This window comes from Salmo salar, chromosome 23 (genome assembly GCF_965601325.2).
Source record: "Salmo salar chromosome 23, fSalSal1, whole genome shotgun sequence".
NCBI classification, from domain to species: domain Eukaryota; kingdom Metazoa; phylum Chordata; class Actinopteri; order Salmoniformes; family Salmonidae; genus Salmo; species Salmo salar.
This window is the reverse complement of record NC_138313.1, coordinates 15,775,752-16,929,184: the sequence shown is the minus strand read 5'-3', so window position 1 is coordinate 16,929,184 and position 1,153,433 is coordinate 15,775,752. Positions and strand designations below refer to the sequence as shown.

Below are 1,153,433 nucleotides of genomic sequence, written 5' to 3'. Positions count from 1 at the left end.
TTATCCAGAGCAACTTACAGTAGTGAATACATACATTTCATGCATTTCTTTTTTGTACTGGCCCCCCATGGGAATCGAACCCACAACCCTGGCGTTGCACACACCATGCTGGCGTTGCAAACACCATGCTCTACCAACTGAGCCACAGGGAAGATATATACTATTTACTAACTTATCACTATATTCCGATGTGTACAGTAGACACTGTTTTTTTATTTTGAAACGACTGGTAACTTTGGTAATGAGGCCCATATTACGAGATGTCTACAAGTGAGGAGTTAATTTCCAAAAAGTGTGTTTTATCATCAGAAATGAATGCTTACCTTTGTGTTTGTAAAATATTAATGTTCTCAGATTTCCAATTATATATTTTAGATGTGTAATAAATGGGTTTTGTTGCAAAACGCTATATATAGTGCCTTCAGAAAGTAGCTATACCCCCCTTATTTACATTTTGCTGTTTTACAGCCTGAATTCAAAATAGATAAAACAAATCCTTCCCCATCTACACACAATACCCCATAAAGACAAAGTTAAAACAGGTTTTTATACATTTTGGCAAATTGATTGAAAATTAAATAACTTATGTACATACTGTAAATCAATACATGTTAGAATCACCTTTGGCAGCGATTACAGCTGTGAGTTTTTATGAGCAAATCTCTAAGAGCTTTGCACACCTGAATTGTACAATATTTGCACATTATTCTTTAAAAAAATCTTCAAGCTCTGTCAAGTTGGTTGTTGATCTTTGCTAGACAGCCATTTTCAAGTCTTGCTATAGATTTTCATGCCGATTTAAGTCAAAACTGTATCCAGGCCACAGGAACATTCAATGTTGTCTTGGTAAGCAACTCCTGTGCACTTTTGGCCTTATGTTTAAGGTTATTGTCCTACTAAAAGGTTAATTTGTCTCCCAGTGTCTGTTAGAAAGCAGACTGAATCAGGTTTTCCTCTAGGATTTAGCCTGTGCTTTACTCTATTCAATTTATTTTTATCCTAAAAAACTCCCCAGTCCTTACCGATGACAAGCATTCTTATAACATAATGCCGCCACCACCACGCTTGAAAATATGAAGAGTGGTACTCAGTGATGTATTGGATTTGCCCCAAACATAATGCCTTGTACGCGGGACATAAAGTTCATTTCTTTGGCACATGTTTAGCAATTGTACTTTAGTGTCTAATTCAAATCAAATCAAATTTTATTGGTCACATACACATATTTAGCAGATGTTTTTGCATCTGTAGCGAAACGCTTGTGTTCCTAGCTCCAACAGTGCTCCAACTGTTGCGCCTTCTTCACCACACTGTCTGTGTGGGTGGACCATTTCAGATCATCACTGATGTGTGCGCCGAGGAAGTTGAAGCTTTCCTCCTTCTCCACTGCTGTCCCGTCATTGTGGATAGGGGTGTGCTCCCTCTGCTTTTTTCCTGAAGTCCACGATCAGCTCCTTCGTTTTGTTGACATTGAGTGAGAGGTTATTTTTCTGGCACCACTCCTCCAGGGCCTTCATCTCCTCCCTGTAGGCTGTCTCGTCATTGTTGGTAATCAGGCCTAGTATGGTTGTGTCGTCTGCAAACTTGATGATTGAGTTGGAGGCGTGTGTGGCCACGCAGTCATGGGTGAACAGGGAGTACCCGAGGGGGCTGACTACACAGCCTTGTGGGGCCCCAGTGTTGAGGATCATTGAAGTGTAGGTGTTGTTTTCTACCTTCACCACCTGGAAGTCCAGGACCCAGTTCCACAGGGCGGGGTTCAGACCCAGGGCCCCGAGGTTGATGATGAGCTTGGAGGGTACTATGGTGTTGAATGCTGAGCTATAGTCAATGAACAGCATTCTTACATAGGTATTCCTCTTGTCCAGATGGGGTGGAGCAGTATGTAGTGCAATGGCGATTGCATCGTCTGTGGATCTATTGGGGTGGTAAGCAAATTGAAGTGGGTCTAGCCTCTCAAAGCACTTCATGATGACAGAAGTGAATGCTATGGGGTGATAGTCATTTAGTTCAGTTACCTTTGCTTTCTTGGGCACAGGAACAATAGTGGACATCTTGAAGCAAGTCGGGACAGTAGACTGGGATAGGGAGAGATTGAATATTTCCGTAAACACTCCAGCCAGCTGGTCTGTGCATGCTCTGAGGACGCAGCTAGGGATGGCGTCTGGGCTGGCAGCCTTGTGAGGGTTAACCCGCTTAAATGTCTTACTCATGGCCACGGAGAACGAGAGCCCACAGTCCTTGGGAGTGGGCCACGTTGATGGCACCGTGTTATCCTCAAAGCCGGCGAAGAAGGTGTTTTGCTTGTCTGGGAGCAAGACGTCGGTGTCTGCAACGTGGCTGGTTTTCCCTTTGTAATCTGTGATTGTCTGTAGACCCTGCGACATACCTCTCGTGTCTGAGCCATTGAATTGTGACTCCACTTTGTCTCTGTACTGACGTTTTGCCTGTTTGATTGCCTTACGGATGGAATAACTACACTGTTTGTATTCAACCATATTCGCAGGTCACCTTATGGTTAAATGCAGTGGTTCGCACTTTCAGTTTCGCGAGAATGCTGCCATCTATCCACGGTTCCCGGTTTGGGTAGTTTTAATAGTCACCGTGTGAATAGCATCACCTATACACTTCCTGATGAACTCAGTCACCATGTCCGTGTATATATCAATGTTATTTTCCGAGGCTACCTGGAACATATCCCAGTCCGTGTGATCAAAATAATCATGAAGCAAGGATTCCAATTGGTCAGATCATCGTTAAATAGACCTTAAAATGTGTCTATTCAACACATGATCTGATTCGCCGAAGGCAGGGCAGGGGGAGGGCCTTGTAGAAATCCCGGAAGAGAGAATAGCAAAGGTTTAGTGTTTTCCTGGGACGAGTACTACAGTCAGTGTGTTGATAGAAATTCAATAGTGTTTTCCTCAAATTTGCTTTGTTAGAATTTTAAACAGGATGCATGTCTTGAAATATTTTTATTCTGTACAGGCTTCCTTCTTTTCACTCTGTCATTTAGGTTAGTATTGTGAAGTAACTGCAATGTTGTTAAATTTGATCCATCCTCAGTTTTCTCCTATCACAGCCATTAAACTCTGTTTCATAGTCACCAATGGCCTAATGGTGATATCCCTGAGTGGTTTCCTTGTTCTACAGGCAACTGACTTAGGAATGACACCTGTATCTTTGTAGTGACTGGGTGTATTCTTACACTATCCAAAGTGTAAATAATAACTTCACCATGCTCAAACGGATATTCAATGTCTGCTTTTTTAAAACCATTTACCAATAGGTGCCCTTCTTTGTGAGGCATTGGAAAGCCTCACTGGTCTTTGTGGTTGAATCTGTGTTTGAAATTCAAAGCTCGACTAAGGGACATTACATATAATTGTGTGTAGGGTACAGAGAAGATGTTGTCATTAAAAAATCATGCTAAACACTATTATTGCACACAGAATGAATACGTGCAACTTATTATGTGACTTGGTAAGCACATTTTTACTCCTTAACTGATTTAGGCTTGCTATAACAAATAGGTGGAATACTTATTGACTCAAGACATATATCTGCTTTACATTTTTTATTAAATTGTAAAAAAAATCTGACATTATGTAGTATTGTGTATAGGGCAGTGGCCATTTTCTCTATTTAATACATTTCAAATTCGGGCTGTAAGACAACAAAATGTAGAAAAAGTTAAGTGTGAATACTTTTCAAAGGCACTTTCCACCGTTCATTTTTTCCCATCGGGGATTTTAGAAACACTTAAAATAAGGGCTGTGTTTCATGTAGGCTTACCATGGCGTGATGTTTTGATAACCGTGTAACTCTCTCTCGGACAAGGTGACTTTTCTCAATATATTTGCCTGTATTTACCACCAACAAATGAAATGTTAATTTGTTGCTAATGTGGTTATCATAAAGAACTACAAATGCTATGGTGAGCTGGATGAGACTAACGAATCGAAGCAAAAGTCACCTTGTCCGAGAGAGATTTACATGGTTATCAAAACCTCAAGCCAGGGTAAGCCTACACGAATCAAAGCACTTATTTTAAGTGTTTCTAAAATCCCTTATGGAAAAAAATGAATGGTGGAAAAACGATTGGAACCATTTCTCTGTTTAACCGTTAGGTTTTATGGGGATTATGACACCTCTGCTGTGGGGCTCTATGGCACCCTGTTTCCTATATAGTGCACTACTTTTGTCCAGAGCCCAGATCTCATACTACTGTATTGATTACTTTTTAAATATATGTGTTTTAAAATGTTGATGTCACAAATGTATCATTTGTACAGTTCTTTATAAAAAATGTAATTATTTGTCACATTTGACTGTCTAAAAGCTTCCAGTGCTACTTTTTTCTGAGAATGAGATGGATAACTCATTTTGCAACTAAATGTGATTGTTTTATTTTAGAGAGACAATCTAGTGATAGGATTCAAACAAATACATGTCTGTCATTTAACAACCCCATGCCATGATTAGATGTGGCAAAGCACACCAATCTATTTAATATGTTTTTCAACAAGAAAAGCAAATTGACCAACGTTTCTGAAAATTGATATACAGTATTATGTTTTGGAAAGAAATTTGTCAAGTGCTCCTCTTATATTGACTTGAGACTGAAAAAAGGTGACTGTATTATTTCTGTCCTGAGTACATGTTAAGCAGAAACGGATTGTCCAAAAATTATATTGTACTGTAGCATCAAAAAGCACATTTTAGGGGGGGGTGATCTGACACAGTGCCAGCTAAAGAGATAGCTGGAGTTCTTATCAGAGCTCGTTCCCCATATGTCGATGGCCTCTAACTCGGCCATAAACCAGTCCTGTGGTATTCCCCTGCAATCGTTACCAATTGGATTAAACTAATCTGTCATGCCTCTATCTGATGGCAGATCCTAGGATAGCATCCGACTTTGAATGCCTCTCGTCTGCTGCTTTATATTCCGCTTATGAACACTCTCTATCTCTCTAACGGTTTACATGGTGAGAGAAGAATAAGATTACAAAGCTACAGTGCCTTCAAAGTCTTCACACCCCTTGACTTTTTACACATTTTGTTGTTTTACAAAGTGGGATTAAATTGATTTATTGTCATTTTTTGCCAACTACACAAAATACTCTAATGTCAAAGTGGAAGAAAAAGTAAACCCTTTGTAAAAAATAAATAAAAATAAAGCACTAATAATATCTTGATTAGTTAAGTATTCAACCCCATGAGTCAATACATGTTAGAATCACCTTGGGCAGCGATAACACCTGCAAGTTTTTCTGCATTAGCCTCTAAGATCTTTCCACAACTGGATTGTGCAACATTTGCCCAACATTTTGTCAAATTGGTTGTTGATCATTGCTATACAACCATTTTCAGGTCTTACCACAGATATTCAAGCAGATTTAATTAAGTCAAAACTGTAACTCGGCCACTCAGGAACATTCACTGTCTTCTTGGTAAGCAACTCCAGTATACAGTTGAAGTCAGAAGTTTACATTCACCTTAGCCAAATACATTTAAACTCAGTTTTTCACAATTCCTGACATTTAATCCTAGTAAAAATTCCCTGTCTTAGGTCAGTTATCACCACTTTATTTTAAGAATGAGAAATGTGAGAATAATAGTAGAGAGAATGATTTATTTCAGCTTTTATTTCTTTCATCACATTCCCAGTGGGTCAGAAGTTTACATACAGTCAATTAGTATTTGGTAACATTGCCTTTAAATTGTTTAACTTGGGTCAAATGTTTCGGGTAGCCTTCCACAAGCTTCCCACAATAAGTGGGGTGAATTCTGGCCCATTCCTCCAGACAGAGCTGGTGTAACTGAGTCAGGTGTGTTGTAGGCCTCCTTGCTCGCACGTTTTTTTAGTGCTGCCCACAAATTTTCTATAGGATTGAGGTCAGGGCTTTGTGATGGCCACTCCAATACCTTGACTTTGTGGTCCTTAAGCCATTTTGTCACAACTTTGGAAGTATGCTTGGGGTCATTGTCCATTTGGAAGACCCATTTGCGACCAAGCATTAACTTCCTGACTGATGTCTTGAGATATTGCTTTAATATATCCACATCATTTTCCAGCCTCATGATGCCATCTATTTTGTGAAATGCACCAGTCCCTCCTGCAGCAAAGCACCCACACAACATGATGCTGCCACCCCTGTGCTTCACAGTTGGGATGGTGTTCTTCGGCTTGCAAGCCTCTCCATTTTTCCTCCAAACATAACGATGGTCGTTATGGCCAAACAGTTCTATTTTTGTTTCATCAGACCAGAGGACATTTCTCCAAAAAGTACGATCTTTGTCCCCATATGCAGTTGCAAACCGTAGTATGGCTTTTTTTAGGGTGGTTTTGGAGCAGTGGCTTCTTCCTTGCTGAGCGGTTATGTCGATATAGGACTCGTTTTACTGTGGATGTAGATACTTTGTACCTGTTTCCTCCAGCATCTTCACAAGGTCCTTTGATGTTGTTCTGGGATTGATTTGCACTTTTCGCACCAAAGTACGTTCATCTCTAGGAGACAGAACGAGTCTCCTTCCTGAACGGTATGACAGCTACGTGGTCCCACGGTGTTTATACTTGCGTACAATTTCTTGTACAGATGAACGTGGTACCTTCAGGCATTTGGAAATTGCTCCCAATGAACCAGACTTGTGGAGGTCTACAATTTTTTTTCTGAGGTCTTGGCTGATTTCTTTAGATTTTCCCATGATGTCAAGCAAAGAGGCACTGAGTTTGAAGGTAGGCCTTGAAATACATCCACAGGTACACCCCCAATTGACTAAAACAATGTCAATTAGCCTATCAGAAGCTTCTAAAGCCATGACATAATTTTCTGGAAATTCCCAAGCTGCACACACTATGGACACACTATATCCCAGTAGATATCCTAAACAACTTGCCAAAACTATAGTTTAACAATAAATGTGTTTAGTGGTTGAAAAACAAGTTTTAATGGCTCCAACCTAAGTGTATGGAAACTTCCAACTTCAACTGTAAATGTGGCCTTGTGTTTTAGGTTTTTGCCTTGCTGAAAATGTATATACAGTAAAATGTTTTGGAAAGAAATTCATCAAGTGCTCCTCTTAAATCGATTTGAAACTGAAAAAAATGTGACAGTGTAATTCAGATGATGTATGACTGTATTATTTCTGTCCTGAGTTTATGTTAAGCAGAAACTGATTGTCAAAAATGATATTGTACTGTAGCATCAACAAGCACATTTTAGGGGGGGGGGGGGGGAAAGTGATCTGACACAGTGCCAGCTAAAGAGATAGCTGGAGTTCTTATCAGAGCTCGTTACACATATGTCGATGGCCCTCTTAGTCGGCCCATAAACCAGTCCTGCGGTATTCCCCTGCAATCGTTGCCAATTGGATTAATAAACTAATCTGTCATGCCACTATCTGATGGCAGATCCTATAATAGCATCTGACTTTGAATGCCTCGTCTGCTGCCTTATATTCCGCTTATGAACACTATCTTTCCAACATTCCACATCTTAGTTCTTCTCAGAATAAACGGTTTACATGGCGAAAGAAGACTAAGATTGCAAAGCTACAGTGCCTTCAAAGTATTCACACACTTTGGAATAAGAATTATCATTTGTAAAAAAAAATCATAATAAAAGAAAATACTAGTAAACCTTGTTTAGATACAATGCATTCAGAAAGTATTCTGACCCATTGACATTTTGTTATTGATGAAGATTTTAATTTATTTAATCTACCCACAATATCCCATAATGACAAAGCAAAAACTGTTTTTTAGAAATTTTTGCAAATATATAATAATAAAAAAACAGAAATACCTTATTTACAGAAGTATTCATACCATTTGCTATGAGACTCGAAATTGAGCTCAGGTGCATCCTGTTTCCATTGATCATCCTTTAGATGTTTCTTTTTTTACCACAGATGGAGTCCACCTATTTAGCAGCCAAGAAGAGGAGTAACAAAAGTCAGAAATAGCGATAAAATATATCACTTACCTTTGATGATCTTCATATGGTTGCACTCCGAATACTCCATGTTACACAATAAATGTTTGTTTTGTTCGATAAGATCCCTCTTTATGTCCAAAAATCTCCGTTTTGTTGGTGCGTTTTGTTCAGCAATCCATTGGAACAAAGCACGGTCACAACAGACAGACGAAAAATCTAAAAAGTACAATAAAAGTTCGTAGAAACATGTCAAACGATGTTTAAAATCAATCCTCAGGTTGTTTTGTCATAAATAATCAATACTATTTCAACCGGGCAAAAGCTTCGTCAATAGAAAAGGAGAAACAAGAAAGGCGCGCTCCCGATCGCGCACTGGACTAATGTCTGGAAATTTCCACTGTCCACTCATTGAAAGTGCTGTATCTCCCTCATTTTTCAGAGTAAAAGCCTGAAACAATGCCAAAAGACTGGCCATGTAGAATAAGCCATTGAGATCGTGAACTGGGTCCTAAGTCTTTGTATGATGGATTGGCGTTCAATGGAAAACAGCCTTTCAAAATAATAGTACTTCCTGGATGGATTTTACTCAGGTTTTTCGCCTGCCATATCAGTTCTGTTATACTCACAGACATTATTTTAACAGTTTTGGAAACTTTAGAGTGTTTTCTATCCAAATCTATGTATATCCTAGCTTCTGGGCCTGAGTAGCAGGCAGTTTACTTTGGGCACGCTTTTCATCCAAAATTCAGAATGCTGCCCCCACCCTAGTGAAGTTAAGGGGAAACATTTCAATGTCTTGGAACGGCCTAGTCAAAGCCCAGACCTCAATCCAATTGAGATTCTGTGGTATGACTTAAAGATTGCTGTACACCAGCGGAACCCATCCATCTTGAAGGAGCTGGAGCAGTTTTGCCTTGAAGAATGGGAAAAGAATCCTAGAGGCTAGATGTGCCAAGCTTATAGAGACATACCCCAAGTGACTTGCAGCTGTAATTGCTGCTAAAGGTGGCTCTACAAAGTATTGACTTTGGGGGGTGAATAGTTATGCACCCTCAAGTTATTTCTTGTTTGTTTCACAACAAAAAATATTTTGCATCTTCAAAGTGGTAGGCATGTTGTGTAAATCAAATGATACAAACCCCCAAAACATCTATTTTTATTCCAGGTTGTAAGGCAACAAAATATAAATAATGCCAAGGGTGGTGAATACTTTCACAAGCCACTGTATAAGTTTAAAATATATGGATGAGCAGTGACAGAGCGGCTAAGATGCAATAGATAGTGAAGAATGGATAGTGAAGGATACAGTATACATTATATACATATGAGATGAGTAACGCGAGATATGTAAACATTCTTAAAGTGCCATTATTAAAGTGATTAGTGTTCCATTTATGAAAGTGGCCAATGATATCAAGTCTGGAGGTAGGCAGCCACCTCTCTGTGCTAGTGGTGGCTGTTTAACAATCTGATGGCCTTTAGATAGAAGCTGTTTTTCAAACTCTCAGTCCTAGCTTTGATTCACCTGTACTGACCTCGCCTTCTGGAACGAAGCGGGGTGAACAGGCAGTGGCTCGGGGGGTTATTGTCCTTGATGATATTTTTTGCCTTTTTGTGTCATCGGGGGTTGTAGGTGTCCCGGAGGGCAGGTAGTTTGCCCCAGGTGATGCGTTGTGCAGACCGCACCACCCTCTGGAGAGCCTTGCGGTTGTGGGCCATGCAGTTGTCATACCAAGCGGTGATATAGGATGCCCTCAATTGTGCACCTGTAAAAGTTAGTGAGGGTTTTCGGTGACAAGCCACATTATTTCAGCCTCCTGAGGTTGAAGAGGCGCTGTTGCGCCTTTTTCACCACACTGTCTGCGTGCGTGGACCATTTCAGTTTGTCGGTGATATGTACACCGAGGAACTTAAAATGTTCTACCTTCTCCACTGCTGTCCCACCTTCTCCACTGTTGTCCCATCGATGTGGATAGGAGGGTGCTCCCTCTGCTGTTTCCTGAAGTCCACGATCATCTATTTTGTTTTGCTGACATTGAGTGAGAGGTTATTTTCCTGACACCACACTCCGATAGCCCTCACTTCCTCCCTGTAGACTGTCTCATCATTTTTGGTAATCAAGACTACCACTGTTGTGTCGTCGGCAAACTTGATGATTGAGTTGGAGGTGTGCATGGCCACGCATTCGTGGGTGAACAGGGAGTACAGCAGGGGGCTGAGAATGCACCCTTGTGGGACCCCAGTTTTGAGGATCAGCAGAGTGGAGATGTTGTTTCCTACCTTCACCACCTGGGGGTGTCCAGGACTCAGTTGCACAGGGCGGGGTTGGGACCCAGGGTCTCGAGCTTAATGATGAGTTTGGAGGGTACTATGGTGTTGAATGTTGTAGTCAATGAACAGCATTCTTACATAGGTATTCCTCTCATCCAGATGGGATAGGGCAGTGATGGCGATTGCATCGTCTGTGGACCTATTGGGGCGGTAAGCAAATTGAAGTGGGTCTAGGGTGACAGGTAGGGTGGAGGTGATATGATCCTTGACTAGTCTCTCAAAGCACTTCATGATGATAGAAGTGAGTGCTGGTAAACACACCAGCCAGCTGGTCTGCGCATGCTCTGAGGACGCGGCTAGTGATGTCCTCTGGGCCGGCAGCCTTGCGAGGGTTAACGCGTTTAAATGTTTTACTCACATCAGCCATAGAGAAGGAGAGCCCAAAGTCTTTGGTAGCGGGCCATGTCGTTGGCACTGTATTGTCCTCAGAGCGTGCAAAGAAGTTGTTTAATTTGTTTGGAAGCAAGACGTCGATGTCCGTAACGGTGCTGGTTTTCTTTTTGTAATGCGTGATTGTCTGTAGACCCTGCCACATATGTCTCTTGTTTGAGCCGTTGAATTGGTACTCCACTTTGTCTCTCTACTGACACTTTGCTTGTTTGATTGCCTTACGGAGGGAATAACTACACTGTTTGTATTCGGCCATATTTCCAGTCGCCTTGCCATCATTAAATGCGGTGGTACGTGCTTTCAGTTTTGTGCGAATGCTGCCATCAAGCCACTGTTTCTGGTTACGGAAGGTTTTAATAGTCACAACATCACAACATCTCCTATACACTTCCTCATACACTAGCTCACCGAGTCAGCGTATACGTCAATGTTATTATCTGAGGCTACCCAGAACATATCCCAGTCCACGTGATCGAAGCAATCTTGAAGTGTGGAATCCGATTGGTCAGACCAGCGTTGGATAGACCTAAGCATGGGCGCTTCCTGTTTTAGTTTCTGCCTATCGGAGGGGAGCAACAAGATGGAATCATGGTCAGATTTGCCAAAAGGATGGCGGGGGAGGGCCTTGTATGCATCGCGGAAGTTAGAGCGTGTTACTCGCTCGTGTACAGCAATCGATATGCTGATAGAATTTAGTTAGCCTTGTTCTCAAGTTAGCTTTGTTAAAATCCCCAGCACCAGCAGCCTTAGGATATATGGTTTCCAGTTTGCATTAAGTCCGGTGAAGTTTCTTGATGGCCGTCTTGGTATTCACTTGCAAGGGGATATACACGGCTGTGACGATATCCGAGGAGAGTTGTCTTCGGAGATAATACGGTTGGCATTTGATTGTGAGGAATTCTAGATCAGGTGAAGAAAACGACTTGAGTTCCTGTATGTTGTTACAATTACACCATGAGTCATTAGTCATGAAACATACACTCCCGCCCTTCTTCTTACCAGAGAGATGTTTATTCCTGTCAGCGTGATGCAATGAAAGTTCTGTTGGCTGTATGGACTCCGACAGCATGTCTCCAGCTATCCATGTTTCCGTGAAACAGCTAATGTTACAATCCTGGATATCTCTTTGGAAAGCAACTCTTGCCCTGGTTTCATCAACTTTGTTGATTAGGGACTGGACATTAGCAAGTAATATTATCGGAAGCAATGGGTGGTGTGCGCACATCCGTAGCCTCACTAGAAGACTTCTCTGGCAGCCTCTCCTCCGGCAGTGTTGTTTTGGGTCGGCCTCTGTAATCAGTTTGTCTGCCCTGGGAGGTGCAGACAAAGGATCCACATTGGGAAAGTCGTATTCCTGGTCATAGTGCTGGTAGTTTCCTAAGGACTAGAAGCAAAGCTGCCATTTCTATCGGCGCTATCTTGCTTCCTCCCACTCCTACCTCATACCCAAGCACATTGACTCGGTACCGGTGCTCCTTGTGATAGCCTCGTTAATGTTATTTTATTGTTTTACTTTATTTTTGCAAATTGTCATACTTTTTAACTATTCATTGGTGGGAAAGGGCTCGTAAGTAAGCATTTCATGGTAAAGTCTAAACCTGGTGTATTCACCATGTGACAAATAAAATTCGAGTTTACAGTGTAATCCAGCACCATCAACAAAACACTAAATGATGGAATTTCTCATGGAATAATGGTGTCGCATCTCTCCAATAGAGTTCCATATACTTGTAGAATGTATGCCAAAGTACTTTGAAGCTGTTCTGGCTTGTTGTAGGCCAACGCCCTATTAAGACACTTAATGTTAGTGTTTCCTTTATTTTTGCAGTTACCTGTATGTTCTTTCATAAGCATTGGAATTATCACAATGTGCACTTTCCATTTAGCATACATCCATACAGTAAAAGTCTAACCTTTTGTATCTGAGCTGGCGAAAACGTCATACTGCAAAAGCTACTGTACTGTTTCAAATCACATACTATATCTCTCGCTCTCTATTATCAGTGCAGTATTCTCACCTTTCCCAGTGCACTCTAGCCATTTTCCTGCTAATAGTACATCATTAAGATCCATGTGTCAGTTAGAGTGAGGGGCGGGTAACCTTTCAAGCAGTACATATGATCAAAAGCCTGGCTAGAACACTGGAGGCGGGTGAAGTGATATTATCGTGGGTCAGTCACAGATGCTGAAGAATGAAGATTCAAATCTGGCCAGATCAATATAGTCATGGGTTGTGTCCCAAATGGTTAATTTTGTGAATGTTTTCAGCAAGACTCAAATTAAAGTGATAATCCTGCATAATTATACATGATCATATGTGATGCTTGAAAGGTTACCCGCAACTCCCACTTCAGTAAAAATAGAAAGTCATCATCTGTACTGACATAAAATTATGAGCACAATCCACCACCTCTGTTTGTTTTAGTTTATGTCATCAACACAGCATGACTACATAACAACAGTCACACACAGACACAGTTCGAATCTCAGGCTCCTCTATGACTGCGTCCCAATGGCACCGTATTCCCTAAATAGTGCACCGTATTTTCCAAATAGTGCACCGTATTTTCCAAATAGTGCACACTATTTTCCAAATTGAGCACCCTATTCAATACATATTGCAATACTTTTGACCTGCACTTGGACAAAGTAGTGCGCTATATCAACCTGGACTCCAGGGTAGACATAACATAATAGACTGAAATCCGGGACACTTAAATTAGTATGACATGTTACGTTTGGTATAGTAAACTCATCAAAAAAAGAAACGTCCTCTCACTGTCAACTGCGTCTATTTTCAGCAAACTTAACATGTGTAAATATTTGTATGAACATAACAAGATTCAACAACTGAGACATAAACTGAACAAGTTCCACAGACATGTGACTAAAATAAATGGAATAATGTGTCCCTGAACAAAGGGGGGGGTCAAAAACAAAAGCAACAGTCAGTATCTGGTGTGGCCACCAGCTGCATTGAGTACTGCAGTGCATCTCCTCCTCATGGACTGCACCAGATTTGCCAGTTCTTGCTATGAGATGTTACCCCACTCTTCCACCAAGGCACCAGAAAGTTCCCAGACATTTCTGGGGGGAATGGCCCTAGCGCTCACCGTCCGATCCAACCAGTCCCAGTCGTGCTCAATGGGATTGAGATCCCGGGCTCTTTGCTGGCCATGGCAGAACACTGACATTCCTGTCTTGCAGGAAATCACGCACAGAACGAGCAGTATGGCTGGTGGCATTGTCATGCTGGAGGGTCATGTCAGGATGAGCCTGCAGGAAGGGTACCACATGAGGGAGGAGGATGTCTTCCCTGTAACGCACAGCGTTGAGATTGCCTGCAATGACAACAAGCTCAGTCCGATGATGCTGATGATGCTGCCCCAGACGATGACGGACCCTCCACCTACAAATCGATCCCTCTCCAGTGTACATGCCTCGGTGTAACGCTCATTCCTTCAACGATAAACGCAAATCCGACCATCACCCTTGGTAAGACAAGACCGCGATTCGTCAGTGAAGAGCACTTTTTTCCAGTCCTGTCTGGTCCAGCGATGGTGGGTTTGTGTCCATTGGCGATGTTTTTGCCGGTGATGTCTGGTGAGGACCTGCCTTACAACAGGCCTACAAGCCCTCAGTCCAGCCTCTCACGGACACTGATGGAAGGATTGTGCGTTCCTGGTGTAACTCGGGCAGTTGTTGTTGCCATCCTGTACCTGTCCCGCATGTGTGATGTTCGGATGTACCGATTCTGTGCAGGTGTTGTTACACGTGGTCTGCCACTGCGAGAATGATCATCTGTCCGTCCTGTCTCCCTGTAGCGCTGTCTTAGGCGTCTCACAGTATGGACATTGCAATTTATTGCCCTGGCCACATCTGCAGTCCTCATGTCTCCTTGCAGCACGCCTAAGGCACGTTCACGCAGATGAGCAGGAACCCACGGCATCCTTCTCTCTGTGTTTTTCAGAGTCAGTGGAAAGGCCTCTTTAGTGTCCTAAGTTTCCATAACTGTGACCTTAATTACCTACCGTCTGTAAGCTGTTAGTGTCTTAACGACCGTTCCACAGGTGCATGTTCATTAATTGTTTATGGTTAACCCTTTACAATGAAGATCTGTGAAGTTATTTCGATTTTTACGAATTATCTTTGAAAAACAGGGTCCTGAAAAAGGGACGTTTCTTTTTTTGCTAAGTTTGTTTGGTTATCTATTTAACTAACTATTTAGCAGTGTTATGGCTTGGAGGTAGAAGCTGTTCAGTTCCATCTGTACTGCTTGCCGTGCGGTAGCAGAGAGAACAGTCTGACTTGGGTGCTGGAGTCTTTGACAATTTTTAGGGCCTTCCTTTGACACTGCTTGGTATAGAGGTCCTGGATGCGGCCGTGCACATTACCCTCTACAGCGCCTTGCGGTCGGATGCCAAGCAGTTGCCATACCAATCAGTGATGCAACCAGTCAAGATGCTGTCAAAGGTGCAGTTGTATAACTTTTTGAAGATCTGAGGGCACATGCCAAATCTTTTCAGCCTCCTGAGGGGGAATAGGCAGTGCCGTGCACTCTTCACGGCTGTGTTGGTGTGTTTGGAACATGATAGATCCTTCGAGATGTGGACACCAAGGAACTTGAAGATCTCGCACTACTCCACCTCAGCCCCGTCGATGTGAGTGGGGGAGTGCTCGGCCCTCTGTTTCCTGTAGTCCAAGATCATCTCCTTTGTCTTGCTGACATTGAGGAAGAGGTTGTTGTTCTGGCACCACACTGCCAGGTCTCTGGCTTCCTCCCTATAGGCTGTCTCATCGTCGTCGGTGAGCAGGCCTACGAACGTTGTGTCGTCAGAAAATGTAATTATGGTGTTGGAGTCGTGCACAGTTGTGGGTGTATAGGGAGTACAGGAGGGGACTAAGCACTCACCCCTGAAGGGGCCTCGTGTTGAGGATCAGCATGGTGGATGTGTTGTTACCTACCCTTACCACCTGTGGGCAACCCGTCAGGAAGTCCAAGATCTAGTTGCAGAGGGAGGTGTTTAGTCCCAGGGTCCTTAGCTTAGTGATGAGCTTGGAGGGCACTATGGTGTTGAACGCTGAGCTGTAGTCAATAAACAGCTTACTCTCTAGGTCTTTTGTCCAAGTGGGAAAGAGCAGTGTTGAGTACAATAGAGATTACATCTTATGTGTATCTTTTGGGGCGGTATGCGAAATGGATTGGGTCCAGGGTGACTGGGATGTTGATGTGAGCCATGGCTAGTCTTTCAAATCAGTTCATGGCTACAGATGTGAGTGCTGCGGAGCGATAGTAATTTAGACAAGTTACCTTGGTGTTCTTGGGCACAAGGACAATGGTGGTCTGCTTGAAACGTGTAGGTATTACAGATTGGGTCGGGGAGAGGTTGGTCAGTGAAGACACTTTTCAGCTGGTCAGCGCATGCTCTGAGTACGTCTCCTAGTAGTTCGTCTGGCCCTGCGGTCTTGTGAATTTTAGCTTTTGTGTGTGGGTAAAATCACTGGGGAAGCCAGAAAAAAAGCCATATTACAGTGAGGGAAAAAAGTATTTGATCCCCTGGTGATTTTGTACGTTTGCCCACTGACAAAGAAATGAACAGTCTATAGTTTTAATGGTAGGTTTATTTGAACAGTGAGAGACAGAATAACAACAACAAAAAATCCTGAAAAACGCATGTCAAAAATGTTATAAATTGATTTGCATTTTAATGTGGGAAATAAGTATTTGACCCCTCTGCAAAACATGACTTAGTACTTGGTGGCAAAACCCTTGTTAGCGATCACAGAGGTCAGACATTTCTTGTAGTTGGCCACCAGGTTTGCACACATCTCAGGAGGGATTTTGTCCCAGTCCTCTTTGCAGATCTTCTCCAAGTCATTAAGGTTTCAAGGCTGATGTTTGGCAACTCGAACCTTCAGTTCCCTCCAAAGATTTTCTATGGGATTAAGGTCTGGAGACTGGCTAGGCCACTCAAGGACCTTAATGTGCTTCTTCTTGAGCCATTCCTTTTTTGCCTTGGCAGTGTGTTTTGGGTCATTGTCATGCTAGAATAGCCATCCATGACCCATTTTCAATGCCCTGGCTGAGGAAAGGAGGTTCTCACCCAAGATTTGACGGTACATGGCCCCGTCCATCGTCCCTTTGATGTGGTGAAGTTGTCCTGTCCCCTTAGCAGAAAAACACCCCTGAAGCATAATGTTTCCACCTCCATGTTTGACGGTGGGGATGGTGTTCTTGGGGTCATAGGCAGCATTCCTCCTCCTCCAAACACGCCGAGTTGAGTTGATGCCAAAGAGCTCCATTTTGGTCTCATCTGACCACAACACTTTCACCCAGTTGTCCTCTGAATCATTCAGATGTTCATTGGCAAACTTCAGACGGGCATGTATATGTGCTTTCTTGAGCAGGGCGACCTTGCGGGCGCCGCAGGTTTTCAGTCATTCACGGCGTAGTTTGTTACCAATTGTTTTCTTGGTGAATATGGTCCCAGCTGCCTTGAGATCATTGACAAGATCCTCCCGTGTAGTTCTGGGCTGTTTCCTCACCGTTCTCATGATCATTGCAACTCCGCGAGGTGAGATCTTGCATGGAGCCCCAGGCCGAGGGAGATTGACAGTTCTTTTGTGTTTTTTCCATTTGCGAATAATCGCACCAACTGTTGTCACCTTCTCACCAAGCTGCTTGGCGATGGTCTTGTAGCCCATTCCAGCCTTGTGTAGGTCTACAATCTTGTCCCTGACATCCTTGGAGAGCTCTTTGGTCTTGGCCATGGTGGAGAGTTTGGAATCTGATTGATTGCTTCTGTGGACAGATCTCTTTTATACAGCTAACAAACTGAGATTAGGAGCACTCCCTTTAAGAGTGTGCTCCTAATCTCAGCTCATTACCTGTATAAAAGACACCTGGGAGCCAGACATCTATCTGATTGAGAGAGGGTCAAATACTTTTTTCCCTCATTAAAATGCAAATCAATTTATAACATTTTTGACATGCGTTTTTCTGGATTTTTTGTTGTTATTCTGTCTCTCACTGTTCAAATAAACCTACCATTACAATTATAGACTGATCATTTCTTTGTCAGTGGGCAAACGTACAAAATCAGCAGGGGATCAAATACTTTTTTCCCTCACTGTATACCCTTGTGTTGTGATAATTACATTGCTTGCTCTATTATCTGTTAATTCATATGCCTTGCGACTGTGATATATACAGTTGAAGTCGGAAGTTTACATACACCTTAGCCAAATACATTTTAATTCAGTTTTTCACAATTCCTGATATTTAATCCTAGTAAGAATTCCCTGTTAAAGGTCTGTTAGGATCACCACTTTATTTTAAGAATGTAAAATGTCAGAATAAGAGTAGAGAGAATGATTTATTTCAGCTTGTATTTCTTTCATCACATTCCCAGTGGGTCAGAAGTTTACATACACTCAATTAGTATTTGGTAGCATTGCCTTTAAATTGTTTAACTTGGGTCAAATGTTTCGGGTAGCCTTCCAGAAGCTTCCCACAATATGTTGGATGAATTTTGGCCCATTCCTCCAGACAGAGCTAGTGTAACTGAGTCAGGTGTGTTGTAAGCCTCCTTGCTCGCACACGCTTTTTCAGTTTTGTCCACAATTTTCTATAGGATTGAGGTCAGGGCTTTGTGATGGCCACTCCAATACCTTGACTTTGTTGTCCTTAAGCCATTTTGCCACAACTTTGGAAGTATGCTTGGGGTCATTGTCCATTTGGAAGACCCATTTGCGACTAAGCTTTAACTTCCTGTTGCTTCAATATATTCAATATATCCACGTAATTCTGCAGCCTCATGATGCCATCTATTTTATGAAGTGCACCAGTCCATCCTGCAGCAAAGCACAACATGATGCTGCCACCACCATACTTCACGGTTGGGATGGTGTTCTTTGGCTTGCGAGCCTCCCCATTTTTCCTACAAACATAATGATGGTCATTATGGCCAAACAGTTCTATTTTTGTTTCATCAGAACAGAGGACATTTCTCCAAAAGGTACGATCTTTGTCCCCATGTACAGTTGCAAACCGTAGTGTCGTGTCTTTGGCTATGCCGGATTAAGTGATATGACATGCTAACCTATAAAATCCTTTCTCTGTAATTAATATTACCTGATTAAGCTAATCATGTAAATGTAATTAACTAGAAAGTCGGGGCACCACGGAAGAACGTTTATAGAGCCGTTATCTTCCGAATAAACTCTTAAAATACTTAGTAATATTTTACATCGATAGCAGTCAATATTAACCCTTATCTTATTTTCAGTCTCATAATGAAAGTTGTAAATTCTTGGCTATCTTCACGAACCCTGGCTAACAAGTTGAATCAGCAATACAAAATTGGGTTTAACTATTTATTCACTAAATACCTAAACTAATCACACAGAATTACAAATACACCGAATACAAATGATGTCATACATGATGGCTGGTTACACAAAGGAAAGGGGGTTGGGCTTGAATGAAAGAGCGGGAAGACTTAGGAATAAAGAAACAGCAGCTATGCTATCGTAAATACATTATCTTATGCATTCTAAATTACCGCCCATTTGGAAAAGGTTTTGGAAAAGGTTAGCTTAGTTCTGTACTTGACGTGTGTCCTTCTAACGTAGAGGCTGCAGACCTCACGTACTGGAACATGGTTATCTTTTCGTCAAAGGCTTATATAGTGGAGAGGGGGAAGGATGTGTTTCATCGTTTATAACCCCTGTCTCTTCACAGGGGTGGGCCACTGATCAAGCAGGGCACTTTCCTTATGAAAACCCAATTCTCTCATTTGGAAGCTAAAATTACATTTAATCTCCTAACAAACAATTTCAATATCAAACATTTCAATTGCATAACAATTCCATGTTACTCTGATAACTAGAGGGTGTATACTTTCTCAGGTACAGTTTATGTTGTCCTGTCATCAGTCATAATGTCTCAGATGACAACCGAACTGACATCCATACTCATTACGTTCCCAAGCATATTTCCAACTGGTTTTATTAACAAAATATGGTTCCTTTTCCCCATTTGTTTGATGTTCCCAGACTCTCTATATTTAACACAGGCTATTCAAGTCCTTCAGTAGGGTCAGAAAGAGAGGGGAAGGGAGAAAGGTATTTATGGGGTGATCATAAACCTTACCCACAGGCCAACGTCATGACAGTAGTCTGGCTTTTTTATGGAGGTTTTAGAGGGCGGCTTCTTCCATGCAGAGCGGCCTTTCAGGTTATGTCAATATCGGACTTGTTTTACTGTGGATATAGATACTTGTTTACCTGTTTCCTGCAGCATCTTCACAAGGTCCTTTGCTGTTGTTCTGGGATTAATTTGCACCATTCGCACCAAAGTACATTCATCTCTAAGAGACAGAAAGTGTCTCCTTCCTGAGCAGTATGACAGCTGCGTGGTCCCATGGTGTTTATACTTGCGTACTATTGTTTGTACAGATGAACGTGGTACCTTTAGGCGTTTGGAAATTGCTCCCAAGGATGAACCAGACTTGTGGAGGTCTACAATTATTTTTTGAGGTCTTGGCTGATTTCTTTTGATTTTCCCATGATGTCAAGCAAAGAGGCACTGAGTTTGAAGGTAGGCCTTGAAATACATCCACAGGTACACCTCCAATTGACTCAAATTATGTCAATTAGCCTATCAGAAGCTTCTACAGCCATGACATCATTTTCTGGAGTTCTCCAAGCTGTTTAAAGGCACAGTCAAGTTAGTGTATGTATACTTCTGATCCACTGGAATTGTGATACAGTGAATTATAAGTGAAATAATCTGTCTGTAAACAATTGTTGGAAACATTACTTGTGTCATGCACAAAGTAGATGTCCTAACTGACTTGCCAAAACTATAGTTTGTTAACAAGAAATGTGTGGAGTGGTTGAAAAACGAGTTTTAATGACACCAACCTAAGTGTATGTAAACTTCTGACTTCAACTGTAGGCCTAAGGCTGAGACAATAAGAAGACACAGTAGCAGAATAAGTTCAAATTCTTTGTTTTATCACAAAACCGGATAACAGCCTCTGTCCGGATTAGAACACAAAGCATATTGCATGTAACAGACAGTTACATACCTACAACATGTTCAACTAAGTTTCTGCCATTTTCGGACCACTAAACAACTATTGATTTATAACCACAGAGAGTCACCACAAGTCGCAAAGAAAACAGTAGCTGCCTCCACTATTCCAGCACATTTTCAACTTTAACATTTCAACATCATCTCTCTTTAGTCTAATACAGTGACAACCAAAAGATAACAAAAACTATTTACTCCAATCAATGTAAGCAAAATATGATGTGGCTGTCCATGGTTCTGATTTATGTGTGCGGTGTGTGTGTGTGTGTGTGTGTGTGTGTGTGTGTGTGTGTGTGTGTGTGTGTGTGTGTGTGTGTGTGTGTGTGTGTGTGTGTGTGTGTGTGTGTGTGTGTGTGTGTGTGTGTGTGTGCGCATTCGTGCAAGTAGAAAAATATGTTGACTCGCTCTACATGTAGAGAAATGCCATCCTCCTCTCTTTCATGTTGACGAAACGGTCTTTCACGCTGTCATACAGTACACACTTTTATTTTTTGTTGTCCTAGGCTACCTGGCTAAAACGCTTGCTCGCTAGCCTAACTTCCATTCATGGGAAACTTTAACTAATTAACATTAGCCTTCTACATCTAGCTACATATTGAACTTCCATCCTCTCAGGCTAGGGGTACAACATCGTATGAATGAATGGTTGGATCAGAAATCCTGTTATAATCATTGGCCAGTATGGAGAATTAAGTAAAACCACAAGTCCAAATCCCTATCTCCATACATGGCTAACTTAGGAAAGGGACCATTTTAGCTAGCTAGCTAGCCACCGGAGGACAACAACATAATGAGATGCAACAATTAAAGTTTTTTCTGTCAATGACATATGCTCTCAATGACATTTGATAGGAGTGATGCCAAAATCCAAACTGGCTTCCCTTTGTTTTGGTGGTGCGGCAGGACCATTCACAGTTGAGCTCGCTCAGTTTAGCTCAACGCTGATTGGGAATGCTGGCCTTCTTGGCAGAGCTGCAAAGAAAAAGCCATATCTCAGACTGGCCAATAAAAATAAAAGATTAAGATGGGCAAAAGAACACAGACAGTGGACAGAGGAACTCTGCCTAGAAGACCAGCAACCCGGAGTCGCCTCTTCACTGTTAATGAAGCTGCCAGTGGAGGACTTGTGAGGCGTCTGTTTCTCAAACTAGACACTCTACTTGTCCTCTTGCTCAGTTGTGCACCCGGGCCTCCCACTCCTCTTTCTATTCTGGTTAGAGCCAGTTTGTGCTGTTCTGTTCTGTGAGTAGTACACAGCATTGAACGAGATCTTCAGTTTATTGTCAATTTCTCGCATGGAATAGCCTTCATTTCTCAGAACAAGAATAGACTGACGAGTTTCGGAAGAAAGTCTTTGTTTCTGGCCATTTTGAGCCTGTAATCGAACACCCATATGCTGATACTCCAGATACTCAACTAGTCTATAAAAGGGCAGTTTAATTGCTTCTTTAATCAGAACAACAGTTTTCAGCTGTGCTAACATAATTGCAAAAGGGTTTTCTGATGAACAACTAGCCTTTTAAAATTATAAACTTGGATTAGCTAACACGATGTCCCATTGGAACACAGGAGTGATGGTTGCTGATAATGGGCCTCTGTACGCCTATGTAGATATTTCATTTAAAAAATCTGTCGTTTACAGCTACAATAGTCATTTACAACATTAACAATGTCTACACTGTATTTCTGATCAATTTGATGTTATTTTAACGGACACATTTTTTTGCTTTTCTTTGAAAAACAAGGACATTTCTAAGTGACCCCAAACTTTTGAACGGTACTTACGCTTTTTCTTATACATACTATATACATTTCATGGACAGAGTATATTTTACATTAGTTATCTTTTATTGATTGTTTGTTTTTAGTCCCACCCTTCAGCAACCCTCAACTCCTCCCATCTACAGTATCTCTGAACACCATCCAGTTTTTATATTTATCAACTGTGCTGTGATGTTTCACTAATGTGGCTCACCCCGTGCTTCAACAAAGTACTGAGTAAAGGGTCTGAATAGTTAAGTAAATGTGATATTTCAGTTTTATTTCAGAATTTGCAAAACAATCTAAAAACCTGTTATGGATTTGTCATTATGGGGTATTGTGTGTCAATTGATGAGGGGAAATATGTAACATAACAAAATGTGGAAAAAGCCAAAGGGTCTGAATAGTTTCCCAATGCACTGTATATATGAAGAAACACAGGATCCTTCCTGGCTACATCTTAATAATTTTTCTACTAAATGATGAAACTGTTATACTTTTTTATTTATCACAATTTTCTTTAACCAATTTTGGTCTTTAATATAGGGCCGACAAATAAGTTGCTTCCATTCTCCCCATTCTCTTGCCTCCTCCATTTTTGCAGTAATGCTGCATTCAGTTGGTTGTAATTTTGTATAGAGAAGACATGTCCATATATTTTTGTTAACTGCATATGTGACATAACTCCACCAGTCCTATTTATGATATAATTTACAAAGATTATATTTATATTTCTTTTTTTACAATAATATTTGTTCTGTCTTTTCTGGTGGATTAAACTGAATCTGCAACAAGCTTTCTATGGTTTGTTTTACAAATAGCTATATTTTGGAGATTGTCATTTTCAAATAACCGGAAGTGAGAGGTTGTAATCTGAATAAAGGGAAAATGGCCATTCATGAACACGGGGTGAGCCATTCTTACTATTCTGCAAGATAAACAGTTGGGATTTAGGTATAGCTTTTGTATGACTGAAGCCTTTAGTGAAAGGTCCAATGCTTTAATAATTTCTGTCCTCCGAATTCATATTTATTATATAAGTAGGCCCATTTAATTTTGTTGATCCATTTTTCAATTAAGCCGGTTACTGATGTAAACTATTCAATGTCATCGGATGAGTCCTGAAACATATTCAAGTCTCTGCTAGCGAAACAGTCCTATAGCTTAGCGTCTGCTTCATCGTACCACTTCCGTAATGAGTGTGTCACTGGTACTTCCTGTTTGAGTTTTTGCTTGTAAGAAGGAATCAGGAGGATATGGTAATATTTGCCAAATGGAGAGCGAGGGAGATTTATTAAAACACTCTTGGTAAATACACTGCTCAAAAAAATAAAGAGAACACTTAAACAACACAATGTAACTCCAAGTCAATCACACTTCTGTTAAATCAAACTGTCCACTTAGGAAGCAACACTGATTGACAATACATTTCACATGCTGTTGTGCAAATGGAATAGACAACAGGTGGAAATTATAGGCAATAAGCAAGACACCCCCAATAAAGGAGTGGTTCTGCAGGTGGAGACCACAGACCACTTCTCAGTTCCTATGCTTCCTGGCTGATGTTTTGGTCACTTTTGAATGCTGGCGGTGCTTTCACTCTAGTGGTAGCATGAGACGGAGTCTACAACTCATCCAGGATGGCACATCAATGCGAGCTGTGGCAAGAAGGTTTGCTGTGTCTGTCAGCGTAGTGTCCAGAGCACGGAGGCGCTACCAGGAGACAGGCCAGTACATCAGAAGACGTGGAGGAGGCCGTAGTAGGGCAACAACCCAGCAGCAGGACCGCTACCTCCGCCTTTGTGCAAGGAGGAGCAGGAGGAGCACTGCCAGAGCCCTGCAAAATGACCTCCAGCAGGCCACAAATGTGCATGTGTCTGCTCAAACGGTCAGAAACAGACTCCATGAGGGTGGTATGAGGGCCCGACGTCCACAGGTGGGGGTTGTGCTTACAGCCCAACACCGTGCAGGACGTTTGGCATTTGCCAGAGAACACCAAGATTGGCAAATTCGCCACTGGCGCCCTGTGCTCTTCACAGATGAAAGCAGGTTCAGTCTGGATTCTGGAGACGCCGTGAAGAACGTTCTGCTGTCTGCAACATCCTCCGGTTTGGCGGTGGGTCAGTCATGGTGTGGGGTGGCATTTCTTTGGGGGGCCGCACAGCCCTCCATGTGCTCGCCAGAGGTAACCTGACTGCCATTAGGTACCGAGATGAGATCCTCAGACCCCTTGTGAGACCATATGCTGGTGCGGTTGGCCCTGGGTTCCTCCTAATGCAAGACAATGCTAGACCTCATGTGGCTGGAGTCTGTCAGCAGTTCCTGCAAGAAGAAGGCATTGATGCTATGGACTGGCCCGCCCGTTCCCCAGACCTGAATCCAATTGAGCACATCTGGGACATCATGTTTCGCTCCATCCACCAACGCCACGTTGCACCACAGACTGTCCAGGAGTTGGCGGATGCTTTAGTCCAGGTCTGGGAGGAGATCCCTCAGAAGACCATCCGCCACCTCATCAGGAGCATGCCCAGGCGTTGTAGGGAGGTCATACAGGCACGTGGAGGCCACACACACTACTGAGCCTCATTTTTGACTTGTTTTAAGGACATTACACCAAAGTTGGATCAGCCTGTAACTCCAAATCCAGACCTCCATGAGTTGATAAATTGGATTTCCATTGATTATTTTTGTGTGATTTTGTTGTCAGCCCATTCAACTATGTAAAGAAAAAAGTATTTAATAAGATTATTTCTTTCATTCAGATCTAGGATGTGTTGTTTAAGTGTTCCCTTTATTTTTTTGAGCAGTGTAGTATGGTTTACAGCTTATCATGAGGTATTCTAAGACTGGCGAGCAGAACCTTAAACCTAATTGCGCCAGTCGTAAGTCGCTCTGTATAGTGTCTACTCAATAATTAAAATGTAGCCAGGAAGTATCCAGTGTTTCTCCCCATATACAGGGCATTCGGAAAGTATTCAGACACCTTGACATTTTTCACGTTTTGTTATATTACAGACTTATTCCAAAATGGATTATACTATTTTATCCGCCCTCATCAATCTACACACAATATCCCATAATGACAAATCCAAAGCAGGTTTTTTTTTTTTTTTTGCAAATGTATAAAATAAAAAAAAGGAAATATCACATTTACCTAACTATTCAGACCCTTTACTCAGTACTTTGTTGAAGGACCTTTGGCAGCAATTACAGCCTATAGTCTTCTTGGTTATGACGCTACAAGGTTGGCACACCTGTATTTGGGGAGTTTATCCCATTATTCTCTGCAGATCCTCTCAAGGTCTTTCAGGTTGGATGGGTAGCGTCACTGCACAACTATTTTCAGGTCTCTCCAGAGATATTCGATCGGGTTCAAGTCCAGGTTCTGGCTGGGCAACTCAAGGACATTCAGAGACTTATCCCAAAACTACTCCTGCGTTGTCTTGGCTGTGTGTTTAGGGTCGTTGTCCTGTTGGAAGGTGAACCTTCGCCCCCAGTCTAAGGTCCTGAGCACTCTGGAGCAAGTTTTCATCAAAGATCTCTCTGTACTTTGGTCTGTTCATCTTTCCCTTGATCCTGAGTAGTCTCCCAGTCCCTGCCACAGAAAAACACCCCCACAGCATGATGCTGCCACCACCATGATTCACTGAAAGGATGGTGCCAGGTTTCCTCCAGACGTGACGCTTGGCATTCAGGCCAAAGAGTTCAATGTTGGTTTCATCAGACCAGATATTCTTGTTTTTCATGTTCTGAGAGTCCTTTAGTTTCCTTTTGGCCACCTCCAAGCGAGCTATCATGTGCTTTTTACTGAGTAGTGGCTTCTGTCTGGCCACTCTACCATAAAAGCCTCATTGGTGGAGTGCTGCAGAGATGGTTGTCCTTCTGGAATGTTCTCCTATCTCCACAGAGGAACTCTGGAGTTCTGTCAGAGTGACCATCTGGTTCTTGGTCATCTCCCTCGATTGCTCAGTTTGGCTGGGCGGCCAGCTCTAGGAAGAGTCTTGGTGGTTCCAAACTTTTTCCATTAATTAACGTCCTTTTTTCTCAATTTCCGCTTGACTGACGTGCCCAAAGTTGTTACTCGGGCCCTGAAGCCAGGATATGCATATAATTGGTACCATTGGATAGAAAACATTTTTAGGTTTGTAAAAATTTTAAAATAATGTATGAGACTGTAACACAATAGATATGGTAGGAGAAAATCCAAAGAAAAACAAACCAGATTTTTTTTTTTGAGAGCCCATGCTTTTACAATGGAAAGTCCAGCTCCCACATTGCAATTCCTATGGCTTCCACTAGATGTCAACAGTCTTTGTTCAAAGTTTCAGGCTTGCTTGTTCCAAAACGAGGAAGAAAAATGTGTTTTTGTACTGGGATACAGACTTGGAAATTCGTGTATGAGCACGTGACGAAGAGGATGCACACCTGCTAATATCACTTTCCTCTTGAACATACTTCTTTCCGTATGAAATATTATAGTTTAATTACATTTTAGGGTATCTGAGGATTACATTTTTTGATTTGTTTTAACAAAGTTTAGCGGTAGCTTTTTGGATTCCTTTCTCTGCATGTTGAACGAGTGGATTACTCAAATCGATGGCGCTAACTAAACAGACTTTTGGGATATAAAGAAGGATTTTATCTAACAAAACGACACTACATGTTGTAGCTGGGACCCTTTGGATGACAAATCAGAGGAAGATTTTCAAAAGTAAGAGAATATTTAATCGCTATTGGTGAATATATGAAACCTGTGCTGGTGGAAAAATATTTTGATGTGGGGCACCATCCTCAAACAATCGCAGGGCATGCTTTCGCTGTAAAGCCTATTGTAAATGGGACAGTGCAGTTATATTAACAACAATTTAAGCTTTTAACTGATACATGACACTTGTATGTTCCTAAATGTTTAATATCCATCATTTTTATGATTATTTATTTGAATTGCGTGCCCTCCAGTTTCAATGGAAGTTGTTCCGCTAGCGGGACGCCTAGCCTTTATTAAGCAATGATATGTTTCTGTGATTTTTCTTGATTTTTGAGTTTGGTACAACGTGTTGGAAGATCTTTTTTCCCCACTGAAGGCCGAAGGCCAAAAGCCACGGTTCGCCACAGTTATTGTTTTATTTTGTCAAGGAATGTCCAAATAACCTAAGTCTAAAATGGCACCCCATTCCCTAGTCTGAGTCTAGTTTAGCCAAGGAGAAAGCACTGAACTACATGCATTTGGAAAGTATTTAGACCCTTTCACTTTGTCCACCTTTTGTAACGTTACAGAAATACCTTATTTACATAAGTATTCAGGCCCTTTGCTCTGAGACTCTAAATTGAGCTCAGGTGCACCCTGTTTCCATTGATCATCCTTGAGATGTTTCTACAACTGAATTGGACTCCACCTGTGGTAAATTCAATTGATTGGACATGATTTGGAAAGGCACACACCTGTCTATATAAGATTCCACAGTTGACAGTGCATGTCAGAGCAAAAACCAAGCCATGAGGTTGAAGGAATTGTCCGTAGAGTTCCAAGACAGGATTGTGTCGAGGCACAGATCTGGGGAAGGGTACCAAAAAATGTCTATATTATTGAAGGGCCCCAAGAACACAGTGGCCTCCATCATTCTTTAAACCTCACTAGGGTAGGGGGCACTATTTTCACCTCCGGATGAAAAGCGTGCCCAAAGTAAACTGCCTGCTACTCAGGCCCAGAAGCTAGGATATCCATATAATTTGCATAGAAAACACTCCAAAATTTCTAAAACTGTTAAAATAATGTCTGTGAGTATAACAGAACTGAAATGGCAGGTGAAAACCTGAGGAAAATCCATCCAAGTGCCATTATTTTGAAATGGCTGTTTTTCCAATGAAAGCCTATCCACCATTTAAAGGGATAGGACCCATATTACATTCCCTATGGCTTCCACTAGTTGTGAACAGTCCTTAGACATTGTTTCAGGCATTTATTCTGAAAAATTAGGAAGAATGACAACTTTGAGTGAGTGGATAGTGGGATGTCCCCAGAGCTGTTTCCTGCGGGCGACCGAGAGCGCACCTCTCTTGTTTTTCTTTTATATTGACGACACTATTGTCAGGTTGAAATATTATTGATTATTTAGGCTAAAAACAACCTGAGGATTGATTATAAACATCGTTTGACATGTTTCTATGAACTTTACCAGTACTATTTGGAATTTTTGTCTGCCTGTTGTGACCGCATTTGAGCCATTGGAATACTGAACAAAATGCGCCAACAAAATGTTGGTTTTTGGATATAAAGAGGGACTTTATCGAACAAAACAAACATTGATTGTGTAACTGGGAGTCTTGTGAGTGCAACCATACGAAGATCATCAAAGGTAAGTGATTCATTTTATTGCTATTTCTGACTTTCGTGACTAATCTACTTGGCTGATAACTGTAAGTAATGTTTTGTGTGCTGAGCGCTGTCCTTAGATAATCGCGTTGTTTGCTTTCACCATTAAGCCTTTTTGAAATATGACACTGCTGCTGGATTAACAACAGGTTAACCTGTTAGGGCTAGGGGGCAGTATTGACACGGCCGGATAAAAAACGTACCCGATTTAATCTGGTTACTACTCCTGCCCAGTAACTAGAATATGCATATATTTATTGGCTTTGGATAGAAAACACCCTAAAGTTTCTAAAACTGTTTGAATGGTGTCTGTGAGTATAACAGAACTCAAATGGCAGGCCAAAACCTGAGAAGATTCCATGCAGGAAGTGGCCTGTCTGACAAGTGGTTTTTCATCTTGGCTCTTTTTATTGAAGACTGAGGATCTTTGCTCTAACGTGACACTTCCTACGGCTCCCATAGGCTCTCAGAGCCCGGGAAAAAGCTGAACGATATCGAGGCAGGCTCTGGCTGAAACACATTATCGCTTTTGGCAAGTGGCCGATCAGAGTACTATGGGCTTAGGCGCGTGCCCGAGTCAACCGAATGCTTTATTTTCTTTTGTCTGTTTACCTAAACGCAGATTCCCGGTCGGAATATTATCGCTTTTTTATGACAAAAATGGCATAAAAATTGATTTTAAACAGTGGTTGTCATGCTTCGATGTACGGTAATGGAATATTTAGAATTTTTTTGTCACGAATTGCGCCATGCTCGTCACCCTTATTTACCCTTTCGGATAGTGTCTTGAACGCACGAACAAAACGCCGCTGTTTGGATATAACTATGGATTATTTTGAACCAAACCAACATTTGTTATTGAAGTAGAAGTTCTGGGAGTGCATTCTGACGAAGACAGCAAAGGTAATAACATTTTTCTTATAGTAAATGTGACTTTTCTGAGTGCTAAACTTGCTGGGTGTCTAAATAGCTAGCCCTGTGATGCCGGGCTATCTACTGAGAATATTGCAAAATGTGCTTTCACCGAAAAGCTATTTTAAAATCGGACATATCGAGTGCATAGAGGAGTTCTGTATCTATAATTCTTAAAATAATTGTTATGCTTTTTGTGAACGTTTATCGTGAGTAATTTAGTAAATTCCCCGGAAGTTTGCGGGGGGTATGCTAGTTCTGAACGTCACATGCTAATGTAAAAAGCTGTTTTTTGATATAAATATGAACTTGTTTGAACAAAACATGCATGTATTGTATAACATAATGTCCTAGGGTTGTCATCTGATGAAGATCATCAAAGGTTAGTGCTGCATTTAGCTGTCTTCTGGGTTTTTGTGACATTATATGCTAGCTTGAAAAATGGGTGTCTGATTATTTCTGGCTGGGTACTCTGCTGACATAATCTAATGTTTTGCTTTCATTGTAAAGCCTTTTTGAAATTGGACAGTGTGGTTAGATTAACGAGAGTCTTGTCTTTAAAATGGTGTAAAATAGTCATATGTTTGAAAAATTGAAGTTTTTGCATTTTTTAGGTTTTTGAATAATGCGCCACGGGATTACACTGGCTGTTACGTAGGTGGGATGATTTGGTGCCACCTATCCTAGAGAGGTTAAGCTTTATTTTGATGTATTACACTTGTGATTTCATGAAAGTTAAATATTTATAGTATTTGAATTTGGCGCTCTGCAATTTCACCGGATGTTGGCCAGGTAGGACGGTAGCGTCCCACACACCCTTGAGAGGTTAATGCACCCCACTGAATCACACTGCTTACACAGCCTATGGTAGCCTCACGCCATCACTATCACACTTTCGCAATAAGCGACAACAGTAACACATCAAAGGATGTGAGTGTGCTCATAATTCTGATAGGACAGTGATCCTAACACCAGCGCAATCCATGGATGAGAGCATACTTCTTGTAAAAAAAAAACATACTGTAGGGCCGATAAACAGACAGCAGACACAGACAGCATGATGTTAAAGTATAAACATTCCATTCACTCGGACATAATTAACTAGTAGGTCCCAATCATAACAATAAAAAAGCATTTTGAAATGTACAACTATTACTTCCCATTGCAAACATATTTTTCACGTTCAGCACACAAAGTAACTGGTCATCTAAAGTTTGAATGCAACAATGTTTCATGCACATTAGTTATTTTCAAAGATACACTACCGTTCAAAAGTTTGGGGTCACTTAGAAATGTCCTTGTTTTTGAAAGAATAGTAAAACAAATGTATCCATTAAAATAACATCAAATTGATCAGAAATACAGTGTAGACATTGTTAATGTTTTAAATGACTATTGTAGCTGGAAACTGATGATTTTTTAAATGGAATATCTACATAGGCGTACAGAGGCCCATTATCAGCAACCGTCACTCCTATGTTCCAATGGCACGTCGTGTTAGCTAATCCAAGTTTATCATTTTAAAAGGCTAATTGATCATTAGAAAACCCTTTAGCAAATATGTTAGCACAGCTGAAAACTGTTGTTCTGATTAAAGAAGCAATAAAACTGGCTTTCGTTAGACTAGTTGAGTATCTGGAGTATCAGCATATGTGGGTTCGATTACAGGCTCAAAATGGCCAGAAACAAAGAACTTTCTTCTGAAACTTGTCAGACTATTCTTGTTCTGAGAAATGAAGGATATTCCATGTGAGAAATTGCCAATAAACTGAAGATCTCGTACAACGCTGTGTACTACTCCCTTCACAGAACAGCGCAAACTGGCTCTAACCAGAATAGAAAGAGGAGTCGGAGGCCCCGGTGCACAACTGAGGAAGAGGACAAGTACATTAGAGTGTCTAATTTGAGAAACAGACGCCTCACAAGTCCTCAATTGGCAGCTTCATTAAATAGTACCCGCAAAATACCAGTCTCTACGTCAACAGTGAAGCGCCGACTCCGGGATTCTGGCCTTCTAAGCAGAGTTGCAACGAAAAAGCCATATCTCAGACTGGCCAGTAAAAATAAAAGATTAAGATGGGCAAAGAAACACTGGACAGAGGTACTCTGCCTAGAAGGCCAGCATCCTGGAGTCGCCTCTTCACTGTTGATGTTGAGACTGATGTTTTGTGGGTACTATTGTGGGTACTACTGAAGTCGTGCACAATTATCAGTTTCTATTTAGGTTTATGTCGCCCATTCATTGTCAGTTAGAGACACAGTAGGGCCCAAAAGCATAATCAGAGCTCTAACTCGCCCTTGCGCTGGTCTGGAGCAATGAAGTGGTGTAGTGTAAGTAGTGTAAGTTTGCAACTTTTAAAGGAGGAACCACTGTACGTGCTCTATTTCTATGCTTCTCATTCTTACATTTTGGTTTTGCGTCTTTTACTTTTGGTTTTGTATACCAGCTTCAAACAGCTGAAAATACAATATTTGGGGTTATGGAAAATATATTTCACAGTGGTTTAGATTGTACAATGATTCTCCACATAATGGCAGCTTGTTTTGTCACACAAACTGAAATTAGGCAAACTATTACAATTTTAGGAACCAGGAAATGGCAGAGTGATTTCTGCGTATGTCACATCCTGACCAGCAGAGGGAGCAATTGGATTAGTTTTGGTCAGGATGTGGCAGGGTTTTTGTGTGTGTGAATGGTTGTGTTGGTGATTAGGACTCCCAATTGAAGGCAGGTGTGTTGAGTTGCCTTTGATTGGGAGTCCTATATAGGACTGTGTGTTTTTCTTTGGGGTTGTGGGTAATTGTTTCTTGTTTAGTGTGGTTGCACCTGACAGGACTGTTGGCTGTCAGTTTTCTCAGTTTGTTTTTTGTTATAGTGTTCTTTCTATTAAATTCAAGATGACGAACACTAACTCTGCTGCATTTTGGTCCTTTCCCGAAGACAGCTGTGACAGAATTACCCACCAAACCAGGACCAAGCAGCAGAGGAACGAGGAGGAAGGATGGACGTGGGCAGAGCTAAGGAGGAGCGTGTCCAGGGCTATGGAAGAGTTTAGGAAACTCGAGAGGCAGCCCCAATAAATGTTTTGGGGGGGGCACAAGGGCAGTTTTGTGGGGCCAGAATGGAGCCCCAGGCCAGCTCCCCGCACTAGCATGGAGGTGCGTGTCTCCAGCAGCCTCACGCATCAGGCGTCTAGTGTGTCAGCCCAGCCTTGCCAGTCAGGAGTCGCCAGAGCTGCCTGCCAGTCCGGAGTCGCCAGAGCTTCCTGCCAGTCCGGAGTCGCCAGAGCTGCCTGCCAGTCAGGAGTCGCCAGAGCTGCCTGCCAGTCAGGAGTCGCCAGAGCTGCCTGCCAGTCAGGAGTCGCCAGAGCTGCCTGCCAGTCAGGAGTCGCCAGAGCTGCCTGCCAGTCCGGAGTCGCCAGAGCTGCCTGCCAGTCCGGAGTCGCCAGAGCTGCCTGCCAGTCCGGAGTCGCCAGAGCTGCCTGCCAGTCCGGAGTCGCCAGAGCGGCCCGACTGCCCTCCGGGTCTGCCAGAGCGGCCCGACTGCCCTCCGGGTCTGCCAGAGCGGCCCGACTGCCCTCCGGGTCTGCCAGAGCGGCCCGACTGCCCTCCGGGTCTGCCAGAGCGGCCCGACTGCCCTCCGGGTCTGCCAGAGCGGCCCGACTGCCCTCCGGGTCTGCCAGAGCGGCCCGCCTGCCCTCCGGGTCTGCCAGAGCGGCCCGCCTGCCCTCCGGGTCTGCCAGAGCGGCCCGCCTGCCCTCCGGGTCTACCAGAGCGGCCCGCCTGCCCTTCGGGTCTACCAGAGCGGCCCGCCTGCCCTTCGGGTCTACCAGAGCGGCCCGCCTGCCCTCCGGGTCTACCAGAGCGGCCCGCCTGCCCTCCGGGTCTACCAGAGCGGCCCGCCTGCCCTCCGGGTCTACCAGAGCGGCCCGCCTGTCCTCCGGGTCTACCAGAGCGGCCCGCCTGTCCTCCGGGTCTACCAGAGCGGCCCGCCTGTCCTCCGGCCCAGCCCGAGTGGCCCGCCTGTCCTCCGGCCCAGCCCGAGTGGCCCGCCTATCCTCCGGCCCAGCCCGAGTGGTCCGTCTGCCAGGGTCAGCCCGAGTGGCCCGTCTGCTCGGCGCAGCTATCGGCACCACCGAAGTGGGCGACGCCGAAGGTGGAGAGAGGTCCACGTCCCGCACCTGAGCCACCTCCAGGATAGGTGGGTTGGGGAGGGAGGGAGGGTGTAGCACAGTGCCGTCGTTGACGGCAGCCACCCTCCCTTCCCTCCCTTATTGTTTTGGGGTTATTGTTTATTGGTTTTGTTGGGGTGTTGGGGATTTTTTGTTGTGTTTTGTTTTTGTAAGGTGCATTACGGGGTCTGCACCTTGAGGGGGGGGGGGTACTGTCACATCCTGACCAGCAGAGGGAGCAATTGGATTAGTTTTGGTTTGGATGTGGCAGGGTTTTTGTGTGTGTGAATGGTTGTGTTGGTGATTAGGACTCCCAATTGAAGGCAGGTGTGTTGAGTTGCCTTTGATTGGGAGTCCTATATAGGAGTGTGTGTTTTTCTTTGGGGTTGTGGGTAATTGTTTCTTGTTTAGTGTGGTTGCACCTGACAGGACTGTTGGCTGTCAGTTTTCTCAGTTTGTTTTTTGTTATAGTGTTCTTTCTATTAAATTCAAGATGACGAACACTAACTCTGCTGCATTTTGGTTCTTTCCTGAAGACAGCTGTGACAGCGTATTGCACCTTTAAATGTACAGTTTTTTTCTAATTGACTAAAACAAACAGACAAAAAAAGCATTTATTTTTAAAGAGGTTATTGTCACGTGTGCTCCTTCTCCGTCCTCTAGGTCACCAGGCTGCTCATTATGGTGCACACCTGTCACCAGCGTTACGCGCATAATGACACTCACCTGGACTCCATCACCTTCTTGATTACCTGCTCTATATATGTCACTACCTTTGGTTTCTTCCCCAGTCGTCATTGTTCCTGTATCTGTTTCATGTCGGTGCACTGTTCGTGTTTTGTTCATTTATTTATTAAATGCATTCACTCCCTGAACTTGCTTCCCGACTCTCAACGTACATCGTTACAGTTATGTTTTTGTTATGAGTCAATTGGGTAACCTACTGTAGGTCACCACAGGTTGTTTCCACACAGGCAGGTGGGGCTGCATCGTTCTATCTAATATCGACTGGGACTATAGTTGAATGCCAGATGCCTTCTTTAGCTTCTGAGGGCCTAACCAATGGCTGAGTTAGCTAGCAAGGTTTACCTCCCCAGATTGGATCTTAAATTAAATAAGAATATAATTGAATATAATTAGAATACCATTGAAATATTAATGAAAAGATTAAATGTATATTTGAAAACTATACCAATTATTTTATAAATCCTTAGGCCTTCTCTGAAGGTGTAGAAAGCCCTCAGTTTCCCACTGAACAAAAAAACTGTGAAAGTTTACAATAAAAGATTGAGTTTTGAAGGAAACTTTCATTGTCCTACCAAGAGTTGCTGAATATCTCCATATCTACAGACTGCTAATTTGTGACTACATGAATAAAATGACAGTGACCAGGGAAACATGGTGTGCATCCCAAATGCACCCTGTTCCCTTTATAGTGCACTATTTTTGACCAGGGCCCATAGTGCACTATATAGGCAATAGGGTGCCATTTGGGACTCAAACATGGTTTGTCTAAAGTTGTTTTCTATTGGCGCTGGAGTATAATCTGATTTTACAGTTCTGTAGTGTCTTGCTGCAGGGCAGACTCTATCTATATATCTTGTAATTTCCTACTACTGTAGCACTAACTGCTGATAAATACTTTGAGGGGAAATGACTTGATATGATTGTGTTTTGTTGTATCAGCTAGCTATCTTAAGATGAATGCACTAATTGTAAGTCACTCTGGGTAAGAGCGTCTGCTAAATGAGTAAAATGTAGAATGTAACCTCTCAGAGTTGGCCAGACAGCATCTGTTGTGTTTTTGTTGTTAGTTCAACCCTAAGGCCACATGCCTTATGTCCAACTTTATTTATTTAATGTACATTATACAAACGCATCATAATCAGGGACAGGACAGAGTCCATTTAGTCATTTTCAGCCTCTTCTCCCAGACGTTAAAAAGAACAGTTATGGTATGGAAGGTAACTTTTAATACAGGATAGATCTTCTGTCAGATATGAGTATACATACAAGTACCGTACAGTACAGTTAAGTTGTATTATAAAATGACCAGAACTCAACACATTTCCTGACACCTGATCTTTTACCTATGTTTGAGATAATTTGTTTGACGCCAAGGGATTTACTTCCTTAAACAACATAATTATATATTAGTTTATCACAATTCAGGTTACCCGATATACTGCAGTTTCAGTAACGTCTGTAGTAATAGTTCTCATGAAGTGTTTTAGTGTATTAGTTTAGTCTATCAAATCAAATCGAATTGTATTTGTCAGATGCGCCGAATACAACAGGTGTAGAACTTACCGTGAAATGCTTACTTACAAGCCCTTTTAACCAACAATGCAGTCTATCCCTCATGATCTTCCCTTAAAGGAAACATTCACCTGTTTTGAATGTTATATCGTATTTGTGCATCTCTAACAATGTTCTATTGATTCCCGGGGTCATTTAATGTTAGAATGTGTATTTGAGCTATATTTGCCATATAAGAAGGCAGAAATACAGCCAGTCTGACTCAAGATACACATGAAATGACCCCGGGAATCGATAGAATATCGCTCAGAGATTCACAAATATGATAAAACATAAAAAATTGAGAATATTTATTTTTGAATAGTTGCAGTTGTTGTGCTGCAGCAGCATTGTTTGTTGTGTTTAGTCAATTAACTGCAAATGTGAGTTAGTGGGAGGCTTTTCGATCCAGGCTGGTCTTCTGCCATCTGTTTTGTGTGATTTTAATTGGTCTTGGGACCAGTTCGCCAACCAAGAGGTACATACTGTACGCCTCCATCATTTTCTATTATGGAGTTTGTTATCTGTGAAGGAATGAGACTCATCTAGAAGTTTCTCAATCTTCCTCTGACTGATCTGCCATGGAGTGACTTATTACGTTTTCCCTTTCGTAACTTTCTGATAACCTTCCCTCAACAAAAAGCTGTTTTGCTGTTTCATAAAGTATATACTTGTTAGCATGGAATTATAAAGCAAGCATAGGAACGTGGGTGTGTGGACTGATATGCCTTTTCAGTAAACATGATAAGGTTACTATGCTGATGTTATGATTACTGACACAGGAGGAATGAACGCAGGCTAACTGTATAATAAAACTCAACACATGCAAAATTCTATAACACCCTATTGGATAACATTGGGGCGCTTGTTTTAGTTTATGTACATTTTGCCTCAGAATGTCATGCATGGGCCAACAGTTAAATAAAATAAATTGTGACTCAAGTCAGGGGAATATTAGTTGGGAATAAGCTAATTTCCTTGAGGCAGTACACAAGGTACAGTAAGCCTACGACAGACAGGGGAAAGAGAGTCTATTGCATTGTTGAAGAAAACAGAATCAAGAAACAGGGAAATAAGAAACAACACTGCTTGTCCCTGCAATACTGTATCGAGCTAAACCACTTAGCCTGCCTAAGGGTGGATGTGCCTGTATGTCTTTCTGTACGATAGGCTCAGTGTTGCTCTGGTCTATGACTAATTTATCCAGCATCATGTACTATATGGATCTAATTTAAGCGCTGCTGGCTACGCTGTTATCCATTTATTAGTCATCATCCAAATAATTTGGTACAGCATTCACATCCCATCACAACTGGAACATTATCATATTTTAACAATGCAAATATATGTACTGTGAACATGTATTTTGTCAGAGGGCACAGATAAACACTGCTCTCAGGCTTTACAGATGTTCTTCCTACAGTATGTTAGGGGGTAAGTGGTCCTAATCTGACCTGATTATCCTTTCAGAATGACCCCTAACACAAAAACACATGGCAGAGGGAGTGGACAGCTGGGTTATGGATGTACTGTACTGTACGTTCTTGGAATGACCTCCGTGGCTGGGCAAGCGCATCCATTGTCATTTAGAGGAATTTCTTTATTTATTATTACATATGGCAAATAAAGTTGAACTCAACCTTGAACTGGTATAGTCGTGGTAATGTAATGTCAATTTTTTTTCTCTCGCTCTCTCTCTCTTTCCATATAAGGGCTTACCAACCATGGTCATTAAATGGTTAAGGGATGTAGGCTTAAGGTATCAGCATGCTTCAGTTCGGCTGGCGGCTAGCCAAAAAGAAGCAATAGTACTGTCAGTCATTTTGAAACGCCTTAGTCAGTATGCACTTCCTCAAAATAGTCCAAATGTATCTAAGATAACTCAAGTAATCTGTAATTGATTATGACGTTTTTGATGAGATCTTAGTCGTGCAATTTTACATCTAACTAAGATGTTTGGTGCAATATTTCTAAATGAAAAAAAGACGCATGAAAATGAGTCGTCTTTCGTTGAATGACATGAAAGACTTTACTGAAGAATCCCTACTGTTGGCCAATCACCGATGAAGGGGCGTAGACTCTGGCTAGCAACTTCGGCTTGCCTCAATAATTATTTTTTTTCACAAAAAGACATCATAATATATGCACAAACTCTTCTGAACTGTTTCAGCTGTGAAGCATGCGGATGCCTCAAGCATTATCCCCTTATTGAAGCAGACATATCATGACAATCTGAGATTGCTCCAATTAAAATGATAGCATTCAAGTTACCTTTTTATGTTATATTTGTACTACCATACATTTACTTTCAGAAGATTGTATTAGATCTTTGTTGGCATTTGACATTTTTACACTACTCTCCTTAAAAAAAAATCCTAATTAGTTTCATTTGTTATGTAAGGAGCCTGAATGTCATCCTGGTCCTTCCCAGACTTGTAGAATATTTAACTGAATGTCAGCGTGATGATCAGGGTCATAACATAGGTAATAAACATGAAAAGGACACAAATAACACCACATTGTCTGCACTAATACATGCAGAGGATCCATAGACATATGTTTGCCTGCAATATGCACGTTAGTCCCAATATGATTTATAAAAACATATGCAACTAATGATATTTCTACAGAGAGATGCATGAACAATGTGGGTTATAACAAATTTAATCTGACATTTATTATAATAGCTAACTGTTCCATAGACCTTTCAAATACAGACTGCCTCAGAAAATTGCCCTTGATAACCACACTGTAAGACATTTCTGTAATTTCAACAGTAAAACACTCTAAAATGCCCAGTAAAATACCGTAAATGTGTTTTACCGCACACTGAAAGACATTTAAAGGTGACATTTAAACAAATAAAGGTGAAATATATATATTTTTTTATTCTGTAATTCAACAGTAAAACACTGTAGAATGCACAGTAAAATGCATTAAATGTGTTTTACAGAATTAATTGTTGCCACATCCTGACCATAGTAAGATGTTATTTTCTATGGTAGAGTAGGTCAGGGCGTGACAGGGGGTGTTTTGTGTTTTTCTATGTTTTGTATATCTATGTTTAGATTCTAGTTTTTCTATTTCTATGTTTTTTGGGGTATGATCTCCAATTAGAGGCAGCTGGTCCTCGTTGTCTCTAATTGGAGATCATACTTAAGTAGGGTTTTTTTCCACCTGTGTTTGTGGGTAGTTGTCTTCTGTTTAGTTTATGTACCTGACAGAACTGTGCGCTTTTGTTTTTCTCTTTGTTATTTTTCCTTTAGTGTTTTGAGTTATAATAAATATTCATCATGAGCAATCAACACGCTGCGCTTTGGTCCCCTCTCTACGACAGCCGTTACAATTGTGGTGCATTGTGGGAAAATGTTGTGGGCGGGGAAAGACTCTCTGGCTCGTTAACATATTTTAAGGCGTGCCTTTTAAGAGGCTATATTTGTTGAACCCGTGAGTAAGAATGCTGTACCCCACAGAATACACTAATATACCGTAGTTTAGGAAATATAAAAAATGTTGTCCTGTTAATCTAGTTCCTTCCAGTACCATACTGCATTTATGGAGTGCCAAAAACCATTTCAACACTATGATGTAAAACATTTCCTGTACAGTAATTGGCCAGTAAATTACAGGAATTTAATTTACAGTACAGCAACTGTAATCCATTTTGCTTACCAACAATGTTACTGTAATCTATTTACAGTACCAAGTCAGTTGCTGTAATGTAATTTACTGTACCAATTACAGCATATTACTGTTATTACCCAGTGACATATTACCCAATGTTTGCAAGTTTCGATTTTTATATTTGTATTTTTGTCATTTAGCGGGCGCTCTTGTCCTTACCAACTTACAGTCGGCGCAATCAACCAAGGTTGATAAAAAAAAAAAGATATCACAGTCATAGCAAGTAAAAAAATATTTCACCGTTATGGAAATGCTGTTACAGTAAAGGATTCACTGGTCTTCAAAATAATTACACTACGTGTGAATGACTTGAATATGGAGTCAGGGGAACCTATAGAGGTCGGTAAGAAGGTGGAACACATTAAGAGTAAATATGGAGCGCTTCAGAAGGAAATTGAACATGACAAGGAGGATAAATTAACTGCAGTGGCAGGTGTAGTGAAGACCGCCGAGCTTGAGAATTATTCAGATGGTAATAGAGAACATTTTTGCCCAGTGGGAGTGAGATTTTTGGATAGAATGGATCCTTGCCTTTTTAGATGATCCATATGTGGTGTCAGGTTGGGTGGAGAAGAGGTTGGGGAATGTTGGGTCAGTGAAAGTCACTCGAAGTGGAATCGTGTTGATTTTTTTTGTGTTTCTGCCATCCAGAGGGAGCGTGCGCTCCACACCACGTGACTAGGGACAAGAACTGTGACTTGCTTTCTTCTCCGGAGCAGGAAAAGGAGTATTGAAAGGAGTGATAACCCGAGTGGCATAAAGTGTTGAGGGTCAACTGAAGTTGAAGAGTCATGGTGTCTGTGACGACCGTCGTTTGATGCGACGCAGACCCAGTGGAGAGCGTGGTGAAACAGAGAAGACACTGTCTGTAATATACTGAGTTTTAATGCAGATACTTTACCAGATAAAGTCAAGTTAGGGTGTGTCCGTTATCCCGTGAGAGCTTTTTTCCTCAACCCATTATGGTGTTTTAGGTGTCAAGCTTATGGTCATGTGGCTGCAGTGTGTAAAGTAGGAGGGAAATTCCTCAATGTGAGAAGTGTGCAGGAGGACATGAGAAAGGATCCTGTAGTATCGGTAGAAAAAGTGGGTGTAAACTGTAGGAGTACTGGTGCTGGAGATCAGAGGTGTCCAGTGAGAGAAAGGCAGGTTGAGGTTGCCATCAGAGTAGTGCAGAAGGTGTCAAATGCTGAGGCAGTGAAGAGAGAAGTAGAGGAAGATGAGTCCAGGGTGAGGCCGAGGCAAATAGAGATTAAAAGGAATAACGTGCTTCAGTAAGGTTGTTTTTTAGGCGTTCGTGGCCATGATTGTCAACTGTACCGTAGGAATGGAAAGTAAATCACAGAGGATAGATGTGGTGGTGGCAGCTGTAGAGAAGTACTTTGGTGTATGATATTTTACTGCAGAAGAGTTACAAGGTGTTTTGAACGATTGTGTCCGGTCCTCCCAGGCTTCTGGCCTGGTGTAGGATCAGATAGGGCAAAGTAGTGGAACAGTGATGAGATTTTAATGGGTGTAGGGTCAGTTGGTAGGGCAAAGTGTCATGAATTCATACTACATGATATTAGGCTGACACAAAGCCAATACAGTAGGTGGCGGGATGCACCTACTATATAACATTTGTTTGCAGACCGCCATAATACCAAAGAAGAAGAAGGAATTCCAGATCATTATTCCTCTTCCACCAAACTTTACAGTTGGCACTGTGCACTGGTGTAGGAAGCGTTCTCCTGGCTTCCCCCAAACCCAGATTCGTCTTCAGACTGCCAGATTCATCACTCCAGAGAACGAGCTTTACACTTGGAATTACACGTGGTGATCTTAGGCTTGCATACAGCTACTCGGCCATGGAAACCCATTTCATAAAGCTCCTGACTAACAGTTCTTATGCTGATGTTGCTTCCAGAGGCAGTTTGAAACTCGATAGTGAGTGATGCAACCGAGGACAGACGATTTTTACGCACTAGCCGCTTCAGCACTCGGCGTTCCCATTCTGTGAGCTTGTGTGCCCCACCACTTTGCAGCTGAGCCGTTGTTGCTCCTAGCTCTTTCCATTTCACAATAATAGCACTTACAGTTGGCCGGTGCAGCTCTAGTAGGGCAGGCATTTGATGGACTGACTTGTTAGAAAAGGTGGCATCCTATGCAGTGTCGAGTTTAGCATGTAAATCTCTATTTTTTTTTAGAAACATGCCAGAAAAGCAACTACACAACACAACACTAGAAAATACATTAATTGCACTTTAACGGTGACAAACGGTGCCCACAAACTGTTAGGGCCTATATATAGCTGTCCCAAAAGCAGAGCTTTCTTTTCAGCACAATGAAGTGAATCTTTACCACTGCTACGCCTGGCTGTAAATGGAGCCTTGTCTGGCAGTGAAATAGTTAATTCAGCCTCATTTACTGCCTTTTAAAAAACATAGCTGATATGGCTGACTTGCTAAAATAAATGTGGTTTCTACTGACAATTGAGATGTACAAACTATGGCATAAGGGAACGATGAGTGGATAAGAGGCCATCTGTAATTAAATCATTCATTCATTATGATGCTGTACTCTTCAAAAGTGCTGAACATAGTTATACTGACTACGTCCGTCTTAGCTAGCTCATTAATGTCTGAATTTAAATTACGTATTACCTCTTATCCACTCATCGTTAGCCACTGATTCCTTCCAAACCACTCATTGTTGTGTTTGCAATTTCCACCTTGTTGTGTAATGTTTATGTCCAATGGCCGATGAGCACCGATACGTTTCATCTATATTTTCTCTTCATATGACAAGGTTTGAAAAGGATTTGCCAGTAGATTGTTGACATGATTCATCATGATGACTGCTTGTCTAGCTTGCTAGCTAAGATTTTGAAAGTTTGATGTTGACATGATCAGTCCAATCAAAGCTACGGTAGATATAACGTGATTTGACCTTGAGACTTCTTGGATGGGCACTTCTAATGTAAATCTATAGCAGCAACCAAGGGGGGTGGAACTTTAAGGCTCTCCCTGTAGATGTTGATGTGACGCAGTGTCCCCATGAGTGCTAGAACAGTGAGCCAATCACGGCGCAACTAGAGAAGATTACCAACCCCTACGCTCTGTATTTTCCGCTGGCTGCCCCACCACCACAAAAAGCACTAAGCTAAAATAACATGCAAAACAGGCAACAACAAAAAATGTAAATAAATTACAATATATATACAATACCAATCAAAAGTTTGGACACATACTCATTCAAGGGTTTTTCTTTATTAGTACTATTTGCTACATTGTAAAATAATAGTGAAGACATCAATACTATGAAATAACACATATGGTATCATGTAGTAACCCAAAAAGTGTTTTACAAATCCAAATCTATTTTAGATTTTAGATTATTCAAAGTATCCACCCTTTGCCTTGACAGCTTTACACACTCTTGGTATTCTCTCAACCAGCTTCACCTGTAATGCTTTTCCAACAGTCTTGAAGGAGTTCCCACATATGCTGAGGACTTGTTGGCTACTTTTTCCTCACTCTGTGGTCCAACTCATCCCAAATCTCCATTGGGTTGAGGTCGGGTGATTGTGGAGGCCAGGTCATCCAATACAGCAATCCATCACTCTCCTTCTTGGTCAAATTGCAGCTGGAGGTGGGTTTTAGGTCATTGTCCTATTGAAAAACAAATGATAGTCCCACTAAGCGCAACCAGATGGGATGGCATATCGCTGCTGCAGAATGCTGTGGTAGCCATGCTGGTTAAGTGTGTCTTGAATTCTAACTAAATCTCTGACAGTGTCACCGGCAAAGCACCCCAAAACCATTACACCTCCATCTCCATGCTTCACGGTGGGAAACACACATGCAGAGATCATCCGTTCACCTACTCTGCATTTCACAAAGACACGGTGGTTGGAACCAAAAATCTCATGTTTAGACTCATCAGACCAAAGACATCTCTGAAGAGACCTGAAAATAGCTGTGCAGCAAAGCTCCCCATCCAACCTGACAGAGCTTGAGAGGTGTCACGTCCTGACCCTAGTAAGATGTCATTTTCTATAGTAGAGTAGGTCAGGGTGTGACAGGGAGTGTTTTGTGTTTTTCTATGTTTTCTATTTCTATGTTTGTGTTCTAGGTTTTCTATTTCTATGTTGTTTTATTGGGGGGTTGATCTCCAATTGGAGGCAGCTGGTCTTCGTTGCCTCTGATTGGAGATCATATTTAAGTAGGGGTTTTTCTTCCTGGGTTTTTGTGGGTAGTTGTTTTCCGTTTTGTCTATGTACCTGACGGAACTGTTGGCTGTCGTTTTTGTTATTTTGTTTAAGTGTTATCATTAAAAGGAAATATGAGCACTTTACAGCTTGTGCCTTGGTCCCCTTTATACGACCCGCGTTACAAGAGGATATGCTGAAAAGAATGGGAGAAACTCCCCAAATACAGGTGTACCAAGCTTGTTGCGTCATATCCAAGAAAACACTAGGCTGTAATCGCTGCCGAAGGTGTTTCAACAAAGTATTGAGTAAAGGGTCTGAATACTTATGTAAATGTTATTTCATATTTTTTTTAAATATAAATTAGCATCTATTTCTAAAAACCTGTTTTTGTTTTGTCATTATGGAGTATTGTGTGTAGAATGATGAGAAAAAAATAATAAAGCCATAACCTAAGAACATTTGGAAAAGTCAAAGGCTCTGATTACTTTCCGAAGGCACTGTATCCGAAGGCACTGTCTGCACTGTTCGCCTGGGGTGGCAGGTAGTCTAGTGGTTAAATCATTGGGCCAGTAACTGGAAGGTTGCTGGATTGAATCCCCGAGCTGACAAAGTATACATCTGTTGTTCTGCCCCTGAACAAGGCAGTTAACCCACTGTTTAAATGAAGGTTAAATAAAAAATAAATGCCCACCTGCTGGGGAGCCAGCCAATCAGAATACATTTTCCCCCACAAAAGGGCTTTATTACAGACAGGAATACTCCTCAGTTTCATCACTTGTCCGGGTCTCGGACGATCCACCAGGTGAAGAAGCAGGATGTGGAGGTCCGGGGCTGGAGTGGTTATACATGGTCTGCAGTTGTGAGGCCGGTTGGACGTACTGCAAAATTCTCTAAAACGATGTTGGAGGCAGCTTATGGTAAACAAATTAACACTCAATTCCCTGGCAACAGCTCTGGTGGACATTCCTGCAGTCAGCATGCCAATTGCACACTCCTTCAAAACTTGAGACATCTGTGGCATTGTGTGACAAAACTGCAAATTTTAGAGTAGCCTTTTATTGTCTCCAGCGCAAGAGGCACCTGTGTAATGATCAAGCTGTTTAATTAGCTTCTTGATATGCCACACTTGTCAGGTGGATAGACTATCTTGGCAAAGGAGAAATGCTCACTAACAGGGATATAAAATAATTTGTGTACACAATTTGAGAGAAATAAGGTTTTTGTGTGTATGGAAAATTTCAGGGATATTTTATATCAGCTCATACAATATGTTGCGCTTATATTTTTGTTAAGTATAAATATAAAACTATCATCCTGCTGTTCAGCCCAGCCCCCCAGAGTGGGACTCCTCCATCCTCAAAGCTATTAGCTAAATGATGTCAGTCTTCTGAAATGACCTTGTGTCACATCTGTGGCCGGGCCTCTATTAAGACGTGTCTTCTACAATCTGCTTCCCCAGTATATGAGCTTTAAATAAATAAACAAATCGCCCTCTCTTCCTTTATGTCCTCTGTCTTCTTTGCCCATTTAATGTTTATACAATACCTTTACAGTAGACCACATTTGAAATACTGTTCAAATGAAGCAGCAATGAGCTCTGTTGTTTTCTGGTCAGCAGTTTCGTATATTCGTTGTATTAATACAATGTCTGTGTCATAGTCCGTGTATGTAGGTGGCAGGGAAGTCAGGCGCAGGAGAAAACAGAGTGGTTTAAAAATGGAATATTTATTTCCAAAACCAACGTAGAAAACGAATCCGGGTAAAACAATAACCCGTCGCACACCGATACAGAAACAACACGTATATAACAAACCAACAATCACCGACAGAGAAATGAGGGGAAGCAGAGGGTTAAATACACAACATATAATTACTGGGATATTGTCACGGCTGTTGTCGGTGAATGAGGACCAAAACGCAGCAGGTACGTGAATGCTCATCTTGATTTTTAATTACTCTCAAAAATTGAACATACAAAATAACGAAAAAACGAACACTCGACAAATAAACAGTCTGGTAAGGCACAAGGCTATACACAGAATAATCACCCACCAATAACACATACAAACACACCCTAATATATGGGACTCTCAATCAAAGGCAGATAGACAACACCTGCCTTCAACTGAGAGTCCCAACCCCAATCAACCAAACATAGAAACACACACACTAGACTAACCCTAGAATTAACTAAACATAAACCAAAACCCGGAAATACTAAATCAAACACCCTTTACACAAACACAACACCCCGAACCACATAAAACAAATACCCCCTGCCACGCCCTGACCAAACTACAAAACAATTAACCTTATATACTGGCCACGACGTGACAGTACCCCCCCCCCTTAAAGGTGCTACCCCAGAAGCACCTTAACAAAAAATAACCCCAAGCAACACCAACAAAAAGTCCCCTTTTCTAAAGGGAGGGAAGGGAGGGTGGCTGCCGTCAACGACGGCACTGTGCTACACCCCCCCTCCCCAACCCACCTATTTCTGGAGGTGGCTCTGGTTCCGGCCGTTCCAGGCTGTCGGACCACTCTGGCATCGCCGAGGGGCAGTCGGGCCAGTCTGGCATCGCCGGGGGGCAGTCTGGCAATTCGGGACAGTCTGGGCAGTCTGGCAATTCGGGACAGTCTGGGCAGTCTGGCAATTCGGGACAGTCTGGGCAGTCTGGCAATTCGGGACAGTCTGGGCAGTCTGGCAATTCGGGACAGTCTGGGCAGTCTGGCAATTCGGGACAGTCTGGGCAGTCTGGCCACTCGGGCCACTCCGGCAGTTCAGGGCAGTCTGGCCACTCCGGCAGTTCAGGGCAGTCTGGCCACTCCGGCAGTTCAGGGCAGTCTGGCCACTCCGGCAGTTCAGGGCAGTCTGGCCACTCCGGCAGTTCAGGGCAGTCTGGCCACTCCGGCAGTTCAGGGCAGTCTGGCCACTCCGGCAGTTCAGCGCAGTCTGGCCACTCCGGCAGTTCAGCGCAGTCTGGCCACTCCGGCAGTTCAGCGCAGTCTGGCCACTCCGGCAGTTCAGCGCAGTCTGGCCACTCCGGCAGTTCAGCGCAGTCTGACCACTCCGGCAGTTCAGCGCAGTCTGACCACTCCGGCAGTTCAGCGCAGTCTGACCACTCCGGCAGTTCAGCGCAGTCTGACCTCTCTGGCGACTGTTGACTGGCGGGCAGCTCTGACGACTGTTGACTGGCGGGCAGCTCTGACGATGACTGTTGACTGGCGGGCAGCTCTGACGATGACTGTTGACTGGCGGGCAGCTCTGACGATGACTGTTGACTGGCGGGCAGCTCTGACGATGACTGTTGACTGGCGGGCAGCTCTGACGATGACTGTTGACTGGCGGGCAGCTCTGACGATGACTGTTGACTGGCGGGCAGATCTGACGATGACTGTTGACTGGCGGGCAGCTCTGATGATGACTGTTGACTGGCGGGCAGCTCTGATGATGACTGTTGACTGGCGGGCAGCTCTGATGAAGACTGTTGACTGGCGGGCAGCTCTGATGAAGACTGTTGACTGGCGAGGCTGGGTTGACGCACTTGTAGCCTGGTGCGTGGTGCTGGTACTGGGCTTACCAGATTATGTACACGCACCTCCAGGCTAGTGCGGGGAGCGGGAACAGGACGAGTCGGACTGGGTTGACGCACTTCCGGGTCCGCACGAGAGACAGGAGCTGGAAACCCAGGGCTATGGAGGCGCACAGCCGGTCTAGATCTTACCTCCTGCACAACCCGCCTTGGCTGGATGGAACTAGTAGCCCTGTACGAGCGGGGTGCTCGTACAGGGCAGACTGGGCTGTGCAGGGGCCTGATGGTAGCCGTGCGTAGAGCGGGAGTTGGGTAGCCTGGTCCTCGGAGGCGTACCGGCGACCAGATGCGCTGCGCAGGCATCCTCCTACCAGGCTGGATGCCCGCTCTAGCACGGCACCTGCGAGGGGCTGGAATAACGCGCACCGGACTGTGCGTGCGTATGGGTGAGATAGTGCGCTCCTCGGCGAAACATAGCGCTCTCCACCCCATACGCTCCTCCATATAACCACGAGTAGCTGGCTTCCGGCTCTTCTTACGCCTAGCCAAACTACCCGTGTGCCCCCCCCCAAAATTTTCTTGGGGGTGCCTCTCGTGCTTCTCCTTCAGCGCGTACTTGGCCTCGTACCACCGCCTCTCTGCCTTGGCTGCCTCAATTTCCCACTGCGGGCGTCGATAATCCCCAGCCTGGTGCCAAGGTCCGGCCCCGTCCAGAACTTCCTCCCAAGTCCACTTCTCCCGCCAGTCCAACTCGAACTCCGTCTGCTCCTTCCTCTGCTGCTTGGTCCTTTGGTGGTGGGTGATTCTGTCACGGCTGTTGTCGGTGAATGAGGACCAAAACGCAGCAGGTACGTGAATGCTCATCTTGATTTTTAATTACTCTCAAAAATTGAACATACAAAATAACGAAAAAACGAACACTCGACAAATAAACAGTCTGGTAAGGCACAAGGCTATACACAGAATAATCACCCACCAATAACACATACAAACACACCCTAATATATGGGACTCTCAATCAAAGGCAGATAGACAACACCTGCCTTCAACTGAGAGTCCCAACCCCAATCAACCAAACATAGAAACACACACACTAGACTAACCCTAGAATTAACTAAACATAAACCAAAACCCGGAAATACTAAATCAAACACCCTTTACACAAACACAACACCCCGAACCACATAAAACAAATACCCCCTGCCACGCCCTGACCAAACTACAAAACAATTAACCTTATATACTGGCCAGGACGTGACAGATATGAAACAGGTGTGTAAAGAGACCAGACAAAACCAATGGAAAATGAAAACTGATCAATGGTGGCTAGAAGGCCGGTGACGTCGACCGCCGAACACTACCTGAACAAGGAGGGGCATCAACTTCAGTAGAAGTCGTGACAGTCTGGTCTTGGATTGCATGACAGTGACATTATCAATCATTGTCATCGTGTTTTGACAATATTCAATGTAACCATTTAAAATCCAGTGTGGCATTGCATTTCTTTATCCCCATGGAAGATGTTGTCTAGGAGAACAACCACAGTAGAATCATTTTACCAAACAACGCCATACTGTTTGATGGGAGATCATATATCAAAACAAAAGTATTATTTTATATTACTTAACTTGACGTATTCTCTTTTACTCCATGAGAAAGCAGGCATAGGTTAATTTCCATGTTTAATAAGTGGGTGAAGACCTCTATACAGTAGGAGCAATCAGTTCCTTTTGATTCATTAATGGCAGCGAAGCTGGTCTGGGTTTAGTTAAGGTGAAATTACATGTCCTCTTACTTCTTGATTGACACAGGGGAATTTATCCTCAGTTTCCCTTGCACACTTAGACAGCTCTGTGTATTGTATAACACATTGTGTTTAATTCATTCTGAAAACACATTCCTTCTGAATCATTCATTGGGACATGCTATATCTGTGACTTCCAGAAACTCTGTATGACTTGTCCTCCACGTCTCTGAATATTTAAACAAAACTATCTCTGTTACTGATATACACGTCTCCCCCATGGACTCAGGGTCTGTCCTAAATGGCAGCCTATTGCCTTTATAGTGCACTACTTTTGACCAGGCCTATAGGGCTCTGGTCAAAAGGATTGCACTACATAGAGAATAGGGTGCCATTTGGGACATTGACTCATTGGGACACACTCATTCGTACCATGCTCTTTAGAACACACTGTTTAACTTTCTGGAACATATAGTACTAATATGTGTCCCGTGGGCATGCGGAAAGTATTCAGACCCTTGACTTTTTCAACATTTTATTATGTTACAGCCTTATTCTAAAATTGATTAAAACGCTCCCCCCTTCTCATCTACACACAATAACCCATGACAACAAAACAAAAACAGGTTTAGAATTTTAATATATAAAAAAATGAAACACATTTACATAAGTGTTCAGACCCTTTACTCAGTACTTTGTTGAAGCACCTTTGGCAGCAACTACAGCCCAGAGTCTTCTTGTGTATCGCGCTACAAGTTTTGCACATCTGTTGGTAAACTCCCCAAATTCAGGTGTGCCAAGCTTGTAGCGTCATACCCAAGAAGACTCGATGCTGTAATCGCTGCCAAAGGTACTTCAACAAAGTATTGAGCAAAGGTTCTGAATACTTATGTAAATGTAATATCAGTTTATTTGTAATAAATTAGCAACATTTCTAAAAACCTGTTTTTGCTTTGTCATTATGGGGTATTGTGTAGATTGATGTGGGGGGGGAAAAATCATACATTTTAGAATAAGCCTGTAACCTAACAAAATGTGTAACAAGTCAAGTGGTCTGAATACTTTCCGAAGGCACTGTATATCTGTTTACAATACATTGGATTTTCTGGCTTTTTTCCCCCATTTCTGTTTTTCCAGAAATAGAAAATGTACAGTGCCTCCAGAAAGTATTCACACCTCTTGACTTTTTAGACATCCTGTGGTGTTACAAAGTGGGATTCAAATATGGATGTAACGAGCTACACAAAATAATCTGTAATGTCAAAGTGGAAGAAAAGTTATACAATTTGTAAAAGATTTATAAAAAATGTAAACAGAGAACACTGCCTGAGGAAGACTCGTAGTCGAAAGGCTTTGTAGTTGTGCGTCCTGCTGCACTATGTTGACTGCTCCGATATGTATTCTTTGGTAAATATACAGAAAAAAATATGAATGCAACAATTTCAAAGATTTTACTGAGTTACAGTTCATATAAGGAAATCAGTCAATTGAAATGACATAAATACTCCTCAGCACCCCCCCAATCCAACAGTTGAAGAAGCCGGATGTGGAGGTCCTGGGCTGGAGTGGTTACACGTGGTCTGTGGTTGTGAGGCCGGTTGGAAGTACTACCAAATTCTCTAAAACAACGTTGGAGGCAGCTTGTGGTAGAGAAATGAACATTAAACTCTCTGGCATCAGATTTAGTGGACATTCTTGCAGTCAACATGCCAGTCAGCATGCTCCCTCAGAACTTGAGACATCTGTGGCATTGTGTTGTGCGACATAACTGCATATTTTAAAGTGGCCTTTTATTATCCCCAGCATAAGGTGCACCTGGTAATGATCATGCTGTTTAATCAGCTTCTTGATATGCCACACCTGTCAGGTGGAGGGAATATCTTGGCAAAGGAGACATGCTCACTAACAGGGATATAAACACATTTGTCCACAAAATATTAAATAAATTATATTTTTGTGTGTATGGAAAATTGTGGGGACTTTTTAATTCAGCTCATGAAACATGGGACCAACACTTTACATGTTGCGTTGATATTTTTGCTAAGTATATTTTCTGTTAATAGTTCACTAAAGTTTATTGCAATGTACTGGCCACCTACTTGTCTTCTTTCTTTGAAAAATAAAACACTAATATACATTGAGTGTACAAAACATTAAGGACACCTTTCTAATATCGAGTTGCATCCCCCAAGGTGTCGAAAGCGTTCCACAGGGATGTTGGCCCATGTTGACTACTAATGCTTCCCACAGTTGTGTCAAATTGTCTGGATGTCCTTTGGGTGGTGGACCTTCTTGATACACACAGAAAACTATTGAGTGTGAAAAGCCCAGCAGCGTTGGAGTTCTTGACACAAACTGGCAGCTACTACCATGCCCAATTCAAACGCACTTAAATATTTTGTCTTGCCCATTCACCCTCTGAATGACACTCATGCACAATCAATGTCTCAATAGTCTCAAGGCTTTAAAATCATTATTTAACCTGTCTCCTCCCCTTCACCAACACTGATTGAACTGGATTTAGCAAGTGACATCAATAAAGGATCATAGCTTTCACCTAGATTCACCTGGTCAGTCTGTCATGGAAAGAGCAGGTGTCCTTAATTAATGTTTTGTACACTCAGTGTATCTTGTTTGATAAGTATTTAACCCTGTAAGTCAATACATGTTAGAATCACCTTTGGCAGTGATTACAGAGTCTTTTTGGGTCAGTCTCTAGGAGCTTTCCACACCTGGATTATGCAACATTTGCCCATTATTCTTTCAAAAATCTTCAAGCTCCATACAATTGGTTGTTGATCATTGCTAGACATCCATTTTCAGGTTAAGCCATATTTTCAAGCACTCAGGAACATTCACTGTCTTCTTGGTAAGATACTCAAGTGTTGATTCTGCCATGTGTTTTAGGTTATTCTCCTGCTGAAAGGTGAATTCATCTCCCAGTGTCTGGTGGAAAGCGATTACAAGCATAGCATACACGATTACAAGCATAGCATACACACCATTCGGTAAATTAGACTAATAAGAATGAGAGTTAAAAACCACTCTGCCAGTAATAGCAATTTTCCCCTCCCCACTAAGACCACTCTCAGAAAGTCCTAGCAAAATTCTTGCTTGAGAATTTGCCCTATGCTAAGAAGCTATTTCTGTCTATTTTGGACAATTTTAACCCCCTAGAATCAAGTAACAAAAGAAAAAAATCCCCATCAAAATCTGTCTGTTTAAGTTAGAAATATTTTGTATGTGTCACGCCCTAACCTTAGAGACCTTAGTTTTATTCTCTATTTGGTTAGGTCAGGGTGTGACTTGGGTGGGCAAATCTATGTTTATATTTCTTTGTTGGCCTAGTATGGTTCCCAATCAGAGGCAGCTGTTTATTGTTGTCTCTGATTGGGGATCATACTTAGGCAGCCCTTTTTCCCACCTGAGATTGTGGGATCTTGTTTTTGCATTGTGCTGTCTAGCCCTGCAGAACGTTACGTTCGGTTTTGCATTTTCTTGTTTTGTTGGTGTTCATTATTAAAGTCAATGATGTACGCCTACCACACTGCACCTTGGTCTCCTCATTCAAACGACGAGCGTAACAGTATGTGCTGCTTCTCAATCCAGCACATCCCAAATAGAACCCTACGCTCTCACAAACATGATGGTGTTCTCGACAACCCCCACAACCCAACGGGACTTGTGTGAAGTCGGTACCGCCAATGTGCCAACTTCTTTCTGTAGCGTCTGAACCGTTTGGGCTAATTAATATAACCCCTCTATGGAAAGGGGAGACTCTCACGAACACGATGGTGTTCTCCATTTTGTTCTACAATCTCCACAACTGTCATAGGTAACCCGCTACCGAATTAAAAAATGAATGGAAGTAGTTTTGTGCCCCCATAAAAGGGAGTTGAATATGTTTAATAGGGACATTTTAAACCCCTAATACTTATGATACATTTTTGACTGTCTTTTTTTGCCATTTATGAATGTGTTATTCAATGCGTTTCTATGGGCTACAGCAGTAAAGGCCAAATTCAATATATAGCAGGTTGTTTCCCCTGGGGCGAATGCATCATAGTGTGTCCCAAATGGCACCCTATTTTCTACATAGTGCTCTACCTTTTGACCAGGGAGTATAGGGCTCTGGTCAGAAGTAGTGCACTAGGTAGCAAATAGGATGCCATTTTGGACGCAAGCATATTATCTCCGAAGTCTCTTCTACTGTATCCTCTAAAATGTGTAGCTAAGAGCTGAGAGTTTTGCTCCCTCAGAGAGGGAATGAAGAGCCAGGGAAATTTGTCAGGGTTAGAGTTTGAGGGTCTCTCCCTCACTTCACTCGCTTATGTAATCACATTATTATTTTATTGTACAGCGTAATGCCTAATGTTAGAGCTTTCTGATTTATATGATTCTAAGCTCACTTGCTTTGATATTCATCTCAATATTCATTCCCAATAGTAACTACTGTCTTTTACTTATCCTTCAAGTTCTAAACATTGGAAGAAAACTGAGAAATGTTATGAAGCAACGCTACATTTAACTACAACTTCATCCCAAATGGCACTTTATTCCCTATATAGTGCACTACTTTTGACCAGAGCCCTTTGGGCCCTGGTCAAAAGTAGTGCACTGAATAATGAATAGGTTGCAATTTGGGACATAGACAGTGTTTAGCAATGGCTTCCCCTCAGAACAGGAGAACAAAGTGAGGCCTGGCCAAGTGAGTCTTCAAACCACAGTGCAGCATCATTACAGAGCTCTCATCCACATGGTAATACCTCATCCCATTCCAGGTTGGCTCTGCTCTGCCTCTATATACACAGTGAAATGGATTCACAGTGCTTCCTCTTCTTTTATTTTATTTTCTACTCTACTCTTTATTCTCTTCTCCCTCTTCTCTTCACCTTTCTTCTCTTCTACTCTCCACTTTTCCCTCTGTGCCTTTTTAATCTGTCCTCCAATGTTTTGTATCGTGCGCTACCTGGCCTCTGTCGCCTTGTCCCCGTGACTCTACAAATGCCAGTTTTATTCTGTGGGCTTGTAGCATGAAGGAGGGCGAGCAGGGAATCCAATCTCATGACTCCAACAGGGAGGCCAGACGTTTCATCTGGTCACACTCCGTCCTGCACCTTTCTCAGATTGTCCTCTGGGTGCGTTCCACTGCTCAGGGAGGGAGATGGAGCATCTCAATCTCTGCAACCTGCACTTCAAGCGTCTCTTTCTTCATTGCACCCTGCAGTTTGTTTTTGTCATTGTGTTTGTATGGCTGCTTCTCTCTTTCTCTCCTCTCTCTTTCTGTGATGGATCTGAGGGAAAGACATGGGTGTGTGGTGCTGAGAGGTGAGGCAGAGGGCCCTGTTTGTTCTTGCTGTAGTGGTGCTGGGCAGAAGCTAAACAAGGAAGGAGACATCCCTCTCAATAAATCCTCCTAGTGTTCCCTCTCAATATGTGTTTAGATCTATGACCATGGTTTTGTAAAAATAGATTCAGGTGAACTGCCAACAATGTATGACTATACAACAAATAACAACAAAACTGTACCTCAAATGCTTCACAAAAATATAATAATTGAAGGTTAGTGCAACCATGCGCAGGTTAGTTTTGCGGGCACGTTGCTACTTTGGAAATGTATTGATATGAAGGAAAGGAGAATATTAAGTTGTGACTCAGCTCCTCAGTGTACTCATGCATCTTAGCAAACAATGGTTCATCTACAACAGATTACTCAAATTAAGTTGTTGAATAGACTCTTCGTACACTGACTGAATATCCCACTTTCTATCATTTCTAATAATCCCTATGCTCTCCTGAAGGTTAGTTGATAATGCTATGGGGTAAAAACACTTAATTCCAAGCCAGTTTAGATATGTAGAAGGCCTACAGAGTGAGACCAACTCGGGTTGCGTCCCAAATGGCACCCTATTCCCTATATAGTGCACTACATTGACCAGGGCTCATATGGCTCTGGTCAAAAGTAGTTCACTATGTAGGGAATGGGGTGCCATTTGGGCCACAGACATGATTGGGAGGAGAGAGAAGCCTATGTCTCCGTGGTCCAAACAGCCTTCACATTAATTGACTGAGATGCCCAGTTCCCTCTAATCACACAGTTTGTTAACCAAGCTGGCAACCTCTCTTTTATTTCTCTTCCAAATGTAAATCCCTGTTCCATGCTCCGACAAAATTAGCGGTGGTTAGCTGATTAATGTGGTGGCCATTGTGTTGTGTCCTCATGGAGTGGGTTTGGATTGGAAAGGGTGATACGGAAGTGGTCAGATGATGTGGAAGCTACAATACAGGACTGTTTTGCTAGCACAGACTGGAATATGTTCCAGGATTCATCAAAAAGTACATCGATGACGTCGTTCCCTCAGTGACCGTACGTACATTTCCCAACCAGAAGCCATGGATTACAGGAAACATCTGCACCGAGCTAAAGGCTAGAGCTGTCGCTTTCAAGGAGTGGGATACTAATCTGGACGCTTATAAGAAATCCCCCTATGCCCTCATATGAACCATCAAACAGGCAAAGCGTCAATACAGGACTAAGATTGAATCCTACTACACCAGCTCTGACGTCCTCGGACGTGGCAGGGCTTGAAAACTATTACGTACTACATAGGGAAACCCAGCCGAGAGCTTCCCAGTGACGCGAGCATACCAGAGGAGCTAAATGCCTTTTATGCTTGCTTCGAGGCAAGCAACACTGAAGCATGCATGAGAGCACCAGCTGTTCCGGACGACTGTGTGATCACATTCTCCATAGTAAATGAGAGTAAGACCTTTTAAAATATCAACATTCACAAAGCCGCAGGGCCAGACGGATTAACGGGACGTGTACTCAAAGCATGCACTGACCAACTGGCAAGTGTCTTCACTGACATGTTCAACCTCTAAATGGCTGAGTCTGTAATACCTACAATGGTTCCTCCTTTAAAAGTTGTGAGCTTGCACTGTGGGACTTAGAGGTACCCTGCGTCACGGCTTCATTGCTCCAGACCACCACAAGGGGGAGTTGGATGATAAATAATCTAGCTAGCTAAAGCATTTACTGCAAATTGAATGTACAATTGTGTAAGCTTGCCTTGCAATGCAGTTGAAGTAACATAGCTAGCTAACTATTTACTTGCTTATTGTGTAGTGGAGGATAAAAATAACTGTATGCCTATGGATGTGTAGCTAGCTTCAGTATTTATCCGATCTGTGTTTGGACCCTAAAACATTAGGTTCTGAACTAATATTCATACCAATCTATGAACCTCAGCTATCATAGTTGTTGTATCAACTTCAAGTCTGAATGACATTAATGAAGCCTATGGATAGAGTAGAATATGATAACTTTATTGTGCCAAGGATGCAAGTCCTATATACATGTACTGTAGTTATTACTATGCATGAGATCCCCACATTGTAGCCTATACATTGAATATATTCACTGATAATGTACTCTTCCTTGGCAAATAAAGGTGCGGTTCAGGAATAAATCTCTGAGACATTCTTTTTCAGTCATATCAAACTCCATTCTTTGATGATGTGTCTGCATGAATGTATTACAGTTATACAGTACACTTCAACAGTGTTTACCACTCCTGCTCCTGGGACATCAATGATTACACATTAGTCTATTGCATAGCTACAGAAACATGATTTAAGTAAAGGCTGATTTGTAATTCATATATACAGAAAAACAACTATGCATATCTAACTCCCTTCATCTGCATTAATCTGAGGACACAGGATAGTATTTTAATGAGATACTTAATTTCAACCAGTGGAGAATGTGAAACCCTTTATTGACAGAAGTTCATTATCCAGGTGTTATAAATGCATAATACATGCATTATAATTATGATAATTGTAATATTATATTATAAATACAAGTTCAATCTGTACTTTAATGCACATGTTGTGCATTATAAAACAAGGAAGAAAGACAAGGTGTTGAAGACAGAAACAGAAAGAGGTAAGAACAGAGGCAGACAGCATATGATTAATGAATTACAGTGCTACCCTAATATTCTCTCAGTTCATAACAATTACAGTGTCTCTAGCGGTGTCTCCTAACCAGCCTTGGGCCCCCAGTTGGCCCGAAGGTTATCTTAAGAGCGGGTGAGATGGCGATGACGGGACTGGCTCCTCTCTCATATCAAAACATACCTGCAGATGAGAGACAGATGGATAGAGAGAGAGCATGATTAAGCTTTGTTTTTTTTATTCTAACACGGTCAGTCATCATAATCATCAGGACGTGAAATGCAAAACTGATCTTGGTTCATTAACTCTGGGACTACTACATCTCTATCTGTATTTCAATGTAAAGCATCTCTTTAACCTCTCTGGGCAAGGCGGGACGAAATCGTCCCACCTACGCAACAGCCAGTTGAATCCTGTGGCGCGATTTTCAAAACCTTTGAAATGCTATTACTTCAATTTCTCAAACATATGACTATTTTACAGCTATTTAAAGACAAAACTCTCGTTAATCTAACCACACTGTCCGATTTGAAAAAGGCTTTACAACGAAAGCAAAACATTAGATTATGTCAGCAGAGTACCAAGCCAGAAATAATCAGACACCCATTTTTCAAGCTAGCATATAATGTCACAAAAACCCAGAAGACAGCTAAATGCAGCACTAACCTTTGATGATCTTCATCAGATGACAACCCTAGGACATTATGTTATACAATACATGCATGTTTTGTTCAATCAAGTTCATATTTATATCAAAAACCAGCTTTTTACATTAGCATGTGACGTTCAGAACTAGCATACCCCCCGCAAACTTCCGGGGAATTCGCTAACAATTTACTAAATTACTCACGATAAACGTTCACAAAAAGCATAACAATTATTTTAAGAATTATAGATACAGAACTCCTCTATGCACTCGATATGTCCGATTTTAAAATAGCTTTTTGGTGAAAGCACATTTTGCAATATTCTAAGTACATAGCCCAGGCATCACTAGCTATTTAGACACCCGGCAAGTTTAGCACTCACCAATATGAGATTTACTATTATAAAAGTTTGATTACCTTTTGTTGTCTTCGTCAGAATGCACTCCCAGGACTGCTACTTCAATAACAAATGTTGGTTTGGTCCAAAATAATCCATCGTTATATCTGAATAGCGGCGTTTTGTTCGTGCGTCCCAGACACTATGTGAAATGGTAAATCAGGGTCGCGCGCATGGCGCAATTCGTGACAAAAAAAATCAAAATATTCCATTACCGTACTTCGAAGCATGTCAACCGCTGTTTAAAATCCATTTTTATGCCATTTTTCTCGTAAAAAAGCGATAATATTCCGACCGGGAATGTCCATTTAGCTAAACAGAGGAAAGGAAACACAGCTTTCGGTCGACGCGGGCACGAGCCTGAGTCTCACAGTACTGTAACCAGCCACTACCCAAACGCGCTACTTTTTTTCAGCCAGAGCCTGCAAAGCCAAGAGTCAGCTTTTTGCCGCCTTCTGAGAACCTATGGCAGCCGTAGGAAGTGTCACGGGACAGCTAAGATCCTCACTCTTCAATAAACAGAGACAAGAAGAACGACACCTTGTCAGACAGGCCACTTCCTGCATGAAATCTTCTCAGGTTTTTGCCTGCCATATGAGTTCTGTTATACTCACAGACACCATTCAAACAGTTTTAGAAACTTTAGGGTGTTTTCTATCCAAAGCCAATAATTATATGCATATTCTAGTTACTGGGCAGGAGTAGTAACCAAATTAAATCGGGTACGTTTTTTATCCAGCCGTGTCAATACTGCCCCCTAGCCCCAACAGGTTAATAATACTTCCTGTTGACCCGACAAAGTGACCTCTCACCTATGATCATGCTGCGCCCTCTATGTCAGCCAGTTCAGATGCGGGAGGGGTTCACCAAAACAGCTGATATAACCTAGAGGATTTAGGGAGAAGGGGGAGAGGGATGAAGTGAAGGAGAGAGACTGTTATAGTGTGTGTGTGTGGTCTCAGCTGGTGTCCACACTAAGTGTCTACAGAGTACTTTATGCTGAAAAACAGACACATGAGGACAAACAATAGAAGATAATGACAATAGAAGATACTGTATGTGACGCAGACACCTATCGCATGAGGGCTATGTGTCTCACCACTTGGATATTGCAAGGCTAACCCCCAGGGAAGTCATGACTTGGCAGCAACAGATAGCAACAGATAGTCCTTTGAAAATGGCTGTGTTTATGTGGTGTAAATCTGAAAATTAGCAGCTGACATTTTAAGTTTTTTTTAATTAATGCATGTGAGACAGGTTCCATGTACAACAAGACAGGCAGAGAGGAAGAGAGGAAGAGAGAAAAAGAACACAGAACAGTTTAATTACCTCTGGTTATGGACACTTTTGCCAGCAATAAAGCTTCCACGGCCTGTTCCTCGGACAGTGAACATCTGGTAATATCTACATTTTCGAACCCTTGATCAGCTCGCTCTCTGAAAGTAAAGAAAATAGCTTATTTTTTGTAGATATGAAAACAATAACTGAGATATGACCGTTCAATCTAAAGCAGCAGATGTCATTTTCAGGATACGTCAATACAGCACAGAAAGCTTAACACCAGACTGGTATTGTGGTTGTTCATGAGGTGATAGGAAATATGCAATGATACCTGCACCATCTACACGCTGCAAAGACTCCCTAACTCTTCGCCATTGTACATGATGGCCCATTGCTCTGAGACTTCCTTTGACCATTCTAAAGCCAGCATGGGGCATCCTTGCCTTAATGGCACTGACTTTCTGGTCTAACTCTTCATCTGACATATCCGAATAGCATTCCCTGACAGACACATTGTGTTCTTTCATCCTTATATAAAAAAGCTAACCGTTACACTGTCATGAAATATGATTATATATCGACTATGAAAGAAATGACATGGCCTGCTTATGAGTTGCCATGAAAAAAAGTTAGATTAATTCAACTGAAAATGACGAGAACAGGCGTTTGTAGCTAAATGCTTTTGGTTAGCTTGAGAATAATAATTGCATATGATTTATCATTCTACGGTATGTATGTATGTATGTACAGTGCCTTGCGAAAGTATTCGGCCCCCTTGAACTTTTCGAGCTTTTGCCACATTTCAGGTTTCAAACATAAAGATATAAAACTGTAATTTTTTGTGAAGAATCAACAACAAGTGGGACACAATCATGAAGTGGAACGAAATTTATTGGATATTTCAAACTTTTTTAACAAATAAAAAACTGAAAAATTGGGCGTGCAAAATTATTCAGCCCCTTTACTTTCAGTGCAGCAAACTCTCTCCAGAAGTTCAGTGAGGATCTCTGAATGATCCAATGTTGGCTTAAATGACTAATGATGATAAATAGAATCCACCTGTGTGTAATCAAGTCTCCGTATAAATGCACCTGCTCTGTGATAGTCTCAGAGGTCTGTTTAAAGCGCAGAGAGCATCATGAAGAACAAGGAACACACCAGGCAGGTCCGAGATACTGTTGTGGAGAAATTTAAAGCCGGATTTGGATACAAAAAGATTTCCCAAGCTTTAAACATCCCAAGGAGCACTGTGCAAGCGATAATATTGAAATGGAAGGAGTATCAGACCACTGCAAATCTACGAAGACCCGGCCGTCCCTCTAAACTTTCAGCTCATACAAGGAGAAGACTGATCAGAGATGCAGCCAAGAGACCCATGATCACTCTGGATGAACTGCAGAGATCTACAGCTGAGGTGGGAGACTCTGTCCATAGGACAACAATCAGTTGTATACTGCACAAATCTGGCCTTTATGGAAGAGTGGCAAGAAGAAAGCCATTTCTTAAAGATATCCATAAAAAGTGTCGTTTAAAGTTTGCCACTAGCCACCTGGGAGACACACCAAACATGTGGAAGAAGGTGCTCTGGTCAGATGAAACCAAAATCGAACTTTTTGGCAACAATGCAAAACGTTATGTTTGGCGTAAAAGCAACACAGCCCATCACCCTGAACACACCATCCCCACTGTCAAACATGGTGGTGGCAGCATCATGGTTTGGGCCTGCTTTTCTTCAGCAGGGGCAGGGAAGATGGTTAAAATGGATGGGAAGATGGATGGAGCCAAATACAGGACCATTCTGGAAGAAAACCTGATGGAGTCTGCAAAAGACCTGAGACTGGGACGGAGATTTGTCTTCCAACAAGACAATGATCCAAAACATAAAGCAAAATCTACAATGGAAAGGTTCCCAAATAAACATATCCAGGTGTTAGAATGGCCAAGTCAAAGTCCAGACCTGAATCCAATCGAGAATCTGTGGAAAGAACTGAAAACTGCTTTTCACAAACGCTCTCCATCCAACCTCACTGAGCTCGAGCTGTTTTGCAAGGAGGAATGGGCAAAAATGTCAGTCTCTCGATGTGCAAAACTGATAGAGACATACCCCAAGCGACTTACAGCTGTAATCGCAGCAAAAGGTGGCGCTACAAAGTATTAACTTAAGGGGGCTGAATAATTTTGCACGGCCAATTTTTCAGTTTTTTATTTGTTAAAAAGTTTGAAATATTCAATAAATTTTGTTCCACTTCATAATTGTGTCCCACTTGTTGTTGATTCTTCACCAAAAAATTGCAGTTTTATATCTTTATGTTTGAAGCCTGAAATGTGGCAAAAGGTCGAAAAGTTCAAGGGGGCCGAATACTTTCGCAAGGCACTGTATGTAATATAGTAGAATGTTATGAACCGATACTGAATCGTAGGACCTAACGACTACAGTAGCTATGTAAAAGTTGGACGGAAGAATGCCCAGTGCTGCTTACCTGAGATGCCATCAACACACAGTCCTTCCTTCATTTTTCATGGAATAGAAACACCATAATATTAATCAAATTAATTAAGCAAGTACCAGTCAAAAGTTTGGACACCTACTCATTCCCGGATTTTTCTTTATTTTTACTATGTTCAACATTGTACAGTAATAGTGAAGACATCACAACTATGAAATTACACCGGTCTCTCGCGTACCCAGCATTCTGTAGTACAGACATGGACTGCTCTCCCTTATGTAAGGAATTAGGCACTTTCCCATATTTACTACAGTCTGTATTCTAGACTGCACAGTAACCTAATAAACAAATAAACACATTTCGTTTATAAAATAATGATCAGAAAATACTCTTTCAAAATGCAGATGTTGATTTAGTTATGGATCCATAACCAATTACTATGGGAACAAATGTCACTGATTTACAGAAATATTGGAACAAAGTTGTCTAATGAAGGCAAACAATTTAGAATCTTCCAGTTCTGTAGCCTACTCCCGACCGTTACGTTGTACAGCCTTGTGTAGGTCTACAATCTTGTCCCTGACATCCTTGGAGAGCTGTTTGGTCTTGGCCATGGTAGAGAGTTTGGAATCTGATTGATTGATTGCTTCTGTGGACAGGTGTCTTTTATACAGGTAACAAGCTGAGATTAGGAGCTCTCCATTTAAGAGTGTGCTCCTAATTTCCTGTATAAAAGACAACTGGGAGCCAGAAATCTTTCTGATTAAGAGGGGGTCAAATACTTATTTCCCTCATTAAAATGCAAATCAATTTATAACATTTTTCACATGCGTTTTTCTGGATCTTTTTGTTGTTATTCTGTCTCTCACTGTTCAAATAAACCTACCATTAAAATTATAGACTGATAATTTCTTTTTCAGTGGGCAAATGTACAAAATCAGCAGGGGATCAAATACTTTTTTCCCTCACTGTATATACTAGGCGGTGTCAGAGGAAGGCCCAACAAATTGTCAAAGACTCCAGTCACCCAAGTCATAGGCTGTTCTCTCTGCTACCGAATGGCAAGTGGTGCCGGAGCGCCAAGTCTAGGACCAAAAGGCTCCTTAACAGCTTCTACCACCAAGCCTGCTGAACAACTAATAAAATGGCCACCTGGACTATTTACATTGACCCCTCCTATTGTTTTACACTGCTGCTACTCGCTGTTGATTATCTATGCATAGTCACTTTACAAATTACCTCAACTAAACTGTATGCCTGTGCATTGATTCGGTACCTGTTCCAAATATAGCCTCATTGTTATATAGCCTCATTGTTGTTGTAAATTTCCTGTGTTACTTTTTGATTGATTTTATTTTATGTTAGTTTATTTAGTAAATATTTTATTAACTCTATTTCTTGAACTGAATTGTTGGTTAAGGGCTTGTAAGTAAGCATTTCATGGTAAGGTTGTATTTGGTGCATGTTGTATTCGGTGCATGTGTCAAATAACATTTGATTTGAGGAAGATGGATTTGCTTATTTTGCCAATGGGCATAATGACATGTTTGTCTTGCAGATCACGGACTGAGATTGGTGAGTGGTGCGAGAGATCTGTGCTCAACCACTCAACTGCTAAAAGCATAAAACTTTAATCATCAAACTGGTTCTTTTTGACAAACTTTACCAGAACTTTTCATATAAAAATACTTAGTTTTGCACTGTTCTTCCTCACGTTGATGTTCTGTAAAGAAAAATTGCTATAGATTTTTCAGGACCTTGTAAACTGCTTGAAACAAAACTATGCTTTTGTGGAACTAGAGGTGCTTTGTCTAAACTCTAAATTCCTTTTTAATTTACTGTATATTTACAATTAACGAAAGACATAAAAACAGAATGTTTTTTTGTCAGCATTGGGTGTAGTAGAACATCATAACCTTGATGAGAAGCTTTTTCTGATTAAGAAACACAGTTTAATCCAACCAAGGTTTTGGCTATAGGATAGGATATGAACTATTGCATGTGGGTAAAACACAGAAGTTCAGAGGAAGAAATTCAAAGCCTTGGAATGGACAGCTATTTGGATTGATCACTTACAGTAACATCCGTGTTAAGTGTTTAAGGTGTGGAGTGAGGAGATAAGCGAGAGCGTCTGAAGGACAAGGCCACTTACACACACACGCACTTTAAGTCCCTCAACATATCCCCTAGCACAGAAAACATTAAGGCGACTGACAGAGATAATTTCAAAGTCACACAAAACAAGCTGTCGGCATCTTTAGCAATTACTGCTTTTATCCTGAAAGTAGGGATAATGATGGTATGAAAAGTCTTTAAATGATTATGATACACGATTCCTTCAGGGGAGTCTACATTTCAGTGTTTTTAATTCTCCATACTTAGACAGATCTGACTTGAAAAGATGATACATTGTGTGGCAGCTGGCTGTTCCAGATTATTTACAAACACTGCCTCCCAAATGGCACCTTATTCTCTATATAGTGCCCATGGTCAAAGATAGTGCACTATACAGGGAATAGGGTTCCATTTGGGATGCAGTGTTTTGAAGTGTTGTGAACAGTATGGCTTCCTCTTGGCGGAGAGAGAAAACAATATAGATGAACTTTTTTATCGGAGACATCCGAGGGTAATCAGAATGTCATGGTAGCTGGCAAAAAAAAACTTGTAGTCAAAGAAGAGAAGTTTAAATGTTCCTCAAAGAAACCAATTGTCAGAGTGTACATTTATTTTGTTACCCTACTGTTAAAAGTGTTTCTGCTGTTGGCAGTGGACAGGATGCTGGAGAGAGAGACACTAAAACAGTACAAAAAAGAAGGATTTTTTTTTCAGAAAACAGCTCAATGTGATTGGAAAATCACCTGGTCAGTCTATGTCATGGAAAGTGTAGGTGTTCTTGATGCTTTGTATACTCACTCAGTGTTTATAAATGAATTGGCAAGGGCACTAGAACAGTCTGCAGCACTCGGCCTCACCCTACTGGACTCGGAAATCAAATGTCTACTGTTTGCAGATCATGTGGCGCTTCTATCCCCAACCACGGAGGGCCTACAGCAGCACCTTAATCTTCTGCACAGATTATGTCAGACTTGGGCGCTGACAGTGAAGCTCAGTAAGGCAAAAGTAATGGTGTTCCAAAAAAGGTCCAGTTGCCAGGACAACAAATTATATCAAGACACCGTTGCCCTAGAGCACACAATGAATTATACCTTGGCCTAAACATCAAGAATGAAATTTACGATCAAGGTGCCTAAAAATCTGAAAGCCATGCCCCTAATATGTAAAGCCTCCAGTCTTCTGATCTGACCCACATATCTCAATAACCAAGCACCAATAACCCAGCACCCAGCATCAATAACCCAGCAGTTTGAAAGAAAACAACCCATCTAAGTGACCCAAATCCTGCCACACAGCAGTTGGGTCAACCAAACAACCCAGCATTTTTCAGAGTGCACTAAGAATTGATACATTGATCAAATCAAATCAAGTGGTATTTGTCACATGCGCCAAATCCAACCTTACAGTGAAATGCTTACTTACAAGCCCTTTACCAACAATGCAGTTTTAAGAAAATACCCCAAAAATTTAAGAGATAAGATTATTAAATAATTAAAGAGCAGCAGTAAATAACAATAGCGGGGCTATATACAGGGGGTACCGGTACAGAGTCAATGAGTAAATGTGCTGGGGCACTGGTGTCGAGGTAATTAGATAATAACAGAGAGTAGCAGCAGTGTAGGGGGGGCAATGCAAATTGTCTGGGTAGCCATTTGATTAGCTGTTCAGGAGTATTATGGCTTGGGGGTAGAAGCTGTTAAGGAGCCTTTTGGTCCTAGACTTGGTGCTCCTGCACCACTTACCGTGTGGTAACAGAGAGAACAGTCTTTGACTAGGGTGGTTGGAGTCTTTGACACCGCCTGGTATTGAGGTCCTGGCTGGCAAGAAGCTTGGCCCTGGTGATATACTGGGCCGTATGCACGACCCTCTGTAGTGCCTTCGGTCGGAGGCCAAGCAGTTGCCATACCAGGCAGTGATGCAACCCGTCAGGATGCTCTCGATGGTGCAGCTGTAAAACCTTTTTAAGGATCTGAGGACCCATGACAAATCTTTTCAGTCTCCTGAGGGGGAATAGGTTTTGTCGTGCCCTCTTCACGACTGTCTTGGTGTGCTTGGACCATGTTAGTTTGTTGGTGATGTGAATGCCAACCTGCTCAACTACAGCCCTGTCGATGAGAATGGGGGTGTGCTCGGTTCTCCTTTTCCTGTAGTCCACAATCATCTCCTTTGTCTTTATCACGTTGAGGGAGAGGTTGTTGTCCTTGCACCACACAGTCAGGTCTCATCGATAAACTCTGATATCTGTTAGGCGAAATACCGCAATGTGCATTCACAGCAGAAAGATTTTTGGCCTGTTGCATTGAGAAAAAGGCAACCAGTGGAGCACAAATAACATTGTAAATACCGCCAATATTTATATGTTTATTTATCTCCCCCCAACCATTCGTACTACAACTATTTGCACAAAGCAAAAATACTGTATATAGCTAATAATATAATGCTTGAAATGTCTTTATCTTTTTGAAAACTTTTGAGGTCTGGGGTCAGCTCACCAACCAAGAATTCTCAAAATGGGGCAATCACCAAATTGAGAGTCTGAATGCATGGAAAGGGGAGGCTCTCACGAACACAATGGCGTTCTATGTTTTGCTCACGGGAATTGTCTGAAGTTGGTCCCACCGATGTGCCAACTTATGTCTGCAGCATCTAAACCGTTTGGGCTACAAACTAATATGACCCTACTAAGTCTCACTGGACTCATCTGAAGGTAACCCAGGACTGTTTTTAAAAAATGATGGTGGTATGGAGGTAGTTTTGTGCCAACAAGAAAAAGGGGTTAAATATGTGTCCAAAAAAACAAAATATTTCCTGAGTTTTCTTTTATCTCCTAGATATAGGACAGACCTTCAAAACCTTATTCCTTCAGATTTACTTTTGGACTGTCTGTTTTGCCATTTATGAATGTGTTATTAAATTTCCATGGGCTTTAGCAGTATTGGCCAAATTCAATATTATATCAAATATATTATTTTGGGGGTGATACTTCCAGGGGTCCTAAAATTCGAATTCCCTCAAAGGCTTAGACCTTCAGAGGTTAGAAACAGATTGACATCCCATGGATGATGGGGGAGTCGATTCTATCCATTGTGAAATGATTGCCAACCTAATGACACCAGTAAGGATCCTTTAGTTGTAATCTTAGACGGCTAGCTAAACACTAAACAGCACTTAGCGTTGCCTGCCTGCCTGCAAGCCTCCAAATGGAAAGATTTCTTGATGACCTCAATTACCTATTGTTCCGGGAATCTTGGCAGGGGACTAATACATCTCTAGATTGGAGTGTCTGATTGGATTTCTCATACTGTGCCCTGGCCTCTTATTGTGTTCAAGTAGAGCTGTGTTCTGCACTGCATTTAGATGCTGTTGATTTTCTCCTTGTGTTCTTGAACTACTTTAGTTTTCTCAATATTCGTTGACGTCTTAACTTTGTGTTTTTGTATTTCTGGTCATAAAAATCAACTGTTTACCACAGTATATCAATACAATGTCTGAATGAATCAGAATGTACTGTCCTGTTTTGGATAAAAATGTCTCTAACGTCCCGTGCTATGTATTGAACGTAAGGCAAACTGTAGTTATTTTGCTCTCGCCAGAATAACTTGAAGCTAGAGAACTGCTGTATCCATGTTGCTGTATTAATTAAAACTGTTTGGATCCAACTGAGGGACACAGGGAGATTACCTTATCAGTCAGAGGTTCAAGAGATATGTGGATTATTGCAGAAAAGAGATAACAAGGACATTTCTTTATGACATTTTATGTGGGGGCGTGGTGTGTGTGTGTGTGTGTGTGTGTGTGTGTGTGTGTGTGTGTGTGTGTGTGTGTGTGTGTGTGTGTGTGTGTGTGTGTGTGCGTGCGTGTGTGGCGTAACACACCTTGCACAGGAGGTTGCCCCCCCACCCCTTCCCCAGATAGAATATGAACACGTAATAAGCCATGTCACAAAATGTGCTGTAAAACTGCAAAACTGAAACATTCTCTCATGGCAAAATGTATTGAATAGCAGGAAATTTGCTTTAAAATGCACAATTCTCTTAGCCCCATTGCAAAATGTTTAGAATAGCATAAAATGAGTTATAAAAGTGCAATTTTTTCTCTCTACTCCTTTGCAATAAGTGTAGTATTGCAGTAAATTCATTTTTAAAAGAGGAAAATTGTCTCTCAGCTTCATGGCAAAATGTGTAAAATAGCACGAGATTAGCTATAAAACTGAAATTATTTATCTTTGCCCCATGACAACGTGAAGAATTGTAGGATTGTTAGCTCTTTTCCCCATAAGAATCCACCTGCCAAAATTCGACCTTGTGGTATGCTGCAGTATGTTAGTGGTGTGTGTGTGGATGGGTGTGTAAGTGGGTGGGTGGGGACCCTTAAATGCTTCAGAATAGGGATCGGTGTCCCGTCCACGGGATGGTTGAGATAACGTAGGCTAATGTGATTAGCATGAGGTTGTAAGTAACGAGAAAATTTCCCAGGACACAGATATATCTGATATTGTAAGAAAGCTTACATTCTTGTTAATCTAACTGCACTGTCCAATTTACAGTAGCTATTACATTGAAATAATACCATGCTATTGTTTGAGGAGACTGCACAATTTTGAACATGAAAAGTTATTAATAAACAAATTAGGCACATTTGGACAGTCTTGATGCAAATTTTTTAACGTTGCACATACACTGCTGCCATCTAGTGGCCAAAATCTAAATTGCACATGGGCTGGAATAATACATTTTGGCCTTTCTCTTGCATTTCAAAGATGATGGTACAAAAAAATACAAAAGAACCATTGGTTTTTTCTTTGTATTATCTTTTACCAGATCTAATGTGTTATATTTGCCTACATTCCTTTCACATTTCAACAAACTTCAAAGTGTTTCCTTTCAAATGGTACCAAGAATATGCAAATTCTTGCTTCAGGGCCTGAGCTACAGGCAGCTAGATTTGGGTGTGTCATTTCAGGCAAAAATGTAAAAAAGGGGCGGATCCTTAAGTAGTTGTCACGATTACAAAGTTATACCTTTCTCTGTGGTCAAGACTGTTCTTCAAATTGACCTTCCCACCAATTTCTCATGCATAACACTGAGTATGTGAAGGAATAAATGTTGGGATTAGTTACTTGAAAAAGTAACATGTTACTTTACAATATTTCTATGTGTGATAAGTAACATGTTATATTACTAGTTATATTACTTTGCATTACTTTAATTAATTTTTGTTTTTATCTCATAGTTTGTTTGACTGTCAGAGGGAGCAAGGCGAGCCGCACGCCTTCTACCAAAGATAGGCTACTTACTAACTTTGGTGCTTTCCTGTGTTAGTCTACAAGCTGCTAAATTAGCCATATATACTGTAAGCCAAACATCTGTACAGATTTCCTATCTTTTCATTCAAAATCTTTCTCTCGAGCAGCGATTTCTGCTTATAGACCGCACATACACGGACACGTAGAGATGTATAAAGGGCACACTTGCCACTAGATGGGAAGGTCCTCTATGAGCTTTGCTATCACAGAAGCGATCAATGGCACAGATGAGAGGTGAGCCCTCAATTCTAGGGACAGAAGCTGTCATGACATTTCTCCAAACAGCCTTTCTCTGATTCGTTTGAGAACTAAATGAGGAAAATAATGAAGATTGGATCATGTAAACACACCTGGAAGAGATATTATTCTGAAAGTGACGCATGCGTGGTTTTACAAAGTACTGGTAGTAATATTAACAATTTGAAAAAGCATTACTTTAATCTGTTACTCATGAAAATAATGTGATTACGTAATGCGTTACTTTTGTAACACAATACTCCCAGCACTGGAAGGAATATGAACAGGTGTGAACAAGTGCATTTTAGTCGGTGATGTTTCTCGTCTGTGAAGCACTCTATTTATCTCAGTGATGAATGTGGACTCAAAGAAAATGACAAGGGCAGACTACACTGTACTAGCCGTGTTCATCTGCGTCTGATCTATGTTTCCCACCGCACGGTGGTAGAAATAAACACCTTCAGAAAATAAAAAAATACTACTGAAAACAAAGGATGTGGCAAAGGAGAAAACCATTCATAAATTCACAAAAGCTTAGATTCAATCCTTTGAGTTTTAGCCAGAGATAAACAACACACTGCATATAGTTATTTTTGTTTAGGCAAGGGTAGAGGTGTAATGCTTTGGAGCTGTCAAATCGGAATGCGTCTGCTCTTGTTATCATTGTCACAAAGCCACAGCTGTCCGACCAGCGTTAAAAGTTCAGAAAGACAGTGTAGGCTATATAAAAACAATGATGCTCAACTTGAAAATCATCAAACAAAATAATAAGGATTGGTATCAAATCAAAGTTTATTTGTCACGTACACAGTTTACAGCAGGTATATGGTGCATTCGGGAAAGTATTCAGACCCCTTCCCTTTTTCCACGTGTTGTTATGTTACAGCCTCATTCTAAAATGGTTGTATTTTTTTCCCCATCCTCAATCTACACACAATAACCCATAATGACAAAGCAAAAATAGGTTTTTAGAAATGTTTGAAAATGTATGACAAATAAAATACATAAATAATGTATTTACATAAGTTTTCAGACCCTTTACTATAAGACTCAAAATTGAACTTGGGTGCATCCTGTTTCCAGTGATCATCCTTGAGCTGTTTCTACAACTTGATTGGAGTCCACCTGTGGTAAATTAAATTGATTGATTTGGAAAGGCAAACACCTGTCTATATAAGGTCCCACAGTTGACAGTGCATGTCAGAGCAAAAACCAAATCACGAGGTTGAAGGAACTGTCAGTAGAGCTCTGAGACAGGATTGTGTTGTGGCAGAGATCTCGGGAAGGGCACCAAAACATTTCTGCAGCAATGAAGATCCCCAAGAACACAGTGGCCTCCATCATTCTTAAATGGAAGAGGTTTGGAAAACACCGAGACTCTTCCTAGAGCTGGCCGCCCGGCCAAACTGAGCAATCGGGGGAGAAGGGCCTTGGTCAGGGAGGTGACCAAGAACCCGATGGTCAGTCTGACAGAGCTCTAGAGTTCCTCTGTGGAGATGGGAGAATCTTCCAGAAGGACAACCATCTCTTCAGCACTCCACCAATCAGGCCTTTATGGTAGAGTGGCCACACAGAAGCCATTCCTCAGTAAAAGGCACGACAGCCCACTTAGAGTTTGCCATAAGGCGCCTAAAGACTCTCAGACCATTTCTTTTTTATTTCACCTTTATTTAACCAGGTAGGCTAGTTGAGAACAAGTTCTCATTTGCAACTGCGACCTGGCCAAGATAAAGCAAAGCAGTTCGAGACATACAACAACACAGAGTTACACATGGAATAAACAAACATACAATCAATAATACAGTACAAAAATCTATATACAGCATGTGCAAATGAGGTAGGATAAGAGAGGTAAGGCAATAAATAGGCTATGGTGGCTAAGGAATTACAATATAGCAATTAAACACTGGAATGGTAGGATGTGCAGAAGATGAATGTGTAAGTAGAGATACTGGGGTGCAAAGGAGCAAGATAAATAAATAAATACAGTGTGGAGATGAGGTAGATTGGATGGGCTATGTACAGGTGCAGTGATCTGTGAGCTGCTCTGACAGCTGGTGCTTAAAGCTAGTGAGGGAGGTAAGAGTCCCCAGCTTCAGAGATTTTTGCAGTTCGTTCCAGTCATTGGCAGCAAAGAACTGGAAGGAGAGGCGGCCAAAGGAAGAATTGGCTTTGGGGGTGACCAGAAAGATATACCTGCTGGAGCGCGTGCTACGGGTGGGTGCTGCTATGGTGACCAGTGAGCTGAGATAAGGCGGGGCTTTACCTAGCAGAGATGACCTGAAGCCAGTGGATTTGGCGACGAGTATGAAGCGAGGGCCAGCCAACGAGAGTATACAGGTCGCAGTGGTGGGTAGTATATGGGGTTTTGGTGACAAAACGGATGGCACTGTGATAGACTGCATCCAATTTGCTGAGTAGAGTGTTGGAGGCTATTTTGTAAATGACATTGCCGAAGTCGAGGATCGGCAGGATGGTCAGTTTTACAAGGGTATGTTTGGCAGCATGAGTGAAGGATGCTTTGTTGCAAAATAGGAAGCCAATTCTAGATTTCATTTTGGATTGGACATGTTTAATGTGAGTCTGGAAAGAGAGTTTACAGTCTAACCAGACACATAGGTATTTTTAGTTGTCCACATATTCTAAGTCAGAACCGTCCAGAGTAGTGATGCTGGACGAGCGGGCAGGTGCGGGCAGCGATCGGTTGAAGAGCATGCATTTAGTTTTACTTGCATTTAAGAGCAGTTGGAGGCCACGGAAGGAGAGTTGTATGGCATTGAAGCTCATCTGGAGGTTAGTTAACACAGTGTCCAATGAAGGGCCAGAGGTATACAGAATGGTGTCGTCTGCGTAGAGGTGGATCAAAGAATCACCAGCAGCGAGAGCGACATCATTGATGTATACAGAGAAGAGAGTCGGCCCGAGAATTGAACCCTGTGGCACCCTCATAGAGATTGCAAGAGGTCCGGACAACAGGCCCTCCGATTTGACATACTGAACTCTATTGGAGATGTAGTTGGTGAACCAGGTGAGGCAAACCATGAAAAACAAGATTCTCCTGTCTGATGAAACCAAGATTGAAATCTTTGGCCTGAATGCCAAACGTCATGTCTGGAGGAAACATGTCACCATCCCTACGGTGAAGCATGGTGGTGGCAGCATCATGCTGTGAGGATGTGTTTCAGCAGCAGGGACTGGGAGAGTAGTCAGGATCGAGGGAAAGTTGAACGGAGCAAAGTACAGAGAGATCCTTGCACTCTACTCACCTCAATTCCTGCAGTCTGTCGTCTCCTCCTCAGGCAGCTGGTCCGGTGCTGGTTCTGGATGCTGGGGTGGTACGTGGACTGGGGAGTCAGGTCGGGCCGATGCGTCAAGCAACTGTTACCTTTCTGTCTTCCCCATACCTTCCAGAGATTCTGTCCTTGTCCACTGGACCAGCCACTTATTGTTGCTGCCTCTTGGTCCGTCCAAAGAAAATGATAGTGAGAAAGAGGGTAGAGAGAGGGACACAACCCCAGAAAATCTCCACCACGCAAGGTTGTGCGTAATGAAGAGAAACCAAAGTGGTATTAAAGGTGCAATAACTTACTTTTTGGGCGACCCGACCAAATTCACATAAAAATGTGTCTTATATGTCTGTCATTCTCATTGGAAGTAAGTCTAAGAAGCGATAGATCTGTTTTATGTGCACTATTTTGTGCTTCCCATTCTTAAGTTTCATTTTTGCATCTTTAAGTTTAGGTTTGGATCACCAGGTTCAAACAGCTGAAAATACAATATTTTTGGTTATGGAAAAGAGATTTCGGCAGCGGTTTCATTTGTACCACGATTCTTTACATTAAACTTGCTTGTTTTGTCACATAAACTGACATTTGGCAAACTATTAGAATTCTAGCAACTAGGAAATGGCAGAGCGATTTCTGCATAGTGTATCTTTAAAGGTTTGAGACTTGCTGCCACTCTGATCTGTCCGCAATATACATTTAATTGTTAGGGAAATGCTACCACATACACTACATGACCAGAAGTATGTGGACACCTGCTTTTCCAACACTGAAACTAAGGGGCCTAGCCCAAACCATGAAAAACAGCCCCAGACCATTATTCCTCCTCCACCAAACTTTAGAGTTGGCACTATGCATTGGGGCAGGTAGTGTTCTCCTGGCATCTGCCAAACCCAGATTCTTCCGTCAGACTGCCAGAATGGAAACGTGATTCATCACTCCAAAGACCACGTTTCCACTGCTCCAGAGTCCAATAGCGGCGAGCTTACACCACTCCAGCCGAAGTTTGGCATTGCGCATGGTGATCTTAGGCTTGTGTGCGGCTGCTCGGCCATGGAAACCCATTTCCTGAAGCTCCTGACGAACAGTTATTGTGCTGATGTTGCTTCCAGAGGCAGTTTGGAATTCGGTAGGGAGTGTTGCAACTGAGGACAGATGGTTTTTACGCGGTCCAGCACTCTGCAGTACTGTTCTGTGAGTTTGTGTGACCTACCACTTCATGGCTGAGGCGTCGTTGCTCCTAGACGTTTCCACTTTACAATAAGAACACTTACAGTTGAACGGGGCAGCTGTAGCAGGGCAGAAATGTGATGAACTGACTTGTTGGAAAGGTGGCATCCTATAACGGTGCCATGGTGAAAGTCACTGGGCTCTTCTACTGCCAATGTTTGTATATGGAGATTGCATGCTTGTCAGCAACGGGTGGGGCTGAAATACTGTAGCTGAATCCACTAATTTGAAGGGGTGTCCACATACTTCTATAGTGTATCACATAAATTGGTCCAGCACACTCACTAACAGCTGAAACAAATATAGCCTCTTAGAAGACACACCTCAATATATGTTAATGAGTGAGAAACAACATTACCACACAGACACTGTTCAGAAGTTTTTGGGCACTCCAACAATGCGCTATTGGTACTTTGTTCTTTATTACAGTAAATTACTGGCAGCAATTGGCCAGTAAGTTACTGCAGAGTTTCAGGACAAGGTTTGTTGAATTCCTAATATACAGTATATTACTGTATTCTGTGGGGGTACAGCATTCTCACTCACAGCCTCTTGAAAGGCACACCTTGAAGTGCAGGGGTATTCAACTCTTATCCTATGAGGTCCAGAGCTTTCTGGGTTTCTGTTCTACCTGATTATTAATTGCACCCACCTGGTGTCCCAAATCTTAATCAGTTCCTGATTAGAGGGCAACAATGAAAATATGCAGTGGAAGTGGCTTTGCGGTCCATAGTTGAGTTTGAGAGGCCTAGTGTATCAACAGCTTAATGCTGGGAGCCGCTTGCTGATTTGACAGCTACAACAAAGTTACACTTCCGACATTGCCTGAACAAAAACAATTATATGCTATGCAGTTGACGGTTACTACGGGTTAAGGCAGATCTGGTTCAATCTATCCCTTCAGATTGAGGGTTCCAGGAAAGAGAGGAATTGTGTATAACGTCATGCGTACCTTACTGTATGGCTCTGTTACGATACTGTTATTACCTTACCTATTCTATGGAACTGTTATTTAGCTATAGAAAAACATATATGTGCTTGGTGAGTGCCTGGCTGTTGGTATGGTAATAAAATAATACCTGATCAGATTCATTTGTGTTTCATATTCCGAGGGCGATCTGACTTTAAATGAGCCTAAACATTCTGAACACAAATGATTGGGGTCTAAGGTGACATTGCAGCAGGCAATGTTACATATCATACATTGCGCATGTAGTATATTAACAGCTTATCATTTTACGGTATTGCTACAGTTGAAGTCAAAAGTTCACATACACTTATGTTGGTACACTTAGGTTTTTCAACCACTCCACAAATTTCTTGCTAACAAACTATGTTTTGGCAAGCCGGTTAGGACATCTACTTTGTGCATGACACAAGTAATTTTTCCAACAATTGTTTACAGACAGATTATTTCACTTATAATTCACTGTATCACAATTCCAGTGGGTCAGAAGTTTACATACACTAAGTTGACTGTGCCTTTAGACAGCTTGGAAAAATCAAGAAAATGATGTCATGGCTTTAGAAGCTTCTGATAGGCTAATTGACATAATTTGAGTAAATTGGAGGTGTACCTGTGGATGTATTTCAAAGCCTACCTTCAAACTCAGTGCCTCTTTGCTTCACATAATGGGAAAATCAAAAGAAATCAGCCAAGACCTCAGAATTTGTTTTTAGACCTCCACAGGTCTGATTCATCCTTGGGAGCAATTTCCAAACACCTGAAGGAACCACGTTCATCTGTACAAACAATAATACACAAGTATATATACAATGGGACCACGCAGCCGTCATACCTCTCAGGAAGGAGACGCGTTCTGTCTCCTAGAGATGAATGTACTTTGGTGCGAAAAGTGCAAATCAATCCCAGAACAACAGCAAAGGACCTTGTGAAGATGCTGGAGGAAACAGGTACAAAAGCATCTATATCCACAGTAAAACGAGTCCTATATCGACATAACCTGAAAGGCCGCTCAGCAAAGAAAAAGCCACTGCTCCAAAACCGCCATAAAAAAGACAGACTACGGTTTGCAACTGCACATGGGGACAAAGAGTGTACTTTTTGGAGAAATGTCCTCTAGTCTGATGAAATAAAAATAGAACTGTTTGGCCATAACGACCATCGTTATGTTTGGAGGAAAAGGGGGTGGCTTGCAAGCTGAAGAACACCATCCCAACCGTGAAGCACGGGGGTGGCAGCATCATGTTGTGGGGGTGTTTTGCTGCAGGAGGGACTGGTGCACTTAAAAAAAAAGATGGCATGACGAGGGAGGAAAATTATATGGATATAGTGAAGCAACATCTCAAGATATCAGTCAGGAAGTTAAAGCTTGGTCACAAATGTATCTTCCAAATGGACAATGACCCCAAGCATACTTTTAAAGTGGTGGCAAAATGGCTTAAGGACAACAAAGTCAAGGTTTTGGAGTGGCCATCACAAAGCCCTGACCTCAATCCTATAGAAAATGTGTGGGGAGAACTGAAAAAGTGTGTGCGAGCAAGGAGGCCTACAAACCTGACTCAGTTACACCAGCTCTGTAAGGAGGAATGGGCCAAAATTCACCCAACATATTGTGGGAAGCTTGTGGAAGGCTACCCGAAATGTTTGACCCAAGTTAAACAATTTAAAGGCAATGCTACCAAATACTAATTGAGTGTATGTAAACTTCTGACCCACTGGGAATGTGATGAAAGAAACAAAAGCTGAATAAATCTCTCTCTACTATTATTTTGACATTTCACATTCATAAAATAAAGGGGTGAACCTAACTAACCTAAAACAGGGAATTTTTACTTGGATTAAATATCAGGAATTGTGAAAACTGAGTTTAAATGTATTTGGCTAAGGTGTATGTAAACTTCCCACTTCAACTGTATGTAGGAATTGTTTTTTTTCTATTGATACTATCAAAATTCCATTCATCATTGGATGTTTGTCATTCGTGAGATCCACGATCATTTAACTTTTGTGTGGTGCAAGTGTATACGGGGAAACCAGATGGAGGGGCCCCTGAGAAGAACCAAGGGATGCGGGTTGTCCTGGACGTGACACAGGGACTCCGTGGCCACAACATCACATACAGTGCCTTGCAAAAGCATTCATCCTCTTGGTGTTTTTCCTATTTTGTTGCATTACAACCTGTAATTTAAAGGGATTTTTATTTGGATTTCATTTAATGGAAATACACAAAATAGTCCAAATTGGTGAAGTGAAATGAAATAAAATAACTTGTTTAAAAAAAAATTAAAAATTAAAAATGGTGCGTGCATATGTATTCACCCCCTTTGCTATGAAGCCCCTAAATAAGGTCTGGTGCAACCAATGACCTTCAGAAGTCACATAATTAGTTAAATCAAGTCCACCTGTGTGCAATCTAAGTGTCACATGATCTCAGTATATTTACACCTGTTCTGAAAGGACTTAAAGTCTGCAAACACCACTAAGCAAGGAGCACCACCAAGCAAGCGGCACCATGAAGACCAAAAAGCTCTCCAAACAGGTCAGGGACAAAGTTGTGGAGAAGTACAGATTAGGGTTGAGTTATAAAAAAATATCAGAAACTTTGAACATCCCATGGAGCACCATTAAATCCATTATTAAAAAATGGAAAGAATATCCATCCATAGGACCACTTGAAGACGTACACTCCACAGAGTTGGGCTATACGGAAGAGTGGCCAGAAAAAAGCCATTGCTTAAAGAAAAAAAATAAGCAAACACGTTTGGTGTTCACCAAAAGGTATGTGGGAGACTCCCCAAACATATGGAAGAAGGTGCTCTGGACAGATGAGACTAAAATTGAGCTTTTTGGCCATCAAGGAAAACGCTATGTCTGGCGCAAACCCAACACTTCTCATCACCCCGAGAACAACATCCCCACAGTGAAGCATGGTGGTGGCAGTATCATGCTGTGGGGATGTTTATCATCAGCAGGGACTGGGAAACTGGTCAGAATTGAAGGAATGATGGATGGCGTTAAATACAGGGAAATTCATGAGGGAAACCTGTTTCAGTTTTCCAGAGATTTGAGACTAGGACAGAGGTTCACCTTCCAGCAGGACAATGACCCTAAGCATACTGCTAAAGCAACACTCAAGGGGTTTAAGGGGAAACATTTAAATGTCTTGGAATGGCCAAGTCAAAGCCCAATTGAGAATCTGTGGAATGACTTAAAGATTGCTGTACACCAGCGGAACCCATCCAAATTGAAGGAGCTGGAGCAGTTTTGCCTTGAAGAATGGGCAAAAATGCCAGTGGCTAGATGTGCCAATATTATAGAGACATACCCCAAGAGACTTGAAGCTGTAATTGCTGCAAAAGGTGGCTCTACAAAGTATTGACTTTGGGGGGGTGAATAGTTATGCACGCTCAATTTTTCTGTCTTGTTTTGTCTTATTTCTTGTTTGTTTCACAATAAAAAACATTTAGCATCTTCAAAGTGGTAGGCATGTTGTGTAAATCAAATGATACAACCCCCCCAAAAATCTATTTTAATTCCAGGTTGTAAGGCAACAAAATAGGAAAAGTGCCAAGGGGGGTGAATACTTTCGCAAGCCACTACGATAACATTTTTACTACGCACAAGCTGCGACAGGAGCTCCTCAAGAAAAGGCTGATGATGGTAGGAACAGTACGCAAAAACAAGACAGAGCTCCTGCCTCAGCTGTTGAATACACGGAACAGCCTTATCAATTCCTCTACGTTTGTGTTCACGGCCGACACGTCCCTAGTGTCCTACAGACCAAAGAAAGGCAAAAATGTGGTACTCATGAGTACGCTGCATAGGGATGGGAGAATCTTTGGCCAGGAACATCAAAAAACAGAAATCACAATGGATTACAATGCCACAAAAGGAGGGGTGGACAATTTAGACAAGTTGGTGACTGGCTACAGCTGCAATAGAAGAACCCTATGCTTACCACTTGTGATTTTCTTCAACATCTTGGACAACTAGGCGTACAATGTGTTTGTCATCTGGATGGCGTTAAACCCAGATTGGAACAGAGGGAAGCTCCAGAGGAGACGGCTCTTTCTCGAGGAGCTGGGCAAGGCATTAGTAAGACCTCAAATCCAGAGGCGGCAACAAATCCCAAGGACCGCAGCTTCTGCAGTCATTGTGAGGAGGAGACAGGAGGAGGATGCTGGTGCCCCATCCGCCTGACCCACAGAACCAACAATTACAATACCGGAAGTAAGTGTGAGTGATGTTCTTGCATATGTGTGTCTGACTCTCCTACCTTGGCCTGTTGTAACTATATATGTGTGTAAGTGAGTGAGATGTTAGTAAAATTCCTGAACTAAGTGTTTTCATCATTCTAGATTGCAGCCGGTAGCAACAAGAACAAACGCTGCAATGTATGTGGACCCATGAAAGGCAGAAAGACACAGTACACATGCATCAAGTGCAAGAAATACATTTGAAATACACACACAGTTAAACTCTCTCCCTCATGTGGTGTGTAGACCGGCCTTAATGTTCAGAGCTGTCCAGACAGCAGACAGACCAGTGACAGCTTTTGGATACTCACAGAAAACAGACAATCTGAGATATTGATGGGCTTATTATTGAGAGGACGACATTCAATTAATATCTGGAAATGTCATGCAATTACCTGTGTCAATCATTTTTATATGAGGCTCTGTCGTCAGTTGGTCACGCAGGTTGGTCACCCTCATGGCAATGAGCCACAACCTTGTCTGGGAGTGCATCCCAAATGGCAACCTATTCCCGATATAGTGCACTACTTTTGACCTGACCGCTATGGGTCCTGGTCAAAAGTACTGTGTGCACCAGGGAATAGGGTGCAACTTGGGACACAGCCTGAGTGACTTGATGGTTTCTGCCATCTTTCGCTCTGATTTAAAGACATCCTCCCACCTTCTATTGGATAAAAGTTCAGGGTTATTAAGGAGATAAAGAAAGCCAGAATTATCACACACGTTAGTTATATCTTAAAATCATTGTTTTACGTCAGATAGCCTAACATCTGTCTGCACATTTGAGGTGAAGCTGTCTGACAAAAGACAATGATCCCAAAATGTCTTACGCCATTTAATGTGGAACTGGCACCGTTTTAACTACTTTGCAGAAATGAAATAAACAGATAATTATAATATCGTTGTAAAATATAACATTTGCATTGTATGCTCAATACCAAATGTAGAAAAGTTTCTAAAAATAAGTTATATTTTACTCTAAATTCATTACTAAAGTAAGGCATTGTTGGCTGAATTAAATCGATGCAGTCAATGCATGATTAATTAATAGAATTCACCAATACATCTGTATATAGTTTAATAAATATTGCTATCAGGTTGTAATTCAGGGGATGAAGTGTTTCAGATTCACTCACCAAATATTTTGGACAAAAACTGATGAAAAAGTCCTCTCAACTCAATCAATCTAGCTATGCAATACGTAGCTAAGGCTATACCTTATCTATTTATTTAGGCCTACTTATTTAGCAAGCTAGCTATATGGCTTGATAGCTAAGTAATTTAGCTATCTATAACCTAAAATGACACAGCGCTTGCACTGTAGCTAGCTATCAGCGGGAAGGATGTCATGTCATCACCTGGACAAGTGTGTGAGTGGTAGACATTTTTCCCCCTATTGTATTCACAGTGCAATTTTGACTGTCAACTAAACGCTGACAAAATGTGTGGGTTCATCTATGGTCCCTTGTGCTAGATTTTAGCTGATCTGGCTCAGGTTAACATTGTTGTTGTTGTTGTTCTGTGTAAACTGAAGGAGATATGGACCACCTGTTGATTGTTTGATCAATAGGACTGTAAAATTCCCAAAAGTAAAACTCCTGTGGTATTTATTCTGTGACTTTTGCTACTGCTTTCTAAGCAAATAAGTAAAATATTGCTCTGCTGCTTGTAAAAACACAGTCCAGTGCAGTGCAACATCAAAGTGAGCGGCACATACCTGTATGGCATGGCCTATTCGTGACACGTTTCAGGAAGCTAGGCATGTCGCATGTCACTACTTCACAGAAGAGACATTTGAACTGAATGTTTCTTTTTTTGCAGAAATGCCTTCTGGAACATGTGAACTTTCATGTGCCTCAATAACAAACTTGTATGCCATCTTTAACTACAAATAAAACATTTAAATTATGGGCCTAGTTGATTTAGCCACAGGAACCTTCCGGCTAGCTATGATTGGCTAGATAATGGATGGGCTGCACATGCTGAGAGATGATTTCAGATAGGTCTGCCATGTACTGTAGCATGCTTCTGTGTATAACATGAGCTGCTCAGTATGTGTAGATAATCCTTGCTACCACGGCTTTTTTTAAAGATATCATGGAGAACTGCAAAAGTGTTGCCACTGCTCTCAATATTGCTGCCCTGAATTTAACAGGCGCTATCAACAAAGATCAGTGGGAAAAAGTTGTGATGGACTACTTTCTGGATGACGATCATTCCATGCTGACTCTGACTCTGAAAATGAATCAGACGATTGTAGTCTTCTGATGACAGTGAAGGGGAAGAAACAGAGATAAACAGTGTGGTTGTCACAGAAGAAGCTGACCCAGTTTTGAAATCAGTGGAATGCCTGGTTGAGGCAGTGTATGATTGCAAATTCAGAAGGAGTCAAAAAGAGTACTAAGGGCAACCATGGCATCCATGACAGAGAGGGAGAAGCGTTCATCCATGTATACGGGTAAGATAGTCTAGCTACAATTTCAGCTATGTTTCTAATTTTGTCAGAAAGTCATTTTCATTGTAAGTTAAAGCTCTAGCTCACTAGCTAATGGTACATGTATGATCTGCTAGTTATAGCCTAAAGATAGCTTGAACCCAATTGATTAGCTTTAGCCACCTGCAGATTCATGCATGGTGGATAACTATGACAATCAGTTTGTATTGCTAGTGGTATGGGTTGGGATTATGGTTTATTGGTTAGCTAGCTAGCTAGCTAAATGTCTAAACAAATGACTCCACTAAGCAAGTAACCATTTCACTCTACTGTTTACACCTTCTGTATCCTGTGCATGTGACGTAAACATATATTTTATTTGATAGAGTTTTTAGCATGAGACGGAGTCTACAACCCACACAAGTGGCTCACGTAGTGCAGCTCATCCAGGATGGCACATCAATGCGAGCTGTGGCAAGAAGGTTTGCTGTGTCTGTCAGCATAGTGTCCAGAGCATGGAGGCGCTACCAGGAGACAGGCCAGTACATCAGGAGACGTGGAGGAGGCCGTAGGAGGGCAACAACCCAGCAGCAGGACCGCTACCTCCGCCTTTGTGCAAGGAGGAGCAGGAGAAGCACTGCCAGAGCCCTGCAAAATGACCTCCAGCAGGCCACAAATGTGCATGTGTCTGCTCAAACGGTCAGAAACAGACTCCATGAGGGTGTCACACCACACTGAGCACATGACAGACGTGACAGAGTCTGGAGACGCCGTGGAGAACTTTCTGCTGCCTGCAACATCCTCCAGCATGACCGGTTTGGCGGTGGGTCAGTCATGGTGTGGGGTGGCATTTCTTAGTGGGGCCGCACAGCCCTCCATGTGCTCGCCAGAGGTAGCCTGACTGCCATTAGGTACCGAGATGAGATCCTCAGACCCCTTGTGAGACCATATGCTGGTGCGGTTGGCCCTGGGTTCCTCCTAATGCAAGACAATGCTAGACCTCATGTGGCTGGAGTTTGTCAGCAGTTCCTGAAAGAGGAAGGAAATGATGCTATGGACTGGCCTGCCCGTTCCCCAGACCTGAATCCAATTTAGCACATCTGGGACATCATGTCTTGCTCCATCCACCAACGCCACGTTGCACCACAGACTGTCCAGGAGTTGGCGGATGCTTTAGTCCAGGTCTGGGAGGAGATCCCTCAGGAGACCATCCGCCACCTCATCAGGAGCATGCCCAGGCGTTGTAGGGAGGTCATACAGGCAGGTGGAGGCCACACACACCACTGAGCCTCATTTTGACTTGTTTTAAGGACATTACATCAAAGTTGGATCAGCCTGTAGTGTGGTTTTCCACTTTAATTTTGAGTGTGACTCCAAATCCAGACCTCCATGCGTTGATAAATTGGATTTCCATTGATTATTTTTGTGTGATTTTGTTGTCAGCACATTCAACTATGTAAAGAAAAAAGTATTTCATAAGATTATTTATTTCATTCAGATCTAGGATGTGTTGCTTAAGTGTTCCCTTTATTTTTTTGAGCGGTATATATACAGTGAGGGAAAAAAGTATTTGATCCCCTGCTGATTTTGTACGTTTGCCCACTTACAAAGAAATGATCAGTCTACAATTTTAATGGTAGGTTTATTTGAGCAGTGAGAGACAGAATAACAACAAAAAAATCCAGAAAAACGCATGTCAAAAATGTTATAAAATGATTTGCATTTTAATGGGGGAAATAAGTATTTGACCCCTTTGCAAAACATGACTTAGTACTTGGTGGCAAAACCCTTGTTGGCAATTACAGAGGTCAGACGTTTCTTGTAGTTGGCCACCAGGTTTGCACACATCTCAGGAGGGAATTTGTCCCACTCCTCTTGGCAGATCTTCTCCAAGTCATTAAGGTTTTGAGGCTGACGTTTGGCAACTCGAACCTTCAGCTCCCTCCACAGATTTTCTATGGGATTAAGGTCTGGAGACTGGCTAGGCCACTCCAGGATCTTAATGTGTTCTTCTTGAGTCACTCCTTTGTTGCCTTGGCCGTGTGTTTTGGGTCATTGTCATGCTGGAATACCAATCCACGACCCATTTTCAATGCCCTGGCTGAGGGAAGGAGGTTCTCACCCAAGATTTGACAGTACATGGCCCCGTCCATTGTCCCTTTGATGTGGTGAAGTTGTCCTGTCCCCTTAGCAGAAAAACACCCCCAAAGCATAATGTTTCCACCTCCATGTTTGACGGTGTGGATGGTTTTCTTGGGGTCATAGGTGGCATTCCTCCTCCTCCAAACACGGCGAGTTGAGTTGATGCCAAAGAGCTCCATTTTGGTCTCATCTGACCACAACACTTTCACCCAGTTGTTCCCTGAATCATTCAGATGTTCATTGGCAAACTTCAGATGGCCATGTATATGTGCTTTCTTGAGCAGCGGGACCTTGCGGGCGCTGCAGGATTTCAGTCCTTCACGGCGTAGTGTGTTACCAATTGTTTTCTTGGTGACTATGGTCCCAGATGCTTTTAGATCATTGACAAGATCCTCCCGTGTGGTTCTGGGCTGATTCCTCACTGTTCTCTTGATCATTGCAACTCCACGAGGTGAGATCTTGCATGGAGTCCCAGGCCGAGGGAGATTGACAGTTCTTTTGTGTTTCTTCCATTTGTGAATAATCGCACCAACTGTTGTCACCTTCTCACCAAGCAGCTTGGCAATGGTATTTTAGCCCATTCCAGCCTTGTGTAGGTCTACAATCTTGTCCCTGACATCCTTGGAGAGCTCTTTGGTCTTGGCCATGGTGGAGAGTTTGGAATCTGATTGATTGATTGCTTCTGTGGCCAGGTGTCTTTTATACAGGTAACAAGCTGAGATTAGGAGCACTCCCTTTAACCCTTTGAGGACAGACGTTCCGCTAGCGAAACCCCGCTCCGCCTGCGGAACCCCTAGCCAACAGCCAATGGCATCGCACGGCGCGAAATACAAAACCAACTAAAATACCACAATTCAATTTTCTCAAACAATCAACTATTTTACACCATTTTAAAGATAAGACTCTCGTTAATCTAACCACATTGTCCAATTTCAAAAAGGCTTTACAGCGAAAGCAAAACATTACATTATGTTAGGAGAGTACATAGACACAAATAATCACACAGCCATTTTCCAAGCAAGCATATATGTCACATAAACCCAAACCACAGCTAAATGCAGCACTAACCTTTGATGATCTTCATCAGATGACACTCCTAGGACATTATGTTATACAATACATGGCGCCGGTTTTGGCCTGCCATATGAGTTCTGTTATACTCACAGACACCATTCAAACAGTTTTAGAAACTTTAGAGTGTTTTCTATCGAAATCTACTAATTATATGCATATTCTCGTTTCTGGGCAGGAGTAGTAACCAGATTAAATCGGGTACGTTTTTTATCCGGCCATGAAAATACTTCCCCCTATCCCAAAGAAGTTAAGAGTGTGCTCCTAATCTCAGCTCGTTACCTGTTTAAAAGACACCTGGGAGCCAGAAATCTTTCTGATTTGAGAGGGGGTCAAATACTATTTTCCCTCATTAAAATGCAAATCAATTTACAACCTTTTTGACATGCTTTTTTCTGGATTTTTTGTTGTTATTCTGTCTCTCACTGTTGAAATAAACGTACCATTAAAATTATAGACTGATCATTTCTTTGTCAGTGGGCAAACGTAAAAAATCAGCAGGGGATCAAATACTTTAGATCTAGGATGTGTTATTTTAGTGCTCCCTTAATTTTTTTGAGCAGTGTGTATATATATATATATATATATATACACTGCTTTGCTTGTTTGATTGTTAAGTTTAATAGATTGTGATGTGCACCAATACAAATGTTACCATGGTCACACACTGATTGCCAAGAAGCTTGTTGTGTGCTTGCTTAATGACCCTTCTCAGAAGTGCAGCAAATATGGAATTCTGATATACAAATATGGCCTGATGGAAATTGAAGGAAATTCACCTCCCTGTGTGTGTGTGTGTGTGTGTGTGTGTGTGTGTGTGTGTGTGTGTGTGTGTGTGTGTGTGTGTGTGTGTGTGTGTGTGTGTGTGTGTGTGTGTGTGTGTGTGTGTGTGTGTGTTACTGATGCTACCTACCTGGGATAAATTGCTGAAGCCATGTAACCTATCCTCAGTATGACTGAGGCTACAGCATTGCAGAGGCACTGCTCACCTGGCCTGCTTCCAGCTATTGTAAAGAGAATTTGAGTGTGGCTGTCAGCCTACAAAGAGAGTCTGGTGACAGCATGGATGAGGCTTACTGCTTTAGAGGAGTCAAGAGAAGGTGAAGCATTGGGGTCCTCTGCTGTATAGTCTGTAGACTTATATTTAGTCTGACAGCCCTATGGGGAAAACTGTCTGGAAAACAAAAGAGCAGAAAAGCAGATACAGACAGAGAGATTATCTTGAAATCCCAACATTTGTGGCAGTCAGTGTCAAGAAGTGTAGTCAATGTCAAGAAGTGTCAAGAAGTACTGTATATCACTCAGCCAGGGATTGAGCTAGCATTAAACCTCTCTTAGATAGTGTGCCATATACATCTCTTACTAAGAGCATCCTAACCATATAAATTATATAAGAGATGTTAAATATGATGCTGTTTCCCAAGAGGTTTCATTCTTGCTCTGTCATTAATAGTAAGACTCTGGGGAGGCCCTGCCTGTTCATCCACACAGCAACCATGACTAACTGATCACTCACAAATGAGACCCATTACATAAGAAGCATGAATATTCTCCCTGGTAAGACAGAAAAAATGGAATAATTGAGTGCACTGGCCCAACAAATTAGGAAGCTCTGTGAATAAGAAATAAGACTGAAAGTAAAAAATAGATACACAGTATACACAGTTTCCAGGCTTCCATTCCATTGGTAAGATAAAAATTAATAGAACTCAATCATTATATGTTTTAAAAAACTATCACAACTGAACCCTTCTGACTCACCCTAAACAGCAAAATCAATGGTGCACATTTACTCTGAAAGTGATAAATGTACACTATTTTCTGTGAACGCATGAGTCCCACTGAACTGGTGTAAATATAACTATTTTGAAAGTGTAAAATATTTAACTCTGTTGCAGTGTTCACCATTCAAATCTTAAAGTGTTCAAATGAACTTTACACCTACAGTTTAAAACATAACACTTTAGAGTAAAATTGACTCAATTTGCTTAGTGCTGATGCAGTTACAATTTCTCAGTGTAAGACATTAACACCTGTAGTGTTACAGTACATTTTGGGGTGTTGTTTTAACACTGTTTGGTGTAAAACCAAATTTGCATATTTCCTAGTGTGCCATTTCTTTTTGAGTGAGTTGTAGAGTAACCACCCATGACTGTATTTGTTATTGACAGATGGTTATTGAATTCTTTCTTTTTAAAGTCTTGTACCTAGACAACTCAAATCAAATCAAACCTTATTTGTCACATGCACTGAATACAAGTGTAGACCTTACCGTGAAATGTTAACTTACAAGCCCTTAACCAACAGTGCAGTTCAAGAAGAGTTAAAAAAATATTTACAAAATAAACTAAAGTAAAACACTTAAAATAATAAAAGTAACACAATAACATAACAATAACGAGGCTATATACAGTGATGCCGGTACGACTGTGTGGGGGTACAGGTTAGTTTAAGTAATTTGTACATGTAGGTAGGGGTGAAGTGACAATGCATAGATAATAAACCGCGAGTAGCAGCAGTGTACAAAACAAATGGAGGGGGGCGGTCAATGTAATAGTCCGGTGGCCATTTGATTAATTGTTCAGCAGTCTTATGGCTTGGGGTAGAAGCTGTTGAGGAGCCGTTGGTCCTAGACTTGGCGCTCCGGTACCGCTTGCCATAATGTAGCAGAGAAAATAGTCTATGACTTGGGTGACTGGAGAATCTGGCAATTTTATGGGCTTTCCTCTGACACCGCCTATTATATAGGTCCTGGATTGCAGGAAGCTTGGCCCCAGTGATGTACTGGGCCGTACGCACTACCCTCTGTAGCGCCTTACAGTCAGATGATGAGTAGTTGCCATACCAGGCGAAGATGCAACCGGTCAGGATGCTCTCGATGGTGTAGCTGTAGAACCGTTTGAGGACCCGGAGACCCATGCCAAATCTTTTCAGTCTCCTGAGGGGAAAAATGTTTTGTTGTGCCCTCTTAAGGACTGTGTTTGGACCATGATAGTTTGTTGGTGATGTGGCACCAAGGACCTTGAAACTCTAGACCGCTCCACTAAATCTCGGTTGATGTTAATGTGGACCTGTTCGGCCCGCCTTTTCCTGTAATCCACGATCAGCTCCGTTGTCTTGCTCACATTGAGGGAGATGTTGTTCCCCTGACACCACACTGACAATTCTCTGACCTCCTCCCTATAGGCTATCTCATCATTGTCGGTGATCAGGCCTACCATTGTTGTGTCATCAGCAAACTTAATAACGGTGTTGGAGTCGTGTTTGGCCACGCAGTCGTGGGTGAACAAGGAGTACAGGAGGGGACTAAGTACACACCCCTGATGTGCCCCAGTGTTGAGGATCAGTGTGGAAGACGTGTTGTTGCCTACCCTTACCACCTGGGGGTGGCCCGTCAGGAAGTCCAGGATCCAGTTGCAGAGGGAGATGTTTAGTCCCAGGTTCCTTAGCTTAGTGATGAGCTTTGTGGGCACTATAGTGCTGAATGCTGAGTTGTAGTCAATGAACAGCATTCTCACGTAGTTGTTCATTTTGTCCAGGTGGGAAAGGGCAGTGTGGAGTGCGATTGAGATTCCGTCATCTGTGGATCTGTTGGGGCAGTATGCGAATTGGAGTGTGTCTAGGCTATCCGGGAGGATGCTGTTGATGTGAGCCATGACCAGCCTTTCAAAGCGCTTCATGGCTACCGACGTGAGTGCTATGGGGTGGTAATCATTTAGACAGGTTATCTTCACTTCCTTGGGCACAGGGACTATGGTGGTCTGCTTTAAACATGTAGGTATTACAGACTCAGTCAGGGAGAGGTTGAAAATGTCAGTGAAGACACTTCCCAGTTGGTCCGCGCATGCTTTGAGTACACGTCGTTGTTGACCTGTTTAACCTGTTGGGTCTAGGGGGCAGCATTTGCACGTCTGGATAAAAAAAATGTACCCGATTTAATCTGGTTACTAATCCTACCCAGTAACTAGAATATGCATATACTTATTATATATGGATAGAAAACACTCTAAAGTTTCCAAAACTGTTTGAATGGTGTCTGTGAGTATAACAGAACTCATTTGGCAGGCAAAACCCTGAGACATTTTCTGACAGGAAGTGGATACCTGATGTGTTGTATTGACCTTTAAGCCTATGCCATTGAAACACACAGGGGTTGATTAATGTTTTGGCACTTCCTATTGCTTCCACTAGATGTCACCAGCCTTTACAAAGTGTTTTGAGTCTTTTACTGTGAGATCTGACCGAACAAGAGCCATGGAACGGTGATGGCCAATTAGACTCTGGCGCGCGAGTTCATGTTGGGTACCCTCGTTCCAATACGTTATAAAAGAGAATGCATTCGTCCACCTTGAATATTATTCATGTTCTGGTTAAAAAAGGCACTAATGATTTATGCTATACAACGTTTGACATGTTTGAACGAACGTAAATATATTTTTTCCCCTCGTTCATGACGAGAAGTCCGGCTGGCTTAGATCATGTGCTAACAATACGGAGCTTTTTGGACATAAATGATGAGCTTTTTTGAACAAAACTACATTCGTTATGGACCTGGGATTCCTGGAAGTGACATCTGATGAAGAGAATCAAAGGTAATGGATTATTTACATAGTATTTTCGATTTTAGATCTCTCCAACATGGCCGTTTGTCTGTATAGCAAAGCGTATTTTTCTGGGCGCAGTGCTCAGATTATTGCAAAGTGTGATTTCCCAGTAAGGTTATTTTTAAATCTGGCAAGTTGATTGCGTTCAAGAGATGTAAATCTATAATTCTTTAAATGACAATATAATATTTTACCAATGTTTTCTAATTTTAATTATTTAATTTGTGGTGCTGACTTGACTGCCGGTTATTGGAGGGAAACGATTTCCTGAACATCAACGCCATAGTAAACCGCTGTTTTTGGATATAAATATGAACTTGATAGAACTGAAAATGCATGCATTGTCTAACATAATGTCCTAGGAGTGTCATCTGATGGAGATTGTAAAAGGTTAGTGCATCATTTTAGCTGGTTTTATGGTTTTGGTGACGCCTGTCTTTGAATTGACAAAACATTACACACAGCTATTGTCAATGTACTCTCCTAACATAATCTAACTTTATGCTTTCGCCGTAAAACCTTTTTGAAATCGGACAACGTGGTTAGATTAAGGAGATGTTTATCTTTCAAAGGGTGTAAGATAGTTGTATGTTTGAAAAATTTGAATTTTGACATTTATTTGGTTTCAAATTTGCCGCTCTTGAAATGCACCTGCTGTTGATAGGGTGCACCACGGGTGGCACGCTAGCGTCCCACATAGCCCCAAGAAGTTAAAGGGAATACAATTCTCTCACATTAATGGTTCAACATCACCTTACATTATTTCACAAATAGTTTCATCTTTACTCATTCATTTTATACAATAATTAGACGCAAACCTCATAATGGAGGCACCTGTATAAACAGAGTTATGGTAATGTTGCTGTATTGTCTTTCATGAGGTCACAAACATGAAACAAAATGGACCGGGTCGTAGCTGACTTCTCCACCGACCGTTTACACATTCTCCAAAACATGGATATTGTTCAGTTCTCAAGTTCTGTGATGTAGAAGAAGTTCCTTTGTTCTACTGTGAAACTCTCTCTCTCTATGTGTCTCTTTCTGCATGGCCAGGGGGAGAGAGTCTCCTCCAGGAATTTACGACCTGAGATAACAGAACCTGGGTGTAGGAGAGGAGAGAGAGGGGGATGCCACGCTCTATACTCAGAAAGTGCCACGTCATGACAACGATGCCACCTTGAAAGTTACTGAGCTCTTCAGTAAGACCATTCTTCTGCCAATGTGTGTCTAGGGAGATTGCATGGCTGTGTGCTCGATTGTATTCACCTGTCAGCAAAGGGTGAACTAATTGGAAGTTGTGACCACATACTTTTGTACATATAGTGTATTTGTATCATATAAAATATTAATAACCAGAGTAATTGTTTTACACTTTGGAGACTCAAACAGTCCCATCAAAACAATCATATTATCATATTTCCCATCATGCTCTACAGCAGGTAGATATTTTTTTTAGGAATGTTTTTAATATCTGTGTTTTTGCATGTACATTGATGATTGATTAATCTGAAAGGTGCCAACGCATACCAACAGAAACAGGCACAAAAATGCCACAACCAAAATCTATCAGTGTCTGCATAGAGAGAGTCTTCCCAATGAATGGGGAAGAGGTGTATTTATCCCGAGACACACCCGAGCCCAGGTGTGTCCCATTTCGCTGACGACCCTCCTGGCTCCGCCCACCGACATCCTGTTAAGGAAAACAAGAGCAGAGACACAATACGGCAGACAGAGTGGGAGGGTCGTCACAGGGTAAAACTACTGTAGGCTATCAAAGTAAGGGCTTATGATATACTGTATGTATTGTCGTATAGTTTAATTGTAATAATAGCAGAATTGTTAAGAAGGTGCCGAAGAGGATGGCTGACGTTTTACATGCTCCTAACCAATTGTGCTATTTTGTTAGTTTTTTGCATTATTTGTAACTTATTTTTTTAACATATTTTGTACATAATGTTGTTGCTACCGTCTCTTATGACCGAAAATAACTTCTGGACTGCAGAACAGCGATTACTCACTACGAACTGGAAGAAGCTTGTTCCTTTAACGAGTCAGATGAGAAGGATATACTGCTCTCCCGGAACAGGCCCAAACCACCGTCATTTGCGTGAAGTAAAGACGGAGGAAAAGAGGACGCAGATCGGGTTGCCTTCTGAGAATCCGTAGGTGAGTGAGTAAACTCCCACTGCTATCCATTCTACTTGCTATCATGCAATCATTGGAAAATGATGATTGTCTTACCAATGGGACATTATGTACTCTAATATCTTATGTTTCACCGAGTCATACCTGAATGACGACATGGATAATATAGAGCTAGAGGGACTTTTTATGCACCGGCAGAACAGAGAAGCTACGTCTGGTAAGACAAGGGGTGGGGGTGTGTGTCTTTTTGTCAATAACAGCTGGTGTGCAATGTCTAAAATTAAAGAAGTCTCGAGGTATTACCTCGCCTGAGGTAGAGTACATTGCGATAAGCTGTAGACCACACTATCTACCAAGAGAGTTCTCATCTACAATATTTGTAGCCGTTTATTTACCACCACAGACTGATGCTGGCACTAAGTCCACACTCAACCATCTATATAAGGCCATAAGCAAACAACTAAAGCAGGAAGTACAAGTGACTCGCTCAATACGGAAGTAGTCAGATGACGCGGATGCTACGCTACAGGACTGTTTTGCTAGCACAGACTGGAATATGTTCCGGGATTCATCCAGTGGCACCTCAGTTATCGGCTTCATCAATAAGTGCATCGACGAAGTCGTCCCCACAGTGACCGTACGTACATATCCCAACCAGAACCCATGGATTACAGGCAACATCCGCATCGAACTGAAGGCTAGAGCTGACGATTTCAAGGAGCAGGACACTAATCTGGACGCTTATAAGAAATCCTGCTATGCCCTCAGTCGAACAATCAAACAAGCAAAGCGTCAATACAGTTTTAAGATTGAATCCTATTACACCTGTTCTGATGCTCATCGGATGTGGCAGGGCTTGAAAACTATTACGGACTACAAAGGGAAACCCAGCCGCTACCAGATGTGCTAAATGTCTTTTATGCTCGCTTCGAGGCAAGCAACACTGAAGTATGCACGAGAGCACCAGCTGTTCTGGATGACTGTGTGATAACGCTCTCAGTAGCCAATGTGAGCAAGACCTTTAACCTCTTGGGGCTAGGTGGGACGCTAGCGTGCCACCCGTGGTGCACTCCATCAACAGCAGGTGCATTTCAAGAGCGGCAAATTTGAATCCAAATAAATGTCAAAATTCAAATTTTTCAAAAATACAACTATTTTACACCATTTGAAAGATAAACATCTCCTTAATCTAACCACGTTTTACGATTTCAAAAAGGTTTTACGGCGAAAGCATAAATTTAGAGTATGTTAGGACAGTACATTTACAAGAGTTGTGTGTAATGTTTTGTCAAGTCAAAGACAGGGTCACCAAAACCATAAAACCAGCTAAAATGATGCACTAACCTTTTACAATCTCCATCAGATGACACTCCTAGGACATTATGTTAGACAATGCATGCATTTTTAGTTCTATCAAGTTCATATTTATATCCAAAAACAGCGTTTTACTATGGCATTGATGTTGAGGAAATCGTTTCCCTCCAATAACCGGCAGTCAAGTCAGCGTAACAAATTAAATAATTAAAATTAGAAAACATTGGTAAAATATTATATTGTCATTTAAAGAATTATAGATTTACATCTCTTGAACGCAATCAACTTGCCAGATTTAAAAATAACCTTACTGGGAAATCACACTTTGCAATAATCTGAGCATAACCTAACCATAACCAAATCTAATATATATTTTTTCTTAAACATAGGACTATTTTACACCGTTTTATAGATACACTTCTCCTGAATCGAACCACGTTGTCCGATTTCAAAAAGGCTTTACAGCGAAAGCAAAACATTACATTATGTTAGGAGAGTACATCGTCAAAATAGCAACACCGCCATTTTCCGACCAACCACATGCATCACAAATAACCAAAAAACAGCTAAATGAAGCACTAACCTTTGACAATCTTCATCAGATGACACTCCTAGGACATCATGTTACACAATACATGCATTCTTTTGTTCGATAAAGTTCATATTTATATATAAAAACAGCATTTTACATCGGCTCGTGACGTTCAGAAAATAATTTCCCTCAAATGCATCCGGTGGACCAGCGCTAGAATTTACTAAATTACTATTCGAAAACATTTTTAAAATGTAATATTGTCATTCAAAGAATTATAGATTAACATCTCATGAATGCAACCGCATTGCCAGATTTAAAAGTAACTTTACTGGGAAATCACACTTTGCAATAAAAGGGGATGCTATGCTCAGAAAAATAGGCTAGGCGATACAGGTTAGCGCCATCTTGGAACCATCTAATATCATATATACTATTGTATACTATTGTAAATATTCCCTTACCTTTGATTATCTTCATCAGAAGGCACTTCCAGGAATCCCAGGTCCACAACAAATGTATTTTTTTTCAAAAAAGTTAATAATTTCTGTCCCAATAGCTTCTTCTTGTTAGCGCGTTCCGAAGGCTACTCAAAATGTACTGTAGCGCGCGGGACTTGTCTTCACGAATGTGCAAAAAATATATATTTAAGTTCGTTCAAACATGTCAAACGTTGTATAACATAAATCTTTAGGGACTTTTTCAACCAGAGCTTCAATAATATTGAAGGGGGACGATTGCATTGTCTTACTAAACGTTTCGAAAGGGGAGGGTAGCCATGGGCGCCCGCGTCATAGTAGTAAATGGCCCTCCCCCTGTGACCAACTTGCAAAGCCTCTCTTTGAGTCGGTTTCTACCATAGAAGACTCAAACCACTTTGTAAAGACTGGTGACATCTAGTGGAAGCCTTAGGAAGTGCTCAATGAATCCTAACTCACGGTGTGTTTTATAGGCAAAGTGCTGAAGGTGAGTCCACAAATCAGATTTCCACTTCCTGCATGGGATCTGTCTCGGGGTTTTGACTGCCATATGAGTTCTGTTATACTCACAGACACCATTCAAACAGTTTTAGAAACTTTAGAGTGTTTTCTATCCAAATCTACTAATTATATGCATATCCTAGCTTCTGAGTTTGAGTAGGAGGCCGATTAAAATGGGCACGTATTTTTTTCAAAATTCGCTGTAGCGCCCCCTATCCTTAAGGAGCTATAAGAGGATAAGCTAAGGTTGTAATGGTTGCTGAATTCCTAACCATACCACGTGGAGCATTCGCTACACAGTAGGAAATGGTTAAATTCTGAGACTATCAATCCCTACAGAATAAGAGCAAATCTTAGATATTAATCACTAGTCTGCAGCTAGAAATTATGTAAACCTGAGATGCTAGGACCGACAACCGCCGAAACATCTATACTATAAGAACATTTCTGAATGGTACTCTGAAGTATCCATTCTAACCACGAAAGACTTCAGGGAAGCAGAAAGAGAGGCGCGGATGAACTTTCCAACAGAAAGACGGACGATTCCAACAGAGATAACGACGACACACTGAGCGTAAATATATATTGATTGCAATTATTCCCAAATGAATGAGCGTTCATGTGCAAAGGATTAGCATTTCAATTAATATAATTATCAACTGTGTAGTGTCTCTTTTGTCTTTCCCACCCTTCTCAGTCCACACCCACTTCCCTTTGTCCACTAAGCCATCATATCGGCTTAGCCCACTAGGGAACCTCCCCTATCATTTCCTTGTAACCATATCTACTGTTTTGTTTGTTTATGCATTTCTGTGATTATTTAGTTAGTTAGTAAATAAATGATTACGACAATTGATGTATGGATGATTCATAGTAAAGGCTGGGTTTGTGCAGATAACCAACCATTTACGACGTTTGGAATGAGACTAATGTGAGGTAAAGAATAATTCATTAATTAGAAGTCTAATTGATCAGATATAAACATTTCTGAAGAGTTATATTAGGAAAATTATAACTTTGTAATCTGAAGATTTTCCTTGGTGCCCCGACTTCCTAGTTAATTACATTTACATGATTAGTTTAATGATGCCATTTGATGATCGCATTTAACCCATGACTAGTTGATGTGTAACATTTGTATGTTTTGTAGTGAGAAAAGAGTTTCAATATACAGAAATGAACTAGGAGGGAGGTGGGCTCCCTTCCAAAATGTAATAGGCCTGAGACTGATAGGGTTAAAATCATATTTGAATATAGGCTACTGTGGCACAATATATTCAGATATTATTACACTGATAAGGTATTACCATGTTCCTGGATTGTTTTTTTTTACCCAATTGGTAGTTATATATATCCACTAGTTCCAATATATCCATGGAATTAGTGATTTCCGTGCATGAGGTTGATGGTTTGTAGTGTGATTTCCTTTACGGTCCATTGAGGTATTTAAAACCATATTATAATCCACCACCCCCATAATAATAGAGTCTTTGATAAATTATTATATATATTTTCAAAGAAGCATGGGTCATCATTATTTGGACTGCATAGAATAATGATCCATATCTGTAAATGGTCCAATAACATACTTAAAATCATCCCTCTAACCTTGCGGATCTGTTTGGACAATTTGCACATTCCGATCAAAATTATTGTTAATTAGTAACATTACCCCTTTTGAGTTTCTTTGCCCATGGGAGAAGTATAATTCGCCCCCTCATTCCTTTTTTTCCCACACAACGTCATCTAGAATTGTTGATTGAGTTTGCTGTAAACAATAGATATTATATTCCGTGTCTTTTCGCCAGGTAAATACTGATCGTCTTTTCATATTGTCTACTAAGCCATTACAATTATAGCTGGCTATACTTTTTTCATCATATACCTTAAAACCTCTTCAGCGTCTGATCCCGTTAGCGGGATCAAAATCCAGCGAAAAATCATATCGCCAATTAGCATTAAAAAAAATTCATAATTAAAAAAAAATAATAATAATATATATTTTTTTTTTTATAGATACACCTCTCCTGAATCGACCCACGTCGTCCGATTTCAAAAAGGTTTTACAGGAAAAGCAAATCATTAGATTATATTAGATGAGTCCATCGTAAAAAGCAGCTTCATAGCCATTTTCCGACCAACCACTTGCATCACATATAATCAAAAAACAGCTAAATGCAGCACTAACCTTTTACAAACTTCATCAGATGGCACCCCTAGGACATCATGTTATACAATGCATGCATTCTTTTGTTCAATAAAGGTCATATTTATATATAAAAACAGCATTTTACATCTCTGTCTGATGTTGACTACATAATTTCCCCTCAAAAGCGTCCCGGTAAACAATGCTACATTTCCCTAAATTACTATCCTATAACGATTTTTTAAATGTATATTGTCAATCTAACATTTATAGATGAATATCTCTTGAGAACACCTGTCATACCAGATTTTAAATTAACTTTACTGGGTAATCACACTTTGCAATAAAAGGAGATGCGATACTCAGAAAATGAGCTAATATACAGAGCTCGGCGCCATCTTGGAAGCAATCGCATGTACCATCTCATCTTGTATAATATTGTCAATAATCGCCTACCTTTAGTTGTCTTCATCAGAAAGCATCCCAGGTCCACAACAGATGTATTTTCGGTCAAAAAGTCCATACTTCACGTTCCATTAGCCTGATGTTGGTAGCGCGTCCTATGGCTCTCTCGAAGCGCAGCTCTGAAGTTCAGAATAAATGCAATGCTCGCGCATGTAGGTTCGTTCAAACATGTCAAACGTTGTATAAAATAAATCTTCAGGGCCTCTAACACCAAGAGAGCCAATAAGATTCGAGGGGGATGATGTCATGGCCTTTAAAACCGTATCCAAAGGTGGGGGCAGACATGGCCGCCGGCGTCATAATGGTGATGGCCCATCCCCTGTGACCAATTTCAAACTCGTGTCATTCACTGAGTTTTGACTCTATAAGGCTCAAACCACTGTGAAAGGACTGGCGACATCTAGTGGAAGCAATAGGAAGTGCTCACTGAACCATGGTTAACGGTGTGATTAATAAGGAAAGATGAGAAGTCGAGTCCACAATTCAGAATTCCACTTCCTGTTTCAATCGGTCTCGGGGTTTTGACTGCCATTTGAGTTCTGTTATACTCACAGACACCATTCAAACAGTTTTAGAAACTTTAGAGTGTTTTCTATCCATATATAATAAGTATATGCATGCCCTATCTTCTGAGTTTGATTAGTAGGCCGTTGAAAATGGGAACGATTTTTTTTCAAAATGCGCTGTGGCGCCCCCTATCCTACGGTATCCTCAAGAGGATAAGGAGATACAAGTTTCAATTCTATTTATCATAATATATGTTTGTAAACTTACCATTACAAAGTGCAAATAGTAATTGAGTGTCCATATATGTGTACCATGACATTTGCATTGCTACTAAGTAAACCTCCAACTGTTCTCCACTATTAGCAACCAAAAAAAGTGTTAAAAAAAATCAAGAAAAAGCCTTGAATGAGTAGGTCGGTCCAAACTTTTGACTGGTATTATATATATAAAGAATCTTGTGTATCTTATTTTTCACATTTGAAGAATTATATGCCTAATAATGTAGGCAGTTCATGTAAAGGATTGTTACCTATAAACAGTTTTGCCATTACAAAGATTACAGTTTTGGCAAGCAATAATTATTTTAGCAAACAATTATTTTGATTCATCCTACATTGTCCCTAACATCATAACACCATAGCAATAGATGTGGGATACATACACACACACACACACACATACTCATACACACTTGACCCCTTTCCCCCACAAACAACCACAAGCTCAGACATTGAACAGTTGTTCCATCACCGAGCCCAACTCAAGAAAGGATTTGATGTGCGAATGCATATACAGTTGCAACTGTTTGAGAAGGCATGCAAAATTGAGCAAAAATGTTTGACATTTGATTAACCAATGTCAAGTCCCTGCTGACAGAGATCAGGTACACCCCCATCCTCTGAAACACACACACGCTGGTCCCCCGTTGTGACAATTTCCCAAGCATGTCTGTGCGGTCAGACCTTTGATCATTCCGTACCACCAGGGCCACAATAATTTGGCTCCTCTCTGATTGTCTTAGTGTGACCCACTCCCCATGGGTTACTGCAGCTAGTGTTGCCATCACTGCCACTACTACCTGGGTGGGGCACCCCACCGGAATCCCCACCTGCTAGGTACAAGGTCGTCAAGGTTCTCATTAGCAGCTTTGAAAAATTCCTTGTATATAATGCTCACCCATCAGGGGGCTTTGGCTTTGTAGGACCAACCCTGCCAGGCAGGCTCAGAATCTTGAGGGGGCTGTGCTGCTTAAGTGGGTCTCTGACCACATTTATCTTTCTGTTTTGGCTGCGTATAGGCTACTTACAGTAGACCCATAAAACATATAAGGACTTCTCTTTAGTGTATGGGTCACTCAGGTAGGTGTCAAGTGTATAGGGCTGGGGACCGTTCCATCATGATAGGACAATAAACTATAATTATGATTAATTATAAAATGTACATCCCATATCTGCACAAAATTGAAAGCTCTCTCTCATAACCCCTTCTCACAGACACACGTGGGCTCTGGTATTCGCAACCACTTTCCTTTTTCACTCAACTTAACTCCACACTTTTCCAAACACAAAAACACACTCCCCATCTTCTATCACAATACATTCGCACATACCCACATACTGTGCCTTCTATATCCTCTGTTTGCTGTGTTTTTATCTCTACCATGTTAATTCTGAGTACTTTTGTGTTCTAGTTCCTTATATTTGAAGATGTATTATTTTGCTAATTATCCTTTCTTCTAATGCTGTCTTATCTATTTACGAGTGCTTCATGTTTCTATTTTAATCTATTCTTCTTGAAGAGTGAGTACAGAACTTTGTGCAGTTCTGCAATTTCCTTCGGGAACTGATCATTCATGCCTATTTACATGCCAGCGAGTCTTTTACCCAGGCTTTTAACCATTATTTTCTCTTTGAAGAATGCAAGTTTGGCAACGATTGGGTGTCCATATCTCTGTCCTCTCTGTCTGATACGGTGTACACGTTCAAAAGAATTCAGGGTTTTCGCATTCTTTTCTTTTATGCCAGTAAGTACCAGCTTTTCTCACATAGAGCTAGTCTGTATGTCAAGTAAGCATTCTCTCAGAAACATGTTCTCCTTTTTAAGTTCATTATTAACGTGTGTTTCCATCTTATTGACTGTACCTTTTGGCTTGTTTGTTACTTACTCCGTCACTCATCTCGAAGGCGAGCCTTCAACTCATTTATATCTTCTCCTTTATATCTTTACTGACTAATTCAAGTATGCCCACTTTATCATTTATCGACTTTAACAGATCGGTTTACACCCTTAACATTCAAGGTGGTGCAAAGCATAAATCGTCTGTGTCCGTCGAGGAGTTGCATTTTCTTTTGGTAATCGGTTCTCTGTGTTTGCTCTCCGTCATGTGTGGGTGGTCATTTTTTTTGTAATATTTGTCGATACACCTCTCTAGCCGTGGGCCTCCCGAGTGGCGCAGCAGTCTAAGGCACTGCATCGTAGTGTTAGAGGGGTCACTTCAGACCCGGATTGGATCCCGGGGTGTGTCACAACCGGCCATGATTGGGAGTCCTATTGGCTCATCGCACTCAAGCATCTCATTGTGGCAGGCTGGGCACCTGCAGGCTGACCTCCTGCAGGCTGACCTCAGTTGTCAGTTGAACAATGTTTCCTCCGACTCATTGGTGCAGATGGCGGGCGGGTGATAAGAAGCGTGGTTTGGCGGGTCATGTTTTGGAGGATGCATGACTTGACCATCACCTCTCAAGCGTGCTGGGGAGTTGCAGTGATGAGATTGAAATTGGGGAGAAAAAGAGGGGTAAAACACAAACAAAGTAAAAACATTTTCTCTAGTCTTATAATTTGTTTTGTGTTGTTATCCAGATTGAAGGCTAAAGTGCTAATATTTAGTCAAACTTACAGATATTAAATATGACATTTTTATCTTGAGGCGATCTGCACTGCTGTGTTCAGTCCTTCATCTTTACTCCATCTTTACCACAAAGCATTACTCTTTCTATGACATAGGAATTATTTTGGACAATTCCAATACTTTAACCCTATCTGATCGTACCCCAGGCCAACTACCTGAGAGGACAGGAAATGACCACTCAGCACACCTTGTAACTCTTCAGAATTCATATCTCGTACCGCTAAGTACTTCTCTGCAGCTGCCACCACAACATTTATTTTCTGTGACTTACGTTCCATCTCTGCGGTACAGTTGATGACCATTGCTATGAATGCTAAGAAGCCAACCTTACTGAAACATAATGTATATCACTCATTGGCCTAACCCTTAGTTCTGTCATATTTATACAATTCACAAGGATCCTCTCAGAATCCCTCACCCTTGAACCAGCCTCCTCTACTTCACTGCCTCAGCATATGACATCTTCTGCAATACTTTGACCCTGGCCATCTCAACCTGTCTCTCTTGCACCGGACACCTCCGATCCCCAGCAATATAAGCACCTTTACAGTTGACACACACAACTTTTTCCACAAAACGACACCTTCCTCTGCCCCATGTCCTCTTGCACACTTCCCACATCTTGGATTCTCCCTCCTACACACTGTTCCGACATGCCCATAAACGTGACAACTACAGTGGCTTGCAAAAGTATTCACCCCACTTGTCATTTTTTCTATTTTGTTGCCTTACAACCTTGAATTGATTTTTGGGAGGTTTGTATCATTTGATTTACACAAGATGTAAAATATTTCTTATTGTGAAACAAACAAGAAATAACACAAAAAACAGAACTTGAGCGTGCATAACTATTCACCCCCCGCCCCAAAATCAATACTTTGTAGAGCCACCTTTTGCAGCAATTACAGCTGCAAGTCTCTTGGGGTATGTCTCTATAAGCTTTGCACATCTAGCCACTGGGATTTTTGCCCATTCTTCAAGGCAAAACTGCTCCAGCTCCTTCAAGTGAGATGGGATCCGCTGGTGTACAGCAATCTTTAAGTCATACCACAGATTCTCAATTGGATTGAGGTCTGGGCTTTGACTAGGCCATTCCAAGACATTTAAATGTTTCCCCTTAAACCACTCGAGTGTTGCTTTAGCAGTATGCTTAGGGTCATTGTCCTGCTGGAAGGTGAACCTCTGTTCTAGTCTCAAATCTCTGGAAGACTGAAACAGGTTTCCCTCAAGAATTTCCCTGTGTTTAGCGCCATCCATCATTCCTTCAATTCTGACCAGTTTCCAAGTCCCTGCCGATGAAAAACATCGGGGGATGGTGTTCTCAGTGGTGATGTGAGGTGTTGGGTTTGCACCAGACATAGCGTTTTCCTTGATGGCCAAAAGGCTACATTTTAGTCTCATCTGACCAGAGTACCTTCTTCCATATGTTTGGGGAGTCTCCCACATCCCTTTTAGCGAACACCAAACATGTTTGCTTATTTTCTTCTTTAAGCAATGGCTTTTTTTCTGGCCACTCTTCCATAAAGCCCAGCTCTGTGGAGTATTCAGCTTAAAGTGGTCCTATGGACAGATACTCCAATCTCCGCTGTGGAGCTTTGCAGCTCCTTCAGGGTTATCTTTGGTCTCTTTGTTGCATCTCTGATTAATTCCCTCCTTGCCTGGTCTGAGAGTTTTGGTGGACGGCCCTCTCTTGGCAGGTTTGTTGTGGTGCCATATTCTTTCAATTTTTTTATAATAGATTTAATGGTGCTCCGTTGGATGTTCAAAGTTTCAGATATTTTTTTTAACTCAACCCTGATCTGTACTTCTCCACAACTTTGTCCCTGACCTGTTTGGAGAGCTCCTTGGTCTTCACAGTCCCACTTGCTTGGTGGTGCCCCTTGCTTAGTGGTGTTGCAGACTCTGGGGACTTTCAGAACAGGTGTATATATACACTGAGATCATGTGACAGATTATGTGACACTTAGATTGCACACAGGTGGACTAATTATGTGACTTCTGAAGGTAATTGGTTGCACTAGATGTTATTTAGGGGCTTCATAGCGAAAGGGGGTGAATACATATGCACACACCACTTTTACATTTTACTTTTTATTTTATTTTGTGAAATAAGTAATTTTTTTCCTTTCACTTCACCAATTTGGACTGTTTTGTGCATGTCCATTACATGAAGTCCAAATAAAAATCAATTTAAATGACAGGTTGTAATGCAACAAAATAGGAAAAGGGGAATGAATACTTTTGCAAGGCACTGTATAACACCTCAGTGTATTTGGCAAAAAGCTGTAACAGCATAACTCATATGTCCTTACACTACTTTGTCAGGTAAAGACTGAATCAAAGCTCCAAAGAACAGACTGTGTCACAGAATTCTTAAAACACCTGATACTTTTACATAATCATTTGTACAATTTAAAATGGCATAATTTGCATTAAAAACAGCATTGAACATTTACAAAATGTTAAAAGTATACACTGTTATTAATACAATAAAACAACCTAAGCTTGAAGTACCATAAAAAAGCACATATGATTAAAACAAGAGTATACATTTTTAAGACATGTAAACATGTTAAAGTCACTGATAAAAAAAAAGCTGTCTTCTGTCCTTTGTGCAGGATCAGGGTGAGTCCTTATCAAACTCTCCTCCTCCTGCTCTTCTGAATCAACTCTGTCCACATCTTTCGGGGCCCAGAGGAGATCCCTCCCCTAGGCGCCGCAGCAATGTCAGGCCATGGCCGCCGGGTCCTTAGACGTTGTGGGGGACCCTTCGTCTGGGGTCAAGGCTCCCTTTTGTTTATACCACCCCAGGGCTTCCGTGGTTATCAAGGCCACTGCCTGGGGGGTGGTCCCCACACGTTTCCCAACCATCAGGTTGTGAAAGGACCACAGTGTGTCCTTCAGACACATGAGGGTGAGCAGGAGCTTGGTGAAGGCCTTTGATGGAATAGGCCTTCGGCCCACCCCATACAGCAAAAACTGATGTGTCAATGGCGCAAAGCAAGATACAGGTCTTTCACAATTTGTTTATTTTCCTTGGAGTCTGCCTTACTTGCTTGGTCTGATGGGGTTGTTGACAGAATGGAAACAGAGTTGGAACTTCCCTGTGGCTCAGTTGGTAGAGCATGGTGTTTGCAACGCCAGCATGGTGTGTGCAACGCCAGGGTTGTGGGTTCGATTCCCACGGGGGTCCAGTTAAAAAAAAATGCATGAAATTAAATTAAATGAAATGTATGCATTCACTACTGTAAGTCGCTCTGGATAAGAGCGTCTGCTAAATGACTCAAATGTAATGTCAAATGAGAGTGTTTGTGTCTTTTTCTTGTTAGAGTGGAATGGGTGGAGTCTGGGCTGGTAGATACTGGATGGAGGTGGCAGTTGTGGTTGGTCGGTGCTGTGTCCAGGGTTGGTGCTGGTGTTGGGACCTGGGAAAATCTAGGGTTGGTGCTGGGTCTGGGGTTCTGGGAGAAATCACAAACCGGGGCTGGGTTGGAGTCTGTAGAAGGGTGGAAGGACAACCTGAGGAGCAAGAAAACACACAAGGGAAACCTAAACCTGGAGGTCAAATGTGGCACTCCCCTGTGGTCAGCTTGCTCCTGGTGAAGGTTTGGTCTTTGGTCCCTCCTTCACAACTCTTCTCATGTTGTGACTGGAACTGGTGTTGGATATGCAGAGGAAAGGAAAGACAACCTGAGGAGAACACAGACATGCAAGGCAGTCCTAGACCCGGAGGTCAATCGTGGGACTGCCCCTGTGGACCTGTTATTACATTGATCTGTTTCCTATACTCATGTAATATGACTAACTACTACCACATATCATTTATATTGGTACAGAACTCTCACTAACGGGTGCAACAAATCTAACCACTTACAAGGCACGCCTTAAAATATGTTAATGAGTCTGCGATTCTCTCTTTTCCCACAATATTTCTCCACAATGCGGCATCATTTACAGTGTTCTGCATTCAGAGATGCAGTAACTAGCTCACACCAGACACAGTTGAAATGGGAAATATATGTATTTTTGCCATAAATTTATAGGGTAAACTTTTACATTTGCAGACACCCTACATTCAAGTTTTGGCACCAGTAGAGTACCTAGCTAGCTATATATACCACACCCTTCTGCAAACACGCCTTATCCGATGTTGGTTACAAGGTGGTAGGTACTTATTTAAATTTGGTAAGAGTATATCATGTAACCATTGGTGCATTAAAATGAATCCAAGTGTTTGAAATGGGGGAGGGGACCAGTAACTTTATGACATAATTGCATCAATGTAGAAGCAACAGTTCATTTCCATACTTTGGTCATCATACTTTGATCTGGTTTCCTTCAAGTATCATTTAATTGCATGAAAACCATGATTTTCACTATTTATGACCTTTATTATAGGCTAATAAGGCTGGCAGAACTGTCCTAGGGGGTTCCAGGAGGAACCCTTCATAGAGGGCTCTAGATAGAACCATATACAAGGGGTTCTTCGAAGATCCATACATAGAACCCTTCTGGATAGAACCCTCTGCAAAGGTTTCTACCCAGCACCAAAAAGGGCTCGCCTATCGGGGAAAACTGAAAAACCCTGTATGGTTCTACTTAGCACCTTTTTTTCTAAGAGTGTAATTACGGTGAGATAGCGAGCAGATGATTTCTGCCACTCTGATATTTCCGTCACTTGTAATAGTATTTCAGGGGCCTTATTAGAGAAGACAATGGTTCGATTGGATAGATTGGAGGCTGTAGGTTGGAGAATGAGGAGAGAGGAGAGTGTCAGCGTAGTGCTAGCTGACTTGTGGTAAAGGAAGCCTCCCAAATGGCACCTTATTCCCTATATAGTGCACTAATTTGATCAAAGCCCTTGGGCCCTGGTCAGAAGTAGTGCACTACTGTATAGCGAATAGGGAGAAATTTGAGATGAGTCAGAGTGATAAATCATGACAGTCAGCCAAATGCAGTTTTTCATTGTTTAATTTTCCTATCAGAGCATGCAGAGGACGATCTTGACGCACAGCAAGGCCCCTTACCTGCCCCTCCCCTATACCCTGTGAATCACAAACAGAACATATCATGAACACTCTAGTCTAAAAGGTCATTTAGGCAGATGCTGGGCGGTATATGCTAATGCTAATAACAGATACACTCACATAATTGCAAGTGCATAATTTTTAAAGGAGGTACAACTGTTTGACTGTATTGATATTGATTGGATCTTTTGGTTGAGAGGGTATATGCATAAGAAAGAGCAATAATGTGAAGATCCCCCAGGCTCTTACCATTATTGTGTAAGGCTGATGAGATGGTTGGATAATGGTTGGATGATAATAATAATTATATATATATATATATATATATATAGCAAAAGGTTTTATCCAAAGTGACTTACAGTCATGCATGCATAAATATGATGGTTTCCTCCAGTCAAATGGAACAGCACTGAGTGAAAGAGAGCGAGCGAGTATTTCTCTGTGATTGGACAATTTGGAAAGAATATTGAAATTAATTTTGGAGGCTAGTTGATATAGGGCTAAATTTACAGGGGCAAAAGGCGCATTGTATTCTAATTGTCTCTTTCCGAGAAAGGAGAAAATGTCTCCTCTTCTCTCTCTCTCACCCTCCCTCCTCACCTGGCCCTCTCCGTCTTTCTAACACACAGCAAATTCTCCAGTGTTAAAAAACAACACAAAAATTGTTTTCTGTAGATCCATATAGACACTGGAACGGTGTTAAATTAACAAAACACTGTTCAGTGTAAAGCCTTACTCAAATATTTCCCAGAGTGCCTTGAATTTCAAGTAAATTGTTACCACCCATGACTGTATTTGTTAGTGACAGTTAAATTGCTTGTTCCATTCATCTGTTTGAGTCCCAAGTACTTCACCAAGTAAGATCCTAACAAATAAGTCATATTAAATTGTTTTTATAATATAACACAACACCATATGTACAGTCGTGGCCAAAAGTTTTGAGAATGACAAATATTAATTTCCACAAAGTTTGCTGCTTCAGTGTCTTTAGGTATTTTTGTCAGATGTTACTATGGAATACTGACGTATAAATATAAGCATTTCATAAGTGTCAAAGGCTGTTATTGACAATTACATGAAGTTGATGCAAAGAGTCAATATTTGCAGTGTTGACCCTACTTTTTCAAGACCTCTGCAATCCGCCTTGGCATGCTGTCGATTAACTTCTGGGCCACATCCTGACTGATGTCAGCCCATTCTTGCATAATCAATGCTTGGAGTTTGTCAGAATTTGTGGGGTTTTGTTTGTCCACCCGCCTCTTGAGGATTGACCACAAGTTCTCAATGGGATTAAGGTCTGGGGAGTTTCCTGACCATGGACCCAAAATATCGATGTTTTGTTCCCCGAGCCACTTAGTTATCACTTTTGCCTTATGGCAAGTTGCTCCATCGTGCTGGAAAAGGCATTGTTCGTCACCAAACTGTTCCTGGATGGTTGGGAGAAGTTGCTCTCGGAGGATGTGTTGGTACCATTCTTTATTCATGGCTGTGTTCCTAGGCAAAATTGTGAGTGAGCCCACTCTCTTGGCTGAGAAGCAACCCCACACATGAATGGTCTCAGGATGCTTTACTGTTGGCATGACACAGGACTGATGGTAGCGCTCACCTTGTCTTCTCCGGACAAGCTTTTTTCTGGATGCCCAAAAGAATCGGAAAGGGGATTCATCAGAGAAAATGACTTTACCCCAGTCCTCAGCAGTCCAATCCCCGTACCTTTTGCAGAATATCAGTCTGTCCCTGATGTGTTTCCTGGCTTCTTTGCTGCCCTTCTTGACACCAGACCATCCTCCAAAAGTCTTTGCCTCACTGTGCGTGCAGATGCACTCACACCTGCCTGCTGCCATTCCTGAGCAAGCTCTGTACTGGTGGTGCCCCGATCCCGCAGCTGAATCAACTTTAGGAGACGGTCCTGGTGCTTGCTGGACTTTCTTGGGCGCCCTGAAGCCTTCTTCACAGCAATTGAACCACTCTCCTTGAAGTTCTTGATGATCCGATACATCGTTGATTTAGGTTCAATCTTACTGGCAGCAATATACTTGCCTGTGAAGTCCTTTTTGTGCAAAGCAATGATGACGACAAGTGTTTCCTTGCAGAGAACCACGGTTGACAGAGGAAGAACAATGATTCCAAGCACCATCCTCCTTTTGAAGCTTCCAGTCTGTTATTCGAACTCAATCAGCATGACAGAGTGATCTCCAGCCTTGTCCTCGTCAACACTCACACCTGTGTTAACCTGTTAGGGCTAGGGGGCAGTATTGACACGGCTGGATAAAAAACGTACCCGATTTAATCTGGTTACTACTCCTGCCCAGTAACTAGAATATGCATATAATTATTGGCTTTGGATAGAAACCACCCTAAAGTTTCTAAAACTGTTTGAATGATGTCTGTGAGTATAACAGAACTCATATGGCAGGCCAAAACCTGAGAAGATTCCATGCAGGAAGTGGCCTGTCTGACAAGTTGTGTTTCATCTGGGCTCTTTTTATTGAAGATTTAGGATCTTTGCAATAACGTGACACTTCCTAAGGCTCCCATAGGCTCTCAGAGCCCGGGAAAAAGCTGAAGGATATCGAGGCAGGCTCTGGCTGAAACACATTATCGCGTTTGGCCAGTGGCCGCTCAGAGTACTGTGGGCTTAGGCGCGTGCCCGAGTCGCCCCCTTGCTTTATTTTCTTTCCTCTGTTTACCTAAATGCAGATTCCCGGTCGGAATATTATCGCTTTTTTACGAGAAAAATGGCATAAAAATGGATTTTAAACAGCGGTTGACATGCTTCGAAGTACGGTACTGAAATATTTAGAATTTTTTGGTCACGAATGGCGCCATGCTCGCCACCCTTATTTACCCTTTCGGATAGTGTCTTGAACGCACGAACAAAACGCCGCTGTTTGGATATAACTATGGATTATTTTGATCCAAACCAACATTTGTTATTGAAGTAGAAGTCCTGGGAGTGCATTCTGACGAAGACAGCAAAGGTAATAACATTTTTCTTATAGTAAATGTGACTTTTCTGAGTGCTAAACTTGCTGGGTGTCTAAATGGCTAGCCCTGTGATGCCAGGCTATCTACTGAGAATATTGCAAAATGTGCTTTCACCGAAAAGCTATTTTAAAATCGGACATATCGAGTGCATAGAGGAGTTCTGTATCTATAATTCTTAAAATAATTGTTATGCTTTTTGTGAACGTTTATCGTGAGTAATTTAGTAAATTCACCGGAAGTTTGCGGGGGGTATGCTAGTTCTGAACGTCACATGCTAATGTAAAAAGCTGTTTTTTGATATAAATACGAACTTGATTGAACAAAACATGCATGTATTGTATAACATAATGTCCTAGGGTTGTCATCTGATGAAGATCATGAAAGGTTAGTGCTGCATTTAGCTGTCTTCTGGGTTTTTGTGACATTATATGCTAGCTTGAAAAATGGGTGTCTGATTATTTCTGGCTGGGTACTCTGCTGACATAATCTAATGTTTTGCTTTCACTGTAAAGCCTTTTTGAAATCGGACAGTGTGGTTAGATAAAGGAGAGTCTTGTCTTTAAAATGCTGTGAAATAGTCATATGTTTGAAAAATTAAAGTTTTTGTATTTTTGAGGAATTTGTAATTCGCGCCACGCCTATCATTGGATATTGGAGCAGGTGTTCCGCTAGCGGAACGTCTAGATGTAAGAGGTTAAAGTCACCCAGAACTGTGAGAGGTGAGCCATCCTCAGGAAAGGAACTTATCAAGGCGTCAAGCTCATTGATGAACTCTCCAAGGGAACCTGGAGGGCGATAAATGATAAGGATGTTAAGCTTGAAAGGGCTGGTAACTGTGACAGCATGGAATTCAAAGGAGGTGATAGACAGATGGGTCAGGGGAGAAAGAGAGAAAGTCCACTTGGGAGAGATGAGGATTCCAGTGCCACCACCCCTCTGGCCAGATGCTCTCAGGGTATGCGAGAACACGTGGGCAGACGAGGAGAGAGCAGTAGGAGTAGCAGTGTTATCTGTGGTAATCCATGTTTCCATCAGCGCCAAGAAGTCGAGGGACTGGAGGGTAGCATAGGCTGAGATGAACTCTGCCTTGTTGGCCGCAGACCGGCAGTTCCAGAGGCTGCCGGAGACCTGGAACTCCACGTGGGTCGTGCTCGCTGGGACCACCAGGTTAGAGTGGCAGCGGCCACGCGGTGTGAAGCGTTTGTATGGCCTGTGCAGAGGGGAGAGAACAGGGATTGACAGACACATAGTTGACAGGCTACAGAAGAGGCTACGCTAATGCAAAGGAGATTGGAATGACAAGTGGACTACATGTCTCGAATGTTCAGAAAGTTAAGCTTACGTTGCAAATACCTTAGACTAAAATGACTAAAATGATACAGTACTGCTGGCTGGTGAAGTAGGCTAGCTAGCAGTGGCTGCGTTGTTGACTTAGTTTGAAAGTGTAGCTGGCTAGGTAACCTCGATAGTTTCAGTACTACACCTTTATCATGGTACAAAGGCAACTATGTAGCTAGGTAACATAACACTAATCAAGACGTTCCTTTGTAATGTATTTAGTTTCTACAATGCTGCTCGTCGGTAATAGTTGGCTAGTTTTGGAAAGTGGCGTCGCGGGGGACGAAAATAGCTGGCTAGCTAACCTCGATAAATACTCTAAACTACACAATTATCAAACTATGACAAAGACAACTATGTAGCTAGCTAACACTACACTAATCAAATCGTTCCGTATTAATGTATTAGTTTCTACAGTGCTGCTACTCGGTAGAAGTTGGCTAGCTAGCAGTGTTGACTAAGTTTTGGAGAACGGCGTCACGGAGGACGAAAATAGCTGGCTAGCTAACCTCGATAATTACTCTAAACTACACTATTATCTTAGATACAAAGACAGCAAAGACAACTATGTAGCTAGCTAACACTACACTAACCTCTATGGGCTAGGTGGGACGCTTGCGTCCCACCTACTCAACAGCCACTTTAAGCCTGTGGCGCAATTTTCAAAACCTTAAAAATCCTATTATTCAATTTCTCAAACATATGACTATTTTACAGCTATTTAAAGACAAGACTCTCGTTAATCTAACCACACTGTCCGATTTCAAAAAGGCTTTACAACGAAAACAAAACATTAGATTATGTCAGCAGAGTACCAAGCCAGAAATAATCAGACACCCATTTTTCAAGCCAGCATATAATGTCACCAAAACCCAGAAGACAGCTAAATGCAGCACTCACCTTTGATGATCTTCATCAGATGACAACCCTAGGACATTATGTTATACAATACATGCATGTTTTGTTCAATCAAGTTCATATTTATATCAAAAACCAGCTTTTTACATTAGCATGTGACGTTCAGAACTAGCATACTTCCCCGCAAACTTCCGGGGAATTCGCTAACATTTTACTAAATTACTCAAGATAAACGTTCACAAAAAGCATAACAATTATTTTAAGAATTATAGATACAGACCTCCTCTATGCACTCGATATGTCCGATTTTAAAATAGCTTTTTGGTGAAAGCACATTTTGCAATATTCTAAGTACATAGCCCAGGCATCACGGGCTCGCTATTTAGACACCCGGCAAGTTTAGCACTCACCATAATCATATTTACTATTATAAAAGTTTGATTACCTTTTGTTGTCTTCGTCAGAATGCACTCCCAGGACTGCTACTTCAATAACAAATGTTGGTTTGGTCCAAAATAATCCATCGTTATATCCGAATAGCGGCGTTTTGTTCGTGCGTTCCAGACACTATCCAAAATGGTAAAGAAGTGTCGCGCGCATGGCGCAATTCGTGACAATAAAATTCTAAATATTCCATTACCGTACTTCGAAGCATGTCAACCGCTGTTTAAAATCAATTTTTACGCCATTTTTCTCGTAGAAAAGCGATAATATTCCGACCGGGAATCTCCTTTTCGGCAAACAGAGGAAAAAATCACAAAGGCGGGGGCGGTCGGGTCATGCGCATAAGCCCAGAGTCCCTTGATCGGCCACTTGAGAAAGGCGATAATGTGTTTCAGCCTGGGGCTGGAATGACGACATTCTGTTTTTTCCCGGGCTCTGAGAGCCTATGGAAGACGTGGGAAGTGTCACGTTAGAGCAGAGATCCTTAGTAAAAGATAGAGATGGAAAAGAAGTTCAAGAAATGGTCAGACAGGCCACTTCCTGTAAAGGAATCTCTCAGGTTTTGACCTGCCATTTGAGTTCTGTTATACTCACAGACACCATTCAAACAGTTTTAGAAACTTTACGGTGTTTTCTATCCATATGTAATAAGTATATGCATATTCTAGTTACTGGGTAGGAGTGGTAACCAGATTAAATCGGGTATGTTTTTTTAGGAAGTACCCTGTCTGACAATTTGTTCTCCTTCTGTGGCATCTCTATCGGAAATATAGCATCTCTGCTGTAACGTGACAATTTCTAAGGCTTCCATAGGCTCTCAGAAGGCGCCAGAAAGTGGAATGACGTCTCTCCAGTCTCTGGGCGAAAAACAGCAAGAGATTTTGTTAGTGGTCAGGCTGAGAACGATGACACTGGAGATGCACGTTCATGTGAATTCTCCATGTTTTTCTTTCTCTCTTTGAATGAATACGACGTCGCCCGGTTGGAATATTATCGCTATTTTATGAGAAAAATCGCATAAAAATTGATTTTAAACAGCGTTTGACATGCTTCGAAGTACGGTAATGGAATATTTTGAATTTTTTTGTCACGAAATGTGCTCGCGCGTCACCCTTCGGATACTGACCTGAACGCATGAACAAAACGGAGCTATTTGAATATAACTATGGATTATTTGGAACCAAAACAACATTTGTTGTTGAAGTAGAAGTCCTGGGAGTGCATTCTGACGAAGAACAGCAAAGGTAATCCAATTTTTCTTATAGTAAATCTGAGTTTGGTGAGGGCCAAACTTGGTGGGTGTCAAATTAGCTAGCCGTGATGGCCGAGCTATCTACTCAGAATATTGCAAAATGTGCTTTCACCGAAAAGCTATTTTAACATCTGACACCGCGATTGCATAAAGGAGTTCTGTATCTATAATTATTAAAATAATTGTTATGTATTTTGTGAACGTTAATCGTGAGTAATTTAGTAAATTCACAGGAAGTTTGCGGTGGGTATGCTAGTTCTGAACATCACATGCTAATGTAAAAAGCTGTTTTTTGATATAAATATGAACTTGATTGAACAAAACATGCATGTATTGTATAACATAATGTCTAGGAGTGTCATCTGATGAAGATCATCAAAGGTTAGTGCTGCATTTAGCTGTGGTTTTGGTTTTTGTGACATATATGCTTGCTTTGAAAATGGCTGTGTGATTAATTTTGGCAGGGTACTCTCCTGACATTATCTAATGTTTTGCTTTCGCTGTAAAGCCTTTTTGAAATCGGACAATGTATTGTGGTTAGATTAACGAGAGTCTTGTCTTTAAAATGGTGTAAAATAGTCATATGTTTGAGAAATTGAAGTTATAGCATTTTTGAGGTATTTGTATTTTGCGCCACGCGATTCCACTGGCTGTTGACTAGGGCAATAGTCCCACCTTACCCAGGGAGGTTAAGACATGAAAAACATGTTAAATAGTCACTTTGTTAAAAAAATTGTCTTTGGTCCTTTTTACAGGAATGGGGTGAGTCCTTATCAAAAAATGCCTCGTCCTGCTCTTCTGAATCAACTCCGTGCCCACCTGTCGGGGCCCAGAGGAGACCCCTTCCCTTGGCGGATCACCCAAGGTACCACAGCGCTGTGAGGCAGCGGCCGCCGGGACCTTAGGTGTTGTGGGGGACCTTTCGTCTGGGGTCGAGGCCACCTTTCTGTTCTTACTACCCCAGGGCTTCTGTGGCTATCAAAGCCACTGCCTGGGGGTTACTCGTTCTCCTACCAACAAGTTTCGGGAGTACCACAGTGCATCCTCCAGACACGTGAGGGTGAGCTAGAGTTTGGTGAAGGCCTTCGGTTGGATAGGCCTTTGGCCCACGCCATACAACACAAGCTCCTCCTCTGCTGGCAGACACAGGGAGATCAGGGGGTCTGCTTCCTTTCACATGTCCCTGGCAGCTCTGCACTCCCAGAGCAAGTGCCTCACCGACTCGTCTTGGCCATGTCCTCGCCATGGCCCGGGAGTGCATAACAGCCCTGACCAGGAGTATCTCGTGGGCGACCATTCAGGACAGGTCCCGGTGCTGGTTCAGCAGAGCAGGATGGGCCACGTTGTGCCAAACCATTGTGGGCTCACCTATAGCGAGCCCGCGCACTGGACACACTGTTTCCCATTCCTGCACAAGAGAAGAAGAGAGCAGTGTTTAGTTAAAGAGTGAATGGCTCTTTTTCCAGTTTAAAATGTCTTAACTTTTTGAGCTATGCATAGTGTATGGGGAGCAGGAAAGAGACTGGTGCTCGCAGGTCGACTGGGATCAGCTTCAGGGTCCTGAGGTAGGACCCCAGCAAGAACCGTATGGTCTTGTTGTTGACCGGGGAGGTGGCAAGAGTGAGGTGTAACACCGTGTGGTGGCTGCCAAGGGACATGTATAGGTCAGGCAAGCCTTTCCCCCGCGAACCTGGGCCTCTTCACCACCTCCCTCCTCAGACTCTCCCACTTGCTTCTCCACAGGAAGTAAAACACCATCTCACCCAGGGATAAAAACATTGTTTGTGGTGGGATTAAAACAGAACTGATTAGTAAAAATACAGGTAAAAAACGACCCTTAATGATTAAAACGTTACCCTCAAAAGTCAGCTGTCATAGCCCCCAAAAGCCCAGTCTCTGTCTCACTGTCCCTAAAATCCCAGTCCAATTGCTTTTCCCTCCTCCCTCCCGGTCAAACTTTACTCCCAGTACCCTCATGTCCGTCATTTTAACTGTCAGCGGTAGTCTGGTCAAGTCTGAGTCTGCCCATGGTCCAAAAAATTGGGCCTCCGTCTTGTCACTATTCATTCTCGCCCCAGAGGTTCGTCCGTACCAGTCAGTCCTGTCCAGGGTCCTATCAATGGATACAAGGTCGGTGCATAGAATGTTGACGTCATCCATATAAAACATGCACTTGGCGGTCATCCCCCACTCCCGGGATACCCACCCCACTAGTCCTTTCTCAAGGCCTGTGCCAGTGGTTCAATACAGGCCACAAACCGAAGAGGAGATAACATACACCCCTGACGAATGCCGCAGTGTATTCCCAGTGCTTTTGACAATTTCCCATTTAGAAGGATTTTGCTGGTAATGTCCCCATACACCAATCCCACCCAAGCTGGAAACTATTCAGGGTACCCCATTTGTTGCACTACCTTCAAGAGGTACTGGTGCGAGACCCAATCAAAAGCTTTCTCAAAATCTACATTTAATACAACAAGCCGGATATTTCTGTCTCTCGCATAACAGATGGCATCTCTCATCCATCAGTACCAGGCTGTCAGTGATCTTCCTTCCAGGGATGGCACAGGCTTGGTCCGGGTGCATCACCTCCCCTAAAACAGAAGAACATTCTGAGTGTTAAAGCCTTTGTAAAAAGTTTACAATCAAAGTTCAAAAGGGTAATCGGTCTCCAGTTTTTTTGTTTATCTTGTCATTTTTGTTATGTTAAAGGATCACGATTCCTACTCTAAAACTGTCAGGTAGTCTGTTGAGTCGTTCAAAGTCCGTAAAAATAGTCCGAAGGTTGTCGGCTAAAACATCCCAGAAAGTCAGATAAAACTCCAAAGGGACGCTGTCCTCCCCCGGTGATTTACCCCTCTTAAAATGTTTTAGTCCTGTGTCTTAGTTCTTCATTGTCCAGTCTTTTACCAGGTCGCCTGTGTTAGATAAAGTCTTGTCAATGTATGTTAAAACCTCCCCCATGGTTTCCTCACACACGTCTTTATCCCCAAACAGTTCCCCATAAAAACCCTCTACTACTTATTTTATTCCTTCTGTGTCTGTTTTTAAAACTCCATCTTTGTTTTTTAACCCAGTAAATGTCCTACCCTTAATCACAATTTTCTTTAAAAAGTACCTTGTACACTTCTTCTAGTTCCCTCTCTTTGCATCTTAAAATAATCCACTTGCTTTTTTGTTCTGCTAATAATGCCATCTCTTTCTTTACCTCTTTCATTTCATCATTAAAATCAAGGCCTGGTTGTACTAGATTAAAATACCTTTCTAGTCATCTCTGAAGTCCCACCATGCGTCTGTCCCTTTCTTTACTTTTTTAATTCCTATCTCTCTAAAGAAGGTCCTCGTCTTACCCTTCAACATTTCCCACCACTGTGCTCGTGTGTCACAGAAGTCCTGTAACGTCTGCCACTGACTGAACCGCTCCCTGTACTGACTAACTACTCTATCATCTTCTAGAAGAGAGCAGTTCAGTTTGCAGGGACCTCTTCCCAGTCACACCCAGAGTTAGTGAAAGGGTGCACGTCGGCATTACGTGATCTGAGAAGAAAGCAGGGGTTATTCTAGCATCAGTTGGGAGACGGTGACGGGTAAAGAGCTGGTCAATGCAAGAGGCTCTTGTGCCGTCTCTTCTACTTAAAACACAGTTAAAATCCCCACCCACAACTAGAGGATCCCTCCCTAGCATGTGGGACTGCAGGTCTTCTAAAAGTGCGCACCAGTCATTTTTTGTAATTAAAACCATAAACATTTAGCACATTAAAATCCCTCCCCATAAAGTTACAGTTGGCTAAAAGAGCACTCCCATCAAACACCACTGTGCTCCCCTTCACCACCAGCTGTGGGGTCTTGATTAAAATGTCAACACCATCGTTTTTGTTAAAATTGGGTCCACTCCAAATGGAGGGTCCATGCTGTCATTTCTCCTCCCATTTCCTGTAAGAGGTTAAAAAGGGTAGACCACACTCCTGTAATAAAAATACATCTGAATTAAACCTTTCTAAAAATGATAAAAACCAACTGTGCACATGGCCCACCTGAAAGCCAGCTCAGCCGTAGACACGCAACAGATATGGTTAAATGTCAATCACCATGTCTACACAGACAAACAGAAAGACATCTAATGGATGGCTGTTCACGGTTGCCTCCCGACTTAGGAATTCATGTATAGACGATACGTAGCACGTACAGAGAGCTGCCCCCACGCATACACTGACACTGAAAACATCTACCAGCTGTTTGTTGAGTGCACCGTGGCCAGGCGGGTCTTGGCCCACTTTGTTCCCTCTGTCTCCCCCAACAGATTGCTGACACTACCTCGCTTGACAGCAGAGAACATTCGGGATGGTATATCCTATGGAAGACAAGGACCATCAGGTTATACCAAGAACAAACTGGGGAACAAACGACCCTGAGGAAGAGGATTACCACCCTTCTTAAGGATCACGCCATCAGAAGAGATTTCCATAAAGACCCAGAAGAGATGAAAGCGGTATGGGGGTGGCAAGATGGAAGGACAACATCATCTAAACTGCCACCCGAGCCTTCCAGACTAAGACAAACGCCAAACCCGTCCTCTTGTCTTCAGCAGCCAGCCTCGCCGCCGCATTGCTGCCATCCAGGACCTCTATACCAGGCGGTTTCAGTGGAATGCCCAGAAATGGTCAAAGTCTCCAGCCACCCAAGTAAAAAAATAATATTTCTGCTAATGCACAGCAAGAGGTACCATTTTGTAAAGTCTGGGACCGAATGGTTCCTGAGCAGCTTCTACCCCCAAGCCATAATGGCTGAACAGTTAATAAAATGTATATCCGGACTATTTGCGTTGACCCCCTTTTTTTGCACTGACTTTCTTGCTCTGGGTCTATGCACACTCACTGGACTCTACACACACACACACACACACACACACACACACACACACACACACACACACACACACACACACACACACACACACACACACACACACACACACACACACACACACACACACACACACACACACACACACACAGAAACACACTCATCACATACGCTGCTGCTATTCTGTTTATTATTTATCCTGATTGTCTAGTCCCTTTTATACCTACCTCATGTACATATTACCTCAATTACCTTGTACCCCATCACATTGACTCAGTATCGGTACTCCCTGTATATAGCCTCATTATAGTTGCTTTATTGTGTTACTCTTTCCTTTTGTTATTTAGCAAATCTTTCTTAATTTTAACTTTGCAGTGTTGGGACAGGGCTCATAAGTATGCATTTCACGGTAGTCTACACCTGTTGTAGTCAGCATATGTGACAAATACATGTTTATTTGATTTTAATTGTGGTACAATTATGCACTTATAACTAAAGGTACAAAGGATGACCTTACAGGGTATGACTAAAGTGACAAGTTATTGTACCGCTTTAAGAATAAATAAAAATAAAAACATCTGATAGTTTAATACAGTAGCCTGAAACTCATGGTTTACAGGCCACATCTAGTGATGGGAAACCGAGGCTTTCCGAATGCTTTTGAGCTTTCAGCAAATTGTGCCGAAAAATTATGAATTACTCAGAGATTAAAAACTACAAAGGTTTTATATCCCCACACTGCCTCAATTCCAATAGGATTCCCGCCCGTCCAAACCCTCCCCTAACCCGGACGATGCTGGGCCAATTGTGTGTCGCCTCATGGGTCTCCCAGTCACAGCCGACTGTGACATAGCCTGGGATCGAACCCGGGTCTGTAGTGACGCCTTAGACCGCTACGCCACTCAGGAGGACCTCACATTGCTTAAATTCTAGATGCTTAGCAATTTATACGCACGCCTCAGAGCTACGGAATCATCACTAGACACATCAGGCCTGCAAGTCACATTGTGCTGGCTTGCAAGGTGATCTGTAATTCCTATTGGAATCAAGGCAGTGTGGGGATATACAACCGTAGACTACTCCACACAGCTTCTTCTCTCCTACATACCATACTCCTCACCTTTTCCTTTACTGACCGATGTACACGATAAAATTGCCTCCCTTTGCCAAAGATCCAGCCTTTTTGCCCAGATCAAAGACTTCCCTGTGGCCCAGCGGGATCTGAATATCTACCCCCTCTCTCCTCACACCACTGTTAGCCACCACATCGTCCTTCTCATTACCCTCCACACCCACATAGGCAGGAACCCAGCAAAAATCTTACCACCACTCCCATCCTCTACAGTCCCATTAACAGCACCATTATCTCCACAAACAGGTCTCTCTTATCTGACCTGCCCATCTTCACACTACTCAACACTGCATCCGAATCAGATTAGATCACCACTGAGTGGTTTCACCTCCTCCACCCATCTCAAATCTATAATCATGGCCATCAACTCTGCATACACCCCCAAAAATCTATTTTAATTCCAGTCTGTAAGGCATCAAAATAGGAAAAATGCCAAGGGGGTGAATACTTTCGCAAGCCACTGTACCATTATCCACTTTGAACCACACTGACAATTCGGACCCCACCCTCACCTGTATGACTCGATCAAACAGGAACGGCCAACGCGCTCAACTTAAGCAACAACTCTTCCCTCCAGATGGCATTGTAAGCTTTGTCAATATCAAAATACACAACACTCATCACCTCTTTTGTAAAGAATCTCAACGGCAAGAACCATTTCAGTAATGGTTGCAATAAAAACAAGTAACATATTGGATTATTTTAAATATATTTTTACATTTATATTTGATTAACATAAGATTAATTAAATACTCAATCAATCAATGTACATGCACAAACATAGATATTGACGAAAACAATTATAAAAATCAACATGCAATAGAGCATGCTGGGAAATATGATAATGTTGGGCATGGTTTTGGTACAAAGTGATGTGTATGAGTTTCAGGCTCCTGTATTTAGTGATGTTATATTTGATACCGGAGCTCCATGGCATGCGTTGAAATCGCTAAGCAGTTTCCTTCAAAGCAGTGTGCCAACGCTTGTATCAATTTATCAGAAGCACGTGATCAATGATGTCCGAAGGTTTGTTTTGTCAAACAACCACCTTGCCTTTGCGACGTCATCTACAATAATTTGGCTGTTCTAAATTATTTTGACCAACAGGCGGCACTAGTTCACGTGTTGATCAAAGCCTCGAATAATTGCCTATTTTTGGGCTGGAAATGTGTAATGCTTCCAGAAGCTTCGTTTCACCAATACTACCTGTAAAACTAGGCCCTCAAAATAAGGCCTTAGGAAATACGTATGTTATTCTGTTAAAGTGGCACAGTCTCCTTTTCACCTAATTTAACACCTGATTTACTTAAAAGGCACATCTCAAGTAGGTGTTCCACTGGAGGACACCTTTAAAGAATATTTATATATATATATTTTTTTTAATGATTACATATTCACTTCGGATCTCACTTGGTGAAGTCCATAGGACTAAAAATGGATGAAAGCAACAACCATGTCTCTGTCATTAACAAATACAGTCATTGGTGTTAACACTACAAGTTACTTGAAATATTTTAATACAGCATTACAGTAAGGAGTGTGTTAATTTAACACTGTTCCGGTGTCTATATGGGTCCACAGACAACACTCTCAGAGTTCATTTTGTTTTTTAACACTGGAGAATTTGCTGTGCACATTAATATTCAGAGTGCAGCCTCTTCTATCCTTCAAGTGAAAAAAAATGTTGGGAAGCAATTGGCTGTAATGACCAGCCAGGTCACCAGCGAATTCAGTTGTTAATGAAAGCTGATGTCTTCTATTCTGACCATGGAACACATGAATGGGCAATGCCTGGAAATGATATGGCCATAGACTATACACCTCCTAGCACTGATTGCATTGTTTACCACTGAAGCAGGTCCTAAGATGTATAATGATGTTACATCATACTGAGCAGTGAACACAGTATTTCTCCTCAGATGATGACTGATTAGACATATTTCTTGTGGCACCTCCCAAACAGATAGCAGATTATGGACCTGCATTGTCTCAAACTAACCTGGTCCCAGAGCTGTTTGTGCCGTCTTGGCAAATCATATGGGTCATACTGTGATATGTGTTATTGTCACATCCTGACCAGTAAGGGGTCATTTTGTTATTATAGTATGGTCAGGACGTGGCAGGGGTGTGTTTGATTTATGTGTATTGGGTTTTTGGGTAATGTTCTTTGTTGTCTATTTCTATGTTTGAATGTCTATTTAGTCTATTTCTATGTTCAGGTTTGGTTTGGCCTTCAATTGGAAGCAGCTGTTTTTCGTTGCTTCTAATTGGAGGCCATATTTAAGTAGGGGGTTGTTGTCACTGTGTTGGTGGGTAGTTATTTTCTGTATAGCTGGTAAGCCTTATAGAACTGTTTCGTCGGTGTTTGTTATTTTTGTTAAGCGTTCACGCTTATCCAAATAAAATAAGGAAGATGAGCATGATACCCGCTGCGCCTTGGACAACTTTTTACGACGCACCTGACAGTTATCCTGTTATGATTTGCAGTTCTAGGTGGTTCAACACCAGTACACATAATGCACTACTTTGACCAGAGACATTTTAGTCCTGGTCAAAAACTAGTGCACTATTTAGGGAATATGGTGTCATTTGGGATGCACTTATCTGACTGGTGGCAGCCAGTGTTCCCAACAATCTTTCAGTGAAAATCACTATTGGCTCCTTGATTTGTTGCTAGAAATCACTAGATTACCCCTGAAAACTCGCTAAATATAGTGACAAAGTTGCTAAATTGACAACACTGGTGGCAGCAGGCACAGTACAGAGTTGCTATATCCAGCCAGATTGCTCAAGATTGGCTTCAAATTTTGACATCTGTCCATGTCCTGAGGACGTCTGGAAATGCCTTCAAAACCGACTCTGGATCCAAAGGTTGCGTGTTCAATCCCAGTGGTAGACACTTGTTTTTTTTCTTAACCATTGAGTGAATACCAAAACTTTATGTTTTAACCCTATCCAAAACCTTAACCCTTTACCATTCAGAACGATGCAAAACAGGACAAGCAACCCAGGGTGTCAAAGAACTTCTAAATTTGACATTTGGAGCAACTTTGAAATTTGATGTTTGGGAAAACGTGGATAAACGTCAGAATCTGAAGTCAAATTGGTAAAACTGTGAGATCTTGATGCTATACCTGCCCTTTTCCCTCCTATCAGATTGGTGACAATTTTTTATTAATACATATTTACTTTGTCTCTTTTTTATCCTATTTTAATAGTAAAGAACTCCCCATAACACAAGCTAGTTCCTTATTTTTGAATCTTGGAAAATGTCCCTTCCCCCACTCCTCCACATGTAAGCGCACACTGCACTCATCCTGCAGCTGCACAAGTAGATAATGTCAGTGCCGAGTGGTATTATGAGTAGAATGAGAGAATAGTCAGATTAATGAATAACTAAAATGGCAGTGCAGATGGCACTCTTTTGCTAAATGCAGAGAGGTATTATAGGTAATGAATGTATATAGACCCCTTTCCAGTACACAACACACTGACGTCACGTACGGATGCCACCAACTCTTGGCTGCAGTAAGAAAGCCATTGACATCTGTGCCCATTTAACATAGCCTAGATTTACGTTTTTATTATTTTAAACAAAATTACTTTTTGGGGTTCTCATGCTTACAATTATGTTTTGATTCTTACTTGAACAGTCGGTAAGATTATACAGTATTTGGTTGTGATCTTTTCAAAATAAGATTTTGGATTCAGCAGTTGTTAGCTAGAATGCTAACGCTCATTGACATAGGCTGTAGCAAAAGATAGCCAAAGAGCCAATTTACTGGTTTGAGTTCAAATGTAAAAAAAATAAAAGTATAATGCAGTTGATTTGCGATGATGAGACAAACATTATATTAAGCAGGACATTCATACAAGCCTTAACATCCAATTATAATACAAAAGTAGTGAAATGCACTCATCAGCAACATGTAAATAGAGCCTTTTTTGCAGGTCTTTTATAAGTACTCCCCCCTGTTCTGCCACCAACTTGCACGCATTGCCCTTGGGACCATCACGTGACTTATAAAGACTGGTAAAACAAATGTCTTGAGAAACTTACAAACATCCTAACATGGTCCTCACCTTTATGGAAAAACCACATGAATTTCACTTGATCACATGTTTCCACATGTGAAATGTCACTTGTGAAGTACTCCAAAATCACATTTTCACATGTGAATTGTCACGTGAAGTATTCCAAAAGCAAGTTTTCATGCCACCAGGTCTGTGGCCATGACAAAGATCGTCCACAGATTTATTGGCAAGAATACATCTCTGCACTGCTGAAAGTTGCCCAGAATCAAGTCAATAATTGTTCAATTACACCATTGAAAAAGTAGCAGTACTAAGCAAAACTGGACATTAATGATCTGAGGATTTGAACTTGCAACCTTATGCTCTGGACCACATTGATATCTCAGCAGTGCCACAGGATACATATTTGTTACCAAGAACATATTTATTTATTTTATTTATTTCACCTTTATTTAACCAGGTAGGCAAGTTGAGAACAAGTTCTCATTTACAACTGTGACCTGGCCAAGATAAAGCAAAGCAGTTCGACACATTAAACAACACAGAGTTACACATGGAGTAAAACAAACATACAGTCAATAATACAGTAGAAAAATAAGTCTATATACAATGTGAGCAAATGAGGTGAGATAAGGGAGGTAAAGGCAATAAATAGGCCATGGTGGCAAAGTAAATACAATATAGCAATTAAAACACTGGAATGGTAGATTTGACTGTAGATGAGTGTGCAAAGTACAAATACTGGGGTGCAAAGGAGCAAAATAAATAAATACATAAATAAATACAGTAGGGGAAGAGGTAGTTGTTTGGGCTATTTATAGATGGGCTATGTACAGGTGCAGTGATCATATATCGAGACATTCTCCGGTACAATGTGTTCCCTAGTTTACAAAAAGGTCATAGGTAGACAAAAAGTAACTTCAGAGGTACACATAGGAATTAACATGGTTCACATACCTTTTAGGGTACATGTGCGGATAATCTAGTATAATGGTACATTTTTCAACACAATATATTCAACAAAAGGTACAATCATTAATGGACTGGTGAGGGTGGTGTCAATGTGCTAGCTTGTGCTCATTAGCATATTTGGTGGCATGGTGTAATATGTTGTATTTGTGCCAACCATCAGTGGAAATGTTGTATGAGTTTGTGGTTTATCATTATGTTCATGAAGGTTAAGCACCTCTTTTGACTCAGTCAGCACTGCAATTGTTTTACGACTCTGGTTTCACATCACTATGCACAACCTTGCATGGTTGGGAATTTCCTGGTGTTGTGTCCCTTGCTCTACCCTCTCTCTTTTATACCTTTCTTTGGAAGGGCATGGAGGCAGCAGTGGATTGACTAAGTCTGGCGCTGCCTTTCTGGTCCAGCGAGCAAGGCCGGAATAACCTGAAGGAATGGGGAAGCCAGAATGGTAACAGTCGCTTAACCGACGGACCACCCCAAACCTCCCCCCCAGCATCCAGAACCAGCACTGGCTCAGCTGTCTGAGGAGGAGACAACAGACTGCAGGCCTTGAGGTGAGTAAAGTGCTGCCAAGGTGATCCTTACTCCCTCTAACCTCTTACATCTAGACGTTCCGCTAGCGGAACACCTGCTCCAATATCCAATGATAGGCGTGGCGCGAATTACAAATTCCTCAAAAATACAAAAACTTCAATTTTTCAAACATATGACTATTTCACAGCATTTTAAAGACAAGACTCTCATTTATCTAACCACACTGTCCGATTTCAAAAAGGCTTTACAGCGAAAGCAAAACATTAGATTATGTCAGCAGAGTACCCAGCCAGAAATAATCAGACACCCATTTTTCAAGCTAGCATATAATGTCACAAAAACCCAGAAGACAGCTAAATGCAGCACTAACCTTTGATGATCTTCATCAGATGACACATCTAGGACATTATGTAATACAATACATCCATGTTTTGTTCAATCAAGTTCATATTTATATAAAAAAACAGCTTTTTACATTAGCATGTGACGTTCAGAACTAGCATACCCCCCCCGCAAACTTCCGGTGAATTTACTAACAATTTACTAAATTACTCACGATAAACGTTCACAAAAAGCATAACAATTATTTTAAGAATTATAGATACAGAACTCCTCTATGCACTCGATATGTCCGATTTTAAAATAGCTTTTTGGTGAAAGCACATTTTGCAATATTCTAAGTACATAGCCCAGCCATCACGGGCTAGCTATTTAGACACCCGGTAAGTTTAGCCTTCACCAAAATCAGATTTACTATTATAAAAGTTTGATTACCTTTTGTTGTCTTCGTCAGAATGCACTCCCAGGACTGCTACTTCAATAACAAATGTTGGTTTGGTCCCAAATAATCCATCGTTATATCCGAATAGCGGCGTTTTGTTCGTGCGTTCCAGAAACTATCTGAAATGGTAAATCAGGGTCGTGCGCATGGCGCAATTCGTGACAAAAAAATTCTAAATATTCCATTACCGTACTTCGAAGCATGTCAACCGCAGTTTAAAATCAATTTTTATGCAATTTATCTCGTAAAAAAGTGATAATATTCCGACCGGGAATCTCCTTTTCGGCAAACAGAGGAAAAATCACAAAGACGGGGGCGGCCAGGGCACGCGCCTAAGCCCACAGTCCCTTGATCGGCCACTTGAGAAAGGCGATAATGTGTTCCATGGGCTCTGAGCGCCCATGGAAGACGTAGGAAGTGTCACGTTAGAGCAGAGATCCTTTGTAAAAGATAGAGATGGCAAAGAAGTTCAAGAAATGGTCAGACAGGCCACTTCCTGTAAAGGAATCTCTCAGGTTTTGACCTGCCATTTGAGTTCTGTTATACTCACAGACACCATTCAAACAGTTTTAGAAACTTTGGAGTGTTTTCTATCCAAAGCCAATAATTATATGCATATTCTAGTTACTGGGCAGGAGTAGTAACCAGATTAAATCCAGCCGTGAAAATACTGCCCCCTAGCCGTAACAGGCTAACCTTGGTCTGCAGCCTTCCTCTGTTGCCTTTTCTTTTCTTCATCTGCCCTAAGGCCAGCACCGACCAGACCAGGACCAGAGGACCGCAACCACCTGGAGTAGACCAACAGAAGGAGAGAGAAGACCAGACCAGAGGCGCGGAGGAAGGAGCAAAGACACCAACCTATGCCTGGAGCAAGCAGACCACAGGGGAGTGCCTCCATTGGCCAGGACTGGAGCAGACCAACGATCAGACCAGACAACACCAAGACTAAACCAGAACCAACACCCTCTTCCAAATGCCTCCATCCAAAAGTAGTTACAATCCAATTCCACAACAAAAGCATCCAAGATACGACACAGAAGATTTCGCCACCCTCAAGTCAGCGGCTAGGAGGGTCCTGGAACAAGACAACGTTGGGACTGGGGCACGAAAATGCATGGTTCAGTTAAGACCAGACCCAATAGGAGTGGGTGGAGTCCAACTCCTGCCCTGTACATTTTTACGTTTTATTTTTATTTTAGTCATTTAGCAGACATTCTTATCCAAAGCACCTGTGCATAGATATTCGTACGTTTTTCACACTGGTCCCCTGTGGGAATCGAACCTACAACCCTGGCGTTGCATGAGCTCTACCATCACACTGGGAAACAATGGGGGCCCTGTCTACTTCCACACGACCCTGCAACCACTTCTTTAATACCTGCCACAATTCCGACGCAAGCAGGGCAAGGGCCAAGGCAAACAACACTAACCCTCCCCACCCCCAGGCAAGCACAATGACCAGACCCAGATCATTCCACAGGCACCATCCAACCAACCATCCAAGATGTCCCAGAAATGGCCTCTGCCCTACCCACAATTTCCCAGAAACGGCCCGCACCCTTGCCACTATCCAAGACGTCCCAGGAACTACCCCCTGCCCAGCACCACCACCCAAGATGCCCCAGAAATGAACCCCACCCCTGCCAGTCACATATCCTTTACTACTTTGACACTCAAGAAGAAGCTCCACATTGGCCAGAACACGCAAAACCAAACGACAGCCAAAAAACCAGAAAAGTAAGAATAAACAACTCCCCAGCAAGAGACCAGACAAAAACAAATAATAATCAAAACCCCAAACCCAAACCCAGTACACAGGCCCACCGAAGTCCCCCACCTCCTCAGAGAAACCATCTCCCCCTCTAAAACCTTTTCCCATAGTACTCTTCACTTCCCCTCCAATCTTTACCAACACCTGTCCCTACTGGCCGAGATCTGTCCTCCATGGCCCTTACTGCCCCTGACTTCCTGGAGCCACCCCTCTCCGGCCCCTGATCCCTCACAACAGCGAACCTGCCAGACTCAGTCCAGACCCATTGGACCCTCTGAACCACATTCATCCCTTCCATCGCCCTTCATCCCATCACCCAGTCAGTACAGGGGGCCACCAGGCAGTCAGAGGTGAAGCAGGTCAAGACCCATGGACAGCCAAGAACCCAACAACACCAATGACCCGATAGGGGCTCACATCCACATCTGCAATTAAATAATTAACCCCAAACCCAGACGCCCCCTCAATAACCCATTATCTTGGCCCTGGAAATATTCCCAGAAGACAGACCACAGAAAGACGGCACTTGGAGAATGGTCCGTGGCTGCCTCCCCTTCCCACCTTTCTGTAGATGGCACAAGGTACGTGCAAAGATTCTGCCCCCACAGATGCACTCGCATGGAACACAGCTAACAAATGTTTCGTGAGTGCTCCGTGGCCAGGCGTGTCTAGGCAGTGTTTTTTCCCTCTTTCTTTCAGCCTTGAGCGTCCAGCCTTGCAGCTGCATCACTTCTCCAACACCAACACACTGTGAACTAAACTAAGGGGACAAAGACACTGAAAAGGCTATTTAAAGTTTTCCTCAATGATATTTTTTTAATTGTATTTTTCTGTTGATGTTGACAACATTTGATTTGCCTTCTGATTTGATCTGACCTAGTTTTGCTCTGATTAATTGATTTAATTGTTTATTATCTATTCAACATCAGTTATTTGCTTGGCAATCACCGGCTGATGAAATTTTGTGACCGTCACAGCCCTACACCTAACCAATAAAACTATAAACGCTTATGGGATTTCCTCCAACCCGATATTACATTGTGAATCAAAATCCATGCCCTGTTCAATAGGACCAATGAATGTTGAACATGATTTTCTGTATTCACCCACTCAACCGTGTATCTTGTTAGGTAGAGATGTTACCTAAACTTAATGCTACAATTTATTTCACCCCAGATGGAGTTTACATTGATATCCCAAACAATGAGATATTGAACCAATGAGTAAGCAGGCAAATTGAACCACTACCCCAGGAGGAGTGGGGGTCTAACACTGTTTCCCAGTCTATCCTGTTTCAGGTGCCAGACTCATTATGGATGGAGCACTCAAATGACAGTGGACTGAGAGGCAGTGCTAGCCCAGTTATAATAACTGTTGATCCCAGAAAGAAACTCTAGTCTCGAGAGCTACGTTAAACGTTGAAGGGAGCTTCCTTTTTATCTCTCCACTTCTGAATTGGCCAATGTATTTTATAATTTTGGTGCATTACATATGAAAAACTAAATAATAGACATTTAATGAAGCGAAGCAGAATTATTTTTAAAAAATATATATTTCACCTTTGTTTAACCAGGTAAGCTAGTTGAGAACAAGTTCTAATTTACAACTGCGACCTGGCCAAGATAAAGCAAAGCAGTGCGACACAAACAACAACACAGAGTTACACATGGAATAAACAAGCGTACAGTCAATAACACAATAGAAAAAAAGAAAGTCTATATACAGTGTGTGCAAATGGCGTGAGGAGGTAGGCAATAAATAGGCCATAGTAGCGAAGTAATTACAATTTAGCAGATTAACACTGTAGTGATAAATGAGCAGATGATGATGTGCAAGTAGAGATACTGGTGTGCAAAAGAGCAGAAAAGTAAATAAAAACAATATGGGCATGAGGTAGGTAGATTAGGTGGGCTATTTACAGATGGACTATGTACTATGCACATGAGTATGTACTATGACTATGTACTATGGACTATGTACAGCTGCAGTGATCGGTTAGCTGAATATTCAATTGAAATTGTTAATACATATTAAGAGTAACATTGTTAGGGTAGACTTAAAATGCAAACAATGCTTCCAATAAGGAGAAAGTTATCATGATTGTTTTTATTTGTTTTTAAATCTTACAATGGGGTAAAAGAAGAACATAGTTTGAGAGTGATCATGTGCATTAGCAGTAGTGATTGAGAGGATTTTTCTTATTGGGAAGAAAGGGAGACTAGTGAAAGTAACAAAGTCAATGATAATATTAGTGGCTTTCAGATAGCACCCCAATAATGCAATATTTTAGTAATTTGAAGTAAATGTTTCAATACATGGCCACATTACAAACAGAGAGATTATTGAGCCTTGGGACTGATATAACATTAAAAGCTTCCATCTTGTGTTTGGTTTAAAGATAAGCTTCCTGTGGACCAATAGATAAGCCACCAGTGAAAGTGAGTGGTACTCAATTCAGACTGTAAAGGACACAGTGGGAAAATTTGTGACAGAGGTATGAATAATTGAATAACATACGTTTTGACAATTTCCGATTCTTATTTCCAATCAATTCTAATTCAATAATTTGAACATACCAGTGATTTAAATAAGAAAGTAATCTCATCAAAAACAATAATCTGTTTCCATGACGTGGAACACTCTCCAGAATTGAAGTAGATCAAAGTAAATAATTTTAGTACAGAATATTGAGCTGATAAGTCAGCATCAACTTTTTGAAGGCCCTAGCGGATTTGTTAAACAACAGGTTTTATAGTTTGACTAGTTGATGTCCCAGGGACAGTTAGTACAGAACAGGTCAATGCAACCCGATTGTGGTAAGAACTATGGAAACAATGTTTAAACATGGAGAGATGTATTTACCTCTGAGTCTATAGATCCCTTGTGTATCTGTGTGTATTTTAGATTGCACAACCCAGAGTGGTGTTTGAAGGGATAAAGTGTCTGGTTTTATGTGTTGATTTCGCATACTTTAATATAGGTATTTGGATAGAACCTCCTTTGATAGAAATTATAATCTATTGCTTCCTTAAAATTTAAGGAAAACTATCACAGAGTGATAAAAGGTGGGAATGTGAGGGAAAATGTTTGTGTGGATCAGATCATACACAGATCCCATGTTTAGCACAAATACTACTTTTCTAATAACCAACTCTGTTGTGTTCATGCTTGTGACTGATTGATTGTACACATGGATTGATTGTACATGGGAAGAATCCTCATTATCACTGCTTAAGCAATTTGGAGGAAAGTACCCAGAAAATTGCTTTGGGAAACAAGAGGAGTATCTCAGTTTCAATGGCTCAGCTTTGAGAGAAAAAGCCTCTTGAGGTATCGGTCAGTCACATGCAGGAACCAACATTAATAATGAATAAAGTAAATCATGCTTATATGTCTTGTTTGTGTAGCAGTATATAAGAACTGAGAGGGAACGCCCTTTTCATCAAGCTTGGATTGAGTTTGTGAACCTCTCCGGCCGTGATAAAAAAGATTGATTCATTTACATTGAGTTTGAGTCCTTAGCGGTGAATTTCCACAACACAGTATTCCTTGAGGGGCAGATGAGTGAGGAGGATATTGTGCAGACTGACTCTTTCTCTGCATGCGTCACCAGACCAGAGATACTCTGAGAACCAGACACTGCTGTGGTCTGTCTGGTGTTTTTATTTTCCTCACACAAGTCAACGAAGTCTGTTTTTTTAAAATCCATATTCTTTACATTTTTTAATAATGGATTTAATGGTGATCCGTGGGATGTTCAAAGTTTCTGATATTTTTTATAACCCAACCATGATCTGTACCTCTCCACAACTTTGTCCCTGACCTGTTTGGAGAGCTCCTTGGTCTTCATAGTGCCGCTTGCTTGGTGGTGCCCCTTGCTTAGTGTTGTTGCAGACTCTGGGGCCTTTCAGAACATATACTGAGATCATGTGATACTTAGATTGCACACAGGTGGACTTTATTTAACTAATTATGTGACTTCTGAAGGTAATTGGTTGCACCAGATCTTACTTTGGTGCTTCATAGCAAAGGGGGGAATACATATGAATGCACCACTTTTCCATTATTTCGAATTTTTTGAAATAAGCAATTTTTTTTCATTTCACTTCACCAATTTGGACTATTTTGTGTATGTCCATTACATGAATTCCCCCAAAAAATCAATTTAAATTACAGGTTGTAATGAAACAAAATAGGAAAAGCGCCAAGGGGGATGAATACGTTTGCAAGGCACTGTAAGTAAGCATTTCACTGTAAGGTCTACACACAGTGGTTGGAACCAAAAATCTCAAATTTGGACTCATCAAACCGAAGGAGAGATTTCCACTGGTCTAATGTCCATTGCTTGTGTTTCTTGGCCCAAGCAAGTCTCTTCTTCTTATTTGTGTTCTTTAATAGTGGTTTCTTTGCAGCAATTTAACCGTGAACGCCTGATTCACACAGTCTCCTCTGAACAGTTGATGTTGAGATGTGTGTTACCTGAACTCTGTGAGGTGCAATTTGAGGTACAGTTAATTACCGATTTCTGAGGCTGATAACTCTAAAGAACTTATCCTCTGCAACAGACGTAAATCTGTCTCTTCCTTTCCTGTGGCGGTCCTCATGAGAGCCAGACTCATCCTAGCGTTTGATGGTATTTATGAGTGCACTTGAAGAAACTTTCAAAGTTCTTGAAATTTTTCATATTGACTGACCTTCATGTCTTAAAGGAACGATGGACTGATGTTTCTCTTTGCTTATTTGAGCTGTTCTTGCCATAATATGGACTTGGTCTTTTGCCAAATAGGGCTATCTTCTGTAAACCAGCCCTATCTGGTCGCAACACAACTGATTGGCACAAACGCAATTAGAAGGAAAGAAATGTAACAAATTAACAAGGCACACCCATTAATTAAAATGCATTCCAGGTAGTCACCTCATGTAGCTGATTGAGAGAAAGACAATGATAAATCTCAAATATAAAAAATATTGATTGGACCAAACGCAGCGGGAACGTGTATACTCATCTTCTTTATTAGAAGGAAAAAACACAAACAAAATACTTATACAAAATAAACGACGAAGACAGTCCTGTAAGGCTAAACGCTATACACGGAACAACTACCCACAAACAGTGACAAAAACCCCTTACTTAAATATGGCCTCCAATTAAAAGCAACGAAGAACAGCTGCTTCTAATTGAAGGCCAAACCAAAAACCCAGAACATAGAAATAGACACAGACATAGAAATATACTAACATAGAACATTACCAAAAAAAAACGAAACACACTAAACAAACACGCCCTGACCAAACTACAATAACTAACAACCCCTTTTACTGGTCAAGACGTGACATGTTTAACACTTTTTTGGTTACTATGTGATTCCATATGTGTTTTTTCATAGTTTTCATGTCATCACTATTATTCTACAATGTATAAAATAAAGAAAAACCCTTGTATGAGTAGGTGTGTCCAAACTTTTGACTGGTACTGTCGGAAGTTCCCTGAAAAAACGTGTCTGCCTATGGAAATCAAAGGCCTGTCCAAATGATTCGTTCTGGCGCCGGCCCTGATTATATGGAATAGGCTGCCATTTGGGATGTAGCCTTTGTGTGAGCTGTGCCAAAATCTGGGGGAGCTGATTAACTGAGTGCTGTAACTCTCCTAACAGAATGCTGGGCTGGTTGGGAGCAGGCAGATGACAAATAACATCCTGTGGAGTCTTGGCAGCGGTTGGGCTTATATTTAGAGAGAGGTCACCTTTGTTACGTCCCAAATGGAACCCTATTCCATTTACAGTGCTAGTTTCTACCAAAACCCTATGGGAAATAGACTGCCATTTGGGACAAAGGCATAGTTACACTTCCTGTCTGGGTCTGGTCACAACAGAATGTTGTACAGTAGACTGCACAGTGTTGTGCAATTATTTCCAGGGTGGTTGCATTATATCACTATAAACAATTCTCTACCTGGGTACGATTATAATACAATGTCAAGAAAGGTTTCTGAGCAGTGAGCACAAGCCTCTTTGGGACTTAAGTCCCTCTTCAAAGAAGTTAAGATGTATTCATGATTTTTTTCAGGGTCATACTTTTATTAAGAGACCGCTTGTATTACAAGCCAATCATCGAGCCAACATGTTCAACCATTTTCCCTCTTTTCAAGATCAAATGTATTATTGTTTTAAATCCAGTGCTGACACCAGGCTGGCCAAACCACAGTAAACACTGTCAGCCCAATAAAATGGTTCTCTGGAACTAGGATCAGCCACCATGCCACCACAGGCAGTGTCTGTTCTGCTTGTCTGTCCATCTGAAAACAAACTGAACCGTCTCCTCTCCTGGTCCACCATGACAGCCCTGTATATTGACCCCTACCCTGAGATGCCATCACCGGCGAGCTTCCAGGAGCTGGTTTGGGCAGACTGTGATGGACCCCCTCCCTCCCCACACCACCACAGGACAGCCTCCAGCATCATCATAATTACAGGGAAGGACTGAAGGATGGATGCGCTCTGAATGGTAATAGGTTCAGGAGAATTTATAGAAGTCATGAGAACCTCTAGGCACACTTTGCTAATTTCTGTTTAATACTATTGTTCAGTTCTAACATTGTTAAAATGTCAATTGCATGTTATCAGGATTCTGAATATATACCCTAAATACGATTATGTGTAATATACAGGCATATAAAAGACACTTGAAAAACAATTGTTGCCCTTAAATTGTCTATGACTTTAGGATGTAAAGCAGCATGTGTTGTTCAGATGAAAGCATTACAAAGAATGCAAGGATAAAGAGATCTCTGTAATGACAAAACTCTGCATATACCTATAATTTTAAAACCCTGTAGTTCCAGTTTCTCATTCATTGCAAAATGACAACAACAGCCTGGAACTCTCTCCTCCCGTGGCTCCAGAAATATGCATTACCATTCCTAGCAGGGTCCATTGCATAGCAGACTCAATGGGGAATTGACATAGTTTTCTCTGCTAGTGGTGATCCCATGGAGATGAGTGTAGCAGGGTAGTGGTGAGATATGGCTGGCATGCTGCTAACAGTTGCCTCTCCCAGAGAGAAGGGTAGCGTCCCAAATGTTACACTATTTCCTATATAGTGTACTACTTTTGAGCAGAGCCTTATAGTAGCAGTGCGTGGGTTAAAATCACTGGCTAAGACAGAAAATAAGCCATATTACAACCTATGTGTTGTGATAATTGCGCCGTTTGCTCTATAACCTGTTAGTTCATATGCCTTTCTAAATTCAACTGCACGTTTGTTTCATCCAGTTTCGATTTAGACATGTAAATCTTGGTGGGGCAAGCAAAGCCACTACACAACACAACACAGCACTAAACAATACATTCATTGCACTATAACTGTGCCCACAAACTGTTAGGGGCTACATAAAACTGTCCCAACAGCAGAGCTTTCTTTTCAGCACCATGGAGTGAATCCTTACCACCGCTACACCTGGTAATCAGCGGAGCCTTGTCTGGCAGTGAAACAGTTCCATCAGCCTCCTTTACTGCCTTTTTAAAAACCATAGCTGATATAGCTGACTTGCTTAAACAAATGTGGTTTCTACTGACAATTGAGATGCACAAACTATGGCATAAGGGAACGACAGGCAAATAAGAGGCAATCCGTAATTTCGATTAAGACATTAATGAGCGAGCTAGGACAGACGTAGCCAATATATAACTACTCAGCATTTTTTAAATGTACAGCGACAGAATTCAGAACATGGGCCGTTCTTACAGTATTCTCCCTGTCCACCAAGTCAGAACCGTAGGATAAATAAAGGTGTCACAACGTCCACAGGTGGCGCCTCTCCCCGTTCGGGCGGTGCTCGGCGGTCGTCGTTGCCGGCCTACTAGCTGAGACCGATCTATGTTTCTGTTTCGTAATGTCTGGTTAGAGTAGTACCTGTTTTGTGTTTAGTAATTAGTGGGGGTATTTAGTCTGTCTGTTTTGTGTTTGGGGTTGTGCGGGATTGTTTCGTGTTTGTTGCTCTAGGTTTGGGGGAAATTTATGTTATTGTTCCTGAGTTACGTTACGCGTTTTGGGAATAAGGTTTGCTGGGCTGCGTCACGCGTCCTTCTTGCCTTACATTTACATTTTACATTTTAGTCATTTAGCCGACGCTCTTATCCAGAGCGACTTACAGTAGTGAATGCATACATTTCATACATTTTTTTTCTTTTTTTTTCTCCGTACTGGTCCCCCGTGGGAGTCGAACCCACAACCCTGGCATTGCAAACACCATGCTCTACCAACTGAGCCACATGGGACACACGTTAAACATACCTGAGTCTCCTGCGTCGGACTTCACCCCTCCTGCAGAACTATTTAATGACAAAAGGGGGCATATAAGCAGACAATGAAAGCTCTTACAATATTCAATAATTCCATTTCTCTAAAACAGGCTATAGGCTACATGTGCACCATCAAGTCAGAACAGTAGACTAAGTTATGAGGGAGGAAAGGGACCAAATCACTAGGGTGAGGTATATGGGATAATAACAGCTTACTACACAGCATACACTTAGTATTACTTTATTGGCTACAGTATACATATCTCCCTGGCATATTTCGTCATTTATGCAGCAGCTAACAATAAATTTTTGGACTCACCATTGTGCCGTGCTCACTTTAACAGTTAGATGGCGTGGTGATCCTTCTTGTGGGCTCTAGAAAAGGCCTGAAATCCCGACTTGGAATTCTGAGTTGGATGACCGTTCAAAATTAATTCCATATTTTCCAAGTCGGAGCTATTTTCTTCATGAGTTCCCAGTTGTCTTGAACTCACTGAAGACAGAGATTTCCCAGTTCCGAGTTTCCAGCTGTTTTGAATGCTGCAGAAGTCATGCTGGATTAACAGCATTACCAATGTATTCAAACTTTTCTGGCACATTGCATTACCACCCTTTTTCGTGATATCCAATTGGTAGTTACGATCTTGTCTCATCACTGCAACTACCCTACGGACTCGGCGAATGTCAAGAACCACACTGCTTCTTGACACACTGCTCGCTTAACCTGGAAGCCAGCCGCACCAATGTGCGCACAACTGATTGGCTCAAACTCATTAAGAAGGAAAGCCATTCCACAAATAAATTAACAAAGCACACCTGTTAATTGAAATGCATTATAGGTGACTACCTCATGAAGCTGAATGAGAGTGTGCCAAAAATGTGTAAAGCTGTCATCAAGGCAAAGGGTGGCTACTTTGAAGAATCTGTTTATCACTTTTTGGGATACTTCCATGTGTTATTTAATAGCTTTGATGTCTTCAGTGTTATTCTACAGTGTACAGTAGAAAATAGTAAAACTAAAGAAAAACCCTTGAATGAGTAGCTGTGTCCACATTTTTGACTGGTACTAATATATATATATATATATATATATATATATATATATATATATATAATATAAGGGCACAAGGCGAGACCCAGATGCGGACATGGGAGGCAGATGGTTTGAGTCTTTGATATTTTTTACTTTTCCTAAAGGGGTAGGCAAGAGAATGGTCGTGGACAGGCAAAAGGTCAAAACCAGTTCAGCGTCCAGGAGGTACAGTGTGGCAGGCAGGCTCGAGGTCAGGGCAGGCAGAATGGTCAGGCAGGCAGGTACAGAGTCCAGAATACAGGCAATGGTCAAAACCGGGAGAACTAGCAAAAGAGAATAGAAAAGGCAGGAGCACGGGAAAAACACGCTGGTTGACTTGGAACACACAAGATGAACTGGCACAGACAGACAACACAGGTTTAAATACCCAGGGGATAATGGGGAAGATGGTTGACACCTGAAGGGGGTGGAGACAAGCACAGGTGAAACAGCACTACTGCTTTCACATTTTCCGGGTCCATCTGGACATTTCCTTCAGCGATGACATATCCCAGAAAGGAGAGGGTAGAATGGTGGAACTCGCATTTCTCCACTTTCACAAATAACTGGTTCTCCAGGAGGTGCTGAAGGACTTGTCAAACATGGAGGACGTGTTCTTTGGCAGAACGAGAAAAAAACAGGATGTCGTCAAGGTAGACGAACACGAAACAGTTTAACATGTCCCGGAGCACATCGTTTACCAGGGCCTGGAAGACCGTGGACCGTTGGTCCAAACGGCATTATCAGGAACTCATAATGTCCACTGGCAGTGTTGATGGCTGTCTTCCACTCATCGCTTTCGCATATCCGAACCAGGTGGTAGGCATTCTGAAGGTCCAGCTTGGAGAAGATGGTAGCCCCCTGGAGAGGTTAGAAAGCCAAGGAGAGGAGTGGTAGGGAGTAAAAATTCTTGATCGTTATGTCTTTAAGGCCCAAGTAGACAATGCGCGGACGCAGGGTCTTGTCCTTCTTTTCCACAAAGAAAAACCCTGCACCGGCAGGGGATGCAGAAGGACGGATGCCTCCAGCAGTCAGAGAGTCCTCAATATACCCCTCCATGGCCTTGGTCTCCAGGCCAGATAGGGAATATAGCCAACCATGAGGCAGTGTGGTGCCTGGAAGAAGGTCAATGGCACAATCGTAGGGACGATGCGGGGGAAGAGAAGTACCGCGTGCCTTGCTGAAGACATACAGGAGGTCATGGTACTCTGCCCCGAGGAGGGCGTCTTGTGGAAGGCTGCGCTGCTTTGAGGCAATGGGAATGGCAGATCAGACTCCAACCCAGGATTGAACTCGTGGTCCAGTCAATAACGGGATTGTGTTTTTGGAGCCAAGAAAATCCCAACACAACAGGAACATGGGGGGACTCAATGAGGAGAAGCTGTATAGCCTCTGGAAACTGTGATTTCCTGAAACCCGCAGATTAACAGGAACAGTGCTGTGGGTAACTCTACCAATGCAGCGTCCGTCCAGTGCTCTAGCGTCCATGGGAGTAGAGAGGAGTTGAGTGGGGATACCAAATTCATAAACTAGGGTAGCGTCCATAAAACTCTCCGCCCCAGAGTCAATGAGCACCCGGAGAGACTTAGACTGGTCTCCCCACAGCAGTATCATGAAAAAAGGAGTGCGGTTGATGGGAATTAGAGGATTCCCAGTTTGGCTCACCAGAGTGCTTGTACATACTAACGAAATAGGTCTCTTAACCGGGCAGGTGTCTATATAATGTCCAGCAGCCCCACAGTACAGACAACTGTTAGTTGTCTTAGTCTATGTGAACGTTCCCTAGGCAATAATCTAGCTCAGCCCAGTTGCATAGGTTCGGGTGTATCTGACTCATCTGTCACCGATGATTCTCGAGGTAACTCTGTTGGCTTCGGGGCCTCTCGGAAATACAGCCTTCGGGGACTTCCGGATTCCATTGGAGATGAACGAGCAGCAGAGGATGAACGAGTGTGTCCAAGACCAGACCTCCTCTCACTCTTGTGTTCCCGTAGATGCCCATCAATCCTAAAAATAAGAGCAACAAGGGAATTGAGGCTCAGCAGTAAGTTCAGAGCTGCTAGCTCGTCTTTTATTTCCTCTGAGTCCGTGAAGGAAAGTATCGAATAGGGACTCCGGATTCCAGGCACTCTCGGCGGCCAACATAGGAAAATTTACTGCGTAGTCTGCCACACTACGGGAGTCTTGACGTAACTAAAGTAGTTTTCGGGCCGCCTCTCTCCTCAATACCGGAGAATCAAACACCTTCCTCACCTCTGCCATGAAATCTTCCAGATGATGACAAATGGCGGATTGTTGCTCCGAAACTGCCGTAGCCCAGGAGAGTGCCCTTCCCGACATTAGCGTAATAATATACGCAATCTTCGACCGGTCCGAAGGGAACGAAGATGGCTGTAACTCAAAAATAAGGGAGCATTAAGCATATCCCAGTTTACGTCACCTAACAGAAAAAACTCTGAAGATAGATGGGGGGCAATTAATTCACATATGGTGTCCAGGGCACAGCTGGGAGCTGAGGGGGGTCTATAACAGGCGGCAAAAGTGAGAGACTTATTTCTGGAGAGATACATTTTTTAAATTAGAAGCTCGAACTGTTTGTGCATAGACCTGGAAAGTATGACAGAACTTTGCAGGCTATCTCTGCAGTAGATTGCAACTCCTCCCCATTTGGCAGCTCTATCTTGATGGAAAATGTTGTAGTTGGGGATGGAAATCTCAGTATTTTTTGTGGCCTTCCTAAGCCAGGATTCAGACAGGATTTAGGATTCAGATCAGGGTTGGCAGAGTGTGCTAAAGCAGTGAGTAAAACAAACTTAGGCAGGCTTCTGATGTTAACATGCATGAAACCAAGGCTTTTACGGTTACAGAAATCAACAAGTGAGAGCACCTGGGGACACACAGGGACTGGGTTAACCTCTACATCACCCGAGCAACAGAGGAGGAGAAGGATGAGGGTATGGCTAAAGGCTATCAAAACTGGTCATCTAGTGCGTTGAGGACAGAGAATAAAAGGAGCAGATTTCTGGGCATGGGAGGATAGATTCAGGGCGTAATGTACAGACGGGTATGGTAGGGTGTGGGTACAGTGGAGGTAAACCTAGGCATTGAGTGACAATAAGAGAGGTTGATGGAGCTGGAGCAGTTTTGCCTTGAAGAATGGGCAAAAATCCCCAAATCTAAGTCATGTTTTGCAGAGGGGTCAAATACTTATTTCCCTCATTTAAATGCAAATCAATCTACAACATTTTTGACATGTGTTTTTCTGGATTTTTTTGTTGTTATTCTGTCTCTCACTGTTCAAATAAACCTACCATTAAAATTATAGACTGATCATTTCTTTGTCAGTGGGCAAACGTACAAAATCAGCAGGGGATCAAATACTTTTTTCCCTCACTGTAGATGTGCCAAGCTTATAGAGACATACCCCAAGAGACTTGTAGCTTTAATTGCTGCAAAAGGTGGCTCTACAAAGGATTGACTTTGGGGGGTGAATAGTTATCTATTTTATTTTTTTTGTATTACTTCTTGTTTGTTTCACAATAAAAAAATATGTTGCATCTTCAAAGTGGTAGGCATGTTGTGTAAATCAAATGATACAACCCCCCCAAAAAAATCTATTTTACTTCCAGGTTGTAAGTCAACAAAATAGGAAAAATGCCAAGTGAGGTGAATACCTTTGCAAGCCACTGTACAGTATCTCTGAACAGTAGTTCAGCTTCTGAACAAAGAGGAAGTTAATTAAAAGGTAGTGCCAAGAGAGGAGTCTACTGTTTCTATATGGATTGGGAATAGTTTTCAAACCACCTTGCTGTGTGGGTAGAATACATTTAGGCTCTCTATACATGTAAGTTTGACAGAGCAAAAGAGCATTGATTTCATACACACAGTGGGACCGCTTTGCATGACAATCCTCTATCATTCCTTTAACACTACCATCACATTATCCCTGGGTCTCCTCTGTTATTTTAGGAATGAGGAGGGAGAAACAAATAGCTCACCATGTTGTATTGAAACATCAAAGTGTGTTTGATATTATCTTGAGCAGCGGGTTACCTGCAGTGATTAGTATTCATCTGCTAAGGCTGAACCATGGTGAGCCCACAGATGCATCCCAAATGACATCAGGGCCCATAAGGCTCCAGTGGTGTGTTTGCATGGATGTCAATTCTTCCAGCCTGCCAGCCTTCCCCCAAAATTTGAAAGAAATTAAACAATTTATCTTTCGTCTCTCTCTGTTTAATAATTTTCCTTCAATTCGCAAAAGGAGGAATGTATCTCACCGGAGAAAGCACTCAGAGCGAGCAAAACAGTGTCCCTCTGGCTCTGCATGTGTAGGCCATCTATCTGAAGCTGTATAGTCCAAAAGAGTATTACATTGCTGCTGCCCATAGCATTGAATGCAAGGGAAGCCAGCGAGCATTTGTACTCCCTTGATCATTTTTTTATATAATATTGAAATTGAAATGGTGCTAGAATAGTGGATACAGCTCCTGTTTTCTTTGTGACTTGCGGATGCTCCGTGGTTCTAAATGAATATTTGATTTGTGGTCCAAAAATGTCAGAAACATCTTGCTTGACCATGCTGTAAGTCATGAAACTGTTATGTACAGTATTCTTTGTGGACTTCACTGGACAGAGATTGCGCTCCAGTTTTGTGATGAAACCAGTTGTGACGCTTTATTCAGGGCAGGTGGGACCAAGCCCCACCTGTTTAGCAAAAAAACGAATATATTTATGTCACACCCTGATCTGTTTAACCTGTCATTGTGCTTGTCTCCACCCCCTCCAGGTGTCACCCATCTCCCCCATTATCCCCTGGGTATTTAAACCTGTGTTTTCTGTCTGTCTGTACCAGTTTGTCTTGTATGTTCCAAGTCAACCAGCGTGTTTTTCCCGTGCTCCCGCCTTTTCTATTTTCTTTTGCTAGTCCTCCTGGTTTTGACCCTTGCCTGTTTTCTGGAATCTGTACCCACCTGCCTGACCATTCTGCCCGCCCTGACCTCGAGCCAGCCTGCCACACTGTACCTCCTGGACTCTGAACTTGTTTTGACCTTTTGCCTGTCCATAACCATTCTCTTGCCTACCCCTTTTGGATAATTAATAAATATCAAAGACTCAAACCATTTGCCTCCATTGTCTGCATCTGGGTCTCGCCTTATGCCCTAATAGTACGAACTGGCCATGACAGACCCAGCAGACTTGGAGCAGCTCCGCCACACTGTCTTCCTGCAGGGAGCCCCCATTGGGAGGCATGAGGAGCAACTGCTGGACCTTTGGGAAGGGCTTTGTTCTATGACGGAATGCCACGACCAAGGGTTCAAGGCTATCATGAAGTGAATCAGTGAGTTAGGTCATAGGCAGCCTGCCACCTCTGAGACCTCCCAACCACCCAGTAACCTCTGTACTATCAGTGGAGGGTTTGTACAGCCTACCCCAGCTCCCCGAGAACCCTGCTTACCTCCTCCGTAGCGATATTCTGGGGATCCTGGAACCTACCGGGGTTTCTTTCTTAACACCCCGGCAGTCCTACAATCTAAACTAGATGCCCTCAATCTCACACAAATTATCAATGAACCCACCAGGTACAACCCTAAATCCGTAAACATGGGCACCCTCATAGATATTATCCTGACCAACTTGCCCTCCAAATACACCTCTGCTGTTTTCAATCAAGATCTCAGCGATTACTGCCTCATTGCCTGCATCCGCTATGGGTCCGCGGTCAAACGACCACCCCTCATCACTGACAAACGCTCCCTAAAACACTTCTGCGAGCAGGCCTTTCTAATCAACCTGGCCCGGGTATCCTGGAAGGATATTGACCTCATCCCATCAGTAGAGGATGCGTGGTCGTTCTTTAAAAGTAATTTCCTCATCATCTAAAATAAGCATGCCCCTTTCAAAAAATGTAGAACTAAGAAGAGATATAGCCCTTGGTTCACTCCAGACCTGACTGCCCTCGACCAGCACAAAAACATCCTGTTCACCATCTGACTTTGGTGAATGCTAAACTTGCTGGGTGTCTAAATAGCTAGCCCTGAGATGCCGGGCTATCTACTGAGAATATTGCAAAATGTGCTTTCACCGAAAAGCTATTTTAAAATCGGACATATCGAGTGCATAGAGGAGTTCTGTAGCAGTTTAGCACTCACCAAAGTCAGATTTACTATAAGAAAAATGTTATTACCTTTGGTGTTCTTCGTCAGAATGCACTCCCAGGACTTCTACTTCAATAACAAATGTTGGTTTTGTTCCAAATAATCCATTGTTATATCCAAACAGCGGCATTTTGTTCGTGCGTTCAAGACACTATCCGAAAGGGTAAAGAAGGGTGACGAGCACGGCGCATTTCGTGACAAAAAAATTCAAAATATTCCATTACCGTACTTCGAAGCATGTCAACCGCTGTTTAAAATCCATTTTTATGCCATTTTTCTCGTAAAAAAGCGATAATATTCCGACCGGGAATCTGCTTTTAGGTAAAAAGAGGAAAGAAAATAAAGCACGGGGTCGACTCGTGCACGCGCCTAAGCCCATTGTCCTCTGATCGGCCACTTGCCAAAAGCGTAAATGTGTTTCAGCCTGGGGCTGCCTCGATATCATTCAGCTTTTTCCCGGGCTCTGAGAGCCTATGGGAGCCGTAGGAAGTGTCACGTTACAGCAAAGATCCTCAGTCTTCAATAAACAGAGACAAGAAGAACAAGATCTTGTCAGAGAGGGCACTTCCTGTAAGGAATCTTCTCAGGTTTTTGCCTGCCATATGAGTTCTGTTATACTCACAGACACCATTCAAACAGTTTTAGAAACTTTAGGGTGTTTTCTATCCAAAGCCAATAATTATATGCATATTCTAGTTACTGGGCAGGAGTAGTAACCAGATTAAATCGGGTACGTTTTTTATCCGGCCGTGTCAATACTGCCCCCTACCCCCAACAGGTTAAAAAAGAAAACACAAAAAAAATCCCAAATACCCCAACAAAACCAATAAACAATACCCCCTAAACAATAAGGGAGGGAAGGGAGGGTGGCTGCCGTCAACGACGGCACTGTGCTACACCCTCCCTCCCCAACCCACCTATCCTGGAGGTGGCTCAGGTGCGGGACGTGAACCTCGCTCCACCTTCGGTGTCGCCCACTTCGGTGGCGCCGATAGCTGCATCTGACAGACGGGCCACTCGGACTGACCCTGGCAGACGGACCACTCTGGCTGGGCCGGAGGACAGGCGGACCACTCGGGCTGGTCCGGAGGACAGGCGGGCCACTCGGGCTGGGCCGGAGGACAGGCAGGCCACTCGGCTGGGCCGGAGGACAGGCGGGCCACTCGGGCTGGGCCGGAGGACAGGCGGGGCACTCGGGCTGGGCCGGAGGACAGGCGGGCAACTCGGGCTGGGCCAGAGGACAGGCGGGCAACTCGGGCTGGGCCGGAGGACAGACGGGGCCACTCGGGCAGCTCCGGGCAGTCGGGCCACTCTGGCAGCTCCGGGCAGTCGGGCCACTCTGGCAGCTCCGGGCAGTCGGGCCACTCTGGTAGCTCCGGGCAGTTGGGCCACTCTGGCATCTCCGGGCAGACGGGCCACTCTGGCAGCTCCTGACTAGCGGGCCGCTCTGGCAGCTCCTGACTGGCGGGCGGCTCTGGCAGCTCCTGACTGGCGGGCGGCTCTGGCGACTCCTGACTGGCTGGCAGCTCTGGCGACTCCTGACTGGCGGGCAGCTCTGGCGACTCCTGACTGGCGGGCAGCTCTGGCGACTCCTGACTGGCAGGCAGCTCTGGCGACTCCTGACTGGCGGGCAGCTCTGGCGACTCTTATTGTTGAAACGAGAGGCTGCCTGGATCTTTAATTTAAAGACCCTTGCTCCCTTCGGTCTCAACATAGACTTTGATCTGAAGCCATTCTTGTGATAATTGTGATTTTGCCATTGTAATTGTTTGTTAGATACATTTTAGACTACAAATGCTATGATCGTATGCTATCCATTTGTTTGTCTTTTTGTATGTTCTTTGTATGCCATTTTTTTAAATATTTGAGTTAACCAATGATATTAGGCCATACTTGGCCATGATTACAAACACCTGTGTGTCTCTTGACACTATATAAATGACTCATCTCGCAGTGTTTGATGATACCCTGATGAAGACAGCTTCGCTGTCGAAACGTTGGTGATTAAATTTTTGCATCTGAGCTCTTAGAGTGTGCGGCTTTCCTTTATTTTCTAGTGTTCTACTCCGCTAGCCAGCACCTCGCCTTTAAAGGTGTGCGTTTCTTTTTTCTAGATTAGCGTGTTGTAAAAAAAAACATTTTACTGACAAGGGAAGGCGTTGTGCTGAAATATGTTTTTTCATAGATTTGACATTACATTTTGTAAAATGTCACAATCAATATTACTGTTGTATTTAAATACTCGTAATAGAAGGTGGAAGACCATTTTGCACCATGTTACTATCACATTATTATGGACTATTTACATTTTCATATTACCTGGAAAAGGTCAGCCTATTTTGGTGTATGTTCCCCTGCTCACTTAGCTTGACAAATGAATGTTATCACTGGCAGCAGGACAATATCGTTGTCGCCGTCATCTATTTCCGTCAGTGTTTTTTATGACTGATCACAAACCGACCTAACCATGGCAGATGGCACACTGCTTTTAGATTCTTCTCCAGTGACTTGGGTGACTGAGTGTGTGTCCAAAATGGAACCATACTCCCTATATAGTGCACTACTTTAGATCATGGCCCACAGGGCTCTGGTCAAACATAGCACCCTTTTCCCTATATAGTGCACTATTTGGGACACAGACTTGGTTACTGTTCCTCTTTATTCAATATGTCCTCCATGATACTATCCATCAGCAAGTGATAATTCACACACCGATGGTGCAAATTCAGATTATTTTTACTGCCATGAGTACTGAGGCACATCAGAAGTCAACCCCCACATCATAAGCTGTGACTTGGAAGTGACATTAACCCATTTGGCAAGCTGACTGTGAAGAAATTGAAAGATATAACATTCAGAGGGAGTTTCTAACTCTCTCCTACACTCTTAGAATGAGTGGTGACACAAGGAACCCTGGAGATCCTCAAGGAACCCTGGAGATCCTCAAGGAACCATTTCTAGTTATATTGTTCATATTTTCACCTTTGGTTAATTGACGGATTCTCGGAGGAACCTTTAAAGAGCGACTGCCTTTAAAAATCAACGAATCCCTTTTATTAAAACAGCCCATGTGTCATCGATATGAGTCAGAAACAGTTATTCTAGTGTCAAAATGGTCTCGTCTAAAACGGAGTTTGGAATGTCCAATGCGTCACAACGGGTAAATGAAGGTTGGGTTTTGATTTGACGATGTCCATTTGCCCGCTAACATGGGGTGAATAGATGCAGTGACTTCTCTCTATTCAATAGCATAGACAGCGCGACAGACCTCAGCAGCTCCGACTGTTTACATAAGACAACACACCGCATATTTTTTTACTTGAGAAATACTGCACAAAACACCTTAGTAAGATGTAAAATTGTGCAACTAAAACATCCTCGGCAAAAACGTCTAAACTCAATAAATCTGTAAACAGATTATCTTAGATTCCTTCTGGGGATCAGCTAGCGAGGATGACTATATGATATTTTGATGACTATATTCACTCTAGCCAAAGTGCTTTACCAATTTGGAAATGGGATGGTTGATTAACATGGTAAATATCGAAGGACTAATGATAAAATAATATTGCCATAATGGTCTTTCACCTCTGACTCAGCCTGTTGACTCAACCAACAATTATTTTGCACTGTCAATATTTTGTTGAATTAAAAGGCTGCATTTCTATAATAGTGTTTGTCCATTAAAACATTATGGACCAAAAATATTCTTATTTTACATGCGCCATTGACATTCCTCTCATCTTAGACCTCATCTCCCTCCAAGGTTTTTATGGACTGTTCCATTATGCTGTGACTGCATCAGAATCAGTTGCCAGGCTTTGTACCATCACGTGTGTGTGTGCATGCGCACCATTGCTCCCCTCTCGTGTAGTGAGTCAGAGATGCCTTGGCCATCTGCCAGTGGAAGTACCTTGAGAGATGCTCTAATGTGTCTAATATTAGCCATTTTTCCCAATGCACATCCTCTCTGAGGCTGTGTCCTGGGGGAAGACCATCTGTCTATGTAGTTTCAGAATTGGACGAAGGTAGAGTCAATGCTACTTGACTGTATCATATAGGATACTGTGCTGGATGTACATTAGCATTTTCATTTTTCTTGACATGCACTAGCTCCACATTTATTAGGATGATAGGATGGGGGAGTGATGTCACACTGTACTGTGTGTACGTTAGATTTTCATATGTCTTTATTGACTTGTACTCAGGTACTGGCTCCACAATTTCAGATTTGTATGGTGGGAGGGTATCTGCTCCTTGACCATATCATACTAGTGTACTGAATGTACTATTTTTCCTTTTCTGTTTATAATGGTTTTATTGATTTTCACTTTGGCTACTGGCTCCACATTTTCAATTTTGGATGATGAGGCATTGGTGCTCCTTGACCACATCATACTGTATTATATAAACATGTTTTATTGATAAAGGATATACAGTACCAGTCAAAAGTTTGGACACACCTACTCATTCAAGGGTTTTTCTTTTTTTTTTTTCAATTTTCTACAATGTAGAAAAATAGTGAAGATATCAAAACAATGAAATAACACATGGAATCATGTAGTAAGCAAAAAAGTGTTAAAAAACAAATAATATTTTAGATTCTTCAAAGTAGCCACCCTTTGCCTTGATGACAGCTTTGCACACTCTGGATTTATCTCAACCAGCTTCATGAGGTACTCCTGTGATCCTCCAGAGCTGGCCACGTGATATCCTATCCTATCCGGAGGCCATTAGGACACTGCCCTGCCCACCAGAACTACACAGCTTTGCATTAAAAGAAATACAACATTTGTCAGCCTGATCTCTTTTCTGTCTACTCCAGAAGGAGGAAAGAGAAGATGGGAAGAGAAGATTCCCTCTGTGCAATGAGACAGAGAAGCGAGGGATGACATCAGGAACTCAATATTCTGATAAAAACAGTGACTGGAAGAAGGGAAGGGGTAAATAACCAAACATGCAACTAGTTATGATTATTAGCAGAACTAGTAAGAAAGAAGACCAATCAAATCAAATCAAATTGTATTTGTCACGTGCGCCGAATACAACCTTAGAGTGTAATGCTTACTTACAAGACCTAACCAACACTGGAATTTTTAAGTAAAACATAGGTATTAGGTAAACAATAGATAAGTAAAGAAATTAAAAAACAGTCAAATGACAGTGAAAATAACAGTAGCGAGGCTATATACAGGGGGTACCGGCACAGAGTCAATGTGCGGGAGCACCGGTTAGTCGGACTAATTGAGGTAATATGTACATGAATGTGTAGTTAAAGTGACTATGCATAGATGATAAACAGAGAGTAGCAGCAGCATAAAAGAAGGACTGTTGTGACACAATGAAAATAGTCCGGGTAGCCATTTAATTATCTGTTCAGGAGTCTTATGGCGAGGGGGTAAAAGCTGTTGAGAAGCTTTTTGGTCCAAGACTTGGCGCTCCGGTACAGTTTGCCATGCGGTAGCAGAGAGAACAGTCTATGACTGGGGTGGCTGGGGACTTTGACAATTTTTAGGGCCTTCCTCTGACACCGCCTGGTATAGAGGTCCTGGATGGCAGGAAGCTTGGCCTCAGTGATGTACTGGGTCGTACACACTACCCGCTGTAGTGCCTTGCAGTCAGAGGCCGAGCAGTTGCCATACCAGGCAGTGATGCAACCAGTCAGGATGCTCTCGATGGTGCAGCTGCAGAAATGTTTGAGGATCATGCCAAATCTCCTGAGGGGGAATAGGTTTGGTCGTGCCCTTTTCACGACTGTTTTGGTGTTTTTGGACCATCATAGTTTGTTGGTGATGTGAGCACCAAGGAACTTGAAGCTCTCAACATGCTCCACTAAAGCCCCGTTGATGAGGATGGGGGCGTGCTCGGTCCTCCTTTTCCTGTAGTCCACAACCATCTCCTTTGATTTGATCGCATTGAGGGAGAGGGTGTTATCCTGGCAGCACACGGCCAGGTCTCTGACCTCCTCCATATAGGATGTCTCATCATTGTCGGTGATCAGGCCTACCACTGTCGTGTCGTTGGCAAACTTCATGATGGTGTTGGAGTAGTGCCTGGCCATGCAGTCATGGGTGAACAGGGAGTACAGGAGGGGACAGAGCATGCACCCCTGAGGGGCCCCAGTGTTGAGGATCAGCGTGGCAGATGTGTTGTTACCTACCCTTACTAACTGGGGGCGGCCCGTCAGGAAGTCCAGGATCCAGTTGCAGAGGGAGGTGTTTAGTCCCAGGGTCCTTAGCTGAGTGAATAGCTTTGAGGGCACTATGGTGTTGAACACTGAACTGTAGTCAATGAATAGCATTCTCACGTAGGTGTTCCTTTTGTCCATGTGGGAAAGGGCAGTGTGGAGTGCAATAGAGATTGCACCATCTGTGGATCTGTTGGTGCGGTATGCAAATTGGATTGGGTCTAGGGTTTCTGGGATAATGGTATTGATGTGCGCTATGACCAGCCTTTCAAAGCACTTCATGGTTACAGACGTGAGTGCTACGGGTCGGTAGTAATTTAGGCAGGTTACCTTAGTGTTCTTGGGCACAAGGACTATGGTGGTCTGCTTGAAACATGTAGGTATTGCAGACTCAGTTAGGGACAGGTTGAAAATGTCAGTGAAGACACTTGCCAGTTGGTCAGCTCATGCTCAGAGTACACGTCCTTGTAATCTGTCTGCATGATCACACAGTTGTCCGGAGCATTTGATGTTCTCATGCATGATTCAGTGTTGGTTTCCTCGACGCGAGCATAAAAGTAAATTCACTCATCTGGTAGGCTCGTGTCACTGGGCAGCTCACGGCTGTGCTTCCTATTGTAGTCTGTAATAGTTTTGCAAGACCTGCCACATCCGATGAGCATCGGAGCCAGTGTAGTATGATTCAATCTTAGTCCTGTTGTGACGCTTTGCCTGTTTGATGGTTTGTCTGAGGGCATAGCGGGATTTCGTATTAGCGTCCAGGTTAGAGTCCCTGTCCTTGAAAGCGACAACTCTACCTTTTATCTCAGTGCCGATGTTACCTGTAATCAATGGCTTCTGGTTGGGGTATGTATGTCTGGTCACTGTGGGGACTATGACATCGATGCACTTTTTGATGAAACCAGTGACTGATGTGGTGTACTCCTCAATGCCATTGGAAGAATCCCGGAACATATTACAGTCTGTTCTAGCAAAACAGTCCTGTAGCTTAGCATCCGCGTCATCTGACTGAGTCACTGGTGCTTCCTGCTTTAGTTTTCGCTTGTAAGCAGGAATCAGGAGGATATAATTATGGTCAGATTTGCCAAATGGAGTTCGAGGGAGAGCTTTGTACCTGTCTCTGTGTGTGGAGTAAAGGTGGTCTAGAGTGTTTTTCCTCTGGTTGGACATTTAACATGCTGGTAGAAATTAGGACAAATGAATTTAAGTTTTCCTGCATTAAAGTCCCCATTTCCTGTTTCCTGTTTGCTTATGGTCTTTGTGGTGGTAAATACACAGCTATGAAAAATATACAGTTGAAGTCGGAGGTTTACATACACCTTAGACAAACACATTTAAACTCAGTTTCTCACAATTCCTGATATTTAATCCTAGTAAAATTCCCTGTTTTAAGTCAGTTAGGATCACCACTTATTTTAAGAATGTGAAATGTCAGAATAAAAGTAGAGAGAATGATTTATTTCACATTTTATTTCTTTCATCACATTCCCAATGGGCCAGAAGTTTACATACACTCAATTAGTATTTGGTAGCATTGCCTTTAAATTGTTTAACTTTGGTCAAACGTTTCGGCTAGCCTTCCACAAGCTACCCACAATAAGTTGGGTGAATTTTGGCCCATTCTTTCTGACAGAGCTGGTGTAACGGAGTCAGGTTTGTAGGCCTCCTTGCTCGCACACACTTTTTCAGTTCTACCCACAGATGTTCTATAGGATTGAGGTCAGAGCTTTGTGATGGCCACTCCAATACTTTGACTTTGTTGTCCATAAGCCATTTTGCCACAACTTTAGAAGTATGCTTGGTGTCATTGTCCATTTGGAAGACCCATTTGTGACAAAGCTTTATCTTCCTGACTAATGTCTTGAGATGTTGCTTCAATATATCCACATCATTTTCCCGTCCTCATGATGCCATCTATTTGGTGAAGTGCACCAGTCCCTCCTGCAGAAAAGCACCCCCACAACATGATGCTGCCACCCCCGTGCTTCACGGTTGGGATGGTGTTCTTCGGCTTGCTAGCCTCCCCCTTTTTCCTCCAAACATAACAATGGTCATTATGGCCAAACATTTCTATTTTTGTTTCATCAGACTAGAGGACATTTCTCCAAAAAGTATAATCTTTGTCCCCATGTGCAGTTGCAAACCATAGTCTGGCTTTTTCATAGCGGTTTTTGAGCAGTGGCTTTTTCCTTGCTGAGCGGCCTTTCAGGTTATGTCGATATACGACCTGTTTCACTGTGGATATAGATACTTTTGTACCTGTTTCCTCCAGCATCTTCACAAGGTCCTTTGCTGTTGTTCTGGGATTGATTTGCACTTTTCGCACCAAAGTACGTTCATCTCTAGGAGACAGAACACGACTCCTTCCTGAGCGGTATGACGGCTGCGTGTTCCCATGGTGTTTATAATTGCGTACTATTGTTTGTACAGATGAACGTGGTACCTTCAGGCACTTGGAAATTGCTCCCAAGGATGAACCAGACCTGTGGAGGTCTACAATTCTTTTTCTGAGATCTTGGCTGATTTCTTTTGATTTTCCCATGATGTCAAGCAAAGAGGCACTGAGTTTGAAGATAGGCCTTGAAATACATCCATAGGTACACCTCCAATTGACTCAAATGATGTCAATTAGCCAATCAGAAGCTTGTAAAGCCATGACATCATTTTCTGGAATTTTCCAAGTTGTTTAATGGCAGTCAATTTAGTGTATGTAATCTTCTGACCCACTGGAATTGTGATACAGTGAATTATATGTGAAATAATCTGTCTGTAAACAATTACTGGAAAAATGACTTGTGTCATGCACAAAGTAGATGTCCTAACCAACTTGCCAAAACTATAGTTTGTTAACAATACATTTGTGGAGTGGTTGAAAAACGAGTTTTAATGACTCCAACCGAAGTGTATGTAAACTTCCGAATTCAACTGTAGCTAGCTATACACACTCGACCGGGCAACTGGGGAAAAGGCGCAACTGGGCGCGCGAACATGGCAGTTCAGCATGCTCAACCAACGGACAGGGTGGGGGTGGTGGCGACTTGCGGGAAGTGGTTTCCGAAACAACAATGACAAAAAAATAAAGTGTGGTAAATAGTGTGGTCTACAGCTTATCATGGGATACTCTATCTCAGACGAGCAAATCCTTGAGATTTCCTTCATATTAGATTTCGTGCACCAGCTGATGTTTACAAATATATACAGACCGCCACACCTTGTTTACCGGAGGCAGCTGTTCTATCTTGCCGATGCAGCGTAAACTCCGTTAGCTGTATTTTATCCATGTCGTTGTTCAGCCACGACTCAGTGAAACATAAGATATTACAGTTTTTAATGTCCCGTTGGTTTGATATTTGTGATTGTAGCTTGTCTATTTTGTTATCCAATAATTGTACATTGGCTAACAGGACTGATGGTAGAGGCAGATTACCCACTCGCCGTCAGATCCTTACAAGGCACCCCAACCTATGTCCTCGATATCTCCATCTCTTTCTCCTTGTCGCCTAGTCGGTTGTCTGAAGTAAATCCTTCACGTCTGACTCGTTAAACAAAAATCTACGAGGTTAGTAATCGCTTCCCTGATATCCAGAAGCTCGTTTAGATCATGAGACAGTGGCAGAAACATTATGTGCAAAATAAATAATAAACGGCAGCCATCTCCTCCGGTGCCATTCAATTGTTCCAGAGTTGTTGAGGGCACACAGAAATGTATTGGGAAATAATGTTGTGTTATATAAAATTAAGGGTTGCCACTAGAACTGTAGTTCTCTTTAACAGGAAAACACTGGTTTGAAGACCAAACCACACTGTAAGCTTCATGTGAACTGAGCCACTCTAAAATACGTGTATTTTAGTTTAACAACTGTATAAACAGGCAATTCACTGTAATTTTATTGTAACACAATGCAGGTCTCTTAAGGTAATCACAATCCATGTCCTGAAACATACCCGTAGCTTTTTTGATTTTATTTGGCAATTTAAAATACATTAAAAAAATTACACCAGGCTACAGATACATTCACTCCCCAATAGGCTATCTCTGTATTCCATTACAGTAAGTCTTGCTGATACCGACACCTGCTTGGCTACAGTGAGGGGGGACTGTGTTTTGCAAACTGTGCTGAATCTGAAGAGATGACAGATCAGCATTGGTACCTCACTCAATAGCTTACTCATCGATTACTGCAAGGTTGAGTCACAATTGACTCACTTGTCTTCTCTGAAGTTTCCACTACTGTATCAGCTCAAGGAAACATGGGTGTTATCCACAATGCATTGCAGCATGAGAGGACAGCTATTAGAGGGTTATTGGAGGTTACAGACAACGTCTCCCATGTGGGACTCATTTAATATTGAGATTTTCTTCCATATACAGTGCCTTCAGAAAGTATTCATACCCCTTGACTTATTCCACATTTTGTTGTGTTACAGCCTATATTCAAAATGGATTAAATAGAATAAAAAAATCACCCATCAACACACACCACCCCATAATGACAAAGTGAACATTTTTCAAAATCTTCTTCTTGAAGAATGCTACAGCCATTTTCAAGTCTTGCCATAGATTTCCATTTAAGTCAAAACTCTAAGTAGGCCACATAGGAACATTCAATGTCATCTTAGTAAGCAACTAATATGTGTTTTAGGTTATTGTCCTGCTGAAATGTGAATGAATCCTGTGCTTAGCTCCATTCCGTTTCTTTTTTATCCTGAAAAACTCTACAGTCCCTAACGATTACAAGCATACCCATAACATGATGCAGCCACCCCTATATTTAAAAATATGCAGAATGATACTCAGTAATGTGTTGTATTGGATTTGCTCCAAGTATAACACTTTGTATTCAGGACACTTTGCCACATTTATTTTGCAGTATTACTTTATTGACTAGTTCCAAACAGGATGCATGTTTTGCAATACTTTATTCTGTACAGGTTTCTTTCTTTTCACTCTGTCAATTAGGCTAGTATTGTGGAATGATTACATTGTTGTTGATCCATCCTCAGTTTTCTCTTGTCACAGCCATTAAACTCTGTAACTGTTTTAAATTCACCATTGGCCTCATGGTGAAATCCCTGAGCGGTTTCCTCTCCAGCACTATCCAAAGTGTAATTAATAACTTCACCATGCTCAAAGGGATATTCAATGTCTTATTTATTTAAATTTTATCTACCAATAGGTGCCCTTCTTTGCGAGGCATTGGAAAGCCTCCCTGGTCTTTGAGGTTGAATCTGTGTTTGAAATTCTCTGCTCGACTGATAGACCTTACAGATAATTGTATGCATGGGGTACAGAGATGAGGCAGTCATCCAAAAATCATCTTAAACACTATTATTGCACACAGAGTGAGTCCGTGGAACTTATTATGTGAATTGTTAATCACATTTTTTGTCCTGAACGTATTTAAACTGGCCATAACAAAGGGTTGAATACTTATTGACTCAAGACATTTCAGCTTTTCATATTTTGTTAATTTGTTAAAATTTCAGCAAAAAATTATTCCACTTTGACATTAAGGGGTATTGTCTGTAGGCTAGTGACACAAAGTCAAAAATGTTCAAGTTCAGGATGTAACACAACAAAATGTTAACAAAGTCAAGGGGGGTGAATACGTTCTGAAGGCACTGTATTACAAGGTCAAACTTTGATTAAAAACTGGGACATGCTAGTATAAGATGAACCTATCTCACTATGCGGAGGGCGGCACATAGTCCCTCTGTTCCAGGACATAAGAGAGAGAAGTGTGAGTTACTCATCTTACCAGTCCAAGCCTTTGACACTGTCGATCACACATTACTTATTCAGAGGCTTTCATCAATTGGCCTGGACCAGCCTGCGTGTAGCTGGTTTGAAAATGATTTAAAGGACAGAAAACAGTGTGTATTTACTGATGGTGCATGTTAAATTCTTGACAAAGTGTGTCCCACATGGATGGATTTTTGGTCCAGTTCTTGACACTATTTGCAATATTGGTTTATCTGTAAAAAAAATAAAATATTATTATGGTCACACTTTATTTAGATAGTGTAGATTTTTCATTTGTAGATGCTCTACAGATGGTCATATTATCAACAAACTATGGTTAGGGTTAGATTGAGAATAAGGGTTAGAGCTAGGGTTAGGGTTAGTATATAGTTAGTTGAAATGTTACTGGTACTCTGCATATAGTCTGTTGAGCATTTACAGATGGACTATCCAAATAAAGTGTTACCAAAATGTTTTACTTTCTCCTGTATTTTGAGTACACTGTGGTGTATGCTATTGCCCCCACAGCTAACCAGTCTCTGTCAGAGCTTCAATCTGCCTTTATTGCACTGCAGAAAGCCATTGATGAACTGAAATTGGCCTCTTAGCTGTAAAGTCCCCTGTTTTGGGGAACTGCGTGGTTCTGATACCGGTTCCGACCGACATTTTTGCTTATGAATCGATCGGTGGACACCATAGATCGAAAAGGCTTGCCTTGAGCGGTAGCCCTGATTCTCACGGACACAGGAGATTGTGTGAAGCAGAATGTGAAATCTGACATCAATTGAAGCTGGGATGTCCTTCCTACCATTTAATTCACTCTTCCAACTGTCCATTAACTGCTGGCTGAACCTTATGTCACAGCCACTAACAATCCTTACATCGTAGCTCAGCAGGAGAGAGTGGTTTCATTGCTGTTGCACATTCAGAGATCGATTTATAGCCAGTAATCTAAAATAATTCATAGATTTTAAAGAAAAAACATGTTCTGTTTGTTAAAGACAGACAAGATTAATATGGGATTAAAGGCAAGTTCCTAACCAGCTCAGGAAGCCAAGCTAGAGCTCTGTGAGACGTTCACAGCGATGTGGGCAGACATTTTGATCAAGAGAGAATGCACATTTTCTTTAACACTAAACATACAAATATGTATTTTACAGTTATAATGACGTTTAAACCTTATAGTTTGTTGTTTTATCATTTTATTATACTATATTTAGAAAGCATAAAAGTAAGTTCAAGCCTTATTCATACAGTTTTGTTGAATAGGAAATACATCATATAAGATATTTCATATTTTCATCATATTTGTTCTGTGTACTTGAGCTTGTGTACTCAAAAGTGACTACACCTCAGCAATTTATAACTATTTTAACCAGAAGGGTGAGATTTTAACATTTCTTGGAGTATGCAGCTTTAGTAGTTATTGTTTATGGCCCTCTCATGATAATTTTTTTGTATTTTATTTATTTTATTCACCTTTATTTAACCAGGTAGGCCAGTTGAGAACACGTTCTCATTTCAAACTGCGACCTGGCCAAGATAAAGCAAAGCAGTGCGACACAAACAACAACACAAAGTTACACATGGAATAAACAAGCGTACAGTCAATAACACAATAGAAAAGTCTATATACAGTGTGTGCAAATGAAGTAAGATTAGGGAGGTAAGGCAATAAATAGGCCGTAGTGGCGAAATAATTACAATTTAGCAAATTAACACTGTAGTGATAGATGTGCAGAAGATGAATGTGCAAGTAGAGATACTGGGGTGCAAAGGAGCAGAAAATACAAAATAACAATAAAGGGATGAGGTAGTTGGATGGTCTATATACAGATGGTCTGTAATTACTTTGGGGGATTATATAGATTACATTTTCGATTACATTTAATTGGTTTTAATGCAGGTAAAAACCAAGTTTATGTTTTTTTATGAGTCTTGTGAGTCCCTGAAAAAGAGCAGTTCTCCCTCACTCCATGTGGGGGCAGTCATTAGGATCAGGGCTTCCTATCAAAATAATTTTCTCTCTGGCTCGGTCAAACGCTAGGCCTAGGTCCTATTACTACAACATTCAAATGTACAAAAATGTATCTGAAATGCTGCCAAACAGATCAACAACCATTGTTTTATATAGCTTAACAATACAAGATAGACATTGGTATTTTCTTGGTTACGACATACAAGTTTCCAAAATATCCTAAAGGCCTTTGCAGACTGTACGATTTTAGACATCTTATGCCACGATTTTGCCGTCCCAGACAAAATGTCCACGTCGTGGGCAATTTTTTAGGTCGTAAACTATTGTCGGACGTCTTGGCTCGTTCAGTGTGCCAAGGTCTGCCGATTTAAATACCACTACGTGCAGTCATAGGCTCAGACAAAGTTCTAGCAGTGTCAGAATTTCTTTTGCCTTTATAGTGTAGTGTGGCTTGTGTTACGAACAGATCCTGGTGACTGACCAATAGTTTGATTGAAATGTTTAACCTACATGCCGTGCAAGAATCTTGCTTGATGAGATTTTGATAAATGCACAAAATCGCCAACCATTTTGTGGAAGCCTATTTAATTCTGAGTTCGGATATACCAACTTTGTATGTGAAAACTATTTCTAAGATGTATACTTTCGGTTTTGCTGAATTCACTTCACATAAGCATAGAGTGAAGCTAGCGCTTCTTGGTACTAGCACATGCACAGATCAAATACACCGCTGCAGTTGACGTAGCCTGCGTTGGCTGATGTAGCCTCGCAAGCCAATTGCAGAATGTGACGACAGAACTGATGCAAATCGTACAATCTGGCCAGGTTGATATCAATATTTTAATTTGGTAACATCACAGTGTGACGTGATAATCGTAAAAGACTGAATTCGACATACAGTCTGCAAAGGTCAAAATTGAGTTCAATTGTGGCCTGGGGTGGTTTAGTGGTTAGTGCCTCTGCTTTCAGTGCGCACATACTGTATATGCATGCCATTTTGGCATGGGTTCAATTCTGTCCCACACTAGCACAAAGAACTCACTCCCCCTCGATTTACTTGATTTATTTACACATTTCAAATATTGACAGTCCAAGGATATTTTACCCTTGATCTCGATAGGAAATGACCATACCAGATGACCAGATTTGGATGACATAAATAGGAAACAACCAACATGTGTTTGCATTGATTCAACTTGTTGGGTAAATTGCCACTGTAGATTTGCCTGATTAAATGATTAAATACTTTAAATCTATTGTACGGAAGGCTTATTTTATTTTTGATTTAACCTTTTGTTTAACTAGGCAAGTCAGTTAATTAAGAACAAATTCTTATTTACAATGATGGCCTACCCTGGCCAAACCCTAACGCAGATGACACTTGGCCAATTGTGTGCTGCCCTATGGGACTCCCAATCATGGCCAGTTGTGATACAGAATTGAATCAAACCAGGGTCTGCAGTGATAACCTAGCACTGAGATGCAGTGCCTTAGACCTCTGCGCCACTAGGGAGCCTTATCAAATAGATAAATCACTGTTAGTCTGTTTAAAAAGGAATAAGTTCTTTCGATTACAATACCAACAAGAGGGCGAACATATCTAAAAATAATTTGGTTGCAAGCAGGACTAAGGTAACATTGACATAATCTTTTAAGGACCGGTAATGAGGTGACCCATAATGGTTGCAAATGAAATCAGCTGTGCGGGGGAATTTAGCAGGTATTGATGGTTTAACAAGACATCAGCTGGTGATAAACTAGTGCCATTTATGGTTGCAATAGGCCCCTTGTTTATTTGATTATATTCCAATAAACTACATTCTGTAGGCTACCCGTTACCCTATCCATAGGCCTACATGAAAACCAATAGGCTACTGTGTTTCCCTGGCTGAGTTGATGAGCTGATTTTGACCATCAATTGGTTGACAGATGTACTGTAGGTCTACCGTAGAATGTTAAACGTTCCTCCAGTGTGGATGCTCGTCCATGTTTATAGTTAGGCTATGTATAATTTGTCAAAATAGTGCTGGTCTTTGGTGTGGATTGAAAGCCTGCAATGTGTGGTTTTAATATTTCATTTTCTAAAGCTGTCAAGATGTTTATGCATTTGAGCCTATCCAAAGACTATTTCTTTGAGCTGAGAAACTTTTCTTTAATGTGTAAATGATCAGCCTAACGTTTATATAAATGCAGTTAACTTATGGGCCTAATGAGGGCTTAGGATGGTCACTATATCACCCAGCACTGGGCAAGAAGCTTGGAGCAGGAGCACGCAGCTTAGACCACTGCGCTACGGAAGTTATTAATGCTCTAGCAAGCACTAACAATACTATGAATACTGATGATACATAGGCGCATCATTTTGTTTTAAAGGGGAACTGCCTCCTTGAACCCAACTTCGCTGGTAAAAAAAGGTTGTAGCTGGCTAGCGAGCTATGATACTGTGATGTAACTAACTAAATACATAGCCTCTCTCTAATGTCTAATGTGGTGGAACGTCATAGAGAGGAAGATTTGCATAGCTAACATTGCATCTGATGATAAGGTTTGATATGATGTTGCCTTAGCTAGCTTGCTATCGATAATGTCTCAACTCAAACTTGGTAGCTAAGAAGATCGTTAATGTTAGCGAGATAGCCAATTCATTTCTACTTAGAAGAAGATATTGATAACTAACCTGAATTTGCAAGTTATTCAGCTTGCTACGTTTATGAAAACAGGCATGTTTTTTGGGTTAGCACTTGCTCTAGATAACTCAGTCCCTGCCTTTACTGTAATGGAATTGGAGTCATGATCAAGGGCATGGATAATTAGCATTAGCTAGCTAGCATTCTTGGGCTTTGTCTGCTGTTAATGCTAAAAAAACATGTGTTGTTTATTTTCTAAGGCAAAAAATAAATGAAGGATGGTACTTGTCTAGCCTGAGTACCAATTTTTTTAGCTAACATTCTACAAATACGTGTTAGCAAGAATTCAGCAACGTAACGTCATACAGATGGTTGCATATGGTGCATTCAAGACAACTGGGAACTCAGGAAAAAACAAGCTCAAATTATGACGTCAGTGATCTTCAGGTCGGAAAGTCTGACGTGGAATTCTGAGTTGGATGCCCGTTTAAAAAAGAAATCCCAGCCGGAGTTCCCAGTTGTTTTGAATGCGGCTATGGTAATGGCGTCAGCGTCAATGGCCTGAATCTATTCTGTACTTACAGTTACTCTATTAGTATAATTGCTTACAAACTAGAGAAAATAAATGTTTCTCGCTATATGTTTATTGAGTGATGATATTTTATTTTATTTTATTCCCAGGTTACTTAAAAAACCTGATGGATTTGTTGTTCAGCAGTGTCGTGGGAATCCTCTACCATATCAGGAGCACCAGACAAAATGCTGATAGTATGTGGACAGGCACCAGTCAAACTTCAGGTTGGTCACATTTGATATGGTCATAGCTCAAAATACTATCACTTGTCTGTCCTGGAATTCACCTAACAGCCATTAATAATGCAATCAGTGCTGTGTGTATGAACTCTACCTTGTTTTTCTACAGATGGAGGACTGGAGAGATGGTTTGTCATTGGTTGAGGCAAACTCTGTCATATCCAGGATGGAGTGTCATGCATTCCACCCCTCCTGCCGCCTGACTGTACCTGTTCATAATCTCCAATACATTACATAGATGGAAGGGACTTAATCACCCAATGGAGACTTGAAGACAGAACCTCACGCAGAGAGCTGTGCATGTCAGTGTGTAGTGAGACAGCCAAACAGAATAGGTCGTTATAAATAAAACTACACAGTAGTGTTAGATTTGGTTGTTGGGGGTGCAAGGAGACCCCCAACTCCGCTAAAACCATTGACAACTACGTGCCGCTTTCAAGGGATTATTAAATAAATGTTATAACTATTTGGTTTTATTATCACTTATTTGAAGTGCACAGTCAGAACTACACATTTCCGATTATTCCCCATTTAGCTTTATCATCAGATCTATACAGCAAGTCACTGCATGCTTTTCAAGATCAGTAAAAATCAATTGATCATGTATTTTCAGAAACGTGTGGGTAGCCAGATCCATTTGGCAAAAAGATAGCTAGCTAAGCAAACAACGTGTCATTTAGCTTGCTTCATCAGAGATTAGGCTTTTGGAAAAAGCTTGACATTGGCAAGTCCTTGTCCTGGTAAATTTGTAAGTCAGACTACTACCAATGGGCAAAACCTGTTTGAAAAGACATCAGTATGACGTATTTTTATGAAGTCTTATTCTGGTCGCAAACTGGTTAAAGAAATGAACTTTTTTACTGCCCAGAAAATGACATATTTTTCTGACCACCATACGACCAGTGGGTCCTAACTGTGCCCTCTATCTGATCAGCTGGTCATAATTCTGACCACTAAATTATGTGCTTTATTATGTAGTCTACTGGTCATAGTTAAGACATCATAACCTGGTAATGACAACCTGACTACAGCGCATTACCTACTGTGAAATGTATTGCAGACAATAAAGTTATATATTGAAAACATTGTTCATTACATTTCTATTTGCTTCCATGGTAACCAATTAAAGGTGCAATATACAGAAATCACTCAGCCATTTCCTGGTTGCTAAAATTCTAACAGTTTGCCTAATTTCGGGTTATGTGACAAAACAAGCTTATATAGTGTAGTTCATCATTGTACCATCTAAATCATTGTGAAATATCTTTTCAATAACCAAAAATATTGTATTTCAGCTGTTTGAAGCTGGTGTACAAAACCGAATGTAAAAGATGCAAAAACAAAACATAAAAACGAGAAGAATAGTATTGACGCACACAGAACATACTTCTTAGACTTGCTTTCAATGAGAATGACATATCTATAACTATATTTCTATGTGAATTTGGTCGGGTCTCCCAAAACTATTGCAGCTCTAAAGTTTAAATCTGCAACATATTCTTACATTCAAAATATGCAATGGCAAAAACAAATCTACATCAAAAAATGTTGCATATCTGCGTACAGTAATTATTTCATAAATCACCCGCATACATTACATGCATTAGAAAGAATGGGACAAATAATAAAAAATAAAGGTAAATGTAAAAATGTATTGGTACAGAGGCAATAACTATAGTTTTCAAAAGTTATGTGTCTGTCATATCATTCCTGAAACAAACATTGTTAGAAATTAGTTTAACTGTCTAATCTCTTCCTCTTCTCTGCAACTGTGTATATTTGAGTGAGAGACAAAGGGAATGAGCAAGAGAGAAATGGGAAAATGTTATATGACTCACCAAGGGAGGTGTCTGTTGTAAGGATTTTGCACCTGGGTAAAAAAGGTGGGCTAAAATATAATTTATTTTCTTTACAAACTTATATCATTAGAAGCGGTGCTATTTCGATTAGATCTACTTACACTACACTCTTAGAAAAAGGGTTCTGAAAGGGTTCTTCGGCTGTCGCCATAGGATAATCGTTTTTTTGGTTTCGGGTATAACGTTTTTTGGTTCCATGTAGAACCCTCTGTCGCCCGAAACTATTGCAGCTCTAAAGTTTAAATCTGTAACATATTCTTACATTCAAAATACACAATGGCAAAAACAAATCTATATCAAAATGTTTTGCATATCTGCATACAGTAAATATTTCATAATTCACCCGCAGACATCACATGCATAGAAAGAATGGGACACAGAGTATATGAAGGTAATTGTTTTATATTATTATTGATTAATAAGTGGTGTGATTGGGTAGATCCTCATCAAGGACCTCTGAGCACAGAAGGCGATCTGGAGCGTAGTGGTCCTCTTGAAGAGTGGTGTGATGAGTCAGATCGGCAGTGAAGAGAATCAGCGCCTGACAACTTTATCAATTTGAAAAACTAGAAAAGGACATTCCTGAAGAACCTTTGTGGACTCAGCTGGTTAAATTATTTACATGGTACTAGTTGAAGAAGTTTGTAGCAGTTATAGCTTAGAGATGTCTTCAAAAAATAGCAACTTGCTCATATACATACAGCACTTGGATTTGTTTTTCTTCTCTCATCTCTAAATTATAAAGTTTTGCTTAACATGTGATATCTAAAAAACTTTTCATAAACAGACCACTCCAGAATCCTGAGGACATTGTCCCGGTCTGAGGTTCCCCCAATTGAAAACAGCTTCGCAGTCTTAAAAAAATAAAGGCAAATGTAAAAATGTATGTGTACAGAGGCAATAATTCTAGTTTTCAAAAGTTATGTGTCTGTCATATCATTCCTGAAACAAACATTGTTAGAAATTTGTGTAACTGTCTCATCTCTTCCTATACTCTGCAACTGTGCATGTTTGGGTGAGCGACAAAGAGAATGAGCAAGAGAGAAATGGGTAATTTTTTATATGACTCACCAAGGTGTCTGTTGAATCCCATCACATGGGTTTTGCACCTGGAAAAAAAGGTGAGTTAAAATATAATTGATTTGCTTTACAAACGTATATCATTAGAAGCGGTGCTATTTCAATTGGATCTACTTACACTACACTCTTAGAAAAAGGGATCTGAAAAGGTTATTTGGCTGTCCCCATAGTAGAACCGTTTTTTGGTTTCAGGTATAATGTTTTTTGGTTCCAGGTAGAACCCTCTGTGGAAAGGGTTCTACATGGAACCCAAAATAGTTTTACATGGAACCAAAAAGGGTTCTTCAAAGGGTTCTCCTATAGGGACAGCAGATTAACCTGTGATGGAAATTTTCTCTGTGTGTATCAGATCATATGTTTAGCACAATGCTTCTTTTCTAATAACCAACTTGGTTGGGTTCATGCGAGTGACTGATAGATTGTACATGAGGAGGATTCCACCATATCACTGATAAGCAATTTGGCAGAACGCACAGAACATTGTTCTGGGACTAAATAAGCGATACAAGGTCTCAGCTTTGAGAGAAGAGGCCTTGTGAGGTGTCAGTCAGTCACATGCAGGAACCAACGTTAATGATGAATAATATAAATCATGTTTATATGACTTGTTTGTGTAGCAGTATATAAGGACTGAAAGGGAGCGCCCTTTTCAGGGTTTTCATCAAGCTTGTATTGAGTTTGTGAACCTCTCTAATAATAAAGATTGCTTATTTAATTTGAATTTGAGTCCTGAGTGGTACATTTCCACGACAAACCCTTTTAGATTCTACATCACATATTTTTTTCTAATTGTAAGATCAGGCAATCATGGGCAGCTCAATAGCATGTCTCTTGGGGAATCCAGTCCCACTGAGACCTGATGCAGAGAAAAAACATGATTGATCATCAGCATAGCTAGTACAAACCTAGCTCATAAAAAGCTGGTTAGAAGGAATAAATACACATTGAAGATCAGAGTATCAAACAGAAAAAAACATTTTGCACACAAAACGCACTGTCAATGACTATGGATTTAAGGAGGGGTGGTTCTGCTCTCTCCTTTCCCTGGGATGGGGCATAAAAGGACACTGGTAACTGGGTGGGTGGCCAGGTCATTGACATGTTTCAGGAACTGTAAAGACAGATGAATCAGTAAGTACATTGACTATGTTGCCCCTCAGCAATCTGGCAGTCAGGCTGACATACGGAGAGAGAGACAGAAAAAGAGAGAGCCTACCTGTGTTTTGCTGTCTATTTACATTTCTTAGTCAGCAGGCTGGATAACTTCTCTACTCCTTCCTTTCATTCTCTCCTCCGTCCTTCCATCCAAGGTAGAAAATTACTGCAAAAAAGATAAGAATTGGAAAGTGTTGTCAAGTGTCATACCATGATCTGTTTCACCTGTTTTTGTGCTTGTCTCCACCCCCCTCCAGGTGTCACCCATCTTCCCATTATCCCCTGTGTATTTATACCTGTGTTCTCTGTTTGTCCATTGCCAGTTCGTCTTGTCAGGTTTTACCAGCATTCTTTTCCGCCTTCCTGTTTCTCTAGTTCTGTTTCCTAGATCTTCCCGGTTCTGACCATTCTGCCTGCCCTGACCCCGAGACTGCCTGCCGTCCTGTACTTGCCTGACTTTGACCTGATCACAAACCTCTGCCTGCCCTCGACCTGCCCTTTGCTTGCCCCGTGTTTCTAAGAAATCATCTGAAAACTGTACTATCTGCCTCCCGTGTCTGCATCTGAGTCATATCCTGAGTCATGATAGTACGAACTGGCCATGACTGACCCAGCAGATTCGGACCAGCTCCGCAACGCCGTCTCCTCCCATGGAGCCACCATTGGAAGACACAAGGAGTTACTTCGAGGTCTTCTGGAAGGATTCCAGACCTTGGGGGGATTGCCAGGACCGTGCCTTCAACAAATTGTTGAAGCAATTCTGCGGATTGTCTGTGAGGCAGCCCGCCACTACAATAACCCCTCAGACTGTCAATTACCCCACTACCGGCTGCGTTTCTCCCCAATCTACCCCAGCTTACCTCCTCCAGACTGCTACGCTGGAGATCCCGGATCCTGCCGGGCGTTTCTCTCCTAGTGTTTTCTCATCTTTGAACTGTCATCACCACTATGGACGGCAAGCAAATCAAAAGTTTATCCCCTGAAAGTTAGCCATATTGGCGTGATCTGTTATAAGCTAGCTAGTCAATTTGACATGGTCCATCAATCAATGTAGCCTATTAGGTCTGTCAGCAGCAATTGTAATTAAACACTATTTACAAACAATGTTGAGAAGGGGATAATGTTAGCTAACTTCGCTACACTCTTAAAGGGAATGTGCTAAGTTGAACCATACATGGTTCTTCGGTTTGTCCCTATTGGGAAACCCTTTTTGGTGCTGGGTAGATCCCTCTATGTAGGGTTCTTCAAAGAACCATCTATGACGGTTTCTGCCTAGAACCCTCTATGAAGGGTTCTACCAATAACCCTTTTGTCATCTATAGGTTCTTCCTAGAAGTGTCCATGGAGGGTTCAACCTATAACCCTTTTATCTTTGGAGGGTTATTCCTAGAACCCTCTATGAACTGTTTCACCAGCCATATTAGCCTTTAAAAATGTGTTATTTATGACAATACATTTATCATAAGGCCTTTCTTTGAGGGTCTAGTTATACCCTAACTCCTGGTTTACAGGCCACATCAGGCCTGCAGTCACATTATGCTGGCTTGCAAAGTGATGTGTAATTCCTATTGGAATCCAGCAAGAGTTAGGATATCCAACAAGTGTCATTGTTATTCACCTGCAATCTGCATTCAGAATGACTGCCTGGATAGGGAAGATTGAATATTGAGACTACCTCAATCTAAACTGTGCAATTGGATTTTATTTCACCTTTATTTAACCAGGTAGGCAAGTTGAGAACAAGTTCTCATTTACAACTGCGACCTGGCCAAGATAAAGCAAAGCAGTTTGACACATACAACAACACAGAGTCGCACATGGAGTAAACAAACATACAGTCAATAATACATTAGAAAAACAAGTCTATATACAATGTTTGCAAATGAGGTGGGATAAGGGAGGTAAGGCAATAAATAGGCCATGGTGGCGAAGTAAATACAATATAGCAATTAAACACTGGAATGGTAGATGTGCAGTTGATGAATGTGCAAAGTAGAAATACTGGGATGCAAAGGAACAAGATAAATACATAAATACAGTAGGGGATGAGGTAGTTCTTTGGGCTATTTACAGATGGGCTATGTACAGGATCCTGGACTTCCTGACGGGCCGCCCCCAGGTGGTGAAGGTAGGAAGCATCTCCACTTCGCTGATCCTCAACAGTAGGGCCCCACAAGGGTGCGTGCTCAGCCCCCTCCTGTACTCCCTGTTCACCCATGACTGCGTGGCCATGCTAGCCTCCAACTCAATCATCAAGTTTGCAGACGACACCACAGCAGTGGAGAATGTGGAAAGTTCCTCGGCATACACATCACTGACAAACTGAAATGGTTTACCCAGACAGACAGTGTGGTGAAGAAGGCACAACGGTACCTCTTCAACCTCAGGAGGCTGAAAAAATTGGCTTGTCACCTAAAAACCTAAAACTTTTACCGATGCACAATTGAGAGCATCCTGTTGGGCTGTATCACCACCTGGTACTGCAGTGCCCACAACTGCAGGGCTCTCCAGAAGGTGGTGCGGTCTGCATATCGCATCACCGGGGGAAACTACCTGCCCTCCAGGACACCTACACCACCCATTGTCACAGGACGGCCAAAAAGATCATCAAGGACAACAACCACCTGAGACTCTGTCTGTTCACCCCGCTACCATCCAGAAGGTGAGGTCAGCACAGAGAGACTGAAGAACAGCTTCTGTCTCAAGGCCATCAGACTGTTAAACAGCCATCACTAGCACAGACAGGCTGCTGCCTACATATAAACTTGGAATCATTGGCCACTTCTATAAATGGAGCACTAGTCACTTTAATAATGCCACTTTAATAATGCATTAAGCAATCAATGTACATGCAAAAACACAGATATTACAATAAAACAGACAATTCTGAAAATCTCCCTGCAAAAGAACATTCTGTGAAATATTATATATATAGCTCTATGTAGAACCCTTCTTGTCTTCCAAAGAATCCTTCTTGTCTTCCAAAGAATCCTTCTTGTCTTCCAAAGAATCATTAAAGAACCCTTTCTTCCAAAAATTGGTTCTCGGGATGTTAAAGGGTCTAGGTAGAACCGTTTTGCCTTACAAAGAACGCTTGTCTTCCAAAAAGGCTTCTTCTGATCAAAACAGTTCTTGGTAGAACCCTATCCCTCTGCAAAGAACCCTTTTCAAACCCTTTTTCTAAGAGTATAGGTAGGCTTACATTGGTTGGAGAAAAAAGTGCATTAGGAAAAATACCACTATGTTTAGCCAACTGCATAAAGTTTCTACCGGTAGCTTGCAAAGTGAACGTTATTAGCTAACAGTAAAGTTGCAATGCGCCCTACTGCTGCTTGATAGGCAGAGCCCACAAAGGATGGGAAATTAACCTATACCACTCATACTTGTCAGACATAGTTCACTGTTATTTTATATCACTCAAATGAAATATCCAATTAGTTGAGAGATATAGGCTACTCTCACGTATCTGAAATTACATTGATGTTGATCAATTGATGTTTACTGACCATGAAAAGCATGCAGTTACTTGCTGTAAGCCTATAACTCTGAGGATAGAGCAACATGTGTGCAATTGTTTTGCATGGAATAATCCGATATATGTAGCTCTGAATATGCTCTTCAAGAGGTGATGACATTAAAACCAAATAGACTGTTTAACATTTATTTAACAATCCCTTGAAAAAAGCACGCAGCTGTCAATGGTTTTGGAGCTGGAGCTGCAGGTCAACTTGCCCTCAGCAAGCAAACTGAACACTCTGCACCTTATTGTGATATTTTATTGGCGACCTATAGTATGGCATGCTAGTTCTGGGACAGGAGAGACAAGACGAGACAAAACTAGACAGTTCTAAAATATTGTGTTGACAGCTGATCTGACTGAAGACTAGGCATTCAACTCAAAGTTGTTGATGTCTTTACATCACTTGATAAAAATTCAATTTGCAAAGCTACTTTCAAAGCAAGGTGTTGTAGAATGAGTGTCTCATGAAACACATTCCAGACACTGGAACTTCTTGCTATCTTAGCATAACTATGATTTGACAGAGAAATATCAGCTAGATAGATAGACTAGCCAGGTGTAGCTATCCCTGAGTTATGCTAGCTAGCGATCTGCTGTTAGGTCAGCACAGGCATTAACCTACACAGAGAACTGAATTAGCAGATCATCGTGAGATGACGAGTCAGTCAGGAGGGGCGAAGTCCTCAACTTCAAAACTTCTCTCCATAGCAAAGCTAGCTTAGCTTACCGCTCTGTCACTAAGTTATTGAACGGAAAAAAACTGAATGAGCACTGGAAAAAATACATTCAGAGTCAGTGAGTGCAGTTTAACTTTAAGGCTTTCCTAAACCATAGCCCTAACCTTAACCACTCAGAATGAATGCCTAAACTGTTAAAGATGCACTATGCAGAAATCCCTCTGCTATTTCCTGGTTGCTAAAATTCCAATAGCTCGCCTAATTTCAGTTAATATGTCAAAACAAGCAAGTATAGTGTAGAGAATATTTGTACCATCTAAACCACTGTGAAATATATTTTCTATAACCAAAAATATAGAATTTTCAGCTGTTTAAAGCTGGTATACTAAACCCAAAGTAAAAGACTCAAACTAAATTTAAGCATGGGAAGCATAGAAATAGCGCACATAGAACAAATCGACTTCTTATTATACTTGCTTTCATTGAGAACAACAGACCAATTTACACATTTCTATGTGAATTTGGTCAGGTTGCCCAAAAAGTTACACATTGCAGCTTTAACATGTTTCTGTTTTAACCCTGTAAGCAAACAGAATTAATAGATGTTCTTCCATGAGTCAAAGGACAGCATGCCAGATTTGAACCCATGCCAATGCTGGCATAGTGTATGTGTGCCAGAGTCAAAGGCTATAACCACTGGACCACACAGGTACTCATAAAACCAATAATGAATTCTGCCTATTGCTTGCCTTCAACATATGATAAACAATTGATCTAAAATCAACAGATTTTCCCTAACAAAAAAACATATCTAGCCCCTACAAATATGTGCATTTATTATAATCCACATGAGAATTAACAAGACGCACCGTAGCCTGCACACAGCCTACATAAGGTACAATGTAGGTAAGGTGTACATTGTATACAAACAAACACAAAACATCGCTTCCAGCTGCCCCCTGGCAGCAATTCTAAATATTTCTTCATATATTCAAATCCTCCTGCTGCAGGATTATTTTCCTCCTGCGATAACAAATTAAGATCCGATATCTGTATCATAGCACCTTGTGCTTAATTAGAGGCGATAGGTTCAGTACACATTATTGCATTTTGTATCAGAATGTGGTTTGGCCCTGCTTGAAGTCTCGTAGATCGTTCCATTGCGCTCTTTTTGTCTATAAAGCCCTCTTGCATAAACTTCTGCCATACCTTACCTCATTGTTAACCTATAGATTTATGGGATACTGGACACGGGCTCAGGGATGGCTAACTCTGGAGATCCCTTCAATCTCCACTGAGTTGGGTAGATCTGCTTTTAGTTTTTTTGCACCCTATGTGTGGAATGAGTTGCAATACACAACAAATTTGAGGAATTGGTGCCTCTAATAAAAAAGAGACACATTCTTCAGTAAAAAGGTCACCTAACAACTGTCTGAAATGCCCCATTGTGTTTTGCTTTGGTATAATGTGTATATGAATGTGTAGTTTAATGCGTTTATTGTATTTTGATGTGTATTGTGGTGCTATACAGGGCTCATCTGGAGAATAGAACTCGGTCTCAGCATTGACTCCCTGTCAAAATAAAGGTAAAATAATAGAGAGAGCCAGGATTCTCCCCCTAGCAGCAACATTGTGTATGTCCCAAATGGCGCCCTATTAGTACAGTACACTTCACTACTTTTATACCAGTGCCTTATGGGTCCTGGTCAAAAGTAGTGCACTATATAGAGAATATGGTGCCATTTGGAAAGGAACCATTTAGAGACAACTTGATCTCTGACAAACAGAACGGTCTCATTTCTTGTTCTAGTTTTCTAGACCCCTGCCTCTCTCTCTCTACCCCCTATCTTTCTCTTCTAATGGGAAAACCATCTAATACAGGTGTTCTCTCTCTTGTTTCCTCCCGCTTTCTTTTTCCCCCTCTCTCTGATCAAGATAAGAAAACACATAAGATGCAGGTGACTGACAGGCAGAATGATCCAAGCTCCTTTTTACCCAACAGATTAGCCTTTTTCGAGTCATTCTGCATTATTGAAGTTGCTCTTTCTTGAGCTATCTCTCTTTGCTCCTTTCAATCTTAACAAAATCAAGAGGCTTTGATTGCCTTTGATTGCCTTTGATTGTCAATTGAAACCATCTCACAGGAGGAATCAGCGACAACAAGGACTATTTGTGTCAGAGTCTAGGTGATGTGGGTAAGGTGGAGTCAGGCGCAGGACACAGAGATGAGTACTAATAGTAACTTTACTCAAAATCAATCTTCCAACAAGGAGAACGAAAATCCAGAATCACATAAATGAGACAACTGACAACAATACGCACCAAACCATGATGGCTCCAGAGGGTTAAATAGGGAAATAATTCAAATGTATTGGGAACCAGGTGTGAACAATACAGACAAAACAAATGGAAAAATAAATGTAGATTGGTGGAGGCAAGAAAGCCGGTGACGTCGACCGCCGAACGAACAAGGAGAGGCACCAACTTCGGCGGAAGTCGTGACAATTTGAATGAATCTAATTAAAGCTTTTTTGGTGACCTGACCAAATTCACATAGAAAAGTCAGTTATAGATCTGTCATTATCAATGAACACAAGTATAAGAAGCAGTAGATCTGTTCTATGTGTGCTATTTCCATCTTAAGTTTAGTTTTTGCATCTTTTACTTTCGGTTTTGTACACCAGCTTCAAACAGCTGAAAATGCAATATTGTTGGTGATTGAAAAGATATTTCACAGCAGTTTAGATGGTACAATGATTCTCTACACTCTGAGGTCTTGTTTGTCACATAAACGGAAATCAGGCGAATTATTAGAATTTTAGCAAACAGGAAATGGGGAGCGATTTCTGCATATTGCACCTTTAAAGGGCTATGGTTGTCATCCCATTGACATCACCATGGAGAAAAGAAAGAGACTGGGTCCTAAATTGCCCACTATTCCCTACTTTTGACCAGAGCCATATAGGCCAGAAAGTGGTTTGTGTAGGTTAAGACATGGTGTGGACATCAATTTATTTTAAAATTCTTTATTGACATTTTCAAATGTATAACATACACATAAAACATGAATAGAACCTTCCATTTTGAACATACAATCTGTTGTGATATGAACTTCTCCCTGGGTAAATAAACCAACAGATAATATAAATAATATGCAATAATCTATTATCCATTCATCCAGTATATTGTGTCATCAACCCAATATATATATATTTTTTATTCACACAATAGTATTTCACATTTGACTGGGCAGCCCTGATAAACAGAGAGATGGATACCCAACCTATACATTAATTGATTGATACATGATTGCCACATCATTCTCTCCCTCTCGCTCTCCCTCTCGCTCTCTCTCTCGCTCTCTCTCTCGCTCTCTCTCTCGCTCTTTGTCCTAAAGTTTCCTTTGACGGACAATATTTGGCATTTCTCCCATACACCCATAATCTTCCCTGTCAATCTCATTGCATTGTGATGGTTTGCTCAGTTGCATGGGCCATGTGTTATCATTCAGCATCTGACCATCGCTGTGCTTTTTATCTCTCTGAAGCACCCAGGGTCTCCCGTGTCCAGGAGCCACCCAGGGTCTCCCATGTCCTGATATGCTGTATGTATGTCTCTTCATTCTATTGCCACGTTCTGGTATGGATAGGCTGTTGGGGTGACTACAGTATCTTAACTTATTACGAGGACCTTCAAGGAGTATGTTCCCTTTGAACTATCACTTGTTAGAAACAACTTTACTTGGGTCCAGCATAAAAAAATTGCTAAAATCCAATTTAACTATCAAATCCAAAACTGTTATTGTGCTCTTACTATCACTTGTTAGAAACAACTTTACTTTGGTCCAGCATAAAAAAATTGCTAAAATCCAATTTAACTATCAAATCCAAAACTGTTATTGTGCTCTTACTATATCTGTTCATCATGATCCATTACACCTCATACAGTTTCAAACATGCATACAACATTGTGTAAAAGTATTGTAAAGTAAAAATGTATATATATTACCCACAATTCTCTGAATTGTTGTTGGAAGAACTTAAAATTCTTAAGTTGAAAGGAAACATTATAAAAACATAGTTGTTTTTACACACAAATAGTTGTAGATAAACACAAAATATTTTAGATTAGCTAAATGTGCGCAATTGTTTTGCATGGAATAATCAGAAATGTGTAGCTCTGAATTTTCTCTTCAAGAGGTGATGATATTACAACCAAATAGCCCGATTAACATTTATTGAACAATCCCTTGAAAACGGCACACAGCTGTCAATGGTTGAATTCATTTTTTTTTTGTTTTATTTCAAGCTGGTTGCACAAGTGAAGTAGTGTAAAGTACTAATTATATTCAAGTAAAGATGAATATAAAGAGCTGCTAACTGTAACGGTATTCGTCGGTAGAAATGGACCAAGGCGCAGCGAGACTGTGAATACTCATACTTTAATAGACTCAAGTAAGGCATCCACAGGAAAACAATAACACGACAGCAACAGTTTGCAGGCTAACAAACGCAGTGCAAAACAACCACCCACAAACCCCAGTGACAAACAACTCCTACATATATGACTCCCAATCAGGAACAACGATTCCCAGCTGTTCCTGATCAGGAGTCACAAGACACACACAAGACTGCCACGTCCTGACCCCCAAACTACTACACCAGCTCCATCTGCTGGTCAGGACGTGACAGTACCCCCCCCCTCAAGGTGCAGACCCCGGAATGCACCTAACCACAACAAAAAAAAACACCAACAAACAAAATCCCCAACAAAACCCATAAACAGTAACCCTAAACAATAAGGGAGGGAAGGGAGGGTGGCTGCCGTCAACGACGGCACTGTGCTACACCCTCCCTCCCCAACCCACCTATCCTGGAGGCGGCTCAGGCTCTGGCCGTTCCAGGCAGTCGGGCCACTCTTGCAGCTCGGGACAGTCGGGGCAGTCTGGCAACTCGGGACAGTCGGGGCAGTCTGGCAACTTGGGACAGTCGGGGCAGTCTGGCAACTCGGGACAGTCGGGGCAGTCTGGCCACTCCGGCAGTTCAGGGCAGTCTGGCCACTCCGGCAGTTCAGGGCAGTCTGGCCACTCCGGCAGTTCAGGGCAGTCTGGCCACTCCGGCAGTTCAGGGCAGTCTGGCCACTCCGGCAGTTCAGGGCATTCTGGCCACTCCGGCAGTTCAGCGCAGTCTGGCCACTCCGGCAGTTCAGCGCAGTCTGGCCACTCCGGCAGTTCAGCGCAGTCTGACCTCTCTGGCGACTGTTGACTGGCGGGCAGCTCTGACGACTGTTGACTGGCGGGCAGCTCTGACGACTGTTGACTGGCGGGCAGCTCTGACGACTGTTGACTGGCGGGCAGCTCTGACGACTGTTGACTGGCGGGCAGCTCTGACGACTGTTGACTGGCGGGCAGCTCTGGTGATGGTTGACTGGCGGGCAGCTCTGGTGACTGTTGACTGGCGGGCAGCACTGACGACTGTTGACTGGCGGGCAGATCTGACGACTGTTGACTGGTGGGCAGCTCTGACGACTGTTGACTGGCGGGCAGCTCTGACGACTGTTGACTGGCGGGCAGCTCTGGCGACTGGCGGGCAGCTCTGGCGACTGGCGGGCAGCTCTGGCGACTGTTGACTGGCGGGGCTGGGTTCACGCACTTGAAGCCTGGTGCGTGGTGCTGGTACTGGGCGTACCAGATTGTGAACACGCACCTCCATGCTAGTGCGGGGAGCTGGCCTGGGGCTCCATTCTTGCCCCGCAAAACTCCCCTTGTGCCCCCCCCCTAAAAAATTATTGGGGGTGCCTCTCGGTCTCCCTTACCTCGCCAGCCTTCTTCCGCTGCTTGGTCCTTGTTTGGTGGGTGGTTCTGTAACGGTATTCGTCGGTAGAAATGGACCAAGGCGCAGCGAGACTGTGAATACTCATACTTTAATAGACTCAAGTAAGGCATCCACAGGAAAACAATAACACGACAGCAACAGTTTGCAGGCTAACAAACGCAGTGCAAAACAACCACCCACAAACCCCAGTGACAAACAACTCCTACATATATGACTCCCAATCAGGAACAACGATTCCCAGCTGTTCCTGATCAGGAGTCACAAGACACACACAAGACTGCCACATCCTGACCCCCAAACTACTACACCAGCTCCATCTGCTGGTCAGGACGTGACACTAACCTAGCTAACCGAACAAAGTTAGTCCCAGCCCGGGTCCAGTATCCCGTAAATCTAATGGAGCCCACTTTGTCTGGAGAGGTAAATGAACGGTTCCAGCACTGTGGGAGCTGTATCTACTATGCTTTGTTTCGGGACAAACTGGATCATTCAGAGTTCCAATGCGGCAATTGTTTGCTTGCCAAGGATTATAGGTTTGAGGTGGCTTCCTTAAATCACGCAGGTAGCCAGCCTACGTAGGAAACTGGGGAAAACACAGAGTGGAATGTTTACCTTTTCTACGCCGGTGGCTGGGCGGCGTTCGCGCATTTTGGATAAATCTCCTTCTTGTCGTTTGTCATTAACTGACTGGGCAGTGTTGACCGAAGTAGCCATCTTCTGCCTCTCCTCCCCCATCTGATAGCGGTGTTGAAGGAGCACAGCAAGAGGAGTATGGCAATCAACGATGATCTCATGTCATGAGCCGTGGAATCCGAAGTCAGCGGCCTTCTGCAAAGCAGCTTACACTCCCAACGGGAGGCCCGGAGCGGATACAAACAACGAATAGTTTCGCCGCCCTGGAGCCTGTTCTTCCTGCACCTTCATCGCTGGGGGCACTTGTGTCGGTGGCCGTTGTTCCTACTCCTTCCACTATGATTTCCGAGTCGATGTCGGCAACCTTCCATCCCTGCTCTGGATCGAGCGGGCCTTCTCCATCTGTTGGAGGCCTGTACCATCTTGTGAAGCGCGGGAGTGGGCGGATTTCCTCGTCCTTCTCACCAGCCGTGATTTTGTGCAGCTCCATGGTAAGAAATGTGACTGTTCCTGGTGCAAAAACAATGTCCTATCCCGGAGCTCGATTAAATTACATTACTAAGCTGCTCCCGAATGTACTACGCCAGGACATGGACATAACAGAAATGGAATAATGTGTCCCTGAACAAAGGGGAGATCAAAATCAAATGAAACAGTCACCATCTGCATTAAGTACTGCAGTGCATCTCCTCCTCATGGACTGCACCAGATTTGCCAGTTCTTGCTGTGAGATGTTACCCCACTCTTCCACCAAGGAACCTGCAAGTTCCTGGACACTTTTGGGGGGGAATGGCTCTAGCCCTCACCCTCCGATCCAACAGGTCCCAGACGTGCTCAATGGGATTGAGATCCGGGTTCTTTGCTGGCCATGGCAGAACTCTGACATTCCTGTCTTGCAGGAAATCACGCACAGAACAAGCAGTATGGCTGGTGGCATTGTCATGCTGGAGGGGCATTTTCAGGATGAGCCTGCAGGAAGGGTACCACATGAGGGAGGAGGATGTCTTCCCTGTAACACATAGCATTAAGATCGCCTGCAATGGCAACAAGCTCAGTCCGATGAAGCTGTGACACACCGCCCCTGACCATGACGGACCCTCCAACTCAAAATCGATCCCGCTCCAGAGTACAGGCCTCAGTGTAATGCTCATTCCTTCGATGATAAACGCAAATCTGACCATCACTCCTGGTAAGACAAAACCACAACTCATCAGTGAGGAACACTTTTTGCCAGTCCTGTCTGGTCCAGCGGCGGTGGGTTTGTGCCCATAGGCGACGTTGTTGCCGTTGATGTCTGGTGAGGACCTGCCTTACAACAGGCCTACAAGCCCTCAGTCCAGCCTCTCTCAGCCTATTGCGGACAGTCTGAGCACTGATGGAAGGATTCTGCGTTCCTGGTGTAACTCGGGCAGTTGCCATCCTGTACCTGTCCCGCAGGTGTGATGTTTGGATGTACGAGGATGATCAGTTGTCTGTCCTGTCTCCCTGTAGCGCTGTCTTAGGCGTCTCACAGTATGGACATTGCAATTTATTGCCCTGGCCACATCTGCAGTCCTCATGCCGCCTTGCAGCATGCCTAAGGCACGTTCTTTCTTTTGGTGTTTTACAGAGTCAGTAGAAAGGCCTCTTTAGTGTCCTACATTTTCATAACTGTGACCTTGCCTACCTTCTGTAAGCTGTTAGTGTCTTAACGACCGTTCCACAGGTGCATGTTCATTAATTGTTTATGGTTCATTGAACAAGCATGGGATACAGTGTTTAATGAAGATATGGGAAGTTATTTGGAATTTTATGAATTATCTTTGAAAGACAGGGTCCTGAAAAAGGGACGTTTCTTTTTTTGCTGAGGTTAGTTACGTGATTATTGCAACTCAATGGCTGTAACTTTTGTTAACAATTTCAATACCTTTTGGAAACAAAACACGTTTTATAATGAGGATGGGATCCACCCAAATCATTTGTGTTCCTGGATCCTTTCACAGCATTATAAGGCTGCGTTGAGACAATGATTTATCAATGACCCAAGCCCAGCTCAGTTAATCCTTACCATTGTTTCACTGAGTCATCATAATGCTTTAGCAAATGTCCATTATACTAGGGGCATTGGTAGACAATGTAAGTAACAATGTATGTCCATCTAACTGCCCTGAATACCTCTGCTGATCCTACAGCTATTGTATGCAGCAATCATGTGCCTTTGAACCAGATTTATGCTGTTACCACTCAGACGGTGTGCCCTACTGTAGTATGAAGTCCACTGTGTGCAGCTTACACTGCACTAACATAAATAACATGATAATGATCTAACAAATAACATGATCTACTTCTGCTAAGCTTCCAAGTAAAACAATGAAAACAAGCAAGCAACCCAGAAAAGTGCTCAAAATAGCCCACGTTGTCACGCCCCGACCATAGAGATCCCTTGTTTCTCTATGGTGTAGTAGGTCAGGGCGTGACGAGGGGGTGTTCAAGTTTAACATTTCTATGTTGGTGTTTTGGTTTGGTTCCCAATTAGAGGAAGCTGGTAATCGTTGCCTCTAATTGGGGATCATTTTTAAGTAGCTATTTTTCCAACCTGTGTTTGTGGGATATTGTTTTGTGTTTGTGCATGTGCACCACATAGTCACGTTTCGTTGTTCGTTTATTGATTTATTTGCTTTTGATTAAAGTTTCACTTTGTAATAAATATGTGGAACTCAACATCCGCTGCGCCTTGGTCCCGTTCTTACGACAACCATGACACACGTTAACATATGCAGCTTAAGAAACAAGGTTCATGAAATTAATAACTTGCTAGAAACAGATGATAATCATATTCTGACTATATCTGAAACTCACTTAGACAATACCTTTGATGATACAGTGGTAGCAATACAAGGTTATAACATTTACAGAAAATAGAGAAATGCCAGTGGTGGAGGTATTGCTGTTTATATTCAGAACCACGTTTCTGTAAAGATTAGAGAGGATCTCATGTTAAATACTGTTGAAGTGTTATGGTTACAGATTCATCTGCCTCACCGAAAGCCCATTCTGCTATAGACCACCAAGTGCTAACAGTCAGTCTCTTGATAATGTGTGAAATGCTTGATAATGTATGTGATATTCACAGAGAGGTATATTTTCTGGGTGATTTAAATATTGACTGGCCTTCATCAAGCTGCCCACTCAAGAAGAAGCTTCAAACTATAACCAGTGTCTGTAACCTGGTTATCAGTCAACCTACCAGGGTAGTTACAAACAGCACAGGAATGAAATCATCAACATGAATTGATCACATCTTTAATAATGCTACAAAAATGTGCTTGAAAGCAGTATCCAGATCCATCGGATGTAGTGATCACAATATAGTACCCATATCTAGGAAAACCAAAGTTCCAAAAGCTGGGCCTAATATAGTGTATAAAAGGTCATACAATAGGTTTTGTAGTGATTCCGATGTTGTTGATGTAAAGAATATTTGTTGGTCCGTGGTGTGTAATGATGAGCAAACAGATGTTGCACTTGACACATTTATGTTTTTTTTATCCCAGTTACTAATAAGTATAAACCCATTAAGAAAATGACTGTAAAAAAAGGTAATGGCTACAGATTCATCTGCCTCACCTAAAAATTGATGAGGAATTGAAAAATTGTATGGTTGAGATGGATGAGGCAAAAGGAATGGCAAATAAGTCTGGCTGCACAACCGATTGGCAAACGTACTGAAAATTGAGAAATCATGTGACTAAACTGAATAAAAAGAAGAAACTACACTATGAAACAAAGATAAATTACATAAAGAATGAGAATAAAAAGCTTTGGGGCACCTTAAGTGAAATTTTCTGAAAAAACAAGAAACTGAGCTCCATCATTCATCGAATCAGATAGCTCACTCATTACAAAACCGACTGATATTTGTATTTGTGAAAGGTATTGACATGTTGAAAGCAACAAGCTATCTGTTTAAACGACTAGAACACAGCACAGACACTCATGCATACCCCACAAGCCATGCCACCAGAGGTCTCTTCACAGTCCCCAATTCCAGAACAGACTATGGGAGGCGCACAGTACTACATAGAGCCATGACTAAATGGAACTCCATTCCACATCAGGTAACAGATGCAAACAGTAGAATCAGATTAAAAAACAGATACAAATACACCTTATGGAACAGCGGGGACTGTGAAGCAACACAAACACAGGCACAGACATATGCACACACACACATGATAACATACGTACTATACACACACGTAAACATGGATTTTGTGCTGTAGATATGTGGTGGTGGAGTATGGGCCTGAGGGCACACACTTAGTTTGTTGTGAATTATGTAATTCATGTATTGTAATGTTTTTAAAATTCTATAACTGCCTTAATTTTGCCAGCACCCAGGAAGAGTAGCTGCGGAATTGGCTAATGGGGATCCATAAAAAAGTAAACATTTATGTCAAAATAATTATATTATCAAGAATAATTTAATAACCACCGGAATCATTTTTTACAGTGTATATTCACTAGAACACACCCTACACTGTAAAAAATGACTCTTTGGATCAATCTAAAAAAAAAATGCTTCAACTAGTTACAAAAAAGGACATTTGTTGAAACTAAATATATGATTCAATGCCAAATGTTATATTTAATTATTAACAAACCTATATCATAAGTTGCAGCCTACTTCTTTAAATGCTCAACTTACTTTTCCCCTTTGGTTAAACCAAATAAATAACATACAGTAGAAGTCGGAAGTTTACCTACACCTTAGCCAAATACATTTAAACTCAGTTTCTCACAATTCCTGACTTTTAATCCTAGTAAAAATTACCTGTCTTAGGTCAGTTAGGATAACAACTTTATGTCAAGAATGTGAAATGTCAAAATAATAGTAGAGAGAATTATTTATTTCAGCTTTCATTTCTTTCATCACATTCCTAGTGGGTCAGAAGTTTACATACTCTCAATTAGTATTTGGTAGCATTTCCTTTAAATTGTTTAACTTGGGTCAAACGTTTCGGGTTGCCTTCCACAAGCTTCCCACAATAAGTTGGGTGAATTTTGGCCCATTCCTCCTGAAAGAGCTGGTGTAACTGAGTCAGGTTTGTAAGCCTCCTTGCTCGCACACACTTTTTTCAGATCTGCCCACACATTTTCTATAGGATTGAGGTCAGGGCTTTGTGATGGCCACTCCAATACCATTTTGCCACAACTTTGGAAGTATTTTAATTTTATTTTTTTAAATTTTATTTCACCTTTATTTAACCAGGTAGGCTAATTGAGAACAAGTTCTCATTTATAACTGCGACCTGGCCAAGATAAAGCAAAGCAGTGTGACACAAACAACAACACAGAGTTACACATGGAATAAACAAAAATACAGTCAATAACACAATAGAAAAAAAGTATATGTAGAGTGTGTGCAAATGAGGTAAGATAAGGTAGGTAAGGCAATAAATAGGCCATAGTGGTGAAATAATTACAATCTAGCAATTTAAACACTGGAGTGATAGATGTGCAGAAGATGATTGTGCAAGTAGAGATACTTGGGTGCGAAGGAGCAAAATAAATTAATAACATTATGGGGATGAGGGAGTTGGATGGACAATTTACAGATGGGCTATGTACAGGTGCAGTGATCTGTGAGCTGCTCTGACAGGTGGTGCTTAAAGTTAGTGAGGCCGTGGCCAGGTCGATGAACACAGCTGCACAGTATTGTCTCTTATCGATGGCAGTTATTGTCTCTTATCGATGCTTGGTGTCATTGTCCATTTGGAAGACCCATTTGCGACCAAGCTTTAACTTCCTGACTGATGTCTTAAGATGTTGCTTCAATATATCCACATAATTTTCCTGGCTCATGATGCCATCTATTTTGTGAAATGCACCAGTCACTCCTGCAGCAAAGCACCCCCACAACATGATGCTGCCACCCCCGTGCTTCACGGTTGGGATGGTGTTCTTTGGCATGCAAGCCTCCCCCTTTTTCCTCCAAACATAACGATGGTCATTATGGCCAAACAGTTCTATTTTTGTTTCATCAGACCAGAGGACATTTCTCCAAAAGGTACGATCTTTGTCCCCATGTGTGGTTGCAAACCGTAGTCTGGCTTTTTTATGGAGGTTTTAGAGCAGCGGCTTCTTCCTTGCTGAGCGGCCTTTCAGGTTATGTCGATATAGGACTTGTTTTACTGTGGATATAGATACTTTTTTACCTGTTTCCTGCAGCATCTTCACAAGGTCCTTTGCTGCTGTTCTGGGATTGATTTGCACTTTTTGCACAAAAGTATGTTCATCTCTAGGAGACAGAACACGTCTCCTTCCTCAGCAGTATGACGGCTGCGTGGTCCCATGGTGTTTATACTTACGTACTATTGTTTGTACAGATGAACGTGGTACCTTCAGGTGTTTGGAAATTGCTCCCAAGGATGAATCAGACCTGTGGAGGTCTACAATTTTTTTCAGAGGTCTTGGCAGATTTCTTTAGATTTTTCCAAGATGTCAAGCAAAGAGGCACTGAGTTTGAAGGTAGGCCTTGAAATACATCCACAGGTACACCTCCAATTACATTTTACATTTTAGTAATTTAGCAGACGCTCTTATCCAGAGCGACTTACAGTAGTGAATGCATACATTTCATTATTTATTTATTATTATTATTATTATTATTATTTTGATTTTTTTACTGGCCCCCCGTGGGAATCGAACCCACAACCCTGGCGTTGCACACACCATGCTGGCGTTGCAAACACCATGCTCTACCAACTGAGACATCAAATGATGTCAATTAGCCTAACAGAAGCTTCTAAAGCCAGGACGTCATTTTCTGGAATTGTCCAAGCTGTTTAATGGCACAGTCAACTTAGTGTATGTAAACTTCTGACCCACTGGAATTGTGATACAGTGAATAATAAGTGAATTTATCTGTCTGTAAACAATTGTTGGAAAAATTACTTGTGTCATGCACAAAGTAGATGTCCTAACCAACTTGCCAAAACTATAGTTTGTTAACAAGAAATTTGTGGAGTGGTTGAAAAACAAGTTTTAATGACTCCAACCTAAGTGTATGTAAACTACTGACCTCAACTGTAAATACAAATTAATATATAATTTTTCACTTCGTAGTTACCTATCCAAATTTCTTAAAATTGGATTACAAGCAATAAAATCAATTTAATGTTTATCAAGATATTAAATCTTTCTTTACATAAGACTTCCACATTAACTAGTTATAATATTGTAACCAAATGGTGACCAGCTCATCATTGGAAACCTTTCCAGACGCTTCCGTGTCAAAGTCCTTACACAAATGTAATTTACAAATTCAGAGCTGGCAGTGACCGTATATAAAATAAAACAGAACACATTATCTGTAATGACATTCTCTCTCATGGGTGGCCAAAAATAACAAACTGAAAGCCCCAATAGGCCACACCTAAACTCTTCTGATAGGCTGCCAACGCTAAATTGTACCCACCGCTTGGCAATGTGAATGTGCACGATGTGTTGAAAGAAATTCAGAAGCTTTCTTTCAATACATAAAATCACATTGAGTGGTCAAATTTTTTATTTGATTTCAGACAAAGGAACCAAAGCGTAATTTTACAGTGTATGCATTTGTGTCTCATTGTGTTGTAGAGCACTCCATAAAGCAGTAAAGAAGCAGGTCAGATTTTTTGGTGCATTATTTCATTGCAACGGGTACATGGTGGTGGGATATTTCCACATCCTGTAACAATTCCAAGTGAGCATACTCTGCCCACAAGGGTAATCCTTATTTCTTATTTGGTCACACAGGTTTTATGATGACAATGACCATTGTGTGACTTGCTGTCACCAAGGACCTGGCAGCAAAACTACAGCACTTCGAAGTGAGCTTACTCTTTATTAGAGCAGGTTAATCCTTTATTCTCTATTCTTGATTCGGATCCCCGTTATCTTACACCTTAGCCACCGCTAATCTTAATCATATTTGGTCATACAGGTTTTGCCATGACAATAACAATTATGTAATAAAACAAATACAGGCTGCTGCCTCTGGCCATTACCAAGATCCTGGTAGAAAAACTACACTAAATGGTAATAGAGAACAACAGAGACATCTTGCAGAAGAGAGAAATTATATCCGCCTGTTATAGTCCTATTACAAACATAATTATCCCATAATGTCCTCTCAGTGCTTCGCTGATGGCTGCTACACCCACTTATCCTGATCCCTATCGATTCAACCTAAATAGCTCCCTATTCTCCACGTAGTGCACTACTTTTGAATTGGGCCATTTGGGCTCTGGTCAAAAGTAATGCACTGTGTAGGGATAGAGTGCCATTTTGGACGCACCCTATGATTGCTGTTCTCCACATTCCTCAGTGATTGCATCCCAAGTCGCACCCTATTCCCTATATTGTGCAAGGGCTCCGGTCAAAAGCACTATGTAGGGAATATGGACATTTGGGACGCAGACTGTGTATCACTCTACCACTAGACCTGACTAGACTGCAGTGAATTACATGCTATAGATTTACTTCACAAACACAGACCCTGTCATTACAAGTTAAATGCTATGTTGACACCAGTATGTGAAACAGGCTTTTCATATAGCTTCTCTTATTTGCATTATGAAGGTGACTTTAGACTCCACCGTTGGAAAATGAGATGAAGGGTTTTCTCCCCATGCCCGCATCCCAAATGGCACCCTAAACTAAAAATAGTCCACTATATGGCAATAGGGGATCATTTGAGAAGCAGGCTCTATGTGTTGATGGGTTTTCCATCACACTGCTGGAGTATGACATTTCAGAAGCAGTAACTATGACAGCGCCCACTGGAAAGGTCAGTAGCAGGTAAGCAGGTCTGTGTTTTTCTGTGACAACCTAGCGGGAAAGGGGTGTTCAGTGGACTTGCTGCTGAGGGAGAGCTCTCATTGTGTCAAGAATATAAGGAATATATGACCATATTATACTCTGCATATATCTGTCATACAGCACTTAGCACTTTAAACTATCTGCACTTTAACATAGTATAACATGTAATCTACCCCAGCAATAATGTGCAATGGACACATGTACTGTGTGATATATTGTATAATGCTGTGTCCTATGAATATGTGACGTACAGTACAAGAACACAATCTCGCGTTATAATCAGACTCACATGCTACTGTACATCTGTCTTGTATTGAATTTGCATTAACATTGGGCCAATAATAAGACACTAGTCAACTAAAACCACTGAACTGATTGTCTAGTAGTGTTCATAATATGCCAAATGTTTGAGTACTGTCTAGCATGAACAGACCTACTACATGTGATGTAAAAGAACATGATCTTGTACGTCTGTCATTAAAATCAGCCTCACGTCTTCAGTTACAGTATATACCGTACAGACATATATATAGACAGCTAGTAAACTAAAACCAATGTGATTAATGGAATCAGCAATCTGACATGTGACAACAGAGAGAACATCTCTCATTAGCATTGCCTTGTAGTTTCATGTTCCAATCTCACTGCTTTCTCTACTGAATGTTATTCCATTTTCACACACTACTGTACGAAGTGTAATATGTGATGGGAAAATGATTCTTATACCATCTAACAATCACTCGCTCTGTTTGACGAAGGTCTTTGATCGGAAAGTCACAGTATGTTTATCATTCACGATAAACAATCTTTTTTAAAATTGGAGAAAGTGGTGTGCCTCACCTTCGAATGCATAATTTGATTATTTAATATGGAACCACTACTCCAGTTGTTCGAGCACTAAAGCTATGGGATTATAATGATGACAGAACAACTTGAGTTTATATTTAGAATTTTGTGGTCACACATTCAGATTCGTGGTTGCAAGTACGATTCGCAAATGTGTAAATAAATTTTGCAAGCTTGTATCATGATGTGTGAAAGATTTAACATCGGTCGCAAACTTGTAATTTCCCATTTGAATACATTCAATAAGATTTACAAGTATAATTTATTTTCAGAATTCCATTTACTAGTATGAATATTCTGCCGAAAAAATACACTTGCAGATTTTGAATCTGCGTGCGCTCGGAGTTCTGTCACTGTTGTCACGTTAACAAGAGATTCGTAAGCTTGTAAAACGTTTTGTACGTTTGGAAAAAGAGATTTGCAAGTGAAAACGTGATTTGCTCTCTGGGGGCAGGACCTTTTATTCAGTTCCCTCTGCCAAAACCACAACTGCCCCACCATTGGCTGGAATGTTCCATCGATCAAATCTCAGGAAGTAGCTCCCAACATGAGCAAGAGAGGATGAGCTCAATTTAACAAAAATGATCTACTTGAAAGTAATCACCTCTTTTATCTGTGTTCAATATTTTTTGTGAAAAGGCATGACAGTAGTTTGCTTATCATGTGAAATATAATCGTATATTTCAGATGAACTCCAAACCAGCCATTGCATTGACAGCAACTATTGCATTAGCTAGCTGGCCTCTGACATTCATCTTAGCTTTACTATCAACTGGCTAGCTTTATCAGGCAGCTTTAGATGCGAGGGGAAAAATTATATATTTGCCAGTTAGTTAAACATGTGATTGATGAAATTGATTGATACAGTACCAGTAAAAAGTTTGGACACACCTACTCATTACAGGGTTTTTCTTTATTTTAACTATTTTCTTCATTGTATAATAACAGTGAAAACATCAAAACTATGAAACAACACACATGGAATCATGTAGTAACCAAAAAAGTGTTAAACAAATCCAAATATATTTAATGTTTGAGATTCTTCAAAGTAGCCACCCTTTGCCTTGATGACACCATTGCCCACTCTGGCATTATCTCAACCAGCTTCATGAGGTAGTCACCTGGAATGCATTCAATTAACAAGTGTGCCTTGTTAAAAGTACATTTGCGGAATTTGAGTTGTGTTGTGACAAGGCAGGGGTGGTATACAGACGATAGCTCTATTTGGTAAAATACCAAGTCCATATTATGACAAGAACAGCTCAAATAAGCAAAGAGAAACGGCAGTCCGTCATTACTTTAAGAGATGAAGGTCAGTCAATCTGGAAAATTTCAAGAACTTTGAAAGTTTCTTCAAGCGCAGTCTCTAAAACCATTAAGCGCTATGATGAAACTGGATCTCATGAGAATCGCCACAGGGAAGGAAGACCATGATTTACCTCTGCCACAGAGTATAAGTTCATTAGAGTTAACTGCACTTCAGATTGCAGCCCAAATAAATGTTTCACAGAGTTCAAGTAACAGACACAAATCAAATGAAATGATATTTGTCACATGAGCCGAATACATGCTTACTTAGAAGCCAACAATGCAGTTAAATGAATAGAGTTATTAAAATATTTACTCAATAAACTAAAGTTAAAAAAATCCAATAAATCACAAGGTAACACAATAAATGTACATACCAATAACAAGGCTATATACAGGGGGTACCGGTACCGAGTCAATGTGCGGGGGTACAGGTTAATCGAGGTAATTTGTAAAGTGACTATGCATAGATAATAAACAGCGAGTAGCAGCAGTGTAAAAACAAAAGGGGAAAAAGGTCCGGGAGGCCATTTCATTAGTTTAGTTGTTCAGCAGTCTTATGGCTTGGAGGTAGAAGCTGTTGAGAAGCCTTTTGGTCCTAGACCTGGCGCTCCAGTACGTCTTGCCGTGCAGTAGAAACGAGAAAAGTCTATGACTTGGGTGAACGGAGTCTTGGAATTTTTTGGGCCTTCCTCTGACACCGCCTAGTATATAGGTCCTGGATATCAGGATGCTTGGCCCCAGTGATGTACTGGGTCATAATCAGTACCCTCTGTAGTGCCTTCCGGTCAGATGCTAAGCAGTTGCCGTACCAGGCAGTAATGCAACCGGTCAGGATACTCTCGATGGTGCAGCTGTAGAACTTTTTGAGGATCTGTGGACCGATGCCAAATATTTTCTGTCTCCTGAGGGGGAAAAGGTGTTGTCGTGCCCTCTTCACAACTGTCTTGGTGTGTTTGGACAAAGATAGATTGTTGGTGATGTGAACACCAAGGAACTTGAAACTCTTGACCCGCACCACTTCAGTCCCGTCTGTGTTAATGAGGGCCTGTTCGGCCCTCCTTTTCCTGTAGTCCACGATCAGCTCCTTTGTCTTGCTCACATTGAGAGATAGGTAGTTGTCCTGGCACCACAATGCCAGGTCTCTGACCTCCTCCCTACAGGCTCTCTCATCATTATCGGTGATCAGACCTATCACTGTTGTGTCATCAGCAAATGTAATGTTGATTTTGGAGCAATGGTTGGCCGTGCAGTCATGGGTGAACAGGGAGTACAGAAGGGGAGGAAGCACGCACCCCTGAGGGGCCCCAGTGTTGAGGATCAGAGTGGCACATGTGTTGTTGCCTACCCTTACCACCTGGGGGTGACCTGTCAGGAAGACCAGGATCCATTTGCAGAGGGAGGTGTGTAGTCCAAGGGTCCTTTGCTTAGTGATGAGCTTTGTGGGCACTATGGTGTTGAACGCTGAGCTGTAGTCATTCTCACATAGGTGTTCCTTTTGTCAAGGTGGGAAAGGGCAGTGTGGAGTGCCACTGAGAATGCATCATCTGCGGATCTGTTGGGGCCGTATGCGAATCGGAGTTGGTCTATGGTTTCTGGCATGATGGTGTTGATGTGAGCCATAGCCATGACCAGCCTTTCAAAGCACTTCATGGCTACCGACGTGAGTGCTACGGGTCAGTAATCATTTAGGCAGGTTTCCTTCGCTATCTTGGGCACAGGGACTATGGTCTGTTTGAAGCATGTAGGTATTTCTGACTCGGCCAGGGAGAGGTTGCAATTTTCAGTGAAGACACTTGACAGTTGGTCCGCGCATGTATATGAGCACACGTCCTGGTCATCCATCTGGCCATGTGGCTTTGTGAATGTTGACCTGTTTAAAGGTCTTGCTCACATCGGCTATGGAAAGCGTGATCACACAGTTGTCCGGAACAGCTAGTGCTCTCACGCATGCTTCAGTGTTTCTTGCCCCAAAGTAAGCATAAAAGGCATTTAGCGCATCTGGTAGCGGCTGGGTTTCCCTTTGTAGTCCGTAATAGTTTTCAAGCCCTGCCACATCCAACGAATGTCAGAGCCAGTGTAGACGGATTCAATCTTAATCCTGTACTGACTCTTTGCCTTTTTGATGGTTCATCTGAGGGCATAGTGGGATTTCTTATGAGCGTCCGGATTAGTGTCCCGCTCTTTGAAATGGAAGCTCTAGGCTTTAGCGCGGTGCGGATGTTGCCTGTAATCCATGGCTTCTGGTTGGGAAATGTATGTACGGTCACTGTGGGGACGATGTCGTCGATGCACTTATTGATGAAGCAGGTGACTGAGGTGGTATACTCCTCAATGCCATTGGATGTATCCGGGAACGTATTCCAGTCTGTGCTAGCAAAACAGTCCTGTAGCGTAGCATCAGCATCATCTGACCACTTCTGTATCGAGCGAGTCACTGGTACTTCCTGCTTTAGTTTTTGCTTGTAAGCAGGAATCATGAGGATATAATTATGGTCAGATTTGCCAAATGGAGGGCCAGGGAGAGCTTTGAATGCGTCTCTGTGTGTGGAGTAAAGGTGGTCCAGAGTTTTTTTCCTTCTGGATACACATGACATGCTGGTAGAAATTAGGTAAAAACGGATTTAACTTTTTATGGATAGGGGGCAGTATTTTCACGGCCGGATAAAAAACGTACCCGATTTAATCTGATTATTACTCCTGCCCAGAAACTAGAATATGCATATAACTATTAGCTTTGAATAGAAAATACTCCAAAGTTTCTAAAACTGTTTGAATGGTGTCTGTGTGTATAACAGAACTCATTTGGCAGGCCAAAACCTGAGAAGATTCCAAACAGGAAGCGCCCTCTCTGACCATTTCTTGGCCTTCTTGATCATCTCTATCCAAAACAGGGGATCTCTGCTGTAACGTGACATTTTCTAACGCTCCCATAGGCTCTCAGAAGGCGCCAGAACGGGGAATGATGACTTTGCAGGCCATGGCTGAAAAACAGTAGCGCATTTGGATAGTGGTCGATCTGAGAACAATGAGACTGGGGGCGTTTGCACGAGAAGACTCCATGTTTTATTTTTTCGTCTTTGAACGAAAACAGGGTTTCCCGGTCGGAATATTATCGCTTTTTTATGAGAAAAATCGCATAAAAATTGATTTTAAACAGCGTTTGACATGCTTCGAAGTACGGTAATGGAATATTTTTACATTTTTTGTCACGAAACGCGCCGGGCGCGTCACCCTTCTTTACCCTTCGGATAGTGTCTTGAACGCACGAACAAAACGCCACTATTTGGATATAACTATGGATTATTTGGAACCAAACCAACATGTGTTATTGAAGTAGAAGTCCTGGGAGTGCATTCTGACGAAGAACAGCAAAGGTTATCCAATTTTTCTTATAGTAAATCTGAGTTTGGTGAGGGCCAAACTTGGTGGGTGTCAAAATAGCTAGCCCATGATGGCGAGCTATCTACTCAGAATATTGCAAAATGTGCTTTCACCGAAAAGCTATTTTAAAATCTGACACCGCGATTGCATAAAGGAGTTCTGTATCTATTTTTAATAATAATTCTTAAAATAATTATGTTTTTTGTGAACGTTTATCGTGAGTAATTTAGTAAATTCACCGGCAGTGTTCGGTGGGAATGCTAGTTCTGAACATCACATGCTAATGTAAAAAGCTGGTTTTTGATGTAAATATGAACTTGATTGAACAAAACATGCATGTATTGTATAACATAATGTCCTAGGAGTGTCATCTGATGAAGATCATCAAAGGTTAGTGCTGCATTTAGTTGTGGTTTTGCTTTTTGTGACATTATATGCTAGCTTGAAAAATGGCTGTCTGATTATTTCTGGCTGGGTACTCTGCTGACATAATCTAATGTTTTGTTTTCGCTGTAAAGCCTTTTTGAAATCAGACAGTGTGGTTAGATAAAGGAGAGTCTTGTCTTTAAAATGGTGTAAAATAGTCATATGTTTGAAAAATTGAAGTTTTCGGATTTTCGAGGACTTTGTATTTCGCGCCACGCCCATCATTGGATATTGGAGCAGGTGTTCCGCTAGCGGAACGTCTAGATGTAAGAGGTTAAGTTTGCCTGCATTAAAGTCTCCGGCCACTAGGAGCGCCTCTTCTGGAAGAGCATTTTCTTGTTTGCTTATGGCCTTATACAGCTCGTTGAGTGCAGTCTTAGTGCCAGCATCGGTTTGTGGTGGTAAATAGACAGCTACAAATAATGCAGATGTGAACTTTCTTGGTAGATAGAATGGCTCATGATAAGCTGTAGACCACACTATCTCAGGCGAGCAATACCTCTAAACTTCTTTAATATTAGACATCACCGACTAGCAGTTATTGACAAATCGACACATACCCCCTCCTCTCGTCTTACCAGACGTAGCTGCTCTGTCCTGTCGAAAAACTGAGAAGCCAGCCAGCTCTATATAATCTGTGTCATTGTTCAGCCAAGTCTCGGAGAAACACAAGATATTACAGTCTCCATTGGTCTGATGCGTCCAAATTTGAGATTTTTGGCTCCAACCGCCGGGTCTTTGTGAGATGCAGAGTAGGTGAACGGATGATCTCCGCATGTGTGGTTCCCACTGTGAAGCATGGAGGAGGAGGTGTGATGGTGTGGGGGTGCTTTGCTGGTGACACTGTCTGTGATTTATTTAGAATTCAAGGCACACTTAACCAGCATGGCTACCACAGCATTCTGCAGCGATACGCCATCCCATTGGGTTTGCGCTTAGTGGTGTCACGGATGTCGTATGAAAGAGACCAAAGCGCAGCATGCATATCATTCCACATCTTTATTTCTATGTAAAACTATGCAAGACAGACAAACTATAAACAAAAACAACAAACCGTGACAAAGAGGTGCTACATGCATAAACTCAAAATAATCTCCCACAAACACTAGTGGGAAAAACAACAACTTAAATATGATCCCCCAATTAGAGACAACGATGACCGGCTGCCTCTAATTGGGAATCATAAGAAAACCCCAACCTAGAAAAAAGAACCTAGAACACAACATAGAAAATGTAAACTAGATTAAAAAAAACAACATAGAAAAAACAACCTAGAACACAACCAAGAAAATTTAAACTAGACAAAAACCCCAACATAGAAAAAAGAAACTAGAACCAAACATAGAAATAAATAAATCTAGACAAAACCCCCCAGTCACGCCCTGACCTACTCTACCATAGAAAAATACGAGGTCTCTATGGTCAGGACATGACAAGTGGGACTATCATTTGTTTTTCAACAGGACACGGACACAACACACCTCCAGGCTGTGTAAGCGCTATTTGACCACAAAGGAGAGTGATGGAGCTGCATCAGATGACTTGGCCTCCACAATCACCGACCTCAATCCGATTGAGATGGTTTGGGATGAGTTGGACCACAGATTGAAAAGCAGCCAACAAGTGCTTAGCATATGTGGGAACTCCTTCAAGACTGTTGGAAAAGCATTTCAGGTGAAGCTGGATGAGAGAATGCCAAGAGTGTGCAAAGCTGTCATCAAGGCAAAGGGTGGCTAATTTGAAGATTTGTTTAACACTTTTTTGGTTACTACATGATCCAATATGTTATTTCATAGTTTTGATGTCTTCACTATTATTAAACTATGTAGAAAATAGTAAAAATAAAGAGAAACCCTTGTGTCCAAACTTTTGACTGGTACTGTATATTTGAAGCTATGTTTTGAAGACTTGTTACTGACTTTTGAACAAACTACTTCATTCCACTGCCTATTTATTGATTAATTGGTGACTGAAAAAGTTGGCAAGAAAAATGCCACTCCCAATTTCATTGCAAATAGACTATTGGGGTGGTTGGGTATAATTTGGCTGATGTGCACATTTACATGCTTGTTTAGTTAGCCTAGTTACTGACTGACTAGGATTATTGTTATTCATGTTTTTGTTGTTATTGCATTTCAGGTGGAGAGGGAAACAGCATGCTGCCAGACCACCGAAGGACCCTGGAGGTATTATAGTCAATGCTAATGAACTGGATATTGTATTTGAATTGCCTATTTATATCAATGAAACAAACTAAATGGTTGGAATGTTCAGCAACATGCAGTAAATGCTAACACGGCTTTGGTGGTGAAACGTACATAATGTATTTGGATGCTGTGAAACACATCTTGTTACTGACTTTTGACCACTTGTGAAACTACATTCCACTGCCTGTTTACTGATTAATTGGTGACTGAAATAGTTGGCAAGAAAAATTACCCTTTCAATTTCACTGCAAATAGATTAGCTAGCTTAAAGTAAACTGATGACAACTTGATCGAGTTTATGAATATATAAAACTGTTTACAAAGAGATTGCACATCAAAGGTAGTTATGGTTCTCCTCAGGTTGAAGCACACCCAGACAGATATAAAGAACTTGGCAACCTCCCAGCCACCAGGAAAATCCTCTTGTTCTTCTTGGAGTTTATTCACAAGGTTAGATAGAAATAGATCCACACATGTTATTCTCTATCATGCAGAATTGTCGCTAAACTTGTAACTTGGGAAGCTCTTTCAATACAGACGTGGGTGATTTCTGTCGTAGGGGACTGAACTTTGTGCATGTTTTTGTTGAATTTAGACCACAGTTAGTTGAATGAGGTGTTATTAAAGTGTTGTAACAAAAACCTGAACAGTCCTGTGTAAAGAAGCTATGGCTGTCATGAATTCAATTGACTAAATATAGTTACTATTTTCTTTTGTTAATCTATGCAGGTTTGTCATATGACTTCCAGGAGCCTGGTGGAGATGGACACAACCATAATCCAAGCAGTAATGGAAAAAGTACCCATTTGTCAAACTTGAGTAAAAGTAAAGACAACTTAATAGAAAATGACTCAAGTAAAATACTACTTGAGTAAAAGTCTAAAAGTATATTTTTTAAATATCAAATATCAAATATCAATTTTTTAAAGTATCAAAAGTATAAATAATTTCAAATTCCAGAAATTCCACAGAATGATTTTCATTATAATATTTTTTTACTCATAGCCAGGGGCACACTCCAACACGTAATTTACAAACGAAGCATGCGTGTTTCCTGAGTCAGCCAGATCAGAGGCAGTAGGCATGACCATGGATGTTCTCTTGATAAGTGTGTAAATGGACCATTATCCTGTCCTGCTATGCATTCAAATGTAACACGTACTTTTGGGTTTCAGGGATAATGTATGGAGTAAAACGTACATTATTTTCTTTAGGAATGTAGTAAAGTACAGATACCCATCAAAAACTACTTAAGTAATACTTTCAAACTTCCGGCACCGACAAAGATGGCCGCGTCGCTTCATGTTCCGCTTCGTGTTGCTTTTTTATGTGTTATTTCTTACATTGTTACCCCAGGTAATCTTAGGGTTTACTACATACAGTCGGGAGGAACTATTGGATATAAGAGCAGCGTCAACTCACCAACATTATGACCAGAAATACGATTTTCCCGAAGCGGATCCTCTGTTTGGCCCACCACCCAGGACAATGGATCGGATCCCAGCCGGCGAGCCAAAACAACGGCGCCGCAGAAGAAGGGGCGGAGCGGTCTTCTGGTCAGGCTCTGTAGACGGGCACATCGCGCACCTCTCCCGAGCATACTACTCGCCAATGTCCAGTCTCTTGACAACAAGGTAGACGAAATCCGAGCAAGGGTAGCATTCCAGAGAGACATCCGAGACTGTAACGTTCTTTGTTTCACGGAAACATGGCTCACTCGAGACACGCTATCTGAGTCGGTACAGCCACCTGGTTTATTCACGCATCGCGCCGACAGAAACAAGCATCTCTCTGGTAAGAAGAAGGGTGGGGGTGTTTGCCTTATGATTAACGAGACATGGTGTGATCATAACAACATACAGGAACTCAAGTCATTTTGTTCACCTGACTTAGTTATTCCTCACTATCAAATGCTGACCGCATTATCTACCAAGAGAATTCTCTTCGATTATAATCACAGCCGTGTATATCCCCCCCCCCCCCCCCCCCCCAAGCAGACACATCGACGGCCCTGAAAGAACTTCATTGGACTCTATGTAAACTGGAAACCACATATCCTGAGGCTGCATTTATTGTATCCGGGGATTTTAACAAGGCTAATCTGAAAACAAGGCTCCCCAAATTCTATCAGCATATCGGTTGTGCTACCAGGGCGGGCAAAACCCTAGACCACTGTTATTCTAACTTCCGCGACGCATATAAGGCCCTCCCCCGCCCTCCCTTTGGAAAAGCTGACCACGACTTAATTTTTGTTGCTCCCAGCCTATAGACAGAAGCTAAAACTGGAAGCTCCCGCCCTCAGGTCTGTTCAACGCTGGTCCGACCAATTGGATTCCATGCTTCAAGATTGCTTCGATCACGTGGACTGGGATATGTTCCGCATTGCTGTGAACAACAACATTGACGAATACACTGACTCGGTGTGCGAGTTCATTAACCTTTCTAGGGTATGTGGGACGAAATCGTCCCACCTACTCAACAGCCAGTGGAATCCCGTGGCGCGATATTCAAATACCTTAGAAATGCTATTACTTAAATTTCTCAAACATATGACTATTTTACACCATTTTAAAGACAAGACTCTCGTTAATCTAACCACACTGTCCGATTTCAAAAAGGCTTTACAACGAAAGCAAAACATTAGATTATGTCAGCAGAGTACCCAGCCAGAAATAATCAGACACCCATTTTTCAAGCTAGCATATAATGTCACAAAAACCAAAACCACAACTAAATGCAGCACTAACCTTTGATGATCTTCATCAGATGACACTCCTAGGACATTATGTTATACAATACATGCATGTTTTGTTCAATCAAGTTCATATTTATATCAAAAACCAGCTTTTTACATTAGCATGTGACGTTCAGAACTAGCATACCCACCGCAAACTTCCGGTGAATTTACTAAATTACTCACGATAAACGTTCACAAAAAACATAACAATTATTTTAAGAATTATAGATACAGAACTCCTTTATGCAATCGCGGTGTCCGATTTTAAAATAGCTTTTCGGCAAAAGCACATTTTGCAATATTCTGAGTAGATAGCTCGCCATCACGGGCTAGCTATTTTGACACCCACCAAGTTTGGCACTCACCAAACTCAGATTTACTATAAGAAAAATTGGATTACCTTTGCTGTTCTTCGTCAGAATGCACTCCCAGGACTTCTACTTCATCCACAAATGTTGTTTTGGTTCAAAATAATCCATAGTTATGTTCAAATATCCTTTGTTTTGTTCTTGCGTTCAAGACACTATCCGAACGGTGACACGCGGACGCGTATCGTGACAGAAAATTTCAAAATATTCCATTACCGTATTTCAAAGCATGTCAAACGCTGTTTAAAATCAATTTTTACGCGATTTTTCTCGTAAAAAAGCGATAATATTCCGACCGGGAAACGTCCTTTCCGTTCAAAGACTCAAAATCTAAAATGGACTCTTCACGTGCACGCTAGCGCCCGTCTCATTGTTCTCAGATCGTCCACTTACTAAATGCGCTACTGTTTTTCAGCAGAAAGTGTCACGTTACAGCAGAGATCCTTTGTTTTCAATAAAGAGAGTGTAGAAGGCCAAGAAATGGTCAGAGAGGGCACTTCCTGTACAGAATCTTCTCAGGTTTTTGCCTGCCATATGAGTTCTGTTATACTCACAGACACCATTCAAACAGTTTTAGAAACTTTAGGGTGTTTTCTATCCAAATCAAACAATTCTATGCATATTCTAGTTTCTGGGCAGTAGTAATAACCAGATTAAATCGGGTACGTTTTTTATCCGGATGTGAAAATACTGCCCCCTACCCTAGAGAGGTTAACAAGTGCATCGGTGATGTCATACCAACAGCGTCTATTAAAACATTCCCCAACCAGAAACCGTGGATTGATGGCAGCATTCGCGCAAAACTGAATGCGCGAACCAGTGATTTTAATCAGGGCAAAGTGACCGGAAACATGACCGAATACAAACAGTGTAGCTATTCCCTCCGCAAGGCAATCAAACAAGCTAAGCGTCAGTACAGAAACAAAGTGGAGTCGCAATTCAACGGCTCACACACGAGGTATGTGGCAGGGTCTACAGTCAATCACGGACTACAAAAGAAAAATCAGCCCCGTCGCGGATCACGATGCCTTGCTCCCAGACAGACTAAACAAGTTTTTTGCTTGCTTTGAGGACAATACAGTGCCACTAACATGGCCCGCTACCAGAACCTGCGGGCTCTCCTTCACTGCAGCCAACATGAGTAAAACATTTAAACGTGTTAACCCTCGCAAGGCTGCAGGCCCAGGCGGCATCCCCAGCCGCGTCCTCAGAGCATGCGCAGACCAGCTGGCTGGTGTGTTTACAGACATATTTAATCATCCTTATCCCAGTCTGCTGTCCCCACATGCTTCAAGAGGGCCGCCACAGCTCAGCATTTAACACCATAGTACCCTCCAAACTCGTCATTAAGCTCGAGACCCTGGGTCTCGACCCCGCCCTGTGCAACTGGGTCCTGGACTTCCTGACGGGCCGCCCCCAGGTGGTGAGGGTAGGTAACAACATCTCCACCCCACTGATCCTCAACACTGGGACACCCACAAGGGTGCATTCTCAGCCCTCTTCTGTACTCACTGTTCACCCACGACTGCGTGGCCATGCACGCATCCAACTCAATCATCAAGTTTGCAGATGACACTACAGTGGTAGGCTTGATTACCAACAACGATGAGACGGCCTACAGGGAGGAGGTGAGGGCCCTCGGAGTGTGGTGTCAGGAAATAACCTCGCACTCAATGTCAACAAAACAAAAGAGATGATCGTGGACTTCAGGAAACAGCAGAGGGAGCAGCCCCCTATCTACATTGACGGGACAGAAGTGGAGAGGGTGGAGAGTTTTAAGTTCATCGGCGTACACATCACGGACAAACTGAAATGGTCCACCCACACAGACAGCGTGGTGAAGAAGGCGCAGCAGCGCCTCTTCAACCTCAGGAGGCTGAAGAAATTCTGCTTGTCACCAAAAACACTCACAAACTTTTACAGATGCACAATCGAGAGCATCCTGTCGGGCTGTATCACCACCTGGTATGGCAGCTGCTCCACCCATAACCGGAACGCTCTCCAGAGGGTAGTGAGGTCTGCACAACGCATCACCGGGTGCAAACTACCTGCCCTCCAGGACACCTACACCACCCGATGTCACAGGAAGGCCAAAAAGATCATCAAGGACAGCAACCACCCGAGCCACTGCCTGTTCACCCAGCTAACATCCAGAAGGCGAGGTCAGTACAGGTGCATCAAAGCTGGAACCGAGAGACTGAAAAACAGCTTCTATCGCAAGGCCATCAGACTGTTAAACAGCCATCACTAACATTGAGTGGCTGCTGCCAACATACTGACTCAACTCAAGCCACTTTAATAATGGGAAAATTGATGTTATCAATTTATCACTTGCCACTTTATATTATTTATATTAGATAATGTTTACATAACCTACATTATTCATCTCATAAGTATATACTATACGCCATACCATCTACTGCATCTTGCCATCTTGATGTAATTAGATGTATCACTAGCCACTTTAAACAATGCCACTTTATATAATGTTTTCATAACCTACATTACTCATCTCATATGTATATACTGTACTCTATACCATCTACTGCATCTTGCCATCCTGATGTAATGTATCACTAGCCACCTTAAACAATGCTGCTTTATATGTTTTCATACCCTACAATACTCATCTCATATGTATATACTGTACTCCATACCATCTATTACATCTTGCTTATGCCGTTCGGCCATCACTCATTTATATATTTTTATGTACATATTCGTATTCATCCCTTTACACTTATGTGTACAAGGTAGTTGTTGTGGAATTGGTAGATTACTTGTTAGATATTACTGCATGGTCGGAACTAGAAGCACAAGCATTTCGCTACACTTGCATTAACACCTGCTAACCATGTGTATGTGACAAATACATTTGATTTGATTTGAAGTCTTTTTACTTGAGTACTTTACACCACTGAATCCAAGGCAGGACATTTCCCTGCATCCAGGTTGAGGCCTGCTACCAGCAGGAACATGGAGCACTCCATGTCAGTAAGTCATGCATATTTTTTTATATACAGTATATACTGTGTAGCTAATACTCCACTCATATAAAGAGTGGAGAAGACCTATGCACCATAAACCTTTCTACTTCTGGAGTAACTCTGTCTGATTAGAGGGTTTTGCTGGAGCCCCTGGGCCAATGGAGGTCAGGGGTGAGGGCTCAGGGGTCAGAGGGAGAGAGAGTGAAGTTACAGACATGCAGATACAACTTCAAACACAGAATAAGGCTATCTTCCAAACAAAATGCATGAAATGCATGTTCAACACAGCTGCTTGGTGGCAAAAACACCGTTTTACATTTTTATTTGGTTGGATAGTCTTTGCAACTATTTTGACAGACAACCCCCTGCCCAACACACTCTTCGTGGCAGGTAGACTGGCGGGTAGGATTGTTGGGCCAGTAACCAAAAGGTTGTTGGATCAAATCCCCAAGCTGACAAGGTAAGAAATCTTTCATTCTGCCCCTGAACAAGGCAGTTAACCCACTGTTCCCCGGGCCCCGATGACATTGATGTTGATTAAGGCAGCCCCCCGCACAGCTCTGATTCAGAAGGGTTGGGTCAAATGCGGAAGACACATTTCAGTTGAATGCATTTAGTTGTACAACTGACTTTGTATCCCCCTTTCCCTAATCCTATTGAAAACAATTGAGTTGCTGTGTCTTTTACACATCCATTTGAGTGATTGGCAGTCACCCTTATAGTCCTCTATAATCAACAATAAATGTTAAACTCTCTTGCTATCTCTCTTTCAAGAGCATTCAGTACCTCTATCCATCTCTCTGCAGGTGCTAGAGACAGACTGATCCAAAGACCTCCAGACCCTTCTGACCAACTACCTGTGATCTCTCCAGAGCACAGAGAAGTAAGCTCTGCTGGTGGTAGTATACTATATGCACTATGTAAACTTCCTTCACTATGGCTGTCTGTCTGTGTGATGGCATATAGCATATTATCCAGGACCACTTGTTGGATTGGATTTACTGTACTCACTTTAAAACTCATGTGCTCTTCTCCCACTAAAAGTCTCCCTGACTTTTATAAAAACTAACGTGTCCATCTCTGTCTGCCGTATTCTTCTCTTTGCGCTTGTTTTCCTTATTAGGATGTCAGCGGGCAGAGCCCGGAGGGTCGTTAGCGAGATGTGGCACACCTGGGCCCGGGTGTGTCCCGGGATAAATACATCTCTTCCCCATTCATTGAGGAGACTCTCTCCATGCAGACACACTGTTGGAGTTTGGTTGTGGCCGGTTGCTTGCGTTGGCATCTTTCAACACTCCTCCTCATTATCACATCTATACACGCAACCACTCACTTACGCAACTGATTACACACACCATTGTTAATTGTATATAGGTTACCTCAGTTAATAAATATATTTTTGTTATTCCTTATCTCCATATTGTCTCCCTTTTTGTTACGGGCTTCGAGCCGGTTCGTGACAAGCAGAGGCTCGTCCGGATCATAAGGTTGGTTCCTAGACATTTTGGCGTATAGCACTTTGTTGCATTATGAAGGACTAATACTAGTGTCGTTAGGCTAACTGGTATGAGTATTTTGTTTTGGAGAAAATGTGGAGTTAATGTTTGAGAACTCTGTAGGTTCTTGGTTGCATCTGTTACAGCTTTTTTGAGATGTAATAATTGGTAGGCCCAGTGTTGGTTGCCCTTGTTTGTTTGGTAAACTTGCCACTGCGGTGGATAGTTGGTTGTGTGCTGCATTGGAGAGAGTAACACTGGTTAGTTTTCAGGACCCTGCCCAGGCTGGAAACTCTTGCTCTACTCGCTGTTGGGACATCGTCTGAGGTGAATACAATCTGCTGTGTACCTCAGTGGGAGATTTGGGTAGGGTAGTGTCATTTGCTACCTGGAGCTATAGCCTTTCTTTTCCCCTATTAGGCTTAGCAACGCATTTCACGTTGGAATACATTGGGCGTGGTTATTTGGTTTGTTATTTTTGTGTGGTGTCCGTGGAGTGAGCAGTTGTCTCGGGGGGCACATCCGTGGCTTGGGGGGAATCTGCTAGCGTTCTGGGGGGGTTTTCCTTGCCAGCAGGCTACAGTGCGTAATTACCCACCGCGAATCTGCACAAAGACTAGGGTTGAGTTATTGTAGGATTTGGGAAGCTCCATATATATCTCATCTCTCTTCTGTGGTGACCAGTGTGATTGGCATTTATCTTGTTGTGGTCCGGTCTGGTGTGCTCAGCAGAGGGGAAGAGTGAGATTATTTTTAGCAGTAAATTGTGACTATGGCATCTAATGTAGACGTTCATTCACATTCCATCAGAGGAACTGTTAGAATTATGTACTAAAGGAACAGCTGTTGAAGATCGCTGATCACTACCAGGTTGTAATTAGTGATAAACATCAAACAAATTATGTTAGGTTGATATTGAAGGCCAATCTGATGGAGAGTGGTGTTCTTGAATTTACCTCCTGTGGCAGCCTCTGCCGAGGACTCTCCACCTCCCCAGTCGTCTCCCCGTTTCGTTTCAATAGCCTATCCATCTGTTAGACCTAATGATCTGTCTTTTGAACAACAGAAAGAACTGCTTCTGTTACAAATAGAGCATGATCGTGAGAAGCTAGAGCATGATCGTGTAATGTATGAAAAGGAATTGGCATTTAAACAGGATTTGGAGCGTGCTAAAATCAAGTTGCAACAAGAGCGGCTAGAGTTGTTAGGGAAGGAAAGCTCTCAGGGGAGAGTTTGCTCTGGGAAGGTGACCCAGATTTACCTAGGGGTCGCTCCTCTCTGTTGTGCACTGGACTCATTTGATATTGTTGGAAACTTACGGTTATTACCTAAATGTAATGAGATGACAACCCTCCCACTCTGTCTGCCATATTATTTTCCTTTGTACTTGTTTTCCTTATTAGGATGTCGGTGGGAGGAGCCGGAAGGGTCGTCAGCAAAATGGGACACACCTGGGCCTGGGTGTGTCCCAGGATAAATACACCTCTTCCCCATTCATTGAGGAGACTCGCTCCATGCAGACACGCTGTTGGATTTTGGTTATGGCATTTTTTGTGGCTGGTTTGTTTGTTTGCTTGCTTGGGCATCTTTCAACACTCCTCATTACCACATCTATACACGCAACTACTCACTTACACTACTGATTACTGATTACACACAATTGTTAATTGTATATAGGTTACCTCAGTTAATAAATATGTTTGTTATTCCTTATCTCCACTTTGTCTCCCTTTTTGTTACGGGCTTCGAGCCGGTTCGTGACACTCTATTCCCAGGAGTCTGCTGGGCCAAGGAACTCTAGAGCAGATCATGAAAAAACCTTCCAACATGTTGTCAGCTATCGACAGTTCCCTGAGGAAGGATGCAACTATGAAGATTTTAAATGGTTAAATTTGGGGGATGACCACCAAATGCAATAGTTTTGTACTGTATAAGCTACTCATTCATTTTTAATAGGTTACGAAACAATAACTCTTTCTTAGCCTGTTCTCATTTTTACTAACTACTATTGTAACTTAACCTCTATGGGCTAGGTGGGACGCTTGCGTCCCACCTACTCAACAGCCAGTTTAATCCCGTGGCGCGTTATTCAAATTCCTCAAAAATGCAAAAACTTCAATTTTTCAAACATATGACTATTTTACACCATTTTAAAGACAAGACTCTCCTTAATCTAACCACACTGTCCGATTTCAAAAAGGCTTTACAACGAAAGCAAAACATTAGATTATGTCAGCAGAGTACCCAGCCAAAAATAATCAGACACCCATTTTTCAAGCTAGCATATAATGTCACATAAACCCAAACCACAGCTAAATGTAGCACTAACCTTTGATGATCTTCATCAGATGACAACCCTAGGACATTATGTTATTCAATACATGCATGTTTTGTTCAATCAAGTTCATATTTATATCAAAAACCAGCTTTTTACATTAGCATGTGACTAGCATGTGACTAGCATTCCCACCGAACACTGCCGGTGAATTTACTAAATTACTCACGATAAACGTTCACAAAAAGCATAACAATTATTTTAAGAATTATAGATACAGAACTCCTCTATGCACTCGATATGTCCGATTTTAAAATAGCTTTTCGGTGAAAGCACATTTTGCAATATTCTCAGTAGATAGCCCGGCATCACAGGGCTAGCTATTTAGACACCCAGCAAGTTTAGCACTCACCAAAGTCAGATTTACTATAAGAAAAATGTTATTACCTTTGCTGTCTTCGTCAGAATGCACTCCCAGGACTTCTACTTCAATAACAAATGTTGGTTTGGCTCCAAATAATCCATAGTTATATCCAAATAGCAGCGTTTTGTTCGTGCATTCAAGACACTATCCGAAAGGGTAAATAAGGGTGACGAGCATGGCGCAATTCGTGACAAAGAATTTCTATATATTCCATTACCGTACTTCGAAGCATGTCAACCGCTGTTTAAAATCAATTTTTATGCAATTTTTCTCATAAAAAAGCGATAATATTCCGACCTAATCTGCGTTTAGGTAAACAGACGAAAGAAAATAAAGCATGGGGTCGACTCGGGCACGCGCCTAAGCCCATAGTACTCTGATCGGCCACTTGCCAAACGCGATAAAGTGTTTCAGCCAGAGGCTGCCTCGATATCGTTCAGCTTTTTCCCGGGCTCTGAGAGCCTATGGGAGCCGTAGGAAGTGTCACGTATAGCAAAGATCCTCAGTCTTCAATAAAAAGAGCCAAGATGAAACACAACTTGTCAGACAGGCCACTTCCTGCATGGAATCTTCTCAGGTTTTGGCCTGCCATATGAGTTCTGTTATACTCACAGACACCATTCAAACAGTTTTAGAAACTTTAGGGTGTTTTCTATCCAAAGCCAATAATTATATGCATATTCTAGTTACTGGGCAGGAGTAGTAACCAGATTAAATCGGGTACGTTTTTTATCCGGCCGTGTCAATACTGCCCCCTAGCCCTAACAGGTTAAACATCTGACAACATGCAGACTTTATCCATCAAGACAACACTTAGAGCTTATGATTTAAAAAGGTCTAAAATCAATTTCAGTCTCATAACCAAGTTTAATACATTTTTATTAACGTATAAAGGTCATCACACAGATGTGCCAACTAAAATGTACACTACCGTTAAAAAGTTTGGGGTCACTTATATGTCCTTGTTTTTGAAAGAAAAGCACTTTTTGTCCATTAAAATAACAATTGATCAGAAATACAGTGTAGACATTGTTAGTTGTAAATGACTATTGTAGCTGGAAACAGCTTTTTTATCTACATCCAATTAGCCTGGAGCTAGCCCATGCTTGGCCCTTTCTCCCGGCTAGCTAAAGAGGCCCATCAGCCACTCCTGGGCTACAATACCCAGACCCCTTCAACTGCCAGGATGGGTCACGGAACCCCGCCAATCCTTCACAACTGAACTACGACGTAATCTGCTCGAGGGGGTACTCAACTGGACTTTACTTTGCAACCACCCCTGAATGCCCATCTGATAGGTGCAGCCCTCTAGCTGCTAGTTCTCTAGAGCATATTGGACTGTTAGCTGTTTTGCCAATTGGACTTGGACCCCTCTGCTACTCGGAACCCTACTAATTCCATCACGACTGGTCTATCGACGTCACTGCACGCGGAGGCCAAAACATACTTTCCTCCGTCGAGACATCCCTCTAAGGCCCTTCTGCTACCTTGCTAGCCCCGGTCTGCTAGCTTGCCAGCCCCAGCCTGTTGGCTGTCTGAATCGCCGTGTCTCCAGCCAGCCCAACCACTCACTGGACCCCTATTGATCACCCGGCTACGCATGCCTCTCCTTAATATCAATATGCCTTGCCCATTACTGTCCTGGTTAGTAATTATTGTCTTATTTCACTGTAGAGCCTCTAGCCCTGCTCAATATGCCTTAACCTACCATTTAGTTCCACCTCCCACATATGCGGTGACATCCCCGGGTAAGGGTCAGCATTCGGAATTTTGGATGAAAAGTGTGCCCAAATTAAACTGCCTGCTACTCAGGCTCAGAAGCTAGGATATGCATATAATTGGTAGATTTGGATAGAAAACACTCTAAAGTTTCCAAAGCTGTTAAAATAATGTCTGAGTATAACAGAACTGATATGGCAGGCGAAAACCTGAGGAAAATCCATCCAGGAAGTACTATTATTTTGAAAGGCTGTTTTTCCATTGAAAGCCTATCCACCATACAAAGACTTAGGACCCAGTTCACGATCTCTATGGCTTCTTCTACATGTGGCCAGTCTTTCGGCATTGTTTCAGGCTTTTACTCTGAAAAATGAGGGAGATACAGCAATTTCAATGAGTGGAGAGCGGAAATTTCCAGACATGAGTTCAGCACGTGATTGGGAGCGCACCTTTCTTGTTTCTCCTTTTCTATTGATGAAGCTTTTGTCCGGTTGAAATATTATTGATTATTTATGAAAAAACAACCTGAGGATTGACTTTCAACATCGTATGACATGTTTCTACGAACTTTTATTGTACTTTTTTGACTTTTCGTCTGGATGTTGAGAGCACGCTTTGTGCCTTTGGATTACTGAACTAAACGCACCAACAAAACTGAGGGTTTTGGACATAAAGAGGGACATTATCGAACAAAACTAACATTTATTGTGTAACATGGAGTCCTGGGAGTGCCACCAGATGAAGATCATCAAAGGTTTGTGATTCATTTAATAGCTATTTCTGACTTTTGTGAGTCCTCTCCCTGGCTGGAAAATGTCTTCATGGTTTCTTGTGGCTAGGCGCTGTCCTAACATAATCGCATGGTGTGCTTTCGCCATAAAGCCTTTTTGAAATCGGACACTGTGGTTGGATTAACAAGAAGTTAATCTTTAAAATGGTGTATAATACTTGTATGTTTGAGGAATTTTAATTATGCTATTTCTGTTGTTTGAATTTGGCGCCCTGCAATTTCACTGGCTGTCGTCGAGGTGGGACGATAGTGTCCCAATGATAACAGAGAGGTTAAACTTCTCTAGAGACAATATCTCTCTCATCATTACTCAATGCCTAGGTTTACCTCCAATGTACACACATCCTACCATACCTCTGTCTGTACATTTTGCCTTGAATCAATTCTCTCACGCCCAGAAACCTGCTCCTTTTACTCTCTGCTCTGAGCGCACTAAATGACCAGTCCTGATAGCCTTTAGCCGTACACTCATCCTACTCCTCCTCTGTTCTTCTGGTGATGTAGAGGGTAATCCAGGCCCTGCAGTGCCTAGCTCCACTCCTACTCCCCAGGTGCTCTCATTTGTTGACTTCTGCAACCGTAAAAGCCTTGGTTTCATGCATGTTAACATTAGAAGCCTCCTCCCTAAGTTTGTTTTATTCACTGCTTTAGCACACTCTGCCAACCAGGATGTCCTAGCCATGTCTGAATCCTGACTTAGGAAGTCCACCAAAACCCTGAAATTTCCATCCTAACTATAACATTTTCTGACAAGATAGAAGTGTCAAAGGGGGCGGAGTTTCAATCTACTGCAGAGATAGAACTCTGCAGGCTGTCTTACTATCCAGGTCTGTACACAAACAATTCGAACTTCTACTTTTAAAAATCCATCTTTCCAGAAACAAGTCTCTCACTGTTGCCGCTTGCAATAGACCACCCTCTGCCCCCAGCTGTGCCCTGGACACCATATGTGAATTGATTGCCTCCCACATATCGTCAGCGCTCGTGCTGCTAGGTGACCTAAACTGAAAAATGCTTAACACCCCAGCCATCCTACAATCTAAGCTTGATGCCCTCAATCTCACACAAATTATCAATGAACCCACCAGGTTCAACCCCAAATCCGTAAACGCGGGCACCTTCATAGATATCATCCTAAACAACTTGCCCACCAAATACACTTCTGCTGTTTTCAGCCAAGATCTCAGCGATCACTGCCTCATTGCCTGCATCTGTAATGGGTCTGCGGTCAAACGACCACCCCTCATCACTGTCCAGCGCTCCCTAAAACATTTCAGCGAGCAGACCTTTCTAATCGACCTGGCCCATGTGTCCTGGAAGGATATTGACCTCATCCCGTCAGTAGAGGATGCCTGGTTATTCTTTAAAAGTGCCTTCCACACCATCTTAAATAAGCATGCCCCGTTCAAATTTTTTGGAACCAGGAAGAGATATAGCCCTTGGTTCTCTCCAAACCTGACTGCCATTGACCAGCACAAAAACATCCTGTGGCGTTCTGCATTAGCATCGAACAGCCCCCGTGATATGCAACTTTTCAGGGAAGTTAGAAACAAATATACACATAGTTAAGAAAGCTAAGGCTAGCTTTTTCAAGCAGAAATTTGCATCCTGTAGCACAAACTCAAAAACGTTCTGGGACACTGTAAAGTCCATGGAGAATAAGAGCACCTCCTCCCAGCTGCCCACTGCACTGAGGCTAGGAAACACTGTTACCACCGATAAATCCACTATAATTGAGAATTTCAATAAGCATTTTTCTACGGCTGGCTATGCTTTCTACCTGGCTACCCCTACACCGGTCAACAGCCCTGCGCTCCCCACAGCAACTCGCCCAAACCTCCCCAACTTCTCCTTCACCCAAATACAGATAGCTGATGTTCTGAAAGAGCTGCAAAATCTGGACCCCTAAAAATCAGCCGGGCTAGACAATCTGGACCCTCTCTTTTTAAAATGATCTGCCGAAATTGTTGCAACCCCTATTACTAGCCTGTTCAACCTCTCTTTCGTATCGTCTGAGATTCCCATAGATTGGAAAGCTGCTGCGGTCATCCCCCTCTTCAAAGTGGGAGACACTCTAGACCCAAACTGCTACAGACCTATATCTATTTTACCCTGCCTTTCTAAGGTCTTCGAAAGCCACGTTAACAAACAGATTACCGACCATTTCGAATCACACCTTACCTTCTCCGCTATGCAATCTGGTTTCAGAGCTGGTCATGGGTGCACCTCAGCTACGCTCAAGGTCCTAAACGATATCATAACCGCCGTCGATAAGAGACATTACTGTGCAGCCGTATTCATCGACCTGGCTAAGGCTTTCGACTCTGTCAATCACAACATTCTAATTGGCAGACTCAACAGCGTTGGTTTCCCTCTTGACGGTCTCCGTCCCATATGCGGGATCAACATCCAGCGAAAACTCCTATCGCCATATTCATAACAAAATGTATTTTTTTTTTTTTTCAAATATAGGACTATTTTATATCGTTTTATATCGTTTTATAGATACACCTCTCCTGAATCGAACCACGTTGTCCGATTTCAAAAAGGCTTTACAGCAAAAGCAAAACATTACATTATGTTAGAGGAGTATATCGTAAAAGTAGCCACATAGCCATTTTCCGACCAACCACATGCATCACAAATAACCAAAAAACAGCTAAATGCAGCACTAACCTTTGACAATCTTCATCAGATGACACTCCTAGGACATCATGTTACACAATACATGCATTCTTTTGTTCGATAAAGTTCATATTTATATATAAAAACAGCATTTTACATCGGCGCGTGACGTTGACTAACTATTTTCCCTCAAAATGCATCCGGTGAAACAACGCTACAATTTACTAAATTACTATTACATTTTTAAAATGTAATATTGTCATTCTAAGATTTATAGATTAACATCTCTTGAAAGCACCTGCAATGCCAGATTTTAAAATAACTTTACTGGGTAATCACACTTTGCGATAAAAGGGGATGCGATACTCAGAAAAATAGGCTACCGTTACAGGTCAGCGCCATCTTGGAACAATCGCATATCAAATATACTCTTGTATACTATTGTCAATAATCCCTTACCTTTGATTATCTTCATCAGAAGGCACTTTCAGAAATCCCAGCTCCACAACAAATGTATTTTCGTTCGAAAAAAGGAAATCCTTTATGTCCCAATAGCTTCTCGTTCTTAGCGCGTTCTGAAGGCTGCACCAAATGTATCGTCGTCCGCGGGACTCTTCTCTTACCAAAATGGAAAAAAAATATATTTAATTTCGTTCAAACATGTCAAACGTTGTATAACATAAATCTTTAGGGCCTTTTTCAACCAGAGCTCCAATAATATTCAAAGGGGGAATATTGCATTGTCTTTCAAAACATTTCGAAAGGGGAGGGTAGCCAGGGGCGCCGGCGTCATAATGGTGATGGCCCTCCCCATGTGACCACGTTCCACAGACTCTCATTCTGTCAGTTTTCACAGTAAAAGACTCAAACCACTTTGTAAAGACTGGGGACATCTATTGGAAGCCATAGGAAGTGCTCAATGAACCATAGCTCATGGTGTGATTTATAGGCAAAGTGATGAAGTTGAGTCCGCAATTCAGAATTCCACATCCTGTTACGATCTGTCTCGGGGTTTTGACTGCCCTATGAGTTCTGTTATACTCACAGACACCATTCAAACAGTTTTAGAAACTTTAGGGTGTTTTCTATCCACAACTATTAATTATATGCATATCCTAGCTTCTGAGTTTGAGTAGGAGGCCGTTTAAAATGGGCACACTTTTTTCAAAAATCGCTGTAGCGCCCCCTATCCTAGGCTACCGTCAAGAGGTTAAATGACTGGCTCGCCTGGTTCACCAACTACTTCTCTGATAGTTCAGTATGTCAAATCGGAGGGCCTGTTGCCCGGACCTCTGGCAGTCTCTATGGGGGTGCCACAGGGTTCAATTCTCAGGTTGACTCTCTTCTCTGTATACATCAATGATGTTGCTCTTGCTGCTGGTGATTCTTTGATCCACCTCTATGCAGATGAAACCATTCTGAATACCTCTGGCCCTTCTTTGGACACTGTGTTAACTAACCTCCAGATGAGCTTCAATGACATTCAACTCTTCTTCCGTGGCCTCCAACGGCTCTTAAATGCAAGTAAAACTAAATGCATGCTCTTCAACCGATTGCTGCCCGCACCTGCCCACCCGTACAGCATCACTACTCCGGACGGTTCTGACTTGAATATGTGGACAACTACAAACACCTAGGTGCCTGGTTAGACTGTAAACTCTCCTTCCAGACTCACATTAAACATCTCCAATCCAAAATGAATCTAGAATCGGCTTCCTATTTCGCAACAAAGCATCCTTCACTCATGCTGCCAAACATATCCTTGTAAAACTGACCATCCTACCGATCCTCGACTTCGGCAATGTCATTTAAGAAATAGCCTCCAACACTCTACTTAACAAATTGGATGCAGTCTATCACAGTGCCATCCGTTTTGTCACCAAAGCCCCATATACTACCCACCACTGCGACCAGTGTGCTCTCGTTGGCTGGCCCTCACTTCATACTCCTCGCCAAACCAACTGGCTCCAGGTCATCTACAAGTCTCTGCTAGTTAAAGCCCCGCGTTATCTCAGCTCACTGGTCTCCATTGCAGCACCCACCTGTAGCACACGCTCCAGCAGGTATATCTCACTGGTCACCCCCAAAGCCAATTCTTCCTTTGGCCACCTTTCCTTCCAGTTCTCTGCTGCCAATGACTGGAACGAACTGCAAAAATCACTAAAGCTGGAGACTTATCTCCCTCACTAGATTTAAGCACCAGCTGTCAGAGCAGCTCACAGATCTCTGCACCTGCACATAGCTCATCTGTAAATAGCCTATCCAATCTACCTCATCCCCATACTGTATTTATTTATTTATCCATCATGCTCCTTTGCACCCCAGTATCTTTTCTTGTACAGTCATCTTCTGCATGTTCTACCATTCCAGTGTTTAATTGCTATATTGTAATTATTTCGCCACCATTGCCTATTTATTGCCTTACCTCTCTTATCGTACCTCATTTGCACATGCCGTATATAGATTTTTGTACTGTATTATTGATTGTATGTTTGTTTATTCCATGTGTAACTCTGTGTTGTTGTATGTGTCGAACTGCCTTGCTTTATCTTGGCCAGGTCGCAGTTGCATATGAGAACTTGTTCTCAACTAGCCTACCTGGTTAAATAAAAAAATAAAAAAACATAGGCGTACAGATGCCCATTATCAGCAACCATCACTCCTGTGTTACAATGACAGGCTATGTTAGCTAATCCATGTTAATCAGTTTAAAAGGCTAATTGATCATTAGAAAACCCTTTTGCAATTATGTTAGCACAGCTGAAAACTGTTGTTCTGTTTTAAAGAAGCAATACAACTGCCTGCCTTTAGACTAGTTGAGTATCTGGAGCATCAGCATTTGTGGGTTCGATTACAGGCTCAAAATGGCTAGAAACAAAGACCTTTCTTCTGAAACTCGTCAGGCTATTCTTGTTCCGAGAAATGAAGGCTATTCCATGCGAGAAATTGCCAAGAAACTGAAGATCTCGTAAAACGCTGTGTACTACTCCCTTCACAGAACAGTGCAAACTGGCTCTAACCAGAATAGAAAAAGGAGTGGAAGGCCACGGTGCACAACTGAGCAAGAAGGCAAGTACATTGGTGTCTAGTTTGAGAAACAGATGCCTCACAAGTCCTCAACTAAATAGTACCCGCAAAAAGGACGTTTCTAACCCCAAACTTGTGACCCCAAACTTTTGAACGGTATTGTATATTTTAGTTAGCACACCTGCGTGATGTTCTTTAACACAGCCAAGGACAAGTGAATATACACAGAACAAAAATATAAACACAACATGTAAAGTGTTGGTCCCATGTTTCATGAGCTGAAATAAAAGATCCAAGAAATGTTCCATATGCAGAAAAAGCTTATTTCTCTCTAACTGTGAACACATTTGTTTACATCTGTCTTAGTGAGCATTTCTCCTTTGCCGAGATAATCCACCTGACAGGTGTGGCATATCAAGAAGATGAATAAACAGCAATTGTCATGCTGACTGCAGGAATGTCCACCAGAGTTGTCACGCAGAGCGGAACAGGTGAACCCAAGAGCAGACTCAGTCGAGGAGACTAGGATGAGGTAACCAAATTATTTATTGAAACACAGGGGGGAAGATGGTGTGCATGCCAGGGGAAGCTTGGGCGGGTTGCAGGAAGCCAGGTGCGGAGGCTGAGGCTGGAACGAAGGGAGTTGAGACTGGGTAAGCAGGTCCGGAGAGGAATCCAAGGACGCAGTGGAGTGGGGGGTCCAGGACAGAGTAGCAGGACTGACAAGACGTGGGACTGGAGACAGAGGCCAAAGTCAGAGCGGGCAGAATGAGCAGAGGTTACGATCTGGTAGCGTGGAAGTGTCAGGGCTGAGTATTTGTAGAGGTCTTGCAGCTGGTGGGGATCTGCTCTGCCTCCAGCACACCTGTCTCCACCCACACACTCACACACATAGAGAGAGGAAGAGAGCACTGGGGGAGTGGTGGCATGTTAGGGAGACACTAGATCAGAAGTAGAGGGCGTGGCAGGAGCAGATGTAACAGTTGTTGCCAGAGAATTTAATTTTAATTTCTCTACCATACGCCGCCTCCAATGTTGTTTTTGTGAATTTGGCAGTACATCTCACAACCGCAGACCACATATAACCACACAAGACCAGGACCTCCACATCTGGCTTGTTCACCTTTGGGATCATCTGAGACCAGCCACCTGGACATCTTATGAAACTGAGGAGTATTTCTGTCTGTAATAAAGCGTCTAATAAATATGTCCAACCGGCCTCACAACTGCAGAACACGAGTATGGTGTCGTGTGGGCAAGTGGTTTGCTTATGTCCATGTTGTGAACAGACTGCCCTGTGGTGGCGTGGGGTTATGGTAAGGACAGGCATTAGCTATGGAAAATGAAAACAATTGCATTTTATCGATGGCAATTTGAATGCAAAGAGATACCATGAAACGATCCTGAGGCCCATTGTCGTGCCATTCATTCGCCACCATCACCTCATATTTCATCGTAATGCACAGCCACGTCACAAGGATCTTTACACAATTCCTGGAAGTTGAAAATGTCCCAGTTCTTCCATGGCCTTCATACTCACCAGACAGTTCACCCACGGAGCATGTTTGGGATGCTCTGGATCGACGTGTACAACAGACCGTTCCAGTTCCTGCCAATATCTGGTTTTCTGATCCACGCCCCTAACTTTTTTTTTAAAGGTACTGTGATCAACGGATCCATATCTGTATTCCCAGTCATGTGAAATCCATAGATTAGGCCCCAATTCATTTTTCAATTAACTGATTTCCTCATATGAACTGTAACTCAGTAAAATCTTTGAAATTGTTACATGTTGCATTTACAGTTTTGTTCAGTATAAGTCAGTTCTTGTGTTCGTAGTAGTTTCTATGACTTTGAGTGGTTACATACAGTACATGTTAAATGTCTACGAGTCAGAAGTAAGGAGACTCTTGCTGTAATCAAAGGGAAGGTACCACTGAAGGCCTCAGTATTCAGGCAGGCAGCTTGAAGCAGGTGTGTGTCACCATCCAGGCCCTTGTCACAGCATGCAGTGTCCTGATAGGGAGATGACAATAAATACAACATGTACGTTTCACCAGCAAAGCCGTGTTAGCATTTATTGCACGTTGCTGAAAAATCCAACCATTTTGTTAGTTTCATTGATATAAATGGGCAATTCAAATACAATTTCCAGTCCATAGGCATTAACCTCTAGGGTCCTTCGGTGGTCTGGCAGCATGTTGCTTTCTAGTGGTCTTACCTCTCCACCTGAAATGCAATAACAACAAAAACATGAATAACTATAATCCTAGTCAGTCAGTAACTAGACTAAACAATCATGTAAATGTGCACATCAGCCAAATGATACCCAACCACCCTAATAGTCTATTTGCAGTGAAATTGGGGGGGAGGGACATGTTTCTTGCCAACTTTTTCAGTCATCAATTAATCAATAAACAGGCAGTGGAATTAAGTAGTTTGACAAATCTTCACAAGTCAGTAACAAGTCTTCAAAATATAGCTTGAAATATCTAGAAACCTAGCTGATGATGTTGTTAGCTAGTTAGCAATCTTTCCCCCATCAGTTTCAATTTAGCTATCTAGCTAGATAATGGCATTTATAACCAACTTCATCAATCACATCTTTAACTAACTGACAAATATATACATTTTCTGCTGGCATTTAAACCTGTCTGTTAAAGCTAAACAGTTGATAGTAAAGCTAGTATGAATGTTAAAGGCCAGTTAGCTAACGCAATATCGGCTGTCAATGCAATGGCTGTTCTGGAGTTCGCCTGTGTCATTCCTGCTCCCGCTCCCACTCCCACTCCCTGGTGCTCGAAGGTGACAGGCTCCCCAGCATTATTATGTACTCCTGCCAACATCAGTACGCACACCTGCCTTCCCCCCCCGTCACTCGCATCAGCGATTATTGGACTCACCTAGACTCAATCAGCTGTTTATTACCTCCCCAATATTTGTCAGTTTCCCAGCTCTGTTCCCCGCTGCTGCATTAATGTTTGCATGTCATTGTTACTCGTGTGCTGACGCTGTTCTTGTCTTGTTACCTGTCTGTTCCGCATTAAATGTTCAACTTCCCTTACCTGTTTCATCTCCATCGTCAGTTTTATCAGTCTGAAATATATAATTATATTTGACATGATAAGCGAACTACTGTAATGCCTTTTCACAACAACATTTTTTTAACACAGACAAAAGAGACGATTACTTAAGGAGATCGTTTTAGTTTAATTTACCTCATCCTGTCTTGCTCGTCGGGAGCTACTTCCTGAGATTTGATCGATGGAACAATCCAGCCAATGGTTAGCTGGTTGTGGTTTTGGCAGAGGGAACTGATTGGTCATGAGTAAAAGGTCCTGCCCCCAGTGCGCCAATCATATTTTCACTTATAAATATCTTTCTACAAACGTACATAACTTTTTACAAGCTTACAAATTTCTTGTTAATGTGACAACAGTGACAGAACCAGCGAGTGAGCTCATATTTAAAATCTTAAGGGTCAAAAATGACCCCCACTATGTTGAACCGCAGAGAAAAAAAAAACTAAATTATATTTTTTGAACTTGAAATTTGATGACTTTTCCTAGAGTGACCCTGTTAGAAAAAGTGAAACATCGCCTTTGTTCATATTTCCATGAAAGCTGTACACAACCAGGGTACAAAGATTGTCTTAGGGTAATTTTTGACACGGCAGTTATAAAATAATTTACACACCACAAAAACCACACACACACACACACACACACACACACACACACACACACACACACACACACACACACACACACACACACACACACACACACACACACACACACACACACACACACACACACACACACACACACACACAATGAGAAATTGAGATTGTGTGCCACTGATTGAACTCATACAAAACTAAAACGTTATTGTTTATGATCTCCCCTCCACGACCCCACATATGACTCAAGTTCACAGACAAAATAAACAAAATGCAGGCAAAATAAACAACATTTCAGACAAAATAAATATTTCTTGAAAGCATTGTTTACTAATGGGGAATGCAGTCAGAGGCTATAAAGGTGCTGCAGATGACAGTCCCCCCAGTCTCTTTGCTGAAGACATGAGTGCATGTTTCAGTGCCCAATAAGATAAGATAACACATTTGGAGGGTTTCCGTAAATATGGAGACAACTGGAAAAGGATGGATGAGATTGATCTGCGTGCCTACATAGGGCTGCTAATCGTAGCGGGTGTGTATAGGTCGCGAGGCTACATGTAGTCTCTGGGATGCAGAGAGTGGAAGGGCGATTTTCCATGCCACGATACCACTGAAAGCCTTTCACACTTTCTCAAGAATGCTATGATTTGATAACCGTGAATCAAGACCTGCAAGACAGAGAGACAAACTGGAGAGAGGTCTGGGAGAAGTGGGTGGAGAGTCTGCCATACCTCTACAACCCTGGGCCTGAAGTAACAGTGGATGAGCAACTGGTTCTATTCAGAGGTACATTTGTATTTTCATGTATGTAATGTAAGTGATTTTCACTGTTCATTTTATTATGTATTGCTGTAATGTCATTGATTTATCTGATTGTTTTCTGTGATACTAATTACTGATAGTAATCTCTTTTGTCAAAAGGTCGCTGTCCTTTCTGTCAGTATATGCCCAGCAAGCCAGAAAAGTATGGCATTAAGATATGGGTGGCCTGTGACACACAATCCAGCTACGCTTGGAAGATGCAAGTTTACACAGGGAAGCCAACCAGTGGAGGCGCAGAGAAGAACCAGGGGATGCGGGTTGTGACAGACGGACTGAGGGGGTACAATGTCACGTGTGACAATTTCTTCACCTCTTATGAACTCAGCCAGCAGTTCCTGAAGAGGAAGATCACCATGGTTGGCACATGTTAGGGCTAGGGGGCAGTATTGACACGGCTGGATAAAAAACGTACCCGATTTAATCTGGTTAATACTCCTGCCCAGTAACTAGAATATGCATATAATTATTGGCTTTGGATAGAAAACACCCTAAAGTTTCTAAAACTGTTTGAATGGTGTCTGTGAGTATAACAGAACTCATATGGCAGGCAAAAACCTGAGAAGATTTCATGCAGGAAGTGGCCTGTCTGACAAGGTGTCGTTCTTCTTGCCTCTGTTTATTGAAGACTGAGGATCTCTGCTATAACGTATATCGGATAGTGTCTTGAACACACAAACAAAACGCCGCTATTTGGATATAACGATGGATTATTTTGGACCAAACCAACATTTGTTATTGAAGTAGCAGTCCTGGGAGTGCATTCTGACGAAGAACATCAAAGGTAATCAAACTTTTGTAATAGTAAATCTGACTTTGGTCAGGGCTAAACTTGGTGGGTGTCTAAATAGCTAGCTGTGATGGCTGGGCTATCTACTGAGAATATTGCAAAATGTGCTTTCACCGAAAAGCTATTTTAAAATCGGACACCTCGATTGCACAAAGGAGTTATGTATCTATAATTCTTAAAATAATTGTTGTGTTTTTTTGTGAACGTTTATCGTGAGTAATTTAGTAAATTCACCGGAGGTTTGCGGGGGGTATGCTAGTTCTGAACGTCACATGCTAATGTAAAAAGCTGTTTTTTGACATAAATATGAACTTGATTGAACAAAACATGCATGTATTGTATAACATAATGTCCTAGGTGTGTCATCTGATGAAGATCATCAAAGGTTAGTGCTGCATTTAGCTGTCTTCTGTGTTTTTGTGACATTGTATGCTAGCTTGAAAAATGGGTGTCTGATTATTTCTGGCTGGGTACTCTGCTGACATAATCTAATGTTTTGCTTTCGTTGTAAAGCCTTTTTGAAATCGGACAGTGTGGTTAGATTAACGAGAGTCTTGTCTTTAAAATGCTGTAAAATAGTCATATGTTTGAAAAATTGAAGTTTTTGTATTTTTGAGGAATTTGTAATTCGCGCCACGCCTATCATTGGACATTGGAGCAGGTGTTCCGCTAGCGGAACGTCTAGATGTAAGAGGTTAATTGTTACCCAAGGAAATTAATAATTTAACAACTAACTCATTAGGAATTTGGGGCACCACAAAAGAGGTTGTTTAAAGAGTTACCATCTTCCGAATTAAACTCTATATGATATATAGCTATTACATCGATATATGTTATATCTCTGTCGGAACAAGCCCTCTTTAGGAAGGTTGTTGGCCTTTCAGCGACAAGATGTATGGCTCTGATTGTCCGAAAGGGGTCTCTCCTTTCCCGTTTTCTACTATTGTTCACTCTGGAAGATAGATAGCCAGCCGTGTCGACGGTTCCCATTGGTGATGAGGGTAGTAGGATAGTCTCACTTAGATGAGCTTTTCTAGATATTTGACACAAGAAAGCTAATCAGCTGTCTCAGACATGGTCTGAGAGGGGAGTTTGTTTTCCCCCTCGTGTTGGTATTCGGACATGAGCTGCAGCTCGCCGTCTCTCAGGTCAAAAGGAAGGTGAGTTTATTTCTTCACCTCATGTTGAGGTTCAAAGTTCCAAGCATGTAGCTCCTGCCTCATATTTCCTGGTCTAATGTTAATCTCTGTTGGCAATCCTTTTATACACTCTGGCCAAAGGGGACGGTTCCATCATTATGACATGCTCCCTGTCCACACTCGGGGCATGACTACTTGCTTCTACAAAGTTATGTAAAACTATTATCTCTCATGGCTCCTAAAATACTTTTATAATTGTTCATATTTCACAAACAACATTTAGGATGGAGACCTCATACCTGTAGTGGAAATACTTTTGAAGTTACAGTATTTTGTCCATACCATTTTAATGACATCACTAGAATAAAAACCAAGATGACATTAGTTTTCTATAGCTCTATAGCTTATGTTAGAAATATTGTTCCAGTATTCACTTATTGTAACGTGTGACAGGCTGACTACACCGCTCGCATTGCGTGCGCGAGTGTTGCAAAATAAATGTAGAAATCTATATTATTCAATTATTGTACCCACACTGCTCACGCGCACCAATGAGCATCTGCGTTGCCAAGGGCTAAAATAGAAGTCAGTTCTATTTGTGACGCTGAACGCAGTGCAAGTCCTGTCTCTCCCATCTCCTCATTGGTTTATAGAAGCAGGTACCCACGTGCCATCTCCTCATTGGTTATACCCACGTGGGTGACTGAAAGACGAATGAAGTCAGTGGAGGTAATGCACGTGATTTATGAAAGTTGCCAATCGCAATATAAAGTCAAGAGAAGAAAAAGCCTAGAAGGAGGAGAGATGACTAGAAACGATTCGGTTGACCGTTTTATGTGTGGATTAATTGTCGGACTAGAGGACCCTGTGCATTTCAGGTAAAATAACAACTCAATGTTTATATCCCAGGACAAATTAGCTAGCAACAGCAAGCTAGCTAAATAGGACAAATTAGCTAGCAAGTGCAATACTTGCACTCACCAATACTGAATGGGAAAAGAGAACCCTCTTCTACTTAAATTTACAACAGGGCGTGAGGTGTCAAATCCCCCACACCAGTTCCCTCCTCCCCTCTCCTGTGGTCTGAGAGAAGGTCTGGTTACTGTCAGACATTGCCAAGCTGATCTGACCCAACAGCAGCATATTCATACTCGTAAATGAACTTGTAATTATTCAGAAAATAAAATAATCTTGCAAATCTTATTGAATGTATTCAAATGGCAAGTTACAAGTTTGAGACCTGTAGTTAAATCTTTTACACATGCTTGCAAAATTAAATTACACATTTGCGAATCAAATTTGCAACCACAAATCTCAATGTGCGACCAAGAAATTCAAAATACAGGCTCAAATTGTTCTGTCATCATTATAATCTCATATAAAGCCCATTTAAAATAAAAATATAATCAAATGTTGTTGGTCACATACAAAGATTTTGCATTGTAGCAGGTGCAGCAAAATCCTTGTGTTTCTAGCTCCAACAGTAAAATAAAACACTAATAATACAAAACAATACAAACAAATTCAAAAAAATAAAAACAACGGAATTAAGAAATAAGAGGATGAGCAATGTCAAAAAATGTATATAAATATAGATGTATATGATGGTGTTTATAGACATTATGGACGGTATGCAGTACATTCGGAAAGTATTCAGAACCCTTGAATTTATCCACATTTTGTTACATTACAGCCTTATTCTAAAATTGATTAAATATTTGTTTTTGCTCATCAACCTACACACAATACCCTATCATTACCTTAATCAGAAATACCTTATTTACATACGTTTTCAAACCCTTTGCTATGAGACTTTTAATTGAGCTCAGGTGCATCCTGTTTCCATTGATCATCCTTGAGATGTTTCTACAACTTGATTGGAGTCCACCTGTGGTAAATTCAATTGATTGGACATGATTTGGAAAGACACACTCCCGTCTCTATAATGTCCCACAGTTGACAGGGCATGTCAAAGCAAAAAGCAAGCCATGAGGTTGAAGGAATTGCCCGTAGAGCTACGAGATGGGACTGTGTTGAGGCAGAAATGTCTGCAGCATTGATGGTCCGCAAGAACACAGTGACCTTCATCATTCTTAAATAGAAGTTTGGAACCACCAAGACTTTTCCTAGAGCTGGCCGCCCGGCCAAACTGAGCAATCGGGGGAGAAGGGCCTTGGTCAGGGAGATGACCAAGAACCCGATAGTCACTCTGACAGAGCTCCAGAGTTCCTCTGCGGCGATGGGAGAACCTTCCAGAAGGACATCCATCTCTGCAGCACTCCACCAATCAAGCCTTTACGGTAAAGTGGCCAGACGGAAGCGACTCCTCAGTAAAAGGCACATGACAGCCTGCTTGGAGTTTGCCAAAAGGCACCTAAAGGACTCCTAGACCATTAAAAAATATTCTCTGGTCTGATGAAACCAACTCTTTGGCCTGGATACCAAGCGGCACTTCTGGAGGAAACCAGGCACAGCTCATCACCTGACCAATACCATCCCTACGATGAAGCGTGGTTGTGGCAGCATCATGCTGTGGGGATGTTTTTCAGTGGCAGGGACTGGGAGACTAATCAGGATGAGGGAAAGATAAACAGAGCAAAGTACAGAGAAATCCTTAATGAAAACCTGCTCCAACAAGACAACAACCTCAAGCACACAGATAAGACAACACAGGAGTGGCTTCGGGACAAGTCTCTGAATGTCCTTGAGTGGGCCAGTCATAGCCCGGAATTGAACCCGATTGAACATCTCTGGAGAGACCTGAAAATAACTGTGCAGCGACACTCCCCATCCAACCTTACAGAGCTTGAGAGGATCTGCAGAGAAGAATGGGAGAAACTCCCATACATTTTCAAAAATGTAAAAAAAAAAAAAAAATTTAATTCTTTGTCATTATGGGCAATTGTGTATAGATTGATGAAGGAAACAAACAATGTAATCAATTTTAGAACAAGGCTGTAATGTAACAAATTGTGTAAATGCAATGTATGCATAGAAAAGTTTTGTAAAGCAGTAGGTATGAATCTTGACTATAATACAGTATACATATATGAAGTAGGTAAAACAGATTTGTAAACATTATTAAAGTGACCAGTGTTCAATGACTATGTACATAGGGAAATAGTCTCTAAGGTGCATGGTAGAGTACCGGGTGGTATCCGGCTAGTAACAGTGACCAAAGTTCAGGGCAGAGTTCTGGGCAGGGGCAGGCTGATGGTCTGGATAAAGAAGCTATTTATCAGTCTCCCGGTCCCAGCTTTGATGCACCTGGATTCTTAGAAAAAAGGGTTTGAAAAGGGTTATTTGCAGAGGGATATGGTTCCGCCAAGAACAGTTTTGATTAGAATAACCGTTTTTTGAAGACAAGGGCTCTTTGTAAGGCAAAGGGTTCTACCTAGAACCTTTAACATCCTAAGAACAATTTTGAGAAGAAAGGGTTCTTTGATGATTCTTTGGAAAGCAAGAAGGGTTCTTCATAGAACAATACATGTATAATATTTCCAAAATGCTCTATTGCAGGGAGATTTTCAGAATTGTTTGTTTTACTGTACTATGTACATTGATTGGTTAATATATTCAATGCTACACGAAGATAAATACAGATTTCTAAACAAAACCAATCTGCTGGATTTATTGCACCCATTACGGTGGTTCCAGATTAGATGATTGAGGTAGTCTCAATATTCAATCTTTCCTAGCCTGGCAGTCATTCTGAATGCAAGTTGCGGGCGATTGACAATCCCACTTGTTGGATATACTCTGGCTGGATTCCAATAGGAATTACACATGACTTTGCAAGCCAGCATAATGTGAGTTGCAGGCCTGTAAAAAATTATTCCTAAAACCTTTAAAGAAAGGCTTTATTATATACACTACATGACCAAAAGTATATGGACACCTGCTCATCAAATATCACATTCCAAAATCATGTGCATTAATATGGAGTTGGTCCACCCTTTGTTGCTAGATACAGAATCCACTCTTCTGGGAAGGCTTTCCAACTAGATTTTGGAACATTGCTGCGTGGACGTGCTTCCGTTCAGCCACAAGAACATTAGTGGCGTCAGACACTGATGTTGGGTGATTAGGCCTGGCTCGCAGTCGGCGTTCCAATTCATCCTAAAGGTGTTCAATGGAGTTGAGGTCAGGGCTCTGTGCAGGCCAGTCAAGTTCTTCCACAACGATTTAAAACTTCTATTATAATGTATATAAATCCAAATTAAACAACAGTTGAAAAGATCTTATAGCTTTCTTAGACTCAACAACTCAGAATATATATTTGATACTGTTAAAACATTCGCATGGAGAAAAGCACAAGGAATGGTTGGCTTTCCCAAAGAATTCTATTCAACATTTTGGGACAAAGTATTCCCCCTATTTACACAAATGACAACACACAGTCAATTCAGTACTTCCATGTATCAAACAGTTATTTCAGATATATTAAAACAAGGAAAATCTGATAAGTCCCCTGCTGATTATAGACCCATAATTTTAATAAATTGTGATAATAAAATAATAACCAAGTTTATAAGCAATAGAATGGCAAAAGTTTTAGCAGGGGCTCCCAAGGGCCCCCGAGTGGTGCAGCGGTCTAAGGAACTGCCTCTCAGTGCTTGAGGCGTCACTACAGACTCCCTGGTTCGATTCCAGGCTGTATCACAACCAGCCGTGATTGTTAGTCCCATAGGGCGGCGCACAATTGGCCCAGCGTTGCCTGGGTTTGGCCGGTGTAGGCCGTCATTGTAAAGATGACGGATAAGAATGTAAAGATAAGAATTTGTTCTTAACTGACTTGCCTATCTAGGTTAACTAAAAATCAATAAAAAAAATATATATATTTATTTTTTATTTCACCTTTATTTAACCAGGTAGGCAAGTTGAGAACAAGTTCTCATTTACAATTGCGACCTGGCCAAGGTAAAGCAAAGCAGTTCGACAACATACAAAAACACAGAGTTACACATGGAGTGAAACAACATACAATCAATGATACAGTAGACAAAAATAAGACTATATACAATGTGAGCAAATGATGTGAGTTAAGGGAGGTAAAGGCAAAAAAGGCCATGGTGGCAAAGTAAATAAAGTATAGCATGTAAAACACTGGAATGGTAGATTTATAATTTGAAGAAAGTTCAAAGTTAAAATATAAATAATATGGTGCAAAGGAGCAAAATAATAAATAAAATAAATAAATACAGTAGGGGTAGTAGTTTGGGCTAAATTATAGATGGGCTATGTACAGGTGCAGTGATCTGGGAGCTGCTCTGATAGATGGTGCTTAAAGCTAGTGAGGGAGATAAGTGTTTCCAGTTTCAGAGATTTTTGTAGTTCGTTCCAGTCATTGGCAGCAGAGAACCGGAAGGAGAGACGACCAAAGGAGGAGTTGGCTTTAGGGGTGACCAGAGAGATATACCTGCTGGAGCGCGTGCTACAGGTGGGTGCTGCTATGGTGACCAGTGAGCGGAGATAAGGGGGGACTTTACCTAGCAGGGTCTTGTAGATGACCTGGAGCCAATGTGTTTGGCGACGATTATGAAGCGAAGGCCAGCCAACGAGAGCGTACAGGTCGCAGTGGTGGGTAGTATATGGGGCTTTGGTGACAAAACGGATGGCACTGTGATAGACTGCATCCAGCTTTTGAGTAGGGTATTGGAGGCTATTTTGTAAATGACATCGCCGAAGTCGAGGATTGGTAGGATGGTCAGTTTTACAAGGGTATGTTTGGCAGCATGAGTGAAGGATGCTTTGTTGCGAAATAGGAAGCCAATTCTAGATTTAACTTTGGATTGGAGATGATTGATGTGAGTCTGGAAGGAGAGTTTACAGTCTAACCAGACACCTAGGTATTTGTAGTTGTCCACAAATTCGAAGTCAGAACCGTCCAGAGAAGTGATGCTGGACAGGCGGGCAGGTGCAGGCAGCGATCGGTTGAAGAGCATGCATTTAGTTTTACTTGTATTTAGGAGCAGTTGGAGACCACGGAAGGAGAGTTGTATGGCATTGAAGCTTGTCTGGAGGGTTGTTAACACAGTGTCCAAAGAAGGGCCAGAAGTATACACAATGATGTCGTCTGCGTAGAAGTGGATCAGAGATTCACCAGCAGCAAGAGCGACATCATTGATGTATACAGAGAAAAGAGTTGGCCCAAGAATTGAACCCTGTGGTACCCCCATAGAGACTGCCAGAGGTCCGGACAGCAGGCCCTCCGATTTGACATACTGAACTCTATCAGAGAAGTAGTTAGTGAACCAGGCGACGCAATCGTTTGAGAAACCAAGGCTACTGAGTCTGCCGATGAGGATGTGGTGATTGACAGAGTCAAAAGCTTTGGCCAGGTCAATGAATACGGCAGCACAGTATTGTTTCTTATCGATGGCGGTTACGATGTCGTTTAGGACCTTGAGCGTGGCTGAGGTGCACCCATGACCAGCTCTGAAACCAGATTGCATAGCGGAGAGAGTGCGGTGGGATTCGAAATGGTCGGTAATCTGTTTGTTGACTTGGCTTTCGAAGACCTTAGAAAGCCAGGGTAGGATGGATATAGGTCTGTAGCAATTTGGGTCAACAATTAGACAGGTATCAGTATTGCTAAACATGAACATAAACTAAACTCATTTGCAGATGATCTCCTGATACACCTGACCAATACTGAAAACTCAATGCTCCCTTTGCAAAAGATATTTTCAGAATACTCTAAAAACTCAGGATATAAAATTATTGTTGAAAAAAACTAAATAATGTCAACAGGGAGAAGAATTACTCACAATCTACAACAATCCTTTATGTGGACCACAGATGGGCAATACTAAAGGCTAACAACAACAATAAAAACATCCTATGAAGAGGGACACACAAACTGACGATACCACTGGTTTCTCTTGTCTGATGTGATTTGTGGTCGTGTCAACAAGTGTAATTGCATTTCAGCTTGACCAAGCCTTTGTTCCTCTTCCATTAAGTGATTGGGGAGATAGCACTAAGGATCATCTGCCATGCCGTGAGCTGTAGGGCTGGATATGAAGGAGAAGCATTGTCCCTGTGGGACTGTGAAAGTAGGGATGGTACTGTCCCTCCATTGTTGTGCTGCCATATGCATACTTCTCTAAGTCCATTACAGGACCAGCCAGCTTAATCGACTGAATTAGAGTATGTGTGTGTGTGTGGAGGGGTCTGCGCGCGGGTGTTTGTGTGTCTCTGTGTATGTGCATGTGATTAGAGTGGGGGAGGATGGAGGATGGTGATGCTCTTGTACTACTTCTAAATTAGTCACAATCTTGCCGGTCTCTTAGGGATATACAAAGGAGAAACAAGCAACACTTTTAATTATTGGTTTATATACTTAATTACAATGTTACACTAGGCACAGGCAATCATGCTATATGTTTTTCAAAGAAGGTTTTGGCATAAATCCCTATCAAGTGTCCATTGATGTGTAGGTGTCTGATGTAAGCACCCACCGATGAGTCACACATAACTAAACATTCATAATAAAAAATGTTATGATATTAAATAGGATAGTAACACAACATACAAGGACAAGACCAGAAATAGAATTATCAGTGTATTGGTTTCCACCTACAGTGCTATGTACAGTACTAGTCAAAAGTTTGGACACACCTACTCATTCCAGGAGTGTGCAAAGCTGTAATCAAGCCAAAGGGTGGCTACTTTGAAGAATCTCAAATATAAAATATATTTGATTTGATTAACACTTCTTTTGGTTACTACATGATTCCATGTGTTATTTCATAGTTTTGATGTCTTCACTATTATTCTACAATGTACTATGAAAAACGCTTGAATGAGTGGGTGTGTCAAACTTTTGACTGGTACTGTATACTGTGAGGTTTTTTTATGCATTTTGTGTTTTCATGTACAGTATGTCCTCAGTTACTTTAACCAACATCGTTTGCTCTAAGAGGGGAAGCTTGGTGTTGTAACAATCCTTGAGAGGCACCATACAATGTAAGCCATGGGGAGGGGTTATTGTGATTATTTACCAGCTAAACCCCATCAAAGCAATATGCTCTCTTCCTTGTCTCCTCTTATTTATCCTGAGCTTTTCTCCTTCAAAAACTGCAGGATCAGAAATAGCCCAGCTTGACAAAAAATAAATAAACCAAGCAGCGCTGAATAATTTTGCACCGCCAGAGTAGGACAAGGTTATTAAAACTCCACACAATTTGTAACAGATAGTATATTCCCCAGCCAGCCCATTATCAGCATCAAAACCTCATCCTGTCAAGATTTACGCTTCAACCCATTGATGCTTATGTCAATTGGTCATACTTCCAGCAGAATTTGCAGTGCCAATGGGAAAAGATGAGTGTCAACAAATTGACGTTTATGTCAACATATGGAAGTCATTACAATCAATTGGAAAAGATAAGTGTCACAGGAATTAAGTTTATGTCATTACATTGCATTCAATGGGAAAATGTGAGTTTCACAGGGTTGATTCCTATGTCAATGCATTGCAGTCAATGGAAAAAAATATGTCACAGTATTGATGCTCATTTCAATGCATTGCATTCAATGGTAAAACATTTGTGTCAACCAATTTACGCTTATGTCAATACATTGCATTCAATGGAAAAAGATGAGTGTTACAAGGTTGATGCTTATGTCAATACATTTTCAGTCAATGGGAAATGATTAGCTTCCAACACTTGTTGCTTCTGTCAATACATTGCATTCAATGGGAAAAGGAAAGTGTCACAGGATTCATTGCTAAATATACTAAGTGAGACATTTGTTCCAGTCTATGAAAGACTACAACTCGTGTGGAGCGGTGCTTCGTGCTTTTGCTCCGTCTCTCCTCCAAGGTGGGCTTTAATTAAAGGGATTTGGACACTAAAAACACAAAATCCTTTGGGAAAAACTGAAAGAACTGACCAGACTGTAATGGCTTCAACTGATTTCCTTCACCAACACGAATTTGATGGAGCATTTTTTGATGTTCTATTAGCTACATGGTGACATTCAACCATGCATGTTTCAACCAGAATATAGTGAAGAAGATTTGAAACAAAGAGTTGGATTTTCCTAGAAGCTCGGCTACAGCCAATGCCAGCACCAAGTGGGCAGATCACAAATACGTTGGATAGCTAAGTATAAGTTATTTTCATGCAAGCCACCTAGCTAGCTAGCTAACTTTAGTTTATCTACTGAAACCCATATTGTGTATCGCTGGCTAACATTCTACTGTGTTACATATTTTGGTTTGCTAACTTAGATAGCTAACTAGTTAAGTTAGCGAAACAACTACTGGTAGCCATAACTATGACTAAAAAGAGAAGAGGTTTTAAAATCAGAGATCTATTGTATCTCGTTTGTAAAACCTCTTCTCTTTTTAGTCGTAGATATGGCTACTAAACAGCATGCTACAAAGTTACAACCAGCCACCTAAAGCTAGGTTTACCAGGAAACATTAGCAAATGACTGGAGTTGGCTAGCTAGTTAGCCTGGCGCCTCCTAACTTGCTATGTGCCAGGTCTCACGTTTGTAACTTGCTGGAATACATGTATAACATCAGCAACTGTAAATAATTTACTAGCTAGCTATGTCACATAATTGATGAGGGTTGACATTGGTTATGATTATGACAGTGAAATTGTTAGGTTAGATTACTTGTTAGATATTACTGCATGGTCGGAACTAGAAGCAAAAGCATTTCGCTACACTCACATTAACATCTGCTAACCATGTGTATGTGACAAATACAATTTGATTTGATTTCAATCTCATCAAGTTATAGGCATGACGCAACATACGATTCCAAACAGGAGTAAATAACAATACTTGGCTATCCAGCAAGCTAGCTAGCTAATTTTACACTGTAGAAAAACAATCCAACAATTTACTGTTGTAAATCTCTAAAACTGACAAGCTGGTTTTATTATAAAAATATTTGCCTAAGCATGCCTGATAGACATGGCTGTAGCTAGATACTGTCTTTGGGACAGAAACAAGCAAACCAGAAATCAGCAAGGGACACGGTCTGCTCACTGTACAAAAGTTGAGGGTTATGCCATATTTCTTTCTATTAGGCTAGATATTGTTCTAAATGAAATATCTGTGCCTGTGCACGTTCAGTTAGCCTACCCTAATGTTGATGTTATGCTGGCACAGTTCAACTGTAGTTCAAACTGTATAACAGAGTATAATTTATTATATTTTTTGTCATGTAGACAGTACCGTGTGGTGCCTGGGCTTCTTCTTGGAGTGGATTCTAGATGGAGAGAAAAATAATTATTTTGCCTGCGTGTGTCATTGTAGCAGAACTGTATCCAGTGAACTGTATCCCTCTCGATGGATTGGACATCATGCTGGATTTCAAGCAGTAGATCTCGCAAGAGGAGCTGAATGACAGTTTGATCATGATAACACCCCTCCCATAGTTTTCTGATCAACAGATGTCTGCACTTTACACCTCAGACACTCTCTAAATCACTCAGCTGTACAAGTATTCCCTGAACTTTACTACACTGATCATACTGTATTTTATTACTGTATCTCTAAGGTTAGTCGGAAATTCTCTGTGCTCCACCAAACAGTACCAAACAGTATCATGTAACTCCCAGTAATGGACACCAAATATTTGGTTTAATCACATTATGTGGTGTAAAAATAATTTGCTACAGTTCTCTGCACTTTACTACACCTGAGACACACTCAGACACAATGAAGTGTACTACACTGCTCATACTGTATTTTGTTTGTATGTTACGTTTACCATATAATATTCTTGTTGAATACCCGGTTCTTTTTTTCAGTGAGCATTAAATAATGTACACTGCCTTGTATTTTAGATTTTGACAAATAAACATTCTTTGGATACAGTGGCAAGAAAAAGTATGTGAACCCTTTGAAAATACCTGGATGTATGCATAAATTGCTCATACAATTTGATCTTAACTTCATCTAGGTCACAACAATAGACAAACACAATCTGCTTAAACTAATGGAACATGCTAACATCTCTGTCAAAGAATGAACAAACAAACATGTTTACTCTGCTGAAGGTAGCTATCAGATTAGCAGTGACTACCATGGCATAGGCAAAATTGATTGGCAGTTTGTTTCCAAAAGATATAAAGACACAAAGTTGGTGGAGCGGTCTAAAGCACTTCATCTCAGTGTTAGAGGCGTCACTACATCCCCTGGTTCAATCCCGGGCTGTATCACAACCGACTATGATCGGGAGTCCCATAGGGCGGTGCACAATTGGCAGCATCATTTGGGTTAGGGGAGGGTTTGGCTGAGGTAGGTCGTCATTGTAAAATAATAATTTGTTCTTAACTGACTTGCCTATTTAAATAAAGGTAAAATAAAAATGTTGATTTAGCTGATGACTTTCAGAGTTCAATACAGGACTGTAATGATAGCTAGCTAGATAACATACCTAGTCCAGCTAGGCTAGCAAGCTAGCTAATGTTATGTTAGGTTATGAGTGACCTAGAGTTGATGCTTATGTCAATACATTCCAGTTAATGGGAAAAGATGAGCATCAACCAATTGACACTTATGTCAATACATTGCATCCAACTGGAGTGTGTTAAAGCAGATGGTTAGACACCATAGAGTTGTACTCGGGTGTGACTCAAGGATACATTTTAAGGCCCCTGCTGTTTATTGTCAATCAAATCAAATCAAATCACATTTTATTGGTCACATACACATGGTTAGCAGATGTTATTGCGAGTGTAGCGAGATGCTTATGCTTCTATATCTGACAGTGCAGCAGTATCTAATAGGTCATATCTAACATTTCCACAACAAAACCTAATACACACAATCTAGTGAAGGAATGGGATGAGAATATATAAGTATAGAATATATGGATGAGCAGTGACAGAGTGGCTAAGATGCAAAAGATAGTAAATAATAGATAGTGAAAGATATACTATACAGTATATACATATCAGATGAGTAATGTGAGATATTCAAACATTGTTAAAGTGGCATTATTAAAGTGACTAGTGTTCCATTTATTACAGTGGCCAATGATATCAAGTCTGTAGGTAGGCAGCCGCCTCTCTGTGCTAGTGGTGGCTATTTAGCAAACTGATGGCCTTGAGCTACAAGCTGTTTTTCATTCTCTCGGTCCCAGCTTTGATGCACCTGTACTGACCTCGCCTTCTCGATGGAAGCGGGGTGAACAGGTAGTGGCTCGGGTGGTTATTGTCCTTGATGATCTTTTTTGCCTTCCTGTGACATTGTAGGTGTCCTGGAGGGCAGGTAGTTTGCCCCCGGTGATGCGTTGTGCAGAGCGTACCGTCCTCTGGAGAGCTCTGCGGTTGTGGGCGGTGCAGTTACCGTAGCAGGCAGTGATACAGCCCGACAGCATGCTTTCAATTGTGCACCTGTAAAAGTTAGTGAGGATTAGTGAGGGTTTTCCGTGACAAACCAAGTTTTCCTGGCACCACACTCCGAGGGCCCTCACCACTAATCAAGGCTACCACTGTAGTGTCATCTGTAAACTTGATGATTGAGTTGGAGGCGTGCATGGCCATGCAGTCGTGGGTGAACATGGAGTAAAATAGAGGGCTGAGAACTCACCCTTGTGGGGCCCCAGTGTTGAGGATCAGCAAAGTGTAGATGTTGTTTCCTACCTTCACCACCTGGGGGCGGCGTGTCAGGAATTCCAGGACCCAGGTGCACAGGGCAGGGTCGAGACCCAGGGTCTCAAGCTTAATGATGAGTTTGGAGGGTACTATGGTGTTGAATGCTGAGCTGTAGTCAATGAACACTATTCTTATATTGGTATTCCTCTTGTCCAGATGGGATAGAGCAGTGTGCAGTGTGATGGCTATTGCATCGTCTGTGGACCAATTGGGGCGGTAAGCAAATTGGAGTGGGTCCAGGGTAACAGGTAGGGTGGAGGTGATATGATCCTTGACTAGTCTCTCAAAGCACTTCATGATTATATCAACAACATTGGGAGACATATTGAGACAGCTGATGTACATATGTTATGCGGATGACACTGTTCTCTATTCAAGTGGCTGCAGTCTGACTTTGGCTTTTGAAAAAGCTCAAACAGCTTTTTAACATCATTCAACCAAACTCCCAAATATTTTTATGTTTTGACTTGCTCTAAATAATGTCCTTCCAAGGTAGTAATTGCATGTTTTTTGTGTGTTTAGTACTGAAAAAATACCATGCAATTTGTTTTTCAGGAATTCAGAACAAGCTGTACGATTTGAAGCTTGTTCTGAATTCCTGTAAAACAAATTGCATGGTATTTTCCAGTACTAAACACACAAAAAAACATGCAATTACTACCTTGGAAGGACATTATATAGAGCAAGTCAAAACATACAAATATTTAGGAGTTTGGGTGAATGAGAAGTTGAGCTTCACCCATGTAGAACATTTTGTCAGGAAACTCAAGCTGCGTATTGGGTTTTATTACCGGCACAAAGCTTCTTTGTTTTGCTAGAAAATCGTTGATTTGTTGCACTTTTCTCTCAGTGTTATGTGCAAGCCTCAAGCTCTACACTGAAGGCTATTGACTCTGTGTATCATGCAGCCCTTTATTTTGTCACCAATCAGAGACGTCTAAGTCACCATCGTAATCTCGACAGTGCTGTCGGGTGGACATCACTAGCAACAATCAGGCTCAAAGACTGGTACATTCTTATTTATAAACACAGAAATGCTCAGATCTCAAACTTGTTTCATGCTAACAGTCCCGAAAATTTGAACCGAACATGGAAAACGTTCCTTTCATTACTCAGTCCCCCTGGTGTTGGAATTCCCTCCAACCCAACCTAAAACTGGTGTCCCTGGAGGATTTCAAAGGACAAATAGATGAACAGGTTGTTGAGAGATGTAGTTGTTTCTAGTTGTCACCCGATGTCACTACCCACTGGGCACAGACGTCAGTTCAACATCTAGTTTTTGATGTACATTTGGTTCACATGAATCCAAACATTTCACCCGGTCATTGGATTTAGGATAAAAGTTGGGTGAAATTCCCTTAATTTGATTATGTTTTGCAAATCAAATCAGTTTTGCACGTTGATTCAACATCATCACATTTCATTTTTTGTTTGGAATGATGTGGAAACAACGTTGATTCAACCAGTTTTGGTCCAGTGGGTCGTTTTTCCGATGTCTTCTGTAAGGAAGCATGTTGTTTTACTTCACACACACCACACACATGCCTGCATGCACACATACACATCCGCTGTTTGTTTGCTGTTGTATTTGTGCTGTTGCCAGTGTCTTCTGTCTGTGTTGTCCATGTTGTCTTACTTTGTATTTTTTGTTTTGTTTTATCCCAGCCCCCATGCCTACAGTAGGCATTTTGCCTCTTTCCAGGCTGTCATTGTAAGTAAGAATTTGTTCTTACATTTTATTTAGAAATTTACAGTTATGGCTAAAAACTTCAAAAGAAGCTGGTATAAGAAATCCTTTAATATTTGAATTGTCATCAATCTTTATTAAGTAGGATATACAGTTGAAGTCGGAAGTTTACATACACTTAGGTTGGAGTCACTAAAACTCATTTTTCAACTACTCCACAATTTCTTGTTAACAAACTATAGTTTTGGCAAGTCGGTTAGGACATCTACATTGTTTATGACACAAGTCATTTTTCCAATAATTGTTTACAGACAGATTATTTCACTTATAATTCACTGTATCACAATTCCAGTGAGTCAGAAGTTTACATACACTGAGTTGACTTTGCCTTTAAACAGCTTGGAAAATTCCAGAAAATCATGTCATGGCTTTTGAAGCTTCTGATAGGCTAATTGACATCATTTGAGTCAATTGGAGGTGTACCTGTGGATGTATTTCAAGGCCTACCTTCAAACTCAGTGCCTTTTTGTTTGACATCATGGGAAAATCAAAAGAAATCAGCCAAGACCTCTGAAAAGAAATGGTAGACCTCCACAGGTCTGGTTCATCCTTGGGCGCAATTTACAAACAACTGAAGGTACCACGTTCATCTGTACAAACAATAGTATACAAGTATAAACACCATAGGACCACGCAGCCGTTATATCAATCACGAAGGAGACGCATTCTGTCTCCTAGAGATGAATGTACTTTTGTGCAAAAAGTGAAAATCAATCCCAGAAAAACAGCAAAGGACCTTGTGAAGATGCTGCAGGAAACAGATACAAAAGTATCTATAACCACAGTAAAACGAGTCCTATATCGACATAACCTGAAAGTCCGCTCAGCAAGGAAGAAGCCACTTCTCCATAACCGCCATAAAAAAGACAGACTACGGTTTGCAACTGTACATGGGGACAAAGATCGTACTTTTTGGAGAAATGTCCTCTGGTCTGATGAAACAAAAATAGAACTGTTTGGCCATAATGACCATCGTTATGTTTGGAGGAAAAAGGGGGACGCTTGCAAGCTGAAGAACACCATCCCAACCGTGAAGCATGGGGGTGACAGCATCATTTTGTGGGGGTGCTTTGCTGCAGGTGGGACTGGTGCACTTCACAAAATAGATGGCATCATGAGGCAGGAAAATTATGTGGATATATTAACCTGTTAGGGCTAGGGGGCAGTATTTACACGGCCGGATAAAAAACGTACCCGATTTAATCTGGTTATTACTACTGCCCAGAAACTAGAATATGCATATAATTATTGGCCTTGGATAGAAAACACCTTAAAGTTTCTAAAACTGTTTGAATGGTGTCTGTGAGTATAACAGAACTCATATGGCGGGCAAAAACCTGAGAAGATTCTGTACAGGAAGTGCCCTCTCTGACCATTCCTTGAGCTTCTTGACTCTTTTTATTGAAAACTTAGGATCTTTGCTGTAACGTGACACTTCCTACGGCTCCCATAGGCTCTCAGAACCCGGGAAAAAGCTGAATGATGTCGAGGCAGCCCCTGGCTGAAAAACATTAGCGCGTTTGGATAGTGGTCGGTCAGAGTACTATGAGACTGAGGCGCATGCACGAGGCGACCCTATGTTTTTATTTTCTCTCTCTTTGTACTAAAACACAGATTCCCGGTCAGAATATTATCGCTTTTTTACGAGAGAAAAATGGCATAAAAATTGATTTTAACCTTCTTTGGGCTAGGTGGCACCAAATCGTCCCACCTACGTAACAGCCAGTTGAATCCTGTGGCGCGATTTTCAAATACCTTAGAAATGCTATTACTTCAATTTCTCAAACATATGACTATTTTACAGCTATTTAAAGACAAGACTCTCGTTAATCTAACCACACTGTCCGATTTCAAAAAGGCTTTACAACGAAAGCAAAACATTAGATTATGTCAGCAGAGTACCCAGCCAGAAATAATCAGACACCCATTTTTCAAGCTAGCATATAATGTCACATAAACCCAAACCACAGCTAAATGCAGCACTAACCTTTGATGATCTTCATCAGATGACAACCCTAGGACATTATGTTATACAATACATGCATGTTTTGTTCAATCAAGTTCATATTTATATCAAAAAAACAGCTTTTTACATTAGCATGTGACGTTCAGAACTAGCATACTTCCGGGGAATTTACTAAATTACTCACGATTACTCACGACATTTCACGATAAGGTCTAAACTTGTTGTATTCGGCGCATGTGACAAATAAAGTTTGATTTGATTTAAAATTCAGCGCAAATTTTTACCTGTCTGCCTGCCTGCCTGCCTCTATAGCTGCATGTCTGTCTGTCTGCCTTTGTGTCTGCCTGCCTGCCTACCTGCCCGTCTATCTGCCTGTCTGTCTGTCTGACTGCCTGCGTCTGTCTGTGGCTATTTCTGTCTGTATGTACACCTGTCTGTCTGTCTGCAGTCTGCCTGTCTGCCGGCGTCTGTCTGTATGTCTGTGGGTGGATATGTCTGGATGTCTGTCTGGCTGTCTGTCCCTGTCTGTTTGTGAGTGTATATGTCTGTCTGTCTGTGTCTGAGTCTTTCACCAATTTACCCATTGCGGCTGTATCACCAACTTTTTTTTACCTTGAATGCAATGTATTGACTTACGCATCAATGCCCTTGATGCATATCAATATGTCAATATCCTGTCTGTGGAGGTGGGAGAGAGATGAGAGGAGGGGTTGGGAGGGAAAGAAGGAGGGAGAGGGAATGGAGGGGATGGAGGGAGTGAAGGTTGTAGGGGGAGAGAGAGGAGGGATGGGAGAGAGAGAGTGAACAGACAGAGGTGGGACAGAGGAAGGAGAGGGAGAGATTATTAAAGAGGAAGAAGGAAGAAGGGGGATTAGAAAATAGAGAGAGAGCAAGAGAGAGATATGTCTTTATGTCTGTTTGTGAGTTTATAGGTCTGTCTGTCTGTCTGTCTGTCTGTCTGTCTGTCTGTCTGTCATCAATTTACCCATTGCAGCCTTATCACCATATTTTCCCATTGACTGCAATGTATTGACATAGAAATCGATTTGTTGATACTCATCTTTTCCCATTGAGTTGAAATGTATTGAGATAAGCGTTAATTAGTTAACTTGTATCGTTTCCCATTAAATGCAATGTATTGACAAAAGCATCAATTGGTTGATACTCCTCTTTTCTGATTGACTGCAAATGTACTGACATAAGCATCAAACCCTGTGACACTCATCTTTTCCCATTGACTACAATGTATGGCATGTGTCAATTGGTTGAAGCTCATCTATTCCCATTGACTGGAATGTATCGACATAACCATCAATTGGTTGACACTCATCTTTTCCATTCAACGCAATGTATTGACATAAGCATCAACACTGTGACACATATGTTTTCCAATTGTCTGCAATGTATTGGCATACGTGTCAACCCTGTGACACTCATCTTTTCCCATTGAGTGTAATGTATTGACATTAGCGTCAATTTGATGACACTTATCTTTTCCAATTGACTGCCATGTGTTGACAGAAACGTCAACGCTGTGATGTTCCTTTTTTCCCAATGAATGGAAGGTATTGATGTAAACATAAACCAGTTGACTTTCATCTTTTCCCAATGAATGCAATGTATTGACATAAATGTCAATTGGTTGAATCTCATCTTTTCCCATTGGCAGCTCAAAGCCTGCTTGGAGCAAGACCCATTGACATAAGCATCAATTGGTTGAAGCCATAGAGATAGATGGAGGATACATCTTTACATCTGTGCCATTGTAGCATCTGTGATAGCATGGGCAGTGCCATTGAGACAATCTCCAGTTTGAAGTAATAGATTGTCTTCTTAACGACTGCCTGATGTCCAACAGGGTCACCAGGAAGGATCAGCCAATGAACTTGGAAGTCCCACCCAGTTGACTACATTCAAATCGTGGAAGCCCTCAATGGCGCTGCCCGTGTTATCACAGTCTTTTGGCCACTAGATGCCTCTATCATTGTATATGGTGCTTAATAATTTTCAAAAACTTTACAGGATGACGTATTTCTATGATATCACATTGCCCCAGCATACAGGGTCAGTGATAAATTCCACATGTTGTGAGCAATTGTCCTTAACTGTTAAGTTATTGTTATCATATTGCTACTGATACAACACACACACACACACACACACACACACACACACACACACACACACACACACACACACACACACACACACACACACACACACACACACACACACACACATTATGATCACTCCAAAGCTACAAAATACAGTAGTATAATATATCAAAAGCTAAATTGGATATGCTGTAGTAATATATGAGAGTACATTTTATATGTTATAGATTCTGACAACATACTGAATGAACACAAGCAGAAGATACATTTGCCATATACAGTACAAGTCATCAAGGCCAAGGTGGCTACTTTGAATAATCTCAAATATAATATATATTTTGATTTGTTTAACACTTTTTTGGTTACTACACGATTCGATATGTGTTTCATAGTTTTGATGTCTTCACTACTATTCTACAATGTAGAAAATAGTAAAAATAAAGAAAAACCCTGGAATGAGTAGGTGTGTCTTACTCATTCCTACACGATTCCTTATGTATTGTTTCATAGTTTTGATGTCTTCACTATTATTCTATAATGTAGAAAATAGTCCCAATAAAAAAGTAGGTGTGTCCAAACTTTTGACTGGTACTGTATGTGTTGTATACAATACAACAAATATAAATGTGTCTTCTTTGACTTCTGTGATAATCTATCATTGATCATCAGAAACAGATTCCACATGTTCCCTCTAAGCTGCACACACTCACCTCCTCCAGGACTGCCACACAGAAGAAAAGCCAGGCCAGAGAACACACAGAGAACAAGAGACACAGAGAACAAGAGATTGAACTTCACTGAGTTCGCCCCATTAGCTTGCACTATACTGCATAGATCAAAGATTTTTCTATGATTGAATCAACATTATACCAGCCCCTTTTCAATGCAACAAACCAAAAACAAATCTTTCTTTGGAAGATTGAGTCTGTGATTTTGTTATAGGCACAGCCAGAGCTCAATGGAGTAGAATTTATGTGGTAGCCCATGAGCAGTCTTTCAATCACTTGCAAGTGAATGCGCTTTGCGCTTTTCAGATCAGTTCATATCAGAGCACAAAGCCATGCATGTGCACATTGTTGATATTCTTTGCTAGTTAGCGAGTTATTAGCCTAGTTTTAGATAAGTATAGCTCAGCATTGGGGAGTTACTTCTTCCTACGAGAGCACAAAACGTTTAGGCCACATTTCAAGATGTTTTTGAAAAGCCAGTCAGGTAAGAAGCTATGTCTTAATTAAAGGGGCAGTGTTGCATTTTGAGACAGGCTTGAAAATGCAGAGGGGTAGCCTACATTGTCTAATTCTCTGTATGGTAATAATAATACATTTTATTTTGCAAAGTGGTTTCTTGCATCATACAACACAATGCAATTTACAGTCACCTATTTGGCCCATGGTCTTACAGACCAAGTAAAAAAATCATTAATCATGAAATTACAAACCCTTCGTGATGTAAAAATGTTTTTAAAAGTCTCATGCAATGTAGGCCTTCATTGAACACCACATGTAGGCTATGTAGGCTATATCATAAAGCTATGTCTGTGTGAAAATGTTATGGGATTTGCTCCATTGGTTTTGTTGGTAGGCCTACATTACGCTCAAATAGCCACGATAGCCTAATTTCTAAAACTGTAAGGGTACAGCCTGTGTTCACTGTAAATGTGTGCTGGAAGTTGCACAAAATTCAAGTTTCTGCTCACAAGACCTAAAACCTGCTCAGTGTCCCCAAAGATTTGAGGGAATATTGCATGTAACTACTACATATTATTTTTTAGGTTTATCATTGATTTGTGTAACCTAATTCTGAACATTCTACAGTCGTGGCCAAAAGTTTTGAGAATGACACAAATATTAATTTCCACAAAGTTTGCCGCTTCAGTGTCTTTAGATATTTTTGTCAGATGTTACTATGGAATACTGAAGTATAATTACAAGCATTCCATAAGTCTCAAAGGAATTTATTGACAATTACATGAAGTTGATGCAAATAGTCAATATTTGCAGTGTTGACCCTTCTTTTTTAAGACCTCTGCAATCCGCCCTGGCATGCTGTCAATTAACTTCTGGGCCACATCCTGACTGATGGCAGCCCATTCTTGCATAATCAATGCTTGGAGTTTGTCAGAATTTGTGGGTTTTTGTTTGTCCACCTGCCTCTTGAGGATTGACCACAAGTTCTCAATGGGATTAAGGTCTGGGGAGTTTCCTGGCCATGGACCCAAAATATCGATGTTTTGTTCCCCGAGCCACTTAGTTATCACTTTTGCCTTATGGCAAGGTGCTCCGTCATGCTGGAAAAGGCATTGTTCATCACCAAACTGTTCCTGGATGGTTGGGAGAAGTTGCTCTCGGAGGATGTGTTGGTACCATTCTTTATTCATGGCTGTGTTCTTAGGCAAAATTGTGAGTGAGCCCACTCCCTTGGCTGAGAAGCAACCCCACACATGAATGGTCTCAGGATGCTTTACTGTTGGCATGACACAGGACTGATGGTAGCTCTCACCTTGTCTTCTCCGGACAAGCTTTTTTCCGGATGCCCCAAACAAACGGAAAGGGGATTCATCAGAGAAAATGACTTTACCCCAGTCCTCAGCAGTCCAATCTCTGTACCTTTTGCAGAATATCAGTCTGTCCCTGATGTTTTTCCTGGAGAGAAGTGGCTTCTTTGCAAAAGTCTTCTCCTCACTGTGCGTGCAGATGCACTCACACCTGCCTGCTGCCATTCCTGAGCAAGCTCTGTACTGGTGGTGCCCCGATCCCACAGCTGAATCAACTTTAGGAGACGGTCCTGGCGCTTGCTGGACTTTCTTGGGCACACTGAAGCCTTCTTCACAACAATTGAACTGCTCTCCTTGAAGTTGGTTGATTTAGGTGCAATCTTACTGGCAGCAATATCCTTGCCTGTGAAGCCTTTTTTGTGCAAAGCAATGAGGATGGCATGTGTTTCCTTGCAGGTAACCATGGCTGACAGAGGAAGAACAATGATTCCAAGCACCACACTCCTTTTGAAGCTTCCAGTCTGTTATTCGAACTCAATCAGCATGACAGAGTGATCTTCAGCCTTGTCTTCGTCAACACTCACACCTGTGTTAACGAGAGAATCACTGACATGATGTCAGCTGGTCCTTTTGTGGCAGGGCTGAAATGAAGTGGAAATGTTTTTTGGGGATTCAGTTCATTTGCATGGCAAAGAGGGACTTTGCAATTAATTGCAATTCATCTGATCACTCTTCATAACATTCTGAAGTATATGCAAATTGCCATCATACAAACTGAGGCAGCAGACTGTGAAAATGTATATTTGTGTCATTCTCAAAACTTTTGGCCAAGACTGTAGAGATGTTTGCCCAGACTGAGTGCATGACTGATCTCTGGCATTTGATTCCTCACAAAAGACAGGGGTTGCATCTCAAATGGCACCCTGGCCTGTTCCCTCTATGGTAAACTACTTTTGACCAGAGCCCTATATGTCTGCCTGTCTGCCTGTCTGCCTGCCTGCCTGCCTGTCTGTCTGTCTGTCTGCCTGCCTGTGTAAGTCTTTCACCAATTTACCCATTGCAGCTTTCTCACCATATTTTACCATTGACTGCAATGTATTGACATAAGCATCGATTGGTCTAAGCTCATCTTTTCTCATTAACTGGAATGTATTGTCATAAGCGTCAATTGGTTGACACCCATCTTTTCCCCTTGAATTCAATGTATTGACATAAGCGTCAACACCTACACATACTGTATTTTTTTTCCCGTTGACTGCAATGTTGCCCCAGCATGGGTCAGTGATATATCCCACATGTTGTGAGCAATTGTCCTTAACTGTTGGGTTACATGCTGACCAAACCAGACGTGCGTCCGTGTGCACCCATACCAGAAGCGATCAGGACACACAGGTTGAAATATCAAAACAAACTCTGAACCAATTATATTAATTTGGGGACAGGTCAAAAAGCATTGAACATTTATGGCAAGTTAGCTAGCTAGCTTTCTGTTGCTAGCTCATTTGTCCTGTGATATAAACATTGGGTTGTTATTTTACCTGAAATGCACAAGGTCCACTACTCCGGCAATTAATCCACAGATAAAACGGTAAACCTTCCTTCAGGCTTCTTTTTCTTGTTTGGACTTTATGTGACAGTTGGCAACCAACTTTATGGTGCATTACTACAACTGACTGGAGTGAGGACCTCAGTTAATCTTTCAATCACCCACGTGGGTATATGCTCCTAACAACAAATGAGGAGATGGGAGAGGCTGGACTTGCAGCTTGTTGAGCGTCACAAATAGAACCAATTTCTATTATAGCGACTGGCCACGCAGACGCTTGCTGATGCATGCGAGCAGTGTGGGCCTTCCCTGTGGCTCAGTTGGTAGAGCATGGTGTTTGCAACGCCAGCCTAGTGTGTGCAACACCAGGGTTGTGGGTTCAATTCCCACGGGGGGCCAGTACAAATTATTATAATTTTTTTAATAAATGTATGAAATGTATGCATTCACTACTGTAAGTCGCTCTGGATAAGAGCGTCTGCTAAAATGTAAATGTAATTGAATAACATGTACTGTAAGTGTACATTAATTTTGCCACGCTCGCGCATGTGACGCAAGCGGTGAGGTCAGCATGTTTTTCTTATCATATTGCTACTAGGGGTGGTTTCCAAAGGGTTAAAAAGGTTGAATCTTCACAAATTGTACATATTTTTGACCGGGGGCCCATATTGATCTCGCACATAACATTTGAAGTCCATCAACTCAAAATCATTTTTGACCTCCTTTGGATGGTCTCGCAGTTTTAAAAACTAAGAGCCTTCTTAGAATGAATTCTGAAGAGGATATTGGTTGCATTTTTTTCAATTATTGACTTGAAACAGTCTGTATCTGTCTGCCTGCCTGCCTGCCTGTCTGCCTGCCAGCCTGCGTCTGTCTGTCTGTCTGTCTGTCTGTCTGTCTGTCTGTCTGTGAGTGGATATGTCTATCTTCCAGACGGAATGCATGGCTAATCTCTGGCATTTGATTCCTCACAAAGGTAGAGGGTGCGTCTCAAATGGCACCCCATGTACCATATAGGGAACAAGGAACCATTTGGGCCCAACAAGGTTCTTAGAGGGCTAAGGTGAGGTGTCTATTATACACATCAATCTGGTCCCTGTGCTCTGAGCATTTGAGCGGATTAAAGATTGATGTTCAATGAGAGCTGCACTCAGTGAACAAAATCCTTCATATTGTTTTTTCCCCTCTTCAACCATCAGTCATATTGGATGAGGTCCGCATTAAAAAGCTATCTCTGTCCACAACGCTTTGTGGTTTCAAAATACTAGAGCATGTGAGGTGCAGCCAAGCTCACATGGAAAATCAAATAATGTTTTTGATAAATAGATAAATCAAATGCATAAATAGATCAATCAAATGTATCTGCATTATCTTTTTTTATCTCTATGGTCTAGTCAGCCAGCTCTCAAGTCAGAAAGTGATCTCAGCTTGACCTCAGGCCATAGAGATAAAATAATTTCCGATTTTATTTTGTTCTGTACCATTTCTATTGTCCCTATTGTCTATTAAAGCGATAGTTCACCCTAAAGTCTGTTGACTCAACTTGACCTTAGACCACCTCTTAGGTATTATGAAAACGTCTGATATTGTGGTAAACTGTCCCTTTAACTCCTCCTAGGGTCTCACACATTATCTTATAGCAGGGCCATCAATATACATGTACTGTAGTCTGAATTTCAAATGGCACCTTCATTTTTCACTATGTCGTACACTACTTTTGACCAGGACTCCGGTCAAAGTACTGCACTATACAGAGAATAGGGTGCCATGGGATGCAGACTACTTCAGAGTAGCAGACCTCCATCAGAGTATCAAAGCAGGGAGGGAAGACTTGGGGCTTGACTGTGGCAGAAGCAATAGTCCAGTCTACTTCTCACAAAAATACATATGTGATCTGTCAAGGTATTTTTAGGCTGAGGAAAGTAAACAGCTGTAGGCTAAATTACCATAAACACATTGACTTTCATGAACTTATTCCAAATATCATTAGCAGATATAGTTATCTAACACTTTATTGAATAAGCTAATTAGGCTTGGAAGACATGCTAAACTTGTTATCACATAAGTGTTTATAGAAAAAATAGTTGGTCAGTGATTAACACTATCTGACCCTTGTCTACCAATCTGTATGTGCTTGTAAAGCTGAAGCCTAACCACAAACTAATGACACAGAAATCCATCAAAATGTAATGTATCAAAACTCTTTGTTGAGAAAATGCTTTGTAAATGCAGCAACAGTTCTCTGCTGGCATGTGGTCGAGCATGCCGATTCATTTCGTACATATTTTGCGCCATACATTTTGCACGCCACACCAAAAGGCTCTGCATGGTCATTCTGACAACTGCGGTGTCCGTACAGCATTTACTGCAATGCGGCCTCTGCAGAAGTCAGAGCATTCATACTTATTGTGCTTCGCGGAACAGAGCTGTTGTGAAGGAAGTTGTCAAGGAAGTGAGTTTGTGTTTATATAGGACCTCCCACCCACCCCCACCTACCGTCAACCAATCATGTCAATGCGGAGCTATAAGGTCCCATCCATGTTGTTACAATATTTGGGAGGAGCACGGTGATGCGGTACATAGCTCACTTTGGCCTCTGCATGCCTCCATAGGCGCCGCAATTGCGTCACACCCTCCATACGGAGCTTCTGACCACATTTTCAGATCAAGCATACATTGGCTTTAATACTAATACTCTTTCCATTCATGCAATAGTTGATCAAAAATGACAACTACAAAGTAGACCTAAATATACAGAAAGCTTAAATTCTCGTTAATCTAACTGCACTGTCCAATTTACAGTAGCTATTACAGTGAAAGCATACCATGCTATTGTTTGAGGAAAGTGCACAGTTTTGAACTTTAAAAGTTATTAATAAACAAATTAGGCACATTTAGATAGTCTTGATACAACATTTTAAACAGAAATTCAATGGTTCATTGGATCAGTCTAAAATGTTGCACATACACTGCTGCCATCTAGTGGCCAAAATCTAAACTCACCTTGGCTGGAATAAGACATAACGGCCTTTCTCTAGCATTTCAAAGATGTTGGTACAATTTTTTTATTTTTTATCTTTGTATTATCTTTTATCAGATCTAATGTGTTATATTCTCCTGTATTCCTTTCATATTTCCACAAACTTCAAAGTGTTTTCTTTGAAATGGTATCAAGAATATGCATATCCTAGCTTCAGGGCCTGAGCTACAGGACAGTTAGATTTGGGTATGTCATTTTAGGCGAAAATGGAATAAAAAGGGGCGGATCCTTTAAGGCCTTTAAAACCGCAAGGGATATAAAACATGCTGTAATGTTTCTAAACACTCTACCTAGCAGCTAACCTGTTTGCACCATTTCTTTGTAATTACAGTAAAATACTTTGAATACAAACCCATCCCCTTCATTCATCCTTTCATTCATTCATTACGATTAAGGTAGCGTTTACTTTTTTATATGTATGTATATATGTTTTTACAGTATTATACAATACATTTCATGGTATCATCTGTGTGTCATTACACAGTACTTGCTTTGATACCATATTTTTTTTTATAGTAAGTGTACTGTAATATAAAATACAGAATTTTACTTGCCGCCAAGCTGCCTGTAAGCTGTCAAATTCATGGTAGCCCCTTTACAGTGTAGCCTTCTATCCTTGTCTGCCTCCTTACTGCTAGCCTACATTCATCACATTGCTTACCTTAGTTAAACCCAACAACTCCACCCTGATTTTCAACCCTGGATTATAACTCCAAAGCCTAATGAAAGTGATATTAGGCGTACTCTGAAAAAATATAATACAAATAATAAAATGATACGCTACATGTTCATCTCTATTGCCTAATGCCTGAACCCTCAATATTTAAAATGAATTCATCATCACAGTTATCAGGCTATTTACTTTTAATATGGAGACGAACTGAAAAGGGAAAATAAAACCATAACTAGAAAAAAAAATAGGTGTAGTTTTAAATCCTCATCATTCCGTAAATGATCGATCATATCCGACAAAGCCCGAGAATGCCTGCGAACAATTTGTGTGAGAGCAGAGAAGGGATTGTTGTGCATTCTTGAGCGCTACAGAGGAGAGAGAGAAAGAGCGCATTTCACTGTGCGACAAACAGCGGTTGAGCTACTGAGAGGAGAGGAGACATTCGGACACATTGCTTCTCTACTTGGAAAATATATGGTCTAATTCAGCAGAACTGTCCATCAGGTCCTATACATCTCAAGGATTATACTTTAAATTCCTCCTTGTGTAGCCTATTACGGAGAGGACGCACGCCCGGAGGAGAGCAGAGGTGGACATCGGGACTGAGAAGGAAAGGAATTGTATTCTTTCTGAAGTGGATCGAGAGAACCAAGTGGTTGCTATTTTCGAAGACAGAAATGCCAATGACCAGGGGACCTAGAGAGAGTGAGTTTTTGCATTTCATATACTATTGACAATTCATGGTTGTGGTGTTTGTTTGACTGACATTTGAATCACATGTATTGTTCAGGAGTGGCCGCATCTTAGCCCACTGATAATGATGCCCACTGATTTGGAATATAGCATGGCTATTGGTAAGAATCATTTCGTCATGTTGAAAAGTTGTTTGCTGAGTATGAGAGGGATATTGTTTTTCTGGCTACTTCATGACAGAATACATCCAAATGTCAATCGATTCAGAGCTTGTTCGAGATCAATACGGCTGTGTACACGCCTCACGGGCAAATAGCAGACAGGAGCACCTGTCAAACTGCTCTCTGCTCTGCTCTGTTCACCCGTGGAACCTGTTACATAGAGACAAACAGGTTGGGCGAATTACATGATGGAGAGGGGTCAATTAACCAACCACTGCCACTGGAAACAGTGTATCCTTTGTCACAACACATTGGCATGTAAATGATTTGAACTATTCCGTTTTATAACAGCCTAGTTGTTTGCGCAATACTTGACATATATCGAATTGGATTGGCTACCAATAAGATACTTATTAACATAATTGTTAAATCTTATTTGTTAAGATACTGGTGTAGGATCTTATTTTGATCACCCTGATGCGAGCGAACTTTCCTGCAATGCAGAGGAAAAAAATGTGTAGTGTATTTGAGTTTTAAAAAGGCTTCTGAAGTTTGTAATTTCCACTTTGAAATTTCCGTTACAAAAATGTATCGACCTCTAAAAAATGTCCATTATAATCCACATAATAATTCACATTTGCTGTTGCTGCAGGATTATTCTCCTGCTGTAGCAAACTAGCTCAAATTAAGATCCTACACCTGTCTAATACATAGGCTACTTGAAGGCCATTATTCAAGCCCACATATCTGCCGTCCACAAGAAGCAAATCAGGCTGCGTTTAGACAGACAGCCCAATTCTGTTTTTTTTCTGCTATTTGGTCTTTTGATCAAATGCATTAGATCTTTTCACCCCTAATCTTTTTCAGAGCTGATCTGTGAAAAAAAGATCAGAATTGGGCTTGCCTGTCTAAACGCAGCCTTAGTGGTCTGTACAAACTGGTGTTTGTGATGGAACTCACCGTTATGCACTGATCTATTTCTGATTGTTTGCAAATAGGGAAACAATAGATGGTAGGCTATCATGGCTTTATTTGTCACATTATATGGAACATGTGAATATGACGATGTATGGGTCAATTGGGCTAAATCATTTATTTTCAGTTATTTCTCATCAATCCTCATTATGCATTATTTCCAGAGCCCCTAAGTTATGTCATCAAGGTTGAAATCTATTTGCCTGGCTAGGCATTTCTTTCCCACTGTCATTTGTGTAGAATAAAACCCGCTGGGCACACTACGTCATTTCAATGTGGATAACTGACTAGTATTTGTCAAAAAGACAGCAAACATTTTGTTGAATTTCCAATGTGTTATCACCTATGCTTTCAACCATCTCAAAGCACAACCAAATTCCAATGGTAAACAATGTCTGATAGTTGGTTTAGTTGTCACCCAAATGTCTATCAATGGGAATACAATGTCAGATATTTGTATTATTTATACAACAGAATAATGTGTTATCACTGTTCTTCATCTAATAGCAGAACCAAATGACCTGGACTGCAGTCGAGATTATAATAAAAGTATATGGTGCAAGTGATCAATGCCGTGCGAGATTCTGCGCAGATTATTAAAGCAATTGTGAAGATCTCCACAGAACAGCGAGGATCTATGCATGCCATCTTGAACATGCACACTTTATAAACTCAGCAAAAAAAGAAACGTCCCTTTTTCAGGACCCTGTCTTTCAAAGGTAATTCGTAAATATCCAAATAACTTCACAGATCTTCATTGTAAAGGGTTTAAACACTGTTTCCCATGCTTGTTCAATGAACAATAAACAATTAATGAACATGCACCTGTGGAATGGTCGTTAAGACACTAACAGCTTACAGACGGTAGACAATTAAGGTCACAGTTATGAAAACTTAGGACAGTAAAGAGGCCTTTCTACTGACTCTGAAAAACACCTAAAGAAAGATGCCCAGGGTCCCTGCTCATCTGCATGAACGTGCCTTAGGCATGCTGCAAGGAGGCATGAGGACTGCAGATGTGGCCAGGGCAATAAATTCTAATGTCCGTACTGTGAGATGCCTAAAACAGCGCTACAGGGAGACAGGACGGACAGCTGATCGTCCTCGCAGTGGCAGACCACGTGTAACAACACCTGCACAGAATTGGTACATCCGAACATCACACCTGCGGGACAGGTACAGGATGGCAACAACAACTTCCCGAGTTACACCAGGAACGCACAATCCTTCCATCAGTGCTCAGACTGTCCGCAATAGGCTGAGAGAGGCTGGACTGAGGGCTTGTAGGCCTGTTGTAAGGCAGGTCCTCACCAGACATCACCGGCAACAACGTCGCCTATGGGCACAAACCCACCGCCGCTGGACCAGACAGGACTGGCAAAAAGTGCTCTTCACTGACCAGTCGTGTTTTTTTCTCAGCAGGGGTGATGGGCGGATTTGCGTTTATCGTCGAAAGAATGAGCGTTACACCGAGGCCTGTACTCTGGAGCGGGATCGATTTGGTGGTCCGTCATGGTCTGGGGCGGTGTGTCACAGCATCATCGGACTGAGCTTGTTGTCATTGCAGGCAATCTCCACGCTGTGTCACACGCTTGTCACATGTCTGTCGAACTTGTTCAGTTTATGTCTCAGTTGTTGAATCTTATGTTCATACAAATATTAACACATGTTAAGTTAACTGAAAATAAACGCAGTTGACAGTGAGAGGACGTTTCTGTTTTTGCTGAGTTTATGACTACATAACAAGAAATGTATAGTTGCAGTAACCTCAAAACATTTTAAGGAGATGTATCTACTGCTTGGAAAATTCCTTCTGAGCCTCCAGCTTAATCACGTTCTTTAACATTTATTTTGGTTGAGTTTCAGACCATGTCATCATGAATACAACATATTATTTGTTAATTTGTTGACAAGATAATAGTCTATTTATTGTATTTCAAAAGTGATATTGAATTGTGTTTGGTTGTCAACGCAATCAAATATCAACATTTGAAGGAGATATATCTTCTGCTTGGATAGTTCTCTGTGACACTAGTTAGTCTGGCTTTAATCAAAGTTTGCCCACAAATTAATAATTTATATGTTTGATTCACATCTCCATCTATACCAAAAATCTAAGTTAAAGAATAGCAATAAATCAAATCAAACTTTTAATGCACTTTATATGAAGTTTGATTTGATTTAGTCCTATTCGTTAACTTTGATATTTGGTTGAGATAAAGACGTAAATCCAACATATTAATTATTAATTTGTAGCTAGTATTCCTGAAAGCTAAGACTCTCTGGAATATGGCTGTGCCTTCTGTTCCCCTCTATGAGGATCTCAGGCCACATTAGAAAGGAGTGTCACAAAAGACACAATTTGGACCCCATAAGAACACCTTCCAACAAGCGCTGTCAAAGCCCTTCTAAGGGTAGCCTTTCCACCCCTTATTTAATCTAGCTCTTGTGACTGACTGGGTTCAAACCAGGTTTGGTGACTACATTTTAGTCATTTAGTAGATGTTCTTATTCAGAGCGTCTTACAGTAGTGAGTGCATACATTTCATACTTTTCTTTCTCTGTACTGATCAATGCATGTCATGAGCAACTTAGCCTGAGAACTGAAGATGTGTTGGTTTGACTGATGGGGTTCTAACCAAGGTTTGGAACAGCGGCTTCTTCCTTGCTGAGCGGCCTTTCATGTTATGTCGATATATGACTCGTTTTACTGTGGATATAGATACTTTTGTACCTGTTTCCTCCAGCATCTTCACAAGGTCCTTTGCTGTTGTCCTGGGATGGATTTGCACTTTTCGCACCAAAGTATGTTCATCTCTAGGAGACAGAACTCATCTCCTTCCTGAGCGGTATGACGGCTGCGTGGTCCCATGGTTTTTATACTTGCGTACTATTGTTTGTACAGATGAACGTGGTACCTTCAGGCGTTTGGAAATTGCTCCCAAGGATGAACCTTGTTGACCTTGTGGAGGTGTATACTTTATTTTCTGAGGTCTTGGCTGATTTCTTTTGATTTTCCCATGATGTCAAGCAAAGAGCCACTGAGTTTGAAGGTAAGCCTTGAAATACATCCACAGGTACACCTCCAATTGAGTCAAATGATGTCAATTAACCTATCAGAAGCTTCTAAAGCTATGACATAAGCTGTTGAACCCACAGGAATTGTGATACAGTGAATTATAAGTGAAATAATCTGTCTGTAAACAATTGTTGGAAAAATTGCTTGTGTCATGCATGAAGTAGATGTCCTAACCGATTTGCCAAAATTATAGTTTGTTAACAAGAAATTTGTGGATTTGTTGAAAAGGGAGTTTTAATGACTCCAACCTAAGTGTATGTAAACTTCCGACTTCAACTGTATATACATATAAATATATATTTTTTAGGCTTGCCTGTTATGCATGTTATTTTGGCGTTAATACGTGTCACATAACAGTTTGCAAACAATGTAAAAATAATATATATCATTGAGTTAATAAAGCCGCATACAAACATGGTCTCTTTTATGTCTTCTTGAATAAGGCATCTCCATAATGCAGGTGTTTTAGCCTAGCTCAGTGCTTTCAGTTGTGGTGGGGCAAGCCAGCAGAAAATACGTTGCATTGCGCCATGATTGGCTCAGTGTTCTGTCACTCATGAGGACTTTATGTCACTGCCAAGTGTAAGAGGAGACATTGAAAATTCTAGGCCTTTGTTTGCTGCCATAGAAGTGCCCATCCAAGAAGGCTCAAGGTAATTGGCCACAGATAGAATTACGTCAAATCACATTATACACTAACGGTTAGAAGTTTTTGAACACCTACTCATTCAAGGGTTTTTCTTTATTTTTACTATTTTCTACATTGTAGAATAATAGTGAAGACATCAAAACGATGAAATAACACAGAAGGAATCATGTAGTAACCAACAAAGTGTTAAACATATCAAAATGTATATTATATTTCAGATTCTTCAAACAGCCACCCTTTTCCTTGATGACAGCTTTGCACACTCTTGGCATTCTCTCAACCAGTTTCACCTGGAATGCTTTTCCAACACTCTTGAAGGAGTTCCCTGTCACGTTCGTTAGAATGATCGGACCAAGGCGCAGCGTGAGTAGCGTTCCACATCTTTTATTAGAAAGTGAAACTTTAGAAAAATACAAAACAAATAAAGAATAAATGAACCGTGACTACAATGCAGCTACACATAAACAATATCCCATAACCCCAAGTGAAAAACAAGCTACTTAAGTATGATCCCCAATTAGAGACAACGATTACCAGCTGCCTCTAATAGGGAATCATACAAATCACCAACATAGAAAATAAAACGTAGAACCCACATAGAAATAAATAAACTAGATCACCCCCCAGTCATGCCCCGAACCACTTCACCATAGAGAAACAATGGTCAGGGCGTGACATTCCCACATGTGCTGCGCACTTGTTGGCTGCTTTTCCTTCACTTTGCGGTCCGACTCATCCCAAACCAACTCAATTTGGTTGAGGTCGGGAGGCCAGGTCATCTGATGCAGCACTCCATCACTCTCCTTCTTGGTAAAATAGACCTTACACAGCCTGGAGGTGTGTTTTGGGTCATTGTCCTGTTGAAAAACAAATGATAGTCCCACTAAGCCCAAACCAGATTGGATGGTGTATCGCTGCAGAATGCTGTGGTAGCCATGCTGGTGAACTCTGCCTTGAATTCCAAATAAATCACAAATAAAAATGTGATTTGACCCGCAAAGCACCCCCACACCATAACACCTCCTCGTCCATGCTTTATGGTGGGAAATTCACATCCGTTCACCCACACCACATATCACAAAGACACAGTGGTTGGACCTAAAAATCTCCAATTTGTGCTCCAGACCAAATTACAAATTTCCACCAATTTAATGTCCATTGCTCATGTTTCTTGGCCCAAGCAAGTCTCTTCTTCTTATTGGTGTCCTTTAGTAGTGGTTTCTTTGCAGCAATTCGACCATGAAGGCCTGATTCACACAGTTTCCTCTGAGCAGTTGATGTTGAGATGTGTCTGTTACTTGAACTCTGTGATGCATTTATTTGGGCTGCAATTTCTGAGCCTGGTAACTCTAATGAACTTGTCCTCTGCAGCAGAGGTAACTCTGGGTCTTCCATTCCTGTGGCAGTCCTCATGAGAGATAGTTTCATCATTGCTCTTGATGGTATTTGCGACTGCACTTGAGAAACTTTCAAAGTTCTTGAACATTTCTGTATTGACTGACCTTCATGTCTTAAAGTAATGATGGACTTTCGTTTCTCTTTGCTTATTTGAGCTGTTCTTGCCATATTATGGACTTGGTCTTTTACCAAATAGGGCTATCTTCTGTATATCCCGCCTACCTTGTCACAACACAACTGATTGGCTCAAACACATTACGAAGGAAAGACATTCCACAAATTAACTTTTAAAAAGGCAGACCTGTTAATTGAAACGCATTCCTGGTGACTACCTCATGAAGCTGGTTGAGAGAATGACAAGAGTGTGCAAAGCTGTCATCAAGGCAAAGGGTGGCTATTTGAAGAATCTCAAATATAACATATATTTTGATTTGTTTAACACTTTTTTGGTTACTACATGATTCAATATGTGTTATTTCATAGTTTTGATGTCTTCACTATTATTCTACAATGTAGAAAATAGTAAAAATAAAGAAAACCCTTTTAATGAGTAGGTGTTCTAAAACTGTTGACCGGTAGTGTGTACAGTAGCTTTGATTGGACTGATCATGTAGACATCATACTTTCACAATCTTAGCTAGCAATCATCATCATAAATCAAGTTGACCATCTACTGGACGTGATCTCAAGATAATTGGTTCCGTGATCTCAAGATTTACATGCTAAAATCACTACTGTTCCTTGAAGAGACCCATCCAAGTCACAGGACCATTGCCTAGGCTTTAGCTCAACAGGCTAACACAGTCTTTACCCAGTCAGTCACATTTTAACATTATAATACCTACCCTTGCCAGAAACCTTAAACTAACACACTAAGAGTATTGTATTTGTTACAAATCATTCCCTAAATTCTAGACCTCAGCTGAATCTGATAATAATTGATAATGATCTGATAAATATTGATTCTACATCTGCATTGCTTGCTGTTTGTGGTTTTAGGCTGGGTTTCTGTATAGCACTTTGTGACATCGGCTGATGTAAAAAGGACTTCATAATACATTTGAATACATTTGATTGATAATGAATGATGTGCCTGTTGACTAAATTGAGGAGACTAAATTACTTGGTGTTACCTTGGATTGTAAACTGTCATGGTGAAAACATATTGATTCAATGGTTCTGAAGATGGGGAGAGATCTGTCCATGATAAAGAGATGCTCTTCTTTTTTGACACCACACTCCACAAAGCAAGTTCTTTAAGCTCTAGTTTTATCTTATCTTGATTATTGCCCAGTCATATGGTCAGACGCTGCAAAGAAGGACCTAGAAAAACTGCAGCTGGCCCTGAACAGAGAGGCACGTTTTGCTCTTCACTTTAATCAGAGGGCTATTATCAATACTATGCATGACAGTCTCAGAGATTGACTGCATCACTTCTTGTTTTTATTGGAAACATTCATGTGTTGAAAATTCCAAATTGTTTCCATAATCAACTTACACACAGCACTGACACACACACTTACCCCACCAGGAATAGGATCATAATAGATTATAGCCAAAACGGTTTGAACGCTAGAGCCAAATTCATACAAAGATTGGCTTCAGAAACTGCCAGAAGCTTCTGTTTACCACAGTGAGCATTTCATACTATCTGTTCTCCTCTATTTTTGTTGGCTGGCAAAGTACCAGGATGTTGTGTGTGGTTTTGAATCTGAATTTAGAGAACTGAATTTGAAAACTGAATCTGAATGCATCTGAGAAGTTAAATATATGAAAGGTTGATGAACTTGAAATTATAGTTTGTAAACTTGATAAACAGATAATGAACGCAATATCTACCATATTGCAACTGAATACATAAACATTGCATTTGAATCGTCAATTAAATTGAAATTAAATGTTAAAATTGAATGCAATATTCACTAAATTCAGATTCAAATCATGAATTATATGGTCAATTTATGAGTTCAATGATTAAGTTTGTGCATAAAAAATGTCAAAAATATTTACATTCAAATTCAAATTACAAAATTGTATTTTTATTTTATTTAACCTTTATTCAACTAGGCAAGTCAGTTAAGAACAAATTCTTATTTACAATGACGGCCTAGGAACAGTGGGTTAACTGCCTTATTCAGGGGAAGAACAACATATACAAATGATAAATTATGTAATTCAAGTCTAATATTTCCACACTATGAGGTTGGAATAATACCACATTTTTTTGAAAATTATGATAATGCCCTTTAGTCTAAGAGCTGTTTCAAAAGACCGCCTGACAATTCATCCTGCTTTGGTGGGATGGGGTTTTAGTTAATAGACCAATAAGAAACCTCTCTACCATTAACAACTAGTTTTCAGTTTTCCCCTCTCCACTCAGACCACTCCCAGACAGTCCTAGCAAAGAGAGATGTTTGTTTCTTTCTGACCATTTTAATTGAAAACAATCACAGTAAGTTACTTAATTGTTAAATTATCAAATAAATGATTTGATATTGACATACAAACGGCTGCATTGGACCTTTAAAAATTATATTATTGTCGCATTATTATGACACCTATGATCATGATACACTCTACTGTTTATACAAAAGTATGTGAACACCCCTTCAAATTAGTGGATTCAGGTATATTTCAGCCACACCCATTGCTGACATGTATAAAATTGAGCACACAGCTATGCAATCTCCATAGACAAAACATTGGCAGTAGAATGGCCATACTGAAGAGCTCAGTCCCTTTCAACGTGGCACGGTCATAGGATGCCTCCTTTCCAACAAGTCAGTTTGTCACATTTCTGCCCTGCTAGAGCAACCCCGGTCAACTGTAAGTGCTGTTATTGTGAAGTGGAAACGCCTAGGAGCAACAACGGCTCAGCCGCGAAGTGGTAGGCAAAAAAAGCTCACAGAATGGGACTGCCGAGTACTGAAGCACATACCGTGTAAAAATAGTTTTCCTCGGTTGCAACACTCACTACCGAGTTCCAACCTGCCTCTGGAAGCTACGTCAGCACAATAACTGTTCATCGGAAGCTTCATGAAATGGATTTCCATGGCCGAGCAGCCGCACACAAGCCTAAGATCACCATGCGCAATACAAAGCATCAACTGGAGTGGTGTAACGCTTGCTGCCATTGGACTCTGGAGCACGTTCTTTGGAGTGATGAATCACGCTTCACCATCTGCCAGTCCAACGGACTAATCTGGGTTTGGCGGATGCCAGGAGAATGCTATCTGCCCCAATGCTGGTTCAGGCTAGGCCCCTTAGATCCAGTGAGGGGAAAACTTAAATCTACAGCATACAATGACATTATAGATTATTCTGTGCTTCCAACTTTGTGGCCACAGTTTGAGGAAGGTCCTTTCCTGTTTCAGCATGACAACTCCCCCGTGCATAAAGTGAGGTCCACACAGAAATGGTTTGTCGAGATCATTGTGGAAGAACTTGACTGGCCTGCACAGAGCCCTGACCTCAACCCCATTTAACACCTTTGGGATGAATTGGAACGCTGACTGTGAGCCAGGCCTAATCGCCAAACATCAGTGTCCGACCTCACTAATGCTCTTGTGGCTGAATGGAAGCAAGTCCCTGCGGCAATGTTCCAACATCTAGTGGAAAGCCTTCCCAGAAGAGTGAAGGTTGTTATAGCAGCAAAAGGGGGACCAACTCCATATTAATACCCATGATTTTGGAATTAGTTGTTTGACGAGCTGGTGTCCACATACTTTTGGTCATGTAGTGTAAATGGCAACAATAATGGACATTCTTACAGAGTAACTATTAGAATTTCTAGTAATTCCTGCATTTTGGCATTTACCATATAATTTACTGAGTATTTAAGATCTAATTCCAGTAGCTGTGTCTCTTCACCCAATGCTCTTCAGTAATCCCAGTTGTCCGTCATTTCAAAGTACATTTGCATTCAAAAGAACTAGAATTGAAATTGAAATACTCTAAAGTATGTATATTGTTTTAAAAATTATTATCTGTGTGGTATATTCGGGAGCACTTCAGTAAATTGTTAGCTCTTAGTAAATTACCCATTTTCAATTGCTCATGATCATTAGTCACCAACTATACTTTAAGCATACTTTTTTGACTACTAGTTTAGTATACATCCCGTGGAAAAACGAGTTGTTTGTTTGCCTGATGCCTCAATGGTTCACAGTCTGCATGAGTTTTATAGTCATGTTGATGTTCACTGTGTGTGAATGTTTTTGCTTTGAATCTCAACAGAAAGCAACTGATCTGCTTTGACATTTAAAAGCGATAGTCAGCATATGTTTCATATATGCAGTACATATATACCACGCTTTACAAGTCAAATGATATTTCAGTCGAGGGCATGTTACATCTTTAAAATATGTTTTACTGTCATTCTTATACCTGATCATGTAAAACACATTTCACTGCACCTATCAGCCATAGTAGTATGGCACCTCTGGAGCAAATTAGGGTTAAGTGCCTTGCTCAAGGGCACATCAGATATTTCACCTTGTCGGCTCGGGTATTTCGAATAAGCGACCTTTCGGTTACTGGCCCTTCTAACCGCTAGGCTACTTGTGTAACGATGTGCGCTGAGAGTCGGGAAGCAAGTTCAGGGAGTGAGTGTTTTAATAAAATAAAATTGAACATCATACAAAACAAGAAACACTGACAGCACACAGACATGAAACAGAAACAATAACGCCTGGGGAAGGAACCAAAGGGAGTGACTTATATAGGGAAGGTAATCAGGGAAGTGATGGAGTCCAGCAGAGTCTGATGACGTGCTAGCGTGCGTAACGGTGGTGACAGGTGTGCGCCATAACGAGCAGCCTGGTGACCTAGAGGCCGGAGAGGGAGCACACGTGACAACTTGCCGCCCGAAAGAACTCACACCATGGTGCAGCTCTACAAGTCAATATTAAAATAGATGTTGGTACTCTATCTGGCTCATATTGAAATCACTCTTTGCTTAGCAGCAGTGAACCTGGTTCTCTACTTGGTTGCTGTCCATGCTTACCATGGCTGAACTGGAAAGAGACATTTACACTGGGTGCATTCCAAATGGCACCCTATTCCCTACACAGTGCACTACTTTTGACCTGAGCCCTATGGGCCCTAGTCAAAAGTAGTGCACTATAAAGAGAATAGAGTGCCGTTTGGGAAGCAGACACTGTGTGGCGTGGACTGGGGATGGATGGATGAAATGATCTGAATTAAACCACAATAACAACAGAGCCCAAGCTGTAGGGTTCTCTGTGTCTGTCCCCAAGAAGGGACAGGAACATGCAGTGTGTCACTTGGTTGTCAATGTATTGTCCTTCTGCTGATTGAGCTATCTGCAGAAAAGTCCAGGTTCTCTCTTTCCTTACATTTCCCAACAATTGAACAGCAACAGAGTGGCTCTGGTTTTTCAATTACACCGGCCCATTGTTTGACCAGTATACAGGGTCTGGTTGGCAATGTTTTTGTCTTGTCACAGGGCAAGGGGAAGATCCTATCAGCCACAGACCTAACTGAGTACCAAATAGTACCCTACTAACTATATAGCACACTACTTTGCCCTGATCAAAAGTAGTGCACTACATAGGGAATAGGGTGCCATTCGGGACTCATGCCTAAAGGCTATGATTTCCCCAAGGCAATTGGCACTGTATCTAGTAATTCTACAACTGTGTCATTGTGTATGTGGTGTTCTGCCACTGTGTTTTCTGTCTGTGATGGCTGTGATGTCAGAATAGATATTAGTTGATTGATTTGAATAATGGCAACTTCATTAATTAGACTAAACTTCATTAAAAGCGCTCTCTTTTTCACAGAAGGTAATAGGTGGAAATAATTAGAAATACATTGTAATCACTGTGCCGCAACAACATACAATAGTGTTTTCTATTCAATTCAACAGAAACTTGTATTTTCTTCATTTGATGAACAAATACAACATTTTGGTGTTTGGGCCTATACAGGATGTTGGTGTGTTCTAATCATGTTTTCTTTTGAATTCAACAGATACGTTTATTTTCTTCATTTGATGAACAAATGCACATTTTTGGTAGCCTGTCCCAGATCTGTTTGTGCTTTTAACTTCAATGCTGTCATTGGCATGACAATGAGTACCAAGAATTTGGCACTCAGGTTGGCAGACTGGCACTCAGGCAGTGGTGTAAATTTTACTTAAATTGTTTTTGGGGTATCTGTACCCTACTTCACTATATATATTTTCGACAACTTTTATTTTTACTTCACTACATTCCTAAATAAAATAATGTACTTTTTACTCCACAAATTTTCTCTGATACCTAAAAGTACTAATTTTGAATGCTTAGCAGGACAGGAAAATGGTCCAATTCACGTAATTATCAAGAGAACGTCCCTGGTCATCCCTACTGCCTTTTTTCTGGCGGACTCACACATTTTTCTGGTGGACACATGCTTCATTTGTAAATGATGTCTGAGTATTGGAGTGTGTCCCTGGCTATCCGTACATTAAAATTACAACAAAACGGTGCCGTCTGGTTTACTTAATGTAAGGAACTTGAAATGATTTGTACTTTTACTTTTACTTTTGATACTTAAGTATATTTTAGCAATTACATTTACAATTGATACTTAAGTATATTTAAAACCAAATACTTTTTGACTTTTACTCAAGTAGTATTTTACTGGGTGACTTTCACTTTTACAAGAGTCATTTTCTATTAAGGGGTCTTTACTTTTACTCAAGTATGACAATAGGATACTTATTCCACCACTGCACTCAGGGTACAATTTTGGCTGTGTATAGCAGGATTTTGCTGCATCGTTCTCTGGTTCCGTTTCACCTGTTGAGAAGACAATTTCTGCACTTTGAAGTGAAATACTGTCAGTACAAGGAGGAGGAGGAGGAGCAGGAGGAGGAGGAGAAGGGGGACACGTACACTTTGTAGTTGTAGCTATGCATTTTAAATGTTATAACAGCAAAGACTTTTGCGTTGTTGAAATGTTGGGATTTCTTTTGATCATGGAGCCAAAAGGTGTTGCTATACTTTCATTGCTCAACCTGCAGGATTGTCTTAGTTAGAGGGATGTAGACCATACAGGAGGATGACTGGCATGTTGTTGATTCAGATTGTCCTGCCCTCCTCCCATATTGCTTTGTAAAAGTTGCCACAGCGAAGTCTCTTAACTAGGCAGCTCTGTCAGTCTATTCTATTATTCTCCCACCCTCCTGTCTGTCTTTCTGCAAATAGGCAGTAATTACCTAATTGAGAGAGAGAGAGAAAGAGTGAATGGGTGAGAGAGAAATACACACACACACACACACACACACACACACACACACACACACACACACACACACACACACACACACACACACACACACACACACACACACCGTTAATTAATAAAACGTCAGAGGATGACTGGCTTTCTGAAAACCTGTCAGGCCCCAAAAGAAACATTTACCAAACGCCTTAGCTTACAGGGTGGTAGACTTACTCTTCTTGTTTGCTTGAAGAAAGAACACATGTTCTTCTTTGCATACTTTAGGTACGCCCACTGTGTAAATTGTGCAGTGGGAAAGTGACTGAGAGCATTTTCTTTTTGCTGAATAGCTTACAACATACTGTACATAACAAGTAACGCATCAGATTAGCAAATGGTAAACTGATCAAATTATCATCAGCTGTAAAAGCTGATCAAATAACTTGGGTTGGCCTATAATCTTTCATGTACAATGAAACACATCAACTTTGAATATGACATTTGGAATAAATCTGTCATAGAGTGGGTTGAATTGCAACATAACCCTTTACCATCTGTGAATACAGAACTGTGAGTTTCGTTGTTGTTGTCAACACTGAAGATTGTTAGCATTTCTTTACAGGGTGAGATCAAATTAGTAATTAAGCGTTGTCCTTCCTGGGAGACCACCGTGTGTAATTAACATCTGAGAGGAAACGGATAAAAGCGTACTGCTGTCTAACGCTTAATTTCACATTGATGTTTATTCAAAAGAGCACTTATCTAGAGTCCTATCCATCTCCCATTAGAATACTCTAGTCTAGGACCATCAACACCTAACACTTTACCTCCACTTTATAAGAAGAAAACACATTACCTTTGCTTTATAAGAAGGACAAAATAAAGGCAGGTGTCTTGTGGTTTGGCTTGTGTCAACGTCACTTGTGTTGAATGTTTTTACAGGTTTTTTTTCATCTGACAGTTAATCTTATTATTTTAAATTGTTGAACACTGTCAGCTATCAAGTTCTCTCTATCTGTTACATACCGTATGGCTCTAATGTAGAAGCAATGTGAAAGTGTCATGGGCTTTAGACTAAAAGCTAGCTGCACTTAGGCCTGTGCTGTATTGTATGTGAGTGTGGGCCTGTTGTGTAAGCCACTTCACAACTACCTTGGGCATCATCCCATTTAGCTTGTGTCCAAAATACTACCCTATTCCTTATATAATGCACTACTTCTAAAAAGTTGTGTGCTAAATAGGAAAATAGGGTATTATTTTTAGAAGTACTGCACTATATTGGGGATAAGGTGCCATTTGTGTCGCAATCATCATCCAATTTACTCCCGAGCCATTAGATTCCACTGGGATGGTTTAACAGTTTAGCAAAAATAGATGTTTTCTTCTTCTTCGCGAAGATCTTTATATTTTCCTTGCCAGAGATCTGTGCTACTTACTATACCATGTGGTACTTTAGACTGCCAATATGGGATGGACTCCAGAAACAGAGCGAGCCAAATGAGCTGGCTGTACAGTATGCTACATTCTAAGAAAACCCTTTGAAGAACCTTTTTTGGTTCCAGGTAGAACCCTTTAGATTCTAGGTCAAACTCTTTTGGGCACCATGTAGAACCCTTTCCACAGAGGGTTCTGCATAGAACCCAAAATGGTTCTACCTTGAACCGAAAAAGGGTTCTACCTGGAACCTAAAAGGGTTCTGCTATGGGGACAGCCAAAGGACCCTTTTGGAACCCTTTTTTTCTAGGGTGTAGGAGTCACACAGGAGGGGATTGGTAGAACAGAATCTCATATTTTTGACAGTTGAACATGGCAGCTGTGGCTACTTCATGGATGTAGCAGAGCAACGTATTGTAGCTGCTTCAGTGCAGTTACGTCTAGTGAGAAAACACCCAAAAGGTTTTCTTCAGCACCACAGAGACGGAGAAATGTCAATATTTAATTCGTGAAAATGTGCATTCTGCTATTATGCTGGATTATTGATGATAATAATGAATTATGTCAATTGTAAAGCAAATGTTTGTATATATGACATTCATTTCAACTATTCACCTCTTACAAATATATACATTTTATAATTCCAGTATGTTGCCACTGACAAGAGTCGGTATATTTAATTCTAGAAGATATTACTTAAATTCCATGTGTGTATGTTGTTTCCATTTAGAAAGGTCCAGTCCAGAAAGCCATGATCCTGATTAGATTGTCTGACATACAAATGAGTGTCTGACGCCCCCATTTGTTTAGAATCTGAACGGTCCTCTCTCTGCAATCTAGCCACAAGGACAGACTCAGCTTACTTCCCAAATGACACCTAATTTCCTTCTATCGTGCACTACAAAAGTTGTGCGCTATATAGGGAATAGGGTGCCATCTCTCAATCCATCTTCTACAGCTAAATGTTATGATGTCGTCGGGTGGGTTTGATATTTGTCATTTATCAGTGTCCTGCTGGATAGATACACCGCCTGTGGCCATCAGTTTAAAGGGCAGTTGTGGATATATACCGACAGGCGAACCCAACGATGGTGATGGTTTGTTTGTTATATGAGGGGTTTTATGGTAGGTACACTCCTCTGACAAGACGTAGCTTGACCAATATGTTAAGTTCCAAATGGCACCCTATTCCCTATATAGTTCTCTACTTTGGACTAGAGCCCTATGAGCTTCCCTATGGGCCCTGGTCCAAAGTAGTGCACCATACAGGGAATAGGGGGCCGTTTTTGATGTAGCCTTTGGTTCGGACTGCGTTCTCACCTGCAGCAAACTGCACCACAGGACAAATTGAATCAGACCGAGACCACTCTTTTTGCGAGAACCACAGTGCGTTGTTTAGTGTGCTCCCGAGTGCAGATAGAGAGTTCACATCAGTCCAAACAAACCGAACTAAGGGGTAAACGCGCCAGAGTTTGAAAACAATGATTTGATTGGAAAGCCCCCCTTAGACCATTCCTCCATACAGAATCATTCCAGATCCTTGATATCCATCGTGTGCACCTCTTCAATTCAAACCACATGTTTGCAATGGGTTTCAAGTCTGGAGACGGAGATGGCCATTGCAAAATGTTGATTTTGTGGCCAATTAACAATTTCTTTGTGGATTTTGGATATTGTTTGGTTATTGTCTTGCTGGAAGATCCACTACCGGCCAAGTTCCAGCCTTCTGACAGAGTCAACGAGTTTTGGGCTAAAATATCCTGGTAATGGGTATAGTTCATAATGCTGTTGACCTTAATAACAAGGCCCCTGTCACGACTTCTTTCGAAGTCGGTTCCTCTCCTTGTTCGGGCGGTGTTCGGCGGTCGACGTCACCGGTCTTCTAGCCATCGCCGATCCACTTTCATGTTCCATTTGTTTTGTCTGGTTGTCACACTCACCTGGTTTCAATTCCCTAATTACATATTGTACATGTTCCCTCTGTTTCCCCCATGACCTTGTCGGGAATTGTTTATTGTAAGTACGTGTGCTTTATGTGACTGGTGCGATACAGGTTTTGTTGCCCATGTTTTTGTTATTTTTGTATGCCGGTAGTTATGTACATTAAACGGCTCCGGCTATTTACCAAGTTCTGCTCTCCTGCGTTTGACTTCCATGCCACCAGTTACGCACCCCTGACAGCCCCCAGGACCAGTGGAAGTAAAATAACCCTGTAACATCAAAGATCCACCACCATATTTTACAGTAGGTATGGGGTTATTTTCTGCTTAAGCATTCTCATTTCAACGCCAAACCCACCACTGGTGTGTGTGGCCAACAAGCTCTATTTTAATGTCATCCAACAAATGTAAACGCCTTGAGTTTTCTAAACAGCACTCACTACTGTAAGTTGCTCTGAATGAGAGCGTCTGCAAAATTACTGAGATGTAAAATGTAATCTGACCAGTGCTTTGGTCAAATTACATGAAAATAGAGCTCTTTGCTATGCAATGGCCATCTCAAACTTAAAACCCATTGAAAACCTGTTGTTTGAATTGAAGAGGACAGGCCATAAGAGCAGACTAAGGATATCAAGGATCTGGTAGGATTGTGTGTGGAGGAATGGTCTAAGGTCCCTCTCAATGTGTTCTCCAACACATAAAACATTTTAGAAAAAGGTGTCACGCCCTGACCTTAGAGAGCCTTTTTTATTCTCTATTTTGTTAGGTCAGGGTGTGACTTGGGTGGGCATATCTATGTTTCTATTTCTTTGTTGGCCTAGTATGGTTCCCAATCAGAGGCAGCTGTTTATTGTTGTCTCTGATTGGGGATCATACTTAGGCAGCCCTTTTTCCCACCTGTGATTGTGGGATCTTGTTTGTGTGTAGTTGCTTTCTGCACTGCATATAGCTTTACGTTCATTTTCGTATTTTTATTTTTTTTCCCGGTGTCATTTTAAATAAAAGAAAATGTATACCTACCACGCTGCACCTTGGTCCAGTTCTTCAGACGAGCGCAACAAAAGGTTCAGTGCCATTATCCTCGCAAGGTGAGGTATGGAAAATTCCTATTCTTTGGGGGGGGGGGATTACTTGTTAAACAAAATCTCTTTCTCTGAGTAATTGTATTATTATTCTAAAAGCATACAAAATAGCTCAGTATTTAAATTGTTTATTTTATACAGTCATTTTTGCTCATCTTTATCAAGGGGGTCAATAATGACCACACTGTACATCAAAGAACCACAGCTGCTTCATCAAATATTCCATCATATCTTCCTGTGGCACTATAGGAAACTCTTTAGAACTGACACTATGTGTGTGTGTTTCAAGTTGTATTACACATGGCATACACCGTCCGACGAAATGCTTACTTGCAGGTTCCATTTGGAGAATGCAACAACAACAAATAATAAAATATGAAAGAAACTCCCCCTCTCTTGAGCACCTTTATGAACTCAGCAAAAAAAAAGAAATGTTCCTTTTTCAGGACCCTGTCTTTCAAAGACAATTCGTAAAAATCCAAATAACTTCACAGATCTTCATTGTAAAGGGTTTCAACACTGTTTCCCATGCTTGTTCAATGAACCATAAACAACTAATGAACATGCGCCTGTGGAACGGTCATTACAACACTAACAGCTTACAGACGGTAGGCAATTAAGGTCACAGTTATGAAAACTTAGGACACTAAAGAGGCCTTTCTACTGACTCTGAAAAACACCAAAAGAAAGATGCCCAGGGACCCTGCTCATCTGCGTGAACGTGCCTTAGGCATGCTGCAAGGAGTTATGAGGACTGCAGATGTTGCCAGGGCAATAAATTGCAATGTCCGTACTGTGAGACAGCGCTACAGGGAGACAGGACGGACAGCTGATCGTTCTCGCAGTGGCAGACCATGTGTAACAACACCTGCACAGGATCAGTACATCCGAACATCACACCTGCGGGACAGGTACAGGATGGCAACAACAACTGCCCGAGATACACCAGGAATGCACAATCCCTCCATCAGTGCTGAGACTGTCCGCAATAGGCTGAGAGAGGCTGGACTGAGGGCTTGTAGGCCTGTTGTAAGGCAGGTCCTATGGGCACAAACCCATCGTCGCAAAAAGAGCTCTTCACTGACGAGTCACGGTTTTGTCTCACTATGGGTGAAGGTCGGATTCACGTTTTTCGTCGAAGGAATGAGCGTTACACCGAGGCCTGTACTCTGGAGCGGGACCGATTTGGAGGTGGCGGGTCCGTCATGGTCTGGGGTGGTGTGTCACAGCGTCATCAGACTGAGCTTTTTGTCATTGCAGGCAATCTCAATGCTGTGCGTTACAGGGAAGACATCCTCCTCCCTCCTCCTACCCTTCCTGCAGGCTCATCCTGACATGACCCTCCAGCATGACAATGCCACCAACCATACTGCTTGTTCTGTGCATGATTTCCTGCCAGACAGGAATGTCAGTGTTCTGCCATGGCCAGTGAAGAGCCCGGATCTCAATCCCATTGAACACGTCTGGGACCTGTTGGATTGGAGGGTGAAGACTAGGGCCATTCCCCCCAGAAATGTCTGGGAACTTGCAGGTGCCTTGGTGGAAGAGTGTGGTAACATCTCACAGCAAGAACTGGCAAATGTGGTGCTGTACATTAGGAGGATATGCACTGCAGTACTTAATGCAGCTGGTGGCCACACCAGATACCGACTGTTACTTTTGTCTGTGGAACTTCTTCAGTTTATTTCTCAGTTGTTGAATCTTATGTTCATACAAATATTTACACATGTTAAGTTTGCTGAAAATAAACGCAGTTGACGATGAGAGGACATTTATTTTTTTGCTGAGTTTATAAAGCTGCTTATGAAGATAATTACATGACATGGCCAAAAGTATGTGGACAACCCTTCAAATTAGTGGATTTGGCTATTTCAACAACACCGTTGCTGACCGGTGTAGAGAATTGAGCACATAGCCATGCAATCTCCATAGACAAATATTGGCATTAGAATGGCCAGTTCTGAAGAGCTCAGTGACTTTCAACAGGGCACCGTCTTAGGATGCCACCTTTTCACCTAGTCAGTTGGTCAAATTTCTGCCCTCCTCAAGCTTCCCCAGTCAACTATAAGTGCTGTTATTGTGAAGTGGAAAAGTCTAGGAGAAACAACGGCTCAGCCACAAGTGGTAGGCTACACAAGCTCACAGAACGTACCACTGAGTGTCCTTGGTTGCAACACTCACTACCAAGTTCCAAACTGCCTCTGGAAGCATCATCAGCACAATAACTGTTTGTCAGGAGCTTCATGATCTGGGTTTCCATGGCTGAGCAGCTGCACACAAGCCTAAGATCACCATGCGAAATGCCAAGCGTTGGCTGTAGGAGTGTAAAACCTGCCGCCATTGGACTCTGGAGCAGTGGAAATGCATTCTCTGGGGTGACTAATCACGCTTCACCATCTGGCAGTCCAATGGATGAATATGGGTTTGTTGGATGCAGGAATAACGCTAACTGCCTACATGCATAGTGCCAACTAACATTTTGTGGAGGAGGAATAATGGTCTGGGGCTGTTTTTCATGGTTTGGGCTAGGCCTCTTAGTTCCAGTGAAGTGAAATCTTAAAGCTACAGCATATAATGACATTCTAGACCATTCTGTGCTTCCAACTTTTTGGCAACAGTTTGGGGAAGGCCCATTCCTGTTTCAGCATGACCATGTCCCTGTGCACAAAGCGAGGTCCATACAGAAATGGTTTATCGAGATCGGTGTGGAAGAACTTGACTGGCCTGAACAGAGCTCCAACCTCAACCCCATCGAACACCTTTGGGATGAATTGGAACACCGACTGCGAGCAAGACATAATCGCTCAACATCAGTGCCAGACCTCACTAATGCTCTTGTGGCTGAATGGACGCAATTCCCCGCAGCAATGTTCCAACATCTAGTGGAAAGCCTTCCTAGAAGAGTGGAGGCTGTTATAGAAGCAAAGGGGGGACCAACTGCATATTAATGCGCATGATTTTTTTATGAGATGTTCGAGAGCCGGTGTCCACATACTTTTGGTCATGTAGTGTATATTATGTAAAAGTCCCTTCAGACATTTCTGATGTGTCTAGTGCCGTTTAGGTAAATAATGCTGTCTCATCCTCTTTGATTGGTTCCCAGTATTTGGCCTGATAGTGACAACCAATTTGATTGGACCAGATAAGTAAGGTGTGGCCCTGCAGTCCAACAACAACTCTGTTTAAAGTCAGATTTAAATCCAGATCAAAGTGAAGCTGGAGAGGAAAACCCAATCAGGAGGTACATTTATGCAGACAATAAATATTTTCAGAGAAATACTCAGAATAGTTTTTTTTCACCAAATTAAGCCTTTGAAAAGTTTCAAAATAATAAAGTTGTCAGTACAAATGTAGCTGTACACCTCCGTTAGGCTCTAAGAGTATCTTTGTGATTTAATGTGAGGATCCATCTTCAAGATTGCCATAGCTGTAGCAAGGTCGCAGTATTGCCATAATGGTTAGACTCCACTCTGTTCTCATGTCACTCTGGCCATCTGGGTCGGTCTGTCTACAGCACAGTCTCAAGCCAAGCTACCTGTGAATACCTGGCCCTGCTGCAGTGACCCTGTGGAGAGAAACACCTGAGTCACCTGGGACAGAGATAAAGGTCAAATGAGTCTATGTTGTAGGAAGGAACCTGAATTACTAGGCTTCTTCGGCAACCTTTGCTCTATTTATTGGCCTTGCGTGATGGACTTTATTGGCTTAGGTTCAGTACATCCTGATTGTATGGTGTTAGCTACAATGCAATGCACTCAGAGTACCTAATGCGCGCACACACACACACACACACACACACACACACACACACACACACACACACACACACACACACACACACACACACACACACACACACACACACACACACACACACACACACAGTGAGACTGGAATGTGAGGGATGATAGAAGAGGATGAGGATGTAATGGATGTGGTGAGGCCTAAATTAGTCAACAGGGTTATTAAATGATCTTACCTCACCAGCAGAGAGCACAGAATAATTTATTATAGATTTATAACAGACAGGAGCTCAGGGAGGGACAGAAATAAATACCCTCCGTAACTTTTAACCCCCTCCTCAACCACTCTCTGTCATCATCCCTCTTCTTAACCTCTTAACCCTTCTTCACCCTCTCTGCCCCCCACTCCCACCTCTTCACCCCTCCCAGGGCTCTGTGTGGTTCTGACCTTCTGCCTGAGCAATGTCAGCTGCAGGGGAGTAGAGGGAGAGGGGTGAGTGCGTGTGCGTAGTGTGTGTGCGTGCGTAGAGAGAGACGCTGGCTAGGGGGTAGAGGGCCTGGAAGGTGGTGATTCATGACTGGCCCTAGCTGCGGCCTACAGGGGCCTGTGGGAAACGGCAGGCATTATCAGTGTTAAATGGGTCTGAAAACATACTTCTCTCTCCTCTAGCCACCGGGCTCCGGTACAGACTTTCCGGTGGTGTGATTTATGGGCCGCGAAGCAGCGAATAGTTAGCTACGACAGTGTTACTGGCCGTGCCGCACCGAGTTGGCAGGTGATATAAGCATTTCCATGGCCACAGTTCAAGTTTATTTCAGTTATACATTTTTAAAGGCGTGAAACAAAAAGAGCGAGTGGATTTATGACGGTGTGGATGTTGTTTGCAAGCTGCCAGAAGGAAGGGAGGCTGTGTTTTAATGTGTTCAGGACAAGGATGAACTGTTGTTTTGTTCTCTTATCTCTTGCTTTTCCATCAACCCATGAGTATATTATTAAAGATATTTTTCCTTCTGATAGAAAGCTACTGTACATACACAGCTGCAAAAAAAGAAAAGTATGGGAGTTATTTCATACATTTATTACCATACATTAATACCATACATTTTGTATTTGGTTGCTAGGAATACCTGGGATAGGATAAAGTAATCCTTCTACCCCCCCCCCCCCCCCCCCCCCAAAAAAAAGATATAGATGTACTATTGTAAAGTGGTTGTTCCACTGGATATCATAAGGTGAATGCACCAATTTGTAGGTCGTTCTGGATAAGAGCGTCTGCTAAATTACGTAAATGTAAAAATGTAAATGTTGTTTTTGTTAATCAATCAAAGTTTGCCTTCACAGCTTAGTTACTAAGAACGGAATCCTCCTCAACTGTTTAGTTCAATTGTATAATTGGATTTCGTTGAATAAACATAAACAAGAAAGAATGCAGAAAACTGTTGAAAAGTTTATATATTTCCAAAACATCATATTTTGCCTTCCCATCTGGTGCAGTATGAACAATGACTGGTTTCCCAGATCCAGTTTAAGCATACTCCTGGACAAAAAAAGCAAGATTCTTCATTGAAAGTGTCTTTAAGTATAGGCTTAGTCTAGGTCCAGAAAACTGATCCCAATAGATCAATGAGATGGATTAACCTGAGGGTGAACCAGTAACACATATTGGGGGTATAGCAGGAAGATAACTGGCCATCTCTTCAGTGTGATTGTTAGTCTGCATCCCAAATGGCACCTTATTCCCTATTTATGGCACTACTTTTGACCATGGCCCATAGTGTACCTAGTTCATACGGCTCTATAGGCCTCTGTCCAAAAGTAATGCATTATATACAGACTAGGGTGCCATTTGGGATGCATACTATCAGACCGGAGCGCCCGGCTGCTGTCAGTCTGTGTCTCACTCTCTCTCCCCCCAGAGAGAATCAACTGTGTAGTGCTAGAGCAAAAACCTAAACGTGCATCAACGGGTGAGCCAATACCGAGTTTGGGAAACAAACCTTGCATTAAGGGAGAGAAACTATAATCAATGGTTTGGATCAGGGACGGGCAACTCCAGTCCTCGGGGGCCTTGCCCCATCTGACACACCTGACTCCAATAATCAACTAATCATGATCTTCAGTTTAGAATGCAATAGTTTAATCAGCTGTGTTTGCTAGGGATGGGAATAAATTGTGGCCATCACTCCAACCCCCGAGGACTGGAGTTGCCCATCCCTGGTCTGGAACGACCGGTTACCGCACAGTCGGCTGGACAATATCACATGTCTGTCTCACTTCCCAACATCCATGAGGGGAGGGAGAGATGGAGGCAGGAAAGGGAGGGAAAGAGGGAGGAGGGTGGTGCTTTTACTCCGCATTAGACAGGGAAATGATTTGTTTACCGATTGAAGGAAGCTTCAATTACTTGTCACACCTTGTGCATTGATTGGAAATCAGTGTGTCAATAAAATAACTTGTCTTGTGAAACCATTGTACATTCTATTAAAAACTTTGACCTTGAGGCACCTTTACTCCCTCAACACATTGCAAACATCAACAGACGTTCCTGTGTAAACTGTTTTCATATCCGTCTCCATATAGCTCTTATTATATAGAAAATATATGTTATTGGAACCTGCAGGGTGGGACTTGGTTATATTACAAATAATGGCAGATAAAAGTTTGCTTCGTGTGACTGTTTTCCCTTTGTGAAAAAACCCTCTCTTAGTGAACTGTGACAGGCAGGAGGCTGTGACAAGCAGGAGGCTGAGCGTTAACAAAGGCGTCTACTCTAGAGGATTGTATTTAAGAGGAAGACGACAGTTGCCGCGAGTCTGTGCACGATCGAGATGGCACAAGCACTAGCGGCAGGCAGGCAGGCAGGCAGGCTCCACTGCTGCTGCTCTGCTGTGAAATATGTCCCCCTTCTCTGTGCTCCTGCCAAACATGTTCCTGCAAAGTGACAGCTCCCCCTGAATACACCTTCCTTCCTCCTCGAAGAAAGACACAGCTCGGCTTGGCTTCCGCCTCAAAAGAACAATCTCTTCTCACAGATACTGATGGGAGAGTTTTATTTTAGCATATCATTATCCAGGACTAATACTGTACCTCCAGTAGTCAGTGAAAGATATAGAGAGGAGAAATAGAGGAGAATTATAAATTGCTTTGATATTGTCATTATTACCATGCATTTTTGTGTCTCACAATCATCAAGCCAGAATATTCTAGTTTCAATTGAGTTACAATTGGTATGTGCGTCATTAAATCACACTTAGATTAGTAGGGTCATTACGTCTGTTCTCGATGCATCATTACGTTTGAATCAGTCGTGCCATTAGAGTGAAATTACTCTCCTTACACTGTTTTAATTGTATGTCTTGTCAACCCTGCCGCATGATCAATCAAGTCAAAGTGGATGGAGTCATGATTATTAAGGTAAAATGTCTTCCTCCTGAAAGAGGTACTGCCTCAGCAACCCCCACTGATTACCACTACAGGGTCTTGTAATGCGTCTCAGAGTAGGAGTGCTGATCAGGTTGGCCTTTTCTGAGCATAATGGAATGAGATTACATGGACGGGGGCGTGGGGTGGGGGGGCTGATCCTAGATCAGCCCACCTGCTCTGATATGCTTTATGAATACAAACCCAGATTCCTTCCAGTGAAAGAAGAACCACTGCGGCTTCTAAGTAGGAATTAATCTCACATACGATATATGACTGACTCTGGAAAAGACAGAATGGCCTTCACACAGTGGCTGCTCCCCACATTTTTATTTAACTAGGCAAGTCAGTGAAGAACCAGGGTCTGTAGTGATGCCTCTAGCATGGAGATGGAGTGCCTTAGACCGCTGCGCCACTCAGGAGCACCTATTTCCTATATAGTGTACTAGTTTGAATAGGGACCACAGGGCTCTGGTCCAAAGCAGTGAACAATATAGGGACGGAGTGAACTATATAGGGAATAGGGTGCCATTTGGGATGCAGCCTAGGCTATATTCTCCTTAAATCAGCTTTAATAGTGAATGTTTCAATTTGCTTCAGATATTTTCTTTTTGTTGTATTTACTTAAGGTAGGTTGCTTTTTCAAAGGCTGCTTGCTTGTAAGACAGATCTGAATCGTGAAACGTCGGATAAATCACTTGGAAGTGTTTTGGTGGTAATTGTTGAATACTGATGATCTTCCTCCCTTGTTACAGATTTGTTGTCAATTAAAGTTTAGTGCCGCTGCAGTGATTTTTGTGAAGAGGCTTTAACAGCTCACTTTTAAATATGCCGATCTGTGTCACAATGAAAGCAATTACAATAATTCACTGTTACGGAATTGGTAATTTGTGAATCATTTTCTTATTTATGAATTTCCTTTCTTCGAAAGCTGTCGCTGTGGGTAAAACATCACTGTGCTGCACAAATATATACTTGGTAATACAATTCATATCACTGTATTTATGAATACGCTATGAGGCCCGAATGTCATAATGTACACTATTAATGCATTTATACATACTGTATGCATTTTAGACAATACCATGTTGTCTCTATGGCTATGATGGCTGGACCACCATGATGGCATGATCATTTTTCAAAGGATACCTACACTGTTAGAAAAAAGGCTTTCAAAAGGCTTTTCTGCAGAAGGATAGGGTTCTTCCAAGAACCGTTTTGGTCAGAAGAACCCTTTTTGGAAGACAAGGGTTCTTTTGTAAGGCAAAGGGTTCTATCTTGAACCTTTGACATCCTAAAAAATGTTTTTGGAAGAAAGGATTCTTTGATTCTTTGGAAGGCAAGGAGGGTTCTACAGAGAACCATATATAATATTTCCCAGCATGCTCTATTGCAGGGAGATTTTAAAAAGTGTTTGTTTTACTGTAAAGCCTGTGTTTTTACATCTACGTTGATTGGTTGATTGCTTTTATGCTACACAAAAAAATATAAATAACATTCAGTTTTCTAAACTAATTCAATCTGTTAGTAATGGGATTTATTGCACCCGTTACTGAGATGGTTGTTCCTGTTTAGATGATTGAGGTAGTCTCAGTATTTGTTTTTCCTACCCTGGCAGTCATTCTGAATACAGGTTGCGGGTGATTAACAATTCCACTTGTTGGATATCCTAACTCTGTCTGGATTCAAATATGAATTACACATCATTTTGCAAGCCAGCATAAAGTGACTTGCAGGCCTGATATACAGTATGTATTGTCATAAATAATTGTTTTAAAGGCTAGTAAGGCTGGTGGAACTGTTTATAAAGGGTTCTAAGAACCCTCCAAAGATAAAAGGGATATCTGTAGAACCCTTCAGAGGGTTCTAGGCAGAACCCTTCATAGAGGGTTCTAGGTAGAATCATATACAGGGGGTTATTTGAAGAACCCTACATAGAGTTTGGATAGAACCCTCTTACGAAGGGTTCTACCCAGCACCAAAAATGGTTCCCCTATGAGGTGACAAACTGAAGAACTCTGTATGGTTCTACTTAGTACCTTTTTCTCTTAGAGTGTTCATGTCTGGTTAGCCAAGACCCCTTTGTAGTCCTTTACACAACTTGCAGAGGGCCAGAAAACGGCATGTCTGTAGACAGAGTGCTTCTTGAACAGATATATTGGGTGGGTTGTACCTTGGAAGGTCCATCTGAAGAAGTCAAAATGGTCTGGTTGAGGGACACAAGAAGGCATGTATAGACAGATCTCCTCTTCGCCAGAGAAGGTGGGTGGGTTGCACCCTTTGAAGTGAAGCCCCTCTGTAGTAAATCTAGATGGCTACAGACAGAGCTTTTCTATGCCAATGTTGGGTGGTTTGTACCATGGATGGTAGTGATGGAAGTAGGAGCCTATTCACTGTAGTACCGTAATATGTCACAACAGGTGTAAATATATGGGTCATGACAGTTATGACCATGTTATGTCAGCTGTTATGACATATGACATGGTTATGGCCATGTCATAACGTGTTATGATACTGGGTGTCAAGTGAAGTGCTATCGTATTTGTTTCTTGGGCTGCAAGAATGTGACTGATCAAATTGCCTCAGGACTTGGAAAAAAACATTTTTTAACTGATTAAAAGTAAAGGGATATTGGTGAACAAATGTCATGGTCAAGGCTACGAAGGTGCCACTGTAATGTGTTGAGTTTACTCAGGTGTATAAAAGTACACATTAGACCAAGCGCCTAATGCTTCTTAGGCAGTTCTTGTTTTCTAACTAAAACTCAATCTCTCCACAGAAGCAACAGTTACAGGGCTGGTTAAAAACAGCTTGATTGCCATAGCAACATCAGGGAAACTGGGCAGAAGGGAGTCGTGCTTCAAATACAGCAGTTCTGCCACATCTTTAATTGAGCCTCTCACATTCTCCTTAATTGCCGGCCTCAACAACGTTACGAAAAGAGATTAACTGTATAGGAAGCTCTGAGACAGGTCGTCTGGATACTGGACAGCCAATAAATTGGCAGATGCAAACAGAATATCATCTTTAGAACAACAGTTCTTGAGGACTCAAACAAAAACAACAGTTTGTGATTTTGTTTATACTGGTGAACCGCCGTTTGAGTTGTGTGGTTGCAATAGCAACAGTACCATCTCTCTAGTAAACCTTGGCATGCATCATTCAAGACAATTTAAATTGTGTGCAGCGCAATGTCTCAGGAAAGACTGTCTGGGTTGTCGTAATACTCAGCGTATATAGAAAATAGTTGCAATCTGGACCTACAGTACAGGCCATGGTGAAAACATTTGCACACACAAATTCAAGGGGACGCAGTCGCATACTGTACCTACTATAGGCCTCTACTGTACATAGAAAAAAAGAATGAGACAAGCAGAGAGACTTTTTTCTAAGAGAAAGAAAGAGAAAAAGAGACACAGAGATATACAGCAAGGAGGACTTCAGAAGACCAGGGGAGTCTCTGAAGTTGGATTTAATTTATGTAGGCTATTAGCCAGACAAAAATCTTCATTAATACATAGTGGCAAAATTTATCCTCAAGCCGAATACTTTTTTCCTCATTGTTAGGCTATTTGATGTCATTTATATAAAAAGTTATAAATAGCAGTTAAATAGCAGCTAAATAATATATATAGCTTTAGAATGTAGGCTACACTGCATAATGAAACACTCCCTAGTAAGCTAGTGTTTTGAAGGTGGACGGACTGTATTGTATGCCTTTCATAGACAACTTTCTATGCAAGCTGGGAGAGAGCGTGAGGACGGCTCATGTCATGCAGGTTCAGGTAGGCTACACATAACAAAGAAAAACCCTGGAATGACTAGGTGTGTCCAAAGTTTGGACACACCTACTCATTCCAGGGTTTTTCTATATTTTTTCTTCATTGTAGATTAATAGTGAAGACATCAAAACTATGAAATAACACATATGGAATCATGTAGTAACCAAAAAAGTGTTAAACAAATCAAATTATATCAAATATTTTAGACTCTTCAAAGTACTGTAGTACTGTCACCCTTTTCCTTGATGACAGCTTTGCACACTCCTGGCATTCGCTCAACCAGCTTCACCTGGATTGCTTTTCCAACAGTCTTGAAGGAGTTCCCACATATGCTGAGCACTTGTTGGCTGCTTTTCCTTCACTCTGCGGTCCAACTCATCCCAAAACATCTCAATTGTGTTGAGGTCGGGTGATTTTGGAGGCCAGGTCATCTGATGCACACTCCATCACTCTCCTTCTTGGTCAAATAGCCCTTACACAGCCTGGAGGTGTGTTGGGTCATTGTCCTGTTGAAAAACGAATTATAGTCCCACGAAGCGCAAACCAGATGGGATGACGTATCACTACAGAATGCTGTGGTAGCCATGCTGGTTAAGTGTGCCTTGAATTCTAAATAAATCACAGAGAGTGTCACCAGCAAAGCACCATCACACCACTTCCTCCATGCGTCACAGTGGGAACCACACATGTGGAGATCATCCTACTCTGTCTCTCACAAAGACATGGCGGTTTGAACCTAGAATTTCACATTTAGACTCATCAGACCAAAGAACAGATTTCCACAGGTCTAATGTCCATTGCTCATATTTCTTGGCCCAAGCAAGTCTCTTCTTATTGGTGTCCTTTAGTAGTGGTTTCTTTGCAGCAATTTGAACATGAAGGCCTAATTCACACAGTCTCCTCTGAACAGTTGATTTTGAGATGTGTCTGTTACTTGAACTCTGTGAAGCATTTATTTGGGCTGCAACTTCTGAGACTGGTAACTCTAATGAACTTATGCTCTGCAGCAGAGGCAACTCCAGGTCTTCCATTCCTGTGGCGGTCCTCATGAGAGCCAGTTTCAACATAGCACTTGATGGTTTTTGCGACTGCACTTGAAGAAACTTTCAGTTCTTGAAATGTGTTAAAGCAATTATGGACTGTCATTTCTCTTTGCTTATTTGAGCTGTTCTTGCCATAATATGGACGTGGTCTTTTACCAAATAGGGCTATATTCTGTATACTCCCCTACCTTGTTACAGCACAACTGATTGGTTCAAACGCGTTAATTCATGGAATGTATTTCCTTCTTAACTTTTAACAAGACAAACCTGTTAATTGAAATGCGTTCTAGGTGACTACGTCATGAAGCTGGTTGAGAGAATGCGAAGGCAATGTGTGGCTACATTGAAGAATCTGAAATATAAAATATACTTTACTACATGATTCCATATGTGTTTTTTCATAGTTTTGATGTTTTCACTATTATTATACAATGTAAAAAATAGTAAAAAATAAAGAAAAACCCTTTAATGAGTAGGTGTGTCCAAATTTGTGACTGGTACTGTATTTATAAACACTTGGTTGCTGATTAGTATGCTGTTGTATTGAATTTTTTTTTTACAATCTGCAAGGTTTGAATTTTCAACTATAATTACTGATTTATTGCATTATTGCCGCCAGCCAGCGGTCTAAATGGCAGCCTCGCGACACTGTGCATAGCTTTGTGAAATGTTAGGCTTAACATGAGAAAATGATGACCAAATAGGCCTACTAATAAACATGTATCCATTAGCTAAAGCAAAGCTATAGGCTACATGCCCTGGCACCACAGAAAGCCTATCATCGATTTGATATGCAGCCTTATCGACATGTCGCAATTTCAGCACCATGGACAGCGATTGGTGGTCTGTACTTTGTGAGTGGCTGTCTGGCTGACGCATTCCTTTCTTTTAAGTGTGGGAGGGTCACCGTGTTATGCCAGTGAGCCTATTCTCTGTATGTCTCCAGTCTGGAGCCGGGGCCTGAATCTGCCCTGTGATGAATTTTAACACTCTCCTCTGGTGACTGTTGCCTCCGGGGGCTGCTCGCTCTCTCGCTTTCTCGTTTGCTCGGCAGCGTCTTTAGCTGAAATTAATCTGCAGTGTGGCACGGATGATTGTGTGTGTCATCCCCCCGGCTCCCTGCATCCCAGTCCCGCCACACACCAAGGCCTAATTTGGATGAGCCGTTGCCATTTTGTGCCCTGTCATGCTGAACCACTAAACTGTTTCCCCCCTCTGTCTTTGCTCGGCGCATCGAGATGGAGATCAAACAATGAGCATGGAGAAAGAGGGACTGTGTGCACATGGACAGAGACCGAAAGAGATGCAAAATGCAATTTGTCTGCCACCCAGTTAATGAAACCAATTATGTTAACATTGTGTGTTTATTGTGAGCTAACAAAATGACCAGAAATGGAACTAAAATACTGTGGATGTGCTACAGAAGAAGCCAATTGAGAGATGCAGATTGTGGTGGTTTTGACATGTTGTGCTGTATGAGTTTAAGGGTGCATCCACCAGTACACTGTTTGTAATTTGGATGATCACCAATGGGGATCGACTGCTATGTTCTGTGATCATAATATTCAAGGTCAATGATTTCAACCAAATGAAAAGTCAGTTTAGTATCTTCATATTTTAAGAACTAAATTCCATACAAAACACAGCATTTTCCAGTTTTACATACTGAAGGCCTAAGTGGAATTTTATTTGAATATTTTGAGTCAGACATTGATCATCGCTCACTGTCTTTTAAAATAGAAAGGCTTTTATTTCATTTAAGCATGTTCATTGTATTAAATTGGAAATGAATGGGGTCGATTTGTTCACTGTCAAACATAGTTTATTGTTGTCATCAGTGTATTTCTCTCTGCTAAAGTGCAGTCTACTGAGTAAATGTACACTGAGTGTACAAAACATTAAGAACACCTGCTCTTTCCATGACATAGACTGGTTAAAGTTATGATCCCTTATCAATGTCACTTGTTAAATCCAGTCAATGTAGATGAAGGGGAAGAGACAGGCTAAAGAAGGATTTTTAAGAGACATGGATTGTGTATATGTGCCATTGAGGGTGAATGGGCAAGACAAAATATGTAGGTGCCTTTTATATGGGGTATGGTAGTAGGTGCCAGGGATACTGATTTGAGTGTGTCAAGAACTGTAAGGCTTCTGGGTTTTTCACGCTCAACAATTTCCCATGTGTATCAAGAATGGTCCACGACTCAAAGGACATCCAACCAACTTCACACAACTGTTGGAAGCATTGGAATCAACATGGGCCAGCATCCCTGTGGAGTCCATTCCCCATCAAATTTATTCTGTTCTGAGGGCAAAAGTGGGTGCAACTCAATATTAGGAAGGTGCTCCTAATGTTTTGTACACCCAGTTTACTGTATATACTGTACGGTTCCTCTGCTGTAAGGTTCGGAAGGTTCCTTTGAGAACTCTTGCCCAATAAAGAACCTTGGAGTTACGTGTGTGGTTCTTGATGGTTCTTCAGAATTCTGAAAGGTTCTTGAAATTTATGGAAGCCTGCAGATGTGTCCCTTTCATAGCACACAGAAAATTGGCCAGAGTTAACTAGTGTTGATTTTTCAGTATAACATTTCTAGTGTTGATTCAAGATTAAAAAAAAAACACTGTAAAGAGTTACATTAACACTCAGTGGTGTAAAATAACCCCAGTGTTAGTGTTAATAGCCAAATTTGAACCAAAACCACACCCATCATTAACAGTTTTCCCAGCATGCTCTATTGCAGGTTTTAGAATAGTTATGTCAATATCCATGTTTTTGCATGAACATTGATTGATGAATTAATGTTATGCTACTCAAATATAAACATACATTTTTCTAAACTATTCCCATCTGTTACGTGGACTTATTGAACCCATTACTGATATAGTTGTTCCAGTTTAGATGTTTAAGGTAGTCTCCCAATCCTTGCAATCATTCTGAATAAACCTTTCAAATGTTGAATATCCCCACTCGGGATTTCAATAGGATCACTTTGCAAAACAGCATGTTGTGACTTGCAGGCCTGATGTGGCCTGTAAACTAGTGATGGGAAGTACGGCTCTTTTTACTGACTGATCTTTTCGACTCGTTCAGTCAAAAGAACAAGTCTACCACCTAATTTTCTTCATTTGCGTCAGTAATACCCAACACGCAAGACCCCCTACTTGTGACCGAATTAACTGAAAACTCAGTCGTTCACCATAGGGGGCTTATTGGAGACATCATTTGTTACTGAGACTTGTAAAGGTATGCTTTAAATAATGTAATTTTGTTGATTGCTAGGCATACAAATATGATTATTTCTTGATACATTTGAAACAAGGTCTAGTTGTGGCTGCAACCGGACTAGATTGTGAAGAACTCTTGGCAGAATGCATTGCTTGACTGCCGTGAAGGTGATTAGCACAAGCAGCTATCGTTCGCGAACTGCAGCCCCACAAACGATTTGTTCTCGATTTCGAGTTTCTTGGTTCTACAAAGCTATGTCTATCATAACTGTGTCTATGATCACATTCAATATTCAATTAATTGCATTCAATCTTGCACCATGCTATCAATTGTCCGTTCTAAACATGTCTTTTCCTTCTTTATTTTAGTGCGTGCTTACAACAGACAGTTGGTGGTTGGAGCACGTCTCTGGAGCCACTGTCTGAGCCAGAGGAGTGTGTATTAATCCTGCTGTATGACTCATTGCTGCCAGCCCAACTGTTCAAACAAAAGACGAAAATGAACGAGTCACTGAAAAATGAATCATGACTTTTGAGTCAGTAAATAGATTGGTTAAAAAATAACAACTTGTTCACTAACTGCACATCACTACTGTAAACTATGAGTTTCAGGCTACTGTATTAGGGTAACACTAGGCCCTCAAAAGAAGGCGTTAAAGGGAAATCATTTTGCACATTTTGCATCATCGTGATGATGTGGCTGGTGACACTTTGCTTCTTGAAGTTCAATGTCTTAAAAAGTTCACTACTGACATGCAAAACATTTAGGGACTGTATAAAGTGGACTGCTGAAAACAATACCAGAATTTCATTTTTAAAGGGGATTTAAGAAAAATGTATTGTATTACATTTTTTTTTTACAATCGCTAGGACCCATTTCTCAATACTTGGGTCACTTTTTAAAAACTCTTCACACAGTTCTCCTAGCCAACTTTCAGCTTGACACAGCAGTTAATTTTACATCCAAAATGCACTAAAATAACCAAAACACTTCATACATGTCTCAAGTCAACTCATTCTTCCATAACACCAGCAAAGGTTGTCACCCAACAAGCACACTTTGTCACAGGTAGCATTACACAATGTTTTCTTTTGTAAAATGTCTTTACAAAACAAGAATGACACCTCTCTACTGTTTAGAATTCACTGCAGTATATGTTACAGGAATTAATCAGACATGATGCAATATGCTTCAATATGTTTTATGTCATTTTTTGGCATTGAGTGATTCCAAAATACAAGAAATTGTATATACACCATCTACCGATACAGATACAGTAGCAATGCTAGTCAACCCTGTCTTCTGCATTTGGCCACAGGTTCTCACCCCCATCACATCTTATGTCATCTTGGGCAATACACCTAGGAAATAATCTTTTGGCATGCCTGGTCCATCCCTGGCGATCTTCTGAAGATATGTTCAGGCATCCAGCACTCATTGCGTCAAGGAGCGACATTTGATCATGTGGATGATGGTCATAAACCTTCCATGAGGAAAATAATTCCTCTATGGGGTTGAGGAATGGAGAGTAAGGTGGGAGAAACAGTGACAGTGACACCAACCTGAGATGGGCTGTAAACCACTCTGTGACTGCACGGGAGTGGTGAAATGCCACATTGTCCATACAATTACAAAACGTTGGCTGATTTCACCTCACTGCAATCCTTTCCTCACCTGGCACAACCCTTCCATAGAGGTCATCCAGGAATGAAATGAGACGCTCGGTGTTGTATGGCCCAATTAGCAGTTTGTGTAACAGCAATCCATCAGATAATATTGCTGCACACCTTGTGATGTTGGCACCCCTCTGGATCGGGACATCGTCTATGGCTCTTTTCCCAATCACATTCCTTCCTCGCCGCCGTGTTTTGGCCAAGTTGAAACCAGCCTCATCCACAAAGATGAATATGTGGGGTGTTTGCCTGGCGTCAATCTCCATGACTATCTAAAATAAATCCACATGGCATCATAAGAGTTAGGCTATTACGGTAGTTTACATTATACCTAAAAACATGCCATTGTGTTCCTCTGCCCTGTTTGGTTTTGTTCAAAACCAGTTCTGTATTTTATATTCATCTTACCTGGACATATTGGTTCCTGAGTTGCTTGACTCGTTTAGAGTTGCTCTCAAAGGGGACAGTGTACAACTGATTCATCCTGACTTGATGTTGTTTCAGGACTCTAGAAATAGTTGTTATGCTTACATTGTGAATATTTCTAAATGTAATGTTGTCTGCCAACACTCCGTCTCAAATCTCTGAGTTTTATGCCATTGTTTCTGTTGACCATATCAACGATTGCAGTTTCCTGCATAGCAGTGAAAATCCTACCTCTCCCACATGTGGGAGGTAACCGTTGGGTCCTAAGCAGAAATACAAAAACAATTACACACAAGTAGGTTTGGAGGCTTTGCTCAATTTACTTCTGTAATGTGCAGTTCAGTCAGATGCCCTTGCAGAATTTTTTTATTTATATTTTTATTTCACCTTTATTTAACCAGGTAGGCTAGTTGAGAATAAGTTCTCATTTACAACTGCGACCTGGCCAAGATAAAGCAAAGCAGTTCGACACCTACAACAACCCAATAGGTACACATGGAATAAACAAACACAGTCAATAATACAGCAGAAAAAAAAGATATATATATACAGTGTGCAAATGAGGTAAGTTAAGGGAGGTAAAGGCAATAAATAGGCCATGGTGGTGAAGTAATTACAATATAGCAATTAAACACTGGAATGGTAGATGTGCAGAAGATTAATGTGCAAGTAGATATACTGGGGTGCAAAGGAGCAAGATAAATAAATAAATACAGCGATGAGGTAGTTGGATGGGTTATTTACAGATGGGCTATGTACAGGTTCAGTGATCTGTGAGCTGCTCTGACAGCTGATGCTTAAAGCTAGTGAGGGAGATATCAGTCTCCAGCTTCAGTGATTTTTGCAGTTCATTCCAGTCATTGGCAGCAGAGAACTGGAAGAAAAGGTGGCCAAATGAGGAATTGGCTTTGGGGGTGACCAGTGAGATATACCTGCTGGAGCGAGTGCTATGGGTGGGTGCTGCTATGGTGACCAGTGAGCTGAGATAAGGCGGGGCTTTACCTAGCAAAGACTTGTAGATGACCTGGAGCCAGTGGGTTTGGTGACGAGTATGAAGCGAGGGCCAGCCAACGAGAGGGTACAGGTCGCAGTGGTGGGTAGTATATGGGGCTTTGGTGACAAAATGGATGGCACTGTGATAGACTGCATCCAATTTGTTGAGTAGAGTGTTGGAGGCTATTTTGTAAATGACATTGCCGAAGTCGAGGATCGGTAGGATCAGTTTTACGAGGGCATGTTTGGCAGCATGAGTGAAGGATGCTTTGTTGCGAAATAGGAAGCCAATTCTAGATTTCATTTTGGATTGAAGATGCTTAATGTGAGTCTGGAAGGAGAGTTTACAGTCTAACCAGACATCTAGGTATTTGTAGTTGTCCACATATTCTAAATCAGAACCGTCCAGAGAAGTGATGCTGGATGGGCGGGCAGGTGCGGGAAGCGATCGGTTGAAGAGCATGCATTTACTTTTACTTGCAGTTGGAGGCCACGGAAGGAGAGTTGTATGGCATTGAAGCTCGTCTGGAGGTTAGTTAGCACAGTGTCCAAAGAAGGGCCAGATGTATACAGAATGGTGTGGTCTGCGTAGAGGTGGATCAGCGAATCACCAGCAACAAGAGTGACGACATTGATGTATACAGAGAAGAGAGTCGGCCCGAGAATTGAACCCTGTGGCACCGCCATAGAGACTGCCAGAGGTCCGGACAACAGGCTCTCCGATTTGACCCATTGAACTCTATCAGAGAAGTAGTTGTTGAACCAGGCGAGGCAATCATTTGAGAAACCAAGGCTGTTGAGTCTGCCAATAAGAATGTGGTGATTGACAGAGTCAAAAGCCTTGGCCAGGATGATGAATACGGCTGCACAGTAACGTCGCTTATCGATGGCGGTTATGATATAATTTAGGACCTTGAGCGTGGCTGAGGTGCACCCATGACCAGCTATGAAACCAGATTGCATAGCGGAGAAGGTACGGTGAGATTTGAAATGGTCGGTAATCTGTTTGTTAACGTGGCTTTCGAAGACCTTAGAGAGGCAGGGTAGGATAAATATAGGTCTGTAGCAGTTTGGGTCTAGAGTGTCTCCCCCTTTGAAGAGGGCGATGACCGCGGCAGCTTTCCAATCTTTGGGAATCTCTGACGTTACGAAAGAGAGGTTGAACAGGCTAGTAATAGGGGTTGCAACAATTTCGGCAGATCATTTTTGAAAGAAAGGGTCCAGATTGTATAGCCGGCTGATATGTAGGGAGTCCAGATGTTGCAGCTCTTTCAGAACATCAGCTATCTGGATTTGTGTGAAGGAGAAACAGGGGAGGCTTGGGCAAGTTGCTGTGGGGGGTGCAGGGCTGTTGACCGAGGTAGGGGTAGTCAGGAGGAAAGCATGGCCAGCTGTAGAAAAATTCTTATTGAAATTCTCAATTATAGTGGATTTATTGGTGGTGACAGTGTTTCCTAGCCTCAGTGCAGTGGGCAGCTGGGAGGAGGTGCTCTTATTCTCCATGGACTTTACAGCGTCCTTGAACTTGATTTTGTGCTACAGGATGCAATTAAAAAGCTAGCCTTAGCTTTCCTAACTGACTGTGTATATTGGTTCCTAACGTCCCCGAAAAGTTGCATATCACGGGGGCAATTCGATGCTAATGCAGAACGCCACAGGATGTTTTTGTGCTGGTCAAAGGCAGTCAGGTCTGGAGAGAACCAAGGGCTATATCTGTTCCTGTTAGAATGCACATCTTACCTGTTTTGCCGGAAATTTCTCACAGTAGATGCCACTGTTGAGCGTTGCAGATTTGGCTGCACTCTCAGACCAGCCTCTCTCATTGATAGACCATAATTTATTAAAATATCAATTATAGTAGCCCTAATCTCATCTGAGACTACAGCTCTTGATCTTCCTCAGTCTTCTTCCACCATGCATACGTACTCCTCTAATTCTCCCTCTCCCAGCCACTCTTCTTCCTCTGTCAGCCACTTCTCTATCTCTGGCTGGGTCCATGTTTACATTACAGTACGGCATTATTCCTAAGATGTCTCCTTTTGTATAGATGGTAATGAAATTGAAAGACTAACACTAGGGTAGGTGTTCAGCTACAATGGGAATCAGTTGTGGTTGGTCTAATTGTTTTGATAGTATTTCATTTTTTAGATTTGGAATATATTTCAATATGGTATTACTGTAGAAATGTAGCTGTAGAAATGTAGCTATCTTATTCAATTTTGTGTTATGTTAGGTTTTGAACTAAAGTTTAACAGTTTTGAAAAGAGTATGTAAACATGTGCAAATTGGCCTGTAAGTACATAGAGTTTTGGTGGTTGTGTCTGAGTGAGAAAAAATGTATGACATTTGAAAGATATAGCCATTGAACGCATTTTGTGCCAAAGCAATGGAAAATGATCCACAGTTTAGCCCACATAGACTGCTGTTGTTCTCACTGTGTGATGAGTTTTGAAAAAGTGACCTAAGTATTGAGAAATGGCTCCTAGCGATTGTAAGAAAAACTGTAAATGTTAATGACAATATATTACCTTAAAATCTCACTTGATAAAGGCCACTGGTCAATAAAATAATGAATGCAACAACTATGTCTCTGTCACTAGCAAAAATAATGCAAATAAGGCTTAAAACCCTACAGCAGGGATATTCAATACCGGTTCTGGACAGCCAAAACATTTCTGGTTTAGGATTTTTTTATGGTTCTTCAGAGACCCTAAAATAGTTCCACTATGACATCGCTCTCAATGACCTTATTTAGTTCCAACTTGCACCTTTATTTTTAAGAGTGTATATTCAAATCAATTCAACAGCAGATAAAGCTGAACAAATTGTAGTAATTAACAACATTAGACTACCTGTCTCTCCCTGGTGTCTCTGGCTGTTTCTGAAATGGCACCCTAATGGCACTACTTTTTACTAGAGCCCTTTGATCTACAGTGCCTTTGGAAAGTATTCAAACCCCTTGACTTTTTCCACATTTTGTTATGTAACAGCCTTATTCTAAAATTGATTAAATAACTCAAGGACATTGAGACTGGTCCCGAAGCCACTCCTGCATTGGCTGTGTGCTTAGGGTCGCTGTCCTGTTGGAAGGTGAACTTTCGCCCCAGTCTGAGGTCCAGTGCACTCCAGAGCAGGTTCTCATCAAGGATCTCTCTGTACTTTGATCCGTTCATTTTTGTGTCAATCCTGACTAGTCTCCCAGTCCCTGCCGCTCATGGTCAGAGTCATTTAGGTGACTTTTGACAAACTCCAAGTGGGCTGTCATGTGCCTTTTACTGAGTAGTGGCTTCCGTCTGGCCACTCTACCATAAAGGCCTGATTGGTGGAGTGCTGCAGAGATGGTTGTACTTATGGAAGGTTCTCCCATCTACTGATAGGAACTCTAGAGCTCTGTCAGAGTGACCATCAGGTTCTTGGTCACCTCCCTGACCCAGGCCCTTCTCCCCCGATTGCACAGTTTGGCCGGGCGGCCAGCTCTAGGAAAAGTCTTGGTGGTTCCAAACATCTCCATTTAAGAATGATGGAGACCACTGTGTTCTTGGGGAACTTCAATACTACATAATTTTTTTGGTAAACTTCCCCAGATCTGTGCCTTAACACAATCCTGTCTCGCAGCTCTAAGGACAATTCCTTCAACCTCATGGCTTGGTTTTTGCTCTGACATGCCCTGCCAACTGTAGGACCTTATATAGACAGGTGTGTGACTTTCCAAATCATGTCCAATCAATTGAATTTACCACAGGTGGACTCAAGTTGTAGAAACAGCTCGAGGATGATCAATGGAAACAGGATGCACCTGAGCTCAATTTCGAGTCTCATAGCAAAGGGGCTGAATACTTATGTAAATAAGGTATTTCAGTTGTTTTGTTAGTTATACATTTGCTAATAATTTAAAAAACGTGTTTTCACTTTGTCATTATGGGGTATTGTGTGTAGATTGCTGAGGAAAAACATTTATTTAATCAATTTTAGAATAATGCTGTTACATAACAAAATGTGGAAAAAGTCAAGTGGTCTGAATACTTTCTAATGGCACTGTAGGGGATACAAAAAAATGATGGGTTAGAAACATCCCAATTTGTTTAAATATTGGACAGAACACACATTTGGTTATTTTGACCCAGGAAGTTGAGTCACAAACAACCCATTGTTTTCTTTAAGTTGGGTTGTTGTTGCTGGGTTACTTAGCTATGATTCACCATGTGAGATAAAATATGGGAGGTGTGGCATGGCTTTTCAACACTTATTTTTGGCCACCCGTGACAGTAGGTGTCATTCCGGTTAATCTGTTCTGTTGTATTGTCAACACATATCAAGAATGAGCACTGACACTTTTGTAGAATTAATAAGGACTACTCAAGTTTATGAGTTCCAATGTTGGGGTAGATAGCATTGTGTTATATTAGTCATTTAACAATGTTAAACATTTTATATTAATATACTGTGTGTAAAAATTGTCAGGAATTGTTTCATTGACGGTGTACAAACTTAACATGATTAACATGAGCGACATTTACTCTCATGTGTGGCCAAAATAACTAGCTGAGAGCCACACCCTCAATAGGCCACGCCTCCTGAAAATAACTTATGCGTTACATTAGAGAAGACATCTTCTAGTCAATACTTTGCACATTACGTTATTTAATATACAATTAATATTATTAACATAACAAAGTGCTAACTAGCCCAACATTGAGAGAGACACAGATACTTGAGGAAATCAATTTGTGGAAGCATTAAAAGTGTCAGCTCACAACCATAAAATGTATAGGCAATACAACAAATCAGATGAACAGGAATGACATTTACCCTCACGGGTAGCCAAAAACAATAATCTGAAAGCCACACCCCTACTAAGCCACACCTCTAGTCTTCAGAGCTCACCCGGTGGATCATAGCGCAATAACACAACTAAGTGACCCAACTGGCTGGGTCAAAAATAACCCAAAGTGTGCTCTTTCCACTATTTACACAGCGCTGGGTTGTTTTCAAACCAGAATTTTTAGAGTGTAGGATGCCATTTCAGATGCAGCCATTGCATGTCGGTCCTGTTTATCCTGCTTTGTTGTATTTGCTCTTATCACCCCAGATAGATTCCCTATGTGGTGGTAATGTACGTGGAGAAGGTAAGTGTTGTGTTCTGGCTATTCTCTGGCAATTCGTAAACCATGGATATGGGGCTCACTATTCGGATAGCAGGAAATTACACTGTGGGCACATTTCATCCTTTTTAAATTGATGTTAAGTTGATGATGGCATATCATCCAAAAGCCTTGACATGACCTAGTTAACTGTGGGCATGCAATAAGAGATGCGCATGTGTGTTGGAAGCAGTCGGGACTTTAAGAGGCTTGTAATCCCCTGCAAATTATAGGGGTTTCTGAATATTGGTGTCTTATGCCTTTAATTGAGAGATCAAGCAAAGACACTCACACCCACCACTCATTGCTTTATTAAATCAATACATTGACAACTAAGCTGATAACCCAGAGCCTCCTTTCCTATGTAGCTATATTGCCAGCTGAAATCTCTTGTCTCATTCTATAACTAACGTGGAAGGCATCCTGATGTATCGACCAGTGCTAGGCTACAGCTAAATTCTCCTGTCACATTTTTAAACTAAGGTCGAAGGCATTTGTGATGTTTCAATCTGTGATAGCTGCAGCTGAATGCCAGAGAAGATGGGTGTTGTCTGCATGACAAGCACAACCATGCCCTGTATATGAACACACAATGAAAGCGAGATAGGCCCTGATAACAGCAATATCCCTTTAGCCCTCTAGTTCAGGAGGACAGCATACTAAATGGCACCCTATTCCCTTTTTAGTGCACTACTTTTGACCGGGGCCCATTTAGGAAGCAGACCAGCTCTTTACGCCCTTGCTCTTGTCACATGCAGTTGGACTACCAATCTTAAGTGGCCACCCCTACCAACCCCTGTCTACGTTCACAATTGCTTCTCTCACACCCCCATCAAACAGACGGTATTGCTCATTTCCTAAGCTTTTTTATGCTTTGGAATACAGATCAGCTGGTAGTAAACTCAGCAAAAAAAGAAACGTCCCTTTTTCAGGACCCTGTCTTTTAAAGACAATTCGCAAAAATCCAAATAACTTCACAGATCTTCATTGTAAAGGGTATAAACACTGTTTCCCATGCTTGTTCAATGAACCATAAACAATTAATAAACATGCACCTGTGGAACGGTCACTGTAACTAACAGCTTACAGACGGTAGGCAATTAAGGTCACAGTTATGAAAACTTAGGACACTAAAGAGGCCTTTCTACTGTCTCTGAAAAACACCAAAAGAAAGATGTCCAGGGTCCCTGCTCATCTGTGTGAACATGCCTTAGGCATGCTGCAAGGAGGCATGAGGACTGCATATGTGGCCAGGGCAATAAATTGCAATGTCCGAACTGTGAGACGCTTAAGACAGCGCTGCAGGGAGATGGACAGCTGATCATCCTTGCAGTGGCAGACCACGTGTACAACACCTGCACAGGATCGGTACATCCGAATATCATACCTGCGGGACAGGTACAGGATGGCAACAACAACTGCCCGAGTTACACCAGCAACGCACAATCCCTCCATCAGTGCTCAGACTGTCCGCAATAAGCTAAGAGAGGCTGGACTGAGGGCTTGTAGGCCTGTTGTAAGGCAGGTCCTCACCAGGCAACAACATCGCCTTTGGGCACAAACCCACCGTTGCTGGACCAGACAAGACTGGCAAAAAGTGCTCTTCACTGACGAGTCGTGGTTTTGTCTCACCAGGGGTGATGGTCGGATTCGCGTTTATCGTCGAAGGAATGAGCGTTACACCGAGGCCTGTACTCTGGAGCGGGATCGATTTGGAGGTGGAGAGTCCGTCTGGGTCGGTGTGTCACAGCGTCATCGGACTGATGTTGTCCTTGCAGGCAATCTCAATGCTGTGCGTTACAGGGAAGACATCCTCCTCCCTCACGTGGTACCCTTCCTGCAGGCTCACCCTGACATGACTCTCCAGCATGACAATGCCACCAGCCATAGTGCTCATTCTGTGCGTGATTTCCTGCAAGACAGGAATGTCAGTGTTCTGCCATGGCCAGCGAAGAGCCCGGATCTCAATCCCATTGAGCACGTCCGGGACCTGTTGTATCGGAGGGTGAGGGCTAGGGACATTCCCCCCCAGAAATGTCCAGGAACTTGCAAGTGCCTTGGTGGAAGAGTGGGGTAACATCGCACAGCAAGAACTGGCAAATCTGGTGCAGTCCATGAGGAGGAGATGCAGTGCAGTACTTTTAATTTAATTTATTTTTAATTTATTTTTTGCACTGCAGTACTTAATGCAGCTGGTGGCCACACCAGATACGGACTGTTACTTTTGATTTTGACACCCCCCTTTGTTCAGGGACACATTATTCCATTTGTTAGTCACATGTCTGTGGAACTTGTTCAGTTTATGTCTCAGTTGTTGAGTCTTATGCTCATACAAATATTTATACATGTTAAGTTTGCTGAAAATAAACGCATTTGACATTGAGAGGACATTTCTTTATTTTGCTGAGTTTATTTAAAATAACCATCATTACTCTATGCAGCAGCCAACCCCCATATGACCATTATTGAGAAATTTGAATAACACATATATTTGAGGATAAAAGCCCAAAAGGCCATATTTCTTGGAGACATTCTGATGAAGGCCATTGACGGATGAAGCGTCATATTTATAATTTTAAAATAGCTAATAAAACATTGTTGTGTGTGAGAGTCCAGCGTTTTCCCTTCAAATGCTGTTTTGATTGCTAGTTGCACTTCGACTCATGTTGGTTGAATGCCTTCTACTCCCCTTCTTATTTCTCTGACAATCAGTAGCCGTGACCGACTGTGACGTCCATTTATGCCAGCTGTTTGGCCCCTGCCTAGATGGCAGACTGGAATAAGTTCTGGCCGGCCTCCATTCTGCAGGCTGGTATAAGTTCAGCGCCTGAATCCAGAAAGCATCTGAGAGTAGGAGTGCCTATGTAGGATCAGTTTAGCCTCATATATCATAACGAATAAGGGGAAAGGGGGCCTGTACCTAGATCAGCGCTCCTCCTCTTAGACACTTTGTGTATACAGGCCCTGGACAGGCTGGGGGTAGGTTCTGGCCAGTCTCTATTGTGCAGGCTGTGGGTATGTGGCTCTGAGGGGATGTGACCCACTGTTTTGGGCAGGGCCGAGTGGACCAGCAATCTGTTCCTCTTGTGGGTAGTGTGAGTGTGTTTACGACGACCCATGGACACAGGCACATATAGCTGTGCCGAGGGAGAAGATTTGGAGAGAGAGCAAGAGATGGAGAGAAAGAATTCTACTGCACTAATGACAATTACTCACACACCCTGTTTCTGATCATGCACACGCACGATACAGTACGTCCCCCTAGCCAATTGCCACACTGATCCTCACCACACACACAATGTGGTGAGAAAGCCGTCCACTGGCTGTCCAAACTCCTCTTCCATAATACTATGCATGACTGCCCCATTGACAGGATGCATTACTGCCTCATTGACAGGATGCATGGCTGCCCCATTGACAGGATGCATGACTGCCCCATTGACAGGATGCATGACTGCCCCATTGACAGGATGCATGACTGCCCCATTGACAGGATGCATGACTGCCCCATTGACAGGATGCATGGCTGCCCCATTGACAGGATGCATGACTGCCCCATTGACAGGATGCATGGCTGCCCCATTGACAGGATGCATGACTGCCCCATTGCTACAGGTTAATGCTTATGTTTGAGGCGTTCTGAGGGACTAGTATGTTTCACTTTAATTCTTTTTTCTGCATGAAAACAGTAACTGGTTTTGTGTGCAATACTGCAAACAAGTTATGCCTGTACTTAATCATGGATGTCCACTGCTAAGTGCATTTTTTTATGTGTGTGTGTGTGTGCGTGTGTGTGTGTGCATTCGAGAGAGAGCAAGAAAGCAACAGAAAGTGAGAGATAATGTGAGATGTGGTCTGAGGGAAGTCTAGTAGGGCAGTGTTACATTATGCAGTGCATTGCTACAGTATAACGGAATACTCCACACGTATAAAGAACCAGAACCGAATCTCAGTGTGAATCCACAAGCATAGAAAATGAATGGCAACCAGACAATGGGTTTATTGAATAGGGACTTAACATGTTTTCTGCTTAGTTTAGCCTTTAGTCCGAAGCCTGAACCTTCCTGATGTTAGATTTCTTATTTTCTATGCCTCATGTCAATTGGTTATCTTAATGTGCTCTACTGGTGAGACTTGACCTTCACATATTATACAAGCGTTCATGGCAGGAATATGCCTTAAGAAGTCAAGTTCCTCCGTCCAAGTAGTTGACAAACTAACAACCTTGGCTTGGCTGAAATAACTTGATTTAATTTGGGAGCGCTGACCTCCTCATTCCACAACCATAGAGCAGAGAGACCAAGGCCAAGGCTTTTCCTTGAACTTCTGTCTACTCGTTTAGCCACTGACCTGGTTCAGGTTGGAGTTACCATTATGATACGGCACCCTGCACTCATTAGCGTTAATTAAGTGGGTACAAATCACGGTGGTATGCTGCCTGACTAGCGAGCTTGGCAAGGCATCAGTGGGGCACCCATTTCAGAGGCTGGCTGGCGCTGGAGTTGGTTAACACGTATCCCGTGAACCTCTGAGCATGAACTCTGGCGCGGCTAATTCAGTGCAATTAGAAAATAGTTTTCTTATTAAAGCCCAGATCCACAAATAACACAGTGTTTGTTTCCCTCCTGGAGCCTTTGAAGTCCTGTTGACAGGTTTTGTGGACCCATGAAGAGTGGCTGTTGCTTTAGCAGTAGCTAATGGGGATCCTAATAAAATACAACAATTCTAATGAGTTCTGGTACCTTGTTGTCCCCCCCCCCCCCCCCGTAAGTTTCAGATTGTATTTGACACAGGTCCCTTCTCAGTGCTTAAGACACGCATTGTAGTTTCATGTTCTAATATCAAGCTGGCCATACAGCTAGTAGATGAGTGCTGCTTCTCCTGTTGGTTGGGCTTTATTAAAGCTTCATGTTGTTGGTCTTAAATCATCATATACTTTTGTTAGCCAACAGGGTGAGTGGAGTAAACACGAAAACAAAAAACATCTCTAGAATGGACTACATATTCAAGTCAACCTTCATTTTATTTCTATGGTAAACACCTCTTGGTAGTCCTTGTTCACAGACAGAGTTGGGAAGGTTACTTTCTGAATGTAATCTGTTACAGTTACTAGGTACAGTACTTGTCCAAAATCGTAATCAGTAACATAACTTTTGGATTACCCAAACTAAGTAATGTATTATAATTACTTTTAGATTACTTTTCCATTAGAAGAATACAAAAAGATCCATGAAACGCATTTGGTGTGTCATCATAGTGGTCCCTGACTTGTGCTCAGACTCATTCAGGTGGAGCAAACTTAACCCTTGTGTGGTGTTTGGGTCTGTGGGACCCATTATCAATGTTTACTAAAAGAAAAATGATACAATGAATAATTTTCTCAACCTGAGACACATTGGCCTTCGCTCTTTTTCTGTGAATAACATGTAAAAGAACACATTTTCATTGAGTGCACACTGCACCACCCTACACATTTATTTGACATATGTGGTGTTCGGGTCCAATGGATCCGAGGGTAATAAAAGTGTGGAAAAGGGTGTGTGTAGGTGAAACAAGTCAAAATGAAACAAAAAGGTTTTCTGTGTGCCCTCACTCTGTCTTCCTCCTCCCTGGGCCTGCTGTTTCAACATAGCACCAAGAACCTGTCTGTCTCTCTCTGCCTGTCTGCCTGTCTCCCACTTTTCTTGCACTCTTTACCCTTTGTAGTGTGTGAAACTAAACCATGTCTTGCGGAAACCTGCACAATGTTATTAAAATACATTATTTCGATACATTGTACAAAAGTCAATATTTTCCCACACTCTACCCCAGCCAGGTGCAAATTGGGGGAGGCACACAACAAATAAATAGCTTTGCATGTGTGGCTCCTTACCACAATCAATCAGTATGGCAAAAATAATCTCTGCTCAGAGGTCCTTCAAAATAATTTTTGCAGAGAGAGAAGCTAGTGTGGAAGGTGTGTCTTCCACTTTGGAAGATGAAGAATTTTCCGAATATGAGGATCACGTCTCTGTCAATTCGGAGTCTGACAGTGAGTTGGAAGAAGAGGATGAGATTTACCCTCAGCCAGCTCCAGCATCAGCCCATCAGCAGCCAGCCCCAGGACCAGCCCGTCAGCAACCAGATCATCAGCAGCCTGCAGGATGAGAAATATGGATGTCAAGAAATTGAATAGTCTCCTTGCCCAAGGAATGAGCCACCCCGCATGGCTGCCAATGTGATAAGGATGCAACCAGGGCTGATGCAGATGGCACTTACTCATGTGTGGCTCAGTTGGTAGAGCATGGTGTTTGCAACGCCAGGGTTGTGGGTTCGATTCCCACGGGGGACCAGTACGGAAGAAAAAAAAAATGTATGAAATGTATGCATTCACTACTGTAAGTCGCTCTGTATAAGAGTGTCTGCTAAATGACAAAAATGTAAATATGTGCTGGACATAAAGTCTTCTTTTGGACTGTTCATCCCAGACACCATCCAGAAAATCATTCTGGACTGCACTAATTTGGAGGGAAGGCTTGTTTTTGGAGAGAGATGGAAGGAGATAGACCAAACTAATTTACATGCATTCTTTGGGGTTCTTAACCTTGCTGGTGTTTTCAGATCCAAATGGGGAATCCACCAAATCCCTGTGGGATGCAGAAACTGGCAGAGAACTTTTCCGTGCAACAATGTCTCTGGAAAATGTTCACATTGTTTCCAGGATTCTCCGCTTCGTAACCGAGACACCAATCCAAGCTACCTGCATTCAGGTCAGTGTGAGACAAGTTGGTGGACCGCCTTCCCCTGTTTTACAACCCTGGGCCAATGTTACTGTTGATGAGCAGCTTATGCCATTTAGGGGCCGCCGCCCCTTCAGGCAGTACATACCGGTCTAATATGGAATCAAGATCTGGGCTGCCTGTGATGCTGCTTCATCATACACGGGGAAGCCAGATGGAGGAGCCCCTGAAAAGAACCAAGGGATGAGGGTTGTCCTGGATGTGACAAAGGGACACCATGGCCCAACATCACATGCGATAAGTAGGAAAAAATAAGCCAGAGCTCCCATCTGAGCTGTTGAATACACAGAACAGATCTATCAATTCCTCTAAGGTTGTGTTCATGGCTGACACATCCCTAGTGTCCTACGTGCCAAAGAAAGGCAAACATGTGATACTTATGAGTACGCTGCACAGGGATGGGAGAAATCCAGAAATCATAATGGATTACAATGCCACAAAAGGAGGGGTGGACAATTTAGACAAGCTGGTGACTGGCTACAGCTGGCCACTTATGATATTCTTCAACATCTTGGACATCTCGGCATGCAATGCGTTTGTCATCTGGATGGCGTTGAACCCAGATTGGAACAGAGGGAAGCTCCAAAGGAGACGGCTCTTTCTCAGGGAGCTGGGCAAGGCATTAGTAAGACCTCAAATCCAGAGGAGGCAACATATCCCAAGGATACCAGCTTCTGCAGCCATAGTGAGGAGGATTCAGGAGGAGGATGCTGGTGCCCCATCCGCCCAACACACAGAACGGATAACTCCAATACCGGAAGTAAGTGTGAGTGATGTTGTTGCAAAACTCTGTCCCTCATCTGGTGTGTAGACCGGCCTTCATTTGTGTTCAATGGGGCTCATTTATCATTTCCATAAAATACTGTTTGTAAAATCTGTCCTTCCAATTTGTTCATTTCAAAGCAATAAACGTCAGTAGTAATGAAAACCTTGTTTCATTTATATTTGTTCAAGATAAACATAATTCATTCCACCCATGTCTTGATTATAATTGGAAAACATTTTATGAAAAAATAACAAATACCGCTTTTATTGATAAATGGTAAATGGCAAATATTAACCATATGTGCTGTCTATATTGCTTGTAATTGATATAAGTCAAAATCTAAGTAGTAAGTATTGAGAATTTTTACTTAAATTTTTATGGCTGTATTGTTTAAAAACCCAATAATGTTGTGGGTCCAACAGGACTGTGATCATTGGGTGAATAACAAAGACATGAACACCACACAAGGGTTAAACGTGCGCCTTTTTTCAATGCTGAATTCCATCGAGAAAACAGATAGGTGTCATGGTGTATTCTTTCTGAATTTAAAATGAATCCAATAAGTAATCATCTAGTTTTTCAAAAGTATCTGTAATCTGACTACAATATTTTTGCTTACTTTGCTTTGTCTATCCATACTTTCTCTCCTTTTCATGACATCTGTAGGAAGGAATGCAAAGGACCAGAATCCTCCCTTTCTCTCTCCCACACTATTGTGGAAAGTGTGAGCTAATTGATTTGTTTTGCATGCCATTCTCGAGCAGCAACACTAGCGAGCCTCTTCCCATGCCAAACAGGCAATTATACATTCCCTTGCATGAGTTTTTCTCCATACAGTCTTGTGTGTATGTCTCAGCAGAATACATTGCAGGCACCAGTGCCATTCTGTAACCCAAACCAATGTGTTACACATTGACGTTACACATCGCATAATAAATCACATATGTATAGACACAGATAGGGATGTTCAGAGTTCCAGTTAGTCAACCTTCCTGTAGCTCAAACCATCATGGGCATTGATCAACCTACTCGTGCATACAAAAAAGCATGATCATACTGAAATGTAAGGGATGTGCATTAGACTTTCTCAATGCTCTCATCTCTCTCAGAGCTCTCAGAGAGTACTTTCATTGATCTCCTCATCCGTGCACCTCAGCCTGAGGTATTGTTCACACAGAAGGCAGAGAAGAAGAAAGCATCGAGCCTACAGCATCCTAGTTTTGCAATTTATGAATTGTGTTTATTTTTGGCTGATATGCATTCATCAGATTCAGAGAGAGATTCAGCGAGAGAGAGAGGGATTCAGAGAGGGATTCAGAGAGAGGGATTCAGAGAGAGGGAGAGATTCAGAGAGAGAAGGAAAGAGAGCCTATTTTGCTTGTTGTGGAGAAAATCATAACCTCAGCCACATGGAGGGTCCCTGACTCACCATAACTCCCTACACCAGGGTTTCTTAAACTATTGGTCGGGACACAACGTCAGCCCTGGGCATGTGAGGTGAGTTATCTATAATCACACACTATTTCTTCTTCATTTGAGTCATTGGAGGACGATTTGGGTCATGGGACGGTACATTTCTAATTTGGGACAAGTGCAGAAAAAGTTATAAAAAAATGCCCTACACTATTACATCCATGCAGGGTCCCATATAGGCGGAAGAGTCAAGAGAGAATAGTATTGAAATTGTGTACTTTACATAAACAAATAGATCATATGTAGACATATCATCTTACTGTGGTTGTCTTACCTTAGTTGAATAACAAAAAAGTAATTGTACACCTACTGTATGCCGTTACAAAGACTTGCGTGCTTCTATGTTAACCGTCCAGTCTTGCTGTATATTGCCAGTTGTATAAGTTATGACCTGCTGCCTTGTGGAGTGTTGTAATGACCTGTAAAATATTGAAATCATAGTGGTTGCGGCCGTTCGGCAACGGTTGGCTAAGGTTAACCTGCCAGCTCCCTACCCTGCCAACTGCCTGTCAATCTGAGTGGCATGATGCCGGGGTCCGTCAAGCCCTAATCACCACATACGGGACTGCCTGAGAGCCTGGTGCAATTTACAGCACAGAGAAACACGCAGGCAGGCAGGGTAGGCAGGCAGGGTAGGCAGCCAGTCCAAAACCCCATGTATATTTTTGCCTAAGCCGAGGGCTGGGACTTGAGGCTGCCCACAGCGCCTGTGTGCTCAGCAGCCATCTGTTTCAATGGGCATCACGTGGCACTGAACACACCAGCTACCGACCTGGTACAGGGTACAGCTAAGCCCCAATATGGACACCAAGGACAGTGTTTAAAGGGGTAGAGGGAAAAGAAGAGCAGGCATTTTGGCTTTGTTCGCTTTGCAGGTGGAGGGACAGAGGGATCCAGGCCACCTCCTGTTCCGTGAAGGATTTGAGCTCCTCTGCTCCGAAATGTATTCAGCAGAACCATAATTGATTTTATTCTTCTTTCTAACTGGCTGTGAAGGTTTAGCTGGAATCATTCCCCTGTGGGAATCCTGTGCACTGACTGAAATCTCTCTCTCTCATTCTCTCTCTCTCTCATTCTCTCTCTCTCTCATTCTCTCTCTCTCTCTCATTCTCTCTCTCTCTCATTCTCTCTCTCTTTCATTCTCTCTGAAGCCATCATGTGCTGCTGACAAAAGGAATATTTTGGGATTATTTTCACAACCTATTCCTGAAAACAGAGTAGACAAGGATTTGGGCTTTGCTCCTTAATCTGCAATGACCATCTCAAGCAATACAATTCCGTCCTGTTAATTTATACTATTGACAAAATCCAAACAAAAGAAGGTGAATAGTGTTGCATCTAGCTTTAAAATCCCTTCAAACAAAATGTCTTAGATTTTTCTGGATTACCCAGAAGTCCCTTTGAAACCAATCCTTTCTCCCAATGAAATAGGCTTCTAATGAAGCTATAGGACTACACCTCCAATCCCAGCACTGAATTATTCAATTTCCATGTTCCAGGTAGCTGCCCTTGACAATACCCTTTTGATGTCAGACGAGACGAGACCACTGTAAACATAAATTACTTAGACTTCAGACTATGTCCCAAATTGCACCCTATTCCCTTATAGTGCAATACTTTGGACCAGGGACCATAGCTTGGGTCACTATATAGGTGCCATTTGGGACTTTAGAGTAGATTTGTATTAATGTGCAGGGACGGATATAGGACAGGCTATAGGAGGAAAGAGACTAATTTGTTGTGTGGGGGGTATAGGTCCCTTTAGGCCTAGAGCAGGAACCTTTCACCCACTGCAGAACCACCCTCTTATTATGAACTGAAAAATCACTGTGTTTTGGTCTCTGGATTAGACAATGGACACATGGTCTTGTTTTGAGTGGTGTTGAAGGTTGATATGACTTTTATCTTTGTCTGGTTTCAGTTCTAAAGCCAGTATTTTCTAATGGACGTTTCGATCATGCACTTGAATATCAAGGACTTCTCTTAAAAACAACATGCATGATACCAAGCACTCCTTTTGTGCCGTCTTGTGATTCAAGAGAAGCTTAAACATTGTTATTGGGATCGAAGCACTTATATGGCTGGTTGTTTTTATCATAGGGCTTGTAGTGGGTAAAATGCTAAATTAAGTGGTCTATTGACCTAAGCAATTTTTCTTTTTTTTTGTGCTGAGGGGAATGGAATGGTGTAATTACCTTGACTCCTTTAAAAAGATGATAGAGCAAGAATGCTCCTCAAATAGAATAGGGAAACATCTAACTAACCTCTGCATATGGTCTTTTTCAGGTGAGGGAAAAGTATTTTGTTATTCTCTATGGACCCTGGTCAAAATTAGTGCACTATATAGGGAATATGGTACCATTTGGGACACAGCCACAGTGAGAGCCATGGCCCCAGGGCCACTGTATGGTGAAACAGGTGTAGTTAGTCAGATGATTCAGGGGACAGGTTTGCTTGGGCAGTTATGGAACTAAAGGTGAGTGGATTTAGTGATGAGCATGGACCTGTGCTGTTATTATAGGACCTGTGCTGTTATTATAGCTAATTACTTTCTTCAGGGATCAGTGGAGTTACAATGCAGATAGATCTCTTCTACCTAGCCTTGGAGAGGACTCAGGCTCATTCTCAATTCGTCTTTCCTCAATTTCTTGCATCCTCTCTCCTCACCTTCTCAAAACGTGTTGGAGGAGGTCAAAGCGGAGGAACCTAAAATATTCTCAAGGCGAGGAGAGAGGACGTGAAGAATTGCGAAAGATCCACAGAACACAACCTCCCAAGCTGTGTCATTTTCTTCAAAATCTCATTCTGACGTTGTTTCTCTTTATGCTTGATGATGGACCATTGTTAGTGTTGGAGAGAGAGGCCTGTTATTAACATGGAGGCTGTTGATTGCATGGCCATTAGTCAGATGTGATGCATGATGGCTGTGCAGAGTTCACTTCACCTTCCGTCACCACCCTACAAAGCAGGGTGGGCCTGATGATGTATGTCTATGGTTGGACCACCCTCACATCACTGTAAATCTCTACCAGGCACAGAAAGACACTGAGAAAGCAGTCCATTTACCTGTATCCAGATTCAGGTATCTTTTAGATACTCTTCCTTGTATACTCCACACTTGGTTCACGTGAAGACCTCAATGGTTTATAGTTTGTGACCCTGCTTTATCTTAACAGGTGGCCAGCCATTCACCTCTCCAATGGTAACTTAGTATACACGTCCACACACCTGGAAAGTAGTATCTACCACTTCCCACTATAGCCAGCTGTCAATGCCTTGATAGACTGTCTGGAAATTATGGTGGGACCATTGACACAGCTGTATCTGTGTGAGGATCACATCTTCTCCTTCACAATATGTACTGACTTACACTGCTCTTCTTCATTACAGAATAAGGAAATGGAGTAGCATGTAGGGAATAGACTTCAATTAATATTTTAATGAAGGTGCATTAATTGCTGCACAATCTATCTTAGAATGTGATAAATGTTGTAATCCAAGGACATGAGAGAATGAATGACCATTTCTAATTGCCTGTGAATGATATGCTATATTCCACCCGTATCTTCTAAATGTGAAAACGTATCATGCTCAAAGACAGAAGAGGTTGCATCCAAAAAGGCACCCTATCCCCTATTTAGTGAACTGTTTTTGACCAGGGCCTATTGGCCTTTGGTCAAAAGTAGTCTACTATATATAGGGAATACGGTGCCATAGCTGACAAAGTATCTTAGTTCCATTTGTCTGCCACATAAATGTTGGGTAATTCCCCAGTAGTTTATATGATTGATTCCTTTTTCTCTAGCAAAAAAATGAGTCAGAGTTTATCGCATTTGGACAAATCCTCCTGGCCACGCTGCAGTAATGAAGCTCAAACCATCAAGAGAAAGGAAACTTTACCTCTACCTTTTTTATTACTAGGTATTACTGCACTGTTGGAGCTAGAAACACAAGCATTTCGCTGCACCTGCGATAACATCTGCAAATCTGTGTACACAATTTAAACGTAAACAAAGATTTCAATAACGGGTGCCAAAAATCAAACTAACTGATTGGATTAGTTTAGAAAAAAAATGTGCAGTGCCTACAGAAAGTAGTCACACCACTTGACTTTTTCAAAATGTTGTCGTGTTAAAAAGTGAGATGAAAATAGATGTATTTGTATTTTTTGGTCAACAATCTACATAAAACACTCTGTAATGTCAAAGTGAAACAAAAATCCCAACATGTTTTTTAAATTATGGAAAATAAAACACTAACATATCTTGATAAGATAAGTATTCAACCCCTTGAGTCAATACGTGTTAGAATCACATTTGCCATTGATTAAAGTTCTTCTGGGTAAGTCTCTAAAAGCTTTGCACACATTATTCTTTTAAAAAAAATATTCAAACTCTGTCAAGTTGGTTGTTGGTCATTGCTAGACAGCCATTTTCAAGTTTTGCCATAGATTTTCAAGCCAATTTAAGTCCAAACTGTAACTAGGCCACTCAGGAACATACAATGTCATTTTGGTAAGCTACTCCTGTGTATATTTGGCCTTGTGTTTTAGGTAATTGTCCTGCTGAAAGGTGAATTTGTCTCCCAGTGTCTGTTGGAAAGCAGACTGAACCAAGTTTTCCTCTAGGATTTTACCTGTATTTAGCTCTATTCTATTTATTTGTATCCACATTTTTTTGCAGTATTTCTTTAGTGCTGTACTGCAAACAGGCTGCATGTTTTGGAGTATTTTTTATTCTGTACAGGCTTCCTTCTTTTCACTCTGTCATTTATGTTAGGATTGTGGAGTAACTACAACAATGTTGATCCAACCTCAGTTTTCTCCTATCACAGCCATTAAACTCTGTAACTGTTTTAAAATCACCATTGGCCTCATGATGAAATCCCTGAACGATTTCTGTTCTCTCCAGCAAATGAGTTAAGGGTGCCTGTGTCTTTATAGTGAGTGGGTGTATTTATACACCATCCAAAGTGTAATTAATAACTGCACCATGCTCAAAGGGATATTCACTGTCTGTTTTTATATATTTTTTCCAATCACCCCTTCTTTGCGAACCACTGGATAACCTCCCTGGTCTTTGTGGTTCAATCTGTGCTTGAAATGTACTGCTCGACTGAGGGACATTACAGATAATTGTATGTGTGGGGTACAGAGAAGTGGTAGTCATTTACAAATCATCTTAACCCATAAGAGTCTAAGCCAGGGTCCGAGAAGACCTCTAGTCCACAGATTCCACACATTGTGTTGATTTAACACTGAGTGTAATTTCTTTTTAACACAAGATAATTTCCTGTGTAAATATACCCAAACACAAAGGCGTTAGAAAACTCCTGGGGCCTCATTTTTCAAAGTTACACACACACACACAAAATACTTTAATCCTTGTGTGCTCCACTTTCCTGCAACCGTTGGTATTTATCAAATTTGAACTTGACAGGAAAGTGTCCTTATCTCCACGCAAATCTCATCTCATGCATATGCACAACTTCTAGTGGTTGAAGAATTGTATTACAAGCAAATATTGTCATTTTGGGGGAAATTGAGGTGTTTGACGCACAGGAATTATAATAAAGGTAGGCTAATAAAAACTTGAAATTGTAGGCTAATGATAAAACGGATGCATTTGCTAAGGAGATTGCATAGCAGCATGTAGCCTACTATGTTTCTTTGAGTTTTATTATATGGGCCTAAATCATAATCATATTTGCTGACATGACTGGTTTATTCCTACTACACAAAAAAATATTAGGCTAACATTTTTCCATCGCTCATTTATTAGCATGCTCAAAAGTAAATACACAAGTAGCCTAGACAGTATGGGTATGCTGAAGTATTGATGTGAGATGGGAACGCAACATCATAGCCTATTTAGTCTCAGAGCCTATACCAAGACAGGAGATGGAAACACAATAATCTATTGACAAACAAAGTATTCAACAACAATTCATCTTTTGCATAGTGTGAGCGGTAGTATTTACTTTAACAGTCATACTGATGTTTTAGTCACCCTTTGAGTGACTAAAACATCACCCATAACTTTTTTTCCAGATAAAAATGCTCCATATTTTTTTTAATTGCTTGTTCTCTCATGTCAAACTACCAGAAAGTCTGAAAAGACAGGCTGAGTGGGCAGGGAGCTAGTACGCTGAGGGGCCGGGTAGCTCACCTTGACTGACAGTTCTTTGAAAATGTTTATGTCAAGCGACATGGATGCATGAGCAGTGTTGCAGTGAGATTATCTCAAGCATATTTGCAGATAAACAAAGCAACTCAAACAACATTGAATTTACATGCAACATCAACTCCTGTCATTCATCACATGGTTTCACAAATGATTTTTTTATCATACTGTTTGGTTATTGTAACAGCATCAATATAGGCAAAATGTTGGTTGTATAACTTCACAGGGCCAAATGGAATTGTCAGCACTTTATCTAGCTAGCTAGCTAGTTCATACTTGACAATTTCAGTTAAAACTTCACAAGGTGAAGTCTGGGTGTGTTTCATTAAATATATATACACTACCGTTCAAAAGTGCTAACATAATTGCAAAAGGGTTTTCTAATGATCAATTAGCCTTTTAAAATGATAAACCTGGATTAGCTAACACAACGTGCCATTGGAACACAGGAGTGATGGTTGCTAATAATGAGCCTCCGTACACCTACAGTATGCAGATATTCCATTATAAAAACTTCTGCCGTTTCCAGCTACAATAGTCATTTACAACATTAACAATATCTACACTGTATTTCTGATCAATTTGATGTTATTTTAATAGACAAAAAAAAGGGCTTTTCTTTCAAAAACAAGGACATTTCTAAGTGACCCCAAACTTTTGAATGGTGGTGTACATATGTAGAGAAGGGGTAGAGAGAAGGAGTGAGATGGAAAGAGAGAGAGAGGGGTAGAGAAAGAGAGAGAGAGCGAAAGGGGCAGGGGCAGGGGGATGAGAGAGAACGAAGGAGAATAAGGGAGCAAGTAAAAGAGAGATAGTGTGGCAGCTTTCCTCCCAGAGGGGAGTGTAGCCAGCAGTATCTGTGAGGTAGCGATACAACAGAGCTGTAGAGCTGACACTGCACTCTTGTCACAGCATCCAGGGACAACATCCTCCTCTATACAGCCTGCATCCCAATTGGCACCCTATTCCCTACATAGTGCACTACTTTTGACCAGGGCCCATAAGGGTCAAATGTAGTGCCCTACTTTTGACCAGGGCCCATAAGGGTCAAATGTAGTGCACTACTTTTGACCAAGGCCCATAAGGGTCAAATGTAGTGCACTACTTTTGACCAATGCCCATAAGGGTCAAATGTAGTGCACTATGTAGGGAATAGGGTGCCAAGTGGGAGGCAAAAACACTCAGTCACTCCAGCATGGTGCTGACTGCCTCCAGCAACAAACTGACAAGGTGGGAGCACATACAGTGGCTTGTGAAAGTATTCACCCCCCTTGGCATTTTTCCTATTTTGTTACCTTACAACCTGGAATTAAAATTGATTTTTGGGAGGTTTGTATCATTTGATTTACACAACATGAAGACGCAATTTTTTTGTTGTTGTTGTGTGAAACAAACAAGAAATAAGACAAAAAAACAGTAGACTTGAGCATGCGTAGCTATTCACCCCCCCAAAGTCAATACTTTGAAGAGCCACCTTTTGTAGCAATTACAGCTGCAAGTCTCTTGGGGTATGTCTCTATAAGCTTGGCACATCTAGCCACTGGGATCTTTGCCCATTCTTCAAGGCAAAACGGCTCCAGCTCCTTCAAGTTGGATGGGTTCCACTGGTGTACGGCAATCTTTAACCTCTCTGGGCTAGGTGGCACCAAATCGTCCCACCTACGTAACAGCCAGATGAATCCTGTGGCGCGATTTTCAAATACCTTAGAAATGCTATTACTTCAATTTCTCAAACAAATGACTATTTTACAGCTATTTAAAGACAAGACTCTCGTTAATCTAACCACACTGTCCGATTTCAAAAAGGCTTTACAACGAAAGCAAAACATTAGATTATGTCAGCAGAGTACCCAGCCAGAAATAATCAGACACCCATTTTTCAAGCTAGCATATAATGTCACATAAACCCACACCACAGCTAAATGTAGCACTAACCTTTGATGATCTTCATCAGATGACAACCCTAGGACATTATGTTATACAATACATGCATGTTTTGTTCAATCAAGTTCATATTTATATCAAAAACCAGCTTTTTACATTAGCATGTGATGTTCAGAACTAGCATACCCCCCGCAAACTTCCGGGGAATTTACTAAATTACTCACGATAAACGTTCACAAAAAGCATAACAATTATTTTAAGAATTATAGATACAGAACTCCTCTATGCACTCGATATGTCCGATTTTAAAATAGCTTTTTGGTGAAAGCACATTTTGCAATATTCTAAGTACATAGCCCAGCCATCACGAGCAAGCTATTTAGACACCCAGCAAGTTTAGCCTTCACCAAAATCAAATTTACTATTACAAAAGTTTGATTACCTTTGATGTTCTTCGTCAGAATGCACTCCCAGGACTTCTACTTCAATAACAAATGTTGGTTTGGTCCCAAATAATCCATCGTTATATCCAAACAGCGGCGTTTTGTTCGTGCGTTCAAGACACTATCCGAAATGGTAAATCAGGGTTACGAGCATGGCGCATTTCGTGACAAAAAAATTCTAAATATTCCATTACCGTACTTCGAAGCATGTCAACCGCTGTTTAAAATCAATTTTTATGCAATTTATCTCGTAAAAAAGCGATAATATTCCGACCGGGAATCTGCGTTTCGGTAAATAGAGGAAAAAAAAGAAAGACGGGGGCGACCAGTGCACGCGCCTAAGCCCACTGTCCCTTTATCGGCCACTTGACAAAGGCAATAATGTGTTTCAGCCTGGAGCTGGAATGACGACATTCAGCTTTTTCCCGGGCTCTGAGAGCCTATGGGAGCCGTGGGAAGTGTCACGTTACCGCAGAGATCCTTTGTTTTGGAAAGAGATGTCAAAGAAAGCCAATAAATGGTCAGACAGGCCACTTCCTGTAAAGGAATCTCTCAGGTTTTTGCCTGCCATATGAGTTCTGTTATACTCACAGACACCATTCAAACAGTTTTAGAAACTTTAGAGTGTTTTCTATCCATATCTAATAAGTATATGCATATTCTAGTTACTGGGTAGGAGTAGTAACCAGATTAAATCGGGTAAGTTTTTTATCCGGCCGTGTAAATACTGCCCCCTAGCCCTAACAGGTTAAGTCAAACCACAGATTCTCAATTGGATAGAGGTCTGGGCTTTGACTAGGCCATTCCAAGACATTTAAATGTTTCCCCTTAAACCACTTGAGTGTTGCTTTAGCCATCCATCCATCATTCCTTGAATTCTGACCAGTTTCTCAGTCCCTGCTGATGAAAAACATCCCCACAGTATGATGCTGCCACCACCATGCTTCACTGTGGGGATGGTGTCCTCGGGGTGATGGGAGGTGTTGGGTTTGCGCCAGACATAGCGTTTTCCTTGATGGCCAATAAGCTAAATTTTAGTCTCATCTGACCAGAGTACCTTCTTCCATATGTTTGGGTAGTCTCCCACATGCCTTCTGGCGAACACCAAACGTGTTTGCTTATTTTTTTCTTCAAGCAATGTTTTTTTTCTGGACACTCTTCCCTAAAGCCCAACTCTGTGGAGTGTACAACTTAAAGTGGTCCTATGGACAGATACTCCAATCTCCACTGAGGAGCTTTGCAGCTCCATCGGGGTTATCTTTGGTCTCTTTGTTGCCTCTCTGATTAATGTCCCCCTTGCATGGTCCATGAGTTTTGGTGGGCAGCCCTCTCTTGGCAGGTTTGTTGTGGTGCCATATTCTTTCCATTTTTTATAATGGATTTAATGGCGCTCTGTGGGATGTTGAAAGTTTCTGATATTTTTTATAACCCAACCCTGATCTATACTTACTTCTCCACAACTTTGTCCCTGACCTGTTTGGAGAGCTCATTGGTCTTCATGGTGCCACATGCTTGGTGGTGTCTCTTGCTTAGCGGTTTTGCAGACTCTGGGGCCTTCCAGAACAGGTGTATATATACTGAGATCTTATGACAGATCATGTGACACTTAGATTGTGCACAAATAGACTTTACTTAACTAATTATGTGACTTCTGAAGGCAATTGGTTGCACCAGATCTTATTTAGGGGCTTCATAGCAAGGGAGGTGAATACATATACACGCACCACTTTTCTGTTATTTATTTGTTGGAATTTTTTGAAACAAGTAATTCTTTAAATTTCACTTCACCAATTTGGACTATTTTGTGTATTAAATGAAATCCAAATAAAAATCAAGTTAAATTACAGGTTGTAATGAAACAAAATAGGAAAAACGTCAAGGGGGGTGAATACTTTTTCAAGGCACTGTAGACATATACACACACAAGCACATACAGTATGTACGTATACTTATACACACACACAACATATTGCATGGCTCTGTACATACAGTGAAATATGAAAAGGCATGCGTGACACAAAGAGTTCACACAGTCTCTCTCCCACACATGAACAAACAGACACGACAAACACACACACACACACACACACACACACACACACACACGTTGATTCTTGTGCACACACACATCTTTAAAGACTTTACTTGGCCTGCTCAGGCTAATCCTGTCAACAAAGCAGGGGTCAATCGCAGACTCACACACACATACCTCCCAAACAAATGTATATATTGCAGAGAAAACTCCCTTGATGTAAAACTCGATTTATGATTCATTCAGTTCCACGGGGGCCCAACAAACAGTGACACATTACAGTAATAAAATCAATTTTGCATGCATGCTGGAGATCAATACACTGAGCATGAATACATCTTTCATCACACGTTGCTGCAAGGGTTTATTGACCATGACTGCGTCCTAAATGGCACCCTATTCCTTATATAGTGCACTACTGACCAGAGCCCTATGGGCCCTGGTAAAAAATAGTGCACAACATTGGAAATAGGGTGGCATTTAGGGACGCAGACCAGCTGTGATAAGATACATTCATTTGACAGGCCCACCCTACTGGCCGGGTGGTTTATCCTCATACCTGTCTGCTCTCACACAGGCACCTTGTTAGACACATCCAGCCAATGACAGCCCTGGGATCTATCTCACACCAGTGTGAGGACAATACTCCTTGATCTGGGCTGTTCAGGCTCAGTCACAGGGCTATGCTAATGCTATAAAAGTTGTGCATAGAGGTGGATATAACCAGAGTCATAGAAAGCTAATCTGGAAATGTTGTTCTTGCACCTCTGGTTATGGTTTAATGTTGTGTTGTTCTTTGTTCAAGCTATACTGGGCCGGGTTAAGCCTCTTTGGCCCCATGTTATTCATACGTTTTATAATTCATAATCAGGTGTTTCTATGTAAAACAGTTTTGTTCTATTTCAGTCTTCTGTGGTGTGTATAAAGTGTAATATTGAGATGCAAACTCAAAATGTAATACATTTCAACTCTATATCTGTCATGGTACAGGTGTCTTCTTTTTTTAAGCCCACAAACATACGTGTCAGGTGTATACTTTGTTTCAAAGTAGATTTTTTTAAGACTACCAAGAATGTGTAACCCTGATTTAGCCCACTGCAGTAAAAGGTTAAGGGCTTTCTATGGCAACATTTGTTGATCGCCAGCTTACAGCTGTGATTCTACAACCGATACTTCACTAATTTCAAACAGAAAATTTGAATTAAGGGCTTTTCTATAGCCACAGTGCTCTGTAGTCCTTAGACGTATTAAAAAGATGTGCAAACTGTCTCCCTGTAGTGTAACATTGTATTCCTAATGGACCGGCAGAAGTTGAGTGAATAAAAGCTAATTGAGTAGAAGTTTTTAAAACAAAGTCAATGTTAATATCATTATGTCATAATTGTGAGATGCAGCCTGGGAAGTTCCAATAACTGAACTGGCCACAACAATACTCTGTCCTTCAAGCACACTTTTAGATTAGATTAAACCGGAAATGTAACTGGGACTAGGAGTCTAAAACGTACATGGCTTGGTGAAAAAGTTTCCGTAGGCTTGATGAACAGTGATCATTACATTTGTTTGGGAGGTCTTAATAGACAATTCCATGCCAAAACACTCTTACTGTACGTTACAGGTTTTACATGAAGATACTGTAGTGCAGGGGTATTGAAATCTTACCCTACAAAGTCCGGACTACTGCTGGTTTACCAGTTAATGAATTGCACCCACCTGGTGTCTAAATCAGTCCCTAAGGGAATAATGAAAAAAAGCAGTGGAACTGGTTTCGAGATCCAAATTTGAATTGGAGTGCTGTAGAGAGAAAACCTCAGTCCCATGGTCATTTCTCCAACCACACATTTTTTATTTTACCTTTATTTAACTAGGCAAGTCAGTTAAGATCAATCTCTTATTTTCAATGACGGCCTAGGAACAGTGGGTTAACTGCCTTGTTCATAGCTTCCTACTGTAGGCATCTTCTCTTTCTTCACACACTTCATTAGTGTGGAATAAAACAGAAAACCCCTATCCTCTTCCCCTCTATTCTGCCTTGGGGAGTGTTTCTCTCGCTCCCGCTCTTCCCCCACACACTCATAAAGAGAAAAATGTCAAGGTCCCGTCTTGTGTGCCGTGGCCACACAGAAACTGTTATTCATCTCTCTTCCTCTGAAGAATCCCTGTGACATTCTGTGTGATCCGTAGGGCTGGAAGTCAGAGATTCAGCGACCCTCTTCTTCAATTCCTTACATGTTTAATGTCATCAGCCTGCAGCACCAGGTCAAAGGTGACTTCCTGTAGGAATCACACGGCTTTGTTATGCCTGTAATGCTTCTTATTACTAGGAGCCTTTTTAAGAGAGAGAACACACAGGACCGGACGTGACTACTCGAGTGCGTTCCAATTGGCACCCTTTCCCTTTATAGTGCCCATAGGGCTCTGGTCAAAAGTCGTGCACTGTATAGGGAATAGGGTGACATTTGGGACACGTAACTTGTCCTCCCTTCCAGCCCTGATGTAGGGTTGTGCTGATGCTGTTAGCTTTCTGCTAACGCTTTCCCACCCTGGTTGACAATGTTCCCTACAAGCTTAGAAAAAAAAGGTGCTAAGTAGAACCAAACAGGGATCTTGGGTTTTTCCCCATAGGGGAACCCTGTTTGGTGCTGGGTAGAACCCTTTGCAGCGGTTTCTATCTATACCTCTCTACATAGGGTTCTTCAAAGAACCCCCTGCATATGGTCCTACCATTTTATCATCTAAAAGGTTCTTACCAGAACAGTCTATGAATGGTTCTACAGAGAACCCTTTTTTTTCTCCCTAGAACCCTCTATGAACAGTTCCACCAGCCTTAAAAATGTTATAGTTTATGACAATACATTACATCTATAAGTCATTTCTTTGAGGGCCTAGTTATACCCTAACACAGTGGTGTTAGGAATCTCCTGGTTTACAGGCCTGCAAGTCACATTATGCTGGCTTGCAACGTGATGTGTAATTCCTATTGGAATCCAGCCAGAGTTAGGATATCCAACAAGTAGAATTGTTATTCACCCATAACCTCCATTCAGAATGACTACCAGGGTAGGGAAGGTTAACCACTGAGACTACGTCACCTCAATCATTTAAACTGGAACTGTCACATTGGTCTAAAGGATCGGGAGACAGGCGCAGAAATGCATAATAGGGTTTTTTATTGACCCAAATTACAGCGTGCCATGCACAGGGACGAAGACCAAACAAACACGTGTACAAAACACAGGGGGAAACCCAAACAAAAGAGCAAGGATAAATACAAATAAATAACCTCGAATAAATACACAATCGCACAAAGATACCACACGGGACAAGACCTGTAATCATCTGCGCAATACACACGGCACGAAAGTCAAAACAACACAGCACAGGTACTCACGCGACCAACGGACATTGGAACAATAATCGACAGGACAATGGTGAACAAAGGGCACACTTAAACAATTACTAATCAAATGGGAATAGGGACTAGGTGAGCGTAATGACAGTTCCGGAGGGATCCGTGACAGGAACAACCATCTCAGTAACAGGTGCAATAACTACAAACAGATTGGATTAATTTTGAAAATGGTATGTTATTTATCTTTGTGTAGCATGAAATTGATCAACCAATCAGTGCCTTACAAAGAACCCTTGTCTACCAAAAGGGGTTCTTCTGATCAAAACAGTTATTGGTAGAACCCTATCCCTCTGCAAACCTTTTTTTCTAAGAGTGTAGACTCCCCAAGCTCCCCTTCAGTGCATCTTATAGGGGTGACTGACAGGCCCAGGCCAGAACTTGACTGTTATACTGTAAAAAACAACAACATCTGTTTAGGATGCAAACACATAACTAAACACTTTGCTGTAAGACTTTAATCAAGGCATTTAGAGTTTCAATGAAAACATGTCGCAGTGTTTAGATTGTAAACACCAGAACGTGTTTATTCACTAGAACCCTTTTTAAAGACATTTGTATTTGTATTTATTATGGATCCCCATTAGCTGCTGCAAAAGCAGCTAATGGAGTATTCTATCACCTACAACCTGCACTCAGAATGGCTGTTATGGTTGAGGACCTAACAAGACTACCTAAACCATCTAAACTGAAACAGCCATCTCAGTATCACGTGGCTTTTCTCTGCAACTTAGCTATTATCATTACATTTCGTTTTTATCAGTAGCATTTCACAGTATCAATTCACACCAAGTCCAATGCGTTTTTGCCTCCTTTTCTGAACAATTCGCATAACGCTACCAATGCTGCTGCGGTCATTTTCTGTGGCAATATGTTGTTCAAAGTGACTAGAGAGGATGCATTAATGAGAAAAAAAATAATATACTATTGGAAATATTAGGATGAAGGCTATGCATCCTATAGGATGACTCGTGAACGGAGCTTTGCTATGTTTCATTCAGTTTCGATCTGATCAAAGAGATGAAATCCAGGCGGACTATAACTATTTTAGGATACTTTATGAAATGGGCATAGAGAATTAGTTAACTCATACACGCACACCCATCCACCTAAAAGGAACCATCAATCAAAACCGCCTGCAGCGCATCACACTCCGGCACATAAGCAAATCACATTTGTCCTTTCCAAAAAACGTATTAAAAACCTTGCTTTAACTTCAAATCCTTTGTGTAGGCTCTAACAAACTTGTCTACATTATAGGATAACGCTAAATCAATGTAGCCAATCATATATATTGATGAGGAACGTTTGAAGGGGGATATATAGAGAGAGATGAGATAAGCATGAAGATGAAATTGACAACAATTAGAAAATAGAAACACATGCACGCAACCTGCCCATAGCCTAATGATGAGCTGTTGATCAATTGTAATGAAACAAAGGTTGGTTATGTTGACACTGCATTTTAATTTGAGTGCTTTATCTAATTATGTGCAACCACTTATTGATATGGGTATAAACTCCGACGGATATTTTATTCTCTGTCTTTTAGGGATGCCAATAGCACAGCTGGTCGCCTAGATTCACTTTAGCAGGCCTGTATATAGCTATACGAATGATGTATTACTATATTAATTAACTTTTAATTTACACATCCCTCTGTCTTCTTCACTGTAACCTTCTTGCTCAATTCACGCATCTCCGCTGACAGCTCCACTGCCATATCTCGTTCCCGTCTCTCTAGCTCTTGAACGAGTAGCCCTTCAATCGACAATAAAGAGCAATATAGTTTGAATATTATTTCAAGCTTTTTTTTAACTAATTGGCCTAGGTCTATTAAAGTAGAGAAGCATCGATCGATCATTTTGCTTGTTGAATGGCTATAAAAGAGGCTACAGCGTTGGCAATGGACTGGCGGAGGAGTTTGAATGGCGAGAGCGACGTGTAGACTAGCTCTGATGTGACGTGATCACATTGGGTAAATTGATACCTTGTTGCACTGACGCATTGCAACATAAAAAAACAGACAGAGAGAAATTAATTCATTCATTCATACAACGAACCCATAGACCTGGCAGTGGCAGTGCACGGCCTGTCAGTGGCGGTGTCCAAGATAACAATTTATATTGGGCAACAGCTTATTTTTCAACACTGGCTACTTTAGGAAACTTTCTGATTGGAAACATAGGCCTACAGATAAAAGCAGCGAACTCACACATGCACACCCCCGTAAAAAGAGCTGTCATTCAAAGCCACCAGCGTATGTCAGATACAAGAGCAAATATTTATTATTTCTTTAAAACGTATAAAAAATACCTAGGCCTACCTTAGGTTTTCCGAAAGTAGGATATAAGATAATCAATTGGCAAGGGAAGTATGAAGGGGAAAGAGCTACGTGATAGTGTGAAGATTAAATTGACAGTCATTAAAATAGAAACAAATAAATGCAACATATCCATACCCTATTTATCAGTGTTGTTTAGTCGATAATTTAAAGGAAAGATTCCTTATCAAATTATACCATGCCAGGTTGGATAGGATTGATGCATTGTCCATTTCACACGACATTCGCGTATTATAGGCCTCAGAGCCAGAACAACCTTGTCGATTGCTGTTCAATTATTAATTAATAGTCAGACACATCCAACCTGTTTTTTAAAAAGACATATTTATTTATTTACTAACAAGCAATGAAAAGCTGCATTGTATAAGTTTACACATCAAACATTTTTTTTTTACTGAAGTGCCATAGCATAGCCTAGGCTTCTTTCTACAAACCGCATTTTAAGCAGATTAGCTGCTCGATCATCAAATGACAGTTGAAATGAGGAGATGTAGACAGATGAAGTTCCAAAACAATTGCTTATAATCATTAGTAAACACTTCCGCTATTAGGTCAAGTTTATCTACATGAAGGTAAAGTTAATGAAATGAATGTAGGCGTATTTAAATGATTTGAACAGTTATTTCATTTTCATCGCGTTCTTCATCCATAATGGTCAATTACACGATTATTCGATTAGCATCACTGCCTTAACTAATCCTAAAACATCTAGTTTTCAATAAAGTTACTCTTAAAATGTAACACTCTTCCAATGTCTACGTGGGTCCACACTTTTCTGTAATTAATTAACACACTGCTTAGTGGGAAGCCTTATTTGCATATTTCTCAGAGTGCCTTGCCTTTCAAGAGCATTGTAGCGTTACCACCCATGACACAATATTGTATTAATTAAATATCTAGATTGTGGTTTTCATCAAGTAAAGTTCTACCTGAATATGCCTTCATTCTAATTTATTTGATGAATACAATATGTATTTAATTAGGTGATATCTTTAGGCCCTAGTTTTATCATCTTACAGCATCCTGAATCGAGTAGATTTTAGGACTGCAACTTCAATTATGATGGCTTGCAAAGTGATGTGTAATTCTTATTGGAATCAAATCAGAGTCTATCGGTCACCTACACAAATTTGCAGATGTTATCACAGGTGCAGTGGAATGCTTGTGTTTCTAGCTCCAAACAGTGCAGTAATACCTAGAAATACGAAACAATATACACATAATCCAGAAAGTAAAAAGAAAGAAATTAAGAAATATCAGAATGAGCAATGTCAGAGCCCGGAATATAAATATATATTTGTATAGTTCAATGACTCTACGTACATAAGGCAGCAGTCTATAAAGTGCAGGGTAGAGTACCCAGTGGTAGCCGGTTAGTAAGAGGGACTAAGGTTCAAGGCAGGGTACTGTGCAGAGGCTTGCTAGTGGTGACTGTTTAACAGTTGGATGGCCTGGAGATATAAGCTGTTTATCAGTCTCTCGGTCCCTGTACTGTTTTCACCATCTAGATGGTGGTGGGGAGAACAGGCCATAGCTCAGGTAACTGAGGGCCTTCCTGTGATACCGAGTGTTGTAGTTGTCCTGGAGGGCAGGCAGTGTGCCCCTGGTGATGCATTGGGCTGACCGCACCACTCTCTGGAGAACCTTGGGGTTACAGACGGTGCAATTGCCATTCCAGGCGGTGATGTAGCCTGACAGGATGCTACCAATGGTGCATCTGTAGAAGTTTGTGAGGATCTTACGGGCCAAGCTCAATTTCGTCGGCCTCTCTTCATCACACTGTCTCGTCATTGTTGGTAATCAGGCCTACCACTGTTGTGTTGTCAACAAACTTGATGAATGAGTTACGTGGCCATGCAGTCATGGGTGAACGGGGAGTACAGGAGGGGGCTAAGCACACACCCCAGTGGGACCCCCATGTTGAGGGTCAGCGTGGCAGGGATGTTGTTTCCAACCTCCACCAATTGGGCTCGGCCCCTCAGGAAGTCCAGATAGAGCATTGTGCAGTACAATGACGATTGCGTCGTCCATGGATCTGTTTTGGCAGTATGTGAATTGTAGTGGGTCTAGGGCCCTCAAACTCAACTCTGGACGTCGAAGCCAGTTCCACTGCGTTTTTTCATTCTTCCCCTCTAATCAGGGACTGATTTAGACCTGGGAAACCAGGTGTGTGCAATTAATTGTCAGGTAGAACAGAAAACCAGCAGGCTCCGGACTTCATAGGGTAAGAGTTGAATACCCTTGGTCTAGGGTGTTGGGTAAGGTGGAGGTGATATGGTCCTTAACTAGCCTCACAAAGCACTTCAAGATAACAGAAGTGAGTGCTACAGGACAATAGTAATTTATTTCAGTTACCTTCGCTTTCTTGGGTACAGGAACAATGGTAGAAATCTTGAAGCAAGTGGGGATAACAGACTAGGATATGAAGAGATTGGATATGTCCGTGAATACTCCATCCAGCTGGCCTGCACATGCTCTGAAGACGCATCTTGGGATGCCGTCTGGGCCTGCAGCCTTGCAAGGGATTAACACACTTAAATGACTTACTTCTCAATCAGACCGTCCGTGTCATTACATCAATGCTGCGTAATAGATTCTGCAGTCAAACTTTGAAAATGTTGTATTCCAACATTTTTACTGGATATGTGTGCAACTAAAGAGAATGAGAGCACACAGTCCTCGTAAGCGGCTGGGGCTCTTGTCGGTGGCTCAATGGTGTTTTCCTCAAAAAGAGCAAAGAAGGTGTTTAGCTTGTCCCGGGAGCAAGGTGGCATTGTCCACGGCGTAACTGTCTTTCCCTTTGTAATACTTGATTGTCTGTGGTCCCTGCCACATACATCACGTGTCTGAGACTTCAGTTTTGTGGGAATACTGCCATATAGCCACGATTTTTGATTTGGATAAATTCTAATCTTTACAGTGGGAACAACATCCTCTATGCACTTCCTGATGAACCCAGTCACTGAGTCAGTGTATATGTTGATACTATTCTCAGAGGCGACCCGGAACATTTTCCAGTCTACCTGATCAAAACAATCTTGAAGCATAGATTTTGATTGGTCAGACCAACATTGAACATTCCTTACCATGGGTGCTTCCTGCTTAAGTTTCTGCCCATAGGTGGGGAGGAGCAGAATGGAGGCATGTTCTAGTTTGCCAAAGTGAGTGAGAAGGAGGGCCTTTTAGCCATCCCAGAAGGGAGAGTAGCAATGATCCAGGTAGACTGGGGACATCAAACATTTGGAATTTTTATTTACCCGCAACCTGCATTCAGAATGACTGCCAGGTTGGGAAGGTTAAGAAATGAACCTACCTAAGCCTTATAAACTGGATAAACCATTTCAGTAATGGGTGCAATTAGTTTAGGTAAATGTATGTTGTTTTTATTTGAGTAGCATAAGATTAATTAATCAGTACATGTATATGCAAAAACATAGATATTGAAACAAACAATTCAAACAATCTACCTGCAATAGAGTATGCTGGGAAATATGATAAAGATGGCCATGGATTTCGTTTAACACTAGTTATTAACACCAACACTGGGGTTCTTTTCCACCAATGAGTGTTAATTTAACACTTGAATCAATACTAGAAATGGTACACTGAAAACACCAGCTAACATTGGCCATTGTGTTATGTACTAACTCTTCACTCTAGCGGGCTGGCTGATGGTAATGAAGGTTATAGATAGCAATGTTGATACTTGCGCAACACAGGTTTCAAGGCTATTTTCCTCCTCAAACTACTGAAGAATATCAATATTCTTTACAAGCTTTACATTTATGAAGTATCTTCTGTTGAAAAATAGAATAACAACAACAACAGAACCCAAGTGAAGTGGTGATATGAGACAAAGGTCAGCAACAGGCTTGGTTGAGAAGCCTGTGTGGGCTGTGCTGTGCTGTGCCGGGACTGGGTTGTGAGGGGGTTGGGTTTAGTTTGGGTCCGGGGGTGGTGCTGGGGCTAGGGGTGGGGCTACAATTGGGCTGCGTTGAGCTGGACTGGGCTAGTCTGGTCTAGGTAATTGTGATTGATGTGTGAGTCTGTGCAACCATTGTGTGTCTAATTTGTGACAGAGAGCCAACAGGAAGCCTTGAGACAGCTCTCTAATGATTCCCCAGTGAAGTGGAAGAGGCCGCATCTGTAATTAGAACAACAAAAAGTGAATCCATTCTGTCTATGATAATGACATCTCCGTGCATCATACAGTATCACAGTAGCATCACACAGCGTCACACTACAGCATCACACAGCCCAGGCATAAATCTCCCAAATCCCCTGTTTCCTCTCTAACCTTATAAAGCGACAAGAGCCAAAGCTGCTCCCTACTTACCTTCCTTCCCTCCTCCTCTCCAGAGAGGAGAGAGAGAATGAAAACCAAAAGGTTCCCTGGTTGTTAGACTGGGTGAATGTCATCTTCTGACAGCCAGGCGCCCAGGGAAGTGTGTGTGCGTGCGCGCGTGCGTCCGTCTGCATGCATGCAATGTGTGTCACGTGCATGCGTGATGAGTAGGCCATGGGGCACAAGTGTGTTACTCTGCACCACCCCTGCCCTTTGAAGTCAGTCAGTGTGCTGAGAAGAGCTGGAGGAGAGAGAGAGGAGAGCGGATGCTATGACTTTGCCCTTCACATTGACTAATTTCCTCTTTTAATTCAGCTATTTAAATGCATCTCCAGTTTGTCAATACCTCTTGGGATAACTGATGAAAAAGTATTTGTTGTCTGTATTCTGCTCTATGCACAATGGTACCTGGGAGTGGGTGGAGAACAAATGTTGTTATAAACTCTCTCTCTTCCTCTTTCTCTCTCACTCCCTACCCATGTCTCTATCTCTCTCCTTCTGCCCGTCCCTTTCTCTCTTTCTAGCTCTCCCGCTCTTTCTCCCCATCTAACTGTAAGTCGCTCTCGATAAGAGCTTCTGCTAAATGACTAAAATGTTAAATATTTCCCATTCTCTCTCTCTCTCTCTCTCTCTCTCTCTCTCTCTCTCTCTCTCTCTCTCTCTCTCTCTCTCTCTCTATCCCTCCTCCCCCCCTCTCTCTCTGTCTCGCCCCAGCATTCTGATCAGAAAAGAAGGCGTTTACTATTTCTCTAGTATCCTACAGCATTTGCACAGCCCTTAGTGTGCTGCGGTCCCATTGTGCTGTAGTATTTATTTACCAGTGCTCACCACCCTGATGCTGCAATTCCATGGAGACTTACCCGCACACCAGTGTGTCGCCAGAGTTTTATGTTAATGAAAACTCTAGTGTAATTGTGTTTCCAGTAAGATTGTCACACAGGACTTGTGAAGAGCAGAATCAAAAACCTCTGCATAATCAAAACAGATGCTTTGTGAGAGATGTTAACGTTTGAAGTTAGCATTCTGAAAAGTACCAGTGGCTTGGCTTTGGCCCCAGGTGAGAGCAGGTCCACCAGAGCCATGGGCCAGTGAGAAATGTAGATGTAAACAGAAGTATCTGAGCCTTTTTGGGATAAAACACAGGTAAATCTTGTGTAGAAATGCGCCATGACAGTGTTCTCTCTAAGCTGAGGGGGTTTGACATGGGCCCCTCAGCACAGGCTTAATGGCAGAGGTAATAGTGGATCTTTAAATAGCACCATTTCCTGCCATTCAAGGGCTGTCTTTAAACATAGCCCTCCAGTAATAAAAAGTGTCTGTGAAAAGTTGTCTTTTAGTGGCTCATAGAGAGTGAATATGCACTCAACATAATGTAGAGAATTAATAACTCTACAGTAGTCTACCTTGTGTGTGTGTGTGCCTATTTACATTTCTCCAAATATTGTGTGTGTGTGTGTGTGTGTGTGTGTGTGTGTGTGTGTGTGTGTGTGTGTGTGTTTTATCTTTTAATTTGATTCAAATGTTTTATTTCTGCATCCTGGCTTTAGTTGCTTAAAACCTCTTAAATGTAACTAAATGTAATCTATATAATCCCCAAAAGCAATTATTTATCATAAGAGGGCTATAAACAGTAACTAGTAATGTTAAAATCTCACCTTTCTGTTAAAAAATAGTTATACATTGTTGTGGTGTATTCACCTTTGAGGACACAAGCTCAAGTACACAGTACAAATATGATACAAATATGAACATATAATTTATTTTATATGATGTGTTTCCTATTCAACAAAACTGCATGAATAAAGCTTTAAATTACTTATATTTTTTCTAAACATAGAAAAGATTTAGCATGGGTCCCCAGATCCTCAAAAAGTTCTACAGCTGCACCCTCGAGAGCATCCTGACCGGTTGCATCACCGCCTGGTATGGCAACTACTCGGCATCTGACTGTAAGGCGCTACAGAGGGTAATACGTACGGCCCAGTACATCACTGGGGCCAAGCTTCCTGCAATCCAGGACCTATATAATAGGCTGTGTCAGAGGAAAGCCCATAAAATTGTCAGAGACTCCAGGCACCCAAGTCAAAGACTGTTTTCTCTGCTACCTCACGACAAGCGGTACCGGAGCTCCAAGTCTAGGACCAAAAGGCTCCTTAACACTTCTACCCCCAAGCCATAAGACTGCTGAACAATTAATCAAATGGCCACCGGACTATTACATTGACACCCCTCTCCCTCCATTTGTTTTGTACAATGCTGCTACTCACTGTTTATTATCTATGCATAGTCACTTCACCCCTACCTACAGTACGTGTACAAATTATCTCAACTAACCTGTACCCCCGCACACTGACTCGGTACCGGTACCCCATGTATATAGCCTTGTTATTGTTCTTTCATTGTGTTACTCTATTATTTTGTACTTTAGTTTTCTTGGTAAATATTTTCTTAACTCTTCTTGAACTGCACTGTTGGTTATGGGCTTGTAATTAAGCATTTCATGGTAAGGTCTACACTTGTTGATTCGGAGCATGTGACAAATAAAGTTTGATTTGATTTCAAATCAATTTATAAAACAACTATCTATAAGATTTCCCATTTCCTTATAACTGTAAAATATATATTTGTAGGTTTAGTGCTAGAGAAAATGTGTACATTTTCTGAAGGTCTCTTGATCAATATGTCTGCCTCCATCGCTGTGAATGTGTCACAGCGCTGTAGCTTGGCTTCCTGAATTTGTTAGGAACTCGCCTTTCATCTCATATTACTACTGTCCATCTATGACAAACAGAAAGTGTTTTTTTGTTAAAATCTATAAATAATTTTACATTACTGACTATACAGTTGAAGTCGGAAGTTTCCATACATCTTAGCCAAATACATTTAAACTCAGTTTTTCACAATTCCTGACATTTAATCCTAGTAAAGATTCTGTGTTTTAGGTCAGTTAGGATCACCACTTTATTTTAAGAATGTGAAATGTCAGAATAATAGTAGAGAAAGTGATTTATTTCAGCTTTAATTTATTTCATCACATTCCCAGTGGGTCAGAAGTTTACATACACTCAATTAGTATTTGGTAGCATTGCCTTTAAATTGTTTAACTTAGGTCAAACGTTTTGGATAGCCTTCCACAAGCTCCCCACAATAAGTTGGGTGAATTTTGGCCCATTCCTCCTGACAGAGCTGGTGTAACTGAGTCAGGTTTGTAGGCCCCCTTGCTCACACATGCTTTTTCAGTTCTGCCAACACATTTTCTATAGGATTTAGGTCAGGGCTTTGTGATGGCCACTCCAATACCTTGACTTTGTTGTCCTTAGGCCATTTTGCCACAACTTTGGAAGTATGCTTGGGGTCATTGTCCATTTGGAAGACCCATTTGCGACCAAGCTTTAACTTCCTGACTGATGTCTTGAGATGTTGCTGCAATATATCCACATAATTTTTCTCCCTCATGATGCCATCTATTTAGTGAAGTGCACCAGTCTCTTCTGCAGCAAAGCACCCCCACAAAATGATGCTGTCACCCCCTGTTACGACTTCTGCCGAAGTCGATGACTCTCCTTGTTCGGGTGGTGCTCGGTGGTCGACGTCACCGGTCTTCTAGCCATCATTGATCCATTTTTCATTTTCCATTGGTTTGTCTTGTCTTCCTACACACATGGTTCCAATCCCATTCATTACATGTTGTGTATTTAACCCTCTGTTTCCCCTCATGTCCTTGTCAGAGATTGTTTGTTTGTTTATGTTCGTGTATTATGTATTGGTGCGCGATGGGTTCTTGTACCCACTTTTATTTATCTTGTATTTTTGATTATGGAGTTTTGTCAAGTCTATTAAACGACTCCATTTATACCAATTTCGATTCTCCTGCGCCTGACTTCCCTGCCACCTACACACACGACATTACACCCCTGTGCTTCATGGTTGGGAAGGTGTTCTTCAGCTTGCAAGCCTCCCCCTTTTTCTCCAAACATAATGATGGTCATTATGGCCAAACAGTTCTATTTTTGATTTATCAGACCAGAGGACATTACTCTAAAAAGTACAGTCTTTGTCCCCATGTGAAATTGCAAACCGTAGTCAGGCTTTTTTATAGCGGTTTTGGAGCAGTGGCTTCTTCCTTGCTGAGCTGCTTTTCAGATTATGTCGCTATAGTACTCATTTTACTGTGGATATAGATACTTTTATACCTGTTTCCTCCAGCATCTTCACAAGGTCCTTTGCTGTTGTTCTGTGATTGATTTGCACTTTTCGCACCAAAGTACATTCATCTCTAGGAGACAGGACGCATCTCCTTCCTGAGCGGTATGAAGGCTGTGTGGTCCCATGGTGTTTATACTTCCGTACTATTGTTTGTACAGATGAACGTGGTACCTTCAGGCATTTGGAAATTGCACACAAGGATGAACCAGACATGTGGAGGTCTATAATTTTTTTCTGAGATCTTGGCTGATTTCTTTCGATTTACCATGATGTCAAGCAAAGAGGCACTGAGTTTGAAGGTAAGGCTTGAAATACATCCACAGGTCCACCTCTAATTGACTCAAATGATGTCAATTACCCTATCAGAAGCTTATAAAGCCATGACATAATTTTCTGGAATTTTCCAAGCTGTTTAAAAGCACAGTCAACTTAGTTTATGTAAACTTCTGACGCACTGGGATTGTGATACAGTGAATAATACAGTGGGGCAAAAAAGTATTTAGTCAGCCACCAATTGTGCAAGTTCTCCCACTTAAAAAGATGAGAGAGGCCTGTAGTTTTCGTCATAGGTACACGTCAACTATGACAGACAAAATGAGAAAAAAAAAAATCCAGAAAATCACATTGTAGGATTTGTAATGAATTTATTTGCAAATTATGGTGGAAAATAAGTATTTGTTCACCTACAAACAAGCAAGATTTCTGGCTCTCGCAGACCTGTAACTTCTTCTTTAAGAGGCTCCTCTGTCCTCCACTCGTTACCTGTATTAATGGCACCTGTTAGAACTTGTTATCAGTATAAAAGACACCTGTCCACAACCTCAAGCAGTCACACTCCAAACTCCACTATGGCCAAGACCAAAGAGCTGTCAAAGGACACCCGAAACAAAATTGTAGACCTGCACCAGGCTGGGAAGACTGAATCTGCAATAGGTAAGCAGCTTGGTTTGAAGAAATCAACTGTGGGAGCAATTATTAGGAAATAGAAGACATACAAGACCACTGATAATCTCCCTCGATCTGGGGCTCCACGCAAGATCTCACCCCGTGGGGTCAAAATGATCACAAGAATGGTGAGCAAAAATCCCAGAACCACACGGGGGAACCTAGTGAATGACCTGCAGAGAGCTGGGACCAAAGTAAAAAAGCCTACCATCAGTAACACACTACGCCGCCAGGGACTCAAATCCTGCAGTGCCAGACGTGTCCCCTGCTTAAGCCAGTACATGTCCAGGCCCGTCTGAAGTTTGCTAGAGAGCATTTGGATGATCCAGAAGAGGATTGGGAGAATGTCATATGGTCAGACGAAACCAAAATATAACTTTTTGGTAAAAACTCAACTCATCATAGGTACACTTCAACTATGACAGACAAAATTAGAAAAAAAATCCAGAAAATCATATTGTAGGATTTTTTATGAATTTATTTGCAAATGGTCATGGAAAATAAGTATTTGGTCAATAACAAAAGTTTTTCTCAATACTTTGTTATATACCCTTTGTTGGCAATGACACATATCAAACATTTTCTGTAAGTCTTCAGAAGGTTTTCACACACTGTTGCTGGTATTTTGGCCCATTCCTCCATGCAGATCTCCTCTAGAGCAGTGATGTTTTGGGGCTGTCGCTGGGCAACACGGACTTTCAACTCCCTCCAAAGATTTTCTATGGGGTTGAGATCTGGAGACTGGCTAGGCCACTCCAGGACCTTGAAATGCTTCTTACGAAGCCACTCCTTCGTTGCCCGGGCGGTGTGTTTGGGATCATTGTCATGCTGAAAGACCCAGCCACGTTTCATCTTCAATGCCCTTGCTGATGGAAGGAGGTTTTCACTCAAAATCTCACGATACATGGCCCCATTCATTCTTTCCTTTACACGGATCAGTCGTCCTGGTCCCTTTGCAGAAAAACTGCCCCAAAGCATGATGTTTCCACCCCCATGCTTCACAGTAGGTATGGTGAACACCCGTCTGGTGTTCAACCTTCCCAAGTTCTCTCACGTCACCCCGCTCCTCCGCTCTCTCCACTGGCTTCCAGTTGAAGCTCGCATCCGCTACAAGACCATGGTGATTGCCTACGGAGCTGTGAAGGGAACGGCACCTCCATACCTTCAGGCTCTGATCAGGCCCTACACCCAAACAAGGGCACTGCGTTCATCCACCTCTGGCCTGCTGGCCCCTCTACCTCTGAGGAAGCACAGTTCCCGCTCAGCCCAGTCAAAACTGTTCGCTGCTCTGGCACCCCAATGGTGGAACAAGCTCCCTCACGACGCCAGGACAGCGGAGTCAATCACCACCTTCCGGAGAAACCTGAAACCCCACCTCTTTAAGGAATACCTAGGATAGGATAAAGTAATCCTTCTAACCCCCCCCCCCCCCCCCTTAAAATATTTATATTTATAAAAGTTATATTTTGGTTTCATCTGACCATATGACATTCTCCCAATCCTCTTCTGGATCATCCAAATGCTCTCTAGCAAACTTCAGACGGGCCTGGACATGTACTGGCTTAAGCAGGGGGACACGTCTGGCACTGCAGGATTTGAGTCCCTGGCGGCGTAGTGTGTTACTGATGGTAGGCTTTGTTACTTTGGTCCCAGCTCTCTGCAGGTCATTCACTAGGTCCCCCCGTGTGGTTCTGGGATTTTTGCTCACCGTTCTTGTGATCATTTTGACCCCACGGGGTGAGATCTTGCGTGGAGCCCCAGATCGAGGGAGATTATCAGTGGTCTTGTATGTCTTCTATTTCCTAATAATTGCTCCCACAGTTGATTTCTTCAAACCAAGCTGCTTACCTATTGCAGATTCAGTCTTCCCAGCCTGGTGCAGGTCTACAATTTTGTTTCGGGTGTCCTTTGACAGCTCTTTGGTCTTGGCCATAGTGGAGTTTGGAGTGTGACTGCTTGAGGTTGTGGACAGGTGTCTTTTATACTGATAACAAGTTCTAACAGGTGCCATTAATACAGGTAACGAGTGGAGGACAGAGGAGCCTCTTAAAGAAGAAGTTACAGGTCTGCGAGAGCCAGAAATCTTGCTTGTTTGTAGGTGAACAAATACTTATTTTCCACCATAATTTGCAAATAAATTCATTACAAATCCTACAATGTGATTTTCTGGATTTTTTTTTTTCTCATTTTGTCTGTCATAGTTGACGTGTACCTATGACGAAAACTACAGGCCTCTCTCATCTTTTTAAGTGGGAGAACTTGCACAATTGGTGGCTGACTAAATACTTTTTTGCCCCACTGTAAGTGAAATAACCTGTCTGTAAACAATTGTTGGAAAAATTACTTGTGTCATGCACAAAGTAGATGTCCTAACCGACTTGCCAAATCTATAGTTTGTTAACAAGAAATGTGTGTAGTGGTTGAAAAACGAGTTTTAATGACTCCAACCTAAGTGTATATAAACTTCTGACTTCAACTGTAAATCAATCTCTAAATTTGCTGGGTTCAGCCAGGAATTGCCAGTCAGTCAGAAGGGCGAATTAAATGGTAGGAGTGACATCCCAGCTTCAAGTGGTATCGGAGACATACTCCTGTGTCCGTGAGAATCAGGGATCCCGCTCAATTACAAGCCATTTCGATCTATGGTGTCCACATATCGATTTATAAGCAAAAACGTTGGTCGGAACTGGTACGAGAACCATGCAGGTCCCCAAAACAGGGGACTTCACATCTATGAGGTTTTTTAAGATCTGGGACGAGAATTCTCTCTCCTTTAGTAAGAAGGCTACAGTACACCCTAGTATGGGTGTATAAGAGTTATCATTTTTATTCACCAAATCTGTCTGTGAGTAACAAGAGAATGTTTCTTTTGAAAAGGTGTGCTGTGATATTCATTTGAAATGGGTCCTTCTCTCAAAGCAGCCGTGGCAGTATGAGTATGACGGTCTCAGGGGTATTACAGTTGTGCTTTGCTTTAGTTCAGCATGAACGTGAGCTGGGTTGTAGATTCACTGTACATGCTGCTGTTACCAGACATAGGTTCAAATAATATTTGATTTCTTTCAAGAGCTGCACACTAAGACTTTTCTGTAATTTCAACACTAAAACACTGTAAAATGCACAGTAAAATACCTTGAATTTGTTTTACAGAATTAATTATGGTGCATTGTGGAAAATGTTGTGGGCGGGGATAGAGTCTCTGTGTCACTAACATACAGTATTTGAAGACATGCCTTGTAAAAGGTGATATTTGTTGCACCTGTGAGTGAGAATGCTGTACCTCACATTTACATTTTAGTCATTTAGCAGACGCTCTTATCCAGAGCGACGTACAGTAGTGAATGCATACATTTCATACATTTTTTTCCCTTCGTACTGGCCCCCCGTGGGAATCGAACCCACAACCCTGGCGTTGCAAACACCATGCTCTACCAACTGAGCCACAGGAAGACCTCCACAGAATACAGTATTATACTGTATTTTAGGAATTATACAAACCTTGACCTGAAAATCTACAGTAATTTACTGGCCAATTACTGCCACTAATTTACTGTATTTCAGAATACAGTACCATACCGCATTTTTGGAGCGGTGTCTTTTAAAAGGCTATATTTGTTGCACCCGTTAGTGAGAATGCTGTACACATTTATGTGATATGTGGTAGTAGTTCCCTAATAATTAAATGTCTATTGGGGATAGATCAGAGGGTCAGTGGTTCTTCAACCTTGAATGGTTGAATATGTAACCATTTGTGTTTGATCTGTTTTGCCCTGTTATCACAACCAGTTTGGAAGCCTTTTTTTAGGCCTCTAGCAATGCAAGCAATATAAAACACCTAGTATTCATTAATATGCTGTAATATACAAATGCCTAGCATCCAACCTGCTTTCTCCAGTCCCTTGTAATTAGAGTTACATTTTGTACAAATAAGTTTCTTACAGTTTATTAGTCACTTTTAAGGTATTGTACTGTTTCCTTGCTTTGATATTTTAGTAATTTACAGGAAGCTGTTATCAAGTTACCGTGAACATCTCAGTAAAGTATTGGCACTATCGAGAGATGGTCAGAGATCATAAGATATCTTGTTGTAATCACAATTATTTTGAAGACCAGTGTATCTGTCACGTCCTGACCAGTAAAAGGGGTTATTTGTCATTGTAGTTTGGTCAGGGCGTGGCAGGGGGTGTTTGTTTTGTGTGTTTCGGTGTTTTTGGTTTATGTTCTATGTTATCTATTTCTGTGTTTATCTAGTTTGCTATTTCTATGTTGGGTTTTTGGCAATGACCTCCAATTAGAGACAGTTGGTTGTCGTTGTCTCTAATTGGAGGCCATATTTAGTTGAGTTTGTTTTCTCTTGTGTTTTGTGGGTGGTTATTTTCTGTATAGCCTGGGAGCCTTATGGAACTGTTTTTCGTCGCTTTGTTTATTTTGTTCAAGTGTTATCTTTAAATAAATTAAGAAGATGAGCACTTTACCTGCTGCGCCTTGGTCCAATCCTTACGACGCCCATGACAGTATCCTTAAATACAACATTTTCAGGAACTTATCTTGCGATCACTGTGAAATGTTATTTCTTCAACCTTGGTTGAATTCATCGACTGTATTTACGTATATTTTATTATGGATCCTCCATTAGCTGCTGCCAAGGCACAGTCTGTGCTGTTCCATAAGGTGTAGTTTTATCTGTTATTTTAATCAGATTTTACTGCTTGCATGAGTTATTTGATGTGGAATAGAGTTCCATGTAGTCATGGCTCTATGTAGTACTGTGTGTTTCCCATAGTCTGTTCTGGCTTTCGTGACTGTGAAGAGACCTCTGGTGGCATGTCTTGTGGGGTATGCATGGGTGTCTGATCTGTGGCTAGTCGTTTAAACAGACTACTCAGTGCAAAAATTGTCAAACACTCCAGTCACCCAAGTCATAGACTCTCTGCTACCTCCATGGCAATTGTTATTTTATTGTGTTACTTTTCATTTAAAAAATGACTTTGTTTATTTAGTAAATATTGTCTTTCTTAAACTGCACTGTTGGTTAAGGGCTTGTAAATAAGCATTTCATGGTAAGGTCTACTACACCTGTTGTATTCGGCACATGTGACAAATAAAATTTGATTTGATTCAACATGTCAATACTTCTCACAAATACAAGTAGTGATGAAGCTAATCGCTCATCTAGGGCTAGGGGGCAGTATTGACACGGCTGGATAAAAAAACATACCCGATTTAATCTGGTTACCACTCCTACCCAGTAACTAGAATATGCATATACTTATTACATATGGATAGAAAACACCCTACATTTTCTAAAACTGTTTGAATGGTGTCTGTGAGTATAACAGAACTCATTTGGCAGGCAAAACCCTGAGACATTTTCTGACAGGAAGTGGATACCTGATGTGTTGTATTGACTTTAAACCTATCCCATTGAAAAACACAGGGGCTTAGGAATATTTTGGCACTTCCTATTGCTTCCACTAGATGTCACCAGCCTTTACAAAGTGTTTTGAGTCTTCTGGAGGGAGATCTGACCGAACAAGAGCCATGGAACGATGATGTCCCATTAGACACCTGGCGCGCGAGTTCATGTTGGGTACCCTTGTTCCAATACGTTATAAAAGAGTATGCATTCGTCCACCTTGAATATTATTCATGTTCTGGTTAAAAAAGGCCCTAATGATTTATGCTATACAACGTTTGACATGTTTGAACGAACGTAAATATATTTTTTCCCCTCGTTCATGACGAGAAGTCCGGCTGGCTTAGATCATGTGCTAACAAGACGGAGATTTTTGGACATAAATGATGAGCTTTTTTGAACAAAACTACATTCGTTATGGACCTGTGATACCTGGAAGTGACATCTGATGAAGAGAATCAAAGGTAATGGATTATTTACATAGTATTTTCGATTTTAGATCTCCCCAACATGACGTCTAGTCTGTATCGCAACGCGTATTTTTCTGGGCGCAGTGCTCAGATTATTGCAAAGTGTGATTTCCCAGTAAGGTTAGTTTTAAATCTGGCAAGTTGATTGCGTTCAAGAGATGTAAATCTATAATTCTTTAAATGACAATATAATATTTTACCAATGTTTTCTAATTTTAATTATTTAATTTGTGACGCTGACTTGACTGCCGGTTATTGGAGGGAAACGATTTCCTCAACATCAATGCCATAGTAAAACGCTATTTTTGGATATAAATATGAACTTGATAGAACTAAAAATGCATGCATTGTCTAACATAATGTCCTAGGAGTGTCATCTGATGGAGATTGTAAAAGGTTAGTGCATCATTTTAGCTGGTTTTATGGTTTTGGTGACCCTGTCTTTGAATTGACAAAACATTACACACAACTCTTGTAAATGTACTGTCCTAACATACTCTAAATTTATGCTTTCGCCGTAAAACCTTTTTGAAATCGTAAAACGTGGTTAGATTAAGGAGATGTTTATCTTTCAAAGGGTGTAAAATAGTTGTATGTTTGAAAAATTTGAATTTTGACATTTATTTGGATTCAAATTTGCCGCTCTTGAAATGCACCTGCTGTTGATGGAGTGCACCACGGGTGGCACGCTAGCGTCCCACCTAGCCCATAGAGGTTAAACCAGGAGAGATTGACATGCATAGTATTAATGTTACCTCTCCATGTACATTTAAGGGCCAGCCATGCTGCTCTGTTCTGGGACAATTGTAATTTGCCTATGTCCTTCTTTGTGGCACTTGACCATATGACTGGACAGTAGTCCAGGTTTGGCAAAACTAGGGCCTGTAGGACTTGTTTTCTTGATAGCATTGTCAAGAAAGCAGAGCAGCACTTTATTACGGACAGACCTCTCCCCATTTTAGCTACCGTTGCATCAATAGCAGTATAGTCTCCTCAACTTGTTCAATTTCCACATTATTCAAAAAAATATTTAGTTGAGGCTTAGAGTTTGTCCCAAATACAAGGCTTTAAGTTTTTTTTAAATACTAGAAGCTGCCCTGGGGAATGCCTGACTCTACCTGGATTATGTTGGAGAGTCTTCTATTAAAGAACAGTCTTTGTGTTCTGTTAGACAGGTAACTCTCTATCCACAATATAGCAGGGGATGTAAAGCCATAACACATATGTTTTTCCAGCAGCAGGGTTATGATCGATAATGTCAAAAGCTGCACTGAAGTCTTACAGCTCCCAAAATCTTATTGTCAATTTCTCTCAGCCAATTATCATTTGTCTAAGTGTTTTACATGTTGAATGCCCTTCCCTATAAATTTGCTGAAAGTCGGTTGTTAATTTGTTTACTGTTGAAATAGCATTGTATCTGGTCAAACTGTTTTCTCCAAAAGTTTACTCAGAGTTGGTAACAGACTGATGGGTCAGCTGTTTGAGTGCTTTGCTGTTCTTGGATAGCAGAAATACTTTTGCTTCCTTCCTGGCCTGAGGGCTCACACTTTCCTGTAGACTTAGATTGAAGAGATGGCAGATAGTAGTGGCAAAATAGTTCGCTATCATCCTCAGTCATTTTTCGTCCAAGTTGTCAGATCCAGGTGGTTTGTCATTAATGATAGAAAACAATACATTTTTTCACCTTTTTCACGCTAGGTCTGGATAATATTTATTGAATAAATTTGATTCATTTGAATGTATGTTTTTGCGCAATATTCCAAATGCGTATATCGCAAGAACCAAGGTTTTTTTGTATCTTTCATTTTTTTCAACGTTTATGTCCACTTGTTCTCATGTTGTCTTTTTGGTCTCGTCTCATTCGTTCCTTCTGTGATGTGTGCACCTTCCTATTTACAACACAGATCTGAATATAATGACGAGATGTTCATGTCTCTGCCCTAACAATCAAAGTTGTTGTCCCAAAGGCACGAAGGCAGGCGACAAGCTTCCCAGCTAGCACAGTGGATCTGGGCCGATTCCGGCTGAGAGTAGGGGCACACGGCTGAGATTCAGACTCAGCCAACGTCATGTGGACCGAGTCTTGGCCGTCTTCAGCAGTATTACTTATGGCTAGCGTGCAGGGATTGAGCTTGGGCCGATTCCGGTGTGAGTTATCTGGCCCAAATGTATATCTTACTTGGGGCTTGGTCGAATCCTGTATGAGTTATCTGGCCCAAATGTACAGTGGCTTGCGAAAGTATTCATCCCCCTTGGCATTTTTTCTATTTTGTTGCCTTACAACCTGGAATAAAAATTGATTTTTAAGGGGATTGTATCATTTGATTTACACAACATGCCTACCCCTTTGAAGATGTAAAATATTTTTGGGGGTGAAACAAACAAGAAATAAAACAAGAAAACAGAAAACTTGAGCGTGCATAGCTATTCATCCCCCTAAAGTCAATACTTTGTAGAGCCACCTTTTGCAGCAATTACAGCTGCAAGTCTCTTGGGGTATGTCTCTATAAGCTTGGCACATCTAGCCACTGGGATTTTTTCCCATTCTTCAAGGCAAAACTGCTCCAGCTCCTTCAAGATGGATGAGTTCCGCTGCTGTACAGCAATCTTTAAGTGTCATATCACAGATTCTCAATTCTCAATAGGGTCATTGTCCTGCTGGAAGGTGAACCCCCATCCCAGTCTCATATCTCCGGAAGACTGAAACAGGTTTCCCTCAAGAATTTCCCTGTATTTAGTGCCATCCATCATTCCTTCAATTCTGACCAGTTTCCCAGTCCCTGCCGATGGAAAAACATCCCCACAGCATGCCACCACCATGCTTCACTGTGGGGATGTTGTTCTCCAGACATAGGATTTTCCTTGATGGCCAAATAGCAACATTTTTGTCTCATCGGACCAGAATATCTTCTTCCATATGTTTGGGTAGTCTCCCACATGCCTTTGGCGAACACCAAACGTGTTTGCTTATTGTTTTCTTTAAGCAATGGATTTTTTTCTGGCCACTCTTCCGTAAAGCCCAGCTCTGTGGAGGCCACGACTTAAAGTGGTCCTATGGACAGATACTCCAATCTCCGCTGTGGAGCTTTGCAGCTCCTTCAGTGTTATCTTTGGTCTCTTTGATGCCTCTCTGATTAATGCCCTTGCGTGGTCCGTGAGTTTTGGTGGGCAGCCCTCTCTTGCCAGGTTTTCCATGGTGCTCCGTGGGATGTTCAAAGTTTCGGATATTTTTTATAACCCAACCCTGATCTGTACTTCTCCACAACTGTGTCCTTGACCTGTTTGGAGAGCTCCTTGGTCTTCATAGTGCCTCTTGCTTGGTGGTGCCCCTTGCTTAGTAGTGTTGCAGACTCAGGGGCCTTTCAGAACAAGTATATATATACTGGGATCTTATGATAGATCATGTGACACTTAGATTGCACACAGATGGACTTTAATTAACTAATTATGTGACTTCTGAAGGTAATTGGTTGCACAAGATATTATTTAGGGGCTTCATAGAAAATGGGGTGAATACATATGCACGCACCACTTTTCCATTCATTATTTTTTAGAATTTTTTGAAAAAAGTTACTTTTTTCCTTTCACTTCACCAATTTGGACTATTTTCTGTATGTCTATTACATGAAATCCATTTTAATTACAGGTTGTAATGAAACAAAACAGGAAAAACACCAAGGGCGGTGAATACTTTTGCATGGGGCACGGTGCGATTCCAGGGATAGTTATCTGGCCCAAATGTATTACTTGGGGCTTGGGCCGATTGGGGCTACTCTCTAGCAGATGATTACATGGGCTGCTTTATATAATTAACATTTAATTATTTATTTTTCGATATTTTCTCATTGTTTCTGTGATAAAAAATACAATTAACATTTAAATGAAATTCTTTAAGAATCCTGTGTAGTATTTTAGTATTTTGATACTTTGTGCAAGGCAATTGATAAGCTGCGCCTCCCAAGTGGGGCAGCGGTCTAAGACACTGCATCCAGTCCAAACTGCCTTGCTACAGATGCTGGTTTGAGACCTGTGCCGGCCGTGACCGGGAGACCTATGAGTTGATGCACAATTGGCCAACGTAGTTCGAGTTAGTGGAGTGTTTGGCTGGCTGGCATGTCATCGCGCTTTAGCGACTCCTGTGCCGGGCCATGCACATGTTTTTTTTTTTGTGGATGGGTATAATTTGTATGTATAAATTCTAGGATTCTGGTAAAAAGTCTGCTGAAATCCGGTAGACAGAAACTGCCCAATGTACTTGGGCCGATTCTGGGCAGTCATTCATTTTGATTCCGGGCCGAGTCTGACACCCGATTCTGGGCCGATTCAATCAGTTCCGGCCCCCCAGAAGAGGGCCTCATCTTGGCCGATTCCTCATTGCTAGCTGGGTTAGGTCTAAAATATGCCCATAGATACGCATTGGGCTTATTTTGGACACATTTTGGCAAGAGTGAAACCTAACCACCTCTTCCTCTCTGTTTACACACACACAGACCAAGTACCACTCCCTGCCATGCACACTAAGTTGAGAGATCACTTCTTCCTCTCTGACAAGCGGTTTCAGCTCACTATTTGCATTTGAGGATTCGTCCAACAGAATCTGTCATGTGGACACCGAAATACATTGAGACATTATTTTGCTGTAAGAGGAGAAGTTATATAAATTCTATAAGGAAACTGCCAACTCGTTCTCATTCTGAGAAATAAGGTAGGCCACTTGATTTCAACATCTGAACAAAGTGGACAGGCTATCCTGCTGTTCAAACAGTTGGAGACAGAAAGAAGCGTGTGTTCATAACAATAAATCTGTTCTGCCTTGTTAGCTAGCAAATAGATCCAATTGAAATAAAGATCAGCTGGGTACTTATTAGCATGTGGGCTTTTGCTTGAGAGATTGTTTATGAGACCTGTGGTAACTTTCTATAATGTCTGCTAGAATAAGTTATTATTAGTGAATGTGCTTTATGCATGGTTCTGGTCAAATTTGTAACAAAAAGGGCATTTTCATAGACAGACTTGAAAGCCAGATCAGTGATTATTGCAAAAAAGCAGGTTAAACTATTTTGACAAAATATTTAAATTATTATTGGGGCTTATACTTAGCCCAGAATTCATTATATTATTGCTGACTGTTTTAAATGTATTGTGACTTCAATTGTTCAACATCTTATTTTGAGAAATATATATATATATATATATATATATATATATATATATATATATATATATATATATATATATATATATATATATATATATATATATATATATCTCTAACTCAGGTTCATAAGCGTATGATTACTGCTGACAATATCTGTCGGATTGACAGAGGTATTTAGGGAGTTAGAGGGACATAAATTAGGTTACTTACATTATGACTGCCAACACCCCTGGGACAATGTACATTTGCAGCAGCAATACGACAATTCAGCGACACAATGGCAAGGATTATCTGAGCAGGGCTTGGGTCACTGATAAGTCATTGTCTCAATGCAGCCTTGAAATGCACAGACAGGGTCCAGGAACCAAGATGATTTGGATGGACTCCTTCCAGGACAAGAGCATTGGACAAGAGAGGCTGCTAATTAAACAAAATGTTAATGTAAAAATTAAAACGTGCTAAGAACACTGGGTAATATGTCACTGGGTAATTACAGTAATATGATGTAATTATATTTGCTACTGTAATTAGATTACAGTAACATGCTTGGTAAAATATTGGTACCATAAATGGATTACAGTAGCTGTACTGTAACAGAAATTCCAGTAACTTACTGACCAATTGCTGCCAGTAAGTTACTGTAAAATTTAAAGGAAATGTTTTACAATGCAGTCTAAGGTTTTTTCTGTGCTCAGTTGAGGCACTATTTATAAGTAGTCACTACCAATCTCAATTAAACAAATGAATGCATCCTGTTTTAGTTCGGCTTGACTGAGACACATACGTGGACTCTACAGGCTGCTGTAAACAGGTTGTAAGTGGACGGCCAGAGAGATTGATTCTGTATTTAGTTGAAGCACCGTTCAGTCATAAGCAATCAGTACCAAGCTCAAGAAAACACTGTCACTAGCTCCTTCAACTCCAGACAATACGCTTTGGATAAAAGTTTGCAGCATTAACTCACTTTTTCATTATTTTTTATATACATTTTGTTTCATGCTTTCTTGTTGGTGACTTGCAATTTAAGGGGCATTAGATTGCTCCAACCTGAAGAACTGGTTAAGGGTCAGACATACCAATAAATCTGACTGTCGATAGGTACTTAGCACCTCTGCCCAGAGTGTCGGTAGTTAACTTTTTGTTGTTCATGTAAAACTGTTCTACGGCAGATTTAGTTTGTTTAAATCCTACAGGCCACCAGGTGGAAGTAGCTTGTTCGGCTTGTGCCTGCTGTAGCTAATGTAAGCTAACTAGCAAGATGACGGTAAAGTTGTTGCTAGTTAGCTAGAATTTGAAGTAATCCCTTGTTGATACTAACCAGATGGCCACAACTAGATAACTAGCGTAATTAAATCACAAAGGATAAAAAAAATGTACGAAGCAGCTGCCAGTTAGCTGTCAATTGGCTAGCAAGCTCTGTTATGCTAACTGACGATGCTAACCATTTTGCTAACATTAGCTTGCAAGCGAACTGGCACTGGTAATATGGGATAATGGAGAGTGAATTGCATTATTTCTTCATCTTGCTAGATAGCTAGCTTGTTAAAGCATTTAGTGTTCTGTGCATTTTGCTGCATTTACCACCCCATTCTTTTCATATGAAGTGTACACTACATGACCAAAAGTATGTGGACACCTGCTCGTCAAACATCTCGTTCCAAAATCATGGGCATTAACATGGAGTTTGTCCCTCCTTTGCTGCTATAACAGCCTCCACTCTTCTGGAAAGGATTTCCACAAGCGCATTAGTGAGGTCGGGCACTGATGTTGGGCAATTAGGCCTAGCTCGCAGTTGGCGTTCCAATTCATCCCAAAGGTGTTCGATGGGTTTGAAGGTCAGGGCTCTATGTAGGCCAGTCAAGTTCTTCCACACTGATTGCGACAAACCATTTCTGTATGGACCTCGCTTTGTGCACAGGGGCATTGTCATGCAGGAAAGGGCCTTCCCAAACTGTTTGTTCAAAGTTGGAAGCGCAGAATCGTCTAGAATGTCATTGTATGCTGTAGCGTTAAGATTTCCCTTCACTGGAACTAAGGGGCATAGCCTGAACCATGAAAAACAGCCACAGACCATTATTCCTCCTCCACCAAACTTTACAGTTGGCACTATGCATATGGGCAGGTAGCGTCCGTCGAACTGCCAGATGATTAAGCGTGAATCATCACTGCAGAGAATGTGTTTCTACTGCTCCAGAGTCAAATGGCGGTGAGCTTTACACCACTCCAGCCGACGCTTAGCATTGCACATTGGTAATTTTAAGCTTGTGTGCAGCTGCTCGGTCATGGAAACCCATTTCATGAAGCTCCTGACAAACAGCCTGCACTTCCTTGCTTCCAGAGGCAGTTTTCAACTCAGTATTGAGTGTTGCAACCAAAGAAAGACAATTCTTACGTGCTTTAGCACTAGGCGGTCACGTTCATTGAGCTTGTGTGGCCTACCACTTCATCACTGAGCCGTTGTTTCTCCTAGATGTTTCCACTTCACAAAACAGCACTTACAGTTGACCGGGGCAGTTCTAGCAGGGCAGAAATTTGACGAACTTACTTGTTGGAAAGGTGGCATCCAATGACGGTGCCACGTTGAAAGTCACTGAGCTTTCAGTAAGGCCATTCTATTACCAATGTTTGTCTATGGAGATTGCATGGCTGTGTGCTCGATTTTATACACCTGTCAGCAACGGGCGTGGCAGAAATAGCCAAATCCACTAATTTGAATGGGTTTCCACATATTTTTGTATATAGTGTATGTGACTGCCTACAGTAGCTAGCTAACTTATGAGCAGGTGTACATTATCAAACTGAACCTAACAAATCAAAAACTTATTCAAGAACAAAATGCCTTAGCTAGATGTAAAAGATGTAAAGACTTGTTCTAGAAAAAAAAGCTCTATTCTGCACATGGTTGGCAGGTCTAGCTACATTTTCCAGTTAAATTACCACTCAAAACTCACCCAGAAGTCCTTAAAACTAGCCCAACATTTGTTGGTTGCAACAAGTGGTCTTGCCACATTTATCCAATAGGAGTCTCCATAATGGCAATCTAAATACACTGGTACAATTGCTTTACCTTGTTCTCTGCATTCTTTGTTATTGGTTTATGACACCAAATGATTTAATCTGAACTATAGAATGATTCATAGTTAATGGCTAAGATGATTTTTTTGTTTGTTCAGAAAACATTATTGTGAAATGGTGTTAACACAATGTTAAACATTGAAATAGTGTTAATACAAGTCACATTGCTATTTTGTTTTTGTATTTTCAACTGGAGTATAAAAATCGAAATGCCCCAACAGTTTGCTTTATTGGCTACTTTAATTTAATAAAATATGTAAATTCATGTATTGCTCCAGCCGGATATCCCAGTCATCCATCCCTTGGAGCAAGTTGGAAAGGAAAGAGAGAGAGGAGATCCATCATGAGTCCAGTACATCAAGAGTTTTATTCTAATAGTAGGGGTGGATTACACCAGGAAAAGGCCCTACTTTTTCCATTTTTCTTGTCATATCTCTAGGCTCCCCCACGTGGAGGTTCGTGCTCTCTGATTGGCTCAAAGTCAAGACCTCAACCACTGAAGAGCATTGCGATTCTACAAGTAGACACGGAAGATTTGTCTGTACCAGGTTGGTACACTGTAGGGAAGTATTTTGTTCTAGCAAGAGGGAATGGCCTCCTGCTGTGCTAAGTACCTACCATAGTCAGATTTCTCGGTGTGTCTGTACCATTATTTGAATGGTCTTTACTGTAGCTCTATTCTATTTGTTCAGACAGGTTGAGTTTAAACTGAAAATCAATGAGTGCTCTTATTAAACTCCTTCACCTCACAAACAGGATTAGCGTTCCAGCTGGTTAGAGAGAGTCAGTCTGCATGTTTTCAGGCAAATAACGACTTCTACATACTCAAGACATGCTTTGCTAAACCCCCACCCAACCCAACCCCTCTGTCTCTCTGTCTTCTCTTTCCTTCTCGGACGCTCAGTGCCAGGTTAGGTGGGAGAGACGTGGAGGAGTCTGGTTCTACCTGTGTAAAATCAAACCTGCAACGAACCCTCTCATTGGCTCAGACCCCTGAAAACACCTCCCCCAAAACCCTGGCTTGAAACTCAACACCTGTGACGTCACAGTCTAGCATTGGCAGTGGCTTTGCTGGCCTGTTCAGAACTCTGTGGGTATTCATTGGAGAGTGTCCCAGGAGAGATCGAGCTCCAGTGACCCCAGCAAGGCTCCCACACCGTTGGTAGGATTCAGTCGAATCTTTACAGACGGTGGTCATTTCACACAGCACAGTAAGGAGAGGGCCAGGCAGCTCGAGGCAAAGGAGTAAAAAACACAATCAGAGTTAGACTACTTAGCAGCCAACCTGAAATGCTGCAACCTTCCTTCTTTACCAGTTTGTTTCCCTCCACCTGTAGTGGCTAGTCCCCACCACACTGGGCTCTCTCTCTCTCTCTCTCTCTCTCTCTCTCTCTCTCTGACTTCAAACTGTCTGAGGTTTTGTGCTAAAGGACTAAAGGATATTGAGTAGAATCTTGTATGTATTTTTGAGGAATGACAGCAGTTTCAAAGACAAGTTTTATTTCCTGAGGAGTTTCCTTTATTGTGTATTTTTCATTTGGACCTTGAAATGGGTAAGTGTGGCTCTTTACTGCATTTCGTTTTGTTGTTCTGAAAATGTATTATATAGCAGAAGTGGTCAAGTGCAAAGAATTTGATGGAAAGTTGGTATTGGATGAATTTATATTTTGGTGATTAAAGCGATTCTCAGTTTTCTAGGTGTTATTTTATCTAGAGCCAGATTTGTATGTCTGGTCTTGTTAGAATTGCAAATTCTGAATTCAACTGTTTCTGTCTGTTAACAAAGTAACCCCACCTGGTCAAAGTAAACACACGTACAAACACACAAAGCAGTCACAGAGTGTTGACTAAAGACTAGCGCTTCTAATAGTTGTCCTCTGGCCAATCTTTGCCCTGAGATACCTGTACTAAGGTGAGACTGAGTTGCCAAGTTGAGAGTTTGTCTGTGAGCATGTAGATTCAAGATGCCTGTGTGTGTTCTCCATGAGTCCCCGTCTCCCACGGTAATATTAGCATACTTCACCCAAAACCAGTATCTATACTATCCCTGTAGTTTTTTAAATAACAACCTCAGTTTTAGAGAGAAAGCTATATTTGTTTCGTAACTTGGCGTTATGCGGTACTTAAAGATTCAAGAGGTTAAATAAAGCAACTGTAATTCAATTTTACATTGTGCCTGCCTGCTTAGGAAAATCAAAGTATATTATTCTCAAGATAAGGAATGAAAGCATAATTATTTGTGAATGTTCCGCATGAAAGATAGTATACAGTGTGTGGCTTAATGAAAGCATTCATTTGTTTTCAAAAGGGATATACACTAACGTTCAGAAGTTTGGAGTCACTTAGAAATAGGAGCTAGCAAGAGGACAAGTACATTAGAGTGTCTTGTTTGAGAAACAGATGCCTCACAAGTCCTCAACTGACAGCTTCATTAAATAGTACTCGCAAAACACCAGTCTCTACGTCAACAGTAAAGAGGCAACTCCGGGATGCTGGCCTTCTAGGCAGAGTTCCTCTGTCCAGTGTCTGTGTTTTTTGCCCATCTTAATCTTTTCTTTTTATTGGCTAGTCTGAGATATGGCTTTTTCTTTGCATCCCAGAGTCGCCTCTTCACTGTTGACGTTGAGGACTTGTCCTCTTGCTCAGTTGTGCACCGGGGCCTCCCACACCTCTTTCTATTCTGGTTAGAGCCAGTTTGCGCTCTTCTGTGAAGGGAGCAGTACACAGCGTTGTACGAGATCTTCAGTTTCTTGGCAATTTCTCACATGAAATAGCCTTCATTTCTCAGAACAAGAATAGACTGATGAGTTTCAGAAGAAAGGTCTTTGTTTCTGGCCATTTTGAGCAAGTAATGGAACCCACAAATGCTGATGCTCCAGATACTCAACTAGTCTAAATAAGGCCAGTTTTATTGCTTCTTTAAATCAGCACAATAGTTTTAAGCTGTGCTAACATAATTGTAAAAGGGTTTTCTAATGATCAATTAGCCTTTTTAAATGATGAACTTAGATTAGCTAACACAACGTGCCATTGGAACACAGATGTGATGGTTGCTGATAATGGGCCTCTGTACTCCTATGTAGATATTCCATAAAAAAATCTGCAGTTTCCAGTTGCAATAGTCATTTACAAAATTAACAATGTCTACACTGTATTTCTGATCAATTTTATGTTATTTTACTGGACAAAAAATGAGCTTTTCTTTCAAAACAAGGACATTTCTAAGTGACCCCAAACTTTTTAAAGGTAGTGTAAGTAGTCAAATGAAACAAAGAAAATAGGCCAGTTTCTATGAACTGGTGAACCCATCCTTCTTTCATTGATAATTCATTCCTTTCATTCCTTGAACAAGCTGTCTCTTACTTTGTTCACCAGAGAACTGGGAGCTTCTCAAGGGAGAGATTGCATTTCAGCAGCTAGGCATACGGATGTGTCCCAAATGGCACCCTATTCCCTATGTAGTGCACATCTTTTGACAAGGGCCCATATGGAATAGGATGCCATTTGGGGCACAGGCTACATCTTTCAACCAGCCTATTGTAAGCAGGCTAATTCAACAGTCCCTCTTTACAGTCTGTTAGTCTTTTATTTAGAGAAGTCACCATTTACCTCTTGGTGGCCTATATGTTGCTATATCTCACTCTGGGGCTTCGTCACAGCCAGCTAGCTCCTATTCATAATGACACAGTCTGTGTGTGTGCAGGTGACCCCTAGCTAACAGAGGAAAAATCCCTAAGGGTCCATACAGGCAGTGAACAAATTCCAGTAGTGAGCAGTTCTGGACACAAATCGGTGCACCTGGCACCTTCTACCATACCCTGTTCAGCCCCTGAGCCCCACGTCTGCCTGTGTCATCCACCCTGGCCCCCAGCCTGGTGCCATACAGCAGGAATCTGAGAGCAGGCTTTGCTGTGCTCACGGCAGGTTAATTGCGTTGCAGATTCCTCCACTAATGGAGCTAATCCCTGTAAAACAACACATTTCACATTTGAGGAGTCTATGTTTGTGTTCTAGTCTGCAGGTTAGCGTGTTTCATCATGAATCTTGGTTCTGAATGCAGCTCTGCACAGTGGTCACTAAATCTGATTTTAACCCTAACACTAACCTTAACAATAATTTTAACCTCATGCTAACCCTAGTGCCTAACCCTTTCCTTTCTTCAGGATTGGTGGGTCCCCTGCGGGACGGTTGAGCTAACATAGGCTAATGCGATTAGCATGAGGTTGTAAGTAACAAGAACATTTCCCAGGACATAGACATATCTGATATTGTCAGAAAGCAAAAAATCTTGTTCATCTAACTGCAGTGTCCAATTTACAGTAGCTATTACAGTGAAATAATGCCATGCTATTGTTTGAGGAGTGCACAATTTCGAACATGAAAAGTTATAAATAAACAAATTAGGCACATTTGGGCTGTCTTGATACAACATTTTAACAGAAATGTAATGGTTCATTGGATCAGGCTAAAACTTTGCCCATACACTGCGGCCATCTAGTGGCCAGTATCTACATTTCACCTGGGCTGGAATAATATATTATAGCCTTTCTCTTGCATTTCAAAGATGATGGTACAAAAAAAATACAAAAACATTTGTTTTCTTTGTATTATGTTTTACTTAATCTAATGTATTATATTCTCCTACACCTCTCACGTAGAGAGAGACACATTTATGGAAAGACACTCGTGACTTACACACAGAATATACACGCACACAAAGACATACAAGCAAGAACATACATGCACGCACAGACACAGGTTGTAGCCTGGGGTTTAAGTGTAACGGTTTACCATAGTTTGATGTGGATCAAACCAAAGTTTCTCTGTAACACTAGTAATTTGGTTTTCTTATGAAGGCAGTCTTTCTGTTTATGTCTCTGCTCTTTGAAGTGGGGATTCAAAGGCCTCTCCCTCCAACCATAAGCTTTTGAAGAAGATTTCAAAATAGATGGAATTTAATCACCATTTGATTATCAAGCCTTAGCTATTTCTGATAGTGACTGTCTGAGTCCCAAATAACATCCAACACAAAAATTGTATAGTGCTTCAAAAATAGTGCACTACGCAGGGAATGCCATGTTCAAAAAGTGAATGTATTGCTCATCTTGTCTGAAATGGGAGCCGCCCATCTGGCAGTTGGACACACCAATTAGGCTTGATCCGGCTCATGCTTGTCAAAGTTTTTTATAAACCAGTGTTCATCCCCATTCTGAACCACAAAGTAACCTATAAGACAATGAACACGTGAGGCAATAGAGTGCCTGTATGAGCAGGGGCTCTTTTGTGGTCGAGGCTCTCTAAACTTTCTCAACTCATTTACCTAAAACAATATTTTTTCTCTCCCATGTCTTGACACTGTTATTGATATGGAGGTTTGTGTCAGTGTACCGGGAAGCCTCTCCATCAAGTCTCCCCTCTTCTTCATTTTCTCTTCACTTCTATTGGCCACCTCAGTAACTCAGCAACGGGTGAAACCATGAAGTGTCTTTGAAATGGTATAAGGAGATGTGATGGTGAAGGCCCAACCTGGGAGTGTCCCCCCAAATGGCACCCCATTCCCTTTATAGTACACTACTTTTGACCAGAGCCCTATGGGCCCTGGTCAAAAGTAGTGCACTAAAAAGAGAGTAGGGGGCCATTTGGGACACATTATAGGCTCCATCCAGAGAGCAACAGACAGGCTGAGGATTCCTGTCCAGACACGCCATGTGAATGCAGAGAGAGCTGGCTGTGATGACTGTGTCCTAAGAGAAAACAGCCATACTGCATTTATGTTCACTTCACAAGCCTGGCAGTTAGCACAATGTAACAATAAAATTGAGGTATTGTATGGGGGATGGGTTCTTTAAGTATGTTTCATCATTCATGTACAGTACAGTGGTTCTTCCTTTAAAAGTTTTGAGCTTATGCTGCGACCATTTGTGGTAGATGGTGGCAGATTGTGGAAAATTGTGTCATTCTGGCAACAATGGCTGACACTTTAATAATGTGTCATAGAATTCTGCGGCACCCCGCAAGCTGTGCTGCAGTACCCCACAACTGTTAAAGGAAGAACCACTGTATTTGTGTGATTCATCTATGATTCGTGTATGAGACATGCATGACACGTGTCGTGAAAACCTTCTCTGCCTTTTCTCACAGTTAATCAAATTATACATTTAGGCAATGCATTAAGGCTAATTAGGCTACATTTGACTATTATTGATAGCTAGCTAGCTACATTGATAGCTAGCTAGCTGCTCTGAAGCAGAGCAGAATCACGCTGATATGCAGTGCCTTCAGGAAGTATTCATACCCCTTGACTTATTCCACACTTAGTTGTGTTACAGCCTGAATTCAAAAATGGATTACATTTTTATCTCACCCATCTACACAAAATACCCCATAATGACAAAGTGGGAACATATTTTTTGACATTTTTGCAAACTTATTGAAAATAAAATACAGAAATATATCATTTACGTCAGTGGAGGCTGCTGAGGGGAGGACGGCTCATAATAATGGCCGGAATGGAGTGAATGGAATTGTATCAAACCATCTTTTTTGGTGCGGGGGTGGTTATGTGTTTGATACCATTTCATTTATTCCATTCCAGCCATCTAAGAGCTTTGGATACCTGGATTGTACAATATTTGTGACACACCACCTGGATTTGGTCTTATGTAGCAACATTTGAAATTGTGTTTTTTACATTGGATAAAAGTAGAGACTACAAAATAGTATATCATAAACTGCATTTGAGGAACAATGGAAAAGTAATTCTGCTTTGAAAGTTGATAAACTTGTAAACTAACTTTTGAGAAAATGGCCTTTGAATATTTTGGTATCTAGTGAAGAGCTATTCTTTGTCTACACCCATTCAGCATTGTTCACACCCTCTTAAGCTTTTGCCCCACCCATCTCATTTCGCTGTCGGAGCGTTCAGAGCGCACAGTTGATGCTCTGGCCGATGATTTGTTTACCTCTCGATAACAATAAAACAGCCTAACCAGCTCTGCTGGCAACAATTTCATTACGCTTTTTTGCCAATGTTTACTGACACCGGCCATATTCAATGGGTGTTGTACACTTTAGCTAAAGACATGTAGCTAGCTAGCTACATAAACAATGAACCTAGCTAGGTAAACAACGTATAAGATTACAAACTATGTAACATTAGCTAACGAGCCATCCAGCTAACATTAGCTAGTTAAACAACAATGAACATAGTGCCAAATCATGTTGTTTTTACCCTGCATGAATCTGCTGGGAGCTAACCAACCAGGTTCAATGTTAGCTAACTAATATTAGGCTCTAACTAGCAAAGCTAATGGCTCTGGGATATTAATAATAACTTCAAACACGTAACATTGGCTAGGGAGCCAGCCAGCTAATGTTAGCTAGCTAGCGAACAGTACACTTTAGCTTGAAATGAGACCACTTTCTGTCAAAATTAGAAATGTGTAATGTCTGAAAATGTATCTAGCTAGAACAGCTTACCGGTATACTTCATCATGCGTCATGGACGTGTCTCCCTGTCACGGCTGCCCTTCCCCGGTTGCCCTTAGTTTGAAAATGTAATCCGGAGACAGGCGTTTTCTCCATCTCTTTAGCTATCTTACTCTAATTCCACTGATTTCAAAACTCAATCCTCCAGAAAGTGGAGAACAACACACAGAAAGTGGAGAATAACACCTATGCAGCTCCACTACATGATATATTAAAAAAAGCTGAGTTTGACAGGATTACCAACACAGACTGACCAACTCAAATAGACAGAAACCTATATGGCAGAACAATCCAAACTCCTCTCTCTGCATGTCCAGCCCACTCATTATCTTTGCCAATCATCGCTAGTGGGAAGGTTGCTGATTTTTTTCTGTGGCTTAACCAACAAGGCTTGTAATTTAACAATTATTAAGGCACATGAAAGTTCAAATGTTCAATCTCCGCTGTGGAGCTATGCAGCTCCTTCAGGGTTATCTTTTGTCTCTTTATTGCCTCTCTGATTAATGCCCTCCTTGCCTGGTCCGTGAGTTTTGGTGGGCGGCCCTCTCTTGGCAGGTTTGTTGTGGTGCCATATTGTTTCCATTTTTTAATAATGGATTTAATGGCACTCCGTGGGATGTTCAAAGTTTCTGATATTTTTTTATAACCCAACCCTGATCTGTACTTCTCCACAACTTTGTTTCTGACTTGTTTGGAGAGCGCCTTGGTCTTCATGGTACCACTTGCTTGGTGGTGCCCCTTGCTTAGTGGTGTTGCAGCCTCTGGGGCCTTTCAGAACAGGTGTGTGTATATATACTGAGATCACGTGGCATGTCATATGACACTTAGATTTGACTTTATTTAACTAATTATGTGACTTCTGAAGATAATTGGTTCCACCAGATCTTATTTAGGGGCTTCATAGCAAAGGTGGTGAATTCATATGCACGAGTCACTTTTCTGTTTCGATTTTTTTGAAACAAGTTCTTTTTTTCATTTCACTTCACAAATTTGGACTATTTTGTGTGTGTCGATGACATGATATCCAAATAAAAATATTATTTAAATTACAGTTTGTAATGAAACAAAATAGGAAAAATGCAAAGGGGATTAATTATTTTGCGAGCCACAGTGTGCTTGACAATCTCTGCCTCAGTATAGCATGATCAACTGTATCAAAAGCCTTAGAGAGATCAATAAAAAGTGAGACACAGTGCTGTTTTTTGTCAAGGGCTTCAGTGATATCATTTAATAGCTTCATGGCTGCTGCAATTGTGCTATGCTTCTTCCTGAAGCCCTATTGGAACATGGATAAAATAGAGTTAGTACATAGAAACTATTTTAGCTGTTCACTAGAAGGGTTTCAAGTTTTTTCCCCAGGGTTGACAGCTTTGAGATTGGCCTAGAATTATTTAAAAGAGTTGGATCTCCCCCTTTTAAATGTGGTAGGACAAATGGGGATTTCCAGATCCTTGGAATTTCATTACATTCCAGGGTTAGATTGAATTGTAAGTGGTTCAGCTATGAAATCAGCTGCCAGTTTTACAAATCAGGGATCATGAAGTTCAGGACCTGCAGGTTTTCTCTGATCTAAGGATTTCAGGGCTTTATGTACCTCCTGCACTGAGAATGGCAAAAAGTTTGACCAGCTCTCACCGGTTTATCCACACAGGGTTGTACAGAGACAGAGAATACTGAATCAAACAGCCTACCAGATGATACAAAGTGCTCATTGAAACAATTCAGCATTTCAGTTTTGTCATATACAGCAACAAAGTCCTTCAATACACATGACGGTAATTCATTAACATTCCTGTTACCAGACATAGACTTAATAGCCTTCCAAAACGTTCTAGGGTCATTCAGGTTATCAGTGGTAACATACATCAAATATTCCTGAGAAGAATACTTGTTTCGTAGCTGCCTAAAAAGAAGCCAATCAGCATCAGAACATGATTTCCTTACCTTAGCTCAGGCTAGATTACGTTTGTGAATAATACAAGACAGCTCAGAGGAAAACCATGGATTATCCCGCCCTTTAACCCTGAACCTGTGGAGTGGGGCGTGTTTGGTTACTATTTGGAAAAAAACATAATGAAAGAATTTCCAGGCAGTTTCCAAATAGGAATAAACTCAATCTTTCTCCGGTCAAAATAAAATAAATCATGAAAGAAAGCCTGCTCATTAAAACTATTACAATTTCTCTTACGAATAAAGTGTGGGATTGTCTTAGGAACCTTTGTATTTCTAACAGCAACAACAGCACAATGGTCAGTTAAATCATTAGAGAACACACCAATCGCAGAATCTTTATGTGGAACATTTGTCAATATCAAATCAATCAGGGTAGATTTCTCTGGACATTTGAGATTTGGATGGGTGGGTGAGTTAACAACTGGGTAAGATTCATAAATTACAACACATTTTAAAATCATCAGACACCCGACTTTAACCAACACCTACTGAGATCACCAATCAAGATCATTTCACTATAAAGAAGTTTAGACATAAGGTGCATCAGAGAAGAAAATGCATCATGAGAGCAGAGGGGTGGGTCTATAACAGCCAATCACAGTTATAGAGAGACCCTTTGAAACCACAAGATTCAAAGCAAGAAATTCCAACTGTTTACAAATAGTTTCAGACTTGCCACACTTACAAAGAATTTAGTCTTGACATATATAGCCACACCCCCATCTTTTTATATATAGCCACAGCCCCACCCCCACTCGGTCAGTGTGATACACATTGTAACCATTTATACAAATATCCTTATCAAGAACAGACTTGCTGAGTTTTCAGAAAACACAATTACATCAGCATCAGTTGATTTAAGCTGCGTACATTTAAATGAAAAATACCAAGACCAGATTTTAATATCAGGGCCAGAGTTACAGTAGGTTTCACATTACTTGATATCAACAAAAGAAGAATAACTTGGCACCTCTTTTTTAAGAGACCTACTGCAAGCAAATTCTACAAGTGAGTTTCCAGACAATAGAAAACATTCATTTAAAACCATTAAACTTTGGTAGTGGCACAAATTCATACTGTTCACATCATGACACAAATGCAGTGAGTTACTGATAAAATCACAAAGTAGCTAACAGTGTAGCATAGGAAGACAGATTGTGTCTTTGATCGAGAGAAGATGAGTGGTATATCAAGATCGGGGTATGTCTGGTCTGTCGGTAAAACGGAGAGTGGAGTGACGACTTGCACCCCACTCGACCCCCCCCCCCTTGATTCCAGAGCCAGAGGTGACAGGGGCCTTTCACCAGCCCTACACAATTAATGTCACCGAGTCAAGCATGTGGTTTCCATATGATTGATGTGATTGATACCTTTCTATTTATTCCAATCCAGCCGTTACAATGACTGTCCTCCTATAGCTCCTCCCATCAGCCTCCTCTGGTGTGAAGGCAGAAAAGACAGGATGATAATCCGTGATCATAGGGTAGGGAAGAGCCTGACAAAGCAGCACTTTGAGTCTTAAAAAGCTCCTGGTCATGTGGGGTTCTTGACACGGCATTTACAAACCTTCCGAATTCTTCAAAGACTATAAATGAATGAATGCAACAATCATGTCTCTGTCAATAGCAAACACAATCATCATGGGTGGTACTGGTAACTCTAAAATTCACTCGAAAGATGCCCTGGGAATTATGCAAATAAGGCTTTAAACCCTACAGTAGGGCTATTCAATTATGGTCCTGGAGGGCCGAAACAATTGTCATTTGGGATTTTTTTTAATGGTTCTTCAAAGAACCATCCCATTTATGGATCTTCAGAGACCCTAAAATGGTTCCCTATGGCAGGGGTGTCAAACTCATTCCATGGAGGGCCTAGTGTCTGCAGGTTTTTCCCCCCTTTCAATTAAGACCTAGACAGCCAGGTGAAGAGTTCTTTACTAATTAGTGACCTTAATTTATCAATCAAGTACAAGTGTGGAGCAAAAACCTGCAGACACTCGGCACACTGGCATGAGTATGACACTTGTCCTACAGTATTCGCTCTCAATAACCTTATTTGGTTCCAACTTGCACCTTTATGTTTAAGACTGTGGGAAAGTCCTAAATGTAGGGAGAGGTTGGCAGTTAAGGGAAGGCTTTCTTCTCCTTTGACTCTTCTTTCAACCATGTCTCTCTCTCTCTCTCTCCCTCTTTCCTTGCCTAGTTAAATAAAGGTTAAATAAAAAATAAATCCCTGCAGTGTGAAAGGAGCAGCAGCAGTGATATCGTGACAGACATCTTAACCTGGCCAGCCTGACTGCCTGGCTGCGAGTCAGGGATGACACAGACCTATCTCCCCCACCACTCTACAGCAGATACATTATACTTTTAACACAGCCAGTCAGGCAGGTAGGAAGGGAAGCAGGCAGGATACAGACCCCCACACTGTACCGCAGATACAATATCCTTAGTCAGAGATGTCTGTTGTCTGGATCGCTCTGGCCCTGACTGTGGCATGAAGGATAATTATGCTATAGCTTGTGGTTATAGTAGAGGCTCTTCAAAGACATAGAGCTGCTAATTGCTGACTGTTGTCACCAGACATTTTAATAGAAACCATCTTGAGGGTCCTCCTCTTTCTGTAATTCCGTCATATCTGTGTCCCAAATCATACCCTATTTTTCCATAGAGTGCAATACTTTTCACCAGAGGCCTATGGGCCCTGGTCAAAAGTAGTGAACTAAATAGGGAATAGGTTGCAGATATGACTTAATTATAGAGAGGAGAGGACCCTCAAGATGGTTTCTATTTAAATGTATGTTGACAACAATCAGCAATTAGCAGCTCAATGTCATTGAAGAGCCTCCATTATAATCTCAAGTTATAACATAATTCCCCTTCATGCCATGGTGGAAAGGCTTCCCAATGACAATATAGAGGTCCTCATGATGAGCAAATCAAACAAACTGCATAATTACAATCCAAGCAAAGGAAATGGTCTTAATGCACATAGTTTGAAGACATTGGTTTTGAAATTTTCCTCGTTTAGGAAAATAATTAAAGCAAATTCGATGCAGATGTGATTTTACTCAGGAAAGCCATGCAAACTGTTGGAGATCTATGCCAGCCTCACTACTACTCCCTGCACATACTATAGGGCAGCCACCCAGTGTCAGGATGGATTAACCAAGAGAGAGAGGAGATAGAGGGAGAGAGAGAAAGAGAGCAGGGAGGGGTGTGGTTCTCAAATCCACTCCCGTAGAGCTTAATAGTAGTGCTCTCTCTCTCTGTGCTACAGTATGCTGATGAGCTCCTCAATACTAGCCCCTGCCATCCCTATGAGCAGGGTTGGGGAGTAACGGATTACATGTAATCTGTTATATGTAAGGGATTACAAAAAAACGAATTGTAATCAGTTTCATTACCAGTAAAAATATTGTAATAATAATATAGATACTTTCGAAAAACTAGATGATTACTTCCAGGATTACTTTGAAATTAAGAAAGGATATTAGCGAAAACAAGTCTTTGACGCTTCTCTGTTTAATCAATGACAATCAAATCAGCATTGGAAAAAGGCGCAACTTTAAATATGTTCAACGTAAGCGAGTCTGACCAAAATTCAGAGACCACTATGATGACACTCCAAATGTGTTTGATGGATCCCGGGAAAAGAGCAAGAATAGGCTTTTGTAGGCTACAGTCCAAGCTATGTCTTCCAAAGGTGCAACTGCATCCAAAGATTATCCAACTTATAAATGCTTGGAGGTAAGTATGACAGCAGTGGTGTAGTCTACGATGATACAGATATCACTTATTATTGATATCTACAGTGCCTTGCAAAATAATTCATCCCCCTTTGCGTTTTTTCCTATTTTGTTGCATTACAACCTGTAATTTAAATATATTTTTATTTGGATTTCATGTAATGGACATACACAAAGTAGTCCAAATTGGTGAAGTGAAATGGAAAAAATAACTTTTTTATTTTATTTAAAAAATAAAAAATGTTAAGGTGGTGCGTGCATATGTATTCACCCCTTTGCTATCAAGCCCCTAAATAAGATCTGGTGCAACCAATTACCTTCAAAAGTCAGATAATTTGTGAAATAAAGTCCACGTGTGTGCAATCTAAGTGTCACATGATCTGTCACATGATCTCAATATATATACACCTGTTCTGAAATGCCCCTGAGTCTGCAACACCACTAAGCAAGGGGCACCACCAAACAAGCGGAGAAGGGGGGCACCACAAAGTTGTGGAGAAGTACAGATCAGGGTTGGGTTATAAGAAATTTCAGAAAAATTAAACATCCCACGGAGCGCCATCAAATCCATTATTAAAAAATGGAAAGAATATGGCACCACAACAAACCTGCCAAGAGAGGGCTGCCCACCAAAACTCACGGACCAGGCAAGGAGGGCATTCATCAGAGAAGCAACAAAGAGACCAAAGATAACCCTGAAGGAGCTGCAAAGCTCCACAGCGGAGATTGGAGTATCTGTCCATAGGACCACTTCAAGGCATACACTCCACAGAGCTGGGCATTACAGAAGAGTGGCCAGAAAAAAAGCCATTGCTTAAAGAAGAAAACAAGCAAACACATTTGGTGTTCACCAAAAGGCATGTGGGAGACTCCCCAAACATATGGAAGAAGGTACTCTGGTCAGATGAGACTAGAAATGCGCTTTTTGGCTATCAAGGAAAACGCTAAGTCTGGCACAAACCCAACACCTCTCATCACCCCCGAGAACACCATCCCCACAATGAAGCATGGTGGTGGCAGCATCATGCTGTGGGGATGTTTTTCATCGGCAGGGACTGGGAAACTGGTCAGAATTGAAGGAATGATGGAAGACACTAAATACAGGGAAATTCTGTTTCCGTCTTCCAGAGATTTGAGACTGGGACAGAGGTTCACCTTCCAGCAGGACAATGACCCTTAGCATACTGCTAAAGCAACACTTGAGTGGTTTAAGGGGAAACATTTAAATGTCTTGGAATGGCCTAATCAAAGCCCAGACCTCAATCCAATTGAGAATTTGTGGTATGACTTAAAGATTGCTGTACACCAGCGGAACCCATCCAACTTGAAGGATCTGGAGCAGTTTTGCCTTGAAGAATGGGCAAAGATCCCAGTAGCTCGATGTGCCAAGCTTATAGCGACATACCCTAAGAGCCTTGCAGCTGTAATTGCTGCAAAAGGTGTCTCTACAAAGTATTGACTATGGGGGGTGAATAGTTATGCACGCTCAAGTTTTCAGTTTTTTTGTCTTATTTCTTGTTTGTTCACAATAAAAAATATTTTGCATCTTCAAAGTCATAGGCATGTTGTGTACATCAAATGATACAACCCCCCCCCCCCCCCCCCCCCCGAATTTTTATTTTTTATTTAAATTCCAGGTTGTAAGGCAACAAAGTAGGTAAAATGCCAAGGGGTGAAATACTTTCGCAAGCCACAGTACATAACCAACCCATGAAGTAAAATGTAACATCCATATACAGTTGAAATCATAAGTTTACATACACTTAGGTTGGAGTCATTAAAACTCGTTTTTCAACCACTCCACAAATTTCTGGTTCTTGACAAGTCGGTTAGGACATCTACTTTGTGCATGACACAAGTAATTTTTCCAACAATTGCTTACAGACAGATTATTTCACTTATAATTCACTGTACCACAATTCCAGTGGGTCAGAAGTTTACATACACTAAGTTGACTGTGCCTTTAAACAGCTTGGAAAATTCCAGAAAATTATGTCATGGGTTTAGAAGTTTGTGATAGCCTAATTGACATAATTTGAGTCAATTGGAGGTGTACCTGGATTTCAAGGCCTACCTTCATATTCAGTGCGCCTTTGATTGACATCATGGGAAAAATCTAAAGAAATTATACAAAACCTCTGAATTTTTTGTAAAAATCCACAAGTCGGGTTCATCCTTGGGAGCAATTTCCAAACGCCTGAAGGTACCACATTCATCTGTACAAACAATAGTATGCAAGTATAAACACCATGGGACCACGCAGCCGTCATACTGCTCAGGAAGGAGACACGTTCTGTTTCCTAGAGATGAACATACTTTGGTGCGAAAAGTGCATATCAATCCCAGAACAACAGCAAAAGACCTTGTGAAGATGCTGGAGGAAACAGGTATAAAAGTATCTATATCCACAGTAAAACGAGTCCGATATCGACAATACCTGAAAGGCCGCTCAGCAAGGAAGAAGCCACAAAAATCATACTTTTTGGAGGAAGGTTCTCTGGTCTGACAAACAAAAATAGACCTATTTGGCCATAATGACCATTGTTATGTTTGGAGGAAAAAGGGGGAGGCTTGCAAGCTGAAGAACACCATCCCAACCGTGAAGCACGGGGATGGCAGCATCATGTTGTGGGGGTGCTTTGCTGCAGGAGGGACTGGTGCACTTCACTAAATAGATGGCTTCATGAGGGAGAAAAATTATGTGGATATATTGAAGCAACATAACAAGACATCAGTCAGGGAGTTAAAGCTTGGTTGCAAATGGGTCTTCCAAATGGACAATGACCCCAAGCATACTTCCAAAGTTGTGGCAAATGGCTTAAGGACAACAAAGTCAAGGTATTGGAGTGGCCATCACAAAGCCCTGACCTCAACCCTATGGAAGATTTGTGGGCAGAACTGAAAAAGCATGTGCGAGCAAGGAGGCCTACAAACCTGACTCAGTTACACCAGCTCTGTCAGGAGAAATGGGCCAAAATTCACCCATCTTATTGTGGGAAGCGTGTGGAAGGCTACCCGAAACGTTTGACGCAAGTTAAACAATTTAAAGGCAATGCTACCAAATACTAATTGAGTGTATGTAAACTTTTGACCAACTGGGAATGTGATGAAAGAAATAAAACCTGAAGTATATCATTCTCTGTACTATTTTTCAGACATTTCACATTCTTAAAATAAAGTGGTGATCCTAACTGACCTAAAACATGGAACTTTTAGTAGGATTAAATGTCAGGAATTGTGAAAAATGGAGTTTAAATGTATTTGGCTAAGGTGTATGTAAACTTCTGACTTCAACTATGGCCAACTATGTAAACTTTAATATTGATTTATCCTGCAATAGATGTCGTTCAATTGGTAACATACATTTTTGTCTTCTTCTAATTCCTCTTAAATAGAAAGTAATCTAAAAGTAACTGAATGTAATCAGATTACATTACTAAACTAGGGTAATCCAAAAGTCACATTACTGATTACAATTTTGGAGAGGTAACTAGTAACTGTAATGGATTACATTTAGAAAGAAACATACCCAACCCTGCCTATGAAAGTCCATTCAGTGGCTTCTTGTGCCTGTGTCAGAGCCTAAATCCCACAACCTTAGTGTCCTGTTAAGAGCTCTGATTTATTAGGTCTTAGCCTGCATTTTCACCACTCTGCTTCAAAGTCCAGAGAGATAAAAGTAGAACAGAGGGTGAAGCCATTAAAAATGCATCAAAGATGATGTGGGCCGGTACTGTCTGAGGCTTTGAGTAGTACAGCATGCTAGTAGATGGATAAGAAAACATATGTTACTATGTTACTGCACTGCAGTGTAGTGCTGCTGCTGCATTGGGCAGAGCTTAAATTTGCCATTCACTCTAAGTAACTGAGCCGGAGAGGTTGGCTGACGTTTTACATGCTCCGAACCAACTGTGTTATTTTGTTTGTTTTTTTGCATTGTTTGTAACTTATTTTTGTACTTATTTTGTACATAATGTTGCTGCTACTGTCTCTTATGACCGAAAATAACTTTTGGACATCAGAACAGCAATTACTCACCACGAGCTGGAAGAAGATTTTTCCTTTAACGAGTCCGACGAGAAGGATATACTGCTTTCCCGGGAACAGGCTTAGGACCCTGGGACTAAACACCTCCCTCTACAACTGGATCCTGGACTTCCTGACGAGCCACACCCAGGTAGTAAGGGTAGGTAACAACACATCCACCACGCTGATCCTCAACACGGGGGCACTTCAGGGGTGCTTGCATGGTCCCCTCCTGTACTCCCTGTTCTCTCATGACTGCACAGCCAGTCACGACTCCAACACCATCATTAAGTTTGCCGATGACACAACAGTGGTAGGCCTGATCACTGACAACGATGAGACAGCCTATAGGGAGGAGGTCAGATACCTGGCCGTGTGGTACCAGGACAACAACCTTTCCCTCAACATGGTTAAGACAAACGAGATGACTGTGGACTACAGGAAAAGGAGGACCGAGTTCCTTGGTGTCCACATCACCAATAAACTAACATGGTCCAAGCATACCAAGACAGTCGTGAAGAGGGCACGACAAAACCTATTCCCCCTCAGCAGACTGAAAAGATTTGGCATGGGTCTTCAGATCCTTAACAGGTTCTACAGCTGGACCATCGGGAGACTCCTGGCTGGTTGCGTCACTGCCTGGTATGGCAACTGCTCGGCCTCTGATCACAAGGCACTACAGAGGGTAGTACGTACGGCCCAGTACATCACTGTGGCCAAGCTTCCTTCCATCCAGGACCTCTATACCAGGCGGTGTCAGTGGAAGGCCCTAAAAATTGTCAAAGACTCCAGCCACCCCAGTCATAGACTGTTCTCTCTGCTACCACATGGGAAGCAGTACCGGAGCACCAAGTCTAAGTCCAAGAGGCTTCTAAACAGTTTCAACCCACAAGCCATAAGACTCTTGAACATCTAATCAAATGCCTACCCAGACTATTTGCACCCCCCCTTTTACGCTGATGCTACTCTCTGTTATTATCTATGCATAGTCACTAAATAACTATACCTACTTGTACATATTACCTCGACTAACCAGTTTCCCCACACATTGACTCTGTACCAGTACCCCCTGTATATAGTCTCGCTATTGTTATTTTACTGCTGCTCTTTAATTATTTGTTACTTTTATTTCTTATTCTTATTTATTTATTTTTTAATTTAAATGCATTATTGGTTAGGGCTTGTAAGTAAGCATTTTACTGTAAGGTCTACATCTGTTGTATTCGACGCATGTGACAAATAACATTTGATTTGATGTGTACTCCTGGAGGCCAAGCCTTCCTCTCGCTCGCTCTCTAACATTGAAAATGTCTGACTCTTAAACAGCCTTATCAGACGGGATGGTTAAAGGCTGTTGAACACATGTACGTTGACGGGTGATTGGCAGCAGAACAGCTCAGGGAGACCGACAGACACACGCTGTTGGACAGGTTTATAGTAGTTGGGTTCCAATTGCTGCAGGGGCTGCTGAGTAGAAAAGAACACTAGTCTGTTTGTCTTTGTCCCAAATGGCACCCTATTTCCTGCATAGTGCACTACTTTTGACGAGAGGGAATGATGTGCCATTTGGGACAAATTCTAGAACACAAGTCATCAGCTAATCAGCTGCCTGCTGGAGCACAGAAACAGGAAGTGCCCTTCAGAAAGCATTGATACATTAACGGAATGCTATTAAAGTCTGTAGTCATCAATCACAAATCATATCAATCATTAGATTAATTCCACAGGTCTGAGATCATGACGTCCCAATCAATTACAGCGAATAATGAGCCCTTTCTGCCTAATTTATTCCCAGCACTTGCATTGCTCTCTAGCTCTGAAATTAAGGCAAATTTAGATCAACACGAAAACCTCCCAAACATGGATTTTGCAGCTATGATATAAGGTACAAATGAAACGCTAGCAAATGAAACGCTAACACATGAAGTACAATTTGGAAGCATTCAAGTTCTTAACCAAGATATAGTCGACATTCTTCACTTGTTAAATATAATTCTGGATATCTGGACAAGGAAGAAGTTAATTTGAAGACCAGTTTGGAAATAAGTAATGTATAAATCATTCATGTGTTATCCTCTGAGCTTTGTTATACTTTGAAACAAAATCAAATCAAAGCCAGAATCCAATAATCAAGTCTGCAGATTGTGAAGAATTGACTGAAATTGTGTTATTACAATGACATCAGAAAAAGCAAAAAGCCTAGTAGTCTGTGTTTTGTCTTTGTCCTGTTTACACATAATACAGAAAAATAACCCATTTAACCTCAGGACATGGATGCATTGGAAATGGCACTCTATTCCCGACATAGTCCAAAGGGCTCTGGTCAAAAGTAGTGCACTACATAGATTATGGAGTGCCATTTGTGATGCACACTGAGTCAACAATGCTTTGTGGAGCTACAGAGCAGCACAGCAAGGCCTGGGACCAAATCAAGGAACGTCAATGTCGTGTTGGGGCCAACTAAATTAGTGTGTTAAATTATATTTCCAAAGGAAAGCAATTATAATGTACCAGGATTCAACAGTGCTAATATCGCAGTTGCTAGCCACTCCAAAGAGAGAGATGTGTTTTAATCTGCAGTGTACCGCTGTGCAGGGAGGCTGGGATAGAGATGCAGGACCTAGCAGTGGCTAGGAGGACCACATCTCAAACAGGGCAGAGAGAGACTATAAAGGCTTCTGTTCCAAGGCTGATTTACATATGGCAACAGTCTGGCAGCATGAGATGGTTGAGTCAGAAAACACAATGCACAGATTGTTTAGACAGAGTTGTTGGTGTGTGTTGTGAAATAAGCCTACAATATGTGAAAACAGGTTCGTACTGGGAAACAAGTTTGGAGTAGTATGTTTCTGGTGTTTATTGCAACACATGTAGCTCAGTTGGTAGAGCATGGTGTTTGCAACGCCAGGGTTGTGGGTTCGTTTCCCACGGGGGGCCAAGTACGAAAAAAATGTATGAAATGAAAAAAAAATGAAATGTATGCATTTACTACTGTAAGTCGCTCTGGATAAGAGCGTCTGCTAAATGACTAAAATGTAAATGTATATACTGTACATGTAAAGACATGTCCCTACTGTACTGCAGTGCATGTGAAAATGAGATTGCCACAAACATAACATGGAATGTATTCAAATTTAGTTTCACGTCAAAGTCTAATCCTATTCTGTCTCCTATGGTGATGTTGTAATTGGCAACAAAGGCTTTCAAAAACACATGGAATCTTAATTTCCCCCCCAAAAAATCATTTTCATGCTGAATATGTCACATCTTAATCTGTCCCCTATAAAGTGACAAGCCTTATATTTGGACCTAGTAAGGTGCATTGGCAACAAACAAAGTGCCAAACCCACATTTTTGACTGGCCACCTGTTAGTTCCATGGGCCAGGTAACGTGGCCTTTTAAGTGACATATCCTTCAACGACAGCTGGGCACTTGACTGGGTTAATAAACACTGTTAAATAAAAACTCTGCTAATTCCCCTTGTCACTCAGGCTGTGGTTGGGCGTAGCAGGGACATATCGGGGAGACGTGAAGGGTCACAGCACACACACATACATGGACAGACACACAGACAGATGCACACACACACACAGGATCAATATAGTGTAATTGCAAAACCACAATTTGGAGCATTTCTTGAGCTTTTCGTTCCTTGATATCAGGAAACGCCCATTGGTGCCTCCTATTGGTCAGTCCATTGATACTTGCCATTGTCAGTACCGGTGTTATGAGACTGATGGGTTCTCGACACATATTACTTCTTTACAGAGCAGGTTAGGATAACTAACGTGGCAGGTTAGGATAATTAACATGGAAGGTTAGGAGAATTAGCGTGGCAGGTTAGGAGAATGAGGTTAAGGTAACAAAAGGTGTTAGGGTTAGCCACAATGTTACAGTTGTCAACAACTGTTGTCAAAACTAGAAAGAAACGGATAAGGACCAATGGCGAGCATCAATGGGCGTAACTTGACATCAAGAAACACTGATATTAGAAAACGCCTTAATTTAATCCTTCTTGCCTGTCGAACACGTAGGGCTTGTTTGACATTGCAGCTGACAGTGCATGCCACTGCCAACTGACTGATCTATAAATCACCTTGCATCATAAATAACTACTCATTATTATTTGTAGATCAGTCAGTCAATCACCGTTTTCCCACAATGCATTTTGGATTTGATGATCTCGAATACGGCCATTCTCTCACTGTTTGGCTCTCTAGGAGTCAGGTGTCACATCACAGAGACAGGTCCCTCTCAGCCAGGCTCAGCCGTGACACTCTGTCCCTCAACATGTCCAATGGCGCCAGGATCACATTATATCTGCATTCCATACACAGCAAATTGGCCAGTGTAGATTTTTGTAACATTTCTAGTGTTGATTCAGGAGTTAAATTTACTCTGTAAACTCCTTAAGAGTCAATTGATGCACCAGTGCGTCAATATAATGAACACAATAAAAATATCTATGTTTTTTTTGCGTGTCAATCCACTGCATCCGCCTATGTTGCCCTTCCGCATCTGCGGTGGAAAGTGGCTAAGCTACAGTGTTGTTTGTCAGACCAGAAGACATCAATCTGTCTTCTCACGAAAACATCTGTAGCTTCCGAACGATTTGGCCTTCCACTCTATGGAAGGATGAGACTCTCGTGAACAGGATGGTGTTCTCAGTTTTGCTCTACGACCCCCACATGTCATGGGACTCGTCTGAAGAAAAGTCATACAAATGAATGGAGGTATAGAGGTAGTTTTGTTCCAACACAAATAAGGGGTGAAATATGTGTAAAAAAAGTATGTTTTCCATCATCAATCTACACACAATACTCCATAACGACAAAGCAAAAACAGGTTTTTAGACATGTTTGCAAATGTATTAAAAATGAAATATGTCATTTACATAAGTATTCAGACCCTTTGCTATGAGACTCGAAATTGAGCTCAGGTGCATCCTGTTTCTACAACTTGATTGGAGTCCACCTGTGGTAAATTCAATTGATTAGACGTTGTTTGGAAAGGCAGACACCCGTCTATATAAGGTCCCAGAGTTGACATTGCATGTCAGAGCAAAAACCAAGCCATGAGGTTGAAGGAATTGTCTGTAGCACTCCAAGACAGGATTGTGTTGAGGCACAGATCTGAGGAAGGGTACAAAAAATGTCTGCAACATTGAAGGTCCCCAAGAACAGTGGCCTCCATCATTCTAAAATGGAACGAGTTTGGAACCACCAAGACTCTTGCTAGAGCTGGCTGCCTGGCCAAAGTGAGCAATTGGGGGAGAAGGGTCTTGGTCAGGGAGGTGACTAAGAATGCGATGGTCAATCTGACAGAGCTCCAAAGTACCTCTGTGGAGATGGGAGAACCTTCCAGAAGGACAACCGTCTCTGCAGCACTACATCAATCAGGCCTTTATGTTAGAGTGGCCTGACGGAAGCCACTCCTCAGTAAAAGGCACATCACTGCCTTCTTGGAGTTTGCCAAAAGGCAGCTAAAGGACTCTCAGACCATGAGAAACAACATTCTCTGGTCTGATGAAACCAAGATTGAACTCTGGCCTGAATACCAAGCATCACGTCTGGAGGAATCCTGGCACCATCCCTACAGTGAAGCATGGTGGTGGCAGCATCATGCTGTAGGGATGTTTTTCAGCGGCAGCGACTGGGAGACTAGTCAGGATCGAGGGAAACATGAACAGAGCAAAGTACAGAGAGATCCTTGATGAAAACCTGCTCCAGAGTGCTCAGGACTTCAGACTGGGGTGAAGGTTCATCTTTCAACAGGACAATAAACCTAAGCACACAGCCAGGACAACGCAGGAGTGGCTTCGGGACAAGTCTCTGAACGTCCTTGAGTTGCCCAACTTGAACCAGATCGAACTTCTCTAGAGAGACCTAAAAATAGCTGTGCAGCGACGCTCCCCATCCAACATGACAGAGCTTGAGAGGATCTGCAGGGAAGAATGGGAGAAACTCCCCAAATACAGGTGTGCCAAGATTGTAGCATCATACCCAAGAAGACTCGAGGCTGTACTCGCTGCCAAAGGTGCTTCAACAAAGTACTAAGTGAAGGGTCTGAATACTTTTGTAAATGTGATATTTCTGTTTTTCTTAACCTATTTTTGCTTTGCCATTATAGGGTATTGTGTGTAGATTGATGACAAAAAAATAAAATGTTATCAATTTTAGAATTAGGCTGTAATGTAACAAAAGGTGGAAAAAGACAAGGGGTCAGAACACATATATATATATATATTAGTATTTCCTGAGCTTTCTTTGATCTCCAATAAATAGGACAAACACTTCAAAACCGTAGTCCTCATGATTCATTTTTTGACTCTCTTTTTTGCCATTTATGAATGTGTTATTCTATGGGCTGTAGTAGTACAGGCCAAATTCAATATTTTATCAAATAATTTTTAAGATTTTTTCTTTGATTGATTACCTAAAGCAGTCCTTAAGCTCAAAATCAAAGAGCTAAATTATCAGTGGTATGACCATCTTAAAACAATTCCATATGTTTTTAATATCTGTATTTTTGCATGTAAATAGATTGATTGATTAATATTATGCTACACAAAGATAAATAACATACATTTTTCTAAACTAATCCAATTGGTTGTTTAGATTTATTGCACCCATTACTGAAATGGTTGTTCCAGTTTAAATGGTTTAGGTAGTCTCCCTTATCAATTTCCCCCACCCAGCCAGTCATGCTGAATGCAGGTTGCAGATTAATAAAAATTCTGACACTTGGCTGGATTCCAATAGGAATTACACATCACTTTGCATTATAATGTGACTTGCAGGCCTGATGTGGCCTGTAAACCAGGAGTTTCTTAACACCACTGCATTGGTGTAAAGTTAGAACATCAGTAACACGGAACCCAAACCAGCTGGGCACGTGCGCCATCGTGCGCCATTGTGCATAAATGTATTTTGTCCCCCCACATGCAGGTTAAAATATAAAAACAAACTCTGAACGAATTACATTAATTTGGGGACAGATCGAAAAGCATTACAGATTTATGGCAATTTAGCTAGCTAGCTTGCACCTGCTAGCTAATTTATCCTATTTAGCTAGCTTGCTGTTGCGAGCTAATTTGTCCTGTGATATAAACATTGAGTTGTTATTTTACCTGAAATGCACAAGGTCCTCTACTCCGACAACTAATCCACGAACGGTCAACTGAATCGTTTCTCGTCATCTCTCCTTCTTCCAGGTTTTTTCTTCTTTGAACTTATATGGTGATTGGCATCTAAACTTTCATAGTATTACCACGACGACCGACAACAGTCACCCACGTGGGTATAACCAATGAGGAAATGGCATGTGGGTATCTGCTTCTATAAACCAAAGAGGAGATGGGAGAGGCAGTACTTGCAGCGCGATCTGCGTCACAAATTGAACTGAATTCTATTTTAGCCCTTGGCAACGCAAACGCTCATTGACACGCGTGAGCAGTGTGGGTGCAAAAATTCAATAATATACATTTCAAAATGTATTTTGCAACGTTCACACACACGACGTGAGCGGTGCAGTCAGGGTGTAAGGCCTTGTGATTTATGCAATGTATAGTGTTTCATTTTAATGATGACATTCACTTAGGAACTCCTTTGGTGAAAGCCAAGAGTCCTAGAAAGGAAAAAATGTATCAATCATGTCTCTGTCACTGACAAATACAATCACGGGCCGTAACTCTACAATTCACTCAAAAAGAAAAGGCACCATGGGAAATATGCGAGTGATGCAATATATCCTACATGATTTCAATATGTTTAATTCCACTGTAGAGTTAAATTGTGATTGATCACCCAACAGTAGAGTGAATGTATTTTATATTTCACTCCAGAGTAGATTGAAATATTAATTAATTAATTCCAGTGTAGAGTGAAATGCCTATTAGTAACCTTCAGTGTAGAGTGAGATGCTTATTAGTTCACGCCAGAGTATTGTGAATTAGTATAATATATGCCATTTAGCAGTCACTTTTATCTAAAGTGACTTACAGTCATGCATGCAAACATTTTACGTACAGTACGGGGGTTCCCCAGAATCAAACCCACTGCCCTGGCATTACAAGCACCATGCTCTACCAACTGAACGACAATGGGCCACAGGAATTTCACACAGTCAGTGTTAATTTTCTACTCTGTATTGGTTTACAGAAACAATGTCTAAATGTTAACATTTGAACACTTTGCAAACTGTGAAATTCACTCTGTTGAGTGGTTTGCATATAGACACACAAAAGTATTACAATTAACTCTACAGCGAATTAGTTTAATACTTTCAATTTTGCTGTGCATGCATTATGTTCTTCTGGTTATAGCTATCATCAATAAGCAAATACAGTGCCTTCAGAAAGTATTCACACCAATTGACTTTTTCCACATTTTGTTATGTTACAGCCTGAGACGTTGTGCCACTGGCCTACACACAATACCCCATAATGTCAAAGCAGAAATACGTTTTTAGAAATGAGAAAAGCTGAAATGTCTTGAGTCAATAAGTATTTATTCCCTTTCTTATGGCAAGCCTAAATAAGTTCAGGAGTAAAAATGTGTTTAACAAGTCACATAATAAGTTGCATGTACTCTGTGTGCAATAATAGTGTATAACATGACTACCACATCTCTGTACCCCACATACAATTATCTGTAAGGTACCCTCAGTCAAGCAGTGAATTTAAAACAAACTTTCAACCAGAAAGACCAAGGAGGTTTACTAATGCCTCGCAAAGAAGGGCACCTATTGGTAGATTGGTAAGAAATTAAGAAATAAAAGACATTGAATATCCCTTTGAGCATGGTGAAGTTATTAATTACACGTTGGATGGTGTATCAATACACCCAGTCACAACAAAGATACAGGCGTCCTTGCTAACTCAATTGCTGGAGAGGGAGGAAAACACTCAGGGATTTCACCATGAGACCAATTGTGATTTAAAAAAAGTTACAGAGTTTAATAGCCGTGATAGAAGACAACTGAGGATGGATCGACAACATTGTATTTATTCCACAGTACTAACCTAAATGACAGAGTGAAAAGAAGGAAGCCTATAGGGAATAAAAATATGACAAAACATGCATCCTGTTTGCAATAAGGCACTAAAGTAGAAATGCTAAATAATTGTCAAAGAAATTAACTTCATGTCCTGAATATGAAGCATTATGTTTGGGGCAAATCCAACACAACACATCACTGAGTATCGCTCTTCATATTTTCAAGCATGGTGGTGGCTGCATCATGTTATGGGTATGTTTGTCATCGGCAAGGAAGAGGGAGTTTTTTTAGGATAAAAATAAATGGAATAGAGCTAAGCACAGGCAAAATCCCAGAGGAAAACCTGGTTCAGTCTACTTTCCAACAGACACTGGGAGACAAATTCACCAGTCAGCAGGACAACATAAAACACAAGGCCAAATATACAAAGGAGTTGCTTACCAAGATCAAATCAAAGTTTATTTGTCACGTGCGCCGAATACAACAGGTATTTCACCTTACAGTGAAATGCTTACTTACAAGCCCTAACCAATTTTTAAGTAAAACATTGGTATTATGTAAACAAAAGATAAAGTAAAGAAATACAAAAGAAAAAGAAAACAGTAAAATGACAGTGAAAATAACAGTAGCGAGGCTATATACAGGTGGTACCGGTACAGAGTCAATGTGCGGGGGCACCGGTTCGTCGGGCTAATTGAGGAAATATGTACATGTAGGTATAGTTAAAGTGACACAATGCAAATAGTCCGGGTAGCCATTTGATTACCTGTTCAGGAATCTTATGGCTTGGGGGTAAAAGCTGTTTAGAAGCCTCTTGGACCTAGACTTGGAGCTCCGGTACCGCTTGCCATGTGGTAGCAAAGAGAACAGTCCATGACTGGGGTGGCTGGGTTCGTTGACAATTTTTAGGGCCTTCCTCTGACACTGCCTGGTGTAGAGGTCCTGGATGGCAGGCAGCTTAGCCCCAGTGATGTACTGGGCCATACAGTTGCAGTCGGAGGCCAAGCAGTTGCCATACCAGGCAGTGACGCATTTGATACCATTGAATGTTCCGGAGTGGCCTAGTTATAGTTTTGACATAAATCAGTTAGAAAATCTATGCCAAGACTTGAAAATGACTGTCTAGCCATGATGAACAACCAACTTGACAGAGGTTGAATACTTTTTTAACCTCATAAGGATCGGACCCTTTTCAATTTTCGCCTAAAATGACATACCCAAATCTAACTGCCTGTAGCTCAGGACCTGAAGCAAAGATATGCATATTTTTGCTACCATTTGAAAGGAAACACTTTGAAGTTTGTGTAAATGTGAAATGAATGTAGGAGAATATAACACATTAGATCTGGTTAAAGATAATACAAAGAAATAATCATGCATTTTTTTTGTCCCATCTTTGAAATGCAAGAGAAAGGCCATAACGTACTATTACAGGTTAGGCGCAATTTAGATGTTGGCCAATAGATGGCAGCAGTGTATGTGCAAAGTTTTAGACTGATTCAATGATCCATTGCATTTCTGTTCAAGATGTTGTATCAAGACGATCCAAATGTGCCTAATTGGTTTAACAATACATTTTCAAGTTCAAAACTATGCACTCTCCTCAAACAATAGCATGGTATTATTTCATTGTAATAGCTACTGTAAATTGGACAGTGCAGTTAGATTAACAAGAATTTAAGCTTACTGCCCATACACTGCCTTGCAAAAGAATTTTGTTGCATTACAACCTGGACCAACCAATCAACAGACTCTTGGTACAGCTCCACCAAGCCTGTTGAAGGCGTGGTGGAGTGGTAAACACCACCCCCGGCTCTACCAGGGGCTTGAGGTGGTCTCCCACAGCTCTGATTATGTCATGTTCTGTGGCCTTGCTGTTCCATTTCTTGACTGCCCCTGCAACACAGAAAGAAACACATTTAGTCATATTATATAAAACATTCAAAGTAATGGATATGGAGCATCTATGGCCTCGGTTACACCTGGCACCTAAATATGACTTCTGTCATCTGATCACTCCAAGCTGCATTAGGTCTGGATGCACAAAAGGCACAATGTGCTGCATTAGGTTTAGATCTGCCAGGAAGGGCATTGTGTTCAGTCCCATGTGGCTCAGTTGGTAGAGCATGGTGTTTGCAACGCCAGGGTTGTGGGTTCAATTCCCACGGGGGACCAGTACAGAAAAAAAAGTTTGAAATGTATGCATTCACTACTGTAAGTTGCTCTGCATAAGAGTGTCTGCTAAATGACTAAAATGTCAATTTAATTTAAATACATATTTATTTGTATTTCATAATCAACACATAAAATAGTCCAAATTGTTGGAGAGAAATGAAAAAAAAAGTGTTAAAAAAATTATAAGAAAAGAAAAACGGAAAAGTGGTGCGTGCATGTGTATTCACCCCCTTTCTATGAAGCCCCTAAATAAGATCTGGTGCAACCAATTACCATCAGAAGTCACATAATTAGTTCAATACAATCCACCTGTGTGCAATCTAAGTGTCACATGATCTGTCACATGATCTCAGTATATATTCACCTGTTCTGAAAGGCCCAAGAGTCTGCAACACCACTAAGCAAGTGGCACTACCAAGCAAGTGGCAGCATGAAGACCAAGGTGCTCTCCAAACAGGTCAGGAACAAAATTGTGGATAAGTACAAATCAGGGTTGGGTTATAAAAAAATATTTGAAACTTTGAACATCCCATGGAGCACCATTAACCTGTTAGGGCTAGAGGGCAGTATTTTCACGGCCGGATAAAAAACGTACCTGATTTAATCGGGTTATTACTACTGCCCAGAAACTAGAATATGCATATAATTATTGACTTTGGATAGAAAACATCCTAAAGTTTCCAAAACTGTTTGAATGGTGTCTGTGAGTATAACAGAACTCATATGGCAGGCAAAAACCTGAGAAGATTCTGTACAGGAAGTGCCCTCTCTGACCATTCCTTGAGCTTCTTGACTCTTTTTATTGAAAACTTAGGATCTTTGCTGTAACGTGACACTTCCTACGGCTCCCATAGGCTCTCAGAACCCGGGAAAAAGCTAAATGATGTCGAGGCAGCCCCTGGCTGAAAAACATTAGCGCGTTTGGATAGTGGTCGGTCAGAGTACTATGAGACTGAGGCGCGTGCACGAGGCGACCCCATGTTTTTATTTTCTCTCTCTTTGTACTAAAACACAGATTCCCGGTCGGAATATTATCGCTTTTTTACGAGAAAAATTGCATAAAAATTGATTTTAAACAGCGGTTGACATGCTTCGAAGTACGGTAATGGATTATTTAGAATTTTTTTGTCACGAAATGCGTTGTGTGCGTCACCCTTCTTTACACTTCAGATAGTGTCTTGAACGCATGAACAAAACAGAGGATATTTGAACATAACTATGGATTATTTTGAACCAAACCAACATTTGTTATTGAAGTAGAAGTCCTGGGAGTGCATTCTGACGAAGAACAGCAAAGGTAATAACATTTTTCTTATAGTAAATCTGACTTTGGTGAGGGCTAAACTTGGTGGGTGTCTAAATAGCTAGCCCTGTGATGCCGGGCTATCTACTTAGAATATTGCAAAATGTGCTTTCTCCAAAAACATAGCGAGTGCATAGAGGAGTTCTGTATCTATAATTCTTAAAATAATTGTTATGTTTTTTGTGAACGTTTATCGTGAGTAATTTAGTAAATTCACCGGAAGTATGCGGGGGGTATGCTAGTTCTGAACGTCACATGCTAATGTAAAAAGCTGGTTTTTGATATAAATATGAACTTGATTGAACAAAACATGCATGTATTGTATAACATAATGTCCTAGGTGTGTCATCTGATGAAGATCATCAAAGGTTAGTGCTGCATTTAGCTGTGGTTTGGGTTTATGTGACATTATATGCTAGCTTGAAAAATGGGTGTCTGATTATTTCTGGCTGGGTACTCTGCTGACATAATCTAATGTTTTGCTTTCATTGTAAAGCCTTTTTGAAATCGGACAGTGTGGTTAGATTAACGAGAGTCTTGTCTTTAAAATGGTGTAAAATAGTCATATGTTTGAGAAATTGAAGTAATAGCATTTCTAAGGTATTTGAATAACGCGCCACAGGATTCCACTGGCTGTTACGTAGGTGGGACGATTTCGTCCCACCGACCCTAGAGAGGTTAAATCCATTATTAAAAAAGGGAAAGAATATGGCACCACAACAACCTGCCAAGAGAGGGCTGCCCACCAAAATTCACGGACCAGGCAAGGAGGGCATTAATCAGAGAGGCAACAAAGAGACCAAAGATAACCATGAAGGAGCTGCAAAGCTCCACAGTGAAGATTGTAGTATCTGTCCATAGGACCACTTTAAGCCATACACTCCACAGAGCTGGGCTTTACGGAAGAGTGGACAGCAAAAACCATTGCTTAAAGAAAAAAATCAACACACATATTTGGTGTTCACCAAAAGGCATGTGAGAGACTCCCCAAACAAATGGAAGAAGGTACTCTGGTTAGATGAGACTAAAATTGCGCTTTTGGCCATCAAGGAAAACGCTATGTCTGGCACAAACCCAACACCTCTCATCACCCCGAGAACACAATCCCCACAGTGAAGCACTGTGGTGGCAGCATCATGCTGTGGGGATGTTTTTCATCAGCAGGAACTGGGAAACTGGTCAGAATTGAAGGAATGATGGATGGTGCTAAATACAGGGAAATTCTGTTTCAGTCTTCCAGAGATTTGAGACTGGGATAGAGGTTCACCTTCCAGCAGGACAATGACCCATAGCATACTGCTAATGCAACACTCGAGTGGTTTAAGGGGAAACATTGAAATGTCTTGGAGCCCAGACCTCACACCAACTGAGAATCCATATTATGACTTAAAGATTGCTGTACACCAGCGGAACCCATCCAACTTGAAAGAGCTGGAGCAGATTTGCCTTGAAGAATGGGCAAAAATCCCAGTGGCTACATGTGTCAATCTTATTGAGACATACCCCATGAGACTTGCAGCTGTAATTGCTGCAAATGGTGGCTCTACAAAGTATTGACCTTAGGGTACAAAAACCAAAACCACAGCTAAATGCAGCACTAACATTTGATGATCTTCATCAGATGACACTCCTAGGACATTATGTTATACAATACATGTATGTTTTGTTCAATCAAGTTCATATTTATATAAAAAAACAGCTTTTTACATTAGCACGTGATGTTCAGAACTAGCATACCCACCGCAAACTTCCGGTGAATTTACTAAATTACTCGCGATAAACATTGACAGAATACAGAACAATTATTTTAAGAATTATAGATACAGACCTCCTTTATGCAATCGTGGTGTCAGATTTTAAAATAGCTTTTTGGTGAAAGCACATTTTGCAATATTCTGAGTACATAGCCCGGCCATCACGGCTAGCTAATTTGACACCCACCAAGTTTGGCCCTCACCAAACTCAGATTTACTATAAGAAAAATTGGATTACCTTTGCTGTTCTTCGTCAGAATGCACTCCCAGGACTTCTACTTCAACAACAAATGTTGTTTTGGTTCGAAATAATCCATAGTTATATCCAAATAGCTCCGTTTTGTTCGTGCGTTCAAGTCACTATCCGAAGGGTGACGCGCCGTCGCATTTCGTGACAAAAAAATTAGAAATATTCCATTACCGTACTTCGAAGCATGTCAAACGCTGTTTAAAATACATTTTTATGCTATTTTTCTCGTAAAATAGCGATAATATTCCAACCGGGCGACGTTGTGTTCATTCAAATACTGAAAGAAAAAAATGGAGTCGTCTCGTGCACGCGCACCTCAGTGTCATTGTTCTCAGAAGGACCACTCACAAAAACCCCTGCTGTTTTTCGCCCAGAGACTGGAGAGCCCTCATTCCACTTTCTGGCGCCTTCCTAGATCCAATGGAAGCCTTAGAAAATGTCATGTTACAGCAGAGATGCTGTATTTTTGATAGAGATGCCCTAGTAGGAGAACAGATTGTCAGACAGGGCACTTCCTGTATAGAATCTTCTCAGGTTTTGGCCTGCCATATGAGTTATGTTATACTCACAGACACCATTCAAACAGTTTTAGAAACTTTAGAGTGTTTTCTATCCAAATCTACTAATTATATGCATATTCTAGTTTCTGGGCAGGAGTAGTAACCAGATTAAATCGGGTACGTTTTTTATCCGGCCGTGAAAATACTGCCCCCTATCCCAAACAGGTTAAATCAAAAGATACAAACCCCCCAAAAAACTATTTTAATTCCAGGTTGTAAGGCAACAAAATAGGAAAAATGCCAAGGGGGGTGAATACTTTTGCAAGCCACTGTATAATCTCTGGCTCATTAACATATTTTAAGGCGTGCCTTATAAGAGGCTATATTTGTTGCACCCGTGAGTGAGAATGCTGTAATCCCACAAAATGCAGTAACATACTGTAATTTAGTAACGGCACAAACTTTGTCCTGAAACTACAATCATTTACTAGCCTACTGCTGCCAGTAATGTTCTGTAATTCAGAGTACAGTACCAATACTGCATTTTTTTACCTCCAAAAACCTTTGAACACTAGTGGGTGTGTTGCTGTTGAGGAGAGAATGGCTCATAATAATGGCTGAAAAAGAGCGAATGGAATTGCATCAAACACAGATGGAAACCATGTGTTTAATACAATTGCACTTATTCCACTCCAGCCATTACTACAAGCCCGTCCTCCCCAATTAAGTTGCCACCAACATGGTGTGTATCTATTTTTGTTGCACCCATCAGTGAGAGTCCTGTAACAATTAAAGTGATATGTGGTAGTGGCGCCCCAACAATTACATTTATATTGAGGGCAGATCAGAGTGGCAGCAATTTGCAAACCTTTAACGGCTGAGTGGCTAACCATGTCCTTTAGATCTGTTTTGCCCTATTCTCTAGGCAGGTTACCATTAACCAAGGTTTATTTGACAAAAGCAATGTCACAAAAACTATTCATTGCGACATGTAGAAGGAAAATGGCAGATATAGGAGACATTTTCTAAAGATCAACATTTTTATCCATTCGACAGGGCTGGATTTTTTTTTCTTTATTGCAAAAGATGATGGAAACTGTGTTTTTTGAATAAATGATGATTGCCGAATCGTTTTGAAGGTATGCGGGGCACATGATGTCACCGAGTAACTATAAAGCTCCACTTCACGTTTGATTTTAAATGCCTACTGCTTGCAAAATCCAACTATAAAAATCATGTTTCTTTGCAGGACAAGGATTGTCCTGACTTTCAAAGATGCCTGAATTGCTTCGCCTTGCTTTTCTGGTCGGCTGGCAAGTTTCACCATCCAGTTATTTCAGATCTCCAGGAGAGCAAGTTTCACTGTGGCACGGACCGTGATGGGGAAATGAAGCTTCCTGAAGCATTGAGGCTTTCCAGCCGATGGTGTCAAAAATTAGTTAATTACTCTGAGCTTCATTATCTTTTCACAATGCAAATTAGTGACATCTGTTGGTCAGCAATAAATATCAATGTGTGATTATCAACATTATTTTTTCCACTACTGATTTCATCAAAACTCTGTGGTGCAGCGGTAATTCATTGGCTTTACAGTTTTTTACAATCGCTAGGACCCATTTGTCAATACTTAGGTCACTTTTTCAAAACTCTTCACACAGTGAGAACAACAGCAGTCTATGTGGGCTAAACTGTGGATCATTTTCCATTGCTTTGGCATATAATACGTTCATTGACTACATCTTTCAAATGTCATTAATTATTTTCTCACTCAGACACAACCATCACCAAAACTCTATGTACCTACAGGCCAATTAGCACATCTTTACATACTCTTTTCAAAACGGTTAAACTTAGGTTTTGAACTTAACATAACACAAAATTGAATAAGACAACAATTTGCTACATTTCTACAGCAATACCGCATTTAAATATATTCCAAATCTAAAAAATGAAATACTATCAAAACAATTAGACCAACCACAGCTGATTCCCATTGCAGCTGAACACCTACCCTAGTGTTAGTCTTTCAATTTCATTACCATCTATACAAAAGGGGACATCTTAGGAATAATGCTGTACTGTAATGTAAACATGGACCCAGCCAGATGAACTCTGAACGAGTCAAGCAACTCAGGAGCCAATATGTCCAGGGAAGATGACTATAAAATGCAGAACTGGTTTTGAACCTAACCAAATAGGGCAGAGGCACACAATGGCATGTTTTTAGGAATAATGTAAACTACCACAATAGCTCTTATGTTGCCTTATTTTAGAGAGTCATAGAGATCGAAGCCAGGCAAACACCCCACATATTCATCATTGTGGATGAGGCTGGTTTCAACTTGGCCAAAACACGGCGGCGAGGAAGGAATGTGATTGGGAAAAGAGACACTGTGGATGTCCCAGGCTAGAGGGGTGCCAACATCACAATGTGTGCAGCAGTATCCTCTGATGGATTGCTGTTACACAAACTGCTAATTGGGCCATACAACACCGAGCGTCTCATTTCATTCCTGGATGACCTCTATGGAAGGGTTGTGCCAGGTGAGCAAAGGGTTGCAGTGAGGCGAAATCGGCCAACGTTTGTAATTGTATGGGACAATGTGGCATTTCACCACTTCCGTGCAGCCACGGAGTGGTTTGCAGCCGATACCAGGATGGTGTCACTTTTCCTCCTGGAGGTGGAAGGTTTATGACCATCATCCACATGATCAAATGTCCCTTCTGGATGCAATGAGTGCTGGATGCCTGAACATATCTGCAGAAGGTTGCCAGGGATGGACCAGGCATGCCAAAAGATTATTTCCTAGGTGTATTGCCCAAGATGACATAAGCTGTGATGTGGATAAGAACCTGTGGCCAAATACAGAAGACAGGGTTGACTAGCATTGCTACTATATCTGTATTGGTAGATGGTGTATATACAAATTCTTGATTTTTGGAATCACGCAATGCCAAAAAATGACATAAAACATATTGAAGCATATTGCATCATGTCTGATTAATTCCTTTAACATATACTGCAGTGAATTCTAAACAGTAGAGAGGTGTCATTCTTGTTTAGTAAATACATTTTACTAAAGAGAAACCTTGTGTAATGCTACCTGTTAGTGTTTTTGAGTTGATTTGAGACATGTATGAAGTGTTTTGGTAGTTTTAGTGCATTTTGGATGTGAAATTAACTGCTGTGCCAAGCTGAAATTTGGTTAGGAAAACTGTGTAAAGAGTTTTGAAAAAGTGGCCTAAGTATTGAGAAATGGGTCCTAGGGAAAGAAACACTGTAATAGCTGGATTGCCAGGTTTGCTTCTTACATCATACAAGTTTACTATTTTTCTCAAATGAAATCTATGGCATTATTTAGGAAGCTTAAGACAAGCTTATACTATACTAAATAAAATGAAATGTTTGAACAACATTGCAGAAACTGTGGTTTCACTCATTTCAAAATGGTGTGTCTTCAACAGGATTTGACGTCACACCCTCATGATCCTGATTGTTCCAAAGTTGCTTACTCTACTTGCTAAGCTACTGGTCAGGTGTAATTACATGTACCAAATCATAACTAGATGTATAAGTACAGTATCCAGTGGAGGTTAACGTTTGAAAGTAGATTAATCCAAGAAAGCACCAGAACCGCAGTGAAATCAGTGGGTAAAAAAAAAAAATATCAAATGAAGCTTCGGACGTCATCGATGACGCACTTCTGATAAAGTGATACACGCATCGGTACACTGCTTCAAAGTTAGCTGCTTAGCGACTTCGACTCATGCCTCGGCGCTCCAGTATCAAACGTAACATCACTAGTGATATGTTGGCAGGAGAATTATTAGAATATGGCAAATATTTGTAAATTATTGCATTCTATACATGCTGGGTTTTGTGGGCTACCTGAGACATGAAACAAATAGGTGGGTGGGTATAAAGGCTGTCTCCAGTTTATTAATGCTCAATTTGCACTTCAAACACTAGCTTTTTGCAACAACAAAAAAAGTTTTACGTGTGACGTCATTTACGTCCAGCTGTTTTTATCGACTCAATTTAGTTAAATGGAAATGCACCCTAGCAGGAAACTGTCACATCTATTTTCTATGCAAACTTTCTAAATGTCAGCAGAAAGACAAGCTTATGGAACCAGCTAATGTCAGTTTAGAAGCCATTGTTATGGCCGAACGTGCAAGTGATATAAAACACCAAAAATAGGTTGTGTCACGTCCTGACCATAGTAAGATGTGATTTTCTATGGTAGAGTAGGTCAGGGCGGGCTGTTTTGTGTTTCTCTAAGTTTTCTATTTCCATGTTTAAGTTCTAGTTTTTCTATTTCTATGTTGTTTTTTGGGGATTGATCTCCAATTGGAGGCAGCTGGTCCTCGTTACCTCTGATTGGAGATCATATTTAATTAGGGGGTTTTCTTCCTGGGTTTTGTGGGTGAGTATCTTTTGAGTAGTGTTTGTTTCGCTCTGTGTCACGGTTTGTTGTTTTGTAAATTCAGTTATTTATGTTTTGCAAAGTTTCACGGATTTAATCAAATGTGGAACTACAACCACGCTGCACTTTGGTCCGATCCTTTCGACAGCCGTGACAGGTTGGGATGCTGTAATATATAATACATTTGACCAATTAGCAATTTTTTGCCATTTTAGCAATTAGCATTTTTTTGTATTTTGAATACAATTCAACAATAAAGTATCTGTATTGTGGTTTTGCTATACATTTACTGCAGCGCACTGTAAAATATGGTGCATTGTGGAGAAATATTGTGGGAGGAGAAAGGATCGCTGGCTCATTAACATAATTTAGGGCATGCCTTGTAAATGGCTTTATTTGTTGCACCCATTAGTGAGAGTCCTGTACCAATTTAAGTCATATGCGGTAGCAGTTCCCCAAAATATTAGATATTTATAATATCTGTATAAAAATCTGACCATTGAATGTTCACCCATGTCAAATTGGATCTGTTTTTTCCCTGTAATCATGGACAGGTTTGAAACCTTTGATTAGGTCTCTAGAAATGTATGTGATATAGAACAACTATAATTAATTAATACGCAAATGCCTACACATAACCCGCTTGCTCTAATCCCTTGTAATTACAGTAAAATACGGTCAAAATGTTCTTACTATTTAATAGTTACTGTATTGTACTGTAATTCATTGCTCTGGCATCAAGTTACCATGAATATGTCAGTATTATATTGGCACTATCCAGAGATGGTCAGAGATATATCATAAGATATCTTGTTTTAATGACAATTATTTGAAGACCAGTGCATCCTTAACTACAGCAAAACTTTCAGTAACAGTTACAGAAACATTTTGCTTGCAATGACTGTAATATGTGTTTTATCAACCGTGGTTGAATGCACTGAAAGTAAGTTGCTAAGGACAAGAGCGCCCGCTAAATGACCAAAATGTCAATGTAAAAATGAAAACTTGCAAAGAACACTGGGTGTTATGTCATTTCATAGATAATTCCAGTAAAATACTGTACATTAGATTACAGTAATATTTTTGGTAATGTAAAATGGATTACAGTAACTGTACTGTAGAATAAATTACTGGGGAATTGGTGCAAGTAAGTTACTGTGAATTTTACAGGAAATGTTTTACAGTGTATATGTGGCAGACAGACAAGTTGCATTCGAAATGACACCCTATTTCCTAAAATGCACTAGGCTCTGGTCAAAAGTAGTGCATTATGGTTCCATTTGGGAATCGGCACAGACAGGGCCACCGCTAGCGGCTAACCTTTAGTCTAGAGTGTGATTGAGGGGAGGCCTGCCGAGCCGAAGCCGAGCCCCTCCCCGGGGTGCCCATTGAGACAGCATGGCTCTCTAAACAAATGAGTGACAGGTCGGCGCGAAGCACACACACTAACACGCACATAGCAAACACACACACACACACACACACACACACATGCACATAATCATACACAGACGCAACTCTCTTTCTTTATACTGTCTCTTTAGTAAGTGGCAGGCTGGTATTACTGTCAATTTGTTTTTCTCTTGCTGTTAGAATGAAATGGAATGGCAATTCCATTTGTGGGGATTAGTGGACACTAGAATCTGATGGTGATGCAGTACCGCTGTTAAGTGTCCTTTTTTAACAACCATTCAGCACATCATAGCAATGCAATGTGTGTGCCTGTGTGTGTACATACTGTACATGTGCCTGGGAAAGATTATGCCCCCATATCTATACACAGTGCCTTCAGGAGGTATTCACACTCTTTGACTTTTTCCACATTTTGTTGTGTTACAGCCTGAATTAAAATGTATTACAATTACATTTTTTTTGGTCACTGGCCTACATTCTATACCCTATAATGTCAAAGTGGAATTATGTTTTTAGAAATTGTTACACATTAATTAAAAAGGAAAAGCTGAAATGTCTTGAGTCAATAAGTATGCAACCCTTCTATTGGTAGATGGGTAAAAAAATATATGAATATCCCTTTGAGCATGGTGAAGTTATTAATTACACTTTGGATGGTATATCAATACACCCAGTCACTACAAAGATACAGGTGTCTTTCTTAACTCAGTTGCCAGAGAGAAAGAAACCGCCCTGTGATTTCACCAGAAGGGCAATGGTGACTTTAAAACAGTTAGAGTTTAATGGCTGGGATAGGAGAAAACTGAGGATGGATCAACAACATTGTCGTTACCTCACAATACTAACGTAATTGGCAGAGGGAAAGGAAGGAAGCTTGTACAGAATCAAATGAATCTGAAACATGCATCCTGTTCGAAACAAGGCACTAAAGCAATACTGCAAAAAATGTGCCAAAGCAATTACCTTTTTGTCCTGAATACAAACTGTTATGTTTGGGGCAAATCCAATACAACACATTACTGAGTATCACTCTCCATATTTTCAAGCACAGTGGTGGCTACATCATGTTATGGGCATGCTTGTAATCATTACGGACTGGGGAGTTTTTCAGGATAAAAAAAAAAACGGAATGGTGCTAAGCACAGGCAAAATCCTAGAGGAAAACCTGGTTTAGTCTTCTTTCCACCAGACACTGGGAGTTGAATTCACATTTCAGCAGGACAACCTAAAACACAAGGCCAAATCTACACTGGAGTTGCTTACTGAGAAGACAGTGAATGTTCCTAAGTGGCCGAGTTACAGTTTTTACTTAAATCTACATGAAAATTTATGGCAAGACCTGACAATGGTTGTCTAGCAATGATCAACAAACAATATGACAAAACTTGAAGAATTTTGAAAAGAATAATAGGAAAATGTTGCACAATTCAGTTGTGGAAAGCTCTTAGAGACTTACCCAGAAAGACTCACAGCTGTAATCACTGACAAAAGTGCTTCCTCAAAGTATTGACTCAGGGGTGTGAATAGTTAAGTAAATTAGATATTTCTGTATTTAATTATCAACTAATTTGCAAAAATGTCTAAACATATTTTCACTTTCTCATTATGGGGTATTGTGTGCAGATGTGTGAGATAAACATTTTGAATTCAGGCTGTAACAGACAAATATGGAATAAGTCAAGGGGTATGAATACTTTCTGAAGGCACTGTATTGGCCATGGCACCCTAGTAGCAGCCTAAAGCAGAGAGCCTCTGTAAATATGTACGTATTTAGTTACTTTAAGTGTTATTATTTTTATTTTTTTAATCTTCTTATTATTTTGATAACATTTAGTTTCATTGCGTATTTCTGGTGGTTTTGAGCCACAGATTTGCAGGTAGACTGACAGGTCAACTCTTTTTTGGCTTAGCTGTAAAATATTTTTTGTTTCACCTGGATACTGGTTCCTGATCTTTTGAAAGCATCAAATGATGAGTCGCCTTACGCTTGAGAGGAATGGGAGATTGCAGACCAAAATTGCAGACCAAAATTTTTTTCAATGTCATAGCTTTAAAACCTTGAAATTAAATATTCAAAAGCATATTAGCTGACCGTGCAGCCTTTTGTTTTGGCGTTAGAGATTTTAATCTAAGAATGGCATGTCGGTCGTCTTGATTGCATCGACACTGTCCATGCAGAAAATTGATCTGTGCCTGTCCTTAATGAATGGGATTTTCAGATGCGCCTGATGAAGCTGTAGCTTTATGTGATTAAGCTTCAAGTGCAGCCAGTCAATGGAAGTAAATATTGCAGTCAGTCGTTCAATAATCAATGCAGTGACCCTTACCTTTCTAAAGCAAACGTGTGTGAAAGTATTTGTCGCTTTATCAATCAATCACATTTATTTATAAAGCCCTTTTTACATCAGCAGATGTCACAAAGTGCTTATACAGAAACCCAGCCTAAAACCCCAAACAGCAAGCAGTGCAGATGTAGAAGCAGGAGTAAGGAGTATTGTAAAGAAATGACTATGTACAGATAACACAGACATTTTTGATATCCTTCACATACACCATATTTGTGTTTGGGGCTGCTGAACTGATAAAGTGACTAGGACAGAGACATAATAAGCAGCCAAACGAAACAATAGCGTTTAATTTAGAGCTGATTGTTGTCACAATTTGCTCTTATTACCCTCCATTGTGTTTTAACATCATTCATTCACTCAACAGTAGAAATGGTTTGAGTTGCATAATGCATTCATTTTGAGCAGAAGTAGTGGATGATTTCCCATTATCTTAGAGCCTTATACCATTGTATTGCATACGGTCAGTAGAAACTGATGTAATGTGAGGATAGAGAGTGTGTGTGTGTGTGTGTGTGTGTGCGTACGTCACAAATTAGTACGACTTGTCCCAATATCCCTAACTCAGCACAACTGCCAAGTATTTACAATGAATACATAATGAAATGAAAGATGTGTTGCACTCTAGGCACTCTTTGCCAAACATTTCTGCTAATATTGTGTCACTGTCGATTTTTAGTCATCACTTGATTTGCAGCAACTAACTAATGTTCAGAGTAAAACTTCAGCTACAGCAGATGATTATACATTTTGGTCTGTGTCTCAAATGGCACCTTATTCCCTTTATAGTGCACTACTTTTGACCAGGACCCATAGGGCTCTGGCTAAATCTAGTGCACTATACAGATGTAGGATCTTAATTTGAGCCAGTTTGCTACAGCAGGAAAATTACCCTGCAGCAACAGGAAATGTGAATTATTATGTGGATTATAATTAATTGACATTTTTGTAGGGGTTGATACATTTTTTGTACGGGAAAATCTATCTGAAATTTGGAAGTCACAAACTTAAACCTCAAATATACTACAAATGTTAAATGTCCTGCATTGCAGGAATGTTCTCCTGCAACAGGATGATATAATTAAGATCCTACATCTGTATAGGGACTAGGGTGCCATTTGGAATGCAGAAATATTGGCAGGTAATTTATGCTATTTCTGGTAGTTTACATCATTCAAAGAGTGTGGAAGAAGTATATAACTATTCAGCAATGCTGCCTGCAACTATCAAAATGAAAAGTATGTAGCGTTTTGAGGCTGCTATACTGTAGTGCTGGAAATGATGGGTCACTCATTTGTTCATTTACTTATTCTGTGTTTTCTTCCCAAATGGCACTCCATTCCCTATATACTGTAGTGGACTACTTTTAACCAGGAGCAATAGGTCTCTGGTCAAAAGTAGTGCACTATTAAGGGAATAGGGTCCCATTTGGGATGTAGCCTATGTCACACTATAAATCATGCTTCACTTGTGGAGTGCTCAGACAACTTCACAAGCTTCTTGTACACGTTCAAGGGAAAGAAACCCGCTTGCTACTGCGTCTGTGGTTAAGAGGTGTGGAAATGTATGAAGAGCACCTGAATTGTTACCAGCCATCACGTCTTAATGTGGTTTTTCAGTAGTCTTGGCTTAAAGTATTCAACATACTGTACATATATTTCTCACCATTGTGTAGTGATTTGGAAGAATTCAAGCTTCTCTATATGCATTTCTCAGTGTATAATTTGTCTGAGATGACTCACCCAAGAGCTACTTTACTCAGTCTTTAACCTCATTGTCTCCAATCTTTTTTTATATATATATCTGACTCTAAGGAATTATTCTCCACCCACTGAATGTTTAGGGGTTATTAAGGTACACAAAAAGAACATCTGAAATGTCTATTAAAATGTAGACTATCCTCCCTTACAGCAGCTCACAGAGAAACTGCATCAACATTAGCATGTAATCAAATACATGGAGGCAACTTCATCTTTCATACCCATACTGTCCTGCTTAATTTGCATAGAAGTGTGTACAATTTACATTTTCAGTGGATCTGTAGACCTACATAATGCTCTGAGATTGCAACACAACAGAAGTTTCAAACAGTGACCCGATTAATTACCTTCACCTGACCACACACATTGAGCTCTATTGAAACACATTAGATTCACAGTCAGGCCTACATTAATGTGACCGCTGCTGAATCTATTACCTCAAAAGACCACGAGACCACAAAGCCTGGCCCTAGTATATGCAGACTTGGCCTGGCTCTCTCCCTCAATGCCTGTTGATACACGAACCAGGGCTGGGATCTCAAAAGAGATACTGACCCTATCCCCCTCCCCTCTGTCTGTCCAGAGTCTTAGTCCTGTTTTTTTTTTTTAAGACTGGGGCAGTGTGAAAGCGATCAGAAGAGACTATTAAGGCAGATATTGATCCACTTTTGCACTGCTCAGCTGGACAGTATGCGAGGAAGAGATCAAAACGGCCATGCAACTGGCCTTGACAGTCGTCGTAATGAGACCAGCTAGAGGATCTCGGACATGAACCCAGGCTACAGCCCAAGTGCCACCCTATTCCTTATATAGTGACAGGCAATAGGGTGGCATTTGGGACATAGACTAAGGCTGCTTTCTGAAGTTATGGCATATTTCCTGGATCACGTTAATGAATCCCCACTGAGCCTCCCTCTTTCCCTCCCTTCATCCCTCTCTCCCTCCAGCCCTCCTTCCTATGACTAGTTCACACTCTCTTATGTCCCTCCCTCCCTCCCTCCCTCCTTCCTTACGTCTCTCTTGCCACTCTCTCATTCCCATTTCTCTCTCTGTCACTCCATCCTGCAACATTCCAGATCCCCTCCATCCCTCCTTCCCTTTCTCCCTCCCATGACTCTCTCATTACCACTCTCCCTGTCACTGTCCCTCTCTCCCCTCCCTCCATCCTCCTCCCTGTTTCAGACTTATTAGTGTAATCACACCATTAACTTGTGTGTCAATACTTTGTACTGGGGGCAAAGTTTTTTCATAAATATTTTATGACAGCTGAGGCTCAGTCTCAGGCTGGGCATGGCAGTGCGATGTGTTGTGATATCATGTCCTCCAAGACTCGTCTGCTCGCCATAATATTTGAAGGGAACTTAGGGGCATGCTCTTTCAGGTTGCGTCCCAAATGGATCCATATTCCCTACATAGTGCACTACATTTGACAAGGGGCAATGGAGCTCTGATCAAAAGCATTGCACTACATATGGAAATAGGGTACAACTTGGGATGCAAACCCACTGTCTCTCTGCTCTCAATGTCTCTATGCTCTAGTAATTAGCCACTGTGGTGTAGAAAAGAAGTGCTTAACTGGGCCTGATTCCTACTGGTCCCTCTGCAAAGCAAGGCAGCAACAGTCACACCACAGTTGCCCCAGCTCCCTGCTCAAAACTTTACTGAAAGCAAACTTCTTTATCCTCACACTTTATCTGTAGTGTGAAAAGCGATGCAGATTATTGCACTATTCTATTTCCAGAGATCTCTCTGTATCTTTGAAAATGTGTCTTAGGGCTGTATTCTGTATAAGAAACATTTTTGCTACTTTCACAACCAGAATTATGGGTATAGTAGCAGGCGGTGGCACCTTAAGGCTGTGTTTTGATGAATTTACAAGTTGTGGATCTGTCGAGGCTTGACACCTTACTGGTCAATCAGAACGTGTTCCATTGCTAAATATGTGGTTGCTTTATTTTGTGTACTTACGGTCTTTTACAGTGGCTTGCAAAAGTATTCATCCCCTTTGTGTTTTTCCTATGTGTTGCATTACAACCTGTAACTAACATAGATTGTTATTTGGATTTCATGTAATGGACATACACAAAATAGTCCAAATTGATGAAGTGAAATGAAAAAAATTACTTGATTCAAAAAATTCGAAAAAACTGGATATGTATTCAGCCCCTTTGCTATGAAGCCCCTAAATAAGATCTGGTGCAACCAATTACCTTCAGAAGTCACATAATTAGTTAGATAAATTCCACCTGTGTGCAATCTAAGTGTGACATGATCTCAGTATATTTACACCTGTTCTGAAAGGCCCCAGAGTCTGCAACACCACTAAGCAAGGGGCACCACCAAGCAAGTGGCACCATGAAGACCAAGGAGCTGTCCAAACAGGTCAGGAACAAAGTTGTGGAGAAGTACAGATCAGGGTTGGGTTATAAAAAAATATCAGAAACTTTGAACATCCCACAGAGCACCATTAAATCCATTAATAAAAAAATAGAAAGAATATGGCACCACATCAAACCTGCCAAGAGAGGGCCGCCCTGAAGGCGCTGCAAAGCTCCACAGCGGAGATTGGAGTATCTGTCCATAGGACCACTTTAAGCCGTACACGCCACAGAGCTGGGCTTTAAGGAAGAGTGGGCAGAAAAAAAACATTGCTTTATAGAAATAAATAAGCAAACACATGAGACTAAAATTTAGCTTATTGGCTATCAAGGAAAACACTATGTCTGGCGCAAACCCAACACCTCTCATCACCCCGATAACACCATTCCCATAGTAAAGAATCGTGGTGGCAGCATCATGCTGTGGGGATGTTTTTCATCAGCAGGGACTGGGAAACTGGTCAGAATTGAAGGAATGATGGATGGTGCTAAATACAGGGAAATTCTGTTTCAGTCTTCCAGAGATTTGAGACTGGGACGGAGGTTCACCTTCCAGCAGGACAATGACCCTAAGCATACTGCTAAAGCAACACTCGAGTAAGGGGTAAGGGGAAACATTTAAATGTCTTGGAATAGCCTAATCAAAGCCCAGACCTCAAACCAACAGAGAATCTGTGGTATGACTTAAAGATTGCTGTACACCAGTGGAACCCATTCCAACTTGAAGGACCTGGAGCAGTTTTGCCTTGAAGAATGGGCAAAGATCCCAGTGGCTAGATGTGCCAAGCTTATAGATTCATACCCCAAGAGACCAGCAGCTGTAATTGTTGCAAAAGGGCACTCTACAAAATATTGACTTTGGGGGGGTGAATAGTAATGCACGCTCAAGTTTTCTGTTTTGTTGTATTATTTCTTGTTTGTTTCACAATAAAAAAATATTTTGCATCTTCAAATTGATAGGCATGTTATGTAAATCCAAATGATACAACCCCCCCCCCCAAAAAAAATTGTTTTAATTCCAGGTTGTAAGGCAACAAAATAGGAAAAATGCCAAGGGGGTGAATACTTTCGCAAGCCACTGTAATGCTCTACTATAACAGGTTCTTATATATAATATATACTACTATAACAGGTACTTACACTACCGTTCAGAAGTTTGGGGTCACTTAGAAATGTCCTTGTTTTTGAAAGAAAAGCACTTTTTTGTCAATTAAAATAACATCATAACACAGCGTTGTACGAGATCTTCAGTTTCTAGGCAATTTCACACATGGAATAGCCTCAGAACAAGAATAGACGAGTTTCAGAAGAAAGTTATTTGCTTCTGGCCGTTTTGAGCCTGTACTCGAACCCACAAATGCTGATGCTCCAGATACTCAACTAGTCTAAAGAAGGCCAGTTTTATTGCTTCTTTAATCAGAACAGTTTTCAGCTGTGCTAACAAAATTGCAAAAGGGTTTTCTAATGCTCAATTAGCCTTTAAAATTATTCATTTGGATTAGCTAACACAGCGTGCCATTGGAACACAGGAGTGATGGTTGCTGATAATGGGCCTCTTTATGCCAATATAGATATTCCATTAAAAATCTGCCGTTTCCAGCAACAACAGTCATTTACAACATTAACAATGTCTACACTGTATTTCTGATCAATTTGACGTTATTTTAATGGACAACAAATTTGCTTTTCTTTCAAAAACAAGGGCATTTATAAGTGACTCCAAACTTTTGAACAGTACTGCATATATATATATACACTACTGCAACAGGTACTTATATATAATACACTATATATACAAAAGTATGTGGACACCCCTTCAAATTAGTGGATTTGGCTATTTCAGCCACACCCATTGCTGACAGGTGTTTAAAATTGAACACGCAGCCATGCAATCTCCGTAGACAAACGGGGGCAGTTGAATAGTCTAAATGAAGAGCTCCGTGACTTTCAACGTGGAACCATCATAGGATAATACCTTTGCAACAAGTCAATTCATCATATTTCTGCCCTGCTAGAGCTGCCCCGGTCAACCGTAGGTGCTGTTATTATGAAGTGGCAACGCCTAGGAGCAACAATGGCTCAGCCACGAAGTAGTAGGCCACACAAGCTCACAGAATGGACCACCGAGTGCTGAAGTGTGTTGCGCTTAAAGATTGTGTGTCCTCGGTTGCGACGCTCACTACCGAGTTCCAAACTGCCTCTGGAAGCAACGTAACTGTTTGTCAGGATCTTTATGAAATGGGTTTCCATGGCTGAGTAGCCGCACACAAGCCTAAGATCACCATGTGCAATGCCAAGCATAGGCTGGAGTGGTGTAAAGCTTGCCGCCATTGGACTCTGGAGCAGTGGAAACGCGTTCTCTGGAGTGAAATCACGCTTCACCATCTGGCAGTCTGACGGACAAATCTGGGTTTGGCAGATGCCAGGAGAACGCTACCTGCCCGACTGCATAGTGCCAACTGTAAAGTTTGGTGGAGGAGGAATAATGGTCTGGGGCTGTTTTTCAGGGTTCTGGCAAGGCCCATTAGTTCCATTGAAGGGCAATCTTAACGCTGCAGCATACAATGACATTCTAGACCATTCTGTGCTTCTGACTTTGAGGCATCAGTTTGGGGAAGGCCCTTTCCTGTTTCAGCATAACAATGTCTCTGTGCACAAAGCAAGATCCATACAGAAATGGTTTGTCGAGATCGATGTGGAAGAACATGACTGGCCTGCACAGAGCCCTGACCTCAACCGCATTGAACACCTTTGGGATGAATTGGAACGCTGGCTGCAAGCCAGGCCTTATCGCCCAACAGCAGTGCCTGGCCTCACTAATGCTCTTGCGGCTGAATGGAAGCAAGTCCCTGCAGCAATGTCCAACGTGTATGACAGCTTGTTCCAGTTCCCACCAATATCCAGTATCTTTGCACTTCCATTAAAGAGGAGTGGGACAACATTCCACCGGGCACAATCAACAAACTGATCAACTCTATGTGACGGTATCTGTGACCAACAGATGCATATCTGTATTCCCAGTCATGTGAATTCCATAGCTTAGGGTCTGATTAATTGAATTCAATTGACTGATTTCCTTATATGAACTGTAACTCAGTAAAAGCTTTGAAATTGTTCCATGTTGCCTTTATATTTTGGTTCAGAGTAGTTGCTGACACCCTACAGTCAAATTTTGGCACCAGTAGAGTAGCTTTTTCGCAATATAAACCATGCCCCTCTGCGAACGCCTTCTCCGATGTTGGTTACAAGGCGGTACTTATTTCAATTAGATAAGAGATTATTATGTTACCATTGGTGTATTAAAAGGAACGTTAAGGTGATGTCACCTTACACCTTAATAAATCCAAGTGTTTAATATGCGGGAATGGACCAGTAACTTTATGATCAAACTTTATCAATGTAAAGTCAGTTTTCATACTTGTTCATACTCATACTTGTGTATTAGAGAAAGTCAGTTTTCATACTTTGATCATTATACTTTGATCTGGTTTCCTTCGAAAAATCTTTCAAATTCATGAAAAACATGATTTTGACTGTTTATGAAGGAGTGCAAACAAGGTTAAACGCCATATCCACTGGTAAACCTAGTGAAATGGAGGATAGAAGATTCAAAGATGTTATAGTACCTTTATCGAACCCCTGTATAAAATAAGGGTTGCTGGAAGGACCCCTACTTTTTCATCACACCCCACATCATATCCTTCCATATTTCTCTTAAGTATGGGAGCACTCTTATGCAGTCTGGTCCTCTCGCCTGTCTTTTCAGCTACGGTCTCCTTCCAAGAGACTGTTGGATGTGTGAAGAGAGTTCATCCCTCCCTCTTATAAAAGTCCAACAACCCTTTCACAACTCATTAGCACAGCTGTGCGAAAGCAGAAGAGTTTGTCCGTGAAGGGAATGTGTTCATATTTTGCATTAATTCTGTGTTTAGGCCCCCATGTGTCTGTAGGACTTTCAGATGCTCACCTTCAACCTTTTCTCAGAGGGTTGGTTACACACTCATGATCTAGTAGTAGAATACTTGTTATGCATTACAGACTGGACTGGACATTAGGGAGACTTAGGCGTCCAACTCATACTTGTGTATGAGAGAAAGTGTGTCTTATCGGCGTGTGAAACTCAGTGGGCACAGCAAACTCAATGGTGTACATCTAACTCGGGAACGTCTTAAATGTACACTATTTTCAGTGAACATATGATTCCCACTGAACTGGTGGAAAAACATTTGAAAATTTGGAAGATTTAACTCTGTTGCAGTGTTTCCATTCAACTCTTCAAGTGTTCAAATTAACTTGATTGTGGTGTTTGCATAGCTCTACTGTAGAGTAATACACTGAGTGTACAAAACAATAAGAACACCTTAATATTGAGTTGCATCCTTAGAACAGCCTCAATTCGTCAGGGCATAGACTCTACAAGGTGTCGAAAATGTTCCACAGGGATGCTGGCTAATGTTGACTACAATGCTTCACACAGTTGTGTCAAGTTGGCTGGATGTCCTTTGGGTGGTGGACCATTCTTGATACACATGGGAAACTGTTGAGTGTGAAAATCCCAGCAGCGTTCAGTGCTTGACACAAACCTACTACCATACCCCGTTCAAATGCACAAAATCTTTTGTCTTGCCCATTCAAATCAATTTTTTTTTTTTTTTTTTATATAGCCCTTCGTACATCAGCTGATATTCTCAAAGTGCTGTACAGAAACCCAGCCTAAAACCCCAAACAGCAAGCAAAGCATGTGAAAGAAGCACGGTGGCTAGGAAAAAATCCCTAGGAAAAACTCCCTAGAAAGGCCAAAAACCTAGGAAGAAACCTAGAGAGGAACCAGGCTATGAGGGGTGGCCAGTCCTCTTCTGGCTGTGCAGGGTGGATATTATAACAGAACATGGTCAAAATGTTAAAATGTTCATAAATGACCAGCATGGTCAAATAATAATAATCATAGTAGTTGTCGAGGGTGCAACAAGCACGTCCGGTGAACAGGTCAGGGTTCCATAGCCGCAGGCAGAACAGTTGAAACTGGAGCAGCAGCACGGCCAGGTGGACTGGGGACAGCAAGGAGTCATCATACCAGGTAGTCCTGAGGCATGGTCCTAGGGCTCAGGTCCTCCGAGAGAAAGACAGAAAGAGAGAAAGAGAGAATTAGAGAGAGCATATTTAAATTCACACAGGACACCGGATAAGACAAGAGAAATACTCCAGATGTAACAGACTGACCCCCGACACATAAACTACTGCAGCATAAATACTGGAGGCTGAGACAGGAGGGATCAGAAGACACTGTGGCCCCATCCGATGATACCCCCGGACAGGGCCAAACAGGCAGGATATAACCCCACCCACTTTGCCAAAGCACAGCCCCCACACCACTAGAGGGATGTCTCCAACCACCAACTTACCGTCCTAAGACAAGGCCGAGTATAGCCCACAACGATCTCCGCCATGGCACAACCCAAGGGGGGGGCGCCAACCCAGACAGGAAGACCACGTCAGTGACTCAACCCACTCAAGTGACGCACCCCTCCCATGGACGGCATGGAAGAACACCAGTAGGCCAGTGACTCAGCCCCTGTAAAAGGGTTAGAGGCAGAGAATCCCAGTGGAAAGAGGGGAACCGGCAAGGCAGAGACAGCAAGGGCGGTTCGTTGCTCCAGCCTTTCCGTTCACCTTCACACTCCTGGGCCAGACTATACTTAATCATAGGACCTACTGAAGAGATAAGTCTTCAGTAAAGACACCCTCTGAATGGCACACATACACAAGCCATGTCTTAATTGTCTCCAGGCTAAAAAAATCCTTCTTCAACCTGTCTCCTCCCCTTCATCTTAACTGATTGAAGTGGATTTAACAAGTGATATCATAGCAGTCACCTGGTCAGTCTATGTCATGGAAAGAGCAGGTGTTCATAATGTTTTGTACACTCAGTGTACCCAACACCTACAGTATAAAACATAACACTTGGTTAAGAGTAAAACAGACAGAAGTAAAACAGAATTTGCTTAGTGCTGATGCTGTTACACCCTCTCATCATACAAAATTACACCTGTGGTGTTACAGTAAATCATTTTTGGGTGTTGTTTTAGAACTATATGGAGTAAAGTCTTATTTGCATATTTTCCAGGTGAACGCTATCGTTAAAATTCAACTAAGACAATTCAATACTTGAATAATTAAGCCTTACTTGGATGGCCTAGGTTTATCGTGGTGTTAGGAAACTCCTTGTTTACAGGCCACATCAGGACTGCAGGTTGCATTATGCTGGCTTGCAAAGTGTTGTGTAATTCCTATTGGAATCCAGCCAGAGTTAAGATATTCAACTGTTGGAATTTTTATTCAACCGCAACCTGCATTCAAAAGGACTATCAGGGTTAGGAATATTGATGAGAAGACTACCAAAACCATTTAAACTGGAACAACCATTTCAGTAACAGGTGGAATAAATCTAACTAACTAAAATGTATGTTATTTATCTTTGTGTAGCATAATGTACATGCAAAAACACATATTAAAACAGTAACTCTGGTTATTAACACCAACACTGGGGGATCTTTTACACCACAGAGTGTTAATTTCACTCTTACAGAGTGAATATCAATCTTGAATCAACACTAGAAATGTTACACAGAAATCAAAACTGGCCAATTTGCTGTGTGTGTTTGCCACACTATCATTCATAAAAATTAAGCCTACATATGTCTCTCTAAAATGTCTATAAAACAAAACATTCCAATTAGCACAATGTAAATGACACCAGACTGAGATGTGGGTGACTAAACACAATTTAAAAAAAAATCCCACACCTGCTTAGAACTCTCCACTGCTAAATGGGGTTTCACTGCAGTAGACAGCCAGTAGACCCTGTAGGACCACCCCGCTAAATGTATTAGTACCCCCTGTAACTATTCCCCAGGTCGTTGCTGTAAATGAGAATGTGTTCTCAGTCAATTTACCTGGTAAAGTAAGGTAAATAAATAAATAAATTACATCTGAGATACTTCCAGTAAGCAAAATTACCTTGAAAATGCATATTTTATAAATGTTGAAAATACGTCTTATAGGGATGTTGAAAATACATATTTCCAGACATAAAAAATACATAATTTACAGACTTTAAAAATATGTACTTTTTTTGTCATTGATTCTATGGACAAATTTCAACTGCACATACATTCTCAATGAAGTAAGCAATAGATAACAATAATATAAGAAAGAAGAGCCAACTGAAGATTGCAACAGAATATTTATTAGTTCTCCCATCTGTCTTTTTCAAAAGCATTAAAACTGACAGGAATCATGTTTAAATTATTATGATCTATGGAATAAACCAACTGACCACTTCAACTACAACAACATTCTCAGTAATGGTTACAGATTTTTTTATTTTCTTGCTATGACTGTGATATGTTGTTGTTTATCTACCTTAGTTGAATGCACCGACTGTCAGTCACTCTGGATAACAGCGTCTGCTGAATTATCAAAATGTAAACACAAACACTTACAACGCATGCTGGGTATTTTTCTAATGAGCTCTGGCCCCAAACAAGCATACATTTTTATTTAACTTTTATTTAACTAGGCAAGCCAGTTAAGAACAAATTCTTATTTACAAAGACGGCCTACCAATAGGCAAAAGGCCTCCTGTGGGGACGGGGGCTGGAATTTAAAATAAATAAAACATTTAATAAAAATATCGAACAAAACACATCACGACAAGAGAGAACACAACACTACATAAAGTGATACCTAAGACAACAACATAGCATGGCAGCAACACATGACAACACAGCATGGTAGCAACACGGTACAAACATTGGGCACAGACAACAGCACAAAGGACAAGAAGGTAGAGACAACAATACATCACACAAAGCAGCTACAACTGTCAGTAAGACTGTCCATTACTGAGTCTTTGAATTAAGAGATTGAGATAAGAGTGTTTGTTGTAGCTCATTCCAGTCGCTAGTTGCCGCGAACTAAAAAGACGAGAGACCCAGGGATGTGTGTGCTTTGGGGACCTTTAACAGAATGTGACTGGCAGAACTGCTATTGTATGTGGAGGACGAGGGTTGCAGTAGATATCTCAGATAGGGGGGAGTGAGGCCTAAAAGGGTTTTATAAATAAGCATCAACCAGTGGGTCTTGCGACAGGTATAGAGTTGACCAGTTTACAGGAGAGTATAGAGTGCAGTGATGTGTCCTATAAGGAGCATTGGTAGCAAATCTGATGGCCGAATGGTAAAGAACATCTAGCCGCTCGAGAGCACCCTTACCTGCCGATCTATAATCATCCCTGGGACTAAATCTGAACCAAACATAGACGTGTATGTTTGGGCCAAATAGACATTATGATTGGTTCAGATTGGGTCCGGACCAAGAATCAACGTCCTTGGACTACACAAAAAAAGACAGCTGGTCCGGTGAGGACCAAAAAAGACGTCCAAAAGACGTCGCAGGACTGTAACTGCTTAGTGGGTGTAGTTCTTCCCTGAATCATCCTCCTTTCTCTGTGCTGTGGGGAATTAGACTCACTACCCCCCCTGATTTGTCTTTCACCTCCCACAGTGTCTCTGAGGTTATTACTGTTGATATGTTCACTACTAAATGGGGTTCAATGAAGGAAGTAAGTGGAGTATTAGTAGACTGTACAGGAATGTAAGACGTACCATGTTAATCGAGCTACTGTGGGATCTCAGATAGCCTAGCATTTCACTAAATCATCCTCCTTTCTCTGTGCTGTGGAGGATGAGACTTTAACCTCTTTAGAGATGGTTTGTCCTCCAGAGAGAAAGAGCGAGAGAGAGAGATTCTCCCTAGGGGAGTCACATCCTCCCAACCCTGTACCATCTGCTGGGAAAAGATATCAGTCCCCCCAAAAGAGCATTCAGCTGTAAACACGCTTGACTTTGGCTCTCTCGAACCACCAGTCGTCACAGGGTGTCATTGAGACAAAGCAGGCAGAAAACTCTCAGGAGTTAGTTTAACTTCAGTCTCTAGTAGTGTTTGACTGATACTGTGTGTGATCCTCTAAGTAGTAGTTATGGGGTGTTTTAAGGACTCAAAGGATACACTCTTATTCATCTGTTGTTGAATAGGGAAAATCAGTGCTCTGCCATAGATGCAGGGTATTTGTAGTCTACAGTTGTGTCTACTGTTTTGGGGGGCAGAATTGGCATGTCCTCCTCTTGCCTGCCCCAGCTGCAGCCTCAGGGGGATCAGGACAAGATTCAGCCCCCTGAACAGCTTTCACAAGCTCTATAGAGGCTGCTGTGTAGGGGAGGCGCTCCCTTCTTTGAATGTGTGGGGTTACAAGTGCCTTTCCCAGCTGCTCCAGGAACACACTCCTCTTGTTCCGCTTATCAGGCATCCAGGTAGGGTTGATCTTGTTCCATATCACGAAGGCATTGCATGAGGACACATCAATGATGTTATGGAAGATGACCAGGGGCCAGCTGGCAGTCATCCTCCTGCAGTTGTAAGTTCCAATCACCTTGTCCAGGTTGTCTACGTCTACTTTGTTGTGGTAGTCCAGGATGATGGCTGGCTTCCTGTCCTCCCGATCACTGGTCTCAGCAGTTGTCTGCAGTGTGCTCAGGAGGACCACCCGTCAAGAAACTAGAGTGGTGGTGGGGGTGAAGGCAAACTTTGATGAGACGGCCTCTCTCCCCCTTGTTGAGAGGAGTGCAGGGGGGAGCTAAGGCTTGTTGTTTCTAACTGTGCCAACCATGCTGAGTGCTCATGATAAATATTTATTTAAACTCAGAACACTAAAGCAAAACAACAAATAACAGAAAACGAACGTCACGTTCTGCAGGCTTTACAGAGCTGTGCAAAAACAAGATCCCACAACTGAAAGTGGAAAAAAAAAACTACTTAAGTATGATCTCCAATTAGAGACAATGAGGACCAGCTGCCTCTAATTGGAGATCATACCAAACAAACCAACATAGAAATACAAAAACTAGAACCTAACATAGAAATAGAAAACATAGAATAAACAGAAATACAAAATCTAGAATGTCCACCCAAATCACACCCTGACCTAACCAAAATAGAGAAAATAAACGGCAATCTAAGGTCAGGGCGTGACACTTTGTGTGTGTGTGTCTTTTTGTGTGTGTCTGTGTGTGTGGTTTACAAATTATGTTATAACCCTAAGACAATCTGCATACCCTGCTGGTGTACAGCTTTCATGGAAATATGAACAAAGGTGATGTTTCACTTTTTCAAATTTTGGGGTTACTAGGAAAAGTCATCAAATTTCAAGTTGAATAAATATCATTTAGGGGGTTTTCTTTGCTTTTAAACACATTGGCGAGTCATTTTTTACCCTGAAGACAACACAAGGGTTAAGATGGTCACATCAAGGACTTTAGGGCTCCCGAGTGGTGCAGCAGTCTAAGGCACTGCATCACAGGTTTGATCCTGGGCTGTATCACAACCAGGAGTCCCATAGGGCGGCACACAATTGTCCGGGTTAGGGGAGCGTTTGGCCGGGGGGGCTTTACAAGTAGGCAGTCATTGTAAATAAGAATTTGTCCTTAACTGCCTTGCCTAGTAAAATAAAAAGTATAATTTAGCTATTTGATTTTGAACTTTAAGACCCCTTTAGGTATAAAAAATATTAACAAATTTGATTTGATGAAACATTGAATTTGACCTTATAAACCTCCACTTTAAGGGATTTGAATGATACAATAAATGAAGAGCAATGGTACTCTGTCAAATAATATTGACAGGATTAACCTCTATGGGCTAGGTGGGACGCTAGCGTCCCCCCCGTGGTGCACTCCATCAACAGCAGGTGCATTTCAAGAGCGGCAAATTTGAATCCAAATAAATGTCAAAATTCAAATTTTTCAAACATACAACTATTTTACACCCTTTGAAAGATAAACATCTCCTTAATCTAACCACGTTTTACGATTTCAAAAAGGTTTTACGGCGAAAGCATAAATTTAGAGTATGTTAGGACAGTACATTTACAAGAGTTGTGTGTAATGTTTTGTCAATTCAAAGACAGGGTCACCAAAACCATAAAACCAGCTAAAATGATGCACTAACCTTTTACAATCTCCATCAGATGACACTCCTAGGACATTATGTTAGACAATGCATGCATTTTTAGTTCTATCAAGTTCATATTTATATCCAAAAACAGCGTTTTACTATGGCATTGATGTTGAGGAAATCGTTTCCCTCCAATAACCGGCAGTCAAGTCAACACCACAAATTAAATAATTAAAATTAGAAAACATTGGTAAAATATTATATTGTCATTTAAAGAATTATAGATTTACATCTCTTGAACGCAATCAACTTGCCAGATTTAAAAATAACCTTACTGGGAAATCACACTTTGCAATAATCTGAGCACTGCGCCCAGAAAAATACGCGTTGCGATACAGACTAGACGTCATGTTGGGGAGATCTAAAATCGAAAATACTATGTAAATAATCCATTACCTTTGATTCTCTTCATCAGATGTCACTTCCAGGTATCACAGGTCCATAACGAATGTAGTTTTGTTCAAAAAAGCTCATCATTTATGTCCAAAAATCTCCGTCTTGTTAGCACATGATCTAAGCCAGCCGGACTTCTCGTCATGAACGAGGGGAAAAAATGTATTTACGTTCGTTCAAACATGTCAAACGTTGTATAGCATAAATCATTAGGGCCTTTTTTAACCAGAACATGAATAATATTCAAGGTGGACGAATGCATACTCTTTTTTAACGTATTGGAACGAGGGTACCCAACATGAACTCGCGCGCCAGGTGTCTAATGGGCCATCATCGTTCCATGGCTCTTGTTCGGTCAGATCTCCCTCCAGAAGACTCAAAACACTTTGTAAAGGCTGGTGACATCTAGTGGAAGCAATAGGAAGTGCCAAAATATTCCTCAGCCCCTGTGTTTTTCAATGGGATAGGTTTAAAGGTAATACAACACATCAGGTATCCACTTCCTGTCAGAAAATGTCTCAGGGTTTTGCCTGCCAAATGAGTTCTGTTATACTCACAGACACCATTCAAACAGTTTTAGAAACTTTAGAGTGTTTTCTATCCTTATATAATAAGTATATGCATATTCTAGTTACTGGGTAGGATTAGTAACCAGATTAAATCGGGTACATTTTTTTTATCCAGCCGTGCAAATACTGCCCCCTAGCCCTAACAGGTTAAACTAACCATTTACACAAAGGACCTCTTCTCCAGATATCACCCAACCTGTGTTATCTCTGAGGTATTTCATTTACATAAATGAATGGCCCAGATAGATACTGTATTTCAGGTATGGCTATGAAATGGCAACGCTGTCATAATCAGATATAGTGTGTATCAAAGTGCTAGCTTAAGTATGATGTATTGAAATATAAAGCACTAATACATTTATCGAGTACTAGGCTACTTTTCCTTTCAGCATTTGAGCAGTAGACAGATCCACTCTATGGGCCTACAGTAGAGATTTCTAATTAACAAACTGTTTGAAATGGTAACACTATCAGACATGAAGCAGTCAATTTGCAATATGTGGATTAAACAAGATTACAGATCAATCTAGCAACAATAATACAAGTTGCTGGTGGATGGATGAGTGGGTTTTAGAGCAGTCCAGTCTGGTTGAGGCTCTCTGTGTGTGTGTGTGTGTGTGTGTGTGTGTGTGTGTGTGTGTGTGTGTGTGTGTGTGTGTGTGTGTGTGTGTGTGTATGCGCGTTTCTCTCTGTGTGTGTGTGTGTGTGTGTGTGTGTGTGTGTGTCATTTCCCTGAAATCCTTTAATGCACTCAAACAACATGTTGTCTGGAATTAGCGTACTTGCACCATATGATCTAAGAATACATCATGTAGATGCATCACTTCATAGTTCACAGGTCAGACTGCCTGTCACATTAGTGAACAAACTTAAAGTAGCCTCCCACACACCATGCTATATCATGGCCTTACTGATGGTACTGTATAGAACAGAGAAGGAATTATTTTCCACAGTCTTATACACTTTACACAAACACCAAACCAACAACTCATCACCCAGACATTTACAATTAGAGTTTATGGCTTGCATGTGTGGGTGAGTGTGCTTGTTTCTCTCTAATTGTCACTGACAAATATCACTACTTTGTTTCAACCCCATAAAGATGGTTCTCTAAACCTGGTATGTGTTCATTAGGGCGCAACAATCCTGATCTTCAAGTCATATGTTTTTAAAGTTGTTTGTTGAAGCCTCAAGGGAGGCTGATAATCTCCCAATAAGGCGCAGTCAGGCAATGTATGTTTCATGAGTCTGTTGGTTATTGAATCAATGAAGTTAGAAGTCTCAGATGTGAAAGCTCTGATGAAAGTGATGACTCTCTAGCTAGCTGTCACAGTGAAGAGGTCTCATACAGCGGCACCATCTTGTTTCGAGAGAGAGATGATTTGGGACAGCGAGTGCTGCTGATGTTGTTGATGCCGTGAGATGCTTTCAACCTAACTCTTTGAGATGAAGGCACAGGAAGACAGAGCAACTGAGCAAACGGCACGTCACAATTCTTGAAAACCGTCTCGTTTTTAAGTTTGAAAGATTTGTTTGTTCTGTAATTGAATTTCTTTTGCCTGCACGCTAAGAGAGAGAGAGACGCTCACATGCAAGTCAACATCTTGTTTTTTGCCTTTTTATCTTTTCATTAACATGTTTATTATAAAGTTAATAAGAAGACAAATTATATGCAGTTAGTCAGGTTGCAAGTGGATGATGTAGGTCTACGCAATGTCAACCTCCTCAATGAAATTATACGTTTTCCGCAAAGACGACAACACTTTCTTCAAAATAATGGCTTAGGAGTGACAACACTTTCACCTCCCACTGTCTGTAATCTCCATGAATGGCAGCATTCATCCAAAGCACACACCCACTTTTGAGGAAAACTATGTTTTCATTTTGTATTCATACTAAACAAAAATATAAATGTAACATGCAACAATTTCAAATATTTTACTGAGTAATGAAATCAGTCAATTGAAGGACCGAATATATGGATTTGACATTTCTGGGAATACAGACATGCATCTATTGGTCACAGATGCCTTAAAAAAAAGGTAGGGGCGTGGATCAGAAAATCAGTCAGTATCTGGTGTGACCACCATTTGCCTCATGCAGCGCGACACATCTCCTTCTCATGGAGTTGATCAGGCTGTTGATTGTGGCCTGTGGAATGTTGTCCCACTCTTCAATGGCTGTGCGATGTTGCTAGATATTGGCAGGAACTGGAACACGCTGTCGTACAAAATCGATTAAGAGCATCCCAAACATGCTCAATGGGTGACATGCCTAGTGAGCATGCGGGCCGTGGGAGAAATGGGAAATAGTACACAATTCTAGCTTCAAGGAATTGTGTACAGATCCTTGCGACGTGGTGCCGTGCATTATCGTGCTGAAACATGAGGTGATGGTGGCAGATGAATTGCACGACAATGGGCCTCAGGATCTCGTCACCGTATATTGATAAAATGCAATTGTGTTCGTTGTCCATAGTTTATGCCTGCCTATACCATAACCCCATCGCCACCATGTGGCACTCTGTTCACAACGTTGACATCAGCAAACCGGTTGTGAGGCCAGTTGGACGTACTGCCAAATTCTGTGAAATGACGTCGGCGGCAAGCTTATGGTAGATATATTAACATTCAATTATCTGGCAACAGCTCTGCTGGACATTCCTACAGTCAGCATGCCAATTGCACGCTCCCTAAAAACTTGAGACATCTGTGGCATTGTGTTGTGTGAAAAACTGCACATTTTAGAGTGATTTTTTTTTTATTGTCCCCAGCACCTGTGCAATGATCATGCTGTTTAATCAGCTTCTTGATATGCCACACCTGTCAGGAGGATGGATTATCTTGGCAAAGGAGAAATGCTCACTAACAGGGATGTAAACAAATTTGTGCACTACTTTTGAGAGAAATACAGGCTTGTAATGAGCCTGTGATAATACCGAGGCGGTAGTCCTTTCCGTTCACCACTGTTTTAATGTGGAGACATTAAGAACTGCTGTATGGGACTGGCATAGCAGTGGCACCAAAGCGATTTAGGGAAGATCTCAATTGCATACTCCTCGCACCTTCTCTCCTCCCTTCAGCTCCTTCTCAAAACCCATTGGAGGAGGTCAGAGGGCCCTCTCCTCTGATCTTTTCCTCCAATGGGTTTTGAGAAGGAGACGAGTAGAGAGGACACCAGAAGTTTGCAATTGAGATCTTCCCATAGAGTACGTTCCAAATGGCACTGTATTCCCTATTAAGTGCACTACTAGTAGTGCCCTATATAGGGAATAGGGTGCCATTTGGGTCATAGCCATGGTGTTTGACACCAAGGAGACTTAGCTTGGAGGAACAGGGTGTGTGGGGGGGGGAACGTCCACTAAACCAACGTTTATAAGTTTGAGCAAAGCTAGCTCATTGAAATGACACAGTGGATTTGCTATTCAATATTCAGCTAATTCAGTTATTCAAGTTGAATGTAAAGGATTACGTTCTGTCAAATCCTTTTTGTCACTCTCCTCTATTTCTATTATTGTATTATTAATCCAATCCTTCAGACTATTGTGTGTATGAAAAACAACATTACCAAGTCATTGTTAAGGGTTAAACCTTCCCGACCGCCTCTGCCTTGGACAGGCTTCAAACAGATTGACTGTACCTATGGCAGTCTTGGCAGCGCAGCAGCCTTGTAGTTAATGTTTGGCTCTGTCTATCTGAAGAAAATGACATGAATGGCTTGCATAAGCGTGGTGCCTTTTTGTGATTTGCGGTCCATTTGTGAGAGGCAGGTGCTCAACAGTAATTATGCTGAAGATGACTAGTGAACGTGTGTGTGTGTTTGTGTGGGTGTGTGACGATTCCTGGCGGACCCAACAACCATGTGTTCCTCCAATGTGTTCATGTTTTGGAAAACACACACACACAAAGTCTCTCCCTTACGGGCCTGTCACCGGTGGTCCCCAGAGTGTATCTGCTGTGTGGGTGTTTGTATCTAGGTTCCCCGGGGCCCCATTCTACATATTGTAGGAACCATTTAATGTCTGCGTTGTCTACCTTGTGTTTACCTATCTACATATGTAGTCCTATTTTAGTCTGGTCTATTGGATAATTTTGAACCAACGGTGAGACTGAGATCTGTGTAGCACAAGTAGTGGCCATTTGGACTATTTTACTGTGATATATTTTACTTGCAATGACTGTGATTGATTTGACTTGCAATGGCTGTGCTATGTGGTTTGTTGTGCTACGTATTTAGTTGAATGCACAGATTCTAAGTCTCTACAGATAAGGCTTTCTACTAAATAACAAAATGAACATCCAATACTAACCCCATCTCTCTTCTGTCTCCTTTCCCAGCTGTCACTATGATTGTGTGAGCTCCTAGCCATCGAGCGGAGTGGGAGTGTCTGTAGGAGAACAGAGGCGAGAGGAGTGCCAACACCTGGACTATGGCGCCGCACCACCGGCGGGCAGACTATCCCCTCGCCAGGGGGGCCGTGCTTATCCTGCTCCTGGGCTGTCTGGCCCTGCCATCACCATCCCATGCAGACAGTGAGTAACACAATCATATCTATGATACCTCAATAGATATATGCTGTATATGCATAGTATTCTAATACTATTTCTGTGTACACACAGGGGCAGACTGGGACCAGAAATCAGTTCTGGCATTTCTAACACACTGGCCCGTTTTTTTTTCCCTTGAGGCCCCCATAATTAGCCAGATAGTGATAATTTTGCACAAAAAACCCAAGTTAGACAGACCCACTAGGCTAAAAATGAACCAGTCCTTCTAGCATTACCCCGAAATGCAGATGGTCAGTCTGCCCCTGGGTACACCAGAGACAAGTGTGCAGAGAGAAGTGTGCAGTGCTGTTTCACTAGAGATGTACCAGCTATGATTACAATGTAACTAGCCAATGGAAATCATCCCAGTGGGGAAAGCTGGTTGAAATTACATCATCGCACGCAGACAGTCAGAAGCACCATGATATTACCTCCACAGAGAACATTCTGCCTGTTATTGTACAGCTTGGGGAGGTATTTTCCATAGACTATAGGACCTGATTTCCTAGACTATAGGGGCTGGTCCTGGACTAAAAAGCTTGCTCAATGAAGATTCGCCATAGAGATATATTGTAGATGATTCTCTAATTCTCTTTCTGTGGATACCTTCACCTGAGATGCACCAGAGAGAAAAGTGCTGTTTTATATGACCAGAGATTAACCAGTTATCCTTACCATTTCCCCCAACTAGCCGCAGCTCAAAAGGTCATCGGGCAAAGTTGAAATGATACTAGAACTGGCTGTAAACTATTTGTAATCACATAATTTCAACCAGTTTTGCTTTCTGGTATTGCTCCTAAATCGTCCTGTAGTAGTATAGCTTTGCAGAGGTAATTTCCATAGACAAAGTCCTGTAGGCAATAGGCCTACATTATCAATTTGTAAACTGAGGATGTTAAGGAAACAATGCTGTGACACATTCAATTAATTAAATCCCTGCTTGAACTAAGTGTTCCGTTTGTTCACTCTTATATCTATCGCCTTCTAACCTAAACAGATTTTAGCTAGGTAATGATCCATCCTGTTGTGATCCATCAGCAGTGCCAGACTCTGTGACATCTCTGATCTCTCTCTGCTGTTTACTCACATTGTTATCATGAGATGTTGTCTTGTTGAATCTTTTCAACCTCTCACTGCTTGTGATACCAGTCAGATATCTTGACTTTAGACAGTGTGGAAACAGTGAGTCTTGAGAGCATCCCAGAACCCTTTCAGGTTTTCTTTTGTGTTCTGAGGAACGTTGTTTGTGCTCTGAAGGAAGACTCACTAACTCTTTGTTCGTTCTGAGCCTTCTTCCTTAATGAATGAATGAATTCCAGTGATTCTATCAGAGTTTCTTTCAGACAGCCTTCTTAGCATTCTTGTTTTTCTAACCGCTCCTCAACCATCCAACGTTATTCTAATGGCACACAAGGCAGACAATGGTAGGGACTTTGCAAATAGAGACTATGCTTGAGACTGCGTTTAGAGCTCTCAAGTGCCAGACATAAAGAGGAATATGACTGCAATGTAACCCTGTCCTCTCTAGCCTGTCAGCTTCTACGTTACAGTATTCAGTAGGCTGAAGTGTAATGATGCAGCAATGCATGAAACCCAGGCACTTATACTACCACACGTTACAGTGACTAGAGATCAGGCTACCCTTCCCCCAACCCCCCTGCCCATGGCTGATGGGTTGGAGCATTGTTAGCCTTGTAATATCAGCTGTTTCTCTCTCCAACTAACATTGTTGGTGTCCCCAGGGTGACTAAAGCATGGGTTGTCTTATTTTACTGACTTCTGAGCAGCATATTGCTCTACCATGCATGTCTTACACTTACAAGTTGAAATAGAAGATTGCATTATCGTAACCAACAAATACGTTAAGAAATAACTTTGTTAGGACTCTTGATTGATATATGTGAAGGTCAGGTCTGGGGTGAGGTAAAGTAGTTAGACAGCAAAGAGGGTGAACCCATGAACCAGACGAGCTAATGCAATCATGTTGTTTGGGTGTTTCCCATGAGAGTCCCATTTTAGTACTGCATGTACGCACACAGGCACACACACACCCACCCACACCTGCACCGGCAGATCCACACACACACGCACGCACATACAGGCGCACGCACACACACACACACACACACACACACACACACACACACACACACACACACACACACACACACACACACCACAGTAATCTCATTACTGCACAGCATCCTAGGGGGGAGCAGTACTCTCTCTAATCGACGTGACATGCTTCACGTCAAATTTATGATGATTTTTAATAGAAGGAATTAATGAGACAGAAAATGTAATATTCCTGGCCGCTGTGTGTGTGTCTGCGTGTGTGTGTGTGTGTGTGTGTCAGGGAGGATGAGTGTCTGGGGGTAAATCCACTCACTGACAGTTCAGTTAGATACTCTGTGTGGTTGCACATCGAGGAGTAGAAAAAATGTTTTGTCGGCACAAAAATTGTTTATAGTTTTACAGGAGGACAGCTAGCAATGCGAGAAGGAGCTGAAGCTTAAAAATAGCTGGGGCTGCCAGAAAGAATGCATGGTTCTGTAGAGTGAAACCCTCTTACTGTACCTGAGATTAGGTTCGATTTACTGACACACACAGTAGCCTACACCATGATGTCGCCAGTTATTGGACCAGCTAAACCTTGCCATAGCTGCAATATTGTTTGTACATTTCTTAGCTTGATAAAAGTACTAGTGATTGAGATTATCTTAAGTTTGTGATTAATTATGTGATTAGATACAGTTCTATCACCTTCTAATGTCAACTTGAACTCCAATCCCACTAGACAACTGCTATCTTCCCAATGCCATTAATTAGATTCCATGACTTTACGTCAGCACAAGCATAGACACAACGGGATAGTTTGTTAAATAGCCTGTCCCATATTTGCTACATATGTTGAACATGTTTGCAGTCCACATTGTTCTAGTGCCGAGGTGTCAACGCAATCAGCCCACTCTAGTGTAGCCCTGAGACCGGTTTCTACATAAAACATCCTCCTATCAGGCTGCAAACGCCTTAACTCGATTTAATGGGTGGCCGCCGAACAAAAACGTGAAGATATGCTTACTGTCTTAATAAAAGGCTGTGCTAGACCTAATGTACAGTATATTGCAGTCTGGACATGGACATGCCAAATGTAGTCAATATGCAAGATTAAATTCACTAGGTTATTGATAAGCCCTAAAAAGACTATAATTCTAATAAACAAAACAACAACTTGTTTTAAATAGGCAATGTTTAAATACAGTTACAGACACCATAATTGGTTCCCATTGGTGTATAATACAAACAAAGCAACTTAGACTATGGAGGGTTTTAAGCACATCCAAACTTTTAACAGGGGCTGGATAAAGATCTAAGATAAAGAGGAAGAGAGAAAGGGGGAATGTCCATTTAGTGTTATACTGCTCGCAAATGTTATGTTTTATAATAATCAAGGAATCATCTTACAGATCATATTTGGACTTCTCCAGAAATAGCAGACAAAAATGTATTGCATTCGAGCCATGTACATTCTCACCATGAACGGTGAATCTATCTAATTCATTTTTTGTTGTTGTTTAATTTGATTAAAATGCAATCAATCTATTTTTTAAACCAAGATTTCTAAGTACGATCAGGTCAGAACCATGATATCATAAATCTCTTCTCTCATTACATGCACTGTGTGCACACAGGCCTAATTATATTTACGTATAACAATTGCACGTTTATACAAAATAATAGGCTCCTGTTAATTGTATTGTTGCCTATGTGCGAGGCAGATAAAAAAATAACATCTGCTGTTGATATGGCATTATAGGAGGACTGAATAGTTTGGAGGAGCTCGTCTTTGGTAATTGGACAAGGGGCGCTCTTTGAATATGGGGATGGATAGCCTACTTGTGAATAATGAAAAAGCATGAGTGCAAAACCCTTTAAAAGCATTCTCAGTAGACCATTTAAACCCCCTTTATTCATAGGCTACTTTTGGTCTTAATTAATGGGAGGGTAGGCTATGCTTGGTTTTTAATCAAATTAAACTTAATGGGGGGGAAACCAATAAATGTTATGTTTCTAAATATGAGATTCCCCGGCACAGAAGGCACATCTCTCCTTCCATGGGTACTGTGCTTCATGGCTGGATAGGCTGCACTTTCGCTCTCAAAATCCATGCCATTATCAACTGCTAAATATGTGTATATGATCAATAAAATGTGATTTGATTTTGATTTGATGTTACAAATTCTAGATTTTTGTCTTGGTGGCTAACGTTTCTTACCTGACTAACGTTAGCCAGCTAGCTAACATTAGCCAACTAGCCACGTAGGTAGAATTCATAACATATCATTGGTTTTGCAAATTCGTAACATATTGTACGTTTTACAAATTTGTAAGATATTGTACATTTTTGTAACATATAATATCAATTGTAATTCATAACATAAGTTTAGACAAATTGGTGATGGACATCCACAAATGAATACATACAGTGAGGGGAAAAAGTATTTGATACGCTGCTGATTTTGTACGTTTGCCCACTGACAAAGAAATGATCAGTCTATAATTTTAATGGTAGGTTTATTTGAACAGTGAGAGACAGAATAACAACAAAAAAATCCAGAAAAATGCATGTCAAAAATGTTATAAAATGATGTGCGGGAAATAATGAGGGAAATAATTATTTGACCCCTCTGCAAAACATGACTTAGTACTTGGTGGCAAAACCCTTGTTGGCAATCACAGAGATCAGACGTTTCTTGTACTTGGCCACCAGGTTTGCACACATCTCAGGAGGGATTTTGTCCCACTCCACTTTGCAGATCTTCTCCAAGTCATTAAGTTTTCGAGGCTGGCTTTTGGCAACTCGAACCTTCAGCTCCCTCCACAGATTTTCTATGGGATTAAGGTCTGGAGACTGGCTAGGCCACTCCAGGACCTTAATGTGCTTCTTCTTGAGCCACTCCTTTGTTGCCTTGGCCGTGTGTTTTGGGTCATTGTCATGCTGGAATACCCATCCACGACCCATTTTCAATGCCCTGGCTGAGGGAAGGAGGTTCTCACCCAAGATTTGATGGTACATGGCCCCGTCCATCGTCCCTTTGATGCGGTGAAGTTGTCCTGTCCCCTTAGCAGAAAAACACCCCCAAAGCATAATGTTTCCACCTCCATGTTTGGCGGTGCGGATGGTGTTCTTGGGGTCATAGGTAGCATTCCTCTTCCTCCAAACACAGCGAGTTGAGTTGATGTCAAAGAGCTCCATTTTGGTCTCATCTGACCACAACACTTTCACCCAGTTGTCCTCTGAATCATTCAGATGTTCATTGGTAAAATTCAGACGGGCATGTATATGTGCTTTCTTGAGCAGGGGGACCTTGTGGGCGCTGCAGAATTTCAGTCCTTTACGGCGTAGTGTGTTACCAATTGTTTTCTTGGTGACTATGGTCCCAGCTGCCTTGAGATCATTGACAAGATCCTCCCGTGTAGTTCTGGGCTGATTCCTCACCGTTCTCATGATCATTGAAACTCCACGAGGTGAGATCTTGCATGGAGCCCCAGGCCGAGGGAGATTGACAGTTCTTTTGTGTTTCTTCCATTTGCGAATAATCGCACCAACTGTTGTCACCTTCTCACCAAGCTGCTTGGCGATGGTCTTGTAGCCCATTCCAGCCTTGTGTAGGTCTACAATCTTGTCCCTGACATCCTTGGAGAGCTCTTTGGTCTTGGCCATGGTGGAGGGTTTGGAATCTGATTGATTGATTGCTTCTGTGGACAGGTGTCTTTTATATGGGTAACAAACTGAGATTAGGAGCACTCCCTTTAAGAGTGTGCTCCTAATCTCAGCTCGTTACCTGTATAAAAGACACCTGTGAGCCAGAAATCTTTCTGATTGAGAGGGTGTCAAATACTTATTTCCCTCATTAAAATGCGAATCAATTTATAACATTTTTGACATACGTTTTTCTGGATTTTTGTTGTTGTTATTCTGTCTCTCACTGTTCAAATAAACCTACCATTCAAATTATAGACGGATCATTTCTTTGTCAGTGGGCAAACGTACAAAATCAGCATGGGATCAAATACTTTTTTCCCTCACTGTACCATACGAAACTTAACATATCATACTAAATGGAGTATCTTAGATTTAATTACAGAATAATATGAAATGGTCTAAGAGCAGGTTGCAGTTTGATGTAATCCACTTTCCTATCAGGTGAAATTACACAACAATGTGTTTATTGGGGCCATATATCTAGGTGATATTCGACTTGTAGATCAGGTCCATTGCCCTTGTGCGTCCCAAATGGCACCATATCCCACATATAGTGTACTACTTTTGACCAGTGCCATGAGGGTATAAAAGGAATAGGGTGCCATTTGGAATGCAGGCATTTGGCTCAGGTCAGTAGGATAGAAAATGTTGTGGTTCGCAATCGAAAACACTTCTGAAATGGAACCATTCAAATTTAAATGAATGAGATGACACCTATTCATTGAAATCTTTGTAATGCAATCTCTCGATCTGTCTCTTTGTATTGGCATATTGCACAACATTAACATGGCCAACAAGAACAGGAGAAAAGTAAAAGATATTGGGGTCATGTAAAAAATGGCGCACTGACATTTTCCAGCCCCATGGCCAGGTTTGGAAAACGAACTGTCTAACATCAGCTCAATTGTGTTGAGGTGGGAGGGGTGGCAATATTTGAAGTTTGTCCTTAAAAACAAGCACAAAAGTGTAAATTTCATGCAGCGCTAATGAACGTTTTGGTGTCAGTGAGAACACATAGTTGATAATGGCATGGATTTTGAGAGCAAAAGTGCAGCCTATCCAGCCACGAAGCACAGTGCCTATGGACGGAGAGATGTGCCTTCTGTGCCGGTGAATCTCATATTTAGAAACATGAAAAAATGATTGGTTTCCCCCCATTTTATTTAATTTAATTAAAAACCAAGCATAGTCTACCTCCCCCTTAATCAAGCCACAAGTAGCCTATGAGTAAAGGGGTTTAAATGGTCTACTGAGAATGCTTTTAAAGGGCTTTGCACTCATGCTTTTTCATTATTCACATGTAGGCTATCCATCCCCATTTTCAAAGAGCGCCCCTTGTCCAATTACCAAAGACAAGCTCCTCCAAACTATTCAGTCCTCCTATAATGCCATATCAACAGCAGATGTTATTTTGTATCTGCCTCGCACATAGGCAACAATACAATTAACAGGAGCATATTATTTTGTATAGACGTGTGAATGTTATGCATAAAGATAATTAGGCCTAAGTGTGCACTCATTGCCATGTAATGAGAGAAGAGATTTCTGATATCATGGTCTGAACAGGATGTGGTCATAGGCTGGGCCTACCATAGATATAGAACCCTCTGTATCCTCTGCATCTTACACATGTATATTCTGTAGAGCCTCGATGTTACTGTTTAATTTCATCACGACCTACACTATTTGCTTAGTTTTTGATGATTGTAATCTTCTCCCTTCATTAATTATCATATCTACAGTATATCATCAGGCCTTATGCCTTTCTTTGTGGGCCTAGTTAAAAATATTGTTGTTTAAAAAAAAATGTTTAATTTGTGTTTAATTTGATTAAAAACCAAATGTATTTCCTCCCGAGTGGTGCAGTTGGTCTAAGGCACTGCATCGTAGTGCTAGAGGCGTCACTACAGATCTGGGTTCGATCCCAGGCTGTGTCTCAGCCGGCCGCAACCAGGATACCCATATGGCCCAGCGTCGTCCGGGTTAGGGGAGGGTTTGGCCGGCTGGAATGTCCTTGTCCCATCGCGCTCTAGTGACTCCTTGTGGCAGCCTTGCACATTGACTTCGGTCGCCAGCTGTACGGTGTTTCCTCCAATACATTGGTGCGGCTGGCTTCCGGGTTAAGCGAGCAGTGTGTCAAGAAGCGATGTGGCTTGGCGGGGTTGTGTTTTGGAGGACGGATGGCTCTCACCCTTGCCTCTCCCGAGTCCATACGGGAGATGCAGCGATGGGACAAGACTGTAACTACCAATTGGATATCATAAAAATGGGGTAGAAAAAATATATATTCCTGCAGAAGTGCAAATATTATCTGTAAGTGTCACGGCTTTCTTCGTCGGAGGACGATATAGCGAAATCGTCGTCTGAAAAGGTGGACCAATATGCAGCAGAGTTGGTGTTCATTTTCTTAATTTATTAAAGACCGTTGAACACGAAAAACAAGAAAACAATAAGCACGACCAATGACAGTTTTGCAGGCTCACAAAAACACACAATGCAAAAACAATCTCCCACAAATACAAGACAAACACACCCAACTAATATAGGACTTCCAATCAAAGGCAACACCAAACAGCTGCCTTCAATTGGAAGTCCACCCAATTAACTCAACATAGAAACACACTCACTAGACTACACATAGAAATACATAAACATAGACCATAACTCAAAACCCGGAAATAATAAATCAAACGCCCTCCTAACTAACACACCACCCTGAACCACATAAAACAAATACCCTCTGCCACGTCCTGACCAAACTACAATAACAATTAACCCTTATACTGGCCAGGACGTGACAGTAAGATGGTTCCATGATGTTTATAAAACATTACATTTGCGAGCAGTATAACAGAAAATGGACAATCCCCCTTTCTCTTTATATTGGATATTTATCCAGCTCCAGTGAAAAGTTTGGACTTGCGTAAAACCCTCCGTAGTGTAAGTTGCTTTGTTTGTATTATACGTCCATGGGGACCAATTATCGTGTCTGTAACTGCATTTAGACATAGGCTATTTAAAACATGTTGATGTTTTGTTTTTATTAGAATTATACACAGTCTATTAGGGCTTATTAATAGCCTAGTGAATTTAAGCTTGCTTATTGACTACATTTGTTATGTCCATGTCCATTGCAATATACATTAGGTGTAGGGGAGCATTTTATTAAGCCAGTAAGCATATCTTCCAATTTTTTTCTTGCGGCCCCCATTAAATCGAGTAAAGGAGGAATTCTACTCCTTTGCAGCCTGATAGGAGGATGTTTTATGTAGAAACCGGTCTCTGGGGGACACTCAAGCGAATTACCGGCTGGGCTGATTGCATCAACGCCTTGGCGCTAGAACAATGTGGACTGCAAGCATGTTCAACATATGTAGCAAATACGGGACAGGCTATTTAACAAACTATCCCGTTGTGTCTTTGCTTGTGCTGATGTAAAGTCATGGAATCTAATTAATTGGGAAGATAACAGTTGTCTAGTGGGATTGGAGTTGAAGTTGACATTAGAAGGTGATAGAACTGTATCTAATCACATAATTAATCACAAACTTAAGATAATCTCAATCACTAGTACTTTTATCAAGCTAAGAAATGTACAAACAATATTGCAGCTATGGCAAGGTTTAGCTGGTCCAATAACTGGCGACACCATGGTGTAGGCTACTATGTGTCAGTAAATCTAACCAAATCAAATTTTATTGGTCACATACACATGGTTAGCAGATGTTAATGCGAGTGTAGCGAAATGCTTGTGCTTCTAGTTCCGACTATGCAGTAAAATCTAAGGAGTAATCTAACAAATTCACAACAACTACCTTATACACACAAATACACACAAATGTAAAGGGATGAATAAGAATATGTACATATAAATATATGTATGAGCGATGGCGTGCGGCATAGGCAAGATGCAGTAGATGGTATAGAATACAGTATATACATATGAGATGAGTAATGTAGGATATGTAAACATTATTAAAGTGGCATTATTTAAAGTGACTAGTGATACCTTTATTAAGTCTGTTTATTTAAGTGGCCAGAGATTTGAGTCTGTATGTTGGCAGCAGCCTTTCTATGTTAGTGATGGCTGTTTAACATTCGGATGGCCTAGAGATAGAACCCAATCTCAGGTACATTAAGAGGGTTTCTCTCAATGGAACCATGCATTCTTTCTGGCAGCCCCAGCTATTTTCAAGCTTCAGCTTATTCAATTTATGTGCCGCAATGTTTTTTTGACTCTTCGATGTGCATCCACACAGAGTACCAAACTGTGAACTGTGAGTGAGTGGACTTACTCCCAGACACTCATCCTCCCTAAAAACATGCACACTCACGACATACACACGCCGCAGCCAGGAATATTCAATTTTCTGTTTAACTTATTTCTTCCATTAAAAATCATCCTAAATGTCACATGAAGCATGACATGTGGATTGTTACTACATTAAACTATGTGACCGAGCGCCTCGATTCGGTCATGTGCAGCAAAATTTGAAATGTTTTTTAATTTTTACATTGGATAAAAATAGAGACTCAGAGCTAGAAAATTGTATATCATACACTGCAGTTGAGGAACAAAGGGAAAGTAATTGTTACCCCACTTTTAAGAAAATGGCCCTTGAATGTTTTGGTATACCTACTGGAGAGCTCTTCTTTGTCTACACCCATTCAGCATCATTCGCATCATCCTAAACCTTAGCCCCACCCATCTCTTTAAAGATTTAAATGTGAGGCCATGTGGTAAACACGTGCTATATCAAATAAAATGTAAGTTTATTTGTCAGATGCACTCGATACAGAAGGTGTAAATGGTACAGTGATGTAGTTACTTGCATATCAATGCAATATCAAAAACAGAACTTGTCCAGATAAAAATATTTAATAAAATTTGTATCATTATCAGATGATGCTTATCAGACACACTTGTCTAGCTATTGTCTAGACATGTACACATGTTCATGAAATACAACAGATGGCCGTAATCACCCCCAGACACACCTGGCTAATTTGATGGGTCATGTAATAATCCGACCGAAGTGGAGTCTTTTGTTTAGACATGAAGCTAGCTAGATAGCTAAACAATGAACCGGAAAAATTCCAACTCATACTACTACCAATACAAACATTGTAATCGCTGTAGTATGAATTTGCAAGTGGCTAAAGCTAACAAACTAGGTTCAAAGTTAGCTAGATAACATTAGGCTATAACTAGCAATGCAAATGGATTTCTGATTCGAATAATATTACTACACAGACCATACAGTTGAAGTCGGAAGTTTACATACACCTAGGTTGGAGTCATTAAAACTCATTTTTCAACCACTTACCTACTTTGTGCAAGTCATTTTTCCAACAATTGTTTACAGACAGATTATTTCATGTATAATTCCCTATATCACAATACCAGTGGGAAAGAAGTTTACAAACGCTAAGTTGACTGTGCCTTTAAACAGCTTGGAAAATTCCAGAAAATGATGTCATGGCTTTAGAAGCTTCTGATAGGCTAATTGACATCATTTGAGTCAACTGGAGGTGTCCCTGTGGATGCATTTCAAGGCCTACCTTCAAACTCAGTGCCTCTTTGATTGACATCATGGGAAAATCTAAAGGAATCAGCCAAGACCTCAGACCTCAGAAAATAAATATAGACCTCCACAAGTCTGGTTCATCCTTGGGAGCAATTTCCAGTTTTTGGAGAAATGTCCACTGGTCTGACGAAACAAAAATATAACTGTTTGGCCATAATGACCATTGTTATGTTTGGAGGAAAAAGGGGGAGGCTTACAAGTTGAAGAACATCATCCCAACCGTGAAGCACGGGGGTGGCAGCATCATGTTGTGGGGGTGCTTTGTTGCAAGAGGAACTGGTGCACAACACAAAGTAGATGGCATCATGAGGGAGGGAAATTATGTGGATATATTGAAGCAACATCTCAAGACATCAGTCACAAAGTTAAAGCTTGGTCGCAAATGGGTCTTCCAAATGGACAATGACCCCAAGCATACTTCCAAAGTTGTGGCTAAATTGCTTAAGGACAACAAAGTCAAGGTATTGGAGTGGCCATCACAAAGCCCTGACCTCAAACCTATAGAAAATGTGTGGGCAGAACTGAAAAAGTGTGTGTGAGCAAGGAGGCCTACAAACCTGACTCAGTTACACCAGCTCTGTCAGGAGGAATGGGCCAAAATTCACCCAACTTAACGTGGGAAGCGTGTGGAAGGCTACCCGAAATGTTTGACCCAAGTTAAACAATGTAAAGGCAATGCTACCAAATACTAATTGAGTGTATGTAAACTTCTGACCCACTGGGAATGTGATGAAAGAAATAAAATCTGAAATAAATCATTCTCTGTACTATTTTTCAGACATTTCACATTCTTAAAATAAAGTGGTGATCCTAACTGACCTAAAACAGGGAATCTTTACTAGGATTAAATGTCAGGAATTATGAAAAACTGAGTTTAAATGTAGTTGGCTAAGGTGTTTTGTAAACTTCCGACTTCAACTGTACATTGTTAATCTAGGGACACAACATCATGAAACAGCATTCCCGGGGGGAAATTATGGTTGAACTTGCTCTGAAACGCCGACACACAGACACTGTTAAGAACTAGCTAGCGAAGTAGATCTGAGAACATAATTAATTCGCTATGTAACTAGCTAGCGAGCATAGACTAACAATACTACTGGCTCCCATAAGAGGAGATCTGCAATTGATACTAACAATCTATTAGCCCGATAATGAATTCAATTCTGAAATTTCATCTGATGGTTTCTTTGAATCAGTACATTCAATGGGTTATTTGAATCAGTAACGTTACACCACACACACGATCTCTAGCCAGCTGAGAGTCAGTTAGACGTGCACCCCATACTGAATTGTCAAAAGCCCCACACCCTCGTTTTCCAGCTGAGCACACACTCAGCATTGCTACCTAATTAATAATAGATCTACTCACATGTCCAGGGCTTCTGGTTATCTTTTATATTCCAGTATTGAGTGACTGTCCTGGTCAGGAAAGGTCTTTGTTGGTGGCATATGTAATTAGCACAACAAGCTTTGGCATGCCAAATGTGTGCTCAATGTGTCTGCTTCGGTGCCATCATTACATGAATGCGGGACACAACTGTTTTGCCAAAATGACTTCCACCAATCCCTGTGGCCTAGATGATTATAGTATCTATCAGGCTGCACACAGGGGCCTGAGAGCGATGCTGTTTTGTTATGTCAACAAGGTGAATATCTTTCACATGCTGATATTGTAGAGATGTGATGGAGACTGGAGAAGGCCTGGATTCAAAAAGTATTTGTTTTCTTTCAAATAATTTGAGCAATTTATTGAGACTGCTTAGATAGTCAGGTTTCTTCATGTGAACCTTTGGGACTATTCTATTTGTTTCATTACACCAGACAAGGTCAATCATACATAGCTGAATTATTTGAAATAATAAAAATACTAATATCGCTGTGAGAAGCAATGAACAGGGTTCACAGGATGAAAGAAAGGAAACAAGATCGGTTGGAAAACAAAGCTTAATGTGCAATCAGTGAAAGCATTACCATGTTCATCTCTCAGTACCACAAGGATGACGCAAGTGAAGTTTAGTCTGATGCTGTAGGTTGGTTATCTTTGAATGCAGCAGGTAATCATTCTTAAAGTCATTACTTAATCTATCAAGTTTATGTATAAATATTTGTAAATGTATACGCTGACTGCACAAGCGGCAGGACTTCCAGTTTCACATTTTCCTGAATAAAATATCCACTTTTCACTACATTCAGACCACAATAGGGCAAACATATGTAATTATACAGATATACTAATCACAACATTTCAACATTGCGCATCTGCATAATTTAAATCTAACATTAATTTTTCATGAGATGAAGTCCACTTGATCAATAGTTATTGCTCTAGTATCCTATGGTGCAACTGGTACCAACGACATCTATCAATGACATCTTAGCATTAGCAAACAAATTAACACTGAGAGACATAGTTGTTGAATTCATCAATTTTCAGTCCAATGGACTTCCCCAAGTGAGAGCCTAAGCGAAAATGTTAACACAAAGTGTTTTATATATTTAACACAATACCATATGTATTTCATAACTCATTATTTTGAGGGAACATTTACAGAGCTTCCTAGGGTCCACAAAAAACACAAAAGAAAGCAACAAAACACTGATACAGTGATAGACAAGGACAGTCACATACATCTAAAATACAAAGATATGCAGTGCATTCCGGAACTTTTCAGACTCCTTGACCTTTTCCACTTTTTGTTACGTTATAGCGTTACTATAAAATATATTAATTGTTATTTTTCCCTCATCAGTCTACACACAATACCCCATAATGACAAAGCAAAACAGGTTTTACATTTACATGAGTATTCACACCCTTTACTCAGTACATTGTTGAAGCACTGAGGGATCGATTATAACCATATATATATATATGGTTATAATGTATATAGTCTACTGTTCAAGCACATTTTATGTCTGTTAAAATAACATCAAATTGATCAGAAATACAGTGTAGACAATGTTAATGTTGTAAATGACTATTGTAGCTGGAAACGGCGGATTTGTAATGATATATCTACATAGGCGTTCAGAGGCCCATTATCAGCAACCATCTCTCCTGTGTTCCAATGGCATGTTGTGTTAGCTAATCCAAGTTTATAATTTTAAAAGGCTAATTGATCATTAGAAAACACTTTTGCAATTATGTTATCAAAGCTGAAAACTGTTGTGACGTTTAAAGAAGCAATACAACTGGCCATCTTTAGACTAGTTGAGTATCTGGAGCATCAGCATTTGTGGGTTCGATTACAGGCTCAAAATGGCCAGAAACAAATACTTTTCTTCTGAAACTCGTCAGTCTATTTTTGTTCTAAGAAATTAAGGCTATTCCATATGAGAAATTGCCAATAAACTGAAAATATCGTACAATGCTGTCTACTACTCCCTTCACAGAACAGCGCAAACTGGCTCTAATCAAAATAGAAAGAGGAGTGGGAGGCCACAGTGCACAACTGAGCAAGAGGACAAGTACATTAGGGTGTCTAGTTTGAGAAAGACCCCTCACAAGTACTCAACTGGCAGCTTCATTAAATAGTACCCACAAAACACCAGTCTCAACATCAACAGTGAAGAGGCGACTCTGGGATGCTGGCCTTTTAGGCAGAGTTGCAAAGAAAAAGCCATATCTCAAAAAGCTATATCTGCAAACTGGCTCAAATTAAGATCCTACTTCTGTACTTTTGGCCAAAGACTTTCAATCATTTGAAGGGCTTCTTGCTCACTAACACTGTCTCTGTACCAGCGAATTTTAGCAGTGCAAATATTAAAGCAGGTCCTTGTCTGGTCTTCAGTTCTGAAGCCAGGGTTGGAGAAACGATTGGATTTTCTCTTCTACAGTACAGTGCTGCTGCAACCCCTAGACAGTGTCATAGAGACACAGTCCCCAATGTGTTAATATTTGTGACTTTTCTCTCTCCGCCCACCCCATCTTCTAGACCTCTTCTGCGCCATCGTGCAGCAGACAAATTGTGTGAAGTCTTTGTGCTTGCTGCTCCCACGGGTCATGTTTGCTTGATTATCTGCATAATATAATCTATTTTTTTCTCTTTCTCTTGTCTCCTTTTCCCTTCACCTTTCAAGTCATTGTGTGGTACTTATCCCCGACTTGTGTGGTTGGGAGGTAGTTTTCAGGGCCGCAAACAGAGAACAGAGCAGAGAAGAATAATGTATTATTTATCGGAACAAACATGAATGCCTGTGTTGCTATTGCATTCAGGCTCTTTCCAAATTTAGGTTTTTCAGATTATTGAATTTCTCACACACTGACTGATACTTTTCTGCATTCAGACAGTCTTTTATCAAGGACTGGAGGAGAAGGTTCTACTATTAAAGCTACAATTGAGCCGACTGATAGCTAGCTGTTAGCTGCTTCATTGCTCAACAAGTGAGAGGCATTACACAGAAACTATAACAGCTCTCTTGTCATTCCTAGCTCTGCTAGCCCAACACAGACATAGAAAACCTGTTCAATAAATCAAAATATATCTAATGACTGATAGGATCTCCTCTCCCCTCCCTTCCTTCCTCCACTACTTCCTCTCCCTCCCCTAATTCTCCTCCCACCACTCCATTCTCTGCCCATGCCTGACTGAGCATGTTTGGTTGAGAAAAGGTCCCCCTGTAGCCATGGGGAGGAGGTGATGGAACAGAATCGACTGTGGTTGCAGGGATCAAACTGCAGAGAGAAAATCTTCTGTTGGCCTTTCTGACACTCTGGAGGAGACAAGACTAAAGGCTTAGAGTAGCAGACGTGTGGAGCGAGGAGAGGAAGAGGGAGGAGGAGAGGTGGGGAGGGAGGAGGAGGAGAGGGGGCGGAGAAAAGGAGAAGGAGGAGGTGGTGGACGAGGTATAGAGCGAGACCCCAGAATATTACTATTAGATTTGGTGTTTACTGTTGATACAGAGGCTAATTGACTAAGAATGTGAATTGATTCGCTCTGAATTGAAATATAACTGTATCTATATCAATCTTACCATTTCTAGTCTAAAGCTGCTGTGCCTGTGTCCCACAAGGCACCCTATTCCCTATGCCCTACTACTTTTGACCAGGGAAAAGGGTACAATTTGGGATGCACACTGTGGCTCTGATGCTATTAAAAGGCTACAGTGTGACACAGGAAGGAAGCGACTGGTACTGCATCCTAAATGGCACCCTATTAACCAGTGCCCTACATTTGACCAGGGCCTATAGTGCTCTGGTTAAAATAGTGCACTATATACGGAATATGGTGCCATTTGGGACTCAGATGGAGAGGCGATGTCTGTCGACTCTTGCTTGTTTCTTCTTTTGGTCCTTCGGTTGTTTGGTTGTTTGGATTGTATATCAAAGATCTATTAAAGATGGGATTGATTTCAGATCAAAAGCATAATTTGAACATGTTGAAGGCATTATCGGATGGATACATAATGCATATTTGCATATTTGTTTGTTTTTGCGTGTGTGAGTGTGTGTGTGAGCCTTGCTGTGGGTGTGTTTGTTTGTTTATTTGTGTGTGTGTGTGTGTGTGTGTGTGTGTGTGTCTTCAAGTATATAATTCAGTTTAAATTATGCCAGTGTTTATCAGTTGTTCATCTCCCAAACCAACAAAGCATGGCAGCTAATGTACCAGGGATAAACAAACACACAGTGCTGCCAGAGCAGTCAAGAGAGAGCCAAGCAGTAATACACCACTAATTGGAGAGTGTACACAGCAAACATGACCCCATTGGCCCCATGTGGGTATTTTGTGAGCAAGTTGGGGACAGGCTAGCAAGCCAACACGGGCAAGCCCGCACCAGCCCAACGCGGGCTAGCCCGCACCAGCCCAACGCGGGCTAGCCCACACCAGCCCAACGCGGGCTAGCCCACACCAGACCAACGCGGGCTAGCCCACACCAGACCAACGCGGGCTAGCCCACACCAGACCAACGCGGGCTAGCCCACACCAGACCAACGCGGGCCAGCCCACACCAACCCCAACCTAAGCTAGCCTACACCAGCCCAACATGGGTGAGCCTACAACAGCTCATCTGCATGCTCGTTTATCCTCACCAGGGTCTTGACCTGACTGCAGATTGGCATCATAACCAACTTCAGTGGGAAAATGCTCACCTTCGATGGCTACGGGAACGCTGGAGAAGTGTGCTGTTCACGGATGAATCACGGTTTTAACTGTATCGGGATGATGGCAGACAGCGTGTATGGCGTCGTGTGGGTGAGTGGTTTGGTGATGTCAACATTGTAAAAAAAGAGTGCCCCATGGTAGTGTTTGGGTTATGGTATGGGCAAGCATAAGCTACAGACAAAAAAACACAATTGCATTTATCGATGGCAATTTAAATGCACAGAGAAACCATGACGAGATCCTGAGGCCTGTTGTCATGCCATTCATCCGCTGCAATCACCTCATGTTTCAGAATGATAATGCACTGCCCCATCTCGCAAGGATCTGTACACAATTCCTGGAAGCTGAAAACATCCCAGTTCTTCCATGGCCTGCAGACTCACCAGACATGTTAACCATTGAGCATGTTCTTGATGCTCTGGATCGACGTGTATGACAGCGTGTTCCAGTTCCCACCAATATCCAGCAACTTCACACAGCCATTGAAGAGGAGTGGAACAACATTCCACAGGCCACAATCAACAATCTGATCAACTCTATGCAAAGGAGATGTGTCGCACTGCATGAGCCAAATGGTGGTCATACCAGATACAGACTGGTTTACTGATCCACGCCCCTACTTTTTTAAATTTATTATCTGTGACCAGTCTGTGACCAGTCATGTGAAATCCATAGATTAGGGCCTTATTAATTGATTTCAATTGACTGATTTCTAAATATGAACTGTAACTCAGTAAAATCTTTGAAATTGTTGAATGTTACATTTTATATATTGGTTCAGTGTATATTTGTAAGTACAGTGTCCATTAGAGTTCGGTGTTTGAAAGCAGCTTCGAATCGGAGAAAGCACTGGAACTACAGCAAAATCATTTTGCAACATATGGTTTGAAAAAGCATGTGATCAAACAAAGCTTTGGACGTCATTGATGACGTACTTCTGATAAAGTGATACAGGCATCGGCACACTGCTTCGAAGTTAGCTGCTTAGCGATTTCGATGTAAGCCTCAGAGTTCCGTTATGAAACGTAACATCACTACCTTTAAGTATTTTTTTAAGACTTCATCATTGGCAGTGTAAGAAAATCAGACATCACACAACAGAACCCTTAAAGGTCCCGAACAGTCATTCTGATTCCCATGCAAAATACCCTTTTAAAGGGACTAAAATAATCACCCTTAATATATGTTTCGGATAGAAATGACAATGAATAGAGAACATACTTTTCTCATTTACCTTTATTTAACTAGGCAAGTCAGTTAAGAACAAATTCTTATTTTCAATGACAGCCTAGGAACAGTGGGTTAATTGCCTTGTTCAGGGGCAGAACGATAGATTATTACCTTGTCAGCTCAGGGATTCAATCTTGCAACCTTTTGGTTACTTGTCCAACACTCTAACCACTAGGCTACCTGCCTCTCTCATGGCTAACTACCAGGAAGTTTAAAATGACAGGCTGAGTGGGTAGGGATCTTATATTCATGAGCTCGCCTTGACTGCCAGCTCTTTGAAGTGCCTATGTCAAGAAACTTGGATGCATTGAGTAGTGCAAATCATTTCAAGCTTTTTTGGTGATACACAAAGCAACTTAAACAACATTGAAATTGCATCAATTATATCATTTCTTATTTGTTTTATCTCGTGTTTGGCATGTTTCACAGCAGCATTGACGGATGTGTTGACTTGATCGTTTTGAAAAAAATATATATACAGTACCAGTCAAAAGTTTGAACAAACCTACTCATTCAAGGGTTTTCTTTATTTTACTATTTTCTACATTGTAGAATTACAGTGAAGACATCAAAACTATGAAATAACACGTATGGAGTCATGTAGTAACCAAACAAGTGTTAAACAAATCAAAATACTTTTGATATTTGAGATAATTCAAAGTCGCCAACCTTTGCCTTGATGACAGCTTTGCACATTCTTGGCATTCTCTCATCCAGCTTCATGAGGTAATCACCTGGAATGCATTTTAATGAACAGGTGTGCCTTGTTAAAAGTTCATTTGCATGTGTTTAATGCGTTTGAGCCAATCAGTTGTGTTGTGACAAAGTAGGGGTGGTATACAGAAGATGGCCCTATTTGGTAAGAACAGCTCAAATAAGCAAATAAGCAAAGAGAAACAACAGTCCATCATTACTTTATGACTACTTTATGACTACTTTATGACTACTTTATGACATGAAGGTCAGTCAATTCGGAAAATTTCAAGTACTTTGAAAGTTTCTTCAAGTGCAGTCGCAAAAACCATCAAGCGCTATGATGAAACTGGCTCTCATGAGGACCGCTACAGGAACGGAAGACCCAGAGTTACCTCTGCTGCATAGGATAAGTTCATTAGAGTTACCAGCCTCAGAAATCGGCACTTAACTGCACCTCAGATTGCAGCACAAATGAATGCTTCACAGAGTTCAAGTAACAGACACATCTCAACATCAACTGTTCAGAGGAGACTGTATGAATCAGTCCTTCATGGTCAATTGCTGCAAAGAAACCACTACTAAAGGACACCAATAAGAAGAAAAGACTTGCTTGGGCCAAGAAACACAAGCAATGGACATTGAAGCGTCCAAATTTGAGATTTTTTTGGTTCCAACCGCCAAATATTTTGTGAGACGCAGAGTAGGTGAACGGATGATCTCCGTATGTGTGGTTCCCAACGTGAAGCATGGAGGAGGAGGTGTGATGGTTGGGGGTGCTTTTCTTGTGACACTGTCTATGATTTATTTAGAATTCAAGGCACACATAACCAGCATGGCTACCACATTATTCTGCAGCGAATCGCCATCCCATCCGGTTTGCGCTTAGTGGGACTTTCATTTGTTTTTCAACAGGACAATGACCCAACACACCTCCAGGCTGTGTAAGGGCTATTTGACCAAGAAGGAGAGTGATGGAGTGCTGCCTCAGATGACCTGGCCTCCACACTCACCCGACCTCAACCCAATTGAGATGGTTTGGGATGAGTTGGACCGCAGAGTGAAGGAAAAGCAGCCAACGTGTGCTCATCATATGTGGGAACTCATTCAAGACTGTTGGAAAAGCATTCCTTGTGACTCCCTCATGTGGCTGATTGAGAGAATGCCAAGACTGCAAAGCTGTTATCAAGGCAAAGGGTGGCTACTTTGAAGAAAAGAAAATATAAAATACATTTTGATTTGTTCAGCACTTTTTTGGTTGTTACATGATTCCATCTGTGTTATTTCATAGTTTTGATGTCTTCACCATTATTTTTATAATATAGAAAATAGTAAAAATTAAGAAAAACCCATGAATGAGTAGGTGTGTCCAAACTTTTGACTGGTACTGTATATTTATTTAATATGGGCAGCGTACATGGGGCCAATATATTTGCCCACATTGGGCGGACGTTTTCTGGGAAAAGTTGGGTTTATTTCAGGCAAAGTGAGCGGTGCCTTCACCAGATATGGGCTGGCCACACTGGGCAGATGCCTTGGGGGGCCATCGTGGAGTCAGTGAGCATTGGCCCAATGTTGGCCGCCTACATGGGGCCAATATTTTAGCATGCATTGGGTCGACACCATGTCAATGTGAACATGTTTGCCTGGTATCACCACTTGATAATCCCTAAATTCATACCCTGCTCCCTCCACACCATGCTCCCAATACATACAGTTTAAGTCGGAAGTTTACATACACCTTAGCAAAATACATTTAAACTCAGTTTTTCAGAATTCCTGACATTTAATCCTAGTAAAAATTCCCTATTTTAGGTCAGTTAGGATCACCAAGCTTTAACTTTCTGGCTGATGTCTTGAGATGTTGCTTCAATATATCCACATAATTTCCCTCCCTCATGATGCCATCTATTTTGTGAAGTGCACCAGTCCCTCCTGCAGCAAAGCACCCCACAACATGATGCTGCCATCCCCGTGCTTGACGGTTGGGATGGTGTTCTTCGGCTTGCAAGCCTCCCCTTTTTTCCTCCAAACATAACAATGGCCATTATGGCCAAACAGTTCTATTTTTGTTTCATCAGACCAGAGGACATTTCTCCAAAAAGTACGATATTTGTTCCCATGTGTAGTTGCAAACCGTAGTTCGGCTTAATTTTATGCCGGTTTTGGAGCAGTGGCTTCTTCCTTGCTGAGCAGCCTTTCAGGTTATGTCGATATAGGACTCGTTTTACTGTGGATATAGATACTTTTGTACCTGTTTCCTCCAGCATCTTCACAAGGTCCTTTGATGTTGTTCTGGGATTGAGTTGCACTTTTCGCACCACAGTACATTCATCTCTAAGCGACCGAACGCGTCTCCTTCCTGAGCAGTATGACAGCTGCGTGGTCCCATGGTGTTTATACTTGCATATTATTGTTTGTACAGATGAACGTGGTACTTTCAGGCATTTGGAAATTGCTCCCAAGGATGAACCAGACTTGTGGAGGTCTACAATTTTTTGGAGGTCTTGGCTGATTTCTTTTGATTTTCCCATGATGTCAAGCAAAGAGGCATTCAGTTTGAAGGTAGGCCTTGAAATACATCCACAGGTACACCTCCAATTGACTCAAATGATGTCAATTAGCCTATCAGAAGCTTCTAAAGCCATGACATAATTTTCTGGAATTTTCCAAGCTGTTTAAAGGCACAGTCAATTTAGTGTTTGTAAACTTCTGACCCACTGGAATTGTGATACAGTGAATTATATGTGAAATAATCTGTCTGTAAACAATTGTTGGAAAAATTCTGTGTCCTGCACAAAGTAGATGTCCTAACCGACTTGCCAAAACTATAGTTTGTTATCAAGAAATTAGTGGATTGGTTGAAAAACGAGTTTTAATGACTCCATCCTAAGTGTATGTAAACTTCCGACTTCAACTGTAGGTACCTGCTCCCTCCTACTTTGTATTACTTCCTGCTGAGCTAGGCTAGTAACCAATATGAAAACACATCATGACCCTGGCCCTATTCTCTACTGCACCCCTGAGCTGAAGGGAATTACTGAGGTATACGCCTGACAATTCATGCTGTTAACCACTTCAGTGAGTAACACTGGAGAACTGGCAGGTTTTAAAGGATTAAAAAGGAAGGAAGGCAGGGAGGAGTGGGTTGTGCTGTGAAACTAAATGATGCAGGTTGGCTTTTACTCCCCATATCCCTGTTCAATTTATCTTTTTTCACATACATATGTCAAACGCACACAGGCATGCATGCAGGCACGCACACACACAGGCACACACACACACATGTTCATTTTACTATCCTTGTGGGGACCAAACAATTGATTCTTATTCAAAAACTACTTTTACTAACCCCTAACCCTAAACCTAACCCCTAACTCTAAACCTAATTCCTATCCTTAAACCTAACCCCAACACTAATTCTAATTCTAACCCTAATTTAAACCTAATCCCTAAGCCTAAAATTGTCTTTTTCCTTTTGGGGGCTGGCAAGATGTCCCCCACTTGGCTGACTTTTCCTTGTTTTACTATGCTAATGAAGACTTCTTGTCCCCACAAGGATAGTAAAATCAACACACACACACACACACACACACACACACACACACACACGTCATAGATGCTCATCATAATAATGATATACAGTGGCAAGAAAAAGTATGTAAATCCTTTGGAATTGCCTGGACTTCTGCATAAATTAGTCATAACATTTGATCTGATCTTCATCTAAGTCACAACAATAGACAATCACAGTCTGCTTAAGCTAATAACACAAACAATGATATGTTTTCATGTCTTTATTGAACACATTGTGTAAACATTGACAATGCAGGGTGGGAAAAGTATGTGAACCGGGGTTTTAATAACTGGTTGACCCTACTTTGGCAGCAATAACCTCAAACAAACGTTTTGCAGATCAGACCTGCACAACGGTCAGGAGGAATTTTTAACCATTGTCTTTACAAAACTGTTTCAGTTCAGCAATATTCTGGTGTGGACCGCTCTCGAGGTCATGCCTCAGCAGCTCAATCGGGTTGATGTCAGGACTCTGACTGGGCCACTCCAGAAGGTTTCTTCTGCTGAAGCCATTCTATTGTTGACTTACTTCTGTGTTTTGGGTTGTTGTCCTGTTGCATCACCCAACTTCTGTTAAGCTTCAATTGGCGGACAGATAGCTTTAGATTCTCGTGCAAAATTGATTTTTCTGTCGATGATAGCAAGCTGTCAGGATAAAAAAATAAATGGAATGGAGCTAAGCACAGGCAAAATGCTAGACCAAAACCGTATTCACACTAAGAGACGAATTCACCTTTCAGCAGGACAATAACCTAAATCACTAGGCCAAATGGAGTTGCTTACCAAGATGACATTGAATGTTCCTGAGTGGCCTAGTTACAGTTTTGACTTAAATCGTCTTGAAAATGTATGGCAAGACTTGAAAATGGCTGTCTAGCAATGATCCACAACCATCTTGATTGATTGATTAATATTATGCTTCACAAAGACAAATAACATACATTTTTGTATGTACAGTATGTCATTTACCTTACCTCTCTCAAGGATCTCAATATCTCTCGCTATCTTTCTCTCGCTCTTGATCTGGATCTCTTTCTCTCTCTTTGCTTCTCACACACACGTACACCAGCGAAGGCTTGTGACTTGAACAATTTAGGAGGATGGGAGACCCACGGTATAGGCGTGGACCGCATGGAGATGACAAAGCGTGTTTCAAAAATCGCCAAAGATTAATTCTTTGAACCTAAAGCATTTAATAAAGACATTTATAGTACAATATTATGGGGAATGGGAATGAGAGAGCAATTTACAGAATTGGGAAGGGATTACAGCAGTGATTAAATGAGGGTAAGGCATGAGTTGACGTGTTCAGAGACTTGACTTCGGTGCAGGACAGGCTCATCATGGATGAACGGTGTTGAAGAAGAGCTCAACTCTTCCACTGAGGGCAAGACAGGATTTGACATGGGAAGACAAAAAACAATAACACCCTACACAGTTATACAAAATAGCTAAGAATGAGTTAGTCCAACAAGGAGTAAAATCATTGATGTGTGGTAATGTGATTGTGTTTGTGTATTTAATTGGCTCTACATACAGTAATGAGAGAAAATTGGCAGGTCCACTCACAGTGCTTGGAGAAGAAACATTCAATGTGCCAGTGGATGAGACATGGCTTCAGTTCATGTCAGGAGAGAGTTGACAATGGTAGTGGAGTGGTCATCACCTCCTAATCAGGGGAAAGGAGGGGACTAAGCTATAAATACAAATATCAGACCCATTTCATTACAGCAGCGCTATTACAAGTTTCTCCATGAAGTTAAACTCAGCAGACTGGTTGCACCATAGGTCCCAGAGGTGTGGGGCAATGTTTTACCCCTGGGGGCCTGAGTTTTTTTCTAATATGATGACCTAACCAGGAAAACTCTGGACCCCATAGGGTATGATAGTTATAAAAAGGTTTAAATATGGTCTATAATGGGACCAGTTTTTCCTAATCAGGTCACATGTTTTTTTTAAACTTGTGGGAAGTATGGAAACCTGTCAAACTGCAGCAACATTATACTTGTTCATATGAGGGGGGTTCCTCTACCCAGACACAGAAACAACAACTGATAGACAATAGAACTCACAGGGCTGAGCTTGCTTTATGCATGTTTCCATCATGCAGGCCTATGCAACCGTAGGCCTAATAAGAAAAATTCCAGTTAATCATTTTGGATTGAAGAGGTAGGCAGCCTAGCCAGCCCAAATTTGAATATAATCCAAATTTGATCACTTTCACATTTTCTCCTGACAAACAAATGGACTATAAAAACATAACCTTACCAATTAGTTTACCCTGACCAGATGGACAGGGCACATAGGCTGTATGCAGCTGCCTTGATTACTAGCCAACAGTTGATCAGGCTGAAAAATCATCTCGTTTTCATCCCATAGAGCATGTCAGATCTATAATGTTTAGGTGCAGCTATGTAATGAGTTACTGCTTGTGTCTCTGGAGTGGTTATGTGTTATCACTTTTGCTAAATAAATACCGGAGGAAAGTGGAAAGCTTACTTCAGCGCGAGGGGAAAAAATGCGCTGCGGGAACAATTGTGCTGCATCAACCTCTCTTTTTAATCTCACTTGTAATGGATGATGCGATGGAAGCGATCAAATCATTCTGAATTGATTTTCGACATTCCAGAGAAGACAGTATAAACTTCCATATGCTCAGCAAGTAAAGTATCGTAATGTGCAATTACCTCGACAAAATCCTTATAGTTGCCCTTCTTAGCTGAACTTTCCATTTCATAAATAAAAGCCAACTCTTGCCGATAAACTGCTTGTGACTCTGTTTCTTCTTACCTTCTTGTGTTGCGCAGTTTGAATACGCAGACGTTCGTCCATTACATGATCGATGCAGCTTTTTCCAAGAAGCTTGAATCTAATGTGAGCAATGAAAGGGGTTCTTCAACAAAAATCCACTCTATTGTTGTTAGCATTAGCTATCCATTCTGGCAGAGAACACTGTTCTCTGGTAGCTAGTTAACGTTAGTACTTGCTACCAAAGTTAGTAAGGCAAATTGAAATATATTGCACTAAAGTTGTAAAACCAAAAAAACAATATATTGTAACGGCTGTCTTCTGTAGAAATGGACCAAGGCGCAGCAGGTATGTGAATACTCATCTTTAATTAAAATAAAGGAGTAGAGCATCCACTTAACAATTCAAACAATATATACGACAGGAACAGTTTTGCAGGCACACAACACGCAGTGCAAAAACAACTACCCACCAAAACCAAACAAACACACACCTACTTATGGGACTCCCAATCAGAGGCAACTAGAAACACCTGCCTCCAATTGAGAGTCCAGCACCCAAAACTACACATACAAAAACAAACCTAGAACCTATACCAAACTAATACACCCCACTACACCACACACAAAACCCCATAATACAAAACAAATATACCTCTGCCACGTCCTGACCAAATATAATATAAATAATACCTAAATATTGGTCAGGACGTGACATATATAATCTACCTCTTCTCCTGTAGTTTGAAGAATATACACTGAACAAAAATATAAATGCAACATGTAAAGTGTTGGTTTCATGAGCTGGAATAAAAGATCCCAGAAGTTTTCTATATGCAATAAAAGCTTATTTTGCTCAAATTCTGCTCACAAATGTATTTACATTCCTGTTAGTGAGCATTTCTCATTTGCTAAAATAATCCATCCACCTGACAAGTGTGTCATATCAAGAAACGGCATGATCATTACACAGGTGCACCTTGTGCTGGGGATTATAAAAGGCCATTCTAAAATGTGCAGTTTTGTCAAACAACATCCAGGGCTAGTGGCAAGTCACTAGTAAAGCATCCAATCCAAAAAAGCGGATATCTGATTTTTGTGTTGAGATTTTTGTATTATGCTAATTACATTTCCTGGAATTCACTGAATAGGATGGTCCTTCCTTTCCTCCTCTGAAGAGCTTCCATTGACACACACTATCATTAGGGCTAACATACTGAACAGCAACAGGCAACCCACTCTTAAACCAGTAAGCCATCTCCTTGTGTTCCAAGCCAATGTAAATACAGCAGTCAATGGATAAATATGTGTGTGCCTTAAACAAGCCTCTAATGGCACTTTCCTGTCAGGCTAAGAGCCCTCTCATACCGGTCTTCCACTTAAAGCTGCACTTAATTGTGATTCTGTCCATGCAGCATTTCTTAAAAGCTGAAGACCGGGGGAGAGAGGATATATTTCTGTTGTTGATGACTTGGACCACAGCGGAGTGCAGAGACAAAAGGTGTCCCAGATGGCATCTTATTCCCTATATAGTGCAGTAATTTTGAAGGGCCCTGGTTAAATGTAGTGCACTATAAAGGGAATAGGGTGCCATTTGTGACGCTTAGACAGCTTAACACATAATAGCAGGTATTGGTATTTGTATTTATTATGGATCCATCCGCTTCATGGGTTTCAGAAAAAAGGTAGTAATATACATTTATAATATCATTTTTAAACATTAAAATACATTTTACAACCGATTTCACAATACATTATCTGTGTGCCCTACGGCCACTACTCTACCACAACACACAATCCAGGTGTACATGTGTGTATGGTGTGTATGTTATGTGTGTTTGTACCTGTGTGTAGTTTAAACAGACTCCTCACAGTCCTGAATTACTTGATGTGGAATAGAGTTCCATGTAGTCATGGCTCTATGCAGTACTGTGCACATCGCATAGTGTGTTCTGGACTTGGGGACTGTGAAGAGACCTCTGGTGGCAAGTCTTGTGGGGTATGCATGGGTGTCCGAGCTGTTTGCTAATAGTTTATTAACAGACAGCTCGGTGCATTTTACATGTTAATATTTCTTACAAAAACAAGTAGTGATGAAGTCAATCTCTCTTCTACTTTGAGCCATGAAAGACTGACATGCATATTAGTAATGTTAGCTCTACGTTTACATTTAAGGGGCAGCCGTGCTGCCCTGTTCTGGGCCAGTTGTAATTTTCCCTAGTCCATCTTTATGGCACCTGACTGGGCAATAGTCCAGGTGCGACAAAACGAGGGCCTATAGGCCATTGTTAATATTGTTGTTTAAAAGGCAGAGCAGCGCTTTATTACGGACATACCTCTCCCCATCTTAGCCACTGCTGCATCAATATGTTTTGACCATAACAGTTTACAATCCAGGGTTACTCCAATCAGTTTAATCTCCTCAACCAGTTCAATTTCCCCATTATTCATGACAATATTTAGTTGAGGTTTATGATTTAGTGAATGATTTGTCCCAAATACAATGTTTTTTGTTTTTGAAATATGTAGGACTAACTTATTTCTTGCCACCTGTTCTGAAACTGACTGCAGCTCTTTGTTAAGTGTTGCAGTGATTTCACTTGCTGTAGTACAGTAGCTGACGTGTATAGTGTTGCGTCATCCGCATACATAGACACACACAGGCTTTACTCAGAGCTAGTGGCAAGTCATTCGTAAAGATTGGAAAAAGTAAGGGGCCAAGACAGCTGCCCTGGAAATGCCTGATTCTACCTGGATTATGATGGAGAGGCTACCAGTAAAGAACACCCTCTGTGTTCTGTTATACAGGTAACTCTCAATCCTCGGTATAGCAGGGGATGTTAAACCATAACTTATAAAAAAAATTCCAGCAGCATTCTATGATCGATTATGTCAAAAGTCACAGGGAAGTCTAACAAAATAGCTCCCACCATCTATTTATTATCACTTTCTCTCAGCCAATCATCCGTCATTTGTATAATTGCCTTGCGTGTTGAATGCCCTTCCCTATAGGCGTATTATTGTTCATTTATTTACTGTAAAATAGCATTGTATCTAGTCAAACACATTTTTTTCCAAAAGTTTACCAAGGATTGGTAACAGGCTGATTGGTCAGCTATTTGAGCCAGTAAAGGGTGCTTTACTATTCTTGGGTAGCGGAATGACTTTTGCTTCCTTCTAGGCCTGAGGGCACACACTTTTTTGTAAGATTGAAGAGATGGCATATGTGAGTGGCAATGTTGTCCGCTATCATCCTCAGTAATTTTCCATCCAAGTCAGACACAGGTGGCTTGTCATTGTTGATAGACAACAATATTTTTTTCAACTCTTCCTCAATTTATGGAAGTCCATTTACAATGCTTGTTTTTCATAATTTGGCCAGTTATACTTGGATGTGTAGGTTTAGCATTTGTTCCTGGCATGTCATGCCTAAGTTTGCTAATCTTGCCAATGAAAAATGTTTTAAAGTAGTTGGCAATACCAAATTAGAATTTTAGTAGATAGGGGCCATCTTGTGAGTCCTGCCCTTACAGTACTAGGTGGTAGTTTCCTGACTTCTCAAGTGCCAGTAGAAATTACGCCTTGAGGCAATATACACTGTGAGAGTTACCCTTTTAGTACTGAAATAAGAGCCCTTGTAATTTTTCATTGTTTAACTGTCTATTGTTCTGAGTCTTAGATATAATCCTGATAGGCTGCTGCTTTTATAAGAGCAATTACACTGAAAGCCTAAACCATACATTATGATTCATATCTCTGAGAACAATGCTACAATAGCAATAGGATATCATCAGACTTATGATACAAGTTAATTTTCACAATATTTTTTAGGCATAGTATTTCATGTAATAATGTTTGTGTCTGTTCGCTGGCTGGCTAAGTGTTTTTTCTACTTGCCCAAACATTATCGACGCGCTTTTACCTGACAATCATCACGGCAGTCATCCACACGAGAGAACATTTCACAATTAATACGAATTTGCCAGCCAGCAATATCGATAACATTTCTATAATGTCTATTCATGGCGATGTGGAGAGTAGCCAGCATGAATAGCTGGGGAATTGGAAACCCTGGTAAAGTGTGTCACAAATAGCACCCTATTCCCATTTTAGTGCACTTCTTTTGACCACTGCCCCATAGGGCTCTGGTCAAAAGTAGTGCACTGTAAAGGGAATAGGGTGCTATTTGGGACGAAAGTCCGTTTGGAGAGGACCATTACTTTAATGCACTTCACAACGGGGTATAAAGGAAGGTAATTTCACATGGGGTTTATCTCGGGAAGGACTCTCTCCTCGTGTTGAATTATTTATTTTCTCTGGAAGAAAGAGAAAGAGATGAGCACTGTTTTGTTCTGGGAAATGGGAAGTGGACAAATTGTAGTGTGTTGTTGTAACGTGCTGAAGGATCCAAACCCATCTAGTTATCCTCTATATGTCCTTGAAAACATGTAGCAGAACTTTGAGTCATGCTTGGGATTAGGAAAATATTTTTAAAAAGAAAAACATAAAGTAGATGATGTCATCTTACTCTAGGCCCAGGATAAGTCCCACCCACCTAAAATTGCGGTGCTCACTTGATGTGATCGGGAAGTGTCCTGTCCGCTTTTAATTGGGTCCTGACTGTGCATTGGATAGCATTTTTCACTAGGTCTCAGAGCATTGCACTGCAAAGGAATTAACTGATGCCTGCACAACCACCAATTTGTAGCACACACTCGGGTAATTCAGAGCAGCCAATTTGTACTCGGGCATTCCTCATCAAACATACTGTCATATATACAGTATGTTTGGTGGAGAGATAGAGTCACGTTGGACCAGGGGATTTCTCTTCCTGCCTTCTGTCAATCAATGGCTCAACAACAACGGCTGTGGTTTGGCATATCTGGTTTTCTATAGGAGTTATTTGCTTTGTAGAACCTAACCTTTACGTACCCATGTTTCCTCTTATGTCTCTGAGTCATGTCAGAGCATCACCATTGTGTACATAGAAGAGCAGACCAGAGTAGAACAGAGCTGCAGAGATGGCCTGCTGAAGGCCACTGTCCACAGTTTTTCTATTTTCCTCTTATATGCCTGGGTCAATTGAGAACGCCACCATTTTTGTTAAGAGCAGGACAGACTCCGAGCTGCAGCCATCCCCTGAAGGCCAATGTCCTGTTCTGTCCCTACTGTTCATGATGCCATCTTCTACAACAGGTTGGTCAAAACAACAATTGTGATTAGTTGAGACGTGTTTTAAGCCATACTAAAAAACCTGTTTAGCATGAGTAAGCCTGTAACATAAAAATGGGCATCTTATTTTCTGTTTCAGCACAGTAGTGCAAAAATTTTTTTTTGCATGCCCTCTCGTGTACAATTGCTTGAATTTATGGAAGTAATTAGATGAAGAAAACACGCTGCTCATTCTAGCTAAACCACCCATGAAGCAATGAGCTCATAACGAATACGGTTTATTCTAGCAATTATTCACTATAGCCAGGGGAGGTTTAGATGAAAGGCTACAGTGATAAGTAGTTGGTGTTTTGGTGAGATGGCAGATTTCTGAACCAACATAGAAACTAGAGTTCTAGAACATAAGGCTAACATTTTTAATGTTGCAGAATTCGATGGGTTTTCCCAGTAAAAGTATTGACCCTTACAATAACCAAGAAACAATTTCAAATTAGTCTAAATAAATAAACTGGAAGTAAAGAATGATATTAACAGTACTGTACTGCAAGGTTATTATAGTTTTGTGTTTTTATATAACTTTGTATTTCTCTTCGATTTTAATTTGTAATCCAGTTTAGTTTCAGTTACTTTTAAAAACCTGATTTGCTAGCTTTTTAAAGTTTTATTTCTATAAAAGTATTTCCATTTCATTTGTACATTATTTTGTTTCAGTTTTAGTTTTAGTTTTAGTGTTAGGGACAGAAAGCATGCTAGGAGCCATTTGCGTTGTAGAGGTTCTTTGTGTTTTTTTGGCATGTCACTTCTTGCAACTGGGGGGCAGTAATACATACGATGATGGGTCAGGTCATAGGTTAGGTAACGTTTAAATTATGAGCTGTTGAATGTTGAAAGGAAACTAACTCTTTAGTGGAACATGTAAGAAGAATCAAGTTAGCTACATAGCCATTTTTTCCCTGTTAGCTAGTTTTCCACAAACTAGGAATATTTGAAACATTGCCATCTCCTAGGCACATTTATCCACCAGATTCAGTAGCTAAGAAAAAGCTTGAGTGTGTATTTAAAAAATATTTTTTTACTAAATATATGTTTCATAATTCATTTTCGCTGTACAGTATAATAATATGTGTTGCTAATAGTGCAACAAACCACATTAACACAATGTATTGCCCCACTCCAATCACCTACAATCCTACCAGACAAATACATATTACAGTAAGGGTCTAAATGAGAGTCTACATGTAAGTGTCTGGATCCATTATTAATGGGAACAGATTGGTTGGACTCCAGTGTGTGTATTGATTCCTAGCTCCAAATTGCCTGTTAATAGTATTCACTGAGTGAAGAATTGGTAGCTGGGTCTGACTTCTTGATTGCTGTCCGGTCTGCTGCAGTTTTGCCTCCACTCGCTTATTCAGCAAATGGCTCCCTAATGCTGGGTTAAAAGCGCTGGGTAAATATTGAACAGAACACACACTGAGTTATTTTGAAACAGCCAGTTGGGAAGAATGAATAACCCAACATGTTGGGATTTCCCAAACATGGGTTAGTTTAACCATCAGTTGGGTATTTTATTATTTTCATGCTGGGTTGACATAGCAGCTGGGTCTTTTTTTTTACGTAATCCTTAGTGTTATTTTCAGGAGGAGTGGCTTATTAGGCGTGTGGCTTTTAGATGGATCGTATTGGCTTCCCGTTAGATTAAATGCCATTCCTGTTCATCATGTTAAATTCACATACTGACAATGTTATGGTTCCTTAATTTTTGCATTGTACAAATTCTTCCAGAATGTTAGGATTATTTATTACATATTATAATGAGATGATATCTATCCCAAAAATTGGATTTGCATTGAGTTTCAGGAAACTCATACAATCCTATAAGCCTCACTGAAACTACATAAATATCCATGTTCAACCTTGACATGTCATAACTATACAACAGAACAGATGTACAGGAATGACATTTACTATCACGGGTGGTTAAAAATAACTACCTGAAAGCCACGCCCCAATTGATGCCACGCCTCCAGTATTCTAATATGTCTTGGTGCTAGCTAAATAACCCAGCATCAATAACCCAGCAACCCAACTAAGTGATCCAACTGGCTGGGTAAAATAACCCAACATTGTGATCTTTCCAATAATTACCCAAATTGGGTTGTTTTTAACCCAGCATTTTTTAGAGTGTAGGGTACCATTTGGATGCAGGCCATGTTAACTTAGCTCTGTGTAAATGCAGAGTAATGGCTGTTCGGGTATATTCAGTATTCACTCTGTTCTGGAAAGCTCTCTGTGGGTGTTGTGTTATTTTTGATGCAGGGGTATTTTCTGGTGATGCGCTGCAGGGAAGCAGGCAGCCCTCATCCTTTCTCTACCCCCCCCTCTCTCTCTGTTGTTCCAAGGCTGTAGGATAGAGAGCTAATGGCTCCAGATGTAAGGAAAGCCTCCCAGCTGCACTCAAACTCCCAGCTGTCCTTCTCTTTCTCTCCCTTCTGCTTCCACTCCACCACTGCTCCGTCTAATCAAAGGTAGTGCTTTATAGGGAGCCATTTGGGACACCCTCTGTGTGTGCTGACTGTGGTGTGAAGAGATCTGTCTGCTATCACACCCAATCCCTAAGGTACCTCTACAAGGTAGGTGTGTGTGTGTGTGTGTGTGTGTGTGTGTGTGTGTGTGTGTGTGTGTGTGTGTGACACAGTGAGTACAGTAGCTACACCTCTTTCCCACTGCATAAGGATATTACACAAGACTGAGCAGAGCTACCATCGTCCTAGATAATGTCCTAAGATGCGTCCTCTCCGCAGGGAGCACAAAACACAATGTTTCCTTGCCTCATTTGGTTTTATTGCCGGGCTCTTGCTATAACAGCTTCTCTAGATGCACTGCATGCCAATGGAACAGTCTGTCTGCCTCCTGGCTCCTGTAGAAGATACAGTAAGCCATTTAGCAGACGGTTCTATCCAAAGTGACTTACAGTATAGTTAGTGCATACTGTACATTGTTAGAACCATAAAGCTTTCTAAACATGAATCATTTTTAGTACATGTGACTGTGACCCCTGCGGGAATTGAACCCATAACCTTGGCGTTGTTTGTGCTACAGGCTTACCAACTGAGCAATACAGGACTGTGAACGCATGCAGCTTGGGCTACTGTACTGTCTGTTTATACTACACCCCCATGAGTTCAGGTTCAAAGGTCATTGGCTGTGAGTACTCTGGAACAAGAAGTGTACCACTCTGCCCAGGCCAACCCTGAGGGGTCCTCAGACAGCAGTGTGTGTTTTAGGCTGGCAGTCATATTGGGGAGCTTTTATGTCGATCCATTCCGTTTGGTCGTTGTGGATGTGCTAGAGATCCGCCTGATCTTTACAAAATCCAGATTATCACTCGACTTTTCCATCTGTCTGATTATATATTCTAAAGAAGGGATTATTATGTTGGGTGCCACTGTACTTTGGAATAGTTTGTGTGTAGCTAGTCGTTAAAATGTGGAGAGGGAGTTGAATTGTATTCTATTCCTAATACGTGGAATTGACACCAAATCCTCCAAATCTGGCTGCCATTTTAACAAACATATGCCTTGCACCAAGCATCTGCCACTAATGCAATCAGTTAGACAGCTTAACTCTGACTTCTGATAAAGGCTACACTACTGACTGAATCCAGACAGAAACTCCCAGAAATACAGGATCGATAAATGGCGTTTTACTGAGAAGGTGAATCGTGTTTAAGCTCAAATTGAATCTATTTATGATTAAATGGTGATCATACGATTAAGTATTTATTACTTTGGAGACAGCGGCCCCTGTGCACTCAATATGCATGGCGAGCTCGCAAACCCCTTACACGGATCTGAACACATAATGTGTTATGAAACATTGTAGGCATGATCAATTGTTTTACCTTCAATATGTACACAGTTTTTCTCCCCTTTAACTGGAAGTGGCCCATCCTTGAAGAATGTATATAGGAGGCAAAACCTCTCTCTCTCTCTCTCTCTCTCTCTCTCTCTTCTCTCTCTCTCTCTCTCTCTCTCTCTCTCTCTCTCTCTCTCTCTCTCTCTCTCTCTCTCTCTCTCTCTCTCTCTCTCTCTCTCTCTCTCTCTCTCTCTCTCTCTCTCTCTCTCTCTCTCTCTCTCTCTCTCTCTCTCTCTCTCTCTCTCAATTAGCTTTATTGGCATGATGTAACAATGTACATATTGCCAAAACTTACTTTGGATATTTACAATATGAAAATAATAAGAATCAAAATTGTCAACGGGACAACAGTAACAACAATAACTTATATGGGCTAGGTGGGACGGTAGCGTCCCACCTGCGGGACACAGCCAGTGAAATATCAGGGCGGCAAATTGAAAAACAACAAAATGTCATAATTCAACTTTCTCAAACATACGACTATTTTACACCATTTTAAAGATACACGTCTCCTTGATGTAACCACATTGTCCGATTTAAAAAAGCAAAACATTAGATTATGTTAGGAGAGTACATAGACAAAAATAATCACACAGACATTTTCCAAGCAAGGACATGTGTCAATAAAACCCAAAACACAGCAAAATGAAGCACTAACCTTTGATGATCTTCATCAGATGACACTCCTAGGACATTATGTTACACAATACATGTATGTTTTGTTCGATAAAGTTGATATTTATATCCAAAAACAGCATTTTACATTGGCGCGTGACGTTCAGAAAATATTTTGCCTCCAATACCTACGGTGAATCAGCACAACAATTTACAAAAATACTCATCATAAACGTTGATAAAATATTAAACTGTTAGTTCAAAGAATTATAAATGAACATCTCCTTTATGCAACCACTGTGACAGATTTCAAAAAAGCTTCATGGGGAAAGCACACTTTGCAATAATCTGAGTACTGCGCTCAGAAAAATACACCAGGCAATACAGATACCCGCCATTTTGGAGTCATCTAAAATCATAAATAGCATTAGAAATATTCACTTACCTTTGATGATCTTCATCAGAAGGCACTTCCAGGGATCCCAGGTCCACAATAAATGTTGTTTTGTTCGACAAAGTCCATAATTTATGTCCAAATAACTCCTTGTTGTTTGCGCGTTCAGTAAGCTACTCCAAATGTAGGAAGCGCGCTGAAAATTTCACGACAAAAAGTTATATTTACGTTCGTTGAAACATGTCAAACGTTGTAAAACATCAATCTTTAGGGCCTTTTTAACTTAGAACTTCAATAATATTCCAATCGGACGATTGCAATGTCTTGAAAAATGTTTTGGAACACAGCTACCTCCTCACGTGATTGCGCGTAATTGTGGCCTGTCATTCTCTCGGTCATCAGACTCCAGGAGGTCTTGTTCGCTCTCTGTTGACTGCAAAAGCCTGAAACATGTTCTAAAGACTGTTGACATCTAGTGGAAGCCTTAGGAAGTGCAAATTTAACCCTAAGTCACTGTATACTGAATAGGCCCAGTCTTGAAAAACTACAATCCACTTCCTGGTTGGATTTTTTCTCAGGTTTTTGCCTGCCATATGAGTTCTGTTATACTCACAGACACCATTCAAACAGTTTTAGAAACTTCAGAGTGTTTTCTATCCAACTCTACTAATAATATGCATATTATAGTTTTTGAGCCAGAGTAGTAACCTGTTTAAATTGGGTACGTTTTTCATCCGGCCGTGACAATACTGCCCCCTAGCCCAGACAGGATAACCAAGGGTCAAAATAACCATACATTGAACAATAACAGTAAGCACACTGTAGAGGACATGTGCAAGTTGATTGGTCTGTCAGACACTGTCCCTCATCTTATGGCAGGCAGCAATGTAGTGCGCTGCCAACCCACAGCTCTCTTCGTCCTCCCCCAACAGGACGGGTAGCCTATTCTCATCAGAGAAGTCTTTGAAACCTTGAATAAGGGTTTCAAATTTGGGGAAATGAGACTCTCTAATTGTTTTATATTTTAGAATTTTTTTCAGGAAATGCAGCTCTGTCTCAGGTTCTGCTGTTATGCGGTGGTTGCACAGCCTTTCCTCTCCAGGGAGCCAGGTTTTCCAGTGTCTACCCTTCTCAATGGCAAGGCTGTGCTCACTGAGCCTGTACTTTGTCAAGGTTTTTCTATGGTTTTTATCAGTAACTATGGTCAAATAGTTTGCCATGGTGTACTGTCGATTTAGGGCCAGATAGCATTGCATTTTGCTTTGTGCTTATGCTTGTGTTTCCCAATAAGCAATGTAGTTTTGTTTTGGTTGTGTTGTAATTTGTTTTAATCTGATTGGATGTTCTGGTCCTGAGGCTTCAGTGTGTCAGTAGAACAGGTTAGTGAACTCAGCCCCAGGACCAGCTAGATGAGGTGACTCTTTTCTTTGCTCAGCTCTTGGCATTGCAGGGCTTGGTAATTATATTTTAGATGTTTCCAAAACTTAATTGCTCTTTTTTGAGTTTTTTTAATTAGTGGATATTGGCCCAATTCTGCCCTGCATGCATTGTTTGTGGACATGTAGGAGAATCTTATAGAACTCTGCATGCAGGGTTTCAATGCGGTGTTTGTCCCATTTGGTGAAATCTTGTTTTAAGTGGACCCCACACCTCGATGCCATGAAGTGCAATTGGTTCAATGACACATTTAATTCGTTTTAGCCAAATTTGAATAGGTATTCCAATTTGAATTTGTTTTTTAATGGTGTAAAATGCTGTGTGCTTTCTCTCTCAGTTCATTCACTGCCTCATTAAGGTGTCCAGTTGAGCTTATTTTTAAACCTAAGTCATTGTAGTGTGTGCAGTACTCTATATATTTTGTACCAATTGATAACTTTGGTCTAATTCCCTGAGATCTGGATCTTCTCTGGAAAGTAATTATTTTAGTATTTTTGGGGTTTACTGCAGGGCCCAGGTCTGGCAGTACTGCTCTAGCAGGTCCAGGCTCTGCTGTAGGCCATGTGCTGTGGGTGACAGCAGGCATAGATCATCTGCGAAGAGTAAGGATTTAACCTCTGAATTGTGGAGACTAACACCAGGGCCTGAGGATGTTTCTAGAATAGTGGCCAATTCGTTTATGTAAATATTGAAGAGTGTAGGGCTCAGATTGCAACCCTGGCGAAGGCCCCGCCCCTGCTTAAAGAATTCTGTTATTTTCTTGCCAATTTTAATGCTGCACGTATTGCCAGTATACATTGATTTAATTCTATCGTATGTTTTACCACCTACACCACTTTCAATAACGTTGTAGAACAGTCCTGTATGCCAAATAGAATCAAATGCTTTTTGGAAGTCGATAAAGCAAGCATATATTTTGGTATTATTTTGGTGTACATGTTTATCTATGAGGGTGTGTAGGGTGTAAATAGGATCAGTCGTGCGATGTTTTGGTATAAATCCAATTTGGCTTTTAATCAAGACATGGTGCTTATTAAGGAAGTTTAGAACTCTTACATTTATAATACTACAGAAAACCTTCCCCAGGTTACTGTTCACACAAATGTCTCTGTAATTGTTAAGGTCAAATTTGTCTCCGTTCTTTTAAAAATTGGGGTTATGAGTCCATGATTCCAGATGTCAGGGAAATAACCTACACTCAGGATCAAATTAAACAGTTTTAATATAGCCAATTAAAATGTTGCACTAGTGAGTTTGAGCATCTCATTTAGGATGCCATCAGGTCCGCATGCTTTTTTACATTTGAGGGCATGAAGTTTCTTATAGAGCTCCTGGTCAGTAATCGGGTAGTCCAATGGATTTTGATTGTCCTTTGTAGCTTTTTCTAATCCATTCAACTTCTCATGAATTCGGCATTGCTCTGCGTTTGTGTCAATTTGAAAGGTGTTGTAGAGTGTTTTAAAATGGGTTGTCCATATGTCACCATTTTGTATCGCTAATTCCTCTTGTTTCAATTTTTTTAGTTTTTTCCAATTTTTCCTCAATTAGTGTCAGCTGCTTGCTGTTGTACTGTGCTTTTTTGGTTCTGAGTGTACGTTTATAGAGTTTTAAAGTCTCACAGTAATGAAGGCGTAATTCATCATTATTTGTGCCTCCGTGCTTTTGGTTGGATAGTGTTCTAAGTTTTTTCTTTATAATTTTACAATCTGCATCAAACCAGTTGTCATCTGTGGTCTTTTTTCTTTCGTTTTTTTATCAATTTCAGTTGTGCTTCTTTTGCCGTTTCCCTGAATATATAGTTGATGTTTTTACTGCTAGATTGATGCCTTCTTTACTGTGAGTGAATGTGCTATCCAGAAAGTTATTTAAGTGTTTGGATATTTTGGTTACAGGTTGCTTTTTGGTATTCTTCTGTGCTGGTTTTGGCCCATCTGTATGAATTTCTGATGTTGTACAGCTTACTGGGCTGTGAATGTGTGGTTGATTCCATGTCTGTTCTTTTGAGGAACAACGTAATTTGGCTCTTTCTCTCTCTCTCTTTCTATCTCCTCTCTCTCCTCTCTCTTGCAGCTTTCTCTCTCTCCTCTCTCTCTCAAATCTCTCTATCTCACCTCTATCTCCTCTCTGTCGCTCTCTCTCTCTTTCTCTCTCTCTCACCAGCCTCTCACTCAAATCTTTCTCACCTACCTACCTCTCTCTCTCTCTCAGCTCTCTGTATCTCCTCTCTCTCTCACCATCTACTCTCTCTCTCTCTCTCTCTCTCACACACACACACCTCTTTCCCTCTTTCCCTCTCTCTCACCTCTCTCTCTCTCTCTCGCTCACCTATCTCTCTCTCTCTAGAATTGTTAATCACCCCCAATCTGCATTCAGAATGACTGCCGGGTAGGGAAGATTGAATACTGAGACTACCTCAATCATCAAAACAGGAACAACCATCTCAGTAACGGGGCCAATAAATCCAACTACTAACAGATTGGATTAGTTTAGAAAACGGTAGGTTATTTATCTTTGTGTAGCATAAAATGTATCAACCAATCAATGCAAAACAACAGATATAACAGTAAAACAAACAATTCTGAAAATATCCCTGCAATAAAACAGTTATTGGTAGAACCCTATCCCTACACAAAGAACCTCTTTGGAACCCTTTTTTGTAAGAGTGTATCTCTTCTCTCACCTCTCTCTCTCGTTCTCCCTCTTTCTAAAAAAAGAAGACATTCAGCATAGTCACAGGGTCACATGTGAATGTGGTAGAGAGAATTCACAGCTGTCAGTCATATAAGCGTGGGGCTGAAGGAGAGGGAAAGCAGACACGTTTTACATTTAGAATGTCATGACCCAGGGGTCAGGCTGTTGTGACCATACGAAATAAATAGCTAAATAATGGTGTGAACTCAACCTCTGTCCCCCATCGCATCCCTCAGATTGAGAACCTACGTCACCGTCGCTGTGACTCTCTTCTCTCTCTCTTGCTTGCTCACACTCTTTCTCTCTCTCGCTCTTCATGTCTTTCTCTGCTCTCTTTTCCTCTTACATTGTATTTTAAAAGGCAACCTTGTCCTCCTGAATACTGCCCCCTCCCATCCCCGGTCACATCACTTTCCTTCTCTTTCTATACTACCTAATAGGACCACTCCTAGACAGCCATTTTGAAGTTGTTGTTGTTGTGACACTGTGCCAGTCAAAAAATATTGATTCAACCCTGCAGATGTTTTTATTTGAGGACAGATATAAGAGTGGAGGTAGCTGGCAGACCGACAGACAGTGGTATATCCTGTCCCTTAGTCTGCAACTCTCCCCCAGAGACTGGGCTGTGTTCTTGTTTCTTTTAGTCTTGTTTCATGGAGGCGGAAGTGTAAAACTCGGTTCCCCAGCGGAATTACACACTATTGCCCATGGTGGTGGACAAGCAAATGAGCAAATCAAATCAAATTTTATTGGTCACATACACCTGGTTAGCAGATGTTAATGCGAGTGTAGCGAAATGCTTGCGCTTCTAGTTCCAACCGTGCAGCAATATATAAATATATGGATGAGCGATGGCCGAACAGCATAGGCAAGATGCAGTAGATGGTAAAGAGTACAGTATATACATATGAGATGAGTAATGTAGGGTATGTAAACATTATATAAAGTGGCATTGTTTAAAGTGACTAGTGATACATTTATTACATCCAATTTTTAATTACCACCATAGAGCATGCTTATGTCATGGTATTACTGTAGTTCTCTCAGTGTTGCAGGTTTATCAAAAGACATTGTCGCTTTCTCAATTAGATTAAGATGAAACAATTCACTGTCGAACAGAAGGCATATATCTCTCATTATATGAGCCTCGAGAAGGCAAGAGAGAGAGCGTTGTGGCTGCATTATCAGCATGGCTGTGTCTAAGGAGGGTGTAATTCTTTCTTCCACTGTATTGTCTGTGTGTGTATGATGTGCAATAGCATATCCCTCCTTATGGATACCACTCACTGTGCTGTATACACGCAGCACCCTATTAGAGACAACGGTTAGGTATGGAGTGTTGTCTATGATGATGATGGCGGGGATAGGAATTATATTTCACTTCATGGGATTTGCCATAGCTCTAACAGGGTGGGTTTAGGGCTTAGTATAGTTCCAATATACAGTATGATATAAAGTATATGTGTGCCGCTTGGTTAAACAATGTGAGTTAAACTAGTATTGACAGCCATTATTAATGGAGACAATTTACCTACAATAAATACTTGCGTCCTAAATAGTAGACCGTTTGAGTGTGCGAATAAATAAAGGTTAATAGTATGCACCATTTCAAAAATATAGTATACCTTAAATTCCTGGATGTCATAATCTTTTTTGGCTTTGACAACGGCTGTTCAATTGGATATGGGGATGCGCTATCGAAAAAGAAAACAAATTACAGGAAAGAACACAATCGCGCATGACGCATTGTCAGTACGTGAAAATCGAGTATGTGAATTTTTGAAAATCAAGTGTGGTTTAAATGCCTGGATGTTATACTAATTTTAGCTCTTCATCTAGTAGAATTTGATGCACACTTTTCCACAATGGTTTGGAAGAGGTGGGCTGTGAGTGATAGGGCCTAGTTCTCTTCAAGCAGCCAAACAAAAAAGCTAGGCTATATAATTGGGAAGATACCGAATAGCAAATCTTCTATGTGCAATGGCTAGCTAGTTAGCGGGGTGCGTACTAATAGCGTTTCAATCGGTGACGTCACTCGCTCTGAGACCTTGAAGTAGTTGTTCCCCTTGCTCTGCAAGGGCCGCGGCGTTTGTGGAGTAATAAGTAACGATGTTTCGGGGGTAGCTATTGTCGATGTGTGCAGAGGGTCCCTGGTTCGAGCCCAGGTAGGGGCGAGAAGCTATACTGTTACATATGGCGTTGTACAAATGTAAGCTAAGTCAGTTTCGTTCTCCTTAAAATGATCCCAAGTATTGCATCGTAGGCTACATCTTTGAAAAAATTAATGTTTTTCTATCCAAAGTGGATTTCTGTTTTCTCATGGCAGAGTGTTTCTAGTTCTCTTAGCCTTCGTCAGAGCTTTTAAACAAAATACTAAACCATCTTTTATTTCTGAACGTATCTGCAATGGGGATTCAGGATGTGACTGTGTTATTGATGCCATGTTAATCAGGCCTTTTGATTTGAACATATGGATTGTTTTAGTTTTGCAGTCTAGGCTACCTATTTAGTTATTTAATTTATGGATCAAGCAGCAGTAATTTTGATGTCATTATGGTCCAGCGGTTCTGAATTTTCGATGCACCCGACTATCCACGTTTTTCTGTGCAATAGCCTTTTGATTTGAACATTTGAAAAGTTTTGGTCTATGTCCTAGGCTATTTGATTGAATGTGTATATGTTACAGCTCTTTGGTTTCACTAATAAATACAGTGGCTTCGGAAAGTATTGAAACCCCTTGACTTTTTACACATTTTGTTACGTTACAGCCTCATTCTCAAATGGATAAAAAAAAATCCTCTGCAATCTACACACAATACCCCATAATGACAAAGCAAATGTATTAAATATAAAAACAGAAATAACTTAAGTATTCAGACCCTTTGCTATGAGACTCGAAATTGAGCTAAGGAGCATCCTGTTTCCATTGATCATCCTTGAGATGTTTATACAAGTTGATTGTAGTCCACCTGTCGTAAATTCAATGGATTGGAAATGAAAAACAATGACATTTCTAAGTGACCCCAAACTTTTGAACTGTAGTATATATATAATAGTAGTCCAAAAATGGATTTAGCATCTACAGATTGCACCTTTTAAGTCTATCAAAACTGTTTGAGTATGTGTCCATTAGGCCTATTGATTTTTTTTATCAGCATGATTTCGATTGAGCAATAAAATATCCACTTTTATTCCCTAGGCTTGGATCTGCACTATGCAGCTGTTGCAAGAGCGCATTTTTCACTGGCTGTCCACTGGTTTCAAAAACAATGATTGATAGGCAGCTTAAACTTTTTGAATTTAACCATTATTGGGTTCAAATTCACATTTAGATTTGTAAACAGCCATCCACAACAACCTCAATCCGTAAGGTGCAAATAACTAAATGAGAGAGCAGCAGTGTGATTCACATCAATGCGCTAAGTAGATATCAATAATAAGTGATATCTGTATCGCCGCCATAGGCTACACCACTACTGTCATCCTTACTTCCAAGCGTTTATTTGTGTTGGATAATCTTTGGATGCCGACAGCAGTCGCACAATTGGAAGACATAGCTAAGAACTGTAGCCTACAAAAGACTATTCCTGCTCTTTTCCCGTGATCCATCAAACACATTTGGTGTGTCATCATAGTGGTCTCTGACTTGGAACAAACTTAAACTTGCACCTTTTTTCGATGCTGATTTGAATGTCATTGAGTAAACAGAGAAGTATCAAATATTTTGTTGCTCGCAAACATCCTTTCTGAATGTAAAAGTAATACTCGATGTAATCATCTAGTTTTGAAAAAGTATCTGTAATCTGATTACAATATTTTAGCTGGTAACATAACAGATTACAGTTACCGTTTTTTTGTAATCCGTTACTCCCCAACCCTGCTCCGTTCCTATTCTATTCAGAGTTTAGAAAATGTATCAAATTGGACATGTATGGTTAATGCGATGCATGTCTGTTGAATTTGGAAGAATCCACCCGCACTCGGCCCAGTCCAACCTACTCAGCCTGTCAGGAGCCGCTACTGCATTGCGGTTGTGGTACACTGCATACTTTTTACTAAATGGTACGTGCTAAATAGTATGCGACGATGAGTACATAATATGTAGTTTAAGTATGTAGTATGCTATTATGGGTTTCGGATATTGCCACTGTCTTCAGCTGTATCCACTTAAAGTGAGAAGAGGTGCTATGTGCTATGAATGACTCAACTCACAATATTGTTTCACGTGTGTGTGTGTGTGTGTGTGTGTGTGTGTGCCTCTGGGTGGCCCAGCTCGGTCTCTCACATAATACCTTGTGGGATGTGTTGTATGAAGAGCAGCCACAAACCACAGGCGAGGAACAATAATGGCAGGGAAAGGAGCCTGCTAAGGTATCATCACAGGGTGTGTCCCAAATGGCAGCCTATTCCTTATATAGTGCATTACCTTTGCGCTACACATAGGAGATAGGGGGCCCTGGTCAAAGGTATTGCACTATGTAGGGAATGGGGTGCCATTTGGGACGTAGAGTCCACAGAGCGGAACATGGCCACCATTACATCATCACAGGACAGCACAGAGCGGCGAGGAGAGCTCAACGCTCACTTAGGGTCTCTGTCAGAGTTACAGCGGTGACATAAACGCTCAGTTTAGGAGAAACGCTGACGCCAGGAGGATCTTTTGGGGCAGGATAAAAGGGAGGGATGGCGGGAGGGGAAAAAGAGAGAAAGAAGGGTGGTAGCTACACTACAGTCGGCTATGTCTCACTACTCCCTACATCTAGCGCCCACACACCACATTTTATTTACCCTCTGTGCCCTTTCGTCATCCTACAAATACTGTGGCTGTGTCCTAAGTGTAACCCTATTCCCTTAATAATTCAGTACTTTTGACGAGGCCCTGATCAAAAGTAGTGCACTATTAAGGGAATAGGGTGCCATTTGGGACGCTTTCTGTAACTGCACCCTAACATAGAGACACTGACATAGAGTACACAGCCCTCCTGCTCTATGAAAACAGGCCAAGGGCAGGCATAGCTCTGCATAATGCATCTACTGCTAGGAGCACACACACACACAAGCTAGAGAACAACAGGCAGATTACTACACACTCATAAAAAAAAATGGAACTAAATAAGGTTCTTGAGAGTGATGCCATTTGGGAACCATTTTAGGGTCTCTAAAGAACCATGAATGTGGTGGTTCTTTGAATAACCATACAAAAATCCCAAACCAGAAATGTTTTAAGACAATACAATACATATTTCAAAAGGCCTTCTTTTGAGGGTCTAGTTTTACCCTAATATATTGGCCTGAAACTCATAGTTTACAGGCCCCATCTGGCCTGAAAGTCACATTAGGAACGCCTTTCTAGTATTGAGTTGCATCCTCTTTTGCCCTCAGATCAGCCTCGATTCGTCGGAGCATGGAATCTACAAGGTGTCGAAAATGAAAAACCTAGCAGCGCGGCAGTTCTTGACACACTCCAACGAGTGTGCTTGCACCTACTGCCATACCCTGTTCAAAGGCCCTTAAATCTTTTGTCTTGCCCATTCACACTCTGAATGGCACATACACAATCCATGTCTCAATTGTCTCAAGGCTTTAAAAAAACGTTTTACCTGTATCTTCTCCTTCATCTACACTGATTGAAGTGGATTTAACTGGTGACATTAACAAGGGATCATTGCATTCACCTGGTCAGTCTATGTCATGGAAAGAGCAGATGTTCCAAATAATTTGTACATTCAGTGTAGCTGGCAAGCAAATCAAACAATATTTGGATGTAGCCATTTAGTTTATCCCCTGAAAGTTAGCTTGTAACTAGCCATATTGACGTGATCTGTTATTAGCTAGCTAGCCAATTTGACGAGGTCCATCAATCAATGTAGCGTAGATATCATGTCTGTCAGCTGCAATTGTGATTATTAAACACTCTTAAAAACAATGTTGAAAAGGGGACAATGTAAGCTAACTTCTCTAGGTAGGCCTACGACAAAAATACATTTGGTCTAGTTGCTACTATGTTTAGCCAACTGTACAACATTTCTATAAGTAGCTTGCGAAGTAAACATTATCAGTTAACAGTACATCGGAAAATGTGCCCTTCTGCTGCTTGACAGGCAGAGCCCACAAAGGATGGGAAATTAACTTTAACCAATCGTACTTTTCAGGTATAGTTCACTTTTATTTTATATCACTCAAATATCCAATTAATGGTGGCCAATATTGAGATATCGTCAGGCTACCCTTATCTATCTGAAATTACATGATCAATTGATGTTTACTGATCATGAAAAGCATACGTGCTGTATAACTCTGATGATGGCGCTAAATATGTGATATTTTTTTCCATGGAATAATCAGAAATGTGTAGTTCTGATTACGCTCTTTAGGATGTGATTATATGACCATCAATTCACGCAGTTGTCAATGGTTTTAGCAGAGCTGGGGGTATCCTTGCCCCCCAGCAGGCAAATTGAACGCTCAACCTCCACTTAGATTGATTCCCAGGGTCGGGAACAGTACTATATGAGACAACCTTAAACATCTGAACTTGAACAATCATTTCAGTAACGGGTGCAAAAAGTCCAACTAACAGATGGCATTGTTTTGAAAAATTTATGTAATGTATGTCTGAGTAGCATAAGAGTAATCAATCAATCAATGAATGTATATGCAAAAACATGGATATTGAAACAACAATACTAAAAATCAACCTGCAATAGATCATGCTGGGAAATATGATAATGACAGGCATGGTTTTGGTTGAACTCTGGTTATTAACACCAACACTGGGATTCTTTTACACCAATAGGGTTCATTTAATGATTTAGAGTGTTAATTTAACTCTTGACACTAGAAGTTTTTGCCATAACACTGCACAGCTGATTCAAATAACCAACTCATTATCAAGCATTGATTATTTGAATCAGCTGTGTAGTGCTAAGGCAAAAACCAAAACGTGAAACCAGAGGAGGGCCAAGAACAGCGTTTAGGGAATCCTATCCTAAATGAAAATCTATTCTGTATTTAGTGCAATACTTTTGACCAGGGCACATAGGGCTGGTTTGTTCAGGCATGAAAAGGGAGAGTAGTATCTGCTAATTTTGTATGACTATTAATGAGAGTGAGACTTACAGGCACTGGAATTACGGCAACAACACAATACAAGACAGGAACGACAGTACAGCACTGGACTGTTTTTTGCTCGCAGACTTTTTTGACTTGATTTGGCTGCAGGCAGTTTGGTATCAGATTTTGAAAACACATTGTTACTGTCTGAACATCAACTGGTAGGAAAATGTGAATGCCCTGTAACCTGCCCAGAGCTGTATGCTCCTGTGTTGGTGTTGTCTTTCTCTTGCTTTTGGTCTGGTCTTCATGGTCCTACTGTATGTGAAGACCTACTGTACGTATTCCTAACCTACCCGGTTCAGTCAGCAGAGTATTGGCCTCCTCTCGGAGGTTGCATCCTGCTAGGAAGTTTTTTGATTGATTGACATTGGATGTCCTCTTCCTCTCTCCCAGGCATGCCCAGTTTCATCAAGTCTCCAGATGACCAGACAGGTATTTCGGGAGGCGTGGCATCCTTCGTATGCCAGGCGGTGGGCGATCCCAAGCCACGCATCACTTGGATGAAGAAGGGCAAGAAAGTCAGCTCTCAGCGCTTTGAGGTACATGGTCTACTAATGTATTTTATTTATTTAATTTGACAAAAATTATGTACACCAGATTTTAGCTACATAGCTAATCCTCACCCGTAAATGAGAATGGATTAGCTTGCCCGTACGGAGAAGGTTGAGAAACTGTAGGAACCCCAAGCAGACATTGTATACCTTTCCTAATTACATTACCAGATTCATTTTTATTCTATGGGCATACCCACATCCTTGTTTCAAAGCAGCACTCAACCACATGGAGTATGTCTGTCTGTTTCAGTTGTCAGTTAAGTGACCACCTCCCTCTCTCGCTCTGTCTGCCTTTTATTCCACCAAAGAAGCACCTGAAGCAATGCGGAGGTACGCCACCCTGCTCAGACAAGATAGGTACACAGACAGGCAGGTACACATACAGGCAGAAAGGCAGGCAGGCAGACTGGCAGACTGGCAGAGAGACAGACCGACTAGCAGGCATGTGCACAGATCGGACTCAACCAGTGCTCGAGTATCTGCCCTTTTGCCTTGTTATGAGAAAGGAGGGCAAAAAGGGGACTCAGCTATTTGGAATACTTTATTTTATTTCTTGTTTCTTAAAAAAAAATATATAAAAAAAGAACAAATTAGACCTCAAACTAGCTCATTTAATTGATCTTGAATCTTAAATTCCCCCTCCCTCCCGCCTCAAGCACGCACTCACCTGACTTCTGCATGCAGTGCTCTGTACTGTACGGTTTTGAACACTGGTAAACTACTTTTAAGTTGGACCTGTGATGTGTGTCTCTCGCTGTTATGGACAGAGAAAGGGTCAAGTGTTTGCTTGTAAGAGGCAGATGTCCGCAGCAACAAATTCAAATCAAGCGAAAAAAAAGTTTTTGACAGCATAGCTAACATCATTTGCTATGATCAGCTGATAGCTACACGTTTCCCGATTTCACTAATCTCGTCTTTAGTTAGTAGCCTACTAGGAGTCACTGGCACTAGCTTGCTTACAATAAGTGATGAGTGTGCTGTTGCAGAAAATAAATAGGCCAATGCAACAAAATACAAATCTAAATGTTCTGATACAGAGACAGTTTACGCTACTGTTCGAAAGTTTGGGGTCATTTAGAAATGTCCTTGTTTTTGAAAGAAAAGCTCCTTTTTTTGTCCATTAAAATGACATCAAATTGACCAGAAATACAGTGTAGACATTGTTAATGTTGTAAATGACTATTGTAGCTGGAAACAGCTGATTTTTTTATGGAATATCTACAAAGGCGTACAGAGGCCCATTATCAGCAACCATCACTCCTGTGTTTAAATAGTATGTTGTGTTAGCTAATCTAAGTTTAGCAATTTAAAAGGCTAATTGATCATTAGAAAACCCTTTTGAAATTATGTTAGCACAGCTGAAAACTGTTGTTTTGATTAAAGAAGCAATACAACTGGTCTTCTTTAGACTAAGTATCTGGAGCATCAGCATTTGTGGGTATGAATAAAGGCTCAAAATGTCCAGAAACAGAGACTTTCTTCTGAAACTTGTCAGACTATTCTTGTTCAGAGAAATAAAGGCTATTCCATGTGAGCAATTGCCAAGAAACTGAAGCTCTCGTACAACGCTGTGTACTACTCCCTTCACAGAACAGCGCAAACTGGCTCTAACCAGAAAAGAAAGGAGTGGGAGGCCCCCGGTGCACAACTGAGCAAGAGGACAAGTACATTAGAGTGTCTAGTTTATGAAACAGACTCCTCACAAGCCCTCAACTGGCAGCTTCATTAAATAGTACCTGCAAAACATCAGTCTAAACGTCAACAGTGAAGAGGCGACTCCAGGATGCTGACCATTTTGTAATCGTTTAATCTGTGGATTTGCCCTTTAAACAGCTGCATATTATCAAGATACCAGTGTCACCAACAAAAAGGTAAACGATAGGCCTATAGTAAATTGCGTTCATTTTTCATATGTAAATAGCATTTTTTCAACTCGAAACAATGAGCCCAATCAGTCTGCCATGACAACAAAATCATAAACAACAGAGTAGGGCTGGCTAATAAATCCTTAGTTTGGGGTTATGCTCAGGTATAACAATTTGTTTAAATATATACTTCCATATTTCCAATTCCTTTTTTTGAAGACCAAGGGTGTAACATTAATTGGAATGACAGGAATTCTGATAGACTTTGGTTCTGATAGACTTTGGTTTTTAATGTAAAGATATCATTTAATCGTATTATTATATGGGTAGAAAGCGATGGGTTAGAAGAAGCCTCGATAACCAACCCAAAAAGAACAATTTAAAATCTATATATGGCAAGCTATGTAAACTTCACCATTGATTTCTTCTGTAATAGAGGTCATTCAATTGGTAACATATATATTTGTGTCATCGTCTAATGTCCCTTAAGGGGAAAGTAATCTAAAAGTAAATGAATGTAATAAGATTACGTTATTGAGTTTGGGTAATCCAAAAGTTACGTTACTGATTACAATTTTGGAGAGGCAACTAGTAACTGTAACGGATTACATTGTCAGAGTCTAGGTGACGTGGGTAAGGCGGAGTCAGGCGCAGGACACAGAGATGAGTATTAATAGTAATTTTACTCAAAATCAATCTTCCAACAATGAGAACGAAAATCCAGAATCACATTAACGAGACAACAATAAACACACACAAAACCATGATGGCTCCAGAGGGTAAAATAGGGAAATAATTAAAACGTAATGGGAACCAGGTGTGAACAATACAGATGGAAAAAGAAATGTAGATCGGTGGAGGCTAGAAAGCCGGTGACGTCGACCGCCGAACGCCGCCCGAACAAGGAGAGGCACCAACTTCGGCGGAAGTCGTGACATACATTTAGAAAGTAATCTACCCAACCATGATCATACACTACAGTTGAGGAACAATGGGAAAGTAATTCTGCTTTTAAAGTTGATAAACTTGTAAACCTCACTCAAAACCTCACTTTTGAGAAAATGGCCTTTGAATGTTTTGGTACACCTACTGGAGAGCTCTTCTTTGTCTTCACCCAATTCAGTATCGTTCACACCATTCTAAGCTTTAGCCCCAGCCATCTCTTTAAGGATTGATCCGAGCGTTCTGTCCTATCAACAACAGTCAAGCACCCATACTAACTGGCTAACGTTGGCTAGCTTGCTATCTACTCCCAGACACAAATGTGACAACAGCTCACACTGATCATTTTACTCGCCATAGCTGGTTAGGCTGTTTTTATGTTATCCAGAGCATTGGTGACAGCAACTGTGCTGCTGGCAACAATTTACACTTTTTTGCCAACGTTTACTGACACCGGTCATATTCAATGTGTGTCGAGCATTTGTAAATTTGTCTGTTATTCTGCATTCTGGCACACTCAGACGAGAGTGCTCTGAAATCAGAGTAGATAGCTAGAGCGAATATACAAGCTACGTCTATCCACGGCTGTTGCAGTGAAATCATGAACATTCTATTGAAATGGATACTTGCATAGTGGAATATTTTGTTAAGACGTAGATAGCTAGCTAAACAAACAATTAACCATAATCCCAGCTCATGACCTTACTACCCTGCATGAATCTGCAGGCAGCTAACCAACCAGGTTGCTAAAAATTTTTTTTAGCTAGTTAGACTATCTTACCCCTATACATGGATGGATGCTCCTCTCTGTCACAGATGCCATGGTTGCCCTTAGTTTGAAGATGTAATCCGGAGACAGGTGTTTTCTCCATCTCCTTAGCCATCATGCTCTAATTCCACTGATTTCAAAACTTGGTCCTCCAGAAAGTGGAGAGCAACACTTATGCAATTCTAATACGATATATATATATATATATATATATGTATTTTTTTTTTATTTTTTTTTTTACATATATATATTTTTTTTAAAGCTGCGTTAAACAGGATTACCTACATATACTGACCAGCTCAAATAGACAGATCCGCGCTACACGGCAGACCAATCCGAACTCATCTTTCGGCATGTCCAGTCCACTCATTATCTCAACCAATCATGGCTTTTTCTGTGGCTAAACCAACTAGGCTCGTAATTTAACAGCTGTATTCGTATTTACAGATGGCATACAAGTTTGTTATTAAGGCACATGAAAGTTCACATGTTCAAGAAGCATTTCTGCCAAAAAACGCATTTTGATATTCAAAAAAAGTTTACGTTCAAATGGCTCTCCTGGGAAGTAGTAAAACGCGACATACGCTAATTTTCCTGAAACAAGATGCCAGTCGAGGACGTGTGAGGCATCTGTTTCTCAAACTAGACACTCTAATGTACTTGTCCTCTTGCTCAGTTGTGCACCGGGGCCTCCCACTCCTCTTTCTAGCCTGTAATCAAACCCACAAATGCTGATGCTCCAGATTCTAAACTAGTCTAAAGATGGCCAGTTTTATTGCTTCTTTAATCAGCACGACAGTTTTCAGCTGTGCTAACATAATTGCAAAAGGGTTTTCTAATGATCAATTAGCCTTTTAAAATTTCAACTTGGATTAGCTAACATAACGTGCCTTTGGAACACAGGAGTGAAGGTTGCTGATAATGGGCCTCTACGCATATGTAGATATTCCATTAAAAAAATCTGCCTTTTCCAGCTACAATAGTCATTTACAACATTAACAATATCTACACTGTATTTCTGATCAATTTGATGTTATTTTAATGATCAACATTTTTTATTTTCCTTCAAAAACTATGACATTTCTAAGTGACCCCAAACTTTTGAATGGTAGTGTATATATAATGAATTTGGAGTTATGAATAATGGAACAAAGGGAATAGCCCCTTCAGTGAAAACCCAGCCTATCTGTCACTCTAGGCAGGCTCAAGTGAACGCTCAAAGTGATTGAAAATGTCAGATACTATTTGAACCTAGGTGTGCTCGACTGATACAGATCCAGTCATTGGAGTAAAGAATGTTCTGGAATGTTCTCGTCCTCTCATGTGGATGGTTGGGTCAGACACTTCCCACTGCAGTGGAAGGACGTTTAGGAGACTCCCTCCCTTGACCTGTGACCTCTAATTTTTTACCCCCCCTAAAGGCTGGCTTCCTGAAAGGCCTTCCTGAAATACCTGCTGTCCACTCAGGGTCATAATTTCATACAACAGATTTCTCTCTAATCGGGTGATTGTATCAGATCATACTTACCTACTCCTCTTAGCTCCCTGCCTGTGGAGCATAGGGCAGCAACAAGGTCATGCAATGTCGGAGGGTCCTTTGCAATTGAGATCAGAAAAGAGTAGTCTCTATTTGAGATGGCTTAATAGAGTTTGAGTTTGGTCAGGTATGCCTTTTCTGTCTGCTTGTGCAGACGGTAGAATTGGAGCATATACTGTACTCTTGTTATAAACCCAGTTCCTCAGTCCCGCCTAGCTAGTAAGTACAAGTTCTTACCCCTATATTAGTCCCCCTGCCAGTGATCCAACCAGGAGTGTTCCCTTGGCTCAGTGAGCTCTACAGTGCTCTGGTGGTCCTGTATGTATTGATGAAATAGCGATCAAAGGGATGCCCGTGCTAAGATGACTGTTTAAATCAGTTTAGATTTGAATCTTAGTCACAGGACAACCATAGGTCTGATTGTAATGCCTTTTATCTCCTCTCCCCATCCGTGTGTTCAGGTGATAGAGTTTGATGACGGCTCAGGGTCCGTCCTGCGTATCCAGCCCCTGAGGACCCACAGGGACGAGGCCATCTATGAGTGTACTGCCATCAACAGTGTGGGAGAGATCAACACCAGCGCCAAACTCACCGTCCTGGAAGGTACGACACACCTCTCGCACTCCTTTTCTCTGTCTCTCTCTCGATCAATCTTTTTTTAGATTTTTTTCCCTCTCTCTCTCTCGCTCTCACTCATATGCACAGGCACAAACACACTCACTCTTTCCCTCTCTCTCTCTGTCTGTCTCTCTCATCTCTCTTATTCTCCTCATCTATTCCCGCCACAATGGGTTTCTCTGTCTTGATCAGCGTGGCTCAATATGTCCACACAGATTCCAACCATGTCGGGATGTCTGCACCACTGATCAGACTGGAGAGGGCGTTTTATGTCCTGCTACTTTTGGTAGCCTGCTTGGTTGATGAAATAGAAACAATACATCAGTTTGTGATTTGCCAGTAGCTGTTAGATGTACTGATTAGAGATATGTCTTGACATCTCTATTTTATTACACTTTCCGACCATGAATCTACAATCTGACTGCAGAAATTGTTTTTGTTCTGAAGCTTATAGCTACTGTAGATGGGTCTGTGTGAAATTCTTTTTTTCTCTCCTGCCAGTGGAAACAACAATTATTTTATCCACGCTCAAATTGATAGAGAAATATTTGCAAACATATGGCTGGCTGGCAGGGTTTTTCCAAATCACCTAGGAACACATTATCTGGACTAGGAGACGATATTGTAGATACCGTCAGCCTGGCTGGTTTCCTTCCTGACTTGCTCAGCAAACATAGCCGGAAAACCCCCAAGACTTCAGTCTATGTCCCAAATGGCACCCTATTTCCTGTGTAGTGCTCTGCTTTTGGCCAGTACCCATAGGGCTCTTGTCAAAAGTAGTGCACTATGGAATAGGGTGTCATTTGGGACGCATTCTCTGAACTACCAAAAGTCTTGTTAGGCGTGTGGCTGGGTGCTGAGGTAATTGGTGTTAACCGGGATTGGTATAAGCTGATCTAGGATCAGATTACTGGCAGAATTAGCATCAGTCGGATGTAAATGTATGCAGATAGATAGAGGAGCCAGATAGGGGGGCTTTGTAGCATGTACTAGACTGGTGTCTGATCAGTCTTAATCTATGTCTCAATTGGCACCATCTCCCCTACATAGTACACTACTTTTGACTAGGGCTCTGATCAAAAGTAGTGCACTACATAGGGTAGGGCGCCATTTGGGACAGAACATTGGGCAGCCATAGGGCTCTGGACAAAAGTAAGGCACTAGGTACGGAGTAGGGTGTCATTTGGGAAGCAACCCTAGTCTGTCTGTGTTGAACAATAGTGCTGCTCTGGCCACTATGATTGGCAGACATGCTGTCTGAGTACAGTGTGAAGACATCCTCCTGGTGTATCGAGTGTGATGTGTTCGGGAGAAGGACATGGCTGATGGTTGACTGTAGGCTGACTCATGGATAAAAGGATTGTGCTTGGGTCACATTGCTCCCACTCACACGTTACTGTACATCAGCATGTGAAGGATTGAGATCAGGAGGATGCCGGAAAGAAAGCAGTGATGTTTTAGACAGAACTCCTGTTTGTTCCCTGAGGTTGAGCCGAGACAGGGAGTGGAGATAGTGGAGGAGAGAAGCAGAGCGTTGAGAGTAAAAGGATGGTGAGAGGAGGAGAGGACAGGAGGTGAGAAGATCGGTGAGCGTAATGGATGAGTGGAGGAGATGAGACAGATGGCATGGCCTATTGGGGGCGTGGCTTTCAGATAGATATTTTTGGCCACCCATGAGTTCTTATTCATCATGTTAAGTCTGTACACTGCAAATTTCATTTTTCCTTCAATATTTCTGCACATTAGATTTGTCTTTACAGATATTATTTAAATATTATAACAAATCAGTAACTCTCCCAATATTGGGACATGCATAGGGTAAAGGTCAATTTACTCTTGGGTAAAGGTCAATTTATTTGGTTTTTCCAAAATTCATGAAGTTTTAAATGTTCAAATGAAATCCATCATTAAGTAAAAATGTCAAATAATAAACAATTCAAACAATAAGTACTCAATTCAAATCAGGGAAACCAAATGGTAGTACTCTCCTGTGGCCTGTTCACTCCGTGTGAAGGTCTGATCTGGTCCCTCCTCTGTGCCTCTGCTGGTGGTCTGGTGCTAGGGCTGGTGCTGGAAACTGGTATCTGAATTGGTGCTGGATCTGCATGAAGGGTTGAAAGAAAACCTAAGGAGCAAGCAGACCCACAAGGGAGCCCCAGACCTAAAGGTCAGTGATGGCACTCCCATGTGGTCCGCTTGCTCCAGGTTAATATCTGTTGGTCCCTCCTCTGCTCCTCTTCTGGTGCTGTGACTGGAACTGGGACTGGTGTTGGATCTGTAGAGCGGAGGAAGGACAACCTGAGGAGTGAACAGACACACCTGGAAACACAAGACCTGGAGATCAGTGATGGTACTCCCCTGTGACCTGCTTGCAGTGGGAGGGCTGCAGGCCAATGGTAGAGGGGAGTAAGACTCGCCTCGGCAAAACTACTCGCCTCAAGGTCTGCAGTGCGTCCCCTCCTCAAGCAGCTGGTCCGGTTCTGGATGCTGGGGGGGTTCTGGGTGGTCCGTGGAATGGGGAGTCAGGTCGGCTGCGGTCTAGCCACTGTTGCCCTTCCATCTTTCCCAGTCCTTCAGCCATTCCTGACCTTTTCCACTGGACCAGAAAGGCAGCGCCAGCTGCGGTCAAGCAACTGTTACTGCCTCCTGGTCCGTGTGTGTGTATTTGTGTGTGCCACAGAGCCGCAGACCTAGAAAAAGTCTTCACAGCCTCCTCAGTCTCCCTCCACAGAATGGAGAGGCAATGTTTTAATCTGGAGAGAAGAGGATTCAGAGAGAGAGAGGTAGAGGTAGAGAGAGAGAGAGAGAGAGAGGAGGAGCCATGCTCATTAAGTGTGCCTTGAATTCGAAATAAATCACTGACAGTGGCACCAGCAAAGTACCCCCACACCATATCACCTCCTCCTCCGTGCTTCACGGTGGGAACCACACATGCAGAGATCATCCATTCACCTACTCTGCGTCTCACAAAGACACAGCGGTTAGAACCGAAAATTTGGACTCATCATACCAAAGGACAGATTTCCACCTGTTTAATGTCCACCTGTTTAATGTTTCTTGGCCCAAGCAAGTCTCTTCTTATTATTGGTGTCCTTTAGTAGTGGTTTCTTTGCAGCAAAATCGACCATGAAGGCATAATTCAAGTCTCCTCTGAACAGTTGATGTTGAGATGTTTCTGTTACTTGAACTTTGTGATTAATGAACTAATGAAATTATCCTCTGCAGCACAGATAACGCTGGGTCTTCCTCTCCTGTAGCGGTCCTCATGAGAGCCAGTTTCATCATAGCGCTTGATGGTTTTTGCGACTGTACTTGAAGAAACTTTCAAACTTCTTGATATTTTCCAGATTGACTGACCTTCATGTCTTAAAGTAATGATGGACTGTCATTTCTCTTTGCTTATTTGAGCTGTTCTTGCCATAATATGGACTATCTTCTGTATACACCTCTACCTTGTCACAACACAGCTGATTGGCTCAAAATTCCACAAATTAACTTTTGACAAACTTTTAACCTCTCTAGGGTATGTGGAACGGAATCGTCCCACCTACTCAACAGCCAGTGGAATCCCGTGACGCGATATTCAAATACCTTAGAAATGCTATTACTTCAATTTCTCAAACATATGACTATTTTACACCATTTTAAAGACAAGACTTTCGTTAATCTAACCACACTGTCCGATTTCAAAAAGGCTTTACAACGAAAGCAAAACATTAGATTATGTCAGCAGAGTACCCAGCCAGAAATAATCAGACACCCATTTTTCAAGGTAGGATATAATTTACATTTACATTTACGTCATTTAGCAGACGCTCTTATCCAGAGCGACTTAGAGTAGTGAATGCATACATTTCATTTCAATTTTTCTGTGCTGGCCCCCCGTGGGAATCGAACCCACAACCCTGGCGTTGCGAACACCATGCGTTGCAAACACCATGCTCTACCAACTGAGCTACAGGGAAGGCTATATAATGTCACAAAAACCAAAACCACAGCTAAATGCAACACTAACCTTTGATGATCTTCATCAGATGACACTCCTAGGACATTATGTTATACAATACATGCATGTTTTGTTCAATCAAGTTCATATTTATATCAAAAACCAGCTTTTTACATTAGCATGTGACGTTCAGAACTAGCATACCCACCGCAAACTTCCGGTGAATTTACTAAATTACTCACGATAAACGTTCACAAAAAACATAAATTATTTTAAGAATTATAGATACAGAACTCCTTTATGCAATCGCGGTGTCCGATTTTAAAATAGCTTTTCGGCAAAAGCACATTTTGCTATATTCTGGGTAGATAGCTCGCCATCACGGGCTAGCTATTTTGACACCCACCAAGTTTGGCTCTCACCAAACTCAGATTTACTATAAGAAAAATTGGATTACCTTTGCTGTTCTTCGTCAGAATGCACTCCCAGGACTTCTACTTCATCCACAAATGTTGTTTTGTTTCAAAATAATCCATAGTTATGTTCAAATATCCTCTGTTTTGTTCTTGCGTTCAAGACACTATCCGAAGGGTGACGCGAGGACATATCGTGACAAAAATGTTCTAAATATTCCATTACCGTACTTCGAAGCATGTCAAACGCTGTTTAAAATCAATTTTTATGCGATTTTTCTCGTAAAAAAGCAATAATATTCCGACCGGGAAACCCTGTTTTCGTTCAAAGACTCAAAGTTGAAAATGGCCTCTTCATGCGCATGCGCACACCCGTCTCATTGTTCTCAGATCGACCACTTACCAAATGCGCTACTGTTTTTCAGGCATGGGCTGAAAAGTCATCATTCAACGTTCTGGCACCATCTGAGAGCCTATGGGAGCCGTAGGAAGTGTCACGTTACAGCAGAGATCCTCAGTTTTCAATAAAGAGAGTGTAGAAGGCCAAGAAATTGTCAGAGAGGGCACTTCCTGTACAGAATCTTCTCAGGTTTTTGCCTGCCATATGAGATCTGTTATACTCACAGACACCATTCAAACAGTTTTAGAAACTTTAGGGTGTTTTCTATCCAAATCAAACAATTATATGCATATTCTAGTTTCTGGGCAGTAGTAATAACCAGATTAAATTGGGTACGTTTTTTATCCGGATGTGAAAATACTGCCCCCTACCCTAGAGAGGTTAAAATGCATTCCAGGTGACTACCTCATGAAGCTGGTTGAGAAAATGTCAAGAGTGTGCAAAGATGTGATTAAGACCAAGGGTGGCTACTTTGAAAAATCTCAAATATGAAATATATTTTGATTTGTTTAAGACTTCATACATGATTCCATATGTGTCATTTCATAGTTTGATGTCTTCACTATTATTCTAAAATGTAGAAAATAGTAAAAATAAAGAAAAACCCTTGAATGAGTAGGTGTTATAAAACTTTTGAATGGTAATGTACTTTAAATGAAGATTCTACATTACTATTGAAATTATTGCATGACAATACAAGGCAGCCATTGCGAGTGTACCCATGCGTTTACTAGTCAAATTACCAGGGTTAGAGGTTCCTAGCTCATTATGTTAATTATTTGATACGACACCTTGCTTGTTTCAGCAATGGGCAACAAAGTTTAGTCATGTTGTTAAGAGTCCATGTTATCACAAAAACGGACTCAACCACACGAATGCCTGGCCGTCCCGTCTTCAGTCAGCTTTTTGTTCTCCCCTTCCCAGAAAATAAAACGGTTATGACGGTTATTTTCTTTTCTTGACATTCTTCATCCATAACCGTCGGTTACACAGTTATACTGTAATTGTGCCAGTCCTACAATCACAGTAAGGTAATTAATTGTTACCCAGAAATGATTTGATATTGAGGTAAGAACGGCTGCACTGTACCTTTAAGACGGCTGATGTAGCTTTGGTGCCATTACTAGGAATTATTATTTCAACACTGAATATTGCTTCCTCAAATTACTTACCCCGTGGGACTGAATCTATTTATCAAATGTTTTTCATAAAAAGTGGCTCTTTGATAAAGGTAGGCCTCTGAGGGAATATACTGAATCTGAAATTGAATTTGAAATTATTTTTGCGGGGGTTATGTATAATGTCAGTTAATGAATGACACATCTGAGTCACTGAATTAGAACCAAGCTCACCAGTTTTCAGGTCCTTCTTGTGGAAGACAGTCTTTGTAAAACAGAGAAGCTTGGGTGGGTGGATTGGCCCATCAACTATAGGGATGGTCATGGTACATATACATCCAAGTAGGGCTGCAATCCTCCCCTATATGTTATAGTTGGAATCTCCCATATTTTAGGAGAGGCCAGGGGTTATACAAATGAAAAAGAAAGTCGAACACTCATCTCTCTTTGTTGTGGGTTTATTTGACCAACATTTAATCTAAAGAGACATCTTCCATCATGCAGGCTTTATTTCTTTACTTGGTACATAGATCATAGGTTACCCAGACCAAATGTTGAACCAATCAAAACCGAGTGTTTGACTGATCTCTGTAGTTATTATCATGGGCTTTGTCCTAAATGGCAGCCTATTCCCTATGTAGTACACTACCCTATAAAGCACACTAAAGAGGGAATAGGGTGTCATTTGAGACATAGGTATGATCTGTATTATTATTATTATTATTATTATGATTGTTATTTTTTAACAATATTTAAGATTTATAATTTTATTACAATTACACAGAACTAAAATATAAACACAACGTGCAACAGTTTCAAAGATTTTACTGAGTTACTGTACAGTTCATATAAGGAAATCAGTAAATTTAAATAAATGCAATAGGCCCTATTTTATGGATTTCATATGACTGGGAATACAGATATGCGTCTTTTGGTCACAAATACTTTAAAAAAGGTAGGGGTGTGGATCAGAAAACCAGTCAGTATCTGGTGTGTCCAGCATTTGCTTCCTGCAGCGTGACACATCTCCTTCGCATAGAGTTGATCAGGCTGTAGATTGTGGCCTGTGGAATATTGTCCCACTCCTCTTCAATGGCTGGCCAAAATTGCAGCATATTGTCGGGAACTGGAATACGCTTTCGGACACATCGTTCCAGAGCATACCAAACAGGCTCAATGGGTGACGTGTTTGGTGAGTATGCAGGATGTGGAAGAACTGGGACATTTTCAGCTTCCAGGAATGGTGTACAGATCCTTGCAACATGGGGCCGTGCGTTATCATGCTGAAACATGAGGTGATGAATGGCACGAAAATGGGCCTTAGGATCTTGTCACGGTATCTCTGTGCATTCATATTGCCATCGTTGTCCGTAGCTTACGCCTGCCCATACCATAACCATGGGGCACTCTGTTCACAATGTTGACATCAGCAAACCGCTCGCCCACACAATGCTATGAACACTGTCTGCAATCTGCCCGGTACAGTTGAAACCGGGATTCATCCATGAAGAGCACACTTCTCCAGCGTGCCAATTGCCATCGAAGGTGAGCATTTACCCACTGAAGTTGGTTACAGTCAGGTCAAGACCCTGGTGAGGACGAAAAACACACAGATTTCTAACAGTTTGTGCAGAAATTAGAGGGAAAATTATAACTTCACTATTTCATTAAAAAAAAAAATCCCTGTTGTGTGATTGCCCTTAAATTAGGTTTCGCACACCAGCTGACAAATAGACACAGACCACCACCCCTTGTCTTACCAGAGGTAGCAGTTCTGTCTTGCCGGTGCACGGAAACCCAGACAACTCTATATTATCCATGTCGTCGTTCAGCCACGACTCGGTGAAACATAAGATATTACAGTTTTTATTGTGCCATTGGTAGGATAGTCTATGAATGTAGCTCATGCAGTTTATTCTCCAATGATTGCACGTTGGCCAACAGGATGGATGGTAGAGGCGTGTTAACCACTCGTCAACAAATTCTCACAAGGCACCCGGAACTGCGCCCCCTGTATTGGCATCTCTTCTTCGCGTGAATGACGGGGATTTGGGCCTGTATTTTTTGTAACATTGTTCCCTGGGGTTATTCCGAATATGGAGGTGCATGGATTGGGGTCAATTGTTTGAACGCAGACACTGGATAAAGTATTGAAAATGCCAGACCAAAAACTGGTATCTTGCTTCTTGAAAGATGCAGATGGTGTGATCTGTATTATTTATGAAGCAAAGCCCAGTGGTTTGTCCTCGGCCCATATGGCTAAGCACTGATCCAAAATTACTTCTGTCATCTTGACTTTGTTTTCTCTCTGTCTTCGCTATTACCTGGAGACGTGCCCAGTGAGAGGATAGGAGGAGGAGTGGGAGAGGGATGGAGGTGAGAGGAAGGGGGGGTTATCGACAGAGATTGTAGGGAGAAAAAAAAGATGGGGAACGAGGGAGGAGGGGATGGGGGAAAGAGTCTGAGGAAAGAAGCAAGGGTAGAGAGGGAGCAAGAGAGATTCAGGTAGGAGGGAGGGAGGAGAGGGAGATAGAGAGACCGAGGGAGTGGCAGTGGAGGGTCCCTCAGGACTGTCTAGTGCTGGAGGTAATAAATTACTACAGCATACACACAAAAAGATGAAGGTTCCTCAAGAGTTCTTTGGGAAGAGCAATGGTTCTATGTGAAAGTACAATGAGTTAAATAACCATTTGGGGTCTTCCATGGTTATTTACAGTTCACAAAAGGGTTATTTTCTCTTTTAGTGATAATTAAAATGTAGGGGAGGCTGCTCATTTAAATATTTTGGGGCATGGTTTATGCACAGTTCTTTTTGTGCAAACACGAGTGAGAGTGTCATTCCAGTTTATCTAATGTTTTATGCTACAATGCATTAAATATGAATGGCCAATACTGGTGTCTTGCAGTGATGGGATACTTGGCTCTTTTTACTGTCTCTGCTCTACTCTGCTCTGTTCTACTTGTCCAGTCAAAATTATAAATAATTCTACTCATTTACAGTAGAGTTGGAAGTTTACATACACCTTAGCCAAATACATTTAAACTCAGTTTTTCACAATTCCTGACATTTAATCCTAGTAAAAATTCCCTGTTTTAGGTCAGTTAGGATCACCACTTTATTTTAAGAATGTGAAATGTCAGAATAATAGTAGGGCTGTGTGGGTGCAATTGTAACCGATGTGAAATGGCTAGTTAGTTAGCGGTGGTGCGCGCTAATAGCGTTTCAATCAGTGACGTCACTCGCTCTGAGACTTGAAGTAGGGTTTCCCCTTGCTTTGCAAGGGCCGCGGCTCTTGTGGCGCGATGGGTAATGATGCTTTGTGGGGTGTCAGTTGTTGATGTGTGCAAGGGTCCCTGGTTCGAGCCCGGGTTGGGGCGAAGAGGGGGACGGAACCTACACTTTTACACAATAATTTAATAACATGTACGTCTAAATGTATTTTGCAGCGCACGCGACGCGAGAGGTGTAGTCAGCCTGTAAGGCTGTTAACCCCAGGGTCCTGGCTAAATTCCCAATCTGGCTCTCATACCATCAAGGTCACCTAATCATCCCCAGTTTACAATTGGCTCATTCATCCCCCTTCCTCTCCCCTGTAACTATTCCCCAGGTCATTGCTATATTTGAGAATGTTTCTCTGTCAATTTACCTGGTAAAATAAGGGTAAAATAAAAAAAATCTATAAAGGGATTATTGGAGCTGTCATTTGTAATTGAGACTTGTAAGTGTGTGCTTTAAACAATGTACATTTGTTGATTGCTAGGCATACAAATAAGAGTATTTATTGCTACATTTTAAATGAGGACCAGTTGTGGCCGCAACCTGGCTAGATTGTGAACGACTCTTGGCAGAATGCATTTCTTGACTGCTGTGACGGTGATAATTAGCCTGATGACACAAAATTATTCCGCTGCTCTGCCATTTGCTACATACTTCTCATTGCTGAGGAGAAACTAACGTCCGTGAGCATGGCTTAGCGTTTGGCCAAAGCAAGGTGATAATCACAGTTGTTCGCGAACTGCAGTGCCCAAACGATTTGTTCTCATGTTCGAATTTGTTAAGCAGCTGTTGTGTATGTTTTGGTTCTAAAGCTGTGTACATAACATTCAATAATCAAGTATTTGCTGTCATTCTTGCACCATGCGATCAATTATCAATTCTAAACATGTATTTTTCTTCTCTATTCTCATGATCTATTTTCCTGCGTGCATATGACAGAGCAGGTCTATTGGGCCGCTGTCTGAGCCGGATAGGCGTTTATTAATTACTGATCTATGACTTATTGCAACCAGCACTACAAGGTCACACGAACGACAAAAATAAATGAGTCACTCAGAAAAATGAATCATACCTCTCGAGCCAGCAAAAATACTCGTTCAAAAGTAACAAATTGTTCGCAAACTGCACATCACTATTGTTTTGTGAAAGACTCACATATGGCCTTGTGTCAATTGAGAATGGTTGACTAAATCAGTCAGTGGTTCTCAATTCTCTCTTCAAAAACCCCCAGCTGTTCTATGTAGCTCACTTGATTCAACTTGACAATTAACACAAGTAGACTTATGGAATTTTAACTATATAATATGGAAGGCCAGAATTTTTTTTAAACTGTGTGATTCTTCAAAAGAATCTACAAAGTACCTTTTCGATTGAGAAAGTTTATTTATAGAACCATTCTCCATAAAGGTTCTATAAAGAACCATAAAAACGAGTTCTATAGTATATTGCCCCAAAAACGGCTGTAAACTTAGCGGAATTATTTTTTGGTGCTATATAGAACCTTTTTTAATGGTACTTTATAAACCTGAGGACATTTTTATAGAACCATACAGGTTCCATTTAGAACCTTATGAGCATGGTTCTTTACTGAACCTTTAAAAATCAACCCAAGCTATCGCAGCTTTTCCCAAACTCAGTCCCCGAGACTCAAAGGGGTGCACGCTTTTTTCTTTTCTCTAACACTACACAGCTGATTCAAATTATCAAAGCTTTGTGATTAGTTTATTATTTGAATCAGCTGTGTAGTGCTAGGGCAAAAACCAAAACCTGCAATAAACTTTCCTGGTAATATTTAGAAAAAACATGTGTGTGTCTAATTAAATATGAATGATCAGCAGCGTTTAACAGTCACGTCACTCCCTACCACTCTACTCCAGGAAGTTTATGCAAATCACCTGGATAGTCTCCACTGCAGTGACTGGCACACTGAGACAGGAAACTGGCACACTAAGACAGGTGTGCGGCCCAAATGGCAACCGATTCCCTTTATAGTGCACTACATTTTACCAGGGCCCATAGGGTGCCATTGGTCCTGGTCAAAAGTAGTGCACTATATAGGGAATAGTGTGCCATTTGAGCTGTAAGCTGAGATGGGGTTCTGGTAAGGAGCTCGCTACTCACTCCTCCAACAGACACATCAATTACACCCATCATATTTCAATATGACGATTAGAATTGGATTGCTCTTAACATGAATTATTTGAATGGCTGAAAAATATTTGGCCTGCTGTAGATGTAGTGCCATTTAAATGGCTTTTGGATTAATGGATTGAACATTCCAAACATGTCCTGTACTCACATTACAATGCCTCAGGGACAATATGGCAATGATTTTGTTAACCGTTGCTTTGGACAAAATCAAGATGTCAATATTCGTGTAATGCTTTTTTCTATAAAAGATAATAAATTACATCTCAATTTGAATCAATTCTGAATTTGCAATTAATCACAGCAAATCCTGCGATTAACTATATATTTTTTTTACATTTCGTTTGACAGGCCTAATCAAAATGTCTCACAATGGGCCTGTCCTCAGATGTTTAGCTGGTGGAGTTTTTTATTTTTGTGTAGGGTCTTGTATAAGCACAGAGGCAGAAAATGAGGGAAGAGGGTGGGAGAAAGGGATGTGAGCAGGACATAGGGAGTGGAGGATAAAGAGGACATATAGAGACCAGCACACCTGCTGGATCGAAAGAGGTAGTGAGGGAGAGAGTGAAGGGATAATAGAGGTAGAGCGACCCAGGGAAGGTGTGTGTTTGTGTATTAACCCAATGTTCGGGGGCCTGATGGGCTTTTTATTTCGTTTTTAAAACAACACAGCCATAACAATTTACGGCAAAAAAATGTACTACTTAGATGTTGACTTATATCAATAACAAGCAGTATAGACAGCATACATTGTTAATATTTGCCATTTACCTCTGCTAGATCACATTTATCAATAAACGCGCTATTCATTTTTTAAAATTATAATCAAGACATGGGTGGAATAAATCATGTTTATCTTGAACAAATATAAATGAAACAAGGTTTTCATCCCTATTGATGTTTATTGCTTTGAACTGAACAAATTGTAAGGACACATTTTACATACAGTATTTTAGGAAATGATAAATGAGCCCCATTGAACACAAATTATGGCCGGTCTACACACCACATGATGGACAGAGTTTTACTGTGTGTGTGTTACAAATGTATTTATTGCACTTGATGCATCTGTACTGTATCTTCCTGTCCTTGGGTCGACACACATTGCAGCTCTTCTTGTTGCCTCCGGCTGCAATCTAGAATGATGAAAACACTTAGTTCAGCAATTTTACTAACATATCACTCACTCACTCACTCACTCACTCACTCACTCACTCACTCACTCACTCACTCACTCACTCACTCACTCACTCACTCACTCACTCACTCACTCACTCACTCACTCACTCACTCACAGCAGGCCAAGGTAGGAGAGTCAGACACACACACATGCAACAACATCACTCACACTTACTTCCAGTATTGGAGTTATTGGTTCTGTGGGACGGGCGGATGGGGCACCAGCATCCTCCTCCTGAATCCTCCTCACGATGGCTGCAGAAGCTGGGGTCCTTGGGATATGCTGCAGAAGCTGGAGTCTTTTGCATATGTTGAAGCCCAGATCTTCATTCCATATTTATATTTTTAGACGGTATGTACTGCCTGAAGGGGCAGAGGCCCCTAAATGGCATGAGCTGCTCATCAACAGTAACGTTGGGCCCAAGGTTGTAAAACAGGTGAAGCGGGTCCACACACTTGTCCCACACTGACCTGATTGCAGCTAGCTTGTCTCTCTGCCGCCGAGCTGGTCGGTGTCTCGGTTATCGAAGCGGATAATCCTGGAAATAATGTGGACATTTTCCAGAAACATTGTTGCATGGAAAAGCTCTCTGGCAGCTTCTGCATCCCACAGGGATTCTGTGGATTCCCCATTGGATCTGAAAACACCAGCAAGGTTAAGAACCCCAAAGTATGCATGTAACTGAGTTTGGTCCATCTCCTTCCATCTCTCTCCAAAAACACGCCTTCCCTCCAAATTAGCGCAGTCCAGAATGATTTTCTGGATGGTGTCTGGGATGTTCAAAAGAAGACATTTTATGTCCTGCACATGAGTAACTGCCAGCTGCATCGGCCCTGGTTGCATCCTTATCACATTGGCTGCCATGCAGGGTGGCTCATTCCTTTGGCAAGAAGACCATTCAATTTCACATTTTTTTTTACATCCATATTTATTTTCCTGCAGGCTGCTGATGAGCTGGTTGCTGATGGCCTGGTCCTGGGGCTGGCTGCTGATGGGCTGGTCCTGGGTCTGGCTGAGGGTCAATCTCATCCTCTTCTTCCAACTCACTGTCAGACTCCATATTGACAGAGACATGATCCTCATTTTTCTTTTAGTAAACATTGAAAATGGGTCCCACAGTCTCGAACACCACACAGGGGTTAAACAGGTTTCTCCAGCATAGCTACCCATAACATCAACACGCTAATGATGGAGGAGAGTGAGGTCGGCACTTTGCCGCTATACGCTAGCTAGCGTCCAGGATCTCATCGACCACTTCATCTGCATGCTCAAACAAACACCAGATAGCTAACCAGTCCAAACCGGCTGATTTGAGATTTGTCCTCTCTATCACACACACACACACACACACACACACACACACACACACACACACACACACACACACACACACACACACACACACACACACACCAGGCTGCACTTGGCAGAGTTAGTCTCTATACATCAGCAGCACGTCAAGAGTTGCCACAAGTGATTGTCCCGTCCATGTCTCTAAGGGTTCAGGAGAGCTCTGTACATGCAAACACTGCAAACTCTCTTCTTAAAGGTGAAGTGTTGCTCTGGGAGACACTTTAAACTCAATATGCATATGCTCTTGTACTTGAGACCAGACACTTATGTTATTTACACTACATAAACCTCCATCATTGGTGTGTGTCCCATATGGCACCGTATCTGGTCAAAAGTAATGCTCTATAAAGGGAATTGGATGCTATTTGAGACGCAGATTGTTTTTGCTGTTGATGTCCTTCTGAAAAATCTCTTCAGTGTGTATTCTGAAATGCCATTTTGCGGGACTGCACTTGAATGTATTGGATATATACTTTGTCAATTTGGCTCTAACAGAATATCTAAAATAACACCAGCAAAATGTCTGTTTGCCTTGGCCATGATATTGTGTACAGACGGCTTTTGATGTCACTGTGACCTTGATCAGTGTGTATGATGGTTACTATCGGGGTCGCAGGGAAGAGGAGCAGCTATGGGAGTAGGAAACATTACTCCGGCTATTTGTGTGTGGAGTTTTTTTCTAGACGAGTTCAAAACACACTATTGTGCAAGCAGTCAAATTGTAAACATATTTATTATTCCAATGCCTCTGGCAGAATATGACATTGGATCGCATAATGATTTGCAGGAAAATGAGTGTGTAAGAAAACATCAGAAATTATGAACTAACAGTGTTAGGGCTCTATTCAATCAGAACTGCTTGTAGTCAACATCTGCATAGCCGTTGTTTTGGCGGTGTCGGAAGTGGAACTGCGCTAGAGAGCTGTCAAATCCACAAGCGACTCCTGGCATTATACCTAAAGCAGACTTTGCTGCACAGAGTCACATTAAGAGAAATCCCATGCAGCCTTGTTTACAAGTTTGAACACTGGAACGTGAGATGTAATCTACAGTCCGGTTAGGCTGATAGAACTCCTCATTATTTTGTTTAATGATTTTCAATTTGAGCGTCATTATTTTTATTTAGCCTACACTTTCTCATTCTGAACTTCTATCACGTGTGGGACCGGTGTGGCTTTGTGAAAATGATCAAGAACAGCTGCTCACAGATTTGACAGCTCCAATGTAGTTATACCTCTGACACCGCCAAAACATCATGCAGGTGTCAGCTATTGCCGGTTAACGCTTGATCTGATTGAATCCAAGTCTTAGTATCATACTTCAGTGTATGGCTCACCTATAATGTAATATTTATGCTGTGGGATCGGAAATAATATGTGAAAGTTTGATCTTCAGGAGAATGTCCAGGACTGTAACATAAACTTATAACCAGACTCAGTAGACATTAAATGCATCGTTGTATGCTGTCAGTCACCCCTTCTGTGTATTTGAAATGCAATATAATAAAATGTTGAGCATCACATACATATCACTGATTATTCTTGCCATTAAGAATCATGTCTTAATGACATGTTCAGGAATGACTGTTGTATCCTTATGATTGATAGGGAAAGAAAAAACAAACTACAATGATTTACTGTATTCAGTCTGGCTAATATTATACTGTAATGGAGAAAAATAGATGTGGGATGTTAACTTTTCCACTTTATGGTCTGTAAAACAATAACACATTTTAGACTGAATTTTCTCTTAACTTTATTTTGCTTAGGTGGATAGAGAATGCATGACTAATGTGGTAAAGTGATATGAGCAGCAGATAGGTCATTTTGTCTGTGGTGCTGCTGACTGTTACTGATGGAATGGGGCTCCTATTCACTACACTGAAAAAAATAAAGGTTCTTTAATGGTTCTTACTAAGCTCTTAAGGTTCCTTGTACAGTGCCTTGCGAAAGTATTCATCCACCTTTGCGTTTTTCAAATTTTGTTGCATTACAACCTGTAAATTAAATGGATTTTTATTTGGATTTCATGTAATGGACACACACAAAATAGGCCAAATTGGTGAAGTGAAAGGAAAAAAAATCACCTTGTTTAAAAAATAAAAATAAAATGTAAAACGGAAAAGTGGTGCGTGCATATGTATTCACCTTTGCCATGGAGCCCCTAAATAAGATCTGGTGCAACCAATTACCTTCAGAAGTCACATAATTAGTTAGATTGCACACAGGTGGACTTTATTTAAGTGTCCCATGATCTGTCACATGATCTCAGTACATATATATACCTGTTCTGAAAGGCCCCAGAGTATGCAACACCACTAAGCAAGGGGCACCACCAAGCAAGCGACACCATGAAGACAGAGGAGCTCTCCAAACAGGTCAGGGACAAAGTTGTGGAGAAGTACAGATCAGGGTTAGGCCCTAAAAAATACATCACAAACGTTAAACATCCCACGGCGCACTATTAAATCCATTATTATAAAATTTAAAGAATATGGCACCATAACAAACCTGCCAATGTAAATTGATGTTGTATTGAATACTTTACATAAGTATTCAGACCCTTTACTCAGTACTTTGTTGAAGCACCTTTGGCAGCGATTAAAGCCTTGAGTCTTCTTGGGTATGACGCCACAAGCTTCACACAGCTGTATTTGGGGAGTTTCTCCCATTCTTCTCTGCAGATCCACTCAAGCTCTGTCAAGTTGGATGGGGAGCGTTGCTGCACAGCTATTTTCAGGTCACTCCAGAGAAGTTCGATCGGGTTCAAAGTCCAGGCTCTGGCTGGGCCACTCAAGGGCATTCAGAGACAGATATTGATATTGATAATGGTGCCAACAGAGATGGTCGCCTCACTTTACTTTCTTAGGAAACTATGCAGTATTTTGTTTTTTATGTATTATTTCTTACATTGTTACTCCAGGAAATCTTATTCCATACAGCCAGGAAGAACTATTGGATATAAGAGCAATGTCAATTTACCAACATTACGACCAGGAATACAACTTTCCCGAAGCGGATTCTCTGTTCGAAACCACCACCCAGCACAATGGATCTGATCCCAGTAGGCGGCCCAAAACAACGGCGCCACAGAAGAGGCAGACGGAGCGGCCTTCTGGTTAGGCTCCAAAGATGTGCACATCGCTCACCGTTCCCGAGTATACTACTCGCCGATGTCCAGTCTCTTGACAACAAGGTAGATGAAATTCGAGTAAGGGTTGCCTTCCAGAGAGACATCCGAGATTGTAACATTCTCTGTTTCACGGAATCATGGCTCTCTCGGATAAACACCTCTCTGGGACGAGGAAGGGCGGGGGTGTAAGCTTTATGATTAACAACTCATGGTGTAATCATAACAACATACAGGAACTCAAGTCCTTCTGCTCACCCGACCTAGAATTCCTTACAATTTAATGCCGGCCATTTTACCTACCAAGAGAATTCTTGTCAGTTATAGTCACAGTTGTGTACATTCCCCCTCAAGCGAACACCAAGACTGCCCTCAAGGAACTTCACTGGACTCTATGTAAACTGGAAACCATATATTCTGAGGCTGCATTTATTGTAGTTTGGGATTTTAACCAAGCAAATTTGAGAACAAGGCTACCTAAATTCTATCAGCATATCGATTGCACTACTTGCAGGGCTAATACTCTCGATCACTGCTACTCTAACTTCCGCAATGCATACAAAGCCCTACCACACCCTCCCTTCGGCAAATCCGACCACGGATTCTTGCTCCGACCACGGAGCAAGAATCGTCTTATAGGCAGAAACTCAAACAGGAAATACCAGTGACGAGAACCATTTAACGCTGGTCTGACCAATCGGAAGCCACGCTTCAAGATTGTTTTGATCACGCGGACTGGAATATGTTCCGGTCAACCTCAGAGAACAACACTGACCTATACGCTGACTCGGTGAGTGCGTTTTATTAAGACGTGCATTGGAGATGTTGTACCCTCTGTGACTATTAATACCTACCCTAACCAGAAACCGTTGACTGATAGCGGCATTTGCGCAAAACTGAAAGCGCATTTAATCATGGAAAGAGGTCTGGAAATATGGCTGAATTTAAACAGTGTAGTTATTCCTTCCACAAGGTAATCAAACAAGCGAAATTCCGGTACAGGGACAAGGTGGAGTTGCAATTCCACGGCTCAGACACCAGACGTATGTGGCAGGGTCTACAGGAAATCGCCGTCTACAAAAACAGCCCCGTCACGGACACCGACAACATGCTTAAACACAAACTAAACACATTTTTTGCCTGCTTTGAGGATAATACAGTGCCATTGTCGCGGCTCGCTAACAAAGACTGCATCCCCCCTCTCCTTCTCCATGGCTGACGTAAGTAAAACATTTAAACTTGTTAACCCTCGCAAGGCTGCTGGCCCAGAAGGCATCCCTAGCCGCATCCTCAGAGCATGCGCAGACCAGCTGGCTCGTGTGTTTACGGACATATTCAATCTCTCCCTATCCCAGTACGTTGTCCCCACATGCTTCAACATGGCTACCATTGTTCCTGTACCCAAGAAGATGAAGAGAACTGAACTAAATGACTACCGCCCCGTAGAACTTACTTCTGTCATTATGAAGTGCTTTGAGAGGCTAGTCAAGGATCATATCACCGCCACCAACATCTCCACTTCGCTGACCCTCAACACTGGGACCCACAAGGGTGTGTGCTCAGTCCTCCCCTGTACTCCCTGTTCACCCACGACTGCATGGCTATGCACGTCTCCAACTCAGTCATCAAGTTTGCAGACAACACAAGAGTAGTAGGCCTGATCACCAACAACGACAGCCTACAGGCAGGAGGTGAGGGCACTCGGAGTGTGGTGTCAGGAAAACAACCTCTCACTCAACGTCAACAAAACAAAGGAGATGATCATGGACTTCAGGAAACAGCAGAGGGAGCACCCTCCCCCCCATCCACATCGACGGGACAATAGTGGAGAAGAGGGAAAGTTTTAAGTTCCTGTGCAACAGCGCCTCTTCAACCTCAGGAGGCTGAAGAATTTTGGCTTGTCACCCAAAACCCTGACAAACTTTTACAGATGCACAATCGAGAGCGTCCTGTCAGGCTGATTGCTCAGTTTGGCTGGACGGCCAGCTGTAGGAAGAGTCTTGGTGGTTCCAAACTTCTTCCATTTAAGAATGATGGAGGCCACTGTGTTCTTGGGGATCTTCAATGCTGCAGAAATGTTTTGGTGCCCTTCCCCAGATCTGTGCCTTGACACAATCCTGTCTCGACGCTCTATGGACAATTCCTTTGACCTCATGGCTTGGTTTTTGCTCTGACATGCAATGTCAACTGTGGGACCTTGTATAGACCGGTTTGTGCCTTTCCAAATCATGTCCAATCAGTTGAATTTACCACAGATGGACTCTAATCAAGTTGTAGAAACATCTTAAGGATGATCAATGGAAACAGGATGCACCTGAGCTCAATTTCACGTCTCATAGAAAAGAGTCTGAATACTTTCGTAAAAAAGGTATTTCTCTTTTTATAAGCAGAAATTTCTAAGAACCTGTTTTCGCTTTGTCATTATGGGGTATTCTGAGTAGATTGCCGAGGAAATGTTTTTATTTATTCCATTTTAGAATAAGGGGTCTGAATACTTTCTGAATACTTTCCAAAGGCACTGTATTTGTAAGTACAGTATCCATTAGAGTGAAGTGTTTGAAAGCAGCTTGGATTCGGAAAAAACACTGGAACCAGAGCGAAATCAGTGGTATATTGTATTTTGCAACACACAGTTTAAAAAAGCACGTGATCAAACAAAGCTTCGGACATCACTGATGATGTACTTCTGATAAAGTAATACACACATCGGCACACTGCTTCGAAGTTAGCTGCTTAGTGATTTCAATGCATGCCTGGACACTCCAGTATTGAACGTAACAGCACTAACTTGCACAATTGCTAAATAGCGTTAGCACTATGACTATAAGTCTATGGGTAACAGATACATCCAGTTATTGCGCTAACAATAGTTTACATCGACCCTTTAAACTATTGTACGTCTTAACATCCTTCATACTTAACACAGAGAGGCAAAGATGTTTTTCACAAGTTCATTTGACTCTGGAGTAGTAGATGAAGGGCATCATTAACAAAAACACCAAAGTATTCCTTTAAATAATTTAATTTGAATTGTAAAACTTTCTTTTATCTAATTTGGTGAAGGCCACAGGAGAGAAAATTAATGCATGCCACAACCATGTCTATGTAACTAGCAAACACAGTAATTGGTCATACTGGTAAGTCTACAATTCACTCCAAAGGCACCCTGAGAAATGTGCAAATAAGGCTTAAAACCTTACAGCAGGGCTATTCAATTCCGGTCCTATCAGACCGAAACAGTTCTGGTTTTAAATTTTTGTATGGTTCTTCAAAGAACCATCCCATGTATGGTTCTTCAGAGACTTTAAAATGGTTCCCTTGTAGCATCGCTCTCAAGAATCTTATTTGGTTCCAGCTTGCACCTTTATTTTTAAGAATGTATGTAATGCACTACATTTGACCAGGGCCCATGGGGCTCTGGTCAAAGGTTGTGCACTATATAGGGAATAGGGTGCCATTTGGTACCAAGCCTGTACATCTCTAGCCTGTACATCTCTAGCCGGTACGTCTCTAGCCTGTACGTTTCTAGCCTGTAAGTCTCTAAACTACAGCTAACCTTGCATGTGTCCCAAATGGCTTCCTATTCCCTACATTTGACCAGAGATTGTTAAAGTAGTGCACTATGTAAAGAATATGGTGCCATTTGGGACACTGGCAAGGTTAGCTGTAGCTGTTTTCACCCGACGACGGAATACAGCATGAGTAAGCGTGTACTACATCATGACTAAACATTATCCCAGGTGATGCATGGGTGCCATTTTGTGTCAGAAAACTAACAAAATGTCACGTCCTGACCAGTAAAGAGGTTATTTGTTATTGTAGTTTGGTCAGGACATGGCAGGGGGTGTTTGTTTAATGTGTTTCGAGTTTGTTGGGCAATGTTCTATGTTAGTCTATTTCTATGTCTGTGTCTAGTTTATCTATTTCTATGCTTAGTTTATTGGTTTGACCTTCAATTGGAGGCAGCTGTTTCTCGTTGCCTCTAATTGAAGGTCCTATTTAGTAGGGGTGTTTTTTCATGTGTTTTTGTGGGTAGTTGTTCCATGTGTAGCTGTTTGTCTCACAGGACTGTTTTCTCATCGTTGTTTTTGATTAAGTGTTTGTTTGGTTTTCTTCGTAAATAAAGAAGATGAGTTTACACATTCCCGCTGCGCCTTGGTCCCATCTTTACGACGAGCGTGACACAAAATTACAGTTCTCCCTCACCTCAAAATGATGTGTTAGTCTCTTCACCCCAGTCAAATATTTTCTTTCTCGCTCTCTCTCCACCTCTCTCTCTGGGCTTGTTCGACATTGCAGCCGACATTGCAGGAGACTGTCGACTGACTGATCTACAAATCACCTTGCATCATAAATAATTACTTGTTATTATTTGTAGATCAGTCAGTCAGTCACCATTTACCCATGATACAAGGAAGGCATGTATCAGCCCTTCAGCTTTGATGCTCTCGAACACAGCCATTGTCTCCTTCTCTCTCTCTGTTAAGGCTACATCACAGTGCCTGACCTGTGTCTGTCTGCCTGTCAGTCTCTTGGGTAGATAGATCTCTGTCTCACCTGACCGTAAGACACAGAGGTTACATCCCAAATGGCACCATATTCCCTATATAGTGCAATAGTTTTGACCAGGGCCCATACTGTAGGTCTCTGGTCAAAAGTAGTGCATTATACAGGGAATAGGGTGCCATTTAGGATGTAGCCACTGACTTAGACGCCTATACACCCTTTCAGCCCTTCAGCCTTTGTTTCCTTCAAAAGCTCTGTGAGGGGGAAAAAAGAAGAGAAGAGCCTCTTTAAAGAAAAATCAAAAATGAGGGATAGAGGAGGAGGAAGAGGAGACAGGAGGAAAGGAGGGGGGGGGGGGCTAAGGACACATTTAGATGTCCACCATACCTCTCCTGTGCTGTGTTGTCCTTCATGCCTTCCTTGGCTACATGACCTGTTGTTAGGTACATGAAACAACATTAGGGTCATTCATCTGCTGTAATGTTGTTTTTTCAGTTACTAACATAAACATTAACTACCTCACCGCGCTGAATATATCACCCAGCCAGGGCTATAGGATGTGTCAGATTGGGATCCAGACAGATTAAAGTCAGGCTTCAGAACAGATTAACAGAAAGCGTATGAATTACAGACTAAAACCCAGGGAGTTAAATCAGTCTTCAGTGAAGCATAGCCTTCTATAAAACTAGCCCTACATCCCACTCTGACCCTGTGTAGCTGATGTTGGGTAGTCAGCAGTGGTGTAAAAAACTCAAGTAAAAATACTTTAAAGTACTACTTAAGTACCTTTTTTGGGTATCTGTACTTTACTTTACTATTTATATTTTTACTACTTTTACTTTATCACTACATTCCTAAAGAAAATATTTTACTTTTTACTCCATACATTTTCCATGACAACCAAAAGTACTCATTACATTTTAAATGCTTAGCAGGACAGGAAAATTGTACAAATTCACACACTTATCAAGGTAACACGTGATCATCCCTACTGCCTCTGTCCTGGCGGACTCACTAAACATAAACACATCTTTTGTAAATGTTGTCTGAGTGTTGGAGTGTGCCCCTGGCTATCCGTAAATGTTTAAAACAAGAAAATTGTGTCATCTGCTTTGCTTAATATACCGAATTTAATTATTTACACCTTTGCTTTTGATAGCCTAGTGGTTAGAGCGTTGGGCCAGTAACCGAAAGGTTGCTGGATTGAATCCCAGAGCTGACAAGGTAAAAATCTGTCATTCTGCCCCTGAACAAGGCAGTTAACCCACTGTTCTCTGGTAGGCCGTCATTGTAAATAAGAATTTGTTCTTAAATAACTTGCCTAGTTAAATAAATAAATAAATATATATTTTAGCAATTATATTTACTTTTGATACTTAAGTATATTTAAACCAAATATTTTAAGACTTTTACTCAAGTAGTTTTTCTCTGTCTGACTTTTACTTGAGTAACTTTGTATTAAGCCATCTATACTTTATATACACTGCTCCAAAAAATAAAGGGAACACTTAAACAACTCCAAGTCAATCACACTTCTGTGAAATCAAACTGTCCACTTAGGAAGCAACACTGATTGACAATAAATTTCACATGCTGTTGTGCAAATGGAATAGACAACAGGTGGAAATTATAGGCAATTAGCAAGACACCCCCAATAAAGGAGTGATTCTGCAGGTGGGGAACACAGACCACTTCTCAGTTCCAATGCTTCCTGGCTGATGTTTTGGTCACTTTTGAATGCTGGCGGTGCTTTCACTCTAGTGGTAGCATGAGACGGAGTCTACACCCCCACAAGTGGCTCAGGTAGTGCAGCTCATCCAGGATGGCACATCAATGCGAGCTGTGGCAAGAAGGTTTGCTGTGTCTGTCAGCGTAGTGTCCAGAGCATGGAGGCGCTACCAGGAGACAGGCCAGTACATCAGGAGATGTGGAGGAGGCCGTAGGAGGGAACAACCCAGCAGCAGGACCGCTACCTCCGCCTTTGTGCAAGGAGGAGCAGGAGGAGCACTGCCAGAGCCCTGCAAAATGACCTCCAGCAGGCCACAAATGTGCATGTGTCTGCTCAAACGGTCAGAAACAGACTCCATGAGGGTGGTATGAGGGCCCGACGTCCACAGGTGGGGGTTGTGCTTACAGCCCAACACCGTGCAGGACGTTTGGCATTTGCCAGAGAACACCAAGATTGGCAAATTCGCCACTGGCGCCCTGTGCTCTTCACAGATGAAGCAGGTTCACACTGAGCACATGTGACAGACATGACAGAGTCTGGAGACGCCGTGGAGAACGTTCTGCTGCCTATAACATCCTCCAGCATGACCGGTTTGGCGGTGGGTCAGTGATGGTGTGGGGTGGCATTTCTTTGGGGGGCCGCACAGCCCTCCATGTGCTCGCCAGAGGTAGCCTGACTGCCATTAGGTACCGAGATGAGATCCTCAGACCCCTTGTGAGACCATATGCTGGTGCGGTTGGCCCTGGGTTCCTCCTAATGCAAGACAATGCTAGACCTCATGTGGCTGGAGTGTGTCAGCAGTTCCTGCAAGAGGAAGTCATTGATGCTATGGACTGGCCCGCCCATTCCCCAGACCTGAATCCAATTGAGCACATCTGGGACATCATGTCTCGCTCCATCCACCAATGCCACGTTGCACCACAGACTGTCCAGGAGTTGGCAGATGCTTTAGTCCAGGTCTAGGAGGAGATCCCTCAGGAGACCATCCGCCACCTCATCAGGAGCATGCCCAGGCATTGTAGGGAGGTCATACAGGCACGTGGAGGCCACACACACTACTGAGCCTCATTTTGACTTGTTTTAAGGACATTACATCAAAGTTGGATCAGCCTGTAGTGTGGTTTTCCACTTTCATTTTGAGTGTGACTCCAAATCCAGACCTCCATGGGTTGATAAATTGGATTTCCATTGACAATTTTTGTGTGATTTTGTTGTTAGCACATTGTAACGGCTGTCTTCGTCGTCAGATGAAACAGAGAAGTCATCGTCGGAAAAGGTGGACCAATACGCAGCGGAGTGAGTGTTCATATTCAATATTTAATTAATAGAAACACTTTAAACAAAACACGAAAATGAATGACAGCCTACAGTTCTGCTAGGTACAAAACTAAACAGAAACAATTACCCACAAAACCCAAAGGAAAAACATGCTCCTTATGTGTGACTCCCAATCAACAACAACGAACTTCAGCTGTGCCTGATTGGGAGCCACACACGGCCCAAAACAAAGAAATATAAAAACCCTAGAAAAAGAACATAGAACGCCCACCCAATGTAACACCCTGGCCTAACCAAAATAAAGAACAAAAAACCCCTCTCTATGGCCAGGGCGTTACACACATTCAACTATGTAAAGAAAAAAGTATTTAATAAGATTATTTCATTCATTCAGATCTAGGATGTGTTATTTTAGTGTTCCCTTTAATTTTTTTAGCAGTATATAAGTATATCTATATAAGTATGACAACTGGGTACTTTATCCACCACTGTAAGTCAGGTACTGTAAAATATTTCCCAAAGCCTGTGAAAGGATGGCATGTACTGTACAGTATAGTAATGACAGCAGCAACCCTGCAACATATTTGTCGAAACCGAGGACTGTAAGAGCATTGTAATGACAGTAGCAGCAGGTGGGGAGTTGGGGATCTAGAGGTGGCCTTCTGACCTGGTAGTTGGCTAATTGTCGGAGAGAGACCACGGAAGGGCCAGGCTGGGTAGAGGCTATGGGAGGTCAGGAATACCAGAGGAGAGGTAGGGGGTCAAGGGAGGCTGTTGTTGGGGGTTTAATGGGGTTGGAGGCCTCCTGAGGCCCCTGAACTGCCCCAGCGTGAGGGGTCAGAGTGTGGGTCATGTGGTGTTCCTCACTCACCTGTTTCCTGCCAGAGCATGACCTCAACTTCCATTGCTGCCAGCTCCACTGCTAGGAGGGAGAGGGAGAGGGAGAAGGAGAGAGACTTGAAAAAAAATTATATGAGCAACAAAATATACAATTTAAAGCATTAGACCTCTCACTAAAGGCATCAGTCATACAAAAGTTATACTTCAATCATAACTGGTTCTCTAGCAGATTAGTAAGAATGTATCACCCCATGTTCAGTAATGGCCTTTTTCCCTTTATTAAGATTACAACCGCTCACTTTCGGCTATATGAAAATGATATAATCTAAAAAATATTGTTATTTTTAAAACAAGCCATAGAAAGTTGGTTGGAATTTCAGTTTAATCGACCAGATAAGACATGACAAATATTATAACAAATATTATGGTTTAACTCAAATATACAAATTTATTTTATATATATATATTTTTTTACAGCTTTATTGTAACGGCTCTCATTGGTGGTAGGAAGAGTAGACCAAAGCGCAGCGTGTAAAGTGTTCATGATTACTTTTATTCACCAAACACTTAAACAAAATACCAAAAGCGTACAGTTCTGTCAGGCACAGACACTAAACAGAAAACAAGATCCCACAAAACCCAAAAGGAAAATTACAACTTATATATGATCCCCAATCAGAGACAACGATAGACAGCTGCCTCTGATTGGGAACCACACTCGGCCAAAAACAAAGAAATAGAAAACATAGACTTTCCCACCTGCGTCACACCCTGACCTAACCAAACATAGAGAATAATAAGGATCTCTAAGGTCAGGGCGTGACATTTATTCTAAAATGGGTTAAATACTTTTTCCCCCTTATCAATCTACACAATATGTCAATGACAAAGCGAAAACATGCTTGTAGAAATGTTTTCAATTGTATAAAAAAAAATGTAATAGCTTTATTTACAAGTATTCAGACCCTTTGCCATGAGACTCGAAATTGAGCGCAGGTGCATCCTGTTTCCATTGATCATTATTGAGATATTTCTACAACTTGATTGAAGTCCACCCGTGGTAAATTCAATTGATTGGACATGATTTGGAAAGGCGCACACCTGTCTATATAAGGTCCCACAGTTGACAATGCACGTAGAGCTGTAGAGCTCCGAGACAGTATTTATTCTAAAATGTATTACATAGTTTTTTCCCCTCTCATCAATCTACACAGAAAACCCCATAATGACAAAGCAAAAACAGGTTTTATTTAAGACATTTTTGTAAATTTGTAAAAATAAATAAATGAAATATCACATTTACATAAGTATTCAAACCCTTTACTCAGTACTTTTTTGAAGCACCTTTGTCAGTGATTACAGCCTTGAGTATGACGCTATAAGCTTGGCACACTTGTATTTGGGGAGTTTAAACCATTTTTCTCTGCAGATTCTCTCAACCTCTGTCATCTCCACAGAGGAACTCTGGAGCTCTGTCAGAGTGACCATCGGGTTATTGGTCACCTCCCTGACCAATTCCCTTCTCCCCCATTTGCTCAGTTTGGCTGGATGGACAGCTTTAAGAATGATGGAGGCCACTGTGTTCTTGGGCACCTTCAATGCTGCAGACATTTTTTGGTACCATTCCCCAGATCTGTGCCTCGACACAATCCTGTCTCGGAGTTCTGCGGACAAAATGTATTTAATCCATTTTAGAATAAGGCTGTGACGTAACAAAATGTGGAAAAAGTCAAGGGGTCTGAATACTTTCCGAAAGCACTGTATTTATGTATATATATATATGGGGAATTGGAAATGATGCAGATAATTACATTGATGGAAGCCACAATCTATCTGCTATATTAAAGCTGATCTACTCCCTAAAAAAAAATACGAAATAAAAACGACCAGTTTGTCTGAGTTTGTCTTTAGATGTTTTCACTGCAGTAAACTCTAATATCTATCGGTATCGGAAGCAAGAGACCGTTAACAATCCCAACTGAGAGCATTGAACATCATAGATGATGGAGTCAGAAACACATTTTTTGATGTGTTTAAATTACTTTCATTGTGTGTTGTTGCTGTTTATGTTTTCTAGAAATACTGCAAGCTATTTCATTACAGATGGGATTACAGAAATGGACCAACATAATAGACCTGGGCCTCATGTTCACTAACACAATATATATGAAATTCTCTACCACTCTATACAAGTCCCACAGAGACTCTTCCTTTCTCACAGTGTCGTCTGAAAGTTTAAGGCACTTAGAGGGGTGCTTAGTGAGGAGTGGTGAAAGGGAAAAAAAGAGGGAGAATAGAAACCGAAATATACAGAAGGGGCTCCTGGGCATGTTGTGTTGAGTATGTCTTGGCACACATATAAACTAATTCCTTAACAACTATTAATATGTGTTATATAAAGCAGGCATGGAGGATCCCTCACCTCACTAGCATGGGGTCACCTGTCTCCACACCTCACATTCCTCACCTCACCCATTGGCCTTTTCTCAATTGGATTTGCTCAACTCCAGCATCCTCTCTCCTCTGTCCTCGCTGGCCTCCTTTTGAAAAAGGTCAAAGGTAATCGAGGAGAGGGAAAGGGGCCGGAAATGCACTTGAAATGAGACTCTTCGTCAATCGCGTGTCATCAGGCAAATTACGTTTACAGGGTGGAATCCCAAAATAAATGTATAATGTGATAAAAAAAAAAAAAATTTAGCTAGTTGTACAATACATTTTATAGATAAATGGATAAGTAGCACATTATTTCTAAAAATCTGTATGCTTTTCTCCTTCTAGAAAACAATAGCTGATTCAAAAGGGGTGTGGCAGATATCAAAACTCTTCTGGGAAGGACTCAGGTAGGATACACTTGTGCTTCCTCGCCAGAAGGAGGTTATTGAGGAGGAGAGGACTGTCTTCCATTTGCCTACTAAGGAACTGGCTCTCTCCTTGACCACTTATCGGTTTCTGGGTCATGGAGGAGAGAGGATGGAGGAGTCGAGGAGAGGACGGTCTTTTGTCCAAATTAGAATCTCCCGATGGGTTACATGGGGAGAGTAGGGAGGGGAGAGGAGAGAAGTGGTGGGAAGGAGGGCTGAAAGGGTAAGAACGTGACATGACAGATTTAAGGTTGACAGAGTTCGAGTTTGTCTCTTTCCTAAAGAAGGGTATTGAATGAAGTATATTCATCTCATGGGAATTGTAATTTATAATTTAGTATTGCACAAATCAAAACAATTAAGAATTGTTTTCTCATTAAAGTGTCTATCTCGTTCTATACCCCAGAGTTGTGTTTTGCCTAAAAAACATCCCAAGTCCCATTTCCCTTTATCTGCTAGTAACCGTCCCAGAGTATCATCTCCTAAAATGGTGCCAATAGAGAGCACAGCCGAGGTTCTAGCCCCAGGCAACTTTGCAGTATTTAGTTTTTTTTATGTGTTATTGCTTACATTATTAGGACAGAATTATTTTTGTGTTATTACATACAGCCGGGAAGAACTTTTAGATATCAGAGTGGCGGTAACTCACCAGCATTACCAGCATTACGACCAGGAATACGGCTTTCCCAAATAAGTTCCTTTGTTCGAACCCCCCAGGGCAATTGAACTGATTCCAGAGGCTGACCCAAAACATCGCTGGCAAAGAAGAGGTACTCAGAGTGGACTTCTAGTCCGACTCAGGAGGCGTGCACACCACCCACCGCTTCCGAGTATATTACTCCCTAATGTACAGTCTCTGGATAATAAAGTTGACGAGCAGAGGGCGAGTACTTCCTTCCAGAGAGACATCAGGGATTGTAACATACTCTGTTCATGGAAACATGGCTCTCTCGGGATATACTGTCTGAGTCCATACAGCCAGTTGTGTTCACAGTTCATCGTGCAGACAGGAATAATTATCTCTCCGTGAAGAAGGGCAGGGTGTATGTTTCATGATTAACGACTCATGGTGTGATTGTGATAATATACAGGAACTCAAGTCCTTTTGTTCACCGGACGTAGAATACCTTACAATCAAATGCTGACCGTATTACCTCCCAAGACAATTCCCTTCGGTTATAGTCACAGCCGTGTATATTCCCCCGCAAGCCGATACCACGTCGGCCCTCAAAGAACTTCACTGGACTCTATGCAAACTGGAAACCACATATCCTGAGGCCGCTTTTATTGTAGCTGTGGATTTTAACAAAGCATATTTGAGGAAAACACTACCAAAGCTCATATTGACTACAGTACTCGCGCTGCTAAAACACTCGACCACTGCTACTCCAACTTCCGGGATGCCGACAAGGCCCTCCCCGTCCTCCCTTCAGCAAATCTGATCACGTCTGATCATATTTGCTCCTCCCCTTCCTATAGGCAGAAACTCAAACAGGAAGTACCAGTGCCAAGGTCTGTTCATCGCTGGTCTGACCAATTGGAATCCACGCTTCAAGATTGTTATGATCACCCGAACTGGGATATGTTCCGGGTAGCCTCCGAGAATAACATTAACGTATATACTGATATGGTTACTGAGTTTATCAGGAAGTGTATAGGATAACCTACCCTAACCAGAAACCGTGGATAGATGGCAGCATTTGCGCAAAACTGAAAGCGCAAACCACCACATTTAACCATGGCAAGGTGACCGGTAATATGGCAAATACAAACAGTGTAGTTATTCTCTTCGTAAGGCAATCAAACAGGCAAAACATCAGTATAGAGACAAAGTGGAGTTGCAATTCAATGGCTCAGACACGAGACATATGTGGCAGGGTCTACAGACAATCACGGACTACAAAAGGAAAACCAGCCAGTTCTAACAGGTGCAGTTAATACAGGTAATGAGTGGAGAACAGGAGGGCTTCTTAAAGAAAAACGAACAGGTTTGTGAGAACCGGAATTCTGACTGGTTGGTAGGTGATCAAATACTTATGTCATGCAATAAAATGCTAATGAATTACTTAAAAATCATACAATGTGATTTTCTGGATTTTTGTTTTAGGTTCCGTCTCTCACAGTTGAAGTGTACCTATGATAAAAATTACAGACCTCTACATGCTTTGTAAGTAGGAAAACCTGCAAAATCGGCAGTGTATCAAGTACTTGTTCTCCCCACTGTACATAGACTTGAAATCACTGGCCTCTTTAATAAATAGACCACTAGTCACTTTAATAATGTGTACATATTTTGCATTGCTCATGTCATATGTGTATACGGTATGTTATTTTATTCTCCTGTATCTAGGTCTATGCCGCTCTGACATTGCTCGTCCATATATTTATATTTTCTTAATTCCATTCCTTTACCTAGATTTGTGTGTATTGTGTATATTGTGGTGAAATTGTTAGTTCTTGCTTGTTAGATATTACTGCACAAGCATTTCGCTACACCCACACTAACATCTGCTAAATACGTGTATGTAACCAATAAAACTTGATTTGAGTACATTAGAGAGGTTGTGCTTGTTTGGAGAAGCCCCTGGCTCTGAAGGCCTGTGTTGAGGCTGCAGGTATGGTATGTTATGTCAAGGTACTGTAGAGACATGGGTATGATATGTACTGTCGAGGTACTGTAGAGACAAGGGTATGGTATGTACCGACGTGATTCTTTTCAGATGGCATGGGCTACATGCCTGTAAAAAGCAAATTCTCCAGTGTTAAATCCAGGTGGACAGTGTGGACCCATGTAAACACTGGGAACAGCGTTAAATTAACACACTCTAGTGTAAATATTTATTCAAATACTTCCCAGAGTGCCCACCCATGACTGTGTTTGTTAGTGACAGAGACATGGTTGTTGCATTCATCTGTTTTCAGTCCTTTGAACTTCAGCATGTGAGATCCAAAGTGAATATGTCATCATTAAATATATATATATATATATATATATATATTTAATAACATACCATGCATATTTCATAAGGCCTTATTTTGACTGCCTAGTTTTACCCCTAATAAAGGGGCCTGAAACTTATACACATTAGTTTGACCCAAAACATGCCCATCATTGTCATATTTCCCAGCATGCTCTATTGCAGGTAGATTTTTTGTTGTTGTTTCAAGATCTATTTGTGCATGTGCATAGATTAATTGATTAATCTTATGCTACACAAAGATAAATAATGTACATTTTTCTAAACCAATTAAATTAATTCTATTTTTGTACCCGTTACTGAAATGTTTGTCCCAGTTTAAGTGGTTTAGGTAGTTAGATAGTCACCATCTCTGCCACAAATTCTGAATGCAGGTTGTGGAAGAGAAGACATTTCTAATGTTGGATATACTAATTCAGATAAGATTTACATGCAGTACAAGTCAAAAGTTTGGACACACCTACACATTACAGGATTTTTCTTAATTTTAATTATTTTCTAAATTGTAGAATAATAGTGAAGACATCAAAACTATGAAATAACACATATGGAATCATGTAGTGACCAAAAAAGTGTTAAACAAATCAAAATATATTTTATATTTGAGATTCTTCACAGTAGCCACCCTTTGCCTTGATGACAGCTTTGCACACTCTTGGCAACCTTTTCCATTTGGAGTGCCAATTTATCTTATCCATTGTACCAATCGGCATGCCAGTTATGATTTTCATATGCACATTTTCAATGAACAGTTGAATTTATTTTATAAATCTTTGTATCTCAAAATCATTGTATGTGGTTAATCTACATTCTATCGAAATGAAAATTTTACAAATCTAAAATGAACTTTTATTGCTATTGCCAACTATGTAAAAATAGGCTACATAACGCCAACACATAAAAACATTGCAGCCTGCAGGCAGAAAATATCCAGATATAAATAAATATCCTATAAATCACATTGGGTACACATGACCCAGTCTGCAACGAATTTGAAACATTGTATCAACTATTAAGGGGGTTATCCAGAAACTCCTGCTAGCAAATTTGAAACATTGTATGAAATATTCTGGGCCCTCAAGAGTTTCCCACTCCAGTGAGCTAGACACAGCTGTAGGCTATTTGTGCAAGGGATAAGAAGTAATCAGGTATTTTATGACGTTTCTACTGGATCAGAGCATTACATTTTTCCCTTTTATGCCGAGTGGTTATCAAAAGGGAGAGAGCTGGAAATATTGTTCAAATACTTTGAGAAACTGTTGTCATTCTAACAGACTTTGTTTACTTGCTGTTTGAGGTGAAGAAAAATGACTTTGAGAAGTTCCACAGCTCATTAGTGGAGGCCCTGAAGCAAGGACATGCATATTCTTGGTACCATTTGAAAGGAAACACTGTGAAAGGAATGTAGGAGAATATAACATACTAGATCTGGTAAAAGATAATACAAATAAAAAAACAACCATTATTTAGTATTTTGTGTACCATCATCTTTGAAATGCAAGAGAAAGGCCATAATGTATTATTCCAGCCCAGGTGCAATTTAGATTTTGGCCACTTGATGGCACCAGTGCATATGCAACATTTTAGACTGATCCAATGAACCATTGCATTTCTGTTCAAAATTGTGTTTCAGGACTGCCCAAATGTGCCTGGTTTGTTTATTTATAACTTTTCATGTTCAAAATTGTGCACTCTCCTCAAACAATAGCATGGTATTCTTTCACTGTAATAGCTACTGTTAATTGGACAGTGCAGTTAGATTAACAAGAATTTAAGCTTTCTGCCAATATCAGTAATGTCTATGTCCTGGGAAATTTTCTTGTTACTTACAACCTCATGCTAATTGCATTAGCCTACGTTAGCTCAACCGTCCCGTGGAAGGGACACCGAAGAAGTTAAGACAATTGTAAATACTATCAGACATCCCCAAATGGGCACATGTATAGGCCTACATTTGTGCACAGGCCAGGTAGACTAGTCCTACTTCTAGATGAGTAATCAGGCACGCATCCTTACTCAACATTGACAGGAGAGTTTCCAACAAAAGATGATGAATAAATTGACAAAAACTTGTTTATCACAAGTGTAGCATAGGTTGTGCGTTCTCCAAAACACATGTCCACTCTGACAATGACAACGGTAAAGAACAGTAATAATGATATATTGAATGCATTAACAGAAATGACTGTAAAAAAATAAACATTGTAGAAATTATGGAAATTAACGGTAAATGTACGCTACTACAATCTGTTTTCAATACTGGCCGCTTTTGTCATACTGTATTCCATATAAGGCACCCAGACCTTATGAAAGATGCACAGTATACCCTTAAACTTGTAATAAATAAAATCTAGTGACACAACATTTCTGCCATCCATTGTGACATTGTCAGAGGTTAACCAACCTTCAAATGAATGGTAATGCATTTCTTAGCCACTATAAATGCTATGCTTACACAGTTTCAGAATCAACATTTCCAAGCAAACAAAAACAGGGAGAAGGGACAATCTGTAGACATGCTGAGATAAAAGAACATACTCTTTGCCAGAATTCAGCCAGCCTTCACACGATCATAACAATTACAAATATGTCTCCTTTTGTGTTGTACAACTCCAGCAGAGGAATTACATTTCTGAGTGCATGATATTTAGTTTAACTGGCATATAGTACATTCTATGGATGGACTTAAACTGCAGTAATTTATGTCTGAGATTATATGAACATGACTGGGCATTCAAACATATCTGTATATATTCATCATAGTGTCTCCCAGGTCTCCTTACATTTTTTGTTTGACATGTTGTGTGTCATCAGGAAAATATTACAACTTTGGAGGTTTGTCAGACTGCCATAAAATAGCTGAAATCTTTGAAGTTTCTGGGTTGTCCAGTGTTTCCTGCACAGAGGGAATAAAGTGTTGCATCTGAAAAGGTTCACCTCAGTGGTCACAGACTGGTCTTCCCTGGCTTCCTGACCCTGATGAGACCTGTCACCATCTGATCCTGCTCAGATGAGGCATGACAAAGAATTACCTTGGTGTGAATTTATACATTATATTATCCAAGAATAGAATCAATGGTACAATAATTGAAATTACCATTATTTCCAGATCTCAGACTGTAGCCTACCCATCAACTCAAGATGGAACTTTGCATCCATTCACTGATTGTTATAATATACTGCAATATTCACCTGAGCTCCAAAGACTGGTCTTCCCTGGCTGTCTGACCCTGCTAAGACATGATGAACATAATGTTGTGTACTGACTATGCACCATGACAGTGAAGCCTGTAGAGCTGTTTATACCGTGTCAGTGTGAAAAGTAGGGAATTACCTACGGAAACTGACAATCAATAATGTTACATTGCTATACTGACTCTAATAAAAACTCACATTGCGCTGTCAAAAAACATCAGAATATCAGGCTTCAATGGTTTGGCCACTAGTTTCATCATTTGATTCAGGTCTAGTGTTATTGAGACAAAAATAATAGCTAAAGTTAGACAACTTTTGGCTAGCTCTAATGTTAGCTACATCAACAGGTGAAAATTAGCCAAGTTAATTTACTTCTGTTGAAACGGGACAAACAAAAGGCTACAAAACATTTCCATACACACAACAGCTTTTAGATACTGCTACCTGTCAGAATGTGGGAGGGTCATGTCCCCCTCCCTGTCCCCAGTGAAAGTTGAATGTCTGGATGTGTACTTTTGTCAAAATCTGAAGGTCTGTCCAGATTAGTTAATACCTCCCTTGCCTAAAATGGTTTGATACTAAATTATTTAACTTCATATGAAGGAATGGACCTCATTATTTAAGAAAAGCAGTAATTTGTAGCATCCAAAGTGAGGGAGGGTTGAATGCTATGGATTATAAAACCTATAATATAATATTTAAGATCAAATGGATACAAAATTATTTAAATGCATTTGGAATATAATCCCTAATTTAATATTCCAACAGGGTGATGGTCTCGTGTGCTTACTGGGAGAAGGGAATTACAATGATTATATTTAGCCCAAGGGCACAACGGCCACTTTGGCTGCAAAAGGCATGCGTTTTTTAGGGGACTGCCACACAAGGGGGATGCTGCCGGGAAATTCGAGGCCTGGTGAGAATATTATTAAGTGCTTGTCAAATTGTGAATGAGAGACTGATGAAGTGTGTGCATCTTGCAACTTTTTTCAAATCATCATTAGAGTCCCATCATGCTGCCATAGAATGTATTAAAAATCAAACATATAGCCCGAAGTTTGTATCACAACTAAAGTTGCTTAAATAACTCAAAATGAAGCATATAGGAGGACCAGTTTCTTTGTTAACCGCTTAACACAGAATAGCCGCATGGGCACACTTCTTTTGAAATCCTTTGTAGAAAATATCCTTCTATTTTATTAAGCTATGTTCAATTGTATTCTTCATATTATAAAATAATAAAAAAGAATGCCACGTAATTCTAAGCAAATCTTGTCTGCTAAATGAACTAGTGTAGCCCACAACCATGTAGCATAGCCATATCAGGGCCTAACATAAGGACAACTGAGAGTATGTGATTCTGTCCTGAAATAGACTACATTTTCTTAATGTCATGTTTCTTTAGACCTGTCTAAAATAAATACTGTATTTATTGTGATGGTGTAGGCCAGTGGATGCTCCTCAGAGGAGGAAGGGTAGGACTATCCTCCTCAGTGAATTTCAGATTCTTTTTTTAAACATTGAAAAAGTTATCCTCTTTAGATAAAACTATACTAAATATTTCACGCCACCAAATAATTTATTAAAACACTGTTTTGCAATGGAGGTCTACAGTAGCCTCAACAGCACTATGTAGGGTCCTCCTCTGGGTACAATGACTTCAATACAACGCCTAGGTGGCTCATGGTTCTCAACCCCTTCCATAGACGTAATTATGACAACTTCCAGAGGACGTCCTCCAACCTACCATAGCTGTTGCAGCATGAACTGACATGTTGTCCACCCAATAAAGGATCAGAGAATGAATTTAGTACTGAAAGCATAAGCTACATCTAGCTAGCAATGCAGTGCATAAAATGTTGTGAGTAGGTGACTCAAAAAGAGAGAGAGAGAGAGAGACAATAGCTGAACAGTTTTGAACAAATTAATTTATTCAAAAATGAAGTGAGAGAGGGAGAGAGAGAGAGATTTTGTCATTTCTTTCCCCTTTCAGTTTCACTTACTTAGCAAGTGCAGCTAGCTAATCTTGACCTGTGTGCACCTACGTTGTACATTTTCATTCATAAGCTAGGTTGTAGCAACCTCATGATGGGTATAGCAAACATTTTTGTATCATGTAGTAGCCTAAACCTATTGATGTTACATTGAACTGGGTGAATGGAATATGAATGACTGTCATCCAATATGCTGTAATAGAAATATGGCCATGCACATGACAAAAAAAGTGTTCTCCCTCATCATAAAGGGCACTGACCGCCACTGGTGTAGGATATATTAAATTGATTGATTTGACTTTTTTTTAAATGTAGATGTTCCAAAGGTCTGCATCAGTGGCTTGTAGGCTATGCGTGGAAGTCAAGAGATTAGTTAGTTAACAGTCAATTACCCTGAGATTGGCAGTTATTTGCTTGACCGCCACAGCCCTAGTTAGGACCAGTAGAGACTCTCTTATATATATATATATATATATTGTCATAGTCGTCGAAAGGATAGGACCAAGGCGCAGCGGGTAAAGTGCTCATCTTCTTAATTTATTTAAAGATAACACTTGAACAAAATAAAAAAAAACAATGAAACAGTTCCGTAAGGCAACACAGGCTATACAAGAAAACAACCACCCACAAGACACAAGTATAACAAACACAACTAAATATGGCCTCCAATTAGAGACAACGACAACCAGCTGCCTCTAATTGGAGGTCATTGCCAAAAAACCCAACATAGAAATAGAAAACTAGATATAAACATAGAAATAGATAACATAGAACCTAAACCGCTTAACACATATATATACTGCTCAAAAAAATAAAGGGAACACTTAAACAACACATCCTAGATCTGAATGAAAGAAATAATCTTATTAAATACTTTTTTCTTTACATGGTTGAATGTGCTGACAACAAAATCACACAAAAATAATCAATGGAAATCCAATTTATCAACCCATGGAGGTCTGGATTTGGAGTCACACTCAAAATGAAAGTGGAAAACCACACTACAGGCTGATCCAACTTTGATGTAATGTCCTTAAAGCAAGTCAAAATGAGGCTCAGTAGTGTGTGTGGCCTCCACGTGCCTGTATGACCTCCCTACAACGCCTGGGCATGCTCCTGATGAGGTGGCGGATGGTCTCCTGAGGGATCTCCTCCCAGACCTGGACTAAAGCATCCGCCAACTCCTGGACAGTCTGTGGTGCAACGTGGCGTTGGTGGATGGAGCGAGACATGATGTCCCAGATGTGCTCAATTGGATTCAGGTCTGGGGAATGGGCGGGCCAGTCCATAGCATCAATGCCTTCCTCTTGCAGGAACTGCTGACACACTCCAGCCACATGAGGTCTAGCATTGTCTTGCATTAGGAGGAACCCAGGGCCAACCGCACCAGCATATGGTCTCACAAGGGGTCTGAGGATCTCATCTCGGTACCTAATGGCAGTCAGGCTACCTCTGGCGAGCACATGGAGGGCTGTACAGCCCCCCAAAGAAATGCCACCCCACACCATGACTGACCAACGCCAAACCGGTCATGCTGGGGGATGTTGCAGGCAGCAGAACGTTCTCCACGGCGTCTCCAGACTCTGTCACGTCTGTCACGTGCTCAGTGTGAAGCTGCTTTCATCTGTGAAGAGCACAGGGCACCAGTGGTGAATTTGCCAATCTTGGTGTTCTCTGGCAAATGCCAAACGTCCTGCACGGTGTTGGGCTGTAAGCACAACCCCCACCTGTGGACGTCGGGCCCTCATACTACCCTCATGGAGTCTGTTTCTGACCGTTTGAGCAGACACATGCACATTTGTGGCCTGCTGGAGGTCTATGCTTTGTATTTCTTTGTTTTGGCCTGGTATGGCTCTCAATCAGGGACAGCTGTACATCGTTGTCGCTGATTGGGTGTCATACTTAGGCAGCCTGTTTTCCTTTGGGGTTTGTGGGTAGTTAATTTCGGTTTAGTGTTTTCCACCTGACAGAACTGTTTGGCTGTCGTTTTTTTGTTTAAAGTGTTCTATCTTTAATAAATTCATAATGAGCACTAACCACGCTGTGCCTTGGTCTACTCTTTTCAACGACGGCAGTTACATTAAGGAAGGATCAACAATATTGTAGTTACTCCACAATACTAACCTAACTGACAGAGTGAAAAGACGGAAGCCTGTATAGAATTTAAATATTCCAAAACATGCATCCTGTTTGCAACAAGGCACTAAAGTAATGCTGCTTTTTGTCCTGATTACAAAGTGTTATGTTTGGGCAAATCCAATACAACACATTACTGAGTACTACTCCATATTTTCAAGCATAGTGGTGGCAGCATCATGTTATGGACATGCTTTTAATCATCCAGGACTGGGGAGTTTTTCAGGATAAAAAATAAATGGAATGAAGCTAAGTACAGGCAAAATCCTAGAGGAAAACCTGGTTCAGTCTGCTTTCCGCCAGACACTGGGAGATGAATTCACATTTCATCGGGACAATAACCTAAAACAAAAGCCGAGTTACAGTTTTAACTTAAATCTATTTGAAAATCTATGGCAAGACCTGAAAATGGTTGTCTAGCAATGATCAACCACCAATTTAACAGAGCTTGAAGAATTTTGAAATGAATAATGGGCAAATGTTGCACAATCCAAAAGTGGAAAGCTCTTAGAGTCTTACTCAGAAAGGCTCACAGCTGTAATCACTGCCAAAGGTGCTTCTACAAAGTATTGACTCAGGGGAGTGAATACTTATGTAAATTAGATATTTTTGTATTTCATTTTCAAAAAATATGCTAAAATGTCGGAAAACATGTTTTCAAGTTGTCATTATGGGGTATTGTGTGTAGTTGTGTGAAAGAAACAATCAATTAAAATAAATTGAATTCATATCTCTCTCTCTCTCTCTCTCTCTCTCTCTCTCTCTCTGCTATTAACACTGTTGCATAAGTTAAAACAACAACATTCCAGGCTAATGCTTTAAAAAGCTTGATTTTCTCTCATGTACTTTGTCAACACCTTTCAAACAAATCTGTTTTGACAGGCTGACTAGTACAAGGAGATTTTTCAGTGGAGTGGGTCAGTAATATCTGAGTAGTAAACAAAACTGTCAGAAAATGTAGCCCTTCAAATCCAAAATGAGTGGGATCGGTTCAACAACTGCAGCTATTGAAAATAACAAAAACATCCCATGATATTATATAATTGACAAATCACTGTTATTATCATGAACCCTCTTGTCATTCATTCGGCACATTGCAACCACTTGTAAGCAAACAGTTGTTGTTCTCACTGTCAATTTCACACCAGTAAGTTAAGCACCTCAATTTCCTTTGAAACATGGACAAATTGATAACTATTCTATTATATCCAGTACTATTCTAAGTACTATTCTCTCGCTGCTAATCTTGTACCAGTGAGTAACACTTTTCTCTCTCTGTCTCTCGGCTATTAAGCTCACTTGAGGAAGTTAGTCCCTGCTAGATAGGTTGTTGTTGTTGTGGCCTCCTGTTACTTCCCCCTCCTGTGTTGTTCCCTAGAGCTAGCCAGTTTGTTTGTGTATGTTTACGTCCCAAATTATACCCTATTCCTTATATAGTGCACTATTTTTACCAGGACCCGATGGGCCAATAAGTAGTGCACTATATAGGGAAAAGGTTACCATTTAGGATCCAGTCTCTGTGTCTAAAGCCAGTCCTTGGTTCAGGGCAGCCATCTCTCTGAGAGACGGATGGTGTGATGGAGTGCCCAGGGGCCTGGCAGTGAATAAGCATGCTTTACTGTTATAATATCATATGAGCAGGAGTCCACCCCTGGTGCTGGCCGCTCCCTTGGCGCACGCTGTGCAAGCGGACATTCCGCGTAATTATTCTCATCCATCACCCGATACAACACAGACGCACACACACACCGTGCCTGGCCGTGGCCGACCAACCAGACAGACAGACGTAGCTGGCGCTCAGACTCGTCTCACAGCGCTCTAGGAATTGTTCTTTATTCATTCATATGCTACTCAGAAGTCTGTCTCTCTTTTGTTCTCTCTCTCTGTCTTTTGCTCTCTCTGTCTTTCTCTTATCTGTGTGGTAACACAATCCCATGTTGTAGCAGGAACACTCGGTTCCATATATAGTGTTCCTCAAAGCCTATCCCTTTCTTTTCATGACATAGACTGACCAGGTGAATCCAGGTGAAAGCTATGATCCTTTATTGATGTCACTTGTTAAATCCACTTCAATCAGTGTAGATGAAGGGGAGGAGACAGGTTGAAGAATTACTTTTTTAGACAATTGAGACATGGATTGTGTATGGTATTAGATGCCAGGCGCACCGGTTTGTGTCAAGAACTGCAACGCTGCTGGGATTTTCAAGCTCAACAGTTTCCTGTGTGTATCAAGAATGGTCCACCACCCAAAGGACATCCAGCCAACTTGACACAACTGTGGGAAGCATTGGAGTCAACATGGGCCAGCATTCCTGTGGAACGCTTTCGACACCTTGTAGAGTTCATGCCCCGATGAATTGAGGCTATTCTGAGGGTTAAAAGGGGTGTAACTCAATATTAGGAAGATGTTCTTAATGTTTTGTACACTCACCAGCTAGGGGCAGTGAAATTGGTTGTTTTACAGTGTCAGCCATACTAGCACAGCACCCCTGGAGCAAATTAGGGTTAAGTGCCATGCTCAGGAACACATCAGCAGATTTCTCATCTTGTCAGCTTGGGTATACGAACCAGTGACCTTTCAGTTACTAGCCCAACACACTATCCGCTAGGCTACCTGCCACATGCAGTGGCAATGTACTAATGGTATACGTCTTGGCATGGACATACTTCTTATTTAAGCTTGGAAAATTACAGTACGATGCCAGCACATTTTTTGCACACCATGTCATACCATAACACATACGTTTATAAAAGAGAATGTGCCAATAAGATGTTATTATAAAATATGTAAATCTGACGACTTTCTCCTTTATCGGGCCTAAATGTGTGTGTGTGTGTGTGTGTGTGTGTGTGTGTGTGTGTGTGTGTGTGTGTGTGTGTGTGTGTGTGTGTGTGTGTGTGTGTGTGTGTGTGCAGGTGTGTGCAGGTGTGTGTGCGTGTATTGGAAGCCTGGTGTGTTTGTAGACAGCTGGGTTGTGATATGACCTTCTCTCCCTGGTCATTAGAGGAGCCAAGATGCTGGCACACACACACACACACACACACACACACACATACACTGACTCTATCTGCCCTTATGCCAAGGCCACAAACAAACAGTGATGCAGGCTTAGCCGTGGACATATAAACGGGTGGTTAAAGTGGGATTTTATGGAGCTGTTGTAGATTTTCGATTAGAATTCTAAATGGGAATCTATTCAATGCCTACTCAATGCTTTCAGGTTGAACCTCTGTTCCACACACATCTCCCCCTTTACAAATCGATAAGCAGATATCCTAAACCATGTTAGAGTGCACTTAAGAATGCTCTATCCACCTTACCGTCTCTGTCTTTCTTTATGCCTCTGTCTGTCTGTCCTGAAGTCAACTGACCATCATCAATAGAGGTAGAGAAAACAACAAGGCCTGAGTGGCAGCTGAGTGGGCAGTTCAGCTCCTGCTGCAAGCCAACATCTGTGGTCCTCTTCACTCCCATGCTGTGTTGAACTGGTGGTGTCAGACCCCACAGTACTGAGCCCTGTATACCTGGGCTGGATTAAAGGAGATATCCCGTTAAAAGTGTCAGCAACACCTCGCTGCCTGGGATGATGGATGGCGGCTCCGCCGGGTGCATAATGCGCTCTAAAGAGGAAAAATCCGGCCCACCCTTTAAAGCAGCGTTGACGCCAATTACAGCTAGGTCTGCCTCTCTGCACACGGACCAGGGTTCTGGAACATTGAGCAGTGAGCCTGCAATGTGGAATGGAATATGGTTGTCTGTAACATTCCAAACACATATCATAATGTGACAGTATATTTTAACCAGAACCGGCGCCTCCACTTGACAATGCTTCGCTCCAAAAGATTGTCCACTTCGTGGGCGTAGGTGGGGAACCTATTCAAGTAAGTAAATACATTTTGAAAATGTTAAAAAAAAACAGTGTATTATAAGCTAGCTACAGCAGGCCGCTATGTGTAGGCTAATCAGCTGCTAGCCAGCTAGCCAACTTTATATACTATAGCTAAGTGAAATATCATCAGCAAGCTAACTTAATATTAGCTTTTTATCTTGATGTAGGCCTATTTATCATTGTAAATTAAAAACACATGCTCCAAATGCATTTGAAAGAGATTAAATGATTTGCTGCTCCAGCTGTCAGAAAAGAGAGACAGTGCACTAGCTAGATAGGGCAGGTTGTGGGAGTACATTATCAAATGATTCTCCAGTTCTAGTCCCTAGAGAGGAAAACTATGAAGACAAACAGAGAGATGATAATAGTCAGGGCTATCTAAATGTAATATAATGAAGCCTGTTTCTTTGTCATGTTGTCTGTCCTCAGATATGGAGAGCCGTGAAAGCCAGTCTGCAGTTGAAGAGGTCCCAGTGAATGTCCCAAGAGACATCCTTGTATGCCATGGGTTGTATGTGTACTTATGATAGAAAATGTTGTATACAATAATACATTTAAAAGTCACAGACAATGTAGGCTGCAAACGTATTACAACTGGAGCAGGCCAATCCTGCTCTTGGAGGTATGATGGGTGTGCACGCTTCTGTTCCAGCCCAGCACTAACACACCTGATTTAACTTGTCAAACCTAATGAGTTGATAATAATGTGTATTATTGCTGGGCTGGAATAGAAGTCTGCTCACCCAGTAGAGCAGGGTATTGAGCAAGGTTGGCCACCTCTGGTATGGAGTATTTTTTGTTCACCCGAAATGACGCTTTAGTAATAGTAACCTACATGCTAAGATATCGAACATTTACAAACAAGTTAGCTTACTTATACAGTTTGAAATGATGTGTTGATTCATTCAATGTTGATTCATTGAAGTGAAGTGTTTCAAGATGTTTCAAGATGAACTAGTGTCAACGTTCATTAATCACAGATCACAATTCTGCAATATAAGGGGTGAAGGGGATTTTTTGGGGGTCCAGTTAGGTCTCCAATCTGTTTCATTTGATTGTCGTTCTGTCTCAGGATATCAGTCATGTGAACCCATTCTGCAGCTTATCATAATGACATGCATCACCAATATGCAGTGGCAATTTTAGCATGTAAATCTTGGTGGGACAAACTCAACCTATTTTTTTTTAGACGCATGCCAGCGAAGCTACTGCACTTCACAACACAACACTAAACAATACATGAAATGCACAATAACAGTGACAAACGTTGCCCACAAACTGTTAGGGCCTACACAAAGCTGTCCTGACAGAGGAGCTTTCCTTTCAGCACCATGTAGTAAAACCTTACCACCAATACATTTGGCTACCAGTAGAGCCTCATCTAGCAGTTAAACAGTTAATTCAGCCACCTTTACATGGCTGACTTGCTTAATGCATGCTGTAATTCTGGCAAGCACGTACCTATTCTCCTCTGTCTGTTGGTTGTGAAGGTCATGGCTCGTCTATATGCAGTGTCTAGCTGAGCCACAATGTTAGACTTTTAAAATCCTTAAACCCAGACTTGGACTACAGAAAATAATGATTGCTTTGCAATGCTCGCAGTTAGCCACTGCTTAATTCCAAACCACTCATTCTTGACTTTGCAATTTCCGACTTATGTAATGTTTGTGTAATGGCCGATGTGCACTGAGACATTTTAACCTCAAATTTCTCTTCATATGACAAGGATTGAAAATGATTTGCCAATAGATTGTCAATGTGATTCATGATGATGACCGCTTATCTAGCTAGCTAGCTTGCTAGCTATGATTTTGAAAGTATGATGTTCACGTGATCAGTCCAATCAAAGCTATGGGAGATATAACGTGGTTTGATGTCATTTTATCTGTGGCTAATGCTCTTGAGCCTTCTTGGACAGGCACTTCTACTGTAAATCTATGGTAGCACCCCATGGGGGTTTGAACTGCCTAGCTCTCCCGTAGACTCTGTGGTGACTTAAGACCCTCATGAGTAACAGAATCCTGAGCCAATCACGGCGCAACCAGAGAGGATTAACAACGCTTACGCTCTGTGCCTTCACTGGCTGCCCCTCCACAACAGAAAGCACTGAGCTAGGCTGAAACAGCTGCATTGGAGCTAGAAAGAGACCAAGTTTGTATGCTGCTTTATTAATTCAAGGAAAAAAAATTCTCACAATGTTTGCTAAACTGATATGTGACAAGAATTAATAACAAAATTACATGCAAAACAGGGCAGTTGTTATTTTTGTATCATCATTTTTTTAAACAGGTGGGGGTCAAAACAGTTGGGGCTCTGCGATGAATGTCTGAGGTCACCACTGACAGAATGATGGCATTATAGGCCTTATGGGCATGTGCAATGAGTCGCTTTATCATTGTACATCTGAAGCAGAGAATTGTTAAACCCACACATAATTTGCATATTGGTGAGCTAGCTATATGTTCTCAATATAAAATGATACCAGTAGATAATGTATAGGAGGTTAACCATAAACCATATTTTCTACATGATTTTTCTGACATGAAATAGTTTAGTGCAAATCCAACCTTTGTATTCTAGGTAATGTACTGTACATGAAAACAAGGAGCTGACAATTTGTAGGCTAATTAAGTAAAAAAGGATAATAATGGGGCATGGGGAGCGTTGTAATTCTACCTCATTTATTTTCTGAGAAATCAGAAGGTCAATGTCGGAGGAGGATTGCAAAGATTGTTGATGTTGATAATGGGTGAAGAGAGATTTGCATAGCCAAAAGTCAAATCCATAATGTCCTTTACCCAAAGTACCCATTCGTGTGCATTTTACATGTAGGCCTATGTATTTGACAGGAAGTAAGCTACAATCATTAATGTTATGAAACAGGTATAATGAAAAGCCATAAACTATAATGTTAATCATGATGTTAAATTACCATAATCCAATTGGTAGCATATTACATGGGAAATTCATGCTTAGTGTTTCATTTCCAATGTTATGTGTGTTACTGGTGATTTCTATCATTTGGTGGGCAAATTTTACTATTTAATTTAATGGTGGCTTTGATCACAGTTTTGAGGTTAAGATTGATTGAAATTCATAGCTAGCTAGCTAGCAGCACAAGAAAATATTGTTTTGAAAATCTCTCTTCACCCACCATCAACACCAACAATCTCTACAATCCTTCTCACCTGCTTGGTTAAAGGCAGCGATGGCCACATGCTATTTGCATAAATGTCTTAGACTTCACTCTCTTCAATCAGATATCAAAGGTTAACTGGATTAAAAGGTACATAAAAAATCCTCATAGTTTCTGGAATATTACACCTCATTTTGTTTTTCAGAAGTTCGGAGGGATAAATTTTTTACTACAATGTCCATATATTGTGGGTAAACTTCCTGTGAAACTGGCGGATTTTCACAAGCAGGTTTTAATGTGCCGGGCTTTGTTGTATAAACACAACTTTTCACCTCCTAAATGTTTTATATGGAACAATGGGTCGATATTACATCGAAACAAGATGTTATTTTACTATAAATGCTTCTTGAAAAACATTGTCCTTGTCAGCCAATTAGTTAATATTAGTGGATATCCATTTACGCGGAGAGAATTTATGGAAAGATACAACTTTGAGGTTTCAAGCAAGGAATATGACACTGTTATTAAAGCTATACCTAGTGGGATAAAAACTTTACTTCAGAATAATGCATATTTTGGAATATCTCCGATTGTAAGCGATATCCAGGTGAATGGCATAGGTCTACTAGATGCGAAATTCAACAATCGTTTATTAAGGGATATTTTCTACAGGAAGTCTATTCCCTCTGCGATATTTTATTGGACTTCATCATTTGATGTAAACTGGCGCCGTGCTTGGCTCACTCCACACAAATTTATGGTGACCAACAAAGTAAAGGAGATCTCCTTTAAAATGATCCATAGGTTCTATCTGTGTAATAGCATGTTTTCTAAATATATACCTGATGTTACCAGTGAATGCAGTTTTTGTGAACAAGAAACTGAATCTATTGACCACTTATTCTGTCATTGTTTATATAATGAAGTGTTCTGGACTGATGTAAAACTATATCTTGGCCTCAAATTGCATACAACCATTGAAATCTCTAAGTTTGACATATTATTTTACAACACTGATTCCACAATTGAACGTGAGTATGTCATAAATCGATTTTATTAGGAAAAAAATGCATACGCAAATCAAAATGTATGAAGAAAAAGCCCCTTTTCTTAATTTTTTTTATTTGATTTGGAAAACGATTTACATTTACATTTTACATTTAAGTCATTTAGCAGACGCTCTTATCCAGAGCGACTTACAAATTGGTGCATTCACCTTATGATATCCAGTGGAACAAACACTTTACAATAGTACATCTATATCTTATTTTTTTTTTTTGGGGGGGGGGGGGTTAGAAGGATTACTTTATCCTATCCCAGGTATTCCTTAAAGAGGTGGGGTTTCAGGTGTCTCCGGAAGGTGGTGATTGACTCCGCTGTCCTGGCGTCGTGAGGGAGCTTGTTCCACCATAGGGGTGCCAGAGCAGCAAACAGTTTTGACTGGGCTGAGCGGGAACTGTGCTTCCTCAGAGGTAGGGGGGCCAGCAGGCCAGAGGTGGATGAACGCAGTGCCCTTGTTTGGGTGTAGGGCCTGATCAGAGCCTGAAGGTACGGAGGTGTCGTTCCCCTCACAGCTCCGTAGGCAAGCACCATGGTCTTGTAGAGGATGCGAGCTTCAACTGGAAGCCAGTGGAGAGCGCAGAGGAGCGGGGTGATGTGAGAGAACTTGGGAAGGTTGAACACCAGACGGGCTGCGGCGTTCTGGATGAGTTGTAGGGGTTTAATGGCACAGGCAGGGAGCCCAGCCAACATCGAGTTGCAGTAATCCAGACGGGAGATGACAAGTGCCTGGATTAGGACCTGCGCCGCTTCCTGTGTGAGGCAGGGTCGTACTCTGCGAATGTTGTAGAGCATGAACCTACAGGATCGGGTCACCGCCTTGATGTTAGTGGAGAACAATCGGGTCACGCCAAGGTTTAGTCATTAAAACGTATACAAAACAAAATGACAAAAAAATGTATTGGCTACATGTCTGTATTTGAATTGATATATTGTGGATTATTAAAAAATATATAATAATAATGTGAATTTCTTTGTGGAATCCCTCTGGCTGTTATGTTTATGTTTTGAATGTTACCGTTAAAAAAAAAACATTTTTATTATTTATTTTTTTATTTTAAAAAACTAATAGAGTTCTCGTCGCTCACCTTCCCACAATCCTCTGCGCATTACTTTGCGTGCCCCTGTTGAACATTTATGGGGGCAGAATTTCGTCTGAGGTTTTCGGAATTGGTGAAAACGATACATGAGGTATATAAGGGATTGAGTGTTTTGTCACAAACGAACAAAGCGAAAATGCACAAAGCTCATGTGCACGCAGGCATGTACACAAATTGCATGCACACACACACACACACACACACACACACACACACACACACACACACACACACACACACTTGTTGTGTGTCTAATAGGATGAGATTGTGTTGTAAACCTTAAAACAAACTGTGCATAATAACACTTGTGCCTTCAAGAGCTTTTATATCCATTCAAGATTCACCTATTAAGAATAAATCTTATGCTACACGAAGATAAATATCATACATTTTTCTAAACAAATCCAATCAGTTGGTTAGATTTATTGCACCCATTACTGAAATAGTTGTTCCAGTTTAAATGGTTTAGGTAGTCTCCTTTACCAAAGTTCCTAACCCTGGTAGTCATTTTGAATGCTGGTTGCGGTTGAACCATTGTGTTAGGGTAAAACTAGGCCATCAAAGTAAGGCCTTATGATACATGTACTGTAACATTAAAGGAACATTTGTAATGTTTTACGTTTGCCTAGGTATCCATTAAGTGAATGTCATAGTCTTTTAAATAAAAAATAATTCAACAACCATCTCTCTGTCACTAACAAATACAGTCATGGGTGAAAACTCTACAATTCACTCGAAAAGAAAAGACACCCTGGGAAAAATGCAAATTTGGGTTTACAACATATAGTGTTGATACACCCAAAATCACTTTCTGTACGTTTTTTTTGCATAACACTAATAGGAGTTAACTCAAAATTAACACTAGTGTTGAATAGAAATAACACTGTGAGTGTTAATTACCCCATAGTGTTTAATTTGAGTAAGACTGGCAAGTGTAATACAGTGTTAATGTTTTACACTATGAAGTGTTACATTAACACTCAAAATGTAACACTCTAATCAGAGTTGTTTTTACACTATGTTATCTGAGGTAGTGTTAAAATTAAATGAACTCTAAGTGTTAATTTAACACTGCAACATGTACTGTGTACAGTGTGTCCTTTCTGGGGGCTTCTGCAGCGGTGAGATTTCATGCTCAGCTATCTGCCATCTTAGTTTGCTGTTTATCTCTCACCAGACAGGCCCTATACACACAGGCCTTCCAGGCTCTAGACACACACACACACACACACACACACGGATGCCTTCTGGATGTTGCGACCCGATAAAGAAGCAATTAAACCGTCAGATTTATGTCATTAATAATAACATCTTATTTACACTTTCCCTTTTCCCTCCTCTCTCCTTTTTTCCCTCTCCTCCGAACAGCCTTGGTGTGACATTAACAACTATTTATTATTTATCAAATTCAGTTATTTCTCATTCTGCATCCCAATGGCACCATATTCCTATAGTGTACTACTCAAATGTAGTGCTCGATATATAGGGAATAGGGTGCCAGTGGGAAGCAACCTAAATTAATCTCAGTGCTTTCCCCACAAATAAAGTTAGATTTTTCTTCTGTTGGTAATTTAAATCATGTTATTTGGAGAGTTAATTGTGATATCCCTGCCATCTATTGCTCTCTGATCGTGTCTCCGGTTGGGATGTGAAGCGGGTAGCTGTCTGGTGGGCTGCTGTCAGGGAGCAGTGGAATGGCTTTGGAATGTTAAATGGACATGGTCATTACTGCCACATTGTTGGATGAATGGATGGATGGATGGATGGATGATGGATGGATGGATGAATGCATGGATGAATGCATGGATGGATGGATAGTGGTATGGACCTTTCTTTGTGCACGGGGGCATTATCATGCTGAAACAGGAAAGAGCCTTTCCCAATCGTCTAAAATGTCATTGTATGCTGTGGCATTAAGATTTCCCTTCACTGGAACTAAGGGACCTAGCCCAAACCATGAAAATCAGCCCCAGACCATTGTTCCTCTTCCACCAAACTTTACATTTGGCGCTACGCATTCGGGAAGGTAGCGTTCTCCTGGCTTTTGCCAAACCCAGATTCATCAGTTGGACTGCCAGAAGGTGAAGTGTGATTTATCACTCCAGAGAAAGCGTTTCCCCTGCTCCAGAGTATAATGGTGGCGAGCTTTACACCACTCCAGTCAATGTCTGGTGAATCTTAGGCTTGTGTGCGGCTGCTTGGTCATGGAAACCCATTTCACGAAGCTCCCGACGAACAGTTTGTAAAGCTGACGTTGCTTCCGGAGGCAGTTTGGAACTCGGTACTGAGTGTTGTAACCGGGGACAGATGATGTTTACGCAGTACGCGCTTCAAGACTATGCAGTTCCATTCTGTGGGCTTGTGTGGCCTACCACTTCACGGCTGAGCCATTGTTGCTCCTAGACGTTTCCACTCCACAATAAAAGCACTTATAGTTGACAGAGGCAGCTTTAGCAGGGCAGAAATGTTATGAATTGACTGGTTGGAAAGGTGGCATCCTATGATGGTGCCACATTGAAAGTCACTGAGCTCTTCAGTAAGGCCATTCTACTGCCAATGTTTATATGGCGATTGCATACACCTGTCAGCAATGGGTGTGGCTGAACTAGCCGAATCCACTAATTTGAAGGGGTGTCCACATACTTTTGTATATATAGTGTGGCTGATGAATGGATGGACAATGGAACAAATCCTATTTCTGAATTGCTATCACGATTTTTTTAGGTCCAAGGTGACACACAATACACTATAACATAATTAGTATACAATACACACATTATTAAACACACACCCAGGTGATGAGTGATTATGCAGATTTGTCCAGGGTGGAAAGTGTTAAGTGCTAGCCTATTTGTAAACTCAGCTGACTTATGTAAACCTGAGGGGAGGCCTCTTCAAAGGCTTCAGTTCCAACAGCAGCTATTAAAGGCTTGTTAGGAGCTGTGTTGCTATTAAGTGTGTGAGTGTGTGTGTGTGTGTGTGTGTTTGTGTGTGTAGACACAATCTCCATCTCTCCTCTTCTCTACCTCTCCCTAATGTTCCCTCCATCTCTAATCCTTGGAGAGATTACCAATGCAAATAAATTCATCCAACTAATTATGCTTGATGAAAACAAGTGAAGGTTGGAAGCCTGGTTGTGGCTTTGGAAGAGAGCGGCAAATTATTTTCCTCTCAGTAGCTATACCTATGTGAGGCCCTAATTTTTACAGTGCCTGAAGAAAAGACTCTATGTGTTCCAAATGGCACCCTATGGGTCCTGGTCTAAAGTAGTGCACTAAATAGGTAATTGGGTGCCTTTTGAGACGTATTCAGTGTCGCCATGGTACCTATTGCTGTGTCAACGGTCATGGTGTTACCATGGTATTACAGTCACCGTGTCACGCCCCTTGTCACCAGTCCCAATTATGCCCTGACGGTCTAGAGATATGAGGGACAGGTTGAGGGACAGGGCCCGGTTTCCCAAAAGCATCTTAAGGCTAAGGTTATTGTTAGAAGCATCGTTAGATCAGAAGCATCGTTAGATCTCAGAGTTGCACTAAAAAAAAACGCTCGTAATCTAATGCCTGCCTGCCTCAGACCAATCGTAGAACTGCTAAGTGTGTTGTAAGATGCTTTTTTTGCTCTCCCGCGTCACTTTATACACAGAAGATCTCCGCTAAACATAGAATCACATTATTTCTCCGTCTCTCTGTGACCGCTGATGACATCAGAACAAAGTTGACTAGAAAAACAATGTTGACAATGTCTTTGCAATTGATACAAACAAGCGACATATGAAAAGATGCTTGAAATGAAAATCGAGATGACTACATTAAAATATAAACAGTAGGCTATAGGCTTATTTCAATCGTATTGAAATGCATTTAACGCTCAATCAAGTTTTAGTTATGTTTTGTTACTTGTATGCCACTGTCTGTAATTTGTCTTAATATTTTTGCATGATGTGTAGCCTAACGTGCTCAATGATGTGCCAAATCAGTGATTTTGTGAACTTTTATTGGGTAAGCATTAGAATAAGCCGCCTCAATATTTGTAGCTGTAGGTGGTAATATTTCTCTATGAGCTTATTCATCGTCAGTATTGAGGAAATAATTATAAGGTTAAGGTAAGATTTGAATGGTTAAGCTGATCCGAGAGCAGTGCTCCCTTTCTTTCGATCCTATCAGGATGCTCCAACGATGAACTTAGCGATCATTGTCTCTGCGGGGTGTTTTGGGAAACGCATGTTACATCTTCGTCCATTGTAGGAACGATGGAAGCCTAAATTCTATCTCCCAGGTTAAGTGACGGTGTTTCAGTGTGTCAGAGTTGGACTGATCTGAGGGAGTGGTTACATAACTCCTGCCTGCATCCCAAATTGCATCCTATTCCCCCACTATATAGGGAATAGGCCCTGGTCAAAAGAGGTACTCTATATAGGAAATAGGGTGCCATTTGAGATGGCAACCGGTGAGAGGAGGACAAGGAGGTCCTATTGGTCACGTATGCTGATGTGATAGAGATTGGAGGCCTCTCTGTAACGCGTTCTTCTGTTGTGTTGACCTGTTTTCTATCAGCACCATCAATTACAGTTCAGAGAAGCTTGTACCACTGTGTTTCCTAGAGTTGTTTTCTAAAGAAAATACCCCAGTCACTCAGTCGTGGTGAGGACACGCACACACACACGCACGCACGCACACACACTCACGCATGCGCCACCCAATCTGTGAGGACATAACACAATGACAGAAAGTTCAAGGGCATTCAGGGACATTCGTCCATTACCTCCTCTAACCCTCCTGGAGAATTGGTCACTTTCCATTGAGAGTGAATGAAACACAACAGAAGTAATTTCGGTGTTAGGGAAAGAGATATCCACTCCATGTGCCGCGGTAGTCATTCAGGTACTATTGTAGTATAAAAGAGGCAGAGGATGCATCCCAAATGGCTCCCTATTCCCTAGATAGTGCGTTACTATTGAGCCTGTGAGTCCTTGGTCGCTGGTCAAAAGTGGTGCGCTGTAAAAAGAATAGGGTGGTATTTGGGACTCAAACAGAGAGAGCACACTGTAACAGCCGTGGTTCTCTCTCTAAGCGCAGCTATTAGACCTGTAGCAGTGGGTGGCCTGATCTCTCACAAGCCTTTTCCTTACTGCTGGAATCAATCTCTTCCCATTAGAGAAAGGTACACAGCCCATGTGGGAACTGCTTGTTGCTTTTAATTTGTGAACCGCTGAGTGAATGTTTTCCCTTCCCCGCCAAGGTCTTTGTCAACTTCCTTTCTCATCTGAGTTCTGTGGCTGTAAGCCTGTTACCTCTTGGCTGTCTGCGATGACTGTGCACACACACACACACACACACACACACACACACACACACACACACACACACACACACACACACACACACACACACACACATACATCCACCCTCTTGTCCCCTTCTCTCTGCCTCTGACAATATGACTTGCTGGTGCTCTTTTAATTTGCCAGGGAGGGAGATCTTATTAAGAGCATATAATTCCCCCTGGGGTTCTCTGGCATCTCCTTGATTAAGGGGAAGGAAGCATTCGTTTTTTCTCACCAAAATAACAACACAGTGGGGTCAAAGACTTAGCTGTAGTCACGATCTGGTTACCTATAACTACAAACATAGTTTTGTTTTAGCGTTTTTAGATATCAACTTATATCCAGGTATCTTCGGAACTACCCACAATGCACTATTTCTCAACGTCATATGAAGAACCGGTTCTACCTAGCTGGTTCCAGCTGGCTCAAGTTAGCTGCTAGCTATGCTAGCATGTAATTACATTCCAAATTAATTATTGGCGCTGGTGAGCTATTATGTACATCCACAAAGATAGAATAACATATAAATCCATGCAAAACACTACATCTCCTCTTCTCCTGTGCATTTGGTAGTAGTGGTAGTTGAGTGAGTGAGTGAGTGAGTGAGTGAGTGAGTGAGTGAGTGAGTGAGTGAGTGAGTGAGTGAGTGAGTGAGTGAGTGAGTGAGTGAGTGAGTGAGTGAGTGAGTGAGTGAGTGAGTGAGTGAGTGAGTGAGTGAGTGAGTGAGTGAGTGATGCAGTAGTAGTTTTCCGTCATTTGTAACTAGTGTAGTAATACCCATATAGTGTAGTAATACCCTCATAGTGTAGAAATACCCACATAGTGTAGTAATACCCACATAGTTTGGGGCTCCCGAGTGGCGCAGCGGTCTAAGGCACTGCATCTCAGTGCTAGAGGCGTCACTACAGACACCCTGGTTTGAATCCAGGCTGTATCACAACAGGCCGTGATTGGGAGTCCCATAAGGCGGCGCACAATTGGCCCAGCGTTGTCCGGGTTTGGCCGGTGTAGGCCTTCATTGTAAATCAGAATTTGTTCTTAACTGACTTGCCTGGTTAAATAAAATAGTAGTAATACCCACATTTATTTTTGTATTTATTTTATTTCACCTTTATTTAACCAGGTAGGCTAGTTGAGAACAAGTTCTCATTTACAACTGCGACCTGGCCAAGATAAAGCAAAGCAGTTCGACACATACAACAACACAGAGTTACACATGGAATAAACAAACATACAGTCAATAATACAGTAGGAAAAAAAGTCTATATACATTGTGTGCAAATGAGGAAAGACAAGGGAGGTAAGGCAATAAATAGGCCATGGTGGTGAAGTAATTACAATATAGCAATTAAACACTGGAATGGTAGATGTGCAGAAGATGAATGTGCAAGTAGAGATACTGGGGTGCAAAGGAGCAAGATAAATAAATAAATACAGTATTGGGATGAGGTAGTTGGATGGGCTATTTACAAATGGGCTATGTAGAGCTGCAGTGATCTGTGAGCTGCTCTGTCAGCTGGTGCTTAAAGCTAGTGAGGGAGGTATGTGTCTCCAGCTTCAGTGATTTTTGCAGTTCACCAACGAGAGCGTTCAGGTCGCAGTCGTGGGTAGTATATGGGGCTTTGGTGACAAAACGGATGGCACTCTGATAGACCGCATCCAATTTGTTGAGTAGAGTGTTAGAGGCTATTTTGTAAATGACATCGCCGAAGTCGAGGATCGGTAGGAGGGTCAGTTTTACGAGGGTATGTTTGGCAGCATTAGTGAAGGATGCTTTGTTGCGAAATAGGAAGCCGATTCCAGATTTAATTTTGGATTGGAGATGTTTAATGTGAGTCTGGAAGGAGAGTTTACAGTCTAACCAGACACTTAGGTATTTGTAGTTGTCCACATATCAGAACCGTTCAGAGTAGTGATGCTGGACGGGAGAGCAGGTGCAGGCAGCGATCAGTTGAAGAGCATGCATTTTGTTTTACTTGCATTTAAGAGCAGTTGGAGGCCACGGAAGGAGAGTTGTATGGCATTGAAGCTCGTCTGGATGTTAGTTAACACAGTGTCCAAAGAAGGGCCAGAAGTATACAGAATGGTGTCGTCTGCGTAGTGGTGGATCAGAGAATCACCAGCAACAAGAGCGACATCATTGATGTATCCAGAGAAAAGAGTCAGCCAGAGAATTGAACCCTGTGGCACCCCCATAGAGACTGCCAGAGGTCCAGAAAACAGGCCCCCCGATTTGACACACTGAACTCTATCAGAGAAGTAGTTGGTGAACCAGGCGAAGCAATCATTTGAGAAACCAAGGCTGTTGAGTCTGCCGATAAGAATGTAGTGATTGACAGAGTCGAAAGCCTTGGCCAGGTCGATGAATACGGCTGCACAGTATTGTCTCTTATCGATGGCCGTTATGATATCGTTTAGGACCTTGAGCATGGCTGAGGTGCACCCATGACCAGCTCTGAAACCAGACTGCATAGCGGAGAAGGTACGGTGGGATTCAAAATGGTCGATAATCTGTTTGTTAACTTGGCTTTCGAAGACCTTAGAAAGGCAGGGTAGGATAGATTTAGGTCTGTAGCAGTTCGGGTCTAGAGTGTCTCCCCCTTTGAAGAGGGGGATGACCGCAGTTGCTTTCCGATCTTTGGGAATCTCAGACGATATGAAAGAGAGGTTGAACAGGCTAGTAATTGGGGTTGCAAAAATTTCGGCAGATAATTTTTAGAAAGAGAGGGTCCAGATTGTCTAGCCCGGCTGATTTGTAGGGGTCCAGATTTTGCAGCTCTTTCAGAACATCAGCTATCTGGATTTGGGTGAAGGAGAAATGGGGGAGGCTTCGGCAAGTTCCTTCACCCCGCAGGGCTGTTGACTGGGGTAGGGGTAGCCAGGTGGAAAGCATGGCCAGCTGTAGAAAAATGCTTATTGAAATTCTCAATTATAGTAGATTTATCGGTGATGACAGTGTTTCCTAGCCTCAGTGCAGTGGACAGCTGGTAGGAGGTGCTCTTATTCTCCATGGACTTTACAGTGTCCCAGAACTTTTTTGAGTTTGTGCTACAAGATACAAATTTCTGCTTGAAAAGTTAGCCTTAGCTTTCCTAACTGCCTGTGTATTCATTCCTAACTTCCCTGAAAAGTTGCATATCACGGGGGCTATTCGATGCTAATGAAGAACGCTGGTCAAGGGCAGTCAGTGCTGGAGAGAACCAAGGGCTATATCTGTTCCTGGTTCTACATTTTTTTGAACGGGTCATGCTTATTTAAAATGGTGAGGAAGACACTTTTAAAGAATAACCAGGCATCCTCTACTGACGGGATGAGGGCAATATCCTTCCAGGATACCCGGGCCAGGTCAATTAGAAAGGCCTGCTCGCTGAAGTGTTTTAGGGAGCATTTGACACTGATGAGGGGTGGTCGTTTGACCGCAGACCCATTACGGATGCAGGCAATGAGGCAGTTATCGCTGGGATCTTGGTTGAAAACAGCAGAGGTGTATTTGGAGGGCAAGTTGGTTAGGATGATATATATGAGGGTGCCCGTGTTTACAGCTTTGGGGTTGTACCTGGTAGGTTCATTGATAATTTGTGTGAGATTGAGGGCATCAAGTTTAGATTTTAGGATGGCCGGGGTGTTAAGCATGTCCCAGTTTAGGTCACCTAGCAGCACGAGCTCTGAAGATAGATAGGGGGCAATCAGTTCACATATGGTGTCCAGAGCACAGCTGGGGGCATAGGGTGGTCTATAGCAAGCGGCAATGGGGAGATACTTGTTTCTGGAAAGGTGGATTTTTAAAAGTAGAAGCTCAAATTGTTTGGGTACAGACCTGGATAGTAAGACAGAACTCTGCAAGCTATCGCTGCAGTAGATTGCAACACCGCCCCCTTTGGGAGTTCTATCTTGTCGGAAAATGTTATAGTTAGGGATGGAAATTTCAGGGGTTTTGGTGGTCTTCCTAAGCCAGGATTCTGACACAGCTAGGACATAGTGTAGTAATACCCACATAGCGCAGTAATACCCACAATTTTGGCCCAAAAAAAAATGAGAAGCTAGCTTTGATGAGTATGGGAACCGTGTCCATGTCTACTGTGTGGTGGCAGAATTGGGGGTGAACTGTTGTAATTTCTCAAGGTTTATGCTCTGTTCTGTGTGGAACTGTGATGTTATGAATTTCCTAGACTCCTGTTATGTCTGCACCCTAACATAAGACCATTGTGTTCTGGAACTGTTGCTTCTATAAAATATTACACTATTACACTTTAAATTAATCTCTGCCTAAATCTTTGCATTGAGTTTTCCACAACAACTATATGCATTGCTTATTTCACCTCGGAGGACTTCAATGGCTTAGTATAACCAGTGGAAGGCAGGATTCGGAACAAGACTTTGACATAACCAGGTGCTGTGCCGAGCGTTGGATTAGCTGACTCTCCCTCGGCTGGTTAAATGGTCTTTCCCTCTGAAGGCCTCTCCTTTGCTGTTCTTTGAATTTGGTAGCTAACTCAGCCGTCAATCGGTAAGTCTCTGCTCTCTCCACTTTATATCTGCTGTCTTTTTGTTGTTGTTGTGTTCTGTGGTTTCCTGCCAGTGCTAGACTAGTTGTTCTCTGGCTAACTACTTAGCTATGTCGACCATGGGTTGGGTGGTTAGCTAAGATAAATAGCTTGCTAGGCTAGCTAGCAGACTAAAACAACTAACTTTAGCTGGCTGGCTTGCTGGCTAAGATAACTGGTTAGATGGTGTTATGTATTTCCAAAAGTTTGGTTTACTTTAATGTAGGCGTAAGCTAGGTGTTGATAGCAACTGGCTGACTCACACAGTGCTAACATAACGTTAGCAGGCTGGTAAGGCTAGTGTTAGCAGACTAGTAGGGCTAATGTTAGCAGCAACCTTGCAAGCTGATTTGTAACAATACATTCATAACAAAGGAGGTTGGTGGCACCTTAATTGGGGAGGATGGGCTCATGGTAATGGCTGGAGTGGAATCAGTGGAATGGTATCAAATACATCAAACACATGGTCTCCATGTTTTTGATCCCATTCCCTTAGCTCCGTTCTGTCCATTATTATGAGCTGTCCTCCCCTCAGCAGCCTCCACTGATTTATAAGTATTTGCTTGTAAGTTGGCAGAACATTTAATTGAAACCACCAGTCATGAGTGCAAACGATTTGGTTTAATTTGAAGTTATACATTGAAGTTTATTTCTGTTGGAGTTTACACTATAGGGAATAGGCTGGTCCTCCATATTATACCACAACCACAAATATTTTTTCCGCCATGACTTCGGCATTCTTCGGAATTCTGATCAGTTTTATATAATAACTCAAAAAATAGAAAAGTGAGGTGTAACTTTGCATTGGGACTTTTGATATGTGTTTGGGAACCCTGGTCTGAGGGACCTGTCAGCCCTAAGAGAAATTCAGGAGAGAGGTCACATCTGCTTGCAGTAACACAGAGAGCAGCAGACATAGAAATATAATTATAGAATGTACATTCGCATTCAGGCAATGTTCTCTGATTCCATAATTCTATATTCCTTATCAGGGGAATTCTCTCTTTCTGTCAGGATGGAGCATCGCTGGGCCGGCTCATGGCACACTTTACATGTAAACAGCACCATGAGAGCTGCTGCTTAAAGATGGGGCCATGTGGTGGCAGGTGTATTTCTCTGCCAGACATCTCTCTCTCTCTCTCTCTCTCTCTCTCTCTCTCTCTCTCTCTCTCTCTCTCTCTCTCTCTCTTATTTATATATATACATATATATATATATATATATATATATATATATATATATATATATATATATATATATATATATGACTGACTTGTAGTCCTGCATGTTCCTGTGTCAGACAGTCAGAGTGAGCTAGAGAGGGTAGCAGAATAGGTAACTAAGGAGTGGTAGACATCAGGGAGAGTGAAAGATACACACAGTCATCACCATGTCTGCCCCTGAGGTCTAACAAAGAAAATAAACTCTGCTTCATACATCTTTATGCATGTTCCATACCTGTACAAATACCTACTATGTCCCTCAATGCCTAGTTAATGCCTAGTTACACTGTAAAAAAACGTGTTTTTACGGTAACTTACTGGCAGCCAGTTACCTGTAAATTACTGTAAAAAAGGTACAGTAGGTACAGGTTTATCATTACATTACTGGAAATAAAGCATTAGAGCCATAGAGGTTCATTTTCCAACGCTGAAAAATTTAATTGGTATATGGATTAACACTGTAAGAACGTCCATTTTTAACACTAGGAGTGATAAGGGCACAACACTGCTTTGTGTTGTTTTCAAATCTGAACAATGCTAAAATGTTATCTGTCTAAACTGTGTAGTGTAAAATAAATCTACACTTTAAAAACTGTATTCAGACTCCTTGACTTTTTCCACGTTTTGTTACCTTACAGCCTTATTCTAAAATTGATTAAATAAATACAAATTCTCATCAATCTACACATAACACTCCATAATTACAAAGTGAATACAGGTTTTTGGAAACTTAGAATATCTATTAGAATTAAAAAACAGAAATACCTTATTTACATAAGTATTCAGACCCTTTGCTATGAGACTTGAAATTGAGCTCAGGTGCATCTTATTTCCATTGATGATTCTACAACCTGAGTCCACCTGTGGTAAATTCAGTTGATTTGACATGATTTGGAAAGGCACACACCTGTCAACATGAGGTCGAAGGAATTGACCGTAAAGCTCCGAGACAGGATTGTGTAGTGGTACAGATCTGGGGAAGGGTACCAAAAAGAACACCAAGAACACAGTGGCCTCCATCATTCTTAAATGGAAGAAGTTTGGAACCACCAAGACTCTTCCTACAGCTGGCTGTCCGGCCAAACTGAGCAATCGGTGGGGAGATGGGCCTTGGTCAAAGAGGTGACCAAGAACCCGATGGTCACTCTGTCAGAGCTCTAGAGTTCCTCTGTGGAGACGGGAGAACCTTCCAGAAGGACAACAATCTCTGCAGCACTCCTCCAATCAGGCCCGATGGAAGCCACTCCTCAGTAAAAGGAACATGACAGCCCGCTTGGAGATCGCCAAAAGGCACCTAAAGACTCTCAGACCATGAGAAACAAGATACTCTGGTCTGATGAAACCAAGATTGAACTCTTTGGCATGAATGCCAAGCGTCATGTCTGGAGAAAACCTGGCACCATCCCTACGGTGAAGCATGGTGGTGACAGCATCATGCTGTGGGGTTGTTTTTCAGTGGCAGGGACTGGGAGACTAGTCAGGATCGAGGCAAAGATGAACGGAGCAAAGTACAGAGAGATCCTGGAAGAAAACCTGCTCCAGAGCGCTCAGGACCTCAGACGGAGGCAAAGGTTCACCTTCCAACAGGACAACGACCCTAAGCACACAGCCAAGACAATGCAAGAGTGGCTTCAGGACAAGTCTCTAAATGTCTTTGAGTTGCCCAGCCAGTGCCTGGACTTGAACCCGATCAAACATCTGTGGAGAGACCTGAAAATAGCTGTGCTGCAACACTCCCCATCCAATCTGACAGAGCTTGAGAGGATCTGCAGAGAAGAATCGGAGAAACTCCCCAAATACAGGTGTGCCCAGTTTGTAGCGTTATACCCAAGAAGACTTGATGCTGTAATTGCTGCCAAAGATGTTTCAACAAATTACTGAGTAAAGTGTCTGAATACTTATGTAAATGTGACATTTCAGCAAACATTTCTAAAAACCTGTTTTTGCTTTGTCATTATGGGTATTGTGTGTAGATTGACTAGGGGGAAAAAACAATTTAATCAATTTTAGAATAAGGCTGTAACGTAACAGAATTTGGAAAAAGTCAAGGGGTCTGAATACTTCCCGAAGACACTGTACACTAGGAAGTTTTGATTGTAACACACCATGTGCTGAATCCCAATAATTATTTTGTACTGTGTACCTGTAGCTCTGTGTGTCTCTACCACTCTCCACCTCAAACCTCCGTCCACATCCCTCCTACCTCCCCATCCTCTTGTCCCCCCCGGCCTGTCTTCATCTGGGCTGATCGTGTTTCTGTGTGCTCTTGACGAAACAGGCTGGTGCATTACAAAAGGAATGTGTGGCAGTAACCTGTGCCAAACACCTTGTCACAGCAGCATTGTAGAGAACAATAGTCTCAGTGTGGAGAGGCTCTCTCTGCTCCTCTCTCGCAACATGCCCTGAGCATCACACGTCTCAACCACCAGCCATTACACTGAGGTCAGACTCTGGCTGTGTCTGAAATGGCATCCTTTTCCCTTATAGTGCATTTGGTTTGGTCAGAAAAAGTAGTACACAATCTAGTGAATAGGGTACCATTTCAAACGAAGCTTCTCTCTCTCAGAGAGACCAACCAACCAGGCCTCACCTGACTATGGGTCACGGTACAGTGACAAGGGTGGAATTGTCTGGTAGTTTGGGAAGTGTTGCTGATGTGGCATGTACGGGATGGCAAAGTAGTATCTGTATGACAATGATTCATCCCTGTAGCTAAGTTATGTGTAGTCACAGACAGTAGAAGTGGACTGGGTGTTCTATTGCAGTCCATGACTGTTCTACCCAATACATTTATGCTGCTCTTATACTAACATTAACCCATTCCATTAAATATTGTTTACCATATTAGCAAGGAAGTAGCAAACCTACACAAGCTACTGGGGAATCCACACCCGCCTACTTTTTCTTTTTCTTCCACCCCAGTAGCCGGACGCCGCTCTGGTCTGGTGGAAGTGTCGCCGCCGTGTCGGCTCTCCACAGCCAACTGGCCGGTGCTCAGCAGGGTACCATCCCCGAAGGGGTCTCCCCCTTCCCTGGAAAACGAAGCTGTTCTCGACCCAACCAACCAGCCATGGAGATGTGTCACTCGCCGTGGAAGTTGAAGTAAGCGTCCTCTGGCAACAGGGGTCTGCTTAGAGATGTTGAGCCTGACCTGGCACAGACCAGAAACGGCTTTGCCACCCTGGATCCAGAGGTTCCAGCGCCTTCTTCATTTGGGGCTTCCCATTCAAGATCGGATCCGGAGGTACCTGCGTCTTTGTCCTCTGTCCTGTCTCCCTCTCCAGTGGCTTCTACCTCGGGCTCAGATCCTCGGAGCTCCCACCCTCATCAGACCGTGAGGCTGCCATTTAACATCGCCAGCTGTCATCATAGGCAGCTCTATTGTGAGAAACATCTCGGTTCACAAGGCAAAAACCCTGTGCTACCCAGGAGCACGAGTACAGGACATCACAAGGCTGCTTCCGACTGTTCTATGACAGATGCCGGGAGCTGACACTCCATCAGGAGTCCATCAGGAGGGCTAGCTCGGAACATCTGGAAGTGGATTTTAAAGAACTGATTTTAGCATTAAAAGACTCCAAAAAACGGCCAATCATTTCAGGTCCAGTACCATCGTTGGGCCGTGGGTGTGAAAGATTCAGCAGGCTACTGGCATTACACATGTGGCTAAAAGATTATTGTGGCTCTGCTGGAGTCACTTGTAGAGATAACTTTGACACCTTCTGGAAACAGAAGATACTCTACAGGAGTGACAGAGTCCATCCAGATCATCTTGGCTCCTGGACTCTGTCCACGCATTTCAAGGCTGCGTTGAAACAATTACTTATCAATGACCCAAGACCAGCTCAGTTAATCCCTACCATTGTGACAATGAGTCGTCATAATGCTACTTCCAATGTACATTATTCTAGGGGTGTTGGCAGACACAATGTACAGTAAGTAGATTATTTTATGTCCCCCTAATTGCCCTGAATACCTCTGTTGTATGCAGTAATCATGAGCCTATGAGTTACACTGTTGGCACTGAGGCGGTGTGCCATAGTAGGAAGACCACTCAGCTCCAATACAAATAACATGAGCAAGTCTACTTCTGATAAGCTTCCCAGTAAAGCATTAAAAACAATCAAGCAACCCAGAAAAGTGCTACAAATAGCTATATTAACATATGCAGCCTGAGAAACAAGGTCCATGAAGTCAATAACGTGCTTGTAGCAGATGACATTCATATTCTGAGTATCTCTGAAACTCACTTAGATAATACCTTTGATGATACAGTGGTAGCAATATTTGGTTAGAACATTTACAGAAAAGACAGAAATGCCAACGGGAGTGGTGTTGCGGTCTATATAAAGAACCACGTTCATGTAAAGCTTAGAGACGATCTAATGTTAAATTCTGTTGAAGTGATATTACTACAGGTTCATCTGCCTCACCTAAAGCTCATTATTGTGGGAAGCTGCTATAGACCTCCAAGTGTTAACAGTCAGTATCTGGATAATATGTGTGAAATGCTTGATAATGTATGTGATATCAACAGAGAAGTATATTTTCTGGGTGATTTAAATATTGACTGGCTCTCATCAAGCTGTCCACTCAAGAAAAATCTTCAAACTGTAACCAGTGCCTGCAACCTGGTTCAGGTTGTCAATCAATCTACCAGGGATTTACAAACAGCACAGGAATGAAATCATCAACACGTATTGATCACATCTTTACTAATCCTGCTGAAATTTGATTTAAAGCAGTATCCAAATCCATAGGATGTAGTGATCACAACATAATAGTCATATCTAGGAAAACTAACGTTCCAAAGGCTGGGCCTAATATAGTGTATAAGAGGTCATACAATACGTTTTGTAGTGATTCATATGTTGATTATGTAAAGAATATTTGCTGGTCTGTGGTGTGTAATGAGGAGCAACCAGACGCTGCACTTGACACATTTCTGAAATTGCTTATTCCAGTTACTAATAAGCACGCACTCATTAAGAAAATGACTGTGAAAACTGTTAAATCCCCTTGAATTGATGAGGAATTGAAGAATTTTATGGTTGAGAGGGATGAGGCAAAATGTTAGGCAAATAAGTCTGGCAGCCCAACTGATTGGCAAACGTATTGCAAATTAAGAAATCATGTGACTAAGCTAAATAAAATTAAAATAAACTATACTATGAAACAAAGATAAACTACATAAAGAATGATAGAAAAAGCTTTGGAGCACCTTAAATTACATTTTGGGGAAAAAAAGCCAACTCGGCTCCATTATTCATTGAATCAGATGGCTCATTTATCACAAAACTCATTGATATTGCCAACTACTTTAATGACTTTTTCATTGGCAAGATAAGCAAACTTAGAGCTGACATGCCAGCAACAAATGCTGACACTACACATCCAAGTATATCAGACCAAATTATGAAAGACAAGAATTGTACTTTTGAATTCTGTAAAGTCAGTGTGGAACAGGTGAAAAAAATGATTGTTGTCCATCAACAATGACAAGCCACCGGGGTCTGACAATCTGGATGGAAAATAACTGAGGATAATAGCGGACGATATTGCCACTCCTATTTCCCACATCTTCAAGTTAAGCCTACTAGAAAGTGTGTGCCCTCAGGCCTGGAGGGAAGCTAAAGTAATTCAGCTACCCAAGAATAGTAAAGCCCCCTTTGCTGGCTCAAATAGCCGACCAATCAGCCTGTTACCAACCCTTAGTAAACTTCTGGAAAAAATGGTGTTTGACCAGATACAATGCAATTTCACAGGAAACAAATTGACAACAGACTTTCAGCACGCTTATAGGCAAGGACACTTAACAAGCACAGCACTTGCACAAATGATTGATTATTGACTGAGAGAAATTTATGATAAAATTATTGTGGGGGCTTGTTAGACTTCAGTGAAACTTTTGACATTAACGATCATAGTCTGCTGCTGGAATAACGTACACTACCATTCAAAAGTTTGGGGTCACTTAGAAATGTCCTTGTTTTTTAAAGAAAATCAAACAATTTTGTCCATTAAAATAACATTAAATTGATCAGAAATACAGCTACAATAGTGTTGTAAATGACTATTGTAGCTGGAAATGGCAGATTTGCTTCTGGAATATCTACATAGGCGTACAGAGGCCCATTATCAGCAACCATCACTCCTGTGTTCCAATGGCACGTTGTGTTAGCTAATCCAAGTTTATAACTTTAAAAGGCTAATTGATCATTAGAAAACCCTTTTGTAATTATGTTAGCACAGCTGAACACTGTGGTGCTGATTAAAGAAGCAATAAAACTGGCCTTTAGACTAGTTGAGAATCTGGAGCATGAGCATTTGTGGGTTCGATTACCGGCTCAAAATGATCTTTCTTCTAAAACTTGTCAGTCTATTCTTATTCTGAGGAATGAAGGCTATTCCATGCAATAAATTGCCAAGAAACAGAAGATCTCGTACAACGCTGTGTACTACTCCCTTCACAGAACAGCGCAAACTGGCACTACCCAGAACGGAAAGAGGAGTGGGAGGCACCGATGCACAACTGAGCAAGAGGACAAGTACATTAGAGTGTCTAGATTGAGAAACAGACGCCTCAGAAATCCTCAACTGGCAGCTTCATTAAGTACTACCCGCAAAACACCAATCTCAATGTCAACAGTGAAGAGGCAACTCCAGGATGCTGGCCTTCTGTCATTCTGCCCCTGAAGAAGGCAGTTAACCCACTGTTCCTAGGCTGTCATTGTAAATAAGAATTTGTTCTTAACTGACTTGCCTAGTTAAATAAAATAAAAAATATGGATCAGCGATGGCTGAGTGTCATAGGCAAGATGCAATAGATGGCATAAAATACAGTATATGAGATGAGTAATGTAAGATATGTAAACAGTTTTCAAGTTGCATTATTTAAAGTGACTACTGATCCATTTATCAAAGCCCCATATACTACCCACTGCTGCGACCTGTATGCTCTCGTTGGCTGGCCCTCGCTTCATATTCGTCGCCAAACCCACTGGCTCCAGGTCATCTATTAGTCTTTGCTAGGTAAAGCCCCGCCTTATCTCAGCTCACTGGTCACCATAGCAGCACCCACCTGTAGCACACACTCCAGCAGGTATATTTCACAGGTCACCCCCAAAGCCAATTCCTCTTTGGATGCCTTTCCTTCCAGTTCTCTGCTGCCAATGACAGGAACAAACTGCAAAAATCTCTGAAGCTGGAGACTCATATCTCCCTGATTAACTTTAAGCACCAGCTGTCAGAGCAGCTCACAGATCACTGCACCTGTACACAGCCCATCTGTAAATAGCCCATCCAACTACCTCATCCCCATACTGTTATATACTGCTTTGCTTTATCTTGGCCAGGTCGCAGTTGTAAATGAGAACTTGTTCTCAACTAGCCTACCTGGTTAAATAAAGGTGAAAAAATAAAAATAAATAAAAGTGGCCAATGATTTGAGTCTGTATGTAGCAGCAGCCTCTCTGTGTTAGTGATGGCTTTTTAACATTCTGATGGCTTTGAGATAGCAGCTGTTTCTCAGTCCCAGCTTTGATGCACCTGTATTGACCTCACCTTCTGGATGATAGCAGGGTGAACAGGCAGTGGCTTGGGTGGTTGTTGTCCTTGATCTTTTTGACCTTCCTGTGACATCGGGTGCTGTAGGTGTCTTGGAGGGAAGGTAGTTTGCCCCCCGTGATGCGTTGTGCAGACCACACCACCCTCTGGAGAGGCTTGCAGTTGATGGCAGTGCAGTTGCCATACCAGGCGGTAATACAGCCCGACAGGATGCTCTCAGTTGTGCATCTGTAAAAGTTTGTGAGGGTTTTAGTTGACAAGCCAAATTTCTTCAGCCTCCTGAAAAAAAAAAAAAAACTGCAAATTAACTTTTACATTATTGTTGCGCCTTCTTCACCACACTGCCTGTGTGGGTGGACCATTTCATTTTGTACGTGATGTGTATGCTGAGGGACTAAAAACTTTCCACCGTCTCCACTACTGTCCCATTGATGTGGATAGGGGGGTGCTCACTCTGCTGTTTCCTGAAGTCCACGATCATCTCCTTTGTTTTGTTGATGTTGAGTGAGAGGTTGTTTTCCCGACACCACACTCCGAGTGCCCTCACCCCCTCCCTGTAGTTTTTCTCTCCCAGGTATGGTATGGGAGCAGAGAGAGAGATGGTCAGACAGCAAGAATGGGACTTGACACAGTTTAAATAATTTGCAATGGCATTCTAAGAAGGCTGCGTTACCCTCTCTCCTCCCTCTCCTCCATTGATAAAGACCAGGGCACATCCCCAGCTCCCCTTGGGGTACTATTACAGTATGCCATCTCTTAGTGAGACACTGAAAAGACAAAGGCTTCCTCGGGGCAAATGGTTCCTCACAGAACTTCAAGGCGTCCTTGCCAGTCGACAATTAACTTCTTTCAAAGTGGGTATAGAGACGACAACTCATGGAGCTCCAGCTCTTATTGTGTGAGGGGGGAGAGAACAGGCAGTTCTTACCTAAGTCAGAGCCTCAGAGCCCAGGGAGGAGCAACACTGATAGGCTACAGTAGGTGTTTCCCAGTGACAATCAGCAAGACAGTCTGCCAACCTACCAGCCAGCCAGCTAACCTCTTTCTTCAGTCCCCTGATTCATATGACAGGTGTTTCCCATAGCTAGCCAGCCCCTCCTCAGAGTCCTCAGGGTTCATGTGTCTCTTTCTCTTCATGGGATCCCACGTCCCTTTCACAGCCAGTCTCTTTATTAGAGGGTTTCCCAGTGTCTCTCTGAACTCTTCTTTACTCTTCTGAGCCAGACGTTTGCATCATTGTGTGCATCCCAAATTAACCAAAAATAACCCATAGGTTTCTGGCCAAAGGTAGGGCACTATAAAGGGAATAGGGTGCCATTGGAGACACAATTATTGTCCTTTCACTCTTGAGGTTTTCTTCTCTGATTCAATGGGGTTGGGTTAAATGCAGAAGACACATTAAATGCATTCAGTTGTCCAACTGACTAGGTATCCCCTTTCCCTTCCCTTTCCCATTCTGTTTCTTTACAGGACTAATAGACACCCTCATCCTAAGAAATTACCCCCTCTTTTACACTACCTGCTATTGACTTTCCCCTCTGTAGTACCTGGTATTGACAGAATCACAGCGTCACCATTGTTCACACTGCCTCAGGTTACTGTCATACAAGGGTAACGACAGGTAGTGGCATGCGTCCCCAAATGGTACCCCATTCCCTTTATAGTGCACTACTTTTGACCAGGTATCACACAGTTCTGGCCAAAAGTACTGCACTACATAGGAGATAGGGTGTGATTTGGGACACATCACCTTGCTCATCAATATGGGCTTGGCTTGGCTGCTGTCTGTCACGGTTGCCGATGTCTTTTGCAATGTCACTGATCCATCAAGCGTTCAAGTTACTGTACTCTAGCTTGTCCCATTGAAGCCTGTTAATTACTGTAACAGTAAGCTTAACAGTAAGCTTCTGCATCAGTTATTTCAAGGTCCTTCCAATTTATTTCCTTCAGAGCTTTCCTTTTCTAGAGTACCTGGAGATGGGGTGTATTTCCTCTTTTCACACACAAGGGAGAAGAAGGGAAGCATGGAAAGGGATTTTAGGCATTGATTGTATTAAATTTTTATGCAGAATTTGGCAGAGGCTGACATTTGACCACACTTATCCTTCCAGATGATCATACCTGGGAAAGCAGGGGACCCTCTCTATCTGAATGCAATTCATCCAGAGTGAAATTGCGTCTCGCACTCCGGCCTCACTCTCCACAGATCCATGACGAGAAATTCCATAGGTGAATTAGTCACGCCTTGGCCTAGCGATATTTACATTGGGGTTGTATTTCACAGTGTTTTAAAGGCAACCACCTCACTGCAGCTCAAGGCTGTGGGATGAACAGGCCAATCACAGAGGAGAGCACAGACCATGACTGATGGGGTGGTCTCACATATCAAGATGTGAAGGAAAGAAGTCACAGGCTGTGTGTGTGCGTGTGTGCGTGTGCATATGTGTGTGAGAGAGAGAATGCATTTAATGGATGACTGGTGCCTTCGTTCAGTGTTTCTCAACTTTTCTATACCAGGGACTACCAGCAAGCTATGTTCACTCATGTCAGGGTCCACTTACATTAAAACTATCATTATATTATATACAGTATATCATGTACACTAACCACCACTCTCTCTCTGTGTCTCCAGAGGACCAGATTCCCCATGGGTTCCCCACCATAGATATGGGACCCCAGCTGAAGGTAGTGGAGCGGACCCGTACGGCCACCATGCTGTGTGCTGCCAGTGGCAACCCCGACCCAGAGATCTCCTGGTTCAAGGACTTCCTCCCTGTAGATATCAACAGCAGCAACGGAAGAATCAAACAGCTCCGCTCAGGTACAGAGTCTCCGCACGGTCCCCACACACTGTACATGGTTATTCCTGAGAAACACACCCACAGTATTTTGCACCATGTCAAACACACCCAATAAAATCACTGAAATTCAATATATATTCCAATGCCGTGTTGAACAATGATGAAAACATACATTTACTTGTGTAGAATGTATTTTTTTTATTTAAAATGTAATTGCCAAATCACTCCTTAAAGTTGTGAATAAATGTTTTTCTACTTTAATTGAACTGCAAACAGCTCTGTAATTCCGTCAGTGGCTCCTGAAAGGGATTGCTGCTGTTCTGTGCCTGTGGTGCCTTCAGAACCAGATGCAGGCAGCCATTCGTCTTAACGTTATAACAAACCACAAGGCTCAGTACAACTCAGAAAGGTAGCCTGTTTCCAAGCACTTATTTAGTCAGTAAGGCAGGCGCAGCAAAGCTGTGCACGTCATACCTTTGTACTATAGGCATATACCCTCCCTACAGTCAGTTTTGAGGGGGAAACAGTTCACGAAAATGTTGGAGTCTGGGTCCCTACTCCCTAAACCCTTAGCGTCAATGCAACCTCCAAAAGCATTCCAGATAGGCATCATCTCTTGAACCCCAGCCCTGGCAGCATAGAATATAATATAGAAACAGAGGTATAATTGAAGTGTTTCACCTCTGGCTCCTATCCACAGACACAGAGAGAGGAAAGGCTGAGAGAAGCTGTAGGATATCCCTGGTCTGCATTGTAAATGGGACCGTATCCCCTGTATAGAGCTCTATAGGGCTCCGGTCAAAAGCAGTGCACTATAAAGGGATATAAAGAGAATAGGATGCCATTTGGGACACAGGCTATGTGTAGCTTTGAAGCCCGTGGAAGCTGGAGGATTTCCCCAGGCAGGCTTCAGCTGCAGAGGCCTCAGGTGAAGACAGATCCTCCCGCCATGATGTATTATTAACATGACAGCACTGCAATTTTCTTCAATTTGGTTCATAGCGCTGGCTTGCCTTCCTCGTCACACATCGGCTGCATCCTAACTGTAAACTTATTCCCATCATAGTGCACTACTTTTGACCAGAGCCCTGGGTTCTGGTCAAAAGTAGGGCACTGTGTAGGGAAAAGTGTACCATTTGGGATGCATTATAATCCCACCGCAGTCAAGCACAAATGTGCATGTCTCTTTTTTCTCTTCTTTTTTAAGTGCTGCCCGTTCGCTAAATGTCTGTCAGAGGTCAACTTGACATTCAAGCAATTTATTTGTTCCAATACAATTCATTACGCGCTCGTGAGATTACATTTGCTCATAAATTAGTATCCCTATTATAGGACCTTTTATCCATCAAGGAATGCTAATAGCCAAAATTTTCCATTTGAGACCTTTGAACTCTGGTAGCAAATGAAAGACAAGTCAGTATGTGTCCTTTGCGTCAAATTAAGCTCAGAGCTCTATCCCACCTCTACTAAGGCTGCATCCCAAATGGCATGCTATTCCCTACATAGGGTGACATTTGGGATGCACCCTTAAACATGTCATTGTCTCCCGGTAATTACCAATAGGCTTGTCCAAACCAGGAAGTCTGGCCCATGACATCGATCAACACTGTTTACAATGCAGGCCACACAAAAAGCAAACAGACACTCATCCTGACACTCCTCCTCTGCTGTCCTGGGGATCTGATAGGGAGGAAGAGAGGTGTGGAAGAGGAGTAGGAGTGGAAGAGGAGGAGGATTAGTGTCTCCAGAAGTGGCTAAACCTCTATCCTTTCCGGTAAATACTCCTGGAGTAGCAGGTGTACAAGGCTACGGTTCTGTGTGTGGAGTAGTCACTCAAACTCTTCTGGGTCCTCCTGACTCACCAGGGTTGGATCCCAAATGTCACCCTTTCCTCTTTATGGTGCACCTCATTCCCTTTATAGTGCAATACTTTTGAAAGGGGCTTTATTCAAATGTAGTACACTATATAGGAAATAGAGGGTCATTTGGGACACAGCCTAGGTGATTGGTGATTCTCTCCACTGCAGCCTGCTAGTAACATAATTAGCTGAGTTATATTATGCCATCCTTGAATTATTATGAATATGTATATGGATAATGATGACATGATAAAATGTGTTAAATATATACAGTCATAATATTATGTCCTTGTGAAGGCAGAGCATGGACTAATTAAATCCACGGTAATAGGTTATTGTTGTGCATTAACCCCAATGTATTTCTTCAACATATAGGAAAATGAATACCTGCCTACTGTATCCAGGATATTGCGAAAACATAATAAAGCACTATTATTTTTCACAATTTACCTAGTACCTGCTACACTGAAGTCTGTCATGGACAAAGCATGTGATATTCATACTGAACTAAAACCAACCAGGGCTCAGTACATGGAGGCTGTATGTCTGTCCTGGCAGGTCTCAGCGTAGACCCAGTCCTCTTTAAGCTGCTGATGACCTCATCAACATGGGACACACAGCTTTTAGGGGGCTCTCCGTCCTCTTCTCTCAACCCCTCTCCTCCACCTCTATGCTCCTGTTTAATGAGTGGATACTGGTTTGGATTTACCATCCAGATCGTGTGTATCTGTATAGTAACCAAACCGACTCCTCCAACGTTTGTCGCATATGACTAAATATGCCCAAATGACCCCGTACTAACAACTACAGGAATAATCAATGAAATCAAACAATATATTATTTGTGAAGACAAAATATGCAGCTAATTAGTTAGAGGGTGATCCACAAAAAAAGGATAATTGATAAAAATGTATTTTATATGGCCTGTTCAATACACGTTTAAACGTGATTTTAAGGGCTATAACTTAGTCATATTGAGATGTATCGGTGTGCAATTAACACTGCACTCACCTAAGACTTTCTCTCACAATGCAGCAGCAATATCACAACTTAGGCTACTGTATTCCAGGGCACAGGTTTCTTAGTATTACATCAGATACTGTTGTAGCCTGTGTTTGTGTTAACCTCATTACGACAGGAAGCTGAACAGCCCAGATTAGTTAACCTGTCTAGAGTTAGTCTGTAGACATTATCAGAATGTCTTAGGTAACATCCAGAAGCAGGCCTGTTTTGGGTGAACAGCGGATCACTATTCAAGGTTGATGTTGATGGCCAGGTGTTAACACAAACAAGCAGGTGGGGAGAATAAGTAGCTTTGCAATCATAGCAGACTGGCAGCTCAGTAGCACAAATAGCCAGGTGTATAGCATAAACAATTATGGGGAGAACACAAATATCCAGGTGTACACAACATAAAGAGTCAGGATTATAGCACACAGCAGGCAAGTGCAGAGCAGAAGTAGTCGGGTATTCAGAAAATAGGCAGTCAGTACTAGGATATTACGAAATAAGTACTGGTTACAGATAACCGGCTTAGTCAGAGTCACCACTCTGTTACCACTCTGGTACGCTCACCCAACACTGCAAAACACAAAATTGTGTTATATCCAGAAATTTAAAAAGCCATTTTTTTATAAACATGTTGAGGGAGAAATAGCTTCTGGAATTCAATACTCAAGTTTTTCTTCACTCTGCGGTTTCTTCTCTTTTTTCTTTCTTTCTTTCTTTCTTTCTTTCTTTCTTTCTTTCTTTCTTTCTTTCTTTCTTTCTTTCTTTCTTTCTCTCATCTTTGTACTAATGCTTCTCTCTAATCTTATTTGCATTCAAATTACCTCTCCAGGTGGTACACCAATCAGAGGTAAGAATGCTGGGTACACAAAAAACTGTCCACTCACGTCATCCTTCCTGTCCTCCTCCTCATTCTCCTCCTCCATTCCCTCCTCCTTTCACCTCACAATGTCCTCATCACCAGTTGTCTCACTCTCTCTCTGGGACCTGACTCCTTCTCCACATCAGTACATGACCCTTTGTAAGTCTGTCTGGTCAATGGCACCTCTAAAAACACAAACGTCAAAGTACGAATCTACAAAATCCTTACTTCAAATTAAACCGGCTTAACGTTCACCTAAAACTGTAACCTCATAGAAAGATGGACCTGCTTAAACTGTAGATTAACAAAACATATGATTCATATTTTGAATGGCAGCTCTATCCTGAGCGTGGATCGTGATCTCTTGACCACTCTTTCAGTTTTTATATTCCTAGACTCCTCGCGATGAGCCTGACATTACTGTATTTCCGATGAGCCTGACATTACTGTGAGCCTTACTTTCCATTCCCAACGTATGGCGGGATTGACACCTGCTATGATTAGTAGTCTGTGATGTGTTTTAGAGGTGGTCAACGCTGACTCCTGTCTGAGCACTGTCCTGAGAGGCTCTAGTCAGAAGCAGGAAGGAGGAAGAGGTACTAGATTGCATTATTAAAGGTTCAACTTCGTTGGGCAGAGTGAGAGTGGAGCTTCTGGCAGCTAGCTACAATCTTTATTGAGGGTCCTAAAATCTCCATGGCTGCGCCTCAAATGGCACCCTATTCCCTACATAGTGCCCTAGTCAAAAGTAGTGCTCTATGAATAGGGTGCCATTGGGGAAGCAGACCATCTCTCTGACTGAGAAGTTGTCTTATACCTCTGGCTTATTTTATACAAGGGAGAAAAGCGAGAGCATGCTTCGGTGATCGGGTCAGTATGAACTTCCCCATTTGCCTGCTGCTCACCTCGTTGTCTCTCTCCAGAGATAAAGAACATCTCATCTCATCAAGGGGGTCTCACTGCCATGAAGACGTGCTGAAAGGAAACGTGTTCCAAATGGCACCATATTCGCTATATTGCGTTACTTTTAACCAGAGCCCAATGGGCCCTTGACAAAAGTAGTGCACTGTATGGGTAATAGGTTGTCATTTGGGATACATTTAAAATGGGTTCCACAAGATCCAATCAAAGAGGAATAGAAAAGGATAATACATATTATGTGGCAATAACCAGCCACTGCTGCATTCCTCTGCTCTCCGCACATTGGAAACAGGATTGCCCTTGCCTACACCAAGCGTTGATCACTAGAAGTTAAAGCTAGAGGGAGAAAGCTAAGACCTTGGAAAGAGAACTGTACATTGAACACGTCTCCCATTATCATTCTGACACAATTGCATTGTGATATGGAAAGGAAATGTCTTGGAGAGAAGAAAGGCTTACCTGAGTTGGGCTGTGTGTGTGTGTGTGTGTGTGTGTGTGTGTGTGTGTGTGTGTGTGTGTGGGGGGGGGGGGGGGGGGGGGGGATAGTTACAGGGGAGAGGGGGTATGAATGAGCCAATCGGAAGCTTGTCTGCGTATATGTGACGTTTGTAGCAGCAGGATACACATCTCAGGCAGAATCCTCTAGATGATTGACATAACATGGTGGCTGCTGGGTAAAGATATTTCTGGGCGCTCATCCATCTCACCTAACTCCAGATTCCCATGGATGTCACCACACACTTTTATTTCTATGTCCAAATTTTTATCAGCAGTTGTGTGACAAACTCATCCCATATGATGCATTTCAGATTCATTTCTGAAATATATTCTCACATTTATTTTTCTATTAATATTCACTGATCTCAAACTGCATGATGTGTGTAACATCACGATCAACAGCATCCCTGTACATGAACACCAGACACACAGTCATGTTGTCTGTCAAAACCGATCCAGAGTCTACTGTATATGAATAACTGTTCATTGTATAAAGGAAAATGCCCTGGGATGTATGCTTTGGTAAATGGTAAAAGAAAATGATAAACCACTTGATCACTCTGAGTGAGCAGGAACAGGTAAGTGTTATGTTCCTGATCCAGTCTTCATGTGTCATCCGTTTTAGACAGGGACGACCAAAGAGGACTGTCGACAAGGGCAGGAATAAAAGAGTCTTTCACTCCCCTAGTCTGTTTTTACTAATTTGTTTCCTCACTGTTTGAAAAATGGTTCCCGTCCTCACTGTCACCAACAGTAGAGCAGGTGATAAGAACTAATCAGTGGTGATCAAAGCAGAATTGATTAGTGATTTGTGGCTAGTTAATCTATTAGGCTGAAGGCTGAAGCTTTGGCAGAGTGATGGGGAGATCGTTAAAGTACAGCAGAACTCTTTGGGATTCCCATCTCTCCGTACTAACATTGTCGTCACTCACAGAATGGCTTAGGCCTGTATTTGACTTTAGTATTGAAAAGTGAGAAGATAAAGATATGTTTTTTTGTTTATGAGACAGCAGGTTTAGAATTCCTCACTTTTAAATTACTGTATGTATTTTTCTTACTTGATTTGCTTTTCTCCTCTGTCCAGTCTTACTGTAACGTCAGGAGGAGCTATAGTTCCTGTTAATTACAACATATAGCTACTTTCATGAAAATTGCTATTGTATTGTTTCTGCGGTATTTAGGTCCCTAATAAGAAGTGTAATGTCCGCTTACCTGTCTATGCTTTGGTTTTCTCAATGTTGCCAAAATGTCTATCTGCTAGATGGGTCTGTTTTCAAAATGTCAGTTGTTCTGATATATACTGTATGTGTATGAAAAGTTGGCTTGGTTATTTCTGTTTTTGTTTAGGCAAACGTGTGTGTGTGTGTGTGTGTGTGTGTGTGTGTGTGTGTGTGTGTGTGTGTGTGTGTGTGTGTGTGTGTGTGTGTGTGTGTGTGTGTGTGTGTGTGTGTGTGTGTGTGTGTGTGTGTGTGTGTGTGATGTGGATGTGTGAGTTTGATTTAGTGTAAGTCTGAACACACATTTCAGTGTGCATTTTGTCCCAAATGTCACCCTACTTCCTATATAGTGCACTACATTTGACCAGGGTGAATACGGCTCTAGTCAAAAATAGTGCACTATGTAGGGAATAGGGTGCCATTTGATATGCAAACCATGTATCCATCTGAGTGGACTCTGAGCCTTGACAATGTGCCCTCTCCCTTCAGGAGCTCTCCAAATAGAAAACAGCGAGGAGTCGGACCAGGGCAAGTACGAGTGTGTGGCGGTCAACAGCGCCGGGACCCGCTACTCGGCTCCGGCCAACCTATACGTGAGAGGTAAGAGCCCTCCCTGCCTGGCGAGCGGGTCAGTGCTAACAGTGGGGGCCATCCACCTGTCCATAAAGTATCTATTCTATTCTATCACTTCCCTCACTGCTCTCTGGTCAAGCGCTAAAGACTAGTGTAAGCTAACCCACTCCACAGCTACACAACCAGGTCTGCTCTCTGGTCAAGTTAACCCACTCCTCTCCACAGCGAGCCTGGTCTAGCTATACAAATACTCCACGTGGATCTATTCACTGGCTGGAAACTGACAAATGCCAACCAACTACTTCCTCACTGGAATAATAGTGCACCTACCCAGCCAACCAGTCAGTGAAAGGTCCAGCCTAACCTGTTGATGCCTGTTCTTGTTATGCCAATGTTTTGTCTATTCTCTGTGTGAGGTGTTTATTTTCTTTCTTTTCTTTTCTCCTGGGGGGATTGTATACTCCCTATAGGGCTCTGGTAAAAAAGCAATGCACTATATAGTGAATAGGGTGCCATTTTGGATGCAGCCTTGGTGAAATGGAGAGAGTTGTTATATGCTGGTGTTACATATGCAGTCTTGTAGACATACTGTGCATACAGGAAATAGACACCTCGTTGGTTACTGTCATCCTGAGTGTAGGAAATTCCCCTATCAACAGGGTGCTATGCATTCTATGGCTGTGTCTCAAATGGCACTCTATCTCCTATTTGGTGCACTGCCTATTTGTTCTACTACTACAAAGCAAACAGGGCTGATGTCATATCAAACTCAACCCCCATGGTCTTTTAGAGAATAATGTTCGGCAGCAAACAATTCAATTAGCCTCTATTCCACCAGCTAATATCAGGTTCTCAAAGGCAATTTCCATGCTTCAACTCAAGTTGGTTCCTTATGTCCCTGTTTTATGCACACCCACAGGTTTTTACCGTGCTCATTGCAAACACATTGGAAAAGTTCACCAATGGCAAAGAATTAAGTTATTCACACATTTTTATGTTACTGATGTCACTTCTCCCCCACTCCCCCTCTCTGGCGCTCGAGGGCACCAGGCAGTCCATCATTACGCACACCTTTCACCATCATTACGTGCATGAGCACTTCATGGGACTCACCTGGACTCTATGACTTTATTGATTGCCTCCCCTATATCTGTCACTTCCTCAGTTTCTTCCCCATGTCTGCATTAATGTCATGTTGTTCCCCCTGTCCAGATGCTGTTCTATGTTTTGTTATACAGTTGAAGTCGGAAGTTGACATACACCTTAGCCAAATACATTTCAACCCAGTTTTTCACAATTCCTGACATTTAATCCTAGTAAAAATTCCCTGTCTTAGGTTAGTTAGGATCACCACTTTATTTTAAGAATGTGAAATGTCAGAATAATAGTAGAGAGAATGACTTATTTCAACATTTATTTCTTTCATCACATTACCAGTGGGTCAGAAGTGTACATACACTCAAATAGTATTTGGTAGCATTGCCTTTAAATTGTTTAACTTTGGTCAAACGTTTCGGGTAGCCTTCCACAAGCTTCCCACAATAAGTGTATGTAAACTTCCGACTTCAACTGTATGTCCGTTTATCCATAAAATCTTCACTCCCTGTACTTGCTTCTCGTCTCCCAGCATCTGTTCTTACAGAATGGACACACCAATATTGGAAGCATCAGGGATTCTTTTTTTTTGGGGGGGGGGGGGGGGGTTGGTGACGTCAGGCCCGGGTGCCGGGGGTGCCTCAGCTGGCTCGTCGGGCTTCCATACCTTAGCTGGCTCGAGAGTTTTTTTTGCTTCGGTTGGCTTGGCAGGCTCTCATCCCACGTCATTACTCAGCCGGCTCCCACGCCTCAGCTGGCTCATCAGGCTCCCATCCCACATCATGTCTCAGTCGGCTGAGGCGTGGGAGCCCGGCGTGCCGGCTGAGGTGTGGGAATGCCGGCTGAGACATGATGGTGATGGTCGGGCTCCCATGCCTCAGCCGGCTAGTCGGGCTCCCATGCCTCGGCCGGGTTGTCTGGCTCCCATCCCACGTCATGTCTCAGCCGGCCCGTCAGACTCCCGCGTCTCGGGCCGCCACGTCGAGCTCCCACATTTCGGGCCGGCATGTCGGGCTCCCACGCCTCGGACCTGCTGGTCAGGCTCCCACGCCTCGGGCCGGCTGGTCGGGTTCCCACGCCTCGGCTGGCTCCTCCGGCTCTCTTATTTTTAGGGGGTAGATCAGCTTGAATGTTGCAGATGGAATGTAGCTTACATCAATGTTTTTGTCAGCATCACATCCAATCCCCCATATATTTGTTTATGTATGTATACATATACATACATATACATACATACATACATACACAAACATACATACATACATACATACATACATACATACATACATACATACATACATACATACATACATACATACATACATACATACATACATACATACATACATACATACATACAGTGCATTTGAAAAGTCTTCACCCTCTTGGCGTTTTTCCTATTTTATTGCATTACAATCTGTAATTTAAATGTATTTTTATTTGGATTTCATGTAATGGACATACACGAAATAGTCCAAATTGGTGAAGTGAAATGAAAAAAATTACTTGTTTCAGAAATATCAAAAAAATAAATAACGGGAAAATGGTGTGTGCATATGTATTCACCCCCTTTGCTATGAAGCCCCTAAATAACATCTGGTGCAACCAATTACCTTCAGAAGTCACATAATTAGTTAAATAAAGTCCACCTGTGCGCAATCTAAGTGTCACATGATTTCTCACATGATCTCAGTATATATACACCTGTTCTGAAAGGCCCCAGAGTATGCAACACCACTAAGCAAGGGGCACCACCAAACAAGCAACATTATGAAGACCAAAGAGCTCTCCAAACTGGTCAGGGACAAAGTTGTGGAGAAGTACAGATCAGGGTTGGGTTATAAAACATGTCCAAAACTTTGAACATCCCACGGAGCACCATTAAATCCATTATAAAAAAATTGGAAAGAATATGGCACCACAACAAACCTGGCAAGAGAGGGCCGCCCACGAAAACTCACGGACCATGCAAGGGGGGCATTAATCAGAGAGACAACAAAGAGACCACAGATAACCCTGAAGGAGCTGCAAAGTTCCGCAGCCGAGATTGGAGTATCTGTCCATAGGGCCACTTTAAGTCATACACTCCACAGAGCTGGGCTTTACGGAAGAGTGGCCAGGAAAAAGCCATTGCTTAAAGAAAAAAATAAGCAAACAAGTTTGGTGTTCACCAAAAGTCATGTGGGAGACTCCCCAAACATACTCTGGTCAGATGAGACTACAATTGAGCTTTTTGGCCATCAAGGAAAACGCTATGGCTGGCGCAAACCCAACACCTCTCATCACCCCGAGAACACCATCATGCTGTGGCAATGTTTTTCCTCGGCAAGGACTGGGAAACTGGTCAGAATTGAAGGAATGATGGATGGCACTAAATACAGGGAAACCGGTTTCAGTCTTCCAGAGATTTGAGACTGGGACGGATGTTCACCTTCCAGCAGGACAATGATCCTAAGCATACTGCTAAAGCAAAACTCGAGTGGTTTAAGGGGAAATATTTAAATGTCTTGGAATGGCCTAGTCAAAGCCCAGTTGAATCCAATTGAAAATCTATGGTATGACTTAAAGATTGCTGTACACCAGCATAACCCATCCAACTTGAAGGAGCTGGAGCAGTTCTGCCCTGAAGAATGGGCAAACATCCCAGTGGCTAGATGTGCCAAGCTTATCGAGACATACCCCAAGAGACTTGCAGCTGTAATTTCTGCAAAAGGTGGTTCTACAAAGTATTGACTTTGGGGTGGTGAATAGTTATGCACGCTCAAGTTTTCAGTTTTTTTGTCTTATTTCTTGTTTGTTTCACTATAAAAAATATTTTATATCTTCAGTGGTAGGCATGTTGTGTAAATCAAATTATTCCAACGCCCCCAAAAATCTGTTTTAATTCCAGGTTGTATGGCAACAAAATAGGAAAAATGCCAAGTGGGGTGAATACTTTCGCAAGCCACTGTGCATATAAATACATGTACATACATATATACAGTACCAGTCAAAGGTTTGGACACAACTACTCATTCAAGGTTTTTTTTAAATTTTCACTATTTTCTAAGTTGTAGAGTAATAGTGAAGTCATCAAAACTATGAAATAACACATATGGGTTAGGGTTAGCCAACAAAATGTTTAACAAATGAAAATATATTTTAGATTCTTCAAAGTAGCCACCCTTTGCCTTGATGATAGCTTGGCACACTCTTGGCATTCTCTCAACCAGCTTCACCTGGAATGCATTTTCAACAGTCTTGAAGAAGTTCCCACATATGCTGAGCAGTTGTTGGCTGCTTTTCCTTCACTCTGCTGTCCAACTCATACCAAACCATCTCAAATGGGTTGAGGTCGGGTGATTGTGGAGGCCAGGTCATCTGATGCAGCACTCCATCACTCTCCTTCTTGGTCAGATAGCCCTTACACAGCCTGGAGGTTTGTTGGGTCATGTCCTGTTGAAATACAGCTGATGGTCCCACTCAGCGCAAACCAGATGGGATGACATATTGCTGCAGAATGCTGTGGTAGCCATGCTGGTTGAGTGTGCCTTGAATTCTAAATAAATCACAGTGCGTGTCACCAGGAAAGCACCCCCACACAATCACACCTCCTTCTCCATGCTTCACAGTGGGAACCACACATGCCGAGATCATCCGTTCACCTACTCTGCATCTCACAAAGACACGGCTGTTGGAAACAAAAATCTCAAATTTGGACTCAAGATTTCCACCGGTATAATGCCCATTGCTCGTGTTTCTTGGCCCAATCAAGTCTCTTCTTACTATTGGTGTCCTTTAGTAGTGGTTTGTTTGCAGTAATTCGACCATGAAGGCCTGATTCACGCAGTCTCCTCTGCACAGTTGATGTTGAGATGTCTGTTACTTAAACTCTGTGAAGCATTTATTTGGGCTGCAATCTGAGGTGCAGTTAACTCTAATGAACTTATCCTCTGTCGCAGAGGTAACTCTGGGTCACAATAACTTAAGTTTATAAAAAGATCTAACACAACATTAGGGGATGATATATGGATAATTATGGATTTATAATCAGCTATAATGGGGCGGCCATTTTGGACAGGGAACACAGAATTAATTAGCATTTATTTGGGCTGCAATCTGAGGTGTAGTTAACTGTAGTGAACTTATCCTCTGGAGCAGAGGTAACTCTGGGTCTTCCTTTCCTGTGGCGGTCCTCATTAGAGCCAGTTTCATCATAGCGCTTGATGGTTTTGGCGACTGCACTTGAAGAAACTTTCAAAGTTCTTGAAATGTTCCCTATTGACTGACCTTCATGTCTTAAAGTACTGATGGACTGTCATTTCTCTTTGCTTATTTGAGCTGTTCTTACCATAATATGGACTTAGTCTTTTACCAAATAGGGCTATCTTCTGAATACCACCCCTACCTTGTCACAACACAACTGATTGTCTTAAACGCATTAAGAAGGAAATAAATTCCACAATTGTGCTTTTTATGAGGCACACCTGTTAATTGAAATGCATTCCAGGTGACTACCATATGAAGCTGGTTGAGAGAATGCCAAGAGTGTGCAAAGCTGTCGTCAAGGCAAAGGGTGGCTACTTTGAAGAATCTCAAATATCAAATATAATAGGATTTGTTTAACACTTCTTTGGGTACTTCATGATATGTGTAATTTCATAGTTTTGATGTCTTCACTATTCTTCTACAATGTAGAAAATAGTACAAATAAAGAAAAACCTTGAATGAGTAGGTGTGTCCAATCTTTTGACTGGTACTGTACAGTCGTGGCCAAAAGATTTGAGAATGACACAAATATTAATTTCTGTGGCCAGTTTGTTCGATGGCAAATTGCATATACTCCAGAATGTTATGAAGAGTGATCAGATGAATTGCAATTAATTGCAAAGTCCCTCTTTGCCATGCAAATGAACTGAATCCCCCAAAAACATTTCCACTGCATTTCTGCCCTGCCACAAAAGGACCAGCTGACATCATGTCAGTGATTCTCTCGTTAACACAGGTGTGAGTGTTGACGAGGACAAGGCTGGACATCACTCTGTCATGCTGATTGAGTTCGAATAACAGACTGGAAGCTTCAAAAGGAGGGTGGTGCTTGGAACCATTGTTCTTCCTGTGTCAATCATGGTTACCTGCAAGGAAACATGTGCCGTCATCATTGCTTTGCACAAAAAGGGCTTCACAGGCAAGGATATTGCTGCCAGTAAGATTTGCACCTAAATCAACCATTTATCGCATCATCAAGAACTTCAAGGAGAGTGGTTCAATTGTTGTGAAGAAGGCTTCAGGGCGCCCAAGAAAGTCCAGCAAGCACCAGGACCATCTCCTAATGTTGATTCAGCTGCGGGATCGGGGCACCACCAGTACAGAGCTAGCTCAGGAATGGCAGCTGGCAGGTGTGAGTGCATCTGCACACACAGTGAGGCGAAGACTTTTGGAGGATGGCCTGGTGTCAAGAAGGGCAGCAAAGAAGCCATTTCTCTCCAGGAAAAACATCAGGGACAGACTGATATTCTGCAAAAGGTACAGGGATTGGACTGCTGAGGACTGGGGTAAAGTCATTTTCTCTGATGAATCCCCTTTCCAATTGTTTGGGGCATCCGGAAAAAAGCTTGTCCGGAGAAGACAAGGTGAGCGCTACCATCAGTCCTGTGTCATGCCAACAGTAAAGCATCCTGAGACCATTCATTTATGGGGTGGTTGCTTTTCAGCCAAGGGAGTGGGCTCACTCACAATTTTGCCTAGGAACACAGCCAAGAATGGTATCAACACGTCCTCCGAGAGCAACTTCTCCCAACCATCCAGGAACAGTTTGATGAACAATGCCTTTTCCAGCATGATGGAGCACCTTGCCATAAGGCAAAAGTGATAACTAAGTGTCTCGGGGAACAAAACATAGATATTTTGGGTCCATGGCCAGGAAACTCCCCAGACGTTAATCCCATTGAGAACTTGTGGTCAATCCTCAAGAGGCGGGTGGACAAACAAAAACCCACAAATTCTGACAAATTCCAAGCATTGATTATGCAAGAATGGGCTGCCATCAGTCAGGATGTGGCCCAGAAGTTAATTGACAGCATGCCAGGGCGGATTGCAGAGGTCTTGAAAAAGAAGTGTCAACACTGCAAATATTGACTCTTTGCATCAACTTCATATAATTGTCAATAAAAGCCTTTGACACTTATGAAATGCTTATAATTATACTTCAGTATTCCATAGTAACATCTGACAAAAATATCTAAAGACACTGATGCAGCAAACTTAGTGAAAATTAATATTTGTGTCATTCTCAAAACTCAAAACTTTTGGCCATGACCGTATATACACATCTTTTAAAAAATATATTTTATTTTATTTCTTTCTAACCTTACCACACCTCCCCTAATTGGAGTAAACTGGTGAACAACAACGCTTATGCTTCTACTTCCAATTTATATATACTATATACATTTCACATTCTATTTTAGTCTATTTTACAATAATTACATTTTGTTTGTTTTTACTCCTGTCCTTCCTCTAACCTCAACCTCTTCAATCTATTTATTTCACAAAAGTTCTGAACCTATATGCATTTTACAGACACAGTATGTTTTACATTAGTTATCTTGTTATTAGTTTATATTATTCCCAACCTTCATCTCCATTCAACCCCTCCCATCTATCTCTTAACACCATCCATATTGGATTTCTATTTGCCATATATTTTTCAACTGTGCTGTGATGTTTCACAAATGTTCTAAACCTTTCTATTCTCATAATTTCTAAATTAAAAATATTACATTATTGATCGATTGACTATGACTTTTCAGATCACCCAGTAGTGCTATCTGTAGAGTTTGCTCCAGGTAAATGTTTGCAATTCTTCAGCCATTCCTGGACTTGTGACCAAAAACAAGCTACATATGGACAGAACCAAAACAAATGATCTAATAATTTTGTCTCTTCGCAGCTAAATCTGCAGAGCTGGGAAGGTTCTATCCCCCATATCTATAACATTCTATTGGTTGTAAGAATTTTGTATACTGTATATGTTTTGAATCCGGCATCATTTTGCATATTAGTTCATAAACCATGAACCATAAACCATGGAATCGGTACGTTGAAAATCCCAACTATTTTGTAATATATATGGCACAGCAATCAATTATTTTGGTCCTTAAATGAAACTGGTATACCTTTTTATTTTCTTTAACCAATGTTGGTCTTTAATGCATGGCCGACAGACAAGTTCCCTACTTTTTCCCCCTTCCTCTTTCCTCTCAGTGTCTTAATCAAGTCTTAATTTCTGTCATCACATCAATTACTTTGATCTTCAAATTATATGTTAACTTGCTTCCAGTAGGATAATATGTTTTTCTTGCAGAGGTTCATGCTATACTCCCTCCAGCTAACTTCTTTAGATAACTTCAGCATCAAAGGCTTTAAATTAATTATTCAGGTATCTGACAGACCTATAAAACAGTGTAAAATCAATGTCCTAACCTGTACGGTTGTTACTAGTTAACCATAAAGTCAGAATTTGTGAATCTACAAAAAATGTGCCTTTTGGTCTTAATTTCAGGTTAGGGTTAGGTTTTCAATCAGATTTTCTGAAAATAAATTGTAGCAATGAGAGGGATTTAGCCTTAATTATGACTTTGTGGTAACTAGTGATGACCAACCTGCACTGCAGTGCATGCCTTCTGGGTAAATTGTCCCATGGTTGACCTCTGACCTACTGAGAGGAAACATCCTCTGGAGGTGGAAACCTGGTAACTGCCTCTGTCAGCCCAGGTCGTAAATTCTCCCAGATTAATACATACATGACCCATTCAGTGATAAAAAAAATGGAATGTGAGGAAAAACTCTTAGAAAAGATACATAGAAGAGATATCTGCCATTCTCCTTGGTGCCGGGCTCCCCTTTGATCTTAGTTGCATCCCAAATGGCACCATATTCCCTACACCCTATTCTCTATGTAGTGCACTACTTTTGACCAGAGCCCTGGTTAAAATGTGTGCACTGTATAGGCAATGGGGTGTCATTTGGGACGCAGGCCTTAACTCGGACCAAGTGACAGTGGGAGTGCTGTCGCAGGGAATACAGATTAAGAATTGGTCCGGTTGATGAATGGCATTTAATATATACTGCTCAAAAAAATAAAGGGAACACTTAAACAACACATCCTAGATCTGAATGAAAGAAATAATCTTATTCAATATTTTTTTCTTTACATAGTTGAATGTGCTGACAACAAAATCACACAAAAATAATCAATGGAAATCCAATTTATCAACCCATGGAGGTCTGGATTTGGAGTCACACTCAAAATTAAAGTGGAAAACCACACTACAGGCTGATCCAACTTTGATGTAATGTCCTTAAAACAAGTCAAAATGAGGCTCAGTAGTGTGTGTGGCCTCCACATGCCTGTATGACCTCCGTACAACGCCTGGGCATGCTCCTGATGAGGTGGCGGATGGTCTCCTGAGGGATCTCCTCCCAGACCTGGACTAAAGCATCCGCCAACTCCTGGACAGTCTGTGGTGCAACGTGGCGTTGGTGGATGGAGCGAGACATGATGTCCCAGATGTGCTCAATTGGATTCAGGTCTGGGGAACGGGCGGGCCAGTCCATAGCATCAATGCCTTCCTCTTGCAGGAACTGCTGACACATTCCAGCCACATGAGGTCTAGCATTGTCTTGCATTAGGAGGAACCCAGGGCTAACCGCACCAGCATATGGTCTCACAAGGTGTCTGAGGATGTCATCTCGGTACCTAATGGCAGTCAGGCTACCTCTGGCGAACACATGGAGGGCTGTGCGGCCCCCCAAAGAAATGCCACCCCACACCATGACTGACCCAACGCCAAACCGGTCATGCTGAAGGATGTTGCAGGCAGCAGAACGTTCTCCACGGCGTCTCCAGACTCTGTCACGTCTGTCACGTGCTCAGTGTGAACCTGCTTTCATCTGTGAAGAGCACAGGGCGCCAGTGGCGAATTTGCCAATCTTGGTGTTCTCTGGCAAATGCCAAACGTCCTGCATGGTGTTGGGCTGTAAGCACAACCCCCACCTGTGGACGTCGGGCCCTCATACTACCCTCATGGAGTCTGTTTCTGACCGTTTGAGCAGACACATGCACATTTGTGGCCTGCTGGAGGTCATTTTGCAGGGCTCTGGCAGTGCTTCTCCTGCTCCTCCTTGCACAAAGGCGGAGGTAGCGGTCCTGCTGCTGGGTTGTTGCCCTCCTACGGCCTCCTCCACGTCTCCTGATGTACTGGCTTGTCTCCTGGTAGCGCCTCCATGCTCTGGACACTACGCTGACAGACACAGCAAACCTTCTTGCCACAGCCCGCATTGATGTGCCATCCTGGATGAGCTGCACTACCTGAGCCACTTGTGTGGGTTGTAGACTCCGTCTCATGCTACCACTAGAGTGAAAGCACCGCCAGCATTCAAAAGTGACCGAAACATCAGCCAGGAAGCATAGGAACTGAGAAGTGGTCTGTGGTCCTCACCTGCAGAACCACTCCTTTATTGGGGGTGTCTTGCTAATTGCCTGTAATTTCCACCTGTTGTCTATTCCATTTGCACAACAGCATGTGACATTTATTGTCAATCAGCGTTGCTTCCTAAGTGGACAGTTTGATTTCACAGAAGTGTGATTGACTTGGAGTTACATTGTGTTGTTTAAGTGTTCCCTTTATTTTTTTGAGCAGTGTATATGTATAAGTGTTCTGTAATCAGCCTGCACCTGCCCAGTGACAGCGTAAGATATTGTGTACTTGTTTGCTTGTGTGTGGACTATAAGTGTGTGTGTTTGTGTGTGTGTGCACATGCGCATGTGACCATCCTGCAGTATGTGTGTAGGTGTATACATATGTGTTAAAATCCTGCAGTATTTCTCACCACCCATGCCTGCATCAATTTCTCACAGAGAGAGCAGATTACATCTCACTCCAGGGAGGAATTGCCTTTGAGAACTGAAAGAGTCTTTTCAAGTGTTTTTTACACTGTGAAATATTCTTTATGATTATTTTTCACTGAAAACCCTCAGTCCATAATGTGTTGCCATGGAGTTTTACTATACTGTTGAACATCATTTGAAAAAGATAAACCCTTATGCACTGTGCTGAAATATCACTCTACTAAACCTACAACTGAAGTCATCAAGGTCAAGACTACCAGCTTCTTTCCTATTTGTTTTCTTACAAATGTCTGCTTCTGTATAATGTAACACTGGGTTGTTCTGTTTCTGTACAATGTGTTCTTGTCTGAATGGGTCTAACCTCTATCTCTCCAGGTATTACACCACTCTACCAGTGGTGTAATTTCCTTAGCAAATGATGGTGCCTGAAAGCGCTCTCTCTGCTGCTAGAGAGAGAGAGAGAGAGAGAGAGAGAGATTTCTTCTCTCTCTTCTTTTCCTATATTTGTACTTCTTCTTTTTCTCTTGTCTGTCTATCTCAGCTTTTGCTTTCTGATCATCACTCTGTGTGTGGCGTGTCCTTGGCACTGGCTCCATGTCCATTGCTGTGTTATATCATATACACAGACTGTATATGGGAGTGTCCATTACACAAATGCTTATCCTGCTATAAAAAATTATTCTACCATTGTCTGTGTGCTTTCCCATGTCTTTCCCAAGTGTCACCCAAGGTTTCATGTGTCTTGGGGTTTTCTGAGTTTCTCTGAAACTTGTGTACGTATGTGTGTGTGCTTTTATTTGTCTTTGTGTAGTGTGTGTGTGTGTGTGTGTGTGTGTGTGTGTGTGTGTGTGTGTGTGTGTGTGTGTGTGTGTGTGTGTGTGTGTGTGTGTGTGTGTGTGTGTGTGTGTGTGTGCGTGTGTGTGCGTGTGTGTGTGCGCGCGTGTGTGTGTGTGCGCATGTGTGTGCATGCAGAGATCAAGATTAGAAACAAGCTTTAAAGAAAGGAACCACCACTACAATGCATAGACTCTTTAGATGCACTATACTCTGCTCATGTAGGTATAGGACTGTGCCCATGGGACATAATGTATAGGACATCATGAATGCCACAATCACTCATACTGGTTAAAGACTTCCCCACCGTGGCCCATTTGATTAATTCTGTCAGCACACAACAGTGGTATGAGGCCATTGCCTCAACATTGAGTGAGCGATGCACAGAGCTCTCTCTGTTGTCGGTGTACAACTCCGTGGTCAGGCCATTTTGTGTGCGAGTCAATAACTCTGAGTGTATGACTAGTCCAGAGCCAGTGGCGGCCATGTTTGATGTTTGTATTCACATCCAGCCTCTCTGTCTCTGCTATCCTCAGTGGCTCTGCTAAGAAGGTGTCAATGGACAGAATAAATGTGGCTGCCTTAGCTAACAGCAGAACAGTATCTGCTTTGTGTGCATAATGAAGTCCGCTTGTCAGCCAGAGAGACTGTCTGCGACCCAAATGGCACCCTATTCCTTTTATAGTGCACTACTTTTGACCAGGGCCCATAGGGGTGCGATATATAGGAAATAGGGTGCCATTTGGGACGCAGGTTCTCTGACTGTCTAATGGCATCTTAATACACAGGCAGCAGCCGATGGGTCTGAAGGGAAGGGCTTAGAGAACATGAGAGTAGTCAGGAACAGAGAGGAGTACGTGTGTGTGTGTGTTTGTGTGTTTATATTTATGTCTGTACTGTATGAGATGTTGCTATGTGTGTGTTTTTGGAGTGTGGCTATCAGTGCACTGGCCTTTGTCTCCATAGTGTTTTCCTCACTCTCTCTATTATGGATAAGTGGAAAATGTTCCTGTTTTACTCTCTCTGTTTTTCCTTGTCTTCTTCCTCCTCTTCCTTTTTCTCTCTTGTTGGTTTTTCTCTTTTCTCTTTACTCCCCCCATCATCATCGCACTTCGCCATCCATAAAACAATCCAAACCTCACCAAATCCTCTCAGATCAACGAGAAGGTTGGTTTTTTTCACTCTTTACCTTCCTGCTCCTCCTCTGATACCCCACGGTATGCCAAGGCCCGGTGGGCTGGAGCCTGGCAGCGCTCCCAGCATCACGCTGGGTGCCACGGGCCCGTCCCGGCCTAATGGGCCTCCCAGGAACCTTCCTTCCTCTACCAACCTGAACGTCCACTGTGCATCTCCTACCCTATATCTACTGCTACCCTCTCTACCACTGCTATGCTGCCTGCCTGCCTGCCTCCACCCTAAACCCTCCACCATCTACATTGTTATAGGTCTTTGAATATGTCTGGCATGGATGGGTCTTCCCTGACAGCTTCAGTCTGTTATGTATCATCCTTGCCCACTTCCTTAGGTGATCCTCACATCACCTAGGGCGTGTCTATTCTATCCCATCATCCTCTATGTTCACACTGTGTCCGTCCAACCATGGCTGTGTCCAATTGGCACCCTATTCCTTATTCAATTTAATACTTTTGGTCAGCGCCTCAAGGGCTCTGGTCAAAAGTGTGGCACTATATAGGGACTAGGGTGTCATTTCACTGTGTACCTGAGCCCTCGCATCTGTGTTGCCACATGGACTCGTCATGGTCCCAGTCTAGCTGACTGCACAACTCTCATCTTACCTTACCTTGACTCGACTCTCACACAGTATATCAACATCAGCTGGTAGCATAGCTCTCCACCATACAATCTTAGAGAAAACAGAGGTATTGTGATCAATTAATCATGAATAGTAGTTGGATGTAGATATCTTTGTCATCTCGGGAGTAACAATAAGCTAACCGTTAGAAAGAATTGCAGCCTTGGTTATATCCATGGTTTATGAAAATGAGAAGCGTATGGGCTCTCACTGAGATTTGTCTGATGCAATGCATTATCATTGGTCTTCAGCAACAGTGGCTTCTCATTGTCTTTTAGGTATTTTACATCTGGGTTCAGGGAACAGATATAGGAATGTTGCATGAAGCTTAAGAGATCAGTACTATTTACATACAAGTTCAAATTTCAGTAAGTGCCTTTTTCCCACCACCCTGGAACGATTATCCTGTTTAATAGAAGATGTTGTGTTATCCTGGTTAACAGTGAAAAGCCTTTTGAGTTTTCAATATTTAATCAGGCAAAAGCAGCTTTGATTGTTTATTTTGGATTCAACATTCAGTGCAGGATTCCAGATTTAATTCATAGAACAATGAGAGCAGTGAACAGAGAGGGAGAGACTGCAGAGAAGAGGATGAGAATAAAACAAACAAATCTGTTTACAGACCCAGTGTGTTTTTCTGTATTTTTTTCCAGTTCATCTTTTCAAGCGTAACCCCAAACAACAGGGGTCAATTCTGAGACAAAGGAGTCAAAAATGTAATAATTTCCCCCAAAAAATGTTTCATTCTTCAAAAATGCAGGACTTTGTCAAGCAACTAGATGCCGACCCAAAACAAGAAAACAATTTACCATGTTTTCTCTGTATTTTATTCCTCCATTAAAAACAATCTTTCTTTTACTATTGGTGTGAAGCTGAACGTTTTGATTCAGTAGTGCACTTTGTGATAGAAACACAAAATTTGGCACAGAGGTACAGTACCAGTCAAAGGTTTGGACAAACCTACTCGTTCAAGGGTTTTTCTATATTTTTACTATTTTCTACATTGTAGAATAATAGTGAAGACATCAAAACCATGAAATAATACATATGGAATCATGAAGTAACCGAAAAAGTGTTAAACAATTCAAAATATATTTAGATTTTAGATTCTTCAAAGTAGTGTCACGAACCGGCTCCAAGGGAGCAACAAAAAGGGAGACAACGTGGAGATAAGGAATAACAAAATATATTTATTAACTAAAGTAAACTAAATATAATTAACAACGGTATGTGTAGTCAGTAATCAGTAGTGTAAGTGAGTGGTTGCATGCATAAATGTGATAATGAGTGGTGTTGAAAGGTGCCAACGCAAACAACCAAAAACAGCCACAAAAATGCCACAACCAAAATCTGTGTCTGCATGGAGAGAGTCTCCCCAATGAATGGTGGAAGAGGTATATTCATCCTGGGACACACCCGAGCCCAGGTGTGTCCCATTTCGCTAACGACTCTCCCGGGCTCTGCCCACTGATATCCTATTAAGGAAAACAAGAGCAAAGAGACAGAATATGGCAGACAGAGTGGGAGGGTCGTTACAGTAGTCACCCTTTGCCTTGAGGACAGCTTTGCAACCTCTTGGCATTCTCAACCAGCTTCACCTGGAATGCTTTTCCAACAGTCTTGAAGGAGTTCCCACATATGCTGAGCACTTGTTGGCTGCTTTTCTCATCCCAAACCATCTCAATTGTGTTGAGGTTGGGTGATTGGGGAGGCCATGTCATCTGTTGCAGCACTCCATCACTCTACTTCTTGGTCAAATAGCCGTTACACAGTCTGGAGATGTGTTGGGTCATTGTCCTGTTGAAAAACAACTGATAGTCCCACTAAGCACAAACCAGATGGGATGGCGTATCGCTGCAGAATGCTGTGTTAGCCATGCCGGTTAAGTGTGCCTTGATTTCGTAAAAATTTTTGGGAGACAGTGTTACCAGCAAAGCACCCCCACACCATCACACCTTCTCCTCCATACTTCCCGGTGGGAACCACACATGCAGAGAACATCTGTTCACCTACTCTGCATCTCACAAAGACTTGGCGGTTGGAACTATACATCTCAAATTTGGACTAATCAGACCAAAGGACTGATTTCCACCGGTCTAATGTCCAGTGTGTTTCTTGGCCCAAGCAAGTCTCTTCTTATTGTTGGTGTCCTTTAGTAGTGGTTTCTTTGCAGCAATTTGACCATGAAGGCCTGATTCACACAGTCTTCTCTGAACAGTTGATGTTGAGATGTTGAGATGACTACCTCATTAAGCTGGTTGAGAGAATGCCAAGAGTGTGCAAAGCTGTCATCTAGGCAAAGGGTGGCTACTTTGAAGAATCTCAAATGTAAACTATATTTAGATTTTTTTTTTTTTTTTTTTTGGTTACTACATGATTCCATATTAGTTATTTAATAGTTTTGATGTCTTCACTTTTATTCTACAATGTAGAAAATAGTAAAAATAAAGAAAATCCCTTGAACGAGTAGGTGTGTCCAAACTTTTGAATGGTATTGTAGATATGGAGCCACCCCAGATTTCGCCCCTGGGGGGTGTAGCAGTGGCAGTGTTCTACCTGTTTAAATATATGCTTATTTTGGGGAATTTCAACCATTTACTTGTGTAACAAAAGGTTTATTAAAGTGGTACTTTGCAATCATTACCAATTTGTCGCTTTTAAGCAAAAATATGTTGGCACCTCTAGGGTTAAATTGCTGAGCTGAGAAGGTGTCTCTCTGTGGGAGAGATGGATAAAAACCGTCTCAGCTACCCAAACTTTGAGCCAACTCACACATCAGCAAGGCACTTTCTAAAATGGAGGTCTGTGCCCTCTGACAATTTACCTCCCATTAATCCCAGACAGTCTCATGTCTTTTCTCTAAAAAAGGACTACGTTTAAGATAGTTAACTGATTCCTTTCCTCTCTGTGAGAAATGTGAGAAATATTAACTTACATTGCCTTCAGAAAGTATTCACACCCCTTTACTGTTTCCACATTCTGTTGTGTGACAGCCTGAATATAACATGGATTAGATTGAGATTTTGTGTCACTGACCTACAAATAATACCCAATAATGTCAAAGTGGAATTTTGGTTTTAGAAATGTCTTGAGTCAAAAAGTATTCAGCCCATATGTCATGGCAAGACGAAAATAAGTTCATGAGGGAAAATGTTGCAGTCGTTTTTGTATCAATATCAAATAATTTCTTGGTAACAATTAAGTACCTTAATATAATAGATGTCCATTAAAATGGGCAAAAATAGCTTTTTAGCAAAACATTTTTATTTTGCTAGGAATGTCTGGGAGTCATCTGAGTGGTGAGGGGAAAACTGAAAACTAGCTGTTATTGGCAGAGAGGTTTGGAACTCTCTTTGTTATTGGTCTATTAACCAATTCACCTCACGGAGATGTCACCATGGAAAGTCGAAACTCCCGCCCATGCAAACCTGCTGATTAGAAGGTCCTGCTTGTATTTTCGACCAGCAACTATCAGGAAATGTTTTCACACTTTTACAGTGTTAGTTTCATCAGCCGTGTTACAATATGGTAAGAAACACAGGCAAAACAGAATTCTGACAGGACTGGGCCTTTAGCAAATCACATGATAATATGCATGGACTCAGTCTGAGTGCAATAATAGTGGTTAACTTGATTTTTGAATGACTACCCAATCTCTGCACCCCACACATACAATTATCTGTAAGGTCCCTTAGTCGAATACTGAAATTCAAGCACAGATTCTATCACAAAGACCAGGGAGATGTTCCACAGCCTCATCATGATCATAGCTGTTCTGTAGCTAGCTAGTAATTTGCTTGATGCTTTGCTTGCCTTGTGCCTGGGCTGCTGCATGCCTTGCTTGACAATATTTGTGTGCCTAAAATCTGTGTGCAACCACGATTGTGCTTCCACCCCCCTCCCCTCCACCCCTACCCCCCTCAGCTCCAAATCCGTACCTTTTCTTTTTCCAATTCCAAATCCTTCCTTCCCTCTTTCTCTTCCCCCTCTTTCTCTGTGGCATGCCAACGAAGATAAGAGTGTGTCTGCATTATAACTGCCAGTTTCTCATGTTGCTACTGCTGATACTACTTCCTCTGATACTAAAACTGTTCACTTGAAACCAGTGACTATTCCCCACAGTGTCACTCGCTTCTACGACGATGACTAGTTCTCCCTCCTCCACCACTTCCTGGTGACCTTTAACCTTTAACATTTGTCCTCCATAGCCAATAATAACTCAGATAACCCCTTGTTATAACCTCACTCAGTCAGCCAATCAACAACAACCATCATGTCACGCTGTGACCATTTTCCATATCCATGGGTAACCTCCAACCTCCTCATCCTTCTAATAATGTACACGGTGACTAACGTTGGTTTGTTATGATTCCTCCTGCCCTGCATTGCGCTGTCCAGCATGTCACGTTGACAGCTCACAGACTCCAATCTAACACATTGGTTAATTTCCTCTGAAAAGCTCAGAATTGGTAGACCATTGGCCTCAATTTGATTACAGAGGAACAGATATATAAATCTCAAAATCTCAGCATTTACTTGACTTGAATGAATCACACGCAGACTTTTATAAGGGTTAGTGCATACAGAGATGGTACACATGGCACACATACAGTATGCATACAATACACACAAAAAAACATGCAAAAGAAAAGGTAAGGTGAATACTGCAGTAGAGAAAGATTGCAAATGCCCATGTTCAGGACATAGGCTAAATGAAAATGTGATTTTGTTAGATAACCCCCAACTGTGGTTCATTATGGGTATCTTGAAGTCCCTCAGTTCTTGTTGCCCTCCTGTAGACTACAGTACTGCAGGGGGGGGGGGGGGGGGTGAAAGGATGGAGGAAGAGAGAGAGAGAAGGGAGAAGAGGGTAGCAACCTCACCTCACACCCCATACACCATTCAAGTCACATAAAAACTGAGATGTTTGTATTAGAAGAATAAAAAACTATTTTGGTGCCATGCTTGCTTCAAAACCAGTTTGGAGATATTTACAGTATTTAGATGTAACTGCTGGTCAGCCAGGCAGGGCCGGTGGGCCCTAGAATACTGTAAGTACTACATTACTACTCTGCCTGCATAATTCTGCTGTGGTAAAGTAATAAGCAGGTGATTTCTTAGTCGTGATGATAAACACAGTATTTTAAGAGTTGTGATGTGAATAATGTTGCCTCTATTTTATCTTCAAGCACAAAACAGAGGTCTGCTACAGAGTTCTCCCCTTGCATCCCAAATGAAATCCTGTTCCATCCTAAATGGCACCCTATTCCTTACATAGTGTATTACTTTTGACCAGAACCCATAGGGTGCCATTTGGGATGCAACCTCTCTCAGCGAGCGGTTCTTTGATGATTAAGAGTCTCAGTGCTGTCTGAAAGGGGATAATTTTGCGGGTGGCTTAATGTGAGATCCTGCAGACCATCTGTGTGTGTTGGGAGATCAACTGGGGACTGAAAAGTCAAGGCCTGGTTTTTGCTGCTTGCTGTGCCTCACCTGCACAACGATTTGCAACCTCCACTTACAACCTCCGCTCTGTGAGGTTATAGTCACAGAAATACAGTCATATAGTATGAGATTGGGTACCCTGATAGTAGTGGTACCCTGATATATCTAAAAGTTTGGCAACTCCGACTTTTAAAAAGTTTCCTCTTTCTTAGTTTTTGACCTGACATCACCCTAAACTGGAATCACGGAATGGCACATAACTGTGGCCTATACCCAGCCTCGAACAGCCAGCCCCCTCCCCTCGTCTCACCACTCTCGCTCTCTCTCTCGCCCTCCCTCTCTCTCTCTCTGTCTCTTACCCTCCTCTCCTCCTTCCCTCCCTCTGTTTTTCCCTCTGTTGGCCATGTCACGTGCTCAGGCGACGTCCGTCTCCATGGCAACCCATGTTAATGCCAGCCATCTGTATCACAGAGCGTGCAGGTAGCCTAGCGGTTAAGAGCGTTGGGCCAGTAACCCAAAGGTTGCTGGTTTGATTCCCCGAGCTGGCTAGGTGAAAACTCTCTGTGCTCTTAAGCAAGGCGGTAACCCTAATTGCTCTGGATAAGAGTGTCTGCTAAAATGTAAATGATGGTTCTCTCTTTCCCTCCGGTCCCAGCAGACAGACAATGCAGCCCTTGTCTTTGCAGAGACGACAGCCAACATGACTATCTATCACCTCTCCTCACTGACTGACTGAGCCCATGCAAACACACATTCATTTATCACAGTGATTCCTCACTTGGTTGGAGCTAATTAACTTACTGCTGTGCTTGAGTGAGCCAAATGAAGACATTATGTGCCCATACATCCTCTTTCAGTTTATTTGTTCAAAGTAGTACCGCTCTCAAATTATACAACATTAGCTATACCCTGCTGTGTTTCCGACCTGCTTGTCGGAAGTCTACAACAGCTCAATACATCTCACTTGGTACACTGGTTGAGTCAACGTTGTTTCCACATCATTTCAATGAAATGACATTGAACTAACATGGAATAGACGTTGAACTGACTGACGTCTCTGCCCAGCAAAAATTATACATTGGAGGTGGCGAATAGCAATTCTTTTGGTTGCTTGTACATTTCTATTTATACCTTTTTTGGAAGTACATACCGGCCGTAACGGGAGTAAATGAAGATAGTTGCTCAGCGAAACGTATCGAACGTACTTTGACATTATAGCGCTTGCATAGCTGTCTAATGGGAGTTTGAATCTGAGCTTCCTGGGCGTTAGAGAGGAGACATTTCATAGTCATCGGCAACATCTCTAACGCACAGGTACTGCGGCAGGTTTCCACTAGCTTCCACAGCCACAAAGTCAAGGTTAGCGTAAGGCATAAGGTTGTCAGTGTGATTAAGTTTAGGGTGAATGTTAGAATTAGGTTTAAAATCAGATTTTAAGAAGACGAATTGCCGAAATTGGCAGGGTTTACGACTTTATGGCTGTGTTAACTAGTGACAACCCTCTCCCGCCTCAATTTAGAGCCACGCCTCAAAGTTGTGTTTCGGTCAGAATTTCAATTGATTAGCATGTCACTCAGTAAATCCACACAACCTAAATTCCAAATAGTGCCACTGTTACCCGCTTTATGTGAAATTTGAGCCTGGGGACAAGGTCAGATCTGTCATAAACCTCTTGGTCTCTCCCTGTTTGACTCACACAGCATGTAGATCTCCCCTCCCCTTCTATTTAGTTAGACCAACAAGAAACATGGTGAAAACCCTCTAAGACACAATCTACGCCCCTCACGGCCAGAATATTCAGACTCTAAACTTACATTTTACTACAGTGAAACACGTTTTGTGACCGTTCTCAGCCTTCCTAGTCCAGGGGTGTGTGTGAGCACTTTTGCTGCCATGCCATTGAGCTATGTATATTTAATGCATGCAAAGTGAGTAGCATTGCAGCATTAATTCAGACGTAATGAGCAGTACTTCCCAGCGCTTAAGGGGATATCTAACGGTGTATGGTAGATAACAAGGGAGAAGAAACCTCTTCTATTCACTCACACTTAGAGACAAAACGAGTGTTAGATAGCTAGCTTACTCTGAATATGGTAGGGAAGCTATAGACTAACAGCAGTAATAAGCTCCAGGTGTTTCTTAATCCACATACCAAAGAAGGAAATCCAAAGGCACTCGTGAGAAATCCAGCCTTATAGGCCACCTTAGGCATTTCTTTGCAAATTTAACATGAAAGGGGAGGAAAGTCCTATTTCACTGTTGAGTAATAGATACATCACATGTGGTTCCACCCTAACTATCTACAGCAAAGTTGCCATAGGCCTCTATTGTCCCAGAGAACAGTGGTATACCCTGCAGCAACAGCCAGGCCTGACCATTGAGGTATTGAGCTATCCCAGTCACCCATGCAGTGTCTCCCATCAAACCTCCACTTCTTCTGCCTCTCACACCCCTATGTTCTCCCCCTGCAGTGAGGCGTGTGCCACCCCGGTTCTCCATCCCTCCCAACAACCACGAGGTGATGCCGGGTGGCAGCGTGAACCTGACGTGCGTGGCGGTGGGAGCACCCATGCCCTACGTCAAGTGGACGATGGGGGTGGTAGAGCTGACTAAGGAAGAAGAGATGCCCATTGGGAGGAATGTTTTGGAGGTCACCAACATTCGCCAGTCTGCCAACTACACCTGCGTGGCGATATCGTCGCTTGGTATGATCGAGACCACGGCACAGATCACCGTCAAAGGTGAGAAGGCTGGGAGAAGTGTGAGAGAGGGGGTGTGGGAGTTTGAGTGTTTGTTTTGCCTGGTATTTGGTATTTTATTAGGATCCCCAGTAGCTGTTGCGAAGGTGGGAGCTGCTCTTCCTGGGGTCCACACAAAACATGAAACATGACATAATGCAGAATATTAATAGACAAGAACAGCTCAAGGACAGAACTACATCAATTAAAAAATGGCACACGTAGCCTGGGATGCAGTGAATTAGCTACGTTTGGTATCTAGCAAAGTAGCCCTCATTCAGGATCGACATGTCAACATCCAAAATCAATAGATGGATCTGGATCAAGATCAACATCCAAAGGAGATATTTTAGATGAATATTAGATTTTAAAAATGAAATTGAATATTAGAAATTAAAAATGTCTCACTATGTCTTGGACTGTACTATAAGAGCTTGATATTCGTTAGTCATGATCCATTACACCTCATGGCACAACAAGCGTAATACTAATATAGAAATATCCTTTTCTTTCTTTAAACATGTATACAGCATTGTGTGAAAGAATCATAAAGTCTAAAAATGAATTACCCACAATCCTCTAAAAACAGAGTCATATGGCAAGATATGAAATGCAAGGTGATAAAAATGAAAGACTTCCAATGAGTTTAATCACTCGATTTTCTCTCTCTTTGGTTATCCTTATAAAATATATTTTGAGCAACATATTAAATTGGATTTATTAGTGGATTATTTTGGTAAAATGCAATTAAGAAATCATTGAAACGACTTGCATATGTTTTTTACAATATATTTTTAGGGTATTTTGACAGAGGGAATACAGATAGGTGGGAGAAACAGATTGAAGGGTTGGAGAGGGGAATTTAACCCATGTCTTTTGTGGGGAGAGGGGTGATGGGTCTAAGCCGGGTGCGTTACCACCAGACCATGGGCTCTGCATGACTTGCATTCATTTTTATTAACACTAGAACTGCTGGGCCTTGATGGACCCCTCTTCAAGCTAATGAGCAGTCCTGCTGACTGCAATATTCTAACAGTGTAATTGATATATTTCAAAAGCTATCACAAAAAAATTATCATTTGGTTGTGTATATGAAGGCCTTGGGCAACATTAGAATACGATTTTTATTTTATTTCAAATAATACATTAGCTTATGTTACTGTAGGCTACATGTAATTTTTTTTTTCTTAAACGCCAAAATTCAAGTGTTCAATCAATTGTATTCGTGGAGTGCCTTTGTTACAGCTATAAAACATAAAACATATGTGTTGAAATATGGTAACAGCTTCTTTTTATAATGACATAAAATTTTAGTAATACCCCAATCACCAAGACCAACGGTCAAAGGAGGCGCGGTCAAATGATGAAAACATCAGTAGCCTAAACATCATTACAAGCGCCAAGTGCCTTGATAAATAGTCAAACTCGGCACAAAAGCAATAATGGCATTACAATGAATACAAGTGTCGATATAACAGCAGTCAAAAATAGTCAATTATTGTCAGCTCATGCTTACACGGTGAGCGTCTTCATGCAATGTCGTCAGTTCAGTTTTATTTAGCCATTATTCCTTGTCCTAACAGTTTTCGTAACTTTCACTTGCTTGACACACTTTGACATACGTTTGCTTGCTTGTAGCACGTAATAGTCTCCGGCTTTCTCTTTGTGATCCCATTGTCTTGTCATTCTTCATCACCATTGTGGAGTACAACTGCTGTGCAGGTGCCTTATTTTGCACAGAGGGAGGGAGCTCCTGTCTCACTTTGTTCATGGTGCCGGCCAGACTTGTTTTCTTTGCAAGCAAATTGTTCACCAATGACAGTGAAGTTAAGAAATTGGTGGTGGCATTGGTGACATTTCTACTATTTCCAATATAAGGTTCCACAAGCCCCATCACCACATTCTCTGACACTCGCTCACCTACTGCCCGATGTGGATATTTTCCCAGATATTGAAAGCCGTTCCCGAATGTACAATTATGCACACTCTCATTGTGTATCCTACTCCAAGTACGCCAGAGTAGACTGATAAGACTGTTTTGATTCGATGGACTGATATAGGGTACATATCATTTTAAGATTTTAATTAGACTGCATCAATGCAATAGAATGGCCCGCCCTGTTCTTCATTCACAATTGGTGACTACATAATTATGCATCGTCCGCTTCCCCTCGCTCATCAACTCACCCCATCATACTTTACTTAATTTATTTAATCTGGTGTTATATGTGTGAAATTAGTTTCGGTATAGTTTAGGTTCAGTTTCGAGGCAATTATCGGGGTGATTATCAGATGGGCCCTGCACTTTCAACTGTGGGAAGAAGGAGCAGAGCAGGCCCTACTGTTTGGAGAAGGAGGGGGAATGTGGGAAAACCATTTTTTTTTAAATGACATGCCCTCCTTAAACTGGTTATAACTCCAGTTCTGTTTGTGATCTTAAGATTGTAACAACAACAGCGTGTTATATGGATTTATTTAGGAAAAGTCACGGATGGAGGGGGGCATGACTTAAAAAATGGCAGAGTAATAACAAATTATAATTAATGAGGAGTCAAAATTACTGCATTAGCGGTTCTAGCAGTATATGTTTGTTTTTTTTCATTATTATTTTAATTCACCCAAAAATAATTTCTAACAGTGTGGCTGTGTGTTTGAGTGGATAAAATTCCAACAAAATGTACCATCTTACTGCCCCTTCCTGTTTCTAATCTGTCTAAATAAAGCATTGAAAAAATAAAGGTGGAATTCCACAAAACATATTCTCCATAGGCCCTTATCATCAGTCAATGTTTAGGCTGTAAACCGTTTGCATTTCAATACCATTGATTGTATGATAAACATAGTGTTTGTGTTTTGATGCTAACTCTTACATGCATGCACTGAAACGCAATAAAGTGTTTTTACAACACTCTTTTAAAACCCCAATTTTCAGGTTAAAGAACTACTTTGGGTGTTTCAGACGACTTCATTTCTGTTTTAAAGCATTTACATTGGATTTACATTGAAGCACCCTCCAAACGATTTCAGCTTAGGCGCTCTACTTTTCATGGTTTCATTACACAGTCATGGTGTTATGAGACTTTCTATTTTTACAGTGCAGATGACAGTGTGTTCATTAATATTGTCGTCAATAATTCAATATGGCTGAAACTTTACCTTCCTGAAAACCTAACTATGACAAACTAGCGAGATGACAAACTAGCGAGCAAAGCATTTTGTGTTTACTTTCCAATTACAATGGGATCCTGCTTTCAGGAAATACAGTAGGTTTTCTCACTGCTTCTAATATGAAGTATTATTTCTTTATTTTTGAAGGAAGGGTCTTAGCTATAGACTAATGATTCCAAATCGAATTGGCCAAAGCCTCAGCTGAACATTTCATTTACCACTTTGTTCATTGCATGTGAAATGCTTGAAACCCAAATCAGTTCTCATATCATCTCTACATCCTCTGAGTTGAGTGAGTTGAGTACATGGAGAGAAAATTAAGTCACTTCCTTCTCCTAGGGATTATTATTTGCACTGGCTGAAACAACACATAATATTGCACTGGCTGAAACAACACAAATACCTATCAGTCGAATCAATCATTCATTCACTAGAGTTATTAAAGAGAATCTCAGTTATTTCAAAGATTTTTGAAGAGGAAAGCACTACTACTTCTAGTAATGTAGACATATTTTGTGAATGAATGGGGCCCTATGGTAATATTAACAAAACACAATATGACTATCAAAAAACAAATAATAAAGTACACTGTTATCTGTTTTTGTAATTTTATCAGTAACTTACTGTATTAATCAACAATATGATGCTGTATAAACTGAATACAGTAGATTACCATAGAATGTACAGTAAAATATTTGTTTTACAGCACACTGTAAGCCCTTTCTGTAATTTCAACAGTAAAACACTGTAGAGTGCAGAGTAAAATACTGTAAATGTGTTTTACAGTATTAATTATGGTGCATTTTGGGAAAATGTTTTGGGTGAGGAAAACATTTCTGTCTCATTAACATATTTTAAGGCATGCCTTGTAAGAGGCTATATTTGTTGCACCTGTGAGTGAGAATGCTGTACCCCCACAGAATACGGTAATATACTATATTTTCTAAATTCTACCAACCTTGTCCTGAAACTTTACAGTGTCTTATTGGCACTGCTGCCAGTAATTTACTGTCATTCAGAATTCGGTGCCAATTTTGCATTTTTGGAGCATCAAAAACCTTTTGACCACATGTGGGTGTGTGGGAATGTTTGTCATTCATTAACATATTTTGAGGCATGTCTTGTATAAGGCTATATTTGTTGCACCCATTGAGAGTGCTGTACCAATTTAAGTGATATGTGGTTCCCTAACAATTGCACTTATATAGGGAACAGATCAGAGTGACAGCAAGTCTCAAATCTTTAACGGTTGAGCGGCTAGCAATTTCATTTTGATCTGTTTTGCCTTGTAGTCACTGTCAGTTTAGAAGCCGTTCTTAAGGCCTAAAGTGCAAGTGATATAAAACACCAAATATCAATTGGTATGCTGTAATAAATAATTAAATATTCACCATTAGCAAATGCTGAATGGATTTTCAGTTTAATTCAACAATAAAATACTGTATTGATGTTTTGCTTTAAATTTACTGCAGCATACTGTAAATTATGGTGCATTGAGAAATATTGTGGGAAGACAAAGAATTTCTGGCTCAGTAACATTCTGTATTTTAAGGTGTGCCTTGTCAGTGGCTATATTTGTTTCCCTGTTAGTGAGAGTCCTGTACCAATGTAAGTGATATATGGTAGTAGTTCCCTAACAATGAAATGTATATAGGGAACAGGTCAGAGTAGTAGCGGGTCTTAAACCTTTTAATGGTTGACAATTTATCCATGTCCATTTGATCTGTTTAGACCTGTAATAATGGCCAGATTGGCAGCCTTTGTTCAGGCCTCTAGAAGTACAAGTGATATTAAACACCCAGTATTCATTAGTATGCTATAATATGCAAATGCATACAGCCAACCTGCTTGCTCTAATCCCTTGTAATTACTGTAGGATTTTTTTTGTTTTACAGTTTAATAGTCACTTGTACTTTGTTTCATTGCTCTGGCATCATGTTTAGGCCTCTAGAAGTACAAGTGATATAAAACACCCAGTTTTCATTAGTATGCTATAATATGCAAATGCATACAGCCAACCTGCTTGCTCTAATCCCTTGTAATTACTGTAGGATTTTTTTTTTATTACAGTTTAATAGTCACTTGTACTTTGTTTCATTGCTCTGGCATTAAGTTAACGGGAATATCTCACTATTGTATTGGCACTTTCCATAGATAGGCAGAATTATATCATAAGATCTATTGTTGTAATTACAATTATTTTGAAGACCAATGCATCCTTAAATACAACAACATGTTCAGTAACGGTTATAGAAATGTTTTACTTGCTATGACTGTGATGTGTTTCTTTTATCCACCGTGGTTGAATGCACTGACTGTAAATTGTTAACGACAAGAGCGCCCGCTAAATGACCAAAATGTACATTTAAAAATGAAAACTTTCAAAGAACACTGGGTAATATGTCACTGCATGCGTAATTCCAGCAATATACTGTAAATTAGATTACAGTACCATTTTTGGTACTATAAAATGCATTACCATGAAATGGATTACGGTAGCTGTACGTTAAAATAAATCAATGTAACTTACTAGCCAATTGCTGCAGGAAATGTTTTAAAGTGTAAGCAAAATACAACTCCCCAATTAGCTCATGATATCACTCACAGTGTTGACAGATGGTAGGACATTTTCAAGTCCTGGGAGAGGCTCTCTCTTCTCTACAGACTCACACCTCCTGATGAATAAGTATTCCGCAACTTTGTATATGTGATGCATGCATAATAGGCCCTTAAATAGTCTAACTTCTAACTTAACATCACTCAGTACTCAGAGCAATACTGTCAGGGTTTCAAAAGTTTTTCAAGCTTCTTTTGCCTTTTTTGGATATGACGCATAATGTCTATGTCCCAAATGCCACCCTTTTTCCTACAGGGTGCACTACCTTTGACCAGAGCACCATGGGCCCTGGTCAAGAGTAATCACTATATAGGGAATAGAGTGCTATTTGGGATGCAGGAAATAATAGCAGATGTCAATAGCAGATGTCAACCAAGGCATCGGGAGTGGGGCTGGGGGGGGGGGGGGCTGGGGCTGCGGCTATAGGGTTGATCTCTTTCTCTAAAACCTCTCGGTTGCAGTGTCTCATCCCTAATGCCCATCTGACGTCTGGAGGCGAGCTGTTCTCCCTGTTTTACACCCCACCACCTCTTACTTTAGCAGATCCATTTGGACTCTGACAGTAGTACAATAATACACAACACAAAAGTGATTTAGCAAACATTTTCAGCCACAATTTTATTACAATGCAGCCTCTTTCCATTTACGATGGAAATAAGAAAAGCTGGGAGAGTGTGTACATTACCATTACCATGAGGTAAAGGGACAGATAATCACTTTCTTTGCAAAATGGACCTACATCTTGAGTGTTTCAAACTCAAATGCTCTGCCAGTGCAGAAAAAAATACATTCATATTATACTCTATGTCATATTATGTATTATAAACTGGGTGGTTTGAGCCCTGAATGCTGATTGGCTGAAAGCTGTGGTATATCAGACCGTATACCACGGGTATGACAAAAATATATATTTTTACAGTTCTAATTACATTTGTAAGCAGTTTATAATATCAATAAGGCACCTATGGGGTTTGTGGTATATGGCCAATATGCCACGGCTAAGGGCTGTATCCAGGCACTCTGCGTTGCGTCATGCTTAAGAACAGCCCTTAGCTGCGGTCTATTGGCCATATACCACACCCCCTTGAAATATGTCACCTTGCAATTCAACAGAATGTAAAATAATTGCAAAATATGAAAAGAAAACCATCTCAAGAAATCCTAGCACAAAACCAGCTAGATAACTTACTCCATTTGACATTGCTTACATTGATTTTGAGTCAGTCTGCTTAAGTCTGCTTTCTATGCTGGTTATTTATTCACGACTAACAAAAACTCTTCTAAGGTATCTTTACACTCCCTAAATATTATAATTTTGTATTGATACTCATTTACCTCACATTGAACACATTTGTCTTTTTGCCAAAGGCGTGCTCCAAGCCCTGAAATAGTTTTTTGGGATCAATATGTAAATAAAACGAAAATAGAAAAGACTCATTACTCTATTCATCTCTCTATTCAAGACTCTGACTCTCAACTTAATTGAAGGAGAACGTTTTGCCCTAGATAGCAAAGAAGGAAATAATGGGCTTTCTATATATGTATATATATAGCGAGTGAGAGAAAAAGAAAGAGAGAGCGACAAAGAGAGAGAGAGAGAGAGAGAGAGAGAGAGAGAGAGAGAGAGAGAGAGAGAGAGAGAGAGAGAGAGAGAGAGAGAGAGAAAGAGAGAGCGCTGAATGGTCACACTGGTTGAGAGACACTTTGCTTTGAGAGATAATGAACATGGCTGGCTTGGCCCCTCCAGTGACAGGTGAGGGACTAAAAGAGACAGGCTCTGAACAGTGATTGACTGATAGGATGTGAGTGCTGTCCTTCTCGCTCTTTTCGCTCTTGTTGCTGCTCACAGCTCTGGGGCCTGCATTAGTGAGATAGAGCACTCTCAGCCTTTTTTTAGGTCTTTATTTGTAGTATTATATTAGCAGGACTGGACGAAGGATGAGAGAATATAATGGAATAGAAAAAAATAGAATAGAATGGAATAGTATACTTTATTGTCCATTAAAACAGAAACGTTTCGTTTTGCTGTTGTGAGCTTCCATGACCTGTGTATTTCTCTCCCTCCCCAATTGGTCTATCTGACAGCCCTGCCCAAGCCCCCCGCCTCCCTGATTGTGACTGAGACCACAGCCACCAGTGTCACTCTGACATGGGACTCGGGGAACCCTGAGCCTGTGTCCTACTACATCATCCAGTACCGGGCCAAGGTCTCTGACAACGGCTTCCAGGAGGTACGTTCCAATCGTTCGAATGGCTCAGTGGGTGCTGGCAACACCAAGGCTGTGGGTTTGATTCTCACATGGTTGTGGGTTCCATTCCTGCATGGGTTACATATGCTGAATATACAGTATGTGTCATGGTCAATGTTGACAGTTCTGTAAGTCACTTTGGATAAAAGAGTCTGCTAAATGACCATATTATTATGATGTCATTATATTTTAGGTCGACGGAGTAGCCACCACACGCTACAGCATCGGAGGGCTCAGCCCATACTCTGAGTACGAGTTCCACGTCATGGCGGTGAACAACATTGGGCGTGGCCCTCCCAGCAGCCTCGTGGACACCAGGACCAGTGAGCAGGCTCCCTCCTCTCCACCGCTGGCTGTACAGGCTCGCATGCTCAGCGCATCCACTATGCTGGTCCAATGGGAGCCTCCCGAGGAGCCTAATGGACAGATCAGAGGGTTGGATATTCTATGAATATATCTTTTGAAGGCTTAATGAAGCCTTTATAAACTCTTTAAAAGGCCTACATGCTTTATAAAGCCTATATAAGCAAATGTCATACAGCTAAAGGTTGATATAACAGGTCTCTTCGTCTGATGATTTTATCTTCCATTATGTAAACTTGGTTGATTTTCTAACCCACTCCTCAGTTACCGGGTGTACTATAGCTCTGACCTCGGAGCCCCGCTGAGTGCGTGGCACAAACATAACACCGATGACAGCAGACTGACCACCATCTCGGGGTTGACCACAGATATAACCTACAGCCTCAGGGTGCTGGGGTTCACCTCTGTAGGGGACGGACCTCCGTCTGATGTACTGCAGGTCAAGACCCAGCAGGGAGGTGAGTGGACACTCTGAAGGAGGGACAGTACCTAGTGCACTACCTAGGTGGTAAGTGTACAACTTGTGTAGCAGGGGAGTGGTGAGCGGGCACTGCTACTTATGAAGAAGGGACACTACCTAGGTGGTAAGTAGACACTGTATGAAACAGGGTGCACTTTGTGTGTTAGGTCTGTTTCAGCTCCTTAACCACCCTCTACTGTAGGACAATCTTCAAGCTCAAGTCTCCCAAGTAGAGGTTTCACTTTTCACTAAGTGACAATCCATATCCACAAGGGCATATTATCTACTGTGCTGTGTCCTCCAAGAAACAAAGTAGGTGTCTACTCTGCAGTTTCCTCCTCTTCTGACACATTTGAGAAGAAAGGTGATAAAGTGATGCAGTGCCACTGAATTATTTTGCCGTGCAGAAACAGTCTTCTGAATTGGTTTCTTTGTACTGTGGATGTACTCTAGCGTTTAAAGGTATAAAGGAGCCACTTGCGAAGGTGTTCTGTATATTGCTGGTACTTGTGAAACAGTAGTCTCAGCGCTATTACAGAGTGATTCATGCCAAAGCACAGCGCATCTCCTGTGTCTCACAGCGCGTCTACAGACTCTACAGTAGTCTATATGATTCCACACTGAGTAATTCACTTTGTCCCAGTCCAAGTCATCAACCCCTCTGTCCAAAGCATGTACTTCCCTTTGTGGTTAAAAGGAAATAACTGGTGTAAGACATTCCAATGCTTTAGATGGATGGGAAGGAGTGCACAAGTGCATGCTGCGGCAGAATTAAGACGTAACCCCTATGTATCCTGAGAAGTAAAGTCTCTCTCTCTCTCTCTTTCTCTCTGCCTGTAGTACCAGCCCAGCCATCTAGCTTCGAGGCAGAGGCAGAGTTGGACACTCGCATCATGTTGTCGTGGCTGTGGCCTGTCCAGGACCAGATCACCAAGTACGAGCTCATGTACTGGGAGGCTAACTCTGGCAACAAGGTAAATTACAACTTTAAACCTGTCCCCACCACATCATACCCTTACTGATAATGCAATCCCCCTACTCCAGGAATAGTGTTATCCGTCTCGTAGGACCATGTTATGTTTTACTCTGTCAGTAGACTTTCTGTAAGATATTTCAGATGTTGCAAATGCAATATAGGATCCGAAATGTAATTCCTACTTTGTGTACCTGGTGGAGGTGTTACATATTAACTTTGAGGATTACAATATCTACAGTTCTCATTGTGCTTTTTGAACAATCTCTAGTGACAGACATTAACATAAATAGAGTAGCGATCTTGCTAGTGCCGACAACATTTGTTTCTGGGTCCTTTTTTCTAGACTCTTCTGAGACGTTTACTAACGTCGATTATGCCTGTTTTCTTCCTCAGCTCCATGTGACCTTCCCTCCAGCGGGGTCCTATGCTGTGGAGGGTCTGAAGCCAGACACCCTCTACATGTTCTCCCTGGCTGCTCGCTCTGAGATGGGTCTTGGCGTCTACACCCAACTTATTGAGGCCAGGACTGCCCAGTCCAGTAAGTACTGTACCTCAACTCCCAGACCCAAACCTATAGCTTTTTACCTCCCTTTACCTGGAGCTAACTAGTTTTTGGTCCACACCCCAACGGCCAGACACAAACAGAGGCTTTTTCTTCTTCTACGTGCAACCCTTTCGCTCGAACAAGCTTTACTCTAGGACTTTAACAAATTCTTCTGCATCTTACAAGAATGTGGAGTCAACACCTCATTGAGGTGGACAAAAGGTAGGTCATATTTTGCACCTCAAACCCATCTGATCTTGAGGGAAAAATGCTATGTGTGTACTATGAATGGACAAAACCATCGATCAGGTGACACCATTCATTCCTATGTGAAGACTCAAAAGTGCATTGAAACAAAATGATGTCGGTTAAGATGACATCTCATTGAGACATAACATGCGCAGTTTGAGCTACTCCAGGAAGTGACGTTGCAGGCTTGCTCAGTGCTGCCCCCTCTCATTGAGTAACTCAAGCTGAAGGCAGACCGGGGTACTGCAGGCTTATCCTTATAACTTGCAATTTGAAAATATTAGGTTCAAGAACATACATCTGGTGTATTAGAATGAATTATTTGTACCATGATTGTCTACGATTTTTTTTTTTATTCACACAAAGATTGACCATGAAGATTGCCATTTTTCTATTTGCTATAATGGGGAAACAATGCCTGCAGTACAGAGGTTGGCCTTGAACTTCAGCGGCTTCAATGAGAGGGGGCAGTCGTTCTCCCCTGACAGGTACAGTACATGCCAGCACTGTGAGGAACATTCCTTCTCCCTATATGCAGTCAGTCGATAACACATCACTACCAGTAGACCCTTGCACATTTTGACAAATAGTATGATAAACCCATTGCGCCACATTCGACTGAGTACATACACAGAACATGCTCATTTCCAGTATGATGCAGAACCCAGCAACCCCAAACAGGCTGCTGCACAGAAGACACGGCAGCATCATAAATGTCACCATCATTTGTTATTATGGTTTTATAGTTTATCATGAAACACGGCACCGCACTGTACTATATGTCTTTATGTATGGCCTTGGCATCCACCAACACAATCATTGTCGCCTACCCGACACTAATAGCATCGAACAGCTCCCCTTAATTGAGTTTTTAGCACATAACCAGCCCCCTCTGCTGCACCTCTGCTGTTGTCACTGCCCCAGGCTCCGCTCACATCACCGAGCAGGCTCTCCAGGAAATCTAGGGGTTGGAAGCTGAAATATTTATGATGGGTTCCCTAAAACGAATCAGAGCCTATTCTGAGCCATTTGTTTTACTTGTCAGCTGTCAAAACCTTCATGTATAGAAAGGGGGAGCCAGAGTGCATCCCAAATTGATCCATATTCTCTATTTAGTGCACTACTTTTGAGGGACCAGGCAGGGCTTTGATTCCCATAGGAACAGAGGTCTCGAAATGGAGCTCACTCTCTCTCTCTCTCTCTCTCTCTCTCTGAAGTCAGTCTCTTATCTGCCTGCCTACTGACACACAGAGTCACTGAGTCACCATTTCAAGAAGGGTTCTAACACAGCAAAGTGTCTCTCTCTCTCGATCTGTCTTTGTCTCAATAACTTCCACTTTTCCTCCTTTCACTGCATTTCAATCTTTCTGCTCTATTCCCCTTGCTTCTCAAAATCACAATTCTATTACTATCTCTGTCCTCAATATTCTTACCCATTCACCATTTCATTCTCTCGCTCTCTTTATCTGTCCCTGTCTTTTTTTCCTTCTTCTATATCTATATCTCCCTCTCTATATCTGCCTCCCTCTCCTCTATCTTTTTGTATTTCTTACAACCCTGCTCCTATTTGAAACATAGCTGTTGCAATTTGTCTCCCACACATAGTCTCTTCCTCTCATCTACTCCCACATCAATATACCCAAAAAGGTTCAGCCACATAGTGCACTATATAGGGAATAGGGTGCCATTTGGGTTGTATACTGTTTTTACTCTGTTTCAATCTGGATTTGTTCATCACTTGGGCATCTGTATTCTGAAAGGAAATAATGGGCTGTCAAGGATTAGCTCTTTCACACCAACCAACCAGACATGACTCATTATTGAAAGCATATTGTGTCCTGCTGCCTCACTGCTCTGGCTGCCAGAACCACAAGCAGGCATGTTAAAGTTCCTCTTCCACACAGTGCTCCCGCAGTATCCCTCACCCACCCACCACCTTTCCATTGTTCATATTCACTGTGTCGTGATATTCTGAAACATTTATTTTGCTCATTTATATTATGTGCCTGTTTTACATTTTAAGTATTTGTTTTACTGTGTAAGATCGTGGGCTTAGCCAACAGACTAGAAAATAAAATAAGCACACCTTCTGAAGAAAAACACTTGATAACAAATGATTCATATGTATTTATATATACACCTACTATACCTCCTATAAAAACAAATTTCAGGCTGCCTTACACACACGATTACTCTAACACACATTGGTAAAGAGTTATAGGCTACAGTATATGGAGCTCCCCCTCCCAGTCCAGAAGGCCTAGGCTGTGTCCCAAATGGCACCGTATTCCCTATACAGTAGTGCACTATTTTTGACCAGAGCCCTGGTCAAAAGTAGTGCGCTTAAAGGGAATTGGGTGGTATTTGGGATGCACTCCTCTTCCATCCCTCTCCAATCCCTCCTGCTTGACCCCCCCTCCTTCCCTGTGTCCCCCCCCCCCCAGCCCCCTCAGCCCCGCCCCAGGAGGTAGTCCTGCTGAGCCTCAGCTCCACCAGCATCAAGGTGAGTTGGAGAGCGCCCCCTGCAGCCAGCCGCCATGGGGACATCGTCCGCTACACACTGGCCTACAAGGCCGCAACTGGAGAGGACCTGGAGCGCCACGAGGTGTCGGACATCGGGGCAGACGTCTCTAGTTACATACTGGAGGGCCTGGAGAAGTGGACAGAATACCAGGTGTGGGTCAGGGCTCACACGGACGTAGGCCCAGGCCCAGAGAGCCCTGCAGCCCAGATCAGGACCAAGGAGGATGGTATGTCCATTGTTGGGCCCAGGAAAGGGCCTCCTTTCCCGGAGAAGCGCTTCTGGCATTAACCCAGCCTGATACTGGGTCTCTACTGCTACTAATACTACTGCTGCTGCTTTCCCCTGACCTGTCTCTGCCTCTGTCCGGCATCTGTGCTCCTCTCTGCCATGGTCAGGCTGGGGACTTTCCTGGCGAAACACTACTGGCACTAACCCAGCCCTGCTGTTATAGTAGTACTACTACTGCCACTCCTGTTACTACTACTGCTCTCAACTGGGTCTTCCCCAGTGGCCTATGTCTGCCTCGCTCTAGCCAGGCAAGGCCCTCTTTCTCTGGGCACACTACTGCCACTAACCCAGCGCCGGGAATCTTCTACTACTACTACCGCTGCTCTACTCTTTCTAACGACCTGTCTGGTTTTCTTTGACCACTCTCTTCTTCCTGTCTTTGAGCATGCTGTCATTTCTCTAACCTGGTAGCTGGCTGAGCGCTCTGTGTTGTCTGGTGATGAGCCTGAGTCTGAGTGGGGATCTGACAAGCTCCATCTCCTCACATAGATAAAGCTTTAGTTTGAAGTGCTGTGGTGAGTGGATAAATGGGCTGTCGGAGGCTAGCCCACAAGGATGGTCAGCTTTGCGTCACCCAGCGAGCACACTCTGTGTGTTTATTACTGACAGAGGGCACATCCGGAAAATTGCAGCCTATTCCCTATGGGTCTCTGGTCAAAAGTAGTGCACTATATGGGGAATTGGGTGCCATTTCGGACACACACAGAGCATACCGCCTCGCATCACAGCAGCACAGTCCAGCATCTGTGTCCACTAAGTCTAAGATGCCATTATACAACATTCTTACAAGGGGCTCCATCGTAATAGGCTCTTTTCCTGAACCAATGGAGAAAGCATCAGCGGATTTGACAGTGCAGTGTTGAGGGTACTTCCTCTTCTCTTCACTGTGTTTCTTCTTTCTCCAGCTGTCCGTCCGTCAGCACAGTGTGGGGACTGGAGCCGTTCCTCCTTTTTTTCTCCATCTGATAAAACAGGGTTTTTCTGCATCTTTCTCCAGCCGCCTGTCTGTCTGTGGTGACCACAGCTAACAAATGAAGACAGCATGTGCTCTTGACATCTTCCTGACTCCCTCTCTTCCCCCATATCATCTTTACTGGCTCTCGCTTTTCCCCTAGCCTTTTAATTATGTTAGGCTTTCCCATGTGTGGGTGGTAGAGTGATGTGTGGGTGGTGGCTAGGGCAGAGAGAATTGTAATGGCTACTCATCTACTCTCTCTACGGTGTAAAGCAGCTGCTTTCCTTTCTCTTCGTTGTTCCCATGTTTTTGCATTCTGGTAGAGGCAGGTCTTTTACGGTCCTGTTTCGGGTCAGAGAACTACAGGGACTGATGTAATGGCTATAGCAGGGTCTCTTTATCGCATTATCGCCATCTCTCCCTCCCTCTCTCTCTCTCTCTGATTTTATCCATCTTTTCCCCTCTCTTTGTTTGTCTTTGTCTTCACAGTGGCAGCAGGGCTTTAAAGACTAGAAACAGCCAATAATGCCTTCACAAGAGACGAGCAGAAGCATCGTTTTAGTTAGGCATACTGTTCCTCTCCCACTCACTCACATCCACTAACCTTCACTGTGTCACCTCTCTCTCCATCTTCATCTCTCTCTCCCTCCCTCTCTCTCCACATCTCGCTCCATCACCCCCCCCTCCTTCCCTCCCTCTCTTAATCTCTCTCGTTCTCTCCCTCCCTCTATCTCCACTTCTCGCTCCATCTCCGCTCTCTCCCTCCCTCTCTCTCCTTCTCTTAATATTTCTTCCAACCTCTCTCTCTCTCTGTCTCTCTCTCTCCCTCTCTTTCTCCCATGCACCCTCTCTCTCTGCTACATTTTTCCTCTGCACACCCACTGCATTCTAATCTCACACTCTTTTCATCTCTTTCCGTCTCTCTGCGCCCGTTTGACTTTGAGCTCTCGTCTCTCCCTGGATTGTTCCAGCATCTGTCCATTTCTCAGTGCAGTGGCATCCTCTGTTCTATCCCTCCCTGTCCGATCTCCCTTCTTTGTCTTTCTTTCATCTCCCTACATCCTCTCTCTCTCTTTCTCTCTCTGTCTCTCACCAATAATCCTCTCAATAATCCCCCCTCTCTTTGGGGGGGGGGGGGGGGGGGGGTGTCCCTGTGACAACAATTTTGGACCCCCTTGTGGCCCCCCTAAATGTGGAGTATGAAATAATTTTTACATAACACATTTTTTGCTATCGTTCTTTTTTTACATCCGTTAATAGACAGTGGCAACGATGATGATTATGAACATGGTCTTTTGCCTGCTAATGCCTGCAATGCAGTGAAGAAAAAAATATGACAACAATAGCGTCTAATGTAACTGGCCCCTCTAACAGTACACCTGGCCCCAGCTTGCCCCCCCCCCAGTTGAAATGGTCTAGAACCGCCACTGCACCCCCACAGTACAGCAGAACCCACAGTGTTGCCTGCCTGGCACCCTGTCCAATCACAGTGAAGTCTAATTTGTTCTGTGACACTGTGGTTAGGGTGCACTGGGCCTTGATGGCTGGGCCTCTGACTCACAATTCATTTGTTTTAATAAAATGAAGCCAATCTCACAGCCTATAGTTATTGAGATCCTGCAGCAACTGTCTGGCTGTTCTTGATGGTGGGGGATATATATCAAGCAGTGTGCTGGGATGTCTGTCATGTCAGATGGACCGGGACCTGCAGTAGTCTGCTTTACCTACAGTGACTTCAGAAAGTATTCACACCCCTTGACTTATCCTACATTTTGTTTTGTTACAAAGTGGGATTAAAATGGATTTACAGCAATTGTAATTTTTTTGTCAATGATCTACACAAAATACTCTGTAATGTAACTAATATATGCTTTACCTACAGTGACTTCAGAAAGTATTCACACCCCTTGACTTATCCTACATTTTGTTTTGTTACAAATTGGAATTAAAATGGATTTACAGCAATTGTATTTTTTTTGTCAATCATCTACACAAAATACTCTGTAATGTCACTAATATATATTGATTATATAAGTATTCAACTCCCTGAGTCAATACATGTTAGATACAATACATGTTACTTTTGGCAGCGATTACAGCTGTGAGTCTTTCTGGGGAAATCTCTAACAGCTTCCCACACCTGGATTGTGCAACATTTGCCATTTATTATTTTCAAAATTATCCACGCTCTGTCAAATTGGTGGTTGATCATTGCTAGACGACCATTTTCAGGTCTTGCCATAGGTTTTCGAGCAGATTTAAGTGAAAAATGTAACTCGGCCACTGAGGAACATCAACTCTCTTCTTAGTATGACTCCTATGTAGATTTTGCCTTCTGTTTTAGGTTATTGTCCTGCTGAAAGGAGAATTCATTTCAGTGTCTGGTAGAAAGCAGACTGAACCAGGTATTGATCTAGGATTTTGCCTGTTCTTAGATTCATTCCATTTATTTTTTATCCTGGAAAACTCCCCAGTCTTTAACAATTACTGTACAAGCATACCCATAACATGAGGCAGCCACCACTAAGCTTGAAAATATGGAGAGTGGTACTCAGTAATGTAATGTGTTGTGTTGGATTTTCCCCAAACATAATGCTTTGTATTCAGGACAAAATTGTCACGCCCTGACCTTAGAGAGACGTTTATTTTCCTCTAGTTTGGTTAGGTCAGGGTGTGATGTGGGGTGGGCATTCTATGTCATGTATTTCTTTGTGTTTGGCCGAGTATGGTTCCTAATCAGAGGCAGCTGTCTATCGTTGTCTCTGATTAGGAATCATACTTAGACAGCCTTTTCCCCACCTGTAGTTGTGGGTAATTATTCTTTCTGTGAGTGTTTTGTGTGCGCCTCAGTTGCGTCACGTTCATTTCTGTTTATCCTGTTTATTGTTTTGTTCGGTTTCACGTAAAATAAAGGACGTGGAATTACCGGCACGCTGCGCCTTGGCTTATTTATGACAGGGAGTTTGAGGACAGTGAACGTGGCAAAAATATTAATTAATTTGCCACATTTCTTGCAGTAATAATTTAGTGCCTTGTTGAAAACAGAATGCATGTTTTGGGAACATTTTATTCTGTACAGCCTAACTTCTTTTCACTCTGTCAAGTAGTTACTCCACAATACTAACCTACAATGTTGTTGATCCATCCTCAGTTTTCTCCCATCACAGCCATTAAACTCTGTAACTGTTTTAAAGTCATTGGCCTCATGGAGAAATCCTTGAGTGGTTTCCTTCCTCTCCGGCAACTGAGTTAGGAAGAATGCCTGTATCTTTGTAGTGACTGGGTGTATTGATACACGATCCAAAGTGTAATTAATAACTTCACCATGTTCAAAGGGATATTCATTGTCTGCTTTTTTTTAAACATTTTTACCCATCTACTAATAGGTGCCCTTCTTTGCGAGGCATTGGAAAACCTCCCTGGTCTTTGTGGTTGAATCTGTGTTCAAAATTCACTGGGGTACAGAGATGAGGTAGTCATTCAAAAATCATGTTATTAATCACTATTATTGCACATGGAATGAGTCCATGCAACTTATTATGTGATACATACTTTCTCCAGAACTTATTAAGGCTTGCTTTAAGAAAGGGGTTGAATACTTTTTGGGCGACCCAACCAAATTCACATACTGTAGAAATGTCAGTTATAGATTTATCTTGTCATTAAAAGCAAGTCTAAGAAGCATTAGATCTGTTCTATGTGATCTATTTCCATTCTTCCTGTTCTTAAGTTTCATGTTTGTGTCTTTTACTTTTGGTTTGTACACCAGCTTCAAACAGCTATATTGTTATATTTTAGATTCTTCAAAGTAGCCACCCTTTGCCTTGATGACAGCTTTGCACACTCTTGGCATTCTCTGAACCAGCTTCATGGGGTAATCACCTGGAATGCATTTTAATTAACTGGTGTGCCTTGTTAATTTGTGTAAATGATTTCCTTCTTAATGCGTTTGAGCCAATCAGTTGTGTTGTGACAAGGCAGGGGTGGTATACAGAAGATAGCCCTATTTGGTAAAAGACCAAGTCCATGTTATGGCAAGAAAAGCTCAAATAAGCAAAGAGAAATGACAATCCATCATTACTTTAAGACATGAAGGTCAGTCAATAAGGAAAATGTCAAGAACTTCGAAGGTTTCTTCAAGTGCAGTCGCAAAAACCATCAAGCGTTATGATGAAACTGGCTCTCATGAGGACCGCCACAAGACAGGAAGAACCAGAGTTACCTCTGTTGCAGAGGATAAGTTCATTTGAGTTACCAGCCTCAGGAATTGCAGCCCAAATAAATGCTTCACAGACTTCAAGTAACAGACACACCTCAATATCAGTTGTTTGAAGGAGACTGTGTGAATTAGGCCTTCATGGTCGAATTGTTGCAAAGAAACCAGTACTAAAGGACACCAATAACAAGAGACTTGCTTGTGCCAAGAAACACGAGCAATGGACATTAGACTGGTGGAAATCTGTTCTTTAGTCTGATGAGTCTAAATTTGAGATTTTGGGTTCAAACCGCCATTTCTTTGTGAAAGGCAGAGTAGGTGAAGGGATGATCTCCACATGTGTGGTTCCCACTGTGAAGCATGGAGGAGGGGGTGTGATGGTGTGGGGGTGCTTTGCTGGTGACACTCTCTGTGATTTATTTAGAATTCAAGGCACACTTAACCAGCATGGCTACCACAGCATTCTGAAGCGATACGCCACCCCATCTGATTTGCGTTTAGTGGGACTATAATTTTTTTTTCAACAGGACAATGACCCAACACACCTCCAGGCTGTGTAAGGGCTATTTGACCAAGAAGGAGAGTAATGGAGTGCTGCATCAAATGACCTGGCCTCCAGAATCACCCGACTTCAACACAATTGAGATGGTTTGGGATGAGTCGTACCACAGAGTGAAGGAAAACAAGTGCTCAGCATATGTGGGAACACCTTCAAGACTGTTGGAAAAGCACTCCAGGTCAAGCTGGATCACAACAAAATGTGGAAAAAGTCAAGGGTTCTGAAAACATGGCCACCGTCAGATCCTTCTCTCTTCTCCTCTCTATCTCCTCTGCCACACTGGGATGAGTGACCCCCTAACTGACTTTGCCTATACATTCCCAATCTGTCCCAGATCTTTATCGAATTACCGGCTGAATTACTTTCCCGCTGCCCTGAGCTGACAAGCACATGTTGTGCGCTTGATTGCATTCACGCAGTGGGATTCTGGGAAAAAGTGCATTAGCAACTTCATTCATGTGGACCTGAGTAGAGGGAACATTCTAGAAACAAGAGAACACGGCATGAACCTACTCTGTCTCTGCACCTCGGTTTCCATGGAGACTCCATGGGAGTGAGTGGGAGCTCTCTGTCTCTCTGATGAGTAGCAGACAGCCAGGGAAGGATTGAGAAAGAAAGAGAGCTGGGTGGCAGAGAGAGGGAGCAATAGATGGAGAGAGATGGAGACAAACTATCGCTGCTGCCCTCAGTTTGAGTCCAACATCCCAGTGCAGCCCCAACACTGAGAGATGACAGTATGTTGTTTGAAAACAATAGGGTTTATTGTTACTCTAAATAGAAGGATGGGTAAAAAATAACCCAATTTGGGTTATTAGGAAACCCTGCGCTGGGTAAATATTTGGCAGAACACACGCTGGGTTATTTTGACCCAGCCAGTTGGGTTGCATGAATAACCCAACATGTTGGGATATTGGGATTACCCAAACATGAGTTAATTTAACCATCAGTTTGGTTTTATTCATTTTCATGCTGGATCGACCCAGCAGCTGGGTCTTTTTTTAATGTAATCATTAGGTTGTTTTCAGGAGGTGTGGCTAATTGGGGATGTGACTTTCAGATAGTTATTTTTTGGCCACCAATGAGAGTAAATGTAATTCATCTTTATCAATTAAGTTCGTACACTGCAAATAAAACATTTTCTTTAACATTTTTGCACTTTAAATATTCAAATATAATATTAATAATATTGTTATTTGCATACTATAACAAAGTGGTATTCATCTCAACATTGGGTTTTCCAAAGGCTCTTAAGAAACTACTACGCTTTCTCAAAGTTACAAAAATTTGAGTGTTCAACCTCAATATGTGATAACAACATAGCAGAACAGATCAACCGGAATTACATTTACTGTCACGGGTATCCAAAAATAACTATCTGAAAGCCCCACCCCTACTAAGCTACGCCTCCAGTTTTCTCATCAGACCAGCTGGGTCATATCTCAATAACAAAGCATCAACTTCCCAACCTTGCTCTTTTTAAAGAAAACAACCCAACTAAAACCTATTCCCCCTCAGGAGACTGAAAAGATTTGGCATGGGTCTTCAGATCCTCAAAAGGTTTTACAACTGCACCATCGAGAGCATCTTGACGGGTTGCATCATGGCCTGGTATGGCAACTCCTCGGCCTCCGACCACAAGGCACTACAGAGGGTATCCACCCTAGTCATAGACTGTTCTCTCTGTTACCGCATGGCAAGCGGTACCGGAGCACCAAGTCTAGGTCGAAGAAGCTTCTAAACAGCTTCTACCCCCAAGCCATAAGACTCCTGAACATCTAATCAAATGGCTACCCAGACTATTTGCATTGCCCCCCCATCCCCCTTCTACGCTGCTGCTACTCTCTGTTATTATCTATGCATAGTCACTTTAATAAGTCTATCTACATGTACATATTACCTCAATTACCTTGACACCGGTGCCCCTGCACATTGACTCTGTACTGGTACCCCCTGTATATAGCCCCGCTATTGTTATTTACTGCTGCTCTTTAATTAATTATTTGTTATTCTTATCTCATACTTTTTTTAGGTATTTTCTTAAAACTGCATTGTTGGTTAAGGGCTTGTAAGTAAGCATTTCACTGTAAGGTCTACACCTGTTGCATTCAGCGCATGTCACAAATAACATTTGGTTTGATTTTGATTTGATAAATGACCCAATGCCTGCAACCCAGCAGTTGGGTCATCCAAACAACCCGGCATTTTTTTCAGTGTACGGACCCTTTGGACAAGTCTGAAGACAGGATGAACAATTTACACCCAGCAGTACTCTGGATTGAAATCCTTGAAGACCGAACTTCAAAGACTTCAACAGCATCATGAGTATGTCTGTGTATACGTGCTGGGGTTCTCTACATCTGTTCCTCTTCCATTTTACACAGGCATGGTGTGTGTTCTAAATGGGACCCTGTTGCCTACATAGTGCACTACTTTTGACAAGTAGTGCACTGTAAAGGGAATAGGGTGCAATTTGGGATGTAGACTTGGGCTTTGTGTTTATCTGTTAATACAAGAGCCATATTGACTTTTGTTCTTCTGAAGGTCGACCGAGGCGGCAGGATTCTGCAGGATTCTGGAAGCTTGCAGATGTATTATGAGGTTAAATGGTTCCAATTAGCAGAGCTGCTGTGCATAGTGCTGACTGGCAGATACTGAGCTTTTCCTTTCCGTTAGGATATGTAGTGTTGCGCTGGGTAGAATACTACACTAACAGTCTGCTTATATCTATGTATTAATCTCTTAATACAGGCCTTTTCCTTTACCGCTTCCTGTCCTTTCCTCCTCACTCTCTGCTGCTTCCTATTGACTATCATTATCAAGCCAATCTATCTCCGCTCATTTCTATTGAAGTCCTAGTTGTATTAATTTAAAACCTCCCCTGGTAGCTGATCATGCATCCTGCTCATGATAAGCCTGTTTAAATAGCAGCTCTGCTCTTCCTCTGCCATGAAACATTAAGTCTGGCCACTCAACCCAGCCGCTGATGTCCCCCCCAAGAAACCACGAGACGCTTTGATTTATCTAACCTTCAAAGGGATCTATGCTACCTTCATATTACCTTTGAACCTCCACAGACCTTTCAATGTTTCTCAATAGGTCTGTTTCTTTGATGAAGCTTTGATGCCATTCCGATAGAGATCTAGCTAGCTATAGAGCACAGTGTTTGAAACAGGCTTGGTTGGTCATCTTAAATTATTCTCTGGGTACATCTGAAATACGGTGCCATTTTGGACACAGGTTTAAGCCTAGCTGTAACCCTCAGTCAGAGTTGAAGCTTAACTTGTTACCTGCAGTACGCTAAATTGTTATGTAACCTCTGTTACCTGTTATCCTTTTCCCCCAGTGCCCGGAGCCCCTCCCAGGAAGGTGGAGGCTGATGCCCTGAACTCTACAGCCCTGAGGGTGATGTGGAAGCCCCCCCTCCAGGTGAAACAGCATGGGCAGATCAGGGGGTACCAGGTGGTCTACTCACGACTGGAGAACGGAGCGCCACGAGGCCAGCCCAACATCATGGACGTCTCCCTACCCGAGGCACAGGTACTGTCCCACTGCCACTGCCACAGTGTCCCAGTTAGACCTGGGTTTCGAATGGTATTTGAAATATTTCTAAAACTTTAACTGCAAAACAATGAATACGTAAGATGTGCTGAGCTTGCCCGGCCATTTGGCACTCCAGGAAGGCTCAAGCAAACGCTCAAAGAGCCCTCCCATTCACCTCACACTGTTCTTAGTCACTCATAATGGAGAACTGGAGGAGATTTTGTTCAGTAAGGAATGATTGTTACTCACTGTCAGTGGCAGAGAATGGTGATCAGGTAATCACTATGATTATTTAATTAGTCAGTCCTCTTAACGTGATTGAAAAAGACCTGTGTATTTCCTGTGTATTTGCCTTTAAAAAACACAGTGAACAAATCCAACTTTTCCATTTCATCTTCAGTGGAATAAGGCAGGGATGAAAATACCAAAATAACTCTGTTCAGTCTCTAGCTATGCTGATGATGAAAATGCATTGGGTGATTTTCTATGTAGATATGAATGTGGGGTGGTCTGCCTTTTATGTAGATGAGAATGTCAACTCACTGCCTTGTTATTCTAGGGAAATTATTGTATTTCATATTGTTGCTGGGTTTAGTATTACTCGTAAATGAGGAATATGAAAAAGCATAGATTTAATCCTGATTAGGGTTGCTCACACACACACAGACACACACACACATCTCTCTCTCTTTCTCTCTCTTTCTCTCTCTCCCTCCCTCTCGTTGCATTAGGAATGCTTATAAGAGAATCTCTAGTCATTTTAGGAGCTTGTGAGAGCATGCCTTCCTTCTCTCTGAAGCACACAGTGTCAAGCACACAGTGTCAAGCCCTCCTCCAGTTCCCAGCTTATCAGTGCTAGCACCCTATGCCATTCTCCTCAGATAACTGCAGACAAGCCTAGCTGACATGGTAGGTATAGAGGTGTGATGAGATGTACAATCAGACAATTCACAATTCACTGCCATGTCTGATTCTGATGCTGAGTCACAGCAGTTCGTTCAGGCAGAGTTATTATCCACATCACTGATATTTGTATTGACGTGCTGTGAATGTATTTTGTTTCTGAACCTTACACCTTAACATGTATTTTTCCATAAAGCTGTACCAAAATGTCACCCAATTCCCTACATAGTGTACGTTTGACCAGAGCCCTTTGACCCTTACACATGTCTTAATTAGAATTGATCAACCCTCACATCCCTAGCATGTTGACCTTACGATTCCTTTTACTTCACAGTGAAACAAAATGGGAGCTATAGGGAGATCAGGCTGGTTCCACCAACCTACTGTTTTTGCCGTGATCAACCATTTTGCCATAACCTTGCAATCAGACAGCCACCCAAGACTACTTCTTAAATCCCTGTTCCTTGATGGCTGCTGCATCTCGTCTCTGTGATGCACCACTCCTTCGCCAAACACACACACACATACACACACACACACACACTGCACCACTTCTTGGCCAAGCTGAAAGGTCAAGTAGACATACAGTGTGAGGGTCAATCGTTCATGTCATTCATATTGTGTTTTTTTTCTCTCTCCCAGAGATAAGTCTCACCTCTGATTTCCTTCATGAGGTACATTCCTGTCTTATCTGGGCAAGGAGCAGCTATGCTTCTGCATCCCCCTACCACATTCGTGACACCCAGATACAGGCAATGACGCACACACACACATACACATTAGAGGTCGACCGATTGTGATTTTTCAACGCTGATACCGGTACCGATTATTGGAGGACCAAAAAAGGCCGATACCAATTAATCGGCCGATTGTTTTATTTATTTATTTGTAATAATGACAATTACAACAATACTGAATGAACACTTATTTTAACTTAATATAATACATCAATAAAATCAATTTAGCCTCAAATAAATAATGAAACATGTTCAATTTGGTTTAAATAATACAAAAACAAAGTGTTGGAGAAGAAAGTAAAAGTGCAATATGTGCCATGTAAAAAAGCTAACGTTTAAGTTCCTTGCTCAGAACATGAGAACATATGAAAGCTGGTGGTTCCTTTTAACATGAGGCTTCAATATTCCCAGGTAAGAAGTTTTAGGTTGTATTTATTATAGGAATTATAGGACTATTTCTCTCTATACGATTTGTATTTCATATACCTTTGACTATTGGATGTTCTTATAGGCACTTTAGTATTGCCAGTGTAACAGTATAGCTTCTGTCCCTCTCCTCGCTCCTACCTGGGCTCGAACCAGGAACACATCGACAACAGCCACCCTCGAAGCAGCGTTACCCATGTAGAGGAAGGGGAACAACTACTCCAAGTCTCAGAGTGAGTGACGTTTGAAACGCTATTAGCGCGCACCCGGCTAACTAGCTAGCCATTTCACATCGGTTACACCAGCCTAATCTTGGGAGTTGACAGGGTTGAAGTCATAAACAGCGCAATTCATTGCGAAGGGCTGCTGGCAAAACGCACGAAAGTGCTGTTTGAATGAACGATTACGAGCCAACTGCTGCCTACCATCGCTCAGTCAGACTGCTCTATCAAATCATAGACTTAATTATAACATAATAACACACAGAAATACGAGCCTTAGTTCATTAATATGGTCGAATCCGGAAACTATCATCTCAAAAACAAAACGTTTTTCCTGTCAGTGAAATACGGAACCGTTACGTATTTTATCTAACAGGTGGCATCCCTAAGTCTAAATATTCCTGTTACATTGCACAACCTTCAATGTTATGTCATAATTACGTAAAATTCTGGCAAATTAGTTCGCAACGAGCCAGGCAGCCCAAACTGTTGCATATACCTTGACTCTGCGTGTAATGAACGCAAAATGACACAATTTCACCTGGTTAATATTGCCTGCTAACCTGGATTTCTTTTAGCTAAATATGATTTTAAGAAAGGCATTGATGTTTATGGTTAGATACAGTCGTGCAACGATTGTGCCTTTTCCGCAAATGCGCTTTTGTTAAATCATCCGCCGTTTGGCAAAGTCGGCTGTCTTTGTTAGGAAGAAATAGTCTTCACAGTTCGCAACGAGCCAGGCGGCCCAAACTGCTGCATATACCCTGACTCTCTTTGCAAGAGAAGTGACACATTTTCCCTAATTAAAATAAATTCATGTTAGCAGGCAATATTAACTAAATATGCAGGTTTAAAAATATATACTTGTGTATTGATTTTAACAAAGGCATTGATGTTTATGGTTGGAGCAACGTGTACCTTCCCTGTGGCTCAGTTGGTAGAGCATGGTGTGTGCAATGCCAGGGTTGTGGGTTTGATTCCCACGGGGGGCCAGCACAAAAAATGCACAAAATAGAATGTATGCATTCACTACTGTAAGTCGCTCTGGATAAGAGCGTCTGCTAAATGACTCAAATGTAAATGTACCTAAGCGATTATATGCAACGCAGGACAGGCTAGATAAATTAGGAATATCATCAACCATGTGTAGTTAACTAGTGATTATGATTGATTGTTTTTTATAAGATTAATGCTAGCTAGCAACTTACCTTGGCTTCTTACTGCATTCGCGTAACAGGCAGGCTCCTCGTGGAGTGCAATGTAAAGCAGGTGGTTAGAGCGTTGGACTAGTTAACCATAAGGTTGCAAGATTGAATCCCCGAGCTGACAAGGTAAACATCTGTCGTTCTGCCACTGAACAAGGCAGTTAACCCACCGTTCCTAGGCCGTCATTGAAAATAAGAATGTGTTCTTAACTGACTTGCCTAGTTAAATAAAGGTCTAAAAAAATATATATATAAAAAAAAATACCAATTTCCGATTGTTATGAAAACTTGAAATCGGCCCTAATTAATTGGCCATTCCGAATAATCGGTCGACCTCTAATACACATATATACACAAAAACACATATATACACATGCATTCACACACACTCATGAGCACTTACACATGCATGCACACACACAAGCATGTACCCAAGCACACACAGATGTACACACACGCAAACACATACATACGCACACATATATCTCACCCTGTGAGTGAATGTGCTTTTCAGGAAACTGTCTTTTATTTTTATATTTAACCTTTATTTAACTAGGCAAGCCAGTAAAGAACTAATTCTTATTTACAATGACGGCCTACCCCATCCAAACCCTGCCCTAACCCAGACGACGCTAGGCCAATTGTGTGCTGCCCTATGGGACTCCCGATCACGGCCGGTTGCCCTAAAAGGGCTTGAAGGCTCATATTTTTTTGTGGGGGACACCACACTCTACAAAGAAAGTCCTGCAGGCTCTAGTTTTATCTTATCTTGATTATTGTCCAGTCATATGGCCAAGTACTGCAAAGAAGGACTAAGTTAAGCTTCAGCTGGCCAAGAACTGAGAGGCAGGGTTTGCGCTTCATTGTATTCAGAGGGCTAATATCAATACAATGCATCCCAGTCTCTCGAGGGCTAAGAGATAAGGAAACACGCTGCTGCCACGTGTGCTCCCTCTCCGGCCTCTAGGTCACCAGGCTGCTCGTTATGGCGCACACCTGTCACCATCGTTACACACATCAGCGCATTATAACACTCACCTGGACTCCATCACCTCCTTGATTACCTGCCTGATATATGTCACTCCCTTTGGTTCCTTCCTCAGGTGTCATTGTTTCTGTTTCTCGTCTGGGTGCTGTTAGTGTTTCTGCTTTGTATAACGTTCCTTTTATTTTATTAAAACACTCACTCCCTGAACTTGCTTACCGACTCTCAGCGCTCTCGTTACAACTGCATAATTTCTTGTTTTTATAAGAAACATTCATGTGAAGGAAATTGCTAATTATTTGCGTAGTCAACTTTCACACAGCACTACACGCACACTTACCCCACCAGACATGCCACCAGGGGTCTTTTCACAGTCCCCAGGTCCAGAACAAATGTAAGAAAGCGTACAGTACTATACAGACCCGTGTTTGCATGGAACTCCTTTCCATCTCATATAGTGCAAGTGAACAGCAAATCTGGTTTCAAAAAACAAATAAAGCAACACCTCACGGCACAACGCCTCGCCCCCATGGGACCTATTTTTTGTGTGTATGTCATGTGTTACCGATAGATGCACACGCACGCACACACACACAACACGTGAAATGTTTTAAATGTGTGTACAGTATCAGTCAAAGGTTTGGATACACCTACTCATTCCAGAGTTGTTTTTTGTTTTTTGTTTACTATGAAGACATCAAAACTATGAAATAACACATGGAATCATGTAGTAAATAAAAATATATTTTATATTATTCAAAGTAGTCACCCTTTGCCTTGATGACAGTTTTGCACACTTGGCATATAAGTATAAGTCACTGAATAAACATATCTCTACACGTACAGTGTGGAGCAATACACACACACACACACACACATACTCAAACATCCACGATACAGACTCACACACACACATTTTTTTCCTACTACCTTCATTCATAGAGTTTTGTCTGTTTTTATTTGTAATGTATCTAATTAGTTGTATCTTGCCAAGCCAGTGGAGTGTATTCATTTTAGAATACTGCAGTAGTTTCCTTAGTCCTCTTCATTGGAATCTGTTCTGCCATGTATGCATATGGCATTATTTGGCTGAATCTTTCCACGGTGTGTTGTTTGGATCTCTGTCATATACAACACAGACACACACACACACTCTGTGTTGTTGGATCTCTCTCGGGTTGTCGTATACACATCACACGATTTTCTGTGATGGATTGATTCCGTCCCTGGTGCGGTGCTGAATCACTTTAAGTGGGCTGTTTTGCCAGGCTTAGATCTTTATGCCAGTGGAGAGCTCCTCATACCATGGCGGCTGGCTGTGCTATGTCCATATTTATGGTGCCTGCGTCCTTGTCAGCTCCATGAAAAACAGGCTCTCTGGCCACTGCTACTGATGAAGTCTGGGGACTAGATCTGTTCGAAAGAGGCCATAACCATTCCCCTCAGTTGCTTATACAGTGTTACACACCCAAGGACAGAGAGAAGCTCATTGCAGAGAAACATATTAGCAAGACTAGAAGCTGTGATCACTATAGACCTACCAACCAAGGGCATACAGAGAGAGAACAGTATTTTAGTGATAGAGAAACTAACACATTAGCTAGACTATAAGCTGTCATCATTCTACACTCTCACTGTCTTGAATCTAAAAGGGTTCTTCGGCTGTCCCTATAGGATAACCCTTTGAAGAAACCTTTTTGGTTCTGAAACCGAAAAGGGTTCTACCTGGAAGAACCCTTTTGGAACCCTTTTTTCTAAGAGTGTAGGCCTAGTAGTGTGTTGTTTTTCAGTTGAAGGAAGCTTTAAAAATCCCTTCGCTATTTTACTGTGGCTGTGGATGGTCTCTATAGAACAGCAATCAAGCTTGGACTACTGCTCTCTTCGTCACGCTTATGACAAAACCCTTAATGACAGAGTAAATTCCACCATATCAAATTATTGGCCGTGGGGGTTAGAGACACTGAGGAACATAAAGGCTTAATTGCCTGCCAACTCCCTGCCCTGTGCTTTACGACGCTTATACCGTTTTTGTTTATACCTGACTCTCCTTCTGTGTCTTTCTCTCTCCTTCTCTCCTTCTCTTTTTCACTCTCTCTCTTTCTCTCTGCTCGTGAACAAACAGAGTGTTGTTTTTCTACACGCTGGTTGTTTTGAGGTTTGAAGTCAGGCTTATTTTTGGACACCTGGAGCGGAAGGCTTGATGGCTGTGAAGCGGAAGGCTTGTCTGATCAGATAAAACGGTCCTAATCTATCAAACGCTAATCTGTGTCTCCTGGAGCTCAGGAAAAAAACGGATGCTTCAGCAGAGACTGGTCACTGAGAGAGGCAGGTGGAGAAGGAGATGGAGAGCGAGAGAGAGGAGGGAGAGAGGGAGAGATAGTCTTAGAGAGAGTGGAGGAAAAAGAGAGAGAAAGAGGAAGGGAATTAGGGCAGACGAGAAAGGAGAGAGAGAAAGATAGGAGAGGAAAAGAGAGGGAGGGAGAGTGTCGTTGTGTGTGGGTGGTAAGGAGTGATTACCTATAAACAAGGGCAGCATTGGTGCTTGAAGCCCACACTCTGGCATATATTTACTGCACAGAGAAAAGAGGAGAGAAAAGAGGAGAGAAGGGCTCTCTCTCTTTCTGGCTGCCTTCACAGTGCGTAGTGTAACTTCACAAATGGCAGTACACGCATTCTCTTTGACAAATAGCTACCACTTGAAGGTCCCAGTTGTGTACGTTGTTATTTGTTAGTGTCTTCTACACAACTGTAGCCAGCAGCTACTTTCCAAACACTTCAGTTGAAAGCTATAGTGCTGCTTATTAACAGTAGTACAGTTGCTTCTAACAACTAGATAGTCTTCTCTCCTACCATGTAACATATATCCCTTAGGTATTTCCTTAGTCATGTTCAAGGAGAGCTGCCAGGCATGCTTCAATATGTTTCAGACAGGCAGCTATGTGTGAAACTAACTGCAGCAATACATATACTGCCTACTGCCGTGCATGACCATAGAGATGACCAAAGCTCACTGAACGACCAACTGCCACAAAACTAAATGTTCCGAAAAGGATTGTAGTCGCTACGCTGCTAAAGGACAGGTAATGGGACACACTTCATTAAAAGAGAGATGGACAGATGGAGAGGGAGGGAGAGAGCGAGCGAGAGAGTGAGAGAGAGAGAGAGAGAGCGAAAGAGTGCGAGCGAGAGCGAGAGAGAGCGAGAGAGTGCGAGAGAGAGTGAGCGCTGTCACAGTCAAGTGCCAGGAAGAAAGTAATTTGATCACAGGAAATGAGATACATTGCACACAGGAAAATTGTATTATCAACTATAGATATAGCAATTTTATAACGAGACGAGGTTGTGTCAGTGTGGGTGTTGCACTAACTGTGTTATAAGTGTCTGCTACTTAAAAGGATGTTTTCAGCTGAGGTCTTTAGTTCTAAGTTGGAGAAGCAGGCACTAAAACAGTCTACAGTCTACTGTTGTTTCTATTATAAAAGAGAAAGGATTTGTTATCCTCTAGCTGTTAACACATAAATTAATTTTGATTCAGTGTCAGAGGAATGGTGAAATAAAGAAAAGTACAACATATTCTGGTAGACCTTTGCACCCTAATGCTTGTCTCTGTGTTGCTGTGCTGAAAGTTTCTCTCTGTTCCTGCATTCTGTGAATGATTGGCTCCTTTAGCAACATCTGCCCAGATAATTCATCCTGACAGAGCGTCTCTGAGGCTTTCTTTTAAAGTTGCAGGTCCATTATGATATTCTGAGAGAGCAACTTGGCATTCTGAGAGAGACCTTTGCACCCTAATGCTTTTCTCTGGGTTGCTATTCTGAAAGTCTCCCTCTGTTGCAGCGGTCTGTGAATTATTGGCTCCTTTAGCAACATCTGCCCAGATAATTCATCCTGACAGAGCATCTCTGAGGCTTTTTCTTTCAAAGTTGCAGGTCCATTATGATATTCTGAGAGAGCAACTTGACAGTTAGAAAAATCGAGATGGGCTAATTTTCCTAAATTGATCACTAATAATCAGAATAATTTGAGAGTGCTCTTCTCGACCATTGATGTCCTGATAAATCCTACCTCAGCAAACCTATGTGAACTTTCCTCCACATCTAAATGTGATGCATTTGCGGCATATTTCAGAGATAAGATAACAAACATTAAGCTGGGTATCAGTCAAGCAAAACCTGATGAGAAGTTTGATGAGTCTACCAGTCTACCAAGCAAAGGCACTATGGATTTATTTTCCCTGGTTAACACAGACGTGCTCAGGAAAGTGATCTCACAACTTAAGCCTTCTACCTGCCTTCTCGATCCTATCCCCTCCACCTTCTGCAAAACAGTTTTTAATTGCATATCAGAAGAAGTACAAGCTATTGGTAATCACTCCTTGTTAACAGGCACTTTCCCCACTGCACTAAAAACTGCCATTGTGAAACCCCTTCTGAAGAAAAGTAATCTAGATTCTTCAGCTCTTTGCAATTTTTAGCCAATCTCCAACCTTCCACTCTTAAGAGATATTGGTTTTCAAACAGCAAAAAAAAAAAGTAAGTGCCAACTGTATTATTGAAAAATTCCAATCTGGTTTTTGGATCCAGTACTGTTCAGTGTATTGTTCAGTAGCATTACTATCTAGAACTAAAGCGCAGGCAGACGAGTGGCTCCTGGGTTTACAGTACTTATAGTCACTCCAAGAGGAATAAGGTACTATGTGCCACTTAGTTTATGCGATCCTTGCGGGAATTGAACCCATGACCTTGGAGTTAGAGGACCTCTGGTAACAGTAAATTGAAAGGTCTAGTTTCCTATTCATGGAAATGTGCAGCAGGGCAGAGTGGATTATCGCTGTAGTGTTGTCCAGAGTCCTGCAGTCCAGTAGCATTGACCTTTCTGGTGTCAGTGAGTGTGTGGAATACCTTTTGACCTGCACTGTGTGACACATACTGCATGAACACTGCCCAGTCAGAGGATGCATCCTAAATAGCACCCTATTCCTTATATAGTTCACAACTTTTGACCAGAGCCCTATTATGCCCTGGTCAAAAGTAGTGCGCTATATAAAGGATAGGGTGCCATTTAGGACACCTCCTCAGTCAGACATCCACTCACAAACACATGGTCTATTAGTGTTGGAGCGCTCTGTGGTAGTCTGTTTACCGGTCAGGGCTTCCAGTTCCGCTCACTAACTAATTTCACACAGGGTCAAACAGGCTAAAGTGACTTTGACGTGTTCAGTTTGGCCCTCAGGGACCACCGTCACACAGCCGGGACCTCACACACAGAAGGCTGCTGTGACTGGCAGCTACTCCAAGGCTACAGGGTCTTATAGAGTTCAGTCCCACCTACACTCTTCACCTCCTCCTTTAAAAACTATAGTCAAGACTCACAAAATGTTCCATCAAAGAGATTTTCCACTCAATTCCACTCAACTTAAGCGAAATGCACTCTCTTTTCTCATGGTTCACTGTGTAAGGACAATGTGTCAATCTTTTACCTGACCCTTTCCCTTCCCACATCTTCGGGTTATTGACTTTGTTGTCAAGTGTTTTTATGGGTTCTGGAGATAAACATTTGTGTTGTGTGACGGAATAGCCTCCGGCTAAGTCATTTCTGTTTCGGGAGTACTCTCAACTCTGAAGTTTCTCACATCACATACAGTATAATGCCACAGAATGTCTGTAGCTCTATCTGAGGATGTTGCCATAGGTGTTTTAAAATGTCACTTCAGTTTCTGGAATAAGCTTATCCCATTCAATAACTTTTCTTCCAAGCAACTCAGACTGCTACGAAGGAAATAGTGTATGATCAAAAGTTATAAATGGGAGATATTACGATTTCGGCTAGATATGAACACACACAATTCCAGGCAGAATCTTTCCAAGTGAAGGAACACAGCAGTTACTTTATGAAACAGAGAGACAGTTCCTCAGACTATTTTTTATTTTGCCTAGTGTTTGCTGTCTTATGATGATGCACCTTTCCTTGATTTAGTGCACAACGTGCACTTCCAATAGGGGACTAGGCTATATAGCTGATTCTCAGCTCACTGTCCCCAGCCCTGCAGCCCTTGTTTATGATAAGGTAATTTTTTAAGCAGCTAGAAAAAGAAGCGTGCCGCCGTGCCCCTTTATCTTTTATTTTCCTTTAGTCAGCAAGGTCGTGGAGTGGAATACAAATCCCATGTGTCTCTGAATCAATTCTGCTGTGGCACCTGCTACGTGTCGTGGGTTTCAGTTAGAGCGGGCGAGAGAGAGTCAGAGAGAAAGGCAGAGAGAGAGAGAGAGAGGCAGAGTGAGAGAGAGCGAGAGAGAGAGAGACAGACTAAATTTAATCTCTATCTACCATTACTGCCTTTACTAGAGGATGAATAGCCTCTATTGCCTAGGTCTGGCTTGGGAAGTATGGGGAGGGAGGGAGGGATGGACAGGGCAAGCTTATTAGGGGGCTGGGAAGGGGGCTGGAGCATGAATGTAGAGTTTAAGGGGCTCTGTCCAGCTTTATTTGAAAGGGAAGTGTGAATGAAGGGAATAGGTGGTGCAGGTACCTCACAGCGAAGGAGAACAATTTAATCCCCAGACTGGCTGCTGAATAAGCAAAAGGGCTCTAACCTCTGAAGGTGAAATGTAATCTCAACTCAACGACAGACACATTACAGCAGCACAGGAGAGGATCTTGAGCTCTCTACTTCTCTCTCTCTCTCTCTCAGTGAGACTCTTCCACTCATGCACGCGCGCACATACACATGACTGGGAAAGGGGGATGCCTAGTCAGTTGTCCAACTGAATGTATTCAACTGAAATGTGTCTTCCGCATTTAACACCACCCCTCTGAATCAAAGTGGAAGCTGCATGGTGGAAGTCTTCTGTAATGTATGAGGCAGGAAGCTGAGAGGTTGAGTATATGTTGTGTTGTGCCATGGAGTATTGAGTATGAAAGGAATAAACAGGAAGAAGAAACACAGATCAGACAAAGAAGGCAACGAATCTCCTTCTCTAACTCTCTCTGTTGTCTTTGTAATCTCCCTCCTTCTAGTTCTCATACCATCTCTGCTAGTATTTTCGAGATCTGAGGTGTAATATCATGGGAGTTGTATCCTTAGAAGCCTCTCTCTCTCTCTCTCTCTCTCTCTCTCTCTCTCTCTCTCTCCTCTCTCTCTCTCTCTCTCTCTCTCTCTCTCTCTCTCTCTCTCTCTCTCTCTCTCTCTCTCTCTCTCTCTCTCTCTCTCTCTCTCTCTCTCTCTCTCTCTCTCTCTCTCTCTCTCTCTACTTGATGAGAGCTTGTTATTGAAGACCCAGTTAGAGTCTAATAATGTATGCATTCTATTTCCATACCCTATTTAAGAATTAGCAGCGTGCTCAGCTCAGAGGCAGTGTTTTATTTTTATTGCCAATCTTCCTTTTTGTTTTAGCTCTTATCATATCATCCTGGCTTTGATGTCAACCTGCTTTAATATTGGCCATCTGAAATATAAAAAAAGGCTTCAATTATACCAATGGAAAAACAAGGCAGTTGATTTGTGTCTCAAAACCAGGCCACCTTTTAAGAGTTATGCATTTGTTGGGAACCTTTACGTTTTCTCAAGGGTTGGATACATATTGACATGTTTTCAGACACAGTAAATGTTTGCAGGAGGTTGGAAGGACGTTGCAGGTAAGTTGGCAGTGTTCTCTCGGCTAAAGCAGAAGACTAACATTGTTTTTTGATAATTGCCTTACCCTGATCGATGAACCCACACAGTAGGTGCAGCAGCAGGGTACTCCCACCAACACAGACTCCCCCTCAGGACATGGTGCAGTGCTCACTAGGTGGCGCTGTGGAGAGCAACCACCCTCCTTCCACCCATCTACCTGTATTCATTACTGCATGTTAACCCTTTCCCTCCTCCATCTAGCTTCTTCTCCCTCTCTACCAGTCACTAATTACCTGAACAGACACATTGAGCATGCCACTATTGTAGTGCCTGTAGTATAGCCTATGGCCCTTTTCCTAACTACAGATTTAAAAAAAAAGTCACATCTTTTTTTTGTTCTGTCTGTGCTGTTCTGTGTTTGACCTCCTCTCCCCCTCCCTTCTGTCTGCTCCCTATCATTAGTGGAACGTTGAGGATTCGACGGACTATGTGAGTAGGAGAAATGTGTAGTGTGTGCTGGGTGCGGTGCTGTCAGTGAGGGCCGTTGGGAGTGCTCTCTATCTCTATCCTCTCCCAATTCCTTTCTCTCCATCTCTCTGTCTATCTGGGGACTAACACTCTCTCCTTCCCTTTCCCTCAAGCAGTTAGACTAGGAGCGGTTAACTGTAGAATTGAAAGAGATAGACAGGGAAGTATCTCTTGCCAGACTCAAGACATACCGTCTGTGGTAGCGGTAAGTCTTGTGAAACGGCATGAAATTGACAATTTCCACCCTGTTATGTCCTTTATATAACTGGATGAAGTAGCTCTTCTTCCTGAAAACGCCATGTAATACTGTGATATTAGAGGCATAACCTACACATGACCTTAATGGAGCATATTTACAATGCCATGTTCCTCATCTCACAGGTAAGTCCTCTAGTCCAATTCCCTCCGCTCCATTCTCCATACCTCTTTTCCCTATGCCATTTTCACCCCTTATTTCTACTCTCTATTTTCACTATCTATCTCTCTGCATCCTCTTTCTATCTAGACCTTCATATACACATAGATAGTCATGCTTCTCCACCTTTACTCTCCGTTCTTCATTCAGTCAGCAACCTTCTCACAGCAGGTCCCTGTCCAGAGTTCAACTGAACTTTTCATCTCCTGTTGTGAAGTTCTCATGTAGACCCCCCTCCTCCTTTCCTCCCAATCAGCTTGGAATCCTTACTTACCAAGTGTGTTGTGTGAGATTGGCTGGTGGTGCTGGGAGTGTGTAGCTCTCGGAGTGGGCGAGTGTAGAGGGTGTAGGTAGGGGAGTGTTGGGGGAGTGTGTGAGGATTCTGGTTGGGAGGCGTGGAGCCCCGGGGGTGCTGAGGCAGAACTGTGAGCTCTAGTCCGTGTCCCAGATGGCCCTGTGTTCTCTTTATTTGTTTCCGAGGCTGGTGAGAAAGTGCTGCTGAAGATGTGATGCACACTGCATAATGTGCACTCACACACATGTGCACTCACACACTTTGTACATGGTGAGTGTGCGTGTGAATACCTGCTTGTGTGCGTGGGGGAGGTGTGTGTGCGTGTGTCCAGACTTGCACGCAGGTGTGTGTGTCTTGGCAGCACTCTCTCCATGGCTCAGTAGTGTCGTCGTGTTGCGTGAGAACCAGCAGCACCTCTCGTCTCTGAGGCATTACTGCTGTAAATCTTCTTTTGTTTTGGTTCCCAAGAAAAAAAAGGTGTTTTATTTGTGTGTAATTTTCTGGCCAGACCGAGTAATGTGTCTCCCACTACTTTCCCCAGTCAGATGAATACCTGTCTAGCTCTCTGTCTACCTCCCAGGTAAGGTATGGGTGTGCAAACAGGCACGCACGTGCACACACACACATACAAACAGGCCTGCGTGTTGTGTTACAATAGTCCTGAACCTTGCTGTGCTCTGTCAAACAGAAAACAGAATCACAACTTTAGCTAACAGAGGCTCCTGAGTCCAGAGCTCTCCGCTGCCACACTTGAATCACCTCAACCACATTTTGCTTTTAGTAAGAAGTGGATTTACAGTTGTGGTAGCCACTGGGACTGTGTGAGGGCTGCTGAACTTAATGTTATGCTGTGTTGTTGAATACACTATGTCTCCCGCAAATTGACTGTCCTGTGAACTCCTTTTCCGGTATGTTTATATGCTGTAATGGAAGTTGCACACGGCTCAGTGATGCATACTGTTATGATGTGTTTGTTTGTTTGTTTTTATAATGTTATGTATTGTTGTTGTTGGCCAATTGAGAGTGTGTGTGTGTGTGTGTGTGTGTGTGTGTGTGTGTGTGTGTGTGTGTGTGTGTGTGTGTGTGTGTGTGTGTGTGTGTGTGTGTGTGTGTGTGTGTGTGTGTGTGTGTGTGTGTTCCAGCATATGTGCGTGCTCCTGTGCGTGTGTATCTCACTTCATATTCTGATACCGTCCTAGTAGAGACAGAGGTCCCTGACTCACCTTAAAGTGTCAAAGGGAAATCCAGCTCTAACAGCACAGAAACTCCCCCTGGGACTGGAAATGTCTGCTCCGGAGCTTTTTACATTGTCTGTGAGGGGAAAGAAAAAGGTATCAGACTGACTGGAGCATCTGTTCCTAATGCCAAACAGGTAGTGACAACTCCAGATTGTCAGTTCAGAGTCTGCAGACTAAGCACAGAGTTTTAGGAGCAGGAGCTAGGGCTTCCTGCCTTCTCTTTGCCTCTTTTCTGTGGCTACTTATGGAACCACAACCACAGATCCAAATGAATTTATCTTCAGTTTCCCAGAACCCATCACACTTATATATGAGATATGTGTCAATAATGGGCCACTAATGGAACATTGATGCATCACTCATTACGTCAAGGTAGTTTCAGAATTTAAGATACTGTATTAGGCTATGGAGATTCTACGCATTCTCTGATTAGAATGTTTCTTACTTTGGGTGCGTTCGTAAATTCACTCTGGCTATCTACTCCGATTTCTGAGCACTCTCGTATGAGTGTGCCAGAGTGCAAAATAACGGATTAATTTACGAACGCTCAAAACCCGTTGAATATGGCCGGTGTCAGTAAACGTCAGTAAAAAAGCGTCATTAAATTGTTGCCAGCAGCACAGTCACTAACCCTCTGGATAACATGAAAACAGCCTAACCAGCTCTGCTAGGGTGAGTGAAATGGTCAGAGTGAGTTCTTCTCTTATTTGTGACTGGAAGTAGCTAGCAAGCCAGCCAATGTTAGCCAGTTAGCTTGGGTGCTGGACTTCCGTTGTGAGGTCAGAACGCTCAGATTCAACCCTATTCCTCCCAAGAGCGCCCAGTGTGCGCTCTGAACTCTCCGAGAGCGAAACACTCTGAATTTACAAATGGACAACTTCACAACGCTCTGAATTTACGAACGCGCAGAGCGCACTCTGAGCACACTCTGGCAATCCAGATTGAATTTACGAACACACCCTTTATGTTCGCCACTTTGTCATCATAGAGCTATTCTCAGGCAATAACTAAAAATTTATAAAACACCAAAGTGACTGTTCAGAGCTCCCATGTGAACACCAACTCAGCTGTATAGTTGCTAATTAGGCCTGATAGTCATGTAACTGTAAGGCAGTGAGAAAAAAACATAACGTGACACATTTATAACCTAAACGTCAGTGTTTAAAACTGAAATATTAGAAATGTAGATGTGCCGATAGGTGTTCTCATCTTAAACACAGGCGTTTAGAATGCAAGATTAAAACATGATAGTCAGCTTTTTCCAGTCAGTTTCCAACCAGGAGAACACCTATACAGTATAGCCTAAGTGTTCAGATTTTAAACACTAGTGTTTACTTTCCCATCGTCCTTTTTAGAGTGCATTTAGTCATTGATGTAACTTTCTATACCTTTTATTCAGATCAGTGTTAGGAATGTCAGTCACCTTACCTACATTTCAGCATAACGAAACAGGACATTTGATTCAAGAAATATTTTAAATCTCATGGTGTTATTGTTACTCGACTGTGTGAGTAACTCTCTGAGTGAAAAAGACGTGGGTGGGGCCTCATTATCATATTTCCCAGCATGTTTTGTTGCAGGTCGATTTTTGTGTGTGTGGGGAGGTGTGTGTGTGTGAATACTTGCGAGCAGGTGTGTGTGTCTTGGCAGCACTCTCTCCATGGCTCAGTAGTGTCATCATGTTGCGTGAGAACCAGCAGCACCTCTCGTCTCTGAGGCATTACTGCTGTAAATCTTCTTTTGTTTTGGTTCCCAAGAAAAAAAAGGTGTCAATGTGGTTTATTTGTGTGTAATTTTCTGTCCAGACCTAGTAATGTGTCTCCCACTACTTTCAATCAAATGTCCTGTTCAGTTGTGAACACCTATACTGTATATCCTAAGCGTTCCGAACTTTCTTCTGAAACACGTCAGCCTATTCTTGTTCCGAGAAATGAAGCAATGTGAGAAATTGCTAAGAAACTAAAGATCTCGTACAACGCTGACTGACGAGTTTCAGAAGAAAGTACTTTGTGGCCATTCTGAGCCTGTAATCGAACCCACAATGTTCCAGATACTCAACTAGTCTAAAGAAAGCCAGTTTTATTGCTTCTTTAATCAGAACAACAGTTTTCAGCTGTGCTAACACAATTGCAAAAGGGTTTTCTAATGATCAATTAGCCTTTTAAAATGATAAACTTAGGTTAGCTAACACAACGTGCAAAAACAAGGACATTTCTAAGTGACCTTATGTACAGTTGAAGTCAGAAGTTTACATAGACTTAAAGTTGGAGTCATTAAAACTCGTTTTTCAACCACTCCACAACTATAGTTTTGGCAAGTCGGATAGGACATCTACTTTCTGCATGACACAAATAATTTTACCAACAATTGTTTACAGACAGATTATTTCACTTATAATTCACTGTATCACAATTCCAGTGGGTCAGAAGTTTACATACACTAAGTTGACTGTGCCTTTAAACAGCTTGGAAAATTCCAGAAAATGATGTCATGGCTTTAGAAGATTCTGATAGGCTAATTGACATAATTTGTGTCAATTGGAGGTGTACCTGTGGATGTATTTCAAGGCCTACCTTCAACCTCAGTGCCTCTTCGCTTGACATCATGGGAAAATCAAAAGAAATCAGCCAAGACCTCAAAAAATTGTAGACCTCCACAAGTCTGGTTCTTCCTTGGGAGCAATTTCCAAACGCCTGAAGGTACAGCGTTCATCTGTACAATCAATAGTACGCAAGTATAAACACAATGGGACCACACAGCCGTCATAGCGCTCAGGAAGGAGATGTGTTCTGTCTCCTAGAGATGAACGTACTTTGGTGCAAAAAGTGCAAATCAATCACCAAACAACAGCAAAGGACCTTGTGAAGATGCTGGAGGAAACAGGTGCAAAAGTATCTGTATCCACAGTCCTATATCAACATAATCTGAAAGGCAGCTCGGCAAGGAAGAAGCCACTGCTCCAAAACCGCCATAAAAAAGCCAGACTACGGTTTGCAACTGCACATGGGGACAAAGATCGTACTTTTTGGAGAAATATCCTCTGGTCTGATGAAACAAAATTAGAACTGTTTGGCCATAATGATCATTATGTTTGGAGTAAAAAGGGGGAGGCTTGCAAGCCGAAGAACACCATCCCAATTGTGAAGCACTGTTGGCAGCATCATGTTGCCAATGTTGGGGGGTGCTTTGCTGCAGGAGGGACTGGTGCTCTTCACAAAATAGATGGCATCATGAGGGAGGAAAATATATTGGATATATTGAAGCAACATCTCAAGACATCAGTCAGGAAGTTAAAGCTTGGTCGCAAATGGGCCTTCCAAATGAACAATGACCCCAAGCATACTTCCCAAGTTGTGGCAAAATGGCTGAAGGACAACAAAGTCAAGGTATTGGAGTGGCCATCACAAAGCCCTGACCTCAATCCTATAGAACATTTGTGGGCAGAACTGAAAAAGTGTGTGCGAGCAAGGAGGCCTACAAACCTGACTCAGTTACACCAGCTCTGTCAGGAGGAATGGGCCAAAATTCACCCAACTTATTGTGGGAAGCTTGTGGAAGGCTACCCGAAATGTTTGACCCAAGTTAAACAATTTAAAGGCAATGCTACCAAATACTAATTGAGTGTATGTAAACTTCTGACCCACTGTGAATGTGATGAAAGAAATAAAAGCTGAAATAAGTCATTCTCTCTACTATTATTCTTACATTTCACATTCTTAAAATAAAGTGGTGATCCTAACTGACCTAAGACAGGGAATTTTTACTAGGATTAAATGTCAGGATTTGGACACACCTAATAATTCAAGGGTTTGAAATAACACATGGAATCATGTATAACCAAGAAAGTGTTAAACAAATCAAAATATGTTTTATATTTGAGATTCCTAAAAGTATCCACCCTTTGCCTTGATGACAGCTTTGGACAACCAGCTTCACCTGGAAAACTTTTCCAACAGTCTTGAAGGAGTTCCCACATATGCTGAGCACTTGTTGGCTGCTTTCCTTCACTTTTTGGGTCAACTCATCCCAAACCATCTCAATTGGGTTGAAGTCCGGTGATTGTGAGGCCAAGTCATCTGATGCAGCCCTCCATCACTCTCCTTCTTGGTCAAATAGCACTCACACAGCCTGGAGGTGTGTTGGGTCATTGTTCTGTTGAAAAACGCAAACAAAATGGGATGGCATATCACTACAGAATGCTGTGGTAGCCATGCTGGTTAAGGGTGCCTTGAATTCTTAATAAATCACAGACAGTGTCACCAGCAAAGCACCCCACAACATCACAGCTCCTCCTCCATGCTTCACGGTGGGAACTACACATCCGGAGATCATCCATTCACCTACTCTGTGGTTGGAATCCAAAATCTCTAATTTGCACTCATCATACCAAAGGACAGTTTTTCTAATGTCCATTGGTCATGTTTCTTGGCCTAAGTCTCTTCTTCTCATTGGTGTCCTTTAGTAGTGGTTTCTTTGCAGAAATTCGACCATGAAAGCCGGAATCACGCAGTCTCCTCTGAACATTTGATGTTGACATGTGTCTGTTACTTGTACTCTGTGAAGCATTTATTTGTGCTGCAATCTGAGGTGCAGTTTACTCTAATGGACTTATCCTCTGGAGCAGAGGTAACTCTGGGTCTTCCTTTCCTGTGGCGGTCCTCATGAGAGCCAGTTTCATCATAGCATTTGATGGTTTTTGCTACCGAACTTGAAGAAACTTTCAAAGTTCTTGAAATGTTCCGGATTGACTGACCTTCATGTCTTAAAGTAATGATGGACTGTTGTTTCTCTTTTCTTATTTGAGCTGTTCTTGCCATAATATGGACATGGTCTTTTACCAAATAGGGCTATATTCTGTATACCACCCCTACCTTGTCACCACACAACTGATTAGCTCAAACGCATTAAGAAGGAAATAAATTCCACAAATTAACATTCCAGGTGACTACTTCATGAAGCTGGTTGAGAGAATGCCAAGAGTGTGCAAAGCTGTCCTCAAGGCAAAGGGTGGCTACTTTGAAGAATGTCAAATATAAAATTTGATTTGTTTAACACGTTTTGGTTACTACATGACTCCATATGTGTTATTTCATAGTTTTGATGTCTTCACTATTTTTCTACAATGTAGAAAAATAGTAAAAATAAAGAAAAACCCTTTGGTGTGTCCAAACTTTTGACTGGTAGGGTTGCCTTTTTTGCATATTATTTTGGGATATAACATCAGTTTTCAAACAATGTATAATAATAATAATCATTGAGTTAAAGCCACATACAAACATGGTTTGTTTTTTGATTTCTTAATTAAGGCCGCTCCAAAATGCAGGTCTTTCAGCCTAGCTTAGTGCTTTCTGTGGTGGTGTGGGGGCAGCCGGTAGAAAATACAGAGCGTAGGGGTTGGTAATGTTCTCTTGTTGTGCCGTGATTGGCTTAGTGTTATGTCACTCATGGGGACACTACGTCACTGCCAAAAAGGCTCAATGCCATTGATAAAATGATGTCAAATCCCGTTATATCTACAGTAGCTTTGATTGAACTGATCATGTCAACATCATACTTTCAAAATCTTAGTTAGCAGTTATCATCATGAATCAAGTCGACAATATACTGGCAAATCATTTTTTATCCATGTCCTATGAACAGAATTAATGAAGAGAAATTCTAGAAAAAATGTATCGGTGCTCATCGGCCATTGGACATAAACATAAGACAACAAGTTGGAAATCGCAAATTCAGCATTGAGTGGTTTGGAAGGAATCAGTGGCTAACTGCAAGCATTGCAAAACAATCACTAGCCTGCTATTCAATGGAGTGGGTGTGTGGTCCCATTTCTGGCTTTAAGGGTGGTCTATTTTCCAAGCTTAAAATGACAAATATTCAACATTGGCCATGTTGTCAATCCAGCATAATTTCTGCCGTGCTCAAAACAACTGTTTAACTTGGAACTGGGAAATCTGACTTCAGTGAGTTCAAGACAACTGGGATTTCGGGAATAAACGAGCTCCGACTGGGAAAATACATTTTGAAAGGTCATCCCACTCGGAATTCCAAGCCGGGAACTCGGGCCTCTTTCTAGAGCTGCGACCTGGAGATCACTGACGTCATCATGATTCAACCCTGTTTTTTCTTAGTTCCCAGTTGACTTGAAAGCACCATAAATCCAGAAAATGCTAGACTTTGATGACCAAGTTTGATGACAAAATTTGCCCATGAAGAACTCCCACGTCACCTTCCTTTTCAAATGAGCACAGCACAACAAGGTGAGGCAAAAATGTATTGTACACTGCTACATAAATGAAGTAATATGCCAGTGAGATACAGTGAGGGAAAAAAGTATTTGATCTCCTGCTGATTTTGTACGTTTGCCCAGTGACAAACAAATGATCAGTCTATAATTTTAATATTTGAACAGTGAGAGACAGAATAACAACCAAAAAAATCCAGAAAAACGCATGTCAAAAATGTTATTAATGGATTTACATTTTAATGAGGGAAATAAGTATTTGACCCCTCTGCAAAACATGACTTAGTACTTGGTGGCAAAACCCTTGTTGGCAATCACAGAGGTCAGACCTTTCTTGTAGTTGGCCACCAGGTTTGCACACATCTCAGGAGAGATTTTGTCCCACTCCTCTTTGCAGATCTTCTCCAAGTCATTAAGGCTTCAAGGCTGACGTTTGGCAACTCGAACCTTAAGCTCCCTCCACAGATTTTCTATGGGATTGAAGTATGGAGACTGGCTAGGCCCCTCCAGGACCTTAATGTGCTTCTTCTTGAGCCACTCCTTTGTTGCCTTGGCCGTGTGTTTTGGGTCATTGTCATGCTGGAATATCCATCCACGACCCATTTTCAATGCCCCGGCTGAGGGAAAGAGGTTCTCACCCAAGATTTGACAGTACATGGCCCCGTCCATCGTCCCTTTGATGCGGTGAAGTTGTCCTGTCCCCTTTGCAGAAAAACACCCCCAAAGCATAATGTTTCCACCTCCATGTTTGACGGTGGGGATGGTGTTCTTGGGGTCATAGGCAGCATTCCTCCTCCTCCAAACACGGCGAGTTGAGTTGATGCCAAAGAGCTCCATTTTGGTCTCATCTGACCACAACACTTTCACCCAGTTGTCCTCTGAATCATTCAGATGTTCATTGGCAAACTTCAGATAGGCATGTATATGCGCTTTCTTGAGCAGGGGGACCTTGTGGGCACTGCAGGATTTCAGTCCTTCACGGCGTAGTGTGTTACCAATTGTTTTCTTGGTGACTATGGTCCCAGCTGCCTTGAGATCATTGACAAGATCCTCCCGTGTAGTTCTGGGCTGATTCCTCACCGTTCTCATGATCATTGCAACTCCACGAGGTGAGATCTTGCATGGAGCCCCAGGCCGAGGGAGATTGACAGTTCTTTTGTGTTTCTTCCATTTGCGAATAATCGCACCAACTGTTGTCACCTTGTCACCAAGCTGCTTGGCGATGGTCTTGTAGCCCATTCCAGCCTTGTGTAGGTCTACAATCTTGTTCCTGACATCCTTGGAGAGCTCTTTGGTCGTGGCCATGGTGGAGAGTTTGGAATCTGATTGATTGATTGCTTCTGTGGACAGGTGTCTTTTATACAGGTAACAAACTGAGATTAGGAGCACTCCCTTTAAGAGTGTGCTCCTAATCTCAGCTTTTTACCTGTATAAAAGACACCTGGGAGCCAGAAATCTTTCTGATTGAGAGGGGGTCAAATACTTATTTCCCTCATTAAAATGCAAATCAATTCATAACATTTTTGACATGCGTTTTTCTGGATATTTTTGTTGTTATTCTGTCTCTCACTGTTCAAATTAACCTACCATTAAAATTATAGACTGATCATTTCTTTGTCAGTGGGCAAACGTACAAAATCAGCAGGGGATCAAATACTTTTTTCCCTCACTGTACCTATACTGTAGCTAAGAAAGTAATACTAAGTGTATGATGTGTATTAAACTGTTAGTAGCCCATGTGCCTCACCCTAATCATTTGCTCCCTTTTCCCCTCCTAATTTCACCTACTGTTCTGACTTGGTGGTGCACATGTAGCCTATAACCTGTTTTAGGGAAATGTCATCTTTGAATATTGTAAGAGCTTTTATTGTCTGCTTTTATGCCCCCTTTATTTATCCTATGGTTCTGACTTGGTGTGCAGTTCTGAATTCTGTCGCTGTACATTTAAAAAGTGCTTAACAAATATTTACATTGACTACGTCCGTCCTAGCTCACTCATTAATGTCTTAACCTCTTACATCTAGACGTTCCGCTAGCGGAACACCTGCTCCAATATCCAATGATAGCCGTGGCGCGAATTACAAATTCCTCAAAAATACAAAAACTTCAATTTTTCAAACATATTACTATTTTACAGCATTTTAAAGACAAGACTCTCCTTTATCTAACCACACTGTCCGATTTCAAAAAGGCTTTACAGCGAAAGCAAAACATTAGATTATGTCAGCAGAGTACCCAGCCAGAAATAATCAGACACCCATTTTTCAAGCTAGCATATAATGTCACAAAAAACAAAACCACAGCTAAATGCAGCACTAACCTTTGATGATCTTCATCAGATGACAACCCTAGGACATTATGTTATACAATACATGCATGTTTTGTTCAATCAAGTTCATATTTATATCAAAAACCAGCTTTTTACATTAGCATGTGACTAGCATGTGACTAGCATTCCCAACGAACACTGCCGGTGAATTTACTAAATTACTCACGATAAACGTTCACAAAAAACATAACAATTATTTTAAGAATTATAGATATAGAACTCCTTTGTGCAATCGAGGTGTCCGATTTGAAAATAGCTTTTCGGTGAAAGCACATTTTGCAATATTCTGAGTACATAGCCCGGCATCACGGGCTAGCTATTTAGACACCCAGCAAGTTTAGCCTTCACCAAAGTCAGATTTACTATTAGAAAAGTTTGATTACCTTTGGTGTTCTTCGTCAGAATGCACTCCCAGGACTTCTACTTCAATAACAAATGTTGGTTTGGTTCAAAATAATCCATAGTTATATCCAAATAGCTGCGTTTTGTTCGTGCGTTCAAGACACTATCCGAAGTGTAAATAAGGGTCACGCGCATGACGCATTTCGTGACAAAAAAAATCTAAATATTCCATTACCGTACTTCGAAGCATGTCAACCGCTGTTTAAAATACATTTTTATGCAATTTTTCTCGTAAAAAAGCGATAATATTCCGACCGGGAGCGGTGGTTTTCGTTCAAAGATAAAACATGGAGTCCCCTCGTGCACGCGCCTGAGTCTCACAGTACTGTGAGCAGCCACTATCCAAACGCGCTACTTTTTTTCAACCAGGGCCTGCAAAGCCACGATTCAGCTTTTTGCCGCCTTCTGAGAGCCCATGGGAGCCGTAGGAAGTGTCACGTAACAGCAGAGATCCCCTGTAATGGATAGAGATAATCAAGAAGGCCAAGAAATTGTCAGACAGGGCACTTCCTGCATGGAATCATTTTTACATTTACATTTTAGTCATTTAGCAGACGCTCTTATCCAGAGCGACTTACAGTAGTGAATGCATACATTTCATACAATTTCATACATTTTTTTCTGTTATACTCACAGACACCATTCAAACAGTTTTAGAAACTTTGGAGTGTTTTCTATCCAAAGCTAATCATTATATGCATATTCTAGTTTCTGGGCAGGAGTAATAATCAGATTAAATCGGGTACGTTTTTTATCCGGCCGTGAAAATACTGCCCCTAGCCATAACAGGTTAATCGGAATTACAGATTGCCTCTTATCTGCTTGTCGTCCCCTTATGTCATAGTTTGTTCATCTCAATTGTCAGTAGAAACCACATTTGTTTAAGCAACTCAGCAAAATCTGATGGTTTTTTAAAAGGCAGTAAATGAGGCTGAATGCACTGTTTTGCTGCCAGACAAGGCTCTGCTGATAGCCAGGTGTAGCAGTGGTAAGGTTTTGGGACTGCTGTTGTGACTCTGCTGTTGGGACAGCTTTATGTAGGCCCTAACAGCTTGTGGGCACAGTTTGTCACCGTTATAGTGCAATTAATTAATTGTTTGTTGTTGTGTAGTGACTTTGCTGGCATGAGTCCCCAACAATTTTTTGTTGTTACCCCACCAAGATGTACATGCTAAAATCGCCACTGACAATGAATAAACATGTTTTGGTGTTTACAATCCAAACACTGTGACGTGTTTTTATTGAAATTATAAATGCCTTGTCGTGTTTAAAAAGTGCAGAAAAGTGTTTAGTTATGTGTTCAGATCCTAAACACTTGGATTTCACATTGTAGGAACCCCTGGTGATATAGGGTGGAGGTTTAGAAAAAGGAGGACGGTGGAATAGGTAAGTGGAAGGAGGAGGTGGAATAGAGGGGTGGAAGAAGTAGGTGGAGAGGACCAGAGCGTTTGATCTGGAGTCTACTGGAACTGGAAGTCAAGACAACTTGATTGGCTTCAGTTAAACAAGCCAGGACAGAGTTCCCTTGGATGCAGAATAGAATCTTTCATCATGTCTTGTCTGCGTCCCAAATGGCACCATATTCCCTTCATAGTGCACTACTTTTGACCAGAGTCCAAAAGGGGAATCGGGTGCCATTTGGGATGCAATCTGTCTTAATGTTAAATGTTTAATCTATTTCATCCCTACATTCCCAGAGAACCCGATATTCCTCCCTCCCCTTCTCACCCCCTCCTCCCCCCATCCCTCTGCATTTGAATAAGAGAGAAGAGCCTGATTAGATTTTTATTCCAAATGAAAGAGAGAAACCACTCCAGCACCGAAACTAAAAAGGAATCCTGTACGATAAAAATAATGAGGCTTTTAAAAGAAAATGAATAGCTTCAGATGACTCGTATTCCCTCTCATCTTGAACCCCCACCCCCCCACCCCGGAAGATGAGATGGCTGCTTCTTAAACCCTAAGTGGGCGATCTTTGCTCAGTAGCATGTCTGTGATTACATGGCTACATCATAATTATCAGAAAGGGAAGAGCCTTCTTTTTTATGATTATCATGCAATAAAGATGTGAGAGGCTATAGCCATGAAATCATAATTAAAGATTTGTTTGGGCTCTGGGAAGCGAAGCTGACCATGTCATTCCTGTGGTTGCTAGCTGCAGTTTCTTGGTCTGTTATCTCATCTGCTCTCGGAGGGCTGTGCTGAGCTCCATGCCCCAGGCACTTACAAGCAGGCGCCATGGGTGGTAGGCTGATGGGCCAATGAGATGGAGCGATAGAAGGATGGGTGGATGAGTCTCTCTGGGTGTTCTCAGTTGGAAACCCACCTCCTGTCTCTGACTTTTGATCTTCTGTCTGAAGCTCATTCATCACAAATGACACACTATTCCCTTGATATTGCACTACTTGCATGCCTGTGTCCCTATGGGCCCTGGTCAAAAGCATTCCTGTGTCCCTATGGGCCCTTGTCAAAAGTACACTCTAAGAAAAAAGAGGTGCTGTGTAGAACCATATAGGATTCTTCAGTTTGTCCCCATAGGGGAATACTTTTTTTGTGCTGGGTAGAACCCTTTGCAGAGGGTTCTGACTAAAACTCTTTATTTAGGGTTCTTCAAAGAACCCCCTGTATATGGTTCTACCTAGAACTCTCTATGGAGGGTTCTGCCAGTGAACTGTTTTATATTTGGAGGGTTTTTCGAATGGTTCCACCAGCCTTATTAGCCTTTAAAATATACATATTTATGACAATACATACTGTAAATAATAAAGCCTTTCTTTGAGGACCTAGTTTACATTTACATTTTAGGCATTTAGCAGACGCTCTTATCCAGAGCGACTTACAGTAGTGAATGCATACATTTCATACAATTTCATACATTTTTTTTTTTTTTTTTTTTTTTATACTGGCCCCCCGTGGGAATCGAACCCACAACCCTGGCATTGCAAACACCATGCTGTACCAACTGAGCTACCAACTGAGCTAGTTATACCCTAACACAGTGATGTTAGGAATCTCCTGGTTACAGGCCATATCAGGCCTGCAAGTCACATTATGCTGGCTTGCAAAGTGATGTGTGATTCCTATTGGAATCCAGACAGAGTTAGAATATCCAACAACTGTAATTGTTAGTTACCCATAACCTACATTCAGAATGACTGCCAGAGTAGAGAAGATTGAATACTGAGACTACCTCAATCATCTAAACAGGAACAACCATCTCAGTAACGAGTGCAATAAATTCTAACAGATTGAATTAGTTCAGAAAACTGTATGTTATTTATATGTTTTGTGTAGCATGAAATTAATCAACCAATCAATGTACATGCAAAATGACAAATTACAGTAAATCAAACAATTACAGTACCAGTCAAAAGTTTTTGCACCTACCCATTCAAGGGTTTTTCTTTATTTTTACTGTCGTCTACATTGTAAAATAATAGAGAAGACATCAACACTGTCAAATAACAAATATGGAATTATGTAGTAACCAAAAAAGTGTTAAAAATATATTTTATATTTGAGATTCTTAAAAGTATCCACCCTTTACCTTGATGACAGCTTTGGACAACCAGCTTCACCTGGAAAACGTTTTCAACAGTCTTGAAGGAGTTCCCACATATGCTGAGCACTTGTTAGCTGCTTTTCCTTCACTCTGCAGTCCAACTCATCCCAAACCATCTCAATTGGGTTGAGGTCAGGTTGTTGTGGAGGCCAGGTCATCTGTTGCAGCACTCCATCACTTTCCTTCTTGGTCAAATAGCTCTTACACAGCCTGGAAGTGTGTTGGGTCATTGTCCTTTTGAAAAATAAATTATAGTCCCACTAAGCGCAAACCAGAAGGGGTGGAATATTGCAGCAACAATGCTGTGGTAGCCATGCTGGTAAAGAGTGCCTTGAATTCTAAATAAATCACTGACAGTGTCACCAGCAAAGCACACCCTCGCACCTCCTACTCCATGGTTCACGTTGGAAACCACAAGTGGAGATATTTAATTTGTCACATGCGCCGAATACAACAGGTGTAGTAGGCCTTAAAGTGAAATTCTTACTTACAAGCCCTTAACGAATAATGCAGTTAACCTCAATGGGCTAGGTGGGACGTTAGCATCCCACTCTATTCAACAGCCAGTGGAATCGCATGGCGCGAAATACAAATACCTCAAAAATGCAATAATTTCAATATTTCAAACTATTTTACACCATTTGAAAGATAAGACTCTCGTTAATCTAACCACATTGTCCGATTTCAAAAACGCTTTACAGCGAAAGCAAAACATTAGATTACGTTAGGAGAGTACATAGACACAAATAACCACACAGCCATTTTTCAAGCAAGCATATATGTCACAAAAACCCAAACACAGCTAAATGCAGCACTAACCTTTGATGATCTTCATCAGATGACACTCCTAGAACATTATGTTATACAATACATGCATGTTTTGTTTGTATTCCCACCAAAAACCTCCGGTGAATTTACTAAATTACTCATGATAAACGTTGACAAAATACATAACAATTATTTTAAGAATTATAGATACAGAACTCCTTTATGCAATTGCTATGTCAGATTTTAAAATAGCTTTTCGGCAAAAGCACATTTTGCAATATTCTGAGTACATAGCTCAGCCATCATGGCTAGCTAATTTGACACCCGCCAAGTTCGGGGCAACCTAAACTCAGAATTACTATTACAAAAATTGGATTACCTTTGCTGTTCTTCATCAGAATGCACTCCCAGGACTGCTACTTCCACAACAAATGTTGTTTTTGTTCCAAATAATCCATAGTTATGTGCAAATATCCCCGTTTTGTTCATGCATTCAGGTCACTTTCCAAAGGGTAACGCGCGAGCGCATTTCGAGACAAAACATTTCAAAATGTTCCTTTACCGTACTTAGAAGCATGTCAAACGCTGTTTAAAATAAATTTTTATGGTATTTTTCTCGTAAAATAGCGATAATATTCCAACTGGACAATGCTGTATTCATTCAAATAGGAAGAGAAAAATGGCGAGGTCTCGTGAAAGCGCATTTCCATTCCCTTTGTCCTCAGGCAGACCACTGACAAACTGAGTTACTATACTTTGCCCAGAGACAGGAGACGCCCCAATCCACTTTCTGGCGGCTTTAGAGAGCCAATGGAAGCCTTAGAAAGTGCAACATAACCCCACGGATCCTGTAGTTTCGATAGACAAGCAAAAGGAGAACTACAAAATCGCAGACAGGCCACTTCCCACTTGGAATCTTCTCTGGTTTTTGCCTGCCATATGAGTTCTGTTATACTCACAGACACCATTCAAACAGTTTTAGAAACTTTAGAGTGTTTTCTATCCAAATCTACTAATAATATGCATATTCTCGTTTCTGGGCAAGAGTAGTAACCAGCTTAAATTGGGTACGTTTTTAGCCCAGAGAGTTTAAGAAAATACCTACAAAAAAAGTAAGAGATAAGAATAACAAATCATTAAAGAGCAGCAGTAAATAACAATAGCGGGGCTATATACAGGGGGTACCGGTACAGAGTCAATGTGCGGGGGCACCGGTGTCCTACTCTGTGTCTCACAAAGACACAACGGTTGTAACCAAAAATCTCAAATTTGAACTCATCTGACCAAAGGCCAAATTCCCACCAGTCTAATGTCCATTGCTTGTGTTTCTTGGCCCAAGAAATATATTTGCAGAAATTTGACCATGAAGGCTTTATTCACACAGTCTCCTCTGAACAGTTGATGTTGAGATGTGTGTGTTACTTGAACTCTGTGAAGCATTTATTTGGGATGCAATTCCTGAGGCTGGTAACTCTAATGAACTTATCCTCTGCATCAGAGGAAACTCTGGGTCTTCCTTTCCTGTGGTGGTCCTCATGAGAGCTAGTTTCATCATAACGCTTGATGGTTTTTGAGACTGCACTTGAAGAAACTCTTGACATTTTCCAGATGAACTGACCTGGTCTTAAAGTAATGATGGACAGTCATTACTCTTTGCTTATTTAAGCTGTGTTTGCCATAATATGGACTTGGTCATTTACCAAATAGGGCTATCTTCTTATACCACCCCTACCTTGTCACAACACAACTGATTGGCTCAAACGCATTAAGAAGGAAAGAAATTCCACAAATTAACTTTTAACAAGACACACCTGTAAATTGAAATGCATTCCAGGTGACTACCTCATGAAGCTGGTTGAGAGAATGCCAAGAGTGTGCAAAGCTGTCATCAAATGAAATGTTGGCTACTTTGAAGAATCTCAAATATATAATATATTTTGATTTAAGACTTTTTTGGTTACTACATGATGCCATATGTGTTATTTCAGAGTGTTGATGTCTTCACTATTTTTCTACCATGTAGAAAATAGTAAAAAATTAAGAAAAACACTGGAATGAGTAGGCGTTTCCAAACTTTCGACTGATACTGTATGAAAATCTCCCTGCAATAGAGCATGCTGGGAAATATTATATATGGTTCTATGTAGAACCCTTCTCACCTTGCCTTCTTGCCTTCCAAAGAATATCAAAGAACCCTTTCTTCCAAAACATGTTGTTTAGGATTTAAAGGTTCTAGAGAGAAAGAGCCTTACAAAGAACCCTTGTCTGTAGCGGGGTGCGTAATTGCCGGCAGAGAAGTCAGTCGCAGGAGAGCAGAACTGGGTAATAACCGGAGATTTATTAAGCAAAACCAACAGCATCCAGAACAACAAGATAAATGGGCACAAAAATAACCCGTTGTGTTCTCACGGGGAACGTGCACAAGCACTACAATAAACAATCCCACACAAAGACATGGGGGGGAACAGAGGGTTAAATACACAAGTAATTGAGGGAATTGAAACCAGTTGCGAGGAAAAACAAGACAAAACACATGGAAAATGATAACTGGATCGATGATGGCTAGAAGACCGGCGACACCGACCGCCGAGCACCGCCTGAACAAGGAGAGGACCCGACTTCGGCGGAAGTCGTGACATTGTCTTCCAAAAAATGGTTATTCTGATCAAAACAATCATGGAAGAACCCTATCCCTCCGCAAAGAACCCTTTTGGAACCATTTCTTCTAAAAGCGTAGTGCACTATATAGGGAATAGGATAATATTTGGGACGTCAATCAAATGTATTTTATGAAACCAATGTGAAACAGTGCTATACAGCTACCCAGCCTAAAACCCCATAGATCAAGCAATGCAGATGTAGAAGCAAAGTGGCAAGGATAACTCCCAAGAAAGGCAGGAACCTAGGCTGTAACATATTACATACCTCTGATCTTAATTGACTCCCCTCCTCCCCATCGCTCTCTCGCTCATCTCATGGCTCCCTGCTCAGTCAGAGGAGAAAAAAACCTCTCCAAGTCTTTTATGGGCTTAGGTGTCGACGGTTTAATGAGTTCCTTTTGAAATGGAGTGCACTTAGATGTAGATGTGTGTGAGGGGGGGGGGGGTGTCTGTGAGAGAGAGAAATCTACATGTTTTATTTTTGTCATGTACTGTATGTTTGTGTATGTGTGCTTGGGTTATAGCCTACAATTGACAGTTAGATACAAACTGCTTTAACCTCTCTGGTATCAGTGGGACGCTACCTCGACAACAGCCAGTGAAATTGCAGGGCGCCAAATTCAAAACAACAGAAATCCCATATTAAAATTCCTCTAACATACAAGTATTAGACACCATTTTATAAATACACTTCTTGTTAATCCAACCACAGTGTCCGATTTCAAAAAAGCTTTACGGCGAAAGCACACTATACGATTATGTTAGGTCAGCGCCTAGTCACAGAAAATCGTACAGCCATTTTCCAGCCAAGGAGAGGGCTCACAAAAGTCAGAAATAGCGATAAAATTAATCACTAACCTTTGATGATCTTCATCAGATGGCACTCACAGGACTTCATGTTACACAATAAATGTTTGTTTTGTTCGATAATGTCCCTGTTTATGTCCAAAAACCTCTGTTTTGTTGGTGCGTTTAGTTCAGTAATCCAAAGGCACAAAGCGCGCTCTCAACATCCAGACGAAAAGTTTAAAAAAGTACAGTAAAAGTTCGTAGAAACATGTCAAACGATGTTTAAAATCAATCCACAGGTTGTTTTTGTCATAAATAATCAATAATATTTCAACCGGACAAAAGTTTCGTCAATAGAAAAGGAGAAACAAGAAAGGTGCGTTCCCGATCACGCAGTGGACTCATGTCTGGAAATTTCCACTGTCCACTCATTGAAGTGCTGTATCTCCCTCATTTTTCAGAGTAAAAGCCTGAAACAATGCCTAAATACTGGCCACATGTAGAAGAAGCCATAGAGATCGTGAACTGGGTCCTAAGTCTTTGTATGGTGGATAGGCTTTCAATGTAAAAACAGCCTTTCAAAATAATAGTACTTCCTGGATGGATTTTCCTCAGGTTTTCGCCTGCCATATCAGTTCTGTTATAGTCACAGACATTATTTTTAACAGTTTTGGAAACTTTAGAGTGTTTTCTATCCAATGCATATCCTAGCTTCTGGGCCTGAGTAGCAGGCAGTTTAATTTGGGCACGCTTTTCATCCAAAATTCCAAATGCTGCCCCCTACCCAGTGAAGTTAAAGCCTTTGGTTCTGCCCAGTCAGAGAGAGAGATAGGGAAAACCTTGGAACACTTTGACTTACCTTCAAGAGTGTCTGACTAGTTTTGTGTCCCAAATGGCTCCCTGTTCCCTAGTGCACTAATTTTGACCAGAGCCATATGGGTACTTGTTTTTTTTCTTCTGGATTGTATACCTAAAAATCATGAAGAATGAGGAGATATTTAGAAAATGACTCAGACACAGTACTGAGACACAGTAACCACATGAGTGATGAGTACTATCCAACTCTAAAATGTCTGTTATTGCAACAGTACTTTTTCCTTCACACAGACAATATCTCTTTCAGCAACCTTGTTTGGGGTAAGTTGTAAAATACAGCAATGACCCTACCATCAGACAATACAACCAAACGTTAATGTTTCTGCACCTGAGGGACACAGACACATAGTAACTAAAGTGAATCATATTGAATATGTATCTCTTCATCACGTAGAACAAGTAGAGGCGGCATCTTGAGTACAGACAATCTTGAGAACAGATATCGATGAGGACAGATCATCTTGAAGACAGATCAGTTTTAGATTTCTTCCCAAGCAGTTTATGAGTACCAAGCTGACCCCTCTTACAATAATCCAATGAACGCAGTTAGTTTATACACTCAGTGGCCAGTATATAGGTACACCCATCTTGTACCGGGTCGGACCCTCCTTAGCCTCCAGAACAGGCTGAAATCTTTGGGGCATGGAGACGCTGCTCAATTGGTATCAAGGGACCTAACATATGCCAGGAAAACATTCCCCACACCATTACACCACCGCCACCAGCCTGTACCATTGACACCAGGCAGGATGGGGCCATGCTGCTTACGCCAAATCCTCACTCTGCCATCAGCATGACGTAACAGTAACCAGGATTCGTTGGACAAGCAATGTTTTTACACTCCTCAATTGTCCAGTGTTGGTGATTGCGTGCCCACTGGAGTGGCTTCTTGTTTTTAGCTGATAGGAGTGGAACCCGGTGTGGTCGTCTGCTGCAATAGCCCATCTGTGACAAGGACAGACGAGTTGTGTGTTCCGAGATGCCGTTCTACACGCCACCGTTGTACTGTGCCACTATTTTCCTGTTTGTGGCCAGCCTTTTAGCTTGCATGATTCTTGCAATTCTCCTTCGACCTCTTATCAACGAGCTGTTTTCTCCCACAGGACTGCCGCTGAATGTATGTTTTTTGTTTGTCGCACCATCTCGGTAAACCCTAGACACTGTCGTGCGTGAAAAGCCCAGGAAGCTGGCCATATCTGAGATACTGGAAAACGGCGTGCCTGGCATTGCCGATCATACCATGCTCAAAGTTTCTTAGGTCACTCTTTTGGCCCATTCTGACGTTCAATCGAACAGTAAGTGAATGCCTCAATACCTGTCTGCCTGCTTTATATAGCAAGCCTCGGCCACGTGACTCACTTCTAGGAGCGAACCATGTGGTGGTGTACCTTATAAACTGGCCACTGAGTGTGCATGGTTTAATCTCAGCTCTTATATCACCACAGCAACATGGGAGTACCAAAATTGTTCTCTATTTCTTATCAATCCATTTGTACTTTGTTTGTTCTTTTACCATCTTTGCAACAATTTCTCAGAAAGAAATGCAATGCTTTGGGAGTATTTCAAATGCTACACTGACGAATGGTGTGTGTGCGTGTGCGCTTGACTGCCTAACCCTACCGGAGTGGACTGAACACAGTACAGTGGATGAAGGCTGAGCCATTGCGTTAGGCATCATCTCATCATAGCATTAGTCTGACATGGGCTGTTTGTGCGTTTCTCTCCACCAGGAGACTGTCATAACAGGCCTGCTCCCTGAGACCACCTACTCTGTCACTGTGGCAGCCTACACCACCAAGGGGGATGGGGCACGCAGTAAGGCCAAGGTGGTCACCACAACAGGAGCAGGTGTGTAGAGCTACACACACACACACACACACACACACACACACACACACACACACACACACACACACACACACACACACACACAGGAGCAAGTGTGTACAGCTAAATCATTGCTCCTTCTTGATCAGGTGGTTATTGTGAAAGAGAATGTTTGTCCAAAATGGCACTGCAGCATCAATATCAGTATACCATTTTTCAATATCTAATATAAAATAACAAATAGAAGAAAGTAGTATGCATAGTAATAAAACGGATACAGTGCATTCAGAAAGTATTCAGACCCCTTCCCTTTTTCCACATTTTGTTATGTTAAAGCCTTATTATACACACAATACCCCATAATGACAAAGCGAAAACAGGTTTATGTACATTTTTGCAAATGTATTTAAAAAATTTGCTCAGGTGTATCCTCTTTCCATTAATCATCCTTGAGCTGTTTCTAGAACTTGATTGGAGTCCACCTGTGGTAAATTTTATTGATTGGGCATGATTTGGAAAGGCACACAACTGTCTGTATAAGGTACCACAGTTGACAGTGCATGTCAAAGCAAAAACCAAGCCATAAGGTCAAAGGAATTGTTCGTAGAGCTCAGAGACAGGATTGTGTCGAGGCACATATCTGGGGAAGGGTACCCAAACATTTCTGCAGCAAGAACACAGTGGCCTCCATCACTCTTAAATGGATGAGGTTTGGAACCACCAAGACTCTTCCTATAGCTGTCCGTCCGGCCTAACTGAGCAATCGGGGGACAAGGACCTTGGTTAAGGAGGTGACCAAGAACCCGATGGTCACTCTGACAGAGCTCCAGAGTTCCTCTGTGGAAATAGGAGAACCTTCCAGAAGGACAACCATCTCTGCAACACTCCACCGATCAAGCCACTCTTCAGTAAAAGGCACATGACAGCCCCCTTGGAGTTTGCCAAAAGGCACCTAAGGGACTCTCAGTCCATGAGAAACAAGATTCTCTGGTCTGATGAAACCAAAAAATGTAACTCTTTGGCCTGAATGCCAAGTGCCACATCTGGAGAAAACCTGGCAACATCTCTATGGTGAAGCATGGTGGTGGCAGCATCATGCTATGGGGGATGTTTTTCTGCGGTAGGGACTGGGACACTAGTCAGGATCGAGGCAAAGATGAACAGAGCAAGGTAGATAGAGATAATTTATGAAAGCCGGCTCCAGAGTGCTCAGGACCTCAGAATGGGGCGAAAGTTCAACTTTCAACAGGACAATTACCCTAAGCATACAGCCAAGACAACGCAGGAGTGGCTTCGGGACAAGTCCCTGAATGTCCTTGAGTGGCCCAGCTAGACTCCGGACTTGAACCCCGATAAAACATCTCTGGAGAGACCTCCCCATCCAACCTGACAGAGCTTGAGAGGATCTGCAGAGAAGGATGGGAGAAGCTTGTAGTGCCAAGCTTGTAGTGTCATACCCAAGAAGACTCAAGTCTGTAATCGCTGCCAAAGGTGCTTCAACAAAGTCCTGAGTAAAGGGTCTGAATACTTATGAAATTTCAGTTTATTTTTTATATATATATAAATTAGCAAAAAAATCTAAAGAACTGTTTTTACTTTGTCATTATGGGGTATTGTGTGTAGATTGATGGGGGGGAAATATTTTTATTCCATTTTAGAATAAGGCTGCAACGTAACAAAATGTGGAAAAGGTCAAGGTGTCTGAATCTTTCCAAATGCACCCTATGTACACACTAGGATGTACAGTATAAATGGTGAATGTGCAGTAGTACTCACTCTGACTGGCTTGACCTGAAACTGCCCTTTTACTCTGACTGCTCACAATTTTGCCTCCCAAATGGCACCATGTTCCCCATATAGTGCACTACTTTTGACCAGGGCCCATTAGGGGTGTTCTATGTCACTGTTAAGTGTTTTTTATGTCATTATCCTAATGATCCTAATCCCTCTCTTTACCCATTAGTCCCAGGCAGGCCCACTATGATGATCAGCACCACCATCGGTAACACAGCCCTCATCCAGTGGCAACCTCCGAAGGAGATGGTGGGAGAGCACATGGGCTACCAGCTGCAGTACAAACGCATGGAGGAGGAGTCGTTCACCGTAAAAGACTTCAAGAAGACAGAAGACCACTTCACCGTCACCGGCCTGCACAAGGGCGCCACCTACATCTTCAAGCTCTGTGCCAAAAACCGGGTGGGCAACGGGGAGGAGTACGCGAAGGAGATTACCACGCCGGACGATGTGCCCAGTAGCTACCCCCAGAACCTGAGCGTTGTGGGCCTGACCACCACCACCACCAAGCTGGCCTGGGAGCCTCCGGTGCTGGCTGAGAGGAACGGGAAGATTGTCCAGTACGTTGTGGTGTACAGAGATATCAACAGCCAGCAGAACCACACCAACAGGTATTATTCAATACCAATGAAAATTATGTTTATTAAACACCTTCTGAGACATTGATAAAACACTTAAACACAGAAAGTCCTCACTTTATCTCAATGAAGTTAATCTTGGATAGTCCGTTGTCCTAAAACAGAGGTATCTTATCTTATCTTATCTGCCTCAACAGCACGACAGAGACCCAGATGACCATCATGGGGCTACAGCCTGATACCACCTATGATATCAGGATCAGAGCATTCACCAGCAAGGGAGGGGGACCAATCAGTCCTAGTATACAGAGCAGGACCATGTCTACCTCCATGCCAGGTGAGTACGCGGTGGACATACCCAATGCAGGCGTACACACAAACGCGAGTGTGCGCATGCGAACACACACACACACACACACACACACACACACACACACACACACACACACACACACACACACACACACACACACACACACACACACACACACACACACTGAGAGCATGATCGTGTTGACCTCCATGCCTTATGAGCTCTGCTGATCTGTATAAATAGTCTCACACAGATACAGACAACACCAGACCCACATGCACACAGGCATGCAAGCATACACACACACACACACACAACACACAACACACACACACACACACACACACACACACACACACACACACACACACACACACACACACACACATACACATACACATACACATACATCCACAGTCTCTCTGGCACAGACAGAGCAGATGGTATGGGAGAGGAACAGATGCGTAGCTGTGTGTGTGGAAGCTGGTGGCAACTGGACTAGAGTGGCAGAACCAGTCCAGCGTAACCAGTACAGCAGTACATCAGCACCATGGAACACTCCTTTCATGTTCATATTAGGGCACATATGGCTCATGTGGAAATATATGCTAAGCTTCCTGCTACTAGCTAATCTAATGCACAGAGGCCTAGGAGGTAGCTACCGGATACTGGGATTCAGATCCCACCATTTTACACCCCACCAGTTACAGTAAAGTTTAATGTAGAGGAAAGCTCATGTGAGTAGTTCCCCTGATGTTTTATCATGCATATATTTATGTTAAAGTGTAAATGCAATAACATCTCTTAATGTTACCATTAAAAAGTATGGGTCACTGAACATTAGTGAACTTTTATGAATTAGATATCTCTTCAGAGACTCGCTTCATAATCTGTTTATCTGCTCTCTATCTGCTTTGTGCCCCTTACTATTTTAGCTGTAGCACTGATCTCCCAAGATGCTCTAGGGTTCCCCTAGCTCTATCATGTTACAGCAAGTACAGATGACAGTGCTCTTTTATAATTTACCCTCTGTGTGTTTCCTCTGTCTCCGGCACCTCTGTTTCACCCCTCTCTCCCCCACCTAACCTCTGTCTCTTCACTCTCTCCCCACCTCACCCTCTGTCTCCCCCAACTCACCCTCTGTCTCAACAACTCCCCCTCTGTCTCAACAACTCCCCCTCTGTCTCAACAACTCCCCGTCTGTCTCACCAACTCCCCCTCTGTCTCACCCCTCTCTCCTCCACCTCACCCTGTCTGCCCCACCTCACCCTCTGTCTCCCTCCCTCAATCTCACCCCTCTCTCTTCCTCCTCACCCTCTTTCTCCCCCAACTCCCCCAGAGTTCACCAAAAACTTTGGTGTGAAAGCCGTGATGAAGACGTCAGTGCTGCTGACTTGGGAGGTGCCAGAAACATACAAGTCTCAAGTGCCTTTCAAAGTAAGTAAAGACAACTCCATCCTGATAGTGTGCCTTTCGCCTGCACAGATTGAGTGAATTGCATTGTGTGTGAGTGACGCCACTGTTGTCAGTGGACAATGAAAAGAAGGCTCACACAACACAATGGAGGGGCTAGGATTGAAATATATATTGAAATATCATGGGAATGAGGAAGGATATGGCCAAGCTTGAAATAATTGGTTACGTTTTATATTCCATCACACGTGGTCCATAACTGTCCTGAGGTTCATATAGAAAACAAAACAAGGAAGAAGGGAGAATATAATCATAGTGCACTCAAAAAAATGCTGGGTTGTTTGGTTGACCCAACTGCTTTGTTGCAGGTGTTTTGTCACTTACTTGGGTTGTTTTCTTAAAAACGGCTGGGTTACTGAGATATGACCCAGCGGGTCAGAGCGGGAAGACTGGAGGCGTAGTTAAGTAGGGGCGTGGCTTTCAGATCTTTTTTCTTTTGACACCCATGAGAGTAAATGTCATTTCTGTTCACTGGTTCTGTTGTATAGTTATCACATGACAAAGGTAAACTTTTACATTTATGTAGTTGTAATGAAACTTACAGAAGTGTATGAGGTTCCGTAAAGCCTTTGTAAATCCATTGTTTGGATCCTGTAAGGTTAATTTAATATGTAATAAGTTAAAATGTTACTTTTTAATGTTTTCTTCTTTGTTGGGGTTTTATGGTGGTGTGCCAACCAATGTTAGATGCAATACCCCCACCTAGTGATTAGGAACTAAACTAAGCTTCCTGAAGCATTGAGCATTGCCAGCTAATTGTGTCAAAAATAGGTTCATGAGGATTTGATTAACACAGTGTACAGTAGTGGCACCTGCTAGTCCAAATAATTTAAAACAGACAAATTATTATAGATGACGTCCTACACGCCGTAGCAGGTGCGCAGGGTAGCCTTTTTGCCTTCTACCGAAACCAATACCAAACCAATCAGGTGGTTATTTGACAAAATGAAGCTTCGCACATCATTGATCACGTGCTTCTAATAAAGTAATACAAGCATCGGCACACAGCTTCAAAGTAAACTGCTTCACGATTTCGGCGTATGCCTCGGAGCTCTGGTATCAAACGTATCATCATTGTAACATCACTACCTCCACCTCCACCTCTGATCATCTTGAAAATCCTTTGTGGCTATTGAGGATTGAAACCAGTGGGTGGAGTATAAATGCCTTCCTTTTCCCCCTTCTGTCCATTCCTTTTGCCATTTGTCTGTGATTTTGATCAGCGACTTAGCTCCAATGTCAAAATCTGAAATGATGTCGATGTAGTGCTCCTTTGGTCACTGCCATCTCGTTCTCAGCCACCCCCACATAAGGGATGGGCATTTTACCTTTTTTGACTGTTCGAGTACTGGCACGACTTTTTTTGAATACTCAAAAAAATAACATTTTAGCACAAGGGCAGCACCTTCAAAACAATGTGTGTGTATATATATATATATATATATATATATATATATATATATATATATATATATATATATATACAGTTGACGTTTACATACACCTTAGCCAAATACATTTAAACTCAGTTTTTCACAATTCCTGACACTGTTTCACATACCTTGACTTTGTTGTCCATATGCCATTTTGCCACAACTTTGGAAGTATGCTTGGGGTCATTGTCCATTTGGAAGACCCATTTGCGACCAAGCTTTAACTTCCTGACTGATGTCTTGAGATGTTGCTTCAATATATCCACATAATTTTCCTTCCTCATGAAGCCATCTATTTTGTGAAGTGCACCAGTCCCTCCTGTAGCAAAGCACACGATTGGGATGGTGTTCTTCAGCTTGCAAGCATCCCTCTTTTTACTCCAAACACAACAATGGTCATTATGACAAACAGTTCTATTTTTGTTTCATCAGACTAGAGAACATTTCTCCAAAAAGAACAATCTTTGTCCCCATGTGCAGTTGCAAACTGTAGTCTGGCTTTTTTATGGTGGGTTTGGAGCAGTGGCTTCTTCCTTGCTGAGCGGCCTTTCAGGTTATGTCGATATAGGACTCACTTAACTGTGGATATAGGTAGTTTTGTACCGGTTTCCTCCAGCATCTTCACAAGGTCCTTCGCTATTGTTCTGGGATTGATTTGCACTTTTTGCACCAAAGTACATTCATCTCTAGGAGACAGAACGCGTCTCCTTCCTGAGTGGTATGATGGCTGCGTGGTCCCATGGTGTTTATACTTGCGTACTATTGTTTGTACAGATGAACTTGGTACCTTCAGGCATTTGGAAATTGCTCCCAAGGATGAACCAGACTTGTGGAGGTCTACCATTTTTTTCTGAGGTCTTGGCTGATTTCTTTTGATTGTTCCATGATGTCAAGCAAAGAGGCACTGAGGTTGAAGGTAGGCCTTGAAATACATCCACAGGTACACCTCAATTGACTCAAATGATGTCAATTAGCCTATCAGAAGCTTCTAAAGCCATGACATCATTTTCTGGAATTTTCCAATCTGTTTAAGGCACAGTCAACTTAGTGTATGTAAACGTCTGACCCACTGGAATTGTGATACAATTGTAAACAATTGTTGGAAAAATTATTTGGGTCATGCACAAAGTAGATGTCCTAACCGACTTGCCAAAACTATAGTTAACAAGAAATGTATGAAGTGGTTGAAAAACGAGTTTTAATGACTCCAACCTAAACTTCCGACTTCAACTTCATATATATATATATATATAGTCAATAAAAAAACAAATACCATTTAAGATTAATGTATTAAAACTCATATCAACTGGTTATATTATATCGTGGAGCATGCTCTTCAAAAAGTGAGTAACCTCAGCGGTATGACGCTTGCTTGTAGAAGCCTATGGCTGTGCAATGGCATAGCATTGTTTTACAATTTAGCAGACAAGATGCACTTATTTCTTGAGCACTTATCACAGTCAAGACACCTATTTTATAATAAAATATAACAGAATAGTGCAAAGTGATACGCATCTCACGTCCGGAACAGTTATTCTTAAAGTGATCATTTGAAACAAGGCTCAATTCGGTAAGTTGAAAGGCACATTTTTCAGGTTCCTAGTCAAAGTATGTGTTCTTTTCAATATAGTTTATTATGCCTGAGGGGAGGACGGCTCACAATAATGGCTGGAATGGAACGAATGTAATGGCATCAAACCATGTGTTTGATACCATTCCACTGATTCAACTCCAGCCATTACCACAAGCCTGTCCTCCCCAATTAAGGTGACACGATTTTTTTTAAACACTTTTTTGGTTACTACATGATTCCATGTTATTTCCTAGTTTTGATGTCTTCACTATTATTCTACAATGTATATATATATATATATATATATATATATATATATAACTAAGCACTCCTAAGCACTCCTCTCCGTGTCTCTATCTAGATACTGTACAACCAGCAGAGTGTGGAGGTGCAGGGGAACCTGAAGAGGAAGCTGATCACGAGGCTGCAGCCAGACACAGACTACAGCTTTGTGTTGATGTCTAGAGGGAACAGTGCTGGGGGTCTACAGCAGCAGGTCTCCATCAGAACCGCCCCGGACCTGCTCAAGACCAAACCCATCCAATACCAACACGACCCAGAGGAAGGGGGCAAGCTCACCATCACCCTGCCCAAAGTCCCCACCACCGCCCCTGTCAGGTCTGTCCCATAAACACTGTGGCTGTTACTGTCACTATCACCATCACTCTCACTGCTAAAACTAGGGCTATAACCAACTTCCGTCCTGTTCAATGCTGGTGTCTGCATTGTGGCATGGTTATAAATGTGTTACTCCTGTGTCACTATTCCTCTAACTGGGGACCTGGGGGGCGATTGTTCCTTAGTCATGGATCTCCATCTGAGCCCACTGTATACAAGATGGCTTTCTCAATCCCTATACCTATTAGTAATATGTATTATTGCCACTACTTGTATTATCTACCGCATCCTGTGCGTACTACAGTTGTATGCAACGAGTCAACATGAATCCTCCAACACCAACTGTCCCAACTCTGTCCTTAAGAAGATAGGGGCGGCAGGTAGCCTAGTGGTTAGAGCGTTGGACTAGTAACCAAAAGGTTGCAAGAATCCCCGAGCTGACAAGATAACAATCTGTCGTTCTACCCCTGAACAAGGCAGTTAACCCACTGTTCCTAGGCCGTGTGGTGGTTCATTTCTTTACTATCAAATGAGGAGAGACAAACTTATCACACGAGTCAGAGTTATACTTAAACTAAATCTTTAATAGTGAGAGCTTTGCAATAGCAATGGCTGGTCGACGAATCCCCATCTCTGATGATCCGTTGAGAGCGGCGAGACAAAAGTACAAAGGTCTTTTCTAGCCAAGATACACCCCTTTCAACCTACATGATGAACAACAGATATATAGAATGGGTCACATGGTTAAGATTTGTATGAAAGATGCCTATAATACATAGCAGACAGTATCTTCTGTGTCAACAGTTTCATTTTATAGACCAGTGTCTGTCCCTCTGACTCCAAACTGGAACCATCTCTCCCTGGTACGGTACAGAACAAAAACATTAACTCATGCTCTGGAATGCTCTTTAGGTTTTATCACCCAAAAGACATGGTAAATCTCCTGTCAGTGTTATCTCCCAGAGGCCCATCCTCAGTAGAACACACACACAATAGTTAAGATTACTCTATTCTGTTTAAATAAAACAACCATTTGATGCAATTAAAGTATTATAACATAATCTTGCAGTTTTGCCACAATAGCGTCATTGAAAATAAGAATTTGTTCTTAACTGACTTGTCTAGTTAAATAAAGGCACAAAAATAAGAACAGGAGAGGATAGAGAATGAGTTGTCAAGTGTTGCTACTGTATGTTGTCTGGGTGCTACTTCATCTGTTCATCTATTTGGCTGGAGGCCAGAACAATAGTGTTAAAAGTAACACCCAGCACTTAAAGGAGCTGAGAGATGATTTGGACAGAGAGAAGATGACGCACAACAGAGGCTAAAGAGGCTGAGCTCGCTGTAATTTAGGTCCAGAAGGCCTTCCTCACCAGACACACAGAAAAAAACATGGCTTTCCATGCTAATGCTAAATCAATAGCCTCAGATGAGCACGAGGACGATGAAGGATTTATGGAGGATGAAGATCTGCACGCACGCATACACACAAGCTGTGTCCTCCAGGGCCGCCTGGTTGGAGAACCACTCCAGTGCCTTTATATACGTCTCGCTATTCTACACACCAACATGAATAAATACTATAGTATTCTACACTACGGCATAAATACTATAGTGTTTTTGTAGTGTAGTGTTTTTGCAGACTTTACTGTAGTATTAACTATAGTGTTTTTGACTACATTACTGCAGTATTTACCATAGTGTTTCTTCTTCAGGAAACCTACTGGAGAAATACTAAGAACATATTTTCAATAACCGGTCAGTCTGAACAGATAGTTCGAAGTTTATGCTATTTTCTATAACCTGTAGGGAACACAATATACTGTATGTTCTATACCTGGCATTTAGGTTTTTCACTTATGGGTGGCACAAATTGCGATATGGGGCAAGGAATGTGCAGGGTATATGCATATTGAATACTGTAGTATTTACTAGTTAAAAAAGTGGTGTTTTTGCAGACTTTACTGTAGTACTGTACTACAGTGTTTTTTTGTGAATAATACAGTAGTATTCAATATAGTATATTACATTTGACTACTTAATTATATAGGAAGTACTATAGTATTCTATAGTCAACTGTAGTATTTTTGTGTGTGAGCAGTTCATGGTATTTTCACATTTATTTTCAGTGGTAGAGCAGTAGAGAGAGCACTATTAGGGATCAGGAGACGAGTGGTTAATCTGCAGTTGCCTTCCATCTTGCTAGACAACGTTTAATTGCTGGAAAATTAAAAGCTATGAATGGAATGCACATATATTCTACCAACAGGACATTAAAAACTGTAATATCTTATGTTTCAACGAGTGTCAACGACATTAAGAACATACAACTGGTGGGTTATACACTCTATCGGCAGGACAGAACAGGAGCCTCTGGTAAGGCACTGGGCGGGGGCCTATGCATATTTGTAAACAATAGCTGGTGCACGATATCTAAGGAAATCTCAAGGTTTTCCTCGCCTGAGGTAGAGTATCTCATGATAAGTTGTAGACCACACTATCTACCTAGGGTTTTCATCTTAAATCAGTTTTACCTCATTTCTATCAGCATATTAAATGTGCAACCAGAGGAAAAAAATCTAGACCACCTTTACTCCACACACACAAAGCTCTCCCTCGCCCTCCATTTGGCAAATCTGACCATAACTCTATCCTCCTGATTCCTGCTTACAAGCTATATTTAAAGCAAGAAGCACCAGTGACTCGGTCTATAAATAAGTGGTCAGATGAAGCAGATGCTAAACTACATGACTGTTTTGCTACATGACTGGAATATGTTCCGGGATTCTTCAGATGGCACACCATCATTGTTCTCAGAAGTACCACTCTCCAAAACCCCTACTGGTTTTCGCTCAGAGACTGCAGAGTTATCATTCAACGTTCTGGCGCCTTCTGAGAGCCAATGAAAGCCTTAGAAAATGTCACGTTACAGCAGAGATCCTGTATTTTTGATAAAGAGGCTACAGAAGGCCAAGAAATGGTCAGACAGGGCACTTCCCATATAGAATCTTCTCAGGTTTTGGCCTGCCATATGAGTTCTGTTATACTCACAGACACCATTCAAACAGTTTTAGAAACTTTAGGGTGTTTTCTATCCAAATATACTAATTATATGCATATTCTAGTTTCTGGGCAGGAGTAATAACCAGATTAAATCGGGTACGTTTTTTATCCGGCCGTGAAAATACTGCCCCCTATCACAAACAGGCTAAAGGAGCTTTCAAGGAGTGGGACTCTAACCCGGAAGCTTATGAGAAATCCCGGTATGCCCTCCGCTGAACCATCAAACAGGCAAAGTGTCAATACAGGACTAAGATCGAATCGTACTACACCGGCTCCGACACTCGATGGATGTGGCAGGGCTTGCAAACTATTACAGACTACAAAGGGATGCACAGCCGAGAGATGCCCAGTGACACGATCCTATCAGACAAGCTAAATAACTTCTATGCTCCCTTCGAGACAAGTAACACTGAAACATGAATGAGAGCATCAGCTGTTCCGGACGACTGTGTGATCATGCTCTCCGCAGCCGATATGAGTAAGACCTTTAAACAGGTAAATATTTACAAGGCCGCTGGGCCAAACGGATTACCAGGACGTTTACTCCGAGCATGCGCTGACCAACTGGCAAGTGTCTTCACTGACATTTTCAACCTCTCCCTGTCTGTCTGTAATACCAACATGTTTTAAGCAGACCACCATAGTCCCTGTGCCCAAGAACATTAAGGTAACCTGCCTAAATGACTACCGACCGTTGCACTCACATCTGTAGCCATGAAGTGCTTTGAAAGGCTGGTCATGGTTCACATCAACACCATCATCCCAGAAACCCTAGACCCAATCCAATTTGCATACCACACCAACAGATGTGCAGATGATGCAATCTCTATTGCTCTCCACATTGCCCTTTCCCACCTGGACAAAAGGAATACCTATGTGAGAATGCTATTCATTGACTACAGCTCAGCGTTCAACACCATAGTGCCCTCAAAGCTCATCACTAAGCTAAGGACCCTGGGACTAAACACCTCCCTCTTCAACTGCATCCTGGACTTCCTGACGGGCTGCCCCCAGGTGGTAAGGGTAGGTAACAACTCATCCGCCACTCTGATCCTCAACACGGGGGCCCCACAAGGGTGCATGCTCAGTCCCTCCTGTACTCCCTGTTCACTCATGACTGCAAGGCCAGGCACGACTCCAACACCATCATTAAGTTTGCTGGTTGGCCTTATCACCGACATGGTAGGCCTGATCACCGACAACGATGAGACAGCCTATATAGAGGAGGTCAGACCCCTGACCGTGTGGTGCAAGGACAACAACCTCTCCCTCAACGTGATCAAGACAAAGGAGATGATTGTGGACTACAGGAAAAGGAGGACCGAACAAGCCCCCATTCTCATCGATGGGGCTTTAGTGGAGCAGGTTGAAAGCTTCAAGTTCCTTGGCGTCCACATCACTAACATGGTGCAAGCACACCAAGACAGTTGTGAAGAGGGCACAACTAAACCTATTCCCCCTCAGGAGACTGAAAAGACTTGGCATTGGTCCTCAGATCCTCAAAAGGATCTACAGCTGCACCATCAAGAGCATCCTGACGGGTTGCATCACTGCCTGGTATGGCAACTGCTCAGCCTCTGACCACAAGGCAATACAGAGAGTAGTGCGTACGGCCCAGTACATCACCGGGGCCAAGCTTTCTGCCATCCAGGACCTCTATACCAGGCTGTGTCAGAGGAAGGCCCTAAAAACCTTCAAAGACTCCAGCCACCCTAGTCATAGACTGTTCTCTCTGCTACCATATGGCAATCGGAACCAGAGTGCCTAGTCTAGGTCCAAGAGACTTATAAACAGCTTCTACCCCCAAGCCATAAGACTTGTTAACAGCTAATCAAAAGGCTACCCAGACTATTTGCATTACTATCTATGCTGCTGCTACTCTCTGTTATTATCTATGCATAGTCACTTTAATAACTCTACCTACATGTACATTTCACTTCAATTACCTTGACACCGGTGCCCCCGCACATTGACTCTGTACCGGTACCCTCTTTATATAGCCCCGCTATTGTTATTTACTGCTGCTCTTGAATTATTTGTTATTCTTATCTCTTACTATTTTTTATAGGTATTTTCTTAAAACTGTATTGTTGGTTAAAGGCTTGTAAGTAAGGATTTCATTGTAAGGTCTACACCTGTTGTATTCGGCACATGTGACAAATAAAATTTGATTGTATTGATTGGATTTACTGTAGCTCTATGCTCCTCTCCCATTAGAGCAGAAAGCAATTTCTTCAAGAGTTCACTTCAAATGTTAACTAATAAAAAATCAGGGGCCCAATGCAGAACCTGCAATTTCAGAAAAGGTACTATTTTTTTTTACCCCTACTACTCAGGCAGACTTGTGAATTACTTGGACTCAGGTGTTTGTTTCTAGAAAGAAACTGTGAACATCTAAGCTGTAATAAGCAGTGCCAGCATGAGTGGTAAAAACTAAAAAAACTAAAACTAATTTAGCAATACAATCAGTATCTTAATGCCCTGGCCAGACCTTTTCATCACGCTCTGGATTAGAGCCAGACACACACACACACACACACACACACACACACACACACACACACACACACACACACACACACACACACACACACACACACACACACACACACACACACACACGAGCCAGAGTAAACATCAGAGCCAAAGCCAAACTTATCCTACTATTCCTCTGGTGACAGAAGTTAACTACATAGGTTTAACAGGGCAAAAATGTTGACACATAAGAGCGGGGGATGTGCGTGCATAGCATACGTGTGTTCGCCTATCAGGGGATTAATTATTTGGTATGAGAGAGTACATATCTATGTTTGAGTATGGATGGATTGAGGCCTTAGCAGAGCTTGAATGTTATGACAATACAGATATCTGAGATATGCTCAGGCTTACCCAAAGGGACAGCGTGTTACACACACATGCATGCACCCATGCACGCACACACACTCATGCTCACTCACTCCATCGCACCCACACATTGGTTTTACTATCCAAGTGGGGACCAAAACATCTATTCTCATTCTAAATCTTATTTTCCCTAAACCTAACCTTAACCAAGCCCTAACCCTAACCCCTAGCCCCTAACTCCTCAGCCTAATTCTAACCCTAATTGTAATCCTAACCCTAAACCTAACACCTAAACCTAAAATAGCTTGAAATGTCCTCACTATTCAAATGTTCCTTGTTTTACTATCCGATGTAAGGACTTTTGGAACCCAAAAGGATAGTAAAGTTAGACCACACACACACACACACACACACACACACACACACACACACACACACACACACACCCTGGTCGTGCTAAACCTGCTTGTCTCTCTCTCTACAGATATTACTACATAGTGGTGGTTCCTGTCACACCAACCACACTACGCAGGTGGGAGAACCCTGAAGATATGGACTTGGATGAAGTGAGTGCGTGTGTGTGCGTGTGTTAACAGCACTTCCTCTGGGCACAGACCAAAAAAATCACTTTCTCCCATAGCACCAAGCTCATTAAATATGAAGCATCTTTAAACACCTCATATATTTTGTCTCTGCCCCCCCCCCCCCCCAAAAAAAAAGAACAAGATGATATCGACAGATCATGCCTTGAATTGCTGATTACAGAATTCTCAGCTTTCACTACACATGTAAATTGCCCTTTTTGCCCTTATCAGTTTGTCTTTGCTGTGCAAGATGGTGATTTCCATTTAAAAAAATAAGCTTTTTATTTTTCATTTCAAGTTTTGTTTCTCCAGAGTGTTTGAGGCACTTAAAACACTCCTAAATAGCTGCTCTTAGCATTTTTTTGCTTTGTTTTATTAATGTGGACCTTTTGGGCTTCAATACCTTTCTCGTGAGTTTGCTTTCTCTCAATCTACTGTCGTCTGCAGAAAAAGTGCAGCCTCCTGAATATCAAAAAAACATAGAGCGCGTTAAATAAATATGCCTGCATCCAAAGCATCTTTGAGACAGCAAGATCTGCTTTCTCATTGTCAAAGTCTTTTCTTTCTCTGCAATCTAAATCATTGCTATTGCTGCAGTTTTATAGACTAGAGAAACTGTATTTTCTGTGTGAAATGGTATGGTTTAAGTTGTATTGAAGAGAGGAGAAGAGGAACAAGGTTATAGGGGTGGTTCACATAAAAATGTATCGTTGACTTTCTAGGAATCAGTAGAACTGTAGAATACTTCAGACATTCTCTTTGAATACTGTTTGTCTGGTTATTGTACTACCTTGACCATTAAGTGCTTGCAGTGCAGTAGACCCTGATAGAGTTGAGATAGAAGCAGACCAACAGATATAGACAGAGTAAGATGCTCACTGAAGAGGCAGGTGGAGAAGAAATTAGTCAAACAATCTACAAAGACACACATCTACCTACCCCCTCTTTCCATCAGAGGGACTGAATTAATGATACCTCATACACACAGACAGGAACACACACACACACACACAGGAACAATCATGTACACACACACACACACACACACACACACACACACACACACACACACACACACACACACACACACACACACACACACAGGAACACACTCCTAAGACTGTCTAATAAAGCTATGACCTCTCACCACAGCTGTAGGTCAGAAAGAGGAGCGAGTGGTGAGAGAGACAAGAGAGGAGCAGCTCACTGTGGACAAGTGTGAAACCTGGCTGCAGGACCAAGATGTTATAAAACTTGAATTACTCTATGCTTCATTTGCAGTATACAATTTTAACCCACCTGTGAGCCTAGAAGCACAATGCATTGTAGCTTATGGGCGCCGTTTATGAACACATATTTATTTGATGTGAACAGTATGTGTGTTCTTTATTACTGACTATATAGTTTCTACCCAATAAAAACAAAACCCCAAACTGGACAGATAGATAATAAAGTTAAGTGCCTTGCTCAAAGTCACAATGGTAGGAGATTGTGTATCTTTGAGTCTTCACTCCAATTGGTACCCTATTGCCAACATAGTGCACATACTGAATGGTGCTCTTTGGGATGCAGATAAGTTTTTCTCTCTGATGTCATGTCAGCTCCTGGAGGCTAGTTCTGAACAGAGCCTGAAGAGGAGACCGACCCAAGAGTTCCTCAGACCCTACATCGCTGCCAAGATGGATGCTCTGCCAGACACCTTCCCTCTAGGAGACGAGAAGAAGTACAACGGCTTCTACAACAAGCCTCTACCGGGCCAGCAGCAGTACCTCTGTTTCGTACTGGCTGCCCTCAAAGACCACGAATCTGTAAGTGAAACAACCACTTCTCCGTATCTATAGATACTGTAGTCCTGTCACAAACATAACTTCCATACAGTATTACCATCCCCGAGATACATGTACGTCCAATGTAGAATCAAACTTAAAAGACTAGTACTGTTAATACAACAGTAAGGATATGTCATATACTGTAAATGCCCTATACTGTAAATGCCCTTTGAGTCTGCCATGCATATTCTACACAGTGCAGCCTGCCAATTATTTTATTTTAATACAATCTGTTGTGTTTTTTGTGATATTCCTCTCATCTCTCAGTGACATAGCTATGTAACAGATGAGCCAACACTTACGCTGGGGTCGCCATGCCGCAATCTGCACGAAGCAGCGGCACTGTATGACTCACGTCTGTGTAGTGAGTCATGGTTACGTGTGCACGTGTCACAGAGAAACTATGAACCCATGTCACAGTCAGAGTTCACTCAGTGTGACCGTAATTGGTTTCCTCTTTAGAAGATGCGCTCACTGGTGTCCTTGGTCTTTACTGCAGAAGTTCAGACAGCTCCTCAGCCTCAAAACATGTCTCCCCTATCTATTTACTTTACATACAGTGCATTTGGAAAGTATTTAGACCCCTTGACTTTTTCCACATTTTGTTACATTCCAGACTTATTCTAAAAATGGATTTAATTGCTGTTTTTTTCTCATCAATCTACACACAATACCCCATAATCACAAAGCAAAAAATGTTTGCAAAAAAATGTAATAATGAAATATCACCTACAGCAGTATTCAGACCCATTACTCAGTACTTTGTTGAAGCACCTTTGGCAGCATTTACAGCCTTGAGTCTTCTTGAGTATGACTCTTCAAGCTTGGCACACCTGAATTTGGGGAGTTTTCCCCATTTTTCTCTGCAGATCCTCTCAAGCTCTGTCAGGTTGAATGGGGAGTGTCGCTGCACAGCTGCCTTTCCAAATCATGTCCAATCAATTACATTTACCACAGGTGGACTCCAATTAAGTTGTAGGAACATCTCAAGGATGATCCATGGAAACAGGATACACCTGAGCTCAATTTCTAGTCTCGTAGCAAAGGGTCTGAATACTTATGTCAATAAGGTATTTTTTTTAATGTATATGCAAAAATGTCTAAAAACCTATTTTCGCTTTGTAATTATGGGGTATTGTGTGTAGATTGATGAGGAACAAAAATGTATGTAATCAATTTTCAAATAAGAGTATAACGTAACAAAATGTGGAAAACGTCAAGGGGTCTGAATACTTTCTGAATGCACTGTATACTGCATGAGGAAATGATGGCATGGTTGATAAAAATAAAAAACATAAATCGATTTTACAACCATTGGACCACCCAACTCTCGACAGTGCCAGCCCATTGTTATGTCTTTCTTCATCTTCTGGTAAGCAATACATTGTGGAGAGAAAGTGGAGTTGTGTATTGTGTTGTTGTTAAGCTAGAACATAGTTATTTCTCTTTAGCAGAGTGACAGACAGACTCATAACAGATCTGTGACCCAGTAAAGTGAATTATTATTGAATCTAAGTCATGCCTGGCCAGAAAAAAATAGCAGGCTAATCACATTCATGGGAAAGCGGGGAAGTGAGCTCAGCTTTATAGTTATGGCAAGGTTGATGGCAGGATGGAGGAAGGAGGAGGAGGGAGGAGGATGGAGGGAGAGAGGGAGGAGGAGGGAGGCAGGAGACTGGAGCAAAAGGGCACTGCAGCTTTATGTGGCTCCCTTGGCTGGTAAATATGCCTGGAAGTGTGAAATTGGATAAAAGAAACAAGCCATATAAACAGTGTGATCACTTACAGCAGGGAAGAGAGGGAGATATAGAGAGAGGGAGGAGAGGTGGGAGCATTAGAGAGAAAGGGTGTCAGTTTCATCTGAGGGGACTGGAGAGAACTGAATGGGAGTGATGGAGGGGTGAAAAGAGTGAGAGGTACAGAGAGAGAGATAAGTCTGATGGAGGAATGGAGAGTGGTAGAGGGAGCCTTGGGGAAATAATATGCACTACTAAGAGAAGAGGAACGCAGTAAAGGTTTTATGGATGAGATTTTCTTCTTTTTTTTATGGGGAGATTTTATGGATGAAAAAGAGAGTTGTTTAAATGACACAGAGGGAGGCAGAGAGACAGACACACAATGAAAATAGGGAGATGGACAGAGACAAATAGAGAAAGAGACAGATTGAAAGAACGAGAGACAGGACGAAAGAGAGAGACCGAGACACAGACAGAGAGAGGTCGTAGCCTGGGGATTAAGGGAGGGGGGAGGGGGGGGGTCCTGGAGCTCTGCCCTCACCTCAGACACACCCGGAGGGGATCGTTGTCAATTTGTAAGTCGCTCTGGATAAGAGCGTCTGCTAAATGGCGTAAATGTAAATGTAGTCAATATGTTCAACAATCATCTTCGTGTTTAGCGTTACGCCCATCTTCTCTCATTGCCAATGTCTTTTTAGGACCTATCTGCAAAAAAGATGATTCTGAGATAAATGGCTTCAAAGTTCCAAACCCTCATTTGTTTATGTTTCAGCATTTTTTTTCTTGTATTTTTTTTTTATTTATCAACATGAACTGGGGTATTTAGAGTACTTTATACCGCAGAGTTGGTGAATACTCGTTTCTGATTGGCCAGAAGGGCATTCTAAAATAGCGATCATGACGCAATAAGCGCCTACACACACAAACCATACTTGCTACAAAGTTACATAAAGCTCAACCATCAACCACACAAACCGAAATTGGATACATTCTAAACACAGATCCAACGAGGAAAAACTTAGCTAGCTAGCATTTATTTGTTTTTGCAGAGACATATTTTATTGGAGCATCTGATGACCTAACGTGGTGAGTGATGAACATGAATTTATTTGGTCCTTACTGATGCAATCATGACGCAAGTGGCGCTACATCAATAACAAGGCTGTGTCAATAACTACATTTTGACAAAAATGCAGACAGCTCTTGAAAATGTGTCACTTATTACTTTCAATGTGCTATCGTGAGAATGATTATTGAGAGACCTCTTAACCTTTTACTGCAGTGGGCTAAATCATGATCCTTCCATTTGAATTTGGTGGTGCTTTTAGATGGTTGAAGTCACAGTGATCGCACGTTGGGAATTCAACAAACCTCTGGCTGTCTTTTTGAGTGGGTGAATATACATACTGTAGGTTGAAATCTCATTGATCTACATCTCAACCAAATATTACCCAAATGTTCATGTTCCAATGATGTGTTGTGCCCAGTGGGAAGCCTGATTGTGGGAGAAACAATGGAAAAAATAAGACTATTCACCCTATGCACTCCTCAGTCTTCTCTCCTTTCCTTCCCCGCATCAGCTCTGCTTTTCACTCACTTTATTATCTCTCCAATACACAGCATTCCCATGCTGCATTTGTAAATGTAGAGGCGCTGGCAGTACATTATTCACTCACTCTATGGGCTGTGTTTCTATCAGATAGTGCTTCTCAAATTGATCACTCCCAAAGTTTCCCCCCTCTCTGAGAATATCTAAATGTCCTCTTTTGTTTGGGCTTCCATCCACTGTGTCTAAGAGGCGTGACTGCTGCCATTTTTCAAAGAAAGTTTTGTGCTGCACTGCCTGCTGCACTTTGCCAAAAGTATAAGAATGAGCTACGGAGAAGAGAGAGAGAAGAGGAGCCTGGGAGGGAGAGAATAGAGAGACCGAGACAGAAGAGAGAAAGACGAGCCTGGAAGCGATGGAGAGAGAAAGAGGAAGCAGAGAAATGAGCTCAACATGAACAGTTCTCAGCGATGTCAGGCTATTCATGGCTGTTTCTGTCATTGAATCGATCAAGACCCCAGGTCTTTCTCAGCAGGTATCAGAATATGGGATGCACTATGACCTTTTGACCTTGAACCTTTGTGCAAAGGCTTTTGGCCCATATGAGTCTTTCATTTATGCAGGATATGACTGCAACCATCTGCATCAATATCAGATGCATATTTTTCAATATTTACTTTGAAGACGTCAATTTATTCTGTGGTGAAACATTCAGAAGACTCGACAGTAACTCTTGTTTTGAGTACTCCTCAACTGGGCCTGACAAGAGCTAGCCACATGTAAACCTGGTGGCATGGCCTCAGTGAAAGTTGTTGGGATTTACAGCTGCCAGTTATTAATTAAACAATCATTTTAGCAACACGTCTTAGACAGCGAAGGGGTTGCAAATGGGACAGAGAGAGAGGTAGAGAGACGGGTAGAGAGAGAGAGAGAGAGATCTTGATGGAGGATTAGACTTGGTCATTGTGTGTTGTCCCTGCTGTGTCCGGGGAGGGTGACTAGTGCAGGGGAGGATGCGCATCAGCGGCCTCTGAGGACAAATCCGATAAAGGTGACAACTTTCATCACGCCCTCTGGAAGCCAGCAGAGAACCCGGGGCCAACCCTGTCTCACTGGCGTCATTAAGCTACAGTATATCACAGTCTCACTAATTGACATGGCAGGGTTAGAGGAGGGGAAGAGCAGGAGAAGAGAGCAACAGAGGCTGAAAATAACTCCGGGTCAGGGGCAGAGAGGAGCGAGGGGAAGGGGACAGACTTAACTACCAGGGAGCAGTTGTGAGTGGGCGATTGCTGATACAGGGGCAGGATCTGGAGTTTGTTTATCTGCTCGCAGCATATGTGTACTACTCTCTGAGTGTATTTAGTAGTAGCTTCATCTGCATCAGCACTTAGGCTACAGTAGGCCTATACCTCTCTCCCGGCTTGCGTCTGTGCCACCACAGTAAGCAGGCATATGTAGTGACTGCAGTGCTCTGTGTGTTTCTACGGCAACTGGAATGGACGTCTTTGTCAGCACCAGTTAATGTTTTTATCAGTTAAAAAGGCTATTAAAACCCCATTAAAAAGGGAGTTCTGTCATACATTTCCAAAGTAGGCAACAACTACTCTCTCTCTCTCTCTCTCTCTCTCTCTCTCTCTCTCTCCTCTCTCTCTCTCTCTCTCTCTCTCTCTCTCTCTGCGTGTGTGTCTACCACAGATCCCCTTTTCATCTTCAAGTTTTTTGCAGAGAGGCTGGGTACTATGGATATGTCTTGGCATGATGCTGGCGTCACATAATAAAGTTAAATGGATCAATTTGCAAGGCGTAATTCGCTTAAAGTAACTGCGCTTGTTGTCACTTTGTGTTCTGGCTGACAGGTTGGGGAAGTTTCACTCTATTAAAGAATGGAGCTAGCTACAAATACACCTCTCTCTCCTTCACCAGATGCCTGGCTGATGTTAGTCTCCATCAGACACAGCGTTAGATACGGGCTAAGGCAGAACTATAAAGAACTCTGTATAGGGCTAAGGTAGCATCACGTTGAGTTAGCACCATGTTTCCAGACGCCTAACTGGTGTCAGCCACTGACTTTCAATCAGGCACTGGGTTAGACAAGGGATAAGACATAAGAGCATAGAGCTCTAAAGTACTCCAACAGGCTTGAGACTACACAGGTCACAAGGTTAATAGAGCAGTGTTCAGCCTCAACCAAATGATAAAGCCTTTCCATTCTGAACAGGGGTTGCTGTGTGGTGTCCTCCTACTTCTTCTCTCCTACAGCAGAAGACGTTTGCAGCCAGCCCGTACTCGGACCCCATCACAGTGAAGCTCCACAGTGGTATGGCTCGCCATGCTGAGGACCCAGAGATGCTGTGGGTCATGGGCCCTGTCCTGGCCGTCGTACTCATCATCATCATCGTCATCGCCATCCTGCTCTTCAAGAGGTAAATACGCCGCCACGCCAAATATTTCTGATCTGCAAATAGGTGGAAATTGTGGGCTAAAATGTTAGGTAGTGACATGGGATTGGCAGAACAATTGCTGCAATGAATGTGCGTCACGACACTCTAGTGTTTGATGTGGATTGTTTTTCACAAGTGCCCGCAACTGTACATGTACATTACTGCTAAAGGCAGTTAGGACACAACTGATAACTACAAACTTTGACAGTATGTGAAATTTCTAAAATCGAGTATGCTTTAAATGCCAGGATGGCATGCTCATTTTGGCTTTTCATCTAGTAGAATTCGCTACACAATTGTGAGGAGGATAATTGTCTCTCCAGACTCACGTGTGTAGAGCAGACAGTGTCAAAAGAGGTGGTTAACTTGCATCGGCATGACAGTTGGCACAAATGCACATATACACTACATGACCAAAAGTATGTGGACACCTGCCTGTCGAACATCTCATTCCAAAATCCTCGGCATTAATATGGAGTTTGCTGCTATAAAAGCCTCCATTCTTCTGGGAAGGCTTTCCACTAGATGTTGGAACATTGCTGCTGGGACTTGCTTCCACAAGACCGTTAGTGAGGTCGGGCACTGATGTTGGGCGATTAGGCCTGGCTCACGGTCTGCATTCCAATTCATCCCAAAGGTGTTCGATGGGATTGTGGTCAGGGCTCTGTCAAGTTCTTCCACACCGATCTTGACAAACCATTTCTGGACCTCGCTTTGTGCATGGGGGCATTGTCATGCAGGAACAGGAAACTGTTGCCACAAAGTTGGAAGCACAGAATCGTCTAGAATGTCATTGTATGCTGTAGCGTTAAGATTTCCCTTCACTGGAACTAAGGGGCCTAGCCTGAACAATGAAAACAGCCCCAGACCATTATTCCTCCTCCCCCAAACTTTACAGTGGGGTAGGTAGCATTCTTCTGGCATCCACCAAACCCAGATTTGTCTGTCAGACTGGAAGATGGTGAAGCGGGATTCAACACTCCATAGAACACATTTCAACTGCTCCAGAGTCCAATGGCCGCGAGCTTTACACCACTCCGTCCGATGCTTCGCATTGTGCATGGTGATCTTAAGCTTGTGTGCGGCTGCTCGGGCATGAAGCTCCCGATTTAACAGTTTATGCACTGACGTTGCTTCCACAGGCAGTTTGGAACTCGTATTGAGTGTTGCAACAGAGGACAACCAATTTTTACGTGCCAAGCGCTTCAGCACTCGGTGGTCCCGTTCTTTGAGCTTGTGGCAGTCCCGTTCTTTAAGCTTGTGTGGCCTATCACTATCACGCGGCTGACGTTTACACTTCACAATAACAGCACTTACAGTTGACCGGGGCAGCTCTAGCAGGGCAGAAATTTGGCGAACTGACTTCTTGGAACGGTTGCATCTTATGATGGTGCCACATTGAAAGGCTCTGCTCGATTTTATACACCTGTCAGCAACAGGTGTGGCTGAAATAGCCTAATCCACTCATTTGAAGGGGTGTCCACATACTTTTGTATAGTGTATTTGACCACATCCCAAAGTATGCTAATGAGCCCCACCAGTACATTGCCCCCACCTATGAATGATGACCGATGATTGTTCATATTCTAAATGTTGGGTAGAAACATGTCTGATTATACTTACAAGGTACAGAACTGTGCCATGTGAGTTCATATGTGTACCTGTGAAGAGTACCTTTCCCTTTTTTGTACCCCAGGGAACAACGCTGTATCCTAACCATACCCCATTTTTTGAGAGTGTGTTAATACATGTTCCAAGCGATAATTATGAACCTGATGGCACTGCAGAAATATTGACGCACTCAACCAAGTGTGGTCACAGTACAAAATAGAAAACTAATTGAAATCAGAAAACAGCAGTATACTGTCATTTTATAGAAATAACAACTTCAAGTTGTTGTATGTACTTAAAGCAAAGTGCAACAATGTATTCTTGGCACTATACACCATACGGTGCATTTGGAAAGTATTCAGAGCTCTTGAATTTTTCCACATTTTGTTATGTTACAGCCTTATTATAAAACAACCTTATTGTTTTTTTCCCCTCATCAATCTACACACAACACCCCATAATGACACAGCAAAGATTTGATTTTAGAAATGTTTGCTAATTTATAAAAAATAAGAAACTGAAATATAAAATTTACATAAGTATTCAGACCCATTACTTAGTACTTTGTTGAAGCACTTTTGGCAGCGATTACGGCCTCACATTCTCTTCGGTATAACGCTACAAGCTTGGCACACCTGTATTTGGGGAGTTTCTCCCATTGTTCTTTGTCAGGTTGGATGGGGAGTGTCGCTGCACAGCTATTTTCAGGTCTCTCCAGAGATGTTTGATCGGGTTCAAGTCTGGGCTCTGGCTGGGCCACTCAAGGACATTCCGAGACTTGTCCCGAAGCCACTCCTGCATTGTCTTGGCTGTGTGCTTATGGTCGTTTTCCTGTTGGAAGGTGAACCTTCGCCCCAGTCTGAGGTCCTGAGCGCTCTGGAGCAGGTTTTCATCAAGGATCTCTCTGTACTTTGGCCTGTTTATTTTTCCCTCGATCCTGACAAGTCTCCCATTACCTGCCACTGAAAAACATCCTCCCAGCATGATGCTGCCACCACCATGCTTCACCATATGGATGTTGCCAGGTTTCCTCCAGACGTGACTCTTGGCATTCAGGCCAAAGAGTTCAATCTTGGTTTCATCAGACCAGAGAATCTTGTTTATCATGGTCTGAGAATCTTTAGGTGCCTTTTGGCAAACTCCAAGCAGGCTGTCATGTGCGTTTTACCTGAGGAGTGGCTTCAGTCTGGTCACTCTACCATAACAGCCTGATTGGTGGAGTGTTGCAGAGATGGTTGTCCTTCTGGAAGGTTCTCCCATGTCCAAAGAGGAACTCTCGAGCTCTGTTAGAGTGACCATCGGGTTCTTGGCCACCTCCCTGACCAAGGCCCTTCTCCCCCGATTGCTCAGTTTGGATGTGCGGACGGCTCTTAGAAGAGTCTTGGTAGTTCGAAACTATTTCCATTTTAGAATGATGGAGGCCACTGTTTTTGGGGACCTTCAATGCTGCAGACATTTTTTGGTACCCTTCCTCAGATCTGTGCCTCAAAACAATCCTGTCTCGGAGCTCTACGGACAATTCCTTCAACTTTATGGCCTGGTTTTTGCACTGACATGCACTGTCAAATGTGGGACCTTATATAGACAGGTGTGTGCCTTTCCAAATCATGACCAATCAATTGAATTTACCACTGATGTACTCCAGTCCATCAGTGTAGAAACATCTCAATGATGATCAGTAGAAGCAGGATGCGCCTGAGCTTAATTTCGAGTCTCATAGCTAAGGGTCTGAAAATAAGGTCTTTATTATTCATTTTTTTTATGTGTTAAAATGTCTAAAAACCTGTTTTCGCTTAATCATTAAGGGGTATTGTGTGTAGATTGATGAGGAAAATAGTTTATTTAATAAATTTTTTAAAAAGGCTGTAACTCAACAAAATGTGTCTGAGTACTTTCTGAATGCTCTGTATATACATAAGTGGACACCCCTACAAATGAGTGGATTCGACAATTTCAGCCACACCCATTGCTGACAGGTGTTTAAAATCGAGCACACAGCCATGCAAACTCCATAGATGACCAGCAGTAGAATGGCCTTACTGAAGAGCTCAGTGACTTTCAACGTGGCACCGTGATAGGATGCCACCTTTCCAACAAGTCAGTTTGTCAAATTTCTGCCCTGCTAGAGCTGCCCTGGTCAACTGTAAGTGCTGTTATTGTGAAGTGGAAATGTGTAGGAGCAACAACGGCTCAGCCGCGAAGTGATAGCCCACACAAGCCCACAGAACGGGATCGCCGAATGCTGATGTGCGAAGGGCGTAAAAATCTTCTGTCCTCGGTTGCAACAATACTGAGTTCCAAACTGCCTCTGGAAGCAACGTCAGCACAAGTACTGTTCGTCGGGAGCTTCATGAAATAGGTTTCCATGGCCGAGGAGCCACACCCAAGCCTAAGATCACCATGTGCAATGCCAAGCGTCGGCTGGAGTGGTGTAAATCTCACCACCAATTGACTCTGAAGCAGTGGGAATGCGTTTGCTGGAGTGTTGAATCACGCTTCACCATCTTCCAGTCTGACGAATGAACCTGGGTTTGGCGGATGCCAGGAGAATGCTACCTGCCCGAATGCATAGTGCCAACTGTAAAGTTTGGTGGAGGAGGAATAATGGTCTGGGGCTGTTTTTCATGGTTCTGGCTAGGCCCCTTAGTTCCAGTGAAGGGAACTCTTATTAATGCTATATCATACAATTACATTCTAGTTGATTCTGTGCTTCCAACTTTGTGGCAACAGTTTTGGGAAGACCCTTTCCTGTTTCAGAATGACAATACCCCCATGCACAAAGCGAGGTCCATACAGAAATGGTTTGTTGAGATTGGTGTGGAAGAACTTGAATGGCCTGCATTCGTTGGAGTTCAGTGGTTACTCCAACAAGACAGATAGACATTCATCTGGCCTCGGCCTGAAGTCCTATAGGCTCTGTGAGACTCTCTTCTTGGAGTGGGAATTGATATGAGAGGTATCTCAGTCAGGTAGCCTGTGGCCCTGCTCTCCCAGAGTTGGCCCAGCCGTGTTTTCTCTGCTCTCTTTGAATGTAGCTGTCCTTAGAGCTTCTAACTGAGCTAGCGTAAGAGAGAGAGGGGAGAAGAGGGGATCCATATGCTTCTTCCACTAATAATGAAATCTCAGCTAGCTAGCACACTGCTGGGATGGGACGAGCTGGTCCTCCTTTCTCTGTCTTCTATCTGTTCAACTTTCTTCTCCTCTTTTGTCACTCTTCTCTCTTACTGTTCGTCCAGTCTTTGAGTTGCTGGGGTTGTTGTAGTGTAGCTCTCCTTACTTCTCAGACACTTCAGCCCTGCTTGAACAAAAAAAGGGAATCAGGTGCTTGACTTGATCATTTAAAAAGGACTTAATCATTTAAAAAAGCATTCCAAAATGTTTGGCCTCACCTTAATTCTCCTCACTCTGGCGATCAGATGGAGCCAGACCTCAACTCGCTCTTACACGACAACCCAGGAAAGTAATGAGCTGAACTCAGCTGAACTAGTAATTCAAAGTATTACTCTGTGGATAAGTCCAGGCAAGGCTGACTTAGATGGCAGGAGGGTGGAGAATTTCTTCACAGCAAATGAGAAGAAATCTTTTGATGTGTCCCAATTTAACATGCCTATTTGACTGCATAGGCCCGTAGCTCTCTGATGTCCATGCCAGGACACATAGCAACTTTTTATGACTTGGAAGTAATTTTGCTAGAATGGATTGTCCTCAAATATAAATGAATGTAAACTCTACAAAATGCAATACAAGAGGCAGATCTATAGACATTTCAACAGTTGCAAAAGTATATGAGGTGAAATAGCTTATTATATAATAACCCCATCCTCATCTGTCCACACAATGTTGTAGGATATCATAGTTGATACCGGGACGTTAGTTGCAGGATGCAACCTACTGTATTTCCACTGAGCTAGTACAATATCTACCTCAAGTAATCTGAAGGAGCAGAGTGCACCATCATCAAGCCTGTCCAACTGCAGAGAATATAATTATCTCCTGAATGCCCCACATAGCAGATATGTAGATCCTCCTTTTTTAGTTTTCCAGCATATGTATCTTAAGAGAATGGGTTGTAAAGAAAAAAACGGATATTTAAACAATTGTTGAAGATGATCACAGTGACAGGGATTGAGATCTGGGCGCCTGGAGGAAAAACTCATTTTCGAAATGTCAGCGTTATTATCTGAATAAAACCGCAGGGCTGAGAGATTGGAGGAGAGAGGGAGAGAGAGGGTGGGAAGGAGGGATGGATGGAAGGAGGGAGGGAGGGAGGTGTGAAGTAAAGAGCTTGTATGAGCCAGTGCTGTTCCCCGTCCACTGCTTCTATGCTTTAAACCTGTAATTTAATCCTCCTCCCTCTCTCTCTCTGTGTTTTTTCCCTCGTTCACTTTCCCCCTGCTTTCTGTGGACGCAGCAAACAAGAAAGGTTAGTACTTCTCTCCTGTTTTACACCCTTACACCGCTTTCCCCCCTCTCAACCCTGGCTTGGCTGTCAATCTGCAGCACACGTCTCCTCTCCCATCCCCTTAAGGCGTCAGCAGGCTTCAGTTCATCTGGCTGAACGAGTGTGCTTGCATAGTCCCTTAAAAGACCTTCACTTGAAAAAAATATGTTTTTACATCAAATTAAGATGTTTGGTGCAATATTTCTGAAGTGAAAAAATGTACATGAAACCGATTCGTCTCTCGTTGAATGACAAAAAACACTTAATTGAAGAACCCCTGCTGTTGACCAATCACCGACGAATGGGAGTAGACTTCAGCTACTGACTTCGGCTTGCCTCAAACTTTTTGCTGTTGTGCCCGAACAACCGATAAAACCCTCGCTGAGACACAAACTAACAAAAACGTCACAAAATGTAATCACAATATAGGCTCAAACCGTTCCAAACTGTTACGGCTGGGAAGCATGTGGACGGATGCCTTTACTCCTCTATAAGATGTGCTTCTGGGTCAGGCTGCTCCACTCTGTTCTGTTCTGACTGAAGCCTGATGTAGAGAGTCAGAGTGACAGACTGACATGCTCTTTGTTTCTACTACTATGTCAAAATCACACATAGCGAGGTCCAGTATGCGATCGATTCTTTTTTACTACTCTTTTTACTGACTCGAAAGTCATGATTCGTTTTTCTGAGTGACTCGTTCATTTTAGTCGTTCTTTTAACCTGCAAGATTGATACACGCTCCTCCGGCTCAACGGCTCCAGAGATGTGCTCTGACCAACAACTGTCTGTCATAATTACGCAAAGGAAAATAGATCATGCTGCAGGCAGCATAGAGAAGAAAAATATATGTTAACTGATAATTGCTCTCATGGTGCAAGAATGAATGCAATTCATTAATTATTGAATGTCATGATGGAATCGGCTTTGTAGAATCAAAACATGCACAGCCTCTGCTCGACAAACTTGAACTCGAGAACAAATCGTTTGGGGGGGCTGCAGTTTGCGAACCATATTGTGCTTATCACCCTCATGGCAGTCGAGCAATGCATTCCTCCAACAGTCGTTCACAATCTAGTCCGGATGTGGCCACAACTAGACCTTGTTTCAAATGTATAAAGACATAATCTTATTTGTATACCTAGCAATCAACAAATGTAGGCCTACATTGTTTAAACAACAAGTCTCAGTCACAAATGACAGCTTCAATAAGCACCCTACGGTGAATGACACGTGAACGAGAGGCTTGTAGGATTATGACAGTTTTAAGTTCATCGTTCGCCGGTAGGGGCTCCTACCTGCCAACTATGATGAACGAGAGGCTTGTAGAATCATGACTCTTTCAAGTTTTCAGTTCATCGTTCACTGGTGTGGGGCCCTGCGTGTTCTGGCCATTACTGACTCAAATGAACGAAATGAGTCTAAAGAATCGTTCTTTTGACTGAACTTCCAATCACTATCACACCTCTATGTCTTGTTTCTTTGACTGGTGTGTTGTGTTTTTTCTCAGAAGACATGTCTGGCACTTGACTGGTTGTGTGTCTGCGTGTGTGTGTGCGTGTGTTGTTCCACGCATGTAGTGTTTGCGCGTGTGAGCATGCAAATGTGTGCATGTGTGTGTGGGCAATGTTTACAGGCAGCTTTGAGAAATTTCTTTGTGATCTCGTTGATCTGCTGAGCTACGTCTCTCTGAGAGATCATAGTCTGTGGTTTCTCCTTCGCCCCGTTCCCTCCACCACCACCCACACACACCTGCAGCCCTGACGCCTTGCAAGCTAAATGCAAAAGTTGGAGTTCAAATTACATGTTGTTTCCTAGGCAATAGTCAGAATAACAAAGCACCCTTTCCCACACGTCCTTATTTCATGCCTCCATGCTTTATTACGATCTCCATTACAATCCCCATCTCGCCGTCCACCTCCATGGCTGTGTCCCAAACGGCATCTTATTTCCTATATATTGAAGCTCTATTGACCCGAGCCTTAAGGGCTTTCATCAAAAATAGTGCACCGCAGTTACAGTTGAAGTCGGAAGTTTACATACAATTAGGCTGGAGTCATTAAAACTCGTTTTTCAACCTCTCCACAAATATCTTGTTAACAAACTATAGTTTTGGCAAGTCAGTTAGGACATCTACTTTGTGCATGACACAAGTAATTTATCCAACAATTGTTTACAGACAGATTATTTCACTTATAATTCACTGTATCACAATTCCAGTGGGTCAGAAGTTTACATACACTAAGTTGACTGTGACTTTAACAGCTTGGAAAATTCCAGAAAATGATGTCATGGCTTCAGAAGCTTCTGATAGGCTAATTGACATCATTTGAGTCAATTGGAGGTGTACTTGTGGGTGTATTTCAAGGCCTACCTTCAAACTTAGTGCCTCTTTGCTTGACATAATGGGAAAATCTAAAGAAATCAGCCAAGACCTCAGAAGAAAATTGTAGACCTCCACAAGTCTGGTTCATCCTTGGGAGAAATGTCCAAATGCCTGAAGGTACCACGTTCATCTGTTCAAACAATAGTACACAATTATAAACATCATGGGACCACGCAACCGTCATACCGCTCAGGAAGGAGATGCGTTCTGTCTCCTAGAGATGAACGTACTTTGGTGCGAAAAGTGCAAATCAATCGCCGAACAACAGCAAAGGACCTTGTGAGAATGCTGGAGGAAACAGGTACAAAAGTATCTATATCCTCAGTAAAACGAGTCCTATATCGATATAACCTGAAAGGCCACTCAGCAAGGAAGAAGCCACTGCTCCAGACCTGCCATAAAAAACTTGACTACGGTTTGCAACTGCACATGGGGACAAAGATCATCCTTTTTGGAGATATGTCCTCTGGTCTGATGAAGCAAAAATAGAACTGTTTGGCGATAATGACCATAGTTATGTTTGGAGGAAAAAGGGGGATGCTTGGAAACCGAAGAACACCATCCCAACCCGTGAAGCACGGGGGTGGCAGCATCATGTTTTAGGGGTGCTTTACTGCAGGAGGGACTGGTGCACTTCACAAAATAGAAGGCATCATGAGGGAGGAAAATTATGTGGATATATTGAAGCAACATCTCAAGACATAAGTCAGGAAGTGTCATCGTCGCTGGTGTAGGTGGCAGGGAAGTCAGGCGCAGGAGAAACCAACTTGTCAAAGATATCCTTGGTAGCAGGAAAGGGGCAGAGTCAAATGCAGGAGACTGAGGTCCGTTAACACAGATGTTTAATAAACACCGAATAAACAAAGTCGCCACAAGGCAGGGTGCGCCGAACACAAGACAGGAGGACAGCTCCAAAATCAAAAACGCACAGGGCGCAGCCCGGCAACCCTAATGCCTAACCCAAAAATACGGGGCGTAGCTAAAGCAGCGCAAAAACACCGACTGCCACACATAACATGACATGTAATAATCCCGCACGAATTCCCAAACCAAAAAGACAAACTAAATACCCCCCCACTAATGACTAACAAGGAACAGGTGCGGACCTAGACAGACAAAACCAAAAGACACAGAAACGTAGATCGGTGGCAGTTAGTAGGCCGGCGACGACGACCGCCGAGCACCACCGGGGAGGGGCGCCACCTTCTGTGGACGCTGTGACACAACTTGTATTCTCTGGAGTTGTTTAATAAACAAATAAACAAACTCCAAAACCAACGTACATAAAAAATAACATGGGTAAAAATACCCGTAGCACACCAATACATAATTCATGACAAAAATAACAAACAAACAATCTCGGACAAGAACATGAGGGGAAACAGAGGGTTAAATACACAACATGTAATGAATGGGCTTGGAACCAGGTGTGTAGGAAAATAAGACAAAACCAATGGAAAATGAAAAATGGATCAGTGATGGCTAGAAGACCGGTGACGTTGACCGCCGAGCACCACCCGAACAAGGAGGGGCTTCGACTTCGGTAGAAGTCGTGACAGCAAGTTAAAGCTTGGTCGCAAATGGGTCTTCCAAATGGACAATGACCCCAAGCAATACTTCCAAAGTTGTGGCAAAATGGCTTAAAGACAACAAAGTCAAGGTAATTGGAGTGGCCATCACAAAGCCCTGACCTCAGTCCTATAGAAGATTTTTGGGCAGAACTGAAAAAGCATGTGCGAGCAAGGAGGCCTATAAACCTGACTCCGTTACACCAGCTCTGTCAGGAGGAATGGGCCAATATTCACCCAACTTATTGTGGGAAGCTTGTGGAAGGATACCCGAAACGTTTTACCCAAGTTAAACAATTGAAAGGCAATGCTACCAAATACTAATTGAGTGTATGTAAACTTCTGACCCACTGGGAATGTGATGAAAGAAATAAAAGCTGAAATAAATCATTCTCTCTACTATTATTCTGACATTTTACATTCTTAAAATGAAGTGGTGATCCTAACTGACCTAAGACAGGGAATTTTTACTAGGATTAAATGTCAGGAATTGTGAAAAACTGAGTTTAAATGTATTTGGCTAAGGTGTATATAAACTTCCGACTTCAACTGTAAGTTTAAGGCTAGTAACATGACTGGCACCTCCCATAGACAGCTATGATAGCATGGCATCACTAATAGCTGCCCCTGAGAGAGAGTTAGGTGAGCACATCAGCAGCAGCACTCAGCGATGGAGGCTACTGCACATGACATGCTAGCGTAATGTTAGCGCTACCCAGAGAAACGAACGCAGGCTTTAATGCATTTGCGTGGCAGCAGCTGTAACATGTCTAGGAGACGTGTGTGACGCATTGGGAATGGAGGAGATGTGCTCTCTCTCTCTGTTTCTCCCTCTTCCTACTTTCCTTCCTCCTCTCCTTCTCTTTCTCTCTCCTCTCTCTACTCCATCCCCCTTTCCCCTTCCCCAAGTCCCTCCCTCACCCACTCCCCCCTCCCGCTCTCCTTCCCTCCCTCCTTCTGTCTTTCTCTCCACCTCTGTAATTAGCCAGCCTTGCTAGTCTGTCACTGCAACTGATCCGTTAATTGCTCAGCCTGTTTGTTTTCACACATTCATATGGGGGAAATTAGAGGTTTTAATGAGCGTAAACCTAAAACTGTGTCACCATTTCCCCCCCAGCTGTGTAGACAGTAAATTGGGCCCTCCACACATAAACTGCCTCATCTGGGGAACCAACGAACACAGCCCGGCAGACAGTGTTATTTAACAACAGCATACTCAAATGGCACCCTATTCCCTATATAGCGCATTACTTTTGACCAGAGGTGAGGGCTGTGGCTATGGTCAAAAGTAGTGCATTATATAGCGGGGATGGTGCAGTTTGGGACATAAAACAAATGTACTTATTTATGTGTACTGTATTTATATTTTGTATTCTGTAGGTTGACTTTGTGTCTTGTCTGTCTTGTACATTGTCTATTACTGGAAGCACCTATTCATTAAGTCAATTTCCGGGTATGTGTAAATGTGATTCTGGGATTGTGATCTGACTCTGAAGAGTAGATGTGTGCCTCTGCTTCAGGAAGTTACAAATCTCAACATAACTTTTAACTACCTGCAAACTGAGCATCGTCTTGGTATCCGGTATCTTCCACATCATTGCAGAAATAAACAGATATCAGTCTTTGGGTTGGGTTCTGATGGGTAATCTGTATAATGGGTTGACCATCTCAAGCCAGCAGGCCACTGCTGTATGGTTACATTCCAATGTCTAAAGGCCTTTTAGCATGCCACTTAAAATACATGCCAAATACATTACATTCTAAATAGTAGTGTGAATATTGGAGCAGAGTATATACTGTGTTTACAGCTCCTCTCATGGCCTCTCCTCCCTGCCTGTCTCCGCAGGAAACGAGCATCTCCCTCTGCCAAGGATGAGCACTCTGCTGGGGTGAAGGACTCTCTGCTGGCCCACTCCTCTGACCCTGTGGAGATGAGACGACTTAACTACCAGACACAAGGTATAGACACACACAAACTCACCCACCCAGACACACTAGCAGACCCGACTGATCACTAGACACACACTGCAAATTCGGACGTTTGAAAAGGTCCTAAGAACATCGATAGGCCTTTCTCGGCACACTGGGAGCAAACTCATGATTCTCGGAGTCGGAGCACGCTGCTTAGACCACTGTGCTACCGCAGTTCACAATGTTCTAGCAAGCCGCGAGAATACTGTGAATACTGATGATACCTGATGGTAATAGTGCGTTGTTTTTCATTATTTTTGTTTTAAGCCTTCCTTAATAAACCACAGTCCTAACCTTAACCACTCGGAATTAACACAAAGTTAACCCTTTGAGTTGTTTCTGTTTTACCCCTGTAACCACACGGAATTAACCCTGTGACCATGCAGAATGAATGGGTGAAAAATAGACGCTCATCCATAATACGTTGAATTTCGAAGGGAAACTTCGAGATCTTGTTGAGCAGACAAACAACCCACACAGACGCACTTACATTTAGCAACCATGGCCAAACTTTCCACTTTGCCCACAGACAAATCTCTAACAAGGTTGCTTATAAAACCTGGCCTCTAGCCACCTCCACTGGTCACACTCCTACGCTTTGATAAATTCTGGTAAATGTGTAGATTTCTGTAACCACTTTGATAGGAGAAGCAATGTAGTGCAGCTCACAGGACAGCTTTGGAAGATGTAATAGGAAAACCATCTGAGGTCTCAGTTTATATGCAGCTAAATTAGATTCAGCTAAATTAGAACAATATCAGATGCTGGTTATCTCAAATTAAAGATAGTCAGCAAATAATTGAATGTCGACAATCATCGGTGGAATGTACCTGCTTTACTGTACAGCACATTTTCCAGCGTATTAAAAATAATAAAATAAACACAGAGTGTTAAATCAACACTGAAAGTATTGAGTTTGTGGACCCATATAGACATCGGGAACAGTGTTAAATTAACACTGCTTAGTTGAAACCCTTATTCAAATATTTCCCAGAGTGCCTTATCTTTCAAATAAAAAACACCCATGACTGTATTTGTTAGTGACAGAGATATGCTTGTTGCATTCATCCATTTTCAGCCCTCCTGACTTCACCAAGTGATAAAAAATGTGTATTATATAACACAATACCTTACACAGTTCATAAGGACTTATTTTGAGGGCCTAGTATTACCCTAATAGAGTGACCTGAAAGTCATATACATCACTTTGAACCAAAACCACATCCATCATTATTATAGTTCCCAGCATGCTCTATTGCAGGTTGGTTTTTAGAATTGTTTGTTTTAGTATCTATGTTTGTGCATGTGCATTGATGCATTGGGGAGTCCCAAGTGGCGCAGCGGTCTAAGACACTATATCTCAGTGCTAGAGGTGTCACTACAGTGCCTGGTTCGATGCAAGGCTGTATCACAACCGGTCATGACTGGGAGTCCAATAGGGCGGCTCACAATTGGCCCAGCGTTGTCCGGGTTAGGGTTTGGTAGGCCGTCATTGTAGATAAGATTTTGTTCTTAACTGACTTGCCTAGAAAAATAAAGATTACATTTTGGGGGGGGGGGGTTAGTTACATTTTTTGCACCCGTTACTGAAAAGTTTGGTCCAGTTTAAATGTCTTAGGTAGTCTCCGCACAATGTTCCTAATCCTGGAAATCATTCCGAATGCAGATGAATACAAACGCCAACTGTTGGATATCCTAACTCTGGATGGATTCCATAGGAATTACACATCACTTTGCAAACTGGCATAATGTGACTTGCAGGTAGAATTGAAAAATAATGATACATTTCCCAGGTTTTCCAGAAATCCTGGTTGGAAGATTCATGGAAATGGAAGAGGGAAATCTGAAATCATTCAACCAGTCAATTTTGATAACCCTACTTCCTTCCTGGCCTGAGGTATGAATTGGGGTACAATGATGCACTTACAAAGGTACAAAGGATGACCTTACAGAGTACCACTACAGTTACAAGTGTTTGTACCCCTTTAGGCACAAATCTAAACCTTTTGTTGTGTGTAATACAATGGGCTAAAACTTGTGGTTTACAGGCCACATAGGGCTTGCATGTTACATTATGGTGACTTACAAGGTGATATGTATGTTCTATTGGAATCCAGCCAGTGTAGGGATATACAACTTTTGGAACCTGTTTTCAGAATGGGTTGGGAAGACTACGCTATGAGACTACCTAAAGCAGGGCTTTCCAACCCAGTTCCTGGAAAGCTACCATCCTATAGGTTTTCACACCAACCCTAATCTAGCATACCTGATTCTAATAATTAGCTGGTTGATAAACTAAACCAGGTTAGTTACATCTGGGGTTGGTGCGAAAACATACAGGAGGGTAGCTCTCCAGGAACGAGGTGGGCGAGACCTGAGCTAAAGCATCTAAACTGGGACAGCCATTTCAGTAACAGGTGCAATAACATATTGGATCAGTTTAGAAAATATTTGTAATTTTTATTTGAGTGGCATAATATTAATTAATGAATCCATGTACATGCACAAACAGATAATGAAACAAACCATTTTGAAAAATCAAACTGCAATAGAGCATACTGGAAAACAAGTTAATGATTGTCATGGTTTTAGTTCAAAGTGATGTGTATGAGTTCCAGGCTCCTGTATTAGGGTAAAACTCGGCACTCAAAATACAGCCTTATAAAATATGTATGGCATTGTGCTAAAGTGACACTCCAGTCTCCTTTTCACATGATTTAACATCTGATTTACTTAACAAAAGGCACATCTCAATAGGTGGTACAGGTAAGTCATGACATAGCACAAATGGGTGGGTGGGCGCTTTCTCTTTTGTTCTCTATTGCTCTCTATTGTTCCTCACGCAAGGGGGGAGGCCGATGACATCACAATCCCATCAGACCAACTCCTTGAATGTGCTACTCCTTGAAGTTTTCAGTTTTCACTATTTTGCCTAAAACATAATTGTTGTACCCTTTCGTGTGTGGACATTACTGTATTTTATACTTGGGATATCTCTTTTAAACAGAAGAAGTTAAAAAATCACTGGAGGATGTCTTTAAAGATTTTCTTTAATAACATATTCAATTAGGATCTCACTTGGTGAAGTCCATGGGACCAAAAATGGATAAATGCAGCAATGATGTCTCTGTCACAAACAAATACAGTCATGGGTGGTAACTACAAGGTATTCTGGGAAATACACTAAGCAGTGTGTTAATTTCACACTTTCTCTGTGTTATTTGTTTTTGTTTTTAACACTGGAGAATTTTCTGTGTGGAGGTCATCATTTTGTCTTTGTTATATTGGAGGGTTGAGGATGAGAAGGATTGTAAGTTAACAAGGCCTAATGTATAGGATCATATCAATCTTGTAGTATTTGTAGTACTTGGGTTGAGGTGAAGTTGGTATACTCTATGCAAAGAGAGATACTGTAGTTGAGGATGGAAGGTACTATCTGTCGATCAACAACTCAAAGCGTTGGTTTTAGTCTGAGAGTTGAGATGTCCTCTCCCTCTAGACCTCCATTTATGACCTTAAGAAGCCTAAATGGTCTCTTATCATACCGTAAAACTTCAATTAAACGCTGTCTCAAATAGCCGCTGTCCTTTTTAATAGCCGGGCAAATAAACGTAAGTTTTAAATAAATGATGGGTCTAAATTAATTGTTTATGAGGTTGCCATTAAATAATAAAGTAATGACTCGAAGAAAGGATGGCAGTTTTTATCTCCAGTAAGAAATAGCTAGCCATTGGCTACTAAAAGCTGAGAACTGCTAGATAACTGGCAAGCAGGGTCCTGGTCAAATGTCGTGCACTATATAGGGAATAGGGTGCCATTTGGTACACAGCCTCTGTGTCTCTTCTAATGGGCTGCAATAACCCAGCTTGCTAATTAACTACCGTTGGAAGCAGCGTTGAACTCGAATTAAGCCCACAGAATCACTCTCCCTTTCTTTCTGTGCTTCCTCCTCTCCTCTCTCTCTAGCACTTTCTTCCTGTGCTCTCTCTCGCCCTCTTTCTCACTCGGTCTCTTGCTGTCGCTCTTTCTTACTCTATGCCGTCGCTCCCTCTCTCTCTCTCTAACCCTTCATCTCATCTCTCTCCCCCCCGTTCCTCTTTTCATCTCTTTCAAACCATCTCTCTCCCCTCCATCCCTCCACGCTGGGGTGTTTTGAAGCTAGATCCTTAACAGGGATCCTCTTTAGTATTTGTTCTAGTAATGTGCTATTAGATGGGCAGCTTGTGGGTCTCTAGCAGTGGGGGACCTGTCTGATGTTGTTTACACAAATAGAGGCAGGTATGTTGTTGACTAGGTTGCCTCTTACCTTGTGTGTCCTTCGTGAGCAACAATGAAGAACAGCGCTAGACAGCAGGCGTGTCCTAATAGCTCAGTTCTTTACTATCGATGCCTCTGTTGCATACTTAAGCACTCTATGATACTTTAATATAGGGTAGTAGTACATACAGTATAGTCTAAGTCTTATGTCTAAGACAGTTATGTGTCAGGGTACGTTTGGACTGTCATGGTAGCCCGGACCCAATATCATGAGGTGAAATCGAACAGTTCAATTTGCATCCAGGCTATTGTCGTGGATGGAGACCGCCTGGAATTCCATCATTCCTCTCAGTTTCAGCCTAACAAACTGACTCTCTTCAGACGTACAGACATTTACACAACCAGGCTTTCTGAAAACCTTGGTGCTCTTTCTCTATCCCCCTTTATCTCTCTCCTAATCCTTCTTTACCCTCTTCTCCCCTCCTTTTCCTCTCTTCCCCCTTCAACATGAACGATCCCTCTGGTATTGGCTGTTGAGTATGACACACCGACCTCCCCCATCTTCTCCCCACAGGTTCCAGTGCCCTCAGTTGTCCGAACACTCCAAGTTAGTTTTCATTCCTCCTGTGTTTTCTACCTATTTAAGCATATCCTCTTTCCTTCTCTCTCTCTGATCTCTCTCTCTCTCTGTGATCTCGCTCCTCTCTCTGATCTCTCTCTCTCTCTCTCTCTCTGATCTCTGAGTCACTCTGCATCAGTTCTCTCAGTAGCACAATCACAGCTCAGACTGTGCTTCGGGGGGAGTTGGGATATGCAAAAAAACACATTTCCAATTCACACATGTACAAGTGTGGATTATATGTATGTGTAAATTGGAAATGTGTTTATTTTTTTTTGCATATCTCAACTCCCCCTGAGGCACAGTCTGAGCTGTAATAGGACAAGTATAACTACCCATCAGTTACTTATTAGTGTTAGAACTGATCCTGATCTGTATATACAGTAGTTAGTTTATGTAGTCAGTGACTGTTGCACCAAAACTGACAGCAAGTGTTGTGATGGTGCTACATTGGGAGCTGAGGTGGAACACCCCCCTCCCCCTCCTCCAAGAACACCCACCTCCACCCTCTCTATTCATCCTCCACTGCTGATTTCTGTATGTCACCCACTAAGGCCATCTCATCTCGGCTCCATGCTAGCTGCACCTTCTCTGTGAACGTCTGATTTGTAGCTCAGTCGGCTGGATCCTCCCACCCCCTTCCACTGCACTCCCACTCCCCTCATCCCCACTAGCTGTGTCACTTCCTTTCCACAGGCTGGCCTCAGAACTGCTACCTGTCACCGCTGGCTGAGAACTATCCACAGTGTTTGATTGGATGATTGGATGGCTGTTTGTGGGAGGTCAGGGGTTATAGGAGAGAGTCAGGGTTTAGAGGTCAGAGCTTAGGGTCTTTAATAATAAGCCAATAAGATAAAAACGCAGTTATATACATAGAGCCTCTATTGACAATGATATCATTAATTTATTATTTGAATCAATATTATATGTTTGAGACATTTGTGTCTGTGTTTGTTGTGTAGTGGTGTCTATGTCTCGGTCTGTCCTGTCATTTTGGAGGATAATCCATTCGGTATTGCTTTGAGGACAAGCCGAGATGAAAGATTGTTCCTGCATCAAGTCCTAAGCTCTTTTACCGCTGAAAAAGGTTATATATTGTACATGTATGTGTTTTGTTTATAAGTCCCACACTTTGAGGTTACAATTTCAGCATCATTCGTTTCAGGATCAATAGCTATATATCACCTGGTAGCAAATGTATATGGTATATGTTCTAAAGTATTGTTTTGCTTTGTGACAATATCATTACTAATGTATTAAGATGTTGGTCTTATGTAGCTATAGCAAGGGATAGTTTTCACTTACCACTTCATGGAGAAATGGAAAGTGACCTGTTGTTAAAGCATGATGCTCTGAACATCCTCTCTCTCTCTCTCTCTCTCTCTCTCTCTCTCTCTCTCCTCTCTCTCTCTCTCTCTCTCTCTCTCTCTCTCTCTCTCTCTCTCTCTCTCTCTCTCTCTCTCTCTCTCTCCTCTCTCTCTCTCTCTCTCTCTCTCTCTCTCTCTCTACACTTCTTTCCATATCACCACTCTCAATGAGCTCTGTGCTTTGTCATTGCACTTGCATCAGTTCACTGGTTGCATATCTCACATTCAGTGTGTGTATGTCTGTTGTGTGCATGCATGTGTGCAGGTTAGCTTTTTCGTCATGAATCTTGTTCTGGAGGCAGCTCTGCAGAACGGTCACTAGCTTGCACAGCCACAAAGTCATAACATCTGATTTTAAACATAACACTAACCTTAACCTTAACCACACTGCTAACCCTAAACTTAAATTAAGAACAAAAAGTACATTTTGTTTTCATAAATGTTTACAATATAGCCAATTTTGACATTGCAGCTGGCACATCTAGCAGAAATCGCTCAGTTCTGCCTCCAGGACCACTCTCATCCCAATAAACGTTAACCTGCTGCAAGTGTGTGAGCGTCCATATATCACAGTGTGTTGTACGTTTCATCCATAGCTGAAGGAAAGTTTTATGTACTGCTGTAAATAGGTAACATTCTTCCTCTCTCCTTTAGGGATGATGGAGCACCCTCTCATCTCCACAACTGATCTGGCTAACCACATCGAGAGACTTAAGGCCAACGACGGACTCCGCTTCTCACAGGAGTATGAGGTAACTACCCCTGCTCTGCTCTGCCCTGCTGACCACCACTGGCTGTCTACAACTCAGTTCACTCATATACTGTAGTCTCTGTAGTCTCTAGATCTATAGTCTCTCTCAAAAGATTAGCTTGACACTTTGATTAGGGCTCACACACTGCCCTACAACCACTGGCTGTCTTTATCACTACACTCTTAGAAAAATAGGTGCTATTTAGAAACTAAAAGGGTTCTTCGGCTGTCCCACATAACCCTTTGAAGAACATTGTTTGGTTCCAGGTAGAACCCTTTCGTGGTCGATGACACAGTCGATGACGTGGCACGCAACCATTGGTTGATGCACAGAATGTCTCGGCAGGGGAACGCAACGCAACCATTGGGTGGATTCTATTATGCTGAGCCAGTGAGATGCCAGGGAGATGTTTTGCTCAATAAGCAGACCTGAGTGGGCCTTCCCCAATCAGAAAAGATTTAGGGGTGTCTCTATGGTGTCTTTATGTCTCTGCCTCGAATTGCTTCACTCTTGTTAGCTAGTGATAGCTAAGATTATCTATTATATTGACAAGATGTTCAAGTAACCGCTCTAACAATGAAAATACATGTCCTCAAATATGGAAGGCAGGCAGCAGGAGACGAGATCAGGTGGGACCATTCTAGCCAGTGAGAGAGCAGATACGTGTGTGAACAACAGGCGCAACTAAGTTGCAGAATGGCACGTGTGTCTACTTATAAGAGTGCATTTGTAACAACCTATACACTATGCTATTTGATCAAATAAGCGTCATGTACTTTGACACTCTCTCATAGACTTCCATGCAAAAAGATCTGCTTATATGGCAGGGACAGATTTTGGACAGAGGTTATCCCCTCTCTTCCTCTCTGGTGATAGCTAGTGATAGTGATGCACAAGCTAGGCCTATTTCAAACATTGCTCGTCTACACACACACACTTTGTTCTGCCATTTGGAATAGAGCGTGAGTCTGTGATTGGCCTCTAACACACACATTTGTATAAGCATAATTCTGATACAGTCATGACCACTCAAAGTGTAGTAGTCGTCAGATTACCGTGAGTGTCTTTTAATAGGTTATGCATACTGTTTAAATGATGTTTCAGTGGTGAGGGTTGGGATAGAAGCCCAGACTATGTGAACTGTTGTCATTTTAAAGGGTGAACAAAGCAATTAGGTAGAATTATGCAAATAGCTAGTAAAAAGTCTGAGCTAAAATTCTCACTCTGGTTTGTATGGGCAACACACACACACACACACACACACACACACACACACACACACACACACACACACACACACACACACACACACACACACACACACACACACACACACACACACACACATTTCTTCTTAATTGCCTACGATTAGTGATTCATGATGACTGCCAGCTACTGAGTGGTGAGTGCTGCCTTGCACCAGTCCAAGTCTCTCCCTGCCTGCGCTGTATTCAGACAGGTGAAAACCATGACAGTTGCTAGTTGATTGTGCCTTACTCTGTTTGGCACATGCTGTCCAACTCAAACGTTTCCTCAGTCGTGGGGACTGATGCCTTTTGCTGACACAGAGGAAGGAAGCAACACCATATGTTCAGGGAGCGTCGATTCAGCCAGAGATGACAATTTAGGATTGGGACTTTGCAAACAATTTATGAGAGGGCTTGGCTGGTAATGTACGCTGGGGAGTGACAACAGGTATTAATCAGGCTGTTCACCAGACACAATCACCTCCTAACGTGCCTCGCTAGATTAGGATATCATCGAAAAAAGAATGGGAGATGCTTTTTGAATACCGCTGCGCCGCTGCTGCATCGTTCAGTTATAGCAAATGATAGGTCTGTTTAACATGTCTTGTGCGTTCAATTCACTGCATTGCCTGTGTGGCTGTTTTTCCCTCGGTGGATCTGTCGACAGGTTCCATAAACAACAACAAGCGCACACAACCATGCGTACACACACATACACACACACTGTAAGACTTTTCTGTAATTTCAACAGTAAAACACTGCAGAATGCACAGTAAAATACCGTGAATTTGTTTCACAGTAAGACTTTTCTGTAATTTCAACAGTAAAACACTGTAGAACGCACAATAAAATACCTTAAATGTCTTTTACAGAATTAATGATTGTGCTTTGTGGGAAAATGTTGTGGGCTGGGAAAGAGTCTATGGCTTATTAACATATTTTAAGACTTGCATCTGAGGCTATATTTGTTGCACCCTTGAGTGAGAATGCTGTATCCACACAAAATACAGTAATATTCTGTACTTTAGGAAGCTTGAACCCCCCTTCCCCCACTTTGTTATTAGGTAGAATTAAGTAGAATTACACAAATAGCTAATAAAAAGTCTGAGCTAAAATTCTCACTCTGGTTTATATGGGCAACACACACACACACACACACACACACACACACACACACACACACACACACACACACACACACACACACACCACACACACACACACACACACCTTTATTCTTAAGCCTACGATGAGTGATTCATGATCACTGCCAGCTACTGAGTGGTGAGTGCTGCCTTGCGCCAGTCCAAGACTCTCCCTGAGGAATCCTTTATTCTCCCTGCCTGCGCTGTATTCAGACAGGTGAAAACAATTACAGTTGTTAGTTGATTGTGCCTTACTCTGTTTGGCACATGCTGTCCAACTCAAACGTTTCCTCAGTCGTGGGGACTGATGCCTTTTGCTGACACAGAGGAAGGAAGCAACACCATATGTTCAGGGTGCGTCGATTCACCCAGAGATGACAAATTTGAGATTGGGAATTTGCAAACAATTTATGAGAGGGCTTGGCTGGTAATGTACGCTGGGGAGTGACAACAGGTATTAATCAGGCTGTTCACCAGACACAATCACCTCCTAACGTGCCTCGCTAGATTAGGATATCATCAGGAAAAGAATGGGAGATGCTTTTTTTTCCCAGTTATAGCAAATGATAGGTCTGTTTAAAATGTCTAGTGCGTTCGATCTACTGCATAGCCCATGTGTATGTGTGTCTGTTTTTCCCTCGGTGGATCTGTAGACAGCTGACATAAATAACAGCACGCGCTCGCTTACGCTCTGACACACACACACACACACACACACACACACACACACACACACACACACACACACACACACACACACACACACACACACACACACTATAAGACTTATGTAATTTCAACAGTAAATTACTGTAGAATGCACAGTAAAATAAAAAAAAATTACAGCACACTAAGACTTTTCTTTAATTTCAACAGTAAAACACTGTAGAATGCACAGTAAAATACCTTAAATGTGTATTACAGAATTAATGATAGTGCATTGTGGGAAAATGTTGTGGGCTGCGAAAGACATTACATATTTTAAGGCGTGCCTTGTAAGAGGCTATATTTGTTGCACCCGTGAGTTAGAATGCTGTAACCGCACAGAATACGCTAATATATACTGTATTTCAAGAATTTTAGAAACCTTGTCCTGAGAATCTACAGTATATTACTGGCCAAATGCTGCCAGAAATTTTACTGTAATTCAGAATACAGTACCATACTGCATTTTTGGTGCGCCGAAAGCATTTTAAACATGAGTGGGAGTATGGTATTGTTTCTGACTCATTAACATATTTTGAGGTTTGTCTTGTAAGAGACTATATATTTGTTGCACCCGTTAGTGAGAATGCTGTACAAAATTAACTGATATGTGGTAGTAGATCCGTAAGAACTTAATTTAACTAGGGAACAGATCAGAATGGGAGCAAGTCTCAAACCTTTAATGGTTGAGTGGCTAGCCATGTCATTTTCATCTGTTTTGCCATGTAATCACTATGAGTTTAGCAGTGACAGGAAACCGAGGCTTTCTGAAGGCTTCGGCGCTTTCATCAAATTGTGCCAAAAAACGGTTAATTACCCTGAGCTTCATTATCTGTTCACAATGCACATTAGTGACATCTGCTGGTCAGAAATAAAAAGCAGCGTGTGATTATCACAGGTATTTTTTCTCTGTTTCCGTCATAATATTATGGTAAGTCGTTGGCTTTAGTAGCCAATAATCAGTTGGAATACCAGGTTCGCATCTTACATCATGTTTCCATTTTTTTGCCTTCCAGTTGACTCTTTTTCAAAAACTGAATCTATGGCATTATTTAGGATGCTTAAGACAGAAGCTTATACTAAATAATGCAAATTATTTTAACAGCAATGCAGAAAGAACAATTTTCTAAATAGTGTGCCTTTAACAGGATTCAAACGCATACCCCCACATCAGTGAATGTTCCATTGTTCCCTACTCTACCAGCTAAGCTACCGGTCAGGTGAAAAATATTTTGTACAAAATAATATGTAAGTATAGTGTCCAGTCAGTGTTTGAAAGCAGCTTGGATTCGGAAAAACCACCGGAACCAGGGTGTAATCAGTGGGATCTCGCATTTTGCAACACATGGTTTGAAAAAGTACGTGATCAAACTAAGCTTCGTACGTCATTGATGACGTACTTCTGATAAAGTGATACACGCATCGGCACACTGCTTCGAAGTTAGCTTCTTAGCGATTTCAACTCATGCCTCAGAGCTCTGGTATCAAGCATAACATCACTACAGGTTGGAAGCCTTCGTTAACACTTACAGAAAATGTTTTACTTGCTGTAAGGACAAGAGCACCCGCTAAATGACCAAAATGTACATGTTAAAATGAAAACTTGCAAAGAACACTGGGTAATATGTCACTGGGTATTTACAGTAATATGTTGTAATTGTAATTGGTACTGTTAATTAAATTACAGTAACATTTTTGGTTCCATAAAAAGGTTTACAGTAGCTGTACTGTAAAATGAATTACAGTAACTTACTGGCCAATTGCTGCCAGTAAGTTTCTGTACATTTTACAATAAATGTTTGACATAAATAACATCACATCTAGGCCCTCAGGGAATCAGAGGCGTATTCTGGAGTCAGGAGACAGGTGCATCTCTCTCAGGATGCGTCCCAAATGATACCTTATTGTGGGTCATGGTCAAAAATAGTGCACTGAATAGGGAATATGGTCCCATTTGTGGTGCATGCTCTGTTTTGTCTATGATAAATACAGCAAACAATGTCTTTCAGCCACTCGGCCAGACACTGTCAGCCATACTGTGTGTGTGTGTGGTGTGTGTGTGTGTGTGTGTGTGTGTGTGTGTGTGTGTGTGTGTGTGTGTGTGTGTGTGTGTACTGTATCAGTGCACGTGTGGGTGGTGTGTTTGTGCATGTTAGCAGGGAAATAGCTAATTATGATCCTGCAATATATTATCACCCTCCTTAGAGAAGCTGTTTAAATAAAACATGTATTTGTTACGTACACAGAATAGTACACCTTGCTACCTGTGTAGCTAACTGAAGCAGCAATATAGAAGTATGTTAAGCATTACAAAATACACAATATAAGTAGTATATGCCACAAATGGTACCCTATTCATTGTGTAGTACACTACTTTTGACCAGGGTCCGTAGGGCTCTAGTCAAAGCTAGTGCACTATATATGGAATAATATTGTGCCATTTGGGCCACAGCCAGTTACTGTATGAAGTGTCTTGACAGGATTTGATATCAGCTGAAATACAGGAGCTATTCTTGAAGCATCACCGTGCTGCTGGTTTAGGATGCAGCTTGTGGAACACACACACACACACACACACACACACACACACACACACACACACACACACACACACACACACACACACACACACACACACACACACACACACACACACACACACACAGACACACACAGCTAGTGAAAAACAAGCTAAGGGCTCTTCAAATGTCAAAGTCAATTTTCCTCGCCTATGTAAATTCAGCCTCTTGTGCCAAACGTTAGCATGGTATCTCTGCCTCACGGAGGTACACACCATGGCGGCCCTCTGGGCTTTTGTCTTTTTATCGGTCTGTTTTGTGGGTGCCTGTTTTTGTTTCTGAGAGGGATGGAAATGCGGCGGTGTCGGCGAGAGAGCGGGATTGCAGTGGCATCCACGGTAACTGATATTCACATCCACTGGGCGCATTAGCAATAATGTGTGTTGTTTGTCAGAGAAACGCAGCAAAAGCTTTACCTAACAGGCTGTTAAATAAGATGCGCTCAACCTCTCTCACCATTGTCATTGATATGAGCAGACAGACGGGCCCACATGCCTTCTCAGCCAGCCATTCAGTCAGGAGGAAACAACCAGAATGCGCAGCCCTTTTCCTTTATGTGTGTGTGTGAGCGAAGGAAGAGAGAGGCAGAGAGAGGGAGCGGGAGAGGGGAGGGAGAAAGAGGGCAAGACAGAGAGGGGAAAAGGAGAGAGACAGAGAAGGCGAAAGAGAGAGGCGAGACAGTGATGCGGTTGGGGGAGATTTTTCAGTATGATGTGAGATCAGTGATCAGAACAGAATGGTCAATAATGAATAACAATGTAGTGTCTGTCATTATTTAGTTGGACCAGAGCCTTTGTCCAGTGCCAGGGATCGATACAGGGCTCAGATGAATCATCAACCTGCGCAGCGGTGGCTAACCCATGCCCTGCCTACCATATGTTCCGCTCTCCCTCACTGTGTCACATACTGTAGTATAGACTACTTCTATATACTGTATGTATTTGTACTGTACTCTATACTACATTGTTCCACCAGTAAACATTGTTTCAACTTCTTTCAATGGTCTCTGGACAGCCTCCTCATTTTGGTCTTCCTTATTTGAGGATACAGTAGTATATCTGATTTGTACGAGCTTGTTATAGCGTAGATATTTCCTATTTCCTAGGTTTGGGGTTCGACCACAGTGTTTTAATTCATCCTGAGTGTTCTCCCCTCTCTGTGTGGAAGGGCTTGGAGGTCGTGACCTCAGGCTGGGTAGATTCAGGATCGCTGACAGAGATTGTTTCTGCTCTGTTCACCTCCATGACTTCTTGATTTCATCAGCACAGCTCTCCTTGGCCATTAGGTGGCCCAGAGATGGTAGAGCCATGACCGAGAGGTGATTTTATGACTACAAACAGCCCGGGGGGGGGGGGGGGCAGAGTGCTGTGGGATCACATAGGGCTGCTTTTATTACAGAACAGACATTGAAAAGGATGGGGAATGAGTTCTGGTGCCTCCATCATCCTTTAGAATTAAACATACCGAACCTACTTTCCTCACAAAACCCTGCAAGGCTATTGAGTTTTAAGAAATATGACTGGAAAAATGACAATATGTCTCTTCTTCCTCCTCTCTCTATCTCTCTCTCCTTCCCCCTATCCTTCTTTCTTTCTCCCCTTCTCTCTCTCCCTTCTTCTCTCTCCATTGCACTCTCTCACTCCATCCCCCCTTCATCAGTCTGTAGACCCTGGCCAGCAGTTCACGTGGGAACACTCTAACCTGGAAGTAAACAAGCCGAAGAACCGCTATGCAAATGTCATCGCCTACGACCACTCCAGGGTCATTCTCACCTCCGTCGACGGTATGTTTGGTGGATTTGTTGTTGTTGTTGTGAAGTGTTTTCGAGATTTATTTCTCTTTTTAATAACTGGATGTGGGGAGGTAATGTGTTATGAGATAAGTGAGCACCTCTCAGAGTTTTTTTTAGGTTATGTTTTGCTTTTTAGGGAGGGGTGGTGGGAGGTATTGTGATGTTATTAACTAAGTGAGGCTGTCACAATAAAGAATATCCAAAGCCAAGTCTGTAGACAGTAAGCTCCTACCCACTGCAAAGACATGTCACAACAATATATCTCTCAACCCAATCCCCAGGTGTGACAATGCTTCTCCCTCACTTACTGTCCGTCTGTCTCAGTTTGGAGTCAGTCAGTGATATAAATGTCATTGCATCCTACTGCTTGTGGATGTGTCTTTCTTCTCTAATGTGTTGTGCTGTGTGGGGCTGTTTCATGCTGTGGAGGGGGTGTTGATATCGTGTTGAAAACCTACCAGCCTGCTAGGTAACATCCCAAATAGCACCCTATCCTGTTTATAGCACACTACTTTTGACCAGAGCCCTATGGGCCCTGGTCAAAAGTAGTGCACTATAGGAGATAGTGTGCCATTTGGAAAGAAGTGATGGAGTGCCATTGCACTATGGGCGGGGGTCAAAATAAGTGCACTATATAGGGAGCCATTTGGGACGCACCCCGAATGTTTCCTAACACTGTCTTCCGTGCTACAGGAGTGCCAGGTAGCGACTACATCAACGCTAACTACATAGATGGCTACAGGAAGCAGAATGACTACATCGCTACACAGGGCCCGCTTCCTGAAACCCTGAGTGACTTCTGGAGGATGGTGTGGGAGCAGAGGACCAACACCATCGTCATGATGACCAGACTGGAGGAGAAGTCACGGGTGAGTGACTGAACACGCACACACTGTCTCAGCATTACATTTTAGTCATTTAGGAGACGCTCTTATACCGAGCAATTAGGGTTATGTGCCTTGCTCAAGGGCACATCAACAGATTTTTCACCTTGTCGTCTCTGGGATTCGAACCAGCGACCTACCGGTTACTGGCCCAACATTCTGAAACGCCAGGCTACCTGCTGACACACGCGCACACACACACACACACAATGTCTCAGGACACACACACACAATCCCTCCCCACACACACGTCCTGACCATTGATTCACCCTCTGCTGTCATTGACCCTGCACTCACAGACAGTAACAGTCCCAGTAGTCTCACCCTGGCTCTCTAATGGACAGAAGGTGTGAGCGTTGACTGTTAGGTGGCAAAACCCTAATCGAGGTATTTGAATAGACTCTGTAAATAACTGACACTTTGACTGCATGATGGCAGCAAGACAGACAGCACACACACACACACACACACACACACACACACACACACACACACACACACACACACACACACACACACACACACACACACACACTCACACACACACACACACCCCCCCCCTAACACACACCTACTTTCTCTAGCAGGATTAATAACTCTGTACCTAAAGGTCATCCCATAGTGTCACAGCTTCCTGCCAAACTTAACATCACACCTGTCTCTCTGGCCCCAGGGTCAACTCATCATTCAATTACCTTTCACCTTTGAATCTTGGCCCCTGTGTGTCATCATCACCACAGCAAGGTGTCTGCTGGTAATATCCCAACCCCACCGCTGTGTCCTCTGATAACCTCCATTTTCACCGGTTTTGTCTAAAAGGAATACAGCTTTTGTCAAAATTGACTTTTGTAGCAGATTTAGGAGAATTTATGCAGCAGGTTAGGAGAATGAACGTAGCAGGTTAGGAGAATTAGGTTAAGGTTAGGAAAAGGTTTAGGCTTAGCTATAATGCTAAATAATTCAACTTTTGACGTCAATTTAACAAAAGCTGTATTCCATCTAGAGATGACAATTTTCACCCCTTACTATCAGTCTCACTAGAGAGGAAATGAACGGGAGGGGAGTACCTGAAAGAGAACACACCAGAGGAATTTATGTGACTGTCCGTAGCGACTGACATGGGGATGGCTGAGACGCAGTGACACCCCCTTCACTATGAACAACCAGAGCACAGTACCTACCTTCAGTAATGTTAGGGACAGCAGCCATTTCCAACTGGCACTAGTCTGGGTGGATGTGGGGAAATGTTCCTGTAAAACAGATCAACATAAAACACCAGTAAAATGAAAAAAGAAATATTATTATCTGTGTACATGGTCTGTGTTTGGAAGAAATGTACCAGTTAGCTCTTGGCTGTGTGCGTCTGTGATGTTCAGTGGAATGTGTCCAGGTGGTGACCCTACTGTCCACCAGACTGTCCAATCAAAATGCCCCCTCACAATGCCCTGACCAATGACCCTGGAGCACCAGGCTGCTGTCCAATCACAAAGCCCTGACTAATGTCCCTTTGACATAGAGGTCTGGAGGAGAAGAGAGGCACCAGTCATGCTGGCTAGGGTCCCTGGGCCTAGATTCCCCTAGAGATGGGCCCCTGAACCCCAGCTGGCAATCTCTCTCTGCTTTCACTCTCTCCCCTCTTTCTCTCTCCTTCTCTCCCTCTATCCCTTTCTCTCCCTCCAGGACATGAATGACACAGTGGAGCAGAAGCAGTTCAAGCTGTCATCCTTCACTTAGCCTCAGTCCCTCTCCCATAACACTAACCCTCTCAGTCCTTGTCCTATAACACTGAGCCTCTCAGTCCCTGTCCCATTTCACCAAAACACTAGGCCCCTTAGGCAGCTTTAGTCCCTGTCCTATCAACCTACTGTAACTCTGTGTCAATGCTCTCATGCTAAAGCTATGCTCAGAGATCTTCATTGTTCAGTGTCTGCGAGTGGAAGTCTCTCCTCTCTTCCTCCATCCCTCTCATCCTCCTCTCATCCTCCATCCCTCTCATCCTCCTCTCATCCTCTCACCCCTAGTCCTTGGCACTGTCCCTTTACTGTAACCGCAGTGTCAGTAACACTATTCTACACTAAGGCTGAACTTTATTGTTCTTTGCCTGTGTGTGTACAGGTGAAGTGTGACCAGTACTGGCCCAGTCGGGGTACAGAGACCTATGGGATGATCCAGGTGACCATGTTGGACACTGTGGAGCTGGCTACCTATAGCGTACGCACCTTCACCCTCTATAAGGTAAGAGCCATACATGTAGAGGTATAGTATGTATTTTAGTCCAAGAGTGACCAGCTCTCGACCAGCTGGAGGGCAATGATCCCGGAATGTATTCTCGAGCTTTTATCAAATCTCTTACTAGCTAACTCGGTGTTGTAAATATAAATGTTTGTCATAGAGACTACCCAGAATGTGGCCACCAGTGTGCGTTTGTGGTGTTCTGATACGTTGCTCTACCAGAATGGCTCCAGTGAGAAGAGAGAGGTTCGTCAGTTCCAGTTCATGGCCTGGCCAGACCATGGAGTGCCTGAGTACCCTACCCCCACCCTGGCCTTCCTCCGCAGGGTCAAGGCCTGCAACCCGACAGACGCAGGGCCCATGGTGGTCCACTGCAGGTAACCCCCATCTCGGACACATCCCCTTCACTGCGAACATCTGGAATGAAGTCAATAAAACTGCCCGGGAACAGGGTTCACTGAAGTTGCGCTGTTGAGGCTCTTTCCGCTGGTGGAAATAAGCCTAAGCCAGAACCATCTCACAGATATGTGACTTTTCCCACACAAAAGCCACCCACACACACACACACACACACACACACACACACACACACACACACACACACACACACACACACACACACACACACACACACACACACACGCGCGCACACGCACACACGCACACACGCATACCGACACAACACAAACATACACATTACACACACACACACACTTTTACACACATAACTTGCTGCTGTTCCTTATTTTACTCTTATGATTATCTATCCTGATGCCTAGTCACTTTACACGTCCTTCATTTACATATATACCTCAAATACCTTGTACCTCTGCACATTGATCTGGTACTGGTACTCCCTGTATACTGCATAGCTCCATTCTTGTGTATTTATTTTTTTAAATGTTGTATTATTATTTTCATTATTTTGAAACTCTGCATCGTTGGGAAGGGCTCATAAGCGAGCACTTCACCGTAAAGTCTACACCAGTTGTATTTGGTGCATGTGACACATTCTTTTTATTTCATTTGTTCCTGTCAGTGTACTATACATGGCTATATAGTTACAGTGCCCTGTCTGTCCCCACAGTGCTGGTGTAGGGCGGACCGGTTGCTTCATCGTGATCGAAGCCATGCTGGAGCGTATGAAGCATGAGAAGTCTGTGGATATATACGGTCATGTGACGTGTATGAGAGCTCAGAGGAACTACATGGTGCAGACGGAGGACCAGTACATCTTCATCCACGAGGCCCTGCTAGAGGCAGCCACCTGCGGTAACACAGAGGTCCCTGCACGCAACCTGTACGCACACATCCAGAAACTCACCCAGGTCACGCCCGGAGGCACCGTTTCCGCCATGGAGCTAGAGTTCAAGGTAGAGTAACAAAACATGGAGTTTGAGAATAAGGTAACAGCCCTGCTTTGTAGCCTGGTCCCAGATGGAAACAATGACCATAGCAGTTAGAAGGACAGCGCAAACAGTGTGGCAACAGCCTCTCTCCTTGTACATTACAATTCAGTTCTATGTTATGAACTTAACTTGAAAGATTGTTGGAGGGCAACCTTGAAATCAGACTCGAATGCTAGGGACTTGGGAATTGACTGGTTATGCTTGAGTTTAAGTGACATGACTACATAATTGGTAAAGTTACTAACTGGGGCATTTAGTTATGAAACAACAGTAGAGTTGTTGTTGTTTCAGTGTGTACGATGCAGTGGGGGCAGGAAGTTAATGTCTTAGTGTGTTTGGAACAAGGAGTGGGAGAAGAAAAGGAGGAGGAGAATGAGGAGGAGGAATTTTCCTCACCCTCACACTAACTCTTAAGAGGGGTGTTCTGTTTCAGAGGCTAATCTTCTGGACTGGGGATGAGAGACTGAGAACGAGGAAGGGAGGAAGAGAAGAGAGAGGCTCGGGGGATGGAGAGAAAGAGAGTGATCTAGTGAGGGAGGAGTGTTGGGGCAGGCTGACCGGCTGACAGCCTGTAGATAAAGCCTCAGTGGGTTGGAGAGCTGATGCATCCTGGGATTGGGCCTATACCACTGGGCTCCAGCGACTGTATTGGTCCCCCTCAGATACTCACTCTCTGCATCCCAAATGGTACCCTATTCCCTATATAGTGCACTATTTTTGACCAGGACCCATAGGGCTCTGAGTAGTGCGCTATGTCGGGATTAGGGTGCCATTTGGGGTGCACACACTCACAGCTTCCCGCTGTAGGAAAACAAAACTGCTCTAACCAGCCTCCTTCTGGGGGACTCACCACCACAACCAAAATGATGTGGGTCAAACTTGTTTAGCAAGCAGGATGATTGTAAATCCGCAGCGAGTATAATTAGGTTTTGATGCTCAGTACCACTCGCAAATTTGTTTCACAAGCAAGGTCTGAAATTTACACTTTGGTTTTTTGCTACTGACGGAGAATCACATTAAGAGGACCCTGTCAGCAAAGCCAGCAAAAATATAAATACTCTATCCCCCTCTCATCTGGGAGAAAATGCTTTTACATTTTAAAAGTTTGGTTTTGGTTTGCTATTCCATAACTTTGACATGTAGGCCTGTGCATCTCTCTTAACAGCCGTCTCAAATGTTGTGTGAGTATTTGTTTTCGACTCCCTGATGTCTCCGTATGTGGCTGTGGCGTCGACACTTAGGATGAGTTTAAGGAGGAGAGAGAGAGAGAGGGAGAGAGAGAGAGAGAGAGAGAGAGAGAGAGAGAGCTCGGCGTTGCCAGTGTCAGCAGGCAGTTGTTTGAAGATGGAGAACAAAGGGGCTTGACTCAAAGCTCATCATTTTCATGCATCAATAATAGTGTTAGCCCCTATGCCCTCCAAAATCCCTGCCCATACACAGCAGCGCTAGGCTGGCTGGGATCCCCGGCTTTACAACTTTGAAGGAAGGAAGGTGGGCGTCAGGGAAAAGCTGTGGCAACAGTCGTCGTCGGGTTAGAGGCAATTTGACTGCACCCCATGGGTGCACTCCATTCCAGTAATTATAAGGGTAAGGGTTGGTGTTTCTCTACAGTAGCACACAGTTCTTTAATCTGAGCCATGTTTTTAATCCATGCATCCATCCATGCATCCCTCAACAGTATACCAAAACAAGTGGAGGCGCTGCCATTTTGCAAAAAAAATCATCCCAGATTGTATCTTAAATCTGTCCATTCCTCTTCCCTTCCTTCTCCAGAAACTGTCCAACTCTAAAGCACATACCTCAAGATTCATCAGTGCCAACCTCCCCTGCAACAAGTTCAAGAACCGGCTAGTGAATATCATGCCTTTTGAGTCCACCCGCGTGTATCTGCAGCCTATCAGAGGTGTGGAGGGCTCCGACTACATTAACGCCAGCTTCATCGATGGATACAGGTGAGAGAGAGGGAGATGAGGAGAGGAGAGAAGGAGGGAGGAGAGGAGAGGAGGAGAGGGGGGAGGGCAGAGAAAGAGAGGAGAGGAGATTCAAACTGTGAAAATGAGACATGAAATATTCTAAAGACTAGAATAAGTGAGATGGGGGATGGTGAGAATAGATTAAATAGAAATGGAGAAGACTGAATCCATCCTGCAGACAGCTCCTCTAATGAGCAAGGAGGTGGACCTTTCCTGCAGCGGCTGACAGCAGTGGATTATGGTGTGACATGGAGACCAGTGTTTTCCTGTCTCTCTTCCTTGTTGTGTCTGTTGTCAGGGCAAATTGGTCATAGTGGCAGTACTGTCCATTCCTTGCCGCATTTCTCCTGTGGTAAATAAATAGTCTGTTTGTGACAGGTGACAAACTACTCCTGGAAGAGGAATAAAATTATGACTTATTGTGATTACTCTGTTCTTGTCCGCTGATTCCCACATTCCTTTACTGTATGGGAAACACTCTTTTAAAGACATTTGTTGATATTTGGAATAATAACAGTGAAATGAAGCACCTGTTGTTCTTACTGAGATGGATGGGAAGGTTTTGAGAATTCCATAATATACAGCTGGGTGTGTACGTGCAAGTGAGCATTAATGTGTGCGCAGAGATGGGCACTATTTCTGTTGAATGTATTTGAAATACGTATTTTGTATTTACAATTTTATTTGCCTGAACTACAATCCAATGTTTTTTGTAACGAGATACTTTCAAGAGCTGTAATTGGTATTTTCAAAATACAAAAATACTTTTCAATACCATTTTTTTTTTATAGCGGTTCACAACTTTGTGGCTCCCTTTCAGCTTGCATTGGTATCAGAAGTCCGATGGCACTATGGCGTGATAAGCGTGTCTGTTAAATGACCAAATTGTAAATGTAGATATAAAAATGAACACTTCTAAAGCATGCTGAGTATTATTCTAATGAGCTCTGCCCCTAAAAGGAGTCCAATAAAAAATCCAGTGTGCTTTGCAGTTGTTCATTTCACATTTACAGTTTGGTCATTTAGCAGAATGCGCAACCAGGGGGACCCTAGGAGACGTTCTTATGTAGAGAGTCTTACAGGCTGTGCATTCAACTAAGGTCAATAAAAAACACATATCGCAGTTATAGCAAGTAAAAAGTCTCTGTAACCATTACTGAGAGTGATGTTTTTAAGGGGTCGACTTGCTAATGTATTTTTGTATTTTTAAAGAAATACAATGCTTTGCAAACGTATGTTGTAATTTATTTTGATATGTTGGTCTTTAGGGTATTTTGTAATTGTTCTTTGTGATTTTTGCCAATCCCTGTGTGCGTGAGTGTGTATGCTTGAGTGTGAAAGTGTGTGTGAGGTGCTTGGCGGCTTCTGTTCAGGTATTGTCCCATATCAAATTAATACCTAATCAGAGTGGTCCCATAGAGAGTCTCCTTTATGGAAGTGTAAACACTGTAATTGGCAATAATCTACAATGCTACAACACGCTAATGAGTGAATGTCTGAATGAATAGGAGCTTTCCTCCTTTTTGGAGGATTTGTTGAGTGTTTTCTGTTTGGATTTCCTCATCCACACACACACACAATAGCAAGCAAGCAAGCAAACACCTCCTCTGTGCCTAATAAAGTCCCTGGGGCTGCCCCACCTGAGGGAGAGTAGGGAAAGAAGAGAGGAGGAGGGAGACAAGGAAGGTAGAAGTAATTCATCTTTAGTTCATGTAGCGGTAATTAAGAGTGAATTAAGACAGAGAGGTGTTAGCCTGCATCCCAAATGGCACCCTATTCCCTATATAGTGCACTTTTAATCAAAAGTAGAGCACTATATAGGGAATAGGGTGCCATTTGGGACTCATTCGAGGTGTTAGTATTCTATTTCGCGGGAGGCAGGTAGGCATCACATCTTTAAAGTGCCAGAGGGGATTAGAATGTCTTAAGTGAAGAAGGGGAGGATAATGATGATGATGCAATGATGATGTCATTCTGGTTAAGTTTCTGATATCCTGGGGTGGTAATTCAAACTATCTAGTCTATTGCCAGCTATGCCACTGACATAATGATGTAAGTCACTGAAGTTGTGCACACCAGACATTACATACATACCAAGCACTGTCTTGGTAGAGCAAGGATCTCTATGCATGCCTGTTAATTTCTTTATTGCTATTGCTATGTCAGAACACTCAGAATCCAATAATTCAGCTGAAGAAACTGAATATCCATGTGTCAGTCAAACCTATCAGATGTTAGAGACCCTTTGAACATTGTGCTGAGGCTGGTCTTAGTTATTACTCAGAAAGTAAGAGCAAAGATAAGTAGAACTCACAATTCCAGCAGCACCTTAGATAGATAGAACTCACAATTCCAGCAGCACCTTGTACTGTAGTTCATGCCTCATATAGAAAGCACTGTCTGTCTCTGTATGGTTGTATAAGCAATGATGTATGGCTTTAATGTATCCTGCTGTAGCCTATAACATGGAGGAGCAGACCATATAGCTGCTTTAATCTCATGGTCAGTCATTTCCTGCAGTGTGTGTGTGTGTGTGTCTGGCCGTACGAATGTATGCGTCTTGGGAGGATTCTCACATGTTTGTCGGGATTCCTGACAGAAACGTAATCACATTAACGCCACTACTCCTACAGCTTCACATTGCCCTCTACTGTTGATCTAGTGGAACTGGACCCCAGCTGCAACGCTGCGGTTCTCACTGCCTTGAAGGGGAATAGGAACTTAATTTGTCAGCAGCATAACATAATGAAAATACACCAAGCCCAGACCCCATTATCAGCACAAGGGCCTCTCAGATCACAGTAGGACCACACAGGGCTCAACGTGGATACTCTAGGTCTATGGGGATGTATTGAAGTGTACCTTATATCCTTTGTAGTTATGATGTTATCCTGACTCCCTGTGTCATGGCATTTCCTGTATCCTGACGTAACTTGTGTCCCGTGTCTCTCAGGCAACAGAAGGCCTACATAGCCACCCAGGGCCCGCTAGCAGAGACCACAGAGGACTTCTGGAGGATGCTGTGGGAACACAACTCTACCATCGTCGTCATGCTCACCAAACTCAGAGAGATGGGACGGGTGAGTGGCATAGATACTGTACATACACTGGTAATACACGCACACACATGCATGGACACACACTAATGGATGGTATTGTTGATATGACAGTTCTGTCATTGTTGTCTGTTTCTTAGGAAAAGTGCCATCAGTACTGGCCTGCTGAGCGCTCTGCCAGGTACCAGTACTTTGTAGTGGACCCCATGGCTGAGTACAACATGCCCCAGTACATCCTCCGAGAGTTCAAGGTCACAGACGCCAGGGTAAGTCCATCTCTCCATCTCTCCATCCATCCTCCCTCTTCTCCCTAGCGACGTACATCTCGCTCTGCTCTATGCAATTGTTGTACATAGCTGTACGCTAAGCATATTTTCCGAGTGAATTGTTTGAACACATAATTATCTCTGCACTGTGGTTATGTTCTGATGTTCTGTGTATAGAAATAGATTCTGCATGTTACAGCAAAGACAATTGTAGCTTGAGAACACACTAAAACAATACTGGTAACATTACTCAAATTCTGTGGGTATAATGCTTTATGTAGTGGTATAAGCATGTATGAGCCTTTATAATGTCTAATAATAAGGCTTAAAGAAAATACTCACTTTATGCCCATCATCCATTACTCACCACCTCTAAGGATGGCCAGTCTAGGACCATTCGTCAGTTCCAGTTCACTGATTGGCCAGAACAAGGGGTGCCAAAAACTGGAGAGGGCTTTATTGACTTCATTGGCCAAGTGCATAAAACCAAGGAACAGTTCGGACAGGATGGACCCATCTCTGTGCACTGCAGGTAAGGGAAACCAATGACAATTACCATTGTGTGTGTGTGTGTGTGTGCATATCTACTGTGTATAACCCTCTCTTTGCTCCCCCACAGTGCTGGTGTTGGGCGGACTGGTGTGTTCATCACCCTGAGTATCGTGCTGGAGAGGATGAGGTACGAGGGGGTGGTGGACATCTTCCATACCGCCAAAACACTGAGGACCCAGAGACCTGCCATGGTGCAGACAGAGGTACAATGCAGTCACAACGCTACAGTATATTTGGATAGACTGGTTAGAGAGGGGATAGGACTATATAGAAGCTCTTGGATAGAGGCAGGTGACTAAGCAAACAAGGATTCAGTTGAAACAATAGTTTTTTTTACAAATCAGATTTACAGTATCTCACGAAAGTGAGTACACCCCTCACATTTTTGTAAATATTTGAGTATATCTTTTCATGACAACACTGAAGAAATGACACTTTGCTACAAAATAAAGTAGTGAGTGTACAGCTTGCATAACAGTGTAAATTTGCTGTCCCCTCAAAATAACACAACACACAGCCATTAATGTCTATTTTGTGTGGCCACCATCATTTTCCAACACTGCCTTAACCCTCTTGGGCATGGAGTTCATCAGAGCTTCACAGGTTGCCACTGGAGTCCTCTTCCACTCCTCAATTACGACATCACAGAGCTGGTGGATGTTAGAGACCTTGCACTCCTCCACCTTCCGTTTGAGGATGCCCCACAGATGCTCAATAGAGTTTAGGTCTGGAGACATGCTTGGCCAGTCCATCACCTATACCCTCAGCTTCTTTAGCAAGGCAGTGGTCGTCTTGAAGGTGTGTTTGGGGTCGTTATCATGTTGGAATACTGCCCTGTGGCCCAGTCTCCGAAGGGAGGGGATCATGCTCTGCTTCAGTATGTCACAGTACATGTTGGCGTTCATGGTTCCCTCAATGAACTGTAGCTCCCCAGTACCGGCAGCACTCATGCAGCCCCAGACCATGACACTCCCACCACCATGCTTGACTGTAGGCAAGACACACTTGTCTTTGTACTCCTCACCTGGTTGCCTCCACACACGCTTGACACCATCTGAACCAAATAAGTTTATCTTGGTCTCATCAGACCACAGGACATGGTTCCAGTAATCCATGTCCTTGGTCTGCTTGTCTTCAGAAAACTGTTTGCGGGCTTTCTTGTGCATCATCTTTAGAAGAGGCTTCCTTCTGGGACGACAGCCATGCAGACCAATTTGATGAAGTGTGCGGCGTATGGTCTGAGCACTGACAGGCTGACCCCCCACCCCTTCAACCTCTGCAGCAATGCTGGCAGCACTCATACGTCTATTTCCCAAAGACAACCTCGGTATATGACGCTGAGCACGTGCACTCAACTTCTTTGGTCGACCATGGCGAGGCCTGTTCTGAGTGGAACCTGTCCTGTTAAACCGCTGTATGGTCTTGGCCACCGTGCTGCAGCTCAGTTTCAGGGTCTTGGCAATCTTCTTATAGCCCAGGCCATCTTTATGTAGAGCAACAATTCTTTTTTTTTGATCTTCAGAGAGTTCTTTGCCATGAGGTGCCATGTTGAACTTCCAGTGACCAGTCAGTATGAGGTAGTGTGAGAGTGATGACACCAAATTTAACACACCTGCTCCCCATTCACACCTGAGACCTTGTAACACTAACGAGTGACATGACACCGTGGAGGGAAAATGGCTAATTAGGCCCAATTTGGACATTTTCAGTTAGGGGTGTACTCACCTTTGTTGCCAGCGGTTTAGACATTAATGGCTGTGTGTTATTTTGAGGGGACAGCAAATTTACACTGTTATACAAGCTGTACACTGACTACTTTACATTGTAGCAAAGTGTCATTTCTTCAGTGTTGTCACATGAAAAGATATACTCAAATGTGAGGGGTGTACTCACTTTTGTGAGATACTGTATATTGTGTGATGTCCTGTCATGATACTGTGCCATAATGTTAGAGGAAGGTAGGCGGATATCGGGAGGTAACTGGGATGTGGGGTTATGTCAAGGCTGTGGGTAACTGGTGAAAGGAGTCAGGCGCAGGAGAGCTGAGATGCGTGGACAAGGTATTTTAATTCAAGAAAATACCAGTATAAACACAATACTATGGTGCTGGAAAAATACCGGTACCACGACATAAACAGGCGTAATAACAAAACCCGGTAACAATATACCAGCTGTCAGATACAGCCTTACAATAAAACAAACACGCACACAAACATGGGGGAAACCAGAGGGTTAAATAATGAACATGTAATGGGGGAATTGAAACCAAGTGTGTAAAAAAACAAAGACAAAACAAATGGAAAATGAAAAGTGGATCGGTGATGGCTAGAAGGCCGGTGATGTCGACCGCCGAACGTCGCTCGAACAAGGAGAGTGACCGACTCCGGCGGAAGTCGTGACAGGTTAGATTAATAAAGTGTAGTTATTTCACCATATTGTTACAAATACTCTCCTAGGCAAATGCAGAACTATTAAATCAAAACAAATGTTATTTGTCACATGCTCCGAATACAACAGGTGTAGACCTTACCGTGAAATGCTTACTTAGGAGCCCTTAACCAACAATGCAGTTCATGAAATAGAGTTAAGAAAATATTTACTAAATTAACTAATATAAAAAGTAACACAACAAAATAACAATAACGAGGCTATATACAGGGGGTACTGGTACCGAGTCAATGTGCGGTGGTGCAAGTTAGTCGAGGTAATTTGTACATGTAGGTCGGGGTAAAGTGGCTCTATTCGTGATTGTAGATAACTCTCTTGACTGACACTGCTCTGCCCCTCTTTGTTTCCCTCCCAGGACCAGTACCAGTTGTGCTACAGGGCAGCTCTGGAGTACCTTGGCAGCTTTGACCACTATGCAACATAATCAGTCTCAGAATGCACTGGGAATCCTGGGGTTCCGGAGCGCCGCCAGTGTGTCCCTTCTGAGCCATATACACCCTGCTGACAAAGTCCAGAAACAGCCTGAGGGGAGAAGGGAGAGGGGGGAGGAAGAGTGGAGAGGGGTGAGGAGGAGAGGGAGAGAGCACAAGTCTGACTGGGCGACCTTCAATCAGGTGGAGCAGTACTCCTGGACTCCTGACTGGCATAATAAACCTGCTTTAAAACCTTCCACTACTAAAATCTACTCCCCAAAAAATTATCTAAACGCTTCAGTGTGCTTCATGCTGACGTCTCTATACGTAATGCACACACCATAAAATCACTATTTCTGCCACCTACTACTGCTGATATAGCAATGGTTATTTTTCTGCTTTTATTATGCATCAATATCAATATTATTACCCATTATAAGTATGTGATTATTATTATTATTATTTTGAATTTATTTTCTAATCATTTCTACTCTGGTTATTGTATGTCTTAACCTGTCTCATTTTAAATTAATTACTTGTCTTTTTTTGCACAAGGGACATGAATTTTTAACATGCTCCGAGTTATTATTAATACTGGAGACGTATGCATACTCAGAGCTGCTAATAATAATTTTATTTTTTACCATAATTATAATATTCTAAAGTTCGCTATTCTCTGGTCCTATTCAGTGGTATATGGGGGACAATCTTTTATACGCCTTTTCACTTCCTGGTACTTTACAAAACGACTAGCCATCTCCACAAAAAGAGATCAAACACATACACCAGAGTTAGTGGACTACTATAAAATAAACCTTTATACAGTGCATTTGGAAAGTATTCAGACCCCTTTACTTTTTCCACATTTTGTTACGTTACAGCCTTATTCTAGAATGGAATAAATGGTTTTTTTCCCCCCATCACTCTACACACGATACCTCATAATGACAAAGCAAAAACAGGTTTGTAGAATATGTTTGCAAATATATATAAAAAACAGAAACCGACCATTTAAATAAGTATTCAGACCCTTTACTAAGTACTTTGTTGAAGCACCTTTGGCAGCAATTACAGCCTCGAGTCTTCTTGGGTATGACACTACAAGCTTGGCACACCTGTATTTGGGGAGTTTCTCCCATTCTTCTCTGCAGATTCAAGGACATTCAGAGACTTGTTCCGAAGCCACTCCTGCGTTGTCTTGACTGTTTACTGAAAGTCGTTGTCCTGTTGGAAGGTGAAGCTTTGCCCCAGTCTGAAGTCTTCATCAAGGATCTCTCTGTACTTTTCTCCGTTCATTTTTCCCTCGATCCTGACTAGTCTCCCAGTCCCTGCCTCTGAAATACATTTCCACAGCATGATGCTGCCACCACGCATCACCGTAGGGATGGTGCCAGGTTTCCTCCAGATGTGATGCTTGGCATTCATGCCAAAGAGTTCAATCTTGGTTTCATCAGACCAGAGAATCTTGTTTCTCATGGTCTGAGAGTCCTTTAGGTGTCTTTTGGAAAACTCCAAGCAGGCTGTCATGTGCCTTTTACTGAGGAGTAGCTTCCATCTGGCCACTCTACCATAAAGGCCTAATTGGTGGAGTCCTGTAGAGATGATTTTCCTTCTGAAATGTTTTCCCATCTCCACAGAGGAACTCTGGAGCTCTGTCACGGTGACCATCGGCTTCTTGGCCACCTCCCTGACCAAGGCCCTTCTCTGAAACAGAGAGGTGCGGGGTGGAGGGGTGCCATAATCAACATCAAGGTCTTCAGAGCCCGGGGAACAGTGTGCAAACGGCTTTGTTCAGGGGCAGAATGACAGATTTTTACCTTGTCAGCTCGGAGATTCGATCCAGCAACCTTTTGGTTACTGGCCCAACACTCTAACCACTAGGCTACTTGCCAAATGATGGAGGCCACTGTGTTCTTGGGGACCTTCAATGCTGCAGATATTTGTTAGTACCCTTCCCCAGATCTGTGCCTCAACACAATCCTGTCTCGGAGCTCTATGGACAATCCCTTCGACCTCATGGCTTGGTCTTTGCTCTTACATGCACTTTCAACTGTGGGACCTTATATGGACAGGCGTGTGCCTTTCCAAATCATGTCCAATCAATTGAATTTACCACAGGTGGACTCCAATCAAGTTGTAGAAACATCTCAAGGATGATCAATGGAAACAGGATGCAGCTGAGCTCAGTTTTGGTCTCAGACTGTAGCAAAGGGTCTGAATACTTATGTAAATAAGGTATTTCTGTTTTTTAAATAGAATATATTTGCAAAAAATTCTAAAAACAGTTTTCGCTTTGTTATTATGGGGTATTGTGTGTAGATTGATTAAATTATTTATTTATTTATTTAATCGATTTTAGAATAAGGTTGTAACGTAACAAAATGTGAAATAATTTGAATACCATCTGAGTCTGAATACTTTCCAAATGCACTGTATGGTTAAAAAACTGAATAGACTAATCTTGATGACGTTTGAAAAATCTGCCATGTACAAATTCCCAATAACTGTTTACTGTGATTTTCTCAATGCCTGTTGCTCAAAGAGCTCCGGTCCAAACTCTAGACACAGCGAAAGAAATACAGAAAACTACCGGTACATGGAAAAGTTGTTTGTTCTGTAACAGCACCCTAAGTTGTTACCTCCAGGAAGGTCGAGCCTGGCCTGAGGAAGACTGAACCAAACCATCACTCCCGAAAGTCACAGAGGAACTGGGACCCTGGCTCTGGTCTGATCTGACAAGCTATACCTAGTTTGGAGAAGCAGATATACAGAGCTACACATCACAGACTAATGTACAGCCCCAACAACAACCATCCTATGAGAAGTGTTGAAGTGTCCAGACAGACAGTTATTCGTCCATGTATTTCTGATTACCCTTCTGATTCTGAACTATGAACTGCACATGTCCATCTGCAAACGACTGGTCCAGCTCCCAATGACTGGCCAGCTCTGCAGTTCCAGTAACTGACAACAACCCAGATGAACGTCTCTTCTGACTGTCACTGACTTTACATCCATGGTATAACTGCTGTACTATACTGTATTATCTCCTCACTGTGGTACAGAAGGAAATTCTCCTGTAACACAAAGAAGCAGCATCAATGTATGGTGGAGGATCTCTACCTTATAGTCAAGCTTTTCTTTCTTAAGTGGTACTATAGAGTTGCAAAATGAGGTGAATTTGGATTTAGTGGGCCCGGAAGAATGGACTACAAAACATGATTCATTTCACTTTGTCTTCGAATAGTGCCGTAGGGGTTCAATCTTTTTTCTATTTGTTAATAAAAAGGAGAGGAAAAAAATGTTGCAAAAACCTTGATGTTAATAAAGTTGAATAATTTGGTTTTTTCTAATGTGGTGGTTGTATGGCTCTTTTTTGTCTATGTTGTGGACTTTCCATGTACTGTCCTGTGTTGAGATTTGCCTGTACCCTGCACACACACATGCACAAACATGCAGTCACAACTCTCTCTCTCACACACACACACACACACACACACACACACACACACACACACACACACACACACACACACACACACACACACACACACACACACACACACACACACACACACACACACACACTGTACCCCTCTCTTCCCACCCCCATCCGTCCATGGACCTGCTCCCCCTTTATTCATCCCCTTGCCAGTACAACAGATTGTGATGGATACCCCTCCAGCCAATGCCTGCCTGTGCTGTGTCCATGGACTGCCTGGACACTGCTGTACAGCCACTCTGTCCTGACAGAACCCCTGGAATATTATGGTCACAAAATGGCATAAACAATGAATTGTGGTTTACAGTAGTCAGTAGGTACCAGCATTGTGACTAGGAGGATGTTGAGAATTGTTCAGATCTACAGTAACAGTTCGACATGTCAAATCAAAGTTTATTTTTCACGCGCGACAAATACAACAGGTGTAGACCTTACAGTGACATGCTTACTTACAGGCTTTAACCAACAGTGCAATTTCAAAAAAAAATCTTTAAAAAAAGGTATTAGGTGAACAATGTTAGGTGACATGTTAGGTAAACTCCAGGTTTCAAAGAGGAAAACTCACTGTGTTGAACATAAAGATAATACAATTTACATGATTGATTCTTTGGAACTCATAAAACACATTCTATTGCTAAATAATATTTTCAATTGTGGAAAAAACTGATCACGGAAAGACTACAGTTTTGGGATTTGGTATTTGTACAGAGAAATTAGATGTCTTAATATGACTGAGACTTTATCATTTTTCTTTACATCATCCAACTTTTTAATGACTTATAACATATTAATAGGCTATTATTTGCAGGTCCTGAGTAATATAACAAGGCGGAGTCATAGCAAAATAGTGCATTTTGATTATTCTCGGTTGAGCGTTGGATACGCCCTCATTAATCTTTGTGAACAAACACGCACTGAGCATGCGTGCGACACTGGGTAACTTAATGGTGGACAATCTTTCCTGCCCATGGTGAATTGTGAACAAATAATCTTCTGCTTTTGGAGATTTTGAAGTAGCAATCACTCATTACTTGGTCGTCAAGCGTAAGTTAATATTTTAAACAAAAAAATGTGTTTGCTTTTAAGTAGCTAACTACTGATAAGTAATGTTGCTGAAAATGGTCTGCGCTCTTAGTCAAAGCTACGTTAGTGTAACGTACTAACGTTTCTTGCTTCTCAAAGTTGTAACGTTATCAGTTGTTGCGTTATACTTAAACATGTTTGTCAGTATGACATGATACAACTAGTATTACTTTGTTTTTGCTATAGCTGAAATACATTATTAAGTAAACAATGATTAATTTGGCTAGGTTTGTAAGGCATCTTGCTAACGCTCTTTTCTGGGGGTTAGGTGACAACACTGGGCCCGTCGTTAAATGACTTGGCATTCAACCAATCACAAATTTAGGAATTCATTTAATCAGGATTTCGTCCAATCTGCAGGTGGGCAGGAACTTCGCAATGCGCTGACGTTAGCTGTCTTGAGGAATATTAGCATGCTACCTTTCTTATGTTGTTGGACGGAAAAGTTAAGACAACAACACAACGTTAGCATCATACGAAGCTAGCCATCTATCTCACGGAGGAGATCAGAGTTTAGTAAAAGACTGGTTTACTGCGAGGTAATGTTAACTAGCTAATTTTAGCTAACTGTCTCGTTTAAATTTGAGTTTTGTTGTTGATAACGTTAGGCATTTGTCAGTACCTAGATACTACAGCCACAAAGTCAAAATTGCAATATTATAACAAGTCATTAAAACAAACATTTGCTTTTTGGTCTTAATTTAAGGTTAGGCATAAGGTTCGCAGTTTGGTAAGGTTCGGTTTAAAATAAAATGTTAAGAAGATGCATTTTAGAAATAGGCGGGGTTCATGACTGTGGCTGTGGTAACTGGTGATGACCGGCATCTCGCTAGTTAACTAGCTAGTATGCCAAGAGCTAACTTTAACTAGCTAACGCGTCGTTAGAATTCTGAACTGAAGTAATTTCGACGACATTATCTACCTGGCCCACAATATGTATATTTCTTGTACTGTGTATTGGAGTGTTTTTGTGTGACGATACACTTCTGTTGTTGCCATAGTAGTAACGTTAGCCTAAGCAGAGAGCTCCTGTAAATATGTACATATACAATTATTTGTACGTTTTTTAATCAGCTGTTTTGTTTTTGATAACATTGAGTTTTATTGCATATTTCTGGTGGTTTTGACCCACAGATGTGCAGATGGACTGGCAGGTAAAGTCATTATGGCTTAGCTAGCTACTTTAGCTGGCTAATTGTTTCTGTTCAATGATGCATCTGGACACTGTAGCAGCTTTTTTGGTGTCACCTGGCTGCTGGTTCCTGATCTTTTTGAAAATATCAATTGAAGAGTCACCTGAAGCTTGAGAGGAATGGAAGCTGCAGCAAAGCAGTGGTCACCAATCTTTTCTGAGTCAATATCACTTTCTTAGTCAAAGTGCAAGCCGAGATCCACTGCGTATATTTTTTGGGAAAATTACTTTAAAAAAGTAATCCTATGCAACATTGTTTGTTATATTAAAACATTTAAGGTAGGATATATGATCTGTTGTTGTTGCATTACTTATGAGGCACAATGGAGTGAGCACAGTTAAATCATTTGCTTTATTTTACTGGGCTGATGGTGCCTGCATCTGATGGTGAGTCTCAGCTGAGGGAGAGAGCAGCAGACTAATGAGGGTCCACCGCTCAACGTCCCTCCGCTTTCCCTTTCTTCTTCTGAGCTGACCAAAAAGGGACACTGTGTTCCAGCTGATGGCGAAACTTAGTTGCACTGCATTATTTCTGCCTCATGAACAAATTCATGCTGTTACTCCTATGAACAGAGAAAGTTAAATATTCCTTGATATTAAAGTTTCTAATAATAAAAATGGAAGCCTATTGATACACATTTCTACTTGTTCATTAGATACAATGCTGGTTGTAGCACAAGTACGATGAACGCACATTTTATGGCTTATAAAGTATTGAGTGCTGACTAAGAACTTAGACATGAACTCACTCAAACAGCTGCTCTTTGCTGAATTCATTGACAGTCTCCCTAGTCTAGGGCTGACCCCATTTAGTCAACTGGTCAATTGTTTGGTCGATGGGCTGTTTTAAAAAAAGTAAAATATTTTACCATTATTTAACTAGGCAAGTCAGTTAAGAACAAATTCTTATTTACAATGATGGCCTAGGAACAGTGGGTTAACTGCCTTGTTCAGGGGCAGAACGACAGATTTTTACCTTGTCAGCTCAGGGATTTGATCTTGCAACCTTTCGGTTACAAGTCCAACGATCTAAACACTAGAAGACCTGCTGCCTCAGGTCGACCAATATTTTTTTGTTGAGTAGTTGCAAAAAATATATTTATTTTATGGCACCTCTTGATTGATGACTGTCCCAGTGGACTAATCCATTGCGGAGGCCGCGGGATGGCAGATGAATATCAACAGTAGTACATTTACCGTTAATTCCCATTTGCAGAATGCACAACTTAGGCTACACTTGTGAGAAACAAGTTTTGGTTTACTTCATTCCATGTACGAGCTGTCAATTTTATTAATTGTGTTTGGTTTGGAGCGCTTCTTTCAATGTTGAGTAAGGACGCTCACCTGTTTACGCATAGAAGTAGGTCTAGGCTACCTGACCTGCACGCAAATGTAGGCTTATAAATGTGCCCTTTTGGAGATCTGAACTAACCACCACTAATGAGCTTCTCCAAGTCATCTTTTCTTCACCTCAAACAGCAAGTAAATAGTCTGTTTGTACATCCATTGAGAATGACAGTGGTTCCTCAATGTAGCCTATTTGAACAATCTTTCAATCTAGCTTCCTTTCCTATCAGTGTGAAGAAAAAAATAATTATAAAAAAAAAAAAAAATCATCCTCTGATCCAGTGGAAACATCATAATACTTTTTATCTCTTGCGCAAATAGCCTACAGCTGTGTCTGTCTGGAGCTCACTGGCCTGGGAAACTCTGAGGACCCAGGATATACAATGTTGCAAGTTTGTTAGCACATTTTAGGCTGATACAATGTTTCAAGTTCCTTGCAGACAGGCCATGATATTTATTTGTATTATTATATTTTCTACCTGCAGGCTGCTATGTTTTTATTTGTTGGCTTTATGTAGACAGTTTTCTTTACGTTGTTGGCAATAGAAGTTAGACGTTTTTTTTCTTCTTCTGGTTAGGCTATCTTGATCTCTGGCTCGAGTCATTTTTGTGTCTTAATTATTTAATCGTTGTGCTTAAAGCATCAGACAAGCTCAGTAGCTTACACATAGTTAATTTTATTAAAATGTGGAAAAATACACATTTAAACATTTTGACAAGTAGATTGGTCGAAAGAACAGACAACTTTAAATTTTTCGGGGACAGCCCCAACTCTAATCATGGTTTTGAAATCTCTTTTACACCGGCTTCATTACTGTAGACATGGTAATCTGAGCTATCCGATTGGCCAGCGATAGGCCCCGGAAGGCAGCGTTTGTACCTTCAGACACACGAAATGGTTCAAAATCGGAACGCTTCCCCTACTCGGCGCTCAGGGCAGCTGATTGGGTGCACCTACCGCCAACTCCGAGAATTCTTTGAATTTTTTAAAAAGGCTTTATCATTGTTGTGTTTTTTTACAGAAATGTTTGGCGATCGATTAGAAATGCCTTGGAGATAGACCAGTCGATTGCGATCGACCGGTTGGTGACCACTGGAGGAAAGGAATGCAGTACTGAGGCAGAAGGTTCGTAGTGAGGACGACTGACTACTACTCTGAACTGTATGTGGTGAGCTTTCTGGCGCCCAGAGCTGCTGAGGCATCACCTAAGTGGGTATACATTGTGAAGGAGGAGGTCCAGTAGCTACACAACTCAGGCTGGTTCACAGAGTAGCCCTCTACATCAGTATTTCCCAACTGGGGTATGTGAGAAGATAAAAAAATAAAATATGTTTAATTTTTTTTTACTTAAATCTTAATTGGTAGGAAAACATTTACTCAGGTGTGAAATTAATGAGTATTTTATATTTATAGGCCTACTTTTTTTAACTTTAGTTTCACTGCGTGTGCATTGCTCTCTGGCCTCTGCCCTCCTGCCTGTTGGCTCAATGGTTGATGCTCTGCTTGCGCCAAGTGCAGGTGATCCTTTGTTCCGTGCGCTAGAGTGCCTGCTACTGTTTATCCTCACAGAAACTATGATTGATTAAACAGCAGCTGATGCACTGAAGACTGTACCATTTGTCAAACAACACAGTGTGCCGTTGGATCGATTACATGGGCGTTGATATTGTTGATCAAGTGGTAGAAAAAATAATTCCGGTCCATTTTCTCTGCAGTTGGGATGAATCGACTTATGTCAGTGGAAGTCCAGTTGATTGTGTTTGTGCGACACAGAAAGATTTTGGAAATGAATGAGCACATTCTGTTCTGCAAGACCGGGAGAACTACAGGTGTGGATGGTTTTCACGTTGTTGATGTTTTGTGACGCAGTGAAAGTGATTAACTTTATCCAGTCCATGCCTCTGAATTACAGGCTGTTTGAAAGGCTCTGTGATGAGTGGGAATGAGCACCAGCAGCTACTGCTTCACACTGACGTCCGTTAACTATCCAGAGGGAAAATGCTAGTGGCTTTTTGAGCTGCGCGCCGAAGGAAGTGATTTTCTGTCTGAGCACTCACACCCCATTGTGGCAGTGTTCGAGGACACTGACTGGGGAGCCCGCTTTGCCTATCTTGCTGATGTGTTCAGCACACTGAACAACCTGAATCTTATTCTGCAAGGTAAAGACCCACACATTCTAAACATGTATGACAGTGTGTGGATTCATGAAGATCAAACTCATAGAAAGGAAATGTGAAGATGGGGATATAAGTTGTTTCCAGCAGCTTGACCCCTGCCTTTCTACAGGTGATGTTGGCAGAGCTCCTATGGTGCAAATGGTAAGCTCACATTTATCCAAACTCAGTGAGTTCAACCCTTACTTCCCTGACATTGAAAACAAGTCTCCCAAACTTGACTGGGTGCGTAAACCCCCCCCTTTTTTTGTGTGTGTGTAAAATGTACACCTAATCTATGAATCACGTCAGTCGCACGGGCATGAGGGGGTACTTCAGGCAGGTCAGTGTTTTCATGATGTACCTGTATTGCTTTGTTTTTTGCGTTTTGAAGCGATTTGAGGTTATAAAACACACTATAGAAATTCTATTTATTCTTATATAACGTTAGGGGGTGAAGCTATTGCATGTGCTAATAAAGTGTAACTGTTAAATGCTGAGATTGCATTATTAGATCATTTGCTAGTTAGTTTCCATAGTAGGATGAACTTTGTGGGTGTGTGAAACTTACTCCTCAGCCTGAAGTGTCCCCACTTGCACCGCCGAATTGCTAGCTTTTCGTGTGGCACCATCTGGTAAGAGCACATCAGAAGGGCGGTGATGTGTGCTTGCAAGGCAGAGGTCCTGAGTTAGCGCCAGGTATGGGCCAAATCAGAAGGAAGTGGTACTCACTGAGCAAGCAGTGTTACGTCGTTTACACACAAACAGTAGGGGGCAACAGGTGGTCGAGACTGTACATGTTATCAACGATGCAATGCCACAGTAGCTACAGTCCATTAATTATTCCTGATATAATTTATACAAAGGCAAACGTCACAAATGCTATAGCACAACGGCAGAGTCATGTCTTAAGTGTAAAACTAACAGTGACTTAATGATTCATGCCTTCTGGGAATGCTATGAAGTCAAAGTTATGGGCGGAATTAGGAAGTTGGTAGTCAGAAGTTTTACAATATAAATGTACTTTTTAATCTATCGGCATATTTCAAGAAATGGCATATGAGGGTGTGGTGAGATGGCCAATGGGTTGGACTATACTTTTCTCGTTGATCATTTTGAAAACTTTTGTTTAAAACTCAATCAAATGACCCTCAATTGTTAAGACAATGCATTTCATTCATGCACTATAAATATAAAAAAGAAAGTGCTACAGAGAGAAACAGAAAAGAGAAAGGAGGTCATATGGCATAGTCTTACAAGCACTAGAAGTTGAAACGGTGGGGACGTGGGTCTGAGCAGGTGTTATGTCAGCAATGTTTGTTTGTCTTGTCTTTTGTCTCTGTATGGTTCCTATTGTTTAAAAAATTAATAAAAAAAATATTACGAAAATAAATACAAATTATTCCTGATAACTAGACCCATGTGAGAAGCCCTCAAACTTAAAGGAAAAATCAGCCCAAAACCACTAAATATGTGAACAATGTTTTTGTTTCATTTTGGCATTTTAAAATAAGGTTGGTAGCAACATGGAAAATCTCTTGTTGAAATCTGTTGCAGCTCAAATTGACTACATCTGCAACGCAATGCCCTCTATGGTTGGGCTGGCTGGCTGGCTAGCAAGCAAACACAATAATACCAAGGACAAGATCAGTATGTAACGTAGCTAGTTAGTGCAGTTTGTTTAGGCAATTTTTACAGCTATCAATTCAGGAGTCTACAATCTCACCATGGTCAATCTGCAGATCGATGTGCCTCACAGGATAGCGTCTGACATTCGCAATGGCATATATACCTTTGAAGAGAGAGGGAAATGTTGCCCATGCAAAGGGTCGCACGGTACATTCTGGTTGATTCTGGTAAAAGAAGCGCTCTCCATCAATTCAAATTTTATTTGTCAAAAGCGCCAAATACAACAGGTGTGACATGCTTACTTACACGCCCTTAACCAACCATTGCAGTTCACATAACAGTAATGATGCTATATACAGGGGGGTACCAGTACTGAGTAAATGTGCGGGGGTACAGGTAGTCGAGGTAATTTGTACATGTAGGTAGGAGTAAAGTGACTATGCATAGATAATGAACAGTGAGTAGCAGCAGTGTAAAAACAAAGGGGGGTGGTGTAAATGTAAATAGTCCGGGTGTCCATTTGATTAATTGTTCAGCAGTCTTATGGCTTAGTGGTAGAATCTGTTAAGGAGCCTTTGACAATTTTTGGGGGCCTTCCTCTAACACCGCCTAGTATAGAGGTCCAGGATGGCAGGAAAGCTTGGCCCCGGTGACGTACTGGGCAGTACGCACTACCCTCTGTAGCGCCTCACGGTTGAATGCCAAGCAGCCGCCATACCATTTTTTTTTACATGCAATTTTTAATTATTAAGTGGTCTGTATGTTGGCAGCAGCCACTCAATGTTAGTGATGGCTGTTTAACAGTCTGATGGCCTTGAGATAGAAGCTGTTTTTCAGTGTCTCGGTCCCAGCTTTGATGCACCTGTACTGACCTCGCGGATGATAGCGGGGTGAACAGGCAGTGGCTCGAGTGGTTGTCCTTGATGATATTTTTGTCCTTCCTGTGACATCGGGTGGTGTAGGTGTCCTGGAGGGCAGGTAGTTTGCCCCCGGTGATGCGTTGTGCAGACCTCACTACCCTCTGGAGAGCCTTACGGTTGTGGGTGGAGCAGTTGCCGTACCAGGCGATGATACAACCCGACAGGATGCTCTCGATTGTGCATCTGTAAAAGTGATTTGTTATGCATTTGTGTGCTGGACGCTGTCCTCAGATAATGGTCTTTTTGTCCTCAGTAAAGTATTTTTGAAATCTGACACCTTGGCTGGATTAACAACAAGTTAAGCTTTATTTTGATGTATTGCACTTGTGATTTAATGAAAGTTTAATATTTATAGTAATTTAATTTGAATTTGGTGCTCTGCCATTTCACTGGCTGTTGGCCAGGTGGGACGCTACCGTCCCCACTGATCTGCAAGAAGTTAAACAGGTCAAGATTGCGTCAACAAGGCGCCGACAGAGATGGTCGCTTCGTGTTCTTAGGAAACTATGCAGTATTTTGTATTTATGTATTTCTTACACTGTTACCCCAGGAAATCTGAAGTCTTATTACATACAGCTGGGAAGAACTATTGGATAAGAGGCAACATCAACTTACCAACATTACGACCAGGAATAAAACTTTCCCGAAGCGCTCCCAAGTATACTACTCGCCAATGTCCAGTCTCTTGACAACAAGGTAGACGAAATTCAAGCAAGGATTGCCTTCCAGAGAGCCAGAGATTGTAAATCATAAACTACTTCCATATACACTGACTATACAAAACAGCTCTTTAACACAAAATGATAAGTCAGAGGTGAAGCATTGGCTATCAAAATGTGATGCAATTAACACAGACATCAGATCAACACCAAAAACACATGTTCTCTCTTGTCCAGTGTCTGCAGATCAGAGCGACTCCAGGATGGCAACAGACGCTGCATCCCAGCAGACTCCTGGCTCCAAGATCATGACCTTTCACCCTTCCATGGAGGAGTTTAAGGACTTCAGCCGTTACATCGCCTACATGGAGTCACAAGGAGCTCACCGAGCTGGAATGGCTAAGGTTAGTGTTAGTGTTAGTGTTAGTGTTAGTGTTAGTGTGTGTGTGTGTTTCTGAAGATCATACGCATAAACATTCATCATTCTGTTTCAAATGTTTATATCCCATTCTATAAAGAATACACTCTGCATAAATTAAGACAATGCTATGTTTGTGTGTGTTGCAGGTTATTTCACCCAAAGACTGGAAGCCCAGACGTACCTATGATGACATAGATGACCTGGTGATCCCTGCTCCTATACAGCAAGTGGTGACTGGCCAGTCCGGTCTCTTCACACAGTACAACATCCAAAAGAAACCCATGACCGTCCGAGAGTTCCGCAAGACTGCCAACACAGACAAGTGAGCTTTCACACTGTTAAAGACAGTACTCATTTTTAACATAGTTATACACATGGTTGTAATATAGTACATACACATTGTTAACATAGTTCTACACATGGTACATGTTATAGGACACATGATGCATAGTTATAGGCTACACATGGTTGTAATATTGGTTTTATTTCTCAAAACACTGTTGAAGCCATGGATCACAGGCAACAGCCACACTGAGCTAAAGGCTAGAACGAGAAACTAATCCGTACGCTTATAAGAAATCCCGCTGAACCATCAAACAGGCAAAGCGTCAATACAGGACTGTGATTGAATCCTACTATACCGGCTCTGACGCTCGTCGGCTGTGGCATGGCTTGCAAACTATTACGGACTACAAAGGAAAACCCAACCGCGAGCTGCCTAGTGACGTGAGCCTACCAGACGGGCTGAATGCCTTTTATCCTTGCTTCGAGGCAAGCAACACTGAAGCATGCATGAGAGCACCAGCTGTTCCGGATGACTGTGTGAGCACGCTCTCCGTAGCCGATGTGAGCAAGACCTTTTAAACAGGTCAACATTCAAAATGCTGCGGGGCCAGAAGTGGACCAACTGGCAAGTGTCTTCACTGACATTTTCAACCTCTCCCTGACTGAGTCTGTAATACCTATATGTTTCAAGCAGACCACCAGAGACCCTGTGCCCAAGAAAGCGAAGGTAACCTGCCTAAATGACGACTACCCCGTAGCACTCGCATTGGTAGCCATGAGGTGCTTTGAAAGGCTGGTCATGGCTCACATCTACACCATCATTCCAGAAACCCTTGACCCGCTCCAATTCGCATACCGCCCCAACAGATCCACAGATCACGCAATCTGAATTGTACTCCCCACTGCCTTTTCCCACCTGGACAAAGGAACGCCTACAGAAAGTATTCAGACCCTGGACTTTTTGTACATTTTGTTACATTACAGCCTTATTCTAAAATTGATTCAATTATTTTTTTCCCTTAATTAATCTACACACTTTTTTGCTAACTGATATAACATTTACATAGGAATTCAGACCCTTTACTCAGTACTTTGTTGAAGCACCTTTGTCAGTGATTACAGCATTGAGTCTTCTTGGGTATGACGGTATTGCGTTATTGACTGTACGTTTGTTTATGTGTAAGTCTGTTATTTTGTCGCACTGCTTTTCTTTATCTTGGCCAGGTCACAGTTGTAAATGAGAACTTGTTCTCAACTGGCCTACCTGGTTAAGTAAAGGTGAAATAAAGAAAAACAAGCTTGGCCCAACTATATTTGGAGTTTCTCCCAATCCTCTCAAGCTCGGTCAGGTTGGATGGGGAGCGTTGCTGCACAGCTATTTTGAGGTTTCTCCAGAGATGTTTGATTAGGTTCAAGTCCGGGCTCTTGCTGGGCCACTCGTGGACATTCAGAGACTTGTCCCGAAGATTTTCCTGCATTGTCTTGGCTGCGTGCTTAGGGTCGTTGTCCTGTTGGAAGGTGAACCATTGCCCCCAGTCTGAGGTCCTGAGCGCTCTGGAGCAGGTTTTCATCAAGGATCTCTCTGTACTTGGCTCCGTTCATCTTTCCTTCGATCCTGACCAGTCTCCCAGTCCCTGCTGCTGAAAAACATCCCCACAGCATGATGCTGCCACCCATGCTTCAGCATAGGGATGGTGCCAAGTTTCCTCCAGATGTGACGCTTGGCATTCAGGCCAAAGAGTTCAATCTTGGTTTCATCAAACCAGATAATGTTGTTTCTCATTTTCTGAGGGTCCTGTAGGTGCCTTTTGGCAAACTCCAAGCAGGCTGTCATTTGCCTTTTTACTGAGGAGTGGCTTCTGTCTGGCCACTCTACTGTAAAGGCCTGATTTGGTGGAGTGCTGCAGAGATGGGAGAACATTCCAGAAGGACAACCATCTCCACAGAAGAAGTCTGGAGCTCTGTCAAAGTGACCATCGGGTTCTTGGTCGCATCCCTGACCATGGCTCTTCTCCTGATTGCTCAGTTTGGCTGGGCGGCCAGCTCTAGCAAGAGTCTTGGTGGTTCCAAATGTCTTCCGTTTACGAACGATGGAGGCCACTGTGTTCTTGGGGACCTTCAATGCTGCAAACATTTGTTTTGGTACCTTCACTAGATTTATGCCAACACAATCCTGTCTCGGAGCTCTACGGACAATTCCTTCGACCTCGTGGCTTGGTTTTTGCTCCAACATGCAATTGTGAGACAATATGTAGACGGGCGTGTGCCTTTCCAAATCATGTCCAATCAATTGGATTTACCACCGGTAGACTCCGATCAAATTGATCATCCATGAGATGTTTCTACAATGGAAACAGTATGTACCTGAGCTCAATTTCGAGTTGCATAGCAAAGGGTCTGGATACTTATGTAAATAATGTATGTTTTGTTTATTATATATTAGGAAATATATTGACGTGTTTTCGCTTTGTCATTATGGGGTGTTGTGTTTGGACTTCTTTTCTTTGATCCATTTTAGAATAAAGATTTATCGTAACAAAATGTGGAAAAGTCTAAGGGTATGAATACTTTCTGAATGCAGTCTGTTTTTATTTGTAAATTATAAATATTGATACATTACTAGCTCAAACACAATCTGCGAAGATGAGTTAATTGCATATCAGTTAATGGCTCAGCACTGCTACATAGTACATACACCAAAGTAGGCTTTGGCCATATCCAGATTTTCATATTGTCATACCGTCCTGCTCATCCCTGGATTTACGGTATTACCGGCATGGCCCATGAGGGGTGGCAAAAAAGTTAGCGCATCCCATTGGGGCTCTTACCAGAATGCTAACAAAATTAGCACAAACTAATAGTGACATTACATACAGTTGTGGCCAGAAGTTTTGAGAATTAAAATATTTTTGTCAAAGTCTGCTGCCTCAGTTTGTATGATGGCAATTTGCATATACTCCAGAATGTTATGAAGAGTGATCAGATGAATTGCAATTAATTAAAAAGTCCCTCTTTGCCATGCAAATGAACTGAATCCCCCAAAAACATTCCCGCTGCATTTCAGCCCTGCCACAAAAGAACCAACTGACATGTCAGTGACTCTCTCGTTAACACAGGTGCGAGTGTTGACAAGGCTGGAGATCACTCTGTCATGCTGATTGAGCTTGAATAACAGACTGGAAGCTTCAAAAGGAGGGTGGTGCTTAGAATCATTGTTCTTCCTCTGTCAACCATGGTTACCTGCAAGGAAACACGTGCCGTCATTGCAGCTGCGGGATCGAGGCACCACCAGTACAGAGCTTGCTCAGGAATGGCAGCAGTCAGGTGTGAGTGCATCTGCATGCACAGTGAGGCGAAGAGTTTTGGAGGATGGCCTGGTGTCAAGAAGGGCAGCAAAGAAGCCATTTCTATCCAGGAAAAACATCAGAGACAGACTGATATTCTGCAAAAGGTACAGGGATTGGACTACTGAGGACTGGGGTAAAGTCATTTTCTCTGATGAATCCCTTTTCCGATTGTTTGGGGCATCTGGAAAAAATCTTGTCCGGAGAAGACAGGGTGAGCTCTACCATCAATCCTGTGTCATGCCAATGGTAAAGCATCCTGAGACCATTCATGTGTGGGCTTGCTTCTCAGCCAAGGGAGTGGGCTCACTCACAATCTTGCTTAAGAACACCGCCACAAATAAAGAATGGTACCAACACATCCTCCGAGAGCAACTTCTCCCAACCATCCAGGAACAGTTTGGTGACGAACAATGCCTTTTCCAGCATGATGGAGCAACTTGCCATAAGGCAGAAGTGATAACTAAGTGGCTCGGTGAACAAAACATAGATATTTTGGGTCCATGGCGAGGAACTCCCTAGACCTTAATCCCATTGAGAACTTGTGGTCAGTCCTCAAGAGGCGGGTGAACAAACAAAAACCCACAAATTCTGACAAACTCCAAGCATTGATTATGCAAGAATGGGCTGCCATTAGTCAGGATGTGGCCCAGAAGTTAATTGACTGCACGCCAGGGCGGATTGCAGAGGTCTTGAAAAAGAAGGGTCAACACTGCAAATATTGACTCTTTGCATCAACTTCATGTAATTGTCAATAAAAGCCTTTGACACTTATGAAATGCTTGTAATTATACTTTAGTATTCCATAGAAACATTTGACAAAAATTATCTAAAGACACTGAAGCAGACAGCTTTGTGAAAATGTATATTTGTGTCATTCTCAACTTGTGGCCACGACTGTAGACAGTGTTTAGCTAAACGGCAACGAGCGAAAGCTAACATAACTTTGAGCTGGCTTTGCAATTAGTTATGCAAGCATAGCTAGTAGCTACTGGTTGTCATTTTTGGTGAGTTAGGATATTCCCAAGCAAAAGTGAGCGAGGGGAACAATTGTGCAAGTCAACAAAGTTGTGATTAATGCTCTTCTGTGTACACGGAGCAGAGGGGAGGAGAATGGAGGAGGAAAAACCGCTAGTAGGTAGCAAAGGGGGGAAAAATGGCAACTGTACGCATCTCCTCCAGAGCTTTTTTTACTTCTGGCAGAAATCCATTATCTTATGTTAAACATTTAGCCATTGAATTTCATACAAGTGTAATTCCATCATCTGTGCGTCGCACAACAGAGACTTGGCGATTAGTTATAGAACGCTATGGACTCACCAGCTCCTGCTTTCTCCCATTATGCTATTTACAAACAAACACGTGACTGGCTCAACTGTTCTGGGGAACTTCATGTGACAGGTGAAATTAAGAACACAATCTGCTTTATCTCTGTTGGGTTCTGAGAATATGAAATAAACGTATTCATGTCACTGAGGGAGAGAGGGTAATGTATAACGTTTACTCTTTCAGGATTTGTTAGCCATTAGGGATTTTCTGGGAGAAGAGACAGTCTGGTATCAGTCACCATGACAGCCGTGAGTTGGGGAGAAGTGAGCACTGAGGCTGAGGTCAGGTCAAATGAAGTGAGGAAGAACGGGTATCACTAAGGTTCTTTCTAGCAACAGAGATGCATTGACTGTTCAGATGTGTAGGAGGAGACTCAGCATAGGAGAAAGGGTTAAATATCAGTGCTTGTGTGAATATGCTGTTTGATCCTTTGAGTAGAATAAACTTGGTTTGAGCTTTCATAGTGTCTTGAGTTCTTACTGATAATTAGAACCTAACATCTAAGTATTGCAGAAGTTGACTGCAGGTATTAACTTAAAGTACCTACAAATATTAAAATGTATTGGAAAGACTTCCAAGAAATAGTATTGACAATATTGAAAACCCATCATACCCCGTTTTATGATGTACCACCCAAGTTTACACCATAGACCTACAGTCACACAAGCTCAATCAGCAGATTTTAATTTAAAATGGAAAATGAATGTTTATGCAGCAAATGTTAGTGCATCGAACTGAATTGCATCGATTCGTTCTTTAATCAAACAGAGTCGCACCAAATCGTTCCTGTATCGTATTGGAGCCCATGGCATGTATCTAGATCGGTATCGAATCGTCTTGAAAAGGAAATTTATACAGCTCTACTTGTTTAGTTATCATCTGTTACCTTTGTTGTAGGTTCTGTAACCCCCGATATGTGGATTTTGATGAGCTGGAGAGAAAGTTTTGGAAGAACCTGACTTTTAACCCCCCTCTCTATGGAGCGGATGTCAACGGAACACTCTATGATCCAGTGAGTGATTCCATCATATTCCATGACCATTCCATGTTCTAATTCTATTTCAATAGACCATTCACTGTCATTAAACAAGTTTTTACTTTACCAATGTATTCTCCAAACATCAGCCCCCCCATTTGGCACCACTTCGGATTTGAACCCACAGCCTCCTGTTTAAATGTCAATGTCCTCACCCTTAAAAACAGCTGCTTTGGAACTTTATCTCAATATCAAATCATTTCTGGGTAACAATTAAGTATCTTGTGACTGTACAACTGATTGTTTGTTTTCTTTTTGACCATTTTAATTGAAAGCAAATAGCTTCTCAGCAAAGAGCAATTTCTCAAGCAAGAATTATTCTAGGATTGTCTGGGAGTGGTCTGAGTGGGGATTGAAACTGAAAACTGGCTGTTATTGGTTTGGAACTCTTTCTTATTGGTCTATTAACAAATTGAACGCCAGGTGATGTCACCAGCAGGCCAAAACTCCATCCCACCACAACAGGCTTACATTTTGGCTGCCTTTTCAAACAGCTCTTACACAAACAGCTCTTATCAGAATTTTCACAGTATTTTTCCAACCTCAACCGCACTGGGCCTTTAACAACATCGTCTCTGCTCTATCTCTCCTAGGACGTGACAGAGTGGAACATTGGTCATCTGAACACTATCCTGGACACTGTTGAGAGGGAGAGTGGGATCAAGATCAAAGGGGTAAACACTCCTTACCTGTATTTTGGCATGTGGAAGAGTACCTTCGCTTGGCACACTGAAGACATGGATCTCTACAGCATCAACTACCTTCACTTTGGAGAGCCCAAGTCCTGGTAAAGTTTAGTTTATTTATTTTGCATCGTTAGAAAAACAAGCCGAAGGTTCAGTGAGGTTATACCAGTAGATATTTACTGTATGTCGATTTTACAGTTTACAAATGAAACGTGTGGGTTGTTATTATTATACGTAACACTCAACACTAGCGTCCTGTCCAGGAGGTGTATTTGTACATCAAGCTGCTTCATGCTACAGCAAAAGGAGATCGGCTCCTACCCTATAGGCTGCTCTGGCTAGGACAAAGCTTATTTTATTTACTTACCTAACACATAGCATCTTGACTACCACTTACATCGTTGCTCTTATCTCTCTACAGGTATGTTGTTCCCCCTGAACACGGGAAGAGATTGGAGCGTCTCGCTAAAGGTACTTGAAAAGGAATTTCCTTATTGTTTATCAATATGTTCTATGTCCAGAGAGTAGTCAGCAAAATTCTTAACATAATTGACTTCTTCTCATGCAGGATTTTTCCCTGGGAGTGCTCAGAGCTGTGAAGCTTTCCTGCGGCACAAGATGACTCTAATCTCACCCTCCATCCTGAAGAAATACGGCATACCATTTGAGAAGGTGATCTCTCTTTCAATGGCATAATACAATCAGCTTTACTGACCTAAAGTTTTCTGGGTATACTGTAGGTTGTTACAGTGGGATGATTTGACTGTTTTGGTAGTAGGAGTAGTAATAATATTGTTTTCAATAGTAGTATTGTATGTAGTGTGTCCACTCGGGCTGGGCGATTTATTACGATAGTATTGGATATCGAAGATGCTTGACAGCCCTCGTCATTGGTGATGACATTGATGTGACAGACAATGTATAGCCTATTTCAACTTGATTGGCGCCACGCAGTGGGGCGCTGACTGGGCAGCCCACAGCAGGACCATGCCGTGGCCTATTCCTTTGCTTTAGGCTGCTTAACCTATTTCAATAAATATGTTAAAAACAATTTACAGACTGCAAGAGAATGTAGACAGAGTGAAGAATTTTACCAAAGCAGCGCAAAATGTCTGGTTAGGATTTTGATTAAATTTTTCTTCGATGTTTGATTATCTGGTCCGTATAGCCAGACACTCCGGTGTCTAAGTCAGATTTTATATTTTCTCTCCATTTTATATGAATATTACTTTTTATGCATGCTGGTTTTCTCCTGCCGCGCTACTTCATGATCAAACAATGAATTCATCTAACAGAGTTCTAGGCTCAGTTTTATGTTTTTGAATAAACTAAAAACAAGATAGGCCTAAGGTAATAATGATAGAGGTAAACCGAACAATAGCAAAATTGAACGAGTAGTTTTGAATTAGCCTTAAGGTTGAGCCAAGCTTAGTCTATTATAAAATAAATTATGCATGCATCACTCCTCCTTGCCATTGTGAACCAAATAGCCAAATCCTAGTAAATAAAATAGCCTATCAAAATCAGTTGAACTTATGAAGTGTTTCCTAAATAAGCTATTATAGTCTTTACATGTGCTAAAGCTGCAGCTTTAAAAGGGGAACAATTGTGAAAGTCAGTCTATAGGCGATTATCTATCACAGCTTTATTTTGAATGACAGTGTTTTCAGAAAGTATTCATACCCCGTGACTTATTCCACATTTTGTTGTATTACAGCCTGAATTCAAAATGGATTAAATAGATTCTCACCCATCTACACACAATAGCCCATATTGACAAAGAGAACATGAACATATTTGCTAATGTATTGAAAATGCAGAAATCTAATTTACATAAGTATTCACCCCGAGTCAATACTTTGTAGAAGCACCTTTGGCGGCGATTACAGCTTTGAGTCCTCTTAGGTATGTCTGTGTTCAAGTCTTTCGGCAGATTTTCAATGGGATTCAAGTCTGGGCTATGGTTGGGCCACTCAAGGACTTTAACATTCCATTTCAGCATGGCTTGGGGTCATTGTCCTGTTGGAATGTAAATCTTTGCCCCAGTCTAAGGTTGTTTGTACTCTGAAGCAGGTTCTCATTAAAGATTTGCCTGTATTTGGCTCCATTCATTGTTTTCTCTATCTTTACCAGTCACCCAGTCCCTGCCACTGAAAAGCATCCCCGTAGCATGATGCTGCCATCACCATGCTTCACAGTAGGGATGGTGTTAGATTGGTGATGAGCTATGCCTGGTTTTTGCCAGACATAGTGATTTGCATTCAGGCCAAAGAGTAATCTTTGTCTCACCAGACTACAAAATCTTTTGCCGTATGCTCCGTCTTTCACGTGTCTTTTTACAAACTCCAGGCGTGCTATCATGTTCCATTTTCTCAGGAGTGGCTTCTGTCTGACCACTCTCCAATAAAGCCCAGATTGGTGAAGTGCTATAGAGACTGTTGTCCTTCTGGCAGGTTCTCCAGTCTTAGCCAATAAACTCTAACTCTGTAATTCTGTTATTGGGTTCTTGGTCACCTACCTGACCAAGGTCCTTACCCGGTTTCTCAGTTTGGTCGGACGGTCAGCTCTAGGTAGTTCCATATTTTTTTCCATTTCCCAAACTTTCATCACTCTAGAAATGTTTTATACCCTTCGCCAGATATATGCCTCATCACGATTCTATCTCTGAGATCTATGGACAGTTCTTTGCACGGTCGACTGTGGGACCTTTATAAAGACAGGTGTGTTTCTTTCAAAATCATGTTCAAACAATTGAATTGTCCACAGGTGTACTCCAATCAAACTGTAGAAACATCCCAAGAATGATCAAAGGAAATTGGATGCACCTGAGCTCAATTTGGAGTGTCATAGCAAAGGCGTGTGAAATACTTAAGTAAATGAGATTTTCTGTATTTAATTTTCAATAAATGTGCAAAAATGTCTAAACATGTTTTCACTTTGTCATATGGGGTGTAGATGGGTGGGATGTTTTCTTCATTTAATCCAATTTGAATTCAGGTTGTAACAATGTGGAATAAGTTAAAGGGTATGAATGCTTTCTGAAGGCACTGTATGTAGGCAACAAGAAGTGAAATTGAGCAAACAATATCAAGATGGAAGAATCGAATGAGAAGTCAAAAGAAAACGTACAGCTCAGCAAAGCTTATTAAAGAAACGATGCGTGGAGTTAGCCTATTTCCATAGCCTTTTATTAGCAATGTTGGCTACAGCCTACCTACAATGTATAGAAGCCTAGGCCTAATAAGAGAAGAAAATGTAGTAAAATGCGAATCATTGAATATTCATCAAATTCTGGGGACAGCAGAGTTGGGTGCTCTGCAGTTGAGGCTCCTTGACTGTCACTTGCGTGTGGGCACAACTTTTTCACGCCACAGCTCAAACATGGAGGAATAGGCTACTTTAAAAAGATTTGGCTCTGAAATATCTTTGTCATGATTCTGCTGGTCCTTCCTGTAGCATGCGAGCTCGCGCTAGCGGTTCTTTTTGGGGGGGTTGGCCAATAGGGGCCGATACCATCGTATATCACTGTTTGTGTGCACTTAATCACTATAGGACAAAGATTGACATCACCCAACCCTAGTGTCCACCTCTTTATATCAGTGGTCTGACTTGTGTGTGTCTGTGTGTTTAGATCACCCAGGAGGCAGGCCAGTTCATAGTGACCTTCCCTTTTGGCTACCATGCTGGTTTCAACCACGGCTTCAACTGTGCAGAGTCCACTAACTTTGCCACGCAGCGATGGATTGATTATGGCAAAATAGCCACACTGGTATGTACAGATAAATGAATTAACACATTGAATGTGTGATTCCAGGTCATACGGTTGTGTGTGAATGGTGTTTGGTCCTGTGTGGTTGGTAAAAGCATCGCACGAGCAAAGGCACGGTTATGGGTTTAACTCCAGCAAGGATCACATACAAAAAAAATCCATGCACTCACTTACTGTAAGTTGCCTTGGCTAAGAGTCTGGTAAGTGGCATTTATTGTATTATATTCTCATGACCAATCCCTGTCCTACCTCTCCCAGTGCTCGTGCCGTAAAGACATGGTGAAGATCTCCATGGATGTGTTTGTGAGGAAGTTCCAACCAGATCGCTACAACGCATGGAAGGCAGGGAAGGACAACATTCCTATTGACCACTCCAAGCCCACGCCAGAGGCTGCTGAGTTTCTGACGGGAGAGAAGACAGGGGAGCCTGGAAAGGAGGGTCCAAGCCCCAGCGAGGCCCCTGATCAGGAGGAGGATACCCCAGGCACCACTGCTCAGGAGGAGAAGAGGTCTGTACATTACTGTACTCACTTACCCTGTCATGTTTATTGTTTCCAGCTGGTATAGCTTAAACCCCTAGAGTTGATATCCGCGCCCAGCGAAAATACACTTGGCATTAAAAAAAATCCCCAGTTTGTAATTGTTTGTGGAGGAAAGGGTGTGTGTGTGTGTGGTGTGTCCCATAACTTGCTAGGGAGTAAAGATGTTAGGGACAAATAGGATGGTTCACAATAATTGTTCGCTAAAATAATAATTGCTTGCCAAAATGTAAATGTTGTAATGGCAATACAGGTAAGAGGTAGCAATCCTTTGCATGAACTACCTACGTTATTACAAATATTAATAGTTAATTATGGAAATTAAGGTGAGCAGGATTTTTAAAATATTTTTTAATAGTTATATAATACAAATCGAGGTGAGAACGATGGAAATGCTTTTGGCGGCTGATCTGTTCTGTGGGTGGCACTGTGTGCTCTTTTCCAAGGATGAGTCCTGGTCTCTCGGGGGCCATGGGATCTGGGGGATCGGGGTTGCTCTGCCAGTCACTGGCATGAGAACCCAACTCGGGATGGGGAGGGGTTTTAACTGGTGGAATAGTAGGTACCAATTAGAGGTTTACTTAGTAGCAATGCACATATGGTATAGCTAGCTATATGGACACTCAATCACTATGGTACTTTTTAATGGTGAGATTACAAATATATATGATCAGTAGATTTGAAACTTGTATTTCATTATGGTGAAATAAGTATTAGCTAGTTATAATTGTAATGGCTTAGCATATAATAAGAAAATACGATCAGTATTTACCTGGCTAAAAGAGAAGGAATATAATATATATTGTTTACAGGAAACTCATTCAACAATTTTAGGTGAAGTTGTGTGGAAAAAGGACTGGGGGGGTGAAATATTTTTACCATGGGCAAAGAAATTCAAAAGGTGTGATAATATTCCTTAACAGTAATTTTGATCCAAATGTACAAATTGTCCAAACAGATCCTCAAGGTAGATGGATGATTTTAAATGTTATTGGACCATAAACAGATATGGCCTATTAACCTATACGGTCGAAATAATGATGATGATGATCCACGCTTCTTTGAAAATATTGTATTACTTTTTTCCCTTAAAGGTCGGGGTCAAAATTATTGGCACCTAAAGATACTTATAAATAAAGTAGTCAAAAGTTTAGTATTTGGTCCTATATTCCTAGCACGCAATGACTATATCAAGCTTTTGATCCTACACACTTGTTGGATGCATTTGCAGTTTGTTTTGGTTGTTTGATCATTTTGTTCCCAGTAGAAATTAATGGTAAATAATGCATTGTCATTTTGGAGTCACTTTTATTGTAAAAAATGATTATGAATAATCCTGAAGGATTTGTGAATAATGATGAGTGAGAAAGTTAGATGGTCAAAGATAACACATGCTAACAGGGTGGGAATCATTTTTTGGTCCACCAGCCACTGTGGGAGGTAGATTTAAAAAAAAAAAAAAAAAAAAAAATGTTTACCAGCCACTCAGATTTTTTACCAACAAGTATTTTTTTTCTCCATAGTTACACACAAAAATCACAAACAGATGAGCATGCTTTCTATTGTTTCAAAAACAAAAAATGTATTACTAATAAGTAAAGGGCTATATTGCTTAATTTTATTTTATTTTTGTGAACTGCGTCTGTTAAGACATTTTACACTGAACAAAAATATAAACGCATCATGTGAGAAAAGATCCCAGAAATGTTCTATACACAGTCATTTTTTTCAAATTGTGTGCACAAATTTGTTTACATCCCTGTTAGTGAGCATTTCTCCTTTGCCAAGATAATCCTTCCACCTGCCAGGTGTGGCATATCAAGAAGCTGATTAAACATTATGATCATTACACAGGTGCACCTTGTGCTGGGGACAAAAGGCCACTAAGATGTGCAGCTTTGTCACACAATGCCACGTGCAATTGGAATGCTGACTGCAGGAATGCCCACCGCAGGAATGCCCACCAGAGCATTGAATATTCATTTTGTTACCATAACCCGCCTCCAACGTTGTTTTAGAGAATTTAGCAGTACGTCCAACCAGCCTCACAACCGCAGACCACGTGTAACCAAGCCAGCCCAGTACCTCCACATCCGGCTTCTTCAAGTGCGGGATTGTCTGAGACCAGACACCCGGACAGCTGATTAAACTGATGAGTATTTCTGTCTGTAATAAAGCCCTTTTGTGGGGAACAACTCATTCAGATTGGCTGGGCCTGGCACCCCAGCGGGTGGGCCTGGCTCCCAAGATTTGGGCTTAATTAATTTATTTCAAATGACTGATTTCCTTATGAATTGTAACTGTAAAATTGTTGCATGTTGCTTTTATATTTTTGTTTGGTATAGATACAATAATACAAACAGATGAACATCAAGAAAGTGCCTTCCCTGCCACAAAATGCTGAGTGATACGGCCTATTTATTATTATAGTTCAGGGCTCTACGCTAACATTTTTTACAAGGAGTACATGATGTGCTTCTAAGTAATGTAGAAGCACACAAATAAATTTAGGAGAGACAGTGACTAAAAGTTAATGAATCCAATTTTTGGAGAGTGTGCTTGATTGACCATGGATCAATCATTAGATGAGACTGAGGTTCAGCTGGCCCGGGACGGGCCGTTACAGTGGTAACTTGGGCACTTGCTTGTCTGCATAGATAAAAAAATTAAAAAACTCAGACAGCGATGTCTTCCTAGCAGCAGAATGTTGCAGCAAACTCAAATTAACATTGAAAACCAAAATAGCATTTGAAGAAAAGATTTAAATGGCCAAGAAACATGAGGACAATGTCATACTTAAGTTGCCTGCCTTGCCAATTTGACAGGTGGGCTTGGATAATAAACAATGTTCCCAAATACTGTGGCCACCCGCCAACGTGGCTGGTGAAATATACATTCTTACCCACCAATGACAAAATCGACCCTCATTTGGCAGGTGTTAATCACCAACCCTGCATGCTAACCTCCCCTGTTTTTGGTACTGGTGAGAGGTTAGCATGTCTTGGGGGTATGACCTTTGACCCTCTAACTTTCTCACTCATTATTCACAAGTCATTTAGGATTATCTGTGATCATGGTAGCATCCACAATGTAGAAGTGAGCCTGATATCTCGCCAGATGTATATACAGTGCCTTCGGAAAGTATTCCGATGCCTTGACTTTTTCCACATTTTGTTACGTTACAGCCTTATTCTAAAGTCGATTAAATAAAACAATTTCCTCATCAGTCTACACACAATACCCCATAATGACAAAGCTAAAAGTAAAAAAATAATAAACACAGCAATACCTTATTTACGTAAGTATTCATACTTTTCGCAGTGAGACTCGATTGAGCTCAGATGCATCCTGTTTCCATTTATCATACTTGATGTTTCTACAACTTGAGTACACTTGTGGTAAATTCAATTGATTGGACATGATTTGGAAAGACACAGACCTGTCTATAAGGTCCCACAGTTGACAGTGCATGTCAGAGCGAAAACCAAGCCATATGAGGTCGAAGAAATTGTCCGTAGAGCTCTGAGACAGGATTGTATCGAGGCACAAGATTCTCTGGTCTGATGAAACCAAGATTGAACTCTTTGGCCTTAATGCCAAGCGTCACATCTGGAGGAAACCTGGCACCATCCCTACGGTGAAGCATGGTGGTGGCAGCATCATGCTGTGGTAATGTTTTTTAGTGGCAGGTACTGGGAGACTAGTCAGGATCGAGGGAAAGCTGAACAGAGCAAAGTACAGTGCCTTGCAAAAGTATTCATCCCACTTGCCGTTTTTCCTATTTTATTGCATTACAACCTGTAATTTAACTGGATTTTTATTTGGATGTCATGGACATATATAAAATTGGTGAAGTGAAAATAAAAAAAATAACTTGTTTTAAAAAATAAAAAATGGAAAAGTGGTGTGTGCATATCAATCACATTTATTTATAAAGCCCTTCTTACATCAGCTGATATCTCAAAGTGCTGTACAGAAACCCAGCCTAAAACCCCAAACAGCAAGCAATGCAGGTGTAGAAGCACGGTGGCTAGGAAACACTCCCTAGAAAGGCCAGAACCTAGAGAGGAACCAGGCTATAAGGGGTGGCCAGTCCTCTTCTGGCTGTGCCGGGTGGAGATTATAACAGAACATGGCCAAGATGTTCAAATGTTCATAGATGACTAGCAGGGTCTAATAATAATAATAATAATAATCATCACAGTGATTGTAGAGGGTGCAACAGGTCAGCACCTCATGAGTAAATGTCAGTTGGCTTTTCATAGCCGATCATTCAGATTATCTCTACCGCTCCTGCTGTCTCTAGAGAGTTGAAAACAGCAGGTCTGGGACAGGTAGCACGTCCGGTGAACAGGTCAAGGTTCCATAGCCGCAGGCAGAACAGTTGAAACTGGAGCAGCAGCACGGCCAGGTGGACTGGGGAAACGAATCGTCAGGCCAGGTAGTCCTGAGGCATGGTCCTAGGGCTCAGGTCCTCCGAGAGAGGGAGAAAGAAAGAGAGAATTAGAGGGAGCATACTTAAATTCACGCAGGACACCAGATAAGACAGGAGAAATATTCCAGATATAACAGACTGACCCTAGCCTCCCAGCACATAAATTACTGCAGCATAAATACTGGAGGCTGAGACAGGAGGGGTCAGGAGACACTGTGGCCTCGTCCGACGATACCCCCGGACAGGGCCAAACAGGCAGGATATAACCCCACCCACTTTGCCAAAGCACAGCCCCCACACCACTTGAGGGATATCTTCATCCACCAACTTACTACCCTGAGACAAGGCCGAGTATAGCCCACGAAGATCTCCCCCGTGGCACGAACCCGAGGGGGGCGCCAACCTGGACAGGAAGATCATATCAGAGACTCAACCCACTCAAGTGACCAGACTGAAGCGTTTCGTATGCATTGTTTGTCTTCAGGAAGGCAGTGAGTTGCTGCACAACAGCTTTTCCTACAATTTTTGAGAGGAATGGGAGATTCGATATAGGCCGATTTTTATTTCATTTTATTTATTTTTTTATATTTTATTTTTTATTTTTGTATTTATTAAACAAATTGTATTTATCTTTTCTGGTTCAAGGTTTGGCTTTTTCAAGAGAGGCTTTATTACTGCCACGTAGTGAGTTTGGTACTCATCTGGTGGATAGAGAGCTGTTTATTATGTTCAACATAGGAGGGCCAAGCACAGGAAGAAGCTCTTTCAGTAGTTTAGTTGGGGTCCAGTATGGTGTCCAGTATGCAGCTTGAAGGTTTAGAGGCCATGATTATTTTCAGCAATGTGTCAAGAGATATAGTATTGGATGAAGGAAAAAAGAAACTGCATACTGCTCTTGATAGTATCACTGATCACTAATAACCTTAATAATAAAACCGTTTCAATTTTCTGGAAGCTTGCTTCAGAGCTCAGGTATGTTCTGTATACCAGGGAGCTAGTTTCTTATGACAACAATTTTTTGTTTTTAGGGGTGTGACTGCATCTAGGGTATTGCACAAGGTTAAATTGACTTCTTCAGTTAGGTGGTTAACTGTTTTTTTGTACTCTGACGTCCTTGGGTAGGCGGAGGGAGTCTGGAAGGGCATCTAGGAACCTTTGGGTTGTCAGAGAGTTTATAGCACGACTTTTGATGATCCTTGGTTGGGGTCTGAGCAGATTATTTGTTGCGATTGCAAACGTAATAAAATGGTGGTCTGATAGTCCAGGATTATGAGGAAAAACATTAAGATCCACAACATTTATTCCATGGGACAAAACTAGGTCCAGAGTATGACTGTGGCAGTGAGTAGGTCCGGAGACATGTTGGACAAAACCCACTGAGTCGATGATGGCTCCGAAAGCCTTTTGGAGTGGTTCTGTGGACTTTTCCATGTGAATAATTAAAGTCACCAAAAATCTGAATATTATCTGCCATGACTACAAGTTCCAATAGGAATTCAGGGAACTCAGTGAGGAACGCTGTATATGGCCCAGGAGGCCAGTAAACAGTAGATATAAAAAGTGATTGAGTAGGCTGCATAGAGTTCATGACTAGAAGCTCAAAAGAGTCATTGTAAATTGAAATTTGCTATCATAAATGTTAGCAACACCTCCGCCTTTTGCGGGATGCGTGGGGGATATGGTCACTAGTGTAACCAGGAGGTGAGGCCTCATTTAACACAGTAAATTCATCAGGCTTAAGCCATGTTTCAGTCATGCCAATCACATCAAGATTATGATCAGTGATTAGTTAATTGACTATAACTGCCTTGGAAGTGAGGGATCTAACATTAAGTAGCCCTATTTTGAGATGTGAGGTATCACAATTTCTTTCAATAATGGCAGGAATGGAGGAGGTCTTTATTCCAGTGAGATTGCTAAGGCGAACACCGCCATGTTTAGTTTTGCCCAACCTAGGTCGAGGCACAGACATGGTCTCATTGGGGATATCTGAGCTGACTCCACTAAGCTGGCAGGCTGGCTATCTCATTGTGGAGCTAGGGGAGTTAGACAGGGTTCTATGTTCGTAGATAAGATGAGAGCAGTATATATAATATATTTATATTATATATACACCCACCCCACTGTGGGCACTCTTTCTTTTCTCCAATCCTTACATCTTATGGTTCGACAGGAAGAGGGTAACAGGATACTAAAACCATTATTTCTCTCTTCAGGGGATCTGACCTGACCTCCTGACCTCAACCCCTCCTTCGCCTTATCCTCAGATGTCCTCTCGTATCACCTATCGCACTCCTGTGACTCTCTCCCATCCACCCAGCACATTCCACAGCCACTCTGTTTTTCTACAGATCTCACTCCTTTATATACTATGCAATTGATCTATCATGTCGTTAATATCTCAATGTTCAAAGTTTAGTCCGAATCCAACAATGAAAACCTGCTCCAGAGCGCTCAGGACCTCAGACTGGGGCGAAGGTTCACCTTCCAACAGCACAACGACCCCAAGCACACAGCCAAGACAACACAAGAGTGGCTTCGGGACAAGTATCTGAATGTCCTTGTGGCCGAGCCAGAGCCCGGACTTAAACCTGATCGAACATCTCTGGAGAGACCTGAAAATAGCTGTGCAGCAACGCTCCCCATCCAACCTGACAGAGCTTGAGAGGATCTGTAGAAAAGAATGGGAGAAACCCCAAATACTGGTGTGCCAAGCTTGTAGCATCATACCCAAGAAGAGTCGAGGCTGTAATCGCTGCCAAAGGTGCATTTATTTAAAAAAAACATTTATAAAAAAAAAAAAAAAAAATATGCTTTGTCATTATGGGGTATTGTGTATAGATTGATGAGGGAAAAAAACTGTAATACATTTCTGAATAAGGCTGTAATCTAACAAAATGTGGAAAAAGTCCAGGGGTCTGAATGCTTTCTGAAGGCACTGTATCTGAAGCATCCGTTTAGAACTTCCAACCACCATGAGAGGATGTCCAGTGGCGGGAAATGGGTGAAGATGGCGGTAGATGTGAAACATGGCCGACATTCTGCAAATTTTCTCATTGATGAAAGAGTCGATCTCGATACTGTTTTCTGTACCCAAAACTAGAATCCGTTACGAACAGAGGGCACTAAGTTTTGTGGACTTGACCCTTTTCTAAAAATTGCAGTGTTTAGAAGGGTCGAATTTAGTTAATGCACACTTTGGAGTAGTGTGCATTAACTAGTGTCTTGTATCTACTGTGCATACTTTGCATGTGCAGCAAATACATGCTAGAACGCCCCCTTTTCCCACGTCTTTGCTTGTTCTGCCCGCTATGCTTAATTTGCTCCCACTGGAAACAACACCAGGGGTGTGTCTTGGGTTAGTTACCAGTATCTTGGATTATAATGTGGGGAGGTCAAAATTAATGAAAAACTTTCTACTAAATCCATTTTAAAATGTTGATTACACTGGGGGTGTTTCCTGGGCAAGAAAAGGTTAAACTCCTGATTTTAAACTATACTTGTGATATCATGGATGGTCAGTCCTTGCATCCAAAGCTCTGTCTATGAATTTGTTACATTTCCCCAACACTTTTTGTTGTTTCTACTGCAGATTGCCCCTTTTTTTTAAATGATCAAATCAAATAATTTATTAATTCTTTGGTCACCACTTTGAGCTAGTGTCTCAAAAGAGACATTAAAAAACCATTCACAGTTCCTCTCTGTCCTGTGCCACAGCAACCTGAAGGTTGGGAAAAAGCGCCAGCGGGAAGCAGTTGTGGAGGCAGCAGAGGATGAAGACACTGAGCAGGCTGAGGAAGAAGGACAGGTAGCGCAAAAGAAAGTCAAGCTGGATAAGTGGAGTGGAGGACACACCCCGGCACACAAAGGTACCTCAATTAGCTGACCCCGCGATGGACGCTATGCAAGAATTCTACACAAAAAAGTACAAAAGAAATATAGAATATATCTTAATGTCAATGTGGGCATCAAAATACATAAATTATTTAAAATCATGAATATGGAAGTTAACCATGTCTAAAAATCCAATATGTATGTTGTGATATTTACACAATATGAGCCCAAATTTAAAGCACATGCTGTGCTTAGAACATTTAATTCTGTGGGACAGACCTTTTTCTGAAATCCGGTGTGTTCATATTGGCTCTTTGCGAATGGTATTCCTCACTACCAGAGTAAGATCGATGTGACATTGTGACCATTTGCCACTCCCATTTCCATGCTTGCTAGCTGTTTGGGAGTGCCTGATGCTGTTCGCTAAGGCAACGAGCCGGGCGAGAGGCCGCGATGCTGTATTGTGCCAACAGTGATTTTTATTTTTTGTTGCGATTGATGATTTTAAAACGACAAGAATTTATTGGCTACAGTCCTACAATCGATCAAATTTAAAATGTGTCCCATCTTTGTGTGCAGCTGGCTAGCAGGCAGCTCCCTGTCTCTCTCTTCTGAGCCTAGGCTAATTATTTCCTGGAAACGGTGTAGTTTATTCTCATCAACACCAAAAATAACATTACAATGTAACCCAACTCTGGTGTAGGCCTACCTTTAGAATTAAGCTATGTTATTAGACTAGTAGCCTTCTGAGTTACAGTTCATACTTAGTGAGAAGTGTGTGTGTGTGTGTGTGTGTGTGTGTGTGTGTGTGTGTGTGTGTGTGTGTGGGGATGCAGGTGGCACAGGGTTGGGCGTATTATTTGGCGCACTAGGTCTAATCAGTTGACCCACTGAATACAACAGAACTGTGATTGTACACTGAGTATAACAAACATTAGGAACACCTTTTTTTGTTCATGATTATGTGTTCCCCCCGTGTGTTTGTGTGAAAATTTGTGTGTGCGGGCTCCACCTTTATTCCTCTGTGTAAACTCCTAGTTCTGCATAAAACATCAATATATGTTAACAATATGACCACATTACTTTAAATGAACAGACAAATTAGCATATTACGTATTATATTTGCATAAAGTTGTATTCTAATTTCATAAATTGTTAGTATCTCCATTTTTCATAAAGCATTAAGATTTGTCAATAATATGACCACCCGACTTTAAATGATTGGGTTTAAATTACTGGAATGGAGTTCTGTACTGCAACATTCGCATAACAGTATATATTTTTCTCAGAACAGTATGGCCAACCTATCTTGAGTTATTGGACAAACAAAGTGTTGAATTTAAGAAGCCAGACATGTGATTTGGTGCCTCATTGACTAGGGATTAACATTGACCTGTCTGTGACCTTTTTGAACTTTTCTGGTCACTTTAAAATAAGATATCTCATAAAATAAGATCAATTGTGTTCATCGGAAGCTTCTCAATAACATGAAATACAAAGTGTAACACCAGAACCACCGTTTCATTTTGTCCCTTAAGGGGCATCAGGTAGCCTAGTGGTTAGAGCTTTGGGCCAGTAACCGAAAGGTTGCTGGATCAAATCCTCGAGCTGACGAGGTAAAATTCTGTTCTGCCCCTGAACAAGGCTGTTCCCCATTAGGCCATCATTGTAAATAACAATTTGTTCTTCACTGGGAAAAAAAAGAATATAATAATTTAACACTTTACCAGATTCAATCTATACATAAATACTGTATATGGACTGAGGTACAAAGGTACCTCAGTTAATCTTTGACTATGCTACCAAACAATTAAACAGGGACTGACGCTAGTCTACTGCAGATTGACTTGAGGGAGATAATTTAGATTAGCGATTCTCAACTGGTGGGTCGCAACCCCAATTTGGGTCATGGGAGGTTTTGAATGGTTCTCAGGTGTCTGAATAAAAACATTCAATAAATACTCCAGTCTGAACTTAAAACTTCTTTGGGACGGTTGAGCTAACGTACGCTAATGCGATTAGCATGAGGTTGTCAGTAACAAGAACATTTCCCAGGACATAGACATATCTGATATTGGCAGAAAGCTTAAATTCTTCTTAATCTAACTGCACTGTCCAATTTACAGTGAAATAATACCATGCTATTGTTTGAGGAGAGTGCACAATTTTGAACATGAAAAGTTATTAATAAACATATTAGGCACATTTGGGCAGTCTTGAAACAACATTTTGAACAGAAATGCAATGGTTCATTGGATCAGTCAAAATCTTTGCACATACACTGCTGCAGTCCAGTGGCGAAAATCTAAATTGCACCTGGGCTTGGATAATACATTATGGCCTTTCTCTTGCACTTTAAAGATGATGGTTAAAAAAACAAAACGTTTTTCTTTCTTTGTATTATCTTTTACCAGATCTATTGTGTTATATTCTCATACATTCCTTTCAAGTTTCCTTTCAAATGGTACCAAGAATATGCGTATCCTTGCTTCAGGGCCTGAGCTACAGGCAGTTAGATTTGGGTTTGTCATTTTAGGCGAAAATTTAAAAAAGGGGTGGATTCTTAATTAAACAACGTAAACCAGGTAGAAAGTGTGTAGAAGTGATAATGAACTTCAAATTTTAAAACATTTTATCGCTGAATTTATAAAAAAAATTCAATCACAGTATTTTCAATATAGAGCTATTAGAAGCACTATTATGGTTGACTTTTGTGGTCTCAAGCCAGTGAGTTTAACATTCTTCATCAAGAATGTGGGCAAATATGTATTATTGACAATTAGAGGTGGTAATGTTGTTCCCTTTTCATAATTGCCAAATAGTTTTCCAGATTGTATTTTGGCTGCGAATATTGGGTCTCGACAGACTACCTGATAAAAAAATTTTATTTTTTATTTGTGTCCCAAGGCAAACCATTTGAGAACCACTGAGTTAGACATTGCCTTGTGCTTCCAGCTTTTCATGTTGTTTGTTGTTTATTTCAGAGCCAAAGCCAGAGGACGTTACAAATGAGCTAACAAAGCTACCACCCAACGCAAAGACCAACCGAAACACAAACGCCAGCCGAAAGCTAGCACTTCAGATGAAAGCCAATAACTCTATTAAATCCACTCTAATTAAATCTCAGCCACAGACTAACAGTCAGAAAACCCAACCAGCAATACCAGGCCCCTCCTCCCAGAGCTCAGAGAAGGCTGGCCCCAGTGAGGATGTGAAGCCTCCAGCACCAGCCAACAGCCCCAGCCCTGCTCACCAACTCTTCCAGAGGACCCTGAGCCCGGCAGACGTGCTGCACGTCCACAGCTACGCCAAGGGAGACTACAGCGAGGGAGAGAGCAAGGAGGAGATGAGGAGCGATAGTAGTGATAGTGAAGGAGAGGAACAGGATGACAGCAAGGTGAGAGGGGTGGAAGAGCAGAGATGCAGGAGATGAGGAGTAGTGTCCAAACATCACGTCACTTAACCTCTGTCTGTAGGATTGGCTTTATAATGTTTTTTCTGAGGTCAGATATATACTGTACATGTTCAATGAAACAGCGCTATAATGATTCTGTTGTTAACCCCTTTTATTCCACCAGGGGGCAGAAGAGGGAGCGGAGGATGAAGGTGTGCAAAGCAAACTGGGGAAGCTGCCTCGCCATCACCCTCTGATGAAGGACAGCATGAGTGACGAGGGTGAATACAAATATTACTTTTTCATTCACATAGTTCAGCCCCAGTTAGGCTTCCTTTTCCTAAATATTGGATAAGACCTAAGGAAAAGCAGTGTCAGGCATGTTCTGGCATTGAATAGAAAAGAGCATCATTCACTCATATCGATGTTTGCATACTCGGTGAGATGATAGTAGTTTGTCTGTGTGTGTTTTTAGAACTGTCTGTGGTTCCAATAACTCAGGGGATTAAAGCATATAGCATGGTGGATTTGATTTCCTTCATGGGCCACTGTCAGTGTCGCTTTGGATATGGCTTGTGCTAACGCTAAACAATCTTTGTTTTGTTGTTTTTAGAGCTGCCAGAGCAGCCCCCAGTAGAGGAGGATGGGTTAGAGGGAGAGCTGTGGGCCAAGCCCTTCGTCCACCTGTGGCAGAACAGACCCCCCAGCCTGAAGAGAGAGAAGGAATACAACCGTCGCATGGGCCTCCAGGCCCCATACTGTTCCGTATGCTCATTGTTCCAGACCTACCAGCGGGTGAGGAAGGAAAGAAGAGTAGAGGAGAGTGCTCACCAGCAGGATAGGAGGAGACACTCAGCACTCAGACACTTTAACAAGGGATTTTGGAAGCTAAAGCGTGTACCCTGTCAGTCATTAGTCTCAAAGGGATTCCTAAAGTAAATTCCTAACGAGAGTAAGGCTCTTATTAGGTGATTTATTTTCTTCGCTTAGCCTTAGGAGAAAAGTAGTTGTATTGTAGTATACCCCCCTCAGTACACTTGAACAGCGAATTTGGTATTTCATGTTTTCTATGCCTAGTCTTGAGTTTAGCTGTATTGCTGTGTCTCTCTCCATGGCCATACCGAATGCACAGATGAAAGCATATGCAAACTTTACTTTTTGAATTATACCCTTTTTATTAATCGCTTTGGTACTATTTTCAAGTATAGTATGGGGTGAATTTTCTAAACTCTTGTCACAAACCTCAAATGGTAAAGATTGTAACGCAGCCAGTCTTACATTCAGAACTTTTAATTTCACATTTATTTTGACTGTAAACTTCTTTCACCACACAACCATTGATCCAAAATATGTTTACTGTGAAATATACTGAAAAAATATATAAAATGCAAACATACAACTTTTAAAGATTTTACTGAGTTGCAGTTCATATAAGGAAATCGGTCAACTGAAACTAATTAAATAGACCCTAATCTATGGATTTCACATAACTTACCAGGGGGTGCAGCCATGGGTGGTCCTGGGAGGGCAGCCAATCAGAATGAGTTTTCCCCCAGAAAACGGCTTTATTACAGACAGAAGTACTCCTTAGCCCCCCACCACCCCTCTGATGATCTCACAGGTGAAGAAGCTGGATGTGGAGGTCCTGGGCTGGCGTGGTTACACATGATCTGTGATTGTGAGGCAGGTTTGACGTACTGCCAAATTATCTGAAATGACATTGGAGGCAGTTTATGGTAGAGATATTAACATTTCTCTGGCAACAGTTCTGGTAGACATTCCTACAGTCAGAAAGTAATTGCTCCCTCCCTCATCTTGAGACATGTGTTCTGTGACAAAACTGCACATCTTAAAGTGGCCTTTTATTGTTGGGGTGGCAGGGGCGGCAGGTTGGGGCGGCAGGTAGCCTAGTGGTTAGAGCGTTGGACTTGTAACCAAAAGGTTGCAAGATCGAATCCCAAAGCTGACACGGTAAAAATCTGTCGATCTGCCCCTGAACAAGGCAGTTAACCCACTGTTCCTAGGCCGTCATTGAAAATAAGAATTTGTTTTTAACTGATAAAAAAAAAATTGTCCAGCACAAGCTGTTTAATTAGCTTCTTGATATGCCACATCAGGTTTATGTTGGCAAAGGAGAAATGCTCATTAACAGGGATCTAAACAAGTTTGTGCACACAATTTGAGAAAAAAAGCTTTTTGTGCGTATGGAAAATGTCTGGAATTTTTTTATTTCAGCTCATGAAACATTGGACTTTACATGTGGTTTATATTTTTGGTCAATGTGTCACCAAATCACCAAAACGCAACATATCTTCTGATATATTCTAAATGATTTTAAAAACCACTTAATCCAATAGCAAAACATGTAAGATGCTACATTAAATGACAATTTTTCACATTAGGCAATACTCTAGCGCTACCCATTTTAAAATTGACTGAACATCAAATGTGCGATAATTGGAGACATCTTTCACAATGTAATCAAAGAAATTCAAGAAACAATGTTTAGTAGGCACTAGTTTGCATCAAGCCTGTCTAGCAACACCGGAGTTGAGGATTGGTCACATACGCATCTAACGGCTTTAATGAAGTGACAGCTACATTCATATAGATGTCTCCATAGTCAAAGACCGATAGGAACTTTGACTGAATAATCTTCTATTTAGCGAAAGGCAGGACCTATTTCTATAGAAGCTAATTTTTATTCTCAGCTTCTTAACTAACTTACCAACTAACTTACCAGACGAGCTAAATTCCTTTTATGCTCGCTTTGAGGCAAGCAACACTGAAGCATTTATGAGAGCACCAGCTGTTCTGGGTGACTGTGTGATAACGCTCTCAGTAGCCGACGTGAGCAAGACCTTTTAAACAGATCAACATTCACAAAGCCGCGGGGCCAGACGGATTACTAGGACGTTTACTCAAAGCATGTGCGGACCAACTGTCAAGTGTCTAAACTGACATTTTCTATCTCTCCCTGACCCAGTCTGTAATACCTTCATGTTTCAAACGACCACCATAGTCCCTGTGCCCAAGGAAGCGAAGCTAACCTACCTAAATGATTAGGTTCTAATTATCAGAGTAAGAACTCAACGGACACAATGAAAGCTTAAACCACATTTTTTTTTCTTCCCAGAGGATCGAACAGCTGAATCAACAAAGACGGTTCCACCCGTGGTAGTATACGTACCCCACTTTGGGTGGAGTCTCCTCCTTATCGCTAAACTTTGCATGTTTATTGATAGGCAGGAAGCTAAGTAATATGGGCTATAAATGGTTCCTCCCCTTATCAGTACTGCCACATGACCATTTTCCCTGCACTCTGCCCCCCCCCCCCCTCAAGCTTCATTATGGCACACCTTATGTCTCTATTATAACTAATGATTTAATAGTAGTTAAAGCTCAGACATCCAAACCCATCACCATGAAGCGCTTTGAAAGGCTGGTCATGGCTCACATCAACAGCATCCTCCCGGATACCCTAGCCCCACTCCAATTCGCATACCGCCCCAACAGATCCACAGATGACGCAATCTCAATCGCACTCCACACTGCCCTTTCCCACATGGACAAAAAGAACACGTATGTGAGAATGCTGTTCATTGACTACATCTCAGCGTTCAACACCATAGTGCCCACAAAGTTCATCACTAAGCTAAGGACCCGGGGAATAAACACCTCCCTCTGCAACTGGATCCTGGACTTCCTGACGGCTGCCCCTAGGTGGTAAGGGTAGCCAACAACACTTCTCCTATGCTGATCCTCAGCACTGGTGCCCCTCAGGGGTGTGTGCTTTGTCTCCTTCTGTACTCCCTGTTCACCCACGACTGCAAGGCCAAACACGACTCCCAACACCATTAAGTTTGCTGACGACACAACAGTGGTAGGCCTGATCACCGACAACGAAGAGACCGCCTATAAGGAGGAGGTCAGAGACCTGGCATTGTGGTGCCAGGACAAAAACCTCTTCCTTGATGTGAGCAAGACAAAGGAGCTGATCGTCTACTACAGTAAAAGCCAGGCCCAACATGCCCCAATTAACATTAACGCGACTGTAGTGGAGCGGGTCGAGAGTTTCAAGTTTCTTGCTGTCGACATTGCCAACAAACTATCATGGTCCAAATACACCAAGACAGTTGTGAAGACCTTTTTCCCCCTCAGGAGCCTGAAAAGATTTGGCATGGGTCCCCAGATCCTCAAAGTTCTACAGCTGCACCATCGAGAGCATCCTGACCGGTTGCATCACCGCCTGGTATGGCATCTGACCATAAGGTGCTACAGAGGTCAGTGCGTACGGCCCAGTACATCACTGGGGCCAAGCTACCTGACATCCAGGACCTATGTACTAGGCGGAGTAAGAGGAAAGCACAAAAAATTGTCAGACTCCAGTCACCCAAGTCATAGACTTGTGTTTTCTTTGCCACCGTACGGTAAGTGGTACAGGAGCGGTACGGTAAGTGGTACAGGTACAAGACTAGGACCAAAAGACTCCTTAACAGCTTCTACCCCCATGCTACAAGACTGCTGAACAAATAACCAAATGGCCACCGGATTATTTACATTGACACACCCCCCATTGATTTTTTTACACTGCTGCTACCGTGCAAATTACCTCGACTAACCTGTACCCCCGCATATTGACTCGGTATCGGTACCCCCTGTATATAGCCTCGATATTGTACTTTTATTGTGTTACTTTACTTTTTGGGTGGGTAAATATTTTCTTAACTCTTTCTTGAACTGCACTGTTGGTTAAGGGCTTTTAAGTAAGCATTTCACTAAGATCTAAACATATTGTATCTGGCGCATATGACAAAGTCTGATTTGAACTCATCAATATGCTTTTTAAAAGACAGCTATTCATCTATCCAGATACCAGGTATTTGTAAACACTGACACGATCAATATGGACACCATACAAATTAGGCTTAAATCAGACTTTTTATGCGCTCTAGAGAACAACATATACTTAGTTTTACCTGCATTCAGTGCTAATTTCAGGTGAATTAAGTTATGTAGTACATTGAAAGTAGACTGTAGTTCAGATAGAGCCTGGTCAAACGTGGGGGCAATAGCATACACAACAGTCTCATCAGTAGATAAAATCGACCCCTGCGGGACACCTTTCGTAATGTCCAGCAAACCTGATTCAACACCATCAGCAGATAGAACTGAATGTATATCTCCTGAGTGGCGCAATTGGTCCAGCGTCATGTGGGTTTGGCTGGGGTAGGCCATCATTGTAAATAAGAATTTGTTCTTAACTGACTTGTCTAGTTGAATAAAATAAATCTGTCATGTAGTTTCTAAACCAGTTACATGTAGTCTGTTCTAGGCCAATTGAGGAAAGCCTCTCAATTAGCAGTGAGGGATCAACAGTATCGGAAGACTTTGGCAGGTCAATAAAGAGGGCAGCACAATGCTGCCTTTTATCCATACAGTTAGCCACGTCATTTATAACTAGAGATGCAGTAGAGATTCGAGGCTGTAATGTCTGCCAAAGGTCCTTGAACAAAGTACTGAGTAAAGTGTCTGAATACATATTTAAATATGATATCGGGAGTTTGTTTTTATACATTAGAAAACATTTCTAAACCTGTTTTTGCTTTGTCATTATGGGGTATCGTGTGTAGATTGAGGAACAACAATTTAATCAATTTCAGAATAAAGCTGTAAAGTAACAACGTGGGAAAGTCGAGGGGTCTGAATACTTAATGAATGCACTGTATCTTTGACTCTTAATTGTTTAATAGGGGCGTGTTTATCTGCCAGGAGAACAAATATGGAGGAGGAATTTTCTAAAGCCAACTCTTGGTCAGGAATACAGGAGTAGAATATGTCATGTAAAAACCCTTAGGCAGAAACATTTTGAAAAGTTATCTTAAATAAACAAGGATTTGTATTTTGCTGTTTCGTATCTCTAATACATACTATGGGACAATGATCACTGAGATCATATGCAAATACTCCACTATATTAAATTACTGCGTTGTAGGAGGTAGGAACACAAGCATTTCACTGCACCTGCTTTAACGTGTACCTGACCAATTAACTTTGATTTGTTACATACAGTACATCCCTGATCTTGTCAATATCTTTTATTTTAAACTTACTGTGAACTAAACTCTTAAGTCATTGTAGTACATTAGAGTATACACTACTGGTCAAAAGTTTTAGAACACCTCATTCAAGGGGTTTTCTTTATTTTTACTATTTTCTACATTGTACAATAATAGTGAAGACATCAAAACTATGAAATAACACATATGTAATCAAGTAGTAACCAAAAAAGTGTTAAAACAAATTCAAATATCAAATATTTTTGAGATTCTTCAAATAGCCACCCTTTGCCTTGATGACAGCTTTGCACACTCTTGGCAGTCGCAACCAGCTTCACCTGGAATGCTTTTCCAACAGTCTTGAAGGAGTTCCCACATATGCTGAGCACTTGTTGGCTGCTTTTCTTTCACTCTGCGGTCTAACTCATCCCAAACCATTTCAATTTGGTTTAGGTTAGGGGATTGTGGAAGCCAGGTCTACTGATGCAGCACTCCATCACTCTCCTTCTTGGTCAAATAGCCGTTACACAGCCTGGAAGTGTGTTTGGTCATTGTTCTGTTAAAAAAAAAAATTAGAGTCCCACTAAGCCCAAACCAGATGGGATGGCGTATCGCTGCAGAATGCTGTGGTAGCCATGCTGGTTAAGTATGCCATAAATTTTACATTTCTTGGCCCAAGCAAGTCTCCTCCTTATTGGTGTCCTTTAGTAGTGGTTTCTTTGCAGCAATTTGACCATGAAGGCCTGATTCACACAGTCTCCTCTGAACAATTGATGTTGAGATGTGTCTGTTACTTGAACTCTGAAGCATTTATTTGGGCTGCAATTTCTGAGGCTGGTAACTCTAATGAACGTATCATCTGCAGCAGAGGTAACTCTGGGTCTTCCGTTCCTGTGGCGGTCCTCATGAGATCCAGTTCATCATAGCTCTTTATGGGTTTTGCGACTGCACTTGAAGAAACTTTCAAAAGTTATGGAAACTTTTTGAAATTTCCGTATTGACTGATCTTCATGCCTTAAAGTAATGGACCGTCGTTTCTCTTTGCTTATTTGAGCTGTTATTGCCATTTTTAATATGGACTTGGTCTTTTACCAAATAGTGCTATCTTCTGTATACCCCCCTACCTAGTCACAAAACATCTGATTGGCTCAAACGCATTAAGAAGGAAAGAAAATCCACAAATTAACTTTTATGAAGGCACACCTGTTATTTGAAATGCATTCCAGGTGACTACCTCATGAAGCTGGTTGAGACAATTCCAATAGTGTAAAGCTGTCATCAAGGAAAAATGTCTATTTGAATAATCTCAAATATATTTAGATTTGCTTAACACTTTTTTTTTGGTTACTACATGATTCCATATGTGTTTTTTCATAGTTTTGATGTCTTCACTATTATTCTACAATGTAGAAAATAGTAAAACTAAAGAAAAACCCTTGAATGAGGTGTTCTAAAACTTTTGACCGGTAGTGTATATCATACTTTATATGTTTCTACTTTACAGACAATGTATATTTTCATGATGTAGTTCTCAATCTGTAGTAGACAAACCAGTTTACATGTAAAATCTATAGGTTTACCAAACATTTAAGTGATCATCAATTAACAGTTGGATTATGTAAGTGAAATGTATTTTTGCAGAAGAGAATCATATCAAAGTAATGTGAGAAGTGCATTGTGACAGGCAATTACTTTATATGAACATGTATTTTAATGCAAAATATGTATTTCTAGATGACACTGATTAAGTTTGGTGAAAAAGGGACTGATTTTGTGTTGTACTTAGTCAATTGAAAATGTGGTTAGTTTTGAAACGACTGCCTTTTTTGATGTTTTGAGTTTAGTACTAAAAGCTGTGAAAATTGCACCAATAACCAGTAAAAATGTTTTTTAAATGATCCTCCATTGTTTTCCCAAGTGGTGCTAAATATGATTTCTTTTTTTAATCTCCAGACGGAGTGTGCTGATGACTGTAAGGACACTCCAGTGGTGTTGCCTGGAGGCAGACTGAGGACTAAGCCTCTGATCGCTGAGATGTGTTTCACTACCACCACTGAGCCAGAGGAGGGTGCTGAGGAACAGGCGCTTGGAGCCCTGGCGCCCACCACCCCTCACCTGGAGCCAGACGGCACCAGCCTGCTCATCAGCTGCTCCCACTGCAGTGTCCGCATACACACCAGTCAGTACTACTTACTAACTACACACCAGTCAGTACTCGCAACATAACGTACTCTCATTATGTTTTTGCAGACCCTCAAACCTCGTTTATACCCTATGTACATATGCATGGATGAACTACAAGTAGCAATGCAAAATGGCTGTTGCGTAGCAAAACTATGCAGAGGTGTGCAACTGCATTGTGTACGTAGGGTATTAACTAGCCTTCAGAAAGCTTCTGGTCAGCAGGTTTACCTACAGCTATAGTTGGAGAGATCATAGGCTGTACTGTACCCTTAACTGTAATACCAGGGTTAACAGCTATACTCTTCTCTAGCAAGCTGTTTGGACAGACTTTATATACACCAGAAAGGAAGAGGCAATGCGAGAGGTTTCTAAAATTAGCCCAGTGTGTTTCTATGAGCTTATTTTGGACCTAAGCTTGTCAAATCAAATCACATTTTATTTGTCACATACTTCGTGACTGACAGTGAAATGCTTACTGTCGGGTCCTTTTCCAACAATTTGAAATAGTGACAGAGGAATAAATACAGTGAATAACAATGAGAAAAAATAACATGGCTATATACAGGGAGTACCAGTACTGAGTCGATTTGCAGGGGTACGAGGTAGCTATGAACATGTAGGTAGGTAAAGTGACTAGGCAACAGGATAGATAAGGCATTAGCTGTGTGTGTGTGGATGTGCTTTGTGTGTGTGAGTGTGTGGGTAGAATCCAGTGTGTGCATAGTCATTGCAAAAAAGGATCAACGTAGGTAGAATGGCTAGCCATTTGATTAGCTTTTCACCAGTCTCATGGCTTGAGGGTAGAAGCTTCAGGGTCCGGTTGGTTCCAGACTTGGTGTACTGGTACCGCTTGAGGTGCAGTAATAGAGTGAACAGTCTATGGCTTGGGTGGCTAGAGTCTTTGACAATGCTGTACTCAACCCCCCTGTGTAGCGCCTTGCAGTTGCTGTACCAAGTGGTGATGCAGCCAGTCAATATGTTCTCAATGGTGCAGCTTTAGAACTTTGAGGGACTGAAGGCCCATGCCGAATCTTTTCAGCCTCCTGGATGGGGAGTAAGCCCTGTCATGCACTCTTTACAACTGTGTGGGTGTGTGTGGACCATGTTAATTCCTTAGTGTGGACACGGAGGAACTTGAAGCTCTCGAACTGCTCCACTACAGTACCATCGATGTGGATGGGGCCGTGCTCACCCCTCCGTTTCCTCTAGTCCACGATCATCTTTTGTCTTGTTGACTTTAAGGGAGAGGTTGTTGTCCTGGCACCACACTGCCAGGTCTCTAAACTCCTCCCTATAGGCTGCATCATCGTGGGGACTAAGCACACACCCCTGTGGGACCCCCGCGTTGATTGTCTGCGTGGCAGATGTGTTGTTGCTTATCCTTAGCGCCTGTCGGCGGACTGTCAGGAAGTCCAGCATCCAGTTGCAGAGAGAGTTGTTCAGTCCCAGGGTCCTGTGCTTGGTGATAAGCTTGGAGGGGGCTATGGTGTTGAATGCTGAGCTATACTCAAGGAAAAACATTCTTATAGGTATTCCTTTTGTCCAGTGAGGGCAGGGTGGAGTGCAATAGAAAATGCCTCATCTCTGTATCTGTTGGGGCAGGAGCGAATTGGAGTGAGTCTGGGATGATGGTATTGATGTGAGCCTTTCAAAGCATTTCATGGCTATGGACGTGTGTTACGGGGAAATAGTCATTTTGTCAGGTTACCTTGGCATTATTGGGCAAGGGGACTATGGTGGTCTGCTTGAAACAAGTTGGTGTTACAGAGCGCGTCAGGGATATGTTGAAAATGTCAGTGAAGACACTTGCCAGCTGGTCAGCCCATGCTCGGAGTAAACGTCCTGGTATTCCATCTGGCCCTGCGGTTTTGTGAATGTTAACCTGTTTAAAAACCCTACTCACATTGGCTATTGAGAGGAAGATCACACAGTCGCCCGGAACAGCTGGTGCTTTTATGGAAGGTTCCGTGTGGTCTGCCTCAACGTGTTTAGTTAGTCTGGTAGGCTTGCGTCGCTAGGCAGCTTGCGGCTGGGTTTCCCTCTGTGATCTGTAATAGTTTGCGAGCCCTGCCACATCTGTTGCGTGTCAGAGCCGGCGTAGTAGGATTCAATCTTAGTCCTGTATTGACGCTTTGCCTGTTTGGAGGTCATAGCCGGTCGTAACTGGATTTCTTGTAAGCGTCCGGATTAGTGTCCCGCTCCTTGAAAGTGGCAGCTGTGGCCTTTTAGTTTAGTGTGGATGTTACATTTAATCCATGGCTTCTGGTTGGGGTATGTTCATATGGTCACTGTGGGGACGATGTCATCGATGTACTTATTAAAGGGAATGGGAACACTTTAGGAAGTAAAGCTAAGCAAAGAGATCAATTAATACTAAACGTGCAAATGACATAAAAATCCTAACAATAGAAACATCTCTATCTTTAACCTTCGATTATTAGAGGTATGTGTAGCACCATACTGAATTGCCATAGTAACGACTGATGCCAATGCGTCATTGGCAGGATTGAGCGAATTGTGTGTTTTGGCTCGGGGACTGAAAGTGAATGCTGCCACCGGGAGGGAACTTAAAGGTTCCTCACATCTTTTCCACTGCTCTGTCATTGAGATCAGGACAACAACATTAAGGTAAGAAACTCCATACAATTAGTTTTTATGTTGGTATGTTGTAATATTTACAGATGAGTCTGTGAAGTGACCTTGTGATAACAAGCCGAGTAGACAGTCATCAGGGCTCCACAGTGTGAGCATTTCACTTGCATTTGTGAATAGAAATAGTAAAGTATGATCTTCATAGCTATATTTCATAGCTGATAAATTAATCACACTAAGTCAAAGCACTATGAATTCTACAGTCGTGGCCTAAAGTTGAGAATGACACAAATATTAATTTTCACAAAGTCTGCAGCCTCAGTTTGTATGATGGCAATTTGCATACAGTGAGGGAAAAAAGTATTTGATCCCCTGCTGATTTTCTACGTTTGCCCACTGACAAAGAAATGATCAGTCGATAATTTTAATGGTAGGTTTATTTGAACAGTGAGAGACAGAATAACAGCAAAAAAATCCAGAAAAACACATGTCAAAAATGTTATAAAATTATTTGCATTTTAATGAGGGAAATAAGTATTTGACCCTTCTGCAAAACATGACTTAGTATTTGGTGGCAAAACCCTTGTTGGCAATCACAGAGGTCAGACGTTTCTTGTAGTTGGCCACCAGGTTTGCACACATCTCGGGAAGGATTTTGTACCACTCCTCTTTGCAGATCCTTCAGCTCCCTCCACAGATTTTCTATGGGATTAAGGTCTGGAGACTGGCTAGGCCACTCCAGGACCTTTAATGTGCTTCTTCTTGAGCCACTCCTTTGTTGCCTTGGCCGTGTGTTTTGGGTCATTGTCATGCTGTAATACCCATCCACGACCTATTTTCAATGCCCTGGCTGAGGGAAGGACGTTCTCACCCAAGATTTGACGGTACATGGCCCCGTCCATTGTCCCTTTGATGCGGTGAAGTTGTCCTGTCCCCTTAGCAGAAAAACACCCCCAAAGCATAATGTTTCCACCTCCATGTTTGACAGTGGGGATGGGTCATAGGCAGCATTCCTCCTCCAAACACGGTGAGTTGAGTTGATGCCAAAGAGCTCCATTTTGGTCTCATCTGACCACAACACTTTCACCCAGTTGTCCTCTGAATCATTCAGATGTGCTCTTTGGTCTTGGCCATGGTGGAGAGTTTGGAATCTGATTGATTGCTTCTGTGGACAGGTGTCTTTTATACAGGTAACAAGCTGAGATTAGGAGCACTCCCTTTAAGAGTGTGCTCCTAATCCCAGCTCATTACTTGTATAAAAGACACCTGGGAGACAGAAATCTTTCTGATTGAGAGGGGGTCAAATACTTATTTCCCTCTTTTAAAATGCAAATCAATTTATAACATTTTTGACATGCGTTTTTGTTAACTGTCTCTCACTGTTCAAATAAACCTACCATTAAAATTATAGACTGATCATTTCTTTGTCAGTGGGCAAGCGTACAAAATCAGCAGGGGATCAAATACTTTTTTCCCTCACTGTATAATCTAGAATGTTATGATGAGTGATCAGATGAATTGCAATTAATTGCAAAGTCCCTCTTTGCCATGCAAATGAACTGAATCCCCCCCAAAAACATTTCCTCTGCATTTCAGCCCTGCCACAAAAGGACCAGCTGACATCATGTCAGTGATTCTCTCGTTAACACAGGTGTGAGTTTTGACGAGGACAAGGCTTGAGATCACTCTGTCATGCTGATTGAGTTCAAATAACAGACTGGAAGCTTCAAAAGGAAGGTGGTGCTTGGAACCATTGTTCTTCCTCTGTCAATCATGGTTACCTGCAAGGAAACATGTGCCGTCATCATTGCTTTGCACAAAAAGGGCTTCACAGGCAAGGATATTGCTGCCAGTAAGATTGCACCTAAATCAACCATTTATCGGATCATCAAGAACTTCAAGGAGAGCGGTTCAATTGTTGTGAAGAAGGCTTCAGTGCGCCCAAGAAAGTCCAGCAAGCGCCAGGACCGTCTCCTAAAGTCGATTCAGCTGCGGGACGGTGCACCACCAGTATAGAGCTTGCTCAGGAATGGCAGCAGGCAGGAAGTGAGTGCATCTGCACGCACAGTGAGGCGAAGACTTTTGGAGGATGGCCTGGTGTCAAGAAGGGCAGCAAAGAAGCCACTTCTCTCCAGGAAAAACATCCGGAAAAAAGCTTGTCCGGAGAAGATAAGGTGAGCACTACCATCAGTCCTGTGTCATGCCAACAGTAAAGCATCCTGAGACCATTCATGAGTGGGGTTGCTTCTCAGCCAATGGAGTGGGCTCACTCACAATTTTGCCTAAGAACACAGCCATGAATAAAGAATGGTACCAACACATCCCACGAGAGCAAATTCTCCCAACCGTTTGGTGACGAACACTGCGTTTTTCAGCATGATGGAGCACCTTGCCATAAGGCAAAGGTGATAACTAAGTGGCTCGGGGAACAAAACATCGATATTTTGGGTCCATGGCCAGAAAACTCCCCAGACCTTAATCCCATTGAGAACTTGTGGTCAATCTTCAAGAGGCGGGTGGACAAACAAAACCCCACAAATTCTGACAGACTCCAAGCATTGATTATGCAAGAATGGGCTGCCATTAGTCAGGATGTGGCCCAGAAGTTAATTGACAGAATGCCAGGGCGGATTGCAGAGGTCTTGAAAAAGAAGGGTGAAAAATGCAAATATTGACTCTTTGCATCGACTTCATGTAATTGTCAATAAAAGCCTTTGACACTTATGAAATGCTTGTAATTATACTTCAGTATTCCATAGTAACATCTGACAAAAATATCTAAAGACACTGAGGCTGCAGACTTTGAAAATTAATATTTGTGTCATTCTCAAAACTTTTATATAGCCCATTCCACCTCACGCTGCAACACTGCATGGCTGTGCTCACCTGAAGAGCTTAGTGAAAGATATTTTTAGAAGCGCTGCACACAGGCATAAAAGTTGGACTAATTTACTTGAAATGAAAGTCTACTGAGGTGACATTTTGTCCTTGGCTATTTACATTGTTTGGTTCACAAGCTAGGTGTTTTTTCTATGTTTTGAGTTTCAACAACTAGGGACAAGTAGACCGCTTCTACTAGTCAGACTCAATCTCAATCTCACAGGCACAAACATGACTTGAGTCACTCCACCACGGTAACCTCCTACCCTTTAAAGGGCAGATGAATATTTTTGTCTCATCTGTGATGTTCTAAAAAGACTCGGGTCACAAAAAAATGTAATTTTAACAATATACCATTTTAGTTACTTCTACTAGTAATACATGTATTGTTTTAGAAACATTACAAAGCATTCTCATCAGTTTTTTTTGTGTTTTGTTCTTGTAATTTTACTGAAGAAAATAATATTTGGGCTGGTAAATTTTCTTATCTACCTGCCACAGTGGCTGGTGGACCAAAATGTGAGTGAATTTTATGCCCTTAGCCCGTTCCATCTCATCCCAAAGATGCTCTTTTGGGTTTAGACTTGGGAACTACGCATGCCACTCAAGTAAACTGGACTTGCTGCCATGTTCCAGGCAATGTTTTTCCACTCGTCAATTGTCCAGTGTTGGTGATTGTGTGCTCACTGGAGCCACTTCTTCTTGTTTTTAGCTGCAATAGCCCATCCTTGACAAGGATCAACGAGTTGTGCGTTCTGAGATACCGTTCAGCACTCCACTGTTGTACTGTGCTGTTATGTCTGTTTGTGGGCCGCCTGTTACCTTGCAGTAAGACCTTTTAAACAGGTCAACATTCACAAGGCCGTGGGGCTAGATGGATAACCAGGACGTGTGCTCCGGGCATGTGCTGACCAACTGGCAGGTGTCTTCACTGACATTTTCAACCGGATGTTTTTTTGTTTGTCGTACCATTCTCGGTAAACCCTAGACACTTTTGTGCGGGAAAAGCCCAGGAGGGCATCCGTTTCTGAGATACTGGATCCTGTGCGCCTGGCACCGACGATCATACCACGCTCAAAGTCGCTTAGGTCACTAGTTTTGCCCATTCCAATGTTCAATCGAACAGTAACTGGATGCCTGTCTGCCTGCTTTATTTAGCAAGCTAGGGCCACGTGACTCACTGTCTGTAAGAACGATCCATTTTTGTGAACGGGGTAGTGTACCTAATAAACTGTGTGTAATATATTATATACACTACATGACAAAGTATGTGAACAACTGCTCATTGAATATCTCATTCCAAAATCATGGGTGTTAACATGGAGTTGTTCCCCCCCCCCCCCCCGATTTATATAACAGCCTCCCTTCTTCTAGGAAGGCTTTCCACTAGATGTTGGAACATTGCTGCCGGGACTTGCTCCAGCCACAAGAACATTTAGTGAGGTCGGGCACTGATGTTGGGCCATTAGGGCTGGATTGCAGTCGGGGTTCCAATTCATCCCAAAGGTGTTTGATGGGGTTGAGGTCAGGGCTCTGTGCAGGCCAGTCAAGCTCTTCCACACAGATCTTGACAAACCATTTCTGTATGGACCTCACTTTGTGCATGGGGGAATTGTCACGTGGAAACAGGAAACTGTTGCCATAAAGTTGGAAGCACAGAATCGTCTAGAATGTCATTGTATGCTGTAGCATTTGTTTTCCTTTCACTGGAACTAAGTGGCCTAGCCCGAACCTTGAAAGCAGCCCCAGACCGTTATTCCTCCTCTACCAAACTTTACTGATGGCACTATGAAGCAAGATTCATCACTCCAGAGAACGTGTTTCCACTGCTCCAGATTCCAATGGCGGTGAGCTTTACACCACTCTACCCGACGCTTGGCATTGCGCATGGTGATCTTTAGGCTTGTGTGCGGCTGCTTGGCCATAGAAACCCATTTCATGAAGCTCCCGATGAGCAGTTATTTTGCTGACGTTGCTTCCAGAGGCAGTTTGGAACTTGGTATTAAGTGTTGCAACCGAGGACACTCAGTGGTACGTACTGTGAGCTTGTGTGGCCTACCAATTCGCGGCTGAGCCGTTGTTGCTCATAGACGTTTCCACTTCACAATAACGGTACTTACAGTTCAGCAGGGCAGACATTTGACGAACTGACTTGTTGGTAAGGTGACATCCTTTGACGGTGGCACGTTAAGTCACTGAGCTCTTCAGTAAGGCCATTCTACTGCTAATGTTTGTCTATGGAGATTACATGGCTGTGTGCTCAATTTTATACATCTGTCAGCAACGGGTGTGGCTGAACTGCACTCTATACTCCTCTGTAAACGGGTCATCTCTGTATACTTGTCGCAAGACCCACTGGTTGATGCTTATTTATAAAACCCTCTTAGACCTCACTCCCCCCTCCCCCCTATCTGAGATATCTACTGCAGCCCTCATTTTCCACATACAACACCCGTTCTGCCAGTCACATTCGGTTAAAGGTCCCCAAAGCACACACATCTCTGGGTCGCTCGTCTTTTCAGTTCGCTGCATCTAGCGACTGGAATGAGCTACAACAAACACTCAAACTGGACAGTTTTATCTCAATGTCTTAATTCAAAGACTCAATCATGGACACTTACTGACAGTTGTGGCTGCTTTGCGTGATGGATTGTCTCTACCTTCTTGCCCATTGCTGCTGTTTGTGCCCAATATTTGTTTGTGCCCAATATTTGTACCCTGTTTTGTGCTGCTGCGATGCTGTGTTGCTGCGATGCTGTCTTGCTGCGGTGTTGTCTTAGGTCTCTCTTTATGTAGTGTTGTCTCTTGTCGTGATGTGTGTTTTGTGCTATATTTTTATTTAATTTATTTTTAATCCCAGCCCCTGTCTCCGCAGGAGGCCTTTTGGTAGGCCGTCATTGTAAATGTTCTTAACCTCTCTGGGGGTGTGGGACAGTAGCATCCCACCTGGCCAACATCCGGTGGAATTGCAGAGCGCCAAATTCAAATTACTATAAATATTTAACTTTCATGAAATCACAAGTGTAATACATCAAAATAAAGCTTAACTTGTTGTTAATCCAGCCGCCGTGTCAGATTTCAAAAAGACTTTACGGCGAAGCAAACCATGCGATTATCTGAGGACAGCGCTCAGCACACAAAACATTACATACAGTTACCAGCCAAGTAGATTAGTCACGAAAGTCAGAAATAGCAATAAAATGAATCACTTACCTTTGATCTTTGTATGGTTGCACTCACAAGACTCCCAGTTACACAATAAATGTTTGTTTTGTTCGATAAAGTCCCTCTTTATATCCAAAAACCTCCAAGTTGTTGGCGCGTTTTGTTCAGTAATCCAGTGGCTCAAATGCGGTCACAACAGGCAGACAAAAATTCCAAATAGTATCCGTAAAGTTCGTAGAAACATGTCAAACAATGTTTATAATCAATCCTCAGGTTGTTTTTAGCCTAAATAATCGATAATATTTCAACCGGACAATAGCGTCGTCAATGTAAAAGAAAAACAAGAAAGGTGCGCTGTCGGTCGCATGCAGGAAACAGCTCTGGGGACATCCCACTATCCACTCAGTTGTCATTCTCCCTCATTTTTCAGAGTAAAAGCCTGAAACAATGTCTAAAGACTGTTCACAACTAGTGGAAGCCATAGGGAATGGAATCTGGGTCCTATCCCTTTAAATGGTGGATAGGCTTTCATTGGAAAAACAGCCATTTCAAAATAATGGCACTTCCTGGATGGATTTTCCTCAGATTTTCACCTGCCATTTCAGTTCTGTTAAACTCACAGACATTATTTTTAACAGTTTTAGAGTTTTTTTTTCAATCCAAATCTATTAATTATATGCATATCCTTGCTTCTGGGCCTGAGTAGCAGGCAGTTTACTTTGGGCACGCTTTTCATCCGGAGGTGAAAACAGTGCCCCCTACCCTAGTGAGGTTAACTGGCTTGCCTAGTTAAATAAAGAATTTACCAATCCACTAATTTGAATGGATGTCCACATACTTTTGTGTGTGTTTTAGTATACACTATATACTGAAAATGCACATACTGACAAAAATATAAATGCAATAATTTCAAAGATGTTACTAAATTACAGTGCATGTAAGGAAACCAGTCAATTGAAATAAATAAATTAGGCCCTAATCTATGTATTTCACATGACTGGGAAAACCGATATGCATCTGTTGGTCACAGATACCTTAAAGGTAGGGGTGTGGATCAGAAAACCAGTCAGTAGCTGGTGTGACCACCGTTTGCCTCATGCAGCGTGACAATTCTACTTTGCATAGAGTTGATCAGGCCTGTGGAATATTGTCCAACTCCTCTTCAATGGCTGTGCGAAGTTCCTGGATATTGGCAGGAACTGGAACATGCTGTCGTACATGTTGATCCCGAGCATCCCAAACGTGCTCAATGGGTGACATGTCTGGTGAGCATGCAGGCCATAGAAGAACATTTTCAGCTTCTTTTCAGAACATTCAATGCTCTGGCAACAGCTCTGGTGGACATTCCTGCTGTCAGCAGGCCAATTGCACGCTCCCTCAACTTGAGACATTTGTGGCATCGTGTTGTGTGACATAACTGCACATTTTAGAGTGGCCTTTTATTGTCCCCAGCACAAGGTGCACCTGGGTAATGATCATGCTGTTTAATCACCTTATTGACATGCCACACCTGTCAGGTGGATGGATTATCTTGGCAATTGAGAAATACTCACTAACAGGCATGTAAACAAATTTATGCACACACGCATAGATAAGGTTTTTGTGCTTATGGAACATTTCTGCAATATTTTATTTCAGCTCATGAAACAAATATATTTTGATTTGTTTAACACTTTTTTGGTTACTACATGATTCCATATGTGTTATTTCATAGTTTTGATGTCTTCACAGTGTAGAAAATAGTAAAAAAAAAAAAAAAAACTCTGACACTATTGTGGACTGTCAATTCTGACCTTTGTGAAATCAGGCAAGGGCTGGAGAGACAAGTTGCAGCCTTCACAGGACACGCCTTCACAGCCTAGGTGAACTTCAATGTACTGGAGGACAACTTTAGAAATTGTTTGCTTTGTTACAGGAAATATGGAAAGCAGAATATGGCGCAGTTTGTTTGTGTAGCACCTGAATCGGCAAGCAGTTATGCATCGTAGGGGAACAAAATAGTTTTAGGTTGTGGCACTCCAGTGAGTGTGACTCGTTGCAGACATGGGCACTAGTAAAGGGACTCCTAGTCTTCACCCAGGAGCTCAATTGTCACTGGTAATTTTGCCTCTCTTGAATGCTTTTAATTCAAGGCCTAGTTGAATGTATTACATAATACATTGAAGTTGTGAAGGCCAATTATTGTTATATGCGCCTTTATTATATTTTGTAATTCCAGTTCAATTTTGATGACAATATCCCTGTGTCACTGTGTTGGTTATGATAGCGATGTAACTTGCACTTTGTTTTCGGTTTTGAATGACAATGTATTCCCCTAACCTTATTATTTCAATAAAGTACTTTTTTTTGTTAATATTATATAACTTGTATGCCTTTCCTTATATATAAGACTAATGCCATTTGTAATGTGTTTTGGTGCATATATAATGTGTATGTATGTATGTGTGTGTGTGTGTGTGTGTGTATGTATGTATGTATGTATGTATAATATACTATCCAGATAAGTGTTTGATCACAAAACATCCGTAGAATTATAGAAAAATACCAGTAATAACTTAAACAGTTGTAACTCATTCACAGTAGAAGTTACTGTAGGCTATTACTGTTCTGATTTCAGATTTTCAACCATTACAAAATAAGGAAGACTCAATATGCTCAAAGTTTTTCCTCTATCTTCATTAGGAAGTTTTGTAAGTGGCAGTTTGGGGGGGGGGGGGTTGATTTTTCATGTATATGATTTTCACAGGTGTTCTTTTTTGACTGAATGATGCGATGCTATTGTATTTCATAGGGCTATTTCTCAGCTTTCAAAATAAACTCAGCAAAACAATAAACGCCCCCACTGTCAACTGCGTTTATTTTCAGCAAACTTAACATGTGTAAATATTTGTATGAACATAAGATTCAACAACTGAGACACAAACTGAACAAGTTCCACAGACGTGACTAACAGAAATGGAATAATGTGTCCTTGAACAAAGGGGGGGGGGGTCAAAATCAAAAGTAACAGTCAGTATTTGGTGTGGCCACGAGCTGCATTAAGTACTGCAGTACATCTCCTCATGGACTGCACCAGATTTGCCAGTTCTTGCTGTGTGATGTTACCCCACTCTTCCACCAAGGCACTTGCAAGTTCCCGGACATTTCTGGGGGGAATGGCCCTAGCCCTCACCCTCCGATCCAACAGGTCCCAGACGTGCTCAATGGGATTGAGATCCGGGATCTTCGCTGGCCATGGCAGAACACTGACATTCCTGTCTAGCAGGAAATGACGCACAGAACGAGCAGTATGGCTGGTGGCATTGTCGTGCTGGAGGGTCATGTCAGGATGAGCCTGCAGGAAGGGTACCACGTGAGGGAGGAGGATGTCTTCCCTGTAACGCACAGCATTGAGATTGCCTGCAAGGACAACAGGCTCAGTCTGATGACGCTGTGACACACCGACCATGACGGACCCTCCACCTCCAAATCGATCACGCTCCAGGGTACAGGCCTCGGTGTAACACTCATTCCTTCGACGATAAACGCGAATCCGACCATCACCCCTGGTGTAGACAAAACCGCGACTTGTCAGTGAAGAACACTTTTTGCCAGTCCCGTCTGGTCCAGTGATGGGTTTGTGCCCATAGGCGACATTGTTGCCGATGATGTCTGGTGAGGACCTGCCTTACAACAGGCCTACAAGGCCTCGGTCCAGCGTTTCTCAGCCTATTGCGGACAGTCTGAGCACTGATGGAGGGATTGTGCGTTCCTGGTGTAACTCGGGCAGTTGCTGTTGCCATCCTGTACCTGTCCCGCAGGTGTGATGTTCGGATGTACCGATCCTGTGCTGGTGTTCTTATACGTGGTCTGCCACTGCAAGGACGTTCAGCTGTCCGTCCTGTCTCCCTGTAGCGCTGTCTTAGGCGTCTCACAGTACGGACATTGCAATTTATTGCACTGGCCACATCTGCAGTCCTCATGCCTCCTTGCAGCATGCCTAAGGCACGTTCACGCAGATGAGCAGGGACCCTGGGCATCTTTCTTTTTGGTGTTTTTCAGAGTCAGTAGAAAGCCCTCTTTAGTGTCCAAACTGTGACCTTAATTGCCTACTGTCTGTAAGCTGTTAGTAACAGCGACCGTTCCACAGGTGCATGTTCAATAATTGTTTATGGTAAAATCCTCAATGTTATTGAATAAATCCCAGAACATATTGGTCTGTGCTAGCGAAACAGTCCTGTAGTCTTCCTTCCCGCCTTTGGGACAACAACTCCCATTGTTAGGGTGGAGACATGAGCATCTCGTCATTATTTACAGATCTGTGGATACAATTTGATTTCTGTGCAACCACTTAAGACTTCATCAATGCCTGTCTGCCAATCGTCCTCCCAAACTAGCTATTGGTGTATGCTCTGTTAATTTCGTCCCCTGACCTGGTGTTTGTTTGGTTGTGTGTTACCAGGCTGTTATGGCGTGGATCCAAAGATTGTTACTAAGGACTGGAAGTGTGCTCGCTGTAAGGCCAACGCCATGACTGAGGTTAGTGTCTCTACAACAGCTCAGAGTGGCCCTTCTCTATGTATGACTCACCTCACCTAGTTGGCCCAAATCTCTGTTGCTGTCACTGTCAATAGTGTTTGCAAACTTTGCAGGACTCTAAACAGTCATTAGATCTGGCACTAGTGTTTGCAGTAGTCACATATCATTAGGAGACTAACTGTTACTGGTCATCAGGTAGCAGGTACCACATCTATGTTTGGATGACTTGGATGATGATGGTTGACAGTTTGCTCTCCTGTTTGCAGAGTTGCTGTTTGTGTTCGCTGAGGGGTGGAGCCTTGCAGAAAGCCAACAACAACAAGTAAGTTTGTGTGCCAGTCAAATTTCCTTAGATCAGGGAGTGGTCTAGTCTAACAATCAGTAATCACACATTGAACATTTACTCTGCAATATATTGATTTATGTACACTTATGTTCACATAGTTTGACGTTCTATTGAAAGATATCTACTAGGATTTAGTTTAGTTTATAAGCCACTAACAATGGTATGCTTTTGTGTGTGTATTGACATGTTTTTGTGTGTGTTATAGGTGGGTCCATGTGCTGTGTGCAGTAGCAGTGTTGGAGGCTCGCTTTGTGAACATCACTGAGAGAAGCCCTGTGGATCTGAGTGGGATTCCTCTACAGAGGTTTAAACTGGTGAGTTAAACACAGTACATGTCAATCAATCAAATGTATTTATAAAGCCCTTTTTTACATCATCCGATGTCACTATACTATAAGTGCTATACAGAAACCCAGCCTAAAACAGCAAGCAATGCAGATGTAGAAGCATGGTGGCTAGGAACAACTCCCTAGAAAGGCAAGAACCTAGGAAAAAACCTAGAGAGGAACCGGGCTCTGAGGGGTGGCCAGTCCTCTTTTGGCTGTGCCGGGTGGAGATTATAACAGTACATGGCCAAGATGTTCAAACCTTCATAGATGACCAGCAGGGTCAAATAATAATAATCACAGTGGTTGTAAAGGGTGCAACAGGTCATCACCTCAGGAGTAAATGTCAGTTGGCTTTTCATAGCCGATCATTCAGAGTTAGAGACAGCAGGTGCGGTAGAGAGAGAGTAAAAAACAGCAGGTCTGGGACAAGGTAGCACGTCCGGTGAACAGGTCAGGGTTCCATAGCCGCAGGCAGAACAGTTGAAACTGGAGCAGCAGCACGAACAGGCGGACTGGGGACAGCAAGGAATCATCAGGCCAGGTAGTCCTGAGGCATGGTCCTAGGGCTCAGTTCCTCTGAGAGAAAGAGAGAGAGAATTAGAGGGAGCATACTTACATTCACAAAGGACACCGGATAAGACAGGAGAAATACTCCAGATATAACAGACTGACCCTAGCCCCCCGACACAAACTATTGCAGCATAATTACGGGTGGCTGAGACAGGAGGGGTCGGGAGACACTGGCCCCGTCCGACTTTATCCCGGGATAGGGCCAACTAGGCAGGATATAACCCCACCCACTTTGCCAACGTACAGCCCCCACACCACTTGAGGGATATCTTCAACCACCAACTTACTACCCTGAGACAAGGCCGAGTATAGCCCACAAAGATCTCCCTCACGGCACAAACCCGAGGGGGGGTGCCAACCTGGACAGGAAGATCACGTCACTGACTCAACCCACTCAAGTGACGCACCCTTCCTAGGGACGGCATGGAAGAGCACCAGTAAGCCAGTGACTCAGCCCCCGTAATAGGGTTAGAGGCAGAGAATCCCAGGGAGGTCGGGGAAACTGGCCAGGCAGAGACAGCAAGGGTGGTTGGTCGCTCAAGTGCCTTTCCGTTCACCTTCACACCCCTGGGACAGATTACACTCAATCATAGCACCTACTGAAGAGATGAGTCTTCAATTAAGACTTAAAGGTTGAGACCGAGTCTGCTTCTCTCACATGGATAGGTAGACCATTCCATAAAAATTGAGCTCTGTTGGAGAAAGCCCTGCCTCCAGCTCTTTGCTTAGAAATTCTAGGGGCAATAAGGAGGACTGCGTCTTGTGACCGTAGCGTATGTGTAGGTATGTACGGCAGGACCAAATCGGAAAGATAGATTGGAGCTGGCCCATGTAATGCTTTGTAGGTTAGCAGTAAAACCTTGAAATCAGCCCTAGCCTTAACAGGAAGCCAGTGTAGAGAGGCTAGCACTGGGGTAATGTGATCAAATTGTTTGGTTCTAGTCAAGATTCTAGCAGCCGTGTGTGGCACTAACTGACGTTTATTTAGTGATTTATCCGGGTTGCCGGAAAGTGAAGCATTGCAATAGTCTAATCTAGAAGTGACAAAAGAAGGGATGAATTTTTTCAAATTTACATAGATGGAAAAAAAAAATCTGTTCTTGAAACAGTCTTGATATGTTCGTCAAAAGAGAGATCAGGTCCAGAGTAACGCCGAGGTCCTTTACAGTTTTATTTGAGATGACTGTACAAACATCAAGATTAATTGTCAGATCCAACAGCAGATCTCTTTGTACTTGGGGCCTAGAACTAGCATCTCTGTTTTGTCAGAGTTTAAACATTGTTTCCAAATGACATCACCAAGAGGATATATATATAGTGAAAACAGAGGTCTAAAAATGGAGCCTTGAGGAACACCGAAATTTACAGTTGATTTGTCAGAGGACAAACCATCATTTTATTACGTGCTAATGGATAGGAACTCACAACCTCACTCTCCAACCAAGGTGCATGAAGAGGAGCAAACTGAAAAGACTGGAGTGGCGGAATATCTTCTCTTCAGCATATTATGTCAACGTAATATGTTATTTGCATTACAAGACCTGAGAATGGTTGGCACATCCGCCTCTATACTAGTCACTGATAGTCACTCAATTAGCCCATGTCAGCAAAAAATTGTTTAGAGTGCAAAGTTATTTTAGCGGCCAGCTATCTAAACTGACCGGGGGACCTCACTGAGATATCATATTCAAATCTGTAAACATTTCTCTCCACCCTATGGCAAAATGTGTAGAAGTGCAGGAAATTAGCTGTGGCCCCCACCCCCATCAGTTTCCCATCCTTGGACTAGAGACTAGGCTATTTAGAGGATGTCATGTGAGTTTGGGATTTAAGCCCAGTCAGTCAGAACTTCTGACATGTCATATCAGGGGGGATATGAAATGACATCTCTTTCTGCAAAGCCTTATTTCTGAATTTAGCCCTTTCACAGGAATCATGACAGCCATTTGTATTTCTAGAGAATGTAGCATGCTTCTGTATACTGTTTGACCGGACATACAGGCCTAGCTTTCGCTGTCAGACTTCCCTTTCCTGTCTCTCTGAGCATGTTCTTATCCTTATCTGTGCTGTGCAGAAATGTTACTACTGTAAGAAGCGGATGAAGAAGACGTCCGGGTGCTGTGTGCAGTGTTCCCATGGCCGCTGTTCTACGGCCTACCACCCTACCTGTGCTCAGGCTGCTGGGGTCCTCATGCAGCCAGACGAGTGGCCTTTCGTGGTCTACGTCACCTGCTGCCGGCACAAGGGCCCTATTCAGACAGAGGTATACATCAGTTGTACTTTACTTGGTGTTTAGGATTGTCTTTCAGAAAGAGGAAGCCATACACCAGACGGGGAACTCTGAAGGCCTCTGTTTTGGGACTTAGTTGGGAACGTTCTTCTGATACTTTGCCTTATAGTTTCTAAACCTTCTATATACACTGAGTATAGCAAACATTAGGAACACCTTCCTAATATTGAGTTGCACTCCCCTTTGGCCTCAGAACAGCCTCAATTCGTCGGGGAATGGACTCTACAAGGTGTTGAGAAAGTGTTCGACAGGGATGTTGGCCCATGTTGATTCCAATGCTTCCAACAGTTGTGTCAAGTTGACTGGATGTCCTTTGGGTGGTGGACCATTCTTGATACACACGGGAAACTGTTGAGTGTGGAAAAACCAGAAGCGTTGCAGTTCTTGGCACAAACCGCTGCGCCTGGCACCTACTGCCATACCCCGTTCAAAGGCACTTAAATCTTTTGTCTTGCCCATTCACCCTCTGAATGGCGCACATACCCAGTCCATGTTTCAACTGTCTCGAGGCTTAAAAATCCTTCTTTAACTGGTCTCCTCCCTTTCATCTACACTGATTGAACTGGATTTATCTGGATGTTTTGTATACTCAGTGTATTCAGGACTGTGCTCACCACATTGTATTGCATAAACATGACTAGGTTTTAGATTTGAGTGAAAACTCCCACCAGTGTGCCCATGTGCTTCCAGTCCAAAGAGGTTGATAGTTCTTATTTGATGCTAATCCTGTGGATGACTGTTTAATCATCACTGATCTCTCTCTCTCTCTCTCCTCTCTCAGCGTAACAAAGCAGCAATGCATGAGCTCACCGTGGGACAGAGGGTGATCTGTAAGCACAAAAATGGCCGCTACTATCAGTGTGACGTGGTGCAGCTTTCCAAGGAGACATTCTATGAGGTCAACTTTGATGACGGTTCCTTCAGCGACAACCTCTTTCCCGAGGACATCGTGGTAAGGAGACTTACGTTTCAGTAATTCATATGCTGTTCATTATTCGTTTATAGATTACTTAGAGAGCTAGGCGAAATGGACAAAAGTCCATAGAGTGATAAATGTACCCGTTTTTTTTTGTTTTTTTCGATAACGAATCAGTGATAAATAATGGTAAATTTTTTGGGGGTGGAGGGGCTAGAGCTGGGCAATACGGACAAACAGTAATATTGTGATGAATGTAACTATTTTGCTTGATAACAATAATTCATTCATTAATGGACAGTTACTTTAAATTAGTGGCAGGGCTCTAGAACATTTTATTCCAGTGCCAAGTAAGACAGCTGAGATGGTGGCCTATGATAAACAAATTAAGCTATTTCATGTAACATCTCCAGTTGTAACGTGGTGCCATGAACTCAATATTAAGAGGTGAGAAATATAGTAGTGGCTTTGAAAAACAGTAGTGTTTTTCTCCACAATTGCATTTTGAGCAACGTTAATATGCTTGTGCTTCTCAGAATGCACAGTGGGGAGAGGGAGCGAGAGTGGCTCGCTCACACAGCAGCCGACAGCGAAACAGGGACAGGCAGATACTTTCATAGCAGGAATCAACATGATGCATAGGCTATTACTGTTGACCAAATAATGGTTTTAGAACAATCTACAGGAATGTTGTCTACCACATTGTTTATTACAGACGTACACAAAATGCTTTGGTAAGAGGAAGGGCATGTCAATGTCGTTAACTTTCGGTTTATCATCCCAGCTCTGTACCACACATTGGTTGAAATTTTGTGATGGCTTTTTGGTGCTTGCTAAATAGTATGTTCGTAGGATTGTATCTAATGTTGTTTTCTGTTGTCAGAGCCGGAATTGTGCCCAGCTAGGCCCCCCACCGCAGGGGGAGGTGGTGCAGGTCCGGTGGACAGATGGTCTAGTCTACGGGGCCAAGTTTGTGGCTGCTCACATCATCCAAATGTACCAGGTACTGCAACAGTATTCATACTCACCCTCAGCAACATGGTACCTTATGCAGAAAGAGATTAGTCTTATATGAAAGAATGCTTTGCTGTCTAATTGATCAGCTCCATTTTTCCAGATATAGCAAGCAATACATTAACAATCTGTGATGAAACCATTGTTTTGTTTGCTATGAGAGACATCAAATGTGGTTATTTTGGCATTGATGGTGTTGTTTGATGTAGGTGGAGTTTGAAGACGGGTCACAACTAACAGCCAAGAGAGATGATGTCTATACCCTGGATGAGGAGCTGCCCAAGAGAGTCAAGTCAAGACTGGTGAGTGTGCTGTGAGCTATCCAATATACTGAATCCAAAGTTGCTAACCTTTGTACATTGTATATCAACTCTGAACATTTTCACTCTACTGTAGTAGTCTACTGTATCTTATTCTCCAGCATGTTTGTTAATGAGTCTTCTCCCTGTGACAATGGACCATGAAGTAATCATCTTCTGTGTGTACCCTGCCCCCTGTCTCCTGTCTCCCCAGTCCAAGGCGTCAGACATGCGTTTCGATGGTATATTTGAGGACAAGGAGGCCATCCAGCAGTCGAAGAGGCAGAGAGTGATCAACTCACGTTACAGAGGAGACTACATTGAACCTGTGATCTACAGAGCCATCATGGAGTAGTCTGCCGACTACAGCATCGAGTAGCCTACTCTACCAACAAATCACCAGCACTGATATTCCTTATCCAGACTTCTGCTCACTTTACCTTAATTTATCCACTGAGTGAGTAAGTGTAGCTCTGACTAAAGGACTTCCTTTGAAAAGAACTGTCCAACCCCTAGTTTAGACTGTGTTTGTCTTTTTCTTCAATTCATCCCTTCATCATTACAGCATTAGGCACTGGTTTCCCAGACACTGTTTAAGCCTTGTCCTGGACCAAAAATATCTTTCCAGAACTAGGCTTGATCTGTGTCCAGGAAACCTGCCCCCATGGTTATTACCATCCATGTCACGTTTTATGCTTCTCTGCCAGTGCCCAGTAGCAGTCATTTATGTATTGAATGAAGTGATATTGGCCCTTGATTTTTGCTCCCAAACAAGATGTAACTTTCTAATAATAATAATAACAAATCACTCAATATAATTCAGTGGTAGGAAGGATTTCCTAAAGGGAGTGAAGCAGACACAAAAGTTATTGCCACCCATCCTCATAAACACTTGTGTTTTCTGACTCAATATTTGACAGAATGTTGCCAGTTGTTATTTTACGTACATATGTATATTTTTTCCTATGTATACTGAACAAAAATATTAACACAACATGCAACAATTTCAATGATGTTACTGAGTTACAGTTCATATAAGGAAATCAGTCAATTGAAATAAATTAATTTGGCCCTAATCTATGGATTTCACGTGACTGGGTGGGCCTGGGAGGACATAAGCTCACCCACTTGGGAGCTAGGCCCAGCCAATCAGAATTAAATGTTCTAACAAAAAAGGGCTTTATTACAGACAGAAATACTCCTCAGTTTCATCAGCTGTCCAGTGTCTGGTCTTAGACGATCCTGCAGGTGAAGAAGCCGGATGTGGAGGTCCTGGGCTGGCGTGGTTACACGTGGTCTACGGTTGTGAGGCCAGTTGGATGTACTGCCAAATTCTCTAAAATGATGGAAGCGGCTTACGGTAGAGAAATGAACATTACATTTTCTGGCAACAGCTCTGGTGGATATTCCTGCAGTCAACATGACAATTGCACACTCCCTCAAAACTTGATACATCTGTGGCATTGTGTTGCATAACAAAACTGCACATTCTACAGTGGCCTTTTATTATCCCCAGCACAAGGTACACCAGTGTAATGATAGTGGCATTTAATCAGCTTCTTGATATCCCATACCTGTAAGGTGGATGGATTATCTTAGCAAATGAGAAATGCTCACTAACAGGGATGTAAACTAATTTGTGCACAAATTGAGAGAAATAAGCTTTTTGTGCATATTGAACATTTCTGGGAATCTTTTATTTCAGCTCATGAAACATGGGACCAACACTTTACATGTTGCGTTTTATATTTTTGTTCAGTATAGTTTTTATGGTGCTACTTGCACCTATGTTTGATTTCAAGGAGGTGCAATGCCATTTTAGTAACTAATACTGCCTCCTCTTAGCAGATTCACACTGTTGACTGCATACCTATACATTGTATTTTGTAGGAATGCGTTGAATATAGCTTTTTCCATTTTGAGTTGGTTTTTTTACCAGCATATTTATTATATGGTGCTTGGAGAAAGTGAAAGTAACCTCTGCAATACAGACAGTTTGTCAGTTGCAATGCTGTAGAGGTTTCAAACCGATTAGGATGTATGTTCTATTTTTGCTATAGCGATGAATTGGATATAGCCTGTTCAGAATTGCTGTGGGCTCTCCATTTATTTCCAAGTTGGTTCTTTACTCATTTAATGAAAGTTGTGCATTGCACTTTTATTTAAGTCCAGTTTGAGAGGACATTTTAATAGTTGTGTGCTGCCATTTGCTATTTTTTGTGAGGGGGGGGAAACATGTTTGAAAATATTATTGTTAATTCTACATCTATAAGATGTTCATACGGAGTGTGTCCCCTACTACCCATCTTCACTCGGCCAAGATCATCAACCATGATGCACTTATTAGGATAGGATATAGATTGTCTTCATTGTTTGTCTGTAAACTGCTGTTGTCTTGAGTGTAGGGTTGGAAAATTTTCCCACGTTTTCTAGAAATCCCGGTCGAAATATGCCTGGAATCAGGAGGGAATAAGCAGGAAATCTAGGTATACCCAATCTGGGATTTCTGGAAAACGTGGGAATTTTTAGAAAGTTCCCAGCATTTTGAGACCCTAATTGAGTGTGTGAGTCACAGAACTGACAGTATGGGTTACAGTTAGTTATAGAGGCCCACATTCACAGCAGTACTACTGAGCAAAAGGTTTATATCATCATCATTCAATAGTATGGAAAGACTTATGACTTATAATACATCGAGGAAAATTACTTTTCTATCAAAAATAACTGTATTGCTTTGTTTTATAATGATACATGTTCTATATTCACAGCCAGGAAGACACTGAGATGTAATTATTATAATAAGTAGTTTATTGAAAGATATAAACTGTTGACTCTAGGGATCTTGGCAGCATCCCAAATGGAACCCTATTCCCTATATAGGGAGTAGAGTACCATTGGGACCATTCCCTGGCCTGTTCATGTTTGACCTTTTGAACATTGACCTCTTTCCTGTGTCTGTGATAAATGAACGCTGGACTTCTTCCATATTATCATTCATGCATTTTGTAAACAATTTTTGTTTCAGTAAATTTTTGGCTTGCTTATGTCCTGTATTGGTGTTATTTGTTGATGGTTCCATTACTATTTAATTATACTGGTTAATGATGTTTGACATGCTTATGACAATTATGACTACAATTTGCAGTATATATAATCACACTTTCGGATACCTTGAGAGTTTTAGAAGATAATACTTCATACCATTACATTTACCTTCATATGGAGTAAAACGGTCAACTGAATTATTCCTGTCCTAAGAGAAGACTCTCCCGTGTTTGTACCAGCAAACCCCACAGGTTAGCCCAAAACAGGATTTACACAGAACGTTTGAGATTAAGTTCAAGGAACCTGTCATTGCTTGAATTCATAAAACAATTTTTACAGAACTGTATACCATTTTGAAGGTCATACAGTGCATTTGAAAAATTCAGACCATTAGACTTTTTTCCACATTTCGTCACACCATTGCAGCAGCGCAAAAGATTCGGGGCTGACCCAAAGACAGGTCCTGGTAACATCCATGCTGTGCACAACCATGGTCGCCAATACCCAATCATGACAAAGCTAAAACAGGTTTCTAGATTTTTTTCTTCTAATTTATAACAAATAAAAAGACTACCTTATATACATAAGTATTTAAGACCCTTTGCTATGAGACTCAAAATTGAGCTCAGGTGCATCCTGTTTCTACAATTTTATTGGAGTCCACCTGTGGTAAATTCAATTGATTGGACATGATTTGGAAAGGCACACAGCTGTCTATATAAGGTCCCACAGTTGACAGAGCAAAAACCAAGCCGTAAGTATAGCTCTGAGATAGGATTGTGTCGAGGCACAGATCTGGGGAAGGGTACCAAAACATTTCTGCAGCATTGAAGGTCCCCAAGAACACAGTGGGCTCCATGGAGTTTGCCAAAGGGCACCTAAAGGACTCTCAGACCATGAGAAACAAGGTTCTCCGGTTTGATGAAACCAAGATTCAATTATTTGGCCTGAATGCCTAGCCTCATGTCTGGAGGAAACCTGGCACCATCCCTACAGTGAAGCATGGTGGTGGCAGCATCATGCGGTGGGGATGTTTTTCAGTGGCAGGGACTGGGAGACTAGTCAGGATTGAGGGTAAGATGAATGGAGAAAAGTATAGAGAAATCCTTGATGAAGTCCTGAGCGCTCTGGAGCAGGTTCTCAGACTGGAGTGAATGTTCCCCTTCCAACAGGACAGCAACCCTAAGCTCACAGCCAAGACAACGCTGGAGTGGCTTTGGGACAAGTCTCAATGTTATTGAGTGGCCCAGCCAGAGCCCAGACTTGAACCCGATTGAACATCTCTGGAGAGACCTGAAAATAGCTGTGCAGTGACACTTCACACCCAACCTGACAGATCTGCAGAGAAGAATAGGAGAAACTCCCTAAATACAGGTGTGCCAAGCTTGTAGCGTCATACCTAAGATGACTTGAGGCTGTAATCACTGCCAAAGGTGCTTCAACAAAGTACTCAGTAAAGGGTCTGATTACTTATGTAAATGTGATACTTTTTTTTTTTTTTAAATGTAAGTGTTTTGGCTTTGTCATTATGTGGTATTGTGTGTAGATTGATGAGGGGGAAAAAACAATTTAGAATAAGGCTGTGATGTAACAAAATGTGGGAAAAGTCAAGGGGTCTGAATACTTTACATAACACTAGCCCAGCCTTTACAAAAATAGCAGTTGTATATTGCTCTGTTTATGGTTTGCTCTCACACAGGTTGAATGTCATTTTTGTGTTTAGCAAGCATTGCTCATTGTTTTTGAATGTAGGCAAGAAAATGAAAAGTGCTGAACAGCCTTATGAATGTATGATTATATTTCCTATTTCTGCTTTTCTATTTGAATCCAATGCACTGACATTCAAGTCGCAACAACGTGACTTCTTTCCACCCACACAACTAGCTACATTGTAGCAGTGTGCCACTGATTTGGCGTATCAGAAATGTTCCCTCCCACTGTCAATGTTGGGTCTACTGTGTTGTGTGTGCTGATGGTGCAACTGTACAGTGATCGCTATTTACCTTTTGAGGAGGGTTCCACATACACTCGCTGCTGGATAACAATTTGAAATTGACGCTGGAGATGGACAGCTAACTTGCATATAAAGACGAAATGTTTATCTTAGCTATCAGTCACTTCTGGGACACGCATCATCAAAGAAACGGTAAGGACACAAAAGGTGACCGTTAGCATAGCGCTAGCTAGCTTCTGTACTGTGACCAGCCATGCTTCATTGCTTAAATAGTAGAATGTGATAGAATGTAAAGTAGATACCGGTATTTAACATATCGACAAGCCTGTGGCAATACATGTTCGGTCTTGCGCTTTGTTTCTGTTCACTTTATGCAATGCTGTCGGGCTAGCTAGCTGGCTTAGCTGTCCAGATATACCTGACAGCCACCTAACTCACTGAGCTATAATAAGAACGACCATGGTGGTGCACAGCATGGACGTCACCAGGACCTGGCTTTCTGGGCTGATTTTGGGTCAGCCCCGAATCTTTTGCGCTGCTGCAATGGTGTAAAAAAATAATGTGCCACTTACTTCATAGACCTGTGGTAGGCAAATGAGAAAGCCAAAACAAAATCATAGATAGCAAGACTATCTATGGCAACATATATGGATGTTGCCAAAAGAATGATTGGTAAATGTTGAATTAATATGGAAATGACTAAAAGTAACTCCACTAAGAATAACAGTTACATGTAGTGGAGTTACTTTTAGTCATTTCCATATTAATTCAACATTTACCAATCATTCTTTTGGCAACATCCATATATATGTTGCCATAGATAGTCTTGCTATCTATGATTTTGTTTTGGCTTTCTCATTTGCCTAGTTGACACACAGTACCTTTTCATCAAGGTCTATGTTTTAAACTCCCAAAGTCATCCAACGGTTATAATCAGGGGTGTAGTGCTGCTGGTGCGCAGCAGAGCGACGCTTCGCCACTTTTCATAATAGTGCTATGTCTCGCAAGATCACTTAATTATTAATTAGTATTTTACATAAACATAATAGCATGATAATATCAGACTACTATTATACCAAAAACACCATGTAATTTAGGCTGATTGTGCTGAAATGTTGAATTGTTTTTCTCATTCGATGACAGAGTTTAACTCCATTGGCTCTAAAATTCGATTAGTTCAGCTGGTTAGCCACAGTGGTGGTTCTAGACCATTTCAACTGGGGGGGGGGGGCAAGCTGGGGCCAGTTGTACTGTTAGAGGGGCCAGTTACATTAGACGTTATTGTTGTCATATCGTTTTCTTCACTGCATTGCAGGCATTAGCAGGCAAAAGACCATGGTCATTATGCAGATGCATGTTGTACGATACTGTTGTGTTCCGCCTAAAGCCGTCCCTCTAGAAAATGTGTGGGTTAAATTAGTGTTCGTGTTGCCACTGTCTAATAACGGATGTAAAAAAAGAACAATAGCAAAAATTTGTTATGTAAAAATGATTTCATACTCCACAAGGGGGTCCAAAATTGTTGTCACAGGGGCACTGCCCCCACCCCCCACCCCCCAGAACCGCTAGTGGTTAGCCACCCTTACATCATTCAAGATGAAAATGCATATTCCCATGAAACTGACTTGTATCACCTGTAAAACGTGAAGAATTATCATTCACGATTGACAGTGATGATGGCCTAATTTATAATAAGGTAGTCCTAATTTGGGGTTTTAGGATTTTTTTAAATATGACATTTTCCTTTAGCCACTTACAGTATGTGTCGGCATAGGCAATCATGCAATTAGGCTGGTACATTGTATGTATATTCTAAAATGATTTTATACATAGGCTTCATGTCAACTTTCATTCAGAAATTATGGCTAATAACGTTTAAAAAAAAAAAAAGTTTTTATCTATTAAAAAATTGGCACTACACCACTGGTTATAATAAATGTAAAGCAATTGCCGTGTGTGGTCAACTGATCATTCCAGCACCATTTTGATTAGGACAGCGTCATTGCACTTATTTGAGACAAGCATGGGAACTCATCTTGATAAATAAAAAATTAAAACAGATATGGATAGATAAATCAATCAATGTCCGATTTTTGTTTTAACTGAATCTCCGTTTGGATATTTGGTCACAATTAGGCTGGGAAATGTTAGCTAAATCGAGGTGAGTGCTCATGATCATTAGTCTGGCAATTGAAAGCGATTTTGTCCACACCACACACACACACACACACACACACACACACACACACACACACACACACACACACACACACACATTACCTGATGAGCATCCCTGATGTTTTCCTGAACTTTCCAATACTTTTCTGATGCATTTCAGTCGCTTAGCCTACTGATGCGAATACACATTTGTACACTTTTCACATAGGCTATTCAAGTCATTTGACATATGTTTGTATTGTTTAAAATGTTAATGAGTCCTACATCGTTTCCATAACAATGTAGCTGAAACCACTATTGGCTTCATTGACTTACTAAATGTATTCTCCTGTAAGTGTAAGCGAGGCTACTTGCTGATATATTATTGTAACAGTAAGCCAACCTACACAGTAACCCATATGTGGTTACTGACCACAATCGATTGAATTAATAATAAGTGTTTATTAATTGGCATTGGGGAGAGCATCGCTCATGGCAGAAAACAGCGATGAGGGAAGGGGTGCTGGATTTGCCAAATTATAATTACTCCTGACTCTATAAAAAATAGATTGAATTAATTAAATTAATTGAAAATACTACACCAGCATAATTTAGCTACAGAGGATCGATATATATAAGTGGGTTACTTATATATATATATCAATCGTGAATGACTTATATATATATATATATACTTATATATATATATTTTTTTAAATAGCTGTAAATTATGTTTTGTCACATTATGAGAGCATAGCCTAGTCTACTGTCGGGAAACAATCAGTTGGGCAGCCCGCACAACAAATACAAAACAGTTGATTGTTGATGTGTGGCTTTCAATGAACAGCAGGCAGCAGCTAGAAGGTATTTCGCAATATTTCAAAATACAATTGCTGGGGGAAAAATCTGTTTGTATAGGTTAGTGCCACTGGAAAGTTGGTGGACTATAATTTCCTCCTCATATTATAGGCCTAAAATCTGTGTAGGCCTATCCACTATATTCATTGGCCTATGCTATTGGTTGCATTTAAGACATTTGTTTTATTGATCTCAGTATGTACATGTCAGAGTAGCTTGTCATTTTGATCATTTGTGTGGTATAAAAAAAACATATTATTGTAATGTCTCCATTCATGTAAAATTACGTAGAATTACAGGAAATTATTTTAGAAAAGGCACTTTTTTTCCTCGGACCCAGCAGCCCCTTAGCCCTGGTCTTCAAGACTGAGCCCCGATTGTTATGAAATTCTGGCGATGCCCCTGGCGCACAGGCCAGGTGGTGCTAAGGCAGCGAGGAACGCTCAACTCCGTTCACTTAAATCGAGGCCGAGTTGAGTTTTGATAAGTGGTCGAGCGATTTGCTAGCAACAACATTAAGTAATGAGTCGATACTTTTAAAAATGCCAATTCAGAAAACGCTTACCTGCAACTGCGGCCCATCGTACTTTTGATAAAATATTTTATGGAATACAACCAGCGACTTTTTCCTAAACACAAACGATGAAAAAGTCGGTGGTTGTAACTTATTCGATTAAAAAAAATATATATTAAAAGTATGAATATGAACACTATGTGGAAGGACCGTTGTTGTACAGGATAAACATAGGTACAGATAAGAGTCTTCACAATTTACATTTTTACAAGTATCAACTGATTGTTGTTGCTAGCACATCTCACAACCAGTTCTCAAAACTCAATCCCAGCCTCGATATTAGAGAACAGATTGTTCCTCAGTTAGGGGTGCGGTTGAAGTTCTGCGCAATCAATGAACCAAACCTGCTGCTATTCTACCCTGTTCTATTCTATTATTTTGACACTATTCTATAAAAAGTGCATTGTAATTCCATATTTTGGATTGTATCATATTCTATGCTATTATATTCTATACTACTCTTTCCTATTCAAACAAAAATATCCATGCATTTTGAAATTGAATTTATCCTGATAACAATCAATCTCCTTCACCTACAATGTGGATGGTGCCATGTACAGTAGGAGGTGATGAGAATCATGAAGCCAACCCGTCACCTGCTCCTGGCGCTTTGTCCCATGGTGGTCCTGGGCTTCCTCTACTACTCCTCTGGGAGACTGCACCCCTGGGGCTGGGGACATAAATCACGTAAGTACAGTATAGCAACTACCCATGTCCTAGACTGAGTGCCAGTCTGTTTGTGCTATCATGTCAAATCATTGTTACTCATTGTCATGCCAAACATGTTTATAATGAGTATGATGCACCAAGCTTTGCTCCCACCCCCACCCAGCATAATGTTTCCTGTCATTGTAGCAACATGTTTTGTGTATACTACTTCTTACCAGAAGGGGGCGCTAATAGACTAAGGCAACTAAGGAAACATGGAACTGAAAGATGTACTGTACATTCAATAAATTCAGAAATCACGTAACTAAACGAAATAAAAATAAACTACACTATAGAACAAAGAAATTATATAAAGCCTGATAGTAAAAAGCTCTGGAGTACCTTAAATGAAATTCTAGGCAAAAAAAGCGAACTCGGCTTCATCCTTCATTGAGGTAGATGGCTTGTTCGTAACAAAACCCTTTGATATTGCCAACCACCTGAATATCATTTTTTTGTTGACAAGATTTGCAAACTGAGGTATGACATGCGAGCAACAAATGCTGAGCCTTTATATTCATGCATAACGGACCAAATAATGAAAGTCAAGCAACTGTAATTTTGAGTTCTGCAAAGTTGGTGTGGGAGAGGTGAAAATATTGTTGCTATCTCTAAATAAGGACACACCACCTGGTACTGACGACCTGAATGGTAAATTGCTGAAGTTGGTAGCGGGATACATTGTGACTCCTGTTTGCCACATCTTCAATGTAGGCCTAGAAGATAGTGTGTGCCATCACACATGGAGGCAAAGATCTTTCCACTATCCAAGAATACCAAAGCGCCCGTAATGGTTCAGACAGCCGACCAATCAGCCTGTTACCAATGCTTAGCAAACTTTTGGAAAAAAATCGTGTATGACCAAAAACAGTGCTATTTTACAGAAAACAAATAAAAAACAGACTTTCAGCATGCTTATAGGGAAGGGCACTCAACATGCTCGGCACTGACACAAATTCCTGATGATTGGCTGAAAGAAAATGATAAGAAGATTGTGGGAGCTGTTTTGTTAGTATTCAGTGCAGCTTTTGATATCATCGATCATAACCTCTTGGTGAAAAAAACGTAGGCGTTATGGGTTTACATCCTCTGCCTTATGGATTGACAGTTACCCGAGTGTGGTGAACCACAAGGGCAGCTGGCTTGGGTAATTATTGTTTTCTGTTTTTACTAATGAACTTTCACTGACCTTGAATAAAGCCTGTGTGTCTATGTACTCTGACAATTCAACCGTATACACGTAAGCTAAGACAGTAAAATAAGTAACTGACACCCTTAACATAGAGCTCCAGTCAGTTTTAGAATGGGTAACTAGCAATAGGCTGGTGCTAAATATCTAAAAAACTAAAAGCATAGTTTTCGGGACAAATCACTCACTCAACCCTAAACCTAATCTTGATCTATTACTTAATAATGTGACGATTGAGCAAGTTGAGGAGACTAAACTGCTATGTGTAACCCTAGATAGCAAGCTGTCATGGTCAAAACATATAGACTCAATGGTTGCTAAAATGCGAAGAGGTCTGTCCATGATAAGGCATTGTTCTGCTTTCTTGGCATCTAAATCAACCAGGCAGGTCCTACAGGCCTTAGTTTTGTCGCACCTAGACTACTGCCCAGTTGTCTGGTCATGTGCGGCAAAGAAGGACATAGGAAAATTGCAGTTGGTCCAGAACAGAGCAACATGTATTGCACTTAGATGTACACGGAGGGCGAATGTCAGTGGTATGCCTGTCAATCTCTCCTCAGGGTTGAGGAGAGATTGACTGCATCGCTATTGGTCTTTGTGCAAGGTGTTGATGGGTTAACGGTACTGAATTTCTGTTGAAGCAGTTGTCAAACAGTTCGGACACTCATCGGTACCACACACGACATGCAGCCAGAGGTCTCTTCACAGTCCCCAGGTCCAGAACAGAGGCTGGGAAACACACAGTATTAAATAGAGCCATGACTATATGGAACTCTCTGCCACCCCAGGTAACTCAAGCTAGCAATAAAACCAGATAAAACCAAATGTATTAAAAATAAAAAACATATCACATTTACATAAGTATTCAGACCCTTTACTCAGTAATTTGTTTAAGCACCTTTGGCAGTGGTTACAGCCTTGAGTCTTCTTGGGTATAATGCTACAAGCTTGGCACACCTGTATTTGAGGAGTTTCTCCCATTCTTCTCTGCAGATCCTTTCGAGCTCTGTCAGGTTGGAGGGGGAGCGTCGCTGCACAGCTATTCTGAGGTCTCTCCAAAGATGTTCCATCGGATTCAAGTCCGGGCTCTGGCTGGGCCACTAAAGGACATTGAGACTTGTCTCAAAGTCAGTTCTGCATTGTCTTGGCTGTATGCTTAGGGTCGTTGTCCTGCTGGAAGGTGAACCTTCGCCCCAGTCTGAGGTCCTGAGCCCTCTGTAGCAGGTTTTCATCAAGGATCTCTATGTACTTTGCTCCATTCATTTTTCCCTCGATCCTGACTAGTCTCCCAGTCCCTGCCGCTGAAAAACATCCCCACAACATGATGCTGCCACCACCATGCTTCACCGTAGGGATGGTGCCAAGTCTCCTCCAGACGTGATGCTTGGCATTCAGGCCAAAGAGTAGAATTTTGGTTTCATCAGACCAGATAATCTTATTTCTCATGGTCTGAGAGTCCTTTAGGTGCCTTTTGGCAAACTCTAAGTGGGCTGTCATGTGCCTTTTACTGAGGACTGGCTTCCCTCTGGCCACTCTACTATAAAGGCCTGATTGGTAGAGTGCTGCAGAGAATGTTGTCCTTCTGACAGAGCTCCAGAGTTCCTCTGTGGAGATGGGAAAATCTTCCCATCTCCACAGAGGAACTCTGGAGCTCTGTCAGAGTGACCATCTGGTTTTTGGTCACCTCCCTGACCAAGACCCTTCTCCCCGATTGCTCAGTTTGGCCGGGGGGCCAGCTCTAGGAAGAGTCTTGGTGGTTCAAAACTCCTTCCATTTAAGAATCTTGGGGACCTTCAATGCTGCAGACATTTTTTGTACTCTCTCCCAGATCTGTACCTCGACACAATCCTGTCTCGGAGCTCTACGGGCAAATCCTTTGACCTCGTGGCTTGGTTTTTGCTCTGACATGCACTGTCAACTGTTGGACCTTATATAGACAGGTGTGTGCCTTTCCAAATCATGTCCAATCAATTGAATTTACCACAGGTGGACTCCAATAAAGTTGTAGAAACATCTCAAGGATGATCAATGGAAACAGGATTGACCTGAGCTCAAAGGGTCTGAATACTTGTGCAAATAGCAAAGGGTCTGAATACTTGTGCAAATAAGGTATCTGTTTTTTACTTTTAATATATTTGCAAACATTTCTAAAAACCTGTTTTCACTTTGTCATTATGGGGTTTTGTCTATAGATTGATGAGGAAAAACATGTATTTATTCCGTTTTAGAATAAGGCTGTAATGTAACAAAATGTGGAAAAAGTCAAGGGGTCTGAATGCTTTCTGAATGCACTGTAAATCTTTTGCCTTGCCCATTCACCCTCTGAATCGAACACATACACAATCCATGTCTCAATTGTCTCCAGGTTTAAAAATCCATCATTAACCTTTCTGCTCCCCATCCTCTACACTGATTGAAGTGGATTTAACAAGTGACGTCAATAAGGGATCATAGCTTTCACCTAGATGCACCTGGTCAGTCTGTCATGGAAAGAGCGGTTCCTAATGTTTTGTACACCCAGTGTATGATTTATTTTATGCGTTTTATTTGTTGTGTTTTCTTTCCTGTTTCGACCCCAGGAAGAGTAGCTAATTGGGCATCCCAATAAAATATGAAATACTAATACTACATCAGGCATGTGCATATGTAAATAGGCTGCATCGCAGATTGAGATTGCAGTGGTGGGCTCATCTGAAACACCTTGAAACCAAAAACCGGACAAAAGGGCCATGTAGGCTACTTAATACGTTGGAGTTGCAAAACTGCAGTATATTTGAACAAATGCTGTGACATGATACTAATGGATTATCAATCAATTTATTTGATGCAACTATACTCTATATACTCTGTCCTTTTCAGTTGTGTATTTTGTCCCCAGAAGGATTTTGAATCTCCAAAGGCTGTTTGTTTATTGTCATTAGCAATAAACGGACATGTTTTATCACACCATGTAGTGATGTTGGAACCAGCTAAAACTGGTGCCTCTACTTCTCTATCTATTATTTGCACAACCATTATTTTGTGTCTTTAATTTGTGATGGAAAGCTTGAATAATTTTTTCATGCGATATTGTGTCTGCCCTACTCTTTCATAGCATAAAGACAAGCGCTTTTGTATACAAGCATTAGACATCTAGCTTCTCACAGATTCAACTTGATTCACTAAAGCATTCAATTGCATGTGTTGCCGGGGTTTAAAAAACGGTTGCAAAATATTTTGCTATGGTGTGCTCCACTGAACACAACTTGGGTGTCTTTCTTGTACAGTAATCTTGTTCCCAGACACTTCTACCCAAATGTGTGAAGAGTCTGGTGGACCAATGCGTCAAACTTGGCCTTCAGTAGCCAATACAGCAAGACTGGGAGTTACTACCGGCGCATAGGCATTGGCTTAAATCGGCTTAAGGCCAACTTTGAATCGTTGATTTCCCAGGCTTACATGTGCTGGGCACAATAGCCTGTGGACGAGGTAACTTGTAAAGTAACTAGTTGATACTTTTAGTGGTAGAGGGCAATGTTTGCCTTCTTTCACCTGTTTATTTTAAAAAATGTATTTCACCTTTATTTAACCAGGTAGGCTAGTTGAGAACATGTTCTCATTTACAACTGCGACCTGGCCAAGATAAAACAAAGCAGTGCGACACAAACAACACAGTGTTACACATGGAATAAACAAACATACAGTCAATAATACAATATAAAAAGTCCATATACATTGTGTGCAAATGAGGAAAGATAAGGGAGGTAAGGCAATAAATAGGCCATAGTGGCGAAATAATGTATAATATATAGCAATTAAACACTGGAGTGATAGATGTGCAGAAAATGAGTGTGCAAGTAGAGACACTGGGGTGCAAAGGAGCTAAATAAATAAATAACAGTATGGGGATGAGGTAGTTGGATGGGCTATTTACAGATGGGCTACGTACAGGTGCAGTGATCTGTGAACTGCTCTGACAGCTGTTGCTTAAAGTTAGTGAGGGAGATATGAGTCTCCAGCTTCAGTGATTTTTGCAGTTCGTTCCAGTCATTGGCAGCAGAGAACTGGAAGGAAAGGCAGTCAAAGGAGGAATTGGCTTTGGGGGTGACCAGTGAAATATACCTGCTGGAGCGTGTGCTACGGGTGGGTGCCGCTATGGTGACCAGTGAGCTCAGATAAGGCAGGGCTTTACCTAGCAAAGACTTATAGATGACCTGGAGCCAGTGGGTTTGGTGACGAATATGAAGCGAGGGCCAGCCAACGAGAGCATGCAGGTCGCAGTGGTGGGTAGTATATGGGGCTTTGGTGACAAAATGGATGGCACTGTGATAGACTACATCCAATTTGTTGAGTAGAGTGTTGGAGGCTATTTTGTAAATGACATCGCCGAAGTCAAGGATTGGTAGGATAGTCAGTTTTACGAGGGTATGTTTAGCAGGATGAGTGAAGGATGCTTTGTTGCGAAATAGGAAGCCAATTCTAGATTTCATTTTGGATTGGAGATGCTTAATATGAGCCTGGAAGGAGAGTTTACAGTCTAACCAGAGACTTAGGTATTTGTAGTTGTCCACATTTTCTAAGTCAGAACCGTCCAGAGTAGTGATGCTGGACGGGCGGGTAGGTGCGGGCAGCGATCGGTTGAAGAGCATGCATTTAGTTTTACTTGCATTTAAGAGCAGTTGGAGGCCATGGAAGGAGAGCTGTATGGCATTGAAGCTCGTCTGGAGGTTAGTTAACACAGTGTCCAAAGATGGGCCAGAAGTATACAGAATGGTGTCGTCTGCGTAGAGGTGGATCAGAGAATCACCAGCAGCAAGAGCGACATCATTGATGCATACAGTGAAAAGAGTCGGCCTGAGGATTGAACCCTGTGGCACCCCCATAGAGATTGGCAGAGGTCCGGACAACAGGCCCTCCGATTTGACACTCTGAACTCTGTCTGAGAAATATTTGGTGAACCATGCGAGGCAGTCATTTGAGAAACCAAGGCTGTTGAGTCTGCCGATAAGAATGTGGTGATTGAAAGCCTCAAAAGCCTTGGCCAGGTCGATGAAAACAGCTGCACAGTATTGTCTCTTATCGATGGTGGTTATGATATCGTTTAGGACCTTTAGCGTGGCTGAGGTGCACCCATGACCAGCTCGGAAACCAGATTGCATAGCGGAGAAGGTACGATGGGATTCGAAATGGTCAGTGATCTGTTTGTTAACTTGGCTTTCGAAGACCTTAGAAAGGCAGGGTAGGATATATATAGGTCTGTAGCAGTTTAGGTCTAGAGTGTCGTCCCCTTTGAAGACGGGGATTACCACGGCAGCTTTCCAATCTTTGGGAATCTCAGACGATACGAAAGAGAGGTTGAACAGGCTAGTAATAGGGGTTGCAACAATTTTGACGGATAATTTTAGAAAGAGAGGGTCCAGATTGTCTAGCCTGGCTGATTTGTAGGGGTCCAGATTTTGCAGCTCTTTCAGAACATCAGCTATCTGGATTTGGGTGAAGGAGAAATGGGGGAGGCTTGGGCAAGTTGCTGTGGGGGTGCAGGGCTGTTGACTGGGGTAGGTGTAGCCAGGTTGAAAGCATGGCCAGCTGTAGTAAAAATGCTTATTGAAATTCTCAATTATCTTGGATTTATTGGTGGTGACAGTGTTTTCAAGTCTCAGTGCAGTGGGCAGCTGGGAGGAGGTGCTCTTATTCTCCATGGATTTTACAGTGTCCCAGAACTTTTGGAGTTTGTGCTACAGAATGCAAATTTCTGTTTGAAAAAGCTAGCCTTTGTTTTCCTAACTGCCTGTGTATATTGGTTCCTATCTTCCCTGAAAAGTTGCATATCGCGGGGGCTATTCAATGCTAATGCAGTACGCCACAGGATGTTTTTGTGCTGGTCAAGGGCAGTCAGGTCTGGAGTGAACCAAGGGCTATATCTGTTCCTGGTTCTAAGTTTTTTTTGAATGGGGCATGCTTATTTAAGATGGTGAGGAAAGCACTTTTAAAGAATAACCAGGCATACTCTACTAACGGAATGTGGTCAATATCCTTCCAGGATACCCAGGCCAGGTCGATTAGAAAGGCCTGCTCGCTGAAGTGTTTTGTGGAGCGTTTGACAGTGATGATGGGTGGTTGTTTGACCGCAGACCCGTTACGGACGCAGGCAATGAGGCAGTGATTGCTGAGATCCTGGTTGAAGACAGTATTTGGAGGGCAGGTTGGTTAGGATGATATCTGTGAGGGTGCCCGTGTTTACGGATTTGGGTTTGTACCTGGTAGGTTCATTGATAATTTATGTGAGATTGAGGGCATCAAGCTTAGATTGTAGGATGGCTGGGGTGTTAAGCATGTCCCAGTTTAGGTCACCTAACAGCACGAGCTCTGAAGATAGATGGGGGCAATCAATTCACATATGGTGTCCAGGGCACAGCTGGGGCCAGAAGGTGGTCTATAGCAAGCGACAACGGTGAGAGACTTGTTTCTGGAAAGGTGGATTTTTAAAAGTAGAATTGCAAATTGTTTGGGCACAGTCCTGGATAGTAAGACAGAACTCTGCAGGCTATCTCTGCAGTAGATTGCAACTCCGCCCCCTTTGGCAGTTATATCTTGTTGGAAAATGTTATAGTTAGGGATGAAAATTTCAGGGGTTTTGTTTTTTTTCCCAAGCCAGGATTCAGACACGGCTAGGACATCCGGGTTGGCAGAGTGTGCTAAAGAAGTGAATAAAACAAACTTTGGGAGGAGGCTTCTAATGTTAACATGCATGAAACTAAGGCTTTTAACCTCTATGGGCTAGGTGGGACGCTAGCGTGCCACCCGTGGTGCACTCCATCAACAGCAGGTGCATTTCAAGAGCGGCAAATTTGAATCCAAATAAATGTCAAAATTCAAACTATTTTACACCCTTTGAAAGATAAACATCTCCTTAATCTAACCACGTTTTACGATTTCAAAAAGGTTTTACGGCGAAAGCATAAATTTAGAGTATGTTAGGACAGTACATTTACAAGAGTTGTGTGTAATGTTTTGTCAAGTCAAAGACAGGGTCACCAAAACCATAAAACCAGCTAAAATGATGCACTAACCTTTTACAATCTCCATCAGATGACACTCCTAGGACATTATGTTAGACAATGCATGCATTTTTAGTTCTAGCAAGTTCATATTTATATCCAAAAACAGCGTTTTACTATGGCATTGATGTTGAGGAAATCGTTTCCCTCCAATAACCGGCAGTCAAGTCAGCGTCACAAATTAAATAATTAAAATTAGAAAACATTGGTAAAATATTATATTGTCATTTAAAGAATTATAGATTTACATCTCTTGAACGCAATCAACTTGCCAGATTTAAAAATAACCTTACTGGGAAATCACACTTTGCAATAATCTGAGCACTGCGCCCAGAAAAATACGCGTTGCGATACAGACTAGACGTCATGTTGGGGAGATCTAAAATCGAAAATACTATGTAAATAATCCATTACCTTTGATTCTCTTCATCAGATGTCACTTCTAGGTATCACAGGTCCATAACGAATGTAGTTTTGTTCAAAAAAGCTCATCATTTATGTCCAAAAATCTCCGTCTTGTTAGCACATGATCTAAGCCAGCCGGACTTCTCGTCATGAACAAGGGGAAAAAATATATTTACGTTCGTTCAAACATGTCAAACGTTGTATAGCATAAATCATTAGGGCCTTTTTTAACCAGAACATGAATAATATTCAAGGTGGACGAATGCATACTCTTTTATAACGTATTGGAACGAGGGTACCCAACATGAACTCGCGCGCCAGGTGTCTAATGGGACATCATCGTTCCATGGCTCTTGTTCGGTCAGATCTCCCTCCAGAAGACTCAAAACACTTTGTAAAGGCTGGTGACATCTAGTGGAAGCAATAGGAAGTGCCAAAATATTCCTCAGCCCCTGTGTTTTTCAATGGGATAGGTTTAAAGTCAATACAACACATCAGGTATCCACTTCCTGTCAGAAAATGTCTCAGGGTTTTGCCTGCCAAATGAGTTCTGTTATACTCACAGACACCATTCAAACAGTTTTAGAAACTTTAGAGTGTTTTCTATCCATATATAATAAGTATATGCATATTCTAGTTACTGGGTAGGATTAGTAACCAGATTAAATCGGGTACATTTTTTTTATCCAGACGTGCAAATGCTGCCCCCTAGCCCTAACAGGTTAAGGTTACAGACATCAACCAATGAGAGCGCCTGGGGAATGGGAGTGGAGCTAGGCATTGCAGGGCCTGGATTAACCTCTACATCACCAGAGGAACAGAGGAGGAGTAGGTTAAGGGTACGGCTAAAGGCTATAAGAACTGGTCGTCTAGTACGTTCGGAACAGAGAGTTAAAGGAGCAGGTTTCTGGGCACGGTAGAATAGATTCAAGGCATAATGTACAGACAAAGGTATGGTAGGATGTGAATACAGTGGAGGTAAACCTAGGCATTGAGTGACGATGAGAGAGATATTGTGTCTAGAAACATCATTTAAACCAGGTGAGGTCACCTCATGTGTGGAAGGTGGAACTAAAGGGTTAGCTAAGGCATATTGAGCAGGGCTAGAGGCTCTACAGTGAGATCAGACAATAACCACTAACCAAAACAGCAATGGACAAGGCATATTGACATTAGGAGAGGCATGCGTAGCTGAGTGATCATAGGGGTCCAGTGAGTAGCTAGGTGGGCTGGAGACACGGCGATTCAGACAGCTAGTCTGTTGTAGCCCCCTCGTGCAGTTATGTCGGCAGACCAGTTGTGGTGGATCAGCAGGGCTCCGTGTAGTAAAAGGGTCCAGGCCAATTGGCAAAATAGGTATAGTGTCCAAAGAAATTTGCCGATGGGCCTCTTCAGCTAACAGTCCGATATGCTCTAGACAGCTAGCGGGCCATGGCTAGCAGATGGTTATTCAGGGGACGTCGCGATGGAGGAGCCTGTTGAAAAAAAACCTCGGGCAGAATACGTCGGTAGTCCAGTCGTGATGGATCGGCGGGGCTCCGTATCGGCAGTAAAAGGGGTCCAGGCCAATTGGCAAAATGGGTATTGTAGCCCAAGGAGTGGCTGATGGACCTCTTCAGCTAGCCGGGAGATGGGCCTAGCATAGGCTAGCTCCAGGCTAATTGATGCTTGCTTTGGGATAGAGACGTTAGCCAGGAGTGGCCACTTGCATAGCAACTAGCTAGCTATGATGATCCAGGTGAAAAGGTTCAGAGCTTGCGGTAGAAATACGGAGATATGGAGAAAAATAAGTCCGATATGCTCTGGTTTGAATCGCGCTGTGCAGACTGGCAAGAGTTGTCCAGGCTAAATGTTAGCTGATGGCCGCTAGCAGTGGATAGCTGACTACAAGCTAGTAGCTAGTTAGCTGGCTAGCTTCTGTTGGGTGTTCCGGTTCTAAAGTAAAGAAAATAGCAGATCCATACCACATTGGGTGAGGCGGATTGCAGGAGAGTATGTTGAAGTTGAGGTTAAGAAAAATATTAAAAAATATATGCGAAGAAAAAAAATTATAAAAAGATATATACACGGGACAAGACAAAGACTGACTGCTACGCCATCTTAGATTTTTTTTGCAGTTCATCTGTAGTTCATTTGTACCATCACATTCTCCAGTAATAACATTCTGGGGGGTTATTGTACACAAACCTGTTGATGCATCACCTGTCTCAGTAAACACACAAATGACTGTGGCGCATCCCAAATGGCACCCTATTCCCTATGTAATGCTATATAGTGCACTACTTTTGCCCAGGGTCCTGGTCAAAAGTAGTTCACTATGTAGGGAATGAGGTATAATTTTGGTCATCAACGAGATGTTATGAGATATTAGTGCTAACTGACATAGACAGCAGAGGCAGTTGGGTTTTTAACTAACAGCTTGTTGTAATGGACTAGATATTTGTGTCGAATTACACCAAGGTGTCTGGGATTTATTAGAATCATGTCTTTGCCTCAACCAAGGAGACTTTTGTTTCGAAATCTCCTTGGCAAGGCTCACTTTCAAGTAATTATTATATTGTTAAATAATGTTATTCCAGCCTGAGCTTTTCTCTGCGTAATAACAAAATGGTTTAACTTTATTCCTATGCAATTACTGGAATAGGCTAACTGAAGTTATATGTAACAACGTACAGTAGGCCTACAACGTAACTACACAGCTGTAGAGCATTACACAACTTTGTCGTGTTTATTTTGTACAGTTATACATCCATGATGGTTTTTAAAGTTACATGTTTAGGTTAAATGTCTAACTCAGGAGAAACAAGAACAACACTACTTTTCTCTTTCATTCTCTTATGTCCTTCCTCTCACTCTGTCAACTAGCACCCAGGGTCTGTGAAAATACACGTATTTCAAAGCAGAAAATGATTCCTGTACCTCAGACATATCAGCATTTGTTAGCAATTTGGGAGATATGTTTGTTCACCACTCTCCACAGATGCAGGGTGAGTTTCCAAGTTCAGAAAATGATGGAGGAGTGAGCCAAGCATGATGCCGTAGGGCTTCTTGTTCTCTGCCACCCTGAGTCCAGGCTTGATTTGAAAATAGCCCATTATGTAAAAACCAAGTAAACGTTTGGAGATTAGTACATTTAACTTTACTCTGAGTGTTTAAGCTTTTTGGCAGATGAGCCAAAGAAAGAAAGTTGAGCAGGCTAACAGGTGTCCTCAAACAACAGATCTTGTGAGAGCAACTCAACAACCTCACACTCTCTATCCTGATTTTACGGTACATTTACGCCAACTGCGGTGTCACTGTGGGGTGTGTTGAGCTTTCTTTTATGTGGTTTGTAAGGTGTATCTCTTTAAATGGTCCTCATCCCTGATTTGAGGCTGCATCCCTATTCTCTACATAATTCACTACTTTTGACCAGAGCGCTATGGGCCCTGGTCAAAAGTAGTACATGACATAGGGAATAGGGTGCCATTTGGGACACAACCCCTATCTAACAGCTTGTTCTACAACAATAGCTTGTTCTCCTATGAACCCACTATCAAGTGATGCACCTCTCAGGAAGTTGTTTGGACTAGGCAGAATGTGTATTATATACTTGTTTGGACTCCTGAATGTCCAATGATGTGCAAACCAAACCCTCAAACCAATCCCTTCAACTGTGCAAACTTGATTGAATTACTTCTCTTTTTAATCATCCTGTCATCTGCTTCTCCTACTCTGGACAACAAACAGTGTTGATCTAAGCCCTTTTACAGCTTTAATTTGTTTATTTTTAATAGGGTTATTGCTTAATTTCATGATTTGCAATATCGTCCAACACTTTGTAAAATGGCGGGCTGAGACATTTTGAGTTTTGACCCAGTTTTGCCGACAGTGAATGATGATGTTGGTGGTAGAGCCTAGCTGCCTAGGAGCAACAGAACAGGAGATGGATGTGCTCTTCTGAGAGAGGGTGCTGGTAGTGTTAGTGGAAATTATGAGGGTAGTGGTTAATATGGCTTCTTGTTTATGTCACACCCTATGACTAACACTACTCAATCAAACACCTGTTTTCACACTGTGTTTTCCACATAGAAATAACATTTCTACAACGAACATTCCCATTCAAGTCATTGTTCTGTGATGGATGGGCCCATGGCAAATAATTATATTTCTATGGTTTTCCCTTGGATAGGAGGGCTTGTCCAGCGATATCTAACTGAACACTTACTACCCTGGGGGTTAACTCGTTACTTAACTCTTGTGTTTCAGAGAAAGACCTGGATAGTTTTTTCTCCGTGGGACGATTATTTCACTCAGGTAGTATAGATTAAGGTTTAGAGATAAGCCAACCCTGCCACATATAAACCAGGCATCCATGTTGGGAGGTTTTGTAGATCTTAGGAACTCATATGCATTTTAAAAAGCCTGGCTTTCTCATAGTACTCACTTAGGTGTGCTTACATTTGATGAACAATCATCTAGAATTGAGTGCAACTGCTGTAAATAGTGTCTCTGGCATATCAGATGATAATAGTGGTCATTCACTGTATTATTGAAACTATATATTTAATTTATTGAAATCCATCACCTCCCAACATTGTAAAACATTTCCAAACTGCCACCAGTTCAATCTTCTATGGTATGTCCACATGTTGAAATGCAGTATATCTTTCAAAGACAATTATCTTCTATCTAGATGTGTTAATTTTATAGGAAAAGAATGGCTGGAAATGTACAATTTCATTCAGTGTTTCTCTTTTGGATGTGTATGTAAGACTTCACCTTTAATGTTTTAATGATTCACTGTACATTGAGAACCAGCCTTCTTTTGAATTTCCTAACCAAATGTGGATCATTCAACCTCATTAATGACCTTGACATAGGAAATGAAAACGTGCCATAGAAACCCCCATAGTCGTCCAAAATCCACCCTGCAGTGAAGAGATATATCTTTGTAAGAGCAGGACCCATGGGCTCCCCTGATTTCCAGACCCCGGAATCTAGAGCCCAGAGGTAGCTGGCTAGAGGCTTGCTGCTTTCCATCAGGAAACTGCTGCTAGAACAAATCTCACTCTCTGCCCAGCAATAATAACAAGCACCTATTTATCTCCTCCCCAACTAACCCACCACGCTTCACAACAAACATGTCAATCCCATCAGTCCTCAATGAACCTGTCACCACAGCACTCCTCACACACACACACACACACACACACACATACAACACACACTCCACCACACACTGTGGTCTAGTCTCCCACAGCCAGATGGTATTAGATCAATTTACAGCTTTATCTTCAGTGTTCTTGAAGATCTCCAACTGGCTGTCTTCTCTTTTTATTTGTGCTTCATTTCCTTTTAAGCAGCAGGGTGCACGGAGTTATTTGCTTTAGCGGGCATATAGCAGCACCATGAAAGAGCTGGATAACTTGAGTAACTAATGAGAGGCCATAGATCTGGCTACTCCACTGTCAATTTAATTGAACTCTGCCAGGCAATGTTAAAGATCTGTACTTTTTTTGTTGTTGACTGAATGTACTGTTTTGAAAGTGGGTGAACAGTGCTCTGCTGCTTTTCAAATACAAGTGTGACCTCTGTTTATTTTTGTTTTAACAGGAAATGTTGGATTCAAAACGATCATTTGTTTTCTTGTTTTAAACATGGTATTTCGAATGAAGAAAGCTGTGTTTGAGATTAAGTTGTCCTGACCTCAGTAAATCAGTTAAACTAAACCACATCATTTATCTAGACACATTTGCCAGCCAGACCATTGAGAAGAGCAAATATGATGGTTTTTTTGTGTTACTGTACCACTCCTATAAGGACATGAAGTCATGTACCAGGCCTGCAAATAAAGGGCAGAGAAGACACAGTCATTACCAGATTAAAGAACAGCTCCAGTGACCTCTGATATGATGAATATAATATAATGATTGCAGACAGACATGTTTTTATGAAGTTGAAAATGTACCCATGTCGTAAGAGATTCATGTGTCCATGTCGTAAGTAGAAATAGCTACTGCCTCATGATCCATGACGTTTCCTATGACCCAGGCTCCAACAGAAACTTACCAAAAATGTCATTTTCTCTCATTGCTTTCCGCTAGTTGTTATTTTAAGCTTCATGATACCTAAGGATCTTAGACCTTGTCTATAGATGATCCACAGCTAAATTAATATGAAAGAAAGTAAACATTGATTACTACACTTTTTGTTTTAGTTTGTATTCATCCGTTTTGCAATGTTTTGTTCCTTGTTCTCTAGCCATCAACATTATACTTAATCTCGCTCTGTCGCTCTCTTTCTCTCTTTCTCGCTCTCGCTCTAGTGTATGACAAACAGGGATTCTTGCTGAAGTTGGATGGTAATCTGTAAGTATTCCCTTAATACATTCTCTTTTCCAGTGTGTTGTGTTTTACCCCTTCACCTTGCTTTGTGTGTTTTGGCTACATGATGTTCATGTATGTTTTCGGTAGCCTCGACAGTCATCAAACTCTTAAGACTGTTACTGCTTCGGCTCCTTATCGCAAGTATTCAGAGTTATTTAACAAGATAATTATTTTTGTGTCTTTGTGTGTTTGTTAATGATTAAATCGATTAGTTATACGTACGAGCATGATACTAGCAACGTCAAGGTTGTGGGTTCCCTTCTCACAGGGGGGTCGTTCATTTCATTTCAGCAAGTCATGACACCCAGATTGCTCTGAAATCGTTTCTGTAGTTAGAAAAAAATAAGCATTCCGGAATCATTATTTTGTTGAAATATTATTTGATCTCTGAGAAGTTAAGCTAATTGATTTCACCCATATTAGCCATTTTAATTTATAGGATTCATATAATATTCATTAATTATAGTACCTAGCATCTTATTCGAACCAACCTTTTTTCTAACAATGAGTTAGACATGAGGAATCCAAAGAAGTGGTCCAGGGACTTGCATTGATTTGTGACACAGGTGCAAAAAAGTTAGCATTTGAAACAGTGGCGGACTGCCGCGCAGAAGAAATATCAGCCTGTGCAGAGAAGTACGAGATTGACTCAACTTTGTAGAGTTAACACTATCAACGTTTTGCTTTACCTTGGGAATTGTGCTCAAATCAACACAATATTAGCCACTTCAATGTAACATACCGAAACAAAACAACTATGCAAGACTTAGTATGCAAAACTAACTGCAATAGATTTTATTGTAGGCAGAGTGCATTGGAGTAGGATTCAATTGCATTGACAGGCACAACTCAGCCCGCACTCTACATAGACCGCTATGCTATAACCAGTCAGAGCTAAAGTAGGCCTATATGCAAATACTATTACCATATATGGATCTGTGCCATTCACTTTGAACTGTTCTGTGTTTACAGCATGAGCGGTCACGAGTAGACGTGCTTGTTTTGAGATCAAAGCGAGAGCTGCATATGCATGTGCACATTTGATCATATTCTTTGCTAGTTAATGAGTTATTAGCCTTGTTATAGCTAATTTCTAGTCAGGAATGTGGGAGTGGTTGCTTCCTACAAGAGCACAACATGTGTGCCTTTCTAGACATCTTTGAAAAGCAAGTCAGGTAAAGAGCTTTTTTTATGTGTTAAAAGGGCAGTGTTGTATTTTGAGACAGTCTTGAATAAGCTAAGTAGCCAATAGGCAGAGCATAGCATAATTTCTCTGGTTCTCTGTAATAATGGTATAGGAATAATAATGCATTTTATTTTGTAAAGTGGTTTCTTGCATGAAACACAACATTTTCAGTCACCTCCATGTCTGAAGGACAAGTGGATAAACAGGTTAATGTCAAGCCCGGCATGTTTTTTTCAAAAGTCTCACGGAATGTAGACCTACATTTAACGCCACACATTTGCTGCTACTGTGGGCTGAATGATAGAACAGCTGTTTCCATGTTAATGTTATGGGATGCATTTTTCTCCATTATTTTTTTATGGTAGTCCATTCTGATCAAATAGCCACGGTTAGTTACTTGGCCACTGTTTAAAACTAACTTAAAACATTTTTTGGTTAATTTCCTGCAATTCTACACGTTTTACCATGGGGTGGAGAGAAATGTTTGCAGTTTTTATTATGATATCTGACTGAGAGTGACTAACAAAATCAATGGGGGCCCACCGGTCAAAAATTTGACCATGATTACTGCAAGTTTAGATTGCTGACCGCAAGACTAACTTACAATCTAAAATATTTTAGCTGATGGCTTATTGAGTGACTTTCAGTGATGAATGGTTATCCCAATTTGAGCCCAGAGTTGACCAAAGTTACCTCACTAACTCCTCAAACCTGCTTCGTAGGATACCCCTCTGGTCCATAGACTGCTTACAGTTTTTCTGCTTAAGAAAACCAATGTAATTTGAGTTAACTCTCCCTTTAACAATGGGGGGGGGGGGATTCAGGATGTAGGACGGGACAAACCCAACAACTTCAATGACACATTTCTCTGAACAGGGGGAAAAAAACATTCAATTCAATTCACCAATTCACTGAGAATACTGTACATTACATAGGATGAAGAAACAATACTCAAGAGCCGCCGCTCCATACTACTTGTTAAATATAGAAAACTGATATTATATACACATTGTTAGTTTAGTTAGGTACTATATTTATTCAATATTATATGGATCTTATGAATTAAAATGGCCAATTTGGGTGCAATCAATTAGGTTACCGTAATTTCCGGACTATTAAGCGCACCTGAATATAAGCCGCACCCACTGAATTAAAAAAAATATATTATTTTGAACATAAATAAGCCGCACATGTCTATAAGCCGCAGGTGCCTACCGGTACATTGAAACAAATGAACTTTACACAGGCTTTAACGAAACACGGCTTGTAACAAAAATAAATAGGCTTTAACGAAACACGGCTTGTAACAAAAATAAATAGGCTTTAACGAAACACGGCTTGTAACAAAAAATAAAAAATTAGCAGTAAGCTTTAGTTGTCTTTTTTGCACTGAGTCAATTCCTCACACTGCTGTTTCCAACGTCTTATCATCTACTCATTAAGACCAAGTTCCCGTGCAGCAGCTCTATTTCCTTTTCCAACAGCCGGATCAATCGCCTTCAACTTGAAAGCTGCATCATATGCATTTCTCCGTGTCTTTGCCACGATGAGGGTGACAAAATGACTACCGTAATCAGAATGATGGGAAGTTTGAGAGCGCTCGATTTAATCTAAACAGTAAACAAAAAAGTTGTTTGACCTTAACCCGTTCGGCAATTTCATTGGTCTAATGAAAGCTTCATGCCGGCAAAAAACGGACCACGTCACAGAATGTGTTTTTTTGGAGAGAAAAAATGTGAAAGCGGGAAAAATCCATATATTAGCCGCGTCATTGTTTAAGCCGCGAGGTTCAAAGCGTGGGAAAAAAGTTGCGGCTTATAGTCCGGAATTTACGCTAATTAAATTATATTTCAACAAAATAATGTTGCAGGAATGCTAATCTTATCTGTTTCCAACAACATAAACTATTTCAGAACAATCTGAGATGGTGGAACGACCCAGGGATCACATTCATAAAATGCATGCACTCAAACGTGTCTGCTAAGTGGAATAGATTAGTATTACAATGCTATGGTGTTGTGCCCTACTTTTCCCCAACTGATGTAGTTCCTCTGGCTTGTCTGTTTATTAGACTAAGCTATGGACTGAACAGGTTATTCGCGATGAGGTTAAAAGCTGCTGTTCAGAGCAGTAATTAATATCAATGTGTGTGGTTTTCAGAATATGGGCCTGGCGCTCTGGGTGCGTCCCAAATGGCACCCTATGCCCTTCATAATGTCTACTTTTGACAAGGGCCTATAGGGCTCTGGTCACAAGTAGTGCACTATGAAGGGAATAGGTTTGCCATTTGGGACACAGACTGTCTGTGAGGTCAACTGTTTTCTCTTTACTTAATTGATCTGTCGACAGCTGGTGCCCTCACCAACGACCAGCCACACCTCGACTAGAAACCATTTTCCTAATAATTTTAGGGGCCTCTTGGGGATATATTTAGCTTGCTGGAAACAGAGGGATACTGTAATTCCTGGGGCACTTCCTGATTTAGTTCCTCGTTTTAGATTTGGTTCATTAAGAAATGATAGCAGCCATGACGGAATTCAAACGTGAGTTGGTTTAGGGGTGTGGTTTGATGTGGATGTCGTGTGTTTGTAGGTGGTAAGAGTTAAACAAATGATTTAGCCAATTAGCTTCTTTGGATAAACTCATTCCAAGGCTTGAATTGCTGGTGCATAGAGCCTGGTAACACTGAGGGACTGTTTGGAATTCAGGGGTTGTGGATTTACTGAGTGACATGCTAATCAATTTAAATTCTGTTAAGAGGCGCGCGGCTCTAAATCGAGGCGGGAGAGGGTTGTCACTAATTAACAGAACCACAAAGTCATAAACCTTGCCTATTTCTAAAATGCCTCTTCTTAAGATCTGATTTTAAAGCTAACACTAACCACACTGCTAACCTTATGCCTAACCCTAACCTTAAATTATGACCAAAAAGCACATTTTTGTAGTCCATTTTTACTTTGTGGCTGTGGAAGCTAGTGGAAAACAAGATGTTCTATCACATGAACCATATTATTTTGGGGAAGCACAATTGAGTTGGGCATATAAAGTTTATATGTAAAAACTATTTCTAAGATGCATACTTTCAGATTTTCAAACTCACTTCCTTAAATCACTTGCGCTGCATGAACTTTGAATCCACAATGTAGGGGGGAGGTTCTAAGGGTTGCACTAGATGGTGATGAACAGAGATTAGCCAATTAAAACCGGCGGCTGTTTGACGCTCCTGCCATAAGTGCTCATTTGAGTGGATGAAAATAGACTAAGTCGAGGAGTGAAGTTGGGGGAGGTGCATCTGACAGCCAAGTCTGACACTGGTCTGGTTTCTAACAACAAGGCTAAGTGCAACATGGCAGCGTTGCCATTCTTTACAAAAGGTTGTTCTCCAGCCACCATATCACACACTTAAACTGAGAATGTATGTGTGTACATTGTATAATAAATTGGTGAAAGAGAACCTAAAATATCACATTCATTTGTACATTTCTATTTTATACATGAATTGTGGCAAAGTTGGTTCCTGTTTCAGTCACGTCTTTGGTCACGTTCGCGTGGGTCAAACAAAAGCACCCTAATGATTGGTTGACAAAAGAGCCTCCCACAGTGCAGCCACAATGACTGCAGGATAAAGTTGGTGAAGAGCCTGACAACTGCAGAGTCGGAACTTGTATCCCCATAATGCAACACACAGCAACGATGGTCACCAACTTGACAAAAGGGATCTGCTCGGAAAGCACCCATAGCCTCCCATTCAAGTTCCATTCTGAGCCGCTGTAAAACCAGATGTGCAACTTGTTACGCTCCCCAGCAAGAAAACCAAAAATGATGCCCAAACACAAGGGGGAACTAACGGTCACTGACCAACAACCAAAACAGGTAGGGTTTTTGGAGGCCTTCTGATAGACACTCATGGGGTTGTCTACTGAAAGTTGACTAGCAACAACTGGAACCGAAAAGACCCCCACCATGAGCATCCAGTAAAATTGCCCAAAAAGAGGCAAACAAAATAAAATCCCACACCAAACTTAGACAGGAAGCAATCAAAAAAGTTGGAGCAAAACAAAGTTAGACAAAGAAACGTTTTTCTAGAAATCAAATAGGGAGCGCTAACTTAAGGTCTCTCAAAACAACTGGAGCTCTGAGCTAGCCACTTTCAAATAGCATTTGGGCCGGCACAGGTGAAACACCTAATGACCAACCTCAAAACATAAATGGAAAAACCTAAACCTGTAACATCTTCCCCCTTGTTTTTCTTGGACAAGTTTGCTCACCACAAACAGAAAACAACTTCCATTGCACAACACAACCAACTTAAATACTTCGCTACTTAAATGCGTTGCCTTCTCCAATATAAAAATGGCGTATACTGGCTGTCAACAATTAAAAACAAGACAAAACACCTGTTTTATTTATTCTTAAATGTGTGTGTGTGTGTATATATATATAATATGCTCTGTTTTTTTTTTTGTATTTCACAATTTTTTCTTTTTTGTACCCCTGTTTTTTGTTTCTTCTTTCTATAGTTTTGAAAAACTCACGTAAGCTTGTAATACTCTCGGCCCCTTTGGAACGAGCCCAAAGAAAACAAATCTCAAATACGGGAAAAACGTGTACTCAAAATAAATTGTGAGCCAGGGCAACACACTGGCTAAACACAAAACTCATCGACTGCCCACCCTTGAAAGACAATCAGCAACCAGGTTGTCCTTACCATGGGCATGTCTAATTTCAAGGGGAAACTCCTGCAATATCCGTAGTAACTTTTATCTAGTGATTTTCCTTAGTGGAATGGCCACAGGGAAATGAGTGGCAGCACACATTATGGTCAAGAGAAACTGGTTACCACTCTTTGCTTTGGGCAAAAAAACAACACAATCCACCAGAACCCTGCTTGAAAGGTTCGTAAAAAGCAGGATTAATTACCAGAAGAAATTACGCAAGATACGGTCATACCTCTTTTTGACCCCAATATGGCCTGCCACGCTACCATCATGAGCCAACCTCAGTATCTCTTGTCAAACAGCAACTGGAACAGCAATTTGAGATACACTGGGCCAATCGTCTTGCCCAGAAGTGGTGCGAGAATGCTATTTCATTTACATTTACATTTACGTCATTTAGCAGACGCTCTTATCCAGAGCGACTTACAAATTGGTGCATTCACCTTATGATATCCAGTGGAACAACCACTTTACAATAGTACATCTATATATTTTTTTTGGGGGGGGGGGGGTTAGAAGGATTACTTTATCCTATCCTAGGTATTCCTTAAAGAGGTGGGGTTTCAGGTGTCTCCAGAAGGTGGTGATTGACTCCGCTGTCCTGGCGTCGTGAGGGAGCTTGTTCCACCATTGGGGTGCCAGAGCAGCGAACAGTTTTGACTGGGCTGAGCGGGAACTGTGCCTCCGCAGAGGTAGGGAGGCAAGCAGGCCAGAGGTGGATGAATGCAGTGCCCTTCTTTGGGTGTAGGGACTGATCAGAGCCTGAAGGTACGGAGGTGCCGTTCCCCTCACAGCTCCGTAGGCAAGCACCATGGTCTTGTAGCAGATGTGAGCTTCAACTGGAAGCCAGTGGAGTGTGCGGAGGAGTGGGGTGACGTGAGAGAACTTGGGAAGGTTGAACACCAGACGGGCTGCGGCGTTCTGGATGAGTTGGATGATTTCCTCATGAGAACACCATCTCTGTCGAAGTAACCCACACAAACTTCATGAAACTCCTCCTCTGGATGTATCTCAGCAAAAAGAGGGGCGAGGGAAACATCTTTACTCTGTTCTGCAATCAGCTGCTTCAAGTGTCAACTGTAGGGACCCTCTCTTCCTTCAGCGGTCCTAGAAGAAACTTGCTCACCTTTGGGGTTTTCAAAGGAGAGGTCAACTCAGGAGGTTTAGCAAAATCGGGATCACCCATAAATGTCTCGGACAGATCGACCAGGGTGGGATCGCTCCTCAACACTAGACACACTTTTCTGAAAACCCATCAGGTTTCTCTACTCTGGGTTCCTTACAAATGACAGGATTTGGAACGACCATCCCTCCAGCCAAATTGTTTCCCAAAATGAATGAGACCCCCTTCACCGGTAGGCTAGGCCTCACTCCAATGATAACGTAACTTGTTCAGACTTGAGTTCAGACTTGAGTTCCATATTATACAAAGGAACTTCCATGCAACCCATCTCCATGTCTTGTACTAACACACTGTAACCAGTTGCTGAAGTGTCAGACAAAGGCAAAACACCCTCCAAAATGAAGGCCTGGGATGCCCCAATATCTCGCAGTATCTTCACCAGCTGATTAAAAGCATCGCCACTCTGTAGAGATATGAGCCCTGCGGTACAGGCAGCCGGTGAAGATTCTGCGAAACACTGGAGCATCCCAGTCCTTCATTTTGGAGGTACAATCCAGCTGCGCCCTACATGCTAATGTGCTATACGTGCAAAAGTCCAATCTCAAAACAAATATGTAAAAAACAAAACCTGTAACAAGCTGCGCTCTGAATTGATGATTACTTGGGTACTGCCAGCTGTGGGCATGTTGGCAGGATCCAAATAAACCCAACCCAAGGAAAACTGTTACCATACCCTTCATTCCGTGACATTCATCATCTCGCAAATCTCAGTTTTGAATGAGACTGACTTTATGACCAAAATAACACATTGTTGTCAATTTTGACACTAGAATAAATGTTTGATGCCTCATAGGTCCTTTTCAAAACAAGAAGTTGCTTTTTAGGGGCAGTCGTGTTTCCAAATTTAGGAAATGTATTTACAGTACCAGTCAAAAGTTTGGACACACCTACTCATTCAAGGGTTTTTCTTTACTTTTACAACTTTATACATTGTAGAATAATAGTGAAGACATCAAACCTATCAAATAACACATATGGAATCATGTATTAATCAAAAAAGTGTTAAACAAATCAAAATATATTTATACACTGCTCAAAAAAATAAAGGGAACACTTAAACAACACATCCTAGATCTGAATGAAAGAAATAATCTTATTAAATACTTTTTTCTTTACATAGTTGAATTTGCTGACAACAAAATCACACAAAAATAATCAATGGAAATCCAATTTATCAACCCATGGAGGTCTGGATTTGGAGTCACACTCAAAATTAAAGTGGAAAACCACACTACAGGCTGATCCAACTTTGATGTAATGTCCTTAAAACAAGTCAAAATGAGGCTCAGTAGTGTGTGTGGCCTCCACGTGCCTGTATGACCTCCGTACAACGCCTGGGCATGCTCCTGATGAGGTGGCGGATGGTCTCCTGAGGGATCTCCTCCCAGACCTGGACTAAAGCATCCGCCAACTCCTGGACAGTCTGTGGTGCAACGTGGCGTTGGTGGATGGAGCGAGACATGATGTCCCAGATGTGCTCAATTGGATTCAGGTCTGGGGAACGGGCGGGTCAGTCCATAGCATCAATGCCTTCCTCTTGCAGGAACTGCTGACACACTCCAGCCACATGAGGTCTAGCATTGTCTTGCATTAGGATGAACCCAGGGCCAACCGCACCAGCATATGGTCTCACAAGGGGTCTGAGGATCTCATCTCGGTACCTAATGGCAGTCAGGCTACCTCTGGCGAACACATGGAGGGCTGTGTGGCCCCCCAAAGAAATGTCACCCCTCACCATGACTGACCCACCGCCAAACCGGACATGCTGGAGGATGTTGCAGGCAGCAGAACGTTCTCCACGGCGTCTCCAGACTCTGTCACGTCTGTCACGTGCTCAGTGTGAACCTGCTTTCATCTGTGAAGAGCACAGGGCGCCAGTGGCGAATTTGCCAATCTTGGTGTTCTCTGGCAAATGCCAAACGTCCTGCACGGTGTTGGGCTGTAAGCACAACCCCCACCTGTGGACGTCGGGCCCTCATACCACCCTCATGGAGTCTGTTTCTGACCATTTGAGCAGACACATGCACATTTGTGGCCTGCTGGAGGTCATTTTGCAGGGCTCTGGCAGTGCTCCTCCTGCTCCTCCTTGCACAAAGGCGGAGGTAGCGGTCCTGCTGCTGGGTTGTTACCCTCCTACGGCCTCCTCCACGTCTCCTGATGTACTGGCCTGTCTCCTGGTAGCGCCTCCATGCTCTGGACACTACGCTGACAGACACAGCAAACCTTCTTGCCACAGCTCGCATTGATGTGCCATCCTGGATGAGCTGCACTACCTGAGCCACTTGTGTGGGTTGTAGACTCTGTCTCATGCTACCACTAGAGTGAAAGCACCGCCAGCATTCAAAAGTGATCAAAACATCAGCCAGGAAGCATAAGAACTGAGAAGTGGTCTGTGGTCACCACCTGCTGAACCACTCCTTTATTGGGGGTGTCTTGCTTATTGCCTATAATTTCCACCTGTTGTCTATTCCATTTGCACAACAGCATGTGACATTTATTGTCAATCAGTGTTGCTTCCTAAGTGGACAGTTTGATTTCACAGAAGTGTGATTTACTTGGAGTTACATTGTGTTGTTTAAGTGTTCCCTTTATTTTTTTGAGCAGTATATTTCAGATTCTTCAAAGTGGCCACCCTTTGCCTTGACGACAGCTTTGCACACTCTTGGCATTCTCTCAACCAGTTCCACCTGGAATGCTTTTCCAACAGTCTTGAAGGATTTCCCACATATGCTGAGCACTTGTTGGCTGCTTTTCCTTCACTCTGCGGTCCAACTCATCCCAAATCATCTCAGTTGGGTTGAGGTTGGGTGATTGTGGATGCCAGGGCATCTTATGCAGCACTCCATCACTCTCCTTCTTGGTCAAATAGCCCTTATGCAGCCTGGAGTTTTTTTGGGGGGTCATTGTTCTGTTGAAATACAAATGATAGTCCCACTAAGCACAAAACAGATGGGATGGAGTATCGCTTGCAGAATGCTGTGGTAGCCATGCTGGTTAAGTGTGCTTTGAATTCTAAAATTGTGTGTGTGTGTGTGTGTGTGTGTGTGTGTGTGTGTGTGTGTGTGTGTGTGTGTGTGTGTGTGTGTGTGTGTGTGTGTGTGTGTGTGTGTGTGTGTGTGTGTGTGTGTGTGTGTGTGTGTGTGTGTGTATTATTATATATAAATATATATATGTGTGTATTTCAACTTATTAGCTAGGGTTTGTGCAGATTACCAAGTAATGATGATTCAATTAAATGACATGTAATTTTATCAAATCGATTACCTAACGTTTAATTGATTACGTGATTGAATTAAACCATGCAACAATTAATCCATTAATATCCTGGGGCACCACGGAAGCATTGATTTATATAGAGCGGTTATCTCCCGAATCCACTCTCTTAAAGGTCTGAAGATATTTTATATCAATAGCAGTCAATTATTAATTGTCACCTCAATCGGTCTCATTCTGATTGTCATAAGTACTTGGTAATCTGCACAAACCCTAGCTAATAAGTTGAATCAGCAATACACAAATTGACTTAATTATATATTTACTATATACCTAAATATTCACACAGAATGACATATATACACAGGATAGATCATACATCGATTACTAATCATGTCATGTAAAGCCCCTAGTGGGCTAACCCGATATGATGGCTGGTTAGACAAAGGAAGGGGGTTGGATTTGAATGAAAGAGTGGGAAGACTGAGGGACAAAGGGATTGAATCTCTATCGGTCCTTGAGAAGCTATGCTACAGTAAATACAGAATCTTATGCATTCTAATAACCACCCATTCGGAAGAGGAAAATGCAAGATATATATATTTACTCTGAGCTGCGCTTCGATAGATGAGTCAAAGATGGAAGACTGGTTTATCCAGCAGAGATCGCCATTGTTCTTTGAATAATCTTTCTTGTCGTAGTGTTGTAGCGCTGATACGTTAAAGTACCCTTTCGTTGTTCTGAGATTGTCTATCCTTTCCTAGGCCACGTACGTTTACAGCTGCAGCTGATAACTCGACGTCTAGGAGGTATCACTTCTTCTTTTGTGAATAATTGTTCAAAGTTCATACCAAGTTGCCATAATCAGCTCGTGCTGTATTCTGGCTGGACTAGTCGAAATTCACCATTCCAGCGTGGTGATCGTCACCTCCACGTTAAAATTTGCCCTTTTAAACGTTAGGACAGCAGTCCTAACATTTCTGGAACTAAATGTTAATTTCGTTAGGTTGTAGTTGAAATTAGCCCTTTTAAACGTATGGACACCAGTCCTCACATCATCGGGAACTAAGGTTGTCTTCCGTCAACGGAATTTTGTAGTGGGGGAGAGAAGGGCGTGTTTCATAGTTCTCAACCAATGTCTGTTCACTTGGGCGTGACCACTGAGTAGTCCTACGTTTTACTATGAAACAATTCTCTTATTTAGGAGGCTAAAATTACATTTAATCTTTTCACAAATAGTTTCATATTTGTACATTTCAATTACACAACAATTCCATGTGAATCTGTTAACTACAATGTGTAGACTTTCCTAGATAAAATTTATGCTGTCCTATCATCAGATATAATGTCCCAGACAACAACTGATCTGACATCATATTCTTTAAGTACCAACGGACACTTTCAACTGGTTGAGAAAGGGAAATATTGTTTCATTCCCCAACCTTTTGATGGTACCATACTTTCTCTGTGGTAACACAGGGCTTTCCAAGAGTCCATTATGTAGAGTGGAGAGAAAAGGGGGAAAGGTATTTATGGGGGTGGGTCATAAACCTCACCCAACAGGGCAACGTCATGACAATACAGTAGCAAAAAAAAGTATGTGAACCCTTTGGAATTACCTGGATTTCTGCATAAATTGGTCATCTGATCTTCATCTAAGTCACAACAATAGACAAACATAGTGTGCTTAAACAAATCACAGTGTGCTTAAACAAATATTTTCTATATTTTCTATATTGAATACATAATTTAAACATTCACAGTGTAGGTTGGGAAAAGTATGTGAATCCCTAGGCTAATAACTTCTCCGAAAGCTAATTTGAGTCAGGAGTCAGCTAAACTGGAGTCCAATCAAGGAGACGAGATTGGAGATGTTTGTTAGAGCTGCCTTGCCCTATAAAAAACACTCACAAAATGTGAGTTTGCTATTCACAAGAAGCATTGCCTGATGTGATCCATGCCTCAAAACAGAAGAGATCTCAGAAGACCTACAATTAAGAATTTTTGACTTGCATAAAGCTGGAAAGTGTTACAAAATTATCCCTAAAATCCTTGATGTTCATCAGTCCACGGTAAGACAAATTGTCTATAAATTGAGAAAGTTCAGCACTGTTGCTACTCTCCCTAGGTGTGGCCATCCTGCAAAGATGACTGCAAGAGCACAGCTCAGAATGCTCAATGAGGTTAAGAAGAATCCTAGAGTGTCAGCTAAAGACTTACAGAAATCTCTGGAACATGCTAACATCTCTGGTGATGAGTCTACAATACGTAAACACTAAACCAGAATGGTGTTCATGGGAGGACACCACGGAAGAAGCCACTGCTGTCCAAAAAAACATTGCTGCACGTCTGAAGTTTGCAAAAGTGCACCTGTTCCACAGCGCTACTGGCAAAATATTCTGTGGACAGATGAAACTACAGTTGAGTTTTTTGGAAGGAACACACAACACTATGTGTGGAGAAAAAAAAGGCACAGCACACCAACATCAAAACCTCATCCCAACTGTATAGTATGGTGGAGGGAGCATCATGGTTTGGGGTTGCTTTGCTGCCTCAGGGCCTGGACAGCTTGCTATCATCTACGGAAAAATGAATTCCCAAGTTTATCAAGACATTTTTAAGGAGAATGTTAGGCTACCTATCCGCCAATGGAAGCTCAACAGAAGTTGGGTGATGTAACAGGACAATGACCCAATCAAGTTTCAGATTCATATAATACACATTTTTCTGAGGAAAATAGAGATTTTCTCAATTCAATTTGAAGGTTTTGAAAATTACGTAAAAAATGTATGTTTTTACTATTTTAATTTGATATGCAAATAAAATGTCAACAATTCATCTTTAATGGAAGTTTAATCAAAATGATCACTACTGTGCGTGATTCATCCTTTATCACTGAATCATTGGATAGAGAGAGGTGAGAGTTAAATAAACGACATCGCGGAGAGGCTGCCCTCCCTTTTCGGTGAAAAGATTTTCTGAGTTTTTACCAGTTAGCCCCTTACTATAGCTGCTACACTACAGCTGCTCCAGTCAGAACGGTTTTCGGGTATGTGAGGCTTAACATTTTTAGGAGGGTATAATGCTCTTATGCATTATTAAAGAAATGAAAATCTATGTTTACAGTATAATTTGAGGATCTTTACAGTAGAGCCATCAAATTTTCATCAAAATGTATTCTTTGCAATCTTATTAGGGATTCAAAGGTTCAATGATCTGGTTGTTTGTTCTTAACAGTTACGCTTATACAGTGTACTCCTGGTTCTTTTTTAAGGCTTATGCAGCTTTTTAGGCTTTTAGATTCTCAGTGTTTTCAAGTTTTAAGGCACTGCATCTCAGTGCTAGAGGTGTCACTACAGACCCTGGTTCAATTCCAGGCTGTATCACAACCGTCCGGGTTTGGGAGTCCCATAGAGCGACGCACAATTGGCCCAGCATCGTCTGGGTTAGGGTTTGGCTGGGGTAGGCCGTCATTGTAGATAACTGACTTGCCTAGTTAAATCAAGGTTAAATAAATAAAAGAAGGTCCTGTCACACAAATTTCCTGGATTGCAAAGGTCCAGATGGATATTGTCATTTATCGGCGTAGTAACAAACCTCCACCTCGCAAACCATGCGACCCCAAACTGTTCACACCCCTCTTGTTAGTGGAGAGAACATTTTGTCATTTTAATGCGAAATTCCTGCAATTCTACACATTTTTCCATGTCTAATTTGTGTTTATATGACACCAGGGGTTGAAGCCCGACCAAGTTCCCCAAATAAAAAATGTAATAAACAATTGTAGTCGGGACCCACAGTCCATATTGACCCCGTTCTGGGTTCATATCCGGACCACAGTCCGCCAATTGAGTATGGGGGGGTATACACTGTCCAACGAAATGCTTACTTGCATGTTCTTAATTGACAATGCAACAACAATAAGAAATAATAAAAGATAAGAATATGAGCATGAAGTAAATGGCCTTTCCTCTAGCTTAGCAGTTAAGAGCGTTGGGCCAGTAACTGAAAAGTTATTGGTTCAAATCCCAGAGCTGGCAAGGTGCAAAAATCTGCCGTTCTGCCCTTGAGCAAGACAGTTAACCCCCAACAACTGCTCCCCATGCGCTGATAACGTTGATTAAGGCAGCCCCCTGCACCTCTCTGATTCAGAGGTGTTGTTTTAAATGGGGAAGACACATTTCAGTTGTATGCATTCAGTTTTTACTAGGTATCCTCTTCCCTTTCTTCTCCTTGTGTGACCTCCTCTGTCTCTGACTTTCCTCTTTGTTCCACAGGCCTTTGGAGCTGATGTACAAGTATGGCAATCTCAGCGAGGGAGTCTGCAAGCCTGGCTATGCAGCTGCCAAGATGACTGCCATTTATCCAAAGTAAGCAAAAGATTTTAATGTGCATGTGTTATCATCTGATCTGTTTTTCAGTTTTTATAATTTGGTTTCTGATGCATCATTATGATTCAGCACCCCATAATTGTTTCCTCTCCCATTTAAGTAAAGCGTTTTACTTCCGGTTGAGATGATGATGGCGCTAATTTGACGGCCTTATTCAAGGTTTTATTTCACTCTCTGACCACACCTTTCCATCTCATTAACATTCAGTTGTACTTTCTAATCATCAGTGTCCTACTGTATTGTATATGCCACTTCATGGATTCTCAGCATGATCACAATAAACCCACAGATTATCGTCAGCTCCATCTCAGATACTATATGAGTTGCTTCCTCCATCCAGAAAAAAACCATACTCATATTGTCTGCTGGCAGGCTACTGGCCCATTATCCGGCCCTCCGCAGCTAGCTAGAGACAGCCATGGAGAGTCATAGGTGACGTGACTCAGATGATCCTCTCATTGGACAGCTCATGGGTTAAAGGTCAGGGCACCCTCAGTGACTCCCAGTGAAGATGATGACCTTCCTGTGGATTCATCTCAATTAATCTTTCATTTGTAATGACCCAGTATGAACATGTGTTTCCATAGCGTTGTGGATGGTAGGATATCAGTGACCTTTCACCCGGCAGAGGCAAAGCATCTATCTCAATTTTTATTTCCTTGATTCCTTGTGTCCTCTCTCTTCGCCCTCTCAAAAAATATTGGTGGAGAAGATCTGAGAGAGAGGACCTCGGATGTTCTCCTCCAATGCGTTTTCAGAAGGAGGCGAGGAGAGAGGGCACAAGGAATCAAGAAAATAAAAATTGAGATAGACCCTTTGCCTCTGCCTGGTGAAAGGTCACTGATATCCTACCATCCACAACGCTATGGAAACAAATCAAATGTATTTATATAGCCCTTCTTACATCAGCTGATATCTCAAAGTGCTGTACAGAAACCCAGCCTAAAACTCCAAACAGCAAGCAATGCAGGTGTAGAAGCACGGTGGCTAGGAAAAACTCCCTAGAAAGGCCAAAACCTAGAAAGAAACCTAGAGAGGAACCAGGCTATGAGGGGTGGCCAGTCCTCTTCTGGCTGTGCCGGGTGGAGATTATAACAGAACATGGCCAAGATGTTCATAAATGACCAGCATGGTCAAATAATAATAATCATAGTAGTTGTCGAGGGTGCAACAAGTCAGCAACTCAAGAGTAAGTGTCAGTTGGCTTTTTCATAGCCGATCTTAGAGATACTCTCAATCTCTAGAGAGTTGAAAACAGCAGGTCTGGGACAGGTAGCACGTCCGGTGAACAGGTCAGGGTTCCATAACCGCAGGCAGAACAGTTCAAACTGGAGCAGCAGCACGGCCGGGTGGACTGGGGACAGCAAGGAGTCATCATGCCAGGTAGTCCTGAGGCATGGTCCTAGGGCTCAGGTCCTCCTCCAAGAGAGAGAGAGAGAAAGAAAGAAAGAAAGAAAGAAAGAAAGAAAGAAAGAAAGAAAGAAAGAAAGAAAGAAAGAAAGAAAGAAAGAAAGAAAGAAAGAAAGAAAGAAAGAAAGAAAGAAAGAAAGAAAGAAAGAAAGAAAGAAGAGAGAGAGAGAAAGAGAGAGAGAATTAGAGAGAACATATTTAAATTCACACAGGACACCGGATAAGACAAGATAAATACTCCAGATGTAACAGACTGACCCTAGACCCCCGACACATAAACTACTGCAGCAAAAATACTGGAGGCTGAGACAACAGGGGTCAGGAGACACTGTGGCCCCATCCGATGATACCCCCGGACAGGGCCAAACAGGCAGGATATAACCCCACCCACTTTGCCAAAGCACAGCCCCCACACCACTAGAGGGATATCTTCATCCACCAACTTACCATCCTGAGACAAGGCCGAGTATAGCCCACAAAGGAGGCCTGCGTCTTGTGACAGTAGCGTACGTGTAGGTATGTACGGCAGGACCAAATCAGAAAGATAGGTAGGAGCAAGCCCATGTAATGCTTTGTAGGTTAGCAGTAAAACCTTGAAATCAGCCCCTGCCTTAACAGGAAGCCAGTGTAGGGAGGCTAGCACTGGTGTAGTATGATCAAATGTTTTGGTTCTAGTCAGGAATCTAGCAGCCGTATTTAGCACTAACTGAAGTTTATTTAGTGCTTTATCTGGGTAGCCGGAAAGTAGAGCATTGCAGTAGTCCAACCTAGAAGTAACAAAAGCATGGATTAATTTCTGCATCATTTGTGGACAGAAAGTTTCTGCTTTTTGCAATGTTACGTAGATGGAAAAAAGCTGTCCTTGAAACAGTCTTGATATGTTCTTCAAAAGAGAGATCATGGTCCAGAGTAACGCCGAGGTCCTTCACAGTTTTATTTGAGACGACTGTACAACCATCCAGATTAATTGTCAGATTCAACAGACGATCTCTTTGTTTCTTGGGACCTAGAACAAGCATCTCTGTTTTGTCCGAGTTTAAAAGTAGAAAGTTTGCAGCCATCCACTTCCTTATGTCTCTCGAAACACATTTTCATACTGGGTCATTACAAATGTCAAGCACATTCTATTTTAATGGAAGTTTAATCAAAATGATCACTACTGTGCATGATTCATCCTTTATCACTGAATCATTGGATAGAGATGAGAGTTAAATAAACGACGTCGCGGAGAGGCTGCCCTCTCTGTGAGGTGTGGGAGGGCCAAGAGACCAGATGTGGCAGAACGAAGTGCTCAGTTTGGGGTGTAGGATTTTAGCATATTCTGAAGGTAGGGAGGGGCAGTTCCTCTTGCTGCTCCGTAGGCAAGTACCATGGTTTTTTAGTGTGTGCGAGCTTTGACTAGAAGCCAGTGGAGTGTGCGGAGGAGCAGGGTGACATGGGAGAAATTTTGAAGGTTGAACACCAGCCGGGCTGCAGCGTCTCAGCGAAGCTCATCTGCGTGCTCGTCGTCCTCACCAGGGTCTTGACCTGACTGCAGTTCGGGATCGTAACTGACTTCAGTGGGTAAATGCTCACCTTCGATGGCCACTGGCATGCTGGAGAAGTGTGCTCTTCACGGATAAATCCTGTTTCAACTGTACCGGGCAGATGGCAGATAGCTTGTATGGTATCGTGTGGGTGACTGGTTTTCTGATGTCAACATTGTGAACAGAGTGCCCCATGGTTGCGGTTGGGTTATGGTATGGGCAAGCATAAGCTACGAACAACAAACACAATTGCATTTTATCAATGACAATTTGAATGCACAGAGATACCGTGAAGACATCATGTGTCACGCCCTGACCTGAGAGAGACGGTTTATTTCTCTATTTTGTTAGGTCAGGGTGTGGGGTGGGCATTCTATGTTTTGTATTTCTTTGTGTTGGGCCGAGTATGGTTCCTAATCAGAGGCAGCTGTCTCTCGTTGCCTCTGATTAGGAATCATACTTAGGCAGCCTTTTCCCACCTGTGTTTTGTGGGTAGTTGTTTTCTGTTTTGTATTCGTTACCTGACGGAACTGTTGGCTTTTCGTTTGTTTCTTTTGTTCTAGTGTTTCATTGTTTAATAAATTATCATGAACACGTACCACGCTGCGCTTTGGTCCACTCCTTCTAACGACAGCCATAACATAATGAGGCCCATTTTTGTACCATTCATCCGCCACCATCACCCCATGTTTCAGAAGCATGATAATGCATGGCCCCATGTCACAAGGATCTGTAAACAATTACTGGAAGCTCGAAAATGTCCTAGTCCTATTTTATAAGGTACTGTATCTATGACCAACATATTCATATATGCATTCCCAGTTGTGTGAAATCCATAGATTAGAACCTAATGAATGTATTTAAATTGACTGATTTCCTTATATGAACTGTAACTCATTAAAACCTTTGGAATTCTTGCATGTTGCATTTATATTTTTGTTCAATGTACAAGGTATCCAAGACTATGAGTGCTGATCTAGGATCACTTTGCAGATCATGAAAAATAAGACAGGGGGAACATATAATTTTTACACAATGTTACATTTTCTACAGTAAGTCTAAATTATGCATTTCTGACTGGATTTATACATTTAATCTAAATCTAATATAAGTAGATATACTTTTGTCAGAGGTTGCTTGTTGTGAGGGCTGAGGGAACTTTATGCACTTGGCCACATGATTCTGCATCGTTGTTGCATTCTTCACATATGATTTGGCACAGTATTTGCAAATGTACACAGCTTTTCCTTCTACATTAGCGGCAGTGAAATGTCTCCACACATCAGATAGTGCCCGTGGCATTTTCCTGAAAAGATTAGAAATAAATGAGTCGAAAAAAAAAATACTGTTAGCAGGCTCAAGCAAGCTAAAACCCACATGGTAGCAATAACTAACTGGCAGAAATTGTTAACAAGTTGGAAATTATTTAAACACACTTTGCTGTAGGCTACTATTTACTAGTTAACAAAGAATGATGTATGTCATATAAAATATATTCACCCCACCCAGTATTGTAATCAAAGCTTACCAGAAAGAATGTAGTCCTTGGCTCAGACAGTGTAGTAGTGTGGGCTCAAAAGCATCTCATTAGTGTGCAAGATCTTGAGAATCAGCTGTACATGTGATGGAAGAGTGCACTGCACATGTGATGGAAGAATGCACTGTGCATGCAGAGGGTTGCAATTACATTGAATTGAGGATAGTTTAACCAAAATATGCCACAAGACCTAGAATTGCCTTAAGTGTATCCCACAAAAAAGGTTCACTCTTATAAGCTAACTTTTTTGATGAATTTAAGCAAAATTCCCCAAATTCCCAGGCTTAACCTCCAATGGAAATCTTCCGGAAATTTACCAGAAAGTTTCCGACCCTTTGTAACCCTACCTTAGATATTGATTATCAAAGCTGTTCACTTCATGCGTCGATAATTCTGCGAGCCACAATGCACACTCTTTTTGCTCTTTAGATACACACGATATCAACACCATACCACTCCTGGTTACTTTGACTGCATCCACTTTTCCCAATGCCTTCTTCGTCGTGACTTCAAAAGGGTTTCCCAAATAAACATCATTATCCAAAAAAACGTAGTCCAACAAGCAAATCTATTTATAAAACCCTTTTTTACATCAGCAGATGTCACAAAGTGCTATACAGAAACACAGCCTAAAACCCCAAACAGCAAGCAATGCAGATGTAGAAGCACGGTGGTTAGGAAAAACTCCCTAGAATAGCAGGCACCTAGGAAGAAACCTAGAGAGAAACTAGGCTCTGAGGGGTGGCTAGTCAGGTGGATATTATAAGAGTACATCGGCATTTAAGTCCAGATTGTTCATCAGGCTCATTTTGAGTCATCAGACTCATTTTCCACATCAATTTTCCACAACAATTTTAGCTCTTTTTGTTCCATTCTTGGACTTCACTGTTGTCCACACATTTTTCTCGCTAACTGTACTCGACATGCTTTCAGCCTCAAACGACACTTCTGCTTCTGCCATGTTCCGCTTCCTACCAGCAAGCTCTTCAATGGATTCTGAATCATCTAGCGTGTTTGCAGACAGAGTAAAACAAAAATAACAAACAAAGGATGTGTCTTTCTGGACCTATACATGCAGTCGGTAGATACACCCAATACAAAAATAAAATTAAACGATGGTGTACTCACTCCTTCCTGCCTGTTATTTTGAAATATTTGCTGCAAACAATTCACTGAACCCAGGTAACCATTCTGTCAATTTCGATTTGTCCCTTAATTTAAGGTTAGGCTAAGGTTAGCAGTGTGATTTTAAGAAGAGAAAATTTAGAAATCAACAGTTTATGACTTTGTGGCTGTGTTAACTAATGATGACCCTACACTTGGACACCTTGCCATGGAGCAAATTAAAATACGGGGTGCACACTTTTTTTACCAGCAAATTATCACAATTCTTTGGATAATTTGTAAAGGTTTACTTATTTTTTAGCTAGTCTGCATAAAAAAGATAATTTTATAAATAGTAAAATTGCGTGATATGATTGCATTATAGAACCCGGCTCCCCCCATCGCCCCAAGATGAATGGTCTTGACCACTAACGTTTTAGGCAAATTTGTGTTGCATGGCCGGGTGTGCAGGGTTTGCTCATGTTTGACCATTCCATTGATCCCTAAAGAGAAATCTCCATCCACCCGGGACACCAGGGCATGCAAAACGAACTTACCCATATATGGTTCTACCTAGAACCCTCTATGAAGGGTTCTACCAAGAACCATTTTATAATCTAAATGTTCTTCCTAGAACTGTCTATGAACTGTTCTACCCAGAACCCTTTTGTCTTTGGAGGGTTCTTCCTAGAACCCTCTATGAAAGGTTGCACCAGCCTCATTAGCCTTATATTTTGTATTATTTATGTCAATACATTAGATTTTATAAGGCCTTTCTTTGAGGGCCTAGTTATACCCTAACACAGTGGTGTTAGGAATCTCCTGGTTTGGCCTGCAAGTTACATTATGCTGGCTTGCAAAGTGATGTGTAATTCCTATTGGAATCCAGCCAGAGTTAGGATATCCAATAAGTGGAATTGTTAATCATCCGCAACCTGCATTCAGAATGACTGCCAGGATAGGAACAATTGATTATTGCGACTACCTCAATCATCTAAATTGGAACAACCATCTCAGTAACGGGTGCAATAAATCCAACAGATTGTATTGGTTTAGGATTGGTTTAGGAAACTGTATGTTATTTATCTTTGTGTAGCATAAAATGTATTAACCAATCAATGTTCATACAAAAACACATATATTACAGTAAAACAAACCATTCTGAAAATCTCCATGCAATAGAGCATGCTGGGAAATATTGGTTCTATGTAGAACTGGTAGTCTTTTTCTGAGATAATGATATTCACCTGATTTACAGTATGCCTGTCTTAACTGAAATGATGCTCTCATAGCTTTCATTAGCTGGCTAAGGTTAGCATGCTAGCTAGTTACACTGACAGCTGTCAGTCTGTGCCCTATTTGTTGTTATTTCTCTGCTACACGTGGAAATCACCACAATGTTCCCACCCCAATTCCTGAATATGTATTAGCGGATTGCTTCAGTCTTTGATGTGGAACTTGAGGTGGGCCTTTAACGATCTGCCCCACCCTGATACAAACATTATCTTAATGTCAGCACAACTGGACAGTTTTAGTGTTTTAGGAATGTCTTGTCATATCCCCACAATGTTTCCACAACCTAAATAAACATTCTGGGAACCTTTTAAAGAGACTAAATGTGTTCTGGGAACATTCTTGTAACATCAAGTGAATGTTTTTGCAGCCTAAAAGACACATTTTTAAAAATATATTTAACTAGGCAAGTCAGTTAAGAATAAATTCATTTTATAACAGGGCCTTGGAACAGTGGGTTAACTGCCTTATTCAGAACAACAGATTTTGACCATGGCAGCTCAGGGACTCAATCCACCAACTTTTTGGTTACTGGCCCAACACTCTAACCACTAGGCTACCTGCCATTGTAGAATCATCTGCACAACTGGACAGTTTTTTGTGTTTTGGGAACATAATAATGTAGCCGCTGTACATCTGAGGCAGAATGCCTTAAAGGGAAGACATGTGAGCAGTAAATAGACAAGAACATAATACAATGTTAGTTGAAACACTAAATCAACAAAGACTGTAACTATGTAATATGCATTTTACATGCATTGTTGAACATGCACCCTGAAACTCAATCTGACTTCAGATGTATGGGGAAAACTCTATTGAAAAGGAGAATCATCAATTGGAAATGTTGTTTGTAGGAGTCTTACAGTTACTAAAAGTCCTGTGGTAATGATCAGCTTACTGTGATGATACCCTTACTGTGGAAAATACCCTCATCAGATGTATCTGACATATCAGGTGACATGTTGAGGACAGTAACATCTACACTGAGGTCATGCATAATTTATTTTCATTGGTGCAGGTGGCAGGGCATTTTGAAGGAGGTTTTCCGGCCTCTGGGTGAACTGTTGTTGCTCCCTCTCACTGTAAAGACCAATGAGATACAATGCTGTGCAGAATGATAGCTCTTTATCTCACCCTCGCCACCACCATCATATGCCCCTGAATCAGTCCTGCAATGAGTGGTGGAACTACTGAATGTTACAAAGCATCTGATTTCAATGGATGATGGAACCATTGCTTTTGTGTACAGTAGCCTGTCACATACATTCATCACAAGTTTTTCATATTCAATAGGTTTTACCTTTGTGTGGTCTGTCAAGACGATGTGGCTAATCATTCACAGACAGAAGATGGACAGCAGTATGGGTTGTTTGTCAAAACAACATAGTGGTGATGCTTAAAACTACCCTTTCTGTCAGTGCATTGGCAACTGTTTGAGACAGACTGGAGAGCAGGAGGTTCCCGTTGAGGCATAACCCCTTGTAGTTATTGTAGTGTTCCCATGCATTCCTGACAGTTGTCCAGACAGCGTTCGCTCAGCTAAGCCTATGTCTTGATCTGTTTTTAGATGCATCTCTGCATTTCCTCTCACGCTATGTTGGATGAAGGATGCTGTCACCTCTCGCTCGCTCTCTCTTTCTCTCTGCCCATCCCTCCCTCCCTCCCTCGCTGTACTCTGGGTGCTGATAAAGACGGGGACAGCCAGTAGATGACCTGAAACACAACTCCTGTAATCTTGTAAAGCATGCTGCCTCACATTAATCAGAGCATCTCCTGCCTTACGTCCACATGGGGGTTCTATATCTGTCTAGTTGGTGTCTGGACTTACAGTGCATTCGGAAAGTGTTCAGACCCCTTCCCCTTTTCCACATTTTGTTACGTCACAGCCTTATTCTAAAATGTATATAAAAAAGGTCCTCACACACAATAACCCATAACGACAAAGTGAAAATAGCGTTTCTGAAATGTTTGCAAACATATTAAAAATACAAAACTGAAAAACCTTATTTAAATAAGTATTCCAACCCTTTGCTATGAGACTTGAAATTAAGCTCAGGTGCATCCTGTTTCCATTGATCATCATTGAGATGTTTCTACAACTTGATTTCAGTCCACCTGATTTGACATGATTTGGAAAGGCACACACCTGTCTATATAAGGTCCCACAATTGACAGTACATGTCAGAGTAAAAACCAAGCAATGAAGTTGAAGGAATTGTCCATAGAGCTCCGAGACAGGATTGCTTCGAGGCACAGATTCGGGGAAGGGTACAAAAAAATTTCTGCAGCGTTGAAGGTCCCCAAGAACACGGTGGCCTCCATTATTCTTAAATGGAAGAAGTTTGGAACAACCAAGTTTGAAACCTCTTCCTAGACCTGGTCGCCCAGCCAAACAGCAGTCAGGGGAGAAGGGCCTTGGTCAGGGAGGTGACCAAGAACCCGATGGTCATTCTGACAGAGCTCCAGAGTTCCTCTGTGGAGATGGGAAAACCTTCCAGAAGGACAACCATCTCTGCAGCACTCCACCATTCAGGCCTTTATGGTAAAGTGGCCAGACGGAAGCCATTCCTCAGTAAAAGGCACATGACAGCCGGCTTGGAGTTTGCCAAAAGCCACCTAAAGGTCTCTCAGACCATGAGAAACAAGATTCTCTGCTCTGATGAAACCAAGATTAAACTCTTTGGCCTGAATGTCAAGCGTCACGTCTGGAGAAAACCTGGCACCATCCCTATGGTGAAGCATGGTGGTGGCAGCATCATGCTGTGGGGATGTTTTTCAGCTGCAGGGACTGAGAGACTAGTCAGGAACGAGGGAAAGATGAATGGTGCAAAGTACAGAGAGATCCTTGATGAAAGCCTGCTACAGAGTGCTCAGGACCTCAGACTGGGGCGAAGGTTCACCTTCCAAGAGGACAACGACCATAAGCACTGTTGGATTCTGTGTTAAACTTGAAACGTTGCTGTCCTAGAGACTGGTTAATGGTTATCTGTAGGACTCAGTTGGCTATGGAATGTGTTGGGTGGACAGGAGGAAGTTACAGGATTGCTATATTGGATATGGCTGGACATCTGTGGATTAGGCAAATGAGGGGTTGAGGTCAGGTCAGATCCCCTTAAGGGCGAAATTATGGTTTATTACCCTATTACTTCATCTTCCTGTCGAACCATAATAGATGTTTATTTTTTTAACCTTTATTTAACTAGGCAAGTCAGTTAAGAACAAATTCTTATTTTAAATGATGCCCTAGGGTAGAATGACAGATTTGTACCTTGTCAGCTCGGGGATTCAAACTTGCAACCTTTCGGTTACTAGCCCAACGCTCTAACCACTAGGCTACCCTGCCGCCCCAATGTAAGGATTGGAGAGAAGGAGGAGTGCCTAAACTGAAGTAAATATGCTTGTGGTGGTGGAAAAATGTTTTGTCTAATGCAGCTGTATTGATCCTCTGGGAAGAATTAACCTAGTTAAGCTTTCATAGTGTCCTTTGAGTTATTTACTCGGAGAATTAGAACCTCTGAGAATTAGAATTAGAACAGTTGGCGCTGCAGGTAAGACCCGGGTGGGGTTTGTTCACTGCTAAACCTGTAACAAGAGGGTGAAAGTCTCAGTCGCAGTGGCCGTGAGAGCGCAGCGTGTGTGGGGGTGTGTATGAAGGTTTGAACAAACTCTATTATAAGGGTTTGAGTCCGCTATTAAAAGGTTTGAGGCCTCTGTTTTTCAGCTAGAAGAGGTTTGTGTCCTCAAAATGGGTTATATAGCAGTAAAGAGAGGTTGGTTTTATGCCCTGTTGGGGTGGTGAACCATGAAAGATTATGTGGAATTAGGAAGAGAAGTGTGAATAATTTTGGTTATGTGGGTTATCAACAACAGTGACATTTGAGGCGCAATACTGGAATAAGACATTAAGTCATTCATATTCTCCAGTAATACATTTGCAGATGCTATAGTACAGGTTCTAATACAAGGTATTAAGGGCCGTAACCAATTAATAGGTATGAATACCATAACTATTATCCGGGGAAGTGGGTAGCTCTACCTTGGAAAATAGTTAATAGAAGGTGTGTATTATAGACGGGAGTGAAGAAATCTAAAATACCCTGAACACCTTCGGGAGAGGTTAGGAAATAATAACTATTGATATGGCGACAAACGGCCCCGATTCTCCCTGTAATAAGGAGCTAGAGGATTTTAATAAAGCAATGGAGGCTCTGAAAGAAGCGCACAAGCATTCTACCAATTCGGCTCAAATATGGGAAAAATTTGGCAAACTGGATAAAATTGGGCAACATTTCCCTGCTGACAGAGAATTCAAATCAAATAAAGAATTCAGGGAGGCAATTATGACTTGGCACAATGACATAAACCAGAATAATCAAAAGCTCAATATACCAGCATTTTGATGTCAGCATTCTTTCAACAAAAAATACAAACTGATAAAACTGGAATTAGTATTAGTACTCAGCCACAGGAAGAGTGCATTGATAGAATTTGCACTTCTGCTTTGATGGCAGGTTTGAACCCTGTGATCAAAACGGTAACTGCGGGGGTCCTTTTTTTGTCCTTTTTTGAGGTTATCATGGAAGGGTATATTAGATCGTGTCTTAATGCATGGTAGGAATAATTTGACCACAAACAGTGTGTGGGAACCTCAAAACCCTCCGTAACCGACTGAAGAAAGAGCGACAAAGGCGCTCAATGCGACAGTGACTTTTAACACTTCTATCTGAGTCCGAGCCATTCACCTGGGTAAAGGCGGCAGGAGTGCACCAGAGTCCTGAGTCCGCGCATGTTGAGTGAGTGTGGAGAGAGATAAAGGGTCAGGTGATAGACTTGTGTACATGGGAGAAACGGATGTACAGTTGAAGTCGGAAGTTTACATACACCTTAGCCAAATATATTTAAACTCAGTTTTTTTCACAATTCCTGACATTTAATCCGAGTAAAAATTCCCTGTTTTAGGTCAGTTAGGATCACCACTTTATTTTAAGAATGTGAAATGTCCGAATAATAGTGGAGAGAATTATTTATTTCAGCTTTTATTTCTTTCATCACATTCCCAGTGGGTCAGAAGTTTACATACACTCAATTAGTATTTGGTAGCATTGCCTTTAAATTGTTTAACTTGGGGCAAACGTTTCGGGTAGCCTTCCACAAGCTTCCCATAATAAGTTGGGTGAATTTTGGCCCATTTCCTCTTGGAAATTGCTCCTAAGGATGAACCAGACTTGTGGAGGTCTACAATGACCTGAGGTCTTGGCTGATTTTTTACATTTTCCCATGATGTCAAGCAAAGAGGCACTGAGTTTGAAGGTAGGCCTTGAAATACATCCACAGGTACACCTCCAATTTACTCAAATTATGTCAATTAGCCTATCAGAAGCTTCTAAAGCCATGACATCATATTCTGGAATTTTCCAAGCTGTTTAAAGGCACAGTCAACTTAATGTATGTAAACGTCTGACCCACTGGAATTGTGATACAGTGAATTATAAGTGAAATAATCTGTCTGTAAACAATTGTTGGAAAAATTACTTGTCATGCACAAAGTAGATGTCCTAACCGACTTGCCAAAACTATAGTGTGTTAACATGAAGTTTGTGGAGTGGTTGAAAAACGAGTTTTAATGACTCCAACCTAAGTGTATGTAAACTTCTGACTTCAACTGTATCTATTTGGATATTGAAATCGGGACATTATCAAGGGTATTAAATGGGACAGGCAAGAGTTACATGTGCTGTTGGGAAGATGAACTGTAAAGGCTATCTGAAAAAGACAAGCTAGAATGATAAGTGCCGGGAGAAAGGGGGTGGGGGGGGGTGGTCTACACAGTGCAAACAATTTAGACGAAGTATGATTTGAGATACTGATCTTTCATTACCAGGCCACTTGCAACAGGAAACCAGGGACAAAGGGGGTCTGTAATGAGAAGAGTTATTACCGGCACTAAAAGGTTCCATTTATAAATGTACATTCTAACCGGGATGATGTGTGCTAAATTGAGAAGCTTGAATTTGAGTCATAGAATCAAAGTAAGTACTAAGGACTGTCATTCTGAATTTGGGTTGGATAATACATCAAATGTTTTAGTTATGATTCGGATACAGCGAGAGATAGTTGCTTTCGAACGGTGAGGGGTGGGGGCGCTGCTCAAATTTATTAGTCCTAGGGAGGCTCCAGAAACCATGTCTCTAAGTATCCTCCGACAGTGAGGCTGTTCGAGAACTCACTGGATGATAGCTTGGGTCAATCATTACGTTTTTTTTGTTGTTTTCTTTTGTTTTACCATGTCATCAGAATTGTAATGTTAAATCGCATGGATACGTAGAGATGGCTGGATGATACGGTACAATGAATTGCATACAAGGCTCCTAGTCTGTGTTTTGCGATAACGCCCAAGGATGAAAATTAAGGAGAGGGTATGGGACCAGCATAACATGGGCAGAGAACGTAACGGATGGACGATTCTATCCCCAGTTTTAGTCACATCAAGGGTGGTGTGAAGGTATTAAACATGTATTTTTTCTCTCTTTCCTTTTCAAGTCAATATGTTTTTAGGTTTCATGAAACATAAGGGTGTTCATTGTTCCAGAGGAGGGACTGATGTATATTGACTAATTGATTTGAGAATGTTTTAGTATGTTTATATCTGTAGAAGTGCATTAGTAGTAGTGACTAGTGTGTTATGGGTTAGATGGAATGATATATGTGCAGATGTATCTGTAGCAGGAGGCGAGGTGTTTGAGACAGAATGTTTACATAGGGCTGTTAAGTGGGATGGAACTTGACTGCAATGGAGATCTGTAGGGGCTCATAAATTAAGGTCGTGGTGGTAGAGGGGTTTCGTTCCCAGAGACTAGGTATATTGTTACAAGAGATGGCTCATAGGAGAGGGAGGACAATTAACTGTGCACAATATAGGGACTATTATGAAGTTAAATTGAACATTACACATACCCAGATCATGGTGAGAGTAGAAGAGATAGTTGTGGTATTTCAGACACTATTCAAGAAACCTGTGACTCAGAGTTTGGTTAGGTTGGATATTCTTCCGTAATTGAAGGAGGCTATAGTCATGGGCCATGTTAGTAGTAACAGGGGTTACATTAGTAGCATTGTTGGGATATCAGTTTGAGGACTCATGCCACATGGCTTAGTAACTGGGAGACCGATGGGAGTACAGGGGGGGCTGTTATTCAAATGTCACAATTTGGTGATCTTGCCATAAGAGGAGAGTCTATGTTGTCAGGAAATGACCCATGTGTTGCAGTGTGTATATCCTCAGGTGGAAGCAGCACATGAGGAGCAGGAGATAACTGAGGGCACAGGCTGAATTCTGGAGATTGAGTGTAAGTCAAGATACACCAGGCAGGGGGGTTGTGACAGCGTTGGTGTGGTCCACACACAGTACTCCTTACTGCACCTGCAGCGGTAAAGATCGTCATGTCTCTCCTTGGTGGGTGCATAGTTCTTATGTAAAGTGAGGTCCAGCTGCATAATGGGGGAGCTTGACGACACCATGACAGAGGAAGCAGAGCTAAAGAGAGAGAGAGAGAGACTTGATTCCACTGTAGACATGCAGATGGGTTGGGTTTGGGAGCTACTTTAAACATCATAGTTGGGTTGGGTTAGCTGCTTTATTGGTTAATGCATCATATGAAAGAGGATAGATGTTGGGGTAATTGTACTCTAAACAACATTTTGAAGGCATTGATGTGAAAGCATGTACATTGCTGAGTTACCTCAAGAGGATGTAGCGTTGATTACGGATACGCACGTGTCTATCAGGTGGCAATGGAGGAGATGGGGATCAAAGTGAAAATGACATGGCTTGGGAACACCTCTCGGAGCCTGGGGCCGGAAAGTGGAAGTCTGGGCGAAAGCATGAGGAGGCTTTTTAGAGCTTTCATTTTTGTGGAATCCAGCAGAAAAGTATCCTGGAGGCATAGTCAGGTGAAGAGAGAGTGGGAGTTGTCATGGTCTCGGACTTTGGTTTTCATGCATGTATAGGTCTGGTCAGCTTACCACATTGTTAATACTGTTATGTTTTGTGTGTCTTTTTGTTGCTTTCCAAATCACCTCAAAACAAATTGTATTGGTCACATACACATGGTTAGCAGATGTTAAATGTGAGTGTAGCGAAATGCTTGTGCTTCTAGTTTCGACTATGCAGTAATATCTAACAAGTAATCTAACAAATTCACAACAACTACCTTGTACACACAAATGTAAAGGGATGAAAATAATATGTACATATAAATATATGGATGAGCGATGGCGTGCGGCATAGGCAAGATGCAGTAGATGGTATAGAATACAGTATATACATATGAGATGAGGAATGTAGGATATGTAAACATTATTAAAGTAGCGTTATTTAAAGTGACTAGTGATACCTTTAAGTCAATTTATTTAAGTGGAGAGAGATTTGAGTCTGTATTTTGGCAGCAGCCTCTCTATGTTAGTGATGGCTGTTTAACAGTCTGATGGCCTTGAGATAGAAGCTGTTTTGTGGTCTCTCGGTCCCAGCTTTGATGCACCTGAACTGACCTCGCCTTCTGGATGATAGGGGGGTGAACAGGCAGTGGCTCGAGTGGTTGTTGTTCTTGATGAGCTTTTAAGCCTTCCTGTGACATCGGGTGAAGTAGGTGTCCTGGAGGGCAAGTAGTTTGCCCCTGGTGATGCATTGTGCAGGCTGCACCACCCTCTGGAGAGCCTTGCGGTTCAGGGCGATGTATTTGCTGTACCAGGTGGTGATACAGCCCGACAGGATGCTCACTATTGTGCATCTGTAAAAGTTAGTGAGTGTTTTAGATGACAAGCCCAATTTCTTCAGCCTCCTGAGGTTGAAGAGGTGCTGTTACGCCTTCTTCACCACGCCGTCTGTGTGGGTGGACCATTTCAGTTTGTCTGTGATGTGTACGCCGAGGAACTTAAAACTTTCCACCTTCTCCACTACTGTCCCATCGATGTGGATGGGGGGATGCTCCCTCTGCTGTTTCCTGTAGTCCACGATCATCTCTTTTGTTTTGTTGGTAATCATTGTTGCTAATCAGGCCTGCCACTGTAGTGTTGTCTGCAAACTTGATGATTGAGTTGGAAGCGTGCATGGCCACGCAGTCATGGGTGAACAGGGAGTACAGGAGAGGGCTAAGAATGCACCCTTGTGGGGTCCCAGTGTTGAGGATCAGCTGGGTGGAGAAGTTGTTTCCTACCTTCACCACCTGGGAGTGGCCCGTCCAGGACCCAGTTGCACAGGGCGGGGTTGAGACCCAGCGTACTATGGAGGGTACTATGGTGTTAAATGCTGAGCTGTAGTCAATGAACAGCATTCTTACATAGGTATTCCTCTTGTCCAGATGGGATAGGGCAGTGTGATGGCAATTGCATCATCAGTGGACCTATTGGGGCGGTAAGCAAATTGGAGTTGGTCTAGGGTATCAGGTAGGGTGGAGGTGATATGATCCTTAACTAGTCTCTCAAAGCACTTCATGATACAGAAGTGAGTGCAATGGGGTGATAGTCATGTAGTTCAGTTACCTTAGCTTTCTTGAGAACAGGAACAATGGTGGCCATCTTGAAGCATGTGGGGACAACAGACTGGGATGGGGATTCTTTGAATATGTCGGTAAACACACCAGCCAGCTGGTCTGCGCATGCTCTGAGGACGCGGCTAGGGATGCCGTCTGGGCAGCCTTGCGAGGGTTAACACGTTTAAATGTTATACTCACGTTGGCGGAGGAGAGCCCACATTCTTTCGTAGCGTGCCTTGCCAGTGGCACTGTATTGTTCTTAAAGCGAGCAAAGAAGTAGTTTAATTTGTCTGGGAGCAAGACGTCGATGTCCGCAACGGGGCTGGTTTTCTTTTTGTAATCCGTGATTGACTGTAGACCCTGCCACATACGTCTCGTGTTTGAGCCGTTTAATTGCGACTCTACTTTGTCTCTATACTGACACATTGCTTGTTTGATTGCCTTGCGGAGGGAATAGCTGCACTGTTTGTATTCGGTCATGTTTCCGGTCATCTTGCCGGTCATCTTGCCATGATTAAAAGCAGTGGTTCGCCCTTTCAGTTTTGCGCGAATGCTGCCATTAATTCACGGTTTCTGGTTAGGGAAGGTTTTAATAGTCACAGCGGGTACGACATCTCCGATGCACTTGCTAATAAACTCCCTCACCGAGTCATCAATGTTGTCTGAGACTATCTGGAACATATTCAAGTCCACATGAATGAAGCAATCTTAAAGCGTGGAATCCGATTGGTCAGAACAGCGTTGTATTGACCTGAGCACGGGCGTTTCCTGTTTTAGTTTCTGTCTATAGGCTGGGAGCAACAAAATGGATTCATGGTCAGATTTGCCGAAGGCAGAGCGCGGGAGGGCTTTGTATGCATTAAGTTCGAGGAGCAATGATCCAGAATTCTGCCAGCTTGTGTCGCGCATTCGATATGCTGATAGAATTTAGGGAGTATTGATCTTAGGTTAGCTTTGTTAAAATCCCCAGCTACAATAAATGCAGCCTCCGGATGTATGGTTTCCAGTTTACATAGAGTCCAGTGAAGTTCTTTCAGGGCCGACGAGGTATCTGCTTGGGGGGGGGGGAATATACACGGCTGTCACTATAATCGAAGAGAATTCTCTTGGAAGATAATGCGGTCGGCATTTGATTGTAAGGAATTCTAGGTCAGGTGAACAAAAGGAATTGAGATCCTGTATGTTGTTGTGATTACACCATCAGTCGTTAATCATGAGGCATACACCCCCGCCCTTCTTCTTACCAGAGAGATGTTTGTTTCTGTCGGCGAGTTGCGTGAAGAAACCGGGTGGCTGTACTGACTCTGACAACGTATCCCAAGTGAGCCATGTTTCCGTGAAACAGAACGTTACAATCTCTGATGTCTCTCTGGAAGGCAACTCGTGCCCTTATTTCGTCCACCTTGTTTTCTAGAGATTGGACATTGGAGAGTAATATGCTAGGAAGCAGTGGATGGTGTGCTCGCCTTCTGAGTCTGACCAGTGGCCGCTCTGTCCGTCTCTCCTGCGGCGACCGCGTTGTTTTGGGTCGGCCTCTGGTATAAGATTGCATGTCCAGGGTGGAGGATTGCATGTCCAGGGTGGAGGATCCGCTTCGGGTAAGACGTATTCCTGGTCGTATAGATGGTAAGTCGACTTCGCTTTTATATCCAATAGTTCATCCCGGCTGTATGTAATAACACCTGAGATTTTCTGGGCTAACAATGTAAGAAATAATACATAAAATTACAAATAACTGCATAGTTTCTAAGGACCTGAAGCAAGGCGACCATCTCTGTCAGCGCAATCAAGTCTTATGCTATCACTCTCTTAGGAACCAGAAGGAGAAAGTGGAGAAGCTAAAAGCAGCTCCAGCTGAAGTGGAGGAAGCCACCAGCTTCAGCTGGAATGTCATTCTGTTTGATGAGAGATGGAAATAAGATTGTGCATGGTGTGATCATAGAACAGAGGACATAAGTCTCTGAGTTTGTAAACCTCACAGTGAATGTTTTGTTATTATTGTTTGTTCATTTATAATCCTGGTTTATTTATTTTTTGTTCATGTTTTATTATTATTGTTTGTTCATTTATATGTAATTTCCAAGGGTATGTAATGTTGAACAGTATGGAGTTAAAATGTTCAAAACGGGGGACTGTTGGATTCTGTGTTAAACTTGGAACTTTGCTATCCTAGAGACTGGTTTTTACATCAGACGTTAATGGTTATCTGTAGGAGCCAGATGGCTTTGGAATGTGCTGGGTGGATGGGAGGAAGTCACAGAATTGCTATAGGGGATATGGATGGACATCTGTGGATTAGGCAAATGAGGGGTTGAGGTCAGGTCAGATCCCCTTAAGGGAGAACTTGTGGTTTATAGTATATATACTTGTGTAGTATATATACTTGTGGTGGTGGAAACATGTTTTGTCTAATGCAGCTGTATTGATCTTCTGGGAAGAATTAAACTTGGTTACGCTTTCATAGTGTCCGTTGAGTTATTTATTCAGAGAATTAGAACCTAACAGCACACAGCCAAGACAACGCAGGAGTGGCCTTGGGTACAAGTTTCTGAATGTCCTTGACTGGCCCAGTCAGAGCCCAGACTTGAACTTGATCGAACATCTCTGAAAGTAGAATGGGAGAAACTCCCCAAATACAGGTGTGCCAAGCTTGTAGTGTCATTCCCAAGAAGACTTCAGGCTGTAATCACTGCCAAAGGTGCTTTTTTAATACATTTGAAAAAATGTCTAAACCTGTGTTTCCTTTGTCATTATGGGATATTGTTTGTAGATTGATGAGGAAAAAAACTATTTCATCAATTTTAGAATAAGGCTGTAACGTAACAAAATGTGGAAAAAGTCAAGGGGTCTGAATCCTTCCCGAATGCACTGTTTTTATGGCCTGTTAATTCTCACTAGTCTCACTCTCACTTGTTATATCTTGTGCTCTCTCTGTTTTTCTCTATCTCCAGGTTCACTAAACCAGCCCCCATGTTCCTTGATCCGAATTTTAGACGATTCACGAAAATCAGCAAATTCTTCCCACCTTTTGGAATGAAAATGCAAGGTATGGACCTCATTTTAGATCTATTTAATTTTGGATGACCATGAGGAATGGGGAGCCCCTGGGAGAGGACAGTGTTGACCACTAGCTCAACTACAGGGAGGAGAGTGTCCATGCTCTGGATCACTGCTCAGATGAGGGACTGTACACCATATCCAAATACTGGCCTTATTGAGAAGAACCTCACTGTTTCTCCTAGCTATTCAGGGATCACAGCAAAGCAAAGCATTTCTTGCTGCCCCTCGCTTATCCTTTTTAAACAATGTGATCACCAATTTAACTCGTGTTTAATCTCATCAAATAAATCCCTTGTAAAGTTGATGTTACACATTTGGTTGATTTGACATAAATATCATGTAAATCTGTCTAAATGTAATGACGGTAATGATGGTGTCAGTGCGCTCAAATTGTGCTAAATATATAAATATCCCTGGAAAGGTATCAGGGGGATGACTTTGTAGTCTAGCTCTCCATGTTGCATGTGCAGAAAATGCCTTTATGTTCATGGTTCTCGGTATTAGAGGAAAGGTGTTTGCTAACTAGTGTTCTCGTAGAAATCTGTCTGAATCTTACCTGACTCCATCCATGCCCTGCCCTTTCTCTGTAACACTGAACAGTAACATTGAGCAACACCAACACACTACAGGACCACTGTCAGATCCTTCTGCCTACCAGTCTCAGGCCCTGATTGGAAAGCCCAGTCTCAGCCCCACACATTTGTTCCTCACGCCACAAGTCTCCCACCCAAACACATGTTAGTTGTGGAATGATTAGCTACAGTATGTAGCCAGCCACTACCCTGTCTTCAACACAGCATCATCTAATCAGTTTTATTTAATTTAACCTTTATTTATACAGGTTATTGAAATAATCTCTTCTGTAAGAGAGACCTATTAATCAGTAATAATCAGTAAGCTATTTGTGGCCTGACTGTCTGCCCTCATCCTCATAGCTGATCAGAACCAGGAAGCCCAACCAACACCCTCTACTCTCCCAACTAACCAACACATTCTGGGTGTTTTCTGTTCTGTGACTTGGTAGTAGGGCAGTTTGAGGGATCACACTAAACATGTGGTTTCCACTTCTGCCTGAACATAGATTATTAAGGTCATACTGTAGGCCTTTGTATTGTTAATGATTGGTTGGCAGAACTGGAGTTCTTCATTGTCAGACATTGGGCTGTTTCAGGGGTGTGCCTAGCCTAGGTGCCTCACCCTTGCAGATGGTGCTATGGTAGCCTAGCCCTCATCTGATATCAGCTGTGTGGTTTGGCTGGAACGAGAGACAATCCTTTCAAATGATTCCCATCCGGCCTGATTGATCTTGTCTGTTTATATGTAGGATATCACCACAGTAGTCAACATCTCTTCTCCCTGGTTGCATCCCAAATTGCACTATATAGGGAGAAGGGTACCATTTATTATGCAGCCCTCTCCCTCCCTATCTCTCCAGTGTTAGTCACAATGCAGATATGCAAGTCATTTTGGACAGAGCTGGGACTGTCTCTACATCAATGCTTTTGACTGCCTCTGAGTGATCCTTAATTATACTATAGTAGATTGTGTCACGGGATGTGTCATTTTTTTCAAAATCATGTGTCATACTGTAGGTCAATGTTTTCTAATCCAGGGTCTGGGGACCCAAAAGGGTGCACATTTTTGTTTTTGCACTGTTCTACTTATCAACTCATCATCAAACTTTTGACTAGTGAAATTGTGGGTTTAGTGCTAGGGCAAAAACTAAAATGTGCACCCGTTGTGTCCCCAGGACCAGCATTAAGAAACACTGCTATAAGCTATATTGTTTTCACAATGGGCTGATTTCATTTTTCCCAAAAAATGCCTCATGACAAAATTACAGTAATAATTATGTTCAAAAAGTATGGTAACTGAAAAACATATTTTGCTAAAATGGGTCATCTTTGGGTCATGGTTTTTATGATCTCCATTGCATCTGAGAATTGAACACAAGTGCCTAATAGCAATTTAATGCTCTGGCAATTTAGTTTTATGTCAATAATCATGAATAGCACGCAAGTAGCCTACTTGGCCTAGGCCTACAGTATGCAGTCAAATCATGTGGACTTTCATCTCGTGACAAATGGTCCAGCGATTCAGCTCTCACAATTGTTTAGGCAATTACTGTTAATTTAAACTTGATCTCCTGAATTATAGGCCAAGTGTATTTACCCTTGTCAATTGCATAGAAATCATCCGGATAACTGGCTATATAAATAGGCCTAGCTAGTGTTGTTGTGCAGACAGGAGCATTTCAGTCTAAGGACTATAGGAAATTGTACTTCATAGTTACTCCCTAGGCCTTGCTAGAATAACTGGCTATGTAAATAGTGGAAAGACCCAGGGAAAGTAAGGACTAGGAAACAGTACTTAAGTTTTTCCTTCCTCTAAAATAATGTATTCCTACTATAACTGACAGCAAGAGCTGTTGAACAGGCAGACGATGGGCATCTCAGTTTAAGGGAAGCATACATTTACATTTACGTCATTTAGCAGACGCTCTTATCCAGAGCGACTTACTTACATAAAGGCCAGCAGTGTGTAAGGACAAGAAACAAAGTGAGGTAGTGAGAGCATTTGTTTACTGTAGTTACTCAGTTATTCTGCACTCTGGCACACTCAGACAAGAGTGCTCTGAAATCGGAGTAGATAGCAAGAGCGAATTTACCAGCTACGTCTATCGACAGTTGTCGCAGTGACATCATGAAGATTCTATTAAAATGGTTACTTGCATAGTGGAGTCTTTTGTTTAAACATGTAGCTAGCTAAACAATGAACCATAATCTCAACTCATATCGTTACTACCCTGCATGAATCTGCAGGTAGCTAACCAACCAGTTTCAATGTTAGCTAGCTAGCTAACATTAGGCTATAACTAGCAATGCAAATGGATCTGAGATACAAATAATATTACTAAAGTAACACACATTATACACGTAACGTTAGCTAGCTAGCTAACAGTAAGCTTTAAATAAACAACTTTCACAAAATAAACGACTTTGACAAAATTTCAAATGTGTAATATATGAAAATGTACAGTTGAAGTCGGAAGTTTACATACACTTAGATTGGAGTCATTAAAACTTGTTTTTCAACCACTCCACAAATTTCTTGTTAACAAACTATAGTTTTGGCAAGTCGGTTAGGACATCTACTTTGTGCATGACACAAGTCATTTTTCCAACATTTCTTTACAGACAGATTATTTCACTTATAATTCACTGTATCACAATTCCAGTGGGTCAGAAGTTTACATACACTAAGTTGACTGTGACTTTAACAGCTTGGAAAATTCCAGAATATGATGTCATGGCTTTAGAAGCTTCTGATAGGCTAATTGACATAATTTGAGTCAATTGGAGGTGTACCTGTGGATGTATTTCAAGGCCTATCTTCAAACTCAGTGCCTCTTTGCTTGACATCATGAGAAAATCAAAAGAAATCAGCCAAGACCTCTGCAAGTCTGGTTCATCCTTGGGAGCAATTTCCAAATGCCTGAAGGTACCACGTTCATCTGTACAAACAATTGTACTCAAGTATCTCACCATGGGACCACGCAGCCATCATACCGCTCAGGAAGGAGACGCGTTCTGTCTCCTGGAGATGAATGTACCTTGGTGCGAAAAGTGCAAATCAATCCCAGAACAACATCAAAGGACCTTGTGAAGATGCTGGAGGAAACAGGTACAAAAGTATCTATATTCACAGTAAAACAAGTCCTATATCGACATAACCTGAATGGCCGCTCAGCAAGGAAGAAGCCACTGCTCCAAAATATTGTACTTTTTGGAGAAATGTTCTCTGGTCTGATGAAACAAAAATAGAACTGTTTGGCCATAATAACCATCGTTAAGTTTGGAGGAAAAAGGAGGACGCTTGCAAGCCGAAGAACACCATCCCAACCGTGAAGCACGGGGGAGGCAGTATCATGCTGTGGGGGTGCTTTGCTGCAGGAGGGACTGGTGCACTTCACAAAATAGATGGCATCATAAGGGAGGAAAATTATGTGGATATATTGAAGCAGCATCTCAAGACATCAGTCAGGAAGGTAAAGCTTGGTTGCAAATGGGTCTGGATGGACAATGACCCCAAGCATACTTCCAAAGTTGTGGCAAAATGGCTTAAGAACAACAAAGTCAAGGTAATGGAGTGGCCATCACAAAGCCCTGACCTCAATCCTATAGACAATTTGTGGGCAGAACTGAAAAAGCGTGTGCGAGCAGGGAGGCCTACAAACCTGACTCAGTTACACCAGAATGGGCCAAAATTCACCCAACTTATTGTGGGAAGCTTGTGGAAGGCTACCTGAAACGTTTGACCCAAGTTAAACAATTTAAAGGCAATTTTACCAAATACTAAATGACTGTACGTAAACTTTTTTTGTGAAAAACTGAGTTTAAATGTTTTTGGCAAAGGTGTATGTTAACTTCCGACTTCAACTGTAGCTAGCTAGACTATCTTACCTGTATACATGGATAGACACTTCTCTCTCTCTCTGTCACAGATGCCATGGTTGCCCTATATTTGAAGTAGTCCGGAGACAGGTGTTTTATACAATAGCCTTCTGTGTGTTCTCTTTTCGACTCCCTCTGCATATTTCCAATCAAATGGCAGAATTTTCTCTGTCTCCTTAGCTATCATACTCTAATTCCACCTGAGTGCAACACTTCGCTTTTTACAGTTTTACTACGTGATATTGTTCAAAAAAGCTGCGTTAGAAAGGATTAGCTATACATACTGACCAGCTCATGTTATAGACAGAAGCGGGCTACATGGCAGACAAATCCGAACTCATCTCTCGGCATGTCCAGCCCACTTATTATCTCAGCCAATCTTGACTAGCGGGAAGGTTCCTGCATTTGTCGGTGGCTGAACCAGCTAGGCTCGTAATTTAACAATTGTATTCGTATTTACAGATGGCATACATGTTTGTTATTAAGGCACATGAAATTTCACATGTTCCAGGAAGTATTTCTGCCAAAAAAATCATTTTGATAAAACAAAAGTTTACATTCAAATGGCTCTCCTGTGAAGTGATGCGTGACATACGCCTAGTTTCCTGAAACGAGTCACAGTATAAATACTGTAGTATTACTTTATTAAAAACTGTTGTAAATACTATAGTAATTACTGTAGTGTTTTTGCGGATATTACTGTAGTATTTACTATAGTGTTTTTTGTTTTATTATCTTTGACATAGTGGGGGCATTATCCTTGGGGAAACCTGATGTAATCTCATTCCCTGGGGTCCAAGGATTGCTGCCTGGAGAATGTGCTTGTTTAAAAATCTTCTCTTCTCTCCTCAGAAAAGATCATAGATAATATTCTGACAGCCACAAAGAGCTATGGTCTGGAAGATGAGCTGGACAGGTATTTCACACCTCTACCACAACAACACCAGGGGGCATCTTGGGGTATTTAAAGGGTCATGCCTGCTTCTCAAAGACATTCAGAAACTAACCTCCAGTATGCAAACTCTCGGCGTACTCAGAAATATTCTAGCCTGGTCCCAAATATGTTTGTGCTGATTTTCCAATTTATGGTCGTTGTCATGCGAAAACGACCATATAAGTTGGCTAGACAGCACAAACAGATCTGGGACCAGGCAAGAAATATGTTCTACCAATCCCGAAAACATTGCTGATTTTCCAGGGTTCTGTCTTGTTAAGGGCTTGGATCTTTCCGCAACCATTATTTGCCGACCTGATATCATCAAGTAAGGAAATTGGGAATGTGTTTAATTTTCCACCTGGAATGTAATAGAGGTCACATTCTCTACTACATAATGCTGTCAGGGTACCTGATAGCAATTGCAAAACTACACATAATATCAGAATAAATCACTGTGCAGTACTTGTCATTTTCCTCTCTTCACAAACCTCACAGAAATTTTGTTTTTCTGCTGTTCTTTTCCTGCTCTTCTAGTCTAAATTGTAAAAAGTGCGTCATCATGGGAAATGGTGCTATTCTGTCCAACAAGTCTATGGGTGCAAGGATTGACGAGTACAACGTAATTGCAAGGTCAGTTTTAAAAGGCACCTCAACTCCAGGGTTCTTAAATAATCTTTCCTAGATTCCTTACATCCTCTATCCTCGCCTCCTTCTCAAAAGCACCAGAGGAGAACATCCGAAGTTCTCTGACCTTGTCCATTATGTTTTGAGAAGGAGGCGAAGAGAGAGGATGCGAGGAATTGAGGAAAGACAAATTGTGTAAGAGCCAATGATTGTGAGAACCCTATGTTTATAGATTCCCAACACCAGTTGACCTGTGTGTGTTGCAGGTTGAACGAGGCCCCAGTGAGTGGCTATGAGAAAGATGTGGGCTCCCGGACCACTATGCGTATCACCTACCCAGAGGGAGCCATCCAGAAGACTGAACGCTACGAACAGGACTCCCTCTTTGTTCTCTCTGCCTTCAAAGCTCTCGACTTCAAATGGCTGCGGTCCATGATCTTTAAAGAGAGGCTGGTAAGTGGTAATCCAGCAAAGAGTGACCGTTCCTACAACATTAGGTAAAGTTCCAATTGAGTCCCAATTCATGGAGAAAACGTTAAAGCCATGTCATGAGAACATCAGGGTTGGGGTCAATTCCAATTTAATTTCAAATTCAATTCTGGAATTCAAGCAGGAAGTGGAGAATTTACTTGGAATTCAATTGGAATTGCAGCAATCGTATTTTTTTTAATTGGAATTGAATTGGATTTAAATTGTCTGAATTTGAATTGTAAAAGAAAATCAACCCCGGAATGGATTTGGAATTGAATTGGAATTCATACTGTCTGAATTGGAATTGAATTGGAAAATAAAAACATAATTGGAATGGAATTGGACTTTAGAATTTTAAAACTTGAGTTGTATTATAATTGGGCAAATTCCTGTTACTGGAGTTAATGCATTTAGCATTGAAATTGAATGCAAACTTTCTTTTAAATCAGTTTTCATTGTGAAAATTATCTTCCCCAAACTTGAATCTCAGGCCGTGCTTATGTATGCCAGTTAGGCTCTACACCCTTTGTAAAGCAGATTAATGTGCTTCATTTTAAGAAGTTATTTGGCTACTTTAGTTGTTATTCAAACTTTATCAAAACATATACAGTACCAGTCAAAAGTTTGGACACCTACACATTCAAGGGTTTTTCTTTATTTTTACTATTTTCTACATTGTCGAGTGATTGTGGAGGCCAGGTCATCTGATGCAGCACTCCATCACTCTCCTACTTGGTAAAATAGCCCTTACCCAGCCTGGAGGTGTGCTGGGTCATTGTCCTGTTGAAAAACAAATGATAGTCGCACTAAGCGCAAACCAGATGGGATGGAGTATCGCTGCAGAATGCTGTGGTAGCCATGCTGGTTAAGTGTGCCTTGAATTCTAAATAAATCACTGACAGTGTCACCATCAAAGCACCATCACACCTCCTTCTCCATGCTTCACAGTGGCAACCACACATGCGGAGATTATCCGTTCACCTACTCTGCATCTCACAAAGACACGGCGGTTAGAACCAGAAATCTCAAATTTGGACTCATCAGACCAAAGGACAGTTTTCCACCAGTCTAATATTGATTGCTCGTGTTTCTCAGCCCAAGCAAGTCTCTTCTTCTTCTTTGTGTCCTTTAGTAGTGGTTTCTTTGAAGCAGTTCTACCATGAAGGCCTGATTTACGCATTCTCCTCTGAACAGTTGATGTTGAGATGTGTCTGTTACTTGAATTCTGAAGCATGTATTTGGGCTGCAATTTCTGAGCCTGGTAACTCCAATGAACTTATCCTCTGCAGCAGAGTTAACTCTGGGTCTTCTTTTACTGTGGCGGTCCTGATGAGAGCCAGTTTCATCATAGTGCTTGATAGTTTTGCGACTGCACTTGAAGAAACTTTCAAAGTTCTTGACATTTTCACTCTCCACTGAGTTTTTAAACTACACTAGGGAGCGCGATATGTTTTAATGTGCCAATAAATCAGCACAATCTACTTTTTTGTTTTTTCAAATTGCCAGCATCTTAAAGCAAAAATTGGGATCATGTATACTCTGCTAATGACCATACACATTTTTTTATGAATTTAGCGAACTTGGAATTTGTGGTAAGTGCATGCTGGCCGCCATCTTTATGCACCTCCGCTTTTGAACACTTACGGGAGATTCTGGAGCGGACCCTGAGACATTGTTCTCCACCACCATCAACAAAACACCAAATCATGGAATTTCTCATAGAAGAATGGTGTCGCATTCCTCTAATAGAGTTCCAGACACTTGTAGAATCTATGTGAAGGTGCATTAAAGCTGTTCTGGCCCATGGTGGCCCAATGTCGTATTAATACACTTTATGTTGGTGTTTCATTATTTTGTCACTTACCTGTTTATAACCATCTTTACCACACTGTTTACCTCAATTGGATAATACTAGATAATAGTAGCCTTATAATCTGACTTTGGAACTCCGCACTTGTTGTGACTGGAGAATTCATATTTATCTCATTATACCATTTGTACCATTATACCATACTGAATTGTATGAAGAATATGTATGTATTTTTTTGGGCCGCCTCAGTCCAAACAATGTAAGAAACAAAATACATTTTTGGGATGGAAAACCGTTTTCAGTGTAAACTTAAACGACCAAAACAGATATACAACATGTAGAAAGATAATGTATCTAGATATTTTTATCACCAAAATAAAAGGTAAACAGTCTGGGAGAAATGAAAATTCCCAAAACAATGAATTTAGCAGTATGTATTTTGTTATTATGTTTGAGCAAAAGAACACAGCCTTAGCCATGGCAAATGCATAAAATTGCAGGAAATTTGTGTTAAAACTGCAACATTTTCTCTCAGCTCCATGGCAGAATATGTAGAAACGCAGGAAATTTGCTTTAAATCTGGAACATTTTCTCTACACCGCCAAGATAGGAGCCTCTGAAATGTTCTCTAAAATTCAGCCATGCCAATTGGCCGACGACTTCCATTGCCATGCCCCCTTCCACACCCACTAGCTAAGCCACTTTTTGATCCAGAAGAAACCCTGGAATACACTTTCAAGTTTGAGGGAGAGTTTATTTTCCTGGTACCACTCCACCAGGGCCCTCACCTCCTCCCTGTAGGCTGTCTCATCATTGTTGGTAATCAAGCCTACCACTGTTGTGTCATCTGCAAACTTGATGATTGAGTTGGAGACGTGCGTAGCCATGCAGTCATGAGTGAACAGGGAGTACAGGAGGGGGCTGAGCACACGCCCATGTTGGGCTCCCTGTTGAGGATCAGTGTAGGGGTGGTGTTGTTGCCTACCTTCACCACCTGGGGTCGGCCTGTCAGGAAATCCAGGACCTAGTTTCACAGGGCAGGGTTCAGACCCAGGGCCCCGAGCTTAGTGATTAGCTTGGAGGGAACTATGGTGTTGAAGGCTGAACTGTAGTCGATGAACAACATTCTTACATAGGTGTTCCTCTTGTCCAGATGGGATAGAGCAGTGTGCAATGCGATGGTGATTGTGTCATCCGTGGATCTGTTGGGGCAGTATGCCAATTGTAGTGTGTTTAGCGTGTCGGGTAAGGTGGAGGTGATATGTTCCTAACTACCCTCACAAGCACTTCATGATGACAGAAGTGAGTTCTACAGGGCGATAGTCATTTAGTTCAGTTAACTTCGCTTTCTTGGGTTCAGAAACAATGGTGGACATCTTGAAGCAAGTGGGGACACAGAATGGGATTGGGAGGTGTCATTGCCCTTGTGGAATTTCTCTGTCTTCATTTAAGGGGTATAACTCTAATCCCTGCTTGTAAATTATTGTGAATGTAATAATAACCATACAGTACATTTTAATCCATAGTTTCAGAGCAGCATTCCAATGTTGCTTTTTAGTATAGAGGGCTATGACATTTTAAGGTTGCTTTGTAGAGGGCTGTGACTGACATGGTTTTGGTCTCTGAGAAGAAAAATGTCTAGCTCTGGTTACAGTCACTGTGGTCATTCCTTTATGGTTGAATGGGAATAGAACACATACAACACATTCCTACTTTTAAAATAACAGCATACCTTATTCTCCCTTCCTCTCTTCATTCTCCAATCTTTACAGAAGGATGGGTCAGAGTCAAATCGTATAGTATTGTATCTGATGTAGGCATAAATTGCATGGATATGAACATCTATAGGGGCTCCAGAGACAGACTCCCTCCTGTCCTTGTCGATGCTCTGATCACTTAGAGCAGGAGGTGGGTCAGGGTGTGTGGGGTTCAGAGGGTTTGGGGGGCCAGGGTTGGAGGCTGACAGGCTATGGGATTCAGGGGTCTGATGCACATCAGAGAGCAACAGTATCTCAGATCTGGGCTCACCTGGCCTGCCCAATGCCCATAGACAGACGATGGGTGGATGGATGGATGGATGGATGGATGGATGGATGGATGGATGGATGGATGGATGGATGGATGGATGGATGGATGGATGGATGGATAGATGGATGGATGGATGGATGGATGGATGGATGGATGGATGGATGGATGGATGGATGGATGGATGGATGGATGGATGGATGGATGGATGGATGGATGGATGGATGGATGGATGGATGGATGGATGGATGGATGATAGGCATATCACCGGGGTGGTCCTGTGAGTCTGGATCACTATTCACACAGTGACAGACAGACAGGTGGGTATTTGTATTTATTGTTGGATCCCCTACTCTTCCTGGGGTGCAGACACATTAGGCATATCATACAATAAAATAAAACAGTATATCATTACACCAATACATACAGTGCATTCGGAAAGTATTCAAACCCATTGACTTTTTCAACATTTTGTTACATTACATCCTTATTGTAAAATGTATTAAATTGTTTTTTTCCCCTCATCAGTCTACACGCAATATCCCATAATGACAAAGCGAAAACAGGTTTTTAGGTATGTTTGCAAATGTATAAAAAAAAATAAAAAAAAAACCTTATTTACATAAGTATTCAGACCCTTTGCTATGAGACTCGAAATTTATCTCAGGTGCATCCTGTTTCCATTGATCATCCTTGAGAAGTTTCTACAACTTGATTGGAGTCAAATCAAACTTTATTTGTCAAATGCGCCGAATACAACATGTGTAGATCTTACCGGGAAATGCTTACTTACAAGCCCTTAACCAACAGTGGAGTTCAAGAAAGAGTTTAAAAAATATTTACCAAATAAACTAAAGTAAAAAAGAACAAAAAGTAACAATAAAATAACAATAACGAGGCTACATACAGAGGGTACCGGTACCGAGTCAATGTGTGTGGGTACAGGTTAGTTGAGGTAATTTGAACATATAGGTAGGGGTGAAGTGACTATGCATAGATAATAAACAGTGAGTAGCAGCAGTGTAATAAACAAATGGGGGTGGTGTCAATGTAAATAGTCCAGTGGCCATTTTATTTATTTAGTCTTGTGGTTTGGGGTTAGAAGCTGTTAACCTCTTGGGGCTAGGTGGGACGCTAGCGTGCCACCCGTGGTGCACTCCATCAACAGCAGGTGCATTTCAAGAGCGGCAAATTTGAATCCAAATAAATGTCAAAATTCAAATTTTTCAAAAATACAACTATTTTACACCATTTGAAAGATAAACATCTCCTTAATCTAACCACGTTTTACGATTTCAAAAAGGTTTTACGGCGAAAGCATACATTTAGAGTATGTTAGGACAGTACATTTACAAGAGTTGTGTGTAATGTTTTGTCAAGTCAAAGACAGGGTCACCAAAACCATAAAACCAGCTAAAATGATGCACTAACCTTTTACAATCTCCATCAGATGACAATCCTAGGACATTATGTTAGACAATGCATGCATTTTTAGTTCTATCAAGTTCATATTTATATCCAAAAACAGCGTTTTACTATGGCATTGATGTTGAGGAAATCGTTTCCCTCCAATAACCGGCAGTCAAGTCAGCGTCACAAATTAAATAATTAAAATTAGAAAACATTGGTAAAATATTATATTGTCATTTAAAGAATTATAGATTTACATCTCTTGAACTCAATCAACTTGCCAGATTTAAAAATAACCTTACTGGGAAATCACACTTTGCAATAATCTGAGCACTGCGCCCAGAAAAATACGCGTTGCGATACAGACTAGACGTCATGTTGGGGAGATCTAAAATCGAAAATACTATGTAAATAATCCATTACCTTTGATTCTCTTCATCAGATGTCACTTCCAGGTATCACAGGTCCATAACGAATGTAGTTTTGTTCAAAAAAGCTCATCATTTATGTCCAAAAATCTCCGTCTCGTTAGCACATGATGTAAGCCAGCCGGACTTCTCGTCATGAACGAGGGGAAAAAATATATTTCCGTTCGTTAAAACATGTCAAACGTTGTATAGCATAAATCATTAGGGCCTTTTTTAACCAGAACATGAATAATATTCAAGGTGGACGAATGCATACTCTTTTATAACGTATTGGAACGAGGGTACCCAACATGAACACGCGCGCCAGGTGTCTAATGGGACATCATCGTTCCATGGCTCTTGTTCGGTCAGATCTCCCTCCAGAAGACTCAAAACACTTTGTAAAGGCTGGTGACATCTAGTGGAAGCAATAGGAAGTGCCAAAATATTCCTAAGCCCCTGTGTTTTTCAATGGGATAGGTTTAAAGTCAATACAACACATCAGGTATCCACTTCCTGTCAGAAAATGTCTCAGGGTTTTGCCTGCCAAATGAGTTCTGTTATACTCACAGACACCATTCAAACAGTTTTAGAAACTTTAGAGTGTTTTCTATCCATATATAATAAGTATATGCATATTCTAGTTACTGGGTAGGATTAGTAACCAGATTAAATCGGGTACATTTTTTTTATCCAGACGTGCAAATGCTGCCCCCTAGACCCAACAGGTTAAGGAGCCTTTTGGTCCTAGACTTGGCGCTCCGATACCGCCAATTTTTTGGGCTTTCCTCTGACACCACCTAGTATAAAGGTCCTGGATGGCAGGAAGCTTTGCCCCAGTGATGTACTGGGCCGTATGCACTACCCTCTGTAGTGCCTTACGGTCAGATGCAGAACAGTTGCCATACCAGGCGGTGATGCAACCAGTCAGGATGCTCTCGATGGTGCAGCTGTACAACATTTTGAGGATCTGAGGACCCATGCCACATCTTTTCAGTCTTCTGAGGTGGCAAAGGTGTTGTCGTGCCCTCTTCACGACTGTTTTGGTGTGTTTGGACCTTGATAGTTTGTTGGTGATGTGGACACCAAGGAACTTGAAACTCTCGACCCGCTCCACTACAGCCCCATCGATGTTGATGGGGGCCTGTTCGGCCCGCCTTTTCCTGTAGTCCACTATCAGCTCCTTTGTCTTGCTCACATTGAAGGAGAGGTTGTTGTCCTGGCACCACACTGCCAGGTCTCTGACCTCCTCCCCATAGGATTTCTCATTGTTGTCGGTGATCAGGCCTACTACTGTTGTGTCGTCAGCAAAGTTAATGATGGTGTGGGAGTCGTGTTTGGCCACTCAGTCGTGGGTGAACAGGGAGTACAGGAGGGGACTAAGTACACACCCCTGAGGGGCCCCAGTGTTGAGGATCAGCGTGGCAGATGTGTCGTTGCCTACCCTTACCAACTGGGGATGGCCCGTCAGGTCCAGGATCCAGTTGCAGAGAGAGGTGTTTAGTCCCAGGGTCCTTAGCTTAGTGATGAGCTTCGTGGGCACTATGGTGTTGAACGTTGAGCGGTAGTCAATGAACAGCATTCTCACATAGGTGTTCCTTTTGTCCAGGTGGGAAAGGGCAGTGTAGAGTGCGATTGAGATTGCGTCATCAGTGGATCTGTTGGGGCAGTATGCGAATTGGAGTGGGTTTAGGGTATCCAGGAGGATGCTGTTGATGTGAGCAATGACCAGCCTTTCAAAGCACTTCATGGCTACCGACATGAGTGCTACGGGGCGGTAATCATTTCGGCAGGTTACCTTCGCTTCCTTGGGGACAGGGAATACGGTGGTCTGCTTGAAACATGTAGGTATTACAGACTCGGTCAGGGAGAGGTGGAAAATGTAAGTGAAGACATTTGCCAGTTGGTCCGTGCATACTTTGAGTACACGTAATCTGGTAATCCGTCTGGCCCCGCGGCTTTGTGAATGTTGACCTGTTTAAAGGTCTTGCTCACATCGTCTACCGAGAGCGTTATCACACAGTCGTCCAGAACAGTTGGTGCTCTCGTGCATGCTTCAGTGTTGTTTGCCTCGAAGCGAGCATAAAAGGCATTTAGCTCGTCTGGTAGGCTCGCGTCACTGGGAAGCTCACATCTGGCTTTCCCTTTGTATTCTGTAATAGTTTTCAAGCCCTGCCACATCCGATTCAATCTTAATCCTGTGTTGACGCTTTGCTTGTTTGATGGTTTGTCTGAGGGCATAGTGGGATTTCTCATAAGCATCTGGATTAGTGTCCCGCTCCTTGAAAGCGGCAGCTCTAGCATTTAGCTTGACGCGGTTGTTGCCTGTAATCCATGGCTTATGGTTGGGATATGTACATACAGTCACTGTGGGGATGACGTTGGTTGTGCACTTATTGATGAAGCCAATGACTGAGGTGGTATACTCCTCAATGCCATTGGATGAATAGTTTTTGCTTGTAAGCAGCATTCAGGAGGATAGAATTATGGTCAGATTTGCCAAATGGAGGGTGGGGAAGAGCTTTGTATCCATCTCTGTGTTTGGAGTAAAGGTGGTCTAGAGTTTTTTTCCCATGCTGGTAGAAATGAGGTAAAACGGTTTTAAGTTTGCCTTCATTAAAGTCCCCGGCCACTAGGAGCGCCGCTTCTGGATGAGCATTTTCTTGTTTGCTTATGGTCTTATAGAGTTGGTTGAGTGCGGTCTTAGTGCCAACATCGGTTTGTGGAGGTAAATAGACAGTTACGAATAATATAGATGAGAACTTTCTTGGTAGATAGTGTGGACTACAGCTTATCATAAGGTACTCTACCTCAGGCGAGCAATACCTCGAGACTTCTTTAATATTAGAGATCGCGCACCAGCTGTTATTGACAATTAGACACACACCCCCACCCCTCGTCTTACCAGACGTAACTTCTCTGTTCTGCCGGTGCATGGAAAATCCCGCCAGCTCCATTTTATCTGTGTCGTTGTTCAGCCATGACTCGGTGAAACATAAGATTTTACAGTTTTTAATGTCCTGTTGGTAGGATAATCTTGATCGTAGCTAGTCAATTTTATCTTCCAATGATTGCACGTTGGCCAATAGAACGTATGGCAGTGGGAGTTCACTCGCTCGCCTACGAATTCTCAGAAGGCAGCCCGACCTCCGCCCCCTTTTTCTCTGTATTTTCTTCACTGAAATGACGGAGATTTCAGTCTGTTCCCGGGAAAGCACTGTATCCTTCTCATCAGGCTTGTCGGACTCATTAAAGGAAAAAGCTTCTTCCAGTTCAAGGTGAGTAATCGCTGTTCTGATATCCAGAAGTCCTTTTCGGTCATAAAAGACTGTAGCAGCAACATTATGTACAAAATAAGTAAAGAAATATGTGACAAACAACGCAACAAAAACTAACAAAATAGCAGTCAGTTAGGAGCACGTAAAACATCAACCATCTTCTCCGGCACCATTTTTGTTCTGACTGTGATTAGAGCGATGTTGATTGCTTTTGCCGATCACTCATCATCTTCAACCATCAGTGAGTCGATGGCTTGAACAGTCTTGCTGGAAATAGAATACAATGTAAAAATGTGCAGCATACAGTAAAGACCAGCAGTTGATTTATTTAAGCATTATTTTTAGCATTATTAGGCCTGGAGTTATTTTAAGAATACAAAATAAGCCATGTACCCTTGATGGGCTATCAGCAGGTGTCACGACTTCCGCCGAAGTTGGTGCTTCTCCTTGTTCAGGCGGCGTTCGGCGGTCATCGTCACCGGCTTTCTAGCTGCCACCGATCCATGTTTCTTTGTCGATTTGTTATGTCTTGATTGTTCACACCTGGTTCCCATTTTGTTATGATTACTTCCCTATTTAAACCCTCTGGTCATCGTGATGTTTTGTGCGTTATTGTTTTACTGTTGGTACTGTTCGTTGTGTTTGTAGTTCTTGTTTTTCCTGCGTGGATTTTGTATGCAGAATTTTTATTTGAGTAAATGACTTATGTTTTACTCAGTTCGGTGTCCTGCGATTGACTCCTTTTCCTCATCACCTATACACGGACACTCGTCAACAAATGATTGGAAAACGGATGGAGATAGTCGTCCTTTAGGATCGGGTATTATAAGGGAGGTCACGGTTCCACTGTGTATGAGAACGCAGGGGGATCATAAGGAGAGAATTAGTCTTTTCCCGATTGATTCTCCTGCGTTTCCAGTGGTATTGGGATTTCCCTGGTTGGCTAATCATGACCCTACTATCTCATGGCAACAGAAGGCTCTTACAGGATGGTTGCATCAGTGTTCAGGGAGATGTATCGGTGTTTCCATAGGTGCAACTACGGTGGAGAGTCCAAACCAGGTCTCCACCATGCACATCCCCTCTGAATATGCCGATTTGGCTCTCGTCTTCTGTAAAAAGAAGGCGTCCCAATTACCACCCCATCGACGGGGGGACTGTGCGAAAAATCTCTTGGCAGACACTGCACTTCCCAGGAGTCACGTGTATCCTCTGTCACAGGAGGAGACGGTGGCTATGGAAACATATGTCACCGAATCTCTGGGACAGGGATACATTCAACCTTCCATTTCACCTGCCTCCTCGAGTTTCTTTTTTGTGAAGAAAAAAGATGGAGGTTTGCGCCCGTGCATTGACTATAGGGGTCTTAATCAGATTACTGTGAAGTATAGTTACCCTCTGCCTCTTATAGCCAGTGTAACTGAGTCATTGCATGGGGCGCGTTTCTTCACCAAATTGGATCTCAGGAGCGCTTACAACCTGGTGCGTATCCGGAAAGGGGATGAATGGAAGACATTTAGTACTACCTCTGGGCACTATGAGTACCTGGTCATGCCATACGGGTTGATGAATGCTCCATCCGTTTTCCAATCATTTGTTGACGAGATCTTCAGGGACCTGTATGGGCAGGGAGTAGTGGTATATATAGATGACATTCTAATATACTCCACTACTCGCGCCGAGCATGTGGCTATGGTGCGCAAGGTGCTTGGTAGACTGCTGGAGCATGACCTGTATGTGAAGGCTGAAAAATGTTTGTTCTTCCAACAGTCCGTCTCCTTTCTAGGGTATCGTCTGTCAGAGTCAGGGGTGGAGATGGAGAATGACCGCATTTTAGCCGTGCGTAATTGGCCGACTCCAACCACGGTTAAGGAGGTGCAGCGGTTCTTAGGGTTTGCCAACTACTACCAGAGCTTTATCCGGGGCTTTGGGCAGGTAGCGGCTCCCATTACCTCACTGCTTAAAGGGGGACCGGTGCAGCTGCAGTGGTCAGCTGGGGCAGACAGGGCTTTTAATCAACTGAAGGCTCTGTTTACTTTGGTTCCTGGGTTGGCTCATCCTGATCCCTCCTTACAGTTCATAGTAGAGGTGGACGCGTCCGAGGCTGGGATAGGAGCTGTGCTGTTTCAGCGCTCTGGTACGCCACCGAAACTCCGTCCTTGTGCGTTCTTCTCAAACAAGCTCAGCCCGACGGAGAGAAACTATGATGTGGGGGATCGGGAGTCGTTGGTTGTAGTTGGAGCTCTGAAAGCGTGGAGGCATTGGCTTGAGGGGGCTAAACACCCTTTTCTCATTTGGACTGACCACCGCAATCTGGAGTACATCCAGGCGGCGAGGAGAATGAATCCTCGCCAGGCAAGGTGGGCCATGTTTTTCACCCGTTTTGTGTTTACTCTATCCTACCGACCAGGTTCCCAGAACGCTAAGGCAGACGCACTGTCTCGCATGTATGACACAGAGGAACGAGCCATGGATCCCACTCCCATAATCCCGGCTTCTTGCCTGGTGGCACCGGTGGTATGGGAGGTTGACGCAGACATCGAACGGGCGTTACGTGCGGAACCCACTCCTGCCCAGTTGGACGTAAGTACGTTCCCCTTGATGTTCGTGATCGATTGATCTGTTGGGCTCATACGTCACCTTCCTCTGGTCATCCTGGCATCGATCGGACAGTGCGCTGTCTTAGTGGGAAGTACTGGTGGCCCACTTTAGCTAAGGACGTGAGGGTGTATGTTTCCTCCTGCTCGGTGTGCGCTCAGTGTAAGGCACCTAGACATCTGCCCAGAGGGATTTTACAACCCCTACCCGTTCCACAACGACCATGGTCACATCTGTCGGTGGTACTGTCACGACTTCTGCCGAAGTTGGTGCCTCTCCTTGTTCGTTCGGCGGTCATCGTCGGTCACCGGCTTTCTAGCTGCCACCGATCCATGTTTCTTTGTCGATTGGTTATGTCTTGATTGTTCACACCTGGTTCCCATTTTTATGATTACTTCCCTATTTAAACCCTCTGGTCATCGTGATGTTTTGTGCGTTATTGTTTTACTGTTGGCATTGTTCGTTGTGTTTGTAGTTCTTGTTTTCCCTGCGTGGATTTTGTATGCAGAATTTTTATTTGAGTAAATGACTTATGTTTTACTCAGTTCGGTGTCCTGCGATTGACTCCTTTTCCTCATCACCTATACACTGACACTGACAGCAGGACAATAGACTCTTACCGAGTCCACCAAATGCATTTTTTCGAACGTCGTCTGGATGGATCCATAACGAATTACTATGGGAATAAATATCACTGAATGACAAAAATATTGGAATAAAGTAGGCTAATGAAGGCAACAAAATGTTGCTTACTGGAACACCCAAAGTCATCCAATTGTTATAATAGGATTTGAAGCAATAGCCTACCCGCGTGTGGTCAACTATTTCAGCACCATTTCGAGCTGCTCTGAGACAAGCAAGCGAACTTAATAAACATGTGCATTTTAAAACAGTTTTTTTGAATGAATTCAATAATATATTTGTACCACTGTAGATGCGTGCGGTCAGTAAGAGTTGAGTCCTATTGTAAAGTGTAGCCTGAAGGCCAAATTGGGCAAACTTGCAATGTATTCGATGCTTTAGCACTCTAAAACCTGATTTGCCCCAACCAAAAAATGCATCAACCCCTACAAATATAATCATTCATTATTAACCCTGCATTATAATTGTATAAAAGCCCCTTAGATATTAATTTAGAATTTAATTAGGTCTACTACTGTACAATGACATTTTATTGATCTGCCAGAATTTTCATTTAGAGATTCCGGTAAACTCTTTGATGTTTCCTTTTATGTGTCCTACCAATTACTATTGGATTATTCACCATGACAAATGTATTTCTTAGTTAGGTTGGCTTTTGTGGAGATCAGACAGTTTTCATCTGATATTTGTTTTTGACCAAATGTAAGCCAGAACAAATACTTATTTCACTTTTATAATATTCTTGTTGCTATTGTTATATGTAAATACAATATTCTCTTGAGAGGAATTATGGGGTGTTATTTTTGCCTATTCTCATTGTCCTGTTGGTTTTTCAGACTGCTCAGTAGCCTAATACACATATGCATTTTGAAATATATATATTTTTAAATTGAATTCAATAACATATTTCTACCATGGTAGATGCTGTGTTTTTGGTTGATGGCCAATATTAAAAACAGTCAAATGCATTTGTGAATTCTTTCACTTTATTGTTTAATTATGTAAGGCTCCTTTGTCTTCTCTGTGCTGGAGTTCTTTTAAGAATAAAGTAGGCTAATGAAGACAACAAATTGTTGCTGACTGGAACACCCAAAGTCATCCAATTGTTATAGTAGGATTTGAAGCAATAGCCTACCCGCGTGTGGTCAACTATTTCAGCACCGTTTCGTGCTGCTTAGAGACAAGCTTGAGGACTGGTCTTGATAGATTTTTATTTTCACAGAATCTCCGTTTGGGTATTGGTTAGCCTACAATTAGGGTGTGGAAATGTTAGGATTATTTTGCTCTTAGTAGCCTACTCCTGACCGGTCATGTTGTACAGCGACATATTTTCCTAATAGAAACCCTGAGGGTTTCGTTTTTACATTTTTCTTGGAATAGAAACAACATAATATTAATCAAATTAAGCTACATTTCTTAAAATCAATCCCATATACTATGTTCTTACAAAAAAGGTTTTAAATTATCTAGTACAGCCAATATTAAAAACTGTCAAATGCTTCTCAAATATGCCCTCTGGTGGTCAAACTAGCATTAATGGCAACAATGGCTGACACTTAAATAAGGTGCCATAGAATTATGCGGCAGTCCGCAAGCTGTGCTGCAGTACGACGCAACTTTTAAAAGAAGAACCGCTGTATAAGCACGAATGTTCCAAAATGCAATCAATTAGCGGGAAAACACTATTCTCAAAAGTAATCGCAAATGCTATTATGCAAATAATGCTTTATTATTAGGCTCTACGCCAGTTGTAAAGCAGATGAATGTGCTTAATCTTAAATTATTTGGCCACTTTAGTTGTGATACAAAACTTATCAAAACATATAGGCCTATATGCGAGTGCGAGTATGATTTGAATTCACAGCAAAAAGGCATGCGTTGTTTCTTGCCTTAAGCTGGGCATCATACACAAGTGATAATTTATCATTCACAAGTTATAGGCTAATATTGTCACCCATTAGACTATTCTTGATTTAATATTGTCTTTACATATACTAAATAATATATGTGTGAAATTTGTTTTGATTTAGAATAGATCATTATCCTGCAACTGTCTCGAAACAGGGACGGGGACGGGGACGGGGGGGGAATTGTAATCTATGCAAATAGCGAATTGAGGACACTTTTCCCGTGGTTAATTTTTATGATAGCCAGGAAGGCTATACTGCTGTTGTAAAGAGAAGCAAAGTGTTTAATATCAAGAAAGTATGCCTAGCCTATAGAAAGCTGATGGGTCCCTCCTCTTTTTAACAGAGGCCATCAAAACTCAGTTTTCTCACGGAATTGCATAGGCTATAGAAATGTTGCTCAACATGATTTGATTTTTGATCACATTTGCATTGATGTCAGAGTGGTTAGAGGGACAATAGAATGCTGAGTACCAGGCAGTTAGCAAGTTTGGTAGGCTACTAATGACCATCAGGAGCATTAGAGTTAGGAGAAGCCTAGTTACGGTGACTAAACGGTCCCGTGGAATTTAACTGAGGTCATGACTAGTGACTGCCGGTGTGGCGGTAATATGGTCACCGTAACAGCCCTATCTGTGGATCTGTAGGGTCGGTATGCAAATTGTATTTCATCAAGGAAGTTGGGTAAGGTGGAGGTGTGATCTGATTTGCTGAAGGGTGGAGCAGGCAAGGGTCTTGTAGCCTTCCCAGAAGGGAGAGTAACAATGTGTAGCACAGGAGATGTGTTGGTAGATTTTATTTGCCTCAGATTTCCTTTATTAAAGTCCCCAGCTACAATAAATGCAGCCTCAGGATATGCGGTTTCCAGTTTGCACAAAGTCCAGTGTAGTTCCTTGTGAGCCATCGCGGTGTCGGCTTAGGGGAGAAATATACAGGGTAGTGACAATATCCAAAGAAAATTGTCTTGGGAGTTAATGTTGTCGGCATTTGATGGTGAGATATTCCAGATCGGGAGAACAAAAGGACTTGATTTCCTGTACATTACCACAATCACACCATGAGTTGTTAATCATGAGACATACCTCCCACCTTAGTTTTTTCCAAAGAGTTCTTTCCTCCTGTCAGCGCGATGTAAAGAGAACTTTGTTGGCTGTGTGGATGGGGACAATATATACGGAGAGAGCCTTGATTCCGTAAAACAGAGTATGTTCCAGTCCCTTATGTCTCTTTGAAAGGAGATCCTAGCCCTGAGCTCATCTACTTTATTTTCCAGGGACTGAATATTTTAGCGAGTAATATACTCGGAAGCGGTGGATGGTTTGCTCGCAGCCTGACTAGAACCCGAGCTCTCCTCCCTCTGGTGGAGCATCTGGGATGAATGGGGCTGCCTCGGGAAATCCAAACAAAAGATCCAGCTCTGTGGTGGTAAATAAACAGCCACGAAAAGTATAGCTGAGAACTCTCTAGGCAAGTAGTGTGGCCTGCAATTTATCACAATATACTCTACTTCAGGCGAGCACAGACCCCCCCCCCCCACCCCTCTCGTCTTACCGGAGTGTGCTGTTCTATCCTGCCGGTGCAGTGTATATCCCGCTAGCTGAATATCCATGTTGTCATTCAGCCACGATTCTGTGAAACATTGGATATTACAGTTTTTGATGTCCCGTTGGTAGGATATTCGTGATCGTACCTCGTCTAGTTTATTGTCCAATGATTGCACGTTGGCGAGTAATATTGACGGTAACGGCAGCTTTCCTACTCGCCTTCTGCGGGTCCAGACGAGGCATCCTGCTCTTCGTCCTCTGCGTCGCTTCCTTTTGCGAATAATTGTGATGTCTGCCCTGTGGGGTGTTTGGAGAATATCGTGTGAGTCCTGCTTGTTGTTGTTGAAAAAATCTTTGTCTAATCCGAGGTGAGTGATCGCTGTCCTGATATCCAGAAGCTCTTTTGTGCCGTAAGATATGGTTGCAGAAACATTATGTACAAAATAATTGACAAATATCGCGAAGAAAAACTCATAGTAGCACAATTGGTTAAGAGACCGTAAAACGGCGGCCATCTCCTCCGGCGCCATCTTGTGTAATAGATGGCAATAGTAGGTGTCATCTTCCATCACTTTTCACCCTCCGAACAACCTGTTGAAACCTGAGACCATATGTTTTTGGTTTCCCTAGGGTGGGGGGGGACTGTGTCCCTGGGCCTGGCTTTATGTGTCCCTTGCCGTGATGTTGTTGCCCCATCAGAATCAGAAAGGCCCTTTATTCAGAACCGGTCTGACAGAGAGGTGGGTTGTGTCTGGGCTTGTCCTGGGCACACAGCCAAACCACCTCAAAGCCACTTGGCCATATTTTAGTCACTATTTATTTGGAAATATCAAAGGAATCACTGGTTTATTTGTACAGGTGACGTGTGTTAAAATTCACTGACCAACTGCTAAGCATCAGCTCTCACTTTGCCAGTTTCTCAGCTGAAGAGAAGAATGAATGACTAATCATGAGGCAGAAGAACATGAGAAGCAGACCTTGGTTCAAATATGAAACTGAAATAATTTCAAATACATCATCTGTGTTTGATTATGCTTGGCTGATTTAATTAACCAATAGAATAGTCTCAAAATGTAAAATCCTGCCCATCTGGCATTCCAAGCAGGCTAAAGCAAAAGCTCAAAGTATTTGAAATTATTTAAATTAGTATTTGAACCCAGGTCTGATGAGAAGAGATGTTGAGGTGCTCTGGATTGGCTGAGCTCCCTTGTAATTGATGGTCAGGTCTAAAAGCTGGATGACTTGTGCTGTTGGAGACCACCAACAGAGAGACATTACATTGTTAAAGCAAGTGGTAAATCTATTACTGATGTCTTAATTTGTTATTACCATTTTTAATGCTATTATTCAAATTAACCTCTCTCTCTCTCTCACTCTCACTCTCTCACGTAGCGTAATACAGATGGGTTCTGGAAGTCTGTGGCCCGTCATGTTCCCAGGGAGCCCAGTGAGATGAGGATCCTCAACCCTTACTTCATCCAGGAGGCTGCCTTCAGGTTCATTGGCCTGCCACACAACAAGGGACAGATGGGGAGAGGGGTGAGAGACGGGGAAACTAACTGATCGAAACATAATGCCATCAAACACAGGAATCAGGCTCTGGTTTTATACAGCTAACAACTAGTCATTTACATAAATAGCCTACAGAATATGTGTTATCAGGATACTCAAGGTAGTTAAATTACATTCTAAGAAATGAAATATAAAGAAAAAACCCTCAGCTGTTTCACACATAAGCATGCGTTAATGGCTGGGCTGGGCTGCACTGGTTCATGTTCTCTCCTTGTCTGTGTGCCTGGTCCTATCAGGACAGGTCAGCCCTGACACACAGCAGACCAGGTCAGCCCTAACATACTACCCTAACACACTGTAGACACACAGCAGACCCTCCAGGTGCCCGATAGTAGTAGCTTTTAGTAACATCCTCGTAACGTCCACACTTAGTAGAGAGATGCGGTTGAGAGCCACGGTGGGAGCAAGGACTTGGGAAGCATGGACCTGGGCTGGAGATGTGGAGGCTAGAGTTGGTTCGCCCTTCTTATCAATCAGTAGCTTTGCCTTTGCCGTAGCTGCTAAAGAAGATGCGCTTCCCTGTTGCAACATCCACACCTATAGAGGCATGGCTCCGAGCCATGGAGGGAGCAAGGACTGTAGGCTGGACAGAGGTGGTTGGCTCTGTCAGTGAGTGCGGACACCTTCAGCACCACAGATAAACCTACAGCAACTGCTCCCTCAGACACCAGCAGCCAGCTGATAAATTCACTTTGTCCTACCTGGGCGTCCAGCTATCTTTAATAGGATTTCAGGCCGAACAGAGAGAGAGAGCAAAAAAGGGAGAGAGAGCGAGATGTTGGGGGGGGCACTGTTTCCCACCACCAGTAACTCTGTTAAAACCTGTTATGGACAGGAGTTCCGCTAGTGGAACCCCTCGCCAACAGCCAATGTAATAGCAGGGCGCGAAATACAAAACAGCAAGAATCTCATAATTCAATTTTCTCAAACATACAACTATTATACACCATTTTGAAAATAATCTTCTCGTTAATCCAACCACATTGTCCGATTTCAAAAAGGCTTTACGGCGAAAGCATAACATTAGATTATGTTAGGACATCAACTTGACAAGAAAAACCATACAGCCATTTTCCAAGCAAGGAGAGGCATCACAAAAACCAGAAATACAGCTAAAATGAATCACTAACCTTTGACGATCTTCATCAGATGACACTCCCAGGACTCAATGTTACACAATACATATATGTTTTGTTCGATAAAGTTCATATTTATATCCAAAAACCCATTTTACATTGGCGCGTGATATTCAGAAAATGTATTGCCTCCCAAAACTTCCGGTGAATGAGCACATCAATTTACAAAAATACTCATCATAAACGTTGATAAACTTTACAACAGTTATTGAAAGAATTATAGATACACTTCTCCTTAATGCAACCGCTGTGTCAGATTTCAAAATAGCTTTACGGCGAAAGCACATTGTTCAATATTCTGAGTACAGAGCTCAGCCATCAAAGCAAGCTATACAGTTACCCGCCAAGTTCTGGAGTCAACTAAACTCAGAAATAGTGTTATAGATCTTCACTTACCTTTGCTGATCTTCATCTGAATGCACTCCCAGGACTCCCACAAGAAATGTTATTTTTGTTCGGCAAACTCCATATTTATGTACAAATACCTCCTTTTGTTCGAGCGTTCTGATCACTATCCAAAGGCAAATTGCGCGAGCGCAAAACCAGAGACAAAAAGTCAAAATGTTCCATTACCGTTCGTAGAAACATGTCAAACGATGTTTACAATCAATCCTTAGGGTATTTTTAACATAAATATTCGATAATATTCCAACCGGACAATAGTGTATTCATTACAGAGGAAAAAGAAGGAGCTGCGCGCCTGGGTGCCTGCGCAGTAAACAACTCCTTGGTCTCAGGCAGTCCACTGGTTGACTGGGCTCTTATTCTCTGCCCAGTAACAGTAGAAGTATGAAACAAGGTTCTAAAGACTGTTGACATCTAGTGGAAGCCTTAGGAAGTGCAATATGACCCCACAGACACTGTAGTTTGGATAGGGATTAGATAGAAAAACTGCTAGTCTCAGATTTCCCACTTCCTGGTTGGATTTTTCTCAGGTTTTTGCCTGCCATATGAGTTCTGTTATACTCACAGACATCATTCAAACAGTTTTAGAAACTTCAGAGTGTTTTCTATCCAAATCTACTAATAATATGCAAATATTTGACTCTGGGCCCGAGTAGCAGGCAGTTTACTCTGGGCATGCTTTTCATCCGAATGTGAAAATACTGCCCCCTATCCCTAACAGGTTTAACAAAATATATTGACATAGTTTCCTCAATCAAATCAAGTTTTATTGGTCGCATACACATATTTTGCAGATGTTATCGCGGGTTTAGTGAAATGCTTATGTTCCTAGCTCCAACAGTTCAATAATACCTAACAATACAAACAATACATGCAAATCCCAAAAATAAAAAGAAAGGAATTAAGAACGAGCAATACTCAATATAAATATACACTGAATGTACAAAACATTAGGAACACCTTCCTAATATTGTGTTGCACCCCATTTTACCCTCAGAACAGCCTCGATTTGTCAAAGGCATGGACTGCAAGGCATCAAAATCGTTCCACAGGGATGCTGGCCCATGTTGACTCCAATGCCTCCAACAGTTGTGTCTAGTTTGGCTGGATGTCCTTTGGGTGGTGGACCATTCTTGATTCACACGGGAAACTGTTGAGCGTGAAAAACTCAGCAGCATTGCAGTTCTTGACACACTCAAACTGGTGCCCCTGGTCCCTACCACCATACCCCGTTCAAAGGCACTTAAATATTTTGTCTTGCCCATTCACCCTCTGAATGGCACACATGCACAATCCATGTCTCAATTGTCTCAAGGCTTAAAAAACCTTCTTTAACCTGTTTCTTCCCCTTCATCTAAACTGAAATGGATTTAACAGGTGACATCAATAAGCTTTCACCTAGATTCAACGCTTAAATGTGTTACTCACATCAGCCACGTAGAACAAGCGCTCAGTCTCTACTTGCGACTCCACTTTGTCTCTGTAGTGACGATTTGCCGAAGGGAGGGAGGGGGCGGGCCTTGTAGCCGTCCCAGAAGGGGGAGTAGCAATGGTCAAGAATTCTTAATGAGCGAGTGGCGCAGGCGATGTGTTGATAAAATTTAAGTAGCGTTTTCCTCAGATTTGTTTTATTAAAGTCCCCAGCTACATTAAATGCGGCCTTGAGATATGCGGTTTCCAGTTTGCACAAAGTCCAGTGTAGTTCCTTGAGTGCAGTCGCGGTGTTGGCTTAAGGGGGAATATAGATGGCCGTGATGATGACCGAAAATTATTCTCTCGGGAGGTAATGTGGTTGCCATTTGATAGTGAGGTATTCCAGATTGGGAGAACAAAAGGACTTGAGTTCCTGTACGTTACCACAATCACACGAGTAGTTAATCATGAAACATACACCTCTGACTTTATTTTTCCCAGAGAGTTCTTTCTTACTGTTCAAGGGATGTTACGGAGAACCCAGATGGCTGTATGGATGGGGACAGTATATCCGGAGAGAGCCATGATTCCGTGAAACAGATGATGTTACTGCCCCTGATGTCTCTCTGGAAGGAGATCCTCGTCCTGAGCTTGTCTACTTTATTGTCCATGGGCTAAACATTAGTGAGTAATATACTTGGAGGCTGTGGATGGTATGCAAATTAAAGCCCAATCCGTATTCCTCTTCTGCTTCGAGGGCGTCTTGGAGCAGCCCCTGTGATGAGTGGAAATGTCTTGGGAGGTACGAACAAAGGCGCCAATTCAGGAAAGTCTAATTCATGGTTTAAATTATGGTGAGTGACCGGGCAATCTAATATCCAAAAGTTATCCAAAAGTTATTTTCGGCTGTAGGTAATAATGCAAGAAATGTTCTGAGCAAATAATGTAAGAAATAACACACAAAAAAACGAAATACTGCAAAGTTGGCTCGGAGCTAGGAACTGGACGACCATGTCTGTCGGCGCCATCTTTTCAAATCTTGACTCAGCTGTGACTAAAGTCTTTCAAATAGTTCCATTACTTCTGTTTTGGTAACCTTTTTTAAAACATTTTTACATTTCTTCTTTGTTACCCCATGTGCTATTAAACTCCAGTAGTTCTAGTAGTCTACTTTACTCACTGTCCTGTTTCAGGGAACATTTGTCTTCTCTTCTGTGTTTTCCAGAATATTCCGACACTGGGGACTGTTGCCATAACAATGGCCCTCCATAACTGTGATGAGGTAGCTGTGGCTGGATTTGGTTATGACATGAGTACCCCCCACGCCCCCCTACACTACTACGAGAAGATCAGGATGGCGGCCATCAAACAGGTACAAGTGACCTGACACTGACAACAGCCATTTGCCCCGTCTACGTATTCTCTGTCGACCCCTTAAAGGGTCACAGGGGGCCTTGACACACAAACACACTCATGCACACTTACATACATCATGGAAACATGAAAATAAATATGTCATCTATTTTGTATACAATGCATTCATCTGACCATGAGGTCACACTGACCTACTGTATAGCAGAAGGTTTGTTAAGATTTCTAGCAGTCCTGTTGAAATAATGGAAGCTGAAAGAGTGGCATGTGTTATATATGTTGTCAGTCTGATAGTTAACTATGGATGATGGTTGTGTCATCCTTACCCAGCAACTCACCTCTCAACTACATGTTCACACGCACACAGTCCACACAGCATCAAAGTGAGAAGAACTGATGGCTTAGTTTGGTGCCAATGTCAAAATAGCTTCATTAAGAAAAACATTTATAAATGTCTTGTTAAACAAGAGGGAAATTTACAGACAAACTGACCTGAATATTTGAACCATAATTGGCACCGTAATTGTAAACTATTTCCAATTAAACCTGAGTTATTCTTTCTAGAGACTTTACTGTGTAGTGAACAGGTGTCTGGTGTATGTTTGGCTATATCTAGAAAGCCTCAGATCTGCTTTTCATGCACTCACTCAACCTGCGTAACAAATGGCACCCTATTCCCTATAGTGCCTATATAGTGCACTACATTTGACCAGGGTCCATTGGGAATTGGCTGCCATTTAGGACGCAGGTGTTAGTCTCCTAAGTTAGGTTATGAAAGCCAGGGTTAGGTTAGCCTCGTCGCAAACCAGGCTTCCCTAGTACAGGAAGCCTGGGGAAGTTTCATGGAAGAAATCAGCTAAAGATGGGTGGGAATCCAGTGTAAATCAGTGACGCCTCACAACAAGTCAAACCCATCAAATGCCTTGCTTGGCGGAACTCGAAAGGTGCTCCCCAGATTAGTGCTGTATGAGCAAAAGTGCATGTTTTTAACAAACAAGCATTGGTGACAAACGTTCTAGAACATTTGCAGCATGCTGGTTTTCACAGCATTTCACTGTCATTCAAGATGAGCTAAAGCTGCAGCAAGAGGGGAGAAATGGTCTCAAATGCTGGCCATATAAATGTAATTTGGACATTTCTGGAGTGAAATTTGGCTGTGCAGGCTAGCATGAGGGACAAGATGTAGCTAGCTACAATGAGTTTTGTTTTGAGAAAAGTCAGCTAACCTTGTAAGGTATAACTAGCTAGCTACCGTTAGCTACTAGCTAGTTTAATTTCTCTCACCATTATAACAACACTTTAATAAAAACAGCATATTATTGACCTAAAAGCTTAGCTGTGATTAGTATCTAGCTTATACAGGGTGATATGCCACATAGAGCAACCCTGTACTGTATATCTCCCTCAAACTCAACTCTGGTCCTTTTTTTCATTGTTCCCCTCTAATGAGGGACTGATTTAGACCTGGAACACCAGGTGGATGCAATTAATTACAAGGTAGAACAGAAAACCAGCAGGCCCCGGACCTCGTAGTGTAAGAGTTGAATATCCTTGGTCTATCTGCTATGGAAACAACTATTTCCTTTTTGCAAGCAACATTGCTGAAATTAATAAAATGAACCTCATAATATGTTACCTGTAATGCTCATCTCCTGTAGCCTAATTGTTGTTATCTTCTTTTCATACTGTACCTAAATTACAAGGGTTGAATTTCACTAGACAATTTCATATGTCAGGACTTAACAGGAATGTACAGAATCTGGTATATGGTTTGCCTCATATACATTGTCTACTGGTATCATTTTAAATTGAGCTCAATATAGCTCAACATGTAAACAATGTGTGAGTTTAGCTGTTCTCTGAGTGCTACAGGCATATGGCTGCATTGGCTATGCATGCCATATGATAAATGGCAAAATGGATTCAGATATGCTGAGACAGATTGACAATCAAATAAAACAGATCGTACAACTAGACAAAAAGGAAATGTTCATTTGTGAATACAACACAGAAACAGACACATTAGAGACAGAACCCCTTCACCTCTTTATTACAGGATTGTGATATATGATTAACCAACATTGACACTAGTTCATTTTGAATATTAGTAACAAAAAATTGTAAAAGTTTAAAGGTGCAATATGCAGAAATCACTCCGCCATTTTCTGGATGCTAAAATTCTAATTTCAGTTTGTGACAAAACAAGCTATATATAGTGAAGAGAATTGTACCCCATAAACTGCTGTGAAATATCCTTTCAATAACCAAAAATATTGTATTTTCAGCTGTTTGAAGCTGGTGTACAAAACCAAAAGTAAAAGACTCAAATACAAAACCAATGAACGGGAAGCATAGAAATTGTGCACCTAGAATACATCTACCGCTTCTTTAAGTCACATTTCTATGTGAATTTGGTCGGGTCGACCAGAAAGTTACATATTGCAGCTTTAAACGCTTCTCTTCAAAGAATCAACTCTTCATCACTACAAAATGTACAAATAACTTAACTAATATTTAAAGATTAGACATCTAGGTATAAACAACAATAAATAATTGAGTAATAACAAGTAGGCTATTATTACTAAAGCATAATTTCAGGTGAACAAAAAAAAAATGCACACCAACGGTGGCAAACCTTGCTCCACTGGTCCCTGATCTACTGGGTGAGCAGACTTCTGTTTCAACCCAGCAATAGCACACTTGATTATCACCTCATTAGAGTTGAATCCGGTGTGTTATTGCTGGGCTGATGCACACCCAGCAGATCTCCAGCAGGGTTGACCTGCTCCAGTTGTAATAGGTTGATATATTGTAAGTAATATAACATATAGAATGTGTATAACATGCTAATATAGGTACTGTGGGCCTACACCTATAACTCATGGCATATAGGTAGGCCTATCTACAGTATGTTAGCAAATGTTGCATACAAAAATAATGCTGGTATACGCAGTTGCTTTATGAGAAGATGTTAAAGTTCATAGTTAGCCATTATTGTGTAAACGGAAGATGAAAAGTACCAGCGGCCTAGTTTTGGCCCCAAGGGAGAGCAGGTCTGCCGGAGCCATGGCCCAGTGAGAGACGGGTGCCGGCCTGCGTAGATGGAAACAGAAAAGTCTGAGCCTTTTGAGTAAAACACTGGGATAAATCCTGTATGAAAATCTGTCTCTTGGGACATTCATTGGTACCCCTCTCTTCATCTGCAAACACAGGTTTTCATTGATTTACATATCTGAGGACAGAAAACATCACAAAGAAATAGGCTTCATTATACTCAAATTAGACAGCACTGAATATTATGTTGCTATTATCTCTCTGTCTTTCCCTCTAGGGAATGGAACATTAGAATCTTTACATAATGGCCTCCCAGAAAGTTACCTATCCGATCCAGTAGCCTACACTCTCCCTTTACTGACAGCTGGAGCTGGAATTTCATCCTCTTCCTAGTCAAATAAAATGTTATTGGTCACGTACATATATTTTTCCGATGTTATCGTGGGTGTACCGAAATGCTTATGTTCATAGCTATCAATATAATACAATACACGCAAACCCAATTATTTTATATAAAGGAATTAAGAAATGTAGTAATATTAGAATGAGCAATGTCAGAGTCAGGAATGGAAATATATCTATATAATTGTGTCTATAGACATCATGGACAGCATATGAATAGAAAAGGTGTGTACAGCAGTAATTATATAGGATGAGCCTTGACTAGAATACAGTATATACATATGAAGTATATGTAAAACAGTATGTAAACATTATTAAAGTTTTCAATGACTACAGTATGTACATAGGGCAGCAGTTTCTAAGGTGCAGGGTTAAGTACCGGTTGGTAGCAGGCTTGTTCAGGGCAGGCTACTGGGCGGAGGCCAGCTAGTGGTGACAAGCTGAGTCGGGCCACGGCCTGTAGATGTTCTGGAGGGCAGGCAGTGTGCCCTCAGTGATGCGTTGGGCTGACCACCCTCTGGAGAGCCCTACTGTTGCGAATGGTGCAGTTGCCGTACCAGGCGTTGATACAGTCCAACAGGATGCATTCAGTGGTGCATCTGTAGAAGGGGCCAAGCCAAATTTCTTCAGCTTCCTGAGGTTAAAGAGTGAGGTTGAACATGGATGGACCATGTCAGGTTGTCAGTGATGTACACGGCAAGGAACTTTTAACCTTTTAACTTTTACGTTTTTTAACCCTCTCCATTGCGGCCCCGTCGATGTGGGCGTGCTCCCTCTGCTGCCTCCTGAATTCCACGATCAGCTCCTTTGTTTTGTTGACATTTACATTTTAGTCATTTAGCAGACACTCTTATCCAGAGTGACTTACAGTAGTGAATGCATACATTTCATAAAAAAAAAATTTCTGTGCTGGTCCCCCGTGGGAATCGAACCCACAACCCTGGCGTTGCAAACACCATGCTCTACCAACTGAGCTACAGGGAAGGCTAAGGGAGAGATTATTTTCCTGGCACCACTCCGCTAGGGCCCTCACCTCCTCTCTGTAGGCGATCTCGTCATTGTTGGTAATCAGGACTACCACTGATGTGTCGTCTGCAAACTTGATACTTGACTTGGAGACGTGCGTGGCCACGCAGTCATGGATGAACAGGGAGTATAGGACGGGGCTGATCACGCACCTTTGTGGGGTCCCCGTGTTGAGGATCAACGTAGTGAAGATGTTGTTGCCTACCTTCCCCACCTGGGGTCGGCCCGTCAGGAAGTCCAGGACCTAGTTGCACAGGGTGGGGTTCAGACCCAGGGTCCGGAGGTTAGTGATCAGCTTGGAGGGCACTATGGTGTTGAAGGCTGAGCTGTAGTCGATTAACAGCAATCTTACATATGTATTCCTCTTTTTCAGATGTGATAGGGCAGTGCCATGGCGATTGCGTCATCCGTGGATCTGTTGGTGTGGTATGCAAATTGTTGTGGGTCTAGTGTGTCCGGTAAGGTGGAGGGGATATGATCCTTAACTACCCTCTCAAAGCACTTCATGATGACAGATGTGAGTGCTACAGGGCGATAGTCATTTAGTTCAGTTACTTTCGCTTTCTTGGGTACAGGAACAATGGTGGACATCATGAAGCAAGTAGGGACAACAGACTGGGATAGGGAGAGCTTCAATATGTCTTTAAACACTCCAGCCAGCTGGTCTGCACATGCTCTGAGGACACGGCTATGGATGCTGTCTGGGCTGGCAGCCTTGCGAGGGTTAACAGGCTTACATGTCTTACTCATGTCAGCCACGTAGAACGAGAGCGCACAGTCCTCATGACCGGTGTTGGCCTGTACCGACGGCACTTTGTTTTCCTCGAAGCGGGTGAAGAAGATGTGTAGCTTGTCTGGGAGCAAGGCGTCAGTGTCAGCGATGTGGCTGGTTTTACATTTATAATCCATGATTGTCTGGACTCCCTGCCATATACATCTTGTGTCTGAGCCATTGAATTGTGACTGCTTTATTGCCTTACGGAGGGCATAGCTGGACTGTTTGTACATGTTCCCAGTCACCTTGCCACGGTTAATTACGGTGGTTTACACCTTTAGTTTTGTCTTAACGCTGCCAATTATCCGATTTTTGGGGGTTTGGATAAGTTTTATTCGTCACAGTTGGAACAACATCCTCTATGCACTTCCTCTATGAACACCAGCTGCCTGTGAGTTTTAGAATACATTTTAAGATTCTTCTATTGGTTTTTAAACCAATCCATGATTGTGCACCCCAGTACTTGTCAGACATGCTTTTAAGTTATGTAACCAGTAGGTCCCTCAGATCCTCTGTCACTGGCCTTTAACAATCCCAAAGCCTAGGACCAAGAGGCATGGAGAGGCAGCCTTTAGTTATTATGCCCCCAGCTTCTGGAATAGCCTGCTAGAGGACCTGAGGGAGGCCGAAACTCTGGACATATGTGGACTGTGGACACATCTTTTTAGCTTTTCTTTTCCTTAGGGTACTTTTTAGTTGTTCAGTTTGTGTCATTCTATTACGCCTGCTCTCTCTCCTCCTCTCTGGTGCCAGGCTTCCTATCATTACGCACACCTGTCACCATCATTACGCGCATCAGCACTCATTGGACACACCTGGACACCTGGCCCCTCTATATCTGTCTGTTCCTCAGTTAGTTCCGTGTGTCAGCATTATTGTTGTTTTGTTTTCCCCTGTCCAGACGCTGTCTGTATTCTGTTCCTGTCCGTGTTTCATTAAATGTTCTCTCCCTGTACTTGCTTCTCGTCTCCAGCGTCTGTCCTTAAGGAATGTTGACATCAATATTTGAAGCTTCAGGGAGGTTTTTGTTTTCTGTTTTGTTGGTGATGCCGGGCCCGGGTGCCGCTGCCGTAGGAGCCAGGGGTGCCTCAGCTGGCTCGTCAGGCTCCCATGCCTTAGCTGGTTCGAGAGGTTTCCTTGCCTCGGTTGGTAAAAACAATTAAGCTTGATTTGATTTCATCTGATAAACTCAGTCACCGAGTCAGTGTATACGCCAATGTTATTCTCAAAGTCAACTCAGAACATATCAACATGCAATCTTGAAGCATAGATTCTGATTGGTCAGACCAACGTTGAACAGTCCTTACCATGGATACTTCCTGTTTAAGTTTCTGCCTATAGGAAGGCAGGAGTAGAATGGAGGCGTGATCTGATTTGCTGAAGGAAGGGCACTGGGGAGGGCTTTTTAGGGGAGTAACACTTGTCAATAATTCCATGGCTGTTTTCTACAAATGCATTTGGAGACTGTATTTTTAATTTACAATGATTACATCAAGATAGCTAGTGAAAAGAAAGTTAGCTAGCTGATTACATTTAATTAACTTAGCTAAACAGTGTGTAAAGTTAGCTAGCTAGCAGCTCAATTGAGTTAGCCTACAAAGTGGCCTACTAATATTACTGTTTTAACATTTTTCAAAATGTATTTACTTACTTAAATAGGTTCTCCCACTGCCTCTGTTTTTTTTTGTGTCCTTACAAAAACAAACATTTCCGGTGGTAGCAATGCGCAGCCAGCAGCCATGTGGATGAATGGATACAAGCCAAAGAGTTTGTTTGTCACCACAGCGGGTTAGATCGTGTAGCACTTGAAACTAGAATACACAACAATCAAAATCTTGCTGCTTGGAGCCAGCAGACCATTCAAACCAGGCAGGAATATGGGTCTGTTATCCCACCTGATAGGGTCTGTGATTGGCTGACCAGTTCAACTGACTGAGTACCTGAGCAACCTGGTCCCTAACACAGAGGTGTGAAGTGGACTCTGCCACTGGACAATGGGGTCAAGCTGAGGCGGGTGATGGTAGCCTACCTCGGCAGTAAACCTACAAAGGTTAACTGCCTTGCTCAAGGGCAGAACAACACATTTTTACCATGTCGGCTCGGGGACTCGATCCAGCAACCTTTCGGGTACCTACCCAATGCTCCTACCCGCCAGGCTACCTACCGCCCCATTTATAGAAGACTATAAAGATCATTATGTCATCCTAGGTTCCAGTGATTCATTCATGAAGTGCGTCATTTATACCTGTAGCCTTTATGTTCAAAACCCTCTAACCTTTGTCATTAAACCCTCAGACATTAACCATTCAAACCTTCTCCCTATCTCTGATACTGAAGAGACAAGCTTTGTAGCCTTTTACTGCAGGGGTGCAGAGAGACAACAGGTCGGAAGAACTTTGCATCACCTCAACAAAGCTCACCACTGGATCCTTTCTACGAGGACAAGCCTCCACCCTGGACTGTGCAACCGTGTGTTAGTGTGTCACTGACCATGTAAGTGGACTTTATTAGGGTTCATGTGTATATTCTGCCTCTGTATATAATAGTCCCTTTTGACTGTGTAACTACTGTGTAATTACTACCGTGTGCTTATTCATTTGAGGGTTAAATGTTACTATCTCAGGCCTGTGTACTAGCCACACTAGTCCTGCTTATCTGGCCCTTATGGCATAGTTCAGGGGTACTTTACATGTTCAGGCTATGAGGTAAAATCTTTCCCCATTACACTCTATGAGCCAAGATGTCTGCCAGCCTATTGTGTCTCACACTCACCCAAGATGGCCGGCCTATAACATCATCACGTCCTGGCCTCTCCCAAGATGCCTGCCCCCATGGCCTTGTTATTGTCTACACGTTAACATCCTTGCATCTATTAGCCTTGCTCGCGCGCTAACTGTATAGCTTTTACGTTGTCTGCCATGTCCCAGAGCCTGTGGTCTACTAGCCTAGCATGCTATCCTGCCTCTGTATATACTGTCCCGTACTACTAGCCTGGTATTGCCTAACATAGTGTGCTACATGTATACTGTCATATTGTGTGCTACATTAGCTGGGTCCTACTAGCCTCTCTGTGTAGCCAATATTGCTAACATACTAGTACTGCTCATGCTACTGCTATTCCTTTGCACATACTGTAGCCTGTTCTGTTCATTATGTGCTATTAGCCAATATATTGCTTGCCACTTTACAATTATGTAGTTATTAGCACTGCTATTACTATGGTAGCATTACAATTACATTGTTATTATTGTTATTACTGCCTTTGTAGCTATACCAGTTGTACATTGTCTGATTCTTTCTCTCTTGTCTTTTCCTAGACATCCACTATCCCTTTCACTACTACCATCAGTCCAATTCCTATCGCTGTGTGTGTGCCTGTCTGTCTTGAATGTGGAATAAAGCGTGTTCTGTACATCTGTCTCCTATTTGTCATTATCCGCCTTCTAACAGAGAACAGTTGTACCAACATGTTAAACCAGCACCTCTATTGGAGTCCACCGCCAGTTAGTGACACTCTTTTTCACTTTAGAATCCCTCAGTCCAGAAGGGTTCCAAAAGGCATCTTTGGCAGTCCCCATAGGACAACCCTTTTGTGGAAAGGGTCCTACCTAAAACCAAAAATGTTTCTTTAAATGGTTCTCTTATGGAGACAGCAGAAGTACATTTTAAGTTCTAGATAGTACCTTTATTTCTAAGTGTTAGGGTTAGGTTGTGAAAGGGTTAGTTTGCAAAGGTTTTGTTTATGAAAGAGTTCTGACAGGGTTAGTTTCTGAAAGAGTTAGGTTGTGAAAGGGTAAAGTTGTGAAAGGGTTAGGTTGATCTGAAAGAGACAAAAAGTCAACGTTGCGGGGGATCCCTTTGATGATGAGTCCTACAGGTCACTTGACTGTGTTGCTGTGGTATCGGCTGTTCTCTGAACCCTTAGTTACTGGAACATACCAGTAACATCCACCCATCCATCTGCCCACTCAAAGTCCACAGCTATGAACCTTACAGCCAGCCGGTGATTCTGTGTTAGCATTCCCTGCTAAGCGTGTGTCCCTGTCTCCCCTGCCCACCAACATCCTGTCTGTTTAGCTTTGATAGTTTACTTCTCCCCAGTGGAAGTTTACACAAACCTTTCTGTCATGATTTAATACCCTTCTCCAAGAGTCTCGTGGTTACTCTCTTATATTCATCATGTTACTTCCCTGTTCCCACCACCAAACGAGAGGCGAGATGTGGAGTAGGATATGAAGTAGGATGTGTAAAGAAAGTCAAGTGTATAGGAGCCTGTGGGTGCTGAGTTCTAAAGAGGGGACACTACCACAAGCACCACAGTGAGTGTGTCCCAAATGGCACCCTATTCCCTTAATAGTGCACAACTTTAGACCATAGCCCTAAAACAAATTGGGCACTATAGGGAATAGGGACACAGACAGACAAGTCCCTGTGTCTACAGGGGCCATCTGTCTGCTGGTTAAGTACACAGTAAACAGGCAAAGCATCAATTCAGGACTAAGATCTAATCCTTCTACACCGGCTCTGATACTCGTTGGATGTAGCAGGGCTTGCAAACTATCACAGACTACAAAGGGAAACCCATCTGAGAGCTGCCCAGTGATGGAAGGCTACCAGATGAGCTAAATGCCTTCTATGCTCGCTTCGAGGCAAACAACATTGAAGCATATGTGAGAGCCCCAGCTGTTCAGGACAACTGTATGATCATGCTCTCCATAACCGTTGTGAGTGAGACCTTTAAACAGGTTAACATTCACAAGGCCACAGGGCCAGATGGATTACCAGGACAAGTACTCGGAGTATGCGCTGACCAGCTGGCAAGTGTCTTCAATGACATTTTCAACCTCTCTCTGACACAGTCTGTAATACTTTTGTATATATAGTGTATGTGGACATCCCTTTGAATTAGTGGATTCAGGTATTTCAGCCACACCTGTTGCTGACAAGTGTATAAAACCAAGCACACGGCCAAGCAATCACCTTAGACAAACATTGGCAGTTGAATGGCATTACTGAATAGATCAGTTAATTTCAATATGGCACCATCATAGGATGCCACCTTTCCAACAAGTCAGTTCATCAAATGTCTGCCCTGCTAGAGCTGCCCCAGTCAACTGTAAGTGCTGTTCTTGTGAAGTGGAAATGTCTAGGAGCAACAACGGCTCAGCTGTGAAATGGTAGTCCATATAAGCTCACAGAACAGGACCGCAGAGTGCTGAAGCGTGTAGTGCGTAAAAATGGTCTGTCCTCGGTTGCAACACTCACTACCGAGTTTCAAACTTCCTCTGGAAGCAAAGTCAGCTCAATAACTGTTCATCGGGAGCTTAATAAAATGGGTTTCCATGGCCGAGCAGCCAGACACAAGCCTAAGATCACCATGTGCAATGCCAAGCGTCAGCCGGAGTGGTGTAAAGCTAGCCGCCAATTGGACTCTGGAGTAGTGGAAACGCATTCTCTGTAGTGATGAATCACGCTCTACCATCTGGCAGTCGGACCGACGAATCTGGGTTTGGTGGAGGGAAATCTTAACGTTACAGCAAACAATGACATTCTAGACGATTCTGTGCTTCCAACTTTGTGGCAACAGTTTGGGGAAGGCCCTTTCCTGTTTCAGCAGGACAATGCCCCTGTGCAAAAAGCGAGGTCCATACAGAAATGGTTTGTTGAGATCGTTGTGGAAGAACTTGACTGGTCTGCACAGAGCCCTGACCTCAACCCCATCGAACACCTTTGGAATGAATTGGAATGCCAACTGCGAGCCAGGCCTAATCTCCCAACATCAGTGCTCGACCTCACTAATGCTCTTGTGGCTGAATGGAAGTTAGTCCCTGCAGCAATGTTCCAACATCTAGTGGAAAGTCTTCCCAGGTGAGTGGAGGCTGGTATAACTGCAAAGGGGGGGGGGGGACCAGCTCCATATTAACGCCCATGACTTTGGAAAGAGACGAGCAGTTGTCCACATACTTTTGGTCATGTAGTTTACCTACATTTTTTAATTAGGGACAGACGTTCCGCTAGCGGAACGCCTCACCAATATCCAATCGTATAGTGTGGCGCAAAATACAAATACCTCAAAAATGCTATAACTTCAATTTCTCAAACATATGACTATTTTACACCATTTTAACCTCTCTGTGCTAGGCGGGACGAAATCGTCACACCTACGCAACAGCCAGTGGAATCCCGTGGCGCGATTTTCAAATACCTTAGAAATGCTATTACTTCAATTTCTCAAACATATGACTATTTTACACCATTTTAAAGACAAGACTCTCGTTAATCTAACCACACTGTCCGATTTCAAAAAGGCTTTACAACGAAAGCAAAACATTAGATTATGTCAGCAGAGTACCCAGCCAGAAATAATCAGACACCCATTTTTCAAGCTAGCATATAATGTCACAAAAACACAGAAGACAGCTAAATGCAGCACTAAGCTTTGATGATCTTCATCAGATGACACACCTAGGACATTATGTTATACAATACATGCATGTTTTGTTCAATCAAGTTCATATTTATATCAAAAAACAGCTTTTTACATTATCATGTGACGTTCAGAACTAGCATACCCCCCGCAAACCTCCGGTGAATTTACTAAATTACTCACGATAAACGTTCACAAAAAACATAACAATTATTTTAAGAATTATAGATACAGAACTCCTTTGTGCAATCGAGGTGTCCGATTTTAAAATAGCTTTTCGGTGAAAGCACATTTTGCAATATTCTGAGTAGATAGCCCAGCCATCACGGCTAGCCATTTAGACACTCACCAAGTTTAGCCCTGACCAAACTCCGATTTACTATTACAAAAGTTTGATTACCTTTGATGTTCTTCGTCAGAATGCACTCCCAGGACTGCTACTTCAATAACAAATGTTGGTTTGGTCCAAAATAATCCATCGTTATATCCAAATAGCGGCGTTTTGTTTGTGCGTTCAAGACACTATCCGAAGTGTAAATAAGGGTCACGAGCATGGCGCATTTCGTGACAAAAAAATTCTAAATATTCCATTACCGTACTTCGAAGCATGTCAACCACTGTTTAAAATCCATTTTTATGCCATTTTTCTCGTAAAAAAGCGATAATATTCCGACCGGGAATCTGCGTTTAGGTAAACAGAGGAAAGAAAACAAAGCATTCGGTCGACGCGGGCACGAGCCTGAGTCTCACAGTACTGTAACCAGCCACTATCCAAACGCCAATAATTATATGCATATTCTAGTTACTGGGCAGGAGTAGTAACCAGATTAAATCGGGTACATTTTTTATCCAGCAGTGTCAATACTGCCCCCAGCCCTAACAGGTTAAAGACAAGACTCTCCTTTATCTAACCATATTGTCCGATTTCAAAAAGGCTTTACAGCGAAAGCAAAACAGTAGATTATGTCAGGAGAGTACCCTCCCAAAAATAATCACACAGCCATTTTCAAAGCAAGCATATATGTCACAAAAACCACAGCTAAATGCAGCACTAACCTTTGATGATCTTCATCAGATGACACTCCTAGGACATTATGTTATTCAATACATGCATGTTTTGTTCAAGTTCATATTTATATCAAAAAACAGCTTTTTACATTAGCATGTGATGTTCAGAACTAGCATACCCACCGCAAACTTCCGGTGAATTTACTAAATGACTCACGATAAACGTTCACAAAAAACATAACAATTATTTAAAGAATTATAGATACAGAACTCCTTTATGCAATCGCGGTGTCAGATTTTAAAATAGCTTTTCGGTGAAAGCACATTTTGCAATATTCTGAATACATAGCCCGGCCATCATGGCTAGCTAATTTGACACCCACCAACTTTGGCCCTCACCAAACTCAGATTTACTATAAGAAAAATTGGATTACCTTTGCTGTTCTTCGTCAGAATGCACTCCCAGGACTTCTACTTCTACAACAAATGTTGTTTTGGTTCGAAATAATCCATAGTTATATCCAAATAGCTCCGTTTTGTTCGTGCGTTCAAGTCACTATCCGAAGGGTGACGCGCCGGCGCATTTCGCGACAAAAAATGTAAAAATATTCCATTATCGTACTTCGAAGCATGTCAAACGCAGTTTAAAATAAATGTTTATGCTATTTTTCTTGTAAAATAGCGATAATATTCCAACCGGGCGACGTTGTATTCGTTCAAACACTGAAAGTAAAACATGGAGTCGTCGCGTGCACGCGCGCTCCAGTGTCATTGTTCTCAGAAGGACCACTCACAAAAACCCCTGCTGTTTTTCACCCAGAGACTGGAGAGCTCTCATTCCACTTTCTGGCGCCTTCTGAGAGCGATTGAAAACCTTAGAAAGTGTCATGTTACAGCAGAGATGCTGTATTTTTGATAGAGATGCCCTAGAAGGAGAACAAATTGTCAGACAGGGCACTTCCTGTATAGAATCTTCTCAGGTTTTGGCCTGTCATATGAGTTATGTTATACTCACAGACACCATTCAAACAGTTTTAGAAACTTTAGAGTGTTTTCTATCCAAATCTACTAATTATATGCATATTCTAGTTTCTGGGCAGGAGTAGTAACCAGATTAAATCGGGTACGTTTTTTACCTGGCCGTGAAAATGCTGCCCCCTATCCCAAACAGGTTAAGCAAATAGTCTCCATAGTCCCTGTGCCTAAGAATGCCAAGGTAACCTGTCTAAATGACCTACTGCCCCATAGCATTCACATCTGTAGCCATGAAATGCTTTATACGGCTAGTCATGGCTCACATCAACACCAGCATCCCAGAAACTCTGGACCCACTCAAATTCGCATACCGCCCCAACAGATCAACAGATGATGCAATCTCTATTGCACTCCACATTGCTCTTTCCCACCTGGACAAAATCAACACATACGTGAGAATGCTGTTCATTGATTACAGCTCAGCATTCAACAACATAGTGCCCTCCAAGCTCATCGCTAAGCTAAGGAACCTGGGACTGAAAATCTCCTTCTGCAACTGGATCCTGGACTTCCTGATGGGCCGCCCCTAGTTGGTGAGGGGGGCCCTTCAAGGGTGCGTGCTGATTCCCCTCGTGTAGTCCCTGTTCACCCACAACTGCGTGGCCGTGCATGACTCCAACACCATCATTAAGTTTGCCGACAACACGACAGTGGTAGGCCTGATCACTGAGGCTGATGAAACAGCCTATAGCAAGGAGGTCAGAAACCTGGCAGACCACTCCCTCAATATGGGCAAGACAAATATGCTTTTCGTGGACTACAGGAAATGGGGGGCTGAACACGCCCCCATTCACATCGAAGGGGGTGTAGTGGAGTGTCCACATCACTAAGGACCTATCATCATCCAAACAAACCAACACAGTCATGAAGAGGGCACGACAATGCCAGGACCTCTATAACAGGCAGTGTCAGAGCAAGGCCCTAAAAATTGTCAAAGACTCCAGCCACCCAAGTAATAGACTGTTCTCTCTGCTACCGCATGGAAAACGGTACCGGAGCGCCAAGTCTGGGACCAAAAGGTACCTGAACAGCTTCTAACCCCAAGCCATAAGACTGATGAACAGTTAATCAAATGGCTACCCGGACTATTTACGTTGACCCCTTTTATTATTGAATTCTTTATCTTAATTGTTTTGCACTGACACCCTTGCACTGGATCTGCACACTCACTAGACTCTGCCCACACATTCCCACTACACTAACACTCCACACACTCCAACCCACACACACACACTACATACTCTCACACACACGCTTGCATATTGATGCCACACATAGACCCAATTTCACAATCTTCACATACACTGCTGCTAGTCTGTTTATTATATATCCTGATTGCCTAGTCACTTTTACCCCTACCTACATGTACATTACCGTTTAAAAGTTTGAGGTCACTTTGAAATGTCCTTGTTTTTGAAAGAAAAGCACATTTTTTGTTCATTAAAATCATATCAAATTGATCAGAAATACAGTGTGGACATTGTTAATGTTGTAAATGACTATTGTAGCTGGAAACGGCAGATTTTTTATGGAATATCTACATAGGCGGACAGAGGCCCATTATCAGCAACCATCACTCCTGTGTTCCAATGGCACGTTGTGTTAGCTAATCCAAGTTTATCATTTTAAAAGGCTAGTTGATCATTAGAAAACATTTTGCAATTATGTTAGCACAGCTGAAAACTGTTGTACTGATTAAAGAATCAATAAAACTGGCCTTTAGACTAGTTAAGTATCTGAAGCATCAGCATTTGTGGGTTTGATTACAGGCTCAAAATGGCCAGAAACAAATAACTTTTTTCTGAAACTCATCAGTCTATTCTTGTTCCGAGAAATGAAGGCTATTCTAATGCGTGAAATTGCCAAGAAACTGAAGATCTCGTACAATGCTGTGTACTACTCCCTTCACAGAACAGCGCAAACTGGCTCTAACCAGAATAGAAAGAGGAGTGGGAGGCCCCGGTGCACAACTGAGCAAGAGGACAAGTACATTAGAGTGTCTAGTTTGAGAAACAGACGCCTCACAAATCCTCAACTGGCAGCTTCATTAAATAATCCCTGCAAAACACCAGTCTCAACGTCAACAGTGAAGAGGTGACTCCGGGGTGCTGGGCTTCTAGGCAGAGTTCCTCTGTCCAGTGTCTGTGTTCTTTTGCCCATCTTAATATTTTATTTTTATTGGCCAGTCTGAGATATGGCTTTTTTTTTGCTACTCAGTGTTATACAAGATCTTCAGTTTCTTGGCAATTTCTCGGTATTACCTCAATTAACTAATCTACCTAGTACCCCTGCACGTTGACTCGATACTTGTACTCCTTGTATATTACCTCATTATTGTTTTAATTGTGTTACTATTTCTTTTTTTTAGCAAATATTTTTATTTTTGTATTCTGCATTTCCATGTAAAGTCTACACCAGTTAAATTTGGTGAATGTAACCAATACAATTTGATTTGTTTTGCACCAGATGTCAGTGTCAACTTGTGTTTTAGTTTGCAGTGGCACAAACCCATCTCAGCACCACTCCCACCCCCCTGCCATGTATAATTGAGAGCTGTGGTAGTACAGTATTCTCTCTGTGGGTGACCCAGGGCCCGTGTGAAGCTGTCATTCCAAGATGAACGCTGGGCCTCACACTCAAAGACCTTTGGGTCTGTGCCAGTAGAACCGCTCGGTCCAACAGGCTATCCTGCCTCTGAATGGAGCAATCACACACAGCTATGTACTGAACAGCTAAGACTGTTCAAACACTTATCATATGCTCTTTCTAATGATACCTAAAGGATTCACTGCACTATTAGACCAAAAGGTGATATCTTGAACCGAAAGGGATTCTTAGGCTGCCCCCATATAACAACCCTTTGAATAACACTTTTTGGTTCCCAGTAGATCTCTTTTGTTTCCAGGTAGAACCCTTTTGGGTTCCATGTAAAACCCTTTCTACAGAGAGTTCTACACGGAACCCAAAAGGGTTGTACCTGGAACCCAAAAGGGTTCTACCTGGAACCAAAAAGGGTTCCCCTATGGGGACAGCCAAATCAAGACACAACAAATATCACTTACACTGAGAGTACAAAACTTTATGAACACCTGCTCTTTCCATGACATAGACTGACCAGGTGAATCCGGGTGGAAGATATGATCCTTTATTGATGTTACTTCTTCAATCAGATGAAAGGGAAGAGAAGAGAGCTTGTGTGGCCTACCACTTCACGGCTGAGCCGTTGTTGCTCCTAGACGTTTCCACTTCACAATAACATCACTTACAGTTGACTGGGGCAGCTCTAGCAGGGCAGACATTTGACAAACTGGCTTGTTGGGAAGGTCGCATCCTATGATGGTGCCACGTTGAAAGTCACTGAGCGTTTCAGTAAGGCCATTCTGCTGCCAATGTTTGTCTATGGAGATTGTGTGGCTGTGTGTTCAATTTTATACACCTGTCAGCAACGGGTGTGGCTGAAATTGCAGAATTTGAAGGGGTGTCCACATACTTTTGTATATATAGAGTATGATCCCTTATTGATGTCACCTGTTATATCTACTTCAATTAGTATAGATGAAGGGGAGGAAACAGGTTAGAGAAGGATTTTTAAGCCTTGAGACAATTGAGACATGGATTGTGTATGTGAACCTGAGATTGCCAGTCTAGCCAATAGTACACACTCTTTTAAGCATGGTTCTGTAGATAGCTTTATTATAAAAAAGAGAACTCCCGCACACCCAATGTTTACTGCTCCACATTGTTTATTAGGTCTAATTTTTGATCAGAGACCTGCAGACATCTTCTCCTAAGGAAAAAAAAAGAATGTATGGCAGTTATATAGGATAGTTATGTAAAGGGTGATGTTTTAGACCAGATACACGATAGCTATTGCCTTTCAACTGTTTGAAAACAGCTATTAGTTTCAGTAGAGGCAAGTATGGGATAGGTTGTTCCTGTAAAGGATGTGGTCGTGGTTGATACTAATAAAAGGTTTTGAACATGCCTGCAATGACACTAGTTTTCCCATCATCATTTACCGTCATGTACCGGCATCTCCAACATCAGATCTTTCACTATGGACGTCGCTGTTTTGAGCAGTGAATGGCTTTCACATTTCGCTCGTGAAGCCATAATAATACATCCGTTATCTCTTTCTCTTATCTTTTGCATCCAACGGCCCACCTTAAAATGGTTTAGCCACAACGTTTAGTGAAAAACATTGTACGGTCATGTGGTATTGTCTCTCTCTCGTCCGCTGTATTTAAAGGGGCAGCTCCGTAAGTGTAGAAAGCTCCTTTTAAAAAGACACAATAGTGTCCCCGTCAACCTCAACGGTCTGTTTACTTTCGGTCTTCTATTGTACCTCTCGCCTTTGCCTCCGCTGAGAAAATCTCTGTGATCAAAAGTTGAAAGTAAAGTAATAGTATGTGGACGCAGCAGCTTTGTCATCCTCCCTGCCTCCATTTTCAAAGAATGTTACTTTTTACCTCCATCTCCTGTAAAGTACCTAATTGTTTCCTCTGCATCTCCTGCCCTCTACCCCTCTGTCCTTTCTATCTCTCCATCCTCCCTCTCTCCCCACCTATCCTCTCCTCCCTCCCTGTCTCCTGTTCGCAGTCCTGGACTCATAACATTTCTAAAGAGAAGGAGTTCCTGATTAAGCTGGTGAAGGCCGGGGTTATACAGGACTTGACCCATGGGATCTGTGGCTCAGGGTGCTGATGACAACATCCAGCCAATCCCAGATCGCAGAGAGATATGGAGGAGAAACACAGGGGCAGCATTGTGAAGTCCTGCTCTGTTCCCCTCAACCTAACCTTCACCGCTGGCTGAGGCATACTGTTTTCAGGACAGAAGGCTGGTGAAGGGTTCTGAAGCTTTCCTATCTCTGACAGAAGATAACTGTGGTAGATGGCATCTTCACTGGACTTCATTGGCGAGATAGAACTATACACAACACTTTAGAATACTCTTGAACTCTGTAGAACACGGAGTTATACTGTTCTATTTCATGATTTGCTGCAGTGTGACAATAGTTTTAAGTTTTATTAGTCATATGTATGGGATAAACATGGTATACACCGTCCAACTAAATGCTTCTCTACAGTGCAACAACAATAATAAATAATAAATGATAAGAATATGAACATAAAGTAAATGGCTCAGTTGAATAGAATATTTTTTTTGTATAAGTATAATACAGGAAGACACAATTTATAGTCCAGTATTTACCTGTGTGTTTTGGGGAAGAGGGGATTTGGGGGCAAGTGTTTAAATTGTGCAGCATTTAGCAATCGTAATAAGAGTCTGGTAGCAGCATTTGTGGTGTGTGTGTGTGTGTGTGTGTGTGTGTGTGTGTGTGTGTGTGTGTGTGTGTGTGTGTGTGTGTGTGTGTGTGTGTGTGTGTGTGTGTGTGTGTGTGTGTGTGTGTGTGTGTGTGTGTGTGTGTGTGTGTCTGTGTGTGTGTGTGTGTGTGTGCGCGCTAATGTGCCGAGAATCCGAGCAGGTGGTCAGTCAAGTTCAAGTGTTCAGAAGTCTGATGGCTGGTAGATACAAATTCTCACTGAGCCTGTTGGTATCAGACTTCATGCTCCGATACCATCTGTCTGACGGTAAGGGAGTAAACAACTTGTGGCTGGGGTGTGTGGGGTCCTTGATTGGAGCTTTCCTCAGGCACCGTTTCGAGTAGATGTCATAGATGGGTCGGAGCACGGTCCCAGTGATGTGGTGGGCCGTCTTCACCACTCGCTGGAGAGCCTTGTGGTCGTGAATGGAGCAATTCCTGTACCAGTCCGTAATACAACCGGTCAGGGCATTCTCAATGGTGCATCGGTAGTATTTAGAGAGGACCCGGGGTGACATGCCAAATTTCTTCAGTCGCCTTAGGAATTACAGACTCTGACAAGAGTGGTGGTGTTGTTGGTCCATGACAAGTCCTCTGTGATGTGGACACCGAGGAACTTAAAACTGCTGACTCAATACAGTATTGTGAAAAGATGGACTGAGAATATCTTTGGAGGAGGAAGAAGTGCATACCTCTGCTCATACAGTATACTTGAATATATTCAGTCACCACATACACATTGCAGAAACTGTTGTTACTGTTCTTAAACTTTTATTTTCATATCTCATAATGGCTGCGGTGCCCTCTTTATCTGGGCTTCGTCATTATAGGATGGTTTACGTCAGGGTAGCAAATAATGTGCATACATATTCTGCTTCTACTGTATCAGGAAGCAGAGATGCTCATGACTTTTAGAAGCCCTCCACAACTTCCTTCCCCCTTTTAAGATGCATTACAATTATTTACCTTTAGAGATTACTTTGTTCTACTGTCTTTTTTTTTCAATGCAAAGAAGAGGAGTGAACAATCAATCCCCTCTCTGGATAAACATATATTATTTGTAAGAGCCTATATTTTATTTTACTGTTCTCTCTGGGCTTTGTGTGATCTTAAGTCCATCAGTGTGGTTCCCAAACACTGAACTGTCCTGGATAACGTTTCACACTGTTACTCTGGTCTTAATGCTGTTATCTTTGCCTGAGTCCCAAATGACACCCTATTACAGGGCTCTCCAACTGTTCCTGGGGAGCTACCATCCTGTAGGTTTTCGCTTTAACACTAATCTAGTACACCTGATTCTAATAATTAGCTGGCTGATGAATTGAATCAGGTTAGTTGGAGAAAAAAACAGGAGGGTGGCTCTCCAGGAACAGGGTTGGAGAGCCCTGTCCTATTGCCTATGTACTGGACTACTTTTGGCCAGGAGCCTATACGTCATTAAACAGACAATCTTATCCAGTCCGACTTACAGGAACAATTAGGGTTAAGTGCCTTGCTCAAAGGCACAATTTGTATCTAGTTGGCTAGGGGATTTGAATCAGCGACCTGAACGCTCTTAACTGCTAGGCTACCAGCAGCCCTATAGGGAATAGGGTGTCATTTGGGATGCATCCTTTATGTCAGGCCTCTGCATGGCCCGCAAACATACTCAGTGTTACTACTGACTACTGTTAGTTGTTGTATAAACATTATAATTTACTTTGTTTTTGCCCAAAATAATAGAAATGTTTTAAGTAATAATATGTGGTGTCTTAACCGCCATTCTCTGTTCAACTACATATGGTCTTATTTTCTACATTTTTGGTAGCGTAAAATGCATTACTGTAAAATGGATTACAGTAACTTACTGGAAGAAAGTGGCCAATAATTTACTGTAATTTATTTTACAGTACTGCTACTGTAATGCATTTTACACTACCAAAAAAGTTACTGTAATCTAATTTAGAGTATATTACTGGAATTACCCATGCTGTGACATATTAAGCAGTGTTCTTTGCAAGTTCTCCTTTTGATATTTACCTTTTGGTCATTTAGTGGGTGCTGTTGTCCTTAGCAATTTACAGTCAAATGAAATCAAATGTTATTTGTCACATGCGCAGAAGTCAACAGGTATTGACCTTACCGTGAAATGCTTACTTACAAGCCCTTAAACAACAATGCAGTTCAAGAAATTGAGTTAAAAAATAGATTTACTAAATCAACTAAAGTAAAAAATTCAATAAAATGTTACACAATAAAATAACAATAACGAGGTTATATACAGGGGGTACCGGTATGTGCAGAGGTACAGGTTAGTCGAGGTAATTTGTACATGTAGGGGTAAAGTGACTAAGCATAGATAATAAACTGCGAGTAGCAGCAGTGTAAAAACAGTCCGTGTGGCCATTTGATTAATTGTTCAGCAGTCTTATGGCTTGGGGGTAGAAGGTGTTCAGGAGCCTTTTGGACCTAGACTTGGCGCTCCGGTACCGCTTGCCATGCAGTAGCAGAAAGAACAGTCTATGACTTGGGTGACTGGAGTCTTCGACAATTTTCTCTGACACTGCTTAGTAAATAGTTCTTGGATGTCAGGAAGCTTGGCCCCAGTGATGCACTGTGCCGTACGCACTGCCCTCTGTTGCGCCTTGTGGTCGGAGCAGTTGCCATACCAGGCGGTGATGCAACCGGTCAGGATGCTCTCAATGGTGCAGCTGTAGAACTTTTTAAGGATCTGGGGACCCATGCTAAATCTTTTCAGTCTCCTGAGGGGGAAAAGGTGTTGGCCAGGGATGGACTGAAACAATAATTCAGGCCGGGAATTTGACTCCATCCCAGGCCACCCTATTCACGCAAACCACCAGACCGCTAATTTTGTAGGCTAACCCTATTTGTTGAAGTAACGGGTTCCAAACTAGTTATACATTTGGCCACTATGTTCATCTGGGAAGAAAGTTATCCACATAACAAAATACAAACATTTGGGACTGACCAACAAGTAGCCTATCTGAACACTGAGTTTTCAAGGTATGCTATGACTCACTAGGAATACACCAATCATAGCACATACAAAAGGCCCTCTTCACACCCTCAAAGTCTCGGGCACACTTTCTCAGGTTATCCTCCGTTCCCGTCACCAAGTGCTGTGCTGTTACGATATGCATGCCACTTGATTGCAAGTATCTGCTCAAAAATCCTGAGAAAAACTTCAGCTGTAAGTATGGTTTCATACTTTAGGAGAGCATCCTTGTACCCTTGGGCCTTGCAGGTTTTATGGTTACATTCTTTTCAATTCTTTCCATAGTGATGACCCCATCCATGTAAAGTGCACGGTCAGGCTTTGCAAAGCTTCCAAATACTTTCCTCAAGGCCTCGTCTTTAGCCCACCAGCGTGTTTCACCAATTACATCAAGCTGTCTGTGTCTCCTGTCCTCACTGGTTTCCTCCCATAGCTTCATACGCTTGTAGCAATCTAAAACGAACACTGCAATGTCATTCAGTAGTGAGAAAAGGGATTCACTTGCCACAACAACCCCAGTGGTGTCAGTTAGCACAAGGTTGAGGACATGTGAGTAACACTATATGTGTACTAGGTTAGGAGACTCTCCTGTGAGCAATGCATATTAGCTGCTCTGTCTGTTGCATTACCAACGCACTGTTTGATATCTATGTCCTTCTTCTCAAGGGACTGTTTCACAAGGTCCACAATGACTCAGTCAATGACCGCAATGAGTCTCTCGTGGACAACGTCAGTGACATATCGCAGAACTACTGCACACTGGTCTTTGGATATTAAATCATGTGTTGTGTCCATTTGTATTGAGAACATCCCTGCCTTTCTCACTTCAACAGCAATTGTCTGCTGAATCAACATTCTGATGACTTCAATTACTTTATTTGCTGTTGTTTTGGACGTCATAGTTACCAAGGACCCTCTTCCTTTACTTCCCATCTGCTTCTTGCTCTTCTCAATGTTATCACTAACATGCTTTTGCAGGCAGACATCATATTTGCTTAGCAACAATATAAGCTCAAGAAACTTGCCATGATTGCTGGCCATGTTTTCCAAGTTATATGCAGCTTCGTGTATGTGTCCTCTGTAGCTAAGCCCACATTTACCAATAACTTTAACTACATCAATCACACGTTCCATGACCTGCCTCCTCTTTCTGACCTGGTCTCGTTGAACTGACATTGGCTTATCACTCAGAAGGGTACGGATGTCTGCTTTGCTGGCTCTGAGGAAAAAGGCTTCTGCACTTTGTCTATGGGTCTTGCTTCTCTCATGTTCCTGTACTCTCTGATGTGCATGTTTCCAGGCCTGCATGGATCCTTTGACAAATGCACTATCACTGGCTGAAGGTTTTGCGAATGCAAGACATACTGAGCAGAACAAGGAGTGAGTTACTTCATTGTATGTCAGCATTTTTCTGTTTTTGCCATCTTTGGAGTGGAATACATTGGGAATGACTCTTTGAGGGGTTTGTTTTGGGTGGTACTGAAAAAATAAGTCAAAATCCTTGGACTGATGACGGGCAAAATAATCAAATGGATTTTCAGTGCTTTTGCTGTCCCTTTCTATTTTCCCTGTACTGGGCTCTGAACCTCTCTCTCTCTCTCTCTCTCTCTGCAGATCTGGTTGCTCTGCAGAATGAGATTAACATTATAAATAACCTAAACTTAAAATTGTATTACTTATGCAGTCATCGATTGTATGCCCCCCGATTACAGTCCTACTGATAATCTCATAAATAAAGCACATATTAATCTAAAATCATAGCCTACATGTTTAGGTTTGTGCTCTTAAGTTGTACCTGAAGGTTCCTGCTCTGAGTCTGACTCTGAACTGACCACCATCTCCAGTTCTGCAGGAGCACCTGAAGCTCTAGTGCTGCTGCTGCTTCCTTCTCCACCTTTGCAAAGAAAAGACTCTATTATCATACTCACTATCATTAGTGTAATACAGCTCTGAAAAAATTAAGAGCGGTTTCTTAATTTGGAGTGGTCTCTTAATTTTTCCCAGAGCTGTATATTATTATAGTAACTTGTAATGCTGGTACTAATGGTGCTAATGATCTTTGTCATTGCCTGTGCTGTGTCACACAGGCTACTGTGTTACGTTCATGGATGTATTACGGTTAAGTTACTGTAGCCTGTTTCGCTGTACAGTGTATGTGCACTTTCCCTAGCTTATGTGGCATGAGTCATGACCGAATGCTGGCATGTCCATAGTCTAGGTTTACTATTTTTTACTAGTTGCCTTCAATGTCATATTATGATCGCTATGTTGCACTCATTGCTATGATATAATTCCTCCACGAAGACGTGAGACGTGCAAACTGTTTAGCCTACCGGCCGTTGTGTCACTATTATTAGCTAGGCTACTTAGCCAGCCATGCTGGGTGTCTTGTGTGTGTTTTAGCTAGTGTTTTTGACTGATATGGTCCCTTACTGGTGAACATGTTGCTTATTTTGCAGCATTTAGCTGCATCTGTGGCAAGGGCCTTCCTCTTTTTTATTCTCTCCCTCTCTGCTCTACCTTTTCTGACCGTCCATTTTGCTGTGCAACTTGTCTAAAATGTTATCGGTAGAGAAGCAGATAGACGGTTGCTATGTGCGTCGCGGAGAGACCTGATGTCATTTTTGGCGCACGCACTATCGCTCAGGGACACTGCAGCGAGAGAGTGGGAGTCGCGCCTGATGCGTGGATTCTCCGTCAACTCATTCCTGCTTGCAATATTATCGCTGGTCAAGTTGACTATTCCCAGCAGGCGCTCCCGGCGGCCAGTCTACCGTTGGTGTTGGCGTGCCCTCTTCAGGACTGTCTCAGTGTGTTTGGACCATGATAGTTTGTTGGTGATGTGGACAGAAAGAACTTTAAACACTTGACACGCTCCACTACAGCCCTGTCGATGGTAATGGGGGCGTGTTCGGCCCTCCTTTTCCTGTAGTTCACGATCAGCTCCTTTGTCTTGCTCACGTTGAGAGTGAGGTTGTTTTCCTGGGACCACACTGCAAGGTCTCTGACCTCCTCCCTATAGGCTGTCTCATTGTTGCCGTGCTTGGCCACGCAGTCATGGGTGAACAGGGAGTACAGGAGGGGACAGCGTGGCAGATGTGTTGTTGCTGACACTTACCACCTGGGGGTGGCCCATCAGGAAGTCCAGGATCCAGTTGCAGAGGGAGGTATTTAGTCCCAGGGTCCTTAGCTTAATGATGAGCTTTCTGGGCACTATGGTGTTGAATGCTGAGCTGTAATCTATGAACAGCATTCTCACATAGGTGTTCCTTTTGTCCAGCTGGGAAAGGGCAGTGTGGAGTGCAAATGAGATTGCATCATCTGTGGATCTGTTGGGGTGAATTGTAGTGAGTCTAAGGTTTCTGGGATAATGGTGTTGATGTGAGCCATGACCTGCCTTTCAAATCACTTCATGGCTACCGATGTGAGTGCTATGTTGTGGTAGTCATTTAGGCAGGTTACCTTCGCTTTTTTGGGCACAGGGACTATGGTGGTTTGCTTGAAACATGTAGGTATTATAGACTCAGTCAGGGAGAGGTTGAAAATGTCAGTGAAGACACTTGCCAGTTTCTCCGCGCATGCTCCCAGTACACGTCCTGGTCATCCGTCTGGCCCAGCAGCCTTGTGAATGTTGACCTGTTTAAAAGTCTTGCTCATATCGGCTACGGAGAACGTGATCGCACACTCGTCTGGAACAGCTGGTGCTCTCATGCATGCTTCGGTGTTGCTTGCCTCGAAGTGAGCATAAAAGGCATTTAGCTCATCTGGTAGGCTCACGTCACTGGGCAGCTCGCAGCTGGGTTTCCCTTTGTAGTTCGTAATAGTTTGCAAGCCCTGCCACATCTGACGAGCGTCAGAGCCAATGTAGTAGGATTGATGTTTTGCCTGTTTGAAGGTTTGTCTGAGGGGATAGAGGGATTCTTATAAGCGTCCGGATTAGTGTCCCGCTCCTTGAAAGCGGCAGTTCTAGCCTTTAACTCGGTGCAGAATCAATGGCTTCTGGTTGAGATATGTACTTACAGTCACTGTGGGGACGACATCATCGATGCTCTTATTGATGAAGTCGGTGACTGAGATGGTATACAATACCATTGGATGAATCCAGAAACATATTCCAGTCTGTGCTAGCAAAATAGTCCTGTAGCGTAGCATTCGCGTCATCTGACCACTTCCGTATTGAGCGAGTCACTGGTACTTCCTGCTTTAGTTTTTGCTTGTAAGCAGGAATCAGGAGGAGAGAATTAAGGTCAGATTTGCTAAATGGAGGGCGAGGGAGAGCTTTGTATGTCTCTGTGCGTGGCGTAAAGGTGTTCTAGAGTTGTTTTTCTCTTGTTGCACGTGACATGCTGATAGAAATGAGGTAAAATGGATTTAAGTTTAACTGTCATAAAGTCCCCGGACACTAGGAGCGCCGCTTCTGGATGAGCATTTTCTTGTTTGCTTATGGCCTTATACAGCTCATTGAGTGCGGCCTTAGTGCCAGCATTGGTTTGGGGTGGTAAATAGACAGCTACGAAAAACATAGATGAAAACTCTCTTGGTAGATAATGTGGTTTACAGCTTATCATGAGGTACTCTACCTCAGGTGAGCAATACCTTGAGATTTCCTTAATATTAGACATCGCGCACCAGCTGTTATTGACAAATACACACATAACCCCACCCCTCGTTTTACCAGATGTAGCTGTTCTGTCCTGCCGATGCATGGAACACCCAGCCAACTGCATATTATCTGTGTCGTCATTCAGCCACGACTCGTGAAACATAAGATATTACAGTTTTTAATGTCCTGTTGGTAGGATAATCTCGAACGGAGATCGTCCAGTTTATTCTCCAGTCATTGCAAGTTGGCCAATAGAACGGATGGTAGAAGCGGGTTACCCACTCGCCAACGAATTCTCACAAGGCACCCCGATCTCCGACCCCTGTATTTACGTCTTTTCTTCACACAAATGACGGGGATTTGTGCCTGGTCTCGGAGAAGCGGTATATCCTTTGTGTTGGACTCATTAAAGAAACATTTTTTGTCCAGTTCGAGGTGATTAACCACTGTTCTGATATCCAGAAGCTCTTTTCAGTCATAAGAGACAGTAGCAACAACATTATGTACAAAATAAGTTACAAACAATGTGAAAAAACACGCAAAATAGCACAGTTGGTTAGGAGCCTGTAAAACAGCAGCCATCCCCTCCGGCGCCATTATTTAGTCAGTGCATTCAACCAAGGCTGTTGTAGATAAGGATACATTGGTCTTCAAAATAATTGTAATTACAACAAGATATTTCTGACTCTCTCTGGATAGTACCAATACAATACTGAGATATTCACAGTAACTTGATGCCAGAGCAATAAAACAGTACAATACAGTAAAAGTGCATATTACAGCGTATTAATGAATACCAGGTGTTTTAGATCGCTTACACTTCTAGAGGATTAAACAAAGGCTTCCAAACTGGCTGTGATTAAAGGGCAAAACACAGCAAATGGACATGGTTAAGTAATTAAAAAACAATTAAAAAGTTTAAGACCCACTACCACTCCAATCTCTTTCCTATATGCATTTAATTGTTAAGGAATTACTACCAAATATAACTTAAATTGGTACAGGACTCTAACGGGTGCAGCAAATATCGGCACTTAAAATGTGTCAATGAGCCAGCGATTCTTTCCTCCCACAATGCACCATAAGTTACAGTATGCTGCAGTAAATATATAGCAAAACAGAAATACAGTACTTTATGGTTGAATTGTATTGAAAAGAAATTCAGCAATTGCTAATAGTGAATATTGAATGATATATTACAGCATACTAACTGATATTTGGTGTTTTTATATCACTTCCAATTTTAAGCTTTAACAAAGGCTTCTAAACTGACAGTGACTACAGGGCAAATCAAATGACATGGCTAGCCACTCAACCATTAAAGGTTTGAGACTTGCTGCCACTCTGATCTGTTCCCTAAGTACATTTCATTGTTAGGGAACCACTACCACATATCACTTAAATTGGTACATCACTCTCACTGACAGGTGCAACAAATATAGGCTCTAACAAGACATGCCTCAAAATGTTAGTGAGTGAGAAACAACAATACCACAGACCCACTAGTATCTTACGGCAAAAAAGAGCTTCTGGATATCAGGACAGTGATCACTCAACTCGGATTAGACAAAGATTTCTTCTTCAACAAACAAGAAGCAAAAGACGTTCTCCAAACACCCGGCAGGGCCGAAATCCACGTTATTTGCAAGATGAAGCGACGCAGGTACAGAGGACAAAGAGCCGGATGCCTGGTCCGGACCCGAAAAAGGCGAGTGGAAAGCTGCCGTTACCGTCAATACTACTCGCCAACGTGCAATCATTGGACAATAAACTAGACGAGGTACGATCACGAATATCCTACCAACGGGACATCAACAACTGTAATATCCAATGTTTCACGGAATCGTGGCTGAATGACGACATGGATATTCAGCTAGCGGGATATACGCTGCACCGGCAGGATAGAACAGCACACTCCAGTAAGACAGGGGGGGGGGGGGTCTGTGCACATTTGTAAACAACAGCTGGTGCACGAAATCTAAGGAAGTCTCTAGATTTTGCTCGCCTGAAGTAGAGTATATTGTGATAAATTGCAGACCACACTACTTGCCTAGAGAGTTTTCAGCTATACTTTTCGTGGCTGTTTATTTACCACCACAGACAGATGCTGGCACTAAGACCGCACTCAGTCAGCTGTATTAGGAAATAAGCAAACAGGAAACCACTCACTCAGAGGCGGCGCTCCTAGTGGCCGGAGACTTTAATGCAGGGAAACTTAAATCAGTTCTATCAAATCTCCATCAACATGTTAAATGTGCAACCAGAGGGAAAACAATTCTAGATCACCTGTACTCCACACACAGAGCCACGTACAAAGCTCTCCCTCGCCCTCCATTTGGTAAATCCGACCACAACTCTATCCTCCTGATTCCTGCTTGCAAGCAAAAATTAAAGCAGGAAGCACCTGTGACTCGTTCTATAAAAAAGTGGTCAGATGAAGCAGATGCTAAACTACAGGACTGTTTTGCTATCACAGACTGTAACATGTTCTGGGATTCTTCCGATGGCATTGAGAAGTACACCACATCAGTCATTGGCTTTATCAATAAGTGCATCGAGGACCCCAACCAGAAGCCATGGATTACAGGCAACATTCGCACTGAGCTAAAGGGTAGAGCTGCCGCTTTCAAGGAATGGGACTCTAACCCGGAAGCTTACAAGAAATCCTGCTATGCCCTGTGACGAACCATCAAACAGGCAAAGCGTCAATACAGGGCTAAGATTGAATCATACTACACCGGCTCCGACACTCGTCTTATGTGGCAGGGCTTGCAAACTATTATAGACTACAAAGGGAAGCACAGCCGCGAGCTGCCCAGTGACACGAGCTTACCAGACGAGCTAAATCACTTCTATGCTCGCTTCGAGGCAAGCAACACTGAGGCATGCATGAGAGTATCAGCTGTTCCAGGCGACTGTGTGATCACGCTCTCCGTAGCCGACGTGAGTAAGACCTTTAAACAGGTCAACATACACAAGGCTGTGGGGCCAGACGGATTACCAGGACGTGTGCTCCGGGCATGTGCTGACCAACTGGCAGGTGTCTTCACTGACATTTTCAACATGTCCCTGATTAAGTCTGTAATACCAACATGTTTCAAGCAGACCACCATAGTCCCTGTGCCCAAGAACACAAAGGCAACCTGCCTAAATGACTACAGACCCGTAGCACTCACGTCTGTAGCCATGAAGTGCTTTGAAAGGTTGGTCATGGCTCACATCAACACCATTATCCCAGAAACCCCAGACCCACTCCAATTTGCATACCGCCCAAACAGATCCACAGATGATGCAATCTCTATTGCACTCCACACTGCCCTTTCCCACCTGGACAAAAGGAACACTTATGTGAGAATGCTATTCATTGACTACAGCTCAGCGTTCATCACCATAGTACCCTCAAAGCTCATCACTAAGCTAAGGATCCTGGGACTAAACACCTCCCTCTGCAACTGGATCCTGGACTTCCTGATGGGCCACCCCCAGGTGGTGAGGGTAGGTAGCAACACATCTGCCACGCTGATCCTCAACACTGGAGCTCCCCAGGGGTGCGTGCTCAGTCCCCTCCTGTGCTCCCTGTTCGCCCATGATTGCATGGCCAGCCACGACTCCAACAACATAATTAAGTTTGCAGACGACACAACAGTGGTAGGCCTGATCAACGACGAGACGGCCTATAGGGAGGAAGTCAGAGACCTGGGCGGGTGGTGCCAGAATAACAACCAATCCCTCAACGTAATCAAGACTAAGGAGATGATTGTGGACTTCAGGAAAAGGAGGACCAAGCACGCACCCATTCTCATCGACGGGGCTGTAGTGGAGCATGTTGAGAGCTTCAAGTTCCTTGGTGTCCACATCAACAACAAACTAGAATGGTCCAAACACACCAAGACAGACGTGAAGAGGGCACGACAAAGCCTATTCCCCCTCAGGAAACTAAAAAGATTTGGCATGGGTCCTGAGATCCTCAAAAGGTTCTACAGCTGCAACATCGAGAGCATCCTGACTGGTTGCATCACTGCCTGGTACGGCAACTGCTCGGCCTCTGACCGCAAGCCACTACAGAGGGTAGTGCCTACGGCCCAGTACATCACTGGGGCTAAGCTGCCTGCCTTCCAGGACCTCTACACCAGGCGGTGTCAGAGGAATGCCCTAAAAATTGTCAAAGACCCTTGCTACCCCAGTCATAGACTGTTCTCTCTACTACCGCATGGCAAGCGGTACCGGAATGCCAAGTCTAGGACAAAAAGGCTTCTCAACAGTTTTTTCCCCCAAGCCATAAGACTCCTGAACAGGTAGTCAAATGGCTACCCGGACTATTTGTATTGTGTGCCCCCCCCCAACCCCTCTTTTTACGCTGCTGCTACTCTCTGTTTATCATATATGCATTGTCACTTTAACTATACATTCATGTACATACTACCTCAATTGGGCCGACCAACCAGTGCTCCCACACAGTGGCTAACCGGGCTATCTGCATTGTGTCCCACCCACAACCCGCCAACCCCTCTTTTACACTACTGCTACTCTCTGTTCATCATATATGCATAGTCACTTTAACCATATCTACATGTAATACTACCTCAATCAGCCTGACTAACCGGTGTCTGTATGTAGCCTCGCTACTTTTATAGCCTCGCTGCTGTATATAGCCTGTCTTTTTACTGTTGTTTTATTTCTTTACCTACCTATTCTTCACCTAATACATTTTATTGAACTATTGGTTAGAGCCTGTAAGTAAGCATTTCAGTGTTGTATTCAGGGCACGTGACAAATAAACTTTGATTTGATTTGATTTAGTGTTCAAAAGGTTTTTGGTGCTCCAAAGATGCAGTATTGGTACTGTGTTCTGAATTACAGTTAATTACTGGCAACAATTAGCCAGTAAGGTACTGTAGAGTTTCAGGACAAGGGTTGTAGAATTCCTGAAATACAGTATATTAACGCATTCTGTGGGGGTACAGCATTCTCACTCACGGGTGCAACAAATACAGTATAGCCTCTTACAAGGCACACCTTAAAATATGTTAAGGAGCCAGACCTCTTTCCCACCCACAACATTTTCTACAAAGCGCCATAATTAATACTGTAAAACACATTTTTCAGCATTTTACTGTGCATTGTACAGTGTTTTACTGTTGAAATTACTGAAAGGTCCTACTAGTGTGCTGTAACCCAAATGTATGGTATTTTACGGTGCATTCTATGATAATCTACTGTATTCAGTTTATACAGTGTTATACTGTTGATTAATACAGTAAGTTACTGATACATTTACAAAAATTGTGTATGCGGAAGCCAAAGCACTTATGTATTATGCATTTCTCATCGCTCATACACAGTCACTACACAATGGATTGTCATGCGTCATGGTTTGACAAACGAAATAAAACAGATTCTAATAAACTGTATCGCCTGACTCTGTCCCTTGTAATTACATGAAATGCATACAACTGGAGAGAGATAATGAAATATATTTTTTTATTGTTTAATTTAATATAAAATCTACTGTCTTCCCTAGAAAACTTTTTTAGGCATTTACAAAGCATCTATTTAATATTGCAAAACAGCAAAGTCTAACAGTGTTGTTTTCTAATGCCATGTTGTTTAGATATAGTATGTTTGTATTTATATGTTCTCCACCCACCCATCCATGTGTTCCAGTAGTGGATACACCTTATCAGATAGATCATCTCGGCTTTTTCTTGTCCCACTTTTGAGAGCTGTAAACTATTCCCCTTCTCATAGGTGGCATCAACAAACAGTAGATGTTTATAGGAGTGTGCAGGTAAACATGTTCAATGTAACTGATGGATCTGAGTCATCTTTGTGCTTTGAGCTGGGTTCAACTAGTATTCGAAACCTTTCACAGTCTTTCAGAGTTTGCTCTATCCTGCCTGGAATGCCAGGTAGGTGGCTGTTGCAGTTTTGTCTCTTATATTCATCCATTAAGCCAGGCAAGCTCAATCAAGCACAGATAAAGTGTTTGGAATGATTTTGAATAGTGTTTGAACCCAGGTCTGGTGCTTTCCTGGGTGGATTCTAGTAGGATATTTGTGTGGAAAAGGTCAAGAACAAGAAATGTTGACAGTCTCCAGTGGAGACTAGTGTCCCACATACCCCAGAGAGGTTAATGGGTGGGATAATCCATGGATTTCTTCTGAGCTGTCTTGTATTATTCAAAAACGTAATCTAGCCTGGGCTAAAGCAAGGAAATCATGTTCTGATGCTGATTGGCTTCATTTTAGGCAGCTACGAAACAGGTGTTCTTTTCTTCTCGGGAATGCCAAGTCCGAATATTTTATGTCTGTTATCACCTATAACCTGAATGACCCTAGAAGGTTTTGGAATGCTATTAAGTCTATGTCTGGTAACAGTAATGTTAATGAATTACCGTCATGTGTTTTGAAGGACTCTGTTGCTGTATATGACAAAACTGAAACGCTGAATTGTTTCAATGAGCACTTTGTATCATCTGGTAGGCTGTTTGAGTATCCTCTGTCTCTGTACAACCCTGTGTGCATGAACCAGTGAGAGCTGGTCAAACTTTTAGCTTTTTGCCATTTTGCAGGAGGTACATAAAGCCCTGAAATCCTTTGATCAGAGAAAGCCTGCAGGTCCTGATCTTCTTGATCCCTGCTTTTTAAAACTGGCAGCTCATTTCATAGCTGAACCACTTACATATCTGTTCAATTGAACCCTGGAATGTAATGAAAAAATACCACTTTTTAAAAGGGGAGATCCAACTCTTTTAAATAATTATAGGCCAATCTCAAGCTGTCACCCCTGGTGAAAATACTTCAAACCCTCATTAGTGAACAGCTAAAATAGTTTTTATATACTAACTCTATTTTATCAACGTACAAATCGGGCTTCAGGAAGAAGCATAGCACAATTACAGCAGCCATGAAGGTTTTCAATTATTTCACTGAAGCCCTTGACAAAAACAGCATTGTGTCTCACTTTTTATTGATCTCTCTAAGACTTTTGATACAGTTGATCATGCTATACTGAGGCAGAGATTATTGAGCGTAGGTCTTTCGGAGCATACAGTTGCATGGTTTGCTTACTATCTGTCTGATATAACTCAGTGCACTCAATTTGATAGGCTCATGTCTGTTAAATTGTCTGTTTTTAATGGTGGGCCCCAGGGCTCTGTACTTGGTCCCCTCTTATTCACTATTTGTATAAATATTTTAGACAAAAATGTGCAAAATGCGCAACTTTACTTTTATGCTGATGATACTGTTATTTATTGTTGTCCCTCGTCTCACAAAAGATTTCCAGAACTTGCAAACTGCTTTTTATACTGTTCAACATACCTTGTGTCAATTGAGGCTTATCCTCAATACTGACAACTAAACTAATGGTGTTTTCTAAAGCAAGAAATAGACCTCTGAACCTTTCACATATTACTATCTGTCAGGGTAATGAGATTGAGACTGTAACCTCATATAAATATCTTGTAATTGTAATTGATGATGGCCTCTCTTTTAAGTTGCGTATTCAACAACTTACAAAAAAATTGAAACTGAAGTTGGGATTTTATTTTAGGAATATGGCCTGTTTTTCTTTTGAAGCCAGAAGGAGGCTAGTATCAGCTATCTTTATGCCTATACTAGACTATGGGGGTATTTTAGATATGAATGCTTCCGCTCAGTGTTTGAGATCAATTGACACCTAGTCAATCGTAGGCTCAGTCACTGGTATACTTTTATTTATAAAGCCATTTTGGGTTTACCACCATTTTTTTTGGGGGGGGGGGGGGGGGGGGGGGGCATTTTTATTGTTTAGAAATGTGGTGGGTACTCTCTTCTTGTCTGAACAGAATTTGGTAAAAGGGATTTTATGTACTCTGCACCATCGGCTTGGAACGCCTTACATAATGCTTTTAATCTGGAAGAATTTGTCCCGATGGTGTTTTTAAATCATTGATGCAGGATTTCAAGGCAGATTCTCTGACCTGTCAAGGTTTTTAATTTGCTGTTTTATTTGGTGTGTGTTGGGTCATTGTCCTGTTGAAAAACAAATGATAGTCCCACTAAGCGCAAACCAGATGGGATGGCATATTGCTGCAGAATGCTGTCGTAGCCATGCTGGTTAAGTGTGCCTTGAATTCTAAATACATCACTGACAGTGTCACCAGCAAAGCACCATCACACCTCCTTCTCCATGCTTCACGGTGGGAACCACATAGATCATCCGTTCACCTACTCTGCGTCTGTTGAAAAACAAATGATAGTCCCACTAAGCGCAAACCAGATGGGATGGCATATTGCTGCAGAATGCTGTCGTAGCCATGCTGGTTAAGTGTGCCTTGAATTCGAAATACATCACTGACAGTGTCACCAGCAAAGCACCATCACACGTCCTTCTCCATGCTTCACGGTGGGAACCACGTAGATCATCCGTTTACCTACTCTGCGTCTCATTGGTTCCAACACGGTGGTTGGAACCAAAAATCTCAAATATGGACTCATCAGACCAAAGGACAGTTTTCCACCGGCCTATTGTCCATTGCTCGTGTTTCTTGGCCCAAGCAAGTCTATTCTTCTTATTGGTGTCCTTTAGTAGTGGTTTCTTTGCAGCAATTCAACCATGAAGACCTGATTCATGCAATCTCCTCTGAACAGTTGATGTGTATGTTACTTGAACTCTGTGAAGCATTTATTTGGGCTGCAATCTGAGAAGCAGTTAGCTCTAATTAACTTATCCTCTGCAGCAGAGGTAACTCTGGGTCTTCCATTCCTGTGGCAGTCCTCATGAGAGCCAGTTTCATTGTAGCGCTTGATGGTTTTTGCGACTGCACTTTAAGAAACTTTCAAAGTTCTTGACATTTTCCGCATTGACTGACCTTCATGTCTTAAAGTAATGACGGACCATCATTTCTCTTTGCTTATTTGAGCTGTTCTTGCCACAATATGGACTTGGTCTTTTACCAAATAGGGCTATCTTCTGTTTACCACCCCTACCTTGTCACAACACAACTGATTGGCTCAAATATATTAAGAAGGAAATACATTTTAACAAGGCACACCTGTTAATTGAAATGCATTCCAGGTGACTACCTCATGAAGCTGGCTGAGAGAATGCCAAGTGTGCAAAGCTGTCATCAAGGCAAAGGGTGGCTACTTTGAAGAATCTCAAATATAAAATATATTTTGATTTGTTTAACACTTTTTAGGTTTCTACATGATTCCGTATGTGTTATTTCATAGTTTTGATGTCTTCACTATTATTCTACAATGTAGAAGATAGTAAAAAATAAAGAAATACCCTTGAATGAGCTGGTTTATCCAAACTTTTGACTGGTACTGTATGTAAATTAGATATGTTTCTATTTCATTTTCAATACATTTCATTTTTTTCTTCTAGAAACATGTTTTCACTTTGTCGTTATTGGGTATTGTGTTAATGGGTGAGAATCAATTTAATCCATTTTGAATTCAGGCTGTAACACAACAACATGTGGAATAAGTTCATGGGTATGAATACTTTCTGAAGGCACTGTAAGTGTAATGGGTTTCCTCAAAAGCTTTGAGTAATGACCACATTGACATTTATAGTATTGGCTAATATCTAAGGTGATTGAAATAGTAGGAAACAGAGAAAGTTGGGACATATAACTACAACTTTCAAGACTGCCCAAAGGTTCAAGTTGGTGTGACTGTCATTTTGCGATGCTTTGCATCGTCATCACTTAGCCTACCCATTTGTCTTGTGTCTCCAAGTTTCATCACTGCAAGTTAAAAGTCCATACAATTTATATTATGCACAAGGTCTTTGCATTTTATACTTCACTGTGGGAAAGGGGCAGAAATACCTGTCATGTTGACATGCTTTTCTGTTTGATTACATGACTGGTTTCACATTCGTCCACTGGCAACCCGTCATTCAAGGCAGGTGGGGCAAAGCCCACCTCTTTGAGCCCCACCTGTTTAGCTGTTTTGTGTCTAATATGTGTCACATATCAGTTTGCAAACAATGAAAAGTTCATCTGAGTTAATGAAGCCGCATACAAACATGGTCTCTTTTTTGCTTTCTTTCATAAGGCAGCTCCTAAATGCAGGTGTTTCAGCCTAGCTCCATGTTTACCGTGGTGGTCGGGCAGCCAGCAGGAAAAATACGGAGCGTAGGGGTTGATAATGTTCTCTAGTTGCGCCATGATTGGCTCAGTGTTCTGTCACTGACAATTCTAGCCCCTTGGGTGCTGCCATAGAGTTGCATTAGAAGTAGCCATCCAAGAAGGCTCAAAGTCATTGGCCACAGATAAAATGACGTCAAATCATGTTATATTGATTGGACTGTTCATGTCAACATTCTTTCAAAATCTTAGCTAGCATTCATCATCATGAATCAAGTCCACAATCTACTGCCAACGCCTTTGCAATCCTTGTCAGAAATGATGAAGAGAAATTAAAGATAAAGTGTATCGGTGCTCATCGGCCTTTAGACATAAACATTACACACCAAGTTGGAAATCGCAAATTCAACAATGAGTGGTTTGGTAGCATCCACTACCCTGCTATTCAGTGTAGTGGGTGTGTGGTGCAAGTCTGGGTTTGTGTCTCTTTTCCATCTACATTGGCTATGCTGTATATCCATCATGCCTGATTCAAAACAAATGGAAACTCGGAACTGAGAAATCTCAGACTTCAGTGAGTTCAAGACAACTGGGAACTGTAAAAATTTGCTCTGGGAAAATAACTTTTGAAAGGTCATCCAACTCGGAATTCCAAGCCTCTTTTTAAAGCTCCGACCTGAAGATCACTGATGGCATGTTTCAACCTTGTTTTTTTCAGAGTTTCCAGTTGTCTTGAAAGCACCATAAATCCAGAAAATGACAGATTTTGATGACAAAGTTTGATGACAAAATTTGCCCACGAAGGACCGCCGCGCCTCCTTCCTATTAAAGTGAGTCCAAAAATGTCTTGTATGCAGTTGCATAAATTATGGAATATACCAGGGAGATACGTACAGTATACTGTAGCTAAGAATGTAATACTAAGTGTATGTTGTGTAGTAAGCTGTTAGCTGTTAGTTGGCGGTGTTAGTGAATTGTCATCATCGAATATTGTAAGAGCTTTCATTGTCTGCTCATATGCCCCCTTTATTTATCCTACGGATCTGACTTTATGTACAGGGAGAGTACTGTAAGAACGGCCCATGTTCTGAATTCTGTCGCTGTACATTTCAAAAGTGCTGAACAAATAGTTATATTGACTACGTCCGTCCCACTGTAGCTCAATCATTAATGTCTTAATTGCCTCTTATCCGCACGTCATCCCCTTATGCCATAGTTTCAACATCTCAATTGTCAGTAGAAACCACATTTGTTTAAGCAAGTCAACCATATCAGCAATGTTTTTTAAAAAGGCAGTAAATGAGGCTCAATTAACTGTTTTGCTGCCAGACATGGATCTGCTGATAGCCAGGTGTAGCAGTGGTAAGGATTCACTCATGGTGCTGAAAAGAAAGCTCTGCTGTTTGGACAGCTTTATGTAGGCCCTAACAGTTTGTGGGCAGTGTTTGCACGTTATAGTGCAAATAATGTATTGTTTAGTGTTGAGTAGTGGCTTTGCTGGCATGCATGTGAAATATTTTGGCAGAGTTTGCCCCACCGAGATGTACATGCAAAAATTGCCACTGCATTCATCTCCAGCAATCAGAATGAAACATAATCTAAAACAATTGCTATTTGAATTTACAATCCCCTTCTCCATACGGATTACTCATTTACCTAGATAACTCCTATCAATTTATAAATACATTACAGGGAGAATGGTATTATTTCTATCAGAAAAAAATAATTAGGCCTAGTTTTTCCACTTGGAATGGACAGGTTCGCTCAACCTTATTCATGGTTTCCTCGCACATAAAGGTAGTGGAATTATGAGGGAATTAAGTCAAGGTCAGAATATGGCTTATCTGTAGACACACCTCTGCCACACCTCAATTTCTGTGATTTCCACCCTAACTGAATACTTGGCTGGCACATGCATTTACCCATGCTTAAGTTCATGGTCAGAATACTTGTAGAGAGAGAAGTGCATAAAAAGGGATTTAAGTTCAATCTATCCGTGTGTAACTGAGAGGGCTGACAGTCTGACCCTCTATTGTTTTTAATACACTTGTAGCATCTGCAGTAAATAGTACACAGATTTAGAAAGTGTGTGAGATCAGAGACAGCTCTGCTATGGACACAACATGCAGGTGGACACTATTTAAAGAGCTGGGTCGTTGACCTGGACATGTTTTGTGTGTGTTTGGTTTTACTATCCTTGTGGGGACCAGATGTCCTCACAAGGATAGTAAAACACGGAAAATTCAGACAAGTGGGGACATTTTGCTGGGGTTGGTAGAGTGCACACAGACAGGTGGTCTGGTCTTCTCTACTCTATCTAGGTGGCCTCTGATCTGAGTGACAACATGGATATGGCTGGGAAGGGGACACCAGGGAACAGCTCTCACATACCACCACCAGCAGAAAAGGCCAGACTGGGTTCAGTTGTTGCTCCCAAGTCTTTTGATCTTATTTTTCTTCATCTTCTGTCTGACCTGAAATACAAGCCCTGGTTCTTGTTGGTGGGTCACATCATTTAGTTTTAATTAAACCCTGAGCGAGACAGGGTTTTGGTCCGCCCATGCACTGTTCTCCAGCAGAGTGTGTCTGTGCAATCTCAGGTTCCACAACCTATTTCTACTGACTCTGCATCATGGCTGCTACAACGCTGACCTATAAAAATATTTACTCGAAAACGGAAGACACTTGCAGATGAAAAACATTTGGCGGTAACACTTTACTTGATTCCCAATGTCATAACATGTTATGACATGGTAATAAACATGTCATAATATGTCATAACCTGTTATAATATGGTGATAACACTGTCATGACACATATATTTACACCTGTTGTGACATATATTGCGTTATTCTATAGCTGGTCATGACACCTACATAAGAGTGTCAAAACCAACATTTATTGAAATTACTTTTTTCCCTGCCAATACGTTTTCTTTCGTTTGAAAGTTTGTTTCTTAAATCCTTTGATGTTGTAATGAATTCTTTGCGGTCGTGTTTTTCTCATCATATTTTTTAAATAACTTGTAGAAAATACACTTTATGGCACTGTCATGAAGCATAATGATCATCCTGTGTCATTTTTTGATACATATTTTTTTATCCCCACCCCCCTCTTCGGAGGACACATATCTTATTTTGTTTTTACAGCTTTTCAGCTACATATACTGTACATACAGTACCAGTCAAAAGTGTGGACACACCTACTCAGTCAAGGTTTTTTCTTTATTTGTACTATTTTCTACATTGTAGAATAATAGTGAAGACATCAAAACCATGAAATAACACATATGGAATCATGTAGTAACCAAAAATGTGTTAAACAAATCAAAATATATTTTATATTTGAGATTCTTCAAAGTAGGCACCCTTTGCCTTGTTGACAGCTTTGCACACTCATATATGCCATTTACAAATGGCATACACGTTTGTTGTCAAGTCACATGAAAGTTAATGTGTTCGAGAAGGCATTTCTGCCAAAAAAAAACGCATTTTGATTAAAAACAAAAGTTTACATTCAAACATATCTCCTGTGAAGTAGTGACCCGTGACATATGCCTAGTTTCCTGAAATGGGTCACATTTGATATGCATGGTACTTTTATATACAGCAATCACATAACAATAATACATTACCAAACATAAACTCTTTAATCCCGCTCCTCAGCCACTCTCAGCCCATCCCAACTATCACCATAGACCACCCTCATTTGATTTCCATGTACCATATATTTTTCATTTGTGCTGTGATGTTTTACATACATTCATTATGAATCTTTCTATTCACATAGTATCCACAGATTGTGAGCTAAAGATGAAAACCTCTCCTACAAGTATTATTATATTATTGATTGATTGGCTATGGCGTTCCAAATCGCCCAACGCTGCTATTTGTAAGGATAATGTTAAGTAAATGTTGTGATTTTTTTTCAATTTCTGAACCTGTGACCAGAAACAATCTACATAGGGGCAATAAAAATAAATGATCAAGTGATTCTGTCTCTTCACAGCAAAATCTACAGAACTGAGAACCTGTGTCACTTTACTTGGATTAAGGAAATACACTTTATGACACCCTCAAGACGCATTATGACAATCATAATCATATAAGAAAAGATGAGATACGCATATCACATACATGCCCTTATATCAGTTCTCGGTCAAAAAGAGGGTGTCTTGTCCTGCTCCTGAAATCTGCTCCTGCATTCATCCCAGTCAGCAGCAACAGAGCACTGGGATAGGTGCATATCTGATATGAATGTGTGCACGATTACAATGATAATTGAATATGGTCAATATTTTGTTATTTTTTTAAAACATACTGTTGACATGTCGGCTATGGTGTAATGGAATGTTTTACCATGTGTGGTAGGTTATGTGGGCTTTGAAACTCTTATGTAGGTGTCATAACCAGCCATAAAATAACTACCATGGTAGGTTTTGTGGGTTTTTTACACTTTTATGTAGATGTCATAACCAGCCATAAAATAATGCAATATATGTCCCAACAGGTCATGACAGGGACCATATTATATATAACAGGTTATGACAAATTATGTTAGCTGTTATGACATGATTATGACCGTGTCATAGTGTGTTATGACACTGGGTGTCAAGTAAAGTGTTACCAATGTTGCTCCTTTCTTCTCTCTTTTTCTCCTTTTTAGTCCCCCTCTCTATGACGTATCGTTTCACAGCTGGAGTTTTTCATGTCATCTTGGGTCATCTTGTCTCCAGCTCAGGCTAAGAGGATTTGGTCTACTTCTCACTCCCCAGGTTTAACCTGTTAGGGCTAGGGGGCAGTATTTGCACGGCTGGATAAAAAAAATGTACCCGATTTAATCTGGTTACTAATCCTACCCAGTAACTAGAATATGCATATACTTATTATATATGGATAGAAAACACTCTACAGTTTCTAAAACTGTTTGAATGGTGTCTGTGAGTATAAGAGAACTCATTTGGCAGGCAAAACCCTGAGACATTTTCTGACAGGAAGTGGATACCTGATGTGTTGTATTACCTTTAAACCTATGCCATTGAAAAACACAGGGGCTGAGGAATATTTTGGCACTTCCTATTGCTTCCACTAGATGTCACCAGCCTTTACAAAGTGTTTTGAGTCTTCTGGAGGGAGATCTGACCGAACAAGAGCCATGGAACTATGATGGCCCATTAGACACCTGGCGCGCGAGTTCATGTTGGGTACCCTCGTTCCAATACGTTATAAAAGAGTATGCATTCGTCCACCTTGAATATTATTCATGTTCTGGTTAAAAAAGGCCCTAATGATTTATGCTATACAACGTTTGACATGTTTGAACGAACGTAAATATATTTTTTCCCCTCGTTCATGAAGTGAAGTCCGGCGGGCTTAGATCATGTGCTAACAAGACGGAGATTTTTGGACATAAATGATGAGCTTTTTTGAACAAAACTACATTCGTTATGGACCTGTGATACCTGGAAGTGACATCTGATGAAGAGAATCAAAGGTAATGGATTATTTACATAGTATTTTCGATTTTAGATCTCCCCAACATGACGACTAGTCTGTATCGCAACGCGTATTTTTCTGGGCGCAGTGCTCAGATTATTGCAAAGTGTGATTTCCCAGTAAGGTTATTTTTAAATCTGGCAAGTTGATTGCGTTCAAGAGATGTAAATCTATAATTCTTTAAATGACAATATAATATTTTACCAATGTTTTCTAATTTTAATTATTTAATTTGTGATGCTGACTTGACTGCCGGTTATTGGAGGGAAACGATTTCCTCAACATCAATGCCATAGTAAAACGCTGTTTTTGGATATAAATATGAACTTGATAGAACTAAAAATGCATGCATTGTCTAACATAATGTCCTAGGAGTGTCATCTGATGGAGATTGTAAAAGGTTAGTGCATCATTTTAGCTGGTTTTATGGTTTTGGTGACCCTGTCTTTGAATTGACAAAACATTACACACAACTCTTGTAAATGTACTGTCCTAACATACTCTAAATTTATGCTTTCGCCGTAAAACCTTTTTGAAATCGTAAAACGTGGTTAGATTAAGGAGATGTTTATCTTTCAAAGGGTGTAAAATAGTTGTATGTTTGAAAAATTTGAATTTTGACATTTATTTGGATTCAAATTTGCCGCTCTTGAAATGCACCTGCTGTTGATGGAGTGCACCACGGGGGGGACGCCTGCGTCCCACCTAGCCCATAGAGGTTAATGTTAATTGAATAAATGTTATTACACATTTTACTCTGTGAAACAGCATCACCAAGCCAGCACTCACTCAGCCGTGGTCCAGAGAAGAGTGGGATGTTAACAAACCTCAGGGATTTTGAGAGACCCATAAGCATAAACACACAAACACATACAAGGGGTGCGTCAACTAGGTTTGGCCTCAGGCCCAATTGTTTCTGAGCTAATAGCCAGCGGGCCAGAACATAATTAGCAAATAATACTAGCACAATTAATAGGCCTACACTACAAATTGAACAACATTTTTAACACATCTGATTAGTACCACTGGTCATCACAGTGAGCCAGTCTCCCAGCCTACCCAGCCATCTGCCCAGGTCAGCGATGCCCTACTGTCCCTTCCAGAGAAGTATGACGGTACTTCATCGAAATGCTGTGGCTTCGTACTCCAGTGCTCCCTCTATTTCGCCCATCAGACGGGAGCCCCCACCACCGAGAGGTCCAAGGTTGCCACTGTCATTTCCCTGCTAACTGGGCGGGCATTGGAGTGGGCTACGGCTGTCTGGGAGAGAGGAGAGGAGGAGGTGGGTTCCTATAAGAGGTTCATGGCTCTGTTCAGAGCGGTCTTCAACCATCCTCCAGAGGCCAGCGAGGGAGGTGGGCGACTTCTCCAACTCCAGCAGGGTGCCCAGACTGCTGCGAAGTACGCCCTCACCTTTTGTACTGTGGCAGCCTCCAGCGGATGGAATGAGCCTGCGATCCGCACTCTCTTCCAGAGCGAAATGGCGTGTCGGGACAGAGGTGGCATGTCGTGATGACAACCTATCCACTCATCGCGATGGTCATCCGTCTGGATATCCTTCTTCGGGAGCCACGGTGCCCACCTCGCCACTCGCCTCCCTCCTTTGGCTGTCCTGAGGCAGAGCCTGAACCCGTGGAGATAGGAGCCACATACCTCTCCCAGGCAGAGCGGCGTCGCCGGAGACTGCTGGGGCTCTATCCCTATTTCGGCCACTAGTGGCACCAGCTTAAGTGGTGTCCGGTGCGTCCCAACCCAGAGTCCACTAGGGCAGAGGGGCGGCCGCGTGATCTTCCGTGTCCCAGGGCGGGCATGAGTATTCATCATCGTGTTCCGCCAAACCCTTTTTTTGGTTCCCATTTCACTGGCTGGCTGTCCCTCAGGTGTTGTCTCTACAGCTCTAGTGGACGCCGGTGCCGCGGGAATTTCATCAACCAGGCCCTCGCCTCCTCCCTGAACATAACTTCGTAACTCTCCTTTCCTTTTCCGGTGCAAGCCCTGGATAAGCGACCATTGGGATCCGGTACAATCACGCACATTACAGCACCACTCACCCTCACTGTGGTACCTATGCACCAGGAAAGCCTTCCCTTCCTCATCATCACTGCACCCGTGCACAAAGTCATCCTCGGCCTCCCTTGGCTCCAACGTCATAACCCTACCATCTCCTGGTCGAGGATTAAAACCACCTCCTGGTGTCCATGATGCCGGAAGACCTGCTTTCCCGTACCTTGTGGTTCCATGCCGGTTGAGAGTCCTGTAAGTGCCCTCCAGCCCATCCATCAGTCCTCCTGTATCGTTGGCCCTGTGTTTTGGGATGTAGATGTGGACATCCACCAGGTTCTGGAGAGGGAAACCGCTCCTGCTACCTGCCCTCCAGAATGCATCGATGTTCCAAGAGGGGTAAGAGATCTGCTGAGAACCTGGACACACACATCCCTCACCACTGGACACCCAGATATCACCCGCACTATCCAATCCCTCTCCAATAAATACTGGTGGCCCACCTTGGCGCAGGAGATCACCCGCTATGTCAACTCCTGCTCCATATGTGCCCAAACCAAATCTCCCTGGCACGCTCCAGCAGGGAAACTACGTCCACTTCCCATGCCTCAGTGGCCTTAGTCCCATCTGTCTGTAGACTTCGTTACCGGTCTCCCACAGTCTGATGGTTTCACCACTGTTATGGTTGTTGTGGACAGATTCTCCAAATCCTGACGTTTTATCCCTCTCTCTGGTCTCCCTACCTCTCTCCAGGTCGCTGATGCACTGTTCCAGCAGGTCTTCCGGCACTATGGCCTTCCGGAGGACATCGTCTCTGACTGTGTCCTCAGTCCAACGTGGAGATGGAGAGGACCAACCAGGAGCTGGGGAGGTTCCTGAGTCACAGCCAGGACCGACAGGGGAGTGGGCCCGGTTCCTTCCCTGGATGGAGTACGCCCAGAACTCACTTCGTTACTCCTCCACCAGGCTGACTCCCTTCCAGTGCATCTTGGGATATCAACCGACCCTGGCTCCATGGAGTCTGAGCCAGACCGAGGCCCCTGCAGTGGACAAGTGGTTCCATTTGCCATCAGAAGGATCAGGCAGGCTGCCACCGCAGTGAGGCTCCCGTGTTCCATCCTGGTGATCGCGTCTGGCTCTCCACCAGGAACCTCCCGCCCTGCCTGCCCTCTGCCGGAAGCTGAGCCCCCGGTTTATGGGTCCCTTCAAAGTCTTCTGGAGGGTCAATGATGTAATTTACTGTTTACAACTCCCGACCAACTACCCGATCTCACCCTATTTTCGTGTTTCCCTCCTCAGGCCGGTGTTTCCTGGTCCTCTGGCTGATGCCATCCCCCGCGACACCCCTCCGCCTCCCCTGGACATCGATGGGATCCTTGGCTATGCTGTCAGGTCTCTACTGGACTCCTGATGTCATGGGGATCAGCTTCAGTACCTGGTGGACTGGGAGGGGTACAGCCCAGATTTGGACTTGTCATTTGGAAGGCTACTGCACTTCAGCCCAATGAAGAAACGACAGGCAGAAGACCAGGCCACAGCATTGTCACAGAGGTGATGGAAGATATCATCAAGCAGCTGAGGGACAACTTCTCCACCAGATTTGAAGACTACAGTATGCCCAAGGACATCATTGTCTTTGTACGTGATCTCTCACAGTCTGCCCAGGTGGAGAATTCTCCTCCCTTGCTAAGAAAACGATACCCTCCCTGGATAAGGCCGCAATTCAAACTGAGCTGATTGAATTCCAGACATTGAGCAAAATCAGGGATGCGCTCAGGAGTGCTGAGTCCTTGTGTGCGTTTTGGGTGGCATGCTCAGAGGAATACAGCACAATAAAGAAACTTGCATTTTATGTGCTAACAATGTTTGGATCGACTTGTGATACTTACGATACTGCGAGTCCTCCTTTTCCTCTATGAACGCAATCAAAATTAATCCATGCTTTTGTTACTTCTAGGCTGGACTACTGCAATGCTCTACTTTCCGGCTACCCGGATAAAGCACTAAATAAACTTCAGTTAGTGCTAAATACGGCTGCTAGAATCCTGACTAGAACCAAAAAATTTGATCATATTACTCAAGTGCTAGCCTCCCTAAACTGGCTTCCTGTTAAGGCAAGGGCTGATTTCAAGGTTTTACTGCTAACCTACAAAGCATTACATGGGCTTGCTCCTACCTATCTTTCCGATTTGGTCCTGCCGTACATACCTACACGTACGCTACGGTCACAAGACGCAGGCCTCCTAATTGTCCCTAGAATTTCTAAGCAAACGGCTGGAGGTAGGGCTTTCTCCTATAGAGCTCCATTTTTATGGAATGGTCTGCCTACCCATGTGAGAGATGCAGACTCAGTCTCAACCTTTAAGTCTTTACTGAAGACTTATCTCTTCAGTAGGTCCTATGATTAAGTATAGTCTGGCCCAGGAGTGTGGAGGTGAACGGAAAGGCTGGAGCAACGAACCGCCCTTGCTGTCTCTGCCTTTCCGGTTCCCCTCTCTCCACTGGGATTCTCTGCCTCTAACCCTATTACAGGGGCTGAGTCACTGGCGTACTGGTGTTCTTCCATGCCGTCCATGGGAGGGGTGCGTCACTTGAGTGGGCTGAGTCACTGACGTGGTCTTCCTGTCTGGGTTGGCGCCCCCCTTGGGTTGTGCCGTGGCGGAGATCTTTGTGGGCTATACTCGGCCTTGTCTTAGGACGGTAAGTTGGTGGTTGGAGACATCCCTCTAGTGGTGTGGGGGCTGTGCTTTGGCAAAGTGGGTGGGGTTATATCCTGCCTGTTTGGCCCTGTCCGGGGATATCATCGGATGGGTCCACAGTGTCTCCTGATCCCTCCTGTCTCAGCCTCCAGTATTTATGCTGCAGTAGTTTATGTGTCGGGGGGCTAGGGTCAGTCTGTTACATCTGGAGTATTTCTCTTGTCTTATCCGGTGTCCTGTGTGAATTTAAATATGCTCTCTCTAATTCTCTCTTTCTTTCTCTCTTTCTTTCTTTCTCTCGGAGGACCTGAGCCCTAGGACCATGCCTCAGGACTACCTGGCATGATGACTCCTTGCTGTCCCCAGTCCACCTGGCCGTGCTGCTGCTCCAGTTTCAACTCTTCTGCCTGCGGCTATGGAACCCTGACCTGTTCACCGTACGTGCATGTTGCACCCTCGACAACTACTATGATTGTTATTATTTGACAATGCTGGTCATTTATGAACATTTTAACATCTTGACCATGTTCTGTTATAATATCCACCCGGCACAGCCAGAAGAGGAATGGCCACCCCTCATAGCCTGGTTCCTCTCTAGGTTTCTTCCTAGGTTTTTGGCCTTTCTAGGGAGTTTTTCCTAGGGAGTTTTTCCTAGCCACCGTGCTTCTTTCACATGCATTGCTTGCTGTTTAGGGTTTTAGGCTGGGTTTCTGTACAGCACTTTGAGATATCAGCTGATGTACGAAGGGCTATATAAATACATTTGATTTGATTTGAATCAAGACTCATGACAGGAACTGGCTTTCACATAACTCAATTGAGGACTGTCTGCACATCAAAATCACATCCTTCTCACCCGACATCCACAAGATCGTGAACAAAGGGAAGTGCAACTTTTCCCATTAAGTAAGTAACTTATTATTAAAAATACTAACATTATTGTGAGTGCTTATATAGAGATATTTACAGTGAGGGAAAAAAGCATTTGATCCCCTGCTGATTTTGTACGTTTGCCCACTGACAAAGATATTATCTGTCATAGGCGTCGTATTGAGTGGACCAAAACGCAGCGGGTATATTGATCATATTCTTTACATTATTAAAGAAAACACACTTAAACAAACTAAAAAAAATACGAAAACAGTCCAGTAAGGGGAACAGACTATACCGGAAACAACTACCCACAAACACAAGTGAAAACAAACACACTTAAATATGGCCTCCAATTAGAGACAACGACAACCAGCTGCCTCTAATTGGAGGTCATTGAAAAACACAACATAGAATTAGAAAACTAGAATTAAACATAGAAATAGAAAATATAGAACATAAATCAAAAACCCCGAAACACACAAAACAAACACCCCCTGCCACGCCCTGACCAAACTACAATGACAGTTAACCACTTTTACTGGTCAGGACGTGACATGATTAGGATATAATTTTAATGGTAGGTTTATTTGAACAGTGGGAGACAGAATAACAACAAAAAAATCCAGAAAAACAAATGTCAAAAATGTTATAAAATGATTTGCATTTTAATGAGGGAAATAAGTATTTGACCCCTCTGCAAAACATGACTTAGTACTTGGTGGCAAAACCCTTGTTGGCAATCACAGAGGTCAGACGTTTCTTGTAGTTGGCCACCAGGTTTGCACACATCTCAGGAGGGATTTTGTCCCACTCCTCTTTGCAGATCTTCTCCAAGTCATTAAGGTTTCGAGGCTGATGTTTGGCAACTCGAATCTTCAGCTCCCTCCACAGATTTTCTATGGGATTAAGGTCTGGAGACTGGCTAGGCCACTCCAGGACCTTAATGTGCTTCTTCTTGAGCCACTCCTTTGTTGCCTTGGCCGTGTGTTTTGGGTCATTGTCATGCTGGAATACCCATCCACGACCTATTTTCAATGCCCTGGCTGAGGGAAGGAGGTTCTCACCCAAGATTTGACGGTACATGGCCCCGTCCATCGTCCCTTTGATGCGGTGAAGTTGTCCTGTCCCCTTCGCAGAAAAACACCCCCAAAGCATAATGTTTCTACCTCCATGTTTGATGGTGGGGATGGTGTTCTTGGGGTCATAGGCAGCATTCCTCCTCCTCCAAACACGGTGAGTTGAGTTGATGCCAAAGAGCTCCATTTTGGTCTCATCTGACCACAACACTTTCACCCAGTTTTCCTCTGAATCATTCAGATGTTCATTGGCAAACTTCAGACGGGCATGTATATGTGCTTTCTTGAGCAGGGGGACCTTGCGGGCGCTGCAGGATTTCAGTCCTTCATGGCGTAGTGTGTTACCAATTGTTTTCTTGGTGACTATGGTCCCAGCTGCCTTGTGATCATTGACAAGATCCTCCCGTGTAGTTCTGTGCTGATTCCTCACCGTTCTCATGATCATTGCAACTCCACGAGGTGAGATCTTGCATGGAGCCCCAGGCCGAGGGAGATTGACAGTTCTTTTGTGTTTCTTACATTTGCGAATAATTGCACCAATTGTTGTCACCTTCTCACCAAGCTGCTTGGCGATGGTCTTGTAGCCCATTCCAGCCTTGTGTAGGTCTACAATCTTGTCCCTGACATCCTTGGAGAGCTCTTTGGTCTTGGCCATGGTGGAGAGTTTGGAATCTGATTGATTGATTGCTTCTGTGGACAGGTGTCTTTTATACAGGTAACAAACTGAGATTACAGCTTTTATACAGCTCATTACCTGTATAAAAGACACCTGGGAGCCAGAAATCTTTCTGATTGAGAGGGGGTCAAATACTTATTTCCCTCATTAAAATGCGAATTAATTTATAACATTTTTGACATGCGTTTTTCTGGATATTTTTGTTGTTATTCTGTCTCTCACTGTTCAAATAAACCTACCATTAAAACTATAGACTGATCATTTCTTTGTCAGTGGGCAAACGTACAAAATCAGCAGGGGCTCAAATACTTTTTACCGCTCACTGGAGGTGTCATGCTGATAGTATTTTCTGTTTATCCTGTCATTACAGGAGCAGGCTATTCCGAGACTACCGATACAGACATTCAGACACAGACGTTACCTTTTTTTCTTTAAATCATTGTTCATGTCGGTTGTTACATTTTTGACCAGTTGCAATTGTGAGTAGGCCTAATAAAAGAAATCCCACTTCTATTAGACCATATTTTCTTTCTTGTGAAAGATACTGCTAAGACACATAGCCTATCTCAGCCAGTTAAGTTATTTTATATAGCCCTAGGCTCGTAAAAAATATACTCCAATTAAGCCCTCTTTTTGTTTGTAAAGTCAAATTAAAATGAAGATTATTGTTAAAATGAGTTACTCATCTGGTGTAATTGTTCTCCATCTGTTGCTGTGTGCCACTTGCATAAGAAGTTAGCTATATTTGCATCACCAGCTGCTGTTCACCTCCTATTGATTGCGCTGCATTTGCAGCTTTACATTTCAGCACCACATAATGGTCCGCTGCCTGCTTTATTAGTTGACTGTCTCCTGCATTCTTTCTCCTCTTGAATTAAGATCAAATGTAACTTTTGCATTATTCAGGCAGGCTAACTTCTTTCTTGGGACATTGCATTTGGGACTTTTTGCATCTTGGGTCCGAGATGTTTTTATAATTAATTTTGTTTTTATGCAAAAAATATTGATAATTCATTTGGTGGGCTTTGGGGGGCCAAATAATATTGCTGGCAGGCCAGATTTGGCCCTTGGGCTGCCAGTTGGGGAACCCTGACATACACAGTTCACATCCGCAGTAGGGACAGAAGACAGAGAAACAGGTGGTCTGGTCACTACAAGTTCTCTTTTCCAATTATAATGTTTAATGTATGTCAGACACTGACGGAATAGATTATAGAACGTGATGTACTCTGGAACAAGTTGTAATGTAATGTGGATGAGGTTTTTTCAGCAATCCTCTTTTACAACGCTTGATCAACTGCTTGTTTTCTCAGGTCGCCTGATGCTTTAGAGATATCGTCACGTTTAGTATGCTCTCCAGAAATAGATTGAGTGGTTCACTGTGTTCCTAGCTCAGTGGAGTGGAATCACTACATCTAGTAGTTCCTTACAGATCCCTCTGGGCCACAGGTGAGTTAGGAAAGAGAAAGAGAGAGGTGCTGACTACAGAATCAGGAGCCTATCCACTGAGACTTTTCTCACTCTCCTCAATATCTCTCCCTCAATACAACATTGTAATAGGCATATATTTGTGTATGCTTGCTGTGTTCTGTACTCTACCCCACAGGGTTTTACAAGGGCATTCTGTTATAGTAGAATCAGTGCGGAAACCAGTCTATAATTAACAGGTTCTCAACTAGAGATGGCATCTGAATTGAAGTCTCCAGTCTGGGTAACAGAGGGCTGTAACGATACCCTGTGCAGACCAGACCAGACCAGTGTTCCCCGGATATAGGCATCCTAAGCCTGGGAGGAATCCTCTGCCACCAAGTCATTCACAATACCTGGATGCTGTGAATCAGCAGGAGAGCTGAGGAACCTGGTAGCTTTGAACAGCAGGAGATCCAGGGGGACCATGCCGGGCTATGCAAAAACTGTCTGACCCCTGACCTTACCTCACCACAGGACCAGTAGACCCCAGGTCGAACGAGATATCAGATGAATCAACCTTTATCTAATTCTCTAAATCCAGTCCTCCAGTGCCATTGTGAGCCTCACTCAGATGCCAAGATTACGAGTTTCCTCATAGACAGAAACCCCATTGGAATAGGTGGGTGGGTGGATGGATTCACAGGCCAACCACAACAGGGGGCTTGACCTATAGGGCACAGGTTAATCAGGGTCAATTCTGTTTTGGATTCACAGTGATAACTTGTGATGATTTTAGACTGGAAGGACGGTTGGTGACTATAAAGCTATAGTTGGAAGATACTGTATAATTAACCTATTGATGCAGCTACTGTGACCTCTTTATAGGCCTTTTCACACTGCATTGTTCTTAGCCCCAGGCTAAGACTAGCCCTGGGCTAGTTTATCCTGTGTTCACACAGGTATTCGTTAACTCTGGGCTAAGCTTTAGGATTCACACTTGTATTCCAAAGCCCTGGTCTAACGGACAAACACACATGCAACCAACATTCTATCTCTGGCACACGACCAATGTTATAAGTAATATGCCATTATTTCCTCTTGCTTCTAGCCTAGCATTTTATTTCCAATAATGATGGTTTGTATAAACCTTGCTTTCTGCCTGTCCGACCTCGGAAACAATGTTTCACTTTTGAAATGTGGTGTCGCCCATGTACAGAGAATGCTGTGCACAGGCAACCCATCAACTTTTCTGATCCAGGCAAAAATCATGCAAAAATATTATTATCATGGATTGCTATATCCAATTAAATGTAAATAAAAAAGCTATGAAAACAGATGAAAATTTAGCATTTGCTGCCCTTCCAGCTGTAGAGTTTGTGGCTTCAGTTGGCTAGCTAAGTCAGTAAGTGAGAAGACATTACCCAGCCTGCATAACAACCATTTTTGTTAGCCACAGCAACCAATACTTTAGCACAGATGAAAGTATTTGTTTTTTTGTCAGGTTTTTGTCTTCAGATAGATGGATGAAATAGTTTAAATGCACTTATTAAAATAGTGTGCAGATTGCATCACAACCATCACAAGCATATGCAAATTAAGTGAAAGTGCAGCTTTTGTGATTGGACAGTGAAAATTCTATGAGTTGTTCTTGACCCCATTTCACACTGGCTATTTGGGCACCGTGTTTCTGAGGCTAGCCCCAAAAAGTTGGTGTTAACCCTGCTCCATCTCACGGCCAGCTAGCCCTGGGCTAAGGTTGGTGCTAGCCCACTTTAGAATGTGCAAGTGTGAACACTCGCTTAGCCCCAGGCTAAACTCTCCCTTAGCCCAGGGCTAAGGAGGCTCTTAGGTACAGTGTGAGCATGCCTTATCAGAACGTACATGTGTGGTTTGGCAATGTGGAACCGTTTGGATTTCACTTTGCTCTAAACAAACAGTTTCTGCTTCGTGAGAAATATAGCCTACATCTCTGCTGTGTTGCAATACTGTAATTCACTTAAAGGCATAAAAAAGCACTCTGGATCAATAAAGTTGAAAAACAAAATACAAAACTACATCAAATAACTCTCTCCCCATTTAAATACATACCCAGGTTTCGGTTTGTGCAAATACTGCTAGCCCGAGGTCCGATTTCCCTTCTATTATCCATCCTAACAGTCAATGGCGGTGTCCCAAATGGCAACCTATTCCCTAAATATAGGGAACAGGGTGACATTTGGGACGCAGGCAATGAGCTCTCTGTTGTTCCAGCTGAATTCTATACGACTGCAAATACATCACTTTGACAGAGGCCAAATTGAGTTTAAATGGCTATTTCAAATACAATTATTTCAGTCATCAATTCCTTTTTGAAGGGTTCAGCCATCTTTCCTGTAGAGAGGGAAGGAAAGTTAATTTTATCCACAGGGAAGTCCACTTGTGCAGCCTGGAAAGCACTGAGAACATTAATTAATGGTCATTGGTCCGCGGTAGAAATACATGTGAATTTAATCAGCCGGTTGCGCTTACAGTAGGAGGCTATAGCAGAGAGAGGCTTGGGGAATATGGTGAAGGAGATCTGAACTTCTGAAAGTGGTGGATGGGAGATGGGCTTGTGGCGGTGGGCTAGCCAAGTGTCTGGAGCTCCAGAGACAGAGCATGTGGGCCCATGTTTGCTTAGCGTCTATGCCAGGCCAGAGTAGGGAGGGCCAGTGTGGGCTGGGCAGGACAAGGCTTTCTGCTATAAGTCAGGGACTGGCAGTGTGGTCTCCTGGGTGCCTGTCTGGCTGTGAGGAGTGTGTTATTCCTGCTGGAGGACCTCATTAATATTCTCCCTATGAACAGAGGTCAACAAGGTCCTCATACAGTACCTCTAAACCACTACACAAGAACAGTCCAGGAGGCAATTATGTCCTGATGCTTTTGGACCACAACAGTCTGCTGCCAGGACCTCATACCTTTAGACCACAACACTACTCACAGCCACTGGTCACAGTCCAGGGGTCAACTAGCTTCTCATGGCTCTATAGACTACAAAACTAGTCAAAGACTCAAAGTCCAGGGATGCCTTCTGCCCCTGTCCAACCCCTCCACAGTCACCTGTGACTCGTAACCCAAAACACAGTGAGGATACTGACTCAAGTTCAGGTTTTATACATCTTTGGTTGTGGTTGTTTTGGTCCTGCTGATGTTGTTCACTGAGCAGTCATGAATAACGACCTGGCCCCAGAGTCAGCAGTGTGACAGTGCGACCTGGAGTCACTCCTCAGTGCCCCTGTGAGCCTCATGTCCTGTCTCCCAGCCCTAGCTCCAGGTAGGCTGGCACAGCGGCTGGTCTCTCACCGTCAGACAGCCTCCCAGGCTAGGCACTGCTTGATCAGCGGAGGGTGGTAGGGTCAAGCACCAGCAGCATCCATTGAGCCAGTCAGCCTTCCACTGATGCCCAAAGAAGGCAACCCTCTGTGGGGCTTTAATCTGCTGTTCGGCGATGCTATGGCTACGTGCTAGGGGTGGAGGAGAGATCCACAATCTGGAAAAGTCTGCATTCCAAATGGCTCCCTATTCCCTATATAGCGCACTACTTTTGACCAGAGTTTGATGATTCCTGGTCAAAAGCAGTGCACAACATAGGAAATAGAGTGCCATTTGGGAAGGACATTTAGAGTTTAGAGCTGGCTGACCCTGTAGTCAGTCGGATGGGTTTGATTACAGGCCAATCTTGATAACTCCTCTAAAGCTTGAGATTTAGATTGCACCCCAGTCGCTTTCGGGAACTTTGCCCATGAAAGCTTGCGTCCCTAATGGCACACTACACTGTTCGAAAAAAAGGTGCTAAATAGAACCATATAGGGTTCTTTGGTTTCTCCCCATAGGACAACCCTTTTTGGTGCTAGTTAGAACCCTTTGCAAAGTGTTCTACCTAGAACCCTCTATGTAGAGTTATTCATAGAACCCCCAGTATATTGTTATTCTTAGAACCCTATATGAAGGGTTCTGCCTAAAATTCACTATGTAGGGTTCTACCAATAACCATTTTATCATCTAAAGGTTCTTTCTGGAATCCTATATGAAGGGTTCTACCGAGAACCATTTAATCTTTGGAGGGTTCTTCCTATACCCTCACGTCCCTGAATGTTCCATAGTTCCACTCTACCAATCAAAAAAAGCTTTTGGTACAAAATCCTAACTATATGTGTAAGTACAGTGTCCGGTAGAGGTCGGTGTTTGAAAGCAGCTTGGAATCTGAGAAAAAAAGCACGTAATCAAATGAAGTTTCGGACGTCATCGATGACATCCTTCTGATAAAGTGATTCACGCATCGCCACACTGCTTCGAAGTTAGCTGCTTAGAGATTTCGATGCATGCCTATGAGCTCCGGTATCAAATGTAACATCACTACTTTAAACCAGGCGTTTCCTAACACCACTGTGTTAGGAGTGAAAGGACTTATGATATATGTTATTATTGTCATAAAGAATTTGATTTGAAATGCTAATAAGGCTAGTGGAACCATTCATAGACGGTTCTAGGAAGAACCCTCCAAAGATTTAATGGTTCTCGGTAGAACCCTTCATAGAGGATTCTAGCAAGAAACTTTAGATGATAAAATGGTTCTTGGTAGAACCCCTGGGCTGCCGGCCCAGACGGCATCCTTAGCTGCGTCTTCAGAGCATGTGCAGACCAGCTGGCTGGTGTGTTTACGGACATATTCAATCAAATTCAAATCAATCAAATTTATTTTTATATAGCCCTTAGTACATCAGCTGATATTCTCAAAGTGCTGTACAGAAACCCAGCCTAAAACCCCAAACAGCAAGCAAAGCATGTGAAAGAAGCACGGTGGCTAGGAAAAACTCCCTAGGAAAAACTCCCTAGAAAGGCCAAAAACCTAGGAAGAAACCTAGAGAGGAACCAGGCTATGAGGGGTGGCCAGTCCTCTTCTGGCTGTGCAGGGTGGATATTATAACAGAACATGGTCAAAATGTTAAAATGTTAAAATGTTCATAAATGACCAGCATGGTCAAATAATAATAATCATAGTAGTTGTCGAGGGTGCAACAAGCACGTCCGGTGAACAGGTCAGGGTTCCATAGCCGCAGGCAGAACAGTTGAAACTGGAGCAGCAGCACGGCCAGGTGGACTGGGGACAGCAAGGAGTCATCATACCAGGTAGTCCTGAGGCATGGTCCTAGGGCTCAGGTCCTCCGAGAGAAAGACAGAAAGAGAGAAAGAGAGAATTAGAGAGAGCATATTTAAATACACACAGGACACCGGATAAGACAAGAGAAATACTCCAGATGTAACAGACTGACCCTAGCCCCCCGACACATAAACTACTGCAGCATAAATACTGGAGGCTGAGACAGGAGGGATCAGAAGACACTGTGGCCCCATCCGATGATACCCCCGGATAGGGCCAAACAGGCAGGATATAACCCCACCCACTTTGCCATTCAATCTCTCCCTATCCCAGTCTGCTGTCCCCACATGCTTCAAGATGGCCACCATTGTTCCTGTACCCAAGAAGGCAAAAGTAACTGAACTGAATGACTATCGCCCTGTAGCACTCACTGCTGTCATCATGAAGTGCTTTGAGAGACTAGCCAAGGGTCATATCACTTCCACCTTTACCTGTCACCCTAGACCCACTGCAATTTGCATACTGCCCCAATAGGTCCACAGACGATCCAATTGCCATCACACTGCACACTACCCTATCCCATCTGTACAAGAGGAATACCTATGTAAGAATGCTGTTCATTGACTACAGATCAGCATTCAACACCATAGTACCCTCCAGCTCATCATTAAGCTTGAGGCCCTGGGTCTCAACCCTGCCCTGTGCGATTGGGTCCTAGACTTCCTGAGGGCCGCCTCAGGTGGTGAAGATAGGAAAGAACATCTCCAATTCGCTGATCCTCAACACTGAGGACCCACAAGGGTGCGTGCTCAGCCCCCTTCTGTACTCCCTGTTCACCCATGACTGCGTGGCCATGCACGCCTCCAACTCGATCATCAAGTTTGCAGACGACACAACAATAGTAGGCTTGATCACCATCAATGACGAGACAGCCTATAGGGAGGAGGTGAGGGCACTTTCTGCACTGTTGTTAAAATAATTTGTTTTATTTAGTATAATATAAGCTTCTCTTAAGCATGCTAAATAATGCCATAAATTGCGTTTTAATGTTTTAAACTTGAAGGCAAAAAATGGAAGCATGATGTGATTCTGGTATCATATATGATTATAGGCTATTAAATGCCAATGACTTACCCCTGTACCACTGAGTTTTGATGAAAAGAGTAGAGAAAATTGTTTTAGATCTGATAATCACACAATGCTATTTATTGCTGACCAGCAGATGTCACTAATTTGTATTGTGAACAGATAACGAAGCGCGGAGTAATGAACCGTTTATCGACACAATTTGATGAAAGTGCCCAAGCCTCCTTCAGAAAGCCTCGGTTCTCCATCTCTAGTTTACAGGCCACATCAGGCCTGCAAGTTACATTATGCTGGCTTGCAAAGTGATGTGTAATTCCCATTGGAATCCAGCCAGAGTTAGGATATCCAACAAGTGGAATTTTTTTGTCACCTGCAACCTGTATTCAGAATGACTGCCAGGGTAGAAAATATTGAATATTGAGACTACCTCCATCCTCTAAACTGGAAGCAACATCCCAAGGGGTGCAATATGTTGTATAATTACTAACATGGGATTAGGGTTATTCAGGGTTATTCAGATCAAAATGGTTTTTGGTAGAACTCTATCCCTCCACAAAGAACCCTTTTGGAAACATTTTTTCTGAGTGTTTTTCTCTATTTAGTGCTCTACTTTTGACCATGGCCCACAGTGCACTGCCATTTGGGAAGTAACCAGGCTCATTACTGAGATTTGTTTTATCAAGTGTGTGACTGCTGGTTTGAATGGCCTTATCTCAGAAACAACAAGGTTTAGGTCAATTGTGGTCAGATAGTAAGGTCTGAGTATTGATTACACATCAAGCAAGTAATTGCCCTGAAAACCACTTGAAATACAACCTCTTTCAAAACAAAGTCCCTTTCTTAAAGCTTTGGGTCAATTGTTGTCAGATAGAAGTCTGGGTATTGATAAGTACTTGCCCTGAAAACCACTTGAAATACAACCTCTTTCAAGTCAATCAAATACTGATATGTCGAAATATCACAAAGGTCATTCAACAGGCAAAACGAGAAGACAGTTTAACAATTACACATTTTTATGGGTGGCAAATTATGATTGTTGGAGGTAATTTAGGTCTATAGTTTTTTTCATGAGATGACACATTATACAAGTACTGCAGTGCAGTGTGTAAAGTTAATGCCCTAGGGCTGAGCTCAGCAGCAGTGTGAAAGCATTTGGCGCTAATAAAAGGGGTGTAACTCCTATCTGTTGCCTTGAAGCGCTCATTTAACATGCGCAGTTAGTAGACACCGCCAGTTGGGCGCGAGCATTTGGAGACCTACTAATGGAACGCGTCAGACGTTCTAACTGAACCGGGTCAACTTTCGGGTCAAATAACTACATAAGGAATCAAGTTAATGTTAATCAAGTTACATTAAAAGAAGGAACAAAAATCAGTAAGTAGGCCTTATTATAAGCTTTTGTAGGTTGAGTGTCATGTCACAGAAAGCAACCTGTGTATTGTGTGTAGGAACATGTGATAGATGGTGGAATTTGACACCCCAGGCTTTAAAAAAGCTGAGCCAACTCACATCTGTATTTGGATCTACAATTTAACACTAACATCTGCAGTTTGCAGTGAAGAAAGAGGGAGACGTTTTCTATTCAATGAGAACGATACCTGTGACGCGTTCGGTTCATAACGCATCTCGTGCGCATTTTTGCCGATTGTGGAACATACAGAATCCCAGGGTCAAGTGAAGTTTAGAACTCTTATAGCCTGGCTATGTGGATGTTTTTGAGAAAAATGTGGCCGCATATTTTTGGATTGAAACTGTGATTGTGCTACTATGCCATGTTTAGAAGAGAGGTATCCAGAGAAAGCTTTCTAGGGGGTAAAGTGCCATTGCATTTAGATTTATTTTTATTTTTATAACGTTTAGATTTTTCTGCTCACACACACGTCCATGATTGGGGAGCTTGTCAGAGTCGGTAAAGGTAAGAATTTTAAAAAACACTGTTGTTTTGTGGGATAGTTGTATAATAATCAATGTTTGTTCAAATGTATTGTTTGTTTTTGCTTACAACAAAGGTTCATGTTGTAGGTTATATAATGGGCCTACACAAGCAAACAAAGTTAATATAGCCTATACTATATAGAATATGTCAGTAAGTGCAGCTGAGTTATTGCAGTCATGTTCAAACTTCAGCGCGGCTTGAATTGGACTCCTTTCTACCGTGCTCTGTAATGATCACTTGACTTTATGCCAAATGTGCATGTAATTACATGTAATTCAATGTAACCTATATTCGTTTGTATTGCTATCAGACTTCCTCTGAGAAAACCAATGATAGCAGAAATACTAATCCTACTTCTTCTACTTATCATAATAATTGTTATTGATTATATCTTACTATTACTACAACGAATGATTAAGGTGGTCATAATAATGGCAATATTAGTAACAGTCTAATAATAATAATAATAGCAATAACAATAATCATAATAAAGTTATTGATAACAAACAATTAAACATTAATTCCATTCAATACAAATGTTAGCTGTGCCTTTTCTTTCTGCATATTTGTGTTTTAAAAGCATGTATTCACTTGGGAGCATACAATTAATGAAATATATTTAGCTTCTAATTTGAAATGCAGAGAATTTATAACAAGAAAGCAGTGTAAAAGAAAGATATGTTAAATACCTGGAAAGTCAAACGTTTTATTTGATTACGCAGTTGGATAGAAAAATGTACATCTCAGCCACACTATGCGTAAATGCGGATCATGGAGTGATATTTCTTAGAGCGCGAGCGGGACCTACTGGCGCACAGATAAATTGTGATTTCAGGCCGTTTGTTTTTTCCATCATCGGGTGACTGGTCACTTTATTTTCCTGATCACACATATGTCAGTTTGTGTGGTAATATTGAAGTCAACGCCTCTTAGGCGTTCTCCAAAGAGGGCGACAATACACCTGCTACTTGTGTGATTAAATTGTTTAGCTCCGGACAGTAGCGGTTCATGGATAAAATCACTGAGGAAGCCAAGCCAAACCAGTAAAAAAATCCGTATTACAACCTACATTATGTTGTAATAATTGCGTTGTTTACTCTATAACCCATTCGTTAATACACCACTGTGATATACAATAAGGCGGTGACAACAAAAAGACAACAGGCACACAATGGCTGAAAAATTCAACTACACATTTAGCACAAAACATGAGAGCAACATCTTTCCGATGAAGTCCACAAAGCCAATGTTGCATGTAACAAGCAGTTATATCACCTGAAGCATGGCAAAGCAAGTTAATGTTTTCAACAGTTTAATAAACAGCTACTGATTTAAAACCACAGAGCTACTGCAAGTCAGCACAAAGACAACAGTAGTTCTGCCCCCGCTATTTCAGCACCATTTCAACTAAAACATTTAAACATCATCAAATCAACAAGGCAATATATGCTTTGTTTCATACACTGAAAACAAACTTAAAGACACCCAAAACGATTTAGTCCAATCAATGTTGCTAAATATCATGTGGCTACCCATGGTACTGATTTCTCTGTGTGTGTGTGTGTGTGCCAAGTAAAACAAATCCTACTATGTTCCTCACATGAGCAACAATGAACCAGCTAAGTTAGCTAGCTAGCTTGCTAACGTGAGCCTACAGTCGTGGCCAAAAGTTTTGAGAATGACACAAATACACATTTTCACAAAGTCTGCTGCCTCAGTTTGTATGATGGCAATTTGCATATACTCCAGGATGTTATGAAGAGTGATCAGATGAATTGCAATTAATTGCAAAGTCCCTCTTTGCCATGCAAATGAACTGAATCCCCAAAAAACATTTCCACTGCATTTCAGGACTGCCACAAAAGGACCAGCTGACATCATGTCAGTGATTCTCTCGTTAACACAGGTGTGAGTGTTGACTAGGACAAGGCTGGAGATCACTTTGTCATGCTGATTAAGTTCGAATAACAGACTGGAAGCTTCAAAGGAGGGTGGTGCTTGGAATCATTGTTCTTCCTCTGCAACCATGGTTACCTTCAAATGAAACACGTGTCGTCATCATTGCTTTGCACAAAAAGGGCTTCACAGGCAAGGATATTGCTGCCAGTAAGATTGCACCTAAATCAACCATTTATCAGATCATCAAGAACTTCAAGGAGAGCGGTTCAATTGTTGTGAAGAAGGCTTCAGGGCTCCCAAGAAAGTCCAGCAAGCGCCAGGATCGTCTCCTAAAGTTGATTCAGCTGCGGGATCGAGGCACCACCAGTACAGAGCTTGCTCAGGAATGGCAGCTGGCAGGTGTGAGTGCATCTGCACGCACAGTGAGGCGAAGACTTTGGGAGGATGGCCTGGTGTCAAGAAGGGCAGCAAAGAAGCCACTTCTCTCCAGGAAAAACATCAGGGACAGACTGATATTCTGCAAAAGGTACAGGGATTGGACTGCTGAGGACTGGGGTAAAGTCATTTTCTCTGATGAATCCCCTTTCCGATTGTTTCGGGCATCCGGAAAAAAGCTTGTCCGGAGAAGACAAGGTGAGCGCTACAATCAGTCCTGTATCATGCCAACAGTAAAGCATCCTGAGACCATTCATGTGTGGGGTTGCTTCTCAGCCAAGGGAGTGGGCTCACTCACAATCTTGCTTAAGAACACAGCCACAAATAAAGAATGGTACCAACACATCCTCCGAGAGCAACTTTTCCCAACCATTCAGGAACAGTTTGGTGATGAACAATGCCTTTTCCAGCATGATGGAGCAACTTGCCATAAGGCAAAAGTGATAACTAAGTGGCTCGGGGAACAAAACATCGATATTTTGGGTTCATGGCCAGGAAACTCCCCAGACCTTAATCCCATTGAGAACTTGTGGTCAATCCTCAAGAGGAGGGTGGACAAACAAAAACCCACAAATTCTGACAAACTCCAAGCATTGATTATGCAAGAATGGGCTGCCGTCAGTCAGGATGTGGCCCAGAAGTTAATTGACAGCATGCCAGGGCGGATTGCAGAGGTCTTGAAAAAGAAGGGTCAACACTGCAAATATTGACTCTTTGCATCAACTTCATATAATTGTCAATAAAAGCCTTTGACACTTATGAAATGCTTGTAATTATACTTCAGTATTCAATAGTAACATCTGACAAAAATATCTAAAGACACTGATGCAGCAAACTTTGTGAAAATTAATATTTGTGTCATTCTCAAAACTTTCGGTCACGACTATACTAGGCTACATCTAGGCTACATATTGAACATCAATCGTCTCATGCCAGTGGCACAATATATTAATTTATGGTTAGATCAGAATCGGTGTAATAATCATTGGACTGTACAGAGAATTAAGTCGAAACCACAAGTCCAAATCCCCATTTCCATCTGTGGCTTAAGAAAGGGCCGATTTAGCAAGCTAGCTACTGCAGGACATCAACACAAGTTGACCAGAAACAGACAAGTTTTTCTGAAATTACATTTTGCATAGGAAGTGATTTAAATGGTCTGAACTGGAATCCAAATTGGCTTCCCTTGGGGGGCGTTTTGCTGCACCAGGACAACCCACAGTTCAGCTCAGCTCAACGCTGATTGGCTAATTATTTGATAATTTCTTAATCAAGGGAAGCCAAATTCTGGCAGACAATCAATCAAATTCTACTGCTGAAACATGTTATACTATTTTTTTCCAGACAGCATCAGATACATGGGCTACACATACTGAGACAGAGGGGTGCTGTTTTCCTCGCTCAGATTATTTGTCCGGTGAGATTCACACACTTGTGAATTGACGGAAAATTATGAAAACACAGAGAGATGAAAGATAAATTATTTTATTATTCTCATTGGTCAAATATTTGGGGAAGCCTGCCTTCCCTTGGCATCCATGAACACACGCCACTGGCTCCGGGCAGTATTTTAGTTCTAAAGAGACAGTTTCATTGGTATGGATGTTCATTGGTGCACCTTTGCAATTTTCATGTTAATCATGTACTATGGTATGGTACTGAAATTGCATTTTTGTCCACCCCCAGTTTTATCATGGGAATGTGATACAAAATGAGACAACGGTGTGCTTTAGGACCATGCAGACGCCTCCGAGCGGCCAGGTAGGCTGTTTGGAGTGTTTATCTGACTGGATAAATAAAAATATATATAATTATGTCCCCCCCACTTCTAAAACCAAAGTTGCGCCCCTGATTTTAATGTTAACTATTTTTCACTGGACATGTGTACCAAGTTGACAAGTTTGTTTTTCTTCTAACGTGTTTAAATATGTGGCTGATAATAGTTTTTTCACTTATGAATGAAACCAAGCTGAAAATTGCATTAGAAATAATGAAAAGTAACATAAAATAGATGCAGACAGTGAATGTTATCTACAGTTACTTGAGGCTGGAGCAAATTATCTCGCAGTGCTGTAAAGATCAATGCATTATGGGGGCTCAATGGCATTCGGCTACACTGCTGTAAAATGTTACAATACAATTTTACAGTAGTGTACTGTATTACTGTGAATTATGGTGCATTGTGGGAAAATATCTCTGACTCGTTGACATATTTCGAAGCATGCCTTGTAAGAGGCTATATTTATTGCACACTCTAGTGATAATGCAATACCCCACAGAATACCGTATCATACCTTTTCCTGTAAATCTACAGTAATTTAGTGGCTACTGTGCTGCCAGTTTTACTGTAATTTAGTACCACTCCACAGAATACAGTGCTATACCGTTATTTTGGAACGCCAAAAACCTTTTGAACACTAGTGGGTGCATGTTATTGTTGTTTCATTAAAATATTTTAAGGCATGCCATGTAAGAGGCTTTATTTGTTGCACCCGTTGGTGAGAGTGCTGTACCAGTTTAACTGAAATGTGGTAGTAGTTTCCTAAAAATATAATGTGTGTAGGAGACAGATCAGAGTGGTAGCAAGTCTCAAACCTTTAAGGGTTTAGCCATGTCCCTTTGATCGGTTTTGCCCTGTAGTCACTACCAATTTAGAAGCCTTTTTAAGGCCTCTGCAAGTGATAGAAAACACCAAATATTGATGAATATGCTTTAATATACAAATACCGAGCAGCCAACCTGCTTGCACCAATCCATTGTTAATATTAAAATAGTGTACTTGTCACTAGCCCGAGATGGGCAAGTATACATCAAAAGGTATCTTGTTACCAATACAAAGTACCTTGAAGAACAATGTATCCTTAACTACAACAACATTCTCAGTAATGGTTACAGAAACGTTTTACTTGTTATGATTGATATGTGTATTTTTTTAATCAACCTTAGTTTCACTCACTGAATGTAAGTCACGGTGGACAAGAACTTCTGCTAAATGACCAAAACGTAAATGTAAAAATGAACTCTTTCAATCATAATGCTGGGTACTATTCTAATGAGCTTGGCCCTCAAATTATTTGTATTTTGACTTACAGTCAGTGCATTAAACTAAGGTAGATAAACAAAAACAAATCACAGTCATATCGTTACCGAGAATGTTGTTGTAGTTCAGCGGGTACTTTAAAGTTTATTTTTGTATTAGAGAATACAAAATACACGCATTCTAATTAAACTGTTACAAAATACTCTACATGAATTGTAGTTCATGGCAGTGAAATACAAATTACAAAATAAGCATTGAAACTATTGAAATACCTATATCAAATATATGTAACAGAAATACTGCCCGTCTTTTGCACTAGTTGCCTGCATTGTAATTCTGCAACTGTTCACTATCCACTTTCCTTCCAGTAATGCACTGTACATTCTAGAAATAAAGCATGTTGCTGTAGTCAGGTGTTCCACTAATATGCTGTAAATATGTGTTTCAGTACAGGTCCTATAAATCTACAGTAATTTACTGGCTTCTGAGCTGCTAGTAATTTATTGTAAGAATTACAGGATTTTTTTTACACAGTAGACTCAAAGTGCAGTTGCAGCCTCACAGCCTCACTATTAGCCCTGCTGAACATCTGCTCCACACAAGTCACGCTCACACGGAAGGAGCATGCTGGGAATGCAAACAGCCTCCACTTAATTTGTAAAAGCCAAATTTATAAAATGTCTTCCAGACAGGGACTCATCCATCAAGAGACTCGGAGTGGGTCCGCCAGGCCGCTGGGTTGTGTGGGCGGGCATTGGCTCTGTTTGCTGCTCCACACACACACATGCACACACGTATGCACCCACCCACGCGCACACATACAACTCTTTAAGATATCATAGTAGGCCAGGTTGCCTAGCGGTTAAGAGCATTGAATCCCAGGTGAAAAATCTGTTGCTGTGCCCTTGAGCAAGGCACTTAACCATATTGCTCCTGTAATTCGCTCTGGATAAGAGTTTCTGCTAATTAACTTAAATGTAATACACACGTGAACATACATTTAATCCAAATATAGTGTTGTTTCGGTAGTGTACTGTTAAAGGGGCCAATCTGCAGTTGAAACAAAAAAAAGTGTATTCCCCGCCCCTGTTTCAGTTAAAAGCTGAGTGATGGGGCTGGAGAAATGTAACCACTCTCAAATTCATAGACAGAGCTAACGGCTGCAAGGACTGCCCATCCATGATATCAAATTATAGTTGTAACCATGTTTTGAGGCTAAATAGTATTTGTTTACATTTACTTTGTGTAGAAACATTGGAGTAGAACAAGCTTATATTTTGGATTCTGAAGGGGTACGACAGTTGAACTAAGGTCATGAGGCATTTATAAGTTAAATTCTTCAAGAATCAATGAGTACATATCATTCATTTATAAGTCCAAATTGCGCCTTTAAGGAAGTGGAATAGTGTTTTGTTTGGACGGTTGGTGGTCTGAATTCCATATTAGGCCTAAATTCAATCAGACCAGCGATAGCAGACACCCACACAGCTGATGTTTTGGCAGTGTCGGAGCTGGAACTGCATTGGAGCCATCAAAATCGGTGAGCAGCTGCTCTTGCCATCATTGTCATCAAGCCACACCTGCACCACTCGAGTTGGAAGTTCAGAACGAGAAAGTGTAGGCTATATAAAAATAATTATGGTCAAATTGAAAAGTCATTAAACTAAATAATGAAGATTTCTATCATCCTAATGGAGGTTTAGATTACATCTCACATTTCAGGATTCGAACTTGTAAACAAGGCTGCAAGGGATTTCTGTTATTAATGTGACTCTGTGCAGCCAATGGCAATGTCTGCTTTAGGTATAATGCCAGGAGCCATTTGTGGATTTGACAGCTCTAATGCAGTTCCACCTCCGACACCTTCAAAACAACCGCTATATCACTAAAGCGGATCTGATTGAATAGAGCCCTAGCCACAGTAGCTTTGACTTTCTCCTCAGTAGAGAGTTATCTAGATTGTAACCTGCTGTGTATTACTGTATTATAAGCTGGATAAATGGATGAAGGTGATTACTCTCTGAAGGGTAAAGGGGATCTGGATAAAGGCTCTTTTAGTAATAATTTTCCTTCTTTATTACATACTTATATACTGTAGTGTTGATATTAAACTTATTCTAGTGAAACAAGTCACTGTAACCAGGGATATAGGCATCCATCTGTGAACACTTGCTGCATGCTAATTAATTGCCTTAATGAATGCAGGGCTGTCACGCTGAATAAGGCATGATATGCCACCATACCCTCACGTCCTACTATGACACTTGTTTTGCCATTGCTCAAGTAGTGTTGACATGAAAGGGTCGTTTCTGGAACCTTCAGTACCTTCCAGAACCTTCCATCTTGTAACTTCAGTACAGGAGCTAAGTGCATGGGTGACTTCTGTATATTGTTCAAAGGTAGTGATGGTTATTATGTTAATGTAACTAAATGTGCTTCATTTGAAGTAGAAGGGTTTCTGACAGGTTGTTTTTGTTTGAAGAATCAGATTTCTAGGATTGTAAATGTATAGTGTAAATACAGCAGTGCCCATGGTAGAATAGTGTGCTTAATATGCTTTAAATCCCGATTGAACTGTAAGCCACTTTAGTTGTTAGAGTGTGTAAAGTATTTGTTGCAGACCTGGTCAACAGGAGTCCTGTCAAACATCATTAGTGTTACTCAGACTTCTGTTTAGGTTATAGATGACGTGACTAAGTACCCATTGCCTAATGAAGAATTTCACCGTATTTAAAGACTTATTTTAGACAGATTGTAACATGCAAAACAAGTGTAAATGTTTGTGACCATGGCACCTAAACTGAACAGCTACTCCATTGGTCAACTCTCATGGTCAAAAGTAACATCACCTGTCAGCCCTTGGAGGACAAATACTTTACTGTTAAAAAAGTGAGGTAGCTGCAGTATTGTTCTTCTTTTTTTCTCCCTTGAGCCAACAGGTCCTCAGGTATGTTTAGTGGTTCTATTTTTCACAGTCTGAAAGGAAACTGGACCTCCATGACGGCTCAGTCCAGGCAGCCAGGCTGTGTCCCTCTTTGGTTGAGTCCCAGGGACCAGGCCTGTTTTGACACGTCCCCGGGGATCCTGAGTGGCGCAGCAGTCTAAGGCACTGCACCGGTGTCACTACAGATCCGGGTTTGGTCCCGGGCTGTATCACAACCAGCTGTGATCGGGAGTCCCATAGGGCAGCGAACAATTGGCCCAGCATCGTTCAGGTTAGGGGAGAGTTTGGCCGGGATAGGCCGTCATTGTAAATATACTTTTTTTCTTAACTGACATGCCTAGTTAAATAAAATTAAAATCATCTTTAAATCATGTGCTGCCTGATGGTGTTACCATTTTCCTATTCTGAAGAGTGCGTAATATGCGTATACTGCAGGCCTATGCACTCTAGTGACATTTCTAGATATCATTTAACATAGCCCCAAACTAGGGAAGGCTACACAAGTTTTGAACCTAAATTGGATCTGGAAAGGATTTGCCTATATTCTTTATGAACTGAACAAAAATATAAATGCAACATGCAAAGTGTTGGTCCCATGTTTCATGAGCTGAAATAAAAGATCCCAGAAATAAGAAAGCTTATTTCTCTCAAATTTTGCACACAGATGTGTTTACATCCCTGTTAGTGAGCATTTCTCATTTTCCAAGATAATCCATCCAACTGACAGGTGTGGAATATCAAGAACCTGATTAGACAGCATGATCATTATACAGGTCCACCTTGTGCTGCGGACAATAAAATGCCCCTCTAAAATGTGCAGTTTTGTGTCACAACACAATGCCACATATATCTCAAGTTTTGAAGGAGCGTGCAATTGGCATGCTGACTGCACGAATGTCCACCAGAGCTGTTGCCAGAGAATTTAATGTTCACTTTTCTACCATTAGCCACCTCCAACGTAGTTTTAGAGAATTTTTCAATATGCCCAACTGGCCTCACAACCGACCACAGGTAACCATGCCAGCCAGAACTGCCACATCCAGCTTCTTCAATTGCTGGATCATCTGAGACCAGCCACCCGGACAGGTGATGAAACTGTGGATTTTCAAAATCAAAGAATTTCTGCACAAACTGTCAGGAACTGTCTCAGGGAAGCTCACCTGCATGCTCGTCGTCCTCACCAGGATCTAGACGTGACTGCAGTTTGGGATCGTAACTGACTTCAGTGGGCAAATGCTCACCTTCGACTGCCATTGGCATGCTGGAGAAGTGCGCTCTTCACGGATGAATCCCGGTTTCATCTGTACCAGGCAGATGGCGTTATGTGGTGAGCGGTTTGCTGATGTCAATGTTGTGAACAGAGTGCCCCATGGTGGTGATTGGGTTATGGTATGGGCAGGCATAAGCTATGGACAACGATCACTATAGCATTGTATTGTCTTGACGTGACTATCATTAATGTGATGACTGTTATTTATTGAATCAACTAACTATGTTTAATTATTACTCGATTAAATTAATCATGTAACAATTAACTCATTAGGAATTTGGGGCACCATGGAAGAAGTTATTTAATGAGTTACCATCTCCCGAATTAAACTCGAAGATATATATATAAATTATATATCGATAACAGTCACATATTAATCATTACCTCATATCAGTTTTATTCTGAACGTCGCAGGCCTCTTGAATCCGCAAGAACCCCAGCCTTTCAGATTATTCAGTACTACACAAATTGATTTAATAATTTATTTACTAACTAACTACATAATAACACAGAATACACATACACAGTTACATGAGACAAAAGTCTCTAGTGGACAGACAAGATATGGCAGCTTGTTAGACATATGGCAAGAGAAGGGTAGATAAAGAGAGGGAGAGACAGAGTCAAACTTATCGTACATTTGGAAACTACTCTCAAAGTAATAATAATACTTTTCTCACGAACTGCTGCCCGTTTGGGTAGTAAACGCAATGTAATTACTTGTCTTTGTTTGTCATCTCTCTTCCTTCTATGAGGAAGGGGCGGGATGGATGTAAGGCTCTGGTTGTCCACCAGAGGTCACAATGTCCTTCTTAGTTATTCCGGCTTGTAGTGGATGTTTCTTCAGGTGCACCAATATTTGTCTGAGATGGGATCTTCTCCTTCCTTTCTCGGGTAGATAGTTAAGTTCTAGATCCCTTTACATACACAGCTGCAGACTGTCAAATGTTCTGGTCTAGTCTTCATCTTCTTCACTCGTGTTGAGAGTTTCAGAGTTTCTAACCATTTCAACATGTGGCCAATGCTCCATGCTTTTCTGGTTTGAAAGGTGAGGTTATCTTCTCATCTCGTGTTGAGTCTTAGCATTTCAACCATTTGTAACGTCCAGCTCACGCTGTCCGTCTGCTGGTCTCACCATTTAAAAAGTGTGGACTACCGTCTCACGTTTTCTGGTCTGAATGAATATTTTGTTACCAAGGCTTTTATCCCTGGGTAAAAAGGGGTCATTCCATCACGCTGACACAATGTCTGTACTCCCTTGGGGCGTGGTTACTGACTGGACAAACGTTTATAAGAAAAACGATTTTCTCATTAGAAGACTAAAATCACATTCCTATCTTCACCAAAATACTCTCATACTTAATCATATATTTTATAGAACATTTAGATGTTAACTTGGCAAATAGAATGTGTACACATTCTGAGTTACAGTTATTTCGTTATACCATCCTTAATGACATCACAAAATAATAAACAATATGACATGATTATTCTTTAGAGCGCCACTGACCATTCTAAACATTTGGATGTCAGAAATAATGTTCCAATGTTCACTTTTTGAGAAAAAAGTTTTGGCGGCAAGAGTCTCTCTCTACACACAGCACATTCCTTTCCCAATACTGCAGGGCAGGAAAGACCCTTTTGCGGCACACAATTTATGACTGGATGTTAAGGTGTCAAAACCGGCCCAACTCCCCCTCTCCTCTCCTGTGGGAGTGAGGGTGGGTCTGGCTATCTGTCAGCCATTTGCCAAGCTTATCTGGCACCTTTGATCCTCACCCAGGAGAAAGTCATGACAGTATCAATGGCAATTTGAATGCACAGAGATACTGTGACGAGATCCTGAGGCCCATTCTTGTGTCCTTCATCTGCCGCCATCACCTCATGTTTCAGCATGATCATGCACGGCCCTATGCCGCAAGGATCTGTACACAATTCCTAGAAGCTGAACATGTCCCAGTTCTTCCATGGCCTGCATACACACCAGACATGTCACCCATTGAGCATGTTTGGGATGCTCTTGATCGACGTGTACGACAGCGTGTTCCAGTTCCCGCCAATATCCAGAAACTTTGTACAGCCATTGAAGATGAGTGGCACCACATTCCACAGACCACAATCAACAGCCTGATAAACTTAATGCAAAGGAGATGTCGCACTGCATGAGGCAAATGGTGGTCACACCAGATACTGAATGGGTTTCTGATCCACAACCCCACATTTTTTTTAAAGGTATCTGTGACCAACAGATGAGTATCTGTATTCCCAGTCATGTGAAATGCAATGATTAGGGCCTAATGAATTTCTTTCAATGGACTGATTTCCTACTTACCATACCATATCAGAAGCATATATTAGTGATGTTTCACTCCCCACACAGGAGAGAGTTCAATTCTATGTGATGTGTATCTGTGGTTGAAACCCATGATGATTAGTCACTAGTCACTCATCATTATAGTCGTGATGATAAACAGTAGAGGATGACAAAAAAAAACTTCCTAGCAGCCTGGTCACAGATCTGTTGGTGCTGTATAGCCACATCCTTCATGTTTGACACGACAATGAACATAGTAATTGCCAAGACAGCACAAACAGATCTGGGTTCCAGGGAAGCAGTCTAGTGACGCAACATCACATTCCCCAGTGCTGTTGTAAGCATACTTCACATTGTCTCTCTCTCTAAACTGTAAACACATGGACATACACTACATGCTCGTCGAACATCTCATTCCAAAATCATGGCCATTAATATGGAGTTGGTTCCCCCTTTCCTGCTATAACAGCCGCCACTCTTCTGGGAAGTCTTTCCACTAGGTGTTGGAACATTGCTGCTGGGACTTGCTTCCGTTCAGCCACCATAGCATTAGTGAAGTTGGACACTGATGTTGGGCGATTAGACCTGGCTCACATTTGGCATTCCAATTCATCCCAAAGATGTTCGATGGGGTTGAGGTCAGGGTTCTGTGCAGGCCAGCCAAGTTCTTCCACACCGATCTCAACAAACCATTTCTGTATGGACTTCGCTTTGTGCATGGGGCAAACAGGAAAGGACCTTTCTCAAACTGTTGCCACAAAGTTGGAAGCACAGAATTGTCTAGATAGAATGTCATTGTATGCTGTAGTGTTAAGATTTCCCTTCACTGGAACTAAGGGGCCTAGCCCCAGACCATTATTCCTCCACCAGCAAACTTTACAGTTGGCACTATGCATTGGGGCAGGTAACGTTCTTCTGGCCAAAACCAGATTTGTCTGTCGGACTGCCAGATGGTGAAGCATGATACATCACTCCAGAGAACGTGTTTCCACTGCTACAGAGTCCAATGGCGGCGAGCTTTGCACCACTTCAGCCAACGCTTGGCATTGCTCCTGGTGATCTTAGGCTTGTGTGCGGCTGCTCGGCCATGGAAACCCATTTCATGAAGATCCCGATGAACAGTTATTGTGCTGACCTTGCTTCCGGAAGCAGTTTGGAACTCGGTAGTGTTGCAACCGAGGACAGATGATTTTTTGTGCTTCTGCACTTGGCGGTCCAGTTCTGTGAGCTTGTGTGGCCTAAAACTTCACGGCTGAGCCGTGGTTGCTCCTAGACATTTCCACTTCAGAATAACAGGACTTACAGTTGATCGGGGCAGCTATAGCACGGCAGAAGTTTGATGAACTGAATTGTTGGAAAGGTGGCATTCCATGACGGTGACCCGAGGTCTTCAGTAAGGCCATTCTACTGCCAATGGTTGTCTATGTGTGCTCGATTTGTATACACCTGTCAGCAATGGGTGTGGCTGAAATAGCCAAATCCACTAATTTGAAAGGATGTCCACATCAACTCAGCAAAAAAAGAAATGTCCTCTTACTGTCAACTGTGTTTATTTTCAGCAAACTTAATATGGGTAAATATTTGTAAGAACATAACAAGATTCAACAACTGAGACATAAATTGAACACGTTACACAGACGTGACTAACAGAAATGGAATAATGTGTCCCTGAAAAAAGGGGTGGTCAAAATCAAAAGTAACAGTCAGTATCTGGTGTGGCCACCAGCTGCATTAAGTACTGCAGTGCATCTCCTCCTCATGGACTGCGCCAGATTTGCCAGTTCTTGCTGTGAGATATTACCCCACTCTTCCACCAAGGCACCTGCAAGTTCCCAGACATTTCTGGGGGGAATGGCCTTAGCCCTCACCCTCTGATCCAACAGGTCCCAGACGTGCTCAATGGGATTGAGATCCGGGCTCTTCGCTGGCCATGGCAGAACACTGACATTCCTGTCTTGCAGGAAATCACGCACAGAACGAGCAGTATGGCTGGTGGCATTGTCATGCTGGAGGGTCATGTCAGGATGAGCCTGTAGGAAGGGTACCACATGAGGGAGGAGGATGTCTTCCCTGTAACGCACAGCATTGAGAATGCCTGCAATGACAACAAGCTCAGTCCGATGATGCTGTGACACACCGCCCCAGACCATGACGGCCCCTCCACCTCCAAATCGATCCCGCTCCGGAGTACAGGCCTCGGTGTAACGCTCATTCCTTCGACGATAAACGCGAATCCGACCATCAACCCTGGTGAGACAAAACTGCGACTCGTCAGTGAAGAGCACTTTTTGCCAGTCCTGTCTGGTCCATCGACAGTGGGTTTGTGCCCATAGGCGACATTGTTGCCGGTGATGTCTGGTGAGGACCTGCCTTACAACAGGCCTACAAGCCCTCTGTCCAGCCTTTCTCAGCCTATTGCGGACAGTTTGATCACTGATGGAGGGATTGTGCATTCCTGGTATAACTCGGGCAGTTGTTGTTGCTATGCTGTACCTGTCCCGCAGGTGTGATGTTCGGATGTACCGATCCTGTGCAGGTGTTGTTACACGTGGTCTGCCACTGTGAAGACGATCAGCTGTCCGTCCTGTCTCCCTGTAGCGCTGTCTTAGGCATCTCACAGTATGGACATTGCAATTTATTGCCATGGCCACATCTGCAGTCCTCATGCTTCCTTGCAGCATGCCTAAGGCACGTTCACGCAGATGAGCAGGGACCCTGGGCATCAAATCTTTTGGTGTTTTTCAGAGTCAGTAGAAAGACTTCTTTAGTGTCCTAAGTTTTCATAACTGTGACCTTAATTGCCTACCATCTGTAAGCTGTTAGTGTCTTAATGACTGTTCCACAGGTGCATGTTCATTAACCTCTTACATCTAGACGTTCCGCTAGCGGAACACCTGCTCCAATATCCAATGATGGGCGTGGCGCGAAATACAAACTCCTCTAAAATCCGAAAACTGCCATTTTTCAAACATATGACTATTTTACAGCATTTTAAAGACAAGACTCTCGTTAATCTAACCACACTGTCCGATTTCAAAAAGGCTTTACAGCGAAAGCAAAACATTAGAATATGTCAGCAGAGTACCCAGCCAGAAATAATCAGACACCCATTTTTCAAGCTAGCATATAATGTCACAAAAAACAAAACCACAGCTAAATGCAGCACTAACCTTTGATGATCTTCATCAGATGACAACCCTAGGACATTATGTTATACAATACATGTATGTTTTGTTCAATCAAGTTCATATTTATATGAAAAACCAGCTTTTTTTACATTAGCATGTGACGTTCAGAACTAGCATACCCCCCGCAAACATCCGGTGAATTTACTAAATTACTCACGATAAACGTTCACAAAAAACATAACAATTATTTTAAGAATTATAGATACAGAACTCCTCTATGCACTCGATATGTCCGATTTTAAAATAGCTTTTCGGTGAAAGCACATTTTGCAATATTCTCAGTAGATAGCCCAGCCATCACGGCTAGCCATTTAGACACCGACCAAGTTTAGCCCTGACCAAACTCCGATGTACTATTACAAAAGTTTGATTACCTTTGTTGTCTTCGTCAGAATGCACTCCCAGTACTGCTACTTCAATAACAAATGTTGGTTTGGTCCAAAATAATCCATCGTTATATCCAAATAGCGGCGTTTTGTTTGTGCGTTCAAGACACTATCCGAAGTGTAAATAAGGGTCACGAGCATGGCGCAATTCGTGACAAAAGATTTCTAAATATTCCATTATCGTTCTTCGAAGCATGTCAACCGCTGTTTAAAATCAATTTTTATGCCATTTTTCTCGCAAAAAAGCGATAATATTCCGACCGGGAATCCGCGTTTAGGTAAACAGACGAAAGAAAACATAGCATGGGGTCGACGCGGGCACGCGCCTGAGTCTCACAGTACTGTAACCAGCCACTACCCAAACGCGCTACTTTTTTCCAACCAGAGCCTGCAAAGCCACGATTCAGCTTTTTGCCGCCTTCTGAGAGCCCATGGGAGCCGTAGGAAGTGTCACGTAACAGCAGAGATCCTCTGTAATGGATAGAGATAATCAAGAAGGGCAAGAAATTGTCAGACAGAGCACTTCCTGCATGGAATCTTCTCAGGTTTTGGCCTGCCAAATGAGTTCTGTTATACTCACAGACACCATTCAAACAGTTTTAGAAACTTTGGAGTGTTTTCTATCCAGAGCTAATAATTATATGCATAACAATCAGATTAAATCGTGTACGTTTTTTATCCGGCTGTGAAAATACTGCCCCCTAAAACTGTATTTTCACGGCCGGATAAAAAACGTACCCAATTTAAATGATATGCATATCATTAGTAGATTTGGATAGAAAACACTCTGAAGTTTCTAAAACTGTTTGAATGGTGTCTGTGAGCATAACAGAACTCATATGGCAGGCAAAAACCTGAGAAAAAGTCAACCAGGAAGTGGAGGATCTGAGAATTGTAGTTCTTCTTTGTAGTCCCTTTCGAAACTACAGTATCCGTGGGGTGACGTTGCACTTCCTAAGGCTTCGATTGGCTGTCTAAAGCCTTCAGAAAGTGGTTTGAGCATTCTCCTGTCACTGGGCAGATAATAGGAGCTCAGTTTCTGAGTGAACTTCCTGGCAACAAAGGGATTGGATATGCACGGTCACGCGAGCACGCTGTTCCTTCTTTTTCTCCTTGAATGAATACGCTATTTTCCGGTTGGAATATTATCGCAATTTTACGTTAAAAATACCATAAAGATTGATTTTAAACAGCGTTTGACATGCTTCTAAGTACGGTAATGGAACATTTTGACTTTTCGTCTCTGGTTACTAATTCTGAGTTTAGGTTACCCCGAACTTGGCGGGTGTCTGTATAGCACACCGTGATGGCTGAGCTATGTACTCAGAATATTGAAAAGTGTGCTTTCTCCATAAAGCTATTTTAAAATCTTACACAACGGTTGCATTCCAGGGGCAGTCTATCTATAATTCTTTAAATAATTGTTATATATTTTGTCAACGTTTATGATGAGTATTTTTGTAAATTGATGTGCACATTCACCGTACGTTTTGGTGGGAATACATTTTCTGAACATCACGCGCCAATGTAAAATGCTGTTTTTGGATATAAATATGAACTTTATCGAACAAAACATACATGTATTGTGTAACATAATGTCCTAGGAGTGTCATCTGATGAAGATCGTCAAAGGTTAGTGCTTCATTTAGCTGTGTTTTGGGTTTTATTGACACATGTCCTTGCTTGGAAAATGGCTGTGTGATTATTTTTGTCTATGTACTCTCATAACATAATCTAAAAAAAATTATTTCGCTGTAAAGCCTTTTTGAAATCGGACAATGTGGTTACATCAAGGAGAAGTGTATCTTTAAAATGGTGTAAAATAGTTGTATGTTTGAGAAAGTTAAATTATGACATTTTGTTGTTTTTGAATTTGCCGCCCTGATATTTCACCAGGTGTGTCCCGCAGGTGGGACTGTATTGCATTGCAGAAAACTACCAACTCCCCCAAAAATTATAGCATGGATTTGCGGGAAGCTCTTAAAGGGGTATACACAAATGTATCATCATGAGTAAGGAACTATGAAAATAGTTCAAATAAAAGGTATCTCTACAAAGTATTGACTTTGGGGGTGTGAATAGTTATGCACACTCAAGTTTTCAGTTTTTTTGTCTTATTTCTTGTTTGTTTCGCAATACAAATATTTAGCATCTTCAAAGTGGTAGGCATGTTGTGTAAATCAAATGATACAAACCCCCCAAAAATGCATTTGAATTCCAGGTTGCAAGGCAACAAAATAGGAAAAAAGCCAAGGGGGTGAATACTTTCGCAAACCATTGATAACGAACAAATGGACAGATTTCGGAATCATTTAATTTATCAAGAGGGACAAGACAGGATGCCCATTGTCTAGTTATTTATTTTCTTTAGCCACAGAACCCCTAGCATCAATAATTAGAAGTCATGGCTCAATCCAGTATATAGAGATTGGTGGAGATCAACATGTGATATCATTGTATGCAGATTAGATTTTACTTCATACAACGGGTGGGTCTAATCCTGAATGCTGATTGTTTAAAACCGCATTCCAGCCGGTGTCTATTTCACAAGTTACCACCAGCTAAATCTATTGCCTATTACTCTGTTCCATCTCACTGAGCAATCCACTGTCTCATCAACCCTGCCAGGAAATGTATAAACTTGATCTCCACTATAAAAAGCATCTAGATCTTATCTCCCATTTCTTTTAGACTAGCATTTGGTTTTCAACAGTGGAGATTTGTTTAAACCTTGCTGTCTGTCTGTCTGTCTGACCTTTTCCTTTTTGTTTCAATATTGAATTGCGATCTCTGCCGTCCCATATAAAAAAAGTGAATGTGTCCGAACGAGACAGACAGCAAATTGAGCTCGACTTCGTCTCCGGCCTAACAACACCCGTGCCAATATATCCAACAAACACCGGCTTCTCTGGCATTATCACTTAATTATTTATCTGAACCAGAACATTCTGTCATTTTTGTAACTACAATACGCATATAGTATGGTGTTATATCAGGATTCAAAGTGAATTGGGAGAACGCTTAAATAAAGCCCATTTCTAATCATGACTTCTCAAGCTTAGAAAGTATATTTCCTGTAAGTGGAAATGGACAAAGACACATATGAAATACCTGGGTGTACTGATACCATGCAATCTGGAGGAGGCATGCAAAATCAATTACTCTTTAATAGATAGTATTGAATCTGATGTTCCAAGATTGAGATCTCTCCCTATTTTTATGTTAGGTATGGTCAACATGTCAAAATGAATATATTACCAAGGCTGATGTGTTTATTCTAGGTCTTGCCAGTTTCAATTCAATCCAATTTAACAAAATAAATGGCCTGATCTCAAACTTTATTTGGAATGGAAATATCTCAAGGGTCAAATTGACTGTTTCACACTTACCCTATAAATCATGTAAAATAAAATGAAACGTTATTTGTTACATGCTTCGTAGACAAAAGGTTTGGACTAACAGAGAAGTGCTTACTTACTGGCCTTCCTGTCACGTCCTGACCCTAGTAAGATGTAATTTTCTATAGTAGAGTAGGGCAGGGCGTGACAGAGGGTGTTTTGGGTTGTTCTATGTTTTCTACTTCTATGTTTAAGTTCTAGTTTGTCTATTTCTATGTTGGGATTGTTTGGGGTTGATCTCTATTTGGAGGCAGCTGATCCTCATTGCCTCTGATTAGAGATCATATTTAAGTAGGGGTTTTTCCTCTCCCTGTTTGTGGGTTATTATCTTTTGAGTAGTGTGTTTTCCTCGCTGCGTCATGGTTTGTTGTTTGTGTATATTTAAGTGTATTGCATTCAGTTTCAGGTTTAATAAATATGTGGAACTACGAACACGCTGCATTTCGGTCCGCTCCTTCAGACAGCCGTGACACTTCCGAACAATGCAGAGAGAAAGAAAATAGAGAATAATAGAAAAGTAAAACACCTAATAATAAAAGTAGTAATAGATACACAATGAGTAGCAATAACCTGGATATACAGTATACAAGGGTAGTACCGAGTCGATGTGCAGGGGTACAATGTAATTGAGGTGGAGGTCTTGGACTACCTCATATGAAGATCTATTACTGGGCTACACAACTATGTTCACTTAAACAATGGACAGCAGACTATCATTGTGCATGGAGGGGTATTGAAGCCACAAGTGCAATATCAGATGATCTAAAATTGATCCACTATTTAGGGTCCAAAGCATTGAAGAAAAAAACAGACAATCAATGATTCTCAATTCCATTCATATTTGGGAAAATGTACATACATTCATGAGGTGGAAAGAACCAATATCGCCAGGCACCCCTTTTTGGAATAACCCCACTTTACCTCCAACGTTTAATGATAACACCTTTAAGTTCTGGTTCCAAAGTGGCATCATGAATTTTGAACATGTCACGACTTCCGCCGAAGTCGGTCCCTCTCCTTGTTCGGGCGGCGTTCGCCGGGCGACGTCACCGGCCTTTTACCCATCGCCGATCCACTTTTCATTTTCCATTTGTTTTGTCCTTGTCTTACACACCTGGTTTCAATCCCCCAATTACTTGTTCATTATTTAACCCTCTGTTCCCCCGTGGTTGTTTGTGAGTGATTGTTTGTTTGTAATACGGTCCGTTATTCTGGGCTCGATTTATTGTGTTGTATTTGTGAATATTTGAGTAAATTACGTTTATTACTCATATCTGCTGTCCTGCGCCCGACTCCTCTACACCAGCTACACACAGGCACTATTACAGAACATGTGTACTACAGTATGATGTATCTCTACTATCATTCAATCAATTACAAGAAATATTTGGAATATCCAAGGCCAATTTCTTTACATTTGTACAACTCAGGAATGTTATTAAATCGCTTCAACAGAATCTAGATTAACTTAAGGCATCTAGCACAGAAAAAATACTCAAAGAAGCTGCTATGCTAAAGAAGTTGATTACCAAGTCATATCAAGGGTTGATTGAAACACTACCTGATGATTCAGAAACTACAAGATAAAAAATGGAAACAGATCTAAAGGAAGGCATCGAGGAGAACCATTGGTCACAGATATGTGAAAATGTTCATACCTGCTCCTACAACCTAAAACAGAAACTACTGCAATTTAAGATAATTCATAGGACTTACTACACTCTTACCAGAAGGCATATAATGCACCCAGAAATGTCACATCTCTGTTGGAGATGCAAAAAGCACAAAGGAACCCCATTACATGTGCTGTGATCTTGTGACACCATTTTGGGATAATGTATGTGCTATCATTTCATTGTGCCTAGGAATTTATATCTATCCATCTCCACGATTAAGGATGTACTGTATGATGACACTGTGTGAGATTAAACTTGACTGAGTTCTGTAGAAAAACAATTTAAAAAAACAAATAGTAAAAAAAAGAAGGAAATAAAGATTGTGAACCAAGAGGTACTCTAAGAGGTAATATCTGTCTGAATGGATTTGAGGTAGACTATACCAAGTGACAGAGTGATGGGCAGATGAGCTACGGATGTGAAAGCAGTAGCAGCTGGAAGTGGAACATTAAAGCCAATCAAATCCATGTGGGATGTTAAGCCTCCCCTTTTACAGGTTTGTTTTCTTTGTATGTGTGTGTGTGTCTGCGTGCATATGTGTATATGCGTGCAAGTATGCCTGAGTGTGTGCCAGGTTGCATGACTCCCTGCACGCTGGCAATCCTTGACTCTGCAAGATCTCACTGTGTCATGGTTTAGTTTGTCTCTCTCCTTTATCCTCGTACAATACTGTGATGGATCTGAGGGTGTGAAGCGTTGTTGGGCCATGGTGCAACATTCCAACCCTGTCTTGACCTCCATGCAGGGTTATTATTCTCAAAGCTCAAGCTTATGAAGGAGCTGGGATCTGCATCCCAAAGGGCTTGCTATTCCTTTTATAGTGCACTACATTTTATAATAATTTATTACATTTGTAAAGTGCTTTTCATTACGAGCTAATCTCAAAGTGCATAGAGATAGAGAGCGTAGGGCCAGTAATGGCAAGGCTGTTGGTTCGATTCCCGAGCTGACTAGGTTAAAATCTCTTGATGTGCCCTTGAGCAAGGCACTTATCCCTAGTTGCTCTGGATAAAAGGCTCTGCATGGTCAATCTGGCGTCTGCATTGGCCGTACAGTCATTTACAGCGATAGGGCCTCTGCAGAAGTCAGGGCATTCATGCTTTGCTGAGCAGAGCTCTTGTGAAGGAAGTTATCAAGGAAGTGAATTTGTGTTTATACAGGACCTCCCGCCTCCACCTACCATCAACCAATCATGTCAATGCGGAGCTATACGGAGCCCTCCGTACTGTTACAACATTTGGGAGGCGCACTGCATCGCTGTACGGAGCTCAATTTGGCCTCCGCAAGTGCCGCAATTGCGTCACACCCTCTGTACGGAGCCTCCAGACCGCATTGCCGGATCAAGCATTATTCGACATTAAGAGCGTCTGCTAAATGACTAAAATGTAAATAGGGCTCATAGGGCTCTGGTCAAAAGTAGTGCACTATAAAGGGAATAAGGTGCCATTTAGGATGCACACTGGGTCTGGGATGGCTGGCTTTGCTCACGGTGCCCATATGTGGTTGAAGAGCTCTTCTCTCTCTGCTCTCATCAAAGCATGTGTACATTTTCTTTGGTGTAGAATGCTACAAGCATGTCCTGGCGTTGGTACTGTTTGTGGGCAAAGACAATTCACAATGACCTCATGGCTCGTGCATAGACTCAGAAGGAGACTCATAGACATACAAACACAGACAAACACATGCATACGCGCACACACACACATGCACCCACACACGTGTAATGCGTGCGTACCTTAAGCTCAATTCAAAGCTAGCATGAAATGTTGCGGATGGAGCCATCCAATTGTTACCTTTTTGGTGGCTCTACCCGTTGGAATGTTGTCAAGGAGGGCGGTCACATGTGTTGCGAAGCAGAGGATTACTAGTTTGAGCCCAGTGTGGGGCAGTCGGTAAGTGGAGGAAGCTAAGCTGTTAGCAGCACAATGACCCCAGTTATGCACACACACACTTGACTGTAACCTTCTAGTTATTAGGCTCACTTTTTAGGCCAGGGTGTTCCAGTCCAACACTCAACCACCATGAATAAGTATGCAGTGTTACGATGACTGAAAAGCTTGGCTTTTTTTTTTTTTTTTTCTCTTAATAGTGCACTACTTTTGAGCAGGGTCCATAGGGTTCTGGTCTAAAGTAGTGCACTATATAGGGAATATGGTGCTATTTGGGACAGATATTTCCTCTTGTTTGTCCCAGGGCTCTATTCAATCAGATCCGCTTTAGCCTACATCCGTATAGCGGTTGTTTTGGTGGTGTCGGGGGTGGAACTGCGTTAGAGCTGTCAAATCCACAAGCGGCTCCTGGCATTATACCTCAAGCAGACATTGCCATTGGCTGCACGGAGTCACATTAAGATAAATCCTATGTAGCCTTGTTTACAAGTTTGAACACTGGAATGTGAGATGTAATCTACACCTCCATTAGGATGATAGAAATCCTGAATATTTATTTTAATGCTTTTTAAATTTGAATGTAATTATTTCTATGTGGCCTAAACTTTATCGTTCTGAACTTCTAACACGAGATGGTGACAATGATCGCAAGATTAGCTGCAGAACGATTTGATGGCTCCAACACAGTTCCACCTCCAACACCGCCAAAACATTCACTATTGCACCTGTCTGGTGTCACCGGTTAACGCTTAGTCTGATTGAATCTAGGCCCTAGTCATGGTTTTCTTCCGGTAGAGCAGGTTTCCCAAACTTGGTTCTTACGGCACGTTTAGTTTTTTGCCCTAGCACTACACAGCTGATTCAAAACAAAACGTGTACCGAGGGGGGCCGCCCCAGGACCGAGTTTGAGAAACCCTGCTCTAGAGAGTCCTTTTCTACTCCATGCTAGTTGGTTGTATCTTGTGGTTGTAATCATGTGATACATTATTTGTTACTTTTATTTGTTATTGTTATTTAAAAATTTTTTGGGGGGTATTTTTTTAAAACTGCATTGTTGGTTAGGGCTTGTAAATAAGCATTTCACTGTAAGGTCTGCACCTGTTGTATTCGGCGCATGTGACAAATAAAGTTTGATTTGATTTGAATAATAGTATCCCAGTTTACTGGGTATAATAGGCTATTGATTACCTGATTCCCTGGGTAAGGGTTGTGGTGGACTGGCTGTCTAGGCTAACTGGTGTTGTGTAATGGGAGCCGGGTCTTCTCCTAACCTTTGTACTACTTCTCATGACATTCCTGTCATCCAACCTGCAAGCAGGAAGCACTGTGTCAAGGCTTTGTCTGCCAGGGAAGGCCAGTCAGGGATATTTTTAGAAACTTACAGTCATAGAACAGGGATATTAAAAGACTGAGATAAAGCCGATAGGACATTATTGTTGACTTATTTGGTTATTTATATCATCTTTGGAAGAAGAAAGGAGCTTGTTAAGATTCTTTATGGCTCTTACCTTTGTATCTGCCTTTCTGGGATATCACATATAAATGATGTGTTAAGTGTGAACTTTGAGTCTTCATGGTCTAAGTACTGTCTGTAATGTATTCTGTTATCAGATTAAAGGACATAAAGTTAGATTGAAATTCAAGTTGTCCTCACCAGTTGTTTTATTGATAAAACACATTGACGTTTAAATCAAGGACCCTTTTAAGCCATTATATGGTAAAGCAATTAATCCTATTTTACAAGGTCTGTTGCATTGAGATTTAAAGGTAGACTCAACGAAATAACGTTGCCACGAGCAGCACCGCAGATATTGAGATTAGCGACATGCAAGACTTCGCTCTCACATAATGTCTGCAATTGTGCACGGGTTCGCTTCACGCTGTTAGAGCATTGTAGCCACGGGACCAAAACAGCAGAGAAGTTGAGCCTCGTGCTTCAACGCTTTTAGTTGTTGTGGAAATTGACCTACTATGCTGTTTACTTTCTGCATCTGCATCTACCTTTAGGAATATTTTTTGAGTGAGTCCTATCCAGGACCTCATTGTTTTGAACAGAGGAATGACTGTCTGCTCAGAACTTGCTCCAGACATATCTTGTTCTGAGCAACGAAAGCTATAAAATTAACAAGAGTTATCTCCCAGACAATAAGAGTTGAGAGAGATGACATTGGACTCGAATGCAAGGTGCATCTCAACCATTTCAAATCAAATTAAATGTTATTAGTCACATGCGCCGAATACAACAGGTGTAGACTTTACCATGAAATCCTTACTTACGAGCCCTTTCCCAACAATGCAGAGTTAAAGGAAAAATCCACCCAAAACCTCGCATTCCTATAATATGTGAGAACAATATTTTTGGTTGTGGAAATCTTTTGTAGCTCAAGTCAACTACAAAATCCACAATGCAATGCTCTTTCTATGGACTGGCTAGCTATCTAGCTAGCTAGCAAACATAGCTACACACAATAATACCAAAGTCAATATCACCTGAAGAGTGTTACCACCTGAAGAGTCACCTGAATATCACCTGAAAAGTTACCTGATGCTTGAGAAGAATGGGAGATGCACTAAAGGAATGCAGTACTGAGGCAGAAGGTTCGTAGTGAGGACGACTGACTACTACTCTGAACTGTATGTGGTGAGCTTTCTGGCGCCCAGAGCTGCTGAGGCATCACCTAAGTGGGTGCCATACATTGTGAAGGAGGAGGTCCAGTAGCTACACGACTCAGGCTGGTTCCCAGAGTAGACCTTTACATGATCGTCACCAGACTCTTCATCAACCATCTCCCTGACCATCTTCCTCTGATCAAGCCATGAACTGTCCTTCTCCATCTTTGGAGGATCCATACACTCAAAGACTTGGCCTCTTTTTATGAAAAGCGCTAAAAGATTGTTATATCAGCATGTGAAGTAGCTAGTTAGCTGTAAAATTGGCTAAACAAACTGCACTATCAATTTAGGTGTCTACAATCCCACCATGTTCAGCCTGCAGATCGTTGTGCCGCACAGAGTGGAGTCTGACATTCGCAATGGCACCATGCAATGTACCCTGGAAAGGCAGACAAATAGGAGAAATGTGTTAGACCCTCTGTTAAATTACACATTTCTTGAGGTAGGAATATCGCAAAAATATTATCGAGAGAAGATAACTTCCCACGTTAAGTCATCGGGCAGTATTTAAATCTGACATATATGATAGACGTTTTCACGGTCTAAAAGTCATATTCCTATTAACTTGCAATGTAGTGAGAGCGGCTTTATCGTAATGCTACGTCATACCGGACGAATTTCTGCCTGGTTGAATGGCAATAGCTCAGATGAAATTACCCAGTGAATCGATAGAACATTGCTCAAAGATACACAAAAACAATATAACATTTAAAATGGGTGAATCTTTACTTTCAAAAAGAAAGAACAATTTGGAAAAATAGTAACACAATAAAATAACAATAACGAGGCTATATACAATATAAGGAGTACTGGTACCGAGTCAATGTGCAGGGGTACAAGGTGATTGAGGTAATTGAGGTAATATGTACATGCAGGTAGGGGTAAAAGTGACTAGGCAATCAGGATAGATAATAAACAGAGCAGCAGCAGCGCATGTGAAGAGAGTGAAAGAGTGTTGAAGTGAGTGTGTGTGTGTGTGTGTGTGTGTGTGTGTGTGTGTGTGTGTGTGTGTGTGTGTGTGTGTGTGTGTGTGTGTGTGTGTGTGTGTGTGTGTGTGTGTGTGTGTGTGTGTGTGTGTGTGTGTGTGTGGCGTCAATCTGCATGTGTGTGTGTGTGTGTGTGTGTGTGTGTGTGTGTGTGTGTGTGTGTGTGTGTGTGTGTGTGTGTGTGTGTGTGTGTGTTAGAGTGTCAGTGTAGTATGTGTGAGTGTGTGGGTAGAGTCCAGTGAGTGTGCAGAGAGCCAGTAAAAAAATAAAAAGGGGGTCAATGCAAATAGTCTGGGTAGAAATTTGATTAATTGTTCAGCATCTTATGGCTTGGGGGTGGAAGCTGTTCAGGAGACTTTTGGTCCTAGACTTGGCGCTCTGATACCGCTTGCCCTGCGATAGCAGAGACAACAGTCTGACTTGGGTGACTGGAGTCTTTAGCAATTTTTAGGGCCTTCCTCTGACACTGCCTGGTATGGAGGCCCTGGATGTCAGGCAGCTCGGTCCCAGGGATGTTCTAGGCCATACGCACTACCCTCTGTAGCGTCAGGATGCTCTTAATGGTGCAGCTGTATAACCTTTTGAGGATCGGAGGGAAGAGGCATTGTGTGCCCTCTTCACGACTGTGTTGGTGTGTTTGGACCATGATAGGTGATGTGGACACTGAGGAACTTGAAGCTCTCGACCCGCTCCTCTACAGCCCCATCGATCTGAAAGGGGGAGTGCACGGCCCTCTGTTTCCTGTAGTCCACTATCAGCTCCTTTGTCTTTGCTGACGTTGAAGGAGAGGTTGTTGACCTGGCAGGTCTCTGACCTCCCTATAGGCTGTCTCATCGTCGTCGGTGATCAGGCCTACCACCATCGTGTCGTCTGCAAACTTTGTGATGGTGTTGTAGTGGTGGGCGGCCAAGCAGGCGTGAGTGAACAAGGAGTACAGGAGGGACTAAGCACAAATCCCTGAGGGGCCCCCGTGTTGAGAATCAGTGTGGCGGATGTGTTGTTGCCTACCCTCTCCACGGCCCATCAGGAAGTCCAGGATCCAGTTGCAGAGGGAGGTGTTCAGTTCTAGGGTCCATAGTGATGAGCTTGGAGGGCGCTATGGTGTTGAATGCTGAGCTGTAGTCAATGAACAACATTCTCATGTAGGTGTTCCTTTTTTCCAGGTGGTAAAGGGCAGTATGGAGTGCAATAGAGATTGCATAATCTGTGGATCTGAATTGGAGTGGGTCCAGGGTCTGGGATGATGGTGTTGATATGAGCCATGACCAACCTTTCAAAGCATTTCATTGCTCCAGATGTGAGTGCTATTGGGCAATAGTCATTTAGACAGGTTACCTTGGCGTTCTTGGGCACATGGACTATGGTGGTCTGCTTGAAACATGTAAGTATTACAGACTGGATCAGGAAGAGGTTGAAAATCTTAGTAAATGTACTTGCAAGCTGGTCAGCGCATGTTCTGAGTATGCGTCCTGGTAATCCGTCTGGCCCGGGGGCCTTGTGAATGTTTACCTGTTTATAGGTCTTACATCAGCTAGAGAGAGTATGATCACACAGTCGTCTATGACAGCTGGTGTTCTCATGAATGGTTCAGTGTTGCTTTCCTCAACCGAGCATAGAAGGCATTTAGCTCATCTGCTAGGCTTGCATTACTTGACAGTTTGTGGCTGGGTATCCCTTTGTAAACTGTGATAATTTGCAAGCCCTGCCACATCGGACGAGTGTCAGAGCCGGTGTAGTAGGATTCGATCTTAGTCCTGTATTGACACATTGCTTGTTTGATGGTTTAGCGGAGGGCTTAGCGGGATTTCTTAGAAACGTCCGGATTAGTGTCCCACTCGTTGAAAGCAGCAGCTTTGGCTGAGTGCGGATGTTGCCTGTAATCCATGGTTTCTGGTTGGGATATGTACATTTGAAGTCGGAAGTTTACATACACTTAGGTTGGAGTCATTAAAACTTGTTTTTCAACCACTCCACAAATTTCTTGTTAACAAACTATAGTTTTGGCAAGTCGGTTGGGACATCTACTTTGTGTATGACACAACAATTATTTACAGACAGATTATTTCACTTATAATTCACTGTATCACAATTCCAGTGGGTCAGAAATGTACCTACATAAGTTGACTGTGCTTTTAAACAGCTTGGAAAATTCCAGAAAATAATGTCATGGCTTTAGATGCTTCTGATAGGCTAATTAAGGTAATTTGAGTCAATTGGAGGTGTACCTGTGGATGTATTTTAAGGCCTACCTTCAAACTCAGTGCCTCTTTGCTTGACATCATGGGAAAATCAAAATAAATCAGCCAAGACCTCAGAAAAAAATTGTAGACCTCCACAAATCTGGTTCATCCTTGGGAGCGATTTCCAAACGCCTGAAGGTACCATGTTCATCTGTACAAACAATAGTACGCAAGTATAAACACCATGGGACCATGCAGCCGCCATACCGCTCAGGAAGGAGACGCGTTCTGTCTCCTAGAGATGAACGTACTATGGTGCAAAAAGTGCAAATCAATCCAAATCCCAACAGCAAAGGACCTTGTGAATATGCTGGAGGAAACAGGTACAAAAGTATCTATATCCTCAGTAAAACGAGTCCTATATCAACATAACCTGAAAGGCTGCTCAGCAAGGAAGAAGCCACTTCTCTAAAACTGCCATAAAAAAGCCAGACTACGGTTTGCAACTGCACATGGGGACTTTTTGGAGAAATGTCCTCTGGTCTGATTAAACAAAAATAGAACTGTTTGGCCATAATGACCATTGTTATGTTTGGAGGAAAAATGGGGAGGCTTGCAAGCCGAAGAACACCTTCCCAACCGTGAAGAACGGGGGTGGCAGCATCATGTTGTGGGGGTGCTTTGCTGCAGGAGGGACTGGTGCACTTCACAGAATAGATGGCATCATGGGGATGCCATCTATTTGGCTATAGTGAAGCAACATCTCAAGACATCAGTCAGGAAGTTAAAGCTTGGTCGCAAATGGGTCTTCCAAATTGACAATGACCCCAAGCATACTTCCAAAGTTGTGGCAAAATGGCTTAAGGACAACAAAGTCAAGGTATTGGAGTGGCCATCACAAAGCCCTGACCTCACTCTTATAGAAAATTTGTTGGCAGAACTGAAAAAGCGTGTGAACAAGGAGGCCTACAAACCTGACTCAGTTACACCAGCTCTGCCATGAGCAATGGGTGAAAATTTACCCAACTTATTGTGGGAAGCTTATGGTAGGCTACCTGAAATGTTTGACCCAAGTTAAACAATTTAAAGGCAATGCTACCAAATACTAATTGAGTGTATGTTAACTTCTGACCCAGTGGGAATGTGATGAAAGAAATAAAAGCAGAAATAAATCATTCTCTTTACTATTATTTTGACATTTCACATTCATAAAATAAAGTGGTGATTTTAACTGAACTAAGACAGGGAATATTTACTAAGATTAAATGTCAGGAATTGTGAAAAACTGAGTTTAAATGTATTTGGCTAAGGTGTATGTAAACGTCAAACTTCAATTGTACGTATGGTCACTGTGGGGACGTCGATGCACTTATTAATTAATCCAGGGACTGATGTGGTAAACTCCGCAATGCCATCGGATATTTTAGTTGGTGCTAGCGAGACAGTCCTGTAGCTTAGCATCCGCTTCATTGGACCACTTCCGTATTAAGCGTGTCACTGGTACTTCTTGTTAGAGTTTTTTCTTGTATGCAGGAATCAGGAGGATAGAGTTATGGTCAGATTTGCCAAATGGAGGGTGAGGGAGAGATTTGTATGCCTCTCTGTGCGTGGAGTAAAGGTGATCTAGAGTTTTTTGCCTCTGTTTGCACAGGTAAGATGCTGGTAGAAATGAGGTAAAACGGATTTCAGTTTCCTGCATTAAAATCACTTGCCACAAGGAGCACCACCTCAGGCTAAATATTTTCTTGTTTGCTTATGACCCTATACAGCTCGTTGAGTGCGGTCTTAGTGCCAGGGGCTGTTTGTGGTGGAAAATAGACGGCTACGAAAAATACAGATTATTAAATAGTATGGTCTACAGCTTATCGTGAGATATTCTAACTCAGGTAAGCAGAACCTCAAAACTTTCTTAATATTATAGATCGCACACCAGCTGTTGTTAAGAAAGAGACACACACCACCCCCCTTGAGTTTACCTGACGCTGCAGTTCTGTCCTGCCGGTGTATAGAAAAAACAGCTAGTTTATATTTTCCTTGTTCAGCTGCGACTCGTTTCACTATCTCAAGCCTCAACCCTCAACCCTCAGTGAGGCGCATCATGTACTGTCTTTATGGTCTGGTTGGATGAGATAGAAACCAGTCCTGCCCAGCCCCATGGCATGGTTCCTGCTCCTCTCCTTGACAGACTGTCACAAGTGTGTTGAGGTTGACAGCCGGCCTCTTTTTCACCTCTCATCTGGCAACTCCACCTGACACCTCCTCTCTATCTCTGGCTATGAACCTTGACGCTGTAAAGTGCCTGCAGCATGGGATGAGGTGCTCCTACTAAGGGAAACAAGGAACCATTAATTCACCACTCTTCACTTTCACACCAATAACCGCTGTTCTTGTTTGCTTCCCAAACAGCACTCTATTCCTTATGTAGTGCACTACTTTTGACCAGGGCCAATAGGGCGCTAGTCAAAAGTAGTCCACTATATAGGGAATAGGGTGTCATTTGGGAAAGCTAGCTTATCAACATGCTACTTTAATATGTTGCTTCCACGTTCGTTCTGGATTAAAATCTATACCTGTGAAGTATTTTAAAATACGTTGTAGTTAGTCTCACGACAGTAAGCCTACAGTACAACGAGGGAGAGGAATGTAGAGAGAAGTATGTAGCGATTGTTCAACAGACACAGTTTCTTTTTTACAGATGGAAAGATGTGGAGGAGGCAGGAACTGTCAACTGCCCAATACCACCAGAGGAATTGGAAGGTGAGTTTACCATTATAACAACAACAACAAAAACAAACAAACAACAACACGACACCTTAAAATCTCAACATTAACTAACGTGTCTAAAACCTCCTCAATTAAATAATGAAAAGCGGGGCAGAGGGTTTGCTTGCTTGTTGGCAGCCGGTTTAGAGTATGGCTGTAAAGGTATATGTTTCAGCCTTGTCAGTTTCCACTACACTGATCTGGGCCTTTGGCTGGCCTAGCAGACATATGCTGCTGCCTCCAGTGAAACTCATTTTATAAGTGCCTCTAAAACATTACCCCCGCTTGGCCCTGGAGGGGTGTCGGCTGTCAATTAAGTAATTAAAGAGGCGATGTGTTGGCCACAGCCGGCCCACAGGCCTGTCAGTGGGTTGTCCAGCAGACCTGGGTTCAAATACTATTTGAAATATTTTTGAGCTGTTGGTTTAGCCTTCCTGGAGTGCCAGGTAGGCTTGGTTTTCACTTTAGGGACATTACAATATGTACCATTGCAGCAGGTATGTTCAATCATGCACAGCTAAATGATTTAAAAGGATTTAAAATAGTATTTGAACCCAGGTCTGTTTCAGGGGGCCCTGAAACAGACCTGTTAGAGAGGCCTGACCAGGGAGGGAGTGTCTCTATGTCAGACTAGGGTGCTGGGGGCTGGGGGCTGGTGGTGATAGTACAGTAAGGATAGGGATCTGGATCACCTTACCTACAACAGCTTGGAGTCCCACAACCTCACAGGGATTATGTAACATACAATAACCAAATCAAATGCAAATTGACCACAGGCAGGGCAAGCCTACAGAGATCTATTCTCTAACCAATTCAATTCAATTCAATAAACTGTATTCATCCCAAAGGGACAAATATTGATGGGGATACAAGGAGTCAAGTAAACAACAGTATGATAACAGGAGAGATGTGTTCCGTAACCAACCACGCGACATTATTGTGGTTGTTGCCTGCTGTCACAGAGATAACATTACAATTACATTTTAGTAATTTATCCAGAGTGACTTACAGTTAGTGCATTCACCTTAAGATAGCTAGGTGAGACAGCCATACATCACAGTCGTAGTAAGTACATTTTTCCCCAATAAAGAAGTTATTAGCAGTCATTGCTAGTAGGAGAAGACAAGTGCAGTTATTTTATTTTTGGGGTGGGGGGGGGGACATGTAGGGGCTCATTAAAAAGTATTTGCATGCCTTCTGTGACTTGCAAGCCAGATAAATCAATATACAAGGTATCTATTTCTCAAAATGTTAGATTGAGTCTTGCTCTTGCTGTTAGTTGTTTTGCTTGTGGTGACATTGCATTATCACCAGCAGTGGTTGTTATGTCTGTGTCCTTTTTTATGTTTTGTAGCCACAGTTTTATGTCTGTTATTGTGTTTACAGTACGATTCTGTGTTTATGTTTATATGCTTACGTATGCTACGTTTAATTTGTCTGCTCTATGTTGTTTATTTTACAATGTTTATTTATTTAACATAGTTTCTGTCATTTCTATATTTCCCTGCCTTTTCTGTGCTTATCAAGTCAGTTATATTGAGTATGTTGAAATGGCTGTAGTAACTGTAGTAATTGCAGTGGTGACATACTGTATCCCTGTCTGTCCTATATTATGCTTCGGGTGAATGTTTTGTAATAGGTATAGTAACTAACTAACTTTAATGGTGAAGTGACATGTACTCTCCACCTGGCCCTCCCAGATGATGCTCTGTGTTGTAATGGGTATATTAAACTCTAATGGTTTAGGGACATGTACTCTCCACCTGGCCCTCCCAGATGATGCTCTGTGTTGTAATGGGTGTATTAAACTCTAATGGTTTAGGGACATGTACTCCCCACCTGGCCCTCCCAGATGATGCTCTGAGTTGTAATGGGTGTATTAAACTCTAATGGTGTTGTGACATGTACTCTCCACTTGGCCCTCCCAGATGATGCTCTGTGTTGTAATGGGTGTATTAAACTCTAATGGTTTAGGGACATGTACTCTCCACCTGGCCCTCCCAGATGATGCTCTGAGTTGTAATGGGTGTAGTGAACTCTAATGGTGTTGTGACATGTACTTTTTCCCACTCCCTCCCAGATAGTGCTGTGGGTAGTGGCCTTTCTGCTAACCCTGGTAGAGGGGGTGTTCTCTGAGGAGGACCTCAAGGAGGCCCACACTGAGCGTCTCCGAGCCCAGGAGAGGACCACCACTGCTGGGGCCTGGCTCCCAGACCACTACCCAGAGATCCACGAGCTGGGAGAGAACAGGGATGGCCATGGCCAGGCCTCCTGGCCCAGTCTGTTTGGTTAGTACTTCCTCAGAACTCTTCATGACCTCCATATTGGATGCTGTCACATAAACCACATCACATAAAGGCAATGGGTCCTGCTCAAAATAAGTGCACTGTATGGGAATAGGGTGTTATTTGTCATGCAGCCAAAGTATCCCCCAGTTCACCATGGGAAAGCATGTAACATTACAGTATATCAAGGTTTCTGGCTGCTGCGTGGGAGCCATCTAACAGTACATACCCAGCCTTGCCCTGCAAGGTCCGCTGGGTTTTTATTAGATTTGGAAGGGCGTTCTTGTTCTTATTCCTCATCCTTCCTAATCAGTTTTGGAGCAGTCAAGCTGTCTCTTTGAGAACAATGATTCATAAATCCAAAGATAAAACCCTCATTTGTAATGGCCATAAAATAAGAGACTCTGTGTCCCACAGAGTCACCTCTTCCGATACGCAGACTACGTGCTGCTCTTAGGGCCCCGTGGCTGCTAGGGGGCCCCCCCCCCCAAAAAAAAATTTGAACTCAGTCGGTGTCTCAACCTACAGTTGAGAGTAGAAAAGTAGAAGGTGCAATTTCAAAATGTGGTAGTGCATCAGCAGTTTTCCACTTCTTATGTGTCAGTCAGTTAATTAGCCCATGTCAGCTAAAATGTTTTTGATTGCTAGGTAAGGTAGTCTAGCCAGCTATCTAAACCTTGTAGTAGGCCTAATCATCACCAAATTACCGACAGGGGCACCCGATTGATTTTGTTAGTCACTCTCACACAGATACAGTATAATATGAATATGGCATGACAAAATGGGTAGAATTGGAGAAAATTGGCTTTAAAACTGCAACATTTTCTCCTCCCCAAGGCAAAATGTGAAAAATTGCACTAGAACATTTTGAATGCGATGTGGGCGGGGCCCCCGACCAAATCTCACTTAGGGCACCCAAAACTCTAAAGGCGGCACTTTTGTCCCATATGGCAGGAGTTCCCAAAGTGGGGTCCATGGAGGTACTGCATGGGGTCTGCAACCAGATCTCAAAATGAAAAACTCTGTTTAAAAAATCTAAAAAAAATAATAAAAAGAATTATGACCATTGCTAGCAACAACAGATTAAATGGATTTTGGACAAGGGATTTGTGTAAAAAGTTGAGAGGATGCAATATGTAATATTACTAATCCACAATTGACGTTCTTAACTCTAAAAGGCTCTTCATGGTAAATCAGACTTCTACAGTGGCTGTACAGCATTTACTGCGATACGGCCTTAGCAGAAGTCAGGCATTTGTACTTCTTGCTCTTCGCTTCGCAGAGCTGTTGTGAAGGAAGTTGTCAAGGAAGTGAGTTTGTGTTATATGGGGAGCTATACAGTACGGCGCCCTCCGCATTGTTACAACATTTGGGAGGCGCACAGAGATTTTCTCTCAGCCCCATGGCAAAATATGTAGAATTGTACAAAATTAGCAATAAAACTGCAACATTTTCTCTCTGTGTAGAAAATGTGTAGAATTGCAGAAAAATAGCTTTAAAAATGCTAAATGTTCTCTCTGATGCCAAGAGTGGAGCCTTTAAAATGTACCCTTTCCCAGGGCCCGAGACTTGATTAGTCCAGCCATGCACTGCAGAAGTCATAGTACAACTGATTGTATGCTATTTTTATTGCACTCTAAAGTAGGAGTTGTGTTCTGATACTATGAGGGGGTCCCTGATGAATTTTCTATCACAAAAGGGGTCTCTGAAAGAAACATTTTTGGGAATCTCTTCCATATGGCACCCTATTACCTATATAGTGCACTACTTTTGACCAGAGCCCTATGGGACGCGCTATGGACCCTGATCAAGTGCATAAGGAATAGGGTGCACTACTCTTATGACTCATAGAACTTCTGGAAGTATGCCTGGTAGTTTTCATCGCAACAGCAGGACACGGCCTTAGTCAGTGGAGCAATAAAGCGTGCTCTCCCACATACTACAGAGATAAAAAATAATCACTCTTATGTACTCCGTGTCATGCTGTCATGTTGCTGTAGATATTATGTCCTGGGGCTGGGTGGGTGGATCTCCACTGACCTCTGTTGAAAACATATAGGAGTAACTCAGACGCCAAGATACTTTCAAGATATATGTGTACATATCTTTTGTTTACATTGTTCTTACCTCTTTACTGACTGCGCAATTACTATAATTGTATCTTCCCCCCCAAAAAAATGTATTAGTGAAGACGATTATTTTTGTCTTTGCAGCAACACTGCGTCAGAAGTGATTCCCTAAACCTTGTGGAATACTCCTATAATTGTATGACATTTTTAAAAACACCTGTAGCATGTTTTAACATGGCTAGATGTGGAATGATTTGACTACCAGCTCCCTTGTTCTTGTTTTGCCCGAGGAACATTTTTATTAAAATTCATATTCTTTTGATTTCTTCAACAACAAGACATAAACTGACCATGGCCGGTGTTATGGGCGGGCCTTAGGGGGCCTGGCCCGCCCTACCGTATCTCCTTGCCCATCCAAATAAAATATAGAAATATTGATCATTTATTTGTTTGAGACGCACGCCAACAGAAAGACGCATCAATCTCAGATAAAGCAAGAGAAACAGCGCCCCTCTGTCTCTGTATGTATAGACCATGTATCTGATTCTCTCTGGACCAAAAGAGTATGGCATGTCATACTATTTCTGTCCAGACAGCATCAGATACATGGGCTTCATATAGTAAGACAGAGGGGTGCTGTTCTGCTTTCTCCAGTGAAAGAGTTTTAGCAGTGAGGAAGAGGCGAAGCGAGAGGGCTAACTCTCACCAAAATCTGTCCAGAATAAGCCCAATGCATTTCTATGGCCATAATATGCAGACCTAAACTTATATTCTGCCTTCCCGCCTTTGGGACACCGACTCCCATTGTAAGGGCGGAGACATGGGCATCTCGTAATTATATACAAATCTCTGGTTTCAATCTCTTGCAAATTGGAACACAAGTTGGCTGGTGCACAGTGCACTGTTAGGATGCTGGCTTCCCCTAAAGTAGATGTATGATTTGTCAAAATTATATAATTACTCCTGTTTAAAAAATAAAAAAAAATTCAAAATACATTACCGGAGGATCATCAGCCTTTTTAATATGGATTGTTCTTTTTTTTAACCTTTATTTAACTAGACAAGTCAGTTAAGAACAACTTCTTATTTACAATGACAGCCTGGGAACAGTGGGTTAACTGCCTTGTTCAGGGGCAGAAGGAAAGATTTACACCTTGTCAGCTCAGGGATTCAATCTAGCAACCTTTTGGTTAGTGGCCCAACGCGCTAACCACAAGGCTACCTGCCACCATTTCTAATCACAAGTTTGTAGGATTATGCATATTTGGGAATCCCGCAATTTGGGCAGCACGCGTGGCTGTCTAGCTGATTGAGTTGCATCTGTCAGTGAAAAGCATCTAAAATATGTGTGAAGATAATGTGTCTTGGGTATAATTTTAAATGTTTTAACAAGAAGAATTAGGTGTGTGTGGCGAAGATATGACGTGTCTCTCTCCAGAATGCATGCACTCAGCTCTCCAGAATGTGCTCAGCTGTCTCCTGACAATTCTTTCCCATTCATTGCTTCATTGTATGACTTGTTTGCCCTTTGATGGTTTATTTTTTGTATCAATTCCCCATTACATATGTCACCAGTAGGCCTAGTAAATGTACTGATAATCCCTCTTCATTTGGTTACATACATTTCTGTTAAAACTACTGCAATTATTAATTACATTCATTTACATTGTTTGCCGAGTTCACAATGTGCTACACTTGTGAGAAACAAGTTTGGCATTATGTCATAACCATTACGAGTTTTGTAAATCTTTCAATTTACTTTTGTTTGGAGTGCTCTATGAGCAATGAGCATGTGTCTGGTTTCTCTGTCCTGATAACGTTGAGGGAACACGCATGCCTGAACACGCATAGAAATAGGCCTACCTGGCCTGCTGCATACAAATGTGGGAAAGTACCTATTTGGAAATGTATGATTGTCTTAACTATCACATGAACTGAGCTTCTCAGGAATTCTTTCTTCACCGCACACATTGTAAACGAAGTCTGTTTTTTTTAACATCCATTGCAAATTATACTTCCTCAGGATTTGAAAAGTCTTTCCAACACTTCTGGTCTCGATAATCACCAAGCCTCGGTGTGAAAGAACAAAATATCATGATTTGATGATCCTATATGTCCAGTGGAAACGGCATAAAAAAACAGCTCTGTCCCGAGCTCACTGACGCGGGAAACTCTGAGGGCCCGGAATAGGCTAGTTGATACTATGTTGCAAGTTCTCTAGCACCAGCTTTGGCCAGATCTAGTTGATGATTTGATACGTTGCACTTTACTAGCAATAGCTTAAGTCAAGACAGATAGAAAGGGAGGCAAACATTCGGAGTAGAGAGATGAATGTGATTGAAAGAACCAGAATATTCATCAGGATATGTTCTACGGTTTTTATTTTTGTCGGCTTTAGGCTTTTCTCTCAAATTCCTATTAAAAATAGAAATGCAACATGTTAAGTGTTGGTCTTATGTTTCATGAGCTGAAAAAAAAAATCGCATACATTGTCATATGCACAAAAAGCTTATTTTTCAAAACAAAATTGCACATATTTGTTTACATCCCTGTTAGTGAGCATTTCTCCTTTGCCAAGATAATCCATCCACCTGACAGGTGTGGCATATCAAGAAGCTAATTAAACAGCATGATCATTACAGAGATGCATCTTGTGCTGGGGGCAATAAAAGGTCACTTTAAAATGTGCAGTTTTGTCACACAACACAATGCCACAGATGTCTCAAGTTTTGAGGGAGTGTGCAATTGACATGCTGACTTCAGGAATATCCACCAGAGCTGTTGCCAGATAATTAAATGTTAATTTCTCTACCATAAGTCACCTCTCACGTCATTTTAGAGAATTTGGCAGTACGTCCAACCGGCCTCACAACCGCAGACCACTTGTAACCACGCCAGCCCAGGACCTCCACATATCTGGCTTCTTCACCTGAGGGATTGTCGGAGACCAGCCACCCGGACAGCTGATGAAACTGAGGAGTATTTATGTCTGTAATAAAGCCCTTTTGTAGGGAAAAACGCATTCTGATTGGCTGGGTCTGGCTTCCCAGTGAGTATGCCTGGCCCCCACGTGGGTGGGCCTATGCCTTGCCAGGCACACCTATGACTGCGCCCCTGCCCAGTCATTTGAAATCCATAGATTAAGGCCTAATGAATTGATTTAAATGGACTGATTTCCTTATATGAACTGTAACTCAGTAAAATCTTTGAAATTGTTGCATGTTGCGTTTATATTTTCGTTCAGTATGCTTTACTTTAGTTGATGATTTAAGTTATAGGCCAACTGCTGCATTTGCCTATAGGCTCTCTCTGAGTTCTATGAGCTCATTTCTTTAGCCACCAATAGTCCACAGTGTATCACCACCTCCATATGGCACAGGCTGGTGCTCAATTCTTAGCTGAATTTTTACTTTTAGATTTGTATAATTTTACTTCAGATTTTTATGATTAACATGTGACACTGATTTTGAAAACGTAATTATTGAAATGAAAACTGTTCCATGAAAATGCACATATATAAATAATCATAATTATCCTGCAGATTAGTAGAAATTATAGGATAAATTGGAAGCTTCCCCAAACTTGAAACTCACAAGCTGCGTATGGTCTTTACAATAACACCCATCAAAAATAAAAATAAATCACACAAGTGCGTGCAAACATAGGAGGTTCTGTGAAAAAACATGCCCACCTATGAATATCAAAGGCCCGTCCAACTGATTCGTTCTGGCGCCGGCATAGGAACTAACAAGTGTGTTGCTGTAACTCTCCATCCATCAACTCATTTACTGAAAGAAAGCATTCTCCCCTTAAAGAAAACCCATTACCCAAAACATATGAGCATATTAAGGAGTTGACCTACTGTACAAAACTTCAATAGTGTAGGGCAAAACTAATTTTCAGTTCAGATGAATGTTGAAATAACTCTAATGCCTGTGCTATGTTATACCTGTAAAGTAAAAACCTTCAATGTGTTCATGCATCATACATACTGATAGGATTCAGGAAGTTTATGGAACGAATTAGAGCTGAAATATTTCCAATAACTCACACAGAGCAACATTAATTCTCCTCCTTTTGGAGACCAGCCTGCCAGCCATTCCTACTCTCCCACCTCTCCTCCGGTGGTAATCACCCTACATAGTGACAGTACACTTTGCACCATTCAGCTGATAACAAAATAAATTTCACTCCCAGTTTCAACACCAGCACCTATCTGCTTTCAATTTAGCCACACATGCTCTGCTCTAGCTACCACACACACACACACACACACACACACACACACACACACACACACACACACACACACACACACACACACACACACCCACACACACACACACACACACACACACACACACACACACCACACCACACACACACACACACAGAGAGAGACACTGCAGCAGCACCTACACTGCACTCAATGGCCCTCACCCAACAAGACTGTGAGAAGTTCAACTTATATTCTAAAGGTCCTAGCAGACATCTGGCATATATCTGAAATCTGTATTTATAATTTGATGTTATGGTTGCTTTAACCACCCTTATGGAAAAACCATATTCATTTTACGTGATCACATGTGATCTTGTGAAGTTAACGTGATAACATGTGAGCATGTGAAAACACTATCTCAGGAATTACATTTACATTTTAGTCATTTAGCAGACACTCTTATCCAGAGCAACTTACAGTAGTGAGTGCATACATTTCATAAATGTTTTGTACTGGCCCCCCGTGGGAATCAAACCCACAACCCTGGCATTGCACACACCATGCTGGCGTTGCAAACACCATGCTCTACCAACTGAGCCACAGGGAAGACCAATTAAATGTGACAACATGGGGATGCAAAATATCAACATGTGATACCATAAAACTACATGTGACAACATGAGCTCGTGAAAATATAATGGGTTAACACGTTTAAATGTCTTACGTCAGCCATGGAGAAGGAAAGGGGGGGGCACCGCGGTCCTTGGTAGTGGGCTGTGTCGGTGGCACTGTATTATCCTTAAAGCAGGCAAAGGTGTTTCGTTTTTCTGGGAGCAAGACGTCGGTGTCTGTGACGTGGTTGGTTTTCTTTTGTAATCTGTAAATGCCTGTAGACCCTGCCACATACGTCTCGTGTCTGAGCTGTTGAATTGCGACTCCACTTTGTCCCTATACTGACATTTGGCTTGTTTGATTGCCTTGCAGAGGGAATAACTACACTGTTTATATTCGGCCATATTCACAGTCATCTACCCATGGTTAAATTCGGTGGTTCGTGATTTCAGTTTTGTGCGAATGCCGCCATCTACCCACAATTTCTGGTTAGGGTATGTTTTAATAGTCACAGTGGGTACAACATCTCCAATGCACTTCCTTATAAACTCACTCACGAAGTCAGCATGTAAATCAATGTTATTCTCTGAGGCTGCCTGGAACATGTCCCAGTCCGCGTCATCAAAACAGAATATATGGTTTCCAGTTTACATAGAGCTCAGTGAAGTTCCCTGAGGGCCGTCGTGGTATCTGCTTGAGGGGGGATATACACAGCTGTGACAATAATCGATGAGAATTCTCTTGGGAGATAATATGGTTGGCATTTGATTGTAAGAAATTCTAGGTCAGGTGAACAGAAGGACTTGAGTTCCAGGATGTTATTATGATTACACCATGAGTTGTTAATCATAAAGCATACACCCCCGCCTTTCTTCTTCCCAGAGAGATGTTTATTTCTGTTGGCACGACGCATGAAGAAACCCGGTGGCTGTACCGACTCCGACAACGTATCCCGAAAGAACCATGTTTCTGTGAAACAGAATGTTACAATCTCTGATGTCTCTCTGGAAGGCAACTCTTGCCCTAATTTCATCCACCTTGTTGTCTAGAGACTGGAAATCAGCGAATAATATATTCGGAAGCGGTGGGTGGTGTGCACACCTTCGAAGTCTGACCAGGAGGCTGCTCCGTCTACCTCTTCTGCGGCAACGTTGTTTTGGGTTGGCCTCTGGGATTAGATCCAATATCCTGGGTGGTGGTCCGAACAAAGGATCCGCTTCGGGAAAGTCGTATTCCAGTTCGTAATGTTGGAAAGTTGACGTCGCTCTTATGTCCAATAGTTCTTCCCGGCTGTATGTAATAACACTTAAGATTTTCTGGGCTAACAATGTAAGAAATAAAAAACGAAATACTGCATAGTTTCCTAAGGACTCAAAGAGAGGCGACCATCTCTGTCGGTGCCATCTTGCTATGGGTATGGGTATGGTTAGGGTAAAGTGTTGTTCCCTGAGGTTAAAAAACTGAAAGGTACACTTCACAGGTACACACATGAACTCACATGGTACAGTTCAATACCTTGTAGGTATAATGGGACATTTTCTACCCAATATTTTTAATATAAGTTACGATCATTATTGATAGGTTGAGACCATGTACTGGTGAGGCATTTCTCGGACAGTGAAATGTATTTCACACATACTTCTCTAGGAGTAAGGTAGGTCAGTGCTGAACGATACACCCTATAACGGCTTTCAGTGTGTTGATGGGGGGGGTTAAGATCTAAAAGTAAATGTAGTCCTTTTTTTGTGGCATTTCGCGAAGGCTCTATGTTAGACAGATAGTACTATATATTTTTGTGCATGTAGATATGGTTCCTTACAGTTCTCTGCTGCCAATGACTGGATCGAATTACAAAATCTCCCTCTCTAACTTTAAGCATCAGCTGTCAGAGCAGCTTACCGATCACTGTACCTGTACACAGCCAATCTGTAAATAGCACACCCAACTACCTCATCCCCATATTATTACTTACTCTCTTGCTCTTTTGCACCCCAGTACCTCTACTTGCACATCATCTGTACATCTATCACTCCAGTGTTAATGCTAAATTGTAATTATTTCGCCTCTATGGCCTATTTATTGCCTACCTCCCTACTCTTCTACATTTGCACACACTGTACATAGATTTTTTTCTTTTGTGTTATTGACTGTACGTTTGTTTATGTGTAATTCTGTGTTGTTTGTTTTTGTCGCACTGCTTTGCTTAATCTTGGTCAGATCGCAGTTGTAAATGAGAACTTGTTCTCAACTAGCCTACCTGGTTAAATAAAGGTTAAATACAAAAAAAATACAAAAAATAAAAATGGTTGTCCTTGTTCGATAGAGCCATTGGACGTCTTTCAGCGATATTCCTACCGGCGGAATCATTGCTACATATGCAAGCAGACACATTCTTTCCAGTCTCTGAAAGACTACAACTTGTGTTGGGCAGTGCTTTGTGCTCTGGCCCTCATCCCACCCCAAAGCAGGCTTTTTTTGAAAAGGAGGTGGACACAATCCTTTGCCGGGCAAAACTGAAAAAACTGAACATACGCAATGGCTTTAAGTGATTCGTCTCACCAACAGGAATTTGACCATAGAACATGTTTTTATGTTCTATTAGCTACATGGTGACGTTCAACCATACATGTTTCAACCGGAATATAGCGAAAAGGATTCGAAACAAAGAGATGGATAGATAAAAAATAGAAGAGGTTTTACAATTGGAGATCTTTTGTATCTCAAATGTAAAACCTTTTCTCTTTTTAGTCGTACATATGGCTACTAAACAGCAAGCTACAACATTACAACCAGCCAACTAAAGCTAGGTTTAACAGCAAACATTAGCCTATGACTGAAGTTAGCTAACGTTAGCCTGGTGCCTGCTAACTTGTTATGCGCCACGCCTCGCATTTGTAACTTATTAGCAAATGTGTAACATCAGCAACTGTATCATTTTAATAGCTAGCTATGTAACATAATTGACAAGGGCTGACGTCGGTTATGATTATGATCATGGATGCATTTAAATCTCACAAAATTATAGTCATGATGCAAGATAGGATTCCAAACAGATATAAATAACAAGTATTGTATATCCAGAAAGCTAGCTAGCTAGGTTTACAAGCAAACAGTGAGGAGAAACAATAATACAACAATTTACTATTGCAAATCTCTAAAACTGAAGCTGGTTTTACTATAAAACTATTTGCCTAAGCATGCCTGATAGATATGGCTGCAGGTATATACTGTCTGCCTACCTACCTAGGTATATTTGTACGGTCTGGTCACTGTGCAAAGATTGAGGGTTATGCCATATTTATTCATATTAGGCTAAATATTGTTCTAAATGTAATCTCTGTGCCTGTGCACATGTACAGTATGCATGTTCAACTAGTCTACCCTAATGTTGATGCTATGCTGACACAGTTCAACTGTCATTCAATCTACAATATTTCTTTATTGTCTTACAGACAATACCGTGGATTCTAGATACAGAATTAATTTGCCTGCGTGTGTCATTGTAGCAGAATAGTATCCTGTGAACTGTATCCCTCTCGAGGGATTTGACATTATGCTGGATTTCAAGCAGATAACTCATCAGGAGCTGAATGGCAGTTTGATCATGACAACACTCATCCCACAGCTTTACAAGTATTCCCTGAACGTTACTACACTGATCTTACTGGATTTTCTTACTCTGTTTCTTTGTGAATGCCAATTTCCTCATGAACACCAGTTCTCTTAGCTAAAGATTGTTACACCAGATTATGTGATTTAACCAAATATTTTTGGTATCCATTACTGTGAGTTACAGGATAGGTACTGTTTGGTGTAGTGCAGAAAATGTTTAACCAAACTTAGCGATGCTGTCTTCGTCCTCGTTTTGGGGAAAGGTCTCATAAAATGTCAGTGTCCTGTTGCAGAGGGTCAGTTTGAATTTAGAAAATGCTCCGTTTTTCTAAACAAAACCTTTTTTTGCTCCATGAAGTTGCCAATGTGTATGCTGCCGTCTTGTCTATTTCAAGTCTTCTGTTATTGATCGAGAGAGGTCTCTGTCATCATGACATGCAGCACTTTGGGGTGGACACCCACCTGTCTCGATCAAAAATCTTTGAGTAAATCACATTATCTGGTGTAATAATCTGTAGCTACAGTTCTCTGCACTTGTGTGTCTCTACACCTGAGACACACTCGGACACACTGAACTGCACTACACTGTTCATACAATCTTTTCTGTATGTTACTTTTACCATATATAACATTCTTGTTGAATACCAGTTATCTTGAGTTAGCATGAAATAGTTTCTTTGGATACTTGAATGTCTCGCATATGTTTGATGCTACAGAGCCCTGTACAGCTTATAGAAATACATTCTTTGAATCTTTAAAGGTAGACACATTTAGAAGATTGATAGAAAATATCCATGTTTATTTTATGGTGGTTCTACATCAGGGCTCTCCAACCCTGTTCCTGGAAAGCTACCGTCCTGTAGGTTCACTCCAACCCTAATCTGGCACACCTTATTTTAATAATTAGCAATCCCAGTTAGTTACAACTGGGATTGCAGCAAAAACCTACAGGAGGGTAGCTCTCCAGAAACAGGGTTGGCGACCCCTGTTCTATATGGTCTTATGCTGAGCCACACTAGCTGTGTTTACATAGGCAACCCAATGCTGATATTTTCCCCACTAATTGGTATTCATCAAATCAGCTCTTTTTCAGAACTGATCTGATTGGTCACAAGACCCATTATTTTAAAAAATATCAGAATTGGGCTGCCTGTGTAAACCATCCATAGTAATTTATCCGGTTTTGGTACACTGACAATGGTGTTTGGCATGGTGGGCTGGGGAAGCTGAGACTCTTTGTGCTGGTGCTGCACATCTTCTGGATAGACAAGGTTGTGGTGTTAGAGTTTTACACTTTTTGTGGAAGTGAATTGTTTAGGGACAATGAGAGAACATTGGGAGCTGCTTTTGAGAGGAAAGATAAGTCAATAAAGTGAATGGCTGGGGGGCTAAAGAAGGGGTATTTTTCAGCAGGGCACTGTGGAATGATTCCAGATAACCTGAGTTTTACAAAGACAAAAGGTAAAAAAGGGAAGAGGGGTAGACTAAATTGATTACATGGTCAGGAAAGTACACTGTGGTCCTCAGGCTACCTCTAACCCCCTGTAACCCCATAACACAAACACAACACTACCCAATTCATGTTTATACCATGCTTACTGTAAATTGAGCTATCTTAGCCATCAGCTTACCTTCACCTTTTGCAGAGCTATGGGTTGGAAGCGCATGTTGGTGGAATCAGATTCTGTACCATCTACAACAAAATGAGTGATAAGCTCACAATTCCCCACATCGTAGTTCCTCTCTGTGGCATTGCGGCGGTGGGAAAAGAAGGCACAGGGATGTAACTTGAGGTCCAGGGCAGAACGCTGGGACAGGACAGCCCCCACTCCGACATCCGAAGCATCGGCCTTCACCACGAACTGGCAGGACGGGTCAGGATGAACCAAGATGGGAGCTGTGGTGAAGCGGTGTTTGAGATCCCTGAACGCCCGGTCAGCAGCTGGGGACCACATGAACGGAACCTTGGGAGAGGTGAGTGCAGACAGGGGGGAAGCCAGGGTGCTGTAACCAGGATAAAGTGACAATAAAAGGTTGCAAATCCCAAGAAATGTTGCAGCTGCCATGGAGAACATCATTAACCAGAGCCTTGAACACAGCAGGGGCATTGGTAAGGTCAAATGGCCTGACCAGATACTTGTAGTGACCGCTGGCCTTGTTGAAGGCAGTCTTCCACTGGTCCCCTTCCTGTGTCTGCACCAGGTGGTAGGCGTTCCTTAGGTCCAGCTTGGAGAACACGGTGGCCCCCTGGAGCGGCTCGAAGGCCGAGGAGATGAGGGGTAGCGGGTAGCGGTTCTTCACCGTGATGTCGTTGAGACCGCGGTTGTTGATGCATGAGCGCAGTGATTTGTCCTTCTTCTCCACAAAGAAGAACCTTGCAACGGCGTGGGAGGCAGAAGGACGGATGAACCCTGCAGCTAAGGAGGCCTCAATGTAGGTCTCCATAGCCTTGGTATCTGGACCCGACAGAGAGTACAGTCGTCCCCGGGGTGGAGTGGTGTCTGGGAGAAGGTCAATCCCGCAGTCATATGGTCGGTGCGGCGGAAGCGAAGTGGTCCAGGCCTTACTTAACACCTCCCGGAGGTCCTGGTACTCTGCGGGAATGGCGGAGAGGTCCGGGGCAACTTCCGAGCCCCCAGGAAGACGTTCTGGGGCAGGCTGCGCTGACTTCAGGCAATGGGCGTGGCAGAACGGCCTCCAGCCCTTGATGGCACCAGCAGACCAGTCAATGAGAGGATTGTGTCGCTGGAGCCAGGAGAATCCCAATACCACGGGAACCTGAGGAGACTTAATGAGCAGGAATTGGATCGTCTTGCTGTGGTTCCCTGACACAGGTAGGTTGATGGGGGGTGTTATTGTGGGTGATCTGGCCTATAGAGTGCCCGTCCAGTGCTCTAACGTCCATGGGAATGGAGAGGGGCTGAGTGGGGATGTCCAGCTCAGAAACCAGGGTAGTGTCCATAAAGCTCTCATCGGCCCCAGAGATTTCAACTGGTTCCCCCATAGCAAAATGGCATGAAAAGTGGTACGAGTAAGGGGAGAGAAAAAAAAGTTATCCGTATGGCCCACCAGAGTACTCGCTCCTACAGGTGAGCTTGGTCTTTTAGTGGACAGGTGAAGACGAAATGACCAGTAGTCTGTGAAGTCTGTATAGCTGTTCAGCTGGAGACAGCCTAGCTCTGCCTAGTTGCAAAAGCTTGGGAAGAGGTGAATCGGCAGTCTTCGGAGACTCTCTGGGACTCGGGTAGCCTCAGGTTCTCTCTGCAATGGAGCCCTTGGGGACTTCCTTCGTTCCCGTAGTCGCCCATCGATCTGAATGGTCAAGGTGATGAGCGAGTCGAGATCCGTCGGTAGTTCTCGGACTGCAAGTTCGTCCTTTACTTCCTCCGATACTTCGTGAAGGAACATATCGAACAGCGCTTTCGGGTTCTAGGCACTCTCAGCTGCCGACGTGTGGAAATCCACCGCATAGTCTGCCACACTGCGGGAGTCTTGCCGAAGCTGGAGTAACTTCCGGGCAGCCTCTCTCCTGGACAATGAAGCATCAAAAACCTTCTTTACCTCTGCCACAAACTCCTCCAGACAAAAGCATACGACTGACTATTGTTCCCATACGGCTGTAGCCCAGACGAGAGCCTTTCCAGACATCAGCGTGAGGAGGTACGCTATCTTAGAGTGGTGCCGAGGGGAAGGAGGAGGGCTGCAGCTCGATGATGAGTGAACACTGAGCGAGAAACGCCAGACAGGTGCCCGACTCTCCATCGAAGCATTCCGGAGAGGTAAGCAGGGTTCCCAGGAAACCGAGGAGACCAGGGAGGCGGCGCTGCTAACAGACGGGTTACTGAGGGGCTGGGAGGTTACGGTCATGGTAGGCTGCCTAACAGACAACCCGCGGAATTGCTCCAGCAATGTGGACGCTTCGCCATGACAAGCAACACTTGGTTATGGCGTTTGACCAAGGTCTGGCACCCTTCCATAAGACCACGAAGAAACTCCTCGTGCCTTCCAATGGTGACTCCTTGAGAGGAGATGGCATTGCGGAGCTGGTCTGAGTCTGCTGGGTCAATCATGGCCAGTTCGTGCTATCATGTTTCAGGTAAGACCCAAATGCAGACAGTGTCGAAGTAACAAAAGTGTATTACTAGTACGGGGCAGGCAAAACGACAGGTCAATGGCAGGCAGAGGTCAGTAATCCAGATAGGGTGCAAAAGGTCTAGAACGGCAGGCAGTCTCAGGGTCAGAGTAGTCAGGGGTCAATAATCCAGTGTGGTGTGGCAAGGTACAGAACGGCAGGCAGGCTCAGGGTCAGGGCAGGCAGAATGATCAAAACTGGGAGAAATGAGAAAACAGGAACTAGAACAGACAGGAGCGAGGGGAAAACCACTGGTAGGTTTCACGAAACAAAACGAACTGGCAACAGACAAACAGAGAATACAGGTAGAAATACACTGGGGATAATGGGGAAGATTGATGACACCTGGAGACAAGCACAAAGACAGGTGAAACAGATCAGGGAATGTCAGTTGATGGCTTTCAGAATTTAATACAGGACTGCAACATTGATAGCTAGCTTTTTAGGTAAGTTAGCTATGTAGCTAACGTTAGATTACCTCTAATTGAGAATCTTTTGTTTTGTTGTGAAGTAAAAAATGGATGTTATCGCATCACTTCTCAGGTGTCATCGAAATGGATTCCCCTATCAGTTCAGCCTGAAAATTCCTCTGATAATATTTGGTCACCGTAAGGCGCATCATTCTTGATAGCTGCAAACCACTGGCAGCATCTGGGTAAATCTCTGGTAGGTAGAACGATGATAGATCATTTATTTTCTGGCTTGTTTGTAATTAGCACAGCCATGCACAAAACACCACATAGGCATGATGACAAACATTAGTGAAAAGCAAACATTGTCAAAAGAAATCTTGCCAACAGAAGTTCTAAGATTGCTCTGTGTTGTTCGTTCGAAGTACACAATGCCATCGTCCATGTTTGTGGGCACGCCCCATCTACCTTAGCGGCCGGTATCTGCATTCAATATGAATGCAGGACTTTGTGGTTTACTATGAGCATATGACTACACAGGAAGTCAAAACCTCCCAATTCTACCAGTGAAAGGAAAATGCGCTAGTGCTAGCTTGAGGTTTGGATAATTGTGATAAAAACATAATGTTCTTAATATAGTAATGATTATATGTGACCGACCTCCTCGATTCGGTCTTATGTAGCAAAATTGGAACTGGTGTTTTTTACATTGGATAAAAGTACAGACTGGTATATTATACACTACAGTTGAAGAACAATGGGAAAGTAATTCTGCTTTGAAAGTTGATAAACTTGTAACCCCACTTTTGACAAAATGGCCCTTGAATGTTTTGGTACACCTACTGGAGAGCTCTTCTTTGTCTACACCCATTCAGGGTCGCGCAAACCCTGTTAAGCCTTAGCCCCACCCAACTATTGAAGGATTCACATGTCAGGCCATGTAACGCTGAGAGTCGGGAAGCAAGTTCAGGGAGTGAAAACATTTAATAAATAAATGAACAAAACAAGAAACACGAACAGCGCACCAACATGAAACAGAAACAATGTCGACAGGGGAAGAAACCAAAGGGAGTGACATGTAAAGTGCAGGTAATCAAGGAGGTGATGGAGTCCAGGTGAGTGTCATTATGCGCGTAACGCTGGTGACAGGTGTGCGCCATAACGAGCAGCCTGGTGACCTAGAGGCCGGAGAGGGAGCACACATGACAGGCCATTTGCTAAACAGAGTAATTCGTTTGGTAAACAACCAAAGATTTCAGGACTAAAAGTGGTGAAAGTAGTAGACTACAATAACAAAAAAATGCTTGTAAAAATACACTTTATCTAGTCCTTGGCCTATATCCTAATCTGACTTTGGTGCAGGTCATATTGTTCTTCACATTGCTGTCTCTGGTAAACACACACTATATCAAATAAAATAAAAAGTTGATTTGTCACATGCACAGGATACAGAAGGTGTAAAAATGACAGTGAAATGGTTACTTGCATAGTAGCAATATGGAAGTGGAAGTGTCCAGATAAAATTATTTTATAGATATTTTATAATTATTAGATGACGCTTACCTGACACACTTGTCTAAATTGATGGGTCATATGAAGGAAATGCTATAACCAACCCCCAGACACATCTAGCTAAGTGGATGGGTCACTATTGACTAGACATGTACACATGTTCATGAAATACAATAGATGGCGTAATCAACCCCAGACACACCTGGCTAACTTGATGGGTCATGTAATCATCTGGCGAAGTGTTTTGTTTAGACATGTAGCTTGCTAGCTAGATAGCTAGACAATGAACCTGTATAATCCCAACTCTTACTACTAACATTGTCATAGCTGTGTAGTATGAATCTCAAGGTAGCTAAAGCTAACCAACCAGGTTCAATGTTAGCTAGCTATCATTAGGCTATTACTAAGAACGCAAATGGATTTGTGATTTAAATAATATTACTACACAGATCATGCATGTAATGTTAGCTAGCGAGCCAGCAAGTTAATGTTTTCCAGCTAGCTAACAGTATGCTTTAACTTGCAATGAAATTGTTTGGGGACAAAATTAGAAATGTATAATATCTGAAAATTGAGTTAGACTATTACCCGTATACATGGATGAATGCTTCACGACATACTGCTGGAACCATTTAACTCCATTTTGTTTGTGTCAAGTCACTCCGGTTCACACCGACCGCGTTGTGTGCAGAAAGTAGCAAATTACTTTTTCCAACTGATCTGTCGATAGCGCCTGCTAAATTCAGGGCATCAATGTTGTTGAGAAAAGTAAGAAAACTTTTGTAGTTCTCGATGGCTAACGGTATATATATCAAAAACGGCCCAGTAGAAAGGACTATCAACACATACTGAGCAGCTTACGTTATAACCAGAAGCATACTACATGTCAGACCAATCCAAAACATATCTCCGGGCATGTCCAGCCCATCCATTATCTCAGCCAATCACTTTTTCCGTGGATAAACCAACTAGGCACGTAATTTAAGAATTGTATGTGTGTTTACAGATGGAATACAAGTTTCTTATTAAGGCACATGAAAGTTCATATGTTCCAGAAGGCATTTATGCCAACAAAATGTATTTTGATAATAAATGTATGTTTACGTTCAAATGCTTCTCCTGTGAAGTAGTGAAGTGCAACATATGCCTAGTTTCCTGAAATGTGTCACATATGCCGTGGCGAAATTCCCTTTTAAGTACATGTGATTCCAAAGAAAGATTCAATATTTCATTTACATTTTTGTCATTTAGCAGACGCTCTTATCCAGTGAATGCATACATTTCATAAATAGTTGTTTTTTTCAGTACTGGTCCCCCGTGGGAATTGAACCCACAACCCTGGCATTGCAAACACCATGCTCTACCAACTGAGCCACACGGGACCATTCATCGCTAGTCATTGTAATACTCACTTCGCTGCCACACAATCCCCTGACCTCAACCAAATTGAGATGGTTTTCGTCGGAAAAGCAGCCAACAAGCGCTAAGCATATGTGGGAACTCCTTCAAGAAAACCATTCCTGGTGAAGCTGGTTGAGAGAATGCAAAGAGTACGCTGTCATCATGGCAAAGGGTGGCTATTTGAAGAATTTGAAATATAAAATATATAAAATGTATGATAGATATTTTTTGGTTACTAAATGATTCCATATGTGTTATTTCATAGTTTTGATGTCTTCACTATTTTTCTACAAAGTAGAAATAGTAAAAATAAAGAAAAACCCTTGAATGAGTAGGTGTTGTAAAACTTTTGACCGGTAGGGTATATTTTAGATTTTAGATTCTTCAAAGTAGCCACCCTTTGCCTTGGAAACAGCTTTGCACACTCTTGGCATTCTCTCAACCAGCTTCATGAGGAATGCTTTTGCAACAGTCTTGAAGGAGTTCCCACTTATGCTGAGCACATGTTGGCTGCTTTTCCTTCACTCTGTGGTCCAACTCATCCCAAACCATCTCAATTAGGTTGAGGTCGGGGGATTGTGGAGGCCAAGTCATTTCATTCAGCACTACCTCACTCTCCTTGGTCAAATAGCCCTTACACAGCCTGGAGGTGTGTTTTGGGTCATTGTCCTGTTGAAAAACAAATGATTGTCCCACTAAGCACAAACCAGATGGCATATCGCTGCAGAATGCTGTGGTAGCCATGCTGGTTGTGTACTTTAAATTCTAAATAAATCACGACAGTGTCACCAGCAAAGCACCATCACACCTCCTCCATGCTTCACGATGGGAACCACACATGTGGAGATCATCTGTTCACCAACTCTGCCTCTCACAAAGATGAAGTGTCTGGAACCAAAAATCTCAAATTTGGACTCATTAGACCAAAGGACATATTTCCACCAGTCTACTGTCCATTTCTCATGTTTCTTGGCCCAAGCAAGTCTGTTCTTCTTATTGGTGTTCTTTAGTAGTGGTTTCTTTGCAGCAATTTGACCATGAAGGCCTGATTCACGCAGTCTCTTCTGAACAGTTGTTGAGATGTGTCTGTTACTTGAACTCTGTGAAGCATTTATTTGTGCTGCAATCTGAGGTGCAGTTAGCTCTAATGAACTTATCCTCTGCAGCAGAGGTAACTCTGGGTCTTCCTTTCCTGTGGCGGTCCTCATGAGAGCCAGTTTCATCATAGCGCTTTATGGTGTTTGCGGCTGCACTTGAAGAAACGTAAAAAATTCTTGAAATGTTCTGGATTGACTGACCTTCATGTCTTAAAGTAATGATGGACTGTCATTTCTCTTTGCTTATTTGAGCTGTTCTTGCCATTATATGGAATTGTCTTTTACCAATAGGGCTGTGTACCAGTTGAAAACACTATATGTTAAGAGCACAGTGTGTATCATAATGATTCATTTGATTTTCTTATACATTTGAAGTCGGAAGTTTACATACAATTAGGTTGGAGTCATTAAAACTCGTTTTTCAACCACACCATAAATGTCTTATTAAGAAACTATAGTTTTGGCAAGTCGGTTAGGACATCTACTTTGTGCATGACACAAGTCATTTTTCCAACAATTGTTTACAGACAGATTATTTCACTTATAATTCAATGTATCACAATTCCAGTGGGTCAGAAGTTTACATATACTAAATTGACTGTGCCTTTAAACAGCTTGGAAAATTCCAGAAAATGATGTCATGGCTATAGAAGCTTCTGATAGGCTAATTGACGTAATTTGAGTCAATTGGAGGTGTACCTGTGGATGTATTTCAAGGCCTACCTTCAAACACAGTGCCTCTTTGCTTGACATCGTGGAAAAATCAAAAGAAATCAGCCAAGATCTCAGAACATTTTTTGTAGACCTCCACAAGTCTGGTTCATCATTGGGAGCAATTTCCAAACGCATGAAGGTACCACGTTCATCTGTACAAACAATAGTACGCAAGTATTAACACCATGGGACCACGCAGCCGTCATACCGCTCAGGAAGGAGATGCATTCTGTCTCCTAGAGATTAACGTACTTTGGTGTGAAAAGTGCAAATCAATCCCAGAACAACATCAAAGGACTTTGTGAAGATGCTGGAGGAAACAGGTACAAAAGTATCTATATCCACAGTAAAACGAGTCCTTAATCGACATAACCCGAAACGCCGCTCAGCAAGGAGAAGCCACAGCTCCAAAACCGCCATAAAAAAAGTCAGACTACAGTCTGCAACGGCACATGGGGACAAAGATCGTTCTTTTTGGAGAAATGTCCTCTGGTCTGATGAAACAAAAATAGAACTGTTTGGCCATAATGACCATCGTTACATCTAGAGTAAAAAGGGGGAGGCTTGTAAGCCGAAGAACACCATCCTAACCATGAAGCACGGGGGTGACAGCATCATGTTGTGGGGGTGCTTTGCTGCAGGAGGAACTGGTGCACTTCACAAAATAGATGGCGTCATGAGGACGGAAATTATGTGGATATATTGAAGCAACATCTCAAGACATCAGTCAGGAAGTTAAAGCTTGGTCGCAAATGGGTCTTCCAAATGGACAATGACCCCAAGCATACTTCCAAAGTTGTGGCAAAATGGCTTAAGGACAACAAAGTCAATGTATTGGAGTGGCCATCACAAAGCCCTGACCTCAATCCCATAGAACATGTGTGGGCAGAACTAAAAAAGCGTGTGCGAGCAAGGAGGCCTACAAACCTGATTCAGTTACACCAGCTCTGTCAGGAGGAATGGGCCACAATTCACCCAACTTATTGTGGGAAGTTTGTGGAAGGCTACCTGAAATGTTTGACCCAAGTTAAACAATTTAAAGGCAATGCTACCAAATACTAATTGAGTGTATGTAAACTTCTGACCCACTGGGAATGTGATGAAAGAAATAAAAGCTGAAATAAATCATTCCCTCTGCTATTATTCTGACATTTCATATTCTTAAAATAAAGTGGTGATCCTAACTGACTTAAGACAGGGAATTTTTACTAGGATTAAATGTCAGGAATTGTGAAAAACTGAGTTTAAGTGTATTTGGCTGAGGTGTATGTAAACTTCCGACTTCAACTGTATGTCCTTTCTCCTGTAGAGAACCGCAGTCTGGAGGATGATGGAGAGAGCTACCCGGGCAGGTGGCAACGCTCGCCCCCAGACCCCGACCCCTCCCGAAGAGGCTCCCGCAAGAAGCCCAAGAACAGCAGCCGGGACTGCCGCATGGAGAAGAAGGAGATGCGTGTCAGAGACCTAGGCCTGGGCTTTGACTCAGACGAGATCGTCCTGTTTAAATACTGTATGGGGACGTGTTCGAGCTCCCGTAAGAACTACGACTTGGCCCTCAAGGCCCTGACAGAAAACGGAAGTATCTCAGGCAGGAAAGTGAGTGCCCACCCATGCTGCCGGCCCACCCGCTATGAGACTGTCTCCTTCATGGATGCCCAGACTATATGGCAAACCATCAAGTGGCTGTCTGCAGCTAACTGTAGCTGTGTGGGGTGATGGGCAGAGAGTAAGAAGAAGACTACCTGCAGAACACACATGCATAAAGAAGCTTTAGGGTGAAGAAAAGAAGAGTCTGAGATGCCTTCACTGTGGGCGTGTTGGGTAAAAAGGCTGGATCAGAGCCTGGATCGAAGCCTTGGCCCAAAATTTGGTTCTCCTCCTGACGTGGATCTACTTTGGATAAACCCGGATTCTCGGGTTGGGAAACAGCACGGATGCAGAATAGAGATACACCCTGCCCTTGAGCATGGCAGTTAGCCCTCAACAACAACTGCTCCCCGGACGCCGATGACATGGATATCAATTTAAGGCAGCCCCCTGCACCTCTCTGATTCAGAGGAAGTGCGGAAGACACATTTCGGTTGAATGCATTCAGTTGTGCAACTGACTAGGTATCCCCCTTTCCCTTCCCCTTTCCTGTCAATCCCTATGTCCAACAGAGGAGCTGCATCCTCAGTCAGAGCCCAGGAGTCGCAGCTCTGGAGACTGGAGAGGACTGGAGCTCCTTGGCAGGGACTGGGGTGGTTAGGAGTAGTCATATGTTTAGAGAGTTAGGCCAACTTTTAGAATTTTGAATATTGTTATTATTCTAGACATTAAGTTACATATTAATGTTTAAATATTCCCAATGTAATGTTAATGTGGCGCTAACATGGCTGCCATATAATGTTGAAGTGTCATGTAAATGCATCAAAATGCAGAAACCGCATTGGCCCAACTCTCTAAATACATGGCTTTGGGAGTAGTCTTCCTCCCTATGACTCACTCCCTGTGCTGACAGCAAGATGCCCCATAAGAAGATGGACCTCACTTGGTGTCTGCCCTCATCTGCAAAAGTATTGGACCATTGGACCATAACTCTAAACCAGAAGAGAAGCATTGTGTGTTACAGGGCAACTGACTGTATAAGTGCGAAGTGAAGTTGTTTGGTTTCGAAGGCTCTCAAATAAGACCAAAATAACCTTTATGCATTTTTATGTTTACTTCTTCATTGGCTGCTCATCCAAATAGGGTTTGGTAATGTCATAGCAAGGTAGATTTGAGCAATTTGTAGAAAATAATTAAAAAACAATATAATCCCATCTCCCACTGTCTCTATACACAGGCTATGGGAATGAAATTACATAGACATACACCATGGTATTCAGTTATTTCCAGTCACTAAGCACACATCTACTCTTACTTTACTAACTCAGAACTCATGCATGCCTTGAGAACAATACCAAAACTGTATCAACTGTACCTACCTAGATTAAGACTTGCAGAATCTGAGGCACTTGTTTGAAGCTTGGCCCAACTTGTTTACTGTACATGTCTATAAACAGTGTGTTGTAGGATGCCATCACAGGGCCAAGGTCAGTCGTGGCCCAGCCATACCTCATGCTGCCAGACACACATGGTTTATTTTCAGCTCTGAATGTGCATATCACCGAAGTCAACTCAAGGTTTTGGATTACAAAGATAATTGAGCATATTGCCAACTGTTATTCTGAATGTGCTTATAATACTTTTTATTGTGATATATATCCTATCTCATATCATATTGTTTATCTATGTGATGGACAAATGTAACTCTTCATTTACACCACTCTGTTGCAGCTGTGTTAAAGGAACATTTGAATGGACTACATAAGTACATATTGTCTTCTGATTGGCTGCCTCTCCACACCTGACCAATGAAATGGAGACATATGGTAGAGAAAATAAAACGCCATGTAGATACGGTATATACAAACAAGGCGAAGGTTTGCATAGTAATGTATCACACATATTGCATTATATTGTTGATTTATATCAAGTGGTGTTACTTTTTTTAAGTGAAGCATTTTTGTTCAACTGTTGGAGCTTGTAGAGTAGATTTCCGTAAAGTAAGGTTATATTTTCATCTGTGTGTAGTATAACATTGTGTACATTGTATAGTTCTGCACCATTCTCTCAGGACCATGCTGTAATGTTTTACATTAGCGGAAAGACATATATCTCCTCAATCTCTTTGTAGTTTGATATCATCTGGAGAACTATCGTTCATTATAGCAATGTTATGATCAGTCTTTCAAGACTTGTTTGTATTCACAGTAACAAACAATCAAGAGTCTATTGAAAGATGTATCCATACACTGCTATTGTTCTTTTCATGATGTCATTCACTGTCTCAATCTTGTTTTTTTTACCCGGATCCCATCACCAACTGTACTACAGTATAACCAAAGCATGGACTGAGAGAGATTTCCATCCTATTTTAACTATGTGCTTCAACCATAACACATAGATTTTGTGTTTTCTCATTGTTCACAGCACTATATTTAGGGACTGGCAAAGTGTGAACAAAGAAAATTACCAGTCTTTATTCTGCCTTCAGTTCATGTCTGGTTTGTGTTTTTTTTACCTTTATTTATCTAGGCAAGTCAGTTAAGAACAAATTCTTATTTTCAATGATGGCATAGGAACAGTGGGTTAACTGCCTTGTTCAGGGGCAGAACGACAGATTTGTAACTTGTCAGTTTTGGGATTCAAACTTGCAACCTTTCGGTTACTAGTCCAACACTCTAACCACTAGGCTACCCTGCCACCCCATGAGCCGAATACAACACTGAAATGCTTACTTACAAGCCCCTAACCAACAATGCAGTTAAAAAAATAACAATAAGAAATATGGATCTTTTAGGGCGGTATGCAAATTGGAGGGGTCTAGGGTTTCTGGGATAATAGTGTTGATAAGAGCCATGACCAGCCTTTCAAAGCACTTCATGGCTACAGACGTGAGTTCTATGGGTTGGTAGTCATTTATGCAGGTTACCTTAGTGTTCTTGGGCACAGGGACTATGGTGGTCTGCTTAAAACATGTTGGTATTACAGACTCAGACAGGGAGAAGTTGAAAGTATCAGTGAAGATACTTGCCAGTTTGTCAGTGCATGCTCGCAGTACACGTCCTGGTAATCTGTCTGGCCCTGCGGCCTTGTGAATGTTGACCTGTTTAAAGGTCTTACTCACATCGGCTGCGGAGAGCGTGATCACACAGTCTTCTGGAACATCTGGTGCTCTCATGCATGTTTCAGTGTTATTTTCCACATCTGACGGGCGTCAGAGCCAGTGTGGTACGATTCGATCTTAGTCCTGTATTGACGATTTGCCTGTTGTTGGTTAGTCGGAGGGCGTAGCGGGATTTCTTATAAGCTTCCGAGTTAGAGTCCCGCTCCTTGAAAGCGACAGCTCTAGCCTTTAGCTCAGTGCGGATGTTCCCTGTAATCCATGGCTTCTGGTTGGGTATGTACGTATGGTCACTGTGGGGACAACATCACCGATGCACTTATTGATGAAGCCAATGACTGATGTGGTGTACTCCTCAATGCCATTGGAGGAATCCCTGAACATATTCCAGTCTGTGCTAGCAAAACAGTCCTGTAGCTTAGCATCTGCTTCATCTGACCACTTTTTTATTGTCACTAGTGCGTCCTGCTTTAATTTTTGCTTGTAAGCAGGAATCAGGAGGATAGAATTTTGGTCAGATTTGCCAAATACAGGGTGAGGGAGAGCTTTGTATGCGTCTCTGTTAGTGGAGTAAAGGTGGTCCAGAGTTTTTTTCCCTCTGGTTGCACATTTAACATGCTGATAGAAATTTGGTAAGACCGATTTAAGTTTCTCTGCATTAAAGTCCCCGGCCACTATGAACGCCGCCTCTGGGTGAGCATTTTCCTGTTTGCTTATGGCGGAATACAGCTCATTGAGTGCGGTCTTAGTGCTAGCATCAGGCTGTGGTGGTATGTAGACAGCTACAAAAAATACAGATGAAAACTCTTTAGGTAGATAGTGTGGTCTACAGCTTATTATCAGATACTCTACCTCAGGCGAGCAAAACCTTGAGACTTCCTTAGATATCGTGCACCAGCTGTTATTTACAAAAATACATAGTCAGCCGCCCCTTGTCTTACCAGACACTGCTGTTCTATCCTGCCAATAAAGCGTATAGCCAGCCAGCTGTATGTTGATAATGTCATCATTCAGCCACGACTCCATGAAGCATAAGATATTACAGTTTTGAATGTCCCGTTGGTAGTTTAATCTTCCACGTAGGTCATCGATTAATTTTTTCAAAGTGTGCACGTTTGCTAGTAGAATGGAAGGCAGTGATGGTTTATTCAATCACCTACGAATTCTCAGAAGGCAGCCCGCCCTCCGGCCCCTTTCTCTCAGCCTTCTCTTTGCGCAAATGATGGGGATCTGGGCCTGTTCCTAGGAAAGCAGTATGTCATTCACATCTGGCTCGTCGGACTCGTTAAAGGAAAAAAATAATTCTGCCAGTTCGTGTTGAGTAATCGCAGTTCTGATGTCCAGAAGTTATTTTTGGTCATAAGAGACGGTAGCAGCAACATTATGTGCAAAATAAGTAAAAAAATAAGTTACAAACAACAAAAAGAAACAAACAAAAAAACTCAATTGGATAGGAACACGTAAAACGTCAGCCTTCTTCTCCGGCGCCATCTTGGCTTTCTTGGCTTTCACTCACTGATTAAGTCCAAACTGAACTTCCCTGTTAGATGCTATGCATCTCATTATCGCCTTACTGTACATTAGGGAAATTATTTATTACATAAAAATTATTTATTTATTGGATTTCATGTAATACACTTGTTCTTACAAATATCAGATATTTATTATTTATGAAATGGCCATGTATGCTTTTTTAAATGTTACTTTTGTTTTCTCTGTGAAAGAGCAAGAATGTTTCCAAGCAAGTCACACACGCACACACATGGACACACATGCATACACACGCATACATACATAGAGAGGTATATCCACTAACTTTTTATATGAGAGATGAGTGCCAGTCCCTGGCACAGTATCAGAGACCAAACACATCTGTTCCCTTCAGATGTAGCTCTAAACCCTAATTTATACCCTACACAAGTACACAATGCAAGAGCTACAATTAGCTAAGCAAAATGGTGATTCTGTGTGGTTCCTTAGCAAAAATATGCAAACGTGTGCAGCCCCAGAACTCAAAGTGAATATATATGATTGCCTCCTGCATAGCTAATTGCATTCTTGCGTTGCATACTTGTGTCGGGTTTATGTTGTTTTTATGTTGTTTTTATGGATGTTACTGTTATGTCTAAAAGGTCATATGGACACTATTTTTGTACCTCTTTAAGAAATAAAGTTTTTTTCAACCTTGATGAAAATGTATTGCCTATCCTGATATGTATTTCTTTACATACACCTAACCATTCTCCTGACAAAATTGAGCATTAAGATAGAAATACAGAAAGGGGCATATATTGTACATTTGCAATAGGCCTAGTTTTATTAAGGAAGGTTTGTGGCTGTATATTTATAACTAGTTCTTACTATAGGAATAAAAGGCTTTTAAGTAAACACTGAATGTAGATCTGGGTTCATCATAAAAACGTATTTGGCTTCTTTCTTTCTCCCATGTATTTGGGTTATTCCACCAATTCAGTGCCTTTTGAGAATTGTTACTTGGTCAGTTATGATTTCACCTCATTTTAACATTATATCATGAAGACCACATATTCAACTTCATAAAAATCACTATAGTAAGTGCCTATTAAGTGGCAAATAAAGTCAGATGAGGACTGTGCAAAAAAGGTATTAGGTGAACAATAGGTAGGTAAAGAAATAAAACAACAGTGAAAAGACAGGCTATATACAGTAGTGAGGCTATAAAAGTAGCGAGACAACATACAGACACCGGTTAGTCAGGCTGATTGAGGTAGTATGTACATGTAGATATGGTTAAAGTGACTATGCAACCCTCAGAGCCTGGTTGCTCTCTAGGTTTCTTCCTAGGTTCCTGCCTTTCTAGGGAGTTTTTCCTAGCTACCGTGCTTCTACATTTGCATTGCTTGCTTTTTAGGCTGAGTTTCTATATCAGCACTTTGTGACATCTGCTGATGTAAAAAGGGCTTTATAAATAAATTTCATTTGAACAGGGTTGATCATAACAGCACGAGTCTATAGCAAAGTCCAGCCAACCTTTTGATACAGGATGCAGTGATGAGTATCAAACTGTCACCTGTAACAAAATGAAGGGCACTATTGTAGATGGCATCCAAAGGTTAAAGAGTAGCAGCTGCACTTTGATAAATAATATCGCCATAATCAAAAACAGATAAAAATGTTGACAGAATAATCTGCTTTCTACTGTTTAGTGAAAGGCACAATCTGTTTCTGTAGAAAAAGGCAACTTTACATTTTTGCTTCTTAACGAGCTCATCTATACAGTGGCTTGCGAAAGTATTCATGTCCCTTCTCATTTTTTCTATTTTGTTATACCTTACAACCTGGAATTAAAATAGATTTTGGGGGGGTTTGTATCATTTGATTTACACAACATGCCTACCCCTTTGAAGATGCAAAACATGTTTTTTTGTGAAACAAACAAGAAATAAGACAAAAAAGCTGAACCCCCCCCCCCCCAAGTCAATACTTTGTTGAGACACCTTTTAAAACAATTACAGCTGCAAGTCTCTTGGGGTATGTCTCTATAAGCTTGGCACATCTAGCTATGGGATTTTTGCCCATTCTTCAAGGAAAAACTGCTCCAGCGCCTTCAACTTGGATAGTTTACCAATTAAATGGTCTGACGGGGATGTGGACATACTCGGTATATAAATCCCAAAATAAAGAAATGATCTCACTCCAATACATTTTTATAGAAGTTAGCAAAAATAGATAAGATCTTGCTATCATGGAAAGGAAAATACCTGTCTATTTGTGGAAAAATCACCCTGATTAACTGTAATGGAAAATATATGATTAAAGGTTTGACTAAATGATTTCACTCAGAAACCTTATAACCTGTTGAAACGTATTCGAAATAAGGCTATAATAATGGGTTAAAAACTATATTCCAATACTGTGTGTGAATAAGGCACTGTTAAAATGAGCAGGGCAGAGTTGATAAGACGACCTTGGGAAAGAAACAGGAGAAGAGGCCTCCCTAAGTTAGGGAGAGTAACAACGGCCTGGGAACGGCTAGTGGGCAGGAGAATAGAAGACAGGTAGCAAGGTTGATAAGCAATGTATGTGTACTGTGGAAAAATACAGCCGCCTAAAGCGGGGTGGAGTTCTCTACTGGTGTGTGTGTGTGTGTGTGTGTGTGTGTGTGTGTGGTGTGTGTGTGTGTGTGTGTGTGTGTGTGTGTGTGTGTGTGTGTGTGTGTTAATATAAAAGGCTTTGTACATTGTAAGGATTTTCAGAGCTCTCATAAATAAACGTTTTGACCCTTTTAGGCTGGCTATCCGTCTGCTTCATTCAACCCGAATCTTACACACTGTTGGGGGGCAGACTGAGTAGTTTAATTGAAGTTCGGTTTAAGAACATTGATAACTTAATTCTCATAACATTAACTCTTTAGTCATATCACAGTTTACCTATTTGCTTATGGTTTTGCCTACACCTAGTGACCTGCTTCTTAAATTATATGAACAAAAAATATTCAATTTTATTTGGAATGGCAAGCCAGACAAAATTAAAAGGGCCTATTTATATAACGAATATGAATTCGGAGGGCAGAAATGATTAAATATTAAAGCATTAGACCTCTCACTAAAGGCATCAGTCATACAAAAGTTATACATAAATCCAAACTAGTTCTCTAGTAAATTGGTAGGAATGTCTCACCCTATGTTCAAGAATGGCCTTTCCCCCTTTATTCAGATTACAACTGCTCACTTTCGGTTGTTTGAAAAGGAAATAATCTCCAAAATATAGTTATTTTTTTAAACAAGCCTTAGAAAGTTGGTTGCAATTTCAGTTTAATCCACCTGAAAAGACAGAACAAATAATACAACAAATTTTGTGGTTAAACTCAAATATACTAAAATGTATTTTTCGATGAAATGTTTAAAAAAGTTATAATTTTAGTGAACGATATCATAAATAGGACTGGTGGAGTTATGTCACACATGCAGCTAACACAGACATATGGAAATGTCTGCTCTACCCAAAATTACAACCAACTAATTGCAGCTTTACCACAAAAATGGAAGAGGCAAGTAGAAGGGGAAAAAGTAAGGAACTTGTATGTCGGCCCTGCATTAAAGAACATAAATGGTTAAAGAAAAGTGTGATAAATAAAAACATATACCAATTTAATTTAAGGACCAAAAAATTGACAGCTGTGCCATATAATTTGCAAAATAGTTGGGAAAAGATTTTTGATGTACCCATTCCATGGCACGTGATTTATGAATTGACACGCAAAACAACGCCGGATTCAAAACTACAAGTGTATCAATTTAAATTACTATACAAAATTCTTGCAACCAATAGAATGTTATATATATATATATGGGGGGGTGCAATCTTCCCAGCTCTGCAGATTCTTCTGTGAGGAGGCAGAGTCATTAGATCAAAAGGGTCGAGCTGCCGCTTTCAAGGTGTGGGACTCTAACTCGGAAGCTTACAAGAAATCCTGCTATGACCTGGGACGAACCATCAAACAGGCAAAACGTCAATACAGGACTAAGATTGAATCATACTACACCGGCGCCGACGTCCGTCTTATGTGGCAGGGCTTGCAAACTGTTACGGACTACAAAGGGAAGCACAGCCGCGAGCTGCCCAGTGACACGAGCCTACCAGATGAGCTAAATCACTTCTATGCTCGCTTCGAGGCAAACAACACTGAAACATGCATGAGAGCATCAGCTGTTCCGGACGACTGTGTGATCATGCTCTCCGCAGCCGATGTGAGTAAGACCTTTAAACAGGTCAACATTCACAAGGCCGCTGGGCCAGACGGATTACCAGGACGTTTACTCCGAGCATGTGCTGACCAACTGGCAAGTGTCTTCCCTGACATTTTCGACCTCTCCCTGTCTGTCTGTAATACCAACATGTTTCAAGCAGACCACCATAGTCCCTGTGCCCAAGAACACTAAGGCAACCTGCCTAAATGACTACCAACCCGTAGCACTCATGTCCGTAGCCATGACGTGCTTTGAAAGGTTGGTAATGGCTGATGTCAACACCATTATCCCAGAAACCCTAGACCCACTCCAATTTGCATACCGCCCAAACAGATCCACAGATGATGCAATCTCTATTGCACTCCACACTGGAACACTTATGTGAGAATGCTATTCATTGACTACAGCTCAGCGTTCAACACCATAGTACCCTCAAAGCTCATCACTAAGCTAAGGATCCTGGGACTAAACACCTCCCTCTGCAAATGGATCCTGGACTTCCTGACAGGCAGCCCCCAGGTGGTGAGTGTAAGTAGCAACACATCTGCCACACTGATCCTCAACACTGGAGCTCCCCAGGGGTGCATGCTCAGTCCCCTCCTGTACACCCTGTTCACCCAAGACTGCATGGCCAGGCACGACTCCAACACCATCATTAAGTTTGCAGACGACACAACAGTGATAGGCCTGATATCCGACAATGATGAGACAGCCTATAGGGAGGAGGTCAGAGACCTGGCAGGGTGGTGCCAGAATAACAACCTATCCCTATGACCAAGATTAAGGAGATGATTGTGGACTACAGGAAAATTAGGACCGAGCACGCCCCCATTCTCATTGACGGGGCTGTAGTGGAGCATGTTGAGAGCTTCAAGTTACTTGGTGTCCACATCAACAACAAACTAGAATGGTCCAAACACACCAAGACAGATGTGAAGAGGGCACGACAAAGCCTATTCCCCCTCAGAAAACATAAAAGATTTGGCATGGGTCCTGAGATCCTCAAAAGGTTCTACAGCTGCAACATTGAGAGCATCCTGACTGGTTGCATCACTGCCTACGGCAATTGCTCGGCCTCTGACCGCAAGGCACTACAGAGGGTAGTGCGTATGGCCCAGTACATCACTGGGGCTAAGCTGCCTGCCATCCAGGACCTCTACACCAGGCGGTGTCAGAGGAAGGCCCTAAAAAAACCCAGCCACCCCAGTCATAGACTGTTCTCTCTACTACCGCATTGCAAACAGTACCAGAGTGCCAAGTCTAGAACAAAAAAGCTTCTCAACAGTTTTTAACCCCAAGCCATAAGACTCCTGAACAGGTAATCAAATGGCTACCCGGACTATTTGCATTGTGTGCCCGCCCCCAAACCCTCTTTTTACGCTGCTGCTACTCTCTGTTTATCATATATGCATTGTCACTTTAACTATACATTCATGTACATACTACCTCAATTGGACCGACCAACCAGTGCTCCCGCACATTGGCTAACCGGGCTATCTGCATTGTGTCCCACCCACCACCCGCCAACCCCTCTTCGCTCTGCTACCCGCCTCAGCTGCCTACCTCTCTGTCTCCCTCCGCCGACTAACCGGTGTCTGTATGTTGTCTCGCTACTTTTATAGCCTCGCTACTGTATATAGCCTGTCTTTTCACTGTTGTTTTATTTCTTTACCTACCTATTGTTCACCTAATACCTTTTTTGCACTATTGGTTAGAGCCTGTAAGTAAGCATTTCACTGTAAGGTCTACCTGTTGTATTCGGTGCACGTGACAAATAAACTTTGATTTGATTAAGAATAAGATTTATTGAATTCTCCATGTGATCTATATTAAAGAGTAAATCATTTAATATAACAGACTTTTCAAATTAAATATTTGGGCACAATTTCTATCTAAAACGACCTCTTTTTCTTTGTTTTTCTTTTTACCTTGTCAGCTCGGGGAATCGATCTAGCAACCTTCTGGTTACAGGCCCAATTCTCTAACCACTAGGCTACCTGCCACCCTTGCTAGTGGAGGCTGGAAGCAGGTTCTTCATTCCCAAAACACTGTGCTATTTACCACCTGCCTGCAGCTCAAGTTGTTTGGCCGCCTGCCCTGTGACTGTGTGATATTATTAGTACACTTTGTTCTCTCTTCAGGGGTAAGTAGAGATCAGAATATAGATATGCACCTCTAAGAGCAGGTCCTCCCTCTGACTGTGTGTGGTGTAATCAGTCATGCAATGTGCTGCAGCATAGACAGACCACGGTACATTGTCATACAGAGTGGGGAATTACTGGGCAACACAGGGGCCTCTTTGCCATATGGTTTAAAAAAAAGGGTCTTAACGGTAAAGGTGTTCATGCAAAAGAAAAGGCATATCAATAGTTTGATGTTGTTGGATAAGAGAACAAAGACGGGCCTTGTGTAGTAGTTTACAGAGACGTGCAGTATGTGGTGTCAGTTCTGCGCTTCGCTACAAACTCCTGTGGGAACTCCTTTTTCAATTGAGGCCCTGTCGCTTAGTATGGTTTCCCAAAGTTGGTCCTATTGTGAAGACATGCAATGGTGATCAGAATGGTTATATCACATGAAAGGCCTTTGATAGGTGTAATAGTTCAATGGTCTAATCCGGGGTTTCCCAAACTCGGTCTTGGGGCCTTCCCAGGGTGAACATTTCGTTTTTTTCCCTAGCACTACACAGCTGATTAAAATAATGAAAGTTTGACCATGAGTTGTTTATTTGAATCAGCTGTGTAGTGCTAGGGCAAAAAACTAAATGTTCACCCTGGGAAGGCCCCAAGACCGAGTTTGGGAAACCCCGGATTTGACCATTGAATAACAACCATGGCAGAATGTAGGCGGTAACCTCATACACATGCACCTATCAAAGGCCTTTCATGTGATATAACCATTCTGATCACCATTGCATGTCTTCACAATATTGAGACTAAAATGTGTTATAATCTCAGTCTTTCTCGGCCCCCAGAACCAAATAAACTACTTGAATTTGGGTCTGTCACGATATTGTGTTATTAGCTACTAAGGTCAAATCTAACTAATTAAAATGCTGCAGAGTAGCCTAGTAACGTAAACTCACTCACATTTGTACATCGCCTTGGTCTGTACAATTGACCTTATTTTAGCGCCCCAAAAACGTAATACTTCCAGATCAACTGTAATGTCAATACCATTGTAAAGCACAATTTCTCCCCTTTCCAACAGAATCAATGACATGACCTCTACGCTGCCCATTTCTGCATAATTCAAGAAGGCAATGAGCTCCGTCGGGTCTTTTTAAAAATGGCGGGTGGGGAAGTGAAACTAATGCTTGATAGTGAGAAGGAGAGATGTCGTGTGGAAAAACTGCTTTTTTTTCACTCGATCTGTCCAACTTATCACCTTATCGCCTCTAATAATGTAAATAAAACACTATAAAGAGTTTATATAATGTGTCATTACATACCTATTTGAAGGTTTGTGTCGAATTTGAATCGGGTTTTTAGGGCGGTGCTAAAGTGATCTTCAGAAGTAAACAGCGGCTTTGAGATTCATGATCGCTTGCAATGATGACGCAAAAAATGACTAGGTATCCCCCCTTACCCCAGTCACTGTCCATTTCTTGTTTTTAAACGATGAGAGAAGTGCTACACCTGGTGGAGAGAGATTGTAAGACAGAAATAGTTGCTTTATGCGTGCTGTACGATACGGCATGACACGTCACGATGTAACGGAGGGTCAGTTTTTCTACTTTTCTCCAATACTATAGAGCCATTACCATGTCAATCAATTTTGAAGTCAACACAGTCGCTACAGTCCCATTAGTTTTATTTGCAGCCTCGTTTGAATGTCGTGGTTGCGCACATTTGTACGGAATGGGATGAGTTTACGTTACAGTCTATAGACTCAGTCAGTGATAATGATAATGACTCAGATGTGTCTAAAATAGGACCGTGACCCTGGATCTTATCACCTGTCCTTTCACCTGCCCAAATCTGTCTCTCTTGCATGAGAGACAGACAGGCCACGATAAAACACATAATGATTAGGAAACCCTTAAGTTACATCCCAAATGGCACCCTATTCCCTACATAGTGCACAACTTTTGACCAGAGCCCTATTGACCCTGGTCAAAAGTTGAGCACTATATAGCGAAAAGGGTGCCATTTGTGATGCACAACAGACTGTCAGCAGGCCAGGCCAGTGGTTACCTAGACCTCACTTCACCTCAACCATCTCTGCCCTGCCCCAATGTTTCCTGGTCCTGGTTTACAAAGGATAAAAAGGAGGCTATGGAAAAACCTTGCAGAGTTTATGGAAACTCTTATGTTTCTTATCAGCAGTGTGAATGGGAGATCTGCACAGGCACTTGGAACAATTAACTCCAGGTTAACACAGGCGTGGTACAGATGCCAAAGCACAGAGATGAACGTGATGATGAAGATATTTATGCTTTCCACACTTGGAGTAACATAATCTAAAGCTAGCAATCAATTTAGTAAAAGGGGAAATCCGTCTTTGTTAGGATTTCCCAGGGTCAACTCAGTGGCCTTAGTGTCCAGAGATTAGAAGGTTGGGAGTTTGATCCCCAACCGAGTGATACCAAAGACTGTAAAAATGGACCTGATGCGTCTCTGCTTAGCAGTCAGCATTAAGGGTCCAATGCTGCTGTTTTGGTCTCAATATCAAATCATTTCTGGATTACAATTAAGTACCTTACTGTGATTGTTTTAATTTAAATGGTAAAAAAGAAACAAAAATCATTTTCACATTATTATTCTAACCTAATGGTGTGTCAGGGCATTTTGCATCAAAATGACGAGGCCAGTGACACTTTGCTTCTTGAAAGTCCAATAACTTGAGAACTTGACGGCTGGCATGTAAAGCATTTTGGGACTGTTAGGTTCCCCTTTAAGGTCCTGGGATAGACTAGAATTCTGTCCAGAGGGTGTACTGGTACATCAAGCTGCCTCACGCTACGGAAACAGGAGATAGGCTCCTGCTCCTATGAGCCGTTCCGGCTCGCACAAGCCAAGGCTCATGCAACGGTGCAAGGCTACTTAATTAGGGTTTTCCAACTCTGTGAATTGTAGTTTAAGACAACAGATGTCAACAATAAAGGCATAAAGGGGACACAGCTAGACAAATGATAAAATATTGATCATGATAAAACTGCTGACTAAAACTGCCTCATTCAACTTGTCATTCAATATTACCATGTCAAAACATGTGTAATCTATTCTGTTGTGCCCTGTTCATCAAAAGTGTTAGAAAAACTTGGCAATAATCAACTGACAGGCTTTCTTGATGTCTATAGTACTCTCTCTGGTATGCAATCTGGTTTCCACTCAGGTTATGGATGTGTCACTGAAACCTTAAAGGTCCTCAATTATGTCACCATTGCCCTTGATTCTAAGCAATATTGTGCTGCTATTTGTATTGACTTGGCCAAAGCTTTTGATACGGTAGACCATTCCATTCTTGTGGGCTAAGGAGTATTGGTGTCTCTGAGGGGTCTTTGGCCTGGTTTGCTAACTACCTCTCTAAAGAGTGTAGTGTATAAAGTGAGAAAATATGCTGTCTCAGCCACTGCCTGTCACCAAGGGAGTACCCCAAGGCTCATTCTTAGGCCCCACACTCTTCTCAATTTACATCAACAACATAGCTCAGGCAGTTGGAAGCTCTCTCATCCATTTATATGCAGATGATACAGTCTTATACTCAGCTGGCCCCTCCCTGGATTTTGTGTTAAATGCTCTACAACAAAGCTTTCTTAGTGTCCATCAAGCTTTCTCTACTCTTAACCTTGTTCTGAACACCTCCAAAACAAAGGTCATGTGGTATGGTAAGAAGAATGCACCTCTCCCCACAGGTGTGATTACTACCTGTGAGGGTTTAGAGCTTGAGGTAGTCACATCACACAAGTACTTGGGAGTATGGCTAGACGGTACACTATCCTTCTCTCAGCACATATCAAAGCTGCAGGCTAAAGTTAAATCTAGACTTGGTTTCCTCTATCGTAATTGCTCCTCTTTCACCCCAGCTGCCAAACTAACCCTGATTCAGATGACCATCCTACCCATGCTAAATTACGGATAAATAATTTATAGAAGGGTGCTCTCGAGCGGCGAGATGTTATTTCCAATTCGGCCATCATATTTGCTACCAATGCTCCTTATAGGACACATCACTGCACTCTATACTCCTCTGTAAACTGGTCATCTCTGTATACCCATCGCAAGGCCCACTGTTTGATGCTTATTTATAAAACCCTCTTAGGCCTCACTCCCCCCTATCTGAGATATCTACTGTAGCCCTCATCCTCCACATACAACACCTGTTCTGCCAGTCACATTCTGTTAAAGGTCCCCAAAGCACACACATCACTGGGTCACTCCTCTTTTCAGTTTGCTGCTGCTAGCGACTGGAACGAGCTGCAACAAACACTCAAACTGGGCGGTTTTATCTCATTCTCTTCATTCAAAGACTCAATCATGGACACTCTTACTGACAGTTGTGGCTGCTTTGCGTGATGAATTGTTGTCTCTACCTTCCTGCCCTTTGTGCTGTTGTCTGTGCCCAATAATGTTTGTACCATGTTTTGTGCAGCTACCATCTTGTGTTGCTACCATGCTGTGTTGTCATGTGTTGCTGCCACCGTATGTTTTTGTCTTAGGTCTCTCTTTATTTAGTGTTGTGTTGTCTCTCTTGTCGTGATGTGTGTTTTGTCATATATTTATATTAATCTTTTTTATTTTTAATCCCAGGCCCCATTCCCGCAGGAGGCCTTTTGCCTTTCGGTAATGTAACTTTTGTAAATTCAGTAATGTAATCTGATTACTTTCTTTTGGATAACTTTCCCCTTTAGAGACATTAGAAGACAAAAAGCATCCCTAAAACGCATTTGGTGTGTCATCATAGTGGTCTCTGACTTATGGTCAGACTCACTCAGGTGGAACAACCTTCAAATTGTGCCTTTTTTCAATGCTGAATTGAATGTCGTTGAGAAAACAGAAAGGTGTCATAATGTATTTTTTAGCAAACATCCTTTCTGAACTGAAAATTAATCCAAGAAGTAATCATCTCATTTTTCGAAAGTATCTGTAATCCGATTATAATATTTTTGCTGGTAACATAACTGATTTCAGGTAGAGTTTTTTGGTAATCAGATTACATGTACATCTACGTCACTGGGACCGTGCTTCCACACATCCAGGACATCTACTCAAAATGGTGCCTGAGGAAGGCACGCAGCATCATCAAGGACCCCATACACCCCAGCCATGAGCTGTTCTCTCCCTTACCATCGGGCAGACTGTATCGGAGCATGAGGTCACATACCAACAGGCTCAGAGACAGTTTCTATCTACAAGCCATCAAACTGCTGAACACTTGAACTGGACTGACCACCTGCTCTGATTCTCTGCACCTTAGCACACATGCACTCACTCATGCACACACCCACACAGACATACACACACATATATACACTGAACAAAAATATAAAAAGCAACATGCAACAATTTCAAAGATTTTACTGAGTTATAGTTCATATAAGGAAATCAGTCAATTGAAATAAATTAATTAGGCCCTAATCTATGGATTTTGCATGACTGGGAATACAGATAGACCATTCCATTCTTATCCCCATTCCATTCTTATTTTTTTTAAGGTATCTGTTGGTCACAGATACCTTAAAAAAAAAGGTAGGGCCGTAGATCAGAAAATCAGTAATTTTCTGGTGTGACCACCATTAGCCTCAAGCCCCATCAGACTGTTGATTGTGGCTTGTGGAATGTTGCCCCACACCACTTCAATGGCTGTGGAAAGAAGCTGGACATCGGTGGGAACTGGAACACGTTGCTGTACCCGTCGATCCATGGCATCCCAAAGCTGCTCAATGGGTTACATGCATGGCACAATGGGCCTCAGGATCTCGTCGTGGCACTCAAATTGCCATCAATAAAATGCAATTGTGTTCGTTGTCTGAAGCTTATGCCTGCCCATACCATAACCCCACTGCCACCATGGGGCACTCTGTTCACAACGTTGACTTCAGCAAACACATATCGCCATACACTCTGTCTGCCACTGCTCAGTACAGTTAAAACCGGGATTCATCCATGAAGAGCACACTTCTCCAGGGTGCCAGTAGCCATAGAAGGTGAGCATTTGCCCACTGAAATCTGTTACGACACAGAACAACAGTCAGGTCAAGACCCTGTTGAGGACGACGAGCATGCAGATGAGCTTCCCCGAGACGTTTCTGAGAGTTTGTGCAGAAATTCTTTGGTTGCAAACCCACAGTTTAATCAGCTGTCCGGGTGGCCGGTCTCAGACAATCCCGCAGGTGAAGAAGCCGGATGTGGAGGTCCTGGGCTGGCGTGGTTACACGTAGTCTGTGGTTGTGAGGGCATTTGGACCACAATGTGCACCTGTGTAATGATAATGCTGTTTAATCATCTTCTTAAAATGCCACACCTGTCAGGTGGAGAGATTATCTTGGAAAAGGAGAAATGCTCACTAACAGGAAGGTAAACATTTTAGAAAAATAAGCTTTTTGTGCGTATGGAACGTTTCTGGGATCTTTTATTTCAGCTCATGAAACATGGGATCAACTCTTTACATGTTATGTTTATATTTTTGTTCAGTGTATAAGGGTCTTTGTGATCACATGTTTTTACATGACATCTCTCTCTCTCTCTCTCAAAGCCCAGAGGTCATCTTCATGCTGAGCAGCAAAGCTGGGGGTTGTGGCCTGAATCTGATTTATGCTAATCGCTTGGGATGCTTGACCCTGACTGAAATCCAGTCAATGATGAGCAGGCCATGGCTTGAGTATTTGTATTTGTATTTATTATGGATCCCCATTAGCTGCAATACATTCACAGACCGTGTGCCCTCAGGTCCCTACTCCATCACTACCACATATACAGTGGCTTGCAAATGTATTCACCTCCCTTGGCATTTTTCCGATTTTGTTGCCTATTGTTTCTATTTTGTAGGCCATTCCAAGACATTTAAATGTTTCCCCTTAAACCACTAGAGTGTTGCTTTAGCAGTATGTTTAGGGTCATTTTCCTGCTGGAAGGTGAACCTCCATTTCTGAAACAGTTTTCCCTCAAGAATTTCCCTGTATTTAGCGCCATCCATAATTTCTTCAATTCTGACCAGTTTCCCAGTCCCTGCCGATGAACAACATGCCCACAGCATGATGCTGCCACCACCGTGCTTCACTGTGGGGATGGAACTCTCTGGGTGATGGGAGGTGTTGGGTTTGCTTCAGACATAGCGTTTTCCTTTATAGCCAAAAAGCTACATTTTAGCCTCATCTGACCAGAGTACCTTCTTCCATATGTTTGGGGAGTCTCCCACATGCCTTTTGGTAAACACCAAATGTGTTTGCGTATTGTTTTCTTTAAGCAATGGCTTTTTTGCTGGCCACTATTCCGTAAAGCCCAGCTCTGTGGAGTGTACAGCTTAAAGTTGTCCTATGGACAGATACTCCAATCTCCGCTGTGGAGCTTTGCAGCTCCTTCGGGGTTATCTTTGGTCTCTTTGTTGCCTCTCTGATTAATGCCCTCCTTGCCTGGTCTGTGAGTTTTGGTGGGCGGCCCTCTCTTGGCAGGTTTGTTGTAGTGCCATATTCTTTCCATTTTTTATTAATAGATTTAATGCTGCTCTATGGGATGTTCAAAGTTTCTGATATTTTTTTATAACCCAACCCTGATCTGTACTTCTCCACAACTTTGTCCCTGACCTGTTTGGAGAGCTCCTTGGTCTTCATGGTGCCGCTTGCTTGGCGATGTCCCTTGCTGAGTGGTGTTGCAGACTCTGGGGCCTTTCAGAACAGGCTTATATATACAGAGATCATGTGACAGATCATGTGACACTTAGATTGCACACAGGTGGACTTTATTTAACTAATTATGTGACTTCTGAAGGTAATTGGTTGCACCAGATCTTATTTAGGGGCTTCATAGCAAAGAGAGTGAATACATATGCATGCACCACTGTTCCGTTTTTTATTTTTTTTAATTGTTTTAAACAACAATTTTTTTATATTTCACTTCACCAATTTGGACTATTTTGTGTATGTCCAGTACATGAAATCGAAATAAAATCCATTTAAATTACAGGTTGTAATGCAACAAAATAGGAAAATCGCCAAGGGGGATGAATACTTTTGCAAGGCACTGTATACAGTACAGAATCCATGTGTATATGTACGTGTGTGTACACTGTGTATGCTATTGTGTGTGTGTGTGTGCGTGCGTGCGTGTGTGTGTGTGCCTATGATTGTGTTGCTTCACAGTCCCCGCTGTTCCATAAGGTGTTTTTTTAATCTGTTTTTTAAATCTAATTTTACTTCTTGTATGAGTTACTTGATGAGGAATAGAGTTCCATGTAGTCATGGCTCAATTTAGTACTGTGCGCCTTCCATAGTCTGTTCTGGACTTGGGGACTGTGAAGAGACCTCTTGTGGCATGTCTTGTGGGGTATGCATAGTTGTCCGAGCTGTGCGCCAGTAGTTCAAACAGACAGCTCAGTGCATTTAACATGTCAATACCTCTCATAAATACAAGTAGTGATGAAGTCACTCTCTCCTCCACTTTGAGCCAGGAGAGATTGGCATGCGTATTATTAATATTAGCTCTCTGTGTACATCCAAGGGCCAGCCGTGCTGTCCTGTTCTGAACTAATTGCAATTTTCCTAAGTCCTTTTTTGTGGCACCTGACCACACGACTGAACAGTAGTCCAGGTGCGACAAAACTAATGGCCTGTAGGACCTGCTTTGTTGACAGTGCTGTCAAGAAGGTAGAGCAGTGCCTTATCATGGACATACTTCTTCCCATCTTAGCTACTGTTGTATCAATATGTTTTGACCTTGACAGTTTACAATCCAGGGTAACTCCAAGCAGTTTAGTCACCTCAACGTGCTCAATTTACACATTATTTATTGCATGATTTAGTTGAGGTTTAGGGTTTAGTGAATGATTCGCCCCAAATACAATGCTTTTAGTTTTAGACATATTTAGGACAAACTTATTCCTTGCCACCCAGTCTGAAACTAACTGCAACTCTTTGTTAAGTGTTGCAGTCATTTCAGTCGCTGTAGTAGCTGACATGTATAGTGTTGAGTCATCCGCATACATAGACACTCTGGCTTTACTCAAAGCCAGTGGCAATTCATTAGTAAAGATTGAAAAAAGAAAGGACCTAGACAGCTGCCTTGAGGAATCCCTGATTCTACCTGGATTATGTTGGAGAGGCTTCCATTAAAGAACACCCTCTGTGTCCTGTTGGACAGGTAACTCTTTATTCACAATATAGTAGGGGGTGTAAAGACATAACACATAAGTTTTGCCAGCAGCAGACTATGATCAATAATGTCAAAGGCCGCACTGAAGTCTAACAAAACAGCCCCCACAATCTTTTTATTATGAATTTCTATCAGTCAATCATCTTTCACTTGTGTAAGTGCTGTGCTTGTTGAATGTCCTTCTCTATAAGCATGCTGAAAGTTTGTTGTCAATTTTGTTACTGTAAAATAGCATTGTATCTGGTCCAACACAATTTTTTCCAAAAGTTTACTAAGGGTTGGTAACAGGCTGCTTGGGGGCTTTACTGTTCTTAGGTAGTGGAATGACTTTTGCTTCCCTCCAAGCCTGATCTCACACACTTTCTAGTAGGCTTAAATTGAACATGTGGTAAATAGGAGTGGCAATATCGTCTGCTATTATCCTCAGTAATTTTCCACCCAAGTTGTCAGACCCCAGTGGCTTGTCATTGTTCATAGACAACAATCATTTTTTCACCTCTTCCACACTAACATTACGCAATTTAAAATTACAATGCTTGTCTTTCATAATTTGGTCAGTTATACTTGGATGTGTAGCATCAGCATTTGTTGCTGGCATGTTATGCCTAAGTTTGCTAATCTTGCCAATTAAAATATCATTAAAGTAGTTGGCAATATCAGTTGGTTTTGTGATGAATGATCCATCTGTTTCAATGGATGATGGAGCTGAGTTTGCCTTTTTTTCCCAGAATTTTATTTAAGGTGCTCCAAAGCTTTTTACTATCATTCTTTATTTCATTTATCTTGGTTTCATAGTGTAGTTTCTTCTTTTTATTCAGTTTAGTCACAGGATTTCTGCATTTGCTATAAGTTTGCCAATCGGTTGTGCAGCCAGACTTATTTGCCATTCATTTTGCCTCATCCCTCTCAACCATACAATTGTTCAATTCCTCATCAATCCACAGGGATTTAACACGTTTTACAGTGGTGCATGCTTAATAGTAACTGGAATAATCAATTTCATAAATGTATCAAGTGAAGTGTCTGTTTTCTCCTCATTACTCACCACGGATCAACAGATATTATTTACATCAACAGCATAGGAATTACTACAAAATGTATTGTATGAGCTCTTATACACTATATTAGGCTCAGCCTTTGGAACTTTAGTTTTCCTAGATATGGCTCCTATATTGTGATCACTACATCCAATGGATCTGGATACAGCTTTCAAGCAAATTTCTGCAGAATTAGTAAAGATGTGATGTTGATGATTGATGTTGATGATTTCATTCCTGTGCTGTTTGTAACTACCCTGGTAGGTTGACTGATAATCTGAACCAGGTGGCAGGCACTGGTTACAGTTTGAAACTTGATAGTGCTGTGAAAGGATCCAGGAACCCAAATGATTTGAGTGGATCCCGTCCTCCTTATAAAACGTGTTTTGTTTCCAAAAGGTATCGAAATTGTCAACATAAAATACACCCATTGAGCTGCAATAATCACGTAGCCAGTTGTGAAGAGAAAGAATCGTGCTAAAGTGTTCAATGCCGCGATTCAGAGATGGCAAAGGGCCAGATATGATGGGTCTTTTGTTAGTGTTTAGCAGAGAGTAAATCAACTCTTTAAAATCCCGTTTCAACTTTTCAGAACTGCCCTTCATAATGTCATTAAAACCCACGTGGACTACGATGGAGTCGATTTCCATGTCCTGAAGTCTGTCTGCTCGATTTAAAGGATCAAAACTGGCAGGAACAAAAATAGCATAAATAGGAAATTATACCAGTTTAATTTGAGGACCAGGATGTTCCATTCAGATTGCAAAATAGTTGGGAAGAGATTTTTTGATGTACTGATTCCATGCTATAGGGTGTATGAGTTGATACAGTTGAAGTCGGAAGTTTACATACAATTAGGTTGGAGTCATTAAAACTCGTTTTTCAACCACTCCACAAATTTCTTGTTAACAAACTATAGCAAGTCGGTTAGGGACATTTACTTTGTGCATGCACAAGTAATTTTTCCAACAATTGTTTACAGCCAGATTATTTCACTTATAATTCACTGTATCACAATTCAAGTGGGTCAGAAGTTTACATACACTAAGTTGACTGTGCCTTAAACAGCTTGGAAAATTCCAGAAAATGATGTCATGGCTTTAGAAGCTTCTGGTAGGCTAATTGACATCATTTGAGTCAATTGGAGGTGTACCTGTGGATGTATTTCAAGGCCTACCTTCAAACTCAGTGCCTGTTTGCTTGACATCATGGGAAAATCAAAAGAAATCAGCCAAGACCTCAGAAAAAAAAATTGTAGACCTCCACAAGTCTGGTTCATCCTTGGGAGCAATTTACAAATGCCTGAAGGTACCACGCTCATCTGTACAAACAATAGTACGCAAGTATAAACACCATGGGACCACGCAGCCATCATACCGCTCAGGAAGTAGACACGTTCTGTCTCCTAGAGATGAATGTACTTTGGTGCAGAAAGTGCAAATCAATCCCAGAACAACAGCAAAGGACCTTGTGAAGATGCTGGGGGAAACAGGTACAAAAGTATATGTATCCACAGTAAAACGAGTCCTATATTGACATAACCTGAAAGGCCACTCAGCAAGGAAGAAGCCACTGCTCCAAAACCGCCATAAAAAAGCCAGACTACGGTTTGCAACTGCACATGGGGACAAAGATCGTACTTTTTGGAGAAATGTCTGATGAATCAAAAATAGAACTGTTTGGCCATAATGACCATTGTTATGTTTGGAGGAAAAAGGGGGAGGATTGCAAGCCGAAGAACACCATCCCAACCATGAAGCACGGGGGTGGCAGCATCATGTTGTGGGTGTGTTTTGCTGCAGGAGGGACTGGTGCGCTTCACATAATAGATGGCATCATGAGGGAAGAAAATTATGTGGATATATTGAAGCAACATCTCAAGACATCAGTCAGGAAGTTAAAGCTTGGTCGCAAATGAGTCTTCCAAATTGACAATGACCCCAAGCATACTTCCAAAGTTGTGGCAAAATGGCTTAAGGACAACAAAGTCAAGGTATTGGAGTGGCCATCTTAAAGCCCTGACCTCAATCCCACAGAAAATGTGTGGGCAGAACGGAAAAAGCGTGTGCGAGCAAGGAGGCCTACAAACCTGACTCAGTTACACCAGCTCTGTCAGGAGGAATGGGCCAAAATTCACCCAACTTATTGTGGGAAGCTTTTGGAAGGCTAACCGAATTGTTTGACCCAAGTTAAACAATTTAAAGGCAATGCTACCAAATAAACTTCTGACCCACTGGGAATGTGATGAAAGAAATAAAAGCTAAAATAAATCATTCCCTCTACTATTATCCTGACATTTCACATTCTTAAATTAAAGTGGTGATCCTAACTGACCTAAGATGGGGAATTTTTACTAGGATTAAATGTCAGAAATTGTGAAAACTGAGTTTAAATGTATTTGGCTAAGGTGTATGTAAACTTCCGACTTCAACTGTATGTATATATAAAAACAAATAATAATTGATCCTCGGGCCGGCCATTTCCCCATCCATGCCCTATCTTGTGCATTAAACTATATGGCATTTATCTAGCCAACTAGCGATTAGCATTAAAGATTAGCTATCATTATTTTAGGCACATGCCAGCTTTAGACTAACTAACTCACATTTTGCAAAGAGCAATATATGTAAATGAATAGTATAGTAGAGAACACGTGGATTTATATTTAGAAGCAACGTGAAAAGCAGCATACGCCAAATACAACAGGTGTAGACCTTACAGTGAAATGCTTACTTACAGGCGCTAACCAATAGTGCAAAAAAGGTATTAGGTGAACAATAGGTAAGTAAAGAAATAAAAACAACAGTAAAAAGACAGTGAAAAATAACAGTAGCGAGGCTATAAAAGTAGCGAAGGAACTGCGTGAAGGAACTGTGTGGTGCCTGCTTGAGTGACAGGGGGCGGGACTTGGTGTGTGTGTTTGGCCCGGGAACTGGAACCAAGCTGCCGCAGGAGGCAGCAGTGTAGATAACTATTTCGGCTAAATATTGTTACGAATTGAATTGTTTATTGGATTGTCTTTTAGTTGCACTGGTGCTCCCAAAAACAAACTCCAGGTCGCACATCAAAATATTCCATCACACTTTAGAGCCCTGCTTATTACACCTACATGCAGTTAGAATCTCAACAGAAGCAGTTGGCAGAACCCTTCTGAACTCTTTTAAAAAATAATTGGGAAGTTGCTGTTGCACTTTTCTTCTATGTGGCAAAATAAAACATCTGTCTTGTGTGTAGGGACTAATGCCAATCATAACAGTTTTATTTGGCCAGTGAAGTGAACTATTATCTCTCTGTGCTCCTGCCAGGTTCCGTTGTAGGAACAGGCGTCAGGTGCGTACCCCTCCTGAGGACTCTGACTGTGCCTGTGACCTGTCCCAGTGGCAACACCACACTGGCAAGAGAGGCCTGAGAGACCCGGTGCTGCAGGCCTCCTGGGATGCAGGTGTCTCCTTCATCTTCCATCAGCGCTCCCACGAGGACCAGCCAGGCAGCCTGAGTGCACCAGGAGTGGGCCTAGCGTTGAACCAAAGACAACCAACTAGCACACAGGAGCAACGTTACAGGACGAGAGGACCTAGGGATACACAAAAAAATTGAAATTCTCTCATGATGGAATTAGTCAGTGGCGACCCGTCATTCAGGGCAGGTGTGGCAGAGCCCCAACTGTTTTGAGCCCCACACTTGTAGGTAAAAAAAAAAGTTGTGTGTGTGTGTGTGGGGGGGGGGGGGGGGGGGGTGCTAACCTCTTTTGCCTGTTATTTTGGCTTAATCGGCCATTTGCTCATCGGCCATTGTACATTAAGATTACACAACATGTTGGAAATCGCAAATTCAACAATGAGTCTTTTGGAAGGAATCAGTGGCTAACTGTAAGCATTGCAAAGAAACCACTAACGTTAGCCTGCTATTCAATGGAGTGGCTGTGTTTTTTTCCCCGAGTTCCCACCATAAATCCAGAGAATGCCAGACTTTGATGACAAAGTTTGTTGACAGAATTTGCCCACAAAGGACTGCTGCACCACCTTCACAAGGTGAGTCCAAAAATGTCTTGTATGCTGCTGCATAAATTATGTAATATGCAGAAATGTATACTGTAGCTAAGAAAGTAGTACTAAGTGTCTGTTGTGTAGTAAGCTGTTAGTAGTCCATGTGCCTTCCCCTACTAACTTGATCTATTTTCACCAATGCAGGATTGTAAACACATAACATTAGTAGTTGTGGTGCTTGGCTTGCATGTGCAAATTCAGTACACACAACATTCTATAATAGAATTGGGTTATTTGACGTGCCAAATTAAAAGCTTATTTAACGCGTCAAATAGTGTTATATGACACCAAACGGCGTTCGGCGTTCAATGTGCCTCACCCTAATAATTTGGTCTATTTTCACCTCTTAATTTTGCCTACTGTTCTAACTTGGTGGGTCACAAATAGTCTATAACCTGTTTTAGAGAAATGTAATCATTGAATATTGTAAGAGCTTTCATTTTCTCTTTATATGCCCCATTTATTTATCCTACGGTTCTGACTGGTACAGGGAGTACACTGTAAGAATGGCCCATGTTCTAAATTCTGTCACTGTACATTTCAAAAGTGCTGAACAAAAGGATCAGTGTCCCGCTAGCAGGACAACTTCCGGTGAAACTGGAGAGCGCGCAATGCAAATAAATAATCATAAATATTATGGATTTTAAACATTTAGGTACATATAAGTATCTTATATCGGCTGAAAGCTTAAATTCTTGTTAATCTAACTTCACTGTCCGATTTAGAGTAGCTATTACAGCAAAAACATGCCATGCGATTGTTTGAGGATGGCGCCCCACATCAAAATATTTTTCCACCGGCACAGGTTTCATACATTCACATATAACAATGAAATATTCACTTACTTTTTGAAAATCTATCTCTGCTTTGTCATCCAAAGGGTCCCAGCTATAACATGTAGAGTTGTTTTGTTAGATAAAATCATTCTTTATATCCCAAAAAGTCTGTTCAGTTGGTGCCATCGATATGAGTAATTCACTCGTTCAACTTGCAGAGAAAGGAATCCAAAAATCAAAGCCTAAACTTTATTTTAACAAGTCAAAGTACGTTTCTATTTACTCCTCAGATACCCTAAAATGTAATCAAACAATAATATTTCTTACGAAAAGAAGTATGTTCAATAGGAAACCGATTTTAGCGGGTGCGTAATGTCTTCATGGCGCGCGCATACACGAATTTACAAGACTGTGTCCTTCTGCTAAAACTGATGTTTCTTATTCGTTTTTTGAAGTTACAAGCCTGAAACCTTGAACATAGACTGCTGACACCCTGTGGAAGCCATGGGAATTGCATCCAGGGAGCTAATTCCTAATATAACCTTTCTCTTGCATTTCCAAAAAGATGGTCTCTCAAATTGTTTTAATTCTGGTTGGTTTTTCTTTGGAATTTCTCTTACCATATCCTATTGTGTTATATTCTCCTACATTATTTTAACATTTCTACAAACGTCAAAGTGTTTTCTTTCCAATGGTACCAATTAGATGCATATCTTGTCTTCAGGGCCTGAGCTACAGGCAGTTTACTTTGGGCACGTCATTCAGACAGGAGGTGGAGAAAAAAGGGGCCTAGCCCTAATTAACTTCCTGACTGATGTCTTGAGATGTTGCTTCAATATGTCCACATAATTTTTCTCCCTCATGATGCCATCTATTTTGTGAAGTGCACCAGTCCCTCCTACAGCAAAGCACACCCACAACATGATGCTGCCACCCCCCGTGCTTCACGGTTGGGATGGTGTTCTTCGGCTTGCAAGCCTCCCCCTTTTTCCTCCAAATGTAACAATGGTCATTATGGCCAAACAGTTCTATTTTTGTTTCATCAGACCAAAGGACATTTCTCCAAAAAGTACGATCTTTGTCCTCATGTGCAGTTGCAAACCGTAGTCTGGCTTTTTTTTATGGTGGTTCTGGAGCAGTGGCTTCTTCCTTGCTGAGCAGCCTTTCAGGTTATGTCGATATAGGACTCGTTTTACTGTGGATATAGTTACTTTTGTACCTGTTTCCCCCAGCATCTTCACAAGGTCCTTTGCTGTTGTTCTGGGATTGGTTTGCACCTTTTGCACCAAAGTACGTTCATCTCTAGACAGAACACATCTCCTTCCTGAGCGGAATGACGGCTGCGTAGTCCCATGGTATTTATACTTGCGTACTATTGTTTGTACAGATGAATGTGGTACCTTCAGGCGTTTGGAAATTGCTTCCAAGGATGAACCAGTCTTGTGGAGGTCTACAATTGTTTTTTCTGAGATCTTGGCTGATTTCTTTTGATTTTCCCAATGTGTCAAGCAAAGAGGTCATGAGTTTGAAGGTAGGCCTTGAAATACATCCACAGGTACACCTCCAATTGATTCAAATGATGTCAATTGGCCTATCAGAAGCTTCTAAAGCCATGACATTATTTTCTGGAATTTTGTAAACTTCTGACCCACTGGAATTGTGATACAATAAGTGAAATAATCTGGCTGTAAACAATTGTTGCAAAAATTACTTGCGTCATGCACAAAGTAGATGTCCCTAACCGACTTGCCAAAACTATAGTTTGTTAACAAGAAATTTGTGGAGTGGTTTAAAAACGAGTTTTAATGACTCCAACCTAAGTGTATGTAAACTTCCGACTTCAACTGTACATCTCAATTGTCAGTAGAAACCACTTTTTTAAGCAAGTCTGCCATATCCGCTATGTTTTTTTAAAAGGCAGTAAATGAGGCTGAATGAACTGTTTCGCTGCCAGACAAGGCTCCGCTGAAAGCCAGGTTTAGCAGTGGTAAGGTGTTGGGAGTTTCATGTAGGCCCTAACAGTTTGTGGGCACCATTAGTCACCGTTATAGTGCAATTCATGTTGTGTAGTGGCTTTGCTGGCATGCATCCCGCATTTTTTTTTTTTGCCCCACCAAGATTTACACGCTAAAATCGGCACTGCTACTTGTCAAGGTTCAATCCACCGTACTCTTTTTTTAAGGGTGTGTAACAAAGTAATAACCATATTGAAGACTATTTTATTTTTTATAAAAAGGCTATTCCTATATGTAATTGTCCACATATCTTTCTTTCCAGTCCATTTTGGGTTCTATTCACTGTGTAAATATTAATGTATATTGCCTAAATGTACTTATATGTTTTCTATTGAATCGTATAGTTTTTTGGCTTGTTAACAAAAATATTTTGTTAAAATGTTAGACAATTTCACTTATGTCAGGATTTATTGAACCAAGACAACTAGCAAGATATTCCAGGTTATGGATGGGCAACTTTGATGGGGGTGGGGGGCTACAAACAATGTAGGGTCTGCAGTGGCTTGCAGGTCTGCGTACCCACATCCAAACCCACACTTGCAGTCAAAGCCTTTTGGGGGCCCTAAGTGAAATTGTTGCCCCCCCCCCAATTTTATCAGCCCCCCTCTTGACAGCAGAGAGAAAATATTGAAGGTTTAGAGCATAGAGAAAATGTGGCAGTTTTAAAGCAAGTTTGCTGCAATTCTACACATTTTGGCATAGCGTGGAGAGAAATGTGTCGTGGAAATTCTACATAAGGACACTCGAAGTTAATCTTTGTTTATTAACAGGAAGCTGGAGAGGTCACAGTCAAATGTAGATGCATAATGTTCCGGTCTTAAGTGAGCTCTATCGGGGCAGTCCCGTTAGATCTCTTATACTGCTTACAGACAAATTATATTTGCATGACTTAGCTTATTCATAATAAATTAATCATTTACTTTTGTTTCATGCATGTGACAGACCAATACCTTACAAGGCTTCTACTCTCCAAGCTGAGACCTTGAAAATGAGATATCCCTTTCTCAAAACAAGGTTTTGGGCGTGCTGCCAAATTGCAGATACTGATAATGAGGATTCGTTCAGTCACTTACATGCATGAACACAGAAATTGGTTATTAGAAAAGCACAAACAAACTTTTCCATCACAAATGTTTGCAGTTTTAATATGATATCAGAGTGAAAGTAACAAAATCTAATTGGGTCCCCCCGGTCAGTAATTCGACCATGATTAGATTGGTAAGTCAGTCTAGCATGAAATCTAAAAACGTTTTGATGTCATAGGCTAATTGAGTGACTCAGTAACTGATCCGCAGTTGCCTATCCCTGTTCTAGGTCAATGACCCAACAAACAAACATTACTTTTAAGGGCTGCAGATGCTGCATTACGAACATGACAATATGTCAACAATAAAGATGCTGAATGAACAGCTGAACAAGATAAAGGTAATGGTGCACTTGTTGATCTTTGAAAAAACAATTTGGATAGTAAATTCTTATGCCATTATTTCAATTTAAAATGCCAAATATAAGGCCACTTGTATTTATGTAACACATTGTTTTTGGCTTATTAGGCCTGCAACAGCCTTGACATACAAAACAGCAAGTTATATGAGTTTTGTAAACTGGAATATATTGTTCCTTACAAAAGTTTATTACAAGACTTACAAGTGAAGCAATTTCGATTTCCAGTAACTTCTCTTGGGTAACAGCAAATGTTCGTTCACTTCAGGTTAAGGACCGACATTTTATCCAGGGTCATGTTCAGTTGGTCCGAACTGGAGTGAAACAGGGAAGTACTATCTGCACTTGTCTAATAAGCAATGCTCATATTTTTTCCCCCATTGCAAAACATTTTACGTGTTACTAATGAACACAACCCAGAATTCGCAGGGCTACAACGTGAAGTTTCCCCTATATAGAGGTCTAATGACCAGCTTCCCCTCCCTCACAAAACTGTCCCAAGATCAACACCTAGAGGCAACTTGACCCTACTCCATTCGCATGACTTAAGACCTAGTTCACATGACGCTGATGTGGTCAGCCATGGTGTCCCTGGAGTTCCAGTGGTCGGTGATGAGGTCACAAAGGTGACTGAGCGTGCCCAGAGCCGTGTCCCTCAGCTCCATGTCTCTGTCCAGTGGGTTGCTCTTCAGGGTGAGGAGTAGTCTCTGGGGTGGACGGTGGGTCTCCAACAACTTCCCTAACTCTAGCAGCTCAGGAGGCTGGATGAAGTTGGAGCTATCAACGACAAAGACAGGAAATACAAGATACAGAACGGCTACGGTCCAATTTGCCACCCTTCTCTCAAAGTCTGCAGTTGTACACTCTACATCATGGATTTAACAGTGGAGGAACTGGAAACTCCCTACAGCCAATGCTTACACCAATCCATGACGGGGAGTTTGCAAGCGCACACTTTGGGGGAAGTGTGGAGAATCGGGACAGAGCCCAACTCTCATAAGACAAATTAGGCCTCTTCACAAAATGCCAAAATAGCCTACTGAAATGCTTATAGCAGCTACTTGCCTGATGTTCAGTTCTTTCACTGTGCTTGGTGAGGGTCCTTTGAAGAGTTCCCCCAACACCGTCACAGTCTTGGCTAAAAGGACAAAATAAAAAATATTTGTTTCAATTCATGCATTCTATTTCAAAAATCAAATTCATACTATCCAGAGGTGTAGTAGCTGTGGGTGATGTATTGTTCTCTCTACCTTCTTGCCTTTGTGCCATTGTCTGTGCCCAATAATGTTTGTACCATGTTTTGTGCTGCTATCATGTTGTTGTCATGTGTTGCTGCCATGCCAGGTTGTTGTCATAGGTCTCTCTTTATGTAGTGTTCTGGTGTCTCTCTTGTCGTGATGTGTGCCTTGTCCTATATTTTTTTATTTTAATCCCAGCCCCAGGTCCCCGCAGGAGGTCTGCCTTTTGGTAGGCCGTCATTGTAAATAAGAATTTGTTCATAACTAACTTGCCTAGTTAAATAAAGGTTAAATAAAATAAAAGGTGGCAGGGGACGTAGCAAAAAAAAGTCTGAACGAAACCTATGAAACATAGCTAACTTGGCCTCTTACCGAGGCGGTTTTGAGCCAGGTTGAGAGACTGGAGCGATGAAACCTTTTTGAGAGAATTAACCAGCTGTCGGACGACATCTTCCTTGTCACTGCATTTCTCCAGAAGCCGACAGTCCTTCAATGACAACGCTGTCGTTATGGAGCAGACAGGAGAATAGAATTAGGATGCATCCCAAAAGGCACCGTTTTCCCTCTAGGCCCTTGTCAAACGTAGTGCACTACATAAGGAATAGGGTGCCATTTGAGACATAGCCATAGAATAGACTGACCAAATGCAAGAAGCTTTACTTGTTTGTGATATCTATGCTGCATACCACTTTTTAGAGCCGCATACATGTTAGATAAAAACAACACAGAATTAATATGAATTTTAATACATCACTTGACACAAAAACTACTTCATGGAAATCATTCCTTACCTTCCAACATACAGTAGTTATCCAGTAGCTGGAAGATTGCACAGTGGCAGTCAGACAGGTTGATATCCTCCAAGGTGAGTTCCTTCAGGTGGCGATTGGACTCTAACAGCAGGAACACAAAAACAATTTTACCATATGGAAGAAAATATACCAAAATATCTCCTAAGGCTATGAAGAGTTCCACATGCATTGTACATGAAGTTATTGCTGAAGCAATTGGAAGCACACAAATAAAAAAACAGATAATGCATATTCTAGCCCATTATGTGAGCACAGCAGCATCAACTTACATATACAAAACTGCTATACAATAGCACTTGGATACACAGACTAAGTCGCTCTGGATAAGAGTATCTGCTTAATCTACATTACAAAAATGTTAAATGAAATGTAGTGCTTGTACTCTACGTTGACAGTGGTTTTAAATGACTCCATGTTACCTGCCACTGTGTTGAGGAGGTGGCTGGGTGAGAAGCCAGTTGAGCTGTTGATTCCTGAGACGTGAAGTGAGGTGAGGCGAGGAGAGCGTAGCAACACACACATCAGACTCTCCACACTGGTCCTCAATTTGGGTACTTTCACACACAGCTTCTCCAGTGAGAGTTCTAGCAATGGAAAGTTGGGACAAGTCTCAAATACAATACAAAAATAAATGCTCTTTGTAGACATCCAATTCTCTGCTACTCAATTTAAAAAAGTAAACATTGATATACCATTGTTTTATAAATGCGCATATGCAATCCTCATGTCTTAATATGTTAACCTTTCTTATGTTCAGATTTCACTTTTCTTGTTAAATTAATCTCACCTAACCCGACAACTCACTAAAACTTGATTTTAGTTCAAATCTGCATTTAATCTAAGACTAGGATTACTATGTGTCTGGTAAACAGGCCCCACAAACTACAAGAAAACAAAAACATATTTTGTACAGGTTGGATATGGATAACTTTGGGTGGTCTATATACTAGATTGTTGGCCACCTGCATGGTGTGCAGGCTGGGGAATGCTTCGCAGTGGGGCTCTGTGGTACTCTGCTACAGGGTGGATCTCCATGGAAAATGACCTGAGGGTGGGGCATGCATTCAGCAGGGACTCCATGAGAGCAGGATGGGTCAGGGACCCCACACTCAGCTCAATCAGGGAGCAGCCTGGTGTAGCAGACAGCTGCTGGAGAGACTCTGCCAGGCTCAACGCATCACCCTCCTCAAAGGTCCCTGCAGACAGAGGCATCAACAACAGAAACACTCGTACTGAGTCCCAAATGGCACCCTATACTCTTTATAGTACCCTATTCCCCTTACCCTGGTAGTGCACAATAAAGTGAATAGGGGGCCATTTGAGAGGCAACCAATGAGTGCATTCCACATTCATAAATGTACTTTTTAGCATACCCTTGCTTTGTAATAAACACATAAAGCACAACAGATTGTATAGATTATACACTTACAAGCACTTTGCAGGCTTAGAGAGTGGAGGCACAGCCAAGAAGGCAGGAGAGGAAGCAGTACAGGGAAGACTCCACCCCTGAAGTCATTGATCTTTAGTGAATGGATTTGTCCTTTGTGGCAAATCTCTGTCGAGTGACCAGCCGAGGGAATAAACATCTGGCACAATGGCTTGGGGACCATACATTGGCATGGGGAGCTGGTCATGTCAAGCTCTGCCTTCGCGGAGGCAATACTCAACCTTGGACGCTTGCATGGGGTCCCACCATTATTATCTTCTTCATCAAACTCTTCTTCCTCTGGGACCTGGCAGTTGGCTGCCTCAGCATCTCCAGCGCTGCTTCCTGCAGTGTTTGGCGCCGGGCAACATTTGACCATGTCACCTTGCATGGACTCGATTGGACATTGGTGGCTTTTACTCCGAGGTCCCCTGCCGTGAAGAATCCAAGCCAGCAGACGAGGATCTGGGCTCTGGTTTATGATGACATCACGGGCTGCCCCGTGGTCCAGTAAACGGTGCAGGGTGTATAAGACATCACTGGGCCACTCTCTAAGCTGAGTGCTCTCTCCCAGTTGAATGCACCTTACACCCTTCTCCAGAACGCTCAGAACAGACCTCCTTGCGAAGAAGTAGCCGTGTGGTCGTGATGTTCGAAGAACCAGGTGCTGGATGTATTTGGCCATGACTAACAGAAGGGAGTTAAAGTTGACATTCAGGAGGTATTTTGTATCACCTCCGAACCTGAAGCCATAGAAGGCCAAGTTAAAGAGCTTATGCATGCTCATCTCCCTCCATTCATCTTCGGTGAGTATGGTCTGGAAAAGAAACAAGAATAACATAATAATTAGGACAAAGGAATATAATTCTCTAGAAGGTTTAGTTCAGAACTAGTGTTATAGGGTTCAGAACTAGTGTTTCAGGCTATAGATCACACACATAGCCATCCTTGGAACTAAAACTAGTAAGAACTAGTTATCCGGCTTTTGTTTTGTACTTTTCAACATTCTCAGTGGATTGCCTCACCTTAGTATGTGGTGGAGAGTGAAGTTAACTGCATGATTAAATAGTGAAAAAGCCAGATGTTATAAAGGGGACTATTATGTGGATAAGATACTTACACTCCCTTTGCGAGGCCCAGAGATCCTTCTCAATATTCCTGCCCACACAAAGGAGGTGGAGATTCCTGAAAGACAGACAAATAAAATGTTTAATAGAATAGCAGTAGTTAGCTACCCTCAAAGAGCTACCCCCTGCCTGAAAAATGGTGTGCCTGCCTGCAACATCAGCAGTGTGATTTGAGGCCTGTTGGTTTCATATAGCGCTGGTCCAGTATGTAATTTGGCTGCGCTGATCTCTCCACTGACAGTCATAGTGAGAGCGTAGCTGACAACGCCATGGACCAAAGCTAGGCTTTACAGTACCTACCTTTCCGGTTCACTGCAGGCTGAATTCTATCCAGATCAACAATGTTTAAACGCTGCAGGAGCTCCTTGATCAGTGAGATTGGTAGGTCTAAATGGGTAATAATAAAAACGGTTAATTTTCGGGATATTCACACTGCATTTTATCTTGTTTATCCTCTTTAGGAATACAGTCAGTAAGGAACATTCTAGCTAGTCATTACACATAAGAGTCATTGGACAAAGGAGTCTTCTGCATGGGGGAGTTTTGTTAAGAGCCCCAAAGCTCAATCTGAACATTAACAAATGTCGCTTGAGGTACAGTTTTGGAAGCATATGGACCTTATCTTTCATATCTGTGAGAAATAATTTTCAAAAAACAAAAAAGGTTACACACCTTGATAGGATTAGTGTTCCCACACAGCCATATCTCCATGTTACAGCGCTTGTTTGACAACAGGCAATTAGCACAGGTGGTTGTCTATCTATACTAGAGGTCGACCGATTAATCGGAATGGCCGATTAGGGCCGATTTCAAGTTTTCATAACAATCGGAAATCTGTATTTTTGACCGCCGATTTGGCCGATTTAAAAAAAACATATTTTTAGACCTTTATTTAACTAGGCAAGTCAGTTAAGAACACATTCTTATTTTCAATGACGGCCTAGGAACGGTGGGTTGACTGCCTTGTTCAGGGGCAGAATGACAGATTTTTACCTTGTCAGCTCGGGGATTCAATCTTGCAACCTTACGGTTAACTAGTCCAACGCTCTAACCACCTGCTTTAAATTGCACTCCACGAGGAGCCTGCCTGTTACGCGAATGCAGTAAGAAGCCAAGGTAAGTTGCTAGCTAGCATTAAACTTATCTTATAAAAAACAATCAATCATAATCACTAGTTATCTACACATGGTTGATGATATTACTAGTTTATCTAGCCTGTCCTGCGTTGCATATAATCGCTTAGGTACACGTTGCTCCAACCATAAACATCAATGCCTTTCTTAAACTTAATACACAAGTATATATTTTTAAACCTGCATATTTAGTTAATATTGCCTGCTAACATGAATTTCTTTTAACTAGGGAAAATGTGTCACTTCTCTTGCAAACAGAGTCAGGGTATATGCAGCAGTTTGGGCCGCCAGGCTCGTTGCGAACTGTGAAGACTATTTCTTCCTAACAAAGACAGCCGACTTCCCCAAACGGGGGATGATTTAACAAAATCGCATTTGCAAAAAAAGCACAATTGTTGCACGACTGTACCTAACCATAAACATCAATGCCTTTCTTAAAATTAATACACAGAAGTATATATTTAAACCTGCATATTTAGCTAAAAGAAATCCAGGTTAGCAGGCAATATTAACCAGGTGAAATTGTGTCATTTTGCGTTCATTGCACGCAGAGTCAGGGTATATGCAACAGTTTGGGCCACCTGGCTTGTTGCGAACTAATTTGCCAGAATTTTACGTAATTATAACATTGAAGGTTGTGCAATGTAACAGGAATATTTAGACTTATGGATGCCACCCGTTAGATAAAATACGGAACGGTTCCGTATTTAACTGAAAGAATAAACGTTATAGTTTCCGGATTCGACCATATTAAATGACCTAAGGCTCGTATTTCTGTGTTATTATGTTATAATTAAGTCTGATTTGATAGAGCAGACTGACTGAGCGGTGGTAGGCACCAGCAGGCTCGTAAGCTTTCATTCAAACAGCACTTTCGTGCGTTTTGCCAGCAGCTCTTCGCAATGCTGCAAGCATTGCACTGTTTATGACTTCAAGCCTATCAACTCCCGAGATTAGGCTGGTGTAACCCATGTGAAATGGCTAGCTAGTTAGCGGGGTGCGCGCTAATAGCTTTTCAAACGTCACTTGCTCTGGATGGGTAACGCTGCTTCGAGGGTGGCTGTTGTCGATGTGTTCCTGGTTCAAGCCCAGGTAGGAGCGAGGAGAGGGACGGAAGCTATACTGTTACACTGGCAATATTAAAGAGCCTATAAGAACATCCAATAGTCAAAGGTATATGAAATGCAAATCGTAGAGAGAGAAATAGTCCTATAATTCCTATAATAACTACAACCTAAAACTTCTTACCTGGGAATATTGAAGACTCATGTTAAAAGGAACCACCAGCTTTCATATGTTCTCATGTTCTGAGCAAGGAACTTAAACGTTAGCTTTTTTACATGGCACATATTGCACTTTTACTTTCTTCTTTGTTTTTGCATTATTTAAACCAAATTGAACATGTTTCATTATTTATTTGAGGCTAAATTGATTTTATTGATGTATTATATTAAGTTAAAATAAGTGTTCATTCAGTATTGTTGTAATTGTCATTATTACAAATAAATAATAAAAAAACGGCTGATTAGTCGGCATCGGCTTTTTTGGTCCTCCAATAATCGGTACCGGCGTCGAAAAATCATAAAATCGGTCGACCTCTAATCTATACTGAACAAAAATATAAAATGCAACATGCAACAATTTCAAAGATTTTACTGAGTTACAGTTCATAAAAGGAAATCAGTCTATTGAAATAAATTCATTAGGCCCTAATTTATGGGTTTCACATGACTGGGTATACAGATATGCATACCTTTTTAAAAAAACGTAGGGGTGTGGATCAGAGAACCAGTCAATATCTGATGTGACCACCATTTGCCTCATGCAGTGAGACGCATAGAGTTGATCAGGCTGTTGATTGTGGCCTGTGAAATGTTGTCCCACTCCTCTTCAATGGCTGTGCGAAGTTGCTGGATATTGGCGGGAACTGGAACACGCTGTCTACAAGTCGATCCAGAGCATCCCAAACATGCTCAATAGGTGACACGTTTGGTGAGTAAGCAGGCCATGGAAGAATTGGGACATTTTCAGCTTCCAGGAATTGTGTACAGATCCTTGCGACATGGGGCTGTATATTATCATACTGAAACATGAGGTGATGGCAGCAGATGAATGGCACGACAATGGGCCTCAGGATCTCGTCACGGTATGGCTGTGCATTGAAATTGACATTGATAAAATGTAATTGTTTGTTGGCCGTAGCTTATGCCTGGCCATACCCTAACCCCACCACGGGGCACTCTGTTCACATCGTTGGAGACGGCTTATAGTAGAGAAATTAACATTACATTATCTGGCAACAGCGCTGGTGGACATTCCTGCAGTCAGCATGACAATTGCACACTCTTTCAATTCAGATCTTGAAACATGGGTGCAACACTTTACATGTTGCATTTATATATTTTTTACGTGTAGCATGCTCTGAACACCTGTGTGTAAACGTAATTCAAGAAGTGTAGTTTGGTTGGAGGCATCCATAGCTGTATGGATCTTCGCAAAACACCTACAATATAGTTCATTTTTTATTTAAAGGATTCTTTATCGACGAAAGATAAGGGCCATATGTTTCAAAAGCCGTGTCGCAAGCTATGATTAGACGTTTCTAAAAGTTAAAACTGCGTCGGGATTGTAGTTCACATGAGTCAGTCCTGGGCCAAGTTAATAATAGCTGAAAACTGTATGGAGAAGGCAGAATGCCACCTAGCGTTTGAGAGCTGGGTTGGGTACCAGCCCATTCATGTATTGTACATGCATTAGCTAAAATAGCTGAGTAACACTTAGCTTTGATGCAACCAAGATCGTCTTTTGTCCAGCACAATGTAAAAACTCCCTTGGTTGCATCGAAGTTGAGACACTTACCAAGAGCTTTCTTGTCTAGCACATCCATGTGACGACTCACTGTTTTGAGGCATATCTCCTTCAAGGTGGGTGTATTGCTGAAAGAAACTTTGGCATCCTGCCACTCCTTGGCTCTTCTAATTTGTTCAAGGTAAGGAGCAGGCATGCTCAGTCTCAGATGAAAAGCGAGGCAGATTAAATAAACATGCAGAAGATCAGCTCCACAGATTTCAGTCAGAATATTTGCTAATACTCAAGAGTTCAGCTGCGCTATTTCATCATTTAGGCATAATACCTAAAAAAGATAGCAAAAAAACGAGCTAACTAACCAGCAACTGGTTTAAAAAAAATGAAAAAAACTCCAGATATCTCTTCAAATTGATGCAGGTAGTTGTTTGGTTCCTGTAGACTTCTGGTTAATCACTTTCTATCAAGATGTCATCGTTGGCAAGGATAAAGAAGTACTTCCGGGTCACGTATTTTTGGAATCCTTCAGAATAATAGTCCCGTCCTGTATACGTTGTAAATTAATAATTAGGGAGAAAATTATGGAATATATGCACAATTATCGATATATTTCATACTCGTTATCATACAAAGAATAATTAAACGTATTTCTATAAGATATGTCATTATTTTATAAAATAATAATCAAATCGTACAAGTCATACATTGAAAGCTGGCCTAAAATCTATGTATTCAAACTTTGCTAATATAAACATTATAACTAATGCTCATGAATTTAAACAATATATTTACAAGAATATCAACACAACTTCCATTGGGTTCTTTTGTGATTTCAGCAAATGCCCTTGGCGAGGGACATCACATCTCAAAGGTCCCAGGCTTTCAGTTCCTGAAAGACAAAATTACATTTCTGAGAATCATGCACCATATAACATTCAACAGATGATTATTCTTTCACATCCAGTCTTGGAAAAGTACATCAAATAATCATTTTCCAGTAAGATCACACTGACTCTAGAGACCCAAAACCTCAAAATATGTCCATAAAGATTGTCTTTCAATAAACCCTCCAGTACAATTGATAAGATTGCTTAATTTGTTGTATGAGTCATTCATTACACAACAGGCGTTTCATGAAATTATATTTTCCTCAAATGCATGACTTCCTTGATCTCATTAGTCATTTAAATAAAAATATCAAATTTATTAAATAATTTATATAAATAAGAATAATTCAAAGATAACTTGTTATTTCATGTAAGTCATTCAAAAATGAATACGTTATCGTAAATCCATATGAAAGTATAGAGCTTTAATTAATTATTCAGCTCCAACTTTCTAAGTAAATACTTAATTTCTGTCAACACACAACAGACACTCTCTCGTACCCTTGTGACAAAATCGATTAATGTTTCCTCCAAAAAGGACTGCTTTGGAAAACAAACATATAGATACCACAACTTCTGCTATCTGTATGTTTTATAAATGTAGAGCACTGATGACAGAATTCATAGTCAAGACTAATATCCACCACAACTCCATGACATGCCAAGTATTGCACGGCCAGGTATTTTTGCAGTTGGTGCATAACGCCCTCAAGCTCCACTTCATATAGCTGTAAGGAGTCCATTATTCTACAACTTAATGATATGTTTGTACCATTTGTCACTCTCTGATTCTTGTCAATTGCTATGGATACCCAATGTGAGGATCTCACATTCACAGGTATTATGACTATCTCAAAACACCACCAATTGAACACTGCTTCTGGGACCTTTGGCAGAACATCTATGTTTTGCTAATAGATGTTATGCAATTCTTTGCTAACAAAAGAAGCAGGAGCCATTAATATATTCATTTATTTCTTGTGAGATTTCACCTGACTGTAAACATCTATAATCCCACCACTAAGCAACTTTCCATTTCTTATTGTATCATAATCCTCTCTATTTAGTGGACATTGTAGGCACTTAGATGGACTGGGAATTTCAACAGGTGAATGCTTGTCATTCCATTGGTCAGTGCACAAGTTAGTGGTCTGTTTCCGATGTGTTCTTCTATATGCTACCAAAACAAATGAAGCTTCAGAAAATAAATGTTAGACTAATTCAAAGATATGGACTAATGGAGATTTTGATCTTTGAGTACAGTTAATGTACCAAAGTTGATCCTAAGATTTGGTGTACATTTTCAAAAATGTATATTTATCTGAAAATGTCATTACACTAGACAATTCATATGTGTGCTTGCTCTGTATGCTGGACAGAGTAAAATGTGTAGGTTTATTGCTTTTTGTTGTCATAACCATTTTTACTAGTAGTGTCTGTGGTGCATGGAGTACATAGCTTTGATGAATATTGCAAGAACTATTGCGCATGCTAGAAGTCCCGCTCTGTTGGGCTAATTGCCGTTCAAGATAACCTTTGATCCCGTCATCTGAAGTGTATCTTACTTCAAGGATAAGATCTTTCCTGTTCTTGCCATCAACCACTGCCTTATTATCACACTGGCTGCAAATTAGAACATCTAGACTGTGAATATAGAGTAGATCATTTGTTAAGAAATTTTCCAGAAGTACTTGTTTAGCAAAGTCCTCAATGTTTCTCACATCATTGTTGTTCACTCGTTGCTCTACCATCATCTGTGAAACCTTTAACAATTGCAATCTATTCCACTGTTTGATGGCTTGAGTGAAAGGTGGACAACAAGGCCTATGTTCCTGGATACCACTTTATAATCTAGAATGACATTCTGTTAAAGCTGACGTCTGACTAAGAAAGGCTAAAATAGGTAAAACGCAACCCTTAGCATAACAGAGCTTTTCTCCATCAATTTGTCAACGAGGGCAAATTTGAAAATAAATCACTCCGTCTGTGTTTTCATTATGCTTGGAAAACTATGATATATGCAGGTAATCTGCCTTCAATTTAAAACCATCAAAATCAACTGTGACCAGTAGTGCCCCTTTTTTGCTGTTTTGCCTGAGTGGCATATTACTGAGCTCAATCTGTATGCCTGCCTGTTGTCGCCAACTGAAATGTCAATACTATGAGATGGGGATATTGGATCTCGCCTTACTGATATACCATCTGAAGTAACACATTTAACATGAAGGATAAGAATATCTGGAGTGGCAGTCCATACTGTTTGTCTGACTCGCACTAAATCCCATTTTCTACATGTACGATTCCTTAAGAAAGTATGCATACCCCTTGACTTATTCCACATTTTGTTGTGTTAAAGCCTGAATTCAAAATGTACATATACAAAAAAATCTCACCCATCTATACACAATACCCCATAAGAACAAAGTGAAAACATGTTTTTAGACATTTCTGCAAATTTATTGTAAATGAAATACAGAAATATTTACATAATTTACATAAGTATTCACACCCCTGAATCTTTACATGTTAGAATCACCTTTGGCAGCGATTACAGCTGTGAGTCTTTCTGGGTAAGACTCTAAGAGCTTTGCACACCTGTTTTGTACAATATTTGCACATTATTCTTTTAAAAATTCTTCAAGCTCTGTCAAGTTGGTTGTTGATCATTGTTAGACAGCCATTTTCAAGTCTTGTCATACATTTTCAAGTTGATTTAAGTCAAAACTAACTAGGTCACTCAGGAACTTTCAATGACGTCTTGGTAAGCAATTCCAGTGTATATTTGGCCTTGTGTTTTAGGTTATTGTCTTTCTGAAAGGTGAATTTGTCACCAAGTGTCTGTTGGAAAGCAGACTGAACCAGGTTTTCATATAGGATTTTGCCTCCGCTTAGCTCTATTCCGTTTCTTTTTATCCTAAAAAACTCCCTAGTCCTTTCCGATGACAAGCATACTCATCACATGATGCAGCCACCACCATGCTTGAAAATATGAAGTTGTATTTAGTGATATGTTGTGCTGGATTTGCCACAAACATGACGTTTTGTATTCAGGACATAAGGTTCATTTCTTTACCACATTGTTTGCGGTTTTACTTTAGTGCCTTATTGCAAACAGGATGCATGTTTTGGAATATGTTTATGTACACTTTGTCATTTAGGCTAGTATTGTGGAGTAACTACAATGTTGTTGATGCATCCACAGTTTTCTTCTTTCACAGCCATTAAACTCTGTAACTGTTTTAAAGTCACCATTGACCTCATGGTGAAATCCCTGAGTGGTTTTCTTCCTCTCCAGTAACTGAGTTAGGAAGGATGATTGTACCGTTGTAGTGACTGGGTGTATTGATACACCATCCAAAGTGTAATTATTAACTTTACCATGCTTAAAGGGATATTAAATGTCTGCTTTTTGTATTTCTACTTATCTACCAATAGGTGCCCTTCTTTGCGAGGCATTGTAAAACCTCCCTGGTCTTTGTGGTTGAATCTGTGTTTGAAATTCCCTGCTGGACTGAGGGAACTTACAGATAATTATGTGTGGGTTACAGAGAAATCTGTTACATCTGCTCATGCCACGCCCTCTACTTCTTGTCCTGTGTCTCCCTAACCTGCCGCCACTCCCCCAGTGCTCTCTCCCTATTCCTCTGTGTGCGTGTGTGTGTGTGAGTGAGTGTGTGTGTGTGTGTGTGTGTGTGTGTGTGTGTGTGTGTGTGTGTGTGTGTGTGTGTGTGTGTGTGTGTGTGTGTGTGTGTGTGTGTGTGTGTGTGTGTGTGTGTGTGTGTGTGTGTGTGGGCGAGACAGGTGTGCTGGAGGCAGAGCAGATCCCCACCATCTGCAACCTGTTCCATAATCAAGATCTCTACAAATACTCAGCCCTGCCACTTCCACGCTGCCAGATTGTAACCTCTGCTCAGTCAGTCTGCGGTATATGCCATTCGGCGATCGTGCATCCATATATTTGTATGTACATATTCTTATTCATTCCTTTACACTTGTGTGTATAAGGTAGTTGTTGTGAAATTGTTAGATTACTTGTTAGATATTACTGCATGGTTGGATCTAGAAGCACAAGCATTTCGCTACACTCGCATTAACATCTGCAAACCATGTGTATGTGACCAATAAAAATTTGATTTGATTAGCCGTTTGTGCCTGCTAAGAGCCTGTTTTCGTGTTATGCCTGTTTTCCTCTCCGCTATAGTTCTGCCCGCTCTGACTTTGGCCCATGTCTCCAGTCCCACGTCTCCTCAGTCCTGCTACTCTGTCCTGGACCCCCCACTCCACTGCGTCCTTGGATTCCTTTCCAGACCTGCTTACCCAGTCTGAACTCCCCTCGCTCCAACCTCAGCCTCCGCACTTGGCTTCCTGCAACCCGCCCAAGCTTCCCCTGGCCTGCACCCCATCTTCCCCCTGTGTTTCAATAAATACCTTGGTTACCTCATCCCAGGCTCCTCGTCTGAGTCTGCCCTTGGGTTCACCTGTTCTGCTCTGCGTGACAAAATCATGTTAAACACTTATTGCACACAAGTGAGCCCAAGGGGTGTAAATTTTTTCTGAAATCACTTTACTAGGTGCATCACCCTTGTTATTAAATGCTGGACATGTCAGGAAAGGATTGTGTTGATAGATTAACTGTAAAAACAAGATGCCATTCTGCAAAACACAGGTTTTACATTTCTCACAGTAATCTATGTATTTGACATTGAAAACAGTTTTAAGGCCCAAATCATGATGCCACATCATTAATTTATCAATCAAATCTAGCAGATCATTACATCTATCTATTGACAAAGATGAAACTGTTTTATTGAGCTCAGTCAAAGCATTTCTCATCACATTGAGCGGTGTAGCCTGGAGTCTGACTTGCAGACTGAAGTAAAAAAAAAGCAGTTATCTTTTATCTGAGTTTTACTGCGCACTTAGAAAAAAAGGTGGTATCTAGAACCTTAATGGTTCTTCGGCTGTCCCTATAGGATAAACCTTTGAAGAACCCTTTATGGTTGCAGGTAGAAACCTTTTGGTTCTTTCTGTACCATAATTAACTCCCTCTCTAGCTGCACTGAGTTCCCGCTTTCCCTGATATTTTCCCACTCTCACCAAAGTCAAGCAGATCATTAACAGCAAAGTCCATCCAAAACTGCACCCCCTACCTTAGTGTCACTATCTACTTGCTTCTTGTTGCTGCCTCCTCCTTTTTGCAACTACTTAACAAGATCACGGATGACACCGTTCTCATCTTTCCTTTGCCACTTAAGCCTGTTTGCACTAACCCTTTTTGTGTTTGTTGTAGAAGTTTGCCATAGCAGAATTTGGGCTACTTCCAAAATGTGTTATCTATTTTATCAATAGGCTGCATAACAGAATGAATTGTAATTGAAATAGCAGGATAATTCTTAGGTTTGAGCGTCTTCTCTTTCAGTGTCTGAGCTTGCCCTTTCCTGGCCCCCCTGGCTGTGCCCTCCTGTCCAGGATCTGACCCTGTCCCTACCTCACTGGCTGTCCCCAAATTACCTAGCCCTGTAAGTTTGTGTGGAAGCGGTGTTTAAAATTAATTATTATCCCTCGATAATGGGAAGCCACTAGGTATAGACAACTTAGATGGGAAACGATTGAGAATGGTAGCAGACTGTATTGCCACCCCTATTTGCCATGTCTTTAACCAAAGCCTAAAGGAGTGTGTGTCCACAGGTGTGAAAGGAATGGCTCCCCACAGCCACCCAATCAGTTTGCTGCCTGTTATTATTAAACTGATGGAGAGAATTGTGTTTGACCAAATTCAATGCTATTTTTAATGAACAAGTTAACTACTGACTTTCAGCATGCATATAGGGAGTGGGAACTCAACTTGTACTGCACTGACTCAGGTGACTGATGATTGGCTCAAATAAATGGATAATAAGATCATACTTGGAGCTGTATTGTTAGATTTCAGTGCAGCCTTTGATGTTATTGATCATAATTTGTTATTTAAAAAAACGAAACTTATGGCATTACATCACTTACCATCATGGTTGGAGAGTTACTTATCCAATAGAACTCAGAGTATTCTTAAATGGAAGCGTCAGACCGGCTGGCTCAAATTGAAATGGTGTTTTTAACATAGGATAAAAGTAGACTCAGGGCTACAAAATGGTATATTATACACTACAGTTGAGGAACAATGGGAAAGTAATTTTGCTTTGAACGTTGATAAACTTGTAAACTCACTTTTGATAAAATGGCCTTTGAATGTTTTGGTACTACTATTGGAAAGCCCACTTTGTCTACACCCATTCAGCATCGTACACACCCTCTTAAGCTTTAGCCCCACCCATCTTTTTAAGGATTGATCCGAGCGTTCTGTACTAACAGCAGTCAAGCTAACTTGCTAGCTACTTTCAGACATCTAAGTGAGAGAGAACAGCTCACTGAACATTACTCGCTCTAGCAGAGCAGGTTAGGCTGCTATGTTATCCAGAGCGTTGGTGACTGCAACTATGCTGTCAGATTGTTTGTTTGTAAATTCATGAGCGTTTCGCGTTCAGAGCCCAATGAGTAGGGTTGATCCGAACATTCTGACCTCACAACAGCAGTCAAGCACCCAAGCTAACTGGCTAACATTGACCATTTTACTCGCCCTAGCAGAGCTGGTTAGGCTGTTTTCATGATATCCAGAGCGTTGAGGACTGCTGGCAACAATTTAATTACGTTTTTTTGCCAATGTTTACTGACACCAGCCATATTCAATGGGTGTTGAGCGTTCGTAAATACTTCAGTTATTCTGCGCTCTGTCACACTAAAATGAGCATATTTTGTTAAGACATGTAGCTAGCTAGGTAAACAATGAACCATAATCCCAACTCATGATGTTACTACCCTGCATGAATCTACAGGTAGACTAACCAACCAGGTTCAATGTTAGCTAGCTAACATTAGGCTATAACTAGTGGCTCTGAGATACGAATTATAAGATCATACACGTAACGTTAGTTAGCGAGTCTGCCAAATAACGTTGGCTAGCTAGCTAACAGTACACTTTAACTTGAAATTAAAAGACCTTATGTCAATATTATAATATCTGAAAATGTTACCCATGGTCTGAAATCGGAGTAGATAGCCAGAACAAATTTACCAGCGAGTACGTCTATCAACAGCAGCTTCATTAAATAGTATCCGCAAAACACCAGTCTCAACGTCAACAGTGAAGAGGCGACTCCGGGATGCTGGCCTTCTAGGCAGAGTTCCTCTGTCCAGTGTCTGTGTTCTTTTGTCCATCTTAATCTTTTATTTTTATTGGCCAGTCTGAGATATGGCTTTTTCTTTGCAACTCTGCCTAGAAGGCAGCTAATCATTTGATAATGCAGAAATTAACCACCACAGCACACAGCCAAGACAACACAGGAGTGGCTTCGGGACAAGTCTCTGAATGTCCTTGAGTTGCCCAGCCAGAGCCCGGACTTGAACCCGATCGAACATCTCTGGAGAGACCTCAAAATAGCTGTACAGCAACGCTCCCCATGCAACCTGACAGTTTGAGAGGATCTGCAGAGAAGAATGGGAGAAACTCCCCAAATACAGGTGTGCCAAGATTGTAGCGTTATACCCAAGAAGACTTAAGGCTGTCATCGCTGCCAAAGGTGCTTCAACAAAGTACTGAGTAAAGGGTCTGAATGCTTATGTAAGTGTGACATTTCCATTTTTATGTTTTATAAATTAGCAAACATTTAAAAAAATGTGTTTTTGCTTTGTCATTATGGGGAATTGCATATAAATTGATGAGGGAAAAAAACGATTTAATCCATTTTAGAATAAGGCTCTAACGTAACAAAATGTAGAAAAAGTAAATGGGTCTGAATTCTTTCAGAATGCACTGTATGTCTGTTATAAAAATATGTTCTGTTTATTGACACAAAAATCAACTGTACTATTTGCTCAGGCTTTGATCTTGTCCCATCTTGATTGCTGTCCGGTAATATGTTCAGGTGCAGAAAATAAAGACCTAGCAAAGCTACAGCTGGCTCAAAACAAAGCATCACACCTTGCTCTTAAATGCACACAGAACTAACATCAACAACATGCATGATAGTGTTTCATGAGGGTTGAGAAGAAATAGACTATTTCTCTTTTAGTCTTTTTAAGAAACATTTGTGTGTTGAAAATGCCTAACCAGTTCTATAATCTATTTGCATACACTTCAAACAGACATACAATCCCCACCAGACACGCCACTATGGGCTTCTTCACGGTACCAAAACCAAAAACAGATTTATTGCGTCGCTCAGTTATCTATAGAGCCATGCTAATGTGGAATGCTCTGCCAACAGAGGTAACTCAGGCAAAAAGCAAGTTTAGCTTTAAAAAACAGATCAAAAACATATTGTATCACAGCGTCTCTCCTCTTTCTAAAGATCTAATTTAACTGTACTGTACATAAGAATACATTATGAATATTCATATATGAATAGTCTGTAAATAGTATTTTAGTTGTCTCTTCGTGTCTCCTATATTTAACTCTTATTTTATGTTGTTCTTGTCTATTTGTCATGTGTTTGTACTCTATGTTTTATGTTGACCCCAGGAAGAGTAGCTAATGGGGATCCTAAATAACTAAACTGAACTAAACTCAACTGACTGTCCACTCCTGTCCTTGATCCAACCCTGTCCTTACCCCACTGATTGTCCCCTTCTGATGCGTTGGGCAGAACGCACCACCTTCTGGAGAGCCCTGTGGTTGCAGGCGGTGTAGTTGCTGTACCAGGCGGTGATACAGCCCAACAGGATGCTTTCAATTGTGCATCTGTAAAATTTTGTAAGGGTCTTAGGGGCCAAGACAAATTTCTTCAGCCTCCTGAGGTTGAAGAGGTGCTGTTGCACCTTCTTCACCACACTGTCTGTGTGGGTGGACCATTTCAGATTGCAGTGATGTAAAGTACTTATGCAAAAATACTTTAAAATACTCAGTCATTTTTTGAGGTATCTGTCCTTTACTTTACTATTTATATATTTTTTTACAACTTGTACTTTTACTCCACTACATTCCTAAAGAAAAAAATGTACTTTCTAATCCATGCATTTTCCCTGACACCCAAAAGTACTTCTTACATTTTGAATGCTTAGCAGGACAGGAAAATTGTCCAATTCACACAATTAAAGAGAAAATCTCTGGTCATCCCTACTGCATCTGATCTGGCAGACTCACTAAACACCAATGCTTTCTTTGTAAATTATGTCTGAGTGTTGGAGTGTGCCCCAGGCTATCCGTACATAAAAAAAACTATAAAATCATGTGCTCTGGTTTGCTTAATATAAGGAATTCAAAATGATTCATACTTTTACTTTTACTTTTACTTTTAATACATTTAAAGTATTTAAAACCAAATACTTTTTTACTTTTATTCAAGTAGTATTTTACTGGGTGACTTTCACTTTTACTTGAGTCATTTTCTATTAAGGTATCTTTACTTTACTCAAGTATGACAATTGAGTACTTTTTCCACCACTGTCAGATTGTCAGTGATGTGTACTCCGAGGAACTTGACTGTCCAGTTGATGTGGATAGGGGCGTGCTCCCTCTGCTGTCTCCTGAAGTGCACAAGATTGTTACTATTATTATTACTATTATTTTGAATAGTAGCCTTATAACTGCTGTTACCATGACAAGTATCTAGTAACCATTACTTTTAATGCTGTCAACAATAAGGTCAATGCTATAATATAATTTGTGCAATAAAGGCAGTTCACTTAATTTATTTTTTCACATTGTTTAACTAAGTCTTCTAACATTTCATCATAAAAATGTTACGAATTTCGACCACTTGCATTATTTTTCACGATCTTAATTCGAGACTTTTATTTTGAAGGAAAATCACAGAGGTGACGGCCTTATGCCTGCTTAGTCTTGCTTGACTTGCTGGTGGAACGGACGTGATGGGATCAAACCCACCGCCCTTTCAGCGTTTCCCTCCAAGCGCATGCGCAAATTGGTACCATTCCAAAGCTGTCATTGGTCCAAAGCCTGAGCGGGTTGTTTAGCTAACAGGTGAACCCTTCGTATTTTTTATTTATTTAACTTTTCTTAGTGGTTAGAGATGGCCGCTAGATATGATAGAGCTATAACAGTATTTTCCCCTGATGGACACCTGTTTCAAGTGGAATATGCGCAAGAGGCTGTGAAAAAAGGCTCCACTGCGGTGAGTGTTATTAGCTAGTTATTAGCTAGCCACGCTAGTTAGCTAACGTCAGTTAGCTACTTGAAGTTGCGTTTGGTTTCCAGTCTTAGCTAAGATACTTCGGTTGCTTTGAGAAGTCGAGCTGACAGTGGATTGTAGTTTTAGCTGCGGAGAAGCATCTTGCTCATTTAAGCTAGCTAGTTACATAGCTAGCAGATAGCTAACGTTACTTACACATCGGGGCCAGCATGACTTGCATGTTGTTGCTAACCTGCCAACTATCCCAGCTAGCTAAAGTTTCCGAACAGGTCGTCTTTATGCTCATCTCAGAAAAATGATATCTGCATAACCTCATATGAAGCTATGCAGACTAAGCATTATTTTTAATGTGTGCAGGTTGGCATCCGTGGTAAAGACATTGTCGTTCTGGGCGTTGAGAAAAAGTCAGTCGCTAAACTCCAAGAGGAGAGGACTGTACGCAAGATCTGTGCACTGGATGATCACGTATGCATGGCATTTGCAGGTAATGTGAATAAGTATCGTTGTCATTTAGCATGTGCTGTGTATTTCAGATGCAAGGCCTGCTTTTTCGTTCGTGGAAGAGTAGGTGTTTTGAGTAACAGGCCTGAAATGTATGATGTGACTAATATTGTCTCTCTCCTGTCCTTCCAGGTCTGACGGCAGATGCTCGTATAGTTATCAACAGAGCCAGGGTGGAGTGTCAGAGCCACAGGCTCACTGTAGAGGACCCTGTTACGGTGGAATACATCACACGCCACATCGCTACACTCAAACAGGTAGGCTGCATTGCCACACTGGTATGAAAATGCTCATTGCCACACTCCGCTCAAGTGTTCATTCGGGCATGCTATAGTGAAACACTTTGCAACAGAACATAAAAGTGAGTTTCTTATTGGTAATGGTAGTCATCGCTGTTTCAGTTCTCTTCCATTTGGTGCCTAATGAACATGACCCTGGCCTTTTCTCACACACAAACACCTTGAGTAAGAATGTATCGCTCTCTTAACCCCCCTCCTCCAGCGCTACACACAGAGTAACGGACGAAGACCCTTCGGGATCTCTGCTCTAATCGTGGGCTTCGACTGTGATGGAACCCCACGGCTGTACCAAACCGACCCGTCTGGAACATACCATGCCTGGAAGGTGTGTGACAGACAGTGGCCTCATCTCTGTCATTTTGAACAGAAAGCAGAACACAAATGCCCACACTAGTACTGGCTTTATTTAACCAATTTGGGGTTTTGAAGAAATGGTGTAGTATATTTGCCTTGGATGTGTGGTTTAATCAGTCAAACTATTTTGTAAGGTTGCTTGCTTAGGTGTTTTTGTTGGTAACCTCTCCATCTACTCTTCTGCAGGCTAATGCCATCGGTCGCAGTGCAAAGACTGTCCGGGAGTTTCTGGAGAAGAACTACACAGAGGAGTCCATCGCCACTGACAATGAGGCTATAAAGCTGGCCATCAAAGCCCTGTTGGAGGTTGGCTAGTGCAAGCACCAGCACTTGCCTGATCCACACTATATGGCCAAGGCGAGCTGTACTAGGCTGGCCTGATTACACGTCCGCTATAGTTGCTGGAAAGTACTGTGAAATGAAACTATCTGTGCCGGCATACTATGGTTTGGGTCGGTCCTATAGTGTGAATCGGGCAACTAAGTCACTCATGGTGGTTGATGGTAATGAACAACAGCATGCTAACCTCCTGACCCTATCCTCACAGGTCGTTCAGTCAGGAGGAAAGAACATTGAGCTGGCTGTGATCAGGAGAAATCAGTCACTGAAGGTACACACACTAATAGCTCATAATCAGTTAATTGACTTATTCTCTGGATGGATGTATTTCGTAATCATTACTAATTCCCTGTTTTGTACATCTTTCTCAGCTTTTGGAGTCTAAAGAAATTGAAACCCTTGTGACTGAAATCGAGAAGGAGAAAGAAGAGGAGGCAGAGAAAAAGAAGCAGAAGAAATCAACATAAATCAAACTGGTCTTTCACATCACCTGTTTTCACTTTGTGTGAGGATAGGATACGTTTCAATTCAGGGTGACTGCATTCAGTACCCCCTGTATCCAACAACACACACTCCTGTCTCCACTTTTGTTTTGTAGTGTGGTTACATTAGCTATGACCATTCTGTTCACTTATGTTAGCACATTACCCTGAACTGAAGCATTTGACTCCAAAAAGAATGCGGTTTATTAATGTAATATTGAACAATAAAATATTCACCTTTTGTATTTTCAACTGACCAAATGTCTCATTTACATGTTATCAAGAATTGAGTACAAAAACAACTTTCCCCCTCAGGAATTGATATACTGATTGCACACGCCCTCAATTTAAGACATCTGTGGCAATGTGTTGTGACAAAACGGCACATTTTAGTGGCCTTTTAAAGGTCCGCCTGTGTAATGATCATGCTGTATAATACGTTTCTTGATATCCCACACCTGTCTGGTGGATATATTATCTCGCCAATGGAGAAATGCTCACCAACAGGCATGTAAACACATTTTTGCACAAGTGCTTACCCTAAATAGCAAATAGAATAGAACCAAGCGATGAGAATTGTCGTTACACATTTGTTGCAAATTGAATAGCATTGGCCAATTTAGTTGTGTAGCCTACCTTTATGTGCAAATCAACTGTGGTGGTCTTATCTTATTTTCAATGACAACCCACTGTTCCTAGGCTAACTTCCTTGTTCAGGGGCAGAATGACAGATTTTTTACCTTGGCAGCTCAGGGATTGAATCTTGCATCCTTCCGGTTACTAGTCCAACGCTCTAACCACTAGGCTACCTTCCGCCCAACATGCGGCTTGGCAAGCTTCTAAAATCAAACCATATTTTATTTTGGCGCCTGGCTATGCAGACGCTTGTTGACGTACTCGAGCAGTTTGGATGAAATTATTGAATAACATGTACGTGTAAATTTATTTTGCAACGCTTGCGGACGGAACACGGCCGGTGTGGTCAGCATGTTTGATTGTTAGGAGTGTACTGATATAAATAGGAAACGCGACATCCAGGCAACTTTGAGAAAACCAATTTTATCTCGGTGTTGTGCCTGTTGTTCACTCGCGTATTTCCGACATCACAACTAGGAAATAGGAAGGTCTAACGAACATGTGAATGCAGCAATAATGACAAGATGCTTGTGTCTCCGCCCTAACAATGGGATTTGTTTGTCCACATAGCAGAACGGAGGGCTGTCAAACTCCTGCCTATTCTGCTCTTTGGATTGGTGAATACCTTTTTGGATATATTCGATGAGGTTTGTTGACGTACAACTCCTGTATTTAATGGAGAGTGAGATGCTATGCTAGCCTTGTGAATATGCGTAGACCGTCTCGAATTTCATCAGGGTCAACTTGTTTTTTCTCGAAGTTGCTGGGATGTCACATGCATCATACATCAGCATACTTACAACTACCTAAGCAACACAAAGCTTTTATTATATCAAATAAGCCTCACATATCAAAATAGCAATTCATTTTTATCTTGACTAAATTCAACACTCTCATTGCCCCCCATACAAAAACTCCTCACTTGCGTAATAATTAATAATCTGTTTAACGTGGACACATGTTGGGTGGTAAATCCTCTCGTTTCTTCCTCTCTGCTGAAGCCAAACGAGAGTTGTCTTGGGGAGGGGGGGATTAATGTGGGTGTATGTGTGTTCGCACGTGGCAAGCGTTTGTACTTTCACTCTGCCAAAACAGTAAACAGTTACAGTTACACTTTTAGATAACTTGAAACAATCTAACCAGGTCCTGTGTCTTGAAGTTGCCAACTTATTTAGCCAATTATCTTCACCCAGCAGATGTGTGACTGTGGTGCAAAACTTGGTTTAATATGGGATAGCCTAGCTCTGGAGCTAGTTAGGGACTGTCAATAAATTGCATAATGTAAATGGGACAATATCTTCACGTTGCACATCTTTTATTTGCTTCATTCAATTCTTTCATTATTTCTATACAAATTTCTACAATTTATAGTTTTGAAGTTGTCATTAAAATGTTTTGCTATTGATATTTTAAAATATTGTCCCATGTACATTGTGTAATTTACGGATGGTCCCTAACTAGCTCCATCGAGATATTAAACGTAAAACCAAATTGACCATAGACATTAGGATGGGGTAGGGTGCAGCTGATGATTACTTGGGTGCTGCCAGCTGTGGGCATGTGGGCAGGATTTAAATAAAGCAGTGCTATCTGGGATCCTACACTTAATCCTAACCCTAACCCCTACCCACCCTAACCTTAACCTTAACCCTTACCTAACCCTAACCTTAACCCTCACCTTAACTGTGTTAAATTTCAACTTCAATGAGAAGGGATGTACCAAGGTTCCTAGTAGGGATGTCCCAAGGATTCCATTTAGACGTTTCCTTGAAATAATCCCAACCCAAGGAAAACTGTTAAAGTACCCTTCAATCCATGACATACAATTTTTTTCCTATCATCTCTCAAATTTATGTTTTGGACAAGACTGACTTTATGACCAACATTTTCCTATTTACAATTTGTAGCCAATTTTAAATGTTTCTGACTCCACATAGGCTGTTGCCACAGGGGCAGTCGTACATTTATGAATATAGAAATTAGTCATAGTATTATAACTTTTACAATGAACTCTAGCATCTTATCAATGTTATCAAAATAAAAAAATTATGTATTTTTTTGCTGAAGGTAAAAGTTATAAACGTTATAAAATTTTTACGTTTTATTGTCACGTGCACAAGTACAGGGAAATTCCTTTCTTGGAAGCTCTTTCCCAACAATGCAGTAATCAATATCAGTAGTAAATATTATAAAATAAAGTCAAGTAGAACAAAAACACACAAGAAATATAAATAAGAAGAACACAAGAAAGTATGTAAGCTACACTGATCAAAAATATAAACACAACATGTAAAGTGTTGGTCTCATGTTTCATGAACTGAAATAAACGATCCCAGAAATTTTCCACACACACAAATAGTGTATTTCTCAATTTTTTGGGGCCCAAATTTGTTTACATCCCTGTTAGTGAACATTTCTCCTTTGCCAAAATAACCCATCCACCTGAGAGGTGTGGCATATCAAAAATCTGATTAAACAGCATGATCATTACACAGGTACACCTTGTGCTAGGGACTGTAAAAGGCAACTCTAAAATGGCCAGTTTTGTCACACAACACAATTCCACAGCAGTATCGGTCAGTGCCGTTTAAGATGAGGGAGAATAAATGTTTTTTTTTTTCATGAGCATGGCCTTATTTCTATTACATCATATTGGATGACTGTCATTCATATTCCATTCACCCAGTTCAATGTAACAGCAGTAGGTTTAGGCTACCACATGATACTCAAATTTTCCCTATACTCTTGAGGTTGCTACAACCTAGCCTATGAATGAAAGTTTACAATGTCAGTGCACACAAGAGACAAATTTGAGGTGACAGACAGTGACACATGGACAGACAGTGACATTCAAAACCGCCTTGCACGCTCTTACCTGCATCTAGCTGATATAGGGTGTAGTCATTAGTCCAACAGTTGTAAATGAGAGTTTCTATTACACAGCCCACAATCAACAGCCTGATCAACTCTATGCGATGATGTGTCGTGCTGCATTAGGCAAATGGTGATCACACCAGATACTGATTGGTTTTCTGATCCACGTCCCTACTTTTTTAAAGGTATCTGTGATCAACAGATGCAAATCTGTATTCCCAGTCATGTGAAATCCACAGAATAGGGGCTCATTTATTTATTTAAATTGACTGATTTCCTTACATGAACTGTAACAGTAAAATTGTTGAAATTGTTGCATGTTGCGTTTATATTTTTGCTCAGTATATATACAAGGTCAGTTCCAGGGTCAGTACCAATAACATATTTACAATGTGCAGCGATACTCGAGCGGTAGGGTAGACATGTACAGTTGTGGCCAAAAGTTTTGAGAATGACACAAATATTAATATTCACAAAGTTTGCTGCTTCAGTGTCTTTAGATATTTTTGTCAGGTGTTACTATGGAATACTGAAGTATAATTACAAGCATTTCATAAGTGTCAAAGGCTTTTATTGACAATTTCATGAAGTTGATGCAAAGAGTCAATATTTGCAGTGTTGACCCTTCTTTTTCAAGACCTCTGCAATCCGCCCTGGCATGCTGTCAATTAACTTCTGGGCCACATCCTGACTGATGACAGCCCATTCTTGCATAATCAATGCTTGGAGTTTGTCAGAATTTGTGGGTTATTGTTTGTCCACCCGCCTCTTGAGGATTGACCACAAGTTCTCAATGGGATTAAGGTCTGGGGAGTTTCCTGGTCATGGACCCAAAATATCAATGTTTTGTTCCCCGAGCCACTTAGTTATCACTTTTGCCTCATGGCAAGGTGCTCCATCATGCTGGAAAAGGCATTGTTCGTCACCAAACTGTTCCTGGATGGTTGGGAGAAGTTGCTCTCGGAGGATGTGTTGGTACCATTCTTTATTCATGGCTGTGTTCTTAGGCAAAATTGTGAGTGAGCCCACTCCCTTGGCTGAGAAGCAACCCCACACATGAATGGTCTCAGGATGCTTTCATGTTGGCATGACACAGGACTGATGGTAGCGCTCACCTTGTCTTCTCCGGACAAGCTTTTTCCGGATGCCCCAAACAATCGGAAAGGGGATTCATCAGAGAAAATGACTTTACCCCAGTCCTCAGCAGTCCAATCCCTGTACCTTTTGCAGAATATCAGTCTGTCCCTGACGTTTTTCCTGGAGAGAAGTGGCTTCTTTGCTGCCCTTCTTGACACCAGGCCATTCTCCATAAGTCTTTGCCTCACTGTGCGTGCAGATGCACTCACACCTGCCTGCTGCCATTCCTGAGCAAGCTCTGTACTGGTGGTGCCCCGATCCCGCAGCTGAATCAACTTTAGGAGACGGTCCTGGCGCTTGCTGGACTTTCTTGGGCGCCCTGAAGCCTTCTTCACAACAATTGAACCGCTCTCCTTGAAGTTCTTGATGATCCGATAAATGGTTGATTTAGGTGCAATCTTACTGGCAGCAATATCCTTGCCTGTGAAGCCCTTTTTGTGCAAAGCAATGATGACGGCACGTGTTTACCATGGTTGACAGAGGAAGAACAATGATTCCAAGCACCACCCTCCTTTTGAAGCTTCCAGTCTGTTATTCAAACTCAATTAACATGATAGAATGATCTCCAGCCTTGTCCTCGTCAACACTCACACCTGTGTTAACGAGAGAGTCACTGACAATGTCACGACTTCTCCCGAAGTCGATGCCCCTCCTTGTTCGAGTGGTGCTCGGCGGTCGACGTCACCAGTCTTCTAGCCATCACTGATCCATTTTTCATTATCCATTAGTTTTGTCTTGTTTTCACACACACCTGGTTCCAATCCCATTCATTACCTGTTGTGTATTTAACCCTCTGTTTCCCCTCATGTCCTTGTCCGAGATTGTTTGTATGTTATTTTGTGTCGTGTATTTTGTAGGAGTGTGCTACGGGTATTGTTGCCCGTGTTATTTTATGTACGTTTTGGTTTTGGAGTTCGTTGTTTGTTTATTATTTTATTAAAACAACTCCAGTGATACCAAGTTGGTTTCTCCTGCGCCCTGCCACCTACACACACAGCGATGACAGACATGGTGTCAGCTGGTCCTTTTGTGGCAGGGCTGAAATGCAGTGTAAATGTTTTTGGGGGATTCAGTTCATTAAAATGGCAAAGAGGGACTTTGCAGTTAATTGCAATTCATCTGATCACTCTTCATAACATTCTGGAGTATATGCAAATTGCCATCATACAAACTGAGGCAGCAGACTGTGAAAATTAATATTTGTGTCATTCTCAAAACTTTTGGCCATGAGTATGAGTAGTAGCAGCGTATATGAAGATTGTACCTGTGTGTGTGTGTGTGTGTGTGTGTGTGTGTGTGTGTGTGTGGTGTGTGTGTGTGTGTGTGTGTGTGTGTGTGTGTGTGTGTGTGTGTGTGTGTGTGGAGAGTCAGTATGAATGTGTGTGCATGTTATGTGTGTGTGAGAAAAAAAAAGTGTGTATAAGTGTGTGTTGGAGTTTCAGTGTGAGTGTGTGAGTGTGTGTGTAGAGCCCTGTGTGTGTGAATATAGTCTTTTCACCTTTATTTAACCAGGTAGGCAAGTTGAGAATAAGTTCTCATTTACAACTGCGACCTGGCCAAGATAAAGCAAAGCAGTGTGACACAGACAACAACACAGAGTTACACATGGAGTAAACAAACAAGCCAATAACACAATAAACAAGTCAATGATACAGTAGAAAAAAGAAAGTCTATATACAGTGTGTGCAAAAGGCATGAGGAGGTAGGCAATAAATAGGTCATAGGAGCAAATGAAAATGAGCATGTAGAGATACTGGTGTGCAAAAAGAGCAGAAAAGTAAATAAAATAAAAACAGTAAGGTGATGAGGTAGGTAAATAGGGTGGGCAATGTACAGATGGGCTATGTACAGCTGCAGCGATCGGTTAGCTTATCACATAGCTGATGTTTAAAGTTGGTGAGGGAAATAAAAGTCTCCAACTTCAGCGATTTTTGCAATTCGTTCCAGTCACTGGCAGCAGAGAACTGGAATGAAAGGCAGCCAAATGAGGTGTTGGCTTTGGGGATGATCAGTGAGATATACCTGCTGGAACGTGTGCTACGGGTGAGTGTTGTTATCGTGACCAGTGAACTGAGATTAAGGTGGAGCTTTACCAAGCATAGCCTTATAGATGACCTGGAGCCAGTTGGTCTGGCGACAAATATGTAGCGAGGGCCAGGCGACTAGAGCATACAGGTCGCAGTGGTGGGTGGTATAAGGTGATTTGGTAACAAAACGGATGGCACTGTGATAGACTGCATCCAGTTTGCTGAGTAGAGTATTGGAAGCTATTTTGTAGATGACATCGCAAAAGTCGAGGATCGGTAGGATAGTCAGTTTTACTAGGGTAAGTTTGGCGTCGTGAGTGAAGGAGGCTTTGTTGCGAAATAGAAAGCCGATTCTAGATATGATTTTGGATTGGAGATGTTTAATATGAGTCTGGAAGGAGAGTTTACAGTCTAGCCAGACACCTAGGTATTTGTAGTGGTCCACATATTCTAGGTCGGAACCGTCCAGGGTGGTGATGCTAGTCGGGCGGGCGGGTGCGGGCAGCGAACGGTTGAAAAGCATGCATTTGGTTTTACTAGTGTTTAAGAGCAGTTGGAGGCCATGGAAGGAGTGTTGTATGGCATTGAAGCTCGTTTGGAGGTTAGTTAGCACAGTGTCCAAGGAAGGGCCAGAAGTATACAGAATGGTATCGTCTGCGTAGAGGTGGATCAGAGAATCGCCCGCAGCAAGAGCGACATCATTGATATATACAGAGAAAAGAGTCAGCCCGAGAATTGAACCCTGTGGTACCCCCATAGAGACTGCCAGAGGTCCGGACAACATGCCCTCCGATTTGACACACTGAACTCTGTCTGCAAAGTAGTTGGTGAACCAGGCGAGGCAGTCGTTAGAAAAACCAAGGCTATTGAGTCTGCCGATAGGAATACGGTGATTGACAGAGTCGAAAGCCTTGGCCAGGTCGATGAAGACGGCTGCACAGTACTGTCTCTTATCAATGGCGGTTATGATATCATTTAGTACCTTGAACATGGTTGAGGTGCACCCGTGATCGGCTCGGAAACCGGATTACACAGCGGAGAAGGTACGATGGGATTCGAAATGGTCAGTGATCTGTTTATTAACTTGGCTTTCGAAGACTTTGGATAGGCCGGGCAGGATGGAAATAGGTCTGTAACAGTTTGGGTCTAGGGTGTCACCCCCTTTGAAGAGGGGGATGACCGCGGCAGCTTTCCAATCTTTAGGGATCTCGGACGATACGAAAGAGAGGTTGAACAGACTGGTAATAGGGGTTGCAACAATGGCAGCGGATAGTTTTAGAAAGAGAGGGTCCAGATTGTCTAACCCAGCAGATTTGTACGGGTCCAGGTTTTGCAGCTCTTTCAGAAAATCTGCTATCTGGATTTGGGTGAAGGAGAAGCTGGGGAGGCTTGGGCGAGTAGCTGCAGGGGGGGGGGGTCGGAGCTGTTGGCCGGGGTTGGAGTAGCCAGGAGGAAGGCATGGCCAGCCGTTGAGAAATGCTTATTGAAATGTTTGATTGTCATGGATTTATCGGTGGTGACCGTGTTACCTAGTCTCAGAGCAGTGGGCAGCTGGGAGGAGGTGCTCTTGTTCTCCATGGACTTTACAGTGCCCCAAAACTTTTTGGAGTTAGAGCTACAGGATGCAAATTTCTGCTTGAAAAAGCTAGCCTTTGCTTTCCTGATTGACTGTGTGTATTGGTTCCTGACTTCCCTGAACAGTTGCATATCACAGGGACTATTCGATGCTATTGCAGTCCGCCACAGGATGTTTTTGTGCTGGTCAAGGGCAGTCAGGTCTGGAGTGAACCAAGGGCTATATCTGTTCCTGGCTCTGCATTTCTTGAACGGGGCATGCTTATCTAAGATGGTGAGGAAGGCACTTTTAAAGAATGACCAGGCATCCTCGACTGACGGGATGAGGTCAATATCCTTCCAGGATACCCGGGCCAGGTCGATTGGAAAGGCCTGCTCGCTGAAGTGTTTCAGGGAGCGTTTGACAGTGATGAGGGGCGGTCGTTTGGCCGCGGACCCATAGCGGATACAGGCAATGAGGCAGTGATCGCTGAGATCCTGAAAACAGTGGAGGTGTATTTGGAGGGCAAGTTGGTCAGGATAACGTCTATAAGGGTGCCCATGTTTACGAATTTGGGGTTGTACCTGGTGGGTTCCTTGATGATTTGTGTGAGATTGAGGGCATCTAGCTTAAATTGTAGGACTGCCGGGGTGTTAAGCATATCCCAGTTTAGGTCACCTAACAGAATGAACTCTGAGGCTAGATGGGTGAGATCAATTCACAAATGGTGTCCAGGGCACAGCTGGGAGCGGAGGGGGGTCGATAGCAGGCGGCAACAGTGAGAGACTTATTTCTGGAGAGATTCATTTTTTAAATTAGAAGTTCGAACTGTTTGGGTATAGACCTGGAAAGTATGACAGAACTCTGCAGTAGATTGCAACTCCTCCCCCTTTGGCAGTTCTATCTTGACGAAAAATGTTGTAGTTGGGTATGGAAATCTCAGAATTTTTGGTGGCCTTCCGAAGCCAGGATTCAGACACGGCAAGGACATCAGGGTTGGTGGAGTGTGCCAAAGCATTGAGTAAAACAAACTTAGGGAGGAGGCTTCTGATGTTGACATGCATGAAGCCAAGGCTTTTTCGATCACAGAAGTCAACAAATGAGGGTGCCTGGATACATGCAGGGTTTACCTCCACATCACCCGAGGAACAGAGGAGGAGTAGGATGAGGGTACGGCTAAAGGCTATCAAAACTGGTGGCCTGGAGCGTTGAGGACAAAGAATAAAAGGAGCGGATTTCTGGGTGTGGTAGAATAGATTCAGGGCATAATGTGCAGACAGGGGTATGGTGGGGTGCGGGTACAGCGGAGGTAAGCCCAGGCAGTGAGTGATGATAAGAGAGGTTGTATCTCTGGACATGCTTGTTATAATGGGTGAGGTCATCGCATGTGTGGGAGGTGGGACAAAGGAGGTAACAGAGGTATGATGAGTGGAACTAGGGGCTCCATTGTAAACTAAAACAATACCTAACCTAAGCAACAGTATACAAGGCATATTGACATTTGAGAGCGACATACAGTGAGGCATAAAGTAATCACAGGTGTTGATTGTGAGAGCTAGCTAGACAACAACGGGTGAGACAACAGCTGATCAGCTAAAACAACAACAACAACAGGTAAAATGGCAATGACTGGACAGAGAGGGTCGGTTAACTACACACACAGCCTTAGTTCGCGGCTGGGGCCGACAGATAAACAAATAATAAATAGAATGGAGTACCGTGATTAATGGACAGTTCAGCAGGCATCAGCTATGTAGCTAAGTGATCATAGGGTCCAGGGGACAGCGGTAGATGGAACAGGGAGGCCGCGGAGTAGTCGCTACTACGCTAGCACGCGGGCGACACGGCGCTTAAAGTTAGTAGCCCAGGGTTAGTAAAAGCGTCTGCTCCGACGTCCGATGGAGGCCGGTTGGATGCACAGCGGATGGAGTATTCGTCAGCAGACCAGTCGTGGTTGTGCGGCGGGGCGCCGTGTCAACAAAGGATCCAAGCCAGATGGCGAAAGAGGTATTGTAGATGTAGTAATTTAGTTTGCTAGCCGGGGGATGCGCCTGGCTCACGGCTACCTGGTGCTAGCTTCAGGGCATGGGGCGTTAGCCACTATAGCCACTCGGTAGCAGCGGCGATCCAGTGCCAAGGTCCAGAGCTTACGGTTGAGTAATGGGTTCTAGCCGTGTTTGGGTGGGGTTGGGGTGAACAACTGAGTAGGCCGGGAGGTGGGCCTTAGGGATAGCTTCGGTACTGGGTAACTCGGTGGGTGCTAGCTAGCTGTGAAGATCAGGAGTAATGGTCCAGGGATTACGGCAGGAATCCGGCGTTGTAGTGGAGAGACAGTCCGATACTGGTAGGCTGGCGAGTATTATCCAAGCTAAAAAAAAAGGGCTGGTATCTGTGCAGAAGGTAAAGGCCACTAGCAGTGGATGAAAATGACTAAATAGCTTGTAACTAAATTAGCTGGTTAGCTTCTGATGGCTAGGTGGCTCTTGCTATAAGGTCTAAAAATTGAAAATAATAGCGGTTCTGTATCACATTGGGTGAGACAGGTTACCGGAAGGTATAATTGAGTTAAAATGGAAAGAGATTGACAATAAAAATCGAAATATATACAAAAAAGGACGAAAAATACAAAAGTACATGAGAGGACGAACAAAATACGTCTGCACTGCTACGCCATCTTGGGATCAAAGGGTAGGGGGCAGTATTTTGACGTCCGGATGAAGAAGGTGCCCAGAGTAAACTGCCTGCTACTCAGTCCCAGAAGCTAAGATATGCATATTAGTAGTAGATTTGGATAGAAAACACTCTGAAGTTTCTAAAACTGTTTGAATGATGTCTGTGAGTATAACAGAACTTATATGGCAGGCAAAAACCTGAGAAGAAATCCAACCAGGAAGTGTGGAAATCTGAGGTTTGTAGTTTTTCAAGTGATTCCCTATCCAGTATACAGAGTCAATGGGGTCATTTTGCACTTCCTAAGGCTTCCATTACATGCCAACAGTCTTTAGAACGTTGTTACATGCTTCTACTGTGAATGGGGAGAGAATAAGAGCCATTGGAATCAGATGACTGAGAAAATGACATGAGCTCAATCGCACGCACTCACGTGAGAGTTAGCTGTGTTCCTTTTCTTTTTTGAAGTCAAAGGAATCGTCCGGTTGGAATATTATGGAAGATTTATGATAAAAACATCCTAAAGATTGATTCTATACATCGTTTGACATGTTTATACAAACTGTAGTATAACTTTTTTGACTTTTCGTCTGGACTTAGTAAGCGTGCCTTGCATTTGGAATAGTGAACCTAACGCGCAAACAAAATGGAGGTATTTGGACATAAAGATGAACTTTATCGAACAAACAAACATTTATTTTGGAAATGGGATTCCTGGGAGTGCATTCCAATGAAGATCATCAAAGGTAAGTGAATATTTATAATGTAATTTTTGTCATTTCTGTTGACTCCAAAATGGCGGGTATCTGTATGGCTTGTTTTGATATCTGAGCGCTGTATTCAGATTATTGCAAAATTTGCTTTCGCCGTAAAGCTTTTTTGAAATCTGACACTGCGGTTGCATTAAGGAGAAGTGTATCTATAATTCTTTAAATAACAGTTGAATATTTTATCAATGTTTATGATGAGTATTTCTGTAAATTGATGTACTCATTCACCGGACGTTTTGGGAGACAAAACATTTCTGAACATTACACGCCAATGTAAAATTGGGTTTTTGGATATAAATATGAACGTTATCGAGCAAAACATACATGTATTGTGTAACATGAAGTCCTATGAGTGCCATCTGATGAAGAACATCAAAGGTTAGTGATTCATTTTAGCTGTATTTCTGGTTTTTGTGAAGCCTCTCCTTGCTTGGAAAATGGCTGTGTGGTTTTTGTTGTTTCAGTGCTGTCCTAACATAATCTAATGTTATGTTTTCGCCGTAAAGCCTTTTTGAAATCGGACAATGTGGTTGGATTAACAAGAAGTGTATCTTTAAAATAGGATATAATAGTTGTATGTTTGAGGAATTTGAATTATGAGATTATTGTTGTTTTGAATTTGGCGCCCTGCTATTTCACTGGCTGTTGAATAGTGTGTCCCGCAGGTGGGACGTCCCAAATACCACAGAGAGGTTAAATAAAAACAAGGGTCAATGCAGATAGTCTGTGCAGTCATTTTGTTAGCTATTTAGCAGTTTCATGGCTTGGGGATATAAGGTCATGAGCCTGTTGGTGTCAGACTTGTTCCGGTACCGCTTGCCATGTGGAAGCAGAGAGAACAGTCTATGGGCTTTCCGCACCACCATACCTTCTGTAGCACCATGTGATCGAGGGCAGTGCAGTTGCCATACCAAGCAGTGATGCAGTCAAGATGATCTCAATGGTGCAGCTGTAGAACTTTTTGAGGACTTGAGGGCCCATGTCAAATCTTTTCAACCTCCTGAGGGGGAAGAGGAGCTGTCGCGCCTTCTTCACGACTGTAGCTACACAGCGACTCAGATTCATTACCAGAAAAAGAGCAATGGAAACACCCGGGGTGTAATCATTAGTCCAAACAATTGCAAACAGTTGAAAATTAGAGTTTCAATAAGATAAATTCAGGTAGGTCCTCCCAGTTTTGTTCTGTTTGCTTCAGTTTAAAAAACGTTTTGCTACAAAATCGGCATTCAGTTTGAAAAAACTTAGTGGAACGTTCAATTAAATAGAAACTTTGCTGTACGGAATGACCAGTTGAAAAATGAGGATGGTTGGATTGTGGGTTGAAAATGAATGATTGTATATACACTGCTCAAAAAAATAAAGGGAACACTAAAATAACACATCCTAGATCTGAATGAATGAAATAATCTTATTAAATACTTTTTTCTTTACATAGTTGAATGTGCTGACAACAAAATCACACAAAAATAATCAATGGAAATCCAATTTATCAACCCATGGAGGTCTGGATTTGGAGTCACACTCAAAATTAAAGTGGAAAACCACACTACAGGCTGATCCAACTTTGATGTAATGTCCTTAAAACAAGTCAAAATGAGGCTCAGTAGTGTGTGTGGCCTCCACGTGCCTGTATGACCTCCCTACAATGCCTGGGCATGCTCCTGATGAGGTGGCGGATGGTCTCCTGAGGGATCTCCTCCCAGACCTGGACTAAAGCATCCGCCAACTCCTGGACAGTCTGTGGTGCAACGTGGCGTTAGTGGATGGAGCGAGACATGATGTCCCAGATGTGCTCAATTGGATTCAGGTCTGGGGAATGGGCGGGCCAGTCCATAGCATCAATGCCTTCCTCTTGCAGGAACTGCTGACACACTCCAGCCACATGAGGTCTAGCATTGTCTTGCATTAGGAGGAACCCAGGGCCAACCGCACCAGCATATGGTCTCACAAGGGGTCTGAGGATCTCATCTCGGTACCTAATGGCAGTCAGGCTACCTCTGGCGAGCACATGGAGGGCTGTGCGGCCCCCCAAAGAAATGCCACCCCACACCATGACTGACCCACCACCAAACCGGTCATGCTGGAGGATGTTGCAGGCAGCAGAACATTCTCCACGGCGTCTCCAGACTCTGTCACGTCTGTCACGTGCTCAGTGTGAACCTGCTTTCATCTGTGAAGAGCACAGGGCACCAGTGGCGAATTTGCCAATCTTGGTGTTCTCTGGCAAATGCCAAACCTCCTGCACGGTGTTGGGCTGTAAGCACAACCCCCACCTGTGGACGTTGGGCCCTCATACCACGCTCATGGAGTCTGTTTCTGACCGTTTGAGCAGACACATGCACATTTGTGGCCTGCTGGAGGTCATTTAGCAGGTCTCTGGCAGTGCTCCTCCTGCTCCTCCTTGCACAAAGGCGGAGGTAGCGGTCCTGCTGCTGGGTTGTTGCCCTCCTACGGCCTCCTCCACGTCTCCTGATGTACTGGCCTGTCTCCTGGTAGCGCCTCCATGCTCTGGACACTACGCTGACAGACACAACAAACCTTCTTGCCACAGCTCGCATTGATGTGCCATCCTGGATGAGCTGCACTACCTGAGCCACTTGTGTGGGTTGTAGACTTCGTCTCATGCTACCACTAGAGTGAAAGCACCGCCAGCATTCAAAAGTGACCAAAACATCAGCCAGGAAGCATAGGAACTGAGAAGTGGTCTGTGGTCACCACCTGCAGAACCACTCCTTTATTGGGGGTGTCTTGCTAATTGCCTATAATTTCCACCTGTTGTCTATTCCATTTGCACAACAGCATGTGAAATGTATTGTCAATCAGTGTTGCTTCCTAAGTGGACAGTTTGATTTCACAGAAGTGTGATTGACTTGGAGTTACATTGTGTTGTTTAAGTGTTCCCTTTATTTTGTTGAGCAGTGTATTTAATATATGTATATATATATATATAATCTCAGCAAGAAAAGAAACGTCCCTTTTCAGGACCCTGTCTTACAAAGATATTTCGTAAAAATCCAAATAACTTCACAGATCTTCGTTGTAAAGGGTTTAAACACTGTTTCCCATGCCTGTTCAATGAACCATAAACAATTAATGAACTGGCACCTGTGGAACGGTTGTTAAGACACTAACAGCTTACAGACGGTAGGCAATTAAGGTCACAGTTATTAAAACTTAGGACACTAAAGAGGCCTATCTAATGACTCTGAAAAACACCAAAAGAAAGATGCCCAGGGTCCCTGCTCATCTGTGTGAACGTGCCTTAGGCATGCTGCAAGGAGGCATGAGGACTGCAGATTTGGCCAGGGCAATAAATTGCAATGTCCGTACTGTGAGACGCCTAAAACAGCGCGACAAGGAGACAGGACGAACAGCTGATCGTCTTCGCAGTGGCAGACCATGTGTAACAACACCTGCACAGGATTGGTACATCCAAACATCACACCTGCGGGACAGGTACAGGATGGATACAACAACTGCCCGAGTTAGACCAGGAATGCACAATCCCTCCATCAGTGCTCAGACTGTCCGCAATAGGCTGAGAGAGAATGGACTGAGGGCTTGTAGGCCTGTTGTTAGGCAGGTCCTCACCAGACATCACCGGCAACAACGTCGCCTATGGGCACAAACCCACCGTCGCTGGACCAGACAGGACTTGCAAAAAGTGCGGCAAAAAGTTGCGGTTTTGTCTCACCAGGGGTGATGGTCAGATTTGCGTTTATCGTCAAAGGAATGAGCGTTACACTGTGGCCTGTACTCTGGAGCGGGATCGATTTGGAGGTGGAGGGTCCGTCATGGTCTGGTGCGGTGTGTCACAACATCATAGGACTGAGCTTGTTGTCATTGCAGGCAATCTCAACACTGTGTGTTACAGGGAAGACATCCTCCTCCTTCATGTGGTACCCTTCTTGCAGGCTCATCCTGACATGACCCTCCAGCTTGACAAATCAGCATGACAAATCATTAAAATCCAGACAGAAAATATTTACACAAGAAGCAACCTATTATCACACAGTCAAACTCTCATTTCATTTAGTAAGTTCATACTGCTCATTCTGTGTGTCATTTCCTGCTAGACAGGAATGTCAGTGTTCTTCTATGGCCAGCAAAGAGCCCGGATCTCAATCCCATTGAGCATGTCTGGGACCTGTTGGATCGGAGGGTGAGGGCTAGGGCCATTCCCCCCAGAAATGTCCGGGAACTTGCAGGTGCCTTGGTGGAAGAGTGGGGTAACATCTCACAGCAAGAACTGGCAAATCCGGTGCGGTCCATGAGGAGGAGATGCACTGCAGTACTTAATGCAGCTGGTGGCCACACCAGATACTGACTGTTACTTTTGATTTTGAACACCCCTTTGTTCAGGGACACATTATTAAATTTCTGTTTGTCACATGTCTGTGGAACTTGTTCAGTTTATGTCTCAGTTGTTGAATCTTATGTTCATACAAATATTTACACATGTTAAGTTTGCTGAAAATAAAAAGTTGACAGTGAGAGGACATTTCTTTTTTTGCTGAGTTTATATTTATATATATATTTATATATGAAGGTTAAAACATACCGCTGCCCTTTAAATACGTCACTTTTTGCATCAAGCCATACCCCACCACACCCACCACACTGAGCAAACATACTCAAAGTCTGTTAAAGACTGTTCAAAAACGTTTTTGCGAAATGTGTAATTTCGTACAAACCGCCCCACAGCGTAGCAAACGTTAAAACAAACGCTATGCTGCCCAGTATTATTATTCTATTTTTTTCTTCATGTTTAGAACACCTACCCATTCAAGGGTTTTTATTTATTTTTACTATTTTCTTCATTGTAGAATAATAGAATAAAGAAAAACTATGAAATTACACATATGGAGTCATGTAGTAACCAAAAAAAGTGTTAAACAAATCAAAATATATTTCCCATCCTTTGCCTTGATGACAGCTTTGCACAGTCTTGGCATAGTCTCAACCAGCATCAACTGGAATACTTTTCCAACAGTCTTGAAGGAGTTGCCAAATATGCTGAGCACTTGTCGGTTGCTTTTCCTTCATTGCGGTCCGACTCACCCCAAACCATCTCAATTTGGTAGAGGTCAGGGGATTGTGGAGGCCAGGTCATCTGATGCAGCACTCCATCATTCTCCTTCCTGGTAAAATAGATGGTGTGTCAATACTGGGTGTATTGATACCCCATCCAAAGCGTAATTAATAACTTCACCATGCTCAAAGGGATATTTAATGTATGTATGTTATTTTTGATTTTTTTTCCCATCTATCAATAGATGCCCTTCTTTGCGATGAACTTTCAGTTTTAACAGTCAGGAAACTTATGGCTTCATTCCCAGAACCAATCGGAAACTAAATGCCACGTTCCACTCCATGGCTGTCAGTGCTGATTTGAATGGGCACTTTCGTTCTATGGATTCTATTTCTATGGATTCTATTTCTCTTAGCGCTGTCAGTAAATAGCTAAAGACCTTTCGCAAATTTCTAAATATAATTGCGGGAAATAGATTTGGTAAGAAAATGCCTCCTGCTGAAAAGAGAAGACTAATTTGTCAGTAGAAGATACACATTTTTCTAAGTTTTTCAAAGTAGCTCAGGCCTATCTTGAGACCATCACCAGTACAGTGAGAAGCCTAGGCTATGCATATTCATGCTATCTTGATCATTGGGTGAGTCAGTGGCACTGGAAAGTTGATTTAGTAGCCTACTGTAGCCAATAATATTTATACATTTCCTCCAAATATTGTACAATCTGTGTGTCTCCCTTGTTTTTATTGGCCCTGGGCCAGGTCAAAACCAAGACCAGTTTCCCAAAAATGAAGTTAATCTAAGAACCATATATGGTTATTTTTATTTATCTGTTTGACAGTGTCAGAGTGGCCACTCATTTGTGCATTATTAAAAAAGATTGCTGTTTAATCAGCTACTAGATATGCCAAACCTGTCAGGTGGATGGGTTATCTTGAAAAAGGAGAAATAGTTACTAAAAGGAATGTAAAGAATGTGTGCAAAAGATTTGAGAGAAATATGCATATTGAAACTTTCTGGGATCTTTTATTTCAGCTCATGAAACATGGGACACTTTACATGTCGCGTTGATATTTTTGTTCAGTGTACCTACTCATTTAACCCCCTCTTCTTTTCCCTTGCACGCTGTCTTCTGTTCTCCAGGATGGGAGACTTGAACCTGTGTCACTGGCGTCAAAATGAGTAGACCAAGGTGCAGCGTGGAATATGTTCATCTTGTAGTTTAATGCAAAAAATGAACACTTTACAAATTAAACACAAATGACAGCTGACAGTTCTGTCAGGTACTTACAACTAAAGAAAAAGTAACTACCCACAAAACCCAAAGGCAAAACAGGCTGCCTAAGTATTGTTCCTAATCAGAGACAACGATAGACAGCTGCCTCTGGTTAGGAACCATACTCGGCCCAACACAAAGAAATACAAAAACATAGAATGCCCACCCCACACCCTGACCTAACCACAAAGAGAAACAAACCCTCTCTCTCAGGTCAGGGCGTGACAACCTGAGTAGTTTACTAACCAACTCTACCGTGAGCACAAGTCTTCTCCCCAGCCCTACCTGGTGCATTTTTTCAAGGTGATGTGATCAGAGAGAATAAACAACATTTTCAGACCACAGACACATTCAAACCAGCTCGTTACGGACTGGATAATGTCCTGTGAGCAGATTCTGTGTAGACCGAGAGAATCTGCCAGGACTGAATGGGATGCATGAGATATCGTACAAGCAGCATTCGTTCCGGTTTTGGGGTTTTCTTCACTGGTTATTTGAACGTATCAGGAATTGACTGAGAGTTTTCTTTTGTGAGGGTGTAGACTTTTGCCGGAACTCTCAATTTCTTACACGTATGAACACAGAAGTTAATAGAGATTACAGACTGGACATTCTCTTCCTTATTCCTCTCTATCTACTCTCATTCTCTTCCTCCTTTCCTCACCTCTCCACTCCTCACCTCTTCTCCCTCTCTGTCTCTGTTCTCTCTCTCTCCTCTCCACCCCTCTCTCTCTCTCCTTACTCCATGCCTCCAGAAAAGTCGCCCAGCTCACCCCCAACCCACAGCTCTTCATCCAGGAGGTAGACCAACCCAAGCCACAGGCTCCAGCAGCCTTCAAGGCTCCAGCCCCCATCCCAGGCCACGCCCCTACCCTTCTCTCCACCAATGCCAGGCCTGCCCATCTCATCACTGACAGTGGCTAGCCAATCAAGTTTACTCAGCTGGTAAGCTACACCCCTCAACAATAACCCTTTTTCACCCAAGATTCAGGCAGATGATTCTGTCAGGTATCCATTTTTATTCAACAAAACACAACCACCAAAGCATGACAACCAGGGACTTGGTTAAGGCTCCTATATTCCAAGGAATATATCCACTCAAATGATCTGGTCCTGTAGAGTCCAAACCTGTATGAAGTACCTCAGATCTTCTCCACAGATTTACATAGTAATACACTTTAAAGTGTATTGGATTTATACAGTCCCTGTTGTGTTGCTGGCAGCTCACACCTTAAGTTTTTCTCTGCACTTTGTCTTCTTTCTCTCTTTCCCATAACATACAGAGGCCTCAGGTAAGGCCCAATTCAGTTAGAGCCTAGGCTGAGGACTAACTAGGTTACAGCACCTGCCCCCAAAATTAGGATTCTCATCAGTTATCCTCTGCAAACATACAGCTATCTCACCTTCAGAGGGAAAACTCATAATGTGGAGAGCAGTCACAACATTATTCAGATTTTCTGTAATGTTATTTACTTTATTAACAGCTTTGTGTGAACGCCCCTATCCCACTGTAAACACAGACACCCCACTCTCTGAAAAGCTCTGTACGAGTGACTGTAGTTCTGTTTGAATTTGACTTTTAGAAGTGTCAAACTTGTGTGTCTGTGTGTGTGCCCCTGCCCACAGGTCATAGACTGTTTTCTCCTGTGTATATAGCCAAGTTATCGTTACTCATTGTGTATTTATTCATTGTGTTATTATTTTTTCTATATTTTCTCCCTGCGTTGTTAAGAAGGGCCCATAAGTAAGCATTTCACTGTTAGTCTAAACCTGTTTACGAAGCATGTGACAATTTAAAGTAATTTTATTTGATCCAACAGCCTAGATGTGTGGTCTATAGGGCCTGCCGTGACATCCTCAAGCCCATACATACCTGTCAGATCAGAACAGGAGCCTGACCAAACCAATGATGTATATAAACCCTGGATTGCTGATGTTACGTATTGGCCAATGACAGGCTTTGAAGCCACTGGTCAGCCATATTGGCGCTCCTCAGAAAAGCAGTCCTCCATAGGAATGAAGGGAATTCTACAGTATTTCAATTAAATCTTTCAAGGACAAATTACATGTATTTAAGTATTTTGTTGTTCTAGTGGGGACAGTAACGTTAGTACTTTCAAGAAATAATACTTGAAGGAAAATGTTTTAATATACAGTGCATTCGGAAAGTATTCAGACCTCTTGACTTTTCCCACATTTTGTTACGTTATAGCCTTATCCAAAAATGTATATAAAACATGTTTAGCTCACATAATATAATTTAAAAGTATGTAATATAATACATGTGTCAAATCCCAAGTAGGCATTAATAAATGCATTTCTTAGCTTCCAAAATATTTTTTACAATGGTGGGGGAGTGCCAAGATTGAGGCAAGGTGGCTTTAACAGTGCCCCCCTGTCAATCATCTAGTGTGTATATAAAAATCATAGGGCCAAACCCATGATTCTACAGTCAGGACAACGCAGGTCACACACACACACGCACGCACGCACGCACGCACGCACGCACACACACACACACACACACACACACACACACACACACACACACACACACACACACACACACACACACACACACACACCAGTCAACCACTCACATCTTACAGTCAATCCATCTGACAAAGGCTTTTTATGAGCCGAACCGTTGTGGGTTAATAAAGCACGGGGAGCAACAAAAACCCTGTGTGAGTTCGCCTCACTTCTTTATGTGTGTTATCTCCCTTGTTGTCCTCGTAGGTGCACTTGTCAGGCAGACTCCTTTCCTGGTTCCACCCCCTCCAGACCAGAGACACTCCTTCAAGGACAGTATTGGTTCCTTCAGGTTCCACATACAGTACATTTGTCACCAGAGCCTGTTGTGTACTGTATAAGTATGTGTGGATGGTCCAAATACTGTACAGCTATTCCCTCTAAGCCAGATCCTAGTTATCTTGTGTGTCTGATAAGGCTGGCACAATTACCGTAAAACCATGTAACCAACAGTTATATAAAATAACCGACATAACCAGTTTGTGGAACAAACAGAAGACTGAAGACGGAACGGCCGGGCATTCGTGCGGTTGAGTCCGTTTCTGGAGTGACATGGACACTACAACCTGATGAATCTTTGTTGCTCCTTGCTGAAACAAGCAGGGTGTTGTAGCAAGTGAGTTTTTGGTTGCCACGGCAATGCCCCCCTCCCTGCAGCAGCAGCACATGCAATCAGGAGTGGAGGAGAGGAGAACATATGCATATATTCAAATCGTTATAACAATGACCGCGGTCATTTGGCAGACCAATAACCGTCATCCAAAATTCCATGACTGTTACAGCCCTAGTGTCTGAGGAAGATTTGTTGTCTGTTAACTCTGTTTGTTTGTTTACCTTAGGGAGGAGGATGACATCAATGATGTTGACTCCATGGATAGGCTCAACCTGAGTGAGGAGAACGCCCTTATCCTAACAACCAACTCTGGGCAGGTGGACTCTGTAGAGCGGTCCTGTCGGGGTCGAACCCTTCCTGTCCTCAGCCCCGCTGCTCACACACATCATCCACACCGGTACACACAATCCACATGTACTGCTCTCACACATCTTCCACATCGGTACCCACAATCCCTCTCTCTACCCACAATCCACCTTTCTGCTACTTACACACATCCTCCACACTGTTACCTTCAATGCTCCTCTCTATTCATGCCCCCCAACCCTACTCCATGTCAATACCCCCAAAGTCTCTGTCCATCCCCCTCTCTGCCCTGAACACCTATCACTACCGATAAGACACCTCTCACTACTACTGCTACTGGAGCTCCAGGGTTGACAGGTGAAGGACTGTGGGGCAGGTATTAATTAAGTGGTGATCAGGTGATGGATATAGTTCAGACAGAGCCAAACATTAAATCTCAAGTCTCACTGAGTCTCTTTAGCTGTGTTTACACAAGCATCCACTAATTGGTACTTTTACCAATCAGATGAGCTCTGAAAAATATCTGATGTGAAAAGATCTGATGTGATTGGCCAAAAGACCAATTAGTGGGAAAAATATCAGAATTGGGCTGCCTGTATAAGCACAGCCTTTGCTGTGAAAATATCAACACTCCTTTTTAATCTTAGACAGGTGTCATTCATTTGGTCACCAGCAGGGAGCAATGTTGAATAGAAATGGACCTTAATCTCAGAGAGATTAGCCAATCAATCTTGCTCTCTTTCCCTTCCTCTCTCTTTCTCTTTTCTCTCTTTTTTCTATCTATATTTATCTCTCTTTCTCTTTCTTTCTTTCTTTCTTTTCTATCTTTTTCTTATTCTTGTTCTCTCTCTCCCTGTCTCGCCCTCTCCCAATGCTTTTGGAGTTTCCGAGGTGGGATCATATGTGGTCAATCAATGTTTCAGGCCACACAGGAGCATCTCAGAGACCTGCTGGAGAAAGTCACTGTGGTGGCACAGCATCGCAATATGGCCTTCAAAGTGTCCTACTGTCCTACCCTGGCATCACTATACTATACACATTACAACACCCCTACCCTGGCATCATTACATATACTAACAATACAACAGGGGTCTCTAACTCCATTTCTGGAGAGCTACTGGCAGTACAGGCTTTCGATTCAGCCCTGCATCACACACCTGATTAAAATATTCAACTAATCAAGCTCTTCTCTCTGCTTCACCATGATTAGCTGAACCAGGTGGGAATTTTAGTTGTTCTGTTATGTACAGTGCCTTGCAAAAGTATTCATCCCCCTTGGTGTTTTTACTATTTTGTTGTATTACAACCTGTAATACAAATAGATTTTTATTTGGATTTCATGTAATGGACATACACAAAATAGTCCAAATTGGTGAAGCAAAAAATAAAAAAATAAATAACTTGTTGAAAAAAATTCTAAAGACAAAAAAAGACAAAAAAATTGGTGCGTGCATACAGTGAGGGAAAAAAGTATTTGATCCCCTACTGATTTTGTACGTTTGCCCACTGACAAAGAAATTATCAGTCTATAATTTTAATGGTAGGTTTATTTGAACAGTGAGAGACAGAATAACAACAAAAAAATCCAGAAAAACGCATGTAAAAAATGTTATAAATTGATTTGCATTTTAATGAGGGAAATAAGTATTTGACCCCCTCTCAATCAGAAAGATTTCTGGCTCCCAGGTGTCTTTTATACAGGTAATGAGCTGAGATTAGGAGCACACTCTTAACCTGTTAGGGCTAGGGGGCAGTATTGACACGTCCGGATAAAAAACGTACCCGATTTAATCTGGTTACTACTCCTGCCCAGTAACTAGAATATGCATATAATTATTGGCTTTGGATAGAAAACACCCTAAAGTTTCTAAAACTGTTTGAATGGTGTCTGTGAGTATAACAGAACTCATATGGCAGGCCAAAACCTGAGAAGATTCCATGCAGGAAGTGGCCTGTCGGACAAGTTGTGTTTCATCTTGGCTCTTTTTATTGAAGACTGAGGATCTTTGCTATACGTGACACTTCCTACGGCTCCCATAGGCTCTCAGAGCCCGGGAAAAAGCTGAATGATATCGAGGCAGCCTCTGGCTGAAACACTTTATCGCGTTTGGCAAGTGGCCGATCAGAGTACTATGGGCTTAGGCGCGTGCCCGAGTCGACCCCATGCTTTATTTTCTTTCGTCTGTTTACCTAAACGCAGATTCCCGGTCGGAATATTATCGCTTTTGTTATGAGAAAAATGGCATAAAAATTTATTTTAAACAGCGGTTGACATGCTTCCAAGTACGGTATTTAGATTTTTTTTGTCACGAATTGCGCCATGCTCGTCACCCTTATTTACCCTTTCGGATAGTGTCTTGAACGCACGAACAAAACGCCGCTATTTGGATATAACTATGGATTATTTTGAACCAAACCAACATTTGTTATTGAAGTAGAAGTCCTGGGAGTGCATTCTGACGAAGACAGCAAAGGTAATAACATTTTTCTTATAGTAAATCTGACTTTGGTGAGTGCTAAACTTGCTGGATGTCTAAATAGCTAGCCCTGTGATGCCGGGCTATCTACTGAGAATATTGCAAAATGTGATGTCACCGAAACGCTATTTTAAAATCGGACATATCGAGTGCAAAGAGGAGTTCTGTTTCTATAATTCTTAAAATAATTGTTATGCTTTTTGTGAACGTTTATCGTGAGTAATTTAGTAAATTCACCAGTGTTCGGTGGGAATGCTAGTCACATGCTAGTCACATGCTAATGTAAAAAGCTGGTTTTTGATATAAATATGAACTTGATTGAACAAAACATGCATGTATTGTATAACATAATGTCCTAGGGTTGTCATCTGATGAAGATCATCAAAGGTTAGTGCTACATTTAGCTGTGGTTTGGGTTTATGTGACATTATATGCTAGCTTGAAAAATGGGTGTCTGATTATTTCTGGCTGGGTACTCTGCTGACATAATCTAATGTTTTGCTTTCGCTGTAAAGCCTTTTTGAAATCGGACAGTGTGGTTAGATTAACGAGAGTCTTGTCTTTAAAATGGTGTAAAATAGTCATATGTTTGAAAAATTGTAGTTTTTGCATTTTTGAGGAATTTGAATAACGCGCCACGGGATTACACTGGCTGTTGAGTAGGTGGGACGCAAGCGTCCCACCTAGCCCATAGAGGTTAAAGGGAGTGCTCCTAATCTCAGTTTGTTACCTGTATTAAAGACACCTGTCCACAGAAGCAATCAATCAGATTCCAAACTCTCCACCATGGCCAAGACCAAAGAGCTCTCCAAGGATGTCAGGGACAAGATTGTAGACCTACACAAGGCTGGAATGGGCTACAAGACCATCGCCAAGCAGCTTGGTGAGAAGGTGACAACGGTGCGATTATTCGCAAATGGAAGAAACACAAAATAACTGTCAATCTCCCTCGGCCTGGGGCTCCATGCAAGATCTCACCTTATGGAGTTGCAATGATCATGAGAACGGTGAGGAATCAGCCCAGAACTACACGGGAGGATCTTGTCAAAGATCTCAAGGCATCTGGGACCATTGTCACCAAGAAAACAATTGGTAACACACTACGCCGTGAAGGACTGAAATCCTGCAGAGCCCGCAAGGTCCCCCTGCTCAAGAAAGCACATATACATGCCCGTCTGAAGTTTGCCAATGAACATCTGAATGATTCAGAGGACAACTGGGTGAAAGTGTTGTGGTCAGATGAGACCAAAATGGAGCTCTTTGGCATCAACTCAACTCGCCGTGTTTGGAGGAGGAGGAATGCTGCCTATGACCCCAAACAACCATCCCCACCGTCAAACATGGAGGTGGAAACATTATGCTTTGGGGGTGTTTTTCTGCTAAGGGGACAGGACAACTTCACCGCATCAATGGGACGATGGACAGGGCCATGTACCGTCAAATCTTGGGTGAGAACCTCCTTCCCTCAGCCAGGGCATTGAAAATGGGTCGTGGATGGGTATTCCAGCAGGACAATGACCCAAAACACACGGCCAAGGCAACAAAGGAGTAGCTCAAGAAGAAGCACATTAAGGTCCTGGAGTGGCCCCCCCTGCCCCCCCCCCCCCCCTTTGTTCAGGGACACATTATTCCATTTCCGTTAGTCACATGTTTGTCTCAGTTGTTGAATCTTATGTTCATACAAAATAAACGCAGTTGACAGTGAGTTGACGTTTCTGTTTTTGCTGAGTTTTTACACTTCAGAATTAATGTTTGGGAATTCTATAAAGCCTGACATTTTTCAGAGTAATTGTTCATTTAGTACATCAGTGTAAATGTTTGGCTGGGGGATTATAGGGGATGGATCTGTAGCTTGATGAGACAGAGGCAGCTGTAGGTAGCGTGGTTATATAGATCGAGAAGAGGAGATACTGTTTGAGAGGTTGTTTTCTCTGGTTGGTGGATCGCTCACAGCAACAATGTTCCCAGCGGTCTCTCCACGGCAACAGCAGAAATCAACAAAATCTGTTCATTTCCATGCCCTGCCAATGTGTGTTCGTTTGTGTGTGTGTCTCCCCACATCACCCTGTCAGACTCACCCTACACACACACACACACACACACACACACACACACACACACACACACACACACACACACACACACACACACACACACACACACACACACACACACACACACACACACACACACACACACACACTCATCCAAATCCAAGCCCCAGAGAAGGTGCAGCTCTAATTGGAGCTCATTTTAATGGAGTCTGTTTTTGAGGTTGGAGTTGAGGCCTGCGGCAGGCACAAAGCTGAATCAAATTAAAGCACCTATTGTGTGTGTGTGTGTGTGTGTCAGCGTGTGAGGTCTCTATGAGACCTTGATAACATTTACATATTCATTTGTTGAGATTTAGCTAGTTTGATACTTTATTGACCTGACTGTATATCGTTTTATAGAAATACCCTAGCTTCACACTGTTTCAGTTGTTCCTTTATGAGCATTCAACTAGCAGTCCTTTGGAGGGTTTTACAACCCTCTCTCTCCTGCAGCTGCAACACAGAGAAGCCAACCTCACTGCCCTGGTTGCCATTGGACCTCGCAGGACGGGACCACTTGACTCCCCTGGAAACCAGGTACAGGTACACCACTCGCCTGTCTGTGTGTGATTATTCTGAGAGAGTGGATGGAGGTTCTTGGTTATCAGTGGTTTTATGGTGGGTAGGGATGCTTCTATGGGGAACACCTATGTTAATGTCACTTCTGAGAAACAACTTCAGGGGAGACAAGATCTGTACAGTATTATAGCAGACATGCGCAGGACTGTTAGTTTAGGTTAACGAGTCTCTAATTGTACTCAGTTTGTTTAATTCCCTGGCCCTGCAGGCGATGGGTTTAGAGATGAAGCTCTGTAAATTGAACACATTAACCATTGCCTTTGAACTCCTTTACCTAGAGAACCCTGCTGCCTGAGGAGCTTTTCCTCTCTTGCGTCCTCTCTCTTTCCTCTGTAGAGCTACAGGGCCTTCCTTTCTGCTCTCTCAGGCATTGCCTCAGTCTGTCAAAATGTGAAGAAGAAACAGGAGACAAGGGAAACTGTCTGGCATAGTGGTGTTGCCATTACTTTTTATGAACGTTTTATCTCTTGGTGATTTCGTCCGTCCGTCTGTCCGTCTGTCTGTCGGTCTGTCTGACTGTCTTGCGCTCTTTCTCTTTCTCTCTCAGGTGTGGCCAGCAGACAGTATGTCAGTACTACAGAGGGCTGGGGTTCAGAGGATGACTTGGGTCTCTCTGCCTGGAACAGGACCCTCCTCTACGACACTCTCAAGTCCCTGCTTTAGTGAGAACAGTGTGATTAAACAGCATAATACAATCCATCTCTCTTCCACCTTTTGTTGTTGATATTTGTTTGTACTATTATGGTTATTTTATTTTCTAACAATTTGTAGCAGTGTCAACAATGTCACTGAGCTCTGCTGGTACATGCTGAGAAATATTACAGTCATGTTGGCAGGACCAACAAATTTAATATTGCACTTATTGAACAGGACAATTCTGTGTGTGAGAGAAGAGGTCAGAACAGTATAAGTCAGCTCTGTGCGTTACAGCCCAAAGCAGTGGCCGTCTGCCCTTAGTGTGATTCAGAGAGTTGTCTGCGGTGAGGTCACTGTCTTTTTCCTTGTTTTTCAGTTCAGTTTCATGCTAATAATAACCCAGACTGATTGATGTCTGTGACAGTCATTCCTTACTCTGATGTTTACATGGGTCACCTGATGATTGTAAACCTGTGACAATTCAATTAAGTTTATGGAGGGATTCCATACAAAACCAGGACAAAAAAATACAATGATTTGAGGGATTTTCACAAACATTTATCCTCACAATGGTCCTTTGAAAGAAGGTGTATTAACATGTATTTGACATTTGTATCTAAAAGCATAATTGAGAAATAATTAATCAAAGTTGGCATTTTGACCTTACCCAGGCCTCCTTCAAAGAGCAACTGCACTTCCTGATTTGACCTCATTTTAGATTTGGTTCATTAAGAAATGTTAGCGGCCATGACTAAATTGATACGCAAGTTGGTTTCTTGGTATGGTTTAATGTGGGGTTATCATGTGTGTGTTGGTTAGAAGGTGGTTAGACTCACTCTATAGCCAACCAAGTTGATTGACTGTATTGTGTACTTTTATAGTATATCAGTGATTCTTTGTTAATTGCCTCATTACTCACACATTGTCGTTTAAATTTTATGTTGACACCTTTAGGTGGTCGCTTGGAGGAAAAATAGTGATCCTTTGGGGCGTGTGCGTGTGGAAATGTGTGTTGGGGAGAGTTGTGGATGTGGGATGTGTTTGAGATTCATTATTCCATTACCTTTAAATATGGCAGAGAGGAGCTTTAGGCACAGCTCTACCCCGGGTTATGAAATACAGAGGGAGGGAGGAGAGAATGAAATGGATCAGAATTATTTCAGTTGAAATGACTGCTGACCTCTAACGTAACAGTAAGCTAGGCAAATTGACAGTGTGCCAGTTAAAGCAGGATCTGATAGCAGAAATGAATGTTGGCCCTTAATCGAGGTCAGCTATGCAAACTGTTTCATATAACTGCCAGTTACAGCAGGGGCAAATAGTGTGAGGGTATTTTCATTTGTGTGATTACTGTTTGATTAGGTGATTGTTAAATGATTGATTGTTGTCATCGGTAATGTTAACAAGCACATCATCATGTGTCCCCCCCGCTTCCTGTTGCTGTTCCAGATCAAAGACAATCCCCTCCCTCCTCTGACAGCTCGTCAAATCCAGGAAGACAAAAGCAATTCTGAATAATTGAGATTCATAAATTGCTCATGCATATTCATGAACTACTTCCTCTTAAAATCTGAAGCAATTGAGATATTTACCATGGTGGTATCTAAAGTTAATGCAAACCTCCCCCTAAACTTTCCGGTTTCAATTCTACCGTCAGTCTGCAGTGATGGAAGAGTAAAACTGGCCTAATTAAAATTGACATTTGAGTCAATATTCGAATCATTTAGTTTCCTGCATAAGAGTTAACACACACACATATTTTGTATGAAATATTTATTAACATTTTTGAGGTACATTCATCCATACAGGTTTTCCTCTAGTGAAACAGAGGAAGACGATTTTGATACAGACCTCAAATCCTCTCTGCTGCTCTGTAATAATCAGCATAAAACATGCATCAATTTCATCTCTGACAAGACACATCTCTTTTATCAATCTGATGAATATAAAATGTTGAAGTCTCATGAAGAACCTCTTCAGAATTCCATTTTCATGTCAAGTTAAAGACTTAAAACTGGGAAAACCATATTTTTGGTTTACAACATTTCCTAGAAGAAAAACTTCCATAAGTGCCTCATAATAGTAACTGTAGCTTCACAGAACCACATATGACCTTTTATCTATTTAGTTTAGGCTGGGTTAGATTTCCCAGACAAGGATGGCTGTGCTTGTTTGCACTTGTGCTTTTTAACATTCAACTGCATACCTTCCATATTCATCAGTGCCGTTTCTCAATTTTTGAGTTTCAGTCATGATTGCATCCCATTTCTATGACTATTTACATTATTGTAAGAATCTGAATGAATTCTAATTATAATGAATTATTATGACACTATGAAACAATAATCCTACATGAAAACATGAGTAGTACTATGACAGTAGGGAGAGAGGTGTCAGTCACGTGGCAAGTTTCCATTGATCCAGGTTTATTCAACAAAAGCAACGTTGGCAAAAAAGTTTGCGACATTTGTAATGGAAACGGCAGTTGTAGCATACATTTTCGAAAGATCTAATACATTTATTCCATTCGAGGGGTGGATTTATTGTGACAAATGATGATGGAATAAATTAAGATTGCAAAAAAATCGGAAGGTACGGTGGGCATGTGACGTTATCACGTAACTATAAAGGTTCACTCCACATTTATTTCTAAATGCCTACTGCTTGCAACATCAATTTTTCCAACTAAAAAAATACTGTGTTTCTTTGCAAGTAAAGTAATGTTTTGACTTTCAACAATGCCTGAATTGCTTTACATTGGAACTTGAAGTTTCACCATGAAATTGTTTCAAATCTTATCTAGTGCAAGTTACACCATGACCCAGACCATGGCGATAAGTAGGCACATGAGAATGATAAAAATATGGAAAATATTAGTACATTCTTGCATTCTATCCATTCTGGCTTTTGCGAGCTACCTGAGACATGAAACAGATAGGTGGGCACTTTATTAATGCACAATTTGCCAAAATTGATCATTTAAAACCCTTCAACAACCTCATTACATCTAGCTGTTTTTATCAACACAAGACAGTTCAATGTAAACACACCTGGACGGGCAATTGTTGCATCTACCTCCTATGCAATCTTTCTAAATGTCAACAAAAAATGACTGTACAAGTTAATGAAAACCTAGCTAGTGTCTAGCTGAGTACCGCCAGGTCAGTGACTTCCATGGTTTATAGCGGAGAGGTCATAGTTCTACTGCGCTCCTATTGGTGTAGGTAAGATCACCATCACCAACATAGCACCGACCATGTAAAAACAAATCGGTTTACACTAGTTACCACAGCCACAAAGTCAAAATTGTCTATATCGTAAAAATGAATGAAAACAAAAATGTGCTTTTTTGTCTTAATTTAAGGTTAGGGTTAGGCTCATGGTTAGCAGTGTGGTTAAGGTTAGGGTTATGTTTAAAATCAAATAATTTAAGAGAAATTGTAGAAATAGGCGAGGTTTATGACTTTGTGGCTGTCGTAACTAGCGACGACCCTACAAATTTAAAACAAACTTCCGGTCAGGCTTTCTTGGTGTTCCCTTGGAGATGTAGGCGTGGCTCCAGCTCCTCTCCTGACCAATCATCCACTGTTACCCCTGACCCGGGCAGGGCTTAGTCCAGTGCTTCCTGTTTGATGCAGATGAGTGTGGGGCCACGCTGTCCGTTGCTCCTCCCCTCCCTGCGTAGGACGTACTCACTGAAATGGGAGGAGTCTACTCCTCCACCACATGCCCCTGCTATCTCGAACCCTCTCTGTTGCAACCTCTCCAATACCTGTCAATCAAACACACATGCATTACAGACACCGGACACAAAAACACACACCATTGTGGTCAAAAGTAATTTCAGAGAGGGCCTGATTCAGGGTTGATAGTACCACACAGTCATACAGGAATACAGTTTGTGGAAGAAAACCAATGTGTGTGTAAATGTGCAAATGTGTTACTAACAATAGCACAAACAGTGCCCAAAATTATAAACACAACATGTAAAGTGTTATACTCACAAAAACCTTATTATTCTCAAATTGTGTGCATTCATTTGTTTACTTCCCTGGTAGAAGGCACTTCCTTTTCTAAGATAATCCACCACCTGACAGGTGTGGAATTTTAAGAAGCTGATTAAACAGCAGGATCATTACAAAGGTGCACCTTGTGCTTGGGACAATAAAAGTCCACTCTAAAATGTGCAGTTTTGTCACACAACACAATGCCACAGATGTCTCAATTTTTGAGGGAGCGTGCAATTGGCATGCTGACTGCAGGTATGTCCAGCAGAACTGTTGCTAGAGAATAATGATTTCTCTACTATATGCCATCTCTATTGTCATTTTAGAGAATTTGGCAGTACATCCAACTGGCCTTACAACCACAGACCATGTGTAACCACACATGCCCAGGACCTCCACATCCAGCTTCTTCACCTGCAGGATTGTCTGAGACCAGCCACCCGGAAGCTGAAACTGTGGGTTTGCAAAACCGATGAATTTCTACACAAACTGACAGAAAACGTCTCAGGGAAGCTCAACTGCGTGGTCGTCCTCCTCACCAGAGTCTTGACCTGACTGCAGTTCGGCGTCATAGCCGACTTCCGTGGGAAAATGCTCACCTTAGAAGGCACGTTGGAGAGGTGTGCTCTTCAGGGAGGAATCCCGGTTTCAACTGTACCGGGCAGATGACAGACAATGTGTAGCGTGTGGGTGAGAGGTTTGCTGATGTCAATGTTGTGAACAGAGTGTCCCATGGTGGGATTATGGAATGGGCAGGCATAAGCTACGGACAACAAACACAATTCCATTTTATCGATGGCAATTTGAATGCACAGATATACCGTGATGAGATCCTGATGGCCCATTGTCGTGCCATTCATCCATCACCTCATAATTCAGCATCATAATGCACAGCCCCATGTCGCAAGGATTTGTACACAATTCCTGGATGCTAAGAATGTCGCAGTTCTTCCATGGCCTGAATAATCAACATACATGTCACCCATTGAGCATGTTTGGGATGCTCTGGATCAACGTGTACAACAGCGTGTTCCAGTTCCCGACAATTTCCAGCAACTTCCCACAGCCATTGAAGAAGAGTGGAACTACAATCCACAGGCCACAATCAATAGCCTGATCAACTCTATGTGAAGGAGATGTGTTGCGCTGCATGAGGCAAATAGTAGTCACACCAGATACTGACTGGTTTTCTGATCAAGGCCCCTACTTAAAAATATATATATTTGTGACCAACATATGCATTTACACTATATATACAAAAGTATATGGACACCCCTTCAAATGAGTGTATTCGGCTATTTCAGCCACACCCCTTGCAGACAGGTGTGTAAAATCGAGCACACAGCCATGCAATCTCGATAGACAAACATTGGCAGTAGAATGGCCTTACTGAAGAGCTCAGTGACTTTCAATGTGGCACCGTCATAAGATGCCACCTTTCCAAGAAGTCAGTTCATCAAATTTCTGCCCTGCTAAAGCTGCCCCGGTCAACTGTATGTGCCTTTATTGTGAAGTGGAAATGTCTAGGAGCAACAACGGCTCAGCCATGAAGTTGTAGGCCACACAAGCTCACAGAATGGGACCACCGAGTGCTGAAGCATGTAGCGTGTAAAAATCCTCTGGCCTTGGTTGCGACACTCACTATCGAGTTCCAAACTGCCTCTGGAAGCAACGTTAGCACAACTGTTAGTCGGGAGCTTCATGAAATGGGTTTCCATGGCCGAGCAGCAGCACACAAGCCTAAGATCACCATGTGCAATGCCAAGCATTGGCTGGAGTGGTGTAAAGCTCACTGCCATTGGACTCTGGAGCAGTGGAAAAGCGTTAACTGGAGTAGTGGAAAAGCGTTAACTGGAGTGGTGAATCACGCTTCACCACCTGGCAGTCCGACGGACGAATCTGGGTTTGGCGGATGCCAGGAGAACGCTACCTGCCCCAATGCATAGTGCCAACTGTAAAGTTTGGTGGAGGAGAAATAATGGTCTGGGGCTGTGTTTCATGGTTCGAGCTACGCCCTTTAGTTCCAGTGAAGATAAATGTTTACGCTACAGCATAGAATGACATTCTAGACGAATCTGTGCTTCCAACTTTGTTGCAACAGTTTGGGGAAGGCCCTTTCCTGTTTGAGCATGACAATGCCCCTTTGCACAAAGCCAGGTCCATACAGAAATGGTTTGTCGAGATCGGTGTGGAAGAACTTGACTGGCTTTCACAGAGCCCTGACCTCAACCCCATCAAACACCATTGGGATGAATTGGAACACCGACTGCGAGCCAGGCCTAATCGCCCAACATCAGTGCCAGACCTCACTAATGCTCTTATGGATGAATGGAAGCAAGACCCTGCAACAATGTTTAAACATCTAGTGGAAAGCCTTCCCAGAAGAGTGGAGGCTCTTATAGCAGCAAAGGGGACAAACTCCATATTAATGCCTATGATTTTGGAAGGAGATGTTCTACGAGCAGTTGTCCACATACTTTTGGTCATGTAGTGTGCTTATTCCCAGTCATGTGTAACCTATAGATGAACGCCTAATTATTTCAATCAACTGATTTCCTTATATGAACTGTAACTCAGTAAAATCTTTGAAATTGTTGCATATTGCATTTATATTTTTGTTCAGTGCATATTCAAAAATATATTTTAAAATATATGTTGCCATGTATTTTAATGAATGGAAAATGTAGCTTTTCACCTTACATACTGTAGCTAGGCTACATACAAATTAAATGCATAAAACTACAAAGTACAGCACTAAATCACAACAGCATGCTGTGGTGTAGTTTTAATGAATGACTCATGACTGAGAGAAATTGATGATAAAAATATTGTGGGGGCTGTTTTGTTAGACTTCAGTGCGGCTTTTGACAATATCGATCAGTCTGCTCCTGGAAAAACGTATGTGTAATGGCTTTACACCCCCTGCTATATTGTGGATAAAGAGTTACCTGTCTAACAGAACACAGAGGGTGTTCTTTCATGGAAGCCTCTCCAACATAATCCAGGTAGAATCAGGAATTCCCCAGGGCAGCTGTTTAGGCCCCTTACTTTTTAAAATCTTTACTAACGACATGCCACTGGCTTTGAGTAAAGCCAGTGTATCTATGTATGCAGATGACTCAACACTATGCGTGCTAGCTACTACAGTGACTGAAATGACTGCAACACTTAACAAAGACCTGCAGTTATTTTCAGAACGGGTGGCAAGGAATAAGTTAGTCCTGAATATTTCTAAAACTAAAAGCATTGTATTTGGGACAAATCATTCACTAAACCCTAAACCTCAACTAAATCATGTAATGAATAATGTGGAAATTGAGTTCGTTGAGGTGACTAAACTGCTTGTAGTAACCCTGGATTGTAAACTGTCATAGTCAAAACATATTGATTCAACAGTAGCTAAGATGGGGAGAAGTCTGTCCATAATAAAGCGTTGCCGTGCCTTCTTTACAACACTATCAACAAGGCAGGTCCAACAGGCCCTAGTTTTGTCACACCTGGACTACTGTTCAGTAGAGTGGTCAGGTGCCACAAAGAGGGACTTAGGAAAATTACAATTGGCTCAGAACAGGGCAGCACGGTTGGCCCTTAAAAGTAAACTGGGAGCTAACTTTAAAGATATGCATGTCAATCTCTCATGGCTCAAAGTGGAGGCGAGATTGACTTCATCACTATTTGTTTTTGTAAGAAGTGTTAACAAGCTGAATGTCCCGAACTGTCTGTTTAACCTACTAGCACACAGCTCGGACACCCATGCATACCCCACAAGACATGCCACCAGAGGTTTCTTCACAATCCCCAAGTCCAGAACAGACTAGGGAAGAGCACAGTACTACATAGATCCATGACTACATAGAACTCTATTCCACATCAGGTAACTGATGCAAGCAGTAGAATCAGATTAAAAATCTGGTAAACATACACCTTATGGAACAGAAGGGACTGTGAAGAGGCACACACAAAGGTACAGACACACGCATACGCACTCTACACACACGTACATTGTAATATTGTTGTATGGTGGTATTGTAAATTTTGTATTATAGATATGTAGTGGTGTAATAATGTTATATGATGTACTGTTTTATCTTTTGTTTTAGATGCAATGTAAGTACCTTAATGTGTTTGGACCCCAAGAAGAGTGGCAGCAGCTAATGGAAATCCCTAACAAATACAAATGACTGACAAATAAAAGTGTGCTTTCAATAATCTTTATTTTTTGCTCAAATAACTTGGTCCATTGTTGAATTGTGTCATGTTAGTCACTGGGAGGTGGAATCTGAAAGACAAATTATAATGTACAAATTATCTCTGTGCAGTTAACATCTGTATTTGAAAATCAAATTGATACAATGCAGATTCCTTCACCTCCAGTTTATATTTTCAGACTCACAAGTTGACAGTTACCCCGTGGATAATGCAGAGACAGAGTCAGTGAAACGCTTCCACATAAGATGAAGAATTAGGGGTAATGTTCATGAACATCAAATTGATACTTACAATGCAGATTCCTTTACGTTCAGTGTCCATTGCAGACTCACAAGCTGAAAGTTAACCTGTGGATCATTTAGAGACAGAGAGTCAGTGAAACGCTTCTACACAAGATGAAGAATAAATAAGGGGTTAATGTTCATGAACAAATTTTAATTTCATTGGGAACTAGCTAGCTAAATGATACAAAAGACTACTTACATTGGCTGTCCATAGGCAGCTGAGGCTTCAGACCAGAAGGATACTGGATAATGTTTTGCTAGAGATAATCTAGCAAGTATCAGAGACACCCAACCCTCACTAAAGCCAGCTAAGCTAGCTAGTTAGCAAGCAACACAATGCTTGGTTGGCCAATAACATTTAACAATAGCTTTGGCAATTAAATAAAAAAATAATACATACGGTGCATTCGGAAAATATTCAGACACCTTGTCTTTTTCAACATTTTGTTAAGTGACAGCCTTATTCTATTTTTTTTTAACTCAGCAATCTACACACAATACCCCATAATGACAAAGTGAAAACAGTTTTTTTTGAATTTTTTGCAAATAAAAAACAGAAATACCTTATTTACATAAGTATTCAGACCCTTTGATATGAGAATCGAAATTGAGCTCAGGTGCATTCTGTTTCCATTGATCATCATTCAGATGTTTCTACAACTTGATTGGAGTCCACCTGTGGTAAATTCAATTAATTGGACATGATATGGAAAGGCACACACCTGTCTATATAAGGTCCCACAGTTGACAGGACTGTGTCGAAGCACAGATCTGGGGAAGGGTACAACAAAAATGTCTGCAGGATTGATGGTCACCAAGAACACAGTGGCCTCCATCATTCTTAAAGGGAAGAAGTTTGGAACAACCAAGGCTCTTCCTAGAACTGTATGCCCAGCCAAACTGAGCAATCGGGGGAGAAGGGCCTTGGTCAAGGAGGTGACCAAGAACCAGATGGTCACTCTGACAGAGCTCCAGAGTACCTCTGTGGAAATGGGAGAACCTTCTAGAAGGACAACCATCTCTGCAGCACTCCACCACTCAGGCCGTTATGGTAGAGTGGCCAAACGGAAACCACTCCTCAGTTAAAGGCACATGACAGCCCACTTGGAGTTTGACAAAAAGCACCTAAAGACTCTCTGACAATGATAAAAAATAATCTCTGTTCTGATGAAACCAAAATGTAACTCTTTGGCCTGAATGCCAAGCATCACGCCTGGAGGAAACTTGGCACCATCCCTACGGTGAAGCATGGTGTTGGCAGCATCATACTGTGGGGATGTTTTTCAGCAGCAGGGACTGGGAGACTAGTAAGGATCGAGGCACATATGAACAGAGCAAAGTACAGCAATTTTATTTTTATTTATTTTTATTTAATCAGGCAAGTCAGTTAAGAACAAATTCTTATTTACAATGATGGCCTACCTCAGCCAAACCCGGACGACGCCGGGCCAATTGTGTGCCACACTATGGGACTCCCAATCACGGCCAGATGTGATGCAGCCTGGATTCAAACCAGGTACTGCAGTGATGCCTCTTGCACTGAGATGCAGTGTCTTAGACCACTGCGCCCCTCGGGAGCCTCAGAAGCAAGATCCTTGATGAAAACCTGCTCCAGAGTGCTCAGGACCTCAGACTGGGGTGAAGATTCACCTTTCAACAGGAGAACGACACTAAGCACACAGCCAAGACAATGCAGGAGTGGCCTCTGGACAAGTCTCTGAATGTCTTTGAGTGGCCCAGCCAGAGTCCGGATTTGAACCCTATCAAACATCTCTGGAGAGACCTGAAAATAGCTGTGCAGCAAAGCTCCCCATCCAACCTGATACAGCTTGAGAGGATCTGCAGACAAGAATAATAGAAACTCCCCAAATATGCAAACATTTCTAATAACCTATTTTTACTTTGTCATTATGGGGTATTGTGTGTAGACTGATGAGGAAGAAAAACAATTTAATCAATTTTAGAATGAAGATGTAACGCAACAAAATGTGGAAAAAGTCAAGGGGTCTGAACACTTTCCGAAGGCACTGTACATGACATTAACTCTACTTGGCTCTATTCCAGGACAACTCTTATCAACTTTAATTTTCAAAACAATTCTTACCTTGGACAGTCACACTGCACGTTGATGGCAAGCTAAAGAAGGAGCTAGGTAGCTTTGTTAGCAAATTGATGAAAACTCTTGCTTGCAGTTGATGAAGTGATCTTCTTCCTCTGTCACCCACCCGGTTAAAAACATATTTTAATTCAATGTTATAAACGTATAATCAAATAAAATGCCATTATCCACGAGAAAGCTTTTTGATGGTGGCACCTGCTCTTCTCCTTCTTCTAGAGAAAATTCTAAATTGCAATGGCTGCTCTGTCAGTTGGAGGCGGGGCTTGGGAACATTTCAAATTGTCATTGACAGCTCAGGACATTTTTATTTTAATATTTCTTACAATATATTTACAGATGTGTTCTACGTTCAAGTGACTTTTCGAAATAAACACCTTATTTAAGGTACAGTGCATTGTAAAAATATTCACCCCCCTTGGCATTTTTCCTATTTTGTTACATTACAACCTGTAATTTAAATGGATTTTTATTTGGATTTCATGTAATGGACATACACAAAATAGTCCAAATTGGTGAGGTCAAATGAAAAAATTAACTTGTTTCAAAATATAATAAAAAATAAAAATAAAAAAAATGGAAAAGTGGTGCGTGCATATGTATTCACCCCCTTTGCTATCAAGCACCTAAATAAGATCTGGTGCAAACATTTATCTTCAGAAGTAACATAATTAGTTAAATAAAGTCCCCCTGTGTGCAATCCAAGTGTCACATGATCTGTCACATGATCTCAGTATATATACTGTATATATATACCTGTTCTGAAAGGCCCCAGAGTCTGCAACACCACTAAGCAAGGGGCACCACCAAGCAAGCCGCACTGTGAAGACCAAGGAGCTCTCCAAACAGGTCAGGGACAAAGTTGTGGAGAAGTACAGATCAGGGTTGGGCTATAAAAAAATATCAGAAACTTTGAACATCCCACAGAGCACCATTAAATCCATTATAACATTTTTTTAAGAATATGGCACTACAACAAACCTGCCAAGAGAGGGCCGCCCACCAAAACTCACGGATCAGGCAAGGAGGGCATTAATCAGAGAGGCAACAAAGAGACCAAAGATAACCCCGAAGGAGCTGCAAGGCTCCACAGCAGAGATCGGAGTATCCGTCCATAGGACCACTTTAAGCTGTACACTCCACAGATCTGGGCTTTACGGAAGAGTGTCAAGAAAAAAGCCATTGCTCAAAGAAAAAAAATAAACAAACACATTTGGTGTTTGCCAAAAGGCATATGTGAGATTCCCCAAACATATGGAAGAAGGTACTCTGGTTAGATGAGACTAAAATTGAGCTTTTAGGCCATCAAGGAAAATGCTATGTCTGGCGCAAACCCAACACCTCTCATCACCCGAGAACACCATCCCCACAGTGAAGCATGGTGGTGGCAGCATCATGCTGTGGGTATGTTTTTCATCGGCAGTGACTGGGAAACTGGTCAGAATTGAAAGAATGATGGATGGCACTAAATACAGGGAAATTCTTGAGGGAAACCTGTTTCAGTCTTCAAGAGATTTGAGACTGGGACGGAGGTTCACCTTCCAGCAGGACAATGACCCTAAGCATACTGCTAAAGCAGCACTTGAATGGTTTAAGGGGAAACAATGAAATGTCTTGGAATGGCCTAGTCAAAGCCCAGACATCAATCCAATTGATAATCTGTGGTATGACTTAAAGATTGCTGTACACTAGTGGAACCCATCCAACTTGAAGGAGCTGAAGCAGTTTTGCCTTGAAGAATGGGCAAAAATCCCAGTGGCTAGATGTGCCACGCTTATAGAGACATACCCCAAGAGACTTGCAGCTGTAATTGCTGCAAAGGTGGCTCTACAAAGTATTGACTTAGGGTTATGCACGCTCAAGTTTTCAGTTTTTTTTTGTCTTATTTCTTGTTTGTTTCACAAGAAAAAATATTTAGAATCTTCAAAGTGGTCGGCATGTCGTGTAAATAAAATGATACAAACCCCCCAAAAATCTATTTTAATTCCAGGTTGTAAGGCAACAAAATAGGAAAAATGCCAAGGGGGTGAATACTTTCGCAAGCAATTGTACCATAGCGACTCAACATTATCGTCGGGGTAGAGAATATTGTGAGGTGTGATTGTGTATTTTACACATATATTTTACAAATACGTACAAACTGTATATTTGATTTAGTTATATAATTGCTAAATACATTTTCCCAATATATTTAAATATTTTATTGAAATATAGTCCATCATATTATTTTTCCCTATGGGGTCACAGTTTGTTTCTGAGCAGGCAGAAGCCATCCATCTCCTTGTTATCAAAAAACACTCATCCCCTCTCTCATGACAACTCACACATACAACACAAACAGATGCAGACACAGACGCCCCAAAAAAAAGATAAAAATAATAGTGTCCCAAATGACACCCTATGTAGTGCACTATTGGCCCTTCTCAAAAGTAGTGTACTAAATAGGTAATAATGTACCATTTGGTAGGCAGACATTCTCTCTATAGCTGCAAGATGACATTCCATTAGCATGCCCTGAAGGAGCAGCTGTTACTCTATCCTCTGTCTGCCTCCATCCCTAGCTCTCTCTCTCGCTCTCTCTCTCTCTTACTCTGTCGCTCTCTCCTTCTCTTTCTGTGTGACTGTCGCAGGCAGTACAATAGAAACCTTTGTTTGCCTCCATCTCTCTCTCGCTCTGTTTTTCTCTCTCCCTGCCTCCTTCTGTCTGTCTCTTTCTCACTCTCACTCTCCCTCCCTCTCTCTGTGACTCTCACTCTCCCTCTCTCCTATCATTCCAGCAGACACGGTAGCCGATGGCTATATTTTTCATATCTAAACAGGATTAGTCTCTCTTTCCCCTGGTTGGTCTGGCCCTGTATGAGGTTATTTAAGGTTATACTATGCTTATGCCATGGGTACTGGTTAGTGTGATGTTACATATATGGAGTTAAAGAGATTTTGTATACTTTTTAGCCAGTAGTTCTGAAAGTAACACTCACAAGCCAAAAGGTTTACCCAAACATTGCGTACTACATCACATACCGTTATGTGCAGATATGTACGCCACGTCATTGTGCTTTCTCTTGTTCTGCTGTGTGTGCATGATGTGTCTCTTGCTAGCTGTCACTCAAATGGCGAGGGGCTGAAGCTCATTGGTTGAACTCAAATTGCTAGGGGGCTGGCCCACATGGTAGAAAATATAGGCAAAATGGCGCAGCACAGCTTCCAGAAAAACTGTTGTTTTCAAACTAGGGATTTCATGGCTAATTGAGGTAAAACAGTGATTCTGCTCATAGATTATGCATCTATGAACTACACATTGACACATCCAGCGCAAATATAAAAAATACTTTGTAGTCGCCAAAGTTCTGGAGCATGTTTTTAAGGCTACCTATACAGAGTTGAGGTGGGTTAATGTGATATGAGTTGAGGTGACCTTATTCATTGTGAGTTGAGGTGACGTAATCTGTTATTTTAGGATGTTGGGTAGTTATTTTCATGGTAAGCAGTGGTATTGGAAGGGTAGTGTCTGTCATGTTACCTGTACAGAGTTGAGGTGACAGTATCCATTGAGTGGAAAGCGTATGACGTGAGTAGAGTCATGATTCCAGCCTGCATTCATGGAGTTACACATGACGTCCCCGACCTCTGGAAACACGTCCTCGATCAAAGCCCTGTCTCCACTCAGAGTGATCCTCTCCCCCAGCTCTGGAGCTACACGCACCACCACACACTCACACACACGCCACACACTCCTGGCCTCACGCTCACTCCTCCAGCATTCCAATTCTGCTTGTAGTGGGGATAGCTTGAAGAACCTGGCCTCCTCATAGAGTAGAGAGTACTCCTGGAACACATACGCACGCACACACACACACACACACACACACACACACACACACACACACACACACACACACACACACACACACACACACACACACACACACACACACACACACACACACACACACACACACACACACACACACACACACACACACACAATGATTCATCAGATTCTTTTAAAAAGTTAACCCACAACGTTTTACACACACTATGTTATCAGAAAGGAATTATGGACGAGGTTTTCCAGTATCTCTCACTCAGTATCAGAGGTACTCACTTTGAAGTCGTCAGGGAGGAGCAGTTTGGCCGTCCGCAGGAAGTTGAGGATGTAGCGGAATATATGGCCGTCTCGGTCTATGAAGTAGTGCTGCTTCAGACTATCTAACACTATGGGCTCTGTCCCGTTGAATAGACGACCAATCCTGGTGGAAGGTGATATCATCATTGGGATTGACATCAGAGTGTGCATGTTCATGTTTGAGGGGATCAGGTTGAGCAAGGCAAGGAGCAGAATCGCTAATCTTGATCACATAATGAGTAGTTATTTGGAATGCAATGTCATTTGTAGATCAGTGACTGTGCAATCCACTTCAATGTAGTTGATCTCAAACACCCTATGTGTGTGTGTGTCTTACCGTGACTCGGGGTACTTGGTGAGTGTAGCCAGGCTGCTGGTGTACATGTGTCCTCCTACATCTATGTGTACAGGGGCGTTGGTCTTTGTGAGCTGGGCGGGGGTGGGGATGCCCCCGATACCCCCAGAGCCCAGTGGAGAGGCAGGGGACTGGGAGACCAGCGGCCTACTGGCCATGCTGCTATAACGGCTATCCTGGGAGACAAGAAGAAGAAAAAGAAGAACACTTTATTGTCCAATGTACACAAATGTCCAACAAACATTTGTCACACATACTGTACACCGTTAAACACATGAGGCATTACAGAGTTCTTCCATGAGCGACCAAGTAGAGACAGGACGCTAGTAAGGAGTAGTAGACTGAGACTTCATTCATACTGCGTCAACGCTTTGAGCACAGAACTCACGATGCACTGCACTCCATGACGAAGAGTGTATTTGCCCTTTTCAGAGTCTGTGTGTATATCAGGGGTAGCTTTGGGTTGCAAAGAGAGATCTGAGTGTAATTAAAGGAGCTCAGAGGCGATTGGAATCTGCCTCCTCCGCTCCTCTGCTATACAGGTGAGATTTTGAGACAGGTGAGGACATTACCTTATCGAGGAGGGTTTAAAAACCCTTGTAAATGCTTCACAAAAATCTGCACTTCAGAAAAACTAACAAGCTATAAAGTCTACTGGTCAGCATTTACTGTGGTAAGTGCAGTGAGGGAGAAAGACAGCCATGGCTGCAGGTCAGAGTCTGCCTCTTAAAGCTGAGAACACAGTAAATAGTAAGATACTGTAGATATACAGAGATGGAGGGAGATAAAGGGAGAGAGAGATGTAGCTGATAAAGCAGAAATCAGATGAGCAGAGCTGTTGGTAATGCAGCAGACATGTCCATCTCCCCGGGGCCACATAACAGGCAGGCTCATTAGAGGAATGGCTCAAAAACATGAAACTCGTAAGAGACTGGACACACACACACACACACACACACACACACACACACACACACACACACACACACACACACACACACACACACACACACACACACACACACACACACACACACACACACACACACCTCATTTTGTCATTAGAGGAAAGATACTTGAGACAGCCTGCCATACTTTTATTTTTCATTATAGTGCCTGTGTCTCAGAAAAATGTGAGCTTTAGGCGAATGGGTATAAGAGATGTGTGTTCTGTGTGTGTGTGTGTGTGTGTGTGTGTGTGTGTGTGTGTGTCCGTGAGAGCTCGCACGCTCTGGCTCTACCCCTGCCGGCTCCACTGTGGTGCATGGTTAATAACTGTGGGCCTGGGGTGCCGTAACCCATAGCAACAGACAAAGTCCCAAAGAAAACTCACTACTGTCCTCTCCTCTGCACTCACAGGGTGCATCCCAAATGGCACCCTAATCCCTATTTTTATTGAGCTTTTATTTAATCAGGAGAGCCCATTGAGACCAGGGTCTCATTGTCAATGGAGCTCTGAGGACAACAATTTCAACATGGACGTTCCAATAAAAAAGAAATCAACAACTACAGGTTACAATTTCAAAAACTACAATTTCAACACCACAATAAATGTGTTCATTTAATCAAAACAAATGCAATTCTCCTTTAACAAATTCAACATTAGATTCCTAAACTGAATCAAGATGCAGTTGTACTACATCCGGAATAAGGTACCATTTGGAATGCAAGCACAATGTTCATGACCTCTTTACTAAAGCACCTAGAACACCCAAAGAGAATACAAAAACCCACACACATCCTACAGGTCAATACTTTCACAGTAAATCGAAAATGATGTAAGTCTCTATACACTTAAACATTTCATTAACTCAGAAAATGGTGCGTGACCAAATGGCGACATAACCTATTACGCACTCATTTCATTTCCGCATTAAATCTGAGGATGTTTTTGAGAGGCTGTCTATAAGTAAGCTTATCCTGCATTACATTTAAAAATTCAAAAGCATAATCTCTGTCGGTGCACTGTATGAAACTCTATTACCTGCGAGGATACCACATCAGTCAGTAAAGGAGCGGATTGCTGACGGTGGGGCTCCTGGGGTCGGATGTCCACGGGCTCTGTACCGTCCACTATGACCACAGGGGACATTGCGCGTTCTCCGGGACGCACACAGAGCTTCTTAGGAGAAGGAGGTCCCGAAAAACCGCAGAGAGCACGAGCTTTCCTTGTTGTTCTCTGCGGCTTCAGTTCCACTGTGTCTGTAACCTGTTGGATGTACGGGATCACGAGCTGGAGATGAGACTGCACGCCACCATTGACTGTTTCCGAGGCAATCTGAAGTGACACCAACTTTGACCCTATACCGGCAATGCTGTTGAGCGTTGCTATGGAGACGGCGCCGATGCAGTGGTTGGTGTAGGTCTTTGACAGTTTGGCAGCACGCGACAGCATCTGCATCCTCGTGCCAAGCAGGTTCTTACCAATGGCTTTGTTCTCATACCATGTTATGTCGCTTGCGCAGCAGTTGTCTCGTGGTCGTTGGAAGAATGCTTTGCACAATGGGTTCCGTTTCGAGACATACTTTACAAAGCTGGCATATGGACAAAACTCAGTTCCGGTCTCATACATGCGCGGCAAAGTATCTTCATCCGGGTCTGGTCTCTTTTTATTCCAGCACGCGGAGCGAGACTTGTGATACGGCCCCAGTGCTTTGAAATAGATAAACTTTCTCCCATTCTCGTCTATGGCCAGGCCGAATGAATCCTCCTCCAGCTCGCGCTGATTCTCTCGCCCCCTCGTACAGAAATACATGCATGTCTCGAACCACACTTTGTTAAGCAGCCCGAATGGCGTATCGATGTTAAACACACTGGAGGTGTAGAGTTTTCTCAGGTCCGCCCGCGTGATTGCCTGTTTCTGCACCACAGGACCAGCACCCTGCTCCTCCAGCTTTCTGATGACCGCGGCCAGGGTCAGGTTGGCGCTGCGTAGCTCCGGGTCCTTGGTGAGATCCAGGGTGCGACAGTACGGTGGCTCATTCAGGTAGCGGTTAAGAGAACTCCGAATGCTAATGAGGGAAGACTTGCTGTAGAGCTGGCCGCTCTTAGAGCGTGCCTCCGCGTAGAAGGACTGCAGGACCGCGCACAGCGCCTCCTTGTCCAGAGTTTCAAAGTCAGGACTTTGGGATTTCTCGCTCAGGTACTCCCGGAAGATCCGTACCGCATACCTGGTAGCCAGGCGAGTGTTCTCGCTCAGTCTGGAGCGGTCAGACGGCTGCAGGTCTCCCTCCGGATCCGAGTCCAGTCCGGGGATGTGAAACAGTCCAGGGTCCGCTCCCGGTCCCAAACCGCTGCACTGCTCCGTACTACGCATAAGGACCGCTTCTGTTTCCATAGTGGAGCAGCTGCTGGGGTCTGCGCACTCTGCCTCCCACTCCAGTTCATCCTCCCCGTACTCCTCCCCAGTGATCTGTACCTCCTGGATCTCATCATCCTCCTCATCTCCGCTCCTCTCAGTCTCCGGGCAACTCATGTGCTCCTCCCGCTCTGTCCTCGCTGTGTCACTAGAGCAGCCTGCGCTGCCAGGCATTCTCGCCATATTGCAGTCAGTGTAGCAGTCCTCAGGCAGAGCGCATGCGCTATATTGGACCACAGAGATGCGAGAGCTTTGTGTTTAGTGACCTTCAGCTAGGCACGCACTCTTAAAGGTGCAGGGAGCGAGCGCTGATAGTGGGTAAATGGAGCGCGCTCCCAAAAAAGGCTGCGGTATTGGACTGCATATTGGACCATTCACAAGCAGCATGGGATATATCTAACAGGGTTTCAGATTGCTTTATTGGAAGTAACTACTGCAATATCTGACTAACACACACACACACACACACACACACACACACACACACACACACACACACACACACACACACACACACACACACACACACACACACACACACACACACACACACACACACACACACACACACACACCTGCCTATTAGAACAGTGTTGCCAGCTCCAACAGCTTGATTTGAGAGGATAAAGCTTTAAAGATCCATATTGTAACTGCAGTGATATGTGTTCTCTCTCATCTCCCATAAGATAATAACCATGCAGCATGTTCACATAATTCTCGCTGCACAGGGACATGAGAGATGCACAGGTCTGGAGAAAATATACATCAACTCTTTATTGGACATACTTTCCTGGTTGTCTTATACAGTACTCCATCTGAGTGCTATGTGAGATGTGTTGTTAGACTTGTGCATTGATTTGAGAATAAATGCCAATTCCTCAGAAGTGCAAAGCAATTATATTACATTATTTTTAATATAGAACATCATCACCCTGCTGTACCTCCAGGCTAAGAGCACTGCTTCTCCCCTGGGCACCCATGACCTTAATACAGCCTCATACATGGTGTTCTCCATACGAGGCTCCTTTTACAACTTATAAAGGCTTTATGAACTGTTATAAAGGCTCATAGGTTAGCTCTGTTGCCCTTGTGAAGGTACAGTTGAAGTCGGAAGTTTACATACACCTTAGCCAAATACATTTAAACTCAGTTTTTCACAATTCCTGAAATGTAATCCTTTTGAAAATTACCTGTCTTAAGTTAGTTAGGATCAACACTTTATTTTAAGAATGTGAAATGTCAGAATAATAGTAGAGAGAATGATTTATTTCAGCTTTTATTTCTTTCATCACATTCCCAGTGGGTCAGAAGTTTACGTACACTCAATTAGTATTTGGTAGCATTGCCTTTAAATTGTTTAACTTGGGTCAAACGTTTCGGGTAGCCTTCCACAAGCTTTACACAATAAGTTGGGTACATTTTGGCCCATTCCTCCTGACAGAGCTGGTGTAACTGAGTCAGGTTTGTAGGCCTCCTTGCTCACACACGCTTTTTCAGTTCTGTCCACAAATTTTCTGTAGGATTGAGGTCAGGACTTTCTGATGGCCGCTGAAATACTTTGACTTTGTTGTCCTTAAGCCAATAAACTTTGGAAATTTGCTTGGGGTCATTGTCCATTTTGAAGATCCATTTGCGACCAAGCTTTAACTTTCTGACTGATGTCTTGAGATGTTGCTTCAATATATCCACATAATTTTCCTCCTTCATGATGCCATCTATTTTGCCAGTCCCTCCTGCAGAAAAAGCACCCCCACAACATGATGCTGCCACTCCTGTGCTTCATGGTTGGGATGGTGTTCTTTGGCTTGCAAGCCTCCTCCTTTTTCCTCCAAACATAACGATGGTCATTATGGCCAAACAGTCCTATCAGACCAGAGGACATTTTTCCAAAAAGTACGATCTTTGTCCCCATGTGCAGTTGCAAACCGTAGTCTGGCTTTTTTATGGTGGTTTTGGAACAGTGGCTTCTTCCTTGCTGAGCGATCTTTCAGGTTATGTCGATATAGGTCTTGTTTTACTGTGGATATAGATACTTTTGTACCTGTTTCCTCCAGCATCTTCATAAGGTCCTTTGCTGTTGTTCTGGGATCGATTTGCACTTTTCGCACAAAAGTACATTCATCTCTAGGAGACAGACTGCGTCTCCTTCCTGAGCGGTATGACGGCTGCGTGGTCCCATGGTGTTTATACGTGCATACTATTGTTTGTACAGATGAACGTGGTACCTTCAGGCATTTGGAAATTGCTCCCAAGGATGAACCAGACTTGTGGAGGCCTACAATTTCTTTTCTGAGGTCTTGGCTGATTTATTTTGATTTTCCCACGATGTCAAGCAATGAGGCACTGAGTTTGAAGGTAGGCCTTGAAATACATCCACAGTTACACCTCCAATTGACTCAAATGATGTCAATTTGCCTATCAAAAGCTTCTAAAGTCAGGACATTATTTTCTTGAATTTTCCAAGCTGTTTAAAGGCACAGTCAACTTAGTGTATGTAAACTTCTGACCCACTGGAATTGTGAAATAATGTTGGAAAAATGACTTGTGTCATGCACAAAGTAGATGTCCTAACCGACTTGCCAAAACTATAGTTTGTTAACAAGAAATTTGTGGAGTGTTTAAAAAACGAGTTTTAATGACTCCAACCTAAGTGTATGTAAACTTCCGACTTCAACTGTACATACTTCTGATGCTGCTCTTGTGTACGTTCATTGTTATGTTGCTACCTTAGGTTCATATGTCCTCCATACGCTGCTGCTATTACAGCTAATGAGGACTGTATGAGCTGTTCCAACTAATGTTAATAGGTTAACTCTTTTACCCTTGTGAAGGTTCATAGACTTCTTATGCTGCCCACTTAGGGTTCATATAGACATACACTAAAAGTTTCCCTTACTTTCCCCTAACGAGATGGAGTAAAGAGTTGTTAATGACCCTCTTCGCCAACTATACCCAGAGTAACAACACAGGAAGACCTGTGAGAAGCCAAGTACCTAACAAAGCTGTTAGTTAAATTCAAGTATAATATGACAGTTAACAAATCTCAGACTATCTCTGCTGCTACATGACAGTGCTGGATGTCGTGGGGATTTGGTGTTATGTGTGAGAGGTGGCAGTAATGGATATCGTCAGGCAGACAGACTCGACAGTGTGTATCAACGGGGAGTGTGTTAATGGCATTTATTACAATTGAAAAAGCAGCATGATCCACTTCAATCCATCACAGCACTGCAGAGAATAGAACAGAGCAATATAAACATATTTCCTGAGTGAGTGTGTTGTGATGGGATTGTGTCAAAATGTTATGTACAGTATGTGAGGAAATTAATATGAGCACACATTGAGGGCCCTTTCCCAGCCCACATTAAGCCTGGTCCTGGACTGAAAATCACTTTTAATGGACATTTTTCATTTAGAATGCTTTTTTTTTGTCCAGGATTAATATTAATCTGGGTCCATTATGGGAAGGGGTCAGGTATGGGAAGAAGCAACCAACAAGCAAACACTGCCCTACAGAAACAGTCGTTATGAATCCTTCCTTCCTGAAACCTCTTTTCTTTCTGACTATGTTCCAGCTCCCAGGCATGTCACCAGGAAGGATGGCTGAGACGTTTGGAAAATAAGAAAAATAAGAAAAAATACCCACGTTTTAATTCTTGTTAGCAGCACCTCGTTTCGCAACTCCATACCCAATTAGCAATTAGCTAGCTCTTTAAGTTGAGACCTTTGCCGTGGTGCCTGATCCCAACCTGATTTGTATGCCGCTTGTGCAGTTGATGATAAGAAGAGGGCCCCAGAATACGGAGTTTTACATTTCATTTTATGTTGATTTGCATGCCAGGAGAGCCTTCGGGGCTTGAGGAAATAACATGGCCGCTCTTCAAAAGGAGATCTATGCGCCACGTGGCAGCAAAGTGTGTAGGATTGCGCTTTTTTGTGTGCAGGCAGGTAATTTACTCCCTGACTAATCTGCAGAGATAGGGGGAAGCTGTAGAAGAAAAAGCACTTATACAAAGAACAAGGTTCTCTCTCGCTCTGAGGCTCCTTGTCAAAAACCTTGGGAAATTAACACCAAGGTGTGATAGCTAGAGCTGCTCCCGTAGCCTAGGGCTGGCATGAAAGAGTAGCGGGATGTGTTAGTTTGTGGGGGTATGTTTGTGGGTGTGTGGAAGAGTGTGTGAGCATATCAATTTCTTCAGTGTGTGCATATGTGTGTGTGTGTGTGTGTGTGTGTGTGTGTGTGTGTGTGTGTGTGTGTGTGTGTGTGGGTGTGTGTGTGTGTGTGTGTGTGTGTGTGTGTGTGTGTGTGTGCACTCTCTTATAAACAAAAAGCCCTCACTCTACACCTGCCCTTTACACGCTGCCCAAACCGGACGTGTTGTGTGCGCGAGGGTTGCAAAATGAATTTAAACATACATGTTCTTCAGTCATTGCACCCACACTGCTCGCACGCGCCAACGTGCCAGGCACTAAAATAGAAGTTACTTCTATTTGTGACGCCGAACGCGATGCAAGTCTTGCCTCTCCCATCTCCTCATTGGCTTTTAGAAGCATATACGTGTGCCATCTCCTTATTGGTTATACCCACGTGGGTGATAAAAAAAGATGAACTGAGGTTTTTTGTGGTAATACACCTTATTATGAAAGTTAGTTGCCAATCGCCATATAAAGTCCAAAGAAGAAAAAGCCTGGAAGTAGGAGAGATGACTAGACACGATTTGGTTGACCATTTTATGTGTGGATTAATTGTTGGAGTAGAGGACCTTGTGCATTTCAGGTAAAATAACAAGTCAATGTTTATATCTCAGGACAAATTAGCTAGCAACTGCAAGCTAGCTAGCTAAATTGCCATAAATGTTTAATGCTTTTCGACCTGTCCCCAAATTAATATAACTGGTCCAGAGTTTGTTTTGATATTTCAACCTACGTGTCGTGATCGCGTTTGGTGTGGGGGGGACAAAATCTATTTGCGCACGATGGCAGACGCATGCGCACGATGGCAGACGCATGCGCACGTCTGGTTTGGGAATGGTATTACACTCATTACTGACTACAACAGCCATGATTCCCAGTAGTAGTTTGTAATGAGAACACAGTCAGGAACAAACACTCTGTTTATCTGTCTGTCCCATAGGAGAGACCTGCAACACTATGTACACATACACTAAATCAAACAACAGGTGCACACACACACTAATTCGGAAACTATTTGCACACATACAAAGCCCACTAAAGCAATACTTGTCACAACAAAGAATATAGGGAAAATCTTGAAGACTATATTACACAGCCAGTAGGACACCATCCCTTACATGCACAATATAATTAAGCAATAAGATGCGAGGGGGTGTGGTATATGGCCAATATACCACGGCGAAGGGCTGTATCCAGGCACTCCACGTTGCGTCGTGAATAAGAACAGCCCTTAACCGTGGTATATCGGCCATATACCACAAACCCCCAAGGTGCCTTATTGCTTTTATAAACTGTTTACAAACGTAATTAGAGCAATAAAAATACATGTTTTGTCATACCAGTGGTAAACGGTCTGATATACCCCCGCCTTCAGCCAATCAGCATTCAGGGCTCGACCCACCAAGTTTATAAAGAACATTATAACACAAAATACCTACACAACTGCACAATCATTATTAGTGCAAAGACTTTACAACAGTGTAATAACCACATGTCAAGTAAGCCTACATATCAATATAACATAACACCTTTAATGCCTTACCTACTCTCAAATATACTTTCTGATCAGATATTTGGTATTCTATCCTCCTGAAACATGTCATTATCCTGAAGAGGTCTAAACAGCTGGAGTACAGAAGGTTTTCGGAATGTGCATCTTAAAGCATATTTCTCTCCCTGCCAGCCGGTGTAAATAGCAAGCTGTCACTTCAGCTTTAATGAGTTCTAGGATCCATTATTAATGACATGCCAAACAACTGGATGGCTCAGGGCTGACTGCATATCCTATACAGTACGCACTGTCTGCTCCACTACCTCTACACACACGCACACAAATGTGCATGCACGCACACACGCACACATGCACGAGTGCAAGGAACCACACATACATACCCGTACACCACAAACACCTACACACACACACCAAGGTTGGGCTCAATTTGAATTGAAGGCAATCATTTCAGGAAGAAAACTAAAATTACAATTCAATAATTGAACATTTATCTGGCCATTTATTTTCAATGACTTCTCAATAAATGGAAAAATCAAAGTTTTTACTCAAATCACTCCCTGAGTTGACACATACACACACATACACACACACACACACACACACACACACACACACACACACACACACACACACACACACACACCACACACACACACACACACACACACACACACACACACACACACACACACACAGTCCCAGAGTGTGGGGAAATATGAAACAAAGTATGATGAGATGCTAACTGGAACAATACAACTGCAGTATAACAAAAACATATTGTCATTATTCTATTTCCATATTTAACTTTACATTTGAATAAAGAGTAGTGCCATGATAAGGCATTCCCACATGGGACACACCAGGGAGATGTCCTTTCAGCATAACATTGACCTGGACAGCAACCCTAGACAAGCCATCAGCACCCTCTACATGTGCAGGACCATGGACAGCGACACGTAACAAGGCTACAGAGCTCAGAATTTCCTCACCACAAGTGATGAATCATTTTGGCAGAAAATTGTAGCGCTTGTCCACTATCCTAGCACATGTGTAAAACACCGCTGCTCGCCTAACCAACTCCACAGCCTGTACGAGGAAATGAAAAACTAACCCAATCTCAGACAGTTCTTACCTGAAACATCCAACATCAATCCTGGCTTCCTGATCTGAATCCAGGCGATATGCTGCTTCCCCGGCGCACCAGAGAGAAAAGGCTAGCGAGGGAGGTAAGACAACCACATACAGTGAACAGGCGCTCCGAGGCTCCGCTAGCCCCTCAGGCTAAGATCAGAAAACAAATGTAGGCTATTCCTCCATTCTCTGTACACACACACAAGAGAGACAACAACTTCTATCAAATCAATATTATTCTGGCTTCCATTTATAGCTTTCATAATAATCAACCCTACACAATAATAGTTATATTACAGTGCATCCGGGAAGTATTCAGACCCCTTCCCTTTTCCACATTTTGTTGAGTTTCAGCCTTATTCTAAAATTGCTAAAATATTTTTTTACCCTCATCAATCTACACACAATACCCCATACTGACAAAATTAAAACATGCTTTTTACCAATTTTTGCAAATGTATTAAAAATAAAAAACAGAAATACCTTATTTACATAAGTATTCAGAACCATTGCTATGAAACTCGAAATTGAGCTCAGGTGCATCCTGTTTCCATTGATCATCCTTCAGATGTTTCTACAACTTGATAGGAGTCCACCAGTGGTAAATTCAATTGATTGGGCATGATTTGGAAAGGCAGACACCTGCCTATATAATGTCCCTGAGTTGACAGTGCATGTCAGCGCAAAAACCAAGCCATGAGGTCAAAGGAATTATACGTAGAGCTCCGAGACAGGATTGTGTCGAGGCACAGATCTGGGGAAGGGTACCAAAATATTTCTGCAGCATTGAAGGTCCCCAAGAACACAGTGGCCTCCATCATTCTTAAATGGAAGAAGTTTAGAACCAACAATACTCTTCCTAGAGCTGGCCGCCTGGCCAAACTGAGCAATCAAGGGAGAAGGGCCTTAGTCAGGGAGTTGACCAAGAACCCGATGGTCACTCTGACAGAGCTCCAGAGTTACTCCGTGGAGATGGGATAACTATCTCTGCAGCACTCCACCAATCAGTCCTTTATGATAGAGTGGTCAGACGGAAGCCACTCCTCAGTAAAAGGCACATGACAGCCCGCTTGGAGTTTGCCAAAAGTACTCTCAGACCATGAGAAACAAGATTCTCTGATCTGATGAAACAAAGATTGAACTCTTTGGCCTGAATGCCAAGCATCACATCTGGAGGAAACCTGGCACCATCCCTGCAGTAAATCAAGGTACTGGCAGCATCATGCTCTGTGGATGTTTTTTAGAGGCAGGTACTGGGAGACTAGTCAGGATCAAGGGAAAGATGAACGGAGCAAAGTACAGAGAGATCCTTGATGAAAACCTGCTCCATAGCGCTCAGGAACTGACTGGGGTGAAGGTTCACCTTCCAACAGGACAACAACCCTAACCACACAGCCAAAACAATGCAGAAGTGGCTTTGGGACAAGTCTCTGAATTTCCCTGAGTGGCCCAGTCAGAGCCCGGACTTGAACCCGATCGAACATCTCTGGAGAGACCTGAAAATAGCTGCGCAGCGACGCTCCCCATCCAACCTGACAGAGCTTGAGAGGATCTGCAGAGAGAAATTGGAGAAACTCCCCAAATACAGGTGTGCCAATATTGTAGCATCATACCCAAGAAGACTACCAAAGGTGCTTCAACAAAGTACTGAGTAAATGGTCTGAATACTTAAGTAAATGGAATATTTCAGTATTTGTTTTTACATACATTTGAAAAAATGTATAGAAACCTGTTTTTGTTTTGTCATTATGGGGTATTGTGTGTAGATGAATGAAGAAAAACATCCATTTAATCAGTTTTAGAATAAAGCTGTAACATAACAAAATCTGGAAAAAGTCAAGGGGCTTGTTTGGATAGGTTCCCCACCATAGTCCTGTCTCTATCGCACTCCTGCCTTTTAGCTCGCCTCCAGTGCATTCCATGTCGCGGAAGAGGCTACGAATTAAAAGGATCTCGGTCTTGATGTTAATCGTGCTGTATGGTTTTGACGGAGACCCTCAGCAGGCGGTTTTCTTCTAATGGATGGAGAGCTACTGCTGATGGTGGTTATGTAAACTGTAGCTTGTGTCAACCGCAAGTATTTATCCAAAGTGCTTGATATGAGCAAATGTGTAGGCCTACTGTACATTACAGAAACGAGACCTCTTGGACACTATTTGACCAATCAACAGTGTGCATCTCAATCAAGAGGAAGAGATGGGAGTCAGACTGTGTTGACTATTCGGGAAGGAATGGATAAAGTATGTATCAACATCTCTAATGTCATTATTGTGTATGCTGACCTGTATCTATAGAGAAGAGATGATGCTGACCTGACCCATGTTTGCCCTTTGGGCAGCTGCACTGTAAACCCCAATGTTTGCACATTATGCTGGCTTGAAACTTTTGAGGAAAACCTTTGCCCTTAATATACAGTTACTTAAAGTGATTTTGTAGTTATTACTCAAACTCATAGAGTAACTGGGTAGGGCACATGTGTCAAACTCATCCATGGAGGGCTTAGTGTCTGCGGGTTTTCACTACTCCCTTGTACTTAATTAATCAATTAAGGTCACTAATTAGTAAATAATGCTTCTTATTTGGTTGTCTAGGTCTTAAATGAAAGGACAAACCAAAAACCTGCAGACACTAGGCCCTCCATGGAATGAGTTTGTGTCACGACTTCTGCCGAAGTCGATGCCCCTCCTTGTTCGGGTGGAGGGGCATCCTGTTTTCAGTCCCATTCATTACATGTTGTGTATTTAACCCTCTGTTTTCCCTCATGTCCTTGTCCGAGATTGTTTTGTTTGTTATTGATTTTGTGTATTTTGTATTTGGTGAGCTACGGGTATTTTTACCCATGTTATTTTTATGTACGTTGGGTTTGGAGTTCGTGTTTGTTTATTATTTATTAAACAACTCCAGTTATCCCAAGTTGGTTTCTCCTGCGCCTGACTTCCTTGCCACCGACACACACATCGATGACAGAATCTCAGACCTAAAATATGAAGTCAGCAGGAGAGAGTACCCCGGACATGGAGGTGGAGGAGAGCGTCCAGGAGAATGAGGAGAAGCTTCACCATCTATGCGCTGCCATGGATCGCGTTGTCCAGAATATGGACCGCTGGGAGAGACAGGGAGTTTTTCCAGCGCCTCCACCAGCCCAACCGGGGTCTATCCTGAGCGCCCCTTCTCAACCTGAACTCGGTGGCATTCATCTATCCATGCCTCAGGGGTGCGACGGAGGTGCTGCCACCTGCCGGGGTTTCCTACTACATTTAGACCTTTTCCTGGCCAAGGTCCACCCAGTTCCATCTGACCGTGAGAAGAGTTTCGCCCTCGTCTCGTGCCTCACCGGGAGAGCCCTGGAGTGGGCCAGCGCTGTTTGTGGAGGAGGAGATTATGAGGAGTTCACCCGCTGTTTTCGGGAAGTCTTTGACCATCCACCCGAGGGCAGAGCGGTGGGTGAGCGCCTCTACCATCTGAGGCAGGAGACGAGGAGCGTCCAGAATTTTGCCCTGGAGTTCAGGACCCTGGCAGCCGGTGCGGGATGGAATCACAAGGCCCTGATCGACCATTACCATTTTAGTCTGCATGAGGACGTCCGTCTGGAGCTGGCCTGCAGAGACACCACCCTCACCTTCAACCAGTTGGTGGATCTGTCCATCCGGCTGGACAACCTGCTGGCTGCTCGCGGACGTCCAGATCGGGGTCTGGTGGTTCCATCCTCACACACTCCCTCTCCTATACCCAGGAAACTGGGAGAGGGGGTGCACAGGGAGACCGGAGGGGGTTCCCGCTCGTGCACCATCTGTGGCCGCAGAGGTCACACTGCTGGTTGGTGCCGGGTAGGTTCCTCTGGGAATCGAGGTAACAGGCAGGGTGCTCTGGCGCCACCCCAGGTGAATAGGCACCATTCTCATCCAGAGCCCTCTGTTGCACTTATGTTTGTCTGTTACTTTTCCAGATTTTTATTTTTTTCCCCCCACGTTCCCAGCATAAGGCGCTAGTAGATTAAGGCGCGGCTGGGAACTTCATTGATCAAGCTTTTGCTCATAGTTTAGGGATCCCCATTGTACCCGTGGATGTGCCTTTCCCTGTTCACACCTTAGATAGTCGACCATTAGGGCCAGGGTTTATCAGGGAGGCCACAGCTCCTTTGAGTATGGTGACGCAGGGGGGTCACAAGGAAAAAATTTGTCTTTTCCCTATGGACACTCCTGCGTAACCTGTGGTGCTGGGTCTACCTTGGTTAATTTGTCATAACCCCACTTTTTCTTGGCCACAGAGGGCTCTCACGGGGTGGTCATGAGAGTGCTCAGGTAGGTGTGTAGGGGTTTCCGTTGGTGCTACTACGGTGGAAAGTCCAGACCAGGTCTCCACCGTGAGCATTACCCCCGAATATGCCGATTTGGCTCTCGCCTTCTGTAAAAAGAAGGCAACTCAATTACCACCCCATCGACAGGGGGATTGTGCGATAAATCTCATGGTAGACACTGCACTTCCCAGGAGTCACGTGTATCCCCTATCGCAAGCGGAGATGGTGGCTATGGAGACATATGTCTCCGAATCCCTGCATCAGGGGTACATTCGGCCCTCCATTTCACCCGTCTCCTCGAGTTTCTTTTTTTGTGAAGAAGAAGGATGGAGGTCTGTGCCCATGCATTGATTATTGAGGTCTCAATAAAATTACGGTGGGGTACAGTTACTCAATACCTCTGATCGCCATGGCGATTGAGTTAATGCACGGGGCGCGCTTCTTCACTAAACTGGATCTCAGGAGTGCGTACAATCTGGTGCGTATCCGAGATGGAGACGAGTGGAAGACAGCATTTAGTACCACCTCAGGGCATTATGAGTACCTCGTCATGCTGTACGGTTTGAAGAATGCTCCATCAGTCTTCCAATCTTTTGTAGACGAGATTTTCAGGGACCTGCACGGGCAGGGTGTAGTGGTGTATATCGATGACATTCTGATTTACTCCGCTACACATGCCAGGCATGTGTCCCTGGTGCGCAAAGTGCTTGGTCGCCTGTTGGAGCATGACCTGTATGTCAAGGCTGAGAAATGCCTGTTCTTTCAACAGTCCGTCTCCTTCTTAGGATATCGCCTATCCACATCAGGAGTGGAGATGGAGAGTGACCGCATTGCAGCCGTGCGTAATTGGCCGACTCCCACCACGGTAAAGGAGGTGCAGCGATTTTTAGGGTTTGCCAATTACTACCGGAGGTTTATCTGGTGTTTTGGTCAGGTAGCTGCTCCCATTACCTCACTGCTGAAGGGGGGTCCGGTGCGCTTGCAGTGGTCGACTGGGGCGGACAGGTCTTTTAGGAAACTGAAGGCTCTGTTTAACTCGGTTCCTGTGTTGGCTCATCTGGATCCGTCTTTGCAATTCATAGTGGAGGTGGACGCGTCTGAGGCTGGGATAGGAGCTGTGCTCTCTCAGCGCTCGGGTACGCCACCAAAGCTCCGCCCCTGTGCCTTCTTCTCTAAGAAGCTCAGCCCGGCGGAGCGAAACTATGATGTGGGGTGCCGGGAGCTGTTGGCTGTCGTCAAGGCTTTGAAGGTGTGGAGACATTGGCTTGAGGGGGCTAAACACCCCTTTCTCATCTGGACTGACCACCGGAATCTGGAGTACATCCGGGAGGCGAGGAGACTGCATCCTCGCCAGGCAAGGTGGGCCATGTTTTTCACCCATTTTGTGTTTACCCTCCCTTACAGACCAGGCTCCCAGAACGTTAAGGCAGATGCACTGTCCCGGCTGTATGACAGAGGAGCGGTCCATGGATCCCACTCCCATAATCCCAGCCTCTTGTTTGGTGGCACCGGTTGTGTGGGAGCTGGACGCGGACATTGAGCGGGCATCACGTGCAGATCCCGTTCCCCCTCAGTGTCCAGCTGGGCGTCTGTACATTCCGTCTGTTGTCCGCGACCGATTGATCTACTGGGCTCACACGTTACCCTCCTCTGGTCATCCTGGGATTGGTCGGACGAGGCGCTGTCTTAGTGGGAGGTACTGGTGGCCCACCTTAGCTAAGGACGTGAGGGTTTATGTTTCCTCCTGCTCGGTGTGCGCCCAGTGCAAGGCTCCTAGACACCTACCCAGAGGTAAGTTACAACCCTTACCCGTTCCACAACGGCCGTGGTCGCACTTGGTGGTGGATTTTATGACCGATCTTCCACCTTCACAAGGTAACACCATGATCCTGGTCATTGTGGATCATTTTTCTAAGTCCTGTCGTCTCCTCCCTTTGCCCGGTCTCCTTACGGCCCTACAAACTGCAGAGGCTCTGTTTACACACGTCTTTCAGCACTACGGGGTGCCTGAGGAAATAGTGTCTGATCGGGGTCCCCAGTTCACGTCAAGGGTCTGGAAGGCGTTCATGGAGCGTTTGGGGGTCTCGGTCAGCCTTGCCTCTGGTTTTCACCCTGAGAGTAACGGGCAGGTGGAGAGAGTTAACCAGGATGTGGGTAGGTTTCTGAGGTCTTATTGCCAGGACCGGCTGGGGGAGTGGGCGGTGTTCGTGCCCTGGGCAGAGATGGCTCAGAACTCGCTCCGCCACTCCTCCACTAACCTCTCTCCTTTTCAGTGCGTGTTGAGGTATCAGCCGGTTCTGGCCCCTTGGCATCAGAGTCAGACCGAGGCTCCTGCGGTGGACCACTGGTTCCGGCATGCGGAGGAGACCTGGGACGCCGCTCACGTCCACCTTCAGCATGCCGTGCGATGCCAGAAAGTTGCCGCAGACTGTCACGGCAGTGTGTCCCTGTTGTTCGCCCAGGGGGACAGGGTCTGGCTCTCGACCAGAAACCTACCCCTCTGTCTGCCCTGCCGGAAGCTGAGTCCGCGGTTTGTGGGGCCATTTAAAGTCCTGAGGAGAGTGAACGAGGTATGTTATAGGTTAAAGCTTCCCCCAAATTACCGCATTAACCCCTCGTTCCATGTGTCTTTCCTCAGGCCGGTGGTGGCTGGCCCGCTCCAGGAGGCTGAGGTGCGGGAGGTTCCTCTGCCCCCTCTGGACATTAAGGGGGCCCCGGCATACTCCGTTCGATCCATCCTGGATTCGAGACGTCGGGCGAGGGGCCTTCAGTACCTCGTGGACTGGGAGGGGTACGGTCCGGAGGTGAGATGCTGGGTTCCGGTGGAGGATGTGTTAGATCCTTCCCTGCTGCGAGAGTTCCATCATCTCCATCCGGATCGCCCTGCACCTCGTCGGGGGGAGCCGCGCGTCGGGGGGGGGGGGGGGTTGTACTGTCACGACTTCTGCTGAAGTCGATGCCCCTCCTTGTTCGGGTGGTGCTCGGCGGTCAACGTCACCGGTCTTCAAGCCATCACTGAGCCATTTTTCATTTTCTATTGGTTTTGTCTTGTTTTCAATCCCATTCATTACATGTTGTGTATTTAACCCTCTGTTTTCCCTCATGTCCTTGTCCGAGATTGTTTGTTATTGATTTTGTATTTGGTGAGCTACGGGTATTTTTACCCATGTTATTTTTATGTACGTTGGGTTTGGAGTTCGTGTTTGTTTATTATTTATTAAACAACTCCAGTTATCCCAAGTTGGTTTCTCCTGCACCTGACTTCCTTGCCACCTACACCTAGTGTGCCTTGCCTTTTCGAGTGAATTGTAGAGTTACCACTCATGACTGTATTTGTAAGTGATATAGATATGGTTGTTGAATTTATTCATTTTCAGTCCTGTGGCCTTCACCAAGTGAGTTCCTTGGTGAATATTATCATTATAATTAAACTCTTTATGTCAATACATTACATATCTCATAAAGCCTTGTTCTGAGTACTAGCTTAATTCTAATACAGTGGCCTGAAACTCATGGTTTACAGGCCACATCAGGCTTACATGTAGAGTTACTAAATCCTGGCAACTTTCCCAAAATTCTGATTGGAGTATTTCCAGGAATCTTCCAACTGGGGTTTCTGGAAAACCTGGGAACTTTACCAGAATTTTTCAACCCTACCTGTGTAACAGTGTAGGTTCCGTCCCTCTCTTCGCCCCAACCCGGGCTCGAACCAGGGACCCTTGCACACATCAACAACTGACACCCCACGAAGCATCGTTACCCATCGCGCCACAAAAGCCACGGCCCTTGCAACGCAAGGGGCAACCCTACTTCAAGTCTCAGAGCGAGTGACGTCACCGATTGAAACGCTATTAGCACGCACCACCGCTAACTAACTAGCCATTTCACATCGGTTACACTCACCCCCCCTTTGACCTCCTCCTTTTCCACAGCAACCAACGATCCGGGTCAACAGCATCAATGTAACAGTGTAGGTTCCGTCCCTCTCTTCGCCCCAACCTGGGCTCAAACCAGGGACCCTTGCACGCATCAACAACTGACACCCACCGAAGCATCGTTACCCATCGCGCCACAAGAGCCACGGCCCTTGCAACGCAAGGGGCAACCCTACTTCAAGTCTCAGAGCGAGTGACGTCACCGATTGAAACGCTATTAGCGCGCACCACCGCTAACTAACTAGCCATTTCACATCGGTTACACCTGCAAGTAACATTATGCTGGCTTGCAAAGTGATGCGTAATTACTATTGGAATCCATCCAGAGTTAGGATATCCAGTTGCCATCCTCTCCTGATCCTTTTGGAGGTTGCCTTGTTCATTCTAGTGTTCCCTCTTCTGCGTCCCGACAGATTACCATGCCGACGATGTACCACAGGTGGTCCAATTGCTGTTTTTTCCCACCCAGAAGGATATGGTCCCTATTGACCAAATGGATAGTGTTGACTTTGTGATACCATAGCAGTGTTGTGGTGATGTGTTGAATATTGTGCCACAGACAGTCAGGGAGACAGATGGCATGTGGGCAGAGCCACCCTTCAGGCATGTCTCCTTTGATTGGTCTCCTGTGATATCCACCATGGTGGTTAATATTAAACACAAGTCAGTCAGACATCTTTTAATATTTAAATTGTCTACTTCCTCAGTGGAAGAACAATGGCTGCACATGGCTGTGTGTGTGTGTGTGTGTGTGTGTGGTGTGTGTGTGTGTGTGTGTGTGTGTGTGTGTGTGTGTGTGTGTGTGTGTGTGTGTGTGTGTGTGTGTGTGTGTGTGTGCGCGCGCTCGTTCTCAGTGTTTTGTTTAGCCTGTAACTAAGTGAGTTTTAATCTCATTTTTAGGTAATCATCCTCCTGCCCTCTTTCATTCTCCTTCAGTCGTGTTATATGGTGCCTCCCATTCACTGTACAAGGAGGCTGTATGATTTCAGACACAACTCCCAATATCTCCATTGCCAGAATTTCCAGCAAAATAACAAAGTATTGACATAGAGACAGGGACACACAGAAAGGGCTATGTCCTTGTGGTATTTATGTGCAACTACAGTATGTCTGTGTCTTGCTTCTCTGGTCATTTAACTTTTAATGAGAATGTGTTTTTTCTCCTTCCAATTAATTTAAATGGAGCAATTATATAAACACATTTAATAAATAGAAATTGCCACATGATAGAACACAGCTCTGTGAGGAGAGAGGGGCTTCACTGTACCAACAGCACAGTTTACTAAGCACTTTCCTGGGAATGGCCTACTGTACACACACACATGCACGCACAAGACATGCTCTAACCCCTTATAGAAAAAACACATTTTCACGTGATCACATATGATTTAGGTGGAGAGCAAAATAGAGGTGGGTTCATCGTAAGGTCTAATAAATATGTAAATTATTAATGTAACAATTAACTCATTAGTAACTTGTGGCTCCATGGAAAAAGTTTGTTTAAAAGAGTTAATGTTTCCCGAATTAACTCAAGAATATATCAGAATATATCCTTATCATACCAGTCAGCCATTAATCATTTCCTCATATCAGTCTCATTCTGAACGTCACTGACCTCGTAAATCGCACAAACCCAAACCCTAGCCTAAAAATGATGATCCAGCAATACACAAATTGTCTTAATCATTGGGGGGCTATCTGTTTGCCCTGTGCCAAGTTGATCTGGTGCCTATGATCCTCACCCAAGAGAGAGAGTCATGACAATGGTTATGCTGATGCAAGTTGAGCACCTTCTTCAACACTGTCTGTTCTGCAAACTTTGTAAAAGCAAGTGTCACTAATGAGCTGCAATGTAAAAAGGTTATTGTGCATTTTCCAGTAATTTATCTTGAAACCATTTGTCAGTAAATTATTGTAAAACTCACAATAACACACACCAGTAAACTACTGTGCCTTAACTGACTCTTCTGTTGATAAACATTACTTGCTAATTGGCAGCATACTGTAGCAGTGGCAGCCTCTCAGAATATTGCAGGTGTGGCTTATTGGAGGCTCCTTGCAATTAGCTCTTTTTGGTCTCCCATGAGAGGTAATGTCATCCCAATTAATTAGCTCTGTTGAATTCTGTACTGAGACAATAAGCTTGAAAATTTTCTGTTTTCCAGCCTTGTGAATACCTGGCATAAGTGCACGTCATACAGGTCATTGTAATGCTAACTTTCCTGCCATACCATCAGGTCAGTGAGTGTGGCACATAAGCTACACTAAATTCCTTTGATATGTACAGTAACTGACTTGCAGCTAGTTGTCAGTGACTTATTGAAAGTTTAAAATTAACTTTATGAAACAGCTGTCATTAAACTGCTGGAAAATGCACAGTAATTTCGTCACAGTGCAGCTCTTGATTGCCACAAGATCTTACCAAGATCACAGAACTGACAGTGTCAGAAAAGGTGCTCAACCTTCAACATAATGATAAACCACTTTAACTCTGTCACGGTCGTCGTATAAAGGAGACCAAGGCGCAGCGTGCGTATCGCTCCACATCTTTATTCATATGTGAAACTATGCAAGACAACTATAAACAAAAAACCGCGATGAAGAGGTGCAACATGCATAAACCAAAAATAATCTCCCACAAACACTAGTGGGAAAAACAACAACTTAAATATGATCCCCAATTAGAGACAACGATGACCAGCTGCCTCTAATTGGGAATCATACAAAAAAACCAACATAGAAAAAAGAACCTAGAACACATAGAAAATGTAAACTAGACAAAAACCCCAACATTGAAAAAAGAACCTAGAACACATAGAAAATGTAAACTAGACAAAAATTCCAACATAGAAAAAAGAAACTAGAACCAAACACAGAAATAAATAAACTAGACAAAACCCCCCAGTCACGACCTGACCTACTCTGCCATAGAAAAATACGAGCTCTCTATGGTCAGGGCGTGACAAACTCGTACAACATTTCTATTGACAGTTGGCACAAATACAACATGAGCCCGAGCCAGCACATTGCCACCAGCTACATTTCAAAGTGTGTTTGAGTGTACCTTATATTGAATACATTGTGTACAAAAATGTACCATTGTAATAGATTATCCACACATGTCCCCTAAAAGGTATCGACCAGTACCATATGAATTCCTATGTGTATCTCTGAATGTACCGTATGTGTACATTTGGCCTTTTTTTAAACCAGGGAAAAACATTGTACCGTAACCATACTCTTATTTTTGAGAGTGTGTGGATATATGTTTTGACACTGCCACCAGTGCTGAGACATTAATGAAATGGTGGATTTAAAGTTAGTGGTACACAGTTCAGCATAAGTATAAGCATAAGTATAAGTATAAGCCACCTGTGGTTTGAACTCACAACCTCTGGATTGGAGGTGCACTAATCTTTCTGCTGCGCCACAAAATCTAGTGTTCTTACACACATTCATTACCTATAATACATCTCTGCACTCAGTGAAAGAGAGCCATCTCCACTGCTATTTTAGTCATCAGTTAATCTTGACTATTCTCTTATCATTGATTTAATTGACTTAGTTCTGCAATTTGAGGGTTTTCTGTATAGTTGTCTAATGTTGGTGGGGCGTATATTATTCTGTTTTAATGTTACTCCTGAATCACTGTGATATGAGTATATTTTTAACAAAGCTGAGATTCACTGTGTAAGTGTAAAAATACAGGTGGAATCAGTTATTAACACAGGTGTGGTGGTGTAGCAGAAAGATTGGAATACTGCCTTTCTAAGGTCTTCGAAAGCCAAGTCAACAAACAGATTACCGACCATTTCGAATCCCACCGCACCTTTTCCGCTATGCAATCTGATTTCAGAGCTGGTCATGGGTGCACCTCAGCCACGCACAAGGTCCTAAACGATATCTTAACCGCCATCGATAAGAAACAATACTGTGCAGCCGTATTCATTGACCTGGCCAAGGCTTTTGACTCTGTCAATCACCACATCCTCATCGGCAGACTCAACAGCCTTGTTTCTCAAATGATTGCCTCGCCTGGTTATCCAACTACTTCTCTGATAGAGTTCAGTGTGTCAAATCGGAGGGCCTGTTGTCCGGACCTCTGGCAGTCTCTATGGGGGTGCCACAGGGTTCAATTCTTGGTCCGACTCTCTTCTCTGTATACATCAATGATGTTGCTCAGGCTGCTGGTGAGTCTCTGATCCACCTCTACGCAGACGACACCATTCTGTATACTTCTGGCCCCTCTTTGGACACTGTGTTAACAACCCTCCAGACGAGCTTCAATGCCATACAACTCTCCTTCCGTGGCCTCCAACTGCTCTTAAATACAAGTAAAACTAAATGCATACTCTTCAACCGATTGCTGCCTGCACCTGCCCGCCCGTCCAGCATCACTGCTCTGGACGGTTCTGAATATGTGGACAACTACAAATACCTAGGTGTCTGGTTAGACTGTAAACTCTCCTTCCAGACTCACATCAAACATCTCCAATCCAAAGTTAAATCTAGAATTGGCTTCCTATTTCGCAACAAAGCATCCTTCACTCATGCTGCTAAACATACCCTCGTAAAACTGACCATCCTACCGATCCTCGACTTCGGTGATGTCATTTACAAAATAACCTCCAACACTCTACTCAATAAATTGGATGCAGTCTATCACAGTGCCATCCGTTTTGTCACCAAAGCCCCATATACTACCCACCACTACGACCTGCACACTCTCATTGGCTGGCCCTCGCTTCATACTCGTCGCCAAACCCACTGGCTCCAGGTCATCTACAAGACCCTGCTAGGTAAAGTCCCCCCTTATATCAGCTCGCTGGTCACCATCGCAGCACCCACCTGTAGCATGCGCTCCAGCAGGTATATCTCACTGGTCACCCCCAAAGCCAATTCCTCCTTTGGCTGCATTTCCTTCCAGTTCTCTGCTGCCAATGACTGGAACGAACTACAAAAATCTCTGAAAATGGAAACACTTATCTCCCTCACTAGTTTTAAGCACCAGCTGTCAGAGCAGCTCACAGATTACTGCACCTGTACACAGCCCATCTATAATTTAGCCCAAACAACTACCTCTTCCCCTACCGTATTTATTTATTTTGCTCCTTAGCACCCCAGTATTTCTATATCTACTTTGCACTTTCTTCCACTGCAAATCTACCATTCCAGTGTTTTACTTGCTATATTGTATGTACTTCGCCACCATGGCCTTTTTTTGCCTTTACCTCCCTTATCTCACCTCATTTGCTCATTGTATATAGACTTATTTTTCTACTGTATTATTGACTGTATGTTTGTTTTACTCCATGTGTAACTCTGTGTTGTTGTATGTGTCAAACTGCTTTGCTTTATCTTGGCCAGGTCGCAATTGTAAATGAGAACTTGTTCTCAACTTGCCTACCTGGTTAAATAAAGGTGAAATAAATAAAAAACTGGGAACTAAGAGATTGTGAGTTCAATAGTCCTGAATGATTAATTATTTTTGAGGTCAGTTACGTTTCGATTATAAAAACGTTATGTTTTTTTCCATTTTAGTTTTCGATTACTATATACAAAATTGTATTTGTCACAGACGCCGATACAACAGTTATAGTCCTTACCGTGAAATACTTACTTACAAGCCCTTAACCAACAATGCAGTTTTAAGAAAACAGAGTTAAGAAAATATTTACTAAATAAACTGAAGTAAAAAAAGTAACACAATAAAATAAAATGCACTATGCATTATGCAGATTGAATGTTATAACAACACACAATAAAATCATGAATAAAAGTCCCATGATGGTAGTGACTGCCCATTACTGCTTATTAGTCATTGAATATAATTTATTCACATGACTTTACTTTAATAAAATACTTAATTTGTGTATATTACATTTGTTTTATTTGATAACTATTATTTAATTCAAAGTCATCATCTCATCTATATAGAGCTACTTCCTATGCTGCCTGACAAAATCCCTATTTTATTAGTTTTTCAAAGTAAATAAGGTATACTTTTATGAATGCTGAATATCAACTATCAATCAATATTTTCAGGTAGAGATACCTCACGACTGCTCTCTATCCCTCTAGTGATCATGCATTCTTCTCTCTCATCTCTCTCTCCGTGTCTGGCCCACACTAACCTGAGGTAGCATATACGAAACACACAGACCGTACAAGTAGGTGTGTAACGGATTATGGTCATTGTAGTTAATTACAATGTATTCTGGGCTGAACTATGTAGCATATTGTTGGAAACTAAATCTCCCTACTACATCGCACAGTTCTGGCTTGATCTGCTTTATCTCTAGAGAAAATGTTCAATGTATGCATTGAGTTCACAAAAAAATAAAATAATAATAAACGGAATTCAAATAAAATAACCAAAGTCGGTCAATTAGTTGTCACAAAAAAATCCACACTTTTTGGTTAATGGCTCAGCACTAGAGTTCAAATCCCATGTGCTTTTCATGTTGTTTTTCCGTAAGGGGCACATACCTATGCGCTCACAAACGAACATCACACACATACTGCGCTTTCCCTAAAACTTCCAACTCAAGCCTTTCCTGAAGTCGTTAGTGCCCTCTGCTGTTAGACAGCGGTAAGTACACCAGTTTAACTTTGGGGAAAGCGGATACAAGTAATTTGTACAACTGAATGCATTCAACTGAAATGTGTATTCCGCAGTTAACTCAACCCCTCTGAATCAGAGAGCTGCGGGGGGCTTCCATAATCGACATCCACGTCTTCGGCCCCCGGGGAACTGTGGGTTAACTGCCTTGCTCAGGGGCAGAACAACCGATTTTTACATTCTCAGCTCGGGGGTTTAATCCAGCAACCTTTCGGTTACTGGCCCAACGCTTTAACCATTTCTAGCCTCAAACATGCAGGGGATTTGTTTTGGAAAACATTGTATCCCATAGTGCTGGGAAATGGAAAAAATGCTCTACATCATAAATCATGTTTCTAAATCAACCAATCAATCAATTTATCAACCAATCCATCGGCCAGTTAACTTTCTTAGTTATGAGGTACCTCAGTATACTACAGCACAGCTCAAGGGTGAGACAATTGATATTCAATTTAAGAGATATGTCCAACATATTAACAGTAGAAAAACAACATGAAACAGCTACATTATCTGCTTTTTATGCAATCACTCTATAGATTATAGTACTTACCTAAAACAGAGGAAGACCAGTCTGAGAGTGTATGTAAGTGTGTGTGTCTGTGATTAAGGGCTTGAATTCTTCATATAGCTGAAGCTATAGTGTGATTGCAATTTAAAGGTAATTTCCGATCGAGCTCAGATATGCAGTCTCCACTAACGTGGGGAAATTGCCTTTAAATTCCTATGCCCTGTAGCGCAGCTCTTCGCGCTACGGATTGAATCGAGCCCAAAATATGAGAGGGATAGGAGGGGAGGACATATTAACAAAAGCAAAAATCATAAGGAAGGGAGACAGTAAAAGAGTAAAAATGAATACAGTACAAGTAGAATAAATCTCTCCAACCCACCTCCAATAATCTTTATTCATGAACATTGTTCATCCCTGCCACATCTTCTATACACATGTAAGCAGTGTGAATTGGCTAGCTAGTTAGCGGTGCGCGTTAGTGGCATTTCAATCGATGACATCTCTTGCTCTGAGACCTTGAAGGAGTTGTTCCCCTTGCTCTGCAAGGACTGTGGCTTTTGTGGAGTGATACAGTTAAAGTCAGAAGTTTACATACACCTTAGCCAAATACATTTAAACTCAGTTTTTCACAATTCCTGACATTTAATCCTAGTTAAAAGTCCCTGTCTTAGGTCAGTTAGGATAACCACTTTATTTTAAGAATGTGAAATGTCAGAATAATAGTAGAGAGAATGATTTATTTCAGCTTTTATTTCTTTCATCACATTCCCAGTTGGTCAGAAGTTTACATACACTCAATTAGTATTTGGTAGCATTGCCTTTAAATTGTTTAACTTGGGTCAAACGTTTCGGGTAGCCTTCCACAAGCTTCCCACAATAAGTTGGGTGAATTTTGGCCCATTCCTCATGGCAGAGCTGGTGTAACTGAGTCAGGTTTGTAGGCCTCCTTACGCGCACACGCTTTTTCAGTTCTGCCCACAAATTTTCTGTAAGAGTGAGGTCAGGGCTTTGTGAAGGCCACTCAAATACCTTGACTTTGTTGTCCTTAGGTCATTTTGCCACAACTTTAGAAGTATGCTTGGGGTCATTGTCCATTTGGAAGACCCATTTGTGACCAAGCTTTAACTTCCTGACTAATGTCTTGAGATGTTGCTTCAATATATCCACATAATTTTCCTCCTTCATGATGCCGTCTATTTTGTGAAGTGCACCAGACCCTCCTGCAGCAAAGCACCCCCACAACATGATGCTGCCACCCCCGTGCTTCACGGTTGGGGTGGTGTTCTTCGGCTTGCAAGCGTCTCCCTTTTTCCTCCAAACATAACGATGGTCATTATGGCCAAACAGTTCAATTTTTGTTTCATCAGACCAGAGGGCATTTCTCCAAAAAGTACGATCTTTGTCACCATGTGCAGTTGCAAACCGTAGTCTGGCTTTTTTTATGGCGGGTTTGGAGCAGTGGCTTCTTCCTTGCTGAGCAGCCTTTGAGGTTATGTCGATGTAGGACTCGATTTACTGTGGATAAAGATACTTTTGTACCTGTTTCCTCCAGCATCTTCACAAGGTCCTTTGCAGTTGTTCTGTGATTGATTTGCACTTTTTGCACCAAAGTACGTTCATCTCTAGGAGACAGAACGCGTCTCGTTCCTAAGCGGTATGAGGGCTGCGTGGTCCCATGGTGTTTATACTTGCGTACTATTGCTTGTACAGATTAACGTGGTACCTTCAGGCGTTTGGAGGTCTACAATCTTTTTTCTGAGGTCTTGGCTGATTTCTTTTGATTTTCCCATGATGTCAAGCAAAGAGGCACTGAGTTTGAAGGTAGGCCTTGAAATACATCCACAGGTACACCTCCAATTGACTCAAATGATGTCAATTAGCCTATCAGAAGCTTCTAAAGCCATGACAACATTTTATGGAATTTTCCAAGCTGTTTAAAGGCACAGTCAACTTAGTGTATGTAGACTTCTGACCGACTGGAATTGTGATACAGTGAATTATAAGTGAAATAATCTGAATGTAAACAATTGTTGGAAAAATTACTTGTGTCATGCACAAAGTAGATGTCATAACCGACTTGGCAAAACTATAGTTTGTTGACAAGAAATTTGTGGAGTGGTTGAAAAACGAGTTCTAATGACTCCATCCAAAGTGTATGTAAACTTCCGACTTCAACTGTAGGTAGTGATGCTTCTAAGGTGACTGTCTTCAATGTGTTCAGAGAGTCCCTGGTTCAAGCTCAGGTTGGGGTGAGGAGAGGGATGAAAGCAACACTGTTACATACATATGAACTCATAAATTAGTAAATCAATAACTTTTAGCTATTGGAGAAACATCTCATATAGATCATTCAGGCCATAAAGGATAAGAAGAGAAAGAGAGGAGCACCCAGTAGAAAGGGTGGAGATTTGAACACGTACACTGAGAAAGGAGGACCGCTGCTGTATGTTATCTAGGGGTTGGTCTGTGTTTGTGTCTATATTGCAAGTGCCTACATACAAAGTATGCTGTATGTGTTAAGTCTGTCTGTATCTCTACAGAAGGCAAGTCTATTGTTGTGTCTATAGTCAGTCTGCAGTCTTTGACTGTCAGTTTGCGTAGCAAGTCAGTCTCTGTAAGAGGTCAGGTCAGTCATAAGAGAAAGTTTTTAGGTCGGTCAGTGTTTAAGACGTCAGTCCATCAGAGATCAGTCTCTATAAGAGGTCAGTCTCTTTGAGGGAAGGGTATAGGTTAGGGGACTGTACAGTGGTCTGGTCTTCTCTCCCAGTGCACCTCACTAGTCATACAGATGAGAGCACCTCCCCTGACGTCTCCCTCTCCCTCTCCTTCTGTTCGGCTCTCTCCACATCCATCACGGTGAAGGGGTGTTCTTTCGCCAGTTGGTCACGGTCTGCCCTTAAGCTGGTCTGGACCTCACGATATTTGGTGGAGGTGAAGCCAGTCTTGGAAAGGACCTCAGTATAACATCTCTTCAGCTCAGGGTCGGGACAGAACAAGTACTCATACAGAGTTGCAGCTGTCACACCGCCCAGCACTGGGCCTACCCAGTACACCTGAGATGAGACAGAGGGAGAACTATTAGTATACTGTTTTTACCCATGTTGGTATGTATGTGTCCATGTGTGTGTCTATGGGTACGTCATTGTGAGAGCATAGCAGTGTGTGTGATGTATATGATGTATATAAGTTAAGTTGTGAGAGAGGATGTATTTGGCTTTGTTTGAGGGATTGCACGTGGTTGTATATTATTGTGTGTAGTTTGTATATGGTTGCATGTGGTTGTATGTGCATTGTGTATCATTTCTTCTCTCTTACCCAGTGGTTCTCCCAGCTCCAGGTGACCATGGCAGGTCCAAATGATCGAGCAGGGTTCATACTGGCACCAGTGAAGGGGATCTAAACAGAAGAGTATAGAGATACTACTTAGTGTAGTTTCCCTGGTTAATTTGGCCCCATGTAGCAACATGGCCAGTTTGGCAACCCATCATGGATATAGGATGACCAGACTCCTACACTGGCTATGGCTTGGGTTGCAATGGAACATTCAGTAATTTTGGTAATTAACAGGTAATCTATGGCAATCTATGGTAACTTGCATAATTTATATTTCAACAACTTGTGTTATTCAAAATGTTTTCATATATACAGTAGTATTCCGGTTTTATATATGTGTCCATATCGTCCATGAGTTTCTAGTGGATGGATAGACCATATAGTTCAAGAGGAAATCGCCATAGCAGGGCTCTAAAGTGCGACAAAATATTTTGATGTGGGACCAGAAGTTTTATTTTGGGAGCACTGGGACTATGAAAAAATAACCAAGATAATAGTTATTGTAATCATCAGGCTACCCTGTACCGTTATTTCTGAGTGCTTTAGAGAAACAAGCGAGTGCAGATTCGTTTGTGTGAATGTTGCATCATTACTACAGTCAAAACGGCTTGCTTCTAGCCCAACCAGGTCAAAAGATCTGACCCATTTAACAGGTGTTGTGCCGAAAATCTCACCCCTGCCAGAATCCCCCCCTTCTAATTTCCTTAATTTTGTGGCTAGAGTCAAATACTTTCTGTGACACACATCAGAATCAAATACTTTCTATAGAACAAACTTCACATCAGGATAGGCAACCAAATTGAATAATTAATGTATGTGTGTTATATTAAACAGAGGAGGGAGTAAAATTTTGGCAAGCAATAAAGATTTCAGAACAACTATGGCTGAATTATTATCCTTACCCTTTCAAAAATGCTAGTCGAATAAGACATGGGAGAGATGACAAATTTTAGCAAAGAGATTTATTTATAGACTAATACAAAATCAGTTGCGGATTTAGGTACGGGCGACATGGCCAGCCGTGTGGGCGGGGGCGGGCGCTGAATAGGGGGTTCGCCCAGGGCGCCACATCCACTTGAAACAAATAGCCAAACCGAAAACTGCAGACAAAAATGCTTTCTGCTACTAAGATCAGTGAAATGTAGGCTAAACTGACAACGGGGTGAAGAGCAGAAATCTCTACTAGCAAGCAAGTCGCAGCAAAGAAGAACGCGAAGGGGGGGGGAGAATTCTGGCAGGGGGGAGATTTTCGGCACAACATTTCTATCTTGCTATCGCAGGGACCACATTTTACGTTAAAAACCATGTCCCAGTCTGTTCTAAAACTACTCGCGTGTCGAAGTTGTTAACCATTTGTTCATACTTTGTTCAGTCATGTTACCTCATTGGCTAGCTAGCTCACAACCTGGTAACTTTAACCAGTATATTTAAACATTTGGGGGCACAGAAATAAAGGAAAAGGAGATCAAAAAAGGGGTCATCACTAGTTACCACAGCCACAAAGTCATAATTATACCTAAACCCTGCCAATTTCTGCTATTTCTCTTCTTAAGATCCGGTGTTAAATTTAACCATCAATGTAACCCTAACCTTAACCACACTGCTAACCGTATACCTAACCCTAACCTTAAATTAATACCAAAAAGCGTTTGTTTTCATGCATTTTTATAATATAGCAATTTTTAATTTGTGGCTGTGGTAACTAGTGACAACAATGTAGAAACCTAATATTCGACAAATGACTTTGTAATTTCAATAAAAAATATTCCTATCAACATTTTAGCTTTTATAATTTGCAGTGTTACATATTAGTTTCCATGACACAACATGTGCTTCAAAAATAGCTAGAAACTCATATAAACCCAATACAGACTGTATCTCATTCAAAAAAAATGATTTCCTGGTGCTCCTGAATATCATGTGGTGCTCAAAACTTTTGGAATTTGGGAGCTCCAGTTCTACCAATTAAAAAAAAAAAAAATGTAGAGCCCTGGCCATACATCAGACCTACCTCTTCAAAGAGTATCTTTAATAATCCTACAGCACCCACTGTCACATCTGCTCTTGCCACACCCCCTAGTGGACATCCGGTGTCTCCTTGACCTGCAGCCATTCCCCTAGTTCTCTCTCTCTCTCTCTCTCTCTCTCTCTCTCTCTCTCTCTGTATGGTTGGAGACAGGTGTGCTGGAGTCAGAGCAGTTCCCCACCAGCTGCAACCCATTCCCATAATCAAGACCTCAACAAATACTCAGTCCTGCCACTTCCACTCTGCCAGATTATAATCTCTGTTCAGTCAGTCATGCTGCTAGCTATTTGTTATTTAAGATCCTGTATCCTGCTGTGCCTTTTTCCTTGCCTGACGCTGTTTCTCCTCTCACTACAGTTTTGCCGCTCTGTCTCTAGTTCCTGTCTCATGTTCAACATCTCATCACCCTGCTACCCTGTTCTGGATTCAACTCTCCATCACTTCCTTGGATTACCCTACGGACCTGTTTACCCTGTCCCAACGCAGCTCACTCCAACCTCAGTCCCCACATCTGGTTTCCTACAACTCATCCGAACGTCCCTGGATCTGCACTTCATCTCTCCCTTACAATAAATATCTTGGGTAATTCATCCCTGTTTTCTGGTCTGAGTCTGCTCTTGTGTTCCCCTGTGCTGCTCCGCCTAACACCCACGCCCTGCAAAAAAAATAAAAATAACTCCCTTGCCATTTGTGAACTTACACTTGACTTTTTCCTACTACCACTGCCTTTGCTGATAGCTAATTTATTTTGGAAAAATGTATAACTAAGATGTGTCTCACCTAGGGCATCTTAAAATGAACGCACTGACTGTAAGTCACTCAGGATAAGAGTGTCTGCTAAATTACAAAAAAATGTAATTTAAAATGTAGCCTAATGAGAAAACACTCCAACTACTGTCTGTTTTGGTGCCAAAACATTTACCACAAAGACAAATTGACATAGTAAAATAAATACAAGTGTGTAAAAAATATGTATAACATATTTCAAGCTGAAACACTCATGAATGGTATTCATTAAGTTGATGTTTTATATTTATGATTTACAGCTTTGTCATTACATGTTTTAATCATACTTGATGATTTTATATATTTTACATGTAATAAGGCCACACAGAGGGCCAGAGATAGATGCTTGTGATAATCTGAAGTAGCTACCCAAAATGGCCACTAGATGTCATGCGATAAAATTCCCCTAAACCTTGAAAATTACCAAAATTCTGATAGTTTACAGGTAAACTTTAAATGTTATCAGTAATATACCCTCCCTTTGCAACCCTAGCTATGGCTGAAAACAGGTTAGGGTTGAGAGTTGGGCTAGAGTTAGGTTTAGGGGTAGGGGTAGTGTTAGTGTTAGTGTTCCTTGTTGACTGATGAAGTGTTGCTAACTATTTTGGCTACCTGAGGTACTACTCACAGCAAACAGGTGTCCAATGCAGACAGAGAAGCCGATGGCCAGGGCAGCCGAGCCCTTCAGGTCGCTGCGTTTGGAGTCACAGGTGGCGAACACGGTGAAGACGAGCTCAAAGGTGATGAAGAATTCTACCACCAGAGCGTGGCCCACGGAGATACTGGTGTTCACCTGGGTAGAGTCACATGACCTTGGTTAGCCAACAGGACAGGATGTAAACCCATGCAGAAGACATGAGGACAAGGTCTGACTCTCAAATGGCATCCTATTTCCTAAACTTTCTGTGGAAAGGGTTCTACATGGAACCAAAAAGAGTTCAAGGATTCCCACTGGGCACACACTAGTTGAATCAACGTTGTTTCCATGTAATTTCAATGAAACTACGTTGCACCAACGTGAAATAGATGTTGAATTGACATCTGTGCCAACTGGGTTAGCTTATGAGGCCAGCCAAATAACATATTTAAGCTCTAGATATAGTACCTTGTAATTCTAAGTGTGTAGTTTCTCTTCAATGATGATGAAAACAGCTAACATACCCTATAATCAGTTTAAATAAGTCAACAGAATTGGCTTTCAGACAAAAGACTCCACGCACTCAACTTATATTCATTCTACACTTAAGACAACTATTTCAGTCACATCCAGATTATCAATGTTAAAGTCCAGAGTCAGTCTCCCCCCTCCTCCTTACTGATGTGACGCCCATCTCGCCCCTGACGGAGCCTGGAGTAACCCCGTAGAGCACAGCCGCCCCCACCACGGCCCCCAGACACTGGGCCAGGAGGTAAAACACAGCCTTTGCCAGGCTGAGTCTCCGGGTCACCACCATGGCAGTGGTCACCGCAGGGTTAATATGGGCACCGCTGATGTGTCCGAAGCACTGGACCAGGGTGGCGATACTGAGTCCGAAGCAAAGGGAGATGAGGACCAGGTCAGGGTGGGGTGGATGCTCCTCCTCAACCGCCCAGTTGATGGTGGAACCCAGGCTGAGGAGCACAAAGATCATCATTGCCAGGAACTCCGCCCCGACGCAACGCCAAAACTCCTGCGTCCAGATCCCCTTGAAGGCAGCCATGATCCTGTCACTAGTGCAACACGCAGGCCAGGAAGGAGAAGAGATGGGTAGGCACTGTTCGGCACAGAAAGGAATCACACACCGGGACCAACACGTCCTGCAGAGAGGGAGAGAAAGAGAGGAAAGAGGATGAGGGAGATAATGAAAAAGAGGAGAGAGAGAGAGAGAGAGAGAGAGAGAGAGAGAGAGAAGGAAGGAAGGAAGGAAGGAAGGAAGGAAGGAAGGAAGGAAGGAAGGAAGGAAGGAAGGAAGGAAGGAAGGAAGGAAGGAAGGAAGGAAGGAAGGAAGGAAGGAAGGAAGGAAGGAAGGAAGGAAGGAAGGAAGGAAGGAAGGAAGGAAGGAAGGAAGGGTAGAACAAAAACAGTGTGAGAAAAGAGACAAGGGGAAATCAGGTGCCCTCCTGCTTCACTCACTTGGAGCTTAAAAATATCCATCAACATCCCCTCACTGCGGATATAGGCTGCTCTGCTCAGTTTGGATAGGGAACAGACAGATCATCGCTGTCCATCATGAAGTCTTTCGAGTTCCTCTGCCATTCTAGCTCTAATTTGCGCGTAATTCCTATGGAAATGTGTTCCATTTGAGTGGCTCGCTCTGCGCACTCAACATTCCGGGAAGCAAAAGATGGGAGAGAAGCAAGGGGGCAGAAGAGAGACGATGGGACAACAGAGATCGTAAACAACCACCACACCGAATAAGAATGAGAGCTGCAGACCAAAGCCTACCAAAATGGGCAGGACAGAGAACACAACAGAAAAAACAACTAAATAATACAATGCCATTTTCGTTATAAAAATAACCAAGGTTATATATTAGGCTGCAGAAGGGACACGTGTTCTTTTATATTCATGCATGTAGTGAGAATAACTAACAATGCAGGTAGGCTGAAAATACATCCATATCACCAAGGAATAAATAGGTTAACCTATCATACAAAATTAACAGAAAATATATCAATAAACCAATGGTACAGGCCATGAAAGACAAACTTACCGACAATTTTCACTCCTTACATTTTCTGAAATATTAACGCGGGTATAATCTCCACTCAAACGTAAGCCTATTTGTGATGGCATATTACCCACGAACTATAAACTAGGCTACAAATAAAAACAAGTACATCTAAAACTTTAACATTCCAAAGCACTCATGAACCTACCACAGATGCAAGTCGGACACATAACTATTGTAATCAAGACAGTCATTGTACTCCCTTTGTAACTACTTACGTGGGAATGGTGTGTCTGGAGCTGTGGAGAAGTGCGTGTGAGTGAGTTTGGAAAGTTTGGAAGCGACCTTGAAGGCAGTGGTGGAAAAAGTACCCAATTGTCATACTTGAGTAAAAGTAAATATATCTTAATAGAAAATGATTCAATTGAAAGGCAAAGAGTAAAATTCTACTTGAGTAAAAGTAAAAAAATATTTGGTTTTAAATATACTTAAGTATCACAAGTAAATGTAATTGCTCAAATATACTTAAGTATCAAAAGAAAAAATCTAAATAATTTCAAATTCCATATATTAATCAAACCAGATGTCACGAATTTTATTTATTGTATTTACTGTTAGCCAGGGGCACACTCCAACACTCAGACATAATTTACAATGAAGCGTTTGTGTTTAGTGAGTCAGCCAGATCAGAGGGAGTAGGGATGACCAGGGATGTTCTCTTGATAAGTGTGCGAATTTGGCAATTTTCCTGTCCTGTTAAGCATTCAAAAGGTAACACGTACTTTTGGGTGTCCGAGAAAATGTATGGAGTAAAAAGTACATTCTTTTCTTTTGTAATGTAGCGGAGTAAAAGTAAAAGTTGTTAAAAAATATATAAATAAAAAAGTAAAGTACAGATACCCACAAAAACGACTTAAATAGTATTTTTACTTAAGTACTTTACACCACTCCTTTAAGGATATTAATAAAGGTCTAACCACACAATTCCAACCCAGTCAGCCCTCGAGGTAGCCCTTGATCATGACTCTGTTCCATTACATTACACACGAAGGCATCTTCTATACAGGGGAGTTATGTTACGAGCCCAGACGCTAGGTCTGAACAACCGCCTAGAGTCGATTGATGCACTTATACGTCATAAGGTAAATTCATTTTTAATATTGAATAGCTCCCTCTGTGTTTACGCTAGAGACTTACCGTTTCTTACCGTTTGCTCCTATTCCATATCATGGGGCTTGAGAAAGCAGCCTTTTTCTACACGAGAGCATCCGGACAAGACAATTACAACGAAATAGTCTGTAAGTTGTTCTGCTCTACAATGCACACAAGCTTCTGAAGGTAACCTAGTACCAGGCTGTAACGTTTGCTAAAAGTCCATTGGGGGTCAAATGTGTCATGAATAAGGTGACCAAACATGGGTTTAAAAATATATATATTCCTCCTGTTTTCTTATATCTCTCAAATACACTTCAAAACCTTGTTCAATATGATTTATTTTTTGACTGTCTGTGTACAAATGTGTTATTCATTGCATTTTTATGGGTTATAGCATTTGAGGCCAAATTCAATGTTTTATCAAATAATTATTTCAAATATTGTTTTTATACCTAACTAAATTTATGCAAATGTTTTAGTTTTAGAGTTCATTTCGTGCAAGTATATTAATTTTGCCATGGGGCAGGTAGGAAAATGTGCAGTTTTACAGCTAATTTCCTGCAGTTCTACACATTTTGCCATAGGGTGGAAAGAAATGTTTGCAGTTTTTTGTATGATATCTGAGTGAGACTAACTAACAAAATCAGTGGACTTGATTACTACAAGTTTAGATAGCTGGCTGGTAGACTAACTTACCAACCTAAAACATTTTAGCTGGCATGGGCTAATTGTGTGACTATCAGTGAATTGACACAACAAGAGAAAACCTGTTGATGCACAATAGTATTCTACTATTCGACCTTGTAAGTTGAGACCCCGACAAAACAAAGTATTTTAAATTGGTCCGAGGGCCTTCAAAAGCTGGTCCATGGGCCATCGTTTGCCCATCCCTGGCTTAGACCTACTGTACAGGGGTTTAACACGCATCCCTTGCAGAACGGTTTTGGAAGCATTAGGACTTTATCTTTCATATCAGCGAGAAACCATTTTCAAAGAACAAAACGTTAAATTGATACACACCTTTATGGGGTCAGGGTTAGTGTTACCACACGGCCATGTCTCCTTGTTAAAGCGCATGTTTACGGAAGACAGAGGGAAGACAGAGGGACCACCTGTGCTATTAGCTATCTAGCATGCTCCCAACACCTGTGTGTAATGACAGAAGGCCCCCAGAAATGTGTTGTCGCAGAAAAATACTGTTGGCTGCAACTGTGATAAAACATACACAGTATGTGCAAATGAGGTAGGATAAGGGAGGTAAGGCAATAAATAGGCCATGGTGGCGAAGTAATTACAATATAGCAATTAAACACTGGAATGGCAGATGTGCAGAAGATGAATGTGCAAGTAGAGACTGGGGTGCAAAGGAGCAAGATAAATAAATAAATACAGTATTGGGATGAGGTAGTTGGATGGGCTATTTACAGATGGGCTATGTACAGGTGCAGTGATCTATGAGCTGCTCTGACAGCTGGTGCTTAAAGCTAGTGACGGAGATATGAGTCTCCTGCTTCAGTGATTTTTGAAGTTCGTTCCAGTCATTGGCAGCAGAGAACTGGAAGGAAAGGCGGCCAAAGGAAAAAATGGCTTTGGGGGTGACCAGTGAGATATACCTGCTGGAGCGCGTGCTACGGGTGAATGCTGCTATGGTGATCAGTGAGCTGAGATAAGGCGGGACTTTACCTAGCAGAGTCTTGTAGATGACCTGGAGCCAGTGGGTTTGGCGACGAGTATGAAGCGAGGGCCAGCCAACGAGAGCGTACAGGTCGCAGTGGTGGGTAGTATATGGGGCTTTGGTGACAAAACGGATGGCACTGTGATAGACTGCATCCAATTTGTTGAGTAGAGTGTTGGAGGCTATTTTGTAAATGACATCGCCGAAGTCAAGGATCGGTAGGATAGTCAGTTTTACGAGGGTATGTTTGGCAGCATGAGTGAAGGATGCTTTGTTGCGAAATAGGAAGCCAATTCTAGGTTTAATTTTGGATTGGAGATGTTTGATGTGAGTCTGGAAGGAGAGTTTACAGTCTAACCAGACACCCAGGTATTTGTAGTTGTCCACATATTCTAAGTCAGAACTGTCCAGAGTAGTGATGCTGGACGGGCAGGCAGGTGCGGGCAGCGATCGGTTGAGGAGCATGCATTTAGTTTTACTTGCAATTAAGAGCAGTTGGAGGCCACGGAAGGAGAGTTGTATGGCATTGAAGCTCGTCTGGAGGTTAGTTAACATAGTGTCCAAAGAGGGGCCAGAGGTATACAGAATGGTGTCTGCATAGAGGTGGATCAGAGAATCACCAGCAGCAAGAGCGACATCATTGATGTATACAGAGAAGAGAGTCGGCCCGAGAATTGAACACTGTGGCACCCCCATTTGGCACCCCCACCCCCATTTTACAGTGTCCCAGAACTTTTTGGAGTTTGTGCTACAGGATGCACATTTCTGCTTGAAAAAGCTAGCCTTAGCTTTCCTAACTGCTTGTCTATATTGGTTCCTAACTTCCCTGAAAAGTTGCATATCACGGGGGCTATTCGATGCTAATGCAAAACGCCACAGGATGTTTTTGTGCTGGTCAAGGGCAGTCAGATTTGGAGAGAACCAAGGGCTATATCTGTTCCTGGTTCTACATTTTTTTTAATGGGGCATGCTTATTTAAGATGATGAGGTAGGCACTTTTAAAGAATAACCAGGCATCCTCTACTGACGGGATGAGGTCAATATCCTTCCAGGATACCCGGGCCAGGTCGATTATAAAGGCCTGCTCGCTGAAGTGTTTTAGGAAGCGTTTGACAGTGATGAGGGGTGGTCGTTTGACCGCAGACCCATTACGGATGCAGGCAGCGAGGCAGTGATCGCTGAGGTCTTGGTTGAAAACAGCAGAGGTGTATTTGGAGGGCAAGTTGGTTAGGATGATATCTATGAGGGTGCCTATGAGTACGGATTTGGGGTTGTACCTTGTGGGTTCATTGATAATTTGTGTGAGATTGAGGGCATCAAGCTTAGATTGTAGGATGGCCGGGGTGTTAAGCATGTCCCAGTTTAGGTCACCTAGCAGCACGAGCTCTGAAGATAGATGGGGGGCAATCAATTGACATATGGTGTCCAGGGCACAGCTAGGGCAGAGGGTGGTCTATAACTAAAGAAACAACCGGCCTAATTAAACAACAGTGACAACCATACACTACACCAATTGTTTCTAAACACTATTACATTTGGGTCATTTAGCAGATGCTCTTATCCAGAGTAACTTACAGTAGTGAGTAACTTACAGTATTTTCATACTGTAAGTTCCCTGTAGGAATTGAACCCACAGCCCTAAGTTCCCTGGTTCCTTGTAGGAATTGAACCCACAGCCCTGGTGTTGCAAGTGGCATGCTCTTTTAACTGAGCTAAACAGGACTAGAATGTTTGTAAACTAATTCGACTGTCTTTACACAAGCAGCTCAATTCTGATATTTTTTTAAACACTAATTGGTCTTAATAAAAATATTTAGTTATCTAGGCAAGTAAGTTAAGAACAAATTCTTATTTACAATGACAGCCTACCAAAAGGCAAAAGGCTTCCTGCCCGTATGTGGGCTGGGATTAACTATCTTAATAAATTAAATAAACATATAAGACAAAACACACATCATGACAAGAGAGACAGCACAACAATACATAAAGAGAGACCTAAGACAACAACATAGCATGGCTGTAACACAGCATGGTAGCAACACAACATGACAACAACATGGTAGCAACACAACATGGCAGCAGCACAACATGGTAGCTGCATAAAACAGGGTAGGAACATTATTGGGCACAGACAACAGCACAAAGGGCAAGAAGGTAGAGACAACAATACAACATGCGAAGCAGACACAACTGTCAGTAAGAGTGTCCATGATTGAGTCTTTCAATTAAGACATTGAGATAAAACTGTCCAGTTTGAGTGTTTGTTGCAGCTCGTTCCAGTCGCTAGCTGCAGCGAACTGAAAAGACGAGCGACCCAAGGATGTGTGTGCTTTGGGGACCTTAAACATAATGTGACTGGCAGAACGGTGTTGTATGTGGAGGATGAGGGCTGCAGTAAATATCTCAGATAGGGGGGAATGAGGCCTAAGAGTGTTTAATAAATAAGCATCAATCAGTGGGTCTTGCGATGGGTATACAGAGATGACCAGTTCACATGGGAGTATAGAGTGCAGTGATGTGTCCTATAAGGAGCATTGGTGGCTAATCTGATGGCCTAATTGCAAAGAACATCTCGCCGCTCGAGAGCACCCTTACCTGCCGATCTATAAATTACGTCTCCGAAATCTAGCATGGGTAGGATGGTCATCTGACTCAGTATAGTTTGGCAGCTGGGGTGAAAGAGGAGCGATTACGATAAAGTAAACCAAGTCCAGATTTAACTTTAGCCTGCAGCTTTGATATTTGAGAGAAGGACAGTCTAGCCATACTCCCAAGTACTTGTATGAGGTGACTACTTCAAGCTCTAAACCCTCAGAGGTAGTAATCAAACCTGTGGGGAGAGGGGCATTCTTCTTACCAAACGACATGACCTTTGTTTTGGAGGTGTTCAGAACAACGTTAAGGGCAGAGAAAGATTTCTTGTCGAGCATTTAACATAACATCTGGGGAGGGGCCACCTGAGTATAAGACTGTATCATCTGCATATAAATGGATGAGAGAGCTTCCTACTGCCTGAGCTATGTTGTTGATGTAAATTGAGAAGAGCGTGGGGCCTAGGATTGAGCTTTGGGGTACACCCTTGGTGACAGGCAGTGGCTGAGACAGCAGATGTTCTGACTTTATACACTGCACTCTTTGAGAGAGGTAGTTAGCAAATCAGGCCAAAGACCCTTCAGAGACACCGATACTCCTTAGCCGGTCCACAAGAATGGAATGGTCTACCATATCAAAAGCTTTGTCCAAGCCGATAAAAATAGCAGCACAACATTGCTTAGATTCAAGGGCAATGATGATTACATTGAGGACCTTTAAGGTTGCAGTGACACAGCCATAACATGAGCAGAAACCAGATTGCATATCAGAGAGAATACTATAGATATCAAGAAAGCCAGTCAGTTTATTATTGACAAGTTTTTCCAACACTTTTGATAAACAGGGCAAAATAGAAATATGTCTATAACAGTTAGGATGAGCTTGATCTCCCCCTTTAAAGAAAGGACGAACCGTGGCTTCCAAGCAATAGGAACCTCCCCAGAGAGGAGAGACAGGTTAAAAAGGTCTGAGATAGGCTTGGCGATGATAGGGGCAGCAACTTTGAAGAAGGAAGTGTCTAAACCATCTGATCCAGATGTTTTTGGGGGTCAAGTTTAAGGAGCTCCTTTTGCACCTCAGAGTCAGTGACTGCCTGCAGGGAGAAACTTTGTAGCGGGGTAGTGGAAAAAGAGGAAGAAGCATCGAGGCTAGTCGCATTAGCAGGGTTGGGAGATGAGGAAATGTTGGACGGGCAAGCAGGCATGGCTGAGTCAAATAGGAATCCAACTTTATGAAGTGGTGATTAAAGAGCTCAGCCATGTGCTTCTTGTCAGTAACAACCCCATCATCAACTTTAAAGAACATGTGTAGCTGTGAGGAGGAGGGTTTATTCTCCAGGTCTTTAACCGTTTTCCAGAACTTTTTGGGGTTAGACCCACAGAGCGAGAGCTGCTCCTTAAAGTAACTAACTTTGGCCTTCTGGATAGCTTGAGCGCACTAATTTGTCATTTGCATGAACGAGAGCCAGCCAGCCTGAGTATGCGTGTGCCGAGCCTTTCGCTGAATGCAATTCTTGAGGTGGAGTAACTCTGCAAGATCACGGTCAAACCTGTGGCTGAACCTGTTTTTACTTCTCATTTTCTTTATGTGGGCGTGTTTGTTAACAATATTACTGAAAATTGTAAAAAGAAGGTCCAAGAGTCTTCGTCAGAGGGGTCAAGCTGATTCTATACCAATTTATAGAGGTCAGGTCATGAAGGAAGGCTTGCTCATGAACGTTTTTTCCCAAGCGTCAATGACAAATCAGGACAGGTCATTTCACTGAGCAGCCATTACGAACACAAGCTGTAAAACAGTGATCACTAAGGTCATTACAGAAAACACCAGACTGATACCTATGAGGATTATTTGTTATCAGATTAGCTCTGTAAAAAAGATGATGTGAAAAGATTTGATGTGATTGTTCAAAAGACCAATTAGTGGAAACAATGTTAGAATTGGGCTGCCTGTGTAAACGCAGGCAAATGGTTGCCATTTGTGATGCAAGGTAACAACCTAAAACCACCACAATAAGCCTAATGAAACAACAAATAAAGGTGACAATTATAGGGTAGGCTAATTAGGGTTGCCATTGCTATGGCAGCAGGATGGCAGCAGGTAAAGGATAACTCGAAGTGATAGGGCTACATTAGGCTACATGTCATAAAGATTGCGACAGGTGGCATATTTGTCCATATTCAATATGTACTCATATATTGTTTTTTTTAACCTCTCTGGGCTAGGCGGGATGAATTCGTCCCACCTACGCAACAGCCAGTTGAATCCCGTGGCGCGATTTTCAAATACCTTAGAAATGCTATTACTTCAATTTCTCAAACATATGACTATTTTACAGCATTTTGAAGACAAGACTCTCGTTAATCTAACCACACTGTCCGATTTCAAAAAGGCTTTACAACGAAAGCAAAACATTAGATTATGTCAGCAGAGTACCCAGCCAGAAATAATCAGACACCCATTTTTCAAGCTAGCATATAATGTCACATAAACCCAGAAGACAGCTAAATGCAGCACTAACATTTGATGATCTTCATCAGATGACAATCCTAGGACATTATGTTATACAATACATGCATGTTTTGTTCAATCAAGTTCATATTTATATCAAAAACCAGCTTTTTACATTAGCATGTGACGTTGAGAACTAGCATACCCCCTGCAAACTTCCGGGGAATTTACTAACAATTTACTAAATTACTCACGATAAACGTTCACAAAAAACATAACAATTATTTTAAGAATTATAGATACAGAACTCCTTTGTGCAATCGAGGTGTCCGATTTTAAAATAGCTTTTCGGTGAAAGCACATTTTGCAATATTCTCAGTAGATAGCCCAGCCATCACGGCTAGCCATTTAGACACCGACCAAGTTTAGCCCTGACCAAAGTCAGATTTACTATTACAAAAGTTTGATTACCTTTGTTGTCTTCGTCAGAATGCACTCCCAGGACTGCTACTTCAATAACAAATGTTGGTTTGGTCCAAAATAATCCATCGTTATATCCAAATAGCTGCGTTTTGTTCGTGCGTTCCAGACACTATCCGAAATGGTAAATCAGGGTTACGAGCATGGCGCAATTCGTGACAAAAAAATTCTAAATATTCCATTACCGTACTTCGAAGCATGTCAACCGCTGTTTAAAATCCATTTTTATGCCATTTTTCTTGTAAAAAAGCGATAATATTCCGACCGGGAATCTCCGTTTAGGTAAACAGAGGAAAGAAAACAAAGCGTTTGGTCGACGCGGGCACGAGCCTGAGTCTCACAGTACTGTAACCAGCCACTACCCAAACGCGCTACTTTTTTTCAGCCAGAGCCTGCAAAGCCACGATTCAGCTTTTTGCCGCCTTCTGAGAGCCTATGGCAGCCGTAGGAAGTGTCACGTAACAGCAGAGATCCTTTGTAATGGATAGAGATGGCAAAGAAGGCCAAGAAATGGTCAGACAGGGTACTTCCTGTACAAAATCTTCTCAGGTTTTGACCTGCCATTTGAGTTCTGTTATACTCACAGACACCATTCAAACAGTTTTAGAAACTTTGGAGTGTTTTCTATCCAAAGCCAATAATTATATGCATATTCTACTTACTGGGCAGGAGTAGTAACCAGATTAAATCGGGTACGTTTTTTATCCAGCCGTGTCAATACTGCCCCCTAGCCCTAACAGGTTAAATAATTAACCCTAACCATAAATCCTTCAATCAAATTAATATAATTAATGTTGATTTTTAATTGCAAGACACTATTTCGATTGAGGGACACATAGGCTTCTTATCAAGAAATGTGCATTGTACCAAGAGATCAGAATTGTACATAATTGACTAACATTGAGCAACCATACATTGTCCTTTGTAGTAACTTGACAACGAATGCCCACACGCATTTCGATATTACTTTCCTTTACTTTCAACCCAAACCTAAAGGTGTATTGCCAGGTACAAACGGTACAAACATAGCAGAACTATATAGCCCACTCAACCGGTGGTAGAATCACATTGCAGAGAATTCACTCTTAGTGATGACATCATCAAATGAGAAATGTCACGGTCAATACCAATAATAACCATGTCATTATTTATATAGTGTCCACACTATAATACTTCTCCCCCCTCAATTTAAATCCCCCCTGTAAGGAAAACATAAGGTTAACAAGTAAACCACATCAGTGTTTTCTTTTCTTTACTACACCACACTGTAGAACTTCTGCTGGTGTTACCGTAAATGTAAACAAAACAACAACAACAAAATGACAGTCCTTATTTCTTTTCAACTAGGTCTGCTGCTCCAAACAAACACTAACACCACAAGTCTCTCAGTCTCAACTACAGAGTTAGTCTTTCAGGAGGCTTGTGACTACGCTGTGATCTGCGCAGTACTCCTGGTGTGCTACGAGACACAGGTAAGGCGTGTCCCAGTGGAGCTGGGTCTGAGGGCACAGGAGCGGGTTGGGTGTTTGTGAGAGAATGTCCTGTGGGATTTCAACTTGTATACTACCACCCACAGCTGTTCCGTCTGAAAACATGGTCTTGTCTTTGTCATAGCGCAGGCGGAGATGGTCCTGGTGTCTGCGTATGACTCGCCCATCAGTCAGTTTGACCACAAAGGAGACGGGACCACTCTGATACCTGGCAACCAGCGTTGGCTGCTTGTGAAGTTGCAGATGTAGACAGTGTAATGGGTTTTAACTGTCTCTCCCTTGCGTGGTGGTCATGTCTCTCTTTTTGTTTCTCCTGCTTCCGTTCCACTCGTGCTCTGATGTTCGGACGCAGTAGATCCAGGTGAGCTGTTGGCTTTCTGCCCATTAACATCACCGCTGGAGCCTGTCCTGTTGTTGTTTGTGGCGTGATGGGGTACTGGAACAAGAACCGAGAGAGCTTAGTTGTGATTGTTCCCCCAGTCATCCTTTTGAGCCCCTCTTTCAGTGTCTGCACAGCCCGCTCCGCTAAGCCGTTTGAGGCCGGGTGAAATGAGGCGCTGCGGACATGGCGGATCCCGTTTCTCCGCATGAATTCTTGGAACAAGTCACAGGTAAACGTTGTTGCGTTGTCGGACACCAGAGTGTCCGGCAGACCATGGGTTGAAAACACCGGCCGAAGCTTTTTGATGGTTGTGGTCGCTGTGATGTTGCTCATGATGTGCGCCTCCAGCCACTTGGAGTGTGCGTCCACCATGACAAGGAACATGTGACCCATGAAAGGGCCTGCAAAATCTATATGCAGCCTGGACCATGGGCGGTCAGGCCACTCCCACAGATGTAGTGGCGCGGGCGGCGCCATCTTCTGGTTGATCTGGCACTCAGAACATGATTTAACTTTGTCTTCTACCTCCTGATCCATGTTAGGCCACCAGATGTAAGATCTGGCTAAACTTTTCATCCGGGAGGCACCCGGGTGAGCCTCATGGACCTCATCCATGACTTGTGCACGGCCAGGGGGTGGAACAACCACTCAGGACCCCCAGAGTATGCAGCCATCCTGCACACTCAGCTCAGTTTTGCGCTTTGCATAAGGTCTTAGTCCATCATCCTCTATGACAGGAGGCCAACCCTGCATCAGGAATCTTTTCACTTGGGACAGGATAGGATCCCAGTCTGTCCACTGTTTGATCTGTTTGGCATTCACAGGTGAGTTTGACAATCTCTCCATTAGGAAAATTGTCTCGGGAGGCACCACAGTTGTGGCAGGCATCTCTGGTAGCGGGAGACGGCTGAGCGCGTCTGCATTTGCATTGTCCTTCCCCGCTCTATACACTATCGTGTACTGGTAAGCTGACAGTGTCAGGGCCCAGCGCTGTAACCTTGCTGAAGCCATGGGCGGAATGCATCTTGATTCACTAAAAAGGCTCATCAGTGGTTTGTGGTCAGTGCATATGGTGAAATGACGACCGTAGAGGTACTGATAGAAGCGTTTCACAGCAAAGACTATGGCCAGACCTTCCTTGTCTAACTGTGAATAACCCTTCTCAGCACTCGTCAGCGTACGTGATGCGAATCCAATGGGTCTCACTGACCCGTCCTTCATCTGATGAGAGAGTACTGCCCCGACGCCATAGGGTGAGGCATCACATGACAGGATGATCTCTTTGTCTTGGTCAAAATGAACCAGAAGTTGTGCTGATTGTAGTAGTGCTTTCACTTCCTTGAAAGCTTTCTCTTATGCTGGCCCCCACTTCCATTTACAGTCTTTGTGGAGCAACTGATAAAGTGGAGCCAACACTGTTGACAGCTCCGGGAGGAACTTACCATAGTAGTTCACCATGCCCAGGAACGACCTGAGCTCTGACCCATTCTTGGGGTTTGGAGCATCCTTGATTGCCCTGACTTTGTGCTCCACAGGACACAGACCCTGCGCTGTGATCTTGTGACCTAGGTATGTCACACTCTGTGCTTGGAATGTGCACTTGCTACGCTTCAGGCGCAGCCCTGCCGCAGAGAATCTCTTTAACACCTGGTCCAGATGGTGGAGGTGCTCCTCCTCCGTCTCCCCTGTAACCAGGATGTCATCCAGGTACACTGCTACATGAGGGATCCCTTGCAGCAGATTGTCCATTGTCTTCTGGAAAATGGCTGGGCTGGACGCCACTCCGAAAACCAAGCGGTTGTACCTGAACAAGCCTTTGTGCGTGTTCACTGTGATATACTCTTTTGAGTCCTCGTCCAGGAGGAGCTGTTGGTAGGCGTGACTCATGTCAAGCTTTGAGAACGTCTTGCCTTCTGCCAGTGTCGCGAACAAGTCCTCCACCCATGGCAGCGGATAAGCGTCTAGCTTAGAGGCCCTGTTGATGGTGAGTTTGTAGTCCCCACATATACGCACCGTGCCGTCACTTTTCAGAACGGGAACGATAGGAGCTGCCCAGCGGGAGAACTGAACGGGAGTAATGACGTTTGCTTCCTGCAGCCGCTCCAACTCATCTTCCACTTTCTTTTCATGGCGTAAGGCACTGTCCTGGGCTTGAAAAAGCGAGGCTCGGCCTGAGGATCCACGAACAGCTTAACTGCAGTGCCCTGCAGTGTGCCCAGTTCATCTTTGAAAAGCTCTGGGTACTTTTGAATGACATCCTCAGTCACTCAGGTGTGTTTTATCTCACCCCAGCTCAGTTGTATTTTGTTTAGCCAGTCACGCCCTAGTAAACTAGGCCCATTCCCTTTCACCACCAGGAGCCGTGCTCTCGCTTCCTGGCTGTTGTATGCAATGTCCACCTCTAGAGCCCCCAGCAATGGTATGGTCTCCCCGGTGTACGTACGCAGTCTGATCCCTGCCGGTGTGAGGGCAGAAACCTGTCTTGAGCCCCATTTTTGTTTGTAGGTCTCCTCACTTATGACAGAGGCAGAGGCCCCCGTGTCAACCTCCATCCTCATCTGCTTTCCATCTACCTCCACTGTAGCATAGATAGGCTCTGCGCGCGGCTCCCTCACATTAAACATGTTGTAGGAACAATGCTCTTCATCCTCCTCTGTGCTCTCTAGGTGGTGCGCTGCTGACTGAGGCTTTGGTGCTGTGAACTTGCCCAGCCCAGTCCGCCCACCCTCTGGCTTGCTCCTAGGACCCCTGCATTTTTTTGCTAAATGTCCCTTTTTGCTGCAATTGTGACAGACAGTCTCCATGAACTTACAGTTGTTACCATAATGTGTCCCTCCACATCTGAAACATTCCACTGCTTTTCCCCTTTTTCCTGCCACCTCTTTTGTCACCTGATGCACTGCACAACTTTCACTGTTGGCCTTTTGAATATTTTTCACATTACTAGCGGCCATCTCCATCCCTTGAGATAGTTCCAATGCTCTCTTGAAAGTCAGTGTGGCTTCCCCCAGCAACCGGCGCTGTATGCTGTCCTCATTAATGCCACAGACTAATCTGTCACGGAGCATGTCCTCTAACATAGCCCCAAACTCACAATGTTCAGAGAGTTCACGTAATTCAGCAACAAAGTTAGCAACAGACTGACCTGTTTCCCGAAAATGGCAGTTAAACTTGAACCTCTGGACAATCACTGACGGATTTGGATTGTGGTGAGTCTGAACGAGAGCAACTAGATCCCCAAAAGGAATTTCTCCCGGTCTCCGTGGTGTAGCCAAATGCCTCATTAGCATGTAGGTTTTAGCCCCACACACACTCAAGGGAATAGAGCGCTGTTTAGCCACATCTATGATTCCATTTGCCAAGAAAAAGTGTCCCAACCTTTCCACATATTCCGTCCAGTCCTCGTTCTCTTCCACAAACTCAGTGATAGTCCCAAACATTGCCATCATAACGCCAACTTGTCCTTGATCCTCGTTAGTGATTTTCACTTGCTGCTGATTGTCCCCGTCGGCGTTTCCATCCAGCGGCACCTGCTCTCCGTCGCTCATTAAGCTAGCTAGCTAACTGACTACCTCCACTGTTTCTTAGCTAGCTAGCACCTCGCCCTGTACAAGTTGATAAAGTTTTATCCTTGTCGCCAAAAAGGTGTAGTAACTTGACAAGGAATGCCCTCACGCATTTCGATATTACTTTCCTTTACTTTCAACCCAAACCTAAAGGTGTATTGCCAGGTACAAACGGTACAAATATAGCAGAACTATATAGCCCACTCAACCGGTGGTAGAATCACATTGCACAGAACTCACTCTTAGTGATGACATCATCAAAAGGGAAGGTCACGGTCAATACCAATAATAACCATGTCATTATTTATATAGTGTCCACACTTTAACATCCTTCAAATGTATAACAAAATTATATTTTCACCAAAAGCAAATAACATTTTTATTGGAATGTAGCCTATTCTAACGGGTGTAAAAATAAATACAAATAAAAACATTCCAAGGAACACACTGTCAAATTCCTCTGACTTGTGATACAAAGTTGCAATCAAAGCCTCACAAACACTGTATAGGCCTTTATCTCAGACAGACCAATCATCAAACACACCAGACAAGCCCACTTACATAATTATATCTATTTTTTTTATCTGAAATGCACCCTATAAAAAAGTATCCAGATAATCAACCCAAGGCGATGCATGGAAGCGTCATATAATAACATGTTAACCTGTAAAAACCCGTTCCCAAACACTAGCTATCCCAAGATGCATCCTTCCGCCCTACTCACCTCAGGCGTTCTGCTGCCCCGCTCTCAGTTGTCATACCTTGCGATGCAGCCAACCCCGATTGTGTGTGTGTGTGTGTGACTTTATAGGTTGGTCTATGTTGTGTGTTCTCCCCATCCCTTTGGTTCCTCTCATCTTTCTCACCTCCCTCATCTCTCCCCTCCCCCTGCTCCCGTCACCGTGCAGCTGCACCCCTCTAGAGGAGCCATGGACACAAACAAAGAAAGTTTGAGCAGAACCAACTTTGACAAGACAGAGAATGAGAAGGGAGAGTGATGGAGGGAGAGAGATACAAGGGGTGTAAAGAGGGAGAAATAGAGAGAGCAATAAAGAGAGAGAGGTGGAGAAGGGGACAGAGAGAGTGTGAGGGAGAAATCGGGAGGGGGAGAGAGAAGGAGGGAGAGAGACCAATAGAGAACAGTACTGGGGAGAGGGAAGAGATTTTCCAGGTTTAGTCTGCTTTTCTCTTCTCTAATACACATAGATGCTGTCCTTTATGACAGAAGAGTTTATCTTATTCTCTACTTATCCATTCATTCTAGTTTCAGGGCTATCTTTGTGTGTTTGAGGAGTTCAATATGTGTTAGAGTGTGTGTTTTAGGAGTATTTTCAGTTCAAAGTGGGGTTCACAGTGTACATGGCTTGTTGAGTGTGTGTCTGATTGGTGTGTGTATGAAGACTGAGGCAGCAAAGACACATTTCTCATTCATGCCTGCTGCAGATTCCTGAAAGAGTGAAACCCCACAGAATGAAACACTGGCTGGTCCAGTCAGCCAAATCAATAGTTCTGAATAGAGGGGAGAGAAGAGAGAGGAGAGGACTGAAAAGGGTTCTCTTACACCCCTCTCTAGTCCCATCAAACCCCTTACCTCCTCCCTCTTTCCCTCCCCTTCTCTCCCAACCTCAACCCCTTACAGAGCCCCACTGTTTCATACTGCAGAGAAGCTTGGCAATAGCAGTTGCCCTAGTGTACACCTCAGATAGCGAGAGAGGGGAGAGAGAAGACGTAAGAAAAAGAGTAAAAGGGATAATTCATCACACCTTTTTCTTGTTCAAGAAATCAAGAAAGTCAAAACCTTTCAGCCTTTATCTGAACTGACAGCCTGGTCTCATAGACTAGACGTAACATAGTAAATGTACATCCGGGACACTCAAATTAGGGAAAGGGAAAGGGGAATATCTAGTCAGTAATACAACTGAATGCCTTCATCTGAAATGTGTCTTCCGCATTTCACAGTCTTCCCATCCACCCCGGCCAACCACCCTACTTTCATTTTTTGTCCTAAATAACCATCTGTCTTATGTAACCCTACAAAATGTAACCTATCATACTAACCTCAGGGGCGGAATGACACATTTTTACCTTGTCTGCTCGGGGATTCGATCCAGCAACCTTTCGGTTAGTATGATAAGTTATGTTTTGTAGGGTTACATTAGACAGATGGTTACTTAAGACAAAAAACGAAAGTAGCGTGGTTGGCGGGGGTGGATGGGTAGGCATATAATGTGAACGTTTAGCAACCCAAAGGTTACGAGTTCGAATTTCATCACAGACAACTTTAGTATATTCAACTACTAACTAGTTTTGAGCTACTTTGCAACTACTTAGCATGTTAGCTAAACCTTCCCCTAACCCTAACCTTAACCCTTTTAACTAACAATTCCCCTAACCTTAACCCTTTAAACTAACTCCTAAACTTAACCCTAACCTTATCCCTAACCGATAACCCGAACCCTTTGCCTAGCTAACGTTAGCCAGATAGATAACACTAGCCACCTAGCTACAATCCGTAACATACTGTATCGTTCGTTTGGCAAATTTGTAACATATTGCAAGTTTTGTAAATTCATAACACATTGTAGTTTTTGCAAATTCATAACATGTAATACGAATTGTAATTCATATCATATCATATGTAATGGGTGATGGCCATCCACAAATTAATACATTCCATACGAAGCGTAACATACTAAATTGAGTGTCTCGGATTGCGTACAGAATACTATGAAATGCTCTGAGGTTGTTGGAGTCCACCTTGACCCGAAAAAGAGTCATATAGCCACAGAGAGCCATAGAGAGAAAGAGTCCTATGAGTTCACTGCCTTTGTTAGGTAGTTAGGTAGTCTATGCCTGTTCAGACATCATCAATGGCCTTTCATCATTACATAGATTATGGTCTTCAAATACTCAGTGATTGCAGGAATCCACCATGCTGAGTTTGATTTATTTGTCCTGATGGTGCAGGAAGTGTCTGAGCGTTAACTCATTATCAAACCACACACGGTCTCTCTCTCCCTGCACCCCTACAGAGAAGCTAATCTGGGGCTGACTCTGGGCCAGAACACACATACACATGCAAAAACATACACACACACACACAGAAACAGGCACGAAGAAACGCATGCACACAGACATGTACACACATTAGGGGTACGTGTTTAAACAGTTGGGTTGGCTGAGAGAAGGGTGAGGGTTGGAGGAGAGGAGTTGGAGGTACATTGGTTCCAAGCAAACACAATGGAGTGTAAGATTTTGCACACACACAACAACAACAAAACACTCATACACGCACCATAATGGGGACATTGTTGGGTCATATGCCCACTTTCCCGATATGCGCAGAGATGTCCACGATATTAGTGTGAAGAGTTTTACATTTATTTGAATAGTATTCCCATGGGGTTGTGGTTGAATTTCAAGGGATATATGGCTCTCTATGGCATTCTGTATTTATCAGTATAAAAGAACACTAGCGACAGACGATCACATTACATCAGGGATCATCAACTAGATTCAGCCGCAGGCAGATATTTTCTTAAGCGGATGGTCGGGGGGCCAGAACATAATTACAAATAATTTGTAGACTGCAAACTGACCACAAGCCACCCAAAGAGATATAATATTTGACTAAAACATAATCATTTCAAACCTTGCTTACTTTTGTATATACTGAACAAAAATATGAACACAATGTGCAACAATTAAATTTTTTTTACTGCGTTACAGTTCATATAAGGAAATCAGTCAATTGAAATAAATGCATCAGGCCCTAATCTATGGACTTCACATGACTGGGCAGGGGAGCAGACATGGGTGGGCTTGGGAGGACATAGGCCCACCCACTGGGGAGCAAGGTCCAGCCCAATCAGAATCAGTTTTTCCCCACAAAAGGGCTTTATTACAGACAGAAATACTCCTCAGTTTCATCAGCTGTCCTGGTGGCTGGTCTCAGATGATCCCACAAGTGAAGAAGCCAGATGTGGAGGTCCTGGGCTGGCGTGGTGACATGAGGTCTGCGGTTGTTCGGTTGGACGTACTGCCAAATTCTCTAAAACAACGTTGGAGGTGGCTTATAGTTGAGAAATTAACATTCAATTCTCTGGCAACAGCTCTGGTGGACATTCCTGGAGTCAGCATGCCAATTGCAGACTCCCTCAAAAGTTGAGACATCTGTGTCATTGTGTTGTGTAACAAAACTGCACATTTTTGAATTACCTTTTAATGTCCCCATCACAAGGTGCACCTGTGTAATGATCATGCTGTTTAATCAGCCTCTTGATATGCCACACCTGTCAGGTGGATGGATTATTTTGGCAAAGGACAAATGCTCACTAACAGGGATATAAACATATTTGTGCACAACATTTCACAGAAATAAGCTTAGGGAACAATTCTGGGATCTTTTATTTTTACATGTTGCGTTTATATTTTTGTTCAGTGTATATGATCACATGTCTCTATTATGCATGAGAATACTTTGGAACAGAGTTCCAAAATTAAAATCAATTGGAGTTGATTTCCTGGCGATTTTATAGTATTTTATGTCCAACAATTAAAATAATTTTTTAGCTCAGAAAACTTGGGGGGCTAAATAAAACCATTTGGCCCACGGGTCGCCAGTTGGGGACCTCTACATTACATGAAAGAGTTTGACTAAGAGCTATACCTATAGAGGGCAGCAGAGTTCTTTAGAAAGCACATTCACCGAACAAACTCACTGTGGTGGTAAAGTGATTACAATCTCTCTCACTCTCTTTCTCTCTCTCATTCTCTCTCACGACTCCCTCCTCTCACTTATCCCTCTCTCTCTCTGGCTATAAAGAATGTTCTACTCGTCAGGGACTGGCTAATTGATCCTGACATTTCCACAGCCTGATCATTGATAATTTCCTCCTGTCCTGAATATGAATGTGTGTAAATGTCTTTCTGAGTTTGCATGTGACTGAGTAGGAGTGTTGTGCATAGTGTGTGCCAGTGGAGGCTGCTGAGGGGAGAACTCATAATAATGGCTGGAACGGAGCGAATGAAATGGCATCAAACAGTGTTTGATACCATTCCACCTATTCCGCTCAGAATTTAATTGAGAATGACACATACCTTCCAATTCAACACTTGAATTTGAATTTAAGTAGTAAACAGGATACATGATTGCAATTCAAATTTGAAGTGAAATTCAATGAAATTCAAACGCCTCTCCTGTTCTATATTAGGTGAAGCTTATGCACATATATGGTACATCTCGTACATAAAACATCAAACACATCATTATATACTGGCTGGGATTAAAAACAAAAATATAGGACAAAACACACATCCCGACAAGAGAGACACCACAACACTACATAAAGAGAGACCTAACAGCATAGCATGGCAGCAACACATGACAACACAGCATGGTATCAACACCACATAACAACATGGTAGCAACACAACATGGTAGCAACACAAAACATGGTACGAACATTATTGGGCACAGACAACAGTACAAAGTCAAGAAGGTAGAAACAACAAAACATCACGAGAAGCAGCCACAACTGTCAGTAAGAGTGTCCATGATTGAGTCTTTGAATGAAGAGATGGAGATAAAACTGTCCAGTTTGAGTGTTTTTTGCAGCTCGTTCCAGTCGCTAGCTGCAGCGAACTGAAAAGAGAAGTGACCCAGTGATGTGTGTGCTTTGGGAACCTTTAACAGAGTGTGACTGGCAGAACGGGTGTTGTATGTGGAGGATGAGGGCTGCAGTAGGTAATACTTAAGGGTAATAGTGAGTCGTGTTTTATTATTTTGTTTTAAGACTTAAGACTTGTTTCAACCTGTTAACCTTTGAATTGTTTCTTTAACCACGCAAAATGAATGGGTCAAAAATAAATGTTCATCCGTAATATGTTCAATTTTGAAGATCTGGTTGTGATCTTGTTGCCGCTGGGAGCTGGGACTGAGTCAGTGCTTTGAGTTGGTTGTTTATACAACGTTGGATAGGCAGAGTAGCGTAAAATCAAGATTACAACTTCAGCACTGTGATTGGCATAAATGCAGTTTAGGACTGATGGGAGATGTGCTAAAATAATCTAAATAAAATCATTGGGTTATGAATTAGTAACGAAGATGTTTGAGAGTGTGTGTATGTGTGTGTGTGCGTGCATGTGTGCGTGTAACTACCTGCTCCAGTCTCAAATTGGGCCAGGGTGTCGCCATAGTGTCTAATGCAGACTGGGTCCTGCCTCCAGCCATACATAATAGAACAGGACAGGTCAATAGAGACTAGAGTTGGTGCTACAGTGTGGACTACTGTACTCTGTGTGTGTGTGTACTAGTACTATATGGACTACTTTAACTGCTATAGTAAGGACTACTTTACTCTCTTTGTAGCTGAAAGTGTTATGGACTACTTGGCAATTCAGATCCCTCGGCAACATTAGTCTCCTGACTGAGAACGTCTGCTTCTGTAAGACATCTATACCCTCATACAGTAGGTGCAGGGACATCAAATCTATAAAATTCACAACCACATGAAATTTGGCTGATCTCTGGGGGCACTGAAAAGTGGGCAATCTCAGCCACTCAGAATGACCTTTTATGTCATCCATTTTCTTAATTGCGATGGGACTTCAGCTTTAAAAGCATTGGCTTATACTGTATTTCATGAAAAGCATTAGCTGGTGCACACACAGAGAAAATTATTTAGAGTACAGGTGCTGACTAACGGCGAATAAACTGTAAGCTATGAAAATAAATAAATAGAGTCGCACACAGTGCATTCGGAAAGTATTCAGAACCCTTGACTTTTTCTGCATTTTGTTACGTTACAGCCTTATTCAAAAATGTATTAGAAAAAACACAATACCACATTCTTTTTTAGCACATTTATTAAAAATAAAATACGGAAATATCAAAGGATCTCGATGTTACCTCCTCTCCTTAGTAGAGTAACATGCTGAATGCCTGTGTATTTGAGGGAGGAGATTTAGTGAGTGCAAATGAGGTAAGATAAGGGAGGTAAGGCAACATATAGGCCATGGTGGCGAACTAATTACAGTATAGCAATTAGACACTGGAATGGTAGATATGCAGAAGATTAGTGTGCAAGTAGAGATACTGGGGTGCAAAGGAGCAAGATAAATAAATAAATACAGTATGGGGATGAGGTAGTTGGATGGGCTGTTTACAGATGAGCTATGTACAGGTGGGCAGGTGCAGTGGGCGGGCAGGTGCAGTGATCTGTGAGCTGCTCTGACAGCTGGTGCTTAAAGCTAGTGAGGGAGATATAAGACTCCAGCTTCATTGATTTTTGCAGTTCATTTCAGTCATTGGCAGCAGAGAACTGGAAGGAAAGGCGGCGAAAGGAGGAATTGGCTTTGGGGGTGACCAGTGAGATATACCTGGTGAAGTGCGTGCTATGGGTGGGTGCTGCTATGGTGACCAGTAAGCTGAGATAAGGCGGGGCTTTACCTAGCAGAGACTTGTAGATGACCTGGAGCCAGTGGGTTTGGCGACGAATATGAAGCGATGGCCAGCCAACGAGAGCATACAGGTCGCAGTGGTGGGCTTTGGTGACAAAACGGATGGCACTGTGATAAACTGCATCTAATTTGTTGAGTAGAGTGTTGGAGGCTGTTTTATAGATGACATCGCCGAAGTCGAGGATCGGTAGGATAGTCAGTTTTACGAGGGTATGTTTGGCAGCATGAGTGAAGGATGCTTTGTTGCGAAATAGGAAGCCGATTCTAGATTTAATTTTGGATTGGAGATGCTTAATGTGAGTCTGGATGGAGAGTTTACAGTCTAGCCAGACACCTAGGTATTTGTCAACATATTCTAAGTCAGAACCGTCCAGAGTAGTGATGCTGGATGGGCGGGCAGGTGCGGGCAGTGATCGGTTGAAGAGCATGCACTTCGTTTTACTTGCATTTAAGAGCAGTTGGAGGCCACGGAAGGTGAGTTGTATGGCATTGAAGCTCGTCTGGAGGTTAGTTAACCTCTTACATCTAGACGTTCCGCTAGCGGAACACCTGCTCCAATATCCAATGATAGGCGTGGCGCGAATTACAAATTCCTCAAAAATACAAAAACTTCAATTTTTTCAAACATATGACTATTTCACAGCATTTTAAAGACAAGACTCTCCTTTATCTAACCACACTGTCCGATTTCAAAAAGGCTTTACAGCGAAAGCAAAACATTAGATTATGTCAGCAGAGTACCAAGCCAGAAATAATCAGACACCCATTTTTCAAGCTAGCATATAATGTCACAAAAAAACAAAACCACAGCTAAATGCAGCACTAACCTTTGATGATCTTCATCAGATGACAACCCTAGGACATTATGTTATACAATGCATGCATGTTTTGTTCAATCAAGTTCATATTTATATCAAAAACCAGCTTTTTACATTAGCATGTGACGTTCAGAACTAGCATACCCCCCGCAAACATCCGGTGAATTTACTAAATTACTCACGATAAACGTTCACAAAAAACATAACAATTATTTTAAGAATTATAGATACAGAACTCCTCTATGCACTCGATATGTCCGATTTTAAAATAGCTTTTCGGTGAAAGCACATTTTGCAATATTCTCAGTAGATAGCCCAGCCATCACGGCTAGCCATTTAGACACCGACCAAGTTTAGCCCTGATCAAACTCCGATTTACTATTACAAAAGTTTCATTACCTTTGTTGTCTTCGTCAGAATGCACTCCCAGGACTGCTACTTCAATAACAAATGTTGGTTTGGTCCAAAATAATCCATCGTTATATCCGAATAGCGGCGTTTTGTTCGTGCGTTCCAGACACTATCCGAAATGGTAAAGAAGGGTCGCGCGCATGGCGCAATTCGTGACAAAGAAATTCTAAATATTCCATTACCGTACTTCGAAGCATGTCAACCGCTGTTTAAAATCAATTTTTATGCCATTTTTCTCGTAGAAAAGCGATAATATTCCGACCGGGAATCTCCTTTTCGGCCAACAGAGGAAAAAAAATCACAAAGACGGGGGCGGCCAGGTCACGCGCCTAAGCCCACAGTCCCTTGATCGGCCACTTGAGAAAGGTGATAATGTGTTTCAGCCTGGGGCTGGGATGACGACATTCAGGTTTTTCCCGGTCTCTGAGCGCCTATGGACGACGTAGGAAGTGTCACGTTAGAGCAGAGATCCTTAGTAAAAGATAGAGATGGCAAAGAAGTTCCAGAAATGGTCAGACAGGCCACTTCCTGTAAAGGAATCTCTCAGGTTTTGACCTGCCATTTGAGTTCTGTTATACTCACAGACACCATTCAAACAGTTTTAGAAACTTTAGGGTGTTTTCTATCCATATATAATAAGTATATGCATATTCTAGTTACTGGGTAGGATTAGTAACCAGATTAAATCAGGTACGTTTTTTATCCAGCCGTGAAAATACTGCCCCCTAGCCATAAGAGGTTAACAGTGTCCAAAGAAGGGCCAGAAGTATACAGAATGGTGTCATCTGCGTAGAGGTGGGTCAGAGAATCACCAGCAGCGAGAGAGACATCATTGATGTATACAGAGAAGAGAGTTGGCGCGAGAATTGAACACTGTGGCACCCCCATAGAGACTGCAGAGAGGTCCGGACAACAGGACCTCCAATTTAACACACTGAACTCTATCAGAAAAGTAGTTGGTGAACCAGGTGAGGCAATCATTTGAGAAACCAAGGCTGTTGAATCTGCCAATAAGAATGTGGTGATTGACAGTTGAAAGCCTTGGCCAGGTCGATGAATACGGCTGAACAGTAATGTCTCTTATCGATGGCGGTTATGATATCGTTTAGGACCTTGAGTGTGGCTGAGGTGCACCCATGACCAGCTTGGAAACCAGATTGCATAGTGGAGAAGGTACGGTGGGATTCGAAATGGTCGGTAATCTGTTGTTTGACTTGGGTTTCGAAGACCTTAGAAAGGCAGGGCAGGGTAGATATAGGTCTGTAGCAATTTGGGTCTAGAGTGTCTCCCCCTTTGAAGAGGGGGATGACCGCGGCAGCATTCCAATCTTTGGGAATCTCAGATGATACGAAAGAGAGGTTGAACAGGCTAGTAATAGGGGTTGCAACAATTTCTGCAGATTTTTTTTTTAAAGAGAGGGTCAAGATTGTCTAGCCTGGCTGATTTGTAGGGGTCCAGGTTTTGCAGTTCTTTAAGAACATCAGCTATCAGGATTTGGATGAAGGAGAAATGGGGGAGGCTTGGGCGAGTTGCTGTGGGGAGTGCAGGGCTGTTGACCGGGGTAGGGGTAGCCAGGTGGAAAGCATGGCCAGCCGTAGAAAAATGCTTATTGAACATCTCAATTATAGTGGATTTATCAGTGGTGACAGTGTTTCCTAGCCTCAGTGCAGTGGGCAGCTGGGAGGAGGTGCTCTTATTCTCCATGGACTTTACAGTGTACCAGAACTTTTTTGAGTTTATGCTACAGGATGCAAATTTCTGCTTGAAAAAGCTAGCCTTAGCTTTCCTAACTGCCTGTGTATATTTGTTCCTGACTTCCCTGAAAAGTTGCATATCACGGGGGCTATTCGATCCTAATGCAGAACGCCACAGGATGTTTTTGTGCTGGTCAAGGGCAGTCAGGTCTGGAGAGAACCAAGGGCTATATCTGTTCCTGGTTCTAGATTTTTTGAAAGGGGCATGCTTATTTAAGATGGCGAGGAAGGCACTTTTAAAGAATGACCAGGCATCCTCTACTGACGGGATGAGGTCAATATCCTTCCAGGATACCCGGGCCAGGTCGATTAGGAAGGCCTACACGCTGAAGTGTTTTAGGGAGCGTTTGATAGTGATGAGGGGTGGTCGTTTGACTGCAGACCCATTACGGATGCAGGCAATGAGGCAGTGATTGCTGAGATCTTGGTTGAAAACAGCAGAGGTGTATTTGGAGGGCAAGTTGGTTAGGATGATATCTATTAGAGGTCGACCGATTATGATATTTCAACGCCGATACCGATTATTGGAGGGCCAAAAAAAGCCGGTACCGATTTATCAGCCGATTTTTATTTATTTATTTGTAATAATGACAATTACAACAACTGAATGAACACTTATTTTAACTTAATACATCAATAAAATTAATTTAGCCTCAAATAAATAATGAAACATGTTCAATTTGGTTTAAATAATGCAAAAACAAAGTGTTGGAGAAGAAAGTAAAAGTGCAATATGTGCCATGTAAAAAAGCTAACATTTAAGTTACTTGCTCAGAACATGAGAACATATGAAAGCTGGTGGTTCCTTTTAACCTGTTGGGGATCTTATCCCGATATCGTGATTCATTGTCAAGAGACCACGGCGGGAAATTCAAAAACTGCAAGAATCTAATAATTTCAATTTCTCAAACAATCAACTATTTCTCACAATTTGAAAGATAAACATCTCCTAAATCCAACCACATTGTCCGATTTCAAAGAGGCTTTACGGCGAAAGCATAAAGTTAGGTTATGTTAGGAGAGTACATTGAAAATAGCTGTGTGTAATGTTTTGTCAATTCAAACACAGGCGTCACCATAAGCGGATAACCAGCTAGAATTATACACCAACCTTTGACAATCTTCCTCAGATGACACTCCTAAGACATTATGTTACACAATACATGCATTTTTTGTTCCATCAAGTTGATATTTATATCCAAAAACAGCATTTTACCGAAGCGGTGAAAATCAGATTTTTTTTTCTCTCAAATGCTTCCGGTGAACAACGTTACAAATCACAAAATTACTATTCGATAACATTGGTAAATTATATTATTGTCATTCAAATATTCATAGTTTAACATTTCGTAAATGCTACCGCAATGCCAGATTTCAAAATAACTTTACTGGGAAATCACAATTTGCAATAAACCGGGTGCTGTGCTAAGAACAATAGGCTAGGCTATACAGGTTAGCACCATATGTAACCATGTAATATCAAAATTACTATTGTCAATATTCCCTTACCTTTGATTATCTTCATCCATTGGCACTTCTAGAAATCCCAGGTCCACTACAAATGTGGTTTCTTTTGACAAAGTTCATAATTGATGTCCAAATAACTCCAAGTTGTTCCATGTTGTTAGCGCTTCGGTAGGCTACTAAAAAGTAGCGCGGGGGGGGGGGGGGGGGGGATTCACGGCGAAAAGTAAAAAAAATAATCTATTTACATTGTTCAAACATGTCAAACGTTGTTTAGCATCAATCTTTAGAGCCATTTTTAACGTGAAACATCAGTAATGTTTCAACCCGACCTCTCCTGTGTCTTGAAAAACGTCTTTGAAAAATGTATCGCATCACATGATTGCGCAGGTGCAGCCAATAATGAAGTGACGACATCCCAGGGAGGTCAACTTCTCTTCATTCCCATCCGGTCTCTGTTCATCATAGACGCTTCAAACAACTTTATAAAGATCGTTGACATCTAGTGGAAGCCGTAGGAGTTGCGAAATGAATCCTTTCTCACTATGGTATCTATAAAACAATGACACTAAATAGTACAGTCACAAAATTCAATTTTTTTTTAATCTATTTTTCACAGGTTTTTGCCTGCAATATGAGTTTTGTTATACTTACAGACACCATTCAAACTGTTTTAGAAAATTCAGAGTGTTTTCTATCCGAATGTGTTAATAATATGCATATCCTAGCTTCTGAGTTGGTGTAGGAGGCAGTTAAAAATGGGCACATATTTTTTTCTAAATGTCTCAATACTGCCCCCGAGCCTTAACATGGGGCTTCAATATTCCCAGCTAAGAAGTTTTAGGTTGTAGTTATTATAGGAATTATAGGACTATTTCTCTCATATACCTTTGACTATTGGATGTTCTTATAGGCACTTTAGTATTGCCAGTGTAACAGTATAGCTTCCGTCCCTCTCCTCGCTCTTACCTGGGCTCGAACCAGGAACACATCGACAACAGCCACCCTTGAAGCAGCGTTGCCCATGCAGAGCAAGGGGAACAACTACTCCAAGTCTCAGAGCGAGTGACGTTTGAAACGCTATTAGCGCGCACCCCGCTAACTAGCTAGCCATTTCACATCGGTTACACCAGCCTAATCTCAGGAGTTGATAGGCTTGAAATCATAAACAGCACAATGCTTGAAGCATTGCGAAGAGCTGCTGGCAAACGCACGAAAGTGCTGTTTGAATGAATGCTTACGAGCCTGCTGGTGCCTACCATCGCTCAGTCAGACTGCTCTATCAAATCATAGACTTAATTATAACATAATAACACAGAGAAATACGAGCCTTTGGTCATTAAAATGGTCGATTCCGGAAACTATCATTTCGAAAACAAAACGTTTATTCTTTCAGTGAAATACGGGACCGTTCCGTATTTTATCTAACGGATGGCATCCCTAAGTCAAAATATTGCTGTTACATTTTACAACCTTCAATGTTATGCCATAATTATGTACAATTCTGGCAAATGAATTATGGCCTTTGTTAGGAATAAATGGACTTCACACAGTTCGCAATGAGCCAGGCAGACGAAACTGCTGCGTATACCTGGACTGCTTGCACGGAATGCAAGAGAAGTGACACAATTTCCCTAGTTATAAGAAATGCATGTTAGCAGGCAATATTAACTAAATATGCGGGTTTAAAAATATATACTTGTGTATTGATTTTAAAGAAAGGCAATGATGTTTATGGTTAGGTACATTGGTGCAACGACAGTGCTTTTTTCGCAAATGCGCTTGTTAAATCATCACCCGTTTGTCGAAGTAGGCTGTGATTCAATGAAAAATTAACAGGCACCGCATCGATTATATGCAACGCAGGACACGCTAGATAAACTAGTAATATCATCAACCATGTGTAGTTAACTAGTGATTATGTTAAGATTGATTGTTTTTCATAAGATAAGTTTAACGCTAGCTAGCAACTTACCTTGGCTTCTTGCTGCCCTCGCGTAACAGGTAGTCAGCCTGCCACGCAGGCTCCTAGTGGAGTGCAATGTAAGGCAGGTGGTAAGAGCGTTGGACTAGGAACTGAAAGGTTGCAAAAACGAATCCCTGAGCTGACAAGGTAAAAATCTGTTGTTCTGCCCCTGAACAAGGCAGTTAACCCACTGTTTCTAGGCCGTCATTGAAAATAAGAATGTGTTCTTAACTGACTTGCCTAGTTAAAAAAATAAATAATAATCATTTAAAAAATAATTAAAAAAATATATATATATCTGCAAATCGGTGTCCAAAAATACTGACTTCCTTCCTAGAGCACAAAGATGTACTGTATCTCCACCATGTAAAATGTAAAAAAGCTGTTGGATTTGAAAATGAAAACAAAGAAGTGAAACTACCAAGGGGCACTGTTCTGATGTTATTTAGAAAATTGCCACCGTGTTTTACTGGTATTGCTGGAAAAATAACCTTTTCGAAATCTTTTGTAATTTGTATTTTTGCTAAACACAGCACAGTGCTAAAATAAAAGTGTGTGCGTTGATGTATGTATGTGCATGACTGTTCATATATGTGTGTTCGTGTGTGTATGTGCACATGTGTGTGTGTGGCATGCTTTAGCGTGTGTACTGATGTGTGTGTTTATGTGTGTAGGCCTCTGCTATACAAATATTACTGAAAAGATGAATGAGATCAAATAGGCAGTTGGTAAAGAGAGTGCTAACATTGGAATTACCTTTTGTAGGTGCATAAGCTCTCCCTCCGCTCGGTGCAACATGAAACGCCAACCTCTTCACAGCAGGATCTCTTCATAGAAACAAGGTGGCCCTGTGACGATGACTGTGTTAACTGGAAACCTCAAGTGGAGAGGTTTCATAACATAATTTCATTAGCACAGCATGGAGGAGAATAATAAAGAGATGACAGTTAATACAAATTATATCAATTGAAATGTGAAATAAGGGTGAAATAATATTAGTTTTTTGTCTCCCATAGTAATTAATTATCTCTGTAGCTAGGTTTCTATCAAACTGACTTGATAAAAGGCTGTGAGTGATGACGTAGTGTACATAAAAATAAATTTTGCAGGTAAATTCCCATGTATCAAATAAACCCTAGAAGTTAAATGGGTTTCCATCACATTTTCACTTTTTCCCAAAAAATTTGCATTATATAGCATGTCCCCTTATGGCGTTATATAGAGAGTGAACCCTTGGAGCGTGCGCTCTAGCCAACAGCACTATTTGCACACTGTTGGCTAGAGAGCATGTATAGTCTACATGAGAATATTATGGACAAAAGAGCAAGATTAGACACCAGACTCTCACAATATTCACTACCCTGTGAAGTTCATCATAACTTTTTTTCATCTGTAGTCTAATAAACTGCATGCTTTCCCGACATATCATTGCTTGACTCCAAGTTTACTTTGATATAATTAAGCAATAAGACCAGAGGAGATGTGCTATATGGCCAATATACCATGGCTAATGGCTGTTCTTATGCACGACTGCCTGGACACAGCACTTGGCTGTGGTATATTGGCTGTATATCACAAACCCCAAACCCCTTAACCGCCTTATTGATATTATAAACTGGTTAACAACGTAATTAGAGCAGAAGAAATAAACATTTTGTCATACCAGTCTGCTATACCACGGCTGTCAGCCAATCAGCATTCAGGGCTCGAACCACCCAGTTTATAATGGTTATAATATCAATATTTGCACATAAAGGCGTTTCCACCACCATTTCTTGCACACAAAATTTTACTGACACAAAAAGATCCCACGATGTCAAATGAACAAATTATCTGCCGGCATTTAGAAAATGTTACTGAAACATCCTGTTTCCATCACAGCTGTCATGATTTTTTAGTTTTATAGGGTATGACTTTACTCGCATAACTGTGGATGGAAACGTGGTTTGTGACTGAGTCACTGTTTGTGACTGATGTCTGACTATATGGATGATTCTACAGAAGTGATGTAAATTGCTGTCCCACCCCCCAAAAAACAATAAAAAAACAGTTAAGTCTCCATACCTAAGACATTTATTTACATCATGATATGTTCTTATACATTCCAAGGCAATAACAAACACATTGTTAAATGAATATAGTACAAATTCATTGTTTAACTATTCCTACCTGACTCCTAAACCCTATGTTTGAAAATAAAGCAATTCATGATTTTAGTAAAAAGAAAATTGCACTATTATATCGACTGAACATCTTGACTTGAAAGATACTGATCTAATTAGTAGTTTTGTTTATTTAAAAACATATTTCTCAAACAAATTCTGTCCCACTTTCTGATGTCACTACTAAAACACACATTAAAAGACTGTAAAATGAATGTGCCCTAAGCCACAACCCTACAAATACCACCAGGTGATGGGATTAAACCCCTCTCCAGCATGGCCACATGTTGAGTAGTTTGTCTGCAAGCATTCTGGAGAACATTTGTGAGTTTGTTGGTAAATCTTCATGTATTTTTAAGAAGTGTCACTACCGAACATCTAATATTTCAAGAAATATGTCAAGTACAGTTTTTGAACTCAAATATATCTTTGCTAGGATGTACATTGTCTGAATGAAAGCTAGCCAGTTATATGCTAACTATATGGATTCATTCAAGTAAGTCTATAAGTCTAAATGGTTTTAACCGAAACGGTCACAACCGAAACAATTGACACCATATAGATAGAAGGAAGTCTTATCTTGTGTATCTGTGCCATTATGGCATCTCCATTAGTTGCAATTGCCATGCTCTACCAACTGAGCTACAGAGGATCACCACCAACACCGTAGTGCCCTCAAAGCTCATCACTAAGCTAAGGACCCTGGGACTAAACACCCCCCTCTGCAACTGGATCCTGGACTTTCTGACGGTGTCCCCCCAGGTGGTAAGGGTAGGTAACAACACATCCGCCACACTGATCCTCAACACGGGGGCCCCTCAGGGGTGCATGCTCAGTCCCCTCCTGTACTCCATGTTCACTCATGACTGGCCAGGCATGACTCCAACACAATCATTACGTTTGGAGATGACACAACAGTGGTAGGCCTGATCACCGACAACGATGAGACAGCCTATAGGGAGGAGGTCAGAGACCTGGCCGTGTGGTGCCAGGACAACAATCTCTCCCTCAACGTGATCAAGACAAAGGAGATGATTGTGGACTACAGGAAAAGGATGACCGAGCACTCTCATCGACAGGGCTGTAGTGGAGCAGGTTGAGAGCTTCAAGTTCCTTGCTGTCCACATCACTAACACGGTCCAAACACCCCAAGACAGTTGTCAAGAGGGCACACCAAAATGTATTCCCCCTCAGGAGACTGAAAAGATTTGGAATGGGTCCTCAGATCCTCAAAAGGTTCTACAGCTGCACCATCAAGAGCATCCTGACTGGTTGCATCATTGCCTGGTATGGCAACTGCTCGGCCTCCGACCGCAAGGCACTACAGAGGGTAGTGCGTACGGCCCAGTACATCACTGGGGCCAAGCTTCCTGCCATGCAGGACCTCTATACCAGGCGGTGTCAGAGGAAGGCCCTAAAAATTGTCAACAACTCCAGCCACCCTAGTCATAGACTGTTCTCTCTGCTACTGCACGGCAAGCGGTACTGGGGCGCCAAGTCTAGGTCCAAGAGGCTTCTAAACAGCTTCGACCCCCATCTAATCAAATGGCTACCAATATCACGTTTCAGGTAAGACCCAAATGCAGACTGTGTTGAAGTAACAATGTTTTTTACAGCAACAGGGGCAGGCAAACGACAGATCAAGGCAGGCAGGGGTAAGAAAATCAGAGGATGGAGGAGGGCGAGAAAAAGAGAGACTGGAAAAAGCAGGAGCTGACCTGGTTGACTTGACAAACAAGACAAACTGGCAACAGACAAACAGAGAACACAGGTATAAGTACCCAGGGGATAATGGGGAAACAGGAGACAAGGGGCAGTAAGACATGGTTTTAACTCTAGACACAGAAAAGGTAGGAAAAATACAGAGGGTACGGGGCGGTAAGTGGGGTTCCCGGGAAACCGGGCTTACGGCTCTGTTACCAGCCGGGTTACTGAGGGGTTGAGAGGTTACCATCGCGGTAGGCTGCCTAGTAGGCAACCCACTTGCTCCCGCAAAATGTCCAATGTTTGGTCGTGACGTTCGGCCGTGACCTGGAACCCCTTCATCAGACCGCAAAGCAACTCCTCGTGCCTACCAATTGTGTCTCCTTAGGAGGAGATGGCATAGCGGAGCTGGTTCCAGTCTACTGGGCCAGTCATGGCCAGTTCGTACTATCACATTTCAGTTAAGACCCAAATGCAGACTGTGTTGAAGTAACAATGTTTATTACAGCAACAGGGACAGGCAAACGACAGGTCAAGGCAGGCAGGGGTCAGAAAACCAGAGGTGGGGTAACAGTACCGGATGGCGAGCAGGCTCAGGGTCAGGGTAGGGAGAAGTCAAATAATCCAGAGGTGGGGCAAAGGTACAGGTCGGCAGGCAGGCTCAGGAGCAGGCATAGTGGTCAGACAGTCTGGCTCAGAGTCAGGACAGGCAAGGGTCAAAACCAGGAGGGCGAAAAAAAGAGAGACTGGAAAAAGCAGGAGCTGAGACACAAAACGCTGGTTGACTTGACAAACAAGACGAACTTGCAACAGACAAACAGAGAACATAGGTATAAGTACCCAGGGGATAATGGGGAAAATGGGCAACACCTGGAGGGGGGTCGAGACAAGCACAAGGACTGGTGAAACAGATCAAGGCATGACAACCAAGGCTATTTGCATTGCCCCCCCCCCCCCCCTTTTCCGTGACTAACCGGTGCCCCCGCACATTGACTCTGTACCGGTACCCCCTGTATATAGCCTCGCTATTGTTATTTTACTGCTGCTCTTTATTTATTTGTTATTTTTATTTCTTCTTTTTTTGTGGTATTGTTCTTAAAACTGCATTGTTGGGTAAGGGCTTGTAAGTAAACATTTCACTGTAAGGTCTATACCTGTTGTATTTGGTGCATGTGACAAAGTAAATTTGATTTGATGTGGGTAGTGGACAAATGCACACTTCAGAAGAAAAGTGAAGAGTATTGCGATGCATAGCCAGCACGGGGCTCCAACCGTCCAAGAGCTCAAACATTGAAGTTTATAATGTGCTGCACTTTACTGTGCTGCACTGATATAAATGTGTTTCCCACCCCCAATTACCCATATAGAGAAGATTTAACCCCTGTGTTGTCTTAAGGGTCAAAAATGACCCGCCACTATGTTTAACAGCAAAGAAAACCCCATAATTGATATTTTTCAACTTGAAATTTGATGAGTTTTCCTAGAGTGACCCCAACATTAGAAAAAGTGAAACATTGCCTTTGTTCATATTTCCATGAAAGCTGTACACCACCAGGGTACAAAGGTTGTCTTATGGTCATTTTTGTCCCATCGTGAAATCATTACACACCACAAAAACCACAAAGACACACAAACAATGAGAAATTGAGATTATGTGTGCTACTGATTGAACTCAGACAAAACTAAAACTTTCTTGTGCACATCTTTCCTCCATGACCCCAGACAGACAAAATAAACAACATTTCAGACAATTAAACAAAATTTCTGACAAAATAAACATTTCTTGAAAGCATTGTTTACAAATAGGGAATGCAGTCAGAGGCTATAAAGGTGCTGCAGATAACAGTCCCCCCAGTTTTGTCTTTGCTGAAGCCCTGAGTGCACGTTTCACTGCCCAACAGGTCGTAGATCTGATTTATTCAGATGTCCAGGGGGAACAAGAGAACAATGATTTAGAAGAGGAGGAGGTATCTGAAGAAGAAGATGGGGAAGTATACAACCCAGAGCACGATGCATCATCTTCAGATAAATAAGAAATCCCCAAGCTGAAAGAGAGACATTTTTGTCAAAGAACAGCAAAATAACATGGTCCTTGTCACCATATGACAACCAAGGCAGGATGGCAGCACAAAATGGGATGACCCCAGGGCCCACAAGACATGCAGTTGCCCATGTCCAGGACATCGCCTCAACATTCTACATGTTCATCACACCAGCCATCGAAAAAATTATCCTGGAGATGTCAAATTTGGAGGGTTTATGTAAATATGGAGACAACTGGAAAAGGATGGATGAGATTGATCTGCGTGCCTACATAGGGCTGCTAATCTTAGCGGGTGTGTATAGGTCCCGAGGCGAGGCTAAATGTAGTCTCTGGGATGCAGAGAGTGGAAGGGTGATTTTCCATGCCACGATGCCACTGAGAGTCTTTCAAACTTTCTCAAGAATGCTACGATTTGATAACCGTGAGTCAAGACCTGCAAGACGTGTGAGAGACAAACTGGTGGCCATAAGAGAGGTCTGGGAGAAGTGGGTGAAGCGTCTGCTATACCTCTACAATCCTGGGCCTGAAGTAACAGTGGATGAGCAACTGGTTTCATTCAGAGGCACATTTTTATTTTCATATCTGTAATGTAAGTGATTTTCACTTTTAATTTTATTATGTATTGCTGTAATATCATTGATTTATGTGATTGTTTTCTGTGACACTGATACTGATTACTGATAGTAATCTCTTTTGTCAAAAGGTCACTGTCCTTTCCGGGGCTATATGCCCAGCAAGCCAGCAACGTATGGCATCAAGATATGGGTGGCCTGTGATGCACAATCCAGCTACGCTTGGAAGATGTAAGTCTACACAGGGAAGCCAACCAGTGGAGTCTCGGAGAAGAACCAGGGGATGCGGGTTGTACTTGATGTGACAGATGAACTGAGGGGGCACAATGTCAAGTGTGACAATTTCTTCACCTCTTGTGAACTCAGCCAGCAGCTCCTGAAGAGGAAGATCACCATGGTTGGCACAGTTAGAAAGAATAAGCATGAGTTCCCCCCTGCACTCCTCGCAACAAGGGGGAGAGAGGCCTTCTCATCAATGTTTGCCTTTACCCCCACTACCACTCTAGTTTCTTACCTCCCAAAGAGGAACAATAATGCGGTCCTTCTGAGCACACTGCACAAAGTATCTGAGATCAATGATCGTGAAGACAATTAGCCAGCCGTCATTCTGGACTACAACCACAACAAAGGAGGCGTGGATAACCTGGCCAAGGTGATTGGAATTTACAGCTGCAGGAGAATGACTGCTCGCTGACCCCTTGTCATCTTCCATAACATCATTGATGTGTCCTCATACAATGCCTTTGTGATATGGAACAAGATCAACCCTACTTGGATCCCTGATAAGTGGAACAAGAGGAGGGTGTTCATGGAGCAGCTGGGAAAGGCACTTTTAACCCCACACATTCAAAGGGAGCGCGTCCCCCGCACAGCAGCCTCTGCAGCGCTTGTGAAAGCTGTTCAGGGGGCTGAATCTTATCCTGATCCACCTGAGGCTGCAGCTGGGGCAGGCAAGAGGAGGAGATGCCAATTCTGCCCCCCAAAGAAGGACTGTAAAACAAATACTATGTGCTGCACATGTGAGAAATACATCTGCAAAGTCCATGCACACACACTTGCATACTGTCCTACATCTGTTAGAGTTGGTTGATTTATGTTCTTCTCATTTTTGTTTTGTATCTATTATCTTATTTTATTATTATTTATTGTTGTAGTTTATACACCTTGTGGGGGAGCAAAACATTTTGAGAAGGCTTGTATTTTGTAGTTGAATTCCTCATTGTACAGTATACAAGTGTACTGCCAAAAAAGTTCAAGAATGTTATTGTTTCCCTTCAATAAAATGCATTCAAAACTACTTTCTGCACATTTTTGCTACTTTCTTAGGCTATAGAAGTGCTATCTCTTGCTAAAAAATGTATGTTTACACCTATGCAGTACCTTTAGCAATAATAATAATAATAATAATAATAAACCTCTACTTTAGTAGAGAAAACAATTATGACAGGTGTGTTGTAATAAAAAATGAGTGGTGTCCACTGATTAAAAGCAGTCTTTCTGCATTGTGAAGAGGGAAAACCCAGATATTCACAAAGTTTGTGATGAATGACAGGTTGTTTCTTCATGCAAAATAGATTTGGGGTTTAAAATTAAATTAAGCAGATTTATTTTAGAGGGTTTAGTGAAGGCGGGTCATTTTTTACCCTTAGGACAAAGGGAGTATACAGAATGTTAAGACTACACAAGGGTTAAGCTACCAGTTCCCAACAGACAACTAGACAGACCAGATAGACACTAGAGGAAACCCAGAGAACTTGGCTACTTTAGAGAATGATGAAGGAAAAAAGGAAAAAGAACAGAGAGAGAGAGAGAGAGAGAGAAAGGGAGAGAGAATAAATAAATATATTCATGTTGATTTATTTTCCCTTTGTACTTTAACTATTTGCTCATCGTTACAACACTGTATATAAACTAATATTTTTATTATTTTGGAACTTTTGGGAGTGTAATGTTTACTGTTCATTTTTAAATTGATTATTTCAATTTTGTTTATTCTCTATTGCACTTGCTTTGGCAATGTAAACATATGTTTCCCAGGCCAATAAAGCCCTTTGAATTGAATTGATAGAGGGAGGGGGGAAACAAGAGAGAGAGAAGAGAGAGGGGGAGAGAGAGCGAGAGTGAGATGTCCGTGGTGATCTAGCCAGTATAGTCTATGTTCAGACGTTTGTAATCCAGTATTCATACACTGGGCTGTGAAAGTGAGCTGGATTCTGAAAGAATTTTCTGTTTTCATTTGAAATGGGTTAAAGGGTTAGACTGGAGGGGAAACAGAAAAAGACATGTTTATTGATAACTGTGTGTGTCTCTCTGTGTGAGACAGTCATGACTGAATGTTGTGTGAGGTTTGTCATGTTTTTTTGTTGGTTTGTGTATATGTGGCTGTTAGTTTAGTTAAGCATTTCCATTATAAAAATTATATATAACATGCTATCTCAGAAAAAGATAGGGAGAAAGAGAGAGAGTAATGTAGAGAAAGACATTGAGGAAGGGTACGAGGGCGGAACTAAGAATGATGAATAAAAATAGAAAGGGATAAATATAGCGAGAGGAAAGAAAAGGGAAAAAGGAGGGTGAGAGTGGTGGATAAAGAACAGAGAGACCTGACTGTTGTGTCCATTCAAATTAAAAAGGGCTTGCTGTGCTGCAATTTGGTAATTGATTTTCACTGAATGAATACAGCAATCTAAGCAATGTCTCACCTTTAACGCTCCAAATTTCTCATAAAGTTAATCATCTCTTTCCACAATGACACATTGTCTGAATCTCATATGACACCCGAATTTCGTTATAGTGCACTACTTTTGAACAGAGCCCATAGTATATAGGGAATAGAGGGTGCCTTCTGGGATGCACTGCACATTTGGGACGCACACAATTTTTCAACATTGAAACATAATCTCCCAATAAGCGGTTGCTGTTCTAAACCCCAATAGAGAAACTTCCACATACATTCATCCTATTTATATGTCTGTATATATTAGAGTAATTTATATCTAAGAGGAGAGCTCACCTCCAAACCTCTCCCTCTATCGCTCTCTCTGTCTCTCTGTCTTTCTGTCTGTCTCTCTGTCTGTCTCACCTTAGAGTGATTTATATAGTACCCCAGAGATCATCCCCTCCCTTTAGTAGATCACATTTGAAACAGTAACACAACATTCTGAAAACATTAACATGTAACAGGTGTCATGGAGTCCTGACAGGGTTTTTTAATTGGGTCTCCAGTCCCACCGTGAGGTAATTAGTACTTACTGTAATGTAATTGATCTTACATGGTTCTTTCTGAGATAGATGGCTGTAATTGGCTGACAGCTCTTTGATTTCCTAACGTCAACCTCCTGCTATGCGTCTCCCTGGAGACCAGTCAGGAAACATGTCAGAAGTTTCTGCTATTTAATTGAAATCATCTTTAAAATTATAATTGGGAAAGGAAAGAAAAAAAAACATGCACACGCGCACACACACACACAGGTTTTGTTCACTCAACTTTCTCAGTCTCTTTCTTCTCTCTGTCGCTCTATCTGCACCCCTCCCCTATTCTTTGATGTTAGGTATTATTCATAATGTCCCAAATCCGAACCATCAACTTATTCATTTTAAGTTGTTGACAGACTATTGAAAACCAAAAAAACATTTTACCATGAAATTGGCCCCAACTCCCAACTGTTTACTGTGTCCTTTTAAATCAGGTAGGCATGTTTCTTCATATGATGTGGGAGTGCCCTGCAGTTAAATGCTACTGGGACAAAGTTACAAAATGTACATTAAAGAGCATGAATGCAAATATTCAATGCTTCGCACCTACATGTAACTTAACAATGATTGCTCCTTGAATCTCTCAATCAATTGTATTTATTTATTTTATTTCCAAAGGGAGTCATGCTGAGACCAAAGTCTATTTTACAGATGAGCCATGCATACACATCAATACACACATCAATACACAAGAAGCAAAACATAATCATAGAAAACAGACACATTATTCAGTAAAAAGGTCTTCAATCAGCCTTTGATATGTAAACATTAAGTGGCTAAGATACTGTAGAATAGTATAGAATACAGCAGAGGTTCCCAAACGGTTTATAGTCCCGTACCCCTTCAAACATTCAACCTCCAGCTGCATACTCTATCTAGCACCAGGGTCAGCACACTCGCAAATGTTGTTTTTTGCCATCATTGTAAGCCTGCCACACACACTATACGATACATTTATTAAACATAAGAATGAGTTTGAGTTGTCGTCACAACCTGGCTCGTGGGAAGTGACAAAGAGCTCTTATAGGACCAGGGCACAAATAATAATATACTAATAATAATCAATAATTGTTCTCTTTATTTAGCCATCTTACATATAAAACCTTATTTGTTTATCAAAAATTGTGAATAACTCACCCCAGGTTAATGAGAATGGTGTGCTTGAAAGGATGCACATAACTCTGCAATGTTGGGTTGTATTGGAGAGAATCTCAGTCTTAAATCATTTTCCACACACAGTCTGTGCCTGTATTTAGTTTTCATGCTAGTGAGGGCCGAGAATCCACTCTCACATAGGCACGTGGTTGCAAAGGGCATCAGTGTCTTAACAGTGCGATTTGCCAAGACAAGAAACTCTGAGTGCAGCCATATCCAGAAATCTGGCAGTGGCTTCTGATTAAATTCAATTTTCACAGCGGTGGCATGTTGCAATTTTGATGAGGCTCTCTTGTTCAGATATCGGAAAGTGGACTGGAGGCAGGGAATGAAAGGGATAACGAATCCAGTTGTTTGTGTTGTCCATTTCAGGAAAGTACCTGAGTAATTGCGCACCCAGCTCACTCAGTTGCTTCGCTATATCACATTTGACATTGTTTGTAAGCTTGAGTTCATTTGCACACAAAAAAATCATACATTGATGGAAAGACCTGTGTGTTGTCCTTGTTAATGCAGACAAAAAAAGAGCTCCAACTTCTTAATTATAGCCTCAATTTTGTCCCGCACATCAAATATAGTTGCAGAGTCCCTGTAAACCTAGATTTAGATCACCCAGATAGGCCAGTCGTGTGAGAAACTCGTCATCATGCAAGCGGTCAGACAAGTGAAAATGATGGTCAGTAAAGAAAGCTTTAAGCTCGTCTCTCAATTTAAAAACACGTGGCAAAACTTTTCCTCTTAACCAGCACACATCTGTATGTTGTAAAAGCGTTACATAATGCAAAAAATACATGAGTGTCACAGGCGTCGTATTGAAGAGACCAAGGCGCAGCATGTTGAGTGCTCATCTTTTACTTTTAATGAAAGCACTTCACAAAGAAAAAACAAACGACAGCCAAACAGTTCTGTCAGGTATACCAACAAACTAAACAGAAAGCAACCACCCACAAAACCCGAAGGAAAACAGGCTGCCTAAGTATTGCTTCCAATCAGAGACAACGAAAGACACCTGCCTCTGATTGGACACCATACTCGGCCAAACATGGAAAACGAAACATAGAAATAGAAAACTAGAACAAATTCCCCTAGAACCAAAAAACCCCAAAACAACCCCCCTGCCACGCCCTGGCCATTCTACTATGGCAAATTACCCTTTTCACTGGTCAGGACGTGACAATGAGGGTTCAGGGGCCTTGCTTTAACAAAGTGAACCATTTTCACTGTAGTATCCAAAACATCTTTCAAGCTGTCAGGCATTTCCTTGTCAGCAAGAGCCTCTCGGTGGATGCTGCAGTGTACCCAAGTGGCGTTGGGAGCAACTGCTTGCATGCATGTTACCACTCCACTGTGTCTCCCTGTCATGGCTTTTGCGCCATCAGTACAGATACCAACACATCCTGACCACCAAAGTCCATTTGATGTCACAATGCTGTCCAGTACTTTAAAAATATCCTCTCACATTGTCCTGATTTCCAGTGGTTTGCAGAAGAGGATGTCTTCCTTAACTGACCCCCCCCATAAACGTAATGGACATATACCAGGAGCTGTGCCAGTCTCACCACGTCTGTTGACTCATCCAGCTGTAACGTATATTATTCACTGGCTTGTATGCAAAGCAGTAATTGTTTCAAAACATCTCCTGCCATGTCGCTGATGCATCGTGAAACAGTGTTGTTTGATGAAGGCATTGTCTGTATGGTTTTTTGGGCATTTTGCCCCAGGCTTGTCCAAGCCATATCCATGGCAGCAGGAAGAATTAAGTCCTCCACAATAGTATGGGGCTTGCCTGTCCTAGCCACTTGGTAGCTCACCATATAAGACACTTCTAGACCCTTCTTATTAATGGTATCTGTTGCTTTTACTACTCAAAAGTCGTCTTTATTCTCGCTCAAAAAACATGGCTTATTTTCAAATTGTCATGTTTCATTTCTAAATGTCTTATCAAGAGTGAAGGTTTCCCCCGAGAGAGTAACGGTTAATGTGATTGGATGTTTATTATTTGAGTAGGCTACCTGTATTTGACATTATGTTGTTATTTCGCTGAACACTAGATGGTTTAATTTTATTTTTGGCAGTGAAACGAGGATACTCGGGCGAGAAAAAACACTACCCAAATGTAAAATATAAATGTACTGTTTGAAAATGTGAAGATTTGTATTTTTTGTTATTGTATATACTTTAAGAAATGTGAATAACATTTTTATTTAACATACCATCAACGGCATTGCGTGACCCCTGGGGGTACGCGTATCCATGTTTGGGAATACCTGGAATACAGCATATACATATGAGATGAGTAATGCAAGATATGTAAACATTATTAAGTGACTAAGATACGGAGAATAGTATAGAATACAGTATATACATTTGAGATAAGTAATGCCAGATATGTAAACATTATTAAAGTGACTAGTGTTACATTTATTAAAGTGGCCAGTGATTTCAAGTCCATGTCCATGCTGTTGCGCCTTCACCACACTGTCTGTGTGGGTGGACCATTTCAGTTTGTCAGTGAGGTGTACGCAGAGGAACTTGAAGCTTTCCACTTTCTCCACTGCGGTCCCATCGATGTGGATAGGGGGGTGCTCCCTCTGCTGTTTCCTTAAGTGGCCAGTGATTTCTGGTCTATGCCTATAGGCAGCAGCCTCTAATGTGCTAGTGATGGCTGTTTAACAGTCTGATGGCCTTGAGATAGAAGCTGTTTTTCAGTCTCTCGGTCCCAGCCTTGATGCACCTGTACTGACCTCGCCTTCTGGATGATAGCGGGGTGAACAGGCAGTGGCTCGGGCGGTTGATGTCCTTCATTATCTTTTTGGTCTACCTGTGACATCGGGTGCTGTAGGTGTCCTGGAGGGTGGGTAGTTTGCCCCCGGTAATGTGTTGGGCAGACCGCACCACCCTCTGGAGAGCCTTGCGGTTGTGGGCGGTGCAGTTGCTGTACCAGGCGGTGATACAGCCCGACAGGATGTTTTCAATTGTGCATCTGTAAAAGTTTGTGAGGGTTTTAGGTGACAAGCCACATTTCTTTAGCATCCTAAGGTTGAAGAGGTGCTGTTGAGCCTTCATCACACTGTCTGTGGGTGGTCAATTTCAGTTTGATTGGGTCTAACGCATTATGAAGGAAATAAATTCCACAAATTAACTTAACAAGGCACACCTGTTGATTGAAATGCATTCCAGGTGACTACCTCATGAAGCTGGTTGAGAGAATGCCAAGAGTGTGGAAATCTGTCATCAAGGCAAAGGATGGCTACTTTGAAGACTCTCAAATATAAACATATATTTTGATTGGTTTAACACTTTGTTGGGTACTACATAATTCCATAGTTTTGATGACTTCACTATTATTCCACAATGTAGAAAATAGTAAAAATAAAGAAAAACCATTGAATGAGTAGGTGTTTCCAAACTTTTGACAGGTGCTGTGTGTGTGTTTGTTTTCGTTTCAGACTCCTCCTCAATGGGTCCAGAGCTGACAGCCAGTCAGGCAGAGGGGTCAAAGTACACAGTGAGGGAACTGTCAAGGTTCCTGAATGAGACTAAAGGGAAAATTCTTTTTTGAAAAATGAGGGGCATGGTGTCCTTTCACCAGGAAACGTTTTAGGTTGAGGAAGTGGGTCACAACTGTGCGTAAGGGTCTACCTTCAGAGGCTGTTTAGATGAATAGTTATTTTTTGCACTGGGGCTTTTTGAGTTTTGATATTGGTATCTTTCTATGCTGGCCTTTCTCCCACTTCTTATGGACCAGCTGGCTGGTGTGTTTACGGACATTCAATCTCTCCCTATCCCAGTCTGTTGTCCCTACATGCTTCAAGATGGCCACCATTATTCCTGTACCCAAGAAAACAATGGTAACTTAACCAAATGACTATCGCCCTGTAGCACTCACTTCTGTCATCATGAAGTGCTTTGAGAGACTAGTCAAGGATCATATCACCTCTACCTTACCTGTCACCCTAGATGCACTTCAATTTGCTTACTGCGCCAATAGGTCCAGAGACGATGCAATCACCATCTCACTGCCCTTTCCAATCTGGACAAGAGGAATACATTTTTTAGTCATTTAGCAGACGCTCTTATCCAGAGCGACTTACAGTAGTGAATGCATACATTTCATTTTTATTTTTTTTGTGCTGGCCCCCCGTGGGAATCGAACCCACAACCCTGGCGTTGCAAACACCATGCTCTACCAACTGAGCTACAGGGAATACCTACAGTTGAAGTCGGAATTTTACATACACCTTAGCCAATTACATTTAAACTCAGTTTTTCACAATTCCTGACATTTAATCCTAGTAAAAATTCCCTGTCTTAGGTCAGTTAGGATCACCACTTTATTTTAGAATGTGAAATGTCAGAGTAAAAGTAGAGAGAATGATTTATTTCAGCTTTTATTTCTTTCATCACATTCCCAGTGGGTCAGAAGTTTACATAATTAGTATTTGGTAGAAATGTCTTTACATTGTTTAACTTGGGTAAAGTGTTTCGGGTAGGAAGCACGCCGAAAATTTCACGACAAAAAGTTATATTTACGTTCGTTGAAACATGTCAAACGTTGTAAAACATCAATCTTTGGGGCCTTTTTAACGTAAAACTTCAGTAATATTCCAAGCGGGCGATTCCAATGTCTTGAAAAAGGTTATGGAACACAAAACACAGCTACCTCCTCACGTGAATGCGCGTAATTGTGGCCTGTCATTCTCTCAGTCATCAGACTCCAGGAGGTCTTGTTCGCTCTCTGTTGACTGCAAAAGCCTGAAACACGTTCTAAAGACTGCTGACATCTAGTGGAAGACATAGGAAGTGCAAATTGAACCCAAAGTCACTGTATACTAAATAGGCCCAGTCTTGAAAAACTACAATCCACTTCCTGGTTGGATTTTCTCTCAGGTTTTTGCCTGCCATAAGAGTTATGTTATACTCACAGACACCATTCAAACAGTTTTAGAAACTTTAGAGTGTTTTCTATCCAAATCTACTAATAATATGCATATTGTAGTTTCTGAGCCAGAGTAGTAACCTGTTTAAATTGGGTACGTTTTTCATCCGGCCGTGAAAATACTGCCCCCTAGCCCAGACAGGTTAAGCCATTTTGCCCCAACTTTGGAAGTATGCTTGGGGTCATTGTCCATTTGGAAGACCCATTTGTGACCAAGCTTTAACTTCCTGACTGATGTCTTGAGATGTTGCTTCAATATATCCACATCATTTTCCATCCCCATGATGCCATCTATTTTGTGAAGTGCACCAGTCCCTCCTGCAGAAAAGCACCCCCACAACACGATGCTGCCACCCCCATGCTTCACGGTTGGGATGGTGTTCTTCGGCTTGCAAGCCTCCCCCTTTTTCCTCCAAACATAATGATGGTCATTATGGCCAAACAGTTCTATTTTTTTTTTCATCAGACCAGAGGACATTTCTCCAAAAAGTACGATCTTTGTCCCCAAGTGCAATTGCAAACCGTAGTCTGGCTTTTTTAGGGCAGTTTTGGAGCAGTGGCTTCTTCCTTGCTGAGCAGCCATTCAGGTTATGTTGATATAGGACTCGTTTTACTGTGGATATAGATACTTTTGTACCTGTTTGCTCCAGCATCTTCACAGGGTCCTTTGCTGTTGTTCTGGGATTGATTTGCACTTTTCGCACCAATGCACGTTAATCTCTAGGAGACAGAACGTGTCTCCTTCCTGAGTGGTATGACGGCTGTGTGGTCCCATGGTGTTTATACTTGCGTACTATTGTTTGTACAGATGAACGTGGTACCTTCAGGCGATTGGAAATTGCTCACAAGGATGAACCAGACTTGCGGAGGCCTACAATTTTCCGAGGTCTTGGCTGATTTCTTTTGATTTTGCCATGATGTCAATCAAAGAGGCCCTGAGTTTGAAGGTAGGCCTTGAAATACATCCACGGGTACACCTCCAATTGACTCAAATTATGTAAAATTAGCCTATCAGAAGCTTCTAAAGCCATGATGTCATTTTCTTGAATTTTCCAAGCTGTTCACTGGACACAGCCAGTGAAATATCAGGGCGGTAAATTCAAAAACAACAAAATGTCATAATTCAACTTTCTCAAACTAACAACTATTTTACACCATTTTAAAGATGCACTTCTCCTTGATGTAACCACATTGTCTGATTTCAAAAGGGCTTTACAGCGAAAGCAAAACATTTAGATTATGTTAGGAGAGTACATAGACAAAAATAATCACACAGCCATTTTCCAAGCAAGGACATGTGTCAATAAAACCCAAAACACAGCTAAATGAAGCACTAACCTTTGACGATCTTCATCAGATGACACTCCTAGGACATTATGTTACACAATACATGTATGTTTTGTTCGATAAAGTTGATATTTATATCCAAAAACAGCATTTTACGTTGGCGTGTGGTGTTCAGAAAATATATTCCCACCAAAACCTCCGGTGAATTTACAAAAATACTTATCATAAACACTGACAAAATACATAGCAATTATTTAAAGAACTATAGATAGACTACTCCTGGATGCAACCGCTTTGTCAGATTTTAAAATAGCTTTACGGAGAAAGCACATTTTTCAATATTCTGAGTACATAGCTCAGCCATCACAGAGAGCTATACAGACACCCGCCAAGTTCGGGGCAACCTAAACTCAGAATTAGTATTAGAAATATTCTCTTACCTTTGCTGATCTTCGTCAGAATGCACTCCCAGGACTGCTACTTCCACAAGAAGTGTTGTTTTTGTTCGAAATAATCCATATTTCTGTCCAAATACCTCCGTTTTGTTTGTGCGTACAGATCACTTATCCAAAGGCATAACGCGCAAGCGTGGAACCAGACACGAAAAGTCAAAATGTTCCATTACCGTACTTAGAAGCATGTCAAATGCTGTTTAATATCAATCTTTATGGTATTTTTAACGTAAAATTGCGATAATATTCCAACCGGACAATAGCATATTCATTCAAGAAGAAAAAGAAGGAACGGTGCGCTCGCATGACCACGCATATCCAATCCCTTTGTTGCCAGGCGGACCACTCAGTAACTGAAGCTCCTATACTCTGCCCAGTGACAGGAGAATGCTCAAACCACTTTCTGAAGGCTTTTGACAGCCAATGGAAGCCTTAGGAAGTGCAACGTAACCCCACAGATACTGTAGTTTCGAAAGGGACTAGAAGGAAGAACTACAATTCTCAGATCCTCCACATCCTGGTTGACTTTTTCTCAGGTTTTTGCCTGCCATATGAGTTCTGTTATACTCACAGACACCATTCAAACAGTTTTAAAAACGTCCGTGTTTTGTCTATCCTAATCTACTAATAATATGCATATTCTAGTTTCTGGGCCAGAGTAGTAACCTGTTTAAATTGGGTACGTTTTTCATCCGGCCGTGAAAATACTGCCCCCTAGCCCAGACAGGTTAAAGGCTCAGTCAACTTAGTTTATGTAAACTTCTGACCCACTGGAATTGTGATACAGTGAATAATAAAGTGACATAATCTGTCTGTAAACAATTGTTGGAAAAATTACTTGTCTCATGCCCACAGTAGATGTCCTAACCTACTTGCCAAAACTATAGTTTGTTAACAAGAAATTTGTGGAGTGATTGAAAAACGAGTTTTAATGACTCCAATCTAAGTGTATGTAAACTTCTGACTTTAACTCTATATAAGAATGCTGCTCATTGACTACAGTATAGGTCAGCATTTAACACCATAGTACCCTCCAAGCTCATCATTAAGCTCTAGGCCCTGGGTCTGAACCCCACCCTGTGCAACTGGGTCCTGGACTTCCTGACGGGGCGCCCCCAGGTAGTGAAGGTAGGAAATAACACCTCCACTTTGCTGATCCTAAACACTGGGGCCCCACAAGGGTGCATGCTCAGCCCCCTCCTGTACTCCCTGCCAAGCACGCCTCCAACTCAATCATCAAGTTTGCAGATGACAACAGTAGTAAACTTGATTACCAACAATGACAAGACAGCCTACAGGGAGGAGGTGAGGGCTCTAGGAGTTTGGTGCCAGGAAAATTACCTCTCACTCAATGTCAACAAAACAAAGGAGATGATCGTGGACTTCAGGAAACAGCAGAGGGAGAACCCCCCTATCCACATCGACGGGACAGTAGTGGAGAAGGTGGAAAGATTCAAGTTCCTCGACGTACACATCACTGACAAACTGAAATAGTCCACACACACACAGACAGTGTGGTGAAGGCGTAAAAGCTCCTTTACATAGACTTAAAATCACTGGCCACTTTAATACATTTAACACTAGTCACTTTAATAATGTTTACATATCTGGCATTACTCATCTCATATGTATATACTGTATTCTATACTATATCTTAGTATATGCCTCTCTGACATTGCTCATCCATTCCTTTACTTAGATTTGTGTGTATTAGCTATACGTTGTGAAATTGTTAGATATTACTTGTTAGACATTACTGCGCTGTCAAAGTTAGAAACACAAGCATTTTTGCTACACCCGCAATAACATCTGCTAAACACGTGTATGTGACCAATAATATTTAATTGTATTTCAGTTTATTTGTACTATCAGTGAAGTGGAGATAGAGCTGCTGGGCCAAGGCAATGTAGGCCTCCATGCTAATTTAGCTGAATTACATAGGGACCTGACCAGTTTTCCAGAATTAAAGCGAAAGGAGCAATTGTAAGAGCTAGGTTCTACATGCTCAAGGAGATGGATGCTCCCAGCTCCTTCTTCTTTGGTATGGAAAGACAGAGCAGTGAAGCCAAGGGTAGGCATTTCTTTATAGAACTACACTACCGGTCAAACATTTTAGAACAACTACTCATTGAAGGGTTGTTCTTTATTTTTACTATTTTCTACATTGTAGAATAATAGTGAAGACATCAAACTATGAAGTAACACATTTGGAATCATGTAATAACCCAAAAAGTGTTAAACAAATCAAAATAAATGGTATATTTGAGATTCTTAAAATAGCCACCCTTTGCCTTGATGACAGATTTGCACACTCTTGGCATTCTCTCAACCAGCTTCATTTGGAATGCTTTTCCAACAGTCTTGAAGGAGTTCCCACATATGCTGAGTACTTGTTGACTGCTTTTCCTTCACTCTGCGGTCTGACTCATCCCAAACCATCTCAATTTGGTTGAGGTCGGGGGATTGTGGAGGCCAGGTCATCTGATGCAGCACTCCACACTTTTTCTGCAACTGTATTATTGACTGTATGTTTTGTTTATTCCATGTGTAACCCTGTGTTGTTGTATGTGTCGAACTGCTTTGCTTTATTCTTGGCCAGGTCACAGTTGTAAATGAGAACTTGTTCTCAACTTGCCTACCTGACTAAAAAAAGGTGATTTTATTTTTATTTTTTAACTCTCCTTCTTGGTCAAATATCCCTTACACAGCCTGGAGGTGTGTTGGGTCATTGTCCCATTGAAAAACAAATTATAGTCCCATTAAGCCCAAACCAGATGGAATGGCATATCTCTGCAGAATGCTGTGGTAGCCATGCTGTTAAAGTGTGCCTTTAATTCTAAATAAATCACAGACAATGTAACCAGCAAAGCACCCCCACACAATAACACAACCTCCATGCTTTTACAGTGGGAAATACACATGTGGAGATCATCCGTTCACCCACACCGCGTCTCAAAAAGACACAGCGGTTGGAACCAGAAATCTCAAATTTGGACTGCAGACCAAATTACACATTTCCACTGTTCTAATGTCCATTGCTCATTTTTCTTGGCCCAAGCAAGTCTCTTCTTCTTGTTGGTGTCCTTTAGTAGTGGTTTCTTTGCAGCAGTTCGACCATGAAGGGCTGATGCACAGAGTATCCTCTGAACAGTTGATGTTGAGATGTGTCTCTTACTTGAACTCTGTGAAGCATTTATTTGGGCTGCAATTTCTGAGGCTGGTAACTCTAATGAACTCTTTGTCTTCCATTCCTGTAGCGGTCCTCATGAGAGCCAGTTTCCTCATATCACTTTATGGTTTTTCCGACTGCACTTGAAGAAACTTTCAAAGTTCTTGAAATGTTCCATATTGATGGACCTTCATGTCTTAAAGTAATGATGGACTGTCATGTCTCTTTGCTTATTTGAGCTGTTCTTGCCATAATATGGACTTGGTCTTTTACCAAATAAGGCTATCTTCTGTATACCAACTGATTGGCTCAAAACCATTAGAAGGAACGAAATTCCACAAATTAACTTTCAGAAGTTAATGTATTCCAGGTGACTACCTCATGAAGCTGGTTGAGAAAATGCCAAGAGTGTGCAAATCTGTCACCAAGGCAAAGGGTGGCTATTTGAAGAATCTTAAATATAAAACATATTTTGATTTGTTTAAAACTTTTTTGGTTACTACATGATTCCATATGTGTTATTTCATAGTTTTGATGTCTTCACTATTATTCTAAAATGTAGAAAATAGAAGAAAAGAAAAGATTTGATGTTCTAAAACTTTTGACCGATAGTGTATACTGGTTCCATTTAGTTCCTTATAGGCATGGTTATTTACAGAACCTTCAAAAAAAGGTTCCGCTATGGTTATAAGCCAAAATACCCTTATTTGGCACTATATAGAACAGTTTGTTTTTAGAGCGCAAGATATGGTCACTATGCCAGGGTTCTCCCCAAATAAGAGGTGCGCTGTGCCACCTTGTCAGCTTGGCTGAGCCACTATGTAAAGATTTCAGAGCAAATTAAACTGATATTTAATAATAGAGTAACTATCTTTGACCGCCAATGACATTTTTTGTGAATGGCGAAAAAAGGCTGTTCATAAATTCAGAGCGTTATCATGTTCCTCAATTAATTTGGTGCATTTCAACAGTAGGCTAGCTCGACACAGAACGTGTTCAGGATGCACATAGCGCACCCCCAGTATCATAGGATGTTGCTGGGGGGAGGACGGCTCATAATAATGGCTGGAATGGAGTGAATGGAATGGAATCTAAAACATGGAAACCATGCGTTTGATGTATTTGATACCATTCCACTTATTCCGCTCTTGCCATTACCACGTGCCCGTCCACCCCAATTAAGGTGCCAACAACCTCCTCTGCTGAGTATAGCATTGTCGAATCATACAAACTTTGTAACGGCAGTCAAACAAAAGTGAAAAGACCAAAGTTGCTAAGCTTGCTAAATAACCTCCTTTAACGAATGACAGAATAGCTCTATGTTTTGCAAAATCGAGTTGATGTATACAGACAGCTCATGAATAATGGGGCGATGAAGAGTGGAAATAGTTTAAATATATCAAGGTATGCTTATCGTAATGGGGACCAACTGTTTGTTGATCACACATTCTCTACCGAAACTCTCATATGAACGCCAAGGTAACCTGTCTAAATACTATGGCCCATTAGCACTAACATCTGTACCCTTGGATAGCTTTGAAAGACTGGTCATGGCTCACATCAACACCATCATCCTAGACACCCTGGACCCACTCCAATTCCCATAGCACCCCAACAGATCCACAGATGATGCAATCTCTATTGCACTCCACACTGCCCTTTCCCATTTGGACAAAAGGAACACCTACATGAGAATGTTGTTCATTGACTACAGCTCGACATTCAACACCAAAGTGCCCTCCAAGCCAAAAACTAAGCTAAGGAACCTGGGAATGAAACCCTCCCTCTACAACTGGATCCTGGACTTCCTAGCGGGACACCCCCAGGTGGTGAGGGTAGGCAACAACACATCTGCCACACTGACCCTCAACACGGGGGCCCCTCAGGGGTGAGGGGTGTGTGCTTAGTCCCCTCCTGTAATCCCTGTTCACCCATGACTGCGTGGCCGCGCACTACTCCAACACCATCATTAAGTTTGCCAATGACACAATGGTGGTAGGCCTGATCACCGACGACGATGAGACAGCCTATAGGGAGGAGGTCAGAGACCTGGCAGACAGTGTGGTGCTAATACGACAACCTTTCCCTCAAAGGTAGCCTAGTGGTTAAAGTGTTGGGCCAGTAACCAAAAGGTTACTAGATTGAATCCCCGAGCTGACAATGTAAAAATCTTTTGTTCTGCCCCTGAACAAGGCAGTTAACCCACTGTTCCTAGGCCATCATTGTAAATAAGAATTTGTTCTAGCGTCCCACCTAGCCCATAGAAGTTAACTGACTTGCCAAGTTAAATAAATAAAAAAACATCAGGAAGACAAAGAAGCTGATTGTGGACTACAGGAAACAGAGGGCCAAGCGCATCCCTATTCACATCGACCGGGACTGTAATGGAGTGGGTCGAGAACTTCAGGTTCCTCGGTGTCCACATCACTAAGGCTCTATCATGGTCCAAACACACCAACACAGTTGTGAAGAGGGCACAACAACGCCTCTTCCCCCTCAAGAGGCTGAAAATATTTGGCATGGGCCTTCAGATCCTCAAAAAGTTGTTCTACAGCTGCACCATTGAAAACATCTTGACTGGCTGCATCACCGCTTGCCATGGCAATTTCTTGGCATTTGACCAATAGGCGATTACAGAGGCTACTGGGTACTGGGCCAGTACATCACTGGGGCCAAGCTCCCGGCCATCCAGGACCACTATGCCAGTGTAACAGTGTAGGTTCCGTCCCTCTCTTCGCCCCAACCCGGGCTCGAACCAGGGACCCTTGCACACAACAACTGACACCCCACGAAGCATCGTTACCCATCGCGCCACAAAAGCTGCGGCCCTTGCAACGCAAGGGGAAACCCTACTTCAAGTCTCAGAGCGAGTGACGTCACTGATTGAAACGCTATTAGCGCGCACCACCGCTAACTAACTAGCCCTTTCACATCGGTTACACCAGGCAGTGTCAGAGGAAGGCCCTATAAATGGTCAAAAGCCTCCAGCCACCCAAGTCAGACTGTTTGAGTTTATTTTTACAGGGATAGTACACATTCATCAAAGTTTCAGTATAAGTGCCAGTTTTAGTCAGTCGGCTAATTTTCAACCGCAGTCCCTGGGCAGGTTTTTAAAAACAATGACAATAACAATACTGACAATCAATGAGCAAAGAGCACATGCAACATAGTACAAGCAACACGCAGCATGCAGACAGAGAAATGGCACAAAAAGCAAGAAAACAAAATACATTAAAGCAACAAAGTCTTTCCACACCTCACAAGCCACAGACATGGAAAGCAGCAATACACATCTAGGGAGTATGTTCACAGGTCTGATTGGCCTTTAGCCATGTCTTCATGTTTTTTGTGAAGGTGCGATAAGTGGTGCAGTTGTGTGTGTGTCTAATGGCAGTGTGTTCCAGACATGGGAAGCTCTCACAGAGAAAGGAGATTGACTAAAGGTGCTTTTCCTTAAGGGAACTATACAGTCACCTCTCATGGCAGATCTTATGTATCTGCTGCCATGGGTTTGGGTTTTCTGTTTAACAAAAGTACTAAGTGGAAGAGGAGCCAGGCCATTTAGGATCTTGACTACACTGCACAAGATTTCTCCAATTCCGGAGTTCATGCTTTCTGAGGATGTAACAGTGATGATGGCTATTGGGCTTTCTATCAAGCACTTTGAGAGCCTTTTTGTATACAGACTGAATGGGTTTTAATGTTGTACGCCAAGCTTGGGCCCAACTAGTAAATCAGTATGTTAAGTGGGGGAGTATCATAGATTTGAAGTACAGTTTTGCTACCTCTGTAGTCAAATGAATCGGAAAATAGCTCGGTTGAATTTAGTTGATTTCATATATCTCAATGTATCGGGGGAAAAGTTGAGCTTGGACAGTTTTGTGATGAGAAACTCATGGTTAACAGTATCAAAAGCTTTCATTGGGTCTAGAAATACAGCCCCAACAATGCCCCATTTGTCCATTTACCAGAAGACAGCAGTTGGCAATTTATGTGGAGTGTTTTGCTCTGAAGCCAAACTGAATGGAGTGTAATGTGAAGGGAATGTTGTTGAGGTGAGCAATTAGTTGCTTTGCCCCACACTTTTCAGCAACCTTCGACAACACAGGTAGTGGGTCTGTAGTACTAATGGGCCTGTAGTTACTCACGTCAGCAGGGTCATGACTTCCACACCCTTGGAAACACCACCTGACCAATATATGTGTTGGTGACCTAAGTAAATGGGGCCAATGAGTGACTCTTTGTAGTTTAAGAAAGGTAGAGTCCAGCCCAAACACATCTTTGGCTTTATAGTTCTTTAGTGAGCTAATCACCTTGTTCACCTCTCACTCAGAAACCTCCTGTATGATGAAGACAAGTTGAGTGTTATTCACTAGTGCTGAGCCCAAGAAGCCAGTGGAGGGGTTTTGTGTCAGTACCTTGACAGAGTCAACAAAGTATGAATTGAAGGCTGTTGCCATTTCGACTGCATCCTGTGTTAGACTGTCATTCACATTGATGTCTAGTCTTTTTTGCAGTGTTACTATGGTCTCTCCCAGATCAATTTAGAATTTCCCTTTGCTTCACCAATTATGTTAATAAAACGTTTGCCTTGGCCTGTCTGATTTCTTTCATCACCTTATTTCTCAACATGGTAAACTTATGTCTGTCATGCTCTAATTTGGACTTTAGGGCTGTTTTTAGAGCATGATCTTGTTCTTTCATCAGTTTCCAGATTTCTCCATTTAGCCATGGAAGAGTGCTCTTTTGGCCAAGTTTGGATTTGATTTAGGAAGCCATTTACTGTAGTCTGGATTGTGGATAGAAAAACCTGACTATCAGCTTCCACATCTGTATAGGACAGAGATCCTTCCAGTTAATTCCCTTAATTGTGTTTTCAAAATAATTGAATTCTCTCTTAGGTATTCTGAGCTGATCAGGCTTTCTAACAGTAGAGAGGTTAAACCTGTTCTTGGAAAGCTTTCTGGCAATAAGTGTCAGATTATGATCAGACAGCCTAGTAACCATATTGAATGATTTAGTCACTCTCTCTGGTTTATTACTGAACAAAAGTTCAGTTTGTGTTTTAGAACAACAAGTCACACAAGTTGGCCCTTTAACTAGCTGTGTAAGGTCAAAGGTGTTAAGTGATCCATTTGAGGGTTTTCCTGTAAGACTTGTCTTCATAATTAATGTTAAAGTATCCCATTAAGATGACCTCTTTCCCAAAATCACATTCCATAAGCATGTTATTAAACTTATCAAAAAACACACTTTTGGTGGAAAGTGGTCTACATATTCCAATAAGGGTAAAATACATCTTGGGAGACAGTGTAGCATTCAGGCCAATACATTCTAGTTCATTATCACATGACCACTCAATTTGTTTACACCGGATATGTTCTTTAATGTAATTCATCGGACCCTCTCCTCTTCTTTCAATTCTGTCTCTCCTGAAAACATTGTAGCCAGGTACATTTTGTAATAGTTTTTTTTCTCCAATGAAAGCAGCAGATGGATAGTTTTTATGGAGCCATGTCTCTGAAAGGCAGCGGAAGTCAAGATGGGAGTCTGTGAGAAGATGTTGAATTGGATCACTTTTTGGAATGACACTGCAAATGTTCGAGTGCCCCTGCCCCCTAGTAGTCCCTTGGGTTTAGCTCGAGGGTCCCAGATGACTCAAGAGTGATTGAACATTCAAAAAAGTAACATTTTATATATGTTTTCTGATGGCTGGGTTTAGGCCATTTTGTTTCGTTTTGATTAGGGGCAGTTCAGTAGTGCAATTAACTATCCCTTCCGCTTACACTGGATGCGGGGAACTAATTTAAACAGCTTGCGTGCCAGAAGCGGATCGTCTATAGTGACTTGGATATGTTTGGAGAGTCAAATTTAATCTTAGAGCCAGGTGACTCGAGAGAAATCATTGGACCATAGCAATCACCCACTTCTGCGGCGGTGACAATTACAGGATGAGGCCATCCACTGCTTTCCAATCCGGTGAGAATCGCTGGCTCGGTGATGTTAGGCCCAGGGTTGAGTTGCACATCCCTGAAGAGCGGCAGGGTGGTGAACATGTAGATTAGCAGTTTCCGACAGATTTTGGACTTGTGCTTGTTACTTTCAAGCGATTCATTCGAATAGGGAGCGAGGTAGACTTGGCCGTTATTCAGAACATTATGGTATGCTGTGTACTGTCCTCTCCCATGGAAAGGTGAACCAATGTGTTTGTCTGGGGTGTTGGCATTCCCCGACAGTAGATTGATTGTCATCCCAGCAAGGACGCACTGAGATGAGCAGTAGAGCAGCTACATAACTGACAATCGTGGCAATGTACTGGAGATAAAACGCACAATTGGGCTGGGGTCGGCGTACACCTGATGTTTTAGATAAAATAACAGCATCTGGAGGAGAAGCCACACCATCCTCTCTTCCGTCTGCCATTGATCTGTTCTATGTGCATTATTTCATTTCTTCCTGTTCTCAAGTTCCTGTTCTCAAGATCCTCTCTCTGCTACCACACAGCAAGCGGTACCAAAGCAGCAGGACCCTGAACAGCTTCTACCCCCAAACCATAAGACTGCTATATAGTTAGTTTAATAGTTAGCCAAATAGCTGCCCAGACTAATTGCATTGACCATTTTTGCCAGTGTTGTGTGAGACCGACTCAAGTGAGACCGATTCAAGACCAAGACCGGAGCAAATCGAGTCCGAGTCAAGACCAAAACTGGAGGGGGGGGAGAAACTGAGTTAAGACCGAGACCAGGAGGGGGACAATGTGTCTGAGTCAAGACCAAGACTGGAGGGGAGGAGAAACCGAGTCAAGACCAAGACCAGAAAAATGTGAGACCAATTCAAGACCATGATTGTAATTTTGTCAAATCACCACCATAATGAGTTCAAAATGTCCAGTATTTCTGTATTCATATTTCAGAACAACATATGGATTCCTTAGACATTCAGAAGTGATAAAAATGCATGCTGAGGGAAAATAGAGCCACTCTACAAATTATCACTAACCCAAACACAATGGGGAACAATGGGCCTTCTACGCCTTCAGAGAAGGGCTAAGGATTTATACAATAATAATAAGAATAATTAATAATAAGAATAATAATTATTATTTTGAATGATGATCTGATTTAATCTCTTCAGTTTGATGGAAAGGAAAAGACTAACACTGAAGAGAAAAAAGATTCAATCAGGATTTTTCTTGCTGGTGTATGTAGAGATACATCTAGCTAGCCATGTCAGCCATTGTCTAGGCCATCAAAAGCTAGATAAAGGCATTCTACTGTATAAGGGTAACATTTTGGAGCGACAATGGAATCAACCAATCACATTTTGACTTAATGGGTGGGACCGTTTTCACAAAAACCTATGGAAACTTCTGCCTGCTTGAAGGCTGACAGGTCACTGCACAATAGCGAGCAGGAGTTCTCACGGTCTCGCTAGCTATCTTTTGTTGTCGGCTATTTTGTCAGCTGCTGCAGCAGGCGTTATCAAAGAGGATGTTGTTGCTAATTTGTTTGCTTCAACTTTTTCAAGAATAACTTTAAACAAGAAGTTAATTTTCAAATGATCATCATCTGGTGAGTGGAACTGTGTTTTTTATTGCAGGGCGCTTACTGTTGTTAGCCAGTTCCCAGTTGTCTTGAACTCACTGAAGTCTGATTTCCCAGTTCCGAGTTTCCAGTTGTTTTGAGCACAGCAGAAGTCATGCTGGATTGACAGCATGGCCATTGTTGAATATGTATCCTTTTAAGCTTGGAAAATATACCCTTAAACTCATACTTGGACCACACACCCACTCCACTGAATAGCAGACTAGTGATTGCTTTGCAATGCTTGCAGTTAGGCACTGACTTCTAATGCACCCAAAGTGCTTGAATTTTTTAGCTCTACCTGTAGATTTTGCTGTGAGCTTTAAAGCTTAAAGGCATAAACATTCAACAATGGCCATGCTGCCAATCCAGCATTACTTCTGCCCCACTCAAAACAACTGAAAACTTGGAATTGGGAAATCTCAGACTTCAGTGAGTAGTGTCCCCATGAGTGACAGAACACTGAGCCAATCATGGAGCAACTAGAGAACATTACCAACCCCTATTTTCCGCTGGCTGCCCCACCACCACAGAAACCACTGAGCTAGGCTGAAACACCTGTATTTTGGAGCTGTCTTACTCAAGAAAGCAAAAAAGAGACCAAGTTTGTATGTGTCTTCATTAACTCAATTACATTAATTTTTTTTTACATTGTTTGCAAACTGATATGTGACATGTATTAATGCCAAAATTACATGCAATACAGGCAGTAACAAACAACAAAGTAAACCTCTTATAAAGTTGGTTTTGTAGCATCAATTGGGAATTTAATATTTTTTACTGATATTATGATTGTTTGTTTCATATCTGCAAAGTAGTTCAAACACTGTCAGTTCCACTTTAAACTTTAGATTACCGGTTACTTTGTGTGCTAAACGTGAAATGGTTTTTGCAATAGGAAGTAATAGTTTGATTGGGAAATGCTTAATGGTTGTGTTTTTGTATTCTTATGACTGGAACCTACTGACTTATTATGTCCGAGTTTATGGACTGCTTATCCTTTAACATCATGCTGTGTGTGACTGCTGTCTTTCCATTGGCCCTATAAAGTGTTGTAGCGGGTATACTCTAATTTTGCCAAAAAGTTCCCAAACGACCCACCCAGAGAAGGAAAGCCACCACTATGGTTTTTTATGAGTTTTCCTATAGATTTTTCAGATTTTCACTCTCAAAAAGGACACTTTTTATATGGAAACAATAGAGAAATTTGATGGTCTAAGTCAACAACGATGCTTAAACAACATCAATCTGTTTGGGTGGGCCTGTCAGGGCCTGGTTCCCCAGTGGGTGGGTCTGTGTCTACCCAGGCCAATCCATGTCTACGTCCCTGATGCAAACAGAATATGATGACAATTGCACATCACAAATAGCCTACTAACCAACACTTCGGACTAAATGTTTTCAATACCTTGTTTGCATCCCCCTTATTGCCTTAGTTAGCATTTACTGGTAGATATTTTAAGATGAAACATCTTTCCTACCCTACCGGATATCAATGTCATTCTTCTGTGAGCTGCTTCATGCCAAAACAAATTGAGAGCTGCACACTCTTGCTGCCTGCAGATGATATTCTGCTGAAACTAGGCTGTGTGTGGAGGCATGTGAATATATTTCACGTGCTTTGCGACTGTGTAGGCTCCTTAGCGCATGACTTCCCTATTTTACTACTTAATTGATAAATCATATACCTTCACTACACTACTTTGATACGCGTCGATAGGGATTAAGAAGTGAGTATAGGCAATGCCCAGTGAAAAAAATGTGGATATAGGATATACGGTTAATAAATGCGAATACACTCCACTACACCAATGGCCGTTTGTGTTTTACAAAAAGTGAACTCTCCTACATGAGTGTGCTGGTATTACTGTTGCTGTCCTTTCAGACCGAATCAAGACCAGTATCCCACACCAAGACAACACTAAGACACTCAATATGTGTTCGAGACCGGACACGAGACCAGTACTACAACCCTGCTTACTACAACTTTTTGGACTCATCACATAATCTGGTGCTACTGTACTATCTGTAATTTTATTCCTAGTTATATTAATACAAAAAAAATAATGTTTTAAGTGAAATACAGGGCCTTCAGAAAGTATTCATATGCCTTGACCCTTACGTCAATTTTTTATTTGAATACATTTTGAGATTGCAGTCAGAGTGCAGTAAAACTGCAGTTAAACTGCAGTTATTCTGCAATTACTGCATCCGAAATACCACAGTTGACTGCAGTCACTGCACTTTTACTGCAGTTTCAAAACTGCAATCTTTTTTTGTAAGGGGACTTATTCCACATTTTGATGAAGAGGGGGAGGGCCGGAGGTGTGTGTTTAGACAGAGCAGCAGCAGGCAACCGAAGAGACAGAGCAGTATAAATGCACATTTTGACAACTTCTTACCAGTTGTAGGTAGTCTATTTAGATGGTCATTATGAGGACACCTATTTCCAACCCTTTTTCCATTAAACATAGTAACGCGCTAGAACTGATGCGCTAGCACGACACATCTCCTTCACATAGAGTTGATCAGGCTGTTGATTGTGGCTTGTGGAATGTTGGCCCCCTCCTCTTCAATGGCTTTTGGAAGAGACTGCATTTTCATTTAAGTACTTCACACAACTGTTTATAAGGGGGCTGCAGGCAGTTAGTTCATCATCCCTGACCTAAATCTTTTAAACTGGAACAACCATTGCAGTAATGGGTGTAATAAATCCAAGCAACATATTGGATTAGTTTAGAAAATGTATGAAAATGTATATTTGCGTACCACAAGATTAATTAATCAATCAATGTACATGCACAAACATAGATATTGAAACAAACTTTTTTTTGTAAAATCAGCCTGTAATAGAGCATGCTGGGAAATATGATAATGATGGATGTGCTTTTGGTTTAGGCTGCGCTTTGTTAGGGAAGGAGAGGTGCCTAGTAGAGAGTATGTGGTTAAAAACCTACTGATCGAATCCCAGTGGATCACTGCTGAAGACGTCTATTCCTACATAGCCCTCCCAAATCGGTGAGAATATGAAATATGCTTTTTCTCAGCCAACCCCCTACGCCAGTTTCTTGAACGCCACAATGCAAATACACATGAGCAAAAATGGAGTGACTGGGAAGTGGAGTCCCCGTTTAATACGGACGAGAAGACCATAATGGTCAAGTCCTGGACAGGAAGGGTTTCTGACTGTGACAAAGCGTTGGAGGTGCAGTGCGTTTGGCCAACAGTCCAGAGAGTGCAGGAGTGAAAGCAAGTGCACACACTGCAATAGTGACGGGCACATCTACTTCAACTGTCCACAAGCCTACAGCAACAGAACAAAGAACAGTGAAAAGGGAGCAGAACCTGAAGCGCAACAACCAACACCGCCAACAGATGAGCCTGAAGAACCCCAGATTCCACAGCACTTCCCCAAACAAGAGGAGCAGTAGAGATGTGAGGAAGAGGAGGAACTGAAGCAGAGAGAGGTGAAGAGGAGAAACAACACAAACCCGAGAGCAAAAGCCATTCCTACAGGCAGTCTAGCAGTCAATCTGACAGCACACCAGAGAGCAGGAGTGACGAGGAGAACGATGACAGCTTTGAATCCGCCAGTGAAGAGCCATCCCAAGATACTTCCATCCCTAATGACACAGGTCCTGCAGCAGACTGGTCCACTCAAATGGAGGCTCAAGATGACGACCCACCAAACCTTACCAGACACTCCCAGCTTCATCGAAGTTACCCGTCCATCAAAAAGTGATAAGAAATATCCTGTCTCTTCCCTTCAGGAAGAGGGGCCCACAAAATTGCCAAAGAAAATATATGAGTCTCATTAAATAATTACCTTTCTAACAACTGTATACAAACAACATTTTATCAAGGGAAATTATTACAGGTCTTTTCTAATTAGTCTTGGTCTGCCATCTAATTTTCTAAAATGTATGAAATGTTAAAGTGATTATCTCAATTGACCAACAAATGTGAGTATTTGTTTGGAATGTGTGCCTTCTATTATTAAATATGTATTTCTAAAATATTGTCAAGTTATGAATTATTGAAAGATTATATTAAAACTAAAACAAACAACAAAAAAGCTATAAGATTTGATGCAAAACAACTTGTCTGTCTCATGAACAAGATAAACAGAAAGGACTACATTTTAATCTAAAAAAGGACCATTTTTTTATTAAAAGGTAGATTAAGTAAGGATACATTACCTTGGAAATAATGGACGACGCAGCGGGGTGAGGCGGAGCCAAGTCCCTTGGCAGAGTTCCTTTTTCCAAGGTAATGTACATAATGGAGGCGTTTATCCCACTTATACCACAGTTGCCAAAGAAAACAAAATGAAAGCACACATTTAACGGTAGAAATACTTTTTTCCGTTGACATTTTCATTTTTATCAGCAAAGTCATACTTTCTCATCTTTTGGTTGCTAGAGACGCGACCTAGTCGTTAGTTTGATTAGTTCGATATTTATGGACGTGATCCAGTCATTCCTTCTTTATGTTCCATTGCCATGCTCACTGGCAATGTTCTTATCCCTTGCTTGCTGCTAGCTAGCCAACTAGCTACGGTTACGCAGTCACGACCTCTGCAGCCAAAATAACAGCAAAGATTATTCCATTGCATTTGTTTAAGCTGTTTATCCCACTTATACCAAAGAAAACAATACTAATCATACATTTACCTGTAGAAATAAAACATTTTCGTTAACATTTCGTTGCAAGAGATGCGACCCAGTTAATTCGATTAGTTCAATATTCATGGGAAGTCATTTGTTCTTTATGTTCTGTTGCCATGTTCGTTGGCAACATTTTTATCCCTTTCTTGCTGCTAGCTAACCAATTAGCTATGGCTAACACAGTCAAGACAGACTAACAGCAAAGTAGCTGTTTTCTATTGGCATTCATTTTGATACATCCATAACAATGAGCTAATAATGCACAATTTTGCTTTGCATAGCTAGAAAAGTTTGCCTTCTCATCAGGACACTTGTCAACACTGACCTTTGATTACGAGGAGATCGCATTGCATATCAAACACTACACTAGAAGCTAGCTAAAAAGTTTGTTACTAGCAAACCTGACAATATGACAAGCCGAATTAAAAAATATCAGTTGCTGAAAACAACTGGTCAAACATGACATATGTGGGAGGATTTAGATGATAAAAGGTGTATCTGTTTTATAATAGTAGTTGTGTAGTTGTCTCTGCTTATGCCGATAACTTAAGTCTTTATTCATTCGCAAGAAGAATTCAATTTAGTAAATTATCATTTTGGATTATATGAGAAAGTGTCTGGTGCGAAGTCAAACAAAAAACAAAACAGAAGAAGTTTGGATGGTGCTTTCTAAACCTCCCATCCATACAGAAATGTAAGATGAAATGAAATAACTCCGGATATATATAAGTGGAACGAATTGTGCTCAGAGAAACTGGGATCGAAAAGAAGCTGCAGTTCATGAGGAGGTTGAGAAATGGTCTAACAAGAACACTAGCTAGAAATATATACTGAATAAAAATATAAACTCAACAAGCAACAATTTCAAAGATTTTCCTCAGTTACAGTTCATATAAGGAAAGCAGTCAATTGAAATAAATAAATTAAGCCTGATCTATTGATTTCACATGACTGGGAATACAGACAAGCATCTGTTGGTCAAAGATACCATAAAAAAGTATGGGCATGGATCAGAAAACCACCATTTGCCTCATGCAGTGTGTCACATCTGTCACATAGATTGATCACGCTGTTGATGGTGGCATGTGAAATGTTGTCCCACTCCTCTTCAATGGCTGTGCGAAATTGTTGGATATTCACGGGAACTGGAACACGCTGTCGTACCCGCTGATGTAGAGCATCCCAAACATGCTCAATGGGTGACATGTCTGGTGAGTATGCAGGCCATGGAAGAACTGGGATATTTTCAGCTTCCAGGAATTGCGTACAGATCCTTGCAACATGGGGCCGTGCATTATCATGCTGAAACATGAGGTGATGGAGGGCGGATGAATGGCACAACAATGAGCCATAATCTCATCATGGTATCTCTGTGCATTCAAATTTCCCTCAATAAAATACAATTGTGTTCATTGTCCGTAGTTTATGCCAACCCATACCATAACCCCACCGCCACCATGGGGCACTCTATTTACAACATTGACATCAGCAAACCGCTCGCCCACACAACGCCATACACTTGGTCTGCGGTTGTGAGGCCGGTTGGATGTAGTGCCAAATTCTCTAAAACAACGTAGGAGGCGGCTTATGGTAGATAAATCCCGCTTTGGTGGACATTCCTGTAGTCAGCATGCCAATTGCACGCTCCCTGTGGCATTGTGTTTTGTGACAAAATTGTGCATTTTAGAGTGGCCTTTTATTGTCCCGAGCACAAGGTTCACCTGTGTAATGATCATGCTGTTTAATCAACTTCTTGATATGCCACACCTGTCAGGTGGATGAATTATCTTGGTAAAGGAGAAATGCTCACAAACAGGGATGTAAACAAATTCATGCACACAATTTGAAAGAAATAAGCTTTTTGTGCATATCGAACATGTCTGGGATCTTTTATTTCAGCTCATGAAACCCCACCCCACTGATGACTGCATCCTAAGGATCAATAAGGCATGTGTTTGGTTAATATAGGGTTCCAATAGGGAGGTTACAAAAAGAGATCTAATTTTGTAAAGTAAAGAATTAGGAGGCCTTGGAGCAGTGAAATTGGGTATGAAGTTAAACATTTTATTTTGTAAAATTGTCGCAAGTGCCATAGCTAGAAATGTTATTTGGTTGGCGGACCTGCAGGTGTGGGAAAAGCTATGTAGGAAATCAAGAAAAAAAAACTTACCTCATCACAGGTTGTGCTACAGCGACTTCACTTACAATTTCAGACATTTTAATATTAACTGGAACAAATATTTATAGTCATATCCAATTAAATGTATGGTGGTGAAGTCATACCTGACCCCTGCATAAACTAAAGAAAAACAAGTTTTAAAGTGACCATGGAAGTTTTTTTAAGACTTTAAACCATCTTATGTAATAATGAACCCATGTATTGATGTGAAAGCTGAATTGTATTTATATTAACTACTATGATTGTAAAATGTGAAACACTTCAATAAAGATTATTATACAAAAATATTAAAACTCGGCCTTCAAAATAAGACCTTATATATGAAATACGTATGGTGTTGTGTTAAACATAATTTTTTTAATGATAACATATTCACTTAGGATCTCACTTGGTGAGGTCCATAGGACTGGAAATGGATGAATGGCAAAAATCCATATCTGTCACTAACAAATATAGTCATGGGTGGTAACTTTATAATTCATAATAAAATAAAATGAGTCAACAAGCGCGCACACACACACACACACACATACTAGTACTGTATTTACAACATCTTCAACGTGTTATTTCTATAAAATGATATTATACTGCTGTATTCTGATTTAATTTAGAGTAAAACAAACATTGTATTATTTTGTACTGTGATCACACTTGGGACTCAGCCTTAACTGGGATTTGAACTTAAAACCTTATGTTTGCTAGCAACCTGAAGTGTTCTGCTTCATGTCCTGCTACACCACCAGGTCTGTGAGCATGAAAGAGATATGGCTACAGACTTATTGGCAAGAATACATTCTCAAGCTGCCCAGAATCAAGTAAATAATTGTCACTAACAACATTACATCAACGTAAAACTAGCAGTGCTCAAGGACACTTGACATAGACTATACATGAATACATGAATGCTTCGGGGATTTGAACTTGCAACCTATTGGTGCCACCAGGTTCATACTTATTGCTTGGAAAATGTATTAAACTCTTTAAAAAATAAGGGTATGGTTAGGGTACAGTATTTTCCCCTGGGGTACAAAAAAGTGTAAGGTACACATATGAAGTCATATGGCACAGTTCCATACCTTGTACGTATGATGGAAAAATAATTATACCAATATTTTGAATATAATGTACAATCATCATTGATACGTTGGTGCAATGTACTGTTGGGGCTCATTAGCATATTTGGGGACAAGATCCCACCTTGTCTAGCATATTTTGTTTTGTCAACATTTTGAAAGTTTACGGAAACATTTTCTGTTCCCATCAGGCCTGTCATGACATGTTTTATCCGACATGTACTTTACTTGCAGAAAAAGGTTGGATGGAAACCTGGTTATTGAAACGGAATAATATGCCCAACCAACATTAGACAACTATACAGAAAACCCTCAAATTGCTGAAATAAATGAATGAAATCAATGAGAGAATTGTCAGATTAATTGAATAATAATTACTGTATAAAAAAACATACACAATGTAGTCAAATATGTAAATTGAAAACACTATGTTAAAAGCACTGTGTATCATAATTTCATTTTTTTTCTTTCACGTGTAGTGTATCAAACTATGTTTTTACATGTGAAATGTCACATGAAGTGTTCCAAAACCACAAGTTTCCACATGTGACATTTGTTCCATGAGCACAAATGATATCACATGGGATTTCATGTGATTTTCCACAAGTGAAATCATGTTTTGTTTTTTCCCGTTAGGGAGTAACCTATGTAATTGCCTTGTAAAATAATTAATTTCCCCAGTGTAATTAGGGACTGAGGTGTGCTCTACAAATGGCTGCACAACAAATATTATTACACCTAACTAAGCCACTCAGCACCAATCTAAATGAGAGGGAGGAAATAGGATGTGTAAATTACTGTGAATGACTATGTAAAAGACTAAAATTACTCTGCCGAACCTGGAAGTTCAGGAATCACTGGTAATACGTTGTATGGATGGTGGTTATGTACATATCAGAACCACCACCCCCTGAATGTTGGTTTGAGGTGAGCAAATAGCCATGTTATAAACTACATTACATCACATCATACAGTGGAGTACAGTCGCTGCCCACAGCTGCCAGAGGGGCACACTTGCTGCATGAATGAATGCGAGTGTGTGCTCTAATGGTGGTTCCCAACCTTTTTCGGTTACTGTACCACCGACTGAATTTTGTTCTGCCTGAAGTACCCCCTATCATGTGCATTTTACCTTTAGGCCTAATATCTTATGGGTCTTCTCAAGTACCCGCTGTGGATAGGCCAAGAGGCCTATGCTCTGTGGTTGAGAACCTCTGCTCTAATCTAATGTCCATTACAACCACCAGGGTTGGGGGCAATTCCATTCCATTTCAGTCAATTTAGGAAGTAAACTGACAAGCCAAACAATTCAAATTCTTCTCATTGCTTTGGAGTTGGAATTGGCATTTCTGTTTGCTTCCTTTACAGACTCTCTCTCATCCTAGGAATTCACCACTTTCAAAATAAACTACTCCTATCACCATTTTACCAATCCCAATAAGCTTGGTAACATCCATAGGCTAATCATGTTAGTGTACAGATGACTGTTTAGAGTTTATTCACCTGGGGCTCCTCAAAATAAAAAAAAAGTAACAACAACTCACAGAAAATCGAGCCAAGATCCACACATCCATCCACCCACCCCTTACACACAGTAAAAGGAAAGGTCGCCTCATTGAATCAGTTCAGACTATCTTCCGGTCTTTGACCTTTCAGAGTGCTCAACTGACGGAATGAAAGGTGGTGAAATACCTAGAATGCAGCAGCACATCTCTGGATACAATTTTGTAATTAGAGCTTAGCACTGAGAAAGGTTACAGGCCATATCACACAGGAGAGAGAGAAAGCGAGAGAGTGAGAGAGACGGACACTCTACTTTCATGCTGTATTCCGTCAGTAGGACAGGCGTCTCTTTCTCTCGCTCTCTGCTGAAACAAGCCCTCTCTGTACCTATGCCAACCAGTCAGATTGGCCTAACTGAATATGCAAGATAAAGCTGACTTGAAAGAGCGAGAAAATCTGTTTCCTCCCTCTATTGCTCCTTTCTCTTTCCTCGCTCTCCCCTCACTTTCCTTTCCTTCTCTCCCTCTTTTTGCTCTCTCGCTCTCCCTCTTTTTCTCTCCTCTCACACTCCTTTTCCATCTGCCTCTCTCTTCCCCTTCTTTCTTTCTTCTTTCTCCCTGCTTGGAATTATACTGGCATAAGCACACATTGAGATATGAGGCTTGGCATGGTTATGACATTATCCGTCTGTCTTTGAGACCCAGAGACTCAGAAAGGGAGAAGAGACTTCAGAAACACTGCCACAAGGAGAATACAGCGCTCTGTTTATTTTTACTGTGCGTTGGTTAATGTACATTTGTGTGTATGCAGCGCTTCAAGGCTAAATCTGATCTTCCACTTGAACAGAACAAAAGCTCCAATTCTGATTGAACGATTCTCAGCTCTCCTCTCAGCTCTCACACTGCTGTCTCCATGAAAATTAAATTGGGTTTGTGTTTCTTTGCAGGGCTGTTAGCCTATTTAACAAGAGTATGGACTGATCAGACTTATGTGAGTAAGTGTGTGTGTGTGTGTGTGTGTCAGAGTGAGCCAGTGTGTGTGTTACAGAGTGACAAAGAATGTGTGTTTGCTATATAAAGGTAATGAACAGTTAATCATGTTTTTCATGAAATTGGATAATATTTGTATGAAACCAGACCAAAGTATCATGACCAAAGCATGAAAAATGACTGTAGCTTCTATACAGAACAAAAAATATAAATCGCAGCATGCAATCATTTCAAAGATGTTAATGAGTTACAGTTCATATACGGAAATCAGTCAATTGAAATAAATTCATTAGACCCTAATCTGGGCTGGCATGGTTACACGTGATCTGCGGTTGTGAGGACGGTTGGATGTACTGGCAAATTCTCTAAAATGACGTTGGAAGTGGTTTATGGTCATCCGGTGCCGAGTGGCTAATCTGCCTTTGCCATCTGTACTATTGGCCAACAAACAATCACTGCATAATAAAGTGGATGAACTAAAAGCACGTATATCCTACCAATGGGATATTAAAAACTGTAATTTCTTACGTTTTACTGAGTCGTGGCTGATCGACGACATGAATAACATACAGCTGGTGGATTATACACTGTATCGGCAAAATAGAACAGCAGCCTCTGGTAAGACAAGGGGAGGCGGTCTATGTCTATTTGTAAACAACAGCTGGTGCACGATATCTAAGGAAGTCTCAAGGTTTTGCTTGCCCGAGGTAGAGAATTTCATGATAAGCTGTAGACCACACTACAGTGAGGGAAAAAAGTATTTGATCCCCTGATGATTTTGTATGTTTGCCCACTGACAAAGAAATGATCGCTCTATAGTTTTAATGGTAGGTTTATTTGAACAGTGAGAGACAGAATAACAACAAAAAAATCCAGAAAAACGCATGTCAAAAATTGTATACATTTATTTGCATTTTAATGAGTGAAATAAGTATTTGACCCCTCTGCAAAACATGACTTAGTACTTGGTGGCAAAACCCTTGTTGGCAATCACAGAGGTCAGACGTATCTTGTAGTTGGACACCAGGTTTGCACACATCTCAGGAGGGATTTTGTCCCACTCCTCTTTGCAGATCTTCTCCAAGTCATTAAGGTTTTGAGGCTGATGTTTGGCAACTCGAACCTTCAGACCTTAATCCCATAGAAAATCTGTGGAGGGAGCTGGAGACTGGCTAGGCCACTCCAGGACCTTAATGTGCTTCTTCTTGAGCCACTCCTTTATTGCCTTGGCCGTGTTTTTTGGGTCATTGTCATGCTCGAATACCCATCCACGACCCATTTTCAATGCCCTGGCTGAGGGAAGGAGGTTCTCACCCAAGATTTGACGGTACATGACCCCATCCATCGTCCCTTTGATGCGGTGAAGTTGTCCTGTCCCCTTAGCAGAAAAACACCCCCAAAGCATAATGTTTCCACCTCCATGTTTGACGGTGGGGATGGTGTTTTTGGGGTCATAGGCAGCATTCCTCCTCCCCCAAACACGGCGAGTTGAGTTGATGCCAAAGAGCTCCATTTTGGTCTCATCTGACCACAACACTTTCACCCAGTTGTCCTCTGAATCATTCAGATGTTCATTGGCAAACTTCAGACGGGCATGTATATGTGCTTTCTTGAGCAGGGGGACCTTGCGGGCGCTGCAGGATTTCAGTCCTTCACGGCGTAGTGTGTTACCAATTGTTTTCTTGGTGACTATGGTCCCAGCTGCCTTGAGATCATTGACAAGATCCTCCCGTGTAGTTCTGGGTTAATTCCTCACCGTTCTCATGATCATTGCAACTCCACGAGGTGAAATCTTGCATGGAGCCCCAAGGTGAGGGAGATGCATATTCTCGTTTCTGGGCAAGAGTAGTAACCAGTTTAAATTGGGTAAGTTTTTTCATCCGGCCGTGAAAATACTGCCCCCTATCCATATCAGGTTAAGAGTGTGCTCCTAATCTCAGATCGTTACCTGTATAAAAGACACCTGGGAGCCAGAAATCTTTCTGATTGAGAGGGGGTCAAATACTTATTTCCCTCATTAAAATGCAAATCAATTTATAACATTTTTGACATGCGTTTTTCTGGATTTTTTTTGTTGTTATTCTGTCTCTCACTGTTCAAATAAACCTACCATTAAAATTATAGACTGATCATTTCTTTGTCAGTGGCCAAAATGTACAAAATCAGCAGGGGATCAAATACTTTTTCCCCCTCACTGTATCTACCTAGAGAGTTATCTATATTCTTTGTAGCTGTCTATTTACCACCACAAACCGATGCTCGCACTAAGACCACACTCAACGAGCTGGATATGGCCATTAGCAGACAGGAACATGCTCATCAAGAGGCAGCGCTCCTAGTGGCCGGGGACTTTAATACAGGGAAACTTAAATCTGTTTTACCTCATTTCTACCAGCATTTATATGTGCAACTAGAGGCGAACAAAAAACTCTAGACCACCTTTACTCCACACAGAGATGCGTACAAAGCTCTCTATCGCCCTCCATTTGGCAAATCTGACCATAATGTTATCTTCCTGATTCCTGCTTACAAGCTAAAATTAAAGCAGGAAGCACCAGTGAATCGGTCAATAAAAATGTGGTCAGATGAAGCAGACGCTAAGCTACAGAACTGTTTTGCTAGCACAGACTGGAATATGTTCCGGAATTCTTCCGATGGCATTGAGGAGTACACCACATCAGTCAATGGCTTCATCAATAAGTTAATCGGTGACGTTGTCCCCAAAGTGACTATGTTCAGTGGCTTGCGAAAGTATTCACCCCCCTTGGCATTTTTCCTATTTTATTGCCTTACAACCTGGAATAAAAATTGATTTTGGGGGGGTTTCTATCATTAGATTTGCACAACATGCCTACCACTTTGAAGATACAAAATATTTTTTTTTGTGAAACAAACAAGAAATAAGACAAAACAAAACTTGAATGTGCATAACTATTTCCCCCCTCCCCAAAGTCAATACATTGTAGGGCCACCTTTTGCAGCAATTACAGCTGCAAGTCTCTTGGGGTATGTCTCTATAAGCTTGGCACATCTAGCCACTCTGATTTTTGCCCATTATTCAAGGCAAAACTACTCTAGCTGTACAGCAATCTTTAAGTCATACCACAGATTCTCAATTGGATTGAGGTCTGGGCTTTGACTAGGCCATTCCAAGACATTTAAATGTTTCCCCATAAACCACTCGAGTGTTGCTTTAGCAGTATGCTTAGGGTCATTGTCCTGCTAGAAGGTGAACCTCAGTCCCAGTCTCAAATCTCTGGAAGATTGAAACAGGTTTCCCTCAAGAATTTCCCTATATTTAGCACCATCCATCATTCCTTCAATTCTGACCAGTTTCCCAGTCTCTGCCGATGAAACACATCATGCTGCCACCACCATGTTTCAATGTGGGAATGTTCAAAGTTTCTGATATTTTTTTATTACCAGTTTGGAGAGCTCCTTGGTCTTCATAGTGCCGCTTGCTTGGCGGTGGCCCTTGTTTAGTGGTGTTGAAGACTGGGGCCTTTCAGAATAGGTGTATATATATGAACTGACATCATGTGACAGGTCATGTGACACTTAAATAAAGTCCACCTGTGTGCAATCTAACTAATTATGGGACTTCTGAAGGTAATTGGTTGCATCAGATCCTTTTAAGTAGCTTCAACGCAAAGGGGGTGAATACATACATGTGGCACAAATTGACTATCTTTTCATAAATTAATGGAGATGTTTTCAGTCTGAGAGTCTCTCTGGCACTAGTCCTTATCAGGCAAAAAGAAATGTCGGTGGTCCTGGAGTTAGAGAACTTAGGTAAATACAATAGGGGAATTATACTTGACAAGTGGACTGACGATTTTCAAAAAATAGGCACTGTGGGCTTTTGGTTTCTCTCCCTCTAAAAACAGAAATAATTAATTCTAAACAACAAACTGGCTTTATTTACAAATTAGTAATATTGTCTCACCCCATGTACAAGGGCCTTTTTCCCTTTATTCAGGTTACAACTGCTAATTTTCAGTTATTTGAAAAGAAATCCTCAAATATTGTAATTTTTTAAACAAGCCATGGAAAGTTGGTTGCAATTTCAGTTTAATCCACCAGAAAAGACAGAACAAATAATAAAACAGACATTGTGGTTAAACTTGAATACACAAAAACAATGTTATCAATTGGAACCTTTATCAAGTTGAAGGGGGGAAAAGTAAGGAACTTGTCTGTTGGCCCTGCATTAAAGACCAAAATTGGTTAAAGAAAATAGTGATACATAAAAATATATACCAGTTTAATTTAAGGAAAAAAAAAAAAAAAAAAAAAAAAAAAAAAAGGACAGCAGTGTCATATAAATTGCTAAATAGTTGGGAAGAGATATCTGATGTATGGATGCCATGGCACATGGTTTATGAATTGACACGCAATTCTCAGTTTATTATGACCTACTGCAGGCCTAAAACCTATGGGTTTAACCTTTTGAATGAATTTTTATATTGAAGATAGAAGCCACTGTTATCCAACTCAGGGGCGGAAATCCCGGGGGGGACGGGGGGGGACACAACCCCCCCATCCTGGGAAAAATATGATTTGTCCCCCCCAATATATCACTGAAACATAACTATGTAATTTAAATAATATTAGTAATACGCAATGAAAGCAATTGTGCTGATTATAGACACTTAATAGCGCGTTTTTAAGTTTCAAAAGATTGCGACCCCCCACCCTTTGCCTCACAATGGTTTGATTCTCTGCCAGTTCCTTAGTTGGCAAGGTAACAGAGGGGTCGTGTCTACTGTCTGAAAGGCACTCAATGAACGTAACTGACGCGAGGTTATTCCAGTCAATCGCGCACACACACTAGCTGAATATGCAGAGCTAGTGCGCAAATATTAACTATTAAGCTAGCTAGTACCTGTTCCATTTATGTGGCCTCGTCAAAGATGGACTCTTTGCTATCGTCAATTTATACCAAGATCAGCATGCAGATGATGTAAATTAGTGCTTCAAAGTCCCCGTGATAAGGTTAGCGATAAACTGAAGTCCAAACTGAACTACACTCTTCTACCATTGTCTTAAATATATTTAATGGTCTCGGTACAAAAGCTAAATTGTCGCAAGGGAACTTTTATTTAATTATTTAATTTCGCCTTTATTTAACCAGGGTAGCAAAGATTATAGCAAACACCACTGAAACGGAATTGGTGCTCGCTAGCTTTGCAAATTCAGCTATTGTTGGAAGCCAGCCAATATGAAACAAACTATTAAAATTACAAAAGGTTGCAGCATATGTTGTGTAAATGGTGAACTCATACAGCTGTCAACTCTTGTCATTTTAATCCGTTTCACATTTGCTAGCTACCTTTTAGATCGACGCCCAAATAGAATGATAAAAAAATAAGATGATAGAAGCACATCTCCTACTGTAAATAACCTACACAGTGTGTGTGTGTGTGTAGCCAGCCAGCCAGGTAGAAAAATGGCAGAAAAATAAAAGACGGACATCAGAGTATTTTTCAGTACACCAAAACGCAAAGTAAGAACCCTAGTAGCCTAATATCTCAAAGACTAGTTGATAAAATGTTCATAAGAAAGAAATGAAATTCTAATGGAAATGTTTCACAATGATGTCATTAGGCAGAGCAGGCAACAGATGGCACACAGACAGCAGAGTTGGGGACAGATATGCAGGGACAGACTGGCAGAGACAGGGAGTCTCAGGTAAGTTTGTTGAGTCTTTGTTTGGCAACATTATGAAAGGTTCTCCATTTTTTTTACTTGTAAAATAGGAACATAATTGGAAAATGCCATGATACCCCCACTCTCAACTTAAACTGGTGACTGAACTAAGATTTGTTAAAGGTAATGGTATTGCTGTTGTGATTAGTTGTGTAGTTTTGGGTACCGGTAGTTAGGAGTATGGCAAACAACTTATTTCTTTGGTTCCTCAATATACATTTACCATATTACAATGTAGGCTATGTGTTACAGCACTACTTTTGGTGTCCCCCTCAGGAATTGCTCTTGAGAAAATTATGTAATTGTCCCCTCCAAAGTTGATATCAGATTTTCGCCCCTGATCCAACTATTATTATTATTATTAACCCTGCATTATAATTATATTAAAGCCCCATAGACATTCTCTGTAAGGTTTTTTGGTTTGTTACATTTAAGTCAATATCAGAGACCAGATTTGTCAAAAAAAAAAGCCCAATAGATGTTAACTTAGAATACTCCAATCCTCTAAATTTAATTAAATCGACAGGGACATTTTATTGATCTGCAATTAATTTTCATTTAGAAGCTGCCTCTTAATGAGTTCCGAGAGCCGTGTCATACCAATTATTATTGGATTATTCACCATGGCAACCACTTGTTAGTATAACATTGAAAATTATGTGCATTTGTATTTTTTGAAACATGTTTTCAAACAATAGCCCTTTCACAAGGGCTATTAGCAGTATAATAGATATGATGTGGTCCCAAAAACACCTGACATAGGGTCCAGTATATCTCGATGACGTCATTGAATGTCTCGCGAGCTTTGATCCGTGCCTGGGCCTGCAGCACGCAAAGTTCTTTGTCAGACGAATCATTGGGTCGAAACTACAGAACAAAAATGTATAAAAACTGTCTTAAGGAGCATTTCCATAAGTCCGCTCAAGTTTCTTCAACTGTCTTACTTGAAATGAACTTAATCTATCCACATACAGACAGGGGTGTAAGTAACAAAACAGGGGTGTAAGTAATTATGAATACACTTGATACTGTAATTGAGTAGCTTTTCCGAGTACTTTTACTTAACCTGTCTGGGATAGGGGGCAGTATTTTCACGGCCGGATAAAAAAAAACGTACCCAATTTAAACTGGTTACTACTCTTGCCCAGAAACGAGAATATGCATATTATTAGTAGATTTGGATAGCAAACTCTAACGTTTCTAAAACTGTTTGAATTGTGTCTGTGAGTATAACAGAACTCATATGGCAGGCAAAAACCTGAGAATATTCCAAGCAGGAAGTGGCCTGTCTGACAATTTGTAGTCCTGTTGCATCTCTATCGAAATTACAGTATCTGTGCTGTTACGTGACACTTTAAGGTTTCCATTGGCTCTCTAAAGCCTTCAGAAACCGGATTGTCTCCGGGCAGATAACAGCAGCTCAGATTGTCAGTGGACTGCCTGGTGACAGAGAGACTGGAGCTGCGCGTTCACGAGACCTCCATTTTTTTCTTTCCCTCTTTGAATGAATCCAATGGTGTCCGGTTGGAATATTATCGCTATTTTACGAGAAAAATAGCATTAAAATTGATTTTAAACAGCGTTTGACATGCTTCTAAGTACGGTAAAGGAACATTTAGACATTTGTCACGAAATGCGCTCGCACGTTACCCTTTGGATAGTGACCTGAACGCACGAATAAAACGGAGGTATTTTGATATAACTATGGACTATTTGGAGCCAAAACATTTGTTGTTGAAGTCCTGGGAATGTATTCTGACGAAGAACAGCAAAGGTAATCCAATTTTTCTAATAGTAATTCTGAGTTTAGTGAGCCCTGAAGTTGGCGGGTGTCTGAATAGCTAGCCTGTGATGGCTGAGCTAAGTACTCAGAATATTGCAAAATGTGCTTTCGCCAAAAAGCCATTTTAAAATCTGACATAGCGATTGCATAAAGGAGTTCTGTATCTATAATTCTTAAAATAATTATGTTTTTTGTCAACGTTTATCGTGAGTAATTTAGTAAATTCACCGGACGTTTGCGTAAAAAGGTGGTTTTTGATATAAATATGAACAAAACATGCATGTATTGTATAACATAATGTCCTAGGAGTGTCATCTGATGAAGATCAACGGTTAGTGCTGCATTTAGCTGTGGTTTGGGTTTTTGTGACATATGCTTGCTTTGAAAATGGCTGTGTGATTATTTTTGGCTGGGTACATTCCTGACATAATCTAATGTTCTGCTTTCGCTGTAAAGCCTTTTGAAATCGGACAATGTGGTTGGATTAACGCGAGTCGTATCTTTCAAATGGTGTAAAATAGTCAGATGTTTGAGAAATTGAAGTTATAGCATTTAAGGTTTTTGTATTTCGCGCCACGCTCTACCATTGGATATTGGTGAGGCGTTCCGCTAGCTAGATGTTTTGAATCAGTCATTTTAGTTTTACTTAACCTCTTACATCTAGACGTTCCGCTAGCGGAACACCTGCTCCAATATCCAATGATGGGCGTGGCGCGAAATACAAATTCCTCTAAAATCCGAAAACTTCAATTTTTCAAACATATTACTATTTTACAGCATTTTAAAGACAAGACTCTCGTTAATCTAACCACACTGTCCGATTTCAAAAAGGCTTTACAGTGAAAGCAAAATATTAGATTATGTCAGCAGAGTACCCAGCCAGAAATAATCAGACACCCATTTTTCAAGCTAGCATATGTCACAAAAAACAAAACCACAGCTAAATGCAGCACTAACCTTTGATGATCTTCATCAGATGACAACCCTAGGACATTATGTTATACAATGAATGCATGTTTTGTTCAATCAAGTTCATATTTTATATCAAAAACCAGCTTTTTTACATTAGCATGTGACGTTCAGAACTAGCATACCCCCCACAAACCTCCGGTGAATTTACTAAATTACTCACGATAAACGTTCACAAAAAACATAACAATTATTTTAAGAATTATAGATACAGAACTCCTCTATGCACTCGATATGTCCGATTTTAAAATAGCTTTTTGGTGAAAGCACATTTTGCAATATTCTCAGTAGATAGCCCAGCCATCACGGCTAGCCATTTAGACACCGACCAAGTTTAGCCCTGATCAAACTCCGATTTACTATTACAAAAGTTTCATTACCTTTGTTGTCTTCGTCAGAATGCACTCCCAGGACTGCTACTTCAATAACAAATGTTGGTTTGGTCCAAAATAATCCATCGTTATATCCAAATTGCGGCGTTTTGTTCGTGCCTTCCAAGACACTATCCGAAATGGTAAAGAAGGGTCGCGAGCATGGCGCAATTCGTGACAAAAGATTTCTAAATATTCCATTACCGTACTTCGAAGCATGTCAACCGCTGTTTAAAATCCATTTTTATGCCATTTTTCTCGTAAAAAAGCGATAATATTCCGACCGGGAATCTCCGTTTAGCTAAACAGAGGAAAGAAAACAAAGCATTCGGTCGACGCGGGCACGAGCCTGAGTCTCACAGTACTGTAACCAGCCACTACCCAAACGCGCTACTTTGTTTCAGCCAGAGCCTGCAAAGCCACGATTCAGCATTTTGCCGCCTTCTGAGAGTCCATGTGAGCCGTAGAAAGTGTCACGTAAGAGCAGAGATCCCCTGTAATTGATAGAGATAATCAACAAGGCCAAGAAATGGTCAGACAGGGTACTTCCTGTACAGAATCTTCTCAGGTTTTGGCCTGCCAAATGAGTTCTGTTATACTCACAGACACCATTCAAACAGTTTTAGAAACTTTGGAGTGTTTTCTATCCAAAGCTAATAATTATATGCATATTCTAGTTTCTGGGCAGGAGTAATAATCAGATTATATCGGGTACGTTTCTTATCCGTCCGTGAAAATACTGCCCCCTAGCCATAACAGGTTAAGTATGTTTTGAATGAAGTATTTTACTTACCTTTTTAAAACCATCCGTTACAGAGTACAATTTTGTAGGCTATCCATAATAGATCATGAGGGCATTGAAAGTCTGAGAGCCCATTGCAGCCAGAAAAAGAAACTGCACTTTAGTTAGTGACCAATAAAAATCACATTTCACGCTTTGCGCTAATCAAATCAAGCTGTGCATACAAACTGAACAATGGTTGAAAGATTTTTTTTTAATTCAAAATAACATCTTAGTTTGAAACATGTAATGAAAGGAAAGGTTTTTATCAAAGCGATGTGTGAAAACAATGGAGACTGACCAGTTATCCTTCAAATACAGGAGTGGTGATGAAATGCAAGCTTTGCTTACCCAGGATGGTGGAGATGGCAGCCAACAAACTCTGCCTCGAACTCGAGGAAACATTGTAGAGGTAAGAAGGTAAGAAAATTAGCTAGCTATGAATAATGCAAAATGTCATAATGGATGGCGTTAGACAACTTTTCAGGCAAGTTAGAAACCAATATACACAGGCAGTTAGAAAAGCTAAGGCTAGCTTTTTCAAGCAGAAATTTGCTTCCTGCAACACAAATTCAAAAAAGTTCTGGGACATTGTAAAGTCCATGGAGAATAAGAACACCTCCTCCCAACTGCCCACTGCACTGAGGATAGGAAACTATCACCACCGATAAACCCACTATAATTGAGAATTTCAATAAGCATTTTTTCTACAGCTGGCCATGCTTTCCACCTGGCTACCCCTACTGCAGTCAACAGCAGTGCACCCCCCACAGCTACTCGCCCAAGCCTTCCCCATTTCTCCTTCTCCCAAATCCATTCAGCTGATGTTCTGAAAGAGCTGCAAAATCTGGATCCCTACAAATCAGCTGGGCTAGACAATCTGGACCCTTTCTAAAATTATCTGCCGAAATTATTGCAACCCCTATTACTAGCCTGTTCAACCTCTTTCGTGTTGTCTGAGATTCCCATAGATTGGAAAGCAGCTGCTGTCATCCCCCTCTTTAAAGGAGGGGACACTTGACCCAAATTGCTATAGACCTATATCCATCCTACCCTGCCTTTCTAAGGTCTTCGAAAGCCAAGTCAACAAACAGATTACCGACCATTTTGAATCCCACCGCACCTTCTCCGCTATGCAATCTGGTTTCAGCGCTGGTCATGGGTGCACCTCAGCCATGCTCAAGGTCCTAAACGATATCGTAACCGCCATTGATAAGAAACAATACTGTGCTGCCGTTTTCATTGACCTGGCCAAAGCTTTCGACTCTGTCAATCACCACATCCTCATCAGCAGGCTCAATAGCCTTGGTTTCTCTAATGATTGCATCACCAACTACTTCTCTACTTCTCTGATAGAGTTCAGTGTGTCAAATCGGAGGGCCTGTTGTCCGGACCTCTGGCAGTCTCTATGGGGGTGCCACAGGGTTCAATTCTTGGGCCAACTCTTCTCTGTATACATCAATGATGTCGCTCTTGCTGCTGGTGAGTCTCTGATCCACCTCTACGCAGACGACACCATTCTGTATACTTCTGGCCCTTCTTTGGACACTGTTAACCTCTATGGGCTAGGTGGGACGCAAGCGTCCCACCCGTGGTGCACTCCATCAACAGCAGGTGCATTTCAAGAGCGGCAAATTTGAATCCAAATAAATGTCAAAATTCAAATTTTTCAAACATACAACTTTTTTACACCCTTTGAAAGATAAACATCTCCTTAATCTAACCACGTTTTCCGATTTCAAAAAGGTTTTACGGCGAAAGCATACATTTAGAGTATGTTAGGACAGTACATTTACAAGAGTTGTGTGTAATGTTGTGCCAATTCAAAGACAGGCGTCACCAAAACGATAAAATCAGCTAAATTTATGCACTAACCTTTTACAATCTCCAACAGATGACACTCCTAGGACATTATGTTAGACAATGCATGCATTTTTAGTTCTATCAAGTTCATATTTATATCCAAAAACAACGTTTTACTGTGGCGTTGATGTTCAGGAAATCGTTTCCCTCCAATAACCGGCATTCAAGTCAGCACCACAAATGAAATCATTAAAATTAGAAAACATTGGTAAAATATTATATTGTCATTTAAAGAATTATAGATTTACATCTCTTGAACGCAATCAACTTGCCAGATTTAAAAATAACCTTACTGGGAAATCACACTTTGCAATAATCTGAGCACTGCGCCCAGAAAAATACGCGTTGCGATACAGACTAGCCGCCATGTTGGGGAGATCTAAAATCGAAAATACTATGTAAATAATCCATTACCTTTGATTCTCTTCATCAGATGTCACTTCCAGGTATCACAGGTCCATAACGAATGTAGTTTTGTTCAAAAAAGCTCATCATTTATGTCCAAAAATCTCCGTCTTGTTAGCACATGATCTAAGCCCGCCGGACTTCACTTCATGAACGAGGGGAAAAAATATATTTACGTTCGTTCAAACATGTCAAACGTTGTATAGCATAAATCATTAGGGCCTTTTTTAACCAGAACATGAATAATATTCAAGGTGGACGAATGCATTCTCTTTTATAACGTATTGGAACGAGGGTACCCAACATGAACTCGCGCGCCAGGTGTCTAATGGGACATCATCGTTCCATGGCTCTTGTTCGGTCAGATCTCCCTCCAGAAGACTCAAAACACTTTGTAAAGGCTGGTGACATCTAGTGGAAGCAATAGGAAGTGCCAAAATATTCCTCAGCCCCTGTGTTTTTCAATGGCATAGGTTTAAAGGTAATACAACACATCAGGTATCCACTTCCTGTCAGAATCTGTCTCAGGGTTTTGCCTGCCAAATGAGTTCTGTTATACTCACAGACACCATTCAAACAGTTTTAGAAACTTTAGGGTGTTTTCTATCCATATATAATAAGTATATGCATATTCTAGTTACTGGGTAGGATTAGTAACCAGATTAAATCGGGTACATTTTTTTATCCAGCCGTGCAAATACTGCCCCCTAGCCCTAACAGGTTAACAACCCTCCAGACGATCTTCAATGCCATACAACTCTCCTTCCCAACTGCTCCTAAATACAAGTAAAACTAAATGCATGCTCTTCAACCGATTGCTGCCTGCACCTGCCCGCCTGGCCTGCATCACTACTCTGGACGGTTCTGACTTAGAATATGTGGACAACTACAAATATCTAGGTGTCTGGTTAGACTAAACTCTCAAACATCTCCAATCCAAAGTTATATCAAGAATTGGCTTCCTATTTCGCAACAAAGCATCCTTCACTCATGCTGCCAAACATACCCTCGTAAAACTGACCATCCTACCGATCCTCGACTTTGGCGATGTCATTTACAAAATAGCCACCAATACCCTACTCAACAAACTGGATGCAGTCTATCACAGTGCCATCCGTTTTGTCACCAAAGCCCCATATACTACCCACCACTGCGACCTGTATGCTCTCGTTGGCTGGCCATCGCTTCATAATCGTCGCCAAACCCACTGGCTCCAGGTCATCTACAAGACCCTGCTAGGTAAATTCCCCCCTTATCTCCGCTCACTGGTCACCATAGCAGCACCACCTGTAGCACGCGCTACAGCAGGTATATCTCTCTGGTCACCCCCAAAGCCAATTCCTCCTTTGGCCGTCTCTTTCCAGTTCTCTGCTGCCAATGACTGGAACGAACTACAAAAATCTCTGAAACTGGAAACACTTATCTCCCTCACTAGCTTTAAGCACCAGCTGTCAGAGCAACTCACAGATCACTGCACATAGCCCATCTATAATTTAGCCCAAACAACTACCCCTACTGTATTTATTTATTTTATTTTGCTCCTTTGCACCCCATTATCTCCATTTATACTTTGCACTTTCTTCTACTACAAATCTACCATTCCAGTGTTTTACTTGCTATATTGTATTTACTTTGCCACCATGGACTTTTTTTGCCTTTACCTCCTTATCTCACCTCATTTGCTCACATTGTACATAGACTTATTTTTCTACCGTATTATTGACTGTATATTTGTTTTACTCCATGTGTAATTCTGTGTTGTTGTATGTTGTTGAACTGCTTTGCTTTATCTTGGCCAGGTCGCAATTGTAAATGAGAACTTGCTCTCAACCTGTCTACCTGGTTAAATAATGGTGAAATAAAAAAATAATTAAAATTAGCTATACTAGCTGCTAACTTACATACGTTAGTGTTATCCTTGTTGTCTAGCATTAGTGGTTAAGAGCGTTGGGTGATATGATGAGCTAAGTTGCCACATAACACAGAATTCAATGTGTATTTTTATTTAAGCAGGGCATCTAGCACATCACAGATAGTAAGTTGTTGAAATGAAAACAAAGTCACTAGAAGTTGATGGGTTAACTGTCGAGTCAGCTAGAGGCTGGCAGAGGGAAGAGCAGTCGATTGACTCAACACGGTCAACTATACACCACTGGTTCTCTCAAATTAAAAGCCTGCCGAGATAAAATTATGATTTAATGCATCACTTCTCTTTTATCAGTTATGATACCAGTCAGACAGAACTTGCTTAGGCAGGAAAGAGGAATTTGTATACTTCACTGCATTTACTTTTTCACAAAATGTAGAAGGATCACCAGCAGAGTCAGAGCTTAAAAAGCAGCTTGATTTAACTTTCTTAATCAAAATAGTAGATTGTTTCTCAATTGTCTGAAAGATTGCCAGTCCACTACAAAGTCAGTTTTCCTTGCTTTGGCCCAGACCTGATTCTCTGAATGAGCTCAGATAATTCTGAAGAAAACCAAGGATTCTATCTATATTTGACTCTGAACTGTTTAAAAAGGGTGTGTTTGGTCTGTATCACAACCGGGAGTGTCATAGGGTGGCTCACAATTGGCCCATCCAGGTTAGGGAAGGGTATGGCCGGGGGAGGATTTACTTGGCTCATCGCGTTCTAGTGACTCCTTGTGGTGGCCCAGGTGCTTGCAGGCTGACCTTGGTCGTTAGAGGAACGGTGTTTACTCCGACACATTGGTGCGGCTGGCTTCCTGGTTAAGCGGACGGTTGTTAAGAATCACGGTTAGGCGGTTCATGTTTCAGAGGACGCATGGCTTGACCTTCGCCTCCCGAGCCCGTTGGGGAGTTGCAGCGATGAGACAAGATCGGAATTGGGGAGGGAATTTTTTATTTATTTTTGATTAAAAAAATAAAACTGGTTGACTCTCCGTTGGCAGCAATGAACTCAACCAAATGTTTTCTGTAGTTGCGGATCAGACCTGCACAACAATCAGGAGGATTTTTGGACCATTCATCTTCACAGGGGAAAAAGGCTATAGATCCGGGTAGCAAGTGTCACTACCCTACCCAAATCTTCCACTGAGGTACACAGCCGATTGTACTCACCTCAGACCCATGTCCCAACAGCAAGTGTTCCCAGCCTGGGCAGGGGCCTGGAAACTAACCAATGTACTCTCTCCAACACAGCACACAAACTATCCACCGCAGTGGCAAGTTTACCAAACAAACAAAGGCAACCAACACTGGGCCTACCAAACATTACAACTCAAAAGCTGTAACAAAAGTTAAACAAAGCACCTACAGAGTTCTCAAACATTAACTGCACATTTTCTCCCAAACACAACACACATACTAGTAAGCCCAGCAACACTAGTATTAGTCCTTCATAATGCAACAAAGTGCTATACGCCAAAATGTCTAGGAACCAACCTTACGATCCGGACGAGCCTCCACTTGCCACAAACCGGCTCAAAGTTCGTAAATAAAGGGAGACAACGTGGACATAAATGTGATAATGAGGTGTTTTGAAAGCTGCCAATGCAAACAAACAAAATGGCCACAACCAAACTCTATCAGTGTCTGCATGGCGAGAGTCTCCTCAATGAATGAGGATGAGGTGTATTTATCCCGGAACCCACTGTACCCAGTTGTGTCCCATGTCGCTGACGACCCTCCTGGCTCCGCCCACCGGCATCCTATTAAGGAAAACAAGAACAAAGAGAAAGAATACGGCAGACAGAGTGGGAGGGTTGTCACACCGTGTTTGTCTATTGTTGTGACTAAGATGAAGATCAGATCAAATTTTTTTACTAATTTATGCAGATATCCAGGTAATTTCAAAGGATTCACATACTTTTTCTTGCCACTGTATATATACAGGCAGACTTGTTCAACTACAAATTGTTGTGTATTTACTGAGGCTACCAGACAACCTTTTTAATTATTTTGTCTACAACACATTTTGATTATGTAATTTGATTAATTTGAACAACAAATTCCAAATATCAAGCAATTTTGACATACTAAAAGACTAGTACACAGTGTCTCCTGACCCCTCCTGTCTCAGCTTCCAGTATTTATGCTGCAGTAGTTTATGTGTCGGGGGGCTAGGGTCAGTCTGTTATATCTGGAGTATTTCTCCTGTCTTATCTGTTGTCCTGTGTGAATTTAAGTATGCTCTCTCTAATTATCTTTCTCTCTTTCTTTCTTTCCTTCTCTCTCTCAGAGGACCTGAGCCCTAGGACCATGCCTCAGAACTACCTGGCCTGATGACTCCTTGCTGTCCCCAGCCCACCTGACCGTGCTGCTGTAACAGTTTCAACTTTGCTACCTGCGGCTATGGAACCCTGACCTGTTCACCGTACGTGCTACCTGTCCCAGACCTGCTGTTTTCAACTCTCTAGAGACAGCAGGAGCAGTAGAGATACTCTGAATGATTGGCTATGAAAAGCCAACTGACATTTACTCCTGAGGTGCTGACCTGTTTCACCCTCGACAACCACTGTGATTATTATTATTTGACCCTGCTGGTCATCTATGAACATTTGAACATCTTGGCCATGTTCTGTTATAATCTCCACCTGGCACAGCCAAAAGAGGACTGGCCACCCTTCATAGCCTGGTTCCTCTCTAGGTTTCTTTCTAGGTTCTGGCCTTTCTAGGGAGTTTTTCCTACCCACTGTGCTTCTACACCTGCATTGCTTGCTGTTTGGGGTTTTAGTCTGGGTTTCTGTACAGCACTTTGTGACATCAGCTGATGTAGGAAGGGCTTTATAAATACATTTGATTGATTGATAGTAGACCTGTGCTAGTAATTATTGCTTGATGCCCCATTGCCGGTGAGCTTGCAAAGTTAACGATTTATATTATTTCACTACTATTTGACATTTGAGGCTCCAGGTCCTAGTCAAGTCTTAGGTTATTTAATTTGTGACTCATCCACACCTCTGCATCTGTGATATAGCGCACATCTCTTTTACTCACTCACACAGACTTTCACTCACACATACAGACACACACACACACACACACACACACACACACACACACACACACACACACACACACACACACACACACACACACACACACACACACACACACACACACACACACACACACACACACACACCACACACACGCCTCCTAAAAGAGCCTGTTAACATGAGCAATCCCGGTAAGATTCATTCTACAAGGTGGTACATCTGCTCCAGCTCCCCCTTTCTGGCGCTTGAGGCCACCAGGTTGCTCATCATTACACACACCTGTCACCATCGTTATGTGCAACAGCGCTTCATCGGACTCACCTGGACCTCATCAAATCATTGATTGCCTCCCCTTGATTGCCTCTGTCACTTCCTCAGTTTCATCCACGTGTCTGAATTGATGTTGTTTTGTTTCTCTTGTCCAGACACTGTTTTTGCTTTGTTTCATGTCTATTTATTTATTAAATCATCACTCTGTACTTCCATCCCATCTCCCAGCGTCTGTCGTCTCAAGACCGTTACAGAATGCAGACACCACAATTGGACGCATCAGGGAGATATTATTATTTAAAAAAATTGGGGGGTGGGTGTCGGGTCAATGTGCCGCTGCTGAAGCAACCGGGGATGCCTCAGCTGGCTCCCATGGCTCAGCTGGCTAGAGAGACTCACAAGCCTTGGAGTCCGGTTGGCTCGTCGGGCTCCCATGCCTCAGCCGGCTCATCGGGCTCGTCAGGCTCACCCAGGTTTGACACCAGGTAGCGCCCCTAGAGGGGGGTACGGTCACGTCTGCTTCCGCTCCCCCTCTCTGGTGCTTGAGGCCGCCAGGCTGCTTGTCATTACGCACATCTGTCACCATTGTTACGCGCACCTGGGGTTGAGTGTAGCTGGGGGTGGAGTAAACGCTTACAGGAGGGAAGGAGACCCCTTATTTAGAGAAAAGGGTGCCATTTAGGGGGCACCTAAAAACAAGTGTTCCTCTGTGGTTTGTGGTACTGTGGAGTTTAGTGTTAATTAATCATAATGTAGATTAAACAGCAATAGAGGAGCCCTGTTGGGAGCCCTGTGAGGAGCCCTATGGCCTTGGTCAGAATTAGTGCACTATAAAGGCAATAGGGTGCCATTTGTGACCTAGCAGTGAGAAAAATGAGCGCTAGTTCTTTAAAGAGCGAGGGTCGAGAACGTTCAGCGGAACGTGCCTGGCTCTCATAAGTATGGGAACAACCCTTCAAATTAGTGGATTGGGCTATTTCAGCCACACCCGTTACTGACAGGTGTATAAAATCGAGGACACAGACATGCAATCTCAATAGACAAACATTTGCAGTAGAATGGCCTTTCAACGTGGCACCGTCATAGGATGCCACCTTTCCAAGTCAGTTCGTCAAATTTCTGCCGTGCTAGAGCTGCCCCGGTCAACTATAAGTGCTGTTATTTTGCAGTGGAAACGTCTAGGAGCAACAATGAGCTCAGCCACAAAGTGTTAGGCCACACAAGCTCACAGAACGGGAACCCCGAGTGCTGAAGTGCATAAAAATAATCAGTTCTCGGTTACAACACTCACTACTGAGTTCCTAACTGCCTCTGGAAGCAACGTCACCACAAGAACTGTTCGTCGGGAGCTTCATGAAATGGGTATCCATGGCCGAGCAGCCCCACAAAAGCCTAAGATCATAATGTGCAATGCCAAGCGTCGGCTGGAGTTGTTTTAACCTTGTTGCAAATGGACTCTGGAGCAGTGGAAATGCGTTCTCTGGAGTGCTGAATCAGGCTTCACCATCTGGCAGTCCAACGGACGAATCTGGGTTTGGCGGATGCCAGGAGAACGCTACCTGCCCCAATACATAGTGCCAACTGTAAAGTTTGATGGAGGAGGAATAATGGTCTGGGGCTGTATTTCATGGTTCGGGCTAGGCACCTTAGTTCCAGTGAAGGGAAATCTTAACACTATAGCATACAATGACATTCTAGACAATTTCCAACTTTGTGGAAGCACCAAATCCATTCCTGTTTAAGCATGATAATGCCCACGTGCACAAAGCGAGGTTCATACATAAATGCTTTGTCAAAATCAGTGTGAAAGAACTTGACTGGCCTGCACAGAGCCCTGACTTCAACCCCATTGAACACCTTTGGGATAAATTGGAACGCTGACTGCAAGCCAGCCGTAATCGCCCAACATCAGTGCCAGACCTCACTAAGGCTCGTGTAGCTGAATTGCTGCGGGAAGCAAGTCCCCGCAGCAATGTTCCAACATCTAGTGGAAAGCCTTCCCAGAAGAGTGTAGGCTGTTATAGCAGCAAAGGGGGGACCAACTCCATATTAATGCCCTTGATTTTGGTATGATATGTTCGATGAGCAGGTGTCCACATACTTTAGGTCATATAGTGTATATGCCAATGAGCTGCATTGGCATGGCGATAGCTTCACCACATTTTCACATGTGAAATGTCACAAGTGTTCCAAATCCAATTTTATTTAGATGTTATTTGTTACAAAACCACATGTATTCACATATGAAAGGTCAAGACATTTTTTTATGTCATATGTAAAGTGTTCCAAAAACACATTTTAAAATAAATAATGTGATTTGCCACACGTGAAATCATATAGTTTTTCCATAATGGTACTTCTGATATAATAAACTATTATTTAAGGTAGCACATTTTGAGCGCAAACCCCACTTATCTTTAATAACATACTGTCTATGAAACAAGTTTGTGAGACATTTTTGTGAGAAGAACATCTCTCTCCTTACTCATTTTGCTATCTGGAGAGTTGGCGGTGGGTGGAAAGAGAGTGGTAGAAAATAGGGATGTGGTCAGAGAGAAGGGAGTTGGAGAGAGTTGGAGAGGAGAGAAAGGGAGAAAGACAGGGAGTTTGCATGGTCTAAATGCAAATGGGAAGACCACAATATATTTTGAGGGTTATAAGAGAGGTCTAGGATGGTGTAGTAAGTCTCCATAGGGTCATGTTATTCACAGCGTAACAGCTTTACTCAAACATGAGGGAGCCTGTTGGTAGGGCACCGCTGGATACAGATTCCTTATAGGCCAATGTGACTATTGTCATGTGTTTACTATCATTAAATGTGAAGACTGTTATTTTATCAAATCAATTCTCTATGTGTAATTATTATTGCGTGATTAAACAAATCATGTAAACTTAATTAACTTGGAAGTCAGGGCACCACGGAAGCATTAGTTTATATAGAGCGGCTATCTCCTGAATCCACTCTTAACGATCTGAAAGTCTTTTATATCAATAGCAGTCAATCATTAATTATTCTTTACCTTCTATCAGTCTCATCTGAACGTCGTAAAATTCTTGTTTACCTGCACGAACCCTAGCATAAATTATGAATCAGCGATATATAAATTGGCTTAATTATTTATCTACTAACTAAATCATCACAGAAATACATAACAAACAAACAGTAGATATTGATTACTAACAATGATATAAATGTTCTAGTGGGATAAGCCGATATGACAGCTTGGTAGACAACGGGAAAGCGATGGGACTGAGAAAGAGCGGGAAAGACAAATGGATTCATTACACACAGTCTATAATTATATTAATTGAAACGGTAATCTTTTGAACATGAACGGCCGCTCATTCGAGAATAATTGCAATGTATATATATTTAGCCCGTATGTCATTGTTGTCTTCTCTGTTGGAATCCTCGATCGTCCTGTAGGGTTCATCAGTCTCTGGTTAACTTTCATTCAAGTCACAAAGTCTTTCGTGGTTGGAGGTGATTAGAATGTATACTTCAGAGTACCATTCAGAAATGTTCTCATAGAATAGATGCTTCGGCAGTTGTTGGTATTCTCGTTATAGGTTAACGTAATTTCTAGCTGCAGACTAGTAATTATACATCTAAGATTTGCACTTATTCTGTAGGGATCGATAGTCTCAGAGTTTAACCATTTCCAGCCATGTAGCCAATGCTCCATGTGGTATAGTCTTGTCCTTTGGTAGAGTTGTAGTTTAAACCACTTCACACACAAGCATCACCCGGCATGTTTTGGTCTTAGAAATTCAACCATTTGCAACCTTAGCTTACGCCAGGGTTTGTGTGGTCTGGTGTGAATTTCATCAGGAGTGGGTTTTATACTTTTCAGTAGAAAAGGGCGATTCCATGACGCCAACGTAATGTCTATGTCCACGTGGGCATGGCCACTGACTAGTTCATCTTTATATGAAAATCCATACTCTCATTTAGAAGGTTAATATGACATTGCATCTTTTCACAAATAGTTTCATGTTTAATCACAAATGTTTCACAATATTTAGATGTAAACCTGACAGCTGGGAAATGTACACTTTAAGAGATACCGTTATGTGTATTTCCTTTCCTTCATGAGATCACCAAATGAAACACGCTCAACGTAACTTCCCTTAAGTGTCCACGGATCATTCACACATTCTCAAATCTACAAAGAATGTTTAATTCTCCCATTTTCGGGATTAGAAGTTTGGCCAAGTGAAGGATTTTGTTCTCTCTCTCTGAATACTGCATGGTAGTTTCTACCTGGTATTTATGACCTGAGGTACTAAACCTGGTTTAGGAGAGAGAGGGGGAGGCCACGATCTACACCCAGAATGGGCCATGTCATGACAGTCTCCCTCTGGTGGTTTAAATCTTGTGATTATCCTGCAAGTTGCAAACCAACATAAAAATAATGACCACATGATGTCCTGGTTGTAGATTATCATTGCAGTCCCCCTCTGGTGGTCGACCCGGGTAGGATTTCTGCAAATGGGAACAGGCCGCCACAAGGATGGCAGCAGATGTCTGGTTTGGGCTCGCCATTCTGAACCCGTTGTCTGGTCGTCCAGACTGGAAGATCTGGGCAGTAATTTAGGCAAATGTTAACAAAGCACACACACTCACAAAATATATAATTACAATTCTTCCCAAATGAGCGGCATTGTGTCACTAAGTGATGGCTGTATGGGGACTTTGTTTATTTGTTTACATTTTATTTGTTTACATTTGTTTATTGTTTATGTCTATCACTTCCTAAGTGTCAAAGGAACTGAACCGAAAAGGAATGAAAACATAAACAAAAGATATACAAAATACAGTTCTAACATCAAAATCATCTAATTGGACTGTATTCTATATACGTCCAAGGTCCTGGCAAAATGACCCTATCATGGCATTGTCTAATGTCAAATCTAGGGAGTTCCTAATTTGTAGTGTGTTGCTTAGGGCACTATCCTAAGTTGATAACTACATGACAAGTCTACAGCTGCACAGCACCAGCTTTGGGCAGTCTATAGGGATGACCTATGTCCACCCTGCACAGCCAGAAGAGGACTGGCCACCCCTCATAGCCTGGTTCCTCTCTAGGTTTCTTCCTAGGTTTTTGGCCTTTCTAGGGAGTTTTTCCTAGGGAGTTTTTCCTAGCCACCGTGCTTCTTTCACATGCTTTGCTTGCTGTTTGGGGTTTTAGGCTGGGTTTCTGTACAGCACTTTGAGAATATCAGCTGATGTACGAAGGGCTATATAAAAATAAATTTGATTTGATTTGATTTGACCTATGGACCTCTGTGAAGAAACTGGTGAGTACTGTAGCTGTCATAGTCCTCAAAGTACATTTTCAACTTTACTAAGGCTGGTATTTAGCTTGGACCCTTAATTCCTGCGAACCTGGTGTCCGGCAATTCCCCATCTAGTCCTTCTGACTTATCTTTTACCCATTTCTAAAAAAAATCTTGCTTTAGTTCTTCACGTAGTGGAACTTCTAGAGAACACTGATCTACGTTTTGAACGTCCTTTAACCCTTCGTTACCCTTGTGCTCTTACACTTTACGTGGGTTGGGTGCAGGAATGTTGCGACAGGTCGATTGTAGCATTAGTTGTTTCGATGGTGACGTACTTTCAGTTATTTAGACCGCGGTGGTTCTTGGAATCGTGGTTGTGTGGTACTAACCGTTGTTGTGCGTCATCTCTCAACGCTCCAATACCTGATAATGCACCCTCTAAGTGGAGTGAGTGCTCCTGGTCAAACTTGAAAACCGAGTGGTCAGGGCTCTTAGCGTTGCAAGCTTTTAACCTCGCTTAGGTAGGGGGCAGTATTTTCACGTCCGGATAAAAAACGTACCCGATTTAATCTGGTTATTACTCCTGCCCAGAAACTAGAATATGCATATAATTGTTCGATTTGGATAGAAAACACCCTAAAGTTTCTAAAACGGTTTGAATGGTGTCTGTGAGTATAACAGAACTCATATGGCAGGCCAAAACCTGAGAAGATTCTATACAGGAAGTGCCCTCTCTGACCATTTCTTGGCCTTCTATAGCCTCTTTATCGAAAACAGAGGATCTCTGCTGTAACGTGACATTTTCTAAGGCTCCCATAGGCTCCCAGAAGGCGCCAGAACGGGGAATGATGACTCTGCAGTCCCTGGCTGAAAAACAGTAGAGGTTTTGGATAGTGGTCGATCTGAGAACAATGACACGGGCGTGCGCATGCAAATAAAGACACCATTTTCTATTTTCAGTCTTTGAACGAAAACAACGTCTCCCGGTCGGAATATTATCGCTATTTTACGAGAAAAATCGCATAAAAATTGATTTTAAACAGCGTTTGACATGCTTCGAAGTACGGTAATGGAATATTTTGAAATTTTTTGTCACGAAATGCGTCCGCGCGTCACCGTTCGGATAGGGACCTGAACGCACGGACAAAACAGAGGCTATTTGAACATAACTATGGATTATTTTCAACCAAAAAAACATTTGTTGTTGAAGTAGAAGTCCTGGGAGTGCATTCTGACGAAGAACAGCAAAGGTAATCCACTTTTTCTTATAGTAATTCTGAGTTTAGTGAACGCCAAACTTGGTTGGTGTCAAATTACCTAGTCCGTGATGGCGAGCTATCTACTCAGAATATTGCAAAATGTGCTTTTACCGAAAAGCTATTTTAAAATCTGACACCGCGATTGCATAAGGAGTTCTGTATCTATAATTCTTAAAATAATTATTGTGTTTTTTGTGAACGTTTATCGTGAGTAATTTAGTAAATTCGCCGGAAGTTTTCGGTATGTTTGCTAGTTCTGAACGTCACATGCTAATGTAAAAAGCAGTTTTTTTTATATAAATATGAACTTGATTGAACAAAACATGCATGTATTGTATAACATAATGTCCTAGGAGTGTCATCTGATGAAGATCATCAAAGGTTAGTGCTGCATTTAGCTGTGGTTTGGGTTTTTGTGACATTATATGCTAGCTTGAAAAATGGGTGTCTGATTATTTCTGGCTGGGCACTCTCCTGACATAATCTAATGTTTTGCTTTCATTGTAAAGCCTTTTTGAAATCGGACAATGTGGTTAGATTAACGAGAGTCTTGTCTTTAAAATGGTGTAAAATAGTCATATGTTTGAGAAATTGAAGTTATAGCATTTCTAAGGTTTTTGAATTTCACGCCACTCGATTCCACTGGCTGTTGACATACCCGAGAGAGGTTAATGCTTCAAAAACTGTGCTTGCAAGCTCTTTGAGGCAAGCCAACATGGGCTGTATGTCACGAATTCTGCCGAAGTCGATGCCCCTCCTTGTTCGGGTGGTGCTCGGCGGTCAACGTCACCGGTCTTCTAGCCATCACTGATCCATTTTCATTTTCCATTAGTTTTGTCTTGTCTTCCTACCCACCTGGTTCCAATCCCATTCATTACATGCTGTGTATTTAACCCTCTGTTTCACCTCATGTCCTTGTCGGAGATTGTTTTTGGTTATGTGTTCGTGTATTTTGTATTGGTGTGCGACAGGTTACCCATGTTATTTTCTATGTACGTTGGTTTTTAGAGTTTGTTTTATCTAAATGAAACTACTCCAGCTACACAAAGTTGGTTTCTCCTGCGCCTGACTTCCCTGCCACCTACAAACACGACATTGACAGAATCTCCGACCAGAATTATGAAGTCAGCAGGAGAGGATACACCGGACATGGAGGAGCGCGTCCAGGAGCATGCGAAGAAGCTTCACCATCTGTGCGCCACCATGGATCGCGTTGTCCAGAATATGGACCGCTGGGAGAGACAGGGAGTTCTTCCAGTGCCTCCACCAGCCCAACCGGGGTCTATACTGAGCACCCCTTCTCAACCTGAACCTGGTGGAATCGGTCTATCCATGCCTCAGGGGTATGACGGAAATACTGCCGGCTGCCAGGGTTTCCTCCTACAATTAGACCTTTATCTGGCCATGGTCCACCTAGTTCCATCAGACCGTGAGAAGAGTTTCACCCTCGTCTCGTGCCCCTGGAATGGGCCAGCACTGTGTGTGGAGGAGGAGATGCGGCGTTGGACCGTTATGAGGAGTTCACCTGCCGTTTTCGGGCAGTCTTCGACCACCCACCCGAGGGCAGAGCGGCGGGTGAGTACCTCTACCATCTGAGGCAGGAGACGAGGAGCGTCCAGGATTTTGCCCTGGAGTTCATGACCCTGGCAGCCGGTGCGGGATGGAATCACGGTGCCCTGATCGACCATTACCGCTGCAGTCTACGTGAGGACGTCCGTCGGGTGTTGGCCTGCAGAGACACCAGATCGGGGTCTGGTGGTTCAATCCTCCCGCACCCCCTCTCCTATACCCATGGAGCTGGGAGGGAGGGTGCACAGGGACACCGGAGGGGGTTCCCACTCGTGCACCATCTGTGACCGCAGAGGTCACACTGCTGGTCGGTGCCGGGTAGGTTCTTCTGGGAATCGAGGTAGCAGGCAGGGCGCTCTGGCGCCACCCCAGGTGAGTAGGCACCATTCTCATCCAGAGCCCTCTGTTGACAATATATTTGTGTCTGTCACTTTTCCTGATTTTCTTTTTTCCCCCGCAATCCCAACATAAGGCGCTAGTAGATTCAGGCGCAGCTGGGAATTTTATTGATCAAGCGTTTGCTCATAGTTTAGGGATCACCATTGTACCTGTGGATGTGCCTTTCCCCGTTCACACCTTAGATAGTCGACCATTAGGGTCAGGGTTTATCAGGGAGGCCACAGCTCCTTTGAGTATGGTGACCCGGTGGGGTTACAAGGAAAAAATGTGTATTTTCTTTATTGACACTCCTGCGTATCCCGTGGTGCTGGGTCTACTTTGGTTAACTAGTCATAACCCCACTTTTTCTTGGCCACAGAGGGCTCTCACGGGGTGGTCGCGAGAGTGCTCAGGTAGGTGTGTAGGGGTTTCCGTTGGTGCTACTACGGTGGAAAGTCCAGACCAGGTCTCCACCGTGCGCATTACCCCCGAATATGCTGATTTGGCTCTCGCCTTCTGTAAAAAGAAGGTGACTCAATTACCACCTCATCAACAGGGGGATTGTGCAATAAATCTCATGGTAGACGCTGCACTTCCCAGGAGTCACGTTTATCCCCTGTCGCAAGCGGAGACGATGGCTATGGAGACATATGTCTCCAAGTCCCTGCATCAGGGGTACATTCGGTCCTCCATTTCACCCGTTACTTTGAGTTTCTTTTTTTGTGAAGAAGAAGGCTGGAGGCCTGCGCCCGTGCATTGATTATCGAGGTCTCAATAAAATCACGGTGGGGTACAGTTACCCGCTACCTCTGATCACTACAGCGATTGAGTTAATGCACGGGGCGCGCTTTTTCACCAAACTGGATCTCAGGAGTGCGTACAACCTGGTGCGTATCTGAGAGGGAGACGAGTGGAAGACTGCATTTAGTACCACCTCAGGGCATTATTAGTACCTCGTCATGCCGTACGGTTTGAAGAATGCTCCATCAGTCTTCCAATATTTTGTAGATGAGATTTTCAGGGACCTGCACGGGCAGGGTGTAGTGGTGTATATCGATGACATTCTGATATACTCCGCTACACGCGCCGAGCATGTGTCCCTGGTGCGCAGAGTGCTTGGTGCGCAGAGTGCTTGGTCATAGTGGAGGTGGATGCGTCTGAGGCTGGGATAGGAGCTGTGCTCTCTCAGCGCTCAGGTACACCACCTAAGCTCCGACCCTGTGCCTTCTTTTCTAAGAGGCTCAGCCTGGCGGAGCGAAACTATGATGTGGGGGACTGGGAGCTGTTGGCTGTCGTTAAGGCTTTGAAGGTGTGGAGACATTGGCTTGAGGGGGCTAAACCCCCTTTTCTCATCTGGACTGACCACCGCAATCTGGATTACATCCGGGAGGCGAGGAGACTGAATCCTTGCCAGGCAAGGTGGGCCATGTTTTTCACCCGTTTTGTGTTTACCCTCTCTTACAGACCAGGCTCCCAGGACGTTAACCTCTTACATCTAGACGTTCCGCTTGCGGAACACCTGCTCCAATATCCAATGATAGGCGTGGCGCGAATTACAAATTCCTCAAAAATACAAAAACTTCAATTTTTCAAACATATGACTATTTCACAGCATTTTAAAGACAAGACTCTCCTTTATCTAACCACACTGTCCGATTTCAAAAAGGCTTTACAGCGAAAGCAAAACATTAGATTATGTCAGCAGAGTACCAAGCCAGAAATAATCAGACACCCATTTTTCAAGCTAGCATATAATGTCACAAAAAACAAAACCACAGCTAAATGCCAGCACTAACCTTTGATGATCTTCATCAGATGACAACCCTAGGACATTATGTTATACAATGCATGCATGTTTTGTTCAATCAAGTTCATATTTATATCAAAAACCATGTCTCATTAGTGAACCGCGCAAACCCTTGGAAATCTGCACGAACCCTAGCCTAAATCATGAATCAGCGATATATAAATTGGCTTAATTATTTATTTACTAACTAACTAAATAATCACACAACATTACATAACAAGCAAACAGTAGATATTTGCCTAATGTGACGCCTGGGCTCATGGGGTGTGGCCAATGACTAGTTCATTTTTTATCTGACATAACTGTCCCTTAAGTGTCCCCACATTTTGGGGATTAGGAGTTTATCCAAGTCTCTCTCTGTGTCACAGTCACACATTCCAATCTTAATAGAACAGTCCCAGAAGCAGTATTTACAACTGTCATAAATGAGAGAGAGAGAGAGAGAGAGAGAGAGAGAGAGAGAGAGAGAGAGAGAGAGAGAGAGAGAGAGAGAGAGAGAGAGAGAGAGAGAGAGAGAGAGAGAGAGAGAGAGAGAGAGAGAGAGAGAGAGAGAGAGAGAGAGAGAGAGAGAGAGAGAGAGAGAGAGAGAGAGAGAGAGAGAGAGAGAGAGAGAGAGAGAGAGAGAGAGAGAGAGAGAGAGAGAGAGAGAGAGAGAGAGAGAGAGAGAGAGAGAGAGAGAGAGAGAGAGAGAGAGAGAGAGAGAGAGAGAGAGAGAGAGAGAGAGAGAGAGAGAGAGATCACTGGGCACGTCATGACACAAGGCACAACTCAAAATATGTTAACGAGCTAGAGATTCTTTCGTCAGCCAACAATATTTTCTCACAATGCACCATAATTCACATGATGGTCATTGTAAAATGTGTGCCCCCATAATGCATTTCTCTTTACAGTACTATACTGTAATATATCATAGCTACAGTAGCTAACTGTGAATGTTTTGCTGTAAATATACAGCAATTTCTTACAGTGAGTATGTGTCTACTATGCATGCTTGTGTATTTGTATGTGATTTTAGGCGTGACTTTGTGTGTGGAGGTGTGAGAAAATGTGTATTTATATGTATGCATGTATGTACAATGTGTCTATCCACAACTGTGTATTCGCTGGTGAATCATGACGAATGACTTAAATGGTAAGTAAAGTCAGAACCAAACCAGACCCTGAAACGCTGCATTTTTCAATTATCCCACATCAATACAGAATGTGTCAGTGACCCTGAGAATCATGGAGTCCTTTTCAACACATCTGAAACCGTCACAGATTGTTAACCTAATGTTTGGGAGTCACTGGGCTTTATTGTGTGTGTGTAGACCTACTCGGCTCATTGGTCTGTATTGGGTTGTGTGTCTTACGTGATTGAATGCCTTCGTGTATATTCCCGCAACAGTGTGTTAGTGTGTGTGAGAATGCATATTGTGCGTGTCCATTGACAGTGTCTAACGTGGTGAGATCACTGGGATCGAATTTTGGAAAGGTTATGAGCTATCCAGGACATTTTTTACATTTTTTTACATTTTAGTAATTTAGCAGACGCTCTTATCCAGAGCGACTTACAGTAGTGAATGCATACATTTCATCCATTTTTTCTCCGTACTGGTCCCCCGTGGGACCAGGACCCCCCCCCCCCCCTTCTTCCTAGCACCCCTTCTCCATACTGAGTACAGTACCTTGTCCTGTCCCCCTGCCAATACTGACCCAGAGAGAGAGATGGAGAGAGAGAGAGATTCTGAGAATGAGAGAAAAAACACCCTTAATCTGACGTAGCACTAAAACCATGAGAAGAAACGCTGAGCACATAAAGAGAAAATGAAAAAAAGAAAAAAAATGAGAGAGTGTGAAACAGATGGCAAGTAGGAGGAGAGGGAGAAATGTAGCAGCAACCTTTACGACAGTTCTAAGCTGTGGATGGGGAGGGAGTTGGTTAATTACTGGCCTTTAACACAGCTGAGACAGAAGCATGCTATAATGAGCAACCTTTTACGGAACTAAGTGTTATGGGATGGGTGTGCCCCAATTTGGCACCCTATTTCCATGTAGTGTACTACTTTTGACCAGAGCACAAAGGGTAGTGCGCTATGAAGGGTAAAGGGTGACATTTTGGAAACAGACATAGTGTTGTGAAGACTGTGGAGTGAGAGTGAACAGGAAGAGACAGTTCACCAGTTTAGCCTATTCTGTACCAGAAGACAGACTGACTCATAAGGTCATCTTAGAAGTTTTTGACATAAGTACAACTTTTAGGGCAGGCAACAGAAAAGTGAAGGTGAGTTATGAGAAAGCTCTGACTTTCCAGATAGCTACTTTATTGAGAAAAAGTACTTACTATGCCTGTGATATGTGGTTGTCCCACCAGCTATCTTAAGATGAATGCACACTCTAACTGTAATAAGGATAAGAGCATCTACTAAATGACTAAAATGTAAAATGTAAAGTGAACGTGAATTAGCTAGTGAATTCTTTAATAACACTAATGCTAAACCCTTTATTAAAGCCCAAGATGCAGTGAGAATCTATTTATCTTAATTAGATGTACAGATGATCTTGTTAAGATATATGAATGATATGCAAAGCCCCTCAGTAGAAAGTTCTGTGTGTGTGTGTGTGTGTGTGTGTGTGTGTGTGTGTGTGTGTGTGTGTGTGTGTAGCCCTAGACTCCCCTTCCAGCCCCTTTTCCTTCCCCCACTACACCACCCAAACCCCAACCCTGTCCAGCCTCTCTAACCCTTTCACACAGTCTCTCCCTATCTAAGTCATACAGTTCACAAAATATCAACACATGTTCCACCGTTTCCTCTACTAAGCACTCATCACACAGACCTATTTCATATCTCCCTATCATCCACAACCTGCCATTCAAACCTGTGTGCCCAAACCATAGTCTGCTCCACACAACTTCCTCTCTCTTACATCCCATACTCCCCACCTCTTCATTTACTGACCAGTGCATGCGATACAATTGTCTACACTTAAAATTGCCTCCCATCCTCTCCAATCCCATTAGCAGCTGCCCATCTGCACACTACTGAATACTGCAGCCGAATCAAAGCAGATCACCACTCTGAGTGATTTTATCTCCTCCATCCATCTCAAACCTATAGTCATGGCAATCAACTCAGCCGCATACACTGAAACATAATCATTTAAGCGCTTACATGCTCTAACATTTAAATTTGGGATATACACCCCTGCAACCACCCTACCACTGACTCGATAATTTGAACCATCTGTATATATCCTTAAAAACAAATAAAACTGATCATCTATATATCTCTCCACACACCGTCTCACGTCCTCACCCCATTCTGTCCTGCCCTCAAACATGTCCACATCTACACTTGGTTTCGGAAACAGCCACGGAAGAACGTTCCCCAATGCAATTGCCGGCCCTATCTCTCTCTCCCCCAATCCATATTCTACTACATTCTGCCCGATTGTCCACCCGCATGCTCTCTGCTTGCCCACTCTCCAATTGCCGTGACCGCAGGATGTTCTTCTGAACTCCCTTTCAACCTCGCTCAGTACTCTAATGCAAGGTTGTCCCACTTTATCCTCTGTGGCAGTTCCCCACTATCCACCTGCAATGCCTCAAATGGTGTCGTCCTGAAAGAACCCATGCACAATCTCCGGGCCCTTGACTGTATCCTGTCCAGGCACTGTTGTACCATTTTGGCTGCCGATCCATATACAAAGCATCCATAATCCAAATATGACCTGATCAATGCCTGATACATATACAGTGTTTGTTTATCTGACCTCCAATCATATCCTGCCACTGCCCTCATGAGGTTCAGCACCTTCCTACACTTAATTTCAATATACTCAACATGTCTCTTCCAGGTATGCCTGTCATCAATCCACATACCTAAATACTTAAACTAAGACTCCCTACCTATATACACTGCTCAAAAAATAAAGGGAACACTAAAATAACACATCCTCGATCTGAATGAATGAAATAATCTTATTAAATACTTTCTTTACATAGTTGAATGTGATGACAACAAAATCACACAAAAATAATCAATGGAAATCCAATTTATCAACCCATGGAGGTCTGGATTTGGAGTCACACTCAAATTTAACCTGTTATGGCTAGGGGGCAGTATTTTCACGGCCGGATAAAAAAACGTACCCGATTTAATCTGATTATTACTCCTGCCCAGAAACTAGAATATGCATATAATTATTAGCTTTGGATAGAAAACACTCCAAAGTTTCTAAAACTGTTTGAATGGTGTCTGTGAGTATAACAGAACTCATTTGGCAGGCCAAAACCTGAGAAGATTCTGTACAGGAAGTACCCTGTCTGACCATTACTTGGCCTTCTTGATTATCTCTATCCATTACAGGGGATCTCTGCTGTTACGTGACACTTCCTACGGCTCCCATGGGCTCTCAGAAGGCGGCAAAAAGCTGAATCGTGGCTTTGCAGGCTCTGGCTGAAAAAAAGTAGCGCGTTTGGATAGTGGCCGGTCACAGTACTATGAAACTCAGGCTCGTGCACGAGGGGATCCCATGCTTTTATTTTCTCTCTCTTTGTATGTATACATGCTTTCCCGGTCGGAATATTATCGCTTTTTTACGAGACAAATGGCATAAAAATTGATTTTAACGGTTGACATGCTTCGAAGTACGGTAATGGAATATTTCGAATTTTTTTGTCACGAAATGCGTCGTGCGCATGACCCTTATTTACACTTCGGATAGTGTCTTGAACGCACGAACAGAACGCCGTTATTTGGATATAACTATGGATTATTTTGAACCAAACCAACATTTGTTATTGAAGTAGCAGTCCTGGGAGTGCATTCTGACGAAGAACACCAAAGGTAATCAAACTTTTCTAATAG

General features: G+C 42.0%; 8 protein-coding genes across 29 annotated transcripts; 5 read left to right on the top strand and 3 right to left on the bottom strand.

Annotated features, from left to right (window-relative positions):
* The first annotated feature begins 242,888 nt into the window (after nt 1–242,888).
* Nucleotides 242,889–667,443, top strand: LOC106584181 (receptor-type tyrosine-protein phosphatase F). 8 transcript variants are annotated; one of them, XM_082967927.1, is made up of 37 exons: nt 242,889–243,243; nt 394,436–394,630; nt 442,090–442,235; nt 447,825–447,966; nt 516,939–517,127; nt 520,807–520,824; nt 523,962–524,072; nt 545,596–545,865; nt 553,733–553,878; nt 554,090–554,331; nt 554,524–554,717; nt 555,560–555,693; nt 556,089–556,233; nt 558,933–559,238; nt 568,374–568,567; nt 581,125–581,151; nt 602,496–602,613; nt 604,556–604,997; nt 605,162–605,301; nt 606,617–606,714; nt 610,118–610,374; nt 616,766–616,847; nt 618,467–618,673; nt 624,239–624,402; nt 636,270–636,382; nt 643,292–643,389; nt 650,725–650,848; nt 651,551–651,726; nt 653,857–653,976; nt 654,196–654,350; nt 655,061–655,346; nt 657,156–657,334; nt 660,309–660,435; nt 660,552–660,677; nt 661,055–661,209; nt 661,297–661,432; nt 664,033–667,443. In XM_082967927.1, exons 2-37 carry the CDS (start codon nt 394,528–394,530, stop codon nt 664,099–664,101), a joined length of 5,739 nt encoding a protein of 1,912 aa, XP_082824053.1. In that variant the 5' UTR covers nt 242,889–243,243; nt 394,436–394,527; the 3' UTR covers nt 664,102–667,443. The 8 variants fall into 8 exon arrangements, with proteins under 8 accessions (XP_082824053.1, XP_045562003.1, XP_082824056.1 ...); XM_082967928.1 differs by lacking the exon at nt 242,889–243,243 and adding an exon at nt 334,633–335,104; XM_045706047.2 differs by lacking the exon at nt 520,807–520,824.
* Nucleotides 667,444–668,495: 1,052 nt separating this feature from the next.
* On the top strand, nt 668,496–729,854 carry LOC106584183 (lysine-specific demethylase 4A). Of its 6 annotated transcripts, XM_014169158.3 has the most exons (24): nt 668,496–668,636; nt 672,237–672,340; nt 676,468–676,613; nt 676,814–676,980; nt 677,144–677,319; nt 682,853–682,967; nt 683,585–683,778; nt 684,099–684,148; nt 684,246–684,349; nt 687,309–687,446; nt 687,705–687,955; nt 696,138–696,289; nt 699,239–699,651; nt 699,833–699,929; nt 700,262–700,443; nt 707,661–707,886; nt 720,970–721,046; nt 721,313–721,368; nt 721,598–721,706; nt 724,366–724,554; nt 725,363–725,533; nt 726,381–726,500; nt 726,721–726,813; nt 727,025–729,854. In XM_014169158.3, exons 4-24 carry the CDS (start codon nt 676,840–676,842, stop codon nt 727,163–727,165), a joined length of 3,195 nt encoding a protein of 1,064 aa, XP_014024633.1. In that variant the 5' UTR covers nt 668,496–668,636; nt 672,237–672,340; nt 676,468–676,613; nt 676,814–676,839; the 3' UTR covers nt 727,166–729,854. The 6 variants fall into 6 exon arrangements, with proteins under 6 accessions (XP_014024633.1, XP_014024630.1, XP_082824052.1 ...); XM_014169155.3 differs by lacking the exon at nt 676,468–676,613; XM_082967926.1 differs by lacking the exon at nt 676,468–676,613 and having other exon boundaries at nt 672,237–672,383.
* A 1,934-nt stretch (nt 729,855–731,788) lies between these two features.
* LOC106584184 (CMP-N-acetylneuraminate-beta-1,4-galactoside alpha-2,3-sialyltransferase) lies at nt 731,789–832,112 on the top strand. 9 transcript variants are annotated; one of them, XM_045705914.2, is made up of 13 exons: nt 731,799–732,001; nt 735,959–736,085; nt 748,986–749,033; nt 751,045–751,087; nt 765,683–765,775; nt 785,148–785,242; nt 790,563–790,626; nt 791,182–791,277; nt 791,538–791,724; nt 808,756–808,902; nt 813,115–813,261; nt 820,870–821,010; nt 831,587–831,725. In XM_045705914.2, exons 2-12 carry the CDS (start codon nt 735,968–735,970, stop codon nt 820,993–820,995), a joined length of 1,164 nt encoding a protein of 387 aa, XP_045561870.1. In that variant the 5' UTR covers nt 731,799–732,001; nt 735,959–735,967; the 3' UTR covers nt 820,996–821,010; nt 831,587–831,725. The 9 variants fall into 9 exon arrangements, with proteins under 9 accessions (XP_045561874.1, XP_045561873.1, XP_045561870.1 ...); XM_014169165.3 differs by lacking the exon at nt 831,587–831,725 and adding an exon at nt 821,835–821,929; XM_045705915.2 differs by lacking the exon at nt 831,587–831,725 and adding an exon at nt 821,835–821,929 and having other exon boundaries at nt 731,809–732,001; nt 735,962–736,085.
* A 39,313-nt stretch (nt 832,113–871,425) lies between these two features.
* Nucleotides 871,426–910,783, top strand: LOC106584185 (uncharacterized). 2 transcript variants are annotated; one of them, XM_082967925.1, is made up of 4 exons: nt 871,426–871,804; nt 903,340–903,401; nt 905,488–905,695; nt 910,601–910,783. In XM_082967925.1, exons 2-4 carry the CDS (start codon nt 903,348–903,350, stop codon nt 910,648–910,650), a joined length of 312 nt encoding a protein of 103 aa, XP_082824051.1. In that variant the 5' UTR covers nt 871,426–871,804; nt 903,340–903,347; the 3' UTR covers nt 910,651–910,783. The 2 variants fall into 2 exon arrangements, with proteins under 2 accessions (XP_082824051.1, XP_082824050.1); XM_082967924.1 differs by lacking the exon at nt 871,426–871,804 and adding an exon at nt 871,963–872,345.
* A 45,047-nt stretch (nt 910,784–955,830) lies between these two features.
* Nucleotides 955,831–965,562, bottom strand: lrrc41 (leucine rich repeat containing 41). Its single transcript, XM_014169174.3, has 10 exons — nt 965,126–965,562; nt 961,434–961,520; nt 961,127–961,191; nt 960,010–960,823; nt 959,543–959,776; nt 959,000–959,164; nt 958,560–958,661; nt 958,141–958,269; nt 957,596–957,668; nt 955,831–957,307 (listed from the first exon to the last, which is right to left on the bottom strand). Exons 1-10 carry the CDS (start codon nt 965,268–965,270, stop codon nt 957,088–957,090), a joined length of 2,034 nt encoding a protein of 677 aa, XP_014024649.1. The 5' UTR covers nt 965,271–965,562; the 3' UTR covers nt 955,831–957,087.
* Nucleotides 965,563–975,907: 10,345 nt separating this feature from the next.
* Nucleotides 975,908–978,372, top strand: LOC106584187 (proteasome subunit alpha type-7). The gene is made up of 7 exons (XM_014169175.3): nt 975,908–976,127; nt 976,503–976,629; nt 976,779–976,903; nt 977,148–977,270; nt 977,486–977,605; nt 977,847–977,909; nt 978,010–978,372. The coding sequence occupies exons 1-7, from the start codon at nt 976,026–976,028 to the stop codon at nt 978,103–978,105; spliced, it is 756 nt and encodes a 251-aa protein (XP_014024650.1). The 5' UTR covers nt 975,908–976,025; the 3' UTR covers nt 978,106–978,372.
* A 28,734-nt stretch (nt 978,373–1,007,106) lies between these two features.
* LOC106584188 (uncharacterized) lies at nt 1,007,107–1,024,169 on the bottom strand. The gene is made up of 5 exons (XM_014169176.3): nt 1,022,411–1,024,169; nt 1,020,409–1,020,602; nt 1,020,051–1,020,195; nt 1,019,466–1,019,771; nt 1,007,107–1,009,101 (listed from the first exon to the last, which is right to left on the bottom strand). The coding sequence occupies exons 1-5, from the start codon at nt 1,023,965–1,023,967 to the stop codon at nt 1,008,940–1,008,942; spliced, it is 2,364 nt and encodes a 787-aa protein (XP_014024651.1). The 5' UTR covers nt 1,023,968–1,024,169; the 3' UTR covers nt 1,007,107–1,008,939.
* Nucleotides 1,024,170–1,046,345: 22,176 nt separating this feature from the next.
* aqp4 (aquaporin 4) lies at nt 1,046,346–1,080,978 on the bottom strand. Its single transcript, XM_082967923.1, has 5 exons — nt 1,080,522–1,080,978; nt 1,053,446–1,053,926; nt 1,052,758–1,052,922; nt 1,049,300–1,049,380; nt 1,046,346–1,049,037 (listed from the first exon to the last, which is right to left on the bottom strand). The coding sequence occupies exons 1-5, from the start codon at nt 1,080,539–1,080,541 to the stop codon at nt 1,048,765–1,048,767; spliced, it is 1,020 nt and encodes a 339-aa protein (XP_082824049.1). The 5' UTR covers nt 1,080,542–1,080,978; the 3' UTR covers nt 1,046,346–1,048,764.
* Between the last annotated feature and the right edge of the window lie 72,455 nt (nt 1,080,979–1,153,433).

Coding starts and splice junctions, on each gene's coding strand:
- LOC106584181 (XM_082967927.1), top strand. CDS start 394,528: ATGGCGCCGCACCACCGGCGGGCAGACTATCCCCTCGCCAGGGGGGCC. Junction 602,614..604,555: donor GGTCACCACAACAGGAGCAG/GTGTGTAGAGCT, acceptor TTTACCCATTAG/TCCCAGGCAGGCCCACTATG. Junction 657,335..660,308: donor AGCTTCATCGATGGATACAG/GTGAGAGAGAGG, acceptor CGTGTCTCTCAG/GCAACAGAAGGCCTACATAG.
- LOC106584183 (XM_014169155.3), top strand. CDS start 676,840: ATGGCAACAGACGCTGCATCCCAGCAGACTCCTGGCTCCAAGATCATG. Junction 707,887..720,969: donor CAGTGTCCGCATACACACCA/GTCAGTACTACT, acceptor GTGTGTTACCAG/GCTGTTATGGCGTGGATCCA. Junction 726,814..727,024: donor AGAGAGTCAAGTCAAGACTG/GTGAGTGTGCTG, acceptor CTGTCTCCCCAG/TCCAAGGCGTCAGACATGCG.
- LOC106584184 (XM_045705914.2), top strand. CDS start 735,968: ATGAGAATCATGAAGCCAACCCGTCACCTGCTCCTGGCGCTTTGTCCC. Junction 785,243..790,562: donor TTTTGGAATGAAAATGCAAG/GTATGGACCTCA, acceptor TTCTCTCCTCAG/AAAAGATCATAGATAATATT. Junction 791,725..808,755: donor TGATCTTTAAAGAGAGGCTG/GTAAGTGGTAAT, acceptor TCTCTCACGTAG/CGTAATACAGATGGGTTCTG.
- LOC106584185 (XM_082967924.1), top strand. CDS start 872,315: ATGATTGGGGAGCTTGTCAGAGTCGGTAAAG. Junction 872,346..903,339: donor GCTTGTCAGAGTCGGTAAAG/GTAAGAATTTTA, acceptor TCTTTTTTACAG/ATGGAAAGATGTGGAGGAGG. Junction 905,696..910,600: donor CTCCTGGCCCAGTCTGTTTG/GTTAGTACTTCC, acceptor ACGTCATTTTAG/AGAATTTGGCAGTACGTCCA.
- lrrc41 (XM_014169174.3), bottom strand. CDS start 965,270: ATGCCTGCTCCTTACCTTGAACAAATTAGAAGAGCCAAGGAGTGGCAG. Junction 958,662..958,999: donor CCTCCTCAACACAGTGGCAG/GTAACATGGAGT, acceptor TCCTGCTGTTAG/AGTCCAATCGCCACCTGAAG. Junction 958,270..958,559: donor TAACTACTGTATGTTGGAAG/GTAAGGAATGAT, acceptor CCATAACGACAG/CGTTGTCATTGAAGGACTGT.
- LOC106584187 (XM_014169175.3), top strand. CDS start 976,026: ATGGCCGCTAGATATGATAGAGCTATAACAGTATTTTCCCCTGATGGA. Junction 976,904..977,147: donor ACATCGCTACACTCAAACAG/GTAGGCTGCATT, acceptor CCCCTCCTCCAG/CGCTACACACAGAGTAACGG. Junction 977,606..977,846: donor CCATCAAAGCCCTGTTGGAG/GTTGGCTAGTGC, acceptor CTATCCTCACAG/GTCGTTCAGTCAGGAGGAAA.
- LOC106584188 (XM_014169176.3), bottom strand. CDS start 1,023,967: ATGGCGAGAATGCCTGGCAGCGCAGGCTGCTCTAGTGACACAGCGAGG. Junction 1,020,603..1,022,410: donor CTGATGTGGTATCCTCGCAG/GTAATAGAGTTT, acceptor CTTGTCTCCCAG/GATAGCCGTTATAGCAGCAT. Junction 1,019,772..1,020,050: donor TCCTCCCTGACGACTTCAAA/GTGAGTACCTCT, acceptor TATGTGTTCCAG/GAGTACTCTCTACTCTATGA.
- aqp4 (XM_082967923.1), bottom strand. CDS start 1,080,541: ATGGATGAAGATAATCAAAG. Junction 1,052,923..1,053,445: donor GCGAGATGGGCGTCACATCA/GTAAGGAGGAGG, acceptor GACTCTACCCAG/GTGAACACCAGTATCTCCGT. Junction 1,049,381..1,052,757: donor GCATTGGACACCTGTTTGCT/GTGAGTAGTACC, acceptor TCTTCTGTTTAG/ATCCCCTTCACTGGTGCCAG.